This window comes from Pelodiscus sinensis, chromosome 4 (genome assembly GCF_052426305.1).
Source record: "Pelodiscus sinensis isolate ZL-2025 chromosome 4, ASM5242630v1, whole genome shotgun sequence".
Classification (NCBI taxonomy): Eukaryota; Metazoa; Chordata; order Testudines; family Trionychidae; genus Pelodiscus; species Pelodiscus sinensis.
In genome coordinates, this window is record NC_143055.1 from 122,466,343 (window position 1) to 123,517,087 (window position 1,050,745).

At 44.2% G+C, this 1,050,745-nt stretch overlaps 4 protein-coding genes and 3 long non-coding RNA genes across 68 annotated transcripts; 2 read left to right on the plus strand and 5 right to left on the minus strand.

Moving 5' to 3' along the window:
* Positions 1–6,948: 6,948 nt before the first annotated feature.
* Positions 6,949–243,804, minus strand: PTPN13 (protein tyrosine phosphatase non-receptor type 13). 15 transcript variants are annotated; one of them, XM_075929556.2, is made up of 47 exons: positions 243,469–243,804; positions 206,071–206,190; positions 182,120–182,289; positions 166,303–166,368; positions 157,597–157,782; positions 154,585–154,678; positions 139,262–139,825; positions 128,462–128,557; positions 123,059–123,158; positions 120,591–120,813; positions 116,879–116,953; positions 116,626–116,800; positions 115,253–115,406; positions 114,987–115,125; positions 114,277–114,429; positions 111,864–112,046; positions 104,318–104,480; positions 99,717–100,137; positions 99,462–99,559; positions 97,213–97,302; positions 94,248–94,355; positions 92,333–92,464; positions 91,360–91,820; positions 90,375–90,503; positions 86,797–86,890; positions 85,822–85,907; positions 85,065–85,227; positions 84,153–84,367; positions 83,963–84,061; positions 80,561–80,925; positions 72,160–72,346; positions 70,425–70,583; positions 68,552–68,723; positions 62,305–62,515; positions 60,970–61,040; positions 55,217–55,278; positions 53,753–53,909; positions 53,263–53,400; positions 44,233–44,321; positions 41,332–41,387; positions 35,551–35,651; positions 34,115–34,263; positions 30,461–30,551; positions 25,289–25,626; positions 17,380–17,595; positions 14,614–14,676; positions 6,949–7,933 (listed from the first exon to the last, which is right to left on the minus strand). In XM_075929556.2, the coding sequence occupies exons 2-47, from the start codon at positions 206,183–206,185 to the stop codon at positions 7,853–7,855; spliced, it is 7,458 nt and encodes a 2,485-aa protein (XP_075785671.2). In that variant the 5' UTR covers positions 206,186–206,190; positions 243,469–243,804; the 3' UTR covers positions 6,949–7,852. The 15 variants fall into 15 exon arrangements, with proteins under 15 accessions (XP_075785671.2, XP_075785663.2, XP_075785659.2 ...); XM_075929548.2 differs by having other exon boundaries at positions 53,278–53,400; positions 90,360–90,503; positions 97,213–97,305; XM_075929544.2 differs by having other exon boundaries at positions 90,360–90,503; positions 97,213–97,305.
* LOC142829532 (uncharacterized) lies at positions 30,600–63,015 on the plus strand. Its single transcript, XR_012904019.2, has 3 exons — positions 30,600–30,875; positions 60,897–60,946; positions 62,879–63,015. It is a non-coding gene; the product is annotated as an uncharacterized LOC142829532 (long non-coding RNA).
* LOC149524578 (uncharacterized) lies at positions 47,819–50,667 on the minus strand. The gene is made up of 2 exons (XM_089778096.1): positions 49,184–50,667; positions 47,819–48,926 (listed from the first exon to the last, which is right to left on the minus strand). The coding sequence occupies exons 1-2, from the start codon at positions 49,514–49,516 to the stop codon at positions 48,717–48,719; spliced, it is 543 nt and encodes a 180-aa protein (XP_089634222.1). The 5' UTR covers positions 49,517–50,667; the 3' UTR covers positions 47,819–48,716.
* A 65,106-nt stretch (positions 243,805–308,910) lies between the features above and the next one.
* MAPK10 (mitogen-activated protein kinase 10) lies at positions 308,911–540,262 on the plus strand. 4 transcript variants are annotated; one of them, XM_006115344.5, is made up of 14 exons: positions 308,911–309,247; positions 312,644–312,756; positions 418,808–418,879; positions 446,353–446,522; positions 472,656–472,785; positions 475,835–475,893; positions 477,466–477,604; positions 479,658–479,823; positions 482,935–483,006; positions 511,974–512,156; positions 514,941–515,065; positions 531,373–531,436; positions 532,789–532,866; positions 537,864–540,262. In XM_006115344.5, exons 3-14 carry the CDS (start codon positions 418,814–418,816, stop codon positions 537,878–537,880), a joined length of 1,269 nt encoding a protein of 422 aa, XP_006115406.1. In that variant the 5' UTR covers positions 308,911–309,247; positions 312,644–312,756; positions 418,808–418,813; the 3' UTR covers positions 537,881–540,262. The 4 variants fall into 4 exon arrangements, with proteins under 4 accessions (XP_006115406.1, XP_006115402.1, XP_006115403.1 ...); XM_006115340.5 differs by having other exon boundaries at positions 537,869–540,262; XM_006115341.5 differs by lacking the exon at positions 482,935–483,006 and adding an exon at positions 493,662–493,733 and having other exon boundaries at positions 537,869–540,262.
* A 12,687-nt stretch (positions 540,263–552,949) lies between these two features.
* ARHGAP24 (Rho GTPase activating protein 24) lies at positions 552,950–887,774 on the minus strand. Of its 11 annotated transcripts, none has more exons than XM_075929532.2 (11): positions 887,053–887,438; positions 874,301–874,392; positions 838,491–838,690; positions 754,154–754,241; positions 615,592–615,714; positions 599,764–599,971; positions 574,693–574,822; positions 569,035–569,108; positions 566,689–566,810; positions 562,507–563,575; positions 552,950–553,689 (listed from the first exon to the last, which is right to left on the minus strand). In XM_075929532.2, exons 2-11 carry the CDS (start codon positions 874,371–874,373, stop codon positions 553,446–553,448), a joined length of 2,331 nt encoding a protein of 776 aa, XP_075785647.2. In that variant the 5' UTR covers positions 874,374–874,392; positions 887,053–887,438; the 3' UTR covers positions 552,950–553,445. The 11 variants fall into 11 exon arrangements, with proteins under 11 accessions (XP_075785647.2, XP_075785646.2, XP_075785650.2 ...); XM_075929531.2 differs by having other exon boundaries at positions 574,693–574,825; positions 887,053–887,435; XM_075929535.2 differs by lacking the exons at positions 874,301–874,392; positions 887,053–887,438 and adding an exon at positions 887,754–887,774 and having other exon boundaries at positions 574,693–574,825.
* A 114,347-nt stretch (positions 887,775–1,002,121) lies between these two features.
* On the minus strand, positions 1,002,122–1,007,986 carry LOC142829395 (uncharacterized). Its single transcript, XR_012903789.2, has 3 exons — positions 1,007,853–1,007,986; positions 1,003,176–1,003,221; positions 1,002,122–1,002,763 (listed from the first exon to the last, which is right to left on the minus strand). It is a non-coding gene; the product is annotated as an uncharacterized LOC142829395 (long non-coding RNA).
* A 9,523-nt stretch (positions 1,007,987–1,017,509) lies between these two features.
* Positions 1,017,510–1,022,886, minus strand: LOC102463111 (uncharacterized). 35 transcript variants are annotated; one of them, XR_012904014.2, is made up of 7 exons: positions 1,022,095–1,022,277; positions 1,020,771–1,021,693; positions 1,020,278–1,020,361; positions 1,019,999–1,020,182; positions 1,019,801–1,019,894; positions 1,018,710–1,019,533; positions 1,017,510–1,017,898 (listed from the first exon to the last, which is right to left on the minus strand). It is a non-coding gene; the product is annotated as an uncharacterized LOC102463111 (long non-coding RNA). The 35 variants fall into 35 exon arrangements; XR_012904005.2 differs by having other exon boundaries at positions 1,020,487–1,021,693; XR_012904008.2 differs by having other exon boundaries at positions 1,019,999–1,021,278; positions 1,021,480–1,021,561; positions 1,021,624–1,021,693; positions 1,022,095–1,022,275.
* Between the last annotated feature and the right edge of the window lie 27,859 nt (positions 1,022,887–1,050,745).

Genomic DNA, 1,050,745 nt, shown 5'->3' on the forward strand with positions numbered 1-1,050,745 from the left:
TGAACTGGCTCCCCAAAAGAGAATACCTTAGGGCCTCCACAGCCCAATGGAACATAGGAACAACTTCCAGCTCAAATACAGAATGAGTTGTTCTTACCTCTTGAGACAGCTGGGACATCAACCTAGACCGATGTTACCCTGGGACGCAGTAACGATTAATTTAGAATTTAATATTGGACACGCCCTGACTTATATTAGAGATGGTAAATGTCCCAAGTCCCAGAAGACAGGATCGCCTGAGGCCGATTGCTCGTGGCCGTATCTGTCACCGGCGCGTGGTTTTCCAAACAAAAGAAACTTCGAGTCTTAATTTGGGGCCAAACCATATATTGCCAGGTTAAAATACAGAACAATTGTAAATTTAAAATAGAGAACAGCATGTAACAACAATTTAATACCCAAATCCCAGGAAATAAAGCAGACAGTGAAGACCCCTAGGCACAATAGGGTTATATATTACACACACTCTCGTGGCCTAAGGCAGAGGAGGTGCTCACGACCTCAATGCCGTAGCTAATTGGAAGCCGTGGCAGAGGAACTGTGAGGAGATCCCACGATGTCACAGGATCTGGCCTTCTAGTCGGGCAGCGGGTGAGGAATGGACTATGGATCAAAGGCCTTCCGCTCCTTGATGGTAGCCCAATGGGATGTAGCCGGTAATCCCCGGGAATTCTCCACAGGTAATAGGCAAACCCAAAATACCCACCACACTCACACCAACCTTACACCGTCCAGGCTCACGCTATCACTCTCTCTCTCACTCACTCATTCACCCTACCATTCATACTACAACAGAGGGACATACACAGAACCGCACGCACTGGAACCCAGGTAGGAAAAAGGGAACCCCAACTGCTACTGAACCGGGGTGTTTTTAGCACTCTCCAGCGGGAAGATTCCAAAGATGCTGAGTGCACTCTTCTGCAGGTGGGGTGCATAACATTCTGAACCGTGTGCAGCTATTTGGTACCAAGCGCAAAGAATTAGAATGGGGTGCAGAGCACTATTACCATGTGCAACTAGGGAAAAGGCGGGAACCCCCCCTTATGGCAGGCTTCCTTAGTTTGAATTAGCATTAATAGTTCGATTTACTGCCTTAGTTGGGTCAGGACAGCGCTCATAGCACTACACCTTCCCATCCGCACAATCAATAAACATATAACATACAAACTGAGGTAACACCGACATCTGAGGCATCTATCTAAAATAAATGGGCTGGTGAAGTTTGTATGAATGAGCACCAGTTCCTGAGTCAGCCCGTCTCAAAAGGTCTGGAAGGCAGTCATCTGACCATTCAAAGCCAGGGTGGCAAAGTTTGGTATAAAGTGCCGGTAGTATCCAGCTAGCCCTAAAAACTGTTGCACTTGCCTCTTCATTTTTGGGGCGGGGTAGTCCCGTAGTGCTTGCACTTTGTCTGTCAGAGGTCGGAGTTGGCCCCTGCTGACGGTGTAGCCCAAATAGCTCACCTCGCACTGTCCCCAGTGGCATTTGGCTGGTTTCACAGTGAGGCCTGCAGAACCTGAGTGAGGTGCTGCAGAGTGTTCTGCCCAGCTCACACTGTAAATCACAATATCGTCAATGTAAGCAGTAGAAACCCTTTCCCCTGTGGTCCCAGGGAACCTCGTCTACTGCCCCCGATCAGAGTACCACTTTTCTAACACTTCTTTTTCTCTTCCAGTCACCAACTGTAACTTGCCCCACACCGAGTTCAGATGCAATTTTTAGCATTGACTTGCCTTTGTCTACTCTCTTTAACGCTTCAAGTTTTTGTTCAATGAAAAGAACCAATTTTTTCTCTTTTCACATGCCATGTTCCTCAAACAATACAATTATATTACAGTAAGGGGAACATGCAATTGAAAAAAATGAAACACAATCACAGCACAAACATAAATCACTGGCGCAGAGGAACAAACGAAGCTACGGCCATGGCGGTATGTGACGCATGGACGCATAAATAGCACGTCGAATGGCTGTGTCAAATAAACCGGAAGGTTGGATAAGCGAAGGTCGGATAATCAGGACTACTGTACACCCACATCTTGCATTCTGTATGCAGATGTAGTTGCCTTATCTCAAAAAAAAAATGTATCTTGGCATAGGGCCAAGAAAAAGGCAATAAAATAATTTGGGATATGGAATGACTGCCACCTGGGGAGAAAGTGATAAAACTGGGACTTTTCAGCTTGGAAGACAGACAAAAAAAAGGGGGATATGATAGAGGTCTATAGAATCATGAATGGGTGTAGAGGAACTAAATAAGGCCAAGTTTCTTTGGTCCCACAACACAAGAACTAAGGGTTACCAAATGAAATGAATAGGTAGAAGGTTTAAAACAAACAAAAGGAAATATTTCTTCACATAACCTGTGGAACTCTGACAAGAGGAGGTTTTGAAGGCCATAATTTTAACAGGGTTCAGAATAAAAGCTAGATAAATTCATGGAGGTTAGGTCCATCAATGGCTATTAGTCAGGATGGGTGCCCCTAGTCTCTGTCAGAAGCTGGGAATGACCAACAGGAGATGGATCACTTGATGATCATGTGTTCTGTTCATTCCTTTTGGGACACCTGGCATTGGCCACTGTTAGAAGACAGAATACTGGGCAGGATGGACCTTTGTTCTGGCCTGTGTGGCCATTCTTATGTTACTGGTAGTTCTAGTTTATGCCTAGTGAACTTCTATTATAGAGGTGTCTTGATCCGGAACAGAGGACTCCCTCTCCAGACATGAACTTCCCCACCTCTCAGAGATTTGGATCTGGATTAGGGCAATCTCTTGTTTTAGGAACTTAAACTGTTTGTTTTTTATGGCTAGTTTTATCTGGGTTGGAGTTTTCTGGCTCTACACTAGGTATTATTGTGACGGACCCTCCCCACCCCCCGCTTTAGGAAATGGACTTTGGAAACAAATATGCACAACTCAAATATGCTTGGGACAAACTGCCTCATTAACCTATCAATCCTACTGTCATAATCCAGAAGTTCCGAACAAACGGTCTGTGGACCGGTGCCAGGCTGGGAACCGCTGGCTTCCAGGCTGAGATGGCTCTGGGGGACAGGGCTTCAATACACCACCCAGTGCCTCCTTTCCTGCCATGGCTGTTGGGAGAAGTGTGTCCTACCCCCACCTGTCAGCCAACCAGTGCCGAGCAGGGGCGGGGTCTCCTCCTGGACATGGCAGAGCGGTTCGCTGCGCTGTGGGAGGGCTGTGTGGAGCCTGGCACATCAGCCTTAGAGCAGCCACAGCCTAGGTATCAGTGATTAGTTGGCAGCTTGGAGGCAGTACAGGGTTAGGTGAGGGGAGTGGGGCGGGGCTCTGACAGTGGAGGGCACCAGCCATCTGGGATGGAGAGTTAGCAATGGGGAGGGGGGCTAAGAGTGGGGAGCTGTGGGGGCAGGATTGGCATGGGGGGGCTCTGGGGATGGGGCTAATATTGAGGAGTGGGAGCTGGCACTGGGGTGGGCTCTGGGAGGGTTGGGTGCAGTGGGGCTCTGGAAACAGGAGGCTGGCACTCAGGATCAGGTGGTGGGAGGCTGGTAATGAGGTATTGGGATGGGGGTCTGGCATTCAGGGGGCTTGGAGGATGGGAGGCTGGCACTGGGGAGGGCTGGGTGCAAGGGACTTGGGTCAGTGGCTGGTGCTGGTGGTAGTGGAGAGGTGGTTGGCATTGAGGGGCTCTGTGGACTGGGGCTTTTGAAGGACTGGTAACAGTTTTTTGCATATTAATTATTTGCATAAAATGTTATCAGTCTGCTAAAAGTTTGTGAATGGGTTTGCCATGCAGCAGTATAAAAAGAGTTGTGAACCAGTCATAGATTGGTATATCTTACTTTGATGTACGTATCAGTCTTGTGTGTCAAGTTAGCTATATGGTGAATAGAATGGTTTATGGATTTAAAAGTGCAAAGGCAAGTCATAAAGCATCTTTCCCTCAAGGTCTGGTCAACTGTAAACTGCCTCTTTTGTCTTTTAAGTCTTTAAGAAAAGCCTGTTGAGAGTCTATGGGTCAAGTTTAGAGGTGTAAGCAACAGCAGTGATGTTGTGGTTGGTGTCTGCTACAGACTGCCGAATCAGGTGGATAAGGTAGATGAGGCTTTCTTAGAACAACTGAGAGAAGTTTCCAGATTGCAGGCCCTGGTTCTCATGGGGGAATTTAATCACCCTGACATCAGTTGGCAGACCAATTCAGCAGTACACAGACAATCCAGGAAGTTTTTGGAGAATGTTGGGGATAACTTCTTGATACAAGTGCTGCAGGATCAGACCAGGGGCCGTGCACAGCTTGACCTGCTGCTCACAAACAGGGAGGAACTAATAGGGGAAGTAGAGGTGGGTGACAACCTGGGAAGCAGTGATCATGAGATGGTAGATTTCAGGATCCTGACCAAAGGAGGAAAAGAGAGAAAGTAAAATACACACCTTGGACTTCAGAAAAGCAGACTTTGACTCCCTCAGAGACCTGATGGGCAGAATCCCTTGGGATGCTAACATGAAGGGGAAAGGAGTCCAGGAGAGTTGGCAATATTTTAAAGAAGCCTTATTGAAGGCATATACAGAAACCATTCCAATGCGTAGCAAGAAAAGCAAATATGGTAGGAGACCAGATTGGCTCATCGGGGAAATCCTTGGTGAACTTAAGCACAAACAGGGAGCTTACAAAAAGTGGAAACTTGGACAGATGACTAGAGAGGGATATACATGTATAGCTCAAAACTACAGGGGAGTTATCAGGCACTCGAAAGCGCAATTGGAATTTCGTAAGGGATGTGAAGGATAACAAGAAAGGTTTCTATAGGCATGTTAGCAAGAAGAAGGTGATCAGAGAGGGTGTGGGGCCACTACTGAATGAGGGCAGTAACCTAGTGACAGATGATGTGGGGAAAGCTGAAGTACTTAATGCTTTCTTTGCCTGTCTTCACAGGCAAGGTCAGTTCCCAGACTAATGTGCTAAGTGACACAATATGGAATGAACATAAGAACGGCCGTACTGGGTCAGACCAAAGGTCCATCTAGCCCAGTATCCTGTCTACTGACAGTGGCCAGCACCAGGTGCCCCAGAGAGGGTGGACCGAAGACAATGATCAAGCGATTTGTCTCCTGCCATCCTTCTCCAGCCTCTGACAAACAGAGGCCAAGGACACCATTTTATCCCCTGGCTAATAGGCTTTTATGGACCTAACCTCCATGAAATTATCTAGCTTCTCTTTAAACTCTATATAGTCCTAGCCCTCACAGCCTCCTCTGGCAAGGAGTTCCACAGGTTGACTACATGCTGTGTGAAGAAGAACTTTCTTTTATTAGTTTGAAACCTGCTACCCATTCATTTCATTGTGTGTCCTCTAGTTCTTCTATTTAGGGAACTAATAAATAACTTTTCTTTATCAGCCCTCTCCACACCACTAATGATTTTATAGACCTCTATCATATCCCCCCTCAGTCTCCTCTTTTCTAAACTGAAAAGTCCCAGTCGCTTTAGCCTCTCCTCATATGGGACCCGTTCCAAACCCCTAATCATTTTAGTTGCCCTTTTCTGAACCCTTTCCAAGGCCAAAATATCTTTTTTGAGGTGAGGAGACCACATCTGTACACAGTATTCAAGATGTGGGCGTACCATAGTTTTATACAGGGGCAGTAAGATATTCTGGGTCTTATTTTCTATCCCTTTCCTAGTAATTCCTAGCATCCTATTTGCCTTTTTGACCGCTGCTGCACACTGTGTGGAAGTTTTCAGAGAACCATCCACGATAACTCCAAGATCTCTTTCCTGATTTGTCGTAGCCAAATTAGCCCCCATCATACTGTACGTATAGTTGGGGTTATTTTTCCCGATGTGCATTACTTTACACTCATCCACATTAAATTTCATTTGCCATTTTGTTGCCCAATCACTCAGTTTGGTGAGATCTTCTTGGAGTCCCTCACAGTCTGCTTCTGTCTTGACTATGCTAAACAAACGTGTTTTGTTTATAAGGTGTTGCCTCTTATCTTAGCTAGCACATACATCCTGACTAGTTTTCCCTCAGGCAGCCACTCAAGAGATTCAAATGCTGCCTAGCTGATTAGCAGAATGTCCAAAGCTAGGTTTGTGTTTCTCCTGGTAGTGCACATTCACCCGCCTCTAAGACCAGCTCTGTGTACTATGCCTCCACTCAGTGTAGCTTTGTTGTATGGAAAATAAAGGAACCTGAGTGTTGAAATCCATAGGTGCTGGATCTCAGAGAAATAGTGTGTTCTTCCAGGACTGGGCAAGTTGTTCTGGATAAGTCAAATGGAAAACGTCTCAGAGGGAATCCCAACAACACTACACTGCTGCTTTTGCAATGTATGTCCTCAGGTAAAATAGCCGTGTTAGTCTGGTCTTGCTGAAACAAAAGACAGGACTATGCAGCACTTTAAAGACCTGAGGAAGTGGGTCTGGCCCACGAAAGCTCATCACCTAATAAACCATCTTGTTAGTCTTTAAAGTGCTGCATGGTCCTGTCTTGTATTTCCTCAGGTGTGAGCTGTCATGTTACACTGGATACACCATGTATGACTTCTATAACAAGGATGAGACATTCTATTGATGACACAAGAATAAAAGCTCAAATTATTTTTAAGTGAGGCAGTTGCTATGTCAATTACAATTAAAATGCACACAGTCTCAGTTTTAGGATACAAGATCTTTGCAGGCTGGTAATGTGGGAATAAAAGCTTGCATATTCACAGCATTTACCTTGAACTGTCTGATGCAACGCAATGTACACCTCATCTACACAGGTTATGCCGAGTTCTGTGCCATACTAAATACACATTATGGTTTTAAACCTCTGACAATTAAACACACCAGCTTTGGGTATAGGGAAAGAAATGGAAACTATGAAAAAAAGGTTTATGTCCATTTGCTTTAAAACATGTAAAGTGCTCAAATAGCACAGCGAAAAAGGTATATACAAATATAATTTCATGTGGCAATAAACCAGACCGAAATATGTTTTAAAATGTATTTTTATTTACATAGTGGAAAATGCCTAATCAGTTATAAATGTAGGCACCTGATAATTCAGCTTGTTTTGTAAAAGTATATAAATATATACATGAAATTCTATGAAGTAAACATTAGAAACTGTGATACTTATAGTAAATATTCACTACTCTTTTCTAGGCTAATAGGTGTCTCATAAAGCTTAAATACTGATTTCAAGTATCCCCTATAAAATTGCTTTACTATATCAAAATACTGAAAAAAAAGATCTGCTATAAACAAGTTTTTAAAATAGACCAATAAAATGTCCCTGTAAGAAAGTTCACCAGAATAAAATACTTCCTTATTTTCCCAACCTCCTCCTCCTGCAGCAGAAAAACACTAAAAAAATAGCTGCATACCCACAGAAGGCATTATTGCATTTTTTAATTTGATTTTAATTTCAGTAATTTATCATAGAATAAGGAAGCTGCAAAATGCAACTTTACTAAATATTTTTCCTGGTATATAAAGAACCCCAACACTATGGAGGGGGAGAAGTAGTGGTACTACAATGTCTTGCCCTTTACCATGTATTATAGGTGGCATGAAGGCCTGACTGCATAGAAGAGATGGTTGATGAGAATGAAAAGAAGGACTGGGATAATATTGGCAAAACTAACAAAATACAGGTGGTCCCCGACTTACGAACACACTGACGTATGACCATCCGCACTTACGACCAACCTCCCATACAGCCGGTCCCCGACTTACGAACAGTGATCCGCGCTTACAAACGCGCTTATTGAACGCTCATTTCAATGAATGGGGACTGACTTACGAAGAGATCGAGTTACAACCAAATGTCACTGATGCTTTTTTAAAAGCACTTTAGACTTTGGTATTTTATTTGCCTCTCTGCTGTTCTTCAGCTTGGAGATGTTTTAGGACATGGAGGACAACTTGATAGCAGAAAATGTACTGATCCTGCGAAAGGACAAATCATAAACACATGAAACAAAATGTTCACACTAGCCAAACGAGCCAGCTTCTACCTGTGAATTCCTTATTTGAATACCATTGCATATAGTTTATTAAGAAGAGAATATGACGAGTGCATAGTATATGACAACATTTAAAGAGAACAAGGGGGTCAAGAATGGGCTGCCCAGTTTTCAAGTGTATTTCATGTGGATTTGCCTTCTGATTAAATATTCAGTTTTATTCCTAATCCTCCCCCCATATTTGTGCTAATATTGGGTTTGTCATTTGCAGACCCCAGAGCAGCTTACAAATGGAAAGGAAAGGGAGGCACAAACAAGTGAAGTGACTGGCCCAAGATCACTCAGCAAGTCTGTGGCAAAGCTGAGAATAGAGCCCAGATCTGTTATGTGACCTCCCAGTTTACAATAATGATACTATAGGGTTTGGGGCTATTACTGGACAATTCTGTACCTTTTATTAAATAAGGTTTGAGAGCTCCCTGATCTTATATTCACTGTCTTCTCTAGGTTCAGGTTAGAAGGCCTTTTTAACTTTTTTCAATCCTAAAAGCCATTCATGCAATTACCATAATGCTAATGGATAACAACAGCAGATATACTACAATTGCTTTTTTAGCCTTAGAACAGGTTAAAGGCACTAATGTGCTATTATGATATTATTTCCAGTAGAAGTAAAAGTTACTTGCCTTTTGTAACTTGTTCTTCAAGATGTGTTGCTCGTGTCCATTCCAATATGTGTGTGCGTGTGCCATGTGCATGATAATTGGAAGACTTTTCCCCAGCAGTACCCATCAGGTCAGCTGTGGTGACCCCTGTGGAGATGCATTGTGGTGTCATATATATGCCTCCTGCTAACCCATCTCCCACTCAGTTCCTTCTTGTCGAAACAGTTCGACAAAGGGTCTGGAATGGATATGAACAGCACATCTCGAAGAACGATGTGTACAAAAGGTAAATAACCGATCTTTCTTCTTCGAGTGATCGCTCATGTGCATGGCAATGTGTGACTTACCAGCAGTTTATACGGAGGAGGGATTGAACCTCAACTCATTGCTGAGTGCAATACAGCTCTGCCAATCATGGCCATAGTGCACACAGATGAGTCCAAGTCAAGGGCCTTTTGCTGTCTTGGTGATCATGAGACTTTCCTGCAGCAATGCTAAGAAGTACTGCTGGATGTGTGAGGGGAGAAACTCCTGGAAATCGGAGAGGGTGTTCGAGGAGTTAAATGCGTAGCAAGTGAGGAGCACCTTCTAGTTCGAGACCCACAGCTGAACCCCCTAGTCAAACAGATCTTGCACCCACCTAGGTCCAGCATCTTGGAGTCCTTATTTTTTGGGGCAGGACCAGGTTGTCCCTGAGGCTCAGTGGTTCATAGCATCCATCTAATGGGCCTGGTTGGGAATTGGTGTAAAAGTGCTCAGACCTCTTCTGCGGCACAAAGTAGCACTTCTCCACAACCTTGACTGTGGGCACAACAGAGGCTGGGATCTGCTAGAGCACCTTTGTAGTGGTCTGAGTTGACTAAATGGGAGGCAGAGCTACCTGTGCCGGACCATTGTGTGAAAGAACATCCATGACTGGATCGGACTCTTCAACCACCGCTGGACCTTGGGCCACATACCTGAACAGGTCCTGGTGACCTGAGAGTCTATTGATGGAAAGGACAAGGTGGTACCCACCACTTCCTTGTCTGGTGATAATGGGGAGGCCATTGGGGGAACAGGGTCATCCTGGCACTCTTGATCTCCTTCCATGTCCCCTACTGGCTGGGGGTCAGGAAGAGGAGCCGTTGGTTTGGCCACAACCACAGCATGTTCCTCCTGCCCCTTGGGGTCCTGAATGGGAGGTGAGGCCTGGGTGGAGGCTGCCAAAAGGATGGACCTGGCCCTGGTCCAAAAGGGCCATTGGATAAATGCCTGCCATTGGTATAGTAGACAAATATAATCTCATGTTGAAATAAAACAGACCATTGAGAGTCCTGGCCTGTGCTGGTGTTGTCAGTGCCTTCGGGTGTCGGTGGTTGGAGTGGTTCCATGAGCTCCAGGACACCAGGGATTCTGCCTCTGACTCATACTTTGAGGTTGTCTGTGAAGGGCCTGACCCAGACAGTGCTGGGGATCAGTACTGAGGAGAGCATGCATGGACACTCATGGCAGCGGGCTTCCCACAGTGCCTCGATGCTGAAAATGTCACTGGTGCTGGGACAGGTGGCGGAGCCATAGCAGGTACTTAAAGCAGTGCCTTGAGTGCTGGGCCCAGTGCCAGGTAGGACCCTTGCACTCAGACTACCAGTGCCAAAGCCACAGGTGCAGTTGGCAGTGCTACTGATGCTATTGAGGCAGGAGCCACTGGTACTGTCAGTACTGCAGAGGGGAGGTGCTGTGTCTCGAACGGGGCCATTGCTGTCAGTTCAATGAGGTCCCACGCGGCCTCTAATGTGTCACTAGGGAGGGAAGGTTGAAGACCTCCACCACCAGCACCGGCAGCGTGGAATCCACTGACACTGGACTTGATGGACTTGCCCTCAAGGCTGTAGTTGACAACGCTGGAGTGGAAGTATTTGGCCGAGGCAAGCTGGGCATGGTGCAGACTGACTCTGGGGCCTTTCTAGACATCCTTGAGGGGGTTAACCCCAGTTTCTTCTCTTCTTTTTGTGCGGCACTAGGGAATGGGACTGGTGCCGGGAGCGCGAGCCAGTTTTTTGTTCCGAGGAACAGTACTGCTGCTGATCTTTGGGGCATAGAACTCAAGTCTTGTGCATCGAGGCCAGCGTGCTCAGCACCAATAATGTCAGAGTGTCTGGCCGAGGCCAAAGTGTCGACTCCATGAGGATCGGTTTAAGTCGCTGATCCCTGCCCCACACTCGCCCCACCAAAGGTGAAATCCAGCTCCAGAAGAGGGCATGGAGAAAGCAGCTGCATCAGATAGCAGCCAGTTAAGGCTCAGCTGAGGCTGTATAAATAAGAGATCCCGGAGAGGAGAGAACACACTCTTGCTCAATCAGTGAAGCAAGAGGGACCTGACTGCTAGGGAAGCTATTGAAACTTCCTGAGACAGAGCAGGGCTGGGGAAGGGCAGGCAGAGCTGGGGAGCTCTGCCCAGGCAAACTCCCAGGCTGAGGCTTTGTTCTCATAAGAACGGCCATAGTGGGTCAGACCAAAGTCCATCTAGCCCAGTGTCCTGTCTTCCAACATTGGCCAATGCCAGATGCCCCAGAGGGAGTGAACAGAACAGGCAATCATTATGTGACACCCCTCCTCCCCCCGTCATCCATTTCCAGCCTCTGAAAAACAGAGATCTTTTTGAAGCTCTTCAGAGTCTGCTTTGGTCTTAACTATCTTGAGTAGTTTAGTATTATCTGCAAATTTTGCCACCTCACTATTTACTCCTTTCTTCAGATCATTTATAAATAGGTTAAATAGGATTGGTCCCAGTATGGACTCTTGGGGGCACTACTAATTACCTCTCTCCATTCTGAAAACTTACCGTCTATTCCTACCCTTCGTTTCCTGTCTTTTAACCAGTTACCAATCCATGAGAGGACCTTCCCTCTTACCCCATGACAATTTACTTTACTTAAGAGCGTTTGTGGGGGACCTTGTCAAAGGCTTTCTGGAAATCTAAGTACACTATATCTACTGGATCCCCTTTGTCCACATGTTTGTTGACCTCCTCAAAGAACTCTAGTAAATTAGTAAGGCATGATTTCCCTTTACAGAAACCATGTTGACTTTTGTCCGACAAATTATGTTCTTCTATGTGTCTGACAATTTTATTCTTTACTATTGTTTCAACTAATTTGCCTGGTACTGATGTTAAACTTCCCAGTCTGTGATAGTCAGGATCACCTCAAGAGCCCTTTCTAAATATTGGTGTCATATTAACTATATTCCACTCATTAGGTACGGAAGCTGGTTTAAAGGATAGGTTACGAACCACAGTTAATAGTTCTGCAATTTGTCATCTGAGTTCTTTCATAACTCTTGGGTGAATGCTATCTGGTCCCAGTGACTTGTTGCTGTTAAGTTTATCAATGTGTTCCAAAATCTCCTCTAATTACACCTCAATCTGGGACAATTCCTCAGATTTGTCATCTAAAAACAAGGGCTCAAGTTTGGGAATCTCACTGACATCCTCACCTGTGAACACCGAACCAAAGAACTCATTTAGTTTCTCCACAATGACTTTATCATCATTGAGGGCTCCTTAAGCACTTTGACTGTTCTGGGGCCCCACTGGTTGCTTAGCCCGCTTCTTGCTTCTGATGTACTTAAAAAACATTTTGTTATTACTATTTGTGTTTTTGGGTAGCTGTTCTTCAAACTCCTTTTTAGCTTTTCTTATTATATTTTTATACTTAATTTTTGGAGAGCTTATGCTCCTTTCTATTTCACTAGGATTTAACTTCCACTTTTTAAACAATGCCTTTTTATCTCTCACTGGTTCTTTTACTTGGTTGTTAAGCCACTGTGGCACTTTTTTGGTTTTCTTACCATGTTTTTTAATTTGGGATGTACATTTAAGTTGGGCTTCTATTATGGTGTCTTCGAAAAGTATCCATGAAGCTTGTAGAGATTTTACTTTTGTCACTGTACCTTTTAATTTCTGTTTAAGTAACCTCATTTTTGTGTAGTTTCCCTTTCTGAAATTAAATGCCACAGTGTTGGGCTGCTGAGGTGTTTTTCCTACCACAGAGATGTTAAATTGTATTACATTATGGTCGCTATTCTCAAGGCCTGACGGTACTAGGGCTGCAGGGAGACAACCAGGTTAGAAGAAAGCAGCAGGTCCACACCCCCTTGCCAATGATGAGTGGCCATTTCAGACTGCAGCTTGCCTGAGGTAGGGTCTAAATGACGACTGGCAGTGGGCCACTAAGGCAAGATGGGCATAAGGAACTCTCTGGGAGAGGAGGACCCAAGAATGCAGGGGCACTGCTGCAGGGCACTATTGGGAGGAAAGGGCACCATAGACATGCAAGGACACAGGGCCTGAACCACTGCAGGTGACGTAACTGAGGGTGAGACACTGGCCAGCAGAAGGCACTCCAAGGCTGAAGACCTAATTCCCAGAGAGACCAGCAAGAGGTGCCGTGGCAGTGAGTCACAACCCCATTAAAGTCCCTTTAATTTTTAGTTTGCAGCTTAACCCCCTCCCCCTGCAGATACTGCACTTATCTAGCAGGTAACTATCTCTGAGACATTTCAAGTAGGTGGGGTAAGGAACCCCCTTTGGGCATATGCCTGTCACACTCTGCATGCTGCTTGAAACCCTGGGCCTGCTGCATGCCTCAGGAGCATGAACAATAGGAGGTGGAACCATCCCTAAACTAAATATTCTAAGGTAATTCAAACAAACAACTAATATACACTACAAAAAGAACTGAAGACAACTATGCTAGGGATTAACTACTTGCAAAGCAAGAAGTCAAAATCTCCAATGATCGGAACTGGCAAAATGAAGGAACCGAAGCAGCAGTTGGGCCTGCAAGGATATATGTATGACACCATGATGCATCAACACAAGGGGCGCCACAGTCTATCTGACAGGTTCCAGTAGGGAATGTCTACCAATGACTGTGTACGTACCATGCACACACACATATTGGAATGCACATGAGCAATGACTTGAAGAAAAAGTCACAATGGAACATGGAATAATTCAATAATTCTAGAATAAGACTATATCAGATTGTTTATAGCCCACATTAACACAGTTCACTATATGAAAATGTGTACAACTTTGTACTTGTTTGCATGTACTTGTATTTGCATGTGGGGAAGCATGTCAAAAATTACATGCGTTATTACGAATTCTGTCCCTATATTAGTATTTGATTTCACTCCAGCAACATCAAGGTTGAGTTTATAGGGTACAAAGTGTAGGGTAAAAATTTCTGAGGCAGGCTATGATATTCTATTAAGAACCCCTATTCTAAATTTCCAGTCTGAAGCTGGCACACAGAGTACATGATGGTTACCCCTCTCCCACTCCCACCTAGCCCATCGAAGAAAGGCCATCATAGAGCTTTTCCAGGATGCGAGACAGGACATGACACATTCAATGGTGCTAGGAACAAATGTGCCATTGTCAAATACTCCTAATGTCTCTGTTTAATCCCCAGATGAACCACATCCGTGCAGAGGCACCTTCTTGAAGCTGACAGACATATCCCCAAATGGACCACATCTAGGCAGAGACACCTCCTTGAAGCTGACAGACATATCCCACTTAACACATAAATGATAATTGATGTCTGCTTTGTTTAAATACTTGTTTTACTAGATGTAAGGTATTATGTAAGCTATGGGCGGAAACACTATGTAACTTTATATTATTGCTCTTATTTTGCCTCACAATTAGCACCTATCCTGGGGTCAAGGATCTTACCCCCTCCCCCATCACTTGAACTGCCCATTAAGCATCCTATATAATTAATTGTAATCTATGGTCTGGCAATGTTCACTGAGCTTAGCAAGTGAAGTGACACTCCGCCAGCACTGTGTCTGTAATAAACTCTCCTGCTTGCTTGAGTTATTCTACTGTGTTTCCTAACACAGACATCTAGCGCAATCTATAGGATTATCACATTTTATTTGAGAGATCCAAAACTCAGTTTAAAATCTTTATTAAAACAACACTTGATAACCCAAGACATACCTCCGTCTGAACCATTCCGTGTCTCTGTAGTCGCATTGTACGCACCAAATCAGAGATGTCAAACTGCCCAAAGCAAACAGATAGTAGCAGCAAGTGAGATATTATAACAAAACCACACATATTCAGAGCAATAGTCCTGTATAACAGCAGAGAATTTACAATTTACATTCTAGTTTAGTAGACCAATATTAGTCAAATTCCAGGAAAACCACTATATTATGAGCATATGCAGAAAGCTTGCAGTATGGCCTGTATCAGGTGCAATAAATACTGTATGTGAGAGCTTTGTGAGTGTGTCATTGACCTTTCCCTTTCATTTTACCTGCTCCAACATACCCGTTTATTCCCCAGTCTTTATTCTAATAAAGCTCAATCTGGCAGGGTGCTGCACATTCTGCCCTTAATGCAGCATAGCACTCAAGTATGAGCTCAACTTTCAGCATGCTTACACCCACTTTGATTTCCATGAGACTATGAAAGTGCTCCAAATTCAGCATGTGTGTGCTTACATGCCTTGTTGGATGAGGCTCGGAGATGCTGCCAATACATTTTACTTTACACCTAGATGATAGGAAAATGATTGCTCCATGAACTGGCAGTTGGGACAAGATTCAAATGTGGCTGCCAGTGTCCTCCTGTGGTCAAGAAAATCTCTATGAAATACGGCATGGTATCCCAAGTTCAAAAGCTCTCTTTCCACATCACTGACTGAGGCACAGGAGTTGAAATAGTGACCTATTCTGTAGTAATAGATATGTAGCCGTGTTAGTCTGGTCTAGATGAAACAAAAAACAGGACTATGTAGGAAGTGGGTCTGGCCCACGAAAGCTCATCACCTAATAAACCATCTTGTTAGTCTTTAAAGTGCTACATAGTCGTGTTTTTTGTTTGACCTATTTTGGTTTTGCTTTATTACAGCCTCCTTTGTGTGGATGAAAGATTGGTAACTACTGAATTCTACAGCTGTTGACTCTCATAACTGCCCCCAAAGGGCCAGTCTGATTTGCTTTTTGTTCTAAATATTTGCTTTAATGGAATTATGCAGCCACACGGGGTGAAAGTAATTTACATTTCTTATAGGCACTATCCTATTGCAACCCCCACCTCTTGAAGGGGTAAGAAAGGGGGGGAGCAGTCATAGGACAATACTTATAAGAAATGTAAGTGTTGGATGGAGTGTGGGGAGCTTGTGACAGGGGGTTGGTGCTGGTGTGGTGGAGTTCAGGGCAGGAGGCTGGTAATGTGGAAATTGTAGGAGTCAGGGAAGGTAGTTCAGAGGCGTGGGGGGCTCTTAAGCAGGGGATGCAGGAGTCAAGGTAGGGATGGAGAGCTTGGGGCAGCTGTGTGGGGGTATAGAAATCATGGCAGAGAGTTGGTGGAGGCTTAGGACAGGAGGTTGGTGATGGCAGGGTGGGGGGGGGGGGGAGAGGAAGTTTGGGAGTGAGAGTGTAACCAGCAGATCCCTGGGGCAGCAGGGACCATGATCTTTGGCCACCCAAACATTGGAGCTGGCTGCAGAGATATGGACCATGCTGCCCACGCCTTAAGCACTGGAGTGGCGGGGACTGCACTGCCTGGCCAGCTGAGTCCTAGGACTGAAACCTGCATGCACTGTGGCTGGCAGCATCCAAAGCCTGGCCCGCAGTTGGCCAATCTACCAGTGTACTGCACCAGGGCGCCCTGGCTTACTTTCACCTTTGCTGTCACATAACTGCCACAAAATGGCCAAATGCATCCTTTCTGTTTTAAATAGTTGCTTTAATTGAATTATGAATGTCATAGCGTACTGTGTTCAAAGAGACCAAATCTTTGGAAGAAAAATCAGGGAGCTTCTTAGAAACCTGAGTATTAGATAGTTTAATGTTGACTAAAGCACATTTTATAAAAACACTGTTAAGAAGAAATGTGAATACTTAATTCATTTACCATAAACAATTATTATATTCATTAAATAACTTGGCGTGATAGATTTATATTTTTATTTTTTTATCATTTTGATGTATGATATCAATGTTTATTTTTAAGCTTTTAAAATGATCTATTTACATTTTCACAGTTGTGAAAAATTATGGGCCTTAAAATATTTTTTCATTTTTATTGATTTAAATTCAATCAGAGGAAGTTAGGTGGTAGTATCAGAAAAGTTATTTAATGACAACACATATTGAGATTCAAAAAGCTAAAGGTTTATAACCACAAATTGTCAACATCACATGCCAAAATATACCAAATAAATATTATACACACTCTAAAAGTTCTGAACCAGCAGTTTTTTTGCTTTGCTTATCTGTAAATTTCTACCAATATCCATGGAAGTTATTTTTTTGCTTGTTCATGAGTGTACTGTGAAACTGAAATGTAGCAAAATTTACAGATAAAAATTTTACCCTTCTAAGCCTATAAAGATACATCTACACAGTGTTTTGGAGCCCACAGTGGTCAGTTTCCTAGCGCCATTGACAAGACTTGGGTTACACGGGCTCATACTCTAAAAATAGCTGCACAGACAGCTCTTGGAATTTGTGACTTGGGCTGAAAGTTAGGTTATGAAACACAGGGACATCAGCTGTTTTTAGGTTTTTTTCTTATGCTCATTATTTCTGGTTTTCATAGTTCATGCTGTTTCATACCAGGTTACCAAGGTTAAGGTATAACCAGAGTCCTTGAGTCAAAATATTTGCAAATTAGAAAAATAACCTAATAGCTCCTGTGGCTCACAGTTCACTTAGTTAAAAGCACAGCTCAATCTGTCCTCCGGGTACTCACATCAAGATCCTTGCTGATTAATCCTAGAACCACATCAATACAAATAAGTGTTCCTGAACGTCCAATGCCTGCACTGCAATGAGTGATGATAGGCCCCGATTTATGAACGTGCCTCATGTAGGAGATGAAAGTGAGCAGGTTGTCTGGTTGAGATGGTGTGCCATGGTCTGGCCAGGCAGTGAAATTCAGATGAGAAACATGCCGTAATTCACCAGTCTAAGGTTTTAAAAGAGACAGAACAAATATATACAGACATGACAGAGCGACTGACAGAACCTGTAAGACTTGCCTAAGACCATTCAGTGAACAAACAGCTTACTATAAAAGGAGACTTGCTAATAAATTGTGACCCAAACTTTACGTTTTGTAAACAGAACAGTATTTACAATGTTTTACATGAATAGAAGTGGAAATTTGTTTGAATTGTTTGTGGGAAGAAAGCCTGGAGCATATCTGACTGTGAGAACAAAAGGACAAGGACTATGTATAAAAGTGAAAGAGGCCAGTTTATTTTTATTGTCCTAGCTGCATTTTTTGAGTACAGGATCTTTCGAAAAAGGCTTTTCTTTTCGAAAGAACCATGTCTAGACCGCAGTTTCACTTTCAAAATAGTGTTTTTCGAAATAGTGTATTTCGAAAAAATACCATGACGCGATTATGCAAATGAAGCTTGGGAAATTTAAATCCTGGCTTCATTTGCAATTTCGATGTCTAATTTACATCACTCAAAAGAGGGATGTAGTCTAGACATATAGGAGAGAAAAGAACAATTACCTACCTGTAACTGTTGTTCTTCGAGATGTGTTGCTCATGTCCATTCAAAGTAGGTGTGCGCACCGCGTGCACCGCGTCTTCCGGAGCGTTTTCCCTAGCAGTACCCATAGCGCCAGCAGGGCGCCCCCTGGAGTGGCGCTGCCATGGTGGGGCATAAGTACCCCTGCCGGCGCTGCCCCACCTCAGTTCCTTCTTGCCGGACACTCCGACGAAGGGGAGGTGGGGTGGGAGTCGAATAGACATGAGCAACACATCTCGAAGAACAACAGTTACAGGTAAGTAACCGTTCTTTTCTTCTTCGAGTAGTTGCTCATGTCCATTCGAAGTAGGTGACTACCAAGCTAACCCCAGGGAGGAGGGGTCGGAGCAGTCATACCACCAGAGTCATGAAGAGAGGTGAACAAATAAACAAATTTATTCGAACAATCCAACACGGATAAGGCACATATTAACAACAATGACAGCAGAACATATTTACATTACAGATTCGAGGACTGCAGAGCCCACCCCTGCATCCTCCCTGGCCTGCTGTGCTAGCGCATAGTGTGCCGTAAACGTGTGAAGGGAAGACCATGTGGCCGCCCTGCAAATTTCCGTGATTGGTACCTGAGCACCAAAAGCTACCGAGGACGCCTGCGCCCTGGTAGAGTGTGCCTTCACCCTGGGTGGGGTTTTACCAGCCAGTTGATAACATTCTGTGATGCATTGCACCACCAATCTTGATAGCTTTTGTGTCGATATAGGCGAGCCTTTCACCCTTTCCCCAAACACAACAAACAATTGTTGGGATTTGCGAAATGGCTTGGTTCCGTCAATGTAGAACGCCAGCGCCCGCTTAGTGTCCAGGGAGTGAAGCACCCGCTCCTTAGGGGAGGCGTGAGGTTTCGGGAAAAAAACCGGGAGATAAATTTCCTGGGACAGGTGGAACGGTGACACCACCTTTGGGAGGAAGGCTGGATGAGGCTGGAGCCTTACGTTGCTATGTGAAAAAACAAGGTAGGGCGGGTCGACAGTTAGCACCCTTAACTCCGAAACCCTTCGAGCCGATGTAATGGCCACGATGAAAGCAACCTTTAACGAGAGGTGCTTCAGTGAACACATGGCCAGTGGTTCAAAGGGGGGTAACATAAGTCTGTGGAGGACCACATTGAGGTCCCAGGTGGGAAGCGGGGCCCTCACCGAGGGATAAAATTTTTCTAAACCAGTAAGAAACCTATTAACCACCGGGTTAGAAAAGAGGGAAACTCCTGTCGTACCAGCATGAAAGGTGGAGAGAGATGTCACATGGACTTTGATAGAGGAAAAGGACAGGCCACTAGACCGAAGCTGGAAAAGATAGTCAAGGATAGCCAGAATAGGAGCCAAGGGCGGGTGTATTCCTCTCCGGGACGCCCAAGACGAGAAGCGCCGCCACTTGGCAGCGTACGACCGTCTAGTAGAGGGTTTCCTGCTACTGAGGAGCACCATCTGAACCTCCTGGGAACATTCCTTTTCAGGTTGGTTCAACCACGGATAAACCAGGCCGTTAGGAGGAGAGACCTGAGATCCGGGTGAACCATGGTCCCCTTGTCCCAAGGCTGAGTTAGCAGGTCCTGGACTGGAGGGAGTGCTATTGGGTCTTGGGTAAGCATGTCCACTAGGATGGGGAACCAGAATTGCCTGGGCCACTTGGGGGCTATGAGAATGATCGTGGACCGAAATGTCCTTGCTCTGGTCAACACTCTGGAAATTAGGGGGAACGAGGGAAAAGCATAGAGAATGCCCTCTGGCCACACAGCCGTCAGGGCATCCCCCAGGGAATATTTCCCCAGCCCCAGCAGGGAACAGTAGCTCCGGCACTTGGCATTGTGTGCCGAGGCAAACAGGTCTAGGAGGGGATAACCCCACCTGCGGAAAACCTGACACAGAACAGAGTCCTTGAGTGACCACTCGTGGGCTCCAAAGGATCTGCTCAGCGTGCCTGCTAGCAGGTTTTTGCACCCCGGGAGGTATTCCGCCTGTGGCGTGATATCGTGCCTCACACACAGGTGCCAGAGTTGCAGGGCCTCTTTGCAGAGGGGAGGTGACCGTGCCCCACCCTGCTTGTTGAGATAAAATACCGCTGCTGTGTTGTCCATATGAACCAGGATCGAGCGGTGAGAGAGCCTTGGCAGGAAGGCTTCGCAGGCTCTCCTCACCACCCGCAATTCCCAGACATTTACGTGCAGGGTTCGTTCGGAGGGGGACCAGAGGCCTTGAGTCCCGTGCTGCCCCAGGTGTGCTCCCCAGCCCAGGTCGGATGCATCGGTGACCAGCGTAAGGGAGGGGGGAGGGGCATTGAAAGGAACACAGTTTCCTGGGTCCACCATAGGAGGGAGTCCATAATTTCTGGGGGCACTGTGATTATGGAGTCCCAAAGACCCCTGGATTGGCTGAAGGCCTGTGCCAACCATGCCTGCAGGGGTCTCATTCTCATTCTGGCATGGCGCACTGTGTACATGCACGCCGCCATATAGCCCAGGAGCCTGGAGCAGACCCGAGGGGTCGTGATAGGGGACCGGATTAACCCTGAAATCAGCTCCACTATGGAGAGGAACCTGCTCTTGGGCAGGAACGCTCTTGCCACCCTTGCGTCGAGGAGGGCTCCCACGAATTCTATCTGCTGGGAGGGGGTCAGGGATGACTTTTTGTCGTTTATCATGAGCCCTAGCTTTAGGAAGAGGGCTCTTGTGAGTGCCACGTGAGCTTCTACCTGCTCGTACGAGCGACCTCGGATCAGCCAATCGTCGAGGTACGGGAACACTTGCACCCCTTTGTTTGCGGAGAAACGTGGCAACCACCGCCATACATTTTGTGAACACCCTTGGTGCCGTACATAAACCAAAAGGGAGCACCGTAAACTGAAAATGGTATTGGCCCTCCATAAACCTGAGGAACCTCCTGTGGCTGGGCCTGATCGCCACGTGGAAGTACGCGTCCTTGAGGTCGAGAGTTGCGTACCAGTCTCCTAACTGTAGCACTGGGATGACCGAGGCCAAGGTCACCATTCTGAACCAGTGTTTTATGACCGCCTTGTTTAAATTTCGGCGGTCCAAGATGGGACGGACTCCTCCCTTCGGTTTGGGGACAACAAAATAACGGGAGTAGAATCCCCTTCCTCGCAGATGCGGAGGAACCTCCTCTATTGCCCCTTTTCCGAGGAGCGCAGACACCTCCTGGCACAGGATGTGTTCGTGAGGGGTGTCCCTTACTAAGGACGGAGAAGGGGGTTTTGAAGGTGATGGGCCCAGGAATGGGATAGTATAGCCTCCATTTACTATGTTCAGAACCCAGGCATCCGATGTGATTAGAGCCTATTCATGGGCAAAAAGGGATAGCCTGGCCCCAAACGGGGGGCCAGGATGGGAGACTGATATGGGACTCTCAAAAAGGGCGTCAAAATTGGGGCTTGCCCTGATGGAAAGGACCGTGGGGACCTCCCCGCTGGGTATCCGTCCTGGGGTGATGACGTCGACCCCTAGCCCCCTGGGGGTGCGCAGCCGCCCCGGAACCTCCACCGGAGGCCCGGGAGCGGCGCCTCCAGTAATCCCCACGGGGGACCTGGGGCTGCACTCTCCCTTGCTGCCTATAGAGTAGCTGCCGACGCTGCGGGGCCGGCGTGTGGATGCCCAAGGACTTTAAGGTGGACCTTGTGTCCTTTAGGGTATGGAGCCTAGAGTCACTGTGCTCCGAGAACAGAGTTTTGCCTTCGAAGGGCAAGTCCTGGATCGTATGTTGCACATCCGGGGGAATTCCCGAGACGTGGAGCCATGCCCCGCGACGCATAGCGACACCAGTCGCCATAGTGCGGGCTGCTGAATCAACGGTGTCCAATGACGCCTGGAGAGCGGTTCGTGCAATGACTTTACCCTCCGAGGCAATGGCCGCGAACTCCTGACGGTCCTCCGCTGGGAGTCTGTCTCTGAACTTTTTGACGGCCTGCCAGGTATTAAAAGCATACTGACTTAGCATCGCCTGCTGATTAGCGATGCGGAGTTGTAGTGCCCCTGTGGCGTAAACCTTACGGCCCATCAAATCCAGCTGCTTAGGCTCTCTTGCCTTTGGAGAAGGACCGGGCTGAGGAAGCCTTTCCTTTCGGGCCGCGGCCTGCACGACCAAGGACCCCAGGATGGGCTGTGAATACAGGTATTCATGCCTCGAGTGTGGGACGTAATAACGCCTCTCGACCCCTTTTAAGATAGGGGTCAAGGTCGCCGGCTTTTGCCACAGGGCATTAGTAATTTTGGACACCGTTTTGTTAAGCGGTAAGGCCAACTGTGTAGGCACATCCTCCGTGAGGATGTCCACCATTGGATCCGTGTCTTCAATGACAGGTTCCGCCGGAACGGCCAGGTTGGAAGCCATGCGCCGCAGCAGATCCTGGTGCGTACGGGCATCCATGGAAGGCAGACTTGGTGCCGGGTCTGCTAGTGCCTTGTCCAGAGACGACAACGACGACGACGATGATGATTCTTGAATTGGCACAGGAGTGGTTGTTGCCAACTGCGGTGCCGGTTGGGCAACTTGTGCCCCCGATGGGTCTGCCTCCGGTGCCGATGCCTGCGCCGCTGGATCGGGTTGCGGCGTCCAAAGTGGGAAAGGAGGGGCCTGGGACAGGCACGCCAACGGTTGGGAACGGTGCCCTGAAGCCTCCGACCCCAAAGAGGGGGGCAGCTGACCTTGCCACTGATGGTAGGCCCAGGGGGTCCAAAAAGGCCACTGCGGATGCGGGGGCCAGGTTTGCTGAGTGTGGTCCCGCCGATGTCTGGACCTGGACCTGTGGGCCGAGGATGCTCCCGAGGACCCCGATCGGATGGAGGTGGTGTCTGAGTCCGACGAGTAATCGGACTCCGGCCAGGGTGGAGCCGAGGAGGAATGCGGGGCAAACTTAGCCATGGATTCAGGCTTGCCCGCATGAGTACGGCGGGGCTGGGCGATCTGCGGCACCGGGGGACCCATGCCCGGTGCCAAAAGGCTTGTTGACGGTTGCAGCACTGGGGGACCCAGACCCGGTGCCGAGAAAGCTGCTGAACCCAGTTGCGGTACCGGATGCGAGGTAGCCAGCTGCGGCACCGGGGTGCCCAGGCCCGGAGCCGGTTGAGACGCCAGCAGTTGCGGTACCGGGGTGCCCAGGCCCGGTGCCGGTTGAGATGCCAGCAGTTGCGGTACCGGGGTGCCCAGGCCCGGTGTCGGTTGAGACACCAGCAGTTGAGGCACTGGGGTGCCCAGGCCCGATGCCGGTTGGGACGCCAGCAGTTGCGGCACCGAGGTGCTCAGGCTCGGTGCCGGTTGAGTTGCCGCCATTGGTTGTGGCACAGGGGTGCTCAGGCCCGGTGCCGGTTGAGTTGTGGCCGGCGGTTGCGGCACCGGGGTCCCCAGGCCCAGCACCGGAAGAGATCACTGCGTCGATGCCGGTGCCAATGAAGGCATGGAGACGGATGCCGGCTCTTGGGTGTCCGCCATGGAGAAGAGAGGTGCCTGAGTGGACGCCACATGGCTACGGAGATACGGTACCGGTACCATCAGGCGGGGGGCTGGCAGGGAGCTCAGCTGCAGCGAAGTTCGAGCACGGCTCGAAGCTACCTGAGACTGACAACTCGGCGTCGAGAAGGGTGCCGTAGCAGCAATCGGTACTGACCCCACATGGGGTGGTCCTGACGCGTAAGCCACCTTAGCATGCCGACCTGGGCCATGCGGGGGTGAATCGTAGCTAGCTGAGCCTCCGGCGAGGGTGATCTCGACCCTTCCGAGTCAACCGACGATGGAGGGGAGGTCGTGAGGCTACTAAGGTCCTGCGCCGCTTCAAACGTGTCCGGCGTGGATGGGCGGTGTGAAGGTAGGCGACCAGGACTATCGAGGCCTCCTTGGCACCGGCGGTGCGCCGCAGGAGATGTGTGCACCGGTGAGCCCGCGCCGTGGTGCCCGATCGAAGTTGACTTCTTTGAAGGGGACCTTCCGCGGGACTTCTTCGCCCTCTTGGATGGAGGAGAGTGAGACCGGTGCCGAGACCTCGACGCCGACGCACGGTGCCGGTGTGGAGCCTCCCGCGTGGAAGCCAGTGCGCTGCGCACCGTAGGTTGCTCCGGCGGCACTAGTTGAAGCGCTGTCTCCATGAGGAGAAGCTTCAGACGGGAAACCCTTTCTTTTCTCGTGCGGGGCTTAAAGGACTTACAGGCAATTGCCAGATGAGCCTCACCCAAACACTTAAGGCAACTGTCGTGTGGGTCGCCCCTGGGCATAAACTTCCCGCAGTCAGCGCACGTCTTGAAGCCTTGCGGCCCTGGAATTCCTTATCCCCAAGGGGGAAGGAACAAAACAAAGGACCTAACTATCTAACTACAAGAACTATTTACAGACAAATGTGAGAACGGGAACCATTAGCTAACTAAGAGAGAGATAGAGACGCTCCAACGACCGTCACGGCGGTAAGAAGGAACTGAGGTGGGGCAGCGCCGGCAGGGGTACTTATGCCCCGCCATTGCGGTGCCACTCCAGGGGGCGCCCTGCCGGCGCTACGGGTACCGCTAGGGAAAACGCTCTGGAAGACACGGTGCACGCGGTGCACACACCTACTTCGAATGGACATGAGCAACCACTCGAAAAAGAAAGGGGCATTTTAGCACTGTGAGGTGATGTGCTTGAACAGTGCATAACTGTTATCTGCTGAAAAAGCTCTCCAGCTACCTTACAGCAGGGAGCTGGAAGTATTTGCATAGTGGCAGTGCTGAGAGCTATAGAACCAAACTGTAAATCCCGGACATAACTGAAACCACTCCAAGCCAGGGGGCGCAGCAGCACCCTCAGAACGACTTGTTCCAGCATCTATGCTAGCTGATGCAGAATTTTATTCCAGTAGTGGAAGAAGCCACTCACTGAAATTGTCACATGGAGGAAGCAAAATCATAACAGTCAGAAAAAATAAGGACAAAAAGGATTTCAAAGAAGATTAATCCTGTGTTTTTCCAGAATGGGGTAATTTAGACCAGCTGTGGCTGGACTGAGGGGATCAAAGCCGAACAAAACAGAACAGAACAAAACAAAAATCCCAGAAACTCCCACAAAACCCTACCTAATTCCCTCCAAACCCACAAAGTGTTGAATGACTGGATTCACTTACTTGAATATCTTCCAGCTCCAGCACTCTAATGACAAAGCTTTTCAGCTGCTGCAGTCTCACAAGGGCCAGTTGAAGTCTATCATTTACCACGATAGTTTTGCCAAGTACATCTGGCCAATAGCGCTGGCATTTTATCTTTTCTCCTTCTACTTCCTGGGTCATCATGGCTATTACAGTACACTTTTGTTCCCAAGCCATTTGCCAGAAATCCGCTACTGTCGTTGGGAGTGGTCCTTGACATGCAATGTAGACAAATTCATCATTTCCCACTGGCATTCTAATGAAGCTGGCATTGATATATCCACCTTCAGTTCCTAGGGGCACTCTAGTGGTATCATCTGCAATCCCAACATAGAAAATATACTTTAATTATATTTCTCCATATACCTATAATTAAATCAATGTTCTGTAAATACTTGTGGAGTACTTTTCATCTTCAAAGAGACTCACAAATATTAATGAATCCTCACAATAGGACAAAAATACGTATTAACTCCACATCACATAAGAAAAAAGAGGCAGTGAGGTAAAGAAACTGATTATCAGAGGTGCAGAGCCCTTGGAGAAGAATTAAAGTTTTCAGCTTTCACCAGTCCTAGAAATCAGGCTCTACAGCTACATTTACACTCTGAGCTGGGGTGTAATTCCCAGCTCTAAATCACTAAATGTGAGATCACTAAAATGAGAATTCAGTCTTAGCAGTGCAAGTAGTAAGAAGGGCCAGCTGCTCTGAGCGCATGCCCATCACAGGCCTAGGTACACACTCACAGCATAGACTCACTCAGAGAAGATTAGAGCTGGAAGAGACCCCAGAAAGTCATCTATTTCAACCCCCTCTTCAAAGCACAATCAACCCCAAATCACACCAGCCAGGGCTTTGTCAAACCTGGTCTTAAAAACCTCTAAGGAGGTCCACCACCTCCATAGGGAACCCATTCCAGTGCTTCACCACCCACCTAGTGAAATAGATTTTCCTAATGTACAAACTAGACTTCTCCTACTTGAGACCATCTCTTCTTGTTTTGTCATCTGCCACCACTGAGAATAGCCTGGTTCCATCACTTTTGGAGCTCCCCTTCAGGTAGCTGAAGGCTGCCATCAAGTCCCCACCACCACCTTTAACTCTTCTGCAGACTAAATAAGACCAGTTCTCTCAGCCTCTCCTCATAAGTCATGTTCTCCAGCCGCCTAATAATTTTTGTTGCCCTTTGCTGGACTGTCTTCAATGCGTTTCTGTAATTGGGGGCTCAAAACTGGATACAATACTCCAGAGAAGGGAATAATCGCTTTCATCTATCTGCTGACAATGCTCTTCCTAATGCATCTCAATATGCCATTAGTCTTCTTGGCAACAAGGGCACACTTTTTACTCCTATCCAGCTTCTGATCCACTGTAATCCCTAGGTCATTTTCTGCTGAACTGTTGTTTAGCCAATCGGTCCCCAGCCTGTAACAATGCTTGGGATTCTTCTGCCCTAAGTGCAGACTCTGTGCTTGTCCTTGTTAAAGCTCATCAGATTTCTTTTCACCCAATCCTCCAATTTGTCTAGGGACAATGGGCCCTTTCCTGCCCTCCAGCATATCTACCTCTCACCCTATCTTAGTGTCATCTGCAAACTTGCTGATTGTGTAATCCATCCCCTCATGCAGATCATTAATGAAGATGTTGAACAAAACCACCCCCAGGACTGACCTCTGGGGCACTCTGCTTGATATTGGCTGCTAATTAGACATTGAGCCGCTGATCACTACCTGTTGAGCCCTGTGACAGGTGCGCATACCCTGCACTACGTCAGGAGGGGTACAAACTAGGGATGTTAAATATTGGTTAACTGAATAGTCGAGTAACCTCATGACATTTTAACGGCTAGTGGACTGTTCTATAGTCTCTGGGGATGGGACTGGCAGCCACTGTATCAGAGGCAGCAGTGCAAGGTGCCAGGCAGGAGCTGGTCTGTGAAGGGAGCCAGTTTAAAAACCAGCTCCCCTCATACTCTGTTGCCCAGTGCTGCTGCCTCTGATAATGAGGCAGCAGCATGGAGTGGCAGCAGCCCCTGTTTAAGGGGGGGTCTGAGCTCCTGGACCTGGTGCAAGCTGGGCTGCCTGCCTGCTTGGCTCCTAATACACTTTAAATGCAGAGTGGCGGCAAGGGTAAAAAATTTACTGTGGGGGAGTGAGGGGGGAATGCATGTAATCTATAGCATAAACCTATAAGCTTTTGCTTATTGGTTAATTGGTTAATCGACTACAGCATTATATCCCTAGTAAAAACCCTGTGTGCGGAGGAAGCCCCACCTCTTCTCCCAGACTGAGGATGCTCCAAGTGCTGGGGCAGTATAAAAGGCCAGAGAGAAGCTCAGTCTGGACTGTCCAGTGAAGAGGAAGAACCTCTGGCCAGAACTCTGGGGCTACAACAGCCTGTGTTCCAGACAGAGGGAATGGAAGAGCCAGAAGGAGGCTGCTACTCAGCCGCAGCGAAGCCCCAGGGAGAAGCTATGGCCGAGGAGCTGGGAGATCTAGCAGCTTCTTGGGATGTAGCTGAACTGGTAGGAAGTGACCTAGGGAAGGTGCAGGAGTAGCCTCTCCCGCCCAGGTACTCTTGGTGTGTTTCGGCCGGATTCCCAGCCGAGAGAGAGTGGTAGATCGAGCTGCTGCTCACAAGGCCCTGGGTTGGGACCCGGTGGAGCAGGGTGGGCCCGAGTCCCCCTAGTGAGGCACTAACCCCAATCACATAGACTCTGACTACTAAGATGCACTGCCCTGAACCAAGGGTGACTCATAGGGTATGTCTAGACTACACCTCTCTGTCAACAGAGAGATGGAGATTAGGCACATGGAAATGGCTAATGAAGCAGGGATTTAAATATCCTGAAAATATCCTTCATTAGCATAAACATGGCTGCCACTTTTTTTCTAAACGGAGTTTTTTTGAAAAAAACAGCAATCTAGACGTGGATCTGTCAAAAATAAACCCTTTTTCAACAGATCCTGTAAACCTCATTTTTTGACGAATACAGGCTCTGTTGAAAAAGGCTTTATTTTTGACAGATCCGCGTCTAGACTGCCGTTTCCCCCCCCAAAAAAACGTGGCGGCCATGTTTATGCTAATGAAGTGTGGGATATTTAAATCTCTGCTTCATTAGCAATTTTGATGTGCTTAATTTGTATCCCTCTGTCGACAGAGGGATGCAGTCTAGACGTAGCCATAGACTCCGGCTACTAGGTCACACTGACCCGAGCCAAGGATGACTCGCTCACTCTGGCCATTGAGCCGTACTGCCCTGAGGCCAGGGTGTTACTGACTCTGGATGGTAGCCCAGACTTCCCAGTGACCTGGGATATCAACTCACTTGTTGTGCTGCCCCAAGACCAAGGAAATTGACAGACTAAAGAGACAGCCGATAACCCCACATCCGATCAGGTGGCGTCCTCACCCAGGAATACATTTGCCTTTTTCCAATCATCTGGGTCCTCCCCTGACTGCCACATGTTTTCAACAAAACTAGCTCCTCCCATTGCTACGGCTATGATCTAGCGCAGCTAAGTCTCCTGTGCTGGGAAACATACCTCCAGCATTAAGTGTAGACATACTCATTGGCTGTGTCTACACTGCACCCCTTTTCCGGAAAAGGGATGCAGATTAGACGCATCGGAATAGCAAAATCCGCGGGGGATTTAAATATCCCCTGCGGTATTTGCATTAATATGGCTGCCGCTTTTTTCCGGCTTGGGGATAAGCCGGAGAAAAGCGCCAGTCTAGACGTGATTCTCCGGAAAATAAGCCCTTTTCCGGAGGATCTCTTATTCCTACTTCAAAGGAATACTTTGAAGTAGGAATAAGAGATCCTCCGGAAAAGGGCTTATTTTCCGGAGAATCACGTCTAGACTGGCGCTTTTCTCCAGCTTATCACCAAGCTGGAAAAAAGCGGCAGCCATATTAATGCAAATACCGCAGGGGATATTTAAATCCCCCGCGGATTTTGCTATTCCAAAGTGTCTAATCTGCATCCCTTTTCCGGAAAAGGGGTGCAGTGTAGACACAGCCATAGTGTCTTATCCAAGACTGCAGAGCAACTCTGTGAGAACATAAATTAAAAAGCAAGACCTTCTGGCTCTCTGTTCTAGACTCAGACTTCATTAGAGTGAGATGGACACTGTATTAATGTTATTATTGGATACTGTATTAATATTATTTTGTAATTTGAGATTTATAGTGGTGTAACCAAGAGCATGTTCTGTCCTCCTATATTTATTTCTGTTTTGTAGGACAAACAGGATCTGCTGCATAAACAGAATTACTGCTTTAAATGAGAGGGAGGAAAAGGATGGGTGTGATAAAACAACAAGTAGGTGGACCAAAGATGAAAGTAACATTTCTTACAGGTACTGTTATATCACAGTCCCCTTTTGGGTGGGTCAGGGCAGTGAGTTGAGAGGTGAGAGGTTCAGGGCATGGTGTACAAGATGCAGGAGTCAAGGCAGGGGGTTGTGGGATATGGGGACTCAGGGCATGGGATTGGGGTTATGTGGGGGAACTCAGGGATGGGAGTGCAGCCACCATGCTACCCGGCCACTGGATCCCTGGGGTGGTGGGGATTATGCTGCCCAGCTGCCTGATCACTGGGGCTGGAGCCTGGGTGCGTTGTGGTCATGCAGCCCAGGGTGCCAGCAGCATCTAGAGTCCTGACCCCAGCCGGCGAGTCTGCACTGGGGCACACTGGCTTACTTTCACCTTTGAGGTGGACTCATATAATGATTTTTATCCACAGATCTCAAAGTACCTTAAAAGGGTAGGTAAGCAGCATTACCTCTGTTATATACTAGGACAATGGGTTCAAAGAGGTTTAATGATTTGTCCAGTTGCACAGTAACAGAAGAAGTGGGAATAGATTTCCCAGTCTGATTTAAAATCCACCAGACTACCCTGTCTTTCTGGTTAAATCACTGGAGAAATAACATTTATAGGTTAGTGAAATTCTCTCCTGGCTGCTTAAAGAGACAGGTAAGTAATTAGCCTCCAAATCTGTTTGGCTAATAGAATTACAAAACCTTAATATGTTTTCATTAAAACTTTTAAAGTATTCCCTTGCAATGCTGAAAATCCTGGCACAACAGCCTGGTGCTTCTATAACCCTAACCCTAAGTTTATTATCAAGATTACTTAGAACTTACAGGGAAGTATATTTTTATATCTGTTTTTCCTCCTGTTCTCTTTAGTTTGTCCAACCAAACAGCGGTCCAATGGCTTTAAGTCTTGAAGGTTCTATAAACAGATAAGTCATGTTAATATTTGCTGGGATAAACCAAATGCCATCAAATTTTAACTAAGTGACTAACAGTACGTATTAGAGACATATAGTGTACATAACAGAGACGCGGTATAGAATAGATGCATAGGCATGCGCACGGGGTGTGCCGGGTGTGCCCAGGCACACTCTAATGTTTCAAAGGGCCGCCCTGGTGCGCTGGGGAATGGACGCTGCGCAGGGTTTGCCACACATGCATGGTTAAAACCAACGGGTCTTAGGACCCCACGGAAACAGGTGGCAGGGAGCAGAATCGTTACCCCGCCTCCCCAGCAAGCGAGGTAAGTTTAAACCCTGGGCGGGAAGGCGGGGATGTGTGCCCACTCCCGGGAAGGGGATGGAAGCAGCGCGGCTGGGCTCAGGGCGGGGGGGGGGGGGGGGGGGGGGGGTCAGGGGCGGGAGCAGTGCAGCTGGGCTCGGAGGAGGGGGATTGGGAGCAGTGCGGCTGGGCTCGGGGCGGGGCGGGGGGGGGGGCAGCGCGGCTGGCCTGGCCTGGGGTCTGGAGCAACATGGTTGGCCTGGCCTGGCCCAGCCCGGGGTGGGGGGGAGGAGAGAGTTGGGGGCAGCGCGGCTGGGTCGGAGCAATGAGGCTGGCCTCGGGAGGGGGGGCAGCGTGGCTGCTCCGGGAAGGGTGGGAGTCAGGGGCAGCGCGGCTGGCCCCCGCCCCCCCCAGAGCTGCTTCTCATCCCCTCTTCCTCCCAGCCCCCCTCTTCCTCCCTGCTAACCCCGCGTTCCTCAACCCCCCGCCAGCTCTGCTTCCTGCACCTCCTTCCTCCCGGCCCCCCCTTCCTCCCAGCCAGCCCTGCAGCCCCTGACCCCCCGCCAGCTCTGCTTCCAGCCCCCCCTTCTTCCTGGCCAGCCCCCCAACCCCCACTAGAGGCTCCCAGTGTCGATTGCGCCCCACCTTCCAGTCATTCCCCCCGCCACCGCCAGGCTTCAGTCTGGCGCCCAGCTGGAAAACCAGAAAATACCAGACATAGCATGTGTCCGGTATTTTCTGGATTTTTTTTTTTTTTTTTTTTTTAACCAGAGGACCCAAAAACCAGATACCTAGGAACCCTATGAGTCGGACCCGGTGCAGGCACCAAGTGATGGGGACTGCCGGAACTTTGGGAACCAGAGACTGCGGGGTGGGGGTTTGTGGCCCAAAAGGGGGCTGAGAAACCTAAGGGACAGAGTAGGGGAAGCGCCAGAAGGATGACAGTCAGGGCGACCCTAAAACTGTGTTATAGACCAGCTGGCGGCTGCTGCAGGAGGAGGGAAAAATAGGGGGAAGGGGTCAGAGAGGAAGGGGCTTGTGCTGAGGGGAGGGGGGCAGGTCAGGAGATGAAAGGGGAGGGCACCAAGGGACAGAGTGGAGGAGAGAGACAAATGCCAGGGGGCCAAGTGAAGACAATGAGGAAAAGGGCATGAGTGGAAGTGTCAGTGAGAGGGGGGACAGGATAATGCTAGGAGAGGAGAGGGGAAGGGCTTTGGTGGGCTAGAGAGGAGAAGGGGAGGTGCTGGGAGAAGGCTTGACAGAAGGGGTGGGCATAAGGAAGGCGGGGATGGAGCAAGGCATGTGTAAGAGCACATGTGAATGAGGGGAATGGGAGCAGAGGGTGGTGAGGGGGTGCACATCAGGGAAAAAGAGGGAAAAGGGGGCAGGGCAATGAGGGAAGGGGGAGGCACCAGGAGGGTGCAGGGGTAAGGGAAAGTGCAGGTGTCAGGGGATTTTGGGGGTGAAGCAGAAGGGCAGACACCTGCAGGGGAAGGGACCAGCACCAGAGGAGAGAGGCAGGGTAGGTGTGTAGTGGGAGGTGTTAGGAGAGGGGATGAGGAGGGGCAGCTCACATGAGCAGAGTGGGGCTACTGGAGGAGTGGGCATAGGGGGGGAGAGAAGGGCTGGTGGAGGGGGGCAGGTTTCAGGAAGGCTGAGGTCAGTGGGAAGGGCAGGAGTCAGGACAGCAGAGGTGGGTGAGGGTGGGGGCAACAGGCACCAGGGGAGCAGATGGAGCAAGGGGAGGAGATAGGGCAGCAGAGGGAAAGGGTAGAGGTTTATAAGATACTTATTAATAACTTGGGTGCCACAGTGGCACATCCAAACAAGCCACAAACTCAGTACTGGGGCACAACACAAAATGTATTGTACTCATGAGAAGAAACTCTTAGAGGGGACACTTCCCCCCCAGCCTCTCCACCCCCCGAGTTAATGTCACACACACCGGGTTAAAGGAATTGCAGGATAGTTGCATGAGGAGAGGGTTGGTGAGGGCCAAACTAATCCCTATTGGTAAGAGGATGGTGGGAAAAGTTCTTGGGGGTGCGTGTGTCACATAACACCTTTTATTTCTGGTCATGTGTCCATATTGCCCCAAAAGTATTACCCCCAGAAGCATGGCTAATGGGGTTCAGGGGTGTGGCTAATGGGGGTCAAAGTGTACATTTTAAAAAAATTATTTGGATGCACACCCTAATGAAATGTGCTGCACATGCCTATGAATAGATGCATAGATTTCATGGTCAAAGGGACCATTGTGATCATCTAGTTTGACCTCCTGTCTAATACAGGTCATAGAACTGCTCCAAAATAAATCTTGTTGGAGCTAGAGAATAGCTTCCTCTTTTTTTAATATCCAGTCTTGACTTTAAAATTGCCAGATAATGGAGAATCCACTGTGACCCGTGGTAAATTGTTCTAATGGCTAATTAACCACACCCTAAAAATGTCCACCTCATTTCTAGTATGAAAGTGTTTAGCTTCAACTTCCTGCTACTGGATCTTGTTATACCTTTCTCTGCTAGAACCTGTAATCAAACATTTGTCCCCAAGACATATAGTTATAATTCACAATATTACATGGGAGAAAGCAGGCAGCTTTGGAAAAAAAACACCAAGGAATTTCCTGTCATTACTTTGTAATGTTCTCTCATAAGTTTTAACATTGTTTTCATTGTGCCCGCTGGATTTTGCAGAGGTCATTACATTTTCCATGTCTTTGAGCTTAAATGGCAGATTTTAAAAAATATAATGTATTAATGATTAATATTAATTTATTTGAAGAGATGAGTAAGCCTCAATCACATTTCTAGAGCTAAAGCCAATATAGCTCAGTCTAGTTAATATAGTTAAATCGGAATAGAGAGGAAGGGAAGTAGTCTTTCCAGCCTTTTGCTTTGGTGCAAGGCCATGCAGAATCAAGCTCTCTGTTTCTACCTGCTTCACACAGTGAAGAATATTTCTATTGAATGATTCATATATATATATAGAGAGAGAAACCTATCTCATAGAGCTGGAAGGGACCTTGAGAAGTCATTGAGTCCAGTCCCCTGCCCTTACAGCAGGGCCAAGCACCATCCCCAACAGATTTGCCCCAGACCTTACAGCAGGGCCAAGCACCATCCCTGACAGACTTGCCCCAGGCCCCTCTCAAGAATTGAACTCACAACCCTGGGTTTAGCAGGCCAATGCTCAAACCACTGAGCTTTCCCTCCCACCATCCCTTTTAAAAAGGACTCAAAATAGCCTGTGTTTGTTTACCTCAATCTCTTGGGAAGGAACTCCTTGTTCCAATAGTCCACGTAACATTCGGATGACTGACTTCAATTTGGCTCCAGTGTATTTGCCTGAAGGAAGCACTCTGACAATTGGGAGTGCAGAGAGCTCTTCATTTGTCACTAACGGGCAAACTAGCAGCAGAAGAAGATTGATTTAGATGTACATTAAAACAGCTAAAAGAAAGGATAGCAAATATCATGCTCTATAGTGCAGTGCTCTAAAATGAGACATTTCCCAGGGACCACCACATCCAGTTTTCAGGTTGTCAGTTATTCATATGTAGATCCGTAATAGATCCATGATATATAAACAATTATTTCAGAATTATCCCTTTACTGGTAATGCTTTCTATCTTTTATCACTATTTCCCCAGAACTGTATACAGATCCATTCATGATTAATTTATATACAATAAAATGTCAACATTTGAGAAACCATGAACAGAGGATTCTTATCTTTAATTTCCTTACAGTCTATACACATATAACAAGTGCATTTTAGCATAAATTCTAGACACCTTGTAATTCACAAAATCAGTGACCATACACAAATATGAAAGCAGAACTCTGCACCTAATCCAGAGTCTTTATATTGAAAAGTGAAAGTTCTTCCCTTGAAGTTTTGTGTTTAAAACTTCAGCTTCAAATGAGTTTTAATGATAAAAGCATAAGATACATTATAGTAACATTAAGTTTTTCAAAAAGTTGTGTTTTCCAAAGGCAGATGTCCTTCATTAGTCTTTCAAATACCATGTGATTCATTAATAATCTAAGTTTTCTTGGAATGAGAATGAAAAATAAGTTGTGACTACCGAATCATTCAAAAAAGATTACTAGAATAGTTTTATGTTCAAGCTTATTGTTCCTACGTTAAAAAGCACTCTGAAGCAGATAAGACACAAGTCTGAATATGACTTGTGAATATGAATTCAGGTAATTTGATATTCCTGAACAGTCACAATGCTAAAGACAGACACCAAATTCTGCCATCCTTTTAGTCTGGGATTAGGTCTATTGACTTCAGTAAAGATGGAAAAACTAGGCCCAAAGTAATGAGGAAAATGCTGTGCACTTAGACTGTGGAGTCAGAAATCAGTAGATCCTATAGGATCTCAGTCCAATTTCTGCATACACCCACTGTAGCTTTTGTAATATAGATATTATGGACCAGAACTGGCTGTGCGTAATCCCTTGCTCAGATGAATCAGTGACACTACTCCCTTACATGAAAAAGAGTTTGCAAGCATGAATTATTATGTTAAACTCCTATGAACTCTTGAACACCCTGATCTCCTATAATTGCTCTCATCAGAACTGGGCTATTAAAAATATTCAGTACATGTTCAAATACATTTCTGACATGGTATGTTTACTATAATCCTCATTGTCCATTGATTGTTTATTTGTTAAAGTCCTTGCCTTTAGCTAGATGTTCCTGATTTATTGATTCTATTGGGAGTTCATCACTTCCCCATGTAATTTCATCTTCATCTGCTTGTCCCACAAGAAGTTGTTGAGATCTGGAAAAACAAAGAACGAACAGGGTTCTCATTTCCTATTAGAACAACATTCTGCAATTTTAAATATGAATATTTCTGTCACTAAAAACTCTACAACATATGAGATTATTCTGAAAATTACAGAATTCTTCAATATAGATTGTATTTATAAAGAAAATAAATATTTCATGTATTCAATAGATTCTATCAAAACAAGAGGTTTAACAGGATGATGATAGCTACTAATGTAATACAGGAGGCTCCCGATTTGTGACCGCCCGAGTTCTGACCCCCCCGCACTTACAACCATTTTTGTAAATGCCGAAGGGGCTGAAAACCCCCAATTTATCTCCTCAGCCTGTATTTACGATGGTGCATGGCACCTACTGTAAATGCAGGTTTGAGTTATGATGTTCCCGACTTGCAATGCTTCTCCAGGAACCACTCGTGTCGCAAGTCGGGGGCCTCCTGTACACAGAGATGATGAATTACCTACTACATATTTTAGAGAGTTTGTCTGTTTGATCAAGAATTCCTCCTAAACGGTAAGTGCTAGGACAGGGGTGGGCAATAATTTTGATTGGGGGGGGGGCACTCCAAGATTTTGGTAAGTGGTCAAGGGCTGCCCTTTTCTATGGAGGGGCTGGGACAGATATTGAATGCAGAAGGGAGCTTGGGGTAGAGTACTGGGGTGCATGAGAGGGTGTGGGGGTCTGCAAGGGAGTTTGGGTGAAGGAGAGGGTTGTGACCTGGGACAGGGGTGGAAGGTCTGGGGAGAAGTTGTGACCTGGGGCAGGGGTGAGGAGGAGGGTGCAGAGAGTTTGATTGTGATCTAGGGCAGGAGATTGCGGAGCAGGGTTTAGGAGGAGAATTCTGTCCTGGAGCAGGAGGCATAGGAGAGGGTGCAGAGTCTGATAGGACGTTGGGAGAGGAGCTGGGATGTCAGAAGCAGGCTGTGACTGGGAGACACTTACCAAAGCAGCTCCTGGCCAGCAGCATTCTCAGGCAGGCTTTCCTGCCAGCATCCCCAGACCGCTGGCTGGCCTGTGCATGTGTGTGTCTGTGCTGTGTGGAAGAAGAGGGAGGGAAAGGCTTCATATGCTACCTCCACCCCCAGCAAAATCTTTCAGGTTCTATTTGGCCAGAAATCAGCTAATGGGGGCTGAGGAATTGTGCGGCACTGCTCCCGTCCTCAGCAAAATCTCTCGGCTCCCATTGTCCGGTTTCTAGCCAATAGGAACGGAGAGTTTTTGCTGGGGATGGGGGCAGCATTCTGAAGTCTCTCCATCCCTCCCCCTTGCCAGCAGTGCAGATAGCCACAAAGAGCAGCCAGCCACTTTGATCCATGCTGCTCCCTACAGCAGGGGTGGGCAGGGGCCAGATCAAAAGGCTTGGTGGGCTGGATCCACCCTTGGGCTAGGACTACCAAATTTGGTATATAGCTTCCTTTTATCATAACTTAAAGAAACATAAGGGCTTGATTATGCAAGGAAAATGGGATGCACCTGGAATGGGATTGCTTCTCATAGAACCAAATAGAGAAGAGACATAAACACCAAATCAAGTTCTGTCCTCAAAACTGACATAACTGAGTGAATGCTGAAAGAAATTGAACCAAGATGAGCCAGAAAAATAGAATGGACCTGAAATATGTTTGTTTCTCAATCAACCTTAAAGAAAAGGGATAAAACAGAGAAATTTGGAGTGGTGCTCTGTTTTGGCACAGCTAAATCAATGCTCAGGTTTGAAAACTAGAAAACAATCCTGTTGGAAACCAAATTGACTATCCCCCTTTTTTCTTAAAACATAATGAATGATAAGAGTTTATACAGATGAAGAAAAAAATTGATGAAATTCCCATTTAAAAAATTTACTAAAAAAATTAAACAGACAAATTTTAACAAATCTTTTTTTAAGAAATCAGAAATAAAAATTAAATTAACAAAAATAACATTGTATTTTTGAAAAACACAATCATTTCAATAAAGCATGTACATTTTCCTTTTATTTAAATACTAATAGAGTTAAGGACTCAAGCAATGCTGGGTACATCTGCTAGTATAACATAAAATACAAACACAGGTGACCTCATGGACGGTCAGTGCAGTTGGGGCTGGGGGAAACAGGCTCCCAGCCTCACTTCCTCTGCTGAGACCCCACCTCCACCACAGGGAGGAGAAGAGCACCAGGGAGGGAGGAGGTTGCATGGCTCCAGCCTTCCCGGCCCATGGAGCACTGGGGAAGGAGGAGACCGCACACCTCTGCCTCCCGTGTCCCTGAGCACCTGGGAGGGAGGAGATCACATGGCTCCAGCCTCCCCAGCCTCCAAGCAGCAGAGAGGGGGGAGATCATGTGGCTCCAGCCTCCCTGGCCCCTGGAGCACCAGGGAGGGAGGAGGCTGCGCAGCCCAAGCCTCCCCAGCCCTGGAGTACCGTGGTTGGGGGAAGGTGCTGGAGGCAGCAACACTCCAGTCCCAGAATGCTTACAGCAGGCCTTCTGGGGGTGGAGTGTGGGCAGGGCCAGGCTGGTGGTTTGGGAAGTCATTCGTTTTTAGCCTTATTGAAGTAAATTTAAATGACTTATTATTTATTACGCATATATTGCACACAAAAAGCTACTTCAAAGAGCACAAAAGTTACGTCAAGCACCCAAATCTTCTTACTATGCATTTTAGAAATGTGCGTCTGTCTGTGAGTCCATTTGTTCAAGAACTCCTTCTAAACAGTAAGAGCTAGGACCACCAGGTTTGATATGCACCTTCCTCTTTTCATAACTTAAAGCAAGGGCAAGGTTTAGTTGTGTCAGGATAATGGGATTTGCATTGAGGGTTTTTTAGTGGGAGGGCGTTTTATGCAGAATGGCCACAGGGTGGCAGCAAGGAACCAGAGATGAGGACTGGGACAGCTATAATCCCATTGGGCCACCAGGGGGCAGGGTGGAAGAAGGAACAGCTATCTACTGTATCAGGGGTGGGGAACCTTTTTTGGGTTGGGGGCCACTGACCCATAGAAATACCACTCAGGGACCACATAGAAGTGAGAAGCAAAACAAAACCAACAACAAACCACACGTCCCTCCAAAACACCTCATTGAAGCGGCCCCCAACGGAGAAGGAGAAAGATACTCTCCACACTCCCCTCACACACCAGAGTCTTGGGGAGGGGGGTGTACAGGCTAGTAGATTTTGTGTGCTTCAGCTCTGCAGTGGGACAGTGCGGGTGAGGGGGGAGCTGGAGCATCAACATGGGCTCCCCAATGCTGGCAGAGTGCCCTGAGCCTTGGGGGCTGGATCCAGGCAAACAGGGGGCTGTATCTGGCTCCTGGGTCTTAGGTTTCCCACCCCCTGTACTACATATTTCAGAGAATTTGTTTGTGTTTCTATCTGCCCCCTAGCCAGGGAACATGCACGCCTCCCAGGCTGTGCCCACTGGAGGTGCCCTGGTCACGGACAGGCATTTCTCACATGGCCCAAAGCTGCTGAAGTAGTCCTCTCTTCCTGGTACAGCTTGCATGCTGAACCCCTCATTCCCTGCCCCACCCCAGACTGATGGTCTAAATAAAGAAAAACAAAATTTATTTGAGTTAAAGACCTGAGCAATGCTGGGTAAATCTAATATTGAGAAATGCCAAAATTAAGTTTGTCCATACAATTATAAATGCATATGTGCGTGTGCAAGTTACACATATAATTATGATACATACAGACATATTGTACACCCATTCACACACACCAATGACTTTCTAGTGTAACCTGTGTCTTTGCAAAAATAAACTAATTATGAATTTATTTGAGAAAAATAGGTATTAAGCAGTTAAGTTTTCTGAAGTTTTGCTCATAGCAACACAGCGTAGATGCCTTTCTTTATATTTTACTTTCTTACGCTTGAATTATGACTAAGGTGCTATCATTTAAAGCTAGCAGGAGAAAAATGGGGGTGGAACCTTTGCTGATAGATTAATGTATACATGCCTGCAAGGGGCTCAGATATCATGACGATTCTTGTGACACAAGAAACTAAATAGCTAAAACTTTCCCCCACAAAATCTCCATTGTGCAGATTCCTCACATTATCAGACACTTAAGAACATAAGAACGGCCGTACTGGGTCAGACCAAAGGTCCATCTAGCCCAATATCCTGTCTGCCAACAGTGGCCAATGCCAGATGCCCCAGAGGGAGTGAACAGAACATTAATCACCAAGGCTGTGTCTAGACTGGCCAGTTTTTCCGGAAAATCAGCAGCTTTTCCGGAAAAACTTGCCAGCTGTCTACACTGGCCGCTTGAATTTCCGCAAAAGCACTGACGATCTCATGTAAGATTGTCAGTGTTCTTGTGGAAATACTATGCTGCTCCCGTTTGGGCAAAAGTCCTTTTGTGCAAAACTTTTGCACAAAAGGGCCAGTGTAGACAGCCCAGATTTGTTTTTGCAAAAAAGCCCCGATCGCGAAAATGGCGATCGGGGCTTTTTTGTGGAAAAGCGCGTCTAGATTGGCACGGACGCTTTTCCGCAAAAAGTGCTTTTGCGGAAAAGCGTCCTGCCAATCTAGACGCTCTGTTGCGAAAATGCTTTTAACGGAAAACTTTTCTGTTAAAAGCATTTCCGGAAAATCGTGTCAGTCTAGACGTAGCCGAAGTGATCATCCATCTCCTGTCATTCATTTCCAGACACTGACAACCAGAGGCTAAGGGATACCCTTCTTACCCATCTTGGCTAATAGTCATTAATGGACCTAACCTCCATAAATGTTTTTAGTTCCTTTTTTAACTCTATTAAAGTCCTGGTCTTCACAACATCCTCTGGCAAGGAGTTCCACAGGTTGACTGCGCACTGCATGAAGAACAATTTCCTTTTTTTTAAACCTGCTACCTATTAATTTCATTTGGTGACCCCATGTTCTTATGTTTTTGTAACAAGTAACTTTTCCTTATTCACTTTTCCCATACCAATCATGATTTTATAGACCTCTATCATATCCCCCCCTTAGTCTCCTCTTTTCTAAGATGAAAAATCCCAGTCTTTGTAATCTCTCTTTATATGGGACCCATTCCAAACCCCTAATCATTTTTCTTGCCTTTTTCTGAACCTTTTCCAACACCAATATATCTTTTCTGAGATGGGGCGACCACATCTGTACGCAATCCAGTTTTTCAGGGACCACTATAAGCCTGTATGTCTCAACTCTACTGATGCTGCTAATGAATGTGTCATCTGCTGCCAGTTTTGAGTGTGGATAGGAGCACATTCCCAGAAGGAAATGTCTGTTTATTTAGTCAATTAAATCACTGTCTGAAAGAAATAATTCTCAAACACTACTGTCCTGGGCAGGATTCAAACTGATGAAAAGTTGTCCTTTGGTAACAGCAGATTTTGGGAAAAGAAAGGCGTAAAGGCAACAGGGAATCTATGTAAGTTAGCATAGGAATAATACTTTTTCACCCTAATGATATTCTAGTAGTTGTGTAGCAAAACAGAGTCCTTCAGCATATTTGTACTAGTCAGAAATCACAACTGGTGTTCTTGAATACCACCACTTAACATCAGAGTCTATAGCTCTATATAATATCATGACTTTGCAGGTAACATGAACCATCCTATATCAACATGTATATGGGGTTTGTGGTTTGTTTGTAATTCCTCTTCTCTCACTTGGCCAGGTTGTAAAAATTATGTTACTTTTAAATTCCACTTAAAAATCTCACCTTTCAGACACTACTTTGTCTTCACAATGTTCTTCACAGCCATTTATTTGTGTCGGCTGGTAAAGGAAACATTTCAAAGTATATTGAGTTATGGTGGAAGGTCATTACAAGAAGCAGACTTTTATATTATAAATCAAAACAAATAATACAAGCAGTCATGTAGTACTTTAAAGACTAATAAGATAGTTTATTAGGTGATGAGCTTTCATGGGGCAGACCCACTTCTTCAGCTCATACTCTGAAAGTGAGTTGGCATGACCATTATATAACAGAGGGATACAATGAGAAACGTAAAAAAATACAAACTGACAAATTGGCTACATAAAACAAAAGGCGGGGGTGAGGGGGAGAGTGACAAGGAGGAAATTGCATACTGTAAGAGTCAATTAAGTGGCTAATCTGGGGTCACTACGAATATGAAAAGGTGGGGAGGCTGTCTTTGTAACGTATAAGATAATTATCATATCGATTAAGGCCCATTCGCAATGTGTGGAATTTTAGCATAAATAAAAGTTCTGAAGTCTCCCTCTGTAATCTGGTGTTAAAGTCTCTTTGTTGTAAGATGCATGTTGTCAGGTCTTTAAGTGAATGGCCAATTTGATTGAAATGCTGGCAACAGATTTGTGTGTGTGGAGATTTCTGATGTCTGATCTGGGAGCATTGATTCTTTGGCAAAGTGACTGACCAGTTTGTCCAATATACATCGCAGATGGCCATTGCTAGCACATGATGGCCATTAAAACCAGGATTGGTTTTAATGTGGCATGCCCTATGGTTGTTAGTGAGAATCTTCTGGAGATTAGGTGATTGTCTATAGGAGAGTACAGATCTGTCACCCAGAGCCTCTCGAAGTGTAGCATCACGTGGCATCATGTCACCCAAAGTCTCAGGAAGGTTCTCACTAACAACCACAGGGCATACCACATAAAACCAACCCTGGAACTTTCCCTTGTAACAAACCCCGTTGCCAGCTTTGTCTACATATTTACTCTGGAGACATCAGCACTGGACCTAACCATGTCAGTTATATGATCAAGGGCTCATATTCCCGTATGTCCAGCAATGTGATATATGCCACCATGTGCCAGCAATGCCCCTCTGTGATGTATATTGGACAAACTGGTCAGTCGCTTCTCCAAAGAATCAATGCTCACAGATCAGACATCAGAAATCTCCATACACACAAACCTGTCAGCCAGCTTTCATTCAAACTGGCTATTCCCTTAAAGACCTGACAACATGTGTCTTACAACAAAGAGACTTTAACATCAGATTACAGAGGGGTTGTGTCTAGACTGGCAAGTTTTTCGAACTTGCCAGCTGTCTACACTGGCCGCTTGAATTTCCAGAAAAGCACTGACGATCTCATGTAAGATCGTCAGTGATTTTCCGGAAATACTATGCTGCTCCCGTTTGGGCAAAAGTCTTTTTCCGAAAGACTTTTGCGTAAAAGGGCCAGTGTAAACAGCACAGTAGTGTTTTCCGCAAAAAAGCCCCAATCGCGAAAATGGCGATCGGGGCTTTTTTGCGGAAAACCGTGTCTAGATTGGCCACGGACGTTTTTCCGCAAAAAGTGCTTTTGCGGAAAAGCATCCTGCCAATCTAGACGTGCTTTTCCGAAAATGCTTTTAACAGAAAACTTTTCCGTTAAAAGCATTTTCGGAAAATCATGCCAGTGTAGACGTAGCTAGGGAGACTTCAGAACTTTTATTTATGCTAAAATTAGATTAGAATGGGTCTTAATCGAGATGATAATTATCTTACACGTTACAAAGACAGCCTCCCCAGATTAGCCACTTACAGTATGCAATTTGTAATTGACTCTTACAGTATGCAATTTCCTCCTTCCTTGTCACTTTCCCTCTCGCCCCCACCTTTTGTTTTATGTAGCCGATTTGTCAGTTTGTATTTTTTTACTTTTTTTCATTGTATCCCTCTGTTATATAATGGTCATGCCAATTCACTTTCAGAGTATGAGCTGAAGAAGTGGGTCTGCCCCAAGAAAGCTCATCACCTAATAAACTACCTTGTTAATCTTTAAAGTGCTACATAACTGCTTTTTTTGTTTTACCATGATTAGACTAACACGGCTACCTCTTTGTGACAAAACAATGTTAACAAGTACATTTAGTATTTATGCAAGGTGCCAACACTGATTATTTCAATTCTTCCAGGAAATCCATCCAACCACAAAACTCCCAAACACTCAACATCTGCTTGGGGGAATGCTGAGCAGTTGGAGAGGTGAAATCCCAGCCTAGAGCCAAGGAGCAGGACTACTATGCTTTTAGACCCCTTACAAGATGCTACAGACCAAGGGTACAGGTGTTTGACTAACAGTTGTCATAACTGGGCAGGAAGTACAAACACTGGATAGGGGATTCTATTAACTGGATTCATTTGCTACAGAGTCTGGCTATCTATTGACTAATATAACATAGGACAATATGGGAAGTACAGATTGAAGGTGGAACAGGAATTTGTTCACGAACGTTAGTTTATCTGAGCAGAAAGATGAAGGAGAGGGAGCTTCACATGTGTACTCTATCGATACTTGGCAAAATATCTGAAATACTCTGATTTTTTTCTAGCCCACTTTGAACTGAGGGAGCTTTCTGGCTAGAATTTATGAAATAGCAGAGAATTGATATATTTTATTAGCATTAACACTTCTAAAAACGGTTGGCTTTCATTGTTTTCTTGTTCTCTTGTGCAGCTGATTTATCACAGATTGCTCTCGGTGTATAAACACCGGAGGCCAATAAAATGGAAGTGACATTACATTTAAAATGTTGATGAAACAACTTCCAGAAACTCAATGTGATTGAGGGAATCAGAAGTCAAAGTAAATAGTCTAGTAAAACAGTAAATAAAGGCACTGTCAGCACCTCTTCATTTTACCTCTGGAAAGTCTTCAGGCAAAGATGACCCATCACAGTCTGTGTCTTCAGCTTTTTCTTCTGCCAGCTTTCCATTGGTCTCTAAAGAATCTGCTGTAGAAATACATTAGAGGAAAGAGCTACTCAGAAGTAATGTTATAGGTAGGTTAAAAAAAGCCTCATCTTTTCATTCAAATATATTAAGAATATTTGTGCCTGCAGCTAAAATCTCCTCCCCCTCCCTGCACCGAAAAAATGATTCGACGCATGAGGCCTCAGCCATACATTCATTCTGAACAACTCTTTACTGTCAATGAAGACCATAGAACAAAAAGTAGATTAGGGGCCTGATTCTCATTTACACTAAGGTCCTTTATACCACTTTGGCAATATAAAGGGGTTAAAAGTGAGTATAAATGACACTGCACCAAGTTTAAATTCCCTTTACACTGACAGAGTGGTGTAAAGTCGCCTTCACATAAATATTAATAAGACCATCCTACTTCATCATTCTTAGCACAGAATCAAAATCAGGGGTTGTTTAAATCTAGTTTAACTACATGGTTATTTGTAACAGTATTGAGCTGATGTATATACTGTAAAAGAATAGCAAGTTGTTAACCTAGCAGCATGAATCTAATTCAACTCAGAGTCTATCTATATCTGGATTTTATTTACTCTATATTCTATATTCATGAGTCATTAAAAATTGTACAGGATGAAATGTGACCTACTTCAGCTATGTCATTGTTGCTACATCTCCCAGGGTGTGTCTAGACTACAGGGTTTTTTAGAAAAAACTATACCCGTGTCTAGAATACTGCTGCATTCTGTCGACGGTAAATCGACAGAATGCAGCGGTTTTGTCGACAGCAGTAAACCTTGTTTTACAAGGAAGATTGCATTTTTCGACAGAGATCTGTCGAAAAAAGGTGTGTGTGGATGCAGGGAGCCAGCTCTGTCAGGAAAAAAAAGGCCTCCAGGAAGAAGCCCTGGTGGACAGTCTAACCTTTACATGTAGAGAACCTCTGTGGTTCCTGGCCGCAGCCTCTTAAAGGTACAGGCACCCAGACAGGCCTTGATGTCCAGCAGCTAGCTAGAGCACCCGTGCCAGCCATGTCCCAGCTTCAAGGCCCCCCTGGCTCTTCTCGGGACAGAGAGGAGGACCCACCCAGGGGCACCAGCCTGGTCAGGGCCAGAAATAAAAAACCTGCTGGAGCTCTGGTCCCAGGAACAAATAGAATAGAATAGAATAGAATAGAATAGAATAGAATAGAATAATAGGACTGGAAGGGACCTCGAGAGGTCATCGAGTCCAGCCCCCCGCCCTCAAGGCAGGATCAAGCTCCGTCTACACCATCCCTGACAGATGTCTATCTAACCTGTTCTTAAATATCTCCAGAGAGGGAGATTCCACCACCTCCCTTGGCAATTTATTCCAATATTTGACCACCCTGACAGTTAGGAATTTTTTCCTAATGTCCAATCTAAACCTCCCCTGCTGCACTTTAAGCCCATTACTCCTTGTCCTGTCCTCAGAAACCAAGAGGAACAAATTTTCTCCTTCCTCCTTGTGACACCCTTTTAGATATTTGAAAACCGCTATCATGTCCCCCTTAATCTTCTTTTTTCCAAACTAAACAAGCCCAGTTCATGAAGCCTGGCTTCATAGGTCATGTTCTCTAGACCTTTAATCATTCTTGTCGCTCTTCTCTGTACCCTTTCCAATTTCTCCACATCTTTCTTGAAATGTGGCGCCCAGAACTGGACACAGTACTCCAGCTCAGGCCTAACTAGTGCAGAGTAGAGCGGCAGAATGACTTCACGAGTTTTGCTTACAACACACCTGTTGATACAACCTAGAATCATATTTGCTTTTCTTGCAGCAGCATCACACTGTTGACTCATATTCAACTTGTTGTCCACTATGACCCCTAGATCCCTTTCCACCATGCTCCTTCCTAGACAGTCGCTTCCCATCTTGTATGTATGGAACTGATTGTTCCTTCCTAAGTGGAGCACTTTGCATTTCTCTTTATTAAACTTCATCCTGTTTACCTCTGACCATTTCTCTAACTTGCTAAGGTCATTTTGAATTATGTCCCTATCCTCCAAAGAAGTTGCAACCCCACCCAGTTTGGTATCATCTGCAAACTTAATAAGCGTACTCTCTATCCCAATATCTACATCATTGATGAAGATATTGAACAGTACGGGTCCCAAAACAGACCCTTGCAGAACTCCACTTGTTATCCCTTTCCAGCAGGATTTAGCACCGTTAACAACAACTCTCTGACTACGGTTATCCAGCCAATTATGCACCCACCTTATTGTGGCCCTATCTAAGTTATATTTGCCTAGTTTATCAATAAGAATATCATGCGAGACCGTACCAAATGCCTTACTAAAGTCTAGGTATATGACATCCACCGCTTCTCCCTTATCCACAAGGCTCGTTATCCTATCAAAGAAAGCTATCAGATTAGTTTGGCATGACTTGTTCTTCACAAACCCATGCTGGCTATTCCCTATCACTTTATTACCTTCCAAGTGTTTGCAGGCCCTGCAGACACGCCGCAGGAATGTGGACATCTGTGAGCGCCTGGCCCACGGACTGGCCCCCAAAGGGCATCACCCCCGCACCATGGCACAAGTGAGGGCCAAAGCCAAAGAGCTGCGGCAGGGATATGCCAAGGCCCAGGACCAGAGCTCCCGCTCCGAGGCAGCCCCAGAGAGCTGCCCTACTACTAGGAGTTGGAGCAGATCCTGGATGGTGGGGAAGCCCAGACTCCACTGCGTGTGGTGGAGTCCGGGTTACCCCACCACATCATGGACCGACCCCTGAGGGAGGAAGATGAGGCAGGAGAGATGGGAGAGCTGTACCAGGAGGAGGAAGAGGAAGAAGAGGAGGCAGCAGGGACCCTCTCTCAGAGGAGCCGGTCCTCCAGACCCCAGAGGCCTCCCAGGCATCCATGGACATCAGGTGAGTGCTTTGAGGGGTCACCACACAGGGGCTGGTTGGCAGTGTGGGGGGCCATCTGGTCCCATTGCCACTGTGGGGCTCCTGTGAGGCTTTCAGGCAGTGTCATGTGTAACACTCCTGAGTCTCCTGTCCGAAGGAGAGCCCCTGACAGCCATGGCATGCCCTCAGGGACAGCAGGGGCGCACACAGACATTGACTGTCTTCTCTTTTCCTCCACAGCCAGACCCTCTACCCAACAGGGGAGCACCACGCCCGCCCCACCACCATCCCAGACCCGTGGCACCCGCAGGCACTGAAGGTCTACTGAGGGACCACGTAGTGGCCCTGCAGGACCGGAACAGGCCCCTCCAGCAGATGACGAAGGCAGAGGCAGAGTGGCGCACCAGGCTGATGGATAAACTGGCCCAGCAGCGCACTGACATCTGTGTCACAATGTGGGAGGTCCTCAGCTTGCCTGCCACTGTCCCGGGCACCGTTCCTCCTGCACACCAGGCCCCTGCACCCCCTGCTCCTCCAGCACCCCTTTCCCCCCCAGCCCCTCCTGCTCCTCTAGTCCTCCTTCCCCCCCAGCCACAGACCCAACAGTTGCCCCCCACCCAGGCCAGGACTGGCTCTTGCTCCACGTGATCCCAAGGACGGTGGCAGGACCCAGCGATCAGGGAAGCAGGAGCATACTTGAGCCCCCCTCCTCCCTCCAGGTTTTCAGTCCCCTACCACCCCAGTTAAAGGACATTTCAGTTATGTAACAAAATCTTTATTTTTGACTGACAGATTTACTTTGTTTATAAACAGTTGAACAATGAGAAGAGAAAGGTGTTTTATACACAGTTTGCACCTGTTCTGTACTGTGTTTCTAATAAAAAAAAATTCTGTTTACAAAAAACAGGTCTGTGTCTTCTTAATGGGAAGAGGGTGAGGGTTGTGGAGGGAAAGGTAGGGGTGGGCCAGGCCAAACCCCCCATGGGGGAGGCCCTGGGGAGAGTCAGTGGGCTCCTTCTGAGAATCTCTCCCTGAGGGCCTCTCAGATTTGGACACCAGCCTGGTGAGCCTGGTGGATGGCAGGGCATTGTTCAACTGTCCTCGCCATCAGCACCTGTCCCCCACCCCGGCAGGAAGGCCTCCCCTTTCCTCTCCACCAGATTATGGGGGTGCAACATGCGGTCACCACCTCCGGTATGTTGCATTCGCCCATCTCCAGGAGTGTGAGGAGGCAATGGAACCTCCCTTTCAGCCGGCCGAAGGCACATTCCACGTGGATGCGGGCCTGGCCAAGATGCATGTTGAAAAGCTCCTTGCTCACATCCAGGTGGCTGGAGTAGGGCTTCATGAGCCACGGCATCAGGGGGTAGGCCGCGCTGGCCACTATGCACACCGGCATCTGCACGTCCCCGACTGCGAGGTGTCGCTGGGGGAAAAATGTTCCTGCCTGCAACCTGCAGTACAGATAGGAGTTCCGGAATATGCAGGCATCATGTGCCTGCCCTGACCACCCGACACAAATGTCCATAAAGTGTCCCCGGTGGTCAACGAAGGGGTTGCAGCACCATGGAATAGTAGCCCTTCCTGTTTATAAACTGGGCTGCTCGATGGGGCAGTGCGTGGATTGCAATGTGTGTCCCATGGAGGGCTCCTCCGCAGTTCAGGAATCCAAGGGCGGCAAACCCGGTGATGATGTCCAGGTCTCCAAGACGGACGAGCCTCTTCAGCAGCTCCACATTGATGGTCCTCACCACCTGCAGCACGAGACAAATAGACACACAGAAACCAGGGAGTTTGACAGGTTACCTAAGCGCTTGGGGGGGGACCCTTCCCCCCTTCTACTCCAGCCCTCCCCTTGTCAGGACGCCCCTTTCCCGCGCATCAGTGCAGGGGTGGCTGAGGAGCGGCCTCCAAGTGCCACTCCATCCCCCACTCCCGCTTGCCCTTGCCTGGCAGTTCCCCTTTCTCAACCCTCCCACTCAGCAGGGCCTGTTGCCCAAGAGTGACCTACCTCCGTCAAGACGGCCCCGACGGTAGAGCTCCCCACACCAAACTGGTGTCCCACGGAGCGGCAGCTGTCGGGGGTGGCCAGCTTCCACAGGGCGATTGCGACCCACTTCTGCAGGGGGTGGCGGGCTGCAGGTGGGAGTCCTGGTGTTCCAGAGAAGGGGCAATCCAGGAACACAGCTCCAGGAACATGGCCTTCCACATCCGGAAGTTGCGGAGCCAGTGTCTGTCGTCCCAGAGCTGCATGACGAGCTGGTCCCACCAGTCGGAACTTGTCTCGGCCTCCAAATCTGCCTGTTCCCAAAAAAGTTTGGGGGCAAGGACAGAGCTCCTGCATCCCAGAGGAGGGTCTCCTCGGTGCAGTCTGGGTCCATATGGGACAGGAGATTCATGACAGAGTCATGCAGATGTAGCAGAAGCTGCAGTGTGGCAGCGTGGGGCCATCGCCTGCCCAGAGGCAGCTCAGGCTCCATGGCCAAAAACATGATGAAAAGCAGAAAAAAAAACCCCTGCAAATAAACTCCTGTGGTGACCGAGGAAGCAGGGCAACCAGAGCAAGAACTGCAGCAGCTTTGCTTTCCCTCTAGGAGGCAAGCCAGAAGCAGGAGCAGCGCAACGGCTGTCCAGGGGGATCCCTTTAAGCACACGTCTCTGCAAAGGGCATGGAGCAGCACCTGGAAATAAAGGCTGCCCCCATGCCCTGCCAGAAGCAAGTCTGGGTGCCATCTTTTTTCGACAGAGCGTTTGGCAGTCTGGACGCTCTTTTTCAAAAAAGCGGATCTATTTTTCGATCCGCATAATGTAGTCTAGACGCTCTTTTTTGACCGAGGCTTTTTCAAAAGATACTGTCGAAAAAGCCTCTGTTGAAAAAGGCATGCAGTCTAGATGTAGCCCCAGGTTCAATATACCAGCCATGCTGCTGTACACAGTGGGTTAGATTGAAGCCGGTCTATTTTGGCAATAATGACACCACACAAATTTATATAAGCAGGATTCTGATTGCGTACTGTTAACAGAATGTTAATAGATGAATATAGGCCAGCAAGTTTAGAAAGGAGAAAAACAAAAAGGGTTAAAATCATTCTAATTAGTTGAGTGGTGTTTCAAACCTGGTGACCACAGTAGCAGTTTGGTTTAATTCACTGCATTATGTGCACGTCCACTGGTTAAAAGACAGGAAACAAAGGGTAGGGATAAATGGTAAATTTACAGAACGGAGAGAGTAACTAGTAGTGTCCCCCAAGGGTCCGTATGGGACTAATCTTATTCAACCTATTTATAAATGATCTGGAGAAAGGGGTAAACAGTGTAGTGGCAAACTTTGCAGATATACTAAACTGCTCAAGATAGTTAAGACCAAAGCAGACTGTGAAGAGCTTCAAAAAGATCTCTCCAAACTAAGGGTATGTCTACACTAGCTTGTTAATTCGAGCTAGGTAGGCAAATCAGGCAACTGGAGTTGCAAATGAAGCCCAGGATTTAAATATCCCGGCCTTTATTTGCATGTTCCCGTCCAGCCACCATTTTTAAATCCCCTTAGTTCCAACGAACTGCCCGCGGCTACATGCGGCAGTTTAAAGTTAAACCGAACTAAGTCCTTAGTTCGGATTAACTGTTACACCTCATTCCACGAGGAGTAACAGTTAATCCGAATTAAGGACTTTAAACTGTCGCATGTAGCCGTGGGCAGTTCATTTGAACTAAGGGGATTTAAAAATGGCGGCGGGACGGGACCATGCAAATAAAGGCCGGGATATTTAAATCCCGGGCTTCATTTGCAACTCCGGTTGCCTGATTTGCCTACCTAGCTCGAATTAAGATGATCGGGCAACAAAATGGCAAATGAAATTTCATGTTGATAAATGTAAAGTAATGCACATTGGAAAAAATAATCCCAACTCTACATACAATATAACGGGGACTAATTTAGCTACAACTACTCAAGAGTTGTGTGACAGTTCAATGCCCCCTCCCCGCCTTTCTTTATGAAACAGACTTATGGACATAAAAGTACATATGTAATTTGAGCAAATTACTTCATGAAATCTATCAATCTTCATGTCATAATCCGCTGTATCCATTTATCTTATTTTGGTGTATGTATCATGTGTGTAAAATTAGACATATGGAGTATGGAATACTTGATGGGTTTTAAATGTATGGATGAAGGTCATCAAGGGAGGCCTCAGTGTCTGGGCAATCATATGCAAATAGATTTTTGTCCTTAAATCTTAACACTTGTTGGTAAGAAGGGGCCAGGCGACTCCCCACGCTCTAAGGGAATCTTTAAAAACAATAGGAAAGTAGTAGTCTTTGGCGGGCACACCTAGAAAAGTGAACTAGAGGCCTCAGGGGAAGTGGAGATTTTCCCTGGTTTGAAGGAGCAGCTGGAACAGAAACAGTTTTAGGATGAGTTAATATTAAGTTCATACTGAGGATTTTGTGTTAGAATTAGCTAAGTGTATTCTGTTATTTTTAATTTGTAATCTACTTTGCTCTGCCTGTTCTCACTTATAACCACTTAAAACCTACTGCTTGTACTTAATCACTTTTTCTTACTATCAAGCCCAGTGTAAATAATTATTAGCTGGGGGAGCAATCAGTGTGTACATCCTCCTTTCATTGTTAAAGGGGGCTTACCTAAAAATAATTCATTGGGGGATTTGATCCCATTTGGAGAGTGGTATCCCAGGAAGCTGGGCCCAAAACTGCACTCTTCTTGGATCTGAAGAGGTTCAATGTCTATACTGCTTCTCGGGGAGGAGGGGGGTCAGTGATCTCAGCCTGGTGCCTTGGTTGGGGGAGACCAGCAGAGCTGGCCTAGCAAGACCAAGTGGTCAGAAGCCCCAGAGTGTGGGAAGTTGAGTTGCAGTGGCCGTGTCAACACCCTCCAAGGAATCACCTCCAAGGGTGTATATAAAACTATACTACATCCACATTTTGACTACAGTATACAGATGTGGCCGCCTCATCCCCCCCAAAAAAACCATATTGGCAGTGGAAAAAGTTCAGAAAAGGACAAAAACATGATTTGGGGTTTGAAATAGGTCCCACATGAAGAGAGATTAAAAAGACTAGGCCTTTTCAGTTTAGAAAAGAGATTAAGGGGAGGATATGATAGAAGTCTACAAAATCATGACAGGTGAGTTACTAAGTGAATAAGGAACCGTTACTTACTTGTTCCCACAACTAGGGGTCACCAAATGAAATTAATTGATAGCAGGTTTAAAACAAACAAAAGGAAGTTTTTCTTCACACACTGCACAGTCAACTAGTGGAACTCCTTGCCAGAGGATGTTGTGAAGACCAGGACTTTAACCGAGCTCCAAAAAGAATGAAATAAATTCATGGAGGTTGGGTCCGTCAATGGCTATTAGCCAGGATGGGTAGGAAGGGTCTCCCTAGCCTCCATTTATCAGAGTGTTGAAATGGATGACAGGAGAGGAATCATTTGATGATTCCCTGTTCTGCTCACTCCCTCTGGGGCATCTGGCACTGGCCATTGTTGGCAGACAGGATACCGGGCTAGATGGACCTTTGGTCTGACCAGTATGGCCATGCTTCTGTTCTTATGATATCTCACAGGAGCAATTAGCAACCCCTATTCCTATCATCTTGCTCATTTCAGTTGATGGTGACTATTCTGCTTGAAAAACAGAGAGGTATAGAAAAAGGAAGTGTTGATTCTTGCAGCATTAGGGACAAAGGACCTGGCTGAAAATTAAAAGAGCAGATTTGAAAAGAAAAATATTTAATATTTTTCAAAAATTGCAGACATAATTTTGTAACCACCTGTGATGTAATCTGTGTGCATGACTGTACCTCAAACCAAAACACCTTAACATCATCACTACTACCCATGAACAGCTGCAAGTATTAACACATACCCAAACATTATTTAAATTAAGGACCTGATTTACAAAATCTGGACTTCACAAAAAGATCCAATCATTTGACTGCCCCTTTAATCACCTTTCCTGGAAAAATTCATCTTGCAAGTTATTTTCATCCCACCACTTTGTTAGCTAAACAAAAGCCCGTTCAGTGTTCATTTCCTGGGGTTACACTGATGGGTTATGGTACCTGAGAAACAATCACCTGTGCTTCCATTATTATAATTTAAGAGGTTCTGGGCCTCCTCATCTACAACATCCAACAGATATTGAACAACTTCATTGTGGTCATCTGCATCATAATAGTCTTCATCCAATATCTCTGTTTCTAGAAACATAAAACAAACATGGGGGAAAGGAATATAAAAAGATCAATGCATATAAAGGATTATAATGACAAAAAGGCATTCTATCAAACATATATTCTTTAATATAGTAGTAATTATAGTAGTAATTACTGTGACTTTCATTCCCTGTCTATGCAACTGAATTCAGACTCTGATAACTTTACTCCACTCCTTCTTTTCTTGGCAAAAGACTTGTTTAGGAGAGAGTACAGGGCTAGGAATTTAAGATATTCAAGAAGTTAAATTGGTTTTTATGTGGATATCTTTGTTGCTTAATTTCTCTTGTATTCTTCAGCTAAGGAGCATGGTGATGTTCAAATCTCTCCTCCTTACCCGAGTGATCATCGTTCTTGGAAAAATCTTGTATCTGATTTGTAAAACCACTGGAGTACATATTTCTAGAATCAGTGAACTTCATTAGTCCTGTTGCCTGATGAATGCTGCTTACTGCATTTGCATGAGAAACTCCTATCATGTTTTCCTCATGAACCTAGAAAAACAAAAAAGGAGCATGAGTTGGTTGTCTTTTTAAGGGTTTGTTATTTGTTCATCTAATAGCAGCAAACACTAACAAAACAGAGGCTGTGTCTACATTGGCAAAATTTTGCACAAATACTTTTAACGCAAGAGTTTTTGCATTAAAGTATTTGCGCAATAGAGAGTCTACACTGGCATGTGCCTTTGCACAAGAGATGTGCTTTTGCGCAAAAGCATCCGTGCCAGTGTAGGCGCTCTCTTGCACAAGAAAGCTCCGATGGCCATTTTAGCCATCGGGCTTTCTTGCGCAAGAAATTCATGTTGCCTGTCTACACTGGCCTCTTGCGCAAGAACACTTGAGCAAGAGGGCTTATTCCTGAGCGGGAGCGTCATAGTTCTTGTGCAAGAAGCCCTGATTTCACACATTAGAACGTCAGTGTTCTTGCACAAGAACTCACAGCCAGTGTAGACAGGCGGCAAGTTTTTGCGCAAAAGCTACTGCTTTTGCGCAAAATCTTGCCAATATAGACACAGCCAGAGGGTATTTCTTAAGTGTGCAGAGACATGCAGCCTTTTTATCTATCCTACTCAATTAAGAAAACATGATTTAATCTTAGTAGTAACTTAGATTTGACAATTTTTTAGAACTGGCAATTGTACTCTAACTTACAGACAAAATTAAGGAAAAGTAAACCAGAATGTCAGGAAAAGCTTCCCGACGGTGGAGATCTATTAGATTGTGGAACATCTCATCAAGGGAGCAATACTGCTTCAATTACTTTCCTCTTCTTTTCCCTCAGACTCAGAAACAAGCATCAGGGCTGGAATACTTTGCACTTATATTGTGTCCTCCATCTAAGACTCTCAAACCACTGATCTTAGCTCCATATCACTTGTACCTCTGTGAGGGAGGTAAGCATCACCTCCACTCCATTTCTCGGAAAAGAAAATGGAAGCAGAGAGAGATTAAATTACTTGGCCAGTGTAGCACATTAGCTCTGTAGGGATGTCCTTACAAGTAACAAGTTTTCTGAGTTACAGTCCTGTGCCTTTAACCACACGACCAGTCTTCATTCACTAAGTGCAGTTCTAGGTACTGGAAAAATAATTCCAAATACTTATGCATTTACTGATTCAGATCAATTGACAATATTGTAACAGCACAATTTGAAAGAAAGCAACTTTGCCATAGCTGGGGATCTTTTTCTCTGCTTAATGAAAATTCCTATCAACAGGATTATATGCACATATTTTATCAGAACGTAACAAAAAAATAAATAAAGCAAATGTATTAATTATGGTTATATCATTTTTATTTACCTCAGGCACATAAATACCAGGTGCTATTTCTATGTTTCCGTAGTGATCCCCAGGCAGATGGCCTAAATAAAATAGAACAAATTGATAACTTTGAATAACAAAATGTTTGCAGTGATTACGTTATGAAAAAAATTGATTGGCAATAAAGAAAAAAAAATTATATTTTTTTATTTAATGTAATATACTTCCTTCTGCTGCCAATAATTAAAAAGAAGAACTGAACCTAACCAAATGGTAGAATATCAGGGTACTTAATCACACTCATATCCGAATGACAGTATTTTAAGATAATGTTATGTTTGCACAGTTAGGAGAAAAAGATAATGGTGAAATGAATAACTAAGGGCATGCCTACACTGCAGCGTTATTTCAAAATAACTATGTGAGCATCTACACAGCAAACCTGTTATTTCAAAATAATTTCGAAATAACGGGCAGCTTATTTCAGAGTCTGTAACCCTTATTTCATGAGGACTAATGCTTATTCCAAAATAGCTATTTCGGTATAGGACGTGTGTAGACAGGGCAGCTGGAGTTATTTCAAAATTATTGGCCTCCAGCCCTTCTCACAGGTGCCCTGCTGGCCCGTTTGACCACACTCAACAAAACTGTATAGTACCCCTTCCCCTGCAGGCTTTATAGGTGCAGCCAGGGCCGGACGGAGGCATGGGCGAGCTGGGCAGCTGCCCAGGGGGGAGCCTGATGGCAGCTGTAAGGGGTGCCTGGCTCCCACAGCGCCAGCCCTGCGGTGCCGGACAGCAGTGCCCTTGCCCCCATAGCTGCAGGGCCCTGCATGGCCCGGCGTGTATGCCAGCAGCGCTGGCCGGGGCCGGGCTGGGCTGCACATGTGCTGTGCGCCCTGGGGGCGGGCCCTGGGCTGCACTCCAGCGGCCGTGATCGGCCCGCGCATGTGCTGAGCGTCCATGGGGAGGGGCCTGGGCTGTGCACCAGCGGCCGTGGCCGGCGCATGCATGTGCCGTGCACCCAGGTGGTGGGCCCGCGCCCCATGGGTGGGCCTGCGCATACGCCCTGTGCCCAGGGCGCCAAAAGGGCTCGGGCCGGCCCTGGGTGCAGCCTCAGGAGAAAGGGACTGTGGCACAAGGCAGGGCCTGACAGCCCTGAGCCACAAAGCAGCAGCCTGCACAGCTGTCCCTGTGGCCAGGAGCCACTCCAGTGTTCTATCCGAGCTCTCCATGGCTGCAGCCAAGCAAGCAGCCAGCCCCCAGGACCCTGTCAGGAGATGAATGAGGCACATGCCTTCCTGGCCTGGTGAGGAGATCCTGGACCTCACTGAGATCTGGGATGAGGATGCAAACCTCCGGGATCTCCGCACGAGATGCAGAAATGCCGATGTCTATAGCTGGATGGCTAAGAGCCTGAGCACCAAGGGCCACATGTGCACCCAGGAGCAGGTGTTCATGAAAGTGAAGGAGCTCAGGCAGGCCTATGGGCACCCCAGACCTGCCCATATTATGCCTAGCTCCACCGCACCCTAAGGGGTGGGTCATTCCCTCCCCCTGGTAGTAGACTCAGGGCTGGAGATGCCCATCATTGCCCTCCCAGGGGGCAGAAACGGGGAAGAGGAGGAGAAGGAGGAGGAGCTGAAAGAGGCCAGCAATGTGACGATGCCCGCCAGCCAAGAGGTCATGCTCGCCCTCAAGCTCGTTTCCCCTCCTCTCCTCCCCCATGTCTCCCAGGCATTGTCTGATAATGGGGAAGGCCCATCAGGTGGGTGAGTATCTTTAGCTTCCATAGACACACCCGGGTGGAAGTGGTGGGTGGCTGCTGCGTGCTTCTTGCTGGGCCATCTTGGCCTGGGGTTTGCGCAGCTGCCAGTGCATGTGAAACACTAGTTCAGGGCATACAGCCCCTGAAGGTTGCAACAGAGGACCCTTGTGCTCTGGCTCACAGGGTGTCTGGACAGGCCTGCCTCACTGCCGACACCAGGGTGGGACGGGACACCCTCCCACCAAAAGCCACCACTAGGAGGCTGGGGACATGGAGACCCTCCCATACACACACTCAGGAGTACTGCACATGGGCATGCCTGCACTCTCATGGCAGCATCTGCTCCTGGGGACAGCACAGCGAGGTGTGGGAGCATCTGCTGCTCACACACACCTCCCCCCAACACCCTGCCTCCCTCTCCTCTAGTGGGCAGGGATACAAGTCCTGTGGGATACCACCACTGCCAGACCCAGCCACGCCATGGGTCCCGCCTCCCGCAGGGTCCTAGTCTGGCCGGCACCTTCCCATGCCTGCTTGTCCCCGGGATGTGGGGGGAGTGAGAATCCCCACGGAGACCTCTGTGCTAAGGATGTTAAGTAATGGTTAATTTACTAGTCGAGTGTCGATAGGCACTTCCATATTCCTCCTTTGAAATGTAGGAGAGGGGGCTCTTGTATATTTCAAAGGAGGAATGCGGAAGTCCCGCAGACTCCGGGCAGCACGTGGTGTGCCAGCTTTGAAAAGTACAAGAGTCCCCGGTGGGGGCTTTTGTGCATTTCAAAGCGTCAGCATAGCCCTCGCTGACCCCAGGCTCCATGCCGCGCTGCCGATTTGAAATGCCACATGGAGCTGGGGTCTGCTGGGGAGTACCCAGCTGATCCCAGGCTCCAGGCGGCATATCAGCGGAACTTGGGATCAGCTGGGGACTCCCCAGCTGACTGCGGTTCCGCACAGCATTTCCTCAGAACCCAGAGTCAGCTGGGGACTCCCCAGCTGATCCTGGGTTCTGCAGAAATGCCGCACGGAGCTCAGGATCAGCTGAAGACTCCCCAGCTGATCTCGGGCTCTCTGTGAGGCAGTGCCACACAGCTGAGCTGGGGAGGAGCTGTGCAGCACTGCCTCTTTGAATGCTGCCTTGGCGTTTCAAAGGGGTAGCGCCGCACAGCTGATCCCAGGCTCAGCTGTGCAGCGCTGCCCCTTTGAAGTACCCCTTTCCCCTCCCTTTGCTGCCTCTATCTGATAGAGGCAGCAAGGGGAGGGAGAGGGGGGAATCAGCTAGTTGACTATCTGATAAGCATTTACTTATCAGACAGTCCACTAGTCCTTAACATCCCTAATCTGTGCCTCTGCAGGAAAGGACCCACTGTCTAGGCTACAGGTGGCCTTGCTTGAAGCGCATCGCTTTCATCTGACCCAAGGCCTTTCGGTCTTGGCTCAGAGATGAGGGCTGGGCTTCATACACACGGTGCCCCGGAAAGACTGCCCTGCTCTTTATTCTTCACAGCTGGACCAGCTGCAAGACAGAAGTGGTCAAAACCTCCTGTGCCATCCCCACAATGTCACATGATCTGCCAGCACTGGAGAGCCCATGAGAAGCTCCAGAGGGAGCATACTGCTGCCCTGTGAGCCCTGCAGTGCTCCATGGACCAGCAGGACCAGAGACTGGAGGAGGACCTGAAGCTGCGCTGTGATGCCTGGCGGGAGCTGCAACAGCAGGGCCAATCCATCTGCGCGGCCTTTCATACAGTCACCGCAGGTGCCATTCCCAGCCCCAGCCCTGGGCCTCTCCTCACCCCTCCTCCCTTTATGAAGACAGGAATGAAAAACATCGCAGGGAAAAGGATTCCACCATTTCCACCCCTACCCCTTTCCTAGGGAGCCCCACTGCAGCAATTCAGTTCGCCCGCCTCCTGAGACAATAGCAAGAGAGCACCATACCTGCATGACCACGGCCCTGACGGTTGATCTCCCCATGCCGAACTGGTGTCCGGCATGGCAAGCTTCCAGAGGGTGATGGCTACCCGCTTCTGGAGGGGGATGGTGGATCTCATGCAGGTGTCATGTTGCATAAGGGCAGGGGCAAGCCACTCACAAAGCTCCAGAAAGGTGTCCTTCCGCATGCGGAAATTCTGGAGCCACTGCTGGTCATCCCACTGCTTCATGATGATCTAAAGTCCCACCAGTCAGAGCTGATGTCCAGTCACCAGAAGCGGTGGTGCATGATGTGCAGGAGAGGGCAAGTGGAGTCAAGCTGCATGAGCAGTGCCCAGAGAGCAGAGAGGAAGTGCCCCACAAGGAGCTGGGGGTCCTATTCCTGCAGGGCCTGGAAGGCAGCCCACAGAAACCACAGCAGGAAGTGCACCAAGACACATAAGAGCTGTCAACTGCTGGGAGGCAGGTCTGGCTCCATGGCTAGAAAGCTGAGTTGTCCAAAAGGGCAACCACAGCAAGCAGAGAAAAGGAGTTGCTGTCCCCTGAGGAGGTAGGCAAGCAGAAGACTCTGAGACACGGTTGTATGGTAGGGGTGAGGGAGTCCCTTTAAGCTCGAGCCTAAGATAGTTTCAGGCAGCAGCTCCAGGGCATGAGTGCTGTCCTGATGCCCTGCCTGAAATGCTTCTGGGTGACCTTAAATGCGATTCAGCATCCAACGAGAGTGAATGCTCTATTTCAAAATAGCTTAGCGCTATTTCAATGGGCATTTGCTGTGTAGACGTGCTATTTCGGAGTATTTCCTCCAAAATAGCTTATTCCAAAATAAGCGTGCAGTGTAGACCTGCCCTAAGTGTCCAAAAAAACCATTGTTGATAAGTAGTAGTAATAATATACAATATGAATTACATGACAGTAGCCATACATGCCACCCCAAACAGTTTAAAATCTAAGGGCACATCCTCCAAACACATATCTCTGGATACATACATCTAAGTCAGAAAGACTACTTATATTAGTGTTTTCAGGACCAAGGTCTAAAGAGACAATGTGTAGACATGAGATGGAGGGTGGGGAGGGGGAGATGAAATGACAAACATCTAGTGCAAGGTATTAACATCTCTGTTCTCTTTTCCTGGGAGTTCAAGTAGCAATGGGGATGTAATCTCATGTTCAGGACAACTCTAAACCTCTGATTGCCAGAAGCTGAGGTGAATCACTCCAACTGCCCTGCTCTGTACATATCTGGTATGGGCTACAGTTGGCGACTAGATACAGGGCTCAATGAAACATTGGTCTTACCCAATCCCACAGTTTTTATGTCATAACTAGAGAAACACTTTGCATCTAGTACACCTCCAAAACACTTTGGCAATTAACAAATAAATGATAATACTGGGGAAAGTATTATTTGACTATTACAAAACTTAATATTACCCTATATTTTTTAGAACAGGTATAAGAGCTGTGTTCTTATTCAATGCCAGATTAGAAGATATGTAACAAATAGAATATGCATTATGAGTTGATTTATGAATAACAGAATTAGTTATCTTGTATTGCTGTGAAACAAAGTATGAAGATTTTGAGTATAATTGGTTTAGTAAACAAAGTGTGTTCAGGTATTATTGAAATTTCCCCATCAATTAAATTGAGACCGTTGGCAGCCTGGAAGACGATAAAAATGCAGCAATGATATAAAATTAAAAGCACAAGACTAACAAAGGAATAAGGGAAAGTAGAAACTGACTCAAGTTTCCTCCTTAGGCAAAGTGGCATGTAAACAATACCACTGTAAGCATCAAATTATTTGCGTTGTATATAAATATATATCACAACCCAAGAATTTTCTAAAGGTCAGCACAGAATACTCCATTACATTTAAATGTATTCTTCTTCTCAGAATCTGTTACATTCTGTACTGTCTCTCATCCATGACCTTAGACAAAGTGGCTTCTTAAATCTGTTGCAGAAGTTTGACAAACTTTATTTTAAAATATATTATTTATCCTGTTTATCATAGGTTCTTCCAAGGATAGATACCATGCTTTGGTGGAAAGAAACTCATTTACAGTAAGTAACTAAGAGATCCTTACCATTAGCTTTCATTACCCTTGGACTTGAGCTGACAGAGCCCCTGGACTTTGGAACCAATGGGCGACCATCTCTGTGATAAGAAGAAACACACTATATTTTTGATTTGTGAAAAGGTACCATATGTGAGTATCTACACAAGGGCAATCTCTTATTGACTCTTAGTACTTAACTATGTCAATCACATTTTTCTTGGACAGATTTGGAATAAGGTACCAAGAACATCCAATATCTCAATAATAGAAAATTACTCATGAAATAATATCCTGGATCATACCTACTTTCAGAAGAGAGGGAAGACTTCATAAGGCTAGGATTTCACCCCAGAGTCTTACAGATAGGGGTGATCTAGTGGCCTCAGCCAAGGGTTTAACCATAGAACCTCCCAGTCTCTGCCGCTCCTCAGCAGTTCAGAAAACCAAGCGCTAACTGCCTGAGAGTTAGGAACACGAAAGTAATGGAAATTGGGTAATTCCTCTGCCTCAGTTGCCCCATCTATAAAATGGGGACAGCAATATCTATATAAAAAACAACAAAGAGTCCGGTGGCACCTTAAAGACTAACAAATTTCTTAGGGCATACGCTTTCATAAGATACAACTCACTTTCTCAGATGTTTGAAGCAAAAGAAAGGCAGGGCTACAGAGATGGTCAATGCTAATTCAATCAGGATGGATATGGCTCACTTCCAACAGTGAGACAAAGGCAAGAGTACCTGAAGAGGAAATTACTTATTGTAATGAAAGAGCCATTCCATGTCTCTATTCAGACCATTTTGATGATGTCAAATTTGCATATGAACTCCAGCTTAGCCATTTCACATTGCAGCCTGTTTTTGAAGTTCCTTTGCCTCAGAAAGGCAACTTGCAAGTCAGTAACAGTGTGTCTAGGGAGGTTAAAGTGCTCGCCTACTTCAGAAACTGTTTTAAATGTTGCCATTCTGATTTGTGTCCATTTATTCTTCTGTGTAGAGACAATCTGGACTCCTTGTTGTTTTTAGCTGAAACAGACTAACATGACTTCCTTTCTGAAACCTAATATCTATATTGCTATTATTGTAAGGATTAAATGAATGCTAGTTAAGAGTTTTTAAATGAAAAGGCCAATGATGCCAATGGTCTGTGCCAACCTGCTAGCTCAATGTTGTTGAGGATTCTCAACTCCAATAAGCCAACAGAACTGAGAGGACAGAGCACCCTGAATAATCAGGCCTTAAAAAATAACTGTCATTACCTCTCCAATTGGTTAGTTATTGTACCAGGAAAACGCATTAAAGTGGACACAGCTACAATTTTATCATTTAAAAATCACATGCAAGAGTTCGTATCTAGAGGATACCTTGTAGCTTTCAGCACCACTTTAGGAAGTGACATTTCCAGTGCTCTTTTGGCTTCTTTCAGAGTCATTCCCTGTGTGCTAATTCCATTAATATAATGGATTATATCCAATGTATGGAGACTTTCCTCATTGGCAGCAACAGACCTTGGCTTGATATCACTAATATAGACCACCTGGTAAAGGCTGTCATGACCTCCTGATAGAGACAGACCTGTGGAAAAGAAAAGAAAAAGAACGGTTACTTACCTCGTAACTGTTGTTCTTTGAGATGTGTTGCTCATGTCCATTCCATGAAAGCGTGCACGCGCAGTGTGCATGCATCGTCGAAGATTTTTCCCTGAGCAGTACCCATCGGACCAGCAGGGAGCCCAATGGAGTGGCTTCGGAATACCGGCCGATCTATAACCTTGCTGGTCCCCCGCCCTTTCAGTTCCTTCTTATCGGAATACTCCAAAGAAGGGGAGGCGGGCGGGATTTGGAATGGACATGAACAACACATCTCAAAGAACAACAGTTACGAGGTAAGTAACCGTTCTTTCTTCTTCAAGTGATTGCTCATATCCATTCCATGTAGGTGACTCTAAAGTAGAACCTGAGGAGAAGGGGTCAGAGTTTTAACCTTCCACAGAATGGAGGATCCTATGGCGGCGTCCTCTCTGGCCTGATGTGACAGCACGTAGTGATTGGCGAAGGTGTGGACAGAGGACCAAGTGGCGGCTCTGCAGATGTCCAGGATCGGGACCTGCGCTGCCAAGGCTGTGGAGGAAGCCATTGCCCTTGTAGAATGCACGGTGAGAGGGGGGGCTGAGACCCCTACTAGAGCATAGCACTCTCTGATGCATGCAGTGATCCATGAAGATATCCTTTGTGTGGAGATCGGATGTCCTCTTGAGCATTCCGCAATGGCTACGAAAAGTTGTGGTGATTTGTGGAAGGGCTTTGTGCTGTCTAAATAAAAGACTAAGGCCCTCCTGACATCTAGGGTGTGCAGAGCCTGCTCTTTCCCTGACACGTGAGGCTTGAGGTAAAACATTGGTAGAAATATGTCCTGAGAGACGTGAAAAGACGACACCACCTTGGGCAAGAAGGCAAGGTGGAGTCATAGTCTGACTTTATCCTTAAAGAAAACCGTATAGGGGGGATCTGAAGTGAGCGCTCTCAGTTCGGACACCCGCCTAGCTAACATGATCGCTACCAGGAGGGATACCTTGTAGGACAGGTGTATTAGGGAACACGTTGCCATGAGTTTGGAAAGGACCAGACTGAGGTCCAACTGAGGGATAGTCTGTCGTACATGTGGGTAAAGTCTATCTAGCCCCTTCAGGAACCTGTTTACCATTGGATCAGCAAACAGAGTCTTTCCTCTGTCTCCCGGGTGGAAGGCAGAGATGGACGTCAAATGGACCTTAATTGAGGAAGAGGAGAGTCCCTGATGCCTGAGATCTAAGAGTAGTCTAGAATCAGGGGAATCGGGGCCTCTCTCTGGGAAACCCCTTTGTGGGAAGCCCAGATGTAGAACCGCTTCCACTTAGAAATGTATGTGGCCCTTGTGGAAGGTTTCCTACTGCCTAACAGAACTTCCTGAACCCGAGCTGAACACTGGAGTTCCGCTGCTGTCAGCCACGGAGCTTCCACGCCGTCAGGTGCAGGGAGTGCAGGTCTGGGTGGCGAAGCCTGCCTGAGTCCTGGGTGATCAGGTCCGGGAGCAATGGAAGGAGTATGGGCCTCTTGCATGACAGGCTGAGAAGGGTTGAGAACCAATGCTGCGGCGATGAGAATTATGGACGCCTTGAACTCCTGCACTTTCAGGAGGATCCTGTGGACTAGTGGGAATGGTGGGAAGGCATACAGTAAGCCCCTGGGCCAAGGGTGCAGAAGCGCGTCTCCTAGGGAGCCTCTTCCCAATCCCATGAGGGAGCAGTACCATGGGCACTTTTTGTTCTCCCAGGTAGTGAATAGGTCTAGTTGGGGAAACTCTGACTGGCGGAAGATGGCGTGGGCCACTTCCTTCCTGAGGGACCACTCATGGCCAGAAAAGGCCCTGCTTAACCTGTCTGCTAGGACATTCCGGGAACCCGGGAGGTAAGAGGCCATCGGGTAGATATCCACCCCGATGCAGAGGTCCCACAGGCGGATCGCCTCCTGACACAGGTTTATATACGACACATGTTGTCTGATAAGATAAGGACTGACCTGCCCCTGAGGTGGGGAAGGAAAGCCGCACAGGCCAATCTGACTGCTCAGAGTTCCCTGACATTGATGCACAGGGAGGGGTCATCCCTGGATCACATACCTTGCATCTGCTTGTCCCCCAGTGCGCTCCCCAACCGGTGTCCGACGCATCTGTCACATGTCGGATGGTTGATACAGGTCTGGAGAAGGGGACTCCTGCACAGACCTCCTCCTGATGGGTACACCAGTTCAGTGAGTTGAGGACAGTATTGGGAACCGTCACTACCCTGTCCCATGGGTGGAAAGCCAGCCACATTTGCATGTTGCACAACGTACATGCACGTGGCCATTAGGCCTAGGAGACGTATGCAGGCCGTGGCTGTGGTCACCGGGAAGTTTTGCAGTCCCCGGACAGTGAGTCCTGGGGAGGGAGACCTTTGCCCATGTCGAGTCCAGGTTGGCACCTACCAACTCTATTATCAGGTCAGAATGAGAGTTGATTTGTCCACAATTAGGAGAAGGCCTAGCTTCCTGATGAGGTTCTGGACCATGATAATGTGGGCCTGCACCTGGTTCTCGTACCGTCCCCTCAGGAGCCAGTCATCTAGATAGGGGAAGACCTGGATGCCCTTTTCCTTAGAGCAGCGGCCACGACTGCCATACATTTGGTGAAGACTCGAGGGGCCACAGAAATAACAAAGGGGAGAGCCGTGAATTGGTAGTGATCCCTGTCCACCATAAAGTGGAGGAACCGCTGGTGGAGAGGCGTGATCAAGATGTGGCATCTTTCAGATTGAGGGCATCTTTCAGATTGTTAGCCTCTCCGGAGGCTAACAAAGGGATTATAGATGCCAAGATTACCATCTTGAATTTGGCTTTGACAATAAAGGAGTTCAGGTCTCTGAGGTCCAGTATGTGGCAGAAGCCTCCCTTGGCTTTCGGGACCAGGAAATACCAGGAGTAGAAACCCCTGCCCAAAAACTCAGAGGGAACCGGCTCTCTGGCTTCCAGAGTGAGAAGGTGCAGAACCTCCTCGAGAGGGGTCCCTGAAAAGGGAGGGGGCTAGGAGATAACAAGGGGGGGGTGAATGGAACGGGATGGCATATCCCCCTTCCACTACTTCCATGACCCACTGGCCTGTTGTAATGGAGTGCCAGGCCTGGTTAAAAGGGAATAAACGGTCATGGAAAGTAGGCGGGGAGATTGGTATATTGCCCTCGGGCATCCCATCAAAATCCTCGGCGAGGGCCAGAGGGTTTGTTAGGTGGCCCCTGGCCCTGGTCCTGAGAAGGTTGGGGCCAGCATCTACCATTCCTCCCATTGCCATTTCTGATCCTGCAGCGGGGGAAGTCAGGATGCGGGGCCTGTTGGGGTGGTCTGAGGGTATTCCTGCCCAAGAACGAGTGCCTCTGGGTGGTCGGTGTGTGCATACCCAAGGACTTCAAGTATGGCACGAGTGTCCTTGAGGCCATGGAGGTGCTGGTCCGTCTGTTCAGAGATCAGCGAGGAGCCCTTGAAGGGAAGGTCCTGGATGGTATTTTGGATCTCTGGGGGCACCCTGGACCCCTGTAGCCAGGAGCTGCTGCACAGGACTACTCCCGCGGCCATGGAGAGGGCAGCGGCATCGGCCGCATCGAGGGCTGCCTGGAGTGCTGCTCTAGAGATCGCCCTTCCTTCCCCATGGAGGGCCTTGAACTCCAGACGGGAGTCTCTTGGGACCAGGTCTGTGAATTTGTCCATGGAGGCCCAAGTGTTGTACATGCACTGTGACAGTAGGACCTGCTGGTTGGCAATATGGAGTGGAATGGCCCCAGACGCATAGGCCTTCCTGCCCAGAAGGTCTGTCTTTTTGGCCTCCCTGTTCTTGGGGGTGGCAGCTGGTTGCCCCGTCTCTCCCTCTGGTTTGACTGCCTGCACCACCAGTGATCCCGGAGGCGGGTGGGAGAACAGGTACTCATTGCCCTCCTGAGGCACAAAATATCGCCTCTTGGCCCTTTTGTCTGTTGGCAGTATGGAGGCTGGGGTTTGCCAGAGGCCTTGGAGATCTTAGTCACCGTTTGATTAATCGGTAGGGCCACTCTGGTGGGGGCATCGGCCTGGAGGGTATCGACCATGGGATTGGAATCCTCGCACACCTCGGCTTGGACCCCCAGGCTCTGTGCCAGTTGGTCAAGGAGGTCTTGGTGGGCCCTGATACCCATAGAGGGCATGGATGGAAGGGCATCCCCTAAGGCCCTGTCCAGGGAGGATGATGATGACCTCTTTTGGGCCACCTCCGCAGGCGCCACCATTTGCAAGAGGGCTTGTGAAGACCCGGACACTGATGGTGGTGTTGGCTGGCTCGGTGGAGCCCCGCGTCTCGATGGTCTTGGAGAAGCCTGACCCGGAGGTAGCAACTGCACCAGCGTTGGAGATCAAACCAGGGGAGTCGCCAATGGGGGTGCCCGAGGCCCCAAGATGACTGACCCTGCCCTTGAAGGATCTGCACCCTGGCTCTGGTGATAGGCCCAGGGTGTCCAGAATGGCCACCGACCTGGAGGTTGCAGGGGCCATGTTTGTTGCATCATCAGCACTGGAACCGACTGTGCCCACTGCTGCTGAAGGTAGTGAGCAGAGGAGCTGTGGTGCCGCGATTGGCGCCGCAAGTGGTACCGGTGTCGAGAGCAGGATCTGGCGCCTCTTGACGACCAAGTTGACTCTGCCTCTGAGTTGGTTGAGTACTCCGAAGGTGACCAGGGCGGAGTCGTTGGGGGTTCTTCTGAGGTTGCCGACGCTGAAGCGTGTCTGGCCATCGACTCAGATTTGCTGTGGTGCCGGGAAGGTGGGGATAGCATGGCTGGACCCAGGGCCAGTAAGCTCTGGGCGGAGATAGGAGCCACAGAGCTGGGTGCCAGGGATGGTACTGTATGGTGGTACTGTGTTGGTACTGGGCCCGGTGCCGTGTCCCATGCCACATCTGGTACCGGGTTGGATCAGATGTCGGTGCTGCGGTTGTTGCCAGAGTTGTGGGCTGCACCGAATGGTGTTTTCTGGCATCCTGGACTACGTCGTCAGACGCCATCGATAGCGGTCAGTGCCGGTCATTCCCATGACCTCTGGCAGGGGTCGGTGTCGGAGGAGGCGAGGGGGATGACTCAGTCAAGTCCCTGGCTGCCTTGAAGGCCTCCAGAGTGGAGGGTTCAGGTAAGTCCCCCAGTGGGCTGGGCTCTCAGCGCAGAGATAAACGTCCGCCCGACTGAGATGGTCTAGGTTCAGCACTTGATGGTGCCACGTGCACCACTGAAGGGCGCATGGAGGGCATGAGCCTTGGAGGTGATCTACCTCTGTTAGGCCTCTTCTTCTTCTGCAGTACCACAGACTGCGACCGGTCCCAAGGCCTGTGTGGTGCTGGGGAGGCACAAGAGTGTGCTGAAGCCTCCTGCACAGACACCGGTGTGCTCTGAGAAGCCAGTACCGGGTCCAACGCCAGTACCAGTCTTAGGGCTGCTTCCATGAGAATAATCTTGAGGCGCGATTCTCTCCCTCACTTCGTGCGGGGCTTAAAAGCTTTGCAAATTTTGCAGGACTCTGAAAAGTGAGCCTCTCTGAGGCACTTCAGGTAGGATGAATGTGGATTGCAGCAGGGCATGGGCTGGTGGCACTTTTAGCAGGGTTTGAATCCTTGTGGCAAATAAACACAGATACTACTCTAACTCAATTTACAACTCTTAACAGATAATTAACTAACGGGTAACAAAGAACTACTTAAGTACTAGTAGCATTTGCTTAGCCATAGCTGAGGGATGTTCCAACGACCCTCATGGCGGTAAGAAGGAACTGAGAAGGTGGGGGGGCCAGCAGGGGTATAGATTGGCCAGTATACCGGCGCCACACCAGGGGGCTCCCTGCTGGCCCGACGGGTACTGCTGAGGGAAAAATCTCCAATGATGCATGCACGCTGTGCACACACACCTACATGGAATGGACATGAGCAATCACTTGAAGAAGAATCCTTGTTTTCTTTCCGTAGTTAAGTGTGTTTTTTAAAGCAGGCTCAAGAATCGCATTTCACAAAGGGCAAACAATTTTATATTACCCAGATCTTCTTTATGGCATGTTAATGTAATATCAGGCAGCAAATGAGGCAACACTGGAATCTTTGGTAACTCCAAAACACGTCCAACGACTAATGTGACAGTCTTTGGTACAGCTCGGAGAAAACTGACTGCATCTGTGTGGGTCATGTTAGTGACATCCATGTCATTAACCTATGAAGAGAAAAGCAACAGAAACATCCTCATTACTATTGCAATTAATACTAAGAAAATTCCTGTTATTTGTATTTCATAAGAACGGACAAAAATATAAATGCTGTAAACACAACTGCAATCTGTGATGTTATCTATTTACAGGGGCAAAAATTGAAAATGGTAGAAGAAACAAATTCTGGATTATCAAAATAGTAGATATATTACAAAAAGATACAATATATACCCAGGAGCAGCCCGAGGGCGGCTACGGCAGCTGGTGCCCTAGGTGGAAGGCGCAATTGGCACCCCTGCCTGCATGGCCGTCAATGGCCCTGACGTCATCACGGGGCACCCGGGCCGGTGGCTCCCTAGGCAACTGCCTAGTTTGCCTAGGCTCACGGGCCCACCCCTGTATATACCAATTCCCATAAATAGGTGGCCTGAAAGCCAGACTCAGTCCCTAATTCAGACTGTTTTATGGTTTTATTGTTCACCTAAGAGAAAAAGCTGTTCCACCTCTTCAGGTACTCTCACCTTCTCATCCCTGTTGGAGGTGAGCCATGTCCACCCTGATTGAATTAGCACTGATGTTACACTCCCATCTCAGTAGCCCTGCCTTTCTTTTACTTCAGACACCTGAGGAAGTGAGGTGTAAAACTTGTATCTCATGAAAGCTTATGCCCTAATAAATCTGTTAGGGTATGTCTATACTACCCCGCTAGTTCGAACTAGCAGGGGTAATGTAGTCATCCGCAATTGCAAATGAAGCCCGGGATTTGAATTTCCCGGGCTTCATTTGCATAAAGCCGGCCGGCGCCATTTTTAAATGCCGGCTAGTTCGAACCCCGTGCCGCGCGGCTACACGCGGCACGGAGCAGCTAGTTCGGATTAGGCTTCTAATCCGAACTAGCTGTACTCCTCGTGGAATGAGGAGTACAGCTAGTTCGGATTAGAAGTCTAATCCGAACTAGCTACTCTGTGCCGCGTGTAGCCGCACGGCACGGGGTTCGAACTAGCGGGGTAGTGTAGACATACCCTTAGTCTTTAAGGTGCCACCAGACTCTTTGTTGGTCTACTTGCAAAGACTGGCATTCATGATAAACTCAATGTATTCTGAGTGGTACCATTGATTTCAGTGGAATTACTAACTGAATGTGTAAGCCTTTGCAGGATAGTGGCCTAAGAACGTAATTAAGCACATTCTTATTCCACAACATTTTACAATGTTAGCATTTGCTTGTGTATCTGTATTAATTGACTTTTTATGTTCTGTTCATTGGAAGGTGTGTAACACATGAAAATTTAGTCAAGCTTACCTGAACAGTTCCTCTCTGAGACTAGATGATGATAAATTGTCCCTTCGGACCTTAAAGTCTATGAATATTCAGAAAAGACCCCCTCACTGTAACCTCAAAGATCGTATATACTGACTCCAACCCTTTCCATTGTTTTGCTGTCTGGAAGGATTACACAGATGTTAACAGCAAAAGTTTTAGGTTTATGTTACATTTAATAGTTAGGTTGGTTCAATAGCTGTTATGTTATGAATTTCAATATGTGCATTTAGTTGTCGGCTTTGCATCCACATATTTGACTCAGCACACCACAGGATCCAGAGTTCTTATTTTTTGGTGTAAGGTTTGTTTGTTTCATCTCAGTTATCACAGAAATCCCTACAAGCTTGAATTGTATTTCACTACAAAATGTTACTTGTCTCACCTTGATGAGCCGGTCTCCTGGACGTAGCCTCCCATCACTTTTGGCAGGATCCTGAATAACATCATGAATGTAACAACCAATGTTATCATTGCCTTTGGTCACTGTAAAGCCCAGGCTTCCTTTTTCTGATTTTGTCATGGTAACATGGAGTTCCACTTCCTAGAGGAAAAAAAGTGTTTTTTAAAAATGTGTTCTGGAATGTGGAGAGTTTGATATACATAGATAAATAGCATATACTGTACTGTATGAAAGGCATGGTCATCTGAATGAGCTGCTTCTATTAAGATTGCATAAGGTGATATACTTTACTGACTAATTTACTTGAATCAAATATAGGCCCTAATCCTGCAAACACATCTGCATTTGGGTGTACTATTGAAATCAGTGGGTCTACTCATGCACATAAAGTTAAGCAGGGGCATAATATCTTATGGGACAGGATTAGGACCATACTGAGTATATCAACTAGAATAAAACTGGGCAAGAGAGGGGAAGGTGCTCCCTTACAAAAGGATAAAGCTTTATGTTTCTATTATTAAGCTGGAGTACTATATTGAATAACTTGGTATTAAACACAAGTATGCATTTTATATTATAAAATTATAATTTTCATGCATTTTATGTTATACATTTATGATTGTGTTTTACTTGCACAGAAATTAACAGACGACGAAAGTGCGAAAAAAAGAGATTAATAGTATAATGATGCATTTATGAATAATGAGTTTAGCATTCATTTTTAAACCTTGAAGTATTGCCCCGATAGGCTTGTCTAAATGGTTCTGCAAATGTCTTGTTTACCACCTGGCCTGCAAAACCCTGTTAGCACACAGAGAGGTCCCTACTGTGCATTAACCTGCTAATCTCGGCTGGCAGATTGTCTTTCATTTCAAGCATGTGGCAGGCAGCATTTTGCTATTATTTATGGAGGCTCCATCCTCATCCATCAGCTGATCTCCCTGCCAGCACAGGGAGCCTTGAATCTCTGCGCGGGGCTCAGAACATAGCTGCGCGGCTGCTTAGCCATGCAATGAAGAAGCAACTTTTGTCTTTATTTCAAAGAGTAAGTAAAACATTTGAATCTTTCAAGTATCTCCTTGGGACACCATGTAAGCCAGGGCTACTCAGCATGTGGCCCGTGGGCTGCATGCAGCCTGTTGTGTGGTTTGGGTTTATGCAGGGCTCAACACACAGTCTGCGAGTGGGTTCCTTTGAACATGGCTTCCACTGGGAACACACTACACAATGGCGTGGCGTCTCCCAGATGGGGTGAGCACTGAAAGACGCAAGCGTATGGGCTGGCTGGAACAGACGGGTACAGGGTTTCCACACAGGGAGGAGGTGCCAGGAGTGCCGGGGCATAGTGTGAAAGAAGCTATTTGTATATATTTGCATGTACATGCAACCACACTTAAGTTGCGGCCCTCGGCATGTGCCGTATCATTGTGGCCCCTGTGGCTTCCAAAGTTGAGTAGCCCTGATCTAAGCAATGATGCCATTCCTATTGTCGCAAATGGCTACTTTCTATATTTTAGGAGAGCCATTTGCAAAACACATCCTCAGTTAACTATACATCTATATTAGAAGCTAGAACAATTATTCGAATTTTAAGTAAATATAAATAGGATGCATTTTGTTATGGCCAAAAATCAAGACTAGCCCCTCCCCCATAAAGATACAATCTTTAACACAATTATGGTGGGGAGAGAGAGACAAAGAGAGGGAGAGTACTTACCGGTTCATAGTCATCAGTATGTTTTTCAAATTGGCTGAGCAGTGATGTTTTCTTCTCTCTTTGTGGAACTAGCTCTGAGATGGAATTGATGTAGGCATCATCCATTAAACTAGGGATGGCAACCTCAGTTACAGTTCTACAGCTTGGTATTGGTGGCAAGTCCAAGGGTAGAGGACATGGAGGATTACTATGAGAAGAGAGAGAAAAAAACGGTTATTTACCTTCATTACTGTTGCTTTTCGAGATGTGTTGCTCATGTCCATTTCACTTGGGTGTGCGTTCACTGCATGCACGGATTGTTGGAGAGTTTTCCCTTAGTGGTACCCGTTGGGCCAGCAGGGGAGCCCGCTGGAATGGCACCACTATATCGGTGGGGCCCTCCAGCCCCTCTGTTCTTTCTTGCCAGAACCCTCCGACGCGTGGGAGATGGGTAGGATGTGGAATGGACATGGCAACACATCTTGAAGAACAACAGTTATGAAGGTAAGTAACCATTTTTTCTTCGAGTGCTTGCTCATGTCCATTCCATTTAGGTGACCCCAAAGCCAAATCCCAGGAAGCGGGGTTGAAGCCCTATGGCGAGACGGACTGCAACACAGCCCTATCCACACTGGCATCCTCCTTGGCCTGCTGTGCTGTGGCATAGTGGTTTGCAAAGGTGAGCACTGATGACTAGGTAGCCACCCCGCAAATCTCTACAATGGGCACCTGAGCAGTGAAGGCCATGGAAGAAGCCTGGGCCCTGGTCAAGTGAGCTGTGACAGGTGGAGTCGGAACCTGTGCCAGCTTGTAACATGCCTTAATGCAGGCTGTGATCCAGGACAAAATATGCTGGGCTGACACAGGCTGGTCCTTTCTCCTGTCTGCTATGGACACAAACATTTGGGGGGACTTGTGGGAAGGTTTGGTCCTCTCCAAATTAAAAGCTAAAACATGTCTCACATCAAGAGTGTGTAGAGCCTGTTCTGTCCTGGAGCTGTGGGGCTTGAGTAAAAAGCAGGAAGGAAAGTGTCCTGGTGAATGTGAAAGTGAGAAACCACCTTAGATAGAAAGGCAGATGGGAGCGTAGCCTGAACTTATCCTTAAAAAAGACCGTATATGGAGGGGCCACTGATAGGGCCCTCAGTCCCGACACTTGCATGGCAGAGGTAATGGCCACCAGGAAAGACACATTCCAGAAGAGATGCAGGAGGGAGCATGTCGCCCACGGCTGGAGGAGAGGGGGAGGGGGACCCAGGAGCCTTGTAAGAACCAGATTGAGGTCCCAAGAGGGCAAGGGCTCGCACACCTGGGGGTGGACCCAATCCAACCCCTTAAGAAAGTGCACCATGGGGTCCATGAAAACGAACCTGCCACGTGAGCCTGAATGAAAGTCTGAGATGGCTGCTAAGTGCACCAGTACTGAGGAAGGGGCCAGACCATGGTGCCTAAGGCTCAGAAGGAAATCCATAGGAGAGAACCTTTTACCCTCTGACCAGAGAATGAAGCACTTCAACTTTGCCAGGTAAGAGGACCTCGTGGAAGCTCCCCAAGAGGACTGGCTGGACCTGTTCCGAACACTGTCTCTACATGGCCGTCAGCCATGACATGAGGTGCAGGGAACAGAACTTCGGGTGGTGAAGCCTACCAAATTTCTGAAATATCAGGTCCAGGAATAGGGAGAGGGCCAGTGGCTGCTCTACCAAAAGTGTGAGGAGAACTGGGAACTGCTAAAGCCACGCCGAGGCTCCGAGGATTAGAGAGGCCTATAATTCCCTGACCCTGAAAATCACCTTGTGGATCAGCGGAAAGGGAGAGAAGGCATACAGAAGGCCCCGAGGCCAAGGGATCATGAGGGCATCCCCCAGAGATTCCAGGCTGTGGCTGAATAGGAAGCAAAAGCGGGGACACGTCATAGAATCAGAATCCTAGGGCTGGAAGAGATCTCAGGAGGTCATCGAGTTCAGCCCCCTGCCCAAAGCAGGATTAATCCCAACTAAATCATCCCAGCCAGGGCTTTTCCAAGCCAGGACTTAAAAACCTCTAGGAATGGAGATTCCACCACCTCCCTAGGTAACCCATTCCAGTGCTTCACCACCCTCCCAGTGAAATAGTTGTTCCTAATATCCAACCTAGACCTCCCCCACTGTAACTTGAGACCATTGCTCCTTATTCTGCCATCTGTCACCACTGAAAATAGCTTCTCTCCATCCTCTTTGGAACCTCCCTTCAGGAAGTTGAAGGCTGCTATCAAATCCCCCCTCACTCTTCTCTTCTCTTCTGCAGACTAAATAAGGCCCAATTCCTCAGCCTCTTCTCATAGGTCATGTACTCCAGACCCCTAATCATTTTGGTTGCCCTCTGCTGGACTCTCTCAAATGTGTCCACATTTTTGCTATAATGGGTTTGTCCAGAACTGGCCACAATACTCCAGATGAGGCTTCACCAGTGCTGAATAAAAAGGAATAATCACTTCTCTAAATCCGCTGGAAATGCTCCTCCTAACGCAGCCTAATATGTCAGTAGCCTTCTTGGCTACACTGTTGACTCATCCAGCTTCTCACCCACTGTAATCCCCAGGTCCTTTTCTGCTGAACTGCTACCTAACCAGTCAGTCCCCAGCCTATAACAATGCTTGGGATTCTTCTGTCCCAGGACTTCAGATTTCTTTTGGCCCATTCCTCTGATTTGTCTAGGTCACTCTGGACCCTATCCCTGCCCTCCAATATATCTACCTCTTCCCCTAGCTTTTGTGTAATCCGCAAACTTGCTGAGGGTGCCATCCATCTCCTCTTCCAGGTCATTAAAAAAATGTTGAACAAAACCGGTCCTAGAACCCATCTTTGGGACACTCCCCTTGAAACCAACCACCAACCAGACAGCGAACCATCGACTACTACCCTTTGGGCCTGACAATCTAGCCAGCTTTCTATCCATCTTATAGTCCATTTATCCAATCCATACTTCCTTAACTTGCTGGCAAGAATATTTTGGGAAACTGTATCAAAAGCTTTGCTAAAGTTAAGATATATCACATCCACTGACTTCCCCATGTCCACAGAGCCAGTCACCTCATCATAGAAGCTAATCAGATTGGTCAGGCATGACTTCCCCTTAGTGAATCCATGTTGACTATTCCTGATCACTTTCCCCTCTTTCAGGAGCTTCAAAGTTGCTTCCTTTTGCTGTGGGTTGCAAACAGGTCCAAGTGGGGAAAACCCCACCTATGGAAAATAGACAGGGCTACGTCAGCCCTGAGGGGACCACTCATGCCCCTTGAAGGACCTGCTGAGGTGATCTGCCAACCCATTCTGGGTCCCAGGGAGGGAAGTGCCACCAGGTGGATATTGTGAGCTATGCAGAACTCCCAGGGGAGGAAGGCTTCTGTGCACAGGGTATAGAAGTGAGCACCACCCTGTCAGTTTATATAAAACATCGCTGTCATGTTGTCTGTCAAAATTGAAATGCACTTGTTTTGAAGTTGTGGCAGGAAAACACTGCATGCAAGGCGAATAGCTCTCAACTCCCTGATGTTTATGTGGAGGGAGAGGTTTGTAGGGCCCCACCTATCTTGTGTCCGTAGCTTCCCAAGGTGGGGTCCCCAACACGTATTAGAAGTGTCTGTCACCACCTGAATGGCCAGGGAAGGGCTGTAGAACGGATCACCTCCTTTCACAGCCACCAGTCGAGGGATTTCAACATGTCTGCAGGTACCATCACTACCGTATATATGTGCTAGAATGATGGGTAGTGCGTCCACGCCAGTCAGAGCTGGAGTGGACATAACGTGAGCCTGGCATGTCGTACCACATTAGTGCAGGCTGCAATGAACCCTGAACCCTCATGCAACACCAGGACATCATGGTGGAGAATGACTGGAGACTCAGGATGGCCTCCTTTATTGCCAGGAAGCACGCTATGGGCAGGGAGGCTCCAGATAAGCCCCCACAAACTCTACTATTTGTGTGGGGGTCAGGGTGGATTTGGCCTCTTTTAGGATAAGGCCCAGCCTGCGGAACAGCTCCCTGATGAGGGATATGTGGTTGGACACCTAGGAGGGGGTGGGGGGGGAAGAACATTTTATAAGCCAATCATCCAGGTATGGGTAGACCTGGACCCTTTGCTTCCTCCAGAAGGCGGCTACCACCGCCATATACTTTGTAAAAACTCTGGGGGGCATAGAAAGGCCAAAGGGAAGGGCCATAAATTGATAACGGTCGCGGTCCACCAGAAAGTGGAGGAATCACCTGTGTGGGGGTGTGATAGAGATGTGGAGTTAGGCATCCTGGAGAATGAAAGCAGCATACCCGTCTCCTGTGGCCAGGGAAGGGATGATCAAGGCCAATGTTACCCTTTTGAACTTTTACTTTACTATGAAAGTGTTGAGCTCCCTCAGGTCCAGAATGAGGGGGAAGCCAATCTTGGCCTTTGGGACCAAGAAGTATTGCGAGTAGGACCTCCTCTACTATCCCCAGATTGAAAAGCTTCTACACTACCACCCTGAAAGATGCTCATGAGAGGGATCCCTGAAGAGGAAGGGTGTAGAGAAATGGGGGAGGGAGGGAAGGACAGGAGCAGAAGTTAGATGAAATAACCACTTCTCACCATGCCTATGACCCTGCAGTCTGTTGTGATATGTGACCAGGCACAGTGGAAGGGGAAAAGGTGATTGGTAAAAGGCCTCTTGTCCAAGACTGGTGTGCTGTCCTCACTCACACCTTCAAAGATTTGGCCTAGGGCCCTGGGGCTTCTTTAAGGGGCCCGCCCCTTGGTTGGATGAAGAGCAAGACAGCTGCCTGCCATTTCTCTTATTATTATTATAGCCTCTGTGCCTGGAGAAATCTGGCCTATTCCCCTGCTTGAAAGGGAGGGATGCCTAGGGACCCGAGGGTTGCTCTAGAGCAGTGTTTCTCAACCAGTGGTACGAGTACCCTAAGGGTACTCAAGAGAAGTCTGGGGATTACGTCAACACAACTGAAATTTGGAGAAAACTGAATTTTTGTTTTAAAGTTTTATAGTGTTTTATTATTTTTGTACTTTTTACACCCAAAAATTTCATCACTTGCCCGGCTACAATTAAGTTGTTTTAACAAATGTGTTGCAATGGTAGAAAAAAATGTGTGTCTGAAAACTGAAGGTACACGGGGTACTTATAATTTTTTTAAAGGATACTTTATTAAAAAAGGTTGAGAAACACTACCTTAGAGTGTTTTATCATGTGGATGCTGGTGTTGGTCTGCTCTGAAAACAGGCTGTGCCCTTGAAAGGCAGCTTCTGGATAGTTTGCTCTAGACTTCTGGTGGAATGCCAGATATCTGGGGCCATGCGCCTCTGTACAAGACCAGGCCAGTTGTCATACTGCGAGCCACCATATCCGTGGAGTTCAAGGTAGCCTGGATTGCCACCTGGGACAAGACCTTTCCCTCCTCAGACAAGGCCTTATACTCCACCTAGAATCCTGGGGCAGCGACTCCCTAAATTTGTCTTTGCTGCCCAGGAGTTGAAGGCATACCTAGTCAGGAGAACCTGCTGATTAGCAACCTTGAGCAGGAGACTCCCTGAGGCATAGGCCTTGTGACCCAATAGGTCTGACTGCTTGGCCTCCCTATTCTTGGGAGTAGGGAGGCTTTCCATGATGCTCACGGTGGTTAACAGCCTGCACTACTATCAAGCGTAGTGGTGGGTGTGAGAATAAATGCTCATGGCCCGCTTAGAGGACAAAGTCCTGCCACTCTGCCTTGTTGTCCATGGGTGGTATGGATGCTGACACACCCTCTGATGGGGGGCTAAGGGGATTCACTCCGGATTGCTGAGGCCTGTTCTGGTGCCAGGGAGCTGGGTAACGGTGTGGCCAAAGGCGGTACTTGGGGTCCCCAACATGAGGATCCCATGGTGGGAGGAGCACTCCCTTAGGCCTGATGGTATGCCAACGGAGTCCAGGAGGGCCACTGGTCTGGGGGCTGCCACTGTGGGGCCAGGTCTGTGGTAGTGAATGGCCTGAGGCATTGCAATACTGCTTGCGGTGCCGAGTGTGGGAATGGCACCAGGACCTGAATTGACACCTGGAGCCTAATTAGCACCAGAACCAAGAATGACACAGCATCACTTGGGACCGTACCTATTCAAAGTCAGAATCTGTTGAATAGTCGGACTCTGACCAAGGCAGGGCCAAGGTGGGGCCTAGGGAACGGTGCCACTCCATGTGCTGAACCATGGACGCTAGCTTGCGCCAATGCCAGACCAGTGGTGGGGGTATCAGATGCTCCACTGCTGCAGGCTTTGCCGCTGGAACAAGGGTGCTGGAGGCCGAGCTCTCTCTGGACTCCCACGAGAGCATGGCCACTGGCGCCGAAGGGGCTGCTAGTGCCAGCGTGGATGTGAGCACTGGGGAGCGCAGAGCTGCATGGGCCACTGATCACAAGGGCACTGGAGTAGGCGCTGATCCTAATAAGTTCAAGCCTGGATCTGGTGCCATCAACAAGATACAGGCCCGAGGCCGGTCCTCGTGCGCCAGTGGAGGCAAGGGCGAGTCCACGGTCAACTCAACTAATTCCCACGCTGCCTGAAACGTGTCCGACATGGAAGGCCTATCAACAAGCACCGGCTCCTCCTCTGCACCATGACTTTTGGTCACACTCGACTGGCCACACTCTGATCCAGGAGCAGCAGACCTTGAGGCCAGTGCGGGCGCAACAAAGTATCCTGACTGAGCATGCGGAGATCTGCCACTCTCCAATCTCCTCTTCTGGCATGACACCGGCAATTGCAAACGTGCTGGGCCAATGGTGTCTCGACGCCGATGAGGCCCCCGAGGACTCTGGTGCCTCCCGCACTGAGGGCAGTGGTCTGTGGGAATCCAGTGCTGCGTCCGCGGTCAGTGCCGGGTAAGGAGCAACCCCATTAGGAATACTTTCAAGCATGACTCTCTCAGGCTTAAAACTATGACAGATTTTGTAGTTGGCTGGGATGTGGGTCTCTGCCAAACACTTCAAACACGAGTTGTGTGGGTCACCGCAGGGCATAGGTTTGGAACAGTCAGCGCAGGGCTTAAAGCTGTGAGGCTCTGGCATGCACCAGGGTGGGGAGGGAAGAGGATGTAACAAGAGAGCCCCAATCCAACATGAACCTTATCTAACTCTGGCTAAACAACTATTTAACAGCAACTTGGAGGGAACTTGGGGTGTGTCTAGACTACACCTCTCTGCTGACAGAGAGATGTAGATTAGGCACATAGAAATTGCTAATAAAGTGGGATTTAACTATCCCGTGCTTCATTAGCATAAAAATGGCCACCGCTTTTTTTTGGCATGGAGCTTTGTCAGAGAAAAATGGCAGTCTAGAGGCTGATCTTTTGAAAAATAAAGCCTTTTTCGAAAGATCCTGTAAACGTCGGGCCAGTTGATTGGCAGCCGGCGCCGGACAAAGGGCCTGAAGGGCTACGCCCACGCCGAACGTAAAAGGCCTAGAGGGGCAGAACCGGGGGAAGGGGGAGCGGACATCCCGTGACGTCATTAATGGTAGCCATGCGGCCAGCGGCGAGGGAACTATAAAAAGCAGAAGGACGCCCAGAGAGGGGAAGAAGACAGAGCAGATGCCAAGGGGGCGAGGCAGGCGCCTTCCTTCCTCCCTAGGGTGAAGACTGGACCTAGAGGACAGTGATGGACTGAGAATGTGGCGTAACACCTCGGGTGAGCTGAAAGAGCCGGGGGGGGGGGGGTGATGCCCCCGGAGGGTCAACGGGGAAGGAAGTAGCCCAGGATGGGTCTGGAAAGCCCGAGGGCTGGTGAGTTTCGGGCAGCAGTCCTGGGCTGGGGTTTGGAGAGTAGGAGGGCCCAAACCCCCCTTCCCCGCCAACCGACAGTCAACTCAGAGTAGAGAGAGGGCACAGGGAAGCAGGGGCACCGTGCTGTGGTGACTCTGGAGCAAGCGTCCCTAGTAAGAATCACAGTGGGGGCCCTACCGGGGCCAGAGTAACCCCGGGGCCCAATCTGAGAAGTGGATTGTGGTGCTCCTGCGGATGGACAGTACCCCTAAGGGAAAATTCTCTGACAAGCTGTGCACGCGGCACATATACACCTAAGTGGAATAGACATGAGCAAGCACTCAAAGAAGAACGAGAGGTTGAATAGTTTATAATATTTGAGTCAGACTTTGTTACTTACATGATTACAGCTCTGCAAAGATACTTTTTATTCACTTCACAGGTATTCAGGAATGAACTCTGATATTTCTGCATTTACAATTTGAAGCAGGGTCAAACTGTACCATCCCAAATAAACACATTTTTTAAAATATGAAAATGACTAGATTTTAGGTGGACAAAGACTTAATTTTTTACAAGTAGGCCTTATCCATTTTTGCAGAGAAATTGTTCTAGGCTTGCAAAATCTAAGTATTTATTTTTACAAAATTATAATCATACCTGTCCTCAAACTCTGGCTTGCCAGGAGTCTCATGAGCAGAGTAGTAGATGGTACGGATTTCTTCCTCCTGGGTACAAGGAGTTTCATACTGACTCTGTGCAGGACCCATCATTTTGTCCAGAGATTGGTACAGGGCCGAATTCCAGCCAGGGCTTGCTGTCTGTGTTGGGGTCACCACTACCTCTTCTTCACCACTCCCACTACTGTCACTGTAGCTGTCTCTTCTAGAGGGAGATTTTAGCTGCTTTTTGCTCTTATCAGTCACTTCATATTCATCTGAGCTATCACCTTGATCTCCATTTGACACACAAGAGGTTTCTTTGCTGACATCTGGAAATATGTGTTGTGGGGAATGTATGGGAGTCTGCAAAAAATGTGATGTTTAACAAACCAAGACACTGGCTTTAATGGTCATCTATTCCCTTTAGATTTGGCATAAAATGTGTAAAGAATGCAGAAATAATCAATCACACTTAATCAAAAGTTTATTCTATTTACTTCAAAAGTCAGCAGTGGGGACCAAATTCAACCCTGGTAACTCCAGAGAGTTCAGGGTGAATTTAATTTATTTTCATAACCAGGGCTCGCTGAGCGGCGGTGAACCCCGCTCACCAGCCGCATGGTTCTGCTCTCTGCACATGCGCAGATCGCTCTGCGCTGGCTCTTCTGGGGTGTAATCTACTTGCCAAACATGTGTATTTAGGCAAACGTGTATTTTCAAACACGTGTATTTAGGAAAACTACTCAAACTGTGGGTAGCATGAAAAGGCAGCTATTTAGCTGATAGAAATGATCAATGGGCCTATGACAATTTACACCAGCTGCAGAGTTGTCCACAAAAGTTTCAACATTTGGCTCCAATGCCATTTCCCAAAGAACTGTATAATCACATTCCCATAAACATGATGTATCAATTAATGATGGCTATGGAATCTTTGATTGTTCCATTTATTCATCTCATGGGAAACCTCTGTATTCAGGTACTCCATCTACCTCTTCCTTTTGCTCCTTTTGCCCTTTTTTCAAATTTGTATTAGATGGCTACACACACAATACAAATCTGTTTCTATTATTAGGTAAAAACAGTTTTTATTTGGTTTAAAGTGACCTGATTTGAAGACGGTTTATCTGTAACTTTTCAATTGTTATTACTGAAATCAACTTTACTAATATGGAGTTACAAATGTTTTTTGATGCAGGATAGATAGTCTACTTTCCAAGTACGCTAAAATATCTAAAACAGAGATTGTGCTCTTTGGACTTGATCTGATGGAGACATTTTACAAATCCTCTTTGGGATCATGCATTTTTGGCTGAGTTTTTCCAGTTTTATATACAGCTGAACTAAACTATAAATAATTGTTGATATTAAACGGCAGTTTCATGGCTAATTCACCATATATCTCACAGAAAATGTAACCCTAGCTGAGGACAACTTGAAACTAACAATGAACACTACCAAGGAAAATATATGTGGCATTACACTTCACATTCTTCATATGGAAATTTGCATATGATATGAATAGGACATAAGTGAGATAGGCTTTGGGAAAGATAGCTCATGTAAGATATCATCGGAACAGTTATGATTTACTAATCATTCTCTTATTTGTACTGTGACCGGGTCAGTCCCCCTCCTGAGACCCTGACCCCTGTAACATCTACTACCTCACCCTTTGAGGGCTGCAGCGGGACCCTCACTTGCAGAGTTTTTAGCCCTGGGCCTTCCTGACCCCCAGCAGAAAGAATAGAGTACTGGGCTGAAGCCCTGGCCCAGTCACAGCTGAGTAGTGAGCCCCCTTCTAGCCCCGTGGGGACAGGGAGCCCTTCAACACTCCCTGCTCGAGCCCCTCACCTCCCCCTGCAGCCTTTAGCAGGGCTGGAGGTTCCTTCCGTTCCGCTTCTCTGAGTCTCCTTACCCCTGTGTTGTTTGTTCCTCTCCACGCTCCTCCTCCACTCTCTCTCCTTCTTCTTCTGCCCTAGGAAAGGCTTTTAAAGAGGCCCTGTGGCAGCCTAATTCAGCTCCCCTGGCCCTTAATTAGTTTGCAGCTGCCTGTCTCAGCTGCCCCTTTTCCCTTTTAACAGGCTTTTTACCCTTCCCTGTCACAGTATGTATGTATCATTTCTGTATCTGATGTTACAATAATTGACCAATGTATCTGTATTTTAACTATGCTGCTTTGGGTGATACCCATTGCTAAAACTTCAGGTACCACAATGGAAAAGCCTGACAGGGCTAATGGTCCAAGAGCATGGAGAATCGACTCTGAATAGGTTTGGCCTTCCTATGGACGCTCCATACTATTACTGACTCATGGACTCTGTGATGCCAGAATCAGATGACCGTGGTCATCTGATACTGACTCTATCTTGGACTGCTGATCTGTTCCACTGGTAGGTGTGGGAATAAAACAAAGGATGCCCACCTCTGGAAATTCTATACAAGGTGAGGGAGGAAAACAATCAATGTCTTTGTTTGCTTCTACCCTGCCTTCCCACCCAGAGACATACTTGAAAACATCTATAAACAAAGAGACTGTAACAGGAGGGCAGGGGGGGAGGGGAAAGTGGGGGGTTCAAAGAACTGCTGGACCTAAGCTAACAGATCCTGGCCTGTGAAGGACTCTACCTAAATAATATCTAAGATGAAGAATTATTTGTAACCAATTTCTTTACCGAATCAAGCTTAGTTTGTGTGATTTGTTTCATTGTCTTAGTAATTTGCTTTGCTCTGCAATCTCTGTAACCACTGAAATACACCTTATCTCTTATTTCTTGTTTATGATATAACCCAGTTGATGTAATTTCTACTGGAGGGGGAGGGGAGAAAGTTGTACATACCTTCCTCCACATTGAGGAAAAAGGTGAATTTCATATAATTTTGGGTTTGTACTCAAAAGGCAGCAGATATCTTGGCACTGTGGCAAATCCCTTAAGATGAGCTTTTCCATAGCTGATCGCAGTGTGGGTATGATTCTTCAGTTGGGTATGGCCTTGCCTGTATACTTGGCTGGAAGAACCGTGTGAGTTTGGCTCAGCAAGACTAGGTAAAGGGAATTCAGGCTGACAGAAAAGGCAGGCTCAGTGGTACCTTGAGCACATCTGATGGCACTCAAGGGGTCTAAATTGTCACAGTGTAGTTGTAGTATTTTAAGGCATTTAGGAGTCCATTTTTTAAAATGTATTATTATAAATATACAAAGATCCTTGCATTGTCTTTTTTCTATGAAAAAGGCTGTTTCTATTTTACGCACGTGTGACTTAACATAGCAAACACGTTCTCATGATCTGCCTATTCCCCCACCACTTCTCTATTTTTCATTTACACATGCAGTTAATGTATTCTGAATAAACAAAACTTAATGAAGAGAAATGTAAACATCATATGTCATAGACCTTACCAACAGAGAAGGATCAATGTCTGGTAGTATGCCAGGTGGTGGCCTGCAAAGGAGAAGAGAGACTTCTGGGGACGTTCCTCTGAGAGCTGAGATGACCTCCTACAGGTACAGTTGATTTTGTATTAGACACAGGTCCCACTTGCAAGGTACCTATTACTTACAAGTAAGACAACAGAGAGAGAGCTCTAACCTGCTGAGATAATCCTTTTAACGAAGCTTCGTTCACTTTCAGGATGACATCCCCAATTTCAATTTGTCCACTTTCTGCTGCAGGCTGCCCAGGGAAGAGCTTTTTAACCCTCACTATGCTTGAGCCCAGTTGGTCTGGAGTAAAGCTGTCTTCACGACAAAAACTGAACCCCAGGCCTGAGCTGTTCTTCAGCAACTTTACCTCAAATATATTGTCTGCAAAATAAATACAAATAATAGAATACTTTTCTCTTTTCTTATAGTACTCTGTCCTTGAAGGCTGCTTATTCAGAAATAACAATCAGATTGTGTCCCACCAGTGATTACATTAATAGTTTGGGTAAGGGTTACCATGTGGAAAAGTTTTGTAAGAACATCCCTGTGTTTCTGTATATGATGGGTTTAGACAAAACATACAAAAATTACTCATGGTTTCATTCCCCACTGCTCTTATCTTGGAAATGTCCACATAGTACAGAATAGAGGAAATCCCCAAAATAGTATTACCTGGGAGAGGCTCAGAGGACATGCAGGAAGGCTGTAAGAACATTATGCTGTAGAAAGAGTTGAGAAGTATAGAGGAGAAGGAATGTTTCGGAGGTTAGACATGATCTTTTACAGGAATCAAAGCTTTTCATTTCAAAAGTGACAAAATTTAAAGAAGTTAAGGAATAATCAGAGAAGAAACTATTGAAAAGGCTGCTAAAATAAAATCATAGACACCATTAAAGGAAATATTTCAAAAGGCATTTAGCAACATGAAAGAGAATCTGTAATGTATAAAGGTTGGGACGTGGTCACTGCCAGTGCTAACTTCTGAGAGTCTCTTCACTGGTGGGTCACCTGATGGTCAAAATCTGGAAAGTTTTGGGGATTCTCTAAAGTTTAGATAGGTTTTTCTTCATGACCTGACCTTCAGTGACAAAGTTGTAGTCTTTGCTATGGGTCAGTTTCTTCTCTGGTTTGTTCCAGGGCTCACTTTGTCCTGCCTGATTTGGAGGCGTGCACTGCGGTGTAACTGGAGCATGGACTTTGGCCACTGGTAGCTGCCCCTTTTCCAGCGACAGATGCACTACCTACACACAATGTATTCAAGTTAGTTAGCACTAGGCACAAAGATAACATATTTTGCAATATAGATTCTAGTCTAATCTGTTTGGATAACTACATTTCACAGTCACAAATTCTCTGTATCCATAACAAATCTCCATAAATTATTGTAAGTAGCTCATTATTTTGTTAAGATCTATAAAAGTGGCAACATCAACAATAACAGATAAATACAAATTCCACTGATTACTTACTTCACAGATGAGTCTTGCATCAAAGGAATTTGGAGGAAAAGACAGTTTGCAATATGCATAGGTAGCAATTTACTATTTCAGATAACTAATTTTTATGCAATTTTTGTGCACTATGCATTTCCATTCACAATGTGCTAAGGGCCAAATTTTGAAATTTGAAGCAGCTGCCTCATGCAATGAATAATGCCATTAGCTGAAATGGCAGCAATGTTGGAGTGAGGTGTTACTCAGCATGATTAAGTGTATTAGAAGGCGGTCCTAAGCAAGGAAGTGCACAGTGGAGAGCTCCTGTTGTCAGTTTTGTTTCCTGAACTTTTATTCATGATAAATTTATTTACCAGAGATGGGCGGAGATGATGAGCTTACCTGACCAGTGTTTCTCAGTGTTTCCACAGCTTGTCTATGAGTTGCACCTTCCAAACTAATCCCATTGACAGAGAGCACACGGTCACCTAGATGCAAACAATGCACAATTTAGAAGAAGGAAGAATGTGATAAAAATAATTCACATAGAACACTCTTATAATTCAAGTAACAGTGATCCATTCATTTTTCAATGAACAAGAGCAGTGACTCAGGCAATCCCCTGTCCATTGAGAGGAGAATCATGGTTTTTGTATTAGAAGTGTCTTGTAAAAGAATTCCAACCTCAAAGTCTAAAACCGTTTTAATGCTCAAAGCAGTGCTTCACTGGGAAATCTGGGGAGAATTATTTTTTAAAAAAACCTTAATCTAAATGTGGGACTCTACCACTAAGAAGACTAACTTAAAGACATTCAGAACTATTACAAGGGTTTCTGTACTGAAATATTTAAGAGGTCAAGCGAGGAGGTCACTATTTACACAAAGCCTCTTTTTGCTCTTTTTGGGTGTAATCAAAGCAATTTGCTCCATTACAGCAGAATGCATTAGATTTTGTCATTTTTTCGGTCGTTTTTTTTTCTGGTGCAGCTTCAGCAGTTCTTGCAGATACTGCAATAGTCCCACACTTTGTCTTCAATGCTTATCTCCTCATTGCATACCACTGTCAAATTTATAAACTTAGAAAGTATTAACCCCTTAAATAATCACAGTGCTTTACAAAGCTAAACTAATTAAACACCCACATAAGGTAAAGACTAAGATAAAGGGGAGCTATAGAAAAACCTCAGAGAAGTACGTAGTTTCCCATTGACAATATACACCCATAAAGTGAGTACAAGCAAATAAGGGGAGGTATTTAGTAGACCTCTAGAGTTCTCAGTGCCTAGATTATAATGCCTCTCCAAAGACTACATTAAATTATCTGGATTTCATTCTACTGCTATTTAAGAAAACTTGCGGAAACAGCAAAGTAAGTACCTTTCTGAATTCTACCATCAGCCTCAGCTGCTCCTTTAGGAATAATAGCCTTCACATAAATGCCACCATGTCTTACACTGGTGTTAACACCACCCTAAATGGAGAATGAATAGGTAAAATGCAAACTTTAAAAACTTTAAACAGAAGATCTTAGAATAATAAAGTTAATCAACCCTTAAGAACTTAGGAAGCACTCAACTCATCAGCATGTAAAAGCAGCAGCCAACTTGTAAATAATTTTGCATAAACAATATTTTGAGATGCATGCAAATCATAACCAGTTGAGGTGGATGTGGCAGTTGGGGAGGTTCTAAAATGATTAGACTAAAATGCAAACCTTTCCAGCAAAAGAAATATCCCTCAAGCAGAACTGCATTCACGAGTGTGGAAAAGCTAAGTATTGTTTTTGCACAACATGCATCAACAGCCAAAATAAAAGTTGCAGACATGCAATATCCTAGTTTTGTCCCTCCCTTATTAAATTAATGGGAAACTAAAATGTATTCCTCTCTCTCAGGTTACAGAAAGCTGTCTGAAAGCAAAGTATATTGTGCTAGGAGGTAAAGATGTTAACCAGTGGTTAACTGACTTGACGAGTAGTCAATGTACATTTCAAAGGAGGAATGTGGAAGTGCCTATCGATAGTCGAGTAGTCGATGGAAATTCCAAGAGGCTCTGCGGGGGCTCTTGTACATTTCAAAGGAGGAATGCAGAACTCTGCATGTAGCCCAGGGTCAGAGGGAAGTCCCGTTGACTGGGGGCTGTATGAAGGTGCCAGATTTGAAATGCACAAGAGTCCCCAGTGGGGGCTCTTGTGCATTTCAAAGCAGCAGCACAGCATGGAGCCTGGGGTCAGCTGGCATTTCCATGGAACCCAGAATCAGCTGGGGAGTCCCCAGCTGACCCCAGGATCCACATGCAGTACCGCACAGCTGATTCCTGGCTCAGTTGTGCAGCACTGCCCCTTTGAAATGCCACCTCGGTGTTTCAAAGGGGCAGTGCCGCACAGCTGAGCCCGGACTCCAGCGAGACATTTACACGGAACCTTGGATCATCTGGGAACTCCCCAGCTGACCCTGGGCTCCATGCACTCAGTGCCACATACCTGATCCCAGGCTTGGCTGTGCAGAGCTGCCGCTTTCAAGTACTTCCTCTTTCCTGCCTCTATCTGATAGAAGCAGCAAGGGGGGTGGGAATCGACTAGTCGACTGACTATCTGATAAGCATTTGCTTATAGGATAGTTGACTAGTTTTTAACATCCTACTAGGAGGTGCCATAAAGATTTGGGTTGAAGGTCTGCTCAGGTTTCAAGTGAAGTTACTTCCAGGCACTCAACCTGTCATATAGTTCAATGATATTCCAGGGAATCCTACACACTTTCAAAGGAGGAGCAATAGCTAGCCTACGAATGTTCTCAATGTATGTCCTAGAGATCCAATTGTTTTAATATTATTATTGAGGTTAACAGTAGAAGAGTGAAAAATGACAGAGACAGAAAATGAGAAAGTGATACACAGCAACCCCTTTTTAGGTCTTACTGAGGAAAGTCCTTATATTGGTGACCATTGACAGCATCAACAGTGCCAATGGAATGGCAGGGTTGCTGCATACCAATGGCTAAATCGTCATTATACTATTGCATAATTTACACCTCTATTCATCCATTATAGTGAAACTGGCTGCAAATCAGCTAGTGAAAACTACTATAATTTCTGTAGATTTAGAGAACTTTTTCATTTACAATTTATATTCAAGGTTTGTATATGTAACTGAGCCATAATCCAGGCTAGGGACCAAAGGATCTGTAGTACAGATCCGCCCCCGCATCCTGTATTCAGCCTTACAGTCCTTTACTTAATTTTCCTGCCAATTAGAAACCATTTGGTAATGTGTTCAACTGTTTAAGATGTTTAAGAAGAGTGCATTACCTATAGCTGCTGTTTATAGGTCTATAACACTCACTATCACAATTTCTGCTCCAAAAGCAGTAGAAACTGTTCCAGTGATGGCTAACAATGTGAATCAAAGATTGAATAAGGGATCTAATAAGGGAACAGCTTTATTCTGCTGTCCTCATCTTCAAAGTAACATGCATTAAAATCTGCTACACTTGAAAGAAGGCGTTTGAATCTACAATGTATTTAGAAAATGCCTACATCTAATCACAGAAAATGGCCTCTCTTTTGAACTCTGTCTAATACCTCCTCACTATTATCAGCATGCTACTACTGACATTCAAATTGTTTGCAGAATTCGGAGGTTAGACTAATCACTGAAATTTATGTAGTCTAAGAATCAAAAAGATTTTCTGACACCTACAGAAAAACAAATGGGGATATAATGATATATTAGTCATTTTGCCTTTAAAGAGACCTTACCAAGCAGGCTAGTAATGAAATGTGAACCAATTTACTCAAGTTATTATCTGGTGTGACTTTTTAAATTAAAAATAAATATATATCTCCTTACCAGTGTTCCCTCTAAGCCGTGTGGCAGCCCCGCTTCACAGGTGATTGATCAGCCCCTCCCAGTCAGAGGCTCAGGGCTCCAGGCATGGAGCTGACTGAATGGGCAGGGCTGATTAATTACCTGTGAAGCTGTGCTGCCCCACAGCTTAGAGGGAACACTGCTCCTTACCAAGTTGCTAGAAGGATGAAAAAAATAACAACTAGCCACTCCTTACCTAGGCAGAAATGTTTGGTGCTCTTCTGATTCTCAGCCAGCGGGGGAAAACATAAGCGCTTAATAAGTGACAACACTTATTTTCAGAGAAACTAATGGCTCTGGCGAATAAGCCAGTAAAACAAAAATAAAGCTAGACCAAATATGGCCAAACTTAACTTTATTGGCTTCAATGGGTGTTACTCTAGGTACGAAATTTGCCCTTTAATTTCAAACGCCTAAAAGAAGCTACTTGACTTCATCCTCAAGGCCCTTCATTGTCCATTATCTCTCATTCAATATCATCTCTAATGAGCCCATTATTCCAGTTTCTACAGCCCACTTGTTAAACTGTCAAACAAGCATTTTTGTATCTTTTTCTATGCTGCCTCTCATACTTAAGAGGAGCTCCATATAAACATTCACAAAGCTATCTCCTCCTCCTCCTTACAACTCTCTTTTTTCATGACTGCTAAACTACCTGTCAATGGTTAGGCTGCTAGTGAACTCATATCACTTTCTATTATATGGATCAATACTAGCTCATTTTTCTTTTGCTACATTCTCCCATCTGCCTCTATACATCTATTGTGTTGTGTCTTACACATGGATTGTAAGCTTTTGGAGTCTTTTGGTTCTGTGTGCATATAGTACAAGCATAATGGGGCTCTTAGTCCACTAGAAGGACTACTAGGCAGGATGTTAGTCCAATTAATAGTAGTAATAATACATGGGAAACGACAAGAAAAGAGATATGGAAATAATTTGCATTTTCCAGCTTCAGGGAGATGAAAAGTATCTGTAGGAGGTACTGGACACCATTTAAAACACCAAGCTTCCCTGTAAATTAGCAATTTAACAGGTTTCTGGGAATGGAGAAGAAGAGAAAACATCTAAAAACCTTGTCAAACAGTACCGTGACACTTATTCCCAAGCCGCTATCTTTTTTGACTAGTTGGACCTCAAAGATATCTCCAGGTTTAAGAGGTGCTGTAGAAAGTTTTTTAGAATTCATTTTGTTTGCTGTATTCACTGAGGAAGACTCCTTTACACACATACATAAAAAAAAACAAAAAGAAATAATGATTCCTCATTAGAGCAGAAATTAATTATTAGTTTCAATTGTGTGTTTATGTGTGTGACAGAGCAGAAAGGGGTTAACTGGAAGTACTGATTAATAAAATAGGGCTCAATTTTTTCCTACTGTAAATGCATTTATTGTACTTTAATGTGCATAATACTAGGATGAATTTGGCCCATATTGGCTAACTGTTTTCATAGACCAGCATACTTGTATGCATTGGTCTTTTAAAATGAAAGAATCGTTGTACAATGAGGAAGATTGTCTGATGGAGCTGTAAGGTGATGTAGTTTCCCTAAGTTCAAAGGACATTTTCATTAACTGAGATCAAGGCCATTACATTTAGGAATGAATGTACAATGTCCCCAGTCAGTTTACTTTCAGACAGGTAGAGCATCAGGTCTCCTCTGCTCACTGAATGAATGTAGAATTTACAAATACGTTTTCTTTTTTTTTAAACCATAGCCAGAAGGACCCTTCTTCTGTTATGAGACTACCAGTTCATCACAGACAGTATCACTGCTTTCCCCTAATGCAGGTAAAAATCAATCTACCTAATCTATAAAGAGATCAATTTTAAACAGTGGTCTGTTTATTCAGTCCCTTATCTGCAATGCATTTGAAGCACAAAAGGGAATTAGCATTAGAAAATATGTACTTGAACATGAGTACCAAATGCATTAGCAGTTAGCAGTGGAAGCTGCAGGTTGTCCCTCCCTCCCTCTGCTTCCTTTCCCTCCAGCACATTAATAATCTATAGCAGGCTAGTCAGCCATGTATATGAAACTGTTTGAAAACATTCAACAGAAGTGGACTGTGCCTTTTTAGCTGCCTGTTGCTCCTGGCTGCTGGAATAAGTTGCTTCATCCATGTCAGAATCTCCTCGGTCAGAGTAATCCACAGTTTTCACCACCCCAGGCCTTTTTGCTTTTGTCTGGATACCATCTGCAGAGTTCCTTTTTTTCTCATTTGGTTTGGAAATGGTAGACTGAGAATCACTACAATGTTGCAGACCCAGATGGGCTTTGTCACCAATGTGGTTGCCAAAGAAGCCATTTGTTTGACTCTGAGACAAGTTGGCACTTTCAGTCCTGGAATCTTGGGAGTTCAGGCTTCTGTCCCATTTGCCCACAGACAATCCAGATGAACTTCCCGAGATGGGCCTCTGGTGATCTCGTGACCTGTTGTGTTCCTCTGAAGATGATTCTGCCTCATTGTCCTGCATTGATGAAGGTCTCCTTAAATAAGTCTTTGTTCCATTGGCAAAATGTATAGATGACACTAAAAATAAAAATCCAGCAATTAACCAGTAATATTTAGTCTGGTATAAATACAGAAATCATGATGACTCAGGTTAATTGTATGACAAGGAAAGGGTTAGCTCAGTGGTTTGAGTGTTGGCCTGCTAAACCGAGGGTTGTGAGTTCAGTCCTTCAGGGGGCCCTTTTTCTGGGGCAAATCTGTCAGGGATGCTATTTAGTCCTGCTGTGAGGGCAGGGGACTGGACTCAATAGTCTCTCAAGGTCCCTTCCAGCTCTATGAGATGGGTATAATATGAGCTAGGTGTCTACATAGGGCAATTAGATTGCAACATTCTGGTATGCTCTTTAATTCACACCATCTGCAGTATAGACAAGACTTTAGAAAAGCTAAATCAGACATTTGGTTCGTTGCTTGTTTGCAAGAGCAGAAGAAGTACATCTTGGGATGGGGAAGAAATCAATCTCTCCTATAATAAATGGTAAAGGAAAGAACAGAATTTGTAATATAAATGTAAGACTATTTTAAAATACCTTTGTCGAGTTTGTCCTTGGGCTGAGAGATAACAAGTGTCACATCTTCAGGAGCATTCTCCAGAATTTCTAATGCTGCATGATGACTGACACCTTCTAAGCTCATGCTATTCACAGATATTAGACGGTCTCCTGCACAAGAGGATTTGTTCAGATACAAACAATCCAGCATTTACATCTCCAGATTTTAATAAGGTTGTGAGGTATTATCTCCGTGCGAAACTCTATGCTCATTTTCAATCTTAGCAGTTGACATTTGTCAAAATCTTTGGTCAACAAAATTAAAGAACATTGTCAAATTGAAACCCAGATAAGTTTAAAAAAATGTGTTTAAATTAGTTTCTGGTCCTAAAATTGTGTGTGTCTTCCTGACAATTTTGGTTGGATTACAATTACATTGTTCTCTATTTTATAAACTTTCCTACATTCTTTACTGCTATGTGAAAAAACACAAAGGGCATGTCTACAATGCAGGGCAAAAGTCAAATTAAGATATGTAACATCAGTTACGTCAATTGCATAGCTGAAGTTGAAATAGCTTAATTCAGTTTTGCGTGCTGTCTACACAGCAGGAAGTCGAAGGAAGAATACTCTTTCTTTGAATTCCCTTACTCCTCGTGAAATGAAGGTTACAAGAGTCAGAGCAAGAAGTTCTCCAGCTTGAAATTATTTTAAAATAACATCTTGCTGGGTGAGTGCAAGCTTTGTTATTTTGAAATACAGTTAGTTATTTAAAAATAATGCTGATCTGTAGATGTACCCAAAGGGTGAAACTGAGTATTGTGAAACGATGAAACTTGCTACCATCAGTGCAGTCAAGCGCACTAAGTAAATACACTGAAAACATTGAGATCAGGTAAACACAATTTTAGGAATTACTTGTCACAAAAATAAGTCACTTTTTTCAGCTAGAATCTGATTTTGCATTGTTTAATAGAAATATAATAGCTATCAAACAGTGAAGTTAAACAATTTATTTATATAAATTGTAATAATTTTCATGCTACTTAGGACTTCTACAGAGCCTTTCATTTTCATACTCAGGCCCATATGCAGGAATTTCTGTGTGCGTGTGCACACACTTTTTTTGTAGACTGCAATTATTTTAAATATAAAGGAGTTCAAAATAGCCATGCAATGAGTGTGCATAAGCAAGGTTAACGAAAAATTTGAGTGGAAACAGTGATTGGTAAAATGATTTTGTTATAACATACTAAAAGTGTATAAAGTAATAAAGGTTTTATGGAAATAACCTTCTGGGATCTTGCTTTAATATTGTAAGTGAAAATCAATATTCCAAAATGTTCCAGTCTTAGTCTTCAGAGTTTTCAGTTAAGGCTATATATAGGCTAGTCGTAGTGAAATAGATTTAGGTAACAGCAAACTTTTCTTCATGACAGTAAGTTCACAGCAGTGTCTAAGACATGTTCATACTTAGTTTCCATTTTTAAAGACAGTTTGAAGTCCAGTTTCCTAGGGAACTTCCAGGCAAATATATCCACCACTTCATCCAAGTCCACTTGGGCTGAACAGTGGATGCATGTGTGTATGAAACTGTAATACTTTCAGATGAATTGGGGAGGGAGGCTCAGGCAGCATGTCACTCCTGCCTTCTCCTGGCTGCTCATGCTTATTTAGGGGACTATGAGGGCAGTGTGTGTGTGTGTGTGTGAGTACCTTTTGCACCACCTTTGCTATGAGCCTGATACTTTGTAACAAATAATAATTAGTCATTAATACTTGTCAAGTAACTATCAATATGTATGGTCAATGGAGAAACAGAGACATAGACATTTAAGTTACAACCTTCCACAGACAGAGATGTAGTCAATATTAGAAACAAGACTAGAATGAAGGTGTTTCTGGCCCCCCATCCTGTGTCTGGAGTACATCTTTCTCTAAGCACATAATTTACCTGGTTTTAAGGACCCATCCAAGTCAGCTGGTCCTCCAGGAACTACTGAGTGAATAAAAATTCCCAGATCAAGTTTTCCAGTCTTCTCTCCACCAACAATCTGAAATCCTATTTAAAACAGACAAACATACATTCAACAATTAATTCATTATTTAAAAGTTTGTATTTTGCCACTTGATAGAAAAAAATTACTATTCTAGCAGTATATGTAACACATAAATCCATGTAAAAGAGACCTTCAAAAGGAAAAGATTGCTGTCCTCCCCATTTTTTTTCATTTTTATGATACATGAAGAAGTCTTAAAGGGTTTAATTCAATAATATTTTCTTTTCTGCTTGATTTTTACCTAGAAATTCAGATCTTGCCTAAGTAGGTTTCATAAAAGACTATAGATGACTGGAAAACCTGGAGGACTGTATATCAGAGATCTGAAGGAAGTCTAATTAAATGAGCAAGTTAGAATTAGTTTTATCTATTTAACATGTTTGGGTTTGGTTATTTTATTAATGTTCATTTAACTCAAATATGTGAGTAACACTTCGAGGAAATCTCTTTGTTAAAAATGTAACACTATCCTTTCAGTTAGGCTGATGATCCACACATGGGAACTGCAAAAATTCTCTTCATATAGGCCTGGGAAGGAGCAAACTTGATTTTCTTCTTTATTTTTCAAGGCCCCCAAGTCTCTCTCTCACACACACTTACTTCTTCCACCTTTTAAGGTTGTCCTTAAGAGAGTTGTTGCAATATGAGAGTTTAAGGTTCACATACAAATAACGTTTCTTAGAATTTTCCCCATTTGGAATTACACAGTGGTGATACACTGAACTACAGAGTAACTTTTAAAAGGACATTGCAAAGATGGGACATGTATAAAAATTACTCTAACGTTTCATATGGGAATAATTTACCCAAGATCACATGTCAGTCACTAGCAGAACAGGGACTATAATCCAGTTCTTTTGTCTTCCACTACTCTGCTTTAAACTAAGAATTAATCTCTATTGAAATTAGGTGAAATTATATAGCAAAGGAAAGCAGTGAATATCTGTCTATCCATCTATCTGTCCATCCATCCATCTTCTAGAGAGTTTGTGAATCTGTATGAGAGTCCATCTGTCTATTTGCGAGTTGGTTTATTCAAGAACTCCTCTTAAAAGGAAAGAGCTAGGACCACCAAATTTGGCAGGCAGCTTCCTCTTATCCTAACTTAAACCAAGATCAGGTTTGGTTGTGCCAAGAAAATGGGAAGTGCTTGGAACGGGAATGTTTTCCAGAACATAGAAAGGGAGGGGGCAGAAAGGAGGAACACGATACTGCAGAGTGGCCACTGGGGACGGCAAGCATGGGCAAGAACTATATTGCAGAGTGACCACTGGGGGCATCCACACCAGCATCAGATTGCCCAGCCGCAGACAGCGCTCCACGTAGCTGTCCACTGGACTGCTTAAGAGGCCCTCCTGACCGAAACAGTGCTGGATGGGGGTGGGGAGCACCCATCTTGGAATCCCTAGGATCACCCTAGAGGTTGGGAAGTACAGCTCATCCTCGCCCCCAGGAAATGCCCTCCCTCTGACGACAGGATGCAGGGCTGGAGGGGTGGTGGCAGGGGACAGCTCCTGAAGCCTCATCCCCCTGACCAGTAGAAGGCTGGAGGGAAGGCGGGTATTTCTGCTGGAGGCCATAGTCCCCACTCTTTGCCCTGCCCCCGGACAGGCTGCAGGGGGAGGGGTGGCGTCCACTCCTCCCACCTGGACAGGTGGCAGGGCCAGGGGGCCCACTGGAGACCTGACCTGGCCCCCAAAGCTTTGCCTCCTTGACCAGCTGTAAGCCAGGGCCACGTCTGGAGTGCTGCCCTACCCCACTGGCCACGTTGCAGAATGGGACGGGGAGGGAAGCGGGGGCCAGCCCCTGGAGCCCCACCCCCTGGACAGACTGGAGGGGGCAGCTGGAGTCTAGGGATGGCCTGAAGAGCCCTGTCCCCCCAGACAAGCTGGAAGCCTGGGCCAGCTTGTGCAGCCCTGCCCCCCCCCCCCCCCCCAAGAAGAGCCAGCAACTGGAGAGTGCAATTCTGGTCCCCTGGGAGGAGCTTCTGCTACAGCAGCACCATCCTTGCCACTTCAGTAAGCCTCCCCTAACCTCCAAGCCCCATGCTCTGGGCTCCCTGCCCTGAGTCCTGCACCTCCAATGTCCTGTCCTCATTGCTGCACCCCTATGTCCCTCTTCCTACCTTGAGTCTCCCCACCAAAACCTTTGTTCTGAACTCCCCACTCTCTGCCCTCATTCCAACACTCCCCAGCCCCCGTCTGGAGCCCCCCAACCTTCACCCCACCCCTTACCCTGACTCCAGTGCCCCCCAAGTCCATACACCTGCCCCCATTTCTACACCCCATCCCCTGCCCTGACCTCCCACACCAAACCCTGTGCCCTCAGCCCCCACCCCCTACCCCCCCTTCAGCACCTTTCGCTGCCTGCCCTGAGTCCCCCCAACCCTCTGCCCTCACTCCTGCACTCCTTTTTATCGTAGCAAAACACCGAAAACCTTCAAATGTTGTCTACCAATAAGCTCTATCTAATGTTTGAATCACTTTCCTTTTTTTATGAATACAAACTTTTTCCCTTCTTTTTTGAAAAAGTCTATGATCTATGTTTTTTAAAAAAACTCTTACAGTTGCCCATGTTACCCAAATACACACACAAACCTGCCAGCCCCATTTTAGAACCATATTTACTTACATCATTTGGAATGACATTGAGATTATTTTAGCAGGTTACAAAACTAACGATGAAATTTAACTAGTACAGAGATTTTCAAAGTCCTTTCAATTGGCCAAAGCTGACATCCTCAAACATGTTTGTTCTCTCTCTCTCTTTTCTCTGTCCCTCTCTCACACACACGTGCGCACATGCACACACACATTTCAGTTTTGTCTTTCACAGTGCTACAGGCCTTTAGTAACTTACCTAAGCTATGTTTTTCATCTTTCTTCAAATTCACCAAGACAATCTCTCTTTCTGGTGAGGACACTATGGGCTGCGTTGTTTGTAGAGTATCTACTGAAAAGTCATAATTTGATAATAAAACTTATTGATTGGACATCTTCAAAATAATGTGCCTTTTATATTCATTTTTATACCACTCAATTTTACAGGACTTGTCTTATAAGACAAAAGGACACTACTGAATTTGATAGGCCCATATATGGACCAACCCGCACCCCAGGGCAGATGAATTTAGTAACTTCTCAAGGTCCCGTTTAGACCTACATTTTTATGATTCTATTACCTACTTCTCTCCCTCACCACTTTACAGCTGAATTATAATTCCATTCAATTATCTCTTTTTTAAAACCAAATAAAATGACTCTTTTTCCTTCCTCCAGGTAAAAACTTTCCTTAGATATAAAATTTAGGCCACAATTTGACAAGTTCTCTGATTTTACAACATATTGGCCCCATTCAGCAAAGCACTAAATCATGTGGTTGTGTATTTCATTTAATAAGGAAAGACTTAAGCACATGCATGACATTAAGCCTAGGTTAAGTGCTTTGCAGAATCAGAGTTACTGAATTCAGTGGGGGATGTATGTGGCACAAGTTTGTAGGAAGAGGTTCTAAGCTTCTTAACTCTAACACACAGACATACAAATCTCTTTCTTTGCATTTGCTGTCATTTGATAAGTTTTACTGCTTATACTTACAAGCTTTGAATACCCTTAGGCTACGTCTACATTGGCAAGATTTTGCGCAAATACTTTTAACGCAAGAGTTTTTGCGTTAAAGTATTTGCGCAAGAGAGCGTCTACACTGGCATGTGCTTTTGCGCAAAAGCATCCATGCCTGTGTAGACGCTCTCTTGCGCAAGAAAGCTCCAATCGCCATTTTAGCCATCGGGCTTTCTTGCGCAAGAAATTTAGGTTGCCTGTCTACACCGGCCTCTTGAACAAGAACAGTTGCACAAGAGGGCTTTTTCCTGAGCGGGAGCATCACAGTTCTTGTGCAAGAAGCACTGATTTCACACATTAGAACGTCAGTGTTCTTGCGCAAGAACTCCCCGCCAGTGTAGACAGGTAGCATGTTTTTGTGCAAAATCATGCCAATGTAGACACAGCCTTAGAGTTTATCAAAGTGATTCTTAAAGGGACCGTGGTCAATCTGAAACAGGCCCCAACATTTAGATTCTGAAATATATTTTTTTGAGACAAAACAATCCTATTCTAGTACAGGTGGTAGGTTGGAAAGGACCTATATATACTACCATGAAGGTGCAATTCCAGGGGGCTCCTTAGCTAACCCTATGCATATCACTAGGGGAAAAACCTTCTGACCACTGTGCATGTGGTGTGTGTGCACCTAGTTGGAATCAACATGTACAAGCAGTTGAAGTATAATACATTTTCTATGGAGTATAATACCACAAAACTGCTGTACCACAGAGAGCAGCAGAAGAGTGCCAAAAAACTCCATAAGCAACGAGAAGTACTGTGGCACCTTAGGGTATGTCTACACTAGCTCGGTAGTTCGAGCTAGGTGGGCAAATGAGGGCAACCAGAGTTGCAAATGAAGCCCGGGATTTAAATATCCCAGGTTTCATTTGCATCTTCCCGGGCGCTGCCATTTTTAAATCTCCCTTAGTCCGAACTCCGTGCCTGCGGCTACACGCAGCACGGAGTAGGTAGTTCGAATTAGGATCCACGAGGAGTACCGGTAGTTCGAATTAAAGATCCTAATTTTCATTGTGTAGAAAACTAGTCAAGTTAATAGGACTATACAATATTTGTATATGTGCCCCCAGCTCTCACTTGTTCCCCCACCCCTGCTGCTGCCTCTGGCAGCAGTGTAGGGAGCAGCTGGCTCTGTGGGAGCCAGTACAGGCAGACAGAAAGCTTGAAAGTTGGCTTATTGCATGTACCGGCTCCTGCCTGTGCCTAGGCTTATTGGTTAACCATGTAAATGGGTACATGCTAACATCCCTAACCTATGTGCACCCAGGTTTGTTACTTTTATGAGAAGGATATTTTTGGTTTGTTAAAATATTTTGATTTTAAAACAAAAAACAATCAAAAATATGTAAACGCAACACAAGGCAATGGCAAACAATTTCTAAGCAGAACACTAAAGCAACCTGCTCGCCTGTATATTATAACCTTATATCAGAGAAAACTCTAGAGATTAGTTGGTAAACAAAATAATAAAACTTTTTCCATGCTGACCTACAACATAAGCTTGACCATTATCTTCAATGGATGATGAGTCTGATTCATTTTTCTTTCTTTCAAGGCTTCTGCTTAAACCTGAAAAAGATTTTGAACTAAACAGGATGGGGAGAGAAAAGGAAGGTGAGAGGAAGAGTCAATGTAAAAAAATAATAGGCTAAATAATAAGCGTGGTAGAAATAAAAACTGATCTAAAAATGCAAATGCACTGCATAAAAAAATCAAAAGCTTTGGAAAGAGAGTGCCTCTTACTTGTTCAGTTTCATTGCTCCAGCTACTGACCCAGAATCAGATTTTGGCCTCTGCTGAAAGAGTCTTCCTATTAGTTCCTCCATTTTCTGAGAAGAATCTACAGCGCTAATAACATTTTTCCGCTGAGGGGAAATAGAGACTTGGCTCTGACTCAGATCATGAAACGATTTGCTCATGGCCCTGGGTCTTTCCTCCCATGAAGCTTTCTCATTCTTCTCTTTGGAGAAGCCAGGAAGTGGCTGAAAAAGTGACAGCTCAGAACAAGAGAGTCTCTTCAGAATTTCAGCTTCAACTGACAAAGGTCGGATGGCAAGCTTGTTCAACGTGCTGCTGGCCAGACTGCCCGTACTGATTGCACGTCCCATGTTAAATCCTTTAACAGACTCAGTGTGAAGGTTCAGACTCCTAAATGAAGCTCTCTCTGCAAGGAAAAAGGACTGATTTGCACACATTATAGTCCCGCAGTACACTTTTCCTTTTAATTTGACATTTTAGTATGATTTTTTTAAACATATGGGTAATTTTTAACCTTAGCTTATGAGAGTAAACTTACTATATGACTAAGAGGTCCTGGAATATCTAGCTCAGGGAGAAAGACTTGGATTTAATACTAGCATGCTGACATTAGCTTAGTCTATACTGTAGTCAATTCCACAGCATAAAACCACACAATAGTTCTCCTAAATTTCATTATTAGACTGAAATCTGCACTGCCACCACAGAGCTTTAACACAGCATTGGGTGAAATGACCCCAAAGGCCTACATAAGTATCCATAAGTTTAAATGCTTATTCAAAACTCTATTAAACACTTTGGCTGTGTCTACATTGGCACCCCTTTCCGGAAAAGGGATGCTAATGTAGACTTTGGACTAGGCAAATCCGCGGGGGATTTAAATATCCCCCCGCGGCATTTGCATTAACATGGCTGCCGCTTTTTTCCGGCTTGGGGAAAAGCCGGAGAAAAGCGCCAGTCTAGACGTGATTCTCCGGAAAATAAAGCCTTTTCCGGAGGATTTCTTATTCCTACTTTCAAGAAATCCTCCAGAAAAGGCTTTATTTTCCGGAGAATCACGTCTAGACTGGCGCTTTTCTCCGGCTTTTCCCCAAGCCGGAAAAAAGCGGCAGCCATGTTAATGCAAATGCCGCGGGGGATATTTAAATCCCCCACGGATTTGCCTAGTCCAAAGTCTACATTAGCATCCCTTTTCCGGAAAGGGGTGCCAATGTAGACACAGCCTTTTGGGTTTCTTTCATCTTGAAAAATTTCCAATAAAACTTCCAGTCATCTTCCCCATCATCAGCCTTCTCACCATCCCTCACCTTTGTCCTAACAAATCCTCACTCTTTGCCAACAACTGGCTGTGGCACTTTCCCTCCCCTTCCCTCTTTGCCTCCCTCCCACAATGATTCAGGTAATCCCTGGCTCCTACAATTTTCCAATAACCAGGTGCACTACCACTGAAGTTCCTGTTGCAGGGTACAGCAGGCTTGGCCGTCTCTCTTCTGGATGTGTGCCATTGCAATCAGGTTTCTCATTCTTTGGGATATCCCCAGTCAGAGAATCCCCAAAGTGTTTTGGCACAGAATAGAAAACAAGTGTTGTTTAGAGCCCAGCAGTGCTCTGCAGATATGCTGACTCCTATAACAGGATTCTTTCAGTAAGGGGGGAAACACTGGGGTCTGGAAGCCAGGCAGAAAGAGAAGAGTTAAATAAAGTCAGCTTGTCAGAACCCATTATAGACCAGGAAGCTCTGGATTCCATTGAGAAGAAAGATTCACCCATCTGTAATTTACATGATACTACAGTTCACAGACAGGAAATAAGGTGTTTAAGATCAGAGAGAAACCTAACTTATATAGTCCAACTCCATGAGATTTGATAGGAAAACTTGTTTCTCAATGGTATAGTACATTCACTAAATATTACTATTAAATACCATGGTCACCATTTAAAATCTGTTTGGTAAGTTACTACACAACAGTGGTATCTGAGATGCCACAGATTCACAGACCATGAAGCAGCTGTGGAAATAGATTAGCATTCTCTATTCAAAGTTTATAGACATAAAAGATTTATTTATCCAAGGCACAACTGGCACGTTTTTAAAGAGAACCACTGTGCACATTTGTTTGTTTTTCTTAAATGATCAGGTACCTGCTGCTCCAAGATCTCAGCTAGTGTTTATATCACATTTTTGTGGATTTCCTTGAATAACTATTTAAATAGCTACAAACTTCAAATCATGTCCTCTCGCTCTGCCAGCCCCCTATAGGACTTTCCAAAATTCCTGCTAAGATTCTTAAATGCTTACATACACTCAAATCAAGTCTTCGGTCTCTCTTTTCCCCAGGCTAAATATACTCAAGTCCTTGAGGTCTTTCCTCGTAAGACTGACTTAATCCTTAAATAATCGTGCGGTCTTTCTATGCACTTATTCAAGAATTTGAATCTCCAATTTCTAATCTTTAAACATGTGCCCAGTACTGTATTCAATATTCAAGTGTATTCTTACAAAGGTTACATAAAAGAAACCATTATGTCTTGATTTATAAATAATCTCTTTTCTTATGCATTATAAGGCCTTGTTATCTGGCTTTCTATTTCTGGCAGTCATCACACATGGAACTCCTTTATTTGAGCTATCGTTTTCCTCTACTTACATAGCAAGAATGCTGTTCAAGGTGTTTTGTGTACTCTAAAAGCACTATCTTGCACTTACATTAAAATCACATGCACTCTATAGTATTCTGCTTACCTCCTGAACTAGCTGAAATCCTCCTCAAGACAGTAACTGACACAGTGTGCTACACACCCTCATTTGCGTGTCACTTCTCAAATCTATCAGTAAATCATCTCTTTCAATAGCAAACAGCCGTTTCTGGTTACAGCAGTAAGCTTTGAAGAAACCCACTGGCATCCATTGTGAAACTGAAGAAAAGCATGTTTTCCTTGCTACATTAGCTTCTTTTTTGAACAAATGGAATTCTCTTAGGATACATCTACACTGCACGGCTATTTTCGGATACCTCCGATATAGCTACCCCATGTCTACACAAGCTGCCCGTTATTTTGAAATATTTTTCAAAATAACAGGCATGCTATTTTCGGCATCCCGGTAACCCTCATTCCACGAGGGTTCAGGGATAACTTGAAATAGCGCATTATTTCAAAATTTGGCACTGTGTAGATACGCGAAATTTTAAAATAAGCTACTTCGAAATAAGTTTGAAATAAGTATGCAAGTTGCATAGCACAAATTACATATCTTATTTAGGATGCTGTGTAAACGCACGCTTAGATACTTATTTTACTTCTTTCTGGGTATATCTACATTGCATTCCTCCTTCAAGAGAGGAATGCAAATGCAGACAAACGAAATTGCAAATGAAGCGCAGATTTGAATTTCCCACGCTTCATTTGCATAATGGCGTCCGGCCGCTTTTCTGAAATACCGTATTTTGAGAAAAAAAGCGGTTATTTCAAAAAGAAACTCTTCCTTCGAAATAACCCTTACTCCTTTAAAAATGAGGTTTAAGAGTTATTTCGAAGGAAGGGGTTCTTTTCTAAATAACCACGTGTGGACTGCGTTTTTTTTCTCGAAATACGGTATTTTGGAAAAGCGGCCGGATGCCATTATGCAAATGAAGCATGGGAAATTCTAATCCGTGCTTCATTTGCAATTTAAATTTGTCTGCATTTGCGTTCCTCTCTCGAAGGAGGAATGCAATATAGACATACCCTCTGAGAAATGACGGGTGAAGTCGCAGGCCTTTGAATTCACAGAAGGCTCTTGTGCACACAAGCAAAATAAATCTATTAGTCTCCAGACTCCCACAGCAAGAGATCAGAATTTATACAGCAATGGGACCAGATTCTGTTCTCAGACTGCTGTAAAGCTGGAGTAGAGCAATTGGCTGTATAAAGGAGATGTCTCTGCAGACTGAAAAATAAAGTAAGAAAAAACAAAACCATCTCTGGAAAGCCAGTGGACCAACCAGATGTGTTCCAGTTAAAAGTCAAATAAATACTGCTTATCTATTTCAATGACAAGAGCATTGTTTAATCCCCCTCCCTTCCCTGCCAATTTAAGATACTAATCTACAAAGGAATCATTTTCTTGTGTCTTAGCCACTCACTTTAAGATTAATGGGAAACTACTTTCTGAAGAAACCAACTCACATAGTACTTTTTTTGATAATGGACTAAATGTTTTAATTAGCATATAAATTGGACACTCCACAGCTTAAGACATATGGTGTTATGGATTCCTTCCTCTCCCATTTGCATTCATGTGGATCACCTCTCCTATCTACAAGCACACATCACCCTTGCAGTAACTACTGAAATTGTTCCAATTAAAAAGCAGTAATAGGAAAGTATTTTTAGCGTTCTGTTACACAAATGTAGTGGCTGAAGTAAGAGTTGACCAGCCAACTCTCTTTGGACCACAGCTTAAAAACTGCTGACCTACTACACTTTCTTTAGAATATAGAAATACACGTATGGGGTTCAGTGGAATCACTACAGTATTGGAACTATTATTTTCATACAAATATACACAGCCATCATTCTAAAAACAGGAAAGTCACAATCCTTACCAATGTCCTGAGTGTCTTGATTGCTCTGTCTGGCTCTCATCTGGAGCTGGAATTTATGCTGAGAAGAGCAGAGGTGCAGAAGGTATTGGCAAGTTTTACTAGTGTCAGTTTGGAATGCATGCTTTATACCATCGGATATGTTCTGCAGGGTTATCTTCTTTTTCTATTAGATGAAAAATAGGTTATGAAGGCATTTCTATTTTTCAGCCTTGAGAGAATATAATGTGTTTTTTTACAAACAGGTGTCAGGAAATAAGGTTTATTAAAGCAAATTGCATTAACCAGATGAATTTTTAACATAAATTGTATACATTTAAAGAAACTGTTACTTATCTTTTGTAACTCTTGTTTTTTGCAATGTGTTTCTCATCTCCATTTCAATGTCTCTCTGTGTGTGTGTGTGTGTTTGTGTGTGTGTGTACACACATGTGCAAGATCATCGGAAAGTTTTTACCTTAGCATTATCTGTAGGGTCAGCTGTGGAGCCCCGTGGCATGGGGACATTAAGCAAGTGCATATAAGACCCTGTCAACCTCCCGCCTTCTCAGTTGCTTTTTGCTGGAACCTTCTGACAGAGGAGATGTGGGTGGAATTTGGAATGGACATGAGCAACATATCTTGAATAAAAAACAGTTACAAAAAGTAAGTAACTTTCTTCTTTAGGTGATTGCTCATGTGCATTCCAACAGGTGACTTACCAGCTGTTCCCTTGGAGGAGGGATTGGAAGCCATCTTGTGGCAAAAGTGAGGACCGCCCTGTTGAATGCTATGTCATCTCATGTATGCTGCATGATGGCATAGTGAGATGTGAAGGTGTGCACAGACAACCATGTTACCACTCAGTATATGTGTCCACTCTGGAGGAATGCTGCTTAGGAAGTCTGGGCTTTAGTAGAGAGAGCAGTCAGCAGAGCAGGCGGCATCTTCACTAAGTCATAACATGTTCTGATACAGGATGTGATCCAATTGGAAAGTCACTGAGAGGAGATAGGGAGACCTTTCATTCTCTCTGACAGTGCAATAAAGAGTTTGTGGTTACTTTCTAAATGGCTTTGTCTGTTCTGTATGAAACACGAGGGTGCACCAAATGTCCAGAGAGTACAACACATACTTTCTAGCACTGATATGAGGCTTTGGGTAGAAGATAGCAGGAAGATAGTCTAGTTGATGTGAAAATTAGAGGCCACCTTAGACATAAAGGCTGGGTGCGACCATAAATGTACTTTGGCCTTATAAAATGCAATGTAAGGGCCCTCTGAGGTGAGAGCCCTGAAATCTGAGACCCTCCTGGCAGAGGTTATAGCTACCAGGAAGGCTGCCTTTCATGACAAGTATGACAAAGGACAGGTGGCCAGAGGATCAAAAAGAGGATCCATCAGTTTTGTGAGCACAAGGTTCAAGTCCAACTGGGGGAATTGCTGCCTGACCTGAGGGTATAGCCTGTTTAGCCCCTTTAGAAAATGGGTTACCACTGTGGTCTGTCAACACATATCTACCATGACTCCCTTTGTAAAATGAGTGGAAACCCTTAGGGTATGTCTACACTAGCCCCCTAGTTCGAATTAGGGTGGCTAATGTAGGCGTTCAAACTTGCAAATGAAGCCCGGGATTTAAATATCACCTAATTGCAGGAGGAGTAACAGTTAATCCGAACGAAGGACTTAGTGCGGGTTAACTTCTGACTGCCGTGTGTAGCCGCGGGCAGTCAGTTCGAACTAAGGGGATTTAAAAATGGCACCTGCCTGGGAACATGCAAATGAAGCCCGGGATATTTAAATCCCGGGCTTCATTTGCAAGTTTGAATGCCTACATTAGCCACCTTAGTTTGAACTAGGGGACTACTGTAGAGATACCCTTATAGAAGACAGTGCCAGCCCTTGCTACTTTAACTGCAGAAGGTAGCCTAGGACTATGGATATGGAGGACCCTTGGGGGCTAGAGGCCCTTGTGACGAGGAGAGAAAAGAGAACAGTTTTCATTTGGATTGGTACAAAGTATAGTAGGTGGCTTTCTGCTTCCCATGAGGACCCTATGGACTGGACTGAAGCAGCCCAGCTCAGTGGGGTTCAACCATGGAGCATTCATGATTTGAGGTGGAAGGACTCCAGGTTGGGGTGATGGAGCCTGCCATACTCCTGAGTGATGAGGTTCCCGCAGAGAGGAAGGGTTACAGGAATGGCTATGGAGAGGCTCATCAACAGGGCAAACCAATGGTGTCTGGGCCACACCTATGCTATCAGGATGACTGAGGCCCTGTCCATTTTGTTTTTGAGGAGGACTCTGAATCAGAAGGAACAGTGAGAAGGCGTAAAGTGTGGTGTCCATAAGGAGGTGAAATGCATCTGACAGTGAGCTGGGACTGCTGCCTAGGAAGAAGCACTTGCGACTGACCCTCATTGGGCACCTGCGGTTGACCCTCATAGTGAAAAGGTCTACTAGGGGAAATTACCACTTCTGGAAAGATGGGTAACAGAATGTCTGCCCCAAGAGAGCATTTGTGTTTGGAGAATGATCGACTGAGTTAGTCTGCCAGCCCATTGAGTATCCATGGGAGGAATGAGGTTTGCGGTATTATAGCATTGGGGATTCAAAATTCTAATAGCATCAGGGCTTCCTGGCACAGGTAAGAGGAGTGAGCACCATCCTGCTTGTTCACACAGAACATTGGAATGGTGTTGATCATGAACAATTCCATGCATATGCTCCTCAAATGCTCTTTACGATCTGGAAAGCAAGGTGAAAGGCCCATTGTTCCCTCACATTTATGTGCAGGTACAGCTTGTCCTGGGACCAAATACCTTGAGTCTGTAGTTGTAGCAGAAGAGTCCATTATCAACTGTGAGGGGCTCAGTTTGTAAACGGGAACTTCTGCACAAACTACATGGCACTGTAGCCACCTGCGGAGTGTTTGAAGAATATGGGATGGCAGGCTTACTGTACTGACCAATGGGTCTTTGTATGGTTTGTAAACCCATGAAAATCAGTCTTGTAGGGGCATGAGGCAAATATAGAGATGCTGTTGTGTGCCCTAAACAGCCTCAGGCACGTTCTGGCCATGGCTGTGGGAAGCTGAGGTTCTGGATGAGTAGGCTGAGGGGCTGCAAGTGCATGACACTCTGTCAGTGTTTCAAAAGGCTCCTATGAACTCTGTATGTTGGGTTGGAATTAGAGTGGATTTGGAAGTGTTCATGATAAGGCCCAGCCTCCAGCTAAAGCCACATGTTCTGTTACCGGAGTGTGTGAGTCAGTCTTGATGAACTAATCATCCAGGTAAAGGAAAATATGAACGTGGCACTTGTGCGGGAATGCAGGTACAACCAACATGCATTTTGTAAAGACTCTTGGGGAAGTCAAGAGGCTTAAGGGCAACACCTGGAATTGATAATGCTGGTCTTGGACCACAAAGCACAGGAACTGTTTATGGGAAGGGATAACTGAGATATGGAAATATGTGTCCTTCATGTTGAGAGCAACATACTAGTCCCCCGGATCTAGGCAGGATAACGGTGACCAGAGACACCATATAAAAGCATATTTTCTTGATAAATGCAGTGAGGTTCCTCAAGTAATAGTTCCTCAGTAGTGACAGATGGCAGAACAAGGAGCAATGGTCTCAAGTTACAGTGGGGGAGGTGAAAAACTATTTCACTAGGAGGGTGGTGAAGCACTGGAACGGGTTACCTAGGGAGGAGGTGGAATCTCCATCCCTAGAGGTTTTTAAGTCTCGGCTTAACAAAGCCCTGGCTGGGATGATTTAGTTTGGGTTGTTCCTGCTTTGGGCAGGGGGCTGGACTTGATGACTCCTGAGGTCTCTTCCAGCCCTATGATTCTATGATTCTAAGTCTAGTATGGGCCTGAGGCCTCCTTTTACTTGTGTATAAGGAAGAATCTGGGGTAGAAACTCCTTGCCCCTGAACTCCCAAGGAACCTCCTCTATCACCACAAAGGCTAGGAGTACTCGGTGACAGGCCAAGGGGTGCTGACCCGAAAGGTGCTGGGGAAATGCCAAGTCCTTTGGAATTGTGGTAATTTTCCCTGGTGCTTTCTAGGCCATGCCGCTGTCAATGCTGCCATGAGAGGTTCTGCCATCATTGGTGTTGCTGTCAGCATTGCCACGCTCCATGGTGCTGCAGTCATTGGTGCCAAAACTAACAGCGTCACAAGCACCGAAGCTGCAGTTAGTGGTGCTGCGGTGGTCATCGAGGTTACTAGTGGTGCCAATGATGAGGGTTTCTCCAATGATGGAGCCAACCATGGTGCCCTTATTTGCAAAGCATGCGGCATCTGAGCTGGTGCCATTTCTGACTGGCATGAGACTGCCCTTGCTGCAGGCTGTGATGTCAATTGGGTTGTCATGATGATAAGCTCTCTGGTGACCGTGACAGTGTCTGGCATTGATGCTAGATCAATGTCCTCCTCTAGGTGGTCTCCACCCAAGAAGATTAGGACCGCTGGGCTCAACAGTTGGGCCAGAGTCAACAGTGTCATGAGTAGTGGTACTGCATGTGGGTGCCCCTGAGCTGGGCTTGCCCCACTTGGTACTTTGTGCAGTGCCTTAACTGGCCTCTGTCCACTTTTCTTTCCTTGATTGGTACCGGGGAATGGGAGCTGTGCCGCACACTCAGCCCTGCATGGTTAGGGGAGCGGTGCCTCTAGCCCAAGTGCTTCCTCAGCACTGGGTCTTGCATGGAGGCCAGAGCACTGTGCACCACTGTTGCCAAGAGCCGAAGTGCTACTCTCATTAAGAGGAGCCTGAGGTGGTGGTCTCGCTCCTTCATGGTACGCGAATGAATGCTCCTACGCAGGGGGTACTTGTCCATTTGGTGTCCTTCACTTCAGGCAGTCGGCATGAAGATTACCCTTGGGCACATGCTTGCCATTTCTCTCGCAGGCTTTGAAATCTTGGAAGCGCAGAATGCCCCAATGAAGGGGCTAAAATTTCTGTGGGAACCCTCAATAATACAACTACAACCAGTAGCTATATACCACTGAACTAAATAATTATGAACAAACTATCTACAACTATATAATACTAGGGTACCGAGACACTTACTAAGCAAAAGACCGGAGCTATTCAAGTGACCATCATGAGCGGTAAGAAGGAACTGAGAGGGCAGGGGCGGGGGATTGGCTGTGCATTATATACACCGCTGTAGCAGCACCACACCAGGGAGTTCCATAGACAACTATATAGATACTGCTAGGGTAAAAGCTTTCCAGTGATCGTGTACATGCGCAATCACTCGAAGAAGAAATAATGTTAGACTTACAAAGGCTATGTCTAGACTGCAGGCTTCTTTCGAAAGAACCTCTTTCAAAAGATCGCGTCTAGACTGCAGGCGGATCTTTCGAAAGAGAAATCCGCTTTTTCGAAAGAGAGCACCCAGCGAGTCTGGATGCTCTCTTTCGAAGACGGCCTCTTTACATTGAAGAACGCCTTCTTTCGAAAGAGGAACTTTTCGAAAGAAGGCGTTCTTCCTCGTAAATTGAGGTTTACCGCCATCGAAAGAAAAGCCGCGTTCTTTCGAAATAATTTCGAAAGAACGCGGCTTGAGTCTGGACGCAGGGGAAGTTTTTTCGGGAAAAGGCTACTTTTCCCGAAAAAACCCCTGAGTCTGGACACGGCCAAAGTGATATTCCTGAATCAAAACCAACAACTAAATACTCAACCAGCCCAAAGTATATCCAATTCAAGGTTTACTGTTGGGTCAGTAACAGCAGTAGTGCTGAGTGGAATTTTGAAAAGTGCCTAATGGAATTACAAACCCATTTGCCATTGAAAGTCTATGGAGGTTGGATACCTAAATTCCTTTAGTAGTTATGAAGAATTTAGCCAGCGTTATAGGCCTTATCTTCTCTCTATAAAAAAAAGTTGTGTTCTTAACTTGACAGTTTTCAGAGATAGCAGAGTTAGTCTGTTTCAGCAAAAACAGGAAGTCTGGTAGCACCTTAATGACAGTTTTATTATGGCATAAGCTTTCATGAGTTGCAACTTCCTTCATCACATGAATGAAATGAAAGAAAAAGAATCAGATAGGAGGGAAACAGAGATGTGAGTGTTACCTAATAACACTAATAGCTACTAATAGCTAATAACTAACACCCTGTAGCTAATTCAATCAAAAGGTCAGACTACCAAAAAAGAAAATTACTTCTTGTAATGAGAAAGCCATTCCCAATCTCTATTCAGACCCATTCTGATACGGTCAAATTTGTATATGAATTCCAGCTCTGCAGTTTCAAGTTGAAGCCTGGTTTTGAAGTTTTTTTGCTTGAGAATGTCAACTTTCAAGTCTGTAACTTTGTGTCCAGGGGGTTAAAATGTTCTCTTGCTGATTTTTATGTTTTACCAATCTTGATATCTGATTTGTGTCCATTTATTCTGTTGTACAGAGACAGTCCAGTCTGTCCAATGTACATGGCAGAGGCACATTACTGGCCCATGATGGCATAGATCACATTTATAGATGTACAAGTGCATGAGCCTTTCATGATATGGCTAATGTTAGGTTCTATGTTGGTGTCACTAGAGTAGGTGTGTGGCAAGGGGGTTTGTTGCAGGGATTGGTACCTGGGTGAGAGTTTCTGTTGTGGGGTGTGTAGTTGGTGGTGAGGATGTGTTCCAGGTTGGAGGGCTGTCTGTAAGTGAAGACTGGTCTGTGAGTGCCTGACTCCCAAGGTCTGCACTCTTCCCTTACCTGGAAGTGCTAGAGGACAGAGATGAGTGTGCCATTTCCAGAAAATACTGGAAAGGAAGGATCAGAATGTATTTCGTTGCCATAAGAGGTTTGGAAAAGTCACAGGGAGGGAGGTTTGCAGAACCCTGTGGAGAGCTGTGTGGAGCAAGTTAGAGGGACATGGAGATGGTGATGTGCTGGAGCAGGGTGCTGAGATAGGAGTTATGGGAGGAACTGAAATTTGGGGGACCATAGGGCATTGGAGTTAGGAGGAGTTATGCTAGGAATTCAGCGGGCATTGGAGGTTAAAGGGAAAGAGCAGTAGCTGGAGACTGAGCTGAGATAGGATTGGAGGGGAGACATAAGTGAGGGTGTGGGGATGAGTTGCATTTGTCGGGGAGTAGAGAGGAGAGGGAGTTGATTAAACAGGTGGTGAAGTTTAAGACAGCAGAGGACCCTGTGGTGAAAAATAAATATGCAGAGATGAGTCCCAGAGAAGGAAAGTTAAACAGTGAAAGGGTGGGCTTGGAAAAAGGGGGAAGATGCTTAATAATTACAATGTGTAATTTTGGAATGATGTTATATGATATAAATTCAAGGAAGAACAGACAGCAACTCTCAAAATTCACAAGAGAAGAAGGTGACAAAATCCCATCAGGCTCCTGATCTGTGCTGAGTTTGGAGCGCCTGTAACTATGGACTTATTAATGTAGAACCTTAAACAGCAGGGCCAAGAGTTAACCCTGTGGTGGTGGAACTCCAGCTGCACAAAAGACATTTCACAGACCAACCAGCAAAATGCAAATAGATAAATAAATGCAAAAATAATTATTATAAAGCTAAAAAAACCCCGAGATATACAGACATACACTAAAGGATATTTTGTTTGTCTCTCTCCATGGGAAGCGGAGTACGGGTGTGCGGACTCCATTGTGAACTTCAAAAATAAGGACTCCCTTTGAGCACACTCCCAGCAGGATTCCAGTTTGGGATTTCTTCTCAGGCAATACCCGATGAAAATGAATGCCATATTCTGTCAGCCTCTGGCACACCTACATAGATGTACATTTGTTAGAATATGAAGGTGAGGTAGAAAATCTACAAGGACACTGACAAGTTAAAAAAATAATACGGTAAAACTTTACATTAAGGTTCTATTCATACAGGATTTATAGATGTTATAAACATATGGTAGACAGGAGCAGTTGTAGACAGCTATGAGCATATAAGTAGAAGATGTTATAAATAACTATTAGCTATAGCAGTACACAATCTATAACAAGTCACCAACTAATTATTTAAAAAGGTTAAATGTATTAAACTATTAGAATTAGAATATTAACATGAAGTTTTAACAATCACATTTATGCTTATTTATGTTTATAACAACACCATTCTGGATTATTTGAAGTTAGGTGGAGCCAAACCTTTACACATCACAGGAGGGTTTAAAGATTGAAAGTGTTCTTCCCACCCCTTTAAGATTAAACAAACCCTGTGAGAGAATCTGTGCAAACAGCTAGCCGTTTGTATGCAGATCAAAGCCATACATTTTCTCTTACATGCCTGACTGAATGCAATCTAGAAAGCCCTCAGCTACAATTTTAATTAGGGATGTTAGAGTTTAACTCACTAACTGTTTAACTGCTAAGCAGTAATGTGTCGGTTAAGCTCAACTGGCTCCTAAAGAGGTGGCTTTGCTGTGGCAGGGCAGTGAAGCCTCCTCCCAGGAGCCAGGCAGGAAAGGGCTGCCTACTCTGCTCCCAGGGAGGAAGCGTCACTATTGGCCCCTCTCCTGGGGAGGCTTTGCTATGGGCTCTGCAGGTTTATACTCCAGAGCCCGCTGCGTGTGTAACCACTTAGATTTTAGTGGCTACCCAGTTACCATATTAAATGCTTTTAAATATCCCTAATTTTAATACTTCCTGGTGACAGATAACTTTACAAAATATGTCAGCCTTGAATTAGGTGTTCCCATCATATCCCTTTTTCCTATTCTGCATGCAGATCCAATTTTGTTACTGGGTTTTTTGATCTGTTTGCAGTTTTCAGTAACACTTTCTAATGTTGAATGTATGTCTTGCCAATGGTCCGCTATACAGATCAGTAGTGTACTGGTGCATTATAAGATATTGAATGATCATTTAGGAACCAACACTATTCTCACTGAAGACAATGGCAAAACTCATGTCCACTTCAGTGATGTAGGACTGGGGCCTAATAGCAGAAGTAGAAGCAAATCTAAAGAAGTTTCCAAAATTCTTTCCTTTCTAAATTATTGTAAAACATACAGATGGCTGTATTCAATCTATCATCTGTCAAACACAGATGAACGTGTATGTTAATATAGACTAGCTAACTTAAAAGTGATCTACAAAGAAAAAAATTGGAGTTAAGCACCTGTGAACAATTTTCAATACTGCCTGCTTGACTAAAGGTGTTCTGAAAGGCACCATACTAGGTGGTGCTAGACATGGATAATTTGAGCTGGAGGTTATTTGCAATATCATGACTGGGGACACGTTGGTTGTATCTAGACTACAACCCTTTTTCAGTAAAGGAATGTAAATTAGGCACATCGATATTGCAAATGAAGCCGGGATTTGAATTTCCCGTGCTTCATTTGCATAATGGCGGCTGCCGCTTTTTTTCAAAATGGGGCTTAAAAAAAAAAAACCAGCAGTTTAGATGGGGCATTTTCAATAGAAATGACCCGTTCTGAAAGATCCTCTACTGTTTTGAAAGATCTTTCGAAATGGGGCAACTGCCAAGTTTTTTTCGAAAAAGCCCCATTTTGAAAAAAAACGTTGGCCGCCATTATGCAAATGAAGCACGGGAAATTCAAATCCTGGCTTCATTTGCAATATCAACATGCCTAATTTACATCCCTTTGCCAAAAAAGGGATGTAGTTTAGACACAGTCCCTTAGTCAACAAATTAGGACAAAGTTGATTTCAGAGAGAGGAAAGTATATAAACAAAGGGTTTCCTTTATAATTGGACAATAATAAATCTTTAATAAGTGGTGACATTTAAGTAATGCATCCAATGAATCAGCTGAAGGAAGAACATTCAAGGTATTTCTCCATCCTCTATGATTTTTTTTTCTAACTTTTAATAACTGTCTTTTTGTGGATCTTCTGAACCACCTTTGCCAGTGCTATTTTGGAAGACTTATTTTCCTTTGTTCTTCATTTCAATTTCAGGCTTTTTATCTATCCCATGCTCCTTGTATATGAAACTCATATAAATACAGGATAAATCAAGAGCTGCTCTGACTTACCTTCAAAAATTCTATCTCTGTTTCTTTTTCAGAAGCACCAACGTAAGTGCTATGCAGTTTGGGCAGCTCTTCTTTGATGTACGACAGGTCTAATTTCTCCATAACTCTAGCTGGTAGGTAGTGTTCTAGTCTAAAATAGGACATGCCATGCACCTATAAAGTGAAGCATTTTTATTTTTCATGTTATTACAAGAATAATAAATGTATGTGTGTGTGTGTGTATATAAAGATGGAGTCAGCCAAAACTCTGGAGCTGAACTTTCAGACTGAGTGGGAAGCTCAGACTCTGAATCCAGAGCTACAATACATTTCATTTTTGGCCCTTCTCTCTATTCTGCTCCTGCTAAGACACTGGGACTATATAGGGTCTGAGCCAACACCCATGAAATGGACAAACTACAGTGCTAGATCCAAGCATCAGCAAACACCGGAAGGGGCAATAGATTCAACATCCAGATCCAAACCTCAATTCTACAACACCAGTTCAACATTCAACCTGAACTGTAGAGCTGAAGCCATCTGTACATGAAAGCGTATCTGTGTTCTCTCTCTACTAGACTTCAAACAGCATAAAAACTACAAGTAGGAAGTCAATTGAACCACGAAAGAACTGGAACACATTCAGTTCTGAACTACACCACAGAGCACGTGCAGTAATTGATTAGCAAAAAACAGCAGTGCCACTGTCCATAGCAGAAAGTACATCCTACCTCAGCCTGGTAATCTCCATACTCAGCCTGGAGAGCCAGGGATGCTAGCAATAAAGCAGTCTCATCATTGCAGTGCATCCTTTCCTCCAGGAGATCTTTCCGTAGCTGTAGATAATACTGGTGACAGGTCAGAGTGTGTCTGGGGGGAAAGTAACACACAGTATTGCTCCCTTCAGCAATGTTTCTAACATTCTGCACAAATAACTTGAGAGGGTGGAATAGGGAATTAAAGGTGGGTGATGAGAAAATAATGTTTGAATACTCACTGTATAAGGCTGACATCATCCACAAAGAACTTAACACGAAAGAACAAGGTGAAGTTGACTGTGTCTTTGCCCTTTTTCTTAGGTTCCTCTTTCCATCCCTCTGGAGCAACTTTTGTTAGTTTTAAGTCAGGATCAACGAATAAAAATTCATTGTCTAAAACATGGGTGAGAAGAAAGAATTTTCATAAACTATCAAAAACAGACACTTTCTCTGGACACAGAATTAAGATCAGCCTTACAATTTTGCAGTTTATTCTTAACGGTTAATATTCTATCAACCAACAAAGAATTCTATTACACAATGAAAGGAGGTGAATGAATGGCTCAGTGGTTAATAAGGTGAGAAAGGCTTTGTCTACAATGGCAAATTTTGCTGAAAAACTGTGTGAGCATTCACACAGCAACACAACTTTTGTTGGGAAAAATGGCCACTTTTGTCGTCCAAAAACTTCCAGCTCTAGCTTGGACCACCACGGAGCTGTTGGATCAGATCAATGTATAGGAAGAGGAGTCTGTTCTGTCCCACCTGAGAGTGACCTACAGGAACTGGGAAACGTACGGCATGTTTCTCAACCCTTGGGGGAAAAGGGGTACGAGCAAGACATGATGCAGTGCAGAGTGAAGATTAAAGAACTCAGATTAGCCTATCATAAGGCCCATGAGGCGAAGTGATGCTCCAGTGCTTCACCAAAGACCTGCTGCTTCTATAAGGAACTGGATGCTATCATCAGTGGTGAACCTAATTTTACTGCTAAGACCCCCATGGATACTGCAGCGAGCACAGAAGCAGTACATGGAGGACCTAATCTGGAGGATGAAATTGTAGATGAAGAGGCTGAGGTAAAGAAGGACCAGGGGCTCCCCCCAGGGTCATCAGGTGTGTCTGGCAGCCAGGAACTATTCTCCAGTCTGAGCAGGCACTTTCCGGGGACCAGGAAAGTTGAATGACTATGAGGGCTGGGTGGGCACTGTGGTCTTGGTGGCGCTGAAAGCTGGCTGTCCCTGATTCCACTCTTTCTCCAGAATCTCCATCCCTTCCATCCATCCCTTCTACCCACACCTTGTCCCAGGGACCAGAAACATACAAAGTGAAAGATAACTTGAAGGCAGGCAGAAAATACAAAGACAAAGAACCACCTTGATTCTCTTACTGTTATTCAGGTTGTGTAATACCCCGCTAATTGAAGTGAATAGATCTCTGCATGGAGCTAGGTAAAGATGGCTGAGCCTAACCTACATCAATGGATTTATTATGAATTATTGCTCTAGTCTTCCATCCATCTTAAATCTTCCTTTGCCTTCTTCTGCACGGCATATTTAACCAAGTCTAGTAACTTTACACCTCTTCAATTAAATTAAAACACCTTTCTTACCTTTTAGGCTGGCCAAGCCAAACAAGTGATGCTCCACTAAACCAACATGGGCTACCACCATATCAAAAACATCTTTACAAATAGTTTTGGTATCACAGGTCAGTTCCAGCCTCTGCCCATTTAGAAGCATTACATTTACTTTCCGCCTGGTATCCTCATTCTTCCCTTTCTTAGTCTGCATTTTGTGAAATAAAAGTATTAGACAATTCACATGTGTCAAAGATGTATTATTGGTGAATAGACCATTTCTTACCAAGTTTAATTTTGGTAGATCCATGGAGATGAATGGCTCAATAGTCATTTTCACAAATTCAGGGCCAAAGAAATTCTGCAAATCAGAGAAAACTGAATTAACTTTTCGTGTTTCCACAGCCTGAGACTGAAAAGCAAAGAGGCGAACTGGAAGCTGAAATCAATGCTGATGTAAACCCAGAAGTGTATGATGAATTATTCCCAGCAACCTGGTTAGATGGAAGAATTCAACTTTGTCAGTGTGGGCACATCTACAGAACAGGGCTAAAGCCAAAATAAGCTATGCAACTTCAGCTACGTCAATTGTGTAACTTAAGTTGAAATAGCTTATTTAAGCTTTTGGTGCTGTCTATACAGCAGGAAGTCCAAGAAAGAGCATTTCCTCCTCCGACTTCCCTTATTCTTCATGAAATGAGGGTTACTGTAGCCAGAGTAAGAAGTCCTCCAGATTGACATTATTTTGATATTATGTTGAAGTAACTGCTTGTAGTGTAGACTCAGACTATGTTATTTCAGAATAACATCAGTTATTCCAAAATAACACTGCTGTGTAGACATATCCTGTGTGACTGAAGTTATGTTGGCTGCTATGGCAACAATATCTCCCACACAGTATTATTTATATATTTCCATATTACACACATTTAATTTATTCATACGCGCAAGAGTGAAACTGCTGTTATATCATCTTCAGGTGCCCATGTCTGATGTCCTAAATATTTGGGAATGTGATATTCACTGACACTGTTAAAAACTTTAACAGATTGTTCCTAAGACTCAGTTTTATTAAACTTTGGTTAGTTGAAAAATTAAAAAAATACGACCTAAACCTGATGCAACCTAAGGCTCTGATCCCGCATACTGTTCTGCACAGGCTGACCCCCTATGCCAGTACGAATTCTCACTGAAGTGCATTCAAAGGTCTACCTTGTGCAGATCAGCCTGAGGACTGGAACGTAAGTGTCATTTCAGGAGTTTCATAAACAACAGAGTCCTGCTTATAATTAAGTAAAGTAAATTACTTTACCTTCAAAGCTGCACAAGATTCTCAGTCCAAGTACTTATTAAAGGAGGATACTCAACTTCACTACTTCTAGAATATGTCTACTTCCCTTGTTTTCAGGGAGTCACACAAGAGATTTTCTTTTGTGGAGGATGAAATACCTGGAGGCTTGAAGTTCTACCTGCTAACATATAATGTTCTCTGGAAGTATTTAATACAAAATGTCTATGTGGTAGCTCATTTAGAAAAGCAAAGAATTTGTGGAGTTTAGATCCTAGATAAATGACACGGTAAACTGCAGTGGGTCAAAGAGAACTACGGAGGAGACATGATCCTAGGTCATGGCTGGGAGCTGGGATGGCCTGAGAGAATTTTTGTTTTTTAAGCTACAACAATTCAGGGCATACAGTAGCAGAGAGCCTCAGGCTGACTTCTCCTAGCAAGAGGAGAAGTCTATTTGCATGTCTTAGCTTCCTTCCCACTTTCAACCCTCAGATCCTGCCTATATTTCAAGATGGCAGAGGAAGCACCTAAGCTCAGGAGAAGAAAAATAAACTTGAACAGGGAGATAGTGGTGGGCTGGCCTATGGCTGTGTGCCAAGAGGCCAGCAGAGTCCCCAGCAGGTTGTAAGAGTGGGGCCTCTTCCCCTTGGTAGGCCCCACTCTTACAACCCACTGGGGATAGGGAAAACCAAATGCTGTCATAAGGAGAGAAGCTGCTGTTGCTTTCAGATCATCCTTCCTTGCCTGGTGATGGACATGGCCTATTGAGGAAAATTAGAATCTACAGAATGACTTTGGTGAGTGCGAGAGGAATGTGGGGTAAAGATAAGAATCACTTAATAGGTGACTGCAGAACCAGGAGAGAAAATGGATTGCAGACACCTATAGGAAATGGCCCTTCCATTTGCTCTGCATCGCATCCAAAGAGTTTGACTGAGTCACTGTTATAAATCATGAATTGTAACTGGCTGAGAGGAGTGGGGTAGGAGAGAGAAGGGAGGAATTGTGATTGGCATGGCCGAGACGTCTACTACTGTCAAAGTCAAATACAGTTGTCCCATACTGTTTGCTTAATGATCTCTGTGTTGTTGGAACACATAGTATATGGAATGATCATAAAAATGATTGAAAAATGCAGAACATACTAGGACAGCAGGGGTAAAAAAACTAGGTCTATTAAAATGCAGGTATTTAACTGATTGAGTAGTTGATAGAATTTTTATTGACTACTCAATTATTTGATAGGCAGCTCAGCTCATTTCTGACTTGCGCTGGATGCAGGACCAAGCCCCAGCTCCTACTGCGTTTTTAATTGCAGAGCCACAGCCGGGTTTGGTACCTCACCTGGCGCGAGCCGGAATTGCCGGCAGCAGCCCGTGTGCGTAGGGTCCCAGTGGGGATTTGGGACCTCCTGTGCACAGAGACTACTGTCACAAAACAGCCCTTGCCCCCCTCCACCTCTGATAGAGGCAGCAGCAGGGGGAGGAGGAGGAAGCAGGTATCACCACAGAGATGGTGCTGGGGGGGAACTTGCTTTTAAACTGGTTCCCCCTCAGCACCAGCTCCTGCTCCACCTCATGCTGCCTCTGATACAGAGGCAACAAGGGAGAAGAAGGGCATTGTGAGTAGTTGACTTGACTCTTGACTACCCAGTAAGTTGACTAGTCCTTTACTCACGTAGAAAGAACCCTTAATAAATAACCTAGGGTATGTCTACACTACCACCCTAGTTCGAACTACGGTGGTAATGTAGGCATACCGCACTTGCAAATGAAGCCCGGGATTTGAATTTCCCGGGCTTCATTTGCATAAGCCAGCCGGCACCATTTTTAAATGCCGGCTTGTTCGAACTCCGTGCCGCGCAGCTACACGCGGCACGGGCTAGATAGTTCGAACTAGTAAGCCATTCTGAACTATCTAGCCCGTGCCGCGTGTAGCCGCGCGGCACGGGGTTCGAACAAGCCGGCATTTAAAAATGGCGCCAGCCGGCTTATGCAAATGAAGCCCGGGAAATTCAAATCCCGGGCTTCATTTGCAAGTGCGGTATGCCTACATTACCCTGCTAGTTCGAACTAGCGGGGTAGTGTAGACATACCCCTAAAGTATTACTCAGCAGTGAAGAGGTTAATAGCTGTTACATTTAAGTAGCGAACGTTTGTTTTCTAACTTAATATCCCATTAAGCTAAATAAGTCTCTTGGGCTTAGTCTACACTAAACGAGGCAAGTTGGCCTAAGGTACACTATTGAGCTAAGCAATATGTATAGCTCAATTTGGCTTACCTTAAGCCAAGCTACTGCAGTGTCTACACGTTCCTATCAGCTTCCCTTCCTCCTCACAAAATGAGGAGTACAGGACACCAATGGGGGCTGCCCTCAGCATTCGATTTGGGGCTCTACACTAGATTCGCTAAACTGAATGATAGAAAATCAACCTCCGGAGGATTGATATTCTCCAAAGTGTAAATGTGTCCTTGATGCTCTTTTAGGATGCATGGCTGCAGATTCAGCACAACATCAGAAGTACTAGCTTATATGAGGGCTTTCTTTTCACTCAGAAAAAACAACCATCTTTATTTGTGAATGGTAGCTTCATTTCTGGACTTTGGGATCCTAAACACCACAGACATGCATTTAAATCTTTAAAATAACTTGAGGCAATGTTCTACCAAAACAAATATTAAGAGTGCAAATGTGTTAAAATGTTACCCTTAGTTTTCTTTGGGTCATGGCAGTTTCCAATGCTATCTCTCTCAGAGGGTCTCTAGTGATGTCCAGCACTGATGTCCTACCCAGATCTCCTGGACAGAGGTTGAGTCGAGATTGCCTCAGAGCCATTCTAGCCTGTAACTGTACCATTTCTTCTTCTTGACGCTTTAACATTATTTCTTGGCTTATCAGGTTGCCTTCGGGTGCTGCTTCATACTGCCTACTTAGTTGGAGGGGAAGAAAAAGATAGTTATGATTAAAATACAGTTAATACAGGTGATGGGTACAGAGTAAGAACCTACATCAGTCAAAGCAGGAAATCTAGGGCAGTGTCTACACTGGTGCGATCTTGCGCAAAAATGGCCGCTCTTGCGCAAAATCTTGCTGCCTGTCTACACTGGCCGCATGTTCTTGCGCAAGTAAACTGATGTTCTAATGTATGAAATCAGTGCTTCTTGCGCCAGAACTCTGAGGCTCCCACTCAGGAATAAGCCCTTTTGTGCAACTGTTCTTGCACAAGAGGCCAATGTAGACAGGCAACATGAATTTCTTGTGCAAGAAAGCCCGATGGCTAAAATGGCCATCAGAGCTTTCTTGCGCAAGAGAGCATCTACACTGGCATGGATGCTCTTGCGCAAAAGCACATCTCTTGCGCAAAAGCACATGCCAGTGTAGACGCTCTCTTCTGGAAGAGTTTTTGCACAAGAACTCTTCCGCAAAAGAGCTCTTGCGCAAGAAGCTGCCAGTGTAGACGTAGCCTAGTGGAATTATTTCTCCCCTCCCTTCCTTCTCTCCATGGAGCGGGGCTGACAGCCACTGCAGGCACTAGTGCAAGGTGTTCAGTTCAGCACCCCCAGCAGGGGCAGCACTTTGGGTGGAAGGGATGGGTGAGGAATGGCCAGCTTTTAGCACCATGGCATGCACCCGCCACTCCGTCCTCAGAGACACCCCATTTGCCCTCCCTGCCATTGGGTGGCCTCCGCTATGACTGAGGGTTATTATTGGGCCTCTTCACCTTGAATGGTCCTTTGAAATACATGTTAATTAATTATGCTGAACAAACGGTTCCAGTCTGTGACACTTCAAGTACCCTTTCTAGACCTGAACAGAGCTCTGTGTAAGTTCGAATGCTTTTCTGTCTCACCAACAGAAATTGGTCCAATACAAGATACTACTTCATCTGCCTTGTCTTTGAAAAAACAGAGTCCATTCTACAGTAATTCTGGTGTCTGTAAGCCAGGGATAAAATGGCTCTGCCGGTCAGTTTAAAATTATGCTGAAGTTACCTGTACAACTGATAAAAAATAGCTTGTAGTCAACTGTCTTCTATATGGCCTTAGTCTTTCAGCACTCTCATTATAGCATGGAAATAATAATCCAAACTTAACAATTTTGATCTAATTCTTGAATGTGTTGATATTTTCAATAATGTTCTTTCTAAAAGCCATGCTTGAAGTTAAAAAAAGGAAAAAAGAAACAAAAATGAACACTATTCCACCTAGCTAGGGATGTAAACAAGTAGTCAAGCATCCGATTAACTAATAAGCTTAGGTTTAATGGTTAATCTTCTCAACTACTCTGATACAGAGGCAGCAAGGGAGGGGTGAAGCAGGAGCCAGTGCTGTGTGGAGCTGGTATAAAAGCCATCCACTGCAGCACGGGCAGAGGGCAAGAGAGGCTGCCATGAAGGAGCCTCTGTCCACGGGAGGCCCAGGCTTGCCACGGACAGATTGCCACGGACAGAGGTTGTTCTGTGGGATGTCTGTAGCAAACCTGGGCCCACCCACAGGCAGAGGCTGCTTCATAGCAGCAGCCCCTGTCCACACGGGGTCTGAGCTCCCCACGGACAGGGGCTGCTGCTGCAGGGAGCTCAGACCCCCTGTGGATAGGGGCTGCTGCCACCCTGCACTGTAGCAGTGGCAGCAGCATGGGGCGGCAGGCAGTCGGTCTGCATGGAGAACTGGTTTTTAAACTGACTCTCCTCATGGACCGGCTCCCGCTTGGCACACTGAGTTGCAGGGGGCTCCCACGATTGGGGTCGGAATGCACTAACTGCCAGCCCTGCCCCCAGGGACTATAGACTAGTCGAGTAACTGATAGGAATGAATGTGGTTACTCGACTATTCAATTAACTGATAGCTAACATCCCTAATCCTATCAGAAGGTATTAGCTGAGCCTCTGATAATCAAGACAATAATTCAGGGCCCAACCCAGCTTCCATTAACTAGACTCTTAATTGCCATAATAGCATTTCTACCAAAATGTTTCTTGGAAGTTCTTTTGGAAGCAATACCCACTGCTGAAATCCTGCCACCTCTACAGGAAAACAGGCACATGATTTAATATTACTTGGAATACTAAACAGAAGTTTAGGACTGAGTGAAATAAATTATTTGATTGCAAGTAAAGAATAATTGCAGTGTAAGAGAGCAAGGACTGTAAAATATGATGATTTCACAGAGTTTACCTTGATCTTAAAGGGTGAACTTGACTTGATGGAGAAATATCCTCAGCTCCTGATAAAGCAGAACCAGAGTCATCTCTTTTTAAACATTCATTTCTTTTCACTTGCACATAAAAAGGAAACACAGGAAAATTAATACCTGAATGGGCTATCAACTACGTAAAGGTAATCAACTTAAAGTTCAAGGATTTATCAGACACATGAGATTACTTAGGAAGGATCAGTGTCATATGCACTGGACAATGGCATTACAGTAATAGAGAAACTGGCATTAGGAAGTCAATTTTAGTTTTCTAAGAGAGTCTATTGTTTTTCCTCTGATGCAAGTTGATGTATAATCTTTTGAAGAAACATGTTAGCTAGGGGTTTGAAAATACAGAATTGTTAATATGCTTTTCTAACTTCAAATGTTTCATTGTTCACCAAGGCTTGAAATATCTGAATACGAGGAAGCAAAACTGATATGTATAAAGTTATCACGTGCCCAGAATGGTTTTACAGTAGCTATAAAGATTTGACTCGGAACATGGAAATTAAAATCACTACCCCGTGTAGCTTCCACTTTTTATTTTTGTTTGGATTCTTCACCCCTCCATAGATTATGAAATACTAGATTCTCTATTTTGACAACAGAAGACCTATTTATTAATCTAGTCTCCTTGAGAAAGTCAGTTCAGGTATGATTCTGCAAGGTGCAGACACCTCTACTTTTAACTCCTATTGTCTTCAATACAGATGGTCCTAAGCATTTTGTGGGAGGCACTCAACAGCATGCAGAATATATTTCATAATTATAGGAAAATAGCAGCAGGATTCTCAAATATGCATCTTTAACTGCTGCGGTGCCATCTAAATGGTTCCCAAACTTTATTGATTCACATACCCCATTCTTAAAAAAATGATGTTTGAAGTGCAACATGCACTGAGACCTAGACAGCAACGGTTAAAATTTTCTAAATATAAAGCAAAGTGAAGCTGTAAGCAAAAGTTTGCAAAAACAGGGCTAATATTATGGAAATACCCATACCTAAGAGGTCGTAAAAACATTTCAAAACAGAGCACCTCATGAAAAGGCATCTTGGTACCAACAATTCCCTCCCCATCACATAGGGTTGCCACATGGTTTAACCAAAAATACCGAACACTCCCCACCCTCCAAAAGAAAAAAAAAAACCACCACCAGGGAAAACATTCTGTCGGGGGGAGGGGGGGGGGGGACCAAAGTTGTTGAGGGGGGAAAAAAAAAAAAAGGACCCTGACAGTTAAGCAAAAAAATACAAAAAATAAAATAAAACAACATTAAAACAGCATGGCCCCTTTAAGAAAAGTCTTTAGGCTTTTTACTGGCGGCCATCTTGTTTTCCTGATCAGAGCCAGAAGGTATCTTCCCTGCGGAACCAGGTAAGTGGGGGGAGGGGAGACCAGGGGCCCAAGGGGGGAAGGGCGGGGGCTGGGCCCGGTTGCTGAGTGTGTCATAGAGTTGCCAGGTGTCCAGTATTTTCGCCTCCTGGCAAGGAAAAACATCAGAAAATACCGGACATTTTAGGTGTCCAATATTTTCTAATTTTTTTTACCAAACAGGAGGTGAAAATATCGGACTGTCCTGGTCATACCAGACATCTGGCAACCCTACCATCACAGATAAAAGGAATATACTGATCCAGCTTCAGGACTGGGTCTAAACTAATAGCATAATAAATAGTAATCAAACCCCCATGTACAAGGCAATGGGTGGTGTGAGGGAGTGAGAAGAGGGGCTGGCAACGCAGGGGTTAAACAAAGCCTTTTTGCCCAACTAGCCCTGATCCGTTTTACCTGCAGCCAATGCCAGGCCTGGAGGGAGGATAAAAGAAAGGCGCCTGGCTAAGTTAGAAACTGTCCAATTCTGGGCCCCTCACTATAGAAAGGATGGGGATGCATTGGAGAGGGTCCAGCAGAGGGAGACCAAAATGATTAGGGGGCTGGAGCACATGACCTATCAGGAGAGACTGAAGAACTTAGGTTTGTTTAGTCTGCAGAAGAGAAGAGTGAGGGGGGATTTGATAGCAGCCTTCAACTTCCTGAGGGGAGGTTCCAAAGAGGATGGAGAGAGGCTGTTCTCAGTAGTGATGGATGGCAGAACAAGGAGCAATGGTCTCAAGTTCCAGTGTGAGAGGTCCAGGTTGGATATTATGAAAAGCTATTTCACTAGGAGGGTGTGAAGCACTGGAATGGGTTACCTAGGGAGGTGGTGGAATCTCCATCCCTAGAGGTTTTTAAGTCTCGGCTTGACAAAGCCCTGGCTGAGATGATTTAGTTGGGATTGGTTCTGCCTTGGGCAGGGGGCTGGACTTGATGACCAGTTCTTCCAGTTCTATGATTCTACGACACAGGAGCTGATTCTACTGTCTGCAGGACCTGAGCCAGAGCCGTCAACTGGGTCAGCCACAGGAGCATGTGAGCCTCCAACCCCTCCCCTTGTTACAAAGCGGGAGAACCTACAAGGAGACTTCTCTGAGGAGGGAGAAATTGGACTCTGGAGCCACACCACAAACTTAAGAACCAGACTTAGGAAAGAGGCTGGAAATCCTAGGCCTGGGGCCCCAGCGGCAGGGGCCTATACCCCCTTTGCCACCAACTAACTATGGGACCTAGCCACTAGGCCACCCTGTTGCCCTGGAGACCCAGGTACAAGTGGATTTAGGTAGTTTAGAAGGTGACAACCTAATACAGGTTGAACCTCCCAAAACCAGAACTCTCCATGGTCTGGCAGGGACACAGATGTTGCTGGACCAAAGAGCCCCCAATGTTAGAGCAATGCAAAGGCTGGGGAGAGCCAGCTGGGCCAGGAGTCATCTGGGGAGCCCCTGCTCTGGCCAGGGAACCTCCAGCGTTAGCGGGGCCAGGTGACTGGGGAGTCCCGACTCCAGCTAGGGAACCCCCAGTTTCAGTGGGGCTGTTAGTGGCAGCGGGGCCAGTGTGACTGGGCAGCCTCTGCCAGGGAACCCTCTGGCTAAAGCAGCGATGATGAAGGCGAGTGGCTGGAATCCCCAGCAGCAGTGGGATGGGCCCTCACAGCAGGGCAGGGCGGCCAGGTGGCCCCAACTGGGAACCCCGGGGAATACCCTGTGGCAACAGGTCTGGCAGCAGCCAAGCAGTCTCTTCTGAGAACCCCGGGAGACCCTGGGGCAGCAGGCAGGCAGCAGGGTGGGGAGCTGTGCCAGGCCAGTGCTGGGCAGTGGCAGGGCAGAGAGACCCAAGGAAAGGAGCCCTGGAGCACTGACCTCCCCTGTCCAGCAAACTCCCTGGTCTGGGATAGTTCAGTTTCCGAGGGTGTTGGACCAGGGAGGTCCAACATGTACATCCAAAGTAACACGTACCTTGTTTGAACCTGTGTATAAAAGTGTACCCCAAAAAGTTGTTTTTGTTCAACCAAGGGGGTAGTGTCTCAACTCTGGCATTTAGTCATGTCCATTGTCTCGGGCACAAATTCTGAGCCTACCTATAGACATCTGATCCAGGGCAGCTATTACTGTGCTTTGTTTACCATTAACCTGGCCTGGTGCCTTCAATCCTAATCTAATTTTGGGATCTTTGGCTCTCTCTCTCTCTCTTGGAGTCTGCTGCAGTGACTATTTGTGCCCACCAGCACGACACATATGAGCATACGCACATAACCAAACAGGTATCATCATGAATGGAGAAGGAAACCTGTCAGGACATCACTGGTAACACCTGTCTACTACAGGCACACACGTACATGCATGCAGCTGTGTGTGTAAAAAAGGGAAGGGAGTGCAGAGGGGAAGGGAACAGGCATGCATGTGGTGGGGGGTAAAATAGTGAAGGGGTAGTACGGGGAAGGGTACCTATGAGCAAGCATTGTTTGTGTGTAAAGGAAGGGAGAGCAAAAGGGAAGGGCACGTGCATGCGTGCAGATGTATGTGTGAAAAAGGGAAGGAGTTACAGATAGCAAGGTAACATTTGTGAGTGAATGTGTGCATGTGTGTATTTAAAAAATGGATGGATTTTCAGAGGAGAAGGGTACGAACATGCATGCGTGTATGTGTGTGTAATAAAGAGAACAAGTCTCAGAGGAGGGGGTGCATGCGTGCACGTGTGCAAATAAGGAAGGGGGCTCAGAAGACAAGGGCATGTAAGTGCATGCAGGTGTGTGTGTAAAAAAAGGGAAGGAGGTGCATATAGGAAGAGCACGTGTGTGTGTGTGTGTGTGTGCGTGTAAAAGGACAGGGTTGCAGAGGGGAAGGGCATGTGCATGCATGTGCATTTTGTGTGTAAAAAAAGGATGGGGCATAGAGGAGAAAAACACACTTGGGCATGCATGTGGTTGTGTGTGCCAAAAAGGGAAGCGTGCAGAAGGGAAAGGCATGTGAAATGGTCTCAGGTTACAGCATGGGAGGTCTAGGTTGGATATTAGAAAAACTTTTTCACTATTTTCACAGTGAAGTACTGGGATGGGTTACCTAGGGAGGTGGTAGCATCTCCATCCTTAGAGGTTTTTAAATCCCAGCTTGACAAAGCCCTGGCTGGGATAATTTAGTTGGGGCTGGTCCTGCTTTGGGCAGGGGGTGAACTTGATGACCTCCTGAGGTTTCTTTCAACCCCCTTCTAAGTCTTCCACTGACATTTGCTCTGCTTCCATAGTTTGAAGATAAGGCCAAAGACCTTGATCAAAGTTCTGTATAACTGTGTGCTTCTTGACTTCAATTTATTTTACATCCTTCTTGCTCTCTGTTTTATTCCATTTCCTCTTCTCTGTGCATCCTCCTTTTAACTACTCTTGCAATTCTGTATTTTCATTAGCTCAGAACATCGCTCATCTTGTACACACAAAAGCCAACCCTACTTTCAAGGCACTTTACCTTCACTTCAACACTAGCCTTTAAAAGTCCCTGCTATTATAAAACTTTCCTAAATTAAAAGCTCCACTGATACCTCAATGTCTCCATACAACTGTCTGTTATCTCATGTTTATCTGAGTCACTATATAAATTTGTGGCCCAAAATCAGTGAAGAATTTAGCCTCATAGCTTTCACGGAGGGTTATGTATAATCATGGCACTCTATAAATACTACTATTAACTTCTGAAAATTCAGAGCACATGACAAATCTTGTTTATAGCAAATATTGTAATAAAAGTTAATTATTTCCACCAATTCCTGTTGATTTCCCTTATGCAAGTCCAGTATTCTAGATCCAAACCTATATTAAACAGACTGCAAATTATGCTGGACTATGTAAGATGGTCTCATATAATTACACCTTCATACTGTTCTTAATTACCAAATTTTCTAGTATAGGTTTTTGTTTTCTGCATATTTATTGGATTTGTTTTAAATCTTCTGTGTGTGCATTTGTTTACCTTCCTTTGAGTTGTTTTTTATTTTATTTTTTACAATTCTTACCTTGCCTGAAATCTGGCTCAGAAGAAATAATAGATGGACTCTCACTGGAGGTACTATAGACATCACTGTAGTAAGATTTGTACATTCTCATAGGTTCTAAAAGTTGAAAGCAAAGTGTGAGGAAAGCAAAGGAACAATTGTTAGGCAAAATCAAATGTGATGTTAATTGACGCCCCCTCCTCGGATGTCTAACCATTTCTGTGGCCACAGTTTTAAAATGCTGAATACTGTGGCTACATCTAAACTACAGGCTTTTTGTGTAAGCAGCTTTTTTCGGAAGAGATCTTCCAAAAAAACTTCTTATGAAAGAGAGCGTCCAAAAAACAAAAAAGTGATATGCTTTTTCAAAAGATAGCATCCAGGCTGCCTGGACGCTATCTTGCATGTAAGTGGTGATTGCTATGGACAGAGTGGCCACCAGGGCAACTGCTTTTTTCTCTTTCCTGTTCTTCTGAAAAAACTCCCTCTTCCCTGTCCACACAAGTCTTTTTGCAAAAGAGCTCTTTCACAAAAAGGCTTCTTCCTCGTAGAATGAGGAATCCCAATTGCGCAACCCCCCCTCCGTTTTTTCAATTTACTGTCAAAAGAAAGCACTTGTAGTGTGGATGTAACTCAGGTTTTGTCGGAAAAATGGCCGTTTTTTGGACAAACCTCTGTAGTCTAGACCAGTTTTTCCCAAATGGTGGTTCACAGAACCCCAGGGTTCCACGAAGTGAAAAAAAGGGTTCTGCAAGAAAATTCCATTACAATAACATTTTTGATTTAAAAAAGAATAATAAACAATATTTAAGCATTTTTTAAATTTTATCGAAAACAATTTTCATTTGTGTTTGCCACGATAAGTGTCCCTGTGTAATGCCAGCTTAGTCAGAGAATGGGGATGATGATGTCACAACTCAGTAGTGCGATCGCCTGTTATATACCACCATAAAGCCCCATATTCACTCTCAGGGAGCGTGGATCACGTGGGTGACTGAATACGATTATACTAGATCCATGTTGGACAAAGTCAAAGCTTCAGCTGTCAAACCACTTGCTTGTATGGGAGTGCTCAGGCAGCGTTCTTGCAAATACTTTACTTCAATATAGTTGCGTGATTTCTTGTATTTAAAAATGTAACCGTGACAAATATAAATCAACTATGATAGATTAATCTACATATCATGACCTTGTTTAGCAATTGTTTATTATTATCCTTACTTATTTGTGTCTACTTTTCATCTTCATAAATAAGACTGTTATTAGGGGTTCCAGAAAATTCTTTTGAGTTTAAAAGTGGTTCTATGGCAAAATACAATTGGGAAACACTGGTCTAGACATACCTGTGCTGCATCAACCTGCCTCAATATCCCCCTTGATCCTGCACCCTATTCAAACACCCTTCTTGCTTTCTAATCTCTCAGCAGACCCATTTTTTTTACAAACTCTTTCCTTCCATGACTTTCACATTAAACTCATCACTGTTAGTTCAATTTAAACCAGAACTTTGTTACACAGATGGACAGTAGTGAGTACAGCTGGGGGGGGGAAAGGAGGGGGCTCTTAGACATTTCTGTAATTAAAATGATACTCATCATATACCACTCTGCTGCATTAATATTTTAATCTTGATCTTAGCCAAAAAATAGCATGAAAATAGAAAAGAAAGGACCTGATTCTGGAAATTGTTCTGTGTAGGCAAATTCTGCATGCATTCTCTACCTGGAAGAATCACAGTCTAAAATAGCTTTTGAAGTTCATTATTCTAGCGATGCTGTTAATAAATGAGTATTAACAAAAAGATATGACTCCCTTATGCCTGGAAATCATAGCCCAACCTGAAAGGAAAGTATGGTTGACTGCTATCTAGAAGGTTTGCTGTGGTACACTGTAGATTTCCAGCTGTCTCCCCAAATTTGACCCACACATCTTCTAAATTAATTTTCAGAGTTTTGCAAGATTTTTCCAATTTTTAAAAGTCTGACAGTCTGTATTCATCTTTCTGTCTGGAAATTTAACTGTTGGCATTACAAATATTTGTAAGATAGCTACACAGTATGCCCCATATAGAACAGAGCCTATTTTTTCGAATTTACTTTGTGCATTTCATAGTACAATATTATATATTTTGGCAAGTATCTGTCCAGTCCATCTCCCTGTTTGCATAGTGTTCACGCAGCAATGAGATCGAAATATTTAACAAAACTCATACAAAAACATGATTTTAGAGTGAAAAAAATTGCAGTAGCACATAGGGATGTTAAATATTGGTTAACTGAATAGTTGATTAACCTCATGAATTCTTATTGGTTAGTCAACTATTCTATAGTCCTTGGGCAGCCCTTGTTCAGGGGAAAGGGGTCAGAGCTCCCACACCTGGCCCAAGCTGGAACTGAGCTGGGCTGCCTGCCTGGCTTCTAATACACTTTAAATGCAGAGCCACAGTAGGGGTAGGTCCAGAACCCAGTGTAAGCTGGGACTGAGGTGGGCTGCTGCCCAGCCTGCTAAAAAAAACATGTATTGGAAAGGGGTGAGGGGGAAATGCGTGTAGTCTATAGCATTAACCTATAAGCTTTTGCTAATCGGCTAACTGACATGCTATTACATCCCTAGCAGCACACGGCATTAGATACAATATCTGAAATTACTTCTAACTCATTTTTTAAAATCAATTATACTTCAAGTTGTGGGGAGACGTTTTCAAAAGTGCCTAAGTAACCTGGCAGCCTAAGACCCACCAGCTTTCATGTTAAAATGGTGATGATGGGTCTTGCAAATATGTTAACCCAAAGTAACTTTCAGGTCCCATATGACATCTGATGGAGAAACCCCAAAAGTATCAACAGATTGGCTGACCTGGGTACAGAACAGAGACAGAACTGATTACTTTCATAAAGATAGAGAGCTGAAAGACTGGGTTTTTAAAGTCAGCAAGGAAAGAACTCCTGTTGAGGCTACAGAACAGGACAGACATGGAGAGATGGAGCCAAATAATTTTGGAAGTTTGGTATTTCTGAAATTCCTACTCCAGGACAGATCTACATAGCAGAAGCACATTTGTGCTTCATTAGAAATTTGTTACCTTGTTTGGTATACTTCCCTACTGCCTCATCAGGGAGGATGTTTCTGCTAACACTTCGTTGAGAACTGCTCAAAAAACCATTTTAGCTGTAAGATCTGACTCCATTCTAATACAAGTCAGAGCACACAAGTGTAACAGTATAAATACACTTCAGAGGAGTAGCTGAGTTAGTTTGTAACAAGAAAAGCTTAAAAAACAACAAATAGTCTAGTAGCACCTTAAAGACTAACAAAACATGTAGATGGTTTCATGAGCTTTTGTGGGCACAGCCACTGTCATCTGAAGAAGTGGCTTGAGTATACATATAAGCAGAAAACTGTTTGCCCGAAACAAATATGTCTTTCCTTTCTTCCTGAAGTGTGCAAAAGGGGCTTTGCTTCAAAGTATTTCAGAATGGCCACTTTTTGTATTTTGTTTGGAAAACAGGGGGAAAAAAAGGTGGAAAAACTGAGTACCAACATAGGAATAATTTCCCTAAACACAGCAATAACAACGGTGATCTTTCTTTCTTGGATTTGTAACTAGTCCACTTGCCTACACACTTCAACCAAGACTTAAGTTTGATGTGGCTACCTAAGAATTGGTACCAAACTATTTGACTGCAAACCACAACCCCTCTTATCAGTAGCTTGTTAATTATAGATTTTCAAGTGTGTTAAGATGACTCTCCCTCCACCCCCACACACTTAATAGTCCATTTGGTCAATAAACTGTGTTTCTGAAACTGAGAAATGTGGCTCACAAAGCATAAAAAGAAGTTATTAGGGAATTAAAAAAATTGAAAGGAAAATACATTTCAAAGAATAAAACCAAAGACACAAAGTAAAACTTGCAATAGTGTTTTCCTTTAAGGGACAGCAGGACACTTGACTTTACAAAGGAATATAAGGCTTTTCTGCTGACTAAGCCAGTTAGGAGGAATTAAACTCAGCAGCAAACTAGCGGGTAAGTCCATCTGGCATACAACAGGCTCCCAACTACTATTCAGTCTATAAATCTTTCTTCAGGGTGGTTTTATTAACAACACATAGGAAGAGCTCAAAAAAATGCCGGTACTGGATGAGAGATACCAGACCTGCCCACCTTCCACCAGCTGGCAAGAGAAACCCTTTCCCCACAGACTTTTGAACCATAGGCAGCTCGGCAAGGCTCGGGGATGGAGTAGCTGGAGAGTGCTCCTCTTTTACTATGCACCCAGCTGGTTATACATCCACCCTGGTGTATCAAGCAGGGAATCAAAACAGTATGTTGTTGTTAGTTCTCAGCTTCGTTTCCCCCTCTGCTAGGCTGTCCCGAGAGGCTGTGCCTTGGGAGACATCCCACCTTTGCTGGGAACTCCCTTAGGCTTAGATAAAACCAGATGGCTCCTATCCTGAATGGGGCTCCTCCAGCCAGAATTCCACTCCCACTCCTCCCTTTGCAATGAGCAATGCTGCATGCAGCCAGATCAGCAGCAAGAATGCTTCTAAGCAGCTGCAGCCAGAAAAGAACAGCAGCTTCTCCTAGTGGTGCTAGTTCACACCAGGGGGTGGTAGGTGAAACCGTAATGGGAAGCAGCAGGGGAAGAAGCACTCTGTCAACCTCCCTATAGTGTCAGGTCTTATTCAGGTGCTTCAGTTTGAATATTGAGGGGCCCAGCTTAAGCACTACATTTTCAAATCATGACAGGCCCGTACACAGGCAGGGTGCAAAGGGCGCAAAAGTAACCCTCGCATGGTCCTCCATGGTACCCCATGGGACTGATTCTGGCAGGCCAGGGGAAGGTAGGAGCAGCTCATTGCTCAAGCCAGTGGTCCCCAACCTTTTAGGGCTGCTGTGCGGCTGGGGTGGGGCTGCTCCCACGCTGTGCGTCCGGGGCCCGCGCATGTGCCGTGCGCCTGGAACCCGGGCCACAAGAATGGCATAGGGCCGGCCCTCATCACTCGGTGGGCGTAGATAAATGCCCCAGCGGGTGCCATGGCGCCCACGGGCACCGTGTTGGGGACCACTGGCCCAAGCTTTCCCCCTACCTGCATGCCCGGCTTCTACTACATTTAAACTACAGAGGTGCAGCTTATCAACTAATTGTAAACTCGATATAATTTCTTAGCAGGTTTTATGTCCCCCTGGGGTCTCATATTTTAATTTTTTATATATATTTACATTGTATTTTAAAAATGTTGTAAGCTGCCTTGAATATTTTAAATGGAGAGACAAAGTAAAAATATTTTAAATAAATAATAAATAATTATCCACTTCTTAGCATCCTTGGGCCACAATGTGGGGATTGGCTGGTCAGGGGCCAGCAGTGGCCACCATGTGGAAAGGCTGGGTTTTAGTGGGCAGAGAAGGGCCAGGGCCTTGGATAAAAGGGTCCACCCATGTTTAGTTTTACTTTTTCAAGCTGTCTGTTAAAATCACAAAGGCACTTAACATTAATGGGACACAGATTTTACCCAAGGCAAGACATGCAAGCTCAGACAAGTAACATACAGAAAGGCTCATCCCAGCAAATGCACAACAGAAATTAAAGAGTCACATTTCGATTGGAATTTTGTTATCCTGACACACATGACTCATATTACAAAGATACAGGTTTTCAAATTCAATACTACACAAATACTGGCTTTACAAAAGAGAAAAGGGAGAGAGAGGAGGAAGGGAGTCAGAGACAGGATGTGTTAAACAAGTATTGCGGAAAATAAACTTTTTAAAAAAGATGGCTAAACCATTTGAAAAGACTATTAGGCTACGTCTACACTGGCCCCTTTTCCGGAAGGGGCATGTAAATTTCAGCAGTCGTCGTAGGGAAATCCGCGGGGGATTTAAATATCCCCCGCGGCATTTAAATAAAAATGTCCGCCGCTTTTTTCCGGCTTTTAAAAAAGCCGGAAAAGAGCGTCTACACTGGTCTCGATCCTCCGGAAAAAGTGCCCTTTTCCGGAGGGTCTTATTCCTACTTTGAAGTATTTGGAGGGCCAGGAGGGCAGGGGCTGAGGGGGACGAGGAGACAGGGGCTGGGGGGACAAGGGGACCTGGGGGCTGAGAGGGTCAGGAGGGCAGGGGCCGGAAGGGCCAGGAGGGCAGGGGCAGGGGCGCCAGAGCTCCAGGCTCACGCGTCTAGACCCGGCCGGCGGCAGAGACGCGCTGAGCCCGCCCGCGAGCAGGAGGCTGACTCGAGTATAAGCCGAGGGGGGCATTTTTCAGCACAAAAACTGTGCTGAAAAACTCGGCTTATACTCGAGTATATACGGTATTTAATAAGAAAAAATGCCAATATGTATTTTAATATAACACCGCCTATGGGGCTTGCAGCTTTTTGCAAGCTGGTGTATTACAGTGCTGCTGTAATTAAGATTGTGTCAGTCTTTCCATTATAAGCCCTATTTTTCAAGTGGTTGTAATTTGGTTGTAAAATGTGCTCTGAGTGAAAACTTTTGAACACCTGATCCTCTTCATGAGAACACCTTCTTTGAAAATCCACAGTCAGCCTTTTAAGTTACATTAAGGTTTGCCACCTTACCTCAAAGTAAGGCAGATTTTAAAGTAACATGGCTTTTTTAATTCTTTAAGTTCCTTTGTGATGCAAAAAATAAAGTTATATTCAGCAGAGTTTAGCCTGCACTAAGATATGATGCCTTTTTGTAATTTGAAACCTCCCCACAAAAAGTACAAATTTTATATATATATATATATATATATCAGAGATGGACTAAAAACTTCAATCTTAAGTCAACAAAATTTCAAATCCCCAAAAAAACAGGTTTTGTGAATAGACACTTCCTCTCAGCCAGGCATGTGCAACATATATCTTCCTACAACACTGTAGTTCTACCTGTTGGCCAACATCAAGGACCTCTTCCTTTATGCTAAATGCCCACATTATTAAGGTACCCTTTTCCTCCTTGTAACCTCTTCTCTAAACTAAAGGCAGAGCATGATTATTTTCCACTAGCCCTTTCTCTCATGTCACTCAGGGCCAGGTGTGAAGATGTGATATTCTAATCAGGGGAGGAGAGAAGACACTGTACTCCCTTTCTTAGGATCTTCTCCTACTTTCTTCTTTCTGAGCAGTTCCTCCCTAAGCTGAGATCAGCCTCCCCACCTGTGAGCTGTGCAATCTGCTGTGAAAAAGACTTAGACAGTGATCTATGAGGTCCTGGACTAACACACTGCTATCTGCTTCCAAAAGATGGATAACACATTTTACCTGAGCTTCCTAGTGGATCAGTAGTTTCACCTATGCACCGCCCCCAAGCTACCTCAAAATGCTGTGCCTGTTTTCAGGTTCATGTACCCATTACAAATGCACTTCGAAATATTACCAACATTCTTGGAAGATGTAAAGCATCTGCTGAGCAAAAAGATTTTAAAAGTGGTTAACAGTGGTAAAGTACTATACAACTTATTTTTATGTAAATATATTCACCGCTACCACAGAATAAGCAAGTAAATTATACAAATTCAGCATTCTTTCCCTCCTCCAACATTTAAACTCTTGTCAGACATGTTAAGGGTCTAATCTACTTTAATGAGAACCAAGATCCTGTATGATATAGTAAGCAACTATGGAGCCTAAACGAGGACTGGAGAAAAAGAAGAGAGGTTAGACATAGTTTTATGAAATGTTTGCTCCATACAAAATAAGTAAGAGGAGTGTGTAACATTTAACAGACTTCTTGCGCAACTCAAACACAAATGAAGAAGTCTCTAATATGTAAAACCTCTTCACACTCCAACTTGATAAAAATATTCCTCACTGAATACCAATTTGAAATAAGTTTCATTGAGGATTCATACTTATAACAAGATTTTAGTCCAGTCATTTTAGAATAATAAACAGAAACTAAAACAGAACAGTTTTTTAAAAAGTAAGAGTCACATTTTGGAAGAAATCTCTCTCAAAATGACTTCTCTAACTAAAAATTCCCCTCCACCTAAAAGCAAAGCTCTCCTTTGGGCAAGAACTGCATGTCATAAATCAACATACAATAATGTTTATTTCAAAATTCTTTTTAAAGAGAATGTAAAATGTGCATAATACCAATAGGCCTATGCTGGAAACTGACTTACAAACTATTCTATCAAATAGCTATTGAGAATTCATAATGATGGTAAATGAGTCATTATTGTTTACACCCTCTCTAAGGAAATTTGTCATTTAACAGCACTGAATATCAAGCCAGAGTATCTGTTATCCCTAACACACTTTCACCCTTTCCTTACAGGAATTTAGTAGTTTCATACATTGGAGTCACTTCAAAAATTTTCAGAGCACAGACCTATGAATTTTTCTTCATAATCACTAACTGAATAGCAGTGATAAATTCTTGCTCATCAGTTGGACTGTTGGTCTTTGGTTTTGCTGTTGTGCAAGATTAACATGCACAAAAAAGAGCTCCTAAAGAGTGAGACAATTTTTTCTTCTTTACAGGGAGTGGTCTAGTTTTTGGTTTCATAAACTGTTATGTTCAAAGACTGACTGCTGGGTTGTTATATTAGATTAGCATTGCTTGGCTTTAAAGGTTTTCTAATAATATTCCCAGGAATAGCGATATTTAAAAACTAAGGAAGTAAGTGTTTAAAGAAAAAAAACCCTTTGTTTCAACATAAGAAACCCTAAAAAAATGTAACTAGATGGCACAGAAAGTATTGATGCTTTTTATTTTATTTATTATATTTTTGCATTTTTCTAGACAGAAGAGATGATATAGTCTCCTTAAACTAAGATCCTCAAATGACAAAATCCTTCACTTCCTACCTTAGTGTATACATTATAATGGGAAAGAGTCAAATTCCATATACACAATGGTTATCTCCAGGTATTTATCTTCACTCACTTTCATTCTAGTGCTTTAAAAATGTAGCATTTCTCAAAGATAAATGGATAGAAGGACAAGCAGTGGCATGTCAAGTTTCCCCACTGCATCTGAATAACATGTCTAACAATTCACAGGCAAGGAACACCTACAGTGAGAAGAAGGTAGTTTGATCTTCACACCTGTCAATCCTAAATCTCTACTAAGATGGCCAGAAGAAATCCCTGTAGTGATTTTTATTATTTAAGCCATACTTCAGAAAGGTATGTAGCCATTTCTCTAAATGGGGTTGCTTTCCTTAAATAAGGCTTTAGACAAGCCTACTAGAAAATGGATTGATACAACTATTTCATGAAGGCAGTCTTAGGCCAGCTATACACAGGAGGAGAAAGTCAAACTAAGATACACAACTCCAACCACGTGAATAGCGTAACTGGAGTCAAAGTACCTTAGCTTGACTTACCGTGGCATCCCTGCTGTGGGAGGTTGACAGGAGAAACTCTCCCATCAAATTCCCTTACTCCTCATGACCCCATGGAGTACCAGGGTAACGGGGGGCACCATCAGTGGTTAATGTAGCACAGGGGTGGGTAATACTACAGTGGCGGTTTTCCCAGTGTTAGCCTCTGGCATGTCGTCTCCCCTGTATTTATCAACATGGCCACAGGTATCAGCCATCACAGCTCCTGTTGGCTGCAGATTGCTGTTCCTGGCCAAAGGGAACAGTGGGAAATAGCATGGACTGGGAGACCACTTCCGGCAGCTCTGATTGGCTGGGAACGGTGATCCACAGCCAAGAGAAGTTGCAATCGCTAGTACCAGCTCTTGTACAGGTAAGCAGTGGAGCCCACCAGGAGCTAACCCTGGCAAGCTGGATCTGGCTCATGGGACAATATTTTCCCACCCCTGATTAAGTGGGTCCTTACTAGACTAGCTAAAACAACCCCTGGATGATCTCTGGAGTATCAATTTCCATCTACGTATAAATAAGGCCATACAACAGCCAGACTGCAATGACTTTTCAACACTACAAATCCTCAGTCAGATTCAAATCAGTAACCTAGCAGTGAAATCTAGCTCTGAATATCAACTAAATATAGCTGTTCTGGGTTGTGTAGTAACTAATTTTACAAGCTATGCAGCAAAGCATGATGCTTATTAAAGTTCATAATTTTTCCCTTAGTGTTACTTTTATTTACTAATACTACTTGTCCCTTGCACAACTAAACACTAGCAAGTCTTTTAAAAAAAATATGCAGCCAAATCCTGTGGGGTTTTACATACAATTTGATGAATGCTCACATATCTGATAAAAAAGAATTTTTTTTCTATAAATGCTTTATATAAATGCTTTGTTAGCCCATGAGTGTCATTGCCTCTTGATACCCCTGATAACTCAAAAAAGATTAGACTCATAGAATCCTAGGGCTGAAAGGTCATCAAGTCCAGCCCCCTGCGCATAACAAGACCAATCCCAACTAAATCATCCCAGTTGGGGCTTTGTCAAGCTGAGACTTAAATTAACGAGATTATCAAGACCATCCAAATGTATTTATATGCAACCAACCAACTGGTTTGGAAGATATATAAATTATTTCTTCTACTTCAAGGCATTAACCAATAGGTAATTAATGGGAGTTAGAAAGAAGCTTTCCCTAAAGGAAAGTTACTCTATAATTGTCTGTTACAGGGCTTCCTGCGATTTCATCTGAAGCATTTGTTGTGGGATAATGTCAAACAAGATACTGGCCTAAATGGGTAACTGGTCCGATCCAGTGTAGCTGTAGCAGCAGCCATTTTAATCCTTTGTTATTTACTTAAAACTCGAAAAGCAAAATATCACCTCCTCCAAGAGCTACTAAAGAAAGAATAACAATCAAATGGAAGAAGCCTTTGCATAAAGTCCCTCCTTACCAACATAATGTAGAAAATCCCACTAACCTTCTACATTCATGGCTTCTCTCAGAGCCTGCAATTTCTTCTGTCTCTCTCTGATCCTGTCAAAGGCACATGATATTGCTGCAGAGGTTGATGACTCTGGCACCGGGCACACCTGGTCCAGTTTTTGAGGGCCAAAGACATCCAATGCTATGCTTCCATCAGAGTATCTTGAGTCCTTATTCCTAGTGGTAGCTGAAGTCGGAACTGTAACTGCTTCATAGTGACTGTTGGGCCTGTGAGACTCTGCAGAATGGTCTGTCTCAGTTGCTTTGTCAGTTGTGCCTAGCAAGTCTGTGGAAGAAGCCCAAACCTTCCATTTGGCAAAATTATCTGCTCCTACGTTATTCTTTTCCTTCAAGTTGTTAGTTCTACACCGGTATGAACAGCAAGCATCTTCATGTCCAGAGTAGTAATCTGAGGACATGCCTCGGAAAAAGTCTCCCTCACCTGGTGCTCCGCTAATGGATAGGAATCCCATAGATTTACTAAGCCCTTTGTTCAGCATAGCCTGTTGAGAGAATTGAGTCTTGTGTACTTCTGATGCATCACTCATTAAACTTCTTCCTGGAAAGAGAAGAATCCATCATGCATAGCATTGTCAGTTCATGCACTGGAGTGCAACTAAAGTTATTGATTTTGTAAGCTACATACTATGTAAAAATGGTAGCTTTTGGTTTATCATGCAAATGCTGAAAAAACTATTTTAAAGGATTCTTCAGCTATGAATAATCCAGAACAATACTTATGTTATCAGATACTTTCCAACATTCATTTTTCTTGATTTTTGAACTATCCGAGGATGAATTCCTGACCCAGTAAAGAGGTATAACTAATAATTAAGGCTCTACAAAATTCATGGCCATGAAAAAACACAGACCATGAAATCTGATTTTTTTTGGTCTGCTTTTACCCTATACTACACAGATTTCACAGGGGAGATCAGCATTTCTTAAACTGGAGGCCCTGACCCAAAGAGCGTTGTTGGGGGAGGAGGAGGTTACAACATTATTTTGGGGGGGAGGTTCATGATACTGCCACCCTTACTCCTGTGCTACCTTCAGAGTCAGGAAGCCAGAGAGCAGTGGCTGTGGGATGAGCACCCATCCTGACAGTAACAGTGCAGAACTGGGGGTAGAAATATCATACCATGCTACCCTTACTTCTGCCTTCAGAGTCAGGAGACCAGAGAGTGGCAGCTGCTTATGGAGAGCCCAGCTCTGCAAGCAGCACTCTAGAAGCAAGGGTGGCAATACCATACCATGCCATCCTTACTTATGTGCTGCTGCTAGTAGTGGCTCTGCCTTCAGAGGTGGGCTCCCAGCCAGCAGCCACTTATCTCCAGCTGCCCCATTTTGAAGGCACAGCTGCATAGAAGTAAGGATAGCAGTACTACAAACACGCCCTCTAATAACCTTGTGACCGCCCACAACTCCTTTTTGTGTTAGGAACCCTACAATTTCAATTCCATGACATTTCAGATTATAATATCTGAAATCATGAAATGTATGATTTTTAAAATGCTATGACCAAAATGGACTGTGAATTTGGTACGAGCCTGCTTATAATACTTTAAAACATACAAGGTGAAATAAATATATTTTAAGATTTTAAGAGAGTTTTCTCCCATCAAATAATGGTCTTTTAAAAATAATTGGAAGCATTCCTGAAAATATTTGCATTATCTTTTACATAATCCTCCCCCTCCCACCTGCTCTAAAGGAAAAATCCACAGTTTTATTGTGTTATGACAAGTCTAGTTTTGTTCTACTTAACTGGATACACTACTATATTGGCTGCAGTACGAGGTGACTACGTAACTTGGAATTTAAAACATCCTGGATCTTATAGTAATTAATATTTTGGAAAATGTTAGACCTCTTGATTAGCTTTCTAAACTTATAGTAAGCACTCAGAATTTTCAAGAACAGAATAACTGTAGGAGCATTTATGCTTTACATTAAGGTAGCATTTCAGGCAAGTAAGCTATTTTGAAATTACTTAAACATAATCATATGAAATAAGATATTTCTTCTACAAATGTACTTGGAAGAATGCTAAACTTTACTTAACCTCAGCATTACCCCACTATTACTGAAAACTTTCAGTGCAAGTTTACGTTTTTGTCATGAAACCTTCAGGAAACTATGGGCCCAATTTCACAAACACAAAATCCTTAGGAGCACTTTGTTACTTTGTAGATCCTACAAACTACACAGTACATGCATGGCCACACTTCAGAGTTGACAGTGCTGTAGCTGCATCCACGCTGCTGTAAGCTCTACAATTAGGGTTGCCAGGTGTCCGGCATTGGCCCGGACAGTCTGGTATTTTCGCCTCCTGTCTGGTAAAAAAAATTCAGAAAATACCGGACACCTAAAATGTCCGATATTTTCTGATTTTTTTATTGGTCAGGAGGTGAAAATACTGGACACTTGGCAACCATAGTGCCCGGATCAGCTGATCGTTGGCACAGCGCGGTAGCCATTTTTATTTTAATGAAGCGGGGATTATTTAACTCCCCGCTTCTTTGACTATGCCGAGCAAACTATTTTACATGGCTCTGTCGATGGAGCCATGTAGTCTAGACGTACCCCAGATGCGACCCGCCATCCCCCCGGCGTCGGCTGGTTGGGGAAGGCGCATGACACTGTAGGCTGGCACTTTCTTCCCTGAGTGTAACATCAGGATCGAGGATGTTGAAATGCAATTGTGCCATTCAACATGCCATGGCTGATGAAGTCATACACTTGGACCCAAGCAAGGACCGATTCAGTGGCCACCTCTCCAGGGCCCACACACTGTCCGAATGCACCTCCGCTCTGCCTCCTGACCTGCTGGATGTGGAGGAGCACATCATCCCCCAAGTGATATCCGCATGTTGTGTTCTCCACAACATCATGGCGAGGAAAGGGGAGTCCTTCCTTCCAAGATGGGGGGCAGAGGCGAACCAGGAGGGATGGGCCTTCGAGCAGCCACACACAGCTGTCATCCAGAAGGCCTAGCAGGCGAGGGGTGAGCATCTGGAAGGCCCTAAGGGAGAGTTTCTCTCAAGGAAGCCAGTAACTCTTCCCAGGAGCTCCCCACTAGGTGCCTGTGCCATTCCCCTCTCTGACTTTCCTCCAGCAACCCCTCCACTCCTCTCTCCTGCAGACACAATAAAAAACATGTTTTGCGTTTTTTTTTAAATTGCTTATTTGGGATAGAAGTACATTGGGAAGAAGGGAGGGCTGAGAACCTGGAAATGGGGAATCATAGAACCATAGAACTGGAAGAGACCTCAGAAGGTCATCAAGTCCAGCCCCCTGCTCTAGGCAGGACCATTCCCAACTAAATCAACCTGGCCAAAGCTTTGTCAAGCCAAGACTTAAACACCTATAGGGATGGAGACTCCACTACTTCCCTAGGTAGCCCATTCCACTGCTTCACCACCCTCCTAGTGAAATAGTTTTTCCTAATATCCAACCTGGACCTCTCCCACCACAACTTGAGATCATTGCTCCATGTTCTACTATCTGTCACTACTGAGAACAGCCTCTCTCCATCCTCTTTGGAACCTCCCTTCAGGAAGTTGAAGGCTGCTATCAAATCCCCCCTCACTCTTCTCTTCTGCAGACTAAACAGATCCAACTCCCTCAGCCTCTCCTTATAACTCATATGCTCCAGCTGCCTAATCATTTTGGTTGCCCTCTGCTGGACCCTCTCCAATGTGTCCACATCCTTTTTGTAGTGGGGGGCCCAGAACTGGACACAATACTCCAGATGTGGCCTCACCAAAGCTGAATAAAGGGGAATAATGACATCTCTGGATCTGCTGGCAATGCTCCTCTTAATGCAACCTAATATGCCATTAGCCTTCTTGGCTACAAGGGCACACTGTTGACTCATATCCAGCTTCTCATCCACTGTAACCCCCAGGTCCTTTTCTGCAGAACTACTACTTAACTGGTTGGTCCCCAGCTTGTAACTATGCTTGGGATTCTTCCGTCCCAAGTGCAGGACTCTGCACTTGTCCTTGTTGAACCTCATCAGATTTATTGTGGCTCAATCCTCCAAGTTGTCTAAGTCACTCTGGACCCTATTTCTGCCCTCAAGCGTATCTACCTCTCCCCCCAGCTTAGTGTCATCTGCAAACTTGCTGAGGGTGCAATCCATCCCCTCATCCAGGTCATTATTAAAGATATTGAACAAAACTGGTCCTAGAACCCAACCTTGGGGCACTCCGCTGGAAATGGACCGCCATCCTGACATCGAGTCATTGATCACTACCCGCTGGGCCAGACATCTTTCTATCCATCTTACTATCCATTTGTCCAATCCACATTTCCTTAACTTGCTGGCAAGAATATTGTGGGAGACCGTATCAAAAGCCTTTCTAAACTCAAGGTATATCACAGCCACTGACTTTCCCATGTCCACAGAGCCAGTTACCTCATCAGAGAAGCTAATCAGATTGGTCAGGCAGGACTTTCCCTTTGTGAATCCATGCTGACTATTCCTAATCACTTTCCTCTCTTCCAAGTGCCTCAAAATGGATTATTTAAGGATCCCTTCCATGATTTTTCCAGGAACCGAGGTAAGACTAACCGGCCTATAATTCTCTGGATCATCCTTCTTCCCTTTTTTGAAGATGGGCACTACATTTGCCTTTTTCCAATCATCCGGGATCTCTCCTGATCTCCACGGCTTTTCAAAGATAATGGCCAAAGGCTCCTCAATGACATTTGCCAACTCCATCAGTACCCTCGGATGCATTAAGTCCGTACCCATGGATTTGTGTACGTTTAGCTTTTCTAAATAGTTCCTAACCTGGTCTTTACCCACCACAGGCTGTCCATCTTCATCCCATCTTGTTTGTTGGTGTGTGGTAGTGGTTTCCTCTTTCCCCCCTCTTCTCTGTTTTTGAGTGAGGCTTTAGAGAGGGAGCTCTCCAGGTAGAGGAGAAGCAAATACAGGACTCTTGAGGGAAGTGTGTGTTGTGTTTGGGGCTTTCTTGTCATGTGCTTAGCTTGTGTTTGTGAGTGAGGGTTGGTGTGTGTTCTTTTTTGGTTTTGTTTGTTTGTTTGTTTTTTCCCCTGTGTTTGTGAGTGAGGCTTTTTTTTTTCCAGTTCCCCTTTGTCCTCCCTCTCCCCTTGATGGAGTTTGTGCTGTGATTGGCAGGTGGAAACTGTTGGCTTCTAATTAAAGTTTGGCATCGGAGGAGCAGGTTCAGGCATGGGAGTGGAGAGCAGGGACTGGAGCCGGGTAGGTGAGAAGCTCCCAGATGGTCACACATATGTTGTGGCCTTGCTGCAGCAGCTCTGCCCACATCTGGGCCTGCCACCGCATGCTGTCCCGGACCTTCTGGAAAAATGGTGCAGTGTAGATGCGCCCTCAGAGTGAACTTTTAAAATAACCCAGATGAGATATTAGCCTATATTTCCTCCCTCTGAGTCAGCCTTGAAGTCCTCTTCACAAAAGAAAACAATCCTTGAGCACAAAGTAATCTGTTGCGTTGAACCTTCTATTGTGAAAGAGTTCTGGAATCTAAACTGCTGCCCTTTGTTAGAGAGTTGATCAACTCTCCTCAAGACACACATTAGGCTCCTGCTGAGCTTCTAGTGAGTCTATTATTTTTTATAGCATTTTACTGAGTGCTCTAAGTGTTTCTACAAACACTTTGAAAACTAACTGATTTGTATCCTTAAGCTTTAGCTCGCTACTCTTTTCTTGTTACCATTTTGGCTTGAATAACACCTGGCATGATAAATGAGCTCTTCTTATCCTTACAGTCATACCATTTTACTGTTCTAAGCTTCAGAAGAAACTAAATGTCTTCAAATGAGCACAAAAGCTCCTGTCATTGAAAATACTAAAATGAAAGGCTTTGTTAAAGGGATAAAAAAGTTCTAAAACTAAGTGTTACAAAACTAAGTCAATATTCCAAAATTAGGGTTAAAGCCCTAAGCCTCAATTTAAAAAAAAGAAAAAGAAAATAATCTATGGCTGGCCACCATCTTACATGTTTACATCTACTGATTATTTGTGCTATTAATTATTCAGAAGGCCCCTAGCTCAAATGTTCAATGACTGGCTGTCAGCCAGTTTGCATATTAATGACCTTCAAATGGTCTTAGGCCAAAACACCACCATATATCAGTCTGTTGCTGTCAATGGCCCCCTCTCCCCACCCTGAATTATATGCAAACTTTGTGGTTTAGGAAAGGGAGTAACTACTGCAGTGCATGGGAGCATGGTAGGTGCACTTTAGCAACATCTCAAACATTAGAAATGTATTTCAGTATTTTCATTAATTAAGATTCTTGATGTTGGGGAGGACATCAAAGTGAAATCGCCAATTTCCTCTCTTCCCCCACAAGTTCCAATTCTAAGTCAGATTTTTTTATTGGAAAAATTGCTTTCTGTATTACTTCACCTAATTGTTTTACTTTCCAAATCAGATTGCCTACGCTGAAATGAAATACATGCAGTAAGTCTAGTGAAAAAATGGTGATGTTATAGGAAAGTGAGGAAATTCCTGCCCCCAAAATAGATGGTTATAGAATACAATGACTGCATTTCAGGATGATCTGTGACCCATACAGGGCCCAAAAGCTTGCACATGTTTAATGATTTCCTGAACAATAACAAAAACTGAGTCCAAATGTATTAAAACCATCAGGTATGTCTCCTCACACAGTAACAAGCATGCCTGTTCTATACTGACAGTAAGTTCAGTAAGGGTGTGTCTAGACTACATGCCTCCTTCGACGGAGGCATGTAGATTAGCCAGATCGGAAGAGGGAAATGAAGCCGCGATTAAAATAATCGCGGCTTCATTTAAATTTAAATGGCTGCCCCGATCTGCCGATCAGCTGTTTGTCGGCAGATCGGGGGAGTCTGGACGCGATGCCCCGACAAAGAAGCCTTTCTTCATCGACACAGGTAAACCTGGTTTCACGAGGCTTACCTGTGTCGATGAAGAAAGGCTTCTTTGTCGGGGCATCGCGTCCAGACTCCCCCGATCTGCCGACAAACAGCTGATCGGCAGATCGGGGCAGCCATTTAAATTTAAATGAAGCCGCGATTATTTTAATCGCGGCTTCATTTCCCTCTTCCGATCTGGCTAATCTACATGCCTCCGTCGAAGGAGGCATGTAGTCTAGACACACCCTAAGGGACCATGACCTGTACAAATATAGGAATGAGAAAACGGGAGGAGAAGAATGACATCAACCTCAAGCATTGCTTGTATATTATGGACATGTAGGCAAGTGCTGGCAAGCCCTACTAAGTGCTCTGTTTTCAGTCAAGCCTCAGCAAAGAGGAGACTGACTCCTCCAGCCAGCGTGTGCGTTCCTATTCCTTAACTCACATGCCACTTGATCTTTCCTCAAAGGGAGGAGCGAGGTCCCTAACTGATATCTCATCCCCAGGGACTGGGATAGCGCTCCTGGCGGCAGGAGAGCAGATAAGCAGTTTGTGAAGTGGATGTCTTGTCAGAGACCAGCGCATGAAGGCATACCTGATAGAAGCCCATTTCCACACTGATTTCATTCTGCTGACTGGGATTCTTAGAACGCCACCCTTAAACGATTCACACATTGACTTATACTGCCCATGTCAGCCTCTAACATATAACCAAAGGGAAATCAGTGTTGGCCTTAGCATTTAGGCATTAGGCTGTAAAACAGTGTCACTACAATCTCCTGTGATCTCGTCACAAAGCACAGGACAGAAATAAGGATTTTGGAGAGAGCTGTGTGAATGAGTCTATGCATCCCCTTAACTCAGGGATGGGAAACCTCCGCCCCCCAGATTAAGTGAAGGAACAGTTCTTCATGCAAACAGGGATTTTTTTGCACTTGACTTGAATTTTGCATATTTTTCTTTTTCCTGCATTTCATTATAAATCACAGAGTAAACAGCAATATTAACACAAGTGCTCAAAATATTACCCCTTCCCTACAAACTCACAGCTGTGAAAACACAATACATTTTTAAAAACCATTTTTTTTGCTTATCTAGATGTCTTTAATCCTTTTTACTTCTTCCCATTCTGCAGTTCAGTCTACATTATTTTTATATCTATTCTTTTTATCTATTTCTATCATGCTCATCACAATGGCATGCTAGTATCTATTTTCTAGCACCATATCTAGATATTTAACCTTTAGCTGATGGTATCTTAATGCCAATTTTTATATTCTGTAAATAATGCAAACGCAATGATAGTAATTACATGATTCTAATGTGTAATGGAATAATTAAATATGATGAGAGTAGAGATAAACAAATACTGAAATTAAAAGCAAAAAATGTATTATAAAACACTTCTGATTAAAGTTGGGTGACTTTTTTCAGACAAATAGTTTATTTACTGAAAAATGAAGTTTTAGTCAATCTAAAATTATTCATGAATTTGATATAAATTTGCTGATGATTGTCAGCCAGAACAAATATCAGAAGACTCAGATGCCAGGGATAGGGAACACGATGTCACCTCCTTTATAATCTTTAGCCTAGAGGACAAGGCACTCATCTAGGAGGTGGGAAACGCAGGTTCAAGTTCCCTCTATGTCTGATGTGAAAGAGGGATTTGTACTTTGGTCTTCTGCATGCTAGGTAAATGCTCTAACTCCTAGGATGCACAAACATGGTCATTCCCTGTCCCAAGCACTATTAGGTCATTATGAATGACAAAGAATAGTCATTGAACTACGAAAAAAGAGCAAAGGTGATTGCAATTTGGTGGTTAGGGTACTTGCCTGCAACAATATCCACATTTTCAAATTTGTTTGGTACACTTACTAACAAAGGGCCAAATTCTGCCATCTTTACTTAAACTATGTAGGACATTGCTTTCTAAATAGTCTCATTGATTTACCTCCAAGCACGATCACCAAACTCTGGCTCTAAAAAAGCTACATCTATTAGTTTGCCTCTAGCAGTTCATTATCAAAACAGTGCAGGCAATTGATCAGATGTTATGTAACCGTTGATGCTGTCAATGCAATTTATCTGACAGTTCTAGAATACAGGCTATATTTATTCTCATTCTGTGTATATAGTTCAATCCTTTTAAAGTACTTTCTCCTATCTTGTTTTTCTTCTGACCAACATAAAATTTATTTTGTTATTCAGGCATACAATAACATCTTTTTAATATATATAGCTTAGATTGAGACAGGGTCAGTGCCTTGTACTTCTTAGTGTATATGCACCCATTGTGTCTGCTAGAGACAACAAAAAGGAGACACTGCAATAGCCTGAATTCAGTTCTCTCTAAAACATTTTAAATCAAAGCAGCATACACACCACAATTTTAATGCTAGGGTTGGTCAAAACTGTACCACATACCAAAGGTAGTTGGACATCATGTATTTGAAGCAAGAACACAAATGGCATTTTCTTTCTTCAAACTTATGCACAGCATGAACTTGCTATTGAAAGCTCATTTTTCCAACAGATGAACTAATACAAAGCAACTTGGATGCACCCTTGGTCGAAACACTGGCATATGACTTGCTATTTCATTTCAAAATAAAATATCTTTCTGATGTTATGTTGACTTGTGCAATGTGTGGCTCTGGCTCACTATTACATCTCCTTGAGCCTTTGTCCACCTACATGTTGTCATTCTGCTGTATGCTGGGAAAAGTTGGATATAGGTGAACTTCAAATGCCTGAGACACAAACATTGCTTCAACTTAGTCTTGATGCTTCCTTAATCATCAACAAGCAGCCATCCACTATTGAGGTGGACTGAATTAACATCAAGGAAACAATCTACAAAACTGCTGCTGAATTACTAGGTTTCCAAAAATGCATACACAAGAACTGGTTGATGACAAGGACAAGCTATTCTTGATGAGATGCATATGACACACCTGGATCAACAATAAAGAGAATGCCTCCAGGAAATCAGCATACATTCAATCTAAGCAGAAGGCACAAGTCGAATTACAACAAATAAAAGGGGAATGGTAGAAATATAAAGCAGTCAAACTTCAAGATGCAGCCAATAGACATGATTTTAAAGCAGCGGTGGGTAATAATTTTTAATGGGGGGCCACCACAAGATTTTGCAAATGATCAAGGGCTGCACTTCTCTGAAAGGGGTGGGGAGTCTGGGATGAAGGTTGAGTGCAGAAGGGAGCTTGGGGTAGGGAACTGGGGTGCAGGGTCTGTCTGAGAGGGAGTTTAGATGAAGGAGGGGTTGTAATCTAGGGCAGGGATTTGGGTTGCAAGGTCCGGGAGAAGGAGAGGATTCTGGCCGGGGGGAAGGGCTCTACAAGGGAGTGCAGTGTCTGGGAGGGAATTGTGGCCTGCAAGAAGAGGGGAAATGGGGTGCAGATGGTTTGGATGGTGACCTGGAGCAGGAAGGGGTGGTGACCTGGGGCAGGTAGTTGGGGAGAGAGAAGGAGTAGGATGCCAGAGGCAGGTTTTGGCTGGGAGGTACTTTAACTAGGTGGCTAGGCCAGGCAGCAGACCTGCAGGAACCTGAGGCAGGCTTTCTTCCTTTCCGCTGCAGTCCCAGGATGGTCAGGCTGGCTGCTCCACATGGGTCTGCTCCGGGCAAGAGGGTTTGAGGGAGGCGTCACCTGATGCCTCTACCCCCAGCAAAACTTTTCAGCTTCTATTTGCTAGAGAACCTCCCCCATTCCTCCCCAGAATTCAGAGCACAGAGCAGCTGCCATTTAAAGGAAGGCCCTGGTGAGGTGTGGGCTAGGCAGCAGCCAACAGGGGAGTTTGCCTGGGAAATGTAAGTGTGCCTGGGAAATCTGCGCATGCACAGATCACCCAAACCTGGCTCCTCTGGGTTGCAATCTACTCGCCATGGGCGAGTAGACTGCATTATTTGTCAAGCCCTGCTGATTCTACACACTCCTTAGGAATGGGATACAGTAGGAGTGAGGTTCAACCGCTACAGAGGGAAGGAGAACCTATAAACTGGAAGATGGTGTTGAGAGCAAGATGTATTGAAGAACAGAACTGAAATGTAGCACTGAGAGGTGAAAGACTGGGAGAAGACACTGGAAATCAGGAGGGCATGCACCTTAGGCAGAAGAAAAGGATTCCTTAGGATTTGAACACAATGTGGATGAGTTGGGAAAACCAGCAGTGTGAGCTGTATGGGTTGGGAATAAACAGGTTGCCAACAGAGAAAAGAAAGAATCTATCTCTTAAAAAACAGGGAAGGAAAAAGGACCCAATATAGTAAGCACATATTTTGTTTTTATAGCCAATGGGGACCTTGCCAATATCATCAGCCTAGCACAGAAGTGGCTTTGGTTGCTGAAATATAGTCACACCATTTGTCCAGAGAGGGGAAAGAGAAAGTACAGTAAAACTCCGATGGTCCGGCATCTGACGGTCCGGCACTCCTGATGGTCCGGCACCATCAGGAACCCGGAAGTGCTCCGGGCAGCTGGACCCCATTGGAGCTGCTCTGCCCCCAGCTTCCCCGATTCAGCCGCTGCTAAAACTGACCAGCGCTGAATCCGGGAAGCAGGGGGCAGAACAGCTGGAATGCTGCCGGGTAGGTCCAGTAGCACTGCCCCTCGGGGCTGCGGGACCAACCCGGCAGCACCCCAGCTGTCCCGGATTCAGCCGCTGCTGAAATTGACCAGCGGCTGACTCCAGGAAGCCCGAGACAGAGCTGCTCTGCCCCAGCTTCCTGGAATCAGCCGCTGGTCAGTTTCAGCAGCAGCTGACTTGGGTACACCTGGGACAGAGCAGCTGGGGTGCTGCTGGGTTGGTCCACGCAGCGCCGAGGTTTGGCGCTACCAGACCAACCCAGCAGCGCTCCAGCTGCTCTGTCCCAGGCGTCCTGATTAAGCCGCTGCTGAAACTGACCAGGGCTGACTCCAGGAAGCCTGGGGCAGAGCAGCTCTACCTCTGGCTTTCTGGAGTCAGCCGCTGATCAGTTTCTGCAGCGGCTGACTTGGGGACACCTGGGGCAGAGAAGCTGGGGTGCTGCCGGGTTGGTCCAGTAGCGCCGAGAAGAGCAGCTGGGGTGCTGACGGGTTGGTCTCACGGCGCCAAGGGTCGGTGCTACCGGACCAACCCGGCAGCACTCCAGCTGCTCTGCTGCAGGCGTCCCCGATTCAGCCGCTGCTGAAACTGACCAGCAGCGGCTGAATCAGGGACTCCTGGGGCAGAGCCGGACTATCAGAAGGGAAGGCTATGAGGGGGTCTGGGGTAGCATTCCCCCCACCCCACCCCAGACCCCTCATAGCCCCCCCTTCTGATAGTCCGGCATATCTGATAATCTGGCACCCCCTGGGTCCTAAAGGTGCAGGATTATCGGAAGTTTACTGTACTATTTCTTGAAGTAATCATTTGAGAATCAGATTTAGAAGGAGGTGATCGGATTATGTTCACTCAACACAGCAATGCTCAGATATTCAAAATGCAATTAAGAATTCATACAGCACCCAAAGCATTCTATGTGCTTGTCATCTGAATATGTGGGAGTTAAAGCACGGAAACTGGCTAGGTCAAGTCAAGTGTGTGAGTAAGGAGAAATATAGCGAGAGTGCTCCGATAGTGATTTAAAGGTCCTGAAACTCCAGGCACCACAGCTGCTCCAGTAGCAATGGCTGGGAGCCTCAGGTCCTTTTGAATCACAGGTCTCTGGGGCAGTTACCCACTTTGCTTCCCTGTCAGCAGGCATGAATGGAATGGCTCCAAGGAAGTACGACAAGACAGCGAGCACTTAATCACTTATGTATCACTTAAACCTAGTCCATATTAAAGCTGGCTCAAGGGTCATATGAAATATACTGTAGGTCTCAATTACCTCACAATCACATATCCATATCACAAAAATCCACACAACTGCATTGCTGGTGGAACTCTAAGAGAAGGGCAAAGACTGAGAAGACAGTAATTGAATCACATTTTCACTCTTTGTCAGGTTGAGATACATTAAGGCTGTGTCTAGACTGGCCAGTTTTTCCAGAAAATCAGCCACTTTTCCGGAAAAACTTGCCAGCTGTCTACACTAGCCGCTTGAATTTCCGCAAAAGCACTGACTTCCTACTGTAAGAAATCAGTGCTTCTTGCGGAAATACTATTCTGCTCCTGTTCAGGCAAAAGTCTCTTTTGCGCAAAGCTTTTGCGTAAAAGGGCCAGTGTAGACAGCTCAGATTTGTTTTCCGCAAAAAAGCCCCGATCGCGAAAATGGCCATCTGGACTTTTTTGCAGAAAAGCGCATCTAGATTGGCACGGACGCTTTTCTGCAAAAATGCTTTTGCGGAAAAGCGTCCGTGCCAATCTAGACGCTCTGTTCTGAAAATGCTTTTAACAGAAAACTTTTCTGTTAAAAGCATTTCCAGAAAATCATGCCAATTTAGACGCAGCCTAAGTGATGATCCATTCCTTCTATTTAACCAGATTCTTATATGGGTCTTATCATTTCAGTACCTGCTGCTACCATGATGTACTTGATCTGTGGATAGAGGACTTTAGTTTTCAGTCCTGTCAGTCCAGAACCTTCCATAAGCACTACATGCACTTGGTGGTGGGAGCAAATAGCACAGACAGTTAGACAATGTGACATGTCCTGGACAGGGCAACATAGCATAGAAGACATTTCTGACTTGGACCAAGAAATCACTTAACAACTGATGAGATTGTTTCAAGGAAATCCTAACACAAACTTTCTTCACTCCATGAGACCACAAGAGAAATGAACACTGATAGAATCCTGTTATTTTTGGAATCTTGGAGCATACTTGTGGGGAGGGAGGCAGGAGGAGAGGACATATGCAGAACCTCAGCGAGCCAGATGCAACATCACAGCTGAACATTCTGAATAAATTATATTTTAAAAATTCCTTTCTTAAGCAGTTTAGAGGAGCAGCCACTGTATGTACTGAGTGATGCAAAAAAGCAGGGTGAGGGAAGACTATTCTTTCCTACAATGTTTTATAAATAAATCACACAGATTCCATCTGTTAGATCACCTCATCTTTCCCATGCAAATACAAAGCATAGTCCCAGGAGAGAAGATACACTAGATATTAAACAGACACTTCTGCACACTAGAACTGAGTTGGAAAGCCGTGAAAATAGTATAATGAGATGGCTTCCGCTACCGTACCAATATCTGAAGCTACGCAGTAAAACCAAAACATAACTACAGGTTGTACCTCGCTTAACTGGGACTCCCGGGCAACATCTATAGTCTGGCATGGATCTGGTCTGGTGGCAGGGCAGAAGCACCATAAGGGGCAACTGGAGACTCCGCCAGGAGCCCAGAGTGTGTAGGGGGGGGGGAGGGGAAGTGGGCGGCATGGTAGGGAGTTCTGGCTCCAGTGGAGTTCCCTAGACCCAGTGGCTGGGGAGCTCTAGCCTGGCAGCGATCGTGGCGCTCCAAACCCAGTAGCTATCCCTGCCTGCCAAGCTATTATGTTTTTTAAACAACACAAAAGTAAAATATGTAAGAGCTGAACAACAGATAGCAAAATACTTTTGAACCCAGTTTGGTGGTGGCAGATGGGCAAAAGCTGACAATAACGTGAAGAGTTAAACACTCTAGGTACCTTCTGCGCAACAATAAATCTGAGCAGTTATGTCTGTTCACCATTTGAGAAGCGAGCAGTTATGACACACTACATTTGCTTGCATGTGTTTTTAGGCTAGAATTGACCATTATGATCATCTAGTCTGGACTCTTGCATAATGCAGGACATATGACTCCTGGTTCAAACCATAACTTTTGGTTGATCTAGAACATATTTTTTAGGATGACATCTAGCCTTGATTTAAAGATATCAAGTGATAGCAAATTGGTAAGCTGTTCCACTGGTTAATTATTCTGCATCAGATATCTTACTATGGCAGTATTTCTTAAACTGTGTTCTGTGGCACATGGCACACCGGTGTGCTGTGAGGCAGTCGGAGGTGTGCCGCTGAGAACAGAATTCAAAATGGCCACCCTTAAAGGGGCAGGTGACCTTTTTTTTTCTCTCATTAACTTCCCCTCCCCTTCCTCCCCCCCGCCTTTTTTTTTTCCGCAACAAAAAATCCTTGGTGTTCCTCATAAAAAAAATTGTTTGGTGTTCCTCAGTCTTCAAAAGTTTAAGAAACACTGTACTATGGGTACCTGGAACATGAATAAACACAAGTTTGAACTGCATGTCTTTAAAGTAAACACATTCTTATTCACCTGCCATCAATGGGACTTACTCATGCACTTAAGAACTTCTCTGAACAGTGCTTTCAGGCTTCTGAGGATATGAGATCTCTCTCTCTCCAACTACACTCACTTGACTGGCTAAACATTTTAGATTTCTTCCACGAGGTTGTCATCATTCTGAGCATCAAAGCACATTTACCTGTAGGAAGGCCCTTCCCTCTTAGCCTGTCCCGAATGGCCTGGCTTCTGTCTGTCTGCAATTTTCTTTCTCCATTGCAGGAAAGCTGATCCACCTGTAAACAGGCAGTAATATGAAGTCAATTGTTCAGAAAAGACCACATTATCGTGAAGACTGGATACCTCAGAACAATAGGCCAGCACAGTTAGCAGGACATTTTCTCTCTCTGACAAATGAATGTTCAAAAGAAGTAATATCCAGTACTTACACTACAGTTTCTGGAAATTCAGAATTTCTTCACTGACTTAGGATTATCAATTTGGATTTCCCCTCCGGTAATTCTGTAGGTGCCTTTCCCTTATAATATTACATTAGTAATACTTTTTCACTATATGTTCATCATAGTTTCCCCTCGAAATAAATAGAAAATAACTCCAAAAATCTACAACATAAGTGTTCCATTTCAGTAAACTGGACGTAGAAGAATGAAAAGAAATAAGGAAATATTAAGAAATAAAATAACTTTAGATATTCCATGATGACATACAGTAGCTAAATTGGATGCCCATACAGTAGCTTTAATAGTGTTTCCTTCAGTGTTTCCATAATTCAAAAAACAAAAACGGAAATTCCAACTCTTGAGAATTTACCACTGCTTCCCAACTCTTTTAAAAACATGTTAATTCAGTACATATATTTATCAGAATCTGATATTTGCATACAAATAATTCAAATAATCTCTTTAAATTGTGCTGACAATTTTTACCTTACCCTTTCTGTAAATCAGAAAATAACCATCAGAATTAGGATAACACCTTGTGCAAAATCAAGCTATTATCTATCTATTAAAATTACCGAGGGGTAGCCATATTAGTCAGTAGCCAAAAACAAAATAATCCCCCCCCCACACACACACCCTTAGAAAACAACAATGGTCCTATAGCACCTCAGAGACTAAGCAAAATATATAAATAGCATAAATAGCATCATGAGCTTTTATGGACACAACCCACTTCTTCAGATGACAATGTGGGACTCAGATATTCCAGTAACTTGGTAAAACAGGGATATGAAAGACAGCTGGCTAAGGCTATGTTCAAGTATCACATAGGTAATGTTGATTGATCGAGGGAAACAGAACTAACAGGAACACAACAAACAACACCTCAACCAAAGTCTTTTTAACACCCCTTCTCACTTATTAAGGTGGTGAACAAAGAGGGGCTTTTGATGGATTCATCTTTGATCCTGGAACTTTAGGCTTGTTTTGCCACTACAGGCAGTCCCCGGGTTACGTACAAGATAGGGACTGTAGGTTTGTTCTTAAGTTGAATTTGTATGTAAGTCGGAACTGGTACATATTGTAGGGGAAACTCTAGCCAAACATTTCTCCAGAGCTCAGTTTTATTCTCCCACACCTCACTTCCCTCAGTCCTTTATTCTCAAGCTGAGGTGTCTGCTGAGAAAAGCCGCTCTGCGTCTCCCTGGTCTGCTGGGGGGGGCGCTAGATTCGCGTCTCCCTGGTCTGCTGGGGGAAAGCAGCTAGTGCGGGGTTGCCTCACCCCGTTTGTAAGTAGGGATCCGATGTAAGTCGGATCCATGTAACCCGGGGACTGCCTGTACTAGGTTTCCCATCAATACTGGCCAAGATAAATGGCTGATCAAAGTAATTCATATCTTTGTTGCTTCCAGTCTAATGCTATTCTATACACTGTTCTCTGGGACTCATCTGTTTAGCAAGAGACATCATTAAGAATATTCAAAGTAATGCTCTGCACTCTACTTATTGCTTATCTAGGTCACAGTCCAAACCAATTTTAAAAGCTTCAGATTGGTGGGACTCTCTTGCTCTGCATTGCAGAAGAACAGCTACATTGAGAATTACCATGGAGAAGCTCAGATACCATACTTTCAATCACTAAAAAGATTCAGCTACCATGCTTAGGTTGACAGAAACTAGAGTACGCCTCACAGCTCTTGCTCTCTTTTGAGAGGCTGTGAGTATGGAATCAGTGACTGCTGGAGATTAAATTGAGCATCTCCTCATGCAGAAATTTGCCAACCAGATTAGCAAGGCCCTGACAGCACTGGAATCTCTCATCTCTAGAAAAAGGATATCAAGCAATGCACTTTTCTGTGATCATACTGGTCACGTGCTCAGGATCCATTTTTACACCATCATTGAATTAAGTATAAAACTGTGGTAACATAGTGGCAAATCAGACTCACAGCATCCAATATATATGCTCCAGCTATTCTGTAGAACTACTTTGACAGAGTGATCTGATTGCCGGTATGAGAGATATTCTTTAAATGAAAATACTGGAAGTACTGTTTGGCATCATTAACAGTTAGAAAGCTCCATCTCAATTCAGAGTCCTAAAATTAACCATTATATGAATGTGACGTAAAATCATAGTGAAGGGAGAGGTTTCCAATCAGGAACAATAATTTTGTGAGCTGAAATAATGTAGTATATTTTATATATGAAAATAACAAATGTAGCTGTCATGTTATGAATTCCCTCACAGTACTAATGGCTGACAGCTAGCAGATTCTGACAAGAATTCAGAAGTCTGATGACAAATTCCCTTATTTCCCTCAATAAATAACTGTCCAAAAGAGAATTTAATACATATAAGAGAAATCCAGTTAGCTAAAACAAATGTGTTAAACACCTGTCCCATAGCATCTATTCAAACTTTTGTTTTCTATAATCACATTTGCCTATTTAAAAAAAAATGTTTCTCCCCACTGCTGTGTGGAAGACCCAAAATAATGGAAAAATTGACATTACTGGGGAAATTGTGACTGTGACTGTGACCACTTGCACAAACTCTTTCTGGTGCAGCTTGTGACAAAAGCAGGTAAAAACATGCAGAAAGAAGTGTAATTTTTAGACTGTCTCTCTCTTTTATAAAGTTAGGAAAAGATACAGATAAGAAGCAAGACTGGTTGGAGGGAAACTGAACCAATTTCTTCACTATGTTTTTGCAATTCTCAGTTAGAGCTTAGCTGCTTGTAAACACTTACCCCAGAGAGGCTTCCCAGAACTAGTTTAACCAACTGTTTCACGTAGGAGAAAGACGGTGCACAATTACTATTCCTTATGTGGGCACTGCAGGCATCCAGCACAGTCCGTACAGTCACACGGGCATACATAACATCTTCGCACATGCCAAGCAGTATGCTGTTTAGGTGATCCCCAAGCTTGATAGGCTAATTACAGAGGAGAGAAGGATTAAACAACAATACTTAAGTATCTATAAGCCAAATTTACAAATAGGTTGATTTTGTAAAGTTTCAAATTACTTTCAATATTAATGCATTTTGGTATTTCTGAAAATTCCACCTGATACACTTCAACTGAAAAAATCTCAGTGATAGGGAAAGCAGAATGATCTAGAGGTTATGGTACAGGGGACTGCAATTCAGGATCCTGGATCTAAATGTTGGCTTTGTCACTAACCTGTTTCATCCTAGGCTCATCACACAGTCTGCAATTCAAGTATAATAATATTACCTACTAAAGATGTTAGGGCTAATTACAGTTTTTAAAACACAGTCTTGAATAATAACTATACTCATTATATCTGCTAACCATAAGATATTTGGAGCCGGTATTTGTAGGAACTTGCTGATGAGCTTTGAGAAGTGTACTAAAAAGGCTTCTATCATCCTTTAGCTAGTCCCAACTTTTACTTCAACCGGATTTGTATTGTCATTGTTAGAAAGGTGTTAAGATTGGCTCACCAAGTACCTCATGATTAGCAATTCTATTAGCAATGGCATTTATTATTCAAGATTATCAAATGTTAAAATCCTTTCCAAAGTCCAGAAAAGTTTTAAGAAACTGTTAAGAAAAGGGTAGGACTGAGGAAACAAAGTGATTGGCTAAATAAGTAAAGCCCTTGCAATTATGGAACAATACCCATAGGATTAGGAACTACTTAGCCTTAATTTTTCCCCATCCAAAGAGTCAATCCTATCATATTTTAAGTGCAATCACACTCCAGGGTATGGAGCAGTCAGTGATAACACCACTTCCCAGACACTGTAGGCACTTGACCTTCAACACTGTGTCTCACTATGCACCCAAGGTGTGTGGTTATCAAAGGCATACATGTCCTGTCATGTGTAGCTCTTTACTGAGCACACTAAATTTCATAGTGTTTCCTTCCATTTATTTTTAAGCTTACTACAGGTTGAACCTCTGAAAACCAGAACTCTCCAGTCTGGCAATATCCATGGTCTGGCAGGACCACAAATACTCCTGAACCAGAGAGCCCAGAAGCTTAATGTTAGGAGGGCCAGCAGCCCAGCTGAGGGCAGTAGGACCAGAGCCCTACAAAAGTGCTGAGCACTGGCTGGAGAACCCCAGCAGCCCGTGACAGCATGGAGCCAGAGGAAGAAGAAGCTTGTCTGCCTGCAGCAGCACGGGGCTGGAGAATCCTGACAACCTGCGGTAGCGCAGAGCCAGGGAAATCTGGCCACCTTTGGCAGCACGAAGCCAGGGAAATCTAGACACCCATGGCAGCATGGGGCATGGGGCCAGAGAGCTGCGGCAGCATGCAGCAACACAGAACTAGGGAAACCTGGCCACCCTCAGCAGCACAGGGCCAAGAAACCACAGCAGCACAGGGCCAAGGAAACACAGCAGCACAGGGCTAGGGGCTGGAGAACCCCTGACACTCTTGACAGCCCTGGGGGACCAGTGGCAGCAGGGCGGACAGCCTGGAGAGCTTGGGGGCCAGAGGCAGGGGGCCAGCTGGCTCAGGGCCAGTGGCAGGGAACATCTTCCCTGGCCCAGTAAAGTGTCTCGTTCGGGACCAGTCAGGTCCTAACGTTGCCGGACCAGGGAGGTCTAACCTTATAAAAATGTGTTCTGCATCAGTCTGATTTAACATACTGAATTAATATAGGCTTTTATCATATACACACCAATAGGCATTCCGGGATTGCAGTAAATTTTTAAGGGAAAATTTCTTTCTCTGGAATCATAGTAGAGAAGCTAAAACAACACACTCATCAGCTAAAAGAAAGCAATCAAGATCAGCAACCATTTATAAATTGTACATCTTACACCTGTATTACACTGAAAAAAATGTCAGGATTAAAGACAAATTAAATAGTGATGATTTAAGGGTTTTAATTTTTTATATAGTCAATCTGTGACCTCTGCTGGAATGTTATTTACTAGCACTTACCACATACTTACAGGAAGAGGATGATAAATTCACCGCATGAAAGTTGCTCTATTTTAGGATAACAACAGTTCATTTTCTTTTAGAAACAGGTAAAGTGCTCACAATTATAGCCAATTCCCTCGGGCTGTGTCTAGACTGGCAAGCTGCTTTTGCGGAAAAACTTGCCAGCTGTCTACACTGGCTGCTTGAATTTCCGCAAGAACACTGACGATCTCATGTAAGAAATCAGTGATTCTTGCGGAAATGCTATGCTGCTCCCGTTCGGGCAAAAGTCCTTTTGCGCAAAAGTTTTGCGCAAAAGGGCCAGTGTAGACAGCTCAGATTTGTTTTGCGCAAAAAAGCCTTGATCGCAAAAATGGCGATTGGTGCTTTTTTGCGGAAAAGCGCGTCTAGATTGGCACGGATGCTTTTCTGCAAAAAGTGCTTTTGCGGAAAAGCGTCCATGCCAATCTAGACGCTCTTTTCTGCAAACGCTTTTAACGGAAAACTTTTCCGTTAAAAGCATTTCCAGAAAATCATGCCAGTCTAGACGTAACCTCGGTGTTCCTACTGTAACTTTCTGTCTTCAGTGGCTCACAACTTTCTAAAAGTCCCCTTCCCCTCCCCCCATTGAGTGGCAATGATCCATATCTGGTCTCTTTCCGAGGTGATTTCTGCCTCCTATTTCTCCCCAGTTCTTCTTATTCTGATTATAAAAGGAGAATATAAAGGCTATGTCTACATTGGTAAGATTTTGCGCAAATACTTTTAACGCAAGAGTTTTTGCGTTAAAGTATTTGCGCAAGAGAGCGTTTACACTAGCATGTGCCTTTGCGCAAGAGATGTGCTTTTGCGCAAAAGCATACATGCCAGTGTAGATGCTCTCTTGCGCAAGAAAGCTCCTATGGTCATTTTAGCCATAGGGCTTTCTTGCGCAAGAAATTAACGTTGCCTGTCTACACTGGCCTCTTGCGCAAGATCAGTTGCGCAAAAGGGCTTATCCCTGAGCAGGAGCGTCAAAGTATTTGCACAAGAAGCACTGATTTTATACATTAGAACATCAGTGTTCTTGTGCAAAGACTTTTGCGCAAAATCTTGCCAATGTAGACACAGCCAAAGGGAAAAGCCCACAACAGAAATATTTTGCAATCTCTACTGCTTGTATATTCACATACACACATTCACAGAAAGAAACACACATGGAAAGAAGACACAAAGAAAAGAGTAGTCTGTAGTAGGGATATATAATAAGCCACAGCCAGGGCTGAAGGGGTTATAGAATTGCTGTGTAGCGATGCACACTCCAATAGCATATGGTAGACATTCCATTCTTATAATGAGCACAGTTTGCTTTCTCCAAGGTAAGCCTTGCTCTGCTGGATGCAGGAGTGAAATCACATTCTCTTCCTTTATGGAATCTGGTATCATTACCTGCACTAGGTCTCTTCAAATCCCGATCATCAAGTATATAAAGGACAAGGCATTGGGCATAATCCCAGAAACTAGAGCCCAAAAGAGCTGTATCTGTAGGCTCTTCTCTCAACTTGTATACCCCCTAGAGCAACGGTTCCCAACCTCCACTCTCTGGACCGGTGGTGGACTGCAAACCCATCTGACAGGCCACCACCCATTGCCAGGCCATGCCCCCAGCATTTATTTAGTCCCGCAGCCTGGGGTTCCCAGGGAATTCCCTACCACATCGCATGGAGCAACAGGGTGAAAGGGGTGTAGTTGGGTGTGGTGTGGCTGGAACCAGGGCCACAGTGAGGCTGTCTCTACTAGGGCAGCCTACCCGTGGCCCCAGTTCCAGCTCCAGCGATTGCTATGTGGCGGGGCCAAGCACCACATGTACAGCGGTTGCCAGAAGGAGCTGCACAGGACAGGGGGTGAGGGAAGCCCTGAGAAGCCCTGAGCCCCTTTAAAGCCACATTGGGGGTGAGGGGCAGCAGGCAGCCTCAGGTAACTGAACAGGGCCCCATAAACTGAAAACATGGCTCTTTGAGCCTCTCATCTCAAAACAAAATACAGCTATCCTGAGCCCTAATCTTCCTCTCTTGATTTCACTCATCAAACTATATTCATTGGAGATAATATTGAGCTACAAAGATCTGGGTGGCTAATCATGCCCATCATTTCTGCTTCAGACACAGACACTTCACGGGGCTGTTTTATGTGCATTCCTGCCACCTGTGGAGTGACTTACAATGACATGTATTGTGTGCATACAGATGCAATTTAAAATAACACATGACCTCTTAATATTACAATAGTGAATATGCAAATATTTACTTGCTGGTCCGCCAACACTTTTTGAATGAGTTTGCCAGTCCTTGGTATAAAAAAGGATAGGAACCACTGCCCAGTGAGCCACAAACTGGCCTTTACCATCAGCTACAGAATGTACAAACTAAAAAAAAGAATTGCGAGCCCCTCAGGGCGGGACTGTCCTTTTATTCTGTAATTGTGTAAGGCATAGCAACATGGAGTCACAGCCCATCATGAGCACAATAATAATACAAATAATACATAATAATAATTGGTCTTTGGTCTCACGGTTAAGGCACTGGATTAGGAATCAATTCCTAGGTCTGCCTCAAACTTCCAGGATGATACTGGACAAGTTACAGTCTTAATCTAGGTCTCAGTTTGCCGTTAGGTCAAATGGGATTCATAATACTTAATTATTCTCACATTTTTGTCAGTCCTGTCTATATAAACTGTTAATAATTCAGAATGGGAACTGTATCTTATTATGCAACTCATCTACCACAATGCAATCAGGGAGGTTGGCATGATGCAGAGAAGGGGGGCAGGAGCCCGGAGTGCAGCCGAGCTGGGATCCCCAAGAGGCCAGGAGCTGGGAAGCTGCCATGCTGCCAGAACAGGGAGAAGGGAGAGGTGGCACAATGCAGAGGAGGGGCCCAGGACCAGTGTTTCTTTCCCCTTCTAAGCTGTGTGGTATCCCAGCTTCACAGGTGATTAATCAGACCCATCCAGTCAGAGGCTCAGGGCATGGAGCTGACTGACTGGGCGTGGCTGATTAATCACCTATGAAGCTAGGCTGCCCCACAGCTTAGAAGGAACACTGCCCAGGAGTCCAGCAGGATGCAGGGAGGGGAGCTGGGACAGTGGTGCAATGTGGGGTGCTTCAGCCAGGCTGCAGGGGGGTGGGTGTTGGGAGAGACAGGAAGGCCATCACGCAACCCAGTAGAGCGGCAGGGCAGGGTGTGGGACCAGCAGCAGGGGGCTCAGAAATGACCTCTTCTGGTCCAGCAAAATCCCTCATCCAGGACCACTTAGATTCCAAAGATCTCGGACCAGGAAGGTCCAACCTGTAGAACATATCAATACTATCACGAAAGAGCTGAACATCTGTAAACACTGAAAGTGTGTGCTTCAAATAAAGAACTCAAGGATAATTACAGCAATGAAACACAAGAAGAATTCACTCTAAATCTCTATGTTCAATAACTTTTATTTTTTCTTCAAAAAATTCAGCTACTAGGGCTGAAATTCCAGAGGCACTTTTAATTTATTACCCTCATTTACAGAGAAAATCTATGGTATAAACTTTTAATCCTCAGGAAGAAGTGTGTGTGAGGAGGGTACTTAGAAATAAAATAGTTAAAATAACATTAGGTATAAATTAATGAAACTAAGGAAAGAAAGAAAGAATCATCTATCATTTCCTTTTCTATTTACGCATGTCTATCTATCAATCTATGAGAGTTTGTTCATCTGTCTGACAGTCCATCCATGAATCCATCCGTCTGTGGGTCTTTTTGCTCAAGAACTCCTAAATGGTAAGAGCTAGCACCACTACATTTGGTATGAAGCTTCCTCTTATCCTAACTTAAAGCAAGGTCAGGGTTTGGTTGCACCAGAAAAATGAGATGTGCGTGGTATCAAATTGTTTCCCTCAAAGGAAGGGGGCTGAGATAGCGACAGCTATGCTTTGTAATGACTACAGAGATGTGGCCGCTCCAGGAAGAGAGTGGCCAGCTGGGGGCGGAGGTGGCCATTGGCCATGAGTAAGTGACCCTCTCTCTTCCCCCAAACTCCTGCACTTGGCCCTCAGCCAAGGGATGTTAAGGTTTAACCGATTAATTGATGAGCTGATGCTTATCGGTTAATGTTATCAGTTAAACTCTTCCCTGTTCCTGGAAAGGTGGTTTCCCTGCGGCAACAAAGCCTCCTCCCCAGGAACAGAGCCAGCAGTAGCTCTCCCAGCCAACCCCCTACCTTAAGTTCTGCAACCCCCACTACCTACCCTGAGCCCCGCCAACCTCTGCCCAGACTCCTGCACCTCTACTCTGCCAGTCCCATGCCATGAAAGTCCCAAGCAACACCAAGTAAATCTTTTACTATAGATATAACAACATTCTTGTGCAGATCTGACCAAAAAAAATCACTCTTAAAAGCCGTGTGATGCACATTGTCTCTACTAACTGTTTGCTATCCTTAAAGACTGCATCAGAAGGGTGCAACATATTCGGCAGTATGTATGGGTGCCTTCCCAACTGCGCTCTTTGGGATGCAGAATATTCTGGAGTGCAGAAGCTTAGCAGGCACATTTTGATTTTAAAGGCAAAATTATGGAATACAGTTTTGCTTTGTTTCTTTTTCCTGACAAGTCAGCAGGAGATGCCAGAGGGGAACTGCTGTTATTGCAGGTAAAATCAGATGCTGGAAGCTCTGCTGCTACTAATGATAAGAATTTTAAGGAGAGTAAAGGGAATAAAGTTCCTATTTTCTGTTCAGTTCTCAACTTCCAAAGCCTGATTTTAAGCTAGCACTACCATTTCTACTGCACAAATCCAGCAACTCAGAGTTTCCAGGTCGTCTCTGCCCCAGGGAGAAAAACTTGTCAATAAGGGGACTGAGGTATTGGGGAAAGAAGAAACTTCAAAGGAATACATCTGATAATAATGGTGTAGCAGATGAGTAAGCTTTGTGCTGAAAGCAGTTTTTTCTCTCACACCTGAGCAGGAGTCAGGCCAAATGTATAATATTTGCATATCCCTATCTCATCACTGAATATACTTTTTAAATACAGACTCCTCATTTTCAGTCTCTTCCAGCCATTTCAGCTATTGACTTGAGGTGTAGTCATTGTGGGGGAGGGCTGTTTTGTTTTGTCTCTTAAGATGGAAGAACTCTGGAAATAGGTGAGTCAATGTTAAAGACTGAATTTTCCAGACCTAATTCAAGGAGTACTGTCAGGTGCCCATACTGTATACAAGATAACCAAATTGAACAATGATGTTAAGCTCTAGCCAGTCTATAACTGTGACTGCAACTAGCAGCAAGTCAACAGTCAAAAAGTATACTTCTTATTCTCAGCAAGTTCCTTCTCTTCAGAGGTAGTCATGTCATGAATGCATCCAAACATAGCTACCTTAGGCTCACAGAAATTACACTGGGGCCAAAGAGAGTACAGTGGTCAGCATCTTTTTAAATAAATCACGAATACTTTTTTAATATATTAAGGAAATTGCAATATGACAAACAAAACCTACCCATTTAGAATCCCTTAAACAAATAGAAATCTGACTTTTCTTTCAACTGATTTGCATCATGATATACAATAAACAAGATGTTTTACAAACAAATGCTGTGGTCCACTGGAATACACAAGCTCTAACTTAACTCCATATAATTTCATTAAAAAGCAAAAGACAATGCCAGTGTTTTCCTCCCTTCAAACCAAGAGTACAGTATTCCTAATCAAGAAAAATAAAGAAAAAAACAACCAGAACAGAAATAGTTAACAGTATTAATTAAAGAAGAATAGTAATTAGCCAAGCTGCTTCACTAACAGCAAAGATCTATGGATTCTATGAGAAAACTGTCTTTAATTCTATAGGGTTAAAACTGTCTTTAACCCTCTGCTCTCAACAGCATTATAGTTAGGAGTGAATTCAGTGACAAGTTCTGCAGCTGCAAGATCACAGAATATACAGCAAATGCATGAAAAAATCTTTCTCTTGTCTGTTGCAGTAAGACTCTGGTAAGCTCACCTTTAAGTACCCATAGCACAGTTCAGCCACCAAGCCTCAATGTTCAAGAGGCAACTCTTCAGATAATATTTTATCTCTAACCCTACATATTTAGGGTATTCCCTGATATATTTCCTGATCCTGGGAAGACCAAGAACCTGGATCTACTGCTGAGTGCAAAATGACTGCAATGGGAGTTGCACATACTCTGTACATCTTGGGTTCATGCCCCAAGAGGCCTAATTCTGTAGCCCTTATTCATCAGAATAGTCCCATTCATATTTATGAACTACTCACATGAGTAAGGGCTGTAGGAACGAGTCCTTGGGAAGCCATTCCCACTCTTAGAAGCATCTTGTAATTATGCAAATTACAAAACCCCAAAATATGTAAATATTCCTGCTTTTCCCTTATTCTCTCCAGCATCTCAGATTTTTATCTTGCCCTGTTATTCTGGGTTTTTTAGAAAAGTAGAGGCGGCAATAAAAACAAACCCTTTCTTAAAACTTTAAAATAATGAGATTTTATAAAAGAAGTCTCTGAAAAATACTTACTTGGCTTTGAGGGACTTCATGGTCAGCTCCCCAATAGAGGGTCATACCAAGAGAATAAACATGAATCTGTAATACAACACAAACTATCCGTCAATTTAATGAAGGGTCAGGCCTGGAAATTCATCTGTACATTCTAGAGTATTAAGTTGGTGTAATGAACTTGGTACTCTGAAATGGGGTGGTCATTCCCTTCTTCTCCCCCTCCCCCACCAATTAGGTGCACAATTAAATTTTTGGCAACTAAGCTTAGCCTCCTTGCCTTGAAGAGCTTTCAAACTGTCCTTCACCCGTGTCATTAGTGTCAGAGCAGCAAATCCTGTTATGAGAAAAGACTTGAAAAAACTAATGCTCCTCTAACTTTTCCATTTAATTTTTACTATCCCTTTGAGAGGAAGCCCCAGTATACATAAATAAGATAACATTTGATGGTGATCAACAATACTGAAATGCAGCAGAGTATTCCAACACTGCAAATCTTAAAAGGTGCACAAAAGGTGGCGAAAAGCTTAGGATGACGTAAACAGTGGCTTCTGTTTGCCAGTGAATTTTCACCTATGTACATAACATATGAGGATGTCATCTTAAAATTTCAATCATTGCCAACTCTTCATAACAGTGAATGTGTTTTCCTACATATGTGTATAGGTCCCAGCACAACAAACCATTCCAGTGCGGGACAGGCGGGGAGAGGGGGGCTTGCACTGGACTTGCTGTAATAGAAATAAACAAACAACAGAAAACAATAGTGAATAATAAAGACTCTGCATTGTTTGCATATATAATGTGGTAATGTTTCTCTTTGTACTGGAAAAACTAACTATTGTATAGTGACTGTGTATAAGGCGACAACCTGGGAAGCAGTGATCACAAGATGGTAGATTTCAGGATCCTGACCAAAGGAAGAAAAGAGTAGTAAAATACAAACATCGAACTTCAGAAAAGCAGACTTCGACTCCTTCAGAGACCTGATGGGCAGAATAGGGATGCTAACATGTAGGTGAAAGGAGCCCAGGAGAGCTGGCAGTATTTTAAAGAAGCCTTATGAAGGCATAGAAATAAACCATTGCAATGTGTAGCAAGAGAAGCAAATATGGTAGGAGACCGGATTGGCTTACAGGGGAAATCCTTGGTGAACATAAGCACAAAAAGGGAGCTTACAAAAAGTGGAAACTTGGACAGATGACTAGGGAGGGGTATACATGTATAGCTTTTGAATTCAGGGGAGTTATCAGAAAGGTGAAAGTGCAGTTGGAATTGCAACTAGCAAGGGATGTGAAGGATAACTAGAAAGGTTTCTTATAGGCATGTTAGCAAGAAGGTGGTGATCAGAGGCCCCTACTGGATGAGGGCAGTAACCTAGTGACAGACGATGTGGGGAAAGCTGAAGTACTTAATGCTTTCTTTGCCTCTGTCTTCACGGACAAGGTCAGTTCCCAGACTAATGCGCTTAGTAACACAATAGGGGACGAAGGTGGACAGCCCTTGGTGGGGAAAGAAAGGTTAGGAACTTTTTAGAAAAGCTAAACGTACATAAATCCATGGCTCCAGACTTAATACATCCGAGGGTACTGAGGGAGTTGGCAAATGTCATTGAGGAGCCTTTGGCCATTATCGTTGGAAAGTCGTGGAGATCGGGAGAGATCCCAGATGATTGGGAAAAGGCAAATGTAGTGCCCATCTTTAAGAAAGGGAAGAAGGACGATCCAGGGAACTATAGGCCGGTCAGTCTTACTTCCATCCCTAGAAAAATCATGGAGGGGATCCTTAAGGAATCCATTTTGAAGCACTTGGAAGAGGGAAAGGTGATCAGGAATAGTCAGAATGGATTCATGAATGGCAAGTCGTACCTGACAAATCTGATTAGCTTCTATGATGAGGTAACTGGCTCTGTGGATATGGGGAAGTCAGTGGATGTGATATACCTTGACTTTAGCAGGGCTTTTGATACGGTCTTCCACAACATTCTTGCCAGCAAGTTAAGGGAATGTGGATTGGATAAATGGACGGTAAGATAGATAAAAAGCTGGCTGAAAGGTCAGGCCCAGTGGGTAGTGATCAACGGCTCAATGTCAGGATGGTGGTCGGTTTCTAGCAGAGTGCCCCAAGGTTCGGTTCTAGGACCGGTTTTGTTCAACATCTTTATTAATGACCTGGATGAGGGGATGGATTGCACCCTCAGCAAGTTTGCGGATGACACTAAGCTAGTGGGAGAGGCAGACATGCTGGAGGGAAAGGATAGAGTCTAGAGTGACGAATTGGAGGATTGGGCGACAAGAAATCTGATGAGGTTCAACAAGGACAAAGTGTAGAGTCCTGCACATGGGACGAAAGAATCTCAAGCACTTTCACAGGCTGGGGACCAACTGGCTAAGTAGCAGTTCTGTAGAAAAGGACCTGGGGGTTACAGTGGATGAGAAGCTGGACATAAGTCAACAGTGTGCCCTTGTAGCCAAGAAGGCTAATGGCATACTAGGTTGCATTAAGAGGAGCACTGCCAGTCAATCCAGAGATGTGATTATTCCTCTTTACTCAGCTCTGGTGAGGCCAAATCTTGAGTATTGTGTCCAGTTCTGGGCCCCCAATTACAGGAAGGATGTGGATGCACTGGAGAGGGTCCAGCAGAGGGCAACCAAAATGGAGCTGGAGCATATGACCTATGAGGAGAGACTGAGGGAGTTGGGTCTATTTAGTCTGCAGAAGCGAAGAGTGAGGGGGGATTTGATAGCAGCCTTCAACTTCCTGAAGGGAGGTTCCAAAGAGGCTGGAGAAAGGCTGTTCTCAGTAGTGATGAATGGCAGAACAAGGAGCAATGGTCTCAAGTTACAGTGGGAGAGGTCTAGGTTGGATATTAGGAAAAACTATTTCACTAGCAGGGTAGTGAAGCACTGGAATGGGTTACCTAGGGAAGTGGTAGAGTCTCCATCCCTAGAGGTTTTTAAGTCCCAGCTTGACAAAGCCCTGGCTGGGCTGATTTAATTGGGATTGGTCCTGCCTTGGGCAGGGGGCTGAACTTGATGGCCTTCTAAGGTCTCTTCCAGCTCTATAATTCTCTGATTCTAGTATCAACTGTTACATTTAAAACAAGAGGTGCATAATATTATTTTAGTAACTACTTGAAGCACTAGCTATATGCAGTTAGAATCATCAGACAGACATCAATATTTTATAAACGTTTTCGAAACGTGTGAAAATTGGGCAAAAATTGTTCATGAACTTAAGCAATAGAACCTACATAACAATGAAATGCAAACCTGACTTTCACTGTTTTTCTATATAGGTTGGACCTTCCTGGTATGGCACCTTGCAGACCTGACTTATCTCAGATGAGGGATTTTTGCCAGATCAGAGAAGGTTAGTTCTGGGCCCACTGCTGCCAACCTGATCCTCTGCCCTGCCTCCCCATGGGCTTCCTGGCTTCTCTTGCAGCCCAGTTGAGCCACCAATACTTTCCCCCGCAGCCCAGCTGACCGGTGCACTGGGCTTCCTGTCTTATGCCCCCCACCCACTGCAGCCCAGTTGGGCCACCAAACACCTCCCTTCTGCATTATGCCCAGCTCCCAGCTCCCCACCCTCCACAGTGCAATTGAGACTCCCTGATCTTAGAACACCTGTGGTTGCCAGACCTGATTCTGTGGAAGACAAAGGAAAGAACTACCATAATGAATATTATTAGTCTAGTTTTATGAAACAATATTACAATACAGTGTCAAAGAACAGCCCCACCTGGCAGCACCCTCCTGAGGTAGGCTGTGGAACAAGTGTCCCCTCTCAAGGAACCCAAGAACTCCACTTCAGGCTCCAATAATACTTTCTATGGGGCAAGTTTATTATCAGTTCAGTTCATAACAAAAGTCCCCAACATAATCCATCTGTCATCCTAGCACACAGGGTTTTCAAATCCCCATAACATCTCACATTCCAGAATCTTCTGCCACACACTAGGCTCCTCACCAGCTCTCACTGTCGCTCTGCAAAGGATGGCCCCCCAACTCCTTCAACTGAGTGTGAGCTCACTCTTCTCTATGGTAAACTCCCTACCACCTCTCTGCTGGGAAATCATCTTCACTAGGGAAGCAACTTTCCCTCTCCTTACTCCTGTGGGGCCAGCATTCTGGCCTCAGATCTGGTAGCAGGTAAATTCTTCTGGTGCTCTCTGGCCCTTGGCTACATCTCTTCAGTTTAGATGTCAATCATCAACTCCCTCTGCTGCTGTCTGTCCCTGGCATTTTAGCTTCAGGATGTCAGCCAGCAAACCCCTCTTTGCCATTTTCTTGCCTTCAGTCTTCCTCCAGGCTACGGCTACAGCTTCCTTCCAGGATGCTGGACAGTCCCTTTATGGCTCTCACCTGCCTCTTTCCCGATGGACCCTCCAAGGTCCCTCTGTTTCACCAGCAGCCTCAGCCTCTCATATTCTTTCTGTCCTTTGTTGTCTGCACTTGTTCTGGCAAAGGAGAGGTGAAGCTACTTCCTGAACAGAAACTCCACCCTGTGATGTACATCATATTTACACAATATAGACATTCCTATTTAAAAGTCTTCTTGAACTGCAAAATCAACACTGAAGTGCAGAATATGCACAAAGATCTAAATAAAGTATTATGCCAAGAGATTTGTGACCTGAATACTAAGTGAGACTGAAACCAGCCTCCTTCATTTAACTGCCAAATATCAGTCCTGTATATAAATTCTAAACAAAAACAAAAAAATAAAAAGTATTACAGACATCTTCAAATATCTTGTAAGTGCTCTTTTTAGCCATATTACTATGAGAAGTGCAATATATTTTGTGTAAAATCAAAGCAGAGATAAATATTAATACGTTTTAAACAGGTGAACCAATGGTCCAATTGTTAACAAAACTACCTACATATTCATGTTACCATTGACGTAAGTCAAAACTAATTAATAGCCTATTCTCAAGGCTGTAGATAGGACATGGAAACAAATAAATATGGTGTTAATTTAAATTTAAAATTATCATCCTTTTTCATGTTTTTTCAAATTCTCTACTCTTTTTCTAAAGATTGTCAGTGAATGTATTAATTTTTAAAAATTGATTACTCTCATGTTTCCAATTTGTGCTTTAATTAACACATGCATATAAAATATTTTCAGTTTTCCACTATAAAATATAGGCAATATTCCTTTTATTTAATCCCTCAAATTCAAGGCATGGAAATGTCAACTGTATGGGTATGTCTACACTACAGCATTATTTCTAAATAAGCTACAGGCAGTCCCCAGGTTACGTACAAGATAGGGACTATAGGTTTGTTCTTAAGTTGAATTTGTATGTAAGTCGGAACTGGCTCCAGATTCAGCCGCTGCTGAAACTGATCAGCGGCTGACTACAGGAAGCCCTAGGCAGAGTTGCTCTGCCCCCGGCTTCCTGGAATCAGCCACTGATCAGTTTCAACAGCGGCTGAATCTGGACTTCTGGGACAGAACAGCTGGGGCACTGCCGGGTTGGTCCCCGCAGGACCAACCCGGCAGCACCCCACCTGCTCTACCCCAGGCGTCCCGCAACAAAAGCCTGGTCTGTTGGGGGGGGGGGGGGCGCACTAGCTGCTCCCCTCCCCCCCAGCAGACCAGGGAGACCCGAGCAAAGCCGTGGAGGTGCAGAGGTCCCGCCGCCTCTGTGGCTTTGCTCCTGTCTCCCTGCTGTGCTGGGGGAGTCCCCCCCAGCACAGCAGGGAGACCCGAGCAAAGCCGCACAGGCGGCGGGGTCCCCCGCCTCTGTGGCTTTGCTCCTGTCTCCCTGCTGTGCCCCCCAGCACACCAGGGAGACCCGGAGCACGCGGTGGCGGGACTGCTGCGCTCTGGGCGGTCCCGCCGCCCGCAAGCTCCGGGGCGAGAAAAGCCCCGTTCGTAAGTGTGGATCCGACATAAGTCGGATCTGTGTAAGTCGGGGATTGCCTGTATTTTGAAATAGTTAATACAAAATAGCTTATTTCAAAATAACATGTCTACACACAAAATACATTTTGAAATAGCATTTTGCTATTTCAAAATAGCATGTCTACACTGAGTGGACGCTGAATCGCATATAAGGCTGGCCGGAACCAGGTCCAGCAGGGCATCAGGTCAGGATTTACTTTATGTGGCTGCTGCCTGAGGCTATCTGAGGACAGTGCTTAAAGGGACTCCCCCAGATAGCCGGTTCTCAGGTTTCCCTGCTTGCCTACCTTGATGAGGGACAGTAAAGAATTTTGTCTCTGCGTGCTCTGGTTACCCTCACTCAGGACACCACAGCACTCTGCAACACGGCGCCGGAGCTGCCCCAGGCACTCCAGTGCTTCTCTTGGATGTGTTGCTGCGAGCCTGGCTGCACTTTTTGCAGGCTGCCATCCGGGAGGTCCACCGGGGGACTGTCAGTATCCAGGAGGCCCTGCAGGAGAGCTTCCACCCTGAGGAGCACTAAGAGCATCCCTGGTTTGCCCCACTGGGGGCTTGTACCTCATTCCTCCCACACGTCCTTCCCCTTATGCCCCCCCATTCCCCTTTCCTGATGTCAAATAAAATACATGTTTTTTCATGAACACAAACTCTCTTTATTTAACAAAACTGGGGGGGGGGGGAGGGATGAAACTCTGGTGAGACTGGGGAAAGGAGGTGGGAAAGGGGAGGAGAGAGGGAGGGAGAGGGGAGGGGGAAACCTGGGAGGAGGGAGCTGGAGGGGGAAAGCAAGGGGAAAAAGGGGGAGGGAAAGCTCAGGGTATACTGGTGGGGGGGTCTCGTCGGACCAACCTGATTTTCATGTGAACCTGCTCCTGGGTTCGCATGTGGCCTTTGATGGCCAGGCTGGCAGCTATCCTGCTATAGATGGCTGCGTTCCTCCATCTAGTGCGGAGATCATGGACGTTGGGGGCATCCCCCAAACCTGAATAAGGTCCATGATATCCTCCTTGGACCAGGAAGGCGCCCGCCTTCTCCGACACCTGTCAGGCTCCTGGGAGCTGGCAGACTGCTCCTGGTGAGTGGTGGAGGGCTGGCTGCCAGTGGCTTGCTGGCTCATATTTTGGGGCCACTGGGTCAGGGGCAGTGACTGCTAGCTCTGGGCTGGTAGGCTTGGAGCTGGCTCAAGCACTGTGGCCAGAGTCTTAATGGCTCCAGGGACGGGGGGAGGGAGAGGAGTGCTCTTGGTTGAGGCTGGAGTGGCCACCAGGGCACCCTGGGAAGGCTGGAGGCCCCATATTTTGAAATAAGTGTCTATACAGCACTTATTTCAAAATAGCTATTTCGACAATTTGGCGTTATTCCTCATAGAATGAGGTTTACCAAATTTGAAACAAGCGCTCCGCTATTTCGAATTTATTTCGAAATAGCGGTTTGGCTGTGTAGATGCTAGGACAGTTATTTCAAAATAACTCTGCTGTGTAGATATATCCTTTAAGTGCAATATATTCCCCATTCTGTTTTTATTTATTTGTATTCTATATTTTCCACATAACATTTCAAAATAGAAGTATTCAGAAGAGCATGAGTCCCAAGCTTCCTCTCGTTAATCACAAAGGGTATGTCTACACTACAGCACTAATTCGAACTAACTTAATTCAAATTAGTTAATTCGAACTAAGCTAATTTGAATTAGTGCATCTAGACCTACAAACTAATTTGACTTAGCTTTTTGCTAATTCAAACTAGCACGTCCACACTGAGTGGACCCTGAACCGAAGTTAAGGCTGGCCGGAACCAGTGCCGGCAGGGCATCAGGTTAGGACTTAGAGTGTGGAGCTGCTGCCTCAGTGAGTGAAAACAGTGACTGGCAAAATGATTTTGTTATAACATACTAAAAATGTATAAAGTAATACAGGTTTTATAGAAATAATCTTCTGGGATCTTGCTGCAATATCGTAAGCGAAAAACAATACGTATTCCAAAATGTTCCAGAGCAGAGTTTTTCAGTTAAGACTATATATAGGCTAGTCGTAGTGAAATAGATTTTAGGTAACAGCAAACTTTTCTTCATGACAGTAAGTTCACAACAATGTCTAAGACATGTTCATACTTAGTTTCCATCTTTAAGGAAAGTTTGAAGTCCAGTCTTCTAGGGAACTTCCAGGCAAATATATCCACCACTTCATCCAAGTCCACTTGGGCTGAACAGTGGATGCATATGTGTATGAAACTGTAATACTTTCAGATGAATTGGGGAGGGAGTCTCAGGCAGCATGTCACTCCTGCATTCCCCCAGCTGCACACACTTACTCTGGGGACTATCACAGGGGGGAGGAGGTGTTTGCACCCTTTTCACCTCCTCTGCCTGGTATGGGTATAAAATAGTTAACTGGTAACAGTTCGTCTCAGCAAAGTTTTTATCACAAAATATTGTAAGGAGGTCCCAACACTGAGATTATTATTTTTACAAAATAATGTATTTTTCAAAATAAGTGAACAAAGCAGACAGTGGTGTGGTGCTCCATGTTATTTTCTGTTTGCATATGTCTAATTGGCAATCAGTTTGGGAGCACTGCTTAGGATCTTCTGAATGTAGTTCAAGTGAACCTCTCCAGTCCAGCACCCTTGGGTCCGGACTGGTGCTGAACTAGAGAATTTGCTGACCCACAGGAGGTCAATATTATCTAGCAGCAATACCAACACTTCCACTGCTTACTGAGCTCTTAGAAGGCATTTAGGGATAATTAGAGCTAAATAACAGAACAGAACACAGAGCCAGGACGGGTAGCTGTGAACAAATTTTATGGGACTGTGGAAATTTGACTGGATGTCCACTTATTATTGGTATGGCCAACTAAAATCATGCCAGATCATGAAAGTTGCCGGACCACTGAATACCAGACTAGAGAAGTTCTATTCTATATTTATAGAATATAAATAAAATTGCATAAGCTACATGCATATGAAGCAATCATTTATATATAAATATGCTTGTGATGAATAAAATGAATGACATTCATATTAGTTACAATTTGTTTTAAAAAATATAGCTATATTATTTTCATGTTGGCATTTTCCATTTCTTCATATGAATATTGTATACTATTCTCTAACTGCGCCAAATATTTTTTTGGGGAAAAAAACCCATACCAAGGCTTATTAAATCACCATGGTTGAGGCTTATGCATAGTTATCTCAAACTTCATTCATATGAGATAACATCAAGCACATTAAAACTAAATAAATATTTCTATTTTAAAAGTTGTGCTAATAGAAGGAACAAGAATGAAGCTAAGCAAGTATTCTTATATTAATGTATGTATGCAAAGTTATGTATGCACTCTGTATCATTATAGACAAATTATATCAGGGGAAAGTTAAAATACGATCTTCAAGAAGAGTTGCAAGTACTTTGGATCTCCAAAAAGTAAGATTCTTATTTAAAAGCTTTTCACTAATCCTGATTTTTGGTTTTATTATTTTATTTTGAACAGTTCCACAAGAAATAAGCAGTACTAAATTCATATTACACATTTATTTGTGGAAATTATTTGCAAATGTATATTTCAAATAAGCTTGCAATTACAAAATAATCTTTTTTGTTCAATTTAATAAGAGATTTAGAATCAGTAGGGTAGTCATTGTCTGACTAGCATTTTAGCTGGTATTTATTTTTGAGCACATCACTTCTTTGGTTTAGAAGAAATGGAAGTCATAATTCAAAAATTAATGCAACCCTGTTATTGTGTTTAAGAGGTCATTACAAAGAGGAATTTGTTTTGGAAACTAGTTGGCAAAACAGCAGTGAAATACCCTGAATGAAGGCTGCTACTTAAAGATTGAAAACCAGATGAAATAAGCACATATACAACATAATCTAAAAAACGCCAACGAAATACATCACAGAAACTAACCATGACACTACCCAAACCTTAGCTTAATATAGGTGGAAAGGAGTATGACACTTGGAAGCAAGATGAACAGTAAAGATACTGTAACCATAAACATTTTAAATAAATGATATGTTATAACCATTAGGAAATATTATTGTACCTCAAAGAACAACATTTAACAGATTATTAGAAAAGGGAAAAATTATCTTTCGTTACAATAGGGTTTGACTTCTATCCATTTAATGCCAAAATGTACTTGATTTTGTTTGGCTTATTTTTCCCCCAGAATCAGCAATTTGCCTCCATATCCTTTTCATGAGATTGCTTTGTCAACAATCTCTTGCAATGGATCAAAATATTACATGAAAGAAACTTTCTACTTCAGCTAACTCTACACTATATTATGATTTGCATTACAGAGGAACCAGAGGTCCAGTCATGATTAGAGCTGTGTTGTACAGTTGGCAGATATTAGCTGGTTAAAATGACTGGAGCAATTTGAAAAAGAAAGAAAAAACTGGGCTTGAGAGGAGATAAAAGAGACATTTTAGAAGGATTTTGGAATGAATACAGGGAATGAAGGGTAGATGCAAATATGCAAGCAGAGTCAGAGTTTGCAAATGAAATTTCACTTAGCTCTCAATGAAAATATACAGAAAGCGAAATATTTTTGAAAGAATGCTATCTAATACAGACTGATTTTTCTTTTAAAAAATGTCTGTCTCGTAAAGCCTTAATTTACAATACAAATAGCTAAATTTGAATGACTTCTATGCATTTCAGGGGTCAGTAACCTAAAAATAAAGTTGTGGATGGAAACTAATGTAACTGCAAGACTATATTTCTGATCGCTTTGGAGCCAGAATCTGAAGATAGAATTTTCACTAATGAGCCAAATTCTGGTAGACACTAAAATGGATGTAACGTATCCACAAAACCACGTAAAAGCCCCTAGTACATATCTGCCATCTAGTAGGAAGGAATTAATTAAACTGAACCTCCATAAACCATGGCATATTCATATAAATACATACAGGCAAATTTCATATACATACATAGGCTAAAAAGACCATAGATTAGGGTCCTGATGCTATTGCTGTAACTTGTTATACTAGGGTTGCCAGGTGTCCGGTATTGACCCGGACAGTCTGGTATTTTCACCTCCTGTCTAGTAAAAAAATTCAGAAAATACCAGACACCTAAAATGTCCAGTATTTTCTGATTTTTTCCTGGCCAGGAGGCGAAAATACCAGATGCTTACCTGGTTTTGCAGGGGAGCTGTCTTGCCCGGAGCAGGAAGACACAAGCTGGCAGATAGCCACTGGCAACCTGTTAGGGCCAAAAAGCCTCAAAAGCATTTCTTAAAGGGGCCACCCTTTTTTTTTTTTTTTTTTTAAAGCTTAACAACTATCGGGGTCCTTTTTTTTTTTTTTTTGGCTCACCAACTTTGGCCTCCCCCCCCTTTTTTTTCCCTGGTGGGGTTTTTCTGGGGGGGGAGTGAGGGTATTCAGTATTTTTGGTTAAACCATCTGGCAATCCTATGTTATACTCATATATAATTCGTTTGTTGGAGGCCCAGCAGAATATCCTGTCCTCAAGCTGACAGGGCCAGTGGAACTAGAACTGAGGAACCCAGTTTTCATCATATGCTGCGGCATCATTTCAGTTTGATGCAGTGATGGTTTACTTTGTGGGATTTTTTTTGGTTTTTGTTTTTCCTGCAACATGTATATATGCAAAGTTAGCTAGAATTCAACCCAAAATTACATGTATTAAACTCAAGTAAAAATTTCAACACAAGACTAATACCACAAACTAAAATATCACAAGCTGAAAGGATATAAACTAAGTTAAGCCAATTGTATGAATAATCTTCTTATGCAAACTAAGGCATACATATTTCAGCACGCGATAAATTCCCAAGGAAATATGAATTCAGGCTGGTCCAGAAGTAAAGGGTCACGACTGTACTACCATCGCCTTCAGAAAATTATGTTGCCATATGTCATATAATATCAAAATGTACTTTTTCATAGAATCATAGAACACTAGGACTGGAAGGGACCTCAAGAGGTCATCGAGTCCAGTCCCCTGCCCTCACAGCAGGACCCCGTATGGTCTAGACCAGGGTTACTCAACTTTGGAAGCCCTGGGGTTTCCAAAGAGCAGTATCTAATCTGCTCTTAAATATCTCCAGAGATGGAGATTCCACAACTTCCCTAGGCAACTTATTTCAGTGTGTTTAAGCCCATTGCTTCTTGTCCTATCCTCAGAGGCCAAGGAGAACAATTTTTCTCCCTCCTCCTTGTGACACCCTTTTAGATACCCGAAGACTGCTAACATGTCCCCTCACGTCATTGGGCATCCCCTCCTTTATCCAGAATTTAAGACTGCTGAATTAACTCTAGTCCATCATCTTTAAGATTTCAATGGAGATACCATCTGGACTTCCTGCCTTGTTGTTCTTTATCTGCTTGATGGCACCGTACACCTTGTGCAAATTGGAAGGGTCTCCAAGCTCATTCCTAAAAGGCTGTTGGGGGATTTGCTCAAGAACTTCATCTGCAACCATGTAATTACAATTAAGAAGATCTTTTAACTGTTCTTTCCAGTGAAAATTAATGGCTTTGTTGTCTTTCAAAAGTGTGGTTCCATCCTTTGAGCAAAGGGGGTTCACACCATAATAAGCTGGCCCATAAATAGCTTTATGAAGACAGAGGCAAAGAAAGAATTGAGTATTTCAGCTTTTCTCACATCATTTTTGTGTTTTAGCTTACCAAGGATGTCCCTGGTAAGCCAATTTGGTCGCCTACCATATTTGCTTTTCTTGCTGCTTATAGAGATGGTTTCTTCCTGTGCCTTCAATAAGGCTTTTTTAAAATACTGCCAGCTCTCCTGTACTCCTTTCCCCTTTATGTAAGCATCCCAGGGAATCCTGTCCATCAGTTCTCTTAGAGTATGTCTACACTAGCCCCCAGTACGAACTAGGGAGTTTAATGAGGGTGACCGAAATTAAAAATGAAGCGCGAGATTTAAATATCCCACGCTTCATTAGCATGTTCCCGGGGGGAGGGGGTCGCCATTTTGGAAATTGACTAGCCCGGAAGAACTGCCCACGTCTACTCGCGGCAGAGAAGGGCAATTCCGAAATAAACCCCTTACTTTGAATGACCAGTTAAACCTCCATTCCATTCCATGAGGTTTAACTGGTAATTCAAAGTAAGGGGTTTATTTTGGAATTGCCCTTCTCTGCCGCGAGTAGACGTGGGCACTTCTTCCGGGCTAGTCAATTTCCAAAATGGCGACCACCCGGGAACATGCTAATGAAGTGCGGGATATTTAAATCCCGCACTTCATTTGCAATTTTAGTCGCCCTCATTAGCCTCCCTAGTTCGAACTAGGGTGCTAGTGTAGACATACCCTTTGGGATTCAAAGTCTGCTCTTCTGAAGTCCGGGGTATGTATTTTGTTACTCTCCTGTCTTCCTTTGGTCAGGATCCTGAAATCTACCATCTCATGATCACTGCTTCCCAGGCTGTCACTCATCTCTACTTCCCCTACTAGTTCCTCCCTGTTTGTGAGCAGCAAGTCAAACTGCACATGGTGCCTGATCGGTTTCTTCAGAACCTGTACCAAGAAGTTATCCCCAACATTATCCAAAAACTTCCTGGATTGTCTGTCTACAGATGTCAGGGTAATTAAAGTCGCCCATGAGAACCAGGGCCTGCGATCTGGAAGCTTCTCTCAGTTGTCCAAAGAAAACCTCGTCTACCTCATCCACCTGATCCAGTAGTCTACAGCAGAACCCAACCACAACATCACCCCTGTTACTTCCACCTCTAAACATAACCTCTCAACAGTGTTTTCTCCCTCTTAAATACTGGAGCTCCAAGCAATTATTCTGCTCTCTTACATATAATGCAACTCCTCCTCCTTTTCTTCCCTGCCTGTTCTTCCTGAACAGTTTATACCCTTTCATGACAGTGCTCCAGTCATACGAGTCATCCCACCAAGCCTCCGTTATTCCAATCAAATCATAGTTCTTCGCCTGGGCCAGAGCTTCTAATTCTTCCTGTTTGTTTCCCAGGCTTCTCGCATTTGTGTAAAAACACCTTAGATAACCAGTTGATCGCCCTACCTTCTCCATCCGAATCAGGTGTCCTCCTTTGTTGCTCGTTCCTCCTTGTGATTCTTCCTGGTGTCCGGCTTCCTCATTTACCTCAGGGCTTTGGTCACTGTCCCCCCATGAACCTAGTTTAAAGCCCTCTTCACTAGGTTTGCAAACCTGCCCGCGAAGATGCTCTTTCCTCTCTTGGTTAGGTGGATCCCATCTCTTCCTAACAATCTTTGTGCCCAGAACAGAGTCCCATGGTCAAAGAAACCAAGACTCTCTCTCCAACACCACCTGCGTAACCAAGCATTTACTTTCTCAATTCGACGATCCCTATCTGGACCTTTTCCTTCAGCTGGAAGGATGGAGAAGAACACCACTTGTGCTTCAAATTCCTTGATCCTTCTTCCCAGCACTACATAATCTGCTGTGACCTGCTCAAGGTCATTCTTGGCCGTATCATTAGTTCCTACATAGAGAAGCAGGAAGGGGTAGCGATACGAAGGTTTAATCACTGCGGAAGACTCTTGGTCACATCCTGAATGCAAGCTCCTGGTAAGCAGCACACTTCTCAAGATTGCAGGTCTGGACGGCAGATGGATGACTCAGTCCCTCTTAGGAGGGATTCCCCAACCACCACCACCAGTCTTCTTCTTTTGGGGGTGGTGTTCATGAAATCCCCGTCCCTAAGACTACGCATCCCATGCCTTCCAGTAGATGGTGTTCCCTTCTGATTTCTTCCGTGAGAGGTCTCTTCGAAAGCATTCTCCACCTCAGTGCCTGGGGGATTCCCAAATTGACCGCGTCCTCCTTCTACAGGTTACATGCTGCCAGTTCTCTTCCTTATCTTGTACTGCCCTGGCTGGCTCTTCAACTTGCTGTGCCTGCAGGATTAAACGCTGCCTTCATCCTCTCTGATAGAATGTAGGGTCGATACTTGGGCCTCAAGTCCTATATTTTTTTCTTCCAAAATGGTGAGCAGCTTGCACTTAATGGAGATGAAATCCCTCCTTTCTTCTGGGAGGAAGACAAACATGGCACATGCTGTGCAGGTAACAACAGCAGACCTATCAACATCCATACCTGGCTTCCTTCGGAGAGATTCCTCTGTTGTTATTAAATGCCTCCTTGAAGGGCAGGAGTGTAGTGAAAAGATTATCAAGAATGGCGAGTCTCTCACCCCCTTCCCACTCCCTCTCCAAACTCCCTGTTAATCGCCCCTGTTCGCAAGCTCCCTGGTCGCTGACTCACTCCTTTATAAAGCCCTAGACTGTCTGATAGCCCCTTCCCCTGATTAAGGTCCAACTAATGAGCAGAGGCTTCTAGATTTGAAACCCTGATTAGAAGCTCCCAGCTTCCACCTGCCAGTCACAACATTAACTCCATGAAGGGGGGGGGGGGGAAAGAGAGGGGAAGGGAAAGGAGAAAAAAAAATCTTTAAATACTCCCAACACAATCAAATCAAGATTAGTTTCCTTCTATTTAAAATAATCCAATTTGAGAATCCGATTCCAAACTTCAAGGCTCATTGCACCTATGCAAAAGAAAAATGGTTATTGACTGAAAGCAGAGTTGGCAAACCTTTTTTTAGTCAAGGGCCACTGTCCCACAGAAAAAAACAGTGGGTGCCACATAGTCTCAAAAGAATGCGTGGGGAGGGAGCAAATGACCCAGTATTTAAAAAAAAGTAAAGGCATGCACGTGTTCACAAACACAAACTCAATCCTTTGGGCAATGACAAAGTATGAAAAATATAATCAGCCCAAAAGGTGGATATTCTGCAAAGCAGGACTGTATGGAGCAATTCTGAAATCTTAGTTGTTGGATGCTACATAAATAAAAGAAAGTTTCTACCAAACCAGCTATAATTCAGTTTAATATAGGTTAACATTTAATGGGAGAGAAGTCAGTGTACCTTTTCAATGTCTGAAAGCGATGACAGTGACTGGTTCTGCAGAACCTCTGGTGCCATGAATGCTTGCAAATCCTGGTTGGAAACATTTTCATCTGTAAATGACACACTCCCAGATGGAAGCAACAGCAAAGACCATGGAGAAATAATGAAGCTCACGTCAGTAGGATCAGCTATATTTGAAAAAACAAACAAAACACAGTTGAAAGGCAGCTGCTACCAAATAAAACAACTCTACATATATCTTTTCAAGAGTTCATCTGACAAAGAAAGTTGGGAAATGGATTGCATGATCTAATTAGTCTCAGCGGAGTAGCCATGCTACTCTGCAACTTTAAGAAAACCCTAAAAAAACCAAAGCAAAACAAAACAATGAGTGGTACCGTGTCATGAGCTTTCATGGGGTATGTCTACACTAGCCACCATAGTTCAAACTAGGGTGGCTAGTGTAGACAGACCCATGGGCACAAATCGCTTCTTCAGACTCATAAAACAGCTTTCATCAGAAAAAGTTTATGGGAGAAAAGTAGCAAAGACCTTTCAGATAAATAATATCAAGGTAAAATAATTAAATTATCTGGAATTCTTAAAACAAATGATCTGCCAAAACATACTCCTTCCTTACTTTTTATATAAGAACTGAGAAGACAAAAAACAGACTAAATAATGTTAGCAATCAGCTGAACAATTGTATTTGAAATACAATGCTCAAGACAAGAGTGAATTATCAAGTCTCGCTCTACTACCCATAATTTCCTTCTACTTTACTTAAATGTAATCAATATTATTTTATAATATTTGCTATTTATATTAACATTCAACATCTGAGAAGATAAGCATTATTTCCATTTCGCAGGTGGGGAAATCTAAGGCACAGAGGTTAAATGAGAATGACTTTATCCTACAGTTCATAGATAGTCTTATTGTTATAGCCAGGATTAGCGCTCCTTATTCCTACTCCCACACTACCTTTCATGGCCTTTGTTTTAGTGATCCAAACTGATGGTAAATGTTTCATAATGACAATATTTTCTGGTTTATTTACTGTTTGTCATAAAAAAACAAGCATCACAGGGGATTATTTTTTGACCAGTGGTAGGAGAATAAGAACATGGCAAAGGGTAGAGGAGAATAAGAAAAATGATTAAACCAAAATGTATTTTAAAAATATAAATAGTGCAATCTCATGTTATACTTGTTGCATATATATATATAAATGCATTAGCCAACAGAAATGAACCTTGACTATCCAGTTCACAAAAGCCATGAAGTTTGTATATTAAGATTTAACTAGTCAACATTGACTTACAACAGTAGAGCCAATGAAGCTTCTCTAAGAAGAAGCTAATGTTACAAGGTCATCATATCTTGAGGTATTGATTCAGCCACTCTCCTCTCCAGGTTCTAAGACCTGCACTATCAGCTCCACCACGACTTGCTCCAGGGCAATGCCACTGTCGTTCTTCGCACTCATGGGCTGCCAGCCCAGGAGGCTCAGGAGTAGCGCCAGGCACAGGGTGAGGTGTCCCCGGCTGCCCGCTGTCCCATCCTCCACAGAGCCCCAAATGCCTGTGTCCTGAGCCCAGCCTGAGCCACCCCGAAAGAACCTGCTGCTGTAGGCCAGCAATCCCTGAGGCATCACAAAAGGGAGGCCAAGCAGCATTCGGAATGGATGCCAACACAGATGAGCTGGGAAGAAGGCACCTTCCTCTGCATGGTGGCACTTGGAGACACCCCCCACCTCACTGCGTGGTCCCCCAGCCCTCTTTCCATCCTCCATGTCCTCAGTCCCTCTCCTGTCCCTTCACAAACTCCCATCACCCCTTTTAAACCTGGCATCCCAAAAGAACCCCATCTCTCTGGCTCTCCTTCCAGCTTCCTTTTTTGCCTCCCTTCTGTTTTCTCTGCTCACAGACAAACCCCTTTTTCTGCTTCACAGCACCCCAGAAATGCTACCTTTGCTGTCCCTTCTCTCTTACAGCATCCAAGCAGCCCTCCTTCTCAGTCCCATCCTCATATGTAAGGTCTGCTTGCATTACAAAAATCAGACTAACTTTCTTTGATTTCACCAAACAAATTTTTCGTTAACTTCTATGATGCACACTCATTGCATGACTATTTTGAATTCCTTTATATTTAAAAAAATTGTGGTCCACGTTTCCAAAAAAGCACCCCCCCCACACACACACACACAGAAATTCCTGCATACAGGCCTGGTGCCCTTTCTTTGCTTGCTAGGTTGCCCGTTTGTGGGAGTTGTTAGGGTGTAAGGAGGGAGAGAGGAAGGGGGATAGGGTGTATGTGGGAATGGGTGGTGAGGTAAGGGGGGATGTGGGGGTGAGCAGGATACAAGGAATGGGGGATGGGCAGTGTGAGGGTGTAGAGGGGGAAGGGTTAGGGAAGGATGGAGGAGGGGGTAGGGATAGGCAATGTGTGGTGGGGAGGGAGAGGGGCTAGGGAGGATGAGTGAGTGTAGGAATGGAGGTGTGGGTAGGGATGGAAGGAGGGGAGTGAGCCATGGGCTATGGAGCTCTGGGATAAGGACTAGCAGGTCACATTATCCCACCAGGCTCTCTTCCCGCGTGACCCACATCTGGTTCTCAGTAGGGTGTGGGCGCGTAAAGCAGAGGGCTCCCCTATGGTTCCATGTCTCTCCACTGTGCCCTGTCTGAATGGAGCATGCCCGAGCCCCACAGCTGGAAGGGCACATCTGGAGCACTGCCACCTGCAAAGATGGGCACCAAATTGGCACAGAGAGGGGAGAATTCTCTCCCTACCTGGTCACTCACACGTAACCCAGCCCCTACCCCTCGTGAGCAAGCCGGGTGCTCAGGAGCACCTGGAATCAAGGCGATTCGTTTGGGGTTAGGCCCCATTTTACTGATTGTGTTTAATTTTCGTTTACATGTGAGGCCCACAAGACCACAGAGTACAGCCCTTCCTGACAGGTCACTTCTCCATAGCCCTGTGCTAGCTGCTAAGAGAGGCTCCGAACTCTGCACACAAACTCTTTTATTGGTGGGTGGCGCGGAAGCGGGAAGAGTGCGGGAGGGTAGCTGGCTGGCGCTTCAAGGGCACGAGAGGACGGGATGGGTCGAGAGCATTTAGATAGAAGGGCCCATCCAGGGGTGAGGTGGTGTGGGAGCGGAGAAGGGTGCAAGTGACTTGGGGCCATGGAGAGCACAGTTGGGCACAGTGCAAGATTAACAGGCTCTCTGGCCACAAAAGTGGCCAGGCAGAGGGGCGTTGGTAAGTGCAGTGAGCGCAGTCCCCTAGTGTAACAACAGAAACAAGTGCCTCAGAAATGCAGGCCTAATTTTCTAGTTCAATGGCCAGAACTCCCAATGTATCGATATCAGAGAAACTGTCCACTCCTACCTGTATGTAGCAGAAAAGCTACATATATTGTGGGTATTAAACGTTGGTAATTTTTTGTGGTTCAAATAAAAGTTCATTGTTCCTGCTGGGGATGTTAAATATCGGTTAGTTGAATAGTTCAGCAACCTCATGAAATGTTATCAGTTAGTCGATTATTCTATAGTCCCTGGGGGCAGGACTGGCAGCCACTGTATCAGAGGCAGCAGCGCGGAGTTCCAGGTGGGAGCTGGTCTGTGAGGGGAGCCAGTTTAAAAACGATCTCCTCTACCGGACTTGCTACCTGTCGCCCTGTGCTTCTGCTTCTTAGAAAGAGGCAGCAGCGTGGGGTGGCAGCCCCTGTGTAGGGAGGGTCTGAGCTCCCGGACTTGGCACGAACTGGAACTGAGCCGGGCTGTCTGCCCACCTGGCTTTTAATAGACTTGAAATGCAGAGCCGAAATGGAGGTAGGTCCCAGACCCAGCGTGAACCAGGACTGAGCCAGGCTTCCTGCCCGCTCAGCTCCTATTAGACTTTAAATGCACAGCCGCAGCAGGGGTAGGTCCCAGATCTGCTGCAAGCCAGGACTGAGCCAGGCTACTGAAAAAATTTACTGGCAGGGAAAGAGGGAGACGGAAATGTATATAGTCTATAGCATTAACCTATAAGCCTTTGCTTATCGGTTAATTTGACTATACTATTACATCCCTAGTTCCTACTGGCTTGGAAATAGAAAGTTTCACTTTGTAAAATAATAACACTTATGGCAACAGCAGCACAACAAATATTCATAAATGGGAAGGATCCTACAGACCTTAAAGTAATGGTGATTTACATGTTTAGAGTCTCAAAACTATATTATAAACAAACAAATATACAATTATACCTTTCACTTTCAAGTATCCACTCACTGTTACTTAACTAAGATTGAGTTTGTTTCAGTATTTGTGATGAAATTGTAGAGCATGGGTTCTTAGAACCAATTTTTGGTGTCCTCAGTGTGTGGCCTCTTGTTAGTGGGCACTGACATTTTGCTAAAATACTTAAACTTTTTTCTAAAGAAATAAATATGCACATACACTGGGGATGTCATCATGTAGACTACTACATGATTAAATGATAAGCCAGGGCTTATTTGTTAATCTAGTCGACTACACATATTTCACCCCACTTGCTGCCTCTGTATCAGCAAGATCTCCCACTCTTCACCCTGTATCAGAGGCGGCAGGGTGAAGAGTGGGAGCCGGTGCTCAGGAGGAGCAAGCTTAAAAGCCAGCTCCCCAGGAGCACTAGATCTTCCTGCCCCCAACCCTGCACTGTTGCCTCTGACAGAGAGGCAGCAGCGTAGAGGTGAGGGGGACAGGCTAGAGCCAAAATGCATGGGGAGCCGGCTTTCAAGCCAACTTCTTATGGACCCGCCTGCCCCCCCTTGCTGCCTCCTACAGAAGCAGCAGGGGGGGGGGGTGGAGGAGGGAAGTGGGGGAGAAGCAGGAGCCAGTGCTGGGGGGAGCCATCTTAAAAGCAGGTTTCCCCCAGCACCAGCACCACAGTGCTACCTGCCCCTCCCTACCATGCTGCTGTCTCTATCAGAGGCAGCAGCCAAACAGAGGTATGGGGGGGGGGGCGAGGGGAGGGTACCGTGAAGTAGCCTCTGTCCACGTGGGTTTGAGCTCTCTGCAGACAGAAGTTGCGCCGCATCTTATGGAGCAGCCTCTGTCTGTGGCAAGCCTGGGCCCACCGCAGACAGAGGTTGTTCTTGGGTAGCCGCTCCCACCCATGGGGGTCCAAGCTCCCTGCAGATGGAGTAGCTTCTATCAATGCATTGACTATGGATTGGTGTAAGCAAGATTAAAGAAATCCAAGATTTGTAGAGAAATATTAATAATTTATGCAAGAGTTTAAAAGAAAATTAAACACATTGCTGTCACCTTAAATTTGTTTCCAATAAAAACAAGGCTGCTTTTCTATAGCATAGTATGAAAACTATCTCTAGTGTGTTTGAAAGTCTGTAGTAATCCGTGCATTTATCAAGTTATAAAACAAGCTATAAAACAAATTATCAACTGAATTTCTGTTTATTAAACTGCATAAAATAATGGTGTATATTAAAGATGAGAAGGAGCTGGGGGTGGGTACAGTTAGTTCTCCAAATTTGGAGTAATTTAACTCAAGAGTCCCCTAGATACAACCCCATGGGGAAAACACAAAAACTTTTCTTAAAGTTTACCTAATCTAAATATATTTTTGCCCAGACCTGGGGATCAAACCATGGCTTTGATCATAATACAAGAGTCTTACTCAGTTGAGGTTTGCCCTCAGAAAGTGCATGGCACCACTGTGCTTTTGTTATTAGAAAAGTAGTTCACTTCTTCAGTTAGTCTTGTGCCTAGGCTCATCATGTTGAATGGATGACACCAGTGATTTTCACTCTCTCTTTTTCAGATCCCTTAAATTTTTGAAAAAATTCCGTTTAGCAAAAAAAGCAGCAGCTATGTTTATGCTAATGAAGTGCGGGATATTTAAATCCCTGCTTCATTAGCAATTCTGATGTGCCTAATCTACATCTCTCTGTCGACAGAGAGGTATAGTCTAGACACACCCTATGAATTCAAGCCCTACTGTGAACAGAAATCTGAAGTAAAACAGACATGTTTCTACAGTCCGCCTCTGCTAAACAGGTTTTGTATTTGGGGGAAATGTAATCTGAGTAGAGCAGAATATTCAGAAAGCCCTAAACAGTTTTTAGAAGAAAATAAAAATCACACATGCAAACACTTGCTTGGAGAGGAGGGGAAGTTAGGGAGCAGAGGAATATGTGGGGAGAGATTGGGGCTGCAGTGAGGGAAGGGGGATAAATGAGAGTGAAAGATAAAGAAAAGGAGAACAGTTGTGGGCATAGGCCGGGGAAGGGAAACATGGAAGCATGAAGGAGTGGGGGGGAGAGTGAAGGGGAATAGCATCAGATGCACTTGTCTGTCTCACATCCTCCCTTGATCTGGTGTCCTTAGGGAGGAGACCACGGAAGAGGGACCCTGGGGATGGGTAACCTTAACTCCTCACAAGGGAGCTGTGGGCAGTCTGCGGGGGGCACTGCTGCTGAGAAACCCGCAGCAGTGTGAAAGACCCCCCTCTAACTAGCTCCTTAACATCTCTTTAAATAGCTCCCTGCTGGCTCTTTAAACAGCCACAGCTGGACATGCCGCAGCAGCACATCGGGGCACCTCCCCCTCCCCACTTTCACCTCTCTTTATTAGATCATGGTGCATATCATAACCTCCAGCAGCCATTTCCTCTTTTCTTTCACTCTTCCTTAAGGAGGCCGGGGATGGGGAGGGGGCAGGGGCTGGGCCCGGTTGCTGGGTGTGTGTAGAGTTTCCACGTGTCTGGTATTTTCACCTCCTGGCAGGGAAAAAAAAAATCAGAAAATACCGGACATTTTAGGTGTCCAGTATTTTCTGCTTTTTTTTTTTACCCGACAGGAGGCAGAAATACCAGACTGTCTGGGTCAATACCGGACACCTGGCAACAGGGGCAGCCCTAGACTAGCTGCCAGCAACTGGCGCCCTAGGTGAACCACGCAATCGGTGCCCCCCACCTCCAAACCCCTCTATGATATTGTGCCACCATTTGGCACCCTATTTAACTTGGTGCCCTAGGTGACCACCTAGTTCGCCTATATGGACGGGCCACCCCTGCCTGGCAACCCCACTGATAGGCAAATGCTTATCGGATAGTCGACAGGCTAGTCAACTAGTTATTTCTCCCCCCTCTTGCTGCCTCTATTAGAAGGAGGCAGCAAGGCGGCGGGGGGGGAAGAGTGGGTGCTTTAAAGAGGCAGCACCACGTGGAGCCTGGGGGCAGACCCTGGGCTTCATGTGGCACTGCCACTTTGAATCACTGTATGCAGCCCAGGGCCAGCTGGGGACTCCGCTGCTGACCCTGGGCTCCGTGTGCGCTGCCACTTTGAAACATCGCGTGCAGCCCGGGGCCAGCTGGGGTGTCCCCAGGCTGCATGTGGCGTTTCAAAGGGGCAGCATGCATGGAGCCCAGGATCGGCTGGGGACTCCCCCACTGACCCAGGACTCCATGTGATGCTGCTGTTTTGAAACACCATGGGGAGCCTGAAGCTGGGCTCCATGCGGCATTTCAAAGCGGCAGCGCCATATGGAGCCTGGGGGTTAGCAGCGGAGTCTCCAACTGACCCCGGGCTCCAAACGGCACTGCCACTTTGAAACACCATGGGGAACACGAGGCCAGTGGGGGCCTGCCCCACTAGCCCCATACTCCCTGCAGCACTTTTGATTTTGAAAGATAGCGATAGCCCTAACAACTAATCGAATATTCGATACAAATTGCAAATTGCAAATCGCTTTGACTATTTGATTAGTCAATTAATCGAAATTTAACATCCCTACTCTATGGCAGGAATCATGTGCCATCTCTGCAAAGAAACATTAATCCTAGTCCAGGTTTATGAACGTTATAATCTCTGTCTAGATATAAAAATACTTTTCCTGCTGGACGACAGAGTGACGACCATTCTTCCCATAGGTTTCTGAGTACAGGATTTCACTCCGCTGATGTTTTGCAAACCTAGAAGCTCTATTAAAGGCTCTGATGCTCTCTGAAGATTTCAAGAGCTGCCACCACCCCCATCAGTTTACACTCTAGTAACATCTGAAAGTCCATTTTCACAATCATCAGGACTGGAATTTTTGTTTCTAATTCAATTCTTTCTGAATTCTGCAGAAACTAATAAGACTTATTCATGAAAGCTTTGTAGGTGCCCAGAATGAGTAGATTTTTCAAGTTTCAATTAAAACGATAGAAATCACAAATAACGTGTTAGCAGCACTAAATTTTCTGTTTTAAAAATGTGGAAAGCAATACAGTAATTTTGTATTACTGCTTTAGAAACCGATTGTGACTTAATATTGTGAAAGTATCATTTAAATATACAATTACAGACTTTAAAAATGAAGTTTATTTACTTCATAAATCTCAACGCCACCTTCTAAGTAATTACTGCCTGTCATGTAACTGAAACCATGTTAAAAATCTCTTTGAAGTTTATCCTTTAAAAAAGTTAAAGCTTAACACAGACATATACTTATATTTTTAAAATTAGAAGACATTCTTGTAAAATATTTTTTCTCTAAAAGCTCAAAGAAAGTAGTCTGCATTATGAACTGGATGCTTATTAATTGTGGATAAGCAAGCCATCTTTTATTATTATAATGCAGACAAAAGCTGTAAAGTTTTTTTAAAAAAATGTTGAAAATGTACAGCAATAAATGCTCATCCCAGGATCATTAAATATATTTTATACCTGTGCTTTATGAATCTATATACAGCTTAGGATTCACAGATATGTATGTACTACATTAAAAAAAGAGAGGTTTTAATTCAGGAATGTTTTTTGGTTCGGGGGATGCTGATCCACAGAAAAATCAGTTGGGGGCTGCACACAAACGAGAAGCAAAAACAAACAAACAAAAAAAAACCCTCAATAATGTAGCCCCCAAATGAGGAGACTCTCCCCGCATCCCCCTTAAACATCAGAGTCTAGGGGTCCCTACCCTAGTAGACTTTGTGTGCTTCCATCCCTGTGGTGAGGAAGCCAGGGGGCTGCATCTGGCCCCTGGGCCTGAGGTTCCCCACCCCTGTTTTAATTTGTCATTTGAACATATTATAGTAGTCAACTATTGCCGTATAAGGACTACTCATTGAGAATCAAAGTTCTCATAGTCCAAATAACTGTACTCTGAATTAAAACAGAAATCATTCTGAATACTGCTTCATATTAATGGGATAATCATATGTTCCCTATTCTCACTAACTGTAATAAAAGAGGAATTCAGGAGCAATACAAATGCAATGCTTATTATCAATGGGTAAATCCTGTTGTCTCCTCTGCAGGATACTAACTACAGGAGAATCAATACTGTTCTGCTCTGCGAAACAAAGACTGCAGACAGGATGTGCAAGATCCCATGTAGGGGGATGTGCTCAGGGATATGGCCATGGAAGTTGTGTTTCACAGGGGTAACTTGTGTCCCAAGCACAAGGGCAAATGGATCCTGTTATACCAGTGCTCCTCACCTCTGCACACTCACTCACTGTATATGGGAGGATACAATCACCTTGGGATACTAGAAAAAAAATATGTTCTCTGACTTTTTTTTCCCCTTCCTTCTTCTCTTTATTTCAGGCTGAATATTTATTTTCAAAAACATAGGGAAGGTAACTGACTAGGAGCTTCTAAAGTAGAATATCAACAAAAGTGATTTAAAACAACATAACCTCTAAGCTAGGTACAAAGAAAGCAACTGATCATTTCCTAGCAACTCCAGGATAGAAGCTTCTCCAGAGGTCAGGGAGAAGGCAAAAAGATCTTCCACTAAGTTTTAAGTACTTCTTGTTTTGCTCCTTCAGAAAAACTCAGCAATAAGAAACATCCTATGAGCAATCCCTTCCGTCTAACCAAAATGCAGGAATAATCTTCACAAAAAAATCTCCAAATACCCCTTTCAAAACCATTGGAATTTTTGGAATGGCTTCTGATCAATTATGTATCCACTACTCTTTACTGAGCTCTAGCCACCAAATTTCTGAGCTAATTCCAGAACTATGTAGCTTGGTAACAAAACACTGGTGAGAGCAGAGTTTACAAAGCACTACCAGAAGTCAGATAAGCAGCCTTGTCCAGTTAAAAAAAAGAGAGAGAGAGAGTCAACTGGCTTTAAAGGCAATAAAACCAGGAAGATTATTCAGGTAAACTATGTTATACAAATGTAAGGCACTAATTTTGACATAACCCTTTAAGCTGTAGTCTCAGGGCAGGAAACTTGGCCCCACCCACATCTGGCTAATGAAAGTCATGCTGGACTATGCATGTTGCCAGACCAGAGGTGCCAGATTCAACAGTTTCAACCTGAAGCATCGTTCCCTTTCTCCCAGACCCAACCCTTCAGGATTCTCTTCCCTAGGACCTCAAACTGAATAGCTGGAAACGTAGATAATCCAACTCCCACAGAGATGATGCTGGAGGGTTCTATGGTTCCAGCCTCTATCTCCAAATCAGAGCTAGAGATACTTCTGTTCTCTGAAGTCTACAGCTGAAAAATATTATTTTTTGGCCACTACTGCCAACATTAGTTCAGCAGAATCATTATCAGCAACACTGGACACATTAGTGCACAGGGACCATCCACTGCAAATGCCCTTTTCAGCACCATGTCAATTAGCCTTGTTCTTAGCAGAGTTAGAAGACATAAAGCTGAAAACTTCACTGGCAGCCAGTGGGCTGCACAGCTCATCAAGTCTCCTTGGAAGACTCAATCTGGAAAGGAGGAATCTCTCTGATATACAGATCTAACAAGCTGGAAGTGAGCTCAGGTGGACACTGAGTCCAGCCCCCTGCCCAAAGCAGGACCCAACCCAATTAAATCAACCCAGCTAGAGCTTTGTCAAGCTCAGACTTAAAAACCTCTAGGGATGGAGATTCCACCACCTGGTGCCTAGGTAAACCATTCCAGCATTTCACCACCCTCCTAGTAAAATTGTTTTTCCTAATATCCATCCGAGACCTTCACCACTGCAACTTGGCACCACTGCACCTCGTTCTGTCATCTATCATTACTGATAACAGCCTCTCTCCATTCTCTTTGCAACTCCCCTTCAGGCAGTTAAAGTCTGTTGTTAAATCTCCCCCCCCCCCCACACACACTCTTCTCTTCTGTAGAATAAATAAACCTAAATCCCTCAACTTCTGCTCATAAATCATGTGCTCTAGCCTTCTAATCATTTTCATTGTCCTCCGCAGGATCCTCTCCAATGCTTTCTGTAAAGGGGTGGGGGGACAGAATTGGACACAAAACTCCAGATGTGGCCTCACCAGTTCTGAAAAAAATCACTTCTCTAGGTCTGTTGGCAATGCTCCTACTAATGCAGTGATTATGCTTCATATATTACAAGCATTTCATCCCTCAGCACCCAGGCAGGGCAAAGTCACTGACTTAACTCCTAGGCTGGACTCGAGTATGCACTTAAACATTTATGTAATGGCCCAGAAGGAGGTGGGTTGGGTGGGGGAAGTGGCATTTTCCACTCAGGATTACCTCATTAGATAGTAAGGTTGTTCTGGACAGATCTTGGAAGACTCCATAATTTATTCCCAGCATCCATGATGGTGAGGGGTGTTGCACTAAACAAACACAGTTTGAGGAAAGAAAGAGTGCAAGAGTTGCCACACCCTTCTATCAGAGAAAAATGTGGAGAGCTAATCCTCTCAACAATAGGGAGGTCTGGGAAGCAGGAGAATGAGAAAAAGTAGTCCTTTTCTCCTCAACGGTCAGAAGAAATGGAAAATATAGATGAAAGTCTAAATGTGTCTGATAGCAGTTAGAAAAGGCTGGTATGTAGAGATAATAAAAAACAGGAAAGATTATCATACAAAGAAATGGTCTCTTTCTACAGAAAACAATGGAATTTCAGATGTTTTCCAACTAGTCCTAATGATCTACTATACAGGCAGGTTACATGAATCCGACTTACATTGGATCCCTACTTACAAACGGGGTGAGGCAACCCCGCACTAGCTGCTTCCCCCCAGCAGACCAGGGAGACGCGAAGCTAGCGCCCCCCCCCCCCCCGCCCCCCAGCAGACCAGGGAAACACGGAGTGGCTTTTCTCAGCAGACACCTCAGCTTGAGAATAAAGGACTGAGGGAAGTGAGGTGGAGAATAAAACTGAGCTCTGGAGAAATGTTTGGCTAGAGTTTCCCCTAAAATATGTACCAATTCCGACTTACATACAAATTCAACTTAAGAACAAACCTACAGTCCCTATCTTGTACGTAACCCGGGGACTGCCTGTATATTTGAGAGAGTTTGTCTGTTTCTTCAAGAACTACTTTGAAATGGTAAGAGCTAGGACCACTAAACTTGGTATGCACCTTCCTTTTATCATAACTTAAAGCAAGGTACGGGTTTGGTTGTGTAAGGAAGGGGCGTGAGAGACTGAAGCTCCCTGCCCCCTACAATTTGTACGAGGATGCAGAAAAAGAACTTCTCCTAAATGGTAAGAGCTAACCCCACCAAATTTGGTATAGAGCTTCGTCTTACCATAACTTAAAGCAAGGTCAGTGTTTGACTGTGTGGAGAGTTGGGTGGGGAGGAGAGGAGGCTGAAGCTTCTCCCACAATTCGTTCAGGGATGCATAAGACAATAATGGAGTTGGCTAGAGGCACAACCACCCACCCTACCCATCAGGAACTTTCCCAGCCCCAATCCTCTCACCCCCCAGGTACCCTTTAGAGATGGTGGGGGCGAAGGTGGGCCGCAGCTCTCCCCATTTGTACAAGAACATTTCTGGGTGTTCCCCTTATCACATTATTGGATTTTAAAGTGAGCAGACAGATCACTGTTGCACGCAGGGTGGTTTTTGCCCAAAATTCTGTACAACGAGAGCCATGTGAGGTGTCAAAGGAAAGCTTATGCTCTGCTGATTCTATGTATGACACTCATATACTGATACAATTTTTGTATATGACGTTATGAATATGGACTCTGTTCTCGTATTTTAAATATTCTGTCTGGGAGGGAGCAATGGTCCTGGACTGTCTATTGTGAGGAATGATAGAATGGTAGTGCTAATCAGCAGTGCATCATGGACAATGGCTCTCAGAGTGGCCAATACACAATTGAGGAATGTGTCTGGAAATCTGCAGACCAGCCAGTGCAAAATGTCTGCATGTGAAACAGACAGGTCACTTGATCATGTGACCAGCTCCAGTTTGGGAGACACATGGAATATAAAAGTGCCATGAGACTGCCTCCATCTTGTTTTCAAACATGCTCCTGATTGCAGATGCCTCCTTGCTAAGGACAGAGAGCAAGGAAGGATTTGCTGACTCAACCTGATACAGGATGTATACTAGAGACTTTTAAGCTGGCAGTTTGTAACATCCCTGCTAAGAGCCTACATCAAGAACTTGGTGATTGACGTATATAACATACTCTCCTTGACAATCTCACTCTCAACCTTTTCTTTCTTTTATTAATAAACCTTTAGATTTTAGATTCTAAAGAACTTGCACAGCGTGCTCCTGTGGGTAAGAGCTAAAGTGTAAATTGGCCTGGCACTGTGGCTGGTTGTTGGGACCAAGAGGATCTGTTTGGAGTTGGTGAGATTGGGTTTTATAACATCTCTCCTGTGTGTAAGGTCTGGGTCTGAGTGTGGCACAGGGACAGCTGCGGTGTCTGAGGGGTTTTGCTTGTGAGGCTTTTTGCTGGCCAGATTGGCAGCTGAAGTGCTCTGTGTGATTGGTTTGTGGCCTATATGGGAAAGGACTAGCCCGAGTTTTGAGCAATTTGCCCTTAATTGATACCCTCAGTAGTGCCCAGACCCAGCCTGGTCCATTACACCCCTTCATCAGGGAGCAAGGTCAAAGTACACAATTTATTCTATTCCTCACTCTGGAAGGCGGTTGCAGGGGGCAGATGAACCTGGACCTGCCCCAGCCAGGGGACACGCACCCCTCCCATGGCAGTGCCTACTGGTGCTGCAGCAGCCACGAAGAGGCATTTCTCACTTGGCTCCAAGCTGCTGCAGTGAGAGAGGGCTGGAGTAGTTGTCTCTCCTCAGGGCAGTCTGCACATTGAACACATCATTCCACCCCACCCCAGAGAAATGATTTAAATGAAGAAAAACAAAAATTAATTGAGTTAAGGACCCGAGCAATGCAGAGGAAATCTTCTAGTATGTTACATGTGGTGAGAGCCCAACGCAGAGCCGAGCAACATAATACAGTAGTAAACCTAGAAACCTCCCCTTGTAGGGAGATGTTCCGAAAACTATTTCCATCTTTTTATTAGGGATCCATTAGTGGTTTTAATACTAGGACTAGGACTTCAGCTAGGAGTTTCAAGTACTAGAAAACATAATTACTACTTTTCCCACCCGCACTGTTTTGTAATATTGCAATACATGAATGTACATGTTCCTTCTTCTATACAGTCACAATTTGCAAACTAGCCTGGTCTCTACCCACTCCACCCTGGTATTGTTTTTACTCATTCTAATTTGCCTGGTCCTCTTAGTTGTCTCTTTCACCTCAGATCTCTGTTTTCTGCACCTAGCCCATGTTTCTATGTCCCTGCCACAAATACCTTGACATGGAAATGGAACAGATGACATATTAGGTCCTTTCTACTTTTAACTTTTGGTGATTATTCATAAGGTTTTTCTAGCTAAAGCAAGTATTCCTGGTTTATTTTTTCTTAGCAATAAAACTTTTTTTTTCATTTCTACTGACACACACCAAAGATATTGCACTTGAAAGACTTGTTACTTCTGACCTCGTGAAATACAGGGTGCAAGACACAGCATGTCTGAAACAGCTGAGACACCCTCTTCCCAACAAAATTATTGTTGCAGGTGATTAAGTAGGAGGAGATCTAAGATCAGCATTTTCAAATCTATCTACATAATCTAAATATTATCACTATTCCAACTAGCAATACCAGATTGCCTCATCATCTCCTCCACTTAACGCAGACAATATGCAGACAACTTAATGACATGCAGACAAACCAGCATCCAAAGCCAACCTTTAAGTTTGTATTTCAGTGATAGGACACCTCAAATTATTTTTCATTACTTGTTAGGTATGGAACCAATATATAAAGTGTCTTTATGCGGAAATCGGAGACAGCCCACAGAAGAGTAACAAGTGGTTTAGAAAACATGACACATGGCTACATTCAAAACTGCCAGGACTTTAGGAAATAAAGAAGTTATCAAATTTATAATAGTAGTTTGTTTTGGCCAATCTTCTTCCATTACATCGAAAAAATAAGCTATTAAATAAAACATCATGTTACAATAGTGACTATTCAACTTCTGCTGATCGTCACTGTTGTTTATGAAATACTGCTGAGAACCTTGAAGGAACCTAAAAGAGATCCAAAAAAGGTTGGCTCTAGGAAAGTGCTTCTACCCTGATGGCATTCTAATATGGAACTCTACTGGGTTTCATTTTGTCCTCTTATTTCCAACGTATCTATGAAACTATTAGAAGAGAGAGAGAGAGGCAGCCTGGCTTGTGGTGACAGTCAGCTGTTTTCTATCACTTCTAGGGATGTAAATGGTTAACCTTAATGGGTAAGGCTTATAGGTTCTGGTTAACCAAGAGGGACTGAAGCAGCTCTCCACCCATCCCAGGCAGGGGGCTATATCAGCCCCACAGGGCCTGGCCCCCCTGCTGCCTGTGGTGGGCCCGGTCTGGCCCCTCTGCTGCAGGTTACACGCTAGCTCCTAGGGAGCCAGCTGCAGAGCCCTCAGTGAAGCCTCTTTTGAGCTTGAAGAGTTCAAGTCCTGCTCTTGCTGGCCCCACTCCCAGGGAGGCATTGCTGTGGGCTCAGCTTTACACTGCAGAGCCCGCAATGTGTGAAACGGTGTAACCACTAAGATTTTTAGGGGCTACTTGGTTACATTTGTAAACCAATTTTTACAACCCTAATTGTGACACAGACAATACAGTCAAGCATGCATGAGATTGGGACATACTCCAGGTTCACTCTAGGAAAAATGGAGGTGATGTTTTATGATCGGAGAGTAGGTTTCTGAAAGCTGTTACGCTTAAGGATTGTACTTCACGGTGGGTGGCCTCTGTAAATGAAGAAGGTCCAGCACTCCTGTGCCAAAGCAAGTGCATCTTGTTGGACAGTTAAGAAGGTAAGGAAGCAACTGGGCCTACAAGGAAAAATCACTGGCTGTCTCCTCCTTCCAGAGAGAAAGACCTGGAATGAGGAGATTCAGTAGGATTGCCAGATGGTTTCAACAAAAATAGCAGACAAATTTGACATTACATCACAATCTACATTACATCTTATTTAGAAAACACCGGACATTTATATTTTCTCAATTTGTTTCCCGAACAGAAAGCTCAAATACAGGACTGTCCGGTTCAAAACTGAACACCTGGCAACCCTAAGATTAAGGAGTTTTCTGACATAAGCTCTCTGAGGACCTTCATAGGGAAGTGGAAGGAATTACACGGAAGCTAGTGGAAGGTCTTTCATGAGCCAAACCAGTGCCAGAAGACAGAAAAGGGCTGAGAGCTAGGGATCCAGTGGCTGAGGCAAAGCTAGTGCTAGGGGTCTGAAAAGGGCATGGCCAGAGCAGGCGAGAGAGAACTGAAGACTGAGAACAGCAGAGGGAGAGGACTACAGGCTCTTGGAGCTATAGTGATAAAGCAGAGGGCCAGAGAGCACTGAGGTTGGGAGTGAGGCATTGCGAGGGATTACAGAGTCATACCAGATAGCTAGGGCATCAAGAGGGATGCTGAGGCTTTACTTGATGCGACCTCTCAAACAGTATTTTCCCCTCTTCTATGGACTATGGTTCTTGGACTTCATTTACTATGGTTAATGTACACAGAGCTTTCCCACAAGCACTCTTTGTACTCAGAACATTCAGACTATTTCTGGGGACACTAAAGGAGGGAAAATGAGGTAGGTTCTGGTGTCATGCTGCAATCTGCTGTAAAATGGCACACCAGGCAGGGTTGCTGTATGTGTATCCTTCATACTGCCTAGGAACCTGGATCGTTTCGCTTTAGGACTATATGTCATTGATGATCATTATATCTGGAAGGGCAGCCCTAGCACCTCAAAGGGACAGTGCACTGGCTCTGCGTTGCGCTGCCTCTTTGAAGCGTCACTCCTAATACGCTCCCCCCTTGAAGTGCTACTCCAGCGCTTCAAAGGGGCAGTGCAGCATTAACACGTTAAAAAAATTAATGCATTACTCCTGCCCTGTGTTAATCACAGGCGTTAACGCAGATCAATTGACAGCCCTAATTATTTTATATATATATATATATATAACGCCCCCTCTCCACCTGGTTACTTTCTTTAAAGCCAATCTCCTTACAGGTTTTGATGGATAGGTCTGGGTTCTTCTGGATCCCGCCACCCACTCAACTTTATTTTTTCTGATGGATTTATTTGGTGGTGCCTCCACCCCGCTCACTCCTTCCTGGCAGGGTCACCAGGGCAGCTTGGGAGGAAAATTCTAACCCAGGATAATCCCCACGTATTTGCCAGATAGTTGGAGACTCCCAGAAAATAGCACAAACACATACACTATATTAAACACAATTATATTAAACAGGAGACAAATATAACAGAACAGGGTAAAACACTATTTTTAGGATCACCGGTGCCCAGCAACTGTAAGATCAGTGTCCCGTTTGTACATGTACTTTCTTGGGGCCCTTGATGACTGTTGACCACAAAATACTTCTCTGCAATGGTTTAGCAGTGGGGCTGACTAGGTCCAGTACATCCCAAAGGACTCACAAATGGGAGAAGGCAGTAAATCCCTCCACAGGTTTAATATGCTTCAGGTTCAAGGTGCAGGCCACACAACTGCACCAAAATTCAAACTATAACCTCCTAGCCCAGCATTCAGACCCACACAGCAGGCTGCAGCCCTGAACTCGCCGCTAGAGCAGAGCTGACCATGCGGTGACTTCTCTCACCCAGGGAGCTGGAGGGCCCACAAACTGGGAATCAACAGTGGAGACATAAAATCCAGCTGAGGGATCCGGCCCTCAGGCCCCTAGAGGCTAGTTCTAAGGGGGAACCCTGCATGCAGGCCTGGGGCTTACTAGCTCCCACACAGCCACCCCTCCCCTTGCCCTGGCTGGCTCCAGACTCCCCTCAACAATGGCCTCTCTTTCCCCCTGGAAGGGGCATCTCACTCCCTATGGGTTGCCGGGCAGACTCTGGCCCTGGTAGGGAGGGGAAGCCAAGGCAAACTCAGAGTGCCTCTCCCTGAGTTGCCAGCAGACAAGGTCCCGGGAATCTAAATAATCTCCTTGGGGGTTTGCTGCGGCTTTGCTCTCGCCGCTGCGGCTTTGCTCCCGGTACCTCTGGTCTGCTGGAGACGGTCCCCAGCAGACCAGAGGCACCAGGAGCAAAGCCGCAGCGGCGGAGGGGTCCCGCGCCAGAGCAAAGCCTCAGAGGCGCGGGACCCCTCCGCCTCCCCGGCTTTGCTCCAGGTGTCCCTGGTCTGCTGGAGACGGTCCCCAGCAGACCAGAGGCACCGGGAGCAAAGCGATAGCGGCGGCGGAGTCCTGCGCCTCTGAGGCTTTGCTCTGGCGCGGGACCCCTCCGCCTCCCCGGCTTTGCTCCAGGTATCCCTGGTCTGCTGGAGACGGTCCCCAGCAGACCAGGGGCACCCGGAGCAGCTTTTCTCGCCCTGGAGGTTGAGGTGGCAGGACCGCTGCGCTCTGGGCGGTCCCGCTGCCTGCGAGCTCCGGGGCGAGAAAGCCCCGTTCGTAAGTGCGGATCCGACATAAGTCGGATCCGCGTAACTCAGGGACTGCCTGTATCCAAAAGGTGTTACAAGGAGGAGGGAGAAAAGGAAAAGAGGACAGCAGCAAAATACACACCCTGGACTTCAGAAAAGCACATTTTGACTCTCTCCTTTGATTCCCTCAGAGAACTGATGGGCAGGATCCCAGGGGATAAGATGAAGTGGAAAGGAGTCCAGGAATGCTGGCTGTATTTTAAAGAAGCCTTATGGAAGGCACAGGCATACACCATCCCAATGTGCAGTAAGAAAAGAAAATATGGTAGAGCAGTGGTCCCCAACCATTTGAAGTTGCCGGGTGCCAGGAGGCGTGGCCGTTCGCCTGCAGGGCGCGCGGGGGCGGGGCCCACCCATAGCTGCCTGTCCAGGAGCGGGCCCCCCTATAACCGCACGCCCGGGGCCGGGGCCCCTTCCAAGCACTGCGGGGCTGGAGCCAGCGCTCCCAAGTGCCGCGCGCCCGGTATACCCTGCAAGCACCGCGCGCCCGGGGCCGGCGCTCCGCCCCCCCCAAGTGCTGCGTGCCTGGCACTCCTGCAAGCGCTGGGCGCCCAGGGCCGGCGCTCCACCCATGCGCCGCGCACCCAGAGCGCGGGCGGCCTATGCGCGGCGCTCCCGGGGCCGGCGCTCACCGTGCGCCATGCGCCCGGGGCCGGCTCCGGCACCGCACATGCGCCACGTCCCCGGGGCCAGGCCAGCCCTGAGCACTTAGCGGGTGCACGCAAATGCCCCTGGGGGCGCCATGGCGCCCATGGGCACCGTGTTGGGGACCACTGTGGTAGAGGACCAGATTGGTTTACCAGAGAAATCCTTGGTGAGCTTAAATACAAAAAGGAAGCTTATAAGAAGTGGAAACTTGGACAGATGACTAGGGAGGAGTATAAATATATTGCTCGAGCATACAATCAGGAAGGCCAAAGCGCAATTGGAATTGCAGCTAGCAAGGGAGGTGAAGGGTAACAGACAAGGTTTCTAAAGGCATGTTAGCAATAAGAGGGTGATCAGAGAGGGTGTGGGGCCCCTACTGGATGAGAGAGGTAACCTAGTGACAGATGACTGGAAAAAGCTGAACTACTCAATGCTTATTCTGCCTCTGTCTTCACAGACAAGGTCAGCTCCAAGACAAGTTCAGCTTCACCTCAGTCCCCAGAAAAATCATGGAGGGGATCCTCAAGGAATCCATTTTGAAGCACTTGGAAGAGGGGAAAGTGATCAGGAACAGTCAACTTGGATTCATCAAGAGCAAATCGTGCCTGACCAATCTGATTAACTTCTATGATAAGGTAACTCGCTCTGTGGACATGGGGAAATCGGTGGATGTGATCAAAGCTTTTGATACCATCGCTCACGATATTCTTGCCAGCAAGTTAAGGAAGTATGGATTGGAAAAATGGACTTTAAGGTGGATAGAGAGCTGGCTAGATTGTTGGGTCCAATAGGTAGTGATCAATGGCTCTATGTCTGTGCTCCAAAGATCGGTTGTAGAGATGGTTTTGTTCAACATCTTCATTAATGACCTGGATGAGAGGATGGACTGCACCCTCAGCAAATTTGTGGATGACATTAAAGCTAGGGTGAATGATAGATACATTGGAGGGTAGGGATAGGGTCCAGAGTGACCCAGACAAATTGGAGGATTGGCCCATAAGAAATCTGATGAGGTTCAACAAGAACAAGCGTAGAGTCCTGAACTTGGGAAGGAAAAGTCCCAAGCACTGCTACAGGTTAGGAACCGACTAGCTAAGCAACAGTTCAGCACAAAAGGACCTGGGGATTACAGTGGATAGCTGGATATGAGTCAACAATGTGCCCTGGTAGCCAAGAAGGGTATTGGCATATTAGGGTACATTAGGAGGAGCATTGCCAGCAGATCTAGAGAAATCATTATTCCCCTTTCTTTGGCACTGGTGAGGTCACATCTGGATTATTGTGTCCAATTCTGCCTCATCCCCCATTACAGAAAAGTGTGGATGTATTGGAGAGGGTCCAGCGGAGGGTAACGAAAATCATTAGGGAGCAGGAGGACATGACCTATGAGGAGCGGCTGAGGGAAGCAGGTTTATTTAGTCTGCAGAAGAGAAAAGTGAGGGGGGATTTGATAGCAGCCTTCAACTGCCTGAAGGAAGGTTCCAAAGAGGATGGAGAGAGGGATGGCAGAACAAAGAGCAATGGTCTCAAGTTACAATGGGGGAGTCTAGATTGAATATTAGGAAAAACTATTTCACTAGGAGGGTGGTGAAGCACTGGAATGCGTTACCTAGGGCGGTGGTGGAATCTCCATCCCTAGAGGCTTTTAAGCCCTGGCTTGACAAAGCTCTGGCTGGGATGATTTAGTTGGGGTTCATAGAATAATAGAGCTGAAAGAGACTTTAGGAGGTCAAGTCCAGGCCCCTGCCCAAGGCAGGACCAATCCTAACTAAATCAACCCAGCCAGGGCTTTGTCAAGCTGAGACTTAAAAACTTCTAGGGATGGAGATTCCACCACCTCCCTAGGGAACCCATTCCAGTGCTTCACCACCCTCCTAGTGAAATAGTTTTTCCTAATATCCAACCTAGACCTCTCCCACTGTAACTTGAGACCACTGCTCCTTGTTCTGCCATCCGTCACAGCCCTTCTCCATTCCCAACCCCCCTAGGCAATTTATTCCAGTGTTTAACCACACTTACAGTTAGTTTAACCTGTTCTACAGGCTCCATTACTAATTATTTTTTCAAGTATACTAAGCATTGATTAATTAGCTCTGATTATGGTTTGTTTTAAAAGCTGGGGAGGTGGTCTTTAAAAAAAAGGAAAACCGTACTTTAGGATAAGAAATAGAAAATCTTCTTTCAATTGCAGCAATGAACTCAACTGAAATCATGTTTTCCAGAGGCAATTTTTACATCCAAAAATTATAGTGTGGTAGGAATCAATAGGGGCCCTTCAATGAAAAAATGCTTTATCTAAAAAAATTCCAGAGTTACTATGTAGTAATTCCTCCTGATTATTGCCCATTATATAGTTTAAAAGAATTGGCTAATAAGCCTTTTGTTACTGAGAGTTTAAAAGCCTAATGGGTTTGAAAGACTTATCTCAGTTATTTAAATATATTTGAAAAGCTGCCCAATTTGTGAACTGCGTTTTTTCATAACTCTTTGTAATCCTTTAAAACAAAATTATTGTCCAGTTAGCTGACCCACATTTTGAACCCTGAACTTTCTAATTTGTCTGAACCTTCCAAAAATGATACAACAAGGCCTTATGCTAAAAATTGTACTTCACATGAATAGCCCCATTGAAACCAGCAAGACTACTCATAAGAGTTTGCAATACTGGGCCCACAATTTTTGTCCAAGTCATTTTCTGAAAACAGCATTCACAAATGCACTTTTAGAAGAGAGCATTATAAAAGCATATAAAATAATGAATGGCAGAGAGAACGTAGATTAGGATGCAACACAAGAACAAGGACAATTTCATTTAAATTAAAAGATGGCTGATTCAAACCAATAAATAGAAATATGTTTGACACAGCACATAATTTGACTATGGAACTCAATACCACAGAAAGTAACTTAGGCCAAGAATTTAGCAAGATTAAAGGGTTGGACATTTACATGGATATCCATAATATCCCTAGTTACCCAAACTGACAGGAAAGTTAAACCTCATGCTTAAGGCTTAAACCAATCTCTAAATACTAGAGATGAGAAAAATCCCACAGCTGCCTAATGTATTATCTTGCACCTTCCTCTAAAGCAACCAGAGCTAGCCACTGTTGGAGATAGGAACCTAGAGATAATGTAAGTCAGATATAACAGGACAATTCCTAAATTTTATTTTACTCTTCTGTTAAAATTATGAATTGTGAGTTTGAATTATATGCTTGAAAAAAACCAAAAAATGCAGTGGACCTTTCTTAAATATTTGTGACTAGGTACATCAACCCAGCCCCAGAAAATAAGGAGTTAAGAAACTGTTTTGGTCTGGGGTGGTCCTGCCCCATTGCCCCTGTAAAGCATGCCAGGCTTAGAGGACAAGTTGAAACAAAAGGCACTCTACTCAGATGGGGACAACCTTGGGAAGAGAATGGGCTGTTGAGCTTCTCCAGCCTTGGAGAGAGGACTTGTATCCTAAAGAACCCCTGCGTTCCCAGAAGGAGTGTGCAAAGCAGAAAAAGTACTGCAGCTTTGCAATGGAGCCTAGTAAACTTTGAAGTGCACATGGATACGCCTAGGACACCGATAATCCCTGTGAAGCAATAATACTCAGATTTCAGTGGTTCAGGAGCAATATTAGCAATTATTATCCAAAAGACCCACAGGTAGTATGAATTCATTGTGTCATTTTTATATAAATGTCACAGGAAAATGACTGACCAAGTATTCTATAGTTTAGTACTAATAACACAGATAAGGCAGACTGATTGGTAAATAAGTTAATATTGGTTAATAACACAATGTTTTAATATCACGTGCCACAAAGAACTGCAAGAGACACATTAAAGAGCTACTTATGGCTTGCAGCCCTTGGTCTGAGTATCACAGCTGTGAAGTAAGAGAGGCCCATATCCTGAAGGGAGCTGCTTACAGGTTTTTCTTTACTTGTCTTTTGTTTAACCCTGTTTGCTGATTACATGCTGTCTGGTGGCATGACCAAGCCAGAAACAGAGAAAGAGGTCCTGACAATCAATAGGCCCTGCTCAAAAGTTGTCCTGCTGTCTTCTTGGGGGTTTGGGTGGAGTAATTGCACTCATGTGTGTGCACTCCCCCTACAGCCTAAAAGAGCATGCCCTATCCAATTTGTGACAGCTACAAAAATAAGTAATTTTCTAAGTAGGGTCCAATTTTTCAGAGTAAAACTACACATAGAGCTGTATGTGCACATTTAAGTACAAAAATTAGCACATGCAAATACAACGTCTCCACCTCAGTACAAGTACCCTTTCAGAGACCAGCTTGAGGCTGCTACAAAAGTCTGACATTTGAATCTAATTTACATTTGCAAAAAAATGTAAGGGGGGGCTAAGAGGGCCACCAGGAGAAGGAAGAGAGAATGTCGGTAGGTTTGCCCATGACGGATTAGTGCCTTAAGAACTCATCTACTTCCTTCCAGACTGGAGCCTGACACACTGTCATTTCTTCAAGCTTTCAGTCCATTAGAAGCAAAGATATTTAACCTGCTCTCAACATTTCTCAAGAAGCATATGTGCTACCATTCTAAAGGCACAAGAAGTTACCTTTTCTGAATAACTCTTGAAGACTTTCCGCACTTTGATTCAATACAGCCCATATTTCCTCTTCCTTCAGTGGCCCTCCCCGAACTTCCAGGGCTTCAGCCAGTGACACATGCATATTACCTGTGAAAGAAGACATAACTGGTTTAAGAAGGCATGTGCATACATACATACAGAAGCATTTTTTCCTTGTGTGTAGCATTCAAGTGGAAATGTGTATTTTTAAAGTCTAAATCACAATCTCTCTACCATACTACTATTATTAAAGCATAGTTGGAGAATAAGCAGGGCAACCTCCCCATAGAATTTTAAATTAGGTGAAACTTTTAATTGACACACATGTGATTATAATGAAGCAGAGAAAGACAAAGAAAGGTTGTGGAAAAAAAACAGCTGTTGATTCATCCAACAATTAACTGCAACATTCTAGCATTTAAGTATCTGAACATCTACTATGGTCAGAAGCTTCCTTTGTTGAAATAATGGACCAGAATGATTAACATCTTCAGCTGATTTACATTAGCAAAATATTAACATTTTTTGATTGCAATAAGTAACACCAGCAATGTATCAGCAAACAATCCCCTCTACTTCCAACATCACAATTCTATATCCAACATCACGATTGTCAGACTTTTTCCTGCCATAATCAAAACACAGAGTAGTTATGTTGTTTAGAGAAAGATCAGTTCTGAATTTGACTGCTGTATTGAGTGTCTGCTTAGTAAGCATGGGAAAGCTGATGTGTAGGTTGTATCCTTAAAAATAACACAGCTTTGTTGCTTCATCGCTATAGTTCAAGACTTTGAAGAGAATTTGACAATGCTTTCATAGTCACAAGAGTATGCCCTGTTACCTACCAGCCCTGTGCTCTTGGGGAGCCAGGGAGTGACATTCATGGAAAACCATCCCCTCCGCTTCCACATGGCCACTGCTAAAATCAGACAAAGCCAGAAAAAGGCCAACACATAAACTAATTAAGGAAACACCCCAGCAGAAGGTAGGAGAAGGGGAAGGGCTGGGAGAGGAAGGGGCTTGTGTGGAGGGAAAGAGGGAGGGAGAAAACTAGGGAAAGGGCTGGGAGAGGAAGGGGCTTGTGCGGAGGGGGAGCGGAGAGGGGGAAGAAAGGGGAAGGCACCAATGGGACAGGATACAGGAGAGACATGCCAGGCGGCCAAGTGCAGACAATGAGGAAAAGGGCAGGAGGGGAGGTGTCAGTGGGAGGGGGACAGGGTGATGCTGGGAGGGGAGAGGGTAAGGGCATTGGGGGCTGGAGGAGGAGGTGCTGGGAGAAGGCTTGAAAGAAGGGGTGGGCATCAGAGAAAAAGAGGGGAAAGGGGGCAGAGGCAGTGAGGGAAGGGGGAGGCACCAGGAGGGTGCAGGAGTAAGGGAAGGTGCAGGTGCCAGGGAATTCTGGGGGTGAAGCAGAAGGACAGACACCTGCAGGGGAGGGACCAGCATCAGATGAGAGAGGCAGGGTAGGTGCGTAGAGGAAGGTGTTAGAAGAGGGAATGAAGAGGGGCAGCTCACGTGATCAGAGTGGGGCTACTGGAGGAGTGGGCACAAGGGGGAGAGAAGGGCTGGTGGAGGGGGGCAGGTTGCAGGAGGGCTGAGGGCAGTGAGAAGGGAAGGAGTCAGGACAGAAGAGGACGGTGAGGAGTTGGGGGGGCAGCAGGCACCAGGGGAGCTGATGGAACAAGGGGAGGAGACATGGCATCAGAGAGAAAAGGTAGAGGTTTAAAAATATTTATTAATAACTTGGGTGCCACAGTGGCACATCCAAACAAGCCACATAAACTCAGTACTGGTGCACAACACAAAATTCATTCCGCTCATGGGAGGAAACTCTTAGGCTATGGTCTACACTGGAGGTTTCTTGCGCAAGAACACATACACACTACCATATGCGAGCTGTGCTTTTGCACAAGAGCATCCATGGCAGTGTGGATGCTCTTTTGCCCAAGAAAGCTCCAATGGCCATTTTAGCCAGAGGGGTTTCTTGCACAAGAAATCCCTGCCAAGCATCCAAACTGCCCTCTTGCGCAAGAGAGCTTACACCTGTTAGAAAAGAGCGTAGCTCTTGCGCAAGACACCCTCTCTTACCACGCCATACTGTAAATTTCCTTGCGCAAGAGCAGGCGGGCAGTGTGGCTGCTCTGTGAGTTCTTGTGCAAGAACAGCTGTACTTGAGCAAGAAGCTGCGAGTGTAGACATAGCCTTAGAGGGAACACTTCCCCCAGCCTCTCTGCCCCCGAGTTAATGTCACACACATTGGGTTAATGCGACTATAGGATAGTTGCATGAGGGGGGTTTGGTGGGAGCCAAACTAATCCCTGTTGGTAGGAGGAGGGTGGGAAAAGCCCTTCGAGAGGGGTGACATGACAAATTTTACTTCTGGTCATGTGTCCATCTTGCCCTGAGCCTGTTACCTCCAGAGGCATGGCTAATGGGGGGGGGGAAGGTCAGGGGCATGGCTAAGAGGGGCCAGGGGATGTGGCTAATGGGGCACCACCAAAAATCATACAAACCTGCCACCCATGCTGGCTACCATCACCATCTTGGAACCCCGATCAGTGCAAGCTCTATGGAGTGGTGAGGTCTCTCTCTCTCTCTGTCTTCCCTCCACCCCCCGCCCCCCAAGCATAGCCTCCTGACCCTGCCCTATGTAAACTGTTATATGGTTAGCTAGCCCTAACGTTTGTAATCAGTTTCAATTTAGATTTAATATTGTAACTGTTATGTGTGTTTGGCTTCCTATCACTACCCAGAAATAAATAACTTTCATTGTTAAGCTGGTTGCTTCTCTCTCTTTCGCTCACTCTTCCTCAAGGAGTGTTGTGTTGGCTTCCCCATTTGCTCTGCAACAACACTTCTTATACCCAAGCTAAAGATCCCTGTAGTGCCCAAAATCCTGTGGGGTTTGCTCATGTGTGATTTATCAAAGTATGAAAGTGGGGATGGGGGTGTTGAACCTGGGGGCTTATGAGGATGGCAGCTTAACGTTCTGTTTAATCCAGCCCACTGAGTCCAAAGGGTCATAAGGGTGCAGCGTGGCATTGCTGTTAAACCCTGCCTGCTGAATCCAGAGACATATGAGGGGTCAGTTTGTGAGTGCTGAGTACCCAGTCCTCTCAGGTGTGCTCTGGTAGTGGGTGTGAGTGTCTGTGTGTGTTGCTAAGGTGGAAAAAACCCCATCCTGAGAAACCTAGTTCCTGCAGGAGACCTCCAATGGGAGGGGGAATTGGCAGCAGGGAGAATTCAGCTCAACATGAGAGCACAAGTAAGCACAAACAGCACACTGATAGAATGGTTAACCTCCCCGCAGCCCCATAAGAGTAACCCTAATAAATGAGCATATCCCAGAGTATTGGGGAAATGTGGTAACACCTCATAATGTTGTCCACAGTTGTTTAATCAACCAGCATACTATGATTCTGACAATAATTGTATGTATCACAAATGTATTTTTTTATTGGTCTAAGCTCCATTCATTCCCATGAGATGAAAAAGCATCTGAGACATTTACTTGCTCAATTTCTGCAGCTGAGCATGAATGCCAGATGTTTTTGTCTTAAGCAACTTTGTCATTTTAGTGAAAAATAGAATAATTCTGCTACAAATACATATGGCACATCGGTCTCTGTTTCTTTCCTCTGTTGCAGCAACATCTTGGGGCACACACATAGCGCACTAGTAGATGTACCCAGTGTTGCTCGGATCTGTAACTGATGGATTTTAAAAAAATGAAAAATATACATGCGTTATTTCAACCATTGTCTTCTTCAAAAATGAAGGAAAATGAAGGCTGGAGTGAGCGTTTGGGGGTGAGGAAAGGCAGGGAGTAAGTGGCTTAGAGCAGAGGGTTGGGAAGTGTGGGGGGGCGCAGGGCAGGGGAAGGGGGTGCAGAACTCAGAGCAGGGGGCTGGGAGGTAAGGAGGGCTTACTGAGGCACTGCTCCGGTGGTGACTCCCCCAGAGGCCAGGCTCCCACACCCTCCAGCACTCCCCCTGCAGCCTGTCTGGGGGGAAACTAGGCTCCAGAAGCTGCTGCCCCCTCCTGTGTGCACCCCCATGGCCTGCAGGCTCCCCCCGCAGCTGCCCTCCTTGCCCAGCTCGCAGGCTGTTGCGGGGGCAAGTCTTTGGGGGCTTTCCCCCTCCTCCAGCACCACTCCCCCCTACATCCTCCAGCCTCTTTATGGGGGGCATGCTCCAGGGTTGGGGAAGGGGGATTCCTTACTGGTGTGCTTGCTGACAAGACAGCAAAGCCCCAGCCCTGCTGGCCACTCTCTTGATGAATAGCTGCTCCCTAGTTGCCACTGTCAGTATCGTGTCCCTCTCCTCCCTGTGATGCTTTATGCAAAATGCATCATGTAACGTGTCAAACATTTTAAAGTTACAATGTGCTGAATCTGCTTTTGTACCTGTATCATTTTTGTACATGAAGTCAGAAATACTAATCTGAGGGATTCTTTCGGATCATGACGACTCAGTACTCAAACCAACAACCTGTCAATCGTCTCGTTTGTCCTGTAAGTCTTGTTTGCCCTTGCTTGGGATGACTGAGTTGGGGTTGGCCCTGCTTTGGGCAGGCACTGGAGCCGACCTCCTGAGGTCTCTTCCAGCTCTAGGGTTCTATCATTCTAAACCCAAACTGTGGTTGGTCCTAGAAGAAAGACGTGTGGCCAGGCCACCTCATGCTAAAACCCATTTTGGATCTTGTATTTTTCCACTTGAGTTGAGAAACGTTTCAACGGAGCACAAAGAATTCCTGCCTTAAGCAAAAGGGATATAAGGGGGAAACTAAATAATAGAGGCAGTCACCAGATGCCACAAGGACTCCCACTTACCACCTAAGAAGCCTGCTGGAAATATCTAATACTGAATAGGGGGAAGGACATTAGGAAAATCTTCCTATCACAGTGGGTAAATAGTGGAATAAATTGCCTGTGGAGGTTGTGGGGTCGCCATTATTGGATATTTATGCACAGGTTAGAACACTAAACATCTATCAGCAATCTCTGAGGTGTAGCCATGTTAATCTATAACTTTAAAAACTTATAAAAACTAGGGCCCTCTGCGCTCTATGCTCGCCAACCCACCTGTCTTTGGGGTTCGGCGTTTGGCTAGGGGGAGGGGGCAGGAGTGAACTAGGGGAAGGTGTCTGGCTGGGGAAGGGTGAAAGAGCAAGGGAGGGTGCAGAAGCAGACTGGAGCTGGACACGATGTCTGGCCAGGGGGGAAGGTGCAGGAGTGGGCTGAGGAGCGGGGTCTCGGTGGAAGGAGTAAGGCGGTTGGGGGGGGGTCAGGCTCGAATGGCAGAGGGGACATGAGGTGGTCTGGGAGGGAGATCAGGCTAGGATGACGGAGGGGACCCAGCATGGTGTGGCCTGGAGGGATGGGGGAGGGCTTGGATGGCGGAGGGGACCCACCCCCAGCCCCAGCAGCTCCTCCCCGGCGGTGCAGTCCCCCAGGGTGTGAAGCGGGAGTTGGAGCAGCCCATGCTTGAAAGGGATGGCTCCGAGGCTGGCGACAGCAAGCAGCTGAGGACGGAGGCAGAGACAAGTGGCAGCATGAGGATGCAGATGACACGATGACGTCACTCTGTCGTCCCACAGGAAAACTTTTATATGAGAGAGAGAGAGAGAGAGAGAGAGAGAGAGAGAGAGAGAGAGCACAAGTAGTCCCATGGCACCTTAAGACTAACAAAAATATACGTATAGTATGGTGAGCAAACTGAAAGCTGACTTCACGCTCAGAGAGCCAGCACGTAACCTGTCACCGAGGAGCCGGTCGAGCTCACCACAAACAGGGATTTCTCTGGTGGGCCAGCCACAGCAGCTCCTGCCTGCAGCAGGCCCCATGGGGCTGAAGAAGCTCTCTGCCCACTGTGAAGGATGAGGCTTACTGGTTAACCGGTTAGCCATTTGCATTCCTATTTCCAGTTCTAGTATTCTATGATTCTAAGGATCAGGCCCAAGCTAGGAAGCTGTTTAGCTTGTGAGAGAGGTTTACAACAAGGCTACGTCTAGACTGGCCACAAATTCCGGAAAAGGGATGCAAATCAGGTAAGTCAGCATAGGGAAATCCGCGGGGGATTTAAATATCCCCCGCGGATTTAAATAAACATGTCAGCCGCTTTTTTTCCGGCTTGGGGAAAAGCCGGAAAAAAAAGCATCTAGACTGGCGAAATCCTCCGGAATAAAGCCCTTTTCCGGAGGATCTCTTATTCCTACCTTCAGAATAAGAGATCCTCCGGAAAAGGGCTTTATTCCGGAGGATCGCGCCAGTCTAGACGCTTTTTTTCCGGCTTTTCCCCAAGCCGGAAAAAAAGCGGCGGACATGTTTATTTAAATCCGCGGGGGATATTTAAATCCCCCGCGGATTTCCCTATGCTGACTTACCTGATTTGCATCCCTTTTCCGGAATTTGTGGCCAGTCTAGATGTAGCCCAACTGTTTAGGGTAAGAATTTGCCTGTAACAAGCTTCTTAGTGGATTAGGACTACCTGGCATTTTTTGTTTATTTTAACTTAGTAACTTGCTGTCATCTGTTTTCATTTGCAATCATTTAAATCCTACTTGTTGTACTAAATGAAAACAGTTTTGTTTATCAGTAAGCTCAGTGTAAATAATTGTTACCTAGAGGGAAGCAACCGCTATGTATCTCTCTATTTCATTAGTGAAAGGGCAGACCTTATGAGCTTTGTTTTTTACTCACAGTAGGATGGATTTGTTTGGGGTTTGGGTCCCTTTTCGTGGTTCGTTCCCTGAATGCTAAGCCCTCCTGGAGCTGAACTGGTTCAATGTCTGTACTGCTCTGCAGGGGGACAGTTACCCTAGCTCTGTACCTTCACTGGGGGAAGACCAAAGCTTCTGGCTCAGTAGGACAGGATGGTGGGAAGCCCCAGAGGGCAGGAAGATGGGCATTAGTGGCTGATTACTGGGGGCAACCCCAAGTGGACCTCTGTGATCTAACCTGTTACAGGAGGCTTCTACTAATTTTTCAGGATGTAAAGACTGGCAAAGTATACATCCAGGGTATATAAACACTGCTAGTATACTCAGCTGAGACATTCAGTGATCCTCTTTGAAAGACATACACTGCACGTTTTCAGGCATTTTCTTGCAAGCTCTTCTTCTTAACCTCCATTTCCAACATCTGGAATTTTAGGAAGCAGACTGTACTATTTTTGGAGTTGAGGTTTGCATATGCTAGACAAGGAGTCCTGTGGCACCTTAGGGTATGTCTAGACTACATGCTTCTGCCAACAGAGGCATGTAAAATAGGCTACCCGATATAGTCAATGAAGCGGGGATTTAAATATCCCCGGCTTTGTTAAAATAAAAATGGCCGCCACGCTGTGCTGGCTCAGCTGATCGTCGGCACAGTGCGCGAGTCAAGATGCGGATCGGTCGACAGGGGAAACCTTTGTCAACAGCTCCCTTATGCCTCGTGGAACGAGATTTACAGGAGCGGTCGACAAAGGCTTCCCTTGTCGACCGATCTGCGTCTTGAGTCGCGCTCTGTGCTGACAATCAGCTGAGCCGGCACAGCGCGGCAGCCATTTTTATTTTAACGAAGCCGGGGATATTTAAATCCCCGCTTCATTGACTATGTCGGGTAGCCTATTTTACATGCCTCTGTCGGCAGAGGCATATAGTCTAGACATACCCTTAGAGACACAGGGTATGTCTACACAGCAAAGTTATTTCAAAATAACTTTACCAGCGTCTACACTGCCAAACCTCTATTTCGGAAATTAAATCAAAATAGTGGAGGACTTATTTCAAAATTGGTAAACCTCATTCCATGAAGAACAGCGCCAATTTCAAAATTGCTATTTCGACATAAGCGCTATGTAGACACTTATTTCGAAATAGCGGGTCTCCAGCCCTTCCCAGAGTGCCCTGGTGGCTACTCTGTGCACAACCAAGAAAACTCCCCACCCTTCCCCTTCCAGAGCCCTTAAAGGGGTAGACTCTGGCCACAGTGCCTGTGCCAGCTCTAAGCCTGCCAGCCCTGAGCCAGCAGTTGCTGCACCTGACCCAGTGACCCCAGCATGAGCCAGGTAGACAGTGCCAGCCAGCCCTCCACCGCTCCCCAGGAGCAGTCTGCCAGCTCCCAGGAGCCTGCCAGAGACCAGAAAAGGTGGGCACCTATCTGGTCCAGTGCAGAGATCAGGGACCTCATTCAGGTTTGGGGGAATGCCTCCAACATCCTGATCTCCGCACTAAATGGAGGAATGCAACCATCTACAGGTGGACGGCTGCCAGCCTGGCCACCAAAGTCCACATGTGAACCCAGGAGCAGGTTCGCATGAAAATAAAGATGCTGCGGCAGGCGTATGCCAGGGCCACAGGGGCCAGCTCCCAACCAGGGGCAGACCCAGACCTCTGCCCCTATTTTGATGCCGTGGACCACATCCTGGGTTCCGGCCAACCTTGATTTAGCGTCCTATCAGTTGGGACGTGCTATTTCGAAATAGCAAAACACTATTTCAAATTGCATTTTGTGTCTAAACACAATAGTTATTTTGAAATAACTATTTCTAAATAAGATATTTCGAAATAACGCTGTAGTGTAGACATACCCTAACAGATTTATTAGGGCATAAGCTTTCTTGGGTAAAGCCCACTTCATCAGATGAATTGGAGTGGAAGTTATAGAAGCAGGAGTATATATAAGGAAGAAGTTGTTTGTGTTAATGAAACTAATCAAGTCAGGGTGAAAAGTGATGATCTGATTATATATACTCCTACTTCTATAACTTCTCATTGTTTTTGCAGATACAGACTAACACGGCCACCACTCAGAGACATTTGCTAGACAGTCTTTCTTTATGTTGCTGCAGAAGTATGTGCTCTCTCTTCTAGTTGATGGAGGAGCAAGGTCAAGCTGTGGCAGAGAAATTATCTCCCAATGGAAGGCTGATAAGTACTGCTGCCAACAACACACTCCTTCCTTTTTCCCTTCTATACACTCTCACCCAAACAAGATAAACTTGTTTAGTTGATGCTTCATGTGAAGCAAAACTAACAAATCCACTCCAAGCTGTATACCATTCTCATATGAGTCATGTGTTTTAGAAGACTGCCCACTGTTCTTTCACACATCAAGTATCAACGATGCTCAGCACAAATATTTCACATCTACCACTACAACACTATTTAGAATGCTACATAATTATGATTACAAAGCAAGCTTGATCCTTGTAAATGTAAATAACAGTATGAACTGTGCCATCTCTGAGTTTAATCTTCAGCATAAGAATCTTGGGCAATTCCCTACTGATTGGCTCTACTGAGGTGGAGTCAGCTTTCAAGGTGTGTTTTTCCTATGCAACTTTTTTTTTTAATTGCTGAGAAGGAATATAGTGCCTGTGACTAACGCAAATACAATAAATGAAAGTGACTAACAGAACTGGGTAGACTGGTTAGTGATGGCAATCCATTTTAAATAGGCAGATGAGCCAATCATATCATCTTATTAAATAGCTGTTACAAAAACAAATATCACGAGTTTAATGCTTCATGAAATAATTACAGCCAGAATAATAATCACTACAGAACAAGTAACCTGTTGATGCAATAAAAATTATGTACTACAAAATTGTCTGCAATTTAGAGTGTAATTTTCTTAGAGAGAATGCCCCAATGGGGTGTCCCTTTGTCCCTAGGAATCCCTCCTAATAGTAGATCAGTGGTGGGCAACCTGCAGTCACACGCCGTATGCAGCCCATTGGAATTCTGTGTGTGGCTCACAAGACATTTTGTTTACTGTTGCCCATGCACAGAAATGCCAGATTTCTCTGGTTTTCAAGCACATCGTTTTTTTCTCTATTGGTATCACTAAAGTGAAACACACATGAAGTAAGATGCATGCTAATTGCACACAACATTGACTGCCAGCCAAGTGCTCCCTCTACATCCAAAGCACTGCAATGATTCAACTGGCATACCCCACAAATTCTAGGTATGCAAGCACAGTTAGCAAAATTACCCTATCCTGGGAGACCATTTTGCTTACAATAAACTTGCAGCCCCCGAGATAAAGTAAGGCCACTCATGCAGCCCACTCATTAGTCTAGGTTGTCCATTACTGGTGTAGACACTGTTGTAATGCTGATATCCATTGCTGACAGTGGCGTACGTTATATCGGAGGACAGATGAGGTGATCACAATCACAGGTGGATGAGGCAGACAAGGCTTTCTTCAGGCAACTGAGAGACGCTTCCAGATCACAGGTCCTGGTTCTCATGGGAGACTTTAATAATCCTGACATCTGTTGGGAGACCAATACAGCAGTACACAGACAATCCAGGAAGTTTTTGGAGAATGTTGGGGATAACTTCTCAGTACAAGTGCTCAAGGAACCGACCAGGGACCATGCGCAGCTTGACCTGCTGCTCACAAACAGGGAGGAACTAGGGAAAAGTAGAAGTGGTGACAACCTGGGAAGCAGTGATCATGAGATGGTAGATTTCAGGATCCTGACCAAAGGAAGAAAAGAAAGTAGCAAAATACACTTCAGAAAAGCAGACTTTTCTCTCTGCCTGCCCCCCGGAGCTGGTTCTGAGGCTGCACACTGACCACAAGACTCAAGTGGCAGTGCAGGTTCTCGCTGTGCAGAGTAGGAGGGGCAGAACTGAGATCCTGCCCCATGTGCCAGTAAAAATCGGCTCATGTGCAGTCTGTGGCATGTATTCCGGGGGATGCCAATCCCTGCTCTGAAATACATATATAGATAATACACCGGTCACTGTAGAAGTTGAATGTTTCTATATTCAAAGCTTGTGGTGCTTGTCCAGAAAGCTGTTTCTTTAGCTAAAAGCTAGAATAAAAGCTTGCAGAGGAACTTGATATTTGGTGTGCAAAGTGAAAAAATAATTCACTACATTACATATTTTTATGGACGGGGACCATAGGTCTTTAGTGATATGCAATCATTTCTCATGTAAGAGAGTTATAGCTGCTAGAAGAAGGGTGAGGCACTAGCATTAGATTCCAGTTCCCTTGCTTTACTGCAAAAAATATGTGAGTTTCTGTCCTAGGGGTAAGGCATAAACTTGGATTTAAATTACTTCAACCTGTTAGGCAAAGATATAAAAAGAAAAAAAAATCTTCTTTTGGGACTAAAGAGGGAATTTTAAAAGTTCAGGATACCCAATACCATGTCTTCTCAAGCAAGGGGAAAACATATACTGTAAATCTAAGACTTGGGGACAGCCAATCTCCCTCCCTCCCTCCCCCCCCCCTCTCTCTCTCTCTCTCTCACACACACACTCACACTCACACACACACACACACACACATAAAGCCTTTCAAACACCTCAATGTGTATTTCTCTTCTTTACATACTGCTCCTACTCTGCAGCATGGGGTGGTCCAGCGGCACAGCTGGGAACCCTGTGGCAGCAGTGGCTTGAGACACAGCTGGGAGCCCCTTGGCAGGGAGGTCTGGCCAAAGCCAGCAGCACAGCTGGCTGGAAGCAGGAGAGCCAACAGGGGCTAGAAGCCGAACTGGCTGTGGGCTGGGAGGCTGGTAGCAGGGGACCCCTCCAGGTCTGGCAAATTTCCTCATTCAAGACTGGTCAGGTTCCAAGGGTGCCAGAGGTGTGTTCAGACACAAAGGGGTTACAACCCTCCTTCTGGAGGGTCGACTACTATAAGAGAACTGAGCTCCATTCGTGAGTATGGCTGGAGATATCTGCTGGCACTATTCTCTAAAAGACACAGATAGAAACTTGCACACCTCTAAGAAAAGTTAACTACATGGGAAAGTATCTGGCTTTATTTGACCAGTTTATGTAATAATGGCCCCAGCTAACACCAAGCAGAAAGCACAGATACTTGACAAACTACTGATTCATAATTTCTTCCTCCCATCCTGTTCATTGATCGTGGAATACATAGAAGCGACAGATTCTAAAGGAAATGAGAAGCACTGGCTGGCAAGCCTTGAATTCTAGCTCTCTAAAATTGCACTTATCATGAAGTAAAGGAATGCCTTTCATACAGGAACTCATTTTTATTCAATTCATTTTGCAGCATAGGACATAATGGTGGAGGACAGGAGGAGTTTTAAGGGGCTAGAACTGTAAGTCTATTTTAGGAGCTGTCAGCCATGTGTTTCAGTTCTCAATAGGGAGCCTAGAAAACTTACTAAGGTTTGGGGTTTTTTTTTTTATCAAAGACAGCTTTACAGCAGGAGTCTGCAAGCATTTTGAATAGATTTGGTACCACCAGATGGACTGGGGCTATGAAATCAGCTTTTCCTTGGTCCAGAAACTAATCTCCCTCTGCTCTACATGGCACTGCAAGTTGTCTTGGCACTGATACCTATTTTTACAAAACAGAACCAGTGTATTGTTTATTGTAGAGAATGTTTATAGTGCTCATCATCATAGGACAGGTGCCTTCCTAAGAATCTTCCAAGAAAATACCTAAGATGGGTGAATAACTTTAGATTGCCCAAAGAGGAATCTGACCCTAAATGACTACCTCTTATTGAAAGCAAATCGGAATGGTAAAGGTATGGGTTTTTTTTCTCTGAGACAGTACAATTTCTGAGATGGTTGAAGGAGTGGAAATAGATGGGACAGAATAGAGACTGTCAAGACTTCTCCTAGGAATGTTATACTTGAATAGAAACATAATTACTTTCCCAAGAGACCTGAGATTTGATTCTAACCATCTTTTCTTACTATATATTTTAGAAATGCACATCTATCTGTCCTTCCATCTGAGAGTCCATTTGTTCAAGAACTCCTCCTAAATGATAAGAGCTAGAACCACCAAAATGTTGTGCAGTTTCCTCTTATAACTTAAGGTTTGGGTTTGGTCGTGCCAGGACAATGGGATGTGCCCAGAATTCAATTGTTTCTCGTAAAATGGAAAGGGAGGATTCTGGCAGGAGGGACAGTTATACTGCAGAATGACCACAGGGGGCAGCAAGGGGCCAGATATGGGAACCAGGACAGAGATGGGGACCTCATTGGGCCAGCAGGGGGAAGGGGTGGAAAAAGGGACAGTGTCTACTATATTTTTCAGAGAGTATGTCAGTCTATTCCCCAGGTGGGGAACATGCATCCCTCCCGCACCTGTGCCTTTTGCAGCTGCAGCAGCCATGGACATCCCCAGCCTCACCCCAAAACAATGATTTAAATGAAGAAAAACAAAATGTATTTGAGTTAAGGACCTGAGCAATGCCTACTTTTATGAGAAAAAGGTGCAAAATGTGCTACACAGGCAGATCCAAGTATGAGAACTGTCAAGCACACAACACAGTCATAAATAACTCAACCTCTCTCACTTCATAAAACAGGACCATTGTTGTTGTTTATGTTTTTTTAGTTACAGACTAACACTACTACCCCTTGAGACATTGGAGTCCATGTATCATCAGCCTTTCTAACAGACAGACGCATGTTTCAAAGATCTTGCAAATAAGGTTTCATCCTACAAAGCAGCTAGCATCACACCTAGTACTTGCTATTTCTGACTCATAAGAGCCAGAAGTCTACCAGATAGCAGAGATCTGGCCTTAATGCAATACAGTTTACCGTGTACTAACTAGTAACACAGGATTTTAAAAAATCATTAAGATCAGAGTTTAAGATATCTGCAACACTGAAAAATATTCTGTTAAAGAATCTTATTGTAAGCCATTAACACAGGAGTGGGCAATAATTTTGATGGGGGGGCATGCCATGAATTTGATAAGTGGTCAAGGGCCGCATTCTTCCATTATATTAACAGATGAGGTACTAGGGTCTGGGATGGAGGTTGGGTGCAGAAGGGAGTTTGAGTAAGGGATTGGGGTGTGGGATCTGGAAGGAAGTTTGGGTGAAGTAGGGGATCATGACCTCGGGCAACAGACTGGGGTGAGGAGGAGGGTGCAGAGCCTGGGGGTGGTGGTGTTGTGGCCTGGGGCAGGAGTGCAGAGATTTGGGCTATGACTAGGGATAGTGGCTTGGGGTGCAAGGTCTGGGAGGGGGTTGTGACCTGAGAAGGCTGTAGGAGGGGATGCAGTGTCTGGGAAGATGTATGGGGGCTAGAGCAGGAGTGCAGAAGATTTGGGTTACATGGGGTAGGAGGCTAGAAGGGAGGCAGAGGGTTGGGGGAAAGAGGGGACGGGGGTGCCAAAGATAGGCTCTGGCTGGGAGACCTTACCTTGCTCACAGCCAGCAGCTCAGTAGATTCCTTAGCTAGGGTCCCTGCCTTCCAGCCCCTGTACCTGGTCAGGGGAAGTGCAGGAGTCATGTTGATTGTCTGAATTGAATGCTGTGAGCCCAGGGAAGGAGGGGCACCTCACATGCTGCCTGTCCTGCAAACAGGCAGCTGCTATTGGCTGAAACCAGCCAATGGGAGTTATTGGAAGTGGGGGCAGCATGAGATGCATGTTTGCCTCCTTCTCCCCCCACCCCCTTCAGACTCCCAGCATTCAGAAACACGTATGTGGCCCTGCACCTGGCCTTCCTGAGTGACAAGCAGGTGCGGGGCAGGCAGGGAGCCGGCTGAGGCTCTCGCAACTGGATCCGGCCCTCTGATTATCTTTTGCCCAGCCCTGGAGTAGAGCCTGGAGCCTGCTTCTTCATTTATAGCAGCAGATGCTGCTCCTGCTCCTCCAAGAGAGTGAGTGCCCTATCCCCCCCTATTCCCAGCAGATCAGCCTGCGCAGGGAGCTCTGAACCTTTACACAGGGTTCAGAAAAGGGCTGCGCGCCCGTACAGGCACACAGCTTACAGGGAAGCTTGGTGTGGAGGATTTCTGTTCACGATTCATTCTTGTTATAATGTCAAATTAAGCACATGAGAAGATTAGCGTGGCTCATGACAACTAGTTATAGTCTATACTGTCCACCTAGAGAACTCTTCCTTCAAGGCTTGATTCTGCCCCCTTCATCTTTGTAGAAGATATAAAACACACATATACAGAATGGAGTATCATGTACAGAGGAGAAGTGGGCTATTCTGTACAGAGAGAATAGTAGTGGTAAAGATGTGAGTATTCTTGAATGCTTACCCCAAATGCAGTAAGTTGCAGAACAAGAAGATCTAAATAAGAAAGCAGAACGAGGTGGAAGGGAAGTTGTTTTAGAACGGCAAAGTGGATTCTGAACTCATCTTAGATGGATAAAATAACTGGGTGTCACTATCAGGTAAAATGAAACAAAATCTGTGATCTCTGAAGTTATAAGTCTTTAGAAAATCAATCTAGAGAAAAGTGATGTAGGAGTAAGAGGCAAAGTTGCTAATGTTGAAGTACTCCTGGCTAACTACACTTCTGCACAAATTGAAGTGCAATGCATGGTCAAATTATTTTCACATGATTCACTGCAATTCTTCTGGGCTTTTAACATACAATTATCAATGGAAAAATCAATTTTACAATCACCCTTTGGAACAGGAACAGTTCCATTTTCTCTCTCTCTCTCTCTCTCTCTCCCCTTCCTTCTCTCCAACTCATAATGCTTCATAAACACAAGTTTAACTCTTGTTTTAAGATCTGAGCCTCTACAACTTTGATATTTACATAATTCTTTCTTCAGTAGCAAATATCTCATTTACACAAGGGTAAATGTATACCCTCAAAACACAGTCATTGTGTTCACCAAAGCCACAAACAATAACTGGAATTTCATGACCCTTTAAGATATTTCTTAATTATTTGATTGCTAAGTTTTGCAATAGATTGCATTTTGTACTTCAGCTTAATTTTACATCCAATTTGCTGCAAGAGAATTGTCTTTGGGAAAAGCATGGAAAAGAAAAGTTTTTCCACAATAGAAATTAGCTAGTGTCAGAGAAGAAAGTTTGTTACTGTAAACAAACAATATTCACTGATATTCATGAGGTCTGAATCTCAACAAATACATTTACAAAGTTACAAATTTACAAAGCAATCACAAATATATAAAATTAGATGAAGCCAAAAGGTACTTGCAGACATAAATGACAACACTTACATGAATAATAAATCACAGGAGAGATATACAGATTAAATAAGCACATTTAGAAGAGGGATACAATTCTTCATGCTTCAACGCACATACCAACCACCAATTGCCTAGCATAAGGAAGAAATTTTTGATGGGTAAATTATACCACAACTTTCCACTGGCGGGTTTTCTGCAACTCTGAAGCATCTGGCACTAGCCACAGTTTAGACTCAGAATACTGAACTGATGAAGTTCAGCAAAAGGGTGGAAAAAAAACAAAGATTTTAAAAAAAACAAAACATTGGTTTTTAATTTTTAAATCAGATTTTTTGATAAAATGCTTTTTAAAGAAAAAAGTCTATCTAAAGATACACTAAGATATATCATAGCTCAAAGATATCTCATAATGAAATAGGGATTATAAACTCTATAGTATGAGACAATATATTCATTTAATGTTTAAGAAAAGTTTTATAAATTAGTTCCAATAGTTCATGGATTAGGGACCCAATCTTATGGAGTTCCAAAGGCTTCTATATAGATTATTTAGATTAATTTTTCTATCTACCCAATGGGACTCAGTGCTCAATCTGGAACAGTGGTCTCCAACTTTTTTAAGCACAAGATCACTTTTTCAATTTAAGTGGGTTTGAGGTATATCTTACATTGCAAATACCTTTGCCCCACTTCCTTCCCGGCCCTTCTTTGAGGTCCCACCCCTTCTCTGAGGCCTCACCCTGCTCACTCCCTCTCTCTTCCTTCCCCCATCCTCACTCACTTTCTCCAGGCTGGGGTAAGGGGTTGGGGTGCAAGTTCTGGTGTTGGACCAAGGGGTTTGGCATGTGAGAGGGTCTCTGGGCTTAGTCCAGGGTGGTGGACTGGAGTCCAGGAGGGTTTTCAGGGTGCAAGCTCTGGGAAACAGTTTGGGTGCAGCGGGACTTAAGTCTGGGACAGGAGATTGGGTGCCAGAGATGGTTCAGGGCTGTGACAGGGTTTCAGGAAGCAAGCTCTGGCTGGACACCATTTAAATGAGACAGCTTCTGGGTGGTGGAGCAGAAGGCTTAAGACAGGCTCACTCCTGCCCGGGCCCTGCACTACTCCTGGAAGCAGCTGGCATGTACAGCAGTGGCTTACTGGCACTATGTGCTGCCCCTAATCCACTGGCACTGAGTCCACAGCTGCTACTGGCCCCGGTTCCCCATTATTGATCAATGGAAGCTGCAGGAGTGATGTCTGCAGGCAAAGACGGCATGTGGAGATGCCCTGCTCTGCCTTTCTCAGCTGCTGCAGGGACATGCCAGCTACTTCCAGAGTAGCAATTACCACAGGGATAATTACTTCAGCCACAGCAAGTTAGATATTTTAGAACTTACTATTCAAAGAACATTTAAGCGTAAAAGAGAAATGAAAATTATGAAATGCACAGACCAGTCAAAAGTCCAAAATACCACACTTTGCAAGCAGTAAAAGTAGCAACAACAACCCCGCACGTATGTGTTGGGTCGGGAGATGAGCGTGAAGGACAGTGTGTGTTTGTAAAAATGACAGACACACATAGTATGTGTGTTCACCTGTAATACCATTAACTCACAAACATCCCACTCTCCCTACCTTTAATATCAGCAATTCACAGACACTTACCTTCCTTCCTCCCCCTTCCCACCCCCCCGCATCCCCCTTCTGTTCTGCAATGTGATTTGTCCTTTTCATATTTGTTCATTTTTTTTAATTGTATCCTTTGGTATATATGGTTGTGACTACTTTCTTCCACTATTTGATCTGAGGAAGTGGGTCTGGCCCACGAAAGCTCATCATCTAATAAACCATCTTGTTAGTCTTTAAAGTGCTACATTGTCCTGCATTTTGCTTCAACTACCCCAGACTAACACGGCTACATTTCTATCACTACACATAGTATGTGAGAGTGACAGAGATTTGCATTGCCAAGCTCTCTCCATCCCTTCTCCCTGACATCAGCAGCTTCCCCTTTTTCCCCCTCCTCCACCCTGCACAGCAAGCAGGAGGTTTCCAGGAGGGCAGCTCCAAGATAGAGGGTAAGAGCAGCATGACAGTGGGTGGAGGAGCAACCGAAGTGCCAGCACTTGATAGCTTCTCAGCCAAACCAGTCAGGATCACCTGTTAGAGGCTCCAAGATCTACCGGTAGATCCCAATCTACTGGTTAGTGACCACTGATCTAGACGATGCCATCAGAGATGCTTAGTTTTGCAGTTCTCTAAGGGTATGTCTACATTGTATTCTTCTTCTGAGAGAGGAATGCAAATGCAGACACCCGAAATTGCAAATGAAGTGCGGATTTGAATTTCCCATAATTGCAGACTGCCACTTTTTGAGGAGTAAGGGTTATTTTGAAGGAAGGGTTTTCTCTCAAAATAACCCTGTGGGGACTGTGTTTGTTGTCTCGAAAGACACTATTCCGGAAAAGCGGCAGTCAGCGATTATGCAAATGAAGCATGGGAAATTCAAATCCACGCTTTATTTGCAATTTCGGGTGTCTGCATTTGCATTCCTCTCTCGGAAGAGGAATGCAATGTAGACAAACCCTAACTGTGGATTTGTGCCTCCAGAGATAATATGCTTGTTAACCGCAAACATATTTTCAATAAATAAATATAGAAGTGAGAAATAACAGACCTCAACCCTATTGTCCCTCTGCAAATTTGTGTACACACAGTATATCCCTCATCTCTCTCTAAAAGTGCAAAGTTTCAAAAAGTTCAATGAATTGTTGGGGGTGGAATGATCTGGACAAAAAGAAGAAGTCTGGAGATGAATGTGAGAAGAGAGGGACACGTAGTAGAAACAGAAACGAAACTGTTTCATCAGCATATTCCAGAAGTTTTCAGGTCCTTCTGAGTGTAGCCTTCATTGATTTGAGATCTATCATATTTTCTCACTGGATGGGAAAACCTCTAATGGCAGCAGGCTATAATAACTTCTGGATTGTTTTCCTCATCCTAGACCAAATACAATCTGAGCTCCTCCCATTACTTAAATACATGAATTTAGACCCTTCTTTCTCTTTCCCCTATGTAGTGAGTACTTGGTTTCTCTGACATGCATTCTGGTATTATTCTTATTCAAAGAAATGCATGCCAGGAAATGCTTACACAAAAATATTTTACCACACTCTCAGGTATATTGATACAGCTGATCTACGTGTGTCTACTAAGAATAGCTGTTCTACTTCTGCAAATTGTGGGAGAATATGAAAGGGCAGAAAAGAGCTGATTTTGTGCAGCATCTCATAGGTGACCTCTGTTTCTGTTACAAAACAAGAGGAAGTTGTACTTTTTTTTCTCATTATTACACTTAATCCAATAATTAATTCAATCAATACAGAACAATAGCAGGGATGGAAAAGCTGAGGTTTTTCTTGCCACTGACATACATACATTATGTCACCGGCAGGCTTTTTTTTTTTTTCTTTTTTTTTTTCACTCTAAAGCCATTGCATCAACTAGTTCTGAAGGAAACTAACCACACTCAACTGGCCAAATAGCTACATTGTTCAAGCCAACTAGCCGCACTCAACTGGCCAAAAAGCCACATGCGGCTAGTGGCTAGCATGTTGGACACCACGGCTCTAGACGAGTTTCCAGTAGTTTATGTCCCTCTTGTGCAACCAAAAGTGAACTATGACATTTTGTTCCATAAGTGCATGAGTATGTAATTTGCTATAAAAAATATAACATAAATGGGTTTACCAAGAAGAAGTCATGCCTGACAAACTTGATTGCCTTCTATGTTGAGGTAACTGGCTCTGTGGGTATAGGGAAGGTGATGAATGTAATACACTTTGACTTTAGCAACCGTCTCCCACAATATTTTTGCAGATAAATTAAAGAAGTATGGCTTGGATAAATGGACTGTAAGGTGGACAGAAAACTGGCTAGATCATTGGGCTCAACGGATAGTGATAAATGGCTCGATCTCTGATTGGCAGTTGGTATCAACCAAAGTGCCTCAAGGTCTGGTTCTGTGGCCAATTTTGTTCAATATCTTTAGTAATGACTTGGATGAGGGGATGGATTGCACCTTCAACAAGTTTATGGATGACACTAAACTAGGGGGAGAGGTAGATACGCTGGAGGGCAGGGATAGGGTCCAGACTGACCTAGACAAATTGGAGGATTGGGCCAAAAGAAATCTGATGAGGTTCAAGAGTCCTGCACATGAGATGGAAGAATCCCAAGCACTGCTACAGGCTAGAAACCAACTGGCTAAGCAGTAGTTCAGCAGAAAAGGACCTGGGGATTACAGTGGACGAGAAGCTGGATATGAGTCTACAGTGTGCCCTTGTAGCCAAGAAGGCTAATGGCATATTGGGATGAATTAGTAGGAGCATTGCCAGCAGATCTAGAGAAGTTGGGATTGGTCCTGCCTTGGGCAGGGGGCTGGACTTGATGACCTCCTGAGGTCTCTTCCAGCTCTATGACTCTATGATTCTAAGTGATTATTCCCCTTTATTTGGCACTGGTGAAGCCACATCTGGAGTACTGAGTCCAGTTCTGCCTTTTCTCCCCTCTTCCTTTCCCCCCCACATTACAAAAAGGATGTGGACACACTGGAGAGAGTCCAACAGAGGATAATGATAATGATCAGGGGGCTGCAGCATGTAACTTACGAGGAGAGACTGGGGGATTTGGGCTTATTTAGTCTGCAGTCTAAATTATTTATTTGAGAGCAGCCTTCAACTACATGAAGGAGTGTTCCAAAGAGGATGCAGAGATGCTTTTCTCAGTGATGACAGATAACAGAATGAGGAGCAATGGTCTCAAGTTGCAATGGGGGAGGTCTAGATTGGATATTAGGAAAATATATTTCACTAGGAGGGTGGTGAAGCACTGGAATAGGTTATCTAGGGAGTGGTGGCATCTCTATCCCTCCTGAGGTATCTTCCAATCCTACGATTTTTATTCCAACTTGTTGCTAAAAGATACGTTTTTTCAAGGGTCATTGTGGAACAATTGAGATATTTTTATTTGATGTACTTTGCACATACTAAATCAGTGGGTCTCAACCAAGACTTTGCCTACTGCAGGAGTATGCAGAGGTGATCAGTTCATCTCATGGGAGATTTCAACTTTCCAGATACAGACTGGAGAACAACTGCTAGTAATAATAATAGGGCTCAGATTTTCCTAGATGTGATAGCTGATGAATTCCTTCATCAAGTAGTTGCTGAAACAACAAAGGGGGATGCTATTTTAGATTTGGTTTTGGTGAGTAGCGAGGACCTCATAAATGAAATGGTTGTAGGGAACAACCTTGGCTCGAGTGATCATGAGCTAATTCAGTTTAAATTGAATGGAAGGATAAACAAAAATAAATCTGAGACTAGGTTTTTTTATTTCAAAAGGGCTAACTTTAATAAATTAAGGAAATTAGTTAGGGAAAGTTGATTGGACTAAAGAAATTATGGATCTTGAGGTGGAGGAGGCCTGGAATTATTTTAAGTTAAAGTTGCAGAAGCTGTCAGAAGTCTGTATCCCAAGAAAATGGAAAAAAATTATAGGCAGGTGTGTTAGACCAAGCTGGATGAGCAAGCATCTCAGAGAGGTGATTAAGAAAAAGCAGAAAGCATATAAGGAATGGAAAATGGGAGGGATCAATAAAGAAAGCTACCTTATTGAGGTTAGAGTATGTAGGGACAAAGTGAGAAAGGCTAAAAGTCAGGTAGAGTTGGACCTTGCAAAGGGAATTAAAACCAATAGTAAAAGTTTTTATAGCCATATAAATAGGAAAAAAAATAAAAAAAGAAGAAGAAGAAGTAGGACCGCTAATTACTAAGGATGGAGTGGAGGTTGAGGATAATCTAGGAATGGCCCAATATCTAAACAAATACTTTGCTTCAGTCTTTAATGAGGCTAATGAAGAGCTTAGGGATAATGGTAACATAACAAATGGGACTAAGGATATGGAGGTAGATATTACCATATCCGAGGTAAAAGCCAAACTTGAACAGCTTAATGGGAGTAAATCGGGGGGCCCAGATAATCTTCATCCAAGAATATTAAAGGAATTGGCACATGAAATTGCAAGTCCATTAGCAAAAATTTGTAATAAATCTCTAAACTCAGGGGTTGTACCATTTGACTGGAGAATTGCTAATATAGTTCCTATTTTTAAGAAAGGGGAAAAAAGCGACCCGGGTAACTATAGGCCTGTTAGTTTGACATCTGTAGTATGCAAGATCTTGGAAAACATTTTGAAGGAGAAAGTATTTAGAGACACTGAGGCTAATGGCAATTGGGACAAATTACAACATGGTTTTACAAAAGGTAGATCGTGCCAAACCAACCTGATCTCCTTTTTTGAGAAAGTAACAGATTTCTTAGATAAAGGAAATGCAGTGGATCTAATCTACCTGGACCTTAGTAAGGCATTTGATACAGTACCACATGGGGAATTATTGGTTAAATTGGAAAAGATAGGGATTAATATGAAAGTTGAGACGTGGATAAGCAACTGGTTAAAGGGAACATTACAGCAGGTCATAATGAAAGGTGAACTGTCAGGTTGGAGGAAGGTTACTAGCGGAGTTCCTCAGGGATCAGTTTTGGGGCCAATTTTATTTACCGTATTTTCCGGCGTATAAGACGACTGGGTGTATAAGACGACCCCCTAATTTTTTAGTTAAAAGATAGGGTTTTGTCTTATACCCCAGCGCCCCTGTGCCTCCTTTGCTCCCGGTGTCCCTGGTCTGCTGGAGACGGTCCCCAGCAGACCAGAGGCACCGGGAGCAAAGCCGCAGAGGAAAGCCTCAGAAGTGCGGCATCCCGCCGCCGCTTCGGCTTTGCTCCCGGTGCCTCTGGTCTGCTGGGGACCGTCTCCAGCAGACCAGGGACACCGGGAGCAAAGCCTCTGAGGATGCCCCGGCAGTGGGACAGCCCCGGCGCGCCTGGGCTGCCCCGCCGCCGGAGCCCCTCCACGGCGGGGCAGCGCGCCTGGGATGCCCCGCCGCCGGCTTCCCCCAGGCTTTGCAAAGCCGCATATCCGGCGTATAAGACGACCCCCGATTTTGGGGTGATGTTTTTTAACATCAAAAGTCGTCTTATACGCCGGAATATACTGTAATCTTTTTATCGCTGACCTTGGCACCAAAAGTGGAAATGTCCTGATAAAATTTGTGGATGACACAAAGTTGGGAGGTATTGCCAATTCAGAAAAGGATCGGGATATCATACAGGAAGATCTGGATGACCTTGTAAATTGGAGTGATAGCAATAGAATGAAATTTAATAGTGAGAAGTGTAAGGTTATGCATTTAGGGATTAATAACAAGAATTTTAGTTATAAGCTGGGGACACATCAGTTGGAAGTAACGGAGGAGGAGGAGAAGGTCCTCGGAGTCCTGGTTGATTATAGAATGACTATAAGCCGCCATTGTGACATGGCCGTGAAAAAGGCTAATACGGTCTTGGAATGTATTAGGCGAGGTATTTCCAGAAGGGATAAAGAGGTATTAGTGCCATTATACAAGGCATTGGAGAAACCCCAGTTGGAATATTGTGTGCAGTTCTGGTCTCCCATGTTTAAGAAGGATGAATTCAAACTGGAACAGGAACGAAGAAGGGCCACTAGGATGATCCGAGGAATGGAAAACCTGTCTTATGAAAGGAGACTCAAGGAGCTTGGCTTGTTTACCGTAACCAAAAGAAGGCTGAGGGGGGACATGATTGCACTCTTTAAATATATTAAAGGGATAAATGCCAGGGAGGGAGAGGAATTATTTAAGCTTAATACCAATGTGGACACAAGAACAAATGGATATAAGCTGGCTAGTAGGAAGTTTAGACTTTAGATTAGACGAAGGTTTCTAACCATTAGAGGAGTGAGGTTCTGGAACGGCCTTCCAAGGGAAGTAGTGGGGGCAAAAGATCTATCTGGCTTCAAGATTAAACTAGATGGGTTTATGAAGGGGATGGTTTGATGAGATAACATGATCTTGGTAACTAATTGACCATTCATTATCAGTGGGAAATAGGTCAATGGAGGGATGATAGGAGTTACTATAGAGAACTTTCTGGGTGCCTGGCTGGTGAGTCTTGCCCACATGCTCAGGGTTTAGCTGATCGCCATATTTGAGGTCGGGAAGGAATTTTCCTCCAGGGTAGATTGGCAGAGACCCTGGAGGTTTTTCGCCTTCCTCTGTAGCATGGGGTACAGATCACAGCTGGAGGATTCTCTGCATCTTGGGGTCTTCAAAGTATTTGAAGGCTTCAATATCTGAGATATAGGTGAGAGGATTATTCTAGGAGGGGGTGGGTGAGATTCTGTGGCCTGCACTGTGCAGGGGGTCAGACTAGATGATCATAATGGTCCCTTCTGACCTTAAAGTCTATGAGTCTATCTCGATTTTTGCCTAGTTTTACAATAGGTTATATAAAAAGTACTAGCAAAGTCAGTACAAATTAAAACGTCATACAATTAAATGTTTATACTGCTTTATATACCCTATACTAATAGTTTATTTCCTGAAATGTAAGTACAGGTTGAATCTCTTTAGTCCAGCATTATCCATGGTTCAGCATGATTTTAGTTAGCCAGATGTCCACTTATCCTGGGTGTGGCGGCCAAGTTTCCCATGGTCCTATAAAGTTTGTTTATAGGCTCACAGTGTTCTGTGCTGTTATTTACCTCTAATTAACCCCTAAATGTCTTCTAAGAGCCCACTAAGCAGTGGAAATATTGGTAATGCTGCTAGACAATATTGAGTGAACTGGACTTATTCAGTCTGCAGAGAGAAGAATGAGGGGAGAACTTGAGAACATCCTTCAATTATCTGATGGGTGGTTCCAAAGAGGATAGAGCTTGGCTGTTCTGAGTGGTGGCAGATGACAGAACAAGAAGCAGTGGTTTCCAGTTTCATTGGTCTAGGTTGGATATTACAAAAAAACTATTTCACTAGGAGGGTGTTGAAGCACTGGAATGGGTTATGTAGGGAGGTGATGGATGCTTCATCATTAGAGGTTCTTAATGTCAGGTTTGACAAAGCCCTGGCTGGAATGATTTAGTTGGGATTGGTCCTGCTTTTAGCAGGAAGTTGGACTCGGGCCCCCTGAGATCTCTTCCAAACCTAATCTTGTCTGATTCTGTGAAAGTGGACAGGAAGAAGAGGAGAATTCAAATAACTACTATTTGTAGTCGGAGGTTTTCTGCCACAATACATTAAACTTGTCATCTGCATAGCCTTAACACAATTTCACAGTTGGACTACTTTACAATATGAAGAGTTCCTTGCTTGAGAGTTGTAGCCATGACTGACTCTGGGACATGACTGTGCTTGAGCCAACTAATTGATTGTAACTAGTCTAAAAGATTTCCTCCTATATGCACAATACTGTAGATTACATCTACACAGCAACATTGTTTTGAAATAACTTACTCCACATCTACACAGCAGGCAGTTGTTTTGAAATAATATTGGAATACTGTCAAGCTAAGGGACTTCTTACTCCGACTCCTATAACCCTCATTGCACAAAGAGTTAGGGAGTCGGAGGAAGAGTGCTCTATTCCGAAATAAGTGCTGTGTACATGCTCCCAATTTTGAAATAAGGTACGCAATTGACGTAGCTCAATTTGTATAGCTACTGCTGTGTACATGCACCTCAAGGGTTCAGTAGAATGCTCCTTTCAGAGTTATTTCGAGTTGGCTCCTGTTCCTTAACAATTTTATGGTCTAGGATCAAGCCCTTTGCTAAGATGCTAAAAATGAACTATTGTTTTATGCATCACAATTAGGGCTGTCGAGCGATTAAAAATTTTAATTGCGATTAATTGCGCAATTAAACAATATAATTGCAATTAGTCACGTGATTAAAAAATGTAATTGCAATTAATTGCATGCAACTCCCCTTTGAAATGCACCAATATTGAAAGGCAGCGCAGTATTAACACCTGCGATTAACATGTTAATTTTTTTAACATGTTAATCCTGTCCTGAATTAATCACAGGCATTAACGCAGGTCAATTGACAGCCCTAGTCACAATAGATAATCAAACATGAAGGAGGATTCTCAACTTATTAGTAATACAACAAATATACTAAAACACAAACTGTCCACTTCCCCCATAAAAAGCAAATAATGTGATGCGAAAAGGGACTCTGTAGTGTAAAATACCAGTTATAAAACACTATTTACGGAACTTTGAGTTGCATTTAGGTGAATAAGTTTTATAAATCCGATGGATGGGTTATTAGACTGTTCTAAACAATCCATTTTGGAAAAAAATAATCCAGACTACAATTCAAGAAATGGTATTGCATGTTAGAGCTTTGAAAGAAACAAAAGTGCTACTGCCAAAATGTCACATATATCATAAAAGTTAATTTCTACTACCATGATTTCTGCAATTCTTAGATTTCTCTCTCAATCGCCTTTAAAATAAAGTCATAATAAATTGCTGAGACTAGCAGACGGTGGCAAGAAGTAACAGATGTCCATTCTTAATGTACAATGCAAATTCTGTTTATATTTTGATGAGTAATCTTTAGAAATAAATATTAAATTGCTTCAATTTGTATCTGTCAATTACATTGAAATCTAATTTTTCCACGAAGCCCTTCTGTAATACATACAAGCATGAAGCTTATACGATAGAATAATTGAAATAGTTCATCACCTTGCCATTAGGAATAGACGCTTCAGATGAAATAAAAATGCAACAATGTCAACTATTTAATCCCACCAGTGCTAAAAGCAAAGCCTTACATTGATTTTTCCCTTACATTTCAGGAAAAACTATTTAAAATATATAAATAAAGTTAACAAAATAATAAAGCATTTCTACATTACAATAACAGTGAACAAAAAGGGTTTAGATATTATGAATGTTTGTAGTTTATCATATTTCAGCAATAAATTGAAGCATAGCTTCTGACTAATCTGGGTTTTGGTAAATGTCTATCTTAATTACTCATCTACATTCATTCTCCTCTCTGACCTCATTAAAGTGTTACTACAGGGATCACTGCAGCTTTATTCATTTATACACTCTCTACATTTACAAGTCACTCATCTTTATATGAAAAGTGGCAAATACTACCCAGAATACAAATTCAGTTCAAAGTAGAGATTAATATTAAAGGGGAAATATCCTCAGCTGGATTGAGTATAAAGTTAATCATTTGAAACCACCAGTTCCATTGCACAAACAGAGTTGCAAATTAGAGTAACTATAATCTTTGTGATAATGAGATAAGCCTTGTTCTGTCTGCACACAGTAATAACTTAGAAAATCTTATACTCCAATTGCTGATTATTTTCTAAGCAAGATATGAAGGACTCTCCAATCTAAGAGCATGGCACTTTCTATTGTACTTTGATACAGAAGAAATAGTGTAGAAACTTTTAATGGATTGTATCTCATGCCTTTTCACTTAACAAGGGGGTAGTATTCATTATCATCTACCATCGACCACTCCGTATACAACTTTGGTTTTCAACAATGAAGTGGAGAATATACTAATGCCAAAGGGTCAACAAAGGGACTGCTTTATTAAAACACAAGTTGGCAAGTCTTCATTGTTTTGATAGAAAATGAGCCCATGGGTGCCCAACCCACACTTTCACAGTGCTGGGAAAGAGACTTAACAAGGAGAGAAAACAGGTATGTTTCCTATTAAAGATGTAGCATCAATTTCAATTTTACAGCATGTCTACAAACCATCTAATTGTGCACCAGCAGAGTAGCTGCCCAAGCAGTCTCTCAGTGCAAGATTAATTTTATACAATGCTGGACAAGTTTAGATATGCCACTTCTGAGCTGCCTCTCTACAGGTATTCCCGGAAACAGGTATCAACATTCGATACAATAATTAGAAGATTATGTCAGAAGTCCATCTAGGTCTGTATCAAATTTATTTATTTTTTTTAAATCCAGTTCACTAAGAAAGTTCCCCTCTACTCCTTGCCCAAAGGCAAGAGAGTAATATTCTAACCTGGAAAGTCACTTATTCAGAGCTCTGAACATTTCTGCTCAATTCAAAATTGCAAAACACTCTTATTCCAATTTATTCTGAGTTTTTGCAAGAAAAATAATATCAAGAACTAAAACCTTCTTATCTCCGTGAAATTAGATGTGAGGTTTTTTTATGCTAAGTAAGACAAAGTTCCATCATGAAAACTGCATTACAAATGTACAAAACATATCACTGCCCCTGAGCACAAACATGCTGATATGCCAAATATGAAAATGTTTTAAGAGACAATGATGTACAGTAAAACTCCATTAGTCTGGCATCCAATGCTCCGGGTCTCCTGATGGTCTGGTACCATCAGGAACCCAGAAGTGCTGGGGCAGCCGGACAGGCTTCCCCCATTCAGCTGCTGCTGAAACTGACCAGCAGCTGAATCGGGGAAGCCGGGAGCAGAGCAGCTGGGGTGCTGCCGGGTTGGTCTGGTAGCGCTGCCCCTCGGGGCTGCGGGACCAACCCGGCAGCACCCCACCTGCTCTTGGGGACGCCTGGGGCAAAGCAGCTGGAGTGCTGCCAGGTTGGTCCCACAGCGACAAAGGACAGGGATGCGGGACCAACCTGGCAGGACCCCAGCTGCTCTGCCCCAGGGGTCCCCAATTCAGCCGCTGCTGAAACAGATCAGCGGCTGATTCCAGGAAGCCCGGGGCAGAGCTGCTCTGCCCCAGGCTTCCTGGAATCAGCCGCTGATCTGTTTCAGCAGCGGCTGACTTGGGGACTCCTGGGGCAGAGCAACTGGGGTGCTGCTGGGTTGGTCCCGCAGCGCCGAGGGGCGGCACTACAAGACCAACCCAGCAGCACCCTAGCTGCTCTGCCCCAGGCGTCCGGATTCAGCCTGCTGGTGAAACTGATGCTGCTGGTCAGTTTCAGCAGCGGCTGAATCCCGACGCCTGGGGCAAAACAGCTGGGGTGCTACTGGGTTGGTCCCATAACGCCACCCCTCGGCACTGTGGGACCAACCTGGCAGCACCCCAGCTGCTCTGCCCCAGGGGTTCCCAAGTCAGCCGCTGCTGAAACAGATCAGCGGCTGATTCCAGGCAGCCCCGGGCAGAGCAGCTCTGCCCCGGGCTTCCTGGAATCAGCTGCTGATCTGTTTCAGCAGCGGCTGAATCGGGGACCCCTGGGGCAGAGCAGCTGGGATCCTGCCGGGTTGGTCCTGCAGCGCCGTCCTTTGGCGCTGCGGGACCAACCTGGCAGCACTCCAGCTGCTCTGCCCCAGGGGTCCCCAAGAGCAGCTGGGGTGCTGACGGGTTGGTCCCCGCAGCCCCGAGGGGCAGCGCGATGGGACCAACCCGGCAGCACCCCAGCTGCTCTATTGCAGGCATCCCCAATTCAGCTGCTGCTGAAACTGACCAGCAGCAACTGAATCAGGGACTCCTGGGGCAGAGCCTGACTATCGTAAGGGGGGGTTATGAGGGGTCTGGGGTGGCATCCCCTCCAACCCCACTCCAGACCCCTCATAGCCCCCCCTTCTGATAGTCCGGCATATCTGATAATCCGGCATCCCCTGGGTCCGGCATCCCCTGGATTATCAGACGTTTACTATACGAAGATTATGCCTGCATCCTCACAATCTACATAACTGGTACAGGTGAGGCAGAAAACTAGACAAAATAAATACAGCCATACTGATTCTTTTTCTGCATCCCCATATGTAGGCACTTTAGGAGAAGGAGGAAATGAGAAACTCTTCTGTATGAAATTCCACACTTTCTTACAGAAGTGCAATATCAATTAGTGGTTAACAGGTGCTACACAATGACAACCTAGAGTAATTGTTTACTGATACTTTATCCATTGTTGTACAATACAAGTACGCTGAGATTTTCCTTGTTTCACTGGCTGTCATGCCTCCTTTTGAGCTACTAAAATGCAAATAGTCAATTCTCAAGGCTGTGTACAGAAAAGAGAGGATTGTGCATTCAAAATGACCTATGGAATATATTGACAAAACCCTTGTCAGAGCTTCACCTGAAACAGCATTTCCTTTTCAGTTTCAAGTAGAATATCTGAGATATGGCAGTCAGGCCAATACTTAGCTTTTCTTCAGGTTGAGCCAGCGCCCTGTGAAATCAGTGGGAGATCTACCACTGTTATCAGGGTTGGATCTGTTGTGAGATGAATATATTAAAGTCTGCTCAAAAGCACATCTTGCTTACTAAAGTCCTGAATTTCATTTGAGTCAATGAACATCTTCTGATTAAGTTCAAATTCAAAGGTCTGCAGTTGGAACCTCGAAAAGCAGAGCCCTACACAAGTATGGAGCCCAAATGAAGTTGGAAATAAGATTTTTGCATACTTAAATACAATGTATGTTTAAAAGAATGGAAAGGGGACAGCCAAACTGTAAACTCTTCAGTAAAGGGCCTTTAAAATTGTAGAATGCCTAGCACAAGAGCAATCCAATCCTCACTATTATAGTCTGGGCATGACTATAATAAATATATCTCAAACTTTAAACTTACCGTGTTGCCCCGAAGCCTCAGAAGTAACAAAAAGCCCTACATTTCTCTTTACCCAAGAGGAATGAGCCAGACGAATACCTAGAAACCAACTACTTCAAGACAGACCCAAGAAAACCAACAATAGAACACCACTTGTCATCACCTACAGCCCCCAACTTAAACCTGTCCAACACATTATCAATAAACTACAGCCTATACTGGAACAGGATACTAAACTCCCAGAGGCTCTGGGAGACAGGCCCATAGTCTCCTATAGACAACCACCTAACCTCAAGATGATTCTTACCAACAACCACAGGACATACCACACTAATACCAACCCTGGTACCTTCCCTTGCAACAAACCCCGTTGCCAGCTTTGTCCACATATTCACTCTGCTGATACCAATATTGGACCTAACCAAGTGAGTTATAAGATCAAGAACACATATTCCTGCGCATCCAGAAATATAATTTATGCTATCATGTGCCGAAAGTGTCCGTCTGCTATGTACAATGGACAAACGTCTCAGACACTTCACCAAAGGATCAATGCCCACAAAAGAGATATTAGACAGGATCACAAAGAAAAAACAGTTTCTTGCCATTTCAGCCAACAAGGACATTGTCTCAACGACTTGATTACCTGCATCCTGCTTCAAAGGCCTTTTAAGACTTCACTTGAAAGGGAATCCTCTGAACTGTCATTCATTCTTAAATTCGACACTTTACACTTAAGTTTGAATAAAGACTCTAATTATCTTACCCATTACAAAGATAGCTTCCCCAATTATCACCTCTAATATCATGAGCTCACAGACATTTACCTCCTCCCTCTCATCCCCCTTCTATTCTGAAATTTGATTTGTCCTTTTCATATGTGTTCATTTTTTTTTAATTGTATCCTTTGGTATATATGGTTGTGACAATTTTCTTCCACTATTTGATCTGAGGAAGTGGGTCTGGCCCACGAAAGTCATCACCTAATAAACCATCTTGTTAGTCTTTAAAGTGCTACACAGTCTTGTTTTTTGTTTCATCTTCACCCAAGTTACTTATGCAATGTAAATGGGTTCTGTTTCAGATCCTGCAGATAGATAAAAATAAAACTAATGACTTACCTCCCTGACAGGAGTGGCGTGAGGTTAGGGCTTGCTAGCCAAGATTTGGAAGGCACTTTAAAGATATATAGCACTGCATAAACTGCACTTAATATTGTGCATCTATGTATTGAGTTGTGGAGAAAAAAATGTGCTTACTTGTTACCTCAGACCTGCATATCTGAAATTGGTTGCTTTGTAGCAGTCTTTAAAATCTCTCTCTATATATAAAAAAACTTTTCCTGTGGGATGACAGAATGACATCATCACGTCACTCTGGAACCCCACAAGCTCCACCCTCCTACGGCTCATCTAGACTACGGAGGAGAGTCAAAAGAGGATATGCAAATTCTTCCGATCTCACTTTTGAAAGCAAAGCTTTGAAAGTGAAAGTAGTCAAGACGTGGGTTTTTCGGCAGACCTCTCCCTTTTTCGAAAAGCCGCCGTTCCTCAAAAAATGAGGTTTATGCAGCTTTTCGAAAAAGGGGGGGTTGCCGAAAAAAACGTGTCTTGACTACTTGAGCTTTCGAAAGTGAGATCAGAAGAAGATATGCAAATTCCTGCGGAATTTGCACATCCTCTTTTGAATCTTCATCGTAGGCTAGATGAGCCCCCATAGGCTCTCTGCCCCGGACACTGTTCAAGGATGGCACAGCTTGCTCCAGGACTCCTTGCTTGTGCCACTGTTCTTCTTGGCACTCACGGGCTCGTGGGGAAGCAGGCTTAGGAGAAGCGACAGGCGCGGGGAGAGGCACCACGCATCTGTGCCTGCCCACCACCCCATTCTCTGCCATAACTCAAGCGGCCACAACCTCAGCCCAGCACCAAGCTGTTCCACTGAGACCCAAGCCCAGCCCCCACTGCCTTCCTCCTGCCTGCCTACATATGAGGCTGCAGCAGCAAGTAGTGCTTTTGCAAGGCAACAGAGGAGGCGCCTGGCAGCACTGACCTGAGCAGCACTGACCAGCCCCCCCTCTGCCTGGCGCTACAGCCCTTCACCTTCCCTCCTCCCTCACACAGCTGGAGCAGCCTCCTGCACCCCACCTCCTGCCCAAACCTGCACTTACATGCCTATCCCACTCACTTGCAGCCCTGCCCCACACATTGAACCCCTCCTTTATTCTCTACCCCAGAGTCTAGGGAGCCCACAAAATCCACTAACCCTGAAACTCCAGAAGAATTAATCTGGCCTGAGGCCTCGAACCTCAGTCCTCTCCGCCCTCCCCCCCTCTCTGCCCCAGAGCTGGAGCACGAGTGAAGTGAGATGTTTCAGTTGAGGGCCACATCATTGAGGGCTGGGGAGTTCTGGAGGGGCTTTTTTTCCCTCTTCTCATTTGTGTGGTCCCCAACTGATTTTTCTAGGAGTCAGTGGCCTCAGACCCCAAAAAAGACCCACCTCTGCCATTAATAAAGACAACGTTGAAACCTTTTTGTGTTGGACATAATATTTTACTTTATTTAAAAATGAAGCCTGGCCAACAAGTGCCTAACCAGGGCCCAGCCCACAACAGGCCGCAATGTCCTGTCCCAGCCCCGATCCTGGGGCAGGTCCCATGGTCCAGTCCCTATCTGGCTACAGAAAGGGCTGGTGGCAGCCCCCTTCCTTCTATGGCATGGGTAGGATGAGGGGCCACAATCCAGCGGTAGCGGAGGAAAGGGGCCGGTGAGTGTAGCAAGCAGGGGGCACAGCCCCCTAGTAGACTCTTATCAGCAAGGCACTTGGAGTCATTCACTGATTATCTTTACCCCAGTCCTATTGTGAAGGAAAACAGCAACATCTCCACAATCAATCTCTTCATTTCCATCATAACTTCCAAAACCATGTCTTCATGACCTCCCACCTTAGCTGTGTGACCTTCCTCCTTTCTCTGGCTTTCCTGTCACCTGCCTCAGTAACTCTTCCAGGGCATGCAAATTCAACAATGCTAAATTGATGTTTCTCTCAAGTTCTCACCATTCCACATTCAATTTTTATAAGCCCACTTCATTCATTCCACATCATTGTTAAAGTTTGTTGTCCCCACTTTCAAAGCTCCCCACAGTTTTCTTTTCCTCTCCTCCTTGGTATTAGTGGTCTCCTATCTGTTTAAAATCTGTGATCTGTGCCACTTTCACCTTAATACACACTGTTCCCTTTGTCCACAACTACCACGGTTCTTCCATACTGCTCCATATACCTGTAATGTCCTTCTTGATCTATATTCCTGACAATCTTCAGCATTCTTTAAATGCATCCTCAAAATTTAATATGTTTCCATAAATCTTTAAATAACAATGCACTATTTCCATATGAGGATGTGTCACGCAAAGTTTTCTCCCCTTCATTTTTCTGTATGTTGATTTTTTAGACCTCAATCCTGCAACTTGCCTTGTACAGTCAGAGGCCATCTAAAGTCAACGGAGCTGCATGTAGGATCAAAGGTTTAGGATTACATGAATGCTTATGTTTATATATTGAGAACAGTCCTGCTGAAGTCAATAGACTACTTCCAAGTGTATGAATGTAAGTGCATGCTTAAGCCTTTGCAGCATCAGGATCTTAGACTGCAAACTAGCTGAGGAAGGTACCTGTCTTGTTTATGTGTGCAATGTGTTTAGCATCCATTTTGGCATTATTTAAAAAAAAAAAACATTAATACACTCATAGAATCATAGAATAATAGGACTGGAAGGGACCTCAAGAGGTCATCGAGTCCAGCCCCCCGCCCTCAAGGCAGGACCAAGCTCCATCTACACCATCCCTGACAGATGTCTACCTAACCTGTTCTTAAATATCTCCAGAGAGGGAGATTCCACCACCTCCCTTGGCAATTTATTCCAATATTTGACCACCCTGACAGTTAGGAATTTTTTCCTAATGTCCGATCTAAACCTCCCCTGCTGCACTTTAAGCCCATTACTCTTTGTCCTGTCCTCAGTAACCAAGAGGAACAAATTTTCTCCTTCCTCCTTGTGACACCCTTTTAGATATTTGAAAACCGCTATCACGTCCCCCCTTAATCTTCTTTTTTCCAAACTAGAAAAAATATTCAGTACTTAATCCCCCCCCAAAAAAACCCCAAGACAACACTGAAAAATGTTCATTATCCTTTTTTACCAGTGTAAAAATTGTGCCTCTTCAAAAACAACAAAATCAAACCCCCAAACTCTACTTTTGAGATAGTTTGTTTTTATCACTCATTTTATTTTAAGATATTCTTATTTGTAAGCAGCATTTGCAGAAAAACTGTCCATGTTTCAGAGGAAAGAAGTAGGCAGGATAAAATACAGATGCTTTACATGAAGGATAAATAAATGGAAAGATTTACTAGTCATAAAGTGACAAAATACTGTGATGCAAATGAACTACCAAACAAATCACAGTAAAAACAGCATTAATTTGTCTCCTATCAGTTGCTTTTATATAAGTGGTTTTGAACTGGATTATGTGGACCCCCTGGTGCAGGGGTGGACAATAATTTTTTGCCGGGGGCCACTTCAGACATTTTGAAGTGGCCCCAGGCTGCACCGGAAGGGATAGGACCTCAAGCGGAAGGGGCAGGGGCAGGATACTTCACTGCTCCCCACCCCCAGACCATAATTGGTCTTGGGGTGGGGGAGTGACTTTGCCCTCCCCCCCAGAGGTTCTCGTAGGCGCCCATGCCCCTGGTAGTGGGAGGACACTTTGCACACACCCAAAGTCTGCTCCTGGCAGAGCGGAGGAAACTTTGTGTGCTTCCCCGCGCCCTCAGACCCTAATTGGCTTGGGGGCGGAGGAGTGGCAGAGCCTCTACAGGCAAGATCAACCCGCTTGGCGGGCCGGATTTGGCCTGCTGAGGCCATTTTTCCCATCCCTGCCCTGGAGTCTTCTGACTATGTGTAAGATTTGCAAAGGGGTCCACACCTCCATTTCACATTTTTAGGGGTCTGTAGATGAAGAAAGGTTGAATGCCACTGTTATAAAATAATATTACTCTTTAAAATGCTTTTCTATCTACGATCTAGTTTCTCAATTTCAATTTACTTATTTCTCAATTTCAGCTCCAGCTTTCTGGTTTTCTATCTACGATCTAGTTTCCCAATTTCAATTTACTTATTTCTCAATTTCAGCTCCAGCTTTCTGCAGCAGCCTTTTTACATATATCCATGGTTTCCCAACGCAAAAATTTGTAGAGAGGAAATAAAATGACAGGCCTGATCCTGACATGATGCTCAGCAGGAAATTGGGGTGTTTAGCCCCACGTTGAAGAATCAGATCTTATAATACTAACTGAAATCTTTCAGAATCAAATACTTGTGTATTCAATGGCAGCTTTTCCTCATGACATTCCAGCACCAGCAGAAAGTCTGGCATAACTGCATGACACTGACCCAGTTATACTGTACAATCACAATACATGCCATCTTTCCATTTCAGGGATTTGGTAACTCATCATTTTTACTATCATGGCTAATTCCGTAATGAAGGACTTTTATATTTACCTTTCAGGATTGTACACCCTAATCAGATGCCTAGACAAAGATAATCTGCAGCTATCTTTATATCTCCAGTCTTCATGACGTTTAATTTAGAGCCCGCCTACACAAGACCAGCTCCCCAATACACAGGAGGGGTACAGAGAAGTACGTGACAGCTCCCTATGACATCACTGTCTTTGTTGTTTGAAAAATGAATTTTTTAAAGAGAATTACACAGTCTACAATCTGAGAGAGATTATCCTATGGTACGCTGATCATATGAAGAAAAAGGCCAATGAAACATATGATATTTGTCTTCACAGGTTCTTCACTCTTGATTACTATCTCCCACCCCTCAAAAATCTGAATAGCAGTTAAGCATGAATATTTTCTTACAGAAGAAGTTTCTTTGTTTGTTTTTACTTTTAGGGCCTTAACACAAACCCTTTAGTTGTTCAGCTCTTATTGAAAATACAGAGCAATTCCTCTTTTCCTGGTATGTACATTTATGGTTTTGGGAACCCTGAAGTCTAGTTATCCTAGAGCTCTTTGGACAGGAAGTAATGGAAAAACAGCAATAATAATAAAACCGCTTGCCTCATGTGGTGTTAGGTTCCCTCCTCCCTGCATTCTTCTCATGCGACATAGAATTTCCACAATCATTTAAGAAATCAGAAACAGACAGGCCTGTTATTTAACCTTGCACACAGACAACTGGAGTGACTAATATTCACTGAGTTTTCCTATCCAGGAGAAGCTCTTTCTTTGCTGGAGCTTTCATTCACAAACCTAAGAAAGTGGAGCCAAATGACTAACACCAAAAAGGAGCTTCATGCAAAACAAATGCAAACCCACACCCACACCCACTTCCCTGAAAATCCTTGCGAAAGTAAAGAAAACTGTATAAAGTTCCTTACGGCAGAACAGCCTGTTTTCTAACCCCTTCCCATAAAGCCTAGTTCTTCTTCGGAAGTGGGTCTGGCCCACGAAAGCTCATCATCTAATAAACCATCTTGTTAGTCTTTAAAGTGCTACATTGTCCTGCATTTTAGTTCTTCTTCAGGATGCCTTGGAAGTCTCTCACTGCTCCATAAACCACCCACATGCACCCAGCCAATTTGCTGGGTTCCTCCAGGGAGCTGCCTACCCATTAATCAGCTCTTCTCCCCCCACCTCTCAAACACAGCAAACCTCCCCATCTAGCCAGTTACGTCTCCTAAAACCAGATCCGGAGGCATAAAAACCCAAAGTCTTGTTCCATGGCTTTGGTCCGTCTACACAGCATCTAGACACGATGCACCAATCATTATAAGAAGTCATTCGAATAAGAGAGAGGGGGCAGAGGAAACCCCATTATCAAATCCCCTCCCAAAGCCTGGGAAAGTGGAAGGTCTCGATCCAAACTTCGCAGCTCGGGCTCCTCGCTAAGAACAACTCCAAAGGGGGAAGCACAGCCCAGCCCAGCCCGTCGCAGACTTACCAGTGGGTTTCTAACGCGCAGGGGGGGGCTGGAGATGAGGAGTCGGAGTCTTTCCCTTCCCCCCGCAGTGGTGCTGGCTGGGGCTGGAGTCTGCAGGAGAGCCCGGGCAGCAGCATCTCCCCCAGCCCGGGCACCCCCCGCTCCGTAAGGCGGCGGCAGAGACCGCCACACGCTCGCCTCCCTGCCTGGGACCCCGCCTGGCTCTCCGCGCTGCTCCTGCCACGCGAGCCTAGTAGGGCTCCAGCGCCGCAACCATTAGAACCAGCGGCCTCCCCGCCGGCTCCTCGCTCCCTCCTCCGCACACGCCCCGCTCGCCGCCGAGACAGGCTGGCTGGGCTCCGCTCTCCCCCCTCCCTCTCTCCCTCCCTCCCAGCCCGCCCCGTGCTGGGGCCCTGGCAGGTCTCGGCTGTCTGGTTACTAAGCCAACCTCCGGGCCTGGCTGCCGCGGCTGAGATAGCTGCACTGACTGCCCCACAGCAAGAGAGGGAGAGCGCAGCTCCCTGCTTCCCCCAGGTAGGAACCCCCTTGCCACACGAGGGGGAGGCAGACGCCTAGCTGGGGGAAAGGCCGGGAGAAGATCCGTGCCTGAAATCCCAGCCCTAAGAAGAGGAAGCAAAATGCAGGACAAGGTAGCACTTTAAAGACTAACAAGATGGTTTATTAGTCTTTATTAGTGGTTTGTTAGTCTTTAAAGTGCTACATTGTCCTGCATTTTGCTTCAGCTACCCCAGACTAACACGGCTACATTTCTATCACTATTCTAAGAAGAAGAGGAGGATTCCCTGTCATAGAATCATAGAATAATAGGACTGGAAGGGACCTCAAGAGGTCATCGAGTCCAGCCCCCCGCCCTCAAGGCAGGACCAAGCTCCGTCTACACCATCCCTGACAGATGTCTATCTAACCTGTTCTTAAATATCTCCAGAGAGGGAGATTCCACCACCTCCCTTGGCAATTTATTCCAATATTTGACCACCCTGACAGTTAGGAATTTTTTCCTAATGTCCAATCTAAACCTCCCCTGCTGCACTTTAAGCCCATTACTCCTTGTCCTGTCCTCAGAAACCAAGAGGAACAAATTTTCTCCTTCCTCCTTGTGACACCCTTTTAGATATTTGAAAACCGCTATCATGTCCCCCCTTAATCTTCTTTTTTCCAAACTAAACAAGCCCAGTTCATGAAGCCTGGCTTCATAGGTCATGTTCTCTAGACCTTTAATCATTCTTGTCGCTCTTCTCTGTACCCTTTCCAATTTCTCCACATCTTTCTTGAAATGTGGCGCCCAGAACTGGACACAGTACTCCAGCTCTGTTACTCCAGCTGTCCCCTTGACTGAGAGAAGTATGCAAGACCTGCCATGTGCAACTTTATCCTGGGGGCTCCCTTACTCCTAGGAGAGAGAAGAAGATGCCTCCCAATTCACTCCAAGAGTAAACCTGCCAAGGAAACCATAAGCTGGGAACTCCAAAAGTCTAAGTCAGGGTGGGAGAGAGGACCCAAGAGTTCAGTAAGGTTAGGAGTCTAGGTGGACAGAAAGACCAGGAGGTCTAAGACCCTATACCAGCAGCTACATTTTACCAGTGAGATCAGAGAAATCACTTACCATTCTTCTCTGTTACTCAGGTGTTTCATTTGCAGCCTCCTCTTATTCCAACCTCTGAGGGTATGTCTACACTAGCCTCCTAGTTCAAACTAGGGAGGCTAATGTAGGCATTCAAAGTTGCAAATGAAGCCTGGGATTTAAATATCCCGGGCTTTATTTGCATGTTCCCGTCCGGTCACCATTTTTAATTCCACTAGTCCGAAGTAGCTGCCCACGGCTACACGCGGCAGTGAAACAGTAATTCAAACTAATGAGGTGTAACAGTTATTTCGAACTAAGGACTATCCTGTAGACTAGTCCTCCACATCCCTATAAGGGATGTCCTTTTTCCTTCAGCCTGGCTGGCTGATGTCTTCTCCACATTGTTTCAGGGTAGCAGGAAAGTAAGCTCTCACCAGCTCCCCCAGTCACACTTTGTTTTCCTACAGCAGTGTTTCCCAATTTTATTTGGCCATGGAATCCTTTTGAACTCAAAAGAATTTTGTGGAACCCCTGACTGATTGCACGTGTAGTGCTGAGTAGTGGATCGTCCTCACTCTATGCTGGCATTACACAGGGGCACTTATCGTGGCAAACAAATGAAAATGGTTTTCAATAAAATTCATAAATGAATGAAAATACCATTCCATTGCAATAATTCGGGTTGTAATGGAATTTTCTCACGGAACCCCTATATTCAGTTTGCAGAACCCCAGTGTTCTGCAGAACACCATTTGGGAAACACTGTCCTATAGTTACAGAAACCAGAATCTATATGCAACATATGGGCACATTTCATTATAAGACGCCTGTTTTCACTTGCTTATAAATTTGCCAAATTTCCATTCTGAAGACAAGATTAGAGAAAATTATGTTGTTTTCACCATTTTAAAGTAACTAGTTCAACTGATTTGTTGAGAAGCTGTACTACCACCAGCCTTTGGAACGGCGACTTGAAGTTTGGCTTTGCATCGTTCTCCTGTCAGGAACATGTTTTTTGCTGTTCCTTTGAAAATCTATCAAAATATCAAGTTAAAGCCCCAAAACAATCTCAAGCCACACATGCTCCATACTGACTTGTCTCTTTGTTCATAAAAGATGAAGTTGTGACACTATGAGACTTGCTGCTAATGGTTTGACACTTAATGGGCCCCATTTAAAGAAAACTCATGTGGACCTCTCAGTACCTTACACACAAGCTACAAACTACACTGTACTAGCATGCCTTCTTTATTTTATTCAGTTCCAGGCATTCTATTAACAGAATGATACTGAGAAACTTAAGGAAGTGTAGAGAAGAACAAAAATGAGAAAGGGACTGAGGGATTGACTCAAAAGGAAAGAGTTAAATACAGACTGGAAAAGATTTTCAAACGCAACTAGCCATTTTAAATGGTTACATTTTTTGGTGCCCAACTTGAGATATCTTAAGGAGACCTGATTTACAGAAAGTGCTCAGCCTTATAATCTGTTTGGGATCCAACATCACTACTCACTTTTGAAAGACTTGGCTACTTTGTATTACTTGGCTAGGTGATGAGAAGAGAATGGGTGAATACAGTATAAGCTGACAAACATTTGAAAAGGGGTAAACACCAAATAAATAAAGGAACTATTTAAGGCCCTGATACTACAGTGATATCCTCGAGGAGGGTGCCACATAAGAGCCTGAATCTATTCATGTGGCTCTAATAATAGATCGGGGCCTACAATATATACTAGAGTATCGTTAAATCTTGAGATGAAATTAAGAACGAACACATTTAGGATTAATATCCTGACACTAAGATCTATTAGACTGTGAAATAGTCTCTCAGGAGAAGCACCAGAAGCTAATATGCTAGGGATATTTAAAGCTAGGCTTGTCAAAATAGGCTTGTCACAATACTTAGTAAATGTGCAATAGGGAATAATCCCTCACTGGTATGGAGGTAGATCAAGTCTAGATAGACTAAGTCTTTTCCACATTCTAACTTCTGATTCTATTTTAACAAAGATTTTGTCTGGGAATTATATAGTGAAGATCTAAATTAAAGTATCTGTTAAAAGATTTAGGCAAGAGAAGAGATAAGAGTTGTTTTTATTTGAGATTTGAAATGATAGGAAGGGTCAGGGAGTCAGGAAAGCACTGCCTCTATCTACAGACTGTTTGGAAGAAAAGGCTTTCACATCAACATAGGCCAGATTTTGTGGAGGGACAGAGAGGAGTCTAGACAAGTGGGACAGGAAGTAGGAAAAAATTAGAGTGTCACTACAATTACATAAGTGAGCCTCCTGAGACTCACCTTACCTCCCAGATATGCTGGGGCCAACCCAGGACCCTCTCTCCTCTTTCCAGAAAGCCTGCAGGCTGGGGCAGGGGGTGCTGGAGGCCAAGGTCAGCCTCCAGAACCTCCCCCCCGGAGGAGTCGCCGTCTGGGGAATGCAGCTCTGGCCCCCCAAGAGGAGCTGCCACTGAAGCAGTATCACCTTTGCTTCCTTGGGTGGCCCCAGTAAGCTTTTCCCCCAGTCTTTCACTCCCACCTGCTAACATGAACCCCCTATCGCCTGCTGTAACTCCGGTGACCCCCATCCCTGTCCTGAGCCCCCCCAACCCCCACCTAGATTTCTGCACACCTATCCCCTGCCTTGAGTCCCCCCACAGTCCAAATCTTGTGTCGTCACCCCCACCGCCCTCGCTCCTGCACCTCCACACCCTTCTTAATCTAGCAAAAGACAGATAATCTGCACATATTGTCTACCAAGAAGGTCTGTCTATTGTTTGAATCACTTTCCTTCTTTTATTAATGCATACTTCTTTTTTCCTTCATTTTTGAAAAATACAGTAATTTAAAGCATGTTCACTTTCCTTTTGTTTTCTACACAAACTGAAAAAAAAAACATTACTTCACTTAAAGCCCTTAGCAATGCTGGTACATCTGCTAGTCTTCAATATATCAGCTTCATACATGCTCATGAACAAACAAACAACATGATTCATCAGATTTTTTGTATTTCAATTTTGTTTTTAGCACAGCATATGGAGTAAAGATTATGGATCTGGCAAAAGAGAGATTGGAGTGGGACCTCACAATGTAGGCAAAAAAATCTAAGATGGCCCCATCATGGTGTGACTGGCCATTTAAAGTGAGTCAGTTTTGCTTTACCTGTGTGGTGACTTAACCCTCCCCCGCTGCTGATCCTGATCTGGTGATTTAATTACAATTAGTGATCCCAGCTGTGAAAGGATCAGAGCCAGCACAGAAGGGAGAGGGAGGAGCTCAGTGTGGGAAGACAGCCAGGAAAGAGAAGTAATGGGGATTTCCTTTCTTGGGGAAGAGTCTCAGGAAGCTAAGTTGGAGAGGGTTGGCATTTGTGGAAGGACTTAAAAGGGAAGGGTTTTGAGGTAAAATGGAAGGTTCGAGAATGTGGCCAGCCCCAGAGAGGTGCAGAAACAGGCAACCTTGTACTGAATATCTTTTAACTTTTATTTAAAATGCTTTTAACTATAACTTTTTATTTATCAGCTTTTTACAGGCGTGGGCGCCAGATAACTATGAACAGTAACAATAAATAAACTGCAATGCAATAGAGGAAAATACCCTGAGGTTTTTCCAAGTCCCAGTAATTATCAATAACACCCCAGGGATTGTTATCAGTTATATTTACATTAATTTTACTCATAAGGTCTAACATCTATCTAAACTCCTAACTATACTATTTAACAAACTTCTAACTAACTTACTCTTAACACTATTATTTATCAAACCTTTAACTAACTTTACACAGCAATACTCACACTTATCAGACATACAAGGGACAACAGAGACAACAGCATATTCGTTATTCGTTACGCTCTGCGGAAGATTCAGTAGATTCGGTGAGCGGGAGGGGGCCCTCGGGTGATCAGCCCTCAGAACCTGGCTCGTGTTCTGCCTTCCAAATTTTCGGGAACCCTCAACTGGATGCAGGAGGGGTAGCTGCTTTATAGAGAGAGCAAGAGCTTTCCCGCGCTTAGTTGTGATAGACTTAACAGATTCTGTCTGCCTAGTGACAGGCTGAGGGGGAAAGGTAGGGGGTGAGATGGCCCTTGACTGGTGTGAACTTTGCATGACCCTTACCTGCCTGGTGTTTTACTCCTGGTTTTTACTGATCTTAAGTCACATAGTGCAGTATTTTTGGTTTGAGGGGAAGGTAATCTTGGGCTAGGAAGGCTATGCGCACGAGGCCTGGCCAGAAAAGAGCCTGCTTTTACAAAGGGGTCTCTGGGGGAAGTAGGGAATCCTTCTAGGAAGCAGGGTGTCAATGGAAAATTGTCCTAAGAGAGAGACAATGTTCAGCTAAAGGACCAGAGAAGAAACTATGCAGTCTCTGGAAAGAGCAGAGAACCTCAGTGTAGCCCAAGAGGGGCAGAAGAATAATTTGTTTAGACATTTATTTGGATTTTCAGTTGGACTCTATTACCTCAGAAGAGGGCTGAATTTAGAAAGCCGACTGGCCAGAGGGTTCAGTAGTGGAAGATGTAGCTGGACACAGGTCATTGCAAAGCCAGATAAGTAGATACAGTAAACTTCCGATAATCGGCAACTTTAGGACCCAGGGGGTGCCGGATTATCAGATATGCCGGACTATCAGAAGGGGGGGCTATGAGGGGTCTGGGGTGGGGTGGGGTGGGGGGATGCTACCCCAGACCCCCTCATAGCCCTCCCTTCTGATAGTCCGGCTCTGCCCCAGGAGTCCCTGATACAGCCGCTGCTGGTCAGTTCAGCAGCGGCTGAATCGGGGACGCCTGCAGCAGAGCAGCTGGAGTGCTGCCGGGTTGGTCCGGTAGCGCCGACCCTTGGCGCCGTGAGACCAACCCATCAGCACCCTAGCTGCTCTTGGGGACGCCTGGGACAGAGCAGCTGGGGTGCTGACGGGTTGGTCCCGCAGCGCCGTTCCTCGGCGCTACTGGACCAACCCGGCAGAACCCCAGCTTCTCTGCCCCACGTGTCCCCAAGTCAGCCGCTGCAGAAACTGATCAGCGGCTGACTCCAGAAAGCCAGAGGCAGAGCTGCTCTGCCCCGGGCTTCCTAGAGTCAGCCCTGGTCAGTTTCAGCAGCGGCTGAATCGGGACGCCTGGGACAGAGCAGCTGGGGCGCTGCTGGGTTGGTCTGGTAGCGCCAAACCTCGGCGCTGCAGGGACCAACCCAGCAGCACCCCAGCTGCTCTGCCCCATGTGTCCCCAATCAGCTGCTGCTGAAACTTATCAGCGGCTGACTCCAGAAAGCCAGAGGCAGAGCTTCTCTGCCCCGGGCTTCCTGGAGTCAGCCCTGGTCAGTTTCAGCAGCCTCTCCTATGCCAGGCTCTGATTCCAAAAGGTGCTATGGATGTAAGTGGAACTGCCTACAGAGCTGATCTGGCATAACATATCTGCATAGGAGCGTTCCTATAGAAGTCAATAGAACTACCAATATGCTTAAAACTAAGCATGTGCTTAAGTGCTTTGGTGGATCTGAATCTAGATTTCCAAGCATAAACTTGGAAGTGGTTGGAAGCCACACTATAAGGATATGTTTACACTAGCCACTCTAGTTCGAACTAGGGTGGCTAATGTAGTCATTCAAACTTGCAAATGAAGCCCGGGATTAAAAATCCTGGGCTTTATTTGCATGTTCCCGGGCGCTGCCATTTTTAAATGCCTGGTAGTTCGGACTCCCTGCCCGCGGCTACATGCAGCATGGGCTAGGTAGTTCGAACTAAAGACCGTAATTCAGACTACCGTTACTCTTCCTGCAATGAGGAGTACCGGCAGTCTGAATTAGGGGCTTTAGTTCGAACTACCTAGCCCATGCTGCCTGTAGCCGCGGGCACGGAGTTCGAATTACCGGGCATTTAAAAATGGCAGCGCCCGGGAACATGCAAATAAAGCCCAGGATATTTTAATCCCTGGCTTCATTTGCAAGTTTGAATGACTACATTAGCCACCCTAGTTTGAACTAGGGTGGCTAGTGTAGACATACCCTTACAGTGTTCTACACTAAGGAGACTTACAGTGTTTTTAGCCAATTTCTGTGTTCAGATATACATTCTCGAATGAGATTGAAGACAAGAAGAGTTAATTGCACCTGTATATCTTGAAGATAGATTCTTGCCTGATGTCTTCCAAATGAGCCTTTTTTTTCACATCTCTGTTTACTAAGGGTGTCAGTTTTCAACAGGTTACAGTTAACCAGTGGGGACTAAGGATGTTAAGTAATGGTTAATTTACTAGTTGAGTAGTTGATGGAATTTCCATCGACTAGTCGATAGGCGCTTCCACATTCCTGCTTTGAAATGTACAAGAGCCTCTACTGGGGCTATTGTACTTTTTAAAGGAGGAATGTGGAACTCTGCATGCAGCCCGGGGCCAGTGGGAACTCCCGCTGACTCTGGGCTGCACGCAGCATGCCAGCTTTGAAATGTATAAGAGTCTCCAGCAGGGGCTCTTGCGCAGTTCAAAGTGGCAGTGTGAAGCCCAGAGTCAGCTGGGGACTCCCCAGATGATCCCAGGCTCCATGCGGCATTTCAGCAGAACCCAGGGTCAGCTGGGGACTCCCTAGTTGATTCTGGGGTCTGCAGAAATGCTGCGCTGGTGCCCGGGATCAGCTGGGGAGTCCCCAGTTGACCCCGGGCTCCATGCGTGGCAGTGCCTCACAGCCGAGCCGGGAATCAGCTGTGCAGCAATGCCGCATTGAAACACTGAGGCAGTGTTTCAGAGGGATAGCACCGCACAGCTGAGCCAGGGATCAACTGTGTGGTGCTGCCCCTTTGAACTACCCCTTCTTCCCCCCCACCTTTGCTGCCTCTATCTGATAGAGGCAGCAAGTGTGGGGTGGGGGGAGGATGGACTTGTCGACTGACTGTCCGATAAGCATTTACTTATTGGATAGTCGACTATGTCTTAACATCCCTAATGGGGACTGGAGCATATCCCTGCCTGCTGCAGGCAGAGGGCTGCTCCAACCCAATGGTGTCCTCCATGGGCAGAAGAAGAGGGGAGCTCCAACCTGACTAGAGCAGCCCCTGTCTGTGGTGAGGAGGTTGCTCCAGCCCAGCCTGGGTGGAGTGACCCCCTCACCCCATTTAATTAGTTAATGGTATAAACATAATATGGGCCATAAAGGTGGATAAAAGGCAGCATTTAATACTACAGGCAGAGCAGGCTGAAGAACCAGTGAGGGCAGTATAGAACAAGGAAGGAGATAAGGAGACCCCATCAACTAGAAGGCATGGGATGCATAGTCCTAGGGATGGGGGATCCACGACAACTATCCCCAAGAGAAGATGGGCAGTGTTGGTCTGGGACTCCCTTCTAACAGGGACAGAATCATCCATCTGCCATCCACACGTGGAATCTCGAGAAGTGTGCTGCTTACCAGGAGCTAGAATTCAGGATGTGACCAAGAGTCTTCCAAAAGTGATCAAACCTTTGGATCGCTACCCCTTCCTGCTTCTCCATGTACTAACTAACATTATGACCAAGAATGACCTTGAGCAGGTCACTGCATATTATGTAGCACTGGGAAGAAGGATCAAGGAATTTGAAGTGCAAGTTGTGTTTTCATCCATTCTCCCTTTTGAAGGAAAAGCTCCAGGTAGGGATCATCAAATTGAGTAAGTAAATGCATGGTTGCGCAGGTGGTGTTGGAGAGAGGACTTTGGTTTCTTCAACCATGGGACTCTGTTCCAGGCACAAGGATTGCTGGGAAGAGTTGGGATCCACCAAACCAAGGGAGGAAAGAGCATCTTCATGGGCAGGCTTGCAAACCTAATGAGAAGGGCTTTGAACTAGGTTCGTTAGGGGACAGTGACCTAAGCCCTGAAGTAAGTGGGGAAGTCGGGTACAGCAAAGAAACACAAGGAGGAAGGAACAACAAAGGAGGACCCCTGATTCAAATGGAGAAGGTAGGGCTATCAATTAGTTATCTAAGGTGTTTGTACATGAATGCAAGAAGCCTGGGAAACAGGAAGAATTAGAAGCCCTGGCATAGTCAAAGAACTATGATTTGATTGGAATAACGGAGACTTGGTGAGATGACTCACATGATTGGAGCATTCTCATGGAAGGGTATAAACTGTTCAGAAAGAACAGGCAGGGGAGAAAAGGATGAGGAGTTGTACTGTATGTAAGAGAGCTCTGAGTATGATTGCTCAGAGCTCCAGTATATATAGAGAGAAAAGCCTGTTGAGAATCTTTGGGTTAAGTTTAGAGGCAGGAGCAACAGGGGTGATGTTGTGGTTGGTGTCTGCTATAGACCACCAGATCAGGTAGATGTGGTAGATGAGGCTTTCTTCAGACAACTAAAACAAGCTTCCAGATTATAGGCCTTGGTTTTCATGGGATACTTTAATCATGCTGACGTGTTGGGAGACCAATACAGCAGTACACAGACAATCCAGGAAGTTTTTGGAGAACTTTGGAGATTACTTCTTGGTAGAAGTACTGAAGAAACCGACCAGGAGCCATGCGCAGTTTGACCTCCTACTCACAAACAGGGAGTAACTAGTAGGGGAAGTAGATGTGGGTGGCAACCTGGGCAGCAGTGATCATGAGATGGTTGATTTCAGGATCCAGACCAAAGGAAGAAAGGAGAGTAGCAAAATACACACTCTGGACTTCAGAAAAGCAGACTTTGACTCCCTCAGAGAACTGATGGGCAGGATCCCCTGAGATGCTTACATGAAGGGAAAAGGAATTCAGGAGAGCTGGCAATTTTAAAGAAGCCTTATATAAGGTGCAGAAAGAAAAGCAAAATTGTAGGCGATAGTGCAGTGTGGGAAGGAGGTGGGCAGCCCTTTGTGGAAAAAGAATGGGTTAAGAACCCTATTTAGAAAATCTAGACAAACACAAATCCATGAGTCCAGATTTAATGCATCCAAGATACTGAGAGAGTTAGCAAATGTTTTTGCAGAGCCTTTGGCCATTATCTTTGAAAATTCATGGAGATCGGAAGAAGTCCCAGATGATTGGAAAAAGGCAAATGTAGTGCCCATCTTTTAACAAGGGAAGGAGGACATTCCAGGGAACTACAGAGCAGTCAGCCTTTCCTCAGTCCCCGGAAAAATCAAGGAATCAATTTTGAAGCACTTGGAAAAGGGGAAGGAATCAGGAATAGTCAACATGGATTCTCCAAGGGCAAGTTATTCCTGACCAAGCTTCTATGATGAGGTAAGTGGCTCTGTGGATATGGGGAAGATGGTGGATGTGATATACCTGGACTTTAGCAAAGCTTTTGATACAGTCTTCCATAATATTCTTGCCAGCAAGTTAAGCAATTATGGATTGGAAAAATGGACTGTAAGATGGATAGAAAGCTGACTAAACTGTCGGGCCCAAAGGGTAGTGATTAACAGCTCGATGACAGGGTTGCTGGATGGTTTCTAGCAGAGTGTCCCAAGGATCTGTTCTAGAGCCGTTTTTGTTCAACATATTTATTTATGACCTGGATGAGGGGATGGATGGCACCCTCAGCAAGTTTGCAGATGACATTAAGCTAGGGGAAGAGGTAGATAAGCTGGAGGGCAGGGATTGAGTCCAGAGTGACCTAGACAGATTAGAGGACTGGGCCAAATGAAATCTGATGAGGTTCAACAAGGACAACTATAGAGTCCTGAACTGGGAACGGAAGAATCCCAAGCATTCTTACAGGCTGGGGACCAAATGACTAGATAGCAGTTCAGCAGAAAAGGATCTAGAGATTACAGTGGATAAGAAACTGGATATGAGTCAACAGTGTGCCCTTGTAGCCAAGAAGACTATTAGGTTGCATTAGGAGGAGCATTGCCAGCAGATCTAGAGAAGCAATTATTCCCCTTTATTCGGCACTTTTGAGGCCACATCTGGAGTATTGTGTGCTATTCTAGGTCCCCCACTATAGAAAAGATGTGGACTCATTGGAGAGGGTCCAGTGGAGGGCAACCAAAATGATTAGGGGGCTGGAGCACATGAGCTACAAGGAGAGACTGGGGGATTTGAGCTAATTTAGTCTTCAGAAGAGAAGCGTGAGGGTGGATTTGATAGCAACCTTCAACTACCTGAAGGGAGGTTCCCAAGAGGATGGAGAGAGGCTGTTCTGAGTAGTGACAAATGGTAGAACGAGGAGCAATGTTCTCCAGTTACAGTGGGAGAGGTCTAGGTTGGATATTAGGAAAAACTATTTCACTAGGTGGGTGGTGAAGCACTGGAATGGGTTACCTAGGGAGGTGGTGGAATCTCCATCCCTAGAGGTTTTAAAGTCCCAGTTTAACAAAGCCCTGGCTGGTATGATTTAGTTGGGGTTGGTCCTGTTTTGGGAAAGGGACTGGACTCAATGACCTCCTGAGGTATCTTCCAGCCCTAGGATTCTATTATTCTAACTAATTACATGAGATTTTACATCCCTAGTGTTTACTAGGGAAGTTAGTGGGTTAAATGGCTAACTGGTTAGCATCTTCCTTAATGGGTAATGCTTCCTGGGCAATGGTTAACCAGAACCTGAGAGTAGCCTTGCTCCAGCCCTGCTGTTTCCCCCCTCCCTCCAGCTCTGCCAGCTCCCAGCCTGCCCCTGTGGGGGAGGAGAGGAGCTAGGGGGAGCTGCAGTGGCTGTCCTTTTAGGAGAGAGGAGACTGGGAGGAGTTTGGGCTGCCACCCACCCCCCAAAAAATGGGGACCAGCGGGAACCACAGTGGCCACCCCCTCTTAATAGCATTTAAACCAATTAAACTTGATTTTTACATCCCTAGTGATTTTTACATCCCATTTTTACATACACAAGTATTGTCTAAACTTGATAACTTTACTATTTTCACTAAATATGTTTCAGCTGCATTCATTTTTAGCAAAAGAGGGAATTCTTAGGTTCAAAGAACTGTTAACATTTCTCTCATTCTCTTTTGCTCTCTGTTTCCTGCCACTACACTGGGAATAAATATGCCCCCCCTTGGATGTGAGGTAGTGATAAGATATCCAGGAGGCCTGACATATATTTGGCAATATTGGACAGTGAAAAAAATTAAAAGATCAAACAGAGAAAGAGAGATCTGAAAGCATCAGTGTGAAGGTGATAGCTGGATATTAAATGGATGGAATGGTCCTCCTTCCCCTTCCCCTTCCCCTTCCCCCCGCAAAAAAAAAAAACCCCACAACAAAAAAACAAAAACGCAGGCTTGTGAAACTATCAGATAGCCAGTAATTTGAAAACCCTGAAAGGATAGAGAGACCCTGTACAGAAGCAAGAATTTAATGAACATTAAGCAAAATCTTTTCTATCCTAAGATAAATTGGAATGACAAAGCCCCTAAGAGACAGAGACAAATTCAAGTATTGGTTTCTTCACTGAATTTAGTGGAGTTATCCAGATCTATACTGATGTTGCAGTGACTAAAATCTGGTTGATATATATGGCAATTATTGTTTTCCTTATTAACTCTGCTCTTTACCAGGACTTGCATATGTACCTAGACTTATGACATGCTCAGAATTCCCTTGAACTGGCTCCCAAACTTTGTTTCCTGAAAGCCTCCCAAAACTGTTGCTTTATCTCCCAAAAGTTTGTGTATAATCTTTTAAAAGAATACTTAATATTTTGGTGAAGTTCTTATATAAAGAAGACTCATTGACAAAGCCAGATCCACGATAGGACACAATCAAGACTGGCATACTTAAACTACTACACAATTTTATTTAATAAAGCAAACTAATATAATTAAATTGAGTGGACTGAGGGATCAATCTCATAGGAGTTGGATGGAGTTGCAAGGTAATAGCCAGGGGATGTTGTATTGCTATCCTTACAGCTTCCTTCCTGCTGGCAGCAGCAGTGCCCCCAAAGCTGGGCAACTGGAGAGCAATGGCTGCTTGCCAAGAGTCCATCTCTGAGGGTATGTCTACTTGAAAGTAGGAATAAGAAATCCTCCGGAAAAGGCTTTATTTTCCAGAGAATAACGTCTAGACTGGCACTTTTCTCCGGCTTTTCCCCAAGCCGGAAAAAAGCGGCAGCCATGTTAATGCAAATGCCGCGGGGGATATTTAAATCCCCCGCGGATTTGCCTATTCCAACGTGCTACATTAGCATGCCTTTTCCGGAAAGGGGTGCCAATGTAGACACAGCCAGGGATTTTTGCGATATTGGTATTCCTCATTCTACAAGGAAGAAACCTTTTTGCGAAAGAGCTTTTTTGCAAAAAGACGTTTGTGGACAGGGAGGAGGGTTTTTTTTTGTGTGGAATAAGAGGCCTCCAGGAAAAAGCACAGGTGCCCTGGTGGCTACTCCATACAAACTAATCACAACTCTTTAGTTCCTGTCTCCTGGCCCCTCTTAAAGCTGCAGGCACCGTGGACAAGTCTTGTGGCAGGAAGCCACCTTCAGAGCAGCACCTCACTGTGTGGCTCTCCCTGCCACAGCCATGTCCATCCCTGAAGCCCCCCGCAACCCTGTGTCCTCCCTGTCCCTCGCAGGGAGCAGGCCCAGGGGTCACAGGCCCCACCCAGGGGGATGAAGAAGCGTGCCTCCTCATGGTCAGGTCCAGAGATTCAGTCCCTCCTTGAGATGTGGGGTGAGGAGGAGACGCTGCAGGATTCCCAGGCCAAGCGGTGGAATGCCGACATTTATGGCCAGATGACCGTGTCCCTGCGGAGCATGGACACCCGCCGAGGACCATGGAACAGGTTGGGAATAAAGTAAAGGAGCTTCGCCAGGGATATGTCTGGGCCACCAAGTGCAGGTCCCACTCAGGGACTGCACCAGATCCTGGGGGGTGAGGAAATGGCTTCCCCACTCATTCTAGTGGACTCCGGGGTTGAGACCCCCATCATCGTCTGGCTGGAGGTCACCCGGAGGAGGAGCAGGAGGGCCAGGGCCAATCGGCTACGCTGGAGGAGGAGGAGGGGCTGGGCACTGTGACCCTCTCCATCAAGCTGATGCAAGGGAGCCAGGACATCTCCCAGGCCTCCTTGGATGCCTGGGTGGTCTCACTTTGTCACACACACAGGGCTGGGAAGGCAGGCGCACAGGGGACAGGTTTTAACTGTCTCGTGGGATGCTCAGGGTGGAAGGCGTGCTGTGGTCCGTGCATGTGCACCCATGTGCTGCATTACTGTGTGGCACATGGTCTCAGCTGGCAGCCCCTGAGCATGCCCACGATCCTGCTCCCAGGCTTGGGAGGCCACATATGTCCTGCCCCGGGGGGGAAGGGCAGCTGGAAGCAGGCTAGCCACAAGGGCGCAAGCACAACCCTACACAGACTGAGGCGTTCCACACACAGTACATGGGCATTCCTGCATGTGCGAGACAGCAGCCGGGATGGCCTTGCACCCAGGACATCCTTCTCCTCTGGGCCGCGGACGGTTGGTTGCAGTTCATGTGTGGTGTCATGTCGCACATGATGTCACACTTGCCTGAGGCCGCTGCTCCTGGCTTCCACCCTCCTGCCCCTTCACTATTCCCATTCCACCTGACCCCCCGCCATGCCTCTGCTCCCTCCCCATGCCATGCTTCTGCTCCCTCTGCCTGTGATGCCCATTTCCCCTCCCCAAGTGATGCCTATGGCCCTGCCCCCTGCCAACTCTGACCCCGCTCTAGCCCCCCCTCCTGTCACCCTGCTCCTCAGACCCTCACAACCCCGAAGAAGTCCCTGCAGCCAAGGTGGCACCTTGAGCCGCCTCCCTTCCCCTCCCAGTTCTGATCCCCCCTCCCCCTGCTCACCTTTTTACAATGTTTAATTAATACAGACTTCATTTTTTTGTAAAACCAAACAGGTGTGTTTATTGGGAGGTCAGAGAAGGGGCAAAGGGAGGAGTTACGGTGGGGAACGGATAGAGCAGTAAGCCACAGGCCTCTATTGGGGAGGCCCTGGGAAGAGTTACTGGGGTCTTTGAGAGAACCCCTTCAGGGCCTCCTGGATGTGTACTCCGGCCTGATGGGCATGGCAGATGGCAGCTGTCCAGGGCTGCTTGAATGCACGGCCTTCACAGCCAGCGTCTGTCCACCCACCCCAGGAAGAAGTCCTCCCCCTTCCACTCTACAACATTATGGAGAACATAACATGCTGCCACCACCTCGGGGATGTTGTGTTCCTCTACATCCAGGTGGGTGAGGAAGCACAACTTGCCTTGAGGCAGCTGAAGGTGCACTCAACTTGTATACAGGCTTGGTTCAGGCGGGCATTGAATTGCTCCCTGCTGGGATCCACGTGGCCGGAGTATCTTTTCATTAACCGTGGCATGAGGGGGTATGCCACGTCCCCCACTAAGCACAGTGCCATGTGCATGTCCCTGACTGCAAAGTCTTGGTGGGGGAAAAATGTGCCTACCTCCAGCTTGCCGTAGAGGCTTGAGTTCCTAAAGGTTCAGGCATCGTGCTCTTCCCAACCACCCAACAAAAATTGTCCCTGATGGTCAACCAGGGCCTGTGGGACAATGGAAAAGTAGCCCTTTTGATTAATGTACTGGGTCACTCAATGGTCCGGTGCTTGAAGGGGATGTGTGTCCCATCTATGGCTCCTCTGCAGTTGGGGAACCCCAGGACAGCAAATCCAGCAACGGTCACATCAAGGTCTTCCAGACGGACAAGCCTCCTCATCAGGAGGAGACAAAGAAACACACAAAACAGAATGAGAGAGGGTGTGCCTGAGCCCTTGGGAGATGCCCGCCCTGCTCCCCTCCCCTGTCCCCGCCAAACACCACAGGATCCACCTCCTATGAGGCCACTCCTACCCCCTGCAGCACAGCTGTGTGAGGGCGGGACGGTACAAGCCCCCGGGGATGGGTCTTTCCTCAGAGCCAGCCCAAGCTACGGACTGACCGGGCTACTGCCTGGGGTGTCCCATTGTAGAGGGCGCTGCGCGGGGCTGCCTGACCGGGCGGGGGCGGGGCTACGCATGCACTGGGCACCCGGGGGCAGGGCCATGCAAGCGCTGCACTCCTGGGGGTGGCGCCGCGCTCCCGGGGCCCAGGACGCACGAATGACTCGGGCTGCCCCTGGCTTTCCCCCCACCCCCACTACAACACCAAACCCCCTTCTCCCGAGGGTCTCCCTTATCCAACATTCTCCTCCCCCCTGCAGGGACTGCAGCCCGAGAGTGCCTTACCTCCATGAGGAGGGCCCCGACGGTGGACTTTCCCACGCTGAACTGGTTGCCCACCAACCGGTAGCTGTTGGGGTTGGCGAACTTCCAGAGGGCCATTGCGACCTGCTTCTCTAGGGGGATTGCGGGCCGTAGGTGGGTGTTGTGTCTTCGGAGGGCAGGGGCAAACCAAGCACACATCTCCAAAAAGGTGGCCTTCTGTATGTGAAAATTTTGGAGCCACTGCTGGTGATCTCAGTGCTCCATGCCCAGCTGGTCCCACCCGTCCGAACTGGTGTTGAGCCTCCAAAAACACCTCTCCTCTGCCAGAGTGGAGCAGCTGCAGCCACAGAGAGGGTCCCCAGAATAAGTTGGAGATCCAGGTCATGCAGGACCAGGAAGGCAGCTGGCAGTAAGTGCTGCAAAAACGGCAGCATGGCCGTATGGGGCCATCACATGCCCAGGGGCAGCTCCATGGCACAAGGGAAAAAGCTGTGGCATCCAAAAAAACCCAGGGCAACCACAGCAGGCACTGCTGAAGCTTTGCTGTCCCTTGAAGAGGTAGCAAGCACACAGCAGAAGCAGAGAAACAGCTGTCCACAGGGGTCCCTTTAAGCGTGTGTCTCTGCAAGGCTCTGGCATCAGCACTCAGAAGCAACTGGTGACCTAACGCCCTGCCTGAACTGGTTCTGGGTGGCCTTTTATGTGAAAGAGCATCCAATGAGTCAGGATGCTTTCTTTTGCAAAAGTGCATCACTTTTTCCATGTGCTTTTGTGTGTGGATGTGCTCTTGTGCAAGAAATTTTTTCGGAAGATCTCTTCCAGTGTGCAGGAGTGATACTCTTGCAACCGCACCCCACTGTGGAGCGACACTTCTGGTGGCAGGACACCCAGATCTGACTGGTGAGACCGGCTGGTGATGGAGAGGTGGGATGATGAACAGTGGCTCCAAAACTTTCGAAGGAGGAAGGAGACATTCTTGGAGCTGTGTGCCTGGCTCATCCCTGCCCTCCGATGGGACACCCAGATGCGACCTGCCATTGCCGTCTAGAAGATGTCCAGGCCAGACAGTTACCAGTCCATGGGCAACCAGTTCAGCATTGGAAAGGCGACTGTTGGGGCCCTCCTCATGCAGGTAGGGCCCCATGAAGCTGCAGTCCCTGGAAGGGGGGAATACTGGAAAGGATGTTGAAATGCCACTGTGCATTGTGAGGGATGTGGCCTACCCCCTCATGCTGTGGCTGATGAAGCCATACACTGGAGACCTGAATCCAAGCAAGGACCTGTTCAATGGCCACCTCTCCAGGGCCCTCATGTAGGCCAAATGTGCCTTCGGGTGCTTGAAGGTGCAGTTCAGGTGCCTCCTGACTTCCCTGGATGAGGGGGAGCACAACATCCCCCACGTAATATCCACGTGTTGTGTGCTCCACAACATCGTAGAGAGGAAGGGGGGGGGGCTTAGATTTTATATTTTAAGGGTATATTCTCAGTATTTGCATAGTAACTGTCCCAGAGATATTTCATGCCAAACAAGTTAACTGCATGAAGAAAGCCAATATAAAATATCTTTGGTTTTGTTCACGTCATCTTATCTGTGTTGTAGAACTGAAATCTAGTCATTACACATGACAGATTGTACTGTAGGCCCTGGTCTACACTAGGGAGTTAATTTGAAGTAACTCCCCTTATTTTGAAATAACAAGCCGAGCATCCATGATACCACACCCGTTATTTTGAAATAAGGGCTGGTTATTTTGGAATAGCTCCTGCTTTCCATGAGGATTAATGCTTATTTTGAAATAGTTATTTCAAAATAGCAGTAGTGTGGACGCCCCACTACTACTAATTCACCCATGGCTCCTTTCCTTGTGAATGTTAAAGCAAATAATAAAGTGCCATGTGATCTAAAAATTCACATGTACATAGTATATTAATGACTTTCTAGGATTTTTACTAGCTGTCCAGTTAATTTAGTGTACTAGGGACTTCTGCAGTTTCATATAGAATTATAACGTCTGTAAGTTCTCCCACACTTTTTTGGCATAACTGTCATGTGAATTGAATGGATGCTTCTTCCACCAACATTTCTTGCTCCTTTGAAGTATCTTGAGTGTTATATTCCAACTCTCCTTCCTTTCTGAATACTTTCTACTAGGATGTTGTTTCAAAGACGCGGATGGATAGAGCGGCATCTCGGTGGAACACATTTATCAACCAAAAGTTCTGTTATGTGAATGCACTGGGCAGTTTAAAGACCCAGTGCACACAATGATAAACTCAATGAAACCTTTTAATGCATTCTTTTAGTTTTGTAGCCACTCTCCTTCCATTCTTCTCCTCTGAATTGCAGTTTGTTAAGGCATAATAGAGAGAATTCCTGTGTGTGAATTTGATCTTTCTGCAAAATGTTTGCTCTCTTTTTTTCCTTGTATAATGCTGCTTTCTGAATAATTAAATCTACTGTGTTTCTACTGAAGCTTCTTGTACAAGGCTATCAGAGTTAAGAAGCCCCAGTCTCTGATATCTATATTTAGTTTGTTTTTTTCATTTTGTAAGCATTTAACGTCTTTTTATAATATTTATTTAATAGTTGTAATAATCAGTTCTGGCTATCAAATTTTCTGATACAGTGAGGAGTAACTATTATTCAGAATGAATACAGGATATGCCAGATTGCATCATCACCTTTTTTCTTACGCTATCAGTGGCAAAGGATTCGTCAACTGACTTTTCCCTCAGCTAATGTTGTCTGGCCATCAAGATATCTCTTTCCTGTCAGCGTTAATATTGGGTAGAGATGGATCCAAGCTACACATTTTTTTAGATCTTGGTGGAATTTTCCCAAGGTTTGGGAATGTTTAGATTTCATGCTTTGGTTCTAGACAGTCTCGAAGGGTGTGTCTAAACTACACCCCTCTGCCGACAGAGGGATGTAGATTAGGCACATCGCTATTACAAATAAAGTGGGGATTTAAATATCCCACGCTTCATTTTAATAAAAATGTCCGCAGCTTTTTGCTGATGTGGCATTTTGCCAGCAATGAGGCATAAGGGATCAGTCAGAAAAGGCTTTCCTTGTCGACCGATCCCCATCTAGACTGCCGCTTTTTGCCGGCAAAGTGCTGCGTTGGCAAAAAGCAGCGACCATTTCTATTCAGATGAAGCACGGGATGTTTAAATCCCCGCTTCATTTGCTAGTATACTTTAGATACACTCTAAATTAGGATATCAAATCTTTCCACATTTTTCATATTTTCCCGCACTCCGTGTCCTAAGTCTTCTAATGTGTTTGCTATACAGGCAGTCCCCGGGTTACGTACAAGATAGGGACTGTAGGTTTGTTCTTAAGTTGAATCTGTATGTAAGTCGGAACTGGCGTCCAGATTCAGCCGCTGCTGAAACTGACCGCCAGTTCTGACTTACATACAGATTCAACTTAAGAACCCCAAGCGTCCCCAAGTCAGCTGCTGCTGAAACTGATCAGCGGCTGATTCCAGGAAGCCTGGGGCAGAGCAACTCTGCCTCGGGCTTCCTGTAGTCAGCGCTGGTCAGTTTCAGCAGCGGCTGACTTGGGGACGCCTGGGGCAGAGCAGCTGGGGTGCTGCTGGGTTGCTCCAGTAGCACCGCTCCTCGCTCCTTGGCGCTACTGGACCAACCCAGCAGCACCCCAGCTGCTCTGCCCCAGGCGTCCTGATTCAGCCACTGCTGAAACTGACCAGCAGTGGCTGAATCAGGACCTGGGGCAGAGCAGCTGGGGTGCTGCCGGGTTGGTCCAGTAGTGCCCAGAGTGGCGCTGCAGGACCAATTGGCAGCGCCCCAGCTGCTCTGCCCCAGGGTCCACAACAAAAGCCTGGTCTGGCAAAGTCTTTGCTCTGGCAAAGTCTCAGAGGTGCGGGACCCCGCCGCGGCTGCGGCTTCAGTCCCGGTGCCCCTGGGCTGCTGGGGACCGTCTCCAGCAGACCAGGGGCACCGGGACTGAAGCCGCAGCAGCGGCGGGTTCCCGCACTTCTGAGGCTTTGCCAGAGCAAAGCCACAGAAGCGCGGGAACCCGCTGCTGCTGCAGCTTCAGTCCCGGTGCCCTTGGTCTGCTGGAGACGGTCTCCAGCAGACCAGGGGCACCGGGAGCAGCTTACGAACGGGGCTTTCTCGCCCCAGAGCTCGCAGGCAGCAATCCGCCACCTCGACCTCCGGGGCGAGAAAGCCCCGTTCGTAAGTGCGGATCCGACATAAGTCGGATCCGCGTAAGTCAGGGACTGCCTGTATTCGTTATGTTGTCTTTCCAGAGTGTTAGCAGTGCAACCTCTACTAAAGAGAGAGCATTGGTTCCAAGGTTTTTCCTGAATGAATGTGAATCCAATGGGAAGTGTCACACCTACATATCTTATCAAGTGCAATATTGCACTACCAGACAAGATATTGGACTAGCTAACAATTACTTTGAAAAAATTAAGTTGTTGAGACAGTGTCCTTTCTGGTTGAAATGGCAAGAAACTGTTTTTTCTTTGTGATCCTGTCTAATATCTGTTTTGTGAGCATTGATCCTTTGGCGAAGTGTCTGAGACGTTTGTCCAATATACAAAGCAGACGGACACTTTTGGCACATGATAGAATAAATTATATTTCTGGATGCGCAGGAATATGTGTTCTTGGTCTTATAACTCACTTGGTTAGGTCCAATAATGGTATCAGCAGAGTGAATATGTGGACAAAGCTGGCAATGGGGTTTGTTGCAAGGGAAGGTACCAGGGTTGGTATTAGTGTGGTATGTCCTATGGTTGTTAGTAAGAATCATCTTGAGGTTAGGTGGTTGTCTATAGGAGACTATGGGTCTGTCTCCCAGAGTCTCTTGGAGTTTAGTATCCTGTTCCAGTATAGGCTGTAGTTTATTGATAATGTGTTGGACAGGTTTAAGTTGGGGGCTGTAGGTGATGACAAGTGGTGTTCTATTGTTGGTTTTCTTGGGTCTGTCTTGAAGTAGATGGTTTCTAGATATTCGTCTGGCTCTTTCAATTTGCTTTCTTATTTCTCCGGGTGGGTAGTTGAGGTTTATAAATGCTTGGTAGAGATCCTGAAGTTTCTGGTCTCTGTCAGTGGGATTAGAGCAGATGCGGTTGTATCGAAGGGCCTGGCAATAGATGATGGATCGTATGGTGTGTGCTGGATGGGAGCTGGAAGCATGTAGGTAACTGTATGAGTCAGTGGGTTTTCTGTAGACACTTTGCCAAAGGATCAATGCCCACAAAATAGATATTAGACAGGATCACAAAGAAAAAACAGTTTCTTGCCATTTCAATCAGAAAGGACACTGTCTCAATGACTTAATTACCTGCATCCTGCTTCAGAAGCTTTTTAAATCTGCACTTGAAAGGGAATCCTCTGAACTGTCATTCATGCTAAAATTCGACACTCTACGCGTGGTTCTCAACAAAGTCCCTAGAAAGCAAACACCACTACATTACCCATTACAAAGATAGCTTCCCCAATTATCACCTCTAATACCATTAGCTCACAGACATTTACCTTTCCCCTCCTCCCCCCCGCATCCCCCTTCTGTTCTGAAATTTGATTTGTCCTTTTCATATGTGTTCCTTTTTTTTAATTGTATCCTTTGGTATATATGGTTGTGACTATTTTCTTCCACTATTTGATCTGAGGAAGTGGGTCTGGCCCACGAAAGCTCATCATCTAATAAACCATCTTGTTAGTCTTTAAAGTGCTACATAGTCCTGTATTTTGTTTCAAAACATGTAGATGGTATCATGAGCTTCATGGGTACAATCCACTTCTTCAGATGACATAATCAGTCCAACACCAGCAGCAACAGTGGAAGTTTCTCCACACTGCTCTACCAATATACTTCAGACCTGGAGGGAACAATTTTACGGATAAGAGATTATTTCATTTGTTATTCCTATTCTGCCCTGATATGAATTCTTGTCCACTAGAAATTGGGCTAAGACCAAACTCCTTTATAGATCATTGAACAGCTAACTAGTAACAATGGTAACAATGTTTGGTCTGTGATGTCCTCTTCAAACTGATATAAAGTTAGGCTACTGTATTACTACAGATTAATCAGCAGAGTTTTGTATCTTTCCTAAAATCTCTTGGACGGTTTTATCAAATTGAGATTATGTTGCATTACTTTCCCCCATTAAAAGTACAAATAAAAATGTAAACAAAATTCTCTCTCTCTCACACACACACCCCCTTTTTAACCTCTTGACAAAAACTACTAGAATTCTGTAGTGTGGTATTGTATTGCCAAGTGTTTACAAGTACACGACAGATTATGCTCTTATACTCTCAAGTAATTATGTTTGTTATGACCCCAATGCTTGTTATATCTCCGTGTTACAATATCTCCAATTATACAATAAGTTAAATATTTTCATATACCTGGTGCTAGTCAGTCTGCTGTGTTGTAAATAATGCACCAATGTAATAAATTTTCCTGAGCGAATTTTTCCAATATGAGTCTATTAAATACTCCAAATCTTCTTAGCAAATTCCATATTTTACCTTTAACGGAACTGCTCTTCTTGAAACCAATGATCTCCTTTCCTCTCTTATGAATCAGTGGTCAGTCAAAGTTAGTCTTAAACCTTTGCAACTATCTTTCAATCTCTATGGCCCTCATCAGTGTAGTATCTGACTACCCACAAATATCATTTCACTTATCTATGGAACACCTTAGTTGTGTTCCTATTTTGGCAAAAGTGAGGCTAAGATTGTGACTTGCCTAGGGTCACATGCTAAGTATGACAGCAGGGGCGGATATAGGGCAGGGCGAACAGGGCGGCCGCCCAGGGCCCCGCGCTTCAGAAAGCCCTGCACATGCGCCGTGATGCCGCTGCGCATGCGCATGGTGTCACTGCGCATGCACCGTGGCAAAGGGGGGGGGGCGCGGAATTATGCTGCCCAGGGCCCTGCAAAACGGTCATCTGCCCCTGTATGACAGAGCCAGAATCTGAACTGTGCTTTTCTTAGTCTACTCACAAGACTATCCTTTCAATTTGACTTTGTGTGTTAGAATTTTTTTGTAGTCTAGATTAGTAATGAGGGGATTACATTGTTGTATTTATACTGTTGTACACTTTTTATGTGCATGTGCTGCAGTTTGCATTGGGAAAACCTGTAAAGGACCTTAAGAGCAAGCTTCAAATGTAGCTGAAGAGGGAACATATGTGCCATGCCTAGGCCTGAGTAGGGGGTTAGGTGGCACCTGAAGACAGGAGAGTGATAAAGAGGCTTGGCAGTGAGGAAGGAAGAGAGATTGTCCAGAAACAGAGTTCTTGGCAGTTGGCGGTGGAGGTGGAGGAAGTGTCAGAGAAATATAAGGGTCAGGGAACTGGGAGAAAACTGGGTTTCAAGGAAACCAAAGGGATGTTTCCTCCTAATCTCCAAGTACTGGTATGAAGAAGGTGCCTCTGTGCTACTTTCTATATATGGGTATGTCTACACTAGCCCCCTAGTTCGAACTAGGGAGGCTAATGTAGGCATTCGAAGTTGCAAATGAAGCCTGGGATTTAAATATCCCAGGCTTTATTTGCATGTTCCCGTCCGGTCACCATTTTTAAATTCCACTAGTCCGAAGTAACTGCCTGCGGCTACACGCGGCAGTGAAACGGTAATTCGAACTAATGCACTCAGAGTCTCACATAGCTTTAGAAATAACGGGCTTGTTTAAAAGATGAGGAATACCTAGTTCAGGATCCCGAAATTATCCCGAAATAGCACCGCTGTCTAGATGCACCCTGTGTGAAGAGGACATCTGCATACCTAGAAACTGAACTCATATCAATCACTTAAGCTTGGTAACCAAAATACCCGCAGACAGAAATGACTTCCAGGAATTACTTGGTTAGTCTTTCTCAAGTAAATTAAAAAGAAATGTCAGGTTCTACTGTTTGTTTTCTAAATTCAAATTGGATAGAAGAAACCAAATGCAATGTACAGAAGGAAAAATAGCAAAGATATGGTGTAAATGGTAAAATATTTTTTCACTTATTTGACCATTTGATTTTTCTCAAACTTATTTTGTAAAACAGACACATTTTACGACATGCTAAAACATTTTTATTCATGTTACATGTTCAAAATTCTTTTTGCAATCTGATATATCTTGGGTTCCCTCTAGTGGTATTTAAATATATTACAGTCATTTGAGAAATCACAAGTAATAAAAGAACTATAGATGTAGTCTCAAAGAAAAATCTTGATATTCCCTGTAAAGTAAAACAAATTGATTAGAATTGTGTTTTTTTACTGTGAAATATACTTGTAGTTAAATTTTAGAGAAATATAATTTCCCCACTAAGACTGTGTATATAACTGTGTATTGATTTGACCCAATTTGATTAAGGTGTATGGTTGGATTATTTATATTGTGGTTATTCTTAAAGGCTTCAATTGAGGTCTTGTTCTGTAGTAACCCCTCTTCCTACACAAAAGCATACTCACCAAAATTTTAACAGGGTGAGAGATAAGTGAAGGACAAGGGAACAGTAAGATGCCTTTGTTTGGTGCATTTAGGCAGCAGCCAGAAAGTGTCCACTGCATAATTTATTTTGTAGATAAGTATGGATGATCTGATACAGGAAAAAAGATAAGAAGGGCCTCAGATTGTTACTTTAGCTTTGGATTTCTAATCTGATCAGCTAAAGTGACTTTTTAATTGGATCTTACAATTGTAGGCACTTTGAAGTCGAGTGTAAATGACTAACCGTTTAACCCATAAGCAGATGCTAATTGGTTAACAGTGCTGGTTACATTCAGTGAAGCTTCCTCCCTGGGAGCGAAGTTGGGTGGTCAAGAGCGGCTGGTGTGTCTGCTTTATACTGCAGAGTCCGCAGTACAGGAATCCATGTAACCTCTGAGATTTTCAGAGGCTACATGGTTACCCTATTACGGAATTTTTAACATCCCTAGTTTAAAGCGATATCTGCAAGGACAATTGATGTAGCTATAGACAGTCATCATCTTAACTCTTTTGTAGCTGTTGAAGTTAGTTCATGAATTGTTTTATTCCAGCATAACACTAATGGCTCCCAGACAAATAAGTTTTTACCTTGAAGGTATAGTTTCATATTTAAAATATATTTAAGTCATTACATAAGTGGCAGGAGGTGAAAAGATTCTAGCTTGATTAATCATGGGGTACGTTTATACAACCAAACTTTGTTGAGGAAATCAATGTTGAAACACAGATATCAAAGTCACAATGCCCGTTCACACTTGCTCATTTGTCGACAGATCATGTTCTCATTGGGAGATCCCCATTGACAGAAGAAGCAATGCACTCTGGGTAGGTATCCCACAGTGCCTGGCAACACCATCCGTTGTTAGGTGTTGTGGGACCACAGAACAGAGTGGGGGGCATCTTGGGACCAGGCAAAAAGCTTTGCTCAGGGTTTCCAGTGTCCTTTCATGCCTTTCTTTTAGCTGCCATTCTCCGCTGTGGACTCTGGCATCTGCACTGAGAAAAAGTGGATCCTGTACCTCTCTCGCATTCTCTATTAACTGTTGTGAGGTCCTCACACAGCAGTGAAAATCATTTTGATATTACTAACAGAGGAAGACTTGGAGGAGCCTCGTAGTGTGAGTGATGTGGACAGCCACAACCTGTCATTTCTTTTGGCAGTCAGAGCAGCTGTACTGGGTAGAGTGGCATTTTTTGACTAGGAAAATAAACACTGATTGGTGGGATTGCATCATAATACAAGTGTCTGATTCAGAAAACAAGGGTTACAGAACTTTAAGATGTGTAAAGCAATCTCCCTGAAGCTGTGGGCTGAGCTGGCCTCTGAACTGCAGTGCAAGGGTATGTCTAGACTACATGGCTCCGTCAACGGAGCCAAGTAAACTAGTTTACCCGGCATAGGCAAAGAATGAGGCTTACAGGATCGGTCGGCAAAGGCTTCCCCAGCCGACCGATCTGCATCTAGACTACCGCGCTGTGCCAGATCAGCTGATTGTCGGCACAGCGTGGCAGCCATGTTTATTTTAATGAAGCGGGGATTATTTAAATCCCCGCTTCTTTGCCTATGCCGTGTAAACTAGTTTACATGGCTCCATCGATGGAGCCATGTAGTCTAGACGTACCCCAAGAGCACAAGAATGAGAGCTGCCTTCTCAGATGAGAAGTGTGTGGCAATTGCTGTTTGGAATCTGATGACTCCTGACTGCTACTGGTCAGTTGGAGTTGGGAAGTGTACCACTGGAGCTGTACTGCTGCAAGTGTACAAGGTACTAAATCGCATTCTGCTATGGAGAACCATGAGGAAATGCACATGACATAGTGACTAGCTTTGTGAACATGGAATTTCTCAACTGGAGGGGCAGGGGAGCAGGGCAGTGGATGTCATGCATATTCAGATTTTAGCACCAGCCCACCTTGCCACCAACTACATCAACAGGAAAGGCTAGTTTTTGATGATGCTAAAGGAGCTTGTAGATCACTGTGGACATTTAACAGACATCAACCTGCGGTGCTCTGGAACACTGGCCAGTACAGAAGGCTGCAGGCAGGGACTTTCTTTCCAGACCAGAAGATTACAGAAGAGGATGTGGAAATGCTCTTCGTGATCCTGGGAGATGGAGTGTGGGAGTGAAGGGGGAGTGTAGCCTGGAAGCAACTGCAAAAGCACCTGGACAGCAGTAAGTAGCATTTTAACAACAGCCTGAGCAATGTGCCCTTGGGAGATTGACGGGGAGATGGAGGTGTCTCTATAGCAGGCTAGACCTCACTGAGGACAGTATTCCCATGGCTAACACAGTATGTTCATTTTGCATAATTTGTATGAATCTAAGGGGAAAGTGTTTCTCATGGTTGGAGCGTTGAGGCACGGCAGGACTGCAGTTTGAGCAGCCAGACACTAGAACTCTCAGAGGAGCTCACAGAGGTGCTGTTAACATCAGGGAGGCTTTGAAGGTACACTTAGAAAATGAGGAGCATTAAAATAAATCTTTGTTACAGTTGCTTCTAGGCTCTACCCACCCCCAATACAACACATAGCCAGAGTCTGCACCTGGAGTCATAGTAATTGGTCTGCAAGATTGTTGACTAGGAAATAAAAGTGTAGAACCCTTAAAGTGTGTCTTTATTCATCAGAAAAGAGTGCACTTAAACACAATAGAGCACCCCAAACTGTGTAGGTCCAGGTATCATCATCAAAGCTGGGAGAGCATGTGGAGTGCATGGGAAAATGAGGCCTCTCAGAGAGCGAAAAGAAATGAGAGCATGGCGGGGAGGTGTTTGCTGGACATAGAATTTTGAATCTGCTGCGGGGAGGTGGGGAGGACGCATATCGCCTCATTGTGCTGCTTGACTAACCACTCAAGGATCTCAGTCTGTTCCTCCCTCACCCTGATCATGCCTGGTGCTCTGCCTGGTGAAGGTGGTTCTGCAGCTCCTTTTCCAAGTGTTGTTCCCGATGTCTGCACTCACTTGCTGATTCTTCCTGTTTCTTTTAAGGTGCTTCCTTATCTGTTGCAACTTCTCTGCTGTGGTCCACAGCAGGGCCACAAAGTCTCCGCTGTTCAGCACAATGAACAAAAAGGAGTCTGTTAACATCGAGTCCAACATTGTAACATTTCATTTACAAACCCCTTTTCCAACATTTCCACTCACTTTGCCAGTGATCCTTGCAAGGATCACATCTGGGCAAACACCCCAATCCTGATGAGCGAGCAGGTGGGAGTAGCTTGCAGCTGTGCATATGGGCAAAAAAAATATCCAGCGGGAGAAAGAAAATTCCCTTTGAAGGAGCATAGTTCTAATTATGGCACGCTTCTCCCCAAGCAGGTAACATCCTGGCAGACATCTCCCTTCTCAGGATAAGCAAGTAAATCAGGGCACAACTTCTCCAGGCTTGTGGCTTTTGCCTTGTTCCATATGCAGTCCACCTATGTTCTGCTTTGTTTCCTGCACACGTGATTGATGAATGAAACAGGCTAGTGTTCCACAAAGAGGAAGAAGACAGAGCTGCACTGCCATGGAATCTGCCGCAGATAATTTATAAGTATCTTTCCAAACGTTTCAATAGCCTTTCACTGCAGGATTCCATTGAGATTATGGTGATTATCAACATCCTGTTCGGCCGTATTGATTAGCTACATAGAGACACAATCAGCCTCCCACTTTCCCATGCCCTCAGCCCTGTGCTCCACAAGCTCCGCCCTCTTATTCTGCACTTCATCCCTTGCTTCCTGGTCTTTGGAAAATGGTTGCTGAGACTGGCTGTGTTCGTCAGCAGCAGAGAACAGTTTCTAGCTGCCAGACACACTTGGGCTACGTCTACACTGGCCCCTTTTCCGGAAGGGGCATGTTAATTTCAGCTATCATAATAGGGAAATCCGCGGGGGATTTAAATATCCCCCGCGGCATTTAAATAAAAATGTCCGCCGCTTTTTTCCGGCTTTTAGAAAAGCCGGAAAAGAGCGTCTACACTGGCCCCGATCCTCCGGAAAAAGCGCCCTTTTCCGGAGGATCTTATTCCTAGTTTGAAGTAGGAATAAGATCCTCCGGAAAAGGGTGCTTTTTCCGGAGGATCGGGGCCAGTGTAGACGCTCTTTTCCGGCTTTTCTAAAAGCCGGAAAAAAGCGACGGACATTTTTATTTAAATGCCGCGGGGGATATTTAAATCCCCCGCGGATTTCCCTATTATGATAGCTGAAATTAACATGCCCCTTCCGGAAAAGGGGCCAGTGTAGACGTAGCCTTGGTGACTCCAGGGAGAGCCCTTGGTTCTCTTCTACCTCAAACTCTTCATCCGTGTTAGGTACTGCCTCTATGCCTTTCAAAGTATAAACAGAGATCTTGATGGTGGAGGTAGGGTCACCACTGAGGACTGTGTTCAGCTCCTTATAGAAACAGTGGAGCACTGGTTCACTTTACAGGCCTTATGATAGGCTCGCCTGAGGTCTTTACTCTTCATTCTGCAGTGTGTCCGACTCATATCCCCTTTCCCACAAGGGTAGAGAAACATGTAGTGCGTGTCCCGGTTCATGTGGGTCACCCTCAGCTGAGACTGAACAGACTCTTCTTCCCATACACTGATCAGATCCAACAGCTCCCTGGGACAGCATTTGATGCAATGGCCAGGCATGGGCACCTGGGAAAGTGCCATGAGACCACAGGATGCTGAGCCAGTCTGCAGAGGTAGGGGGGTGTCCAGGTGTTCAGGCTGCATAGGCCAGGAGTTGGTAACCTATGGCTTGCAAATAAAATACAGTTCACTAGGGAGTCAGATATGGCTCTTCCAGAGCCCCAACTCAGCCTTCCCTAGCTCCACCCACAGACCTCCTGCCTGGTACTGTAGGTAGCATACAAGTGAAGTGTAAGTGAACTAGGCTTTATTATTGTATTATAGTAGATCTTCTATTAATTGCTTTTGCATTGCTTTGCACTGTATTAATTGCTTTAGAATTTATACTATTTAAGGTTTAAATTGGATAGTAATTGTTTTTAAGGCTTGTAAAACTTAAATAACTGTGTTAACTGCTTAAAGCTCACACTAAATAAGAAAGTGGTCAAGTATCCCTGGAGTGTCCTGGTTTCCCTTGGATCTAAAATAAATCGAACCACATGACAATTGGATAAATGGACTGAAAGGTAGATTGAAAGCTGGCTAGATTGTCAGGCCCAATAAGTAGTGATGTCTGATTGGTGGTCAGTTTCAAGTGGAGTGCCCCAAAGATTAGTTCTAGGGCTGGTTTTGTTCATCTTCATTAATGACCTGGATGAGGGGATAGATTGCATCCTCAGCAAGTTTGCCCATGACACTAAGCTGGGGGAGAGGTAGATATATTGAAGGGCAAGAATTGGATCCAGAGTGACCAAGACAAATTAGAGGATTGGACCAAAAGAAATCTGAGGTTCAGCAAGGACAAGTGCAGAATCCTGCACTTGGGACAGAAGAATCCCAAGCATAGTTACAGGCTGGGAAACCAACTGGCTAAGTAGCAGTTCAGCAGAAAAGGACCTGGGGTTACAGTGGATGAGAAGCTGGATATGAGTCAACAGTGTGCCCTTGTAGCCAAGAAGGCTAATGGCATTTTGGGATGAATTAGTAGGAGCATTGCCAGCAGACTTAGAGAAGTGATTATTCCCCTTTATTTGGCTCTGGTGAGACCACATCTAGAGTATTGTGTCCAGTTCTGGGGCCCCCACTACAGAAAGGATGTCGACACATTGGGGAGGAACCAGCAGAAGGCAACCAAAATGATTAGGGGGCTGGAGCACATGACCTAAGAGGAGAAGCTGAGGGATTTGGTTTTATTTAGTCTGCAGAAGAGAAGAGTGAGGGGGGATTTGATAGCAGCCTTCAACTTCCTGAAGGGAGGTTCCAAAGAGGATGGAGAGAGGCTGTTGTCAGTAGTGATGGATGGCAGAACGAGGATCAATAGTCTCAAGTTACAGTGGGGGAGGTCCAGGTTGGATGGGTTTTTAAATCTTGGCTTGAGAAAGCCTTGGCTGGGATGATTTAGTTGAGGTTAGTCCTGCTTTGGGCTGGAGGCTGGACTGGATGACCTCCTGAGGTCTCTTACAGCCCTAGGATTCTATGATTCTATGAAAAAGTGAAGCAGCAGAAGTCCCATTAAATAATGTCTGTGAGTACAATGTTTCATTTATGCTATTATTAATCATTATGTCAATTGTCAATAATATTATGTTGTGTATTTTCAGTCATGCAAATGGGCAGTCTTATATGGCTCTTTGACCATTGTTCTGAATTTTGATGTAGTTTGGCTCTTTGGTTTGAAAAGGTTTCTGACCCCTTAGCATAGGGCATCAGGATTTGCATGGTTAGTCCTGTGTTGTATACTCATGCACTGCATCAAATGCCTTAACAACCATGTGGATGAAACCAGACAATCACTATGCTCTCCAATGAATTCATACAGAGTGAAGGAGGGGGTTATGATATGGGGCAGGAGCTTGGGGTGCAGGGTCCAGGAGGGGATATGGGTGTAGGAAAGGATTCTGGCCTCAGGAGCAGTGTAGGAGAGGGTGCAGGTTTGTGAGGGAGTTGACACAGAGAAGGGGGGAAAGGAGATGCAGAGGGTTTGGGTGATCATCTGGGACAGGGGAATGGGGTACAGGGTCAGGGAGGGGTATGAGTGCAGGAGAGATTTTGGCCTGGGGAAGAGTGTAGGAGGGAGTGCAGAGTCTGGGAGGGAGTCGTGACGTGGAAGAGGTGAGGAGAGGGAATACAGCATGTTTGAATGGTAACCTGGGGCAGGAAGTTGAGGGGAGTGAGGCGGTGGGGTGCCAGAGGCAGGTTCTAGGTGGGAGGCGCTTACCTAGGTGGCTCCCTGCCAGCAGCCCCACAGGAACTGAAACAGGCTCCACGCCTGTCTACTAGGCAGGCTGCTCTACGTGGCTCTGTTTCAGGAGTGGGAGGGGGGAGGGAAGAGGCTTTGCCCACTGCCCCTGCCTCCAGCAAAATTTCTCCGTTCCTATTGGCTGGAAACTGGCCAATAGGAGCTGAGGGATTTTGCTAGGCAGTGGGGACACAGTGCAAAGCTTCCCTGTCTCTTCCCAGCCTCCAGAACAATTGGCAGTCAGCTGTTTAAAGTAGCATGAGCTGCTGTGTAGTAAGGGTGCTGGTGAGGTGGCCACAGGCCAGATCTAGTGGCTTGGCGGACCAGATCCGGCCCACTAGCCGCCTCTTGCCCACCTCTGATATTGACATAACACTTAATATACTCATGCAAGGCACAAACTGAGGTGACAGTTGCACCTGAAAACTGAATGATGAGCTCCTTTTACAGGGATACCAGCTCATCTGCTGCAGGAAGGACAATTTCCCCCCTTTAATACACATTCTGTTCATTACTTTAAGTTTATAAAAAATAACATTCTCTTCATGCCTGCCAGGAGCACTCTGGGATAAAAGGTAACTGGTGCCAGGGAGGTAAGAATTTATATTCTGTATGCCCAAGTGTCTCTATTCAGCTTTGACTATTCTTTGCTGTCAACAGGAATTAATCTGAAGCTGTAAAGTTATATCTGTTTTATTCTTTCCTTTCACATTTGTCTGAACAAGTTTCTTATGTAGATTCACTCTCACTCCACATTCCTGACTCTTTATGCACAGTAACTGTCTTCTGATTATTGCTAAACCTATGTGCAAACTTATCTATGAATCTAAGGTATGTCATTCCAGGAATTCTTTCCTTATCTTGATGTCTCTTCTTTCAGGATGTCTAAAGATCATCTCTAAGAAATGAGCCATTTCAGTGAGACCTTTTTAGTTTAACTCAGTGCTTGAAATTGATTTTTTTGTGTTGCTGCTCACTTCATAGATTGCCATCTATCCCTCTTCACTGGTATCAGCTGCACAGTAGAAGCCAATAGAATGTAACAGTTCTGCAGGACAGGGTCGTTCAAGGGAACTCTCTTCCTTTTATTCTAGGCACAGCATTTTCCATTTAAAAACTAATCCTAGTTAAGTTGAGTGCTATTAATTTTCAACATTTTGTAGTTAATTTTTTATAGAAATCCTGCTTTTACTCTTGTTTCCTAACCAGATCACAGTAGGCATTTATTTTTAACACTATACATATAGGCTACGTCTACACTGGCCCCTTTTACGAAAGGGGCATGCTAATTTTAAACTTCGTAATAGGGAAATCCGTGGGGGATTTAAATATCCCCCGCGGGATTTAAATAAAGATGTCCGCCGCTTTTTTCCGGCTTGGGGAAAAGCCGGAAAAAAGCGTCTAGACTGGCCCGATCCTCCGGAATAAAGCCCTTTTCCGGAGGATCTCTTATTCCTACTTGAAAGAGATCCTCCGGAAAAGGGCTTTATTCCGGAGGATCGGGCCAGTCTAGACGCTTTTTTCCGGCTTTTCCCCAAGCCGGAAAAAAGCGGCGGACATCTTTATTTAAATCCCGCGGGGGATATTTAAATCCCCCGCGGATTTCCCTATTACGAAGTTTAAAATTAGCATGCCCCTTTCGTAAAAGGGGCCAGTGTAGACGTAGCCATAAATTGCAGGTAAGTACTCATTATTGGATTTTCAACTACTATCAGTGGAAGCCACTAGCACATCACAGCAAAAAAAATAATCTTCATTAATCTCTATATGGTCATAATTTTTCACTCTTCGATATCTATGAGAACTATCTCCCCCCTCCTCCCTCAAATGCCTGGGCTCTGTCTAGATTGGCAAGTTTTTCCGCAAAAGCAACTGCTTTTGCAGAAAAACTTGCTAGCTGTCTACACTGGCCGCTTGAATTTCCGCAAGAACACTGACGATCTCATGTAAGCAATCAGTGCTTCTTGCGGAAATACTATTCTGCTCCCGTTCGGGCAAAAGTCCTTTTGCGCAAAAGCTTTTGCGCAAAAGGGCCATTGTAGACAGCTCAGATTTGTTTTGCACAAAAAAGCCCCAATTGCGAAAATGGCGATCGGGGCTTTTTTGCGCAAAAGCGCGTCTAGATTGGCACGGACGCTTTTCTGCAAAAGCTTTTTTCTGCTTTTCCGTTAAAAGCATTTGCGGAAAATCATGCCAGTCTAGACGTAGCCCTGGTGTTTAAAAACAAAGGCTGCTTTTCCTAATGGTTCCATGACAGATCAGCATAGTCTAGTTCTCAGTGGAAAAATTAAAACTTGCATCAACCAGGGAACAAACAGAAACATAAGACTTGAATTCCAGTTAGCTACATCTTACTCCTACTTTGCATGGGCAATAGGTGAAGCTGCTGCTAGGAGAGGCAAACTTCCCACACTGTGGCCCTGCCCATATTCCACCCCTGCTTTGACCTGGACCTGGCCCTGCCCCCTCCCCACTGTCTCCCTCTTCTCTTCCCCTCCCCTTCCAGACCAATCCATGGGTGTGTCTAGACTACAGGGTTTTGTCGATAAAATTTGTCTTTAGACACACTCTGCTTGGGTGCGCTCTTTCGAAAAAGCGGCTTGCTTTTTTCAAAGTACTGATTACAGTCTAGAGGCTCTTTTTCAAAAGAGGCTTTTAAGAAAGCCACATACAGACATGGGCATGTCTACACACTCGAGGCACCACCTGGTCCTGGGGACAGCGCTGCCAGGTGCAAGGGTGTATGTGGCACTTATAGACTCATAGACTTTAAGGTCAGAAGGGACCATTATGATCATCTAGTCTGACCCCCTGCACAGTGCAGGCCGCAGAATCTCACCCACCCCTCCTAGAATAATCCTCTCACCTATATCTCAGATATTGAAGCCTTCAAATACTTTGAAGACCCCAAGATGCAGAGAATACTCCAGCTGTGATCTGTGCCCAATGCTACAGAGGAAGGCGAAAAACCTCCAGGGCCTCTGCCAATCTACCCTGGAGGAAAATTCCTTCCCGACCCCAAATATGGCGATCAGCTAAACCCTGAGCATGTGGGCAAGACTCACCAGCCAGACACCCAGAAAGTTCTCTATAGTAACTCCTATCTTCCCACCATTGACCTATTTACCACTGATAATGAATGGTCAATTAGTTACCAAGATCATGTTATCTCATCAAACCATCCCCTTCATAAACCCATCTAGTTTAATCTTGAAACCAGATAGAACTTTTGCCCCCACTACTTCCCTTGGAAGGCCGTTCCGGAACCTCACTCCTTTAATGGTTAGAAACCTTCATCTAATCTCAAGTCTAAACTTCCTACTAGCCAGCTTATATCCATTTGTTCTTGTGTCCACATTGGTATTAAGCTTAAATAATTGTTCTCCCTGCCTGGTATTTATCCCTCTAATATATTTAAAGAATGCAATCATGTCCCCCCTCAGCCTTCTTTTGGTTATGGTAAACAAGCCAAGCTCCTTGAGTCTCCTTTCATAAGACAGGTTTTCCATTCCTCGGATCATCCTAGTGGCCCTTCTTTGTACCTGTTCCAGTTTGAATTCATCCTTCTTAAACATGGGAGACCAGAACTGCACACAGTATTCCAAATGGGGTCTCACCAATGCCTTGTATAATGGCACTAACACCTCCTTATCCCTACTGGAAATACCTCGCCTAATACATCCCAAGACCGCACTGATGGAAGCCCAGGCACCTTGAGGCACCCCTCCTGGCCATTGGATCCCAGTATGGCTGGCCATTTCCCTTGCCTGCTTGTCTGTAGGATGTGGTGGGTGGAAGCATTGTCCCCTGGGGAGCACGAGTAAGACAGGGCCCGCTGTCCAGGCCATACATGGCCTTTCTCTTGGGACATTACCTTCCTCTGACCTGGGAACTGTTGCTCTCAGCTCACAGAGGAGGGCAAAGCTTCAGGGACAGTGTCCCCAGAGATGACTGACCGCCTCCCTTTATTCTCCCGAGGCAGATCAGCCATGAGAGTGGGGCAATTTACACCACCCGAGCCAGCTGCCCAACTCTGGGAGAGCTGCAGGTGGCGGAGGGTCCAGGAGGACCTGATGAGGGAGCACATCTGCATTCTGAGAGACATGCAGCAGACGCTGGCCCAGAAGGTCCAGGATGATGTGCAGTGGCCAAGGGCAGCCCATGAGCCTAGGCGAACTAGGCAGTTCCCTAGAGAGCCACTGGCCCGGGCGCCCCGTGATGATGTGATGGCCATTAACGGTCGTGCAGGCGGGGTTGCAGAGGGGGCGCCGATTGCACCGCCTACCTGGGGCTCCAGCTGCTGCAGCCGGGCTTGGGCCACTCCTGGCAGTGTCGGACACAGATGTGGAATAAGCTGCTGCAGCAGGGATGCAGCATATGTGCGACCGTCCAGGATCTCCTGATGCACCTGGAGCCAGCTCCTGCTCTTGCTCTAGTCCTGGTCTCTGCTCCTGCTCTAGTCCCGGTTCCTGACCCTGCTCCCCCTCCCATTCCTGACCCCGCTCTAGCCCCCTCCTGCCTATCCCCCTGACCTCCCTGGAATCTCCCACCCCCAAGGTCGCCAAGGTCTCTGCACATGAGGCTGAGGGAGCACTCAAGCCACACATCTCTCTCAGCCCCAGCTCTGAACCTCTCCTCCCCACTTCAAGTTTCTCAGCCCCTTTCCTCCTCCCTCCAAGCTTCTTAGCCTTCTCCCTCCTCCCCATTTCTAGGTTCTCAGTCCCCCTCCTCCCCAGTTACTTCTACCTCAAATAAATCACCACAAAGTTCTGTTTTTAACAACCAAGCAAGTTTTTTTAAAATTGTGTGTAATTTAGAAAGCTCCTACTTGAGAGATTGTGCTACTTCCTGAGCACAGCACTGAGCATGCCCAGACACACTGAGCATATTCCTATAAGGTAGGAGCTTTCGACATTACACAGGGCTCTAGTTGGAAGGCCCTGGGAAGAGTGTAACTGGAGAAACCCTCCCCTAGGCTTCCTAGATGCACACCTTTGCTTGATAGGCCTGTGTGTCTGCTCAAGGCCTTTCCGTCCCGGCTGCTCTCTGCCCCCCGTTTCGTCCTTATCTCCCTGCTTAGAACCTATGTAAAGGGGTACTTTTCCATCAGGAGCAGCCATCCAAACAGATTACTACGGACGCCTCGCTGATGGGTTGGGGTGCACACTTCCAACAACAAATTGCACAAGGGAAGTAGTCCAAAGACGAGACCGTATTCCACATAAACCTGCTCGAGCTTCGACCAGTTCAGAACGTGTGCAAACACTCCCTCCCACACATCCAGGACTCTTTGGTGCATATCCCCACTTACAATATGACTGCTATGTTCTACATCAATCACCCTAGGGGTGCAAGATCCCAGGCATTATGTGCAAAGGCAATCAAGCTATGGAATTAGTGTATCCACAAATGAGTCACAATCGCATTTGCATATTTGCTGCCGAACCGTTTTTGCGCAAAAACAAGCAGTGTGGACATATTCTTTTTGCACAAAACCCCTTTTTTCCACAAGAGCGGTACACCTCCTTTTTTGGGGCATAAGGATCTTGTGGAAAGGGGGTTTTGCGCAAAAAGAAAATGTCCACACTGCTTGTTTTTGCGCAAAAACCCCAGCGCAAAAATGGACCGGCAGCAAATATGCAAATGAGAGTCTGACTCATGCAAATGAGTCTCTCATTAGCATATTTTTTTGCCAAGAAAACTCGTAGTGTAGACATAGCCTTAGCATGTCTGGTCAAATCATGCAATGCAGTCAAAGAATTGAAGAAGAGATGTTCCTTTTTTCCAGTTCTGAAGAATGGCAGATTTCTGCCATGGACGGAAAGTCAGCTTGCTGAATTAAACTAGAAATTACTAGTGGCTGCACTCACCTAATTTAACACTGTTTTTTTCAGTGACAGTCTCCCTTTTTGGCCTTGTTCACTTTATAAATATTGTATATGCAGAAAATATCAATCTGTTTCTAAGGAGAAAATAGCATCTGGGGCTGCTTCTAAAGGAAATATGTATTTCCAGCATATAGTGTGCAGTAGGAGCCTGTTCTGAAGGCCACTGAACTAATTTAGCCAATTAACTGGGGTCAGGTCTAATGAACTTAGATTTTCTATCAATTTGCTACTTTTGAACTGTTAACAGCATACAAAAATCTGCAGTTGCTTTATTCCAATGGAGCAATAAATCTTCAGAGCATATAATGTAACACTCTTACAATGGAAATGAATACATATGTCACACTATTTATAATTTAAAGTAAGAGACTAACCAGTAGGAGTTAAATAATGTGGAACACACATTTTGTAATTGTATGTGCAGAGTTCTCCTCTTAATGGAAAAATAAGCTGTTGGAAGCATTTCACTTTACAGTCCTTCATATCCTGTCACTGCAGAGTGAATTCCACTGAGCACTATTACAGAATTTTAAGAGCCATGTGATGAGATGACCATGCTCAGACAAGAAAGGGGAAAATTCTCTGCAAAGAAAGCCAGGCAGATTACCTACCCTACCTCACAGAATCTGCTGTGCTTGCCAATTAAGGAGAGAGCTTCCAGCTGGGTTCATAAAGGCACATGCTGAAGTGGGAAAAGGAAGCACCTCTTTGTACTTGTTCAGGGAGCTGTTTTTTTGCTTATCAGCTGTGAGCTGAGCTGAGACTTTGAGGTCCTGAACAAGGGGTAAGAGGACTAAAATAAGATTTCTGGCAAAATCTTCATTTTATTTCTCTTTTACTATTGTCTGCTGATGAAGACTGGAAGGGTTTGGGCTGGAGACTTAGGAGCCAGGAAAGCTGGTCTATGATTCAAGTAGTCCTAAGGAAAGAATGAAATGGATGTTTGAGGCTGAAGCTGAGGGGCCATAGCCATGCTGTTAGTGGAAGGTACAGGCTTCCCTATGTGTTAGCAGTGTCTCCAGGAAGGGTATATACACATGAGCAGCCCTGAAGCCATGGGCAAATGATTGTTTGTTTGCAAAGATCCAGTACTGAAGGGAAAGACATTTGTGTCTTCTGTTTAAATGGCTGCACATCCTGGAAGGGAAGGACTAAGCCAACCTACTAGCAGAAAGAGACTATAGATTAGTGAGAGAAACTGAGGTATTGGTGTACCTGTTAATGGAGAGGTAAGGTGACTCTGTATACCTAGCAAAGGATAATAGCAAAAATACTCCTACAGAGAGAGTCCAAGTAAAACAGAGAAGAAAACTTGAGAATTGCAGAGAGAAGTGACCCACACTATTGGTGGGCTTAGAGAGGCAGGTGAAAGAATATCTCTGATTGTCCATAATGGAGATGAGAGCCAAAGTGGAGGAGTGGAAAGGGTGGACAATAAGGCCTGAATACAGGAAATAGAAACCCTATTTAATTTTTTTTTTTTTTTACTTAATTGGATTATTGGAAGTGCAGTGAAGCTGGGGGTGCTGAGGATGATATGAAGCCACTTTTTGGAGTGAGTAATTTTCTCACATCTTTTATCCATATTCTCATTCCGGATGGTGAATTCACCAGGTTCTTTCCATTCTGACACAGTGTAGTGCCTTTAAACCTCACTGTCAGCAGTGGGGATATTTACAAGGCACTGCTTTTACATTTGTATTCAGGATCTGCATGTGCCCTGAACTGTCCCGCTCCCCGCTGGCTGATTCTCCCCCCCCCTTCTGTCCTTTCCCCGCCCTGTCCCTGCAAGCCGATTCTCTCCCGATCTCTCCTGGCAAGCCTTGCTACCCCTGGAAGCCCTGCTTCCGCCAGCTGGTTCCTCCGGCCTCCCTGCAATCTCCCCCAGCCAGCCTCACTGCCCCTGCCAGCCGGTTCTCCCCCCCCCCCCCCCGCAATTTCCCTTAGCAAGCCCCACGGCTCCCACCGGCCAGCCCTGCTTCTGCCAGCTGGTTCCCCTCCCTATATCCCCCGGGTAGCTCCACTGCCCCGACCCTGCTTCCCTGCGGCCCATATCCAACTCCTCCTCCCTCTACAGCCAGCAATAAGAGCTCACCTGATAACCCTCACTATGCCTCTGCCGGGAGCCTGAAACATATGGCTGCATCCGCCCAGCCCGGCTGAGGGTTTAGGGAACCCAGCGCTGAATGGGCAGTCTGGGAGCCTGGAACACCCTGGCAGCCACGCTGAGGCCCACTATTTTTTTCCCGCGGCCCATATTGGGCCGCAGCGAGTCCATAGTTTGAGAAATGCTGATTTAGATAATGGCATAACTAATATTCTTATAGGCTGTGTCTAGACTGGTCAGTTTTTCTGGAAAATCAGCCGCTTTTCCGGAAAGACTTGCCAGCTGTCTACACTGGCCGCTTGAATTTCCGCAAAAGCAAAAAGAAAAAAAATTCTTCCTACTGTAAGAAATCAGTGCTTCTTGTGGAAATACTATTCTGCTCCCATTCAGGAAAAAGTCCCTTTTGCGCAAAGCTTTTGCGCAAAAGGGCCAGTGTAGACAGCTCAGATTTGTTTTCCACAAAAAAGCCCCGATCGCGAAAATGGCAATCGGGGCTATTTTGTGGAAACGCGCGTCTAGATTGGCACAGACGCTTTTCCACAAAAAGTGCTTTTGTGGAAAAGCGTCCGTGCCAATCTAGATGCTCTGTTCCAAAAATGCTTTTAACAGAAAACTTTTCCGTTAAAAGCATTTCCAGAAAATCATGCCCATCTAGACGCAGCCATAAAGTTTGCAGATGATACCAAACTGGGAGGAGTTGCAAGTGTTTTGGAGGATAAGATTATAATTTAGAATGATCTTGAGAAATGGTCTGAGCTAAGTAGGATGACATTCAATGAGGACAAATGAAAAGTACTCCTCTTAGGGAGAACAATCAGTTTCACACATGCAAAATGGGAAATTACTGTCTAGGAAGGAGTACTGCTGAAAGGGATCTAGGGGTCATAAAGACTGTAAGCTAAATATGAGTAAACAGTGTGACACTGTTGCAAAAAAAAGCAAACATAATTCTTGATTGTATTAATAAGAATGTTATAAACAAGATATGAGAAGTAATTCTTTCACTGTACTCTGCACTGATTAGGCTTCAAATGAAATAGTTTTCTAGTTCTGGACACTACATTTTAGGACAGATGTGGGCAAATTGAAGGAAGTCCAGAGAAGAGCTTCAAATATGATTAAAGGTCTAGAGAACATGACATTGAAGGAAGATTGAAATAATTGGTTTTGTTTAATCTGGAAAAGAGGAGACTGAGAGGGGACATAACAGCTTCCAATTACCTAAAAGGTTGGTGAAAGGAGAGGGAGAAAATTATTCTCCTTAGCCTCTGATGACAGGACAAGGAGCAATGGTCTCAAATTGCAGCAAGGGAGGTTTAGGTTGGACATTAGGAAAATCTTTCTGTCAGGGTGGATAAGCACGGGAATGAATTTCCCTTGGGAGTTGTGGAATCTCTGCCATTGGATCTTTTTTAAGAGCAGGTTAGACAAACACCTGTCAGGTATGGTCTATATCAGTGGTCTTAACCTTACTGCAGCCTACACCCCTTTGGTTCTCAAAATATGTTCTTGCACCCCTTATTAAAAATCATTGAAGTAGGTCAGTTCTTTAAACCTAAGAGATATCATAAAAATCTGGCATGTCTTGCACCCCCAGAAAGGTCATCTCGCACCCCCAGGGGTGCGTGCACCCCAGGTTAAGAACCACTGGTCTAGATGGTGCTTGGTCCTGCTGTGAATGCAGGGAACTGGACTTGACCTCCTAAGGTCCTTCTCAGTTCTTCTATTCTATTCTATGTTTAGGTTGGACATTAGGAAAAACTTCCTAGCTGTCAGGGTAGTTAAGGACTAGAACAAATTACCTTATCAGGTTGTAGAATGAGATTAGACATTCCCTATCTAGCTAGTACTTCATCCTTCCTTGTGCCAGGGACTGTACTAGTTGAGCTACCGAGGTCTTTTCCAGTCCTGAACTTACATAAATCTGTGATCAGAGTTAAATAAGTCATTAACAATGTTCACTCGTATTATGGAAAAAAAATCTGGATTGAAAAGTGTCGACAGAGTTCTGATACGCAAAACAACACTGGTCACCAATAAACAATCTGAAGCGGGGAGATGGGATGATTGATATATAAGCCTTGGTGATTCAGGTGAGCTCTTATCATTTGTACATATGCTTGCTTTTTATGGGGGATATTGCAAAAATGAGTCCAGAGTGTCAAGTGTCAAGACTTGAAACTTGGTGGAACTAATGCCTGAACTAATGGAACAAAGAAAGTTTAGGGAAGTAAAGTAGGCAAAAGACAAAATGGAGAAAGAGGCTGCATGATTTGGGATCTCAAAAGCAAGGGCAAGTAGCTTGTACTCCATGCTTTGTGCCAACTCGAATAAATGACAGAACTGGGAGATGGGGAAGTGGATGGCATGACAGCTGAAGTGTGGCAAATGGCAGAAGCATTTTGAACAGATAGGATGGGGTGATTTTAGTATCAAAAGAGTCTGAGTGGAGACATTTGCAAGATATTTAGTTAGAGACGAGTGCCATTGGGACAGAAGAAAAGGGGAAGAATAGCATTGTGAAGGAAGAATTTTTTTCATATCCTGAATGTGGGGTGATTGAAAAGGGAAAGGAGAACTTGGAGATAGTTGCTTGTTATGAGCCTGCATGAAGGAAGAAGGTGGTATATTGACATTGGAAAAGGTTCAGAAAATGGCAACAAAAATGAATAGGGGTTTGGAACGGGTGTCATATGAAGAGAGATTAAAAAGACTGGGATTTTTCAGCTTAGAAAAGAGGAGACTAAGGGGGAGGGGAGATATAATAGAGATCTAAAAATCATGACTGGCATGGAAAAAGTGAATAAGGAAAAGTTGTTTATGTATTCCCACAATATAAAACCTAGGGGTTACCAAATTAATTAATAGGCAGCAGGTTTAAAACAAACAAAGGAGTATGTCTAGACTGCATCCCTCTGTCGGCAGAGGGATGCAGATTAGTCAGGTTGACATTGCAAATGAGGCAGGGATTTAAATATCCTGCACCTAATTTGCATAAAAATGGCCACCGTTTTTGCTGACTTAGCACTTTGTCGGCAAAAAGCAGCAGTCTAAAGGGGGATCTATGGAGAAAGAAAGCCTTTTTCGACAGATCCTATAAACCTCCTTGCAGGAAAAAGTCTATTTTTATCCAAATTAGGCCCGGGATATTTAAATCCCTGCCTCATTTGCAATGTCTAGACATACCATAGAAGTGGCAAAATAAAAATGAGGCAGTAGAATGAAAGCTAAAATAGGGTAAAATCCTGAAGTCCTTGTCTGATACCCACTTTGCCCTAATTTTTCTTGGAAGCTTTGCCATCATTGCCTAGAATGAGGGCTGCAGAAAGACTGAGTATCATTAATTCAGTGAAGAAATACATAACACCACATAAGGACTGGCACAAGGTGACAATGTTTCAGAATACTGCTATTCTGTCAGAACTCAGTTGATACTTAGGGTGCATCTACACTGCATTGTTATTTTGATATAACTAGCATTATTTTGAAATAACTATGTGAGTGTCTACACAGCCATTCCATTTTGAAATAATTTCAAAATAAGAGATGGCTTATTCTATGAAATCTGTAAACCTCATTCACTATTAAGGACCTGGATGGAGGGGATGGATTGCACCCTCAGCAAGTTTGCGGATGAAACTAAACTACGGGGAGAGGTAGATACGCTGGAGGGCAGGGATAGGGATTAGAGGATTGGGCCAAAAGAAATCTGATGAGGTTCAGTAAGGATAAGTGTAGAGTCCTGCACTTGGGATGGAAGAATCCCAAGCATTGTTACAGCCTGGGGACCAAATGAGTAAGAAGTAGTTCTGCAGAAAAGGACCTGGGGATTACAGTGGACGAGAAGCTGGATATGAGTCAACAGTGTGCCCCTGTAGCCAAGAAGACTAATGGCATATTAGGTTGCATTAGGAGGAGCATTGCCAGCAGATCTAGAGAAGTGATTATTCCCTTTCATTCTGCTCTGGTGAGGCCACATCTGGAGTATTGAGTCCAGTTCTGGGCCCCCCACTATAGAAAGGATGTGGACGCATTGGAGAGAGTCCAGCAGAGGGCGACCAAAATGATTAGGGGGCTGGTGCACATGACCTATAAGGAGAGACTGAGGAATTTGGGTTTGTTTAGTCTTCAGAAGGGACGAGTGAGGGGGAATTTGATAGCAGCCTTCAACTTCCTGAAGGGAGGTTCCAAAGAGGATGGAGAAAGGCTATTCACAGTAATGACAGATGGCAGAATGAGGAGCACTGGTCTCAAGTTACAGTGGGGGAAATCTAGGTTGGAAATTAGGAAAAACTATTTCACAAGGAAGGTGGCGAAGCACTGGAATGGGTTACCTAGGGAGATGGTGGAATCTCCATCCCTAGAGGTGTTTAAGTCTTGGGTTGACAAAACCCTGGCTGGGTTGATTTTAGTTGGGATTGGTTCTGCCTTGAGCAGGGAGCTGGACTTGATGACCTTCTGAGGTCTCTTCCAGCTCTATGATTCTATGTGTTTTACATGCTCCACAACCTCTGTGAGAGGAAGGGGGAGGCATTCTTCCCTGGGTAAGAGGCAGAGGCCAGCTGGGAGGGCAGAGCCTTTGAACAGCTGCACACAACTGACATCCAGCAGGGCCATCAGGCAGGGATGCACATCTGGGAGGACCTGAGGTAGACTTTCTCACAAGGACCTGAGTAACTGTCCCCAGGTCCTCCCCACTAGGGGGCCTGTGCCTTGCCCATCTCTGCCTTTCCTCCCTTACCCCTCCTTTTCCGCCTCCACATCTCTCTCCTGCAGAGACAATAAAAAACCTGTTTTTGAAAAAAAAAACAACCTCTTTGATTATTTATTTGGGGTAGAAGTTGTTGGGATATGTAAAAAATTAATAGGGGTCTGAGATTGCTCTACATTAGTGGTTCAGGGGTCAGCCACAGCGTTACCCTTTAAACATGCTTTTTCTTTTTTGTAGTTTGGGAAGAGTCCAGTCAAACCTGGTATTATCCTTTCTGATGATGTATAAACATGTTATTTCTCTTCATTCTTGTAGCCTACGAAACCAGATAAGTATGGATTTGCTTTATTTTTTTATCTCTCTTGCTTATCCTCATTGGCTGTGTATTACACATCTTCAGGACCAAATTCCTTGTAATCTCTGTAACCTGATGATTTAGAAAGTTTGTAGTATAGAAAAGTGTTGATTTAATTAGAAATTATGTAAATAGAAACTAGGGGTGGGTATAATTGTATTCATTATTTGCTTATTAATATTCATTTTATGGGAGTTAACATTACTAAATAAGGTTTTAGGAAAAATAGTGATAGACTTGTGAATTAATATACTAAAATAGATAAAAGGGTATGACTAATGCCAGTTTGTAGCCACTCGGATGTTATGTTGAATGTTCGAGGTAAACGTGCGTGGGCACTAAAACAGTTCCGTTTACCCCATCCACTCCTGGGTCGCCTGTTTCTTCTCTAGCAGAAGTAACTGGGGAGGGACCGAGGAAAGAACCTGGAAATGGCGTGCGGGAAGTGGGGGAATGAGAACCTTGGAATGGGGAGGAGAGGCTCAGGGTTGGGAGTGGCGCCTGGATCTGGTGGTTCCTCCACCTCATGTGTGGAGACCTCAGCGACCATGGGTGGGGAGACTAAGGGGAGAAGCAAAAGTGGGGGGAGCTGGAGCGGGGTCAGGTATGGGAGGGGGAGCAGGGCCTGGCATGGAAGGGGGAGTAGGACCAGGAATTGGGATTGGGGCAGGAGCAGAAGCTGGCTCTGGGTGGGTCAGGAGAGCCTAGACAGTCACACACATGTTGCGTCCCTGCTGCAGCAACTCTGTCCAGGTCTCTTTCTACCACTTTGTGTTGTCCTGGACCTTCTGGGACAGCATGTCCTGCATGTTCCAGAGGATGGAGACATACCTCCTCATCCAGTCCCCCTGGGTGCTCCGGAGCCTGCAGCTCCCCCGGGGTCGGGCAGCTGGCTCGGGTGGTGTAGATTGGTCCACTGTCACGGCTAGTCCAGCTGGGGACAATAAAGAGAGATGGTCAGACATCCCTGGAGACACTGTCCCTGAGACCTTGCCCTCATCTGTGAGCCGAGAGCAACAGTTCCCAGGTCAGAGGACAGTGATGTCCCAGGAGCAAGGCCATGTGTGGCCTGGACAGCGGGGCCTTTCTTACAGGGGCCCAGAGGTCCTCAGGGGGCCATGCTCCCTGCCCCCCACATCCCAGGGACAAGCAGGCGAGGGAAATGTCTGGCCACACTGGGATCCAATGGCCGGGAGGAGGCCTCAAGCTGCTTGGGCTTCCATCGGTGCCACACATGCGCCAGCTCTGGCAGTGGTGGCATCTCAAAGGGAGAGACCTTGTATCCCTGGCCACTTGGGGAGAGGGGATGAGGGTGTGTGGGGGGGTGTGAATATCACACACACCTGCACCTTGCAGCACTGTTCCCAGCAGTGTGTGCTGCCTCATGTGTTCAAGCATGCCCATTTGCCATGTGCGACACTCCAGAATCTGTGTGTGTGTGCGTGCGCGCGCGAGTGCCCTTGTCCCCAGCCTTCTTCTAGTGTTGGCTCATGGTGGGAGGTTGTCCACTCCCCCAGTGGTCAGAAGCGTGGCCCGCCTCCACAGAGCCTGTGAGCAGGAGCCCAGGGGTACTCCAGTGCTGCCTCCTGGGGCTGCATTGTGCAGACTGGCACTGCATGTGCATTCATGTGCACGGACTGCTGCACAATGCCCAGGCTGAGAAGGCCCAGTGACAATCGCACCACAGCCCCATAATGCCCGCCACCCCCACCGTGTCTGTGTGAGAGAACTAAGACCACTCACCTGATGATCCCTCCCTGGCCTTGGAGGATGCCTGGGAGACTTCCAGGCGCTGGGTACTGGCTCCAGTGTGAGCATGGTCACCATGCTGGCCGTGTCTTCCTCCTCCTTGGCTGGGACCCTTGGGTGGGTGACGACAGGCGTCTCCAGCCCTGAGTCAACCACTAGGGGTGGGGAAGGGCTGTACCATCCCCTCCGGATATGGTGCAGGTCTTGATAATAGGGGCAGGATTATGATCCTGCCCCTGAGCAGGAGCTGCAGCGATAGATGTTGGCGTTACGCCGTCTGAAGCGGAGATCCTGGATGTTTTCCTCCTCAGCCCACACCTCAGTGGGCTTGTCTAGACTGCATTTGTCTCTCAAAAGAGGAATGCAAATGAAGTGGATCAAAAATTCAAATGAAGCACGGATTTGCAAATCTCACGCTTCATTTGCGTAATCGCGTTTAAGCACTTTTTCAAAAAGGTTTTTTGAAAAAGAACACGCAGTCTAGATGGGTTTCTTTAGGAAAAAAACCCACCTTTTTTTAAAGGACCCATACTCCCGAAAAAATGAGGAATCTGGGTTCTTTTGAAAAGGGGCTTTTTTTTTTTCTTCGAAAGAACCCCGTCTAGATTGCGGGAGGAGGGGGGTGTTCAAAAAACCCTTTTTTGAAAAAGTGATCTCATGCGATTATGCAAATGAAGTGCAAGATTTGAAAATCTGCACTTCATTTGAATTTTTGATCTGCTTCATTTGCATTCCTCTTTTGAGAGAGGAATGCAGTCTAGACATAGCCTTTGAGGGCTAGGATGTCTGGCCCAGACCAAGATGGTGCACACCTCTTGCGCTGCCTGGCAGGTTCCTGGGAGCCATCATAGTGCTCCCTGCGACGGGCAGGGGGTTTTTGGCGGGCTTGTGGGTCTGCCATGATGGCTAGATGTCGGGCACTGGCAGCTGCGGTGTGGCTGGAGTCTGAGGGCCAGCATCCCGGTAAATCTCGTTCCACAAGGGATAAGGGATGTCTTGAAAGAGCACATTATTTCAAAATTTGGTGCTGTGTAGATGTGCCATATTTCAAAATAGCCTATTTCAAAATTCAATAGAAATTTGCATGGTGCAAATTGCATGTGTTATTTTGAGTTTAGGGGTTTGTGTTTTTCTCAGGAATCTCTGGTACGTCTCATTTGATGAGGTAACCAGACCAGAACATATGTTTCTTCATTCTTCATTGACCTAAATAATGTTGCACAGATTTTGCAGATAACATCTCTTTAGCTCTTTTTTCCAAATCATTTTAGGCAGGGGTGGTACCACTGCCTATTATGAAGATTGCTTGATTGTCCATTATAAGACTGTTACAACTTTATAAATATTGTATATATTGTATTTTATATAGTTTTAAAAGTTACAAACTAATATAATGTGGATGCTCCTCTAATAATTATAAAAGACATTTAGGCTACAATTTTCCATGCCAGTTGTTTGTTTTGGGCTGATTTTATCATTATGATTGTTTTTAAATTTCAGCCAAAATGGTTCAGCTATTTCTGACAATGAGTCTAGAGAAAATGCATTTTTTTTTTATTTAAAAAAATTCTAGTAGACTGTTCTCTGGAAATCTCAAGCAGCCACATGCAGGGGCAGCAGGTTTGCGGAAAGTTTAGTGGTGCTCAGAATGCCCATAGCATGTATCTGTCCCCCATTCAAACTCTCTGGCTGCATCTAGACTGGCATGATTTTGCGGAAATACTTTTAACGGAAAAGTTTCTCCATTCAAAGTATTTCTGCAAAAGAGCGTCTAGATTGGCACGGATGCTTTTGCGCAAAAAGTGCTTTTGTGCAAAAGCATCCGTGGCCAGTCTAGACATGATTTTGCACAAGAAAGCCCCGATCACCATTTTAGCCATCGGGGCTTTTTTGCGCGAAACAGTTCTTCCCTGTCTACACTGGCTCTCTTGTGCAAGTATTCTTGCGCAAGAGGGATTTTTCCCGAGCGGGAGCGTGAAAGTATTTGCGCAAGAAGCACTGATTTTGTACATTACAAAGTCAGTGCTCTTGCGCAAATTCAAGCGGCCAGTATAGACAGCTGGCAAGTTTTTGCCAGTCTAGACGCACCCTCTCTGTCCCCCAACCCACCTGTCTAAGTCTCTCTGAAAGACTTTGGGTGTGGGAGGGGAATGAGCTCTGGGAGTTTGGGTGCAGGCTATAGGCTGAAGTAGGGTATTGGGGGATTAGTTTGGGTGCAGAAGGAGTGAGAGGTGAGTTGTGTGTCAGCCTCCTGTTTGTAATCTGTCCTTTTCATGATGGCTTCTACACCCCCTTTGTTAGCCTCTTTAATTATAATGGTAACACACATAAACCAGCCAATTACACAAAGAGTGCGAAATTGACACTATTTCCTTGGGCTTGAACAAAGTAATTAACTGGATGTCTCATTATAAAGCCAGACTTCCCTGCATTTAACGTCTCATTTTTATGTCAAAAGCTAAGTATGGGACACTTCCAGCCCACTTAATTATCCTCAATAGCATCGGCACTACAATTGACAGATACCAGTTTTTCCTTTTTCTGTTATAAATTCTGGATTTCTGTTATTCCTTTCCAGCTCATCTAATGAAGTGGGTTTTGCCCAAGAAAGCTCATGATACTATATATATTTTTGTTAGTCTAAGGGTACATCCACACACCAGGACAACATCAAATTAAGATACGCAACTTCAGCTATGTTAATTACGTAGCTGAAGTCGAAGTACCTTAACTTGGCTTTTGGCACTGTCTATACTGCAGGAAGTCAAAGGGAGAACACCCTCCCTTCAACTTCACTTTCTCCTCATGACAGCAGGACTATTGGCATTGATCAAAGCACCCCTCTCAGTTCAAATTGGGTCTCTTAACTAGACCCACTAATTCAAACCCTGTAGTGCCTTTAACCCCTCCCCCTGGCCAGACCTGACCCCACTCCAGCCCCCCCTCCTGCCCACCTCTCTGTTGTCCCAGGCCCCACCCCACCCCAAGTTCAATGAGGTCCCCGGACCCGAAGCGGCACTTGCAGCTGCATCACATGCCCCTCACAACCCTAATCTCCCTTCCTCACTCCCCAATCTAGGTTCTCAGCCTCACTCCTCCCCGGTTACTTTTTGTTAAAATATACAAAGTTTTCATTGTCCAACTCACAACTGTTGTTTTCATTGATTGTACAGGGAAGGGGGCGGGGAGGGGTTGTGGTGGGAAAGGTACAGGAGGCAAGGAACAGACACATTGGGGAGTCCCTGGGGAGAATTACTGGGGTCCTTCAGAGAAAGTCTCCCTCAGGCCTCCCAAATGCGTAGCCCCTTCTGATGGTCCTGACAGATGGCAGCTGTCCGTGGCTGTTCGACGGCCCTTCCCTCCTTTCCCGAAGTCCGCTGCCCCCCACCCTTGGAGGAAGGCCTCCCCTTTGCTCTCCACTATGTTATGGAGAACACAACATGCCGTGACCACCTCAGGGATGTTGCCCTGCCCCACGTTGAGGCAGGTCAGGAGGCACCTGAACCTGTCTTTGAGGTGCCTGAAGGTGTATTCGACCTTTGTGCGGGCCCGGTTAAGGTGCACATTCAATTGTTCACTGGTGGGGTCCAGGTGGCCAGTTTAGGGCTTCCCACACGAAAGTCCCGCTGGGGGAAGAATGTGCCAGCCTCCAGCTTGTGGCAGAGGGTAGAGTTACTGAATATGTGGGCAGCGTGTGCCCTGCCTGATCACCCAACAAAAATGTCCGTGAACTGTCCATGGTGGTTGACCAGGGCCTGCAGCACCATAGAAAAGTAGCACTTGTGGTTGATGAACTGGGCTGCTCTATGTTGAGGTGCACAGATCGGGATGTGGGTCCTATCAATCGCTGCCCCGCAGCAAACTGGCCAAGACTGGGTCCTGGTCTCCCAGAAGGATGACCCTCTGCAGCAGGATGGAGTTGATGGTCCTTACAACCTGCTGGAGGAAATAAACACACAAAACAGAGAATGAGAGAGGGAGTGCCTGAGCCCTTGGGAGGTGCCTGCCCCTCTCCCATCTCCTCCCTCCCAAACACCCCAGCAGCCACCTCCTATGTGGCCACCCCCCCCAGCAGCAGGGCTGTGTGAGGGAGAGACGGCACAACCCCCTGGGAATGGGGCTTTCGTCCACCCTCACTCCACCCCCCATATGCCCCATATCCTATCCCCTTTTCCAGGACTCCCTCCCCACCCACAGGGACTGCAGCCTGAGAGTGCCTTATGTTCATGAGGAGGGCCCCAACGGTGGACTTCCCCAAGCCAAACTGGTGGCCCACCATCCATTAGCTATCTGGGTTGGGGAGCTTCCAGATGGCAATAGTGACCGGCTTATCCAGGGGGATGGCGAGCTGCAAGTGGATGTCACATCTCCAGAGGGCAGGGGTGATCCAGGCACACAGCTCCAAGAAGGTGGCCTTCCACATGCAGAAGTTGTTGAGCCACTGCTGGTCATCCCACTGCTTCATTACCAGCTGGTCCCATCAGTTGGAACTGGTGTTCAGCCTCCAAAAGTGTCTCTCGACTGTGAGGTGCAGGTGCAAGGGCATTGGTCCCACACCCAGGCAGAGGGTCTTACAGATGAACTCGGAGTTGAGCTGGGGCAGGATCATCAAGACGGTCTGTTCAAACTGCTGCAGAACCTGCAGCATGGCTGTGTGGGGCCATCGCATGCCCAGGTATCCAACAAAACTGGATTCAACAAATGTGGAGACAGCTGAGGTAGCTGTCCCAGTACACAGGACTGTGGACACACCACTGGTGGAGGAGGAGACAGTTCATGTTGGACACTGGCAGCTGGTTACTTCTGGCAGCAGGCAGTGCTCCACCCCTACTCCAAACCCTCCCATCGTGGTCCTAGGAAACGGTTATGCTCTTCTTGATACAGGAGATAAGGAATCACCCCCTACAACAGAGGAGGAAAAGCCTTGTACCCCCAAGGCTGGGAGGTCTGCTGCCACCACTGTGAATAGGAAACGTAGGGTAGTGGTGGTCGGAGACTCTCTTCTGAGGGGGACGGAGGCGCCTATCTGTCGCCCTGACATTTCATCTACGGTCTGCTGGGGGCCCGTATCCGAGATGCATTGTCGAGGATTATCTGGCCCTCTGACTACTACCCCATGCTACTCATCCATGTGGGCACTAATGATACTGCAAGGTGTGACACTGAGCGGATCAAGAGTGACTACAGGGCTCTGGAAGTATGGGTGAAGGATTTTAGAGTGCAGGTGGTATTCTCTTCGATCCTTCCTGTCAAAGGTACGGGCCCAGGCAGAGACAGGTGTATCCTGGAGGTGAACGCCTAGCTGCAAAGATAGTGTCGCTAGGAGGGCTTTGGCTTCCTTGACCACGGGATGCTATTTCAGAAAGGACTGCTAGGCAGAGATGGCATTCACCTTTTCAGGAAGGGGAAGACCATATTTGGATACAGACTGGCTAACCAAATGAGGAGGGCTTTAAACTAGGTTCAACTGGGACAGGTGACCAAAGCCCATGGGTAAGTGAAGAACATGGAGACCTGGGCGATGGGTCAGAAACAGGAGGGAGTGTGGGCTATAATAGTAGGGAGAAGGAGGGACAAGGCAGAATTGGGAGGCAAGATCAAATCAGTATCTTAGATGCCTATATACAAATGCAAGAAGTATGAGTAATAAGCAGGAAGAACTGGAAGTGCTAATAAATAAATAAATACAACTATGACATCGTTGGCATCACAGAGACTTGGTGGGGTAATACACACGATTGGAATATTGGTATCGAAGGGTACAGATTACTCAGGATGGACAGGCGGGGAAAAAAGGGACGAAGTGTTGCCTTATATATTAAAAATGTACACACTTGGACTGAGGTGGAGATGGACATAAGAAACATGCATGTTGAGAGTCTCTGGGTTAGGCTAAAAAACAAGGGTGTTGTCACGGTAGGGGTCTACTACAGGCCACCTACCCAGGTGGATGAGGCTTTTTTTAAACAACTAACAAAGTGCAGGATTTGGTGGTGATGGGGGACTTCAACTATCCAGATATATGTTGGGAAATTAATACAGCAGGGCACAGACTAACCAATATGTTCTTGGACTGCACTGAAGACAACTTTTTATTTCAGAAGGTTGAGAGCTGCTGGGGGAAAGCTGTTCTAGATTTGATTTTAACAAATAGGGAGGAACTGGTTGAGAATTTGAAAGTGGAAGGCAGCTTGGATGAAAGTGATTATGAAATCATAGAGTTCATGATTCCAAGGTATGGTAGAAAGGAAGAATGGCAAATTAGAGACAATGGATTTCAGGAAGGCAGATTTTGGTAAGCTCGAAGAGCTGGTAGGTAAGGTCCCATGGGAAGCAAGACTGGGGGGAAAAACAACTGAAGAGAGTTAGCAGTTTTTCAAAGGGACATTAAGGGCTCAAAAGCAAGCTATTCTGCTGCTTAGGAAAGAGAAAATATGGCAAAAAACCTGCTTGGATCAACCAGGAGATCTTGCATGATCTAAAAATAAAAAAGGAGTCATATATAAAATGGAAACTACAAATTACAAAGGATGAATATAGGCAAACAATACAGGAATGCAGGGGCAAGATTGAAAGGCAAAGGCACAAAATGAGCTCAAACTAGCTACAGGCACAAAGGGAAAGAAGAAGACATTCTATAAATATATTAGAAGCAAGAGGAAGACCAAGGACAGGGCAGGCCCATTGATCAGTGAGGAGGGGGAAACAGTAACAGGAAACTTGGAAATGGCAGAGATGATTAATGACTTCTTTGTTGCAGTCTTCACCGAGAAGTCTGATGTAGGAATGCCTGACATAGTGAATGCTAGTGGGAAGGGGGTAGGTTTAGAAGATAAAATACAAAAAGAACAAGTTAAAAATCACTTAGAAAAGTTAGATGTCTGCAAGTCACCAGGGCCTGATGAAATGCATCCTAGAATACTCAAGGAGCTGATGGAAGAAGTATCTGAGCCTTTAGCTATCATCTTTTGGAAAATCATGGAAGACAGGAGAGATTCCAGAAGATTGGAAAAGGGCAAATATAGTGCCCATCTATAAAAAGGGAAATAAAAACAACCCAGGAAACTACAGACCAGTCAGTTTAACTTCTGTGCCAGGAAAGATAATGGAGCAAGTAATTAAGGAAATCGTCTGCAAACACTTGGAAGATAATAAGGTGATAGGGAACATCTAGCATGGATTTGTAAAGAAAAAATCATGTCAAACCAGTCTGATAGCTTTGATATTCTTATCAATAAATTAGGCAAATACAACTTAGATGGGGCTACTACAAGGTGGGTGCATAACTGGCTGGATAACTGTTCCCAGAGAGTAGTTATTAATGGTTCACAATCCTGTTGGAAAGGAGTAACAAATAGAGTTCCGCAGGGGTCTGTTTTGGGACCGGTTCTGTCAATATCTTCATCAACGATTTAGATATTAGCATACAGAGTATGCTTATTACGTTTGTGGATGATACCAAGCTTGAAGGGGTTCCAACTGCTTTGGAGGATAGGATCATAATTCAAAATGATCTTGGCAAATTGGAGTAATGGTCTGAGGTAAACAGGATGAAGTTTAATAAAGACAAATGCAAAGTGCTCCACTTAGGAAGGAACAATCAGTTTCACACATACAGAATGGGAAGCGACTGTCTAGGAAGGAGTACGGCAGAAAGGGATTTAGGGGTTATAGTGGATTCCAAGCTAAATATGAGTCAACAGTGTGATGCTGTTGCAAAAAAAGCAAACATGATTCTAGGATGCATTAACAGGTATGTTGTAAGCGAGACACGAGAAGTCATTCTTCTGCTCTGCTCTATGCTGATTAGGCTTCAGTTGGAGTATTGCGTCCAGTTCTGGGCGCCACATTTTAAGAAAGATGTGGAGAAATTGGAGAAGGTGCAGAGAAGAGCAACAAGAATGATTAAAGGTCTAGAGAAAATGACCTATGAAGGAAGACTGCAAGAATTGGACTTGTTTAGTTTGGAAAAGAGAGGATTGAGAGGGGAAATGATAGTAGTTTTCAGGCATCTAAAAGGGTGTCATAAGGAGGAGGGAGAAAATTTGTTCTTCCTGGTCTCTGAAGATAGAACACAAAGCAATGGGCTTAAACTGCAGCATTAGGTTGGACATTAGGAAAAAGTTCCTAACTGTCAGGGTGGTTAAACACTGGAATAAATTGCCTTGGGTGGTTGTGGAATCTCCATCTGTGGAGATATTTAAGAGTAGGTTAGATAAATGTCTATCAGGGATGGTCTAGACAGTATTTGGTCCTGCCATGAGGGCAGGGGACTGGACTTGATGACCTCTCGAGGTCCCTTCCAGTGCTAGTATTCTATGAAAGCTGGGCAGCCAGAGCCTCCATAATTTTTCTGGGGACTGAGGTAAGGCTGACTAGTCTGTAGTTCTCTGGATCATCCTTCTTCCCTTTTTTAAAGATGGGCACTACATTTTCCTTTTTCCAGTCATCCAGGATCTCTCCCGATTTTTATGAGTTTTCAAAGATAATGGCCAAAGGCTCCTCAATGACATTTTTCAACTCCCTCAGTACCCTCGGATGCATTAAATCCAGGCCCATGGATTTGTGTATGTTTAGCTTTTCTAAATAGTTGCTAATCTGTTCTTTACCCACCAAGGGCTGTCCACCTCCTTCCCATACTGCGTTGCATCAGTCTGGGAGCTGACCTTGTCTGTGAAGACAAATGCAAAGAAAGAATTGAGTACTTCAGCTTTTCCCACATCATTTGTCACTTGGTTACCTCCCTCATCCAGTAAGGTCCTCACACCCTCACTGATCACCTTCTTGCTAACATGCCTGTAGAAGCCTTTCTTGTTACCTTTCACACCCCTTGTTAGCTGCATTTTCAATTGTGCTTTTGCCTTCCTGATAACTCCCCTGCATTCTCGAGCAATATATTTATATTCCTCCCTAGTCATGTCTCCAAGTTTCCACTTCTTGTAAGCTTCCTTTTTGTGTTTAAGCTCACCTAGGATTTCTCCAGTAAGCCAATCTGGTCACCTATCATATTTGCTTTTCTTCACGTGCATTGGGATGGTTTCTTCCTGTGCCTTTAATAAGACTTCTTTAAAATACTGCCAGCTCTTCTGGACCCCTTTCCCCTTCATGTAAGCATCCCAGAGAATCCTGCCCATCAGTTCTGTGAGGAAGTCAAAGTCCACTCTTCTGAAGTCCAGGGTGTGTATTTTGCTACTTTCCTTTCCTCCTTTGGTCAGGATCTTGAAATCTACCATCTCATGATCACTGCTTCCCAGGTTTTCACTCACCTCTACTTCCCCTACTAGTTCCTCCCTGTTTGTGAGCAGCAGGTCAAGGTGCTCATGGCCCCTGGTCGGTTCCTTCAGCACGTCTACTAAGAAGTTATCCCTAACATTCTGCAAGAACTTCCTGGATTGTCTGTGTAGAGTTTCTCAACAGATGTCTATATTCCCATTCATTTGCTAGGCTACAAAATTTAGAATTGCATATTTGGGGCCCTATTGTTTTGAAAATTAAACATGAATATTTTTGGGCAAAGTAGTAGTGCCTTAGTAGTAACTATTTTAGAAGCATAAAGTGAAATAGATATTTTCAGAGTACACTAATGCCATAAGCAAAGTATTTGCTGTCATTTGCTTCCTACCTATTCCCACATTGTAAAGGTTTCTAAAAGAGTTGAGGAATTACATTTGCAGCATTCCTCACAACCCTTCCTAGAATCAATTTTTCCCTTTGGCTACCATGGTGTGAGTTTCGCAACACTGACCTTTCAGGGGCTTGGTGATATAGGGGTCCAGTCCAGAAAAAAAAATCTGTTTTAAAATGCTTCATTAGAGACTTTCATATTGTATATGGCCACTGCAGTATCATCCTGAACTCAATTCCAAGCTAGGATACGTTTTATTGGTTCTTATGGTGTCGTAGCTAAGCCACAGAGCCATCTCAGCAAAACTCTGCAAAAAGCAAGTTGTAATTGCTACAGATGTGCATGAAGTGAAATGCTGATAAATCTGTGACTGCCTATAGAAAGCACAATTCCTTTATCACAAAAACCAGCATTCAGAGAGATGCACTTTTCTATTAGCTTGGTTGTTCAAAAGACAAAATACCTTAATTACTTCCTGGAAGACATAGCTATATCTGAAAGAGTGTGGGCTGTTTTTTCCCCTGTCTTTTTCCATGGTATATAAATGGGCTAAAAACAAAGTCCAGTTGATTTCAGCAGGCTGTGCAGTGAGTAGAAGGCTCTCATATTTCCACATATGCATACCTCTTTGCAGAATAATGGCCCAAATTGTCCCAGAGCTTAGTTTAAAGCAATGGTGGGGAGCCTAAGGTTTGGGGGCTAGCTGTGCCCCCTGGGTTGTCTGGATCTGGCCCCTGAATCTTAGTGCCTCCTCCAGCATTGGGGAGCCCTCATTGGCACTCCAATCACTCTGTCACCTCCCCCCAGCCACCAGCTCCTGACTGGTTTTTCTGTGAGTCGGCAGCCCCCAACACAAAAAAAGGTTCTCCACCCCTAGTTTAAAGCTTGGGAAGGTCTGTTTGTGGGTGATCTTTTTTTGATTGGTAGCCATGTCAGCTGACAAGGGGGCAGTTGCCCTGGAGCCTGGCAATTCAAAAGGGCTGGGGGTGGGGTGGGAGAACAGAGCAGCACACTCCGAGTGGCACTGAAGGCTGGCTACCTCCACCCTGCCCCTTCCACCCATGGTCCTGCTCTTTCTAGGAGCACAGAGCCAGCCCCTCCCACTTTGCTCAGGGGCCCAGCAAGTCTGACAGCCCCCCTGTTTGTAGCAGAGCTGATAAAGTAGCAGCTGTGAGGGAAATTTTTGAAATTTCGTTTGATTAGAAAGAAATGATGAAACTTCAAATTGACATGATTGGAAAACTTGACCCAGAAGATGAATAGTTGTGTTTATTCAATGAGCAGGAGAAGGGAAGATTGGGTTGTCCCTATGAGCTCTCTTCCTGGCAACATAACCCCCATAAATAGTGGAAGGAAGACTTTGGCAGGAGTTCGGTGCCTAGGCATTTCTGAAAATTCTCCAACGTGCAGATAAGCATTTGTAGGTCTCTAAATAGCTTAGATCTTCAAAGTCCAAGCTCAATGTTTGTGCACTAGAAAGTGCTGCTTCAATTTTATTGTCCTGGCTTCCGGTTGGTGAAGAGCTTGGACTTCTGAAATGGGCTATTAACTTACTGGGAGAAAAATAACTGGACACAGACTCGGTCTTTTTTAAGACTATTTTTATTTGTATTATATACACAGTATTTGTCCATATCTATTATTTGCTGAAGGTAATAACAAAATCAGCAGCATACTTTACATGTAATTACACAGTAGGGCTCTGGTAAAAAAGCCCTGAGCTTTGAATCTCCAGCAATCCACTTCACTCCAACATTGCTTCTGAGATTGTCCTGCCACACTCAAGAGGTGATAGAGGGACATATCACCTAGGTATAGTCACCAGGTCTCTGTTTTATTCAGAAACAAAGGACGAATATGTTTTACCTATTATTTTTAAAGAGGAACTCAATAGGTGGGTCTATTTATTTGTATTAACGATAATACCCAAGGACCTTAGTGAAATATCACAGTGCTAGCTGTTGCATGCATGCTGCCAAAGAACTTGCTTCTGAGAACTCACGGTATAGAAGTATGGTAACATGAAATTGACAAATGAGGTGGGGAAGACAGGAAGAGTATGGGTGCATCTTGTTGCACCGTTTTTCTGGAATAATGGCCATTATTCTGGAAAAACAGTACTAAGCGTGCACACTGCAATTGTGTTATTTCGACAAAGTCAAAATAAGGAAGGGCTTTTTCCAATGGTGGTAAACCTCATCCCACAAGGAATAAGACTTTTTCCAAAAAAGCTTTGCGGAATAGGGAGTTTTGTCGAAAAAAAAGGCCTCTAGGAAATAGCACAGGTGCCCTTCTGGCCTCTCTGTCCACACTCATCACAAGTCTATAGTTCCTGTTTCCTGGCAGCTCTTAAAGCTTCAGATACAGGAGACAGGGATTGTGGCAGGAAGCAGGCCCTGAGAGCTTCCAGACACTGCGCAGATGGCAGTGCCTGATGTCTGGGCACCACGTAGCAGCCACAAGCCCTCCAAGAACCCCCTGCCCATCCCAGGCAGCATGCACAGGGCTCCCAGGAACCTGCCAGGGACTAGAAAAGGCATGCACTGTCCTGGTCTGGGGCAGAGATCCTGGCCCTCCTCCAGGTGTGGGACGAGGAGGAGAACTTCCAGGATTTCTGTTCCAGATGCAGGAATGCGGAATTCTATGGCTGGATGGCTGAGAGCCTGGCCACAAAGGGCCATACAAGGAGCCTGGAGCAGGTCTAGAGCAAGGTAAAAGAGCCTACGCTAGGGTGAGGGAGCACAACTCACACTCCAAGGCAGGATCCCACTCTTGCCCCTATTAGGATAACCTGTACCACATCCTGGGGGGTGGTGCAGATCCTTCCCCACCCCTGGTGTTGAACTTGGGCCTGGAAATGCCTGTCATCGTCCCAGCTGAGGAGGAGGAGGAGGACAAGGAGGAGGAGGAAACAGCGAGCACCATAACCATGCTTTGGAACTGGTACCCCAGGACCTGCATGTCTCCCAGGCATTCTCTGAGGCTGGGGAGAGATCATCAGGTGTGTGTTCTTAGTTTTACACACACACAGGGCAGGGATGGCAGGTGTTGAGGAGCCTTCTCGGCTGGCCATTGCACTGTAATCTGTTCACGTGGATGCACGTGCAGCACAAGTCTGCGCCACACAGCCCCAGGAGGCAGCTCCGGAGCACCCCATGGCTCCTGCTCACAGGCTATGGGGGAGCCAGACACACTTCTGACCCCTGGTGGAGGGACACCCCCCACCACAAGCCATTGCTAGAAGGAGCATGTAGGCAGCATGTCTAAGTAAGTCTATGGAGATATTTAAAGTTGAAGTAGGTGACATCAGCTATATGGATTTTAATAATTGTCCCATGCACATGGGATGAAAGCTTATGTTACTAAATATGGGGGATAATAAGGTAGTTTGATGGATGTTTATAGGAAGAATCTCCTAACCATGAGAAGCGGTGTGAGAGAGAGCACAAAGGTGTTTGATAGCAAATGTAACAAGTCGCTAGTTTTAGCTGGCATTGTGGGCTGGTTAAGGCAAGTGTTGACCTTTTAATAGTGATTGAGGGGTGGTACATAGGGTGGGCCTTAAAAGTGAATGCAAACTAATTATATTTGATCTAATAGAGAGCAGGGGGAGAGCTAGTGTACTGAAGGGAAGAGAAGGATGATGTGTGAATGTTTTAGGCTAGGATAATGATCCTAGGAGCAGCATTCTGAATGGATGTATTTGGGCAAGATTGAATTAGTCAAGGTCCAAGGTAAGTGAAACATGAGATAATGTGGAGAAGTTTTGGCTCTGTGACTGGATAAGAAAATTTTATCTTAAGGATGTTCTGCAAAAGCCTGGAAATAAGCTTGGGAGAATCGAGAGAGAGATACAGATTCAAGAGGACATTTCTGGTTATGCTTCTTAACGACATACAGGTACAGGGCTGGATTACCCAATAGGCAGACTAAGTACATGCTTAGGGCACCAGCAAAGCAGGGGCACCAAAAAAAAAAGAAAAAAAAAAAAGAGATTTTACGGTATAGTATTATTTTTATTTTGAATTACGTATGGGAGGGAGACACCATAATCTTTTCAGTTCTTAGAGTCTCTAAAGGGCTTAATCCAGCCCTGTACAGGAAGGTAGAGTGATGGTTTTTGATGATGAAAGTCACATTCAGCTATGGTAGAAAATTCTTTGGAGGAGATCTCTTATTTAAATACAGTAACGTCTCGGTTATCCGACTTTCACTATCCGACCTTCCGTTTTATCCGACGGTGCCGCCTGTCACGTGACAGCACGGGGCTCCAGGGACACTTCATACCACAAGGGCATGCAGCGCGGGCTTGGCAACCCTACCTCCTCACCCCACACCTGGGGCAGCTCACACCTGTGCTGCGGACTCACCCGGCGCTCAGGTATGCTGGGCCCGTGTCCCGCTCGGGGCCCAATCCTGGCTGTCCTGCTGTGTTAGTGGCTCCTTTTTTGGGAGCCGGCCTGGATCCGGTCGGAGCAAGCAGGGAGTCTGGGCTGAGGCAGGAAGAAAAGGGGAGGGGGGTTGTGGCGAGGGGAGGCAGGAGCGCCAGTGCCTTGGGCATATCTGGGTGGCCCGGAGTCTGGGCCAAGGCAGGAAGGGAAGGGGGGGGGGGAGCAAGGGGAGGGGCCGCCACCGGGCTGAGGAGAGGGAGGAGCGCCGGGGCCTTGGGCATCTCCGAGCAGCCCGGGGGAGGAGGGAGGAAGAGGAAGGGGAAGGACGCAGTGTCCAGAAGCCGCCGGGGAGGGGGTAGCACACTCACCAACCGCCCCCAAGACAAAGAGCAGAGTCTGCTTGGGAGGCTTCCCCCCGCCCCCAACTGCTGCTGCCGCCGCTGCCATCCCTATTATTTGACATTTCCGGTTATCCGATCATCCTCCAGTCCCGTTTAGGTCGGATAACCAAGACTTTACTGTATTCAGTATCTAAGTTCTGATGTCAGTGAAAACAGAGGCTAGCTCACTCAAGTTACAAACTTGGGATTGGCCAACATTTTCAATAAGGGTATGTCTACACTAGACCCCTAGTTTGAACTAGGGTGGCTAATGTAGGCATTCAAAGCTGCAAATGAAGCCCGGGATTTAAATATCCCGGGCTTTATTTGCATGTTCCCGTCTGGTCGCCATTTTAAAATTCCACTAGTCTGAAGTAACTGCCCGCAGCTACACGCGGCAGTGAAACGGTCATTCAAACTAAGTCCTTAGTTCGAATTAATTGTTACACCTCATTCCATGACTCAGGACTTAGTTCGAATGACCGTTTCACTGCGGGCAGTTACTTCGGACTAGTGGAATTTAAAAATGGCGACCGGATGGGAAGATGCAAATAAAGCCCGAGATATTTAAATCCCAGGCTTCATTTGCAACTTCGAATGCCTACATTAGCCTCCCTAGTTCGAACTAGGGGGCTAGTATAGACATACCCTAAGAGATGTATTCTTTGTTGGTTGCTTCAGGTCTCAAGCTCTGTCCCTGCTCTGCCCTCTTTACCTTCTCAAGTTATTCCCAAACTCCCACTTTTTCCTGCTGTTTCCTTTCAACACTTTCTGCCACATATGAATCTCACCTCCCCTTCCAGTGTCCACAGGTAATGGATGAGTAATGTTGGTAGAGATGATGCTTAGTTGTCACTTTGTAAGCCATTACAAAGTCCATGAGCTGCGGCTAACTTTATGTATGCTTCTTGGGTAATCCAAGGGGCTAGCTCAGTGCATTACTGAAACAAGAAAGAAAAAAGTAACCATCCCCAATCAATCCCTACTTTGGGTTTCCCACAGATTTTCCTGTGAATGCTAATGGTTCACTTTAAAATAGACATGATTAGCAGAAGCATGGCATATTCAAAAGTTGTTCTGGTCGGCAATGGGGTATCTCCATTATAATAGCAAAGTTTGAAGTTAACGTATTGGTCTGGGTTAAAATAAGCTGGCATTGAGCAGAGTCCCTAATAGACGAGAGGATTGCAGTGATGGTTAGAGAACTATTCACATTCATTAGGGTATGTGGAGTGTAGTATTTACATTACATTTGACCTTGTATCTCTTATGACAGCAGTTTAATTCTTTATGTAATGGAACTGAGGTGCTATATAGGGTTTCAAGACACTGCTTGTACATTGTATTATTTGTATGGCAGAAATGCCTACAGGCTCCAACTAAGATCAGCTCCTCGTTGCAATAAGCACTGTACACATGCACTGTGACAGATCCTTCCTGCCCGCAAGACTCTAGAATCTACTAGGTAAAAGGAGGGAGCATTAACATTATTTTCTTTTTAGAAAATGGGACTGTGAAGCACAGAGGGGTTCAGTGACTCACCTAGTACCACACAGGACAGCTGTGGCAGGACCAGGAGGTGAACCCTGGTCTTCCTGAGGTCTGGTTCAGTGCACCTTTCCCTTTCTGTTGAACAGCAACAGTGCAGAGCAACTGCTGAGACAAGTACAGCAAATGCGCCTCAAATGGAAACCATTTTGTCAGTGATAGTTGCATAATATCTAAATAAGAAGACTCCAAAAATCTGAACAAATTCTGTCAAGTCAAACTACACTAGTATCTATAATCCAACTAGATTTCTTGAACTGCAGAATTCACAACAGTGACATCCTGAGTATCCCGCTAAAGCAGGGATGGGCAATACTTTGGGAAGGGGGGCCACTTCACAAATTTCGGAAGTGGCTGCAGACTGACCCGGAAGGGGTGGGGCCTCAGGTGGAAGGGGCACGGTTGAGAACCAGCCTGCTAGGTACAGTGACCTTATTTTCTGACCCAGCTACAGCTAGTAAGAACAGTTTAATGTTAATTATGAAACAGATTAAGTGTTTCAACTTTCTCATGTTAGTTTATCAAACTTTGTAAAATATGACGTCCAACGCAAACGTTTCAATGTTTTTTTTATTTACGGCAGGGGTGGTGAACCCTTTTTGGATCGGGGTCGCTGACCGACAAAAAAATCAGTTGAAGACCACATAAGTGAGAAGCAAAAAAACTCCTCCAACCCTCCCCCTCCTCCCAGTGCTCACTGATGTGGCCCCAACTGAGACACCTCACTCCTCTGGTGTCCCAGCCTCACGGGGTGAGGGGAAGAGAAGGAGGGAACTGAAGTTCAGGGTTTCCCATAGACCAGATTTACTTTTCTGGGATTCTGGAGTTAGTGGATTTTATGGACCTCCTTAGGCCCTGGGAGTAGGGACACAAATGAGGGGTACAGTACATGAGACAGGGCTGCCAGCAAGTAGGATAGGGATGAGGTGCAGGACCTGGAAGGGAGCTGGGGTGCAGAAGCAGTCTGGGAATAGGGTATCTGGCCAGGTAGAGGGAGCAGGAAAAAGGGAGGGTACAGCGCATGGCCAGGAGACAGGGTGCAAGAACAAGGGAGAGTGTCGGAACAAGCTGGGGGTGCCGGGTCTTATGGGAGAGGGAAGTGATGGGATTGGGTGGAGGTGGGGATCTGGGCATGAGCGGGAACATTACCTGGGCATTACTTGGCTTCATGCCCCCTTGCAGCAATGGCTGCAGCCATGCTGTCCTGGCCGCCCTGGAGGGAGGCTCTACTGCTGCAGCCACACAGTCCTGGAGGCTGGAGACACCGCTGCAATAGCCACACAGCCTAAGGCCAGCCCCAAGGCACCACAGCCACAGGCTGCCCTGGAGGTGCTGTGGCCTGAGGCCGGCCCCAGAGGTGTCACTGCTGTGGCTACGCGGCTTGGGGTTGGCCCTGGAGGTGACGCAGCTACAGGCTGCCCCGGAGGCTGGAGGCGCTTCTGTCAGCAGTGGCGGGACATCCATAGAGGCGAACTAGGTGGTTTCCTAAGGCGCCAAAGTTAAACGGTGTGGAGGGGTTTGGAGCTGGGGGCGCCGATCGCACATTTCGCCTAGGGCGCCAGTTGCCGGCAGCTCGTCTGGGGCCGCTCCTGGCTGTCAGGGCCACAGTGCTTGGGGCCATCCCGGGAGGCACCACATCCACGCATCCCCAGCCCGTTCCAGCAGCTGAAGGCTCCGCAGCGGGGGGCCAGCCCCAGAAGTGGGGTGGCATCAGCGCCTCAAGCTTACAGGGCCAGCCCCAGACCACAGTAGTGGCGCCTCCAGGACCAGCCCTGTTGAGGAGCCTCAGTCCCAGCGATGCCTGTTCTCCCGCAGCTGTGCAGGGGGAGAAGAGGTGGGGCTGAGCTCCTTCCCCCGTGGTGCATGTCCGTTAGGGGCTGCGGCCTGGAATTGCCTCATGGGCTGGATCAAAGCCCAAGGCAGGCCGGATCCAGCCCTCTGAGAGGCTTTTGCCCACTTCTGAGCTAAAGGGTAAAGCGTACTGGTGGTAAAGAACAAATCCATGGTCCTGCCTTACAGGTTCTAACCCCTTAGTGTACGTCTACACTGCCCAGCTATTTTGGGATACCAGAGGTATCCCAAAATAGCTACCCCACCTCTACATAAGCCACTTGTTATTTTGAAATATTTTTTGAAATAATGGGCATGCTATGGCTCGAAATAGTGTGTTATTTTGAAATTTGGCGCTGTGTAGACATACGCATATGTGTAGATATACGCATTGCACAAATTGCATCTCTTATTTTGAGTTTAGGGTGCTGTGTAGATGCACCCATTGATGCATTTCTTGCCTATGTTTGTTTCAAAGAGCTACAAGCCATAGTATAGGGCTATTTGAGCACAAAGCTGAAATGACTGTCAAATGGTGTATTTTCAGGTTCCCTACATTGATACATGTGCATGCAGCAGCCAGTGCAAACAAGAGGTCAGAGCTGCATCAAATGAATCCTCTATGTTATTATATATTGGTTATACAGACTAGCTCCCTGATGTTGCAGATGCTAGTGCTGCTGGTGCTGGTAACTGCTACAGAAGGCTATTCAGCTTCGCTTTGCAGTCTACTCTATCCTCTGATTCACTGGGAGATACAGTAGCTGTAGCAGCAGATTAGACTTTTTTTCTCTTCTCTCTTTTCTCTCGCCCCCACCCCTGAGACCTCTGTGCTTTGACGTCATATGTGCTCCTTTCAGTTGCCATAGCAGCCCCATTCCCCAAGCCCTCTGCCTGTCTCCTCTGGTAGGTTCCACAATGGTACAGCCAGCATCACGCTGCACAATGGTTTCCAGGCAGTGAAAGAGGGTGATTCAGCAAGCCACTCTTTCTTCCTTTTTTATTTTATTATCAGATGTTTTCTCTCCCTTTCTCTCCTCTGCTTAATTTTTTTCCCCAAGGTTTTTATTCAGTACACTTTTTTAAAAATTGGTTTGCCTTGAAGTCACCTGCCCATCATTATAATTTTTTTTAATACCCCATCTCTTCCTCCTCAGTCTGGAATGTGGTTAAAAATACAACGTAAGGTCGCAGTTTGAGGGAAGGGTTGCTGTACCAGGAGCATAGTTCGCAGGCACGGAATGGTAGGTGGTTGATGCTAATATTCTACGACTAACCTGCCTTTGCAGGGTGGGCTGCTGAATATTGATTGTTGATTTAAAAAAGAGAGAGAGAGAGAGACAGATTATTGAAGTAAACTGCTAACTGATGCAAGAAAGCAGCAGCATTACACAGTTTGTGGCTGGAGAACCATCGTTTTCCTGTATTGGGTGTGTATGAATATTTCTATTTGGGCTCAGTTAGGTGGCCAGTGGTTTTAGGAGCAGTACAGAGGCACAGCATGGATGGGGTGATAGTGATTTAACAGCTGGTGCATGTAAACAGTAGTGCTGTACTAAGTCTCCTTACTTCTGAAGATATTGTGGCTTTCCTTGGGAGATATTTTCTTGTCTTTTAAATCAGCAAAGTAAACATTTTGTTTGGGTCTGTATCTATCTGTCTAGAGCTATACAAAATAAATGTAATAGTCCTTTTAAAAAGGAATTGCTATTAACTAATATCTTTTGTGATGCAGAAGCTAAAAGTACTCGAATTGTGTATCGGGGTTAAATGTAAAAAATGGACAAAAAGGCAGGGAGAGCAAGTGTGCCTGAAAAATTATGGTGTTGGGATGTGTGGGGGTAGCTAATGGAAATTATAGGGAGGTGGAGGCATGTCTTTAAGGAAGAAGTCTCTTAAGGTAGGCATCATTCCACTGCATGACTTCCAGATCTAACTGCACAAAAACTGATGCATTTTACAGAGATACCAAAAGCCCTTAGGAAAACCACGGAAAATAATTTGCTAGTGGTATGCTACAGAAAATAATTCAACAGTTTCTTAGACTGCAGTGAAATGAATGGAAAAAATCCTCACACAAATCTGGTGGCACAGCTATTGCAACAGAATAACTATTTTGCTTCTTTTCTTTTGCAAAAGGGGGCTTATTACAAAATAATATGCATTTTCCTTGTAGAGTGACATGCCACAGTCATGCCTAATAAGCAAACTGTGCCCCTGGGGAATCTGAATGGCCTTGTTCCTTAAGTGATTGTTAGCTTGTTTACATGGGCTCCTTTTTACTGCATAGCTTCACCATCTCCTCAATGCAGCCCTCCTCTTCCGTGATGGTGTTCAGCGTGACTTTTGCAAGAACCCTGGTGAAAGATGAACCAGGCCAATATATAAATCCACATTTTACCAAAGGAAATTAAAACAGAGGGAGAGTTTTGTAGGGAAATACTAAATAACATAGTATGCGCTGTCAAATTATAGATCCTCTCTGAAATGATAGACAGATATTCTGTCATGCATGGCCAATATTTTGAAAATAGGTGGTGGAAGAGTGAGCATTCATGTACATTATACTGGAATTGTTTCTGTTATGTTCTACCACATGCAAACACATTTGACTGAGATTACATGGACACAAGTAGGGTATGGAAACTCTGATCCTCTGACCCTTCAGACCATGTCAGTGACTACATAGTATATGCTGGAGTGAGTGCCCTCTTTTCCCTGGTTTTCCTTCTGCTGAGTATTCTTTCTAGACTCAAAAGTGGCATAGAAATACCTGTTTTTGTTGTATAGAGCAATTAATTTTTCTCCATTGGGAACTCAAACGTGAATCACGGACATGGTTGGATTTCAGAAATCCATTAAATTGTATATTTTCTGTCCTCCCCCTCTCATATTCACACACATGCACGAGCTTTGAAACAGCAAGATAATTTGTCAGAGTCCCATTGTTTTAATATGTTGTTGTTGTAGTGGAGCTTTATGATTCCAGAAACATTCACATGAAAATCACTTAATGTGAAATATTAGCTGCCTTCAGCTGACTCTGCTTGCATGCTCAATTTTAGAATGTCTCTCTTGTTCAGATAAGTGTGTATGCGCTGGAGGGCCGGTTTATGAGCAGAACCCAGCAGGGATGAGTGTGTTGTTTGCTGTAAATGCCTGGCACTTCCGCAGCCATTATTTGACGATTTCATAGTATAGGTCAATAATTGCAAGGCACAATATTGGTTGTGTGCTGCTGTTTTTGAAAGATAAATTTGGTACGATAGTGGAAGAGCTACACAAATTCCCTTTGTGTTATCCTTTTGCAATATGTTGCAAAACTCTTCAACCGCAGCGGGAGCAAAAGCAGGCCTCTAATTAATCAGAGTCCTCTATTATAAATACACGTACAACATTTTTTTAAAATATCCAATGACTGGGAAATATAGAAAAAAAATCTACCTTTAAAACATACATTTAAGCTATAATGCAATGCAAATGAGCACCTTTCTTCAGATGCTTCCTGAATAGCAAAAACCATAAACATCCTTCTGATGAGCACTGTGCACAAAGCAAGGCTTTGATGTCCTGCTCAGTGTGGAGAGCGCTCCAAACCACTTAAGCCTACCATTATCCAGGTCACATTTTTAGTTCACAGCAGTCCTGGTAGAAACAATGACTTCAAAAAAATGAATCATTGATAGCTACTATTCTTGCTGCTTTATTTCTTCATTGAGGTAACAGGCAGGAAGAAAAGGGAGAGACTTGGTTGAACCAGAATAACAAACATATACAAACTGGGTCCTGCTTTTATCCATTCTCTGCCTCCCTTGCTAAGGGTTCTCTGAAGCTCAGTGCTACCCTGCAAGAGAAATATCCCCTCCCCCACATGGTTGTAGATTTGGCATTAATCCAAAACTATGCTGTATTTGCTGCAAGCTGCTTCCCCCTTTAATATAGTACTAACGGCTATTGCCTTCTGAGCTGGATAGTGCTAGGATGTGGGGTAGGTGGGGGTGGCTATGTTGGCTCTACACTGGTATGATTTTGACATTGCGGGCAAGTTGCCTTTGGGAGTTCTTTGTGCCACTTTCAGGGTGCAAAATGGGTACAGTAGAACACATACTGCAGCTTTTGGTGTACAAACAAATAGTAAAAAAGGGGCAAAGGTCTCACCCTAAGGAACCAAATACCTAATTAAACATTGATGACAGTGGAAATGCATAGGATGTGAGTCAGTGTAAAATTTGGCTCATAACATTGTTTAAAAAGCTTGCCTGCTGTGATTAATGCATCCGTCTTTTAAGTTTTCTTAATATGTACCATCTTCTTTTGAGCTACTTTCAGTATGTGTTCTGAATGAATGGTAAGAAAACTTTACCTAAACCTTAGTGGGCTCATTGATACTGTCATGATACTTCACATGACAAATAACACTTATATTTACATTTATGACATATTGTTTGCTTAGAAATCCCCTCGCTGTGGTGATATAACAAAAGAATCTTAACTCATACACACACAATGGTGGGTTAATGTAGGAATTTTAATTTAATGAGGATTTTCCTTCCATTTATTTTTTAGTCTTCATTATTTATGTGTGGATCAATTAAAAATTCAAGCACGATATTTATTTTTGTTTATTTTTCTCTGTTTAGGGCTAACACTAGAAATTGGTACGAGCAGCAGGCCAGATTCAGCTATGGGAATTCAGGCATGAAGTTGACCCCTCTTAGAAATTTCCTATAGATGAGACATAGCACAAGCTGTGGTAAGTTACAATGATTCTTTAAAAATACAACTCACTGTTGATTACAAACTACTTAATGCTGACATGTATACTGTTAAATCTGTCATTTTACATGCAGTCTTTTTTGGTCATTTTTAGTCAATATGAATTACACAACTGCGTTTTAAAACCTTATTATTGCTGCACTGGAATGTAATGGCAATAAGATTTTGGAGGAGGTATGAAGGAAGTACATTAGTGACATAAAAACCATGCAGTGTTATGACATAATTATAAGACTATGCCATTGTTTATAATTTTTATCTGTATTTGCTCTGAGATGGCTAAATGCACCTCAGTATGAGGAGTGCTTAGTGGGATATTTTGGACACAAATCCTCTTTTCTGTGGTTTGATGCAGCAGGATTAAGATATTTTTGTCAGATACCACTAGGAAAAGAAAATGAAGTGGTCAGTGAAACTGACCATCAGAGCTAAGTGAAGTGCAGAAATTAAGTAAGCAGCATGAATGGTGAAAGGCAAAAATATTAAAAGTTTATGTAGCTTTATTAACCCTGTGTGCCATTAGTATTGTAGGAAAGAAAGGTTTCTATATGTAACATTTTGATCTTGATGCTGATCCACTGGGTTTTATTTTAATTATATGATTGGAGAGGAACTTCTCCTAGGCAGGAATCCTTTGTTTAACTCTCCCCATCCCCATGGAAAAAATGCCAGATTCAAGATGGATTCCAGCACCAGGTGGCATGGTTGTATGTTTTTGTAAGACCAACCACAGTTTGGGCTTATAGGAAAAACAAAACCATTTACATGTTACCTTGTGCACTGGGCCATTAAGCCTCTTAAGTACCACTAATGGCTTTCATTAGAAATTCTAGATTAATAAGCAGGTTATTTCTAACTTAACATACAAGACTGATACACGCACAATTGAACATAAATGGAATAGAGGTTACCCAATCTGTTTTGTATAAAGCATGTTCAAGTTATGCTTATTCCTATTCAAAACATATTTCCATAAAATATGAGGATGTAGGGTCACAAAGGCATTTCACATCTGTAAAGGTTGTAGCACCAAGGTGAGATAGTGTCTGCAAAAAATCAGTACATGCACATGTTAAAAGGAAGAATTTATTTCATTGGCTTGTTCATGGAGAATTTAAAAAAAACTTATCAGAAATTTTGGGGTTTTCTTATTTTATTTTGAGATGGAGCAGTGATATGTTGAAATAATATTTATATGGGATCCTTAATGTATTTTAAGAACTTTAATATGGGACCAATGCCAATACAGATCTAGCTTTAGGTCCATTAACGTTTAGTATTGTTGCTTTTAGAATTTACTTATTTTGTGAGATTTTTTTTCCTGAAGATATCATCTTCACTTTCCACCCATTATATATGTCATAGTTCACATAATGCTAATTATTTTATAATTATTCCTCTCTCCTATTGTAATGCAACTTGAATCACTCATGCCTCAGGTCACCAGGTCACCCATGTCTTTTGCTTTAACATGGCAATCTATTTCAGAATATCCAACATACTGACCAACACTTCTGCCAGTGCTTTTTTTGCATGCAGGTTAGAGGGGAAAAGCTCATTTGAATGTTTATCTTCTTCTGTTCCTCATGTTTATGAATTTCTAATCATTTTACAAATAAGTAGGAAAACAAATTCTTGTTCTAAAGAGCTGATAGTTTAAACACTTTAAAAAAGTCTCTGCACAGTAGGGATCCAGGCCTGTAAACATGCATGTGCTTGACTCTTGAGTACACAATCTGAATTCAGGACCTTGAAAATTACTCATTTGCACTGTATTTGTGATTGCAGTCTGGCACTTATGTGTGTTGATCTGGTAATTGCACTTGTCTCCATATGGCAGGGCTACTCAACTTTGGAAGCCCCAGGGGCCACAATGATACCCATAGCACATGCTGAGGGCTGCAACTTAAGTGTGGTTGCATATATATGCAAATATATGTAAATATTGTGCAAATATATGCAAATAGCTCCTTTCATACTGACCGACATCAGTACAAAGACTAGGGCAAGTCTACACAACACAGAGGCCTCATTTAAGTCAGTTCTGCTAATATTAATAAAGTGCAATATTTACCCAATTTCCACCCATATGACAGCATTTTTATTGAGCAATGACAGTTCAGCAATTTAATTACTAAAACACATGTCAACAGAAGACCATTATAGTGACTACTTTTTTGTTTTGACTTCACAATTTCAACAAATAAAAAAAAAATTGCCAATACAATATTTACTGAAATATAAGTACAATCAAGGTGAAGTCAAAGGCACCGAGGGGAGAAGTGGCATGGCTAGAAAAGGAACCCAGGAATCCTGCTTCCCAGAATCCTTCCTTTCCCCGCCCACCCCACCAAGCACCAGCTCCCATGGTCCTCAAAGAGATGGGAACCCCCAAATCTAACCAACAGACTCACTGCCCACCTACAGGAAAGGAAAGAAGCCAGAAGTTTTAACATCCAGTTCCCTGCTCTAACCCAGTGTCCCTGCCCTTCCCCAGAACCAGGCACCCTCCAGCCCTCCTGCTCCACCCCAATGCCCCTCCTCTCCCCCAGGGCCAGGTACCCCCAGCCTCCCTACTCGAACTCAATGCACATTCCCTCCCACAGAGCCGGGAACATAACTCTAGCCGGGTGGAGGGTAAGACTCTGGGTCTCACTGTAGCCACATGCTTTTCCTTCCAGGCGCTGGGGCTCATGTGCAGAGCAGCCATGAATGGTCCAGGCGGATGGCTCTGAATATTCCATTGAAGGCATGTGCTGCTGCCCCTTCCCTGATTCTCTGCAGGATCTTTAAAAAAGAGATTCATAAAGGACAGAAAACCCTTTGAGGATCAAGATCAGGATCTCACAATATTTCATAACAGTATAAAACTCTAGTTCTATCAGTGACGTTCTTTTTCATTGGTATCCTTATTAATGTTCAACACAGTAAGCCGCATTCTGACCTTGGGTATGTCTACTCTGCGAAAAAAGACCTGCAGCCGTGAATCTCAGAACCCAGGTCAAATGACTCAAGCTCACTAAGCTTGTTTTGTGGGGCTAAAAATAGTAGTAGTGACGTTTGGACTCAGACTGAATCTCGGGCTCTGAAACCTGGCACAGGGTCTGAGTCTCAGAACCAGTCTCCAGCCTGAGCCTGAATATCCACATTGTCGGTTTTAGTCGTGTAGTGTGAGCTGCCAAAGTCAGTTGCCCTAGGCACTGAGAATTGCTGCCATGGGTTGGTCTTGAAGTGTAGAGGTGCTCACCAGTATGAATATAGAGTAGCTCAAAACTTTGTGTCTGTTACCAGAACTCAGATATCATCAGAAGGAAGTGGGGACCATAAATGGTGGCTGGGTTAGAGTTCAAAATAGTGTCCTCATTTGTGGTAAATACCATCTTACCCCAGTATTACTACCATTATAAATAAGGTTTGGTTGTATGAGCTAAGAACGGTTGGGTGTTACAGGCTCTGTAGCTTTGAATAGGTCGCATAACCGCTCTACAACTCAGTTTTACCATTTTTAAACTGTGGAGAGGGATGACGTTTCAAAATATTCCAAGATTTCAAAAAATGAACTTTGATTTTGGTTGTCTACTGACTTTTGTTTGCTAAATGAGATCTAATATTCAGAAAGTGGATGCTCTGCTCTTTCTCAAAGTCAGGCCTCTTTTTTAAAGTTGGCTTGGCAACTTTTACTTCGTTTGTCTCAGTCAGAACATTGGCCTTTCTCCTTTTGAGTTAAAGGGCAGTGTTTTCCAGATAGTGATCAAATGACTCAATTATTCCTGCCTAATCTGATAAAATTAAATAAAAAAGATAGTGACCGAGAGCGAGAGATAGGCGCAAATGTTTGGCTTTTACTCCAAATAAATGTAGTATCCGAACTCTTTGATTCATGTAATTAGTGACTTATATTGCATAAATAAATATAAATGTTTGAAAAGGGCAGTGGGAAGAATTGTGATTATACTGGTGGTGGTTTCTATTGACATTAAAAATGATTTTTTTTTTAGAAAAAGATTGACTACCTAGTAAAATCATCTTGTATTTTTTGCTGAACAGAATTTAGATATATTTACATTTTCCTCACTACTTGTTATGTTGCATCTATCGGTATATAAACAAGCTGCACAATATGTTCCATTAAATGAACTTTCAGGATGGACTTATGGCCCATGATGAAAATGTCTACATTCTCTTATGTCAAAGGCAGAACAAATGGTAAATATATTCTTTCAGAAACCCACAACAGACTGAAAAACAGTGACAGTTGATATTTGGTCATATCCTATGCATATTATTCATGTGGAACAAGTGTAAAATATATCCCAAAGGTATGTAAAATAACAGAGAAAGATATGCTTTCTAGTGAAATAACTTGTGGATGTTTGGGGGGAAATTATTGAGCCACATAATACCTATTGTAGTCAATCAGTATTGTGTAAAACATACACAATACCCAATAACAGAATTTACCCCCAATTTGTCCCAGAAGGTCTCAAAATAGATAGATAAAACCAATTACCACCTTCCTTCCAAAACCAAAGGTGGAAATGAGTCATTTGAAGCCAGCTGGTGAAAAGTACGGTGAATCAAATCTCCATTCATTTCTAAAGGTGGTAATGCTTCCTAAACTCCCCATATGCCCATAGTAATTCCTTCTCTCAGTTGTGACCTGCAAAAATTTCAGATCATATGTTTATTTCCTCTTATTCGATTTTTGGAATAGAAAATTAAAAGGAGCATAAAATGAAGGTGTGGTTACATTGAGTTGTGTGCTGGTGTTGCATACTGCATGCTGGTTTGTTTGGTGTTTGGCAGTTTTTAGGTCATGTCAAGTTGTATGGCAATAGTATGGTGTGCCTTGTCAATAGTTCAGCATGCTCGTACTTCTCACTGAAATCAGTGAGCTCACTATAGGATTAAATCACTGCTATTTCCTTTTTTTTTTTCAATCTCACAACTGCTTTTTAAATACTTGACCCTATAAGTTACTAAGCATTCTTCTTTCCATCTGGCAGAATGTTCAGTGTCTCCCAGGATCATGTCCCACGTATGGGGGACAAATGCTTAGCTAGTCAGTATTTACCAATAGTGCTGGTGTAAAATTACCTGGGGGCTGGGTTACAGATAGCTCACTGCTAAACTTCTGGACCATTTAATCTCTCTGTATAACCCACCAAAATTCAATTTAAATAATATGAATACTCTGCCATGAACAACCAGTATATTTTGATTTGAGGATGCACTGCAGACCTAAAGAAAAATCTAGGTCAATAACAGAAGACCCTATATAATGCCAGGATGAGGGATGGAAAGAGGACTCATTGGTGGGTTGTGATTTTCTGATGCTACAATTATGGGCATGATATAAGAACTTGCACACCAGGTAGTGGTGGGACAGGGAAAAGAGTAAGCAGAAGGGACCAAACAGCCGGCCACCACTGGAGAATGTCCCATCAAAACTAGAAAATACTCTGACATCCATCTGTCAGTCCCAGTTAGGCTGATCGTGCAGCTGCCGGGTAAGCTTGTGTCTGTCTGGAACATCTTTGCATCTTCTGTCCCTAAGTGTTAGGGGATTGTTGTCCTCTTTCTAAAACTCAGTGGGAGTTTTTGGTTTGGTTAGCTTCCAGTATTAAAAGGAATGGGAAGGGTGTTTGAGAAATCGGGATCCTGAGACTGACAGCTCAAGGAATAATGGAAAAGACCAACACTCCAGGTCAGCCTGATTGACAGGGAGGGCTGGCCAATGAATGAGGAGGCTGGGGGAGAGACCTGTCTTCCATGTTCCTTTGTTGGGCTGGGGTTTGATCTGGGTCAGATTAAGTGGGGATGAACTAAGGAGACAACATGTGCATGAGCTGAGCTGGGCAGGGGAGCCATGTCAGCCAGAGACAGTCCAGAGATCAGATCCATGCTGGGAGCAGGGCTGCAGCCACAAACCATGAGACACAGCCCAGAAGCAGGGTCATGCTGGGAGTGGGGGTGCAGAGAGACAGGCCAAAGAGCCAGGAACTGGAGGCAACACGGCAGAGTGTGGACCTGAGTGCAGTAAGCTATAGGCGAGAGCTGAGGGGACCTTGGGTAGAGGCCTTGCAGGCCAGGCTGTGGAGGGGCTGAAGCTAGGGGAAAGGATTCTGCCACCCAGAGTAAATGTCTGACCTGCAGCATCCCTGCAGCACTGCCAGGACCTGAGAGAGGCCTGGGACCTCCAAGGAGCGGACTGTGAACTCTCCTTACATTCCAGAGGTGCTGTGTGAGTCTCTGTGCCATAGAGCAGAGTGATGTGTTTTCCAGTAACTTTTTCCATTTTCCCTTATTCTTTTTTAAATTTGACTGTTTAATACATTATATTTGCTTTGAACTCTGTGAAATCATCAGAGGGTCTGCAAAGCATTCCATGTAAAGGGAGCACCCTGAAGTGGGGACACCTAGTTCCTGCCCTGGGTGGCCACAACAAGGTTAAGGGTTGAGCTCCCAGGAAACCTAGGCCCAGCCTTGTTGGGGTTATGAGGACTCTCTGAACTTTTCCTGAAATAGAGCTGCACAGTTTAATTGCAAATTATGTCTCCATTAATTTCAGGTTAGGTTTTACTCATCAGTTCATGACAAGAGATTTTAATGGCATCATGAATGCCTGATTTATCATTGTATTTAAATTAACTTGATTATACAGTACCAAGTTGTATTAAGAGAAGTAGCTTTCATGCCTTACAAATATGGCCATGAGCCTTTTTTGTGACTACCATAATGGCAATAACCTATTTAAATGCTTTAGCCTTTCTTACCCTTGGAGAATAGAATAGCTCTTAAGTTTCTTTAGCAAGTATGAATTCATGTTTCTACTACACAAACAAATGAGCACACCATGCTTCTAAAAGTAAGGTCAGAGCCTCAGATGATGAAAATGAATATATGCCATTGAATTCAGTGGATTATTGGTGGTTTATTTCAAATGAGGATTTGTCCCTGAATTTCAATTGAATCAATGTATGTGCTGACAAAGTCAGTATGTATCATTTTTGTGGTATGTTTCATTATGAAGTTTGTAGGATTCTGCTTGCTTTTCCTATGCTTTTATCTGAATGTAACTAACTCCATTGTGTCCCATGTTGCAGTGATCCAGTAAAAAAATGTTTCTGACGTTGAAAATGTGTGTAGCAAAGGCCTCTTATGAATTATAAAACAGAATTGTCAATGTTTTAAAAAAGATGGGTTCGGGGCTTAGCTACCATCCCCTCTTGAGATTAGCTTAAAAAGTATGACTTTTAAAAAAAATGTGTTAATTTGCCTTTGTTTTCGGAACCTTTAGGATAGTCTTGGCTCATGTTTTAAAGCATTTGTCTGTAACTTTTTTGTTTAAAATAAAAAGCCAAGATTCTTATATAATTGGATGACTTCAGGAGCTGAGATGGTAAGAAAAACACTCAATGGTGTGAAAATCACAATAAAAATGGGAGTGGACAACACTGGAAGCTTTCAGGCATATCCTACAGGAGTAGTCACACGTTTTTGATCCAGCTTCATAGTAGTTTCATAGTCTGATCTTGAAAATATTGTTTGTGGTAGTTGCTGTTTTCTGGCAGGTCCAGGCCTGGACCCATGTTATAGCCATGAAGGTAAGAAGGCCTTCAAAGTTTAAGAAATTTTTGAAAGCCTCTTAGTAAACCACAAAGATGGAATAGTAATCTACAAATAGGCACTTATCCATGATATTTTGAGATATGTTGTGTACTAAAAGGACCTTGCTGATGTTATTGAAAGTCTTTGTGGCTGGTTCTGTGGTTCTCATGCTGCCCAGCTCTTCATGTGCCATTTACATCCTCTCACAAAGAAATGAGCGTTTAATAAACAACCTGAAGATACTCCAATGACTGACAATTTGTTACCAGAAACAGCAGTTCTTCCTTTGTTCCTTTGAAAGCTGTCAGGGCATTGCTAGCCTCTTCTTTTTCATCATCTCCTCCTCTCTCTTCCTTCTCACGGCACACCTCCTCTCCCCTCCTCCCCCTGGCAAAAAAAAAAAAAAAAAAAAGACACAGTGGGCGTACTGTCTTTTTATTATCCCCCCATAGTGAGCAGGGGTGGCCGCTCACTGACCCCGAGGGAGAAGACCCCCTCTCCGAACCTGGGTTGACCAAGCCGGGTCCTGCCCCTTTAACTCTCCAGAGGCCAAGGGGCAGGGACTGGAGCATAAAAGCCCAGCCCTGGAGTTTAGCCGGGGTTCAGCCACCGGCGGAAGCAGAGGCCTGCTGCCCTGAGCTCCCAAGCCAGAAGGGCCCTGAGGACCTGGCAGAGGTTGAGGACTGGCCCGGACCGCTGGGCCCATGCATTGAAGTGGAATCTTTTTTTATCCTACCCCAGGGTGCAGACTACCAGGACCCCGAGAACCAGCAGCTGACCTGGACCCAGGTAGATGCTGAGGGGGAGTTAGGAAGTGGCCTGGGGAACCCAAGAACTGTCAGGCTGATCTAATAACACTTCAAAGTGTGTCAATGTGTTGTGGATCGGATCCCTGCTGACCCCAGTGGCCACCAAGGCTGCCACTGCTAGGGCCCTGGGCTGGGAGTAGGTGGAGTAGGGAGGGTTCATGTACCCTTTGCCGCGCCACTTACTGGGTGGCAGTCTTCCCCTCCCTGCTCGTGCCTGGGGAACTGTGTTTGGTTTGCTGCCCCACCCTGAAACAGGGCCTGGGCTGCACTGACTCTGGAAAAACATTTGCATTACTGTCTGCTGGGGTTGAGAGGAGCCACTGGACTGTTGCCTACAGGCCTGAGCACAGGTCAGGGGCCCAGGACTAAGCTAGGTGGCTTACACCCCCTCAAATATGTTTTGGAAGGGAGAAGTCTGTGGTCCTGATTCTTATCTTGCTATATACATGACAATGGCATTCTCACTGTGGCTGCTTTTGCACGCCTCATCTTAAGATCATGATGATGTTGATATCAGTGGCATTGAGTCCTCAGTCTGCTGCTCTCAACCTTCAGCAACTAAGGCTTTGTCTACACTAACAAAGTTTTGCTGCCAAAAACTGCCTTTTGTTGACAAAACTGTGAGAATGTTCACACTACAATGTGACTTTTTGTAGGGAAAGACACCCAGTTTTGGCAACAAACTTCCGCCCTCCTCCCCGTGAGAGACTTTTGTCTTTTCCCCTTCTTTTTATAGTCCACAAAGAGTCAGGGTAGACTCTGTTGTTTGTTTTGTTGACAGAACTGGCTTCTACCAGTGTCCCACAATGCCTGCCCTGATGGTTCTGCTCAGTGTTTTGATTTCTGCTGTCCTGCAGGCATGCAGTTCTCCCTTTTTCAAAGCTTCAAGAAGTGTCTGACAGCTGAGTGAGCTGCTCCATTTGAGGGGGGAAAATAACAAATCATTGAACCGCTTCTGTTCTCTACGAACACAGCAGCAGGCACACTTCTGCTGCAGGGGCAGGGGGATCAATACTGGGTTGCTTTGACATTCCTCAGCATGGAGACCTCACAGAGCTACTCATGCTACTACTCCCAGCCACTGAGATTGTGAGGAGAAAACTCAGAGGGAATCCCAAGAAACATAGCTCTGCCCATGGGTGGTCGGTGAAGGTAGGGCTGGGGGAGGCAAGCTGCCGTGCACACCCACCAGCACCACCACTGGGAAGGGAGGAGGGTGGGTGGCTCCAGCCTCCCCAGCTCCGGAGCACGGGAAAGGAGGACGGCTTGTGTCTCCAACCCCGGAGCATGGGGAGGGAAGAGGGTGCGTGGCCCCAGCCTCCCTGGCCCCAGAGCAATGGGAGGGAAGAGGGCGCATGACTCCAGCCTCCAGGGAGGGCAGGCCCTCAGAGTTAGCAACAGTCCGCCCCCAGTATGCCTACAGTAGGCATTTTGGGGGTGGAGTATGGGTAGGGCTTATACTGGAAGCCCAGGGCTCTGCCTTCTCACAGCACTGCACTGTGAGATACATACGTACAGTGCATTGCTCACACTGTCAGTGATGGTGTCCCCATTGTGGACATGTGGACACCTTCTGGTGATTTTTATTTTCCTGATTTTTTGGGGGTGTCAACACAAGTTTTGTCCAAAAAACTTGGTACTGTAAACATACCTTAAAGGAAAATAGCAAAAATAGGAATAAGAGAATTGTTTTTTGTTTTAAACCATTGTACAAGTTAGCAGTTGAATCAGTATCTCAGATTTTAGAATGCATATGGATCAAGTGTGATTCTATAACTGCTAAATTTGTGATTTTTGACACATAATTCTGGCCGTAAGATGGCTATTCCATTAATTACTTTGGAACTATTAGCATCATTATATATAATTAAAAGTTAAGTATGATGCAAACAACTGTGCCAGATTCTGAGTTGCTCAGTTGTCTTCAGGAGAGATACATTGATTACTCCAGATGTGGATGTCCCATTATTTTTTTTAAAGACTTGAGATATAACAGGGAAGATATTACTTTTTAAGAGTTTATTCCAAAAGTTCACAAGCATATATAAAAGAGCATAATTATTATGCAAAATACCCAAGATTTGCATGCAGATTATAACAGAAAAATCAAATATCCAAGCACAAGAGACTCTGAAAACTTTATAATAAAACAATAATACTACTTTGCATTAATTGGTAGTTTCCTAATAGAAACTCTCAAAGCGTTTTACAGATAACCCTTTCTTTGCAGGTAAGTATAAATCAAATATATGAGCAGACTGATTTTTAAATGGTCTTTTTTCATGGAGGGAAGTTCTAGAGCTGAGAATCAAATTTTCTATCTCACAATCCTCTGCTTTAGCAAGGCTGTTTTTTTTCCCCAGGACACCATCTATGTCCCATCAAACCGCTGTGTCTGCCCGCTTCCATTCCCTTCTTCTCCAAATTAATTTATAATTCTATTGTCAAATGATGAATTGCTTTTTGACTCTACCATTGAAAATGTGAAAGGGTTATTCACTTAAATGTATCCCCAAAGTGATGCCAAATGGAAAGCAGTGGTACTCAGCTTTTGAATTGTAGTGAAGCAGTCCCCTTTCCAAAATATCTTGGGTCAGATCCTCGCAGCTGATTCCCTGTTGCCCGGTAAACCTCATCCCACGAGGCATAACGGGGCATAACGGGGAGGTAGACAAATGCCTTTGATGTCGCCCGCAGAGCATCCAGACTAGCGCACTGAGCCAACAAACAGCTGATCGGCACAGCGCAGCAGCCATTTAAATTTAAATGAAGGGGCGATTATTTAAATCGCTGCTTCATTTTCCTATGCTGGGTAGCCTAATCTACATGCCTCTGTCGCCAGAGGCATGTAGTCTAGACATACCCTGTGAGACTTTGCAAATGCTATGGTGAAGGTGAAGCTCATCTATGAAATTATCTCTGAAATTATTGCACATTACAGTCCATCAAAGCTCCCTGGGATGTTCTTGTAACATAAGGCTTCAGATACAGGCATCCAAAGATCGGTATTCAATTTTGTTCATTGTTAGATGCGTGGAAGGGGAAGAGAAAAAGGAAAAAAAAATGAAGGGGACTGTACCAATATCATCTATGGGATTATCTTAATTTTTCCCCTTTTGATATATAAAGCATCCGAATTTAACACTCTAATGATTTCAAATTACCCTCTGTTATCCACTTTTGAAAATTTGATGGACTATTATTACTCTAATGCAGTGGTCCCCAACCTTTTGGGGCTGCTGGGCGCCAGCGGGCAGGGCTGCTCACGTGCCGCACGTCCGGGGATGCTCACGCACATACCGCACGCACGGAAGGGGGGGGCGCCCATGCGCCCGGGGCTGGCACCAGCATGGGCCATGCGCCCAGGGATGGGGCCGCCCATGCACCACGCACCCGGGGGCAGGGCTGCCACAGATTGTTCTGGGGGCACACTTAAATGCCCCGGTGGGTATCATGGCGCCCGTGGGCACCATGTTGGGGACCACTGCTCTCATGCATGGATTCTCAACCTGGGTGTTAGAAATGAGTACAGGGGACATGGCATCCTTCCCTTTCTTCATAGAAGGAAACAACAAAACTTCTTTGTGTTTGTTGTTAGGATTATTAACACCTACTTGGCTAACTGGTTAACTAATAAGCGATTGCTTATCAGTTAACGGTCCCACGGTCCCAGTTAACCACAACAACCACCCCCCCTCCCCAGCGTGATCTGCATTTAAAACTTGGGCCAGCAGGCTGGCTCAGTCCCACCTGACTGGTCCATGTTTTAAATGAAGAACACACAGGAGCTCTCTGTCAGATCTGCCTCCATGCTGCCGCTGCTACCTCCATGCTGCCACCGCTGATACAGAGGCAGCAGTGCAGGGGACGGGGGAGCTGGAACATGCGGGGAGCTGGCTTTCAAGTCAGCTTCCCACATGTGCCAGCTCCTGATAAGCTGACTGCCCCACCTTGCGCTGCTGCCTCTGTATCAGGCAGGTGGGAACTGGTGCTCACTGGGAGTCGGTCCTGTCCCCCTGTGCTGCTGCCTCCGATACAGAGGCAGCAGTGCAGGGTGTGGGGGGGAACCAGGAGCCAATGCTCGTGGGGATCGGGCTTAAAAACTTTTAAGGCTTCTGAGGCTACCTTGAGGGCTTTCCAGCTGAGTCTTTCCCACCCGCAGAGCTTTCTATAAGAGGGGAATTACTGGAATTATAGCTTATCAATGCAGACAGGCAAGTCCCGTGAGTAGAAAGAAAAGAGAGGAAACACATTGATATTGAGATGCTTTATTTTGCTTGTATGTCCTGCTATCAGTAATACCTGAGTACCTCCAACATATTTATGCATTTATCCTCATAACCATGTCAGGTAAGGAAAGATGATTATCCCTATCTTGCAGACATGGAACTGAGGCACAGAAATTGAAAAATTTCCTTAAGGTTGCGTAAGAAGTTTGTGGCAGAGCCAAGAATTGAAACAAGATCCCTCCAGTACCTTATCCACAAGATCATCCTCCCTCCCCAAAGCACATGCAGTAGCACTTGATTTAAAGAATATTTTCATAAGATAGCACTGGAGAGAAACAAATGAGCAAAGAAGGAAGGTGTTGTTGAAGAGAAGACTAATGTTAAAGAAAGTGAGAGGAGGAAGTGTAGAGCATGGTGACTAAATATGTGTGTCCTGGGTTGTGACCAAGTTGTCTTGATTCTGTAGACAGTGCTGTGCTACTGTTTGTACCAATTTCTGCAAGAGACCTCAATATAGTTACCCCATATCTTTTAAATACGTGCTTCTTGATATGTCTTGATGCAAGGTCTGACAAAACCCTCAGTTAGATGAACTCTCTGGCTTGATGCTTTAAAGGGTGCCCACATCAGAGAAAATAGATTTTAAGTCCTTTCTATTGAGGTTATTTAGCAGAAGGCACACTGGAGTATGAGATCTTGAAAAAAAATCTACTTACTGAGCAGGCAGATTTGTTTGTCGGTACTTAAATTTGCCATTCATTATTCAGATACAGGTGACTTCTAACTGGAAATACGGCAGTAAAATGAGAGTTTACAGGAAAATAAAAGTAGAATTTATAATTTTCACTGATTGAGGGATCCCTTTGCAATACACCTTTGTGAGCTCCTCAAAAGCACAAGGAGGCTTATGTGGTTGTGAATGCTGAGCATAGGATAAATGGACCTTATAGAGTGTGTGTGAATTCCCCTGGACTTTTCCCAGTCCCCATCTCAGAAAAATTGTACAGCTTCACCCCCACTGCTCTTGGGAAGATCCTGTTAATGTGATAGCTGGTGGTAATCCCATAAAAAAAGAAAATTTTGCATACAATGCTCTTTTCCCATAATGGTTCATAAACATCTTTGTGTTCAAGCCACGATCTTTAGCTGAAATCAAACACAGGTTCTAATTCTACTGAAATACTGTGGACAATCACTTCCTTAGTTGCACTGGAATCCTGTTTGCAGATGTTTATTGTTGGTTTGTACTAGGCAGCATTCAGTTATACATCTGTTTGTGTAGATCAGGAGAAGGTGGTCTGCAGTTTTGTTTTTTGTTCTAGGTGTAATGTGTTTCCTTTGATATCCATAGTGCTGTCTTAAAGGAAAGGGAATTTTGGATAGCAAATGGAACAGACACTCTGCTACAGATATGATTTTTAAAGAGACATTGTTTCAATATATATTTATCCTATTTTAGAAGGATTTATAAAAACCAGGGCCTCATTTAAGTAGGACGATTTTATGGGGATTTGCCTCTTCAGAGAAGATTCCAGAGAATGGGATGGGGTGTGTGTGTGTGTGTGAGAATTTTTCCATTGTATGAAGATGAGTCTGTTTTATTTGCATATATGTAGATTGTGTAAGAGGCAGCACTTATGGTCTAAAAGTCTATTCACAACAGATTTAGAAACATCAGGATTTGAGGGGATATGTCTTCTGGCACATTTGTTACCTCAGGATATTTGCCCGTTTTTGCTTAATTCCTTCACTGTAACCTCAGAAGTAGATTATTTTGTAGAAATACTAAAAGCACTTTTTGAAGTATACTGTTCCTTTTTTATATAAAAAAGATTTCATATTTAATGGAATAAAAAGCTGCACTGTTTGTCTATGTCATTGCTAGAGTAGTGGTGAACTTCATTTTGTGTTTTAAGCTATCTTATGGAAGCCTTTGTGCATGTCGTAAAAAGACATATAAACTTACTCGCATTGGTATATAGTTAAAATGCAGCACAAAAGTACTATAATTATGTATCATCTTTGTGATGTTGCATTCCCATCATCATTTGGAAACTAGGGGCTGGTTCCTTCTTCATGAGAAGTAGGGCTGCAAGGTCAGACACGTACATTTGATTTGCCCGCTTCAAAGGAAGTAGGAGGTTACTATAATGTTGAGTTAGTGAAAGTAGAATATGTATAAAAATTCTTTTCAGTGTTAGTGAAGTTAGATAGATAATTCACAGCTTAGAAGCTTCAGGGGGTAGCCAAGTGAGTCTGTACAGGTAAACTGAAAAAACAACAAATAGTCTGGTAGCACTTTATAGACTAACAAAACGTGTAGATGGTATCATGAGCTTTTGTGGGCACAGCCCACTTCTTCAGATGACCGGAGTGTTGGATGTCACAGCTTAGAATTAACTTTCCTGCTGTGACTCTAACAGTTAAACATCAAGGCTAAGTCTACACGGGCATGAATTTCCGAAAATGCTTTTAACGGAAAAGTTTTCCGTTAAAAGCATTTTCGGAAAAGCGCGTCTAGATTGGCAGGATGCTTTTCTGCAAAAGCACTTTTTGCGGAAAAGCGTCCGTGGCCAATCTAGACACGGTTTTCAGCAAAAAAGCCCCGATCGCCATTTTCGCGATTGGGGCTTTTTTGCAGAAAACACTACCGTGCTGTATACAATGGCCCTTTCAGGCAAAAGACTTTCAGAAAAAGACTTTTGCCCGAACGGGAGCAGCATAGTTTTTCCGGAAAAGCACTGATGATTTTACATTAGATCGTCAGTGCTTTTCCGGAAATTCAAGCGGCCAGTGTAGACAGCTGGCAAGTTTTCCCGGAAAATCATATGATTTTCCGGAAAAACTTGCCAGTCTAGACACAGCCCAAGTGTGAATTAAATTAATTACCATAGAATCACAGGATTGGAAGAGACCTCAGGAGGTTGAGTCCAACTCCCTCCTAAAAGCAAGACCAATCCTAACTAAATATTCCTAGCTAGGGGTTTGTCAGCCTGGAACTTAAAAACCTCTAGGGATGGAGATTCCACCCCCTCACTAGGTAACCCATCCCAGTGCTTCACCACCCTCCTAGTGAAATAGTTTCTCCTAATATCCAACCTAGACCTCCCCCACTGCAACTGGAGACCATCGCTCCTCCTTCTGTCATATGTCACTACTGACAACTCCCTCTCTCCATCCTCTTTGGAACCCCCCCACCTCAGGTAATTAAAGGCTGCTATCAAATCCCTCCTAACTCTTCTTGAGTATGTCACCACTACAGCACTAATTCGAACTAACTTAGTTCGAATTTGTTAATTCGAACTAAGCTAATTCGAACTAACGGATCCAGACTTAAAACTAGTTCGAATTAGTGTTTTGCTAATTCGAACTAGCATGTCCACACTGAGTGGACCCTGATCCGAGGTTAAGGATGGCCGGAAGCAGTGCCGGCAGGGCATCAGGTTAGGACTTAGAGCGTGGAGCTGCTGTCTCAGGCTACCTGAGGGTTGTGTTTAAAGGGACCCGACCCCCACCCCGGACAGACAGTTCTCAGGGTTCCCCGCTTGCTTGTCTAACTCGATGAGGGACAGCAAAGCAGTCCTGTCTTGGAGTGCCCTGAGTGCCCACACTCGGCACATCACAGCACTCGGCCATCAGCCCGGCTGCACTTGCCGCAGGCTGCCATCCGGAGGGGGGTGTCAATCGGGGGGGGGTGCAGGAGAGCTTCCACCCCGAGGAGCCCGCAGAGCCACCCCAGTCCTCCCCATCGGGGGCCCATACCCCATTCCTCTCTCACCTCCTTCCACTTACCCCTCCCTAGCCCCCCTTCTTGATGTACAAAATAAAGGACACGTGTGTTCAAAAATAGAAACTCTCTTTAATTAACAAAACTAGGGGGGGGGGTGTTAACCTCTGGGGAGACTGGGAAAAGGAGGTGGGAGAGGGGAAGAGAGAGGGTGGGAGAGGGGAGGGCAACTAAAATGATAAGGGGTTTGGAACAGGTCCCATATGAAGAGAGGCTAAAGAGACTGTGACTTTTCAGCTTAGAAAAGAGGAGACTGAGGGGGGATATGACAGAGGTCTATAAAAGCATGAGTGGTGTGGAGAGGGTGCATAAAGAAAAGTTCTTCATTAGTTCCCATAATAGAAGGACTAGAGGACACCAAATGAAATGAATGGGTAGCAGGCTTCAAACTAATAACGGAAAGTTCTTCTTCACAAAGCAAATAGTCAACCTGTGGAACTCCTTGCTGCAGGAGGCTGTGACGGCTAGAACTAGAACAGAGTTTGAAGAGAAGTTAGATAAAGTCATGGAGGTTGGGTCCATGGAGTGCTATTAGCCAGGGGGTAGAAATGGTGTCCCTGGCCTCTGTTTGTGGAAGGCTGGAGATGGATGGAACGAGACAAATGGCTTGGTCATTGTTTCGGTCCATTCCCTCCAGCGTCCCTAGTGTTGGCTGCTGTCAGCAGACAGGCTACTGGGCTAGATGGACTTTTGGTCTGACCCAGTATGGCCATTCTAAGCTCAGGACTCAGAGTTTGGACCACCTTGATTGTCATGCATACCTGCTCCTGGGTGGCCAGGCTGGCAGCTATCCTGCCTTAGACGGCCACTTTCCTGTGCCTAGTGCGGAGGTCGTGGATGAGGTCCACGATGTCCGCACTAGACCAGGTGGGCGCCTGCCTCTTGCGGACCTGGGCAGGCTCCCGGGAGCCACCAGCCTGGTCCCGGGAAGAGGTGGAGGGCTGGGTGGCAGCGGGTGGCTGGCTCGAGCCGTGCCAGGTGCAGGGTCTGCTGGCTGGGTGCTGGCAGGCTTGCACCTGGCACGGGCACCGTAGCCAGCCCGTGCCCCTTTAAGGGCTCTGGGGCTGGGAGGGGGCCAGAAGAGTTTCCCTGGTGGTGCCCAGAGTGGCCACCAGGGCAAGCTGGGGAGGGCTAGCCTCCCACTAGTTCGAATTAAGTGGCTACACAGCCCTTAATTCGAACTAGTTAATTCAAACTAGGCGTTAGTCCTCGTAGAATGAGGTTTACCTAGTTTGAATTAAGTTCGAACTAGCGGTTTGCCTGTGTAGCGCCTATTAAAGTTAATTCGAACTAACGTCTGTTAGTTCGAATTAACTTTGTAGTGTAGACATACCCCTATAGACTAAATAAGTCCAGATCCCTCAGCCATTCTTCAAGTTATGTTCTTCAGCTCCCTAATAATTTGTTGCCTTGTGCTGCACCTGCTCTAATACATCCATATTCTTTCTGTAATGGGGGTCTCAGAATTGGACACAATACTCCAGATGTGGCTTTGCCAGTGCTAAATAAAGAGGAATAATCAGTTTCCTAGATCTGCTGGCAACTAATGCACCCCAATATGCCATTAGCCCTCTTGGTGATAAGGGCACACTGCTGACCCATAATTCGAGCTAGGTAGGCAAATCAGGGAACCGAGGTTGCAAATGAAGCCCGGGATTTAAATATCCCGGGCTTTATTTGCATGTTCCCGTCCGGCCACCATTTTTAAATCCCCCTTAGTCCGAACGAACCATTCCACAAGGAGTAACAGTTAATCCGAACTAAGGACTAACTTTAAACTGCCGGTTCCCTGATTTGCCTACCTAGCTCGAATGAATGAGCTAGTGTAGACATACCCTAAGTGATTTGCTCCAAGGTGACATGCTGAGTCATTGGCAGAGTCAGGACTCAGATCCCAGCAGTTTGAACTCCTACAGCCCGTCTGTAACCACTGAAGACCACTGCCAAAATATACATTTTTACAAGGACTCTTTACTTGTTTTTTTAGTCTGTGTAGTGAGGTGGAGGGCTGTCAGCCGACGGTCAGGGCAGTGTGTGTGTGTATGTTTCCGAGAAAAGGTTTAACGTCTGTGTCTTTACTGCTAGGACCGGGGTCCCGTCGCAGAGGGTGGCCAGCAGGCCAACAGACGCCCCGTTATATAGGAAGAGCTTATTACACCTTAGATTTTAGCTGCTAGAACACAGGGGTTCCTTCGCAGCGGGCAGCCTAGGAAAGGCTGAAAAGGTGCCCCAACTGATCTTGTCACCTGGGAGTGACACAGATCCAAACGCCCAAGCTCTCCCTATGTCTGTCCCTTTATGACCGGCTGAAGTTCTTTTAAATTGTGCTTGGTTCTATTACAGCAATTGAAGGAGTCAGGTTAAAGCTTAAACAGTTACAGGTTTATTAAAGTCTTATAAAAGCATATGGTTACAATGGCTATTGCTCTATTTCTTAAATGCTAGCAAATATATATATATATATATATATATATATCTTAAAAATGATTACAGGAAAAAGGTAAAGATAGAAAATAGAAATAATGGTACCAAGTGACAGCTTAATCTGTAAAGAGCTCTAACACTATGTATATATATACTTAAGCAAAGGACCACATCCAGGTACAATTTTTACCCCTTTCTGTGCCTCTCGACTCCAGCGTGTCAGGCCAGGGCCGGTCTCTCAATTCCTAGGAAAGACGAATACGAGGTGGGCATCCCCTCTGGAACCTCGGGAGATCAAACATCTAACCCGACCAGCAGATAGATGGTAGATTGACACTCAGAGAAAATGTGCTGCTGGACCCATCTTTATACCCCTGGGGGCCCGTATCCTCTTTCTTATCTAAGATGCCGAATTGTACTGGTCCGTTTTGTGGCGCCAGTTCTTACAAGTAAGTTTCAAGTTAATTTACACAAGAGAGATAACTAAATTGTGAGTACTAGACATTTTTTACTGGGCAAGAGATTCCTCCCCTCTCGGACGGCTGAGTGTTCGTATCAATATGGGTTAAGTCAAGGACACTCCTTGGCAGCCTCTTGGTCAGCAATTGGCATATCTCTGTTTACAGCCATTCATGGTCACAGCAGCCTGGGCCTTCTGCTCTGTGTGCCCTGTATGCTCCAGGCAAGCAAAAATGGATGTTACAAGGGGGGGTTCCTGTCTGGCTACAAGGGCCATCCACTGACCTAGAGCGGGAGGAGCCCCTTCCTGAGCCCTGCTGGGCCGAGTTCTGTCCCACACCACCACCTGGCTGGAAGTCATGAGGAGGGGCCAGAAGTATAAAAGGCAGAACCAGGAGTCCATTGAAGCCCCAGCTGCTGGAGGAGCCAGATGCCTACCCTGCACTTCCAAGCTAGGAAGCTGCGGTGGACCTAAAGGAGGCCAAGGACTGGCCAAGACTGCCAGGACCACAGAAAGACTTTGACCCCCAAGGAGCTACCTATGCTGACAGCGGTTCCAGCCCACCACAGCCCAAAGGACCTGTCATTGAGCCAAATACGCCTACCCTTGGTCTAGCGTACCAGGCCTTTAATTTGGCAGAACCAGAACCTGTGAGAGTCAACGTGTCCTAGTCAGGATCCCCACTGACCTAGTGACAAGCCACTGCTAGGGCCGTGGGCTGGAACGCAGTGGAGTAGGTAGGCCAGTGTCCCCCCCGTGATCCTAATCAATGAATGGCGTTTCCTCCTGCTTCGCAAACTACCTGTGATTGTCTGCTCCCTGCCTGAGCTAGGAGACCTGGCCAGTTGTTGCCCCACCTTTAACTAAGACCAGAGCCCCTATTGACTGTTGCTCAGCTTAGTATACGTCTGAGCACTGGGACTGTGCGCTACTGTTTGTTGCCCTGTCCTGAGCTAGGGCCTAGACTTATTGACTATTGCTTTAAAGGCCCAACCTGAATCTAGGCCTGAGACCTCTTGAACTATGTGTTGCCCTGAGCTAGGGCTTGTGCTTAGTGATTATTTAAAGGCTCAGGTCTAGGGATGTAAGCAACTACTCTAGTATCCAATAAGCAAAAGTGGGGTAGCCAGGACCAGGTGTGAGCTAGGAATCAGCTGATTCCTGACTTGTGCCCAGTCCCAGATCCTGAGCCTCTGCTTTTTAAATGTATTAAAAGCCTACTGGCTCTTAATATATTTAAAAATCAGAAGCGTAGCTGGGGGACCCAGTATAAGCTGGGAATCAGCTGGCCCAGCTCACATTGGGTCCCTGTTCTGTGCTTCATTCTTTTAAATGTAGTGTAACCCCCAAGGAGATTGCCTAGATTCCCGGGGCTCTGTCTCCTGGCAGCTCAGGGACAGGCACACTGAGTTTGCCTTGGCTCCCCCTCCCTACCAGGGACAGAGTCAGCCTGGCAACCCATAGGGAGTAGGAGCCATTGTTTGAGGAGTCTAGAGCTAGCCGGGGCAAGGGGAGGGCTGGCTGTGTGGGAGCTAGTAAGCCCCAGGCCTGCATGCAGGGTTTCCCCCTGAGAATTAGCCTCTAGGGACCTGAAGGCAGGATCCCTCCGCTGGGTTTTATGTCTCCACTGTTGGTTCCCAGTTTGTGGAGTTTGCTGGGAAACTTCCCCAGCCAGGCTGAGTTAGCTCTCCGGCTCCCTGGGAGAGACCAATCACCACATGGTCAGCTCTGCTCTGTCTGCTGGTTCAGGGCTGCTGCCTGCTGTGTGTGTGTCTGAATGCTGGGGTAGGAGCTTTCAGTTTGAATTTTTGTGCAGTTGTGTGGCCTGCACCTTGAGCCCTGCATCCCTTTGTGGTGAGGAGAAATTCTGGGACCGAAGCAGCCTGGTTCCTGCCTGACAAGGATCCCTGCCAGAAGAGACCAGCCCCTCTGCAGGAACTGAGTCATCTCTGAACCTGAGGCTCATTCATGGAGTGTGTGAGTGCACTGCACCATCTTTTAGTTAGGGAATTTGTTTGGGGATTTTCTAACCTGCTGCATATTAAACCTGTGGAGGGATTTACCACCTTCTCCCACTTGGGAGTCCTTTGGGCTGTACTAGACCCCGTCAGCCCCACTGCTAAACCGCTGCAGAGAAGAAATTTGTGGTCATAAGTCATCAAGGGCCCCAACAAAATACGCGTACCAATGGGACACTAACCTCACAGTTGCTGGGCACCGGTGACCCTAAAAATAGTGTTTTACCCTGTTCTGTTATATTTGTCTCCTGTTTAATATAATTGTGTTTATTACAGTGTATGTGTTTGTGCTATTTTCTGGGAGTCTCCAACTATCTGGCAAGTACGTGGGGATTACCTGGGCTAGAATTTTCCTCCCAAGCTGCTCTGGTGACCCTGCCAGGAAGGAGTGAGGGGAGTGGAGGCACCACCAAATAAATCCATTGGGGAAAAAATAAAGTTGAGTGGGTGGCGGGATCCAGAAGAACCCAGACCTATCCATCAAAACCTGTAAGCAGATTAGCATTAAAGAAATGGAGAGGGGGTGCTACAGTATTAAGAGCTGGCAGCCTGTTAATACATTTAAAAGGCTGAAGCACAGTGAGGGGAACCGGGGAAAGCCAGGAATCAGCTATCCCAGTTCATATCAGGTCCCCCCACTGCACTTTAGCCTTTTAAATGTATTAAGAGCCTGTAGGCTCTTGATTAGTATCAGAGGGGTAGCTGCGTTAGTCTGAATCTGCAAAAGCGGTGAGGAGTCCTGTGGCACCTTATAAAGTAACCGAAGTGTTGGAGCATAAGCTTTCATGGGCAAAGACTTTGCCCACTTTGCCCACGAAAGCTTAACTAATTGACTAGTTGATGGAAATACCATCAACTAGTTGATTAGCTGATTAAATGAAATTTAACATCCCTATTCAGGTTAGCCACTGGCCTGAGCTCCCCTGGACTATTGTTGCTTGCGCTGAGTGAGGGCCAGGGCTTTTGGACTCTGTGCTCAGCCTGATTACACAACTAGTGCTTCAGCTGATTCTTCATGTGTGACTGAGCAGATGTGTGAGGCAGAGTGGCTGCCCCCTGACTGGGATAGAGTTTGAATAGTGATTACTTTAAAAATAACGAATAAAAAAGTAATAGTGGTGTAGGTGAAGTATCATACTAAAGCAAATGGTTTTGAGCCATTGGGGGAACTGGGAATGAGCCTGGTTCTTCAGATTAGTAGGAATGCTTTGTTTTATTTGATGTCTGCTACTTCCCTGTCTCCCTATTTATAGTGTCACATTCTGAATGGGCTCTGTGTCTTTATAATGCCAGATACACTAGAGCTATGGTGTTTTGCTGTGTATGCCAGGTAGACAGCCAAATGCAACATGCAGTACACTTCGTGTCATGGAGGAGGAGATCTTCATGATCATTGTCTGCAGTCTATATGGGGAGACAGGAAAACAAGGTACACAAGACATGTGCGAACAAAGAAAAATCCATACTCTTATACCGGAGGGAGCATTAGGTTGCATCTGCTACTTCCTGCACATATCCTGTAGGAACTGCTTGAGTTAGAAGATGCTGAGGCACATATTGAAGTTGTGGTTTTCTTCTTTTATCCCTGTGTGATTTAGCATCACATTAGGCCAGATCCCGAGCTGCTGAGGGTATGTCTACACAGCACTGTTATTTTGGAGTAACTAACATTATTCTGAAATAACATAGTCCACGTCTATACTACAAGCAGTTATTTCTACATAATGTTAAAATAATATCAAACTGGAGGACTTCTTACTCAGAATCCTGTCATCATCATTTTATGAAGAGTAGGGAAAGTTGGAGGAAGAGTGCTTTCTCAGACTTCTTCTTGTGTAGACGTAGCTCAAGTTGCATAGATTATTTTGGCTTTAGCCCTGCGGTGTAGATGTACCCTGAGGCTTTGTCTACACTGCCAGCTTTGCTGGCAGAGCCTATGCAAATGAATCACAGCGTAGCATTTTGCCACACTTGTTTGCATAATTTATTCAAGCCGTTTTTGTGCAAAAACAAGCAATGTAGACTCTTTTTTTGCACAAAAACCTTGTTTTGTGCAAGATCCTTATGCTGCTCCTGGAGCGGCATAAGGAACTTGCGCAAAAAAGGTTTTTTGCGCAAAAAAACCCCGTCCACATTGCTTGTTTTTGCACAAAACCCCCTTGTGCAAAAAAAGAGTCGAATAAATTATGCAAATGAAGCATGGCAAAATGCTAATCTGCACCTCATTTGCATAGGCTCTGCCGGCAAAGCCGGCAGTGTAAACGTAACCCAAGGCGCCAAACATCGTAGCTATTGAAGGTGCTGAGTGATCTATAGGAGAAAGACTTACTTTTCTCAGAGCAAAGTCTTTATGCTCAACCTTGCTGTTTTTCATACTCATTGTCAGGTTTTTTACATTCTCTCTCTAGTCCACTAATGTCCCTTCACTTATGACCTAATCCTCAGAGTTACAAAATATTCTGAATTCTCACTAGAGCTGGAGCCGCTCAGCAGCTTTCAGGATTGGACCTTAAATTCCTCTGAAGACCCCATGCATATTACACTTTCTTGTCCTTTAGGCTTCATGTGTCCATGAGAGGAACATATAGAGGTAAAAGAAGGCAGCCAAACACAGTGGCTACATCTACACTGGCATGATTTTCCAGAAATGCTTTTAATGGAAAAGTTTTCTGTTAAAAGCATTTTTGGAAAAGCGCATTTAGATTGGCAGGATGCTTTTCCGCAAAAGCACTTTTTGCGAAAAAGCGTCCATGGCCAATCTAGATGCGTTTTTCCGCAAAAAAAGCCCTGATTGCCATTTTCGCAATCGGAGCTTTTTTTGCGGAAAACAAATCTCTGCTGTCTACACTGGCCCTTTTGCGCAAAAGTTTTTCGGAAAAAGACTTTTGCCCGAACGAGAGCAGCATAGTATTTCCGCAAAAGCACTGACAATCTTACATGAGATCGTCAGTACTTTTGCGGAAATTCAAGCACCAGTGTAGACAGCTGACAAGTTTTTCCGGAAAAGCGGCCAGTCTAGACACAGCCAGTAGCATGTTAACTGCATTAGGCAGTGGCATTTCTGGCATTAAGCAGTGGGATAAAAACCCCAAATGCCTTAAACAAAAAAAAAATAAAGTTGAAATCCAGCCTGCTCCCTTTCTGTTTACATGCACAGGAAATGTCGTCGACTACCTTAAGAAATATGTTCTAATCTGCACGTCAGCAGGATATATGGAGTAAATAATTAAAGCTGCCTCTATGAAAAATATGTCACAGCAGGAAAGGAATAAAGAATCCTTCCCTAGGAGAAAAAACATTAAATCATACAGTGAGAAATTTAAAAAAAAATGAAAGCAAGCCACCATAAATAGAAAAACTAGGTAGTGAAAGCCACCTGGAGTGTTAAAGGCCCACATCTTGGAGAGTAAGTATTTTGGTATATCTGCAAACTAATAGCAATTTCAAATCTAAGTTCTCCTTTGGTATTGCTTGCTATTATTTTTTTACAAATGCAGTAACAGTATTTATGTAGGATACATGAAAGTCACTGACGCAAAAGTCAATATTCCATGTAATTGATCAGCAACTTGCATTCTTTATCACGTCATTTTGACATATAAGTGAAAGCCAACAACTTTTCATCACATAGAACATATACACTGCGTCAGCAAAAAGACAAAGTTAGTGACATAAACTAAGTCTTGTATCAGTTTGGTTTGTTTTAGTTATGCTTTTGATCTAGCTGTCACATCGTTAAGTTCCCTCTAAGATGCCTGGCCATGCGGCTGCCTGATAAGTTCCGCGCAGAGGTCCAGGATAGCCACCCAGAGCCGCCGCCTCTGCCCACTACCCCCAGCGCAGAGCTGCTGTGGAAGAGGCACCTTTCCCCCAGCCGCAGCTGTTCTGTGATGGGGTCAGCAGGAAGGGACCCCTCCCCTGGCCATCCCAGCTCTGTGCTGGGGCTGGGGAAGGGGACGCCTCTCTCCCAGACATGGCACCTAACTTGGAGCTGCCCCAGAGCTTCTGATGCTGGGGGACAAGTGCTCTTTCCCTGACCCCTCCCAGCCTAGCTTGGATCTGTCCTGGAAGGGGGACAAGTGCCCTTTCCTGGCTGTGCCCACTGGAGCTGTGGCAACTGTGGAGAGGTACCTCTCATTTGGCCCCAAGCTGCTGCTGTGAGAGATGGCTGGAGTAGTCACCTGTCCCTTGGGCAGCCTGCACCCCAAACCCTTCATCCCTGGTCCCACCACAGAGCCTGCATCCCCAGCCTGGGCCCTCACCTTATCTGACAATCTGAAAACCCCAGCCCTGAGTCTCATCCTGCACCGCAACCCCTCAGCACCTCCCTCACCACACACTGTTCATCTTCATATTGACTTTTGTTATATGATGACATCATCTGCATAATGGTGCACATCAGTTGGAAGGCAGTGATTATGCTATTTGGCAACCAAATTCCCAGGGATGACACCCTCATTGGGCCCCAGAGTGACCAAGGGCACCCCGACACTGACAGCTGGAACTAGCCCGGGGCCACAAGGCTGGGGGAAACCTCAGCACCCGTTGCCCCTCCCCGGATCCTGACTTCAGGATACCCACATATCCCAACTCCCAGGCTCAGGACCAGTGCAACAGCTCCCCCTTTGGGAGACCAGGAGCTCACTAGACACTGGGTCAGAACCCCCCCTACACAACCTCAGGCTCGGAGAAGTTCGTCAAAACCCATCCTCCTGCGCACCCTGAGGAAACCCCCCAAAGTCCACCCAGAAACAGGACACCTGTTTTACGTGTTGGGACTTTGGGCATTGGTCTAGGGACTGCCCATACATGGAGTGTAACTTCCCCACAAACATGCGCACATCATCAGGATCCTGCCACTGTGGGTAAATGAGATGGAGGAAATCAGGCTGATTGACTCTAGTTGCGCCCAGACCCTAGTGTGGCAAGCTCTTGTGCCTAACCCTGACCTCAGGGCACCATCAGCCTGCAGTGTGTTCATACGAACGTGAAGCCCTATCCCTGCAGCCAGGTGACCTTACGAGTAGGAAGGCATGAAGAGCCTTTGATGGCCAGCCTGGCCCCAACTCTCACCTACGCAGTGATACGAGGCAGAGACTAGGGATATTTTGGAGAACTGCTGTCAGAACTCCTGAAACCTTCTGCTATGGAATGACAACCCCAGCCTTTAAGGGTTAGTCAAGTTGAAACCACAACTACTGCAGGAGTGGGGGAAATGGCGGATCTTGAAGAGGAGACCTATCAAGGCCCAACTCAAGCCCAGGTTGACCAGGCCCCCAGCCAGCACGAGAGAGAGCTGTTACCTGAATCGGCAGTCCTAACTCACCCCTTAGACTTTGTGGGAGAGCAGCGAACCGATGAGACCCTGAGCAGAGCATACGACCAGGTGGCAATAGTAAATTCAAAGTCTCCCACTTTGAAATTCAGGGAGACCATCTAAACGAGGTAGAGAAGGACCTGCAAACAGAAATGCACCACCAGCAGCTCCTGATGCCTTAGCCATATCGGAGAGAGGTCCTGCAGCTTGCCCATGCCATACCCATGGTGGGACACCTGGGGAGGGAAAAGATGCTGGCTCGGATCCTGGCGTGCTTCTTTTGGCCCAGGATCCACAGGGAGGTGGCAGACTTTTGTGCTTCCTGCCCAGTGTGTCAGTTCATAGCACCCTGGCCACGGAGAAAGCCCGGCTAAATTCCCTCCCGCTCATGGGTGTACCCTTGGAGCAGAGTGAGGTGGGCATAGTTGGCCCCCTGGAAGAGAGTGCTGCTGGATACCAGTTCAAGAAGTGGAAAATTGGACAGATAACTAGGGAGGAGTATAAATATATTGCTTGAGAATGCAGGGGAGTTATCAGGAAGGCGAAAGCGCAATTGGAATTGCAGCTAGTAAGGGATGTGAAGGGTAACAAGAAAGGTTTCTACAGGCATGTTAGCATGATCAGAGAGGGTGTGGGGCCCTTACTGGATGAGGGAGGTAACCTAGTGACTGATGATGTGGGAAAAGCTGAAGTACTCAATGCTTTCTTTGCCTCTGTCTTCACAGACAAGGTCAGTTCCCTAATGCACTAGGCAACGCAGTAGGGGAAGGAGGTGGACAGCCATTGGTGAGGAAAGAACAAGTTAGGAACTATTTAGAAAAGCTAGACATACAAAAATCCATGGGTCCGGATTTAAAGCATCCGAGGGTACTGAGGGAGTTGACAAATGTCATTGTGGAGCCTTTGGCCATTATCTTTGAAAACTCGTGGAGATAGGGAGAGATCCTGGATTATTGGAAAAAGGCAAATGTAGTGCCCATCTTTAAAAAGGAGAAGAAGGACAATCCAGGGAACTACAGACCAATCAGCCTTACCTTAGTCCCCAGAAAAATCATGGAGGGGATCCTCAAGAAATCCATTTTGAGGCACTTGGAAGAGAGGAAAGTGATCAGGACTTGTCAATATGGATTCACGAAGGGCAAGTCATGCCTGACCAATTTGATTAGCTTCTATGATGACCCTTTGTGCATATGGTAAAGTCAGTGGATGTGATATACCTTGACTTTAGCAAAGCTTTTGATATGATCTCCCACAGTATTCTTCTAGCAAGTTAAGGGAGTATGGATTGGATAAATGGACTGTAATATGCAGCTTAGTGTCAGGTTGGCGGTCGGTTTCTAGCGGAGACCCCAAGGATCTGTTCTTGGACTGGTTTTGTTCAACATTTTTATTAATGACCTCGATGAGGGGACAGATTGTACTCTGAGTAAATTTGCAGATGACACTAAGGAGGGGTAGATATGCTGGGGTATGTCTACACTACAAAGTTAATTCGAACTAACAGACGTTAGTTCGAACTAACTTTGATAGGCACTACACAGGCAAACCGCTAGTTCGAACTTAATTCAAACTAGCGGAGTGCTTAATTCAAACTAGGTAAACCTCATTCTACGAGGACTAATGCCTAATTCAAATTAAGTAGTTCGAATTAAGTGCTGTGTAGCCACTTAATTCGAACTAGTGGGAGGCTAGCCCTCCCCAACTTTCCCTGGTGGCCACTCTGGGCACCACCAGGGAAACTCTTCTGCCCCCTTCCCGGCCCCGGCGCCCTTAAAGGGGCACGATCTGGCTATGGTGCCCGTGCCAGGTGCAAGCCTGCCAGCACCCAGCCAGCATACTCTGCACCTGGCATGGCACGAGCCAGCCATCTGCTGCCACCCAGCCCTCCGCCTCTTCCCGGGACCAGGCTGGCGGCTCCCAGGAGCCTGCCCGGGGCCACAAGAGGCGGGCGCCCGCCTGGTCTAGTGCAGAGATCGTGGACCTCATCCAGGTTTGGGGGGAAGCCTCCAACGTCCACAACCTCCGCACTAGGCACAGGAAAGTGGCCGTCTAGGGCAGGATAGATGCCAACCTGGCCACCCAGGAGCAGGTTTGCATGAAAATCAAGGTGGCCCAGTGAGACCCCCGACCCTGAGCCCTGAGCTTAGAACATAAAAACATAAGAACGGCCGTACTGGGTCAGACCAATGGTCCATCTAGCCCAGTAGCCTGTCTGCTGACAGCGGCCCACACTAGGTACCCTAGAGGGGATGGACCGAAGACAATGACCAAGCCATTTGTCTCGTGCCATCCATCTCCAGCCTTCCACAAACAGAGGCCAGGGACACCATTTCTACCCCCTGGCAAATACCACTCCATGGACCCAACCTCCATGAATTTATCTAACTTCTCTTTAAACTCTGTTCTAGTTGTAGCCTTCACAGCCTCCTGCAGCAAGGAGTTCCACAGGTTGACTATTTGCTTTGTGAAGAAGAACTTTCCGTTATTAGTTTGAAGCCTGCTACCCATTCATTTCATTTGGTGTCCTCTAGTCCTTCTATTATGGGAACTATGAAGAACTTTTCTTTATGCACCCTCTCCACACCACTCATGCTTTTATAGACCTCTATCATATCCCCCCTCAGTCTCCTCTTTTTCTAAGCTGAAAAGTCCCAGTCTCTTTAGTTCAGACTCCAAACTCCTTACCCACTGGCAGGGGCCTTATGAAGTGGTTTGGCAAGTGGGCCCGGTAAAGTATGAGGTGCATCAGCCTGACAAACACAAAGTGCGACAGATTTACCATATAAATCTCTTTACGACCTGGAGTGCCCAGGAAGACCTAATCACATCCTACCTGCTAGACCTGGGACTGGGGCCCCAGGCAGAGGATATATCAAAACCAGGAGAGGTCCAGATTGGGTCCAACCTCACCACCGAACAGAAGCTTCAGGCACAGCAACTAGCCACTACGTTCTCCTCTGTCTTCTTGGCGAAACCAGGCCGAACTCACCTGACTATCCATCACATCCAAATGGAACCAAGTCCCTTCCCACAGAATTGAGAGTGAAGCAAGAACTTCAGTTGATGCTGGCTTTGGGGGATGATCGAGAAGTCCTTCAGTGATTGGAAGAGCCTGATAGTTTTAGTCCTTAAATCTGATGGGAGCACCCGGTTTTGTATTGACTTCCGGAAGGTGAATGTCATGTCCAAGTTTGATGTGTACCCCATACCCTGGGTGGATGAGCTGCTGGATCAGCTTGGGGAGTCGGAGTACATCACCGCTCTGTACTTAACAAAAGGCTATTGGCAAATCCCCCTCAGACCTGAGTCCAAGGAGAAGATGGCATTTTCCCTTCAGGTTGCATGGTGTCCCTGCCACATTCCAGTGGCTGATGGATCACATCTTGTGTCCCCACGGCCAGTACACGGCTGCTTATTTGGATGACATAGTGATTTATAGCTGTGATTGGCAGGCCCACTTACAACATGTATTACAGTCCCTCAAGAAAGCCAGCCTGACCGTGAACCCTGCAAAATGCTGTATCAGGAGAGATGAGACCATCTACCTGGGCTACCCTTTGGGGAAAGGCACTGTACGCCCCCTAATGGGAAAGGTCTAACCACTCCAGCGATATGCCCCTCCATCATCAAAAAAGCAGGTTTTTGTTGTTAGCTGGGTACTATCGCTGCTTCATCCTGGGCTTCTCTTCCATCGCAGCTCCTCGTACTGACCTCCTCTTGTATGAGAGTCCAAAACCGGATCCAGTGAGGAAGCTTTCCAGGCCCTAAAGGCCCAGCTCTTTCAAGAACCCATCTTGTACAGCCCTGACTTCTCAAAGGAGTTCTTGTTACAAATGGATGCCTCAAATGTGTGCCTAGGAGCCGTTCTCTCCCAAGTCATGAGAGGTAAAACACATGCTACATCAGTAGGATGCTATTCCCCAGGGAGAAGACCTACAACCTAATCAAAAAGGAAGCAGGTGAAATGGGCAGTGGACTCACTCAGGTATTACCTACTGAGCAGACTACTTTACCTTTGTCACAGACTATGCCCCTCTTCGCTGGCTACAAGCAACGATAGAGACAAACCCCAGAATTATTAGGTGGTACCTCTCCCTCCCACCGTTCTCCTTTCAGATCCAACATCATGCTGGAAAGACACATGAAAATGCAGATTTTTTCTCGAGGGGTGATGGAATGCAGTTGGGGGAGATACAGACCCCAGTGGAGTCATAGGTGGGATGTGTGAGGGAGTGAGAGGAGGGCATGGCAATGCAGAGACTAAACAACGCTTTTTTGCCCAATTAGCCCCGCCCCGTTTTACCTGCAGCCAATGCCAGGCCTGGAGGGAGAATAAAAGAGAGGAACCTGGCTCAGTTAGGGGCTGACCAGCAAAGAGACAGGAGCCGGTTTTGGCATCTGCAGGACCTGAGCCAGAGCTGTTGACTTGGTCAGCCACAGGAACACATAAGCCTCCAACCCCTTCCCCTGCACAAAGGGGGAAAACCAGAAGGAATCCTCACTGGGGAGGGGAAATTGGACTCTTGGGGCCATGTCCCAAACTTAAGAACCAGACCCTGATAAGAAGCCGGAATTCCTAGGCCCGGGGCCTCAGTGGCAGGGGCCTACACTCCGTGCCACCAGCTAACTCCAGGACCTAAGTACTAGGCCACACCACTGCACTGGAGACCGATCCTCAAAGAATGACTTGGCTACAGTGATTCATGTTCTTGTCACCCTCCTTCCCCCCGCCCCAATGGATTATTGTAATGTGCTCTGCATGGGCTGCCTTTGAAGAAAGAGTCTTCAGAAGCTTCAACTGGTCCAGAATGCAGCTGCTCGAGTTTTAATTAATACTCATTATATGTAGCACATTATCCTGGTACTCTGGCAGCTGCACTGGCTTCCGGTATATTTCTGGGCACAATTCAAGGTCTGGGTTATGAACTATAAAGCCCTAAATGGGTTCGGACTGGGGTATTTGAAGGACCATCTCCTCCTATATGAACTCACTCAGGGATTGAGGTTGGCTGAGGAGGCTCTGCTCTGTGTTAAGAGGGAGTAGAGAGGCAGGGTAAAAATATTTTAAATAAATAAATAAACAATACATTTTAAAAGCAGAGGCGCAGCGTCCGGGACTAGGTCTGTGCCATGAATCAGCTGATTCCTGGCTCACGCCTGGTCCCCACTACCCTCCTGCCTGCCCTGGTGTTGGGGGGAACCAGCTTTTAAGCCAGCCCCCCCCAGCACTGGCTCCTGCTCCCTCCCCTTGTTGCCTCTCACAGAGACAACAAGCAGGGAGGGAAGTGACTATTTGAGGGACTAGTCGACTGTTGGATAAGCTTTTGCTTATTGGATAGTCAAGTAGTTGCTTACATTCCTAACAGACACCCCACACATCTTCTCTCTCCCCCCTCCCCACCTCAAATTCTTACATTAAAAAAGTTATTTAGATTACAAAGTCAGGGAAAAATTAAGAAATGCCCAATTTTTTTTTGTGTCACCTTAATTTAAATCCTTTGTGTCCACTCATGTTCACTAATGCATAACTAATGGGTTCTATGGGGTGGAAGCAAGTATGAGATCATGTAATTAAAGACTCTGTACGAATGCATAGGCATAAAATACAGGCATCTGACAATCTGACATTTCCTCATTTTTGAGTACTTGCCTTTGCAACCCTAGTACAACTATAGCAAGCATTCCGGGGGTGGAGTTTATCACTTGAACTATAGGAATAATTATAGCAGCTGCCTCTACAAGAAGGGGATTGGCTTCTGGGGCCATGTGCTGGGTGCAAGAGAAGAGAGTTGGGGATACACCTAGCCTGAACCACATGGGACAAGAGATGAAGGGTTCCTGGCTGTGTGGTTCACCAGGGTGGGGGATGGAACACTGAGGGCCCTGTGCTATGTCCAATACAGCTTAGTTACTTGGGTTTCACTTGGTATTTTGCTGCAAATATGAAATTCTAATTTGACAATTCCAAGTGAACCTCATATGGGAGAAGCTTTTGTGAGCTATATTCTACAAGCTCTAAACAGGCAATCCAGAACAGGTATTTCTACTTATAATACCCTGGCATTGCTACATCCTAAGGAGAACATATAAGGGCAAGACTTAACCATTCCAACTTTTATACATTGAGGCATGGACCAATTAATCTCTTCTCCTTCTGCAAAGCCTAAGGGGATAATAAGAGTTTCAGATCATCTACAGAAGTACAGTGAATGCATTTTTATTGTACATCCCAATAAAATTAGCTCGTTGAATGACATTATAAATGTCAGACAGAAATGTAGCACTATCACAAATCATTCACCATATTTCAATAGACTTTAAAATACTCAGTTGTGCAGTTTATTTAGTCTCAAATGAGATTTTTATCAAGGTAGCAAGCTTTGAAATAAGATTCTGTCTTACATGGTTCAATTGTCTCCATATAGATTTGGCAACTTGAAAATACAGGCAGTCCCCGGGTTACGTACAAGATAGGGACTGTAGGTTTGTTCTTAAGTTGAATTTGTATGTAAGTCGGAACTGGTACATATTGTAGGGGAAACTCTAGCCAAACATTTCTCCAGAGGTCAGTTTTATTCTCCCACACCTCACTTCCCTCAGTCCTTTATTCTCAAGCTGAGGTGTCTGGTGAAAAAAGCCGCTCCGCGTCTCCCTGGTCTGCTGGGGGGGGGGGCGGGCGGGCGCTAGCTTCGCATCTCCCTGGTCTGCTGGGGGGAAGCAGCTAGTGCGGGGTTGCCTCACCCCGTTTGTAAGTAGGGATCTGATGTAAGTCGGATCCATGTAACCCGGGGACTGCCTGTACTGAAAAGAAGGTTTTTGTTTGTTTCCTATGAATCAGGGTTTCCCAAACTTTTTGACACGGGGACCAGTAAATCCATTCACAAACTTTTGGAGGACCAGTAACATTTATTTGCATATTTGCATATTCATTAAGCAAATTATGAATATGCAAAAAAGTTGTTTCTGGTCCTCCCAAAGCCCCCAGTGCCAGCTTTAGCAAAGCTTTTGATACTGTCACCCACAATATTCTTGCCAGTAAGTTAAGGGAATATGGATTGGATAAATGGACTGTAAGATGGCTAGAAAGCTGGCTAGAACATGGTTTCCCAAACTTGTTACTTTAGTCGGAACCCATTTTTTTTCAGTACTATTTTTTTGCAGCCTAAAAATATAAACGCATATTAAAAAAAAGAAAAAAATTAATACATTTTCACTGTTTCACCTGGCTGCATCCTGCGCCACTCCCCTTGCAGCCCAGAAGAGTCATGTGGCTCTGGCCCCCCTTGCAGCCCAACTGAGCCATTTGCAAACTCCTGCCCCCCCAATACAGCTGAGCCACGTGCTGGCTCCTGCAGCCCCACATGCCCCGCTGAGCCACATGCTGCCTGGGACCCCACCTCCCTAGAAGCTCCAGGGCGCTCTGATCCTGGAACATCTGTGGTTATGCCGTACCATGGAGGTTGCCGGACCAGTGAATCCCAGATTTTAGAGGTGCAACCTGTACTTCCCAATCATTTTTGGGATATTTTTAACTGTGGTCTCTTTCTATTTCATCTTGTATTTTACCTAGCTATGTGACTAAGGGTACGTCTACACTTGCTCCCTAGTTCGAACTAGGGATGCAAATGTAGGCGACTGAAATTTAAATATCCCACGCTTCATTAGCATGATCTCGCTGGCATGTTACTCCGCTCAACAGCTGTTTCGAAAGTGAAAGTGCTCGCCGGGACGCATTAGTTCAAACCAAACCCCTTGGCTCGAACTAACGTTACTCCTCAAAAAATGAGGAGTAACATTTTGCTTTTTGTAACCAAAATGTCTGGATTTTTAAGAATACTCAGAAAATGTGTGTAGCAATGTGCTTGACTACAACCCCTTGAGAAGAAGCAATGAGGGCTTTTAAAAGAAACTCTGTTGGGGTATGTCTACACTACCCTCCTAGTTCAAACTAGGAGGGTAATGTAGGCATACCGCACTTGCAAATGAAGCCCGGGATTTGAATTTCCCGGGCTTCATTTGCATAAGCGGGGAGCCGCCATTTTTAAAACCCTGCTGGTTCGAACCCCGTGCAGCGCGGCTACATGGGGCTCGAACTAGGTAGTTCAGACTAGGCTTCCTATTCCGAACTACCGGTACACCTCGTGGAACGTGGAACGAGGTGTACCGGTAGTTCGGATTAGGAAGCCTAGTCCGAACTACCTAGTTCGAGCCCCGTGTAGCCGCGCTGCACGGGGTTTGAACCAGCGGGGTTTTAAAAATGGCAGCTCCCCGCTTGTGCAAATGAAGCCCGGGAAATTCAAATCCCGGGCTTCATTTGCAAGTGCGGTATGCCTACATTACCCCGCTAGTTCAAACTAGCGGGGTAGTGTAGACATACCCTTGGTGATTACAATCTCCCACACAGAGGAGTTCACAGACACATTGGCCAGTTATCTGGGTAGTTACATCTTTGAAAAAAGCTTAATGAGATTGTCAATTGATGCTACAAAGTGCAATCTAGATGGGAATATCTGACTACCTTCAATTCAGCTCCTAGCAAGATTCCCATGGTCATGTTCTCTGACAGATGATTGCAAAGGTGGCTACTCTTCCTTGTCCTGGAGAGGGGGCAGAACACTACTGACCTCACTCTGTTTTTCATATTAATGTTTCCATGTTTTTATGCATGGAACATTTAGGGTTTTAATGAAAATGTGGTAAACCCCCCCCAAAAGTTTTAAACATTCATTTAAAATGTGATCTGCTGATTTTTCTCCATCCACCAGATGTCACTTCTCCCCTTGTTTGTTGGGAAATTATAGATTTGGAGTACCTTTGCTTCCCTTGTTCATAAAGGGATGTATTTTCCTACCTTGTCTTTCAAATCTGCATGCCAGTGGGTGTGACAACTTGTCAGCAGTTAATTTGTTAAAGAAGTGTCCATCTAAAGCAAAAGAGAAGAGACTGGCCAAGATTTTGTCTTCATAGGAAAGTTATATAAATATGACTTGCCTTTTTCCAGGATAAAGTCCACACACAATAGTCTTTTATTGGTATTTCTATGCTTTAAACCAGAATAATTAAATTGCTCTGGAACCAGTGTAGAAGTGTTATACATCAGAATACAATGCATTTACATCAGTGCAGCACTACACAGTGTAGACACAATGCCTTGCAAATAAAGTATCTTAAGCGAATGTAAACAAAGCATTCTGGACACTCTATTATGGTGTAAGTTTATTGGTATAATTAAGCTATAACTGTGGAACTCTCAGATAGAAAAGGCCCAAGATTTAAAGTTAAATAGAAGAATATAAAAGGATCAAGTCTAAAGCCAAATCATAGAGGAGAAAATGGCACAAGTCTAAAGTTGAGGAGTAAAAAGGCCCAGGCTAGAGTTACAGGAAGAGGACATGGAAAGGGGCACGCTGAATCAAAGGAGAGTGAAGATCAAAAGAAGAAGAATACATTTATGAGGAATCAGGTAGAGTATTATTGTCAGCCAGCTCATAGTCAGGTAGTTTTCCTTGTCCTCACTTTGTCTCACTATACTAGGAAATAATTCTGATTTTTCTTGCCTTCTTTCTGTGTTATTGCTAAGGAAGCACTTATCTTTGCACAATGGTACAACACACTTTTGTGCAAGAAACTTTGCTGAGGAGGGAAGTGTAATTTACATTACTACAAACCTTCTCTAGTGAATCTGTGTTAGGCTACGTCTACATTGGCCCCTTTTCCGAAAGGGGCATGCTAATTTGACAGGTCGTAATAGGGAAATCCGCGGGGGATTTAAATATCCCCCGCGGCATTTAAATAAAAATGTCCGCCGCTTATTCCTTCAAAGTAGGAATAAGAGATCTCCGGAAAAGGGCTTTTTGCCGGAGGATCGGGGCCAGCGTAGACGCTCTTTTCTGGCTTTTCTAAAAGCCGGAAAAAAGCAGCGGACATTTTTATTTAAATGCCGCGGGGGATATTTAAATCCCCCGCGGATTTCCCTATTACGACCTGTCAAATTAGCATGCCCCTTTCGGAAAAGGGGCCAATGTAGACGTAGCCTTAGAGTTTGTTAAAGAGAGAGAAAGACAGCCCCATGATTAAGGCACTGAGGGTATGTCTAGACTGCATCAGTCTGTTGGCAGAGGAATGCAGATTAGGCAGGTCAACATTGCAAATGAGGCAGGGATTTAAATATCCCGTGCCTAATTTGCATAAAAATTGCCGCAGCGTTTTGCCAACTCAGCACTTTGTCGGCAAAAAGCAGCAGTCTAGCGGGGGATCTGTCGAGAAAGAAAGCCTTTTTCGACAGATCCCTTATGCCTCCTGAGTTAGCCCTAGAAACCCAAAAATCGCATGTAAGCAGTCTTGCTCAATCCTGGGCCCCTGACTGGTGCTCAGGCCTATACTTATTAGTCTGGTGGCACCTTTTAAAACAGTGGAGCCTCAAGGCAGGGCAGACCTCAATGCCTGCACCAGCTCACAGTAAATACAGCATGGGCCCTGGTTCAGGGTGGGTCAGGCAAACAAACTATTCCCAGCACAAGTAGGGTGGCAGGGGGGATATGGGCCCTCCCTACTCCACCACGTCCCGGCCCAGAGCCTTAGCAGTGGCAGCCTGGGCAGCCACTGGGGTCAGCGGGGAATCCGATCTGAAACACACCGACACACGTCAAAGGGTTATCAGGTTCACCTGACCATCATCTACTTCCCCTGGTCCACTTCCGCACACCCCCTCCATCTGTACCTAACTCCCGGTCAGCAGCAGGTTTGAAGGGTCCGGGTACTTTTCATGTGGGGACAGGGTATAGAAAGTCTCCTCTTTAGTGCCTGGGCCTGGCAGTCCAGGCCAGTTGTCAACGTCTGCCAGATCCTCAGGGCCTAAGCATGAGAGCTCAGAACAGACCTCTGCTCCCTCCAGCTGCTTAGACCCCACTGAGCTCCTGGGCTGGGTTTTTATACTTCCTGCCCCACCCCTAGACCTCTGTGAACTTAAAGGGACAGGCTCTGTTTCGGCCCACCTGGGCTCAGAGAGGGGTTCCTCCTCCTCGGGGTCAGTGAGTGGCCAACCTTGCTCACTACATAGTTTATTTTGAAATAGCATGTCTACACTGCAGGGAAGCCTCAAAATTACCCCAAGGCAGGCTTCCCTAATGTAGACGTGCTATCTCGATTTAGAGCCCCAGGAGGAATAACTTACAATGGCCCTGGTGTGGGGCTATTTTGAAATAGCAGAAGTGGAGGTCTACACAGACCTTATTTCAAAATAGCTATTTCAGAATAGGTGTTGTTTTTCATAGAATGAGGTTTACAGAAGTCAGAATAAGCCGTCCGTTATTTCAAAATTATTTCAAAATAACGGTATTGCTGTGTAGACGCTCACATGGTTATTTCGGAATAACGGCCATTATAGAGACACCCTCAGAGAGATTTCTTCCTGAATGCCAGCTGATGATGGTAGAGTGGTGATTATGGTGTGGGAAAGAAGATGCTATGGTTATGAGACTGAAAATGGGAATAGTAAAGAGGAGCAGTCCTTATTTCATATGTTCACTGAGTTTAATGTGGATAAGTGTAAAGTAATGCACGTTGGAAAAAATTACCCCAACTATACATATAATATGGGGGCTAATTTGGCTATGACAAATCAGGAAAGAGATCGTGGAGTTATTGTGGATAGTTCTCTGAAAACGTCCACACAGGGTGCTGTGGCGGTCAAAAAGGCAAATAGAATGTTAGGAATTATTAAGAAAGGGATAAAAAATAAGACACAGAATATCTTACTGCCCTGTAAAAAAGTATGGTATGCCTACATCTTGAATACTGTGTACAGATGTGGTCTCCTCAGCTCAAAAAAGATATTTTGGCCTTGGAAAGGGTTCAGAAAAGGGCAACTAAAATGATCAGGGGTGTTTGGAACAGGTCCCATATGAGGAGAGGCTGGGACTTTTCAGTTTGGAAAAGAGGAGTCTGAGGGGGGATACGATAGAGATCTATAAAACCATGAGTGGTGTGGAGAGGGTGAATAAAGGAAAGTTCTTCATTAGTTCCCATAATATAAGGACTAGAGGACACCAAATGAAATTAATGGGTAGCAGGTTTAAAACTAATAAGCGAAAGTTCTTCTTCACACAGCGCATAGTCAACTGTGGAACTCCTTGCCAGAGGAGGTTGTGAAAGCTAGGACTATAATAGAGTTTAAAGAGAAGCTAGATAAATTCATGGAGGTTAGGTCCATAAAAGGTTATTAGCCAGGGGGTATGAATGGTGTCCCTGGTCTCTGTTTGTCAGAGGCTGGAGACGGATGGCACGAGACAAATCGCTTGATCATTGTCTTCAGTCCACCCCCTCCGGGACACCTGGTGCTGGCTACTGTCGGCAGACAGGCTACTGGGCTAGATAGACCTTTGGTCTGACCCTGTATGGCCGTTCTTATGTTCTTATGACTTATGAGCAGCTACTTGGCCACCTGTGCCTCTATTTCAAGCTTCTTTAAGTCCATTTGACTTTTATGTTCTGCCTCCTTCACTGTTGCTTGGATTCTGCAAAGCTCCTGCTTCATTTGAACTCTACTCTCACTCATTTTGCTGATTTTCCTGCCTCTATTTCCCTCATATAATCAAACAGAAAATAACAAACCAGTAACCACTATGTCTGTCCTCTAAACACAATGCTTACAAAACACTTAAAATCACTGCTAGCATCCAGAGCAACCAGCTGTGCGCATTGACCCTACTCGCTGTGCCACTTTGCCAGGGTGCAGTCACAGATGACCCCTTGGGATGATTCTCTGATGTGTTGATTATGCCACTGACACTTACCTTCTAGTTCTCTGGGGCTCCCCACCACCCTGTCCTGCTGGGGCAGATTCTCTTGTCTCTCTTAGATGAGGCACTGAGTTGGGGTAACTGCCCCCTCTCCCGTGAAGAGCAATGCAGACACCTTACCACTTTAGCTCTGGGAGAATGCAGTTCTAGGGCACATCACCCAGGAAACCAACCCCGAAAAAGGGATCAAAACCCCAAATAAATCATGGGTATGTCACACTAACCAAAGATAAAGGGACAGATCAATTCACATTGTTTTTATAGATTCCATACTTGATGAGAAACTTTTGATCTCAATCTCCACCTTCTATGGAAAATTACCTAGTCAAACTGGTATCCTCTACCAGGTGGTATGGTCACATGTTTTCTTAGGCCCAACCACTGCTTAGACTTAAAGGATAAACAAGGCTGTTCTCAAGTAATTAAATTGATCACCCAGTCCTTAAGGCTTCTGGGTGCTCCACTAGTGGCTCACATTTGCACATTTAAAATCATAAAAAATCTCATACTTGTATTTCTAACTTTACATACAAGAATGATACATGCAGCCAAGTAAGATATACAGATCCAGCAGATTGTAACATTAAAATTGAGAGGTTACATGAGGCATTTTGTCCAAAGCATCTTTGAGTTATGCTTATTTATATTCATAAGCCCATTTCAGAAAGTATGGGGGGAACTGTTATAGAGCGCTCTGCAAGGAGACCAGAAATGAAAAATATCATATTCATCTGAATGTAAGGAAGCAAAAGGTTTCCGCTCGTGTCAAAATTTGGATGGAGCACTGGGTTTCTTATGAAAATACCACTGACTCTTTAATCACACATGGTCAAGATATCATCCTCATATTTGTCTCTGAAAAATGGCACCAACATTAGCACCATGCTGCTTCACTGGTTGAGTACTGACACAGAAAGGATATTTTCCTCATCAGAAATTTAGTTCATGACCCAGGATTAGCCTGCTTTAGCCACAGTAGGTTTAATCTCAGTATGTGAATTGACATTTAGTCACTGATAACGGTTTTAAAATCATGTAATAGAAGCATAAGAGGGCTTTGGGAGAAACCCAAAGTTCAATAATTCTTACTGTGAAAAGGACAAATTCTTTGCAAATTGATAGGCTTGAAAATCTCAGTGTATCAGTAGCCAAGGGGACTGGTAATGTCTTTGAAATATGAAGAGAGGAACTGTATGTTGTATGTCTCACTGAACATTGCATTACAACGTGAGAGCAATTAAAACACCCAATTCTTTGGGGTATCTATAGCACAGAGAGAGCATTTCAAAGTTGTTTGTTCTGCTGAGTGAGATCCTGGCCATGGTTTATAACAATACTTTTTTAAAAATAGGAAACTGGTTGGTTGTGTATATCCCACCCCATATCCACCCTCAACTAGGCAAGGGTGAATTTGCCTTGGACGTAACCAAGGCAGAAGGCCTACTCTGCCCAGAGAAGACGATGTGCTCTAACCAGGGGATATGAAAGCAGATATGCTAAGAAAAGGAAGCAGTCTGGGAGTTCTTCTCATTCAGAAAAATAATTGGGCCAGGTCAATCCCAAATTAAACTGTAATTAAGGGTTATGAAGAAGACCCTTGCTTTATTTACACTGGGAGCATGGGCAGTGGATGAAACTCCCCAGCCTCTGGTCCCTCCCATACTTCATCCTGTTCCACCCAAGCCCTGCCCCCTTCCCACTGGTTTCCTCTTCTCTCTGCTCACCTCTTCCAGCCAATTTCCTGAACCCATATGTAGGGATATTAAATTTCATTTAATCAACTAATTGACTAGTCAATGGATTTTTCATTGACTAGTCAATTAGTTGATAAGTGGGGGAGCCACAGCAAGGTTAGCTCCTGGACCTGGAAGCTAACCCTGCTGCGGCTCTGCCTTTTAAATGTACTGAGAACCTGTTAGCTCTTAGTACATTTAAAAGGCTGAAGCACAGCGGGGGCTGGGAAAGGACCCAGTGCCAGCTGGGCCAGCTGATTCCCGGCTTGTGCCGGGTCCCCTGCTGCACTTCAGCCTTTTTACATTTAAGGAAGCAGTCTGGGAGTTCTTAATACATTTAAAAAGAAGAGATGCAGCATCTGGGACTGGGCGTGAGCCAGGAATCAGCTGATTTCTGGCTTGCACCCGGTCCCTACTATTCCCTGCTCCCCATGGAGATGGTGCTCGGGGGAATCAGTTTTTAAGCTGGATCCTCCCAGCATAAGCTTTTGTTTATTGGATAGTCGACTGATCGCTTACATGCCTACCCAAATGTAAAGACAATGTAACATGTTTTCCTCTGCGTGCCAGATTGTGAAGCCTGAACATGCAGAAGTTACCTAATTAAAAGCACTAAATTTGGGAATAAAAATTTCAGTCACAGGTTTTTTGATATACCCTGAAGATTGTCAGAGATTTTTTTTCAGGAATGTTTTAGCAAGGGCAAGTCAGTTATCATGCTTAGTACAACATTAAATATTATGGAAGGCATGATGCAGCCATTCTGTTTTACATTTTCTTCATCAGTATTTCTAAGCTGATTTCAAAGTAATCATTCCAGATTATCACATTTAATGAACAAAAACAAAGACAATATTTTAAATTAATCAGTCAGAGCAGTTTAGTGTGTTCATATCGAAGTTCATTGCTTTTAGAAAAAGGGAACACTAATTTATTTTGTGTGATTTTTTTTCATAACAAGACATGTTTATGAAATTTCACTTTATGTTTATATTAAAAATATGTTTCTAAAGATTTTAGGCATATCATAGGATTTTATATCTATCTTAGCTGCTGACTTTAACCAGTCGCTCACACAGTTTCACACGCTGATCATACAATTATATGAAAAACCAGTTCAGGACTCCATAATCACAATTGCAGTAACTGCGGATAGATGCTTGTCTAAACCTCTCCTATACAACGTGCTGTTTTCCAACTATGTTTAAATGAGTCAAAGATTATAATTATCTAGGTGTACACCTGCACTGCACAGCTATTTTGGGATACTGGGGGTACCCTGAAATAGCTATCCCTTGTGTACACAAGCCATCTAGTCTGTAAAAATATTTTTTGAAATAGCTAGTACACTGTTTCGGCATCCCGTTCCACAAGGGTTAAGGGATGTCTTGAAATAGCATGTTATTTTGAAATTTGGCACTGCGTAGATGTGCCAAATTTCAAAATATGCTATTTTGAAATAGATTTGAAATAAGATACGCAATTTGCAGAGCACAAATTGCATATTTTATTTCGAGTTTAGGGTGCTGTGTAGACGAACCCTAGATGTTCTGTACTATTTATCCTGTTATTGAAGAAATGTTTGACAGTGTCTGATACTGTGTTACCAAACAGGAGGGTACAAATAAAGATCATAGTAGGACAGACCCACATAAATACATACAGACCTTTGTATCTGGTAACTTTGGTTCTGTTATAAAAAGTCTTGCTGTTTACTTAAATTAAAAATGGCTTTGAGTGATATTGCTGGACTCTGAAGAGAATCCTTTTGCAGACTCTATAGTACCAACTTTGTGGCTGCAGTGTTGAGGCAAATAAATAGGGACCCTTCCTTCTCTCCAGGAAAGAGGTGGGCTTTGAAAATATATACAGTGAGGGTGTGTCTAGACTACAGAGTTTTTTTGAAAAAAGTAGCCTTTTTTTTAAAAAAAACGTCACCTGTATCTAGACTGCTGCTGCGTTCTTTCAAAAATAAATTGAAAGTTTTTTTGGCTGCTGTAAACCTCGTTTTACGAGGAAGAACACCTTTTTTCGAAAGTGTTCTTTTGAAAAAAGGCACTATGTAATGCAAACTGTGCTTTTTCAAAATAGAGTATCCAGACTGCTTGGGTGCTCTCTTTCGAAAAAGCGGCTTGCTTTTTCGAAAGTACTGGTTGTCGTCTAGATGCTCTTTTTCTAAAGAGGCTTGCAGTCTAGACGTAGCCTCAAATATCAACTATTATTGGGGGGAAAAAAGGATAGAAACTCTGTTCATTACAATAGAATAGAATAGTTAAAACGAAAACACACTACTTCATATAAGGGCTGTTAATTTCCTATTAAACTGTATAGCACATTTCCATAAGGAATAGAAGAAACTTGAAGGAAACATTTTCTTTTACACTTAGGCTGTGTCTAGACTACATGCCTCTGTTGGCAGAGGCATGTAGATTAGACAGATCAGCAAAGGTAAATGAAGCCGCGATTTAAATGATCGCGGCTTCATTTACATTTACATGGCTGCCGCGCTGAGCCGACAAACAGCTAATCAGCTGTTTGTCGGCTCGCCGCTAGTCTGGACGTTCCCCCTGTCGACATCAAAGCCCTTTGTCGGCAGCCCCGTTATTCCTCGTGGAATGAGGTTTACCGGGGCTGCCGACAAAGGGCTTTGATGTCGACAGGTGGAACGTCCAGACTAGCGGCGAGCCGACAAACAGCTGATTACATGTAAATGTAAATGAAGCCACGATCTGAGCTTCCTGGTCAAAAAATCAGAGGATGATAGTACTGGATATCTCCTGATAGTGATATTTTTAGCTTATACATTTCAGGTAAGCATCAAAATCTATGGGTACTTATCTAAACAGAACAACTGAAGCATTTGAGGTTCATACATCATGAACAGTGTTCACTTTTTAGTCATTGGAAGGCAAGCAGGGAAACCTGAATTCAGAGCTTCTTCATAATTAAACTCAGTTCTTTCCTGACGCATGTGTGAATAAATCCCCTTTAGTCAGTGGCAGTTGGGCAGGTATTCCAGGTCAGGATTTGGCCTTTGCACTTTGATACCATCTTCAGAGTGCTTTATTCATTAATCCTTAAAACATATCTATAAAATAGGTAGATATGGGAGTTTTTTAAATGATATCTGGGGCAATGCTGAATCAGAAGAATTAATAACTGTGATTTTCAGATGTCTGAGGATCTGCAGCTCCCATTGATGTCATAAGTTCTGGGTGCCCAACATCTCTAAAAACCAAGCTGTCAGTGAGTGGGAATGTACCACTTTCTGTTTCCAGTGCATTCAGTTAAGACAATGCTAAGAACGTTGGAAAGTTCATCTCTCTATGCCTTGGGCATGGAGGTGTGGAGGTGTGGAGTTCTGGTCTGGAGGCTACAAGTCTCTCTCAAGTGAAATTGGGAAATAATGGGAGGGATGTGAGTAAGTCATTAGCAATGTAATGCAATTTTTGAGCCCTACCTATGTAGGGCCTGACCCTGTGATTTTTACTTAAGCAAGATAGCCCAGTGGGAGAGTACTTGTTTGAGAAATGGCTGCAAGAACTTATGCATTTGGAATCCACTTGTAAAATAGTTGTGCATCTCACCTTCCACAAACAAGAACTTAGCTTTCAAACCTAACTGCCCTGACACAAATGAGTTTGCTGTTATAACTGAGTCCTAAGTTTTATTTTATTTTCTTGTCCATCTTAAAAAAAATGAGAAGAAATCCAACCTGTTTGTACACTAGCTCATACTTCATGATTCTGTTGCCACAGCAACAAGGAAAGACATGTTGTCAGCTGTCTTTCAGCCAGCTGACTTCAATAGTGAATTTTATGTGAGGCTGCCAAATATATGGCTTCTATATTTCCAAACAATTGTTTCTTACTTTGAGGCAACTGCTATAGTTCAGGACCACTGACTAGATAATAAATCACGTACAGAAAAGTAGTGATTATACAGGTAGTTCATTTATTTTTTACATTCAAATGGATTGATACATTATATAAGTATCTGCAATAATTTCTTCAGGGGGTGTTACCTTGCAATCCATAAGTGGATCTAGTGATAAAGTAGGACACATCCACCTAAGGATTTGACTGCTTCCTAAGGAAAGTTGGATTATTTCTGAAGGACTCTTGGAATCATAGAACAGTAGAACTGGAAGGGACCTTGAGAGGCCATCGAGTCCCCTGCCCTCACAGCAGGACCCAGTACCATCTAGACCATCCTTGATATATGTCTATCTAATATGCTCTTAAATATTTCCAGAGAGGGAGATTCCACAGCCTCCCTAGGCAACTTATTCCAGTGTTTAACCACCCTGACAGTTAGGAAGTTTTTCCTGATGTCCAACCTAAACCTCCCTTGCTGCAGTTTAAGCCCATTGTTTCTTATCCCGAGGTAAGGTGTATTCTGACCTCAGGGTTTGTCTACATTGCAGCATTTTTCCAGAATAAGGGCCATTATTCCAGAGAAACAATACTTGCATCCATACTGCTATTGTGTTTTTTCAACAATGGTAAATCTCTTTCTACGAAGAATAGCGACTTTTCCAAAAAAGCTTTTTCAGAAAAAGTGTGTGTGGATGCAGAAGAGGGAGTTCTATTGAAAAAAGAGGCCTCCAGGAAATAACACAGATGCCCTGGTGGCCACTCCATCCAAACTTATCACAACTCTATAGTTCCTATCTCCTGCCAGCTCTTAAAGCTGCTGGCACCTGGGACAAGCTTTGTGGCAGGAAGCCGGCCCTGGGAGCTGTACCTCACCGCCCACCTGCCACTGCCATACTGATCCAGACGCATGTCCCAGCCTCAAGCCTCCCGAGAGCCCATTTGCCCTCACACGGATCATGCACAAGGCTCCCAGGACCCAGCCAGAGGCACAAAAACGCATGCGCAATCCTGGTCTGGGACGGAGATCCTGGCCCTCCTAGAGATTTGGGGTGAAGAGGAGACCCTGCAGGATTTCTGCTCCAGACATCAAAATGCCAAAATCTATGGCTAGATGGCCAAGGCCCTAGCTGCAAGGAGCCCTGGAGCCTCGAGTAAGTAAGTATCAAGGTTAAAGAGCTCCGGCAGGAGTATGCCAGGGTGAGGGAGCACAGCTCTCGCTCAGGGGCAGGACTCCACTCCTGCCCTTATTATGAAGAGCTCAACTGCATCCTGGGGGGCGGTGCAGCCCCTTTCCCACCCCTTGCCATTAACTTGGGGCTGGAGATGCCATTGTCGCCCACCTAGAGCTCCCAGGACAGGAGGAAGAAGAGGACGATGACCAGCTGGAGGAGGAGGAGGAGACAGCCAGCACCGTCACCCCCAGCCTGGAGCTGGTACCCCAGGGCCTAGATGTCTCCCAGGCATCCTCTGAGGCAGGGGAGGGATCATCAGGTGAGTGCTTTTAGTTTTTTACACACGCAGGGCAGGGGAGGCAGGTGCCAAGGAGCTGGGTGTGATTGTTGCTTGGCATTCTCCGCCTGGACATTGTGCTGCAGTCTGTGCACGTGGAAGCACGTGCAGTGCCAGTCTGCACCACGCAGCAGAAGAGGCAGTCCTGGAGCACCTCCAGGCTCCTGCGCATAGGCTCTCGGAAGGCCAGACACATGGCTGACTCCAGGGGGGACGCCCTCCCACCAGTACCCACTTCTGGAAGCAGGCTGGGGACAAGGGCACACACAGGGCCGCACACACACCGAGGAGCGCTGCACATGGCACATGGGCATGCCTGCACGCTCGAGGCACCACCCGCTCCCTCAGACAGTGCTGCCAGGTGCAGGTTTGTGTGCGGCCCCCATGGAAGGCCAAGCTGCTTCTGGACCCTCTCCCACACATGGTGTTCCCAGATTTGCCCAATCCTCTGGGGTATGCTCATTTATCGGGGTTACTGTTATGGGACTGGGGAAAGGTTAACCATTCTATCAGTGTGCTGCTTGTGCTTACTTGTGCTCTCATAGGGTACGTCTAAACTACATGCCTCCGTCGACGGAGGCATGTAGATTAGCCAGATCGGCAGAGGGAAATGAAGCCGCGATTAAAATAATCGCGGCTTCATTTAAATTTAAATGGCTGCCCCGCTCTGCCGATCAGCTGTTTGTCGGCAGATCGGGGCAGTCTGGACGCGACGCGCCGACAAAGAAGACTTTCTTGATCGGCACAGGTAAACCTGGTTTCACGAGGCATACCTGTGCCAATCAAGAAAGGCTTCTTTGTCGGCGCATCGCGTCCAGACTGCCCCGATCTGCCGACAAACAGCTGATCGGCAGAGCGGGGCAGCCATTTAAATTTAAATGAAGCCGCGATTGTTTTAATCGCGGCTTCATTTCCGTCTGCTGATCTGGCTAATCTACATGCCTCCGTTGACGGAGACTGGGAAAGGAGGTGGGAGAGGGGAAGAGAGAGGGTGGGAGAGGGGAGAGCAACTAAAATGATCAGGGGTTTGGAACAGGTCCCATATGAAGAGAGGCTAAAGAGACTGGGACTTTTCAGCTTAGAAAAGAGGAGACTGAGGGGGGATATGACAGAGGTCTATAAAAGCACAAGTGGTGTGGAGAGGGTGCATAAAGAAAAGTTCTTCATTAGTTCCCATAATAGAAGGACTAGAGGACATCAAATGAAATGAATGGGTAGCAGGCTTCAAACTAATAACGGAAAGTTGTTCTTCACAAAGCAAATAGTCAACCTGTGGAACTCCTTGCTGCAGGAGGCTGTGAAGGCTACAACTAGAACAGAGTTTAAAGAGAAGTTAGATAAATTCATGGAGGTTGGGTCGATGGAGTGGTATTAGCCAGGGGGTAGAAATGGTGTCCCTGGCCTCTGTTTGTGGAAGGCTGGAGATGGATGGCACGAGACAAATGGCTTGGTCATTGTCTTCGGTCTATCCCCTCCAGAGTCCCTAGCGTTGGCCGCTGTCGGCAGACAGGCTACTGGGCTAGATGGACCTTTGGTCTGACCCAGTACGGCCATTCTAAGCTCAGGGCTCAGGGTCGGGGGTCTCACTGGACCACCCTGATTTTCATGCAAACCTGCTTCTGGGTGGCCAGGCTGGCAGCTATCCTGCCCTAGACGGCCACTTTCTTGTGCCTAGTGCGGAGGTCGTGGATGAGGTCCACGATCTCCGCACTAGACCAGGTGGGCGCCCACCTCTTGCAGACCTGGGCAGGTTCCCGGGAGCCGCCAGCCTGGTCCCGGGAAGAGGCGGAGGGCTGGGTGGCAGCGGGTGGCTGGTTCGTGCCGTGCCAGGTGCAGGGTCTGCTGGCTGGGTGCTGGCAGGCTTGCACCTGGCACGGGCACCGTAGCCAGACTGTGCCCCTTTAATGGCTCCGGGGCCGGGAGGGGGGCAGAAGAGTTTCCCTGGTGGTGCCCAGAGTGGCCACCAGGGCAAGCTGGGAAGGGCTAGCCTCCCACTAGTTCGAATTAAGTGGCTACACAGCCCTTAATTCGAACTACTTAATTCGAACTAGGCATTAGTCCTCGTAGAATGAGGTTTACCTAGTTCGAATTAAGTGCTCCGCTAGTTCGAATTAAGTTCGAAGTAGCGGTTTGCCTGTGTAGCGCCTATCAAAGTTAATTCGAACTAACATCTGTTAGTTCGAATTAACTTTGTAGGGTAGACATACCCTCAGTGACATAATTCTATCCAGTGTCTTCTAGACCTGAGGTTATCCCCAACTGACTCTGTTCGCCACAGCATGCAACAAGAAATGTTTTACTTTCTGCTCTAGGGAACAAATTTGTGCATTCGCACCAATATCCCTGTTGAAAAGGTAATTCAGAAAATACACACAGATTCAACATCATACTAATTGCTCTGACATGGCCCACACAACCCCAATGTAGAACTGCTTCACCTCAAAGCACGGTTACTCATTGGTTCTCTAATGAAGTATTAGAATGCTCTGACCAAGTCAAGACAGCTCTCCCATACATGCCATACATACAAAATACCGCCAAAAAGGAAGAGGTTCACCTCTGAGTGTAATGCCAAAGACATCTCTCCAGTTTCTGCCCCTCTTCCACTCATTCTTGACTACCTCCTATGTCTCTGTAACTGACTGACATGAGTCCAGCCTCCTACAAGAATCAGAGGACAAACTACTAGATTTGTTTCAATCTCTACTGCCTTTCTTTGTGATGTTTTGACCTCTGATATATGCAAAGCAGCTACCTTTGTATTAGACCTCACCTTTGCTAAACATTATGCTCTCATGCAAAGCCCCTCATTGGACACAAGACTGGCTTCTTTCAGGATCCAAACCCCAACCATCCTAACAGATACTATTTCTCAGTCACTGGCAATGGAACACCCATACTTCAGTGCAAGCACTTCAGTGAAGCTGTTGGTGTTTAGCCCTCCTGCATATATAAATAGCAGTTATCCAGCATCTTTGAGCAATGTTTGGTCCCAGTTTAACTATTAAACAGCTTTCCAATTCAAGAATATTAATGTTTGACCTAGATAGGATTAAAAAATCAATTGGGAGTGTTGTTTGGATGTAAGACACAGAAGGAAGAAAATAGTGCTCTATGGCTACGTCTAGACTATAAGCCTCTTTCGAAAGAGAGCATCTAGACTACAAGCAGATTTTTCGAAAAACCGAGCCGCTTTTTCGAAAGAGAGTCTAGATGCTCTCTTTTGAAAAAGCACAGTTTGCATTCAATAGCACCTTTTTTCGAAAGAGTACTTTCAAAAAAGGCGTTATTCCTTGTAAAATGAGGTTTACTGCGATCGAAAAAACTGCCACGTTCTTTCAATTTACTTTCAAGAGAATGCGGCTACAATCTAGATGCAGGTGAAGTTTTTTGGAAAAAAGGCTACTTTTTTCGAAAAAAACCTGTAGTCTAGACACACCCTATATAATTCTAATATAATTTGTAACTTCTAGGAATTAGCAAGCAGTGATTAAGGATAATGATTCTGATAGGAAATATAATTATTCCTGTTTTATTATCTTGGTTAATGGTATGCTATTGTTCTTATCTATTTTTAGAAGGACAAATTTGACAATCTGAATGTGAAGGAAAATTAGATTAGCATTGAAATAAAGCATATTTCACATTTTAGTAATTAAAAATCATTAAGGGTTTTTTTGTCTAATTTCTCTTTAATGCTTGGTTTTTTTTAATACACATTCATGTATCACCAATTTCACTCTCATTCAGAAAACAAAATATTCGACTGCATACTTGCTATTTCAGTTTCCTTGTTTCTATCTATGGTATAATTGATTGCAATACTGCATGACTGAACAGAAAGGGAAGACGCCAATGCTACAAGGTACTTACGCATTCGTTTTAAATATCTGAGTAGCCCCTAAAAGTCTAATGTTAAGCACCTGAGTAGTTCCTTAATGGGATTACGTGGGTACTTAAAGTTAGGCATATGTTGAGGCACATTGCTGAACTGGGGTTTAAGTGGGGGGGGGGAGGGGGAAATAATACAGGGAAAAACATTCAGTATTGCAGAGCTAGAAGTTGTTCGCAAACAGAATTAGATCTGCATTCTAGTGTGCCTTTTGTCCTAACAACATGCCTTTAGCAACAATTCCATGGGCATTTACATCTCTGACATATCCTCTGTGGCAAACACCACATGCTAATAAGTATGACAAGCACCAATAGATTCAGTGGTGAAAATAGTTCTCCTGCTGTTTCCCACAATGCAATACGATTAAGAAGACTTACTTTATTGGTTAGGGGTCAGACTTGCTATAAGCCACATAATTATGCAGACAAATTTGTATGTACCATAGTGTTCACTACTATATTACTATGCCAGCAGTGACTGCTTCTATACCTCTGTCCTGAAAACAACTCATTTACCAGTCAGCATGCCTTAGAGAAGGACACTTTCTATGAAAATGCTGTCAATTGGCTGAAGGAGCATGTGCTATCATTGGTGACCATCAGGAGCAATGAGAAGACCCAGTCATAGATAAACACTTTGGAGTGTGGGTGGATGTCCAAGGGGCCTGCTCAGCAGGACATCACTTGCTCTGGCAAGTGATATTTAGATTAAGGGCTTCAAGTGCAATACGATGAAGATAGTGACCTTGGGCAAGGAGGAGGAACAAATCTGCTCAAAATCTGTAGAGCTGAACAGTAAAGTTGAGACTTGTCCTGCAATGCACCTCCGTGTGGCAGCCAGTATGGAGGCATCCTACACTGTGGCGAGGCAGGGGAGAAAGTGGATCCCAGATGCATGACACAGCGGGTGAGTCTATACAGCAGGGTTAGGAATCAGAGTAAGAAGTCCTCCAGCTTGACAGTATTTCAACATTATTTTGAAATAACTGCCTGCTGTATAGAAGAAGACTAAATTATTTCAGAATAACGCTAGTTATTTTGAAATAATGTTGCTGTGTGTATGTACCCAGGGAGACACCAGAGAGGAGGAACTTAACTGGGTGTGGGAGAATCTCATGAAACAGAGGCAGAGGGGGTGGCTGTGGCTATTTTGCAGGTGAAGAAAGGTAGTGAGCAGGGTCAAGGTGCCCTTGACATCAAGTATGGCACCTTTTATAACAGATGTACTGATTGCAGTGCTCTGGAGGTGACGGGAGCATTTTTGGTATGTTGCGATGAACCATGTAACTATTGCTATGAAGTGGACAGATGTAGTCTCATAAAATGGAGTACCCCCCTGAGACAAAGTGGGGATTATGTTCACTCTGTTCCTTTGTTATGTTGCTTGTCATTTTGACTATCCTGTAGTAACCCCATGTGTGTGCCTCAGTTTCCTTGGGCACTGCAGAACTATCTAGATGAGGAGGGGAAGTCTAGGTGTGACTCATTGGGGTACATCTGCACTTGCTCCCTAGTTCAAACTAGGGATGCAAATGTAGGCAACCAAAATTGCTAATGAAGCGGGGATTTAAATATCCCGCGCCTCATTAGTGTGATCTCACCGGCATGTTACTCCACTCAACAGCTGTTTCGAAAGTGAAAGTATGCGCCGGGACGCATTAGTTTGAACCAAACCCCTTGGTTCGAACTAACGTTACTCCTCAGGGATTTTCCCTGAGTCTATGTCACTTATTGTCTATTTAACACCTAGTCATTTACTATACTTGCAACAGTAGTTTTGTTCTGATAATAAAGTATTTTCCTTTTCATTTTGATTAACTGCTGTTGTTGTGTCCTTAAGTTTATGTGCTTAGTTTACCCGGACACAGTCCATTTTTCTCTGTGGATTCCCTCTATTTGTTTTCCCAACTCCAAGCAAAACAGAGGTTGGGACAGGGGAGAGAGCTTTGCCTTAGTGAGGGGAATCCCAAGTGATCTCTTCCCTGGAAAAGGGTTTATTTTATATTTTCTTTTATTCACTTGGGTGGGGGCAGCAAGAAATCTGTCTTTGTCTTTTTGGATCTCAGGGGGACAGAGATGAAACAAGTTTGTCTCTAGGAGTCACAGACAGGTTTTACAGAGTTAATTCTACTAGTCAGCTCGCCATCTCTGCACTTGGGTGTCAGGTTTGGGAACTGAGCTGTGACAGAATCCCTCTTCTCAAGATGGATTAGCTGCTCCTAGTTCCTGTGCCATTAAGTCTGTGCTACCCTGTATCCATGTGAAGGAATAAAACTTCTTTTTACTTGCTGGCTAAAAGTCACATCTGACTATGGATGGGGGTGCAGGGCCCAGAGACTCCCCCCTCCTTCATGACACACCCCACAGTTAAGCCTGTTTCCTTCTGTCCTGCCTCCATGAATAGCACATGCTGAACCTTTCTCCTGCTATCAGGTTTAGTTATTTTTGTCCCTGACAGGCTTGGAATCTCCAATGAGAAATTCCATCCATAGATGTTTGTATGAGCTGTTCTTGTATTGGTAGTGGCCAGATAGAAAATGGTGGATGAGCACAAGAGGAGTTGTGAATGGCTGGGATGATTTAGTTGGGATTGGTCCAGCTTTTAGAAGGGGGTTGGACTCAATGGTCTCCTGAGTTCTCTTCCTACCCTATGATTCTATGAGTTCTTTAAAGGGAAACAAACAGCAAATGTAGGCACTGGAGATTTTTACTACAATGCATTACATGGAGAGCACCGTGAGCCAGCTATTTATATACAGCCCATATGCTGGACCTGGCACTCTGCTCCTATCTGACTTTTTTCATTCTGCTTTTTTGTATGACGCATGAAATGTAGGTATAGGCATAAACTGATAGCAAACTGCTGTCCAGATACCCAAGACCAAGGATTGGGAGGAATCATTACCTTGTCTAAACCATCTTCTGCCTCTTACAAATGCAGTGAAATTTAGCAGAAATACCCATCCCATGCAAACACAAACTTTGTTGTTTGTTGGTACCCTCCGCACGAAGATGTCATGAATGCTTCTGTTAGTCTGCAGCAAGCAATGTTTGTTGCTGCATTTGAAATGAATCCAACTCCCTCATTTCTCCAACTCTGATGCTACCATTACATTATATTATTCTTCTCCTTCCCCCAAATGAAAAAACTAACTTTCTCCTTTCCTCTTGTAGTCCTGATATAGAATTCCTTGGGATTGAAAACTGAACAACAGTGGTTGCTTTCATCATATCCTTGGTATTCTCTAGGCTGGCTGAGCCATTAATATGGTTATTAACTGCATTGTTTCTCTCTATTCATACCAGTGATCAATCTTGGAACAGGGATCTCTCAGAGAGGGAGGGTGGGTGTTTAGAATTACAAGTGGTTGGACCACTAACTAGCGTGATGACAAGGGAAGGAGAAAGCACACATTTAAATCTAGAAGGGATAAAACTAAGAGGGTTTTTGAAAGAGGTAAACAGAAGATTTGTAATAGTAATTTCCCTGCATAACCTGGAAACGAGACTTAAGAAGCAAAAGGTTCAGAGGGAACTATTTAAAGACAACCTGGAGATGGAAAAAGAGAAGGCACATCTGTCCTAGCAGTGGTTCCATAAATATATATATTTATCATATGTACATGTATAATGCAATGACACTAGTATCTGTTGGACTTCTCCATCATTCCAGTATCATTCTGTACATTCCAGGCCTATCCTATATGTGCATAAGCAAGAGGAAGAAAAAAATGGAATTCCTACTACCTGAAGATCTTGTTCTTGTAGTCTACAAACTTTATTGCAGTTCCGTTTTACTCAGGTAATTCGGTTATATATTGCAGCTGGCCTTTATGTTTGTGAGTTTAATGGTTTATTTTGACAATTTATATCTGTAAAAAATAAATCCAGTATGTTGTGTTTTAATATCAATATAACTCATTCATCTATAAATGCACTCCTCTTGTCTCATATAAAACATATATAAATCAAGCTAAAAAGAGATGAGCAGTAAATCATCAGCAGTTGCTAGCATTTAATGTACCCCCTCCATTCTCTTTTATAAAAACTTCCCCTAACCTTAATGCAGGGAACATACACAGTGATTATTAAAAGAAATCCATACATACTTCATAATAATAAATCTTATCACCGGTTGTGCAAGCAGCAACACTTTCTAATGCTTTTTTTTTACAGCATCAGGAATCGGCATCATATGTCCCTATTTCTCTGGCTCTTTCCAAGTACAGTTAGAACACTCTGCCATGTCTCCATAGCCAGTTGTAGCTATGTTCCTAAAGCTTTTGTTGTGGATCAGTATGACCAATCTGGCTTCCGTTGTGAGAGGTTGATTTGGAAATTGTGGCAGTTCCCAAAGGTTTATGGGAACTTCTCAGGAAGTTTGATTGCTTTGACAGTCACCTTGAGCTCACCAGAATTGTTAATCAGAATCTGCTTCGGGAGCTATATTGAGAATTGTGGAATAGTTACTCAGAAACAGTGTACTTGCAAGAGTAGAGTCCAGCACTGGTTCATGGATGGTGGGCAGACCTAACATGGATCCAGGAACTATTATTTCTTACACTCATGCAATTCCAATGGTTCAGTTCTCTCTAATGTAGGCATTTGCCATGAAGTAGGAAGATATTTTTCCCTGTCTGGATCCATTTTTCTATATTGACTTCTCGTTTGTTACCCTTTCCTATATGTACCTTGAGGATGGCTTTAAGGGGCTTTTCTTTTTCTTTTCTTTTCTTTTCTTTTCTTTTCTTTTCTTTTCTTTTCTTTTCTTTTCTTTTCTTTTCTTTTCTTTTCTTTTCTTTTCTTTTCTTTTCTTTTCTTTTCTTTTCTTTTCTTTTCTTTTCTTTTCTTTTCTTTTCTTTTCTTTTTTGAATTTTATTGTTCATGGGTAATCAGCCACCACACTAGATAGCCATATTTGAGAATATAGCTCAGTATTGTTAATCAGCACAGAGCAAGGGACTTTGACAGGGAAAGCTGATGAGAGGAATAGCCTACATCCAAATAAGGCTTCTCTTCTGGGAATAGATACTGCTTTCTCTCTGGCTGTGTCTACATTGGCACCCTTTTCCGGAAAAGGGATGCTAATGAGACAAGTCGGAATTGCAAATGCCGCGGGGGATTTAAATATCCCCCGCGGCATTTGCATGAACATGGCTGCCGTTTTTTTCCGGCTTGGGGCTTTGCCGGAGAAAAGCGCCAGTCTAGATGGGATCTTTCGGAAAATAAAGCCTTTTCCGGAAGATCCCTTATTCTCTGTCGCCCACCCCCCATACCTCTATATACATAAAGTATCAGGAGAAAGGGTGCTAAACCTGAGTAGATAAAGATCAAAGTCAGTGGATAGATTGGTAAGGCAGGAAGGATACCATTAAGAAAGCTGTTAGCACCTTCAGTGATAAAGGGTCCACCACCCCATATCTTGATTAAGTCCATTAGTAATTGAATTGAATTTGCATATGTACTGTAATTCCAAGCTTTCCCCGTGTATTTGGCTTGAGGAACTGGCCTGTGACAAGACCGCCACCTTCAGATCTGTGGGATTATGGTTAGGTAAACAGAAATGTTCTGCCACTGGCTTCTGAGTATTTTCTTTACGCATATCCGATTTGTGTCCATTGATTCTTTTCCGTAGAGAACGTCCAGTTTGTATGATGTACTTGTATGATGTACTTGTACGTCCAGTTTGTATACATGTACTTGTATGATGTTTATATGTGAAGTTATGAATATGGGCTCTGTACTTGTACTGTAAATGTTCTCTATCTGGGAGGGAGCAATGGGCCTAGACTGCCTATTGTGAGGAAGGATTGTTCAGTGAATAGCTGTGCTAATTAGTACTGCTTCATGGACAATGGCTCTCAGAGTGGCCAATACGCACCTGAGGAATGCTAGCCTGCAGACTAGCCTGTCCCTCATGGCTGCTTGCATGGGAAACAGAGATAGGTCACTTGATCATGTGACCAGCTCCAAGTTTGGAGGCACCAGGAATATAAAAGTACCATGCAGGCGTCTCCATCTTGTCTTCAATCTTGCTTCTGATTCCAGATGCATCCTTGCTAGGGACAGAGAGCCAGGAAGGATTTTCTGACCCATCCAGATACAGGATGTACACCAGAGACTTCTAAGCTAGCAGTTTGTAACATCTCTGCTAAGAGCTTGCATCAAGAACTTGGTGGTTTGTGCATGTAATGTATTCTCCTTAACAATCATATTCTCAACCTTTTCTTTCTTGTATTAATAAATAGATTTTAGATTCTAAAGGATTGGCCCAGCGTGCTCTTGTGGGTAAGATCTAAAGTGTAAATTGACTGGGGAATGTGGCTGGTTCTTTGGGACTGGGAGGATCTGTTCGGAGTTGGTGTGATCGGGTTTTATAGCCTCTCACCTGTGTGTAAGGTCAGGGGCTGATTGTGGTACAGAGAGAGCTGGGGTGTCAGAGGGGTTTTGCTCATGAGGCTTCCTGCTGGCCAGGTTGGTAGCTGAAGTGCTCTGTGTGACTGGCTTGTGGCCTATTTGGGAAAGGTCTCCAGTCGAGGGCTGTAAGTAGCCCTGGTTTTGAGCAATTTGCCCTGAACTGACGCCCTCAGCAGTGCCCAGACCCAGGCTAGTCCGTCACAGTGGCGTAGTCGGCAGGATCCACAGAACCTGGTCCATTGAGCTTTGGGTCAGGACCCCACACTATTCTAAATTTGATTTTGGTATTGAGAGCAGCTGCAATGAGTCAGCAACACAATGAGAGTCTGGACAGAAAGGCTCTGGACGATTTGTGCTTGGAAAAGGAATTGCCTTTAGAAAGAAAGCTTACTGAGCCAGAACTGAGATCTTTGCTATTGCTAAATGACCAGCAGGCAAGAGAGCAGCTCCCACCCAATGCCATGGATGCTATTGCAGAAGCAGTTAGAGTGCAGCAGGCATTGAAGAGGGCGGAGCTGGAACATGAAAGGGCACTTGCAGACCTGTATCAAAAGGCGAAGGAAGAGGACACCAAAATAGAGAGAGAGTCCTGTGCCCAGCAAATGTAAGAGCTGGCAGCTGTGGACAGATCCAGGCAACTCCACCTACAAATGCTTGAGGAGCAGCAAAAGCTACCTGAGAGCCTACCCCCACTGGCCAGCAGGAGTTGGGAAAGGTTATGTCCCATGTACAAAGATAATGAGGATATTGAAGAGTTATTGGACACCTTTGAACGTATTTGCAATGTGAACCACATCGCAGAAGACCAGTGCATGCCTGTCCTGATGACCAGACTGACTGGAAAAGCCAGGAGGTATTTAATGAACTGGGAGAACAAGAAGCTTTACACTATGAGCGGTTTAAAGATTATGCACTAAGACGGTTCAAAGTTACCCCTGAATCTCATCAGGTTAAATTTGAAACAAAAAACAGGACTATGTAGCACTTTAAAGACTAACAAGATGGTTTATTAGGTGATGAGCTTTCGGTCGCCAGACCCACTTCCTCAGATCAAATAGTGGAAGAAAATTGTCACAACCATATATACCAAATGATACAATTAAAAAAAATGAACACATATGAAAAGGACAAATCAAATTTCAGAACAGATGGGGGGGGGGAGGTAAATGTCTGTGAGCTAATGATAGTAGAGGTGATAATTGGGTATTAGAGTCTTTATTCAAACGTAAGTGTAAAGTGTCGAATTTGAGCATGAATGACAGTTCAGAGGATTCTCTTTCAAGTGTATTCTTAAAAGGCCTTTGAAACAGGATGCACCTCTAATATCATTAGCTCACAGACATTTACCTCCCCCCCCATCCTCCTTCTGCTCTGAAATTTGATTTGTTCTTTTCATATGTATTCATTTTTTTAAATTGTATCCCCTATTGTTATGGTGCTTAAAAGAGACAGAACCATGAGGTTCTGTGTGGACTATCGGAAGCTGAATGCTATCATGCAGCCTGACCCTTTCCCCACACCCAGAATAGAGGATCTGTTAGACACATTGAGGGGAGGCGAAGTTTATAAGTACTCTGGATCTGACTAGGGGATACTGGCAGATACCCCAAGATGCTGATGTGCGAAAAAAGTCCGTGTTCATAGTGGAGTCAGACCTGTATGAATTCAAGGTGCTGCCCTTTGGCATGCAGAATTCCGGGGCCACCTTCATGAAGCTTATCTATGAGGTCCTGCAGGGACTGGAGGGTTTTGCAGGGGCTTATATCGACAACCTGGCCACCTCCAGTAACTCCTGGCAAGAGACCAGAGAGCACATCTTTTATGCTCACTCAGAGCCTGTTCTCATTTCCTGGCAGCTGGGTGCTACAGAGGATTCAATTTTTAAAAGTGTTTTTTTCACTCCTGAACTTGGGGAAACAAGGACATCATGGCTTAATTAGTGTAATAATGAAATTAAAGTGAAAGGTCCAATCTTGGAGCCCCCTTCAAGGTGCGTATCCAATTTAGTGTACAGTCCAGAAGCATAGAGTAAGCCAGTGTGGACAACTCGCCCTTTACTTTCAGCTGTGTTCACTGGAGTAGATTCTTTGCTGCCTGGCTTTTATACTATGTAACCACCCTCAGTGCTGGGATTCTTGAGTTACAGCAGTGAAGTGGCTTTAATGCCTGCAGGTCCTTCATTTTAGGGTCCATCACACTCACCCAGTGGGGAATCAGGTATCACCTACTTCTCACTTTCCCCCAGCTTCCAAACTCGTCTTGAAGCCGTGAGCCCTGAAACGCTGATGCCTTCGATGCTCAACAAACCCTGCACTGCTACTGATGTGAAGGCACCATAGGCAGCCTGGACTTAAATAAAGAAGGGGAAAGAGCATCTCCCAGTGCTCTACTAAAACCAGTGCTCATTTTATTCCTTTCTGCCTAGATTCGAGAGAATTGCCTCTCCTGAAACTCTGGTGAAACGAGGACACTACAGACAAGGAAAAGAGCAGCAAGAAGAATTGGTGTTTAGCACTAAAGTTTCTTGGGTTTCAAGCCTTACACTTCACTAGCAGGGTCAGCAGCATCAGCAGTCAAGCTTTTTTGCCCACTTATGTTTCTTCAAAGCAATAATATTGGTTCTTTGCCCTTTCCACTTTTTCTGACAGCCCACACTAGTGATCTCCTTTTTGTCTTGATCTACTGAAACACTGCAAGCAGCAGATATAAAAGTAAGGTTTGCTGCTGGGTCCAGCAGGGAAAAGCCACAATGTACTGCTGACATTGCAGGGAGAGGATTAACTCTATTAGGTCAAATGGGAGGTATCTCCTGCTGGTCAATCCATGGAATTGTGGGCAAAGGAAAGCCAGGCAGAGAGAGGGCTTAAGGTGAATAGGTTGGGGGAGGTGAACCCCTGGGGAAGAAATTGGGAGGGAATTGGGAAATTGGGAGAAAAGACTGGTAAGGAAGGGTTACAGGGAAAACGAGAGCAGAGAGGATGACAAACTGTAGATGAGAGGGGGAAAAGAAGGGAGAAGCCAGGGAGCAAGGAGAAAAGAGACAGAAAGGCATAAAAGGGAATAAGTGACTAGAAAGAGTAAAAGAAGGTATACATAGAGATAAAAAAATGACACGCCTATCCCTCAAGAAATGACAAAGTCAGATACACGTAAGAGAGTGAATTATGAACAGATGCATTAATAAATGAATTGGAAGGAGAGGAGAAGATAGCAACCTGGTGAGGGAATGGATGTGAACTAGATAGGGAACAGCACCCAGTCACCAGTCTGTCACCACACTAAATGTCTAGGAATTGCTGCTTTAAGGGGACTGTGACAGAGTGAAGTCACAGAAGACCCCTAGGGGGTGCCTCCACTGCCACTTGCCTTCCTGCTCTCTGGGAGTACATCTACACAGCAACATTATTTCAAAATAACGAGCATTATTTTGAAATAACTTGTTGTAAGTCTACACAGCAGACCGTTATTTTTAAATAATGTCAAAATACTGGAGGACTGTCAAGCTGGAGGACTTCTTACTCTGGGTATGTCTACACTGCAGTGCTATTTCAGGATAGCAGAGGTATCCCAAAAGAGCTCCCCCACGTCTTCACAAGCCACCTATTATTTCGAAATAGTTTTCAAAATAACGGGTGCGCTATTTCAGCAACTCGGTAACCTTCATTCCACGAGGGTTAAGGGATGACTTGAAATAGCACTTTCTTTCGAAATTTGGTGCTGTGTAGACACAGCAACGCACAGTACACAACACCAAATTTCGGAATAGCCTATTTTGAAATAAACTCAAAATAAGTGTGCAAATTGTGTATCTTATTTCGAGTTTAGAATACAGTGTAGACATAGCCTCTGACTCCTGTAACCCTCATTGTACAAGGAGTAAGGGAAGTCTTAGGAAGAGTGTTCTATTTCAAACTAAGTGCTGTGTAGACACTCCCAATTTCGAAATAAGCTATTTTGAAATAAGCTACACAATTGACATAGCTCAATTCGATTGGCTCATTTTGAGTTATTTTACTGTGTAGACACACCCTGGGGCTCCTCACCACCCAGTTCTGCTGGGCAAGCTCCCTGGTCTCCTCCAGCCAAGACACCAAGTTGAGATCACTGGCCCCACCAAGGGTACGTCTAGACTACATGCCTCTGTCGCCAGAGGCATGTAGATTAGGCTACCAGACATAGTAAAATGAAGCGGCGATTTAAATAATCGCCGCTTCATTTAAATTTACATGGCTGCCGCGCTGAGCCGACAAACAGCTGATCAGCTGTTTGTCAGCTCAGCACGATAGTCTGGACGCGCGGGTGGTGACATCAAAGGTATTTGTCAACCACCCAGGTAAACCTCATCCCAGGAGGCATACCTGGGTGGTCGACAAATACCTTTGATGTCGACACCCACGCATCCAGACTATCGCGTTGAGCCGACAAACAGCTGATCATCTGTTTGTCAGCTCAGCGCAGCAGCCATGTAAATTTAAATGAAGCGGCGATTATTTAAATCGACGCTTCATTTTACTATGTCTGGTAGCCTAATTTACATGCCTCTGGCGACAGAGGCATGTAGTCTAGATGTACCCCAAGAAGCAATACAGATACAGAAACTCTTCAGGTCCAAGAAGAGTGCAGTTTTGGGCCCAGCTTCCGGATACCACTCCCCAAATGGGATCAAATCCCCCAATGAATTATTTGGGTAAGCCCCTTTTAACACTAAAATGGGGAATGTACACTGGTTGCTCCTTCAGGTAACAATTATTTATACTGGGCTTGATAGTAAGTAAAAGTGATTTTATTAAGTACAAGCAGTAGGATTTAAGTGCTAAGAAGTGAGAACAGGCAGAGCAAAGTAGATTACAAATAAAAAGTAACAAAAACCGCTTAGCTAATTATAACAGTAAAATCCTCAGTACCATAAACTCACCCTAAAACTGTTTCTTTTCCAGTTCCAAACCAGGGAAAATCTCCTTTTCTCCCTGGGGTCTCTGGTTCACCTTTCTTGGGTGTGTCTATCCAGCCCAAAGGCAAAAGACTCCTACCTTCCTATTCTTTTAAAATAATTCCCTTATTGCATGGGGAGTCACCTGTCCGCTCCCCGCCAACCACTGCTAAGACTTAAGGACAAAAGGCTATTTGCATAGGACTGCCCAGACACTGAGGTGTCCCAGGCTTGGAATTGCCCTTGATGGCTTTCCATTTACACATTTAAAAAACAAAGTATTCCCTACTCCATATGTCTGATTTTACACACAAAGTGATACACACTCCAAGATAAGATAAACGGATCCAGCAGATTAAGACATGAAGATTAATGGGTTACATGAACCAATTTGCTGAAAGCACCTTTGAATTATGTACATTTATGTTGATAAATCCATTTCATAAAGCATGGGGGGGGGAGAGGTGAACTGATACAGGAACACTCCATGTAAGTTAATTTGAGGATTTTCGCTCTAGTTTTTGGAATAGTAAACTCACTGACAGCTAGCTGTCCACAATACCTTCTCAGGTTTCAAGTGACTTATTTGCCCTTTGATTTTTTTCTTTTTGTTGTTTGTCTAGTAACATGCTTTTCAAGGCTCCGAATGACAGTGCTAGTGACAGAGAATATGTTTTCCTGTCCCCAGAAAAGTGTTTTTTTATTGCAAGGACTTCATTCGTATTCTTTTTACCAGTATAATGTTTAAAAATATTTGAAAAGCTCATCTGAATCAGAACTGACCTCTTGAGCTTATACTGGCATTATTTTCCAAGTAGTACAAGTGAGTAGAAGTTGCCACTGCAATTTAGTATAGCAAAAGAACTACATATGTGTAACCCTTCTGCCAGGTGAAACCAGCATTACTCAGGGCTGGGTTCAGTATTTAGGGGTTCCTTTCCATTGGTACAATGCAAGAACCGGATCAAGCCCCAAGCTATGAACCTGGAAAATTCATACACCACCCCGTGCACTTCTGAGAGGCAATACTTCCTCACTCACGAGCACAGAGTCTTGAGTATAGAAAAGAAACTTTTAATAAAAAGAGGTCTTGGCATAAATTAGGAAAAACACCACAAACAGGGTTCAAAAAAATAAGAATGAGTAAATATACCACCCCAAGTAGGTTGGGTAATGTCCTTTCCCTCTCAGGTTCTTAAATCCAGCAGTCTAAGGTTACGTCTGGACTACATCCCTCTTTTGACAAAGGGATGTAAATTAGGCACTTAAAAATGGCAAACGAAGCCAGGTTTTGAATTTCCCATAATTCATTTGCATAATCGCATCATGGCACTCTTTTGAAAAAGCGCTATTTCGAAAGTAAAACCGCAGTCTAGACGCAGTTCTTTCGAAAATAGAAGCCTTTTTCGAAAGATCCTGTAAACCTAATTTTTTGAGGTTTAAGGGATCTTACATAAGAACATAAGAATGGCTGTACTGGGTCAGACCAAAGGTCCATCCATCCCAGTAGCCTGTCTGCCAACAGTGGCCAGCGCTAAGTGCCCCGGAGGGGTGGACTGAAGACAATGATCAAGCAATTTGTCTCATGCCGTCCATCTCCAGCCTCTGACAAACAGAGGCTAGGGACACCATTCCTACCCCCTGGCTAAAAATAGCCTTTTATGGACCTAACTTCCATGAATTTATCTAGCTTCTCTTTAAACTCTGACGAAGTGGGTCTTCGCCCACGAAAGCTTATGCTCCAACACTTTGGTTAGTCTATAAGATGCCACAGGACTTCTCACCGCTTCTTTAAACTCTGTTATAGTTCTAGCCTTCACAGCCTCCTCTGGCAAGGAGTTCCACGGGTTGACTATGCGCTGTGTGAAGAACTTTCACTTCTTAGTTTTAAACCTACTACCCATTAACTTCATTTGGTGTCCTCTGGTCCTTATATTATGGGAACTAATGAATAACTTTTCTTTATTCACCCTCTCCACACCACTCATGGTTTTATATACTCTTATCATATCCCCCCTCAGTCTCCTCTTTTCAAACTGAAAAGTCCCAGTCGCTTTAGCCTCTCTTCATATGGGACCTGTCCATATGGGACCTAATCATTTTAGTTGCCCTTTTCTGAACCCTTTCCAAGGCCAAAATATCTTTTTTGAGGTGAGGAGACCACATCTGTACACAGTACTCAAGATGTGGGTGTACCATAGTTTTATACATGGCAATAAGATATTCTGTGTCTTATTTTCTTTATTTTTCGAAAAGCCTTCCCTTTTTGAAAGAACTGTGTCTAGACGGGTTTTACTTTCGAAATAGCACTTTTTTGAAAGAGCGCCATAACGCGATTATGCAAATGAAGTGTGGGAAATTCAAATCCCGGCTTCATTTGTAATTTCAAAGTGCCTAATTTACGTCCCTCTGTTGAAAGAGGGATATAGTCTAGACACACCCTTAACGTTCCCTTCATACGCCCAATCTCCTCTGCCCCCAACTCACAGTTGCTGCCCTTGGTCAGTGCAGACCCAGAATCCAGAGGTGTAGCTTCAGAGTTCATCTCCCATCCTGGGTGGGGGAAGGTAAAAGTGGGCTCTCCGAGCCATTTTGGCATGGCCCCGCCTCTGGCATGGTGCATGCGCTGCCCAGTCGGCCCGGCCGCCGCCGATGGCGTGCAGCCCGGGGCCGTCCAGGGTGGGCTGCGCCTGGCTGTGCAGGGCCCTGCGGCCGCGGGGGGGAAGGGCACTGCTGGCCGGTGCTGCAGGAGTTAACACGGCCCCCGCCCCGAGCAGCTGCTGCACCCCACCGGGAGCCGGGCACCCCCCGTAGGTTGGCGCCCTGGGCAGCTTCCCGGCTAGCCTACCCCTTAGTCACCACACTCCTGCCTGCCGTTTGTCATACCTCTCCACTATCACCCTGCTGGCCATCAGTCACCATCCACTGCCATTCACTTCTCAGCTCCCAGTGATTTTAGCTCTTAGCAAACAGGGTAGAAGAAGCACAGCTCTCTGGCAATGAACATAACAAGGAGGCTCCTCATGAAGTCTGTTTACTCTGTTCTGTGAAAGGTGGGGAATAACAGGTCAAACCCGTCCAGGCAGTCGCCCTGGAAGGGTGCAAAGCCTCTAGAGCAGTGGTCACCGACCAGGAGATCAGGATCTGCTGGTCGATCTTGGAGCCTCTGACAGGTGATCTTGTCTGGTTTGGCCAAGAGGCTATCAAATGCTGGCACTTCAGCTGCCCTTTGCCTTGGAGCTGCGCCCCGTCCCCTGCTTGCTGGGCAGGGCAGGGAAGGAAGAGAAGGGGGTGCTAATGTCAGGGTGCCCCTCTCCCACCATTTATTCTATCTCCACAGAATGGAGGGGGGGGGCACAACAGGACTTGGGAGGGAGTTTGCTGGCTGCTTTTGGGAGTGGTGCAGGGCCAGGACAGGGGTGAGCCCGCCTTAGCCCCACTGCACCACCTGTGGTAAGCAGTGTCCAGCTGCATCCTGAACCCCAGCCCCAGTCATAAACCCCCTCGTGCACCACAAGCCCCTGCTCTAGCCCTGAGCCCCCCCCCCCAGATCCAAACTCCCCTATAGAACCTGTACCCTGAACCCCCTCCTGCTTCCCAACTCCCTGCCCCAGGCTCAGCTCAGAGCCCCTTCACACTCCAAATCCCTTAACCCAAGACCAGAGCCTGCACCCCAACCCTCTGCCCCATACTAGTGAAAGGGTGGAAGGGAGGGAGAATGGAGTGAGCAAGGGTGGAGCCTCGAAGAAGGGGCATGAAGGAAGCGGGGAAGGGTATTTGGGTTTGCGGTAGATCCTGGATTGTACTTAAATTCAAAAAAGTGATCTAGTGCTTAAAAAGGTTGGGAATCACTGCTCTAGACCAGAATACCGCCTCCGCTCCTCCTAACTCTCTGACAGTCCAGCCCTGATTAGCAAGGTACTTTCTGCTAAATCTGAGAGCTTTCCTTTTGAACAGATAAGCACAGTCCTGCTGTTCTGTATTTCCACAATAATCACACCTAGGTAACAATATTTTACTGCACCAATAATATTCAGTGCTAACATAGCTGGTGTTGGATCACAAATTACATTGATTACAATGAGCAAAACACTGCTTCATCTGACTATCTAGTAAATCTAAGCAATGCAGGGGCAAACTGTATTTACATAACACACCCAGGGGCTCTCCCTCCCTTCCAGCTGTCAGGGAAGCATTCATTCAGACCCTGCTTTACACAGACTAGAAAATAAGGCACTAATTTTGAAAAGTGAGGGTAATTAACCTTTAGAAAAACTTTCTTAAACATATTGTGGATTCTTGATGGTGTGAAGTCTTCAAATCAAGACTGAGGCTATGTCTACACTGCAGCGTTTTTCTGGAATAATGGCTGTTATTCTGGAAAAACAATACTTGCATCCACATTGCAATTGCGTTATTTTGACAAAAAGTCGAAATAATGGAGGGCTTTTTCTGACAGCGATAAACCTCATTCTATGAGGAATAACGCTTTTTCTGAAAAAAGCTTTTTTGGAAAAAGGCGTGTATGGATGTGGAAGAGAGAGTTTGGTCGAAAAAAAGAGGCTTTCAGGAAATAACACTGGTGCCCAACTGGCCACTCTGTCCACACTCATCACAACTCTATAGTTCCTGTCTCTCAGCAGCTCTTAAAGCAGCAGACACTCGGGACAAGGCTTGTGGCAGGAAGCCGGCCCTGGGAGCTCCATCTCACCATGTGGCTGCCACTGCCACACATTTCGGCACCCATGTCCCAGCCTCAAGCCCCCCAAGAGCTCCCTGCCCATCCGAGGGATCATGCAGAGGGCTCCCAAAAGCCTGCTGGGGCAGGAAAAGACATGCACTGTCCTGGTTTAGGGTGGAGATCCTGGCCGTCCTGGAGGTCTGGGGTGAAGAGGAGACCCTCCAGGATCTCCGCTCCAGATGCAGGAATGCGAACATACGTGTCCGGATGGCTGAGACCCTGGCCACAAAGGGCTACCAATGAAGTCTGGAGCAAGTGAGGAGCAATGTGAAGGAGCTCCCGCAGGGCTGTGCCAGGGCCAGAGAGTGCAGCTCTCACTTTGGGGCAGAACGCCACTCCTGCCCCTACTACAATGATATGCACTGCATCCTGGGGGGCGGTGCAGCCCCTTCCCCACCTCTGCTGGTGGACTTGGGGCTGGAGATGCCCGCCCAGGGGTCCCGGACCAGGAGGAGGAGGAGGACGAGCTGGAAGAGGAGTAAGACACAGCCAACATGGTGACTATCACCCTGGAGCTGGTATACCGGGGCCTGGATGTCTCCCAGGAATCCTCCGAAGGAGGGATCATTAGGTGAGTGCTCTTACTGTTTCACACACACAGGTTGGGGGAGGCAGGCGCTGAAGGGATGTGGTGAGATCATCACTCGGCCGTTTTGGCCTGGCCCTCATGCTGCAGTATGTGCACGTGGATGCATGTGCAACACCAGTCTGTGCCCCAGGAGGCAGCCCTGGAGAACCCCTGAGCTCATGTTCACTAAAAACTAGTTCGAATTAGCGTTTTGCTAATTCGAACTAGCATATCCACATTGAGTGGACCCTGAATCGAAGTTAAGGCTGGCTGCAAGTGCAGCCGGGCTGATGGCCGAGTGCTGTGATGTGCCGAGTGTGGGCACTCAGGCACTCCAAGCCAGGACTGCATTGCTGTCCCTCATCAAGTTAGACAAGCGAGCGGGGAACCTCTGAGAACTGTCTGTCCGGGATGGGGGTCGGGTCCCTTTAAGCACAGCCCGTGGCTAGACTGAGACAGCAGCTCCACGCTCTAAGTCCGAACCTGATGCCCTGCCGGCACTGCTTCCAGCCAGCCTTAATCTCAGTTCAGGGTCCACTCAATGTGGACATGCTAGTTCAAATTAGCAAAATGCTAATTCGAACTAGTTTTTAGGTCTAGATGCACTAGTTCGAATTAGCTTAGTTCGAATTAACTAATTCGAATTAAGTTAGTTCGAATTAGTGCTGTAGTGTAGACATACCCTTGGAGAGGTAGGCAAGCAAGCAGCAGAAGCTGAGAAATGGCTGTCTAGGGGAATCCCTTTAAGCACACGTCTCAGCTAGCCTTAGGCAACAGCACCTGGAAGCAACTGCTGACCTGGATCTGGGTGGTCTTAAATGTGAGATAGCATCCAATCAGTGCGACCACTATCTTTCAGAATAGCACATTGCTATTTTGTTGTGCTTTTTGTGTGTGGATGCACTATTTCGAAACAAGCTTTTCCGGAAGATCTCTCCGGAAAAGTTTATTCTGAAAGAAGCTTTCAGTCTAGACAAGCCTGAATGTCTTTCTAAAAGCTGTTTTACCTTTCCGGAAGTTATGGACCTGAAGCAAGAAGTGTTTGGTGAAGTAGGAGAGCTGACTAGATAGTCATAATGGTCTCTTCTGTCTTTAAAATCTATTAAATCTATCTTCATATAAGAAACATTTTCAGTTATTAAAGGTGAATGGAAGGAGGCTTAAGGCTCTCATTGCCAATCTCCATTCACTCTAGTGAGGTTTTCAGTAGTGGGGCCTCTCATGTAACTTTCCAAAAATTAGCTCTGCCCTAAGCTGCAAAAAGATGGCTTACAAGTGACCCAAGTTTTGTGTTTGATTTGTTGGTGTCAGAATCAGATGTTTGGTCAAACTCTCACTCTGACTGAAAATATAAAATCTGATCTTTGTCCAACTGTTATGCTTTGTGCTCCTGGAAAAGTTTTATGGATGATAAACAAAACTGAGGTCTTGTCAGAGGCGTAGCGAAGGGGGGGGGTGGCGGTGGGGCAGTTGCCCCCAGGCATCACGCTAGGTGGGCACCGGGCTGGGGTGGGAGCAAAGCGCACGCTGTTCTGGCCCATGTGATGCTTTTGAACAGAGACACGGGAGTGGGCTAAGTGCTCCTGGCTCTCTGCATGCTGCAAGATGAGGCAGTAGGGCCACTTTAAAGATTAGATTTCTTTACCTGACTGTTCCTTCCTCCAGCGCCTGACTCTGAGGGGGGAGGAGGGAGGGAGAATTTGATGGGGGGCCACTCCCAGTGCTGGGGGGGCCTGGCTCAGTGGGAGGGGTGAGTGCATTGGGATGGGAGGCTCGGGGGGGGGGGCGGCTTAGGGGGAGGGGTGAGTTCATTGGGATGGGGGGACTCTGGGGAGGGGCTGGCTCTGGGGGAGAGGTGAGTGCATTGGGGTTACTTATAATTTTTTTAAAATAAAAGATACTTTATAACAAAAGGAAAAACGTAAATAACAGTCTGGTTACATTTTAAAGACTAACAAACATATAGATCCAAACATATAACAACCCTAACTTGAAGCCCACTGAAGGCCACACAAATGAAAACTGATAGCTTGCAGAGACACCAAAGAAAATGTACTTCTATCGGAAAGTTGGAATTATTTATTACTATAGATTATGTTTTAAGTATATTTTATAATATTTTTTCAGGTTTTGTTTTAATATAATACAATAATTTGACGTGTAAAATCGTTATTTACTCATAAAATAATTTTTAATTTAAATGTAAATTTAAGGTACTTTTAAATTTTTTATGAGATACATAACTTGATTTGTTGAAATAAAAACAAGTATAGACCATGGTCAATCAAATAGAACAGGCTTCAGTGAAAATTTCAGATACTTTGTAAGTTTGAGATTTTGCCTAAATATATAATTATTTGTGCAATTGCAAAAAATTGACATATATTTAATAGAAAATTAATATACATTTTGTGATTTTATTTGGAAATAAATAAATAAAACCCCAAACATTAACAAAATATCCCCCTCCATTGCCCCAGAGCCAGGAACTCCCAAATCCCCGTTCTAACCCAATTCCCCTCCACTCCTCCAGAGCACCCCCCCTCCCCCGCTCTAACCCAACGCCTCCTCCCTCCCCCAGAGTCAGGCACTCCCAGCCCCTCCCCCCCATACTTAATGCCTGGGTCCCAGAGCGAGTGTTGCCACCGCCACACATTTCTTCCTCAGGCGCTGAGGAGGTGTGAGCACAGAGCAGTCCGGCCAGCTGTGATCTGCACTTGGCCATGTGCTCCGAGCGACCATTGGGCCACACTTTATTCTTTTATAAAATGCTGTGGCAGGCCACAAAAATTTTGATTGGACCACATGCAGCCCTCCAGAAGCCTGTTTGACATGCCTGATATAGATGGCATCATGAGCTTTTGTGGGCACAACCCACTTCCACCCACGAAAGCTCATGATACCATCTACATAAGGTAGCCCTGCGTCACCGCAGAAGGGGCGGGGCCTAAATAGGAAGGGGCGGGACTACCCAGACTATGATTGGTCTGGGGTGAGGGAGCCCCTTTGCCCTCTCCTTCCCAGTAGGCACCCATGTCTCTGGTAGGGCAGCAAGAGGCTTTGGGCGCGCCCCCACCCCCAAGCCAATCAGGGCTTGAGGGTTGGGGTAGCACAGGAATCCTCCTCCTGCCTTGCGAGGAGTACGTGGTGCTTGGAAGCGCCGGGTGCTGTTCGCAGGGCAGGGGCAGAGCAGAGAAAGCTTCATGTGCTCCCCAGCCCCCAAGCCCTAATTGGCCTAGAGGCAGGGGAGCAGCAGGGCCTCACGGACCGGATCCGACCCACGGAGGCTCTTTTGCCTACCCTGATCTACATGTTTTGTTAGTCTTTAAAGTACAAGTAGACTGTTTTGTTGGCTTCAGTTGAATGGCTTGTGTGAAATTTGGAAAAGCAGCTAAGAGAGACCTCTCTCCTTTACTTAAGGATAGAATCTCAAGGCAGCCTGAAGGAAAAAGTCCTCATGGCAGACAGAGAGCCACGTTTGCAGGGTATTCTCATTTTACTTATTGCTTCAAGTGCCTTCAAGAAAGTAAGGGTGTTTCTTGTGTTGTGTGTGAGTTTTATTTAAAAGTTTTTCTGAGTGTTATTTTAACAGGTAAGTGACTCTCTTACATTCATAACTCTCATGTTTTTCGCTGTCCGATAACGTGAAAAACAATTATGTTAACTAGGTGAGTAAATGGGCAGTTAGGAAGCATTAAAAACTCCTTACAATACAAGTCTTTAAAGTGCTACATAACTTTTTTTCTTTTTGTTTTACCAAGATCAGACTAACACGGCTACTTCTCTATAAATTTGATATGCTCAAAATCTTTTTTCACTTTTTATTCATTAGATCAATGTGTACTCATTTGCTATAACAGTGGTTTTAAATGCTTGAATGAAATATAGTGATGAAATTAATATTTAGGTTGTATAACATTAATTGTTAGGTTGTATAACATTAATAGGTTGTATAACATTAATTTCTCTCATGTTTTATAAAACTTACATATATAAGAATTTGACATTTTTTATGTAAAAGATGTGAACCTAATGAGAATGGGATATGAACAAATTAAAGAGAAAAAATTATTTAACAGGATGTAAACCACAAAACTTTATAATGCATATGACTGTAGTTATTAAAATAAGTAATTCATTAAAGAATAAATATCCTAAGAGATGGATTATTTACAGTGGTCTAGTGGAGGGAGGGGAGGAAGGAAGTGGCCCATGGGTGTCACACTAGTGACGTGCCACACTGATGACCTGGGTGCCACACTAGTGAGTATAGTCCCCCTAGACTCCCCCTGTCATCCCTCTGCTCACCTGCTCCTCCTGTGCCCGCCAACTGTGCCCCCAGCCCAGCCCCCATAAATAAAGAAATGTTGAAACCTTTTATGCTGGACATAATATTTTACTTTATTTAAAAATGAAGCCTGGCCAACAGGCCCCCAATTGGGGCCCAGCCCCCATCTGGCTGCAGCGTCACAACTTTCCCTGCACTTTCCAGCCCACCAACCCTGAGCTCATCATATACCTGCACTCCCTGCCCTGAGCTCCTCATACTTCCACATCCGCGTTCCCACATCCCTCATACTCCCACATCCGCAGACCCTCCACGTTCCCAGACTCTTGCACCTCCACATTACCAGCCCCTTGCCATAACACTCCTGCATCCCACACACATCGGCACCCTGTGCCCTGAGCCCATCATACACCTGATCCCCCGGCCTGAACCTGAGGGTACCAGATCAGCGAGGTCCAACCTGTAGTTGCAATTTCATTTTGTAATTATTAGAATGAGTTAATTTGTAAATGAATTGAATTAGAGGGAAGAACAAGGCATTTTTAGCTTTTCTTCTGTTCCTCATGGTCTTTGACGCTTTTCAGGGTTGTATGAGTGTTTCTCATCTGCATGTCATAAGGTTCATATATAATTGTCAAATCCAGTATACTGAAAAATAATGACCTTCATAGCTTCTTTGGTTTTTCTGAGCTATTAGCACTGCTAAATAGACTCCAGAGCATTACTGTGCAATGTGATTTTTTTGCATTGCTGTTTCTTATAACCATGCTAGGAAATGTCTTATGAGGGTTTCGTAAGTAACCTCTTTACCTAAACAGTTGGCACTGGGCACTGAGAAGCATACAGTGGTCCTTCAGGCACACTGAGGAAGGTGTTCTTATGTCACACGCTTCCTCTGGTCTTCAGTATCACAATATTTCCAGTTCACAGCCCATTACTTAAGTTCTGATTTATTGAAGATTTTGACTGACACACAATGATCAGCTTAAAGAATGATGAGGACAAAAATTCCATGTTGAAGAATATGCCTTGGGGCTGGGAAGAGTCATTCTTTTTGCACCAGAGGGAGTTCAGCACTGAGAGATTACTGAATTATGGCCATTTCAGTTGGTTTAATGTGCATTCAGCCTATTTCAGCTGCCATCTATGAAGGTTACATTTATTAGTGAGGCCTTCAGGCCAGTTCTCCTATTAACTAAAGCTTTATGGCACCCAGAGCAGCTCATTTAAAACAATCTAGCATGCAGAAAGTTGTCCATTCATCTTGTGACAATCGTTAAGGCTATGAGAAACAGTAATTCAGTCATGAAACTTTTCCCGGTCTATTTTACTGCAGAGTATAACAATGGCATTAGGGCTCAGATATACTGAGAATCTGTGCTTTCCCAGCTATTTGTCCTGTGACATGTTCTTTGTTTCTAGGTAGAGCAAGTCAAATGATTAACTGTTTTAGCAGCCAGATGTGAAAAGATGGAGGTTTTATGGTGGGACTTGAAAGGGTATTTATTTTGTGAGCTAGGCAACTTGTATTTTGTGTGAGGAAAGATGATTGATTTACTAGTGGTCTTTGTGTCTTAATTGGTTTTAATTTTTAAATATGTATCCAGAATACTTGGAGTCTGAGATAGGTGCTTGTTATATGTGAAACTGAAATAAATAAAATCCAGCATCTGTACAAAGTGCCACAAATACAATGGTGAAAATGAGGACTAGAATTTCTTTTTTTAAAATACCCAAAATATTGGGTATATTGAGAGTAAGGGCTTACCTAAACTAGAGACTTACATCACTGTAATTTCTGGACGAATCAGAGAGATACAATAGCCCCTAGAGTGGATGCATTTATACCAGTATAGTATTATTTAAACACACAGGCTGTTTCTACACTGGCATCCCTTCCGGAAAAGGGATGCTAATGTAGCACTTTGGAATAGGCAAATCCGCGGAGGATTTAAATATCCCCCGCGGTATTTGCATTAATATGGCTGCCGCTTTTTTCCTTGAAAGTAGGAATAAGAGATCCTCCGGAAAAGGCTTTATTTTCCGGAGAATCACGTCTAGACTGGAGCTTTTCTCCGGCTTATCTCCAAGCCGGAAAAAAGCGGCAGCCATGTTAATGCAAATACCGCGGGGGATATTTAAATCCCCCGCAGATTTGCCTATTCCAAAGTGCTACATTAGCATCCCCTGTGCGATGGGTATTTATCCCCAAGTCTGCACATCGCTTTCCCGTGCTTGCATATTACCATATATGGCCCAACAGTCACCAAGTGGGGGGGTCTGTGTCCCAGGGGTTGGGCCGAAACTGTGCAGGTTTCATGCGACCAGGAAAGCCCCGCAGTTCTTACAAGGTGACGGGTGGGAGAGTCTGAGGCTATTTTCCCCTTTTCACACCTTCCCTTTTTCTAAAGGCAATGGTATGCAGGATGGGTGCAGCCGGTTTCTCCCAAGGCGTACTGCAGCCCACTATAGCAAAAGCGTCCTGGCCAAACTTTTTACTGGGAGGGGGCAGTTTTTTCTCTAACACCAGCCTATCTGGCATCAGCCTGAAGAGACTAATTGGAACACCTGCAGCCATTTAAGGTGGATATGTGCACTATAAAAACACTTCCCCAGGCAAGGCTAGGGAAAAGAAGAAAAGGGACTGACTAGAGGAGAACTCAGAGCAAGAAACTACATTGGGGTGAGCTGACGTGAAGGTTTGCTCTGTGATATCAGGAACGAGGTACTGCAGGAGTGGTTGGGGAAGTGGCCCAGGGAGGGGCTGCTGCTCAGGGGGCAAGGACCAAGCTACACGGCCTGCTCGGGGATTCCCACTCCTATAGGGCCCTGCGCCGGAACCTGGAGCAAGTGGGTGGGACTGGGTTCCCCCCAACCCTGCCTTCTGGCTGGAAGGGCCAGCAGGGACTGGAGAAAGAAGGACACTGGACTGCCCAATGATGAAAGAGGCTCTGGTAGCAGGGTACCCTTGCCTTTGTGGCAGTAATTAGGGACATTGCGAGCCTCTGAAGTCCACAAGAACCCGCCAGGAAGTGCAGGACCCATAGGGCTTAGCCCAGACTTAGCCACAGCAGATAACTGCATTAGCTGAGTCAAAAGAAGGTCTGAAAGTTAGTAGAGACTATATATAAATAGAGCAAAGAATATGGTCTGAAGTTGAATATTGACAAGACAAAAAATATGGTGGTATGCAAGAATCATGGGGAAACATGCACAATGCCAGCGAATGACAGTTGTACAGCAAGTGAAAAAAATGTAATGATACTTAGGAAGCAGCACGACGGGACTTGGCAGGTTACATACCACAGTCAGCATGAGAACTGAGAAAGTACTGTGAAAAATTGCCCAAAGGGATGATTTTTTGAATTAATATTATTTTTTCTCTATCAAATTCTGGAAGAATTAGGTTTGCAGGGCCTATTTTAAGAGGTTCAGTGTTTATAGATCTTGGAAAGGAAAGTTAATAGATGAACACAAGGCAGAAAAACATTATCTTTGATGGATGATGATGATACTGATACTGTATCTTGTGTGGATCAAAAGGACTACTCAGCCACAACATTAGGAGAGGATAACACAGAATGAGCTACTGTGCTTGCAGACATTCAGTAATGAAGATGCCACATAAGAAAATGACTGGTGGTGATCAAGAATCCTGGATACTATCCCTGGCTCTTGGAAAGGAGTATGGTGCAGAACAGTATTTTTCCAACTACAGGTTATGACTCAGCACTGAGTTGTGGAATGTCAGACACTGGGTCTCATTGCTTCAACCTCATTGAGCAAACGCATGGACATCTTTGGGCATAAGATTTACTCCTCTCCAACTGTGCTTTTCCAAATCACTAATTATGTGGCCTTACTGTCCGATCACAATTTCAATAATTATACCAAGCTCATGTCCCTTATCAAACACCTATCAGATGAAAAAAGAGCGATGTTAAAATCTGTCATGCAGGAGGGGTATGCCTCATCAAGAACCTCTCTCCAGATAGTCCTTGATAATGCCGACACAGAAGCGCATGCTATAGCTATGTTCATAGTTATGAGGAAGGCTTTATGGCTGCAGTCCCACACGAATTGCAAACGAAAGTGGAATACCTCCCTTTTGAGGTTCTACACTTGAGTAAAGATTCGAAAACTACCCTCCGTACCTTGGGTATGTACACTCCACTGTACCACCGTAAAAGACATTGCGATTTTTCATACCCAAGATACCAACAACAGGACAATGGCCTCAGAGGAGGCGTCATCAGAACAACTGTAACTTGAATCAGCAGACAAACCAACAGCAGGTTGACTTCCACCCCAACCTTCCACCATTGGCTGAGACCATTTCGGCTGAGACCATTTCACCATCTCTGGATCACCATTATATCAGATCACTGGGTCTTGGAGATTGTAACAGCCAGCTACGCCATCCCATTTACACTACCCCCCACTTCTTCACCCTCCCTGTCCCTCTTCAGTGACCCCTTTCATGAAGATTTACTGAAAGAGGAGGTCCATCGACTTCTTGACATTGGAGTAGTAGAGACAGTGCCAGAAGAGTTCCGGGGTAGGGGCTTGATGACCTTTCAAGGTCCCTTCCAGTTCTAGGAGATAGGCATCTCCATTCATTTTGTTTAATAGATACATACACAGGACTTGTACACAAGATTTTGGAATTTCCATTGACTACTCGATTAGTTGATAAGGGGGGGGGGCACTTGCTACTGGTACTTACTACATTTAAAAGGCAGAGGCACAGCACAGGAGCCGGTGCAAGGTTGGACTGCTTCAGGCATCCCTCATTACATTTAAAAGGCAGACCTGTAGTGGTCGGGACCTGGCCTAAGCATCTGTGCCTCTGCCTCCTCTGTCCCAGCACTGGCTCCTGCTCACCCCCCACTTCCTGCCTCTGATATAGAGGTAGCAAGGGAGGGGGGAAAATGCATGTAGTCGACTCAACTACCCGAAAAGCCTAGGCTTATCAAGGAGTCAACTATTTGACTACTCTCTTACTTTCCTAGTCAAACATGATTTGTTCTGGTTGAAAACTTCTTTTTCCAGTGAGCAAAACCAGACTTTATTTCTGTTGACTCAAAATGAATTTTTCCCAGATGTTTTGATTGTCACCAAGCTGAAAAAAATCAGTTATTCATTCCTCTCTAGTCACAAGCTATGATATGGGCGTGGGAATATATCTAGTTAACTTCTATACCCAGTATTGCTGGGGTGGGGGTGAATTTCCTTTAAATCCTACTGTGTACATTAAAGTTGCCTAATTACAAGGAATAACAGCAGTGGAAACACCATCTGTCTTTCCTGTGGCACGGAAGACCAGGCTGGTGCAAGGTGGTATGATTTGCAGTTCTTTGTGCCAGGGCTGTAGATATGTGAGAAACAGGCTAGTGGCTGAATAAATGACAGAAGTAAATGACAGAAGAGGCTGGAAAAGATAGGGAAATCTCATCTTTATATTGTGCTTTTAAAATAAGTGGCTGGGAGTATAAATATGAGGGCCACATTCACCATTGCCTTGCATCTTCTGTAATTATTTACAGCAGCAGAAAATGGGTGTAAAGAGGTGTAGGGCAATCTTCCATAGCATCAACATCATATGAAAGTTAAATAATTGAACAGTGCCCAGAATGAATGCATTTTCATAAAAACCCCAGAATTTCCTACAATGCCTAAAAATGCCATCTATACTAATGACATACAGGCAGTCCCCGGGTTACGTACAAGATAGGGACTGTAGGTTTGTTCTTAAGTTGAATTTGTATGTAAGTCGGAACTGGTACATATTGTAGGGGAAACTCTAGCCAAACATTTCTCCAGAGCTCAGTTTTATTCTCCCACACCTCACTTCCCTCAGTCCTTTATTCTCAAGATGAGGTGTCTGCTGAGAAAAGCCGCTCCGCGTCTCCCTGGTCTGCCGGGGGGAAGCAGCTAGTGCGGGGTTGTCTCACCCCGTTTGTAAGTAGGGATCCGATATAAGTCAGATCCATGTAACCCGGGGACTGCCTGTAATTCTGTAGAGCACATCTCAAATTATAGTGCATATGACTGTAATAAGCAAAACACTTAAGAAACATACTGACTGGTGTGAAGCCAAAGACAAGAATGGGTGCTTCTTGCTTTTGAGATTGTTAGACAGTTGTATATTGTTGAGGGAATGGTCATGTCTGTGAGAACATAGTTCTGGAACATCCAAATGTTTTTATGTGTATGGTGACTGACATTATGGTAATCGTTTAGAATACAAAGTGCATAATCTAATCGGTAGCCTTATGATATAGTTTATCTGGCATTCACTAGTAGTTTTATAACAATTAAAGGGGCTTCTGAATAATTGCTCTGAAGGAGGAAGTTTCACCAGTAGGGCAGAGGATTTCCTCATGTGTATTCTATGTGAATTATGATTACTGCTTAGAACTGTTTTCTGCTGTTAAGAACACTATGCTATGGAAAGGAATAGTGTGGAAGAGAGTCCTTTGTTCATTCATTTATATTTTTTAAATGAAAGTATAGTGAATATTTTTCATCGTCACATCCCCAAACTAGTGTGTTGCATATCATTTGTTGTTTACAAACATAATCAATTTTCCTCCTTTAAAGGCTTTAATGCTACAAAACAGATTGTTCTCCTTATCATCTTATTCTGTGGAGCACCATTCCAATCCAAAACAAAGTGCTGTAATAAGAAGTAATAAAAATAGGCAATAGAGACAAAATAAAAACAGAAATGGCTGGTAAACCTGGCATACATTTGCATGAAAAGCTAAGACTAAGTTTTGAGTGATATCATGGAGCCATGAAAACACAAATGTGGTAATTTATTAAAAGAACAATCAAACAACAAGTAGATCTTGATAAACGTTCAGAAATGAAAAACTATCCCCTGAAGTGAAAATAATAGTAAATGGGAGTATATAGGCTGCACATTTCAGATCTGTACAATATAATTATGAAATAAACATGTGAATGCATTCTGGGTCTAGTTCATGCATATTCTTAGTCTTTAATTTAAAGAGATATGAAAATCTGGCACTGCTCTGGAACAGCCTCAGAACAGATTATTTTAAGGGCACAAAGAGAGTATGCTAGTGATTTGAGAGAAGGGCCATGAGAGCAGGCAAAGTTCCATCCCAAAAAGGAAGCTGAACAAAACAAAAGATAATAGCAGGGCAAAGGAAAAACAGTTCCAATTGAAAGAGAAAGAGAGGATTCTTCAGATGAGAATTGACAATTTTTAGTGACAAGAATCCACTGTAAACTAAATATAGAGGTGGTGTTGCTATCTATAAATAATGTGTGTTATTCAGAGAGAGTAGGGGAAAGAAACAAATCATAAAAAGCCTTCATAGTCTAAGCAACTTACCGATAGAAATAAAAGGAAAATGGATTAAAAAAAATGAGCCATTTGCAAAGAGGTGTGAAGAAAGGAGAGTAGTTAGGTAAATTCACCACTTGGCTGCCCTGATTATATGAATTCTTCATATACAAAACAAATGTGAACAGGTAAACTTGAAGGAAACAGCAAAATATTTTTCACAAGGCTTGGTAATTCCAGTAGAGTACAAAATAAGTGTAAAGGATACTGTGTTTCCATCTGCCTCTTGTCTATTCCATTTCCTTCTAATGGCAGATGGGCAATAGTGTCCAATTTTGGGTACGTCTAAACTACATGCCTCTGTCGACGGAGGCATGTAGATTAGCCAGATCAGCAGAGGGAAATGAAGCCGCAATTAAAATAATCGCGGCTTCATTTAAATTTAAATGGCTGCCCCACTCTGCCGATCAGCTGTTTGTCGGCAGATCGGGGCAGTCTGGACGCGACGCGCCGACAAAGAAGCCTTTCTTGATCGGCACAGGTATGCCTCGTGAAACCAGGTTTACCTGTGCTGATCAAGAAAGGCTTCTTTGTCGGCGCGTCGCGTCCAGACTGCCCCGATCTGCCGACAAACAGCTGATCGGCAGAGCGGGGCAGCCATTTAAATTTAAATGAAGCCGCGATTATTTTAATCGCGGCTTCATTTCCCTCTGCCGATCTGGCTAATCTACATGCCTCCGTCGACGGAGGCATGTAGTTTAGACGTACCCTTTATTCACCCCCATAGCTTGGTCTGTAAGCTTTCTTCAATAGTTTTATAGAAAGAAGAGATATATACAGTTACTCTTTGACTTTTCTATCAGGTCACTGGAGACCTTGCTTTCTAAATATTTTGAGGGTGTTAACTCATAGGGGCAGGGCCTAACAGGGTTGTGGATTCGCTTCAAGACAGAATCAATTAGGGAGAGGTGATTTTATTAATCTCACTACGTCACTACTATTACAAACTTAATACTGCCAAATGGTTACACAGCTAAAGGAATACTCCAATAACCAAAGGCAGAGCAATGCATAAAAGAGTAATAGGCACTTGGAAATGCTTATGCCCCTTCAGTCTGCAGGGAGTCCCGTTCCGGTCACCTCGCACCCAGATGCACTGGATGTGGCACCAGCTAGGGGGGTCCAGGACATCCTTCGAGGTCTAGGTACCTGGTAAGACTCAGTGGTCACAGGACTCCCTACACTAGTTATACTACAGGGCTATGTCTAGGTTGCATCCCTTTTTCGTAAAAGGGATACAAATGAGACGTATCGCAATTGCTAATGAAGTGGGAATTTAAATCTCCCCCGCTTCATTAGCATAAAAATGGCTGCCGCTTTTTTTCGGCACGGAGCTTTGCCGGAAAAAAGCGCCAGTCTAGACGCGGATCTTTCGGAAAATAAAGCCATTTTTATGCTAATGAAGCAGGGGAGATTTAAATCCCCGCTTCATTAGCAATTGCGATACGTCTAATTTGCATCCCTTTTACGAAAAAGGGATGCAATCTAGATGTAGCCCAGTTGTTAACCGGGTGTGCACGAACCTGGCTCAACACCATTTTTATCACTCTTATGAGCTGAGACCGAGGTCAAACTTGTTTACCACTTAATAGTTTCCCAGCTCAAGACATTGGTTAAAGCTGATAAATCCCAGCTGCTGTTTGGGTTTGTAGGGTCCCAGGCTATGCTAAGCTGGGTATAGCAGGGATGGAAACTTCCATCCCAGGCCCGCTAAGCTGAAGGACCCACATATGACTTATGTGACTGAGGGCATTAACAGCTACTTGACTAATGTTATTTGGTCTTATAAGTGTGTGTGTGTGTGTGTGTGTGTGTGTGTGTGTGTGTGTGTGTGTGTGTGTGTGTGTGTGTGTGTGTGTGTGTGTGTGTGTGTTAGGATGCATGGTGTTACAGCACCAGACTCGGATAAAGATACAGCTAGATTCTGAGATGAAGGCAGGAGCTAAGGAAATCCTTCCCTAGAGTTGCTTCCATCTTGTTATTATAGTCCAGCCCTGAGGCATGGCTGCAGCCTTTTCCTTTTCTCCTTGGGGTGGGGGGTCCCTTTACCTGTTAGGACACTTGGTACTTCCACTCAGGGAAACCCTTCTTAGTGTGGAGAACACCTAGAACTTGTCCCTTGGGAAAATATTCAACACCCAGTTTCTTAGAGGAGTGTCAGCCAGAGCACAAGAAGTATAATAGCTGTCCCAATTCCCAGAATACTAAAAGGCTGTGTCTACACTGGCCACTTATTCCGGAAAATCAGCCGCTTTTCCGGAATAACTTGCCAGCTGTCTACACTGGCCCCTTGAATTTCCGGAAAAGCACTGACGATTTACTGTAAAATCATCAGTGCTTTTCCGGAAAAACTATGCTGCTCCAGTTCGGGCAAAAGTCCTTTTCCGGAAAACTGTTCCGGAAAAGGGCCAGTGTAGACAGCACAGATTTCTTTTCCACAAAAAAGCCCCGATCGCGAAAATGACGATCAGGGCTTTTTTGTGGAAAAGCGCGTCTACATTGGCACGGACGCTTTTCTGGAAAAAGTGCTTTTCCGGAAAAGCCTCCTGCCAATGTAAACGCGCTTTTTCTGGAAATACTTATAATGGAAAACTGTTCCGTTTTAAGCATTTCCGGAAAATCATGCCAGTGTAGACGTAGCCAAACAGTATCCAAGGCTTTATTAGGTATGAGGAACTCAAGGTAGGGAATAATGAGAAAAGGCATAGGATAATAAAACACAAAATGAACAATATCTAAACTCTGTCCCTCTCTACATTAACAGCAAATACATAGGAACCTACTCCTTCACAACACCTGCTTAGGCAAATAATGAGTTTAGGCTCAGTCTTTGATGGGTGGTGCAGCACAGAAATCAGTAGCTAGGGATTAGGCTTAGTAGTTAGAGTTGAATCCAAGAGTCAAAGCAGACGAATCAGAGCCGAGAGTCAGAACCAGATTACCTGGATTCAGAAAAGTCGGAGCAGGACTGGAACAAAGCTGCATTCATGGCAGGGTGTAGGTTGGATCAGTGCAGAAGTCCAGGGAGGCAGAGAATCTGAGTGCGCATGTATTGAGCAGCCATTGTTTGTTAGCAGCTCCTGGATTTAGAGATGTCTGATCGCTGCCGCTAATTAGGTGCTTCTGCTGTAGCCTAGCTGTGCTCACTGGCTGCCTGATGACAGAACAGACTCTCATTCCTGACAGTCTCCACCTAAAGGATGTTAACATCAACATCTTTATGCCTCTCTTGTCTGGATTAAAATGTGTAGTTAGGGTGGCTCTTGGTAACCTGATCTTGAGTCTCTCCTCAGCCTCCTGGGTTTCTGGTCTTTGGTGAGAAGACACCATCAAATGTTCTAGAAATCTCAAAAATACTCAGTCCTACCTTGGGTAGGAATGTGCAGGATACAAGGGTCCTCCCCACCTCAGTAGCTCTTTTCCTTGCTATCCTCTAAATCAAAAGCCAAATCCTCTGGGTTATGATTTAGGTTTGGTTCTTGTTGTAGCTTCCGGCTTGTTCTCTTCCTCCCTGGATACCAAGCATCTTTGGAAATGGAGTCCTCTGTTGCCATTGCTATCCCTGCAAGGGTGCCTAGAGGGAACCACCAGCTGTTCAGAACAGCTGGCCATTCTCTTGGGGTGGGGATGCGGGGTGGTCAATGACTTCAGATGCTCCCTCAGCTGCCAGGGCAATAAGGGTCAGTGGGCAGGGAAGCATGGAAGTGCCCTGGCTCTGCCCCTTCTGCCCAAGGCAGAAGTGAAGTGTTCCATCAGGATGGCCCGGGGCCAATCAAAAAATTTGTGAAGTGGCCCTTCTAAAATTATTGCCCACCCCGATACATTCCCTGAAAGAGCTATTTACCTCTTTTGGCACACGTTACTTGTGTTAAAGCACAGTACATCCAGTAGCTGCCTACATTTGTCATCCAGTACAGCAGTGTTTCTCAAAGTGGTCTGTAAAACCACTTTGAGAAACGTGCTGACTGGCTGCTCTGTTGTGTATTTATTTACTGGCTCCACAGCCATGGAGCCTTATCGGTCCCCTTGGCTCCGGTTCACTGTTTGCAGACAAGGGGAGCCATGGACCACTTTGAGAAACACTGAAGTACAGTGAAGTAATATCTGAGAAACAGCCATTATAGCCCGACTGAAAGGCTCTTGGATTTATGGTTGTCATAACCAGGAGGGCTTTCCAGCACCTGGGGACAAAGGGGTTAACTATGTCTCCTGTCCCTAGCCAAGTATCTGGTCAGCCAATAACAATGTAGATAGGGATTTCAAACTGGAACAAAGGAATTTTTAACTTTTCCCTCCTTTGTCTGAGGTAGAGCGATTTCTTCCAAGCAACAGGGAGTTGGGAAGGCCCGTCTCTCTTCTAGAAAAAAACTTATTATAATGTGTAAGTAGGGCAAAGTTTAGATAGTCTATCAGGTTTTATTCTTTTCTGGTTTGGGAATCTGGAATTGAGGTCTATGCTGTTAAAAATGTTTTTTCTTTATTTAAAAGTGTTTTTTCTAATGAAGCTTTCTAACCCAGAGAATTTTCTCTAAATATATTAATTGGTGGCTCTTACCATCCAGCCACCTCAACTATACTCGCAACAGTAGTTTTGTTTTGATAATAAAAGTTTATTTTCTTTTTCTTGTTAACCAGGACTGGTTCTCTTTTGTGTCATGGGAGGTCTCTGTCTGATTAGGACTCAGCTACCATAGACTGCAGCTTGTTTTCTCTTTTCTTTTTCAAGCTCTTTGGGGAAAAAAGAGCTTGGGGTGCCCTTGGGGTTGGTTTCATATGTCCACCCCTGTTTGGGGGTTCAAAACCGCTTGGCAGCGGATATTCCCCAAAGTCCAGGTATTACGATGGGGGGGGGGGGTTACAAAAGCCTGTAGAGATAAGGTTTTGGGGTGCTTTTGCGGAGCACCACTTCTTCATTTGTCGTGCTAGATTGGGGAACAGCCTTGATAATGTTGCTGCATAAATAATACCCTGTCAATTAAAAAGTTTAAATTGGTAAAGCCAAAAAAGTAACAACTTTAACATTCACATAGATTTGAATAGTTGACAGAGACTATCTAGGTGGTAGAGGGGAACATTGAAACAGGGCTTATAAATCATAACTTCAGGGAGGTAGGGCATGAATATGGTCTGTAATAGCATCTCTTCCAAACATCCAGTCTGTCCCTTAGTGCTCTCATAGATTCTGGATTATAGTTGGCTCAGCATATATACACATTTGTGTCAGTGGAGATGGTTCTATGGATGTATATAGTAGAAATGAGATTTGCAATTATAACCTTTCCTCCTGCCCTTGTGTTTTTTTGTTTTTTTTTTTAACAGAAGGGTAAACATATTTGCCTCAGAAAGCATTATGTTCTGAGCAAATCTGTTCTTGAGAGGGCTAGTCCTTTTAATGTAGACTGGCAACTGTGCCAAACATCTTGGCAGCACTACAGAAAGATAGCTTTTATACTTTAAGGAAAGAGATGCATTGTGAAAGCTGTCATGTTATGTTGCATTGATGGAGAGAATGATTGGAATTACTGAGACAATTCTCTTAGATAGCTATAACTTGTGACTTCAGAACTGAATTGCATTCTTTCAATAACCAGTTTAGCTGCTTCTTTAGATACTTTCACAAATATAATATGCATCACACACAGTATACATACTGTTTTTTTCAGCAACACATATGAATGGATTTTTCTCTAAAAATCAAAATCCAGGGACAGATACAAAAATCAAAATCCAGGGACAGATACAAAGTAAAGTGACTATAATTCAACTAATGCACATGGTTTCTCTGTCAACCAGTTGAATTTCTGTCTAAATTTGAATGCTTGTTCATTGATCATAGTTGAAGAGAGGATTAAATTAGTTTTAAAAAGTAATTTAATAAACAATCAAAGTCTTTGCTTGGCTGAAAGAAAACTTCTTTCTTAGGTACTTCAGTGGCCCATTTACCACAGTATGTAGGCATCATGCATGTTGATTCTCACACCACTGTTTTGAGGTGGAGAAGTACTATTATCCGCATATAGAGGAAGATCAGAGGCTCAGAGAGACTTTGGACTTACCTAGACAATGCAACAATGCACCCTAGCAAGATGTGATTTCTAAAGCACAGCAATTGTGCACCCACGGGTTGTGTCTAGATTACATGGCTCCGTTGATGGAGCCGTGTAGATTAGGGTTGTAGGCATAGGGAAATGAAGTGGCGATTTAAGTAATTGCGGCTTCATTTAAATTTAAATGGCTGCCGCGCTGAGCTGACAAACAGCTGATCAGCTATTTGTCGGCTCAGCGCGCTACTCTGGACGCTCCGCGGTCGACATCAAAGCCCTTTGTCGACCTCCCCGTTATTCCTCGTGGGATGAGGTTTACCAGGGCAGTTGACAAAGGGCTTTGATGTTGACCGCGGAGCATCCAGACTAGCGCGCTGATCCGACAAATAGCTGATCTGCTGTTTGTCAGCTCAGCGCGGCAGCCATTTAAATTTAAATGAAGCCGCGATTATTTAAATCCATCGACGGAGTGATGTAGTCTAGACATACCCATGGGCTGCGTCTAGACTGGCAAGTTTTTCCACAAAAGCAAATGCTTTTGCGGACAAACTTGCCAGCTGTCTACACTGGCTGCTTTGAATTTGCGCAAGAACACTGACGATCTAATGTAAGATTGTCAGTGTTCTTCCGCAAATACAATGACTTTCCCGTTTGGGAAAAAGCCCTCCTGCGCAAATGCTTTTGCGCAAGAGGGTCATTGTAGACAACTGAGAACTATTTTGCGCAAAAAAGCCCCGATGGCGAAAATGGCGATCGGGGCTTTCTTGCACAAAACTGTGTCTAGATTGGCAAGGACACTTTTCTGCAAAAAGTGCTTTTGCGCAAAAGCGTCTGTGCCAATCTAGATGCTCTTTTCCACAAATGCTTTTAACGGAAAAACTTTTCCGTTAAAAGCATTTGTGGAAAATCATGCCAGTCTAGACGCAGCCATGATGTTTACTAAAAGTTCCAATTTTAATGCAGTACTGTTGGAACCAGCACTATGTTAAGGGCACTTAGGGTGTGTCTAGACTACAAGGTTTTGTCGACAAAAGTGGACTTTTGTCAACAAAACTATACCTGCGTCCACACTACCGCTGAGTTCTGTCGACATAACGTTGACAGAACACAGCAGTTTTGTCGACGCTGGTAAACCTCATTTTACGAGGCATAACGCCTTCTGTCGACAGAGTTTCTGTCGACAGAAGGTGTTATTGCATGTAAACTGTCCTTTGCGTCTACACTACCATGTCGACAAAGCAGCTTGCTTTGTCAACAGAACTCAATGTAGTCTAGACGCTCTTTGTCGACAGAAGTTTTGTCGACAGTATCTGTCGACAAAACTTCTGTCGACAGAAGCCTGTAGTCTAGACATACCCTTAGAGGAGTTTTAATGCAACCTGTCAGGTTTTACATGAGCCAGTCAGTGTGTAATTCATTGGTGAGCTGTAGAAATCAACACCCCCATCTCAGTCCCCCCGTCAAGTAATGTGAATTGCTGCACTGTGCAGACAAGCCCTCTGTAATTCAGGGAGCCTGTGGTGGAGCAGGGAATTGAATCCAGATCTCTTAGCCTAGTGCCCTAACCACTCGCTCTGTCATTTTCGATCCATTACATTCATAACCCCATGGAATAATCCCTCTGAAGTCATACCATTTTATCTGGCAGGGTCAGTCTGTTGTCATGGGGTAGGTCTAGACAGCACCCTTCTGTCAGAGTAAGCTACGCAATTTGTGCTATGCAAATTCTGTAGCTTATTCTGAGTCTAATCTTTTAAAGACGTGGCATTGCTATTTTGGCATACTTCTAGTATTCGTGAAGGTAGCTATAGAACTGACTACATCGTTCGTCTCAACCCTTAGTGCATGTAGATGGAGACTTTTTTTTGTCTTTCAAGTTAGCTAGTTGTTAGTTTAGAATGGGATAGTGTTACTAGTTTAGATAAGAGAAGGGAGTTTTACTCGAGCCTCTCCCTTGCTGGGGAGGGGATGCCCAGGCTGCAGGGATTCAAGCTGTGTGAAGTTCTTGAAGCCCATGTCCTGTGGTGACTCACATGACTCTTGTCTAAAGCGTCTGGGGAAAGGGCATCATACAAACAATTGCCACATTTGTAAGAGTTTCAAGCCAAGGACAAAGCGAGAGTCTAGAGTCTCTTTCTCATGGAGTCCGCTTTACAATCACCAGCATAGGAGCCGGCACCGTTGGTGGGAAGCATGCTGGCCTCAGTGCAGGAGATCTCAACAGCACCAGCCAGACAGCCTGCTGCCTCTTTGAAGTCCTTGAGGCTCTGCTTACAATCCCTGGTGCTGAGGAGGAAAAGAGATCACAGGGGGAGATCACAGCAGATTAGGTGCAGCCACAAAGTGCGCCCTAAGAAGGGGCACTAGGCTTCAGCGACACACCACGAGGCTCCAAGACCGGCAAGGTGCTGGTGGAGTTTGACATATAGAGAGAGTCTGGTGCTGGAGGTGATAATTGAAGAACTCTGGCAACCCCCAAGACATTTGATGCAGCATAGGAGCTCATCAACTCAAATGAAGTAAAAAATCTTAAATGAGCCAAAATGTTCCATAGAATTTCTATGGATAGTAATTCCATGCTCCAATAATATGAATATAGCCATAGGCAGGGCTCAACAAATAGGCTAATCTACTCGCTCGTGGTGGGCAGATTATAGCCTGGTGCGGCCGCGCATGCACGGTCAGCACATGCACAGTGCAGTCTGCGCTTCTGCGTGGCTGGCAAGCGGGGCTCGCTGCCGCTTGGCAAGCCCTGGCCATAGGGTTATACTATTGACCACTGAATCAGGACAGTGATAGTGACTATGAAATGCTAAGAGAGATTAGAGAGGCTCAATATAAAAAACTCAATAATAGTGGGGGATTTCAACTATCCCCATATTGACTGGGTATAGCTCATCTCAAGATGGGATGCAGAGATAACATTTCTTGATACCTTAAATGATTTCTTCTTGGAGCAGCTGGTTCTGGAACACTGTGGCATTTAATTTCAGAAAGGGGAACTACACAAATATGAGGAGGTTAGTTAAACAGAAATTAAAAGATACAGTGACAAAAGTAAAATATCTACAAGCTGCATGGAAACTTTTCAAAAGACACCATAATACAGGCCCAATTTAAATGTATACCCCAAATTAAAAAACACAGTAAAGCTATATCTAGACTCCACTGATCTATCGGAAAAAGGTATGCAAATTGCACTCCACAATTTGCGTACCTTTTTCCAATAGTTTTTTCAGAAGAGGCTTTTCCAAAAAGTGGGCCAAATTTCAGAAAAGCCTTCTCTTTTGGAAGAGCCTTTCTTCCTCATGGGCTTCTGAAAGAACGCAACTGCTCTTCTGCGAAAAAAGTGGAAGAGCAGATATGTATCCTGGAAAAACCCTGTAGTATAAACATAGCCTAAACATAGCCTAAAGAACCAAAAGTGAGCCCCTGTGGCTGAACAACCAAGTAAAAGCAGCAGAGACAGATATAAAAGACATATTTTAAAAGGTGGAAGTCAAATCCTAGTGTGGAAAATATATCCCTACTGCTATATTCTTATTATTGGAGCATTTAATTACTATCCCTGCTCCTTTCTGAGCATAAACTATCAAATTAAGTGCAAAAATATAATAAAAGCCAAAAGGAGTTTGAAGAACAGTTAGCCAAAAACTAAAAAAGTAATAGCAAAACGTTTTTAAGTACATCAGAAGGAGGAAGCATGCTAAACAACCAGTGGGGCCCTTAGATAAATGAGATGATAAAGTCATAGTGGAAAAGCTAACTTAATTCTTTGCTTCAGTCTTCATGACTGAGGATATTGGGAAGTTTCCCAAACCTGAGCCATTCTTTTTAGGTGACAAATCTGAGGAATCATCTCAGATTGAGGTGTCATTAGAGGAGGTTTTAGAACAAATTAATAAACTTAACAATAACATGTCAGTGGGACCAGATGGCATTCACCCAAGACTTGTGAAAGAACTCAAATGTGAAATTGTGGAACTGTTAACTGGTTTGTAACTATCCTTTAAATCAGCTTCCGTACCTAATGACTCGAAGATGGCTAACATGACACCAATATTTAAAAATGGCTTTCAAGGTGATCCTAGCAATTACATACTGGTAAGTCTAATGTCAGTACCGGGCAAATTAGTTGAAATTATAATAAAGAATAAAATTGTCGACACATAGGTGAACATAATGTGTTGGGAAAAGTCAACATGGTTTCTGTAAAGGGAAATCATGCCTTACTAAAGCCTTTTTCGAAAGATCCCTTATTCCTTGAATAAGCTGCAGGGATTCAAGCTCTAATCAACCTGCTGGAAGAGGCCAGGGACCAGAGCCATCCAAGCACCTTCCCAGATATCAGAGCATGAGGACTCTACCACTCAGGAGTACTTGTTGTCCTCCCTGGATGAGGACCTGGGCTTATCTTCTCCATCCATGCCATCAATGGACTCCCTGGCCCACCAGGACCTGCTTAAGAGGCTGGCACAGATTTTGGAGGTTCAACTTGAGCGAGCATCAGGGGACTCTGATCCGATAGTGGACCCACTGAATGCAGAAGCCCCATCTCAGGTGGCCCTGGCGCTGAATAAAACAGTGGGCAGGATCACAAAGACCCTTTAGCAGATTCCACCCATAGAGAAGAGGACCAAATGGGCAGTATTTTGTCTGTCAGGACACAAACACATGTTCTCACACCCGCCACTGGGTTTGATCATAGTGAAAGCTGCCAACCACTATGAACACCAGGGTCAGCCCACGCCTATCCCTAAAAATAAGGAGACCAAAAAGTCGGACCTTCTGGTTCGCAAGGCCTATGCTTCAGAGGGACTTGTGCTCCATATTGCCAATCAACAGGTGCTCCTAAGCAGGTACGCCTTCAATTCCTGGTCAGCAATGGATAAATTTAAAGAACTGCGGCCCCAGGACTTCAGGCAGTACAAGGCCCAGGAACACTATCCAGGACCTGCCATTCAAGGGCACAAGGGCACACTGGTGGATCGCCTCAGCAGGTCCTTCGAGGGGCACAAATGGTCCCTCCAGGCGGATGTGGCCCTAACCATCTTCCACTAGTGGGGGTTTCCCCACCTGAACCTTTTCGCAACCTGCAGCAAGAGGAAGTGCCCTCGTTTTTGCTCCCTCTTCAACCACAGCCTGGGATCCATGGGAGATGCCCTTCTGGTCCTCTGGCCCCCAGTCCTGCTGTATGCCTTTCCTCCATTCTTTCTGATTCACAAGGTGATTCTCAAGGTCAGGGAGTACCATGCCTCCTTGTTCCTGATAGCACCAGCCTGGACTTGTCACCATTGGTTCCCAGCCCTGCTCAACCTCTTGGTGGAGCACCCTTTGGCCCTCCCTTTGTACCTGGATCTGATTTCTCAGGATTTAAGCAGGCTCTATCACCCAAACCTCTGCTCTCTACACTTCATGGCATGGAAGCTCCGTGGCTAATGGAGAAGCAGTGTTTGGAGCATGTCCAAACAGTCTTAGTGAGGAGTCCTAAACCCTCCACTAGGGCCTCTTACCTGGCAAAATGGAAGCACCTATTGTTGGAAGGGAAGGGTTTTTCTTCCACAGAAGCCCCTGTGCCTGCTATTTTAGATTACCTTCTGGACTTTAGAACCCATGGCGTTTCCCCTTCCTCAGCCAGGGTGCACCTGGCCACCATTTCAGCTTTTCACTCTGGGTCCCAGGGTAAGTCTGTCTTTGCAGACCTTGTGGTACACCGTTTCCTTAAGGGGTTGGACAGGGTATGCCCTCAAGTGAGTCAGCTCTTGCCCACCTGGGACCTTAATCTGGCACTTACTAAGTTAATGGCTCCCTATTTGAGCTATTGGTGACGTGTTCACTGTTGCACCTGTCCTTGAAGGTGTCATTTTCATGGTCATTACCTCCACTAAGTTGGGGGGGGGGGCTCAGAGTAGGGGAGGGATGTGCAGGGTGCAGATGTCAGGGCAGCGATTTGGAAGCTATAGGGGGCTCTGAGCAGTCTGTGCTGGGGTAAGGAGCCAGGGCAGGGGATTGGGTGTATGGTGGGGGGGATGTGGGGGGCGGCTCAGGACAGGGAGTGGGAGCTGCAGGAGTCAGGGCAGGGCATGGGGGTTTAGGGTAGGTGGTGAAGGTGGCCAGCAGCTATTCCCCAGGGCCACTTTGTCCAGCCAATGGCTAAGGGCTGAGCAAGGACAGCAGGGGCCATGCTGGCCAGCTGACAGCTACTTCACAGGGTAGCAGGGGCTATGCTGTTATTTATATCATAGTATCATTTTATGACTCCAGTCAAGATTTGCAGTCTCATTTTTCTGGGACGTGTATACACATGCACACAGAACAAAGAGCTGCTGCCCCCAAAGAGCTTATAATGTCAGGTAAAATGAGAAGTGATGGAGAGAGCACAAAATTATGATTAATATTACAAATAGTGGTGATAGCCCAGTTACCTAGCCGGTCAGGTAAGCTAGTAAAGTACAATTTATGACATGGTTCTACATGTTTGTGTAATTAGGAGTAATATTAGTCACAGCATGATAAATGAACTTACTAAAAGTAACCTCGGGCCTTAATATTAACCCATTGTTTGGCTATTCATAACTACATAAAAATCATGGGGATGTCTTTTTCTATGCTTGATCTCAGCCCAAAGGGAAAAAAATTGTAAAGTTGAACAAAAATTTCTCATTCATTCCTGAAAAAAAAAACCATTGAAATTGATAGTATTTTATGCATTTAAAAATTAAGACGCTATTTTGCTCATGACAGCTTTAAAAATGAGGCTCAAAATAGGACTCTGATCCCATGCTAAAATTGGTCTCAGTATCTCAGTTGGGCGATGCATCAGATTCTGGAAGATTTGCAGATCAGTTCATTTTATATGTGTGAAAATTACAACATTCAAAATATACATTTTCCTCTCATCTGCAGTGTCTGTGTGTGTGAGAGAGAGGAGTAGGAGGAGAGGGAAGGGGAGAGAGGGAGCAAGAGAGATTAGAGAACTGGCAAATATGTCCTTTATAAACAGTAGAAATCACGTCTCAAAGTCCTAACTGAATTATTCTGTTCTGCATGTCCTTGTATTTCTTCGTTTAGTGTATATAATATTAAAACCTTTCTTTTTGGAAGTGGTTATTTCATTGTAGTAAATGACTCATATAGCTTTTCTTCTGTTGTGGCATTTGTCTTGTTCTGTGTCTAGTATTATTTCCATGTAATTCTGTTTGGCTAGGGCTTTCCTAAAATTGGCTGATACACAAGTATTTTCCCAGAGAAATGGGTTTGATAGTAGCAGCCCTAATGACAGTGAATTTATTCATAGGCTGAAAAAAAGGATATATTATCTCAAATACCTGTTCTCATCATGGGATCAAAGTGAGTTCTTTTGAACTATTCAGTTGATAGTATAGACAATGTTGTCTGTGGTTAAAACTTGCGGTCTGTGCAGCATATCACTACTTGCTTTCCTGAGTCAAAAATTATATTTGACCTTAGAAGAAGGAAACAATTACAGTGTTTACTGGATAAAGATCAAACTGCAGCCAATTCAGTAAGTCATCGCTGGTGCGTTCATTCTGCTACATTATAGGGCCAGTACATTAGCTATAAAAGAAGTTGCAGGACCAGAATTAGTTGAGTGTCTGTTGAGCCTTGAAGGCATGGAGACAGGGGGTGACTGGCTGAGGGAGCAGCATCACTATGGAGTGCTCCAAGTGGGACTATGATGAATGGAGGTAAAGTTCTAATCTAGGAGGAAGGAACTGTTTCCTGGAAGAGAAGCCATGGAAGCACCACTCTCTTCTGAGTGGGGAAACAAACTGAGGATACGTCTACACTGCATCCCTAGTTCGGACTAGGGATGCAAATGGAGACAACCGAAGTAGTTAATGAAGCGGGGATTTAAATATCCCGCGCTTCATTAACATGATCTCGCCAGCGTGCTAGTTTGAATCACAGCTGATTGGAACCAGGAAGTGCGCACCAGGACGTGTTCGGACTAAAGCCCTTAGTCCGAACTAACGTTACTCCTCATTTTTTGAGGAGTAATGTTAGTTCGGACTAAGGGCTTTAGTCTGAACTAACGCGTCCCGGCACGCACTTCCTGGCGCGCTGGTGAGATCATGTTAGTGAAGCGTGGGATATTTAAATCCCCGTTTCAATAACTACTTCGATCGTCTCCATTTGCATCCCTAGTCCGAACTAGGGATGCAGTGTAGACGTACCCTGAGACACAAGAGGGACACTAGCAGAGGGCACCAGGATGGGCCCCTGTTAGGCATGTACCCTAGAAGGGGTTTTGAGTGACTCACAGAAGACTGTGTGACTTGTCCAGAGGGCTGAGGACCCAAAAAGGCTTTTAAAAAAGACAGTGCAGGCACATGCACGTGGTCAGATGGGAGTGCTCACAGGAGGGGAGTGCCACCCCATTATACTTAGACAGCAGATATAGGGAAGTGATTATTCCCCTTTATTCAGCACTGGTGAGGCTACATCTGGTGTACTGGGTCCAATTCTAGGCCCCCATTACAGAAAGGATGGAGAAAGTCCAGTGGAGAGCAACTAAAATGATTAGGGAGCTGGAGCGCATGATCTAAGAGGAGAGGCTGAGGGATTTGGGCTTATTTAGGCTCAGAAGAGTGAGGGGGAATTTGACAGCAGCCTTCAGCTTCCTGAAGAGAGGTTCCAAAGAGGATGGAGAGAAGCTGTTTTCAGTAGTGACAGTGGAACAAGGAGCAATGGTCTCAAGTTTCAGTGGGGCAGCTCTAGATTGGATAGCAGGAAAAACTATTTCACTAGGAGGAGGAGGAGGAGGACCCAGAGGAGCTCCATGTCTTGCAGGATTGAGGAACAATGTACCCAAGATCCACCAAAATATGTGTTGCATTTTCAAACTATTGGTTTGCCTGTATAGATGGTTTTCTCCTAATCATCTCTTCTCCAGTAGTTCAAATGCATTTTTTCATTAGCAATTCATTTACAACCGGAGTTTCTTATTTAATTGAAGAATTATATTCTTCCAATGAATGTGTCTGATGGAGAATTTTAATCTTTCATCCACTTGGGTCAGTAAGCTCCTTCATACTCAGCAATGAAGGGTCACATCTCCAGCTCTTGTCATACAGTTTCTTTGCATGAAGCATTATTTCAAAAGTTCTAATGCAGTGATTTGATATTGGTTTGGGAACAAAGAAATCAGTATCTCAACAAAGGGAAGCAGTTAATAATGATCTGCAAATTCTTTTTAAAAAGACTAGTAATAATAATTCATGTAACTAATTTATAAACAAGAAACCCTATGATAAAGTATCTCTGCATTAAAGTTCACTTCTGTGTTGCTGTATTTCTGCTTACTGGAGAATGAGTTACCTGAGTCCAGTGGTGTTCAGTGACAGCAGTCAGGGCTTCTTCAGTCATGAATGACCAGCAAATCCAACATGAGCGCTTGTAATCAATATTATTGGATTTAGCTCCTCTTCCTATTCTGTAGAATCATAGTTGTTATAGTTGTCATCCCTTGCAAAATACATTGAGATACATGAAGGTGCCACAAAAGTACAAATTACTAATTATCCCAAAATTTTCTGTGAATATGGCCTTTGTCCAGACACTGAGAAAATTTTGTCTTCCTTACAGGCAAGCTTTGCCCTGATTATTGTACATGCTTGCCTTGACAGAACTGACTGGGTTTTCTTTCTTGTCTACCTTCATCAGACTGGCCTTATGGAAACCCAGCTGGAGCAATCAGCAGACTTTACAGGACTCTCTGTCTTTTGGATAACCAAGAATTTCAGCTAAGTAGGGGTACATCTAGACTGCAGAGTCCAAGGAACGAGCCTGCTTTTCTGAATTTTGGAAAAGCGGACTTTTCAGCATTCCCTTTAAACCTTCAGAGGAAGAAGGGATGTTCCGGAAGAGGCTTTTTTTCTGACATTTGGCCCAGTGTAGATAGTCTTTTTGACATTTGGCCTCTTTCAGAAGAAAAGCAGAAAAAGATAGGCAAATTGCGGTTTGCAATTTGCATATCTTTTTCCAGTAGAACTTTGCAGTATAGACACAGCCTAGGGTATCAATAATCAGAGTCTGACTATAATATTATATGATTTGTCTGTTAGCTGTTCTGTACCACAGTGACAAAAATAAAACAGAAAAAAATTGACTTGCTGTTCTTTGAGTGCATCTGAATAGAGCACAGTGAGGACACCCGTGCAGTTGATCGTAACCATTAGAGGATAATATTTCAGTGATATCAGCTTTTCTTGACTATATTAATAGAATTGCTACAGCTCAGTAGATGCACAAGAAGGCTAGCAGCAGAAGTATTTATATTATTAGCTCCTTGGGATCAGATGGGTCTGTTTGATTCCAGGATATACTCACTGGTTCTGTGTAACTGACTCAGAAAGACTTGTAGTCATTACTGTAATAAACTTGTGTGTGTTAAATATGGGTAAAGTATTTCAAATGCATCTTTCATTGATATTGCAGTCTAATGCTTTTATCTATAAATTGTGGAATTTATGTCATTTCCACCAGTAATAAAATGCAAAACATATATACTTGGAAGGAAATGAAACTGAGTTTGTATTATGTGTGGAGATTGTGTTTTAGAGGGTTTTAAAAATGTTGTTCATTATATATCTTGAGGAAATTTTATCACCGACATTTATCAGAAGTAAACAGTTTTTACTGATTTTTCCAGTGTGTCATAAGTTTATTCCCCTAGAATGCATATGAAATCATGAATACTGTAGATCAGGCCTGGGCAAAATACGGCCTTTGGGCCGGATGCGGCCCACCGAGACACCCATGGAAAGCCCCAGGCAGGCTTCCCAGCCCTGTGTGCCCAGCAGAAAGACTGCTGCAGGGCTCAGTTTCTGTTCTAAAACTGGAGGGAGGGGATTTTAGGAGCCACCCGGCCCCATCACATTCCCATTGGCTGGTTTCTGGCAGAAGCCAGCCAATGGGAGCTGCTTGTTAGAATAAAAGGCAGCTAAGAAGAATCACGCCTCCTCTCCTGGGCTCAATTTTTCACAAAGCTCATGGCTAGGCAAGCAGGCTGGCTGGGAAACATTTTAAGCTCTGCAGGCAGGCAGGCTAGTTTGGCAGCTGGCAAGTAAGTCTCTTAGCCACAGCCTGCTTCTGGCACCCCAGCCCTTTCCTGCCCCGACTCTTTCCTCCCTCCCCACCACTCAACATACCCAAACCCTCTGTACTCCTCTTACACCCATACTCCCTCCAAGATCTGGTACCCCAATCTCCTGCCCCAGATCACAATCCCCTCCTACCCTAGATCATATCCCAAACCCCAGCATTCCAGTCCCCTGCCCTTGGTCACAACCGCCTGCTTCATCCCAACTCCCTCCCAGAACCCAGTGCCCCTCCTGCACCCCAGTCCCTTACCCTAAGCTCCCTTCTGCACCAAAGCTCCATTCCAGACCCACGTATCACCTCCATTAATATCATGGAAGAGTGCAGCCCTCAACCACTTTCCAAAATCTTGGAGTGGCCTCCCATAAAAAAATGTTGCCCACCCCTGCTGTAGATTGAACTTTTTATGAAAGGTTGACTTTCTACAGTTATTGAATCAAACAAATACTGAGTTGATTGAGAAATTAATTCATCTGAAGCTTAATGTACAGTTTTTGCACACAGTCTCGATGTATGCTTTACATTTTTTTAATGTCTTATCTTTCGTGGCTTATACTGACATTAATAATAAAGTACGTTATACTGAAATAGCTGTGACTTTACTGTGGATGTTAAGAATGGAATGTTACAGGTGAGAAAGGCAGGCCTAGCTCATGCATAAATAACTTTGGAAGGGAAGAAAATTAATGGCTATGAAAGTTCATCATGTGAATCCTGCTTAATAAAAGTCAATTGTGTTTATATAGTATATTGTGTGCAAACCAAATTCAATCTTGTCTATGGAGCTACAGTTGTCATCTCCATAAAATCTTTGATATATTCCTTACCTCTTTGCTTTTCTGTATACAAAAATGAAATGAGATTCAGTAACAGCATTCTACAATTGTCATGGCTCAATTCCCCAACCTGCCAATGAAATATAGACAGCAGAAGAATCCCATTTGTGCTCTACAGACAGTCATTTTAATAATGACCAGCATTAATTAGAATTTCAACTTTGGGGCTGTCGTGGCTCAAATCCCCAACCTGATACTCTGAATGTAGAGATGGGGAGCTGGCTAGTAGAATAAACTCTGTAAAATCTGTCTGTGACTTCCAGAGACAAACTTGTTTGATCTCAGTCCCCCTGAGATCCAAAAAGACGAAGATGGATTTCTTGCGACCACCATCCAAGTGAATAAAATATAAAATAAACCCTTTCCTAGGGAAGAGATCATTTGGGAACCCCCTCCCTAAAGCAAAGCTCTACCCACTGCCCCAGTCAATAAAAGTTTTGGCCTTATTATGATTGTAGGGCATAGAGACTTCAAACAAAATCAGCACCCTATTGTGCTAGGCACTGACCAAAGCATAGCAAGAGACAGTCCCTTGCCCATAAGAGCTCTCAATCTACAGACTGGGAGGAAAACAGAGTCACAGATAGTTGAAGTGACTTGCCCAAGGTCACACTGACCACCAATAACAGACACAGGCAGGGGCAGATGACCATTTTGCGGGGCCCAATGTAGCACAATTTCACGGGGCCCCCCTTTGCCACGGCGCATGTGCGGTGGTGCTATGGTGCATGCGCAGGGCTTCTTGAAGCGCGGGGCCAGGGGCGGCCACTCTGCTCTCCCTGCCCTATATCCACCCTTGGACACGTGTCCCATGGGCTTCACTCCGGTGTCTGATCCATTAGACCAGTGTTTGTCAACCTCGCGGAGCCCATGGAGATGTCTCACGGAACCCTGGGGCTCCGCGGAGAACGGTTTGAGAATCTGGAAACATCGATAGGTACAACACATACAATCAGTGGACCGCTGGAGCTCCGCACACATTTTTACGCATCTAAAGGGCTCCGGAGCCCAAAAAGTTTGAGAACTGCTGCATTAGACCATAATATCCTCTTCTCCAATCCTTACTCAGGAGGAATTTCCATCGGCTTCAGTGGAAATTTTTTTTCCTGGAAGGACTGCTTAATCAGGCCTTTCTTTTTATTTTTTAAAGTTCCTGAGGGATTAAGTATGAGGGGTTTTTTAACATTAAAAAGCTGAGAATAGAAGTTTGAGTGCTTACTCATTACAGCAAATGATACAAGAAGGACTCTGTAATTGATAGCTAGCAATGAATTTGTATAAAACAGTAAACAATTATTTTTCTTCTTTACATTGGAACACTCCTTTATTACTGAAAATGGGACCTTTTTTAAATCTTCAAATTGTCCTAACTATCAAAGCAAAGAGGGCCTCAATATATAATGGGGAATGAGTTTCAGCACAATTAAAAGACATTTTTTATTTTAAACTGATTAGTTCTGTATTCACCTGAGAAATACATCATACTGTGTTTTTCATGAAGAAGACTTTAATGATTTAAATTGCCAAGGGAGGTGGTGGAATCTCCCTCTCTGGAGATATTTAAGAACAGGTTAGATAGACATCTGTCAGGGATGGTGTAGACGGAGCTTGGTCCTGCCTTGAGGGCGGGGGGCTGGACTCGATGACCTCTCGAGGTCCCTTCCAGTCCTATGATTCTATGATTGTGTGATGGGATTTTTAAAAAATTCCATGCGTGAGTTTATTACATGTCAAAACGAAGAGCTTTTTACAGATTGTAAATAATCTGATGAAATAAATATTCTAAGTACAGTGAATTTTTCAAGGACAAAAGGTTTCTACATTAGAAAAGTGTGCTATATAAATAAAAGTTCTGAGTGGTTATAAGAAATATCTTGAAAGGAGGGTCATATGGTCTGACAACCCTATGGGCGTCTAGCAAAGGAGTTAATTCCTTGCTCTCCAGCATGCAAGGTTGAGTAATGAGGCTGAACTTCAGTATGAAAACCCCATAAAGCTCACAGTAGGTGTACAAAAAACCAAACAACCAAACGAACAAAAACAGTAACAACCTTGTAAACTTTTGCTCATCTAGAATGAATGAAATATTACTAATTAATTGTGATCATCCCCAAGAACTCTGATTGTGGGCAGGCAAGTGTATTTTTCTCTTTGATATGGTAAAGTTTTATGAGTCTGGTTCTAAGAGGTTCTATGCACTCCTAGTATCCACTGACTGCTGTTTTTGTGTTAGTGCTTAGCATGCATGAAAATCAGACTAACAACTTTGCAAGATCGGTCTTAAAAAAATAAAATAAATAATTTTTTTCTAAAAATCTTCATTCCCTAAAACTTCGGGCAATTAAGAAGAATGCCATTGAGAGGGCAAAACTATATCCTCTTTTTGCAGGTCTTTTAACCCAGCTTCATTTAACAAGAAGAAGCACGCAAAGCAGAGCATATTAAAAACAAATTAATAGATTGACAGACCTATGGAAGGAATTCAGCAAAAGCTTCTTACCTCTGCTTTTAGTCTTCTTAATTTGGCACTGTCTACACTGCAACAATGGGGTGGTTTCAGCATGTGTAGAAATGCCTAAAATAACTTTAATTTAGCTAGCTTAGGTTCCAGAGCAGTGAAAGTACAGTAGCACAGATTCTGACTCAGGCAGCTTGTCTAGAACCTCAACCAACTAGCATGTATTGAAGTTTATGCTGCTGCTGTAGATTAACAACTCTAGTACCTAAGGCAGCGAGCTTAAAGGTAGCTGGAGTATATCTACACAAGCAGCAGCTGCAGCCACACCCTGGGATTGCACTATAGACAGACTCTTAAAACTTTAATTTTACAATTGGTAAATGGAGAGGAGCTAATCTTTAAGGCTACAATCTAGTGTGATACCTGTAGCTCCTGTGGTGGCTGAGGTTAGCTGTTTGCATGCAGTATGCATGCAGGGAATCTGATGAGGTTGTACTCAGGTGAGTAACCCAAACTGCTGCAGCCACAGTGCTATTTTTAGCATAGTAGCTTGCCCAGAACTGATGTGTGTATGTCTGCCCAAGCTGGGAATCACACTGTTGTGTAGAAATTCTTCAAGGACAGATAATCTCTCCGATCATTCTAATTTGTAAAATGGGTGATTCTGTTTTTAGAGTCCCCAACTTAACATTTCAGTCCTTACTGTTAAATGTAGAGTGAACCAGCTGGAATAAACAACAGTTGCAGGTACTTATCCCCAGTCAATATTATATCTTTGGGGTCAATGGCTGGGTATCTAAATGCTGAGACTTGAAAATTTGGCTCAGAATGAGTTGCCTAAAATCACACAGAAGCCAGCAGCAGAACCAGAATTAGAAGTAATCAATTTCTTATTCTTACTTCTTATTCTCTAATCACTAAGCCCTGGTCTAAACTAGGGAGTTATTTTGAAAGAATCCCCCATATTTCAAAATAATAAGCAAAGCGTCCACACTACCAAGCCCATTATTTTGAAATAACAGGCTGGTTATTTAAAAAACTGAACTCCTGTTTTCCTTGGAGAATAATGTTTATTTTGAACTAATAGCATTAGTGTGGATGCTCCACTGCTGCTATTTTGAAATAACTACTTAGCAGAATAGTGATAGAAATGTAGCCGTGTTAGTCTGGTGTAGCTGAAACAAAATACAGGACTATGTAGCACTTTAAAGACTAACAAGATGGTTTATTAGATGATGAGCTTTCGTGGGCCAGACCCACTTCCTCAGATCAAATAGTGGAAGAAAATAGTCACAACCATATATACCAAAGGATACAGTTAAAAAATGAACACATATGAAAAGGACAAATCAAATTTCAGAACAGAAGCGGGGGGGGGGGGAGGGTAAATGTCTGTGAGCTAATGATATTAGAGGTGATAATTGGGGAAGCTATCTTTGTAATGGGTAAGATAATTAATGTCTTTGTTAAGACCCCGGCGTAAAGTGTCGAATTTTAGCATGAATACCAGTTCAGAGGATTCTCTTTCAAGTGCAGTCTTAAAAGGCTTTTGAAGCAGGATGCAGGTAATTAAGTCGTTGAGACAATGTCCTTTCTGGTTGAAATGGCAAGAAACTGTTTTTTCTTTGTGATCCTGTCTAATATCTGTTTTGTGGGCATTGATCCTTTGGCGAAGTGTCTGAGACGTTTGTCCAATGTACATAGCAGACGGACACTTTCGGCACACGATAGCATAAATTATATTTCTAGATGCACAGGAATATGTGTTCTTGATCTTATAACTCACTTGGTTAGGTCCAATAATGGTATCAGCAGAGTGAATATGTGGACAAAGCTGGCAACGGGGTTCGTTGCAAGGGAAGGTACCAGGGTTGGTATTAGTGTGGTATGTCCTGTGGTTGTTGGTAAGAATCATCTTGAGGTTGGGTGGTTGTCTATAGGAGACTATGGGTCTGTCTCCCAGAGCCTCTGGGAGTTTGGTATCCTGTTCCAGTATAGGCTGTAGTTTATTGATAATGTGTTGAACAGGTTTAAGTTGGGGGTTGTAGGTGATGACAAGTGGTGTTCTATTGTTGGTTTTCTTGGGTCTGTCTTGAAGTAGATGGTTTCTAGGTATTCGTCTGGCTCTTTCAGTTTGCTTTTTTATTTCTCCGGGTGGGTAGCTGAGGTTTATAAATGCTTGGTAGAGATCCTGAAGTTTCTGGTCTCTATCAGTGGGATTAGAGCAGATGCGGTTGTATCGAAGGGCTTGGCTATAGATGATGGATCGTATGGTGTGTTCTGGATGGGAGCTGGAAGCATGTAGGTAACTGTACGAGTCAGTGGGTTTTCTGTAGAGGGTGGTGTCTAATTTTCCATTGTTGATTTGTACTGTGGTATCCAGGAAATGGATCTCTCGTGTACAATGGTCCAGGCTGAGGTTGATGGTGGGGTGTAGGTTGTTGAAATCTCTGTGGAATGTCTCCAGTGTTTCTTGGCCATGCATCCAGATCATAAAGATGTCATCGATGTAGCGTAAGTAGAGAAGGGGTAAAAGGGGTCGGGAGTTGAGGAAACGTTGTTCTAGGTCAGCCATAAAGATATTAGCATACTGTGGGGCCATGCATGTACCCATGGCTGTGCCGCTGATCTGGAGAGTAATTTGAAGTAATTACTTTACTTTGCAGAGTAATTACTTTACTTTTCAGAGTAATTTGAAGTAATTACTCCCCAGTGCTTCCTACGGCTCTAAGTTGAAGTAGCATGTCCATATTAACAGATTCTGCCTCAAACTAATTTCAAGGCTTCGCCATAGTGAGAATACACTATTTTGATTTTGTTATTTCAGGTAGGGGATGTTAAGTTTAGATTACTTGGCTAATCAAATAGTTGATGCAATTTACATCAACTATTCAATTAGTCGATAAGGTGCCTCTACCACACTTCAAAGGCGAAAAGCGCTGGGCGGGGGAGCACAGAGCCAGTTGGGGACTCAAGCAGTCCCCTATTGGTCCCATGCTCCCCACGGCATTTCAAAGCAGCAGCGCTGCATGGAGCCCAGGGTCAGCGGGGAAATTCTCAGCTAACCCTAGGCTCCACATGGTGCTGCTGCTTACTGATAGAGGCAACTGCTGTGTCGACTATGGCAACTACTGTGTCAACTAGATATTCACATCCTTAATTTCAGGAGTTATTATTTTGAATTTATCATAGAATACTAGGACTGGAAGGGACCTCAAGAGAATTTAATTATTTCAAAATAATTTCCTAGTGTAGACATGCTCTCAGTAAATCTACTTCAAAGTTCTCTGCCTTTGCACTTGGTTTACTCTTTCTATATACTGAATACTTTCTCTAAGCCATTTATATTTCATTACTACTTCTAAGCTCCTTCTCTCTTAACATTCCTGCTCCAACAGCTCGATTTAGGAATTAGACTAGTGAAACAATAATTTTTAAAGACTTTACTATACTGTACTATTTTTTTTATTTTACTGTAAGATTTCTTAGTCAAAGATAAATTCTTCTTGCTGGGATTTAATCTAATGTTTTACCTAATTAATAAATGTTTTCATCGCTTTGCCAGATATTTAAAAATAGTGATAGCATAGGTTTAATGGAGACATATACATCCCTCTTCTATATTGTTAATATATAGCATGATATGTTTATCTACTTGTAGATTTCACTTCTCAGAGGCTTTTAATGTCTCAGACTTCCTACCAATCTCCTAATCTCTAGAAATAGCAGCATTAACAATTTTCTATTGTTATAGTACTAAACTCTAATTTAAAAATTGAACTTTTGGGGTATTGGTGAAAACATGAACTTGTCTGTTCTCTCAGAACCCAATTCAACAAAACATTCAGGCATGGGTTTATGTCCTGTTCTGAACTGGGGGTCTAAATATGTGGGAAATCTGAATACTTATAATAGCAGATATGCCTAAATAAACCCAGGATGTTCCTCTCTTGATTTGCATATAGAGTGCCTCTGTGCATGGGTTTTCTTTCCTCCACGTGGAAGGGTTTCAGATGACCCTACAAAATTAAACTTCCAATGCTCCATGCATCCCAAGGAAGAAGAGTTGGAATGAGGGAAGCACATCATTTCCACTTTATCCTTTATGCTCATGGAAGATAATCCCCTGTTTCTGGAAGCTGCTGTAGTCAAGGAGAGTCCCTGGTAGCATGGCTGCAATGTAACCATGTTACAAGGGAACTGGGTAAGGGCCAAAGTGACTGTGGGTTTCAGGTCCTCTGGGAATGTGGTCCTGGCCTCCTGTGGATCCCAGGGGATCTTCCAGGGCTAGGGAAACTTTTCCTTGAGAAAACAAATCCCTCTGATTGCCCCTTAATGAGATGTACAGTTTCACAAGGGAAACAATGACCCTTTGCTAGTTTTTACCATGGATGGGAAAATCTGGGCCACAAATTCTTCCAAAACATTTAGAAGCAAATTAGATGTACCAGCAACTTGGTGTTTGATTCTAATCTTAGATTTATTAATATGCGCCCTTAGGGTACGTCTAAACTACTTTTTTTTTTAAAGAGGATACTCAAATTCTGCAGGAATTTGCATATCTTCCTCCTATCACTTTTTTGAAAGCGGGTCTTTCAAAAATAAAAGCGGTCTGGACATGTTTTTCAAAAAACTGGTCTTCCTTAAAAAAGAGGTTTACGCAGTTTTTCGAAAAGGGTTTTTTTTTTTTTTTTTTTTAGAAAAAAAACCATGTCCAGACTACTTTCACTTTCGAAAGACCCAAAAGCAGAGAGCGGGAAGAGGGGGTTAGACAGACAGTCTGGGCCCTGGCAACCAAACTGGGAAGGAAGCTCGAATCACACTAGGAATCGTTTGTGAGAGTGAGTGGAAGGAGATCTCCGACTCCAACCCCTCCACCTTAGCTCTGCCAACAGAGCAGATCAGCCCAGCCTTAATGAGCAAGGGTGTCCAGACTGACCAGTGGAGCGACTTTGCCCCGCCACTCCAGAGACTGCTCCCAGGGCTCCAGCTGATAGGAATGGTTCGATGACACTTGCTCTGTGCTGCTGTAAGCCCATCAATTATTCAGGGAGCTGAGGGTGCTCAGCACCTCGGGGAACCAGCCCCCCCAGCTAGGTCCCTGCTAAGGAGGTCAGCACCTCACCATGGGCCCCATGATTGGAAATTTGGGCCTAAATGTTTTTCCAAGGTTCAATAACCAAGTCAGTGGCAGAGTGGGCTGGCACCCCCCCCTCTCACAAACACACCCTGGGGCACGCACAGATAAGGCATTTTGAACTATGTATTGCACTCTTTCATGGAATAGGCCTCAGACCTGTGTGTGTGTGTGAGTCTATCCAGCCAGTCTTGTCCTTTTCTCTCCTATGGTGAGCGCTGTGGGTAAAGGACTTAGGGGTATTCTACAGTCCTGATCAAATTTTCTCTATTTCACTCAAAAGTTGACACCTGAAGAAACAGTGCTCGATGCAGATCTAGGGGCTCATCTAGACTATGCTTTTTTTTTTTGGCACCTCCCTTTTTCAAAAACCTGTGTAAACCTGATTTTTTGAGGAAAAGCGGCTTTTCGGAAAGGGGGGGTTGCCAAAAAAACGCATCTTGAGACTACTTTCACTTTCGAAAGCTCCTGCAGAATTTGCATGTCCTCTTTCAACACTTTAGCATAGTCTAGATTAGCCCTAAATGTTTCAGTTAGCCTGTAAGTCTTCAATGGGACATGACAAAACCAAACATCTCTGAACTTTGGAAAAGCTGGGATCAAAACTGAACTTTACCTCTTTGATCCATTTCTAAAAGAAAAGTAGGTAAATGTTTAACTGAAGCCTTATTCCTTTTATATTGCCCTTGTGTCATGCTTGTGAGTGTACACCCCCATTGTGGGTATGAGGTGACAATATTTTGGAAGAGTTATGACGGAACTGGCAGGAAAAGTAATTGAAACATGTGTGCGAGAGGGACAGAGATGGAAAAATCCTGTTTGTCAACCTGGACCAACCCGGCAGCACCCCAGCTACTCTGCCCCAGGCGTCCTGATTCAGCCGCTGCTGGTCAGTTTCAGCAGCTGATCAGTTTCAGCAGCAGCTGACTTGGGGACACCTGGGGTTCTTAAGTTGAATCTGTATGTAAGTCAGAACTGGCGTCCAGATTCAGCCGCTGTTGAAACTGATCAGTTTCAGCAGCGGCTGAATCTGGACGCCAGTTCCGACTTACATACAGATTCAACTTAAGAACAAACCTACAGTCCCTATCTGGTACGTAACCCGGGGACTGCCTGTACTGAGTTTCTGTATGATAACTGGCCCTAGACCAGCAACTATAATTCCAACTGCCTGTTTGTTACATTTGAGCCACACTCTGGCTTTAGGTTACACCTGGCAAGATGACCTCAGTGCCCTTTTGTTATGAATTTTCTCAAAACCACGTGGTCTGCAACCTGCAGCCCTTTCCTTGTGCACTTTTTTGTAGTTCTATGTGTTGGAATTACAGAATGCCGCACTAGAGCTAAGATAAGTAGTAGGAGTTGCAGGAGGAACCATAGAATCTCTCATGTTGGGCCAACCTGCAGTTCTAGCCTCTGAACTTCAAGGGCTCAATTTCACACCTGCTGGTGTAGGAAATTGCAGATTGTGTTGGATGGCATGAAGGGCAGACTTGTATCTAATGATTTCAAGTTACTACTAAGCTAGGTTGCATTGAAGGCTCTATGGGTTTTTTGAACGGTAAATGTAGTTCCAAATCAGCAACAGGCATATGATTTTGACTCCCTCACCCCCCCCCTTTTTTTTTTAAATTGCAGGTATTTATGAGCCGCCATTTCTTGTACTACTGCAGTGAACCTACCCTGGATGTGAAGATTGCCTTTTGTCAGGTGTGTGTTCCTTACAGGTAAAACAAGGTACAGTATATACTTGTACTTCCATGTTTGATATACATATTACAATATCCCTGTAGAAGTACAGTAGAAGCCCAGTACAGGCTACTAAACTGTGAGAATTAACAAGCAGAAAAATACAATAGAAAAATAGATAATACATCAGAGTTTACATTTCCCACTTATTTTGACCATCATAGTTTGGTTTTAATCATTTATGACTATGCTTTGCAATAGCTACTGAACTGGTGTACCGTAAATTAGCGAATATAGCCCGTAGGTTGTCCATGCTTTTACCTCCCCCCCCCCCCCCGCAGGGTACATATGTCCATGTCTTATGCAATTTTATTTTTACTCATATTACAAGAAGACAAGATCAACATAATAAAATCAGCACCTTCTTTTCTCCACTTGCGAACAGACTTTTCATTAACGGAAAATTTTCTGCCTGCTGCTCTATTGCCATTTTCTTTTGCATATGTAACAACAGATAGTTTAAAATCAGCTGTATATCATTTGCATCTTTAAAAATATTTTCTTAGACTATATTTGTTATAAACTGAAAAAGTTCTAAAACATTGTGATTGGTGTAGGTTTGATATACTGGTAATAGGGTAGCGCTTATTGTTTTTTTTATAGCTCAGCGGCCTCAGCCCTGGTTCATTACTCGTATAACAAGACCCAGTATTATCGGGCTGCATGACGTCGTAATCTTCAATCTTTATAGCTGGCAAGTGGCAACCACATCAAAGACCACCAGATTCTTTTATGAAGGCGGCAGAAGTCTCTGCAGGTTATATACGTCCTCGGGTATTCTAATACATATTTTTACACATGATAGAAAAACTGTGGGTAATACATGAGTGTGTGTTATACTTGAATGCGTGTTATATTCGCTAATTTACGGTAATTTTTATATAAACAGAGCCTTTTTATACACAATATGGAATTTACGGTATGTCTATAATACAAAGTTAATTCGAAATAACAGCAGTTATTTCGAATTAACTTTAATAGCGTCTACACAGGCAAACCGCTATTTCGAAATAAATTAAAAATAGCGGAGCCCTTAATTCGAATTTGGTAAACCTCATTCTACGAGGAATAACGCCAAATTCGAAATAGCTATTTTGAATTAAGTGCTGTGTAGACACTTAATTCAAAATAGGGGGCCTCCAGCCCTTACCACGGAGGCCTGGTGGCCACTCTGGGCATAACCAGGAAAACTTCCTCTCCTCTCTCCCAGCCCCAGAGCCATTAAAGGGGTAGACCCTGCCCACAGTGTGTGTGCCAGCTCCAAGCCTGCCAACCCAAAACATGAGCCAGCAAGCCACTGGCAGCCAGCCCTCCACCACTCCCCAGGAGCAGTCTGCCAGCTCTCAGGAGCCTGACGGGGGCTGGAGAAGGCGGGCGCCTTCCTCGTCCAGGGTGGAGATCATGGACCTTATTCAGGTTTGGGAGGGATGCCCCCCAACGTCCATGATCTTAGCCCTAGATGGAGGAACACGGCTGTCTTTGGTAGGATAGCTGCCAGCCTGGCCACCAAAGGCCACATGCGAACACAGGAGCAGGTTTGCATGAAAGTCAGATTGGTCCAGCGAGACCCCCAGCCCTGAGCCCTGAGCTTCCCCTCCTCCTTCTTCCCCTTGCTTCCCCCTCCCCTCTCCCTCTCTCTCTTTCTCTCTCCCACCTTCTTTTCCCAGTCTCCCCGGACGTCCATCCCCCCCCCCAGTTTTGTTCAATAAACCCAGTCTCAATTTTTGAACATACGTGTCTTTTATTTGACATCAGGAAGGGGGGCTAGGGAGGGATAAGTGGAAGTACGTGAGGGAGGAATGGGGCACGAGTCCCTGGTGGGGAGGCCCGTGGAGGCCCTGAGGGCTCCTCAGGGTGGACTCTCTTCTTCAGGGACTCCTGGATCCTGACAGCCCCCGATGGACCCCCCGGATGGCAGCCTGCAGCAAGTGCAGCCGGGCTGATGGCAATGACCCCACGAGATTCACTGGCATGCCCGGGGCAGCTCTGGCTCCATGTGGCCAAGTGCTGTGGTGTCCCGAGTGTGGGCACTCAGGGCACTCCAAGACAGGACTGCTTTGCTGTCCCTCATCGAGGTAGACAAGCAAGCTGGGAACCCTGAGAACTGTCTGTTTTGGGTGGGGGTTGGGTCCCTTTAAGCACGGAGCTCAGTTAGTCCCAGGCAGCAGCCCCACACACTAAGCCCTAACTTGATGCCCTGCTGGCACTGGTTCCGGCCAGCCTTAAGTTCGGTTCAGGGTCCACTCAGTGTGGACGCACTATTTCGAAATAGCAAAATGCTATTTTGAAATAGTTTTTGTGTCTAGATGTGTTATTTCGAATTAGCGTAATTCGAATTAACTATTTCGAATTAAGTTAATTTGAAATAGTGCTGTAGTGTAGATATACCTTTAGATAATAAAACCTGGTTTAAGTTGAATCAAAAATTGGACCCTCTTAATCTCAGAAGAGAAATCTCTTAAGAGATGCACAGAAATATCCAAAAAGATTAATTAAAACACATTTTCTGTATTTTGTTTCAGGCCTTTGCACTGTAACACTAGAGAACTCACTTCTCTCTCACTAGAGAACTACTCTATAATCTCACTGTAGAACTGTCTTTGCCTTTGCATCTGTGCTGACAGATGAAGAAGAGTGATCAAATTTGTGTATGGAATACAAAGTATGTGGCTTACTGAAATTTATGTGACTGAAGTTCCACTATATTGAAGCCAGTTTTGTATTTTTAAGTTGATCTTGAAATTTTTCAGACGTGATGCTTTAAATTGTGCAAGGCTGAAACTAAATTCAATAAATGAAGTGCAGATGGAAAGATTAATTTGTTCAATTCTTGGTCATGTTAGTTAGATTTGGGAAGTTTAGCATTCATATGTTTTAAGAATCCAGAAATCATGAAGACATTTTCATTATCTAGATGAACATGTTTTCTTTCCTATTCAATTTTCCTGTAGCATGACTAGTGCCTGAGCATTGTCTCTCCATTTATTTTTCGGATAGCCTCAGACTACCAGAGCTCTATGTCTACACTGCAGAGCTTTTCCGGGATACCAGAGGAAAAGGAATGTCTGCTTTCCAAAAAAATTTTGGAAAAGCAGACATGTTTTTTCTGCAATCCTGTAAATCTTGTTCTACAAAGAAGAAGGGATGTTCTGAAAGAGGGGTTTTTCCCCGACATTTGGCCCCATGTCAATGTGCCAATTGTCGGAAAAGCCTCTTTCAGAAGAAAAGCGAAAAAAGATACGCAAATTGTGGTATCTTTTTCTGACTTTTCCTTGTAGTGTAGATATAGCCTGGGTGATGACAAGCATAATATGTGTTTCTTGATCACTGAGTACAGTTTTGCATTCTTAAAAAGAACATTACATTTAATACTTAAGCTGCAAATACATTATATTAGGTCCAAGTAACTGAAAAGCAAGTAAAAATAATATTTGTTCTATGCTAGCATTTAATATAAAGGAGCAAAAAGGATTTTTCCTTTTCTCTGCACTTCACAAGGCACTTATGCTCAGAGTGAATCTGGATCATGTAATTTCATTTTTCAGTGTGACCATCTGCATTGAACATTTTCTTTTCCCAAATCCTCCTCTGCCTGAGTCAATTTTTCTCTCTTTGTTCCTCATCTACGTATTGGTCTTATTTGCTCAACTCCCCTTTGCACTATAACCATCTTTGGTAGTTAGCAACATCTCATAATTCAGCTAAACTCCCTTTTTTGTCATCGTCATAGATGGGTTACTCTTACTTTTCATCCATAACTCCCTGACAGAGTTGAGGAAACTCCATCAAATCACTTTTATTAAAGCAAAATGACTTCTGAATGTGCTTACATTTTTTGTCAAAAATCCCATTTTAAATTAATGTGTTTGCATTTGCCTGAAAGAGTATTTAAGTTTTTGACAAAAAAACAAAAAAAACCTAAGTCTTTTTAAAAATAAATAATTGTAAAAAATTTTTGGCGGGAAATTTCATTTTCTGACTCTCGTTCTTAACTCTCTCTTTTCCCTGCCACTGAGACCCCATAGTAAAGATGTATAGTATTGTTTGCCTAGAGTTCTCCTCTCCCACTGTGAAGTATGCTGTATATGTCAATATACAAGTGCACCACTTGCACTGTGATCTCCAGTCTCAAATGAAATGACATCTCAAATGGTGTATCCCCCCTCCCTATTGCACCTGATTTAGATATGAACAGAGGAAAAGTTTTGTACCCCCTTTCCTCTGTATTACTCAGAATCACAAGCAGCTCAAGGAGAGCTGCCGGCAACTGGCACTCTAGGTGGAATTCACGATCGGCACTCCCGTCTCCATAGCCCTCAATGGTGTGATGTCATCATTGGGTGCCATGTTAAACGTGGCACCCTACGCAACTGCCGAGGTTGCCTACATCCACGGGCCGCCCCTGCTCAGAATTCTGTTTATTAGGCTGTCAAGGAGTGCTTGGCACTCGGAGCACAGAATATGGGAGCCGTCAAGAAACCTTAAATACCTTGCCTCTATAGGCTCTGCTTTCAGAAACTTCCCAGAGTCACAGATGCACTGGGTCTGAGAAAAAACAAAACCAAAAACTGCCACCATAGAACCATAGAGCTGGAAGAGACCTCCGAAGGTCATCAAGTCCAGCCCCCTGCTCTAGGAAGGACCAATCCCAACTAAATCAACCCAGCCAGGACTTTGTTGATTTAGTTGGGATTGGTCCTGCCTAGAGTGATTTACCCTAAAAAGAAAGCAGGGGAGGTACACTTGAATTCCTCCCCCAGGGGGACCCCAAACTCTTTTGACCCAAAAGAGCTTGAAAAAAAAAAGAGAGAAACAAGCTGCCATCTCTTGTAGCTGACCGCTCAGTCTCATACACACAGACCCTCTGTTATAGCCCAGGACACAAGAATCAAATCATCACCTTAAAAAAGTGATTTTTATTAACAAAACAGAAGATAAACTTGATAAAGCATACTTGGTTGCTAGGTGTTACAGAGCAACTAAGTAAAACAAATTAAAACACAGAGAAAACCTCTGGGCACAACTCTTAGACTGTGAATGGGGAGGGAAAGCATGGGTTCAGACAGAGAAGTTCAAACCAAATAATCAAAATAAAGAAAAAAATACCCTGATCGAGACTAGATACATATTCCCTTCTACTCATGATCCATGATGATCAGTATTTCCAGGTCCCAATTCACTCCCACGTGCAATATTTCTTACACGCATGGTAATTCTGATAACTGCACCTGCTCTCTCTAGCCCTTAACTTAGAATCACACAAAGGAAGAGCTGACCGGGTAGCTATATCCAATTCAGATTTCAGCACTGTCACCTCATGGGTTCTTCTGACCCCCTGTTAACACCCTTGTGTGACGTAGTGTGGGTACCTTGCTGGTTGCTAAGCTTGGGTTGTGAGTGACCTCTATTGGCTGCTGGCTGCAGCATGGCCCAGCAGGGCAGGGGATCAGTCATTATGCAAGGGGGCTTCGAACCTGTTTGACCGGTTATCTCCCAGGGAGCGGAACAATGGGAAGAAGGGGAATGGAGCCCTGGCTAGGGGCAGGGCTGGAAGTGAGTTAGTGAGGTTTCTGGCTGGTATCATGGAGGAAGCAGCCTAGGCAACGGGCTGGGATTTAGGGGCCCAGGCTCCCCCATCTCAAGGGGGCTGAGGCATCCTAGGCTTGCCCTGTAACCAGATTACATCTGTGCTGTGCTGTATCCTGGAGAAGCAATAAACTCCCTCTATTCTACTGGCTGGTGGAGTCTGTCCGTGCCATTACGGGGGTGCAGGAGATGGGAAAACCCCAACGCGCCGTCACACTGGTGTCAGGGGTGGGATACTCTGCAACCTGTGGATGGAGCTCCCAGAGGCGAGTGACAAGCGCAGTAGAAGCAAGGGCCTTAGAGCCAGGCATGCTGGAGACAGAGCGAAGCGGTTCCTGAGAATCGTGGGGCGCAGCAGCACTAGACCGTTGAGTCTGCACCGAGGGGACCAGCGGGGAGATGGCCTATGCCCAACTCTTGAAGGCAGAGCTGGTGAAGCTGTGCAGAGAGAGAGGCTTGCCTGTGCAGAACGCAACCAAGGCCCAGCTGATTGCCCGGCTGGAGGAGAATGACCAGTCACAGGGCTGGGATCCTATTCCAGTGGGGAGCAGCCAGACCCTCCCTGGGAGCGTGTCAGGCTCTGAGGGTGGGTGGAGCACTGGAACCCACCGGAGAGATGGGACAGCCTCCCAGGGGAACCCTGCAAACCGTAGTTCGCCCAGGGGAGGGTCCAACCCAGCGGAGCTGCGGCAACTAGAAATCCAGTTGCAGATGAAGGAATTGGAAGTCCAGGACCGTAGAGAGCAGCGACAGCATGAGCTGGTCATGGCAGAGCGGAGAAGTGGTGGGGCCCCGGCTGCTCCGAGTGCGGACGGGCCCCAAGGGCCCAGGGCGGCCAGAAGCTTGGAGAAGCTCGTGGTGGCCCAGTTGAAGGACATGGGCAACATAGACGGGTTCCTCAGCTCCTCTGAGAGGGCCTGTGGACTGCAACGGGTCCCCCCAGCTGACTGGCTGCAGGAGCTCATCCCCGCTCTGAATCAGGAGGCTGCCGGGGTGCTCAATCAGCTGGAAGACCTACAGCCAGAGGATTACAACCAAGTCAAGGAGGCCCTGCTGCACAAGTTCAGGCTGACCCCCGAGATGTACAGGAAGAAGTTCCAGGGGATACAGAGGGGGCCACCACCGTATGCAGATATGGCCTCCCGCCTGGTGCAATACTGCTGCAAGTGGGTGTCTGGAGTCGGAGCCCAGACTGCAGAGGAACAGCTCAAGCTGATCATGATGGAGCAGTTCTATAAAGCATGCACACCCAGCCTGAGGCTGTGGCTCAAAGACCGAAGTCCGGAGAACCCCCAGGAAGCTGGGAGGCTGGCGGATGAGTTCACAGAGAGCCGGTCCGGGTATGAACGGGAGTCCCGGAGAGAAAGGGAATCGCACAGAGACAGGTTCTTGGCTGTGCGACGGAGAGAGGCACTTCCGAGGCGAGACCCAGGGACCAGGACCACTCATCGGTGCCCCAGAAAACCAGGAAGGTACCCACACTACGTCACACCTTGCTAGCTATCTGAGTTTAACGCCTTGGTCACCGGGTGCTGGCCAGCACTCCTATCTATCATATAGGCCAATTAATGTTTTTCTCTTGCTGGATGCAGGATTTTGGATTTATATTTCATAGTGGAAGAGTGATGCTATAGTTATTACTACAGGTTGTATCTACCGTAACTGGGATTCTCTAGTCTGGCAACATCCATGGTCTAGCAGGAGCACAGACGTTCCTGGATCACAGAGCCCAGGTGTAGAGAGGTCTGGCTCTGGGACAGGAGCTCATTGGGAGGACCGGTGATTCAGCCGGGAGCCCTGTGGAAGGAGCAGCACAGTGGGGAGTTCTGGAACCAGCAGCCGGGCAGTAGCCAGGCCCAACCACAGAGCTCCGGCCCAGCAGCAGTTAGAGAGCTCTGGCCAGGGAAGCCACGGCCAGCCAGGCAGCAGTGGGATTGGGCCGGAGCCCTAGTTGGGGGCGGGTGTAGGGTTGGGCGGTGGACCAGCACTTTGGCATGGCCATGAAGGGAGAGGCCTCCCCTGGTCTGGCAAATACCTTCATTTGGGACCGATACGGTCCCCAGTGTGCTGGACCAGAGAGGTCCAACCTGTATTCAGTTCTTTTAGTCTTATTAAAAAGGATTTGGAGACACATGAAGAACTGTATTTATTCATAATGAATTCGATTAGCAAAATAAAATTAATAACAATGCTGGCAGCATTTTAACACTATTTATAACCTCTTTACAACAGTCTTTGAAGTCCCCTCAGTCTTCTCTTCTAAATGTACCAAATTTTGTAATTTTCCCCCAGGTCTAGTACTATTCAATATTGTCATTAATGACTTGGATAAAGGAGAGGAGGGTGTTCTTCTAAAATTTGCTGATGACACCAAGCTCAGAATGGTTGTAAGCAGGGGCAGCCTGTGGACCTAGGCAAACTAGGCAGTTGCCTAGGGTGCCGCTGGCCCGGGCACCCGATGATGACGTCACGGCCATTGACGGCTGTGCAGGCAGGGGCACCGATTGCACCTTCCACCTAGGGTGCCAGCTGCCGCAGCCGCCCTCAGGCCACTCCTGGTTGTAAGCACTTTGGAAGACAGGATTAGAATAGAAAATCACCTTGCTATTAGAAGGAAAATATAAAACAAACCTGCAAAAACCTGACATATGACTGGAGCATTGTTATGGAAGGGAAGGACAGGCTGGGGAGAAAAGGTGAAGGAGTTCACTGAATGTAAGGGTGTGTCTAGACTACATGCCACCGTCGACGGAGGCATGCAGATTAGACAGATCGGCAGAGGGAAATGAAGCCGCGATTAAAATAATTGCGGCTTCATTTAAATTTAAATGGCTGCCCCGCTCTGCTGATCAGCTGTTTGTCGGCAGATCGGGGCAGTCTGGACGCGCCGCGCCGACAAAGAAGCCTTTCTTGATCGGCACAGGTAAACCTGGTTTCCACGAGGCATACCTGTGCCGATCAAGAAAGGCTTCTTTGTCGACGCAGCACGTCCAGACTGCCCCGATCTGCCGACAAACAGCTGATCAGCAGAGCGGGCCAGCCATTTAAATTTAAATGAAGCCGCGATTATTTTAATCGTGGCTTCATTTCCCTCTGCCGATCTGTCTAATCTACATGCCTCCGTAGACGGAGGCATGTAGTTTAGTCATACCCTAAGAGAGCAGTGTGACTGCTCAGACCTCCAGTATAAAGCAGGAGACATGCCAGTTGAAAATCTTTGGGTTAAGTTTAGAGGCAGGAGCAACAGAGGTAATGTCATGGTAGGTGTTTTCTATAGACCACCAGATCAGGTGGATGAGTAAGGTTGCCAGGTGTCCGGTATTGTACCGGACAGTCTGGTATTTGTGCATTCTGTCCAGTAAAAAAAAAATCAGGGAATACCAGACATGTGCAATGTCCAGTATTTTCTGATTTTTCCGGCTGCCCACCGGCAGGGATGGGAGACCGGCTGGGAGTCCCAGCTTGGAGGCGGGGCCACAATTGCCACCGGGAGCCCTCAGTCGGTTGAGTGTGAGGAGGAGGGGAAGCCTCTTCCTCACTCCTGCATTGCCGGGAGCCTGCGCAGGACAGGCAGCAAGTGCCCAGGTCAGTCCTGCTCCCTGCCGGCCAATTTGCTCACCTCCCCCCACTTTCCGGCTGGCCAGTTCTCCCCCATTTTCCCTCCTGATCTTCCCCAGCCAGCCACTCTGCACCCACCCAGCTCTGCTTCCCGCTGGCCCATTCCTCTTCCTGATCTCCCCGCCCCCGCCAGCTCTGTTTCCCGCCCCCCTTCGTCTGGGCCCCCCATTCCTCCTGGCCAGTGCCGCTGCACTCCCACCTCCCCCCGCCAGCTGTGCTTCTCACTTCTCCTTCCTCTTGGCCTGCCCCGCGGCCCCCGACCTCCCCCCACAGCTCTGCTTCCCGCTGGCCTGTTCCTCTTCCTGATCTCCCCCGGCCAGCGCTGCTGCCCCCCCCACCAGCTGTGCTTCCCACCTCCCCTTACACCCGGCCAGCCCTGCCCCCTCCTGGCCGGTCCCCTCTCCCCTGATATCCTGCAGCCAGCTCCGTTACGCTCGACCCCCCCCCCCTACTCCGGCCAGCCCCATTGCTCCCCCCCCGGTAGCAGTTTCCAGGTCCCCCCCTTCCCGGCTAGCACCGCTAACCTCTAGCAGTGATACAGGTTCTTGGAGTCTTTTTTTTCCCCCCTCAACCACTTTGGTCTCCCCCCCTTTTTTCCTTCAACAAAATTTTTTCCCGGTGTTTTTTTTTGGGGGGGGGGGTGTTCGGTATTTTTGTTTCCGCCATCTGGCAACCCTATAGATGAGGTAGATAAGTCTTTTTTCAGACAATTAGCAGAAGCTTCTAGATCACCGGCCCTGGTTCTCATGGGGTACTTTAACCTCCCTGACATCTTTTGGGAGACTGTTATGTGGCACAATAGTCCCCCTCCTTTTGGGGGTCCCATTCGGGTACTCAACTTTCCTCTATTTAGAGTTTTCCACATCCTGTCTGCCTCTCCAGCAATCCGTGTAAGTCCCAGCTCACAATAGTCTGTGCACTCACCACCACCTAGGGCAGACTGGGTAGGGGGACCCGGACCCACCCTCTCTCACGGGTCCCAGCCCAGGGCCCTAAGGACAGGCTTAAACACGTTCCTATCTGGCTGACAGGGACTCCTGCCACAACTCACCAGCCCGTGGGCCCAGGCAGGGGAGCCCCCGCCCTGGGCTACTTCCTACCCCAGCTCCAGCTGGAGGGCTCCTTAGCTGTCGCAGCCTGCGTGCCACGGCCACCACTCCTCTCCCGTTCATAGGGAGGATCTGGCCCTGTTTGTCTGTTCCCTTGCCTGCCTTCTCTCCTTCCCCTATTCCCGCTCTCTCTCTCTCTCTCGCTTGTTCGCTGTTCCGCTTCCCTCATTAGCTCCCTCGCCCTCCCCCTCTCTCCCGTCCCAATGCCCCTTTTGTATCTCCCGCCCCGCTCCCCCTCCCTGATGTGACTTCTGGCGCAATCGTGATGTGGCCACAGAGTCCCGCCCCGAGCTGAAGTGCCGCTCAGCTGTGCCGCGGCGCGCGAGCAGGGGGCACAAGCGGCGGGCCGTGTTCTGCGCTCCCCGCATAGCGCGGGGGTTGGCGCACTCAGAGTGTGGGGGGATGGTGCCCCATCACAGAGACCAATGCAGCAGAACACAGACAATCCGGGAAGTTTTTGAAGAATGTTGGGAAAAACTTCCTGGTATAAGTGCTGACCAGACTAACTAGGGGCCCTGCTCAGCTTGACCTGCTGTTCACAAACAGAGAGGAATTACGAGGGGAAGTAGTTATCAGTGGCAACCTGGGAAGCAGTGATCATGGAGATGGTCAATTTCAGGATCGTAACCAAAGGAAAAAAGGAGAGTAGCAAAATACAGACCCTGGACTTCAGAAAAGCAGATTTTGGTGCCCCCAAGGAACTGATGGACAGGATCCCTTGGGCAGGGCTGGAGTAAGGGGTGGGCGAGCCGGGCAGCTGCCCGATGGATGGTGCCTGATGGCAGCTGTAAGGGGCGCACGGCTTCCCTTATAGCTGCCATCAGGCACCATGCACTCGGCCCCCACCCCCATCCCTGCGGCACTGGCCAGCAGCGCCCTTCTCCCCACGGCTATGGGGCGCTGCTTGGCCAGGTGCTGTGCGCCAGCAGCAGTGGCCGGGCCAGGCTGGGCAGCGCATGCGCCGTGCGCCCTGGGGGTGGGCCCCGGGCTGTGTGCCAGCGGCCGGGCCAGGCAGCGCATTCGCCATGTGCACTGGGGGTGGGCCCGCATATGCACAATGCGCCTGGGGGCGGTGCCACGCGCCCGGGCCCGGGGTGCCAAAATGGCTCGGGCCGGCTCTGTCCCTGGGATGCTAATATGAAGGGGGAAAGGAATCCAGCTGGCTATAGTTTAAAGAAGCCTTATTGGAATAAACCATTCCAATATACAGTAAGAAAAGCAAATATGGTAGGCAACCATCTTGCCTTAACAGTAGAATCCTTGGTGAGCTTAAACACAAAAAGGAAGCTAACAAGAAGTGGAAACTTGGACAGGTGACTAGGGGGTGGTATAAATACATTGCTCAAGCAAGCAGGGGTGTAATCAGGAAGGCCAAAGCACAATTGGAAATGCAGCTAGCAAGGGATGTGAAGGGTAACAAGAAAGGTTTCTACAGGCATGTTAGCAAGAAGAGGATGATCAGAGAGGGTGTGAGACCTTTACTGAATGAGGGAGGTAACTAAGGGTGTGTCTAGACTACATGCCTCCTTCGACGGAGGCATGTAGATTAGCCAGATCGGAAGAGGGAAATGAAGCCGCGATTAAAATAATCGCGGCTTCATTTAAATTTAAATGGCTGCCCCGATCTGCCGATCAGCTGTTTGTCGGCAGATCGGGGGAGTCTGGACGCGATGCCCCGACAAAGAAGCCTTTCTTCATAGACACAGGTAAGCCTCGTGAAACCAGGCTTACCTGTGTCGATGAAGAAAGGCTTCTTTGTCGGGGCATCGCGTCCAGACTCCCCCGATCTGCCGACAAACAGCTGATCGGCAGATCGGGGCAGCCATTTAAATTTATGAAATTTATACATTTCATTTCCTTCTTCCGATCTGGCTAATCTACATGCCTCCGTCGAAGGAGGCATGTAGTCTAGACACACCCCTAGTGTCTACTCAATGGTTTCTTTGCCTCTGTCTTCACAGATAAGATCAGCTCCCAGACTACTGCACTAGGCAATCCAGTATGGGTAGCCCTCGCTGGAGAAGGAACAAGTTAAGAACTATTTAGAAAAGTTGGACATACACAAATCCATGGGACCAGATCTAATGCATCCGAGAGTGCAATTGTAATTCTTGAGGCCACCAAAAGAAATACCTCAAATGAAATTTTAGACTGGGATTTTTTAGAAGTTTTATGCCTTCTGAATTTCTTAGCTTAGTTTCTTAGTTGGTGGCTTTCTTTCCTTTTTACTGTGACAATCTGTGTAAATTGCTTGGTCAATCACAGCATACTCTATCTGGGTACGTCTACACTACAGCGCTAGTTCGAACTAACTTAGTTCGAATTAGTTAATTCGAACTAAGCTAGTTCGAACTAACGCATCTAGAACTAAAAACTAGTTCGAACTAGCGTTTTGCTAGTTCGAACTAGTAAGTCCACATTGAGTGGACTCTGAACAGGGCTTAAGGATGGCCGGAAGCAGTGCCGGCAGGGCATAAAAGGAGGACTTAGAGCATGGAGATACTGTCTCAGGCTAGCCGAGGGCTGCGCTTAAAGGGTCCCGACCCCCACCCCGGACACACAGTTCTCAGGGGTGCCCCGCTTGCAAAGAAGTTCTGGCTTGGAGTGCCCTGAGTGCCCACACTGGGCACATCACACCACTCGGCCATCAGCCCGGCTGCACTTGCCGCAGGCTGCCATCTGGGGAGAGGGAGTAATTGGGGGGCTGCAGGAGAGCTTCCACCCCCAGAAGCCCGCAGAGCCAGCCCAGTCCTCCCCATCGGGGGCTCGTACCCCATTCCTCCCTCACCTCCTTCCACTTGCCCTTCCCTAGCCCCCCTTCTTATTGATGTACAAAATAAAGATAACGTTTCTTCCAACATTGACTCTGTCTTTATTGAAAAAAACTGGGGGAGACTGGGAAAAGGAGGTGGGAGAGGGGAAGAGAAAGGCTGGGAGAGGGGAGGGCAACTAACATGATCAGGGGTTGGGAACAGGTCCCAGATGAAGAGAGGCTACAGAGACTGGGACTGTTCAGCTTAGAAAAGAGGAGACGGAGCGGGGACAGGATAGAGGTCTTTAAAAGCAGGGGTTGGGTGGAGAGGGTGCATTCAGAAAAGTTCTTCATGAGTTCCCATAATAGAAGGACTAGAGGACACCAAAGGAAAGGAATGGGTAGCAGGCTTCAGACTAGTAACAGAAAGTTGTTCTTCACAAGGCAAATAGTTAACCTGTGGAACTCCTTGCTGCAGGAGGCTGTGAAGGCTACAACTAGAACAGAGTTTAAAGGGAAGTGAGATCAAGTCATGGAGGTTGGGTCCATGGAGTAGTCTTAGCCAGGGGGTAGGAGTGGTGTCCCTGCCCAAAGTTTGTGGAAGGCTGGAGAGGGATGGCACGAGACAAATGGCTTGGTCATTGTCTTCGGTCCATCCCCTCCAGGGTCCCTAGGGTTGGCCGCTGTTGGCAGACAGGCTACTGGGCTAGATGGACCTTTGGTCTGACCCAGTACGGCCATTGTAAGCTCAGGGCTCAGTGTCGGGGGTCTCAGTGGACCCCCTTGATTTTCATGCACACCTGGTCCTGGGTGGCCAGGCTGGCAGCTCTCCTGCCCTAGACGGCCACTTTCCTGTGCCTAGTGCGGAGATCGTGGACGAGGTCCACGATGTCCGCACTAGCCCAGGAAGGTGCCCGCCTCTTGCGGTCCAGGGCAAGCTCCCGGGAGCCGCCAGCCTGGTCCCGGCAAGAGGGGGTGGGCTGGGGGACATCGGGTGGGTGGCTCTGTGCCGTGCCAGGTGCAGGGTCTGCTAGCTGGGTGCTGGCAGGCTTGCACCTGGCACGGGCACCGTAGCCAGCCCGTGCCCCTTTAAGGGGTCCGGGGCCGGGAGGGGGGCATAGAGTTTCCCTGGTGTTGGCCAGAGTGGCCACCAGGGAAACCTGGGGAGGGCTAGCCTCCCACTAGTTCGAACTAAAGGGCTACACAGCCCTTAGTTCGAACTAGCTAGTTCGAACTAGGCGTTAGTCCTCGTAAAATGAGGTTTACCTAGTTCGAACTAAGCGCTCCGCTAGTTCGATTCAAATTCGAACTAGCGGAGCGCTAGTGTAGCGCATAGGAAAGTTAGTTCGAACTAACGTCCGTTAGTTCGAACTAACTTTCTAGTGTAGACATACCCTCTGTCATTGAAGCTAGATAGTCTTTAAAAGATTTGAGAGAGAGAAAAGGAGAGAATCTCATTAGGGAACATTTAGAAACCAAATTATTTTGAGACAGCCTGTTAGATTAGCTTGAACTGCAGAAAAGGTCATATTTGCTGATTTTTATTGGTTGAGCTCATCTGGGCTTTTTGTGAACTCTTTCTTAATTTTGATTAACCACTCTAATTACAACTAATGTCTTAATCAGATTGGATGAAGATATTGCTTGCAGTCTTAAAACAAAGATGTTTTCATGCAAAATGTCCTGTAATTACTCATGGTTTCCGGCAGGTCATTAATCAACATTCATAATCTATAAGAGAATCACTGACTTGCATCTTAGATTCTTAGGTTCCAAATCCTGCCTGTTTAATATCAAGAATGATTGTTTTAGGCAGGAGGGTAATTACTCTTGTGGATACCCCTGATTTATTTATAAATTTTATTGGCTACCGTTTCCATGTCAAGTGCTGTAGTTATAAAATAATATCTTAAAAATAGAATTTATGGGTAAGGAGTCTGTTGTGATGTGGTCTGAGGTAATGCTTCCATTTAATGGAAGTAGTGATGTCCATTCATGTAGTTCAGCTTTCTCCTTCACCCTCCCTGCATACATAGTAGGAAAAAGAGCTCTTAAATGTTGACCAGAATCTCTGATGTATCTCACTTTCTTGAAACGATTGCAGAGCTATTTAAAATCACTATGAAATATCGCATTACATTATCAGTGTCTGCGTTAAGCTGGATAAATAGTGAACTGAGATAAGCTCAGCTGTGGGAAGGCTTGGCCATAGCACCTACCTGTGTTTGAGGTAAGAGGCATGGGGGGATTGCACATACCTGAGTCCCTGGCAGGATTCTTTCTGAATGGATCTAGGGAGAGCACTCTGAAGCAGGAGTTCTGTCACTTGCAGGATGTGCTGTTTCCAAGGCAGGTCGTGAACAGGAACAGCTAACAAGGAGTTTGGAGAGGGAGTTCTCCAGGTAAAGGAGAAGTAAAAACGGGACCCTTGTGGTAAGTGGCTGTCTGGAGTGTGTGTTTGTGTGTGGGGGGGGGGTGAGTTATTTGCAGTGTGCTGAGCTTGTGTTTGTGTGTTTGGTTTGTTTGTTTGTTTGAAGGAGCTTCTAAAAGGTTTGAAATCTAGAAGCCTCTGTTAATTGGCTGAGCCTCAGTCAGGGGGCGGGGCTACCAGAGCTATATAAGCCTGTGACTGAGCAACCAGGAACAGCTAACAGGAGAGTTTGGAGAGGGAGTTCTCCAGGTAAAGGAGGAGTAAAAACGGGACTCTTGTGGTAAGTGGCTGGAGAGAGAGAGAGAGAGAGAGAGAGAGAGAGAGAGAGAGAGAGTTAGTTAGTTAGTTAGTTAGTTAGTTAGTTAGTTAGTTAGTTAGTTGCAGTGTGCTGAGCTTGTGTTTGTGTGTTTGGTTTGTTTGTTTGAAGGAGCTTATAAAAGGTTTGAAATCTAGGTGACTCAGCGACCAGGGAGCTTGTTAACAGGAACAGCTAACAGGGAGTTTGGAGAGGGAGGTTAGAGGGCACTAGTGACTTCTGACCTTCTTTAAAACATAACTCTTAGAATAATCTATACTCCAGAGGTTTAAAAAGAATCCCAGTTTATACTTAACTTATTCATTAGGAAAATGGAGATAGAAGCCCAGCAGCAGAGTGGGGGCCGTCCTGTTTATTGCGTCGAGTGTAACACGTATGATTACCTGCCCTGTGGGCGGGTGGCATATGTGTGCACTCACTGCAAGGAGCTCCTGACCCTCAGAGACCGAGTTCAGGTTTTGGAGGCCAGGGTGGCTGAACTGGAGGAGCTAAGGGAGGTAGAGAGCTATGTTGATGAGACTTTCCGAGACACTGTAGTACTGTCCCACCTCCAGGCTGAGAGCCCTAGTGCTCTTAAGGAGGATGAAAGTCTCAAGGGAACAGAGCATTCAATGGGAGCAGAGGGAAACCATCCCGTAGTTGGGACCCTCCTTCCAGAGGATTTTGCGGTATCCTCTCACACTGAGGATACCTCTGAGGGGGAGGGAATGCCAGTTTGGAAGAGGCAGGTGTTAGTAGTGGGTGATCGATCGTTAGATACATAGATAGTTGGGTTTGTGATGACCGGGAGAACCGTATGGTAACTTGCCTGCCTGGTGTGACGGTTGCGGATCTCTCGAGGCCTCTAGACAGACCTATGTGTAGTGCTGGGGAGGAGCCGGTGGTCGTGGTACATGTAGGTACCAATGACGTAGGGAAGGGTAGGAGAGATGTCCTGGAGGCCAAATTTAGGCTGCTAGGAAAGAGACTGAAATCCAGGACCTCTATGGTAACATTCTCGGAAATGCTTTCAGTTCCACACGCAGGGCCAGGTAAGCAGGCAGAGCTTCAGAGTCTCAATGCGTGGATGAGACGATGGTGTAGGGAAGAGGGGTTTAGATTTATTAGGAACTGGGGACACTTTTGGGAGAGGGGGAGCCTATACAGGAAGGATGGGCTCCATCTAAACCAGGGTGGAACCAGACTGCTGGCACTAAACATTAAAAAGTCCGTAGAGCAGTTTTTAAACTAAGAGATGGGGGAAAGCCGATTGGTGCGGAGATGCACATAAATCGGAGGGAGACTTCTCTTAGAGGAGAATCTGTTGATAGAGATTCTCTAAGTGGTAGTCAGAAAGAGAGGAGGGGAGAGGGTGAACCATGGGCCAGGGCAGACAAACAACCGCATACAAAGGAATCCAATGCATCAGGGAAGGGCAGACAAATAAGCAGTGGCAAAATTTTAAAGTGCTTGTACACAAATGCTAGGAGTCTGACTAATAAGATGGGTGAACTAGAGTACCTCGTATTAAATGAGGAGATTGACATAATAGGCATCACTGAAGCCTGGTGGAATGAGGAAAATCTGTGGGACACAATCATACCGGGATATAAAATATATAGAAAGGATAGAGCAGGCCGGGTGGGTGGCGGTGTGGCACTGTATGTGAAAGATAATGTAGAATCAAACGAAATAAAAATATTAAGTGAATCAACATGTTCAATAGAATCGCTATGGATAGTAATTCCATGCTCCAATAATAAGAAATTAGCAGTAGGGATATATTACCGACCACCTGACCAGGACAGCAATACTGACATTGAAATGCTAAGGGAGATTAGAGAGGCTACCAAAATAAAGAACTCTATAATAATGGGGGATTTTAATTACCCCCATATTGACTGGATGCATGTCACCTCAGGAAGAGAAACAGAGATAAAATTTCTCAATGGCTTAAATGACTGCTTCTTGGAGCAGCTGGTGCAGGAACCCACAAGGGGAGAGGCAATTCTCGATTTAGTCCTGAGTGGAGTGCAGGATCAGGTCCAGGATATAACCATTACAGGACCGCTTGGGAATAGTGACCATAATATAATAACATTCAACATTCCTGTGGTGGGAAGAACACCTGAGCAGTCCAGCACCCTGGCATTTAATTTCAAAAAGGGGAATTACACAAAAATGAGGAGGTTAGTTAAACAGAAATTAAAAGGCACAGAGACTAGAACCAAATCCCTGAAAGCTGCATGGAAACTTTTTAAAGACACCATAATAGAGGCCCAACTTAAATGTATACCCCAAATTAAAAAACATAGCGAGAGACCTAAAGAAGAGTCACCGTGGCTTAACCACCATGTAAAAGAAGCAGTGAGGGACAAAAAGGTATCTTTTAAGAAGTGGAAGTCCAATCCTAGTGAGATAAATAGAACAGAACATAAACACTGTCAAATCGAGTGTAAAAATGTAATAAGAAAAGCAAAAAAAGATTTTGAGGAACAGCTAGCCAAAAACTCAAAGAAATAACAAAATGTTTTTTAAGTACATTAGAAGCAGGAAGCATGCTAAAAAACATGTGGGTCCCCTGGATGATCAAGCTATAAAAGGAGCAATCAAGGACGATAAAGCCATTGCAGAGAAACTAAATGATTTCTTTGCTTCAGTCTTCACGGCTGAGGACGTTGGGGAGATTCCTGAATCTGCACCGTCCTTTGTGGGTGATGAATCTGAGGAACTGTCCCGGATTGAAGTGTCATTAGAGGAGGTTTTGGAACAAATAGAAAAACTTAATGTTAACAAATCTCCGGGACCAGATGGCATTCATCCAAGGGTTCTAAAAGAACTCAAATGGGAAATTGCTGAGCTATTATCTGTGGTTTGTAACCTATCCTTTAAATCGGATTCTGTACCTAATGACTGGAAGGTAGCCAACATGACACCAATATTTAAAAAGGGCTGTAGAGGCGATCCTGGCAATTACAGACCAGTAAGTCTAACTTCAGTAGCGGGCAAATTAGTCGAAACAATAGTAAAGAATAAAATTGTGAAGCATGTAGAAGAACATAATTTGTTGGACAAAAGTCAACATGGCTTCTGTAAAGGGAAATCCTGTCTTACTAATCTATTAAAGTTCTTTGAAGGGGTTAACAAAAATGCGGACAAGGGGGATTCAGTAGATATAGTATACTTGGATTTTCAGAAAGCCTTTGACAAGGTCTCTCACCAAAGGCTCTTGTGTAAATTACATGGCCATGGGATAAGAGGGAAGGTCCTTTCTTGGACTGAGAACTGGTTAAAAGACAGGAAAAAAAGGGTAGGAATAAATGGTAAATTTTCAGATTGGAGAGGGGTAACTAGTGGTGTACCCCAAGGGTCAGTCCTGGGACCAATCCTTTTCAACTTATTCATAAATGACCTGAGAAAGGGGTAAGCAGTGGAAGTAGTAAAGCTTGCAGATGATACAAAACTGTTTAGGATAGTCAAGACAAGCAGACTGTGGGGGACTCCAAGAAGATCTCACCAAACTGAGAGATTGGGCAACAAAATGGCAAATGAAATGTAATGTGGATAAGTGTAAAGTAATGCACATTGGGAGAAATAACCCCAACTATACGTACAGTATGATGGGGGCTAATTTGGCTACGACAAATCAAGAAAGATATCTTGGAGTTATCGTGGACAGTTCTCTGAAAACTTCCACGCAGTGTGCAGCGGCGGTCAAAAAGGCAAATAGGATGCTAGGAATTATTAGGAAAGGGATAGAAAATAGGACCCAGAATATCTTACTGCCCCTGTATAAAACGATGGTACGCCCACATCTTGAATACTGTGTACAGATGTGGACTGCTCCACCTCAAAAAAGATATTTTGGCCTTGGAAAGGGTTCAGAAAAGGGCAACTACAATGATTAGGGATTTGGAACAGATCCCATATGAAGAGAGGCTAAAGAGACTGGGACTTTTCAGCTTAGAAAAGAGGAGACTGAGGGGGGATATGATAGAGGTCTATAAAAGCATGAGTGGTGTGGAGAGGGTGAATAAAGAAAAGTTCTTCATTAGTTCCCAAATGAACAAGGACACCAAATGAAATTAATGGGTAGCAGGTTTAAAACTAATAAAAGAAAGTTATTCTTCACACAGCGTGTAGTCAACCTGTGGAACTCCTTGCCAGAGGAGGTTGTGAAGGCTAGGACTATAATAGAGTTTAAAGAGAAGCTAGATAATTTCATGGAGGTTAGGTCCATAAAAGGCTATTAGCCAGGGGATAAAATGGTGTCCTTGGCCTCTGTCTGTCGGAGGCTGGAGAGGGATGGCAGGAGACAAATCACTTGATCATTGTCTTCGGTCCACCCTCTCTGGGGCACCTGGTGCTGGCCACTGTCGGTAGACAGGCTACTGGGCTAGATGGACCTTTGGTCTGACCCATTACGGCCGTTCTTATGTTCTTAGGTCACTCTCTTTTGGATGGCATAGAGAGTTGTGGGGCTATGGCCACTTTTGGAAGGACATCACTGGTGTTAGGTTCCGGTGTTCCTATGCAGATGTTTCCATCCCATTCTCTCCTTCTATATACCCTACATATCCAGGATAAAGTCAGCACCACCTGGACCGTGGTGAAATAGCTATCATATTAGTCTTGATTCAAAACTCATGCAAGTCAATGGAAGTCCTTCTCAGTGAGATTTGGGTCAGGTCCGCTAGCATTATGACAATACTTTATATAGATATACATTCTGTGACACCTTCAGAGCAGACAGTGACCAAATAATGGTGAACAGCAGGTGAATGCTAAAAGCCCTTGTGATGGCCAGCACCTGGTGACTAAAATGTTAAACTCAGGTAGCTAGCGGGGAAGGTGTTAGCAGAAAACCAGGAAAGCCAATAGGAAAGACAGTTGAAATCTGAATTGCATATAGATTCCTAGCTGGTTTTCCTTTGTGTAAGTTCTAAGATAAGAGTTGGAGGGAGCAATATGCAATAATCAGGACTATTTTGCCTCCAAAGTATTCAGGGCAAGTGGACTGAACTGTGAAGGGATCATGAGTAAGTAAGGGGAAAAATGGATATTTAGTTGTGATCAGGGTAGTTTTCTTTGTTTTGCTTCGCTCCCCCACTCACCATATTTAAGCTACAGCCGAAAGCGATTCTTTCTTTGTGTTTTGAAAGAAATAGCTCAAATGAGAATTTTCGCTCAACACTGATTGTGCACTGGTATATAAAAAGAATTGCTTAGTATTCATGCCAACACAGAATTTTACTCTCAAGCTCTAATTATCATTTTTGAGCTCTCTCAAGATGAATGTTGCATCAATTTTTCCCCCTCCCCCTGGATATTTATCCATATAGCATCATGTTATCAAGCAGTGTGAGGACAATAGCAGGTATCAGATTGCCCAAATCTACCTAAAACCTTTTCAATTTGTTTATAAAGTAACTATATTTATAGCATGAAATAATTTTACTAATAGTCTGATGCAATAATTAATTCTGGGTTGAGAATAGAAGACTTACAATATGAACTTTGTCTTCACTATACACAAAATGATAACAGAATAAAGCACATTGCAATCTATTTGACTTCTTAGAGCAGTGGTCTTCAACCTTTTTAAGCACGAGATCACTTTTTGAATTTAAGTGTAATCCAAGATCTACCTCAGACCCATATACCCTGACACTGCCTCCTTCGTGCCCCTTCCCCAAGGCCCCACCCCCTGCTCACTCCATCTTCCCTTCCTCTCCCACCCTCGCTCACTTTCACCAGGCTGGGGCAGAGGGTTGGGATGCAGGCTCTGGTCTTGGATTAAGGGATCTGGAGTGTGAAAGGGGCTCTGAGCTGAGCTTGGGGCAGGCAGTTGGGATGTTGGAGGGGGTTCTAGACAGGGGCGGATATAGGGCAGGGCGAATGGGGGGCCCAGCGGAGTTATGCTGCCCGGGGCCCCGCAAAACAGTCATCTGTCCCTGGTTCTAGATGCAGGCTTTGGGAGGGTGTTTGGATTCAGGGGTGTTTGGGGATAGGGCAGGTGCTTGGGGTGCAGAAGGGGGTTCATGACTGGGGCAGGGTTTCAGGATTTGGTCTCCAGCTGGGCCCTGCTTACCTCAGGTGGTTCCTGGGTGGTGGTGCAGTGGGGCTAAGGCAGGCTCACCCCTGCCCTGGCCCTGCACCACTCCCAAAAGCAGCCAGCAAACTCCATCCCAAGTCCTGCTGTGCCCCCTCTCTGATCTGTGGACATAGGACACACAGTGGGTGAGGGGGCACCCTGACTTCGGCACACCTCTTCTCCCTCCCTTGCCCTGCACAGAAAGCAAAGGCTCCTGAGGGAACAGCTCCAAGGCAAAGGGCAGAAGATGCACAGCAGTGGGGGGAGGGGCAGCTGTAGTGCTGCGCTTGATAACCTCTTGGCCAAACCTGTCAGGATCATCTGTCAGAGGCTCCAGGGTCCACCAGTAAATCCTGATCGACTGGTTAGTGACCCTTGATTTAGAGGTACCTGAGGTTATTCATGTCTTGCAGGGACATTGTATTAGAACCCAGCCTCTTACTTGCAGTTTGGGTATATAGGACTAAGCAAACCTTAAGTGCATTTCTGGTCAGCACAGAAGATTCAGGGCTTAAGCTTTACAGTGCATTTCAGAAATAGGCTCTATTTCTTTGCACTTATTTTTGAGATATTTAGGACTTTGTGTTGAAGTTTGGATTTGACACTGTGTCCGTATGGGTATGTCTACACTAGCCCCCTAGTTTGAACTAGGGAGGTTAATGTAGGCATTCGAAGTTGCAAATGAAGCCCGGGATTTAAATATCCCGGGCTTTATTTGCATCTTCCCGTCAGGGCGCCATTTTTAAATCCCCCTAGTCCGAACTAACTGCCCATGGCTACACGCAGCAGTCAAACATTAACTCGAACTAAGTCCTTCTCATTCATCCTAAATTATTTTTGTATCAGCAATGGGCTGGATGGATCAGAAGATGGCACTGTATTTGCTGATGACACAATGGAGGCTGATGGTAAGGAATCTGAGTCTGACTACAACATTGCTGATGTCTACAACCATGAAGGAGGAACTATGACTGAAACTGAGTTTAATGAACTGTTTGGTGTATTGGAGACTGACTCAGAGTTTGAACGGTTTTAAGACTTTAAATAAGTGCATTAGAATGATATGAGACCTTAAATCATGGATTGTAATTTTGAAGACATGTTTGTTCAGTTAATACAGCAGTTTTTTTGTTAGATTGCATTAAAATAAATTTACTAAAACTTTTGTGCGTTTCTTCTGACTCTGGTTAAGAGCTAGATAGATTCATGGAGGTTAGGTCCATTAGTGACTATTAGCCAGGATGGGTAAGGGTGGTGTCCCTGGCCTCTGTCTGGATGTGGGAGATAGGAGAGGGATCACATGAGGATTACCTGTTGTCTTCCCTCCCTCTTGGGCATCTGGTATTGGCCACTGTCGGCAGACAGGCTACTGGGCTAGATGGACCGTTGGTCTTACCCAGTATGGCCCTTATGTTCTTATATAGCAGAGTCTACAGCACGGCCACTTCCCAGCCCAGCAGGGCAAATCACTGGTGTGCTGGGATGTTTTATGCACATGGAGCAGGGATTGGCAAAAGCCTCTCAGTGAGCCAGATTTAGCCCACCCAGGGCTTTGATCTGGCTGCGAAGCACTTCCAGGCCCCTCCCCCTAGCGTATTGCCTAGGGCCCAGAGACACGCAAGCCCTTTCAACTGCTTTTATTTAAAGGGCTCGCAGCTCTTGGTTCCACTGGCCTTTTGCTTGGGAGGCACGCGCCTTTTCAATCGCTTCTATTTAAAGGGCTTGTGGCTGCCAGGCAACACAGCCACCCAACAAGCACAAGGCCTTTAAATAGAAGCAGTTGAAAAGGCTCGTGCATCTCTGGCCCCCAGGCAAAATGTTAGGGGGTGTGGCCTGAAGCTGTTCCAATTGGCAGCCAATGGGAGTTGAGGAAGCAGCATGGGCCAAGGGACGTGCTAGTCACTGCTTCCCACCACTCCCCTTGACATGGAATGGTAAATGGCAGTGACTGGGAGCTGACAGACTCCATGCCTGCAGACGCTTCACATGCATAAAATGTGCTAGCGGTTTGCCCTAATTGGCAAACTTCAATTTCCAGCCAACCTTTTCCCCCTATGGAAAAAATTCCAGTTACTGACCCATTCATAAGCTGACCCCCCCACTCTTCACAGCGGGATGTTTTTTCCAAAATTCAGCTCAGAAACAAGTATATACTGTTCTCAAGAATGCTATACAATTGTGTTAGTGTTCATAAAACTTGTGTTTGTTTGTTTGTTAAAGCTGTTCCCACTTTGGCTTGATGAATGCAGAAGTTGGGAGCCCACAAGAGCACTCCAAAACCTTACCTCTTTTTCCCCAAAAGAGCTTGAAAAGAAAAGAGGAAAAACAAGCTACAGTCTCTGGTAGCTGACCCCTCAGTCAGACATGAAGATACACACAGACAGACCTCCAGGACACACATCAACCAATACCGGTTACTTAAAAAACCCCAATATTTTATTATCAAAACAAAACTGCAGTTACAAGCATAGTAAATTGGCTAGATGGAAAGAGACACAATTGATATAGATACTCAGGGAAAGTCCCTGAGTTGAAGGCTTAGTTACAAAAGGGAAAAAAGGAACAGTTAGCAAGCTCAGACATTTCCAAATCCTCAAACAAGGAAAACAAACCTTGACGAACTAGCTAAACTTTTCCCTACTTACACATTGTAAGAAGTCCGTTCTTGAAGAGAGAAGTGTCTCCCATCTCCCTCAATAGCTGGAGAAACTGTTCCGAATCTCCAACAAAGAAGGGAGAGAGAATAACCCCTTTTCCAGTTTGAAATTCCTACCTGCATTGTTATTGGCTGACCACCCGATACCTTGCTAGTTACAGAGTTAACCCCTTAACAGGCAAGTAGTTAACCTGTGGAACTCCTTGCCAGAGGAGGCTGTGAAGGCTAGGACTATAATAGAGTTTAAAGAGAAGCTAGATAATTTCATGGAGGTTAGGTCCATAAAAGGCTATTAGCCAGGGGATAAAATGGTGTTCTTGGCCTCTGTCTGTCAGAGGCTGGAGAGGGATGGCAGGAGACAAATTGCTTGATCATTGTCTTCGGTCCACCCTCTCTGGGGCAGCTGGTGCTAGCCACTGTCAGTAGACAGGCTACTGGGCTAGATGGACCTTTGGTCTGACCCAGTACGGCCGTTCTTATGTTCTTAGTTACCAGCTGCTGGTCAGTTTGCATTCCAATCTCTGAAACCTGCCTTTTCTTGTAAGATCATAGCCCAAAGTGTTTAACTCTTCTTTCATGCTGGTTCAGTTTTATTTCAATGAAACTTCTGCTTGAGGAAAGACAGAGCTAAAATCGATAGTTCTTTAAGATTTGCTTTATCACTTAAAAATTTAACCATAGTACAGGCAGTCCCCGGGTTACGTACAAGATAGGGACTGTAGGTTTGTTCTTAAGTTGAATTTGTATGTAAGTCGGAACTGGTACATATTATAGGTGAAACTCTAGCCAAACATTTCTCCAGAGCTCAGTTTTATTCTCCCACACCTCACTTCCCTCAGTCCTTTATTCTCAAGCTGTGGTGTCTGCTGAGAAAAGCCGCTCCGAGTCTCCCTGGTCTGCTGGGGGGAAGCAACTAGTGCAGGGTTGCCTCACCCCGTTTGTAAGTAGGGATCTGATGTAAGTCGGATCCATGTAACCCGGGGACTGCCTGTACCAGATTCCTCCTCCTCAACAGATTCACTGTAGTGCAATCTGAGACAAGGGTCTAAAGCAAAGAATAGTTATTCACTGCTTTGCTCAATGAAAACTGCTCTATATCTCTCAGGATCAATACCATAATTGTTGCTTATTTTTTGTGCTGATCTGAAATAATGTTTGCCTTTGCCCTGATTTTCTGTCATAGTACTCTCCCCCCCCCCTCCCCCGGCCCCCCGTTAGGTAACTACTACATTTTTAAAAAATTAGAAGCTTAATTTCTTGTAGTGAGAGAGGAAAGTCAAACCAAAACACTTCAAGGGCACCATATGGAACCTTCCTGTGAAAGGCCTGAAGTACCAATATTAACATGTGTATATACCAATGGCTGGTATATACATGTCTGTTCTATAGAAGGTGGCTTAAGAAGGCTTTGTGACTTGCTTGGAGTATGGCTTGGATGAATGGACTGTAATGTGGATAGAAAGCTAACTAGATTGTTGGGCTCAACAAGTGGTGATAAATGGTTGGATGTCTAGTTGCAGCCAGTATCAAGTGGAATGTCCCAGGGTCAGTCCTGGGGCTGGTTTTGTTCAAAATCTTCTTTAATTACTTGTATAAGGGGATGGATTGCACCCTCAGAAAGTTCATGGAAGCTGAAGGTGGAGGAATACATGCTGGAGAGTAGGGATAGGGTCCAGAGTGACCTAGACAAATTGTAGGATTGGGCCAAAATAAAACTGTTGGGGTTCAACAAGGACAAATGCAGAATCTTGCACTTATGATGAAATAATCCCATGCACAGCTATAGGCTAGGGACTGACTAGCTAAGCAGCAATTCTATAGAAAAGGACCTGAAAATTACAGTGGATGAGAAGCTGGGTATGAATCAACAGTGTGCACTTGTAGCCGATCAGGCTAACCGTATATAAGGTGCATTAGTAGGAACATTGCCAGCAAATTGAGGGAAGTGGGTTTTTTTTCTATATTTGTCAATGGTGAGGCCACATCTGGAGTTTTGCATCCAGTTTTGGACCTCCCACTCCTGAAAGTATGAGGACAAGTTGGAGATAATCTAGTGGAGGGCAGCAAACATAATTAGGAGACGGGCACATGATTTATAAGCAGAGGCTGAGGGATTTGGGCTTATTTATTCTGCAGAAGAGACGAATGAGGAGGGAATTGATAGCAGCCTTCAACTACCTAAAGGAGGGGTTGCAAAAAGGATGGAGCCAGGCTATTCTCAGTGGTGGCAGATAATAGAACAAGGAGCAATGGTCTCAAGTTGCATTGGGGGGAGGTCTAGGTTGGATATTGGGGAAAACTATTTTACTAGGATGGTGGTAAAGCACTGGAATGAGTTCCCTTGCAGGTTTTTAAGGCCAGCCTTGACAAAGTTCTGGAATGATGTAGATGGAATTGGTCCTGCTTGGAGCAGGTGGTTGGACTAGATCCGGATTTTCAAACTTGGGTCGGTGGCCTGCTCAGGAAAGTCACTGGTGGGCCTTGAAGACCATTTGTTTATCTGTGTCCATAGGCACAGAGCCTCGCAGTTTTCATTGGCTGCGATTCGCCATTTCCAGCCAATAGGAACTGTGAGGCTCTGTGCCAATTGATGCTTAGATAAACAGAGTGTCTTGTGGCCCACCAGAGTTTTACCTGGGTGGGCCTGTGACCCAAGTTTGAAAACCCCTTAGACTAGATGACCTCCTGAGGTCTCTAATCTCCTATGATTCTATGACTTTGCAATGGAAGTTTCCTAGAGGAAAGAGTTTACTCTTGTATTTAAAAGACTTTGGGGAAAAAGTGAGCATAAAATGAAAGGAATACATATTTGGAAACTAAGCTCTCTTTCATTTTTATGCCGATGGTTTACTGGTTTTGGTTTTATCTTTTTGTCTACTCATCTCCATGACAGGGATTTGGGAAACAAGTGGATGTGTCATATATTGCCAAACATTACAACATGAGCAAAAGCAAAGTTGATAACCAGTTCTACAGTGTGGAAGTAGGTGACTCAACCTTCACCGTTCTCAAGCGCTACCAGAACTTAAAACCTATTGGCTCTGGGGCTCAGGGAATAGTCTGGTAAGTCTCTTCTGTTTCTTTTATTTGTGCTTTTAAATTGGATGTCTTTTGCATCTCTTCTGTGGTTGCTAAGATTGTAAAAGTAACAGTTAAGCACCAGACATCCCTAGATAAAACAAGCCTAGTGTTCCACTAAGAAATGTTGTGTGTGTTGTGAACTGTTGTATTGCATTTGTTTCTTCACAATAGCAAGTGTTAACTAGCAACTGTAATCCTTAGCTGCAGTTGAAATGCAAATTATATATCAAACAGACCCTGTAATTTCTACTACGGGTTGTCACTCCCTTAACTGAGACTCTCTGGTCTGGCAACATCTGTGGTCCAGCAGTTCCAGGATCACAGAGTCCAGGTATAAGGAGGTTGGCTGCAGGGCAGGAAGGTGGAGGGAGGTGCAGCTCAGCCAAGATCCCCCTGTTGAGGGAGAAGGGCACAGCAGGGAGTTCTTGTCCCTGCTGCTGGGCAGTAATGGGGGGCGGCAGCGGCCACTGAGTTCCAGCAGCCGCAGAGTCCTGCCAGCCCCAGAAGCTGTGGAGACTTGGTAGTCACGGAGCTCCAGCCTGGGGAGCCTTGGCTGGGCAGGCAGCAGCAGGGCTCAGCTGGAGTCCTAGCTGGGCCAGCATGAGGCATGTTGGGAGGGGCTTCCCCTAGTTTGGCAAATCCCTTGTTTGGGGCCAGTGAGGTCCCAAGGGTGCTGGACAAGAGAGGTCCAACCTGTACTGGTGCAAAAAAGTCACTGAGATCTCTTTAGAAACTAGTTACATCCCATGGCATCTGTGAAACTTTCACACATCTACATGATAGATGTTTTCCTTTAAGTGACATTTCAATGCAATCTGCAAATAATCCACATAAATTATGGAAATGTTATAACTGTTTTTATAAATGTTAATAAAATTCATGGAGTAAATAACCATTTAAATAATCACATTTACAGCTTATGTGACATTTTCTTTTACATTTGTTTCTGCCGTTTTACAGATGATCTTTTCCTTTTGCTTACCAGTTGTTCATAGTGTGAAGCCCTCTAGCCAGGGTACTCAGCATATTTGTTTTAGACAGCAAATAATTCCTCCCACTATTTTGTCATAAATGTCCTTTTCTGTCTATCTTCTCTGACATCGCAGTAGTGTGAATTTAATGCAGTGCTACTTTACCACGAAATAGAATGGCAGAAACACTAACTTTCTTTTAATACAAAGTAGGGATGTAACAGTGTAATCGATTAACTGATTAGCAGAAGCTTATCAGTTAATGCTATAGACTGTACACATTTTCACACACACACACACACACACACACACACACACACACACACACACACACACACACACTCACACAACCAGACACACACACAACCAGACACACACAACCACCAGTAAATAGTAAATTTTTTAGCATGCTGGCCAGCATCCCGGCTCAGTACTGGCTTGCGCCGGGTCTGGGACCTACCCCTGTTGAGGCTCTACTTTTAAAGAGTATTAGGAGCCAGGAGGGCAGGCAGCCCGGCCCAGTTGCAGCATGTGCCCGGCCCAGGAGCTCAGACTGCCCCACCCCCAGACAGGGGCTGCTGCCACCCCATGCTGCTGCTTCTGTATCAGAGGCAGCAGCATGGGGTGATAGGCAAGTAAGTGGTCCATGAGGGGAGCTTGCAGACCAGCTCCCGCCTAGCACCCCATGCTGCTGCCTTTGATACAGAGATAGCAGCATGGATTGGCAGGGAGCTCCTTGGGAGTGGGACCAGGGACTATAGAATAGTCGACTAACCGCTAAAAATTCATGCGGTTAATCAACTGTTCAATTAACCAATATTTAACATCCCTAAAGGCAAGTGCAATTCCACTAAAAATTATCAGTGAATAATGTCGTCTGTACTAAGGATGTTAAAATGCAATTATGTGGCTAATAATACAGCTGATAACATTTGTATATGATTAGTCGATAAGTGCTTCTGTAGAGCCACAGTGGATGTAGCTCCAGGAGCCAAATCAAGCTGGGACTGAGCAGTCCTGGCTTGTGCTGGCTCCGAAGCCACCTGCACTGCGGCTCTGCCTTTTAAATGTTGGCTGGGCTCTTATACAATTAAAATGCAGAGGTGCAATGATCAGCACAAGCCTGGACTGCTTGGTCCCGGCTTGTGCTGAGTCCAGCGGCCCCTGTGAGCTGCAGCCAGGGCTGACCACAGACAAGGGCTGCTGCTGCCTGAGCAGTTACTGCCCACCGCCAGCCCTGACCTCCCTGAACAGGGGTTGTTTGGTGGCAACAGCCCCTGTCCATCGGGGGGAGGGGGGGTAGCTTCCTGCTGGGACCCCTGCAAACAGCAGCTACTTCGCAACAGTGTCCCCTATTCCCCCCTCACAACCTCTGATAAAGGCAGTGGGGCAGGAGGCAGCAGCCCAGAGACAGTGCTGGAGGGAAACAGCTTTTAAGCTGGCTCCCCCCAGCACCAGCTCCTGTTCCCCCCCCTTGCTGCCCCTCATTGCAGTGCCACCCCCACATGCTTCTGAGAGCTCGTGGTAAGCAGGGATGACTTGAGTCCTTGCTGGCCTATGCTCCCTGCAGCACTTCTGCTTTTGAAATGTACAAGAGCCCTCAAGAAGTGCCTGCAGCGGGAACTGGTGCAAGGTCCCCACTTGCACTGTTTCCTGCTGTGCCTCTGCCTTCCCTGCCCCCTGCAGAGACGGTGGTGGGGGGGAACCAGCTTTATCCATTCCCCCCAGCATCGGCTCCTGCTCCCCCCCTTGCTGCTTTTCTCTGATAGAGGCAGCAAGTGGAGGGAAGTGATTAGTCAAGTTGACTAGTTGCTTACATCCCTAACCTGTATCTTCCACCCCTTCCAAGACTCCATCACAGAACCTATGCCTCTTTCACTGACCAAATTGAGAACTTATTTACTGTTTTATTATGTATTTTCAATTTTGTTTACAATCATATTTTAGAAAGAAATATAATAATTTATGTATTAAGTGCTTTTATTTGTTTTCCCAAGATATTTTTTCTTCTCTTCCTACATAGTACTTTATATTGTTGTGAAACTCTTTTCTCCCCTCAAATCAGATTTTCCTATGCCTATCAATTTGCTATAAAGTTCAATTATGAGCAACAAAGAACAGATCAAACTAAAAGCATCAAAATCAATAACATTCTGAGATGTTTCATACTGAGATTTAATAGGTAAGAAATCTGAATGCCTTAAGCACCTTCGTTCCCGTAAACAAAGCAACCCAAACACCACCTGTTAGGGCTGTTCCACGCTCTGGCACTCTGAGTACAGAAAATAGGGGCTAACAAAGAGCTCAAAAGAAAAAAAAAAACTTTTGCCTCTACAGGCACTAATTACCAAAACTTCCCAGAGTCACAGATTCCCTGGCTCTGAGAAATAAACAAACAAACAAGCTGCCACTATCCAGTGATTTTTTTTTTTAATCAGTAAAACCAGGGGTGAACACTTTAACCAATCCCTAGGGGTACCCCAAGTCCAAAAGAGCTTGAAAAGAGAAAAATAAGCTGCAATTTCTGGTAGCTGACCCCTTAGTTGGAGGCATGTGTGCACGCGCACGCACACACACACACACACACACACACACACACACACAAAATCAAATCATCACCTTACAAAAAGTGATTTTTATTACAAAACAAAAGATAAACTTGATAAGGCATACTTGGTTGCTAGATGTTACGGAGCAACTAAGGAAAACAAATTAAAACACAGAGAAAAGTCTCTGAGCACAATGCAAGGTAGTAAATGGGGAGGGGGAGGCATAAATTCACACAGAGTAGTTCAAACCAAATCACAAAATAAAGAAAAATTACCCTAGATGACTAGATTCACTTTTCCTTTTACTTCCAATTTTTTCTTTGTTCAGTCCACCTCTATACCCCCAATTCATTAGAGCCAGATCCCCCAGCTATTTCACTAGGAAACTATTTCACTAATGTAGTCCCCTTACTAAAGGTGCCTCTGATTTTTTTTCTGGGAGGATCCTGTGTGCTGCAATCTAGCCCTAGAGACTACAACTCCCATGAGCCCTTGAGAACACCAGGAAAAGAGGGCTTGTCTGGGCATGTTGAGAGAGGGCATAGCAGTCTGGGGCTCTCCATTTTGGGAGAGGGGAGCCAGGCTGCTGTGGAAGAGCCTTATATCCAGTCCAGGAGCTGTTGTGTGGCAGCTACATCCTTGGATCTAGCAGGCTGCTTCAATTGCTGCTGATTGCCCTAGGTGGGAGAGACCCTGGCTGTGCCTGTGGCTGTGAAGGGCTACTCAAATCAGCACACAGGAGGAGGCTGTAAGTAAATGGGCTCTTTGTGAAAGTGCTGACAGGGACAGACCTCAGACATATAAATTAACTCTGGGTCCAAAGAGAGGCAGAGTGTTCAGCCCTGTGAACCAGAGTTGCTGGCATTTGGTGGAGCCTGCTCTAGTGGCTGAGGGAGTTTACAGCTGGCTGGTCAGTTACACACACAGAATGTATACAGAACCTCCAATCCAGCTGCAGACCTTCAAGCTCATGCAAGCAAGTGTCTGGGACTCTGAGTCCAGAGGAGTGCATACTCTGGGGTGGGATAAATGGTAGTAGTGCAAATGCCAGATAGATAAGTTCCTATTATTTCTGTGTATTTGTTAATGTTGTTTGTTGTTAATATGTTAAACCCTGTTTCTTTAAGTTAAGTAAAGGTGTGTTAGTTCTAATGTAATCAATCAGATGTATATTATTTATAATTTGTAATTGTCGTCCTGGAGTTAGATCCAGAGTATTGTTGGAATAATTTTATTCCTGGATCAGAGGGGTAGCCATGTTAGTCTGAATCTGCAAAAGCGGCAAAGAGTCCTGTGGCACCTTATAGACTAACAGAAGTGTTGGAGCATAAGCTTTCGTGGGCAAAGACCCACTTCGTCAGATGCATCTGATGAAGTGGGTCTTTGCCCACGAAAGCTTATGCTCCAACACTTCTGTTAGTCTATAAGGTGCCACAGGACCTCTCGCCGTTTTTATTCCTGGAGGCTCCCAAGGCACACCATTACGTGTGTACAGGGCCAGCCATGTGGCGGCACCACCATTGTATATTCTTTGAGCCAGGGGCTGCAGCAAGGGGGTGGCTTGGGAATCCCAAACTAAACAACATCACCACTGGGGTACTCAGGGTCTCCTTTTATGTTAAAACCATCAGGCACCCAGGCATACCTGTGAGTGTGACCTGCTTCCGAGTAACCCAGAAAGGAAAAAGGGAATTACACTAGAAGAGTGGTGAAGCACTGGAATGGGTTACCTAGGGAGCTGGTGGAATCTCCATCCCTAGAGGTTTTTAAGTCTTGGCTTGACAAAGCCCAGGCTGTGATGATTTAGTTAACGTTGGTCCTGCTTCAGGCAGGGGTCTGGACTCAATGACCTTCTGAGGTGTCTTCCAGCCCTAGGATTCTATGATAGTAATCCCATGGTAGCATTTCATGGCTTCTGTTAAGAAATTAGTCCTTGAGTCTGTGAGGACCGTGGAGGGCCAACCTACCCTGGCAAAGATATCTGTTAGTTCCTGGCACGCATTCCTAGCAGTAGTGCTTCCTAGACCTGCTGCTTTAGGCCATCTGGGGGGCAAAATCCACAAGAGTCAGTATAAACTGTTTCCCTCTGGAGGTGTTTTTAGGGAAAGGACCCATAATATCCATAGCTGGAATAATGGGGAGGAGCTGGAGAGGTGCCTTGACCTGGTCTTGGGGCTTCCTGGCCCACCTTACAAGTATGGACATAACCAGCCATCTCCTTGCCCATTTCCTCCATTAGGATGACCTTCTCAACCGGTCTTTGGTTCTGTTCACCCCAGCATGGCCAGTGGGGTGATCATGGGGTAAGCTCAAGAGCTTTTCCAGGTACTTAGTTGGAACTACCAATTGTCTTTGAGGATGCCAGTCTTCCTTGTTCCCACCAGAAAGAGAATCTCAGTATAAAAGTCCTTTTTCTACCACAAACCTGGACCTGTTAGAAGATCTGAGAGGCAGTGGTTCACTTCTGGCTCCCATCCAAGCTCCCTTAAGGCTCTCATCTGCTTTCTGTTCTACCTGGAACTGCTCTCTCAATGCTGGAGACGTTGGTTCCTCCCTGGGTTGCACCTGGGCTTGGTCCCCCCGGAAGTGATACAGGTGAAGTGGGTATCTCTACGGGTGGGGAACCACTTTCTGCTAGTGCACTGGGTTGTGTTGCAGGCTCAGGTGTGGTCTCTTATGCAGATTCAGCTGTGGCTGCAGACTCTGCGGCATCCTCTGTGGCTGGTTCCTATCCTAGCACTGGCTGCTTCGCCAGTTCCAGCTCTTGGGCTCGTTCCACCTGGAGTTCAGGAACTGGATCCACTGTTGCTATTGTAGTTGCTGGCTCCATCACTTCTATCTGGGTCCCCTGTGCTGGGGTGTCTGGGTGCACAGATTGGTCCTTGGTAGGAGGCTCAGGAACGGTCTTAGGTATGGAGGCCTGCTTAGCTTTGCTGTGAGTGGCCACTCCCACCCTCCAGGCCTGTTTTACATGGTTGGCTAGGTCTTTCCCCACCAGCATAGGAATGGGGTAGTCATCATAAATTGCAAAAGTCAACTCTCTGACCAGTCCTTGTACTTAACTGGCAACTCAGCGGTAGTCAGGTCAAAAGGGTCTGCCTTGAAGGGTTAAATGGTGACTAGGGCCTTTGGGTCAATGAATTTGGGGTCTACTAAGGATTGGTGGATCACTGACCCTGTGCTCCGGTGTCCCTCCATGCAACAATCTCCCTTCCATCCACACTCACAGTCTCCCTTTGCTCTGGGGGTATGCATGAGGCATCTGGACCTGAGGTTTCTTGGGGTGACCCTGGTGTGATGAGCTGCCTTCTGTTGGTGCTCATGGGACAGTTGGCCTTTACCTGTCCCAGTTCATTACATTTAAAACATCCCATGACTGGTGTATCACTGGTGCGAGGTGGGTTGCCAGAGGATGGGGTGGAGGGACGAGGGGATATGTGTGTTCTCCCTTGAGGAGGATAGGGCCCTTCCCTGCAAGGTGGATTCTTGGATGGCCCCATGTTGTGGGATGCCATCTCTGGGCACCCATTCTGATACTCCCTTAACTGGCTGCTAGTTTTATTTTCCTCGATCACCTCCATCCACCTGGCTCCTATATCTTCTACCTCTGTAATATCCTTAGTGTTGCCATCTCAGAAGTATCTCTGGAGCATTATGGGAAGGCCTTCTAGGAGCTTTTCCATTTGCATCAGGAGAGCTAGCTCTTCCATAGTCTTAACAGTTGCTCCTGATAAACATGCATCCTAGTTCCTTTTACTCTCGTAGGCAACTTGGGGCACTGTCATACTTGGCTTCCACCTTAAGGCTCTATAGCAGTGATGGGCATCTTCAGCGGTGAGTCCCATCCTAAGTCTGACACTGTTTAAAAAGTTCATAGTCATTCATGTTTCCCCTGGGCATTTCAAGTGCCACTTGTGTTAGGGATCCACTGAGTTGTGATTTCAGCTCTACAATGTACTGGTCTTCGGACTTTTTCAAAACTTTCTAAGAAGGCCTCTGCATCATCTCCTACCCGGTATATTGGGTATTTCCTGGGCTGCAGAGTATTAGTTGGAGCAGGGTGGAGTACCTGGAGTGTCCTACTTTTTAGTTTTCTCCATTTCAACTTTTAACCACTTCATTTCCAAGTCTTCCTTTCCAATTCCGCTTGCTTCATCTGTAGGGGAGGAATTCCATCTCTTTCTCAGTTAGAGATCTGCCTGCCTCAAGGGCACTCTCTCAATCCGCTGTTCCTGCCCCCTCAAGGTTACTTCCCCCTGGTCTCTCAGGAACATTCTCCTGTCTCCCCTCCTCGGTGTAGGAGTCTTCCCTGGGGTTGGACATCTTGTCCTGCTCTGAGGCAGTTTACACCTCAGGTTGTCGCTTTGGGAGGGTTGGTTGCTCTCGGGTTACTCTGCCAACCGCAAAAGCATACACTAGGCTGTTTTCCTGCCCTGTTCTAGCCTAGCTATCCATTTGCCCCAAAAGCTAGAAAAATAAAACAAAACACTGTTTGGTTTGGACTCTGTCTATGTAGATTTAATCTTCTGTGTGCCTTTCTCCAAGGCAGCAGCAAAAAAAGAAAGGGGGGGAAAAAACCCTCCAAAGCTTCCAAACAGCAAAACAAGAAAAAAATGTCCTTTTAAAATCCTGAGGTCTGTGTTCCTGGTTCAAAATGATCCCACTTCTCTGCCACCATGTCAGGGCTGTTCCCTACTCTGGCACTCCAAGTGCAGAAGATTGGGGCTCGCAGAGAACTCAAAATAAAAAAAACCCTTTGCCTTTACAGGTACTGGTTTCCAAAACTTCCCAGAGTCATAGATTCCCTGGCTCTGAGAAATAAACAAACAAGCTGCCACCACCAAGTGATTTTTTTTAATCCCTAAAACCAGGGGTGAACACTTTAACCCACCCCTGGGGTACCCCAAGCTCTTTTGCCCCAAAAGAACTTGAAAAAGAAAAGAGACAAAAAAGCTGCAGTCTCTGGTAGCTGATCCCTCAGTTGGAGGCATGCAGATACACACAGATAGACAGAGCTTCTGGGACACAAGAATCAAATCATCACCTTACAAAAAGTGATTTTTATTACAAAACAAAAGATAAACTTGATAAAGCAGACTTGGTTGCTAGAATGTTACAGAGTAACTAAGGAAAACAAATTAAAATACAGAGAAAAGTCTCTGGGCACAATGCAAAGTAGTAAATGGAGAGGGGAGGCATAAATTCACACAGAGCAGTTCAAACCAAACCACAAAATACAGAAAAATTACCCTGAAAGTGACTAGATTCCCTTTTCCTTTTACTTCCAATTTTCTCTTTGTTCAGTCCACTCCCATGCCCCAAATTCTTTGGAGGCATTTTGTCCTGTCTGCGTTTAAATCATTCTGTGTCTCTCAACTCCTGGTTTATCTCTCCCACACAAGGAAGGCAGCCAAGGGATCTATATCCAGTTCAAATCTCATCCCTCTAGCTCGATTGGTTCTCCTGGCCCCCTGGCCAACACCTTTCCTAGCTTTCTGAGTTTATCCCCTTAGTCACAGGGTGCCGATCAGCACTCCCCCTGTCCATTACATCACCCAACAAACAAAATGTATGCTAATAAAAATCCCCTTGAATTAATGGATAAAACTGCAAAAGGGCCAATAGTGTTTTGGGTAGCAGATACAAAGGTATCACATCATGGGTTAGGAAAATAAGATTAATTTCTGTAGAGAATCTGAAATATTGTTGGCTACAGTTTACCCAGAAGCATATTGACAAACTGTTAGATGCAAAGGAAGATTCATCCTTGCTATGGTGGGATAAAATGGTTTATTAACAAAGACAGATTCTAAGAGGTATCTGTAACTTAGCTATGAGAAAAACAAGTGGGAAGATATTCCAAAATCCTACAGCTATTTGAAGGGTGTAAACACCAAAGGCGGAAATATGTTTTGAGTGATGCATGTGGATATATCTAGAAGCAATGGGATGATGTTAAGAAAAGGCAAATGTAGGCTGACAGCCTTCCTGTCAGTGAGATTTATTAGACTGTGGAACACTCTCCCAAAAGAAAGGTGGAAGCCTTGTTGCTTGGAACTTTTAAATCTGGATTGGCCAAAATATAAAGAACATGGACTTTAAGGATTTTTCCTTACATTAACAAAGAGATGGATTAGGGGATCTTTTTAATCCTGGATTCTATTATTCTAGAAGATTGTGGTGGGGTGGATATACCCCACACTAAAGAGAGGGGGGAGAAAGGTCTTTTGGGCCGAGGAAGCACCACCCCTTTTAACCAACTGGGCATGCTCCTGGTGTGGGGTCTGTATAAAAGGCCTGGGTATAGCTCATTCAGGGGGAACTGCAAGCAGGGAGGGAGCTCTGGAGTTCGTGAGGCAGCTTGGGCATTGCAGCTGCCCTCTGAGCAGCAACCTTTGCAGCCGTCCCCAGAGCCACGGCCCTGGCAGCCGCCACTGCAGGTGCCTCTGGAGGAGCAAGCCCAGCAACCATCGCCCCAGCTGGACCTGGAGCAGCTGGCCCAGCCCCATCCTCCTCGGGAGCAGCAGACCCTGCTGCAGCTGCCACGACCCCAGAGACCGCCCCCGACCCAGGGGAGAGGCGGCCACAAAGCCCAGGGACCCTGTGCCACACTCCGGGGACTGAACTACTCACCAAAGAGGGTAGGAAGCAGCCCAGGGCCAGGGGTGACCCTTCCGGGAGCTCAGCGGGTCTCGGGCGGACTTCCCGCTGAGCTGGCAGTGCAGTTTCCATTGCCAACAGGGCCTTGGGCTGGGACCGGGTGGAGTGGGAGGGCCTGGGCCCCCCTTCCCTCACCCCAACTGGTGTCCAGCTCTCCAGTAGCCGGGGAGAGCCCTCCCGCAAGTCAGGCCTCTAGGCACTGAACTTTGTGACTAGGCCCACAGAGGCCGTATTTCCCCTGAGAGAGGGGCACTGAACGTGAGATTGAGCTCACATAGGGGTACGCCCCAGGGTAGGGAGGCACGCCCTGTAACAAAGTTGTACTGTATTTAGCTGTGTCGGAGCATAAAAAAAACGGATTTTTTTTTTTGTGTGTGTGGTGTGAATGGAGAAGTGCTTTGGTACAGTCTGGAAAAGGTATGCGAGAAATAACCATAACTGGCAAGATTATAATTTAATAACATTAGCCAAGAACCACACTGATACATAGTTTTTGGAAACATTCCCCGCCAGTTGAAAAGAAGCAATAGATACAATGACATCTCACAAAAGTGGGACCGCCTTCATTTTCTTCTCCCACATGAGTAACAGCACTGCAGTTTTTGTGCCAAGATATTGGGAACAGCTGCTTTTCCTTCCCCTTCTCCCATAGCTATTTTTTTCTGAAAAATGATCGAACTTGGAATCATGTGAAAGGCAGAGAGCCTCAAAAGCAATGGTGACAGTTGGCTCTGGTAGAGTTTTCTTTCCTAACTCATCTTGTTCTTTAGATGAGAGAAATGCTGACAGTCTCTATGTAAATAAAAGGGAAGACCTATGCCATGTTATTGTTTTAATTCCAATAGCTATGAATATGTTACATCTGCTTATTTGTTCCTCAGGAACACTCAGAGATTTCAGGGACTCAGTTCTAGCTCTTGTCAGAAGTGCTTGGTGTTAGGGACTGGATTAGTAGTATCAGATCAGGTGGTTCCTGTGCCATTCTGTCTAGTCTAGATACACTATGATGACTTAAGAATGGGGGACCCAGATGCAGTACCTCCCGCAGTGCTACTTATGGCTAGTCTAAAAATAGGTGTGTACATTATATCTGTGATGTATTTTCATATACCGTCAGGTACCAAAAGTTAACAGGGTATCTGGCTACACACAAAGCCATCTGTTCATGCTTAAGACTTAAGAACACACTATGGTAAATTAGCCAGGCCCCTCATCTAGTCCTCCATTGGAAGATTTGGTCATGGTTCTGCATGGCTCCTGGGAAGATCCAGGTTGCCTAAGGCCCTTTCTTCCTAGAACAGCCATAGGAGAGGAAGAGGATTTAGGGGAACTAAGTACTAAGGTTTTTTAAGATACCAGGGTGATAGAACATAAAAGGTAATATATGGTACTAGCAGATGTACCCAGCATTGCTCAGGTCTGTAACTCAAATAATGTGTGTTTTTTGGGAATGAGAAATAAAAGGAAAATGTACATTCTTTATTTAAATGATTTCTTTCATTTTTCAAAAATGAAGAAGAAAATAGTTTGTACTAATAAAAGAAAGAAAGTGATTCAAATGTTAGAGCTTCTTGGTAGACAGTAGGGCAGGGGTGGAGAGCTCACAGCAGGCAGTTCGGGTGGTGGGGGGGACTCATGGCAGGGGATGGGGTTCAGGAATAGGGATGTTAAATTTAGATTAATTAACTAATCGACTAGTCGATGGAATTTCTATTGACTATTCTATTAGTTGATAAAGGTGCCTCCACCTACGAACTGTAGCGAGATCCCTGCCAGGGTCTGGGACCAGTGGGGGACTGGCCCCATGCTCCCTGCATTGCCTCAGCCTTTGAAATGTACAAGAGTCTTGCTGGGGCTCTTGTACATTTCAAAAGCAGAATCGCAGCAGAACCAGCACGAGTGGAGACTGCTTAAGTCCTTGCTCACGCCATTTCCACTGTGACTATACCTGCCCTGCTCTGCCCCCATGGAGATGGTGCTGGGGGAACCAGCTTTTAAGCCTTCTCTCACCAGTTCCTGCTCCTCCCCTTGCTGCCTCTCTCTGATAAAAGCAGCAAGTGGGAGAAAGCGACTAGTCACATCACTAGTCAACTATCTGATAAGTTAATGCTTATCGGATAGTCAACTAGCTGACTAGTCTCTTACATCCCTATTCAGGAGTGAGGGCAGTTGCTGGAAGGGTTAGGAGGCTCAGGGTGGTAAGTGGGGATGCAGGAGTCAGGGCTGCGGCTGGGGGCTTATGACAGGGTACAGATGCAGGAGTCAGGAGAGGGGGTTTAGGGCAAGAAGTGGGGGGTCCAGGGCAGGGGGTAGTTATGTGGCGGGGCTTAGGGCAGGGGGTGTAGGAATCAGGGCAGGGTGTGGGAGGCTAAGGGCAGACGACTCAGGGCAGAGGACTGAGGGGACTGGGGGAGCTTACCAAAGCTGACTGAGGTTCTGCTCTGAGGGAGCAACAGTTTCTGGCCACCCTAGCATCTCATCCGCCAGGTGGCAAGGAAGGCATGTGGCAGTTTCTGACTCCCCAGCACCTCCTTGGGGGAGCAGCTGATGGTTCCTAATCCCCTGGCATCTCCTGGGGTGGGCTGGGGCTCCCACTCAGCAGAGCTCACACTCGCATGTCCTGGAGGTGGGTGAAGCTGCTGGACTGTGGTTCCGGGCCCTTCCTCCAGCGTTTCTTGGTAGGAGGGCCTTTCCCAACCATCCCACATTGATGTTGGTAAAATCCCCCTTGTGATCCACCATCACCTGAAACACTATCAAGAAGTACCTGTTGCAGTTTATGTGCTCTTTGACAAGTTGATCTGGTGTCCAAATGGAAATATGAATTCTATTTCTTGCTTCATCACAGTTAGAGAACCCCATCATGGCAAAGCCATCCATTATGTCCACATTATTTGAAGTCACTATTCTTCCTAGCAGAAGAGTAATGATTGCTCTGGCTGCTTGGATCACAGCAGACCCCACTGTAGATTTCTCTACTCTGAATTGATTCCCAGATGACCGACAGCTGTCTGGCATTGCAAGCTTCCTCTGAGCTATTGCTACTTGCTTCTCAGCTGTCAGAGTGGGTTTCATTCTGGTTTTGCTGTGCTTCAAGGAGAGGCAAAGCAATTCACAAATTTTCACAAAAGTAACTTTACGCATGTGAAAGTTTTGCAGCTACTGGTCATCATTGCTGCATAACTATGCAGTATCACCAGTCTGTGCTTGTTTCACAGCACCAGAATCAGCATTCTACTCTGTCAACAGGATTGACTGCTGTAAGCATATGCCAATTACTCCACTCAGTGGTTTCATGCATGTATGAGTTCGAGGCCTCCTCACATTCTTTGTCACACCAGTGGCTCCTAGCTAGGCTCTGGACAAACTGCAGCATGTTTGATGTGTTTGCAATGCTTGCCACAGCAGTTTGCAGCTGAGTACGGTCCATGCTTGCTGTGCTATGGCATCTATATGGATAATCAGGGAAAAAAGGGAGTGAAAAAATTATTTGCATTGCTTATGAGATAATGGCGACATGTACCTAGAACCATCTGCTGCAATGTTTTTGTTCCATGGGTACTGGGAGCCTAAGCCAGGATGCAAAGGGGTGGCAGGAACTGTGAAAGTGGTATCCAAAGTGCATCAGTGTCAAAGTTGAAGGTAGACCTCCTATTGGTGACGCACTCCATCAACCTCATGCACACAGTGAGGACATGCACATTCATCCTTGCAAAATCAAGTGCTAAAATATCAACCTTAATACATTTAACCTAATTTTGTACTGTACACGTACCCTTAAAGGATATGTTGCCACAACATTAAGGTCTTGTGCAAAGTAGAGGGGAAAGGAAGCTCCAGAATGGGCTTTGTGGTCTGCTTAAAGCACTTTTATTCAGCCTCTGCTTTAGCTTCTTGTAACTTCTTCCCTTTATTAATATCTTGAAATAGTGGGGAAAAGAAAGCTGAAAAGATAAATGTGGAGCTACCTATACTGTATGGAGACACCTGAGAGGGGATGAAGACTCATTTTTAAATTTAATGGGGTCTTGAAATACATGAAGTTTGAGCAAGAGTTATTGTTAGTGTCTTTTTTTCCCTTTAAAACTTAGAGCAATAAAAAAGATGAGCTGACATTTAATTATTTGACAGAAAATTATTCTTCACATTTTTATAATGCCCTTTTGCTGCTTGAGATGCACAGGCTTCTGGTACAAAGGAGGTTGCCACATATTTCATATTTATCTTCTCATATTTCCTATTCCTTTGGCAGTAGACAGAAATCTGAGAGAGCATTCAGATTCTGTGACCATGACAAGATGTAATAAAACCTCCTTCAGTGAAACATGTCCTCCTTGTGTGCTTGCTCACTGGCATTTTCACATTTGGTTTCCCTCTTTCTAAGGAACTGGTATGGCTCCCAACAGTAGTTGTGCTCTCATTTCCTCTCTGAACCCTTGTCTAAAAATTCCGTTTAACTAATGGGTTTATAAACTAATTATGTACAGCCCCCTAGTCTGGATATTTACATTGCTATAAGGCTGTCTTATACTGATTTAGCTTAAATTGATTTCTTACAGATGTAAACTGTATAAGTGTAAGGCACGCCCAAGCTGGTTTGAGAATGTGCATGCTATCCAGTTTTAATTTAATTAAGTCCATTTCCGAACTCACTTAGTTAAATCAGTTCAACTTCTGTCATTGATCTCCAAAGTTTCTGGCTTTCCCCTTTTGCTCTCTCATTCCCCACATCTGTCCATCTCGGCAGGTTTTTAAATGGTCCTTTGATTCTCCTTTCTGAAGTCACCGTTGTTTTCTCTTTATAGTTGAGTAGCAGACAAGTTTGGGTTCAAGATGAGGCTGGGTTCAAGTCTGGCTGTTGTCCACAAATCTCACTGATTCCCCAATTGAACTCAAACTTGCTCCTGCATCCCATGGGTGAAATCCAGGCCTCATTGAAATGAACAAGATTTTTAAGATTGTCGGCTTTGATGCATTAGGATTTCACTCTAACCTAAAGCTAAAAGCTCTTCAGGTCAGACTTTCCTTTCCAGTAATTCTGGCTACTCTTACTTTTTCATCACAGTTAGTCTGCCCACTCAAATGTACAGCTGTTTAACAGGTCTGAATGCTGTACTGGCATGGGCAGTTAGGCACAGATTGCTTACTATCATTCTGTATATTCCTAGCAGGAAGCCAGTCTAAGTCATGTGAATTGTCCAATACATAAGTAGTAAGTTTAGATTTTTTTTTATCCAAGGGGCAAATCTCAGCTTTGGGGGACATCTGCTATTATTTACTTTTGTAGTTCAATGAAGGGAATACTTCCTGAGTTAGGGATAGCATTATAGCTGTTCTCTTGATTGTTGTTCATTTGCCATTAGATTAGCCATTCCAAGAACTTCTATTTCCTCTTGCTAGAATTCCAGTGCCAGTTCTTGTTAAGCACGTCAGGGTCTCGATAGCAGTAGGATTATAACTGTAATCATATAGAAGAGAAAGGAGCAGAGAAATAGACAAACAGCAAAATTTAAAAAAAAGCAATTGAATAAGAAATGGAAAAATCAATACTAGTAAATGATAAAAGAAATGTGGCTTTTGTCACTTGATTTTCAATGTCAGACTATTGTTTATTTATTATTGAATATTTATATATTAGATTATATATGTTTGTACTGTGGTTTACAGAAAGTGAAAGGAAGTTGTCCTTCTCCCAGAGACCTTACATACTAAATTAAATTAACACAGGAAATATGATGGCAAAAAAGGGAGAGGAAAAGAAGGGAGAGGAGGATTGAAATTTACAACAAATTTAAAAACATATGAAACAAGTGGTTGAGTATGCAGCCTGAAAGATCAGATGACATTTCAGAACAGAAAAAGGCAAAAGAGAAAAGTGGATTTTAAAAGAAAAAATGGAAATTGAAGGAGAGGGTGCTTGGAGGAGGAAGGAGGATCCAGGCATAGACAATAGAAGGGAAGAAGGGTCAAAGTCATGGAAGAAGTAGGAGAGAAAGACAGCATCAAGGTGCGACTTTAGAAAATGAACTTGTCTGAAATGGACAGGGGAGCAAACAGAAATATCTGTTTCTGTAGGCAAGGTTGACCTGTGAAGCGTCTTGGAGGCGAGGAAAGGAGATGAGGAGACTTGTGGCTCTAAACCACCTTTGTGCCCTCCTGATGCTTCACTGTGTAACTGAGACTCCCTTCAGAGCTGTCTAGGAATCTCTGCAGAGCTGCATGATATACCTCTGTCCCACCGTGCCTTATGCACTGGGGCTTGAAAGTGGTTCCTTGGACAGTTGTCTTGTGAATGTCTTCTACATTTCCTGTGCCGGGGAACCCACATCCAGCAGGATGCAGACACTTTTATGCTGCTCTAGCCTTTTTACCTTGTGTACAGGTGCTGGAGAGGGAATGACACTGTTACTCAAAAATATAAACTTGATGTAGAGAGAACTGTGGACCTAACTCAGCAGCTATAAGATTGGTCTAGAACTACAGAATAAAACAGTTCATTTTTTGCTTTATTAATATTAATGGCTACATGTCCTGGAGGCAAAATTATTGGCAAATCATCGAGCAAAAAATCAGAGGTCTGAGTCTGACAGTTAGCACAAGACATGTGACCATTTCATTATGAGGTACTGTATATGGTGCAGTAGATATTTTTTGCCTGCCCATCAGTAACTTCATGTTCAAGGGTTGGGTTAAGAAGACTGTAGCTATCTGTTCATATTGTATTGCTGCAAGTTCTCCATTGAATATCATATTTTTATATAATGATTTCTTCAGGAAAGGACCATGTATATTCAGCTTTATCTTTTCTAACTTTTTATATAGTCTTCACAGAGTATGGCACAATTTAGCAAAGCACTGAAGCATTTGCTTAATTTCATCTCTGTTCAGAAATGCTCTCTAGTTAGCAAAGGACTGAATAGTCTGGTAAAGTTGTTGCAGTGCTGAAAAGGTTGCCTTGTAGGAAGTGACTAAATACTTGGACAAAACTCCAGAATGAAATTTTAAATGATACTTTCTCTACATTGTTATTTTATGCTAAGGTACTTCTTGTAGAATGTTAAAGATGTATAAGTGAACACCAGCTGCCCCAGGGTTGGAGCTGGCTGCTGTTGAAGGAAGGAAGAATAAAGCAGGGTGATATCTTGTTTTGGGGCCAGATATCAATCAGTTTCACAGGTGTAAATCCTTTGACATCTTTGCTTAAACAAATTTGAGATTGACACCTGAGTAAATCAGATTGGGATCTGCTCCTATGTTTTGTAAAGTGCCATGTAAAAATAAAGGGGCACATAGATATCTGTTGTAATGATAACAGATATTTTTGGAGTTTTTTGTTAAATATTCTTTTTTCAGTCTTTCATATCTTTCATCCTCATTCATGGATTCCTAGCTATTGAGAGAGATCTGTGGGTAGGTCTAGACTGCATCCCTCTGTCAGCAGAGGGATGCAGATTAGGCAGGTCGACATTGCAAATGAAGCAGGGATTTAAATATCCTGTGCTTAATTTGCATAAAAATGGCTGCCGTTTTTGCCGACTCAGCACTTTGTCTGCAAAAAGCGGTAGTCTAGAGGGGGATCTGTCGAGAAAGAAAGCCTTTTTTGACAGATCCTGTAAACCTCCTTGACTTGTATTAACTCCATGAAGGATCTGGCCCTATGTTTTGAAGTTGAAAACTAGATGGGTGACTCAGAACAGAGCTCCTAAGAAGCTGTTACAACTAGGGATGTAAGCAACTAGTGGACTACTCGATAAGCATTTGCTTATCAGGTACTCAAGTAGGAACTCGACTAGCCACTTCCCCCCCTCCTCCCCTTGCTGCCTCTATCAGAGTGGCAGAAAGTGGGGGGAGTAGGAGCCAGTGCTGGGGGGAACTTGCTTAAAAGCGGGTTCCCCCCAGTACTGTCTCTGCAGAGGGAAAGGGGTTGCAGAGGCACAGCGGGGAAACAGCACGAGCAAGGATTTAAACATTCCCGCTCATGCTGGTTCTACTGCTGCTCCTCTCCTTTTGAAATATACAGGAGGCACAGGCAGCTCTTGTACATTTCAAAAGGGAGAGGTGCAGAGGGGATAGCGAGTGCCCCCTTTTCAACTAATGGAGTAGTCATCAACTGCTCGATTAGCTGATTAATCAAAATTTAACATCCCTAGTTACAGCACTTCTCCTTGTAAAAGCGAAGAAGGAATCTTATTTTGGTCCTTTGGGGCTCACCTGTTAATATTGTTTTTCCAAAGGCACTATAGTAGCAGATAGGGCAAGTCTATAATGCACAGTGTTGAAAAACTGGTTGAAATGCAGTGGGATTACAGCTTTGAGTGCTTGCTCATGTCCATTCCAGTTAAGTCTGCACGCATGGATTCTGGAGCTTTTCCCCTTAGCCGTATCTGTCAAGCCAGCCAGAGAGCCCACCAGCATATCAGTGCAGATACCCCTGCTGGCCCTCCCCGCACTCAGTTCCTTTTTAACGCCCGTGATGGTAGTTGGAGCACTTGGCTACTCAGTCTATCTCTTAGCGTGTAAGTACAGTTTAAGTAGATGCAGTTAGTTTAGTTAAGTAGTGTAAACTGTTCTTGTCAGGAGAGATTCCCCCTCTTATCCCTCCCCTCCTGGGGAGGGAATGCCTGGGCCGCATGGCTTTAAGGCATGTGTGAAGTGCTCTAAACCCGTGCCCTGTGGTGATCTGCATGACTCTGTCCTGTCTGAAGTGCTTAAAAGATGGCCATCATGCAAACAGCTGACAGATCTGCAGGAACTTCAAGCCAAGAATGAAGCAGAAACATGATTCCCACCGAAGCTCATCTTAATGGAGTCTGCGCTTCCAGCAGCAGCACCAGAAGCAGCACTGAGTGTGCGCAGAGCACTGGCCTCCTTGAAAGAGCCTTCTTCGGCATCAAGGCACTGGTCACAGTCCCCAGCACCAAGTAGGAAGAGGCAACAGAGTCCCTTACAAATCATGGCCATAAAGTGCACCACAGAGATGGGCACGTGGCCATGACAGGGCACCCAAAGGCGCCCGTGGCACATAGGCTCTGGTTCAGCTTGATGCGCAGAGAGAGCCCGGCACTGGATGGGTGAATAGAAGAGGTCCAGCAGCCATCGACTCTGGAGGCGTTCGATGCGGCATGTGAGCTCATAGCACTCACTTCATCACCGGGACCACTATCAGCACCGGAACCAGCTCAGCTGGCAGTGTAACCACGGTCGGTGGCATCAACGCATGCTCCAAGCCCAGTACCAGCATCGATGATGCGGCAACAGGAGCCCCTCCTACTGTTACTTGCACCACCTCTGGCACTGACCCATGCAGAAACCCAGGCACCAACTACCTCATCAGCAACACTCCTTATGGTACTGCAGGCTCCGGTGATGTCGGCGGTCCCAATACCGGCCATTATGGGGCCAACCTACCCTTCGGTGCCACTGGTGCAGGGTCTGTACCCGCATCTCATGCCACTACCAGAGCCACTGTTGGCACTGCCAACACCAATCCATAGAGGGAAGCCTGCAGCAATGGCCAGACATAGTTCGTCTCATCGCTCTCCGGCATTGTCATCAGCACCGCTTTGGTCTGTATTGGACTACTTGTCTGACTCTGCATTCCAGGCTCTCTTCTTACACATCCAGGTTGAGGCACCATTCTCGGCCCAGCCATTCAACAGTCTTGGCCACCTCAATGGCAACCCCAACAGCAGTGGCCTTTTTGGACTCCTTGGCCATATCTTTAGGCCCAGGGCCCACCTCCTTCCAGTCACTCCTTGGTGACTGCCCTTTTGAGGGACACTCCCTCGGCTATTCCTCTGACCAGGGCCACAGCCTCGGAGGCATCCCCGTCTTCCTCCAAGGAAGTGACGAGACCACCTGTGAAGGGCAAGGATGTGCAGACCCAGCCCTGGGTAACAGTTGCCCCGCCACCACAGGCGATGGAGCTACAGAGTGAACCTCTCCCTCAGAGAGAGTCCTTGTCTTCCTTGCCAGATAGAGACCACCTGTGGAGGGCGAGAGTGCGCAAGCCTAGTCCTTGGTAGCAGTTGCCCCACCACCACAGGTCCTTGTCTTCCTTGCCAGATGAGGTACTAGCCAACCCCGTGCCCTCTATGCCTGCCATGGATGCTAGGAAAAACTTAAAAAACAACAAATAGTCTAGTAGCACCTTAAAGACTAAGAAAACATGTAGATGGTATCATAAGCTTTCGTGGCCACAATCCACTTCTTCAGATAACTGGAGTATTAGAAGTCCAGATCCAAGAATAAATAAGGGAAGGGAGGGGGCAGGAGGGGAGGGGAAAAAAAAGAGAGACAGCGAGTAGATGGTTCAAATAGTTACAAGAGGCTGATAAGAACAACTAGCACCTCTATTGTTAGTTTGTTTGGTTAAGTCATTAGGATGTGGAAGGTAGCGTGTGAGCCAGCCAATGTCCCTGTTCATACCATTTGCACATCAAGACCACTCTGCCAATTGGCGGGAAACTTGGAGGTTCAAGTAGAAGAGGTGTTTGAGGACTTGGACCCTATAAACAATCAAATGAAAGAGTCTATCATCTGATCTTACCCATACTTTATCATATTCCATCCTCTTCTCTTTACTAGAGCATAGATCATCCCTAGTAATAGATCTTTGTTGTACCAATAAAAGCAAGCAGGATCTTATGAGGAGGAGAAGGCAAAAAGCCACATTTATTGAAAAGATAATAATAAAAAAATAAAGAAAAGATAGAAGCAAACAACGTTTAACTACTTATTCCTATCACTACTTAACCCTTATACACTTTTATTTATGTATATTAAAAACATTCATTCATACATCCATTCATTCAAGTTCTGTGTATAGTTACCAGCCTGGAAGTTGCTTGTGACAGAATACTGGCCAGGTATTCTGTACACAAGTGATGGTAGTTGGGAGCGAAGTCCTGATCAGATGCACATCTGAAGCTCCTGGTGGGCTGGCAGCAGAACCTTGGACTCTAATTCCATAGTATTTTAGTCCAGTTCTTATAGGAGTTTTTTCCTATGCCAGTCTATGGAAATTGCTGCATCATGCTGATGTCTTCAGGGTGGCTGCCAGGTGCTCATCAGTGATCTCATCGGGTGGACCTCCAGTACTTGGTTTTTTCCACTTGATACCTTTTGGTTGCACTGGCACCTGACGCCTTCTTCAGCCCTTTGTTGCTGTATTCTCAGGCTGGCACCTCTCAGAACCATTCATTCATCATCCAAGCACTCTCTCTCTTACATACATTCCTTTTTTAATGTTTCCCATACAATATTTTTGTATAATAATAACTTTACATATATCAGAGTTGTAGTTACAAAAAGTTTCTGGGTGGTATTGCTTAAAACATTCTCTGAGTGCTGAATAAAGTTACAATTGCTTTGAAGGGAAGGGGCATAAATTATGTAACAATGCCCTTAAGTCAATTACAGGGCTTGGCTCCCATAGCAGAGTTAGTAGCTTGACAATGCATTGTTACAATGTATCTCTGCAATGTCAGTTTCAAGCAGCCCCTTGTACAAGCTTGAGCATGCCCTGGGACACGGGGGAGAGGGGGGGGGGGCTGTTTCTGGCTACATAGGATTATATTCTTAACATTTCTAAGTTACATGACCTAATACATTATATTCTAAAGGGGCAATAATAATAATAAATCTAAACATTTAACAAACTTAACTAATAATAAGAAGAAGAATTAATAATAAATCTAAACACTTTAAGTTGTGGGGAACAAATTATGGGGAGTCACTTCCATTTGGGGGAATCATTTTCAATACATTAATATGTTATCCCTACATCTTCCCCTAAGAGATGTCTCTGTCCGATCCATGTGCTCCTCTGCACTAGTGTTCCCTCTAAGATTTTTTTCATCCATGAGTGAGTGAGTTTTGTCTTGTGCACCAATATTGAGGTCATATGCCACCGTGGCACTAACTAACTAACTAACATAAATGTTATGGAAGAAAAAATACTAAAACAAGGGATAATTAACAAGGTGCATGATTTTAAATATTTAATTTAATATTAAGTCAGATAAAAAGAAAATTAATACGCAGCCATCTGATCCATGTTTGCAAGCCCTGCACATATGTGGCATTCCAAAGGCCCCTCCTTGTGATGCAGGTATCTGTAAAATGCCACACACACCTGAATGTATGACTACCAACAACAACAACCAATGTTCACTGTGAGTTTGGCCAATCAAGTGTATAATCAATGTGCAGTTGGGCACACTTTGCCAGTGCCCTTCTGAGGGGGCTACCCAGTTTACTCCCCTCCGTCTCTCCAGTGCCTGAGCCACGCAGCCCTGGACCCCAGAGCAGCCACCCACAATGTGGCCACGCCTCAAACCCCAGCAACAACCACCCACCAGTATTGTGTGGGAATTTACACTGAGGCACTCAAATCTTTAGTATTTTTTTTTATTTCCTCAGAACGTTTCAGTTAACAACAAATGAATGGATAAAATAAAAACCCCACAATGTTACAAACATGCTGCTATTGATTGTTTACCAGGACTTTTTCTTTCCTTTCCTTATTTTAAATAGACATTTCCAAATCACTCTAGGTATGTCTACACTACAAAGATAATTCGAACTAACAGACGTTAGTTTGAATTAACTTTGATAGGCGCTACACAGGCAAACCGCTAGTTCGAACTTAATTCGAACTAGGTAAACCTCATTCTACGAGGACTAACTCCTAGTTCGAATTAAGTACTGTGTAGCCACTTAATTCGAACTAGTGGGAGGCTAGCCCTCCCCAGCTTTCCCTGGTGGCCGCTCTGGGCACCACCAGGGAAACTCGTCTGGCTACGGTGCCCGTGCCAGGTGCAAGCCTGCCAGCACCCAGCCAGCAGACCCTATACCTGGCACGGCACGAACCAGCCACCCACTGCCACCCAGCCCTCCGCCTCTTCCCGGGACCAGGCTGGCGGCTCCTGGGAGCCTGCCCAGGTCCGCAAGATGCGGGCGACCACCTGGTCTAGTGCGGAGATCGTGGACCTCATCCACGACCTCCGCACTAGGCACAGGAAAGTGGCCGTCTAGGGCAGGATAGCTGCCAGCCTGGCCACCCAGGAGCAGGTTTGCATGAAAATCAAGGTCGTCCAGTGAGACCCCCGACCCTGAGCCCTGAGCTTAGAATGGCTGTACTGGGTCAGACCAAAGGTCCATCTAGCCCAGTAGCCTGTCTGCCGACAGCGGCCAACACTAGGGACCCTGGAGGGGATGGACCGAAGACAATGACCAAGCCATTTGTCTCGTGCCATCCATCTCCAGCCTTCCACAAACAGAGGCCAGGGACACCATTTCTACCCCCTGGCTAATAGCACTCCATGGACCCAACCTCCATGAATTTATCTAACTTCTCTTTAAACTCTGTTATAGTTCTAGCCTTCATAGCCTCCTGCAGCAAGGAGTTCCACAGGTTGACTATTTGCTTTGTGAAGAACTGTCTGTTATAGTTTGAAGCCTGCTATCCATTCATTTCTTTTGGTGTCTTCTAGTCCTTCTATTATAGGAACTAATGAAGAACTTTTTTTTATGCACCCTCTCCACACCACTCATGCTTTTATAGACCTCTATCATATCCCCCCTCAGTCTCCTCTTTTCTAAGCTGAAAAGTCCCAGTCTCTTTAGCCTCTCTTGATGTGGGACCTGTTCCAAACCCCTGATCATTTTAGTTGCCCTTTTCTGAACCCTTTCCAAGGCCAAAATATCTTTTCTGGGGTGAGGAGATCACATCTGTACACAGTACTGAAGATATGGTGTACCATAGTTTGATACTTCCCCTCCTCCTTGTTCCCCTGGCTTCCCCCTTCCAGCTCCCTCCTCCCAGGTTTCCCCCTCCCCTCTCCCACCTCCTTTTCCTAGTCTCCCCCAGTTTTGTTAAATAAAGAGAGTTTCTGTTTTTGACCACACATGTCCTATATTTCATACATCAGGAAGGGGGGCTAGGGATGGGTAAGTGGAAGGATGTGAGGGAGGAATGGGGTACGAGCCCCTGATGAGGAGGACTGGGGTGGCTCTGCGGGCTCCTCGGGGTGGAAACTCTCTTGCAGCCCCCCGATTGACCCCGCCCTCCCCCCGGAGAGCAGCCTGCGGCAAGTGCAGCTGGGCTGATGGCCAAGTGCTGTGATGTGCCGACTGTGGGCACTCAGGGCACTCCAAGACAGGACTGCTTTGCTGTCCCTCATTGAGTTAGACAAGCAAGCAGGGAACCCTGAGAACTGTCTGTCCGGGGTGGGGGTTGGGTCCCTTTAAGCACAGCCTTCGACTAGCCTGAGACAGCAGCTCCACGCTCTAATTCCTAACCTGATGCCCTGCCGGCACTGCTTCCGGCCAGCCTTAACTTTGGTTCAGGGTCCACTCAATGTGGACATGCTAGTTCGAATTAGCAACATGCTAATTCGAACTAGTTTTTAGGTCTAGATACACTAGTTCGAATTAGCTTAGTTCGAATTAACTAATTCGAATTAAGTTAATTCGAATTAGTGCTATAGTGTAGACATACCCATATGGAATAGAGCAGTGGTTTTCAAACTACAGGTCGTGACCTAGTACTGGGTCATGGAATGTCAGGCACTGGGTCTTGTTGCTGCAGGGTGATCAGGTGACCAGTGGGGGGGGGGGCGTTAAGGCAGTTATATTCCTGTCCTGGCACCACAGACTGCACTGACCCCCAGAAGCGGCCTCCAACAGGTCCGTTTCCTAGGTGTTGGGGGGAAGAGAATGCAAAGGGCTCTGTGCACTAGCTCTGCATTACCGTTGGCTGGGTATTTGCTGCCGTCTGCTTCTGTGGTGCAGCATGATCTATTTCCAGAAGAGACAGGAAGCCTCTGACCGGGAGCTGCTGAGGCTAAGCCCTTCCTGCCCTAGCCCGGACCCCCTGCAAAACTTGAGCCCCCTCCTACATGTCAAAGCTCTTATCCTCAGAGTCCACAGGGTCATGAGAAAAAAAGTTTGAAAACCACTGGATTAGAGTGTGGTGATGTTTTGAGTGTCTGCATGCACAATCAAACAACATAATGCTTTCCCAAAAATTTAACTTGGCATGTATTCTTTCTTTCTTACTAATTTCTTATTCAGATCAAACTGTCTTGTTTTCAGCATTAGCTTGGCATGAGAATGGAAAGTTTAATTAGCATTCTTATCAGTGAAAAACTACAGCCCTTTTTTGAGTTTACTATCATAAGAATAAAATGCTCAACCAAATATACACCCAGATAATATTTCGGAAGTGACACTTGATTTGCAAAATCATAGACAAGGAGATATGAGAGGGAAAGTTATGTGCTGGTTTCAGGATGACTCCATGACACTAGTTTATTGTGCTAGGTATTCCATCTCTAATACCTTTTGTAGAGGACATGCACCAGGACTTGCTTATATCCACTCAGTTGTAAATCTCAAAATAATTAATGTAATTTTTGAATTTCCCTTCAATGTAACAAAATAATTGATAGTACTTATAAATGATGTTTATGCAGTCATAAAGAGGTGTGCTTTGCACTGAAGTCAGCAAAAATTTAGGTTTGTTCTAATCCTTATTTATCTTCCACTGTTCCAAGTAAGGATGAGGACTCTTGTTTATAGAGAGATACTTCTGAATCTCTTTGCTTCCTTAGGGTTTTCCTAGTGTATAGTAAAATCCACTTTTTACTGTGACTTCTTATTTTTAATAGGCCTTTCACACCTTTTGAATATGAATCTTACACTGCTGTTGAACTTAATGATCAGAAATGGTGTGTACTGTGTTCCACAGCTGCAAGATCTCGATCACTCTATGTGTGTGGATTTCCCATGCCTGTTATTCCCATGCCTGTCTCTGTAGTTCTGATTAATTCAGAAGGTACCTGAATGGAATTTCCAGAAACCCCCGTTATCCTTAAAACTGAAGAATGTCCATTTAGAATGTATAAATCTTGTATTTGTAATCACTGCAGTGCTGCATATGATGCTGTCCTTGACAGAAATGTGGCTATTAAGAAGCTCAGCCGACCATTTCAGAATCAAACACATGCCAAACGAGCTTACAGGGAGCTGGTCCTCATGAAGTGTGTGAATCATAAAAATGTAAGTTTTCTTATGGGGATCGGGGGTGTTGTATGGTTGATTTGTTAGGGGGAAAGTCACATCCTTTCATGCAGTAATGAGATACTTTAACTTATGACTTCTGCTGTTTTAAGGGCTAGCTTCTGACCCATACTACACACTGTAAGAACCCTATAAGGGCTACCCTAACTTTGGCCCTGACACATAGGAGTAAGCATGGCTACTTCCATCCTTGCTCCTTCTCCAAAGGAGGTGGGCAAAAAATAGATGGAGCTTTGGCTTCATCCTCTGTTTGCTGGTATTGGCCAGAAGTAAATTACTACCCTTCCAGGAACAAAACATGGAGGAAGCAAAAAAGGGACTGGGATTCACTGGTGCATCTTTTAATCATGCTGACTTCCAGGAGCTACTTCTGTGGAGGTGCAGTGAGCACACACCCCTTGCTCAGTGCTCTACATGAAGTCACAATCTAGCCCCTATATTAGCGTATTTGGTTGTGATGCCATTATGAAGTTTCTCTTTATTGATACTCCTGTAAAGAGCCTATGGATCACAATGGGAATCTGATATGTATTTCTTCTATCATGTGAGAAGCTATTACTGATTACTCTATTACTAACCCTTAGGATAGTTCGTACTAATGCTGTGTAACCAGAATCTCTGAAGCAAGATGATACTTATTTTTATTAACATGAAGAAATGAACAAAGACAAAAAAAATCTGCTGTCATTCTTAATTCTTCTTACTTCCCCTTGCCTTGTGTATAATCATTTTATTTTGCATTGTAAGAAATAGCCATCATAAAGATGTACACATGCAGTTCCCACATCTGTATTCAGTGATTGGAATAATACGTTTGATACAGTGCCGTGTGGCTTGTGGTTATGGGAGGTATGGGTACCCTATCACAGTGTTTCTGAAAGTGTACCACTGAAACACTCTCAGAAACACTGTAACTGGCTGCCCCTGTTTATTTATGTACCGGCACCATGTCCATGGAGCCTTGTGGCTCCCATTGGCTCCGTTTCATCCTTTGCAGCCAAGAGGAGCCACTTATACCCACATATCTATACAAGTGAATTTATTACTGGAGCCAACAATATAAGCTACCAAATTAAAGGCTCATTTAGCTGCACATCCAGTAATTTGATCTATGCCATCAAATGCCAGCAATGTCTAACTGCTATATATATTGGACAAACTGGACAATCCCTCCGGGAAAGAATCAATGGACACAAATTAGCTATCTATAAAGGGAACATACAGAAACCTGTTGGGCAACACTTCAATCTACCTGGTTACACTTTAAAAGATCTCCAAGTGGCTGTCTTGTTACAGACCAATTTTACAAGCCAAATACACAGAGAAGGGTTGCAATTACAATTCAACCACAAATTTAATTCTCACACCTATGGCCTCAATAGAGATAATGGATGGCTGGGACATTATCAACCAAACAAACAATGAAGGTGCCAACAGCTCTTTGTCTGTGTAGATTCTTATGTTAGTTCTTTCCTCTCTAATTGCTATCCTATGATCCTTATCTGCATATTTTAACTGTCCACTTTTTAGGTGCTTATAGATTACCAGTTTTGCCTGTTTGGTTTTCCCTTTGATATTTACATACCCTCTGCCTCTTGTTTTCCGCCCCTTTCCATTTTTTTCCTTCCCCCCTCTCCTTTCTCCCCTATTTGTTTTGGGTCTCAATGTCCTAAACTCAACACTCTGGTCATCTGAAGAAGTGGGCTATGCCCACGAAAGCTCATGATACCATCTACATATTTTGTTAGTCTATAAAGTGCCACCAGACTATTTGTTGTTTTTTAAGTTTACAACTTCTGTTGTTCACAGATGCTTAAAAATCCCTACCCTCCTAAGTGGCAGTGTGAATGGCTTGTCTGCAGGGATATTTATCACCTGCAAGGAGGTTTACAGGATCTGTTGAAAAAGGCTTTCTTTCTCGACAGATCCCTCCTCTAGACTGCTGCTTTTTGCCAACAAAGGGCTGAGTCGACAAAACTCAGTGGCCATTTTTATGCAAATTAGGCATGGGATATTTAAATCCCTGCCTCATTTGCAATGTCAACCTGCCTAATCTGCATCCCTCTGCCAACAGAGGGATGCAGTCTAGACATACCCCAGGAGTGCTCTCCTGTCAACAGCACAAACCCTGGTCATGGGGATAGAAGTATTTTGTCTGCAAATGTACCCACAAACAGCATTTACATTGCCAGATTTTTAACAGCATAGTTGTATAGACAAAGTCTGAGATTCTCCCATTCTGAGGCAAAATGCAGGACAATGTAGCACTTTAAAGACTAACAAGATGGTTTATTAGATGATGAGCTTTCGTGGGCCAGACCCACTTCCTCAGATCAAATAGTGGAAGAAAATAGTCACAACCATATATACCAAAGGATACAATTAAAAAAATGAACACATATGAAAAGGACAAATACATTTCAGAACAAGAGGGGGATGCAGGGAGGGGGGGAAGGAAGGAAGGTAAGTGTCTGTGAATTGATGATATTAGAGGTGGGGAAAGTGGGATGTTTGTGAGTTAATGGTATTAGAGGTGAGATATGTGTTAGAGGAAGACATCTGGGAATTAGATTATTGTAATGAAAGAACATCTGTCTCAAAAAAATGAAGGAATGTCCCCAGAATAGAAAGCCATGTGTTAGTGTTTGTGTTCTTCCCTCAGACATAGCCTTAATATATCAATAATGGCCAGTGACTGTCCCGGAACTGACACATTTGTTTGAATTGAGACTGAAATTTGAACCAGCAACTCCAGAATTCACAAGACTAATTCCGTTAGCATTGTGGCTAGTGGCTGTTCATCACCAACTGCTCTCACACACCCCTTCAAGTGCTTCCTGAAAAATAATGGGGCTTTGAAAAATTGTTTTAAAATTTGCCAGCTGCTCACGAGCAACTGTAGTAGTACCTGCCAGTGCAAACTGAACAGTGAGAAACAGACGATACTATGTAATACAGAAGTCCTTCAAAATGTGATCAACTGTATATGTTTATCTTCTACCTCACCCTTTCTTACTCTGCTTTTCAGATTATCAGTTTATTAAATGTCTTCACACCACAGAAATCTCTGGAGGAATTCCAGGATGTGTAAGTAACAAAGGCAGTAATTAACCTAAAGCTTTACAGGGAGATGGGTCCTGATGCTATATAGTGAAGATAAAAATCCCAGACTAATAAAATGGATGAGTTCTTTTAGAGAATTTATCTTGTGGAGATGAAGCTTTAGATTTGAAAATGTAGACTATCTGCCAGTCTATTTTAGGCATTTATAAGGCACCAATTACCTTGTATCTAAGTGCTGGAATAGAACATTTGTGCAAAGCATACTAATAGCTGTTCTTCAGACAGATAGGGTTGAGGATTGTGAGCATTTGTAAGGAAATGTACTTTGTTCCTTGGTTATTGGTTTGCTCAGGAAATGTTGATGGATAAACTCCCTGGTATATGTGGGAGTGCATTAAAATGTGGTGATTCACTATGAAATAATTTCCTTCTAAAAGGAATATTTTTCCCTTTCATATTTATTGTGGGATAATCTTTGTGTAAAATTTTCTACCTTGGGAAATAGTGGCAAAGTGTGGAGAATTAACAGAAGCTCCACTGAACAACAGCATGGACAACACTGCCTTACTTTCAGATAGTCATAAGTGTTGCTGTTTTGTCAGCTAAATTGCTTCTGCCTCTCAGTCTGTATGTCCTTGTTTCATATTGCAATATCAATACTCACAAAAAGGTTAATAGCTTTGATTGGAGTCAGGCAAGTACTGTCCACATGTCTGCACATTTTGCTGTTCCTTTGCAACAGTTTCATTGCTACAGTCTGGTGCAGAGTTGGTGATCTGATTATATGATTACAGATGAGTCTGAGTCGTAAAGCTCAGATATAAATCTAGGTCTAGAGTCTTCCCAAAATTTGAAGGAGTTCAGATCTGGTGTCTCAGGTTAGGTCCATATCTACTGAAGGACAGAGCTGGCCAGTTAAATGTGTTAACTAACCCTTTTGGAGGGCTGAGTTTAAAATCTGATTAAAACCATCACTCAGTCTTATTTAGCAAAAATACAGTGTACAGTGAAATTAGTTAATACGCATTAAAGTCTCATGAGATCACCTAATTTTATAAACACTTCAAACAAGTTTATTGTGGTAATATATTTACACCCTCCACCTCTTTCATCAGCCTGTTGATCTCTGGGAGCAATCTTCTGGTTCCATTGGGATCACCATTTCTCATAAGGATTAAAAGCCAAGAAAAGGTTTGCTGTTTGGTGCACATGGTCCTTTCATACTGATGTCAGTATGTTTGAATATCCTGCTGTCTTGTGTGCCCATGCTGAACACAGTCACTGTACTGTGGAATGTGCCAGGTAATCCTTGATATTTCAAGAATGCCAATGGGAAGTTCTTAGAATGGTGACAGTGTAGCAGGTGCAGGGAGAGACAAATCACAGAATGGGTTTTGTATTACTGCGTTCTATGCTGAGGCTCAGGTGAATGGCCAGTTCAAAATCTTTTCCCCATCTGTATTACCATTTCATAGTGGAAATAAAAAAGAAACAGATTGTGAAGAGAGAGAAGTAAATGTTGATGATTGTACAAAAGATACTGGAAGCTCCCAGGCTGTGCAGGCAATAACTGTATGACTTAACTCTCCTATCTAGTTACCTAGTAATGGAGTTGATGGATGCTAATTTATGCCAGGTGATTCAGATGGAATTAGACCATGAACGAATGTCTTATCTGCTCTACCAAATGCTGTGTGGGATCAAGCACCTTCACTCTGCAGGAATCATTCACAGGGTAAGGGGACTGCACTTTGCAAATTTTATGATTCAGCCCCTTCATCAATACCCTGCGTTCTCAATGTAAATATTGAGACTTATCTGTCATTAGCCTTCATCTCTGGCAATTTAGCTGCATGGTTGTATACAAGGAATGAGGACATTCATCACTTTAACAAACAAAAACAAGGGAATGAGCCATAGGCGGTGTACGACACCTAAGTGATTAAGATTATTGGGGAAGGTGGCAATAACTGAATTTTCTTCTTAAACTACTGCTGATTATATGCAGGCTGACAGCTTAATGTAGCCCAGAAATATTATAAACTGTTGTCCATTTACCGTTTGGTGGAATCCCACGCAGAACTGTCTAGTCACGTGTAAATGGTTCTCCTCATTGTTTTAATTTGCCTAAATGCATGAAAAGACTATAAAACATAAGTTAAGTGTGCCCCTAATATTGTTTTTCCATGTAAGCAATTGCTGTAGCTACCACAGAAATTAATGAGAAGACGGCCTATGCAATTGTTGGTAGTAGATTACGTAGTCTATATAATTGTGAACAAGGTGGGAGGTGGTCCAGCTGACTCTGAATACATGGGAAAATGTCTGAGACAACCTGTCTCTCAAGATGTGGCCCATACTATGAAAATAGCCTGGGAACCTGTGCTCAACCTCCTCCCACCAGTAATTTTATGGCTCTTGAATGAAAGGAAGGAAAGACTGCTGACAAGATTTTCAGATTGAATGTTACTTCATAAAATACAAAGACTTTTGTTCCTAAAACATACTGGGCTACGCCTACACAGGCATGATCTTGCGCAAGAACTCTTTTGCAAAGAGAGCATCTACACTGGCATGTGCATTTGCACTAGAGATGTGCTTTTGCGCAAGAGCATCCATGCCAGTGTAGACGCTCTCTTGTGCAAGAAAGCTCTGATGGCCATTTTAACCGTAGGGCTTTCTTGCGCAAGAAATTCACGTTGCCTGTCTACACTGGCCTCTTGCGCAAGAACAGTTGCACAAGAGGGCTTATTCCTGAGCAGGAGCATCAGAGTTCTTGCGCAAGAAGCACTGATTTCATACATTAGAACATCAGTTACTTGCGCAAGAACTCGCGGCCAGTGTATAGAGGCTGTAATATGTTTGGCATTTATAGTTGCCATAGTGTACCAATTAAAGAATGCTTCAGGTTGTTTTTGTAAATAAAATACCCACATGGAGCTGCATATACAGTTTATGATGGTTCCAGCTATTGGAGCACATTGGGCATTGTCCTGCTCAGAATAAAGCATAAAATAAAATAAATATTTCATCATCTTGATTCTGTAAGTCTTTTAGAGGCATTAATTCAACAACAGAATACTTCCATTATCCAGAGGAAAATACTCCTGGGCCAGAAGGGACCAAGGTGGTCATCTACTTTGACTGCCTGTGTAACATAGGCTATAGAACTCCCCAAAATAATTACTTTTGAACTACAACTTATCTTTAACACATCGTGATATAAAAATTATCACTGATGTAGAATCCACCAGGATCAATATTATTTAAATGGTTAATGACCATCACTATTAAAAATGAATGCCTTTTTTCCAGTCAGAATTTAGCTAGCTTGAGCTTCTAGCCATTGAGTCTTGTTATATTTTTGTGCGCTAAATTGAGGAGCCTATTAAGTATTTATTGCTCATATAAGAACTTGATGTTCTGTGATCAACTCATCCCTCAGTCTTCTCTTTGTTAAGTGAAAGAGATTGAGTTCCTTCAGTAAGAGACATGTTTTCTAATGCTTTAATCATTCCTTGACTGCTCTGAAATTTCTCCAGTTTAGCAACATCCTTTTGATGGTAGCAAGCTGCATGAAGGCCCTGGACTGAACCAGTACAGTGCACATTCCAGTAGGGGTGCCAGATCAATAACAGGATTCAGAGACATGCTAAAAACTGTCTTCCATGAATTACTGCACATGCAAAGAGCAGCAAAGTGTTTAGAGATTCACCTGAAGTATTGATCCAGATTGCATCACCTTCCTAGATGGCAGACATGTCTGTTTTCATTTGTCTTTCTTGCAGGATTTAAAACCAAGTAATATTGTGGTAAAATCTGATTGCACATTGAAGATTCTGGATTTTGGACTGGCCAGAACTGCAGGCACCAGCTTCATGATGACTCCATATGTCGTCACACGATATTATAGAGCTCCGGAGGTCATCTTGGGAATGGGCTACAAGGAGAATGGTAGGGCTGTACCTTAATAGCAAAGACAATGTGACATGAAGGGCAAGGGCTACTTTTACAATTTATGGGCACTAGGAGAGGTAAAGAACATCTTGAATGTAAAAACCGAAGTCATGTTAGATCTGAATTTTTCATTATGATGATCAAACTGCAGTAACTCATTGTACTTGGGGGGATGCAGTTTGCATTGAATTGAAACATGGTATTGCAGAGTAACAACAAATCCTTTGCCTCACTGAACAGCTAAAAAAGCCTTTTCTGACTAACATGTCTTCCAAAAATGCTGTTATGACCAAAAAACAATGTGGGAACCATTAGGGTTGATGAAATAATCTAAAGCCAGCTCTTGTGAATCTCAGACCTCTTCTAGTGAGGAGGAAAGAAGAAAAAGGGACCAAGCCAAATCTGGAATCCAAACATTCCTAGATATTTCAAGATCCAGATCCAGATTTGAATCTCCTGAATGGCTTCTCTCTGTATAATAGGCTGACCTAAAATCCCAGACTCTAATAACCCACTGCTAGAGTGTACAACATCTAGATCAGTTTGAGCTCATTTTTAGTGGAAAGAAAATGGAGGAAGAGAAGGAAATTGAACTATTTTTCTGTTGTTTTGCTTGCATGTACCCCCCTAGCAGTAGCTAGAGGGCTCTGCTGTGAAAAACCTACAGTGGTATGTATCTTTCTGTCCCTGGACAGGTTTTAGGTTTCAGGTTTCAGGTAGGGCTACCATATAACATAGGAGCCTATAAAAACAGCTCATTATACGAGGGCTAAAGGGAACACTTTATTGAATACATAGTTCTTGTTCTATAATATTATTCTAGACTATCACTAGATGGTAGGCAGTCCTGGTTGAAAAGAAGAATAGGAAATCTACTGTAGAAGCTTCCAGAGCAATCTCCCTGTTAGATGAAGAGATCTTTTCCATGACAAATGTAATGTGAAAGTAGAAGCTCAAAACTGTTTTATTTTAAGTTGGAGAAGGCAGTAGAATGTGAAGTAAATAGCTGAGCATCCTTCAGCAGACAATGATATGGTTTGTTTTTTTAGGTGGATTTCTTTACTCAAGCAGTAATACAAGTGTGCTCACAACACATCCGTAAGCTATTTCATTACACAAATTGTTGGTAATATTAATGGATTCTCAAAGTGGGTTTTAATGCTGTAGTAATTAGGAGAAATGAACGTAAGTGCTAAATATGCTGCACCTTAGCATTATGATAAACTGAGTACCTCCAAAAATCTTAATTAGTATCAACATGCATGTTGTCATTCCCTAACCCAGATATTTGGTTCTTTTTATTACCCTGCCCTCCCAAAAGAGCTCAGGCTTTGTGTGATTCTCTCAAAGAATGGGACTGTTAATGTGTTTGCTGTTGTATTTGTGGTTTCACGCTGATATGAATCTTGACAAAGTTTGGGGCACTTTTGTAATCAAGTGAAAGATTTGCTGAGGTGCTCAGAATGTGTGCAGTCCTCAACGGGGTTGATTGAGTGTCCTAGAAGTTAATAGAGAGATCCCCATTCATGGGCAATGGATCAGGTTCAAAGTGAGTAAGGAGCTTTTCTCTTTCAGTTGAACAAGCTAAAATAGGTAAACATTTTACATTTGGAAAATATTGAATAAAGAAAATACAGATCAGCAAATCTGAGGAGCACTAGGGCCCTGAAGTCAGTGGTGGGAAAAATTGTTCTCTGCCCTGCTGCTCAGGCCTTTGCTGAGATACCATGGGAGCCCTTTTCCTCCCCACTTTGTATGCTGACTATGAAGATTGTTCACTGCTTTCATTTTCTCTCTGCACCTAGTTGGCACCATTTTGTTACACTTTCCTTGGAAGGAACGAAAACTACCACAAAGATGAAAACTCTAACCCTATCTCAGGCATGCTTTAGCTGTTCTGTGCACCCACTTACCTCTACCCTCCTTTCCCAGGTTAAACACTTCACCCTTGTTTTGTTTTACCAACAAGAATAAAACATTTTGGTTGGTTTGATTTTTTATTTCCTTTTAAAAAGGAGTAAATGGGAGAAGAAAAAGAGGAGAAACTGGTTTTATAGACCAAAAACTTATCATAAAACAAGGATTCAAATGTGGGAAAATATGATAGTTTCTTGAAAATTATTTTTTCTTCACTATTTGGAGTGCTGATCTTTTCTTTCTGTGAATGGTTTATGATCAAGTATCTGTCTTTTCCCTTCACTTATACAATTTCAAGGAAAAACCCCTATGCATACCAAACAAATGAACAATGCACACTGCATCCAGTACATGAAGGCAGGATGGGAAGTATAGAAACCTTCATAGAATATGATGGTATTCAGTCTATGCATCATTCTGCCCTTCAGTATCTATAAAGTATCCAGCATAGGTAGCGTGTGCCAGACTGAGTTCTTTCCCTACAGAGAGCTGGCCCCAAGAAGGAGGTGATTCCAGGTGGTCACTATCTTTTTTTTTTAAAGTAAAGATTTATTTGTATTGTATTTTCCCTCCGACTAAGTGCATTTTGTCCATACAGCCAGCACAGCTGTATATCTCTATTGTATGTTCTGGCTAGCTTTGTGCCTTTTTAGCATGTGGGTTCCACACAATCTCAGGGACAGGATAAGGGGAAAATGAGAGAACTCCCTTTTGAGTTCATACCTTTGTTTTTCACTTGTCATAGAAAGCATAGCAGTAAACCTTCTACTAATATCCTCTGGGTGTGCTACATTTCTATCATTAATATAGATCAGACACACTTTCAGCTGATCAGTTTCCAACACATGAAGCCTACTTATAAGTCCTTTGTGTCCAGATGATTTTTTCATGTTTCTTGAATCAGAAAGAGACTCTATTGACAAACCTCTGTTGGTTTTCCTCTGAAAAAGGTGCATATTTTGATTTTAGCTAATGTAACAAAAGCTCTGACAATGCTGATATATCAAATATTTTTCCAATTGTGCTGAGCCTGATGGTGCTTTTATTTATTTACTTATTTTAGCATTTGGTATGAGGAGAATAATTGTACTTATTCTGATCAACCTGCTCTTTTTCCCCTCCTTTAGGAGTGAAGTGACTTAGTTAACTTTGCTTTTTCCCCCCTACACTTCCCTGTCTCTGCTGTTCTAGTGGATATATGGTCTGTGGGATGCATTATGGGAGAAATGGTTCGCCACAAAATCCTCTTTCCGGGAAGGGACTGTATCCTTGTGCCATTTGCTGCAGCTTATTTTTCTCCTCCACCCCATCTCCCTTTAAACATATAATGTATATTCCAGGACTGCATGGATAAAAGCATAAAGTTGAATCTAAGAGGCATGCGTAATTCTGAGTAGAAATAATCCAATTCATTAAATGATCAAAAAATAAAGAATCAAAGTTGAAAAACAGATACTGAATTATTTCATTCCAATCTCCATCTTTTATTGTTATTTTTAACCTTTTAGTCCTGTTTTATGTAAAAAGTGTATAGGCCATGCTAACAGAAGAGAATACAGAAAACAAATGGAATGATCACAAACTTGTTAGCATTCCTTATTGATTACCCTTTCACGTAAAATAAAATGAAACCCTATCTTGGCCCAGCTAATCCTATAAATCTGTTTTTCTGCTTCACCATTTGGAAATGGTATCTTCATGATGTTTGTGGTGACATCATAATCTTTTGCTCGCTAATGCATCATTGATATGGATTCATCTCAATGTTGTATGGGCTCAAAGTTAAGTCTATACAACATTATATTTCCAAAATTTTTGACTTGTCCACTTTAAAACAACCGTATATCTAGTGTGCTCTCCAAATTTGCCTGAAATCGGATTCCTGTTTATTTGAAAATGGACTTTCCTTTACTTGCATGAGGCCTGTGTCCCTCTCTGTCTTAATCATCTAGCTTAGATAATATTATTTTTACCACCTCTGAGGTGGTGAAAGTAATATTAGAAAATGAAAACAGAAGAGGAGATGAGTACTTAGCTTTTGACTTGGCAAAGGCCGAGCCAGAGCAGCTGCCTGAGATATGTGGGAAATGTATTTGTGCCCATTGGAATAAAAAAATGCAATAGCATGACACACGTTTCATTTTCCTAAAAAATGGGAATTCATTATGACAGATTGGCAGAAGAACATCATAAAAATCTGGCATCAGAAGACACTGGCAGAATGGATAACAAGCTTATTTTGAGAGACTTAGGTCATAGGCACTAATTATTTTTTTCTGGCTCTCAGTTGATTCATGTAGTGTTTAACAAAGTTATGTAGGGCATGTTCGAACTAGGGTGGTAATGTAGGCAACTGGAGTTGCAAATGAAGCCCGGGATTTGAATTTCCCGGGCTTCATTTGCATCTCGCCGGGCGCCGCCATTTTTAAATGTCCGCTAGTGCGGACTCCGTGCCGCGCGGCTACATGCGGCACGGACTAGGTAGTTCGGACTAGGCTTCCTATTCCGAACTACAGTTACTCCTCGTGAAACGTGGAATGAGGTGTACCGGTAGTTCGGAATAGGAAGCCTAGTCCGAACTACTGAGTCCGCACTAGTGGACATTTAAAAATGGCGGTGCCCGGCTATATGCAAATGAAGCCCGGGAAATTCAAATCCCGGGCTTCATTTGCAACTCCGATTGCCTACATAACCACCCTAGTTCGAACTAGGGTGGTAGTGTAGACATACCCATACAGACCTTGCAACTGGATTTATGTGAAAGGAGCCTTATGGATCCCACCCAAAGCCCAAGGCAAACTGTGGGATAGTTCTACTATTTTATACCATTGTGAACCCCGCCCCCCCAGGTATTTTATTGTTACCCTTTCAAAGCCAGTATTAATTACCCTACTTTTTGGGAATGGAGTGGGGAGAGAACTGTTTTGTCAGGTAGGGGGGTGCAGGGTATAAACTTATTCCCAAGATATTTATTTGTTAATTGATCTGAACCAAAAAACAGGGTCATAAAGCCTAGATTGTGTTTGTGTCTAAGGTTCCTTTTTTTCCTCTCTCCCCTGTTTAAATGCAGAGATCCAGTTAGCATTCTCATTATAGTAAGCCACTGAAAAGCACTTATTCAGCAGCAGAAATATCACTGAGAGCCTTCTTGACAAAACTTTTCTTGTAGCATCTTAGGGTGTTTCTGATGAAATTCAGCCCTCCAGCTGAAAGGAGGGGTCTCTCTATATAGAAGTATAAATCTTAATTTCTTTGTAATTGCTAAAGGGAATGCTGTGGTTCTTCTTTTAAAAGATTCAGAGCTGCTGGCAAGTTTGAAGGAAAGGCTTATCTAGGCATCCCAAAGCATAATAACCATTCAATTGGGTCTATTGGGCATGGAAATTAAAGTATACAGAGGACAGTTTGCTGACTAATGGATGTTTATTATCAACGATCTGTTTGTAGGTAATGTTGTAAAAAATCCTAAATTCTACGTAGAAGTCAGCATAATATTCTCGTCCCAATGGCTATGGGCATACGCACATGACTTCAGTTAGCACTAATGCAAGTTATGCATCAGAATGAGACTACATCTCAGAGATTTGTTGCCAAATGTAATAATCAAAATTAGGAAATCTCATAAGAGAAATCCAGCTTTTGACATAGTTTCAGCATGAGTTGCAGACCAAAATGTCTCAGAAAACTGTATCTAATCAAATCCTAGGTTCTTCCTCAGTTTTTACTCCGTTCTTACTCCTAATTAAGCCAGTAAGCTTGAATAAGGACTTTATATTTTTTTTAAAAAGTAAGGACATTAGGATATAGTCAAATTTCAACACTTGGACACTGCCAAAAGTAAGCAGAACTTCTGAAACCTCTAGTTGTTTGGAAACTCTAGTCTCAAGTCTTGCTAATGATGTGTACAAAATCTCATAAGATTTCATTTCGGAAATGCACTTTGTGCACTATGTAATGGAAGGAAAACATGAAACATTACGTGAACTCAGTTATTTTGAAATGAGAAAATGGCATGCTGAAATCCAGACTGGCAATCACACAATCATCCACACAAACATCCTTCAAAAATTATTTGTTGAAATACTAATTTTTAATGTGGATTTTTTTTTTAAATTTCCCAATGTTGGAACCTTTATTTTTTAGAGTAGGAAAGTGATACAGTTTATTTCTTGCATGAAAGTGGCTCTAGTATGGAGATGGGTATGTGTGTATGAGATTAATGGTCAGATTTTTTGGAAGAGCTTCACTCCCATTTAAGCATTTCAAATGAAGAAGCCAATTTTGCAAAGTACTCCTACTGAGAATAGAGTGAGTAAGGCTAAGATGATTATGTTGTGGAGCTCACAGAAATCATGCAATCCCTGTCTTCCTGTGACCTCTGTGACATGGGGGTCGGGGGAAGAGGAAGACACTGCTGACCAACTGCTGCTGGTGGCAGGGGACTCTGCAGCAGCCTAGCCTCTGGTGGTGGTGGTGGGACCCTCTGCAATTGACCGGCTGTTGCCATGAGTGGCAACCTAAGTTCCCCCAACTTCAGAGCCTACATCCCCAGCCAGAACCCTTGTGCCCCAGCCATGAGCCCCCTCCTGCACTCAAAAACCCTTTGGCCCCACTCCCCGCCATATGAATTTAATGTGCCCCAATATGAAGGTGATATGTCACAAATTACTTCCTCATTGGTACACATAAGAAAATGAATTCTGCCTTGGGGTGGAAAAAGTAGAGGGAAAATTGGCTGTGACATCTGAGCTGCCCAGCCACCACTTGTAACCACCTCAAGCAGCTGGGGCCCCCTGCAGCTCCTAACCACAGGTATCCTGGACCTGCTCAACAGATGCAGGTGAGGGAGGGACCAGAGTTTCTCAGTGGCCAGGAACAACTGTTCCCCTGGAACTCCCAGCATTACAAGGTATATGGGGTCGCCCCCCCGCAACTGCTACTAATAGGGTCCCTGCAATTCCCACCCTCTGTAGGGGACAGCAGAGTAATGGGCCTTCCTCCCTCCCCATTTTGTCAGAGATTTTATTAACTTTACGTTTATATATTTACTTCTACAGGAATATACAATAGAACCTCCGAGCTCTGCAGGCAACGGAGGTTGTTCATCACTCTGAAAAACATGGTTGTTCTTTCAAAAGCTTACAACAGAATATTGACATAATACAGCTTTGAAACTTTATTCTGGAAAGTAAAATGCTGCTTTCTTAGCGGCTTACATTTAACACACTACTGTATTGTATTTGGATGGGTTTTTTGGGTCTCTGCTGTTGCCTGATCGGGGTGTTGTAAGGTGGGTGCGCCAAGTGCTAAAGGAACACTTTTGGGCGAGATTTAACATGTCAATCAATATTCCTTGTGCAATAGTGCTAGGTGAGGTGTAGCTGTACAGGCCCATGAGGACAGGCCCGCCGATGGGTGCAGCACAGGTGTCTGGAGATTTAAAGGGGTCTGGGACTCCCAGCTACTGCCACTGCTACTGCAACACTGGTTGTGGGTGTTGTCCCAGAACCTTTAAATCACCCACTGGAGCACCACGCTGTGCATTCCAGGCAGTGCTAAGGGCTGGAGGAAGGACCAGCCCCGTGCTACAGGCGCCTGTACCTAACCCCACCCCTTCTGCCCAAGGCCTTTCCCCTTCTGGGAGCACAGAGCTACCCATCTTGCCCAGGGGTCCACAGAGGCTGTTGGTGTCCCCGCATGAGGAGCACAGGAAAGGAATCTTGGAACCAAACTTTGGCGAGAACACAGAGCGTGAGGCGTGATACGCTCCCCTTTATGCCCATGTGTGGTAATGGAGGCACTACCACAATCAGGCCTTTTGTTAGTCTCTTGTGGATCTACTGTGGATAAACTGTCACTGTTTAACTATGATGAGCATAATCTGTTCTAGATTCCCAGGAGGTGATTGCTTTTATGTACCTGGCTGAATCAAGGTTTTAGATTAGAATATGGTATTTTGCTAGATTTGCTGGTATCCTGACAAATGAACATGCTAGAATTCATCATTATTTGTATTAAACTCAGAAGCCCTAAATTAATTTTTTGTGTGTTTCAAATTCCCTTAGACTTTCAGATGTCAGTTGCAGAGTAGGGAGATAAAAGGACTGTACATCAATGAATGTATAGTATCAGAGGGGTAGCTGTGTTAGTCTGAATCTCCATAAACAAGGAGAAGTCCTGTGGCACCTCATAGACTATCAGATATATTGGAGCATAAGCTTTCATGGGCAAAGACATGACATGCATCTGATGAAGTGGGTCTTTGCCCATGAAAGTTTATGCTCCAATAAATCTGTTGGTCTATAAGGTGCTACAGGACTTCTTGTTGTTAATGAATGTATAGTATCTTTAGTGAGAGAGAGAGAGAACTTTAAACATGTTAGGAAAATTGCAGAATTAATACTGTACCAAATAAAATACATTTGCATGAATCAAATCACCTGATAAAATGTATAATACTTTTTACAATACAGGCATACATTTTTATAGGGTGAATGTTCTGAAACCTTTTGTTGTAACTTTCTACCATATTTTTAAGGGAAATTTATTGAGGGAAACTGTCAAAGGAAGTTGTCTGAAGCCCTTTGCTTAATGGCAACATAATTATTGAGCTCAGAGATAAATATAGTCTTCTCACAGACTTAATTTAGCTAAATTGCCATATAGTCACCTGGGGAACAGTGCACTGTGCTGCTTAGGAAGAATCCAGACAATCTACAAATTAAGTAATGGAGTTCTGTACTATTCCACAGAAAGAATGGTTTCGAAACATAACATTCTATTTATTCATGTTTAAGCTATATAGTTTTGTCGTGCATCTCTTCCATGCTATAGGAAATATATGTGATACACCATAATCTAATTTGACAGCACACAAAAACTATAAACTTGAGAAATTCAGTGTGTCACATACTTCTTTAAATCGGAGTAACTCCAATGCACATTTTCATCCCAACTGTCATGATTGTGATTGCATTAGGGTCTGATTATGTGAGGCCCCAAGTTTCCAATGACAGGTGCTGAGTGGGGTTTGAGGAGATTTAGTAGCATCCACAAAGTGCTTAATCCTTTGCTGATTCAGTCTCCAAGGGTGTGTCTAGATTACATGGCTCCGTCAACAGAACCATGTAGATGAGTTTACTCGGCAAAGGGAAATGAAGCGGCGATTTAAATAATCGCTGCTTCATTCACAATAAAATGGCCACCGAGCTGTGCTGATCGAGGTTTAAAGGATCTGATGACAAAGTGTTCTGGGGTTGGCAGATCCCCGTCTAGACTACTGCGCTTTGCCGACAGTCAGCTGATCACCACAGCACGGCGGCCATTTTGATGTAAATGAAGCGGCGGTTATTTAAATTGCCACTTCATTTCCCTTTGCTGAGTAAACTCATCTACATGGCTCCGTTGACGGAGCCATGTAGTCTAGACACACCCCTAGGATCTTATTTACCCCGGCCAGAGAGCCAGCAGAGGTCTTTTTTGTAGACTTTTTGAGTAGTCCATAGTCCAAGCATTGGCCCTTTGTCCTGGAGTGATTTTCATCCCAGTGATTAATTAGAGTCTAAAAAGTAGCTTCAAAGTCCAGTAGATCAGCAAATATAATGTATATATGGGTAAACCTAAAAAGGGTCAGAGTTCAGATTCAGTTTGAATAAGCATCCAAATTTTTAGCCACTTCTATGAAGTATCTGAACCATTTGAGGCTGTAGAATTTTGCTGGAAATCTAATAACAGCTTTCTTGTGGTATTGCTAGTACATCTGCTTCATTTTTCAATTGAGGCTGTGTGGTATCTCACAGAAGGCTTTGAGCATTTTGTAGAATTGGGTCCTTTTAAGACTGTATCATGAGAAAGGGGACAGGTAAGAGGAAGAGGCAATTATACAGTGTACAGTCTTCGTCTTTCTGGAGAAGTATAAGGATCTTGCGCAAAATGGGGTTTTGTGCAAAGAAAAAGTCCACACTGCTTCTTTTTGCGCAAAAACCCCTTGTACAAAAAGAAACGGTAGAAAATGTGCTAATGAGATCACAACTTATGCTAATGAGACCCTCATTAGCATATTTTCTGCCGAAAGAACTCGCAGTGAAGACATAGCCAAATGGACTTGGAGATCAGTATTTTACAAATGAAGGAGATTGTGGAAGTACTCGTAAATTTTGACTATTTTTGTTAATTTTTCTGTGTTTTATTTCAGTGTACATTATTAATGTTTAAATAGCCAAGTGCCAGAAAGGAAACAGACTGTGGTGGAAAATTACTCAGAAGAAGTGAGGTTAGATGGAAGAGAACAAAATAATTTAATGTGCAGGCAGTAAACACAGAGGAAAGCATGAAAAAGGCACAGAGTTGTGAATGGGAGAAGGGAATGAATAAGACATTATGGGGCTGGGGTGAACATAATGGAGAGTCCGTGAATGAATGAAAGTTAGGGTTGCCAGGTGTCCAGTTTTGAATCCAACAGTCCAGTATTTGAGCTTTCTGTTTGGTAAACAAATTGAGAAAATATAAATGTCCGGTATTTTCTAAATAAGATGTAATATAGATTGTGATGTAATGTCAAGTGTGTCCGGTATTTTTGTTGAAACCATATGGCAACGCTAATTGAAAATAAAGGTATCAGGGAGGATAGAGTTATATGGAGCCATGAAGTTAAGGATGAGACAGGAGTTTGCACTTGATTAAGAAAGATCCTGGGAGCCAGTGACGAGATTCAAAGAGGACAAGAGAGGAAGACGTGAGGCAAGCCTGTAAATGGGCTGAAGTTTAGAGAGCAGCAGGGAAGAGGTTCTTATTCTTTCTTAAACCACTTTGTCCACTCCTATCAACATATCAAATGCTTCGCCTTTCCAGGGAACATTGCCTTTCCAGCTGAGTGATTTTTGCTCCGGAGTGCAATGAGTTCTGACCCAACACCCTGGATAACGAGAATGTTTTTAATGATCTCTCTTTGTTGTTAGTTTTTAAAAACAGCCCTTGGGTATTGCATTGTGGTTATAACATGCGAGTGCACAGTTACGGCACCTGTCTTTCAGATGTACCCAAAAGCTGGAGAAGTATTTCCTAGGAGAACTCTTTCAAAATGAACCCCTTTAAAATGGGCTGGTACAGGTAACCTCAGTGCTGACTAGCATGGTCAGACTTCCTTGGAATCTTCCCAGAGTTCAGACCTCAGCCCTTCTGTGAAATAAGCTTGGGTTGTTAAATATTCTGGACTGTCGGCATGTAAATGAGCACAGCAAGCATCACATTTTGCTTTGGATATCCTACATCCAGCAGTGCTACAATACATAGCTTTTCAAAGCAGTCTGTTTCCAGTTCTCAGTGGACAGATATCTGCACCATTAAAATATAAGCTCTCAGGAATGGCACTACATTGCCATTTCGGCAGAGGTGGAATGAAAGGCAGAGTATAAAGCAGTGGGTTTTCAAACTTTTTTTCTTATGACCCAGTTCAAGAAAATTGTTGATGCCCATGACCCAACACAATTTCACTAGAGTGTGGGCTCCGGAGTGGGGCTGATGATAACTTTGGGGCATAGGAGGAGACTTCAGCTTTGCGGGGTCAGGGCTGGGGCAGGGAGGGGCTTACCTTCAGTGGCTCCTGGTCAGCGGGGCAGTGAGGGTGCCAAGGCAGTTTCCTGTCTCTCCTGGCACTGCAGACCATGCTGTGCCCCCAAAGCAGCCGGCAGCAGGTTCCCAGCCAATGGGAGTTCAGAGCTAGTGCTTGGGGCAGGGGCTGTGCGCAGAGCCCTGTGCGCTTACCCCTCCCTGCAAAAGCCAGGCCTGCTCCTGGCCGCTTCAGGGGCATAGCGCACACTGCAGTACCAGGACAGGCAGGTCACCTGATCACTGATCACTTCAACCCCCTACAGCAACAAGACCAGTACTGGGTCTCGACCTGTTGTTTGAAAACCATTGGTATAAAGCAGCCTCCTGTCCCTTGCAGTGATTCCTTTCTAGATCAGAGCTAAGGCACACTGGCTTGGCAATGCGGGGCAAACTTGTTGCTTTCTGTTCTGTACCTGTAGTGAAGAACTGAAAACTCCAGACTGAGAGACTGAAGTGGAATAGTTTTTTGTGAACACAACATTCACACTCTCTCCTCTTGCCAGTTGTAAAAAATGTAAAGCCATTCACATCAGTATAGTTAGTCTTGAGTAACACAGGACTAAATTAAATTTAGAATTAATATTTAAATCTCTTTAAATATGCATGTTTGTATAGAGCCTAGAACTGGAGCATTAGTTCCTAATTAAGGCTTCTGGGCAATATTGTCTATAAATAACAATGAGGTCTTCAGTCTCTAGCTCCTAATGACTATTTAGCCTATATACTGCAAATTTGGGGTCTAATTAGAGATTTTAAGATCTGTTTATGAAAGAGTAAAAGGAAGCAAGAGAAACTACATATCTTTTCTCTGCAGACATTGAGTCAGATCCCAACGTTCTTGCCCAGTATGTTTGACTTTGGGAGTGTTCTAGGAGTTTCCTTCACAAAATTTCACAAAAAATATATAACTGAGTTCTTCCATGATTGGCTTACAGTATGAAAAGAGTTTTCTGTTAAACCATTACAGGATGTTTCCATAGATATTTTTAATGAATACTTCGCAAAAATAATATCAATAATTTCTTAAGATAACAAATGTATTAATGGACACACAACTGTTTGCTTTATCTTTTCCTGATTTTTTTGCATGTCATTTAGCTTGTTGCGATGGGAGCAGCAGTGATTTGCTTATTGCTACCAAGCAGCAGCCATTTTTCGAGATAGTAAAGCATCTCATATGCTAAGTAAAACACAGAACCTTCAAAGTTTGTTTTCCTTAGAAATCAAATCCGCTTTAAGCCACTGTTACAAAATCACAGTCTGCATTGAATCTTAAGAAGGAGTGAAGCAAACCACATGACACAGGTCTCTCTCCACACAGGTCCTGAACAGCAATTTTTGTGTCTGCTATGGAATATCATAGAAAGAGCTTGGCAGATGCAGTTCAGTTTCAGGATTTGCTCATCCTCTGGCAATAACAAGGAGAAGAGCACCAATTTAATTACACTTTAGACTTCAAGGGCCTGATTCTGATATCATTTATGTCATTGTAAATTATGTGTAATTTCCTTAAAGCCAATTCAGTTGCACAAGTGTACAGAGGAGGGGAATCAGGCCTTTTTATTGCTCTGAATGTCAGCCCAGAATGGCCTACTTAGTGCTTTGTATCATAGCTGTTCCATTATAAAGTTAGCATTTCCTATTGTGCAGAATGAAAATCTTATGAGATTCTCAAGAAGTGCATACCCACTCTGAACTAGAGGCTTTGTTGAGAGTCAATGGAAGCGAGCTGACAGACTCCAAAGCATGCATTATTTAAGCTGAATGATCTCAACACATTTTATTCACATTTCGGAATGAGAAGTGGATCTGTTTTGTCAAGACCAAACTTTCTTTTGTCGCTGTTGGCTGTTCAGCTTTAAAAATATGCATGGATCTCCCATAGTTGAAAGGATTAAGGGGAAGTGATTTTCATATCCCCAAAGAATAAAAAGACCAGCATTTATTTACAGTGCAAACCAGTATGAATGCAAATGAGAACTTGAAAAAAATTAACTATTTAATTATAATTGAAAAAGTGCTTTGGCATGCATCTTATTCACTTTCTGGGTTTAAGAATATTCTCTCATTTTTCTGAGAAAAAAATTGTGGAGTTAGTTTTACTTGACCCAGCTATACTCTCATCAAACATTGTATAAACAAGCATATCTCCTCTAGATATACCTTTCTGAGGAGTATAAGGCAGGTACTGCATCTGAAGGACAAATTTCAGGCTCCTGTACTTGGCGTGATTGTATAAGTTGTCTTCTCATTTATTTGTTGTTCTGTTGCTGTGTTCTTGTTTACCTTCATTTCATTTTTGTTTTCAGTTGACATGTGGTCAGTAGGGTGCATCATGGGCGAAATGATTAAAGGTGCTGTGTTGTTTCCTGGCACTGATCGTATCCTTCCTAGCAGCCATTGGCCTCTATAGCTACTTTCAATCCATTCCCTTCAGATCCCCGGTAGTAGACTGCTGCTGATATACATTTAATTTATCTGAATAACTGGAATAAGTCCCATTAAAAAATGCTTGCAAAACCTGCACCTTGCTATAATGTCTTCATCTCCCAGTAAAAGGCTTACATGGAGAACGTAGTGAGTATAGTGCATGGATGATCTAACACAATTACATATTGTTCACCACAACCATCTTCAGCAGGTAGCAGCAAGTGTACACTTATTTATTAGTTATATTACACTATAAATGTCTCAAACTATCTTTTCATATTTTTATAAATGACAGTATTTTTAATGTTCTAGTTATGTTTTATAGTGGGTAACATTAAAAATCAGTGCTTACAGTATGTACCAGTGTGTGGTAAATCATAAATATTATGCTTCATGGATACGATATGGTAACTTAACATTTACCCAAGAGTAGTGTTTAATTTTCTAAGGGTGATCACTGTATATAGAAACACATTGTAAGGCTTAAAAATCATTGTATTATACGTCACTTTTACTGTGATTTTGAAAAATGAAACTAGAGCAGATAAGCCTGACTTCTCTCCATTAAAGCAATTAATATAATTTTATGAAAGCAGGGTTCTTAATCATTGATATAAAAGACAGTATCGTTAGAGTTTCTCAGAAATCAGGTCTGAAAAAGGTAACCGGAGTGTCACAGCTAAATACATTATATTTAAATACAGTATAAATCTACTATATAATTAAGAGAGTTTGTGTTTCTGCCTGTTTGATCAAGACCTCCTCCTAAATTATAAGAGCTAGGACTACCAAATTTGAAATACAGCTTCCTCGATCATAACTTAAATCCAAGTAAGGGTTTGGTTGTGTCAGGAAAATGGGATGTGTCTGGAATGGGATTGCTTCTCAGAAAAAAAATACAGAAAAGAGACAGAATCGCCAAGCAGGTGAAAGAGGCTGGCTGATGGCATGTTCCCCCCTCTGGGACTTCCCCAGCCCTGAGCCTCCCACCCTGTTTGCGCCCTGTAGGGAGGGTGGGGTGGGCTGAAGCAATCCACCCAATTCGTACAGGAATATTGCTAGCTGTTCCCTTTTATCAGGGAGTGAAGGGAAAGTGCATAGTTTGCTGCATTCCTTACTCTGACTGGGGAGTGTGCGGGACAGATGAACCTGGACATGCACTACTCCCCTTTTGTGCCCGCTGGAGCCGCACTGACCATGAAGAGATGCTTCTCCTGTGGCCCCCATGCTGCCGCTGTGAGAGAAGGTTGGAGTTAGTCCTCTCTCCATGGAACAGCCTGCATACTGAACCTTCCATCGCCAGCCCCATGTTAGAGCAATGATTTAAATGAAGAAAAACAAACAAAAATATTGAGTTAAGGACCTGAGCAAGGCTGGGTAAATCTTAATTGTATTATAAATACCACATATTTAACTATGACTATCTGGTTACATTTTCCAGACCTGAAGAAGAGCTCTGTAAAGCTTAAAATCCTGGGAGCATCGCAGCTGCAGCAACACTGAAAATAAATATAGTTAAATTCATTTTGAGTCAGTGGGCATAAGGGACCAATAGGCAGTGTGTTATTTTTAGTTATTTTTCAGTTCTGCATTTAGTGCACTAAGAAATCCTTTCTTCTGATTAAAGCTACCATTGACATTTCTATCTAAAGTTCAATAAATACTTCATTATTTAAACATGTATCAGTCTGAAATTTCTATTCACTCAAAAGTAACTCAAGGAATTACAATGAGGACCATTTGGACCGTTTCAGTTTGTAGATTTTATTTCTCATGTGGCCCCTGTGCTTATAAAACACAGAGGTGTGAGTGGAGAGAAATTTTCAGGTGCTAATGTATTTGTCAGCTATGTACACTGTAATCTCTCTTGAATGTAGTTTTCTGGGCTATCACATCCTTGCTAAATGAATTTTTCTTGCACCTGCAATAGTCACATTATCTTTGAAAAATATAATTATTTGATTAATGTGGGAAAATATCTGAAAACATTTTTTTATCTTGATTGCCATCAATATGGTAGTTTCAGATTTCATCCCATATATTTGATGGCTGAAATATTTGCTATTCTTATTATGATTGTTGATTGAAATTAATGGTAAAACACTAGATTTCCAAAAGAAGAGGACTGGACTCAGTAGGCCTCGATAGGATAAGAGTCTCTGCTGGGTGAATCAATGTAACTCCAGTTAGCACTAGCTAAGGATTTGGCCCAAGATGTATTTCAGTTTATGCTGTGTACATTGTTGGACAGGATGAAGCATTCAGACTATTATATCTCAACTCTGCATTTGCTCTTTTTTAGGATTATAGCTTTAGCTTTGTGAGATGTAATTAAAAATGTTACCAGGAAAAAGTATTAAATGAATTGAACATGTCCTATATATTGATTTTAAAAGAATGGTTTTCTTCATACAGCTTCATGCTTATTAAATAAGTCACAAAATCCTCTGTGATTAAACTATTAAATTCTGTGTAATATAGCAATAATTCCCAGAAATCAGCCATTAGCAGCTGATGACTAATTAAGTACTAATACTAATATATAAATGATATATACAATTAATGAACTTTTGTTGATAATATGTTTATGGTGCTAATGCATTTCATGGACAACTCTGCTGTGGTTTTCTGCAGTTCTCTGACTTTCTTCATTGATACTGTGTTCTTTCTCAAATAGTTGAATATCCTTGAAAACAAAACAAAACAAAACATTCTTTTCTAATGCATTTCATAACCAAATCCAACCTGTCTCATCACCCTTCAGAAGATAAGGGGACCTGGTCCTACAAAATGCTAATTGCCCCCTAACAGACATTGAGCTCACAACTCATTGTAAATGGAAATTGAGGATAATCAGACAAATATCAGGCCCAAGATGTGTTATGCTTCCTTTCTTTGGTTCAAGTTATGCTCTTGGATTCTGAATTGAATGAACTCACACAACCAATATAAACAGAATATGGAGTCATTCCAGAAGGAATAAGGTCTATAATTGTGACCCTACTTCAACTGAGCTTTTAAGCATTTGCTGATTTTAATTGGCTAAGAATTAAATGGGTTAAGAAAGTCAGTGGACCTAATTTTGTTCTCAGTTCAGAGAGAACCTATGAAGACATTTTCTACAAATATCTTATTTCAACTAACAAACAAAATTGGATTTGAAAAAGTGTTACCCTTTTACATTTACTTTATATAAACATTTGAACCTCCAGAGTGACTAGCACAAATATTCAGACCCACTGATGCAAGCATCTGGGGCCTGGCAATTCAAAGGGACAGGATGGCAGCTCCAGATGGCCAAGAAGGCTAATGGCATATTGGGCTGCATTATTGGGAGCATCGGCAGCAGTTCTAGACAAGTCATTATTCCCCTTTATTCACTGCTGGTGAGTTAACATCTGGAGTATTGTTTCTGATTCTGGGCCCCTCCCTCCCATTACAGAAAAGATGTGGATGCATTGGAAAGAGTCCAAAAGAGGGCAATTAAAATGATGAGCTGAAGCACATGACTTATGAGGAGAGGATGAGGGATTTAGGCTTATTCGGCCTACTGAAGAGAAGAGTGAGGGGGGATTTGATAGCAGCCTTCAGCTACCTGAAGGGAGGTTCCAAAGAGGATGGAGAGAGGCTGTTCTCAGTAGTGACGGATGGCAGATCAAGAGCAGTGGTCTCAGTTTAGAGTGGGAGAGGTCCAGGTTGGATATTAGGAAAAGCTATTTCACTAGCAGGGTGGTGAAGCACTGGAATGGATTACCTAGGGAGGTGGTGGAATCTCCATCCCTAGAGGGTTTTAAGTCTTGGCTTGACAAAACCCTAGCTGGGATGATTTAGTTGGGATTGGTCCTGCTTTGGGCAGGGGGCTGGACTCTATGACCTCCAGTCCTATGATTCTGCCTGAGGCTCGCCTCTTCCAGAAGAACTGAGCCCAAGCACTGAGCCCCACACTTTGCCTAGGAATCCACAGAGGCTGTCAGTGCCCCTATATATATGCAAATATTCACCAACAGCTAATATTAAATTGTATATATGATTATAAAATTTGCAATTTGTATGTATTCGTCTGGGTGGGATTTGGTATATATAAGCCATGTGAATTTTTTTCTGTTTTCTCAATTGGTTGGCTTATGTAACAAACCAAAAAAGCTTGAATTGCTAATACTATAATCAGTTATGATTGTGAACAAATTGCAAGCAGGTCAAACTCTGTTTTGCCACTTTAAATCTTCTGGATAAATTGGGAGTACACAATTGTAATGGAGGACAGAATTTATTCGTTGTTCTTTTACAAGAAGATATCTGAAAAAAAGATCAAATTGTAGATGGAAGTTTTACATTACTAATGGTCTCTTCAGTCTTCATTGGTCCCAAATTGTAAAAAGTTGCACTCCTTTCCTAGATTATCAGTGTTTGCCTATGCTACAGCTTACACCAGCTGGTTAATAAGAGGTAGAACACTTTTTTGATACAGTATGTTGCCTCTATCCAATCTCAATTGCAGCAAAACTGGGATTTACAGTTGAGGTCCTGCAGTTCAGGATCTTCAAGTAAGGGATGATCTGTGGCTTTTCCACTACCTCTGAACAAAATTCTGCCTCTCAGTTTGTCTTGTTCTGTATGTCCTCCCACTCCCAGGGGTTGGGTGAGAGGGAACTTAGTAGCCCCATAGAGAATGCTCTTTTTCTCACAATGCTGCTTGTTGTTTGCTGCACAAAGGAGTAATGTGTGCCCGACTTACCATAATTCCTGTCGCTAGCTATGAAAGGAAAGGTTACGCATAGCTTTATTTTTCAAGTACAGTTTCCAAACAAATTTTTCACTGAGTAACTTTTCACTAGGAAGTTTGTGAATTCAGTGGCATGTGGGAATGTATATAACTATGATGGATAGATGTGATGGTGTTATATGTATACTTTTGTCAGCATGAGTATGGGGTGGCCACATGACTCTGCATTCATGATGCCATATTCCACCATATAGTCATGTATTCTGTGTATGCTGCATAATTCTTCAAATTAATTTAGAACTATCCTAGCAAGTTTTAACGTAATTGCTATATTTCTTGTGCTTCCATCTTGAAAAACTTATATTATGTATCCAACTGTGTGAGTCTCAAGGATAGAAGTATATCAAATCAATTTTTAAAGCATTTAAGTGACCTAGAATAGTTTTTTTCTATAATTAATGTTACAAATATGTGGTCAAAGTCTAAGATCTAATGCCTTATACCACAAGAAAAGGAGATTTTCAAATTTCTAATGGTATAGCTGCTAGTTTAAAAGCTCTCATTTCTATCTCGACGAATCACAAGTTATCTGGCCTGTTGTTTGTTTAGGACTAAATGTTACCCATTCTACATCTCAGTCCTCTGTAATTTTGAGGGATAGTTGACACATTTACAGATAAAGTAACAGCATATATCCCCTTTTTCCTTCCCATACGATCACTGTGAAAAAGTGAAAATTCCAATTACGAGGGTAAGTCAAAAAGTATCTGCAAAGTGTTCATATTTTTTTTTTTGTGATTGGCCCAACTCCTGAATTTGCGCGTAGCCATAAGCATGTAACCTCCCTATATTGTAATGATATATTTGGCTTTGACCGTTCAGATGTCTTTCACCACTACTGGGGTCAACATGGCCACTCCACTTACCACATGCACCAAAGAAGAGCAGGGTGCAGTGATTCGATTTTTGTGGGCTGAAGTGTAAGAGGTGTGGAAATTCATCGAAGACTATCAGCACAATACAGTGACAGTGTTTTGCCACAGTGTACAAATAGATTGACATGTTAAACAATGGCCGAACAAGTGTGTCTGATGAAGAATGATCAGGGCGCTCATCCACATTGACTACTGAAGGGAATATTGAACAAGTCCACGCGCTGATTCTTGAAAGCAGGAGGGTGACAGTCGATGAAATGGCAGACCGACTGCAGATTAGTCATCGTTCTGCCTATGAAATCATTCACCACAAACTTCCCTTCAGTAAAGTTTGTGCAAGGTGGGTTCCCAAACAACTTACAGAACAGCACAGACATAACCGTTTGGACAGCTGTAACTGCCTTTTGAACTGATATCATGAGGAAGGTGACGCTTTTTTGAGTTGCATTGTCACTGATGATGAAACATGCATCCACCACTATAAGCCGGAGAGCAAACATCAGAGAGACCCCTCAAAGATGCTTTAGAGGCCATCATTTTGCCAGTGGCCATGATTTGAAGGAGGCGGTGCATACATGACTTACTGCCCAGCTGAAAACATTTTTTTCTGAAGGCATACAAAAGCTTGTGTGATGCTGGAGAAAAGCAGGGGAACTATGTTGAAAAATGATACTCTTATGAATTCTGTATTGCTGTTGTGTTCATTTTAATAAATACACTGCAGATACTTTTTGACATATCCTCGTATAAAGCACCTATGTGTCCTTTATAAGTTTTTCTTTCACTGTAGGAATGATGTGTAGATATAAATACAAGAGAGCATGTAAAAGAGAAAATGAGAATGCAGAAGAAAAAAGTAAAAAGGGGAAAATTAGTGCAGTTTATTACATGATTGCAGAAATCTGTGGGCACATATGTATTATAGGTGAAGCTAGTAGCACTGCCTGTTATGGTTTGCTAACAGGTCACATTGTAAGATCTTGTTTTCAGTTGCTTATAACATTGCCAGATTTAACTATTTGGGCTGAAATTCTCCATATTATTTATCTTCCTCAGAGCCAATATTTTGTAATGTCTTAGCAAAACCAGTTAAGAAATTTCCAAGATTGAGACTAGGGAACATATGTTGTTTTGCCCATAATAAACATTTGTGATGACCATTCTCTTACCGGGGACTTGAAATTTGGCTTGCAATGGCCTGATGTGTCAATGCAAGCCTGATCTCTGTGACAATTCACCAGTATCTGGTCATCTAGAAAAATTACAGTTTGCACATACTTGGCAGAGACTCCTTAATTTTAATAGCTACATTCCCTAAAGATTCCATTGACACTGAACATACTCCTGCTGAAGTGGCATGTCTGGAGTCAGTTTTTGACTATGGGGCATCAGTATTTATTTATTTATTTATTTAATTCATTTATTCATCAGCTGATTTTCAGATTTGTGCTCTGGGAGAGAGGGGCAGAACTGGGGACACAACACTGACCAGGCAATTAATGGTGCTCCAAAAGTGTTGGAAGAAAGGGGGAGGAGTAGGTAAGTGTGGGGATCCAGTATCTCAGTGTGTAAGAGGCATGGGGGAAGTGGGCAGAGACGGGGTGCGTGGGCTGCCTGCAGGTGGAACCTCAATGGGCCACATGCAGTCTGCAGGTTGCCCACCACTGGATTTTAATTTTGCAGCCCACTGAGATGAAGAAAGGCCGCTCATGAGGCCCACTCACTAGTCTTCGTTGCCCATTGCTGAAATAGACCCTCTCATGAGCTCAAGACTCCTTTAGCCATAGGCCTAGACATAGCGAGCCTCAGTCTTATTTACCCAAAGTTCCTTTATGCTACAGCAAATTACATTTCTACCTCTTTTAAGGACCCGTTATACTACCTGGGCAAGATCCTCAGTTGACTTAAAATGTGTAAAACTATGATGATTTACACCTGTTGAGTATTTAATCTTTTGAATGACAAAAATTGTGATGGTATAAATAAGAAATTGGGCTCAGTGGCTAGAAATCACAGATTATGACATCATTTTCACATTTGAAGCCATGTATACTTTTGGGGCATTATCAGATGTGGTCTCCTTTTGTGAAGACATACAAAAACCTTGTTTTTGTTTGCTTGAGTGAATGTCTATGGTCGGAAAGAAAACAGGAATGTTTCATCCTAGTACTGGAATTACCTGTGAACTTCAGTCAAAAATGCCATAATTGACTGTACTTAATCTTAGTCTTTGTGAGTAAGTCGCTGAATTGGCCAAAGAAGGTCCCAAGCCGTATAGCTTGAGTGCATGAAATCCAGACTTTCAACATGTATGTGCTACCTTTCTTGCCTCTTGACATTAAGAAATTCCCATACCACCTGTTTTTCCCCCTCGGATGAAGCACTTAGATTCGGTCTCTATTTTGAACTCGCAGATGTGATTAAGATGCCTCTTGTTTTTAATTATTCTTTGCCTTAGTTTTGGTTATTCTAAGGTGAGAGAGAGAGAGGCGATGACCATAACTAGACATGTCAATTTTTTTCTAATATGTTTAGGTTTCTAGTTTGTAATATGTTTTCTAGTTCTAGTCCAACTTCTAGACTTTCCAACATTTGTGTAGTTTGACAATATTTTCGAGTGTGCCATTTTTTCCTGCCTCTTAATACATAGGGTATGTCTAGACTACAAGCCTCTTTTGAAAGAGAGCGTCTAGACTATAGCCAGTACTTTCAGGCAGTCTGGAGGCTCTCTTCAAAAAAGCACAGTTTGCATTACATAGCCAGGCAGTCTGGATACTCTCTTTCGAAAAAGCACAGTTTGCATTACATAGCACATTTTTTCAAAAGAACACTTTTGAAAAAAGGCGTTACTCCTCGTAAAATGAGGTTTCCTGTGGTCGAAAAAACCACAGAATTTACTTTCGAAAGAACGCGGCAGCAGTCTAGGTGCAGGGGAAGTTTTTTTGAAAAAAGGCCAATTTTTTAAAAAAAAACCCTGTAGTCTAGACACACCCTAAGACATTTCTATAGCATATTACACGCCTGTTTTACCCTGTCAGGTGAAGCTGACTAGTTGACTTTTTGACAGATGTTGTCACATATGTCTTCCCAGCAGATTATATATGTCCTATGAAAACCACCATCGAATGGATTTTCTTGTTTGAGTAAAGTCTCTGAGGGTGCTGCACTCTAAGTGGTGGTGCATTCCAGTGATGTTGATCATAGATCTTCAATAATAGTGCCTAGTCAGGATGCTCATGCATTGGTGCCTCACAGCAATGTCCAAATTCCTTTAGGAGTGTGCACTCCTAATACCTCAGTTCCTGCTCAAGTGTCCTTGGCTGAAGACTGTTAGGCTGTGTCTACACTGGCCCCTATTCCGTAATAGGGATGCAAATGTAGCACTTTGGAAGAGGCAAATCCGCGGGGGATTTAAATATCCCCCGCGGCATTTGCATTAACATGGCTGCCGCTTTTTTCCGGCTTGGAGATAAGCCGGAGAAAAGCGCCAGTCTAGACGCGATCCTCCGGAAAATAAGCACTTTTCTGGAGGATCTCTTATTCCTACTGATATTTAAATCCCCCGCGGATTTGCCTCTTCCAAAGTGCTACATTTGCATCCCTATTACGGAATAGGGGCCAGTGTAGACACAGCCTTAGAGAAGAAACAGGTGACCCAGGAGCAGATGGGGTAAACTTTGTTGCCCATGCATATTTACCCTAAACATTTAACACAACATTTTGAGTGGCAATAATTTAGTATTAGTTACACTCTTTAATTTATTTTAGTATGTTAATTTATATGTTTATTACTAATTTTTTAAAGCCTGCAACAATTGTATATTAATTTTTATACAATGAATATTAGCAGACAAGTGATGAATATTATTATATAAAATTTGTAATTAAATTAACATTTTTTACACTACAAACTTTTTTGAATCAGAAATTACATAGTAACCCTGAAAATATTTTTTACAGAGCAAGTGATAGTAAGAGACACAACAAAAAAAAGCAGCTATGTGTTTATTTATTTTTCTAGGCTGTAAGAACGAAGGGAAACAGCATATTTATACATCAAAAAAGATAATGCCTGTTTTGGCAGGACCCTAATATGTCTTCAAAGACTACAGAAACAAAGGGTTGGGAGGAAACGTGTTTAAAGGGCAATGTCTATTCTGGCTAGACTCCTTTTCCACTGATGTATAATCATTCCAGACCTCTATTAATTTTTACATATCCCAACAAAGACAAAACTCAGAGCAGTGCTGCACCTCTTCTCTAATTAAAACAAAATACTAGAATAAATTAAATAAAAATATATCCAACTTCTTTCCTTCATTACTTCATTCCTTCAAACCTAGTTGCTAGTGTTTAAAAAACAATAAATATATCTTTCCCCATTCCTAATCTCTTCCTTCAAAAGTAGCTCTACAACATGCCACGCTCCCCTGGTTTTAAAAAAAGGGCCTTCTGCAAGAACTGCATGCGGTGTTTTGATGGACATTCCCTCGGTGTAAAATGCCTTGGGACACACGTTCCTGCCAAGCGCTTCCATTGCAATAACCTTAAAGCCAAGGCTTTTTGAAACCAGAACCCATGCCTAAAGAGGATATTTATTGAGAAATCTCTTCAACCTCCCTTGGATACAGGCGCACACAAACCCTCTCATTGATATTCTCCTTCATAGTCAGAATGACCTAGATTTCCAGCCTCTGACGGGAAGAGGAAGAGAGCCTTGCCTGTTCCTCATAGGAATCCCTGTAAAAAGTGAACTGGTTACCAGTGATTCCAACATCCTCCTAAGGCAGCACTCGGGCCCACCCTTGCCCACCGTGCGCCAAGTGCTCAAGCCTCAAACATAGAGTTGAGACCTATCTCTATACAGGTCTCTTCATTAACGTCATCCCCAACAAGCTCCTGAGAAACTGAGAGCACCAGCACCGTGACGACCATGCAGGCAACAACAATGGCCCTGACTAACAGGGCCTGTCAGCTCCTGCTGCTGTTAAACTCAAAGTGCCTAAATGTCTGGCCCCTCCTTACAGATCTGCCGAGCCACATCATTTGGTACCATCACAATTTCTGATGCATCTCAAGTGCCCCACTGCCAAAATCGCTTCTCCTTGGCACCAATGGCTCGGAATCACTCAGCCATCTCCCACAAAACACTTAATATTCTCCAACAGTTATGAGGGCGACAAGGAAGAGGCAAGCTTTTCACCACATTCACCAGGGAGGAAGGGGAGTTGTGTTCAGTTGACTCTATCTGGAGCGGGGTCATCCTCTATTTCCTCTTGTGCATCTTCTAGCCCCTTGTATGTGGATGCAATAGGGGAGGTTAGTGGAGAACAAATCCTGCCAAGGGCATGCATTTCTTATTCTACCACTTTCCTCAACCCAACTCCCTGGTGTCTGAGGCGGGGTCAAACAACTCCAACACCAAATCCATACTACAGGACAGGAACTCCAAATGGCTCAGCCTCCTGTGCAGGAAGGTTTATACCATCATCTGTTTTGCAATTCTGAATCTCCAACTTCCCATTAGTCCTGATTTGACAGTTATGCCAGATTATCTGAATTTGCCTCTTCTATCCCAGAGGGACAGACAGTTAGTATCCAGGATAGCCCTGCAGGCATCACACACCCCATTTGCCCCATGTTAGAAACCAGAGTGTGCCTACAATTTCTAGGCCACGTGGTAGCAATCACCTCTGTGGTGTGCTGAGCCAGACTTAGCATGAGGTGTCTCCAGGGAAGGCTGAGCTCTGTGTACAAATTGGACAAATTCAGTCTCTATAAGAGGGTTAACTCTGGTGGACAAAAAGGGAAAACACATGTGTGGGCAGCCCTAAAAGCTGACATTCCCAAATCCCTCCGGCAATGACACTCATGACAGATGCCTTCCTCATAGCGTGGGGAGCACACTTAGATGCTACCCGCACAAGGCAGGTCGTCCTCAATGGCGATGCATCTACATATCAACCTTCTAGAACTCACTGCGGTCAGATATGATTTGCATCTTGACACATTCTAATCAGCTGACAAGGGGGAGCACACTTCCACTCCATAGGCATAGAGACCATCAAATTATGGAACAGGTGAATCCAACTTTCCATAGACATCTTAGCCTCTTTCCTGCTAGAACCCTATTGCCGACATTCTCAGCAGGCACTCTTCACACGAACACAAATAAGAGCTCAGCCTCGTGATGGCACACTTTTTCATTCTCCGAGGTTCCCCAGCCAAAGATCTGTTCACTACAACACAGAACTGCAAATGCCAGTGATTCTGCTCCAGAACAGAAGTTGAGATGTGGTCCTAATTCCATGGCATGAGACACTCATGTATGCCTATCCACCAATTCCACTCCTCCACAGAGTTATCTGCAAAATCAGATGACAAAGCCAAGGTCATACTGTTCACTGCTGTATGACCCAAGATGTGGTATCCTTATCTGCTGTGAATGTCAATCTGCTCTCAAGTAACTCTTCTGAGGAAACTAGATCTTCTCTCCCAGTGCTACTGTGACATTTTTCATCCATAATTGGAGAAGCTTCATCTGATGGTGTGTAGTTCCAGGTGTACAAACTAACTGGTCAGAGCAAGTAAGACATGCATTATTGCACAGCAGACGATACTCCACCTGCCATAACTACTTGTATAATTGAAATCAATTTTCCTCATGGTGTGTAGGGAAAAGTCTTACACCCTGCAATGATCCTCTCCCTGATATCCTCCACTATCTTTTAAGCCTCAAGAATGATGGACTATTTCTCAATTCATCTTACAGCAATTAAGGCTTTTCATGATAAACTAGATGACCAGGATAGATTGGCAACATTTCCCAAATCAAGTATTGTTTTGCATCAGAAGAATCAGTGATGTGGCTAGCATGCATGTGAGTGGAATAGAGGTACCTGCACATCACTGCAGGATGTGGAACAGGAGGGAGCAGACCATTGTCAAATGGGATGAGGATGAGTAATCATCAGTTTTATACAATTTGCAAGTCTGAGATACCAGAAGATGATGATGGATTTCAGACCGTCACCTTTCAGACTATCCAAGTATTGGAAAGTTAAGTCCAAGTTTCACATAAGTAAATGTTCAAACTGTAGGTGAGAGTGGCAGCAGTAATATGACAACCCTGATCTGTAATTGAGAGTCCTGCGTGGAATATGTTTCTTGAAGCATTAAAACATTCATGATCATATAGTTGGTTAGCTGCTAAAGAATATCATGATCCTATCTATATTCAGCTGTAAGATTGTCAGAATGCTGAAAGCCAAGTGACAGGTTTGGTAGCCTCTGCCCCCGCCAACCCCGCTACTCTTAGGGAGGAGACCAATGTGAAAGCATGCATGCACACATATACTTCTGAATGGTCACTATTTTAACAAAGTTTGTGTGCAATTATGACATCTTGCTTGAAATAGTCAGAAGAACCTTTGAGGATCTGAAGTTCTGCCTTTGAAACCTTGGCCAAATACTTTTTGAATTGATATCTTAACTACATACACAAAACCCAATAATGTCTTGTTTCCATCTTGCCAACCAGTTAAACTCATGTTACGTCCACGTCTTGAATACTGTAGGCAGATCTGGTCACCCCATCTACAAAAAGATGTATTGGATTTGGAAAAGGTACAGAAAGGACAACAGAAATGATTAGGGGTAAGGAACAGCTTCCATATGAGGAAAGATTAACAAGACAGGGACTTTTCAGCTTGGAAAATAAATGACTAAAGGATGGGGGGATAATATATACACACACATACATATATGTACATACGCGTGTTCACACACACATGTACACACACACAGTGTGATTGTGTGTGTTACATTTATTTCAAAGTAGCAATACTTTTACTTAAGTAACTTCTTTGGGTACTTTTTCCACCACTATCTCATTACGGATATTGGACTTAATGATCAACTCTGCCTTTGTATCATTACCGGTGAAAGCTGGACAATGCTAGTTTCCAATCATCTGCTTCTGGCTGGCTGTTTCCCTGGCAACTAGGTATGACAGTCAGAGGCCCTTGCATCCAGCTGCTTTTAGGGCCTGTGGTGACATGCAAAGCAGGGAGCCTAGTTGAGGCGTCTGCAGGGCTGCTGGCTGGGAGTTGCCTAACTCCCATACAGAGCCTGCTTCAGGCACCCCACACGTCTCTTCCCCCAGCCGTCTCCCTCACTTCTACCCCATGTAACCCAAACCCTTTGCAAACCCTACTTCTGCACTGATACCCTCTCCCAGACCTTGCACCCCAATCTCCTACCCCATGTCAAAACACCATTCTTCCCTAGGTTACAGCTTAAACCCCAGCACCCCCTCGTACTCTCCATTCACAATCCCCCCTTCACCCAAGCTCCCTGGCATACCTCATACAACCTCCTGCACTCCATTCTACTACCCCAAACTCCCTTTTTCCCCCAACCTCCATCCCAGACCTTGCACCTCCTCCATTAATATCATGGACGAATGTGGCCCGTACCAACTTATTGGAGTGGCACCCAATCAAAAATTATTGCCCACCTCTGGCCTAGCCTGTGTGAATCAGCTCTCACACATACTTCAAAACAACCATAGGAACTGAGAGATTTTACATCATTATAGCAGGATACATTGTGGCCATGGATGGTTCAACTTACACCTTTACTCTTGGGGAATACTTGTTTTCCCATCATGCTTCTGCATAGTGTAATGACAAACAGCATGCCATCTGATCATGAATTGTCCTCTTGAAAGACTACATTTCTTACCCAACATATAATTTAGTAGTTCTAAAAAAAATTTTCATTGACTACTTGAAAGTTGCTGAGGGTCTCTGCAGACCATTTCATGATCTTTCCAAATATTCCTTGTATCATTAGATAAGTATTGTAAAGCACTTTGGATAAAGCGATATATTAAAAAAAGCTTAATTAATATTTTGTTCTACAACTAAAAGCACACAACTTATTTTAATATTGGTAGGGGTCTCTCCCCCACCACAGCAGCCAAAGAGCTGAGGCTGAGAAAGAAGGCTGTCTCTCTCCAGCAGCTGTAGCCCTAGAGTGGAGAAAAGTTACCTTTTTCTCTGGCAACTGCAGTCCTGCACATTACAAGTTTTCCCCCACCCCCTCTTCCCTGCTGCCCCCCATATACTTCCTATTTTCCCCAGCTCACCCATCTTCCTTCACCTTACATGTACAAATTCTCCAGGGTCTAAAGCACCTAATTAATGGAGCCATGCCTGAACTGAACGATGGGCAGCCCATCATTCTCTCGTGTGTGGCCACCCACTCATGAAAATTAGAGGGAACTGTCTGTGGACCACCTGAATGGAGTCCATGGACCACAGTTTGAGAACCTCTGATCTAATTTATTGTTTGTGCCTCGAGACACCATACAACAAAAGAAGAGTCTATCCAAAGCTTTGATCTACTGCCAGAAAACAAGGAGACATAATTCATGTCAACTGAAACACAATTTCATGTACACATCTGGCCCTTGCATTTATGCTAAAAGATGAATCATTATCTGCTCTCTAATCACCAAAGCTAATGCAAATCACTCTTCCTTACTAAACCTAGGGGGAAACTGCTTCATCTTAAGCCTGCTTAAGGCCGTATTCCTGATGTCACACTATTCACCTAATTTCTATGGATATATAACAGAAATGTCACTTAAATTACTTACTTCTATTTACCAGTCAGTATGCAACCTATCCACCATTCACATCATCTCTGGTTTGTGTTTTAAATTAAGGCTTATCTTTTGCAGCCTTGATGATGTTGTTTCTGCCACTAGCCAGGGAAAGATTATTGCCTCCTCAGTGCCAAGCAGGCATGTGGATTTTCCAAGCTCTGAATAGCTAGATGCTGTGTTACCACAACACTCGTCTGTGCTTTACGTGTGTCCTATTTGCTATATGGGTATTTGTCAATAATCTCTGATCATCAGGGTAGAAATGTATCTCAGATGAAAATGTTTTACTTGGTGTAAAACCATTTATATCAATGGAATCACACCAGAAATGTCATCATGGATAAATCTGACCTGTGAAACCAGACACCGGAATGGCATGTATTTGACTTTGGAAAGTAATAATGGACAAAATAAGTGCATGTGAACAGAACTAAAATACATGCCTCCAAGCTATTGGGGAAAGCAATAAGGCTCTGCAACTGCCTCTCTTGATGCCAACTTTGTCATTGACCTTAATACTGTGGACTAAGACCGTGCCTTAATACTTTAAAGTGAATGTCCACCCGTGGGTCAGAGCAAAGACTTCATTACAACAGTCTTCAACCTAAAAATAAGCTTAAACTTCTCAGTGGTTATGGTTAGGCAAATTCTGTTTATTTTACTCACTTGAGTAGTCCCATTAAGTTTAATACATAGATGACAAACTGGTGTGAGTAAGGCAAAGCAGCAATTTAGCCCATTCTTTGTCTGTACTTTTCTTTCCCAGTCTTTTATTGCTAGGGAATTTTTATATAGAAGGAGCTTCTTTGTTTAGCAGAATTCATCTGTTCCTGCTGTCTATGCCTCCTTTGAAATCTGATGACACAAATCATATATTTATTCAGCACAATCAGAAGGAAATCTTAAGGAACAAAAATCCTATTCATGTCCATTTCCTAAATAATTCATGAAGCATCAGCAGCTTCTTTAAGGGGGTTCCTTGTGAAACCATGAAGTTCTGCAATATTTGCATACTAACTACTGATTAAACTAATCTGGCGCTCTCTGGTCCGGGAACATCTGCGGTCTGGCTTGACTTTAGTTAGCTGGATGTCCACTTATCATGGTGTGGCCAAGTTTCCCATGGTCCCATAATGTTTGTTTACAGCCACCTGTCCTGGCTCTCTCTGTTCTGTGCTGTATTTTAACATCCCAGCAGGCAGCGAAAGTGTTGTTAATGCAGCTAGACAATATTGACTTCTCGTAGTCGGTCACATTTTCTGGTTAAGCACCGGTCAGGTCCCGAGGTGCCAATTTAGAGGTTCAACCTCTATTTTATTAATGTCTCTACAAAAACAGTTTCTAATAATTACATTCTCAAGGATATAAAAATTAAATATTAAAATTCTTTATTACATAAAATAATACATAGTGCTTATATGTAAAAAGTCCCTTTCATATGAGGATCTCAGTTTTTTGTTTTAAGTTCTTTTAAACAAAAATTAAGCCTCACTATGCTCCAATAATCATTTTACAGAGGAGTAAATTGAAGAACAAAAAACTGAAGTGGGTTGAAGTAACGCTTTGCAAGAATGGATGAAGAACTTATGTTTTGACTCCTATTCTCTTGTTCTAATGACTAGGCACTAATGCCTACCCTCTCTGTCTCATGAGCCCAGTATATTGCATTGTTTCGAGCCGTGTAGGAAACATTTTTCAAAATGAATAATTGAAATGAAATGTCAAAAAAATATATTTTTTCCATCATGACTCAATAAAAATTGTATTAACAAATCCAAATTGGATCAACTGAAATATTTTTTCCATTATTTTCAAAATATTTCATTTCAGATTTAATGACTGCAGCGTCTGTGATGAGGGTGTGTGGGATTTGTACTGGCTTTAAAGGCATATGCTTGATCAATCAATTGACGTAGGGCAAATTTGGAACATGTCATCAGATATGCTTATTGGTACTTCAAAAAGGCTAAAAGAATTGCCCACTGAAATCCTACAATAAGTGAGAGAGTTTCATGGCTTAGAATGAAAGCATGTGGAAGCTAGCATTCATGATGAAGGCATACCAACTGCTTCTTGTTAGTCATATGTTTGAGGAAAACAAAAGAGAAATATTTTTGTGAAACTGGTGCATCATGTACCAAAAGAAAACATTTGTTAGAAGAAATGGTGAACAACCAAGAAAACACCTTACATGTTTACAAGAAGTTACCAAATAGCTTTTGTTGTTCTTATAATGTTAACGAGGGAAGAATAAAGACAAAAGTATGCAGCATTTCCATTCATGTATGCACCTTCAGGAACTTCTGACAAAAATGTCTTTTCATCACGTCTCTATTCGCAAATAAAATGGCCTTCACAAATTATTGATCACTCATGAAAAAAACAAGATAGGGCTAACTTTCACCCCTTGCAGAACTCTGATCACACTATTTAACCCCACTAAATTCTGCTCTACACAGTGTGCCAGCTCTAATTGATATGCTCAGCTGAACAAATAAAATTTGTGACCCTCATGCACCCCTTCTGATATCTATGGGATTATACAGGAGTAAGACAAGGTAGCCATAAAGCTAGGATTTAAAAATTAAAATAGACTAGCATCCATGGCCAAGATGGAGAAAGTTTTATCTTGTGAGGTGTCCATCTGTTATTACTAATCTTTATGTGCGCTGTCCACCATTAAACTCTATGCCATAAATGTCTCACCCATTATGGCATCAAGTCATGATAATGAACCAAGACACTGACCGAGAAGTATCTTGGGAGGGAATTAAACATGTGTATGGGTTGCTAAAAACCAAACAAACAAACAAAAAACAAGTAGGCTGCACAATTTTTCCCTTAACTTACCTCTCCTCAGATATTGACCAGTGGAATAAAGTAATTGAGCAGCTGGGAACACCATGCCCAGAATTCATGAAGAAGCTACAACCCACAGTGCGAAACTACGTTGAAAACCGACCTAAGTATGCTGGTCTCACTTTCCCAAAACTTTTCCCAGATTCTCTCTTTCCAGCCGACTCAGAACACAACAAACTCAAAGGTATGTCCAAGGAGGGAGCATGGGGCATGTATAAGCAAGTGCAATTCAAAAATGATTTTTTTCTCCAGTAAGTGAATTGATTTTTAATGTACTTTATACAGTAGGTCACTATTTTGTACGGGAAGTACTTTTAATTTCTGCATAGTTAGGCTCCATCCAAGTGTGTATTGGACACTGAGCTCTTTGATGTGAAGAAAATACAAAGTGTTTGAGATCTGCAAGTGGTGGGGTAAAGAAAAAGTAAAAATGTTATAGCCAGTTGTTTTCCTGAGAACATCTTGGAATTTATATTATCAGATTGGATTCAAGTGATGTAAGTACCAAGATATTTGCATTTTATCAACTGAAGAGCTAGTTGTAAATATGATTTTGAGGGAAATCAGGTGCTAGGGCAGACAGACCCTGTATACATATATTGTCATTATTAATATGTCAAGCATGTCAGAGGCATGACTCTCATTCTGTTCAGCTGTGCACTATGATAGCACGTTTGGACATCCTGAGTTCTTAATAATTTTATTCTGACATAATGGAGCCTACGGTGTTGTCTCTGAAGAGCTCAAAGTGGCATTAAATCTTCATTTGTTGTAAACAAAGACCTGTCGATGCAGCCAGAGCCCTGGCTCCAACAGTGAGGGTGTCTTTACTAAATAAAATAAAACCATCAATTCCATTAAGAAAAATTGCTCTTGATGTGGTTGCAGTTAAATATCTGCCTGTAAGTGATTTGAGGACTATGAAAAAGGAAGTAACTTGGTTTTGGTATGTGAAGCAGAATATGTTAATTACAGTGTGGGGAGGGCTACAGATTTCCATTGCACAATATATACAATGGCAAATAATGCTTTTGTCATAAATTGAAGCCATGAGTAATTTGCACTGGATGTTGACCTTCAATAAGAAACCACGAGTAATGTGTATTGAATATAAAAAAGCTTTCCAGTTACAGCCCTGGAACCTTTTCAGATTTCCAGTGTGCCTCATTTTGAGCACATGGGTTCCTCTGGTAGCTTGCTGAAGTGACACATAATGTTTCTTTATCACCTGCAACTTGCATGTCATTTCATTACCAAGAACACTCTTCCAGTTAACAAGTGTTTCATATCAAAGCTGTTGTCTGAGATCTGAGAGTAAAGGGAAAGGTCTGAGTAAATGCTTTTGGAAGTACTGAGTTCTGTTCTGTACTCCTCCTACAATGAAACTAAATAGAGGAAGGGGGTGTCTTTCATTGCCTTTAAAGGTGATGCATAGAGAAACTGTGTTAACGTACTAACTCCTGGATAAAGAAAGCACACTTATTTAAGCACCGAATGAAGGTTTTTAAGATTATTTCTTGTTTGGTTCCTTCTCTTTTAAAAAGATTCTAATTTTGTGTCCCAAATCCACATGACTTTCAAAAAAGTATAATAAATAATGTTATCTAGTCAATTTGATGTCAATGTTTAGTAGTGTGTGTGTACTGGGGTACATAACATACATTTAGTAAGAGAATGTGGTTTTTGTAGTTACTGATCTTTTTTTCTTTGTTTTATGTTTTTTAAGGTCCACAGCAAACATGTCAAGCAAGAAAGCATTTTTTATATTAAATGAGAATACTATTAGTAGTTAGTGATCTGGTTAACCTGTTAAAGATTGCAATGAATTTATGGTACAAATTATTGATAGTGGGGAAAAAACAATACCAAGATAAAACAGGTTGCAGGTTGATTAACAGCATATTTTCTATGAATCCAGAATACTGTAGGCTCTGATCCCCGATTAGAGGTTTTGGCTTGTACCTCTTATAGACTATAATATGGTCCTAGAGGGTTTTTGTTGTTGTTGTTGTTGGATACTTGCCCAATCAGATGTCAACATTAACTTCCACAGGATGATTATCCAAGTTCCTGTCAGAATGAATAGAGGGTTACTTTGCTTCCTTGACAGAATTTCATATTCCATTTGCCAATATCATCACCAACTAATTTTTGTACAGGGAATCTGAATAGTAAATCCCATAGCAACTGCTACAAATGTGTCCATTTAGGCCTTATGCTATAAACCAGCTAGTTATCACAGGAAGAGAATTCAGAGAGTGTTAATTTTTTGCTGAAAGTTCACCTACCTTGTTCGACTGTGTGATGACATCATAGTAGACTTATTCCAACTTTCTTGACAAGTAAGACTAAGTGTAATGGACCATATCCTTTGACAGTGTAAATTGGGATAGCTCCATAGAAGTCAAACACAAGTGCAAATGCAGCTTATTTACGCCAGCTGATGATATTGCACACTGGTTTCAGCACTACTTGGATGAATGAGAGAATCAGGATTTGGACACAGGTTTAGTCACCAGTCTTACCAATGAGTGCATTCTTATTGCTGAACAAGGAGTTTTTACTTTCTAGGACTTCCCTTGAAAAGGGTCAGTTTTATTTCAATTTCAACCCTCTTTATTTTTAAAATATTTTAAAATAACATTACAAGTTCCTCTTTAACTGGAAAACCACAATGTTTGATGCCAATGGAAAAACAAAACATTTTAACTATTTCAAAGCTTTTTTTCCACAGGAATTCTGAATTGAAATTTGATCAAAACCAATCCTGTCCCACAAAAAAATTCATTTTGGGCTCATTTTGAGACTTATATAGTGTGCATGTCTTGTCCTGGCTCTTTTTTCATCTTCTATGCAAATTTGGTATCGTGCCATATGGAGGAGTAGCAGAAAACTATGCAAATGAAGAACCAATTTCCACATATAGTGAATTTGTATTGACACTGTTCCTCTGGTTTCATTGCTCTAGCCAGCCAAGCCAGGGACCTTTTGTCAAAGATGTTGGTGATTGACCCAGCCAAACGGATATCAGTGGATGAAGCCTTACAGCATCCATATATTAATGTGTGGTATGACCCTGCAGAAGTGGAGGCGGTGAGACATGAACATTTAATTTGCTTTCAACTTAATACAGTAAAATGAAAACATATTTTGTTTAAACCTGCCAATCATGCTCTGTGGGCTGGACTTGGTCACCCTGGTCTGCACTCAGTACTCCTCAGTGGGCAAGCAGGGACTGGAAGGCATGGCATAGGGCTGGCAGGGTGCAGCAAGTGTGTGTGGGGGAGCTTCAAGGCCTGTACACGGGGAGGGAGAGGGGACAAAGCGGTTGGGGGGTGCTTCAGGAGCCAAGCATGGAGAGGGGCTGGTGAGGGGCAGAGGGCCTTCCCCATGCCCGATGCCTGCAGCACCTGCCTGCCCGCTCTGCCCCAACAACCTCTCCTCATGTCTGGTCCCTGCAGTGCCTCCCCCTCAAATGCTGCACCCTGCCAACCCTTCCCTGTGCCTGCCACAGTCCTTTTCCTCCCCATACCCAACCACTCCCACAGAACACCCAGCCCGCTGCACCCTGCCAGCCCCTTCCCCCCCCATGCCTGCCCGATCCCTCCCCAGCATAGCAGCCCTGCCGGGCTGGGGAAATTTGATCACATTTTTCCCAGCTGGGGAAAGCTGGGCTGAGGCTGCAGCACGCCAACACCCAGCCCTGCCCCTGGCTGCCAGAGAAGGCTGCAGCCATGATGCAGCAGGCCTGGCCAGGCTGAGCCCACAGCAGCCCTGGCCCTTCTCCTGGTTGCTGGGGAAGGCTAAGGCCACAGAGCGGCAGCCTCAGCTTGTCACGTGGCTGCTAGGGAGGGCTGGGCTGGGAGTTAGTGGGGCTTGACTCAAGGGATGGGGTTTGGAGGGAAGGGCCCCCAGTGGATGCTGATGAGGTCATTACATCATTCTGTTATCCTGCGGGACATTTTTTTTTTATATATGAAGACTTACTCCTAAACATGTACTATATGGTGGCGAGGGGCAGAACTAAACAGACAGCAAAACTTAGCTCCCAACCCAGGAAAACTCTTAAACCTTAGGGCCAATTGAAGTCAGTGTTAAGTTAAACAGGTGCTTTCCTGATTTGGGGGCAGAGTTCATTGGTACCTAATGTATCATCTGAGACAGAATTTTCTGATCAAGTTATCTTGCTACAGGGACTTCACTCTCCCTTGTGCCTTTTAAAAGCAAAACCCCTTTGAAGGCTTCAGCCTATGTAAGGTGCATGTAGCTGGGTTCACTGTGTATGTATATTCCCTGTACACGTTTGAAAATAAAAGAAAGCACTTTCTCTCAATGGATCAGAAAGTGATTGTAATTCTAGTATCTAACCTGACCACTACACTTATCTAAGGAATACCTCTTTTCCTTCCTCTGTCTCATTCGTCCTGGAAACCTTTTTAATAGTTTGGGGGAAAAGAAGCCACAGTAAACTAGACCTGAAGAACGGAGAAGTTTTATTCACTCTTTGTTAATGCTTCTTTCCCCACTTTTTGACCTTTGATTCCTCTTCCATTTAGAGCAGTGTCCCACCTGCACCATTTCTCCTGCCAGCCCAATTGAACATAGTCGTCTACAAGTAATTTGTCTGATCATACTGTTACATGTAAAGTCAAGATGTGAGTTTAAATATCACCTCGCAACACTTCCATTGGAAATAGTACAGTGTGGCTACAATAACGTGTTGCACTTCTAAGTATTCCTATAGAAAGAGAGAGAGAGAGGGAGAGAGAGAGAGAGCTCATGGCAGGAAAATATTTGGCTATGTAACTAGTAAGCGTCACATGAAAACATCTGTGATGACATGATAAACAGAGAGCCCAGTGGTCTCCAACCTTTTTACACCCAAGATCACTTTTTAAGTCTCAGAACAGGCGAAGATCTACCGTCCCGCCCCTTCCTTGAAGCCCCGCCTACATTACATGAGGAAATCTAATGTAAATGTACTGCGCAGGTGCGCAGTTCAGAGAGGGCTCAAGAGCTACTCTTAGAGCCCCTGAGATCTACCTGTAGATCGCGATCTACTGGTTGGTGACCACGGTACTAGATGATGATCACTATCTATGTAGCTATTTAGGAAGTTAAAGGAATTCAGCACCTTGCATAGCCAAGTCTGCATGTATTCTTACAGAGCTGTTCCAAATGACACAGTATACTTTACATGCTGAAATTTAGCATGGTTTAAATTATATTCTACATTTCAGTTACATTTGCTTCTGCACCATCTATTAGTATACCCTAAACAAATTAATTGAGTATATACTTTAATTTCTATTGGCTTTTTGTTTACTTTTAAAATCATGTCTTTTTATTTGAATTCCAGATGCCTGTTTTCCTCTCCTTGGTGATCTTTGTTGAATTATCTATTATCCATTATTCTTTTTTTTGACTAATCCATTTTTTAATTCAAAATAGCTTCCTTGCTTTTTGTATATGACTTGCAGTCTCTCCTTGTCTGTCTTTACATCTGCTCTCTCCTTGCACATTCATTCCATTCTTTCAGTCTTGGCATTCTTTTCTGTCCAACTGTGTACAATTCAAGATCACTCATTGACTTGTATTGCATCCAGTAAATGCAGAAGAGATGGAATTTTAACAAACTTCCAAATTGCCAGATCTCTTCTTGTCTCTCTTGAAACCTAGCCTATGTATTGTCTAAACCCTGCTCAGCTTATTCTCTTGCATTCTTGTTTGCCCCCCTTAAACTTTACTGTGACAATTCAATGCTTCTTTCTGAAGTTTCCCACCATGGCCGATACCAGAACTGCTCCACCAGCAGCAGCTTGATGGGGGTCACTAATGTCACAAAATGGCAATGACTGCCAGATCTTATTACTGTTTGTCGTGTCATATAATCCAGCTCACAGTGGGTTCCTGTGGCACACTGGTAAAAATACCAGTGCCATCAGAGGCATTTGCACACTAATTGTCCACACCATTGCAATAAGTGAGATTTTTTATTTATTTAGTTTGGTTAAGAAACACTAACTAACTAAATAATATTGGTCAAGCTGTAAATTACAGTTTTGGCTTTTATTGGCCTGGTCCATTTCTCATTCTCATTTTCACCTTTTGCTTATATGAGTCACTGAATCCAGTATTGTAAAACACTATTCCCTTATTTTATCTTTTGAGAAATTGCTTATAAATCATGTTAAATCAATCAATTATAGTTGGAACTATTTAAATCCACAAGTGAACTTTTTATATTCTCTGCTTTGGTTGTGCTTTTTCATTCAGAAATATGGGTAAGGAAATTCTAGTGCTTTTGTGATTCTTTAAAGACATGGAGGTTAATTCTGGATAAGCACCTGGAAGACTTGGGGGCCTGCGTAAACTTTTTTGCTCAGAATATCAGATTGGAAGTTTCAGAAGGCAATGATGTCTTGAGAGATTTCCAGTATTTTCTCATTTTGGTTGAGCCAGGAATGCTGTAAAAATAGCCTTTCTCAACAACATTGCCACTTCGCTTTGGGATGAAGTCAGTAATCACAGCATTGTTTTATGCCGTGGCATGTAGCTGTGAAGTATATCAGAGGCAGAAGCACAGGGGGCAGATGTCACTGCAGGAGGGACAAACATTTGGAACCATTGAGAGTTTGATCCAGTGCCTGTTATTCAGAGTTAATAGCAGATCTGAAATAAGGGAGAATGGTTGGAATATTTATTATATTTTGCGCGTGTCATGTGTGTCTAATACAAAAGGCCTGACAACTTGCAAGGGTGCCTTAGTTTACGGATCTCTTTTACAGCGGAAAATTAAAACAGTGGCTTTTGTTTTTACTATTGACAGTATATTAAAGCTAAAATTTCCATCTGTTCATGCTGACATACCTGCAACGGCTAATTGTGAATCGCTTAATTACTTTCCAGAGAGCATTTATCTCAGTTGGTTATCACTTGCTTTTTGTTTCATCTGTTAAAAAGAGCAGTCGCTATCTGAATTGCATCTACATTGAGCATGGAGAGGAGGTTGTGATTTGTCAATATACTTACAGCAGATGCACTTTAGTTATCAGTTCTTTCGGTCACTTTCCTGTATGTCTTGCAGAAGAGTGTATTGAATCCAGTACATTCGATGCCATTTTGACATCCAGTAATTTGGTGCTGTTTCTAAGACATTAATTGTGGCTTTATTGAAAAAACTGTTCACTTTTGCCTGAGCATCAATCCAATGTCTAGCTTTCTGCTTCTGGCCAAAAAGCTGATGTCACAATGCCTTTTGGTTCATTTAAAAGAAAAATATCAGTATATGATTAGCTATAAAATTGTTTTTCCTGCTTAAAATGATAATGACTTATTTCCTCTTAGTTGAAGCTATGGAAGAATCTTTGATACTCATTCCCACCTTGTCAACTGTGTTAGATGTTAATCATGACTTTGGGAATATCTTAACTATTTTATTGGAGAATCTGTGGTTTTTTACATGGTGCAGAGACTCAGTATACCATACATTAGTGTGTGTAAATGTTGTTAGTTTCTATTTTTGACATGTTCTATGGCCTTCCTGAAGAGTCTCTGTTGTGCTGTGTTGCTCTATTTGAAATGCTGCCTCTTGTAGTTTTTCATGATTGTGATACATGATGATGTAACAATCTTAAAGCAATGACATTATGTCTCTGTATCACATCTGACCGGATTTTTCCTGCATTATAAGTAAACATTTTTCAACATAGCATTTGCATATATGTGATTAAGTGGATACAGGAAGTGTTATCCTTCATTATACTCTTGTCGGGTCTTGTAACACCAGTGGTCTTGGGCCTAGTTAATACTAGTATGGGAGACCTCAAAAAATATTCATTTGCTGGTGATTCATTAGCTTCAAGGGGTAGCCAAGTTAGTCTGTACAGAATAAACTTAAAAAACAACAACTTTAAAGACTAACAAAACATGTAGATGGTATGCCTGTCCTTGAGTCAATCTGTATTGAACCAAAGTACAAGAAGTAGTGCCAACTTCTTCTAGTCAATCTTCCCAGGCCAATTTTTGCCAGAATAGATATTATAGATTCTAGTGCCCTGAACAATTTGCAAGCTAATAATTCCAGTCTGTGTACCTAAAAGCTCCCCTCCAATATTAATTGGACAAAGCAGTCTACACTTTCTTCCTAAACTATAGTGTTATTATTACCATATACTATGAAACAACTGCTCTGTGTTAGATGACTGGTGTATTTCATTAGGAATGATTTTTCAACAGCAGTGAGTCCAAAACAAAATTCTAGTTCTGAACCTCCTGAACATTGGAGGATGAGGCTGGAATCCAAATCCACATCTGCAGCTACATTTTGTAGCTGATTCCTGTGTCTAGAATGAAGAGTAACAAAATATTAGCTCCAAACGCAGTGGAAATGTAATCCAAACACAATGGCTGCATCTAGACTGGCATGATTTTCCGGAAATGCTTTTAACGGAAAAGTTTTCCATTAAAAGCATTTTCGGAACAGAGCGTCTAGATTGGCACGGACGCTTTTCCGCAAAAGCACTTTTTGCGGAAAAGCGTCCGTGCCAATCTTGACACGTTTTTCCGCAAAAAAGCCCCGATCGCCATTTTCACGATCGGAGCTTTTTTGCGGAAAACAAATCTGAGCTGTCTACACTGGCCCTTTTGCGCAAAAGGGACGTCTGCCTAAACGGGAGCAGAATAGTATTTCCGCAAGAAGCACTGATTTCTTACAGTAGGAACTCAGTGCTTTTGTGGAAATTCAAGCGGCCAGTGTAGACAGCTGGCAAATTTTTCCGGAAAAGTGGCTGATTTTCCGGAAAAACTGGCCAGTCTAGACACAGCCAACAGGTGTAACTCTTTCTCTATTGGCATAGTTTGCAAAACTTGTTATAAAATTCCTTATGTGAAAGACTGTGTCAGTTAAAGCTGATCATTCACCGTTTTACTGAATGGATTTATATTGTCTCCTTTTGCAGTTAAGGTGTTGCTTTTTGTGACTGTGTATCTTAACTGTGCTGAGAATCTGTTTCTATCAATGAAGCTAAGTAAGCAAATGAAACATGTTATTGTCTTGGATAATATATTCAAGCAATTTAGACTCTTATATTTCTTTGTTAATTAATCGAGGACAAGATTAGAATTGGAATGATATGACAAATGGTTCTATTGCTACCACCCACTCCTCCAATTCCATAGCATTTACTGGGGTATGCATTCCTTTGACACCCTTCTGCTGCAAGCAAAGCCTGTGTTGGAATGATTGTTTCAAAATCCTCTGAAGAAAATTTCACTATCCAGATATCCGCCCTATGGTTGTGAAGATCATACTAGATAGTCCTGATAGGAATACAATGGTGTCAGTCCCCGTAATACACGAGGTTCGAAGGGATGCCGGAAAGGATGAGACCACAACTGGGGGTTTCAAAAAGCACAAACTGATTTTATTTTGATGGCGCCAGACAATCATCAGAACAAAAATTAAACAGATTGCCAGACAACACAAAACAATTCCCTGAGGCTTTTCTAAATCACAATAATTCCCAATAACTGCCCAGGGGTTCGGAACAGTTGAATTAACACTGGTATTGTCCATAGGGCTGATTATTTACACAACTTTATACAAGGAAACAGTAAAAAACCTAAACCACAACTATTTATAAACTAACTTAGTAACTTTTTAGCCACTGTCACTTGGCAAGCAATAAGGACAACTAAAAAATCAATTAGGATAGGGATGATGGTGGGGGGGGGGATGTTATACCAGTTCTGGAGACAGCAGGAACACAAGTACCGGTCACACGCTCATAAACTGTCTCCACTCGGGTCGACCAACTCGGAGTACGCTCAGTAAGACTCAAGAGCGGGGGGTGCAAGGCGTCTGGGTGATCAGGCCAGGCGTTCACTCAATGCGAATCCCCCGTGAGAGAGGGGCTGCCTGCCTGTTTTATTGCCTGTGAACTTCTCACCCCATAGGTTGGTTTTTGCTGCAGTGGGTGGAGTAGCAGGCCTGAGCACAAGTCAGCCCATTGGCTGATCTTTCAGTGCAATGGGTGGAGCGAGCAGGGGAAGATTATTAATTTACATGCCCTTATATGGAAAACACTCCACCTCACAGACAGAGCCCCCTATACCAGCCTCAGAGGTATTACAGGCTATGGCTCCCTGCGACGGGCAGCCATTTCTGATGTTCTGCCTCGGACAAATGGTTGCCTGCTCACGATACTCCTAGAAATTCCTGGAGATATTGGTGAACAAGGAATCACATTTTCCTAGCTCATCCTGGGCTCTACAATGATTATCCTACAAACCTTTATATGTGGGGGGGAGGGGGGAAGCAATCGGATGAGCAGCAGGTTGGATTGGACCGAATTCTTAGTAGATCAACATCAGCTAGTCTAGAAGGTCGGTGATGCTACAGGACTTATGGATGAATGATAATGCTTAAGATTCAGGAAGGAATTAAAGCAGGGTGGGCAATAAGCCACCCCTGGGGGCAGTTCACCAGAGTTAGCCCTGGTGGGCTGTCAGAAGTTATATTTACTGAGCTTCCACAGGCACTGCCATTCGCAGCTCTCATTGTTTGCAGCTCACTGTTCTCAGCCAATGGGAGTTGCAGGAAGTGATATCCCAGCCCACACCACTTCCCGCAGCTCCTAGTGGCTGGGAACACTGAACTATGGCCAACGGGAGCTGCAAGTGGCTATACCTGCAGACTCTCAGATAAATCAAGGGTCTGGCAGCCCACTAAGAGCTAACCCTGGTGAACTGCATCCAGCTGGTGGGCTTCTTAATGTCCACTCTTGAATTAAAGGAACATCCCTTGCACCCAGGGCCTCTTTTGTTGGACATTTATTGTGGGAAAAATCCAGTCAGCTTATTTATCCATTGTCTCAACCAGTGCTTTTTTTGTGACAGTACCACCCGGAACGGCGTACCGTCACCTATTTTCCCAGCCCACAGAAAAGTAATGGAATTTTCCCCACGTCTACTGGCACCTGTTTTCCTAGGGCAGTTCGGCTCCTGGTGGAAACCTGCTCGGGACATGTGGCGTTTTTTCCCCGGCACCCAGCTCAGTGCTGTGGCTATTAAAGGGGCTGCAACCCCATTTCAGCCCCCCAGCACGGGTCTTTTTTTTTTTCTTACGTTTTCCTTTTTTTGTTTGGTTGGTTGGTTTTTTTGCTCAACAAGTTTGCCCCAGGGCACCGGCACTGGACCCAACCAATTACAACCCCAACACCTGTGCAATGTGGAACATGGAACATTTTGGGTGCTGGGTTGCTGGTCCTGGTCCTGGCTAATTCATCCCAGGTGTCTGCAACTAAGATCTGCTTTCTTAATGAATGACAGCTGCTGAATCATGAGAACTTGAGTGTGTGTTTGAGAGAGCTCGGTGATGACAGAATGATCTATTGTACCCAATCACAATACTACACTACAGAGGCTAAGCAGCGCAATCTGTATCTGATGGCATAGCTTGGTTATTAATCTCACAGTTGCTCCCTGTTGAAGTTATTGCACTCTGGGTACCTGGCCCCTTTGATAATATGGATGGTTTTGACATACTGAAGGGGAGAGGGCCCCTGATGTGAAGAGCGTGCCGAAAAGTGCCACAGCAGAAAAGAGAGGAGAAAGAATGTCCCTGGAAGATGTTCCTGTTGTTAGGGAGAGTGGCCAGAAGGTTCCATAATGAAGGGGGTGCATTTGGAGGAGGGAGAGCATGAAGAAGGATTTACTGGGAGAGGATGTTTGGGGTGAGAAAAAGATGGAGACGGTTTCAACCATTAAAAAAGCCTCATTGAGGTGCAAGTATCAGGCAAGAGGAGTGGAGTAAGAGGGATTCTTCTTCCAGCGATTGCTCATGTCTGTTCCATGTAGGTGTGTGTGCCATGTGTGTTTCCCTCAGCGGTACCCATTGGGCTGGCAGGAGAGACCCTGGAGTGGCATCTGTATATGCATGCATTATATATTCCTGTCAGCCCACCACTCCCTCAGTTCCTTCTTACCTCCCGTGACGATCATTGGAACCTTCTTCTCACTTGCTCTGCAAGCGTGCTTAGTGGTACTACCATAGTTAGTGTTTTCTTAGTTATAGTGTTATCATTGTTGCTGTTACTTGTTAAGGGTTCATCTGTTGCATGCCTCTTCCCCTTTCTCTATGGGGCATGCCCAGGCCCTAGGGGTTCAAGTCCTGTTTGGACTGCCTTAAGCCCATGCCCTGTGGGGACCCGCATGACATGCGCCCTCAAGTGCCTAGGCAAGGCTCATATTTCGGCAAACTTCAAGATCTGTCAGTTTTAAACCTCATACCCAGAGGGACAGAGATTCAGCACCTTAAGATCTTGCTAATGGAGTCAGCGCTCCACCCAGCACCAGCCGCCAACTCAGTGCCTACATCCCACAGTGCATTGTACTGAGTGCTAGAGACTTCCGGCCCATCTAGCACATCTTGAGTGCCAAGACAAATGGCTGCTTGGTTCCAATCCCAGTCTCCAGTGCCGTAGAAGAAGCGGAGATCAGCTAAGGGTAGAACTCGGTTGCGGCACATGTCCAGAGTGCATTCTCAGTCAGGACACTCAACGCTTCGACCTCAGCTGTGAGGTCTGCAGCTCCAGGGCCCTTGCAGTGTCTGTGGAGCCTCATCCCAACCAGGATGAAGACCCGATTGAAGTGAACTGGCCTTCAACCCTTGACACCTTGCAGGCAACCAGGGAGTTGATTGAACTCGTCCTCCCCTGCCTCCCTGCTGGCACTGGCACACTGGAGGGACTCCTGTGTGCAGCCCCGCACCTACGCGTCGGCCCCACCCAAGATGAGTCATTGGCGTCTCAAATAAGTGTCGACTCTGGCACCATTGACCCCAGCCCCTTCTTCCATGCCGCATCCCCTGACACCAACCACTGCATCTACTGAAGGATCGGCACAGAGCACCTTAGTAGCATTAGCACCTCCTGCAGCACCAGGGCACTTGATGCCTGCCCCGCTGATCTGGCACGGAGGCAAGCCTGCAGCCAATGGTCAGGCACGCCTCTTGGCACCAGTTACTGGGTCCATAAATGACTCCACTGTCGTAGGGCTTGGAATACTCCTTGGACTCAGATGCCAAATTGCTGCATGCCAGAGCCATAGTCTCCTGCTCCCAGTAAAGACTCTGCTCCCAGCAGCATTCACACCACTACAGCACCACTGTGCAGTAACTCCAGCAGACGTAGCCCCACCAGTGGCAGCCCTCCATGGCCCTATTGAACCCTGTGTGAGCCATCAGGCCAAGAGATTCTCCCCTTCTAACATTGGCTTCACTTACTCTGGGCCCTGGGTACCTCCCTTTGCTACCCTGCTCCCTCACACCCCACCCCTGGACCATGGGCACTCAGTCCACAGATAGTCCCCCAGACCATCGTTGGAGGGAGTTGCAGACCCAAACCCTCAGGTGTTGCCTGAATAGTCAGTGACCTCTCGGGACTCAGAGCACCCTTAGGAGCAGGAGGAGCAGTCTGCTCAGGAGTACTCTTCTTCCTCTCCTGATGAGGCCTTAGGGATATCATCCCCTTGAATGCCCTCTATGAACTCCCAAACCCACCAGAATCTGCTTAAATGTTTAGCCCAGAGCCTGCGGATCCAGGTTGAGAGGGTCTTAGAGGACTCTGACCTGACACTGGATGTCCTGAATGTTGGGGCCCCATCCAGGTAGAGTGTGTAAGATCACAAAGACTCTGTGACAAACACCTGCCTCTCTCCCTATCCACAGGCATGTGGAGCAGAGTTATTTTGTCTCTCCAAGCTGGCCACGAGCATTTTCTTTGTGGGCTTTGTGGCATCTTTCTGGGAATTCTGGGAGGCCTGGCGGGGGCAATGGCCCACTTTTCCCTCAGCGCGGTGATGGTGGGACATGGGGAAGATGTGTAGCTGGCTCTTCTGTCGTGACTACTCCCGGGGTTCCAGCTGGCGGAGGGATGCGGTGATAGAGCAGCTGGAGTGGAAGGTTTTGAAGCTTGAGAGGTGCCTGACATATGACCGCTGACTCTGGGACCTCACGGATCATCGGGCCTGGGGCACCTTTGTTTGATCCCGCTCCGTCTCCTTTGGGAGATGGATCATGGCTCCCGTTTCTTCTATGCCCCGGGAAAAAAAAGAGAGAGGCCAAAAAGCACATCACCTACCTTTTGGCAGAGGACAGCACCCCCCTCACAGATCCAGAGGTGATGCATGAAAAGGCCAGGGCCATCTATGCCAGTTTATTGTCCCCAGATCCAACCAAAGCTGATGCCTTCAGGGTGCTCTGGACTGAACTCCCGACGGTCAGTGCGGGTGACCAAGACTGGCAGGAGCTTCCTCTCACTCTGGACAAGATCTCAGAAGCCCTCTGTCTCATGTCCACCAACAAAACCCCGGGCATGGATGGGCTGATCATGGTGTTCTACCATGTGTTCTGGGATGTCCTCAGCCCAGACATTGTCACCATCTGGGCCAAGTCCTTGCTGCCAAAGTAGGGGGACCTCCACGACTTTCAGAACTGGCATCCCATCTTGCTCCTCAGCATGGACTACAAAGACGTAGCAAAAGCCATCTTGCTGCGGTCTGTGCTGGTGGATATGGTGCACCCTGACCAGACCTACACCATCCCGGACCGTAGTATCTTCAACAATCTGTACTTGGTCCGGGATCTCTTGGAGCTTGGGTGTGGGGACGGTCTGTTGTTCACCCTCCTGTCTGTGGATCAGGAGAAGGCATTAGACAGGGTGGACTACGGATATCTCCTGGACACTCTGTAGGCCTTTGGCTTTGTGCCTCATTTCATGGGTTTTCTCTTGGTGCTGTACGCCTCCACAGAATGTTTGGTCCGGCTCATCTAGGCCCTGACCAAGACAGTCAGCTTCAGGAGGGGAGTGCATCGGGGGTGTCTGCTGTCAGGCCAGCAGTACGCTTCGGTGGTCAAGCCTTCCTTTGTTTCCTCCGCTGGAGGTTGATGGGGTTGGTGATCTCAGAGCCAGAGCTGTGGTTGGTCCTGTCAGCGTACACCAATGACATGCTCCTCATGGTCCAGGACCCAGGCAACCTAATGCAGGGGAAGGCCTGCCAAGCTGTGTACTTGGCAGTCTCCTCCACCCAGGTCAACTGGGTCGAGAGCTCTGGCCTGGTAATTGAGGACAGGTAGCAGGCACACTCCCTCCCACCTGCACTTCAGGCCATCAGGTGAAGGTCGGGTCCGCTGCTCTATCTGGGCGTTTTTCTATCTGTCACTCATCCCTCCCCGCTGGAGAAGTGTAGGGTTTGGAGGCCAGGGTGTGTGAGTTTCTGTGGAGATGGGCAGGACTGCTGCAGGAGAGAGCATTGATGCTGTATCAACTACTCCTGTCCATGCTCTGGCACCAGCTCAACACCAGAGGTCCTGGCCAGACTCCAGAGGACAGCCCTAGAGTTCTTCTGGCCAGGACTGCACTGGGTCTCTGCAGGGGTCCTGTGTCTCCCCCTGGAAGTGAAGGGTCAGGGTCTGGCCTGCATGCACAGCCATCCCCCTCCAGCCTCTGCAGATACTCCTCTATAGTGCAGGTAGTCCGGTATGGAGTACTTTGGTGCATGCCTTCCTCCGCCACCTCCGAGGTCTCCGATATGACCGGCAGCTCTTTTTTATCCATCCAAGAGGTCTACACCCTCCTAAAAGAAGTATGGCCCTTGGAGCAGCCATGCACCACCATGCAGCTAAGCAGCCTTAACCCCTGGAGGAGCCCTGCTCCCCTACACGGCCAAGCAGCCCTGCCCCCCCGGACAGCATCTGCCCCGGGAGCAGCTTCTGCCTCCAGAGCAGCCCTACCCCCCAAAGCAGCCTCGCTCCTCCATGTGGGCTGACCACCTCAGGAGCAGCCGTAGCACCCAAAGCAGCCACCCGCCATGAAGCCCTGCTGGATCGGGGGCTGGAACTGGGGCTGGGGTGAAGCTGCCCCAGCAGGGACATCCTCACTGTGGCCTAGCTCCCGCTGCAGCACACAGGGCAGTCACCCATCAGTTGGGCTGCATGGCTGCTGATGAGAAGGAACACCCTCCACCACTCATTCTTATGCTGATGAGAAGGAACGCTCCCCCTCCCCCCACACACACGCCTGCTGGAAGGTCAGTGCTGCTGTGTGACTGCAAAGAAGGCGGCAGGTGTGTGTGGATTTTGTTACAGGGAACTACGCAGAGCCACTGACCTCGTATGTACTACTCAATATCGGCTCACATGACACTTATGGCATGCAGGCTCTACTTTGCCAACCCCTAATCTAGTGCTTATAAAACTTACGGGGCCTCTGTTTGAACCCATGGCAAGGTGCTCTTTATTGCACCTTTCCTAGAAGGTCCCCTTTCTGGTGTCTACTACTTCTGCTAGATGGGTGTCCGAGCTCTAACCTCGGATCCTCCTTACACTGTTTTCTTTAAGGATAAAGTTAGGCTTCACCCACACCCAAGGTGGTCACCTACAGGCGTCCAGGATGGGTACCTGTGCCATGAAGATCGAAGACAAGGCCTGTCTTCATATCAATAAGAACATATTTTTGCCTGTGTTTTATCCCAAACCACATAAGTCAGGCACAGAGCAAGCTCTACACACTTTAGATGTTAGATGTGCCTTAGCTTTTTATTTAGCTAAGACAAAACCCCTCTGTAAGTCCCCCTAGCTGTTTGTTTCAAGAGCTGATAGAAGGAAGGGTCTCTCCGTTTCGGCTCAATGTATCTCCTCCTGGATTACATCCTGCATCAGGACTTGTTATGAACTGGCCCATTTGCCAGCTCCCACCATCAATGCCCATTCCACTAGGGCACAGGCCTTGTCTTCTATTTTCATGGCACAGGTACCCATCCTGGACACCTGTAGGTGGCCACCTGGTCTTCACTGCTTACTTTCATGAACCATCACGCTATGGTGCAGCAGGCCAGGGATGATGCAGCTGTTGGCAAAGCCATCTTGCAGTCTCCAGTTGGTCTCTGACCCCATCTCTTTGGGTCTGGCTTAGGAATCACCTACATGGAATGGACAAGAGCAATCGAATAAATAAACAACAAATGGTCTGGTAGAACTTTATAGACTAACAAAACGTAGATGGTATCATGGGTTTTCGTGGGCACAGACCACTTCTTCAGATGACCAGAGTTTTGAGTTTAGGATGTACAGACCCAAAATAAATAGGAGTGGAAGGGAAGGGGGTGAGGAAGGGGTGGGAGACAGGGAGCAGAGGGTATAGAAAATTCAGGAAGGTAGAGGGAATCAGTAAGTATCTGAAGATTGGGTAGTTAAAACAAAGCAGATAAGAATCAAAGTCAATTGATAGTATCCTTCCTGACACAGGAATCTACACAAAGAGCTGTTTGCACCTTCATTGACTGTTAGGTAGATAGTGACCTAACCATTGTTCACCATGATTGAGTCCATTAGCATGAGAATTGAATTTGGGGATGAACTCTAATTCCAATGCTTCTCTGTGTATCTGGCTAGCAGAACTGGTTTGTGACAAGACAGCCACTTGAAAATCTTTTAACCAGTGATTAGGAAGATTAAAGTGTTCCCCAATAGGTTTCTGTATGTTTCTTTTACGTGTATCTTCTGAAAAAGTGGGCTGTGCCCACGAAAGCTCATGATACCATCTTCGCGTTTTGTTAGTGCTACCAGACCATTTGTTGTTTTTTTTCTGTACAAACTAACTTGGCTACCCCCTGAAGTTTCCAAATAAATAAAAATGGTTACTTACCATCTCAGAACTGTTGTTCTTCAAAATGTATTACTCATCTCCATTCCAATTCCCACCCACATCCCCTTCATCAGAGTGTTCCAGCAAGAAGGAACCGAGGGGCTGGCGGGTCAGCAGAGGTTCATATACATGCATATGCAGGTGCCACTCTAGGGGACTCCCCTGCTGGCCTGACAGGTATCACTGAGGGAAAAACCTTGCAACAATCGTAAAACCATAGAATACTAGAATTGGAAGGGACCTTGAGAGGTCATCCAATCCAGTCCCCTGTCCAGCATGCAACACGCACATACCTACATGGAATGGACATGCACAACACATCTCAAAGAACATCCATTACAAGATGGTAATAAAACATTTTTTTAACTGGGCTGGTTGGATTATAATTAAAACAACTTGCATGGCATCACCCATTTTGAATATTGAAAATTCACCTTTTTTTTCTCTAGAAAGGAAAATTTGGCAAAAAAGCTAGATCAGTGTGTGAGTCAAATTAATCACCTCGCTAATTTTTGTGCCTTTCTTATGGCTGCTTGCTTTGTTTTTCTAGACCACTGAAGCAGAGTTGGGCAAAAATTTTCATCCCAAACATTTCTGGCAAAAAAATAAATAAACAAATGCTGATTTGGTGACGCTGGACCTTCTAAACTAGGGTTACTGGCTGGCCTGCGGCTTCCCGTTGGCCCTGTTGCTGCTAGAGTTCCGGACTGGGGATCCCTCCCGGCTGCTTCTGGCCCTGCTATCTCCAGGATTCCTGGCTGGGGCTAGGGATTCCTCTCAGCCACCGCAGGGGCTCCGTAGCCTGGGATTCCCCACCCACCACAGAACCAACTCCTGCCAGCCTAACGGGGGCTCCCTAGCACCCACGGGACTCCCAGCTGGCTTGTGGCTCCTCACCTCAGGGGCTCTCTTCTCCAGCAACATCCCTGGTCCTTCCTTCTGGATGTTGCCAGACCAGAGAGACCAGATCTGGGAGGTTCAACCTGTACAAACTCATTCCTGCCAGTGTTGATTATTTAAATAACATTGCAATGCAGTACAGCAAGAATTTCAGGGTATTATTTCAACAGCAGGGGTACCTACTACCAGTGTGTGGGGAGGAAGGGGGGCAGGAGAGGAGAAGCAGCAGGAGTTCTTTAATAAATGCTGATGATCTCCAGGAATTTTAATCCTTTTAATGACCATGTATGAAAACAGTCAGAAACTCTTAGGCTACGTCTACACTGCAGGCTTTTTGTGCAAGAACAGTTGTTCTTGCACAAAAACTTACAGAGCGTCTACACTGCACGTGCGTTCTTGCACAACAAAGCATCAGAAAACAGGGCTTCTTGCGCAAGAGTTACTCCTCTCCCCACAAGGAATTAGCCCTCTTGCACAAGAGCTCTTCCACAAGAAGGCACTGTACACAGGCAACAGGGGTTTCTTGCGCAAGGAAGTCCTATGGCTAAAATGGCCATCAGAGCTTTCTTGTGCAAGAGAACCTCCACACTACCATGGATGCTCTTGCACAGAAGCACATCTCTTCCACAAAAGTACATGGCAGTGTGGATGTGCTCTTGTGGAAGACCTTTTGCACAAGAACGCTTGCACAAAACAGTTCTTGCGCAAAAAGCCTGCAGTGTAGATGTAGCCTGTGTATTTAGTTTCTAAGGTAAAGGAATAGGCTATTTACCCATGTTTGTTTCTACTTTACAGCCTCCTCCTCAGATATATGATAAACAGCTGGATGAAAGAGAGCACACAATTGAGGAATGGAAAGGTAATCCTGTTTTAAAGGTATATGGACCAAATGCAGCAGTATAAATAAGATGTAGCAGGATAAACCCAGAATAACTTCTTTGACTCCAGAGAATTTAGCCCTATATTTACCTTTGTTGGTAAATATAGAAGGAGTTACACCTGTAGTGTCCAAAGGATTGAAAAGAACACCAATAGCAATATATTTGATCCAAGAATAAATTGTTTTACGGTAGGTCGCAGCCTGATGATGATATAGTTTCAAGAGTACCCTGTTATACAAAAATTCACGGCAGAAAGTTTAAAGGAATTCCATACTCATATGCAACCACGTGGCATAGCTCGTTATGGGCCTAATTTTAGATTTACGTATATTGAGTAGTCCCTTCCTGTGTGAATAGACATGCTGATGTTGGAGGGGGGCGGGGCTTCCTGTGTGACGAGTACATGAGTAAAGATGCCACAGAGCCTGTGTACATTTTAGTCCTTATTGCCTGATACACCAAATACTGTTCACTAAAAGGAATGAGGTCAGATTCTGATACCGATGGAAGTCAAGGGGACCATGCATGGATTAACATGTTAATCGACACAGGTAAAGTGTTAGAACCTGGTCCATGGTAAACAGCATTACAGTGACCGTGCCAAACTTATTTCTGCATAATGCAACACTAAAATAGTTTAGCTAGTATACTTTTCTATATATGTCTAAAAAGTGTACACACAAAAAGTAAACGTGGATAGACATGTTAAAGCTCAAGTAGCCAAGATGAAATTGTGGAATACTGGTAGAATGCGTTTAATCTCCTCTTTAGTAGGAGAAAAGAGGACGGAGAAATAAAAAGAAAAAACAAATGGGAAATGCTTACACAGATAGCAAGAAGGCATAGAAAAATGTTGGTTTAATGCTTGTATTCTTTCATTCTTTCATTACAAATTTCATAATACATAGTTACATAAAGGTTTAGCTTCACTCCCTGTTTGCATGTTTTAAAGATTGGCCAATTTGGCCTGTATTAAAGCATTATACTGCATTGAATAAATGGTTTAAAACTCCCTAGTGTATTTGCTATAGATTTTGGTACAGAGAAAGAAAAGTTTTATGTTACCGTAAAATAGGCTGAATAAAATGGAATCTGAGTTTAGTTACAATAGTCCAGTTCCTTTCACTGTTACGTAAGGAATAGAAAGCATGCCAAAACTTCCTTGGTCCAGCTGCAGGAACAAGGAGGGGAGGGGAGGATAATTGAGATGGGGGAAGAAGTGAAAGAGTGACTGACTTAGAATTGTTTTCAAATATTATCTATAGCATTAGTTTGTCTCATGAGCGTAAGAACTAGTTGCTGTTATTACTGTATCCCTTGTTTCTCACAGAATTGATCTACAAAGAAGTCATGAATTCTGAAGAAAAGACTAAAAATGGAGTAGTAAAAGGACAGCCTTCACCTTCAGGTACTCAAGCCCAATGAATAACCTTAATGTGTTCTCCACAGCAGCAAAGAAAGTCTGCCGTTATACTTCTGAAGAGGAAAATGTATTCTACAATTCAATGCTTATAATGCGTTGAATTTTTTTATTTGAACTCCAGTGCCTCTTTAATATTTAAAAATAGGATATTTTGCATTCCGTGCAAGTTTCTAAATTACTTTGTGGATTTCGTCCCACTGAAATCATGTTTTTATCAGCATTAAACACTTCCCTGCTCCATTTGATCACAATAGTTATAAAGTGTTGAAATGAAGCAGAGGAATGGCTCATATTTTCAGAACCTCCAGGAAAAAAAGAATGTTGTTAATAGCACATTTAGTTTCTATCTGTGGTGATTTTTTGTCCCTCTTCAGTTGTAAGACTAAATTGTTAGATTAAACTCTGCTCCATGGATGTTGGGCCAAATTTTCTGTTGGAGTCTTAGGCTGTGTCTAGACTACATGCCTCTGTCGTCAGAGGCATGTAGATTAGACACATAGGCAAAGGCAAATGAAGCCGCGATTTAAATGATCGCAGGTTCATTTAAATTTACATGGCTGCCGCGCTGAGCCGACAAACAGCTGATCAGCTGTTTGTCCGCTCAGCGCGCTAGTCTGGACGCTCCCCTGCCGACATCAAAGCCCTTTGTTGGCAGCCCCGTTATTCCTCGTGGGATGAGGTTTACCGGGGCTGCCGACAAAGGGCTTTGATGTCGGCAGGGGAGCGTCCAGACTAGCGCGCAAGCGGACAAACAGCTGATCAGCTGTTTGTCGGCTCAGCGCGGCAGCCATGTAAATTTAAATGAACCCGCGATCATTTAAATCGCGGCTTCATTTGCCTTTGCCAAAACAACAAATCTACATGGCTCCGTCGACGGAGCCATGTAGTTTAGACGTACCCTTATTGACTTGACCGGCAACTTGAGTATGCCTGGGAACTGCCTGGCTGTGTTGCTGTGCTTCTCCACAAAGAACATGCTAGGAGATGGCTTAGTTTTCTCTAAGGAGTGTCATATTAAAATGAGGAGCACTTTTTCCATCTTTTAATTATGCTAATCCTTTCTGGAAATATTGATAAAAAAAACTTTCTGCTTATGCATCAAGTGAACAAATTGAAACTCCTTGGGGTCATAAGCAGTTACAAAATTGTGCTCTAAATCATGCTGGAGTGGAATGACCTTTTCCCCTGACCCCTCCCTCCAGCCTGAGCTCCTTTGATTGTCTATTGGGCATATTTTAGGACACGGGCGAGCAAAAGAGCCTCCACGGGTTGGATCCAACTCACCAAGCGAATTGATCTGGCCCACGACGGTCCTGCTACTCCCTCCCCCCCCCACCCCAGGATAGTCAGGACCTTGGTCAAAGGTGGGCACTTAAAAATTTCTGAAGTGGCCCCCCCCGCCCACCACAATCAAAAAGCATCAACCACCCCTAGTTTAGAATCAACCCCCTAGCAGTAGAAGTATCACACCAGAGATCATTTTATTTTTTGTTTGCTTTAGGGGATTCTCATCCCACTAGAGCATAATGTATATATCCAGGACACTGGCATGAAGGTGGCCAGTTTTTATAGGTCACTTGCCGCTTTCAGTCCAGCAGTGTTCTCCTGCCATTAACACACATGCAGCTAATTTGTGCCATGACTGGGACAGTGAATCACGAACTATACTCAGCTAGCTGAGGGAACACAGCAGCGTTATTGCAGAATAACTAACGTTATTCAGAAACTACATAGTCCACGTCTACACAGCAAGTCATTATTTCGACATAATGACAAAATAATGGTGAGGTGGAGGAATTCTTACTCCGAGTCCTATAGACCTCATTTTGCAAAGGAGCAAGGGAAGTCGGAGGAAGAATGCTCTTTCTTGGACTTCGTGCTGTGGAGCCAGTGCCAAAAGCAGAAATAAGCTGTTTGACTTAAATGTTGCGTAGCCTATTTTACTTTAGCCCTGCTGTGTAGATGTGCCCTGAGTGCAGGACCAATTTTCACATAGTCCCAAGACTTAGAATCAGAGAATACTAGAACTGGAAGGGACCTCAATAGGTGATCAAGTCCAGTCCTTTCCACTCATGGCAGGACAGATGTTTATCTAACCTGCTCTTAATAGTTCCAATGAGGAGCAGAGAGGCTATTTAACTCTGCCTTTGGCACTTAACCAACAGTTATGGGAATATTGTGTCCAGTTCTGGACTCCACAATTCAAACAGGATGTTGAGAAATTGGAGCAGGTTCAGAGATGAGCCATGAGAATGAGCCGAGGATAAAAATAGACGACTTCTAGTGATAAATGCAGGGAGCTGAATTAATTTAGTTTACCAAAGTAAAGGTTAAGGAATGACTTGATTAAGTTTCCCCAGGGGGAAAATTTAATAATGGGCTCCTCAATTTAGCAGGAAAAGGTACATACTGAAACAAAAGTTTCCGTCTATTCAGTTTCTGTTGTTACATTGCTCAACTCTTAATGAGACTGTTTACCTGCCAAAGAAAATGGACGCTAATGATCTGATCCAAAAGGCCTCAATGGTCTTTGGATCAGACCTTAACAAGGCTCACATGACAAACAGCAGATTTTTTTAGCTAATTTGAGACTGAGAAAGCCAATGATCTGATTTTGTTTATAATTTTGCTCTGCTTCCGTTCAAACCCACCTGAACAAAATTTAAATATAATGTTCTGTAGCCTCGGAGCAATGTAATGATAAAATTGTATGGGGAAAACAGTAGATAAATTCAGTTCAGTTCGGAAGACAAAGCAAGCTGTGTTTCAAAATGTGATTGTATCACTGTCACGGCTCACAGGTCGTGCTCACACTTGGCCCCTCGGCTCCTGGGTGGAACCCCCCTCTCCAGTGCAGCGACCCTCTCTCGGGGTGCCCACTCTCACCTGGGGGGTCCACCCCTCTGCCTCCGGGTTGGTGCCTCTCAGAGCCTTCAGCACGCCTGCCTCTGCCGTGAGACCCCTCAGGGGTCCCTGGAGGTCCAGAGGGAGTGGCCTTCACTCCCAGAAGGAATAGTGCCCCCCTGTTCTCTAGACCAGAGCAACTATCAGCCAGCACAAAACAGAAGGGTTTATTGAGCTTTGAACACAGCAACGGACCTCTCAGGCCAGTAGGCCTGGGCCCTCAGCCCTCACGTCAGTCTCTTCTGCAGCCTGCGTTGTCCTCAGTTCCCCAAAACACAGCCCCCAGTCTCCCAGCAGAGCCTCCAATATTCCCAGCAACAGCCCCTCCCCCGTCCATTGTCTTCTCCCCAGGTAAGAGGGTCGCCCTGCCCCTCTCTTCTCTGCCTCCTCTCCTCTGTCCAATGTTCTCCCCTCGCTGGGATCAGCTGGGGACCCTCTCTGCAGCCCATTGTCTGTCATCTGACCAGAACCGGCCTTGTCCTCTTAGCAGGGTCGGGGTCACCAGGGTGACCAACTCTACTCCAACTCTGGGCTGTTCTCTGAAACAACAAACTCTCCACCTTTGTCACATTAAACCAGTACCTTCTGGGCACTGAGTGCTCCCCTGTATGCAACACCCCCCTCGAACCCCCAAAACTCCCCACTTCCTCACAATCACTTCACAAAGTCCTCAGAAACAACTACTCAATTTTAATTCTTCAACCATCTTGAGCATTATGTGAGTGGCTAGGTATCTATATGTAGGGCTATGTGTATGGAGGGTGGCTGGGGGAATATATGAAATGTATGACACACAGGCTTAAATTTGAAACTGACATGTTACACACAAGTGCAAAGCTGTGAGTTCAAGATTATCCTCAGAACATTAAAACCTTGCTTCCACCCCACACAATCCTTTATTGTGTGTATGTCATATTTGCTGCTAAATTAATTTTTTTAAGAGTTCATTGACATTTTTAAATACATAATGGGATTGTTTTGTGTCCTGCCTCCTGTATCATTAGTATAATAGCAGGAGGAGCTAGTTTGTCTATACTCTAAAAATGTCTGACACCTCAGGATCTTGCAGGGGCAAGAAGCCAGTGTGGATCTTGGTGTTCCCAGACCTGCGAGGTCATATGATATCAAAGGTTAAAGTTAACTGTGAAGAAAACCTGGGAGGCAGAACTGATTTTAACCATCCTGAATCTTGTATAACATAAAGTTGGAAGAGAAATAGTGTACATTTACTTGGCAAGTAAATAAAAAAAAACCCAGTGATGTTACTGTTTGATGTTACAGGGGCTAAGATGGGATGTTACTTCCTACTGGAGACAGAATACAAGGACCGTGGTCAAAGTACTTCATAAAGACATTCCACATATGGGTTTATCATAGGTATCATTGCCATCTAAGGATTGGAGTTACGCATGTATCTGTAGAGCTCTGTGCATGTATCTAGAGATACGCCTAATTAGATAATTTCAGTAGTCATTTTCCATAATACTTAACTTTTCATTTGGGAATCTAAAAATGCAAATTGATTTGGGAAGGTTAGGAAGTTCACTGTTACCCCACTTTCCAGAGGAGGGAAATTGAAGTGGTTAAGTGCCTTCCTCGGGGTAACACAGCAGTTTAGTAGGAGAATGAAGGGCAGAATACAGTTCTGTTCTCTTTTTCTGTGCATTGAACCATATGTTCCTCCCTTTGGTAATATTGTTCAGGCTCAATTTCAGCAGACCACAAACCCATTGCTTGAATTTTTCATAGCTCTAAGAGGATAAATCACTGGATTCGCTTAAGAAGTGCAATATGAATTTTATTCAGAACAGCCTCATGAGGCGCAGTTTCCCTTTAATATTTCTATATTTTAAAAGGTTAATGAAGACTAGAACTTGAGGGCCAGAATGGAAAACTTTATGGTCCAAATTTTACTGCCATTAAGGTCAATAGCTAAACGCGTTGGGCTTTGTGTGCCTGCTCATTAAAACTGGCGTGTCGTCTAATCCCTGTGCAACAAGAAATGCTTCATTTGTCATCAAGTTGCAAGGAATCTTTGGGGGGTCCAGGTTTAATCACATTGGTGTTCATTTTCTTAGCACAGGTGCAGCAGTGAACAGCAGTGAAAGTCTCCCTCCATCCTCATCTGTCAATGACATCTCCTCCATGTCCACTGACCAAACCCTGGCATCGGACACCGACAGCAGCTTGGAAGCTTCTGCAGGACCGCTCGGTTGTTGCAGGTGACTAGCCGCCTGCCTGCGAAACCCAACGTTCTTCAGAAGATGAGGCACTTTAGGAGGAAAATAATAACAAGAATTAAAGTTGGAAAGGAAGAGAAATAAAATATAAAGATTTAAATGAATCAAAACCCTTTTCAACCTGCTTCTCCTACAGAGTTATGTAATGCAGCTAAGCTCAAGTGTATATTTAACTTATAGTTGCTCTGCTTTGGTCTTCTTCCAATGATGCATCCTGAAAAAAAAAGATTTAAAGAAGCCTTTTTTTTTCATAAAATGTAAAATTTAATGGCTGCTAAACCAGCAATCTGCAATTGTCCTTTTTCCACACTGGCATGACAAGGTGTGCAGTAGCCACTCTATGTATGTGTGTGTATCTGATTTCACTATATTGCTTATCTACTTCTGTCAACTTAAACAGGTATATAGATACACACACATTTATCTCAGTACACTTACAGCACACACTAATGTGTAGGACAGTATGTGAGCTGAGTGTCTCTATACATTGTATAGAGACACGCAGTATGCACTCTAAAACTAATACGCCCATTTCATCTGAACTACATAACTAACATATTGCCAGTATATAATCTGTTCAGTTTGTTCATTAAGTTGTATATTCTACGAGAAGATTTGTAAAAACAAAAGTAGTAAGTAAAGCCTGAGCTCTCTCAGACCCTTGAAGATGTAGCACCCAAATTTAACTGAAATATATATTTTTAATAATACTGGTTTGTATGGAGGATGCACGGAATGGAGATTTAAAAGGAAAATGTGCATCGGTTGTGCATGCTTTGATTTTTTGAACAGATATGGGCTAGGACCAGGTTAAAAGGAAGCACACCAGTCTTTGGGAGGTGTTGGGGTCTGAGGAGTTGTCCTGAGAATACCTAATATCTCAGCCTGCAAGGACTTCAGAGACAAATTTTTCTTAGTAATAATACAGTGAGTTATTTTTCTTAGCTTATAGATAGCTTTATCATTGTTAATTACAATGTGTATGTGTGTTAGGGGCTAAAATATTAAGGGATAGGTTCAGCTATCAATACATTGTGCACAGTTTTTATGTATAATTTGACTAGATGCTTGGTAAGCCAGGACTGCAGAAAAAAGATGTTTGCAGCCTGCACCCTTTCTCGTTAGTTGTTTCTGCAAAAGAGTTGAATTCCATTTACATAATTCCCCTTATGGGAATTACATTACTTGGACACCATTGATTCTAATGTTCTGTTCAGACTCCCCCACCCCATGACAAATCGTCTGATTCTTGAAAATGTTTCAACAACTGGGCTTAACATAGTAAACTGAATGGCCAAATATTCTCATACATAATATGCTTTGCCTTTATTTAACAGCAAGGAGCCAATCTGATAGTGTAACCATCAGGCAGCTTTTGTGTATTTCTAAAGAAGCCAATATCAATTGGATTTTTGACAGATAATGCTACTTTTTGAACTTTCAGCAACGGGTCATGACAAGTCTTTTAGCAACACAATACACTTATTTAGGGCAAGGGAACAGTTTTTCCTCCTTAAAGAGTAATACAAATTTTAGGCAGAATACAATTGTTGGAATTTAGCCAGAATTCAAGGGTTCATAGCTTTCCTCTTATCCGAATGTGCTGTGCCATCTGTAATGTATGCCTCATCCAAATGACAGGAGGAGTTAATTTAAATAGCTTATTCTCTTTAACTGTAATGTATGACAATTTTTGGATCTACAAGTATTTGATTGGACAGTTGACAAAACTGCAATCCCCAATCTGGGGAAAATAACTGCCTATCAACTGAGATTTTTGTCCAAAGTTAAAAGGAAAACAATACAGCTTCCACTCAAGTATGTAAAATAAATATGAAGATAAATATGAAGAATCAATGTAATGTAATCTCAGAGTGAGTAGCTCTGAGTGGTTTTGAAATTATACTATAAAGTAATTTTTCCCCAGGTATGTTTTGGTGGCTTTCTTTTCCATAACAGTATTTCATAGCCTGAAAACAATATTATGTAGGTGATTTTCTAAAAACTCAGTTACTGCAGTAGGTGTGAAAGCAATAAGTATAAAGAATAAATTACTACTGCAAAATAGATGTAGCAATATTCACTCTTAAAGCCATGAACCATCAAACATGCAACATGACCTTAATCCAGCCTCAGATGAATGAATGCAAGTACCAGTGAAAGTATTTGAAAGGATTCACAATGCATTGTAAGTGTGTCAAAAGCAATAACACTGAGGACTCTTTAGCAATAATAGTATTTATCAGCTCGAAATTTTAATTAACTTGCATTAACACTAGTAAAATATAGAAAATTAATCTGCATTTTATATACTCTTGGTGTGCAAAATTTTAAGTTGTCTTCCCAGCCAAGAAAAGGATGAGCCTCTTGGAGTGAGAGACTATTAAATGAGTGCAACTCCAAACATGCTATGCACTAGAAGATTTCAAAACAATTTCATTGCAGTGCCAATAATCCCTATGAACATAACTATGCGAGCAATAGCTGGGAAATACTTTGCCGAGAGCTGCTTAAAGTTTGTGGAAACTCTCCTAGATTTAATCTGTCAAAACTAGAATGACTACTTCTCTCGTGTGTGGTATCATTCATTTTTCATTGGGTAATGAAAAGGGGTGCAGTCACAATAAAGTATGTCCTAGTGTTATAGGAATTCCGGACAGTACGGCATTTGCAAAAATGACACACAGGTCAATGTGGCTTACACATATGCTCATAATTAAGCACACACATTTGCAGATAAAGGATGAATATACACAAGTGTTTTGTTGATTTGGGGGTCTAAAGCAAAAATTATAACATTTCTTTTTTGTCCTTAAATGTGCCAGTCTTCCTTTTCTGCTCTTTGAAGTGTGCAATGCTCTCCACACTGGAGAAAGCTATCCAGAAATGAATACTACACCTTGTTAAATCTTTCTGAGCTGGAGTAATAACCCCTCATACATAAGTAGGGCTCAGAAAGTTGGTGTTTTAAACTTATAACCTAAAAGAATACACGTGACGGGGCTCTGTAAATACCTAGGGATAGATAAAAATCTTCATGCAGTTTCTAAAACTTCTACAAAATACAGGATTATGTAGCACTTTAAAGACTAACAAGATGGTTTATTAGGTGATGAGCTTTCGTGGGCCAGACCCACTTCCTCAGATCAAATAGTGGAAGAAAATAGTCACAACCATATATACCAAAGGATACAATTAAAAAAAATGAACACATATGAAAAGGACAAATCACATTAAATAGCCCGTGCTTGATTAGCATATTCGCGGCCGGGCGCCATTTTAAAATGCCGGTTGCCCGATTTCACTTACCACGTGTAGACACGGTAGTCTGATCCAAAACCCTTCCCTCGAATTAATTGTTATTCCTCATTGCACGAGGAGTAACAGTTAATTCGAGGGAAGGGTTTTGGATCGGACTACTGCGTCTACATGTGGTAAGTTAAATCGGGCGACCGGCATTTTAAAATGGCATCCGGCCGCGAATATGCTAATGAAGCGCAGGATATTTAAATCCCGCGCTTCATTAGCAATTTCGGTATGTTTCATTTGCCTCCCTAGTCCGAATTAGGGGGCAAGTGTAGGCATACCCAGAATCACAGAATACTAGAACTAGAAGGGACCTTGAGAGATCAAGTCCAGTCCCCTTCCCTCATGGCAGGACCAAGCACTGTCTTTATGATCCCTGACAGGTGTCTGTCTAACCTGCTTTTAAATATCTCCAGTGATGGCGATTCAACAACCTCCCTGGGCAATATATTCCAGTCTTCAATCAACTTGACAGGAAATTTTTCCTAATGTCCAGCCTGAAACTCTCTTGGTGTAATTTAAGCCCATTGCGTCGTGTCCTATCAAGAGAGGCCAAGGAAACCTCCTTGTAACACCTTTTTAGATACTTGAAAACCGCTATCATGTCCCCTCTCAGTCTTCTCTTTGGTAAGCTACACATCCCCATGATGCTAGCCAAAGACTAAGGAATAGAACCCACGTCTCTTGATTGCAACTAAACTCTAGTGGAAGGAAATTATTGAAGAATGTCTTCAAGGGGCTATTACATATTCAGGGGCACATTTCTATTTTTCTGAGTGGTATGGGAACCCTACAGGAATTACTGTGTATTAATGCTGATTTTTTTCCCCTTGATTGAAGATGGAGGGGGAAATAAAAAGCTTGTCATGAAGGTTTACCAATTGATATTGAGCTTAATCTTGCTCCTCTAGAGCTGATGGCAGTTTGACAAGTGCTTACTTTTTTAGGCTTGCTGTTTATGTAACACCCGCAATATATGACTGGTTAATCAGTTCCCTTATAGAAAAAATAATGACGGTAATATAAAAAGATCACTAGCCTTTTAGAATTCAAATAGAAGTATAATTTTCTATGGTAGGATTCTAAAGATTGAGTGAAGAATTCCACAGAAAAGCTTGCATAAGATCCAGAAAGCCCCTACTGGTTTAATTCAGTTCTGAAGAAACAGTCCATGAGGATTTCAATTTGTAATAAGACAATTAAATAATGCAGGATAAGAATATGATCGGAAAACATATCAGTATGGGACCAACATAAGAAATAATTTTAGTTTATATGGGATGCCTCATGTAACTGGACATTCAGTAGGTTACTATATCACAAAGGCTACGTCTACACTGGTGGCGTCTTGCGCAAAAGCACATGCCAGTGTAGACGCTCGTTGTGGAAGACTTTTTGCACAAGAACTCTGCTGCAAAACAGTTCTTGCGCAAGAAGCTGCCAGTGTAGATGTAGCCAAAGAGTTTAAGTAAAAATACATTTATGGTTGCTTAAGCATGTTTATCAGAACTAGAACCTCCCTAATTCATTGAACTTTTTTTCTTTGAAGGTCTTTTCTTAGTGGACTAGATCTGTGACGCCAAGAAGTAGCTAGACCAAATGCTGTTGCCATACCATTCTGATAATGTACACTCCAAGCTGAGGCTCCCATCTGTTGTTTCCCCTTCAGACTGTTATCTGGTCCTCACTGAATAAACAAGACTTCAGTCGGTGCCCTCTGAACAATTTTCCTAACATTGTCTCTTCAGTAAATGCAATCCAAGTTAATACGATTCAATAGAGCTGATTGGAATTTTTCTAGCAACATTTTTTTATCCAAAAATACAGATTAATCAGAACACAAATTGTGAGAAAGTTGTTTTTTGAGGAATCATTCACTTTGAAGAATTTTGGAGGGAAGAAAAAGATTGGCAGTAGCCATAACATCCCATGTTTATCTGATCTGATTTTTTTATAATGAACAGTTTTTCATTTTCAAATTTTCAAAAAAATTATGTTTTGGTCCTATTTGGGGCAAGACAAATTTTCAAAATTCTCATATTTCCTACCTACCCATATTCCTTAGTATTTCTGAGGCGAGGAACACAGAACCAAAGTGTGTTGGGGAAGATTTAGATTTTTCTTAAATAGTCAAACACAATTCTGAGTTAGGTGTTTAGGGTTGTATTTTTCTGTGTGCACAAGTGCGTGGCTCTTTAGGGTCTTGGTAACATAGTAACATTTGATCCAAATTTAATGTGGAAAATTACCATGTACACTTTATCAAAGCATACATCTTCAAGAATCTGATATTGGTCCTTGTTTGAATTTATATTATTTTTTCAAAGGGTTAGCTTAGGGCAGGCTCAAGATGTCCCTTACATGAAAAAAACCAAAAAACAAAACAAAAACAGCCCACATTCAATAGATCTCACTATATGTCCAAATTGAAAAAAAATGGTTTGGAAACTAAAATGAATGCCATCTTTATTGATGAGTTGGAAAATAGTGCTATCCAGTGGAATGTAGCAGAATCCATGAGATATATTAGGAACTTGTCAGTAAGCACCAGTCGCTTTGTTTAATTAGCTATTCATTAAAACAGCGGAACTGTGTAAACCTCATATCTGTTCAATATAGTTAACAAATGCCAGGTTAAGGCTTTTGTATTCTGCAAAAAGAACTGAAAACTCCGGCCAAGGCTAGGAGTGTCTTTTCCAGCTGAGGCTGAAAGGCTGACACGTATAGCCTCAAGTAAGTCTTGGCCACATTGGAAATTAAAATAACCTCATTGTACTTCAGCATGAAGACTGGGGGATAAACATCCAACTGTGTTGTAAGATTCTAGTTTGAAGTGGTAGCTAGAACCCAAAAACATGGGGTTTACCGACATGAGGCAGTAAACATATAACCATGTCCTCTCTTTACATTGTTTTCTGCACATCTTTCTATACTTCCTCTTGTTGGTGTAAGGGAGCCATATGAGCCCAGCTTCATTCATCAAACTTTTGTGAGTAAATATTGATCCAATACATTCTGATAGATTTATTTAAAAGCAAAAGGAAACCTTCCTTCCCTTAATGTCAAACAGAAACCTAGTCTGTGTTCAGCTCATGAAGATACTGTTCACGGGTGTACTGATTTGCTTTTTTTAGTGGTTCAGATAGGAATAAACTGTACTGACGTAGGCCCAAATTTTGCATGTCTACTGCACCATTTAACTTCAGTGAGAGTTTGGTGCACAAAGTCATGATGTAGTCAGTTCTCAAATTAAATAGTGTGTGTGTGTGTGAAATCCCACACAGATACTTATGTGTGGAAACACTTTAGCTAATGAAAGTCACTCGTCCTCCTTAATGGGCCTGTAAGAGGCCTATAAAACCTCTTTTGAGGGGGTTAAAGTGCTGTGGAATTCTTGTGCTGGACGTGCTGCACACGAGTGTATTTAACAAGATAGCCTCTTTCAATAAAAAAAAATAATTTTAGCTAGGAATTTAATTTTCATGTGGAAGAAGAGCTGAGAAAAGTAATGCAGTGAGCTTCAACAGTCGTCTGTTTCTTAGCCTCCTGTCTTCAGTCATTATTATGGAAATGAAAATATAAATCAGCCTAAAGAAACTCTCAAATTTGGTGTCTTTCAGGAGCAAAACAGAAGAGTGGGGTTTAGGTAATATTATGATTGTGAATCTACAAACGATGGCTTTTTGTGATAATATAGTGCTGTGATTAGACACTGGGACTTTGTCTACACAGTGAGTTTTTGCAGCAGAAAATATGCTAATGTGGGGCTCATTAGCATGAGGTGTGATATCATTAGCATATTTTTTGCCGTTTCTTTTTGTGCAACAGGTTTTTTGCACAAAAAGAAGCAGTGTAGCTGCTTCTGTTTTGAGCAAAAGCCTTATGCCAGATGTGGCCTCACTAATGCCAAATAAAGGGGCATACGTGCTTCTCTACCGCTGCTGGCAATGATTTTCATAAGGCACCCTAATAAGCTGTTAGCCTGCTTGGCTACAGGGGCACACGGTTGACTCTTATCCAGTTTCTCATCCACTTTTATCCCAGGTCCTTTTCTGCTACTTTGTCCCCAGCCTGTAACAATGCTTGGGATTCTTTTGTCCCAAGTACTCTGCACTTCTCCTTGTTGAACCTCATCAGATTTCTTTTGGCTTCAAACACACCCTTAATCCTAAATTTTAGTGGTCCTAGATCAGGCTCGGGCCACTGCTGTTGTCATACTGCCCACTGCCGTGTATGGGGAACACCTTTAGTCTGCTGTTGTCACTTTTAATTTCAGTTGTGTTAGCTAAATATGCTACAAGAGTGGTTATGGCTGTATTGAACAGACTTTCCTAAAATGAGGCAAAACTTTACCTGTCCGTTTTGTCCAAGGGCAGGGAGGTAAAATGTATCATCATTGTGATTAAGACCAGCAAGTGGGCTTTTTGTCTAGCAAAAGCTAGATAAAGTTTATTAGGCAGTTTAGGTAATGGGATGGCTTCAGAAGTTTGATTGGCTCTATTAATTTTCAGGGGAATTTGTAAATGCTTGTGTGATGGAAAACTTAAGCCTGATGGGTCTTGCAGCTTGAAGCTGTGGCCAAAAGCCACATTACATCGCATGTCTTTTGGGGAGTGGAGTAGCGTCATACTGTAGTTTAACAAGAGACATTCACCCATGATGCATTCGCCAACGATACTACAGTGTGGCTAAGACATTCCTCAAACCAATTAAAAAACCCACCTCCATTTCAGATAAATGAACTGTGCCTTCTCCAGAAGATAATCATGATTTTCAATCATAAATGCTCTTCTGTAATCTCCTACAGCTTGAAGCCTGAATTGCTAAACTAGCATGTCTTCTGATTGTGAATGTTATTATGGTTTCTTGGTGTATGGTGCATTCTGAGCAAAAGTAGATAGTTTATCTCATATTTTAAAATGGGTCTCTGGGAAGGATCAGTCATTGTTTGCCTCGCTGATGCCTCTGTTGAATGCTCTCTCTTTCTCCATAGCTCAGCAGGATACATATACATATATTAATGAGACCAGTGAAAAAAGAGCTATTTGTCTGAATGCTTGCACCCAGAAGACAATCATGAGGCTTTTGTTAAGTCTCCTTCTAGGGGACATCTGGCTATCAGCTCTGAAGCAACATACTGTGAATGTGGAACAAAGTACTTGAGCATCTAAAACTTTTCCAGTTCAGGAGAGGATTATGAAAGGAATTTCAAGATGGTAACAACTTCTAGCTCAGGCTAATGTGAGATCCAGGAAGAAAATGAATGATCTCCTTTTAATTCAAACTAATTTTTTTGCATTGACATCATAGCTCTGTATATTTCCACTGCATTGCTAGCATAAATGCTATAAAGCATATGCCAGGAACAGTCACATCACTGTGGCTGTGTCTACACTGGCATGAATTTCCGGAAATGCTTAAAACGGAACAGTTTTCCATTATAAGTATTTCCAGAAAAGGAGCGTCTACACTGGCAGGCTGCTTTTCCGGAAAAGCCCTTTTTCCGGAAAAGCGTCTGTGGCCAATTTAGACGTACTTTTCTGGAAAAAAGCCCCGATCGTCATTTTCTCTATCGAGGCTTTTTTCCGGAAAAGACTACTGTGCTGTCTACACTGGCCCTTTTCCGGAACAGTTTTCCGGAAAAAGGACTTTTGCCCAAGCAGGAGCAGCATAGTTTTTCCAGAAAAGCAGCTGATTTCTTACAGTAAATCGTTACTGCTTTTCCGGAAATTCAAGGGGCCAGTGTAGACACCTCGCAGCTTATTCCAGAAAAGCAGCTGCTTTTCCGGAATAAGTGACCCAGTGTAGACACAGCCTGTATGTATGAGAACAAGAACATGTTATTTTTTGCAGAAAAAAATCAAGCAGAATAGTCGTCCGCGTACTACATAGCACCATGCTGTCAGGACAGAATAGAAATTTAATACTTCATTCTTTAAAGTAAATTGAGATTATTTGTCAAATATTTCTCTAAGTAGCAGTTATCTGCTAGTTTCATTATAGTATAAAGAACAGAGAACCTAGCCCACTCTTTCCCTTTCAGTATGAGAATCTCTTTCCTGAAATGCAATCTGTATAATTGTTTACAGTAACTAGACATACATAGTATGTGAATTACAATGAGCTCTGTCTTAAGCCATTGTCTAAAGATATGGCAAGTCGGTTGAAGTGGGGAAGGGGCAGTTTTGCTCTCCTGGAATGGGTGAGACTGCCCGCAGGAGGAGTGGAGCTAGGGCATCCAGTCTTCAGCTCTGCCCAGAGTGCATCACATAGGACCCTGGTGGCAATATAAAGTGCTTGGGTCTCCGACTGCTGCCACTGCTACAGTAGCAGTGGCAACTGTTAGGATTCCTGGATCCTTTGGAATCAGCAAGCCCTGTGGCAATTCCCGGCAAGCCCTGTGGAATCAGCAAGCCCTGTGGCAATTCCCGGCAAGCCCTGTGGAATCAGCAAGCCCTGTTGGCAGACTTGGTTGGAAAGTAGTGTTGAATTTCTCTTCAGTGACCTGCTTCTGTATTTCCTTGTGGCATTGTTTATGCATGTGAAAATTTGTGAAATACATGCCTGTTGTACAAACACACAGCAGTTCATAAGTGTATGCAGACAGCAAGGGGATGGATAGCCTTAGGCCCAAAGTATTTAGGAAGGATTTGGGAGGCTGCCTATTATGGATGGTCTTTTGTACAGACTTTTCTGTGCATAACATTAGCATGATTTTTAAGCCACAATGAAAGGATATGGTTAGGCCTTATATAACCGTAACTCTAGGGTATTACAATACACAAGGCATAGCGTCCTTGTTTTTATTTTTCCAGGAATGCAATAGTCTCATTCATAATAACAGAAGTAGTGAACTTGCTCTATTACTCTTGCTTAAATCCTCATGAGGGAAAATAAGAGCCTTTAAAAAAAATGTTGAAAGAAAACAAAGTAGGCTACATTGAGTGTCGAACACTAGTTTCAGCTAAACGGTGTGATTTACATAAATTAAAGAACCTTATTAGCATGCTGGACACCCAGTCAGAATAACTTTGTCATTATCAGCAATTTTGTAGCTGATGTTTCTTTTAGCATTGCATACTGATGGATACACACCTGAGAGTCATGTCAGTAGCAAATGATTTCATTACCATTATTGTTGTGTTAGCAGATACCAAATTAAATCAGAACAACGGGACAAAGCAACAAATTCCAACTGGAAATGGTCTTAATGCAGGAAAATGCTTGGAAAAAAATTAAATGACTACTTGCACCCCAGACAGTAAGTGGGACCCTAAGTGGGATTCCACACCAAATATGCCACTGACGGACAGGATTTGGAGAGCCTGTGCCAGGAGAGACGCTTCCCCTCACAATTCACACAGTGCAAAACTGTAGGGATATGTCTACAGTATAAGGTTTTTGCGCAAAAAACCAGCGAAGGATCCACACCTCAAGCGCATTTTTGCACGTGCGCGCGCGCGCACACACGCACACACACACACACACACACACACACACACACACACACACACACACACACACACACAGAGTAAATTGACAGGACAGAGGGCTTTTGCCGGTAGAATAACTCTCCACGAGGAATAACTCCTTTTTGCGCTTCAGCTCTTGTGCAAAAAGGCATGTGTGGACAGGAGTTTATCAGAAAAAGCACAGCTGCTTTGATGGCCATTCTGTTAATGGCAATCAGAGCTTTCTTGCACAAGAGCATCAATGCAGTGTGGACGCTCTCTTGCTCAAAAGCACGACTTTTGTGATGCGCTTTGAAGGTGTGGACGTGCTTTTGCACAAGAAGTTTTTGCGGAAGATCTCTTGCACAAAAAAGCTTCTTGTGCAAAAACCCTGCACTATAAACAAAGTCTAAGGCTGTGTCTACATTGGCAAGATTTTGCGCGAAAGTGGCTGCTTTTGCGCAAAATCTTTCCGCCTGTCTACACTGGCAGCAAGTATTTGCGCAAGAACACTGATGTTCTACTGTGTGAAATCAGTGCTTTTTGCGCAAATACTCTGACGCTCCCGCTCAGGGATAAGTCCTCTTCTTGCGCAAGTGTTCTTGCGCAAGAGGCCAGTGTAGACAGGTAACATCAATTTCTTGCACAAGAAAGCCCGATGGCTAAAGTGGCCATCGGAGCTTTCTTGCGCAAGAGAGCGTCCACACTGTCATGGATGCTTTTGCGCAAAAGCAAATCTTTTGCGCAAAGGCACATACCAGTATAGACGCTTTCTTGCGCAAATACTTAACGGAAAAACTTTTCCGTTAAAAGCATTTGTGCAAAATCATGCCAGTGTAGATGCAACCTAAGTGTCAAGCCTCTGCACTGGAGAGATGTGTGGACCATGGCAGCTGTTTCTCCTTCCATAATCTGTGAGAGTGGTTTTTCTGCTATTACTCACTTGGATGCAAATCCCAATTATTTGGCTTTGGTACTAGTGTTCAGACTTGGGCCCCTTACAAACACATAATTTTAGTGATGTTTTAGTTGTCTCATCCCTCACTGAGCAATAAAAATGAAACAATTGTTTTCACATGGAATTTCACTGTCGCCTGTTGGTTAGGTGGCAGAATTCTACATTAGGTTTCTCATCATACCTATTTTACCCAACTCCTAAGGCTTTTTTGCCCCTTAACAGGCTAAAACTCTCAAACCTGGAAAAGAAAATGCTATCCTTCAGCTCTGCAGGATTTAAAGCAATGACTGAAAAGCAATTTTAACTAATAGGAGGGTGCTAAAGAATGGAATGTCCCTTTCACATCCGAGCCTAGAATGAAATCACTCCCACCCAAAACAACTATAGCAGGAGCCATGTATATTGCCAAACAAAGTTTTCTGCCTTATCTCATGCATGGATGCCAGGTAGTTTAGAGTTAGGGATTTGTTGGAAAGTGAAGCTCCTACAGTAACTACAAGCATTGCTGCGGCATGGAACTGATGCCTCTAGTCTCACTTTATTAACAACGCTAACCTAAGCCCAACACCGCATTCCTCAGTGAGGCAAAAACTCTTGCTTTACGTGCGGCAGGAATTTTGACCAAAGAAGCAGGGTGGCATTCGGGTTAGAATCTTATGAGATACAACAACTGAGGAGGAGGAAGAGGATGTTCAACTGCTACAACTAAATGTGATTCTTTTATGTAAAATAAAAGGAAGCTCAAATTTTTGGTACTGTTTGTGACTGATTTTGTTCTGGTGTGAGACGGATGTGTGCATGGTTCCTTTGAAGTGTGGCAGTGTAAAAGTGACGGTCTTTTTTTCCATGCCCAAACTCCAGCTCCAAACAGCATCGGACTTTTCAGAAAAGTATAATCACTTCAGGAAATGACATACATGAGGCTCCAGTCCTGAACTAATTATAGAAGAAAAAAAGATACTCGAGATTTTTAAATTTACTGTGTGTGAATAAATACTCTGTGTGTGTGCTTGAAAATAAAAAGAACTCTTTGAAATCAGAAGTAGTGTGATTTGTTCAATAAATGCCTCATGAGACCCCTGCATATGCAAGAGTGACAGTACTAGCCACAGTACAGCAGCACCTACATCAAAGTTGCTCGGTGCTGTATATTCGCATAATAAGAGACAGTTCCTACAAGAAAGAATATAAAATCTAAATAGATAAGGCACAGAGCAGCAAAATGACTGCCTAAGGTTGCACAAAGGTCAGTGACAGCGAAATGAATAGAGCCCCGGACGCCTGAGTCTCAGTTCTGTGCCTATTCACTGGAACCCATCACCTCTCAATATACGTCAACATTTTATCCCACACGCGCTGCCCAAGGGGGAGCTCTGCTAAACAGCCAGGCTAGGGGCTTCTCTCCAGAGGAATAAGTAAAAAGTGTTCTTCTTGGCAGAACCCGTTTTGCCTTATTCAGTCTAGTAGTCCTAAAGTCATACACACTTGCAGGTAGTCTGAATCATAGTTACCTCTGTTTTGCATCCAGTGGAGCAGCTCTGGAATGTGTGCAGCGAAGAAGAGATCCTAAACATTTGAATAATCTTAGTCTTTTTTTAACCTTCTCACTGGCAAAGATCCAAAAGTTGAATAATCTATTCACATAAAAACACAATTTACTAACAACATGAATTTGGCTTTTTAAAAGAGTTATGGAGTACAAACTAATTAAAAACTTGTGATTGTTAATATTCACATCAGAAGCAAAGAAATAATTGTTTCACCTACTAGAGTTTTCCTTTTCCACTTTGGCAACATGAACTTTTGCATGAATGGGGAAGTTACATTTAAGTCTTTAAACAGTGTTAAGGACTTAGGAGGACCCTCTGAACTGGACTGAATTTTTACTACTGGAGTCTAAACCAACATCTCTTTGCTTAGTTGAATTAATCAACATTATTCCTGTCATTATCAACACTGCCAGCACAGGCCATTGTGAATTTCACTTGAGAAGGAATTACAGGAACCAGCCCAGAGTTGATGTGGCAGTGTTAATCTCGAGACTAAAATTATGCAAACACAATAGCTATTGCTAGTTGGCTTTCTGATGATTTGTCAAATACAGCACTTTGCTTGTTTATCTTAACCAAAAGAAGGCTGAGGGGGGGGCATGATTGCACTCTTTAAATATATTAGAGGAATAAATAGCAGGGAGGGAGAGGAATTATTTAAGCTTAATACCAATGTGGACACAAGAACAAATGGATATAAGCTGGCTAGTAGGAAGTTTAGATTTGAGATTAGATGAAGGTTTCTAACCATTAGAGGAGTGAGGTTCTTGAACAGCCTTCCAAGGGAAGTAGTAGGGGCAAAAGATCTATCTGGCTTCAAGATTAAACCAGATGGGTTTATGAAAGGGATGGTTTGATGAGATAACATGATCTTGGTAACTAATTGACCATTCATTATCAGAGGTAAATAGGTCAATGGAGGGATGATAGGAGTTACTATAGAGAACTTTCTGGGTGCCTGGCTGGTGAGTCTTGCCCACATGCTCAGGGTTTAGCTGATCGCCATATTTGGGGTCAGGAAGGAATTTTCCTCCAGGGTAGATTGGCAGAGGCCCTGGAGGTTTTTCGCCTTCCTCTGTAGCATGGGGTACAGATCACAGGTGGAGGATTCTCTGCATCTTGGGGTCTTCAAAGTATCTGAAGGCTTCAATATCTGAGATATAGGTGAGAGGATTATTCTAGGAGGGGGTGGGTGAGATTCTGTGGCCTGCATTGTGCAGGGGGTCAGACTAGATGATCATAATGGTCCCTTCTGACCTTAAAGTCTATGAGTCCTTTAATAAGGGATTTTAAGTCAAATTTTGGGACGTCAGTACATAGAATCTTAAAGGGAAATGGGGAACCTCAAAATAACAGCAACAGAATTTGGAATCAACCAGTACTATTAAGTAGTAGAAACATGATAAACCAGTTCAAATCCAGTCTGCCTTTGTAAATGGTCCTTAAACAGCTTTATCTGTTATTTACTGGAAACAGAACAAGAATAAAAGGACGGAATTAATAAAAAGAATAAAAAGAAGAATATTGTTTATAAAGTGTTCAGAGTCTAAAGAGAAAAAAGTCCAAAACTTGTCAGATGTTAGTTATATTTTTATAAAATTATTTACACTTTTGTTTTTGGTCATCTGCAAGTTCATTGGCACAAACAACACAGCCACACAGTATCCTTTTGTTTTAATAGCTAACATTATATATATATATCTTTAGCTCCAGAGCAAGAAGGGTAACAAAAATGATATACAAAATAAGCTGACAGTAACAATGCCAAAAATAGCTTATTATATTAAGTGCAAGGGAGAAAAGCCTTGATATAAAGCTTGATTGCAACATTTCAATTTACCAGTTTAAATAAAAGTCTTGCATTAAAATATTGTGTGAAATATGTCACTCGCTCTCTCTGTAAGGTGACCTTTTTAAAAAAAATCTATACACACATTCAGTTGTAACACTTGACACTAGCATTATGAAGCTATTCAAAAAGAATGATGTGATAAGTACACACTGCAGTATGGTTGGTTAATGTCTGTAGCTTGTCTTCTTTCAAGGGTTTACAACATTTTGTTGAGTGCTAGCCTCAGTCAGGTGACCGGCCACCTGAAACAATATAATATCCCACCAGGCATTCCCAGAATGCCAGAGGCCTCGGTTAGAATGTTCACTGAATCCATATGGTGTTGCCTCTCTCTGGCCTGCGAGGCTCCACTGTTAATTCTCCAAATGTAGAGAAAAACTGCTCCATCTCTTTTTGCAGCATGTCATTCCTCTTTTCTGCATCTTCTTTGGCCCGCTCTGCATTGCGCATTTTGATTTCTACCATTGTAAACTTCTTCCTCTCCTGGTCCAGCTCATCGTGCAGGGTCATCATTTCTGCTTCAAGGTTAAAGTTTCTCAGTTCCAAGCTGTAGCAATACAAGAACAGAAATGACAGCCCACACTGTATTACCCAGCCTCACGCACAGCAACGGGTTTTAATTTACAAAGCACAGGCCAACTTCCTTTAAAAAGACAATTTTAAAGTAACTAGTTTCCTGTTGAATTGAACAAGGAATGGTGGAATCTTCATTTCTTGGCTTATTTATAATTGAAGAATACAAATCTCTGGCACTATAAATGGTAAGCAACAGCTCTGGATTTGCTAAGCTATGACCTAAATGGGCCTTTTCCAATGCAGTGTCAGAACACTGATGACCGTGGTTCACGGATTGATCCCCTTTTTCTATTAGCAAATATTGGTTCCTCACATTGACCTATTGAAATAATCATCAAATCATAGGTGAGAAGGGGTCACAAGGATCATCTTGTCTAACCCTCTGCCAAGTTGTAGGATTTTTTGTGTCTAAACCACCCAAGATAAATGACTCTTCTTGAAAACCTACAATGAAGGCATTTTCATGACTTCCCTAGGCATTTTATTCCACTGTGCTACTGTTCTTATAGTTTGGAAGGTCTACCTGAGTTTTACTCTAAATTTGCAATTCTGCTGTTTGAACCCATTGCTTCTTCTCCTGAACTCTGAGACAACAGGGAACAATTTTTCTCCATCTTTTTTTATACCAGCCTTTCAAGTAGCTGAAGATCATTATCATGTACCCTCTCTTTAATTACCTCTTTTCCAAACTAAATATGTCTTTGCCATATATGCCATTTGATCATTTTTGTTGTGTGTTGCTGGTTTCTTTCCAGTTTCTCTATATCCCTTCCATACAGCAGTGATCAAAATTGAACACAATACTCCAACTGAGGCCTAACCAACACTGGATAGACTGGTACTATTACTTCCTGTGACTTGTTTGCCTCTCAATGCAACCTAAAAGCACATTTTCTATTTCTTTCTTGCTTTCTTTTTTGTTATTGTTACTATTTGCAACAGCATTGCATTGTGGACTCATGCTGAGTTTGTGACCCCCCACAACTCCCAGATCCTTCTCAGTAGTGGTGCTGCCAAACCAGTTATCCCCCATTCTGTTGGTTTTTCTTCCCTAAGTGTAGCACCTTAAATCTGTCTTGGCTGAATTTCATTTTTTGTCTATAGCGTACTTCTCCGGTTTAACAATGTCCATTTGAATTTTAATTCTATCTTCTGAGGCAGTGGGTCCCAACCTTTTTGAGCATACGGACCCTTTTTCAATCTATTAAAATTTCACAGACCCTACTCCATGGCTGAGAAAAAAAAGAAAATTAAGGATTGGGTCCACGGCTATAAGCCCAATCCTCACTTTTAAACTTTCCACGGACCCCCTGCAGTACCATCGCTGACCACCAGGGGTCCACTGACCACAGCTTGGGAGCCACTGTTCTAAGGCAAGTGGTTTTCAATTTTTTTTCTCATGACCCAGTTGAAGAAAATTATTGATGCCTGAGACCCAATGTAATTTGACTAGTATGTAGGCTCTGTGGAGGGGCTGAGGATGAGAACTTTGGGTTGTAGGAAAGGGTTCCGGCTTTGGGGAGTCAGGGGTGTGGCAGAATGTGCTTATCTTGAGTGGCTCCCACTCAGAGCAGTGAGGGTGCTAAGGCTCCTGGCAGTGTGTGGAGCCATGTGTACTCTTCCCTGCTCCTCCTTTGCCAGTCTCTTCTGGGCACAGCACAATCTGCAGTGTCAGAATGGGTAGGTAGTATCCTTAGCATCCCCACTGATCACCTGATCACCCTGCAGCAACGAGACCCAGTGCCTGACATTCCACGAGCCAGTACTGTGTCGCGACCCATAGTTTGAAAACCACTGATCTAAGGTGTTGTCAACCTTCCCAAGTTGTGTGTAGTCTGCAGATTTGATTGGCATGTTCTCCATTTGAATATTCAGGTTAAAGATGCTAAATAACAGCAGACCCAGAACAGATTTCTGTGGAACCCTCCTTAAGAGTGCCTTCACTCTGATATGAGGCCATTAATAATTCACAGGTGTTTAATCAGGTGTTTACTGCATTTCTCCATCCTATTTATGAGAAAGTCCAAGCTGGCTTCATCCTCGGGATATTTGTGAGTTAAATTTTGTATATATTGCTCTAATAGCTTTCCTGGTACTGAAGTTAGACTGACTGGTCTGCTGCTCCCCAGCACCTCCTCTCCCCACTTTTTAAAAGATGTTAGCCCTTCATCAGTTTTCTGAGGCCTCTCCTGTCCTCCATCAGTTTGCAAATATTATTGCCAGTGGGGTGAATAGCATAAGGCTTGCTGACTTGAATCCATTCAAATTAGACATAAGATTTCTGACATGTTTTTTACATACCCTGCTCTACATCCCTTCCCCTTTATTGTCTATGATTACTGTTAGTCATCTGGTCATATGTTATTTTTTGAAGCTGCAGTTGATGGGGTTTGTTTTTGTTTTTAAAAAGTTTCCATATTTGAGGGATCCAACACACAAATGGTATGATCTAATACAGAATAATGCATGTCAAACTCTAACTGTGTTCTAGCATCATCAATAGTATCAACACAGCTCAGAGAATTGTGATGTATTTTAGTTAAAGAACTGAACCTCCTCTTGCTTTCTGGGCACTGTACCTGCAGTCTAATGGAATCAGCAGCCATGGGGGGTGTGCACACACCATCCTGTCTTTTGTAAGTGGCAAGGATGGGAACAGAAGCCACATCTCCTGGCTGCTTTTCTAGAGCTGTATCCACTAAACCACAGTGCAGAGGTCAGAACAATACTTTATTGCATTCCATGCTGTCACATGCCCTTATTAAGGGTAGGTATAATGTTTGGATATAAACATTCTTCAGTTTATGCACCGGGGTATTTTTTTCCCCTCTAACATATTATTTAATTTACTGTGTTGATGAAGCAGGACCATTAAAGATTTGGTAAATTGTTCTCTATTACAAAACAATTAGAATGTTATTTTCCTAACATGACTCAGCTTCACCTACTTTAAGAGCTCTTGAACTGTATAGGAAAGTTTTGTGCAAGGTAGCAGTAAGGAAATACACTTGTTGGCTGATTTACAGATGCAGGGAAAATCCCATTTCTAACCATCTGATCTGAATTCTGATCGGAAGTTGCCTATTACAGTGATGTAAAGGGTGAAGATGAAATGCCAAACCCAGTCTAGTATGTGACTTGGGTCAATTTGAATCTTAGCGATTTGCATATATATAACCAGTGGCACTCATGATCTAAAAATGCGGCAGGAGAAGTAGCAGGACTAAGCTAGATCAATACCTGTCCATCCTTAGAAGCTTCAGAGGGGTAGCCAAGTTAGTCTTTTAACTGGAAAAGCTTAAAAAACAACAACTAATCTAGCAGCACCTTAAAGACTAACAAAACATGTAGATGGTATCATGAGCTTTCGTGGGTCAGATAAAAAGTGGGTTGTACTCACAAAAGCTCATGATACCATCTACATGTTTTGTTAGTCTTCAGGGTGTTGCTAGACCATTCATTGTTTTTTAATTTTATCCATCCTTAATTTGCCTCTCCCTTATTATATACCTGACCTCTGGGTTGCCTGTTGAGTTATATGATTCAGTGATACTCAGAACCTCAGAAGTAATGTGAAGCTGACAAGAATTATGTCAATTTCATGTCACTGCTGGATGAATCTATGAGCAGCAGAGGTAGCCATTGCTGTGGCTAATCACAAGGAGAAGGGCACAAAAGAGAATATAGCGCAGAAGTAGTGCGATGGAGACATCTTCCCTCCTTGGGATACATAGAGGTTAGAACAGCACATGTTAACTTCACAGCAGCTGTGACACAAAATCCTGTCTTTTGAAAGTGGCAGGGATGGGAACAGAAGCCACATCTCCTGGCTTCTTTTCTAGAGGTGTATCCAGCATGCATGGGGGTGGGAATGGAAAGACACTGCACTGTTTCTAAGCTTTCAGCAGCTAGAAGAAAATGAACATGTACAAGCTGGAGGCTGTAAAACATGGATCACATCTTTCCTAGAAGGAAGACCACCCTCACAAGGCATTCCAGCACTCTCCTAGTTCCAGAAACAATCAGGTGTGGTCCTTGAGTTGCAAAGGAAGGTGACATGCTAATCTTGTAAGACAGCAACATCTTTAAAAACTTTACAGTTACCCAAATCCTATTACACTCATGAAGAAGTGAAACAAAACAAGGTTTTATGATTTGTTTGAAGCATTTGATTTCCAGTTACTATAGATATATTAGAAGTGCCACAGCTATCATCTCTAAGTCACAACCAGTTAAAAAGAGCCTTGTTTGCAGCTGTCATTCAATGGCAGGACACACACATGTTACATGAATAAAAGGTAATCATGTTATGCAAACACAATTAACCTAGAGTATGCATTGTTGCAAGATGTTATTAAATTAAATAGGTTCATTAAGATTGAAAAGGCTCAACAATACTTAACATGAAAAAAATGCCGAACGGAGCTTCTCTAGGCATGGCCCCCTGTCATCCAAGTTTATGGCATAAACTGGTATCAGAATGAAATTCTCCCCACTATCTTAGCTGGGAACAACTGGCCCTGTTCACTGAAGAGATAGAATCACAGAATACTAGGACTGGAAGGGACCTCGAGAGGTCATCAAGTCCAGTCCCCTGCCCTCATGGCAGGACCAAATACTGTCTAGACCATCCCTGATAAACAGTTATCTAACCTACTCTTAAATATCGCCAGAGATGGAGATTCCACAGCCTCCCTGGGCAATTTATTCCAGTTTTTGACCACCCTGACAGTTAGGAAGTTTTTCCTAATGTCCATCCTAAACCTCCTTTGCTGCAGTTTAAGCCCATTGCTTCTTGTTCTATCCCCAGAGGCCAAGATGAACAAGGGTACGTCTAGACTACATGCCTCTGGCGACAAAGGCATGTAGTCTAGACGTACCCCAAGTTTTCTCCCTCCTCCTTATGACACCCTTTTAGATATCTGACAACTGCTATCATGTCCCACCTCAATCTTCTCTTTTCTAAACTAAACAAACTCAATTCCTTCAGCCTTCCCTCATAGGTCATGTTCTCTAGACCTTTAATCATTCTCGTTGCTCTTCTCTGGACCCTCTCCAATTTCTTCATATCTTTCTTGAAATGCGGTGCCCAGAACTGAACACAATACTCCAATTGAGGCCTAACCAGCACAGAGTAGAGAGGAAGAATGACTTCTCGTGTCTTGCTCACAACACACCTGTTAATGCATCCCAGAATCATGTTTGCTTTCTTTGCAACGGCATCACACTGCTGACTCATATTCAACTTGTGGGCCACTATAACCCCTACATCCCTTTCTGCCATACTCCTTCCCAGACAGTCGCTTCCCATTCTGTATGTATGTAACTGATTCTTCCTTCCTAAGTGGAGCACTTTGCATTTCATAGAATCATAGAATCATAGAACCATAGAACTGGAAGAGACCTCAGAAGGACATCAAGTCCAGACCCCTGCTCTAGGAAGGACCAATTCCAACTAAATCAACCGAACAAGGCTTTGTGAAGCCGAGACTTAAACACCTCTAGGGATGGAGACTCCACTACTTCCCTAGGTAACCCATTCCAGTGCTTCACCACCCTCCGAGTGAAATAGTTCTTCCTAATATCCAACCTGGACCTCTCCCACCACAACTTGAGACCATTGCTCCTTGTTCTGCCATCTGTCACTACTGTGAACAGCCTCTCTCCATCCTCTTTGGAACCTCCGTTCAGGAAGTTGAAGGTTGCTATCAAATCCCCCCTCACTCTTTGCTTCTGCAGACTAAACAGACCCACGTCCCTCAGCCTCTCCTCATAAGTCATATGCTCCAGCCCCCTAATCATTTTGGTTGCCCTCCGCTGGACCCTCTCCAATGCGTCCACATCCTTTTTGTAGTGGGGGGCCCAGAACTGGACACAATACTCCAGATGTGGCCTCACCAAAGCCGAATAAAGGGGAATAATGACATCTCTGGATCTGCTGGCAATGCTCCTCTTAATGCAACCTAATATACCATTGGTATATATGGTTGTGACTATTTTCTTCCACTATTTGATCTGAGGAAGTGGGTCTGGCCCACGAAAGCTCATCATCTAATAAACCATCTTGTTAGTCTTTAAAGTGCTACATAGTCCTGTATTTTGTTTCAGCTACACCAGACTAACACGGCTACATTTCTATCACTGATATACCATTAGCCTTCTTGGCTACAAGGGCACACTTTTGACTCGTATCCAGCTTCTCATCCACTGTAACCCCCAGGTCCTTTTCTGCAGAACTACTACTTAACTGGTTGGTCCCCAGCTTGTAACTATGCTTGGGATTCTTCCGTCCCAAGTGCAGGACTCTGCACTTGTCCTTGTTGAACCTCATCAGATTTCTTGTGGCCCAATCCTCCAATTTGTCTAAGTCACTCTGGACCCTATCTCTTCCCTCAAGCATATCTACCTCTCCCCGCAGCTTAGTGTCATCCGTAAACTTGCTGAGGGTGCAATCCATCCCCTGATCCAGGTCATTAATAAAGATATTGAACAAAACCGGTCCTACAACCGAACCTTAGGGCACTCTGCTAGAAACCGACCGCCATCCTGACACCGAGCCGTTGACCACTACCCGCTGGGCCTGGCCTTCTAGCCATCTTTCTATCCATCTTACTGTCCATTTATCCAATCCACATTCCCTTAACTTGCTGGCAAGAATATTGTGCGAGACTGTATCAAAAGCCTTGCTAAAGTCAAGGTATATCACATCCACTGACTTTCCCATGTCCACCGAGCCAGTTAACTCATCATAGAAGCTAATCAGAATTGTCAGGCACAACTTGCCCTTTGTGAATCTATGCTGACTATTCCTAATCACTTTCCTCTCATCCAAGTGCCTCAAAATGGATTCCTTAAGGATCCCTTCCATGATTTTTCCAGGAACCGAGGTAAGACTAACCTGCCTATAGTTCCCTGGATCATCCTTCTTCCCTTTTTTGAAGATGGGCACTACATTTGCTTTTTTCCAATCATCTGGGATTTCTCCCGATCTCCACGACTTTTCAAAGATAATAGCCAAAGGCTCCTCAATGACATTTGCCAACTCCCTCAGTACCCTCTGATGCATTAAGTCCGGACCCATGGATTTGTGTATGTTTAGCTTTTCTAAATAGTTCCTAACCTGTTCTTTACCCACCATGGGCTGTCCATCTTCATCCCATCTTGCGTCACTTAGCGTATTTGTCTTTATTAAACTTCATCCTATTTACCTCAGACCATTTCTCCAATTTGTCCAGGTCATTTTGAATTATGACCCTATCCTGCAGATTAGTCGCAACCCCTCCCAGCTTGGTATCATCTGCAAACATAATAAGCGTACTTTCTATGCCAATATCTAAATTGTTGATGAATATATTGAACAGAGCCGGTCCCAAAACAGACCCCTGTGGAACCCTCACTTATTATGCCTTTCCAGCAGGATTGTGAACCATTAATAACTACTCTCTGAGTACGGTTATCCAGCCAGTTATGCACCCACCTTATAGTAGCCATCTAAGTTGTATTTACCTAGTTTATTGATAAGAATATCATGCAAGACCGTATCAAACGCCTTACTAAAGTCTAGGTATACCACATCCACTGCTTCTCCCTTATCCACAAGACTTGTTATCCTATAAAAGAAAGCTATCCGATTGGTTTGACATGATCTGTTCTTTACAAATCCATGCTGGCTGTTCCCTGTCACCTTGCCACTTTCCAAGTGTTTACAGATGATTTCTTTAATTACTTGCTCCATTATCTTCCCTGGCACAGAAGTTAAACTAACTGGTCTGTAGTTTCCTGGGTTGTTCTTGTTTCCCTTTTTATAGATGGGCACTATATTTGCCCTTTTCCAGTCCTCTGGAATCTCTCCTGTCTCCCATGATGTTTCCTCTGAAGCATTTAGGCTACGTCTAGACTACATCCCTCTGTCGGCAGAGGGATGTAAATGAAGCACTTTGAAAGTGCAAATGAAGCCGGGATTTAAATATCCTGCACTTCATTTGCATTATCACGTAATGGCGCTCTTTCGAAAAAGCTCTATTTCGAAATTGAAACCACAGTCTAGATGCTGTTCTTTCGAAAACAGGGCGCTTTTTCGAAAGATCCTGTAAACCTCTAGACTGCGGTTTCAATTTCGAAATAGCGCTTTTTCGAAAGAGCTCCATTACGTGATTATGCAAATGAAGCACGGGATATTTAAATCCCGGCTTCATTTGCACTTTTGAAGTGCTTCATTTACATCCCTCTGCCAACAGAGGAATGTAGTCTAGACACAGCCTTAGTGCACAATGATTTACTCCCATACATTAGCTACTTCCATACAACCCTCAAAAAGGTTAGAAGTTGATTTGGATGGGCACCCTGACATTTAAAGATCTTCCCAAACCTTTATGTGAACTCTCCATACCTCCTTGGATCAGCAAATTTAGGCTGGGAATCATATGGAAACAGATTCTTTAGTGAGATTTCATGTGCTTATATTACTATGGTAAACCAATTTGAAAACAACTATTCTCATGCTATCCCAGTGCTTCTGCAGCTGAACTTGACTTGGGAACATGAGGTGCACGTATATGCAAATACACATCATGGAAAGAAAGGGTCATGATTTTTTTTCCAATGTTGAACCAAGTTTGATCTGAATTAGGAGGAAAAGGTTCAGGTGGGCTCATATTTTATTGAAGTGGTTTCTCCATCCCTACTACCAATTTTTATGTTCAAATTCACTGGGTCGTGGGAGCGTAAGACAATTACTCTGTCTCTCATTTATACAGTTAGTATGTATTACAGAGAGATAACATCTTACCTCTTTATCCTTGTTTCATACTCCACCTTCTGTTTAGCCATCTCTTGCTTTAAGCTGGACACTAGGCTGTGCAGAGCACTGTGATTGCTTGTGTTGTTTGCAACAAATGTTTCGCTGTTATCGCTGCTGCTGGTGGCCCGGCTACTGTGTCCTCCCGTACTTCTTCGGTCAGTTTTGCTCTCACAGTCTCCTTGGTTGGAGAGCTCTTCATGTGGTGGTCCATCAAGCACCAAGTCTTCAAAATTCCCCCCATAAAAGTCTTGCTCAGGGCAGGTGGTAGTAGACGATCGACATGAGTTGGATTGTTCGGGTAGGGATATTTCACAAGAGGATGTGGACCAGGTTGCACTATCAATGCTCTGTTTATCCTCTGAGTTCACTATGGAGAACTGCTGGTGGACATTGTCATAGGTGGAGAGTCTGTTATGCTGGCCCAAGTCACTCACCAGTTCCTTTTGTTTACTGTCCCTCAATGTCACATACCCATTGGGCATCCAGGCCAGGTTTCGGCTGTTCAGGGAGTTGCTGTGCACATCCGTGCTTGAAATGCCCATTCGCACACCTCCATTCTGCATGCTGTGCGTACCCATTTTAGTCACTGGTCCTTTCAGGGATGATGTTCTCCTGGCCTGCAGGGTACCATTTGGTAAGGTCTGGGTTTTCTCATGGCCCTCCACAGAGCTGCTGAAGGACCCATTAGTGACTATGCCACTGCCTTTATTAAAGGCTGGGTTTTTCTTCACCATGAGGGGTGGGCTTCTTGTGACATCAAATTTGTGAATGCTGTTCCTTGGACTGTTTGACTTGCTCCCTGGCAGCATTGCAGGAGACTCATTGTCCATGCTGCCCCTCTGGAGAGGCTCAGGTGTGTCCCAAGAACAACTTCTCACTGCTGTCTCCTTGGTGTTATTGTTCTCTTTGTTCTGGAGCTGACCAATGATCATTTTCTTCTGGATCTCATTGTTATTATTGCACACCTCCTCCCCTGGTTGAAGGTCTGTGTCCTTAGGAAATAGCTGTTCATGTTCACTTATCATCACTGACATCAGCTGCTGGACTACTGCAGTACCTGGAAAAAAGAAAATGATGTTTGCTGGTGCACCATTGTACCCACACTGCACTGGTTCCGGGGCACTGGCCAACATCTTGGGAGTAGAGTCAAGGCTTTGCCCATTCCTGTTAGCAGCTGCTCCCCCCTCTCTCCCCCCAGCAAAGAACTTGCAGTTGTGGGTAGTCAGTGAAGGGGAGGAAAAGAGCTACACCACAGCCAATAATCTTTAAAAGGAGATATTATCATGGCGGGGAACTAAAACCAATATGCCGAGGCGATATCTGCAATGGAAAACCACTGGGATCACACAGGAGATTAAGAATAACAGGAAGATAAATGATGTAATTGTAACATGTGAGTTTAAGCTCAAACATCTTTGATAACTGTTTTCAAATCTGGAAAAGCACTAGCCAGTCTAATCCAAGGGACTGACGAAGGAAAAGGTTTCTCAACCATTAACTTTTCAGCCTGTCAGAGCTGTGTGAGATTTTTAAATATAAAAACCTTTAACTACTCAGGCCTAATCTACTCTAAACGCTTCCCCCTTCCCCCCCCCAAACACACCCACCACTGTTACTCTAACCTACGCAACCTCAGTTAGGCAAATAACGTAGCTGAAGTTGACATACCTATCACGGTGTTTTCCAAGCAGTAAGGTTGGCAGGCTGCTCTCCTATTGATTCTGGCTACTCTTCTCGGCCTTGTGGAGTACCAGAGTCAACAGGAGAGCACTCAGAGGTTGATTTATTACGTCTAAGCAGACACAATAAATTGACCACCGGTGAATTGATTGCTGCAACATTGATTCACCTCGTAGTGAAGACAAACTCTCAGAGACGAGACTGTGACTGACCAGTAAAGTGTATTATGCTTTCACACTATGTGGAACTGACTGCCAGTAACACATAAATCACAGCACTCCACTTCCCTACATGTTATTATAAATGGCTACATTCCTTCTCTAGAAACTCATGGTGCACACACCACACAACTTCACTTTAATTTACAAAACTATCATTGACACTAGATTTGGGGAAATGAGGTTTAGCACGGCATCATATAGGTATTTTACAAAAGCCTATTAGGGAATATTAAGAGTCTTCCAATAACAAGGTCAGGTTGCTTATAAACACCATTTTAAAGTCTCTCAGCATGTTTCAATGGCACCTTGAACTCTTTTAATCAATAATTTCCCAGTGGTCCAAATCATTCTACACAGGTTGCAATTCAATATTTGAGCTTTCCCCCCTTCAATTACATCTACTAAAAATTCAGTTTGCCAAAGAGGCTTTTTTTGTTTTGTTTTGTCCATTTGCTTTGGGATAGTAAAGATCTACATTGCTTATGTAACAACTTGGATTCTACCATAAGAAATAATGTGAAGGGAGAGTCAGCTTCCTTTCAAAAACCTTTTTAGTCATGCACATATTATATCTCCATACAAATATAATATATTTCTAGTATTTTTTTTGAGTAATTGAAAGATTAGATACAAAGTGAAAGTAGAAACTGAAAAATTGCTGAAAGACAGCAATTGAAATGAAAGTAATTTTTTAAAGGAGGGTGTGGCTAGTCTCTCAAAATAACCCAATCTTAACAGTGTCTGTTATTTCGAAATAGCGCTATTCAAAATAGCATCATAATGCAAATATGCAAATGAAACACGGGATATTTAAATCCCGGCTTCATCTGAAATTTCAAATGTCTTCATTTGCATCCCTCTCTCGAAAGAGGGTGCAAGTGAAGACATACCCTTTGAGGCTAATGAAAATATAAAGAAGCTTTCTTGGGCAAAACTCACTTCATCAGATGAACTGGTGTGGAAACAACAGAAACCAAGAGATATATATCAACAGCAGAAAAAGTGCCTGTCAATTGTAGTACAGTAATTCCTCATTTAACACGGCAGATAGTTTACAGAAAATGATCGTGCTAAGTGAAAACATGTTATGGGGGGGGGGGTCAATTTTCCCATTGAAAATAATGGAAAAGGTGGGGGCTGCATTTGCGCTCACGGCTCCAGCTTGCCCTTCTTAGCAGCTAGGATTGGGACATAAGGTTGGGGGAGAAAGGGGACTGGGTTATAGCAAGGAGGGGAGGTGTTTGGCTCTGGGGAAGGAAAGGGGAGGACAGGGGAGGGGGCTTGCAGCCGGCAGCTGGGTTTTCCCAGCTGGCCGCTTGCTGACAGCTGAGCGGGACTTCCCCTGCCTCCTTGCAAAGCGGCCGAGGTTCGCCGCTTGCTGTGCTGTTCCCCGGCGACCCCCTCTGGCTGGATGCCTCGCTCCCTTCTCCTCCGCCCCCCACTTACAGCCAGCGGCTGGGTTTCCCTGGCTGGCTGGTCGCTGGCAGCTGTGTGGGACTTCCTGTGCCTCCTTGCCCGGCGAGAAGGGGTCACCGGGGAATGGTGCGGCGAGCGGCAAACCTCTGCTGTTTTTGCAGGGAGGAAGGGGAAGTCCCACACAGCTGCCGGTGACCGGCCAGCTGGAGAATTTGCATATCCTCTTTCGACTGTTCCGCGTAGTCTAGATACACCCTAACAGGGCATACAGGCCCTTTAACCAGGGCAACACTGTTCTGTTACTTTTCAGCCCTAAACCTAGGATATTATGGGGGTTGATTCATCAAGAAAAGTCAAGACTGGGTCATGAGCACTACCACAATATAATATTTACCACTCATGCTGCTTAAATTCTACTCTGAAAAGTAACAGTAAAAATGGCTTTATAGTACTACAGCAGAACCAGTGAAATGCTGTTGCTGACAATGGATTGCCAAAGATATAAATAATAGAAACGGTGTGGCCCAGTGGAGAGAGTCCTGGAATGGGATTCAAGAGACCTGGCTTATATTCCTGGCTGTGCTCTGTGTGCCCTCAGGCAGGTCGGTTGAGTAAGAAGATGCCATTGTATACAGGCAAAGTCAATGAACTACAAAGGAAATTTCAATTTCTTCTGCAGTGGCATGTTCAGCGAGGTAGATATTTTAAGTTATTTCAGTGGAAAATGTTGTGCCAACACACAAACAAGCAAAAGTAATTTTTGACAATGAACGATCCAAAACATACTGCTGATGATTCCAAATAAGTTCTATATTCCTGATTTAAAGTTGTTCACAATTTTCATGTATCTCACCCTCCATGATGGTCAGAGGATCTTCCAATTTTGGCCGCAGGATGTTGGGACCAAATACAGTAGCCAGGTTTTGCACACTCATTTTGTTTACACCTGCAAAAGACTGGACTTCATCCAGGAATCTGTAAAACAGAGGAGGGAGGAGTAAGCATCGAAATCAGAAAAGGCAAAGGTAGATGCTGGTCTATTGCTATAGTTTTTGTATGAAATTTCTTACGTTATTTTTTTAAAGGTCCTCACTCTAAAGCACTGTCGTCAGCTTGGAAAATAGGGCTGGCTATAGTTGTGATGCTCTCTGGCAGAGCCGTTCCTAGGGCACAGCAAATCGGAGTGATTGCTCTGGGCCCTGCGCATTAGGGGCCTGGGAGACTGGTGTTATTGCCTAGCCCCAGAAGTGACAGTTTGGTCCCAGAAGTGACAGATTAGTCACTTCTGCCCTAGGCCCTGAATTCCCCCTGGAATGGCCCTGCTTGCTGGACCTCCCAGGGTTCTGAGGCACTTCAGAAGGGGAGGGCTCTGAGTTACTTCAGATCCTGGAACATACTCATAGTCTCGCTGATCCCCATATTTAGGTCTGGGGAGGAATTTTCCTCCCCAGATCAGACTGGCCAAGACTGGGGGAAGGTTGCCTTCCTCTGCAGCATGAGACATGGGCAGGACAGACAACACTCTTCAACGGGCCCTGGGCAACAGGGGGAGGGGTCCTTGGCTCTGGAGTCCCCGGAAGGGTCAGGGCCTTAGGCAGAAGCGGCAGGCAAGGACCAGCCAGGATTCAGCACCTCCTAGACCATGCTGCACCTACCTCAGCCAGCCCTCAGTACTACCCAGACTGTGCCATGTGGTGCTCTGGCAGTAATTTCAAGGGCTCTGACCACTGCCGCTGCCATGGTAGCAGCCTGGAGCCCTTTTAAGTTGCTGGGCCTTGGGGCAATTGCCCTTTCTCCCCCCTTCCCTTCCAGCCCTGAACATGAGTCAGTCACTTGCAGGTGTAAACTAACGTAAATGGTGGAGTCTCTGAAACCAGGTCTTTAAACCAGGATTTGAGGACTCCCATAACTCAACCAGAGGTTAGGGGCCTATTTCAGGAGTGTGTGCGGTTTTGGGGACTGCAATGAGTATGAGCTCAGATTACATCATCATGATGGTCCATTCTAAGTTTAAAGTCTCTGAGTCTACAAGAGAGCCTTCTTTCTGCCTGCCTAGGGTCAGCTCCGTCACACCCTTGGATACTCACAACATAAGACCTCCCCTCCAGGCCTCACTCTCTCTTTACAGGTTAGTGACAGGCATACACGAACCCCTGAGTCCTCCAAGCATACTCCAATGGTATCTAGCCCTGCTCTACTGGACACTCACTGAATCACCAGGCCAGATATATTTGCATGCACTCCTTCTGACATGTTACACATACACATCTCACAATGGTTACATCAGTGTAACACAGACTTTCACAAGAGTCCATACATATCATTCTTTAGTAAACTAGTACACAGATACCATACCCAGGGAACACCGGCAGCCCTCATGTATTTCTGTACTCTCTGCCAGTAGACTGAAAAAGACTGCTCGTTCATAACAGTACAATTAAATTCCATAATCTTGAGCTATCAGGCTAGTCTCTAAGGGTATGTCTACACTGCCACCCTAGTTCGAACTAGGATGGCTAATGTAGGCATTCAAAGTTGTGAATGAAACCCGGGATTTAAATATCCCGGGCTTCATTTGCATGTTGCCGGGCACCGCCATTTTTAAATCCCCCTTAGTGCGGACTCCGTTCCCGCGGCTACACGCGGCACGGAGTAGGTAGTTCGAATTAGGATCTCTAATTTGAACTACCGGTACACCTCATTCCACGAGGAGTAACAGTAGTTCAAATTAGAGATCCTAATTCAAACTACCTACTCCGTGCCGCGTGTAGCCGCGGGCACGGAGTCCAAACTAAGGGGGACTTAAAAAAATGGCGGTGCCCGGCAACATGCAAATGAAGCCCGGGACATTTAAATCCCGGGCTTCATTTGCAACTTCGATTGACTACATTAGCCACCCTGAAAATATAACCCTGCTTCTCCTTACAGAATTAGGTAGAAGATGGTATTCTTTTATCCAGCTATATCTCCTAGCTTTTCGTGGTGGGCCTGGGCTGCTCATTAATCCCACTCATAGATTATTAGTAAATTAGTAATTAGTAATATGATAAACAAACTTGTGATTGTGTTAGGTAAAATGTACCAGTACTCTGACTCTCTTTGTTAAACTTCTTGTGTGATATATTCACCCAGACAGAAAGCAATGTCTACTAGGACACTAAAATAAGTACCTGTGTGATTTTCTTTCAAGAGTACTTACCTACAGATATATTTCAGCAGATTGTAATTGACAGATGGCAGACTCTTTACTTGTTTCACTAATTCCTTCACCCCCTGTGTAAACAAAGAGAGGTTCATAGCATTCAATAAATCAATAATAATGACACTATTGAGATTTTGGTATAAATAGATAGAAAATATTTATGGAAATGGAGTAAACACAGATGTTTTCTTAATAGCGCCCAGATAACCTATGGTCACTAGCCTGGAGTATCCATTTAAATTGGGCAAAGTAACATTTTGACTGGCTCACAAGGCCTGCACTAGCACTAGTCAAATAAGATTCTTTCAGTTTGTCCCCTCACTAAAATTTAGAAGAGCAGAACAACGTGGAATTGGTTTCTGTGCCCACTGGAAACGGCCAGTGCCTTTGGATGCTGTTTTAATTCAGCCTTTGGTGCTTTACCAGCCACTGTAGGGTGTTTGATTTCAGTCGATCAGCAAAAACAAATACAACTTAGGATGGGAAGATCATGTTACTGCAAATGTTTGCCCAGCAGATGCCAGAAAAGGCAATAAGACAAACAGCTATCTAGATGAACAGTAGCATTTATGATTCATACTGCAGAAGAGTCCAGCACAGAAGACTGAAAAACTAAACAAATGATCTAACAAGCAGATTGCTAAACCAGCATTACAACAGGATAAAAAATGGCTTATTATCTCTAGCACTGATCACTCAACACAGCAAGAACCAAGGATGTTAAATATCAAGTTATTTACTAGCCAAATAGTCGATGGAATTTCTATCGACTACTCGACTAGTCAATAGGCACTTCCGCATTCCTCCTTTGAAATGTAGTAGCTATCAACAAGTACACAGAGGGATGTAAAAAGGAGGACACAGTCTCACCCATTACTTCAACAGAGTAAGATATATTGGCCTTGAATTACTGTAGGGAAAGCATAATAGGTCAAGTCCTTCATTCTATTACACAAGTTTCACACCAGTAGAACAGAGTTGGAAATCTGGCTCCACATCATTAAGAAACATAGACAACAGGGAAAGTTTCCAAGATCAGTCTAGAGTAAATGAAGCCAGAGTTAATTTAAGACCAACTTGCCAAATATGTTTGACTGACAATCAGCCCAAAGCAATTTTTTCAGAGTCTAAATCCCATTGACTTTTTATCTCCGGTTAATTTCCATTTAAGTTAATAGTTTTCTGTTGACTTCAACAAGAATTGGGTAGGCCTAATAAGAGCAGTCCTGCTCCAATAGAAGACGATAACCTAGATGACCCAAGAGAAGTCTTTCAGACAAGATGGAACTCATTTAACACAATGCATGCCACTTTCAACCATAATTCAATGGTATGCAGCTTATATGGGTATAGAAGTATTTCTTTTATTCTCAGGTACCTTTTTAGATTGCTGTGAGAACCACAGATTTCATTTAAAGATAACCTAAAAAGGAAACCATTTCTAGAGTGTAGTTATCAGTAGTTCACAGTTTAACAGGAAAGGCATATTGAGTTGGGGCCCATAAGGATTGGTCCTAGATTTGATTCTGTTCAAGATCTTCATCAACGATTTAGAGAATGGTATAGAAAGTTCCGTTATAAAGTTTTCAGACAATACTAAGCTGGGAGTAATTGCAAGTACTTTGGAATATAGAACTAAAATTCAAAATGATTAGGACAAACTGGAGAAATGGGAGGAGGGTGAGATTTCGAATGGACATGAGCAATACATTTCAAAGAACAACATTTACAAAAGGTAAGTAAGGAAAAGGGTTTGGAGATCAACATGCTGCTGTCTAGAATTGCTCTACCGAATGCCACAGTGTCTCTTGCTTGCTGGGTGATGGCGTAGTGCACTGCAAAGGTGTGGATGAAGTACCATGTCACTGTTCTGCAAATGTCCTGAATCTGCAAATGCCCAAAGAATGCCACTGAGGAAGCCTGTGCCCCCATGGACTAGTTCTCTAGGCCTGAACTGGACCCTGGCCAGGTCATAACAGATCGTGATGCAGGACATGATCTATGAGGAGAGATGCTGGGCCGAGATAGGCAGTCTCCTCATCCTTTGTGCTATCACAATAAAAAGTTGTGGCAATTTATGAAATGGCTTGGTGTGTTCAATGTAGAAGCCTGACATCCAGGGAATGAAGAGCCCACTCTTTAGAAGTAGCATGGGTTTTGGGAAGAACACAGATAGGAAAATGTCCTGGTTAACACAGAAGTCGGAGACCACTTAGGCAGACAGGCGAGGTGGGAACGGAGTTGAACCTTGTCTTTTTAAAAAAACATGTCTGAGGGTTCACAGGTGAGAGCTCGAAGCTCTGAAACCCGAGGTTATGGATATTAGGAAGATTACTTTCCAAGAAAGGTAGGAAAAGGGCCAGGGACTCAAAGGGCAGGCCCATAAGCCAGGACAAGACTAGGTTGAGATCCCACTGAAGGACCGGTTGTTTAACCTTTTTAGCCTACTGTGTTAGCGAAGTGGGATCTTGTTTCCTACCTCTGTGTGGAAAGCCAAAATGACAGCCAAGTGGACCGTGATGGATGAAAGAGCCAGTTGCTGATGCTTTAGGTGAAAAGGTAGTCTAGACCAAGGGCATGGCTGCCTCATGAGGTTGAATACCCTGATGGAGAGACCAAAGTGAAAAGCTTTTCCACTTGGCTAAGTATATTGCCCTAGTGGAGGGTTTTCTGGTATCCAATGGGACCTTCCTAACCAATTAAGAACACTGAAACCCTAGTTGGTGGAGGGACTGAAGGTTAGGGTGCAGCAATTGGCCATTGTTCTGGGTAAGAAGGTCAGGACAGAGCAGGAGGGCTATAGGTATACCCACTGAGAGGCTGAGCAGCATCATGAACCAAAGCTGCCGAGTCCATGAAGGCATTGTAAGGGTGATGTCCACCTTGTCTTGCTGAATTTTGAGGAAGATTCTATGTACTGATGGGACGCAACGTGTACAGCAGGTGGCTGAGCCATGTGAAATGCATCCACTTTGGAGCTGTAACTGAGGTTCTGAAAGGAGCAAAATGTATGACACTTCCTTCTGCCCCTTATCGCAAACAGGTTCGCGGGGGAATAGCCCCACTTCTGGAGATGGATGATATCTGTCCTGAGGGACCCCATGTGGGTGTTGAAGGAGCGGCTGAGGTGATTGGCCAAGATGATTGTTTGGGCCACCAGCAAATGGGATGCTGGTAGGTGGATACAATGCTTGATGCAAAAGTCCAATGGGTAGCTTTGAGATTAAAGGGAGGAGTAAGCACCAGCCTGTGTTTATGTACATAGTAACTGTGTTGTCGGGAAATAAGCATCCTCTATGTCAAGGGCGGTATCCCAGTCTCCTGGATCTACGGAAGGAGACTATGTGGAACCTGAACTTTATTACGAACATGTTCAGGTTTCCAAAATCCATGATGGGCCAGAGCCCTCCCTTGGCTTTCAGATAAGGAAATACTGGGAATAGAAACCCCTGCGAAGAGCAACAGTGCCTCCTGATTGAGGAGCTGCTTGTAAGGGGGGAAAGGTGAAGGATGGAAGGGGGGAGGGCAGAAAACTGGAGAGAATATCTCACCCCTACTGTGCTCTGGACCTAACTGTCCATTGATATGGGCTAAACATGGTAGAAGTGGGATAGGTTATTTCCAAAAGGGGGAGAGATCCAGGAAATGAACCGGTGCTCTGTCCTTGGGTGCACCTTCAAAAGTTCACTTGGGGCCTGAGGGCAGTTTGGAGTGGCCCTGGCCTTGGTCTGAGAAGGAGTGGGAAAGCCGCCTGTGGTGGTTATTCCTGCCCCAACTGTAAGAATGATATCGCCAAGGGGAACCTGGGAAGAAGCTAAGGTGGGGTTGCGGCCTAAATGGTTGAGCTGAGATGCTGACATGTGAATGCCAAGTGACTTCGGCATCACCTGGTTTAGACTGTGCAGCCTAGTGTCCGTCTTGTTGAAGAACAGACCTGCATACTCTGGATTTTGTTCTGGACTTCTGGGGGGCTATGTCTAGACTGCAAGCCTCTTTCGAGCATCTTTCGAAAGATCGCGTCTAGACTGCAGGCGGATCTTTCGAAAGAAAAATCCGCTTTTTCGAAAGAGAGCACCCAGCGAGTCTGGATGCTCTCTTTCGAAGACGGCCTCTTTACATTGAAGAACGCCTTCCTTCGAAAGAAGAACTTTTGAAGGAAGGCGTTCTTCCTCGTGAAACGAGGTTTACCGCCATCGAAAGAAAAGCCGCGTTCTTTCGAAATAATTTCGAAAGAACGCGGCTTGAGTCTGGACGCAGGGGAAGTTTTTTTGGGAAAAGGCTACTTTTCCCGAAAAAACCCCTGAGTCTGGACACGGCCGGGGAGACCAGACACTTGGAGACATGAGTTGCATCTCATCATGATGGCTGTGGCCATAGTTCTAGTAGCTGAGTTGGCTGAGTCCAGCATCACCTGGAGGGAGGCACGGGCCACTGTTTTGCCCTTTTCCAGGACTGCAGCAAATTCCTGGTGCTAGTCTGCAGGGAGCAGCTCCTGGAATTTGGTTAACAATCCTTGAGAGTTGTACTCATAGGCTGTCCTTGACACTGGGCTCTGACCTCACTGGTCCAGGGTGTCCAGAACGGCCACTGTATGGGAACCTGCCAGTGTGGAGGCGAAGACACCTGCAGTGTCAGGGGAGCACTCTAATGGCGGGGCTGAGAATGGAACAGGAGTGGTACTGGCCACTACGGGAGATGAATGACTCAGCCTCTACTCCAGCGTGTACTTGGAGCTGGACCACAGAGGTGCAATACTTAACAGCGCTGGATAATGGTGGTGAGGAGATGGAGAATGACACTAAAATGGGGTCAGCTTGCCTCAGTGTTGAATGGGAGGCTCTGACCTCACTGGTCCAGGGTGTCCAGAACGGCCACTGTATAACACTGGCTGGCATAAACCCCAGAGCTGGTGCTGGAATTGACTGTGCTTAGTTCTCAGTTTGAAACTCCTACAAATACCACACTTATCTGTAAGGGTACGTCTAAACTACATGGCTCCGTCTAGACTGGCCCGATCCTCCGGAATAAAGCCCTTTTCCGGAGGATCTCTTATTCCTACCTTCAGGAGGATCGGGCCAGTCTAGACGCTCTTTTCCGGCTTTTCTACAAGCCGGAAAAAAGCAGCGGACATCTTTATTTAAATCCCCCGCGGATTTCCCTATTACGAAGTTTAAAATTAGCATGCCCCTTTCGGAAAAGGGGCCAGTGTAGACACAGCCAACAGGTTTACACAAGAGGGGAGAGAGATTGTTCTTGTTAATCTCTCAGTATAGGACAAAAAGCTTAAATTGCAGTTTAGGTTGGTCATTAGAAAAAAATGTGTATCATACTGTACCAAACTGATTAGGAAGGTTGTGGAATTTCCTTCACAGGTGTATTTAAGAATAGGTTAGACAAACAACTGTCAGGAATTGTCTAGTAACTATATCTAGTTCAATATGGACCAAGGGATTGGGGTAGATTACCTCTCCACTACAGTCCTACAAGTCTCCAAATTAGAAATACGTAATTATATGGTTAAAAAATGTGTATCTAATAAAAAATTAAATCTGATGCAAAAACTAGAGAACAAGCTCTGCTCCTGTACCAAAACCAAAGCAGATTAGAAGAAAACCCCACTATATGTATATATCACAATCAAACCAGAAAACTCACCGTTTCCTCTTCCTTACTGAGCAATTTGGCACAGGAAAGAAAATCCTCATATTTTGCATAGGGAATAACTGGTTCTGGAAGTTCTCTTAGATACAGTTTGAGCAGTGATGCTACCGTGTGCACATCCGTACTGCTGTGGAGATGGAATACAAATGATTACTGCTGAGATCTGACAAATGCTATACAGGGCTGATCATCTCTAGTCTATGGTTTAACTTTTTCAATACTTAATCATCAATGTCTCAGCCTTACACACATACAATTCCTGTATCTGGGTTTAGCTTCTTTATACTGTGAAGCTTTTATGGAAATACCTGCAACAAAGACTCTCATAACTCTGATGATGATTTATTATTAAATACTTATTTAGTCTACAAAAATAAACATTGCACTATGCACAGCATGGGTGCTGGGAAGATCATACCTTTTGTACAGTTACAAACATCCAACATAAGGAAAGCAAAATACCATCTATTCAGCTGACATTTAATTTTAACCTGACCAGAAATTAGGCAAAACATTTAAATACTAAGAATTACATTCTCATAACAAGCAACAATTTTGCTCAGATTCTTGACATCTGCCTCTAATGTAATTGAATTTCACAATATCAATGCTCAGCAGGGTATCAATTTATATTAACATGTTCTGCACAAACCCATTTATTGCACACATTTAATAAAAGCTTCCTCTTCTCTCAACTGTATTTAAATCCCCAGGTGCACATCACTCTCCCAGTATCTCCCCTGAATAATTATTACTGTGTATTTTAATAGCACCTTTCAATAGAGAACCATGATTTCTTTTGCTGTACCAATGATTTAAACACTCCTCACCCTGTGAACTGGCATCAGAACCATTTTCTGAAAGACAAACTGAGACATAAAAATAAAGTGGCTCAGGATCACAGAGAGACTGAGCACATTCTCAAGCCTCATTGTTAGCTCCCCAATTGATAGAAGGAACATAGCAATGTAGGAAAGCATTCCACAGTGCCTGGCATCCCTTCAGCACTATGTAACACGCAACTTAGGGCAAGACATTTCGGGAACATGAAAAACATCCCATCAGCCACCTCTGCTTCCCATCAGCCCACCTGGGGCTTCTGGCTTACTTTCAAACTATAAAAGGGCAAACAGTCCTTGTTATGCCCTCCAGCATCTGCAGTGAGAAATCATGGATCCCAGACTTCTCTCCTATGCTGTGTTCAGCACAGGAAATCATGCATTGCAGCACAGCTTAGACTCAGAAGAAGACGACTCGGATGTGGACAATAATGTGAGTGACATGGACAGCAGCAAAGTGGCATTACATTGGGATGTCACAGAGCAACTGTGCAGAGTAAAGAGTCACTTTGGGGCTAGGGAAACCAACACTGAGTGGTGGGATTGCACTGTCATGCAGGTGTGGGCTGAAGAGCAGTAGCTACAGGATGTGTAAAGCAACCTTCCAGGATGTGTGTGCTGAGCTGGCCCATGACCTGAGGTGCAAGGATACCCTAATGAGAGCTGCTGTCTTGGTAGACAAGCATGTTGCCGTTACTTTTTGCAAGCTGCTGGTTCCCAATTGCTACCATTCAGTTGCAAATCAGTTTGGAGTGGGGAAGTCTACTGTTGGGGCAGCACTTCTGCAAGTATGCAGGGCAATATATCACATTTTGCTGCATAGGACTGTGACTCTGGGAAATAGAATCATAGGGTTGGAAGAGACCTCATGAGGTCATCAAGGCCAGCCCCCATGGATCAAAGCAGGACCAATCCCAACTAAATCAACCCAGCCAGGGCTTTGTCAAGCCGAGACTTAAAAACCTCTAGGGATGAAGGTTCCACCACCTCCCTAGGTAACCCATTCCAGTGCTTCACCACCCTTCTAGCGAAATAGTTTTTCCACATATCCAACCTAGACTTTGCCCACTGTAACTTGAGACCTTGCTCCTTCTGCCATCTGTCACTACTGTGAACAGCCTCTCTCCATCATCTTTGGATCCTCCCTTCAGGAAATTGAAGGCTGCTGTCAAATCCCCCCTCACTCTTCTCTTCTGCAGACTAAACAAACCCAAATCGCTCAGTCTCTCCTCATAAGTCACGTGCTTCAGCCCCCTAATCATTTTGGTTGCCCTCTGCTGGACCCTCTCCAATGGGTCCACATCCTTTCTAAAGTGGGGGGCCCAGAACTGGACACAATACTCCAGTTGCCAGAGGCATGTAGATTAGGCTACCAGACATAGGAAAATGAAGCGGCGATTTAAATAATCGCCGCTTCATTTAAATTTACATGGCTGCCGCGCTGAGCCGACAAACAGCTGATGCCTTATCCATTAGGCAGGAGGGAGCCTGGTTCGTGGCCCAGCTGGGCTGGGAATGTAGGGAAGCCTGGTGCACGTGACCCATCTGGACAGAGCCAGGTGGGGTGGCAGGGCAGGAGGTAGGGCTGGCAGCTGAGGGGCCAGAAATGACCTCCCCTGGTCTGGCAAAATCTCTTATCCGGGACCAGTCAGCTCCCCAGGGTGCTGGACCCAGGGATGTCCAACCTGTATACAAGAGGAGTTGACACTGGGTGGCCTCATAATAGAAGTAAGCCTTAGTGAGGACAAGCTAACCTGCATGCAAGGAACACAAGAAGCAAATTGGTAGTGGAAGAGGATTTCTGTTTGCCTACTGCACCAAGCCAAGGAGTTACAGGGAGAGCTAATTTGGGAGCAGAGATCTGTTGACAGGCCTATTATTGGACCTGTCAGTTGTCTGCTGAAAGGGAGCAGGGACCCTGAACTGATTGTATAATTGTCCCCTCATGGATTTTGCCTCAAGCCTGTCATCTTGTGTTCTCTCCCAAATATCTTTTTATGGTCCCCACAGGTGTGGCTTGGAAATTGAAACACAAGGTCGAAGTGCCTATTTGGTGCTCCAAACTGACAGACCTTCTAGAAATAAAATAAGATGCAAGACAAACAAATTACAAACAACACAAACAATACACTGCAAGGCTTTCTCTTCCTGCCAACTGTGGAGAAAAGCTTGCAGTATTTTAAAAAGATGTTTACAGTTCTTGATATGAAACAGTATTTTTCCTTGAAGGCAAAGTACTTGGACAGACACACAGGAGGAAGAAGAAGTGGGGAAAAAAATATCTCTTGTTGTGCTACTTCTGCCAAGAGTTGTCCACATGGCAGAGCTATGTTGCAGAGATGCTTGTAATACACCGATAACCTTGGTTTTGCCAGGCAGATACTCAGAGAGAAATTAAAAGCTAGGGTGTCTGTCACTGAATACAATAAAATAATCCTTATGTTTTCAAGGTAACTACACAAGGCTATTTCAACAGAGCAGTTTGGTTTTATGTCAGTTTGATTTTACTTAAACTCCAGTATATCATTTGCTTATTGCTACTAGATATCGGTCTAGGATGCATCTACACTGCACTTGGAACTCAAAATAACCTGCATAACTTGAGCTATGCAAATTGTGTAGCTTATTTTGAGTTAATTTCAAAATAGCATGATTTGAAATTTGCCGCTGTCTACACATCACTTATTTCTAAATAAATCGCTATTCTGAAATGTCCCTTACTGCTCCTGGAATGAGGTTTACAGGGACGTCGGAATAGCGAACCTGTGATATTTGGAAATAATGGGTGCACTCAAAAGATGTGGAATAGCTATTTTGGGATACCGAAATAGTGCTGTAGTGTAGATGTAGCCTAAGAATGGAACTCCTGGCTGGTGATTTGAAATCTACATTTGAGCTATGCAGTTTATGTCTAATTCTAGATTGAAGTAATGCACATACCAGTTTGGTTCTAGTGTACCAGATGCATGACATGTGTAGACTACTGTGGCATTATCAGTGTACCATCACTAGATGGTGCAATTGCTAAGTAATATACATTTTGAAAGTGTAAAAAAGCCAAGCTTTCAGCTATGCTGGAACAATGCTTAAATGCTATCCTGAAATCCTCAATGTATTCATAACTACAACACTTAACCATTACCAAAATAGTTTAATGACTAGGTGTTTGTGAGACAGTTTAAAATAAGCAGAATCTCCTTATCTTCAGCAAAACACTAACCTTTCTAGTTTTTAAGGCAAAATATTAATAGATCTGAAAAAATATATTGAATAATGGGATTAAAAATTGAGAACATTTTATATCTCGAGTATTCACATTTTGCAATAAAGTACTAATTTTTCTTCCTTTGAGATTTTTTTTTCAAAGCAGATATGTACCTGGACTACAAAATTCAGATCCAAATTTTAAACCCTGCATTGTTTGGAGTGTTCTAATCCAAGATGGTTTTACTGATTTCAGAATTAGAAGACAGCTGTATAGAGAGCTCTTCCCAAAAAAGCTTCTTGTGCAAGAAGCCTGTAGTCTAGATGTAGCCTAAAGTAATATAAAAAGGCTATGTCTACACAGCCCCTGTTTTGTGCAAAAATATGAAAATGAGGTGAAGCGTGGAATATCACTGCACCTCATTTGCATAATTAATGAGGCTGTGTTTTTGTGCAAGAGCTGTTCTTCCGTATTTTTTTCAGGAAGAACGGTTCTTGCGCAAGAGGGGGTTTTTGCACAAAAAGAAGCCATGTAGACGGCTCCTTTTTGTACAAAAGCCTCTTGTGCAAAAACAGAGCCTAATTAATTATGCAAATGAGGTACAGCAATATTCCACACTTTGCCTAATTTGCATATTTTTTGCACAAAATGGAGGCAGTGTGGACATAGCCAAGCTGTTTTGTGCAGGCTTGATTAATATAATTATTGGAATAACCACCCGCTTTGGGGACTGACTGCTGCATTTCTTGTAGTGCACTCTACTTGAGAGACACCTAGCGTATTACACCAGGTGCCACCACTGTTCCCAAGTGGTGCCCTAAATGCCAATTTTTTCCCCTCTTTTCCCCCGCTCCTCCGCCCCTCACACACACACACACACACACACACACACACACACAAAGTTGGACAACTTTGATAGGAGATTGGGAGCTCATCACCTGAGCTGGTGGCTCACATAACACCTGTGCACCCAAGAAAACTATAAAATATTTTCAGTGCCATTTCATTACCACAGCCAATGTAAATCCCCTATAGCCACAGTATATTGAGAGCTAGATGGATGGGCTGACAAGTGCACAAAGAACAGTTACTTGCCTCATAACTGTTGTTCTTTGAGATGTGTTGCTCATGTCCATTCCATGTAGGTATGTGCATGCTGCATGCACGCGTCGTCAGAAAATTTTCCCTTAGCAGTACCGGTTGAGCCAACAGGGAAGCCCCCTGGAGTGGCGCCACTATATTGGCCAAAATATATCCCTGCTGGCCCTCCACCCACTCGGTTCCTTCTTACTGGATCACTCCGAAGGGGAGGCGGGTGGGATTTGGAATGGACATGAGCAACACATCTCAAAGAACAACAGTTATGAGGTAAGTAACCGTTCTTTCTTCTTCGAGTAATTGCTCATGTCCATTCCATGTAGGTGACTCCAAAGCAGAAACCATAGGAGGCGGGGTCAGAGTTTTACCCTTTTGCTGAATGGAGGATAGCCTTACCCAAGGCAGCATGCTCCCTTGTCTGATGTGTCAGTGTGTAGTGGTTGGCAAAAGTGTGGACAGAGGACCACGTGGCATTCCTGCAGATGTCCAGGATGTCAGGCTGCAGAGGAGGCCTGAGCTCTAGTAGAGTGGGCCATGAGGGGACAATCTGGAACCTAGCCAGCCCATAGTACTCCCTTATACAGGTGCACAAATGGCCTGATGCTTCCCGCACCAAGGCCAGTGTGCTCTAAGTTGCTGGTGCCGGGTCAGATGCCAGGGCTGATCACAAAGGTGCCTCCATAAGGATAATCTTCAGGCACGAGTCTCTCTCTCTCACTTTGTGCATGGCTTGAAGGCCTTACAGATTTTACAAACCTCTGACAAATGGGCCTCGCCAAGGCACTTAAGACAGGCACGCAGGGCACAGGCCTCTGGCACTTCTCACAGGGCTTGAAGCATAGAGCAGAACCCTGGCAGGTCCTCAGAACAGGAGAACAACACTTAACAACTACTTAAGAACTGATAAGAACTGTAAACTGTGAGAACTTGAACAAAGAACAGTAACACTGAGTAATTGCTAAAGGACTCTTGCTGAACAAGAGCAGAAGCGCGGTCCAAGGATTGTCATGGGCAGTAAGAAGGAACTGAGGGGGTGGAGGGCCATCAGGGGCATAGCAGCACCACTCCAGGAGTCTCCCCTGTTGGCCCAACAGATACAGCTAAAGGAAAAATGTTGTGACGACGCATGCATGGACATAAGCAATCACTCAAAGAAGATTTTAACTTTACTGTACAAGTTTTGTGGAATTCCTAATTTCTTTGCCTCTCAATCACCCATTTCTCCAAAACACACAAGTATGCACAGATGTTAAATCTGGTTCTATTACTGTTAACACATATTCATTGCCAAAGGTTTGCTTCCACCCATCTCAATATAAAGACATTATTTGTTCAAACACACCAAATGCCTTCCTTTTCAATTACTCTGTACAGATTTAATGTCTGTGTCATTAGCATCCTTGATGCTGTTGCTGTTTTGACAGCACTTTCCTTTGTGATATCACAGACATTGTGGAAGTGGCTGTCAAACCAATTACACAGCCTGGGGAGACTCACCCTCTCTTCTATATACAATAATTTACTGAAGCACAGCAAGTCACTATAAATGCATGCATAACCCTCACATTCACAGACACACACACACACTGTGCTTTTATGGAGCCTGAGTCAGCACTTCTGAAAATAAAGTCAACAAGCTACTAACCAACTTCCAGTATGGAAAAATAGCAGAGCAAGGTCACATCAGAGAAAAATCAGTATTATGTCCATGGGCTCTAGGGACCACAATAACATATATACAACATGCATAAAGTACAAATATTATGGAGCTGTGAATTATAAGTCTGGAATTCCACTGAGGGGCTTTGGTAGTTTTATAAACCACGAGAGCAGAGGTCACATGGTTTATGTAGTCATCAGAACCCTGAGGTAGAATTACAGCTCCAAAATTTAAAATGTTGCTGTTTTAAATAACAATGGACATAGAGTCCTGAATTGATGTCTGTCATTATGTTCCTATCCTTGTTTAGTAAGTTCTCCTCCTTCCCCTCTCAGTGGTTCACCTGCTGTTTCCATATGAAACTGCTTTCGGCAGTGGTGGAGTGGCTTTCTTTTACCATGCCAAGCACTGTCCATTCACAGAAGAATTAAACAAGGCATCTCAGAATGCAGAAAGCACCAATACAGCCTAAATGGCTGAAGGGTGCATTAATAAGGAATAACCAGAAGCACTGCCTTCCACATAAGTTCTGCCTCAAGAAACAAAGTATTACTAGATGCTATAGATGGGGAAAGTGAGATATTAAGACTCCAGAATAATTTACTGATAAAACATTATGGAATGAGAAGTGTTGATTGGAATTTTTTTGGAATATGGTAATTACACACAACTCAGTTAAAAAAGAATTAACCCAATAATTTATTTATTTTGATAAATAATTGATAAATAATAATTGAGAAACTAGATAGTCAAAGGTCAGGGAGCCAAAATCTGCTCTCAGATATGCCAATGTTAATGCAGACCAATGCCACTGACTTCACTAATGTATTTAGGCCAAGAAATGCATAACTAATATTGAACACTCAACCATAATTCTATTCCCTTTTCCACACACTTTGAAACATAGTTTCTTTCTTTCTTTCTCTAGCTGTATGATATAATAGTTGCCAAATTATAAGCATATTATTCTGATTCTTACCTGTAAGCTTACAGACATACCTCTAGAACCAAATCCTTAAACTTTATTTTTGTGCCTGAACTACTTGTTCTTCTGCTCTTCTACCCATCTCTTCCTATCCCCTCCCATTCCCAATGACTCTGACTGGAGTTTTAGTAAAAGATACTCTCAATTCTCACTTTTTATTAGGTAGGGAAAAATATATAATATGAGTCTGTTCCCTTTTTCTAATAGTTACAAGTGTGAGATGGCTCACTACTGTCAAAGACAATATTCATAACATCAGGCCTTGTGCCCGGTAGTAATGATCTGCAGGAAGTGGGTGCATACCAGCAGATTCCTATAAACTGCAAAGTAAAATAACTTCATCAAACTATTGGAGTTTCAGTTAGTAGACACTTTACAGTGTTCATAAAATATATAAAATCCAAGCAAGTAAAATAATCGTTGTTTCCATTTGTTAGACTGGAAGGTCGCAAATCTTACAAAGCCTGGGCAGTGATTTCTTTAAAATTAATCTTTTTTAAAGCTTTGATGTGGTAACAGAAGTCATCCTTTTGTGTGTGTGTGTGCACGCACACATGTGAAACTGTATTCATGGACATCTGAGATGTCAATTTTCATCTTAACATGAAATACACAATTCCCATATTCCTAAAAGATTACAATTTCACAACAACAAGTATCAACTACTCATTTGTACATGTTAAGGAGCAATTATGTTTCATGAGACACTAAATACAGGAACTCAACTAAAAAGACTCAAAATGTTCATTTGCTATCTGACAATTAAAACATACACTCCTCCAGCTAGACACCAATTAGCTTGATTTACTGAGCCGAGCATTTGAGTTAGAAACTGTTCTCCTAATGAGACATAACAATTGCCAAATCATGTCTATATGCCAAGCTCTATTTAGATGTTATTCCCACTAGCTAGTTACAAAGGGCTGGTTTTAGAAGAGACAAGTGACAGGAACTAGATTATCAGCCACTGGAGTTTGTAAAGAGCAGAGAATAAAGTTTGTAACCTTGGACACTGGAAATTCCATGCTTTTTCAGAAATGTAAGGCCTTCAGTGTTTTGCAGAAGCCAGTTGTCTGCTGAATGAAATCTTAAATTTCCACTGCTTAGACCAAAGGAGCTCAGCTAAGGCACACTGGCACTTTAAACCAAACAAACAAAAAGGTAACTTAATCCACAGCAAACAGAATATATACACATACTCTTTTTTACTTTCACTGTGGGGCAAAAAGGAACCTTGAATCAATAGATGAAGTCACAGATTTTGCTCCTGGTTTATTAAAGGTGCTGCTTCCTGCAGGAGTCTCCACAGTTCTATGCAAAACCATTAGAAAGGAAATGAAGCCCTTTCATGGTGTATCTTGCTATTTTTAGACAAAGAAAATTTCTTACAAGTGGTTATATTTGAAGTATGTGGTTGTGGGTGGGGAGAAAAACAAACAAACAAACAAACAAAATCCCTCTTCCTCAATTAGCTACAAATTAACATCAGTCTGGAGCCACATGGGCTATGTCTACACTACAAAGAAAAGTCCAAAAAAGATACGCCAATTGCAAACCATGATTGGAGTATCTTTTTCCACTTTTCTTCCAAAAGAGGCTTTTCTGACATTTGGCCCATCTACATGGGGCCAAATATCAGGAAAAAAACCCTCTTTCGGAAAATCCCTTCTTCCTCATAAAACAAGGTTTACAGGGAAGCTGACAAAACATGTCTGCTTTTCTGACTTTTTTTCGGAAAAGCAGACGAATTCCTTGAACGCAGCAGAGCTTTTCCAGGATACTTCAGGTATCTCAGAAAAACTCTGTAGTCTAGACATACGCATTGTGGGGGTACAGTGATAACTTCAGATGTCCATGCACGCTTCCAGCTTCCATGCATGCCAGAGCAGTGCCCTCCTTGCCACACTCAGAGATCTTCAGTCCCAGCTATTTTTACACCAGGGCTGAAATTAGCTTCCTCTGAAGCCCCTAAAATATTTCAAGAGCCAAAAACAGTTACTCCTAGCTGCTAGGGGCCAGACCGTGAGCTCAGCAGTTCAGGTCTGCAAGGATTCATAGGAAGGCATTAGTTCAGTTTACAGAGCTTCAGGTGCCATCAAGTATTACTGTGAGTTTCTGGATTTTGAATAAAACCCAAAATTCTCAGCACAAAGCACTAAGTTTCTTGTGCTCTCCACCTCACATCTAACAAAATTCCACAAATCTGGTCTCTAAGAACATAAGAACAGCCATACTTGGTCAGACCACCGGTCCATCTAGTCCGGTATCCTGTCTGCTGACAGTGGCCAATATCATATGAAACATTTCATCAAATGGGGGCACCAAAGCCTAGTGGAGGACTTGAGTTCTGTTCTTGGCTTTGCCACTGACCTTGAAGAAGTCATTTCATTACTCAGTGCTTCAAATTTCCCCAACCGGTATAATATAGCTCATGACGCTCTTCCTTGAGAATCACAAGTTTGCAAAATATTGCAAACTTATGTGATAGCCTTTAAAGTTCACAAAAAACAAACAAAAAACCAAGAACATTTACTGGGCTAAGTCCTTCCCAGAAAAAACCCTCTTCAGCTCTATACTTCACTTGTGAACATGTTGGCAACACATGTTGTGCACAAGGGTTTTGCGCAAAGGCACTGTGGCTCTATCTCCTAGAGTGTAGTGTGGAGTTTGCCAAACTGGAGAACAGGATCCAATTAGTGCAGGGGAGAAGGAGCATGGTGAAATTAGCTATTGTCTATTGTGACACTACTGAAAATGTGATCTTGCTAATACAGGTATAGCAACATCTACTTTTCTGAAAGTCATTCTTTACCATCTCCTGTAGCAGCCTCTAATGCAGGAACAACTTGCTCAGATGTAGCAAGATTAGGCAATATCATGTTAGCTCAAGCTTCTCTTCTTTGCTCTTGTAGCGCTCAATTTATCCTTTCATAGAATCATAGAATAATAGGACTAGAAGGGACCTCAAGAGGTCATCGAGTCCAGCCCCCCGCCCTCAAGGCAGGACCAAGCTCCGTCTACACCATCCCTGACAGATGTCTATCTAACCTGTTCTTAAATATCTCTAGAGAGGGAGATTCCACCACCTCCCTTGGCAATTTATTCCAATATTTGACCACCCTGACATTAGGAATTTTTTCCTAATGTCCAATCTAAACCTCCCCTGCTGCACTTTAAGCCCATTACTCCTTGTCCTGTCCTCAGAAACCAAGAGGAACAAATTTTCTCCTTCCTCCTTGTGACACCCTTTTAGATATTTGAAAACCGCTATCATGTCCCCCCTTAATCTTCTTTTTTCCAAACTAAACAAGCCCAGTTCATGAAGCCTGGCTTCATAGGTCATGTTCGCTAAGCCTTTAATCATTCTTGTCGCTCTTCTCTGTACCCTTTCCAATTTCTCCACATCTTTCTTGAAATGTGGCGCCCAGAACTGGACACAGTACTCCAGCTGAGGCCTAACTAGTGCAGAGAGAGCGGCAGAATGACTTCACGAGTTTTGCTTACAACACACCTGTTGATACAACCTAGAATCATATTTGCTTTTTTTGCAACAGCATCACACTGTTGGCTCATATTCAACTTGTGGTCCACTATGACCCCTAGATCCCTTTCCGCCATGCTCCTTCCTAGACAGTCGCTTCCCATCTTGTATGTATGGAACTGATTGTTCCTTCCTAAGTGGAGCACTTTGCATTTCTCTTTATTAAATCTCATCCTGTTTACCTCTGACCATTTCTCTAACTTGCTAAGGTCATTTTGAATTATGTCCCTATCCTCCAAAGAAGTCGCAACCCCACCCAGTTTGGTATCATCTGCAAACTTAATAAGCGTACTCTCTATCCCAATATCTACATCATTGATGAAGATATTGAACAGTACGGGTCCCAAAACAGACCCTTGAGGAACTCCACTTGTTATCCCTTTCCAGCAGGATTTAGCACCGTTAACAACAACTCTCTGACTACGGTTATCCAGCCAATTATGCACCCACCTTATCGTGGCCCTATCTAAGTTATATTTGCCTAGTTTATCAATAAGAATATCATGCGAGACTGTATCAAATGCCTTACTAAAGTCTAGGTATATGACATCCACCGCTTCTCCCTTATCCACAAGGCTCGTTATCTTATCAAAGAAAGCTATCAGATTAGTTTGGCATGACTTGTTCTTCACAAACCCATGCTGGCTATTCCCTATCACTTTATTACCTTCCAAGTGTTTGCATATGATTTCCTTAATTACCTGCTCCATTATCTTCCCTGGGACAGACGTTAAACTGACCGGTCTGTAGTTTCCTGGGTTGTTCTTATTCCCCTTTTTATAGATGGGCACAATATTTGCCCTTTTCCAGTCTTCTGGAATCTCCCCTGTCTGCCATGATTTTTCAAAGATCATAGCTAAAGGCTCAGATACCTCCTCTATCAGCTCCTTGAGTATCCTGGGATGCATTTCATCAGGACCTGGTGACTTGCTGACATCTAACTTTCCTAAGTGATTTTTAACTTGTTCTTTGTGTATCCTATCTTCTAAACTTACCCTCTCTCTGCTTGTATTCACTACGTTAGGCACACCTCCAGACTTCTCGGTGAAGACCGAAACAAAGAAGTCATTGAGCATCTCCGCCATTTCCAAGTTCCCTGTTACTGCTTCTCCCTCCTCACTATGCAGTGGGCCTACCCTGTCCTTGGTCTTCCTCTTGCTTTTAATGTATTTATAAAAGGTCTTCTTGTTTCCCTTTATGCCTGTAGCTAGTTTGATCTCATTTTGTGCCTTTGCCTTTCTAATCTTGCCCCTGCATTCCCGTGTTGCTTGCCTATATTCATCCTTTGTTAGTTGTCCTAGTTTCCATTTTTTATATGACTCCTTCTTTATTTTGAGATCATGCAAGATCTCCTTGTTAAGCCAAGCTGGTCTTTTGCCATATTTTCTATCTTTCCTACACAGCGGAATTGTTTGCTTTTGGGCCCTTAACAACGTCCCTTTGAAATACTTCCAACTCTCCTCAGTTGTTTTTCCCTTCAGTCTTGCTTCCCATGGGACCTTACCTACAAGTTCTCTAAGCTTATCAAAATCTGCCTTCCTGAAATCCATTACCTCAATTGTGCTGGTCTCCCTTCTACCTTTCCTTAAGATCATGAACTCTATTATTTCATGATCACTGTCCCCCATACTGTCTTCCACTTTCAAGTTCTCAACTAGTTCCTCCCTATTTGTTAAAACCAAATCCAGAACAGCTTCTCCTCTGGTAGCTTTTTCAACCTTCTGAAACAGAAAGTTGTCTCCAATGCAGTCCAGAAACTTATTGGATAGCCTGTGCCTCGCTGTGTTAGTTTCCCAACATATGTCTGGAGAGTTGAAGTCCCCCATCACCACCAAATCTTGGGCTTTGGATAGTTTTGTTAATTGTTTAATTAGCTAGCTTTGAGCCACTAATAGTTGGCCCTGATACCAAACAGCCTTTGGGTAAGAAAGCCAGGGAGATAATCAGTGCTGTAACAAGGATGAGGCGAGTGAGGCACTTGCCTGGGGCACATAGGTGAGGGGGCATAGAAAAATAATACAGAAAATTAATTATTTTAAGGCAGCTACTAAGCTATCTTTACTCGTGCCTCACACGCCACATCAGTGCTCCTGCCTGCAGCGAGGACAATCAACACTGACTGCTCCTTACAGGCACTGTTTCCATGAGGAGGCGCAATTTTATATTCTTGCCTCAGGTGCAAAATTAGCTAGTTACGGCACTGGAGATAATGGTATCTCCTAGGGGAGGGAACAGAGGGAGTGTGGGTGCGGAATGAAAGTCTTTATGTGATAGAGAAAATAACATGAACAAGAATTAAAAAGGGAAGACCATATTGACAGGAAAAAAACAAGGAGAGATGGCAGCAGCTGGCTGGGGAATGGGCCATTGGCCATTGTGGTAAGAGGGCAATTAGCTGTCAAGCCATGCCCAAGAGCGTTCTAACATAAGAAGACTGGGAAAGAATTCGTTTTTCCCTCAATGCTGAATGACAATTTCACTTTGTAAGAGGAGTACACTATTTGATAGTCATCAATAATGAATCAGGGATAGGGCCAGAGTTTTTGATGATCAGATTAGGATTAATGGCCCAGGTAAACATCAAAGATTTTGGTGTTCTCACATCCATCATTGCCAGTTAACAAATGGAGGAAACTATTAAGTAGAAGATCTTTCAGGCACAATGCTTCTGCTTGTACCAGAGCTGAAGAGGAGAGAGTACCTGCAGAGGCCAACAATTGATAAGTGTAACACTTATTGTAGGTACTGATCTGGCTGGTGTGCAGAAGAAAGGGGAGAGAGAAACTCCTTCTGGCAGTTACTATGCAGTTAATAAATGCAGTCAATATTTCCATAGCATCTGTTACATAAAATGCTAATGGTGTTTGCTGCTATCCCCCTCTGCCTCTAGGACTGTAAGTTTTCGGCTCACAGTTCACATCACAGAGGTGGTCCTCATTGTTTACGTGAGAATAAAAGACAGGACTATGCAGCACTTTACAGACTAAGAAGATGGTTTATTAGCTTTCGTGGGCCTGGCCTAATAAACCATCACCTAATAAACCATCTTGTTAGTCTGTAAAGTGCTGCATAGTCCTGCCTTTTGTTTCAGCAAGCCCAGACAAACATGGCTACATCTCTATTACTGTTTATGTTAGGTATGTGGCCCAACTTGCTACCTCATTAAGGGCTTATCTAGACTACACTAAAGCGTTGAAAGAGGAATTTGCATATCTTCTTCCGATCTCACTTTCGAAAGCAGAGCTTTCGAAAGTAAAAGTAGTTTAGACGGGACTTTTTAAGCAACACCCCCCCTTTGTTGAAAAACTGCTTTTCCTCCAAAAATGAGGTTTATGCGGCTTTTCGACAAGGGGGGAGGGTTCACCGAAAAAGCTGTGTCTAAACTACTTTCCCGCAGAATTTGCATATCCTCTTTCGACACTTTAGTGTAGTCTAGATAAGCCCTGAACAACACAGCTGTTGCTATGTCCTATAACAGAAAAATCTGCAGAGCGTGCAATGCAGTGTCTTTCCCTGGGAGTTCTATCCTACAATGAACAATGGGACAAAGTATTGTAAAGACTGCTGGGCTTCGGAGTTTACACAAGTTAGTCTGTTTCTTTGTGGCATTTTTCTGGGGACCAAAACCAGGTAGTGGCCTCCTTCTCTTGCTCAAATGAGTTGCCGGGTGCAAGGACATGCAAATAAGAAAGGTGCTAATGCAAGAAGTATGGATGTGGGTTAAAATCATCTGCCCAGCACCCAGTCTTGTCTGGACAGACAGACAGACAGACAGAGGTGTGTATGTGAGGAAGAATACTTCACTCCAGGCTATGGAGCAGCTGCATGGACTCAATGAAGCACACCTACAGCTGCTGTGCAGCCTGGGATAATATATATAAATAGCTGGAATGGGCTCTGATGTCCTCTAAGAAAGAGGGCAAGAGAATTTACTCATGGTGGATCCCTTCTAGCCCTACTCATTCACCCCACTTGGCATCCAAATAACTGAGTTTTGTACCATATGGTTCAAACCATATTGTTTAGTCTTCTCCCTCATTGTTGTATCAGAACTACACTTGTTTCACTACTTGGCAACCTCAATGCCCACTGGGAGATACGGGCGGGACTGAGGCCTTAATAGTAAATTCTTTAGTTAATATTAAGAAGGACACAGTTAACATTGTACTCCATGCCCTTGCTCTTTTGTGTATTTCCTGCATTTTCCTCTCCTTGCAGGACATCCTCAGGTAGGTGCAGGGAAGCCAACACCAGCTGTCCCAGGGATGGAGCTGAAGCAAGGCAGGATAAGGCAAACAGCCTCATTCTCTATATCTATACACTAAGAATTCAACATGATATGCTTACGACCTTGAGAATCTTATTTATATAGTCTATAGCCAGATGGGTCCCAAAATGTGTGTGCTTTGACAATTCCAGTAATTAAATGTATATAAACATTCCTCACATCCAATTCCACATTTTGGATTATTTTAACAACATAATTCATCCTTTAGAGACTGCTAGCTATCATATACTGCTGCCACTTACAGGTTACTTCCTCAGATTGTAGCAATGCTGAACAGAACAGCATGAAACATTTTGCTTTTATGTACAGTGTTCTTCTCTAGAAGAAGCCACAGCTATAAAAGAATATTATGAAGGTTTTTGTTTTTTGGAAGCATTAATTGTACAATAATATATACACCTCCCTGACTACATGTTTATATATCTATATACTAGAAGACTTACTCGGCATTCAAGGGTACCGAGGGAGTTGGCAAATGTTATTGCAGAGCCTTCGGCCATTATCTTTGAAAACGCGTGGAGATCAGGAGAGACCCCAGATGATTGGAAAAAGGCAAAATGTAGTGCCCATCTTTAGAAAAGGGAAGAAGGACAATCCAGGGAACTACAGACCAGTCAGCCTTACCTCAGCCCCCAGAAAAATCATGGAGGGGATCCTCAAATAATCCATTTTGAAGCACTTGGAAGAGGGAAAAGTGATCAGGAATAGTCAACATGGATTCATCAAGGACAAGTCATGCCTGATCAAGCTGATTAGCTTCTCTGATGAGGTAACTGGCTCTGTGGACATGGGGAAGTCAGTGGATTTGATATTCCTTGTCTTTAGGAAAGCTATTGATATGGTCTCCCACAATATTCTTGCCAGCAAGTTAAGGAAACATGGACTGGATAAATGGACTGTAAGGTGGATAGAAATCTGGCTAGATTGTTGGGCTCAACGGGTAGTGACCAATGGCTCGATGTCTGGCTGGTGGTCAGTTTTAAGCGGAGTGCACCATGGATTTGTTCTAGGGCCGGTTTTATTCAACATCTTCATTAATTACCTGGATGAGGGGATGGATTATACCCTCTGCAAGTTTGCAGATGACAGTAAGCTAGGGGGAGAGGTAGATACATTGGAGGGCAGGGATAGAGTGACCTGGATAGATTAGAGGATTGGGCCAAGAAAAATCTGATGAGGTTCAGCAAGGACAAGTGCAGAGTCCTGCACCTAAGACAGAAGAAACCCAAGCATTGTTACAGGCTGGGGATCAACTGGCTGAAATTTTCAGCGATTACATGGTTACTTAATTATACACATTTTAACATCCCTAGTGCTGGTTAGGACTCTCCACCTTGAGCCCTTCCTCATGCCCCAACTCTCACTTTCGTACTCTCACTCCTGAACTCCCCGCCTCACACCCCAAGTTCCTGCCCTGACTCCTGCACCTCCCCCACCAGCTCACTGCCCTGCTGGGTAAGCCTTTTAGAAGTATATGTACACACACACACACACACACACACACACACACACACACACACACACACACACACACACACACACACACACAGAGAGAGAGAGAGAGAGAGTCACAAAAAGACACAAACTACTGAATTTTAAACTTCACTGAAGAGCTTGTTCATTGTTGGAAATAGCTATGAAAATCTTCCTGCATTAATATTTATGTCTGTTTCAGTAACATTTCAAATACTTTTCCTTCCCTGAGAGATACTGACTTTCATATAATCACATAATAATTGCAATGAACAGTAGATGGAAAGAAATATAAAAAGAGAAATCCAATTTTGCTTTCTTTTAGAAAAAATTTACATACTGAAGAAAATCTGACATTATTTTTTTAATTGGTGGAGGAGTCGCCAAGCCAATCTTACACAATAAATAACTGATCTTGAAAGATTTTGTGCACATAATTATAAATATATTTATTCAGCCATCAAGGCATATTCGTTTAAATCAAAGAAATTTAAATAATCAATTTTAATAATGATTTAAATCAGCAAACAAGCTAAATATCACTGTTTCATAATCATTAAAACATGCTGAGTTGCAACTAAATAAAGCCTTTGCATTAAATTTGGTGTTTCTTCTTAATAAACTGACCAATATTCTATATCTGTGCACAAATATTTAAACAATTATATAATTTCACTAACATTTATTCGGATTTTTAGATTTTATTTTTTACTATATTAGAAAATGGTCACTGATGCATTTCTTATTTATTAAATTATTTGTTTACTTTGTGCTTTGCATCAAGCTTTATTTGGATGGAAATACAAATTCAATTAAAAAGCATAAAACAGCATTTTAAAATTAGATAAAACTATCTTAAATGTGCTGGATAGATACATATGATTTTTTTTATTAAAGCTGTTTTGCATTTAAAATTAACTGATTTATTAAACAACAGAAATAAGATATATATAGTTAGCTAACTGAACTGATCGCCCTTCAAGATTTTAGAAGTGGTAAACTTCATCTTCTCATATCAATTTTTAAATCATAGATTGGAAGAGGAAAACTAGCTTTCCTAATTTTCCAGTTGTCAATGGTTTCTTAACTTTGAATGACTAGTTATTGACTTGAAATGAAGAAAAGATTCTCTCTGCATGTGCAGAAAAATCTACTGTTACGAGAAGCTGGTTTAGCACTTCAGCAAACTCTGGTTCTAGATCAGGAGTTGGCACCCTTTTCAAACCAAAGAGCCAAACTACATAAAAATTCAGAACAAGTGGTCAACAAAGAATGCCCATTTGCATGATTGAAAATATACAACTTAATATTATTGATAATTGACATAATGATTAATAATAGCATAAATGAAACATTGTACTCACAGACTTTATTTAATGGGACTTCTGCTGCATCTTTTTGCACATTTCTTTGAAATTTACATCATAAATGGTCAAATACAGCTTCATATATTAATTCAAGCTGTGTTATTATGTGACTATTATGGCAGGGGACTGGGGATACAGGTGTACAGAAGTCTGGGTTGGGATGTATGAGGGGCTCAGGGCAGGGGATTTGGGTGTATAATGGACTCAGAGCACAAGACTGGAGTGTGTGGGGGTGCAGGAATGTTATGACACTGCAGCCAGATGGGGGCTGGGATCCAACTGGGGGCTTGTTGGCCAGGCTTCATTTTTAGATACAATATTATGTCAAATAGTTTCAGCAAAAGGTTTCAACATTTATGGCAGGAGCGGGGAACCTTTTTTGGGTCAGGGGTCACTGACGCACAGAAAAAATCAGTTGGGGACCACACAAGTGAGAAGGGGGAAAAAAAACCCTCCACCCCCCTCCCACCCTCACTGATGTGGCCCCCAACTGAAACACCTCACTCCCCTGGTGCTCCACCTCCATGGTGGGGGGAGAGGCAGGAAGAACTGAGGTTCAAGGCCTGAGGCCAGATTTACTCTGAAGTTCCAGGTTTGATGGATTCTGGAGGGCCCTCAAGGTCTGGTGTGGGGCAAAAAATGCAGGGGTAAGTATCCCTATCCCATTCACAGGACTGCCAGTGAATGGGATAGGGATAGGGTGCAGGAACTGGGCGGGAGGTGAGGTGTAGGGGGGTGAGAGGTCTGGGTGGGAAGTAGGTTGCAGAAGCAGGTTGGGAGTAGGGTGCAGGGGCGGACTGGCCCAGCGGGATACCGGGAATTTCCCGGTGGGCTGTCGTCCGGTGGGCTGTTATGTCCACACGCCGTTGCCCCTCATTCCGAGCGGCTCCGCGTCCGGGCTGTGTGCGGCACGCAGAGCCCGACCTGCCGCCTGCGCAATGTGCCGGACATGACACAGGGGTGACATCATGGGGAGGGCCGTTCTCAACCCATTTCCCGGGCCTATTTTGATTGCGAGTACACTCCTGGTAGGGTGTCTGGCTGGGGGGGGGGGGGGGGGGGAGGGGGCAGGAGAATTGCAGTGTCTACACTGCAAGCTTCTTTCAGAATAAACTATTCCAGAAGATATCTTCTGGAAAAGCTTATTTTGAAATAAAGCATCTCTACACAAAAAGCGCAATGAAATAGCAATATGCTATTTCGAAAGATAGCATCCACACAGATTGGATGCTATCTCGCATTGAAGGCCACCAGGAACCAGTTCAGGCAGGGTATTAAGTCAGAAGTTGCTTCTTGGAGCTGCTGCCTAAAGCTATCTGAGACGTGTGCTTAAAGGGACCCCCCTGGACAGCCGTTTCTGAGGTTCTTCTGCTTACTCGCCTACCTCTCTGAGGGCTCATTGGGTGTGTCTAGACTACAGGGTTTTGTCGACAAAGGGTGGACTTTTGTTGACAAAACTATACCTGTGTCTACACTGCTGCTGAGTTCTGTCGACATAACGTTGACACAACTCAGCAGTTTTGTCAAAGGCTGCTAACCTCATTCTATGAGGAATAACACCTTTTTTCGACAGAGTTCTGTCGACAGAAGGCATTATTGCATCTACACTGTCCTTTGCGTCTACACTGTCATGTCGACAAAGCAGCTTGCTTTGTGGACAGAACTGGATGTAGTCTAGACGCTCTTTGTCGACAGAAGCCTGTAGTCTAGACGATGAGATGATGTGCAAATTCCCCGGTCTCACTTTTGAAAGCAGAGCTTTTTTGAAAAGCCATGTAAACCTCATTTTTTAAGGAAAAGTGGCTTTTCGAAAAAGGGGTGGGGGATTCACCTAAAAAGCCGCGTCCAAACTACTTTCACTTTCAAAAGCTCCGCTTTCAAAAGTGAGATCGGAAGTGCCTCTTTCGGCACTCGGCATAGTCCAGATGAGCCCTGAGGGACAGCAAAGCTGCCTCTGGGCATGCGACGTTCCCAAACTGCCGAGCTGCAGTTTCTGCAGGCTGCCCTCCTGGCCCTGCAGAACACGACCCTGAGCTATTAGAGGAGACCTTCTGCATGTATGCGGAAGCACCGCACCCCACTGTGAAAGCGATACTTCTTGTGGCTGGACACCAGTTCTGATTGGTGGGACCAGCTCATCGTGGAGCAATGGGACGACCAGCAGCTGCTTCAGAACTTCCATATGAGGAAGAAGATGTTCCTGGAGCTCTGTGCCTGGCTCACCCTGCCCACACGCAATGGGACATCCAGATGCAACCCGCCATCCCCCTGGAGAAGTGGGTCACCTTAGCTGTCTGAAAGCTCCCCATGCTCAACAGTTACTGATCCATGAACAACCAGTTCAGCATGAGGAAGTCGACCGTCAGGGCCCTTGTCATGCAGATAAGGCACTCTCAGGCTGCAGACCTGGGGAGGAGGGGGAGAACTGGAAAGGGGAACCCTAAGAAGAGAGGGGGTTGGGGGTACAGGGGACGGTGGGGGGAAGGTCCAGGATGATGCACAGTGGTGGAGAGAGACATAGACTGAACTGCTGCAGAAGGGACATAACATGCGTGCAACCGTCCAGGCTCTCCTGACCTACCTGGCTCCAGTCCCAGTCCCTGCTCCTTCTCCAGTTCCAGTCCCTGCTGTGGTGTGGCTACTGTAGTGTTTCGGGGGGACAAAGGGGAGGTCTCAGAGACCTCCCAAAGGCTCTGACAACCCCTTTGATTCTCTGGGCTCCTGACCAACGGGAAGCGCAGTACATCAACTGATACTTTTCAATGGTCCTGCAGACCCTGGATGACCACCATGGCCAGTTTACAGACATCTTTATTGGCTAATCAGGGAAGGTGCATGACGCCCACATTCTCTGCAACTCCAGCCCCAGAAGTTAGAGGCTGGCACCTTCTTCCCTGAGCGCAACATCCGGGTCAGGGATGTGGACATGCTACTGTGAATCATGAGGGATGTGGTCTACCCCCTCATGCCATGACTAATGAAGCCCTACACTACAACCACTACTACAGGCGGTCTGGATGCTCTTTTTTGAAAAAGCACAGTTTGCATTACATAGCGCCTTTTTTTGAAAGAGCACTTTTGAAAAAAGGCATTATTCCTCATAAAACGAGGTTTTCCGTGGTCAAAAAAACTGCTGCGTTCTTTCGATTTACTTTCGAAAGAATGCAGCAGCAGTCTAGACGCAGAGGAAGTTTTTTCGAAAAAAGGCTACTTTTTTTGAAAAAGCCCTGTAGTCTATACACACCCAGAGTAGTGCAGGGGAGAAAGGGTATATCAACAGCATGGTCTCTCCTTCCCCACAGTACAGGGTAATCCTGAATGCCTGCACAAGGGCTCGAGGGAGATGGGAACAGCAGAATTAAATTATTATTGATACTGCAGTAGCATCTAGGAGTCCCAACAAAAATAAGAGTCTCACTATATTAAGCACTGTCCAAGCACAGAGTGAGAGGCAGTGCCTGGCCTGAGCAACCCTCAGTCAAACCAGAAAAGATATAGGTTGGGAAGGAAAACAGGGATGTAGAGAAGAACCTTACCCAACATCACAGTGGTAGAGTCAGGAAAAGAACTCAATCTCTTAACTACCAGACCAGCCAGTGGTGTATCCCTGATCCCACCACACTGACCCCCAGAATAAGGGAAAATAAGCAAGCAAAAAAAAAAAACCATCTGAGGCAGGGGTGAATCACAAATACATAAGCTTCTGAAGAAAAGGGGAAGTACCAGAGAACTCGAGGTAACTAATGCCAACGTTTCGAGCTAGTTCCACTGTGGTCACTGTCCGCTTTACAGCAGCACCACATGAAACCTCTTCTCCATTTCTTTCTCTCAAGCTGAAACAGCAAGCTTTTTCTCAAGGCTCATTAGTGAGATGCAGGTGTTGTGAGAGAAACCCAAGAGAAATATTCATGCTGCTCAGCCCTCAACTCATTTGTTTTATAATAGATGAGCTCTGCAGATCACTTGAAAGCAGCACCTCTGTCTGGAATGTTAGACATAGCATCTCCATGGGTTGTTTAAAATACAATTTTCTTTTCAATCATTTGGCCTAGGGGCATAGGAAAGTCTCATTCAAGATCATTTGTACCCCAGTGTCAGTTCATCTGCATCTCTGGCAACACCATTACCAGAGATATCTTTACTCACATTTAGCTTAAAGGACAAAACAAAGGAAAAATGAATTCAAAGAATTCATTTAGCTAATGTAGTTTTCCCATTGCTTTTTAAAAACATGCCTTTCCCCATAGCATAGCTCTGCAATATCTTTCTAGTTAACAAACTAAAAAAATTGTATGCTTTTATAGTCTGATGCAAGAATTCATCCCTCTAACAGCATCAGTTGCTGTAGTTCTAACCCTATCAAGCTCTTCTCCAGCCAAGCTTGCCCTGCAGTCTACTTTTCATTTAAAAAGTAATAAAGCTGACATGAAAGCAATAGTTTTTGTTCTTCCTGTGCATTACCACCTTCATGATCTGCAGAATAGATGGGAAAATGGCCTCACAACATTTGATCCTTGCAATATCACTCCAATGCCATGTGATATATGGTTATTTTATGAGGAGATGAAAATATTTTCTAATGATCAGACACACACACCAGCTAAAATCTGATTCATTTTGGCTCAGGCACCAATAACAGTCAAATATCCTGTAGAACAAGTGCAACTCCCCTCTCCCTCCAACACATCTATTCAACCCTCTCCTCTTTTAAGGAATTGGTAGTGGTGTTACCAAAGATCTAATCTCAATAGAACGAAAGTTCAACAGTCTATAAATGGAATTTAGTTGGCATAGGAATCTAGATCACTCTCCCAGAGTTACAGTGGCTGGTACAACCCACTAGTTCTGTGTAATGTATCGCCTCTTCTACCAGATCTTACTACGAACACTCCTCCAGTTCCTAGAATAGAGGTCTCATGCTTTTAGCAGTGCAGATCTCTGATTCAATCCCTCAGGTACATTATCCTGGCAATAATAAAAAATGACTGTGATTGACTCCTGCTGATACATGTTGCCATATTTACATTGTCATTTTCAGAGCAGAATTCTCTTTAAATCAAGCTCTTACATTCAGAGATGGGTGAAGATGCCAATGTAAGGTAAAGACCATCAAAGACTGAGAGAATGACACTGGCTCTTTTCTGAGTCCCAAAAGTTCCTATTTTATGGTTAAGTTTTGGATAATTAGCTGACCATTTAGATGCTAATCTGACCTGAACCCTCCAAACCATTTGAAGTTTGACCCTTACAAGTGACTATAATTAAACCACTTCCATTTAAAAAAAAAAAATGTCACAGCAACCTTAATTTCTTCTACGCCTTCCATCTACTTCAATAGCTAACAGAACAGCTAGTGATAATACAACATTTTTCTTGATGCAACAGAATAAGAAAACCCACCACCAATCTATTCCTACGGGTGATAAGGTTAAACGGGTCTGGACATTTTTGATTAAGCCTAACTGCTTATGATACACTTCCTAACTGGCATCAATATTAAGCTACTACTACTACTACAACAAAAAAGAATGTCTCCAAAACACACTGAGATCATATGCAGTAGTGAGAAATGAAGTAAACACTAGCCTGTTAATTGGAAATGTTAAGTCAGCAAAAGTTACAAAGCTTCAAACCACACTGGCTCAGGAAGGATTTGATGCCATTTATCTCACCGTACACTAGATCAGCAGTTCTCAACCGCCCAGTTCCTTCTGTCGTGGCTGTTGGGAAGGTGTGTCCTGCCCTGCCTCTCATCGAACCAGGGCAGGGGTGAGGTCTCCTCCCAGACACAGAAGAGTGGTTTGCTGCGCAGAGCCCGGCACGGCAGCCTTAGAGCAGCTGTGACCCAGGTAGCAGCACTCAGCTGGTGGCTGTGAGGCAGTGCAAGGTTAGGAGAGGGGGGCGGGACAGGCACTGAGGGTTCCGGGGGTGGGGCTAGTGCTGGGGTGCTCTAAGGGGTGGGGGGCTGACACTGGAGGGCACTGGAGCATCTGAGGTGGGGAGCTGGCACTGGGGGGCTCTGAGGGCAGGGCTAGTATTGGGGAGACATGGGGGCAGGACTGGCACTAGGGAGCTCTGGGGATGAGGCTAATATTGGGGACTGGGGGCTGGTACTAGGGGGGCTCTGGGAGGTTGGATGCAGTGGGGTCTGTATATAGGAGGCTGGCACTAGGGGGTCTGGTGGGAGGGCTCTAAGGGACGGGGGACTGGGCACTGAGACATTTGGGATGGGGGGCTGGCACTGGGGGAGTTTTGAGGGTGAGAGGCTGGTACTGAGGGGGGTTGGGTGCAGGGAACTCTGGGGTCAGTGGCTGGTGCTGGGGGGCTGGGGAGTACTCCAGATCTGCCCCCCCCCCCTCCGAGCCACTGCAAACAGCCGGCTTCAGCTGCAGCAACCACGCACTGAAGGCAGCTGTTTGCGGTGGCTCTGGGGGTTGGGGCTTTTGGCAGACTGGTAACATTTTATTTGCATATTTGCATATTCATTATGCAAATTTGTTTTAATGCGTTTGCTGGTCCGTGGTATAAAAATGGTTGGGAACCACTGCACTGGATCACTCAAGCTCTAGTCTAGACCTCCTAAGGTAGGGGCAATTTTGTGCATTTTACCTGTCAAATAATGGCTTCTCTCCACAGTCAAATGCATCCTGTAACTCTTTCACAAGGTTAGCCTGGCCTGGAAGTCGAAAAAGTCCTTCCTCCTTCAGCCCCCGCAGTCGAATAAAATCCACACATTGCTCCACCAACATTGGTGCCAGACGGTTCCCATATCTCTTTTCATACCGGACTGTGTCTTCCAGCTTCTGTCCAAAGATACCTATGCATAATAAGGAGAGACATGAATGGGTTGAGGGAAAGATAGCATTTGCATGGACAAATGGAGAGAAGTCTGTGTGCTAATGATTTGTACCATTAGCTCTCCTTACAGATTAGTCACATATAAGGGTAGTCAGCTCCTGAGTCTGGGCTAAAGAGTGTAATAATTTCACATCTTGCACCATTAATAAAACATTGCATCACTGTATTTACTTACCATAATGTTGCAAAAGACAACTGCAAAAATATCATGAACCATTGGTACAGAATACTATACCCAACGCTACCTTTAAATCCTCAGAGGAAAGCAACACAGGGACATAGAACTCTGTCACAAAAGCGATGAACCCAAGATATTATCTTGTCTATCTTTTATCTCTGAGACAAGGCTAAGTGGCCTACACTTGGCCATTGAAACAGCTCTAATATCTCATCTAAGGGTAAAACTTTCAAAAGGGCCAGATTTTCATAGATATTAAACACCTGCAGCTCCTACTGACCTCAGCTGGAGCAGTTGGTACTCAGCTCTTCTGTTTTAGAACATATGTTATGAATACCCTCTGACTTCTATAATTTACTAAAATAGCACAATTACTTTTTTTTCTAGCAACAATGAGATGCGTACTGAAAAAGAGCAGGTGGTAATACAATATGCTAGACTGACAGCCCTTGAGACTAAAGCTTGGATTGATCCATAGGACAGGTAAGATATGAAGAGCAAAGTGCAAACTTGTTCACTTCAAGCCTGATCTGGAGATGTAACTACCCTTTTCCTGTTAAAGTTTGGTGTCTAGCCAAATCCCAGCTGCCAGAAGTCCACGGGAATTATGCTATTTATTTATGTATTAAATAAAGTCCTGGTTTTAGCTTGCTCTATATGGGGTAAGGATGTTAAGTAGCAGATACATGACCAATGACTCGATACAATGATTAGAGGCCGCTGCAGCTCTGCAGTTTAAATTTAATAGGAGCCAAGCGTGCAGGCAGCTTGGTTCCTACTACATTGAAACTGCAGAGACGCAGCGGAGCTATGTCCAGGATCTGGTGGCTCACACCAGGTCCAGACCGCTGTAGGTCTGCCTTTCAAATTGAGTAAGAACCTCTCAGCCTCCTAGGGTTGCCAGTTGTCCGGTATTGACCCAGGCAGTCCAGTATTTTCGCCTCTTGTCCGGTAAAAAAAATTCAGAAAATACCAGACACCTAAAATGAACAGTATTTTCTGGGTTTTTTGCCCTGCCAGGAGGCGAAAATACTGGACACACTCAGCAACTGGGCCCAGCCCCCGGACTGCCTGCTTACCTGGTTCCGCAGGGAAGCTCCCTTCTGGCTTGACCAAGAAAACAAGATGGCCACTGGCAAAAAGACTAAAGACCTGAGCAAGGGGAAGCAATGCCTTCCCTGGGTCTTAGTGCTCAGCCTCTCCTCTTCCTATCCCTATTCTGACTCTGCACACACTTAAAGGGGCCATGCTGTTTTATTTTATTTATTTATTTGTTTGCTTAATAACTCTTGGGGTCCTGCCAGGAGGCAAAAATACCAGACACCTGGCAACCCTACACACACTCAGCAACCAGGTCTCCCCCCTCCCCCCCACCCCGGACCTGCGTCCCGGACTCCCCCGCTTATCTGGTTCCGCAGGGAAGCTGCCTTCTGGCTCCGATCAGGAAAACAAGATGGCCACCGGCAAAAAGCCTAAAGACTTTTCTTAAAGGGGGCCATGCTGTTTTAATGCTATTTTTAATGCTGTGTTTTATTTTTCTTGCTTAATAACTCTCGGGGTCCTTTTTCTTTTTTGCTCAACAACTTTGGTCTCCCCCTTTTTTTTCCCCTCGACAGAATTTTTCCCCAGGGTTTTTTTTGAGGGAGATGAGGAGGGGTTGGTATTTTTGGTCAAACCATCTGGCAACCCCACAGCCTCCCCACACTGTGGAGACAGTGCCAGGGGAAGCGGCTTTTAAGCCAGCTCTGGCACTGGCTCCTGCTTCTCCTGTCCCTAGCTGCCTCTGACTAATCAACTACTTTTTTACATCCCTAATATGGAGAGGATTAAATATACTTGTAGTTTTTTGAGCTGACTGAGCTAAGGATTTCTACCTGGCAGTATAATGGAATTCCTCCACTCCCTCCCTGCTTCAGGCTGAGAGCTGTTGAACTGTCATCTCAAAGCCCACAGGAGAGTGAAGGATTCAACCCCATTCTGATCATGGAATTGTACCCAACAGCTTCAGATAGCTGCATGCAAACTGGATAATGAACAAATAATTTTCACAAGCTAAGGCAGACTCTGCAGTTAACACTGGGGTTCATTTGGTCTGGCCAGACAAAATATTGATCCAAAACCTTGAAACAAATCTGAATCTTTGTTAATTCAGTATGTCCATGGTACATGAGGGATGGGATGAGACTGGCAAGGAAATGGAAATTTCACAAGAAGCACAGTTTCCAACCTGGACTAAACAAGGAAAGTGTTACAACAAAGCCCTATTCTTAAACAGCAATTACTCCCCCTTTTAGAAGCAGGCTGTAGGAGAACAAAGCATAGGCCTGGTGCCTGAACCAAAATAAGCAAGAGTTATACTATGAGTAACAGACAAGTCTTGTCAAAAGCAGCTATTTGCTTGCAAGTCAGTGTCTCTCAGCACTAGAACTGCTAGCACTGCTAAAAGCACATGGAATATGTAAATACATTCCATCCGGACAGTATAAGGACACCCCAACTTAGTACATGGTAAAGTAGTTTGAAACAACAGGAGTGAAAGCATAACAATGGGTGGTAAATAGGAATGCTTTGAAGGAAAGTACAAGGGGAGGTACCAAATGTGTCATTAATGTGTAAGATGATACACTGTTTATTTCTGTCTATAAACGTTGGGGTACACCAACTTAACTTTTGGGCTGGCCTAGGGGACCATAGTGAATTGCATATTACTGACTGAGCCTGCCCATTGTCATGGGTACAAATGCACAGGGGCTCAGAGGCTGGCAGGCTACCGACTACTCGGGTGCCTTCATATTTTATCTGAGTCTGTGGTCTTTGGGGGCTCTTGTGAAGTCTTTTATGTCAGCTACCTGTGCAGTGCTGGCATGATATTCTGAAGGAGCATATGAAAATGCATGCAGCTGAATGTTTATCAGTTTATATCAGTGAATCCTGAATTTACTACATTGCTGTCCTGAACTGCTACACTGCCTATTGTTGAAAATAAGAACTCACTATTAGTAAAACTGAGATAAAACTGGGAAATGTTTTGCTTTGCCTAAAATTAACTAATCTATTTTTCCATATCAGCCTTGTAAAGTTTTCTGCACTGTTTTAGCTGTCTCTAACCAAGGCCTACCCTGAAAAAGCTATTCTATGAGCAGACTCTCAGAGTTCCACCTGCACCAATAGCTCTTAATATTTCATGGCATTAAACAGAAGAGTCAACACTTCCAAAGTTAAATTAATCAGAGTAAAATGTGGATGACAATTCATGCCCACTGAAAACACAATTAATATGAATAAGCTCTCTATCATTAACTGCACTATTTTCTCACACCTCTAATGTTCCTCTGATTAATGTTCGCATTCTAGGTCTGCTTACATCTGCACAGAAAAGAGACAAGTTCTCAAAGCCATTGAACTGCTTATCCATGGCAGGCTTGACCAGGCACACCGCAGGCAATGATGCTCCTGCCAGACTGCCCGCTTGTAGGGGGCCCAGCCTGGCCAGAGCAGTGCGTCATGGGCAGGGCACTCTAGACTCGCTGGAGCGGCTCCCACCTGTGGCAGCGGCAGGGCGGAAGTGCAGGAGCGTTTCAGCCTGCTCACCCCCCGTTTAAGTGGCTAATTGGCAAACATCACATTTAACCAGTTATCTGATTAAATGGGATTCTACATCCCTAGGTGTGAAGGCCAAAACTATAATGTGGTTCAAAAATGAACTAAGTAATGTGGACATAAAATTGTGTTTAATATGTTAAACTATATGTTTAACTAGTTAACTGGCCTGCCACGTTGCACCCCGGGTGGGAGACTTCTCCGGCCAGGCCACAAGCCAGTTAACCAGTTACCCTGGTACGCGTGCCAGTAAGCAATGCTTACTGGGTAACCGGTTAACAGGTTAGCCCATTACATTCTAATAGGTAAGTGCATGGAGGATAGGTCCAAGAAAGTCTATTAGCCAAGTTGGCCAACGATGCAATGACAAGAGATGGATTAACAGTGATTACCTGTTCTGTTATTCCCCCTGAAACACTTGGCATTGGCCACAGCTGATAAAGCTAATATCATGTTTATCAACTGTGGTCTGATCCAGTTTGGCTGTTCTTAAGTTATTTTCTGCAATATTTAAATCTATGGGCCAGAATTTCAGAACTCTTTTTGGGAATAATTTAATGCACAGGTACAAGGTTTGCATATCCAATTGAAGCATATTTCTGAACTAACAACCTATCAACTAGACCAATGTAACTAGTTATTTGCATATACAATTACAGTGAAGGCCTGATCTAAATCCCAGTGACATTAATATGTTTGTTTCCATTGACTTCAATGGATGGATTTGAATAAGGTCCTAACAATATATATAGTAAAAACTTTAGGGAAGGCGGATTTTGGTAAGCTCAGAGAGTTGATAGGTAAAGTCCCATGGGAATCAAGATTGAGGGGAAAAACAACTGAGGAGAGTTGGCAGTTTTTCAAAGGGACATTGTTAAGGGCCCAAAAGCAAGATATCCCACTGCGTCGGAAAGATAGAAAATATGGCAAAAGACCATCTTGGCTTAACCACGAGATCTTGCATGATCTAAAAATAAAAAAAGGAGTCATATAAAAAATGGAAAGAAGGACAAATTACAAAGAATGAATATAGGCAAACAACACAGGAATGCAGGGGCAAGATTAGAAAGGCAAAGGCACAAAATGAGCTCAAACTAGCTACGGGAACAAAGGGAAACAAGAAGACTTTTTATAAATACATTAGAAGCAAGAGGAAGACCAAGGAGAGGGTAGGCCCACTGGTCAGTGAGGAGGGAGAAACAGTAACAGGAAACTTGGAAATGGCAGAGATGCTCAATGACTTCTTTGTATCGTTCTTCACCGAGTAGTCCGTAGGAATGCCTGACATAGTGAATGCTAGTGGGAAGGGGGTAGTTTTAGATGGTAAAATAGAAAAAGAACAAGTCAAAAATCACCTAGAAAAGTTAGATGCCTGCAAGTCACCAGAGCCTGATGAAATGCATCCTATTATACTCAAGGAGCTGATAGAGGAGGTATCTGAGCCTCTAGCTATCATCTTTGGAAAATCATGGGAGACCGGAGAGATTCCAGAGGACTGGAAAAGGGCAAATATAGTGCCCATCTATAAAAAAGGAAACAAGAACAACCCAGGAAACTACAGACCAGTTAGTTTAACTTCTGTGCCAGGGAAGATAATGGAGCAAGTAATTAAAGAAATCATCTGTAAACACTTGGAAAGTGGCAAGGTGATAGGGAACAGCCAGCATGGATTTGTAAAGAACAAATCGTGTCAAACCACTCGGATAGCTTTCTTTGATAGGATAACAAGTCTTGTGGATAAGGGAGAAGCGGTGGATGTGATATACCTAGACTTTAGTAAGGCGTTTGATACGGTCTCACATGATATTCTTATCAATAAATTAGGTAAGAACAACTTAGATTGGGCTCCTATAAAGTGGGTGCATAACTGGCTAGATAACTGTACTCAGAGAGTAGTTATTAATGGTTCACAATACTGCTGGAAAGGAATAACAAGTGGGGTTCCGCAGGGATCTGTTTTGGGACTGGCTCTGTTCAATCTTCATCAACGATTTAGATATTGGTATAGAAAGTACGCTTATTAAGTTTGCAGATGATACCAAGCTGGGAGGGGTTGCAACTAATCTGCAGGATAGAGTCATAATTCAAAATGACCTGGACAAATTGGAGAAATGGTCTGAGGTAAATAGGATGAAGTTTAATAAAGACAAATGCAAAGTGCTCCAGGGTATGTCTACACTACCCCGCTAGTTCGAACTAGCGGGGTAATGTAGGCATACCGCACTTGCAAATGAAGCCCAGCATTTGAATTTCCCGGGCTTCATTTGCATAAGCGGGGAGCCGCCATTTTAAAACCCCACTGGTTCGAACCCCGTGCAGCGCGGCTACACGGGGCACGAACTAGGTAGTTCGAACTAGGCTTCCTAGTTCGAACTACCGTTACTCCTCGTGAAATGCCTAGTTCGAACTACCTAGTTCGTGCCCCGTGTAGCCGCGCTGCACGGGGTTCGAACCAGCGGGGTTTTAAAAATGGCGGCTCCCCGCTTATGCAAATGAAGCCCGGGAAATTCAAATCCCGGGCTTCATTTGCAAGTGCAGTATGCCTACATTACCCTCCTAGTTCGAACTAGGAGGGTAGTGTAGACATACCCTCACTTAGGAAGGAACAATCAGTTTCATACATACGGAATGGGAAGCGACTGTCTGGGAAGGAGTATGGCAGAAAGGGATCTAGGGGTTATAGTGGACCACAAGTTGAATGAGAGTCAGCAGTGTGATGCCATTGCAAAGAAAGCAAACATGATTCTGGGATGCATTAACAGGTGTGTTGTGAGCAAGACACGAGAAGTCATTCTTCCACTCTACTCTGCGCTGGTTAGGCCTCAATTGGAGTATTGTGTTCAGTTCTGGGCACCGCATTTCAAGAAAGATGTGGAGAAATTGGAGAGGGTCCAGAGAAGAGCAACGAGAATGATTAAAGGTCTAGAGAACATGACCTATGAGGGAAAGCTGAAGGAATTGGGTTTGTTTAGTTTAGAAAAGAGAAGATTGAGGGGGAACATGATAGCAGTTTTCAGATATCTAAAAGGATGTCATAAGGAGGAGGGAGAAAACTTGTTCATCTTGGCCTCTGGGGATAGAACAAGAAGCAATGGGCTTAAACTGCAGCAAGGGAGGTTTAGGTTGGACATTAGGAAAAAGTTCCTAACTGTCAGGGTAGTCAAACACTGGAATAAATTGCCCAGGGAGGTTGTGGAATCTCCATCTGTGGAGATATTTAAGAGTAGGTTAGATAAATGTCTATCAGGGATGGTCAGTATTTGGTCCTGCCATGAGGGCAGGGGACTGGACTCGATGATCTCTCGAGGTCCCTTCCAGTCCTAGTATTCTATGATTCTCATCCACTGTAATCCCCAGGTCCGTTTCTGCTGAACTGCTACTTAGCCTTGTGGTCCCCAGCCTGTAATAATTCTTTGGATTCTTCCATCCCAAGTGCGGGACTCTACACTTGTCCTTGTTGAACCTCATCAGATTTCTTTTGGCCCAATCCTCTAATCTGTTCAGGTCACTCTGGACCCTAACCCTACCCTCCAATGTATCTATCTCTTCTCCTACCTTAGTGCCATCCACAAACTTGCTGAGGGTGCAATCCATCCCCTCATCTAGGTTATTAATAAAGATGTTGAACAAAACCGGCTCTAGAACCGATCCTTGGGGCACTCCACTAGAAACCACTACTCGTTGGGCCCGACAGTCTAGCTAGCTTTCAAAGGTAATGGCCAAAGGCTCTTCAGTGACATTTGCCAACTCCCTCAGTACGCTCGGATGCATTAAATCCAGATTTGTGTATATCTAGCTTTTCTAAATAGTTCTTAACCTGTTCTTTCTCCATCAAGGGCTGCCCACTGCCTTCCCACACTTCGTTGACTAGTGTAGTATTCTGGGAGCTGACCTTGTCTGTGAAGACAGAGGCAAAGAAAGCATTGAGTACTTCAGCTTTTCCCCCATCATATGTTACTAGGTTACCTCCCTCATCTAGTAGGGCACCACACCCTCTCTTATTTCTAACTTGCCTGTAGAAAACGTTCTTGTTACCCTTCACATCCCTTGCTAGCTGCCATTCCAATTGTTCTTTTGCCTTGATGATTACTCCCCTGCATTCTCGAGCAATATATTTATACACTTCCCTAGTCATCTGTCCAAGTTTCCACTTCTCGTAAGCTTCCTTTTTGTATTTAAGCTCACCAAAGATTTCCCCAATAAGCCAACCTGGTTGCCTACCATATTTGCTTTTCTTACTGTGCATCGTGATTGTTTCTTTCTATGCCTTCAATAAGGCTTCTTTAAAATACTGCCAGCTCTCCTGGACTCCTTTCCCCTTCATGTTAGCATCCCAGGGGATCCTGCCCATCAGTTCTCTGAGGAAGTCAAAGTCTGCTTTTCTGAAGTCCAGGGTGTGTATTTTGCTACTCTCCTTTCTTCCTTTGGTCAGGATCCTGAAATCTACCATGTCATGATCACTGCTTCCCAAGTTGCCACCCACATCTACTTACCCTACTAATTCCTCCCTGTTTGTGAGCAGCAGGTCAAGCTGCACATGGCCCCTGGTTGGTTCCTTCAGCACTTGTCCTAGGAAGTTATCCTCAATATTCTCCAAGTGAATGGAGCATTAGAAGTCCAGATCCAAAAATAAATAGGGTATGGGGGGGGGGGGGGAGGAAGGGGAAAAACTGAATTAGAGTGTTCAAGTTACATTAAGCTGATAGAAAAGGTGCAAATTGTTCTTAATCATGTTTAGTTGGTTAAGTCATTAGGATGTGGAAGGTAGTGTGCTAGCCAGGTAATGTCTTTATTTATATCTTTTTGATGGCTCCCAAATTTGTAAATGAAATATACAGTGTTCCGCAAATCTGACTCATAGACTTCCACAATGATTTATTTTGGAAATTACCTTGTGTATGTAAAACACAGTTCAACTGGCACAAGTACAAATGAGCAACAAGCACTCCAGCTACATTTTTCAATCCCTTGTCCATAAACTCAAGTTTTCAGAACAGAACAGAAGAGTTGTTGTTTCAAAAAATATAGAAAAACGGAAACAGCTGAAAGTGTCTCTCTCAACGAGAAGCCTGTGGTAGCAATAAGTAAAAAAAAAAGTCAACTGTCTGCAATGTAATCTGTTAATCCTTTTCTCAAATTCTGAACATTCCTTGAATAGTTATGAGGGGACAGACAGCAAAGAAGAACTAGCTTACAGCAACCAGCACAAAATATGCATGTACAAAGACACGTATATCCTTTCTCACCTTCAATGGATTGGAAGTACCATATCTAGTGCTGTTTCCTCCTTTAGGGGTTTATCCTGTTCACCTCTGCCTGGGTGGGCACAACCCCAAGAACAATGGAGTCACCAAGTTACTGCCACACAGAGCAGCAGCATACCCATGCTGGGAATGATTGGCACATGTTGCAGGCCATGTTGTGTGGGAATTTAGTAGTAGGCTAGGAAGGAAACAGATGGGAGCCGAGTCATGGGACCTACAAACTACGAGGAAACAAGGGCCAGATCAAGTTGCATGTAGCAACTTGCAGCCTCAACTTCATCCAACTGGGGAGAGTTGCTGCATGTTGCTGCAAGTTGGGTGAAGAGAGGATTTCAACCATATTCACCTCTTAACTTATAGCAGAATTGGGGATGAGAGTTTGATTCTTTATTTCCAGGCACCTACTCAGACTGATTCATAAAACCAGCATAATAATGGCAGTATGCTGCTTTTCAGAGTCCCTAAGACAAAATTTCTTTTCACTCATCAAAGAGTTAATTTTTTTTTGGTGCTATGATTCCTATTCTGTATCAGCTTCTACTCAGAAATTTTTCCCTCTTCATCTGCAAATACATTTTGAAAGCCTGACTTACCTCCATGATTGCCATGCTTTAATCAGTAGGATTACATGCAGAGTAGAATTAAAACGGCTTTAATAATTTATTTGCAGCAGGTGGAAAATGAGAGTACAAGCTGCAGCGGAATAGGATGAAACAAAGCAGGGCAATGACATGCAACAGCATAATGCATGTGTGGAAATCTGACATCATTGGATCCATGTATTTGGATACCTACAGTGAATAAGTAAATTTTCTCATTCCCTCCTTTGACACAGGAAAAAGTGTTTACCAGACCTATTCTTCCAATTTTGCAAATCTAGTGACTAATCCTGGGTGTCTCAGGTTCAACTCCCCCAACTCTGTTATTATTAGTTGAGAGTTGAGATGCACCACAAAATTAATTCTTTCTGCCTCACTCCATCAGACTCTTCAATGGTATGTTATACATAAAGGACAATGCTGCATTTAGAACTACAAATGAACAAGGAAATTAATAAATCATTTGTGGAATGTCAGCATCCTTATTGTTTCAAGCCCTTTGTTTTGCACTTCTCATTGGTGTTGAATACATGGCCCCCTCGACCCTCAGAATAAAAGGCTCTAATGGCAAAGCACAACACAGAGACAAGCTGTACATACCTTTGCGAAAACTAAAACACCGCTTAATTCTCCTATAGGTAGTTTTAGGAATGAAAGGAGAGGATGCTATGGCCCCTGAGGTGCGGACCCCACCATTTCTATCTTCAGGCATCATAAAGGCCAGAGACCCAGTAGCAAGTCAAAGCTCTCCTTTAGAAGATGCATCCATATGAAAGACTCTGACTGTTCATGTTGATTGATTGATCAGGGTTTCTTAATGGTGTATTTTCTTATTAAGTTGGATCTTCTAAGTCTCCATATTTTTGTTTTCTTTTTGTTACCTTCCCTGCTTCGATTCTGCTTTAGAAAGAATTTCCTTCTCTTTTTTCTTTTATTTCCTATGGTCAGACAACTGGCTACAATGCAATGTCACAACAAAACAATTTCAGACAAAAGATGCACCTTCTATTCAAATGGAAGTGTCTGTGGAAGAGAGGGTATCTGCTGGGTGGGGGAGCTCTTCCTGTCAGCTGGACCAGAGGGTAGAGTTGCAAGGGTTCAAATTCCCCTGGAAAAGGTCAGCACATCATGACGCACAAGGGGGCAAAAGAAAACAAAGACAGAAAGGCCCCTGAAAAATTCTCCAAGATGCTCCTTGCCCGCTCCTTTTATCTCCACAAACAGGGAACAAAAATAATGGCACCTTTGCCTGATAGATTCTCTGTCCATAATGGATTCTTTTCAAAGTGCCTTCCCCCGTAACCGTCTTTCCTTCTAATGTTCTTGTGGGCTTCTTAGATGTTTTGTTACCTTCCAACTAACCAGAAGCTCTTGCAGGAGAGAGGCATCAGATGCAGCGGCATTGGCCGAAAAATCCTCGGGCTCTGCTGAAGAATAAAAGCTTCCACAGAGGAGACGCTCTGCTCATTTCCTCCCTTCACTACTATTCTCACTGGAGGTGTTACAAATGAGCTGCTGTTGCTGCCGCTGCCTTCTGCTCCAGCCAGTCACATGCAGCAGGTGCAGGCAAAACAATGTAAAGGAGGGAACTGCTGCAACCTTGATTTTTTTTTTTTTTTTGACTTTGAGTTGACTTCAAGCCACTGTCACGTGTGCCAGCTTAACAGGCAGTAAGCCTTAGCTCTTCTGGCTTTCAAAAGGCTCCAGCCCTTTCTCTGCCTTCCCCCCTCCCCACACAAACACACTCTACATTAAAAGTGTTCTTTCTGCTTCCCTTTCACCCCTTTCCTTCACTTTCCTCCTGTTTTTAAGCTCTGCAGAGATCAGATTTTATCTTTCTTTACAAAAATTGCCTTTTTAATCTAATCAAGAAAGGAATGTCACGTGCAAACAAGCATTAGAAGTAGCTGTTTTTTAGAATTTGTTTATTTTAAATAATGTTCTCAGTATTCTTCCTGCTCTTTTGGTTAAAAAACAATCTTGTACAGAGCACTTTGCCAGCCCCCCTTTCTAGTACCAGTTAACAAATTACTATTTAATGATCTGGTTTTTATTTGTGGATCTGCTTGTTCCAAGGCTGGGATACCATTTCAATAACCAGTCAGTCCCTAAATATTAGTGGTTTAACAGGACTCATGCTCACATGTGCAGACAGCTGTGGAATACATGTAAAACTAAGAACATTGTGAGGATTCTATATAAAACCAATATGTTTTGCATCACACTAACACAATTTGGAAAGGCAGGATTCCCATGATTCACACTATAGCTTAAACTTTAGGCAGCAGGAGTAAAATGGCTGTTTTGCTTTTGATTAATTGGTTGGCTGAGTTAATTTGTTTCCTGTAAATGATTACTTTTTTGTTACTGGTTGATTGATGAGATGTGATAAGTATAACCAACTTTTAGAACACCTGCTGCTTTTGGGTAGGATTTTTAAAAGATGTTGCTTAAATCTAACTAAATAACATAGTTATAAACTCCAAGGGCTCAGACTTTGAGCCAGAGTCTCCCTAAACGTCAGTCACTTAAGTCAATGTTGATTTAACCAGCTGAGAATTTGGTTACTTAAATTTATTTTCTCTGTGAAGTGTTAGGCTTACCTATGGAATTAGATAAGTCCATTAATAATGATGATCATGTTAACAATAAGGACCCTTTTTCAGCATAGTTAATCCATTTTAGGTTGGTTAATCTGTTTCAGGTTGGCATAGTTTATATACAATAAAACCTGCACTATCCGGAACTTAAGCACCCAGAAAACTATAGAAACCAGCAAAAAAAGCCGGGGGTGAGGGGTAGGGGGAGGAGTGGAGGGAGAAGGAAACTGGCCCTTTAAGTGCTGGGATGCTCCTCAGATGAGTGTGCAGCATGTACCTAGGGGAAGGGCGAACGGCAGCTGAAAGCAAGGAGCAAGTGTCTGGGCTCCCCCCACGGCTCCTGGCACCCCTGGCAGGCCAGCTCCCCATGGCTCCCACCCCTCCCGGCAGGCTGCCCCCGACATCTCTTCCTCCCAGCTTCCATTCCCCCTCACCAGGCTGCATCCTGCCCCCCCCCCCAGCTCATGGCCCCCCCTAGCAGGCCACATCCCAGCACCCACACAGCTCCCATGCCCCCCCTTCCTGTAGGCCCTGCACGACTCTGGCCCTTCCCCCTCAGATAACCAGAATTTTTAGGTTACCGGCATGCCCTAATCCCTGGGTGTGCCGGATAACACAGGTTTTACTGTAGAAAAAAGGGGGGAAATAGAAGTGTTCAGCTACATATTGTCACAAAACAGAGAACTGATTGGGTTTTTTGGAATTCCAAAAGTCATAGTTCAAATGAGAATCAATACAATAAATAGGCACAATTCTCAGAGGTCCCTAGGCACTACAGCACTGCCTGACACTGCCCATGTCTATGGGTCTTTGGGTCACAAACACAATTCTCTCAGGAAGGTGTCTCAGAATGAAAATACTAGTCAGAGTGTGTCCTTACAGAATAGCCAGCATGTTGGTTGTGAGGGAACAGACCTTGGTTTTGGGGACTGAAGTTTAACGGAGACAATTTTAAAAGCTTCAAAAGTTTCCAGGAAATAGAATTGTTGTTTTCCGGCCAGGACTACTCACAATCACTTTCCTCACGTCTCCCAGAGATTTGCCCACTACAATGAGGCTCATTTTAATGTTAACATATTCGCTCAAGAAGCCCAACATGAAAATAACATTTACAAAAAGCTTAGGTTGAATTAAAATAATTGAATTAATAATGAATTCAAACAAACAGTAATTCAACAATCATAGCCTTCTACCATGCCCAAGCCTTAACTGGTATTATGCAAAACAAACAAGCCTCATGTTCAACTCTGCATTTATACCAATAGGTGGCACTAAACCTTATTACATTTATCACAAAACCATGCCAGCTTCTGGAATGAATGCAGTGGTTTCCATATGCAAATCTAGTCTCACCAAAGTGCATCTTATATCCTAAATGGAAGGAGGATCTTGTGCTTAAGGTGCCAGACTTGGATGCAGGACATTAACATTCTATTTCTAGCTCTGTCACGCATCTCATGTATAAACCTGGATAAATCAATCAATTTCATTTGGCTTCAGTCCCTCCTCTGTACAATGGAGATATTTCCCCACCTTATAAGGGAGTTGTGGGGATAAACTGGGGGATAACAAGGCCTGTCTGTCACTCATAGTTTAACTCTTTCTTACTTTGGTTTAAGTCTCAGGCCTTAGACCAGGACCATTTCAGGCTCTTTCTTTCTCCTACAAAATTCATTAATATATGTGAGATGCTCAGTTACTCTGGTTGTTGAGATAATGTAGGGGGGAAATTCATAGCTCCCCTCTTCTTAAAATGTCACATGTACTCAAATGTGTTATTGCCATGGTAGCTTACAATGAGCTTGGGTTGGAATATAAAATTAACTTATCATAGTTCAATATATTAGGCCCTTCTAAAACAACTGAAAGCTGTTGTGTGTAGATTGTAGTACTGATAAGTACATTTTCACTTTAGAAAAACGTTAGAAAACTTCCTGTGAATGGAATCACAGCTAGTGTATGCGCCCTTCCCTGCTTATTTTGCAGGTCCCAAATTTCTTATAGCTGGAGGAACAACTTGTACCAACCCTTAGGCGGGCATTTTCTCTAGGAATCCTCAAGCATAATTGCCAGCATGTTTGCAACACTGCCCTACAAATCTCCTGTTGACAATAACAGGGCAGTCCACCAGAAAGGAGTCAAAGTTTTTGCCCAATAAGAAAAGTATGGCCTGGGCCAAAGGTGAGGCCCCTTCTGCAGAAGGCCTTTCAAAGACAGCAGATGTACTGGACAGACTGAGTAGGAGCATTTGCCCTTTTTAGGATTTCTCACCGGAAGGAGGAACTTGTACCTATAATGCCATAGGACTTCTAGCAGTGTGCACTACATTTTATACAACATTATCAGTCAGCTGCAACTTTCAGGCATTGTGAGACCACCAATGCCAAGTTTTTGTGACAGGTACAAACTCTAATGGAATTGGAAACCAAGCTGCCCCAAGATTTCCTCTATCTTACCTCACGTGAAACAGCTTCCTCAATCACCAATGACTAGAAACAGTTGGCCTGCTGCTGAGAAAGTGTATCGATGATTGTGTTGGGTGGTGATGAATAAACTGTATTTTCCAATATGTTTTTTTTTTAACCCTCTCCCTTACATAAAAAAAGTCTTATAAAATGTGTGGCCACTTTTTCTCAGGAGCCCTCTTGGCTTAACAACATTGCTGCCTGGTTAAGAGGCAGAACTGAGGATCTAGCAAACTGGGTTCTATATTCATCCTCTGTTATCATGGGTAAGACTATTCAGTATTCTGTGCCTCAGTTCTTTCCATCAATAAAAAAAGGGGTGACAATACTTCCCTACTTCAGAGAGAGATTATTAAACATATTTGGTTAATATCTCTAAAATGTGTTGAAATCTCTCTGAAATGTGGAGGATAGGATAGTATCAAAAAATTTATTTATAGTATGAACACAAGTGACCAGTGTTCCTCTAAACTGCAGGGCAGCACAGCTTCACAGGTGATTAATCAGCCCCGCCCAGTCAGTCCCTCTGTGCTCCCAGCCCTGAGCCTCTGAAGGGCAGGGCTGATTAATCACCTGTGAAGTTCCCCTGCCCCGCAGCTTAGAAGGACCGCTGCATGTGACCCTGAGGAGTTATTTCAGTCTGTCGTACTCCCTAGGTAACAAACTGCCCATGAAGGACTGACTTCAACAAATCAATTTTTCCTGAGACCTCTATCATGATGGAAAACACAAAAGGAAAGTGGTTGGCCCAACTATTTTGAAGCATCTGACTCACCCACCGTCATTGCTTCTTCACTGGGACCTAACTCTACAACAAAAGAAGCCATATGTATTTTTTTCCCGAAACTTTTAAATTTTCTCTCCCGGACTCACCTCCTCCAAAAGGTGCCCATATAACTCTGCGAATTGATTTCACCCAGTCCTCCATGTCATTCTGTGTGCTGGCCATAAGAAGGTATGTTTCATGATTAGCTGTCATCCGCTCTCGGTCTCCTCCTGCAAGAGAAGACAATTGCTTATAAATTCTTTACCCTCTAGCCCAGCCAAACTGACCATTGGAAGCTGCAACAGTAGGTAAGGATCCAAGGGTGCCTGTTCTTTGTTTCAGCAGGCCTAGTACCCAAGACTGTGCTGTGCTTAGATCTCTGACAGTCCCTCACTGCCACCAAAGACGACAGATGAGGCAGCACCTCACTGATTGTTGATGGTCGAGCCCCACAGGAAGTCTTACGAGGACACCAAAGGTCTGAGGTACCTGACTGGTTTGTAATCATTCCTTAAGCAAGGAGCTGACCCAGGTGGATTATCTGAACAACCGTGCAGGGTCCCTGTTGATGCTGCATTGGATCTGGCTCTTTGGCTGTCTCTTACGATCTGCATCTAATCCTGTTTCTGGTTTCTGCTCTGTTCCTGTCCTGTTTCTAGTTCCTGCCACATTCCTACCCCTACTCCAAGTTCCTGCCTTGTCCATGCTCCATGCCTGCTCCTTGCTTCATTTCTGGTTCCTACTCCCATCCTTGTTCCTAACCACTGGCTCCAATTCTGAGTCTTGACTCATCTCCTGGCTCTAACTCTGGCTCTGACCATTAGGCAAGACCATGCTTCCTAATCCATGGTATGAACTAAGCAGACACAGATACCATGCTCTCATTATGAAAGGCTTGAATATTTATCATCAGTCAATAGTGTGAAAAGAAAGCATTGAGTGTATATTCACTATCTGATAAAGAAAAGCTAATACGTTTGAAAAAGAAAACTAGAGGACAAATGTCATCTCTAAACAAAAATGCACCTTTATTGCTGTGAGAAATCTTGCTCCTGCACTAATCTGTAATTTGATGCAGTTACTGCAGATTTTGCAGAGATTTTTAAACACCAAGACTAGAAGTAAATTATATAAAAGCACAGACAACCACTCAATTTTTAATTCCAGGAATTAAAGATGTCATATTTGTAACAACAATATATAAGGTAAACAAGGGGTGTCAACAATAAATAAGGTAAACAACAATATATAAGGTAAACAGTGAGGTGCAGGTATGCTAGTAGCCAGTGGCCCATGGATGCATATCACTGATTTGGAAGGTTGCATTCTGTCCCTGCTTTCTTTTGTTCCTTATAATAAAAAACACATGATTTCTCAGAAACAGTATCTTTATTGCTTGTGTTGCATAGGGAGTGGGGTTACAGGGTTTACAGGAAAGCACACTTACAGTAGGGGGCACCTTGTTAAGAGTAACACCCACGACTATATCATTGGCCATTGACAAAGCTGCTTTTCATAGCCTCTCTGATTTGCAGTGCTCCCAATGTGCTCTCCTTATTGCCCTGGCGTCTGGTTGCTCATAATTAGTGGCTAGGTGCTCTGCTTCGAAACCCCCCACCCTCACATGAAACGTTCCCCCTTATTTTCACAGATATTGTGGAACACACAGCAGGCTGCCACAACGAGAAAGTTGCTTTCTCTAAGATTGAACCTAGTCAATAAATGTCCAAAAGCACATTCGACCACCATTTTGCACTTGCTCAGGCTGTAGCTGAACTGTTTCTATGGTCCTTTATGAGCCATGGGAGCAAAGGTTTCCAAGAATAACAATTGGTATTTAAATGCTGGTATTGGTAATTTTTTGGTTTGGGAAGAAAGTTCTAGCTTGCAGCTTTCTGAAGAGACAGGAGTTCCTAAAGATGCGTGCATCGTGCACCTCTCCTGACAATCCCATGCTGATGTTGGTGAAATAGCCCTTGTGATTCTCCAGCACCTGTAACACTGTCAAGAAGTACTCTTTGCAGTTTATGTACTCTTATGTACCACAGTGAGGGAATCCCATCACAGCAAAGCCCTCCACTATGTCCCAGAGTCACTATCCTTCATAGCAGAAGTGTATTGATTACCTTGGCCACATAGATCACAGCAGCCCCACTGCAGATTTACCCACTCCAAACTGATTCCCAACTGACTGGTAACTGTCTGGCATTGCTAGCTTTCACCGGGCTATTGCCACTCGCTTCTCCACTGGAGGACTGGAGAAAGCAATTTGAAAACTTCCATGGAAGTGGTCTTATGCATGCAAAAGTTTTGCAGTGACTGCTGATCATCCCACAGCTGCATAACTATGTGGTCCCACCAGTCTGTGCTTGTCTTACAGCGCCAGAACTGGTGTTCCAATGTGTCAATAGGATCAAATGCTGCCAGCATCTGCCAATCGCTCATCGCAAGTGCTTCACAGAACAATATATTCATGATTCTTCCTCATTCCAGCAGGTCCTGGATACTCTCTGGATGGTTAATCTGATTGCCATGGTAGTATGTTACTGGTGAACAGCTTCCATGCTTACCCTGCTATGGTGTGTGCATGGATAACTGGGGGAAAAAGGGTGGGAAAGATTGCCTGACACTGCTTTCAAGAAGGGAGGGAGGAGAGGAGAGGAGTGTGTTATGGGTCACTGACAGGTACTCAGAACTACCCGCTGCACTGTTCTGGTCCCATTTGGTGCGGGAAGCATAATCCAGAATACAAAGGGGCAGCAGGAACTATGGGATAGCTACTCACAGTGAATCACTGTCAAAGTTGACAGTAGTCGCCCTACTACATTGAATTCTTTTGCACAGTAGAGACATGAACCCCTCTGAATTGCCAGGCTCCGAGGCAGCTGTCCCCTTCACCCCCTTCTGGTGGCAGGCTGGAGAGCTCTTCTTAGTACCAGCACAGAGCAGAGGTGATGCTTATATGACCTCCACAGCACTGATTTCACACTGATGTCTACATTAGTTTAAGCACAACAACTTGACATGCTACACTGTTTAGATACTAATAAAAACCAGCGTATCCATTATTGTGTCTGTTCGCTGGGTGTTGATACTGCCAACTAAGGTTGTCATCTGCACTACAAATAAGCATGTTGAGAGAGTTCAATTTACAACAGGGGATCTCATCAACGCTATGAATTTTAACCATGGTGGAACATGGAAATTGTCAGACTGTATCAAGCCTGAGGTCCATTTGTCATGGATGCTGTCTGTGACAGTGTCACTTCAGAAGAAGGTGTAATAACCTTCTCAGCAGATAATCTGTTCCCAACATTAGAGCTCATCTTGATCTCTAATACTTAAGATTGGCTTAAGTCCTATAGTATTAATTATCCCAGCTGCAAGAAAGACAAAAGTCTAAATTAAAGGTCTTTCTTTAGAGCCATTCAGATGTGCCTCAGATGACCATGGCTAAAATAACAGAGAGACAGCTGCTCCAAGTTTATGGCGGTTTTGAATTACTTGAGTGACAGCCAAAGGCATGTGCTTGCAATAGAATTTTAAAAGTGTTTGGAGACAGAGGACTGAGACTCAAGGTTTTCACAGAAGTTGTGATTAAGTTGTTTGGTTTTTCTGGAGCTGTTAATTCTCTGGCTACTACTTTTGCTGTTTTACCCATCTTTGATCCAAGCAATATCAGGAATTATGTAGCTATTGTAAATTAAGGTAGATTGCAAAAACTGCCCTAAGTTTGCATCCACTCACTTTCCTCTCACCAAAGAATCAACCCACCCTAGAAGTCCAAACCTTTCTTGTGGCCTCAGAGGTTGGAACAAATGAAAACCACAAGTAACATTTCAATGTATAGAGCTATGAATTCACAGAAGCCTTAGCACAGCTGCTGAGATTGACCTTATTTATTTTTTCATTACTTCTCACAAGAAACATACCTGTTCAGTTTAATACCTGTGTAGTCACAATAGTTTTAATTTTCCCTGACACTTCCCTTTATCTCTATGCTTGTAGTGCCTACAGCACATCTTTTCTAAGCACATTATATTTTAAATATTTGTACATGTAGGTTTCTGTAGTTGTCTTTCAGCAATGTCTCACCAGGAAGCAAATTCCCATGCTGTGAAAAAGTGGTGCAAGGAAGGCGGAAAATTATTGATAAAAGAAAAAGACAGTCCTAAGGAGGTGACAATGGATTATAAAAGCTGGGAGAATCTGAGGGGGGAGGAAGGGAAACTGGAAAGAATTGGAGAACATGAGATAGTATTGGAATTTGAAAAAAAAAAATCAGGGGCATCAAAGAGGGAAGGGAAAAAGAACAACAGAAAAGGAAGCTGCCTGTAGTAATTAAGGGCTCAATACTGCAAAATGCCAAGCAACTCCTAGAGGTGCTAAGCATCTTTATCGCACAGGCTGTGTCTAAACTACATCCCTTTTCTCGAAAAAGACACTTAGACATTGCAAATGAAGCCAGGTTTTAAATTTCCCGTGCTTCATTTGCATAATGGCGACTGCAGCTTTTTTGAAAAGGGGCTTTTCGAAAGAAAAACCGCCATTGAGACGGGGATCTATTGAAAATAAAACCCTTTTTCGAAAGATCCTGTACTCCTCAAAACTCTGTTCTAGTTCTGTCATTAGGACAGCAGGGGAGAAACAGGTTGAACCAGTCTGACAGCTCACACCTGGAGGTCATGCAGACTACTGATGTGGAGTCCTGCCCTTCTCACAGTTGACTTCACAGAGGTCTGGCAGAGGAAACCTTGTCCATCCAAGATTCGGTACACTGACAGTTTCTCTCTTTGAACTGAGTTAAACAGTCTGACTTTTCTGCATTCCCCCAATAACTACAAGCAATGCTGGTCATATCTTACAATTCCTGCATGTAGTGTTAACACAGTTTGTGACTAAGAATGTTAACAAACTAGTAATTTACTAGTCGAGTTGTTGAAGGAATTTCCATTGACTACTCAGCTAGCCCTCCTGTGAGGTTCTTGTACATTTCAAAGGAGGAATGCGGAACTCTGTGTGCAGCCCGGGGCCAGCGGGAAGTCCCGCTGACTCTGGGCTCCACAAGGGCGTTTACCCTTTGAAATGCACAAGAACCCCCAAGTGGAAGCACCTGCGTGGAGCCCAGAGTCAGTAGGACTTCCCACTGGCCCCGGGCTGCATGCAGTATCCCAGCTTTGAAATGTACAGGAGTCCCCTGCTGACCCCGGGCTCCATGCTGTGCTGCCGCTTTGAAATGCCACATGGAGCCCGGGATCAACTGGAGACTCCCCAGTTGACTCCGAGTTCTGCAATCTTTCAAATGCCATGCTGGAATCCAGGGTCAGATGGGAAGTCCCAGCTGATTCTGAGCTCTGCTCAGCATTTCAAAGCAGCAGCGCCACACAGAGTCCATGATCAGCTGGGGACTCCCCAGCTGACTCCGGGTTCTGCAGAAATGCCATAGGGAATCTGGGGAGTCTCCAGCTGACCTCTTTGAAACACCACAGCGGTGTTTCAAAGGGGCAGCGCTGCACAGCTAATCCCAGGCTCTGTGTGGCGCTGCCCCTTTGAAACGCTGGTGTTTCAAAGGGACAGTGCCGCACAGAGCCTGGGATCAGAGCCTGGGATCAGCTGTGTAGTGCTGCCCCTTTGAAATGCTGCCACTTTGAAGTACTCTCTTCCTCCCCCACCTTTACTGCCTCAATCTGATAGAAGCAAGTAAGGTGTGGGGGGATCAACTAGTTGACTCAACTATCTGATAAGCATTTGCTTATCGGATAGTCAACTAGTCCTTAACATCCGTATTAGTGACCCCACAATAGCCAAATTGGTTACAATGGCCAAAACACCATTCTAACTGTTGAATATCTACAAGGCCTAAGCAAACTGAGTGAACTCTATCTATTTAACCACACCCAGGATTTCTTTCCCAGTCCAGCTGGCTTTAATGGAAGTATTGATTCAGATCCTGTTTACATTAAAAAAAAATTCAAATACTGCAAGGTTTGTACAGATTGGACCTCCATGGCCCGGCACCCTCGGGACCTGACTGATCCTGGATGAGGGATTTTGCTGGACCAGGGAAGGTCATTTCTGGCCCCCTAGCTGCCGGCCCCACCCCTACTCTGCCACCCCACCAGGCTTCCTGGCAGCCCAGCTGGGTCACATGCCAGGCTTGCAGGCCCCATCTGATGCCCCCCACATGAGTTTCCTGGTTCCCCCTGTAGCCCACCTGAGCTGTGTGCCAGCTCCCGGCGCCTACCCAGTCCAGCTGAGCCATGTGCCAGCTCCTGGTGCCCACCACTCCATAGCCCAGCTGTGTCACGCACCCACTCCTGCCCTCTTCCCCTCTTGCAGCCCAACTGGGCTATGCACTGGCTCCTGCCTCCCTCACCCACACAGTGCAGCTGAACAGTGCACCAGCTCACCCCTCCCCTGCAACCCTACTGAGCCACTCGCTGGCTCCTGCCTCCCTCCTTTACAGCAAAATGGAGTTGCGCACTGGTTCCTGGCTCCCCCCTCACAGTCCAACTGGACTGTGCGCTGGCTCCCAGGCCCCCACCTCCCGCTGCAGCACGCCGGGATTGTCTGATCCTGCGACATCCGCGGTCATGCCGGACCATGGATATTGCCAAACCAGAGAATCCTGGATTTTAGAAGTGCAACCTGTACTAAAACGAGAGTTGTCAATGCTGCAGCAAATATAATAGTCTGCAGCCCAGGGAGACAGACAGTGTGTGAATGTTAAGTTGCTAAAATGAAGGCCTGGAGTACTAGAAAAAAGCCCACAAAGAGCAGTGGGGAACTACTAAGCATGAAATGCACTAATAGGGGCCTAGGAGCTAACAAAATGGGGAAAAGTAAAAATCACTCAATGTTCATGTCTTGTTATTGTATGTACAGCTTACATTTTCACTGCAATATTCACCTAATTTTGCATACTTCCTTTCCCTTTAAATGGAACAGATTGTGATTTGTGGTGAACTCTGGTAACTATACCATCTTGTGCTGTGACAGTGTCTGATCTGATAAACCACAGAGGATCAGACCAACTTCAGATTTGGGATGGGAGACTGCAACGGGGAACCTATGTGGCCCACACCACTTCGCACAGCTCCACTTGGCTGAAAATGGCAAACTGGAGCCAATGGGAGCCACAAGGCTCCGTGGCCACAGCACCGGTTAGTAAATACACCGGCACAGCCAGGTAGCAGGTTTCTCAAAGTGGCTTCACAGACCACTTTGAAAAACACTGAATTAGAGCTAAAAAACAGCACAGGGAGTTCAAGAGAGGTTCAGCCTGTCAAGTATTCCATGAATTCTGCTTCTTTCTGTTATTCATGATTTGCCATACAATTTTCACCAATTATTCTTGATCTGGAACTCATTCACTGAAGTTTACTGAAAGTAATCTGCTTATCAATATTGACTGTTCTGATTGGACCCATAGGTTCCTGATTAGAAGAGCATAACTCTTAGGAACAGCAGAACTTGTGATTTGTGTCTTTTAAATTTTCCTGTCTGAATATTCTGCAATTCTCACATAGAATGTGATTTTTCCTCTATGGGCCTGATTCATCCTTGTGTTATTCCAAGCTTAAGTCAGCAGTAAATCAGGTGTTTTCCATTCCCTCTAAAAAAAACCCAAAGCATTTATGGATCTTTAGACAAAAGCTGAGGTGTTTGTGATTCTCCCTTTTAAGGGAAGAATCAGAAATTCTGCTCTTTGGCAGCCACCTCATTTTGTAGGTTAAGCTACAGTGACCTTACCTCTCCACCCATAAATTTGTAAATGTTCCTCAATAAAAAAGGAAAACCAGGAACTTCTTATTAACACTTCTATATTTATAGTTACAAGGTGGAGGAAGAGACAAGAAGGAAGATACGAAAAATCTGAGGTGTATTTTGTGACCACATTACACAAATAGCGGTAGGCATCTTTGAATTCTGTTCAATAGACAAATCAGCTAGAGAGAGCCAGATGCTATACAACTGGGGTGGGGAACCTAAGACCCAGGGGCCAGATGCAGCCCCAGAGTTACCTGGATCTGGCCCCAGAGACCTGGGGCTCTGGGCCTCCCCCAGCCCTTGGGAGCTCGTGCTGGCATTCCAGCCCCCCTGCAGCCTCCCTGTAGCCCCTGACTGATTTTTCTGTGGGTCAGTGGCCTCTGACACAAAAAAGATTCCCCACCCCTGCTATAAAACATCAATAATTATTGTCTTACCAGTGCTGTAGATTCTGAATGCAATATTTGCAATGGGGCTTTGGACAGTCTGTTACTTTGAATTCCATTTATCTGAATTACCTGTAAATCCCTGATGATATGCAGGGGATTGAGCATCACTAACACCTCTGAACACTGGTTTCAGCAGGCACAGTTTTTAAAACAATTTACTATTTTACCTAGTCACTGGTGTCAGTTACACATTTTCTTTGGATACAGCACTAATAAACTTTAAAGAACAAAGGTCATTTTAAAAATACTGTTACCATGGTAAAGGCACTGATCTTTAAACACCCCGCACACTCACTATGACAAATGTTTAGTATTCAGATTCATAGCATCCAAGCTGTTGTTCTGTAGTTGAAATCCTGAATAGCAGTCCCCTGCATTAGAGATGGTGTAAATTCACGTGAGTATGGGCTTTGATCCACAAAGTAGTCTACCATTAGTGCCTACATGACAAAAGATAAGTGCCTACATGACAAAAGTTTGTTCCCTACTGTGCATTGCACTCCATCACAATTTGCCATTCACAGCCTACTTGAGAAATAGCCTAATACTCAAAACAGGAGAAGGAATTGCAAGCATAAATGAAGCTATGACGTGACTGCCATTAGACCCTTCACATTAAGGTATCATTCAGGAATCATTTGGAAATGGATCTGTAACACATGATGAATAATCTGTGATTGTAGAAACAAAATACAGGACTATGTAGCACTTTAAAGACTAACAAGATGGTTTATTAGGTGATGAGCTTTCGTGGGCCAGACCCACTTCCTCAGATCAAATAGTGGAAGAAAATAGTCACAACCATATATACCAAAGGATACAATTAAAAAAAAGAACACATATGAAATGGACAAATCAAATTTCAGAACAGAAGCGGGATGCGGGGGGGGGGGGGAAGGTAAATGTCTGTGAGCTAATGATATTAGAGGTGATAATTGGGGAAGCTATCTTTGTAATGGGTAAGATAACTAGAGTCTTTGTTAAGACCCCGGCGTAAAGTGTCGAATTTTAGCATTAATAACAATTCAGAGGATTCTCTTTCAAGTGCAGTCTTAAAAGGCTTTTGAAGCAGGATGCAGGTAATTAAGTCCTTGAGACAATGTCCTTTCTGGTTGAAATGGCAAGAAACTGTTTTTGCTTTGTGATCCTGTCTGATATCTGTTTTGTGGGCATTGATCCTTTGGCGAAGTGTCTGAGACGTTTGTCCAATGTACATAGCAGACGGACACTTTTGGCACATGATAGCATAAATTATATTTCTGGACACGCAGGAATATGTGTTCTTGATCTTATAATTCACTTGGTTAGGTCCAATAATGGTATCAGCAGAGTGAATATGTGTACAAAGCTGGCAACGGGGTTTGTTGCAAGGGAAGGTATCAGGGTTGGTATTAGTGTAGTATGTCCTGTGGTTGTTGGTAAGAATCATCTTGAGGTTATGTGGTTGTCTATAGGAGACTATGGGTCTGTCTCCCAGTAGTCTCCTACTAAGATACAATGGCTACAACTTCAGCCCTGAATCCCCATAATGAATGATAGAAATGATCATGATAATGATAATAATAAGGCTTTATTATAAGGCACTACAGACACATATCAAGATGCTTATGGTATTGCATAACCAATTATAAAAAGCCGTCAATAATGGATAGATAAATTCAGAACTAGTAGGGCCAAACCCTAGCAAACATTCTTCAGCAGCAGTACTCACAGTTTTAGAGAAAATATTTACTCAGCACGAGAAAAGAGATATAAACCCAAATCATCCCTTATGCATATCCAATCAGACCTTCCATGAAGGAGACTGGAAAATCTTAGGTGCCCTTTGTGGAACTTACTCCATGTTGTTAAGCCATATAAGTATTTCCTCGGAACCCATAGATTACCCATGTCCCATAAAAATCTTGGAGATTCATTGTACATTTCCTGTGTTTCAATGGCCCTCTACACTGTTTTTAGCCTCCACAGGAGCACACCACAAAAGTGGGACTTTCATATTCCGTCTTCTCCGCACAGGCAGTGATCCATAGATTTTTATGGCCCATTTACTTGAAAAGGAACAGTTAGGCCCATTGCTTTTATGTAAATAAAGCATTACTGAAGCTCCTATTGCTCCATCTTATGAACGGATTTTCAAAAATGATAAGCAGCTGAAAGATCGCTGCCCAAAGAGAGACTACAGATGATCAAGTGGGCTCTGTGTTGTCAAAGAGACCTTCAGACCTTATTGTGCTGGTAAACAGACACAAACTGTTACAAAAACCCTTTTTTATTTTTATTCTGTGTTCATCATAGCAATATATCTTGCACTGCAGTCAAGTGCAAGAACTAATTTGAAATGGATTATCTTAAAATGTCAGTGCATGTTTGTATTCTATTTCAGTTGGTGGAAAGCAAACCCCTGAAGACGTACGGTAAGAAAATGTCCATAGTCTAAGGAAAAACTTTTAAAGTGTGAATTTGGACAAGGAAACTAGGGTGAGTTGTCAATATCCATTCATATTCAGTCAGCTAATTTGGGAAGTGAAGATACTAAAGAAGTTACAAGATAGCTGAGTTTGCCCCAGGGGACTTTTCAGATCTGCAGACATTCAAGAAGTTTATAATCATTTCAACTGTCAACTCATTAAGCTATCTGAGCTTCATTAATATGAAATACTGAGCCTTCAGCCGATAACAATCTCCATAGTAAGTTGAAAGGCTGGACATAATTTTGTCTACACAATGCAGAAGAACAGCAGCAATAAAAACTGACTGAATATAGACACCTTTAAACAGCTAGATTCTGGTGCTGGCTTCTTAGAAAGCAGCCAAAAGAAATAATAATGCAAAACACTTTTTGATTAAGGGCTTATTTCTTTCTATAACTAAGCTGTCAAAATACTGCTGCTAGCTATAATTGCATCTAGTCCTTTTAATTGTTTCTGTTTTTCTCTGCTGGTGTCTCCACTGTAATTCCCATATTGACAAGCAGATACTTAAAAAACTCCAACCCTGACAGTTAAAATGGTGGTGCAAAGAGTATTAATATGCTGTACTTTATTTTAAAAAGTCACAGAAAGGTGCTATTTTTTAAAACTTTTGATAGACAAGATAAACTTTCTTTTAAACAACCTTCAGAGGAAAAACAAGTCAGTTCATTTCATCAACTGATCTTCCACCCTGAAGTGGATTCACACTCTTAAATGTAGGTGTTGTACATAAAGTTTGAAAATGCTGTTCAACTGAAACACTGTGCATTGAGTGGAGTCCAAATATATTGAGGGGAATTTGTAGGAGCAGCTAACTGCTTCAGTTCAGAACTGATTTAAAACATGCTAATAAACAGTTTTGTCTTACATGCGCACATCTTTCATCACAAAGAATGATATTGTTTTTCAAACACAACAAACATACTGTCACCATAGAAATACAACAGTGGTTTAATAATGCAAAGGCACTTTAAACAACAGTTTATGATAGAAAGTGAAGAAATTACACAGAATATAATTACTCATTTAAAATCTGGCTGGGACATCAGAATTAAAAGTCTTGGCTCTTTTAAAAAATAACATGAGATCTTCAGTAACCAGGTCAGGAGGCCTATTTACAACTCAGCCAAAATCAGTCTTCTCCTTAAAAACAGTAACTTAACACAGCATGTTAGTACCATGCTGGGTATTTGTTCTACCCTGAATCAGAAGGAAGACTGCCATAAAATGGATTACCAACATCATTGTCTGGCCACAGTAAGATATTCTTGGAGGTTTCTGTTTCAAGTGCCGAATTGGCCTGGATCCTTAGAGCAGAGAAAATCTGGCCATAGTCCATTATTATTACTACCAGTTATTCACAGAGCACCCAAGCGTTCTGCAAATGGATCACAACACAAGTACTAGAGAAGCTGCATTTGGTTACGATTCCCTTAACATATGGATATTGGTAGTTTGAGTGGCTGAAAATTACTCTCCAGTGCTAGGACAAATATTGAAATATGTGGGTTTAGAGTAAAGAACGTGCCTTTGTTTGGTATTTTCAGTGTAATACCTGATTCTCATCAAGCTCGATACTTCAGATTTAACAGTAGTGCCCTTTTCAGACTTCCCAGGTCGTTGCCATGACTCTCAATAAAAGGAATCTGCCACAGGGCCCAACTGTGGGGAAGAAACTGATGTGTAAGGGTAAGTCTACACTGGAATTTACACCCCCCCCCCCCACCTATGGAGTCTCAGGGCCTGAGGGCAGCTGGTCAAAGCTCAGCATGGAGCCTGGGCTCTGAGAGATCCTTCCAATGCACTTTCTTTGTTTCCCTGCACTTTCTTGCTTAGACCAGCACTCAAAGGAACTAATATCTCAGCTCTCACCTATTTAATAGTGAAAACGATTCGTAGGGTTATGGCTACGGCACACAGATACAGTGATACCTAATCCTGGACAACCCATCATCTCAAGCACTGGCACACTTACAACAGGATTATCTGGCTATATTGACTCTCTTCTCAGACCCTATGCTGCCAGAACTCCTAGCTATCTTTGAGACATCATCCACTTCCTTAGGAAACTACAGAACATCAATAATCTTCCTGAAAACACCATCCTGGCCACTATAGACATAGAAGCTCTTTACACCAACATTCCAGATGAAGACGGATTACAGGCTCAGGAACACCATCCCTGATGACACCACTGTACACTTGGTTACAGAGCTCCGTGACTTTGTCCTCACCTACAACGACTTCCAATTTGGAGAAAATTTGTATCTTCAAGTCAGCAACACAGTCATGGGCACCTTCATAGTCCCACAATATCATAGAATCATAGAGCTGGAAGAGAACTTAGGAGGTCATCAGCACCCTCCCCAAGGCAGGACCAATATTCCAACATCTTTATGATTGACTTTGAACAACGTTTCCTCAGCTCTCGCCCTCTAGGACCCTTACTCTACTTACATTACATTGATGACATCTTCATCATATGGACCCATGGGAAAGAGACATAGAATCATAGAGCTGGAAGAGACCTCAGGAGGTCATCAAGTCCAGCCCCCTGCCCAACGCAGGACCAATCTCAACTATTGAATATTTCACAGGATTTCAACAACTTCCACCCCACCATCAACCTCAGACTGGATCAGTCCAACGAGAGATCCACTTCCTTGACACTACAGTACAATTACATGACGGACACATTTCGACCACCTTATACCGGAAACCTCCCGTCCACTACACTTACCTTCATGCTTCTAGCTTCCATCCAAGACATATTTCTCATTCTATTGTTTACAACCGAGCCCTAAGATACAACTGGATTTGCTCCAATCCCACAGACAGAGACAAACACCTACAGGATCTATATAGACCATTCTTAAAACTGAAATACACACCCGGAGAAGTGAAAAAACAGATCGTCAGAGCCGGACAAATACCCAGACATGAACTACTTCAAGACATGCCCAAAAGAGAAAATAACAGAATTCCACTTGTCATCACCTAGAGCCCACAACTTAAATCCCTCCAACACATTATCAACACTCTACAACCTATCCTGGAAAATGACTCCTCACTCTCACAGGCCTTGAGCTACAGGCCAGTCCTCACCTACAGACAACCCCCTAACCTCAAACAAATTCTTTCCACCAACCACGCAGCACACCTCCATCATACTCACCAAGGCAATTTAATTGTCTTATTCAGAATGCTTCTATTTTAAATGGATAAATACCATTCATTTGTTTTGGCAACTGCAGTATGGGGATCAATATGCTTGTCTTTCTAACTTGCATCTGTATTTTACTTATTTTTATTTGACACAAAAAGTACTATATAAAATCTAGGTACTTACTACAACAATAATAATGTTAGGAGGAAAGTAAAGTGTTTAAAAAATGGGCTGCCACACTTCTGCAGCATCACTGCATAGAGGAAGGAGCATATGGATATGGGGATGAAACTAAAAATTAGGATCACGGTATAGAAGAAAAACATATCAGTGATTAAACACAGTCTCCATACCAGTTAGAAGGCTCCTGTACAAAAAGAAATAGTGGCTATCTTAGTCTCATTATGAAATGTAATCACTGATTTGAAACACGTAAGCTCAGACTTCTAAAAGTCATTGCTTTATTTCTGACAGAGAGAGTGGAGTGACACTCTCCTTTGCACAATTGTGCCCACATTACTCTTAAAACAGAAGAAAAGACTAGAAGGAAATTCTTACTGTATGACTATTTCCAAATGTGTTTAATGATAGTGTGTATTATAAGAAATCCTGGTATAGAGCCTTCTCTCTTGCAAGGGGAAATGCCATTAAGTCTTTAATTGAAGAAATCAAACAACCATGTACACTGCCTCTATGAAATATGAGATGCCAAATAACAATACACTTGATCATTTAGGCTGCAGTTAAAGAATGTAAGAACTACAGGCAGTCCCCGGGTTACGTACAAGATAGGTTTGTTCTTAAGTTGAATTTGTATGTAAGTCGGAACTGGTACATATTGTAGGGGAAACTCTAGCCAAACATTTCTCCAGAGCTCAGTTTTATTCTCCCACACCTCACTTCCCTCAGTCCTTTATTCTCAAGCTGAGGTGTCTGCTGAGAAAAGCCGCTCCGCGTCTCCCTGGTCTGCTGGGGGGGGGGGGCGCTAGCTTCGCGTCTCCCTGGTCTGCTGGGGGGGGGGCACTAGCTTCACGTCTCCCTGGTCTGCTGGGGGGAAGCAGCTAGTGCGGGGTTGCCTCACCCCATTTGTAAGTAGAATTCCGATGTAAGTCGGATCCATGTAACCCGGGGACTGCCTGTATTTTACTAGGAGTGGGCTGAAGCACTAGAATGGTTACCCTAGAAGTTTTTAAGTCCGAGCTTGACAAAACCTTGGCTGGGATGGTTTAGTTGGGGTTGGTCCTGCTTTGGGCAGGGGGTTGGACTCAATGACCTCTTGAGGTCTCTTCCAGCCCTAGGATTCTAATGAGGTCATGTGTCTTTGTAACAATATTTGCTCTTTTGAATAGAAGCATGTTTGCTGTTTCCTATATCTTTCCACGCTATATATTTCACCAAAACTAGTTTAATCGAAGAGACAGCTCTACTAATGACTTCTGCACAAATTCTTTGCAACTCCTTACCCCAGAGAATTTGGATTGATATACTTATTTTAAGTATTTTTTGTTGTTGTTATAGAAACATATCAAGTAGAGAAGAACTCAGTGTTTTCTCTTTGCAAAAGTTGTTTTCAAGAGTTTGAACTACTTAAAGTTCTGGTTCAAAAAATCTAAACTCACCTCAGCCAAAAACATGAAATATCATCTGGCTTCGGGTAAAACAAAATCAATTAAGCCAAAAAGTTCCTTAGAGTTTTCAAGCAAACCATAAATTGGTTCAGGTTCACTACAGCTGTAAAATAGCATGGTGACCTTTGAACAGGCAAATATTAATTTCCATTATATAATCTACATCAAAGGCCTGCAATTTCAGTCATTTTCTCCCTCTAGCATACACATGCACACACACACACACACACACACACACACACACACTCTTTCTTTTTGCATGTTCACTAACATTTCCATATGTCCCTTAAAGCAGCTACAGATCCATAGATCAGTGCCAGTCTGCGAACCACTGGCTGCCAGGCCATGGGGCCTGCTGACTGCTGGAGTTGAAGCTGGCTGTTCGCGGCAGCTCTTGGGGCTGTGGCTGGGGTACATCCCAGGCCCCTAAGCTGCCGCACAGGAGCCGGATTCCAGGGTGCTGCAGTCTCACCCTCCCGACTTGCCCCCCACCCTCCACAGCTGGAGCACCAGTGCTGGCTTCCTGCTGCGGGGGGGAGGAAGGGGTGGAGAGAAAGCCCCAGGTCTTGCTCCACGATCTGGCTCGCAGGGAAGAAGTGCTGCCCCGCGCTGCCCCTTCTCCCCCGGCTGGGGGAAAAGCAGCATACGGTCAGCACTTCTTCCCCAGAAACCAGGTTGCAGAGCAAGGCTCTGGCCTTTCTCTCCCCACCCCGCAGCGGGAAGCCAGTGTTGGTGCTCCGACTGTGGGGGTGGGGAGTTCCTGATGTCACTGGAGTCTGAAGGTGCCTACTCAAGCTGCTTATGCAGCTGCTTCACCAGGAGGGGTTTGAAGAGTTTCTGATCATCTTAACTCCCTAGTCTGCACCCAAGTTCCTTGTATGTCAAATTGGGGGTAACAGCACTTCTTCCTGTGTGTGGCGTGAAGACAGGCAGACTGGAGAAGATGTAAGGACCTAACAGGGCACAAGGGATTGCAAGTACAGACAAGATAGCTAGGTAACCAGAGAAGCAGGAAACTGGTGCAACCAGAAAGGCACCGGAGTACCATGACAGCTGTACAAGTGTCCCTGTCATGCTCCTCCACCCCAAGACAAACCTGGGGGTTATAGTAGTTGGTATGGGGGGGGGGGAGAGACAGACAACCCATGTACCTTTGGGTACATATTTTAAAGCCATGATTTACAACCATTAACTTTTTTCAACCGTCACTCCACTCCTGGGTCAGACATCACCCACTGTCACCTCTACGGGGGAAACTGAAACACGAAGGGATGGGGGCAATGGGTGATTTGGGGCATCCACTTGAAGGCACCTGATTTTCAGATACCCTACCCCCAGCCTGTTCCTGCACCTTTTTTCTCGTGCAGACCTCACTCCCTCCTGCACCCTACCTCCTGCCCATATCCTGCACCCCAATTCTTCTTGCTTGCAGCCCTGTTCCACATACTGAACTCCCAACCCCAGAGCCTAGGGGAGGTCCACAAAATCCACTAACCCTGGAACCCAGAAAAGTAAATATGGACTATGGGAAACTCTGAACCTCAGTCCTCCCTGTCCCTCCTCCTTCCCCAGTGTGGGTAGAGTGCCAGAGGAGTGAACTGTCTCAGCTGGGGGAGGGAGGAGGTTGGGGATTTTTGGTGGGTTGGGTTTGAGATTTTTTTTTTTTTTTTTTGCTTCTCACTTGTGTGGTCTCCAACTGATTTTTCTGTGGGTCAGTGGCCCCGTCCTAAAACACGTTCCCAATCCCTGCCATAAATAAAGACAACATGTGAACCTTTTGTGTTGGACATAAATTAATATTTTACTTTATTTAAAATGAAGTTTGATAAACTAACAATAGAAGGTTAGTCTGTTTAATACCGTGGTCCCCAACACGGTGCCCGCGGCGCATGGCGGGGGGAGCGCCGGCCCCGGGCGCGCGGCGCTGGCGGGGGGAGCGCTGGCCCCGGGCGCGCGGCGCTTGGCAGGGGGAGCGCCAGCCCCGGGCATGCGGCTATGGGGGGGGCCGCCCCCGGGGCGCAAGTGTCCCCGCCCCCTGGCGCCCGGCGGGCGAACGGCCCCGCCCCCTGGCGCCCGACAACCTTGAAAGGTTGGGGACCACTGGTTTAATAATTTAAATTAATATTTCCTTTCTTACTGGTTGAATTAAAGCATTCTCCCTAGCTGCAGCACTACCAAAATGGCTCGGATGTAATTATGTAATTAACAGTGAGTTTCCATTAGCAACTGGGGGTCCACGGAAAAGTCTGCACTGAGCCAGGTGAGCCATGGGCCAAAAAGTTTGAAACCACTGGCATAAGGTTGTTGGGTGATAATGGACAGAGAGGCAATGTGGTAGGCACACTGGCAACCCACAACTGGAGAAGGGGGGTGCAGGTGAGAGGAAAGTGCAGGTGTTGAAGATAATATTGTGCAGTGGCTGGGTGAAGGTAACAAAATGTTGGGGTTGGGGAATAGTGTAGGAGTTACAGTGCAGAAGAGTCAGGAGTTAATGGCAAAGGGGACACAGGATGGGGATCGAGGGGTGGTGGAGCCCATTGCAACCAAAGGAAATGGGGGGGCACCAGGTCTGGAGTAGGGAAGAGCAGGGATGCCAACATACAAGTTCACCCAGGGTGCCCTTTTCCCTAAGGCTGAGAGCCTGGCCACAAAGGACCACACTAGGACCCTGTCCAGAATAAACTTAAGGAGCTCCGGCAGGCTTACCCAGGGCGAGGGAGCACAGCTCATGATCTGGGGTGCTGCAAATGGCACACAGACATGCCTGCACACTTAAGGCAGCACTTGCTCCCAGGCACAGCACTGCAAGGTGTAGGGGTGTGTGTGATGCTCTCCAGATGGGCAGGGCTTGAACCCACAACCATTGCCCTAACCCCTAGGCCCTATGGAATCCCGGGCGCTCAAGACCCTTCTACTGGCCATTGGATCCCAGTGTGACCAGCAGTGTAGACATACCCTAGGATGAAACAAAAGTTATATGCATCCTGGAGAGTGCCACTTGAGTCTTGATTCATCTTTGGTTTGCTCCTTTTTAAAAAAAGTCTACTGATGAAAGGAGCAATCATTCAGTGACAAAATTGATCAGTGACTACCTGAAAAACACCGGCAGAGTATTGACTCACAATCTGCAAATATTCACTAACACTGAAGAGAAAACAGCTCCCCTGCACACAATCATTAACTCTCATGGACAGAACAGAGCCTTACCCAGAAGAAAGGTTACTTGGTCTACAATTTCCAAAGGGCCCAAGTAAAATACATGGCCATCTCCAATTGACTGTCAATGGATGTTAGGCATTTCACTCTCAAACTCCTTTGAAATTTTCATCCCTAGTCCATCAATAACATAACTGCAGTTTAAATCATCCCAAGATGCAGAACACATATATGTAGATCCAGCAAGTTAACTTGCGTTATTAATATGTAATATTAAGCATCTTACCGGAAAGTGAATAATTTCACAAGAAGAAAAATATTTTAATGATGTTAAATATGATTCTCAAGCAATTACTCTAAAAAGCTAGATAATTAAATGGGGAATGAGATTCTTTCTACGGAATGTTTAAACAGCCCTGTTGAAGTCTATAGAGGATCACACTTCTGCAAAGTGTTTAACCATTCAATAGAAATGTTATCATTCACCATTCTTGTTATTCATTTTGTAGTAGCACCCACAGGCCTCAATAAAAAGAGCTGCCAACCATAGAGATGAGCTCAGTACAATCAGGGAGCAAGACAAGGTCCTGGCCCTGAGAAGGTTAGATGCTAGAAGGTTTTATCGTAAGGGCAGAAATGGAAATGCTGAAAGATCATTTATTATAGTTAAACATTTGCCAAGCAGTTCAACAAAGTTTGCTACTGATCCATCCTATCATAAGTATGAGGGGTATGGTGGGGAAGAGTGGTCGCCCACTGACCCCGAGGGGGAGGAGCCCCTCCCTGAGCCTTGGTGGGCAGCACCTGGCCTTAGCGACCCACCTGACCAGAAACCAGGAGGCAGGCTGGGGATATAAAAGGCCTGTAGAGAGGCCAGTGAGGGTCTAGCGACCAAAGGAGCCAGAAGTCTCCCCTGTGCACCCAAAGGAGGAGTTGAACCCAGGGGAAGCCAAGGACTGGCCTGGGCTGCCGGGCCCACGATTGCGTGGCTGCTGGGAAGGACTGCTTACTGGGCCAGAGGTTCCCGAGTGACAGAGCTCAGAGGACTTGCACTGGATCCAGGTACAGCGTGAGTGAGAGTGTGGAAAGAACCCAGGGATAACTGACCACCATTTTGCTGGGCCAGAGCCAGGTCAGTGTGTTGCGGTGCAGATCCCTGCTGACTCAGCAGCAGACTGCTCTGCTGCTACCAGGGCCCTGGGCTGGGACGCAGTGGAGCGAGTGGACCTGCGATCCCCCTGCCACCCCACTCTTGGGGTGAGGGTGGCAGTCTCCCCTCTCGGCTGTTACTGAACAGCAGCCTGAACCTTCTGCACCCCGGCCTGAGCAAAAGGATCCAGCAGGGTTTGCATATAGGGTTGCCAGGTGTCCGGTATTGACCCGGACGGTCCGGTATTTTCACCTCCTGTTCAGTAAAAAAATTCAGAAAATACCGGACACCTAAAATGTCTGGTATTTTCTGTTTTTTTTCCATGCCTGGAGGCGAAAATACTGGACATCTGGCAACACTGGCACCCGGCCTTCCCTCCCTGCTGTACCCCGACACTCCGCCGCCCCCCATACCTCATACTTACCTGGTTCCGCAGGGAAGCTAAGTTCTGGCTTGAACAAGAACACAAAATGACGGCCAGCAAAAAGCCTAAAGACCAAGGGGAAGAAATGCTTTCCCTGGGTCTTAATGCTCAACCGCTCCCCTGTTTCTATCCCTATTCTAACTCTGCACTCACTCTGAAAGGGGCCATGCTGTTTTAATGCTGTTTTATTATTATTTTTTTTGTTTTTGTTTTTGCTTAATAAGTCTCAGAGTCCTTTTTTTTTTTTTTTCCCCTCAGCAACTTTGGTCTCCCCCCCCCCTTTTTTTTTAACCTCAACAGAATGTTTTCCCTGGTGGGTTTTTTTTGGGAGGGGCGGTGTTCAGTATTTTTGGTTCAACCATCTGGCAACCCTATATGCATATTAAGACTGTTTGTTTGTCGCCCCACCCCGAACCAAGGCTTGGGGCTCTGAACTGTTTATTTGCAGGCTGCTCCGCCTTGAGCAAGGGCTTGTGCTCTGGACTGTTTATTTGCCTGCTGACTGCTATCTGAGACTGCGGACTGCCCCAGTACTGAAAAGCCACAGCTAATTCCCTGAAAAAGACTATGCTGGGTGTAGTGGGGCAGAGTGGCCATGCACTGACCCCGAGGGGGAGGAGCCCCTCCCTGAGCCCTACAGGGGAAACAGTGAGATTTCAGATAGCACTACGAATGATGGCAAATTATATTTTTGAATGGTCACGCCTGCTCCTCCAAAAAGCATTTGTCACAGTATTAGTAATGTGGCCAGAACTGAGAAGTACAAGAAACTTCGTAAGAGAGCCGGTTCTTGACAGATTTCCATAATGATGCTAGAACTAAAAGGCTGGGACAAGTTTCAGATAAGCAGGCAAACTGTTTGATGCTTGGCCAAACCAAACCTTGGAACCTTTTGAAGTACACCTGACTGCTCTCAGCAGGAGGGTAAACCTGGAGAGCGTGGCACTCTGAACCAAAGTGAGGTATGTGCAGGTATGGGAACACTCGAGAATTGGACAGAAAACTAAGTCTGAAACAACTAACAATAGACTCCGTTTCTACTTTCTTTGACTGCCTAACAGTTACTCAGTAAAGTCCCCTCGGTTATATTAAAGGGTTCGGTCACCTCCTCCACATTATTAGTATTCCTGCCTCTCATGCTTACCTGAATTGTGCTCCTGGTCTGTCAGACAATGAAAAGTCCCATCCACCCCACACCTCTCTCCTCCCAATGGTCCAGTCTGAAACAGTCATAGTCCCTCCTTCAGGGCTGCTGACTGGGAATGGCAAAGGAGATAGTTGCCCTGCTGGAGCTGTGTGTTGTGAACTCCAGGTGGTGAACCTGCATACCATGTCACTGACTACAGCTGCTAGGCCACAGCACCCTGCAAGAGGATGGCACTGTTATTGACTCTGCCAACTAAGCCATACTGCCCTGCAAGAGGAGGGTGGTGTTATTGACCTTGGCTCTTAGGGCACAAGGCCCTGGAAGAGCAAGGCTTTGCTATTGATTCCAACTGTCCAGTCAGGTTGTCTGGGTAGTTAAACTATGGACAAAGACTTAGACAAACAAGTCACATGGGACTGAACCCTAGCCACGAGACCTTAGAGCATGTGGCCTGCCTGTAGAAAGGGATGGGCCTACCAAGCCCACAACACGGTGGGAGACATCAAATGGCACAGTTAGACATTGTTTTATAGATAGCTTTTATTAATTATATGGACATTGTTCCATCTTTTGAAAATGCTTCATTTTGTTAATTTTGTGGTAGTGTGGGGAAAGTAAATAAGGAAATGTTATCTATTCCTTCCTGTAACAAAAGAACCATGTGTCACCAAATTAAATCAAGAGGCAGCACATTTAAAACAAGCAAAGAAAATATTTCTTCACACAACACACAATCAGTGGAACTCCCTGCCAGAGGATATTGTGAAGGCCAAGACATTAATTGGCTTTCACAATATCAAAAGAGATAGATAAATTCATGGAGGATAGGTCTCATCAATAGCTATTAGCCAGGATGGGTAGAGATGCTGTCCCTAGTTTCTGTTTGTCAGTGCTGGGAAGGGGCAACATGGGATGGATCATTTGAGTACCTATCTCTCCATTCCCTTTGGGGTGCCTGGCATTGGCCACTGTCAGAAGACAGGACACTGTCACAAGGCTAGATGGACCTTTGGTCTGACCCAGTATGGCCATTCTTATGTATTTCTGTTTGGAGCACTGTGGCAAGCAGCAAAGGAGTTTGCTCTCTGTCTTAAATTCTCTAACTAGAGTACATTCTGGGAGCAGAGCAGTTCTGTAAGCAAGCACTAGACGCTGCTGTTTTGGCTGAGATTCCTGAAAGCATGGGGAAAACAGATGACATACTATGAGATACAAAGATTTTGGTACCTTGAAGAGCTGGTGACTGGTGTCTTAAAAATATCTCAAGTGACAGATAAAGATTAAGAAAAGCCACTGAAATTAACACTTGGTCTTGTTTTTCCCTTAACTCTTCTTGCTAAACTGTGAGAGTACAGAGGAGATATAAAAAAAAAAAGTTTGGAAAAAAAATGACCTAGAAGGAAAGGATAAAAAAATGGGCATGTTTATTCTTGAGAAAAACAGAGTAACTAGGAACCTGATAATAAATAATCTTCAAATATGTTAAGGGTGATTACAAATAACAAGGTGAACAACTGTTCTCCATGTCCACTGAAGGTTAGAGAAGTAGTAATTGGCATAATCTGTACAGGAGTATTGTGTGCAGTTCCGGGTGCTACATTTCAGATAAGACACAGACAAATTCAAAAAAGTCCAGAGAAGAGCAACAAAAATGATTATAGGTCTAGAAAACATGACTTGTGAATTGGGTTTGTTTAAGCTGGAAAAGAGAAAACTGAGAGGGGATATCAGAACACTTTTCAAGTACCTAAAAGGTTGTTGAAAGGAGATGCTAGAACAAGAAGCAATGGATTTAAGTTTCAGAAAGTAGGTTTAGGTTGAACATCAAGAAACTTCCTAACAGCCAGCTTGGTTAACCACTGGAATAAATTGGCTAGGGAGGTTGTGGAATCTCCCTCATTGGAGATTTTTAAGAGCAGTTTAAAGAAACAGGTGCCAGAGATGGTGTTTGTTCCTGTCATGAGTGCAGGGGACTGGACTTGATTACCTCCTGAGGTCCCTTCCAGTACTCTGATTCTATAATTCTATGTTTCACTAAAAAAGAGATAATTAACAATACAATTTATACTGGGCCAAACTTTACATTTTGATAAAAATCTAAGTTATTATTATGAATCATACATGAAGCAAAAAATTAAAATTTCAGATATCTGTGTCCATGTTGATCAAATACATAGAGTATGAATCTCTTCTGAACAAAACTACTGATGAAAATAAACCAAATTGATTCTTGTGTGGGAACAAGATAAAATAATAAGAGATATGAAAAAGTTGCATGAATCCATGTCTAAAACAAGAGGACCTGATTCTCTGCTCACATATGCCAAAGAACATCAATTGCAACTCCACTGATGTAAACCTATTATATTTGTGCAAATAAATGAATGGAAAATGAGGTATGAGATCAGTGAGAAAATACAATTGGCTAATGTAATTGTCAAATTATCGGTAGAGGCTTTAAAAAATGAAGAAGTTATTTAGGGAAAAATCCTGCTCCCCCTACATGAATGAGATTCTTGAAATAATATTTTCCATTAAAAATTATTCCCTTAGGGTACATCTACACTAGCCCCCTAGATCGATCTAGGGAGGCTAATGAGGGCGACCGGAATTGCAAATCAAGCCCGGGATTTAAATATCCCATGCTTGAGTTGCATGTTCCCGGCCGGTCGCCATTTTAGAAATTGACTAGCCCGAAGTAACTGCCTGTGTCTACTTGCTGCAGTGAAACGGGATTCTGATTTAAAGCCCCTAATTTGAATTAGCTGGTAAACCTCATTGCAGGAGGTTTAAATCAGAATCCCGTTTCACTGCCGCATGTAGGCAGTTACTTCGGGCTAGTCAATTTCTAAAATGGCGACTGGCCAGGAACATGCAAATCAAGCGTGGGATATTTAAATCCCGGGCTTGATTTGCAATTCCGTTCGCCCTCATTAGCCTCCCTAGATCAATCTAGGGGTCTAGTGTAGATGTACCCTTAGAGAATTATCAAGTGTGAAGGACTACACAGAACTGGAAATGATGAGGTTTGAAGCTCTATCATGGATGACATTTACTTATTTGAAGTTCTACAAGCTCATCCAGTAGCCATGTCCCCACATGACCCTGCCATAAGAATGTTTCTTTAGGGCTGGGAAATTAATACGCAGTGAGGCATCTAACCAGGTATGCACTATTTGGAAGAACAGTAAGGTCAGTGCTTTCTTTGAACCATATCCTTGGAAATTGCCTATCTCAGCAGAGCCTGATGGCCTCAGGTTAATTATTTTCCAGGAGAATTCTCCTTCCTTGCTTGAAGCCCTGTGCAAGGAGCTGACTCAGCTTACACTGCAAAGTAAACTGTAGCCTTCTGTTTAAGGATTGCTGGATTACAGCATTGTAAAATGAAGCAGACCTGTTCAGGCCCCTTTAAATTCAGTATAGTAAATAAGTATTTAATTTAGACACACAGTGGTAAGTTTTTGGATATATTATATCACTTGTTTTATCTACTATACTACAACAGTTTAGTTGTTGAATGTCATTAAAAAGGTTGATTCGCATATGTAGAAAAAACATAAGGAAACAAGCAGAGAGGAGCTTAGCGATATGAATTAATTTGCTAGCAGGTAAGTTTATTCAAACAATCATTTTCTCCCCAATTTTCCTATTTACTTCATTATAAATACCCAAATAACTTTTCCCATTTTTAAATACATCACATTGGTCTTATTTTTCTTATATTAATTCTCAGTTCCAATGATAAATCATTTAAGAAACTCTGGTACCCTGACAACTTAATTTCAATTTCATGAATACTCCACCCTTCCCAGAATAAAATAAGACACACACCGGCACATAAAATAACTCCCATAGTGCACAAAGCCTCTTAAATCCTCAGTGCATCCTTCCCCAGGTGCCTAGCTAAAAACAGCATGACATAGAGATGCACATATTGTAGGCCATGGTACATCAGGTGAGGAGAAAACAATCCAAAACAGAGAATGCCCCCACCATATCCAAGAGGCTTCAGACTTGAATGCCTCCCCTGAACTGCAATGCAACAGAATAGTGCAGGAAGAAAAGCAGTTTTTGGGGTAGCTACTGACCAAACCACATGTAGCTTTATGGCTTAATATCAACCTGGAATTCCAGCCAGAAACTTTTAAGTTGCCACTACAAATTCAAGAGTACTCTTGTATTTCTCATGTGAAACTCCACTTAATAATCAGGTTATGGCAATGTGCTACACTCTGAGTTATGAGCAGTCCCAGGAGAAGCTTTATGGAGAGCACATTAAGGCAATCCATTCCCAAGGTGACAAAGGACCAGGTAAATGTGCCAAGTTCTGCTTTGGAAGTAAAAGTGACTAGCTGTTTTCCCCAAGCATAGTTGCTACCTACTCAGGTTTTACCATGACATCAGTGCACTTCCAGTAAAAATGGACATCACCCTCCCTCAGCTTGCCTCAGAATTGTGACTTTTGCTTAGCTTACCATCTGTTTTCCCCATGCCCATCTCACATAAATTGAACCAGAGGCAGCTAGTCCTCACTTAGTCCCCAGGATTACATAGACACTAGCTCAAACAATTCACTGGGGCTGTGTCTAAACCGCATCCCTTTTTCGTAAAAGGGATGCAAATTAGACATATCGCAATTGCAAATGAAGCGGGGATGTAAATCCTTCCCGCTTCATTAGCATAAAAATGGCTGCCGCTTTTTTCCGGCTCGGAGCTTTGCCGGAAAAAACCACCAGTCTAGACGTGGATCTTTCGGAAAATAAAGCCTTTTCCAAAAGATCCCTTATCTCTCGTTTTACCAACATCTCCTGAATGAACCACTGAACTGGCTCAATTTGATCCCTGTTCATCCACTGTTCCCAGAGAGACTGTGACTACTGTCTTTTAATGTATATAACCTGTGGGTTATACACATTTTTACAAACCCTTCCCCCTGCAGGATATACATGTCCGCAGGATATACAAGTTTATTTTTACTCGCCTGTGCTGTGGTCTCCATCCCCCCAACCCGGAGAAGGGTGGGTTGCGCCTGGCTGCAGCTGCCACTCTGGGTGCGAATGCGGCTCCCCTCCTACAGGCCGGCCTGCTCGCCTGTGCTTTGCTCTACATTCCCCCCGCTGGCAGCAGGTATGTGCAATTACCTTAAAGTAGCGTATATAAAGCGTATATAAGCGTATATAAAGTAGCGTTATACACGTCCGTGGGTTATCTAAAACTTTTTTTACTCATTCAGGAAAAACCGCAGGTTATGCACGGGTGTGGTTTATACACGTGTGTGGGTTATATACGCTAATTTATGGAACTTCCTTGCTGGGAACAGGAAAGGAAAGATATATTAACTCAATATGACACAGGATATGCTAATAAGCAGCACTGTCTGTAGCAGCAGAACTGAGAACACAACTGATCTCTCTAAAAACTGGGGGTTACTTAAGTTTCTGATCTAACGCCCACACATGAACTTTCAGTATGTGATTCTTGGTTTCTTTAAAGACTTATATTCGCAAAAAGAATCAAAAGGGAAAAAAAAGCAGACAGAACTATCAGCAGCCAATCAGGTCTCCTTGAACCAATGCAATCAATTGCACTGACTTTGGAAGCAGTCAAAACAAAGCTACACCTTATGTAGTTCCCAGAACAGGTATCCGATTAATCAGAAAAACACTAAAAATTTCAAGATAGAAATGCTCCTCATAGGAAAATCTTGACTGCACACAGAAAATAAACATAGTTGTAAATTCACAACTGTTACCTTATGAAAAGAGGTAAACGACTCAGACTCCACATGGGACAATTGTTCAATCACACTTAAGTGATGCTATGGGAGCAATATTTCAGTCTTCTCTAGAAATTATTTATTAAAGTTTTTTGTTTAAATGTGGAAAGTAGAAATATCACATGCTGAACAATGTTCAAGAGGGAGGCAACAGCTGAAATGATATAGCCTGAGGCTCAGAGAGGCAGGTTCTTTCTCCGCGCACCTTTCATGAACTTCTCAAGAAACAACACAATATTATACATTCATTCATGAATGAATGGGGTTCACAGCCAGAGGGGGAATAAGGGGAAACTGGTATTAGCAACTGTGATGGTGAGTTGGGGGTCCCCCGTCTCCTGCACCCCGAAATGGCACAAACAGACTGCACCAGCCGGTGGAATAGAGGAAGTTTATTGCCTCTCCAGGATACAGCACAGCACAGATGTAATCTGGTCACAGAGCTGGGCTAGGATGCCTCAGGCCCCCTTGAGATGGGGGAGACTGGGCCCCTAAACTCCAGCCCCTTTCCCTAGGCTGTCTCCTCCATGCTCTCAGACAGCAACCAACTAACTCTCTACCTGCCCTGCCCCCCAGCCAGGGCAGCATTCCACCTTCCTTTGTTCCTCTCCATGGGGGGTGTCTGGCTATACTGGTTTGCATAGTGACTCATCCTGTTTTGCTGGGTCGTGGTACCCACAGCAGCCAGTGGGGGTTACCCCAGAGCCAGCAGCATAGAAACCAGCCAGGTACCCCCACTACATCACAGCAACATCCTAGCAATATCCATAGTTCATTAGAGAGAAAATTATGAGTTTCATCCTCTTAATAATCCAAGTCGCATATATAGGATCAGATAAGAAATGGGATATCTGTGTGTTAAGACTCAATCCACAACATTAAGCAATGCAGAATTGATTCCATAAATTCTTCTTCAGGAGATCAAGACAAGTCAACTGTCTCTTTAGGAAGAGGCACATCTGTGGAAAGAAACGTCATGCCCAGCCTAAAATATTAGTGGGTTATTTTTAAATAATCAAATATATTGGGTGTCTTCATATTTACAGTGCTTCTGAAATCCACTTATATCATTGTAAAACAAAACAGAACTTCAGTGAAGACCATGGAATTACACTAGCTTATTAAGATCATTTCTATTAAGCCCAACTAGTACTAGGGCAGTGTAGTGCCATAATGCAGTTGTCTCCAGATTCCACTCATGGAATACAAAGGAGGGGAAAGACCCAAGTACCCACTTAATATAATGAAAAATATCCTTCTAAAAACCTGAACAGATCCACAGTGCCACCATTTTAAAAAAAAGTAACGAGTCACTCAAATGCTTCCATCTCTCCCCTTCCCAGATTTGCTCCATCCCCATCAATAACTCCTTGGAGAAAGATGGTGGGATGAGAGCTGAGTATGCCTGAATCTCAGTTTGATTTTATTGTTATAGTGCTTTGATCAGTCAGGCTTAACATAAGAACATAACAACATAAGAACGGCCGTACTGGGTCAGACCAAAGGTCCATTTAGCCCAGTATCCTGTCTGCCGACAGTGGCCAGCACCAGGTGCCCCAGAGAGGGTGACAATGATCAAGCGATTTGTCTCCTGCCATCCCTCTCCAGCCTCTGACAGACAGAGGCCAAGGACACCATTTTATCCCCTGGCTAATAGCCTTTTATGGACCTAACCTCCATGAAATTATCTAGCTTCTCTTTAAACTCTATTATAGTCCTAGCCTTCACAGCCTCCTCTGGCAAGGAGTTCCACAGGTTGACTACACGCTGTGTGAAGAAGAACTTTCGATTATTAGTTTTAAACCTGCTCCCCATTAATTTCATTTGGTGTCCTCTAGTTCTTCTATTTAGGGAAATAATAAATAACTTTTCTTTATCAGCCCTCTCCACACCACTCATGATTTTATATACCTCTAGCATATCCCCCCTCAGTCTCCTCTTTTCTAAACTGAAAAGTCCCAGTCACTTTAACCTCTCCTCATATGGGACCCATTCCAAACCCCAAATCATTTTAGTTGCCCTTTTCTGAACCCTTTGCAAGGCCAAAATATCTTTTTTGAGGTGAGGAGACTACATCTGTACACAGTATTCAAGATGTGGGCGTACCATAGTTTTATACAGGGGCAGTAAGATATTCTGGGTCTTATTTTCTATCCCTTTCCTAATAATTCCTAGCATCCTATTTGCCTTTTTGACCGCCGCTGCAAATTGTGTGGAAGTTTTCAGAGAACTGTCCACGATAACTCCAAGATCCCTTTCCTGATTTGTCGTAGCCAAATTAGCCCCCATCATACTGTACGTATAGTTGGGTTATTTTTCCCAATGTGCATTACTTTACACTTATCCACATTGAATTTCATTTGCCATTTTGTTGCCCAATCACTCAGTTGGGTGAGATCTTTTTGGAGTCCCTCACAGTCTGCTTCTGTCTTGACTATCCTAAACAGTTTGGTATCATCCGCAAACTTTACTACCTCAGGGTATGTCTACACTACCCTCCTAGTTCGAACTAGGAGGGTAATGTATGCATACCGCACTTGCTAATGAAGCCCGGGATTTGAATTTCCCGGGCTTCATTAGCATAAGCGGGGAGCCGCCATTTTTAAATCCCCGCTGCTTCGAACCCCGTGCAGCGCGGCTACACGGGGCTCGAACTAGGTAGTTCGGACTAGGGTGCCTATTCCGAACTACCGGTACACCTCGTTTCACGAGGAGTAACGGTAGTTCGGAATAGGCACCTAGTCCGAACTACCTAGTTCGAGCCCCGTGTAGCCGCGCTGCACAGGGTTCGAAGCAGCGGGGATTTAAAAATGGCGGCTCCCCGCTTAAGCTAATGAAGCCCAGGAAATTCAAATCCCGGGCTTCATTAGCAAGTGCGGTATGCATACATTACCCCGCTAGTTCGAACTAGTGGGGTAGTGTAGACATACCCTCACTGCTTACCCCTTTCTCCAGATCTTTTATGAATAAGTTGAAAAGGATCGGTCCCAGGACTGACCCTTGGGGGACACCACTAGTTATCCCTCTCCATTCTGAAAATTTACCATTTATTCCTACCCTTTTTTTCCTGTCTTTTAACCAGTTCTCAATCTAAGAAAGGACCTTCCCTCTTATCCTATGGCCATGTAATTTACACAAGAGCCTTTGGTGAGGGACCTTGTCAAAGGCTTTCTGAAAATCCAAGTATACTATATCTACTGGATCCCCCTTGTCCACATGTTTGTTAACCCTTTCAAAGAACTCTAACAGATTAGTAAGACAGGATTTCCCTTTACAGAAACCATGTTGACTTTTGTCCAACAAATTATGTTCTTCTACATGCTTCACAATTTTATTCTTTACTATTGTTTCGACTAATTTGCCCGGTAGTGAAGTTAGACTTACCATTCTGTAATTGCCAGGATCGCCTCTACAGCCCTTTTTAAATATTGGTGTCACGTTGGCTACCTTCCAGTCATTAGGTACGGAAGCCGATTTAAAGGATAGGTTACAAACCACAGATAATAGCTCAGCAATTTCCCATTTGAGTTCTTTTAGAACCCTTGGATGAATGCCATCCAGTCCCGGAGATTTGTTAACATTAAGTTTTTCTATTTGTTCCAAAACCTCCTCTAATGACACTTCAATCTGGGACAGTTCCTCAGATTCATCACCCACAAAGGACGGTGCAGATTCAGGAATCTCCCCAACGTCCTCAGCCGTGAAGACTGAAGCAAAGAAATCATTTAGTTTCTCTGCAATGGCTTTATCGTCCTTGATTGCTCCTTTTTTAGCTCGATCATCTAGGGGACCCACAGGTTTTTTAGCAGGCTTCCTGCTTCTAATGTACTTAAAAAACATTTTATTTCTTTTTGAGTTTTTGGCTAGCTGTTCCTCAAAATCTTTTTTTTGCTTTTCTTATTACATTTTTACACTTGATTTGACAGTGTTTATGTTCTTTTCTATTTATCTCACTAGGATTGGACTTCCACTTCTTAAAAGATACCTTTTTGTCCCTCACTGCTTCTTTTACATGGTGGTTAAGCCACGGTGACTCTTTTTTAGGTCTCTCGCTATGTTTTTTAATTTGGGGTATACATTTAAGTTGGGCCTCTATTATGGTGTCTTTAAAAAGTTTCCATGCAGCTTTCGGGGATTTGGTTCTAGTCTCTGTGCCTTTTAATTTCTGTTTAACTAACCTCCTCATTTTTGTGTAATTCCCCTTTTTGAAATTAAATGCCAGGGTGCTGGACTGCTGAGGTGTTCTTCCCACCACAGGAATGTTGAATGTTATTATATTATGGTCACTATTCCCAAGCAGTCCTGTAATGGTTATATCCTGGACCTGATCCTGCACTCCACTCAGGACTAAATCGAGAATTGCCTCTCCCCTTGTGGGTTCCTGCACCAGCTGCTCCAAGAAGCAGTCATTTAAGCCATTGAGAAATTTTATCTCTGCTTCTCTTCCTGAGGTGACATGTATCCAGTCAATATGGGGGTAATTAAAATCCCCCATTATTACAGAGTTCTATATTTTGTTAGCCTCTCTAATCTCCCTTAGCATTTCAATGTCAGTATCACTGTCCTGGTCAGGTGGTCGGTAATATATCCCTACTGCTAATTTCTTATTATTGGAGCGTGGAATTACTATCCATAGCGATTCTATTGAACATGTTGATTCACTTAATATTTTTATTTCGTTTGATTCTACATTATCTTTCACATACAGTGCCACTCCGCCACCCAGCCGGCCTTTTCTATCCTTTCTATATATTTTATATCCCAGTATGATTGTGTTCCACAGATTTTCCTCATTCCACCTGGTTTCAGTGATGCCTATTATGTCAATCTCCTCATTTAATACGAGATACTCTAGTTCACCCATCTTATTAGTCAGACTCCTAGCATTTGCGTACAAGCACTTTAAAAATTTGCCACTGCTTATTTGTCTGTCCTTCCCTGATGCATTGGATCCCTTTGTATGCGGTTGTTTGTCTGCTATGGCCCATGGTTTGCCCTCTCCCCTCCTCTCTTTCTAACTACAGCTTAGAGAATCTCTATCAATGGATTCTCCTCTAAGAGAAGTCTCCCTCCGATTTATGTGCATCTCCACACCAATCGGCTTTCCCCCATCTCTTAGTTTAAAAACTGCTCTACGGCCTTTTTAATGTTTAGTGCCAGCAGTCTGGTTCCACCCTGGTTTAGGTGGAGCCCATCCTTCCTGTATAGGCTCCCCCTCTCCCAAAAGTGTCCCCAGTTCCTAATAAATCTAAACCCCTCTTCCCTACACCATCGTCTCATCCATGCACTGAGACTCTGAAGCTCTGCCTGCCTACCTGGCCCTGCGCTTGGAACTGGAAGCATTTCCAAGAATGCCACCATAGAGGTCCTGGATTTCAGTCTCTTTCCTAGCAGCCTAAATTTGGCCTCCAGGACATCTCTCCTACCCTTCCCTATGTACCTACATGTACCATGACCACCGGCTCTTCCCCAGCACTACACATAAGTCTATCTAGAGGCCTCGAGAGATCCGCAACCTTCGCACCAGGCAGGCAAGTGACCAAAAGGTTCTCCCAGTCATCACAAACCCAACTATCTATGTTTCTAACGATCGAATCACCCACTACTAACACCTGCCTCTTCCTAACTGGCATTCCCTCCCCCTCAGAGGTATCCTTAGTGCGAGAGGATACCGCAACATCCTCTGGGAGAAGGGTCCCAACTACGGGATGGTTTCCCTCTGTTCCCACTGAATGCTCTGTTCCCTTGAGACTTTCATCCTCCTTAAGAGCACTGGGGCTCTCAGACTGGAGGTGGGACAGTACTACAGTGTCCCGGAAAGTCTCATCAACATAGCTCTCTACCTCCCTTAGCTCCTCCAGTTCAGCCACCCTGGCCCCCAAAGCTCGGTCTCTGAGGGTCAGGAGCTCCTTGCAACGGGTGCACACATACGCCACCCACCCACAGGGCAGGTAATCATACATGTTACACTCGACGCAATAAACAGGATAGCCCCCACTCTGCTGCTGGGCTTCTATCTCCATTTTCCTAATGAATAAGTTTAAGTATAAACTGGGATTCTTTTTAAACCTCTGGAATATAGATTATTCTAAGAGTTATGTTTTAAAGAAGGTCAGAAGTCACTAGTGCCCTCTAAACTCCCTCTCCAAACTCTCTTGTTAGCTGTTCCTGGTCACGCTCTCCCTGGTCGCTGAGTCACAGGCTTATATAGCTCTGGTAGCCCCTCCCCTGACTGAGGCTCAGCCAATTAACAGAGGCTTTTAGATTTCAAACCTTTTAGAAGCTCCTGCAAACAAACAAACACACCAAACAGACAAACACAAGCTCAGCACACTGCAAATAACTCTTCCACATACAAACACACACTCCAGACAGCTACTTACCACAAGGGTCCTGTTTTTACTCCTCTTATACCTGGAGAACTCCCTCTCCAAACTCTCCTGTTAGCTGTTCCTGGTCGCGCTCGACTACACTCAGATTTGGTCCTCTCCTCTGAGGGTACACTGCCTCTTTTGCCAGCATAGATTATGCTAATGAAGCGCTCATTAGCAGCTTCTTGCACTTCATTTGCATATTCTCTGCCTGAGGCTTTTTGTGCAAGAGATTTTTGTGCAAAAACTAGTGTAGACGGATCCATTTTGCGCAAAAAAAACCCTTTTGCGCATGATCTGTATACCTCCTTTTTTAAGGCATAAGGATCTTGTGCAATGGGGGGGAGGGCGGGATGCGCAAAACAGATCCATCTATACTGCTTCTTTTGCACAAAAAGCATCAGAAAAGAATATGCAAATGAAGTGCGAGAAAGTTGCTAATGAGCGCTTCATTTGCATTGCCTCTTGCCTTCTTCCGCAAAAAAGAAGCAGTGTAGACGTAGCCTCAGAGGAGAGGACCAAATCTGAGCTTTTCAGATACAGCTAGGCAATTATTTTTGCCAGAAAGGCAAGGAACATTTTTTCTTTTCCAGGCATAGCATTGTAATCTGTGTAGCAACTATCAGGATCTATTACTTTACTACATCATAATTATGCCATTCTATGGAAATAATATAAAACCATGTTACATTTCCATTCCTCCAATTGTCTTTTTTGATTTTTTAAATAAAATTATCCTTATGAATTTAGTTACAGAGACTATGCTTGTGTGCTGGGAGAAGCCGATACAGAATATAGCATATCCATTAAGCAAAACAAAAGTAAAAGACGCTTTAAAACCTTTTCTGGAATGAAAGAGGGAGAAAAAAACCCATAAATCCCGCAGACAGGCTTTGGGAAATGGTATTTGAGTTGCACTTCAGCGAAAGCTAGCCTGGAAGCAATATTGAAAATATTACCAAAATATGCAAAATAAAGTTAATAAATATAATGTAGGATAATAAATTAGTGAACCAACAGATAATTGAACGGAAGACTTCCTACAGACATGATGATGGACTTTTGGTTCATTTAGCAAAAAGATGTACTTTCCTCTCCACCAGCAGACCTCTAAGGCATATTCTTAAGTCATTTAACACAGTACTCTTCCACTGACAAGAAGTTCTATGTACAAATGGAAGATCTTTGTACAACACACGTGCAGAAAGTACAGAAGAAATTTACAATATGAAATGGATATGTGACTTTTGCCCACTAATTTATGGGTACTTGATACAGTGGGTTTTTGACACTGAAAGCTTTACATTTCCAAAGATTTAAACACCTGTTTAATGAAAAATGTGTAATCAATCAGCTCTGTAAATACTTTACCATGAGTGATCTTCCATAAGGTTACTGTTCTGCATGGGTAGTCAATGGTGTTAGTCCAGATATACACAGATGTAGAAAAGCAAAACTCATTCCAGTGGAGTCACTGCACATAGGGTTTCTAGATGGTTTAACCGAAAATACCAAACCCCTCTCCCCCCCCAAAAAAACGGAGAAAAAAATCTGTTGAGGGAAAAAAGGGGGGGGGGAGAGACCAAAGTTGTTGAGCAAAACAAAACAAACAAACAAACAAAAAAAGGACGCCGAGAGTTAAGCAAAAAAACCCACCATTTTTAAAAAATAAAACAGCATTAAAACACCATGGCCCATATCAGTGCATGCAGAGTCAGAATAGGGAGAGGAACAGGGGAGCGGTTGAGCACTAAGACCCAGGAAAGGCATTGTTTCCCCTTGGTCTTTCTGCTTGAGGCCATTTTGTTTTCTTGATCAAGCCAGAAGACAGCTTCCCTGTGGAACCAGGTAAACAGTGGGTTCGGGGGCGGGAGGCTGGGGGTGTCGGACGCCCGGAGGGAGGAGGGGAAAGCTGGAGGCTGGGCTCAGTTACCAAGTGTGTCGTAGGATTGCCAGGTATCTGGTATTTTCGCCTCCTGGCAGGGAAAAAAAACAGAAAATACCAGACATTTTAGGTGTCCGGTATTTTCTGAATTTTTTTACTGAACAGGAGGTGAAAATACTGGACTGTCCGGGTCCATACCGGACACCTGGTAACTCTAACTGCACATATATACTGTCATAAACATGAGGGCAGAATTTGACATATTGTTGTAAAGAGCTAGATATTATTGTCAATACGACAACTTAGTAGGTCAGTATTCAGTAAATGATTATTCTAAATCCTAAATAAAAAAGTACATTAACAGCACATTACAACTATTGAAAAAGGAAAACTTTTTAATAGCTGAATAATTTGCTTAGAGTTAAACAAAAAATAAAATCTACCTCTAGTTATAAAGTAAACTGAAATACAAAGGATTATATTTTCTCATACTTGCTGTGATATAATTCCACTCTAATGAAGTTATAAAGATGTACAGCTGGTGAAAATGAGAAGAGAATCAAGTTGAGAGACTCTGTATTTTCCCCTAGACTGTTTGTAGAAGTAGAGTTTGAAGTTTTTCAGCTTTGTTATCTGCTGTGAACTTCATTAAAGCCTCAGGATCTCGCTTCAACAGGAAGGCTGGAGCTATTGAAACAACAATAGAGCTAAGCACTATTGTTTTTACCCACTGCCTCTTCCTGGGATCAGGACAGACAGCCAATCACCCACATAAAGAACAGAATGTGGAGTGCCAGTTATCAGGAGTAATCATAACTTCATAAAAGGGAACAAACCCTCAAGTATCAGCTACACAAAGATAAGCATCTCACTTTTTCAGCATTACAAATAAAATGGTAGGGATTAGATGCTATTGTTCCCTGAAGGACACATTCGAGGATTGTCTGACTGCAGCTTCAGTAAGGTGGCGTCACAGACATCTCTTTACTCTTAGCCAAATAGATCCCGCAAAAGAACAAATAGCTTTGAATTACAGGCAGTCCCCGGGTTACGTACAAGATAGGGACTGTAGGTTTGTTCTTAAGTTGAATCTGTATGTAAGTCGGAACTGGCGTCCAGATTCAGCCGCTGCTGAAACTGACCGCCAGTTCCGACTTACATACAGATTCAACTTAAGAACCCCAGGCGTCCCCAAGTCAGCTGCTGCTGAAACTGATCAGCGGCTGATTCCAGGAAGCCCGGGGCAGAGCAACTCTGCCTCGGGCTTCCTGTAGTCAGCGCTGGTCAGTTTCAGCAGCAGCTGACTTGGGGACGCCTGGGGCAGAGCAGCTGGGGTGCTGCTGGGTTGCTCCAGTAGTGCCGCTCCTCGGCGCTACTGGACCAACCCAGCAGCACCCCAGCTGCTCTGCCCCAGGTGTCCTGATTCAACCGCTGCTGAAACTGACCAGCAGCGGCTGAATCAGGACGCCTGGGGCAGAGCAGCTGGGGTGCTGCCGGGTTGGTCCAGTAGCGCCCAGAGCGGCGCTGCGGGACCAACCGGCAGCACCCCAGCTGCTCTGCCACAGGCATCTGGAGAAAAGCCTGGTCTGCTGGGGGGGGGGGGCTTACTAGCTGCCCCCCCCTCCCCCAGCAGACCAGGGAGATGTGGGCGGCGGACCGAGACGCACTGCGATCCCGCCACCCGGGTCCTCCGCGGCTTTGCTCCCTGGTCTGCTGGTCTCTAGCAGACCAGGGAGACGGGGAGCAAAGCCGCGGAGCACGCTGGCAGCGGGACAGCCCAGACACGCCACGGCTGTCCCGCTGCCGGCGTCCTCAGAGGCTTTGCTCCCCGTCTCCCTGGTCTGCTGGAGACCAGCAGACCAGGGAGACAGGGAGCAAACCCCGTTCGTAACTGCGGATCCGACATAAGTCGGATCCGCGTAACTCGGGGACTGCCTGTACTCTAAGACTGAAAAATAGGAGTGTTAGGGGTGAGAAGAGGAAGCAATTGCAAACACATTGTATCCCAATGCTCATAAATGAAATGCTGAGGCACCAACAGCAAGACTTAAATAAAAACAGATCCGGGAAGACATGTATTTAACCAATATTACAGCTGGGTTGCTGGGGGTTTTATGGAACTTAATGACTGGCTGGGGTCTATCACTGATGGCTCTGAAATACTCTGCACTGAGGGAGATGTGATTAGGGAGAAATTACAGGAAAATATTTTTTTTAATGGATGCTGCAGCTTTATTTATCACATATAAGCCTTAGATTCAAAACCAGCTACTTCTACACTGAGCGTGGAAGCTCCCCAGACCATAACAATGGGGATGTTCCATTGCACAAGGAAAGGAAGCAGAAAGCCAAGGGGCAATATGGGGATGCACACAACAGAAGGGAGAGAGGGAATACAGGCAACTTCCCGAAGGCCCAGTGATAGTGATTGTGCCCAAAACTCAGCCACCACCATTGCTGCAATAGGCACTTTAAATTACGACACCCGCTGACAGCTGTCTGGAGAAGCTAACCCAGCCCTTATTTGGGAGTCCTAATTTCACACACACTCCACCCCCTCTCCTAACTTTGATTATGATACGTGGACCTACACATGTTTGGAAGTTGTAACCGTTTGCCAGTACCTCTGATTAATATACTTTTCAACAATCTCACAGACCAATCACGGCAACCCCAGGAGCAGGCTTTAATCTAACTTGTATAATAGCAAGAAACAACCCACACCTTAAAGAGCTCACAATCTGAACAGACAATGCAAACTAATGGCAGGATGGGAAATAAAAGCACAGATAGGGGATGTGACTTGCACAAGGTCACACAAAAGGGCAGTGACATACTTGGGAATACTTTTTAGGTCTCCCGTGTCTTACTTCAGTGTCCTATCTACTACACCACTTTGTCTCTTGTGTCAATTGGAAATATTCTACATTACCTTGTGCTGTTGCACTGTGTTACTATGGAAAGTGGTTGCATGGCAGTGATGATTGAAGCAAAGTGTTTTGGGATCTTTCTGAGTGAAAGCGACTATATAAGTCAATTTTCTGAAAAATGAATTTTAATTACAATCAGTAGAGTGACTCTGTTACTGTAATGACAACTTACTCACGGTACTGAATAATTCTCCATTTACAATTTTCACTGTCGGCAGACAGGATACTGGGCTAGATGGACCTTTGGTCTGACCCATTAAGGTCTCATGTTCCAGACTAAAAATATTTAAAAAGCAGCAGTGACAGATGAATTCTGTGAGATATATTTTAAGTATTCTTGTATTCAGTGTCATGTATTCTCTTAGCGTGTCTATTTTTTAAAATGCGACTTGTCAACATGTTGCCATCAGTTCAGGTGGGATTTTTTTACAACAAAAATTTTTATTTGCAAATACTTAGAAACTAAATGGATTAAAAAGTAGCCATACAGCTGTCTAACAAGCAGCTATTTAAAGATTTTCTGATTGTGTATGCCATTTCTATTACAATCACCACTGGAATTTTACAGGTCATATACCACATGACTTTATAATTGCTTGGTCATGTGTGGTGACCAGAGCTATATAGTTATGTGAACTCAAAGACAGTGGAATCCAGTGGGATTGTCTATGGTGAAAAGATTAAGTCAGGTGGAAAGGAAACCACAATGATCAAACGTGACGTACTATGGCTCTTGTAAATAAACTATAGCAGCATTCACAAATCTTACTGTAAGCAAGTTCATCACATCACTTATAATGCTCCCTATGATGTTTATGAGTTTTCAGCATAGATGTCAGATCTGAGATCTTTTGTTTGTTTGACAGGACTAAAAAACAATGTTTTTTTATTTCAATTACTTTACAAATAAAAGCATTTATGAGATTCACAGAAGTCTCAGGGTTTTGTTTTTTCCAGGTTAAAAAAAAAGATATTTCAGGATGTTCCATGAGTTACAAAGTAAAAAAATTATGAACATCTAACTCCTACTTGATTATAATTAATTGAACCATTTTCCCTGGCCACAAACTGTTCACTAAATTAAGATTTTCACATTAGGGGGCTAGATTCTGACCTAACACCACTTTTAAAATTGTGTCAGACCATTGATTCATGTGGCATTACTCCTAATTTACAATAATAAGCTATTAACATAGCTTTGTATTTATATAACATCTTTTTAAAGTGATGTTTATGTTACCAAAACTAGATAGATCTGGATCCAAATTTCTCTGAGGTTAGGGATTTGCAATGTCTCCACCTCTTATTTGATCATACAACAAACAAAGCAGACATCCACCACTGAGTATTGAGGGTTTGTGCCTACTTACAGTAGCAAAGTGTTTAATCTTTGATTACATTGATGCTTACCAATCAAAAAAATTCATTACATAGTGAATCTCTTATTGGAAATTTGGAACTGAGTGTTGTAAAAGCTAAATCCTCTATTCTGCCAATCAGTGTAAGCACAAAAGAGGAAATAGAGTTAGATTTCAATGTATTAAAATCACAAGCAACTTGCAGCTTCTGCTGCCAATATATTAAAGAGAGAACTCATTGATAGTAGAGATGCTTCACAAACGCCTAAAGACCATTATTTTCTAAAGAATTCTCACCAATAAAATAACCTGCAGCTTGTGATATAGGTATGACAGTGGGTCAGGTAATTTTTCACTATAATAACTTCAAGATGGCTGTGTTGTTCCAACTATAAAGACAACACTAATTGTCTCAGATCTGCATGTCTTCACTTGTATGTATGAATTAATGCACATGCTCTTTAATGCAATATTCACTGGTTTATATGTATTTCCAAGCCATCAGTCTATAAAAAGCACATGTGAAATATAACTTCATGGGCACTTAAAAATTGGGGGGGAGGCAAAAATGTCTTTTGATGTTAAATAATTAATAAAGATACCTTTGATGTTTATTAATATAAACACACTATTAAATTCAGCTATACAGCATGCAGTTTAAGGCTCCAAATTATTCTGTAATGTCTGCAAAATCCTCCCTTTGTGCCCACTTTGTGCAATGGAATTGTACTAAGTGTATTCATTATGCTGCACTCACATAAACTGAGCATGATTTGCCCCCATGGCTGTAAAGTGGCTCTGTGTGTAGCCTCTGTAAAGGATATATTTGTGTACTGAAGCAAAAGTCATGGAGGAAAGAGAGAACATATCATTTTCTCTGGCTTCCTTGTAAATTCTTGAACAGAAATCATATTGAACCATTCAGTTTTGGTATTTGCAGTTTCTATCAGCCACTTAACATATAATGCATATATATCCCTTATGGTGCACCTCTGCTACAGCTCCTCTTCCTGTACTGGTGCTTTGGATCTACAAGCCACAACAGAATCCCAGCTATTACACTGTAGTATTCCAAATCAACCTAACCTTATATCACAAGCCAAAAATAACACAACAATAAATTCTAAAAATTGTGTGAGACTCCTTCCAAGTACAATTCAAATTCACGAGCATGGTTTTCTTGTTGGTTAAACTGTCACCACAGAGCTGGGAGATTATCTATCCTTTCAACCTTCCAACTGAGGTTTACCTGTAAGCTTTTTGGTGCTGGTTCATGCTGTCCAGCTTCAACAGTCACAAACTAAAGTTAGAGAAGTTAGAAATCTTTGAGTCTTACTAATATTAATTACAGATTCTATTCATTTATTATGGATTCTACTCAAATCTGTCAAACACCTGAAAAAACTAACAAGCAAAAATCCTTGCTAAGATGAAAATATACTTTCCGATCAATGAGTTTATAAGCATTTGAAAAATTCTTTAACTCCTTTCCTTTAGTAATTTAAACTTCCCACTGTTGATACAGTCAATGTATTTGTTAAAATTAGCCTGCTTTAATTTACAAAACTTTAGTTTTTAGTAGTCAGTTTGCACAAAAAAATAATAATTCCATAGTTTGACATTTCCAGATGAGAGAGAAAGAGAGAGAGCGCGCGATCATAGGCATGCAGAAAAAATGTGCCACAGACTCTCTACTAGCTTTCTTCAAGTTCTGTTCTGGTTTCGTCAGTGTAAAATGAGAGACCAGTGACCGCACACAACTCCTAAACTGCCCCTTAGCAATGTTTATAGGGCTGGACTTGACAGAAATTGATTGCAGGATAAAAATCACACCCAGGAGACCCCTAATAACAAAAGGCTCAACAATGAGGAGTCTAGTGCTTTAAAGACAGACTTTGAACTGCTTTCGTATATTTCACTGTCATTGTGTGTTTAAAGGACAGATCAGCCAACACCTTTTATTCACAGCCTTTCAGACAACATCTGTCTCTCTCAATGACCTAGTTGCACTGACTAAAGTTCTCTAAGTCATTCCAAGGAGCTATGGTTAAAATGTATAAAATACCTACACCTACCTAAAAGCGCTCCAAGACTGCAATGATAGATAGTAATGTACAGTTTTATTTGTAAAACAGGTAGAGAGGTTTTTTACAATGTGATTTTTAAACTGATAATTATCAATGTTTTCAAACAGCTCTGAGATCTTTGTCTGAAAGTTGCTGACCTTTGGACCCTCCCCCCATCCCAATTCTAGTTATCCTAATGGCACAGTGTGTGGATCACTTATTTTGATTCTTTCTAAATATTCTTAGCTTTCTGTGAATTAACATATAATTTGTGTTGGAATTGGTTATTAAAGAAAAGAGCTGCCATGGCAATAGGTTCTACAGAAATTAAATAAATATATACACACACACATTATTGCTATGGAAAGACGTTTTTATGCACAACACAATTTGATAAATACCATCTCACCAACATGTCTACCTTCCTAATGAGATTATGGGGGTGAGAATTTTATTTTATACTCTTAAGAGGTACAGACACTTGTGAAGGGTGAAACTCAAAGGCTTATAAGTTTAGATGTGTCTCATCAGATGGAAACACTTTGGAAAGGAAGATGAAGTTCTTGCAGTTAAGACATGCCATGTTTCACCACGAAAGACATCAAAGTACTTTTCAAATGTTGCAATATGATCAGACCAATAAATATGAATAATTCCAGAACACTGAAGTGCGAACATCTGGGGAGTGAAATGCAGTCACTAAGTAACAGTGTGCAGCTGTATCACAAAGCAATTTAGGTTAAGAATGGTATCCATGTCTGGTTGAAGCTAGAAAGCCAATGGCACAATGTAGCTTCCACAAGTGAGATTTGGTCAGAAAGCCAGCGTTAATACCCTTACTTTTTCATCTCTCCATAAAGATAGCACTTCTAACATTACAGTGCTTTCTAACACCATAAGAGAAATACTGGATCACAAACAGCAGAGGAGGCAGAGCGCCATCTATGAAGTCAGAAATGTGCTTGGTTTTCCTTAGTCATATTCCTTTCAAGTTTGTAGATTGTCTAAGACTGGGATGACAAGAGAAGAAATCCATTCTTAGCATTCACAAAAGGACACTGATATATGCCACGATCGTGATTATTATTACTATGGAGATGAGGCATGGGGAAGTACTGGAACTCTACCTAATTCAGACACAACTTGCTTGGGAAATATTGTCTGTTCAAATTGCTGATCATCACCAATACATTTTATTAAACTGGAAAACTCTTTTATTCATTTTTTGGTTGTTGCTATTGGGGAGATGGTGACTCAGACAAAGGCAGCATGGTATCACACTGACACATCTGCAGCAACTGGGAGCACTGAGCATCAAGTGAGATGAAATCACACAATCAGAAACATGGTAACCATCCAAGTGGAGTTTTTTCATTAAAAAGCCCTGTATCTGATCTCCCTTTCTTCCTTCCTAGGGCTTCAGTAGGACGTGGATCCGAATCAGCATTTTGCTCTTTGGGCCCATGCTATTTTATTAACCTCTATGTGTATAATATTTTCAATTATAGCAATCTGATCTTCTATGTGTCAGTTACCATGAGAGTCAAAAGCTAAAATGTGACAACTTTTGATAAGGTTGGCTCACAAGCCAGCTGTTACAAAAGTCATGTATTGGGCTCCCTTTCACAGGAGGCCAATATAACTGTGGAAGGATAAGCAAGTTATGAAAAGGTAGGGGCTCCTAATACAGAAACAGGTTCAAGAAACAACCCTCCAAAATCTGACATTGATTAAATTTAGCAAAGTGCAAACTTATTTTTTTCTCTCAATCTCTTACCTGGTTTATGTAAGGGAGGAAATTATTTACATAAGAACATAAGAACGGCCGTACGGGGTCAGACCAAAGGTCCATTTAGCCCAGTATCCTGTCTACCGACAGTGGCCAGCACCAGGTGCCCCAGAGAGGGTGGACCGAAGACAATGATCAAGCGATTTGTCTCCTGCCATCCCTCTCCAGCCTCTGACAGATAGAGGCCAAGGACACCATTTTATCCCCTGGCTAATAGCCTTTTATGGACCAAACCTCCATGAAATTATCTAGCTTCTCTTTAAACTCTATTATAGTCCTAGCCTTCACAGCCTCCTCTGGCAAGGAGTTCCACAGGTTGACTACACGCTGTGTGAAGAAGAACTTTCTTTTATTAGTTTTAAACCTGCTCTCCACTTGTAAAGCCAGAAGACTACTGTGCTTGTGTTTTCACAAACTCTAGTATCAGACACATAGCAAAAAAGTAACAGGCTCATGAAATTAGGCTGAAAGAAAAAGGTGGAAAGAAAAACACTGAGGGTACATCTATACAGTAACATTATTTCAAAATAACTAGCGTCTACACAGAAGGCTCTCCATGTCTACAGAGGAGGCAGTTATTTTGAAATAATGTCAAAATACCGTGAAGCTGGATGACTTCTTATTCTGACTCCTGTAACCATCATTGTCTGAGGAGTAAGGGAAGTTGGAGGAAGAGTACTCTATTTCAAAATAAGTGCTGCAAATTTTTAATTAAGCTATTTTGAAATAAGCTACACAATACACATTGCTCAAGTTGCATAGCTTATTTCAAGTTAAACCCTGCTATGTTGACGTACTCTAAGTATCATAAAAATCTCTGCCACACAATGCCTACAAAAATTATATTAGGGGAATGGCTTTGAAAGTACACATACTGCTATCTACTATTACCTATGTGTCCTCTGTCTCTCACACACAACTAAATAGCTGGCAAAGTGAGATAGGAATAGGTGAAATGGTTTGACAGACAGGAACAGAATCTAGGAAACAGAATCTGTTTTATGAATTGTGAAATTTAACAATACTAATGATTTGCTTCAAATGAACTAAAACATGAAATTTACATTAAAGATAAGTCTGTTATTCTCACCCACCTTTACTAAAGTATCTAACACTAGAAGATTTATCTGGCATTGTTCACACCTCAATTAAGTTTTGTTTTGTTTTTTAAAATAAAATGAAAATGTACATGTAAACTATTTAAATGCACAGGCTTCATTTAAACCATTGCTCTAGGGTAGGTTTGGGGATGAGGGGTCAATATGAAGGCTGTCCTAGGGTCAGGGGACAATCTAAGCCCTCTCTCACTGCAGCAGCTTGAGGCTAGGTGAGAAGCGCCTCTCCCAGGCTTCTGCATCTCCAGCAGGCAAGCTAAGGGAGGAGTGCATGTCCCCGAGCTGGCACAGGTCCAGGTTTATCTGTCCCCTACACTTTCCAGTCAGAGTGAGGAAAGCAGCAATCTCTGCACTTTCCTTTCACTCCTTGACTAAGGGAAACAGCGAGCAATGTTCCCATATGGATAAAATCTCTCAAAATATATAGTGGATAGTGCAAAATTGTTCCCCTCAGACATGCATTGGACGCATCAGAAAATAATTTTATCTTTATAACTATACCTATAACAATGTCTTTTCTTGCTCTGATTTAAATGTATCTAATTTCATCTAATTCTCAGCACTGGGAAGCATGGGTGATGCAGCAGTTTAAAACACTGAATAAATGATCAAGAGCCACAACAATGTACCATAGATTACAGCAACATTTTTAGCAACTTTATATTCCACTTTTCTCTTTTACAATAATTAAGGCAACCGTACAAAATTCAGTTTTAGGCCTGGTTTGTACTAAAATATTAGGTCTGTTGAACTACATCAGGGGAGTGAAAAATCCACACCTCTGAGTGGCATAGTTAAAGTAACCTAATTCCCCATGTAGACAGTACTAGGTCTACAGAAGAATTCTTTGATTTATCTACCATCTTCCAGAGAGGTTGGCTGCATATGCCAGTGGGAGAACTGTTCCCGTCAGTGTAGGTACAGTTTACACTTAAGAGTTACATGCACAGAGGTGCTGGTGTAGAGTTTTAAGCATAGCAAGCTATTAGTAACACAACATTTTTCCACAGGTGATACTCCTTATAATATTCCAGTCTTTCATCTTAATATTTCCCCAACGTTCTTCACAGGGGAAGTTAAGGCTAACCCTTTAAAGCAGAGTATCATAGTGTGAGACTTTCTTCATAAACGTCTCTTCAGGGAAATAAGGAAAGGATTTTAAAGCTATCAAGGGGATGAATAGCAATAACAATCTGGTCTGAATTCTATCTGATAATTCCTGTCTTTATTTTAACAAAGTTAGACTACATAATACACTTATTCCACTTTGAGCACAGTAAACAATGCCAGTCAATATTAATTAAGCACACAGAAACACTAGCATGACAGCCAGACTGCTCTCACAACCTTTAAAACAAAGAGATCATTTTGTTACTGCAGGTTTTCCAAAAATAACTTCTCATTTTGGGTAAATTTAGTATTTCAATCTGAAAGCAGAGGGGGTCTCTAAGTACCTTATTAAAATGTTTTTTCTTATTAAAAAGAACCAAACTTTTTTTTTTTCAGAAATATAAGTAGGGATGCAGCCGTGAGGCAAACACATGCCCAATTGCCTCCTCATAGACAATGGAAAGTTTTCATGGGTTGGTAGATTTTACTCTGTGCAACTTACTTTTGTAAAAGATTAATCCCTTAAGTGTTTAGGGGAGGCAGACATCAAGCTCCTGTACATGCTGTCGCATACAGTTCAGAGCTTTTATAGCCAATTGTGGAAAGGTCAGGAGAGTCCATCAAGTTAGCATTTCTGCAGGGAAACACAAATGAACAACAACTCATGATCCTCCCTTCAGAATCCAGTGGAGTGGGACAAAAGAGCCTGATCTTAGAGAAAAACCAGTAAAACAATCAATCTTTATGCAGTGTTTCCATGCTGTGACTCCATATTATAGAACAACAAACTTTTTTGACCTTCTCTTCCAACTAGTCATTAAGAAAAGTGGGTAATGAAAAGCTGCTTAATACAATAGTTAGGGTCCTTGGAGAGATGAAGAGGGAAAATACAGTTTGAGAGGGGTGTTATACTAATGCAGGAGCCATATGCTCAGTCTCAGATCTGTTAATAAGATATTTTTGAACCACCTCCATTACCTAACTATGCTTGAACTGGTGCAGATAAGCAAAATCAGCAAGCAGAAAAAGACAATCACATTACAAAAAATAAAAGGTGATCTTAAATATGAAGTAGAGATCAGCCCTGACATAAAGACATTTATTTAGCTGAATTTGACCTTTTGTGTATATCAGATGACACGTGTCTAAGATGATAGCTTCCAAGAGATTAGTTTAGACTGAAGCCCCAGATCTGAAGATCTAAGGGTGGAGCAGACTGGCACCATTAATTCAAACACTGCTCTGCTACTGACATGGGGATAATCCTACATTCTTGGAAAAGTGTGGGGCTGACATGCAATGTAGAAATAATAACAGTGCTGAAGGGATGGCAGGCAGGTGTCAGATGCTAAAGCAGGAGAGAGCAATAACCCAAGCACGTATCCGTCTATGCCACTTCCAACAGCTCCATCATGAATGGCAAACCAGGTGGTCAGGAGTGACAAGCAGACGTACCTGTGCAGGTGCAGGTAGAAAGAGCAAGCTGCCCATCAGCAACTAACCAATGGTGAACTGCATCCAGGCCATGAGCCAGTTATTGTCCACTGCAGTTCTAAAGCCTTCTTGCCAAATGGTCTAGTGTGGCCCAATTTTAGTGCAAAGTGGGAAGCAACTAAGCCACTATCTACCCAAAGCAGCTACCCAAGGCAGATTCCACATTAGATTCTGACAAGCTAAAAACATTAAGATCTTGGCTAATGATCGGTCACTTACAATTCATTGTCACTATCTAGCCTCAAGAGCTCTGGTTACTTCTATCTTCAACTTTGCTTTTTCAGATAAAGCTTCCTTCAATGTGACACAAACATGTGACCATCTTTGGGTACCACCTCTGTGTGTAGATCAGTGGTCACCAACCAGTAGATCGGGATCTACCAGTGGATCTTAGAGCGTCTGACAGGTGATCCTGACTGGTTTGGCCGGGAAGCTATCAAGTGCTGGAACTTCAGTTGCCCCTCCACCTAGGCTACGTCTAGACTACATGGCTCCGTTGATGGAGCCATGTAAAATAGTTTATTCGGCATAGTCAAAGAAGAGGGAATTTAAATAATCCCCGCTTAATTAAAATAAAAATGGCCCCCGCGCTGTGCCGACGATCAGCTGATCCAGCACAGCGTGGCAGTCTAGACTCAGCCTTTGTTTCATAAGGCATACCAGAGTGGTCGACAAAGGCTTCCTTTGTCGACCATGCCGCCTCTAGACTGTTGTGCTGTGCCAGATCAGCTGATCGTCGGCACAGGGCGGCAGCCATTTTTATTTTAATGAAGCAGGGATTATTTAAATCCCCGCTTCTTTGACTATGCTGAATAAACTATTTTACATGGCTCCGTCGACAGAGCCATGTAGTCTAGACGTAGTCCTCTTGTCATGCTGCTCCTTCCCTTGGGCCTTGGAGCTGCTCTTTGGGATCCTCCTGATTGCTGTGCACGGTGTGGGATGGAAAAGGGGGGTGCTGTTGTCCAGGTGTCCCTCCTCCCTCCCACTCCTGTACCCGGTCTCCACACAGAGAGAAGGGGATGGAGGGAACTTGGCAATGCAAATCTCTGTCACTTTTACACAGTGTATGTGTGTCTCTGTCATTCTCACAAACACACTCTCTGTCCTTCCCTCTCATCTCCTAACCCAACACGTACACGGGGGGTTGTTACTACTTTCACTACTTGCAAAGGGGGTTATTTTTAGTTTTTGACTTGTCTGTGGATTTCATAACTTTCATTTCTCTCATGCTTAAATTTCATTCTTTAATTCTTTGAGTAGTGAGTTCTAAAATGCAGAACTTGTCACGGCTGGAGTAATTATTCCCAAGGCAATTGTGCTTCTGGAGGTGGCTGGCATGTCCCTGCAGCCCCTGAGAAAGGCAAAGCAGGGGTTCTCCACATGCTATCCCTGCCTGTGGACACCACTCCTGCAGATCCCATTGACCAATAATGGAGAACGGTGGCCAGTGGAGACGGTGCCTGTGGATGGGGGGGAGCAGCACATGGTGCCACTGCTGTACATGCCAGCTGCTTTCAGGAGTGGGGCATTGTCCACACATCAACATTATTTCAGGATACCAGAGGTATTACCTCCCCTGTGTCTTCACAAGCCACCTGTTATTTTGAAATGTTTTGCGAAGTAATAGGTGTGCTATTTCAACATCCTGGTAACCCTCATTCTACAAGGGCTGTCTTGAAATAATTTATTTTGAAAGCTGGTGCTGTGTAGACAACACCAAATATTGAAATAGCCTATTTTCAAATTAGCACATAATTTGTGCATCTCATTTTGAGTGCAGCTCAGATATGGCCAGCACTTAGGCTGCCTGGGGGGGAGAGGGGGAAATGGGACTCAAGCTCACCACCCGGTGTTCCCCAGGCAAGTGCCCTAGCCACCAGTCCACTACATAACACAGCCCATTGCTCTATTTTCAGGGTGTCCATTATCCTGCCTTCCTAATGCAGAAGCCAGCTCCATCCCTGGCTACCAGGCCACTTCCTGAGTGGGAGAAGGGGGGTATTTGAGTCCACCACCCTGTTCTCCAGATGCTGATGCCCTATCCTGTAGGCCACCCCAGAACCCACACCACCTTCCTACCTTCAGGGCATCCCCTCTAACACTCTGAACCTCTTGGTCCAAGACTAGCGCCTGCACCCCAACCCCCTACCCCAGCCTGGTGAAAGTGAATGAGATTCAGGGGAAGGGGGATCGAGTGAGCAGGGTGAGGCCTTGGAAAAGGGGTGGAGCAGGGGTGGGGCTCAGAAAAGGGAGGAGGGGAGAAGGAAGCTGGGCAAGTGTATTTGGGTTTGAGGTAGATCTTACATTGCACTTACATTGAAAAAGTGATCTTGTGCTTAAAAAGGTTGGAGACCACTGGTGTAGAGGATATAAATGCAACCATTCCTTTCAGGATATTATCTAATCAGTGATCTTTCTGTAATGACCTGAGAAGCAAGCTGTTGAATTTTTCTCCTGGGATAGAAAGGTTACGAACTGAAATATAAAACTATGACAAAGAGGCATCACATATAAACCTTTCAGTATTTCATAACTCATCTTCTGAGAGACCATCACTGTGAATCCCAGCTCCTTTCTTGCATTATATCACTAGCTTTATTCTCCAAGCAGTTTTTCAAAATGCCCCTAAGTACCACCATAAATCATTTTTCCCAACATATATTTCTCATCAACCTTGTCTTCTAATTCAATGACTGCAGCTCATTCCTTTTAAACCTGAGCATCCTGCTCTGTTTCTGCTGCATTAAAATACCTTCCATAGATAGCTCATGTTTATACCCCGGCCCAGTTTTTATAATGTATTTAACACCCTGCTAAACAGTTTTACAATTTTTCATCCATTTGTATCTTCTATCTGGCAATATCATTTAAAATTTAATCCAATTTTGGAAGCTCTCTTCAAGAAAAGCTTGATTTTTGTCCTGTCCAATTTCTTGCTTTTTAAAGGAATTGTGGAATTTGAATACTGGTTCAATGAATGTTGCCAACTAGTCTTCTGAAAAACATCACAATGTCTCTGTGCCACTGGATGCCGTGCAACTGAAATAGACTGCAGCCCATCTGCTCATTCATTTTTGCTGATTCGGCTGGAGCTAGATCACACCCACAGTAACAAATCTCAAATAATAACTAAAACAGCTTATTTAAAGGAAAGCTGTTTCTTCTCCAGTTAGTTTTTTATACTCATTGTTTTAAACTGTCTGAATAATAAAAGAGAACTATTCTACCCTTTTCTCGATAACTTTTTTTCTCTCCACTTTGGGTGGATATGGCATAATACCTCTGCGTTCTTCCTTACAACCACCACTGTAAAATCAAACAGTATTTGCATTTATCCCTCAAGGACTTTGCAAGTATGGGCAAACATTGTGCCTATTTTCACAGACATAACAGTGAGGTGTAGAAAGGTTATGTGCTATTTTGGGATACCAGAGATATACTGAAATAACTATTCTGCGTCTTTTGAGTGTGCCCTTTATTTAAAAAAATAATGGGGTCGCTATTCCAACATCCCTTTAAAACTCATTCCATGAGGAGTAAAGGATGTTTCAGAATAGAGCTTTATTTCAAAATAAGTGCTGGGTAGACAGCACCAAATTTCAAAATAAACTATTTCAAATAACATTGAAATAAGATACACAATCTGCATAGCTCAAATTATGTATCTTTGACCTATGGTGCAGTGGAGCTGCACCTTCAATGTGCTCATTGCAACATAATGTAGTGGGTCTTTGTCTAGCTGGATAAGCTTTGTTCCCCTTCTTTTGCAACTGGAAATAGATGAAAACCACCTGAGTGTCCATCATTAACATTTTATGGATTAGCTGCACTCAATGATACACTTTAGAGCAGCGTTTCCCAAACTATGGTCTGCGGCCTGGTACCGGGCCGCGGAAAAAAAATGCCGGGCCTCAGCGTGCCTGGTGGCTGCCGGCCCTTAGGCCGATTCGACCCATTCAGTCAAATCGGGCCCCACGCCCCTGCACCCAAAAGTGCCGGCGTGTTAAGAGCCGGGGCCCTGCTCCACCACTATGTGGAGCTGGGTCTCTCCCCGGCTCTGCCTGGAGCGGGCCTCGGATTTCCCCCCGCGCGTCCTCCCACCCCGCCCCCAGAGCGTTCCCCTCGGCCCCGGATGTCCCTGCCGCGCGCAGCTCCTCCTCGCCGCCTGCCACCCATGCGCAGCATTTCATGTGGGTGGGGAGGACGCCCGGGCGTGACGTGACGTCACGGCCTGGGGTTTTGAAACCCGCGGGAGGCATGTTGCAGGGCCTGGCTGGCTCCGGGTTCGGCCTTCTGGGCCTGAGTGTGGACTCCGGCCCCTCAACGTGGTAGGAGAAAGTAGGGAACTGGCTCATGCGGTGGCGGAGGCGAGGTGAGGCGAGGCGAGGGGGGAAGAGAAGGGGCTTGGGAGGGGAAAGTACCAAGGGACAGGGCTGCAGGAGAGAGAGACAAATGGCAGGGGGCCAAGTGAAGGAGGGGCGGTGTCCGTGGGAGGGGGGACAGGGTGATGCTGGGAGAGGAGAAGAGAGGGGAAGGGCACTGGGGGCTGAAGGGGGAGGTGCTGGGAGAAGGCTTGAAAGAAGGGATGGGCATGAGGAAGGTCAGGATGGTACAAATCGTGTGTGAGGTCACAGAGGGGCAGGAGGGGAATGGGGCACAGAGTGGTGAGGGGGTGGGTATTAGGGAAAATGAGGGCAAAGGGAGGCACCAGGAGGGTGCAGGGCTAAGGGAAGGTGCAGGTGCTAGGGGATTCTGGGGTGAGGAGGAGGGGAGAGCTGGCCACCGGAAGCAGCACTGGACGGGGGAATCGGGGCAGGCTGGGGAGATTGGGGGGCTGGTGGAAGCAGAGCTGCTGGGGGGTGTGAGGTTGGGGGCAGGGAGCTGGCTGGGGAAGATGTGGGCGGGGTGGGAGAAGTGGCCACTGGAAGGAGGGCTGGACGCAGGCAGCGGGGCTGGCCAAGGGAGATTGGGAGGAGAAGTGGGGGAGAACTGGCTGCCTGGGAGGGGTTTGGGGGAAGTGGGGCTGACCAGAGGCACAGCAAGAGGAGCAGGGGGGAGGAATGAATCGGCCTGCAGGGAGTGGAACTGACCCGACCCCGTTCCCCCCTCTCCCGCCACCCACAAAGCACGAGTTAGTCCGGCACAGGGATTCTACTGTCGTTCCCCCCCTCCCTCCGACACACACACCCCTTCTCGAGTCGTTGCGAACTATCTGGCTGGTAGACACACTCATGCAGCCTGAGCACATTTACCAGCCAGGCAGTTCGAAACTACAAACTGATACATCTAGTAATAATACAACTTACCTACTGAGAAAATACCAAACATGCTATATGTCTGGTATTTTCTCAGTTTGTTTTTCATGTGTTTCTATTTTTGGGCTGCAAAAAGCAGAACTGAAAAAAAAAAGGGTTCCAATTAAAGTTAAAAGTTTGGGAAACCCTGGTCTAACCAGCTTTCTGTCTGTCTTACAGCCCATTTATCCAATCCATATTCCTTAACTTGCTGGCAAGAATATTGTGGGTGACCATATCAAAAGCTTTGCTAAAGCTGGCACTGGGAGATTTGGGAGGACCAGAAACAACTTATTTGAATATTCATCATTTGATTAATGAATATGCAAATGAACATTACTGGTCCTCCAAAAGTTCGTGAATGGATTTACTGGTCCCCATGTCAAAAAGTTTGGGAACCCCTGCTTTAGAGTCTTTGAAGGTCCCACAGATGTTGCTTACCTAATAAAAGGACAGGACCCCCTTTCAGAGAAGGTAGGATGTGCCCATTTTTATCTTGACACTAAAATAGAGAATGGTAAATCTCTCCTCATGCAGAATCCCAGAGTTTGGTGTCAGCCCAAGCCCAAATGTCTCGGAAATTTTACTGCCAATCAGCCCAAGCCCCACAAGCCTGAGTCAATTACCCAAGGCAGCTATGGGTGTTTAATACTATGTAGGCATATTTCCTTTGACCTGTTTTTCAGCACCCTTTCCAGTCCAGAGCATAAAGAAAACATAAAACCTCAGACTGGGGGAGGGAACCATGATCATCTACAGTCTTTATTTCACACCCTGAGCTATTGAAAACATGAGGGGATGCAATATTTTGAATTTATAATAATGTCAAATGGTGAAACAGACCTTTAAATGTTATTGTATTTAAATGTGCATAATGGAACAAAAATCGTAGAGACCTTAAAATAAATATTTTTAAACAATGCACTCTGCTATCTTCAAGTAGCAAAGGGGTAGCCATGTTAGTCTATATCTGTAAAAACAATGAGGTGTCCTTAGAGACTAACAGATTTATTTGGGCATAAGCTTTCGTGGGCAGAAACCCACTTATCATGTCCAGTGTGAGAAGAAAATCCAGATTTCAAGGACCATATGGAAACATAAAATTGGCAAGGATTTGATTTTGGAAAGAGAACTAGTTATAGTGCCCAGAGTTGAAAATTTCCAAGTGGAAAGCAGCTTGGATGAAAGTGATCATGGAATCATAGAGTTCATGATACTAAGGAATGGTAGAATGGAGAACAGCAAAACAGTTAGGCTACGTCTACACTGGCAGCTTCTTGCGCAAGGACAGCTGTTCTTGCGCAAAAACTTGCCGGGTGTCTACATTGCGCAAGTAAATTTACAGTACAGTGTCGGAAAACAGGGCTTCTTCTGGAAGAGTTATTCCTCTCCCCACGAGAGGTGCAAGAGCTCTTGCGCAAGAGGGCAGTGTAGACAGGCAACATGAATTTCTTGTACAAGAAACCCCTATGGCTAAAATGGCCATCAGAGCTTTCTTGCTCAAGAAAGCGTCCACATGCCATAGACATGTTGCACAAAAGCACATCTCTTGTGCAAAAGCACGTCAGTGTAGATATGCTCTTGTGGAAGACTTTTTGCGCAAGAACTCTTCCACAAAACAGTTTTTGCGCAAGAAGCTGCCAGTGTAGATGTAGCCTCCATGTTTTTCCTCTTAGTCTTGCTTCCCATGGGACCTTAACTACCAGCTCTCTGAGTTTACTAAAATCTGCCTTTTCTGAAATCCATTGTCTCTATTTTGCTGCATTATTTCTATAAAATGGGAAATAAGAACAACCCAGGAAACTACAGACCAGTCAGTTTAACTTCTGTGCCAGGAAAGATAATGGAGCAGGTAATTAAGGAATTCATCTGCAAATATCAGGAAGATAATAAGGTGATAGGTAATAGACAGCATGGATTTTTAAAGATCAACCATATACACAGTGCCTTTTTGTGCAAAAACCCCGTCTCTTGCACAAGAGCCATTCTTCCTGAAAAAACGAGGCTCTTGTGCAAGAGGTTTTTTTTGCGCAAAAGGGCGCTGTGTAGATGGTTGTTCTTTAGAAATCTTAATTAATTATGCAAATGAAGCACAGCAATATGCTAACTTGTGCTTCATTTGCATAGGCTTTCGTGGAAGAGGGAAGCTGTGTAGACGTAGCCAGAGAGTAGTTATTAAAAGTTCACAATTATGCTGGAAGGGCATAACAAGTGGGGTTCTGCAGAAGTCTGTTTTGGGACCGGTTCTTTCAATATCTTCCTCAACAATTTAGATGATAAAGCGGCGAGGAGTCCTGTGGCACCTTATAGACTAACAGAAGTGTTGGAGCATAAGCTTTCGTGGGCAAAGACCCACTTCGTCAGATGCATGCAAAGTGGGTCTTTGCCCACGAAAGCTTATGCTCCAACATTTCTGTTAGTCTATAAGGTGCCACAGGACTCCTCGCCGCTTTTGCAGATTCAGACTAACACAGCTACCCCTCTGATACAATTTAGATGATGGCATGGAGAGAATGCTTATTAAGTTTGCAGATGATACCAAGCTGGGAGTGATTGCAACTGCTTTGGAGGAGAGGGTCCTAATTCAAAATGATCTGGATAAACTGGAGAAATGGTCTGAGGTAAATAGGATGAAGTTTAATAAGGACAAATGCAAAGTGCTCCACTTAGGGGGAAACAATCCATTTCACACATTCAGAGTGGGAACTGACTGTCTAGGAGAGAATACTGCTGAAAGGGATCTAGGGGTCAGAGTGGACCACAAACTAAATATGAGTGAAGAGGGTGACACTGTTGCAAAAAAAAACCCAAACATGATTCTGGGATGCATTAACGAGTATTGTGAGCAAGACACAAGAAATCATTCTTCCACTATACTCTGCTCTGATTAGGCCTCAGTTGGAGTATTGTGTCCAGTTCTGGGCGCCACATTTCAAGAAAGATGTGCAGAAATTGGAGAAGGTCCAGAAAAGAGCAACAACAATGATTAAAAGTCTAGAAAACATGTGCCATAGCTCAGGAAGGCAAAAGGAATTGGGCTTGTTTAGTTTTGATAGGAGAAGACTGAGAGGGGACAAGATAGCCCTTTTCAGGTATCTGAAAGGGTGTTACAGGGAGGAGGCAAGAAAATTGTTCTCCTTGGGCTCTGAGGATAGGACAAGAAGCAATGGGCTTGAACTGCAACAAGCGAGGTTAAGGTTCATAGAATCATAGAATCATAGAATAATAGGACTGGAAGGGACCTCGAGAGGTCATCAAGTCCAGCCCCCTGCCCTCAAGGCAGGACCAAGCTCCGTTTACACCATCCCTGACAGATGTCTATCTAACCTGTTCTTAAATATTTCCAGAGAGGGAGATTCCACCACCTCCCTTGGCAATTTATTCCAATATTTGACCACCCTGACAGTTAGGAATTTTTTCCTAATGTCCAATCTAAACCTCCCCTGCTGCACTTTAAGCCCATTACTCCTTGTCCTGTCCTCAGAAACCAAGAGGAACAAATTTTCTCCTTCCTCCTTGTAACACCCTTTTAAATATTTGAAAACCGCTATCATGTCCCCCCTTAATCTTCTTTTTTCCAAACTAAACAAGCCCAGTTCATGAAGCCTGGCTTCATAGGTCATGTTCTCTAGACCTTTAATCATTCTTGTCGCTCTTCTCTGTACCCTTTCCAATTTCTCCACATCTTTCTTGAAATGTGGCGCCCAGAACTGGACACAGTACTCCAGCTGAGGCCTAACTAGTGCAGAGTAGAGCGGCAGAATGACTTCACGAGTTTTGCTTACAACACACCTGTTGATACAACCTAGAATCATATTTGCTTTTTTTGCAACAGCATCACACTGTTGACTCATATTCAACTTGTGGTCCACTATGACCCCTAGATCCCTTTCCGCCATGCTCCTTCCTAGACAGTCGCTTCCCATCTTGTATGTATGGAACTGATTGTTCCTTCCTAAGTGGAGCACTTTGCATTTCTCTTTATTAAACCTCATCCTGTTTACCTCTGACCATTTCTCTAACTTGCTAAGGTCATTTTGATTTATGTCCCTATCCTCCAAAGAAGTTGCAACCCCACCCAGTTTGGTATCATCTGCAAACTTAATAAGCGTAGTCTCTATCCCAATATCTACATCATTGATGAAGATATTGAACAGTACGGGTCCCAAAACAGACCCTTGCGGAACTCCACTTGTTATCCCTTTCCAGCAGGATTTATCACCGTTAACAACAACTCTCTGACTACGGTTATCCAGCCAATTATGCACCCACCTTATCGTGGCCCTATCTAAGTTATATTTGCCTAGTTTATCAATAAGAATATCATGCGAGACCGTATCAAATGCCTTACTAAAGTCTAGGTATATGACATCCATCGCTTCTCCCTTATCCACAAGGCTCATTATCCTATCAAAGAAAGCTATCAGATTAGTTTGGCATGACTTGTTCTTCACAAACCCATGCTGGCTATTCCCTATCACTTTATTACCTTCCAAGTGTTTGCATATGATTTCCTTAATTACCTGCTCCATTATCTTCCCTGGGACAGACGTTAAACTGACCGGTCTGTAGTTTCCTGGGTTGTTCTTATTCCCCTTTTTATAGATGGGCACAACATTTGCCCTTTTCCAGTCTTCTGGAATCTCCCCTGTCTGCCATGATTTTTCAAAGATCATAGCTAAAGGCTCAGATACCTCCTCTATCAGCTCCTTGAGTATCCTGGGATGCATTTCATCAGGACCTGGTGACTTGCTAACATCTAACTTTCCTAAGTGATTTTTAACTTGTTCTTTGTGTATCCTATCTTCTAAACTTACCCTCTCTCTGCTTGTATTCACTACGTTAGGCACACCTCCAGACTTCTCGGTGAAGACCGAAACAAAGAAGTCATTGAGCATCTCCGCCATTTCCAAGTTTCCTGTTACTGCTTCTCCCTCCTCACTAACCAGTGGGCCTACCCTGTCCTTGGTCTTCCTCTTGTTTCTAATGTATTTATAAAAGGTCTTCTTGTTTCCCTTTATGCCTGTAGCTAGTTTGATCTCATTTTGTGCCTTTGCCTTTCTAATCTTGCCCCTGCATTCCTGTGTTGCTTGCCTATATTCATCCTTTGTTATTTGTCCTAGTTTCCATTTTTTATATGACTCCTTTTTTATTTTTAGATCATGCAAGATCTCCTTGTTAAGCCAAGCTGGTCTTTTGCCATATTTTCTATCTTTCCTACACAGCGGAATTGTTTGCTTTTGGGCCCTTAACAACATCCCTTTGAAATACTTCCAACTCTCCTCAGTTGTTTTTCCCTTCAGTCTTGCTTCCCATGGGACCTTACCTACAAGTTCTCTGAGCTTATCAAAAATCTGCCTTCCTGAAATCCATTACCTCAATTGTGCTGGTCTCCCTTCTACCTTTCCTTAAGATCATGAACTCTATTATTTCACAAGGTTGGACGTTAAGAAAAACTTTCTAATGGTCAGGGTGGTTAAACACTGGAATAAATTGCTTAGGGAGGTTGTAGAATCCTTATCACGGAAGATATTTAAGACCAGGTTAGACAGACAGCTATCAGCAATAATATAGATAGTGCTTGATCCTGCCATGTAGGCAGGGGACTGGACTTGTTGACCTCTTGAGGTTCCTTCCAGTTCTAGTGTTCCATGATTCCATGAAGAGATGAATCTGTACCCAAACCCCATCCCTGAATATCCCCAAACTTTGGGATGGGTCAAATCAGGAAACAAACTTTGTGTTTTGGCCTATGGTCTCACAATACATCTATAATAGAGCCAGGAATAGAACCCTGGAATCCTGCGTCCCATACCTGTATCCTAACCACTGGGATAATATTTCAATCAAATAATGGTACATTTATTTCCACAGTCTCTCCAACAGATGTCTCCTACTTCCACAGAAACTGAGCCATAGACTGACATAGCAGTTGTGAAGCATTTCAGCTCCACTCTACACTGAGCTGTGTTGGGCTTTGGTGACTACTCTACCAGTGACTTCCAATGGTGAATCTTATACCAGACTATGTATTGACAAGAGGCAAAGTTTCAAACAGACACAACTTACCCCTACATATTTTGGAAATCAACACCGTATGAGTTTATAAAAGAGAGAAGTAAAGGAGGAGCAGTTCATAAGATCTGTCTTGCTTTGTATTGAGTTCACATCCACCTCAACTGACACCACCAAAAGGAAGAAATGAGTCTGTAATCTCTGGATGGGATTTTGCATTGCTGCCATTAGTTGCAAAACTGCCATTTGCTTCAGTGGGAGTAGAACTGGGCCCAAGGACTGGGTGTTTGGCTTGACCATATGCTACTCATTGCAATATTGAGTTCTGAACAGATTAACTGTGTATTCTACTTAATTAAATGTGATAACAATATTTACTGTAAATAGTGCTCACGTAATATTTTAGAGAAAAGCATGGCACATATATTAACTAAATAAGCCTTTAAGCAGTGGGTAAATGTGAGTATCCCCATGTTACAGACAAAGAAAAAGACACAGAAAAGAAACAGTGCCCTGCCAAGAACATGCAGAAGTCTATAACAGACCCAGGATCCCAGGTGCTCCTGGTTCCCAGACCTGCACTCAAGCCACCACAGAATTAAAACAGAGTCTATCAGTATGTTTGCTAGCTGTATGAGGCCAAGCTTGCCTGGCTGCACCCCCATAAGGGCTATGTCCTGCAGCTTGCAGCATGCCATAGAGAATGATAGTGATTAGCAGTTGTCCTATTTTAGCAATATCATTTGAAATTGCATTTCTCAGCCATGGCACTTGACATTATTAAAGAGCCTCAAAATTTGCTGTTCCACAGAACTTAATATCTGGGCATTCACTTCTTGCCACCCTCTCATCAATTTTAGTTAGCAGTACAATGACCCACAATGTCTGCTATGTACATTGGACAAATGTCTCAGACACTTCACCAAAGGATCAATGCCCACAAAACAGATATCAGACAGGATCACAAAGAAAAAACAGTTGCTTGCCATTTCAACCAGAAAGGACAGTGTCTCAACGACTTGATTACCTGCATCCTGCTTCAAAGGCCTTTTAAGACTTCACTTGAAAGAGAATCCTCTGAACTGTCATTCATGATTAAATTTGACACTTTACACTCAAGTTTGAATAAAGACGCTAATTATCTTACCCATTACAAAGATAGCTTCCCCAATTATCACTTCTAATATCATTAGTTCACAGACATTTACCTCCCCCCCTTCCCCTTCTGTTCTGAAATTTGATTTGTCCTTTTCATATGTGTTCATTTTTTTAATTGTATCCTTTGGTATATATGGTTGTGACAATTTTCTTCCACTATTTGATCTGAGGAAGTGGGTCTGTCCTAAGAAAGCTCATCACCTATTAAACCATCTTGTTAGTCTTTAAAGTGCTACATAGTCCTGTTTTTTGTTCCACTATGTACTGTTAGTGGATACTCAATAGCATTTAATTTTTTGGCAAACTCTGATTAGAGAAAGTTACAAATTCTCCTGCAAGGACCAGGACTAAAATGCATTAAGAACACTGTTCTGTTTTTCTAGGCTTTTTCCAGTATTATATGAAGGACCCTTTTACACACTAAAAGGGGGCAAGGGGATAAATTCATAGCCCTTAGCAAAATGTATGGGCTTCTTACTTTGACAGGGCTTGTTGGCACAATATGCAGTGCAGCACTTAAATATTATCTGTAGCATGTAAACTCCAACACGAATACACATGAATGAGAGAAATACAGTTCCACTTCCTTCTTTGGGGGATGTTGGGAAGGAAAACAAAACTTGCATTCAGAGGTGATAATGCTAAGTATTTTTGTAAGAAATTCCATCTGTGAAGAACAAAATATTTAGCCCATTCTGGAGATGAGACAAAGAAAGACAGTTTTCTGTTTTACTTTTTTAAAAGTTGCTGCTTACAGCACTTGGTAATTCAGTTCTAAAATATACAGGAGAATATGAAGTAGAAACTAAGAAAATATGCAGAGATTATGATTTGATCCTTTATATCATTCACTAAACAACTGTGTATATTCCCAGATCCAGTAGTACTGTCTTAAACTTATTTTGAAGACTTATCATGTTACCTTCATATCTATCCAATTGCAAGCAATTGTTTTCTCCTTCCCCCAGGAAACTAGCAAGATTTATTGATTGCCTAAAAGGTGCATCTTAATACAACATCTTATGTGAACTAGAGATGTGAAAGTGTAACTGTGGTTCATGGTTAACCAGTGAGCCTGGGCTCACTGGTTAACATTCATAGTTACATGCAGGCTCCTGGTATGCACAGGGAGCCATCTTAAAAGCCAGCTCCTGGAACGCACTGGCTTCTCGTGAGCCGCCTGATGCTCCACACAACAACCTTTGAATCAGAGACAGCAGCGTGGGGGGCAGGAGCGAACCAGTGCAAGGAGGGAGTATTCCCCATGCACACTAGCTCCTGGGGAGCAGCCTGCTGCCCTGCTCTGCTGACTCTGATACAGACGCAGCAGCATGGGGGGAGCAGGTGGAAGCCAGTACATGTGGGGAGTCGGCTTAAATACCAGCTCCTGATATGCATCTGCTCCCAGGGTGCTGCCTCCTGCCACGTGTATAACCATGTAACTGCTGACATTTTTAGTGGTTACGTGGTTACTTAATTACACACATTTTAACATCCCTACTGTGAACTGGGAACCTTTTAAAGGAAGTAAGTGAAATCTAATCTATTTGGATATAAAGTGCAACATACTGTGCCAACTCACAAGGGTTGCTTTTCATTGTCCAGCATGCACGCAGCCTACAAGTATATACACCCAGGGCTGGACCAAGCCATTCCCGTGCCCCGGGCAGACAGTTTAATTGCGCCCTGGATTGGGGGAGGGGCATGAGCAGCCCCGCCTCCGCCCGGCGCGTTGAGGGAGGGTGTGCAGAGCTGGTGGCGGCAGGACACACATGCCCGGCCCGACCCAGCCCGGCTACCGCCGATGGCGTGCAGCCTGGGGCCAACCGGGGAGGGCCGAGCCTGGCTGTGCAGGGCCCCACAGCCGTGCAGGGAAGAGCACTGCTGGCCAGCGCTGCGAGGGTTAACACGGCCCCTGCCCCAGGCAGCCACTGCAGGGTGGCCACTGGGAGCTGCTGCAGCCTGTGATCTGGGAGCCAGGTGTGTGGCGCCAGATGGAAGCTATAAGGAGTGCTGCGCACCCCTTACAGCTGCCATCAGGCGTCCCCCATATGTTTGCACCCTGGGCAGCTGCCCGGCTAGCCCATGCCTTAATCCAGTCCTGTATACACCATAGAATCATAGAGCTGGAAGAGACCTCAGGAGGTCATCAAGTCCAGCCCCCTGCCCAAGGCAGGACCAATCCCACCCATCAAGTTAAAACATACCCAATATGCATCCCCATTCCCATGAATGCCAGCATTTAAACTTTGACCAGGAAGAAAGAAATATGGAAGTAGGAGCTTTGGGAGATAACTGCCAAGATTCCCATCCAATTTCCTGCAGTTTAGAAAATTAAGATATTTCCAGCTGATGAAATCATGCTTTAAGAATTCTTCAAAGGCTTATATTAGAATAGTGTACAAATAGTAACAGAAAATAATGTCCATCAAAATGAAAATGATTCAAAAGTATAAATGTGTTTCTTATTAGATGTCCATATTTTACATATACCACACTTGCAAAGATATGACATGTGATGTGTATGTGCTAAGAACTTATTTCCCCACTCCTTCCCTCACTTCTTTGTAAGTTCCTTCTATTTTTGATACTTTAAAATTTTCCTTCTGTGATCATACTGGCATTTTCACTGTTGTTTACATTGAATGGACCTGGAATCAATCTCTGAATGGAGGTAATAATAGAGACATAGTATTTCAACTAAAATACCTGTTACTTCTTCACCCTAACACTACCCAACATTTTAGATGAGGTACAATGATGCAGTTGTCTACTGTGCTTATAAACCAGCACTCTTTTTTGGTTTACATTATGGAACAATTTCTATAGTAGTGCTTATAGCCATTAAACCAAACTGTAAACTAGAGATGTAAAATTCTGATTAATTGGCTAATCAAATAATCGATGCAATTTGCACTGACTATCTGATGAGTCAATAAGAGCATCTCCACCTTTGAAGTGTAGCAATAGCCCTGGCTGTTGTTACACTTCAAAGATGTTGCTACACTTCAAAGGCAAAAGCGCCGCAGGGAGCACGGGACCAGCGGGGAACTCAAGCAGTACCACTCTGGCCCCGTGCTCTCCGCGGCATTTCAAAGTGGCAGTTCTGCATGGAGCCCGGGGTCAGCTGGACTGCATGCGATGCTGTCATTTTGAAATGCCACAGGGAGCCCAGCATCAGGCTCCATGTGTTGTTTCAAAGTGGCAACGCCTTGCTGGCCCCAGGCTGCATGGAGAGCTTCAAAGCGGCAGACCCTGGCTCTCCATGCAGTGCTGCCGCTTTGGAATGGTGTGTGCAGCCTGGACCAGCTGGGCGGTTCTGATAGAAGCAGCAAGGCGGGGGAAGTGACTAGTTGACTAGCGTGTCAACTATCCGATAAGTATTTGCATATTGGATAGTCAACTAGTCATTCACAGCCCTTCTGTAAACTCTCTATATAAGGAAAACCACTTCAAACCAGGTGATGCTGCAGCTCCCTTTCAACCCCCATCCGATCCTTAATTTGAATACCTATGTATACATCCCTCTTTCAGATAAACTGGAAAAAGTATCATAAGCACCTACATTTACAACAGCTAAATGAAGATGCAAACTGAACGGATAAGTGTCATTATCACTCATCAGGGCCCATGTTGATGGGTTAGACAGTGTTTGAATGAACAACGGTACGTTTGGCTATCAGATCTAAAGAAAACCCGGCTTTCTCTTTGTTTGATTGTAATGCTTTACTTATTGTAAGACCACTGAGGTAAAAGTTAACATTTTGAGTCTGGCTCATTCCATTTTAGCAGGGAAGGGAAGCTGCAGTAGGCCTTTTCTAGGCCTTTTCAATTGTGTCTCCTCTTTATTAAGCTTATTTACTCAATTTTTATCTAGCTATTTTCTCTATGCTCCTTGGACTATTTGGACACACAGGCTATGTCTAGACTGCAAGCCTCTTTCGAAAGATACTTTCGAAAGAGCCTCTTTCGAAAGAGAGCATCTAGACTGCACGCGGAATTTCGAAAAAGCAAGCCGCTTTTTCGAAAGAAAGCACCCAGTGAGTCTGGATGCTCTCTTTCTAAAAAGCCTGTTTGCTTTCAAGAACGCCTTCTTTCGAAAGAGCACTTTCGAAAGAAGGCGTTCTTCCTCGTGGAATTAGGTTTACCACCTTCGAAAGAAAAGCCGCATTCTTTCAATTTAATTTCGAAAGAACGCGGCTGCAGTCTAGACGCAGGTGAAGTTTTTTCAAAAAAAGGCTACTTTTTTCGAAAAAAACCCTGAGTCTGGACACAGCCACAGTGTTGTAACTAAGAGGACATGAAAATGTTGGTTTTTACATTCCAAGTTGTATAATGTACTGAAATAAAAATCATTCCTCACTATGACATAGACTTCTTACTCAAAGAACAAGAATGTTGATAGATTGATAACCAAATGTATTCCCTTGCTTATGTGCACATCTTGTAATGTACAAGTATTTTGTTAATGGCTTCAGCCACCAGGTCATTGGGCCTCATATTGTACAATTTTAAAAGGAAACCTGTCATGCATATATCAGTAAAGAAGCATACATTTGTTTTGCAGAGAATGACAAATGATCCAGCTGAGGGACTGATTCAGTGGATGAGGGTAACCAGCATGATTTGTTTGGAGTCTTGTGCTATATGGCACAGATAGAGGGCTAATTTCCTCCTCTGCTATGTACAACAGTGAGTACCGTTGGCTTTAAGGGGGATTGTACATATGCAGCATGCGAAGAATAGAGCCTTTAATGCAGGGTGGGGAACCTTTTTTGGGTCAGGGGTAGGGTTGCCAGAGGGTTTCAACAAAAATACCGGACACACTTGACATTACATCACAATCTACATTACACCTTATTTAGAAAATACTGGAAGTGCTCCGGGCAGCTGGACAATTGGAGCTGCTCTGCCCCCGGCTTCCCCATTTCAGCCGCTGCTGAAACTGACCAGCGGCTGACTCGGGGAAGCCGGGGGCAGAGCAGCTGGGATGCTGCCGGGTTGGTTCCGCAGCATCGAGGGGCGCATCCCCCACACTCCATCCCAGACTTCTCATAGCGCCCCCTTCTGATAGTCCAGCATATCTGATAATCTGGCACACCCTGGGTCCTAAAGGTGCCATGTTATCGGAAGTTTACTGTATTAGGAAAGTATTTTAGCTACCTTCCAATGTAATTTACTGACTCAAATTGAGAAGAGGCAAAAGCAAATGAGCCACAAGCTCTCTACAGACCACAGTGCAAAAAGATCCATGTGCTTCACTCTCATTGCCAGCATGACAAAGAGGCATGCTGTGTGGAATATCAACTTGCAGGAAAGGTTGAAATCAACATGACTGAGGAGAGATATGATTTGACTGAGGGTACTAAGCACCATCCTACACCAAAATAGTAAATCAATGTCCACAAAGCTGAACAGAAAAGCTACCAACTACTGCTCTCACCAGACAGCTGTTTTCCTGTCCTTCGCAAGCCATCTCCAAAAAGGGTGGTGAGGAATGACAACTTTAATGCTTCCCCCTTACAATTTCTGGGAAGGAAAAAAGCCTGTAGTTCTCTCTGTCAAATAAAGGAATGAAATAGTCACAGGCCACTAGCTGAGACACTCTCTTTTCTCAAAGCAGCAGGAGACTCCAAACAGAGTATGCACACTCTGTGTAAGGTCCCTATTTAGTCTTTTCTAGGGTTTGCACTGATGCTCTTAAAGGTCCTCCAGTGAAAAGCCATATGCTCCTAACCCCAATTCCCTCTGGCCTATGGAAACACATGATTCCTTTTATATCCTGGATTAGAACTAAGGGCATTCAGCTGCCTACGTGAGTCAGCAGGTAGAACTTTGTACAGTCATGCAGGATCCTACCATTGGATACCAATGGGAGCCAACAAAAAAGCTCTGATTTAAATAGCAAATTCCCAGAAGCTTTCATCCTGGGTTAAAAGAAGTAGGGAAATAGGGTTGCCAGATGGTTTCAACAAAAATACCGGACATACCTGACATTACATCACAATTTACATTACATCTTATTTAGAAAATACTGGACATTTATATTTTCTTAATTTGTTTCCCAAACAGAAAGCTCAAATATTGGACTGTTCAGTTAAAAACTGGACATCTGGCAACCCTATAGGGAAAACAAGGAATGGGAGAGGGAAGGAGCTAAGATCCATTGGAAGCAGAGAGAACTACCACTAGGAGCAGCATCAAATGTGGATGAACTTTCGATACACATCTCTATTTTGGAAGTTCATCTGAACTAAATGCCTGAATCTTATCAGGGTTATAGCACTATAGCTAACCCTAACTCTTAAAGTTAAGGTAAGTTTCTATGCAGTTCACTTAATCAAGTTTGGGTGATCAATTAAGACTTTTCATACAGATTGTGCCTTTCGTTACTGAAAATGCCATCTTATCGACTTATTATACCTAGCTATTACTACCCCCTCCTTAAATTACCTACTTACCCAGAAAAGCAAAACAGCTGGTAACAATGTTATGCCATTGTACATGACATAGTCATTCAATCAACTAGCTTCCCAGAAACAATATTTGCAGAACAAGGAGGTGACATTGTACTCAATCTATTTGTGTATTTATCTAGCATATTATAACAAACTCTTACCTTTTTGATGTGGTCAAACTGAACTTTTCATTTCAGAGTATTATATGTTTATTATCAATCAATGATACTGTGTCTTTATAGCCTCAGGAAGTACATTCCCTAAGATTAAGTTAGGCAAAAACCACAGTGCACATTTTTACTTGAAACTGCTTTGTAAGAAAGACAAAGAGGCACACAGGAGTGCTGTGCAGTAAATCATGCAGTGGAGTAGCACAAAAGGCTTGTTAAAAAAACAGTTGGCGTTATCAAGTTGCAGAGTGAGTATCAAGATAATAAATCCTACAAAAAAATTGGTTTGAAGGAAAGTTACCCAAACCTTCCAAAAACTGATGAGTGAGTTTCCCTATATTGGGGGTCCTGAGTAAAACCTATTGGGGCTTAAACTCCTTTCATGATAACAACATTGTGGTTATAAAATGTCTTTCATCTGAGGAGCTCAAAAATCTTTGTAAAACTGAATTAATGCCACCACATTTTGCCACTGAGAAAATGTGCCACTAAGGCACTGATAAACTTTAAGGTACTTCATGTCCTTACACTCCTACTATTTCTCTTTTTTGTTTAAATGCACACATTGGACCATGGTATTGCCCTCTCTTAACTGGTGTCTGATGTGCCCCAGCCCACATCACCAGAGAAAACAGACACACGCTGCACATTCACAGAAGCTGAATGTAGCAGGGAAAATGTCTCTTGAGCTTAAGGCAGGATTTCAAAAGGATGGAATTCTGGCAGGAACAAATTCACAGAAGGGTTGGGTAAGATGAAAACCTAGGAGGAGGTAAATTGCCCAGAATACAACTTAGATAAGGTTCCTGGTTATTCTCAGTTTGATTGAAGGGATGGTCTATAACCTAAACATGATATCATGCATCAGAATGTAGTAAAACTCAAAATGTGCTCAAAATGTGTAGTAAAAATCAAAATGTGCTTCTTTTCAGATAGAGCATCCCTCTCCTGAAGAATGACCAATAAAATAAAAACCCCATCCCAACAATGGTTAAATTTCTCTTAAACAGCTAGCAAACACGATTCTTTCATTTTAAAGAGATATATTGAATCCAGCGGTATTACAGATTCAGGAAAAAAGAATCTTCACAATTGCTTATTTTCCCACTTGCTCCTGTAAGGTTCCCACTTGAAAGCAATGAACATTGCTTGAGATAGATGAATGGATTAGAGACCTTTGTGAAGCAATTAGGAATACATTTTCCCTTCTATCTCAATGTGATTTTTATTGGCATTCAAGTCAGCTGCATAATTTAAAATAGTACCTATCAGTGGTGAACACAATATCCACAGTGCTGGCTTTGGTCCATGTTTGTTGTTTATAAGAGTCTTCTAAAGCGACTATTATTTGCTGAGAAGATGAGATTCTTTTAGACACAAGGCTGATTCTCCCACTTAATTTGTCGTGTTTTGCAAACAGTTATTTGAGCATACTGTTCCTCTATTAGTGGAGAAATTACTCTGTCTGGGAAACAATTACACAGCAATATTTTGGAGTCATGTATGGAATATATAATTTACTCCTAGGGGAATTCTGTACAAAAATGTAAATTATCTGCACAGTATTTTACAATTTTGTAAAATTCTGCTAATTTTATTTGTGAAAATAAAACTATACAGTAATGAAAGTTTCAATTATTTTGGAAATGTATTTCAAAATACATGTCAGCAGGTCTAGCTGTAACAACACAGACATACAAAAAATTCTCCCAGGAGTAGAAAGTTAACAAAACTCCCATGACAACTTAGTTCCTGTTTCTCTGACCCTCCTCAGCCCAGCCAGGGGGCAGCCACACAAAATCCCTCCCTCCAGAGCCCAGCCACAGCCTTTCCCCCAGCCAATAAACCTGAAACCTTTCCCACAGAGCCCAGCCTCAGGTGACTCCCCTTTGCCCAGATATTCACCCTCTCAGAGCCCAGGGATCTAGAGATAGAAACAGCCTGATGCTCAGTCAGTCCTGCTTGTATGGAGATTCCTGCACACCATCATCTCCTTCCCTCAGGACATGTGGGAGATTGCAGCTGTTGGGAACCCACTAGTTCCCTCCTGCTCCCTCAAGCAGGGTCTTCTAGTGCAGAGGTGTCCAAACTTTTTTCAACGAGGGCCAGATTTGATGAAGTGAACATGCGTGAGGGCCGACCATTTTGCCTGACATTCTTTGAACCATTAAACTTAAATGCAAATTAACTATTTTATGCAAAGTTTATTGCAAACGGCATACTTTTCATTTCGTCACATGGATGACAAATCTAAACAGGTGTTAAATCACTCTGCCGTTCATATCTGAAGGCCAGATGAAAAAAAAAATCCAAGAAGCTGAAATATATGTCAGGAACATTGTAAAGTACATTACATATTATTGGTAAGAAAGGTTGTCTGTCAACTTTTAAGTTCAAAAAATATGAACAGGAACATAACACCAAGTATACATGTTGTGTACAGATATATTTATAACTGATTTAGACCAACTGACATTAATTGAGATTTTACAATGTATTCGTCTCAATACATATGGATTCGTTGGGGGCCATAAAAGATAGATATTGCCAAATTACCTGTGGGGCCGTATTAAACCGGAACACGGGCCGCAATTGGCCCGCGGGCCGGACTTTGGACATGCCTGTTCTAGTGCAAGCTGGGCTTTGCTAGGTCTGATGGCACATAGTGGCAGCCATCAGCACTGCAGTTCATTTATGTGGAGGAAAGGATATTCTGCAAAAATCTACATTGTGTAGTGGCACAGAATTCCCCCAGAAGTAATAATTGGGGAGTTATAATCAATGACATGAAATAATGGAATTTCAATATGCTCCTTGAATATAGGCCATTGGTAGCCATTGTGTTGTGATCATCATCCTCTCCATTTGATCTTGCTTTATGAAAGAAACAAATTTTATTTATATTTGAAAGGAATCTGCATTCACTCAGAGCCTCTACAGGCTGCTTACAATATTATACATAATACTTAAGGGGGGATTTGATAGCAGCCTTCAACTTCCTAAAGGAAGGTTCCAAAGAGGATGGAGAGAGGCTATTCTCAGTAGTGACAGATGGCAGAACAAGGAGCAATGGTCTCAAGTTGTGGTGGGAGAGGTCCAGGTTGGATATTAGGAAAAACTATTTCACTAGGAGGGTGGTGAAGCACTGGAATGGGTTACCTAGGGAAGTAGTGGAGTCTCCATCCCTAAAGGTGTTTAAGTCTCGGCTTGACAAAGCCCTGGCTGGGTAGATTTAGTTGGGTTGGTCCTGCCTAGAGCAGGGGGCTAGACTTGATGACTTCCTGAGGTCTCTTCCAGCTCTATGGTTCTGTTATTCTATGATTCCATGATACTTCCCATCCAGTTGACATTTATCCATCACATACCTATTATTATATGCTGATTAAAAGGACACCTGTTCTATGCTTTTTGCAGGACAAGGGAAGAAATAATATGTTCATAAACTAGATACATTTTCCTTTCAATGCAATACATATTTTGCTAAGCAACTTTTCCAAAGAATTTCTAAAATTAATTCAAATAATTTCTTCATCACATCCAGTAGAGGAAAGATTTCCAAGAGAACTTCAGAAAATATAGATTGAAGTTTCAGAGAAAAGCATTGGAATACTGAGGATTCTTCTGTTATTGTGAACGCTGCTTTGGTTAACAGAGAGAATCAGCAAATCTCAGAAGCAACTGCTAATTTCTAAAGTATTTAAGATGTTTCCCTAGAAATATTTTTTCCAGTTGATGTGACAAGAAAAGACAGCAATCTCAAGCTTGGCCTGGGAAGGGCCATAAAACAATGGAGTGCTCTGGTTTCTGGCCAAACTATTTACCCACCGTACTGGACCATTTAGCTTTATGTATATTAACTAGATGCTGCGAGCTGAGTGTGAAATAAATCAGAGTAAAATGGAGTTATAAAATAAACCATTCAAGACCAAATTCTTTTTATTATAAACAACTTAGATTACTAAAAGTATATTTAACTATCCAGTTTACTTTGTTAAAAGTATATTTAACTATCCATTCGTACACCTATTGATTTTTTGCAATTTTTGAAGCTTAGACAATGAAAATCATTCTCTTTTTGACAGATGAATTTGGAAATTCTGAGTGTAGTTTGGATTCCATGCACTGTAGAGAAGAATTTATTAGTTTTAAAACAGTCATTTCCATACGATTTTTTAAACGGAAATATTTCTACTAGAAAAAGTAGCTTTTACAGAAGCTACATTGTGGTTGTATTTTAGTTAACAATGTCCCCTTTAGGAGAAATAATAAGATCGTCACTGGCAGTATTTTCTCCAATAGATATGGTATTGGCCTTTATGATGGGCAACAAACATATCATGCAAGAAGTGGGATAAAATGCAAACTATTTAAGGATGTGGCTTCAAAAGTTATAGGATTAATTTTCTTGGTGGGTGTAAGTTTGTCTATAACTTTAATTTCAAGATCCAGCAGTTCTGTCTCTCCAGTAATCATAAGAGTGACACAGCAGCAAACAGTGGAGACAGCCAGATTTGTAACAGCTGTAAATTTGGGCACAGAAACAAATGGCATATCTTGTGGTTATGAAGAGTTTAAAATATGGTGCCCATAAAAGTCTTGTTCTAATTAATTTTGCATCAACTAAGGGAGATTGCATTTTACATGGAGCATACAGCAAACTACAGATTTTGGGGGAGAAAAAAAAATCCAGTTTGAGGAGATGACTGCATGCAGGAGGCACTGAATTATTTATAGCACTGGATTCAAGACTCAGCTGTAATATGTAGTACAAACTGCTCAATATAGCCCATAATCAATTAGGAAATAAATACTGGACAGCATTTTAACTGTTTAGTGTATGTATGGTCACTGTTATTTGAGCCACAAAAAGTTGTGCTTAATGATGAAGGGTTCACCAAGGGACAGATTCAAGAAGGTTCATTTCAATAGCAAAGAAAGCAAACCTGGTCACTTAGCACCTCATTACGATCTCTGCTTATTGTTTTGTACACTGCAAGACCACCACACCCAACAACACCTTCTCTCTTTTCACATCTTTGATCAATGATAGATTTATCAGCAGAAGGGGTATCCTTGCATGATGCAATCAACACCGTAAATTAGCGTATATAACCCGCACTCGTGTATAACTTGCACCTGTGCATAACCTGCGGTTTTTCCTGAATGAGTAAAAAAACGTTTTTGATAACCCCGTGGGTTATATACGCTACTTTAAGGTAATTGCACATACCTGCTGCCCAGCAGGGGGAACAGAGCGCAGCGCAGGCGAGCTGGCCAGCCTGCAGGAGGGGAGCCGCACTTGTGCCCAGGCTCTGCGCAGCCACAGCCAGGCGCAACCCACCCTCTTCCAAGCGGGGGGGAACAGAGACCACACCGCAGGCTAGTAAAAATAAACTTGTATACCCCGCCGATATGTATACCCCCCGAGGTGGGGCGGGGTTATATACTAAAAGATGGTAATTGACATTGTAGAGTGTATTGGGTATACAAAATCCCATCTTCCAGATTGGTTTGATAACAATCTTAAAAGTACTGAAACTCCTTGATGTCAAGCAACGGGCACATGCTATGCTCTTAGCGAACCTGCTCTGAGTCAAAAAGGTCAGATGCAGGGAAGTCTGTAGTATACACTTGTGCAAATTCTGCCAAATTCAAAATATGTTGTTTGATCACAAAGCAGAGGATCTACAGCCCCCCTGCTGTTAAACATAACGCTAAAGGTTCCTATGTATGGTCGTACCCAACCTGCCTTCACACTGCTAACGGTGAATATTTCATCACAGATCACAGTGCCCTCCTTCAATGGTGGTGTGAACATTTTAGAAAGCATCATTCACCTATTGTACTGATGAGTTGCTGGATAATGTCCATAAGCCTGCCAATCCACCCACCGGAGTGGAGATGATGAAGACTGTTCAAGTAATAAAAAATAAACTCCCTGGTCCTGATGCCATTCCAGGTGATATTTTCAAAAACAGGAAATCTTCTCTTTAGTGGGCTCTTTGTATTCTTCTTACATGTCTGGCTTCAAGAAATTATACTGCAACAACCAAAAGATGCCGATACTGTCACTATGTATACATGTAAAGGTGCGTAAAGTGACTATGGTGATTCCCACAGTATTCCTTTGCTCTCTGTGACCTGCAAGATTCTTGCAGGGATTCTCTTGAACTGACTCTTGACACAAATCACTTGAAAATACTCTGAGTCACAATGCAGCTCGCATACTCAGTGGAGCATTGTTGTCATGATTTTCGTCATTCAATATTTATAGGCAAAATGTCACAAACAGCACCAACCTTTGTGTTGTGACCCTAATTATGTCAAAATAATGTTGCTTTGTAGCATACCTTAGGTGTGTGTTAGTGATATTTCAGTTGTCACTGAAGATGTTGGAAACTTTAGTAACCTGAAACTACACTGTGACCAGAAAGAGAAATATCCCACAAGGGAAAACAATCTTTCTAAACATATTCAGTGCTGAGCATTGTATGTCTCTAAGGATTCACCTCTTTGGCCAAAATTCTGTCAGGAGTAGGGGAACTGAGTCAACACTCACTCTCAGCACAAACTCTACATTTGCAGCAATGATGTTTCCTAGGAGAAAGTAACAGAGGGAGGAGACAGTAGCAAAGGAAAAAGCTGTTCTCTCTGGCATTCCCCATACAAACTGAAGTTAATTCTTTCATAGCATTATCCTATGCACACTATCACTCTCAGCAAGGGAAAAGGGTGGCACAGACATTTCTAATTAATGTAACTGGTTGTATTGGTATATGGTACAAATCCCATTGATATCAAATTCACTCCTTTTAATCTTCCTCTGGAGATGTATCTTTGAACTAGAGAATGCCTCATTTTGAAATTCCATGCACCAGAAAAGAATTTTCACTTGTTTGAACAGAATAACAGAATAGTCTACATAGCACTGGGGAACAAAAAGCTCTTGGTACACAATGACATTTTAGAACTTAATTAAAAAGTGTCAGGGCTTCCTAATAAGCATCAATATTAATTCCCCACAGCAACTCACCGGATAGCTGCAGGGATAATTTGGTTAATATCCCCCAACAACACACAACAATGAGACTTGACAAAGCTGCAAATCAAACTACTGTCAGTCAAGTTGACAGAGCTGGGATTCTAAAGGCATTCTGTGGGTCTGGCAAAAGTTTACTAAGAAGAAAAAATTCATAACATGCTTTCCTACATAAATACATGAGTTTTCTATTACTCCATGCAAACACAACTGCAAGAAAGGTGGAGTTTGACCAGTTGGTAAATCAGAAAATTAACCGTTTATGGGTGATACATGCACATGCTACTCATTGGTGTCGAATGCTGACTCTAATAAGCATTCATAATGATCCAATAAGGGATCTTCCGGAAAAGGGCTTATTTTCCGCAAGGTCCCGTCTAGACTGGCGCTTTTCTCCGGCAAAACCCCGAGCCGGAAAAAAGCAGCAGCCATGTTCATGCAAATGCCGCGGGGGATATTTAAATCCCCCGCGGCATTTGCAATTCCGACTGGTCTCATTAGCATCCCTTTTCCGGAAAGGGGTGCCAATGTAGACACAGCCATCCTGTGTGCAAGAGTAGCTATTAATTAGCATCCCTAAAACAGAATACAAATAAAGGGTTGCACCTTGACACACTGTATACTTCATAATAGAGGAGCCTTTAGATTTCAAATTCAGCAAATGGGAATTTGGGAACAGAATATATTAAATGAAAAAAGGTCAGCTATGCAGGGAAGGAAATGATGGTGAGGGGAAGGAACTGGAGAGCAAAGAAGGACAAATTACAGAAATATGTAAATGAAAGGACTAGCGAAATGGAGGAATGGCATGATCATACCAATATGGCATAGTAATAACATAGCTTTGGGCTTTCTATTTAAAATACATCTAACAAGACACTCAAGCTATAGAAGTGCTGTTATCTGCACCGTCCAATGCTTCCCCATTGATTACAGTGACATATTCATTACTAAGACTGAAGTAAGTGTTTTGCTAAGAATATGACTATTACGTATAGCACAAGCTATACAAAGGGCATTGTTATTTTTCTCCCTGTTGAACCTTCCATCTGAGTAGGTCTCATACAGATAACTTTACTATTGATAGTTGAAAGTATTTACATTATCCGTGCATCTCCAGATATCTCTTCAGATATTTTTTCAAGTCCATTGCTGTAGTCAAAATATTTCTCATTTTTGTAGATGATAACTATGGATCTACTGCTGTAAAGTTTTGAGTGCCTTAACCACTCAAGTCCATGGGAGGTGCTCAGACATCAGGTATTGGGGACTACATTTGCATACTTGCAAGTTACACAAGTTCTTGGTTTTTGTTATATGTGGAACATATGAAAGGAGGTAGTTTTAAAGATTTTACTTCAGATCACATTACCCAACTCCCAGACTGTTCTGTTTGATTCTCATCAGAAGCAACAGTCTAGAGCAATGGAATTAGCTGGAGTGCATGAAAATACCATTTAAAGTACTTCAGGGAACAGTCACCTCAGACAATGTAAATGTTTCCCATATGGACTCCTGTTACCAACCAAGCTCGGACACAGAAAACTTTCAGAGTGTTCTTTTTAACTATTACTGAAATTGTGCAGCAGTCCTCCTGTGTGCAAATAATAGCTCTCAAATGGAAAGAGAAAGTCAGGATAGGATGGGGTACTATTTAGCAAATAAAAGAGAAGGTGCTGAGTGGCTTAGTTGCAGATGGACTTACATTGCATTCCCAAACATTTGGAGGTGTAGGAAAAATAACCAAGGCCTTAATTCCTGGAAAGTGCTCAAGGGTCATAAAGATCACTGTATTCCTTACAGTACAAAAATAGTCTCAAAATAAGCCCAACAGACATAAGAACATAAGACCGGCCGTACTGGGTCAGACCAAAGGTCCATCTAGCCCAGTATCCTGTCTGCCAACAGTGGCCAGCACCAGGTGCCCCAGAGAGGGTGGACCGAAGACAATGATCAAGCGATTTGGCTCCTGCCATCCCTCTCCAGCCCCTGACAGAGGGAGGCCAAGGACACCATTTTATCCCCTGGAAAATAGCCTTTTATGGACTTAACCTCCATGAAATTATCTAGTTTCTCTTTAAACTCTATTACAGTCCTAGCCTTCACAGCCTCCTCTGGCAAGGAGTTCCACAGATTGACTACACGCTGTGTGAAGAACTTTCTTTTATTAGTTTGAAACCTGCTCCCCATTAATTTCATTTGGTGTCCTCTAGTTCTTCTATTTAGGGAACTAATAAATAACTTTTCTTTATCGGCCCTCTCCACACCACTCATGATTTTATAGACCTCTATCATATCCCCCCTCAGTCTCCTCTTTTCTAAACTGAAAAGTCCCAGTCGCTTTAACCTCTCCTCATATGGGACCTGTTCCAAACCCCTAATCATTTTAGTTGCCCTTTTCTGAACCCTTTGCAAGGCCAAAATATCTTTTTTGAGGTGAGGAGACCACATCTGTACACAGTGTTCAAGATGTGGGCATACCATAGTTTTATACAGGGGCAGTAAGATATTCTGAGTCTTATTTTCTATCTCTTTCTTAATAATTCCTAGCATCCTATTTGCCTTTTTGACCGCCGCTGCACACTGTGTGGAAGTTTCCAGAGAACTGTTTACGATAACTCCAAGATCTCTTTCCTGATTTGTCGTAGCCAAATTAGCCCCCATCATACTGTACGTATAGTTGGCGTTATTTTTCCCGATGTGCATTACTTTACACTTATCCACATTAAATTTCATTTGCCATTTTGTTGCCCAATCACTCAGTTTGGTGAGATCTTCTTAGAGTCCCTCACAGTCTGCTTCTGTCTTGACTATCCTAAACAGTTTGGTATCATCGGCAAACTTTACCACCTCACTGCTTACCCCTTTCTCCAGATCATTTATGAATAAGTTGAAAAAGATTGGTCCCAGGACTGACCCTTGGGGGACACCACTAGTTTCCCCTCTCCATTCTGAAAATTTACCATTTATTCCTACCCTTTGTTTCCTGTCTTTTAACCAGTTCTCAATCCAAGAAAGGACCTTCCCTCTTATCCCATGGCCATGTAATTTATACAAGAGCCTTTGGTGAGGGACCTGAATGTAAAGAAAGTTAAATACAGTTTCAGTGAATACAATTTTGTACCACTTACATTTGTCATTTGTTTTATCCTCTGGAGATCAAATGCTTAGAAAGGGGCAGTGAAACATTTTAATGATAGGGTTTGAAGTGAAATACATTTATTTTTCTCACTTTACAATAGCTAACTGCTGCTAAGGCACACATTATCTCCCCTGCACTGAAACTATATAGCTAAAGATTATCAACCACAGTTTCTGGACTAAAAGGTAATATAGATAGCCCCCACAGCCTCCAGAGAAAATTAAATGTTAAAACACAAGCATTTATGCATGTCATCTAAATGTGTCCACGAAAAATTGCAGCTCTATCCTTATTATTCCACATCTGGGAAATAAAAAATTCTGCTTTCTATTCAGACTTTGAAGGATATCACTCTTGCCCCCACTCGTAATTAGATGAATGACCTCAGAGGATGCTCTCTTAAGCTGGCCTTCCATTATCATAACCTCAGACCTTGCTTTGTTTCTACCATTCTTTCAACAAATCTGTATTGTTTAAGACTACAGATTGGACTTCCCTGGTCTGGCACCCTGGGGACCTAACCGGTCCCAAATGAGGGAATTTGCTGGATCAGGGGAGGCCCCCTGCCACTGGCCTCCCAGGATACCGCCCCTCCCTTTGGCTGGCTCCGCTCCAGCCCCACTTTCGCTGAGCTCCAGCCCTGCTGCTACAGGTCTTGGGCTTGGCAAGCTGCTGCCAGCCAGCTGGGGCTCTCTGGGGACGGAACTTCCCAGCCACCACGGCCCCACTTCTGCCCCGCCCAGATGAGGGTTCTTGGGGATGAGGCTCTGCAGCTGCCCTGCTTCTGTCCCACCTGGTTCTTCCCGGGGACTAGGCTCCACAGCTGCCCCACTACAGCCGCACCTGGCCGGGGCTTCCTGGGGATATGACTCACCAGCTGCTGATGGCCCCACTGCTGCTGCTGCACCCCATCAGGTCTTCCCTGGGATGGAACTCCACGGTGGCCTGGAAGCTGTTACGCCAGGACAGAGCTCTGAAAGGATGGGGCTCACTGGTCCCACTGCTGCCCTGCCTGATCGGGGCTCTCCGGTGAAGGGGCTCACTGATCTGATGGTGGGGCTCCTCTCCACTGGACTCCTTGACTGGATCACATTCCCGGGCACCAGGGCTTTCTCTGGTACAGCAACATCCGTGATCCTGCCAGACCATGGATGTTGCCAGACCAGAGAGTCCTGGATTTAAGTGGTTTAATCTGTATTTGTCAAAATGACCATCCTGGAAACAATGCCCTGCTGGTACAGAAATATACCCTTCTGAAGGCAGCCCTTCTGGTGTGCAACGCTGCTAGTAACATCAGCCTAAACATGGTATAACAGGGCTGACACTCACTGCTACTGAGCCTCTAGGTCTGGGAAAGTAGGTCTCACTGGCTTGGGTGCTTCCTTTCTGCTTGTTGATTGTTTCTCTAGTCATGTTACCATTAGTCAAACTCTTGTAGAATTATAAAGTCCAACAGTACCACTGTCCATATGGCTTCTCTGGGTGGTGTTCTGCCCTATCTTGGGCTCTGATTCACTATACCAGTGGCTGGCTGGACAATCCAGATCCCCTGCTACTCTGGGTTCTATCCCAGGGATTCTAAAACCCGCAATCCAGGTACTCCAACCCCATCCCTGTTACCATGGGCAGCAGGTTTGTATAATTTTTGGTGGTGCCCAGAATGGGTCTAGTCGCCCCCCTTCCCTTGCCCGCCTCCCCCCTCCTGTAAACTGATATATATTTTATTAAATAATGTAAAAATGGACTGGAAACCATAAGCATTTAACAGTTTCCCTTTATTGCACAATATCACTATCATAAGAAAAAATGATTTAACTAAGAATATCAACATTATTAATACTCTTTTGAATATGGAAACAACCAAGCACACTTCAGTTGCCCCTATACCCACTGTTGTGCTGCTCCTGCCTTTTGCCTTGAAGCTGTCCCCCTGGGAGCCTCCTGTTGTTGTGAAGGGTGTAGGAGAGAGGAGAAGCAGGGGCTGATGTCAGGGTGTCCCCCTTCCACCACTTCTGTACCCCATCTCCACACAGAGAGAGCAGGATGGGGAGAGAGCTTGGCAAAGCAAATCTCAGTCACTCTCACACACTGTGTCTCTCTAGTGATAGAGATGTAGCCGTGTTAGTCTGGTCTAGCTGAAACAAAAGACAGGACTATGCAGCACTTTAAAGACTAAAAAGATTGTTTATTAGGTGATGAGCTTTTGTGGGCCAGACCCGAGGAAGTGGGTCTGGCCTACGAAAGCTCATCACCTAATAAACCATCTTGTTAGTCTTTAAAGTGCTGCATAGTCCTGTCTTGTGTGTCTCTCTGTCATTCTCACACATGCACACTGTCCTTCATTCTCCTCTTCCGACCCAACACACATGTGGGGGGTGGTTGTTACTTCTTTTACTGCTTGCAAAGTGGGTTAGTTTTGGTTTTTGACTGGTCTGTGCATTTCAGAATTTTCATTTCTCTCTTACACTTACATTTATTTCTTTGAGTAGTGAGTTCTAAAACGCTTTACCTATGGTAATTGCTGCTCCTGGACCTGTCTGGCATGTCCCTGCAGCCCCTGAGAAAGGCAGACCAGGAGGACTCCACATGCTGTCCTTGCCTGCAGACACCTCTCCTGCAGCTCCCATTGATCAGTAACAGCCGGTAAAACAGAAGGAACACAGTCTAAAACAGAGCGTGTTGTAGGTACAGGAAACAGGACCCCTCAGTCAGGTCCATATTTGGGGTTGGGGAGCACAGACCCAAGTTCTGGGCCTCTCCTTGTTTCCCCAGCCAGCTCCAAACTGACACTGAGTCCAGCCCCTCCTCAGGCCTTTGTCTCTTTTCTGGACAAGGAGGACACCTGATCTCTTTGTTTTCCAACACCTTCAGTTGGCACCTTGCAGGAGAGGGGCCCAGGCCATCAGTTGCCAGGAGCCAGAGTGTCGGCCATTCTCTGTACAGACAGCATCACACTGGCCCTCTAGGGCTCTACAACAATCAGACACCCTTATCCCCCCACCTAGATACTTAAGAAATGCATAGGGGAAACTGAGGCACACACAGCATTCCTAAGCCAGGTACCAAAAAATATCAAGTTCCTCTATGGCATTTCTAAACAGAGCTTGGTGACAGGGCTAAAAGCCAAGCACTACAGTGGAAATAAAAAGAAACATTATTACACTACTGACAACCAAGCAGTTTGACACTGTGTTCATAACTTACACACCAAGATTTGTTCAAAGCCCTCTCTAGACATCTATTTATAGCCAATCAGCCCCTCTCCAATTCCATCCCCCCCAGAGGAAAGTCAAGGGAAGTTTAATAGATGTAATCCTGGGTCCTAACCTGCACGAGAGGAAACTGGAATTCCCATGCAAAGATCACCATATACAGCAGCAACTGGGCATACAGATATGTGCTCAGACTCAAGTGGAAGCCACACATACAGGATTGCCCTTATTCCTACATTGTTAAACAAACTTGTTTAAATCGTGTTACTGCAGCATCCGTCCATACACATACACTGGGGTCAGTGCAAGATGTTTATCCCCTTCCCCAGTCATCAATTGCCTTCAGCAAGTATTCTGTTCAGATGTGACCCTGCACAAGAGCAATGTCACTGTTGATGTAGCTTCTTGTTCATGTTACTGGTTGATAGGTATTTTTATGAACTGAAGACTAGGTCTTTTCTCTAGAGACACTAACCAAAAATAAAGGACGAAAAAGGAGACTCCCCAAAAAGAAGGTACGTGTGAGCATATATGGAGCATAATGCCAGACAGCTGGCTTCTCTCTCACCAGCAGCACCAAGATTATTAAGGTTTTGGTGACACTAAATAGTTCCTCCTGGCACACACATTGCAGCCCTACCTTCTGCCATGTATCCCCTGACTTCCCCCCACGCCCAGATTTCCCTCAGCCTGTAGTGAATACAAAACCTAGTGGGGTGACAGCCCTGTAGCTATTACAAGTCACCCTCTTGCACCAACACCCCCCCCCCCCATATCTCAGTGTGGATTGCAATAGGGAGGGGAGATAATTCCTTGGGGACGGAAGAACGCTGAGCAGGGGCAGCTCGGGAATAATCCCACAGGGAGGGAAGATAATCCCTGAGGAGCCGCGCGGGGATCAGATGGGGGCCAAAGGAGGCAGCAGTGGGGGACGGGGGACTAACCTCTCTCGGGGAGAAATAATCTTCAGGAGATGAGAGGTGGCTAATAACCTGGAGCGGCTGGGAAATCGCTGGGGTCACGGCAGCAGCGAGTGGTCAGTCTGCTCCAGCACCACCACGCTCCCCCACAGGTATGTGGCTGGGGCAGACCTGCATGCGAGTGGCTCACACCCAGAGCAGCTCGACACCCGTCCCCAGAAGGCAAAGGAGCCTCCTCGCAGGGCCCAGGTCAGCTGGCCCCACTCGTCACAGCCTCCCAATTGGTGGGGGCCGGGACCCGCTCCAGGCAGGGCCGGGGGAGAGACCCTGCTCCATATTGGTGGAGCAGGGCCCCCGGCTCTGAGTATTGCTGCAGCACAGGCACCATGAGCCCATATAACTCACCGCCTATCCCTGTTACTGTTTCCCTGGATTCCTTCCTACTAAGCCTCCCACTTCTCTCTTTCCTGCTTCTGGGTTTATCACTTGAGGTTTCTCTATGTATCCCGCGGCTTCTTCATCCCTCCTAGCCTCTTGGCAGATTTCTTGCTCCAAGACATGCTCTGGAGTGCTCATACTCCCCAAGTATTTCCCCCTTACTCCTGACTACCTTCCTCGTCCAAGGGGTGACTTCAGACTTCTTCCCCTGCAGCCCTCTTCTGCTTTTAGCCTCCTGGCTTTTTAGAGTGCTGGCCCAATCCTTACCCGGATGGGATTCATTCTCAATTAATCTTGGACCTCTCTCTCTCCTTCTCCACCTGGTCACCTTCTTTAATGCCAATCTGCTTACAGGTTTTGGTGGACAGGTCTGGGTTCTTCTGGATCCCGCCACCCACTCAACTTTATTTTTTCCCAATGGATTTATTTGGCGGTGCCTCCACCCCCCTCACTCCTTCCTGGCAGGGTCACCAGGGCAGCTTGAGAGGAAAATTCTAGCCCAGGGTAATCCCCACATACTTGCCAGATAGTTGGAGACTCCCAGAAAATTGCACAAACACATACACTATATTAAACACAATTATATTAAACAAGAGACAAATATAACAGAACAGGGTAAAACACTATTTTTAGGGTCACCGGTGCCCAGCAACTGTAAGATCAGTGTCCCGTTGGTACGCGTACTTTGTTGGGGCCCTGGATGACTTATGACCACAAATTTCTTCTCTGCAGTGGTTTAGCAGTGGGGCTGACTGGGTCCAGTACAGCTCAAAGGACTCCCAAGTGGGAGAAAGTGGTAAATCCCTCCACAGGTTTAATATGCAGCAGGTTAGAAAATCATCAAACAAATTCCCTGACTTACTAACTAAAAGATGGTGCGGTGTACCCACACACTCCATGAATGAGCCTCAGGTTCAGAGATGACTCAGTCACTGCAGAGGGGCTGGTCTCTTCTGGCAGGGATCCTCTTCAGGCAGGAATCAGGCTGCTACAGTTCCAGAATTTCTCCTCACCACAAAGAGGTGCAAGGCTCAAGGTGCAGGCCACACAACTGCACCAAAATTCAAACTATAATCTCCTACCCCAGCATTCAGATACACACACAGCAGGCAGCAGCCCTGAACCAGCAGACAGAGCAGAGCTGACCATATGGTGACTGGTCTCTCCCAGGTAGCCGGAGAGCTAACTCAGCCTGGCTGGGGAAGTTTCCCAGCAAACTCCACAAACTGGGAATCAACAGTGGAGACATAAAACCCAGCTGAGGGATCCTGCCTTCAGGACCCTAGAGGCTAGTTCTCAGGGGGAAACCCTGCATGCAGGCCTGGGGCTTACTAGCTCCCACACAGCCACCCCTCCCCTTGCCCTGGCTGGCTCCAGACTTCTCCTTCCCCACCTGAACTCCCTGGGAGGGGCATCTCACTCCCTATGGGTTGCGGGGCTGACACTGTCCCTGGTAGGGAGGGGGAGCCAAGGCCAACTCAGTGTGCCTGTCCCTGAACTGCGAGCAGACAGAGCCCCAGGAATCTAAGTAATCTCCTTGGGGGTTACACATGTAATCTAATTGCTCTATCAGGCCTTTATTAATCCTTTATCATTTCTGGTTTGGGGCACACACCCCATCACACATGGGTAACTATGTAGGTTCTAGTGTATTGCTTGTGTATAAGGTGTAAAAACTGTTTTCATTATAGAAGTGGTTTGATTGATCCTGTTTCTGATAGTAGAATCTTAGAACACTAGAACTGGAAGGGACCTTGAGAGGTCAACGAGTCCAGTCCCCTGCTCTCAAGGAAGGACCCAGCACCACCTAGACCATCCCTGATAGATGTCTATCCAACCTGCTCTTAAATATCTCCAGAGATGGAGATTCCACAACCTCCCTAGGCAACTTATTCCAGTGGTACAATCATGGTACAATCATATACCATAATTATAGTTATGCCTTCCAACCTTTTTAAAGCCATGTGAAAGCATTTATTTTCTGTTAGCAGAGCTCGGATATCGGGAGGGTTCTAGATAGAGAGACACTATGAAGGGGTCCAAATCAATAATTACGTTACATACTTCACCATTTCTACCTGTCCTAGGACAAATCACCTAAAATCTTCAGTGACTTCTAGATTTATATCAGTGTAACTCAGAGCACACATAAATGGTCCTTTATAAACTTCACAATTTGTTCTGAAAGATTAGGTTAAATGATTTTACTTGGGAGTATTCTTGCTTTCAATAATATTTTGGTTTAATTATTCTTGGACTAAAGATTTTTTTGTTAGTTTGGGTTTCATTTACCTTTAAAATGCAACAGTTGTGATAACCTTTATGCAGGAAGTGGAAAGAGCCAAAAATATATAGATTAATAAAGGTCTGCATCCAGATCTGAATACTGTCCCTAGAACTGAAAATACTGACACATAAATACTTCCCCCAAAGGCTGTTCCAGATCTCCCATGTGATCAAAGGAAATGCAGTACTTCATTTCACATAAGGATTTGCTGGTCCACTAGGCTCCTTTAAAATTATATTAACACTGCCAGATCTTACTGAGAAAATCCACACATTAGTCATTTTGTTTACATGATAAAAGAAAAGTACTAGAAAATGTTGTTATAACTGAAAAGGTACTAGCTCAGTGAAACCTTGATTCCATAAATGCATATTTCGTTATTTTTCAATCGCCGTAAATACCTCTTTTCCCTATTTCAGTGGTAAGGGTGTTGAAAGATGAGTGGATGAAGACGGACAGCCAAACTCTACTTTCAAAGAGCTAATCTTGTCTGCCAAGCAGGTCATTTACAGCAACGCATGGTGATCCACTTTGGTGATGGCTCAGTGAGCTGGGAAGGGAGGAGAGTGGATATCTATGAGACTGTACCAACAAGACTTTTGTTATCAAAGGACTGATTAACAGACATACTGCTGTGTGGTCCCCTGGCAGGGTGAGGTTTATCCAACATGTAGAGAGCAAGCACAAGGTTGATGTCATGTCTTCTGGAAAGTGGCCACAAAGGGATGAGTGTGTATCCAGCAGATACAATAAAAAGGGTTCTTACACCAACCCTCCTTATTCTGGTACAGAGGGACACAAGGATCTCCTTGGATCTCTCCTAGGATAAGAGGTATTCCCTTCCTGGAGTGTGATGGGATTTAATGAGCACATCGCTTATTTTTTTGTTCACTTTCCCTGAGGACTCTTTGCCTTGATGCAAACTGTGCCTGTTTTAGGGATGTTAACATGTAGTTGACTACACAGACTTATCAGTTAATCTTGTTATACACACACATACACACACACACACACACACACACACACACACACACACACACACACACACACACACACACACGCTGCCTCTGTATCAAAGGCAGCAAGGCAGGGGGAGCAGGAGCTGGGACTCTTGAGGAACTGGCTTTAAGAAGGCTCCCTATAAGCACTGGATCCATCTGCCCTCTCGACCCCTGTGCTGCTGCCTCTGATAGAGGAAATCGTGTGGAGACTGATGGGGCAGGCTGAAGGAGAAATGTGCGGGGAGCTGGCTGTCAAGCCAGCTCTCCACACATGCTGGCTCCAGAGACCCACCTGCTCACCCCCCTTGCTGCATCCTACAGAGGCAGCGGGGGAGAGGCAGGCAGGAGCTATGTGGAGTCGCCATAAAGCAGGATCCTCCCAGCACCAACTCTGTGGTGCCACTTGTCCCTGCCCCATGCTGCTGCCTCCAGGTGAGCCTGGGCCCAGTGTGGACAGAGGCTAGTCCACATATGCAGCCCCTGTCTGTGAAGGGTTCAAACTCCCCACAGACAGGACCTGCTGCCATGGACCAGCCTCTGTCCATGGGGAGCTTGGATACCCATGGACAAGGGCTGCTGTCACCCTGTGTTGCTACCTCTGTATAAGAGGCAGCAGCAGAGGGTGGCAGGCAGCTGGTCTGCGCAGGGAGCAGGTTTTTAAACTGATTCCCCTCACAGACTGGCTCTCACCTGCCACTCTTCTGCCTCTGATACAGGGAGCAGCACAGGTAACAGGGGGCTCCTTATGAGTGGGGCTGGATTGCACTGGCTGCTGTCCCCACTCCCGGGGACTAGAGAATAGTCATGTAGCCACTAAGAATTCATGTGGTTACACGACTATTCAATTACATGATATCTAACATCCCTAGTCTGTCTGTGTCTATGTTTCCAACCGATGGAGGTTTTGGTCTCCCTTTTATAAAGAGGGGAGCCAGGAACTACAGTTATGCACAACTCGAAAGTCAAGCCATCCTCAAAGTGCTTCCCTAGAAGAACATAGTTTGCAGTGGTTATGGGTATAAAGCTATACCCCTGGATGGGTTCTTGGCAGCAAGGAGTGAACCTAGGACCTCTGGATCTAAACACATGGGCCACTACTGCTTGAGCAAAAAAAGTCATTCTGTTAGTCAAGGCTATCTATAACAGATTCATTGACTTCTTCCTGTGGACCAGCCACCACTAGCGAACAATCAAAGAGCCTTACTGAGTGGGCTACATATGAAAGAGGAAGTCACCTCCAGAGGGAGGAGCAGAATTTGGGAGACTAATCCATATTTCTGCCTTGGTACAAGATATGTGTTTGCAGGGCAGCCACAGTTTGAACTAAGAAGCTATGGGAAGATGAACTCCCTGACAAGATAAACTTAAAAAACAACAAATAGTCTGGTAGAACTTTAAAGACCAACAAAACATGACCGAAGTTTATCCAGTACAGACTACCTCGGCTACCTCATGAAGTCCCTGATAAGAGTCTGCCATAGAAAAAAATATTAGATAATGATTCAATTCTTAAATATCTGTAGAAACTCTAAACAATGGGATATTAACACAGAGAATCAGCAGTGCGAAACTCAAGATATAGATCAGTTTTAAAAAATAATAGTGGCAATCTCAAGACAATCTGTCATTTTATAGACAGCCAGAGCATAAATATCCACGAGGAGTAACGGTAGTTCAGACTAGAAAGCCTAGTCCGAACTACCTAGTCCGTGCCGCGTGTAGCCGCGCGGCACGGGGTTCAAACGAGCCGGGATTTAAAAATGGCGGCGACCGGTTTATGCAAATGAAGCCCGGGAAATTCAAATCCCGGGCTTCATTTGCAAGTGCGGTATGCCTACATTACCGTCCTAGTTCGAACTAGGAGGGTAGTGTAGACATACCCTTAGTCTAAGGTGCCACAGGACTTCTTTATATAAATCAGCTCTACTCAGTGAAAGTTTTCCCAGGGCTGAGGCAGAAGAAGGACTGAAATATCTGTTTATTGACACTGTTCAAGCATATCTTGCTGATAAAGATCCAAACAGAGTTCCCAAGCTAACTACACAATGCAGTGAATCATCTGTGTAACTTTCAGAAATGTTCACCAAGAGGTGTCATACACAAATTTAATCATTTTCTGTCAAACTAAAAGGAAAGAAAATACTTGCCTGCTTTTTGAGGCCTAGTAAGTATGTGGACTGCTCATTCTTCAGATGTAAGGTCTGACAAAAATGCCAAGTATCAACATACTAGAATCTGAATTACTTCATTGCCTCACACTGGTCTATTACCAGGCTTTTATTGGCAGCTCTGAAGCCCAGGCACATTGTTCTTTAACACCATGTAGCAAGGGTCTCCTCACTACCGCAGGGTCTCCTGCTGGTCACACTGGGAATTAGCTCAGTTCGTTGGAGCACATCATCTTCTTCCAGGGTCTCTCCATCATCACGCTGCTCTCTGCTCCATTATCCTCACCCTTTGGCTTTGGACACACATCACTCCCTGGACTGTGGCGCCCGCTTCAGGACACTGCTTTCCAGGAGTGCCCACCATTTCATTCTCGCTCCCTTCTGGGGGTGTCAGCAGTTCTCACTTGATACACCTGCCACCCTGGCCAACCGCCGCCCCAGAGTCTAACCCCATCCATGCCTCAGGGGCAAGCTGCAGTCTGTACAGGGCATGCTCCATGGTGAGAAGTGGGGATGTTAAATTTCCATCAACTATTTGATTGGTCTATAAGGGTACCTCTACCTTTGAGCTGTGTAGCAAGATCTTGTACATTTCAAAAGCAGAACTGCAATAGAAGCGGTGTGAGTGGAGACTGCTCGCGCCGTTTCCGGCTGTGCCTCTATCTTCCTTGCCCCCTCCCTGTGAAGATGGTGCTGGGTGGGGGGGAACAGGCTGTTAATCTGGCTCCCCCAGCACGGGCTTCTGCTCACCCCCCTTGTTGCCTCTCTCTGACAGAGGCAGCAAGAGGGGGGGAAGTGACTAGTCGCATCACTAGCAGACTATCTGTATTCTTATCGAATAGTCAACTAGTCGCTTACATCCCTAGTGGCAAGGGATGGTGCCAGAAGGAAGGGAGTGCCATGCCCTCCCACTATTCTGGGTCCTGGCCTGAGACCCTATGGTGCCATCCTCATCCCACCCACCTTCACTCCAATGAACTGCCCTCAACGTTCCCTAGGCCACTTCACTGTGACCCCAGCTCCTTCTCAGCCCTTGTATCGAGACCACAGCTTGGCAGGAATCAGGCAAGAGCATCTCTCCAGAACCTCTGAGTCTGCCCAGCACTGCTCTGAGCAAGGTGCTTCTCCCTGGGAACCCATCCTGCACCCTGGCTTGTCAGGGCCCAAATGCCTTCTACTTTCTGGAATAGCTACTTACCTTAGGGCTGCCCCAGCAAGCTGCCCTTTGATCGGCTCCCTAGAAGTCTTCCCTGGATTGGAGGGGTTTGTGCAGGATCCCTCTGGCCTGGTTTTAACCCCTCCTTGGCCACAGTGGGGCAGTTGCCGCACTACACATCATCCATGGAGAAGTTTGTATGTTTTTAAAATATCAGAGGGGTTAGCCGTGTTAGTCTGAATCTGCAAAAGCCACAGGATTCCTCGTCGTTTTTAAAATAGTTTGCTCAGGGAAAGCAGCTAAAGAATGCCCATTTGGTTTAAATGGACAGTCCCAAAATAACAGTTAAGAGGCAGACATTTTTAAGAAAAAAAAAAATGTTCTCCATACAGACGTCAAAGAACAGAAATTTTCAACTTGATCTAAATACATTTGATGTTACTAAAAATGGGCTCTGTCATTCAAAAGAAAAGTACCTTGGAAGTCTGTTTACACCTATTACTTCAATGCAAGCACTTGCTTTATTAACTATTGAATTCAGTTAGAATGAAACTTCATTCTCATGACAAGAAGTACACAGCTAGCTTGTCTCTATAAAAAGCAGTTGGATTTAAACTCCTCCTGTAGTTATTATAGGACGGCTCAGAGAAAAGGGGAGGAGGGGAGAAAAACTTTTGGTAGAGCTATTCCCTTCCTCTTTTTACAGCATAGTCAATATTCCTCTCCCCTTGATATCTACAGAGGAGTGGGGGCAGAAGAAATTATATCCCAAATAAAGTATTCGATCAGAAACGTAACTGTTACTAAACTGGGAGAATTCTGTAAATCCATTATACGTTTTTCATAAGGTTTCCTGTAATACTAACTTATTTTAGATTATGTTCCCAATATTTTAATGTTATATTTTAAATGCTGCCAAATATTACGATATTAGCCAAAAACAAAGGTTGCACTGAAGTCTGTTATAAACCAAAACACATTTAATATTAGAGTAAAAGACAAGACAGTTTTAATGACCATAAACTGCTTTTTTCTTAATGAATTGATTAGCTAACTAGAAATTTAGTGCCTTCACAATGGGATTGCATATTTTCTGCCATCCATATTCAGATGAGGTTGCTAGGCCGTGGGGCACAGGGCTCCACATTCTGCCTGCACCCTAAGCACCTGCAACCCAAACCCTTCATCTCTGCCCCCCTCCCAAAGCCCATCCCCCAGCCCAGAGCCTGTAACCCTTTCTGCACCTCAGTCCCCAGTCCAGAACCCTCAACCCCCTGGCATCGTAATAAACCTAAATGGCCAGTTCTGATAATATGTCTTGTTTTATATATGTACAATGCATTTTATATTGTGTTTATAAAATGTATTTAGGGATTTTTCATGAGGCATTGCAAAGCATTGTTTCAAAGAGTCTCTAAAATTGGACTTACCCATTACCATTATCTTACCCACTACAAAGACAGCTTCCCCAATTATCACCTCTAATATCATTATCTCATAGACATTAACTTCCCCCCCTCATTCCCCCTCTGTTCTAAAATCTGATTTGTCTATTTTATGTGTGTTCACGTTTTTTGATTGTATCCCTTTGGTATATATGGTCGTGCCAATTTTCTTCCACAATTTGATCTGAGGAAGTGGGCCGGGGCCACGAAAGCTCATCACCTAATAAACCATCTTGTTAGTTTTAAAGTGCTGCATAGTCCTATCTTTTGTTTCAGTAAAACTGGACCGTTTTTCATATAATAAACCATAATAGCCTCAAAGGAACCATTGCAGTTTGTTATATAAATGCAGCTGCGAGGCACTGTGATCCCCATCCTACATTTCTTATTAGTCTTTTGTTGAAAAAGACTAAGAAGAAAATGGGTAAGCAAGTGAGACTGCTGATTCTGAAGGAGAGACAATCTCCTGGGAGTGCATTATCAGTTCCTCAAGGTAGTATCCGTAGGGATGATGACCCCCATCAAAATGAATGTTTCCTGTTTTGTTTTTTAAACTGGATTCTGTATAATTTTGATCAGTGTAATAAAGAAGTATTTTCTTTCAAGATTCCTATAAGATTATGAGAAGGAAGCAGTTGCACAATGTGGAAAGACTAGTGGAATGTGTGAAACATTGTGCTTTGCACATAATGAGCAAAAACAGTGGGGAAAACACATTGACAATAGCTATCATGCGCAAGCAAAACAGATTTTGGTTGTGCTTTCTGCTTCCCTGTGCCAAAGGGTAGAGAGAGGACACCCAATGAAACAGAATTGGATACACACATGAAGAAGAGCTTTGCAACTTGTATGGGAAAGCTGATCTACGGGAATTCCAAACTGGAAATAGCACATTGTTAATTTATAGTTGAAAATCCATTCATCCTATTTATCATTTTCTTCTTTCACTTCTTATGCTTAAACTTAACACATTAAATCCATGTTGCTCCCTACCACTGTTTTAACAAAGTGTGACAAGAATACATGCTTCTACTGCCGTCAATATGACTGATGTGTAGGGAAATATGTTTATATCTATATAAAATGCAATTATAATGACTGCAAAGCATTGTGTGGCTAGAAATATGATTCACACACATATTATTTATACATCTATCAAGCTATACTCACTCTCCAGCAATGAAATAAATGTGACCACGATACAACGGTAACATTATGTTCAGATCTTCAGATGATGGAAAGAAGGGAAAGAAAACATGCAAATGGCTCATCAAGCTAGAATGAGTATAAATAGTATAGCTGCAGTAACTTGAAGCTAGGGAGTATATACTAGCTTGGCTCAGCTGTACTTCTGCTGCTACCTATGTCTTATGGCTACACAGCTATTTGTATTTAGTTTGAGAATTAGCACCCCTAATTCATACTGTAGATCAGGGTTGGGCAATAATTGTTGATGGGGGGGGGGCACTCCAAGAATTTGGAAAGTGGTCGAGGGCCACACTCTTCCATGATATTAGTGGAGGAGGTGTGGGGTCTGGAATGGAAGTTGGGTGCAGAAGGGAGCTTGGGGTAAGGGAGGGAGTTTGGGTGAAGGAGGTGGTTGTGATCTGGGGCACCAGACTAGAGTGCAGGGGGTTGGATTGTGACCTAGGGCAGGGAATTGGGGTACGGCAGGGGGTGCCGGGGATTGAGGTGCAGGGATTTGGGTTGTGAGCTAGGGAAGGAGGGGACTGTGATCTGGGGCAGGAGAATGGGGTGCCAGATCTGGGAGGGGATATGAGTGCAGGAAGGTGGCAGAAGATTTGGGTATATGGGGTATGTAGAGTAGGGGGCAGTAGTGGATGGCAGAAGGTTGGGGGATGGAGGGGCTGAGGTGCCAGAGGCAAGCTCTGACCAGAAGACTTACCAGCCAGCAGCCCTGCACTTGCCTGTAGCAGCCTCCCTGCCTGCCCCATCCTTGCACAGGCTACAGCCATATGCTCGGTGAATAACTATGAGCCCCAGAGTGGAGGGGGCAAGGTGCATCATAGCTGCCTGTTACTGATACAGGCAGCTCCCATTGGCCAGTTTCTGGCCAAAAGACAGCCAATGGGATTGTGCTGAGGGATGGAGCAGCTCTTAAAGCCTTCCCCCATCTCTTCCAGGCTCACAGATTTTAAAGTGAAACTGCCCAGCAACTGAGTAGCATGGGGGTGGGGCAAGGCAAGTGAGCAGCCTGCCTGGGTCTCCCCGCAGCGTCTGCAGGCCTGATCCGGTGGCTTCGAGGTCTGGATCCAGCCTGCAGGCCGCAGTCTGACCAGGTCTGCTGTAGAAGCAATCTAAGGTATGTCTACACTGCATTGGAAACAAAAACTGAGACTCAGACTCAAGCCCCAAACCCCTCCCAACTATAGGTCATCCTGTTTAACTCAGATCCAAGCCTGAACTCTAGGATCTTGCCTGGCTGAAGAGTCTGAGTCCAAGTCCCACTGTGGTTCAGGTTCAGTTCCCTCTTTTTGCTATGTGGGCACAGCTTTTTCTGGAGCCCTTACTCCTGAGTTCTGAGAGTCTGCCAACAAAAGGCCTGTCATGAAAGTCAACTAGGCCGTGTCCAGACTCAGGGGTTTTTTCGGGAAAAGTAGCCTTTTCCCGAAAAAACTTCCCCCGCATCCAGACTCAAGCCGCGTTCTTTCGAAATTATTTCGAAAGAACGCGGCTTTTCTTTCGATGGCGGTAAACCTCGTTTCACGAGGAAGAACGCCTTCCTTCGAAAGTTCCTCTTTCGAAAGAAGGCGTTCTTCAATGTAAAGAGGCCGTCTTCGAAAGAGAGCATCCAGACTCGCTGGGTGCTCTCTTTCGAAAAAGCGGATTTCTCTTTCGAAAGATCCTCCTGCAGTCTAGACGTGATCTTTCGAAAGAGGCTCTTTCGAAAGATGCTTTCAAAAGAGCCTCTTTCGAAAGAAGCCTGCAGTCTAGACATAGCCCTAAAGATTTTTAGAGAATCCTGAAAACATTGTCAGGAACTCCAGTTAAAAGATGGGAAACAAAGGGTAGGAATAAATGGTGAGAATGGAAAGAAGTAAATAGCAGAGTCCCCCAGGGGTCTGGACTCGGACTGGTGCTATTCAACATACTCATAAATGATCAGGAATAAAGAATAAACTGTGAGTTGGCAAAATTTGCAGATGATACAAAATTTATTCAGATAGTTAAGCTTAAAGCAGACTGCAAAGAGTTACAAAGGGATTTTGAGAAACTGAGTGACTAGGCAACATAATGGCAGATGAAATTCTATCTTGATAATGAAAAGAAATGCACAATGCAAAATATAATCCCAAATATAAATAGAAAAAAATGGGGTCGAAATTGCTGAATCCATCAATATGGAGATCTAGGAGTCATTGTGTATAGTTGTCTGAAAATACCTGCTACAATGACAATCAAAAAAGCTAACACAATACTAGGACTCATTAGGAAAAGGTATAGATGTCATATTGCCTCTACATAAATCCATGGTATACCCACATATTGAGTACTGTGTGCAGATTTAAAATTCATAAATAAAAGTATGTCTTCATAGTCAACCTGTGGAACTCTTTGCCAGGGGATATTGAGGCCAAGACTATAAAAGGTTTCAGAAAAGAACAAGATAAGTTCATAGAGAATAGGTCTTTCAATGGCTGGCAGCTAGGGTGCACAGGAATCCAACACTATGTTCCGCTTGACCCTTTGTTTGCCAAAAGCTGAGAATGAATGATGGGATGAATCACTCAACGATTGCCTGTTGTGTCCATTTCCTCTGGGGCACCTGGCATTGGGTACTGTTGGCAGACAAGATACTGGGCTAGATGAATCTTTGGTCTGACCCAGTACGGCCGTTCTGATATTCTTACATAGAATCTAGATGTATCTGCCTCTACTATAGCCCACTAGACCCCACTCTCCCCCCAGAGCTGAGATAGAACCCAGGAGTTCTGATGGGGTCTCCCTCTCACTCTGTGGAGTTAGTAACAAAGTACAAATATATATTAAAATGTCACCCTAACAGTGTCCCTTAAATAACTTGCTACAAGATGTCAGAACATATTACTAGAGCTGAGTGGAGCTAATATTTATTTGTCCTTCTTTTATCTAGGAATTAGATACAAGGCTCCTATCAGCTAACGGCTAAATTATGTGCCAATAAACTAGTTTTCAAGTGCCCAAGTAGCCCCTGGAAACATGAATAAAGTTGTCTCCGCAACCACAATCTGAAATGGCTCCTTTGCCTTTGCATCAGGCTCATGAAACACCCATTTCTAATTCTACAGAGCAAGAAATTGGGACACAGTTATGTACAGCATAAGAAATCTGTTAATGGTGCATGATTGAATCTTGTCTGTCCTGCGCTTAGGTCTGACAGTCTGAGAGCCACACTGGCACTGGTTTTTAATGATAGTGGCAAATGAAGACACAAAGGTCTTTCTACTGGGACTTCATTTCATCATCACAAACCTCTTGTTCAACTAATTACTGGATTGGTGCCCATTTTACCTTGAGGGAAATACAGGTGGATTTGCAGAAGTGCCTAAATGACTTTCAGTGGGATTTATGCTCTTAAGTCACTTTTGAAAATGCTACTCACAGTCTCCTATACCACCAGTTCTATAATAAACTGAATTTGACGAATGGGAATCAGATCACTTTACTTCATTCACCCTCTCATTAGTTATCGAAGACAACAATTTTCTCTTAGATGTAGCTTGTAAATGATGTAAACAGCTCAGTGCTAACAATGTCTCTGCTCTCCCTGCTGAATCAATACCACATCAGCAGTTAAAAGACCTGCATGATATCATTGCTGTGTCTGGTTAATGGTTTCAGCAAGGGTTATCTCAGAACAGGAATAGAAAGGCCAAAATCAGATTACCTTGGATCAATCACAATGTTATTACCTGGGAAAGTGTTCCATTGATTGTATAAGATTTCTTTTATGGACTCTCATATCTCTTAATGCTTTGAGTTCAAAAGGATAAAGAAACAATAGAAGCTTTCCACACTAGCGCTTGGAACTAAAGATAAATAAGTACTGCTAAGGAAAGTGGATTCTTGACAATGAACTTCAATTAAAGCAAGAAAGTAATATAAACTGGGCTAATGGTACATGTGTGTCTATTGAGAAAGGGGGTACGCAAAAACGTCTCTCACCTTTCTGTCCCTTTAAGCAGCTGTCACTGCATCTACTGAATATTTTCCAACACTAAGAAAATCCCCAACTTAGTCTGTCAGGTTTTTTTTTGCAAGTTTCCAACTATTTGAAAGGAAGCAGGCAGAATGTCAGCCAGAATCTGATCAAGTAATCGGAACAAACTGTTAATACAGTATATGTCCTTCTTAAGATTATTTTCTAAAAGCTGTTAAGCTTATTTATTCCTTGTGAGTCTTATGATAAATACCCATTGTGAAAGTTGTCATTATTTCCCTCAATAAGTAACAATACCTACTAGTAGATATAGGCTAAGGTAAGAATTGATAACTAAAGTTAACACCTGGAGTTCAAATTTCAAACATGCAGAGAATCCAGGAGATCCTCTTTAAGTTTTGTTTGACACCCATTTTTCAAACTTAGTCATTTTTGTAGAGACTGTGCAACAAGAGATTAAGTTTCCATGATTCCATGTTTAACCGCTCATTCATGATTCTTCTCTGATGTAAGCATGGTCACAACTGGGATTGATTCCTCTTTTTCTAAGGAAAGGAAAGGAAAGGAAAGGAAAGGAAAGGAAAGGAAAGGAAAGGAAAAGCCCCTTTAAGGACTCATAGTCTGGTTCTCGTAACAGGAGGATCACAAGGAGTCGGTGCTCTGATGTACCTACTATTCAGACCTGCTGACAGGAAAGGTAGGGTAAGGGTGGGATGCAAAGGGCCCAGTGTTCCTGGTCACTGCTGCTGCTACTGGACCTTTTAAATCACCTCTGGAGCCCCAGGTGACACACTCTGGGAGGCGCTGAGGGCCGGGAGGAGTGGTGTGCAGGGTTTGGACAGTGCTGAGGTCTGACTATCCCAAGCCTTACCCCTTCCACCTGAGACCCCACTGTTACCCCAAAAATTCCCACTGGAGACCACCCAGGGTTAAACTAGTGAGTATGGTGGGTTATGGGGAGAAGCAAGGAACTGGGGTGGTTCCTCCTACATGCTTAAGCTGCCCTCAGTGGGCCCACTTCCCATGAGGGCCTCAGTCACTTTGGAACACTTTCACTCCCATGATGAAACCACCCCTGGGGCCCATGAATCCACACCCATGGTGCCCAGAGGAGGAGGTGAGGGGAAACTTTGTCAGAAGGGGGGCTCTTCCCTTTTTCCTTTCCCAAATGATATCATACCCAACATCTGGAAGGAGGAGCAGGCATATCGGGGTTCACACAGAGCAGGCATGTGGTTCCCACATGCTCTCTGCTCCATGGCGCCCCTATTCTCTGCCTCAGACCACAATCTCCTCTAGCCCTAGCTCCCGCACCGTTATTTGAACTAACGTGTCCCAGAGCACACTTCCTGGTTCGAATCAGCTGGCGAGCGGAATAGCGCGTGGGCGAGATTATGCTGATGAAGCGCGGGATATTTAAATCCCCGCTTCATTAGCAATTTCGGTCGCCTATATTTGCATCCCTAGTTCAAACTTGGGAGTAAGTGTAGACGTACCCTCAGTGGCAACTCTGTCCTCTTTAGTTTAACCTGGTAATGCATATAGTGAAGTGTTAATTCCTCAATCCATAAATCCATGTTAGTGTAACCCTGGGTGGTCTCCAATGGGAATTTTTTGGGTAAACACCCACCACTTCCAGGAGTACACAGGGCCCCCTCTCCCCCCACACAAACACTTGCCCAGGGCCCAGCAAATCTGTCGACTCCCCTGCTACTATTGTTCATAATTTTTTCAAAATATGGACAATCACAAATCCCCATGAAGTCAACTGGAAACCATGGAAGTGGTGTTTAGTCAGCAGTTCTGAAAATCAGACTGTATCTTAGTTGCCTGCCATCTATCTGTGAATGTGGCTCTTCTTATGGTTTCCCAGTTATTCCATTAGTACTGAAGTGAATCTAATCACTTTGCCATGAATCACTGAGCTAATAGGTTTTATTGTCAATGAAGTATTAGGAACAGCTGTTTATTTTAGTGCCATTTAAAGTAATTAAATGCTGCTACTAAATCATTCTGGGGAAAAATGTTGAGAGGTCTGAACTTTGGGAGTGGGTAGCATGGCATACACATTTTTGCTTGCTTTTATTTTGTTTCCTACCATTAAAGGAATGTTATAATTGAATCAGTGGATGAACCTACCAAGAGCCAGAGATTTTATTGTGCATAAAGTATTATATAAATGTATAACCGTATTAGATGCAAGAGAAGAACACAATCATTTCAGTATTAACTCCTTGAAAGCTACACGGAAAAGAAATTCAAGTGTCACAAGACTTACTACAGCTCTGACATTCCGCAAATATCAGCAGAGTAGTTGGTGCCATTTTTCTAGACAATTATCTAGAAATTGTTTCACTAAAGCACGTCAATATTTTTTCTAGGGCTAGACTGATATAGTTAGGTGCACATATCTGAGGGCAAGACTTGGACTCTATGCTTTTGTTAGGTGACACTGTCATAACCGTACGGTTATAGTGACAGATGGCAGAACAAGGAGCAATGGTCTCAAGTTGTGGTGGGAGAGGTCCAGATTGGATATTAGGAAAAACTATTTTACTAGAAGGGTAGTGAAGCATTGGAATGGTTACCTAGGGAAGTAGTGGAGTCTCCATCCCTAGAGGTATTTAAGTCTCGGCTTGACAAAGCCCTGGCCGGGTTGATTTAGATGGGATTGGTCCTGCCTAGAGCGGGGGGCTGGACTTGACGACCTTCTGGGGTCTCTTCCAGTTCTATGATTCTATGATAAGGGGATGGTTGGATGAAATAACATGATCTTGGTAACTAATTGACCATTCATTATCAGTTGGAAATAGGTCAATGGAGGGATGATAGGAGTTGCTATAGGGAACTTTCTGGGTGTCTGGCTGGTGAGTCTTGCCCACATGCTCAGGGTTTAGCTGATTGCCATATTTGGGGTCGGGAAGGAATTTTCCTCCAGGGTAGATTGGCAGAGGCCCTGGAGGTTTTTCGCCTTCCTCTGTAGCATTGGGCACAGATCACAGCTGAAGGACTCTCTGCATGTTGGGTCCTTCAAAGTATTTGAATGCTTCAATATATTTGATATAGGTGAGAGGATTATTCTAAGAGGGGTGGTTGAGATTCTGTGGCCTGCACTGTGCAGGGGGTCAGACTAGATGATTATAATGGTCCCTTCTGACCTTAAAGTCTATGAATCTATGAATAACTGATAAATGGTTCATGCAAATTTAAATTACATTGATAACCTTTTGTCCAGCAATCACAGTTGTATTACGAAGCATCCTTTGTATAATCCAACCAATGACTAATATATGACCTCCTATGGTTCTAGATCCTGTCTCAGTCCTCAACAAAACCAAGGCTGTGCACATGCAACATTTTTTCCTCTAAACTTCTGAGGTGAATTGTGTCTGAATGAATGTCTTTAGCTGGCCATTCTGCTCTTTTTATTTAAACATGGATCCATGAGCTAACCATCTGATATAGGAGAGATGAGGAACCACAGAGAGAGTTGAGCTCTGTTGTAGCAAAGCAACGAAACACATGCTTAAAATGAAGCATCTGAGTAATTCCAGTGATTTCATGATTACTCAAGTGCTTAAATGTAGATGTGCTGAAGCTTTTTGCTAGAGTTCCCTCGAAGATTTTCCATCTATGAGTGGAGTGAGTTTTGTCTTGTGCGCTAACAATGAGGCCATGTGTACTTGTTCAGATGTGTGCTGTTCCCCAGTGCTGTGAACATTTGTGTTTTTACCACAGAGTAACTAACATGCATTTGCTATCCTATTGTAAATACATTGTGAAGACAGAACACTGTACATTCACCAACAGGCAAAGTAGGTGAGGGAAGTGTTGTGTGCCCCTCTCAACAGCGCAAAGGAGTGATGGAATAATTCATTTCAAAATTTTCTTTGATTTTGGCAGCACAAAAAGAGGAAACATAATTAGTCAGGCCCTGTCCCTCTGGGATTTCACAAGGACCTGTTGTACCAGGGGAATTGGGAGGAATGAATAGAGCAGAGGTACCTACCCACAGGGGAGGTCTCCTATGGAACCCTGATAGTGATTCTGGAACAAACAAAAGGCTAGGCATTTTTTGTTTTCTGGGTGGCAAACAGGTGTAGACTGGCAGTCCCGCACCTGCAGAAGATTGATTTTATCATGTCTTCACTGATCAACTACTAGTGGACCATGAAGGTCCTTCTGAGGGCTTCTGCAAAAGTGTTTTGTAGTCCTGAGAGATACCGGGCTTTGAGGTGAATTCTGTGTTTCACGCAGTAGTGCCATAGCCTCTGCACCTTGTTGCATAGGTGAGATGACCTCGCACCCCCTTGTTTCTTTATATAAAACATAGTGATTGTATTGTCCGTACACTCCGATATGCCCTGGCCCTGCATTCAGGCCCGAAACACCTGGTATGCCAATCTGACCGCTCTCAGTTCCTTCACACTGATGTGAAGACTCTTGTCCATGGATAACCAGAGTCCTTGCATCCTGAGGTTGACCAGGTGGACTCCCCATCCCATGTCCAATGCGTCTGTTACAGGAGTCATAGTGGGGGTCAGAGGGGTGAACTGCACTCCCTCCGACAGATTGCAAGGGTCCATCCACCACCTGAGGGATTCTATCACATTCTGGGGAATGGATACTACCATGTCCAGGTTTTGACATGTGGGTAAATACACCAAAGCGAGCCACCCCTGAAGGGGTTTTAGGTGTAGATGTGCATATCTGATCACATAACATAACATGTGGCCTATAAGCCTATAAGCCTGAGGCAAGTCCTTGTGGTAGTAATTGGATATCGCATGAGGGAGTCTACAAAGTCCCAAATGCTGTGGGCCCTTGACTCTGGAAACAGGGCCTTCCCTCGTATTGAGTCTAATGTTGCCCCTATGAATTCAATCCTCTGCACTGGGCTCTGGACAATAGTCTCCATCATATTTTCTAGAATTTCATTTTTAATTGTGATATCAGAACCTCAGATATCAGAACACAGTGCAAGCAGTCCCTACAAAGTCATAATTAGTTTAATTAGGGTTACAATCTAGCATTGTCTTCCTCCAACTGTGCTTCATGCAACACTGGCTTGTTTGATAATCCTAGCAGAAAGATATTGTGTAGTGTTCAAATAACTTTAGAGCAGAATGAAGGGCATGGAAAGAGAAACACACACACACACACACACACACACACACACACACACACACACACACAGAGCAGCTTTCCAGGTGTATGCAGACAAATCTGTGTCAGATTTTCAAGCATGCTCAGCACTCTGCAGCTTCCATTTCATCACCTAAACAAAGTGGTCAGATTTTCTAAAGTGCTTACCCCCCAATAGTTCTTGTAATAAGACCAGTTCATTCTAATGTGTACCCAGGAACAGAGCTCTTTAAAAATATCAGCATTCAGTTGTGACTGCTGAGCACCCTGAAAACTTGGCCCTATATCTTAGTAAGACATTTATATTTTCATGATACAAATAATGATGGAAATGCATGGAATCATTACCATACTTATACATAAAACACCAATTCCAACCTTTCAGCAGCACCAAAAACTAAGTAGATCAGTGAACCAGAACAAGGGTTTTAGTGTTTAAGACTATAGTCTTTTTCAATCAAGTGAAAGACTTTCAGGGGTTATCGTTTATCCTTTGAAAAGGTTGTAGACAACATCTGATCTGACCCCTGCAGGCATTCACAGCTTGGTTTAATAGCCTGCATCATGCCAAGACTCACTGAAGCAGACAGGCTACTGCCAGATCCAAAATTAAGATGTGTTGATGTTGATCAGAGGGTTACAAACCTAGATCTTTGTCAAAGGCCTTTCTTTCAGTCTGGAGCTGTTTAGCAGAATAGCTGTTGTAACATGGGACAGAGCTATGAACTGACAATATCTCCAGGGTTGCCTATAGCTTATTAAATACTAGTAACTGCAGAAATTCATAGCGAGAACTACTGTACAATTACAGCATGGAATATCCTTTGTACCAGACAGTAGCCTTCACTACACACACCTTGCTCCCTTGGTTTGGTGTGTGCATTGTTATAAATTAAATGGTTTAACAAAGTAGATGTTCAGATTCCATGTTACAGGGAACACAAGGAAATAGAACAACTAGATCTGCATTTGAGAGAGAGCCAATAAAGAAGGTAACTTGTTGGGTGGCAAGACAGCAGAGCAAAGATGCCCAGAGAAAGCAATGCTTTAGGTACACAGCTTTGGGTTAAGATGCAGAAGTCAAGGGCCAGTTGGAGGGGGGGAGAGAGAAAACATTTTCAGGTGCATTTTAAAAACACCATAACTTTAAAACTCCTTTTCCAGTTTCTGTCAGACTGCCAGAGTTGGGGGGAAGGTAACTGTTCCTAGGGATGTAATGCAGGTCATTGTAGGAAGATCAGTTATTTTTTGCAGTGAAGCCAGGAGGGGGATGAGATATTTGAAAATTCAGCTTAAATGGTTTTTATTAAATTCATGCTACCACTATTTTACTATAGCATAAGGAGACTATGCCCAGGCACAGCTGCCCACAGGTGTATAATATATCAAGTTCAGTTGAATTTAGTTGCTTTTAAGGCATACTAAATGCTTACAAACAAATTTTCACCTTAACAGAAACTGACTATTTTTTCTAATTTACTGTTAGAGTCTTAAACTAATTTATATACCATGTACTGTTTTTGACTCTTCTGTGCATCAGCCAGTGGTAAATTCCCTAGAATAGTGGGTTTCAACACTTTATTTTCAGACCCCTAAAGTTTTTGAATAGTGGTGCAGACCCCTTTGGAAATCTTGGACAAGGGGTCTGCACATCACAAGTTGCTCTAGAGCAAAGACTAACCTCTGTCCATGACTGAGACTCTTTCTGCTCATGAGAATTAATTTCCTCCTAATCCTAGGTCAGGGGTTCCCAACCTTTTTCGGTCCCTGTACCCTCTTGGCTTTTAGTAAACCTTCCCGTACCCCCTATTCAATAGGAAAGGAAGTAAATTCTAGACTCTAGAATCCACAACTTTTTTCACTAACACGACTACTTTTGGAATATTTCAATTAGGATAATCTAGTTATTTACCAAATATTCTTCATACCCCCCTGACAAGCTTCTCGTGCCCCCTGGGGGTACGCGTACCCCAGTTTAGGAACCCCTGACCTGGGTCATAGGAGCAGCCCTAAATTTTATTGGGACTTTTCATGTTAAGACTCTACCCCCTCATACCTCCATTGCCTATTTGGAACATGATTTTTAAAAAGCATTCAACTTACACGTTGTTTTTCACAGTACATGATTACAGTATGTTCTGTTTTTCTGGGACTAATGTTACAGCTGAAAAGCAGCCTTCATATATGACAGATTCAAAATATTGTCACTATATTAGGGTATGTCTACACTGCATTTCTCTTTTGAGAGATGAATGCAAATGCAGACAAACGAAATTGCAAATGAAGTGCAGATTTGAATTTCTTGTGCTTCATTTGCGTAGTCACATCTGGGCGCTATTTCGAAATACCCTGTTTCGAAAAAAGAAACACTGTCTAGACATGGTTATTTTGAAAGAAAACCCTTCTTTTGAAATTACCCTTACTCCTTATAAAATGAGGTTTAAGGGTAATTTTGAAAGAAGAGTTTTCTTTCAAAATAACTGCATCTAGACAGAGTTTCTTTTTTCGAAACAGAGTATTTCAAAATAGCGCCCGGATGCGATTATGTAAATGAAGCATGGGAAATCCAAATCCGCGCTTCATTTGCAATTTCATTCATCTGCATTTGCATTCCTCTCTTGAAAGAGGAACAGAGTGTAGACATACCCTTACTAAGTTACTTGTTTTGATTAAAAGGCAGCGTGGAAAATATTACAACATTTTGGGGTATTGATGGTTACCTGGAAAGTAGTTTTATACATCCTAAATTAGGGGGAAGTCAGCAGCACAAGAAAATGCAATTCTAAAACTATATTCATACACAACTTTTCACTTACCTAGATTGGCCATTTTTTATTTAAAAGTTGTTGGGGCTTTTTTATTTAAATTGAAATTGAAAAGACTACTTACTTTGCTTATAAGGTTTTAGGTTTGGGGGATTTTTTTCTGATGATGGTGGTAGATAGGGGGTTTATAAAGAGATTTATTTGGCTGTAAGAGAAAAATAGCGACACATGATAAGTACCAGAGAGGTAGCCAGGTTAGTCTGTATCTGGAAGAAAACAAAAGTTGCATTTGATGAAGTGGGTTTTACCCACAAAGGCTTATACCCAAATAAGGTGCCACAGGACTCCACGATGTGATAAGTGGACCCTCAGGTAGGCATCAGCAGCTGCCTACACCATCAGGTTAATGTTTAGAAAAAGAGACACCAGCAACGCAACCATCAAAAAGCTCATCGTGTTTTTAATGTTTGTTCTCTTAAGGTCTCTCCTTAAAAGGCCCTATCCAGCATAAATGTTGGATTAGGTCCATATAGAGGGCAGGACTGTCTCACTTCTGTACCCTAATTTTACTATACTTTTCGAAGTAAACTGAAGTTTTGAGGCCAGATGCTCAACTATGTCCAATCTACATCAGCTGAGGATGGACCCAGAATGTGCATCTCTGAAAACAGATTGGGTGTCTTGTATTGACAGAACCCTGTATGGACACAAAATTAGTATCTGCATCCGATCTGCTATTCGGAAAAATGATCTGCGGCTATCTGCAGATTTGTGGAGCTTTAGATATAAAATTTGGATCCACATCCATTGACAATCCACAGAACTGGTCTGGCAGTATCCACATCTCCATGTGTGGATATCCGCAGATATCCATGGATTTGCATAGCGCTCTTTACAGACTGTGATGGATAGTTTCCAAATGCCTTCCATCCGATCAATAAGACAGACAAAGAACTGTGGAACAGGGTCTGTGTGAATTCTTTTTGTATCTGTTCAGTTTGGAAAGATCATTTTAATTTTTCTGCCAACTCAAAAGAACCTCCTTTTATCTTCTCTTCATTTCACTAGTGCAAACACAAACAGAAATTGGTAACAAAATCAAGCTCAGTTCCTGGCATGATTACTGTACTGCAATATAGTTAGAACAGACTTAATAGTGAAGGCTTCCCTATAATAGGAAGAGTGCAAGCATGCATGAAGGAATTGTCATACTCCAAAATCAGCCTGAATGTCAATGCAATCTAGACTCTCAAGCAACAAAATAGCACAGTGTTACACATAGGGAAATCTAAAGAAAATTTTAGTTCAACGTTTTCCTTTGATACCATCAACCTTTTCAGGAGACAAGAGCACTCATCATTTTCCAGCTTTCCCTACCTACGAAAAAAGTTTATTAAATGCATGCACCACATCTTGAATGAATTTATACGCCCTACAGGAAGATTAAAATATTTGCTATTACAGATATAGAACTTTTAAAATTGTTTTTAATATGGTATCAGATGAATCATTTATGTGCAACCTCTTGCTTAAAGAAATCAAACACCCCACAAATGAACCTTCAAGTTTTCATTGGCAGGATTGTCTCCTGCTCACACTGGATCTGTTTATACCAGCCACTTGTTCCAGTCTTCCTTTATGCTGATCAGTGCCTATAAAGAATGTCCCATGATATCATGTGAGCTGGGCAATGGGTCTCTGATCACAATCTACACTGCAGAATAATCAAGTGATCAGGACAGAGAACACCTTTAAAATACTTCTCAGCATAGTCCATTGTTTCAGCAGAATTTACATTTTGATAATCAAAACTCAGTGAACCAAGTCCTTTTCTGGGGCTACACTGCTGGTTTCCTAGAAAGAACTTAAATGCTCATCTTTAATTTCTCCATGTAAAGTAATCAAAATGCCCAAACCAAAGCTAGGAACTTTTGAAAAAATTAAAAAGGAATTTATTTACTTGAAAGTCAAGGCGTGTACTTTTTTCCCAAGATATGGTGGATGGATTTAGTAGACCGTTTTGCTGTGAAACAAATTGTTTTTCTGGATGAGTTTATAAGAAGTTACAGCAAAAAAGGCAAATTCTGCACTCAGTTTGGAATGAAATGAAATGAACTCAGTGAAAACTCTAGGTCTGAGAATAAAAATTGGCTTAGAATCTATAAATGTTCTAAAACTGCTAGCTACATTTTGATGAAAGTATTTGAATCTAAATCAGACAGGTTAAATAAAATGGGATAAGTGCATACCAAAATTTAATATACAGATATGTGTATATGTATACATAGTAAAATACATATCTACTTAATAGAGCATAGGAAAGAGAACAAAATGTGCCTTCTGATAAAACTATCATGGCAACCGATCATGTGGAATTTTGAATCAATTATGTAGATCTGACCAATAGCTATGCAAATAAAAATAAAACAATCGCATTTATAAAAAGATCATTAGATATACTATTTCTCTCAACAGTCAACGCCTGCCTGCCCAGATAAACATACAAATTGCAATTGAAAAAAAATACCAACAATAATCTAACCTCTCTTCTAAACTCTCTCAACAACACACTGCTCAGACCAGGCAGGAAAACTGAGCCAATGATACTATATCTGAAATTATCTTCTGGGAGGATAAAAACCATCAGTGCAAAACTAAGTTTGTAGACACTTTTGCCAGAGTTGCTATAATAGCAGCCCACAAATTATGAACTTTCAGACACAGATTAAAAATAAATCCATACAGATATGTCTTAATATGAGGCTATCTACTCACCATAGCACCTGCATGTTATGCCATTTCACTAGCTCTGTCATTTGCTTACATGAACATCAAGTACATTGGCTAAAGCCTATTTTGATCACATGATGAAAAGCTTAACAGAATAGCTGACACAATGCATTCCCAGCAGCAATGAACACTCACTGGAACAGGCAGGAGTGAGAGTCTGTTGAAGAAGCACATTAGTAGGGTGATGACAGAGAGGGATGGGCATTTTGAAAGGTTACAGAATCATCATATGGTGCCATATCACTCTGACCAGCCTCATCCACATAGGGTTTCATTAGTGGCACTAATCACTGAGAGCAATTTTCAACTGCCATGTAGTTTGCTATTTTCTTAGCAAACTACATCACAAACAGTTTAAGGGAGACCTCAATGTTATCATTTGTTTTTGTATCACACTTCTAAGTCAAAGGGGCCCTGAAAAACCAAGAGATTTGTTGAAGATAGCAACAACTTATCTGCTGCACTTGGAATTGTATAAAACAACTGTGCAGTAAAACAGTCTTGGTTGTAGGTACTGAAATGGGAGAGTAAAAATTCTCTTTTCACACAGGCATGGTAGTTCTCAATTTCACACGGAACTCTGTAAAAGTCTCAGAAGTAGAATTCCATTTCCGCTCTCTCATTAAATTTTGTGCAGCTCCCTGGTGTTCACACTTGGCCAATGAGATCAGGCAATTTGGCAAAAGCAAATCAGTATTCTTATGAACATTACAAAAGAAATTGGAAGGTGAGGCAATAACAGACTTTTGGGTACCTTGGAGGACAAAAATACTCCTGACATTAAGGAAGCCAGAGCAGGAATGAGGAGATAACAGCTGGTCAAAAATAAGTGTTGTAATCCCTTCCCCTAGTGGTACAGTAAGAAAACTGGAATAGATAAGGGCGATAATAAGGAGACCCAAAGGCTTAATACCATTAGGATGCTGTAGTGCTATGTGACACAAAAACAACGATAAATTGGAAGCAGCAGCAGCGACAAAGCTTTGAGATAATAGCTTGGCACCATATTAGGGACAAAGCTTTATCTGCTTACAAGCTGTTTATATTATCTGGTCACTCTCTGGAGTAGGGGATTGAGAAGAAGATTTTTGGAAGCTGATCTTTTTCTATATATAGATTAGTCTCAGCATGCTTACCAAGAGAACACCAGTGTCATTAAGCACACGTCTGAGAATGGTAAACTTCAGGAAATACAAGCCTGCCAGTTTAGAACAGGGGTGGAGAACCTTCTTTGGGTTAGGACTGCTAATCCACAGGAAAATCAATTGGGGGCTGCACACAAGTGAAAGGCAAAAAAACAAAAAACCCCAATGAGGTGGCCTCTGACTGAGAAGGAGAAAGACACTCCCCACATACCCCTTGCACACCAGAGCCTAGGCAGGCCCAGGCTAGTAGATTTTGTGTGCTCTAGCCTTACGGGGGCATGGGAGGGGATGAAGAGCCAATGCAGGCTCCTCATTGCTGGAGGGGAACCCCAGCCTCAGGGGGCTGGATGCAGGTAAGCCGGGGGCTACATCTAGTCCTCGGGCCTTAAGTTCCCCATCACTGATATAGAAGATGCTGTTCTTCAGTTTGCTGAAGAAGAAAGCATTTGTGGGGGACAGAGAGATCAGCAGTCTCTCTTTTTGAAAGTGGAAAAGTCCATCTTTTGTTGAAATTTCTTTAAGAAAGTCTAGAAAAGTATGTTCTCTCATGATTGGCGATTATAATATTTAAATGAATAGGAATCTCCACTAAAAGAGCTGCCATACAACCCACACAGAGCACAGTATCCCCATCACTTAATATAATGGAATGGAGATAAACACTGAACCTATGAAAGAGAAACAGATTTTTCCTGACCTTTCGAGCTGTGCAAAACTCAGAAGTTTTGCTTTGAAGTGAGGGAGAAAAGTGAAGGACTAAACTGTATTATTTACTGTTTACCCATCTTCATCCCCTCTAAGAATATCATGGGCCAGGTTCAGTTCTGTTTAAGAGTATGGTTCTCCCGTTACTTCAAAGGTGTTTTTTACCAATTACACCATGGCTGAATTTGGCCTGATACCCTTTAGTTAACAAAGTGTTCAAAATGTATTAATTGAATGTTTTAGATGTTGACACTAATTGCAAGATATTAATAATAAATTGAATAATTATGGTAACGAGTGCATTGAAATTTAGAATTTGCCCTATGGAGCAAAAAAAGCTCAGTGCACTTTTAAAAAGTATTATCACTTTTCTAATGGTCAAGTAATTTGAGGCACAGGGCACATGTATGACTTGCCTAACTCCTCCTGACTTAGTGGAGGAGCCAGGATCTCTGCTCAGGTTTACTAAGTAATGATCAAAGTGTTACTAGTGTGAGACAAATAATATCTTCTTACATAATAGTTAAATCTCTTTAAGCATAGTGTTAACAGTTAAATGGCATTTAAATATTGAAATTTCTCTTGTAAAATCTTATTTGAGAAAGATAATTTAACAATTAAACATTCATATCACTTCCACAAAAGAGTTTTCAATCTATTGATTTTTAAATAATTTGCTGATATTAAATTGGAGCTGTTCAGGATATAGGCAAAGTAAGAAGTTAAAAGAAATAATGTTTAAAAATGCTGCAACCATAATGGTGCTTAAGGCCAAACAAATAATCACACAACTTAGTGAACACACACCTAAGTTACCCCATCTCTAGAGTTGAAAGTTACTACCAAATATCTTTGAATTTTGATTTTATCACTGAAATACATGGCAGATTCACAAGACTAAAAACACTTTAAAGTGGAAAATTACTAACAATCCCAACCCCCCCCCCCCACCCCCACTCCCACACACATGCAAAGGAATTCTCTTCTCTGGAGACGTGTGGTTTTAAAAGATGTTTTGCATATACCATAAGGACAAGAGCCTTTAGGGAATGATCTTAATGGTTTTTAACGTCTAACCTTTTAACAGAAGCTCCTACATATACATTCCTTTTCAACACAGGAATTATTGTATTTTAAATACATTTGTTTGGGTATTGTAAACATGGAAGGTAATGTGAAGCCACAATAAATAGATTTATAGTCTCCTGGGGTACAATTCTCTTGAATTTTCACGAATTGTCTCTAGATACAAGTAGGGAGAAAAAAAATACTGGAGTGAAAATATACTGTGCATGTTCAAAACACCAACCACAACATCAGCATTCAGGGCCAGTATCACAGTGCTCTTCAATCCATCCAGACCACCTGTTTCCTTCACTACTCTGCTGTCTTTTCCTCTCTCCCAATATGACAGTAGCCCTGAGTGCTAGGGAAGTGTGTGAAGCATGATTTCAGCCATTTCATTATAACTAGATAGGTAACTAATTTTATAATGTAGTAATGACTCCACTGTAATAATGATTTTCGATAATTGTTATTTTAATAATGCAACAGTCTTAGTGCATGTGTATTAAAAGCATCTGAATAAACAAGTGTAATCAAAACATTGAATTTTATTTATAAAATATTGCATCTGTCAGAAAGAAACCAAAGAAAAATGCTTACATTGTGTTAATCATACACAATATAATAGGTACCACACGAGATCACTTCTGTACCTTAAGAACAGTTGAAAATTTAGACTCTGCTTTTATATTATTTATGCAATACAGGCAGTCCCCGGGTTACGTACAAGATAGGGACTGTAGGTTTGTTCTTAAATTGAATTTGTATGTAAGTCGGAACTGGTACATATTGTAGGGGAAACTCTAGCCAAACATTTCTCCAGAGCTCAGTTTTATTCTCCCACACCTCACTTCCCTCAGTCCTTTATTCTCCAGCTGAGGTGTCTGCTGAGAAAAGCCGCTCCGCGTCTCTCTGGTCTGCTGAGGGGGGGGAGGGGGGGGCGCGCTAGCTTCGCGTCTCCCTGGTCTGCTGGGAGGAAGCAGCTAGTGCGGGGTTGCCTCACCCCGTTTGTAAGTAGGGATCCGATGTAAGTCGGATCCATGTAACCCGGGGACTGCCTGTACTTAATTTAGTCACACCCTTTGTAAACACATACCAATATCTGGACATTATACTCATTATTTCAAGGAAATGAAGCCTGAAACGACAGTTATCTAAACTGCTGCATATCGTAACTCTTTAAACTCCCTGATCCATGCTATTTTCTACAACCAGATAAATCAAGCACAGCAAAGGAAGAAGTGGGAGAGTTAGGACATCTGAGCACTATTAACACATTGCTTCTTTCAGCTTATCTGGCAATATACGCCCAACAGGGAAATAGATGTCCAGTAAACAGATTGACAAATTAACTGGGAGCAGCTGAGGTAATGATGGTTTCAAACACACATCACTTCTCAAAACCAGAATGCCTCTGCATTATCCAAAACAGCACAAGTAGAACCTACATGTATATAGTTATCTGCAGTGACAGGTGAGACTGAGGTGTCATTAGAGGAGGTTTTGGAATTAATTGATAAACTTAACAGTAACAAGTCACCAGGACCAGATGGCATTCACCCAAGAGTTCTGAAAGAAATCAAATGTGAAATTGCGGAACTATTAACTATGGTTTGTAATCTATCCTTTAAATCAGCTTCTGTACCCAACGACTGGAAGATAGCTAATGTAACACCAATATTTAAAAAGGGCTCTAGAGGCGATCCCGCCAATTACAGACCGGTAAGTACTGGGCAAATTAGTTGAAACAATAGTAAAGAATAAAATTGTCAGACACATAGAAGAACATAATTTGTTAGGAAAAAGTCAACATAGTTTCTCTAAAGGGAAATCATGTCTTACTAATTTATTAGAGTTCTTTGAAGGGGTCAAAAAACATGTGGACAAAGGGGATCCAGTAGATATAGTGTACTTAGATTTCCAGAAAGCCTTTGACAAGGTCCCTTACCAAAGGCTCTTACATAAATTAAGTTGTCATGGGATAAGAGGAAAGATCCTTTCATGGACTGAGAACTAGTTAAAAGAGAAGAAACAAAGGGTAGGAAAAAATGGTAAATTTTCAGAATGGAGAGGGGTAACTAGTGGTGTTCCCCAAGAGTCAGTCCTAGGACCAGTCCTATTCAACATATCCATAAATGATCTGGAGAAAGGGGTAAACAGTGAGGTGGCAAAGTTTGCAGACAATACTAAACTGCTCAAGGTAGTTAAGACCAAAGCAGGCTGTAAAGAACTTCAAAAAGATCTCACCAAACTAAGTGACTGGGCAGCAAAATGGCAAATTAAATTTAATGTAGATAAATGTAAAGTAATGCACATTGGGAAAAATAACCACAACTATACATATAATATGATGGAGGCTAATTTAGCTACAACTAATCAGGAAAGAGATTTTGGAGTCATCGTGGCTAGTTCTCTGAAGACGTCTACGCAGTGTGCAGCGGCAGTCAAAAAAGCAAATAGGATGTTAGGAATCATTAAAAAAGGGATAGAGAATAAGACGGAGAATATCTTATTGCCCTTATATAAATCCATGGTAAACCCAAATCTGGATTACTGCATACAGATGTGGTGTCCTCATCTCAAAAAAGATATACTGGCATTAGAAAAGGTTCAGCGAAGGGCAACTAAAATGATTAGGGGTTTGGAACAGGTCCCATATGAGGAGAGATTAAAGAGACTGGGACTTTTCAGCTTGGAAAAGAGGAGACTAAGGGGGATATGATCGAGGTATATAAAATCATGAGTGGTGTGGAGAAAGTGAATACGGAAAAGTTATTTACTTGTTCCCATAATATAAGAACTAGGGACCACCAAATGAAACTAATGGCAGCAGGTTTAAAACAAATAAAAGGAAGTTCTTCGCACAGTGCATAGTCAATCTGTGGAACTCCTTGCCGGAGGAGGTTGTGAAGGCTAGGACTATAACAGGGTTTAAAAGAGAACTAGATAAATTCATGGAGGTTAGGTCCATAAATGGCTATTAGCCAGTATGGGTAAGGAATGGTGTCCCCAGCCTCTGCTTGTCAGAGCGTGGAGATGGATGGCAGGAGGGAGATTGCTTGATCATTGCCTGTTTGATTGACTCCCTCTGGGGCACCTGGCATTGGCCACTGTTGGGAGACAGGGTACTGGGCTGGATGGACCTTTGGTCTAACCCTGTATGGACGTTCTTATGTTCTTATGATCCCCCTGGAAGGGGGTGAGACACCACTGTGGTGGGCACTACTAAAGGGCAGCCTCTCAAAGAGGACGCTGTGGTCTGGGTGCGACACAGGTCCAGGGCAAGATTGTGGGAGGAGCACACAGTGATGAGTGAGACACCCATCAGACGGAGGCACCCTGCTGATGACTGAACTAAATCCAGGAGTGACCAGAAGGAGGCGCCACAGCAGTGAGTTGTGATCCCCATTACAGACTCCTTTACCTTCAGTGGAAGTTATGACCCTGATGTACACTGAGGTAAGTGAGATGAGGCTTAAAAACCCAGGTTATATTTCTGACATTCATTTTTGTATGTTTTCCTCTTTATTCAGTTCTTTTTACTCAGTTTCAGTAGTAATCATTTTCCCTCCTTGGTTTTATTCTACATCACCTTCACCAGTGCTAAAAGCATCTCTGCCTTCCTTATTCAACAATGCTTCTTACTATTCCATTCACATGCCTGTGCTCATTTTTATCTCCTGAGAAAATTTACCTGGTGCTTTTAGTAAAGGATCCCTTCTCATCCACTTCACAACCTCATCTCCTTTTCTTCTGCCTCTTTAGGAGATGAGGGCTTGATGGTCAGACATGCTGATCAACCACAATTCAAACAATCAATGAGAGCAGCAGGTCCTCAGCATGTCTGAAAAAAATCAGACTCTGAATTTCTCTTTTGTCCATCTAAGCTTGCTTTTGTATGTCCCCTTAAGTCCATTAAGATTCAGGGTCAAATCATTCTCTCATCAATCTGTATAAACCTCATTATTAGTCTTACGCTTATACCAGCTTAATGTGGTGTTGTCCTTGAAAAGCATATGATTGATCACAATTTTGGAATCCTTTGCCTGAGAAACCTGTAAGTTAAATCCATTCTCTCAACACAATTTGTTCTTTAGCAGCAGGTGACAGAAATTCAATGTCTTGGATTCACTCCTCCCTCTCCAGCAGACACTATGCTGCAGGATGAAAAGATGGACAGACACTGTCGATATTTTAACACAATGTTCCTGCCTCTATTATCTCTTCTAGAAGCGAGCAGACTTGTGGGCTCAGTGCCAGTTTCTCCCAGCCAAGGTCGAGGACAATAACATACTATGTGCTCTTGTAGCTAAGCCATGCCAAATGGTAGCAGATGGTGTCTTCCCCACAGATGCAGTAGTCATAGCACTATAGTTGGCAAGCTGAAAAGATCACCCTCCCTCCCTGGGTAGTTTCCTTTCCCTCTGGCACACAGCACACTAATTTAAGGGTCTCTGTCATATTTTCCATAATTGTCTTGGAAAGAAGCCTTTAAAAAGCAGATTCTGATTCTGTCCTTTTAGTTGCACATAATCAATCGGTGCATGGGCTGAAGTGCAGGCTACTCCCTAATGATTTACTTCAACAAATCCATCCTCCACCCGCAGAAATCATTCAGCTTTATAAACCACCAGGCACTGGAAAAGCTCCTTAGAGAATCTTTTTAAAAAATCATTCTTTATATTGATCTTCATCAAATGTTACAGTTTTATTTTAAAGCTGTGAGCCTGATTATTGTTGTTATTGCAAGAAGCTAAAAATAATTGTAATGGGAAAATTATCAGTAACGTGTGTGAAAAGATGTGATGAATCTAAAATACTTCCCCTGCACTGGGGAAAAGCCCTAAAAGTTTTGTGACTGGTTAAGCATAGCAACTTATGCACTGAAAACTCATTTTAGTTAAAGACTGAAATCTCTGGGTTTAATATTGCAAGCCCTTTGGCAATGTGGAGAGAAGATACAAGAATATCCTGACCTGCACACAAATGCCTAGAAGGTGCACAGCCTGTAACTGCCCCTGGCAATATTATCCCATGCTCAGCACTGGGAATCAATCACATCTTGCATGGATGCACAGCATGCAAAAGACTGGTATCAAGAGACTATGTTGTGTCTTCATGGAGACACTCAGAAAAGCCAAGCTGAATTAAACTCTTGTATGAAAACTCCTGTCCAGAATTAAATTGTCCTTCATATGGTTTAGCTTAATTCACTGAATTCTGATACTAATTCTGGATAAGAGTGTTCACAAAGGAGTTTAATTCAGTTTAACTATCTCACCTTAAATTCAGAGTATTAGTGTAAACAAACCAAAAGAAAGACTGGTTCCTGGTGCTGAGGCCCTTACCAATATTATGGAAATGAGATGCTTAGCACCTGCCAACTTGGCAAACTAGTACTCTTGCTAGAAGGAACCCAGGTACTAGCAGACTGCTCCATCCCCAACAGCTGGGATGCCAGTAGCTCTGCGGGATGTCAGAAGGCACAACTGATCAGGCTTTCACCATAATGAACAACAAATAGTTGAGGCTAAAATTATGTCACAGAGTTCATGGAAGTCACAGAATCCATAAGTTCCAGAGACCTCAGAGACATTTTCCACTTCAGTCCTGGGGCAGCAGGGTTGTAGTTCCCAGCTGCAATTCCCCAGATACATGGTCCCACAGGGATACAGAGGGACCCCAGCACACTTGGAAACACTGAAAGGGAGAAGAAGGATGACAATACTTAAAACAACTACTGACAATCCTGTGCTAAAAAGCCCAACTCCAGCAGGACCTCCTATAGTGTGATGCCCTACACAGCTGCAGCTATCAGATCTATGCACCATTATTAAGGCACAATATCGCCTACGTGCCAATACATAGCAAAACAGATTACAACCAAAATCGAGATGTGTTCTCAATAAAACTGGGCTGGATGACAGAGGTATATCACCCCATCCACATGAACCCCAGAGTCAAGATAACATTGAGACCCCATCAAGTCTCAGCATCCAAGAGAGAAGAGATTAAGGCCGAAGTAAAGAAAATGATGGAATTAGGAGTCATTAAGGAATCTCACAGTCCTAGGGTATGTCTAAACTACATCCCTTTTTCGATAAAGGGATGTAAATTAGACAAATCAAAATTGTAAATGAAACCGGGATTTGAATTTCCCGTGCTTCATTTGCATAATGGTGGCCATGGCTTTTTTTTTTTTCTTCCGAAAAGCCGCTTTTCAAAAAAAAATGTGGTCAAGACAGGGATCTTCTGACAGAAAAGCCCCATTTCAAAAGATCCTGTAACCCTCAAAAATTAGATTTGCAGGATCTTTTGAAATGGGGCATTTCTGTCGAAAGATCCCTGTCTTGACCGTGGATTTTTTTTTCTCCAAAAAGCAGCTTTTCGAAAAAACCCCGTGGCTGCCATTATGCAAATGAAGCACGGGAAATTCAAATCCCGACTTCATTTACAATTTCGGTATGTCTAATTTACATCCCTTTATCGAAAAGGGCTGTAGTTTAGACATACTCCTAGGCTATGTCTACACTGGGCCACTTATTCCGGAAAATCAGCCGCTTTTCCGGAATAAGCTGTGAGCTGTCTACACTGGCCCTTGAATTTCCGGAAAAGCAATGATGCTCTACTGTACAAAATCAGCCGCTATTCCGGAAAAACTATTCTGCTCCCGCTCGGGCATAAGTCCTTATTCCGGAACACTGTTTCGGAAAAGGGCCAGTGTAGACAGCCCAGTAGTCTTTTCCGGAAAAAAGCCCAATCGCGAAAATGGCGATCGGGGCTCTTTTCCGGAAAAGCGCGTCTACATTGGCCACAGACGCTTTTCCGGAAAAAGGGCTTTTCCGGAAAAGCAGCCTGCCAATGTAGACGCTCCTTTTCCGGAAAAACTGAAAATGGAATAGTATTCCGTTTTAAGCAGTTCCGGAAATTCATGCCAGTGTAGACACAGCCCTATTGTATTGGTGCCCAAAACTGACAGGTTCTTGAGGCTCTGAAAGGACTTTCACTGTCTGAAAGAAATTTTCCATTCGGATACGTATCCCATACCATGCATCAATGAACCAGTTGACTGGTTGGGTAGTTTCCAGTTTCTAACTACCCTACAGTTGATGAAAGATTATTGACAGATTCCCCTTACCAAGGAAGCAAGAAAGGATGGCATTTTCCACCCCAGAAGGTTTGTTCCAATATACTGTCCCCCCTTTCAGGAGTCGTTCTGTCAGAGATGGCGAATAGCTAATCTTGTACCTAACCTGGAAACTTCTTCCAAGGAAACAGAGGTACACAGTAGTCAAAAGGGATGCCTGGCTGTCAAAGGGGCCATGGTTAAACTGTGCAATAGTACAGTGACCGACCATGCACCCTTCCAGTGAATGCAGCGGAACAAAGAGAAAAACACAGGAGTGACCAGATGGTTCTGGTCCCTCCAGCTATTCAGTTTCACTACACAACCCAAGTCTGGAAGGAACCACAGCAATGATGGTAGCCTGTCACCAAAAAATTTCCTGATGTCTCAAGGTGCCCAACCCCGTGGTGTCAAGCAGGGGTCGGGGGCAGGATATGTGATGGGGAAAAGCCAGATGGCTACCAGAATAATAAGACAGATATATTAGTCCTAGACTGAACAAATCCTTGTTTCAATGGCAACCAAATAGCAGCTACTCCAGGTTAATTAAGACTTCTGTGGCCAAATAAGAACCGCCTAGTCCTCATTTGAGGCAGTTAGGTTAATCAAGGTACCTGGAAGCAATCTAGAACCTGAGAGAACCAGCTGAGACAGTCAGGTGTGATTGGGACACCTGGAGCTAATTAAGGATTGGATGGAGCTAGTTAAAAGCCTCCCCTTTATTCGGTTTAGTGGAACTCCAGGAGCGGTGAGAGGAGGATGTGCTGCTGGAGAGCAGAAACTGTAGAAGCGCTGTCAGATAAAAGGGTTAGACTGAGAAGTATAGTGAGCCACTGAGGCAAGCCATTAGCCAGGGAGTGCCATTTCCCCAGATTAGGAGAGAGAATATTCAACCTACCGCTACCCAGAAGTGAAGACTCGGTGTGTAATTTGGAGTTTTGTTACAAGTAATAAATAGCCATTATTGTTAATAATTGGGACTTTTAAGAAAATATATTCACCCCAATCTCCAATTTACCTCCACCTCTGGTTCTCCCAAGCATCTTCTATTTCATCTGAATCTTTTTTGGAATATAAACTCTGTGAAGGGACAGCCTGTATTGTTCATTTACGGTGCCAAGCATATTGCTGACATGCAACAATACACTGTCATATCATCATAAACAGATTATCCAGCAGGAATTTGCATCTGTTTATAACTTCATGGGTGTTCATGAGCCTCACCACCAGAGGGCAATGGCTTAAACTGAAAACAAAGACAGAAGGCTTGTAACAAACAAATTACCGCACCGCATACTCAACAGAGTATAATATACAGGTCACGGGAGCAGTGCAATGATATATGGTTTTGGGCAGTTTCTTAAGTGCCAAACTAAGAGGACATTTTTTTAACAGAGTGATTCAGCTCTTGAATACACTCACAGAATGGTTTACCAAAACAGCTCCCTTCTGACTCCAGCACACACATACTATACATATCACAGACTGGGTTTCCTCTTCTGGATTTTCTTAAAACTTAAAGCTGGCAATGACAAAAGAGAACTTGTCACACTCATTAGTTTCAAGTTATGATGAAAAAGGTGGGTAAAGTGAAAAGGTCAGTACTTCAATCTCACTCGCAGATCCTAGAAATTACAGCAGTATGGGTATGATGGGAATTGGCAACACTCAGAATTAGATTATATCTGTCTATTGTTTCTTTTTTACAACAGGCCAGATCTATACTACAAACTTTTGTCGGTCAGGCAGATGAGGTAGAATCCTGGACAAATATATCTGTTCTGGCAAAAGCCCTAGAAGAGACAGTTATAAGTACAACAAAACACACAGCTGTTGTTACTATTATATTACCATAGTGTCCAGGTGTTCTAGGCACTGTGCTAGCACAGAACAAAATGACATATTTTGCTTGGGAGGGGGAAGGACTGGAGTAAGCTATACTAGCATTTAGAATATAGACTTAACAGCGCATATAAAAATATTATCATACCAGCTTTATAGACGAGGAAATTGAAGCAGAGACAATATAAGTGACTTCTACAAGGTCACACAGAGAATCGCTGCTATTTCTTGGAAGAAAAGCAGGTTTCCTGAATGCAGAGTTCTTCCCTAAGTCCTAAACAGTGCATAGCTACAGGAAATAGCATCTGGAAATACAACACTGTGTGAATCCAAACTGTAATTATATTGTTTTCTTTTAAAAAAAGAAACATTTATCTTCACTTGAACATGGGAGGAGCTTGGTATGGGAATCACAAATATTTGCATGTCATAATGACTTCTGGTCAAGCTAGAAGAGAGTTCATTCACACAGTGACCTCAGCTTTAACCTTGTGAGAAACAAGCAGCAGAGTTAGCACTCGCTTCATTTTCTTGGCTCACTGACCCTATGGCACTTTTGATTTGTTACACCAATGCCTTGGAAGAATTAAACGAGAAAGAGAAAGAGAGAGAGAGAGAGAGAGAGAAAGAGAGAGAGATGCTTTCACACTGGAATAGCTATATGCAATAAAGCTGGTATCCATTTAATTAAACAGCCTCCTTGCTCAGTGCACGAGATATCAGAGGCTCAATTAGTTCACTTGGTAGCATCACCAATGCCCTTGAGGTTTTCTGCTGCTGACGACTAATGAAGAGGCGCCGCTGGCTGTCAGCATATATAGGGGGAGGATTCATCTTTTTGGCAGTAGCAATTAAATCTCTCAGGGTCTCCTGCTTCATATCAGTCTAAGGTAGGAATCAGTATAGGGAATGAGTTAAAACTGCCCGCCATTTTAACACTTAGTCATCAGGTTTCATAACAAGTCGGGAAAGGAGTGGGTAACATGTTAAACATGCTTCCGCATCTGCAGTTACCCCAGGGTGAGGAGAACTGAGAACTTGTTGGATGGTAAATACGGTGAGAGGACATAAATGCATTTTTTCACATCACATGGAGACATTTATTTTCAAAAAAGCAGGGAAAGCTCTGTGTTTGCACAGAAGTGAGATTTCCTGCCCAAGTCATGAGAAGCCAATCTGCTTATCCAGCCACGTTCCCAACACTCTAGTAATTATCAATGCAATAATACCCATATATATGATTGGTCTGCTGGTAGCTTACCCAAAATATTACTAATGAGAAGATTTATCTAGGGAATGCCAGTCTTTTGATTTCTCAAAAGGAGCAGAAAGAAAACAGCTTTTGTTCCAAATGTCAGGGTTCAGAAACCCTCTCAAAATATCCCCCTTAGATACACCATGCTGAGTTGCAGCAAACACATTGCAATAGATCCTGAAATCAACTGTCCCAGTTTGTATGTTTCATTTTAGAACCAAACTCTTAAGTTCCAGACCACCCTGCTGCTTAGGTATGCAAATTAATAATACTGAGGGGGTGGGGGAGAATCATGAAATGGAGGTTACAGAAAATCTTGATTACTAAAGAAATTAATCTTGCACTTTTAGGTGTTCTTCAGCTTAACATTCTTGTATTCTGGGCTTCTTTCCCTAAACAACAAGGAGTCTGGTGGCACTTCAATGACTAACAAATTTATTAGGGTATTAGGGAAGCTCCATCAATGTAATTTAATAAATAGGTTAAAAATCATAACACTGTGAATGGCTATTGCACAGTCCATCTGAAAACTTCCACTTTTCCCTCACACAGGTCAATGAAGCGGGGATTTAAATAATCTCCGCTTCATTAAAATAAAAATGGCTGCCGCGCTGTGCCGACAATCAGCTGATCCGACACAGCGTGTCAGTCTAGACGTGGATCGGTTGACAAGGGAAGCCTTTGTCAACTGCTCCCTTATGCCTCGTGAAAGGGGGAGAGGAGAAATGGACGCAATACTCCAGATGGTGGCCTCACCAGAGATGAATAAAGGGGAATGATCACTTCTCTGGATCTACTGACCCTAATTTGCAACCTAATATTACATTCGCCTTCTTGGCTACAAGGGCACACTGTTGACTCATATCCAGCTTCTCATCCACTGTAATCCCCAGCTCCTTTTCTGCAGCACTGCTGCTTAGCCAGTAGGTCCCCAGCCTGTAACAATGCTTGGGATTTTTCTGTCCCAAGTGCAGGACTCTACACTTGTTCTTGTTGAACCTCATCAGATTTCTTTTGGTCCAATCCTTTAATCTGTTTAGGTCACTCTGGACCCTATCCCTGCCCTCCAACATATCTACCTCTCCCCCTAGCTTAGTGTCATCTCCAAACTTGCTGAGGGTGCAATCCATCCCCTCATCCAGGTCATTAATAAAGATGTTGAACAAAACCGGCCCTAGAACCAATCTTTGGGGCACTATTCTAGAAACCGACCACCATCCTGACATCGAGCCATTAATCACTCACTACCCATTGGGCCCAACAGTCTAGCCAGCTTTCTACCCATCTTACAGTCCATTTATCCAATCCAAACTTCCTTAACTTGCTGGCAAGAATATTGTGGAAGACCGTATCAAAAGCTTTGCTAAAGTCAAGTTGTATCACATCCATCGACTTTACCATATCCACAGAGCCAGTTACCTCATCATAGAAACTAATCAGAAGCTAATAAGAGTCAGACATGCCTGTAGGAGCAACTGTACACATTTTGGAAAAATAATATAACACTAGAATTTTAAAGCACCTACAATGTTAGAGTTTCAGAGTGCTTCACAAACTTTAATTGAATAACATATTATTAAATCCTTGTCAGGTCTCATTTCCCACTTTACAGATAGGAAATGTGAGGCACTGGGCAGTTAAGTGACTTGACCAAGGTCATAGTAAATCTGCATTACATGCAAATTAAAACCCAGGTTTCAAACCCACAATCTGGTGCTCTAATCACTAGACAAGGTTTACCAGAGTATTCTATCAAAGTACCCTTGTATGATGTAACACCACCATTGTAAACTGTGATATTATCGGACAGTACTGCAATATTTTAAATCTTGAATCACATCTTATATTTTGGTTTACAGCCAATGAATCACAAAGTGAACTAATGTCTGCGTGGGATGATTAACACTATGACCAAAATAAAAATGTTTCCTCAATTTGTATACAAATAGGAGCAGTTCCCTGAAAATGTCAGTGTTCAGCTATGCAGCCTTGTGGACACATGATTAGCGGAAACCTACATGCAGAAACAGGAACATGGGCTGTAGCCCTGGAAGTAGAGATAAATAAATGTCTATTCTCAAAAATCTCAATGTGATACTAAACAGAATAAATAAAATATTGGCCAGCAGATGTTCATTATCTTCCATCCCTTCAGCGAAAAAAAACATGTAGGGGGAAGAATGTTGTTAATGAAAGGCACACAATTATGATGGTACAAATTTCCACAGGTGATAAATTCAAGTCTGAATCTGGCAACCTTTACAGTGTGCTGCAAGACCCATCTCTTTCAATCAGTATTTCCCAGACATGCATGTACCAAATGAGTCCTAATGTCAATCATCGGTCACTTATTTCTATAAGGGCAGCGAGGAGTCCTGTGGCACCTTATAGACTAACTGAAGTGTTGGAGCATAAGCTTTCGTGGGCAAAGACCCACTTCGTCTTTGCCCACGAAAGCTTATGCTCCAACACTTCAGGTAGGCTGTGTCTAGACTGGCAAGTTTTTCCGCAAAATCATCTGCTTTTGCGGAAAAACTTGCCAGCTGTCTACACTGGCCGCTTGAATTTCCGCAAAAGCACTGACGATCTCATGTAAGATTGTCAGTACTTTTGCAGAAATACTATGCTGCTCCCGTTCGAGCAAAAGTCTTTTTCCGAAAGTCTTTTGCGCAAAAGGGCCAGCAGAGATTTCTTTTCCACAAAAAAGCCCCGATCACGAAAATGGTGATCGGGGCTTTTTTGTGGAAAACCGCGTCTAGATTGTCCACGGACGCTTTTCTGCAAAAAGTGCTTTTGCGGAAAAGCGTCCCCTGCCAATCTAGACGCGCTTTTCCGAAAATGCTTTTAACGGAAAACTTTTCCGTTAAAAGCATTTCCAGAAAATCATGCCAGTCTAGACGTAGCCGTAGTGTATAAGGTGCCACAGGACTCCTCTGATACTTATTACTATAAGGAACTGTCTTAAAGGGAAAAAGAAGGAGAAACCTACTTTTCAGGGGCAATGTTGATGCATTGATAATGCTGTGAAGTGCTCAACTAGCTAAGGGATTGTCTGAACTAGAATCATTTTTCTAAAAATTGTTGCTATCATAATAATGGTAGTCGACAGCCATGATGTCCAGACCTGCTCATAGTGGGGTTAAAATCCCAACAGCAGTTCTATACTAGAGCTTCTGTTGTGGCTATCACTAAGAGGAACTACACCATGATAGCAGTATTGTGGAAATTTTAGGGGACAAATATAGTTCAACTGAGAGTTTAAGGTACATCCTTGACAGAAAGGTGCCTTAGAAGTACAAAGTAATTAGTAGTAGTAGTATTAAAAGGAGTTGCAATTTTGGACAGAATTATTTTGTTCATCGTTTGCTTCGTTTTCATTCAAATGATTTTGACATCATAGCTGCTTGTACAATAGCAAGCAAGAAAATCATACACACCAGACTATGGTATAATGCTTTCATTACGTGCTCCCCAAAGAAGAAACAAGCTGATTAAAAAAGTGAAAACTATATACATTTCAGTTTAAACACAAATATTAAGAAAGTTCTGTACAAGTAATCTTAGGGGTGTTGATTTTTCCACTGGATTTTTACACGCATGTAGTCCTGCAATCAGCAGCAGATCTTGGAATCACGGAATCATAGAATCATGGGGTTGGAAGAGACCTCAGGAGGTTGAGTCCAACCTCCGGCCCAAAACAGGACCAACCCCAACTAAATCATCTTACAGTTCTCCTCATATATTTTCTCAAAGTTCCCATTGACTAGCCAGAATCTCATCTCTGCTACATGCTAAAGCCACCTACCAAAAGCCTTGGCACAACCCCTAGACCAGGGCCTAGGGGGGCCAGGTAGGTGGGGGCCACAGAGGGGGCTGCCTTTGTCTATTTCTGCAGTTACTGAATCAAGAGAATCCTCTCTCAACTGGAAAAGGGACTTTTAAAGATATTGTATGCGTCTCTGGCCCTATTCTGCATAAAGACAGACTCAAAACTGAATGCTATACAGGGAACTAAGCAGTTTTATTTGTATTTACAGTATTAGACTTGTATCTTAATGGTGCTAGTGGATGAGAGAATCATAAAGGAGCCACAGAACTCAAATTTTTAATTTAAATATATTACCAATATATTTCTTCAAGTTCACTTTCCTGAAGAAACATGCATGTAATATCATACGTAATCCACAGGGACGTAAGCAACACATGACTGGAAACTGAAGCCTTCTCACAGGGAAATATTTGAAAAGTGGTGAGCTGGTTTCTCAACACTTAGTCCAAACTGTGTACTCATTGAGGCTAGGTCTGCACTAAGGGAGAAAGTACAACTAAGATACACAACTCCAGCTAAGAGAATAGCATAGCTGGGAGTCAGTTAGGGTTGTCAAATGGTTTAACAAAAAATACCGAACCCCCCCCCCACCCCAAAAAAAAAACACCAGGAAAAAATTCTGTTGAGGAAAAAAAACAGGGGGGAGACCAAAGTTGTCAAGCAAAAAGAAAGCCCCCCAGAACAGAATTGTGGAGCAAAAACAAACACATTAAAAAAAAAAATTTTTTTTTTAAAGGAGGCAGCCCCTTTAAGGTGGCCAACATCTTAGGCACCATTTTTACAAACCCACAGCTCCCAGCTCCTACCCAGTAAGCATGGGGAATTGAGGGGGGTGGGAGGGGAGCCGGCAGGGGGAGGAGGTTGTTGGGGGGGGCACAGGAGCGGCTTCGCGAGCTGCACTTTTGGGGGGAAAGAGCCGCAAATTGGCCACGGCTGGTGTTGAAGGAGGCATCACGTGGCCAGCTCCCAGCTCTCAGCTGGTCATGTGGGCCAGAGCAGCGTGCACTCCACTCCCACCCCAGCCCCACGCTCCGTTAGCGTGGTGCCCGGCAAGTGCCCCTTCCTGGCCCCCTTCACTACAACTCTGCCATGCTCCTCACTCTCCCACCCCCACCAGACGCAGCAGGGGAAAATTGTCCCCGCCAGGCTTCCATCCAAGGAAAACAGCAAATACCGGACATTTCACATGTCTGGTATTTCCTGTTTTTTTTACTGGACGGAGTCTGCAAATACCGGACTGTCTAAGTGAATACCAGACACCTGGCAATCCTAGTCAGTCAATGTACCTTAGTTCAATTTATTGTGGCATCCCCACTGTGGGAGGTCGATGGGAAAAATTCTCATAGAATCATAGAACCATAGAGTCATCTTCTATGATGCCTCAGAAGGTCATCGAGTCCAGCCCCCTGCTCTGGGCAGGACCAATCCCAACTAAATCAACTCAGCCAGGGCTTTGTCAAGCCGAGACTCTCCCATCTGTCTCCCTTACTGCTCGCAAAGCAGTGGAGTCCCGGGGTTGACAGGGTGCCATCAGCAGTTGATTTAGTGGGTCCTTACCAGATCCGCTAAACCAAACCTGAAGAGATTGACCTCCAGAGTGTCGATCTCAGGGTAAGTGGAGATGAGCCCCAGTGTGTCCATAAAACAGGACCATGAGTTACAAGATGAGATTAACAAATAATTAGGGGCAAGCAGGGAAGAATATCAAGCATTTCAAGTGATGGATGCAAAACCATGATTCAGTGAGTGATGAGGGAAGCTCCACTCCCCAAGACAATTTCTTCATCATAGCCAACATCAGCTGTTTTATTTGAGAGGCAGCATGCCCTAGTGCCGGACTATAACTCAGTTCTATTTCTGGCTGTGCTACTAGCCTGCTGTGATTCTCTGGGCAAGTCACTTCATCTCTGTATAGGGTGACCATATTTCTCAGTGCCAAATATGGGACTTCAAGGTGGGGGAACTGCTGGTGTTTGGATCTTCAGCCCTGCAGCGGGGTGGGGTGGGAGGGAGAGGAAAGGGGCACTTGGGCCATCAGCCCTGGAGCAGAGCGGGGTAGGGGGGAGGGCAATTGGGCCTTCAGATCTGCTGTGGGGAGGAGGTACTTGGGGCTTCAGTGCTGCCGCAGGGGTGGTGGTGCAGGGGGGCAGGAAGCTGTACTCAGGACTCCAGCCCCATGGAGGAGGAGGAGAGGGGAGTTGCCAGTGCTTGGGGCTACAGCCCTGCAGGGGACGGGGGAGGAAGGAGCCGCCAGCACTCAGGGTTCCAGCCCCGCAGGGGAAGGGAGCCTCTGGCACTCAGGGGTACTTGGGGCTCCAACTCCGGAAAGGTTGTGGGGTGGAGCTGCTGGCACTGGGGCTACCTGCCCCACTGCAGGGGTGAGGTTCAGCCCCACACCATGCCGGGTGGGGAAGGGAGGGGAGCCGCCGGTGCTGCGGCTTCAGTGGCTGAAGCCCTGAGTGCTGGTAGCTCCTCCCTGCCCCCTGCTGCAGGGGAAATACGGGACAATGTGCCCATTTTTTTAAAAAAGTCAGGATGCTGGGAACAGCCCGTAAATACTGGGCTGTCCAGGTAAAAACAGGACAGATGTCAACCTCATGTTACAGATGTAGGGTAACGATACCTGCTTTGTACTGTGCTTAGAAATCTACCGATGAAAAGCATGATAGAAGAGCTGAACGTTTTATTATTAAACAAAACCCACATAGAGCTAACAAGATGCATAATTAAAACAGACAAACTCAGTTATGTGACTTTCATCTCCCTTTCCTGAATCCTTGGTCTATATTTAGTCTAATTTAAGGTCTGATCCTGCAACCTCTTATTCTCAAGCAAGAACCTACTCAAGGCAGTAGGCACCAAAACACCTTTTTGGGCAAAAACTTTGATTCTGATATCTCTTAAAAATGACAAGAATCACACATATGGCGGTATATATAAATAACAGTTAATCAGAATTAATGCCTTAACATAGATATGCCAAGTATTGCAATTCAGTCTACAAAACCTTACATAAATCATCAAAACAAAACTTCCTGCTTGCATTTTTCATTAGTTTAAATATTTCAGTTCTATCCAAACACATTTTAATTTAATGTCTGTTTGGACACCATAACTGACAGCAAAACCCTGAAGAAGAGTTCCATGGAAGCATGAAAAGCTTCTCTCTCTTACCAACAGAAGTTGGTCCAAAAAGATATTACCTTATGCACCTGGTCTCTCTAATATCCTGAAAGTAGAACAACTGAAACAACACTGCATACAGCAGTCCTCAATGTTATTGAGGGGTTAAAGGAATTGCAAAAAGGATCAGAGAACTCTTCTATGATACTGAGGCCCAACTGATGCTTGAGTAGCAAAGGTCAGCACTTAAGGTGGAGCCTTGTGTGAGTCCCTCAGAGGACAATTTTACCCTTATACAACAACTTTGTTTGCACAGCAAAAATAAGGAATAACTTTGGGTTTAAAAACATGCCAACACATGAAATATGAACAGAATGATTTTAAATGCCAATGGAATGGATATATTTATAATTATAGCATCAGGCCCAAGACATTCTCCACAAATGCATTTCTTTCATTCACCTTCAGACATTGTCATGCTTTGAGAATTATAATTTCACGTGATCACACAGCTCCCACTCACATTCCCAAAATTGTTTGCATGTATTACCAACACACACACACACACACACACACACACACACACACACACACACGCTTTAGTGCCACCCACAGATCTGACAGACATAAAGAAGTTTGCCACTGCTCTCTTGGTGCTGTAATTAAAATTACTTCAATTTGTAATGTACATGCAAAGGAAATAGTATCAAGCTAAGATTGTGAATTGCAGTGCTGTATCATGTAACACAATGTCCAGGCTTCATTTCCACTTTCAATGTGTTTAATTTACATCCCTATGCCAACAAAGGGGTGTAGTTTAGACACACCCTTATGTCCAGCCATCTGCCTTTTCCTGTCCTTGTTCTACGGCTCTGCTTTCTCTGGAGAGGATCTAGTTAACTTAAAACTGAAAAAATATGCCAGAGCTATTAGCAGAACACTGAACCTGTGAAACAACCATTCAAGTAGTTAATTAAGCCATTCAACAGGTATTTGCAAACCCCACCTATACTCTCCATTTCTGAATTTATTGTGTTAGGCCAAGTCTACACTGAAAGGGTATGTCTACACTGCCACCCTCCTGCAAGCAGGTTTAACGGTAGCTCGAATTAGGAGCTTTAATTCGAACTGAGCTTTAGTCCGTGCTACGTGTAGCCGTGGGCAGGTAGTTCGAACTACGGGGCATTTAAAAATGGTGGTGCCCGGGAACATGCAAGTGAAGCCTGGGAAATTTGCAAATTCAAATGCCTACATTAGCCACCCTAGTTCGAACTAGGGTGGCAAAGTAGACGTACCCAAAGTTACTGAGGAGTAAATGAACTCCTAGTGCTGTAACTTCTGATGTATCCACATTGGCAAGGCACTTAGTGTGCACTAGCTCTGCTAGTTGCTGCACTCTAGGTAAACCACCTCTGTGAGAAGTGTAGAGCTTGCTGCACTGTGGGTACAGCGCTTGGATGCCAGTGTGGACAATGTGGTGTAATAGTGCATCACGACTGACCTCCAACACCCTTCCCACAATCCCTGTTCTTGCCTCTCTGGTCATCTGTTTGAACTCTACTGCCCTGCTCTCACGTGACCAACCTCAGGCCCACTCTTTGCATTCTTTTTGAAATTTGAAAGTCCCCTTCCTGTTTGCTTGGGGATGCATGATGTGTCCTCAGCACATCATTCCAGCTGGACTTCAGCGTTTGGGGAGAGGAGAGTGTCCAGTCCCAGCTGCTTAGGTCTGTTGCTGCTACCAGCACAGGGGTGCTCAGAAGCTGGACAGGGCATTGATGCAATCTCTTACTTCACAGTGCTCTGTCTCACAGATTTCATTGAAAGTGTCATGCAGCTGCTGGGCCAGGCATCCACGCAAGTTAACACTAATGTGGTCTTTGTCCCTGGAAGGCTGACATTCCCTCGCCAGTGTGCCTTCAGTGGGGGTTGCTACAACAAAGACAAGATGCGTATGCCAAGTGAAAGATCCTCCTTTGCTTCCCTGCTCACCCTACACAGAAAAAGGTCTTGCAGGATGAACAAAATCTGTGGAAATGAGTGGCCATTACTATATCCTCCCTTCCCCCGCACAAGTCACACCTAGCCAGAGTACACTATGGCCCTGCATAAATGGAAACCCCTACCCTCACTGCACCAAGGGATTCCCTTTGCCCCACCACACTAGGGGACTCCCCAGCCCTTGAGCTCACCATTGTGGGTTTCCTGTGTGTTATGTGCACTCACTCTGGGGCAGTCAGTCAGTGCTAGGTACCGTAATTTAGTGAATATAACCAGTGGGTTATATTCATTTTTACAAACCCCGCATCCCCCCGCCCCGGGGTATATTCGGGTGTGGGGTATATAGGTTTTTTTTTTTTTAACTCACCGGAGGCTAGTGGTTCCTGCGGCTACACAGGAACCGAGCGGTGAGAACTCCCCAGCCCGGAGGCTAGTGGTTCCTGCGGCTGCCCAGGAACGGAGGGGGAGAGGGTGAGCGCTCCCCTGCCCCTTCGTGCAGCTGCGGAGGAACCAGGGGGATAAGCACTCCCCCGCCCGGAGGCTGGCAGCTGTGCAGGGAAATAGTTTTTCCTAATATCCAACTTAGTCCGCCCCCACTGCAATTTGAGACCATTGCTCCTTGATCTGCCATCTGTCACTAGTGTAAACAGCCTCTCTCCATCCTCTTTGGAACCTCCCTTCTGGAAATTGAAGGCTGCTATCAAATCCCCCCTCACTCTTCTCTTCTGTAGATTAAATAAGATCAAGTCTCTCAGCCTCTCCTTATGGGTCATGTGCTCCAGTCATGAACTCCCTTCTGTACCCCAAGACCATGCCCTAGCCCTGAGACCCCTGGATCCAAACTCCCTTACACAGCCTGTACTCTGAACTCCCTCCTGCACCCCAACTTCCTGCCACAATCTTAGCTCAGAGCCCCTCACACTCCCTTAACCCAAGACCAGATCCTGTACCCCAACTCTCTGCCCCTGCCTGGTGAAAGGGAGAAAGGATCAAGGGAGAGAGGGAGGACAGAGTGAACAGAGTCAGGGCCTTGGAGAAGAGGTATGAAGAAGGTGGGACAAGGGTATTTGGATTTGAGATAGATCCTGGATTGCACTTAAATTCAAAAAGTGATCTTGTGCTTAAAAAGGTTGGAGACCACTGGTGTAGAGCAAAACAACCAAAAATAAACAAGAACAAGGAACTTTAACAGGTAAATTGCAGTTATTTTTCCTCAGAAAAACAAATGAAAAAATTGTGTGTGTGTGTGTGTGTGTGTGTGTGTGTGTGTGTGTGTGTGTGTGTGTGTACACACTACAGAGTTTTGTCGGAAAAAAAAAACCTGAGTTATGTCCACACTACAATCGCATTCTTCTGAAAATAAATTAAAAGAACAGAGGGGCTTTTCCAGCACTGGTAAATCCTCTTTCTATGAAAAGAAGCCTTTTTCTGAAAGAGCTCTTTTGGAAAAAGGCATGTGTGGATGGGGAAGAGGGAGTTCTTTCACAAGAAGAGGAAAGAGGAAAAAGCACAGGTGCCCTGGTGGCCATTCCACCCATAGTAATCACAGCTTAGATGCGAGATAGCATCCATTTAGTGTGGACACTATCTGTCAGAAAAGCGGATTGCTTTTTCGATGCGCTTTCGCTGTGTGGATGCTCTCTTTTGGAAGATCTCTTCTGGAAAAACTTCTTCTGAAAGAACCCTTCAGTCTAGACATAGCCTGACTAACCTTTCCACAGTTCATCTGTGTCAATTAATATTAGTCATAGATTCCTTCCCTAGCCAGATGAGCAGTTGGCTACAGCTGTCTGTACTATTTTACAGAAGTGCTTTTGCGCCTACATTTCCTTTCAAACATGGAAGAAAAAAATCTCACTGCCTTTGTGCCAAAACGACATCAGACACCAAAAAAGCTCTAGAGCATTAATAGGCAGATTTAAATGTCCTAGGAATCACAACATTCAGAGCATCAGTTTCTGCCAGTCTTGTTTTCTAAGTGTTGCATGTGCAGCATGATGACAAAGGAGGCATCAGAGGCAGAGTAGGTTATGGATTCTTGGTTTGATTTAGCACTTCCTCTCAACAGCACTTTCCAGTGTTGCTTCCAGTAGGAATTAAAGCTCCTTCCTTCAGCAGAAATTTCAGGGATAACAGATGGCACCAGTAATGATTTTTTTCTCAAGACCCCCTCCTCGTCCTAGTCTACACTCAAGAGTTGTTTCAAAATAATTCCCCTTATTTTGAAACAACAAGTGGAGTGTTCACACTACCAAGCCCATTATTCTGAAATAACAGGCTTGTTATTTTAATAACAACTCCTGCTTCTCATAAGGAATAACACTTATTTTGAAACTGTTATTTCAAAACAGCATTAGTATGGACACCCAGCTGTTGCTATTTTGAAATAATTGGCCTCCACAGGCCTCTCACAGCTGTGCTTGTGGCTGCTCTGGCCACACCTTTGACAACTCTATTGCTCCCCTTCTCCTGCAGAGTTTAAAGCTGCAGGCAGAAGGGAAAAGGCTTGTGGCACCAGGAGACCCGTGCAACACAGCACCTTGTACTGGAGCCATGAGTGACCCCAATGCTTCCTCTGCACCCCCCCTTGGCTGCCAGCTGCACACTCTGATGCCCCTGGGTAAGAGTAAAGAGGGCACCAATGTGGACTGGTGCAGAGATCCTGGATCTCATTGAGGTCTGGGGGAGGGAGAAAAGCAACATCCAGAATCTCTGCACCAAGAGCCAGAAAGATGATGCCTACGGCTGGATGTCTGCCAGCCTGGCAGAGAAAGGACACATCAGAACCCTGCACCTGGTCCAGATGAAAATCAAAGAATCCACACAAAGGCCAGGGAGGAAAGGTCCCGCTCTGGATCAGCACCACACACCTGTTGCTACTATGAGCAGCTGGATGCCATCTTGGGAGGGGGGACCAGTCATCTTCCCCCCACCTGTCATCGTCGACTTGGGCCAGGACAAGCCCAGTATCAGCCTTCACAAGGGCAGGGTTGTGGAGGAGGCAGCAGTGGTGGTGGACAGCCAGGACAACTATGCCTGCAAGTCAGGAATTGATTCTCAGTCTGGAACCTGTCTCCTCCTCCCAGGATGCTTCCCAGGGCTCAGACAACCCTGGTGAGGCTCTTCAGGTGAGTTCAATCACTTTTACTCTACACAAGTGGGGGCAGGCAACCGTCTGGGAGGGGCTGCTGCTCCTCACTTGGCCTTCTTGGCCTGGGGGGTCGCACAACAGCCTGTGCACATTGAGCGCCAATCCACAGTACTCAGTCCCATGATGCTTTCACACGGGAACCCCTCACTCCTTCTCACAAGGTTCATGGAAACACCTGACTTACTCTGGCCTTCATCATGGGACACCTTCCCTCAACAAGCCACCACTAAGGAGGCTGGGGTCATGGAACCACACAGCAATGCTGCACACGGCATAGGCTCATGCCTGCACTCAGGCAGCATTTGTTCGTGATGAAGCACGGCAATGTGGAAAATGTTCCCTTGCATTGAACCTGTTGGGGGGAAGAAGTGAAGGGAACCCACTAGCAGTGTCTGTGGCAAACGGCCTCTGCAGTTCACACACACAACCCCCAACATCTGAGGAATCTCTCTGAAGGCAGGCAAGTATGGACAGTGATAGGTCAGCTGTTGTTACCTGCACAGCATGTGCAATGTTTGTCTTCTTCCGGGAAGATAGGAGGGATTTCATTTGTACTAAGTGCAAACTGGTCGCCATATTGGAAGAAAAGATTAGAGGACTTGAGGCCCAAGTATCAACCCTACATTTCTTCAGAGAAGATGAAAATGTCCTTGATAGAAGGCAGCATTTAATATTGTGAGCACAACAGGCTGAAGGACCAGTGAGGGCAGTACAGAACAGGGAAGAAAACTGGCAGCATGTCACCTCTAGAGGAAGGAAGCCAACTCAGGTACCTGCAATTTCACTAGAGGTAAGTAACCGATTTCAGGATCTCTGCACAGGAGAATGCTTTGGCAGAGACCTCTCAGAGAAGGGAACAGAAGATGGCTCAATTGACCGGAAGGCATGGGATGCATAGTCCTAGGGATAGGGGTTCCACGACCACCACCCCCAAGAGAAGAAGACAGACAGGTGGTGGTGGTCGGGGACTTCCTCTTAAGAGGGACTGAGTCATCTATCTGATGTGGTTGCGCAGATGGTGTCCGAGAGAGGGATTTGGTTTCTTTAACCATGGGATGCTGTTCCAGGCACAAGGATTGCTAGAGAGAGATGGGATCCACCTAACCAAGAGAGGAAAGAGCATCTTCACGGGCAAGCTTGCAAACCTAGTGAGGAGGGTTTAAACTAGGTTTGTTGGGGGACAGTGACCTAAGCCCTGATGTAAAGAGGGGAACTGGGATACTGAGAAGAAACAAAGAGGAAGAAGCATCAAAGGAGGACTCCTGATTCAAATGGAGAAGGTAGGTCAATCAACTAGTTATCTCAGGTTTTTATACACAAATGCAAGAAGCCTGGAAAACAAACAGGAAGAATTAAAAGCTCCAGCACAGTCATAGAACTATGATTTGATTGGAATAACAGAGACTTGGTGGGATGATTCATGTGATTGGAGCACTGTCACTGAAGGGTAAAAACTGTTCAGGAAGAACAGGCAGGGGAGAAAAGGAGGAGTTGCACTATATGTAAAAGAGCACTATGATTGCTCAGAGCTCCAGTATAGAGAGGGATAAAAGCCTGTTGAGAGTCTTTGGGTTACGTTTAGAGGTGGGAGCAACAGAGGTGATGTTGTCATTGGTGTCTGCTATAGACCACCGGATCAGGTGGATGAAGTAGATGAGGCTTTCTTCAGACAACTAAGAGAAGTTTTCAGATCACAGACCCTGGTTCTCATGGGAGACTTAAATCACCCTGATACCTGTTGGGAGATCAATACAGCAGAACACAGACAATCTAGGAAGTTTTTGGAGAATGTTAGGGATAACTTCCTGGTACAAGTGCTGAAGGATCCAACCAGGGGCCATGGGCAGCTTGACCTGCTGCTCACAAACGGGGAGGAACTTGTAGGGGAAATAGATGTGGGCAGCAACGTGGGCAGCAGTGATCATGAGATGGTCGAGTTCAGGATCCTGACCAAAGGAAGAAAGGAGAGCAGCAAAATACACACCCTGGACTTCAGAAACACAGACTTCAACTCCCTCAGAGAACTGATGGGCAGGATCCCCTGGGATCCTAACATGAAGACGAAAGGAGTCTGAGAGAGCTGGCAATATTCTGAAGAAGCCTTTTTGAAGGCACAGGAACAAATCATCCCGATGCACAGTAAGATGAAAAGCAAATAGGGTAGGTGACCAGATTGGCTTACCAGGGAAATCCTTGGAGACCTTAAACACAAAAAAGAAGCTTACAAGAAGTGGAAATTTGGACAGATGACTAGGGAGGACTATAAATATATTGCTCAACAATGCAAAGGAGTACTCAGGAAGGCGAAAGTGCAATTGGAATAGCAGCTAGCAAGGGATTTGAAAGGTAACAAGAAAGGTTTCTACAGGCATGTTAGCAGTAAGAGGGTCATCAGGGAGGATGTGGGGCCCTTACTGGATGGGGGAGGTAACCTAGTGACAGATGATGTGGGAAAAACCTGAAGTACTCAATGCTTTCTTTGCCTTTGTCTTCACAACGTAGTATGGGGAAAAGATGGGCATCCCTCGGCGGAGAAGGAACAGGTTAGGAGCTATTTAGGAAAGCTAAACACACACAAATTAATGGGTCCAAATGTAATGCATCCAAGGTTACTGAGGGAGTTGGCAAATGTCATTGCAGAGCCTTTGAAAATTCGTAGAGTTTGGGAGAGGTCCCAGATGATTGGAAAAAGGCAAATGTTGTGTCTATCTTTAAAAAAGGGAAGACGGACAATCAAGGAACTACAGACCGGTCAGCCCTACCTCAGTCCCCAGAAAAATCATGGAGGGGATCCTTAAAGAATCCATTTTGAAGCACTTGGAAGAAGGGAAAGTGATCAGGAACAGTCAACATGGATTCACCAAGGGCAAGTCATGCCCGACCAATCTAATTAGCTTCTATGATGAAGCAACTTGCTCTGTGGACATAGGGACAGTTCTGGCCTTCCTCTATAGAAAGGATGTGGACGCATTGGAGAGGGTCCAGGGGAGGGCAACGAAACATTTAGGGGGCTGAAGTACATGACCTTTGAGGAGAGGCTGAGGGAGTTGGGCTCATTTAGTCTGCAGAAGAGAAGTGTGAGGGGGGATTTGATAGCAGCCTGTGACTTCCTGAAGGGAGCTTCCAAAGAGGATGGAGAGAGGCTGTTCTCAGTAGTGACAGATGGCAGAATAAGCAGAAATGGTCTCAAGTTGCAGTGTGGGGAGGTCTAGGTTGGATATTAGGAAAAACTATTTCACTAGGAGAGTTGTGAAGCACTGGAATGGGTTACCTAGGGAGGTGGTGGAATCTCCATCCCTACAGGTTTTTAAGTCCCGGCTTGACAACGCCCTGGCTAAGTTGATTTAGTTTGGGTTGGTCTTGGGCAGGGGGCTGGACTTGATGACTTCCTGAGGTCTCTTCCAGCCCTAGGATTCTATGATTCTATTATGGTGGCTCTCGTGAGGGTGTCCTGTCACCTGAGAGTAGGGGCGAGCCACTCACAGAGCTCCAGGAAGTTCTGGAGCCACTGCTAGTCACCCTAGCACTGCAGGACGATGCAGTCCCACCAGTTGGAACTGATCTCCTTCCATCAGATGTGGTGTTCCATAGGGTGCAGAGTATGGAGGATCATATGCTGCATCACGATGACATGGCCCTGGATGATGAGGTCCCCCAGTCCGGGCTGCTTGGCATGGTCCTTAATCAGCACGTGGGACGTCTGGATCAATTGCACTGTTAGGTGCAGCACAAGGCCCATAAGCCTGGCACTGCTTTGCAACAGCTCCGGCTCCATCTAGTCAGTGTGGTGGCATCCTCAAGGACAACCAGAGCACATGGCGTGAGTTTCTTGTCCCACGACACGGTAGGCAGTGGAAGAGTGGCATGTGAAATGCAGCTTTAGAAAGGAGCCTTTTTAAGCATGTCTCTCAGCTAGGGTACATCTAGACTGCAAAGCTTTCCCAGGATACCAAGATCATCATAGCTCATCCTAGCATCCCAGGAATGCGTCCACTTTTCCAAAAAAAGTGTCGGAAAAGCAGATGCGTTTTGTCAACATTTACGAGGAAGAAGGGATGTTCCAAAAGAGGGTTTTTTCCCCAAAATTTGACCCTGTATAGAAAAGCCTCTTTTGGAAATAAATCAGAAAAAATATGCAATTTGTGTACTGCAAATTGTGTTTCTTTTTCCAATTTATCTCTGTAGTCTATTTCGATTTTTTTTCAGGAGTAGTTATGTCGACATAAGGTATTTCAAAATAATTTCCTAATGTAGACATGCCCTTCATGTGCTACTTGTTCCCTGCTTGCACCATTGTGGTAGTATGAGTGCTCTCACGTATTTTAATATAATCATCACCACTACCACTTTAACCTATCCTTTCCTGTCATTCCTGCTAGCTTGTAGAAATAGAGTCTTCATTTATAAGCAGAGATCACAGAAAAAAAAAGATGGTAATTTTCATGAGAAAGTCCTCCCCTTTTCACAGTTTTTCTGTGAAAAGTTAAAAATTATACTTTTTGGCTTTTGAAACTGGTTTTCAGTAATTTTTCCTTAAACAGGAACTTTTGAGGATCTTTTTTTTCCTATTAAAACTTGGTTAGACCAAAAAAGTCATTTCAGTGAAAATTTGTTTATAAGTTAGAGCTGGTGTCTAATGCTTGCTTCGCACAACCCTGGAGTCCCCAGGCCAAGGCCCTAATCCCTATGCCATTCTATACCTTGTGAGAAACTGTGAAAGAAACTATTATTTACACCTCCTTGTTGCAGCTTCTACCGATCAGATTAACAGTTACAGTTACACTTTTAGGCTATGTCTACACTGGCATGATTTTCCGGAAATTGTTTTAACGGAAAAGTTTTCCGTTAAAAGCATTTTCGGAAAAGCGCGTCTAGATTGGCAGGACGCTTTTCCGCAAAAGCACTTTTTGTGGAAAAGCGTCCGTGGCCAATCTAGACGCGCTTTTCTGCAAAACAGCCCCGATCGCCATTTTCGCGATCGGGGCTTTTTTGCGGAAAACAACTCTCTGCTGCCTACACTGGCCCTTTTGCGCAAAAGTTTTTCGGAAAAAGACTTTGTAGACAAAGACTTTTGCCCGAACAGGAGAAGCATAGTATTTCCGCAAAAGCACTGACAATCTTACATGAGATCGTTAGTGCTTTTGCGGAAATTCAAGCGGCCAGTGTAGACAGCTGGCAAGTTTTTCTGCAAAAGCAGATGATTTTGCGGAAAAACTTGCCAGTCTAGACACAGCCTTAATGTATTCAAGTTCAGTCTAAGTTGTGGACAATTGTGTCAGTTTTTAATTTTATGTGAGCAAGAGTTATTATGAATTCATAATGCACACACCAACACATCTTTTTTAAAATTTGGCTCCCTTAGAAAACTATGGCCTAGATCCTTTACAATAAGACATATAACTTGGCAATAAGTCATCTCAATCAAAAGCAAGAAGGCACCACAGTATTAACAATAATTTGTATTAATAACAATATATCTAGTTCACTGGTTTAAGTATGTGAAATGTAATTTGACCTCATTTTAACTGAACACATGGTTTTGATATGCCATTTTTGGAGCTATAGCAAGGAGAAAAAGTCCTCCTAAAATGGTGACCGTATCACTTTATTTTGCACACTTCATTCTAACAGTATGTAGTATAAATGTCTTGCTCTGTTTTTAAGAGATGTATACAAAAAGACTGCATTAAACAGGGGAAAGAGAAATAAAGACATTCCTGTATTTCTGACACAAATTCCACCTTGAGCTGTTAGATTGGAAAATTGCTCCCATCCTTGGTCTGAAATGGCTCTATATGATAATCTTCCAGGCATCTATTTGATAGCACATTTGCAGGAGGCCTGTTACTGGAATGAGGAGAGGAAAATGAGCTTTTGTAAATTGTTGGCTAGGTGGCCAACTTGAGTTACTGTTTCTGTCTGAAAGTTTGTTTTTAATGCTGATAAGGCTATTATTATATTGTGAATTCAGTTAGGCACCAATGCTCCTACAGCTTTTGTATAGGCAACTCATTATTTAAATGTAATACGTGAAACAAATAATTAAAAAGGGAGTGTCACTGATTCAATTGCTAATACTCCAGGGCTACGTCTACACTGGCCCCTTTTCCGGAAGGGGCATGTAAATTTCACTAGTCGTCGTAGGGAAATCCGCGGGGGATTTAAATATCCCCCGCGGCATTTAAATAAAAATGTCCGCCGTTTTTTTCCGGCTTTTAAAAAAGCCGGAAAAGAGCGTCTAGACTGGCCCCGATCCTCCGGAAAAAGTGCCCTTTTCCGGAGGCTCTTATTCTTACTTTGAAGTAAGAAAAGTAATACTCAATGACCAGTGTAGACGTAGCCCTGTAGACAGGAGTACAAAATAATTTTTGATGGTGAGGCCACTCCAATAATTGGATAAGTGGACAAGGGCTGCATTCTTCCATGATATTAATGGAGGAGGTGCAAGGTCTGGGATTGAGATTCAGGGCAGAAGGGAACTTGGGGTAAGGGTGTGGGATATGAGAGGGACTTGACATTTCATCACAATCTACATTACAAGTGTGTCTGATATTTTTGTTGAAATCAACTGGCCACCCTAGACTGAAGAAGGGTTTTGTGACTTGGGGCAGGAGGCCATGTATGGCTATGAATACTGTGAGCCTAGAGGGGGGAGGGGTACTTCCCACACTGCCTGTCCTGCAAACAGGCAGCTCTGGCCAATGGGAGCTGCAAGATTTTGCTGGGGCTGGGGGCAGAGCATGAAGCCTCTCCTCCCTTGCCTCCTAGGCTCACAGGCTGTGTCTACATTGGCAAGATTTTGCGCAAAAGCAGTTGATTTTGCGCAAAATCTTGCCGCCTGTCTACACTGGCCGTGAGTATTTGCGCAAGAACACTGACATTGTAATGTACATAATCAGTGCATCTTGCGCAAATACTCTGACACTCCTGCTTAGGAATAAGTCCTCTTGCGCAAGAACACTTGCGCAAGAGGCCAGTGTAGACAGGTAACATCAATTTCTTGCACAAGAAAGCCCGATGGCTAAAATGGCCATCGGAGCTTTCTTGTGCAAGAGAGCGTCTACACTGGCACGGATCTGACAGGTCGGATCTGGTGACTTGTCAGGCTGCATCCGGCCTATTGCCATATTTTGCCTGCCCGTGTGCTACCTCAACTCATCCTTGTCTACCAACAGTCTAGCCTACGAGCCTCCAGGTTTGCACAGCAGTTCCTACCCTCTCCTTTCTACAAACTACCAAAGTCCTTCTCTTATCTCTACAGATTCATATATTCCAATACCAGAATACCACTCTTATCATCTTCTCTGGCCTCCTGTATAACACAGGCCATAGAACACACCCAAAGTAATTCCTAGAGCAGAGGTTTTAGAAAAAAACATCCAATCTTTATTTAAAAATCAGTGGTGGAGAGTCCACCACTCTTGATCAATTGTTTCAGTGCTTAATTGTTAAGATTCATGTCTTATTTCCAGTTTGAATTTATCTAGCTTTAACTTCCAGTCATTAGAGAACATTGTATCTTTCTGGGCTAGATTTATATGCTCCCTATGTAAATACTTACAGACAGTAATGAAGTCACCCCTTAACCTTCTCTTCTTAAAGCTAAATAGCTTAAACTTTGAGTATCATGATGAGTTATAGGCTGGGTGCTTCTGTGCTAAAAGGCTTTCAGTTTTTGCATGTTCTATCCTCCGAGGCATGTTCTGGGACATTCTCAGTTTATGCTACATAAGAATTCTAAGTGAAGGTACTTGAGCTTAGTTCCCATGCATCTAGACCTCACAACTTGTTTCTAAATGAAAGCCATGGATAGGACAACAGAGGAAGAAGTGCAAGTTGCATCTAGTAAATAGCAGGCTGAAAGATTTGGGAGGGCAGGCCAGTCAGCACATGGGTGGAGTGAACAGTAATACTCAATGACCAGGGATTTGACCAAACCAACCTCAACTTTTAAAAAAGGATGAGACTTTAGTTTAAAAAACAATGCTCCTTAATTGTGTCAAGGTAGGTTCATGCATCACTAGTCACAAAGAAAGATCCTTAATACTGAAAGCCATCCTAGCAGAGAGCACTACAACAAACTGGCTGTTAAATCACTTTACATTTACGATACAGAAGGTTCTAGCGTACTTTGTAACAATCAGTGTCACAAAAGCAGTGCCAGATATGCTTATCCTTCCAGCAGCCCATTTCACACAATGCCCAAAGCCTGTATCATGATTTTTCCATGCAGCTCAGAGATAAAGGAATATAAATACATATGAAAGAATATATCATTAGCAAAATTAACCAATTTTTCTCTTAAATTGAAACATTAATCATCTTTAGCTTCTGTTCAGGCTGAATAAACCCAGTCATTAGTCACCAGGAACAACATTTTAAAGAATTTTACAGAATTATCCTACCTGGAATAACTTCAAAGAGGAACTTCCCTGGATTTTCTTCATTGCCAGGATGCTCAGTGACTCTGTTTCCAGGCAGGAAAATGGCCCCCTAAAAATTAACAAATAGAATCAGAACTGCTGTCCTCTTATGATATTACTGATTTCTCTCTCAAACTTTGGTATATGAAAATTATGAATGAAGGCATCAGTATATGTCTAGGAAACTGGGTAGGCCTGGGGAGGACTTAACCAAGCTAACTACTATCCCCTCCTTGTGATGGATGTTCAGTGTAGCCCTCCATAGCAAAGGGATCAGATAAAATGTCATGGTAAAGGATTTAAAAGAATAATTCTTTAAAGGAGCAGACAGGGGGGTTGGGGTTCCTACCACTGGTACAGTGGGGAGTTAACATTTGTTTCCTTGGTGGCCTTCTCTTTAGTCTTGATATGAGGGGTATGGCAGGGGGAGACCAGGGGCGTGGCTGGGACCAGATGGGGAAGGTGGGACCCTCAGAGTATATAGAAAGGAGAACTTAATTACCATCACAGGACCAGTTTATTTGCCAAGAATTTCCAGATATTTAAGAATAATGTGATGGCTTATTTAAAACCAAAACTGTCCTTTTTCTGGCATTTATATGAACAGAGAAACTCCAATCAGCTGACCCATGAATAGCCTCCTGAACTGAACTCAATCTATAAAGCACTCCAGGGTAATATGAAGCTGAACTCTGCAGCATCTCTAGATTCTGCTGCACTCCAAGATGTCAGACTGGAGATTTTGCTACATATTTAAATTAAAAACTGGATTTAACAAAAATAATTTTATATGAAAATGATCAGTACAATCAATGCAAATACGCTCTGATTTTTCTTATATGAAATTCAAAATCACTTAATTATGTTCCCATATTTTCAGTTTTCTGACCACTTTTGGTTAGACAACACATAACTGCATCATAGAAGGATGCCACAAGTTTGGCAGCTGGGCAGGGTACAGTTGGGTATAGAACACATGGGAATGTCAGAGAGGCACTTGTAGTTTGTGAGACATTCTACAATCATCACAAAAATAACAATATTGAATTAAAATTTATCAGAGATAACATCTCATGTAGATGAATGGGGAAATTCATGCTGAGAGCTAATGCTTCACTTTCTGCAGATGCAGCAAGAAAACAGTATTTATTGCACATGCTTCACATTTTAAATTGATCTTTGTAACCTTTAGAACTAGAAACATTTTTTTTTTAAAGAAAACTTTGATTCTGGAGCACTATGGTGTGACAAGTGGTAGGAAAAGAGACATTTCCACAGCACATTCTGCATCTACACAATTGCAGAAAGGAAGCCTAACTATCTACAATGCTTTATCAAATTCCTTAACGCTAGCTCCCTACAAAAATATAATCTGAATTCCATTCTCTTACCCCACTAGAGCTCTGCAGTAATCTCAGAATCTTCAGTGAAGTTACTGTGGATTTACAAAATGCAACAGACTAGAATTTAGACCTGTCTGTGCACTTTTGGTGGAAATACATTTGATACTTTCTTTCAATCTATCTTGCTGGGATTACACCCAATTATACATATTGCTCCCAGCAGGCCATTCATGGTTGCTATTTTTTGTCCCTCTTTCTGCAGCCCTGAGGCATACAAAACACAAAATACATGCCATTTTCTCACTGTTAGTACAATCATTGCTTTACTTCACTGTGTGCAAGCGGCAGCCAGTTTAGACATGCATTTGCTGGCTAACACACAGTATTTTGTGCTCTCCTTCTCCTCCTTCCTTTCTGAACTGTAACTAATCACTCTCTTCTTGTTCCGCCCCTTTCCAGGCACTCCTTCAGAGCCAGCCTTCCCATTCTGCCCACTCCAGCTGCACAGAGGGAACAACTGCGATGTGCTTAAAGTCTTTATTACACATTTAAACCCTTCAGATAGTAGAGGGGATTTTAAACTAAGTATTCAACCCAAAAGATGATTTTTAAAAAGTTGCCTTGTTTACCTGAGGTTACAAAATTAAAAACAGTTTGGAAGATGCATTTAAGTGAAAATATCACTGGGATCTGTTTCCTTGACACTCCATTTCTGAAAGATACACCATTCCTTTGTGTGACACTTCCTTTTTCACCATCACATGGTGTCATATCCTCCTAAATGTCCAGGTAAGCCGCAATTAAACTAGGACGAGTTGGACTTTAGGGGGTAATTTTCATAGCAGTGTGAAGAGAATTAAGATGAATAATCTCCATTGATGCTTAATTCCCAATACTCTACATTTGCCACAGGGTATGGCCTCATCCTGGAAGTAGATGAGAGGTGACTTACATAATTCATACACCTAAATAATTGAAGTCCGTATTCCATTGCTCACAATTTAAGAGAACTGAGAATCAGTGACTGTCATGAAGTCAACTGCAGGATTACATTAGATACACATGCACACACAGGGTGAAATACTACCATTTAATACTCAGAGGGAAACAGACTAAAGCAAGGAAATATAGAAAATCTTTGCTAATTGTCTTTAAACATATTTGTGACTAGACTCCTAACAAAGAGAACATAAGGAAATCATCACCGGTTAACAGCCACCATGTTGTGTCTTAGATCCCTTTATGTGCTGCATACCTTAAATAAGCCTATGGGCTGAAAATCCTTATGGAACTTTAACTGAAATAATAGTGTGCCAGTTCCTACAAAACAGATGGCCACCCAGGGTTTTTCATTCATCATCATACCACAAACCAGAGCCGTGCAGGCGTTCACAGATTCAAGATGGTCTCAAGTCCTTCTACTCCAAGGGCCTGATCTTGCAAAGCGTTGAACTTCTTAACTCCCAATGAAGTCAATGGGAGAAGAATGAGCTCATCACCTGACAGGATGGTATGTGGCACCTCATCAAACTGAGTGCTAGAAGCACAATCCTTGAACACGAGGCAAAAACTGCCTTTTCAACTGTAGGATCGCATCAGCAAATATACATTTTTATTTAAATGAGACAGCGGTACACATAATTTATTAGACAGTGCGTTATAAACAACAACGGTCATTGTAACATTGGTAAGATTATTCTAATAGTCTGTCGCTTCTCTCATTCATACTACTTCTATGTTGAGCTAAATGTATTTACATGAAATAAGTCTAGAAATCTGGGTTCAGTTCATGCCTCTGCTAGGGTATGTCTACACTACAGCACTAATTCGAACTAACTTAATTCGAATTAGTTAATTCGAACTAAGATAATTCGAATTAGTGCATCTAGACCTAAAAACTAATTCGAATTAGCGTTTTGCTAATTCAAACTAGCATGTCCACATTGAGTGGACCCTGAACCGAAGTTAAGGCTGGCTGGAACCAGTGCTGGCAGGGCATCAGGTTAGGACTTAGAGCGTGGAGCTGCTGTCTCAGGCTAGCCGAAGGCTGTGCTTAAAGGGACCTGTTCCCCACCCCGGACAGACAGTTCTCAGGGTTCCCCGCTTGCTTGTCTACCTCGATGAGGGACGGCAAAGCAGTCCTGGCTTGGAGTGCCCTGAGTGCACATCATAGCACTCGGCCATCAGCCCGGTTGCACTTGCCGCAGGCTGCCATCCAGAGGGCTGTCAGGATCCAGGAGGCCCTGCAGGAGAGCTTCCACCCCGAGGAGCCCGCAGAGTCACCCCAGTCCTCCCCATCGGGGACTCGTGGCCCATTCCTCCCTCACCTCATTCCACTTACCCCTCCCTAGCCCCCCTTCCTGATGTAAAAAATAAAGGACACTTGTGTTCAAAAATAGAAACCCTCTTTATTTAACAAAACTGGGGGGGGAGGGGATTAACCACTGGGGAGACTGGGAAAAGGAGGTGGGAGAGGGGAAGAGAGAGGGTGGGACAGGGGAGTGGGAAACCTGGGAGGAGGGAGCTACAAGGGGAAAGCCAGGGGAAGAAGGAGGGGAAGTATAAAACTATGGTACGCCATATCTTCAGTACCGTGTACAGATGTGGTCTCCTCACCTCAAAAAAGATATTTTGGCCTTGGAAAGGGTTCAGAAAAGGGCAACCAAAATGATTAGGGGTTTGGAACATGTCCCATACGAAGAGAGGCTAAAGAGACTGGGACTTTTCAGCTTAGAAAAGAGGAGACTGAGGGGGGATATGATAGAGGTATATAAAATCATGAGTGGTATGGAGAAGGTGAATAAAGAAAAGTTCTTCATTAGTTCCCATAATAGAAGGACTAGAGGACACCAAATTAAATTAATGGACAGCAGGTTTAAAACTAATAAAAGAAAGTTCTTCTTCACACAGCACATAGTCTACCTGTGGAACTCCTTGCCACAGGAGGCTGTGAAGGCTAGAACTATAACAGAGTTTAAAGAGAAGTTAGATAAATTCATGGAGGTTGGGTCCATAGAGTGCTATTAGCCAGGGGCTAGGAATGGTGTCCCTGGCCTTTGTTTGTGGAAGGCTGGAGATGGATGGCACAAGACAAATCGCTTGGTCATTGTCTTCAGTCCATCCCCTCCGGGGTACCTGGTGATGGCTGCTGTCGGCAGACAGGCTACTGGGCTAGATGGACCTTTGGTCTGACCCAGTACGGCCATTCTTATGTTATGTTCTAAGCTCAGCGTTCAGGGTCGGGGGTCTCACTGAACCAACTTGATTTTCATGTAAACCTGCTCCTGGGTTCGCATGTGGCCTTTGGTGGCCAGGCTGGCAGCTATCCTGCCCTAGACAGCCACTTTCCTGTGCCTAGTGCAGAGGTCGTGGATGTTGGAGGCCTTCCCCCAAACCTCGATGAGGTCCACGATCTCTGCACTAGACCAGGCGGGTGCCCACCCCTTGTGGCCCCAGGCAGGCTCCTGTGAGCCGCCAGCCTGGTCCTGAGAAGAGGCGGAGGGCTGGGTGGCAGCGGATGGCTGGCTCATGCCATGCCAGGTGCAGGGTCTGCTGGCTTGCAACTGGCACAGGCACTGTAGCCAGACCGTGCCCCTTTAAGGGCTCCGGGGCCAGGAGGGGGGCAGAAAAGTTTCCCTGGTTTGGCCCAGAGTGACCACCAGGGCAACCTGGGAAGGGCTAGCCTCCAACTAGTTCAAATTAAGTGGCTACACAGCCCTTAATTCGAACTAGGCGTTACTCCTCGTAGAATGAGGTTTACCTTGTTCAAATTAAGCGCTCTGCTAGTTCAATTTAAATTTGAACTAGCAGTTTGTATGTATAGCTGCTATTAAAGTTAATTCGAACGGCTGTTAGTTCGAATTAACTTTGTAGTGTAGACGTACCCCTAGCAACTTCCTGTGTGGCACAGGCTGAATTATTTAATCTTCTATTTGTAGTAATATTTATCTTAATACAAATCAATACTACTTGTGAAATAAAACTTCCTTTCTCCCACCTGCTACTTGTAGTGTCTATTTAAACAGACTGTAAATAGACAAGGCTGGAATTAGGTATTACATGTTTGTCCAGTTCCTCAATCCATCCAGCATCTCTTAGCACTACTACAATGCAAACGACAATAAAAGTCTGTAACTGGAACCGTTTGAGCAAAATCTGTTCCTTATGTTATGCTAGGATGAAAGAAACACAGCTTCTTTGCATATGATAACTTTAAAAAAAAATCAACATTGCAAGCTGAAACTTTTGACATCACAGGTTCTTACAGTCTCCCTATTCAAGTCAATGAATCTCTCTATATTGGTTTGAAAAAGAATTTTAATGGTAGTTTCTTTTGCTGAGACATTTGTCAGCTATTTTGTGGCTTCATTACTTCTCTCGAATATGTTCATTTCCCTATTAACATTTTTGTTATGCTGCTGGAAATGTTAATATTTATAGAAAAAGTCAAACTTTTCTTTCTAAAGCAGACTGGATTGTTACCATATCTTTGTTCTAAGGGTTTGCTACTAATGCTAAAATTATCTGAACTCCAGACTCTCTCTATAGCTCTTCACAGAGCCCTATAAGTAGTGTAGGGATATTGGATGGTCATCACAATCTACCCTAACATTTTGCTTTTTATATTAATTCTGTAAATTCTAAACGCAGATTGCGTTATGCCCCTATTCACTGGTAATACTCACCATAGTACTCAAATTGCAGGAAGTACCACACACCAAAGGATTAATTTTAAAAAGTTATTTTATTTGCAGTTGCATGGAAGCAGCATGTTAAAGTGGTGCTAGGTTAAATTTTCAAAGGGGGCAATCGAGTGTTTCTTTCAGTCATTTGTGCATGCATGTTTTATGGCCTGAGAAATGCATGTGCAGAGGTTTGTGTATATAAAGTGTATATTCACAAAAGATGGCTAAGTTGCAGTTGTGCAAAAAACATTTTTTATACACACACATATTTTTGCCCTATAAAACTCACTTTAAAACATCTTTACTTCTTTGATTTGAACATTCTGTCCCTATTTTTACTTTCATTCCAGTCACCATCTTTTATTCCCCCTTCCATCATTTTATTATCACTCTCAACACATTTCTTTGAAGTGTCAGTGTTATGATTTATTTTTAGCCCAAGTCTAGGAACTTGGCCAACCATAACCACATATTTTAGCTTCTCCCAGGAATATCCTGGTACTGTGAGGCAGTGTATTTGTGAATGCACATGTGCACACAAGTTACTCTCACTTGGTAAATCTTTCAACTTTATTTTTCCTAGTCCTTTACTTTTCCTGCTCTGCTGTTTTCTTTAACTATATACAGGCAGTCCCCGGGTTACGTACAAGATAGGGACTGTAGGTTTGTTCTTAAGTTGAATCTGTATGTAAGTCGGAACTAGCGTCCAGATTCAGCCACTGCTGAAACTGACCGCCAGTTCTGACTTACATACAGAATCAACTTAAGAACCCCAAGCGTCCCCAAGTCAGCTGCTGCTGAAACTGATCAGCAGCTGATTCCAGGAAGCCCGGGGCAGAGCAACTCTGCCTGGGGCTTCCTGTAGTCAGCGCTGGTCAGTTTCAGCAGTGGCTAAATCAGGACGCCTGGGGCAGAGCAGAAGGGGTGCTGCTGGGTTGGTCCAGTAGCGCCCAGAGCGGCGCTGCGGGACCAACCGGCAGCGCCCCAGCTGCTCTGCCACAGGCGTCCGAGAAAAGCCTAGTCTGCTGGGGGGGGGGCGTACTAGCTGCGGCCCCCCCACCCCAGCAGACCAGGAAGACGCGGGCGGCGGACCGAGACGCACTGCGGTCCCGCCGCCTGGGTCCTCCGCGGCTTTGCTCCCTGTCTCCCTGGTCTGCTGGAGACCAGCAGACCAGGGAGACGGGGAGCAAAGCCTCTGAGGACGCCGGCAGCGGGACGTCTGGGCTGTCCCGCTGCCGGCTTCCCCCGCGGCTTTGCAAAGTACAAATGGTAGTGGAAAACAGAAGAAATATCTCTAAGCAAGCTCCATTCTATAGTATCACTGCAACCTGCATCTCCATAGCTAGAAATTAAGCTCTGTACTAGAAAAACAAAAACAAAACAAAACTGATAACCCAGAGCTATCACATTTGTGATGATCATCACATACCTATCACTATGCCAAACACTAGCTGAAATCAGTATTCTCAGTTATTAAAACCAAGACAAAAGTTAATAGCAATACCGTATGGTAACAATGAGTACAGTAGTATGTCTTTTTTACAACAGAAGACTAAAAATCAGACAATGTTTCTGCAAAGGAAGGGATTACAAACAAAAGACAGAAATGACCTGGAAACTTGTTAGAGATATCAGAAATAAAGAGAAGAAATAAGAAAGAACCTGTTTCCAAAAGGAGCTGCAGTACAAATTTGGTTCTAGATTGACTTGTTAGCATATGATTCTCTTTCTTTGAAATTCAGCAAAATTGGAGACTAAAGAAAAGGCTGTTTAAATGTTTATATTATTGAACTCATGTAAGATCGTCAGTGCTTTTCCGGAAATATTATGCTGCTCCCGTTCGGGCAAAAGTCTTTTTCCAAAAGACTTTTGCGCAAAATGGCCAGTGTAGACAGCACAGTACTGTTTTCCGCAAAAAAGCCCCGATGGCGAAAATGGCGATCAGGGCTTTTTTGTGGAAAACCGCATCTAGATTGGCCATGGACGCTTTTCCACAAAAAGTGCTTTTGCGGAAAAGCATCCTGCCAATCTAGACATGCTTTTCCTAAAATGCTTTTAACGGAAAACTTTTTGGAAAATCATGCCAGTGTAGACGTAGCCACTGAGTAGAGCCATAGTCTGCAAGAAGACCCATTTCAAGCAATGGAACAAGCCAGAGCATTCCAGAAGTTAGGTCTTACAAAAATAAGAGCAGAACTCATTACCCCTTACAACACCTAACTCCCCTCCCTCCACTTCCTCTAAATAAATGTATATAACATGCCTAATCTTTCAGGTTTTACTCAATCCTTGTTCAGGCAAAATTCTGATGGGAGCAGGTTTTTCTTCAAACTTCTGCCAGTTTTTCTATTTTCTTCTATTTCTCTGAACAATTCTTAACAGTTTACTTTTTGGCTTCTTCTCGTTTACAAGAACATTATGTATGTTTTTTTTCTTCTTCAAGAGTGTAAATCTGATACATTTGGCATACACTTCATTGGAGATCAAAGACGGAATATCAGTATTGTATTTCATTTGTTCCTTATAATTCCAGGTCCAAACACCTTGGCTTCCAATGTTCAGGAATGTGAGGACCTAGAGATCTGTTTTAAGCCTATTTTTATTTTCACAGCTACACAGATCTCTTTAGGGGGTTTCTTCCATTAAATCAATCCTAGCCATGTACAGGAGTAGAGCACACATCTTTACCTCTAACAGATATTTAGTCTACTCAAGCAATGCCTCACATGGCTAAGGCAGTGAAGGCTGTCTAGTTTCTCACTGTTAAAGCCCTTGCCAGCTGCCTTCCCTTGCCAGATCCTTTTGTCACTGCAGTGAAGAGTGGAGAGCAGGAAGTTGCTAGAACCTTTTTATGCTGTCTCAGCCTTTCCCAGTGGCATGTAGCTATGCACCACAGAGGGAAGTCTGGACACAGCCTGTTTATCACTGCAGTATGTAGCTACCACATGTAATGCCTGTATCCCAAGAAGCTGTACATGTAGACATAGACTATATCTAGACTGCAGGCTTCTTTCGGAAGAAGCTTTTCCAGAAGAGATCTTCTGGGAAAATTCCTTTTGAAAGAGCATCCACAAAGCAAAAGCGCATTGAAAAAGTGATCTGCTTTTTCGAAAGATAATGTCCACATTGATTGGACACTATCTTGCATTTAGCTTGTGATTACTATGGACGGAATGGTCACCAGGGCACCTGTGCTTTTTCCTGGAGGACTCTTCTTTTTAAAAAAAAACCTCTTCCCCGTCCACACGCACCTTTTTCCAAAAGAGCTCTTTCAGAAAAAGGCTTCTTCCTCCTAGAAAGAGGTTTACCACTGTCAGAAAAACCTCTGTGTTTTTTCAACTTTCTGTTGGAAGAACACAATAGCGATGTGGATATAAGTGTAGTTTTTCTGGAAAAACAGCCATTTTTCAAAAAAACAAAAAAAACAAAAAACAAACCTCTGCAGTGTAGACATACCCATAGCCTTAGAAGGACAAAAGTTGTGATTCCCACTTCTTTGGGGTTTAATTTTTTGGGGAACCATTTTTAAAGTGTTTCAGTTAAAAAACATACTGAGATCCACATTAACCATAAAAATCCATGGGGAATAAAAAACCTTACAATGAGAAAGTTAAGGCTGCTATAGAACCATTAACTTATCTACATCATTCCATTGTCTGTATCTGAGATCATGCATTAAATATAAATAATATATTTCAAGGGGCAAATTCTCCTGTTTGCAGAATGGCCAAGTTTAGAGCAAAATGCCATGGCATAGTACAGATGAGGCAAGCAATGGCGATGGGGAGTCACATTCTGCTGCTTATCTAAGGAACTTTCTGAGCAGTGGCGGTAAGTAGGAAACATGGCCATCAAGTCTACCTGTACTTGGATCCAGGGCCCAAACACAACTGTGTGTTGGAGCTCTACAGCCAGCAATAGAGGCTGCTGCAGTGTACCCCTTGGTACACTGCTGTAGTGAACTTGTGCAGGTGGTATATATCCTGACCTGGAGGCCAAGAAAATATTTTCTCCCTCTAAACTCCTGTCTTATTTCCTAGCAAACAGCTCACCTACTTGAATTGTGTGCACAGACTGGAATATGGACATAAATTGTAGAGTGAATTTAAAAAAAAACCAGAAATACAAGAAATGCACAGTGTGGCCAAGATAATGTCACTGGGGGGGACTTAATTTTTCACATTGCTCGATTTTACTGCTATTCTGTAAGTTTAGCATTGCATTAATATGGATCCTGCGTTTCATTTCCCAAGATTATTTTAAAGGGTAAAGAGAAAAAGGGAAAAGGAAACAAAGAGCCTGATCCCTAGCTAGTTCAATCACAGTGTCCTAACAAGTTGGGAAAACTGCACTGACATAATGGCTATGCAGCTGCGTACTGTTTACATTCTATCCACATCTATGAAAGGAGTGTGAGGTGTGTCATGATCAGGCCTTCGGACAGTTGAACAACACAAGTATGCACTGTTAAAAAATTTTCCATTGCTGATGCTCCAAATAGAATTTTTAAACAGTCACAACACTTTATTAACACAAAATACAAATTTTATCTGTAGTAGGGCTGTCAATTGATGTGCGTTAATGCCTGCAAACGCAGGGAGGGATTAATGCATTAATTTTTTTTAACACGTTAATCACAGGCATTAATGCTGTACTGCCCCTTTCAAGCGCCAGTCTGACGCGTCAAAGGGGCAGCGCAACATGGAGCCAGGGATCAGCTGGGCACTCCAGTTGATCCCTGGCTCCTAATGCGCTGCCCCTTTGATGTGTCGGAGTGGCCCTTCAAAAGGGCAACTGCACTAAGCCTGGGGTCAGCTGAGGACTCCAGCTGATCACGGACTTCTGCAGCATTGCCCCTTGGAAATGCCAGGGCAGCCTTTCTAAGGGGCAGTGCTGCACTGAGCCAGGGTCAGCTGGGGACTCCAACTGATCCCTGGCTCCCGCAGTGCTGCCCCTTTGAAACACCGCCACAGCATTGCAAAGGGGCAGTGCACGCGATTAATCACAATTAATTTTTTTAATTGCTTGACAGCCCTAATCCCTAATATTTCTAAAAAGATTAACCCCATGCTAAATTGGAACTCTCTACATTCATTTGTTCTTTGGGTTATTGGTAGAGAAAAAAATTATAAAAATATACACTTTCCAATTCTTATCACTCTTTTATAAAAGTCAGAAGCGGCTAACCAAAACTCTCTCAACATTTCAAAAGACCAATACAAAACAAAACAAAATCACCTTCAGGCAGAGGCCAAGCATGGAAAGTGGCAGCATAATGGGGAATTTTGTCTGCAAGTTACAAGCAAACAGAAATACGGAGTTATAATAGAAATCATTTTGTAAACTTAACTACAAGCAGTTGGTGACAAGGATAATAAATACAATTTAAGACAAGAAGCTTTTTCTATGTCTGATTATTATTTCCATCTGCAACTGCTTTTATAACTCAATCTGCACAAAAATATATGACACTGGATGCCAGTTTTGGAATACATTTCATTCCTTGGACAATGGATCAGGAGCATGATAAGTGGATGCATAAAAGATTTCCAAAAGAAATAATTGCATATTTTTTTAAATTAATGAAACCTAACATAGGTGAAATATGTATTTAACTTCCCATTTTACCATTAGCATAAGTGGCAAAGAGCTTTTTATACAATACATCAAACCTTTAGTAAAATAGCCTGTAGTGCTTATTTTCTTTATTTTACAATAAAATGTCTGACAAATTTCAGGGAAAATAATGACTAAAACCAGAACAAGACAGTCGGAATATTTATAATCCATATCTGTTGCCTGTTCATCTCCTCTTGCAGCCTGAAGCCTACATTCATGTTTTAATGACATCTAAATTTACATTAAAGGATCCCAGATGGAAACTCTATACAAGGCAATTAATGAGCTTCATAAGGAAAAGATGGACTTGAATGGTAAATATGGATTATTTTGCTGTCTGTCCACAGATCTGTTATTGGAAACAAACATACATAAAAGAGAAAGTTATTTTAAAAAAACAGCCTTGTTTGTGCAATATGCACCTGGCCTGAGACTGAGGGAAAAGTTTTAAAGAAAATAAAACAAGAACTTGTTTTCACTTCCCATTCTGTCTGCTTTCACACTAATCTAGGTAGTATTTACTTCCTCTTTTAATAAGTTCTGTAGCTATTAATATAGCGTACCAAGAATATCAGAGACCGAACACTTGACTCGTGTCTTCCCATCTGTCAGAAAGTTTCATGTGAGCATTCAGGCAGTCAGAGAATAAATCTGCAGACTACAGAAACCCCTACCTCACTGTGGCATATGATTGAACCACAGTGAATACTCTGTTGATGACAGCTTGCACCATTTTACCATCAGTCTCACTGCTTAGTTGCACTGGTTTGCCCATGTGTGTAATATGGGGTCTTTCTTTAGTGCTTGGATATACCATGAATTTTCCACAGTGTCTGAAGTGTCATACAAGCTTCTGAAGTTTCACAAAGTTATACATCTATTTCCTCCTTTCCCCCACCCCTCTGCTACTAGGGATGGGAGGGAGCGACTATTGGGGGAGGGGGAATCTCAGACCATAAAAACTTAGAACAGGTTCCTAGGGAAAGGCAGGGTGTGTGCAGGGATGGGAGAAGAATGATTGTTTTGAGATTCTATTAATAAAGAGAAAACATATTTTGCCTATTTTCAAGCTACTTTGAACACTGTGGATTCTGAAACAGGAAACCATCTCTACTATTACTTGACTCATTCCACTACTGAAACAATGCAGCAGCATGAAGAAAGTGAGAGATTCACAAAACACATACTCTGTGCTAAACTCTGGGTTCCTTCCACACACTCTGTGTCACCCTCTTGACCCTCTCCCACCCTGGCTGTCAGTACCAAATTTGGATCACTATTTATATATGTGTTCTTGAGGCAAGCACTTGAGGGCAAGACACACAGTCCCATCCACAGCTCTAGCTGTGCGCACTTGAAGAAAGAAAATAGAGCAAGGCTGCTGCACTCATCCAGGTCCTACAGTCTGACTTTCTGCTTGCTAGGAGACTGCTCAGCCCCAGCCTGGAGTCTGAGGAACTGGTACTGATGAACTTAGATCTCTGTTCAGCTCTAATGGCCTTACATCAGCCAAAGGAGACTTGCCACCAACCTGACCCCTATAGCACATAAAATAAATCACAGCCTACAGGCATGGTCCGCTTAACTCAAGAATTTGTGACCTACTTACTAACCAGACACCAAGACCATTATCTACAGAGGGGAGAGACACCGCCATGACTGACATGAACTCTTTTGAGAAAACCCTTGGTTAATAGCTTGGCATTTCTACAACCAAGCGACACCAAAATGGCAGGTGACTATTTTTTCCTAGAAATGAAAACATTTCATATTAGAAGCCACTAACACAGGAAAAGTACTTCTCAGTAAAATAAGTACCCGATGAAATATTTTGTTCTATGGGGAGTAGGTTTAAGGAACTTGTCTAGTTTGGATTTGACATTTAATTGCACAGTATGAACTCAAAGCTGCAGTATCTCAACTGCATTCTCCAAGATGCATTGTATTCTGCTCTAATCCCCTACCACACTTAGGCATTCTTCCACATATGAATATCATGCTGAGGAAGCAAGACCAAGAATGTTCACAGCATAAGGTTCTCATGACAAGCAGATGACAAAGGATTTTTCATCTTGTATTTTTTATTTTGCAGGGTAAGATTGGTGTATCATTTGTTAATTTGTCATTTCCCCTTACGTTTCTGATACACACATCAAGTCCTCTTTGGTCTTCATTTCATGCACTGGACTTATTTGTCATGAAGTGTTTAAGACCAATCTGATTTTCCTCAAGGAAGCTGATTAGCCACAGAGTTTGTCTCCTTTTGAAAATTCATCTATTTTCTTGATGAGCTTAATATTCCTTATCTTCTCCCTTCCTCTATTATTTTCATTTTGTAACTGTATTATTGACCTCTGCAAAACTTTTGAGATGCAGCTGGTATGGGAAAACTATAAAAGTAAGGGTCTCGTTATGCAACTGGTAAATTGAGCAGCATTTATTCACTACAAACTTCAATATAGGTATCTTCCAAAACTGATACTCAGTGAGACCTGGTCTACACTACAGCAGAAAGATGACCTCAGATATGCAACCCCATCTTCGTTAATCACATATCTGAAGATGTCATATCATAAATTGCATTTCCACAGCATCTACAGAGCAGGAGGTTGATAGGAGCAAGTGCTCCCATTGGCTTCCCTTACTCCTTGTGAGGAACAGGAGCACCAGCACCAACAGGAGTGCCCTCCGTTTGATTTAACGGGTCTTTACTAGACCCACTAAATCAGAGCCTGAAAGACTGACCAGGGGTGGAGATTCCAAACAGCAACGCAAGTTCAGTTTGTGCCTTGAGAATCTGTAAGTCTACCTGTATCAGATGTCATGGTAAGAAATTGCTAATTCATGTTCAGCCTCTCTAGTATTTTAGGCTTAGTTTGTTTTTATTTATATGTAATCTTCTTTGATTTGTTTGCTACCACTTGTAATTGCTTAAAACTATCTTGTCATATAGTTAATAAACTTGCTTTATATTTAATCAAACCCAATGTGCCTTTGACTGCAGTGTCTGGGGAAAATCTCAGTTTCATTTAATACAAGCCTCTTGTACATATTCCTCTCCTTACTGAGAGAGAGACAAACTGGATAATAAATTCCCAATGGTCAGAGTTGTGGTCAGGGCAGGTCTGTATAACTCTGAGAACCTGGGGTTATTTTTTTTCCTATATCCCGCAGTAACAGCAGGTGGGTGCGTCCCTGTCTGGGCAAATGCTGGTTACATTGTAGGATTGGGAGTGGTCTAAAGCTTGCCACAGCAGCACACTGCTGCGAGGGAGCCCAGGCTCGTGAGCTAGAGGGTTCAGTGGTATCCCAGTTCTAGGTGACACATGAGGGGAACCCATCACATTGAGATCATAGAATCACAGGGTTGGAAGAGACCTCAGGAGGCCCGTTGATGCCATGGGACAGGTACCCCTGATGATTTGCCAGGGCATTTGACTTTCGTGGTGGCAGGGAGGGATCGCACTGGGGACGACTTAGATTTCTTACTAACGGTCGTCCCAGTAGATGTTGCCCGCCATTTCTGGGCCACTGTGCCAGAGGCAGGTACGGCATTGGACTCCAGCGCCTTGCCATAAAGGATGAGTTTGAGGTGCAAGTCTCGATCCCTACGAGCCCTCGCCGTTAACTTGCTGCAGTGAGTGCACTTCTGGGGGACATGCGTCTCACCCAGGCACCTCACACAAGAATCATGTCCGTCCGACACCGGCATAGGCTCCCGGCAGACGGAGCATTTTTTAAAACCGGGGGATCCCGACATGGTGAATTAAGGAGTAAGGAGAAATTGAGTAGTCTTTCCTCCGCTTGTCTCCTTAACTCGCTGTGAGATTCAGTCCGTTTCCCCCTCTCTCTCTCTCTTTTTTTTTTTTTTTTTAAACAGATAGTCGCAGTCTGAGGGAAACTTTCCTTCTTTCTTCTTCTCTCTCTTTTTTTTTTTAAACTAGAAATCAACAAGAACTAAATAACTAATCAGGCTCTGAACTATTTACAAATGTGAAGGCTTCTTTGAAAAAGCCGTTGCGAAGTGAAACTGACAAGCAGGAGCTCTCGTCCGCGACTGAGGGCGGCTGAGAGGAACTGAGCAAGCCAGACCGCGCGCAACACATCAAAGGCGCGAACGCCACCTCTGGTAGCCACGCATGCGCGGTCCGATGGACCACTGCTCTGATAGCTCTGTGATTCGCGGCGCCGGGACGGGACCCGACACCTGGAGTGGAGCATCCACAGGGCCACTCGAAGAAGAATCAACCCCCTGACCAAAGCAGGACCAACTCCAACGAAATCATCCCAGCCAGGGCTTTGTCAAACTGGCACTTAAAAATATCTAGAGATGGAAATTCCACCACCTCCCTAGGTAACCCATTCCAGTGTTTCACCACCCTCCTGGTGAAATAGTTTTTCCTAATATCCAACCTAGACATCCCCCACTGCAGCTTGAGAACATTGCTCCTTGTTCTACCATCTGACACCACTGGGAATAGCCTGGCTCCATCTTCTTCATTCTACGGGCAACTCAGCATCACTCCCTGTGTATTATAAAAGTGCCACCACATTTTACACACACAGTCTCCAGAGACACTAGAGATACATGCACAGATATATCTCCACAGAGACAGCCACAGCCACAATTTATTTATACCTCACAGCCACAGTGGTGCTGCAGAAAACCCTAATTCACACTCCCTCACACACAGTTTCCCAGGACCAATACAGTGTGCTGCAATGCTGGAAAGAGGTAATCTCCAGCTGAGAGCACTGATGCCCAAATGAGATACACTGATATTTGTGCCAGCTATGACAGCCTGTCAGAATATATAATATTTGGTACTTCTATGATATCTTCCACTCAAGAATCTCAAATACGTTTTATAGTTAGTATCACCCTTATTAATGTTAATACATTGTGCAATAAGTGCATTTGGTACTTCACAAAGAAAACAAAAATGCCCTATATGTGTCACAATCCTGGTTAGAGAAGATATGATTCAGACAGAGGTGACACAAACAAGGCAAGAGGGGAAGGAATGTTACACCAATATGTTATAAGATTGCTTTCCATTCTTACTTCTCATGCCAGTTTTCCATCCTCCCACACACAAAGAAGGAAATTTAATTAGCCTGAAACTTTGATTCTATAACCACATTTGAAAGAATACTAGAACTGGAAATGATCTTGAGAGGTCATCAAATCCAGTCCCCTGCCCACGTGGCAGGAACAAGCACCATCTAGATCATCCCTGACAGATGTCTATCTAACCTGCTCTTAAATATCTCCAACAATGGAGATTCCACAACCTCCCTAGGCAATTTATTCCAGTGTTTAATCACCCTGACAGAGTTTTTGCTAACATCCTACCTAAATCTTCCTTGCTGCAATTTAAGCCCATTGATTCTTGTCCTATCATCAAAAGTCAAGGAGAACAAGTTTCTCCTTTCTCCTTTTTAGGTACAGGCAGTCCCCGACTTACGCGGATCCGACTAACGTCAGATCCGCACTTACGAACGGGGCTCTCTCGCCCCGGAGCTCGCAGGCAGAAGTCCGCCACCTCGACCTCCGGGGCGAGAAAAGCTGCTCCCGGTGCCCCTGGTCTACTGGGGACCATCTCCAGCAGACCAGGGGCACCGGGAGCAAAGCCGCAGCCGCGGCGGGTCCCGCGCCAGAGCAAAGCCTCAGAGGCGCGGCACCCCGCCGCAGCGGCTTTGCTCCCCGTGTCCCTGGTCTGCTGGGGGGGGGGGTGCAGCTAGTGTGCCCCCCCCAGCAGACCAGGCTTTTGTTGTGGACCCTGGGGCAGAGCAGCTGGGGGGCTGCCGGTTGATCCCGCAGCGCCGCTCTGGGCACTACTGGACCAACCTGGCAGCACCCGAGCTGCTCTGCCCCAGGCGTCCCCAAGTCAGCCGCTGCTGAAACTGACCAGCGCTGACTACAGGAAGCCCAAGGCAGAGTTGCTCTGCCCCGGGCTTCCTGGAATCAGCCGCTGATCAGTTTTAGCAGCAGCTGACTTGGGGACTTGGGGTTCTTAAGTTGAATCTGTATGTAAGTCAGAACTGGCGGTCAGTTTCAGCAGCGGCTGAATCTGGACGCCAGTTCCAACTTACATACAGATTCAACTTAAGAACAAACCTACAGTCCCTATCTTGTACATAACCCGGGGACTGCCTGTACTTGAAAACTGCTATCATGTTCCTTTCACACTAAACAAACCCAGGTCTTTCAGTCTTCTTTCATAGGTCATATTTTCTAGACCTTTAATCATCTGTGTTGCTCTTCTCTGGACCCTCTCCAATTTCTCTGCATGTTTCTTGAACTAAAGTGTCCAGAACTGGACAGAATACTCCAAACGAGGCCTAATCCATGCATGTAATGCAGAAGAATTACTTCTTGTGTCTTGCTCACAACACTCCTGTTAATGAATTCAAGAATTTCGTTTGCTTTTTTTTTTTTTTTTTGCAAGTGTCAGACTGTTGACTCAAATTTAGATTGTGGTCCATTAGCACCCCTAGATCTCTTTCTGCTGTACTCCTTCCTAGAGAGTCGCTTGCCATTCTGTATATGTGAAACTAATTGTTCCTTCCTTTGCATTTGTTCTTATTACACTTAATCCTGGTTGAATGGAGTGAGGCATCTAAACCAGGATGGGATTTGCAAAATAACTGAGCACTGAATAAATTCAGCTACTATTGAGCTCAAGGATAAAATTAACATCTACTCCAATGGAAGTAGAGTTAAATCAGGGCTAGGCACTTCTGAACATCCAATCTCCTTGTAGCAAGGTTGGCTCCCTGAGTTTGTACCCCTGCTTTCCTCACAAATCAGTCAGGGTAGCCTCAGGTTGATGCAGACATCAGTGCTCTTTATAGCTGTTTCTCACCACGTACTATCTATGCACAAGTTTCCCATAGACAAATTTTGCCAGCAACAGCCAAGAGGGCCCTACCTCTCTCTGTGTCTGGCCTTTCTCTTCCCCCTTACTCCTCCATCCTGGCTTCCTTCCTTCCTCCCAACCCTTATAGCCCCAGACTCACTAGACTGGCAGCTGTTTCTGGTTGCCAGACAGGCACAGGGTTGTCCAACCAGCCCTTTGAATGGGGATAAAGTGGCAGGGCACTGATTAAGCTCTCCTTACTCAACACCCTGTCACACTCCTATTTTCAAAACCACCACGTCTTTGCAGAGACCCATTGAGAAATTATACCTGCAGTTTAGGTGTTCAACTTCAGGTAACCATGTTTTAATTCTAGGTCTCATTAGCTTGTTGTTGGGAGTGCAACATTTATCAATTCATCCCCTTTAGGGAAAGATTGATATTCTCCATTTACTGAAGGAAAAACTGAGGTACAGAGTGGTTAAGTGACTTGTCAAAATCACAGTGCAAATCTGTTGCAGAGTTAAAAACAGAACTCAGATCATCTTGAACTATAACTACAACACAAAGATTCACTCTGCCCAAAGCACTACTACATTTAATGTTTTAACACCTTGGCAATGCAATATGACTAGTTTTATCAGGTCTGTCAAAATGTTAGAGTCTATCCAAGCTTTGTTTTACCCAAGTGTTGTTTACAATTATGGAATGTATATGTAATATTACATATTGTAAAAGCAAAATAACTCTGACCGTCCCCGCTGCCAAAAACAGAATAATTGTCCAGTCAAAAAAATGCCACTCCAATATCAATCAATCCTGTCACTAGTGAGAGAATCTCTGGTATCAGTAGGTGAGCCAAAGCATGCAAACCTTTCATGGGATTAAGCTTCAACCATTATGCCTATTAGATTTGACTGTTAGTGCCAGTAATAATAGCTACATTACATGAATTACATTAACATTAACTAACAACTGTTGATTTTAAAGCCTTCTACAGTCATTTACTTTGCCTCCTGCTGTTATAATCCATCAAATAATTTAGCAGTGATTGCATAGCAACAAAATTACAATGTAATAGTTACAGCCTTGCAGGGTCACTCATGGTAACTGTGAACCAAATAGGGCAAATGTTCTGTCTACTGATCTTAGTTGGTATTTTAAAGCTGAACAATATTATTCTTCTCTTGAGTACAAAGGACAGATGGTTTTCTAATGAAGATTTTTTTCCTTCTCTGTATACTCTGGGGATTTTCAGACCCATCGCTGTACATTTTATGTTGAAAACAAATGTAAATATAAAAAATAGCTTTTCACTGTATAATGTGATTCATGTGGTGCTGCCTAACACAGAGAAGAATATAGAGCAAAATCAAAAGTAACAAAATGTGTAATAGCTCTGAGAAAGGGAATGTGCCAGTCCTTCCATACTTAAGTGTGACAAATTATTACACTCCTTAACCTATTAATAAAGCTATTAAAGTAACACTATCACTGGAGGGGACAAGACAGGCACAATAAGGCCAATTCCCCATTGTCTTGCAATTTGTATAGCCATTTATATCTGTGCAGAGTGACTACTAAGCTGGTATAAAACGCTACCAACTTAGAGTGGCGGTATTTTGCACAGATGGACATGACTACATAAGGTGAAAGGAGGAATGAGGCCCAATAAAGGGCTTGTGTAGAAATGATAGATGGCGGTAAGGTAATCTCTTAGCCTCCTCCTTGCTTTCACTTACTGAACATTTGCCATGTTAAGGTATTACAGGAAAAACAGCTGCTTCACATGTACAGAAGCCACTTTGGGAGTTGCCCGATCAGCCCCTAATATTCGTAATTCTCAATCGAAAAAAACATTAAAGGAATGGCTGAAGAAAAGGACTGTTGTGTTTTATGAAAAGCATAATGTACCAAGCACCTACACAGGAATATAGACAGATGATAACAGAAAGATAAGGTGAGATAAAATCATTGATTGGGCCAACTTCCGTTGCTGAAAGAGACAAGCACTACAGATACAGAGACAGTTATTTTACTACAATTTAGTCAGTACACTTGTCTGCCAAAACATCATTGCATTTGATCTTTTTTCTCCATATTAAAACATTAGGAAAGATAGAACCATCTTTCAGTTTATAAAAATCTTAATAAAAAACAAATAGTGTAAGGGAGGCTCATCCTCTACATTGAAAAACAAACTTGAGGGATATATCATTGCCTAACGTTTCCCTAAAAAAGTTATAAACTAATTTTTAATTGTTGATAACTGTGTTAATACTTGTTTTATAATGATTTGCAAAATAATTTTACAACTGTATATAGAAATAAAATACAGCTGTCAACTTTAAAGGAATATAATTAAATTTTATTTTTTCTCCTGACATATATTTCACTTAAAGGGGCAATGCCTCTTTCTTAGCCTCAAAACAAGCTAATGAAGTGTTCAGTACAGTAGAGGAACTGTCAGAGATTTTCCAGAGAATGGAAAATGGTGCCACATTCATTCACAGAGACACACAAAACTAAGTTCACATTCAAATACGTTCTAGATGCATGGATAGTACAGAACAAATGAAATCCACTGTCACGAGAGATTCTGAAGAGAGAGAGAGAGGGAGTTAATTTATTATGTGGACAGGTAAGATGAATCACCATCTCCCGATACTGGCTGAAAGAATGCCTGGAATTACACAGTACAATATCTCTCTACATCCCAGCATTAATTGTTATCTTACTGCCTATAAGAAAACTTAATATGTGATTTTAATTCCTTTAAATTCTGCCAGACATTTTAAATTTTACGATGGATGTTGGATTAAAAGGAAGCAGTATTTTTCCCCCTAAAGCAGATTTGTTGTTGTATCAAGTCTAGTTTAACACCTCTGCCATACTCATCTCTTCCCACACATCCCCAGTACCTAAGCTTATTTATTTATGCTAATTTTTCTTCAACAATTTCAATGAAAGCAAGCAATTATCCCACTATCTTTTTTTCATTTATCATCTGTGTTTGTCACAAAAAACTGGAGGGGTTAAAAAAAATGAGCAAATCTCTAGTAATGCTAGCACATTGGTACTTTGGTACATTGGCACGTCTCAGACACTGCACCATACCTAAATCTAAACATTTTGAAGGGTTTATCTATACACCAGATGGCATGGGTTTAATTTAAACCAGCTGAGTTAAATCAGTGCAATTTTGTGTATGGACAAACTTCCATGGATTTAAAAAAGTGTTATATTGCTTCAGGTTGGCCCTAAAAGGATAAGCTAAACAGCTATAAGCCAGGTTTAAATGATTGTTAGAGGGCCCATATTCAAAGCTGCACTGATTTAACTAAACCTGTTTTTAAAAAGAATCATATCTTTGGTTAAATCAGTGCAATAAAGCCTGCAGAACCGGATTATACAGGACATCACTATTATAAGTTGCCCAGATATACATCTGTTCTGCACTAAAGTCATTGACTCTTGTAGGAACTGAGCGTTATAAATCCTCCCAACCCCTGCTCTTAAGTCGTGCAAAAAAAACCCCTAAAAAACAAAACCCCAATTTGCGCAAATGGAAGTCAGCCATGGGAAAAAAATTCCCTTCTTTAAGAGGTTTTGTTACAAGTCCAAGTTTTTTGGAACATATCTTGGACTTGTAGCGATGATGGCCTGTAAGCCATAGCCTTGCTCCTAAAAGCTGCCCACATTAAAAATCACATTATGGCACATTTAAAGAAAAAAACATTAATGGTTGCCAAGTCAAGCACTCAAAAAATAGGAAATGCCAGAATGAAGGCTACAGGAATAGAATTTAAGGGAGGAGGAAGGAACTGCTGTTAAATGTTCAATTGCTCACATTAAGGACACAATTAGACTAATGTTTAAGCTAAGCAGTTCAGAGCTCTCCTTTATGAGTTTGGTTAGCTCCTGGTTTAGAAGAAGACAGCCTCTACACATTAGCACTAAGTGGCATGTACATCCCCTACCGTCTACATTTTTTAATCTAGAAATTCAGGACAGGTGAGGGAATTTGCTGGGCTATGTGTGTATTACACTAATGAGAAAGGGCATTTGAGGGAGGAGGAGATGTTGGATAGGTAATGGAAGCAGGTGAAAGAATGACTTGAGAAAGATGTCATGGGCAGAATAGAGCAAAAATTAATAATTCTATACAGAGAAGTGCAACATTACAGGATTTGGACTCAGCATTTCAGATATTCCACAGGCACCCTACCATAACTCTTGTTCCATCCATGGAATTAATTTGCAGGGGTTAGTTAACTTACAAGAATGGTTCCCTACTGTTCCCTGAATGCAAAAGGAACAGAGAATTAATTTCATATAAACATTAATGCAGCACTGTATTTAAGGACTAATGAGTTGGGGTAAAGCTCATTCTCCAGCTTTCACACAGATCTGCGTGAATGAAAATGCTCATTAAAATTAGACTTCATATTGTATATTATATTTTGTTCAATAGACAACAGAGGTTTTTGGTGGCGAGAAACTGCTGAAATACCAAGGAAGACAGATGTCTCAGCTGAGCTGTACTCAATATAGATCCTGTTTATTAGAAATTTAGCAACTTATTTGAGAGCGCCAATTCAACCCCCTTTGTGCAAAGACTACCAAGAAACAAAGGGCCATTAAACAGAAAACATTTTCATTTAAACTTACTCCTGCCTCTGCAATATTAAAGGCCTCTTTCTCAATAGAGAAATCTTGAGTTTAAAGAGAATTTAGAATGGATAACTAAAAGCCGTGAAATTGCTGCCCAAATATTTGACACTCTAAAGCAGTCAGACAATTATGAGCATTGACCACACATTTATATAATTAAGGTATCAAGTGACAGCTATAGAAATAAAAGTCTTGAGATTAAGTGGCAGCAGTGGGAGATAACTCAGTGGTTATGTCAGAGAAAGCTAAAGAAAGTAACTCATTAAATGTTGGAATAGATATTGTTAAAATTAAAATTAGGAGGAGGAAAAAAGAAGGAATCTCATAAGCCTTAACTGAGCTCAAAGAGAGATTCCAAGAGATTTCTGACAAAATAGTGGCTTCAAGTACTTAAGAGCCACTACTTGCCTCTACACTTTGATTTAAATGCAGTCTCTCTTTTTACACTAGGGCTGTGTCTAGACTGGCAAGTTTTTCCGCAAAATCACATGATTTTGCGGAAAAACTTGCCAGCTGTCTACATTGGCCGCTTGAATTTCCGGAAAAGCACTGACGATCTCATGTAAGATCGTCAGTGCTTATCCGGAAATACTATGATGCTCCCGTTTGGGCAAAAGTCTTTTTCCGAAAGACTTTTGAGCAAAAGGGCCAGTGTAAACAGCACCGTAGTGTTTTCCGCAAAAAAGCCCCGATCGTGAAAATGGCGATCGGGGCTTTTCTGCGGAAAACTGCATCTAGATTGGCCATGGACGCTTTTCCGCAAAAAGTGCTTTTGTGGAAAAGCATCCTGCCAATCTAGACGTGCTTTTCCGAAAATGCTTTTAACGGAAAACTTTTCCGTTAAAAGCATTTTTGGAAAATCATGCCAGTGTAGACGTAGCCTAGGCAAATAAAAAACAGTGGTCATTTCATATTATTTGGCATTTTTGCCACAGTTTAAGGGCCAAATATATAATAAAAATGGAGTAAGGACAGTAATTATTCCTTAATTAGATAACGCGTAGACTCAAGAGGTCATCTAGACCAGATCCCAGCAATCGTGGCAGGATTAAATATTAATCAATTGTCTTTTATACAATGCTATTTTAGTAATATTATCCAATTATAAAAATCACTGGATGCCATTTTGGTTTATAGGACTATGTCTACACTGCCACCCTAGTTCGAACTAGGGTAGCTAATGTAGGCATTCGAACTTGCAAATGAAGCCCGGGATTTAAATATCCCGGGCTTCATTTGCATGTTCCCAGGCGCCACCATTTTTAAATGCCCCGTAGTTCAAACTACCTGCCCGCAGCTACACGCGGCACGGACTAGACAGTTTGAATTAAAGCTCCTAATTTGGACTACTGTTAAACCTCCTTGCAGGAGGAATGCTATGAGCAACTGCTGAGTAAACTAAGAAGGTGGTTCCCAAAAAATCATCAAAGGAAAGTTCTCACCATAAATTACGTTGAGAGACGATAAGTTATTTTAGGACATTTTATAAAACTGAGAACAGGTAAGCGCCTTCTGGCTAGAGCCTGTTTCTGTCATTCCACCCTTTTCCATTCCCCAACTTCCCGCCCCAGGTCAGTACCCCTCCTACCTCAAGTCACCATCCAAACCCTCTGCACCCCGCCCCCCCCCACTTCAGGTCACAACTCCATCCTAGACCCTGCACTCTCTCCTACACTGCTCCCCCAGGTCAAAATCCACTCCTGCACCCAAGCCCCCTCCCAAACCTTACACCCCATTTCCCTGTCCCAGGTCACAACCCCCAAGTTTGCCGAAACTCCCTCTCAGACCCCATATGCTGTCCTGCACCCCAGTATCCTACTCAGAGCTCCCTTCTGCACCCAACTTCCATCCCAGACCCTAGAACCACTCCATAGGAAAGTGTGGCCCTTAACCACAGATCAAAATACGGGAGTGGGCCTCCCCATTAAAAATTATTGCCCACCCCTGCACTAAATCAACTGCTGATAACGTGCCCATTCTGGTACTCCATGAGATCATGAGTAGTAAGAGAAGTCAACAGGAGAGTTTCTCCAGTCACCTCACAATGTGGATGCCGCAGTAAGTCGAGCTAAGGTATGTCAACTTCAGCTACGCTTTTCACATAGCTGGAGTTGGATATCTCAGTTTGACTTTCTCCCCCAACATAGACCTGGCCTCAGACTTGTAGCAAAAAGCCCATGTTCTCAGCAGAGCTGTAGAAACCCCTGGCTGAGCTGTAGAACTCAAGATGGCTTTCTTTGCCAATTTGCTGCAACTCTAATTGAAAGATCAGAGTTGCCCCATTTAGAAGCTTTTGGTAAATGATTTCTCAAAGCTCCTGAAATAAGAACTGCAAAGCAAAATGACAGCATTAATTTGACTTTTTTTGTGCTGAATACAGAGCAGTTCATTAAAATCCCAAACAGGTGGCAAGTCTGGCAGCCCTACTGTGTGTATGCTGTAGACAGATTTATTATGCCTTTCATTATAAAATATTTATGCAGGAATAGATTTAGTGAGATAAATTACCTTGCTCAGAAGAGCATCCTGTTCAAGGCTCCTGTGATAACTGTCACATCAATCAAATTATGCTGTAAAAATGTTACCATCAATTTTATAATTATCATCAATTATTTATAACTTTGGTATCCTTTTCATTAGTTTTCCATTTCAATTTGGAACAAGCCCGATCCCTTATACTTTGGCAGAAGATTGACCTACAAAAGTTGAAAAGTACATAGGGCAACTCAGTCTAATCATTGGCTATAAGGGGCATGTCGGATACACGGCATTAAGCAAAAAATTTCATATAAATAGCATGTGAACATTGGTTCTAATTATTCTGCATCACAACCACTAGCTAGGGACATGCAGGCAAATAGACCAGAATCAAACAGAGGTAACTTTGGATTGCTATTGAATGAAATAAACACTAAGCAGAGTTAAACTTGTGATGGACAGAAATGCTCAAAGAGGCTAGCTAATGATTCTAGCATTCATGGGCTTCATTGTTACTTTGTTGTGATGATGTGAGTCCTGAAAGGACGTGAAACAAACCGAGAAGGGGTGTTGAATTTTTTTTAAAGCATTTCTGTTCACCTTTAACAGGGAGTGAGACATTTTTTTCAGCTATGCTCAATGAGCACAGCCTTGAATGGCTGGACTTGGTTTATTTTCAAATTTTCTTCTTCATCGCGATGGCATCTGTGTTTGTTTTGTATGACCAGCAACAACTATGCTGAATGGATTCGTGTTTTGTAAGGAAATTTGAAAGCAGCACAGATTACAGGATAATTTCCTCCAGGCCACTGAGATTTGCTGCTACTTCTATTCTATTCAAAATCTTTACTAGTACCAACAAAGTCACAACAAGGAGAACTCCTGACAGTGTTTGCAAAACATCCAACTACCACAAAGTGAGTGAGTGAATGAATGTTTCGGGTATATATGTTTAGATTTTTAAGGGGGGAGGAATGAAATCAGGCATAAAATACTTAATGGCTCAGAGAACAATCTAATGCAAAAAGGTTAGATATTCACTTCAACCTTTTTCAGATGTCTCCAGAGAGAGCAATCTGAAGAGCCTTCCTACATTCCACTGTAAGCTGTTGGGCTGTTTAATCAGCATGGGAAGGATCAATACAACCCAAAAGTCTATCTCAGGTTCTTATCTCTGGCACAATGTATTAGTCAAAGAGAAAATTTTAAGTAAACTGCCAAAATAAAAATAGTTACTCTTTTACATGGACTATAGTTTGCACAGCTTCTCTGTCACCCCTTTCTGCCCTTCCCCTAACCCTCTTACTCCTCTGGCCAACTGCGTGACCTTTTAAAGAACCAGGTGCTCCTCAGTCACAATTTGACCCTGTTCCTCAAAGACTCAGCTGAAAGGCTACTAATAAGTTACAAGTTAGGCTCAGCGCCAAACTCCTCATAAAAGATCAGTCATCCTGTGACAAGATGAATGCCTGGCTGCGAACATGGTGTTGACAGGAGGACTTTGGCTTCTTCAACCATGGGATGCTATTCCAAGAAGGACTGCTAGGCAGAGATGGGGTTCACCTTTTGAGGAAGGGGAAGACCCTATTTGGATCCAGACTGGCTAACCTAGTGAGGAGGGCTTTAAATTAGGTTCAACAGGGGCAGGTGACCAAAGCCCACGGGTAAGTGAAAAACATGGAGACCTGGGAGATGGGTCGGAAATGGGAGGGAGTGAGGGCTATAATAGCAGAGAAAAAGGAGGGACAAGATCAAATCAGTATTTTAGATGCCTATATACAAATGCAAGAAGTATGAGTAATAAGCAGGAAGAACTTTAAGTGCTAATAAGTAAGCACAACTATGGCATTGTTGGTATCACAGAGATTTGGTGGGATAATACACACAATTGGAATATTGGTAAAGAAGAGTACAGCTTACTCAGGAAGGATAGGCCGAGGTAGAAGAGGTGGATGAGGCTTTTTTTAAACAACTAACAAAATCATCTGAAGTGCAGGATTTGATGGTGATAGGGGACTTTAACTTTCCAGATATATGTTGGGAAACTAACACAGCGGGGCACAGATTATCCAATAAGTTCTTGGACGGCATTGAAGACAACTTTTTATTTCAGAAGGTTGAAAAAGCTACCGGGGGAAGCTGTTCTAGATTTGATTTTAACAAATAGGGAGGAACTGGTTGAGAATTTGAAAGTGGAAGGCAGCTTGGGTGAAAATGATCATGAAATCATAGAGGTCATGATTCTAAGGAACAGTAGAAGGGAGAACAGCAAAATAGAAACAATGGATTTCAGGAAGGCAGATTTTGGTAAGCTCAGAGAGCTGGTAGGTAAGTTCCCATGGGAAGCAAGACTAAGAGGAAAGAAACTTGAAGGGAGTTGGCAGTTTTTAAAAACAGACATTAAGGGCCCAAAAGTAATTTATTCCGCTGCTTGAAAGATAGAAAGTATGGCAAAAGACCGCCATGGCTAACCCAGGAGATCTTGCATGATCTAAAAATAAAAAAGGAGTCATATAAAAAGTAGTAACTAGGACAAATTACAAAGGATGAATATAAGCAAACAATACAGGAATGCAGGGGCAAGATTAGAAAGCTAAAGGCACAAAATGAGCTCAAACTAGCCACAGACATAAAGGGTAACAAGAAGACTTTCTACAAATATATAAGAAGCAAGAGGAAGACCAAGGATGAGGTAAGGCCCATTGTTCAGTGAGGAGGGAGAAATAGTAACAGGAAACTTGGAAATGACAGAGGTCCTTAATGACTTCGTTTCGGTTTTTACCAACAAGTCTGATGATGGAGTGCCTAATGTAGTGAATGCTAGTAGGAATGGGGTAGGTTTGGAAAATAAAATATAAAAAGAATAATTTAAAAATTACTTAGAAAAGTTAGATGTCTGCAAGTCACCAGGACCTGATGAAATGCATCCTAGAATACTCAAGGAGCTGATAGAGGAGGTATCAGAGCCTTTAGCTATCATCTTTGAAAAATCATGGAAGACAGGAGAGATTCCAGAAAACTGGAAAAGGTTAAATATAGTGCCCATTTATAAAAAGGGAAATAAGAACAACCCAGGAAACTACAGACCAGTCAGTTTAACTTCTGTGCCAGGAAAGATAATGGAGCAAGTAATTAAGGAATTCATCTGCAAACACCTGGAAGAAAATAAGGTGATAGGAAACAGCCAGCATGGATTTGTAAAGAACAAATCATGTCAAACCAATCTGATAGCTTTCTTTGGATGAATATAAGCAAACAATACAGGTATGCAGGGGTAAGATTAGAAAGGCAAAGGCACCGGTTCTGTTCAGTATCTTCATCAACTATTTAGATATTGGCATAGAGAGTAAGCTTAGTAAGTTTGCAGATGATACCAACCTGGGAGGGGTTGCATTTGCTTTGGAGGACAGTCATAATTCAAAATGATCTGGACATACGAGAGAAATGGTCTGAGGTAAATAGGATAAAGTATAATAAGGACAAATACAAAGTGGGTACTGGGTCCTGCTGTGAGGGCAGGGGACTGGACTTGATGACCTCTCAAGATACCTTCCAGTTTTAATGTTCTATGATAACTTAGGAAGGAGCAATCAGTTTCATATATGCAGAATGGGAAGCAACTGTCTAGGAAGAAGTACTGCAGAAAGGTATCTAAGGGTCATAGTGGACCACAAGCAAAATATGAGTCAACAGTGTGATGCTGTTGCGAAGAGTAAACATGATTCTGGGATGCATTATCAAGAGTGTTGTGAGCAAGATACGAGAAATCATTCTTTCACTTTACTCTGTACTGATTAGGCCTCAGTTGGAGTATTGTGTCCAGTTCTGGGCACCACATTTCAAGAAAGATGTGGAGAAATTGGAGAAGGTCCAGAGAAGAGCAACAAGAATGATTAAAGGTCTAGAGACATGACCTATGAAGGAAGACTGAAAGAACTGGGCTTGTTCAGTTTGGAAAGGAGAAGACTGAGGGGACATGAGGGCATTTTTCAGGTATCTAGAAGAGTGTCACAAGAAGAAGGGAAAAAATTGTTCTCCTTTGCCTCTGACGGTAGGATAAGACGCAATGGGCTTAAACTGCAGCAAAGGAGGTTTAGGTTGGACATTAGGAAAAGCTTCCTAACAGTCAGGGTCGTTAGACAATGGAATAAGCTGCCTAGGGAGGCTGTGGAATCTCCATCTCTGGAGATATTTAAGAGCAGGTTAGATAGACATCTATCAGGGATGGTCTAGATGGTGCTGGGTCCTGCCGGGAGGGCAGGGGATTGGACTTGATGACCTCTCATAGTTCCTTCCAGTTCTAACGTTCTATGATTCTATAATAACCAGTATTTTTTTGGCTAACCCGCAAATACCTTTCTCACTAGATCCTGTGCCATAATATTCATAAATATAAAAGCACCCTACTATATCCCTGTGTCTTCTGTTTTGTGCTAAAAGTTGTTGCTGTAATAAAATGGGACACTTCACTGGTTCTACAGAATATCTAAAACCATCTACGTGTATGGAACAAAAAGATGTTGCTGAATAGACTGGTGTGTGCTTTCATTACTGTCTACACAGCACCCCAACAGACTGAGGTGCTCTGCAGATCACAGAGAAAGATAAGTCTGTTCACTGAAGACCACACCAATCTCAAATATTATACTCAGTAAGGTTGCATCTGGACAGCACCCTTTTGTTGAAATAAGCTACGCAATTTGCATAACACAAATTGCGTAACTTATTCCAAGTCTAGGTTGAAAGAGCTTATTTTGAAATTTTGAGCTGTGTAGACAGCACCAAATTTCAAAATAAAGCACTATTCCAACAAATCCCGTACCCTTCGTGGAATGAAGGTTATAGGAATGCCAAATAGCGTGCCCGGTACTTCAGGAAACAGCGGGTGCGTTTAAAGATGTGGTGTTGCTATTTCGGGATACTTCCGGTATCCTGAAATAGTGCAGCAGTCTAGCTGTACCCTAACTTAAACCCGGATGAAAAATCCACTTCATATGAACAGTTCCATCAGCCAATTTCCAACAGATTTGTATTATGAAAGCCAAGACTATTTTCTTAAACACTATGTAAAACAATTCTGTCTTCAAACACCCTGTTTCCCTTCTCATATGAAGAGTTTGTTTTGATTACTCTTAGTGGGAGGGTTTCTACGGCTTTTTTTTTTTAAATTTCTGATGAAATTTTGTTCCATTTTCGAGGACTGAGTAGGTTTCCATTTTGGAACACATATTTATACTGTAATGTAATAACCATTCTCTTAAGTATTAAGGCTCATGTTTTCAGCTACGGAAAAATTACGAAACAAGCAGCTAGCATTAAAAAAGAATGCAGATGTGGAAGAGGTGACTTTTCAACACAAATATCTGTATCAAAGACAATCAATTGAGTGGTTGTATCAAAGCTTTCAATTGCACCAATGGGCAACTAAACCACTTGTTTGATATTCAGCACACCTTCCTCATCAGTTCATTTTCACTGACCTGCTGTTTGTTTCTTAGCATTTATTCAAGCCCTAAGATATGTTCGTCCTGAAGCTATTTAAACAAGATAAAATGGTAAGCATTTTATTTATGGTATTTTTGTCCATCTTTACATGGTGTGAGGTAGCTACAATGTCTACTTAAGTAGCATAAGACAGTCTAAAATTATAGGAAATGATTTTTAGATTGCTGGTATTCATTATTATTACAATTGGTCATGGGCTCCTGTTGTATTTGCCCTAGCCCCAAAGATATATTTAGAAATAAGATGCATTGGATATCAGAGTGACACTGAATACATTTTAAAACATTTTCATACTTTAAATAGTTAATCCATTTTCTAACTTTCAATATCAGCGTCTGAGTTGATTTGAGCAATGATTCCAATGATAAAGACTGATTTACCATTAAGAAAAAGCAGCCTTTAATAAATTGCCCTAGTCATCACATGAAAAAAAGTATTAAGATAGTCTACACATTCTTTGTGATTAAACTGATCTGTAATATAATTTGATCGATCTGAACCAAGATTCACTCATCTCATGCCTATCAATATGATGAACAAGCATTTTTGTCCATTTGGGCCTGCTTTTAAAGAATTAGTTTTTCAAAGAAGAAACATGTTCACCTGCCTAAGTCTAAAAAGAGATGAAATGTTTACTAATCTTTAAGAGATGTTAAGCCTGATTCTCCTCCCACAGCAGTTTTACATAAAGGTTGCTAATTAACATCTCTGAAATTATTCCTGGTGTAAATGGTATCTGAATCCATCACAATATATAAAAAGAAAAAAAATCACCAGCAGCCCAGATTACTATGAGATGTGATGCTAGACACAACGACATTATAGTAACATTTACGCTATAGTTAAAATTCAAACAGCATCATACTAATGTTCACTTTTTCTAGCACACATGCTAGAAATGTGCCAGTATCTGATATGATCAATCTGATATGATCCAAATTAACAATCATGAGCTAGGTTTACTCCTTTATGATCAAGGCCTAAATCTCTCCCTGCTTTATTCATGTTGATTAGGCCCGTTCTCCATAAATAGTTCTACTGCTTGCAGCAGCAGCCTCTTGGGGAAAGGCAGTACTCAGTATGTATGTGTATGTGTAGCCTCCAGTTTCATATCATTGGAATCAATATAGGTGAGAGTGGACTGAGAGATTTTGGAAGCACTAGAGGTTTTTGAACCCTGTTGTTCCAAGCTTAGGTACACTGAGAACAGCAACACATTAATACTGAATTACACTTCTCCATTCTGGGTCTACTCCCATTAAAATCACTAGGAATCTTGCTTTTGAATCCAGTAAGAATAGGTCCCAGATAAATTTAATCTTACCGATATGGCAATATCTATCAGCTGTACTAACAGCAATGAAGACTTTTATATGTTTAATTAAATTATACATCTCTTTTAAGTGATCATACTCATTTAACACCAGATTGAAGATCCCAGCAAGACACAGTATTTCTAGCAATATTCAGGTCCCAGTAATTTGGAATCCATCTAACTTTATAACCTATTTACATGCAAAAGCAATTGGTATTCCTAATCATCAAGTTGCATGCATTGTTTCTCCAGTTAACTAGTTAATTGTGTGGTGCATATACAGTAGGACCCCAATTATGAATGCCTCAGGAATGGAGATTGTCATTTTTTTGTTCAGAAATAGGAACAGTTCTTTCAAAAGTGTACAGCTGAATACTGACACAATACAGCTTTGAAATTAAACTATGCAGAAGAAAAATGCTTTTAAGCATTTTAATGTAAATGAAACAAGCACAGAAATAGCTTCCTTACTTTGTCAAATCTTTTTTAGCTTCCCTTCTTTAATAGTTTATGTTTAATCAGTAATATACTTTATATTTTTCCATATCTGCTGCTGCCTGATTGTGTACTTCTGGGTTCAAATGAGGTGCATGGTTGACCTGTCAATTTTTAATTTGTTCATAACTCTGAGGTTCTGCTGTATGTGCATGCAAAACTGAGACACCAAAGCTGGTTTCGGTGTACCTATCTTAACTGATCACACTGCACTCACAACTTGCATCAAATTTTGCCCATAAAGGATTTTTTGAATGGTAAAGTAAATATTAAAGATGAAAAATGCCATTTAAATAAACAAAATACAGGACTATGTAGCACTTTAGAGACTAACAAGATGGTTTATTGGATGATGAGCTTTCTTGGGCCAGACCCACTTCCTCAAATCTGAGGAAGTGGGTCTGGCCCAAGAAAGCTCATCATCTAATAAACCATCTTGTTAGTCTCTAAAGTGCTACATAGTCCTGTATTTTGTTTCAACTACACCAGACTAACATGGCTACATTTCTACCACTATTTAAATATACAGAAGGCACAGCTGTGTTATGAAAACCTTGGATCAAATACAATGATGTTAAAGGGTGGGAAGGGTAAGTTACATACCAAACATAAGTGGGTTATAAAATACACTGAAGTCATAAAGAAGTGTCAGTGTATCAGAATTATACAAAGCAACATATCTACCAGAGAACGCCATCGGTGTATACTAACATACAGGTTGAACTTCTCTAGTCCAACACCCTCAGGACCTGATCAGAGAATTTGCTGAACCATGAAGGTTGACATTGGCCAGCAGTATTACCAACTCTTCCACCACTTAGGGTACATCTAGACTACAGGCTTTTTTCGGCAGAGGCTTTGTCAACTGATACGGTTGAAAAAGAGTGTCTACACTACAGCCAGTTCTGTCGACAAAGCAAGCTGCTTTTTTGACAGAAAGTCCAGGCGCTCTCTTTTGCAGTGTGGCTGCAATAGCGCCTTTTTTCGACATAATTCTGTCGAAAAAAGGCGTTATTCCTCATAGAATGAGGTTTACTGCCATCGACAAAACTGCCATGTTCTGTTGACTTACTGTCGACAGAACTCAGCGGCAGTGTAGTCTCAGGTATAGTTTTGTCAACAAAAGTCCACTTTTGTCGACAAAACCCTGTAGTCTAGACACACCCTTACCGGCCTCTTAGAAGATGTTTAGGGATAAATTAGGGTACGTCTAGACTGCAAGCTTCTTTCAAAAGAAGCTTTTTCGGAAGATCTCTTCCAAAAAATCTTCTTTTGAAAGAGAGCATCCACGTTGCACAAGTGCATTGAAAAAGCGATCTGCTTTTTCGAAAGAGAGCATCCAGACCCACTGGACGCTCTCTGGCATAAAAGGCCACCCAGAACCACTTCAGCCAGGGCATTAGGTCAGCAGTTATTTGGGTGCTGTTGCCTAAGGTTATCTGAGATACGTGCTTAAAGGGACCTCCCCGGACAGCCGTTTCTCAGGTTCTGCTGTGTGCTTGCCTACCTCTATGAGGGACAGCAAAGCTTTAGCAGTGTGTGCTCTGGTTGCCCAGCTTTCTTGGACACCACAGCATTATTTTGTTTTTTGCTATTGAGCCGGAGCTGCCCCTGGCCATGCAATGGCCCCACACTGTAATGCTGCAGATTATGCAGCAGTTTCACCAAATTGACTCCAAGCTGATCTGTGAGTCCCTCGGCCTGGATGTGGGAGCAATGCTCTTTCCCCCACAGCCTACGGTCAAGAGACAATTCTGCAGGCTGGACATCAGTTCCCACTGGTGGGACCAGCTGGTGATGGAGCGGTGGCACGACCAGCAGTGGCTCAACAATTTCCACATGCGGAAGGCCACCTTCTTGAAGCTGTGTGCCTGGCTCGCCCCTGCCCTCCAGAGACATGGCACCCACCTGCGGCCCGCCATCACCCTGGAGAAGCAGGCCGCTATTGCCATATGCAAGCTCACCACCCCCGACAGCTTCCAGTCGGTGAGCCACCAGTTCGGCATGGGGAAGTCTACCTTTGGGGGTCCTCCTCATGGAGGTAAGGCATCTCAGGCTGCAGTCCCTGTGGAGGGGCAAGAGAGGGGAGAGTCTTGGAAAAAGAGGACTCTCGGGAAAGGTGTGAGAGATGTGGGGGGTGGCTCTTCGGGTGCTTGAGGGGGAAGAAGGGGGACAGGCACCTCCCAAGGGCTCAGGCACTCCCTCTCATTTTCTGTTGTGTGTGTTTCTTTGTCTTCTTCTGCAGGTTGTGAGGGCCATCAACTCCATCCTGCTGCGCAGGGTCATCCGCATGGGAAACCTGGACCCAATCGTGGCCAGATTTGCTTCCCTGGGGTTTCCAAACTGTGGAGGAGCAACTGATGGGACCCATATTCCAATCCGTGAACCACAGCATTGAGCAACCCAGTACATAAACAGGAAGGGCTATTTCTCCATGGTGCTGCAGGCTCTGGCCGACCATTGTGGACAGTTTCTGAACATTTTTGTCAATTGGTTGGGCAGGGCGCACGACACCCGCATATTCAGAAATTCCAGCCTCTACCGCAAGCTGGAAGCTGGAACATTCATCCCCCGGTGGGACTTTCACATGGGGATTTACAGACGCCACTGTGCATCATCGGGGATAAGGCCTACTCACTCATGAAGCCGTACACTGACCAGATGGACCCCACCAGGGAACAATTCAACACACACCTAAACCGGGCCCACATGCAGATCAAATGCACCTTTGGGCACTTCAAGGCCAGGTTCAGGTGCCTCCTGACTTGCCTTGATGTGGGGGAGTGCAACATCCCCAAGGTGGTCGCGGCATGTTGTGTTCTCCACAATATTGTGGAAAGCAGAGGGAAGGCCTTCCTCCCGGATTGGGGGGGCAGAGGCTGGCTGGGAGGGAAGGGCATTCGAACAGCTACAGACAGCTGCAATCTGCCAGGCCCATCAGTTGGGGGTGCATATCTGGGAGGCTCTGAGGGAGAGTTTCTCTAAAGGACCCCAGTAATTGTTTGTTTAGGCTGCAGAAGAGAAGAGTGAGGGGGGATTTGATAGCAGCCTTCAGCTTCCAGAAGGGAGGTTCCAAAGAGGATGGAGAGAGGCTGCTCTCAGTAGTGACGGATGGCAGAACAAGGAGCAATGGTCTCAAGTTACAGTGGGGGAGGTCTAGGTTGGATATTAGGAAAAGCTCTTTCACCAGCAGGGTGGTGAAGCACTGGAATGGGTTACCTAGGGAGGTGGTGGAATCTCCATCCCTAGAGGTTTTTAAGTCTCGGCTTGACAAAGCCCTGGCTGGGTTCATTTAGTTGGGATTGGTCCTGCCTTGGGCAGGGGGCTGGACTTGACCTCCTGAGGTCCCTTCCAGCCCAGCCCTGTGATTCTATAACTCTCCCCAGGGCCTCCCCAATGGGGGCCTCTGCCTTGCTCCCCTAAACCTTTCATACCACAACCCCTTCCTGCCCCCCTTCCTTGTACAATCAATAAAAAGAACAGTTTTGTGTTGAACAATGAAAAGTTTGTATTTTTTTAAAAACAAAAAGTAACTGGGGGTACAGGGGCTCAGAACCTGGATGGGGGAGTGAGGAGGGGCTGCGAGTGGCATGTGATGCAGCTGTAAGTGCTGCCTCGTGTCCGGGGACTGCAACAGATTCGAGGTAGGGTGATGCCTGGGACAACAGGTGGGCAGACAGGATGGGGGCTGCAATGGGGTCAGTTCTGGCGGGGGAGCGGGAAAGGGGGCATGGGCATGTCAGGGGGAGCAGGAGTGGGCTGGGCTAGAGTGGGGATAGGAGGCGGGTGTGCCATCACTTCCCGGATGGTGGCACACGTCTTCACCCTGCCATACGAGCTGGCCACACATGCAATTGCACCACTTGGCGTCATCATGGACTTTTCTGACCAGGGTTTGCTGCATGTCATGCAGGACTGCCACGTGCTCCCTCATGAAGTCCTCGTGGACCCTCCAGTGCTTGTGGCTCCCCCAGTTTCAGACGGCTGTCCGGGCTGGTGTGGATTGCCCCTCAGCAATGGCTGGTCTGGCTGTAGAGGACAAGAGGGAGAGGTGGTCAGTTATCCATGTTGACATTGTCCCTGAGGCTGTGCTCGCCTCTGTGAGCAGGAAGCAACTGTCCTTGGAACAAGGGATGGTGATATCCTGAGAGCAAAGCCATGTGTGGCCTGCACAGCAGGCTTTGCCTCATAGGGACCCCGACGTACCAGGGGACCATCCTGCCCGCTTCCCCCCTGCCCACAGACAAGTATCCCAGGGAAGTGTCCAGCCTCAGTGGGATCCCATGTGCGGGAGAGGGACCTGGAGTGGCCTGGCCCTCCCTGGGGCCCGCACACACACCTGCACCTGGCAGCACTGTCTGTGGGAGTGGGTGGTGCCTCACTCTTGCAGGCATAGCCATGTGCTATGTGCGACAATCATTGGTCTGTGTGGGGTCATGCGTGTTCCCTTGTGCCCAGCCTGCTTCTGGTGGTGGCTGGGGGGGGTCAGACCTCCCTCCCAGGGGTCGAATGTGTGTGGGGCCGCCCCCCAGCCTGTGAGCAGCAGCACACGTGTGCTCTGGAGTTGGCTCCTGAGACCATGTGGTGCACAGTGCCACTGGATGTGCTTGCACGTGCATGGAGAGCTGCACACTGTCCAGGCCGAGCATGCTGAGCGACGATCACGCCCCATTCCCTCTGAGCCCACCTCCTCCACCCTGTGTGTGACAAAATGACAGCACTCACCTGATGATCCCTCTCTGGCGTCACATGATGCCTGGGAGATGTCCAGGGCCTGGGGTACCAGCTCCAGGCTGAGGGTCACGACACTGCCAGTGCCCTCCTCCTCCTGCAGCTTTCGGTCATCCTTCTCCTCCTCCTCCTCCTCCAGGAGCTCTGGCTGGGCGAGCTCAAGTGTCTTCACACCTAATTCCACCAGTACTGATGAGGAAGAGGCGTCACCACCCACCAGGATCTGGTGCAGCTGTGTGTAATAAGGGCACAAGTGGGGTTCTGCCCTGGAGCGAAAGCTGCAGTCTCAGGCCCGGGCATACCCTTGCTGGAGCTCCTTCACCTTGCTCTAAGGTGTGGGGGTGATGTCCCCTCAGGGCCAGAGCTTTGGTCATGCACCCATAAATGTCCATGAAATCTCATGATCCCATCTACATGTTTTGTTAGTCTATAAAGTGCTACTGGACTTTTTGTTGTTTTTTAAGTTTATTTTAGTTGACATGTTATTTATGCCAAGCCCTGCAGAATTCTTACTGTAGCTGTGCCACACGTGCAAGGCATTGGAGGACCGGACCCCAAACATTTAACTCTGGATGCTGCTTATGTGAATATCAGGTGGACACCTCCAAGCTATGCATGAGATGTGGGCACTGCACTGTAGTTGGACTCCTGTGTATTCCCAAATTGGTATTGGTTTTAAAATTTCCCCCTTATATCAGGGTTTAAATTGACATTTAAACAAGAAACAAAAGACAGGACTATGCAGCACTTTAAAGACTAACAAGATGGTTTATTAGGTGATGAAATACCTTAACAACAACAACAACAACTCCTCCTCCTCTTAAACAAGAGTTAGCCTTTCACTTTCTCCAGCACAGCCCTCACCTTCTTTTGCTCTCCAGGGGTTGTTTGCAAAAGGTTTCACTTCTCTATAGATATCCACACAGGAGAAGGAGGAGACGGAGAAAAAGAGAACAGAATCCACAACTCTAGAAACAGGAAACTGTTTTAAAGCCTCCAATTTCCACTGTAAAAGGATTTTAAACACCCCAGGTCAAGTTCATTCAATATTTTTCCCTACACAAGCCACTGTGCTTGACAGAAGTCTACTAAAGTCTCTTACCTTAGCAACAACTGGTGTTATAATTATAGCTGCTTATTCAGCTGCAAATACTGCTTTCATTGCATATGTAATGGACTTAGGGGAGGCTATTCTTAAGCACTAAGGGTACGTCTACACTAGCTCGTTAATTCGAGCTAGGTAGGCAAATCAGGCAACCGGAGTTGCAAATGAAGCCCGGGATTTAAATATCCTCAGCTTTATTTGCATGTTCCCATCCAGCCACCATTTTTAAATCCCCCTTAATACGAACAAACTGCCCGCGGCTACACGCGGCAGTTTAAAGTTAATCCAAACTAAGTCCTTAGTTCAGATTAACTGTTACAGCTCGTGGAATGAGGGAAACAAGTCTCACAGCTGCGCACCAAACTCGGAAGTGAGGCAAGGAGGGAGGGGAAGTCCTGGACTGCGGGACCCTCTCCCATCCCACACAGGAAGGCAGTCTGGCAGCACAGGGAAGGAAGTCCCCGGCTGTGCACCAGGCCTGGCTTTTCAGGAAGCGCACCAGCTGTTTGGGGGAGGGGAGGAGCAGTGCACACCGCAGAATCCCCAGGTACCAGCCGAGCTGTTCCTGTCCCAGTCCCTGACCAGACTCCCCTCCCCCAACAGCACCCTGCCCCCCCCGAGCCAGCAGCCCCTTCTCCACCTCCTCCTGCACCCAAATTCCCTCCCAGAGTTTTCACCTCTCACCCCTTCCCACATCCAAATCCCTCGTTCTCACCCCAGAGCCTGCACCTCCTGTCTCCATCCAATGAAAGTGAGTAAGGGCTGGGGACAGTAAGTGATGGAGAGGAGGGGAACAGAGTGGGCGGGACCTCAATGAAGGGGTGGGGTCTTGGGGAAGGGATGGGGTAGATCTTGACTTTCCCTGATATTTAAAAAGTGATTTTGGGTGTAAAAGGGTTAGAGACCACTGCTTTAAGGAGTTCTTACATTAATTTTAATACTTTTTTCCTTTTTCACAGATCCCCTTTACTAAGAAAAAAATGCTCTTCACTGAGAGATAGAAATGTTCTACCTGGCAAAAAAGATGGTCTAAGTTTTATATTGAACAGAAGAACTTGATTGCATTCAAATGTTTGTGCTCTCCAAATATAAATATATTCAGTGTACCTGGTTACCTCACTTACCAAATACTATTTGTGTTACTATAGTACCTAAATAGCTATACATATTAGTTAGGGGTCACAATCCCCCATGTAAAATATATGAGGAATGCACTAGCTAGGATCAATTTAACCTACCACTGAAATGTAACCATCTCTAAACAGATTACAATGTACATAACAGGAAGAAGAAATAAATGTATCCAATTAAAAACAAAGGAGAATTTTAGGGATATAATGTGTAATTATCTGAGTTAGAGGAATTTTGCCAGGATACTGAGGTCACTTTTATGAAAAGTTCACTGGGAATGTTAAGGATACAAGCAACCAGCATGCTAGTTTTAAACCTCATGTTCTTAATAATTTTGTCCATATAGTAGATTTTTGTACTCATAAAGTTGGTTAAACACATAAAACAGAATATTCAATTTAATATCAAGATTTATATGGAATTATTGCTCAAAGAAATAAAAAGGGTGAGGTTAGGTTTTCAGGTCCTGGAAATCCAGAACTTCAATGCTAGTGCTCTCTGAAAGGTTTTCAGTTCCACATGCAGGGTGAGATAAACAGGCAGAAATGCAGGGTCTCGCTACATGGCTGAGACAATGGTATGGGAAGGAGGAGTTTAGATTTATTAGGAACTGGGAAAAATTTGAGTAAGAAGTCTATACAGGAAGGATGGGCTCCACCTAAACCAATGGAACCAGCTTGCTGGCACTTAACATTAAAATTGTTTAAATTGTAAAACACGTAGAAGTATTCTTATTTCAGTTACACCAGTGTAAACCCAAAGTAACTCCAGAGACTTCAATAGAGACACTCTGGATTTATACGAGTACAGGGAAGATTAGAATCTATCCCTTTTTAAAATGGCTGCAGAGGAAATCACTTGGGAAATTTCGTTGTAACTTACGCCGTAAGTGTCTTCAGATATAGTCTGAGAGCTATTTTTGTAATGCTGGTTTAAGATTAAAACATTTTATATCACTATTTTTCCAAAGCTGTTTCAAAAGATTGGTGAGTAAATTTGAAGCTCAAGGCAGTGAGGGGTCAACAATGCTTGAACTTAATAGGCAGCTGCTGTGGGAGCTTTCCTTGTAGACAACTGAAAAAAATAAGAAAAAAAAAAGACCCGAGCCTTCAACTGTATTATATATCTGGGGTCCCAGACTGTCTATCAGCTATGACTGTCATTCATATCAAGTTGAGTGGTGATGTTTATTCTGTGCTCACATAAATGGACCCAAACCATCATTTTTACTTTTGACTTTAACTAGGGTTTAAAGAATCCAGGTTTCAGAAGGTATGTTAGCAAAAATGGAATTTGGGGCGCACGCGCACGCACACACACACACACACACACACACACACACACACGATACATTCACTGCTACCTTCAACATATCTGAAACTGCAAGATGCTCAGTACATACCAATAAAAACAGACATACCTTAGTGGGGTCAGCGGACAGAAATTTGAGAGCTAGGGAGGAGCTAACTACGACTATCCTATTGTTATCAGTCACATTAGTCCTAGAATTTTTTATGGTGTTGCCATAAATATAACCTCTAAAACAAACACATTCATTAGTATCAGCTGGCTGGGAAATAAGAATTCTGTTTTGTGAAACATTCCAAGGTTTCAACATTACCTTTTGTTTCACATCAGAACAAAAAGAAGACTTTTAACAAACTTTAAAAAAAAAAGTGACAAAAGCTCACTCCAAAAAAACCCCCACAAATATCCTAGTGGATAGGGCACTTACCAGGGATTTAGGAGACAGATTCAAGTCCCTAGTCTGAATCAGGAAAAGCTAATAATTGAATCTGGGTCTCATTCCATAAGGCTATGTCTAGACAGGCAAGTTTTTCTGCAAAATCATCTGCTTTTGCGGAAAAACTTGCCAGCTGTCTACAATGGCCGCTTGAATTTCCACAAAAGCACTGACGATCTCATGTAAGATTGTCAGTACTTTTGCAGAAATACTATGCTGTTCCCGTTCGGGCAAAAGTCTTTTTCCAAAAAACTTTTGCGCAAAAGGGCCAGTGTAGACAGCAGATATTTGTTTTCCACAAAAAAGCCCAGATAGCAAAAATGGCGATCGGGGCTTTTTTGCGGAAAAGCGCGTCTAGATTGGCCACGGACGCTTTTCCGCAAAAAGTGCTTTTGCGGAAAAGTGTCCTGCCAATCTAGACGCGCTTTTCCGAAAATGCTTTTAATGGAAAACTTTTCCGTTAAAAGCATTTCCGGAAAATCATGCCAGTGTAGACGTAGCCTAAGTGAATACCTTAATGGCCGTGCTAGTCTATGTTAGGACATCTGCTCCTAACCCCACTGACACTCTCTCTCTCTCTCAACCTTCCCAGTTAATTTTCCCCCTAATAGTTAGATTTCTGCAACAGTTTGATTTCAATAAAACAGTATTTTTCATCAAAAAATCTTTCACCCAGCTTTAGCCATATGCAAATACTTGGCCCACACACTAATTCACTTTGCCGTCTAGTTTCTCATAAACTAAATATTCTAATTTGGCTAGCTCTTCACATGTAAAACTCATTGACAGTTTACCAGTTCCAAAACACAGCATCCCAGCAGTGATCACAGCAGTGTGATTCCACCATAGGAAATAGCAGTAAAGAAATCCGTTATCCACTCTGACCTCCATAGAAACTACAAAAAAAATTATTTCTTTCAATCTATCCTATTTCAAGGCAAGTAAAATGATAACTAACAAACAAATAACAATTCTAGCTCAAACTATTCGAAAGCATGTTTTTAAATAAAAAGCTACAAAATGTTAAGTGCAGACTATAAGGAGAACAGCTCTCCTCCCCACCCTAATGAATTTCTTATTCATGTACAACCGGATACAAAACCCATTTGGTTCTCCCTTAAATGATTACTTTTTATCATTAACTGGTTCAAATCTGCCGTATTTGGCAATTATACTGTATTATTCTGGTCTGTGGCATTTTGGGAGCATACAGTATGCTACCTTTAAAAACTGGAGCCCAACCCTCAAGCATTCTCATGTCCAAGGTCTTGCACGGTTCAAGCACTTGTTCACTTTAAAGACAACGACTGGCTTCAGTGGAAACAGGATTAGACCAAAAAATATTTATATTGTCATGTTCTTAAGGAGAATAAAATGTCAAAATTTGTCTACCTTTATATGCCTAGAGAATAATAACCATACAACAGTGAACAGGTACTAAGTTCTTTCTGAAAACTTCCACTGCACATATTCTGGATTTTTTGTAGGTGAAGAAAGTTCAGCCGTTTATTCATTACAAACAATCCCTTTCTGTGGATTAAAACAAACATTTTGCTTTTAAGAATCTCACTTTGTAGTTTCATCATATTCTTTCAGATGAACAAACAAACGAATTGCTCCATACAATTTCACAAGATTGGTTGAGTTGCCTGTTCTGACATGAGATGCATGCATAATCACTTTTGATTCCTGCTCCAGAAGAATGTTTTTCTAATTTCATTAATAGAAAGCCTAGGCCAGATGAAAAGAAAGTCTAATCCCTGGAATCCAACATAACAAAGGCTTCAGGAGAGACTACAAAATTAACTTGTTTATATTTCAGGTTATGGATTTTAGCATTTGCTCTTGTTCTTTCATCAACAACCCGCAGTGGGGATTCTCAAACTTCACTGCATTATGATCTCCTTCTGGCATGAAAAATGACGGCATGACCCCAGGAGTGGGGACTGAAGCCTGAGCCTGCCTCAGCCTCTCTACCCTGGGTGGGAGAATCAAAGTCCAAACCCAATTCCTGCTGCCCAAACTGGGGAGGGAGGACAAAGCTTCAGCCCCAGGCAGGGGGTCTGTAACCTAAGTCCCCAGGGCTGAAGAAGCTATGAGGATGTGAAACCTCAAACAGCATAGCACTATTCACCCAAGTAAGAGCAAGGAATCACTTGTAGATTGTTAAAGAAATTTAGCTGTCTAATTATTTCTGGAAAGCCAACTAATAAATCACTCCTGTTGTGCCTGACATCCAGCCAACTGCCATCACTTGCGCACATCTGCTCTATCCTTTGTTGTCTATATTTCCAGGTTGTCCCTACACTAAGGATTAGTGCAGGGGTGGCGCAAGATACTTCTCGCAGGCTGGATTTGGCCCACCAAGCCACCAGTTTCAGCCCACAGACCACTCTGTCAGGACCCTCAGGCACTCAGCAGCTGCTGTTTTAAGCATGGGGCTACTCCATGTGACTATCTACTCTAGAAGGAGGGGGAGGCTTCAGGTGATCTCCCCCAGCCAAATCCTCAGCTCCTATTGGCCAGAAACAACTGACCAATGGGAAGTGACCCTAGCCAATCTCTCAGCTCCTATTGTCCAGGAACAACCAGCCAAAATAGGAGCTGAGATATTGGCTTGGGGAACAGGGACAGCGCAAGCCTCTTCCACCTCCTGGAGTGGAGAGCCACATGGAGAGAGCAGCCTGTAGTTTTAAGCAGTCTGGGGCTGTAGCAGGGAGCCCAGCCTGCTTTCGGGGTGCTGGCTGGGAGACACTTAGGTAAACGTCTCCCAGCCAAAGTCTGTCTCTGGCACTCCTATCCCTTCCACACCCTACTCCCTCCCCAAGATCATCATCCAAATGCTCTGCACCCCCTGCCCCAGGTCACAATTCCCTCCCAGTCTCTATCTCCTCCTACACTCTTCCCCCAGGCCAGAATCCTCTCCTGCACCCATACTCCTTCTCTGACAGTCTCATGCACCCCAGTCCCTTACCCCGTGCACCCTTCTGCACCCAACCTCCATCCTAGACCCTGTATCTCTTCCACAAAAAAGTGCGACCCTTGACCACTTTCCAAAATCTTGGAGTGGCCCCCCACCACAAAATTGTCTTTAAGATGCCATAGGATTCCTCATTGTTTTTGTTGATACACACTAGTAAGGCTATCCCTCTGGGTATGTCTACACTACAAAGTTAATTTGAACTAACAGACGTTAGTTTGAATTAATTTTGATAGGCGCTACACAGGCAAACTGCTAGTTCGAACTTAATTCGAACTAGCGGAGCGCTTAATTCGAACTAGGTAAACCTCATTCTACGAGGACTAACGCCTAGTTCAAATTAAGTAATTCGAATTAAGGGCTGTGTAGCCACTTAATTCGAACTAGTGGGAGGCTAGCCCTTCCCAGCTTTCCCTGGTGGCCACTCTGGGCACCACCAGGGAAACTCGTCTGCCCCCCTTCCGGCCCCGGAGCCCTTACAGGGGCACGGGCTGGCTACAGTGCCCGTGCCAGGTGCAAGCCTGCCAGCACCCAGCCAGCAGACCCTGCACCTGGCACGGCACGAGCCAGCCACCCGCTGCCACCCATCCCTCCGCCTCTTCCCGGGACCAGGCTGGCGGCCACCTGGTCTAGTGCGGAGATCGTGGACCTAATCCACGACCTCCGCACTAGGCACAGGAAAGTGGCCACCCAGGAGCAGGTTTGCATGAAAATCAGGGTGGTCCAGTGAGACCCCCGACCCTGAGCCCTGAGCTTAGAATGGCCATACTGGGTCAGAACAAAGGTCCATCTAGCCCAGTAGCCTGTCTGCCGACAGCGGCCAGCAGTAAGGACCCTGGAGGGGATGGACTGAAGACAATGACCAAGCCATTTGTCTCGTGCCATCCATCTCCAGCCTTCCACAAACAGAGGCCAGGGACACCATTTCTACCCTCTGGCTAATAGCACTCCATGGACGCAACCTCCATGAATTTATCTAACTTCTCTTTAAACTCTGTTCTAGTTCTAGCCGTCACAGCCTCCTGCAGCAAGGAGTTCCACAGGTAGACTATTTGCTTTGTGAAGAACAACTTTCTGTTATTAGTTTGAAGCCTGCTACCCATTCATTTCATTTGGTGTCCTCTAGTCCTTCTATTATGGGAACTAATGAAGAACTTTTCTTTATTCACCCTCTCCACACCACTGCTGCTTTTATAGACCTCTATCATATCCCCCCTCAGTCTCCTCTTTTCTAAGCTGAAAAGTCCCAGTCTCTTTAGCCTCTCTTCATATGGGACCTGTTCCAAATCCCTGATCATTTTAGTTGCCCTCCCCTCTCCCACCCTCTCTCTTCCCCTCTCCCACCTCCTTTTCCCAGTCTCCCCCAGTTTTGTTCAATTAAGAGAGTTTCTATTTTTGAACACACGTGTCCTTTATGTTGTACATCAGGAAGGGGGGGGCTAGGGAGAGGTAAGTGGAAGGAGGTGAGGGAGGAATGGGGTACGAGCCCCCAATGGGGAGGACTGGGGTGGCTCTGCGGGCTCCTCGGGGTGGAAGCTCTCCTGCAGCCCCCCGATTGACCGCCCCCCTGGATGGCAACCTGCTGGAAGTGCAGCCGGGCTGATGGCCGAGTACTGTGATGTGCCGAGTGAGGGCACTCAGGGCACTCCAAGACAGGACTGCTTTGCTGTCCCTCATCGAGTTAGACAAGCGAGCGGGGAACCCCTGAGAACTGTCTGTCCGGGGTGGAGGTCGGGACCCTTTAAGCACAGCCCTCAGCTAGCCTGAGACAGCAGATCCACGCTCTAAGTCCTAACCTGATGCCCTGGAGGCACTGGTTCTGGCCATCCTTAACCTCGGTTCAGGGTCCACTCAGTGTGGACATGCTAGTTCGAATTATCAAAATGCTAATTCGAACTAGTTTTTAGGTCTAGATGCTGAGTTCAAATTAACCAATTCGAATTAGCTGAGTTCAAATTAACCAATTCGAATTAAGTTAGTTTGAATTAGTGCTGTAGTGTAGACATACCCTATAAGACTAATTTCACCAGTAGTAATTAATGACAATATTAAAACTGAAATCTAAATATGTAAATACAGGAATATGAAGATGCACCCTGACAATCACTGAGCTGAGTGATAAACTTTTCTTTGACCTACTCTCCAAGTCAAATACTATCAAATTAATCAGTCACAGGACACAGACAATTTACAGCAATCCTCCAACAGCACTGAAAGACCTTCAATACACACTAAAGAACACTCCAGCTTCCAGCCATCTAACTCCTGTATTATACATAACATGGTCCTATGCTATACAAAGGTCACATTGGTGACAAGGTTCACTATTCTGTGACTTCAGCAGTTGCTGCATTACTGGAAACACCAGTGCTATAAAAGAATTTCTGGATGAAATGGAAGCAAACATTTACCAGAAATATCAAGAGCTTTCCAATCCAATTTTGCAAACACACAAACACTTTAGAAAATTGTTTAAATTTTTCAGGTCTTATATGAAACAAAGCCTTTGAAATTAGTTTCAAATCTCCATCTTTCCAGCACTTTGCAAAGGTAGCTCTGTAATGGAATTTTGCTTACAACAGTAGAACATTCGGCATGGTGTACATTTTTCAAGAAATAAAACTAATCAGAATAGTCAGACTTGGCAAGCACACGAAGGAAACAGAAGCAGAGAGCTGGTCGACATCCTAGAATTTTCAAAATTTGGAAGACCAAGAGCCCTTGATGTGTGGGAGTAAAACTGAAGTGAACATTTCTTTTCATTGCCACATACACAATAAACAATGATTGCATGGAAAGTGACTAAAACGTTTGCAATTACTGGTTTTTGAGTAGAAGCAGACTGTTAATTACTTACATGGAAAATATCAATAACGTAATTACCATTAAAGTTTTAAGTCAAGACATTTAAAATAGATGCTATGTCATGAAAGCATCTCTGGGGGATAATTTCTCAAAGAATGTGAATAAGGAAGCAATTATGAATACATCCCAGACTAAATTAACCTATGGGAGTTGAGTTCACCTTCCACTGAAATTCAAAGAGATTTAGATGCTGCACTCTAAGTGCCTTTGAAAATCCCACCTGTAAATTGCAATATATATGACGTTTACAGAATGCCGTTAGGGTGGAGCACCTGCATTCTGAAAAATCAGGTCATAAGGGGTCTTACGTTGGGAACCCAAAAGTGCAGGCACCCAAAGTTCTAAGTATTTGCTTCTAGTGCTTACATTTTCTCCTCATTTTTCTTTCCCACTCTCATCATGGTGGGATTATTGTTGTGGTCTCAGTGCTTTGGTGCATTTCCTGCTTCTTTCCTCTTTCAGTTACAAAACCTTTCCCATTTGTCTCTTCTTTCCCTCCTAATTGTCCAGACCTCTACTTAAATCACGGGAGGGGGTTAGCTTCCAGAGCACTGGACAGAACTCCACCTCTCCTCAGCTCTGCTGCAGCTGCTATTCAAAGGACCTTAAAGACAGGACAGATCATCCATTCCAACCTCCTGCCAATAAAAGCCTTACACAACAGCATGTTTTCTAGTGTCTTCTCTATGGCTAGTTATAGACTCCAAAAGGGGGATTGGCACTCCATCCCTTGTGAGACTATTCCATAGCCCAATAAATTTCAGTGTCAGGGTCTAGGATTACCTTCTCTTAAATGTCACTGTATTACATTGTTGGGGGGAGGAATAAAATGCCACTTTTACATGTTTACAGCAAGATTTAAAGTGTTAAGAATTAATATACTGCTTTTTGGTACAATGGTAACTAGTACTCAAAGCAAAAATAAATTATCATACAGAGAACAAAAAAGAAAAAAACTGAAAAAGGAATGTAATATATTTTAAGTCAATGAAACTGCATGGAGGGTAATTCAAGTTCTGGAATATTTGTTGACTCACAGGAGACAACAAAATCTAATTTTAATTCCTGAAATTTTAAAATATTCATAAGCCTGAAAATGACATCCTTATGCCACTGAAAAGAAACATAGGGACACCGGGTAATTGAAACAGCAAATCTAAATGGAGCTTAGAGATGTACGCATTTTGTTAGGGACTGCTGCTAAATGAGACTTTGCCATTAATTGATACAGACACTAGAGGAGTCAGGCTGAGTACCTGTTGATAAGCATATTACAGTACAAACACCCAAGGCATGTAAAAGCTTCAAAGGCCTCAGGGCACATGCCACATATTTCTTTCTTTCTGTGGATGCAATCCACTTCTTCAGATGACTGGAGTATTAGAAGAATAAATAAGGGAAGCGTGGGGGAGGGGAAAAAAAGAAAAAAGGTGTGTGTGTGGGGGGGGGAGAGACAGTGAGTAGATGGTTCAAGTAGTTACAAGAGGCTGAAAAGAACAATTAGCATCTCCATTGTCTGGTGGGTTAAGTCATTAGGATGTGGAAGGTAGTGTGAGAGCCACTGCTTTGGTCCTGTCCTCAAGGAAAACAATTTATCACTCTCCCCTTTATAACAATCTTTTATGATCTTGAAGACTATTATATCCCCTCTCAGTCTTCTATCCAGACAAACTCAGTTTTTTCAATCTTTACTGATAGGACACATTTTCTGGGCTTTTAATAATTTTTGTTGCTTTCCTCTGAACTTTTCCTACATTGTCCACATCTTTCCAAAGGGTGGTGCCCAAATATGTACCCAGATTGAAGCCTTATCAATGGTGAGTAGATAGGCACTACAAGTAATTCTGACATGCTTAAAACTCTCATGCTAATACATCTCATAATGATGCTTTTTTTTTTTTGGCATCAGTACTACATTGTTTACCCATTAAGTCTGTGATGCACTGTAAGCCCCAGATCTTTTTCTGCAGTACAGGCAGTCCCCGGGTTACATACAAGATAGGGACTATAGGTTTGTTCTTAAGTTGAATCTGTATGTAAGTCGGAACTGGCGTCCAGATTCAGCCGCTGCTGAAACGGACCGCCAGTTCTGACTTACATACAGAATCAACTTAAGAACCCCAAGCGTCCCCAAGTCAGCAGCTGCTGAAACTGATCAGCGGCTGATTCCAGGAAGTCCGGGGCAGAGCAACTCTGCCTTGGGCTTCCTGTAGTCAGCGCTGGTCAGTTTCAGCAGCGGCTGACTTGGGGACACCTGGGACAGAGCAGCTGGGGTGCTGCTGGGTTGCTCCAGTAGCACCGCTCCTCGGCACTACTGGACCAACCCAGCAGCACCCCAGCTGCTCTGCCCCAGGCGTCCTGATTCAGCCGCTGCTGAAACTGACCAGCAGCGGCTGAATCAGGACTCCTGGGGCAGAGCAGCTGGGGTGCTGCCGGGTTGGTCCAGTAGTGCCCAAAGCGGCGCTGCGGGACCAACCGGCAGAGCCCCAGCGGCTCTGCCCCAGGGTCCACAACAAAAGCCTGGTCTGCTGGGGGGGGGGGGGGAACTAGCTGCGCCCCTGCGCCCCTCCCCCCCCCGCAGACCAGGGACACGGGGAGCAAAGCCGCAGCGGCAGCAGGGTGCCGCGCCTCTGAGGCTTTGCTCTGGCAAAGCCTCAGAGGCGCGGGACCCCGCCGCGGCTGCGGCTTTGCTCCCGGTGCCCCTGGTCTGCTGGGGACCGTCTCCAGCAGACCAGGGACACCGGGAGCAAAGCCGCAGCCAGAGCAAAGCCTCAGAGGTGCGGCACACCGCTGCCGCTGCGGCTTTGCTCCCCGTGTCCCTGGTCTGCTGGGGAAGGGGGGGGTGCAGCAATTGATAAGGAATGATCAATTGCACAAATACAAAATGGGAAATGATTGCTTAGAAAGAAGTACAGGCAGTCCCTGACTTACACGGATCCGACTTATGTCGGATCCGCACTTACGAACGGGGCTCTCTCGCCCCGGAGCTCGCAGGCAGCGGTCAGCCACCTCGATTTCCGGGGCAAGAAAAGCTGCTCCTGGTCTGCTGGGGACCGTCTCCAGCAGACCAGGGGCACCGGGAGCAAAGCCGCAGGGAGCAAAGCTGCAGGACCAACCCGGCAGCACCCCAGCTGCTCTATCCCAGGCATCCCCAAGAGCAGCTAGGGTGCTGCCGGGTTGGTCCCATAGCGCCGCACCCCTTGGCGCTGCAGGACCAACACAGCAGCACCCCAGCTGCTCTGTCCCAGGTGTCCCGGATTCAGCCGCTGCTGAAACTGACCAGCAGCGGCTGAATCGGGAACGCCTGGGGCAGAGCCGGACTATCAGAAGGGGGGGTTATGAGGGGTCTAGGGTGGCATCCCCCGCCACCACACCCCAGATCCCTCATAGGCCCCCCTTCCGATAGTCCAACATATCTGATAATCCGGCACTCCCTAGGTCCTAAAGGTGCCGGATTATCAGAAGTTTACTGTAGTTCTCTCTCCTATATGTACATACAAACACCAATGACAGTTTATGTCCAGAAATTGGCCTGACCTAATACATTAGATCTAAACACCGGCATACTTTAGAATGCTTATTACTGACATTGAGATATTAATTCTGTAGCATAAGATAATCTTTCTAAGTGGGTTCTCTTGGTATACTGTAAATGGCATACAAGTCTCAGAAGGGTAGCCATGTTAGTCTGTAACTTTAAAAACGAATAGTTTTTATATATATAAATGAGCTTTGGTCATTATAAATGGCATATTTCTTCTCTTAGTAATGAAAATCTTCAGACAGCTGCAGCAAACTGCCATTCTACAGTACATGGAAAAAACACTGCATCACACCTAATGTTTCATCCTCTCTGTAAAGGTGGGAGATGGAAGAGCATTCCTGAGTGGAAGCACAACCCCCACCTTCTTTCCATCAAGATCCAGCTGACTTCTACAGCCCTACCATAGGCAATTATTTACTAGTAGTTCCAGCAAAGTGTAAGACACTGAGCAGATGCACATAGTTCATTAATTTCATGATTTTAAAGGACTATACAAAGTAATAACACAGCAAGAGTAGTAAGTTTAATCATCTTCCCAATTCTAAATGCTCTGTTTAAAATGTGTATGTCTAGAGCAGATAGCTAAATGTAGCAGATGAGATTTGAGTTGCTCAAATGTCAGAGAATTCTATCAGTCAGATGAAATGAGTTCCAAAACTGAATATTGTTAATTATTCATCACCTCAATTGCCAGCTTTTATTGAAGACAATCTTATCTCATAACCTCTTCTGCCCAAATTAATGAAATGAAAAAGAGAAAAATAATTCTGCCATGGTATAGACTTCAGCTTTTTCTGAAAGGGAAAACATTATGTTGGCTTAAAGATCAGTTTAGAGATTGGTTTCCATAGAATTTCACCTTTATATCCCTAAGAATTCTGTAGCATGGTGAAATTCAGTTAGTTAGTAATTCCGCTGCTAGGAAAGGGAAGTTATAACCAGGTATGGCAGCCTTTGGTTTATATTATTAATTACTGTTAAATGTCAATTTCACTTTACACAAAGAAATAGATGAAAAATATCAATCAATAGTAATCAAACAGGGCTCTTTGCTCCTCTTCATAGCAAACTTCCCAGAACCTGTGCCTTCGGGGAGATGGTATCCTGAACCCCTCACCTGCGCAAGAAGCTCTGCAGCCCAGTGTCTTCATCCCTGTTCACTCGCTCACTGGTCAGGAGGAGGGGGACATTTCCAAGCTGAGCTGGCCTCCCTTATCATGGTCCTGGTATAAGATCACTGCTCTGCCCTGTGTATTCAGTTGCTCTTATACTATGCATCCACAGAGATCCACTATTCCAGACCCCACAAAGAGGCCCCTGTATCCCTACTTTAATTGGTCCTGCAATAAGTCCCTGCAGCTGAACCATCACTGGCATAGATGGTCTACATAGAAGTTACAGAACCCTTTTTTTAAAAAAAAAAAAAGTCAACATTTTGCCAAGCCTCAATCCCCTTTTTCATTGAAACCATACTGTTGTCCTAATGAATATCACAACAGGTATGCACTGCAAACAAAGCAGGAGTTGATAAAATGAAACTTTAAAACAAATAGGAATTTAGATAGGGGAGATTACCAGCTTTGCTACTGAAATTATCAGTCAAATCTCAACAACATTTTTAAAAGAAAAAGAATAGGCCAGTTTTTAAAGGCATTTGGGTACCCACAGATAGAGTATGTTGTAGTAATTGTATTCTAATTGTGAGCTCAATTAGAAAACATAAAATTTTATTAACATTCACAATAACCTATTATTTTGTGTACTTAAAAATAACCATACAATGAGTTATGCTCATTTCAATAAATTAGTTTTATAAACAAGCATATAGGAAGCAGACAAAAAAGCTGAATTAGTCCAAATGAAAGGGGGCTGCTGATTTGATTCAAGGATTGTTGTAATCATGCTTAGTAAAAATAGAAGATTATAGGACAAGAATTTAGTAGATCAAAGTGATAGAGATGCAGCCGTGTTAGTCTGGTGTAGCTGAAACAAAAGACAGGACTATGTAGCACTTTAAAGACTAACAAGATGGTTTATTAGGCGATGAGCTTTTGTGGGCCAGACCCACTTCCTCAGATCAACATGTGGAAGAAAATCGGCACAACCATATATACCAAAGTGATACAATCAAAAAAAAAGTGAACGCATGTGAAATTGACAAATCAAATTTTAGAACAGAGTGGGGGTGAGGGGGGAAGGTAAGTTTCTGTGAGGTAATGACATTAGGGGTGATAATTGGAGAAGCTATCTTTGTAATGGGTGAGATAATTAGAGTCTTTGTTTAAACCCATACATAAAGTGTCAAATTTAAGCATGAATGACAATTCTGAAGCTTCTCATTGAAGTCTGGAGTTTAACTTTTCTTCCACATATTGATCTGAGGAAGTGGGTCTGGCCCATGAAAGCTCATCACTTAATGTCAGAAGACAATGTCCCTGACCAAAGAGCAAACTTAGACATTTTGACACACACACCCCTACCAATCAGCATCGTTAGGTGCCTAAATCCTTTTGAAAACCTGCCCAGAGATCAGTATAATCTTATTTACACATTTTTCCACAGCACTGCTGTGATATGCTACCCATATTTCTAGATGAGGACTCTGGAGCAAACAAGAACTGTGAGCTCTAAGATATAACACTTCAGAAATTTAAGCTTAGTGTATTTTAATAGGTAGAAAAGCCAGTGATGTCTGACTTACGTAGCTGTTAATCCTTGATGCACTCTTAATGCATTAAACGTTCCCAGAATCTTGAGCCGCAAAAAGCACATTAATGATACTGAAACATTCATAAGGATCTTCCCCAGTGTCAATTCACAGCAACAAGAAAGAAAGAAAGAAAGAAAGAAAGAAAGAAAGAAAGAAAGAAAGAAAGAAAGAAAGAAAGAAAGAAAGAAAGAAAGAAAGAAAGAAAGAAAGAAAGAAAGAAAGAAAGAAAGAAAGAAAGGAGATACATTGCACACTATAGGCCTGGTTTGCATTTGATCTTCAGCTTAATACACTGTTCTGGTAGGGTGAAAGAGAAAAGCAGAATGGTCTCCACACCAAGAAATGTCCTCAGGCTGAAAGGTTCCCTGGATAGCACTGAGTCTGCCAAAGGAATTCCATGCCACATCCTCACATATCTAAACATAGGGACTCTGGCCACAATACTGCTGAGTTGCTGCTGCTCTTGGCCCTTTCAGCAGTCCCCAGGAATTCTGTATTGGAGCCTATTTTAGCGCCTGATACCAAAGAAATGCATGTTGGGATAAACATTGGATAGGTTTTTCTGGACATATTTATTTTATTTCAAGCTAAACTACCAGTATTTGTACTTATGTATTTTGTGGTAGTTTTTTTTTTATTTAAGCTGCTTTGGAAAAAGCACTTTTTAAAACTTCTTATCCTATGATGCAGAGCACTAACACAAAAGTATATGCTTGGACAGCAACCAATGCTAATGTAAGCTCCAAGATAGTCACAAATAAATCCATGCTAAAACTATCATATTTGGAGATATAAACTGGAAAATTATTGATTTGTGCCTGAATAGATCTGATTATTTATTGTAATATCTTTATTTCCCAGACGTTTGAGCCTTATTTGAAGTCCCCAAAATGAAATCTCACAGAATTGATTTCTGATACTTTCTAGCAAACCATGTCATTTTTTTCTGAGTTTTGATTTCCTGAAAGCAAAGTGCCCATTTTAGTTAAATTAAACTAAACTAGTTTTTCTTATAAAAGCAGTGCTGGAAAATATACACAAACATCTCTACTTGACTTGAATTGTAGGTCCTCTCAGCCAGTGAAAGGAAAGGTGATAAAATAGGAAAAAGTACTAGCGCTTGAAATCCAAACCTCTCTTCCCTAAATTGTTGTGTACTTCCATTAGAGTCAGAGGCAGCTATACAGCTAACTCCCGGCTTCCTGATTTGGAAATGGTAGTCTAGAGGGCCCTGTATTCCAATGCACAGAGAGTTATGTAAACCAATCAACACATTTTGAGATGAGATTAACCCTGTGGGGCACCAAAGCTGAATCAAAGAGTTGATTAGCTTGGGAAGAGAATGAGTATCATCAGCAGTACAATGAGGGTGACGAGTCCTCCCGTGAACAGCCTTTGAAATCGAAACTTGAGGTTACAGTTTAGTCAGAATATAAACTAAACTTTCTTACTTCCTTCAGAAATGTAATTTCTTCTCCCCCCCAGCACTATTACAAGGAGTGCTGGAACAATCTCTATTGTGGGAGTGTTAACTTTACATTTAACCAAACTGTAAACCTTGTATCTGATGGAAACCACTTCAAGCAGCAGCATCCTCAGCCCTCCTACTTTCAGCACCTCTGATCATTCGGTCTCCTAAACATTACTTCAATTCAAGGTATATAAAGGTATTTTTTATCTCAAGCATCTCTATCATCTCTAGATGGATATATCACATTCCCATAAGCACTACATGCTCTAAAAAGATGGGTTAACCAGTAACACTTAAAAGCAAAGCTTTATCAGCATGGTTACATGCTCTTTGACAGTAAAAGAAAAAATAGCTTCCAGAGAGATAGCATTAATACATATATCTCTGACTCTGATCTAACACATAAAGCAATGAGAGATTTCTTTTTAAGGCACAGCTGCATACTCTCTATGCTATTTCTTTTAAGAGCTGCCACTCAAGCATCTTCCCTTCTCTTCTGTCTCCTTGCAAAGTGAAATTGTGACTAGATCAGTGTCAGTCTTGCCTTGCCATGTGAGAAACCTGGACTTGATCTCTGTTGCCTTTGGATCTGCATTCCTAATACATCTGCCAATACAATGCTACATACATGGTGCCTAAATATAAGAGCTATAATTATTTCCACAAAAGGAATTAGACAAACTGCTCCTTCTTTGGTGAAAATCATTACTCTGTCTGGGTTCCCCTCAGTTGTCTTCAAGATCAGTTTCTGAGTCAGTGTGTTGCTCCAGTGGGGAAGATCTATAAAAAGACATGTGGATGTGGCAGAGGTGCTTAATGACTTCTTTCTTTCCACTTTCTCCAAGACGATTGGTGCTGATTAGATGCCTAGCATAATGAAGGCTAAAGAACGTGAGGTTGGTTCAGAAGTTAAAATAGGAAAAGAAGAAGTTAAAATTACTTTCAGAAGTTAGATGTTTTCAAATCATCAGGGCCTGATTAAATGCATCCTTGAATATTGAACAAGCTGACTGAGGAGGTATCTGACCCATTAGCTAATATATCTGAAAAGTCATGAAAGACAGAGGAGATTCCAGAGGACTGGAAAAGGGTAAATATATCGTGCCCATCTATAAAAGGGAAATAAGGACAATCCAGGAAACTTTAGACCAGTCAGCTTAACTTTTGTGCCAGAAAAGACAATGGAGCAAATAATTAAGAAATCCATTTGCAAATATCTGGAAGATTATAAGGTGATAAGTAACAGTCAGCATCAGTTTGTAAAAAACAAATCATGTCAAACCAAGTGATAGCTTTATTTGATAGGATAACAAGCCTTGTGGATAAGGGAGAAGCGGTGGACGTGGTATATCTAGACTTCAGAAAGCATTTGATATGCAGTCCTGCATGACTTTCTTATAAATAAACTAGGAAAATACAATCTTGATCCAGCTACTCTTGATCCAGAATAATTGGAGAAATGGTCTGAGGTAAACAGGATAAAATTCAATAAGGGAAGACTGAAAGAATTGGGTTTGTTTAGTCTGGGAAAGAGAAGACTAAGTGGGGACATGATAATATCTTTCAAGTATCTAAAAGGTTGTTACAAGGAGGGGAGAAAAATTATTCTTCTTAACCTCTGATAATAGGACAAAAAGGAAATTGCAGCGAGGGAGGTTTAGGTTGGACTTCCTACCTGTCACAGTGTTGTGAACTGGAATAAATTGCTTAGGGAAGCTATGGAATCTCCACCATTTACGAATTTTAAGAGCAAGTTAGACAAACTTGTCAGGGATGGTTTAGATGTGCCTGATGCTGCCCTGAGTGGAGGAAACTGGTCTTGATGACCTATCAAGGCCCCTTCCAATTCTAGTATTCTATAAAAGATGGGCAAGATCTAGGATTATGCTGCTTTCTGGTGCTATGGAGATTCACAGATGACAGTCCTTTACCAAGGTGCCTCCCTAAGGACCACTAGCTGCAGAGTTAACATTCATTGCTGTTGCTTTTACAAGGTAAAGAGAGAGATACATGCTCTAAGGGTGTGTCTACACTTGCAGCCTATTTCGGAATAGGGCTGCAAATGTTGGCATTCGGAATCGCAAATCAAGCCTGGGATTTAAATATCCCATGCTCGATTTGCATCTTCCTGGCCGGGTGCCATTTTTGAAATTTACAAGCCCAGAATAACTGCCCATGTCTACACACGGCAGTGAAATGGGCATTCGAAATAAAGCTCTATTTCGAACTACCTGTTATTCCTCCAGCAATGAGGTTTAGCAGGTAGTTCGAAATAGGGCTTTATTTCGAATGCCTGTTTCACTGCCGCGTGTAGACGCGGGCAGTTATTCCGGGCTTGTAAATTTCAAAAATGGCACCCGGCCAGGTAGATGCAAATCAAGAGTGGGATATTTAAATCCAGGGCTAGATTTGCAATTCCGAGTGCCTACATTTGCAGCCCTATTCCAAAATAGGCTGCAAGTGTAGATATGTTTCAGCTACACCAGACTAACACAGCTACATTTCTATCACTAGTACTGAGTTTGTTCAAGTTGCTTACCAACTCTCTTTGGACTGCAGTGACATGTGGCTTAAACGGTAGTTTTGTATAAGAGGGTAAGTAAAATAGATGAACTCAGCATACTAAAGAATAAGACACAGTCTAGGTTCACAGTAAGCACTTTAACAAAGACATGAATCGTGGCATGTAAATCCTTGAAGCTTGCCAAGCTATACTATATACAGTAAACAAACAAGTAGGGAGCTTAAGAAATATTTCAACCTCATACCAATGAGCCAGTGACGAAAATCAACGGTTGCAATGGTCAGTTACAGAGAACTGTATTAGTCTGTTTCAGCAAAACACACAAGGAGTCTTCTAAGGAGTCCCATAGGGTCAGCTGTGGAGACCCCTAGAGTGGCACTGCTATATTAGCGCATATACACCACTGCCAACCCTACACCTCCCTCAGTTCGTTCTTGCCAGCTACGCCAAGGCTACGTCTACACTGGCATGATCTTGCGCAAGAACTCTTTTGCGAGAGTGTCTACACTGGCATGTGTGTTTGAGCAAGAGATGTGCTTTTGTGCAAAAGCATCCATGCCAGTGTAGACGTTCTCCTGCTCAAGAAAGCTCTGATGGCCATTTTAACCATAGGGCTTTCTTGCACAAGAAATTCATGTTGCCTGCCTACACTGGCCTCTTGTGCAAGAACAGTTGCACAAGAGGGCTTATTCCTGAGCAGGAACATCAAAGTTCTTGTGCAAGAAGCACAGATTTCATACATAAGAACGTCAGTTTACTTGCGCAAGAACTCATGGCCAGTGTAGACAGGCAGCAAGATTTTACGCAAAAGCGGCCACCAATGTAGACACAGCCCAACAGTAAGGAAGGAAGGTGGGTATTGAAATTGAAGTGAACACCACATCTCGAAGAACACCAGTTATATGAACAGAGAACTGTCTTTTCTTCTTCGAGTGCTTGTTCACATCGGTTCCAATCAGGTGATTCCCAAGCTGCTAACCCATGGATGTGGGGTCACAGGAAGGAATCACAGATTGACCCACTGCCTTACCGGCAGATACATTCTCCCTAGAAAACCTATCAATGGTATCATGGGCCATGAACTTGTGATATAGAGAACCACATGACTGCCCTACAGATCCCCTGAAAGGGAACTTGTGCCACAAACAGTCAAAGAGGCATGTGCTCTAGTCGAGTGGCCCATGAATGGGGGAGGGTAACCCCTGCCAAATCATAACAGGTGTGTATGCACTGTACTATCCAGGATGATATACACTCTTCTTTCATGCTTTCTACTATGGCCATGAGCAGTTGCATGGATTCCTGAATGGTTTCTTATGATCAATATAGAAAGTTAAGGCCCTTCTCACATCAAACGTGTGCAGCACCCTGGCTACGTCTACACTGGCCCCTTTTCCGGAAGGGGCATGTTAATTTCAGAAGCCGTAATAGGGAAATCCGCGGGGGATTTAAATATCCCCCGCGGCATTTAAATAAAAATGTCCGCCGCTTTTTTCCAGCTTTTAAAAAAGCCGGAAAAGAGCGTCTACACTGGCCCCGATCCTCCGGGAAAAAAAGCCCTTTTCCGGAGGATCTTATTCCTACTTCAAAGTTCCTACTTCAAAGTAGGAATAAGATCCTCCGGAAAAGGGCTTTTTTTCTGGAGGATCGGGGCCAGTGTAGACGCTCTTTTCCGGCTTTTTTAAAAGCCGGAAAAAAGCGGCGGACATTTTTATTTAAATGCCGTGGGGGATATTTAAATCCCCCGCGGATTTCCCTATTACGGCTTCTGAAATTAACATGCCCCTTCCGGAAAAGGGGCCAGTGTAGACGTAGCCCCTTTGTCTAGCACTAGAGTGCGGTTTTCGATAAAAACCTGGGAAAAAGATATTTTGACCCAGATGGAACTGGGAGACAACCTTTGGTAAAAGGTTTAGATGGGGAGTCCTCTACCTGAGGAAAATTGAGCTTATCATGTCTATTCTGACTGACCACTAATGAACCATGAAGGTCCTCTTGAGGGCATCACTTAGCATGTTCTGCAACCCTAAAAGACACTGGGCTTCTAGATGGATCATGTGCTTTACGCAATAGTGCCAAAAATTTGGGGCTTCAAGGCAAAAGTGGGAAAATCTCCCTCCCACCACCACCACCACTTGCTTGTTTCTATAAAACATCATAGTCATATTGTCCACACACCCCAACATGCATTGGTCCTGCATCTGAGGGAAGAACACCTAATAGGCCTATCTGACTGCCTTCAACTCTTTCACATTGATGTAAAGTACCAGGTCTGTAGGAGATCACATCACTTGGGTCCTCAGGTACCCCAAGTGAGCTCCCACCCCAGGTCCAAAGCATCTGTTACCAGAGTCAGGGTGGGCACCCAAGGGGTGAACTCTACCCTTTCTCCCAGGTTGAGTGGGTCCACTCACCACCTGAGGGTAGATATTTCACACTGTGGGATGGATACTACCAAGTCCAGACTGTTGCGCATCAGTACCTAGACTGAAGTGAGCCACTCTTGGAGGGGTCTGAGATGTAGTTGTGCATATCTGAGCACGTCAGCATGACACCATATAACCCAGAAGGCTGAGGCACATCCTCACGGTTGTAGTGGGGTATTGGGTGAGAGCATTCCAAGTTCCGTATCATCTGAGACCTTGGTTTCTGGAAGTGTCACCCTTCCCTGAGTCAAGTCTAGAGTCGCTCCAATGTACTCTGTTCTTTGCACTGGACTCAGTACTGACTTCTCCTCATTGAAGAGAATGCCCAGGGATCTGAATAGCTCTAATGTAAGTCTCATATGTGCGAGGAGCTGCTCCTGAGAGGTAGGGGAACACTTGGACACACCTCTTGTACAGAAAGGCTGCTGCCACTGCCATGCACTTGGTAAATACCCAGGGGGTGGGCAGTGAACAGGCCAAAGGCTAGTACCATGAACTGATAGTGTTCACTTGCCACTATAAATCTGAGGTAGCATCTGTGACATGGGAAGATCGATTTTGTAGAAATATGCGTCTTTCATGTTGAGGGCAGCAAGCCAGTTGCGTAGATCTAGACAGGGAATAACGGTGGCCAGGGAGACCATTCTGAACTTAATTTTCCATATGTAGTGGTTGAGGTTTCTCAGATTGGAGATTGGTCTTGAACAGCCTTCAGTATTAGAAAATAATGGGAGTAGAACTCCTTGCTCCTTTCCCTTGGGGGGGCATCTTAAATCACACCTCGCTCAAGGAGTGATCAGACCTCCTGTTGTAGGAGATGCTCGTGAGAGGGATCCCTGCTGATGGGTGAGGAAGGGGGGTGGAAAGAGGATAGGGAGGAGAATTGCAGGGATTATCCCACTCTGAGTGTGCAGAAGACCCAATGGTCCGAGGTAATGCTGGCCCACACACTGTAAAGTGGGATAGTCTAGCCGAAAACAATTGGGAAGGATACGGTAAGTCTGCTGCACTGCCCTCAGGTGCACCTTCAAAAGCCCTGTTTTGGGCCTGGAGTTATTCCCCTGGTTTGGTTGATGGGACAGGGTTCTCCTATTATTGTTCCTGTTGCACCTGCGCTGATGTTCTGGGCACAAACCTCTGCTGAGGAGGTTGGGGTCTACAGGGGCGCTTTTGGGAAGCCAGGATGTACATTCCCAAGGATTTCATGATAGCCTAGGAATCCTTAAGGGAATGCAGCTTTGAATCTATCTGCCCAGAGAACAGACACTTGCCTTCAAAGGGGAGATCCTGTAGGGTGTACTGGACCTCTGGGGGGCTAAACAAGGTTTGCAGCTATACCGACCGATATATGGCCACCCCCATCAAAAGCATTCTTGCCACCAAGTCTGCCAAATCCAGGGTCACTTGTAGAGAAGTCCTGGATATGGTGTGACCTTCCTTCATCAGGGCCCCAAACTTCTGATGCGCATCATATACTTTGAGAGCGTCTCTCATGACTTAAACATGTAACGACTGAGAATCGCCTGCTGGTTTGTGATCCCCAGCTGTAAGCCCCTGGCGGAGTACATCTTTCTGGTGAAGAGGTCAATCTTTTTGGCTTCTTTGGCCTTGGGAGCCGGGGCCTGCTGTCCCTCACACTCTCTCTCTCTCACTGACAGCTGACACCACAAGAGAAGAGGGGCGGGGGCAGAGGAACTTGTATCCCTTGGAAGGACAAAGTATTTCCTCTGCACACACCTTTTGCTGTGGGAGGAATGGATGTGGGGGTCTGCCACAGGATGTTATACTTAGACTGCATAATCTTTATTATTGGCAGAGCCATCCTTGATGGCCCCTCTTGGGACAGAATGTCCACCATAGGGTCCTCCGATTCCTCTATTTCCTCCACAGGGAGGTTCATGTTCTGGACTACAAGAGTTCTTCGTTGGCCCTATAGACAACGAGAAGGGGCCCTGCTATGGAGGTCCAGAGAAGAGGAAGAAGTGTGTGGTAGTGGTAGATCCCCAAAGGCTCTGGGACATGATGGGCATGAGCCTCCCCTCCAGCCTACCCTGCCATCCTTGGTGTGAGCACTGGTCTAGGGCCTCAATTAGTGTGCTATCTTCTCCTGGGGGATGAGACGTGGTGGCCAAATGTGTCCTTGAGTATTGTCTAAAGAAAACAGCAGCACAGAGCCAAGATCTGATCCATCATTCATTTTACCCCACAGTACTTCCACTGACATAAGTGAAAATACTTGATTTAAGGGTTCATCTACACTAGAACTTGGAAAATGCTCCCTATTTTGGGTAGACAGAGGCACTAGCTCTTCTCAGGTTGGTGCCCTAAAAATAGTGGTGTAGCCAGAGGTAGCTCAAGCCAGCCATCCAGCACAGATATGCTTAGATCCCCTGCTGTGATGCTATCTGTGAAAGTCCCAATCCCGACAGATAACCCCAAGGAGTCAGAAATGAGGGGTTAAAGGTAAGTAAAACACAACCCCAGAAATTGATTGTTTGTATTCAGTTTAACTTTAAGCCTCCAAAATACATAACATTTATAGCTATAACAGGCACTTAAATCTCTTGTGGTGGTTGGTTAGAATCCTATCCCTGCCAATCATGCACTTAAGAATGAAGGCCTCTAAACAACCTCAGATCTGGTGCACCCCAGGAAGAAGGTCCGAGATGAGATCAGGGTCCCATGACGCTGGGTACAACCTGAACATGTAATTAAGAGAGAGACCCTTTCCTGAAGACAGATTAGAAGCCTAATCCGAACTATCTAGTCCGTGCCGCGTGTAGCCGCGCGGCACGGGGTTCGCACTAGCCGGCTTTTAAAAATGGCGGTGCCGGCTTTATGCTAATGAAGCCCAGGAAATTCAAATCCCGGGCTTCATTAGCAAGTTCGGTATGCATACATTACCCCGCTAGTTCGAACTAGGGGGTAGTGTAGACATACCCATAATGAGTATGGTGTATGACCAATTTCACGAAAAACATGTCACAGACAGTGAAATAAAGCCTTGTGCATGAAATCTGATCTTCTCCAACTCAGCTAGGCTAGGAAGAGACAGGGCTTGCCCTTCCCCTACACAGCTGTTAACAAAGGAGATCAGACCCACCTCCACAGGCAGAAGTGACACCCTTTTACACCAGCAATATCAGAGCTGGGCTCTAGGCTTCCCAGTGCTTAAGGCACTGTGCTCAGGGCACCCAGGCTAAGAGTTGCCAACACCTGCAGCCCCTGTCATAGCTCCAGGCTGCTACTTCTGCTCCAAACCCCGCTCCAGCTGGAACTCCGGGCATCCACTCTCCCAGCTCATTCCCAGCTTGAGCATGCCTCCCTTGGCTCCTGCCTGGACTCAGGGACCTGACAGTGACTCCAGCCAGGGTTTTTTGCCATAGTCAGTTCCTGCCTGAGCTCCAGGCTTCTGGCCCCCCATGCTGTATCTCCTGCCTGGGCTCAGGATAGCTAAGCTCCAGAGTTGCCATCGCCTCCCTCTCCTGCCCCGACTCAGTGGCCTGTGTTGAGGGCTTCCATTCCCTACAGCCCCAGTCAGGACTCATAGCTCCCCAGCTCCTGAATTCCAGGCTTCCCCTTTCCACAGTTCCTGCTGGGCCTCAGGATTGTCCCCAACCCCATTTGAGTACAAGAATGGCACAAGTAAATGAGATTCTGCTATCGGAAACAGACATAGCAAAACTTGTGTTTCCTAATCTGAAATGCATTCAAACAGTGTGTTAGAAAGTTAGATTTCAATGTAAACGTGAGAGGGTTTATACTCAACTTATATAGATTATGAATGATCAGAAGGGAAAAAACAAAAGTCTTAGTTAAATCTTGAAAGTGGAAAGGTATGTTGTACAATAGTGTCTGTTCTCTCCAACAGATGTTTCAGGAAATGGAAAATCAGACTAAATCAGGGACAGATGGTCTAAATCCAGAACATGCTTCGTGTTTGCAAGCTATATCCAAAACTGACCTTGAACATTGAAACAGTGATTCCCTCCCTTGACTAGTTAATGCAAAATCAAAAGCCATGTGGGAAAAGGAAAATAAGAATAGAAGCTGAATGAAGAAAGAATAGAGTCTGCCACTATACCTGACTCTTAGCATGACTCTGGTAAGTCACAATAGATCTAAGGCTCCAGTTACAGATCTAAGAAAATGAGGTAACTATTTAAAATTTCAATTTCACATTTTAGTTTGTTTCCAAGGCAATTTGAAATCCTTCAACTGAAGATGCTAGAGAAGTTCATTATTATTATGGGAGGTTAGTAGAAACTCAGCACCTTTGAAAAATCAGGCCAATTAAGAAAGCCTACGGTATAGCACCAATGTTCCTTTTCACTGTATCCATGGTAAAGACAATACTCCATTCATTTTTTTAAACCAAGTTATATTTATCTGATAACAAAAGCTGTTTTCTGAAAATACTCTCATTACTGACAGGGTCTCATCCTAAATGTTGTTCATCTCAGGAAAGTCCCACATTAGAGTACTTAGTCCAACACTATCAGTTTCTGAAAATATTTCAAAATAATTTGTCCTCCTGTATAATTCAGTATTTTCACCATCAGGACTATACATTTCTATGAAATGTTCAATGTAATGTCATCTGATATACATTGGAAGACAAATGAATCATCACTCAAGAGCAGAAAACCTCCTTGTCAGTGTTGTAACCTGTTTTCTGTTTGTGCTACATGGGGTGAAAATGTCTTTAATTTATTCACTCTGAGTTCTTTTAAGTTACTGTATAAAAGGAATCATCAAATACCATTTCTTTAGTGTTCGGTGGAGATTTGAAAACAATGTTTCCTATTGCCTTTGTTAAGAGTAAATGGTGATATACCCTCCTTCTTGAATTATAATAGCAATATATAATCACCAATATCCAGGGGTGACTTGGAGGCCTGATTCTAATTATAGAATTTTTCAAGTTAATGACACAGTGAACATACATTTTAAAAAAAGTGTAAAGGCTAAGGTATCGAAAGTGCACTCTATTTTATAGTTCAGTTTTAAGTACTTATCTTCCATACGAATACGTGTGCATGAAAAGTTGTAACCGGGTGAGTATATCCTGCACTAGACCAGAAAGGGTTGACACTGATTGTCCTTCCCCTCCCAATCTTAGGAAAATTAGCTTAGTAATGTGAATGTGCTTACATCAATGATGCTTTGTGTGTGAATCTGTTAATAATGTTAAATGTGCTAATGAAAATCATTACTGGTGCCCCGGAAGCCTAATGCCTTTGTGATGGACTCAATAACGTGTAAACAGCCTTGTTTGTCTTGTAAGTCCAAATGGTGGTTGGTCATAGAAACATGTGTGACCATACCACCTGGTATTGGAATCTATTTTGAACCTGGTGTTTTTCCATGGGGGGGTGGAGGAGGGAACATTACAGTATTAACCCCTTCTGGTCTAATGCAGGATATACTCACCCTGTCACAATTTTTCATGTGAATGTATTCATATAGAGAATAATAAGTAATAAAAACTTGACTATAAAAAATTGTTTGGAAAGTTTGGGAATGCAAATTTATGTAAATTGAAGTCAGTAGAGATCCTCTGGTTTTATACCAGTAGTTTATAATGTGAGGCACAACACTGCACCACAACAGACATCCATTCTGTATATATCATCACCCACCATTCCTGTTCAGTATTTGCACAAAGCTTGAATTATATTACTTCTGGCAAGAGGAATGAACTTTGAACTCTGCTATTAAAATTCTACTGAGAAATGGGGAAACACCATCATTTTTATAAGCCAGTTAGAAAGTACGTGGATTAGCAAATTTCCACTGCACACAAAAATATTATCCATTCCAATCCTATCTTTAAGAGAAGGTAACAGTTTCTTTCATTATCCATAATTAACAACAGTACTGAAGAGATTTTCCTCCATTGGCAGGCTCAGTTTCAATTTATGTAATTATCATATTAACTTCTATTTAACACTTCCATTAGACGTTTTGCATTATTTTAATTAGAAAGTTCAACTGAACTGTTTCCCATAAGCAGCTAACAGAAGCCTTAAATGGACTTCTCCATTAGAATCATAGGACTGGAAGGGACCTCAAGAGGTCATCGAGTCCAGCCCCCCGCTCTCAAGGCAGGACCAAGCTCCGTCTACACCATCCCTGACAGATGTCTATCTAACCTGTTCTTAAATATCTCCAGAGAGGGAGATTCCACCACCTCCCTTGGCAATTTATTCCAATATTTGACCACCCTGACAGTTAGGAATTTTTTCCTAATGTCCAATCTAAACCTCCCTTGCTACACTTTAAGCCCATTACTCCTTGTCCTGTCCTCAGAAACCAAGAGGAACAAATTTTCTCCTTCCTCCTTGTGACACCCTTTCAGATATTTGAAAACCGCTATCATGTCCCCCCTTAATCTTCTTTTTTCCAAACTAAACAAGCCCAGTTCATGAAGCCTGGCTTCATAGGTCATGTTCTCCAGACCTGTAATCATTCTTGTAGCTCTTCTCTGTACCCTTTCCAATTTCTCCACATCTTTCTTGAAATGTGGCACCCAGAACTGCACACAGTACTCCAGCTGAGGCCTAACTAGTGCAGAGTAGAGCAGCAGAATGACTTCTCGAGTTTTGCTTACAACACACCTGTTGAATACAACCTGGAATCATATTTGCTTTTTTTGCAACAGCATCACACTGTTGACTCATATTCAACTTGTGGTCCACTATGACCCCTAGATCCCTTTCCGCCATGCTCCTTCCTAGACAGTCGCTTCCCATCTTGTATGTATGTTCCTTCCTAAGTGGAGCACTTTGCATTTCTCTTTATTAAACTTCATCCTGTTTTGAATTATGTCCCTATCCTTCAAAGAAGTTGCAACCCCACCCATGACATGAAATGGAAAGCACAGAGTGAGAGACACTTTAATTTGGTTTGTACACAAGAGACACTGCCGTCACACAGATATCTGATGAACTGCACACTGATTTTAGAGGCCAATTACTCAGTTTTAGTCAGAGAGGGGCACAAGCCAAAAACTTTACTATCTGGATTAGTGTTCAAATCTAGTACTTCCTCCCTAGTTTTGGCCATGATCTTGGCAACAAATAAGCTTGTGTGTAAGGCTTTTTCAGTCAGAAGACCAGGGCATAACAAGAGCCAATGTCTAGAAGCTGAAGTTCAAGAAATTCAAACACTGAGGGTTGATTAACTATTGGAGCAGATTGCCAAGCCATGTGGGAGATGCACCATATTTGGCATTAGTGCAAGTGCTACTGGAATAATACAAGTGTTCATTTCTGGTATCCACAGTTTAAGAAGGAAATTGAAAAATTAGAAAGGGTTCATAGATAGGTCACAGGCTTTACGAAACTACTGGAAAAAATGCCTTATAGCAAAAGACTCGAGGAGTTTGGTCTATTGCATTTTACAAACTGAAGATTCAAAGAGATATGGTTTGGGAGAGTGTCATGATGCAGACACTCAAAGCCATGGTGCCTCCTGCTGGTAGCCCTGTGTGGCAGCCTGAGAGCAGGGGGCTGCAGAAGCCAGGTGGAAGGCACTTACATGGGGAGTTGGGTGTGTGGGTTTATGTTCCTGGAGTTGGCTTCCAGAGACTGAAGCCCAGCCATTAGGCACCTGAAGCCCATCTGGAGTCAGCCTGGAGAGTGGACTGACCGGAGCACCTGCCACCAGTTAAGGCTATACCCACACAATAAAAACCTTCCCTCAAGCAAGGCAGGGGGAAGGAGTAAAGGGATAGACCAGAGGAGAGGCAAGGCGAGGCGAGGCCAAGCAGAGCAGAGCAAAGCAAAGCAAAGCAAAGCAAAGAGCTGAGCAGCCCAGTCCAGTCAGCCCAGCCTGGGAGACAACCCATGACAGCTGGCAACAGGGCCTGTTCCAAGGCTTCAGGGAGGTGGTACCCACGAGGGTTGGGGAAGTGGCCCAGGGAGGGGGCCAATATTCAGTGGAGCAAGGGTCTAGTCTCACAGCCCACTTGGGGCTATTCCCCTTTCCCCTAGGGCCCTGGGTTGGAACTCAAAGCAAGTAGGTGGGACCAGGTTCCCCCCAACTCCCTCCCCAGCTGGTGGGCTGCCAGTAAGAAGAGGCAAGACCCCATGGACTAACGGAGGGACAGACCTCCAAAAACTGGACTGGCCGATGATGAAAAGGGCTCTTGAAGTGAGGTATCCTTGCCTTCTTGGCAGTGGTAGGGACACCACAAGCTTCTGAGGCGCACGCAAAGACCTGCCAGGAAGTGCAGGACCCATGGGGCTTAGCCCAGACTTGCCATGCCTGGGAATTAGCTTGTTAATCTGTAGGGAGCCTCTCTGTGGCACTTGTTCCCCCCTCCCCTCCAGTCACTCCATTCTCCAGTGCCAGACTTGCGTCACTCTCAAGATCATGGCATCCTCTTCAAGACACTGCCCTCCAGCAGTACCCACTACAGTTTCTCATCTCCCTTTTGGTCCTCCCCTCCCAGGGAACCCCCAATTCCCATATACCCACCTTGCCTCAGTGACCCACTGCTAGTCTTCATCTAGCCCCTGCCACAGGGGCAAATTTCACTCTGAGATGGCCACTCATCATTGGAAAGGGGGTGTGCACCTGCTGCCTCCTTCTAGCCTGGCTGTCTCCCTGCAGCCCAGTATACTGAGGCCTTGCCTCAGGCCCTGCAGCCTGGGAGTGAGGCCAGCCCAGGGCTCCCCAGCTCTGCCTGCCTTTCCCCCATACCGCTCTATCTCAGGAAGCTCCCAGCTTCCCTGGAAGCCAGGTCCCTCCTGTACCCCAGATAGAACAAGCATCTCTGTCTCTGCCTCCTTCTGTCTCTCCCTCATTTATACAGCCTCCAGCTGGGCCCTCATTGGCTGTGTCTCAGCCGTGGCCTCTGATCTCAGCCCTCTCCCAGGGCTGATTTTTTGCTTTAAAGGGCCAGTGTAGGGCAGACTCCCCATCACAGGGAGATTTTGGGTTAGGGTTGCCAGGGGTCCGGTTTTCTACCAGACAGGCTGGTATTTGCACCCTCTGTCCAGTAAAAAATTCAGAAAATCCCAGATATGTGCAATGTCTGGTATTTTCTGAATTTCCAGCTGGCGCCAGATGGAAGCCTGGCGGGGGCCCCCCCCCTTCGTCCCAGCCCCCCTTCCTCCCAGCCAGTCCCTGACACCCCCCCCCCTCACCAGCTCTGCTTCCCACCTCCCTTTCCTCCGGTCCCCCCTCCTCCCATCCAGCTCTGCTTCCCGCCTCCCCTACCTCCCAGCCAGCCCCGTGGTCCCCGCCCCCACCAACCCCCCCCCCCTGCCTCCTACCCACCTTCCTCCTAGCCAGCCTCGCCCCCCTCCCGGCCGGTCCCCTCCCCACGATCAAGTGTGTCCGGTATTTTTTTTGGGGAGGGGGGTCTACCTGGTAACCCTACTTGGGGTTGGATGGTATGATGAGATTCCCCCTGCAAGGAGTAGCCAGGCTGATGGAGGCCAGGGTGAGGTTACTGTGTTGTAAGCAGGCTTCTGGTGTCAGGGGTCCCAGTCAAAGCTGCACAGAATAGAAGCACTCTCTCTCTCTCATCTGAAGAATCCTCAAAGCATCACATACACAAACAGTGGAACTCCCAAAGAGTAAAAGCACAACTCTGTGTATTACACAAATATAATGAAGAGGGATAGATTATAAACAAAGAAGCTACAGGTGGAAAATTCCTGATTGGACTCAATCTCACTGCAAATACAGGGTTCCTCTCTATAGCACAGTTTTTAGCCATTTGTCCAATCTGGTTCTGAAGAGTCATTTAAAGTTTTCAACAGAATCTAGAGTCCTATAACTAGCACAAATAGTTTGAAATCTCTTGAGATTTATTACTCCCCCCCCCCCCATCTGCTTTCTTGCCTAGAAAAATGGTCAAGTCCGTGTAAGTTGGTTTCATACATAATACTCCACTGCTAAATCCAATTTGCAAGACATGTTCCTCGTTTCTGTAGTCTCATGGGTTGTATTTCTTTCTCTATTTTTAAGCTATCCAAGTTTCTATTTACATGCCAGAGCCAGAAAAAAGAGTCTTCCTAATCTTTTTCCTGAATTGCAAGACATCTTTGCATTGGAAATCTGTGAAACTACAGTAACTATAAACTTATTACAAAATTTACATCAATCATATAAACAAAACAGAGCATCACTTATAATTACAATAAGAGAACATTGTGTAGTAGGTATCACCAAGGTGTATATTTTTTAATTACCCAACATTTTTCAGGAAATCTAACTATCCAAAGTGATTGCCACCAAGTATATTGACAGCTGGAACAGCAACCTTTAAATGATTATCCAACCATGGGCGGCAGGTTAGTATAATTTTTGGTGGTGCCCGTTAGCCACGCCCCCTGGCAACACATCCCCCCTCCCCATTGGCCACGCCTCTGGAGGTAACACGCTCAGGGAAAGATTGACACATGACCAGAAGTAAAAGGTGTTATGTCACCTCTCTCGAAGGGTTTTTCCCACCATCCTCCTACCAACAGGGATTAGTTTGGCCCCCACCAAACCCCATGCAGCTATCCTGCAGTTGCATTAATCCAATGTGTGTGACATTAACTCGGGGGCAGAGAGCTGGGGAAGTGTTCCCTCTAAGGCTATGTCTACACTTGCGGCTTCTTGCGCAAGTACAGCCGTTCTTGCGCAAGAACCCACAGAGCAGCCACACTGCCCGTCCACTCTTGCACAAGGAAATGTACAGTATGGCGTGGTAAGAGAGGGCGTCTTCCACAAGAGCTACGCTCTTTTCTAACAGGTGTAAGTTCTCTTGCACAAGAGGGCAGCGTGGATGCTCAGCAGGGATTTCTTGCGCAAGAAACCCCTATGGCTAAAATGGCCATCAGAGCTTTCTTGCACAAGTGTCCACACTGCCATGGATGCTCTTACACAAAAGCACAGCTCGCACATGGCAGTGTGGATGTCTTCTTGCACAAGACTTCTTGCACAAGAACCCTTGTGCAAGAAACCGCCAGTGTAGACATAGCCTAAGTTTCCTCCCATGAGCAGAATGAATTTTGTATTGTGCACCAGTAGTGAGTTCATGTGGCTTGTTTGGATGTGCCACTGACACACCCAAGTTATTAATAAATATTTTTAAACCTTTGCCTTCTCTCTGTTGCCATGTCTCCTCCCCTTGTCCTATCAGCTCCCCTGGTGCCTGCTGCCCCCCCCCCCCACCCCCTCACCTTCCTCTGCTGTCCTGACTCCTGCCCTCCTGCGACCTGCCCCCCTCCATCAGCCCGTCTCTCCCCCGCGTGCCCACTCCTCCAGTAGCCCCACTCTGATCATGTGAGCTACCCCTCCCCTCTACTAACACCTCCCTCTAAACACCTGCCCTGCCTCTCTCCTCTGATCCTGGTTCCTCTCCTGAAAGTGTCTGCCCTTCTGCTTCACACCCTGGCACCTGCACTTTCCCTTACCCCTGCACCTTCCTGGTGTCTCCCCCTTCCCTCACTGCCCCTGCCCCCTTTTTCCCTGATGTCCACCCCCTCACCACCCTCTGCCCCCGTTCTCCTCATGCCTCTGTGGGGATGGAGCAAGTCGTGTGTGGACACTTTCCTCATGTCCATTCCTTCTTTCAAACCTTCTCCCAGCACCTCTCCCTCCCCTCTCTAGTCCCCAGTGCCCTTACCCTCTCCTCTCCCAGCATCACCCCGTCCCCCCTCCCACTGACACCTCCCCTCCTGCCCTTTGCCTCATTGTTTCCACTTGGTGCCCTGGCATTTGTCTCTCCTGCACCTTATCCCTTGGTGCCTTCCCCTTTCTTCTCCTGCCCTGCTCCCCCTTCCCTCCGGACAAGCCCCTTCCTTCCTATTTTTCCCCTTCCCCTCCCCAACCTTCTGCCTTCCAGAGTGTGTGGGGGGCTGGAGTCTGTGGAGCTGCTCCAGCTGCTGGCCCAGGGCCAGGCGGAAGGTCTCCAACAGACGCATGAGACCATAGTAACCACCAGAGCCCCAACACTCTGAGCAGGACCCGCACACGGAGGCAACGGAAGCCACGTTTATCCTCCAGGTTCAACATCCCACCTGCCCAGGAAGTGTAGCTCCCCAGAGCAAGCTGTGTGGGGCTGAACTGGTGACTCCTGGTTGAGCCGGATGCCTTGGGGTAGAGCGGAAGCCCTGTACCATCCCGAGGATGTTGTGGAGCCGCTGCCGGACTCACTCGTGCTTCGCAGGACCATACGTGGGACTGACAATGTCCCAGGATCAGCAGGTGCCGGGGTCAGTCCTGCTCCCCGCCGGCAAATTTGCTCCTCCCCTTCCCCCGCTTTCCCTGACCCTTCCCAACCAGCACTGCTGCCCCCGACACCCTCCCAGCCACCCCTGCTTCCTGCTGCCCAGTCCTCCTCTTCCCAATCTCCCCTGGCCAGCCCTGCTGCCCCCGACACCCCTCCCCCATTTCCTCCAGCCAGCCACACTGCCCCTCCCTCCCCCATCTCCCCAGGCTAGCTACACTGTCCCCACCTGCCAGCCCCACCCCTCCCCCCTCATGGCTAGCATTTTTTCCCTGGGTGGGCTCTAAGCAGCGGGCCCCCACCCTGTGGGCAGTTCCGGAGCCCGGCCACCAGCAGCCCAGCTCGGGACCAAGCCCAGTGCACAAGGAGCGGCTGCAGCAGCCTTGCCTAGCCAGGTATTCCCTCCGGAGCGGTGCGGCCCGGCCAGTGGCGAGACTCCGGGGCCCCAGCACCGAGGGGGCGGCTCTCGGGCTTGGGGCACACGATGGGCCACCGGGGCGCAGGTGGGCGAGTGGCGCTGGCGAGGCAGGAAACTTGGACACCCCCCTCCTCCCGTGAGCGGCTCCTCTGCCGTCACCAGAGCTGCACTTGAGACGGCGGCCAGCAGTAGGGGTACATGGGCGGGGGGACCCACAGGGGGGAGAGGAGGAGTTGCAGGAGTGTGCACAGGAGGGGGCGGCCAGCTGGAGGGGGCATATAGATGGTGGGAAGGGGCTACACTCACCCGAAGCCTCCACCGGCTTCATGGTGTGCGACCCCGGCTTTTGAAGTGCCCAGGGCTGCCAGAGCATGCGCAGCAGTGCCAAGGCGCGCTGGGCTGCGCAGCTTCTGACACCGTGGCTGCCGGTGTCTTCTTGCGGGGGGGGGGGGGGAGAGAACCCAGCTCCAAATATTGGTGTAGCAGGACCCCCAGCTCTAAATATTGCTGGAGCCTGGGCACTACGAGCCCATAGATCTTGCCGCCCATGTATCCAGCTATTACACAAAGAAACAAGTACCTACTTTGCATATATACAGCATGTGAGCCCACTTTTCTTGTAAGCTAAAGGGAATTCTGTACTATGTAAAGTTCACCCAAAACTAACACAAGCTAAGTAGCACACGTGAGTTCCCTGTGTTTGAGAGCCTAACTGGAGACTATTTAAAGGGGCCTGGTTTTCAGGGGGTGGTTGAGCACCACCTTTGCATCTCCAGAATTAGCTACAGAAGCCTCTATATGCAACTACATCAACTCAGCATAATTAAAGTGTGTTCCTGATACTTTTTTCCCCCTGGGTGGCCATTTCATGCCTGTTTAGATCCCCTTTACTGGCCAGAATTCAACATTAAGACCTTCAACTTAACAGATATTAAACTAACATAAGTCCAGAATGCACCCCAAAATAGTGAAATGAGTTTGCCCATCACTACTTATGTCCTCATGCCAATAGTGCTTCATCGAGATTCTTGATTTCTCCCTAGGAGACTAGTATCAAAGGGGTAGCCGTGTTAGTCTGAATATGCAAAAGTGATGAGGAGTCCTGTGGCACCTTATAGACTAACAGATTTATTGGAGCATAAGCTTTTGTGGGCAAAGATCCACTTCGTCAGATGTATGAGACTGGTTTCTTGACTCAAAGCTAGTCTTAAAAGTTTGTGATATAGCAAAACTACTCTAAGAAGACCACACTGCAAAGATTCTTATCGCTAGTTGCAAAACTATAAAAACACCACTACTGAGAAGGCACCATATCCCTCTCCTCCCCTGTCTTAAATCCAGACATCGCCTACTCAGACATCACGGAAAAACAGTAGAAATGGGAAAAACCTGTTGATCAGCAGCATCCAAACAACAGCTGTATTATGAAATGGAGAATGTGAAATGTTTCTCTCTAGCTACCCACTTTTTTTGGCACGATGCTTGACCTTCAGAGCTGGCACAAGCTTGGGCCTCAAAGCAAAAAAGGCCAAGGAATAGAGCAGTGAGTAGACTTAGGAAGTTAAACAAAAAATGAATATTTACCAATTTCAGAAATTATTCAGTATTATCATAAAGTAGTTACTTCTTCCTAGCTGGTATTATTCTTCAACATTGTATTAATCTGCTCTGCATCCATTTATTGTTATTATTAGGGGGAGGGATAGCTCAGTAGTTTGAGCATTGGCCTGCTAAGCCGAGGGGTGTGAGTTCATCCTTGAGGGGGCCATCTGGGGCAAATCTGTCAGGGATGGTACTTGGTCCTGCCATAAAGGCAGGGGACTGGACTCAGTGACTTCAAGGTCCCTTCCAATTCTATGAGATAGGAACAACAACAACAATCTATGATTATTCCTTTCATTTCTGTCTACAATAACTAACCAAATCTGTGTATACACCTACCTTCATATTCAATAAATGAAAACATCCTTTAAGTTATTTCAAGGGTATCATATGAAAAGATCGTTGCTACTCTGACTGATCAAACAGATTAAGGGAAGGACTGTTGTCTTTGATAATAATAAACAAAAAACAATGAAAATTCAGCACCCTTGGCAAGGAAAAACAATAGCCTTTATATGCACCTTTCTCTTGACCTTTCTACACAATCTGTGTGTATCTGTGGGGGATACTTCGTTGGAAATTTTTCAGAGACATTAAGGACAGAGAAGCAATTTATTCCACTGCATAGAAAAGATAGGCAATATTGCCAGAGACCACCCTGGCTTAACCAGGAGATCCTGAATAATCTAAAAATAAAAGAGTCTGACCACAAGTGGAAACTAGATCAAATTACAAATGGTGACTATAAACAAACACCACAAGTATGCATCAGGCAAAATTAGCAAGGTAAAGACACAAAATGAGCTCAGTCTAGCTACAGTAACAAGAAAACATCCTGCAAATACATAAGAGGAAGAATGGGTGAATGGAGAGAAAATTCTGGCAAATAGCTTTCCCAAGGAACATTTGAATGAATAGGCTGCTGTTTTTCTAATTAGGGATGTGAACGAGCAGTTTAGGCTTATCAGTTAATCTACTTGACTACTGAAATGTTCCCCCCCCCCCCCCCCGCCCCCCGCTTGCTGCCTCTGTATCAGCTTAAAAGCCAGTTCCTCCCAGCACCATCTCCACGGTGACACCTCCCCTCAACCCAGCACTGCTGCTTCTATCACCACGGTGGGGAGGGACAGAGGAGCAGGGGAGGCTGCCACAAGGCAGCCTCTGCCTGCGGCAAGCCCAGGCCCACCCTGGGCAGAGGCTGCCTCGCAGCAGCAGCCCCTGCCCTCAGCAGGTCCTGGCTTGTGTTTTCTTTCCCCAAGAGTTCTTAGTCATCAGAATTTTGATGGTAGAATCCATCAGTATAACTTTCTGATGTAACTCAATAAGAATATTGTACTACAGGTTATAGTTATGAGGCATCAAATACAGACTAAATCTTAGCACCTGGCACTCTAATTTGCTTCAGAAATATTGGAAAACTGCAATAAAGTGGAATGTTGGAACAGCCTTAATTTAGTCCGGTCCATTAGTTTCCCATAACTATTGGGGTTTTAAACAAGTTATAATTCCTACATCTACCATGGCGTGATTTATAATTACTCATGACTTAGGCAAGAAACTCAAAAGAAGCTCAGTTAGAAGCCCTGAAGATTTCAGAAAACAGGGGGTATGTCTACACTACAAAGTTAATTCGAACTAACAGCCATTAGTTTGAATTAACTTTCATAGGCGCTACACAGGCAAACCGCTAGTTCGAACTTAATTCGAACTAGGTAAACCTCATTCTACGAGGACTAATACCTACTCCGAATTAAGTAGTTCGAATTAAGGGCTGTGTAGCCACTTAATTCAAACTAGTGGGAGGCTAGCCCTCCCCAGCTTGCCCTGGTGGCCACTCTGGGCACCACCAGGGATACTCGTCTGCCCCGCTCCCGGAGCCCTTAAAGGGGCATGGTCTGGCTACAGTGCCCGTGCCAGGTGCAAGCCTGCCAGCACCCAGCCAGCAGACCCTGCACCTAGCACGGCACGAGCCAGCCACCTGCTGCCACCCAACCCTCCACCTCTTCCCGGGATCAGGCTGGCGGGTCCCAGGAGCCTGCCCGGGGGCCGCAAGAGGCGGGTGCCCGCCTGGTCTAGTGTGGACATCGTAGACCTCATCCAGATTTGGGGGGAGGCCTCCAACATCAATGACCTCCGCACTAGGCACAGGAAAGTGGCCGTCTAGGGCAGGATAGCTGCCAGCCTGGGCACCCAGGAGCAGGTTTGCATGAAAATCAAGGTGGTCCAGTGAGGACCCTAAGCCCAGAGCTTAGAACATGAGAATGGCCGTACTGAGTCAGAACAAAGGTCCATCTAGCCCAGTAGCCTGTCTGCTGACAGCGGCCAACACTAGGTACCCTGGAGGGGATGGACCGAAAACAATGACCAAGCCATTTGTCTCGTGCCATCAATCTCCAGCCTTCCACAAACAGAGGCCAGGGACACCATTTCTACCCCCTGGCTAATACCACTCCATGGACCTAATCTCCATGAATTTATCTAACTTCTCTTTAAACTCTGTTATAGTTCTAGTCTTCACAGCCTCCTGTGGCAAGGAGTTCACTATTTGCTTTGTGAAGAAGAACTGTCTGTTATTTGTTTGAAGCCTGCTCCCCATTCATTTCATTTGGTGTCCTCTACTCCTTCTATTATAGGAACTAACGAAGAACTTTTCTTTATGCACCCTCTCCACACCACTCATGCTTTTATAGACCTCTATCCTATCCCCCCTCGGTCTCCTCTTTTCTAAGCTGAAAAGTCCCAGTCTCTTTAGCCTCTCTTCATATGGGACCTGTTCCAAACCCCTGATCATTTTAGTTGCCCTTTTCTGAACCCTTTCCAAGGCCAAAATATCTTTTTCTGGGGTGAGGAGATCACATCTGTACACAGTACTGAAGATATGGCGTACCATAGTTTGATACTTCCCCTCCTCCTTGTTCCCCTGGCTTCCCCCTTCCAGCTCCCTCCTCCCAGGTTTCCCCCTCCCATCTCCCACCCTCTCTCTTCCCCTCTCTCACCTCCTTTTCCCAGTCTCCCCCAGTTTTGTTAAAGAGAGTTTCTATTTTTGACCACACGTGTCTTTTATTTTGTACATCAGGAAGGGGGGCTAGGGAGGGGTAAGTGGAAAAATGTGAGGGAGGAATGGGGTACGAGCCCCCGATGAGGAGGACTGGGGTGGCTCTACAGGCTCCTCGGGGTGGAAACTCTCCTGCAGCCCCCTGATTGACCACCCCAGATGGCAGCCTGCGGCAAGTGCAGCCGGGCTGATGGCCGAGTGCTGTGATGTGCCCAGTGTGGGCACTCAGGGCATTCCAAGCCAGGACTGCTTTGCTGTCCCTCATTGAGGTAGACAAGCAAGCGGGGAACCCTGAGAACTGTCTGTCCGGGGTGGGGGTCGGGTCCCTTTAAGCACAGCCCTCGGCTAGCCTGAGACAGCAACTCCACGCTCTAAGTCCTAACTTGATGCCCTGCCGGCACTGCTTCCAGCCAGCCTTAACTTTGGTTCAGGGTCCACTCAATGTGGACATGCTAGTTCGAATTAGCAAAATGCTAATTCGAACTAGTTTTTAGGTCTAGATGCACTAGTTCGAATTAGCTTAGTTCGAATTAACTAATTCGAATTAAGTTAGTTCGAATTAGTGCTGTAGTGTAGACATACCCAGGGTTACTAACTCTGTGCAGTAACTGATGTTCTTCAAGATGTGTGTCCCAGTGGGTGCTTGCTTTCAGGTGACAGTATGTCCCAGTGCTGTAGATTGGAGATCTTTGGTAGCAGTGCCTGGTTGGGATGTATGTGCGCAGTTGGTGTCTTGTGGTGACCATGAGTTCACAGGGTGCACACTCGTTCCAACCTCCTCAGTTCCTTCTCTATCGTAGCGTTCCCAGGTTGAACTCCAAATGGAGAGGAGGAGCGTGGGTAGTGGAGCACCTACAGAGACCCACATCTGAAGAATCTCAGTTACTGCACAACATTACTTTCTTCCTCTTCGAGTGCTGTCCCTATGGGTGCTCCACTTCAGTTGACTGGCAAACAATGCCTCATGGGACTCTGGAGTTGTGTAACTGGTAGCCACAGATAGTACTGCATGGCCTCGCAGGGTCTTGGTTGTTTGCCTCTGGCATGCATGTGATGCCCATGTGACTGCTTTACATTGTTTAGGAAAGCTGTGGAGATGAAGATCATGCAGTAGAGTGCATGCATAGGCCCTCAGAAGTGTTGAGGCCTTGTGCTCGATAGCATTCCCTAATGCAGTCGGATATCTACTTGGATAATCATTGTTTTGAAACAGCTGTACCCTTGGATCAGTTGGCAATGACTATGAAAAGTCTGGGAGATTGGCAAAAGGTTATATGTAGGTAAAACACAGGCGCTCACCTAATATCAAGCGTGAATAGCATAACTTCCTGAGGGTTTTTGTGAGGTTGGGGTAAAATATGGGGAGGTGTATAGGTTCACTAAAGAGACCACCTTTAAGAAATTAGGTATATAGTTGCATAGTGACCTTATCCTTGGAGAATGTGGAATACGTGGGTTGAGCCATTGGTGCTATCATTTCACCAACTGATCTGGCGGATAGGTCAGATGAAGTGGGTTTCACCCATGAAGTCTTATGTCCTAATAATTTTCTTAGTCTCTGAGGGTATGTCTACACTACCACTTTAGTTCGAACTAGGGTGGTAATGTAGGCAACCAGAGTTGCAAATGAAGCCCGGGATTTGAATTTCCTGGGCTTCATTTGCATGATGCCGGCTGGCACCATTTTTAAATGCCGGCTAGTTCGGACCCCGTGCTGCGCAGCTACACGCGGCACGGACTAGCTAGTTCGGATTAGGCTTCCTATTCCGAACTAGCTGTACGCCTCGTGGAATAGGAAGCCTAATCCGAACTAGCTAGTCCGTGCCGCGTGTAGCCGCGCAGCACGGGGTCCGAACTAGCCAGCATTTAAAAATGGCGCCGGCCGGCATCATGCAAATGAAGCCCGGGAAATTCAAATCCCAGGCTTCATTTGCAACTCCGAATGACTACACTACCCCCCTAGTTCGCACTAGGGGGGTAGTGTAGACATACCCTGAGTTGCTACTGGACTCCTTGTTGTTTTTGCAGATACAGACAAACACAGCTACCCCCTGAGTCTTTAATGCAGATATTGAAGCGATAGCACACTGAGTAACTGCCATTGAAAAGATGTGTGGCTTTACCACTACTAGTAGTGCCTTCACCCAGCAGCCAAGTAAAGCTACGTGTCCTGAAATATTGGGGTTGGTGTTTTTGAGATGAAGGTGTAAAGACATGACCTTTTTAGGGCTTCACTACTACAACATGGTTGTGTCTACATTGGCATGAATTTCCGGAACTGCTTAAAACGGAATGCTATTCAGTTTTCAGTTTTTCCGGAAAAGGAGCGTCTACATTGGCAGGCTGCTTTTCCGGAAAAGCCCTTTTTCCGGAAAAGCGTCTGTGGCCAATGTAGACGCGCTTTTCCGGAAAAGAGCCCCGATCGCCATTTTCGCGATTGGGGCTTTTTTCCGGAAAAGACTACTGGGCTGTCTACACTGGCCCTTTTCCGAAACAGTGTTCCGGAATAAGGACTTATGCCCGAGCGGGAGCAGAATAGTTTTTCCGGAATAGCGGCTGATTTTGTACAGTAGAGCATCATTGCTTTTCCGGAAATTCAAGGACCAGTGTAGACAGCTCACAGCTTATTCCGGAAAAGCGGCTGATTTTCCGGAATAAGTGGCCCAGTGTAGACACAGCCCATAGGTACAGAAAAAAAATCGTGATAAAACTGGAAACAACTTGAAATGGCTGTCTACACTGGCCCTCTTGTGCAAGAATACTTGCGCAAGAGTGCTTATCCCTGAGCAGGAGCGTCAGAGTATTTGCACAAGAACCACTGATTTTGTACATTACAAAGTCAGTGTTCTTGAGCAAATACTCACGGCCAGTGTAGACAGGAGGCAAGATTTTGCGCAAAAGCAGTCACTTTTGTGCAAAATCATGCTAGTCTAGACGCACCCTGGGTAAGAAAAGTCAGCTGTATTTCCTGAGATGTAGATTTTTCAGGATTGGGCTCATTATAAGTAAGAGAAGCTTATTATAGAATTAGAAGTATCCAGAATTAAATATGTTTGAGGCTACTTGGATTTTGCTACTTGATACAAAAATTTGGTTGGGCTGTATAGATTAAAATTACACTGACAAGTCAATAAATTATACAGCCAAACCTAATGACTTGTTAGAGATAGCTAAGTATTGAAAATAGGGATCTAGATCCTGAGCATCCTTGATCCACTGGCATCAGTGGAATTATTCTGATTTGCACTGGCCAAGTGACCAGAATTTTCAGATGTGAATACCTAAATGTGGATTTTTAGAGCTTACTTTTAGGCATCTGTATAAGTGGCTTGATTTTTAGAACTATCAAGTAGTCGTAGTTCAGACTTAAGTCTAGCTCTCTTCGGCTAGGTCCACACTACTAAGAAAAGTCGGGAAAAGATATGCAAATTACAGTTTGCAATTTGCGTATTTTTTTCCACTTTTCTTTTGAAAGAGGCTTTTCCGAAATTTGGCCTGTCTACACGGAGCAAAATTTCAGAAAAACCTCCTCTTTTGACACATCCCTTCTTCCTCATAGAATAAGGATTACAAGGATGGTGAAAGAACGTGTCCACTTTTTCTGAAGTTGTTCAGAAAAAGTGGACATGTTCCTTGGACGTAGGGCATAGCTTTTCTGGGATACCAGAGGTATCCCAGAAAAGCTGTGCAGTCTAGACATAGCCTTAGGTATTTATGCAGTTCCTCTGCCCTAGTATCTGAGCACATCACAAACTTCAGTGTTTTCACTTTAATAGCACATCTGTAAGGTAAGACCGTGATATTGTACCTATTTTACAAATGGAGATCTGAGGCCCAGAGAGACCAAGTGACGCATCCAAAGTCTGAAGCAGACCAGGGAGTTGAATTTTTGTCTTCTAAATAACAAGCTACTTCCCTAACCAGTGGGGCTGACAGACATTAGGGGCCCTGGGACAAGGTGTATGGGGGGGGTCCAGCTCTATGACCTGGAAGGGATGGAGCTGAGGGCTGTGGTGGACCTTCCCACCCCGAACCCTCAGAGTTGAGTAGAGCAGTTCTCTGGTGCTCCCAGAGCAATTCAAAAGGGGCCCGGGGCTCCAGCCATTCTTACAGCAGTGGTGGCAGGTGGAAGCTGTGGGCTTTTTTGAATCTCTGGGCGTTTCTGCAATTGCCTCCTTTGTCCCACATCCTGTTGGTGGGCCTGACCCTAACTACTGAAGTGAGAATGCTGAGCACCTATGTAAAATCAGACCATTTTTATTTAGGTGGCTAAATATGGATTGAGAAGTCTAAATTTAGACACCAAAGTTTGAAAATCCTGTCCAATGCAATTAATTTAGTAAGCTGCCTAATACTCTGACTCAAGAATTTGATTTCAGTTTGCTACATCTGGGCCTGGCCAAATAATACTGTAATTCTTCCTATATATATATATATATATATATATATATATATATATATATATATATATATATATATATATATACACACACACACACACACACACACACACACACACACACACACACACACACACGCTGATGGCACAAAAGATTTATTGGCAATGCTCTGACCCCAAGAAGCTGGGGTCCTTTAAGACTCAATGAATATAATTAACTTTTCCTGAGATAAAGTTAGAGGATTTCATGGGAGTAACTTCTTGATCCTCAAAGAGTGAAAACCAAATACTGACTGATCAGAGAAGTAAAGGAGGAAAACTTACTGCATCTCAAAATGACACACAGAATCTGCTAGGTTTTTTTCTATCTGTTTGAAAGTTGCTTTTGTATTGTCATTCAGAAAGTATAAACAAGTGCAGAATCAAGCTGTTCATTTAAGTACTGCACCAAAATAAAGAACAATGCAAAACACAGTCTTCAGGAGAAAAGTAAATAACTAGGAAAAACAGCCTATTAAGACATATTAAGACACAGAACAGCTTATTTTCCTTAAACATCCTTCAGTTTGTAGCAGTTTCATTAAATAGCTGCACTATGAGCCTTAATTTAATCCTTACATTTCTTGAGGTTTATACAAGAGAAAGTGTCCTCTAGAACACCTGAATCAAGGATGGCTGTCTCTCTGAAGGATATCCGCTAGTTCTAACCCAAGTTATGGGCTGATGTAGGAATTACTGGTAAAATTCTATAGTCTGTGTAATACAGAATGTCACACAAGATGTTGGTCAGCAGCACTGGCCACTGAATGGATGAAAACACACTGTAGAAATCCAAACAAACAAACAAACTGTATTTAAAGTGATAAGCATTATACTGTGTGTGGGGAAAATATGAGTGTAGCTATATATGGCTGTGTGTATAAATGTAGGCATAATTAACAGAAGTGCTGATCACACAGAAATTGATCAAGTCAAAGGGAGCTATGAGGTGCTTAGAACCTCAGAAAATGAAGACCATATATACACTACAACATTGTCCTTCTGTCTGCAGTAACTTAATATAACAGATGCTTGGGTTTGCCCTGAGCTGAAAAGGAGGCAGAGTTATATATTCTTTTCTTATATCACTCTGGAGATTTGTAGCCATGAAACAGACCAATAAACACAGCAAGTAAACAGGAAAATAAGTGACCATTAAGGCACCGTAAATTATGAATTTATTCCAGACAGCAATTACACATTATGGATGTTAGTAAATGTGAGTTAAGCTGTTGTAGGACTGAGTTTCGAATGCCAGGGAATTCCATATGGCTATTTCTCTAAGAAGCAGGAAATCTACATACACAGTTTACTCATCCACCTAATCTCAACAAGCACCTTTGACTGATTCCTAAAAAGCAGGGATTTGCTACTGAGACTTGCCTCATAGTAAGCAACCTTTACAATAGTCTGATGAAGAAAACCCATCTTAAGCAGGCCTGCTGACAGGGCGTTACAAAGGGCGCAACCGTTCTGGTATCGGGCGATTGTAAAGGGCTTGGGGCTCTGGACATCACCACGGCTATTGCTGCAGCAATGGCACCCAGAGCCTCGTGTCCTTTAAATCACTGTTGGAGAACCATGCTGTATGTGGCTCTAAGGGCTGGAGAGTCAGTGCAACACTGTGTGGATGGCGCAGAAGGCAGGCTAGGACCCCATCCCTTCAGCCCACACCTGGCCCCTTCCGTGAGTGAGGAACTACTCCCCCTACCTTGCCCAAGGGTCCAGCATGGCTGTTGGCTCCCCTGATCTTAGCTTATGTCTACATGGCAATAAAACACCCATGGTTAGCCTGTGTTAGCTGACTCAGCTTTGCAGGCTCAGACAGATTGTTGGCCGCAGATCATTGTTCCTGGTCAATGGGAATGGCAGGAAGTGGTGTAGACTGGGACACTATTTCCCGCAGATCCCGTTGGCTGGGAATGGCAATCCATGGCCAACAGGAGCTATGGTTGCCAGTACTTGTGGCCATGCAAGTAAATACAGTGGTGGGGGTCCATCAGGTACTAGCTCTGGATGATCGGATCTAGCCCGCAAGCTGGTAGTTGCCCATTCCTGAGCTACATTGTCATTTTACAACCCTGCAGTCTGAGATCTGCAAGCCTGAGTCAGCTGACGTGGGCCAGTCATGGTGTTTTAATGCAGTGTTGGCAAACCTTCTGAGACCCAAGCATCTGAGGGAAAGTCATATATTTAAATAAGACAAGTGCCACATTATTTGCCAAGTGCCTGAGCCAGCACTGCAAACAAAAACCGCAAAAGACAATAGAGATTGGGAAGCCTGTTTCTTCCAATTGGATCAAATTCTGCACCTCTTCTTTCAGATCCCTTTCTCATCCTCCAACTCCACCCGCCCCACTTACCAAGGGTTTGGTTTCATCTTCATCTTTGAAATAATAAAGCTGGTCCCTCTTGAGGACAAACCAGCGTGTGTGCCAAGTCTTGACAAAGCCTCCTTGCTTCCGCAGCCACCCACACTTAATGGCATTGTGCCGTCCTTGGCTTAGCTGAGGACTCTCTGAAGAGCTATTGTTCTCATCCATAATGAGGCCAACAGAATCTCCTGTTTAGACAACAAAAGGAGAAAAGAAAAAAGAAACTGCATTATTCTTTTTAAGGGGGGGGGGGAAGAAGCAGCCCGCCCATTTGCACACCATTGTCAGCGGACCTGATTGTGAGCAGGCGCCACAATAATTTTGTTCCTCAGGTTTTGATTGATTTGAGCTTTGTCTTACTGATGGCTGCACTTCCTACTTTAAACAAGCCAATAAATTAACCTCACAGCTCTAGCTTTGAGTTCAGCCTGTGATGAAGACTGAACAAGTTTTTAAATGTAATTATTATGTTTAATAAAGCACATTTGGGTGACAAAGACCTCACAGTACTAGGCACTGAAAAGAAAAATCAAAACATAAGAATCAAGAACCTCTAGGATCAAACATTCATTCTTCCTGTCTTTTTTTGTTTTTCCCTCCAAGAGATTTATTAGGTTCGCGCTGACACCAATGTACATACAGTAGGTTTATTGATCTGTGCGTCTTTGCCAGCTAACAGGCATACATTATTCTATTAACATAATACTAAAGTAAATGAAATGTTTGGGAGTGAACAATTTTCTTTAAAGAGAACAGATAAAATCCTCAATGGTAAGATAATATTTTTTTTACAATAAAAAGAATGTGACTGCTATATCCTGAGAGTATAATACAAAAATAGTCATTTCTCCAACATTCTCCCTCATTCTTCAAACCACTTTCTTCCATGAAATTCGTAGAAATGCCAGTCAGCTGACTTGTTTTGGGAGTTGAAGTATTACATGAAGTCCCATGATACTAAATGTACAAAGTTTTTATTGTTCTACATTACTACTTTACTTTCCAATCTGAAAACTTCAATCCAGGCTTTGAATCTGAAATACAACAGTTGGTTTGCTTGTGCTAATTGTTTTCACAGCTGCTACAGCACCAACGTCATAAAAATAAATAGCAGGAATATCAGGCATTTGCATCGACAGACAGAGAGGTGCAAAGAGTACATAAACAACACATGACCAAACTATGGGAATATCTCAAGAAATGAAGTGTGTCTTGCTGTTGAGACATGAAGCAGAAAATCATGGTATTTTCTTCTACGTTTGCAAAAATCAGAATACTCCTGAAAACTCACCCTCTGAATGAAACAAAATATATATTTTCTGAGAGAATCTTTCCAACTGTGCAGGCAGAGTTCCGATTTAGGTAATTACTAGAACTGAACAAGTCCTATAGACTCTGTTCATTGGGGCTGTCTGTCAGCAAACCTTCTTGGGTTTACATGGAGATCTGGATTATAATAATATGCAATTAAGAAATGCTCCCACATATTCACCAGCTGTCCTCTCAAGGTCACAGACCCAGTATCTACCTACCAATATCTTTTCCCCCCTGTCTAAAGGGGTATAGGGCCCTCTTAGGATTTTTCAAAGCAACAGCACAATTCTTTGTTTTCTTCTCAGGAGGGCTGGGAGAACATTACCAGTTAACTGTATATCAATCGGGCATTTCTCATAGCACTTAGAAGCCACAAAATGGCTGGAGAGAACACTGGCCAAACGGTATCAAGTCCAGATTAGGGATGTTAAATTTAGATTAACTAACTAATTGAATAGTCAATGGGATTTCCATCCACTATTCGATTAGTCGATAAAGGCACTTCCACCTTTGAACTGTAGCAAGAACCCTGCCAGGCTCTTGTTACAGTTCAAAAGCAGAAGCCCTGCAGGGAGTGCAAGGCCAAAGGAGGACTCCTGCTGGCCCTGCGCTTCCTGCAGCGGCTCTGCTTTTGAAATGTACAAGAGCCTTGCCGGGGCTTCAGTCCCTGCTTGCGCTGTTTCCCACTGTGCCCCTACGTCTCCTGCCCCCCCCCCCGCAGAAACAGTGCTGAGGGGAACCAGCTTTTAAGCCAGCTCTCCCCCCTCCCCCCCAGGGGGGAGGGGGGGGGAGGGGGGAAGCGACTAGTCACACCACTAAGTCTATGCTTATCGGATAGTCGACTTGTCACTTAGATCCCTAGTCCAGATCCACTGAATTTTTGTGAGCCTGAGCTGACCTTGACAGATTGGTCTAGAAGCCAGCCAGTTTCACATCTGTTCACAGTTCTAACTGAAATTTCTCACAGGCGTAGTGATTACATTCCAAATACTTAAACTGCCTCCTGCACTTTCAGTTAGATAAGGTACTGAGATTCGACTTCAAGATCCTCGGCTGCCAATTAGGCTCTGGACAGCTGGAGACCAGGCTGGCATAGAATGGGTTCAGGATCCAAGAAGACAACCTTTGTATGCTCTTCCTGAATGGTGCTAGATTCACCTTTGCTGTAACTGAAAATGAGAGATGTAACAGTATAACCATTTACACAGTTAACTGATAAGCCTGGACTTATTGCTTACCATGAATGGTTATATCCTGCCCTTTATCAAGGGCAGCAGTGTGGAGCAGCAGCCAGGTCCTCAGGAGTGCGTTGGGAGGTAGGAGCCAGTGCATGCCTGGAGCCAGCTGATGCCCCACACTACAGGTGCACATAACTGTGTAACCACTGCAATGTTCAGTGGTCACACAGTTACCTAATTTTCATAGAATCCTAGAGTTGGAAGGGACCTCAGGAGGTCATTGACTCCAGCAACCAGCCCAAAGCAGGACCAACCCCAACTAAACCATCCCAGCCAGGGCTGTGTCAAGCCAGGACGTAAAAACCTCAAAGAATGGAGATTCCACCACCTCCCTAGGTAACCCATTCCAGTGCTTCACTATCCTCCTAGTGAAATAGCTTTTCCTAATATCCAACCTAGACCTCCCCCACTGCAACTTGAGACCACTGCTCCTTGTGCTGCCATCCATCACTACTGTGAAGAGCCTCTCTCCATCCTCTTTGGAACCTCCCTTCAGGTAGTTTTCAAAGATAATGGCTTTTTAATATCCTTACTGAAAATCTTGTCTGAAATTCTTCACTTCCTGTCCTAACTGTGTACCACTCCAAAAGTGACTTCATTTCACTGGTGGACAAATTGTTTGTTCTATGTCTGCAACATTTATGAAGAACTTTGTGACTAAAAGGAGCTATATAAAAATTAAATGCATTGTACAGCAACTTTCACTCCAAATGATCTCAAGCTACCATGTAACTCACCTTCTTCAAGTGAGTCATTGCTTTCCTTTTATTCATTTTTCTTAAAACATGCCATGGGACTACCAAAGTCTAAGGTTATTTTGAAGTCTCAGTTACTGAAATCTATTCTTGGCAAATTGGATTCTTCCTTTTATTTAGAAAAGCTAGAAAACATTGTGCTATCCCCATTCAATGTGAATATATAACTGTTGTTATCCTGTCTAATTGCTGACACCAAGGAACCTTCCACCTCCTTTGCAGGAGTGAACCTCCCATTGCACTGTGGGCTTTTTCATGTCAGCAGGGTGGCTCAAAGCAGCCCTATCACAGTAGTATATCACCAGCTACACTACACAGATGTGCAGTAGAGATATGAGGAAGTAGGAGGCTTTAAAAATAGTTAAATTTTGCGAGTGTTAAACTCTTCTAGCTACTTAAGACAAAAGGTCTGTGGGTGTGTCTAGACTACAGAGTTTTGTCGACAAAAGTGGACTTTTGTCGACAAAACTATACCTGCGTCCACACTACCGCTGAGTTCTGTCGACATAACGTCGACAGAACTCAGCAGTTTTGTCGACGTATGTAAACCTCATTTTACGAGGAATAACACCTTCTGTCGACAGAGTTTCTGTCGACAGAAGGTGTTATTGAATGGAAACTGTCCTTTGCGTCCAGACTACCATGTCGACAAAAGCAGCTTGCTTTGTCGACAGAACTCAATGTAGTCTGGACGCGCTTTGTCGACAGAAGCCTATAGTCTAGACGTACCCTGTCTCTCACACACATTTAGTCACTGTGGGTGCAGTCATGTTGTTCTTACTTGGTGTCCATAATGCATTTTGCCAGTGGCTTTCCAATACTATCAAAAGCTACTGGATTACCCAGTCCGTTAAATTTATTTATGCAACCCTCTGAATGAAAGCCTGATGAACTAACTATGTTAACTAATCAGCTTGGTTCTTTGCTTGCAGCCACACAGAGAGGCTGGGGTTGGGGGAAATAAATAATTGCCAATATTTATATTTGATAAATCTTTTGCACCTCTAGTCATAAAAGCAACTACTCCAAACTTCCCTACCTATCTTTGTTCTATAAAAAGAGGTTTACAAATATTCTTCTTAAAGAAACTTCACTTCTTCCTCTTCTATGCCCAGAGACAGCAAAAGGACTGATGTAAAATGTGTACTTTTAATAATTCTTGAAGGGATAAGCAAAGCCAATTAATGTCAATGGAACAACTCCCACTGATTTCAATGGGGTTCGGGAATAAGTTCCATAGACAGGATCAAAGACATAATCCATGCCATCAAGCTCTTGCTCAAATATAACACTTACTGTGTGATCTGTATTCAGCCTGTTCCAGAACCATCTCAGATGTTCCTTAACTAGCCAAACATTTACAATCCTACCATATACTTACAGGAATTCAAGCAAAAGTAAAAAATAGGTCAGACAGAAGCACAGATCTTTCAAAAGCATCTGTAGTTGGTTAGCACCAACTCTTATCAAATTATCATACCCAATTTCTTTAAGCACCATCAACAATTCTAGCCCTTGTATGTACCTTACATAATTGTGACATGTGTTAGCTATGTAGCTATATAGCATGAATCTTGTAACAGAGTAATTGAGAATCACACATTGACAAAAGTGACCTTATTGCAATTGCTAGGCACTAGCAGCAAAATCAATCTGGTGGTGCACAGTCAGGGCTGATTGTGCCACTACACTAAGCAGTAGGCACTGACATGGTCAACAGACAATAGACAGACAGTGTGCACGCACAGAGGCTTGGGGCCAGGATCCCACTGGCAAGAGGGCAAACAGCCAGGAGCCCTGCCAGGCTGGGAGCCCAGTGGCGGGAGCGGGGGCTGGCGGCTAGAAGCCCTGCCAGGATGGAAGCCCAGTGAAAGGAGTGGGCAGTGGCAGGGAGCCCTGCTGGCAGCAGGGAAGCCTGCCTGGGTTGGCAGCAGTGGGGTTGGAGCCTGCGTTCAGCAGCTAAACCCAGTCAGTGGCAGCAGGGCTAGTTTCTAGCAGCTTGGCCCAGACAGCGGCAGCGGGGTCAATGTCGGGCGTCTAGCAGTGGGGTCAGGACTGGCATTTGGCAGCCGGGCCGGCATTCTGTAGCCTGGCTGGGGCTGGTGGAAGAGGGGCCAATATCCAGCAAGCCCAATATGCAAATTATAAAATATGCCCAGACACATAGAAATTGTAATATGACAACAGCTAAGAAACAACAAAATTGCTGAAAATAAATGGCACCTTAACAAAAAACTCATTTGAACTGCACTTAGCTGAGCTCCTGAAGGATGGGGAAAAGGCAGAACATTCCCTACTTAAAAGGAAAGAAGCCAAAGAAGAAGCCAACAAAAACAAAAAAAGACAGGACTATGCAGCACTTTCAAGACTTAAGATGGTTTATTAGGTGATGAGCTTTCGTGGGCCAGACCCACTTCCTCAGATCAATTTGTGGAAGAAAACTGGCGACAAAAAACACTTCAAGTGGAAACAGGACTGTTTAAAAAAATGAAAGCACAAACAGGCTTTGGAAAACAGTGAGTCTTCTAGCTCTTGGGTTGGAGGAAGGAAGGAGATGAGAATGTTTGCCACCTACACAACATATCAAATTTATCTCCCCTTTACAGAAAATACTGCCCTCAGCAAAGTAACAAGTCTGGAAATGAAAGCATTTGTTGGCCAAATAAAGTACTTGTTGGTTAGTCAGTTCTCTAGTAAATGTGGATAGAGGAAAATTGATGTATCTACTGATGTCATTGATGACTACTCAGTCAGTCAAGGCAGGGGCGATTTGTATTCAAATGTTGCATTCATAGAGCCCAAAGATTGCTCAGTGAGGTACACAGATGCAGCATGCTGATAGCTGGCATGGGTTGGTAAGGCATTGACTACAGGTTGAGGTCTTGCTGTGCTTCTTTTCTGGCAGCACCTTTAAACAAGCATCCAGTAGCAGCTAATGCTTTGTTCAGCCAGCCAGTACTGACTGGTCTGTTGAAGGATATGCAAGCACCTTGACTCAGGATTGCCCACCTGGATCTGACATTTCACAAAATAAATAAAAGAGTCTTTTGTTGCCTCAACAAAAAGCAGCAGTCAGTTGGGCCCAGACCAAGCCAGTCATCTTTTGTTAAGATGGGGGGGGGGGGAGAGGCTTTGTTTGGGATCCCAGCGTTACCTTGAACTGGACTTGCAGGAAGCAGTCTGTCCTTATATGCTGCCTGTTGGACCCTGATTTGTTCACTTGCTCTCCCTATGCTAGTCTGTTTTGTAAATGTAGCCCTTAAAAATGCTTCAAACAAAACATTTTGGGTGTACACTTGTTCAACACAAAACAAATTCTTGCAATTTGCCAAACTTCTTCACTTGTTTTATTTAGTTCAACACAAAAAATAGTCTTTTAATTTTCCTTAACTGCCAGTGAATCAAAAGTCATTTTTTCAGACAACCAATGCCATACCAACTATCAGCATGTCACATCTATGTATTTCACTGAGCATCCTTTCCCTGTGGCAGAAGGGCTCTATGAATGCAGCATCTGAATACAAATGGCCTCGGCCTTGCCTGACTGAGCTCTCATCAACGACATCAAATAATTATGAGGAGAAAACATCAAGAGGAAATAGCTAATGTAACCCTGCTTATATTACAAGGTCTGTTTTATTTAACTAATGACTTGCAATGCAGAGTCTCAGAACACCCAGGGGACAGTAATTTGTCACCTTCATTCACACGTCTTATTATTTCAGACTAGTTTGGTGAATGTAACAGAGGGGGTTTCTTTTTCCTCTTTCAGCCAATTGTAATTTAGTCCTGTGCTTGGGGATGCTAAGGAATTAGCATGGCTCTGCAACAAAGCACATTCATGCTCTCAGTCTCTCTCAATGTGTAGATGGTTTTCATTTGGAAAGCCTCATGTATCAGATTTTGAGTGACTGAATGGTTTTGATCAAGATCTGATTTTGGCCTCTTTCTATTTCATAGAAAAATGGACAAAACCCAAAATTCCTCTGAATCCAGGTCTCATTTTATTCAACCTCCTTCTCAAGAGTTTGGAGGAGGTGCTACTCATAAATAAGTGTATCCCATCTTGGGCCATGTGTAATGTCTACATAGCCAGCTACAGCAGTTTAATGAAACCAAGCAGACTCTTTTACTGGCATCAGTAAGGGAATTGGTATATTAGGCTTCTGTACATAGACTTGAATGCTTTTTTTTAAAATGAGCTGCAAATAGTCACAAGCATTTTCTTTTACTATTGAATTTTATACCCTATTGGTCAAGCCAGTTTCAAAACTAAAGCTACCGACTGATCTAGACAGTTACATATTGCATCTTCTAAACCTGGGACTCTCTGGTCCAGCAACATTCGCAGTCTGGCCAAGAGCCTACTGGCAGGAGGGCCAGCAGCAGTGGGGTTGGAGCTGGTGTCTGGCAGCCCTTCCGGGGCTGGGACTGGTGGTAACATGGCCGGTGTCTGGCAGCCTGGCCAGAGCCAGGGCCAGCTGCAGCAGGGCCAGGATCAGCAACCCAGCCAGGCCAGTGTAAGTGGAGCTGGCAGCAGGAGGGGCAGTGGACTAGGGGGACTAGTGGCAGGGGAACTCCCCTGATTGGGCAAATTCCCTCGTTCGGCACTGGGCAGGTCCTAAGAATGCTGAACAGGGAGATCCAACCTGTACCTACTACTGCTGCTCTTCCTTAAAAAAAAAACAAAAATAATAATAATAGTGGGCTAGAAAAGTGACCTATCTTATGCTGATGTTTGCAGTGGAACTGGAGTTGACAAGAGACTCTAACCTGACAGATCGTGACTAGGCTAGGGACTTGAACCTGGATATTCAACACTACAGATGAGTGCCCCAGTCAGCAAACTATTAGCTACATTTGTAAGGTCTCAGTTTCGTTCCACTGCTGAATGAAAACAATTCTGCAAGCTTGAATTTTATCTATCTACTATTGGTAAAGCTGGTAGCCTGATAATCCATACTTAAATAGAAGAATACACTGTACTGCTAGTTCTATCAACCAGACTGACATTGAATTAAGTATCCAATAGTTTTTCAATGCATGATCACTTACTGAAAGCAAAAGTCAACATACAAATGATGTATTTAACAGTAATTTTCCATACTTTGTACCACTAACTCCTTGTATTATTAATTGTCCAGTTTACCTCCCCCCCCCCCATTTCACTCTGTTTTGTCTATTTTATTTCAAGTTTTGTATATTGTCAACTGCACTTTTCTGATTTGGTACAATTTTGCCTTCTCTGAATTTCCCACACTGTAGGAAAAATATACACATTCAAAATATTTTCCATCATTTCTTTTGCTTTTTGTGGATCTAATTGGGCAAAATCAGGAAATAGTGGGAGGTTTTATATCTCAAGAGGAATGAAAAATAGTGTTTATGCAGCATCACATGTTAAAGCAATCATGCCACTAAACCCACTGTTGCAAAAAGAAAACATACCATGAGTTATTCTGATAATTAAAATACTACAAATTCTGCAGTGCTTAACATATATGTCATGATTTACACTATGGCAAGTTCATTCTTGGTGTAATTCCACTGATTATACACAGTTACATCAGGGTGGAAATCTGACAACGTATTTATGAGGAATAAGCTACTCTGACTGAATTCTAGCATCGTTTTGTAGAACCAGCATATGCAACATTCCAGAGCAGCCAGCATTGAGGACTGCCGACATGAGGAGATGTCACGAACAGAAAATCTATAGTCCATGAAACAAAAAAGGAGTCTGTTCTCCTAGGCACTTTGTTTGACCTTTCTTCCTTTTTATTATTCCCTTTGCATAAAATATAAAAGCTAAGGCGATCCACTTCCATTTCAGCAATACATCTACTATAGCAATAGTTTATTTGTCCTTAACCAACTAATGACCCAATAGATACTAGTTCACTCTTGGAGAAAGTTAAGTTACTCCTTGATTATACACATCTAGTCCTCATTGCATTATAGAAACACACAAGACGGATTCATTTTAGGTCATCACAGCCTCTCCAAATAAGTAGTACTGAATTAAAGAAACTTATGTCAGGAATGCAGTTTTCTACACTAGTTTAAGGAGATAACAAATAAAAGCAATGACATATTTCATAGAATAAGAGAACTGGAAGAGGCCTCAAGAGGTCATCAAGTCCAGTCCCCAGCCCTCACGGCAGGACCAAGCACCATCTAGATCTTCCCTGATATATATGTCTATCCAACCTGCTCTTAAATATCTCCAATATAGAAATTCCACAGCCTGCCTAAGCAATTTATTCCAGTGTTTAACCACCCTGACAGTTAGGAAGTATTTCCTAATGTCCAACCTAAACCTCCCTTGCTGCAATTTAAGCCTATAGCTTTTTTCCCCCCATCATCAGAGGTTAAGGAGAACAATGTTTCTCCCTCCTCATGACACCTTTTTAGGTACTTGAAAGCTATCATATCCCCCCAGTCTTCTCTTTTCCAGACGAAACAAAACCAATTCTTTCAGTCTTCCCTCATAGTTCATGTTTTCTAGAACTACAATCATTTTTTGCTCTTCTCTGGACCTTCTCCAATTTCTCCACAGCTTTCTTGAAATGTGGCACTCAGAATTGGACAATATACTCCAACTGAGGCCTAATCAGCACACATTAGAGCAGAAGAATGACTACTTATATTTTGTTCACAACACTCCTATTAATACAACCCAGAATCATGTTTGCTTTTGTTGCAACAGTGTCACACTGTTGATTCATATTTAGCTTGTGGTCCTCTACGACCCTATACTTTTCTGTAGTACTCCTTCCTAGAAGGTGGCTTCCCATTCTGTATGCGTGAAATTGATTGTTCCTTCCTAAGTGGAGTACTTTGCATTTGTCTTTATTAAACTTCATCCTATTTACCTCAGACCACTTCTCCAGTTTGTCCTGATCATTTTGAATTATGACCCTATCCTCCAAAACAGTTGCAACCCCTCTCAGCCTAGTATCATCTGCAAATTTACTAAGCATACTTTCTATGCCAATATCTAAATTGTTGATGAAGATATTGAACAGAACTGGACCCAAAACTGACCCCTGTGGAATCCCACTTATGCCCTTCCAGCATGACTGAATCATTAATAACTACATTGTCAGAATGGTTATCCAGTCTGTAGTTTCCTGGGTTGCTCTTATTCCCCCTTTTATAGATGGACATTATATCTGCCATTTTCCAGTCTTCCAGAATCTCTCCCGACTTCCGATTTTTCAGAGATGATAGCTAATGGCTCAGATACCTCTATCAACTCCTTGAATATTCTAGGATGCATTTCATCAGGCCCTGGTGACTTGCAGACATCTAACTTCTGTAAATAATTTTAACTTGTTTTTTTTCCTATTTTAACTTTTAAACCTACCCCATTTCCACTAGCATTCACTATGTTAGGCATCCAGTCATCAATCTTCTTGGTGAAAAACCAAAACAAAGAAATCATTAAGCACCTCTGCCATTTCCAAGTTTTCTGTTACAGCTTTTGCTTCTTCACTGAGCAATGGACCTACACTGTCCTTGGTCTTCCTCTTCTGTCTAATTATTTGTAGAATGTTTTATTGTTACCCTCTATGTCTCTAGCTAGATTGAGCTCATTTGTGACTTCACCTTTCTGATCTTGCCCCTACATACACTTGCATTATTTACTTATATTCATTAATTCATGATCAACCAACAGGCTAACTAATTGAAAAGCTAGCATTCTTCCATCTAGTCTCTCAAGCTGCCCTTTCCACATATAGCCCCGTCTCCAGACCAATGACCAAATCTTACAAAAAATTAAGGCATGCAAGTAACTTTACTCAAGGTGAATCATCTGATTGACCTCAATGTCAGCAGGGGATATGGGAAGGATTAAAATAAATGCAAGCTAGAACATTAGCTGCAACAATTAATTATTCTGTTCTCAGGCACTGCTTGCTCATGGAAACACAGCAATTTGAAGATACTTCGTTTCAACTCATGTGCATATGTAATCCACACCCAGAGATAGTTAACCATTTAGTAATGAGTTTATTCAATTGAGCAATGCTCAAATGCAACTATGACTGAATTTACTAGAAGGTAGCAGCTCTGGAAGCGGTTGGGTTTTATGATATGAATTTCATTTATTTTCTATATTTCAGTTCACTTTGTGCTTTTTATATCCTTGGTTTTATTATTTCTCTGGCTTTTATATTTAAAAAAAATCTGAAACCACACAAGCAAAGTGCAGATAGTTTCTCACTTTGATCATTGTGGAAAAAAACCCCACAGATTTAATTTCCTGAAGTGGCCCGCCTAACCCAAAAGAGCATGTGCTTTCCTGAAAAAAGAAAAAGCAAGAAGAGAATGCTATACAGACCTACCACATCTCAGCCAATTACAATGAACTTTGAGACTGAACATCACAGATAAATATGATACATCTGGTCAGCAATCTTCCCGCACTTATTCAGTAAATTGCTTTTCTATTCAGAGGCAGATTTAAGATAAATACAACGGAATGGTAGAAACTAATGATGAGGCTATCATACAATACAATGGAATGGTAGCCACTATCTTAATAGAATGGTAGCAACTATCCTAAATCTGCCTCTGTATAGAATAGCAACTTACAGAAGAAATGCAGTGGGATAGACCACAAACTTCACCACCTTTTATTCTAATTGAAAACACTTCTTTGACCTCACCTTTGCTATCAAACCCAGCAAAGATACTGCTAAGAAGGCTTACATAAACCCACCTGCCTGTAAGTACAGTTCTCACCCCAGCAGAGCATGAGAACACAAATGAACCATCTGTTACAGATATTAGTCATATACCGCTTAATGCACTGCTAGAAGATGCTCAGACCCCATCACTGTAAAGGTGGGATAAGAGCCTGTCTGGAACAAAGTACTCATGCTACACAAACCACACAGAACACCAAACACATGACAGACACACTTTCATTTCGAATTAATTTTAAGATAGCCGAATTTCGGTAAAAGCTTTGGTGCTGAAGTATCAGTGGTTATGTAGCTGCGTGTATCAGTGAGTTGTAAAATATTTAACTGTGCCATTAGTGACTAAGTTTAGCAATAGAGCAACATTCAATATTGACCAATGGAACAAGTTGAAAGGTAGAATGAAATTCATTGCAACATGGAGTGTCATTTAATGTGTGTTAATATTTAACATGTGGTTGTTCAAAAGGATACCCGCCTAGTTGAGGCCTTTAAGCGCTGTTGCAGTATACATGTAAAATGAACAATAGCAGCAAAAACAATGAAGCAGCAATTAGGCTGTTCCAACTTATGCCAAGGGCTGGAATAGACCCCAATTGACTTTATGATAGTGAATCAAAGACAACAACCATACCTTTATATCACTCAAGTGGGCTGGAATAATTTTTACAGTGGGGATGGTGAGAGCCATTAAACCAAACTGTAAATCTTGCATATAATGGGAACCACTTTAAGCCTAGGGATGCTGTGGCACCCCTGAACCTATAGTTCCAGCTGAATTGAATAAGAGCAACAATGTCAACATGACACCTACACTAGGAGATGGGTATGTGTGATTCCAACTGGCATATTCATACTAGCTCACTGAGAGCCAGTGCAAATCTGAACGGTAATGCAGCTGCTCTAGTACAGGCAGCAGGATTCAGCAGTGTACTCAACTAGGAATCGTACTCTTAGTTTGTGGTGTAAAAGGGGGCTTGGTGAAACACACACTTACTTCTTGGGTTAATGCCTTCTATCTGGAGTACTATTGTGAATGGTGACCAGTTCAGGCACTACATCCAGATTCTAAATAAGATGCAGCTGCTGCTAGATTTTTCAGGTGTGCGTGCGTGTGTGCAGGTGAAAGAGCTCCTGGAAATACAGTGTTAAGTTTTCTACAAATGAAGAGGCTCTGAGGAGGCAACTACTGTGAATTCATTTCATAAGGTTATTTAAGATATTACAAGACATAAGAAAAGAAAAAAAACTAGACGTTTTTCGTGTGCTTCCAAATGAACTCAGATATTCACGTGTCATGTATCTGGATGAACTATGGATTCAATGAAACCTGTGTCTCCACTTCAAAGAGAGAGATTAAAAAATAGGGAAGAATGTACACCTCTGAGCACAGGCAACTACAGGGTAACCAACATGAATCAGGCCACAGGACCAAACACATCATTTTCCTACCCCCCCTCAAGACAGACCAAACCCAAAAAAGCGGTTTCATCAAGAAAAACTGAAGTCAGAAGCACATGTACTTCAAAGTCTCTAAAACTCCTGCTGATGTTGATAAGAATTTTGCACAAGAACTACATGAGTTGGATAAGAATGGATTAAAAACCTCCAGGAACTATTAAAAAGTTATTGGAGGTATAATATTTATTCATTAATGTATGTCTTACTATTCCAAGGGCTCGTCTACATTGGCCCCTTTTCCGAAAGGGGCATGCTAATTTGACAGGTCGTAATAGGGAAATCCGCGGGGGATTTAAATATCCCCTGCGGCATTTAAATAAAAATGTCCGCCGCTTTTTTCCGGCTTTTAGAAAAGCCGGAAAAGAGCGTCTACACTGGCCCCGATCCTCCAGAAAAAAGCCCTTTTCCGGAGATCTCTTATTCCTACTTCAAAACGTACTTATTCCTTTTCTAAAAGCCGGAAAAAAGCGGCGGACATTTTTATTTAAATGCCGCGGGGGATATTTAAATCCACTGCGGATTTCCCTATTACGACCTGTCAAATTAGCATGCCCCTTTCGGAAAAGGGGCCAGCGTAGACGTAGCCCAAGTGCATGAAGAGAGGGAAATAAATGTGGCTTAATCTCCTTCACTCTCTAAAGTAATTGGATATTTTGCCTACATGGGGAGGGCAAATTCATGCCCACAATGGCTATACCTTTTCTGAATATTTTGAAATGGGCGTATTGCTAAGAAGGAAAATGTATAATGTTATTTAAATCAGTCAAGGTAATGCATTGCTCCTGTGCCTGACTTATGAGAATTTTCTCAGAGAACATAGAAATTGCCATCCTGGAACTGCTGGCCATCTAAGCAAAATGTTTTGTTCCTGACAGCGGCTGATCTTCCTGCCCTTAGGTTTTAGAAGAAAGGGCAAGGAACACATTAAATGGCAAAGAAGGTTCTCCAAGTAGCTAGAAATACAACAAATAAAGGACAAGATCAAGCGCAAGTGTAAGCAGAGATATCATACTGTATCTTTGGTATATGTGCTTTGCTCAAGACCTTACCCTGAGTTAGTGACAGAACTAGGAAGAGAAGCGAAAAGTGTTGTTCCACCTCCACCAGCAGGAATATTCCCAATTTTTAATTTTGATGAGGAAAGGACAGCACCTCAAATAGTTCCTGAATGATCCCACTGTAAGCGGGGGAATGGTCCTGCTAGTGTGGGGAACTTTACTGGCTTCTATACTACCCCAGTGAAATGGACCAGTGAAAGGATTGGAGTCCCCGCTCCCACTTTTTACCCAAAGGCCTCCCTGGCCCTGAGGACTTCCTTTCCACTCTCCTGAGTAGCAGAGTCCTCGAAATCCCAACAAGGTTGGGCCCAGGTTTTCTGGGGCTTAATCCCTGACCATGTAGTCACTTAGGGCAGGGACCATGGTGCTCTCTTCACACTGGATGCTTTCTTGACCCAGTGATCATTTCATACAGTTCAAAGCAAATACAATTTATTAAACAGCAACTGATTAAAAAGAAAAGAAGGAAAAAATGAGAAAGGTTAAAAGGGAACACAGCCCCGTGCTATAGCACGGAGACATCACAAACAGCAATCTGCAGAGTGTAAGGACAGTTCACAGTCTGTTCCTTACAGATCCCAGGGCTCTCTCTCAGGCCCTGGGTGTGCGGGGGAGTGGGCTGAAGGTTGTACACACTTGCTCTGGCAGCGACCACACGACTTCAGGCTCTAGGTGGCAGGACCCCTCTCCCAGTTGGAGTTACAATCCCTCTCCAAGACTGGCCTGCAGGGCCTCTTGGCTGGTGGCATGTCCCTGCCCTGAGCCTCTTTTTCCCCCCCCTTTGCTAGTCCCAGCTGCTCACCACACCAGCTCCAGACTATGCTGCTTTGCCAGCCTCCAGCTCCTAGTGTTGCTCCTCTGACCCCTTCGGCTCTGTCGCTGTGTCTCAGCACAGCTTGCACTCCTTGGGCTGCATGCGTCTGACTGTCACTGCAGGTCTGCTTCTTAGCACAGGGTCTGCACAGGCCTCTGGCTCAGTCATTGCAGGTCTGCTCCTCAGTACAGCCTGGACCCCTTGCTACTCTTCTTAGCTCTCCCCCCCTTTGACTTGGACCCAGAAAATCCCAGCACACGTGGAGGATGGGACCTCATTGGCCTGTCCAACCTGTCAATCAGGCTGACCTTAAGTGTTGGCTTCCTCCCATTGTCCCTAGGGTTTGTCAGTCTAAGGGCCCTGATTTCTCATAGACCCTTCCCCTGTTGATACTGGGAGCTAGCGAACCAAAAACTCCCACTGAGTTTTAGTAAGGGACCAACAGTCCCCTTACACTACCATTATCTGTGCATAAATGCCTACCTGGTAGACTCAAGAGCAACAATGGCCCAGCACTATAATAGTCTGTGTTCAGACCTCAGTAGCTAAAGAGTTGAGTCAATTTAGCACCTTTCAGGGATGTAAAAAAGGATGAAATGAAGAAGTCACGAAAAATTCCATCTTCCTCTCCAAAAAAAATTAACATTGAAAAACACCAAACTATTTCACCCACTATCCCTCCCCTTTTATAAATGGATCTGTAGGGTAGAGAGGAAAATGAGAGAGAATATAAACCAGCCCACACTATTCAATTCACCACTCCTAGGAAAGAGGCAATTGTACTTTTAAACTAACAATAAAACCTTTAAAAGTAGCCATGCGGCAACAAAAAAAAAAAAAAACTTCAAGAACAGACTTCAAAGAGAAACTGCAGAGCTACAATTCATCTGCAAATCTGATAGTAACATTTTAGGATTAAACAAAGACAGTGAATGGCTAGCCAACAACAAAAGCACTTCTAGCAGCTAACATGGAGGTTTGAGCACCAAGAGAAGTGGGCTTCATCCTCCCTGACTGAATTGACCTCGTTATGTTTAGCCTTACTCTTGATTGGAACTCTTTTCTTATGCCAGTATATTTATACCTTCCTCTGAAATTTCCACTACATGCATCTGACGAAGTGGGTCTTTGCCCATGAAAGCTTATGCTCCAATAAATCTGTTAGTCTATAAGGTGCCACAGGACTTCTCGTTCTTGTAGATTCAGACTAACATGGCTACCCCTCTAATAAAACCTCTGGCAATCAATTCCATTCCCCGCCCCTTCTACTTACAGCATTATGAAATAAAGGACCAGAAAAGAGCATGAAAGCCTTCAACACCATACATCTTGTAGACTTCATGTGGAAGGTGTAATAATCGAAACCCCAGGCAACATGGAATAGTGGCACACATCTTTACACTGAGGAAGAATCCTCTTTTAAAAAGTAAGGAAAGCTAAATGAATGTAGGTAAAGGGCAGTCAGAGTCTCCAGTTAATTAGCATTTTAAACCAAATTATTTGAAAAAAATTAAGCAACTTATACAAGATCAAAAAATTAGGTTTCCTAGAGAAGTTAGCTCATCTAAATTATTCTGCAAGATTTAACCTGAAGAAAAGCAAAGAAAACAGTTGGCAGCCAAACCAGAAATGATTTACTCCACAGGCTAATTAACTTCTGCACATATTAGTCCTCTCCCAAATAAAGGAAGCAGTAATAAGTTCAGCATATCTAGAGGCTGAACTGGGAAGTTAAGTAGCACAAGTTTGAGAATGAGACTTGAGGTAAAATTTTGAAAGGTCATTTAGTGACTTTGGCTCCTAAGTCCTATTTTTAAAAAGGGGCTCAGTGGCCTAAGTCTCATTGAAATTCAACGGGACTCAGGCTCCTGTGCCACTCAGGCACTTTTGACCTTTCCTACAAATTCCCCAAGGACTTGAGAGTGCTGTCTGCAAAGACATCTACATGATTCAGGAGGAGTCTCTACAGAATGGTGGTCACCCAATTTTATTATTAACCCAGGAGAAAAGAATATATTTTTCATTAGCAGTTATGAAAATCTTGTGTTTCTTACACTGATGCAGTTAATTTGCCACAGGCCATTCATATTTGAATGATCTGTCACTGTTGTATTGCTTCATAGGAGATTCCTGTGGGTGACAGAACAGAAGGATTGGAAGAGAACAGATCTTCCATGACCCAAAAGAAGAAAGGAAGCTATATTTACTCTGAATTATAAATGAACAATAATATGTGCGAAGATTATATCATTTATAAGAATTGTCTCTTTAAACAGATCTGTTAACCTTTGTCATTGGTTTACTGCCAGCTTGATATAAAAGCAATACATATGTACAAGGTAAGAGTTGCTAAGAACAGGATCATTACCAGCTAGATCATAATTCCACCTCAGTCAGAAAACATCTAAGAGACCCTTAAGAGGTGAGATCATGTGGAAAACTACACAGATCACATTTTGGAAATATTTTCTATCCATTCAATCACTTAGCCTTTATTTCCATTCAGAAACATGCTGAGGGGAAATTGATCAACATATTTCCATTACATACTTAATATTACAGCCCAAGCTATACCCTCTCGAATTCTTTACCGTGTATAAATAGTAGTTTGTTAAGTCAGGGAAAGAGAGAAAAATGAAGTGGGAGAATTATTCTAGGCTAAGGTCACTATAAGTCAGAGAAAGACAACAATAGGGACTCAAGCAATTGCAGTGATCATGCTTGTGTGTTAGTTTGAGGTATAAATTTCAAGTAAAAAGAAATCACCTAGAAAGCTAGAGGGTATGTCTACACTACAGCATTATTTCAAAATATCTTATTTTGAAATAGTTAATTCGAAATAAGTTACTTTGAAATAACGCGTCTACACACAAAATGCGTTTCAAAATACCGTTTTGCTATTTTGAAATATCGCGTCCACACTGAGTGGACACTGAATCAAGGAGCCTGCAGGGGGGGCAAGGGCGTTGAGGACCTCAAATGCTTTGAAGGAATCCCAGGAGGGCAAGGAGTCTGGTGAGAAGGGGGAAGGAAGCAACCCTGGGCAGTGAGGGTGGGGGGTGTCACACAAATTCATTTAGCATTTTAGGAGATCGTGGTATCACAAACTTTGAAAACCCCTGCCTTAAGGGATTCGGAGGCAATAAGCACATAAATTGGGTGAAGGCTTTAATATTTGCTTAGTAAAATAACTTAAGTAAAATACTTAATACGTAATATTCTTAATATTAGAATAATATACAATGCTTATTAAGCAAATCTTAGAATAAAATACAATACTTAAGCCCAAACAAATCTTAGAATAAAATGCAATGCTTACTAAGAAAGTACAATTAAGCCTAAGCAAGCCTCAGAATAGAATGCAATGCATACATCCCTTCTACTGTCGGGAACCACCTGAAGAACAGCGGACAGACCCCAATGGCCGGTACTCAGCACCTCCTACGGCTTCAGTCTATGCCAAGGTTCCTATGCTAGGAATAATCCCAGCCTTTATATACTGTTGGATCTGCAGTAATCACACATGTTGTTTTGAGAACCTAACAAGATCGTTGTTACATTGCACATTTTCCCAGATCCAATCATTAGCTTGTTGATACTTTGCATATTGTCCCAGGCCAACTAATTAGCATTATCAGGTGGGAAACATTCAGCATAGATAACTATGTGATCTTCCCAAGCCCTCCTGTACTCCCATAAAAGGTGCATGTCCTTGGGACCTGTCCCAGAACTTGCTGAAAGTCAACACTGCATTCCTACACTGTACCATCTTGAGCAAACAGCTACCTCTTTGAGAACAACAAAAGAATAAGAAGAAGCAAAAAGCACAAATGGCTGCCTAGAGCATCCAGGCATAAAAGGAATGGTTGTGGTACACCATCTAATTTCCTCAACCTCACCATCGTCTTCCACATTTCCACTACCCTAGGCCACAGGGCCAAATTTACCTCAAGAGGGGAGCCGTATAAAGACTGTGCTGCAGGGCCATATTTACCCCAAGAGGGGGGCCCTACAGGGACTAGGCCACAGGGCCGGATTGACGTTGACAGAGGGGCATCATTTATGCAGGCACCGGCCATTGGGCCACATGGACCCTGACAAGCAGACTCATAGGGGACTTTATGGAGAAGCTCCGTTGGAGGAGGCAGCACCCCTCGACACACTGCAATTGTATCTGTCCCTCATTTATGCAATCTTCATGTTGAAGTTCCTTGCACTCAACCTTCTTTCACAGACCAACCAAGGTTTCTTCTGTATTTCTCCAACCTTGCATACCCCCACACAGCCAATTGTGATCTGGATCTTGTGGAAAAGCAGCATAAAATACTCAACATATTTTTATTCAGCCATCAAAAAGCCTTAAAAAGGACTATTGTACTTTGCTAATGAATAAATTATTGGCTATTATTATGAACAGCTTCTCTGTTTCACTTGTACAAGGCCACAGCAAAATTTCCACTAACCAAGCAAAAAAGGAGACATTAACATAAAGTTTTCCACTTTGACTTAAATTATATTGAAAGGCATGGGAGGGAATTCCTAACATGAATACTTTATAACCTCCCAATGCCAAAACAGGTTATGCTGGCCTTTAAAATATACACCCAAAATTAGAGCAGAAACATTACAGAGGATCATTGAAATGACATAGGATTTGTTTCTTCATCACTTCTGAAAAATTTCAAACTTCAAGTTGCATGATTCTCCCTAAAAATGTCAAGAATTTATAGGAAGTTAGAACACAACAAGTCATTTGTTATGAATAATTTGATGAATTTTGCATTTTTCTGCCCACAGAATGTCTATCTATAGTTTAGACTTTGTTCCAAAATTCATTCAAATTATTACACTAAATGTTTGTGAATTTAATAGGTTGTCTGGCTTGTTAGTCCGCTTGAATTGCTTAGTTATTAGTTAAAAGTCACACAGGATTGTTTCTGTTCTCTGATTGGAGAGTCACAATTAGGTTTCTATAAGAATATAAGGGGGAACTTTTTTGCCTTCCATGAATAGGTACAGCATAAGACCTTAACATTTGCTTTTTGTAAGCATTTGTGCTTGTAAAATTCATTTTATCAATGTGCGTATGAAGCAAACACACAAAGGGGGTGTGAACATGGGCAAAGTGATTTTGTTCAAAACCAAGAGCCTTGATTTCTCCCTGTCCCTTCCTTCTGCCTGAAAAAAAAAATCCAGGTTTTTCTCAACTTTACAGATCACATCATTACGTTTAATTTGCTCAGGACTATGAACAATATTTCTGTGCAAAACAGTGGTAAATGTTTTGTTTAAACTATTGTATCTGATATACAGACAGTCCCCGAGTTACGTGGATCCGACTTATGTCAGATCCCTACATACGAACGGGGCTTTTCTCGTCCCAGAGGACGCGGGCGGCGGGACCACCCAGACGTGCTGCGGTCCCATCGCCCACGTCCTCTGCGGCGAGAAAAGCCGCTCCGTGTCTCCCTGGTCTGCTGGGGGGGGGCGCCACCTGCATCCTCGCTCCATGTCTCCCTGGTCTGCGGGGGGGGGGGGGGGGGGGGCGCCGCCCGTGTCCTCGCTCCGTGTCTCCCTGGTCTGTCCCCCCCCCCCCCAGCAGACCAGGCTTTTCTCACCAACGCCTGGGACAGAGCAGCTGGGGCGCTGCCGGGTTGGTCCCCGCAGCGCCGAGGTGCGGCGCTGCAGGGACCTACCTGGCAGCGCCCCAGCTGCTCTGTCCCAGGCATCCAGATTCAGCTGCTGTTGAAACTGATCAGTGGCTGATTCCAGGAAGCCCAGGACAGAGCAGCTCTGCCTCGGGCTTCCTGTAGTCAGCCGCTGTTGAAACTGATCAGCGGCTGAATCTGGACACCAGTTCCGACTTACATACAAATTCAACTTAAGAACAAACCTACAGTCCCTATCTTGTACAAAACCCGGGGACTGCCTGTACAGTGCTTCACAGTGCAGCACAATTGAGAGGCAGGCTATGAATTACAGAATCATAGGGCTGGAAGAGGCCTCAGGAGGTCATAGAGTCCAGCCCTCTGCCCAAAGCAGGACCAACCTTACCTAATCATCCCAGGCAGAGCTTTGTCAAGCTGGGACTTAAACCTCTAGGGATGGAAATTCTACCACCTCCTTAACCCATCCCAGTGCTTCACCACCATCCTAATGAAATAGTTTTTCCTAATATCCAACCTAGACCTCCCCCACTGCAACTTGAGACCATTGCTCCTTGTTCTGCCATCTGTCACTACTGGAACAGCCTCTCTCCAACCTCTTTGGAACCTCCCTTCAGGAAGTTGAAGGCTGCTATCAAATCCCCCCTCACTCTTCTCTTCTGCAGACTAAACAAGCCCAAATCCCTCAGCCTCATAGGACATGTGCCCCAGCCCCCTCATCATGTTCACTGCCCTCCACTGGACCCTCTCCAATGCATCCACATCCTTTCTGTAGTGGGGAGCCCAGAACTGGATGCATACTCCAATTCTATGGATCCTTTTAAAATTCCGCCTGTAACTTGATATTCAGATTACATTGTCCTTGTCAGCCATTGTTATAAGGTGGCCTGAATACTCCCTCGCTTACATCATTGCCAGAGATAATTCCACTAATATTGATCAAGTTACACCAGTATAAAATTGGCTTAAATGAACGGGGGAAGGGGGCTGCGGGAAGAGCCACACAAATTAATATTAGTCAATTAAAAAAGAGCTAGAACTATAAATTCAGTTACAATGCTTTAAATCCACTGCACTGAGATTTACCTCTGAGTAAGTTTTAGTTCTTGTTTTTAGCCAGAGATATTCCTTAATCTGTCATTAGTGTCTCACAGGTGGTTATGAAAATTAAATAAACATTCCAACCAAATCTGACCTGACATTGAAATAATCCAGTATCATCACGGGTTGCTGTGGATGTAGTTACTGATGCTGATAAGATCATACCAAATAATTACACAATCATAGAACTGAAAGGAACCTCAAAACGTCATCAAGTTCAGTCTCCTGCACTCATGGCAGGACTAAGCACCTTCTAAATCATCCCTGACAGGTGTTTATCTACAATTTTAAAAAAATTAGTAGTCCTGTGGCACCTTAGAGACGAATATATAGAGATATACAGTATCATGCGCTTCCAAGAGCAAAACCCACTTCTTCAGATGAGATTATCTTGTTTATCTTATCTGGTATTAAGAATCTCCAATGATGGAGATTCCACAACTAGGCAATTTATTCCAGTGCTTAATCATTCTGACAGGAATGACACTTACCTCATATTTAGCTTGTGGTTGACTATGCCCTCTAGATCCTTTTCTGTAATACTTCCTAAGCAGTGATTTAATTTAATCCTATTTACTTCAGACCATTTCACCAGTATGTCCAAATCCATTTGAATAATAAACCTATTATCCAAAGAACTTGCACAACTTGGTATCATCTGCACACTTTATAAGTGTGCTCTCTATGCCATTACCTAAATCACTGATGAAGAATTGGTCCCCAAACTGATCCCTGCTGAATCCCACATGTTAAGCCTTTCCAGCATGACTATGAACCATTGATAATTACTATCTGAGAACAGTTATCCAACCAGTTATGCATCCCCAATAGTAGCTTCATCTAGGAGCTGTTTTCCCCTAGTTTATTGATAAGAATGCCGTGTAAGACTATATCAAATGCTTTACTAAAGTCTAGATATACCACATCTACTGCTTCCCCTTGATCTACAAGGCTTGTTATCCTACCAAAGAAAGCTATCAGATTAGTTTGACATGATTTGTCCTTTGCAAATCCATGCTGACTGTTATTTGTCATGTTATCTTCTATATGTTTGCAAATGGATTCCTTAATTATTTCCTTGGTTATCTTTCCTAGTACAGAAGTTAAGTTGGCTGACCTGAAGTTTCCTGTGTTGCCCTTATTTATAAATGGCCACTATATTTTCCCTTTTCTAATCTTCTGGAATCTCTCCTTTCTTCCATGACTTTTCAAAGATAATAACTAATGGTGAAGATATCTCCCCTAATCCTTTCCTTGATTATTGTAGGATACATTTAATCAAGTCCTGGAGTCTTGAAGACATATAACTTGTCTAAGTAATTTTTAACTTGCTCTTTTCTTATTTTAACTTCTGAACCTCATTTCCACCAGCATTCATGACACTAGGTGCCCAATCACACAAACCTTTTTGGTGAAAACTGAAACAAAGATGTTAAGCACCTCTGCCAATTCCACAGTTTCTGTTAGTGTTTTTCCCATCTTTACGGAGTCCTACGCTGTTGTTGGTCTTACTCTTGCTTCTAATTTGAGATTGTTTAGTGTTTTTCCCATCTTTACGGAGTCCTACGCTGTTGTTGGTCTTACTCTTGCTTCTAATTTGAGATTGTTTAGTGTTTTTCCCATCTTTACGGAGTCCTACGCTGTTGTTGGTCTTACTCTTGCTTCTAATTTGAGATTGTTTTGTGTCTTGATGTTTCAAATTTTGCCCCATATACTTTTGTTATTTGTTTGTATTGCTTCTTTGTAACTTGACCTAGTTTCCACTTTTTCTAAGACTCTTTTGGATTTTTAAATAATTCAATATCTACTGGTTAAACCAGGGTAGTCTCTTGCCATATTTACTATTTTTCCTGTGCAATGAAATAGTGTGCTCTTACAGCATTAATAAGGTCTCTTTGAAAAATAGTCAACTGTCTTTCATTGTTTTCCTGCTTCCCATAGGGACTTACCTACAAACTCCCTGAGGGTATGTCTACACTACCCTCCTAATTCGAACTAGGAGGGTAATGTAGGCATACCGCACTTGCAAATGAAGCCCGGGATTTGAATTTCCCGGGCTTCGTTTGCATGAAGCCGGCCGGCGCCATTTTTAAATGCCGGCAGTTCGAACCCCGTGCCGCGCGGCTACACGCGGCACGGAGTTGCTAGTTCGGATTAGGCTTCCTAATCCGAACTAGCTGTACTCCTCGTGGAATGAGGAGTACAGCTAGTTCGAATTAGGAGGGTAGTGTAGACATACCCTGAGTTTCCTAAAGTCTGTCTTCTCGAAACCCATTGTCTTTATTTTGCTTTTCTCCCTCCTGCAGTTCCTTAGAATCACAAAATCTGTCATTTCATGATCACTTTCACCCAAGCTACCTTTCAGTCTCCTCATTTCTCAAAATAAAAGCTCCTGTTAGCTCTCTCTCTAATACATTCCAAGAACTTGTTGGACCTTATTATTGTGATATTTTCTGAACAGATGTCTGGATTGTTCAAGTCCCCCATCACCACCAAGTCCCATGTTTTGTATGATTTTTGTAGTAGTATAAGCTACTACATTTTCGGGTTTTATAGTCAGAGGCAGTAATGCAGCTAACATTACATAAAACTATAGCTCCCCTTAAGGCACATGCTTGCGCAGATGCATGCAGGAAATTTCTACTCCACACACCTCCTGAGCAGAGCCACAAAACAGCTTCCTGCTTCTGGGGAGAGGAGGGCTAAGGCAGGATGCCTGGATCTAACCCACACATCTAGCTCCAGGGCTGGGAGGGGCTGAGGCCTCAGAATCATGCCATGGGCACTCAGACCAGACCTGCCCCTCACTGTGCTAGGTCCCCCTACCGGTGACATCTCCAGCCAGCCCTAGCTCAGCCTGGGACACCCCCACTTCCACTTCTGCCCACAAGGACTATAAACAGGAAGTTGGCTACTGAAATTTTTGCAGTATTAATTTTCTTTTTATTTGACTTCATATTAAACAAACATTTAAAGTCATACACTTTGCTAATTATCCCTTGTTTTAGTATTCTTTCTTCCATAACAGTTTTAATATACAGTAAAACTCCAATTGTCCAGCATCCAGTGGTCCGGCACTCCTGATAGTCCAGCACCAACTGGAACCTGGAAGTGCTCCGGTGAGCCGGACAATTGGAGCTGCTGTGAGCCTCTTGGGCGCTCGCAGCTGGGAAAGGGAAGGGGAGAAGATGGGAAGGGGATTATACCCCGTGACGGGTCTGCCAGGACCCGCACTGCGACCGGCCGGGGGTTGGGGTGTGGGCGGGAAACCCTCTGCCATTTTGCAGGAAGGCGGGGGAAGCCCCGCGCCGCCGCTGAGAGTTTCCGGGAGGGGAGCGGGCTCCCCACCCCTCAGACTGCAGTAGTTATCGCCGATCAGGGGGGTTAGGGGTGGCGCTGTGGGACCAATCCGGCAGCACCCCAGCTGCTCTGCTCCGAGCGGAGCTTGGGGAAGCTGCAGAGCAGAGCGGCTGGGGTGCTGCCGGGTTGGTCCCGCAGTGCTGCTGCTCACCCACCTGCTCGGTGATAACTACTGCTGTCTGGGAAGCCAGCTCCCCTCCCAGAAACTCTCAGCAGTGGCACAGGGCTTCCCCCGCCTTCCTGCAAAACGGTGGGTGGTTCGCCCCTCGCCGTTGCCCGCTCACCCCGCAGCCGGTCGCAGTGCGGGTCCTGGCAGACCTGTCACAGCCCCCAGCCAGAGTACCTCCTGATACTCCAGCATATCCAATAATCCAGCACCACCTAGGTCCCAAAGGTGCCAGATTATCAGAAGTCTACAGTATATATATTTGTTAATTACTCAGGTGCCACAGTGGCACACATCTGAACAAGTGCAAATGACCTCAACATTGGTGCACAAGGCAAAACTCACTCAGTTCACGGATGGAAAATTTTAGAGGGAGCACTGCATACAATTCTTGAAAATATTAGCATCCACAGTATAGAAGAGTTCCTAATGCTATGTTTTTGAATAGTTCTCTTTTATAACTCCTTTGTAAATGCCTGTAGCTTAGGAACATACCAGCATATTATTTTGACATTTCATAAATCAACTTCCATTGAAGAAATCAAACACTTGTACCAATTACAAATGCTTGCACTGGAAAAGCTTATAGTTCTGGCTAGACTGTGATGAAATGTCTAAGGGTAAAAAAGTCATAGCACCATGAATCTGAAGTGTCATGAACCAGCAAGTTTTTCCTACTCAATTAATAAAAGAGGACACACAGAAAGATATAATTAACTGATTAGGGCAAATTCATTTCAGCTAGCTCCACTGAAGTTAGCATAGTTACATCAGGAATTAATTTATTATTACTTTTAATTAAAGATGCTGAAAATACAAGGTAAGTAGTACTGGTACCTTCCCAAACAACTGATGAGGAGAGAACATTGATGAGGAAGGGCTCGAGCAGACAGTTGGTTTTTTTTAAACCTAGCTTCTTGATCCAAAGTAAGAGATAACAAAATGTTAGGATTGAGTTTTTCTTCATACTTCACAGACATTTTATAAGCTAGCACCATAATAAAACTTGGGCTACGTTCTCCTACTTGCAAAAATAACAAAAGGAAGATATATTGTGATAACACGCTACACTGTCAGGGTGTGTCTAGACTACATGGCTCCATTGATGGAGCCATGTAGATCAGGCAGGACGGCAAAGGGAAATGAAGCTGCAATTTAAATAATCGCCACTTCATTTAAATAAAAATGGCCACCACACTGTGCTGATCAGCTGATTGTCGGCACAGCGCGGCAGTCTAGACGGAGATCTGCCAACCCCAGAACTTTTCGTTAGCAGATCCTGTAAGCCTCGTTTCATTTTAGTAGTTAGTGCATTTTAGTAGTTAAATTCCTTAACTGTCATTGCTCATTAAAAGTGCTGTCATTTGGGTGGAAATCAAATAAATATTGCATTTTATTAATATCAGCAGAACTGACTTAAATGGGGCCTATGTGTTGTGTAGTCTTGCCTTAATTTTTCTATTTATGCCCCATCAGTGAGAAAGGATATATTTGCATATATATATACACAACCACATGTAAGTAGAGGCCCTTAGCATATACTTTGAGTATCATTGGTAGCCAAGGGCTTCCAAAGAGTAGCAGCCCTGGTCTAGACCGTGGCTTTCTGTATACTTGCATTATCATCAGGATTTGGGATCTTGTAAGTCAACTCTTTTGGTCTAATGCTGGATACTTCAATTCTTTGTCTTACAAAGCTGTGAAGCAGTCTCCAGTGTCTAAGTAGTTGGTGTGGTGGATAGGTTAATTAGAATCATAGAACTGGAAGGGACCTCAAGCTGTCATCAAGTCTAAGTCCCCTGCCCTTATGGCAGGACCAGGCACCATCTAGATCATCCCTGACAGGTGTGTCTAACCTGCTCTTAAATATCTCCAGTGATGGAGATTCCACAATGCCCGAAGGCAATTTATTCCAGTGCTTACCACCCTGACAGTTAGGAAGTTTTTCCTAATATCCAACTTAAACCGTCCTTGCTGCAATTTAAGCCCATTGCTGTCATCAGAGACCAAGGAGAACAATTTTTCTCCCTACTCCTTGTAACACCCTTTTAGATACTGCTATCATGTTCCCTCTCAGTCTTCTCTTTTCTAAACTAAAGAAGTCCAATTCTTTCAGTCTTCCCTCATAGGTCATGTTTTCTAGTCCTTTCATCATTTTTGTTGCTCTTCTTCTCTGGACCTGCTCCAATTTTTCCACATCTTCCTTGAAATGGTGCCCAGAACTGGACACAATACTCCAATTGAGGCCTAATCAGCTCAGAGTAGAGTGGAAGAATTACTTCTCATGTCTTCTCACAACACTCCTGTTAATGCATCCCAGAATCATGTTTGCTTTTTTTGCAACAGAGTCCCACTGATGATTCATGTTTAACTTGTCGTCCGCTATGACCCTGAAATCCCTTTCAGCAATCCTCCTTCCTAGATAATCATTTCCCATTCTGTATGTGTGAAACTGATTGATTCACTTTCTAAGCGGAATATTTTGCATTTGTCCTTATTAAACTTCATCATGTTTACCTCAGAATTTTGATCCTGTCCTCCAAACCACTTGTAACCCCTCCCAGCTTGGTATCATCTGCAAACTTAATGATTGTACTCGGCAGGGCTTGACAAATAATGCAATCTACTCACCTGTGGTGAGTAGATTGCAACTCGGAAGAGCAGGGTTCGGGCGATCTGTGCACGAGCAGAACGATCTGCACATGCGCAGATCGCCGGATAGTGCGGCTGCGAGCGGGGCTCACCGCAGTTCGGTGAGCCCTGGTACTTGGTATGTCATCATCTAGATCGTTGCTGAACAGAACCAGGCAAAAAACAGACCCTGGTGGAGCCCTACTTGTTATGCTCTTCCAGCATCATTATGAACCGTTAATAAGTGCTCTGTGAGAATGGTTATGCACCTACCTTACAGTAGCCCCATCCAAGTTGTATTTGTCTAGTTTATTGATAAGAAGATTATGCGAGACCGTATCAAATGCCTTACTAAAGTCTTAAGTATACCCTGTCCACCACTTCTCCCTTATCCACAAGACTTGTGATCCTATCAAGAAAACTATCAGTTTGGTTTGACATGATTTGTTCTTTACAAATCCATGCTGGCTATTACCTATCACCTTATTTTCTTCCAGGTGTTTGCAGATGATTTTCTTAATTTGCATAATGGCAACTGCCGTTGTTTTTTTTTTTTTTTAAATGGGACTTTCAGAAAAAAAACCCGGCAGTTTAGACAGGAATCTTTCAAAAATAATAACTTTTCGCAAGATTCTGTACTTCGAAAGCAACCTGTATAAATGAGGTTTATAGGATCTTTTGAAAAAAAGTTTATTTTTGAAAGATTCCCGTCTAAACCGCAGGTTTTTTTTTTTAAAGCTCCGTTTTGAAAAAAGCGGCAGCTGCCATCATGCAAATGAAGCGCAGGATATTTAAATCCCAGCTTCATTTGCAATATAGATGTGCCTAATTTACATCCCTTTACTGAAAAGGGGATGTAGTCTAGACACAGCCCACGTCTGTGATACCAGCTACATCATAGGTATATTTATTTATTAGCACTTCAAATTCTTCCTGCTTATTTCCAATACTCCTTGCATTTGTATATAGGCATCCAAGATTCCGATTTGATTTTGCCCCCCAGTTCTCCCTGGTTCCTCTTTTATCTCTGCCATTATAGCCCATGCTCCCTCCCATTTCTGAGCCATCTCCCAGATCTCCATGTCTTTCACTTACCTGTGGGCTTTGGTCACCTGCCCCCTTCAAACTTAGTTTAAAGCCCTCCTCACTAGGTTAGCAAGTCTGAATCCAATTACTCTCTTCCCCTTACTCAAAAAGTGACCCCCATCCCTGCTTAGCAGTCCTCCTTGAAACAGCACCCCTTGGTCAAGGAAGCCAAAGCCTTTCTGGTGACACCATCTTCACAGCTAAGTATTCACCTCCAGGATGCACCTGTCTCTGCCTGGGCCTCTACCTTTGATAGAAGGACTGAAGAAAATATAATCTGTGCGCCAAACTCCTTCACCTGTACTCCCAGAGCCCTGTAGTCACTCTTGATCTGCTCATGGTCAAACCCTGCAGTATCATTAGTGCCCACATGGATGAGTAGCATGGGGTAGTCGTCAGAAGGCCAGATAATCCTCAACAATACTTCTGTAAGGTCTCAGACATGCTGACTGCCAGGGGCCCATATCTCCCAAGATGACATGGCAGGGTGTCAGATGGGTGTCTCCGTCCCGCTCAGAAGGGAGTTTCCCACCACTACTAACCTGCGTTTCCTCCTCACAGTAGTGGCTGTAGACCTCCCAGCCTTGGGGGGGGGGGGGGGGAACAAGGCTTCTCCACTTCCACGTTACAGGAGATAAGGAATCACCCTGTATCCAGAACAGCATAACGGTTCTCCAGAACCACAGTGGGAAGGCTGGGAGCAGGGGTGGAGCATTGCCTGCTGCCAGAAATTACCAGCTGCCAGTGTCCCCCCTGAGACTGGGACACCTCCTCCACCAGTAGTATCAGTGGTTTTTTGTAGTGGGATAGCTTCCTCAGCCTCAGCAGTCTCCACCTGAATACTCTCCAGGAATTCCTAATGGATTCAGATGCACCTCGCACATTGAATGATCTCCCCAGCCTGGGAGATCAGTAAGTGGGAACTGCAAGCCACAGTCCCTGCAAAACCACACCAGGATCTGGGTAGAGTCATCCATGGTCAAGTGGTCTGGGTACAGGAGCACGTGGAGGAGACAGAAACAATGCTGACAGGTATTGTGGGTCTTCCTAACCATATTAGGACTCCCTCTGTCAAACTCCCTCTCAAACTCTTGACCATGGATGCCTCTAACCAGATCCTGGCATGGTTTAGCAGGGACTGTGGCTTGCAATTCCCACTTACTGAAATCCAGGCTGGGGAGACCATCCAATGTGAAAAGTGCTTGAGATGCATCCGAATCCATGAGGAATTCCTCGAGCCCCCTGCAGTCCTCTGTCTGCTGCATTAATTAGGGCACCAAATTAAAAATAATTTAATATCCAGAGTCAAGTTTGAAGACTCTACTTTTCATATTTTTCACTTCTGTTTGTACATGCAAAAATGCATTTTTCAAATTCGTATTAGGTAGCATGCCTATTAACCTGCTTACACACATACATCTACAGTTACCCATCAGTGGTGGTGGTGAGAGGACTTTGTGGGGGGGAGGGGGGGAAGGATTTATTTTGTCAATATTCTCCATGCAATTAAGGTAAGCCAACTTTTCAAAATGTAAACGTCACTGAGAAACCCAAATTAAGTCTTCCTTTGTACCACGTTGTGTTCAAAGACCAGTTCTCTAACTAAAGCCACAGTAGGAATATACCAGGAAGTATTATTACCTGTATAATAAATACAATAGGGAGAGAGACAATGATGCCTATTGGTGCAAACAAGAAATGGAACCAAGAATCTCAGGTTCCATTCCCACCTCTGCCATAGAATTACCACGTAACAAAGCATTTAACCTCTGTGCCTCAATTTATCAGTTCATAAAATGATAACACCACCTTCCACACAGAGGTAGGATAGGATTATTTCATGTTTATATGAAGCATTTAAATTCTCCTGTAAAAGATGCCACATAAGTATTAGTTATTATAAATCACATTTCAGAATTAAAGAAATGAAATTGTCTTGTTTTCACTATGTTGTCCACAATGTAAAGATAATAGTAGTTTTTTTTAAAACAGGGTTGGCTAAAAAACCACCACCAGTTCCATGTCACAAAACATTTTGCATTTCAAATCATTCCACACTAAACAGAGCAGGAATTTGAATCAGTCTTTCATGTCAATGCCAAAACCATCAATCTTTATAAAGAGAATGTGTCCACACCTACTCCCCTTCCATCTTTCAAAATGCCATTCTGAATAATGGATTTTTAAAGTAGCCATTCTTCCACAAAGGAATTTCTCCAGCCAATTATGGAGAGTGTGGAATTGGTATTCATCTACAAATTTGACACTGTTACCCTGGGCTTTAACACAGACATTAATTGGATGTCACATTATAAAGCCAGTCTCCCCGGCCTTTAGTAACTGCATTTTTTACACCAAAAGCTAAGAATGGGACACTTCCAGCCCATTTAATTAGACTTGTTAGCACTGGCCCTTCAATTGACAAGTACTTTTTTTTGCTGTTATACATATCTTGGTTTCTGTTATTTCCACTCCTACTCATCTGATTAAATGAGTTTTACCCATGAAATTTCATTATTCTATATATTTGTTAGTCTCTAAGGTGCCACAGGACCACTTCTTGTTTATAACATAATACATTCTCCTTTGACAATTAAAATGGCAAAGTAGGAGAAATTGATCCAATATATGCAAATACTATTGTCTTCCACAAGTTGAGAGGACTGCCTAGTTCACTAACAAAGATAAAAAACTGAGGGTATCTGGTACTAACTGACGGGAGGGGACGGACTAAAGTAAAGTATTTATCTTAGCATGGAAAGATGGAACAGCAGAACGTACTTGTGACAATACTGATGTACATTATCACCAGCCGGGGATACAAAAGTATGAAAACTGGCAACGATCAGCCTGGATAGATAGAGCTCACATACTTCCACAAAATCTTCACCTTATCTTCAGATGGAAGATGACTCTTTGCTGCAGGTGATCATATAAATTACACAGTATAGAATATGGTCAAAGAAAAGAACTCCCAAACTACCTTGCTCATTTTAATCATCAAGCTCTTCAGTAGGTAAATACTACATTGATAATCCTCGTAACTGATGTTTTCAGCCTGGTATAGAGAAAATAGTATGGGTACCTGCTATGAAAGGGTTACCTACACTCTGTCAATGGTATGCTTTAAACATAGCCTGGAGGATTCTCTCTGAAGTGGCAATAAGGCAGCTCTTTTTGGAGAGCCCAAGCAACCAGGGTGGTATATGGTTCTGTAGTTCGCATATTCCTTTGACGGAACACTTGGCTACTGTCTCTTACCCTTCCTCTGCTTTCCATATTTTTACAATAAGTAAGAAGAGCTTTTTTATTCTAGTTCACTTCAGTTCTGTATTGAATAAAATCTGAGATGAAAAGTCAAATGGAGCAACAAAACTAAGATTTTCACTGTCCCCCACCCTGGCTTTTGCAGATGATGGATGTGGATTCCAGTAAAGGGAGGGTATGTTGTGCTAGGCTGTGTCTACACTACATGCCTCTGTCGGCAGAGGCATGTAGATTAGGGTTGTAGGCAAAGGTAAATGAAGCCGCGATTTAAATGATCGCGGCTTCATTTACATTTACATGGCTGCCGCGTTGATCCGACAAACAGCTGATCAGCTATTTGTCGGATCAACGCGGCAGCCATGTAAATGTAAATGAAGCCGCGATCATTTAAATCGCGGCTTCATTTACCTTTGCTGAATAAACAAATCTACATGCCTCTGCCGACAGAGGCATGTAGTGTAGACGTACCCCTAGTCATTAAAGACTTAGGACTTCAAAAACTCCATTAACTGAGGGAAAGACTGTCTTATGAAAAAGTATATATTTAAACTATATATTATAGCTTTGAGTATTTTTAGATTACGTTTAATAAGATGTGTATAGAGCACCTGTGTTTGGAGCCCTGACCCCAGACTGGGGGAGCAATCACAGTACAAATCAACAATAAGATTTCTGGCAGCATATTGGTCCTGCTTTTAGCAGGGGGTTGTACTCAATGACCTCCTGAGTTATCTTCCAACCTTATGATTCTACGATATTCAGGTTAGAGATCCACTTTTTAAAAAGACAGGACAAAAGAGATAAAAGTAGCTTGCCAATCTACAATATATCCCACGTGGGCAATAATTTTTGCTAGGCGGGCCACTCCAAGATTTTGGAAAGTGGTCAAGACCCTCACTCTTCCATGATATTAATGAAGGCGGTGCAGGATCTGTGATGGAGGTTGGGATCAGAAGGGAGCTTGGGATAAAGGATTGGGGTGCAAGAGGGAGAGTGAGGTCTAGGAGGGAGATTGGGTGAAGGAGGCAGTTGTGTTCTAGGACAGGAGATTGGGATACAAGGTTTTGGAATGTGACTAGGGCAGGGGACTGAGGTGTAGGAGTTTGGGTTGTAACCTAGGGTGTGTCTAAACTACACCCCTTTGTCAGCAGAAGGATGTAAATTAGACACATCAAAAGTGCACTTCATTTGCATAATGGAGGCTGTCGCTTTTTTCGAAAAGCCTCGTTTTGAAATAAAAAGGCAGTTTAGATGGGGCATTTTTGACATAAATGCCCCATTTTAAAAGATCCTGTTTCTAAAAAAAGCAGCAGCCGTCATTATGCAAATGACAGAGGGTTTGGGTAGGTTGAATTGGGGGCAGAGGGTTGGGGAAGGGAGGGGCTGGGTGACAGAGGCAGGCTCTGGCCAGGAGACTTACCAGCCAGCAGTCCAACCAGCCTGCCTGACTGCAGAGCTAAATGCTTGCAGTTTAAAAAGTTTCTCAGCCTGCCTACCTGCCCTACACCTGCATTCTGCAGGGCCATGTGCATGTGTGAATAACTCAGCCGGAGGGGAAGGAGCATGATGCTTCATGTGCTGCTTGTTATTCAAACAGGCAGCTCCCATTGGCCAGTTTCTGGCAAGAAGCCAGCCAATAGGATTGTGCTGTGGGTGGGAGTTATGCCTGACACCCCTCTTCTCCCCAGGATCACAGTTTTTAAAGAGAAATGGCCCCACAGCTGCTTTTCTGAGTGGTGTGCAAGGCTACAGGGCAAGCAGGGAGCCTGCCTGGCGCTTCCTGCTATGTCTGCAGGCCATATTTGGTGGCTTGGCAGGCCAAATCCAGCCCGCAGGCTGTATTTTACCCAGGCCTGATATATACCAACAATTCACTAAGTATCATCCACAACTGAAAAGAAAATACTCACTGTTTCTCAGAGGATGAGGCAAATCATTGAATAATTGGCTTTCCACAAGCAAATCTGCTTAAATACCAAATGTGTCACATCTGGGGCTATTTTAGTTATTTCATGGTTTCAGAGATTGGAAGAGTTCTATACAGAAACTGTTATACAAATAACTTTTCTTCATATCATGCACTGAATCCTAACTAAAAAAAGCCTTCCCCGGTAAACTCTTTAAGACCAAAATTTTGCCCTCGGTCATACCAATGCAACCCAATTACTTCAGTGGGGCATCACAGCTGTAACTGAAGGTAGCATTTAGTTCTTCAGTAACTTGTTTCTAATACTGTACTACCAAGGTGTACTGTACTACATCTGGTCCACTTCACCAGTTTATTCTTAGTTTTTCCACAAATTGTATACATTAATAGCATTCTATGCACTTCACCATAGTCCTACTTACTGATGAGGCAGCTGTGTTGCTTAAAATACCCTTCAAAATACTTCCAAATAGACTCTTCCTTTGCAACTAGATCAAGATCAGGTATTTGGAAATGGCTACAAGTCAAGCAGCACAAAGCTAAGATTGTAAGAAAAAAAGCAGATATATATATTTCCAACACAGTATTCTATGGGGCCCTTTGTCAGAAAGGTAATAAAAAGAGGTTTGTGGAGCATCTCAAGGAAGAAGTAAAAGACAGGAAGAAAGCTTTTAGCAAATTCAAAACAAGCAAAAATTGATCCATTTGAGAATAATTAGCTGCCTCTGACCCACAAACTCCTTTTCTCTATATCCATAAATTCAATCCTAATTATTCTGCTAAAATATATTGGTCAAACAGTGGTCTTAGAGAATCAGTCTCTTACACAGAGTCAGATCTACTCCCTGCCCTCCCTTACTGTCTACAGCACCTTCTCACTAACATCTGTCTTCAGTGTATGCAAAATAAAATCTGAAATACCATAAATGACGTCCCTATGAAATTCCTCATTTACACCAGCTTCACCATGCCCCTGACGACTTTTACTTCATTGTTTCAGTGTTCTGAATTCATTTGGTATTCAGTATCGTAGCACTGATTATAAATTAAATCATTAACTGAGTATTTCCACCAGGTATTTCCCGTTAATTTCACAACAGTTCATGGACATTTAAAGCAGCTATGAAATCTTTACTGTGTAGTCAGGTAGTCACACAACACATACAACCATAATTAACATGTCCTTGTGTTTATAGTAGCATTTTCTGTCACTCCCTAAAAGAATAAAAACAGCAAAACTCACGATTCACAGCTTTCCTGTTCACACTGGAAGATGAAGATATCAGCGTCCCAGGAGTGACACCATCAAACAGCATGCAAATGTCTGAAGGGAGACTAAGCATTTAGGATTTTCTTTTTAGTGTTAGCAAAAGACCACCTTTGTTGAACTGATGTTCTGCACTTTTCAAATTGCCTGGTAAAGGTATCTGGAACAGCGTGTGCCTGCATTATACAGCACTGCTGCATGAAGGCTTAATCTTGTTACATGATAAATAGTCCTGACCATATGTACCATGTGGTGCACATTCAACTTGCTGCTCCAGTCCTTCCCTGGTGTCGGCAGAGAGGCATTCTGAGCCCTGTGACTAGTGTCCTCAAGCTGAGGACAAGAAAGTGAGAGGCACACGTGGGAATTCACAATATATTAAACAAAGGAGGACTCAACAGCAAATGGTGAGGTAATACAAGTGCTGCACTGACAGAACTCGGTCTGGCTCTCAGATTTACACAAGAGTCTGCACAACCAGTCACCCATCTTCCCCTCACATAGACAAATCATTTTGTTATGACAAATGCAAAGCTTAAAATGATTAACACTGGTTCCTCCCAGACAACACTCTGCTAATCACTGCAAAGGACAAAGTATTAAGAATTGTTATAGGAGATGATAGGTCTTTGTAATAAATTGTCTGTCTTAAAAGTTAAATTATTGTGGGAACCTGGCAGAGGTGTTTATGATATTCACATTCATATCCAGTAAATTCTTCAGGATTCATATTGGCTCATTTCTGTTCAGGGAGTGATCTAATGCAGTGGTTCTCAACCTTATCGGACTACCCTTTTCAAGAGTCTAATTTATCTTGCATACCCCCAAATCTCACCTAACTTAAAAAGTACTTGCTTACAAAAACACACAAAAATGTCACAGAACACTATTGCTAAAAAATGCTTACTCATAAATCATATTTTACAATTATGAAATAAATCACTTGGAATGTTGTACTAAACCTTTCAGTACTATATAGTATATAGAGTAGTATAAACAAGTCATTGGCTGACTGAAATTTTAGTATGTACTGACTTTGCTAGTGCTTTTTACATAGCCTGTCGTCAACTCATCTAGATATATTTGCCTAGTTTTCCATCTTCTGGTATGTGTACCCCTGGTTGAGAACTACTGATCTAATGAGCATGAGAGCGATGAATGTGGTGTAGATACCCAATATCTTCATAAGAGAAGAAAGTTAACATTTTATATGTAGGCATGGAAAGGCTAGATTTTTACTGGTAAATGTTGATTTCGCCATACACATACAAATTGATGAAAAAATATTTCCATTTATAATAAGCAAGACAGAGAAAAGACAGGAGCATGTACTATCATAGAGTCATAGAATACTAGAATTCCAAGGGACCTTGACAGATCATCAAATCCAGTCCCCTACCCTTACGGCAAGACCCAATACAATCTAGCCCATCCCTTGTAGATGTCAATCTAATCTACTCTTAAATATCTCCAGAGATAAAGATTCTACAGCCTCCCTAAGCAACTTATTCCAGTGTTTAATCACCCTGACAGTTAGAAACCTTTTCCTAATATCCAACCTAAACTTCCCTTGTTGCAGTTTAAGCCCATTGCTTCTTGTCCTATCCTCAGAGGCTAAAGAGAACAATTTTCCTCCCTCCTCGTGACATCCTTTTAGATACCTGAAAACCGCTATCATGTCCCCTCTCAGTCTTCTCTTTTCCAAACAAAACAAGCCCAGTTCCTTCAACCATCCCTCAGGGCTTAGGCTTTCTAGACTTTTAATTAATTCTCTCTCTAGACAGAGAAAATATATATCACGAGCTCATACGAGCTTTAAATATACCATCCAACATGTGTTTAGGGATGGCAACTGGTGCTATGGTCTACTGCAGGGGTTCTTAACCAGTGAGGTGCGCCTCCCCAGGGGAGGTGTGAAGGAGATACAGGAGAGGTGTGTGGTGCCTCTCAGAAAATTTATCGCAATTGCCTTCTCACTGGATAAAACTCTAAAGTTTAGATTTCTTCATAATAATATTCAAATTAAAATTATAAACATTAATTTCTTATTAACTTCTAGAGATCAGCACACTACAATAGCAGTGCGTATCAATCAGGCCGACGTGACGACACATTACAATAACAGTACACAAGCATTGCCGACTTTCATCTTCAAATATTACATAAATTTGTTAGGAAAAGGTTCAAGGTAAAAAGCTCATATTATTTATTTAGGCATTGCAACAGCTCCACCAGCCATTGGATTTGGGAATTAGCTTGGATGGCTGCATCCAGCTGGTTTGCCAGGTCCCAAGCAGGCCTTGGGGTTTGAGCCAGGCCTTCAGCTTAGGCTGGTCCTCTGAATCACCCGGCACCAGTAGAGCCTTGGGTTCCTCTAGGTCAGAGGGTAGCCCTACTAGCCAGCTTGGCCTGGCCTCAGCAGCCCAGGCAGGGAAGCCTTCGCTGGCCTGAGGAAAGACAGCTGTGAGAGGCCCAGGCCAAGTCTTAGCCTCATCAGCCAGTAGCTCTGGACAGGCCTCTGTCTTCCTCAAAGACTGGACCCTGACTGAGTGCCCTGGCAGAGTTCTTATAGTCTTAGCCACGCCCCTTAGCTTCCTGTCAGGTGAGGGGGCGGGGGTAGGCTGTGCATAAAATGGCTCCGAGGAGGGCATGAACATGAAATTCACTTTCAGGAGAAGATGTGAAGGTAAAAAGGTTAAGAACTCCCCCCCCGCCCCCGGTCAGTGGAAACTTAGAACTCTGCATTGATACAAATGGGAGATGCTGGCACGCTTTACCTTGCAGGATCAGATCTTCACATAATATGACCAAGTTGCAATAGTCCATTGCTCTATATTCTACAAAGGCATTTACCAAGTTCCAGTACTATTAGATGCAACTGTACAAAAATCATGAAACTAGCTAAAAATAATGAACATTGGATTCCTTTTACCTGTAGGTATTTGAACTTTTAGGGTTCATACTTTCAAACTTTCCTCTAAAGACCATGGCAACTAGAAATGCATAGAGAAAGAAAGATCAAAAGAGAGGAGATTCTCCTCTGAGGAGCTGGGGTTTTAAGAAATGTATCAAATATCTCAAAAGTTTCAATAAAAATCATCAGCGATGGCAAGACTGATATTGCAAGATAAATTAAACATAGCATTTTTGAAGTATGATACTTTCTGTTCTTATAAACATACTAGAATTAAATTTTAAAAACTGGTTTTAGTATGGTATTGCCATGTATTGTTGGAAACCGTTTTAGCTGGAACCCCCTTTTCATTCAAATCCTAAACCTGATTAAAGGCGCTTTGTGAGCAGGACCCCGTCATACTTATGTAGTGCTAATATCTAAGAGTCAATTTTATGGTGCATTAAATAATGAGCAATTGTTAATTCAGTGTGTTGTAACAGTGTAATTAAATTTAAGTTAAATCATATTAAGATTATTAATTTAAAAAGCAGATATTAGTAACATAACTATGTACAATTACTACCCACCATATCAATTATCTGTATTTCTGAGTAGGGTTGCCAGGTATCCAGCATTGACCCGGAAAATCCGGTATTTTCACCTCCTGTGAAAAAAATCACCTAAAATGTCCGGTATTTTCTGATTTTTTTTTCCCTGCCAGGAGGTGAAAATCCCAGACACTCAGCAACCAGGCCCAGTCCCCGGGGTGCCCCCCCCCCCAACCGGGCTCCTGGGTACCTCCCAGACCTCCCCCTCAGCCTCCCAAGCCTCCCCTCCTCCCCTCCTCCCTGGTTCCACAGGGGAGCTCTCTTCCTGCACAGAGTAAGAAAACAAGATGGCTGCTGTCAAAAACCAAACAAACCCAAAGGCCTTAAAGAGGCCATGCTGGTTTTTTTGTTTTTTATTTTTTGCTTAATAACTGTCGGAGTCCTTTTTTTTCTCAACAACTTTGGTCTCCCCCCCCTTTTTTTTTGCAACACTGTTTTTTTTAGGGGGGGGGGGGGGTTCGGTATTTTTGGTTAAACCATCTGGCAACCCTACTTCTGAGTTATATTTATTTGCTTTACATTTCTGTATTTACTGAGGAAAAATAAATGCAGCTGAAGTTATGACAAAGCAAGCTAGATTCCATTCTGCCTCAAATCAAAAATAAAATTAAATGCCAACCTTGCACCCAGTTACTCCCATACTTTAACGTGACCAGAGTTCTAATTACAATGCTTGAACTACAGAATCATCTCATTGGCCACACTACACAAGCTAAAAGAACTCAGTTTGACTGTCCGTTTGAGTTTGCAAGACTGAACTTTTTTCATTACCTTTTAAACGTAGCAAATTTTACCTGGAAGTCACTGTGGGTGGACAGACACAGAATCTAATAATATCCTTCTTGAAGATTTGCAACAATGATTATTATCACACTTTAAAGCCAGGCAGCCATTTTTACAGTATCCCTTTATCCTCTGTTCTGTAAATTCCTGCCCAAGACAAGACAAACCCAGACTTAGAACTTGCAAGTTTTAAAAACTGTGCTGTGAAATCTTAACTTTCTGTTTTACCCTTCATTAAAACTGTAAGTCATAGTTTGCTTCTCTTGAGCCAGCTTCAGTCAAGCCCTGCAAAGAAAGGTCTTTTCCCCACCCCCATCTCCCTCACACAGTCATCCCTTACTTGTTTCTTTGGTTTGGTTAAGAATCTCAAGTCTGAGCTGTGGGAACAGCTGCAGAAATATTGCAAACTGCCAAGAACAAGGTTTCTTTCCATTGTGCAGATTTTTTTGTTTTTAAAACCACTTTAAAGGGGATAACCCCAGTGACTATCCATGCAGACAAGACATGGTTTTGATCTTGTTCTCTCAGAAGTATCTCTCTCTCTTTTCCGAAACCAGTGCTCAGATCAATATGCAGAGCTACAATCAATATCAACATCTCTATTTTAAAAAATATTTACAAGCCTTAATTTAACTCACAGTTATGCTAGTATTCACGTACTCGTCATAGCAGTGAAAGAATATGGTGTGTTGAAACAGAAAGTTTTAGAAGTTTATTTTATCCTATTCTGGACTATTCACCAATAGGTACTATTTTTATCTCTTCGTCACAGACCAAGTAGTTCAGGTAGATATGACTAGCAACGCCTTACAATAATAATTAATTACATTAAAATAGCCAGTTCTAAATATACACCGTGATAGTGCTAACAAGATCTGTTATGGCACACAACGTTCTTTAAGGATTGGTGAGGTTTTTAATTTATCAATTTTCTGAAATTTTTTAAAGTAAATTAACCTGCAGATAGTGCTAAAGTATAGGACCTCATCTTTAGGCCCTTGTAAACTGTATTTAGTACAGGATTTGAAGGGGAAGAGGCAAAGGTGACATATTGCTATCTTTACGCCATTCCCCATTTCTTAGGCGCCATTTCAAGCAATCTGGCATTTCATGCAACTTGACTAGCCTCTGGCTGCTTTAAGTAACATCTGGCTGTAATGGCCCTCCAAAGGGACATTTCAGCAGTTAGAAATCACAACTGCTTTCCAAAACCATGACCTCTGTGCTACAGGCCATAATGGTGGATAAACTGCAGCAAGATTCCCTCTAATCTGTGTGGTAGCATGGCCCTCAAGCTGCTTAATGAGCCTCATCCGGCAGGGGTTCAGGGCTCCATGCTTGGCTGCTTAAAGCATCTCGCTCAGCCAGGGGCTCAGGGCTTTGTGCACTGAGCTGCTGGCTGGAGGAGGAGCACTTCTTCCTCAGTGACCGCAGCAGTGAAGATACAGCAGTTGAGTCCTCAGCAGGGAGCTGCTGCTGTCACTGAGGGAGAAGTGCTCCTTCCCCAGCCACTCAGCTCTGTGCACAGAGCCCTGAGCCCCTGGCTGAGCGAGACGCTTTAAGCAGCTGCAGGGCCGTGTTACCACGCAGTTTAGAGGGAACTCTGCAGCCATTTGAACTAGGGCTGCCAACTTTTTAATCACACAAAACCAAACACCTTTGGTCCCACATCTTCCCCAAGGCCACACCCCCAGCTCACATTCCCTGTCTATGGGTGGATTGCTCTCACCCAGCCTCTCACTTGTACTGAGCTGGGACAGAAGATTAGGTGAAGGAAGGGGGTGAGGGCTCTAATTGGGGGTACAGGAGCTGGGATGGGCCACAAATTAGGAGTTCAGGTTGCAGGAGGGGGTTCTGTGCTGGAACACAGATTTGGGGTGCAGTAGGAGGTGAGGACTCCAGTTAGGGGTGTGGACTCTGAGTGGGTATGGAATGAGGGGTATGGGCTTCAGGGTATGGGTATGGGCCAAGAGGTGTCCAGGTTGGGGAGTGGGCTGGAACGGAGGGGTTCCAAATGGGGGAGGGGGCTCTGGGCTTGAGCACAGGGCTGGGATGAAGGGGGGTGAGGACTCTATCTAGGAGTGCAGGATATGGGTTAGGGCTGGAGATGAGGGATTTAGGGCACAGACGGGGGCTCCTGCTCACAGGCTCTGGGGAGGCTGCATACACTTCTAACTCCCAGGGGGGGAGACACCTTCCCATCATGAGCCACTGCTAGAAAGAGACGAGGGACAAGACGGCACACAGCATACGGGCATGCCTGCACGCTTGAGGCAGCACCCGCTCCCAGGGACAGTGCTGCAAGGCGCAGGAGTGTGTGCTGCTCACACTCCCGACACACACACCCTCAACCCCTCTCCCCCAACAGCCAGGGATACAAGGTCTCTCTCCTTGGAATGCCACCACTGCCGGAGCCAGTGTGGGTGTGGCAACAATGGAAGCCCAGGCAGCTCAAGGCCTCCTCCTGACCATTGGATCCCAGTGTGGCTGGCAAATTTCCATGCCTGTTTGTCCCGGGGGATGTCTGGGCCCCTGTAAGAAAAGGCCCACTATCGAGGCACTCCTGGGACATCACCTTCCTCTGACCTGGGAACTGTTGCTCTCAGCTCCCAGATGAGGGCAAGGTCTCAAGGACAGTGTCTCCACGGATGACTGACCATCTCTCTTTATTGTCCCCAGCTGGGCCAGCTGTGATAGTGGGGCAAGCTACACTACCTGAACCAGCTGCCTGACCCTGGGGGAGCCGCAGGCGCTGGAGTGCCCAGGAGGACCTCACGAAAGAACACGTCTCCATCCTCCAGGATATGCAACAGGTGCTGGTCCAGAAGGTTTGGGAAGATACACAGTGGTGGGGAGAGACCTGGACGGAGTTGCTGCAGTGGGACAGAACATGTGTGCGACCGTCCAGGCTCTCCTGACCCACCTGAAACCAGCTCCTGCTCTTGCCCCAGTCCCAGTTCCCTGTCCTGCTCCCCTCCCGTGCCTGACCCTGCTCCAGCCTGCCTCCCCCCTGCTTATCCCCTTAGCCTCCCTGGACCCCCCAACTCCTGAGATTGCCAAGGTCCCCGTACAAGAGGCAGAGGAAGCACCTGAGCAATGCACCACTCCCAACCCCAGCCCTAAGCCTCTCCTCCCCCTCCAAGATTCTCAGCCCCCAACCCCATTTCCAGGTTCTCATCCCACCTCCTCTTCAGTTACATCTACCCCTAATAAATCACCACACAGTTCTGTTTTTATCAGGCAAACAGTATTTTTATTGTGTCTGCAGGTGGAAGGGCCTGGCATGGGACGGGGAGCAGGACCGGGAACTGGGAGGGGGATTTGAGGGGGGAAAGGAAGGGTTGTTGGAGGAAAGGCAGAGAGGGGAAAGGCACAGACCCCTAGTGGGAGGCCCTGAGGAGTGTGACACTGGAGTCCTAGTGAGAAACTCTCCCTCAGGGTCTCGCAGATGCGCAACCCCGCCTGATGGGCCTGCCAGTTGGCAGTTGTGCGCGGTTTCTCAGAGGCCCTTCCCTCACAGCTGGCCTCTGCCCCCCACCCTGGAAGGAAAGCCTCCCCCTTCCTCTCCACAATGTTGAGTAGTACACAACATGCGGACATCACCTGAAGATGCCCCTGAATTCATACATTTGCTCCAGAATTCACCACTTCACATTTTGTTTTGGTTCCTGCCTACCAGGTTCCACCTACCTTGGACATTTGCTACTCAGCTCTCTCAAGAGGAGAAATCACTTTGATTAAAGTGCACTCTCCCTGCACTCTTGCAACCAAGTATGCTGTTAGAGGTCAAAGAGCCAGAGCTGGAGTGCAACAGGTACCCAGGAACTGAGAGGACCCTAAAGACGGGTGCTGAGAAACCCGGAGACCAGTGCAGCATCCAAGGCCTAGATAGCCAGTAGCCAGGAAAATGAGCTGTTGAAGCTAGAAACAAGCATCCCCTTACCTAGTTCTGAGCTCAAGGAACCAAGTACCACTATATTAGCATAGGAAAAAAAGCAACCTATCATTATCATTATCATCATCATCATCGTCGTCATAAAAAATAATTAGCTGAATGTTATGCCAATGAAAATGGTCCACTATGATCCATAACTGTATTGACTAAGGAAGGAGGCTTGAAGGGTACTTCATGACAAGAGAATAAATGCATGTTGCCATAGAAATTTATTGCTGTTGTTGTAGAATTTGGTCCTATTATGGTATGGAGTACACAAGGTCCTGTCAAACTAACAAGATATCTATTGCTTCATGGGGTAGCTGAGTTAATCTGTACAGGAAAAAACAACAAATGGTCTGGTAGCACTTTATAGACTAACAAAACATGTAGATGGTATCATGAGCTTTCATGGGCACAGCCCACTTCTCCAGATGACTGGATATCTATTGTGATGAAATCACACATTTTTCTGATAAAAGGTAACAGTGCAGAAGAAATATATTTAAACTTATGTAAGGCATTTGATTTGATTCCATACATTTTGATTAAGAAACTAGAATGATACCATTTAATGTATTGCTGATTTTTTAGGTCTCAAAATGAAATTGTAAATGGGAAAATCATTTTTAACAAGGTATTTCTAGAGGGCTTCCACAGAGATAGTTCTTGGCTCTCAGTTACTGGACATTTTTATCAATGACGCAGAAGAAAAAAATCATTACTGATCAAATTTCCAGCTGACACAAAGATTGGGAAAGTGGTAAATGATTATGAGAACAGTTCACCAATAAAGAGCAAAATTATTCACTTGTTAAAGTGGAACTAAGCAAACATGATACCAGGGGTTGGCACCCTTTCACACACAACTCATATGGGTAATCCACTGGTGGGCCATGAGACATTTTGTTTATGTTGACTATCTTCAGATATGGCCCTCCACAGCTCACGATTCACTTATTCTGGCCAATGGGACTTGCTATGCACCACTCTAAAAAAAAGCTGTGGGTTTTCCACATCTACAAGTTCAACAACCTTAACGAGCACTAAGAAACCTCCTTTTTCACCTTAAATAAAAAGTGATTTCAAGATGTGTGACAGTGTGACCTGGCATTCCTGCATCCTACCCCAACATGAATACACACACACACACACACACACACACACCTTTCACTTTCCCTAGACTCCACAATTATCAGTCATTCTAAAAACAGCAATCATATTTTGTGTTTCTTTGCCCAAAGCATCAACATTAATTCTTGGTATAAAATACATATTTAGGAAGTAAATATTCATTTGTAGTTCCTGCTGTCTTTCTGCTATGAACTATGATTGGAGAGGTACTTTAGAGTGTATAGTCATTGCAACTTTCTGCCTCTCAGAAGACTTACACAGTAATGTTATGGATTTCCTTTAATGCCCATGTACTTTCTTATGATAAGGCAGTATCAGCCACCTGTTCTGCTTGCAGCATTGAACATTACACAAAGACATAAATATCAGAGTGAATGATGAAAACATACTAGAGAAGTGAAAAGAGGAGAGAGCATTTCTTTTCCTAATGGATCACATTTGACTGTAAACTGCTTTAGGGCAGTGATTCTCAATGCGTATTCCTCAGGGTACACAGAGGTCTTCCAAAGGGCATATCAACTCATATAGGTATTAGTTCAGTTTTACAACAGGCTATAGAAAAAGCAAAGTCAGTACAAACGAAAACTTCATGTAGACAATGACTTGCTTATCCTGCATTATATACTATACACTGAAATATAAGTATAGTATTTATATTCTAATTAATTTATTATATGGTAAAATGAGAAAATAAGCGCATTTTAAATAAAGTGTGCGGTGACTTCTGTATTTTTATGTTTGATTTTGTAAACAAGTAGTTTAAGCAGGCTATGCAAGACAAATCAGACTCCTACAAGGTGTATAGTAATCTGAAAGACTGAGAGCCACTGGTTTAAGGAATTGAAATGCCCACATGGTACTATGGTAAAAATGCCAGACACGGTCTGCACCAATAGTGCTTTCTTATTCATGTCACAGAAAAATTTACCATATCATTAATAGCTCTGGGAATAACATGTACTTCACAAGGCCAGTAGGTCACACTAGAAATAAATAAAGATGCTGCTAGTAAACACCAAACAGCTGAAAGTGAAAAGCACTACAGTGACCGGATGCAAACTGCTTTTTTTTGGTCACCTGCTATGACTCATCTGCATTTCCCATATTTTCCCCGTGTATTTATGATGATGTATTGAATAAAACCATGGAAGATGAAAGTCCTTGAAAGCTGTATGTGTTTTGTAGCTGCATAAAGTTACAGAAATCTCCCAGTGGATATCTGTTGTTGATGCTCCTCATAGCCACTGACTGGGGGGGGGGGCACGAAGAGGGGCAATTGCCCTAGGACCCAATGATTTAAAAGAGTCTGGGGCTCCCAGCTGGTGCCACTGCTCTTTAAATCATCGCTGGAACTCCGGGCAGCATGTGCCCGGCAGCCCTGATGGCGCATAAGGGCAGACTGGGGAAGGCTAGCCCTCAGCCCCATACCTTCAGGGGTCAGAACTGGCTCCCCACAGAGCCCAGCAAAGACTCTCATCCCTGACATGATCTTACTGAGAATTCGCCTTATTACTTTTGCAACAATTACCTTTAAGAAGTCTTATCTCCCACTGCATCTAACTCTGTCTGCTTCATCTTCCTAGCATAGGACAGAGCTACAGAGCCAGTGGCACTGCAGAATTTGAACCTGCAGCCACCAGAGAAGTCCAGAATGTACAAGTAATGCCCGGCAGCATCCCCCTGAAGTCAGAAGCAGTCTGGTGATGCACTCTCTCTATGCACAGGGAAGGAGGAAAGCTGGTAGCTAGCATTCTCACTACTATCCTTAGGCTGACTGTGGGGCTTCTCTGGGTGGGCACCAGTGTTCCCTGTAAGCTGAGTGCTTGGATGTCCACCCAGGAGTGATTTCAAATGCCATCCAGCTGATAGCACCCACAGCAAGCAGCATGCATTTGTACTGGTGGTGCACATCTGCACATGCCTTGGTGCACATAATATTTATTCCACAAATGGATGGGAAAAAATTAGAGACCATTGGTTGGCACCTACTTTAACCCCAGTCTATCCCTATCTAATTTTATAGGATGAGATGATCTTCAAGAAAGGACTACAACAACTGTGAAGAAAGATGGCAGCATTCAAAGAAGAGGCAACTAAAGCAACATGAACAAAATGTCAGACACACAAAAAGGGAACTTGTAAGCACATTTTTGTTTTTGTCTCTAAATTCACTATATCATGTGCCATGCAATGCCTGTTGAAACAATAAACCCCAACTCCACAGCATAGCATCTCATTTGGGAGGGCGGAGATAGGGATAAGCACTTCATTCAATCTACCGACCTCTGCTTATAATTACAGGCATACACATACTGCTTTTTGGTAATACATTGTACTTATCCTGTATATACTACAAATTTCCAATCAGCTTGTCTTAGTGAGGGCAGCATGCCTTGTTCCGTTTATGGAACAATCCCTGTCTCTCATTTCTAACTAGAGGAAACCTAAGATAAATAAATTCCTCATGACCCTTGGATAAAAGTTATGTCTCTTTTTAGGACCATATACCTAATATCACAGTAAAAGAAGTTACCCTAATAACAATGCATTGAATTCATCTAACATATCTAGATAAATTTAGCCCCAATGAAGACAGTGTGACTACACAATGGATGAATCTCGATTCTTTTTCAATGTATATATGATATGGGCATTTGTGCCTACAAAAGGATCGTGCTGTTAATTTCTAGTCAATATTTATTGATGCATCTTACAACTCTCAGTATACAATAACTATCTTATACTAGAACCCCTATTTAATATTTGTTTTAAAGAAAACCCAAAACTCTAAGAATATATCCATATCCTTGAGATATAAGAGATAAGATTTTTAAACAATTCCAAAAGAGGGGACAAAAACCGTAATTTCTGCAGCTCTTAACACAAAACCACTTGGGTGGTTTTAAAACCCTCTAAAGATTCCGTAACTCTTTGGTGATTACAATCAAAGCACTTATTATAAATTCTACCCCTTTGAGCCTGTTATCTAGGAAAGTTGAACTCCAGTCATTTGTACCAAAGAGGAACATGCAAAGAGAACTCTTACAAATCTGAAGATGAATATTAACATGGGAATTTCAGACACACAAAGAGCCTTTATTTTTATTTTTTAATATGTAGTTAGATGACAGAATATTTTATTTTTATCCCTGAAAGAAATAAAAAGGAACATTGTGACAAAGTTTGAAATTAAAGAAAAAAAATAACTGCACAGAACAGAATCCTCAGAACAACCACCCCCTCCAAGATAAGAACACCATTGTGACAGACAGCTGCTGTTGTGGCTTCCTGATCTGCACTCAGAGTTTGTGCTGTCAAACGCATGTATCCTTCTCCACAGTTTTGTCACAAACACCACTTTAATTTTACCTACCCTGCTTCCAACTGCAGCGCTGATCCAGACCAGCAGCAGCTCCAGAAAACCACTCCATTCAGGTGAACAAGGAAGGAGGGAAAAAAACCAAAATCAAGCACAAGTGGAGGAAATATTCAGACCCATAAATGTGGAAGCTTCACAAAGCAGTTTCAGAGAGGAAATACAGCAGTGCTAAACTACGCTGTCACTGCAATGAATTTTTTTCCTCTTCTCTTTCTCTTGAATGCTCAACTCCTCTGCAGACTCAGTCCCTGAGTACTGTGTTACCTTAGAAGCTCTGTACTACCACAACATATACTTGAGAAATCCCAGTAGTCACACAAGGAGTAGTCCAAAAAGTTAGAAAGAGTGATTGTGTGCATGGATGTGTAAATATACAGTACAGGAGGCTGGAACAACCTAGCAAGGCCAACCCTCCCTCAGACGCAGCCTTAGGTTTCAGATTTCATTGGCAACTGGCTGCCCTGAAACACACTAGCAGCACAACTATTGAGTCAGAGCGGATCCCTTTCTAGCCAGATAGCTCATTTCTCAGCTATCTCTGGAACCCTGATTGACATTGCACCATCAGCTGTGCCAAGCTTCTTAATGTACTGATCATGAACTGTTTACTTCTACTGTCACTGCTGGCTGCAGCCCGCTTAGTGTCCTGGTCCATGAATCTCAGTCTGTTAATGAAAGCAACTTGCTCTACTTACCTGAATGCCTCCTAACACCAGGCTTTTCAATTGCACATCTTGTATCATCACCTCTGGCATCAGGCTTATGTATAAAATAATGCTGCCTCTACATTCATTACTGATCTTTAACAAGCATTTTCAGCTCCATTCCACTTATCTTGTCATAACAGAAATCATTTTGTTTTGTTTTAATTGGTGCTATTTTCATGACAAATGTAGAGTTACAGTTCTGAGGGATGACACATAGAGGGGATTACCATGTTCTATGTTTAACTTAAGCAGCCAGACTCTCAGACACTTAAAAAAAACCCTCAGACTCCTTGTCACAGAGGAGTGCGCTTCAGCTTCTCTCTCTTCTATGCGCTCAAGAGACATGTGGGAGCACTTAGCACATTACACATACAGTAAATGTGGATTTCCTCAAAAGAAGGGGGTATTCTAATAGGGTATGCAAAGGATATGATCACAAAGTGACCCTGTCTCTGGCACAGAATCCATCTGGAGCCCAGAGCAGACAACTTAAGCCATTATTTAGCTGCTATCATTTCATTATTTACATCAGAGTTTCTCAACCTTTTTTTATAAAGTACCCCTTTAAAAAAAATCATAAGTACCCCCCAGTATTTACAGTTTTCAGACACACAACATTTTTTTCTACCTATGGAACACATTTGTTTAAACAACTTAATCGTAGTTGGGCGGGCGATTAAATTTGTGGGTGTAAAAAGTACAAAAATAATAAAGTGCTGTAAAACTTAAAACAAAAATTCAGTTTTCTCCCAATTTCAGTTGTGTTGACATATCCCCCAGGCTTCTCTCAAGTACCCCTAAGGGTACTCGTACCACTGAGAAACACTGATTTAGATAACAAAGTCCATATTTAGAGACTTAAAGTAGCTATGTCTTGCTTAGTACCTAGAGTTCCCATTGTGTTTTTGGCCTTTCCCTCTCGGTCTCAATTTCTCCATCTCTTTAAGAAAAAGAATAGGGAAATAGTAAGGTTTGCCGGCCTGAAAGAGTGTCCTCAGAAGTAACATTGGTAGTGTGGTTAGAAGGTCAGTGCTGCACTCATTGAAAGAGGCCAATTCTACTTTGAGTTCATGAATGTATCTCACTGTTTTCTGTAGGAAACTTGTCTATGTAACAGAAGGCAGAATTGTTTGAAGAGCTGTTACTCACCATCTGAATTACACAACAGTTTGTCTTCTAAATTCGTTAGGACACCAACTGACTCAGTGACTATTTGGGAGCATGTCTAGGACAGACTGCAGTGTTCTCTCTTCCCCACATTCACAAAGGGAAGTGACTTGTAATTCTTGCCTTCCATCATACCCCCTCAATGCCAACACATCTCACCCCATCATACAGATTGGTGGGGAAATATGACTTCAGCTGGAAAATTCTAAATATTAATAAGTTAGTATAATAGATTGAGAGCACACAATTCCAGTCAGAGACTAGATCTTTTCTCCCAGATTCCTGTGTGGACATAATATAGTTTTTGATAGTGTACTGTGGTAATAATTACTCTTGTGATAAAGAACCATACCTTAAGAAACAAACCAAATTCCCCATTCAAGTAAGTGGCCAGTTCGATTGACTATGAAAGTAGGAGCATATAATTAGTTTAAGTATCACTTAAAGAAGCTGGGTGCATTTCTGCTCAGTTCAGTCAAAAAGATAGGAAAACTGATTAAGGTGACATACACTTGATTCAGATTTTTGTGTATTAAGAACTGCAAATGCATAGGTGTTCATATAATGACTCTTCCTCCTCAGCCTATTTCTCACCCCTCCATGGTTAAAAAGTTACAGTTCTAAATGAAGGAAATAGTACTTAAATATGATGAGGACTATAAGAACAACCCAAGAAAGACCGGAACTGAAATGATTTTCACGAGATTTCCAAGCCAATTCTGCAGATCAAGGTTTTGATTTAATAAATGTTCTGAAAAACAATTAAAAATATATATGACATTTCTGAACCAAAACTCTGCTTCTTCCAATACTAACACTGCAGTTTGGTGCAATAATTGCATATATTGTTGAATATTGTAATAGGGATTTTTACTATTACTACTCTTGTTTTAAAAAAAGAAGATTCCGTTATACATCTAAAGGGTGCTTAATTATCCAGACAGAACCAAATCTCAACTCTGCCTCTCACTAATCCTGGGGGAGGGACTGATGGGCTGTGTCTAGACTGGCCAGTTTTTCTGGAAAATCAGCCGTTTTTCCGGAAAAACTTGCCAGCTGTCTACACTGGCCGCTTGAATTTCCGCAAAAGCACTGACTTCCTACTGTAAGAAATCAGTGCTTCTTGCGGAAATACTATTCTGCTCCCATTCGGGCAAAAGTCCCTTTTGCACAAAAAGGCCAGTGTAGACAGCTCAGATTTGTTTTCCGCAAAATAGCCCCGATCGCGAAAAAGGCGATCAGGGCTTTTTTGCGCAAAAGCGCGTCTAGATTGGCACGGACGCTTTTCCGCAAAAGCGCATCATTATAACGCGAACTCAGCGCCAATCTAGACGCTCTTTTCCGAAAATGCTTTTAATGGAAAACTTTTCCGTTAAAAGCATTTCTGGAAAATCATGCCAGTCTAGACGTAGCCATGTTGTATCAGACTATGGCCAGCCCCTGCATAGGTAGGCAGGAGGACGGGGAATTCACAAGAAAAGCCGCGTAAACCTCATTTTTTGAGGAAAAGCAGCTTTTTGAAAAAGGGGAGGAAGCTGCCAAAAAAACCGTGTCTTGACTACTTTCACTTTCAAAAGCTATGCTTTTGAAAGTGAGATCGGAAGAAGATATGCAAATTTCCCTTTTTGACACTTGAGCTTCTGTTTGTGAGTGAGGGTTTCTACAGGCATGTTAACAAGAAGAAGGTGATCAGAGAGGGTTTGAGGCCCCTACTGGATGAAGGAGGTAACCTAGTGACAGATGATGTGGGGAAAGTTGAAGTACTCAATGCTTTCTTTGCCTCTGTATTCACGGACAAGGTGAGCTCCCGGACTAATGCACTAAGTGACGCAAGATAGGATGAAGATGGACAGCCCTTGGTGGGTAAAGAACAGGTTAGGAACTATTTAGAAAAGCTAAACGTACACAAATCCATGGGTCCGGACTTAATGCATCCGAGGGTACTGAGGGAGTTGGCAAATGTCATTGAGCCTTTGGCCATTATCTTTGAAAAGTCGTGGAGATCAGGAGAAATTCCGGATGATTGGAAAAAGGCAAATGTAGTGCCCATCTTCAAAAAAGGGAAGAAGGACAATCCAGGGAACTATAGGCCAGTCATTCTTACCTCGGTTCCTGGAAAAATCATGGAAGGGATCCTTAAGGAATCCATTTTGAGGCACTTGGAAGAGAGGAAAGTGATTAGGAATAGTCAGCATGGCTTCACAAATGGCAAGTCATGCCTGACCAATCTGATTAGCTTCTCTGATGAGGTAACTGGCTCTGTGGACGTGGGAAAATCAGTGGATGTGATATACCTTGACTTTAGCAAGGCTTTTGATACGGTCTCGCACAATATTCTTGCCAGCAAGTTAAGGGAATGTGGATTGGATAAATGGACAGTAAGATGTATAGAAAGATGGCTAGAAGGCCAGGCCCAGCGGGTACTGATCAACGGCTCGATGTCAGGATGGCGGTCGGTTTCTAGCGGAGTGCCCCAAGGTTCGGTTCTAGGACTGGTTTTGTTCAATATCTTTATTAATGACCTGGATGAGGGGATGGATTGCACCCTCAGCAAGTTTGCGGATGACACTAAGCTAGGGGGAGAGGTAGATAAGCTTGAGGGCAGAGATAGGGTCAAAAGTGACTTAGACAAATTGGAGGATTGAGCCACAAGAAATCTGATGAGGTTCAACAAGGACAAGTGCAGAGTCCTGCAGTTGGGACGGAAGAATCCCAAGCATAGTTACAAGCTGGGGACCAACCAGTTAAGTAGTAGTTCTGCAGAAAAGGACTTGGGGGTTACAGTGAATGAGAAGCTGGATATGAGTCAACAGTGTGCCCTTGTAGCCAAGAAGGCTAATGGCATATTAGGTTGCATTAAGAGGAGCATTGCCAGCAGATCCAGAGATGTCATTATTCCCCTTTATTCGGCTTTGGTGAGGCCACATCTGGAGTATTGTGTCCAGTTCTGGGCCCCCCACTACAAAAAGGATGTGGACACATTGGATAGGGTCCAGTGGAGGGCAACCAAAATGATTAGGGGGCTGGAGCATATGACTTATGAGGAAAAGCTGAGGGAGTTGGGTCTGTTTAGTCTGCAGAAGCGAAGAGTGAGGGGGGATTTGATAGAAGCCTTCAACTTCCTGAAGGGAGATTCCAAAGAGGATGGAAGAGGCTGTTCTCAGTAGTGACAGATGGGAGAACAAGGAGCAATGGTCTCAAGTTGTGGTGGGAGAGGTCTAGATTGGATATTAGGAAAAACTATTTCACTAGGAGAGTAGTGAAGCACTGGAATGGGTTACCTAGGGAAGTAGTGGAGTCCCTAGAGCAGAGGGCTAGACTTGACCTCCTGAAGTCTCTTCCAGCTCTATGGTTCTATGATTCTATGACACTTTAGCAAAGTCTAGATGAGCCCTCAGTGTAAAGGTGTTAGCACATTCCTCTGGCTAGCACAGATGTTCCAGATGGTCAGCATCACCTTTAGAAGCAGTAGCTTGGGTGCCCAATAAGCTGGAGGCTGAGACAGAGAGAATCATAGAATCATAGAATAATAGCACTGGAAGGGACCTCAAGAGGTCATCGAGTCCAGCCCCCCGCCCTCAAGGCAGGACCAAGCTCCGTCTACACCATCCCTGACAGATGTCTATCTAACCTGTTCTTAAATATCTCCAGAGAGGGAGATTCCACCACCTCCCTTGGCAATTTATTCCAATATTTGACCACCCTGACAGAGCACATATGAATTCTAGATGGGGAGGAAAAGGATGAGATTAAATTTGGGCACAGCAGGACACTTGTGCTTGCCTTAGGCTTGGTTAGTTGCCAAATGCAGCCTCACAGGGAGAACAGCCAGAATGACATACTAAAAGAAACATTTCTAATGGTCTGGGAGGCCCTCTACCATCAAGAAATTTGCCGTCTCCAACGAAGTGCTGATGCATATGGAAGTTTCGGATTATGGATCACAGCAGTCAGCATTGTACAAAAACTAGAGGGAACTACTGTCATTTCTGTCCCTGCAGCTCCCTGCTTTTCATTTATTTGAATGAGAGCACCACATTAACATACAAGTTATCTTGTTCAAGTGATAGGAATTTACTGTTCTGCAGCGAACAATAGTACAACCCTAGGACATTTCCAATTCCAGAATAAAAGTCAAGGGACACATCTTACTTACTAAATAGAGAGGTAGAAAACAAGCAAGAGAGTAATATGGAGCATTTAGAGCCTATAATGAGTAAATATAGCTCCAAGGGGTACTATGCCAGCCCCATTTATTTATGTGGCACTAGAAGGAAGCAGGTTGCTACTGCTACTTCTAAAGGCATGTGTTCCTTTGGAAAAATACGTACTGTAAAACAACTTGCATATCCCTTCAAATCCAGGTGCTCATATGTAATGGAAACAATGGCAGAGACTTTTTTGTGGTTGTGTTTTCTTCTTTATTATATTTTATATAGTGCTGGCAGTTTGCCATTGTTACTTGTTCTAACTGCTGCTGTGCACAATTAATCAATGTCATCTTGCACCCTGAATTTCAGATGATGATAAAGCAATGGTTATTTATAAACCACTTTGTGAGGTACTTCGGAATCCTTCAGTGTGAGAAATGCTTTATAAATGTACATCATTACTATCAACTCATTAATAAGCTATAAGAAACAGATGTGAATATTTGCATTTCCATAGTCAAGACCATCAACAATACTGGAAGTAATGCGTGCCCGATTGCAGCTGTAAGGTGCGCAGTGCACCGGGGGGGGTGGGGCCGCACATGCACCGTGCGCCTGGGGGCGGAGCTGCGCATGCGTCGTGCTCCCGCTGCCCGGGCCAGGGGCCTTCAAGAACTTAACTTGGCAAGCACTTGGGCCAAAAAGATAAGAGCAGGGACACAAGCTGTCCCATACACTAAGTTAACGAGCACTAAAAAACAGGACAAGATAGAAATAAGAGAAATGAGCTGCCATATACATCTGTTAACAAGCACCCGGAGCAGGGAAGCAAAAACATAGCTAGCTTTCACGTGGGCCAGTCATGTCTGCATCAGGCACTGACCACAATGCCTTGAGGTAGACGTCATATCAAGCAGGAAGGAACCCTAATATGGTACCGGATATCAAATCATAGTATCAACTAAAGCTGAACCCTAATATGGCACCGGATGTCAAAATTATAGTATAAAGCACCCTGAGCCCTAAGCTCGGGGAGGTTCCGTATCAAAAAATAGAAGGCACGTATCGTCCAGCCTGGCTGAGGGGTTGATCACCCAAGGCCGCCTCCCACCCACCGAATCACGAAAGGGTGTACGAATCCAGAGCATGCTACGCGTTGTTTTGTGTCTGTGCATCGTAATCGTTTCTGGGCTTGTGAGTATTGCTTACTATATTGTATTAACCATTTCATATTTAGAGGTTGTTAAGTATATGTAGATTAATGACTAACTCCACCGGCTGTTCAAAGATAACCAAAGGGCCACAGTAATAGTCACTGTTAAGTTTGCCAATTTTGTATATGAACAAAAAACTATTTTATGAACCCAGAAATTAATAATAACCAAGACCCTTGAACAAACTCAAAATAAAAGGCAGACCTTCATTTTCACTGAGCTTATTGCAGAATCAAAGTAAAAAATGTGAAAATAAATGCATTTTGTCATATTTTCTCATTCCCCTTTTCACAAAATCAACAATAGTGAATAGATAGCATGGCATTGGCTAGTAAATAAAATCCCTACTAGCTAAGTCATTGCTATATGCTGACACTTTTCTCCTTTGTTTCCAGGTATCTCCACTCCCCACCTCCAAATTGATTATGATGTGAGAATCTTTCAGAAATCATATTGTATTCAAGGGAGCAAGGACTAGCCCTCAGTTTTTGTGTGAATTATTTCATTACATGGCACTGGAGGGGTACCTTTTAAGAATGAATTTAAGGAAAGTAGTTGCAGACTGCCAAGTATTTAATGAAGAGTAGACTTCAAAATACTTCTTTACTGATGTGGCGGGGAAAGCTGTGTGCTTACATTGCAAGGAAAGTGCGCCAGTATTCAAAGTATACAACTTAAACTGACATTTCCAAAGCAAGCAAGCATCCATATATAAGAACATGACTAACAAAGAGAGTTAAAAAAACAGAAGATGGTTGCTCGAATGCAAAACTATCCATAGCACAAGACAGAATTACAAAAACATGTTACATACTTGCTCACAAAATTGCCAAAAATAGCAAGCCATTCTTTGAGGGAGAATTTATCAAGGAATGTTTGGTTCATTCTGCTGCGATATCATTCTCCAAACAAGAAAAAGCAGTTTGAAAATGTTTCATTGTCCAGACAAATTGTGATGTGATACATAGAAGAAGTCTCAAAGAATCTGGACCAACAGTTGAAAAGCAAGGTCAATAATTTTTCATACTTCACTCTGGCATTTGATGAAAGCTGCAATGTCAGAGACACCACCCAGTTATTGATTTTCATTTGAGGTATTACCACAAATTTTGAGCTCACAGAAAAACTGGTATCAGTGCAGTCAATAAAAACTACCACTACTGAAAAAGATCTACTAGAGGCAGTAAACAGCATCATCTCAAAATTGGAACTGGAGTGGGAGAAACTGGCGAGCATGATCAGTGATGGAAGGTCTAATATGATAGACAAAAAATGTTGGATTGTTGAAAAGAATACAAGACCAAGTGACAGAAATAAACATAGAGTAGAAAATATTTTTCTACATTGCATTATTCGCTTAGGATGCATCTACACAGCAGTGCTTGCGCGAAATAAACTACTCAATTTGGGCTATGCAAATTGCATAACTTATGTCAAACTTATTTCAAGACACTCTATTTCAAAATCTGGTGCTGTCTATACAGTGCCAAATTTCAAAATAGACCACTTAACCTTGTGGAACAAGTTTTACCAGGACATCGGAATAGCAAGCCCGTTATTTCAATTATATTTTGAAGCAACGGGTGTGCTGTTAAGAAACAGAAAATGCTATTTTGGGTTACCGAACGTATCCTGAAATAGTGCCACTGTCTAGATGTACCCAAAGAGGCCTGTGTTCTGAAATTAAGCAGTATTGTGGGTACAGTTACAAAACTGGTCAATTTTCTTAGAGCAAGATCATTAAACCACGGGCAATTTGTCTCTCTGCTGGAGGAATCTGAGGCAGAGCACATTAGATGGTTTAGTTTGGAGAAAATTCTGAAAAGAGTGTGGGATTTGAGAGCAGAGATTGATTTGTTTTTGAAAATGAAAGGAAAAGATGTGGATTTTCCTCAGCTGAATGATGCGAATTGGCTTTCTGATTTTGCATTTGCCATGTACATTGTAGGTCATATGAACACACTGAATTCAAAACTCCATGGTAAGGGGCTTTTTGCTCATGTATTCCCTTGTCAAATCTTTCATGACAAAGTTGCTCCTTTTCCCCCTTCAGACTAGAAACAAGCACTTCCCACACTTCCCCACTTTGCAGCAGATTATGTCTTGCAAGCGTCTGGAAAAATACACGTGATTACTGCTCACTTTGCATGCTGAATTTTCTCAGTGCTTCATGGATTTTAGAATGATTGAAAATGGCATGGCTTTGTTCTCCCATTGGACAACACTCTAAGTGACCTTCAAATTGAGTTTATTGACTTGCAGTGTGATGCACTGCTTGGGTAGCAATTGAAATGAGTACCACTTCTGGCGTTTTACACATCTCTCAATTAATAAAACTTCTCATGCCCAGACGATGTTTATACTATTCAGATCAACTAACATCTGTAAGCAGAGATTTTCTGTGATGAAATTCAATAAATCAAAGAACAAATCTTCAATCAGTGATTACCACCTTGCAGTAGTGCTCCGCACTGCAACAACAGAAATGACATCTGACTCCACATCCCTTGTTAATGCCCATCATAGACTTTCTTCTTCACACTGAGTAACATTTTTTCTTTTACATTTAATTTTAATAATGAACATAAGTTGAATGTAAGTAAAAATTTAGTATTCATTTTATTACAAATTTTGCAAGTGTTCATTAAAAGGTTTGCCTTTTAAGATAACCTTTGAATAATGGTGTATTCAGTTAATGGTTAATAAATGTTATTCTTTGTTGTTCAAATAATATAAGGGAGGCTTTTTACAATAGATGATGAAGTAATTTTTTCACTAAGAAATGTGCAGCCCCTGACTGCTTACCAAAATTCATGGAGTGGCTTCCCAAGTGAAAATTATTGCCCACCCTATCTTAAGCTTTGCTTAATGGAGGTCTGCTGCCTGCACTGCTTCTTTTGTTTTTCCACAATGCTACTTCACTTAATTTTACTGTGCTGGTCTATTTAGGACAAAATAGCTAAAGTGCAATGCAGTAGGGTGTTTTCCCTAACAATCAGCATTCTCTGTTCATAGCAACACAAGAAAAATGAGGAAGAGAAAGTCAGAGAGAAAGAATAAAAATGTAACGAAAGAGAAAGATGGGTGTGGGGAGTAAGTCACATTGAATCAACCAAGAGTAACAAAGCAAACACATTCTATATTTCTTCAGCTGCTTAGTTTTAAATACTTTGGATGAAAAGCTGTTAAATCCCATAATGTTTAACATACAGAGAAAGATCTCTTCTCGGGGTGCACCTCCCAAATGCACACGAAAACAATACTTGGTTTCTTAAGGAGCAGGTCTTGTTTTACTTTGTCAGAATTCTACATGCTTTCATTGAGAGTAGCTATTCTTACCATGGGTAAAATTCATCCTCAAAAAGGATCTGTTCACTAAGACTATGAACCACCGAAGTCTCATTTATATTCTCAAACAGAGCTGAATATGGGCTTGAACTGTGGCCAGGGCCGGCTTTAGGAAGTGCAAGGCCCAATTTGAACTGTTTTGACGGGGCCCCAGCACCCAGGATTTTTTGTTGAGCAAAAAAAAAACCACACATACACACACACTCCACACAAAAGTTTCGGCACATTGCATCATATATTATAAATATCAGATTGGTTAAGAGGGACTTTATTGTACACCTCGCCTATATGTTTTTAAAACTTTATCTTCCTTGGTTTTTGTTCAGCAAAATCTTTCAGTGAAATGAGGCTTACAGGATCTGACAACAAAGGATTTTAGGGTCGGCTGATCCCCGTCTAGACTACCGCGCTGTGCCGACAATCAGCTGATCCGAACAGCGCGGTGGTCATTTTGATGTAAATGAAGCAGCGATTATTTAAATCGCCGTTCCATTTTGCTATGTCTAGTAAACTCATCTACATGTAGTCTAAACACACCCATTGATAGAAGTTACCACGTTCTAAAAGAATATTAATTATAGATTTTCACTTTCATATTAGGAAAATAATTTGTTTTGATAGTTGTACAACTGATTTTCAGATATAGGGTCTGGGGGAAAGGGGAGTGCAATGATGCTGTGGCCAGATGGGGGCTTGGCCCCAGCTGGGGGTTTGTTGGCCAGGCTTCATTTTTAAATAAAATACTATGTCAAACACAAAAAGTTTCTGCATTGTCTTTATTTATGAGGAGGGCACGGAACCTGTTTTGAGTCAGGGGTCACTGACCCACAGAAAAGTCAGTTGGGGCCACACAAGTGAGATGCGAAAAAAACCTCCTCCAACCCCACCACCAAGCTCTTCCTCCAGGGCCAACACCCCCGCCGCGTGCCCAGCACGCTACAGAGCTGTGGGAGGGGAGCAGCCAGCGCACTTCAGGAACCCCCGGAAGTGGCGCGAAGCTGCAGGAAGGACTTCCGTCCACCCCAGGGAAGCCGGCACTGCACTGGAGGTAGGTAGTGGGACTTCTCGGGGGTGGGGGAAGAATGGAGTGTGGGGGGGCCTCAAACGCCTCGTGATCCACTGGTCGAGGCCTTGCGATCGACCAGTCAATCGCGATGACCAGTTGGGGACCGCGGCTTTAGTGCGCGGGGCCCTCTTAGGAGCAGGGCCCGATTCGGAGGAATACGCTGAATTGGCCTAAGGCCGGCCCTGACTGTAGCTTTGTGCTGGCCTTCTACGCAGAAGTGAATTTCACTCTATTTGCAAAATGTCAACCCCAATTGAACTGCAAACTATTATTTACATTTAAGAAATGTTCCAAAACCAAAAGTCAAGTTCTGGCTATGACAGGCTGGGTCAGAGATCCCCTTGAGACTGTCACTTGATGAACTAATCATACCACTGAGCCTGCCTACCAGCCCAGGGTGTGTCTAGACTATACCTCTCTGTTGACGGAGAGATGCAGATTAGGCACATCAAAATTGCTAATGAAGCCAGGATTTAAATATCCCATGCCTCATTAGCATAAACATGGCCACCATTTTTTTTCGAAACGGAGTTTTTTCGAAAAAAACCCGGCAGTCTAGATGCGGATCTGTCTAAACTAAAGCCTTTTTCGACAGATCCTGTAAACCTCGTTTTTTGAGGAATACAGGATCTGTCGAAAAAGGCTTTATTTTCAACAGATCTGCATCTAGACTGCTGTCCCCCTCTTCTCTCCCCTTCCCAACCCCCTCCCTCCATTGTGCTCCTCTGTGAGCAGTCAGCTGCTTGTGAAGACTCTCCTGCTAGACTGCACTAGCTGTACTCCTCATTCCACTCCTCATAGCCATGCGGCACGGGGTTCGAACTAGCCGGCATTAAAAAATGGCGCCGGCCGGCTTTATGCAAATGAAGCCTGGGAAATTCAAATCCCGGGCTTCATTTGTAATTGCGGATGACTACATTACCCCCGCTAGTTCGAACTAGCGGGGTAGTGTAGACATACCCAGAAAGTTGTTCTTCACAAAGCAAAGAGTCAACCTGTGGAACTCCTTGCTGCAGGAGGCTGTGAAGGCTAGAACTAGAACAGAGTTTAAAGAGAAGTGAGATAAAGTGATGGAGGTTGGGTCCATGGAGTGGTATTAGCCAGGGGGTAGGAGTGGTGTCCCTGCCCAAAGTTTGTGGAAGGCTGGAGAGGGATGGCATGAGACAAATGGTTTGGTCACTGTCTTCGGTCCATCCCCTCCAGGGTCCCTAGGGTTGGCCGCTGTTGGCAGACAGGCTACTGGGCTAGCTGGATCTTTGGTCTGACCCAGTACGGCCATTCTAAGCTCAGGGCTCAGGGTCGGGGGTCTCAGTGGACCACCTTGATTTTCATGCAAACCTGCTCCTGGGTGGCTAGGCTGGCAGCTCTCCTGCCCTAGACGGCCACTTTCCTGTGGCTAGTGCGGAGGTCGTGGACAAGGTCCACGATGTCTGCACTGGACCAGGCGGGTGCCCGCCTCTTGTGGTCCTGGGCAAGCTCCTGGGAGCCGCCAGCCTGGTCCCGGGAAGAGGGGGAGGGCTGGGGGGCATCGGGTGGCTTGCTCGAGCCGTGCCAGGTGCAGGGTCTGCTGGCTGGGTGCTGGCAGGCTTGCACCTGGCACGGGCACCGTAGCCAGCCCGTGCCCCTTTAAGGGCTCCGGGGCCAGGAGGGGGGCATACGAGTTTCCCTGGTGTTGGCCAGAGTGGCCACCAGGGAAAGCTGGGGAGGGCTAGCCTCCCACTAGTTCGAATTAAGGGGCTACACACCCCTTAATTCAAACTAGTAAGTTCGAACTAGGCTTAGTCCTCATACAATGAGATTTACCTAGTTCGAACTGAGCACTCAGCTAGTTCGAATTAAGTTCGAACTAGCGGAGCGCTAGTGTAGCGCCTATCAAAGTTAATTCGAACTAACGTCCGTTAGTTCGAATTAACTTTGTAGTGTAGACATACCCAGGGTCATTAAAGTCCCCCATGAGAACCAGGGCCTGCAATCTGGAAACTTCTCTCAGTTGTCCGAAGAAAACCTCATCTACCTCATCCACCTGATTCGGCAGTCTGTAGCAGACACCAACCACAACATCACTGCTGTTGCTTACACCTCTAAACTTGACCCATAAACTCTCAACAGGATTTTCTCCCTCTAAATACTGGAATTCTGAGCAATCATAGTGCTCTCTTACATAGTGTGCAACTCCTCCTCCTTTTCTCCCCTGCCTGTTCTTCCTGAACAGTTTATACCCTTCCATGACAGTGCTCCAGTCATCCCACCAAGTCTCGGTTATCCCAATCAAATCATAGTTCTTGCACTGGGCCAGGACCTCCAATTCTTCCTATTTGTTACCCAGGCTTCTCACATTGGTATACAAACACCTTAGATATTCAATTAACTGATATTTAACATCCCTAACCATGACCTGCTAGGAATCCTGATATTTGGAAATACGTTGCTTCCCTTCAAGAAAATACATTCAAGCTTGCAGTTATGTTTTGCAACATGCTTTTTAATACCTCTCATTAACCTGCTCAGCAATCTCTATGGACCTGAGAGCTTGTCAAAATCAGAGAGTTTCACCAGTTAAATTAAATTGATTTGAAAAAGGACTTACTTCAATTAAAGTACAAATTTTGTGGCAACTCTCATTTCAGTTTAAATTAGGTTTATTTACATTTATCTTAAGTTCACTAAGAATTAGCTTAAAATATGCCAAAACCAGCCACACAAACCACTAAAAGTGTGTCAATACAAGCATTTGCTCTGATTTAACTAAGGCCAAAACCAGTTTCAGTTAAACTGGTGAAAGTTTCATGTAGATAAGGCCTCATGCACTAGGCACCCAGAGAAGAGACTTCTTTAAGTCTCCAAAGATCAACCACATTGGCGTGCAGATTGCGCTGAGCACAAAAAGAATGTTAGACCAGCTATTCAGCCTGCAAGTATGCCATTGTGCTGCTGGCATAAATCTATTCTTACTTTAGTGCCTCACTCTCATGAACTTCACCAATTTGAGCCTCCTTTATTCTTTGGTGACCTTTGAAATACAAGTGCCTTTCAATTATTCTGTTCTAGTAAGTGGGAATCCAAGAATTATTGAATGCTGTTTGCATAGACTGTCCTTGTATGAATACATGAAGTAAGATATGTTTTATTAATAAAAAAAAAGAAGTCAGTTTCCTTGCAAATGACCCAGGCAATGAGATGTGATATTAGCCGCTGGATGCTTATATTAGTGTTGAAGACAACATATATTTTCCACATGCCTCTTGGGACATAATGGAACTTAAAAAATTCCAACTGCAAATAAGGGTGCAACATTTTAACTGTAGAGTTATTAACAAATGGAGTAGATCGCCACGGGATGTGGTAGATTTTTCATCACTTACTAAAAATGTGCTGTGGTTTACTGACAAGTTATTGGACTTTATTAAAAAATAATTGGGTAACATCCCCTGGCCTGTCCTACACATGGGCCCAGACTAGATGACAATGATCTCTTGTGGAGTTAAAATCTATTAATCTAGAAGGAATGTGAAGGATTTAACTAGCTGCATTCTAGATTTATGAACTACTCATGAAATACTTATGCAACCCAGAGACTTTTAGACTGCAGCAGTGAGAAGACACCCAAGTTTCCACATATTTTAGAGCAGGAGACAAAGCTAGAAATGCCAGGAAAATTACTGACAAGTGGTGTGAGACTTAGCCAAGCGTGCTAGAGAATAAAATCTTCATTGTGTATAGAGCTGGCTCTGGAGGCCTTTGGGCATGGGTGGGCAATAATTTTCACAGGGCCACTTCATGAATTTTGGTATGTGGTCACAGGCTGGCTCCAGAAGGGGCGGAGCCTCAGGCGGAAGGGGTGGAACTGGAGGGCTACAGAGAGTATGTGTGTGAAAGACATTGTGTGTGAGACAGATCGTGTGACACATTGAGTGTGTGTGGCACAGAGACAGGAGAGTGTGTGGCAGTAACTGTGTGTGTGTGTGACACAGAGACTGTGTGGCACAGACTGGATATGTGAGAGACAGTGACAAAGAATGTTTATAGTGGCTGCTACTGGGTAAGTTACATGTGGTCTCTGTTATCTCCCCCCATCTCCGCTCTGCAGAGATGGGGTATCAGGGGGAAGTGTGTGTGTGAGAGAGAGAGTATGAGCACACAAGCACTGCAATCTTAGATGCAGTACACTGCTTCTTAAGACAGGCACTCCTCTGAGTCACTTACCATCCATGTTTCAGATTGAATCATAGAATCATAGAGCTGGCAGAGACCTCAGGAGGTCATCAAGTCCAGCCCCTGCCCAAAGCAGGACCCATCCCAATTAAATCATCCCAGCCAGGGCTTTGTCAAGCCGAGACTTAAAAACCTTTAGGGATGGAGATTCCACCACCACCCTAGGTAACCCATTCCAGTGCGTCTCCACCCTCTTAGTGAAATAGTATTTTTCTAACATCCAACCTAGACCTCCCACACTGTAACTTGAGACCATTGCTCCTTGTTCTGCCATCTGTCACTACAGAGTAGCTCCACTGTGCATCTCCCTCCCCCTGCTCTGCAGAGATGGGATACAGGTGTGCGGGGGGAAGGGAAGGGGAATTCGGGCATCCCAAGGGATCGGGCACCCCCTTTTATTCTCTGTTTTGTGTGTTTGTCTCCTTCTGCAGGTGGTGAGGGCCATCAACTCTGTCGTGCTGCACAGGGCCATCTGCCTGGGAGACCTGGATCCCAATGAGGCTGGATTTGCCACCCTGGGCTTCCCCAACTATGGAGAGGCCATTGATGGAACCCATATTCCCATCTGCGCACCATAACAGCGAACTGCCTAATACATAAACCACAAGGATTATTTCTCCATGGTGCTGCACGCCTTGGTCAACCACTGTGGACAATTCACGGACATTTTTGTCAGGTGGTTGGACAGGGTGCACGACGCCCGCATTTTCAGGAATTCCAGCCTCTACCACAAGCTGGAGGCTGGCACATTCATCGCCCAGTGGGACTTTCAGGTTGGGGACGTGCAGATGCCATTGTGCATCGTGGGGGACACAGCCTACCCCCTCTTGCCATGGCTGCTGAAGCCCTACTCCGGCCACCTGGACCCCAGCAGGGACTAATTCAATGCCCACATAAGTAGGGCCCATATCCAGGTTGAATGTGCCTTCAGGCACCTAAAGGCTCAGTTCAGGTGCCTCCTGAAGCCGCTTCGATGTGGGGGAGCACAACATTCCTGAGAGGATTGCCGCATGTTGTGTTCTCCTACCCCACACCTTCAGGAGGGACAGGATCTCTGTCCCAGACCACAATGCTCATGCCTCTTCGGGCCCCTGGCTGGAAGACCAGGACTTGAACAAAGTTAAAAAAAGAACCAGATAAATTCATCTGGTCCATCAATGGCTATTAGATAGGATGGGTAGGAGTAATGTCCCTAAACTCTGTTTGCCAGAAACTGGGAATGGGTGACAGCAGAGGGATCATTTGATGATCACCTGTTCTGTTTACTCCCTCTGGGGCAACTGGCATAGGCCACTGTCAGAAGACAGGATCTTGGGTTAGATGGACTTTTGGTCTGACCCAGTATGGCCTGTTCTTATGCTCTTATTTTATGTTTCTTGTCTTTTAACCAGTTATTAATCCACGAGAGGACGTTCCCTCTTATCCTATGACAGCTTAGTACACTGCACAGTGTAGATATTACTATTATTTTGATGCAAATCTGAACACAAATTTAAATAAAGTCACTTCAATTTAATGACTCTGTATTAAGTAGTTTGTGTGTGTTTAAGAACAAATACAGAAATATAGAGTATACCTCAGCGCCATATACTTAGCCTCACAGATCTAGTCTTATAGATTTAAAATATATAACATGCATGTAGTATAAAACAAAAATCTCAGGTGAAAATTTAGAGTAATCAGAATAGAACAATAAACTTGTTCATTTCATTAATGTTCTGAAAACTTAGGGTCTTCAGATCTGAAGCATATAAAAGTTGAATACACACAAATGGGGGGAGGATGCAGAACTTAGTATAGTGATAATATTTATTCCACCCATATTTTAAATTACATTCTTATCTCATTTTTACTGGTGTAAGTCAGGAGTAACTCCATTCAGGTATACGAGTTTCACCCGCTAAAAGTGAAAGGGGTTCTAGACTTGAAAGTTCAAAATGTCCCACCATCAAGCTGGCATGGTGCTCCAACTGCATGGAAGTCAACAGGTGTTCTAATGAAATGGCAGCAGATGTGAGTTCCACGTTACATCAGCTTTTAAGATGATGGACACAAAAATAAAAAAGCATTTTCCTGGTAAAGCAAGAACAAATTGAAAAGAAAAAAATAATATCTCACAGCAATTCTGTCTGCAGGATAAATGCTTCGCGGCTGATGAATTTTTAATACAGCAATGCTGACAGATAAGGAATTCAAAAGAACTCCAAATAATGAAGTTATAAGTGTCATCGGATATGTATTTCAGAATTCCCAGGGCTTTTATCCAGCTCTCTGAAGATTCTGTCCAGAGGGCAGTCATTCAACTATCTGTCAGAGTTCATCTCTCAATAACTGGAAAAGATGAAAAGACCAGAGAGAACTCTACCTTTATGTGGCTATATTGTGTATACACAGATGCTCTTCCAATGCTTTCTTAAAAGATAAATGTTTTATAGCATGCTGTTTTTGCACTCGATGCAGTTGTTATATCTGGCAAAATGTTTGGGCTCCACCAAGACACTCCAGGTCTGCATCTACCATTGTAATGAAATGGAGATGTCAATCTACATCACAGTATCTTCCAGGTTAGGCAGCCAATGAAAAATGTTACTTTATTACAAACAGATCTATGGGGAAAAATCAGTACCTGAAATATTGCTTTCACAAATAAGTTATCAGGTTGTTAGAGTAATTAGCAGAGACTATTCATGCAGCCATTACCAGCCTCTCTCCTGAAATCTCTGATGGAAGATTAAAAGGAGGAATCTGAGGCTGTCTAAACTACATGCCTCCGTCGACGGAGCCATGTAGATTAGGGTTATAGGCAAAGGGAAATGAAGCAGCGATTTAAATAATCGCCGCTTCATTTAAATTTACATGGCTGCCGCGCTGAGCCAACAAACAGCTGATCAGCTGTTTGTCGGCTCAGCGCGCTAGTCTGGACGCTCCCCTGCCGACATCAAAGCCCTTTGTTGGCAGCCCCGTTATTCCTCGTGGGATTAGGTTTACCGGGGCTGCCGACAAAGGGCTTTGATGTCGGCAGGGGAGCGTCCAGACTAGCGCGCTGAGCAGACAAACAGCTGATCAGCTGTTTGTCAGCTCAGCGCGGCAGCCATGTAAATTTAAATGAAGCGGCGATTATTTAAATCGCCACTTCATTTCCCTTTGCCAAAACAACAAATCTACATGGCTCCGTCGACGGAGCCATGTAGTTTAGACGTACCCTGACATAACAACAAACAAAATTGAAGAGGAAAGTGAAAAAAGAATGGAAAAACAAGTCTGACCACATCATTAATGAAGAATCAAAAACTGAACAGAACATCTTGGTATATGTGCTATGCCTAATTCACAAAAGGCTTGCATTCATCAGATAGCAAGCCCATTCACAATGTTAGGTTTGTGTGTACCTTGTGAATGAGATTTTGTTGTAAGGTCTTTGTATGAGGTGGGGGAAAGAAATCTGTCCTGTCCTCCAGCTTAACTTTGCCTTTTATTAGCAAAGTCTTCACTATTGCTTCCTAGGCATCAGGCCACACCAGCCTGTGGCTTATATTTTAGGTCCTGATCTTACTGCATTTACCCACCTTTGTGAGGGGTATTTTTGAGGAGGGGGAGGATGTTTATATAGTTCTGTTCTTCCTTTGAGAAGTATTTCCAGTTGGGAGCAAGGTAACAGGCATCCCTGTAAAGAAAGGGAACTCGATGCTATTCCTTTCCTAAGATATAGATTTTTGTCCCTGCCCCTTTTCCTAGCCAAAGAAGAGAAAGTTATGGTCCACCAGCCTTGTTTACACCTGGCTGAGACATCAGCCTGCCTTTTGTCTCTATTCGGAACTGATTTAGCTACTCTCCAGACTAGTATGGGGAAACATGCTTCAGTCATTTCATTTTATCTTCATAATTTTGCATATAATGTTTCTCTGTGTGTTTTGCCATGATTTTACCTCACAGCAAGTTAAGAATTTGTAAATGATATTTCACAAGGCATACTTTGTATGGAGATTATTACAACAAAAGCCTCACTTATTTGAAGGTAACGACCTCTGATATTTGACTCCACCTCCAAAAAATTTTTGTTGGAAAGCCAATAGTTTTTGAAATCCTTAAACCAACAGAGTTTTTTTATAGTCTCTATGGGAGAAAAGTTTTCTTCCACTATGCCTTAGCCCAGTAGACTCCTGGGCCCTTTTTAACTCAAGAAATATTGCATCTTTCATTACATTCAAGCTGTATTGTTAGAAGGTGTCAGCTAACACTCTGAAACTCCAATACACAAAGCAAGATTTAATACTAATCTGGCTGCATTGAATCAGCAAAGGAAACTCCAAAGTATATCTTATGTCCATCATTATCTCACTGTACAGATCTTGAGGCCTCAGTGAAAGGTCTTTTATAGGGCTGCCAAGCAATTAAAAAATTAATTGCAATTAATCACACAGTTAATTGCACTGTAAAACAATAATAAGAATATTATCTATTTAAATATTTTTGGATGTTTTCTACCTCTTCTACTATATTGATTTCAATTACAACACAGAAAACAAAGTGTATAGTGCTCACTTTATATTTAGTTTTTATTACAAAACATTTACACTGTAAAAAAAAACTTCAATTCACCTCACTGAAGTATTGTACTGCAAATTCTATCATGAAAGCTGAACTTAAATTCTTCTATATAATCAATATATTTGTGTCCAATTCAATAGAGTCCTTTTTTAGCTCAGCCCCAGCTATGGGCGGCACAGAGCTGGAGAGGGGCAGACTCTGCCATGGGCAGTGCAAAGTTTGGGGGGACTCAGCCCCCAACTGCAGATGACATAGGCCTCAGGGGTAGGGGGTCAGCCCCTGGGTTGGTGGGGGTAGACCCCACCATGGGCAGTACGGAGTTCGGGAGGGAGAACTCAGCCCCAGAATCAGCTGTGGGGGGCAGGTCAGTCCCAGCCCCAGGAGGCACAGAGAGGGTGGCTTGGGTGAGCCCAGCCTGGGGAAGAAGGGGTGGTTAGCTTGGGGAAATTTAATATGCACACATTTCGCTAAATATATTCAGTCCAGCTAATCCATATAGGGCAGTTCCCAACACCTAACTCAGCTACCTAAGGCATAACTGAAACTCTGAGAATAAGCATGAAAGGCAGAAACTAGGAATCCTGATGCACAGGCCTGGCCCTTGAGCAAGGCGAGCGAGACGGTTGCTTCGCACCCTGCGCATTGAGGGCCCTGCGCTGCCCAGCTCCTGGCCCTGCCCCGCCCAGCTCCTGGCCTCACCCAGTCAGCCACTCACTCAGGGCCCTAAGCTGCCCTGCTCCCCGCACCGCCCACTCGGCTCAGCCACGCTGCCTTGGGCCCTGCACACTGTTTGGCCAGGCCTGCTGATGCCCCATACTTAAAGGCCTTGGAATGATAATGAAGCTGCTCCAACACCTATACTCCAGCCTGAAGTTACCAGTGGAGTGACAGATCTACCAGCCCTACCCTTGTATTGGCTCATGTCCACAACCAGCGGATGCATACATCTCAGCAAGGAGCATAAGTAGTCCTGAGCTGTACAGCATGCTGGGAATGCAGCTGCCCTGCACAAACTCTGGAAATCCTATCCCTTCCTGCAAAATGCAATCATTGTAGCTACTCTGCTGGCAGCTTCTTTCACACTCAGGGATTTCAGAATATGGACTTAATATGCTCCCAGCTAAGAAGTAGCTTTGCCAGGTACTTCTGTAAGATCACAATTGGGCCCTCTACGCCAGATCCTTCAATCATTGTCGTTGATGCCTCAGGCTACATCTAGACTGCCAGGGGAGGGGAGCGGGGGTTGGAAAAAGGTATCTTTTTCCGACTGCTTTTTCGGAAGAGGCTATTCTGAAATTTGGCCCGTCTATACAGGGCCAAATTTCAGAAAAACCTCCTCTTTCAGAAGACCCCTTCTTCCTCATGAAACGAGGAAGAACAGCCCTGTGGCTTCCAAAAGAGCACATCTGTTCTTCCGCAAAAAATGTCGGAAGAACAAACGTGTTCCCCGGACGCAGCAGAGTTTTTCTGAGATACCAGAGGTATCCCAGGAAAACTCCGTAGTCTAGGCATAGCCTATGTTAAACCTTTGGGTAAAGCTGCACGATTCAGAAAAAAAACCTCCCCACCTTAATTTTAAAAAGAGTGAAATGAAATAAGGCCTAAGTACCAGTGGACAAGGACTCAGATGGCTATCACTCTGCTATAGGTGGTTTCTATTTGGTCACCCAGGCTATGTCTACAAAGCAACGTTATTTCAAGCCCGATATTTCAAAATAAATTCTAAATAACAGGATTCTTACTCTGCCTTCTATAAACCTCATTTCATGAGAAGTAAGGGTAGTCAGGGGAAGAGAGCGCTAGTTCAAAATAAATGCTGTGAAACAGCGCCAAAAGTCGAAATAAGCAATTAGCATAGCTCAAGTTGTGTATCTTAGTTCAAGTTTAGCCCTGCTGTGTAGATGTGCCCCCGTAAAATATGAACATATGTTTGATGTTACCTCCCCATAGCCTTGGCATAGGAATTCTCTCTGCAAGAATTTCCCCATATTTTCCTCATCTTCATTATAACTTTGAGTCCTATTCAAATGGACTCGTATTCATTCAGACCACAAGAATTTCCATTTCTATTTCAGTCTTCTAATCCTCTCATTTGGGATGAATAACCATCAATACTGGAGCCCTTAGTACGTTGGCCCTCAAAATTTCCAATGAGTGGTACAGTACATTTACTTTGTACAAAGCAGGCTCTATTTGCTGACAGAAAAAGGTGTCTTTAAAAAGCAAGTCATCTTCTTCACCCTGTCCTATCAGGGTGCATCTACACTGCACCTTTTTTTGGAATAACGGCTGTTATTCTGGATAAACAATATTAACGTCCACACAGCAATTGCATTATTTCAAAAGAAAATCGAAATAACGGAGGGCTTTTTCCAACGCTGATAAACTTTATTCCATGAGGAATAAGGCCTCTTCCGAAAAAGCTTTTTTGGAAGAGGGTACGTGTGGACACAGAATAGGGAGGTTGTTTTTTTTTTCTATAAAAGAAGCCTCAAGGAAATCCCACTGGTGACCTGCTGGCCACTCTTCACACTCATCAGGACTCTATAGTTCCTCTTCCCCTGCAGTTCTTAAAACTGCAGACACAAAGGAAAGGGCTTCTGGCAGGAAGCCAGTCCTCACAGCCTCCAGCCACAGCGCAGCTCACAGTGCCAGACATCTGGCCACCATGTCCCAGCCACAAGCCTCCCCAAGAGGCCACTGCCTGACTCAGGCAGCATGCACTGGGCTCTCAGGAGCCTGCTAGAGGCCACAAGAGGCATGCGCCATCCTGGTCTGGGTCGGAGATCCTGGCCCTTATCAAGGTGTGGGGCGAGGAGGAGAACCTTCAGGATGGCCGCTCCAGACAGCGCAACACCAATATGGTGGCCGGATGACCGATAGCTTGGCCACCAAGGGATATACCCGGGCCTAGGAGCAGATCCAGAGCAAAGTGAAAGAGCTCCACCAGGCATATACCAGGGCCAGGGAGCGCAGCTCACGCTCTAGAGCAGAACTCTACTCCAGCCCCTGTCTTGAGGGCCTGCACCACATCCTGGGGGGTGGTGCAGCCCTGGATTCGGGGCTGGAAACACTGGGGGTCCCAGCCAATGAGGAGGAGGAAAAAGAGGAGAAGGACGTGGCCAGCACAGTGACCACCATCACGCTGGAGCTGGTACCCCACGGCTTGGATGTGTCCCAGGCATCCTCTGAGGCTGGGGAGGGATCATCAGGTGAGTGCTCTTAGTTTTCTCACACACAGGGTGGGGGTGGCGGGCGCTGAGGGGCTGTGGTACAATCATCACTCGCCCTTCTCAGCATGGCCACCGCGCTGCAGTCTGTGCACATGGATGCATGTGCAGTGCCAGTCCGCACCATGCAGCTCCAGGAGGCAGCACTGGAGCACCCCTAGGCTCCTGCTCAGACTCTGGGAAGGCCAGACACACTTCTGACTCCCGATGGGGGACAGCGTCCCACCATGGCCCACCGCTAGAAGGAGACTGGGGACAATGACACACACGAACTCTGAAGCTCCGCACACGGCACATGGCCACGCCTGCACGCTCGAGGAAACACCTGCTCCTGGGGACAGCACTGCAGTGCACAGGTGTGTCTGCTGCTCATTCCCCCGCCCCCGACACACACTCTTCCCCAGTAGCCAGGGATAAAAGGTCTCTCCCCTTGGGATGCCACCACTGCAGGAGCAGGCGTGAGTGCGGCACCAATGGAAGCCCAGGCAGCTCGAGCCTCCCCTCCCAGCTATTAGATCCCAGCATGACTGACAACTTCCCTTGCCTGCTTGTCCGTGGGTGGGAAGCATGGTCCTCTGGGGATGTCTGGGCTGGAGTGGGGTCAGGTATGGGGCCAGGTAGGTCAAGAGAGTCTGGACAGTTGCACACGTTATGTCCCTTCTGCAGCAGTTCAGTCCACATCTCTCTCCACCACTGTGCATCGTCCCAGACCTTCTGGGCCAGTGTCTCCTGCATGTCCCAGAGGAAGGAGACATGCTCCCTCATGAGGTTCTCCTAGACCAGGGGTGTCCAAACTTTTTTCAAAGAGGGCCAGATTTGAAGAAGTGAACATGTGTGAGGGCCGTCCCCGCACTCTCAGCCCCAAGGCGGAGGGCCCGCGGGGTTGGAGGAGGGCAGAGAGCGCAGGGCACGCCGGCCTCACGGCGGCCCGGGGGCAGGGCGAACCCGCAGCCAAGCGGGGGAGCGGGGCTGCGGATGTGCCCTACAGGGCAGGCTCTAGGACCGCGGAGGCCATGGGCGGCGGCGGCGCGGCCGGAAGCAGCGCGCTGGGCGCTCCAGTTCAAAAGAGCGCCAGGGAGCCAGGAGAGGGGGAGGAATCGGGGGCCGTATTAAACCGGAACACGGGCCGCAATTGGCCAGCGGGCCGGACTTTGGACATGCCTGTCCTAGACCCTCCAGCACCTGCAGCTCCCCCAGGGTCGGGCGGCTGGCTCGGGTGCTGTAGATTGCCTCACAGTCATGGCTGGTCCAGATGGGAACAATGAAGAGAGATGGTCAGTCATCGCCGGAGACACTCCTGCTGTTTCAAAATAACTATTTTGAAATAAGCCTTATTCCTTGTGGAATGTAGGAGTTATTTTGAAATAACCAGCCCCTCATTTCAAAATAATGGGCTTGGTAGTGTGGATGTTCCGCTTGTTATTTTGAAATAACTCCCTAGTGTAGACCAGGCCTAAGAGTCTACTACTAAAACTCTAAAGAAAACTTTGCTATACCTAGGCCCAGCAATATCCACAGATTGTCACAGTTTCTCCAAACATCAGGACACTCAGATCCATTGAGTAGAGGTTGCATTATATCAGACATTAAAATGAAACCACCTAACTGGATGTCTAATCACTGAAATAGATGCTGCTACATTTATTTCCACATGCCTCATTTAGTTTTATGACTACCTTTCAGAAACTAATGCATGTTTGACGACTTGTGCATGCAGAAAAGTTTTTCGTTCCAGTACTTTGATGAAGATAGGTTGATAGCAAACCGCTATGTCTTCTTTCTCTCTGCATGCAGCAGCAGAAATAAAAAAGGGTCACTTCTTATCGCGAGATAATTAGTGCCATTAATTCATAAAGAAAAATATGCATCTTTAATTTGGATATGCAGTGTGCTGTAGTCAAATCATGCGGTCAAATGGGGGGAAGTAAATACACATTATGGAGTACAATCACAGGTAGACTAAATTCAAAGGCAGGGTGAGGAGTAGAACATAAATAAAATGATGAGCAGAAAGGGATATAGGCACAGTTGAACTTCCCTTCATACAGCCCAGGCACTGGGTGAGGAAAGAGCAGACTCCACTCTGTAAAGGACAGTGTCAGGGCTGATCTCCACTCTGGCACTCCAAGTGCAGGAGGTTGGACCCCGCAAAGACTTTAAATATACCTTGCCACTATAGGCCTGGTTACAAAAACTTCACTCAGAGTCACAAATGCATACGTTTTGTGGGTAGCTGCCACTATCAAGTGATTTTTATCCCTAACAACTGTAGCAAACACTTGAATTCACCCCCAGGGGTACCCAGAGATTTTTTGCCCCAAAAGAACTTGAAAAAAGAAAAGACAAAAATAAGATGCAGTCTCTGGTAGCTAACCTCTCAGTCTGAGGGAGGAGGGCTGTATCCCGGAAAGCAGTGACTAAAAAGGACTTTGTAGTCATGATGGCTACATCTACACTACAAGGTTTTTGCATAATACCAGCTGGTTTTGCGCAAAAACCTGTGGAGCGTCCACACCTCAAATGAGCTCTTGCACAATTAAATGGGCAGTTAAACTACAGAACAGAGGGCTTTTTTCGTCATAGGTAAACCTCTTTTTCTGAGGCATAACTGCTTTTAGCGCTACAGCTATTGTGCAAGAAGGCAAGTGGATGCTCCAGAGCAAGAAACCCCTATGGGGAAAAGCACAGGTGCTTTGATGGCCATTCTGTGCTCTGATGGCCATTCAGAGCTTTCTTGCACAAGAGCGGCCATGCAATGTGGACACTCTCTTGTGCAAAAGCACATCGCTTTTGCGATGTGTTCTGAGGTGTAGACGTGCTCTTGCACAAGAAGTTTTTGTGCAAAACTCTTGTGCAAAAGGCTTCTTACGCAAGAAGCATGTAGTGTAGACATAACCGATGAATACCCAGCTGGGAATGAGTTCCAAGCGCAATGCTCTGGCCAAAAGAGCTGACACAACCCTTGGATTTATCTAATAGGAGTAGTGAGCATGTTCAACTAAAAAACAGTCTCAAGGAGGAAGGGGCTTAACCTACGCGGCTACAGGACATTCTGATTCGTGTTATCTTCACTGCATGGAGTATTAAGAGGGATGGAGAAGAACTTAAAGCTTCTCTACTTTCTCCCCAGTTTAACTCCGGATAGAGACATTTGGTATCACTATGTTCCCTCCCTCAGATGTTAGTCTCCCTGCATTCTGAAGGATCATCCCTTTAATTTAAGGAAATATTGGCCTCATGAGGAGAGTCCTCCAACATTCTCTTTCCAAGGAAGCTAAAGTATAAAGCAGGTGACTTTCATATCAGTGTTGGCCTCAAACAGATGGGTCATTAAAGGCTGATTAAAATTCATACACAGTACCCTCTCTATAAGTATGTCTATGTAAGACATCCATTAAAAAAAGACTGCAGTAGTAACAAAGTCTATTAGGCTGTTCTCATTAAACAGACATCATCATTAATGGGGGCATTGTACTGTATATGCATCCCAATTAGGTCACCAAAGAGCACATTGCAATGCTTGGCACACATACACCACATGTTCATTACCAGGTCCATCCTTCAGCTCATACAATTAAATAAAGCTGGGATGCACCCTTGGTGGTGACATTAGAACACAAGCCCTGGCCTTTTGAAGCAAACACTTTGCTATCAGGCTGAAGACACCATCCTTTTGCTCTAGCAACTGGCAGACACACCATGAAATGTAATACTTACCTTCCAGGGCCTTTTCACATGTCTTCCAAGTCTCACTTAGCTCACTCAAATTTGACCAAACCAGGCAAACTACACAAGCAAAAATCAAGGAGCCTTCATGAAAGAAAATGAAACAATCTGCAACTCAGCTCGCATAACATTCCAATACCAATTGCACAGTCAGAATCCAAATTCCTTGCAGGAGAGATTGCCAAGAATATATATAGTTCCCAGTCAGAATTTGGCTTTCAAACAGAGAACTGGGCTTTACAGCAACTGAGCCTTCCTTCTAACCTAGTCTGCGGGGACCAGGTGCATACAAGAGGGGATGTGATGCTGATGTAATTGGTTTTTAAAGTACTCCTGGCTGGCCTGTCAATAGAATTATAATGGCATGAGGCTTTGGAACAGCATATCTTGCCTCCCCAGACAAACATAAGGTGCTGCAATGTTAATATTGCAGTAGAACCAACAGGGATAATGAGAACAAAAATGTCTCCCAGAATCACAGGGAAAATATAGAAACTATGTAAAAAGATCCAAACCCTTCTATAACTGAAATCTGTTTGCAACTTTAGGTCTCAATCAAAAAAATCAAGTGTAAGGGAAAACTTAATTCTGGCATTCGCTAGCTTCTGAATACCAATTTTATGAACTTCACATTCTCTTGAATTTTGCATGTACAGTACACAGAGTAAAATTATAAATGCATGTGTGACAGAGTAAGCATACCCTGCAGTAGGCCAGAAGGGGGTTAATACCACACTGTGAGCAGAGAAAGTCCTGCCTCTCTGGCCAAACTGAGCATGCTCAAAATCTGGGTCAGTATAAAAGAAGGTAGCTCAGTTCAGTCTGGGTGGGATGCTAGAGAGGGAAGTGTGGTGGAATTGTCTGCTGAAAACCAGCCAAAGAGCCTTCAAGCAAGAGCTGGGAACCCAGAGGACCAAAATAACCTTCCCCTGTCTAGAGAGCACTCGGGAGTGGCTTGCATTGAGGAACCTGGAGTTCCCAAAGCTTCATGGACTGACATACCACTGACTTTGGTAGGAAGCGACCCATGGTGGGTGAGTGAGTGGTACTTTCCACCTGGATGAGCTCAGCATGTCTTGGTGAGATACCCCACTGAGACAGTGGCAGACTGGGCCTTAAGTTGGGAAACCCTGCTTGGGCTGCCAGCTGCTTGTTCAAAGTGCTATACTGACTCTGCATATTAGGCCACACTGCTTTTGTACAAAGGGCTGCTCTACTGAGAAGCTTCTGAATTGGCTGCTAGACAGGCAGCAGAAGCAGGCACAGCTGCTCCAGCAGCTGGTCTCACAGATCGGGTCCAGACCCAAAGCTGTGGTACAGCGAATCTGGGACAGTTGCTGGTGACAGCTGCACCCAGAGCACCAGACTGGGGTCCAAGTGACTGACACTGTGGACTTCAATTCCTCCAAATACTGCCTGCTGGGGAGGCGGGGAGGAGTGGGTACAGCAACATCATCCAAACGCCCTTGCTGAAGTGGTCTCCCTGATGGAGCACAGCGAGCAGGCCCTAAAACAAGGGACCAGGAAGAACAAGGCTGACTGCCTTATTATGAGCTTTGCAAAACTGAAGGGGAACTTCTCATCCCTATGCCAAGCAGTCAACCTACACGCCAGGAACTTGGGTGAGAGAGCCAATTGGGGCAAACCTGATCCGGGACAATGATGCTTCCCCAGGAGGATGGAGCGCAACCCAGACTGTCCCACCAACAGGAGCAAGTCAGGAATGGCGCTACAAGTGTGGACAGGAAATACATTTCCATTGTAGGGACAGTATAATGGACTGTAGTTATGGGCAGATCTGGGCAGCTGAACAAATGGCCCAGAAACATGGTCCAGAGAAACTACTGGTTCCTGGAGCAAGTGGAAGGGATTGTAACAGCTGCTTTAGCCAACTCGGGCTGAAATCAGATGATCATCCAAGAGGGATTAGTCCCCTGGCCAGGAATACACCAGGAGGTAAGAGACTATTGTGCCTTGTGCCCTGGAGGCCAACAGACTGGACTTATGGGTATGTCCACGGCTCCCCTCATGCCCTTAGCAATGGTGGGTGTCCCGTTTGAACACATCAGGGTGGATATTGGACCACTGGAGAAGTGTAAGACTGGGAACCAGTTCATCCTAGTGGTCATCGATTTTGCAACACAGTACCCCTAAGGCTGTCCCGCTCTGTACTGACATGGTATTCTAAATTAATTGCAGACTTGTTTCACCTCCTGAACATTTTAACACTTTGAACATTTGTATATCACCCCAAATGGATGGCCTTGCTGAACACTTCAATGGCACCCTAAAGTCTATTCTATGCGCATTCACAGAGAATGACCCCATCACTGGGCTTCACTCCTATCTGCATTACTTTTTGCCATATGGGAGGTCCCCCCAAGCCTCTGTCAGCTTCACCCTTTTTCAATTCCCCTATGGGATACAACCTCAAGGCATCCTTGGCCTTTTGAGGGAGAAATGGGAGATGCAAGAAATGTGGGCCTTGGGGACTACTCAGAATGCGTTATGTCTTCAAGAGTGACCCCAGATCCTGTGAGAAAGTGAGGGATGAACACTGACCCCTCAACAAGAAGATGTGCTCGGATGTCTTTCAGGAACTTGATATGATAACCAAGATGGGAGAAGTCAAGGAATCACAGAGTGAATGGAGGAATTCCATCATCTTAGTCCTGCCACCTGAATGGGTTCTTGCAATTCTGTATTGATTTTTCACAAAGTTGGCACCATGTCTTGGTTTGATACCAAGGAACTTCTAGAGCAGCTGAGGGAGCCAAATATCTATCAACACTAGTCTCGACAAAAGGGTATTGGTAGATACTCCTGATTCCTAACTGCTGGGCAAAGACTGCTTTTGCCTCTCCTTATGGTCTTCATCAATTCATAATAATGCCATTCGAGTTACATGGGGCAGCTGACACCTTCCAGAGATTATTGAATAAAGTACCCTAGCCTCATAATCACTATGCAGCAGCCTACATAGATGACATTGTTATCTACTGTAGCAATAGGGAAGATCACCTTCAACATCCTCCTGACCCTTTGGGATGAGGCTGGGGATAAGGGGCTCGGGGCTGGAACAGAGGGCTGGAGTGCAAAAGTTCTGGTTGGGGGTGCAGGCTTTGGAGCTGGAGCTGGAGCTGGAGCAGAGGGTGGGGCAAAGGAGTTTGGGGAGGGGTATCACATGGCTATGGGGATGGCATTGTCCTAAGTGGGGTGGGGTGGCCCACTTCACCCTATCGCACTGATCCCTGCCTTTTTTCCCCCAGCCGGTACTTCTATTCTTGCCCTGGAGTTTGTTTATTCCCTCTGCCTTCAAGCCCTAGGGTCTGACCTATATCTCACCCCTACTGACAGGACAGCCCCATCCAGTAGTCCCCCAAAATGACCCAAGGGTCAGAATCTAAAGCTCACCCCCTTTTGGCAGGGTAGCGCAGTTCATTAGTCGCACAGTGACCCAGGGGTAGACGTCTGTTGAAGAGTCAGAAAATAGAGGAAAGGGTTACATCCCCTAGCAGGGGGTCCAGCCCTCACACTCCAATGGACCGCAGCCCAGGGCCCTGCTAGTGGCTTGCTCTCACCACTGGGTCAATGGGGAAATCATCCTAACCACAACACACAGACTCCTCGACCGCGACTCACTCACTCAGTGGCTGTTGCCACTCCTGGGCTACTTCATGCTTCCCTGGTCTCGGCTCATTGGTGAGTCTCTGGCTGGAGCAGAGGGAGGGTCCAGGCTGCCTGGGCCATGCTGTGGGGGTGGGGCTTGGGCTGGCCCAGCCACGGTAGGTGGGGGTCCAGCCACAGCAGGGGAGTCTGGGGCCAGCCACAGTTGCTTTTGGGCTGAGTGCAAGCCACCAGGCCGGAGGCTAGGTTAGGAGCAAAGCAGCTTCTTACGTGGGTGCCTTGAACACCTGTGCAACACTAGCTGGGCAGCTGCACAGCTTGCAGAGAACTTAGGTTGTGAGTTTTGCAGATCACCCCGTAGAGTCAACAGTGGTGTTTTTGCACCACCATGTCCATATGGGCTGGGATGTGTGTACATCGTGACAACATGCCTCAAAAAAAAAAAAAAAAAAAAAAAAAAAAAGACGGGATGAAAAGCAGAGGTAGCATGGTCCAGCTGAAGAGGCATTGACCAGGAGTCAGGAGAGCTGACTAATCTCTGCCACTGACCTTCTGTGTGACCTTGAACAAGTCACTTTGCCTCTCTGTGCCTGTTTTTGGTCCAACATTTTGTATCTTTTAGATTTCCATGTCTTCAGGGCATGGATTATGTGCTTCAATGCCTAAAATGATAGTGTCCCCAGTCTTAGTTAGGGACTCTTAATTAATTGTCAGAGGGCTTAGGTTGCAATGCAGATCAATGAGGGTTTGTGTCACCACTTGCCATGCAACCCTGGGTGCCTTACAATGCTTTACTGCTGACACTCCCTGCCTGGGACAGTCACAATCAGAGCAAGCACACAGGACCCACCCTTGGTGTCTCTGTATATATATAGCCCTGTTCCAGCCATTTTGACCCCAGAAGCCTGCCAGCAACACACCAATCACTGGTCTTTGCCAACCTGGGTTACTACTTGCAAGGTGATCCTAACACACCACCAGTCCTGAATTTTCCCAAAACCATGTACTCTGTGAAGTCCAGCCCTCTCCTGGGCAGTTCAGAGAAATAATAAGATTTCTTTGTTCATCTAAAGGTACAAAATCAAATTGCAACTTATTAACGTAATTGTGGAAAATACACTCTTCCATTCAAACACAGCACTGAGCTCATTTACAATACATTTGTTTTATTTTTACTACAATAGGATGTAGATTAAGTGATGCTAAGTAAAAGGAATCTGATGAGGTTCCATACTTAGGATGAATGAATCCCATTTACTGCTACAGACTGGGGACCAACTGGTTAAGTGGCAGTACTACAGAAAATGACCCAGGGTCAAGAAGCTGTATATGAATTAACAGTGCACCCTTGCAGCCAAGAAGGCTAATGGCATATTGGGTTGCATGACTAGGAGCCTTACCAGCAGACCTATAGAAGTGATTGTTCCCCTTTATTCAACACTTGTGAGGCCTGTGTCCAGGTTTCAGCCTTCCATTATAGAAAGTATGTGGACACACTGGAGAGAATCCAGTAGAAGGCAATATCAGGGGACTGGAGCACATGACTTAGAGTATGCCTACACTACATTCCTCTTTTGAGAGAGGAATGCAAATGCAGGCGAGCAACGTTGCAAATGAAGAGTGGATTTGAATTTCCCACGCTTCATTTGCAGAATCGTGGCTGGCCGCTTTTTCAAAATACCCTATTTCGAGAGAAAAAAATGCTGTTTAGATGCAGTTATTTCGAGAAAAAACCCCTCTTTCGAAATAATCCTTAAGCCTAATTTTTTAAGGAGTAACGTTATTTTGAAAGAAGGGGAGGTTTCTGAAATAACCCTATCTAGACTGCGTTTTTTCTTTCGAAATAAGGTATTTCGAAAAAGCACCCGGATGCAATTATGCAAATGAAGCGCGGGAAATTAAAATCCGCACTTCATTTGCAATTTCACTCGCCTGCATTTGCATTCCTGTCTCTAAAGAGGAATGCAGTGTAGACATATACCTATAGGCAGGGCTTGACAAGCGACGGCGAGCCCTGCTCACCAGCCTTGCGGTTTGGCGCGTTGCACATGTGCTGATCACGCTGTGGTACTGTGCCGGGCTAAAATCTACCCGCCACGGGCAAGTAGATTGCTGTAACTGTCGAGCCCAGCCTATAGGCCAAACTGAAGCAATCATAAAATCCTGTGCCACTTGCCAAATGCGTGATAAGACAGCAGAGACATGTACCCCTCCATTACAGCCAGTTCCTATTCCTGATTCTGCATGGAAAAAAGTTGCGATTGACATTGTAGGACCCTTTGATACTGTTCCAATTGACTGTCGTTATGCCATCACTTTAATAGACTATTTCAGTAAATGGCCTGAAGTAGCGCTTACATCACAAGTCTCTTCTGCTACAGTAATTAAGTTCCTCTCAACAGTTTTTAGCAGGGAAGGTAACCCCAAAGAACTGGTTTCAGATAATGGTAGTTAATTTACTTCCCTGGAATTTGAAACTTTTCTAGCAGAGAGGAACATTTTACATAGAAGATCATCCCTGTATTACCCTTAAGCCAATGGGGAAATCGAAAGGTTGAACAGAAGCTTGAAAGAGAGTTTGCAAACAGCTAAATGCTTTGAACTGTATGTAATGATCACTGGGTCAAGAAAACATCCAGTGTGAAGAGAGCACCATGGAGTAGGGCCACCCTAGCCCCCTACCCTAACTGACTACAAGGTCGGGGATTAAGCCCCAGAAAACCTGGGCCCAGCCCTGTTCGGATTTCGAGGACTCTGCTACTCAGGAGAGTGGAAGGGGAGCCCTCAGGATCAGGGAGGCCTTTGGGTAAAGGAAGAGGGAGTGGGGACTCTAATCCTTTCTCTGGTCCATTTCACTGGTGTAGTATAGAAGCCAGGAAAGTTCCCCACAATAGCGGGACCATTCCCCCGCTTACACTAGGGTTGCCAGATGGATTCAACAAAAATATTGGACACACTTGACATTACATCACAATCTATATTACTCTCCCCCCACTTTGCTGGTCCCAGCTGCTCACCACACCCAGCTGCAGACTGTGCTGCTTTGCCAGCCTCCAGCTCGTGTTGCTTCTCTGACCCCTTTGGCTCTCAGGTCACTGTAGGTCTGCTGCTCACCACAGAGACTGTGCTCCTTGGGCTGTGTGTGCCTGGCTTTGACCCTGCAGGTCTGTCTCTCAACACAGCCTGCTCTTCTTCCTGCTCTTCTCAGCTCTCTCTCCTTTTCTCAGACTCATAGGGTGTGTCTAGACTACCTAGTTTTGTCGACAAAAGTGGACTTTTGTCGACAAAACTATACCAGCGTCTACACTACCGCTGAGTTCTGTCGACATAACGTCGACAGAACTCAGCAGTTTTGTCGACGCTGGTATACCTCATTTTACGAGGCATAACACCTTCTGTCGACAGAAGGTGTTATTGCCTGTAACGTTGCGTCCAGACTACGGAGTTCTGTCGACAAATCAGCTTGCTTTGTCAACAGAACTCGATGTGTCTGGACGCTCTTTGTCGACGGAAGTTTTGTCGAGTATCTGTCGACAAAACTTCCGTCGACAAAACGCGGTAGTCTACGTACCCATAGAGACCCAGAAAATCCTCACAGGGAGGACGGGACCTAGCCTCCTAATTTCCTCATTGGCCTGTCCAACCTGTCAATCAGGCTGAGCTGGAGTGTTGGCCTCTTTCCATTGTCAGTCTCAGGGCCCTGATTTCCCTTCCCCTTTTGGTACTGGGAGCTGACCAACCAAAAACTCCCACTGAGTTTTAGTAAGGGGCTAACCAGGGCCGGATTAAGACCTTTAGAGGCCCTAAGCATGGAAAAGATTATGGTGCCCCGCCCCCATATATAATTCAAAATAAAAACAATACTATACCATAAAATCTTTTGTGTGTGTGTGTGCCCCTGCTTTGCTGGTGCCGTAAGCATGTGCTTAGTCTGCCTATTGGGTAATCCAGCCCTGGTGCTACATAGTTCTGCTTTTTGTTCCAACTACACCAGACTAACACTCTTCTTATTGTGTTTGTGTGGACTGAACTGGTCAAATTTTACTTTTAGTTTTCTCTTTACTTATGTTTACTGTAACTATGGACATTATCTCTGGGTTATAAAATAGCTGTGTTCTGTTGTAAGAATTAGATTATTTGTTTCTTCATAAGATTTTTTAACATTGTTTAATTAAATTCGTTTCTTTTGGAACTTGAATGTAAGGAAGCTGACACTGGGTAATCCTGGCTGAAATTCCTGACAGACTGAACTCTGTCTCTCCAGTAGTGCTGTGGGAGTGGGGGTATTTTAGACACTGGAGAAGGGTTACACAAGCACTACTGTCCCACTGAAATCACAATGGAGTAATACGACATCCAGATGCACAATATCAGATCGAACCACAGGTGCTTCTTGGGCTGACTGTATTGTAAATGGCCTGGCATCAAAAACAAAGTGCTTGAGCATCCATGTAGGGTTTGTTCTTTGAAACAGGGTGTCATGATTATGAGGGTTAGCCAGCAGCCTGGGGATTAACTACACCTAGCCAGGTGGAGTGACCAGTAGGAATGTAGGAGGGAGTTTCAACCTGGGACAAAGGAATTTGGGTTTTTTCCTTTCTCCTTTTTTGTCTCTCTGAGGGAGTTCTCTGCAGCTACAGAGAGGGACAAGCATGTCTCTCTCTCTCTCCAAGGCACCATTCTTCATTTTCTGTAAGTAGGGTAAAGTTTAGGCAGTTTCGTTAGGTTTTATTGTTTTAAGGATTGGGTATGGGATCTGAGATCTGGCACGGTTTAAAAGATGTTGTGGCTTTTCTTTGTAACTAAGTTCTAGGCCCATGGAGTTTCTCCATGAGTATATTTTGTTACCTCCCTATCTAGTCATTATGGTTGCAACAGGAATATTGTTGTAATAATAAAAGTTCTTTCTTTTCTTTTTATTAACCTGGCAGTGGTTAATGGTGTGCCTTGATTTTTGTTTTAGGGGTAAGATTTCCCAAATGATCTTTCCCCTGATTTCTTTATCAACATTTGGGTGGTGGCAGCGGAAGTTTTATTCCCAAGATCTAGGTTTTTAAGATCTTGGGGGGAATTTTTATACCAAAGCCTGGTAAATAAGGCTTTGGGGTACACTTGCTGGCCCCCACTTCTGCATTTATCATGCCAGAGTGGGGAAGGAGCCATGACACAGGGTATTTTGGATCAATGATAAATCTCCACTGGATTACCTTGTTTTTGCTTCATGACACTGTCCTGCTCGGTTCCACCCATCATTTAATGGAAGAAAAGGCCCAGCTTTTGAGGGAGACAGCACAATCAGCTGTTGTTGAGGGGGTTTTCAGCAGGAAGAGGAAGACAAAATAGATGGCTGTCAATGGCCCAAAAGGAATCATCAGAACAGGTGGCGAAGTATTAAAACACCAGCAGTGAAAGTGGGCCAGTAAGGACCAATATAGAACCAGCTGCCACATCATGGCACATATTAAAGTGCTACCAGCCCCTACTGGCAGGGCCACTTGCAGGGGAGGGGAGCAAAAGCGGCAGCTGTCCGGAGTCTGGCAATGACAATTGGCATTTTTAGGACACATTTAAAAGGATATCTATACAGAACAGAGGCAGAAGCTAAATCCATCAACATGATACTCACAAGCTTGAACATTTCAGCACAAGATTGAAAGAAATAAACAACAGAAATTGTTGGATGCCCTACGCACAGAAAGGTGACAGGGGAAAGAAAAGTGTAAATGAGCATGGCACCACTGAAGCCAATGGAGATATACTCATTTGTACCAGGTGATGCTCTTGCCCTATATCTTGAAAGATTCTAATCAGTCAATAAGGGGGAAAAGCAGAGCAGAGCAGGAGAGAAGAGAAAAGCTCTTTTGAAAGACATGAGAGCAGAAAGGGGCTGAGTAAAAGACAGACTTTATTTACATGCATCTGACGCAGTGGGTCTTTGCCCACGAAAGCTTATGCTCCAATACTTCAGTTAGTCTATAAGGTGCCACAGGACTCCTCGCCGCTTTTATTTAATTTATTTTCAGAGTTGCCTTTAAAATGAGAAGCTCTGAAACAGCTGCAATAAATGTTATAATGCATGTATATCACCAATCATTGAATATAAAAATGGGTCATTGCTGTTCTGATTTCAACATTTTTAGAAAATTCCATTGCTTTGAGTGTTTTTAATTACAAGTTTTTGGAAAAGAAACTTTTATTTTTTTCTTGCTAAGTAGGAAAAGAAAAGTCATGCCATATTGGTTTTTCTTTTTGTTTGTTTTTGTTTTGGCAGGGGAAAACAAAATTATTTTATGTTTATTCAAGAATTTCTCAGAGATTTTCAAAGGTAAATTAAAATTGGGGATGTTCTTTACACTCTACATATAAAACCACAAAATAAGCAGCAGCAGAGGAACAAAGACACATATTCATCTGTCAGGCTTTAGTGACATCATAAACCACTTGTGTGTTGATCTAGTGGTTTACAGTGTCACCAGGATCGTTTTATGGAGCTATTTCCTCATATCTTACTGCAGCACCATCATTCTTCTTCAGAGTGGCAATTTTAGAGAATAATATAATTTACACTGGCATAAATAATACACTTGAAAATCCTGCTGGTTTTCTTCCAGGATAACACCTCTCAAAACATTAATGTGTCACCTCTCCAGGAACATAATAAGAAAGTGTTAATTCCAAATGTAAAGGAGCTAACCATATTGTTGCTGAATATGCTTGCAATCCAGACACACTAAAGCAGAGGTGGGGAATCTCGGGCCCCAGGGCTGGATGTGGCCCCTGACTTGCCTGGATCCGGCCCCTGAGGCTTAGGGCCCTGCTGCCCCACAGTGGGGCTGGAGCACACAAAATCTACTAGGCTGGATCCCTCCCGGCTCTGGTGCGCTAGCAGGATATGGGAGTGTCTTTCTCCTCAGCTGGGGGCCATGTCAGTGAGGTGAGGTTTTGTTGTTGTTTTGTTTTTTGCTTCTCATTTGTGGGCAGCCCCTGACTGTTTTTTATGTGAATGAGCGTCCCCTGACCCAAAAAAGCTTTCCCACCCCTGCACTAGAGGTATGAATGTAATGTTCCCGTGGCAAGTCTAAAGGAACATGTGAGATGCAAGGGGAAAGACTGAACAGTTTTACCCTATGAAAACATATCAAAATAGGGCCAACTTCTCTTTGGTCAATGTCATCACCTTATTTTGACACTGTTTTGGATGCACAACATCAGCATTTTACAGATGACAGAATATAGTAGCTGGGGAGTGGTAACTGGACACTAACTTTTCAAGTGCCTCATCTGGATTACTGGGGTTGGAGTCAAGAGATAGGGTGTTTGGAGGAATGGTCAAAATGAGTTAGGAGCCTGAACAGAAGTCAAAAGCCTAATAAGACCTTTTGAGCTTTATTTATGGAAGGAAAAATTCCAACATAAAATTAATACTATTGTGAGAGAAAATCATAAATGTTTTAGAAATTCCACTCTGAAACTCTCAAAGTTTGGACACTTAGCTAAAGCTTATATCAATCCAACAGATCTGAGCCCCTCTCCCCCCCCCCCCACTCCCGCTTAGCTGACTGTTCCCATCAGAATTGATCCCTGCACTATGCCAGAGACATTCTGACTCCATTCAGGCTGGAATGGCTTGCAGAGAGCCTTCTAGAGCACTGAAGACTTCATCAGCTACAAGTTTATACTGGTGACTGCTTCAGTCTATGGTAGTATGAAACTCCATTTAGGAAGCTTTTGAACAACTATAAAAACATATTCATTTTATTCTTGGATTTGAAAAGTTTCTTCATATATTACATGACAGAACAGATAATATAAAATTATCCTCAAGTTTTATTTCTTGCTTCTTCTAGATCAAAACATTTTCTTACTTATTGTTTCTCAGTTTCCTTCTAACCTGTCCTGAGGGTATCATTGCTGTCTCTCTTCTCCCAAAGATCTAGGCTTTAGAGAAAAGCTTTGGCTTGAGTCTCTGAGATCCAAACTGGCAGCTGGCTCATCCCTTTTTAGTTACATGTGTTGAGTTGACCCAATATAGGCAGATTTCCCTAAGGTTATACCAAGTCCTGGCTTGTGGATTGGCTGATGCCTATCACAGAAATGACACACCAGGGCTACGTCTACACTGGCCCCTTTTCCGGAAGGGGCATGTAAATTTCACTAGTCGTCGTAGGGAAATCCGCGGGGGATTTAAATATCCCCCGCGGCATTTAAATAAAAATGTCCGCCGCTTTTTTCCGGCTTTTAAAAAAGCCGGAAAAGAGCGTCTAGACTGGCCCCGATCCTCCGGAAAAAGCGCCCTTTTCCGGAGGGTCTTATTCTTACTTTGAAGTACTTCAAAGTAAGAATAAGACCCTCCGGAAAAGGGCGCTTTTTCCGGAGGATCGGGGCCAGTCTAGACGCTCTTTTCCGGCTTTTTTAAAAGCCGGAAAAAAGCGGCGGACATTTTTATTTAAATGCCGCGGGGGATATTTAAATCCCCCGCGGATTTCCCTACGACGACTAGTGAAATTTACATGCCCCTTCCGGAAAAGGGGCCAGTGTAGACGTAGCCCAGCACATGTGGTTTAAAAAGGCTGTCGTTCAGGGAAGACTCATCACCTTACACAAATGCCACCCCAGTCATGATACCGAAATGAGACGTCTCACCACAGATAATGCAGATCTGTGATTCTCCTCTTTTCTTCCTTTCAGAGCTAATGGACCAATTAATGTTCATGTAGCACCCCCTCTCCACCTGGTTACCTTCTTTAATGCCAATCTGCTTACAGGTTTTGATGGACAGGTCTGGGTTCTTCTGGATCCCGCCACCCACTCAACTTTATTTTTTCCATTGGAGTTATTTGGCGGTGCCTCCACCCCTCTCACTCCTTCCTGGCAGGGTCACCAGGGCAGCTTGGGAGGAAAATTCTAACCCAGGGGAATCCCCATGTATTTGCAAGATAGTTGGAGACTCCCAGAAAATAACACAAACACATACACTGTAATAAACACAATTATATTAAACAGGAGACAAATATAACATAACAGGGTAAAACACTATCTTTATATTCACCGGTGCCCAGCAACTGTAAGGGTAGTGTCCCGTTGGTACGCGTACTTTGTTGGGGCCCTTGATGACTTATGACCACAAATTTCTTCTCTGCAGTGGTTTAGCAGTGGGGCTCACGGGGTCTAGTACAGCCCAAAGGACTCCCAAGTGGGAGAAGGTGGTAAATCCCTCCACAGGTTTAATATGCAGCAAGTTATAAAATCCTCAAACAAATTCCCTGACTGACTAACTAAAAGACGGTGCGGTGCACTCACACACTCCATGAATGAGCCTCAGGTTCAGAGATGACTCCGTCACTGCAGAGGGGCTGGTCTCTTCTGGTAGGGATCCTCGTCAGTCAGGAATCAGGGTGCTTCAATCCCAGAATTTCTCCTCATCACAAAGGGGTGCAAGGCTCAACTGCACCATCATTCAAACTATAACCTCCTACCCCAGCATTCAGACACACACACAGCAGGCAGCAGCCCTGAACCATTAGACAGAGCCGAGCTGACCATGCAGTGACTGGTCTCGCCCAGGGAGCCCGAGAGCCAACTCAGCCTGGCTGGGGAAGCCTCCCAGCAAACTCCACAAACTGGTAATCAACAGTGGAGACATAAAACCCCGTGGAGGGATCCTGCCTTCAGGTCCCTAGAGCCGTGCTCCCCAACCCGGTGCCCGCGGGCGCCATGGCGCCCGCCGGGCTCTTTACATGCGCCCGCGGAGCAATCTGGGCTGGCCCTGCCCCTGGGCATGCGGCAGGTGCCAGCCCCGGGCACATGGCCGGTCCCGGCCCCGGGTGCGCCGCGTGTGCCGGTGCCGACCCTGACCCCCGCCCCCGGGGGCACCGCGCGTGCCCTTGCCGGCTCCGGCGCTGGCCTTGGCCCTGCCCCCGGGGGCACCGCACCCTCTCAGGGGGAATCCTGCATGCAGGCCGGGGCTTACTAGCTCCCAAGCAGCCAGCCCTCCCCTTCCCCTGCTGGCTCCAGACTCCTCACAATGGCTCCTCCTTCCCCCCCGAAATCCCTGGGAGGGGCATCTCACTCCCTATGGGTTGCCGGGCAGACTCTGTCCCTGGTAGGGAGGGGGAGCCAAGGCAAACTCAGTGTGCCTCTACCTGAGCTGCCAGCAGACAGAGCCCTGGTAATCTAGGTAATCTCCTTGGGGGTTACACTCATATTTTAATTGTCAGAGTGCATCTGACTCAACACCTTACCAAGATGCTTGAGGGAATTTGCACTTTCTGAGGGTACATCTAGACTACAAGCCTCTTTCAAAAGAGAGCATCTAGACTGCAACCACTTCTTTTGAAAAAGCGAGCTGCTATTTCGAAAGAGAACACCCAGGCAGTCTGGATGCTCTCTTTCGAAAAAGCCCTGTTTGCATTCAAGAACGCCTTTTTTCAAAAGAGCACTTTCGAAAAAAGGCGTTCTTCCTCATAAAATGAGGTTTTACATGGTCAAAAAACCGCCGCATTCTTTCAATTTAATCTAAAAGAAGGCGGCAGCAGTCTAGATGCAGGGGAAGTTTTTTTAAAAAAATGCCACTTTTTTCAAAAAAATCCTGGGTATGTCTAGACGGCATCCCTCTGTTGGCAAAAAGTGGCATCCCTCTGTCTGCATCTCTCTGTCAACTCAGCACTTTGTCAACAAAAAGAGGCAGTCTAGAGGGGGATCTGTTGAGAAAGAAAGCCTTTTTCGACAGATCCCTCCTGCCTCCAGCCAGGAGCTTTACAGGATCTTTCAAAAAAGGCTTTCTTTCTCGACAGAACCCCCTCTAGACTGCTGCTTTTTGCTGACAACGTGCTGAGTCAGCAAAACACGGAGGCCATTTTGATGCAAATTAGGCACGGAATATTTAAATCCCTGCCTCGTTTGCAATGTCGGCCTGCCTAATCTGCATCCCTCTGCCAACAGAGGAATGCAGTTTAGACATACCCACCCTGGGAGACTGGTCCAGGGTCAATCAGGTGTCACTTCTCTTTCCACATTTTTTAGGTTTTCTTTGCAAAACAATTACTGGATCACAAGTTGCCATATTGCATAGCAGCTCAATGATTGTTAAATATAATTTGTATGAAATGTAGCACTCAGAAAAAAGACAAAAGCGTTAGCACTGGCAATTAAATTTCCATAAACTGCTGCATATCTGGAGTTTGCAATGCTATAATTACAAAAATTGGTCGACCAGATATGGTATAGGTTTTCTAATTGAAGTGAAGGCACATAATGTTGAAACGTTTAACAAAGGTGCAAGGAATAGAATCTTCTCTGATAAATACTCTTCTTGAGGTTTACACATTTGATGAAAGGCATTATTAAACTGCTCAACACACAAAGGTTAAGAATACAAAATATGGTACCCCTAATACAGGAACTAGTGTATTTTCTTAGCTGCTATATAAATGTAGCTCAGATGCTAATGTGAGGGTTGCCTGAGAATCACATGTAATAAGTAGAGTTGAATGAATTTTTTTCAGATAATAGTAAATTCACTTATCAAATACCTTTTGGGGAGGCACCGACACTATTCATGAATTCAGGTTGAATTTGACTGTTTCAGCTGAAATTAAAAAATACAAAGACAAAAAAATCAGAAGTCAAAATAATTTCCTTTGAGCATTCTGAAATATAACATTTCATTTGGACTTTTTCAAAACAGAATGTTTTGAATTTAAATTTCAGAATGGTGAGAAATTAAAATTTAGCTAATTAAAAAAACAAGGGTAAAAAATGCTCAAAAGAAAAAACAAAAATAACATTGGGGAGTGCAAACATTTTTGTCAATCGTAAATTAAAATTTTTCAGTCTTCCATTTTGATGAGAAAAGCCAAAAGATTCTCTTTTGGTTACAACTAAACCCATTTTCTTCAGACATTTTGATTTGACCTCCAAACCAAACAAATTGTTAGCTTAGTTCTAAAAAGAAAAATATTCAATAGAATTGGTTTTCTTTCATGGAAGATATTACATAGAAAAACACTATTGCGTCTAGAGGCATTTACACTCTAAGGGTATGTCTACACTAGCCCCCTAGTTCGAACTAGGGAGGCTAATGTAGGCATTCAAAGTTGCAAATGAAGCCCGGGATTTAAATATTTGCATCTTCCCGTCCGGGCGCCATTTTTAAATCCCCTTAGTCCGAACTAACTGCTACACACGGCAGTCAAACACTAACTCGAACTAATACCTTAGTTCGAGTTAACTGTTACACCTCATTCCATGAGGTTTTCTACACTGCACGCTTATTTCAGAATAAGCTATTCTGGAAGATATATTCTGAAATAGCTTATTTTGAAATAGAGCAGCCACACTACAGGGAAGCCTTAAAATTAGTCCAAGGCAGGCTCCCCTAATGTGGATGCACTATCTCGATTAAGAGCCCCAGAAGGTACTGGGGAGGAATAACTTAGAATGGCCTGGTGAGAAGCTATTTCGAAATAGCAGCAGTGGAATGTCCATATTGCAGTTATTTCAAAATAGCTTTCTCAGAAGAGGAGTTATTCCTCGTGGAATGAGGTTTACAGAAGTCAGAATAAGATACCCGTTATTTCTATATTATTTTGAAAAAACGGAATTGCTGTGTAGACGCTTGCATTGTTATTTCAGAATAATACTTGTTATTCCGAAATAATGGTGCAGTGTAGATGCACCATAAGGGTGCATCTACATTGCAGGGCTTAACTTGAAATAAGCTACGCAAATTGAGCTACGTCAATTGTGTATCTTATTTCGAAATAGCATCCATCCACGAACTTGCTGAGAATGCAACCATCTAAGTTATTAATGAAAATGTCAAGCCATACTAGTCCCAGAGGCACTCCGCTTGATACTAACCATCGATTAGGCATCAAGCCATTAATCATTACCTATTGAGCCCGATGATCTACCCAGCCTTTTATCCACCTTACAGTCCATGTATCTAATCCCTTTTTAACAATCATACTGTTGTGTTCAAAGAGGCAGAAAAAGGCTAGTTTCTTTGGTGACTGTTATCAGCTGCATCTCATTAGCAGTTTACACTGCAATATTATACCCATTTTTCAGATATGTAAGTGGTGTCCCAGAGGTTGACTGGCTTGGGTTAGCCTAGTGAGATTGAGGCAAAACCCTGTAGTGCCTAGTCAAATCCTCTAACCACCAGGCTACACTCTCCTTAACCATAATTATTAGGTATTATACTTGAACCATGTCAGGAATTCAGGAACCTGTGGTGAGTATGAAAGAACGTTGGCTGCTTTCAGGCTTCAAAGTTTTACATTTTTGGGAAATTATTATAATGAGAATCCAACTAGGCAGAAGAGTGAAAAAAGTGGCTGCGGGTACACCCAAAAAACACCAGTAAATAAGCCTCTCTTGGGCTATGTCTAGACTGCAAGCCTCTTTCGAAAGAGAGCGTCTAGACTGCACGCGGAACTTTCGAAAAAGCGGCTTGCTTTTTTGAAAGAAAGCACCCAGTGAGTCTGGATGCTCTCTTTCGAAGAAGCCCTATTTACATTCAAGAACGCCTTCTTTCGAAAGAGGAACTTTTGAAAGAAGGCGTTCTTCCTCGTGAAATGAGGTTTACCGCCATCGAAAGAAAAGCCGCGTTCTTTCGATTTAATTTCGAAAGAACGCAGCTGCAGTCTAGACGCAGGTGAAGTTTTTTCGAAAAAGGCTACTTTTTTCGAAAAAAACCCTGAGTCTGGACACAGCCTGGGAGAAAAAGCAGTCTCACTTTCTGTTCCATGAGAAGGAAGAGTAGGAAAGAAAAGTTTCTGGGAAAATTGTCATGGTACAGCAAAGAGATTATCCCCTAAAAAAAGTTTCCATAGAGTAATGGAGGCAAAACAGCAGCTGGCACTGAAAGTGATGAAAGGAGATGGGTAAATAAAAGGCCTTTAAATTGACTAGAAAGACAAGGTGTAAGGATGTCAAGGCAAACTGTTAAAAAAAATTGCAGTTATAAAAAGTGTACTGGCTTTATGGCCCAGCATTCCTCCCTAAACCTACAGCAATCCCCTCTGACAGAACCATTTTAAGAAAAATACAAATGGAAGAAAAAGCTCTACAGCTTAAAATATAAATGTGAGTTCGATTTATTAGCAATGGCAATGTAAACTTTGTACTCAGGGGCTACCCGTCCATATAGGCAAACTAGGCAGTCGCCTAGGGCGCCAAGTTAAATGGGGCGTCAAATGGTGGTGCAATATCATTGAGGGCTTTGGAGGTGGGGGTGCCGATTACATAGTTTGCCTACGACACCAGTTGCTGGCAGCTAGTCTAGGGCCGCCCCTGTGTGTACTTTTCCACATTTTTGCAACTGCAAAATGGCTTCCCTGGATAGTCCACTAGTTTATATTTGCCTCTAAAACAAAAAGGTATTTAAAAAAGCTTAAAACACAAATGCACTGACTAAAAACCATTTATAGCCATACTGGTCAACTCGCTAGACTCCTATTACTTCAGTGATCACTCTTCTTTGTCCTGCAGAGTTTCCATGTAACTAGGAAACAGTGAGCTAGCGTCAATTCCTTCTTGTACCTCCATAGCTGCTCCATGGCTGACAGAAAAAAGCCTACACCTTCAGCTGCACAACTGGTATGCTCGAGCCAAGCACTGGGCAAATCCTATAGGCCAAATCCTGATCTCACTGGGTCAATGGTAAAACTCCAACTTCATTGAAATAAGGATTTTGCCCTACATTATATTCACAGGTAAGAAGTAAGGCCCCAAGGTTGCAAACACTCACATATGAGTAACTTTATATCTGTGAGCAATCTCATTGAACCAGGATATCTGCAGTGTGTACAGTTAACCCAGGCTTACATTTTTGCAGGACTGTCAAACTGGTAATGAGACAAGGTATCTGCTAGGCCATTATCCATGCCCCGCATGTGCTTATATGAAAAACAGATGTTGAGGGGTAAACATTGTAAAAGAAATGCCCTCACCAACTTCATAAGCTTGTGAAATCTGGACATTTTGAGATTAATAACTTGTACCCCCTGCTGTCACACCAGAAAGATACCTTCTTATTAGGCAGTTTTGATCCACAAATAACCACCACAAGTAAAATGGGAAAAAAAATCTAAGACAATCATGTCACACACAGCCCTACTTTGTGTCCAGGAGGTATTTTCTGTATACACCATTTGGCTTAATAAATCACCCCAAAATCTGTACCCCCACAAAATCTGAATAGATTTTAACTCCCTTTGTAATAGCCATTGCTCCCTTCATACTGATACTCCTTTAAATTAACCCAGAAAACTTGCCCTTAGCGTGCTAAACCTGAGTTCTCTCTGAGCCAGCCTTCCTTAAGCCGGTCGAGTCATCCCTGAACCAGAAAGCATGATGAAACAGAGACATTACTTGCAGGTGTTGCAATAAGGACCCATGCTATTCAGCCAGGGTTCATCCAATTCACAGGACCCACCCAGAGGAGCCCACTACAGGAACACAAGCTCCTAAGGGAAGCAATTTCTCCAGTCTATTCAGCATCAGTACCAGGCAGGGAGTACTCCCATTGCCTCGTAGTTCTGGCAAACTGCCCCAGCTCACCATTACTCTTGTTCCAGCCTCCATCTGCTCCTGCTTCAGGTGGCCACCAGACAATTTTGACACAGCGAGAGGTGCAGGAAAGAACAAGTGGTCCCTAGGTGGGATAGACAATGACTTCAGGAAAGCCAGGTTACTGTTTCTTTAAGATCCTGGGACTGAGAGCCTTGTGCCCCCAGGCACAGTGGCCAGAGACTGCCATACCTGCATGAGCACTGCTTCGATGGTGGATCTCCGGACGCCGAACTGGTTTGCCATGGATCGGTAGCTATCCGGTGTGAAGAGCTTCCATAGGGCGATGGCCACACACTTGTGGATGGGAATGGCGGGCCTTAAGTGCATGTCCCATTCCCACAGAGCAGGGGTGAGCCACTCACAGAGCTCAAGGAAAGTGTCCTTCTTCATCCTGAAGTTCTGAGTCCACTGCTGGTCTCCCCAGCGTGCCAGGATGATGTGGTCCCACCAGTTACTGCTGGTGTCCAGATGCCAGATGCGGCGGGGCACCCTGGCATCTGGGAGCTGCAGCTGCTCCTCCCCATCCCCCAGGAGGGTCCGGAGGATGGCGTGGGGGTCGGGCTGCAGCAGATGATGCGAGGCAGCCTGCAGAAAGCACAGCCAGGCTTGCAGCAACATGGACAAAATGAGCACCAGAGTGCCCAGGGGCAGCTCGGGCTCCATGGTGCCGAGTGCTGTGGTGTCCCGAGTCAGGGCAACCAAAGCAGGCAGAGACGAAAATGCTTTGCTGTCCCTCAGCGAGGTAGGCAAGCAAGCAGGGAAAACTAAGAATTGGCTGTCCAGGGGGGTCCCTTTAAGCACAAGCCTCAGATAGCCTCAGGCAGCAGCCACACAAAGTAACTCCTGACCTGATGCCCTGCTGGAACCGGTTTCAGCTGCCCTTAAATGTGATTCAGTGTCCAATCACTGTGGACATGCTATTTCGAAATAGAAAAACACTATTTCGAAATGCATTTTGTATGTAGATGCGTTATTTCAAATAACTTATTTTTAATTAACTATTTCAAAATAAGATATGTCGAAATAACGCTGTAGTGGAGATATACCCCAAAAGTGCAATGAGTGATAGTGAAATGGAGTCTACATTTTTTAGTCAGAGTTAGACAGGAAAAGATACAGCTTATTCAACGATACATGTGTTCTTATCTATGCTGGCAGTTGTGCTTATGCTGCAATGGTAGAAGAGTCACTAACCTCAGCAGTAAATTAAAATAGCTCCTTCTTAACTCTCTTCTCAATATACCTCTTATGCAGAACTTCCTATCAGACATACAACCCCTGCACCAGCACAGACAGCCAGGTTAGTAGCAGGCTTCTCTGGAACTCAGTTGTGTCTTAACCATTATAGTAACATGGAAAGGTGTAGATCGCAAAGTAAGTTGACAATGTACCTGCTGACCCAAGTATAGCACAGCTATGACTCCACCATTAGTGCCAGCTGTCTGTCATGCTGCCCAGTGGCAAAAAAGTGGGTTTATTGCATTCAAAATATCTTTATTAAAGTACTTCATCAATCTACTAACATTAATACTACGTCCATTTCTCATGCGTGTCTGGGAGATATTTCTGCTTAGCTCATCCCCTGTGAAATTCTGGCTTCAGTAGACAGGCTGCCATGAGGTAAATATTATGGGAGAAGAACCATCCCCAGAGGTGAATTGTCTCTGCACAGAGTGGGTAAAACAGAGCTCCATCTTGGCAACTGACCGAAAACACAGAATCATAGAATCCTAGGGTTACAAGAGACCTCTGCAGGACATAGGGTATGTCTACACATCAAGATGTCTACACTATCTTTACTAGCGTCTACACAAGCCAATTGCTATTTTGAAATAAATTTGAAATAGGGGAGCACTTATTTCAAATTTGATAAACCTCATTCTATGAGGAATAATGCCAAATTCGAAAAAGCTAGTTCGAAATAAGTGCTGTGTAGACACTTATTTCAAAATAGGGAACCTCCAGCCTTCCCAGAGTGCCCTGATGTCCACTCCAGCCTCAACCAAGAACACTCCTCCTCCTCCTCTCCATCCCCGGAGCTCTTAAAGTGGTTGACTCTGGCCACAGTGCCTGTGCCAGCTCCAAGCCTACCAGCCCAGAGCCAGCAGTGACTGCCCCTGACCCAAAGGTCCCAAAACATGAGCCAGCAAGCCACTGGCAGCCAGCCCTCCACCGCTCCCCAGGAGCAGCCTGCCAGCTCCCAGGAGCATGCCAGGGCCTGGAGAAGGTGGGCGCCTTCCTGGTCCAGGGTGGAGATCAGGGTGGACCTTACTCAGCTTTGCGGGGTTTGCCCCCAACATCCATGATTTCTGCACTAGACGGAGGAACACGGCTGTCTAGGGCAGGATAGCTACCAGCCTGGCCACCAAAAGCCACATGCGAACCCAGGAGCAGGTCTGCATGAAAATCAAGTTGGTCCAGCAAGACCCCCAACCTTGAGCCCTGAGCTTCCCTTCCCCCTTCTTCCCCTTGCTCCCTCCTCCCAGGTTTCCCTCACCCCTCTTTCACTCTCTTTCCTCCCCTCTCCCACCTCTTTTCTCCAGTCTCACCAGTTTCATTCCCCCCCTCCCAGTTTTGTTAAATAAAGAGAGTTTGTGTTCATGAAAATACATGTATTTTATTCGACATGAGGAAGGGGGGCTGGGAGGGTAAGTACATGATATGGGGAAGGAATGAGGCACAAGCCCCTTGTGGGGCAGACCAGGGAGGCTCTTAGTGCTCCTCAGGGTGGAAGCTCTCCTGCAGGGCCTCCTGGATACTGACAGTCCCCGATGGATCTCCCGGATGGCAGCCTGCAGAAAGTGCAGCCAGGCTCACAGCAACGCGTCCACGAGAAGCCCCAGAGTGCCCAAAGGCACTCCGGCTCCATGTTGCAGAGTGCTGTGGTATCCCGAGTGAGGGCAACCAGAGCATGCAAAGACAAAATGCTTTGCTGTCCCTCATTGAAGTAGGCAAGCAAGCAGGGAAAGCTGAGAACCGGCTGCCCGGGGTGGGGGTCCCTTTAAGCACAGGCCTCAGATAGCCTTACACAGCAGCCACACAAATAAACTCCTGACCTGATGCCCTGCTGGACCTGGTTCTGGCCAGCCTTCAATGCAATTCAGTGTCCACTCAGTGTGGACGCGCTATTTAGAAATAGTAAAATGCTATTTTGAAATGCCTTTTGTGTGTAGATGTGTTATTTCAAAATTAACTATTTTTAAATAAGATATTTCAAAATAACACTGTAGTGTAGACATACCCATAGAGTCCAAACCCCTGCCCAAAGCAGGACCAATTTTTGTGCCTCTTTGTCCTCCTGGAGGGTCCTGGGATCCCTCCTGTTGCTCCCTTGCAGGGCCAGGAGGGTCGTGAGGGGCTTGAGGCTTGGCCATGGGTATCATGGCCTGTGCCAGGAAGAGCCATGCGGTGACTTGCTGCTCTGTGTCTGGCTTCCTGCCACAAGGCTTGTCTAGGATGCCTCCAGCTTGAAGAAGTGCTAGGAGACAGGAACAATAGAGCTGAGATTAGCTGGTATGGAATGGCCACCAGGACACCTGTGCTTTTTCCTGGAGGCCTCTTCTTGCACAAAAAACCCCTCCTCTCCGTTCACACACGCTTTTTTGTGAAAGAGCTCTTTCGCAAAAAGGCTTCTTCCTCATAGAAAGAGGTTTATCAGTTGTGCAAAACCCCCTCTGTTCTTTCCATTTACTTATGCAAGAACGCACTTGTAGTGTGGACGTAACTCACGTTTTGTCAGAAAAACAGCTGTTTTTTCGACAAAAATCTGTAGTCTAGACCAGAGGTGCGCACCCCATGGGTCGTGACTCCCAAGGGGGGTCATGGTTGTCTTCCTGGAGGGTCGCAGCACTTTGATCTGGCTGGCATGGGGCTGGGCCCAGCCACACGCGGCACTTTGATCTGGCTGACTGGGGAATGGGCCAGGTCATAGGCGGCAGCGCGGCACTTTGATCTGGCTGGCCAGGGGCTGGGGCTGGCCTTTGGCAGCCCCCACAACCTGGAGGTCGCAAATGAAAAAAGGTTGCATACCACTGCTCTAGACATAGCCTTTGAAAGCTAGAGAAGTTTTAAAATGAGTTAGAAGCAAATTCAGTTATTGAGCCCTCGTGACAAGTTTTTATGATTTTACAGTCATGATTTCCAGTTAATTAAAAGGATTCTCCTTCCTCTATTGTTATGTAGGAAACCCGTACATAGCATCATAGGAAATTGACTCCACAAGACATGAAAAAATGAAATTAGCTATGTACAAAATTCTGTCAAATGCACAAAGTAAATTAAATGAAATATGAAAGCAGCATTTTTCTCTACACTTACACTTTTCTTAAATATTACTTTAAAAAATAGTTGGTAAGCAACTTTCAGATGTGTACTTTTTAAATTGACATTAAACCTTTAATTCTACGATTAAAATTTTCACTATATGCAGTATTAATTTCCTATATCAAACACTGCAATAGGAGGATGGCTAAAGAGGTCATGAGGAAGGCAGATTATTTCACTGAATTAAGATAGTGACACCTGCTTCTTCTCATGACATTTTCTCTTCATGGCAAATAAATTGTAGTTTGCTTATACGGAGGCTCTGACTTTTTAAAAACCTGTGTTTAATTAAAATGTCTTAGAGTCTGCAAAAAGTCTATCACAAGAGACTTTTTCATCTCTAGAAGAATCCTTGGATAAATAGCAACCCAAGTCAGACATTCAAATTTGGAAGCAGCAGATGTCTTAGGGCTACAGGAATTAAGCCTTTCAGTTGCCTAGAAACTGCCAATTGCTTAATACAGCCACAAAGATTCAGAAAGAGATCCTACTTGGATATATAGTTGTCACCTATGGAACATGTACTTCTAAATTGGATGTACGTGAAAGAGAGAGTTCCTTCGAAAGAAAAGGAAAGAGGAAAAATCACAGGTGCCCTCTGTCCATAGTAATCACAACTTAAATGCGAGATAGCATCCATTCAGTGTGAAGGCTATATTTTCAAAAGCTTATCACTTTTTTTATGTGCTTTGGCAGTGTGGATGTGCTCTTTCAGAAGAAGTTTTTTCAGAAGATCTCTTCCGGAAAAGCTTCTTCCGAAAGAAGCCTGCAGTCTAGACATAGTCAAAGACACTCTTCAGCTGACTTTTTGAGTTAAAATACCTTTTCTTCTTTTAACTTTCAAATGCTTTTGTTTAGAAGCAAATATCTTCAATTTCTTTCTTAACACTAGCATTAAAACATTAATAAAGAAGATTCAAGTGCTTCACTATAGTATAAAGATTGATTCAGGCTGCTAATTTAGAACTCAATACACACGGAGCCTTTGGCCATTATCTTTGAAAACTCGTGGAGATTGGGAGAGATTCCGGATGATTGGAAAAAGGCAAACGTAGTGCCCATCTTTAAGAAAGGGAAGAAGGATGATCCAGGGAACTATGGACCAGTCAGCCTTACCTGAGTCCCCAGAAAAATCAGGAGGGGATCCTCAAGGAATCCATTTTGAAGCACGTGGAAGAGAGGAAAGTGATCAGGAATAGTCAACATGGATTCACGAAGGGCAAGTTGTGCCTGACCAATCTGATTAGCTTTTATGATGAGGTAACTGGCTCTGTGGATATGGGAAAGTCAGTGGATGTGATATACCTTGACTTTAGCAAAGCTTTTGATATGGTCTCCCACAATATTCTTGCCAGCAAGTTAAGGAAATATGGATTGGATAAATGGACTGTAAGATGGATAGAAAGCTGGCTAGACTGTTGGGCCCAATGGGTAGTGATCAACGGCTCAATCACAGGTTGAGTTTCTAGTGCGGTCGGTTTCTAGTGAAGTGCCCCAAGGATCTGTTCTAGGACCAGTTTTGTTCAACATCTTTATTAATGACCTGGATGATGAATTGCACCCTCAGCAAGTTCGCAGATGACACTAAGCTAGGGGGAGAGGTAGATATGCTGGAGGGCAGGGATAGGGTCCAGTGTGACCTGGACAGATTAGAGGATTGGGCCAAAAGAAATCTGATGAGGTTCAACAACGACAAGTGTAGAGTCCTGTACTTGGGATGGAAGAATCCCAAGCATTGTTACAGGCTGGGGACTGAATGGCTAAGTAGCAGTTCTGCAGAAAGGGACTTGGGGATTACAGTGGATGAGAATCTGGATATGAGTCAACAGTGTGCCCTTGTAGCCAAGAGGGCTAATGGCATATTGGGGTGCATTAGAAGGAGCATTGCCAGCAGATCCAGAGAAGCAATTATTCCCCTTTATTCAGTTCTGGCGAGGCCACATCTAGAGTATTGTTCCCAGGTCTGGGCTCTGCACTATAGAAAGGATGTGGACACATTGGAGAGGGTTCAGCGGAGGGTGACCAAAATGATTAGGGGGCTGGAGCGCATGACCTATGAGGAGAGACTGAGGGATTTGAGTTTGTTTAGTCTGCAGAAGAGAAGAGCGAGGAGGGATTTGATAGCAGCCTTCAACTTCCTGAAGGGAGGTTCCAAAGAGGCTGGAGAAAGGCTGTTCACAGTAGTGACGGATGGCAGAACAAGGAGCAATGGTCTCAAGTTACAATGAGGGAGGTCTAGGTTGGATATTAGGAAAAAGTATTTCACTAGGAGGGTGGTAAAGCACTGGAATGGGTTACCTAGGGAAGTAGTGGAGTCTCCATCCCTAGAGGTTTTTACGTCTCTGCTTGACAAAGCCCTGGCTGGGTTGATTTAGTTGGGATTGGTCCTGCCTTGGGACTTGATGACCTCCTGAGGTCTCTTCCAGCCCTAGGATTCTATGATTTTCTATAGGTCTGGAACACTTTTATTCCAAACAAGCCCTGTTGACTTTTTTTAAACCCTTACTTGCAAATTGTATTTAATTCTCACTAGCAAAAACTCACATGACAGAACTAGTGAGGAATTTGTCCTTTTGGTTATACAAAGAAGGAATATTTCCCTCAAGAAAGTTGATACTCTGATTATAAACTTTCTGGATGACAAATTCTTCCAAACTTTATATTCCCTGTTATTACAAGTCTTTGTCCTTGTTTCATTTATTCCTTTAATCTGGAAATATTTTCATATGCTGCAAGCGTTCAAACTTGCTGGTCCTGGAGGGGACACAGTAACTTTTGTTACTATGGTTATGTGACAAAAAATGGTACTATTATACAAAGTGGTTACATTTAAATGATTTCCTCTCTGGCCTCAGTATTTTGTGAATGAGACAAATTTTCATAATTAAAGACCAGACCTTCAGCTTGTGTGAATTGGCATAGCTCCATTGATTTCAGTGCAATTACCCTAATGCACACCAATTTAGGATCAGACCCTATATATTCACCATATAAGTAATCTGTGTTTTGCCTTCACCATAAAAAGAAACAATCTTTAAAAAAATGTGATTTTTTTGTATTATTAAAACTGATCACCAATCCTGTTAATAACACACCAAAATATTAGTCTTTTTTTTCAGCTGCATCACACTGTTAAGTCGTATACAATTTTTAATTGACGCTCAGATCCTTTCCAGTACCACTAGCACCCGGTCAGTTACTGCCAATTTCCACATCCCAAGAAAGTGTAACACCTAGGCTTACCTCAATGGTTTTGTTCTTGCACACTTGTAATTTTCCTTTGCAGTCCAGTCCTCCTTCATAGTTTGCTTATGTTTCTACTTTCTGAAGGATTCCATTTTGAGGTCATTAAGAGCAACTGATGGAGACACAGTGACCTTTTATTATTCCTTAAATTTTTTCTTCACAATGGGATACATTGCAGTTGTGCCTTTAATACTGTCTTCTTGAGAAACTGCCAACTCTCCTGAACTATTTCTCCTCCCCCTCCATACATGTCCTTCCCATGGAATCTTACCAGTTCCCAGAGTTTGTGAAAGTTTGCATTTTTTAAGTTCATTATTCTTATTCTGAAGCTCTCACTTCTTCCGTTCCGTAGAATCATAAAATCCATCATTTCATTATCACTTCCATCTAAATTGCTTTCCGTCTTCAGATTTATTATTATTAATTCCTCCTTGTTCGTTAGAATCAAGTCAGAAATGGTTGTCCTCCTATTATTCCCTCCACCTTCTGGAAAGAATTTTCTCCAACACATTGCAAGAAGTTACTGGAATATTTTTTTATTCTGCTATATACCTTTTCCAATAGATGTCTGCATATTTAAAGTCCCTCCCCTATTATTACCAAGTCTTATAGTTTGCATATTTTTGCTATTTGTTCTAGAAGTGTCTCATCCACCTCCTTTTTCTGGTGTGGTGGTCTAGGATGGCATCATTTCATCCTTTTATCTTTCTCCAGAGACTCTTTCTTGATCTCAGAACAATTGTGTATATTCTCGATGTATGTTCAGGAAGGAGATATTGCAAAAGATATACCCCTCCATACCAATGTTCTAGTCATGAGTGTGATCCTACTATGTCTCGAGGATATGCTATATAGCAATGGAGCCTGGTTTCTCGGATGCATAATAGCATTTCCATTGCCATTGTATGATGAGACTGGATTCATTTGGAACTCTGGGCAGAGAACTCCAAGTTCAACTCTGATAAGCTAAGACATCTTCCATGATAACCTGATTTTTCAGAGATGCTCAGGTTTTGAGTTACCAGTGCCCAGCACTCTGAAAATCAAAATAATTTTTTCTAGTATTGCTGTCTTGGGGAAAACCTAGGTGATCCAGGTTTAATAATTTATTAGCTGAAAGTGTCCATTGGTACAATGAATATTTTGCATAAGAATGACAGGCTGGATCCTCCACCAGCTCTCTGGAAAGTTAGGGTAGGAATGAAGAAAAGAATGCTCCTTTATATTATTTAGGTCACTGCTAGGACAGAATGTGCCATGTTATACTGTACTTTGACCTCTGGATAAACAGATCATCTCATTGCTCGGCTCTACTTGACCTTTAACTTTGAGAAACGACCACCCATGTTTATTGAAGAATATTTCCAATGTTATTTGTTATATGACGTTTAATTCGCATAAGCAACAGAAAGCATTTAACCCTAGTTTTAATTGTGAAAGTAATGGATAAGAAGGGTAAAGGCTGATGAAATTTGCTTCCCAACACACACTTCACCTTTAATACAGCATGTACTTGGCAGCTACCAGGGAGTGAAAACATGCTCCTAACCTCACCAGCTGCTCTCCACACCACTGAAATAACTTTGTAGGAGAGAACCCATGACAACCTGCATTCCAACTCCCAGAATCTCAAACATTCACACACCAGAGCAACAGCTGCTTGCATCTTTCTTCATCAGCTAACTTTAATTTGTTCCCAGCAGTTATCCCCAGCAACTTCTGGCAGGTCTGAGGTGAAAGAAAGAGGAAAAACTCCATTTGTGGTGCCAAACAAAGCAGACCCTACTCAATGTTGGCAGGTTTTTAAATACATTTACAAGCAGGGATCCTACTCATGAACAGTGTGCTACATTAATGATCTTAACACTAGTTTACATAATCATTAATACATTATAATTTATTATGCAGGCTTATGGGAGTCTATTTGCATAACTATTCACTTGCTATGGGCTTTCCAGTTTTGACTCTACTAGAGCCTGATTTTCAGAGATGCTCAGGTTTTAACTTACCAGTGCCCAGCACTTTGAAAATCAAAATCACTTTTTCTAGTATTGCTGCCTTGGGGAAAACCTAGGTGGTCCAGACAGAAAAAGTTTTTGAAAACATATAATTTCCTAATCTTATTTGCCCAACTGTTAGCTCCTCAAAATAAACTGCTCCTACGAGCTCCTAAACATAGTCAAATCTTCTCTTACTTATAAAAGTTTCATCACTCTGTCACGCCCCATGCTTTATGAAAATTGGCTTATGAATATGTATAACTCTAAGATGCTTCATTTTTAAAGTTATGATCTGCTGAATGTATATATTCTATTTTTGTGAATGTATCATTCTTGTAAATTTAAAAATATGAAAGTATGGATCTGTTTATAATTCTAAATGTGCTAATGTGAGTCATTACTGAGAATAGTCTACACTACAGACTTCTGTCGGAAAAACAGCTGTTTTTCTGACTCTGACAAAACCTGGGTTATGTCCACACTGCAATTGCATTCTTCCGAAAGTAAATCAAAAGAACAGAGGGTTTTTTCCAGCATTGGTAATCCTCTTTCTACGAGGAAGAAGGCTTTTTCCGAAAGTGCTCTTTCAGAAAAAGGCATGTGTGGACGGGGAGGAGTGTGTTTTTTGTTTTGTTTTTTTCGAAAGAAGAGGCCTCCAGGAAATAACACAGGTGCCCCAGTGGACACTCGTCCAAATTAATCAGGACTCTATAGTTCCTGTCTCCTGGCCCCTCTTAAAGCTGCAGGCACCTTGGACAAGTCTTGTGGCAGGAAGCCGGCCTGAGAGCTGCAACTCACCGCACGGCTCTCCCTGCCACAGGCCTTCCCACTAATGGCCCAGCATCAAGCCCCTTGTGACCACCTGGCCTTCACAGGGAGCAGCTCCAGGGGTCCCAGGACACACCCAGGGGGACCAAGAGGCAGGCACCCTCCTGGTGTGGAGCAGAGATCCTGTTCCTCCTCAAGTTGTTGGAAGAAGAGGACATCTTGCAGGATCTCCACTCTAAGCACCACAATGCCGAGATATTCAAGCGCATGGCTGAGTCCCAGGTGGAGTGTGGACATTCACCCTGGACTTTGGAACAGGTCCAGAGTAAGGTGAAAGTGCTCCGCCAGGGATATGTCCAGGCCAGAGAGCGCAGCTTGCACTCAGGGGCAGGACCCCACACCTGCCCCTATTACCAGGAGATGCACCAGATCCTGAGGGGTGGTGATTCCCATGCCCGAGATGTCTTGGGATCAAGGCTCCCCCTGGCCCTGACCCCGCTCCAGCCCCTCCTCCTGCGGCCCCCAGACCCAACCCCCACTCCGACGAGGTCCTGGCACCTGAAGTGGAACATCCAGCCGCTCCCTCCCCCTGCAGGTTATGATCCCCCCCCCTCCAGGTTATGACCCCCTTTCTCCTCCAGGGTATGAGTTCCCCTCTCCCTGCCCACCTTTTTTTATTATCTGTAAGATAAATACAGATTTCATTTTGTTGGAAACCAAACAGGTGTGTTTATTGAGAGGTCAGGAAAGGGGAGGGGTTGTGGTGGGGAAGGGATAGGGTAGCAAGTCAGAGGCCCCTAGTAGGGAGGAACTTCTCCCTCAGGGCCTCCCGGATGCACACCCTGGCCTGATGGGCCTGTTGGATTGCAGCTGTCCTCGGCTGCTGGAAGGCTCACCCCTCGCGGCCGGCATCTGCCCCTCAGCCTGGGAGGAAGGTCTCCCCCTTCCTCTCCACAATGTTGTGGAGGACACAACATGCCGTGACCACCTCACAGATGTTGTGCCCCCCCCCACATCGAGGTGAGTGAGGAGGCACCTGAAATGCGCCTTGAGGCGGTTGAAGGCACACTCCACCTCAATCCGGGCCCAGTTCAGGCGGGCATTAAATTGGTCCCTACTGGGTTCCAGGTGGCCGGTAGAGGGTTCCATAAGCATTGGCATGAAGGGGTAGGCTGCATCCCCCATGATGCACAGTGGCATCTGCATGTCCCCAAGGGCAAGTTCACGGCAGTGGAAGAATGTGCCCATCTCCAGCTTGCCACAGATACTTGAGTTTCTAAAGACGCGGGCAGCGCGTGCCCTGCCTGACCACCTGACAAAAATGTCTGTGAAGTGTCCATGGTGGTCGACCAGGACCTGCAGCACCCTTCCTATTAATATACTGGGCCACTCAACGTTCTGGTACTTAGATCGGGATGTGGATCCTATGTATGGCTCCAGGGCAGCAAATCCAGCTACGATCGGCTTCAGGTCTCCCAGGTGGTTGACCCTCCACAGCAGGATTGACTTGATGGCCCTCGCCGCCTGCACAGAAGGAAACAAACAAGCACACAAAACAGAGAATGAGAGAGGGAGTGTCTGAGTCCTTGGGAGGTGCCTGCCCCATTCCCATGCCTTCCCCTCCCACAAACACCCCTGGAGCCACTCCCTATGAGGCTGCTGACCCCAGCCCGCCCCCCCAGCAGCAGGGCTGTGTGAGGGTGGGAGAGCTTCCCCCCCCACCTGCACTCCACCCCCACAACCCCTAATCCCCCTTTCCCTAGGGTCCCTCTTTTCAGGACTTACCTCTCCCCACCCCCTGTGCAGGGACTGCAGCCTGAGAGTGCCTTACCACCATGAGGAAGGCCCTGACTTCCCAGCACTAAACTGGTTGTTCACTGACCGGTAGCTGTCGGGGGTGGCGAGCTTCCAGACGGCCATTATGATCTGCTTCTCCAGGGGGATGGTGGGCCGCAGGTAGGTGTTGTGTCCCGGAGGGTGAGGGCAAGCCAGGCTCACAGCTCCAAAAAGGTGGCCTTCTGCATGCGGAGGTTTTGGAGCCACTGCTGGTTGTCCCACCTCTCTATGACCAGCCGGTCCCACCAATCCAAACTGGTGTTGAGCCTCCAGAAAAGCCGCTCCTCTGTGGGGGCACCAAATTTCGAAATAAGTTATTTTGAAATTACCTTGAAATAAGCTACGCAATTTGCGTAGCACTAATTGTGTTGCTTATTTCGAGGTAAGGGTTCAATGTAGACACACCTTGGGTATGTCTAGACTGCATCCCTCTGTCGGCAGAGGGATGCAGATTAGGCAGATGGACATTGCAAATGAAGTGGGGATTTAACTATCTGGTGCTTAATTTGCATAAAAATGGTCATCACGTTTTGCCAACTCAGCACTTTGTTGGCAAAAAGCGGCAGTCTAGAGGGGGATCTGTCGAGAATGCTTCCTGCAAGGAGGTTTACAGGATCTTTCTCGACAGATCCCCCTCTAGACTGCCACTTTTTGCCAACAAAGTGCTGAGTCGGCAAAACGCGGTGGCCATTTTTATGCAAATTAGGCACAGGATATTTAAATCCCCGCTTCATTTGCAATGTCGACCTGCCTAATCTGCATCTCTCTGCCGACAGGGGGATGCAGTCTAGACATATCCCCTAATTCTTACCTGGGGGCGGGGAGAAGCCACAGCAGTGCATATATCTTTTTCGTTGTTAAAAAGGGCTAACTTGCAAGTTTCTCTGTGTAAAACTTTATAAGGCATAAGACAGATTTATTTGTGGGTTCTTTTGAAGGCTGTGGTCCTGGATGCTGTCAAGTCCCTGCAGCCAAGCTCTCCCAAAGCTAAGCTGGTTCACTGTCTGTGTTGCTCTGCTATGGGGCTGTTATCCCAACTCTGTGCCTTGGCTGGGGGAGATCAGAGTTTCTGGCTCAGCAGAACAGGGTTGTGGGGTGCCCCCAGGGGCTGTTGGGTGAACTCAGTGGCATGAACATCACACCGGGTGAAATCTCCAAGGGGACCACTGTGATCCAACCTGTCACAAACTTCAACCAACCAAATAACAGAAACAAGCCAAAACAAAACAATTACCACCATTTCAAATAGCAAACTCCAAGTATTTCATACTCTCAACACATGTTGGTCAAATAATTTTGAATAACTACATTCATAAAAATGCTTTTCTTTGAAGTTTTATAAAACCAGAAAAAAGGGATACATTAGACTATTGAATTAGAATAAATCATTTTCTATGAACAACTTAGACCTGTAATCACTGATATAATGTGACACACTTACATGCATCTCTTAGTGCAATGGGTTATTATTGCTACCGTGTTTTGGAGTATTTCTGCTGAATATTTCAGTTTCGAGGGGAGATTTTTTTTATAGAAAATTAACAAAACTCATAAGGTTTGAGGTCTTAAGTACAGTAAATATCTAAAATATATTCTAAATTCACAAGCTTCTTTGAAGCTAGAAATCATATTAAAAATCTCCCAAGGCAAACATTATTATGTTTCTTATAGATATTAAAGCTAACTCTATGGATGTAAATTTTTTTTTAAATTAGCCAGCAACCAAATATTAAATTGCCTTATTTATTTGGCCAGATTTTTAAGCTTAAATACATGCATTTGTACAACAGTAACTTATTTGCACAAACGCATGATGTTGGATTTATTGTATATGCCTCATTGTACGTGCCTACATTTGAAAATTTAACCTTACAAGTTTGCTTTGTCTTATCGTTTCTCCACAGACTATAAGCTTTTCCCTAACATGTTCCGAGCCTGTAACTGCTCACCTCAGCTAGGGGCAGATTGTGACCCAAAACACCGGGTATACTCAGATTAGCTAGAGATTCACACCTGAGCCAGATTCTTCACCTAGGGTACTACTCAAATTCTGAGGCAACAGTTAGTGCAGAGCTACTCCCTGGTCAACCACACAACCCCCGATCTTAGAGGCAGGAGTTTCTCTCCCACTTCTCATACAACGACATAGGCAGTGGACTGGTAGGATTGCTGAGCGTTCTCAGACAAAATGCAGGACAATGTAGCACTTTAAAGACTAACAAGATGGTTTATTAGGTGATGAGCTTTCGTGGGCCAGACCCACTTCCTCAGATCAAATAGTGGAAGAAAATAGTCACAACCAAATTCTCAGTTCTCAGTGAGGGTAACCACTGGGGAAAAGGCCAATGGAACGAGCAGGTCCCAGCCTGACAAGCTGACCTAGATATGGAGTGGTCATCTGGGAAAAGTGGCTGAAGAACTCCTAACTCCAGACATTTGAACTGGAGTGGATTCTGTAGGTGGCCAGACAAAATCAGGAGCCGAAGGGCTGTTTGAAGGGTCAATCCAGAAAATGGACCGCAGAAAAAGCTATCGACCTACGTGTTCGCCAGTCATCACTCATTTTCAGAATTGGCCAGAGCTACAGGTTGGATCTCCCTTGAGCAGCACCCTAGGAACCTGTCCGGTCCCAAACGAGGGGATTTGCTGAACCAGGGGAAGTCCCATCCAACATGTCCTGTACTGAATTGCTGCCCCTTGCTAGCGCTCCAGCCCAGCATCGCTGCTGCCTGCTCAGCCATGACTCCCCAGGCTGAAGTTCCCTAACTGCTGAGGAGGCTGGAGCTCCACGGCTGCTGCCAGACCCCAAGCTCAATGGTGCTGCAGACCCCTGCTACCTCCCAGCCGCAGAGAGCAGAACTCTCTGCATCCCCTCCTCCACCACATGGGGCTTCCAGCTGAGTTACTGCTCCCTCTCTCCCCCACTGTGCTCTTACCCCATAGCCCAACCTGCTGGACCAGGGATGTTGCCAGGCCAGAGAGTGCCAGTTAAGGGAGGTACAACCTGTTTTAGGATAGGCACTACTTGAACTAATGCAGCTCAATCCTGTCAAGCTTCCACATTTTTCTGACACTGAGTTTTCTCTTTGAGGTAAAGCCAGCAGCTGAGAAATGTGTACAGTGAACTGCCTAGTGTTGAAGCTTTATGAAAGCATCTTCCCTTTGAAAGAGGCTTCCTAGTTGATAATTGCTGCATTTTTAAAAAAGAATCTTCATACTCCCAGTTTAGGACACGACACGCACATCAGTGGCACTTACATTTCATTCTCAACATTGTCCGAGTTTCAAGTGACACCAAAACTCATACAAAACATTCTGACCACAGAAAACTTCTTTCATGATGAGACCATCGTTGTTACTAGGGAGCAAATTTTCTATGCTTTGATAAACCAAACATTGGTTTGATCCTCAATTAGTATCATATTGCACTGAAAACAAATAACTGATGGGGTCAAACTGAGGAAAAACCCCAGCTGTGCAAGCCTCCCAGCCAAGATCCAGTGTCAATAATTAAACTTGCAAACACATTGAGAAAAAGCAAACGCCACTATGCCAACCCATCACACACATCTCTCACTCACCTGCTCTTGATATGGGTAAAGCTGTTACTTCTGAATGTTTGTAGGAAAGTCTAGGTAAATAATAATTTAGAATAAACCATCAATTTTAAAAAACTAACGGAAATCCATTACTGTATTGCTTTTCCCAATGCTATTTCATTTAGGACCAAACTGTGCCAACTTTATTCGTGTTTCTTAATTTACTTACTTCCTGGGACTGCTCATGTAAAAAAGGGTACTACTCAATGCACACATTTTTCAGAAAAGTACCCAACTCACCTACACGCCTAAGTCCCACTAGCTTGCAGTAAATAAGCACAGAGTTCAGGGCTAAGCCCTACGTACTGTCAAACAAGACCAGAATTAATTGGCTCAGTAGCCATGTAAGTGTAGTTTCATATGCCCCAAGCACTCTTACATTTAAAAGTTACCATAGTAACACTTGCATTGCATTTCATACTGGAATTCAGAGACCTTTCTGAAAGTGACTGAAAGCTAGACCCTAGAGTTTAACTTTCATCTCTCATTAAATAGCAACTCATTCCTGTAAGTTTACAGATAACCAGGATTGCTAACTAACCCCTTAAACTCCATTCATCTGAAGAAGTGGGTTGTGCCCATGAAAGTTCATGATACCATCTATATGGTTTTGTTAGTCTCTAAGGTGCTGTTGTTTTTTTAAGTTTTTCCCGTTACAGACTAACACAGCTACCCCTCTAAATTCAAATGGTTTGCCACTGGAGACTATTAAATCAACAGCTACCAACATAATTGTTCCAGAGCTATAGCTTTTCATCCTATTAATGGTTCTTCACATTAAGTAGAAATGTGAGAAGTATATCAAGTGTTTTCTGATCTGGTTCAACTTGTCTCTGCCAGGCAAGAGTTGATTTGGCTGACAACTAACTCTCGCACACACCAAGCATACATGCAGCAGCCTGTGGGTTTAACAGATTGAACTTTCACCTTGACACTGTTAGTCAAACACCTTCAGAAAGTAGGGTAAGGAGTAAAAGGAAGTTTTTGACCTTCAACGCTTGTCTCAAAACAGATCCATTGCTACAGACCCACTACTCATAAATTAGTACAATTGCCTACAGCCCTTCACAGGGGAGGGCTTTGTCTGGCTTGGCATGGAGGCCAGATCATTTATCCTAATTTATAGAGTAATCTCCTTCCCTTCTAAATTAGGGGCTGAGATCATTGGTAAGGTAATGTTCAGAAGTGTCCTGCCCTGACTGCTGCTCTATGGGGAATACCGAGTACTTAGTCTAAACCCATTAAAAGCACAAATGGTAAATAAAAATAATAATGTAAAAGGAACAGTTACCTTGATTTCCCCCACCTGCTCACATATGCAATGCACTAGACAAATTTGAGAATTAATGGGAACATACAATTTCCTTTCTGTATGATAATAAATAATGTAAGCAAGTCTCCCAAACACCTCCGGGGGAAGGAAACTCCAGTCATTAGGAAGAGGCAAGTGTTTGATCATTAGAAACATAGATAGCTGGGTTTGTGGTGACTGGGAGAACCGTATCATAACTTACCTGCTTTGTGCAAAGGTTGAGGATCTCTCGCGATAGCTAGATAGACTTATGTATAGGAACTAGTCCCTAAGGGGTCTGTAAAACAGATGCCCGGGTAATCTTTACTTTGTTCAGATAATAGACTTCAGTTTGAATTTCTAAGATATGCAAAGAGCCACTTCCAGCTGAGATAAACAGCTTAGCTCTGTCTGGTTTAGTTTGAGGGAGATTCCATTTTAGCTCATCTGCCTGTTGATCATACTGATTATGAGGGTCTCAGTCTAAGTCTCAGCTGGGATAATGCTCAGTTTGCATAGCAAATCCATGGCAAGGATTTTGCTCTGACAGCCATGGAGCACTAACACCTGCCCTGAGTGATGAGCTTGTTCAGTGGAGGCAGACCTCACCCACAGTCACCAAAACCAGTCATCTGTCTGGAAGGCCAGTCATCTGGAACAACGTGATAAATGCCCTAACAGCTCTTCATAAATTTTACTTTAATTGTTCTACTAGAAAAACCTCTGATTTATCATTATCGTGTTTCTAATAGTAGCAGAGTGGGGGCTATCCTGTTTATTGCAGCCAATGTAGCACGTATATTACCTACCCTATGGGCAGGTGGCATATGTGTGCACTCGATGCAAGTCATTAAAAGGTGGAAGATGGTTTGCTATGTAGGGTGGCTCACACTATCTTCCACCTTTTAATGACTTAACCAAACAAACACACAATGGAGGTACCAATGGTTCTTAATAGCCTCTTGTAACTATTTGAATTATCTACTACATGTCTCTTTTTTTCTTCCTCCCGTCCCCCCTTTGTTCTTATACTTCTGACAGCAAGAAGTGGGTTTTGCCCACAAAAGCTCATGATACCATCTACATTTTTGTTAGTCTTTAAATTACTACTAGACTATTCACTGTTTTTTAAGATTTTCCTGCTACAGACTAACTCGGCTACCCCTCTGAAGTTTAGGGAGAAAGTTAGGGTGATATCTAAGGGTGACTTTATCTTTGAAAAAGATAGCATAGGGCAGGTCAGCCATGAGTGCTCCAATTTCTCCAGCCTGTCTAGCAGATGTATTGGCTTCAAAGACCTTCATAGAGAGGTATAATAAAAAACACGTTGCTAGTAGCTCAAAGTGCTTTTGTATGCGTGTTGTAAATGCTAGATTCAAGTTCCAGAGAGGGACTGGTGACAATCTATTTGGGAGGAGGTTATGAATGCTCCTGAGGAATCATTTGGTGATAGGGTGAGCAAATATCATGTTATTTTCTTTTTTTATGTGGAATGTGATAATTGCTGTGAGATGGCCGTAAGTGAGTGGATGGACAGCCCAGATTGCTTTAATTCCAGGAGATAGTTAAGGTTGTGTGGAATAGGTGCCAATGTTGTGTCTAGTTTAGCAGTGCACCAAGCATTCAATCTTTTCCATTTGTGTGTGTAAGAAGTACAGGTAGACTGCTTCCTGCTTTGGAGAAAGATGTTCTGGAGTATGCTAGTTCTTTGTCAGAGAACCAGAGCGGAGCCATGTTTTGAGTTGGTGTATCTATAGGTTCGGATGATGCACTTGTCCCTGTCACTGTTAGCAAGTTGTCAATAGGGGATATAGTGATGGAAAGGTGCAGAGCCAGAGTGACAGTTGGAGAAGACTTGAATACCATGGCAGCCTGGGCCAGGCTGGGGCTGTTAGGATCACTGTCGCCTGCTCAATTCAGATCTTGTGAACTACCCAGTGTAAAAGTGGAGCTGGTGAAAACACATTACAGAGGTGTGCATTCAAGTTGTTTGTAATACATCAGCCATAGAGTGTTTGCCAAGGCCAGCTCTGAAGCAAAAATTCTTTCACTTTGAATTGTGGGTTGCAAAGAGGTCTATGGCTGGATAATCCAGTTGCTTGAAGATTGGATGTGAGACAAGGTTCCTGTTCATGATCTTGTGGAAATTGTCTGCTGAGTTCAGCTACAGTAGTAGTCAGGAAACCCAGCAGGTTTGAAGCTCAGAGGTGAATATTGTGTTTCATATGCCAATTACAAAGCTTAGTGACTTTGGGAAAGAGGAGTGCCTGTTTATATAGAACATGCAGGGGATATTGTCTGTCATCACTTGAACTGTGCAGTCTTTGATGAGAGGCTGGAAATGGAGGCAAGCATAGTAGTTCCAGCAAATTTATGTGCTGGGTACCTTATCCACTGTGCACCTGGAGGAACCCCCCAACCTCCCTACATTTTGGGCTCTCCTTATTCATCCTATGTTCCAAGGTTGCCAGGTCCACATTGATTGAGGGCGGGGCTCAAATTCTCCACCTCTGCCTCCAGGTACCTTATCTACTGCGCCACTGGAGGAGCCTCCCAATCTCCCTACCTTATCCACCTTATCCAGGCATCAGTGGTGATGAAGACATGTGATGTGAGATCTTATATGAAGTGGGTCCCCACGCAGAGGTTGTGTGGAGTCTTCCACCAATTGAGTGAGTCTTTCATCTTGTGATTGTTAGACATTGATTCAAACTGTATTTGTTTGGTTTGTACACTGTACTGAGCCAGCCCTGGAGACAACACATGTGCAAACACGTGTGCTTGACAACAAAGGTGTGAGCCACCAAATGTCATAAGAGTTGATAGCATTTGTGGGCTGCGGTTTGTGGGGTTGTCTGCAAAGTAGATACAAGGATGCTTATGTTGTGAAATCAATCCCATGGAAGTGAGGCTGATAACTTGACTCTTTCGCAGAAAGCTCCTATAAATTCCAGTCATTATGTTGGTTGTATGGTTGACTTGTCCATATTTAATTGTAGGCCAAGCCAATGGTCATAGTCACGTGGACAGTTTTTGCATGAGTGTGCACTTTTAGAAAGCAATCATCTAGATAAGGAAAGATGATTCCATTTCCTGACGTGCAGTTACCATTGCAAGAATTTTGGAGAAGACTCTTGGGGCTGTGTAGAGTCCAAAAGGTAGAATCTTGTATTGATAATGGGTCATGCTTCTGATGAATCTCAGGAAATGTCTGTGTGCAGGATGTATAGTCACGTGAAAATAAGCATCCTGAAGGTCGAGGGCTGAAAACCAGTCCCGTTCCTACAGTGCTGGAATTAATGTGGAAAGAGTAACCACCATGAACCTTTGTTCCTTTAAAATTTGTTTAAGTGCCGGAGAGGGGGGATTGGTCTCCAATCCCCATTTTTTTCCAGTGTTAAATAGCAGTGGGAATAAAACCCTTATTTTTGTGGTGGGGGAATGGGTTCCACTGCCCCTATTTGGAGAAGATTGTCTACCTCCTGGTGTAACAACTGTTTGTGAGAGGGATCCCTGAAAGGGGGGGGGTGTGGAGGCACTAGAGAGAGGAAAGGGATAGAATATAATTTTATGGCCCAATTGTCCTTCATGATGATCAGCTATTCCTGGTAGAATGGATATTGACAATCTGAAAATAGGTGATTCGGTGTTAAAAATGCTAGAGAGTGAGAGAACTCTTGTGAAACTTCAACCAAACCTTTAAATTTGCTTATTACAAGGAGGAGGTTGTGATACAGAAACTAAAGGAGGACAGTGATGTTGCAGTCTCTGCCTATGCCATTGTTGTTGCCATTGGTTTTGGTTGCTATTGAGAATAACAGGGGTGCCTGAATCTCTAGTAAGGTTGGTATCGAAAGTGGTGTTGTGTCTTAGTCGGTGTATGAATGCTGAAGGACTGGAGTATGGCACATTAATCCTTAGAATCATAGGATTGGAAGAGACCTCAGGAGGTAATTGAGTCAACCCCCCTGTTTAAAGCAAGATCAATCCCAACTAAATCATCCCAGCCAGGGCATTGTCTAGTCAGGACTTAAAAAGGGATGGAGATTCCACCACCTCCCTAGGGAAACCATTCCGGTGCTTCACCACCCTTCTAGTGAAATAAGTTTTTCTAATGTCCAACCTAAACCTCGCCCATTGCAACTTCAGACCATTTCTTCGTGTTCTGTCATCTGTCACCGCTGAGAACAGCCTCTCTCCATCCTCTTTGGAACCTCCCTTCAGGTAGTTGAAAGCTGCTATCAAATCCCCCCTCACTCTTCTCTTCTGTAGACTAAGTCCAAATCCCTGAGCCTCTCCTCTAATCCCCTAATCATTTTTGTTGCCTTACAACGGACTTTTTCCAATGCACCTACATCCTTTCTGTAATGCGGGGCCCAGAATTGGATGAAATACTCCAGATGTGGGCTCACCAGAGCCGAATAAAAGTGAAAAACCACTTCTCTAGATCTGCTGGCAATGCTCCTCCAATATGCCATTAGCCCTCTTGGCTACAAGGGCACACTGTTGACTCATATCCAGCTTCTTATACACTGTAATCCCCAGGTCCTTTCCTGCAGAACTGCTGCTTCGCCAGTCAGTCCTTAGCCTGTAGCACGGGGGTGGGCAATAAAAAAAAATGGCAGCACACAGGGTTAGTCCCTGGCAAGTCACCACTGCTATGTTTGCCTGTGCCTCTGTTGTTATTGGAGAATTGCTGCTCAGGTTGGCCACAAATCATCATTCGCAGCCCGGGACACTACTTCCTGCTGCTCAAATTGGCCACAAATGATGTTCTGCGACCAATGAGAGCTGTGATCCTCCAATGTCTGCGGAGGCAAGGTAAACATGGAGCTGGGGGCCATCCAGGGACTAACCCTGTGGACTGGTTCCAGCCCGTGCGCTGGAATTTGCCCACCCCTGCTGCAGCGGTATATGGAATTATTCCATCCTAAGTGCAAGACTCTGCACTTGTCCTTGTTCAAACTCATCAGAATTCTTTCAGCCCAATCCTCCAATTTGTCTAGGTCACTCTGGACCCTATCCCTACTCTCCAGCAAATCTACCTCTCCCCTTAGCTTAGTGTCATCTGCGAACTTGCTCAGGGTGCCATCCATCCCCTCATCCAGCTCATTAATAAAGGTGTTGAAACAAGCACTTCATCAAGGGCAGTAACTCATTTGTTTTAGGTGTGAAGAACTTGTCACAGTCAAAGGGGAGATCTTCCACTGTGCTCTGAATCTCTCTGAGAAATGTGGTGGAGTTTAGAGATGTTAGATAGTGTGTAACTGAATAGTCATGACCGCATGACGTTTTTATTCGATAGTGCCCAGGAGCAGCCAGTGTGCTTCCAACACCAATCCTGGGGAGCCTCCTGCCACCACGCGCTGCTGCCTCTCTATTAGAGCTCTTCTTTGCAGCTCTTACTACATTTAAAAGGCAGAGCCACAGAGCCACTGCCCCTCTCTCTCCCGCACTGCAGAGACGGTGCTGGGGGGAACCGACTTCCCCACCTCGCTGCCTCTGACACAAAGGCAACAAACTGGGGGAGGAATTGTGAGTAGTCGACTCGACTACCTGATAAGCATAGGCTTATCAGGTAGTCAACTATTCAACTATTCCTTTACATCCCTAGAACTGAGGGCTCAGGGATGTGTGCACAATACTTTAAACACTGGTGGGTTGCGAGGTTAACTCTGCAAGCAGGCTCAACTTGGAAGGGCATTGGTGTAAAAATTTCAGTGCAAAGCAGGAAGGAGGCACCAGTACCTGGGATGGAGCACCAACAGCTCTCAAAGAAGAACACACATTTAATTCCTGTTCTCTCCATGTGATGGGAAGAGGGAGGAGTGAGAATGCGGAAGAGAGGACTAAACAGAAGGGGGAATTTGGGAAGCTGAAAATATTTGTCTTCCTTTCCTTCCTTAAGTCACACTACTTTTACCACCATCTCATCTCCTTAGTCCTATTGAAATCCATGTATTATGTTCCTTGAAGTCTATGCTACTCCTTAGCCACACTGGCTCAAAATAACCAAGTTATCATTTGCTTTGCATCACGAAATCTAGACCCGTGGTTCCCAACCTTTTTTATACTGCAAACCAAAATACCCATTTAGAAACTTTTGGCAGACTGGAAACATTTTATCTGCATATTTGCCTATTCAGTATTTGCATAATGAATATGAAAATATGCAAATTAAATGTTATCAATCCACCAAACGTTTGTGAGTGATTTTGCCAGTCCGCAGTATAAAAAGCTCCAGCCTCCAAAGCCCCCAGTGCCAGTCCTAACCCTAGAGCCCCCACACCTCAACTACCCACAGCACCAGCCACTGACCCCAGAGTCCCCTGCACGCAACCCCCCATGCCAGCCTCTCACTCTCAGAGCCTCCCAGGGCCAGCTCCCCACCCTGGATGTCCCAGTGCCCCACAGTGCCAGCCCCCCTGCATCTTAGAGCCCCCCACCCCTTAGACATCCCCAGTACTAGTCCTGCCCCCAGAGCACCCCAGTATTAGCTTTGCCCCAGAGCCACCCAGTGCCAGCCCCCTGCCTCTTAGAGCGTCCCCATGCACAAGCCTCCAGCACTAGCCCCACCCCTGGAGCCCCCAGTGCCTGCCCCACCCCCTCACCTAGCCCTGTGCTGACTCCCAGCCGCCAGCTGAGTGCTGCTGCTCAGGTTGTGGCTGCTCTAAGGCTGCCTGCCAGGCTCAGCATGACCCTCCTGCCACACAGCAAGCCACTCTTCTTGGTGACCCCCACCCCTGCCCAGTGCTGGTTGGCTGAGAGGCAGGGCAGGACACGCCTTACCCAACAGCTGTAGCAGGAGGAGAAGCGCTTGGCAGTGTATCCCAGCCCCAGAGCCACTGTGGCCTGACAGCCAGCGGTTCACTCTGGGGCTATGTCTAGACTGCAGGCTTCTTTCAGAAGAAGCTTTTCTAGAAGAGATCTTCCGAAAAAACTTCTTCCGAAAGAGAGCATCCACACTGCCAAAGTGCATCGAAAAAGTGATCTGATTTTTCAAAAGATAGTGTCCGCAATGAATGGACGCTATCTAGCATTTCAGCTCCGATTACTATGCACAGAGTGGCCACCAGGGCACATGTGCTTTTTCTTCTTTCGTCTTCTTTCGAAAAAAAAAACCTCTTCCCCGTCTACGCACCTTTTTCCGAAAGAGCTCTTTTGGAAAACAGCTTCTTCCTCATAGAAAGAGGTTTACCAGTGTCGGAAAAACTCCTCTGTTCTTTCGATTTTTTTTTCGAAAGAACTTGATAGCAGTGTGGACGTAAGTGACATTTTTCTGAACAAACTCTGTATTGTAGACATAGCCAGAGTGACATGATGTCTCTCTGTAGTCCCACAGGAAAAGTTTTTTATATATATATAAAAAGAGAGAGAGAGATTATGAAATAACTTTAAAGTTCAGTCGTTTGTCATGCTTCATTTCTTTTGAAGCATCACTTAAAAATTATATTTTCTTTCATTACAATAGCACTTCCCCATGACCCTTGCCACTTCCCTGTCCTTGTATCAAGGCCCTCAGCCTGGAAGATGTCAGGGAGGAGCTTTTCACCAGCTCCCCTGAACTTGCCCACCACTGCTCTGTTCAAAGTGCTTCTCCCAGTCCTTCCCCTTCGCTGGTCAAGACACAACTATCCACTGCTCTGCTGAGCAGCTTCCTATAACAAGGCTGCCCCAGCAAGGTACTTTCTGATTGGCTTCCTATAAGCCTCTCTCATTGGCAGGGGTTCCACTCGAGCCATAGTAGGGCAGCTGCTCCAGTGCAACATATTTTAGAACATTTTTTTGAACAGTCAAAACAATTACAAAAATGCACAGGGGACTAATGGACTTACTGCAGGATATATAAAAAGTGTTTTACCAATATGGAAGCCCTCTTTCACACACTAAAACAATTTCTGCAATAATTAAAGACAAAACCATGGACAATGAACTGAAACACCAAGTTTCATTTTGATAGAAATTAAAATTGCTAAAATATCAAGATTTCCAATAAAAAAAAGCCAACTCATTTATATGTAGATGTATGGCAGGATTTAAGGCAGGCTCTCAGAGCACTGGACAGTGTGTTAGCCAGATCAGTCCCATTCCCCCTTGCATCAGAAAGTATAACTCGGGGTATCATAGAATGCCTGACATTCAGCATACAGCACTGAAGTGCTGCAACCAGGTCACGAGATAACTAAGAATAATTAAATGTCCACTGACCATATTGCAGGATGTGTGTGTTTCCTGATTACACTCTATGTTAGACCCCTTATGGTGAAACTTACACCAACAACAGGAAACTAAGCTGTTTCAGTCTCTCTGTGATCCCAACAATGCATAATCATAGATCATCAATGGTACATTTCTGGGTGTAGAATGGTGATTTGAAGAAGAATTTGTTTTCCCTATGAGATGTCATGCATTAAACACATTTGACTCTTTTAGACTACCAGTCTTTATGTACAAACACATAAAACTGACAGTCCCTGCAGCAATGACTTGGTCATGTCTCCTAAACATAACAACAATGTTGTAAAGCATGAGCTTTACATGATTCACGATAACATCTACATTAGTCTTTAAGGTAGACTATTCATTGTTTTTTAAGTTTTTCCTGTTACAGACTAACTCGGATACCCCTCTGAAGCTTTTGAACAATGTACATGTTAGGAAAGCAGTAATTTTACCAAGCAGAATCAGTCACAGAAAGAGATTTGTACAATGAACTACAAAGACAAGGACTTCTCTCTGCACAGACTGAAAACTTGAACACTAATACCTGAAAAGTCCCATAATCCCCCTGTTCCTTAAAAGGAATCAGTTACATAAATTCTCTATATAAATATTCAGTATATAAACACACTAACATACCTTTATAAGCCCAAAATCTTCTGCAAATTAAAGTGACTGGAAGTTTTGTCAACTACTTCACTAGTACATGCACAGGTCCTACAGTAATATTTTCACTGAGTTTATCATATTAATTTTTTACCTTTTAACATTAATATAAAATATCTAATTAACTATGGACAAAGATAGAAATGAAAGAAGGAGGGTTAAAAATATGAATACACCTTCAATTACAAAATGCAAAGATATTACAATTGCTATTAAAGCACATCACAAGTAGGGATTTAAGGGATTTGTTTAAATTCCCACTGATTTTCATCATAAACTAGCCAATGAGTAATGTAACAGTCAGCCTACTTTTATAGCAATGTATAAAGCCCAGAATTCCTTTACTTGATTTATGGTTTAGAACATAAAATTTATTATTTTTAGTTTCCACAAAAAAAAATCAGTATTCCCAGCAAGGAATCTGCACATCTGAATATAAGTTTTACTCTCATTTTAGGAGACTGTTCAGCTGTTTCCTTCCACCTGAATGAACTCGGTCTTCTCAGACTAGAGCGCAAAGATTAGATCCTACAAGACTAAACATCAGACACTATGATTTGAATTTACTCTGCAAGTTTCAATATAGTCTAATTGATACATAACCAGTCTATGTCAGGCATCTTAGTGCCTCAACCAGGGTGGGCAATAATTTTTGGTGGGAGGCCAATCCAAGATTTTGAAAGTGGTCAAGGGCTGCACTTTTCTGTGGAGGGGGCGCAAGGTTTAGGATGGAGGTTGGGTGCAGAAGGGCTCACAGGGTAAGGGAGTGGGATGCAGGAGACAGTGTGAGGTCTGAGAGGGAATTTGGGTGAAGGAGGGTGTTGTGACCTGGGTTGGGAGATTGGGGTGTAGGATCAGGGAGGGGGTATGGGTGCAGAAGAGGTTTTTGGCCTGGGCGAGGAGTGTAAGAGGGGATACATGTCTGGGACTGTGACCTGGGGGAGGGAATTGGGGTGCAGGAAGGGCTGGGGAGCCAGAGGCAGGCTCTGGCTGGGAGGCACTTACCTAAGCATCTCCCCGCCTGCAGCCCTGCAACACCCCCAAAGCAGACTGGGCTCCCTGCCTGCTAAAGCCCCAGATGCTTGAAAATGCAGGCTGCTCCCTCCATGTGTCTCTCAGCTCCAGGAGGGGGGAGAAGCTTGCACTGCCCCCCATCCACCAGGCCAATCTCTCCGCTCTTTGTGTGATCTCCCCACCCCCAGCCCAATCCTCATATCCCAGTTGTTCCTGGTCAAAAGGAGCTGAGGATTGGGTTGGCAATGGGGAGATCACACAAAGCCTCCTCCATCCTCCAGAGCAGAGAGGCAAATGGAGCAGCCCTGTGCTTAAAACAGCAGCTTCTTCGTGCCTGAAGGTCCTGGCAGAAGGGTCCGCAGGCCAGATCCGTTGGCTTGGCAGGCTGGATCCACCCCGCAAGACATTTCTTGCCCACCCCTACCCTAAACAAATGCAAATTACTGTGACATTTCATGAGGTTTTTAAACCATGACCAAAAGCAGAACTTGGTGGTCACAGGATCATAATCTCTCAGAACGAGAATTTAATACCGTAATTTGTTCTGACAAACCTTAGTTTGGAGAAGGGCTTCGATTTAACTCCTTGCCATTCTCATTTGAAAGAGAAAGTCCCTTCAAATCAAGTTAAATGTCAGTGACTGAATAATCTTCATGTGATAGCAACTGAAAAAATGGGGAGGATTGACATCATCATGTTACCTGGTGATGTGTGTATTTTCTTTAAAAGAGTGTTCTGAATGTGGTGAGGGTCCAGTGGAGGGCAACCAAAATGATTAGGGGGCTGGAGCACATGACCTACAAGGAGAGGCTAAGGGATTTGGGCTTATTTAGTTTGCAGAAGAGAAGAGTGAGGGGGGATTTGATAGCAGCCTTCAACTTCCTTCCATATGAAAATGCTTTATAAAGTAGAGTAGATCATCTCCATTTTACAGCTGAGGACAGAGGCCAGTTGACGATAGAACTCTGGTCTCTTGATATATCCAGTGCAGTGCCCTGCCCTTTGGGAAATGCTACTTTCTATTTGGAAGGGCTTAACTGGGGAGTAGGGAAAGGACATACTTACTAGGCCTCCTAACAGCCCCGTTCTCTGCCTGCTTACACATTATATGAAACAAAACCACCAATATTATTTCACTTTATCTTTGTGGAGATTATTGACCCTAAAATGCTTGAAGCAAAAGATTTAGGTAGAGAGGCCACAGGACCCCAGTTAGGGGAACATCATGAATCATCCTGGCTCAGAGATTTTGCACCGGTGAACTAGCAGCACTTTTATCTTCTTCAGTTATAATGAATGGAATCATTTTGAAGAACAAGGAAATCTAGGACTTTAATAGAAATGCATGAAACAGGGACATGCTGAAGTTGCAAAGTTTAGATCTGGATTTTCAAATACTCATTGTTTAGATGTGTTCACATGTGGTGTTCAGTCTTATTCTGGCTGCTTATGCAAAATCGATCTGGGTTTCCATTTCATTGCTGAAATGCTTGAGTTTGATTTAGGGTTGCATCTGTGAGTTTGTCTGTTCAAGATCTCCTAAATGGTTAGAGCTAGGGCCACCACATTTCCTCTTCTAACTTAAAGCAAGGTCAGGGTTTGATTGTGCCAGGAGAACCAGAAGCCCCAGGAAAAGGACAGTTTCCATAACATGCAATGGGAGGGAGGGGTTGCTATTTGGAGGTACAGAATATGAGAGTGGCCACTGGAGGCAGCGAGCCTGCAAAGAAGAGCTATCCTGCAGAGCGCCCACTGGGGGCAGCCGTAACACCTACGGAGCAGCCAGCAGGGCTGGGGCTCTGCCCTCTTGACTGCAGCAGTATGCCTCGTGAAATGAGGTTTACCCGAGCGGTCGACAAAGGCTTCCCTTGTCGACCACGACGCGTCCAGACTGCCCCGCTGTGCCGCCAAACAGCTAACTGGCACAGCACAGCAGCCATTTTGATGTAAATGAAGTGGCAATTATTTAAATCGCCACTTCATTTTCCTATGTCTAGTAAACTCATCTACATGGCTCCATTGACGGAACCATGTAGTCTAGACATACCGCTGGATTCCTTTCCCCCCTCATGTCCCAGGGGATCCTGCCCATCAGTTTTCAGAGGGAGTCAAAGTCTGCTTTTCTGAAGTCCACTCTCATATTTTGCTGCTCTACTTTCTTCCTTTGATCAGGATTCTGAATTCGGCCATCGCGTGATCACTGCTGTCCAGGCTGCCACTCACATCTACTTCCCCTGCTAATTCCTCTGTTCCAGCAGGTCAAGCTATATTCATTATATCTTAGTCATGGCTCACCTTGGAAATACAAGTAATTAAGGGTATGTCTACACTAGCCCCCTAGTTCGAACTAGGGAGGCTAATGTAGGCATTTGAAGTTGCAAATGAAGCCCGGATTTAAATATCCCGGGCTTTATTTGCATCTTCCCATCCAGTCGCCATTTTTAAATCCCCTTAGTCCGAACTAACACGAGGTGTAACAGTTAACTCGAACTAAGGACTTAGTTCGAGTTAATGTTTTACTGCCGCGTGTAGCCGCAGGCAGTTAGTTCGGACTAAGGGGATTTAAAAATGGCACCCGGACAGGAAGATGCAATTAAAGCCCGGGATATTTAAATCTCGGGCTTCATTTGCAACTTCAAATGCCTACATTAGCCTCCCTAGTTCGAACTAGGGGGCTAGTGTAGACATACCCTAAGGGATGACTTTCAGAAAGAGGGACCCACTCTTGACTGACCCACTGCTTAATATTAATAATAATTCCCGTAGCTTGGATATTTTAGAAGTAAGCTGGGCAATGCCCTTGAGAATGAATAGCATAATGCACCAGTATTGTAAGAACAAACACATTAAAGATTGTGAGATGCTCAGACACTTGGGCGATGGGTACCATGTAAGTACCCAAAATAGATGAATGGGACTCTTTGCATGGTCACATCACTATTTTTGCATAGCTAATTACAGGATTGGAAATACAAATTCTATAGTACAGGCAGTCCCTGGATTACGTACAAGATAGGGACTGTAGGTTTGTTCTTAAGTTGAATCTGTATGTAAGTCGGAACTGGCGTCCAGATTCAGACACTGCTGAAACTGACCGCCAGTTCTGACTTACATACAGAATCAACTTAAGAACCCCAGGCGTCCCAAGTCAGCTGCTGCTGAAACTGATCAGCAGCTGATTCCAGGAAGCCCGGGGCAGAGCAACTTTGCCTGGGGCTTCCTGAAGTCAGCGCTGGTCAGTTTCAGCAGAAGCTGACTTGGGGACGCCTGGGGCAGAGCAGCTGGGGTGCTGCTGGGTTGCTCCAGTAGCGCCGCTCCTCGGTGCTACTGGACCAACCCAGCAGCACCCCATCTGCTCTGCCCCAGGCGTCCTGATTCAGCCGCTGCTGAAACTGACCAGCAGCGGCTGAATCAGGACCTGGGGCAGAGCAGCTGGGGTGCTGCCGGGTTGGTCCAGTAGTGCCCAGAGCGGGCGCTGCAGGACCAATCGGCAGCGCCCCAGCTGCTCTGCCCCAGAGTCCAAAACAAAAGCCTGGTCTGCTGGGGGGGGGGAGCACACTAGCTGCGCCCCCCCCCCCCCCAGCAGACCAGGGACACGGGGAGCAGAGCCGCAGTGGCAGCGGGGTGCCGCGCCTCTGAGGCTTTGCTCTGGCAAAGCCTCAGAGGCGCGGGACCCCCCCGCGGCTGCGGCTTCAGTCCGGGTGCCTGTGGTCTGCTGGGGACACTTGGGCGATGGGTACCATGTAAGTACCCAAAATAGATGAATGGGACTCTTTGCATGGTCACATCACTATTTTTGCATAGCTAATTACAGGATTGGAAATACAAATTCTATAGTACAGGCAGTCCCTGGATTACGTACAAGATAGGGACTGTAGGTTTGTTCTTAAGTTGAATCTGTATGTAAGTCGGAACTGGCGTCCAGATTCAGACACTGCTGAAACTGACCGCCAGTTCTGACTTACATACAGAATCAACTTAAGAACCCCAGGCGTCCCAAGTCAGCTGCTGCTGAAACTGATCAGCAGCTGATTCCAGGAAGCCCGGGGCAGAGCAACTTTGCCTGGGGCTTCCTGAAGTCAGCGCTGGTCAGTTTCAGCAGAAGCTGACTTGGGGACGCCTGGGGCAGAGCAGCTGGGGTGCTGCTGGGTTGCTCCAGTAGCGCCGCTCCTCGGTGCTACTGGACCAACCCAGCAGCACCCCATCTGCTCTGCCCCAGGCGTCCTGATTCAGCCGCTGCTGAAACTGACCAGCAGCGGCTGAATCAGGACCTGGGGCAGAGCAGCTGGGGTGCTGCCGGGTTGGTCCAGTAGTGCCCAGAGCGGGCGCTGCAGGACCAATCGGCAGCGCCCCAGCTGCTCTGCCCCAGAGTCCAAAACAAAAGCCTGGTCTGCTGGGGGGGGGGAGCACACTAGCTGCGCCCCCCCCCCCCCAGCAGACCAGGGACACGGGGAGCAGAGCCGCAGTGGCAGCGGGGTGCCGCGCCTCTGAGGCTTTGCTCTGGCAAAGCCTCAGAGGCGCGGGACCCCCCCGCGGCTGCGGCTTCAGTCCGGGTGCCTGTGGTCTGCTGGGGACCGTCCCCAGCAGACCACAGGCACCCAGACTGAAGCGGCAGCAGCGGCGGTTCCCCGCGCCTCTGAGGCTTTGCTCTGGCAAAGCCTCAGAAGCGCGGGAACCTGCCCGGTGCCCCTGGTCTGCTGGAGACGGTCTCCAGCAGACATGGGGCACCGGAGCAGCTTACGAACGGGGCTTTCTCGCCCCGACCTCCGGGGCGAGAAAGCCCCGTTCGTAAGTGCGGATCCGACATAAGTCGGATCCGCGTAAGTCGGGGACTGCCTGTACTACATTTCCAACATCTTTATCTGTACTGGGGAATCTTACACACATTCAAGTGATGCTCGATATGTAAATCAATATTGACTGTTCTATTCCTCTTCCAAAAATAGTTATATCTAAAGAGAATAATTTTGTTTTTAGCAGTAGAGATTGATGGGGAGCAGGAAAGCAGTTGGATAAATGTATGATGATGAATGCATAATATTCAGAGAGAAATGTGGTATTCTTTTCATGTTAAAGTAATTAGGATTACTAATCAGGGAAGGATATTTTTTTTCCAATTTTTTCCCTCTAACTTTTAGTAAATAGGATTTGACTTTCTCCATGATCAGGGAAATGAAATCAAACTCACAATCAATAAAAAAAAGTTACTTATCTTTCCGTAATTGTTGTTTTTCTAGATGTATTGTTCACGTCCGTTCCATGTAGATGTGCGTGCGTCACATGCTGTAATGGATATATGGAAGGGCAGCATATCAGTCTCCCATGGCGAGGGATGGGATAATGGAAGCTAGAGTCACCATTTTGAACTTTGTCTTGATGATAAAGACATTGAAGTCCCTGAAGTTCAAAATAGGACAAAAATCTCCCTTGGCTTTGGGGACTAGGAAATAACTTGAGTAAAAGCCCCTGTCCTTAATTCTAGCAGAACCTCTTCTACCACTCCCGAGTCAAGGAGCTTCTGCACCTTCTTGTGTAAGAGATGCACATGAGAGGGGTCCCTGAAGAGGGACAGGGAACAAGGTTAGGGGGGATACTGGGAGATGAACGGGATAGAATATCCATTTTCCACTGTGTCTAAGACCCAACGGTCTGTTGTGATACTCAACCAGGCATGATGGAAAACAGACAGATAATCAACAAAGGGGCGGTTCCTAATAGTGACTGGTACCTTCTCCCCGGGCATCTCTTCAAAATCCTGACCTAGGGTCCTGGGATTTGCCTGCAGGCCCTACCCCTTGATCAAAGAATAAATGGGAGCAGTGCCTGCCATTCCTTTTACCAAAATTTCTGCCTTTTTGTCTGAGGAAATCAGCTCTAGACACATGCTGGAATGGATCTAGTGGCCTTGTGGCACACCCGGGATTCAGGGAGTGTTTCTGGGGGGCCAGGGTATAAATTTCCAGGGACTTCAGCATGGTCCTGGAGTCCTTCAGCCCATGTAAATGGTTATCCATCTGCTCCGAATAAAGGTCTGCCCCCTCAGTGGGCAGGTCCTGGATTGTGGTCTGCACCTCTGGGGGAATGCCAGGAGCTGTGTTTCAAGATGACACCCATGGCCATCGCACAAGCGTCAGCAGAGTCAAGCGTTGTCTGTAGAGTAGTATGGGAGACCACCCTGCCTTCTTCAGACAAAGTCTTAAACTCCTGATGGCAGTCCTGAGGGAGCAGGTTCCTAAATTTGTCCAGACCCAATCAGGAGTTGTAGGCTTATCAACTCAGGAGCACCTTCTGATTGGCGATCCTGAGTTGCAAGCACCCGGAAACATATGCTTTGTGGCCTAGGAGGTCCATATTCTTAGCCTCCTTATTCTCAGGGGTTGGGCCCGGTTGCCCCTGACATTCCCTATGATTATCAGCCTGCACCATGAGCGTACCAGTTGGGGATGTGAGAACAGGTGCTTGTGGCCTGCCTGAGAAATAAAGTACCTGCATTCCACATGCTTATCGATCAGTGGAATAGAGGTGTGGGTCTGCCACAAAGATTTGGTTATCTTGCTCGACACCTTATTGAGCACCACCCTGGTCGGGGCCTCAGCACTGAGGATGTCCACTGCAGAGTCAGAGTCCTCAGACACCCATTCTGCCTGAATCCCCAGATTCTGGGCCAAGTATTTCAAGGGATCCTGGTGAGCCCATGAGTCCATGGAGGACATAGATGGTGCAGGCCCTGCCGGCATTTCACTGGGGAATGAGGAGGAAGAATCTCTGCTCCTCCTGTGCCTGCTGCTCCAGGTACTGCGAGGCCAGTGACTGGTCCTGAGCTACCTGAGAGGTCAGGTCTGCTACCCTTCCAAGGTTGGTCTGGGTGAGTCCTTGCAGGCAGCATGTCTCCAATCACATGATGGGGAGCAGGGTAGTGGGGTTGCAGATGGAGGGACCCGAGACCCAAACAGGCAGAGCTCAAAAGAAAGGGAACAGGTCTCTGGGCCTGGTGATATGCCCAGGGGATCCAGAAAGGCCACTGGACTGGGGGCTGCCACTGGGGAGGCCAGGATGGCTAGGAAGGCTGAACAGAAGTGCTCTGGTACCAGAAGTGGTTCTGGGAAAAGGAGCGGTGACGGAAGTGAGATCCTGAGACTGGAGATGACCAACTCAGCATTTGAATCAGAAGAATATTCCAAGGCAGACTGCGGAGGTGGTCGGAGCCAGAGAGCCGTGCAAGGGAACATGCGGGGTCATGGACTCAGGATTGCTTCAGTGCTGGATTGGAGGAGAAGGTATCATTCTGTGGAGCAACTTCTGACAACAGAACAGTGGAAGTGCTCAGAACGGCAAATCCAGCCATAGCTGTCTGTGCCAAGGAACGCAGCACCAGAGATGGGGCTGGTGCTGAGAGCCCCTTACGTCCGGACCAGCTTTTGTCCACTGGTGCCAGGGTCTCAGTTCAGGGCACAAGAAGGTCCTGATGGCACCCTGGGCCTGAGGGAGAGGCTGAGGAGGAAGTCAGCTCAATGAGCTCCCTAGCTGCCTCGAAGGTATCCGGAGTTGAGGGCAGGTCTACTTCGGCCAAATTGGCCTGTGGGCTCGGGTCCCAAGCAGGGCTTGACTGGTGCTGGGAGAGTACAGGAGCTGAAGACCTGGGCACTGTCCCACGTACGGACGAACTCTGGGTACATGCTGTGATGGAGACCTGCCGCTGATGGACCTCTGTTTCTTCTGCAGCAACAGAGACTGTGAATGGTGCTGAGCAGCGGAGCATCGTGGCACCAGGGAGGCCCTGGACAGCCCTGGGATCTCCTGTACCAAAGCCAGCACTCTGAGTAGACGTTGCTGAGTTGACAGTTGGTGCTGGGTGAAGCACTGACTCCATCAGAAGGATACCACGGAGGGAAAAACCTTCCAACAACCCATGCACGTGGCATGTGCATACCTATATAGAATAGACATGAGCAATCACTCGAAGAAGAACTCTACTTTTATATGTCCATATTTCAATTCTAAAATGATTTGGTTTGTTAAAAATTGCATTGTTTGAAAGAAAACCTTTATTTAACAAACTACAATTTGTATTGCTGGAAAGAAATGCATCCAAAATTTGTAGAGTTTTATTTTTAACATAATGGAAATTAAAAACAAACAGGTAATAACTTGAGGTAGTGAACCATAACCAAGTTGATTAATATAAACCTGAATTAGAGTAGTTTTAGGCTATGTCTACACAGCAGCATTCTTTTAGAATAACATCAGTTATTCCAAATAACATAATGCATGTCTGTACAGCAAGTCCATTATTTTGAAAAAAATTCAAAATATCAGGCTTCTTACTCCGACTCCTGTAACCCTCAATGTATGAGGAGTAACGGAAGACTGGGGAAGAGTGCTCTATTTTGAAGTAATTGCTGTGTAGACAGCGCCAAAAGTCAAGTTAAGCTATTTTGACTTAAGCTACGAAATTAGCGTAGCTCAAGTTGTGTAGCTTATTTTGAGCTTAACCCAGCTGTGCAGATGTTCCCTAAGCCTCCAGTCATATCCATTTCTTGTACTTCAGAAATGCTATTTCTCTAAACCAGTATTTTTCCAAGTGGTCCACGAAACCACTTTGAGAAACTTGTTTACTGGCCGCTCCAGGGTGTTTACTTACTGGCTACCTGGCTACGGAGCCTTTCGGCTCCTATTGGCTCCGTTTCACTGTTTGTAGCCAAGGGGCACTGCGGGAAGCGGTGTTGGCTGGGCTGCAAATGGCGACATGGAGCCAATGGGAGCTGTGAAGCTCTGTGGCCACAGCGCCAGTAAGTGTAAACACTGGAGCAGCCAGTTTATAGGCTTCTCAAAGAGGTTTCATGGACCACTTTGAGAAACACTGCTCTAAACACAACTATGGAGCTCAGACTTGTTCCTAGTTATTTCAGAGGCAACAATATTAAAAAATGAATGCATAAATATACTGGACTTTCACTTGGCTACATGTGAGATTACAGCAGGTGTATAACAACTGTGCAATACAACCTTTCCTTTTTAATGTGAAGGATCATTCAGTGTACTAGTTATTGGAAGAGAAATTGTCCTGCAATCCTACTGAAGTCAATATCAACTTGTCAATGAGAGGAAGTCAATGATAAATCAATAGGATTGCCTGATACAGAAACCCATTTACCTTCTAAATAGACCATTACAAGCAGTACATTATTTTCCTTATTTAATACTATTAATGGAGAGGGATTGTAGAGTGATCTGATTTTTTTTTCCTGTAGAACACGAAGAATAAATTGCCACATGACTGCAGAATGTAATGTCATCACCAATATTCTCACTGGAATACTCTCATACATGCAGAAATACTGGGTGAAATTCTACTCCTTATTATACTGGTGTGCAGCCTCAAATACAGTCTGTCATTCTAGAATCTTAGGTTACTGAAACTCATTTTTTTCCCTTCAAGAAGATTTAAGCACAAATAGATCAAAAAATTTTGGGATGAATGATTTGTTTATTCTCTGTTTTATTAGTTTTGCAGGAGCTCTCATGGTGTTATTTAGAATGTGAAAGTAAGTATAAAACTGGATAATCTGACAGCATCACAAGCTAAAATTCCCTAGTTGCTAATATTCCCTTCTCGGGCAAGCAGCATTGCAACTCCAAGCTTTCTTGGAAGAAACTGATTATCTAGATCCATTTCAGTCTGGCTTTAGGCCGGGTTTTGGAACTGAAACTGCCTTGGTCGCCCAGGTAGACAACCTGCGTCAGGAGATAGACGAGGGGAGTGCATCCCTGTTGATTCTCTTGGACCTCTCAGCGGCTTTTGATACCATTGACCATGGTAACCTTTTGGAGCACTTGACGGTGCTGGGTATCAAAGGCACTGTTTTGCGATGGTTCCGGTCTTACCTGTCAAGATACTTTCACAAGGTGGAGCTAGCAGGCTGCTACTCGACCCTGTGGTGATTGTGCTACGCGATCCAGCAGGGTTCCATCTTGTGCCTTATACTGTTTAACATCTATATGAAGCTGCTGGGAGAGGTCATGATGAGTTTTGGAGGATGGAGCCATCAATATCCAACAGGGATTAGTTTGGCCCCCACCAAACCCCCCTCATGCAACTATCCTGCAGTTGCATTATCCCAATGTGTGTGATATTAACTCGGGGGAAGAGAGACTGGGGGAAGTGTTCCCTCTAAGACAGTGGTCCCCAAACTTTTGAGGTTATCGGGAGCGCCAGGGGGCATGGCCGTTCGCCCGCCGGGCGCCAGGGGGCGGGGACACTTGCGCGCCCGGGGGCGCCCCCCCCATAGCCACGCGCCTGGGGCCGGTGCCCCCTCCCAGGGCCGCGCGCCCGGGGCCGGCGCTCCCCCCGCCAAGCGCCGCGTGCCCAGGGCCGGCGCTCCCCCCGCAAAGCGCCGCGCGCCCGGGGCTGGCGCTCACCATGCACCATGTGCCCGGGGCCAGGCCAGCCCCGAGCACCTGGCGGGCGCATGCAAATGCCCCTGCGGGCGCCATGGCACCCGCGGGCACTGTGTTGGGGACCACGGCTCTAAGGCTATGTCTACATTCGCGGCTTCTTACGCAAGTACAGCCATTCTTGCGCAAGAACCCACAGAGCAGCCACACTGCCCGCCTGCTCTTGCGCAAGGAAATGTACAGTATGGCGTGGTAAGAGAGGGCATCTTGCGCAAGAGCTACGCTCTTTTCTAGCAGGTGTAAGCTCTCTTGCGCAAGAGGGCAGTCTGGATGCTCGGCAGGGATTTCTTGCGCAAGAAACCCCTCTGGCTAAAATGGCCATCGGAGCTTTCTTGCTCAAGAGTGTGTCCACACTGCCATAGATGTTCTTGCGCAAAAGCACAGCTCGCACATGGCAGTGTGGACGTGTTCTTGTGCAAGACCCCCTCACTACGCCACTGCCCCCCCTCCTGCAGATCTGTCACCTTATGCATGTGCAAGATCTGAGAGAGCCATCCCATGAATCTGCAGTTAGTGTCTTCTGGGTGGTGTCTCAATGCTGCCACATTCACCTCCAAAGAGGGGGCTTCCCAAAGCAAGCCCTTGCTGCTGACCCCCAAGGCATCCACTGGTGCAATCTCCTTTCAATGGGCCCTCTTCCCAGGGCTCGTTGATCTTGGATCTGGCTTCCATCCCCTCTCCAACCTTTGCAACTGCCCAGAGGTGCTCACCTTCCGCCTTATACATTCCCACCTCATACACCCCACAGGGACAGTATCTGCCTCACTTGTTCTAGGGACTATTCTACCAAGACGTAATACAAAGTTTCCATGTAAAAGGACTCACTACAAAGCTAAAAACTTCAATGAGAGAATGATTAATACAGAGACGTGTCTACATCTGCTGCAGGGAGACACCTCTGTCTGCCTCCACTCCTCTCCCCGTAGAGTCTACAGCCCCATTGCAAAGCGGGGGAGGGGAAGAAAAGAGGCTGAGGCCCATCCAACAGGACTGAAGCAGTCATGAGCAAGCCATGCCTGGGAGCCATTCTCCTGTCCGTTGCTGGTGCTGTGTTGCTTCAGGCACGCTGAAATGCAGTCACCTTTAGGGTGGGCTGGACAGCTATTTAACACCTGCACAAGGTTTCAGGCAGGGGGCAGTGCAGGCTGCCTTCCTGCAGAGCCCCCATCACAACTACTGTGCCCTCCTGACTTAGGAAAAGAATAAACAGGAGGATTGGAAATTAACCCGCTCAGTCTCGTGTCCCCTAGGCAGGGAATGAACCATCTACATTAGGCGCCAGCTGGAGTATCATGTCCAGTTCAGGACACCACATTTCAGGAAATGTGGAGAAACTGGAGAAAGTCCAGAGAAGATCAACATAAATGATGAAAGGTCTAGAGAACATGAGGTATGAGGCAAGGCTGAAGGAATTGGCCTTGTTTACCTTGGAAAAGAGAAGACCGAAAAGGGACATGACAGCAGCTTTCAAATATCTAAAAGAGTATCATAAGGAGGAGGAAGAAAAATTGTTTTCCTTGGCCTCTGAGGTTAGGATGAGAAGCAATGGGCTGAAATTGCAGCAAGGGAGGTTTAGGTTGGACATTAGGAAAAACTTCCTGCCTGTCAGGGTGGTTAAACACTGGAATAAATTGCCTAGGGAGATTGCGGAATCTCCATCACTGGAGATATTTAAGACCAGGTTAGACAGACACCTGTCAGGGATGAGCTAGGGCAACTCAAGCCCCAGGGACCACACTGATACTTACAGAACATGCTGAGGGCCTCAACTTAGGTGTGGTTGCATATGCAAGCAAATATATACAAATAGCTTCTCTCACACTGACAGGCATGAATACAAAGATTACGGCAAGACTACACAACACACAGGCCCCATTTAAGTAAGTTCTGCTGATATTGATAAAATGCAATATTTACCCGATTTCTACCCATGTGACAGCACTTTTCATGAGCAATGACAGTCCAAGAATTTAACTACTAAAACGTATTTCAACAGAAGATCATTACACTGACTACTTTTTTGTTTTGGCTCCCACTTGCCAGCCACGTGTTGATCCCCACATAAACCCAAACTGCACCGCGGGTCGCAAACAAACTGGCCATGGGCAGCATACCAAGTTATTAATAAATATTTTTTAACCTTTACCTTTCCTCTTTGCTGCCATGTCTCCTCTCCTTGCTTCATCATCTCTCCTGTTGCCTGCTGCCCCCCAACTCCTCACCCTCCTCTGCTGTCCTGACTCCTTCCCTTCTCACTGCCCTCAGCCCTCCTGAGACCTGCCCCACTCCACCAGCCCTTCTCTCCCCCGTGCCCACTCCTCCAGTAGCCCAACTCTGATCATGTGAGCTACCCCTCTTCTAACACCTCCCTCTACACACTTGCCCTGCTTCTCTCTTCTGGTGCTGGTCCCTCCCCTGCAGGTGTCTGCCCTTCTGCTTTACCCCAGAATTCCCTCCTGCCCCTCTGTGCCCTCACACGACTTGCTCCATCCCCACCTTTCTCATGCCCACCCCTTCTTTCAAGCCTTCTCCCAGCACCTCCCCCTCTCCCTCTAGCCCCCAATGCCCTTCCCCTCTCCTCTCCTCTCTTCTCCAAGCATCACCCTGTCTCCCCTCCCACTGCCACCTCTCCTCCTGCCCTTTCCCTCATTGTCTGCACTTGGCCCCCTGCCATTTGTCTGTCCTCCACCCTGTCTCTTGGTGCCTCTTCCCCTTTCTTCCTACTCCCCCTCCTGCTCCGCACAAGCCCCTTCCCCCCTCCCCCTCCCTCTCCGCACAAGCCCCTTTCCCCTCCCCCTCTGCACAAGCCCCTCCTCCAGGGACTAACTTTACACATCACACACTGAAGAGCTGCAGTGGTATCAGCATACCACACTACTATTGGGCACTCACAACATAGAGTAAGCAATTGAATGTCAGTGAACACCAAGTTTCCCTAGTGTAGGGGTATGTCTACACTACCCCGCTAGTTCGAACTAGCGGGGTAATGTATGCATACCGCACTTGCTAATGAAGCCCGGGATTTGAATTTCCCGGGCTTCATTAGCATAAGCGGGGAGCCGCCATTTTTAAATCCCCGCTGCTTCGAACCCCGTGTAGCGCGGCTACACGGGGCTCGAACTAGGTAGTTCGGACTAGGGTCCTATTCCGAACTACCGTTACTCCTCGTGAAACGAGGTGTACCGGTAGTTCGGAATAGGCACCCTAGTCCGAACTACCTAGTTCGAGCCCCGTGTAGCCGCGCTACACGGGGTTCGAAGCAGCGGGGATTTAAAAATGGCGGCTCCCCGCTTATGCTAATGAAGCCCGGGAAATTCAAATCCCGGGCTTCATTAGCAAGTGCGGTATGCATACATTACCCTCCTAGTTCGAACTAGGAGGGTAGTGTAGACATACCCTCGGTGACTAGGTGTCCTACTTTTCAGCAAGCCAAACTACTTTGACATTTATTATTTTTTTCTCCTAGTAGGGAAAGATGAAGTAAGGCTTTTCTCTAACCCTGACAAAAGCAGGGAAATATTACTATCATAACTTCAACCAAGGGGCTTGTATACAAGCAGAGGACATTTAGATGCTTCCCTATTTCTCTTTGCTATGCTTTTGCCACGGGAGTATATGCAATACAGAATAAATTCCTTTAATTTTACTACTGAGGCCAACAAAAGTGAATATCATTATCATTTAAAGTGGATTTAAATTGCAGTCAATTTATTTCAAAGCACGGTCCCTGAGTCAAGTGTGTTGCTCCAGCTACAGACACATTACTGCATTCTGCCAGCATTTATTTGAAAGAACATATATTAAAATAAACATATTATGTGGATCCATTGAAATATGAAATGCAGATGAGTGGAACTCAGTGAATGCCTCATTATATATACAGGTAGTAGCTGTATGTATATTGTAGTTCTGTACTTTATAATGTAATGAGGCATTCAAAATGCACAAAGGCAGGATTTTTTTTAAAGTTTCTGACTTCTGAAATAAGCTTTAGATATCTTCAGTATGTGAAGCTCCAGATAAGTCATGCCTGCCTCTGTATTTAAGTTGCTGAAATAATCTCATGGAAAGTCATGTACTAGATGTAAGGCCACAAGTCAGTCTCAAGGTCACAGAATCCGTGATTTTATGTGACCTCCACAACTTGAGCCCTAGGCAGCCGGGCTCTGGCTTGTATGATTTATTATTACGCCCATGTCCTGTATGTAACTTTTACAAAAAATACCTGTGACGAAAACCTTAGCCTTAATTATATGTAATCACAGTATGCAATTTCAGCTATGTTAGTTGGAAATTAAATTTCTTCCAGCTTCCAAAAAAATACTACTTTGCAATGAGGACTCTGACCATGGCAAAACCAAGCATTAAAATTGAAAAATTTTGGACTTCTTCCACAAGCACTTCAAATTATTTTAACTTTTAAAAATGCATTTTAATTAAAAAAAATCCTTAACCCCGTGGAAAAATAAGCTGTACGATTTGTTTGTTTTTTGACAGAGAAATATTTTTAAAAAATCAGCCAAATAGGTTTTTTTAAGAATGTTAAATATTTGATATTAGAAGTGTTCCTTTAAGTGTAATTGTAGCATCATTTCTCATCACCCAGCATCACTTCACTTTCTGTCGGATGGAGGATGTTCCAGGGATGAGGTTGCTAGCTAAGAATATAGGCGGCCTACATTCAATTCCCTACTGCATCACTGGCTTCTTGTGTGACTTTGTTTAAGTCACAGTCTGTCTGTTCCTCAAATTACCATCTGTAAAATGGGGATAATAGCCTTTCCCTATCTCACAAGAGAGTTGTATGGATAAACACCTTGAAGTACATTATTATAGAAGCTATGTAAGTACCTATGATAGATGTTGAAGTTGACTCACAGCAGGTTGTCTCCCTTGTGGCTGGGCATGGTATAGCAGACCCTTCCTGTGGGTCTGCGTCTTCTCCTTTCAGACTTAATCCTCTTGTGAGATCACGTTTAGTTCCACCACTGAAAAGGTAACAGGAAGTCCCCACAAAGCCCCTCCATTCAGGCTTCCAGTCTGACCAGTGATCTGTAAACCCTTCTCCTTATCTATTATTAATTCCCTTATCAGAAGTGTCATACCACCTTATATGTGGCTGATAGCAGGCCTGGGTTCCCCTAGGAGTTCCAGTCCAGGGACTCTACGACAGCAACGGGCAACCTAGGCTAGTGAGTGGGCCACATGAGTGATCCTCCATCTCAGTGGGCTGCAAGATTACTGTAACCCGGATAGGGTAGTTTTGCTAATTGCAATTGCATAACTAGAATTTTCAGGATGTTCCCACTAAACCATAGCAGTGCTTTGAATGCAGAGGGAGCGCAAGGCTCTCCCAGTCGATACTGTGGGCACTCTGAACACACCTCACTTCATGTGCCCTTGCTTGAAGTCTGTGTCACTTTAATAATACTAGTCGGAAACAAAACTACATGGACGGAAACCAGTGGAATCATGAGCAACAGTAAACAAAATGTCTTGTGGGCCACACATAGTGCCCCCATGAGCTGCATGGAGTCTTCGGGCCTTAGATTACCCACCACTGCTCTAGACAAGCAATTCAGGTCTGATCTAAAGCTATGTCTAGACTGCAGGTTTCTTTTGGAAGAAGCTTTTCCGGATGAGATCTTCCGAAAAAACTTCTTCCGAAAGAGAGCGTCCACACTGCCAAAGCACACTGAAAAAGCGATTTTCTTTTTCGAAAGATAGCATCCACACTGAATGGATTCTATATCACATTTAAGCTGTGATTACCATAGACTGAGTGGCCACCAGGGCACCTGTGCTTCTTCTTCTGTCCTCTTCTTTTGAAAGAACTCCCTCTTCCCCCATCCACACACGTCTTCTCCGAAAGTGAAGTTTTTCGGGAAAACAGACATTTTTCTGAAAACACTTTGCAGTTTAGACATACCCTAACATACTCCTTTTTGCCCACTCCAGACTTTTTCTTACCAAGCTTTTCCCTGAACTTTCTCCTCACCCTGACAGAGAACTACCTCTTCTCTACAGTTCTTTTCACTCTCTACTATCACAATAATGACTAAAGAGCTTCTCCTGGCAACCCACTTTTATTCCAATTTCCTTCACTTGTAGCACCACCCCACAACTTCCCAAGTGGATTTCATCATTAATTAGGCCTAACCCACCCTTCAGGTAGAACCAGGTGGGTTAGTGGCACTCCGATTCCTGTTAACTCATTGTTCACCTATGTGGAGTAGACATAATAGCTCTTCTTTAATAGCTGCAAATACCACAATTCACACAGGCTGGAAGCGCACTAGAAATATCCAAAACAGCAATAATGAAATACTTGACATCTCACTTAGTTTTGTTACACAACTGACAAATTTGAATTCCCACTAAGCAAAACTCCTTTTTAGCTCTGAACATAAAGTTCCTCTTCCAGGCAAAATTACATAAAAGGCAGAATCGTTACTGAATAGAGCAGGTATTAGGGACCAAGCATCAGGGAGGTTGTTGGGTTCCATTCCCAGCACTGCCACTAATTCCTCATTCTGCCTTAATCTTTCCCACACAAACCAAATATCCGTTTGCTGAGGACAATTTAGCAAGAGAGAAGAGAAGGTGGTATGAGTAGAAATCTTGCTATATATTTTAGAAAGATGTGTCTGTCTGTCTGTCTGTCTGTCTGTGAGTCCATTTGTCCAAGAACTCCTTCTAAACATCAAGAATTAGGACCACCAAAATGGGTATGTGGCTTCCTCTTATTATAACTTAAACGTAAGGTTAGGGGTTGATTGTGCCAGGACAATGCGATGTGCCTGGAATTTGATTGTTTCTCAAAAAAAATGGAAAGGGAAGGGTCTGGCAGGAGGGACAGTTATACTGTAGAATGGCCACAGGGGCAACAAAGGGCAACAGATGGGGACCAATGCAGCTATAACCTCATTGGGCCAGCTATCTACTATATATTTCAGAGTTTGTCTGTTTGTGTCTGTTCCCCCAGCTGGGGGACATGCACGCCTGCCCCAGCTGTGCCTGCTGCAGCATCAGTGGCCATGGAGAGGCCCTTCTGACCCAACCCCAAGCTGCTGCGGTGAAAGAGAGCTGGGCTTGTCCTCTCTCCTCAGGGAAGCCTGCATCCTGAACGCTCATCCCCAGTCCCACCCCAGAACAATGATTTCAATAAAGAAAAACAAACCTTATTTGAGTTAAGGACCTGACCAACACTGGGTAAATCTTCTAGTAAAGTAATAAATGTCAGGAAGGGCCTGATGGAAGGCTAATGAATCCTTGACTTTAAGCTAAGAAAGAATGAAGAGTTGGCCTTCAAAGCTATCTGAACATACGCTGCTGCTGTTGAGGAAACCCCATTAACCAAATTCTCCACTAACAACGAGTGTAAAGGGGAATCAGAAGGGGAGCCTGGTATGAAGCTGGGGACTATCAAGATTTAATTCATTTCTGCTCCTGATGAAGTTCACAAATGAGTATCAACTACCTCCTATTGCCAGGAAGTAAAAATGCCTTCTCGTCCAATGTTTTTATATGTGATTATTTCATTTAAGACAAACTTTTCAGAAACTACTTAATCCACCTTCCTTGATATAAGAACACTGGCAAATACACTGTAGAAAAGAATCCTGTACTGGTAATGGAATTAGATGACCTAATGGGTCTTTTCCACCTAACTTGGATTTTTTGATGACTGGTATAAACAACTATATTTCCTATAACACAGTTCTTCTATACCTGCAAATGTAACCTGACCATTGTACAAGAATGATATATTTTATTTTTCTGCATGGATGACAAGTGAGAGGATGACGCTATTACAGATTTTTGATAGAAACTATCTATTTATAATGCAGGCCCTTATGCCTCCTGGAAAAGAAAACTTTTAATAAGTAAAGCTGGCCAAAATTATCCTGGTTCATAGTATAGCTTTGAAGATTTCACCTTAAAATACTCACAGGTCTTGTATCAATCAGTGTTCAGTGAACATCAAAAGAGTCAGAGGCTCTGTTTGGTTGGATGCTTGTGCACAAGCCTCTTTGATCAAAGACAGTTCCTCACAAGACTCTTAATACATCTTTAATTCAGATCAGTAGACAATTGAGATAGCTCTTTTTGTGATCTTGCCAGTTTGAGCCAAGAAAAGGAGGAACAGATTGGAAGACAGAAAAGAGAAGGGGAGCAAACAAGGGGAAGGAATCAAGTTTTGGGTTTTCATCCAACTTGGTTATCCCCTTTTACACACCACATAGATCACAGTAAACGTGCTTATATTTTAACAAAAATAATGTGTAGACCTAGAAATAAATGTCAAAATTATAGAATTACAAGTCAAAACATTTAACAAGCTGAATATATACTGTATAGTGTGCATGGGCACTCATGTCACACAATAAGATATAATTTTACTTTGTCAATATAATTTATAGCATTAACCACAAAAATGCTAAGGGATATCATAGAATACTAGAATATAATGAAGTCCATATTTTAAAGCAACTGACAATCAATATATAGCCCCAGGCCATTATGACTCTTCATACATAGCATTCATTAACTGCAGGGAGCTATTGTTCATTTCAGGAAACTGAAAAAACACATGCCACATGTGTAAATGTGCACAAGTAATATGAATATATTGTATCATTTGTTCTGCAATTTAAATAAGTGAGTGTTAAAATAATGGGCAAGCCTTTTTTAAAAAAAACTTTTAAATTCAGCTGATACCAGATGCAAATGGGGATGCTGTATTAATTTATACCTGCCCTCAGTGATCTCTATAGCTGAAGACAAAACAGTAGTCTGATCTCGGTATTCCTAATTTCTGATGGGAGAAAGTGGTATCTTAACACATCCAGTACAAGATAAACTGCCCAGGAATTCAAAAAGGTCCCTCAAAAATATTCAGAACCCAACTCTGACTTGCACCTGCAGGTTTACGAGGATTATTTATACCATGGCCAGAAATATGATGGTGATATACCTTCTCCAACAGATTTACAATTTAAGGGCTTGATTGTGTCTTGGATTACACATCCATCCAGGGGACTAAGAATGCTGCTAACAGCCCTGTATTAAGTGACTGAACCTTAGCTCTAATGTAAATGGCAACTTTACTCCCAATCTCTGGAGCAGGTGGGCTGGGAAAGGTAAGGAATACAGTGCCTTGACTCCACATACCGCCAGCCAGCACAACACGAAGGGGTGTCATGCTAGTGTTTGCCAAGGGCATATTACTTCCCTCCAACCCTGGCACAGGAAGAGAACAACTCAGAAGTTTGCAGTGGCTGCTAAGGCTACAACTGAAGTGGTGCAGCTAACACAGCTCTCCTTTCACAGGATTGCACCTAAAATAGTCAGCCACTAGTTCAAATTCAGACTTGCTTGAGAGTGAAAATGATTTTCCTTTTTGCCTGAGGTGCAATAAACTGATGGCTCTTTCCATTGAGAGGTGTCAATATCTCCAGATCACAGAAACCAATTATTACAGGTACACTTATTACCATTCTCCCCTGAGGCCACAGACAGTGGGTCTAGAAATTACAGCCTCTCACTCTTCCTTGTTACTGACAGCATGATACTGGGAAACCTGAAATGCCACTGCCCCTGTTGTAGTTAAATAAAATATATGCCAGTTTCCAGGTTTGTCAATCCAGAAACTTTCATAGGAATTATGTTAAATTTATTTTTTTAAAGGTGATCACAGGGCTTTTACACAATATTCCTAGACTGAAAACAAGAGGATGCTAAACAACGAGAAGTCCCATGGCACCTTATAGACTAACAGATTTATTGGAGCATAAGCTTTCATGGGCAAAGACCCACTTCATCAGATGCAGGTCTTTGCCCACGAAAGCTTATGCTCCAATAAATGTTAGTCTATAAGATGCCACAGGACTTCTTGTGTTTAAGAGAATGCTAAGTTATTATAGTAATATTGTTTAGGGCCCTAAAGATAAAATGTGTCAGGCCTTCAATTATAACAACCTCCATTGTGCAGAGGTTAATAACAGCTGTGCCGAATAATATAAGAAGTCTCAACCTTTCAGGAAATTTTATTTCATGCAGCTCTTCTACAGTCAAAACTAATACTCTCTTTCAGGCAAAAACAGTCTTAAAATGTGTTTAGAATGAGAATTTTCAATCCACTGATGAAAAAAGTAAAATGTAGCACTAAAGTTTCCTATGGTATATTGCAGCTGTTCTTTTATTATCTATAGCTATTGCCACGTCACGACAAACCGTTGAATCTACTCACCTGGGGCGAGTAGATTTCAGGGGGTCGCTCCGTGCGCCCCATTCACCAGCGCTCCGCGCATGAGCAGTGCCAGTCTGGCGCATGCACAGTGCGGAGCTGGCGAGTGGCTCTCGCTGGGGTTTGTCAAACCCTGGCTATTGCTATCCAAAGCATATACATTCAAGTGTGATCATATCCCAAAATGGATTTCTCCTATAAAATGCTTGGAACTTAATGACTAGACTCTATCTATATTCTGGTTCAACTATTAAAAATGAAGACATTTTTTGGCAGTTCAAAAAAAATATACAGGACCTACTGTTTTATTGCATTCTTGTTGTTTTAGGAAAGAGAAAAATTTTCAAGGGCCAAATTCATCCTAACATAACTCCACTGATTTCATTGAAATTAAACAGGGAATAATTTGGCCTATTCATTCTAAATATTTCTTATTTGTAGGTAAAATGAAGGAGGGCATCTTGGGTATGTCTAGACTATATGGCTCTGTCGACAGAGCCATGTAGATTTGTTTATTGGGCAAAGGGAAATGAAGCAGCGATTTAAATAATCGCCGCTTCATTTAAATTTAAATGGCTGCCGCGCTGAGCCGACAAACAGCTGGTCAGCTGTTTGTCGGCTCAGCGCACTAGTCTGGACGCTCCGTGGTCAACACCAAAGCCCTTTTTCGACCGCCCCAGTAAACCTCATCCCACAAGGAATAATGGGGCGGTCAACAAAGGGCTTTGATGTCGTCCGCGGAACGTCCAGACTAGCGCGCTGAGCCGACAAACAGCTGGTTAGCTGTTTGTCAGCTCAGCGTGGCAGCCATTTAAATTTAAATGAAGCGGCGATTATTTAAATCGATGCTTCATTTCCCTTTGCCTACAACCCTAATCTACATGGCTCCATTGATGGAGCCATGTAGTCTAGTCACAGCCCTTTTGTTACATGTGTTCATCTGCGGTTCAATATGTTACTGCAGGCTACGTCTACACGGCAAGGTTTTTGTGCAAAAACCTGAGGAGCATCCACACCTCAAATGTGCTTTTGTGCAAGTAAATCAGCAGTAAAACAGCAAAACAGAGGGCTTTTGCTGGTGTAGGTAAACCTCCTTCTACGAGGCATAACTCCCTTTTGTGCCTCAGCTATTGTGCAAAAAGGCAAGTGTGGACACTCCAGTGAGGTTTATTGTGCAAGAAACCCCTATGGGAAAAAGCACAGGTGCTCTGGTGGCCATTCTGTGAATAGCCATCAGAGCTTTCTTGCGCAAGAGGGACCATGCAGTGTGGACACTCTCTTGCGCAAAAGTGCATTGAGGTGTGGATGTGGTTTTGCACAAGAAGTTTTTGTGCAAGAACTCTTCTGCAAAAGACTTCTTGCACAAAAACCTTGCAGTGTAGACGTAGCCGCTGCTGTAACGTATTGTAGACGTAGTTTTGGGCTACGTCTACACTGCAGGCTTTTTGAGCAAGAACAACTGTTCTTGCACAAAAACTTGCAGAGCATCTACACTGCATGCATGTTCTTGCGCAAGTACATTTACAGTAAAGCGTTGGAACAGAGGGCTTCTTGCGCAAGAGTGATTCCTCTCCACACTAGGAATAAGCCCTCTCGCACAACAGCTCTTGCACAAGAAGGCAGTGAGGATGGGCAACAGAGCTTCAGAGCTTTCTTGCGCAAGAGAGCGCCCACACTGCCATGGACACTCTTGCGCAAAAACACATCTCTTGCGCAAAAGCACATGGCAGTGCAGATGCACTCTTGTGCAAGAAGCTTGCAGTGTAAATGTAGTCCACATGAATATAGGATCTCTTGATGGCGTCAAGAAGTCACTTATTTGTCTGGAGGTTTTTTTCTTTTGTATCTAAAGTTTTTTGGCATTTTTTTTAACTCCAACCACTTATACAGTAAGATTAGCATATGGAATCATCAGCTTACCATTTTCAAAGGCAGAATTCATCCTAACATAACTCCACTGATTTCACCGAAATTAAACAGGGAATAATTTGGCCTATTAATTCTAATATTTCTTATTTGTATGCAAAATGAAGGAGGGCATCTTTCTTTACATGTGTTCATCTGTGGTTCAATTATGCAGTTTCTGTTTGAATTTTGGACACTGTACACATACAAGTCCACAGGATCTGGCCCACAGTTTCTATGGATTTACACATGCAGAGAATTGTGTGTGTAAGTTCAAGATGAAAGGAAGGAAAGAATCTGATACTCCATTATTGAGCATGCTGCTACATGACAAACAAGTTGTTCCTAGCAACTGTTCAGAAGTGACTAATGATTTGTGGTATCTCATTTTTTCAGGACCCAGCTTGACAGCATAAAAAGACGCTATTTTTATAAAAGAGTTGCACACATACATACACAACGGAAGCCAGGTTCCTTTAAGGCTGTGGTTCTCCACTGATGGTCCATGGGCCATTGGTGGTCCACAGTGACTTTTTCGGTGGTCCACAGGAACATTGTCCAAAGTCACACGGTGTGAGCAGGCACCACCATTAGGTTGTTTTATGCAGTGTTTGCAAGCACGCGGTGCGTCATCCATAGCGTCACCTAGGACGCAACCGCATTGTGTTGCCAGTAACTTCCATCTGAGGCTCTGAGCATCAGTGTAGCTGCCGCCGTCATGCTGAGCAGTTGCTTTTTTATGTTGTCTCAAAAAGGAGGTGGTCCACGAAAATGTTTTGATTGGCCTGGTGGGCCGTGGACTGAAATGAATTGAGAACCACTGCTTTAAGGTGTGTCAAATTTGGTACACTAGAATTACTAATTACTTTTCACCACTTTAGCCCCCAAAATGAGGTGAATTAGAAGCATACCTCCTGTCTAGATCATGTTTTAAGGCATGCTTAGAAGGGTACCTGCTTACAGGAATAATATTCCAAAAGGAGCATCAATAGGCTGTCCAAACAAAAAATATAATGCTTCATTTTGAAATAATCACAACAAGAAGCAAAGGATAGGTTCTGACATCTGGTCATTAAAGTTACCAACTCCTTGTTTGTACTTATTTTCATGTACAGTACTGGGAAATTAGCGAGTCTCCATCGCACCTATTTATTTAAGTGAAACACCATTAACCGAAGCATTTCAACTGCTACACCAAGAACATTTGAGAAAATATAGTGTGCTAAGTAAACTAAAGAAATTAAGTTTACTTAATGTCTGGTTTATACTAAAAAATTAAGTTGGTTAACTATATGAGTCAGAGGTATGAAAAATCCACAGGTCTAGCCATGTTGTTAAGAGGACCTAAGCCCCTGTGTAGATATTGCTGTCTGTTGACATAGATATTGCCTCTTGGGGTGAGGAGAAGAAGATTAGCCCCACAGGGACAGGAGAGCTCCTTCTGTCAATATAGGCAGCATTGCAACTATAGCATTTTAAGTGCAAACACAGCTTTAGCTGCTTTTCTTGCAGCACTTCTCACTGTGAGCTGTACCATCTTAATCTCTCAAACTCAGCTAAATTCATTTGCTAAGTGGGCAAAACCTTAGGGAGAGTCTAAAATGGTGTTATATACACATAAAGGAGACTAAGCGCTGGGTTAAGTTATATTGATGTAGTCTCCCCTGAGGCTCTCTTCTACAGTTAGGCTCTGGACTGACCAACCAAGAAATAAATATGAACCAAAGACCTTTCTAGTCTGATTTGAACAATTCTATGGGCTAGGAGGGAAAACATAACAAAAGGAAATAAAAAAAAATATGTTATCATAGTTTTCTCTTCAGTGTTTATTCCATATCTTTCTCTTCTGGGATAACACCACTAACTTAAGATCCCATCTCACGTGCTGCTCCAACATGCATGGTATATGGAGAGTGGAGATCAACAGAACTGCAGTGAAGAAGGTTTGCTCAGCTGTTTACATCATCCTCACACACAGGCAAATTCATAGGCTATGTCTAGACTGTACTGTCTTGTGAAAGAAAATATGTAAATGAGGTGAAGTGGTGAATGTTGCTGTGCCTCATTTGCATATTTAATGATCTGCCATTTTTGCACAAGGGGCTTTTGCGCAAAAAGGAGCCATCTGAAAAAAAGCAGCAGAATGGCTCTTGTGCAAGAGGGGGGTTTTGTGCAAGGAGCTGTGTAGATGGTTCCTTTTTGCGCAAAAGCCCCTTGCACAAAAATGGTGGCTCATTAAGTATGCAAATGATATGAAGCGATATTCACCGCTTTGCCTATTTTCCTGTGCAAGATAGCGAAGTCTAGACGTAGCCATAGTGTTTTCTGCCATTGTCATATGGTAATGAGGTTATGCAATGCAAGGATCTTCTCCAGCTATGGGAATTTCTCCTCAGCTATCATAATGTTGCTGTCTGAACAACAGAACAAATATTCAAGTACACTTTGATAGCTTTATGGTTCAGTTCTGAGGAGGAGCTACCAGCAAATTTAGTGGAGCCAAAGTGATGTTTTGGACCATCCTAGCTGAATTAATCTATGTATGCTACCATCAGGATCAGCCATGAGAAAGGGAAAAAATCTAAACTCTTAAAAATGACAGTGTTCAGTTGGAAGAGATTTAAGCCAAGGATAATTAACAGTAATGGAAGATGGAAAACCTTACTCCAATGGGTAGCTATTGCTCACCAGCTGTGCAGAGTCTGAACAAGTAATCACAATCAAACTGTTTCCACAAAGGAATAAATGCAAAATCTTTGAAATGCATCAGTTCTCTGAGTATGAAGTCATAGAAACAAAGATTAGTGTTGGAAGAGATCTGAGAAGGTCACTGAGTCCAACCCCTGCTAAAACAGGGCAATCCCAACTAAATCATCCCAGCCAGGGCTTTGTCCCCCAGCTGGGACCTAAAAACCTCCAGGGATGGAGATTCCATCACTTCCTTAGGTAACCCAGCCCAGTGCTTCACCACCCTCCTAGTGAAACAGTTTTTTCCTAATTTCAACCTAGACCTCCCCCACTGTAACCTGAGACCATTGCTCCTTGTTCTATCATCTTCCACCACTGAGAATAGCTTCTCTCCATCTTCTTTGCAACCCTCTTTTAGTTAGTTGAAGGCTGCTACAAATTACTCCTCATTCTTCTCTTCTAAGCCCAGTTCCCTCAGCCTCTGCTCACAAGCCATATGCTCTTGTTTCCTAATCATTTTCATTGTCCTCTGCTGGACTCTCTCCAATTTGCCCACATCCCTTCTGTACTGAAGGGTGCAAAATTGAGCACAATACTGCAGTGCTGAACAGAGGGATATAATCACTTCCTTGGATCTGCTAGCAACGCTTGTACTAATGCAATCATATTGATGATCCAATCTCATGACTGAAACACATCCAGCAGCATGTGAAATTGAGAAGAGACAAATGAAGAACTGCTGATTGCTGGACGGGAACATCAGAAGCCTGGTGTTTGGAACCCTATTGCGCTACCACCATCTGGGTGAACAACTCTTTCGCCATAGCTAGTGAGATTGTGTCTGGTGTTGTGCTCCCTATCATTGGCCACAAGGTATAAAAACAAGAATGGCTTGATAAAAGGTGAGATGGTGCACAGATTCAGATAGCAAAGAAAAAAAAATGTGTCCAAGCTGACTCAGTACTAAAGTCCTAGTGGCTGTATTTTATAAAAAGTAACTGCCTCTTACAATTCAGGTTCCCAGAGAGGTAAACAAAGTGATTTTTAGGCAAAGCTTTCTTATAGCATAATGGCTGAACTAGAGAAGCATTTTTACTGAAAACAGCAAGTTAGATTCAGAACAGCAAAGGAACATAAAAACTGTCATACTAGTCCATATAGCATCAAATCCAGTCCTCAAGAGTAGCCAGTACCAGAACTTCAGGAAAAGTGAACAGATTAGGGCAATTTTGAAAAGATACACCTGATCTGCCCCTCCTAGCTTCTGTAGTCAGAGATTTGGATCACCCTAAGCATGGGGCAAGTTACATCCCTGACCATGTTGGCTAGTGGACCTATCTATCCCCTATGCAGGCTACCCTCCTGGAGACTGATGGATCTAGCCTCCTTGAACTTATCAGGTCTTTTCTGAACTCGCTTATACTTTTGGCCATTGCAACATCCCTTGGCAATGAGTTCCATAGGTTAATTTTGTGTTGTGTGAGAAAGTATTTCCCTTTGTTTGCCTGAAACTTGCTGCCCATTAATTTCATTGCGTGACCTCTGTTTTCTTTAATCATGGGAAAAATAAATAGCAAAAAAAAAAAAACCAAAATCCATTGGCAGTAGCTACACATAGCACTACAATGGAAAATAAGGGGGCAGGGAGTTCCCATGAAGCCAACCAGTGACTCTAACATCCTTGTGGCCAGATAAGATCAAAAGCAAGGAAAGAATGAATCCATCATTGGCCAAGGCATCAAGTTTTTCCAACAAGCATGTGTCTTAATTAGCATACACATTACAAGTCAGATAAGACTCCTGCAACCCAACATCACAGAGCACACATTTACCCTGACTGGCAAAACACATGCCTTTTCTATTCTAGTCTCCAATGAAGGAACTCATGCATATTACAGCCATAAATATAAATGCTTCTTTCTGGTTCCAGTATATTTGCCATTACCATTTTCAGATCACTGTAGCTTCATTGATATCATAATAGCCACCAGAGCCATTACATGGTCAATCAGTGTTCAAATACTGATAGTGACTTTTCACTATTATGGAGAAGTAACATTTTATGCAGTTAAGAGCCATTAAAACATTAGTGGAAGTGTCCCACATAACTATAGGAGCTATTATAAAAAGGAAAATTGGACCTTTCGACTATGTCAATTGCTTTTAAATCCTTGGATTGAAGGCACTTGAGAAGTGGTATTATTACCTCATATACATGGTCATAGCATATGTTCCTTGTATTCTTTATTTATGCATATCCACCTAAATGTGTTTTAATGCCTCAATATTAATCTATGCTGTGTCAACAACAAAAATCACGCATTTCCACACAGGTCAACTGGAACCCACCCTTTGCCACACAGCTTAATTGGAACCCATAATTGTTATGTTGCTGAGTTGTCTGTCAATCTCTGGCAATAAACTCTATCCTATACAATTCTATTCAACATCATGCCCTGGAGCATACCTGAAACATATGGGCTGTGTCTACACTGCACCCCTTTTCCAGAAAAGGGATGCAGATTAAACACTTTGGAATAGGCAAATCCACAGGGAATTTAAACATCCCCCGCGGCATTTGCATTAACATGGCTGCTGCTTTTTTCTGGCTTGGGGATAAGCCGGAGAAAAGCGCCAGTCTAGACGTGATTCTCCAGAAAATAAACTGTTTTCCGGAGGATCTCTTATTCCTACTTTCAAGTTCGAACTAGGGTGGTAGTGTAGACATACCAGGAATCCTGAGACTTAGCGTTCATTTCCTAGTCCAACCATTAACTTCCTGTGTAAACTCAAGTATGTCACTTATTCTACTTGCCCAAGACAGGAAGACACTTTTCTGTACTTCAAAGGACTTGCAGGATAAAATCCATGATTATAAGGCACTGGATATTGTTATAGTGAAAAGCGTGGCATCAGTAAGTAGATTAACAGGATGTTGGATTGTCCCGTACTTTACATTTGGGAAGGTTTTTCATAATTTCAGCTACAATTTTCTTTCAATGTTACCTTGCTTATTCTTCCTTGAACTAGCCTCAATAATTCTTTCTCTGTTTAATACAAAACTTCCTCTACAAAACATGAATAGGTTCCAAATTCTTAGGTCTGTGCAAATGCTAACAAGGTTCTTTGGGAAAGAAACCAAAAAGCCAACCATATACATCTATATTTTTAATATTTGTAGCAGACGTATGGTGAAGTCCAAGACCCTCACTGCACACACTCTCTGTAGCTAGTCACCAAGACAGAGCCACAAGAAGTTTCAGGATGCCACAAAATGTTTCAGTGGAAAACACTGTCCTCCTGCCAATAGGCATACACATACACACTGGACAGGTTGAATTACACATAACTAGGTGAGAATGTTAAGTATCTTGGGAGAGATACTAATTTGCCTAATTTCAGAAGAACTGCCTGAGGCATTGAGACTCAGGCAGGCATGATATCCTCCAGGAAAACAGAGGGCTGACTCTTTCACCATTTAACAGATGCAGCATACATTCTTCACTGCACTGGGCCAGCGCTAGTAGCCACAGAGAGAGATTGGTACCACTGCTCTGCCCTTTCCCTGCTCCTTCACAGAGGTGTCTAGCACTGGTGTCTATGCTAACTTTGGGACCTTTTCCTCAGTGGAGAGCAAAATCTTCTTCAAATGTGCAACACCCATTAAAAGACAGGGCTTAATCTGCTCATTAACATCTAATTTCCACTTCTCCAGTGGAGAAAATCCAAGTTCTCTATAAATGTGATATTGGCAAGCTGAGGACTTCTGCTCTAGTGACTGCGTAACCCACACACCAAGGCTACGTCTACACTACAAGTTTTCGCGGCATCCTAAGTCATGATCTCCTTTGAATATTTTCTGCTGAGCCATTTTTTCACTAGGGATTTTTGTGCAAAAACAAGCAGTATGGACATTTCCTTTTTGTGCAAAAACCCCTTTTTGAGCAAGATCGGTATACCTCTTCTTTTGAGGCACAAGGAACTTGTGCAAAAAGGGGGTTTTGTGCAAAAAGGAAACGTCCACGCTGATTGTTTTTGCACAAAAACCCCTAGCAAAAAAACGGATAGACAAAGTATGCAAATGAGATTGTGATTTATGCTAATGAGTCCCTCATTAGCATATTTTCTGCCACAAAAAATCGTAGTGAAGACGTAGCCCTAGTGTGGTTCACTATCCCATGCAGTGGCACTTAGACCACATACAGCACCCGATAAAACCAAGGGAGCTCTACAGCCAAGACTAAACTGCAGCTGGCTTTATAGCTCGAGCAGCAGCAGCTCCTATACTGTGTTCCAGAGATCCCACATTTGAATCTGCCAACTACAGCAGGACAAAGATGCTCTGAACTTCATAGCAACAAAGTCTGTAACCAAAATCTGATTAACTCCCCCAGTAGTGTATTTAGGTCATCTGCCAACCAAGCTGTCAACAGAATAGGTCAAGATAAAATGTGAGTTATAAATAGATCAGATAAAGATGGCAATTCCTCATTTTTTTTAGAAAGCCTGTGAAACAGCATATGTGTGAGGAGAGGGGAAATGTGATGTCAAAAGGGAAGCCACAAAGAGTTCAAATCATTCCATCTATCTGGAGTCACTAGAGCCAGATGACAGAGGGTCTAGTTAAAGCAAGAGGGAAGAACTTTCTGAATCCACAGTCTCTCACACCTTCTGTGTCATCACCTAACAGGATGCATCAAACCATAACGTGATAATACTTAGCGAAGTATAATTCCCTGGAGTGTATTGAAAACAAACTCTAGGGTAGGATGAGAGAATGAAAATAGAAAACTACAGAATAGAGGCAAGACAAAGAAAAGGAAGGACAAATAAGAAAAAAAATTGAACAAAACTGTATTTAACATTTCTTTCCCCAGACACACATCCCTTTTTCTAGGCCTACTATTGCTTTGCATGCATATTCTAATGTAGCGCCCCCTCTCCACCTGGTTACCTTTTTTTTAAAGCCAATCTCCTTTCAGGTTTGGATGGATAAGTCTGGGTTCTTCTGGATCCCGCCACCCACTCAATTTTAATCTTTCTGATTGATGTACTTGGCGGTGCCTCCACCCCCCTCACTCCTTCCTAGGAGGGTCACCAGGGCAGCTTGGGAGGAAAATTCTAGCCCAGGATAATCCCCACGTATTTGCCAGATAGTTGGAGACTCCCAGAAAATAGCACAAACACATACACTATAATAAACACAATTATATTAAACAAGAGACAATTATAACAGAACAGGGTAAAACACTATTTTTAGGGTCACCGGTGCCCAGCAACTGTGAGGTTAGTGTCCCGTAGGTACGCATACTTTGATGGGGCCCTTGATGACTATTGACCACAAAATCCTTCTCTGCAGTGGTTTAGCAGTGGGGCTGACTAGGTCCGGTATAGCCCAAAGGACTCACACATGGGAGAAGGCAGTAAATCCCTCCACAGGTTTAATGTGCAGCAGGTAATAAAATCCCCAAACAAATTCCCTGATTTACTAACTAAAAATTGGTGCACTCACAGACTCCATGAATGAGCCTCAGGTTGAGAGATGACTCAGTCTCTGCAAAGGGCTGCTCTGTTCTCACAGGGATCCTCTTCAGGCAGGAACCAGGCTGCTTCGGTCCCAGAATTTCCCCTCACCGCAAAGGGGTGCAGGGCTCAAGATGCAGACCACACAACTGCACCAAAATTCAAACTATAGCCTCCTAGCCCAGCATTCAGACCCACCCAGCAGGAAGCAGCCCTGAACTTGCTGCTAGAGCCGAGCTGACCATGCAGTGACTCCTCTCACCCAGGGAGCTGGAGAGCCAAATCAGCCTGGCTGGGGAAGCCTCCCAGCAAACTCCACAAACTGGGAATCAACAGGGGAGACATAAACCCAGCTGAGGGATCCTGCCTTCAGGTCCCTAGTGGCTAGTTCTCAGGGGGAACCCTGCATGCAGGCCTGGGGCTTACTAGTTCCCACACAGCCAGCCCTCCCCTTGCCCTGGCTGGCTCTAGACTCCCCTCAACAATGGTCTCTCCGTCCCCCCGTCTCACTCCCTATGGGTTGCCGGGCAGACTCTGTACCTGGTAGGGAGGGGAAGCCAAGGCAAACTCAGTGTGCCTGTCCCTGAGCTGCCAGCAGACAGAGCCCCGGGAATCTAAGTAATCTCCTTGGGGGTTACACTAAAATGCAAGTAATCCCTTTGTTCAGACTCCACAACTTTTCTTCATCACATTAAGGCTAAATAGGCAACATCTGAAATTCTGCTCTGTTACAATGCTGTAAAAAACACTAGTGGGTGTTAATCAGATTATTACAGCTTTATACCAGTTTTATTGAGAAGAATTTGTTCATGATGTCTCCTTTGTATTTCCCAAGACAAGGAAGATCTTACTGTTCATGAGACCTGGTCCTAACGGACATTCGTTTTGATTTTCCACCACAAAACTAATTTTCTTGTTAAAACCAAATTTCAGACTTTAGGAAATGTCATATTTCTGTAAACCCCAAAGAAATTATACCATCTTTTCTATGAGTGAAATTAGAGAAATCTCTTATAGGAATTAAATGAGACAATAAGCAAGAGGGAGGGGAATTATTTGTCTTTTCATGTTCTTTGACAATAAAAAAAATGCTTGAATGAACTTAACTGAACTTGGCACTGATTTCTTCAAGAGACATTTCTGAGCAGGCTCCAAATTTCTCACATTTTAGCTAACATGGCTTAACTCTTCTTAAAATAAATCTTTTTTGCCAGTTGCTATTCATCTTCTCCCAGACATGGGGATTCATGCATTCTCAGAATTTATTGCCAGTGGAAAGCAAGTTTAGGCAGAGTTTAAAAAAGGTGGCAGATAAAAAAAGGCATAATCTACAGTCAACAAACTATAGGAAACATCTAGTAAATGTGCCTTTGTGTAGGATTGTTCTGACCTAAACTCCATTATGATCAATAATCCTTAAAATGGATTCTAGCCAATTCCTGGAATTAAAAAGTCCCTTAAAAACCGAAGACCAGGCAAAGATGCAGTCAAAGGAGAACTGCCAAAGGTAACATGCAAGGTCATAGCTAAGATGCAACAGCCATTGAAGCATCACAGAAAAGTACTATAGCTTCATGCATAAGTATCTCCCATTTAAACAAATCCTTTTCCAATATTATTTTACATGTTGAAGGTGGGTATTGCCTGAACAGAGCTCTGCGATTTGCCACAGTGATATAAATATGGATCACTATTCTAAAAAGAAATTGTTTCAGTTTTCATATTTATTTTGGCAGCTGGGCCTAATCATTTCTGTCATTGTCTCCACAAGTGGAACTCACCACCTTTAAAGGGAAGTGTGTAACGTCCCGGAGATACATTTCCTCACATCAGTGAGCAACTTAATGCTGGCTATTGCTTTAGACAGCCTGAAACTTTAACAACTATGTGACTGCAGCTATTCTTGTTTGTATTGGGGAAAATCATTCTTGAAAATGTCTGTTTTAAAAGGCTTCAGCAGAAGCAAGATATACAAAAGCAAAACCATTGAACATAGTTCTAGAGATCACTTTTCTTCCATGGCACTCAGAATAGTTTACAAAGGGAGACATGATTGTCCCCATTTCACAAAAAGGCAAAATGGAGACAAAGAGGTTAGATTACTTGCTCTGAGTCATGCAGCCAGTCAAATGTACAGTTTGATACACAATTGAGGCCTTTTACTTTTACTGTGGTGTTTGAACCACCCTACACCCCACTTGCTCAATCAAATGACAGAAATTTTGGTTTTCAACTAATTTCAGATTTTTAAGGGCAGATGATCTTCAAATATAAAAGGAAGGAGCCAAGCCATGTTTTCTGATGTGTATTCAAACATCCTATTCTTCCTGGATTCAATCCTGTTCCTATTTAAGTCAATTGTAGAACTTTTTCTATAGAACTATGCTCATGAAGGATAAGCTTTTGGATATCTCCTTAACAGTAACATCATGTCATAACATCAAGATAACTTTTATCTCCTTTGATTAATTAATTGTATTGGTCTATAATTAAAATGTTCAGGACAAATCACCCTCTAACAGGTTAAATGAACCAACACTAAATAGACAGGATATAGCAGCAAAAACTGGTGGATCAACTAGAAATTATCTACTGTAACACACTGCTGGCTAAGCCAGAGCTCCTAGCCTGACCGAGGACCTTGCCACATGTGTCAGTAGTGGGATCCAGTGCCAACGAACATGGTTGGCAGCCCAGAAATGAATGAAACCCTGCAATGGCTCATCAAGCAAGCAGCAAGAGCAAGTGCAGCAGGCCCTGCAAAGCTTCCAGCAGTCCCACCTGGTGGAGAGACAGGCTTTGCTAACCTAGCAGGCAGAGTATCAGCCCACAACTATGAGGCACTGAGAGTGGCCATTTTGGACCACGTTGGTCTGTTCACAGAAAAGTACCAGCAGAAGTTTCAGACAGCTCGATGGACAGCAGCAAGGAACAGCTCCCCAAGGAGGACCCCAAGAAAAAGGGGGATGGGCCAACCCCAGGATTGCAGAGTTTTAAGGACTGGCAGGATATCCTAAACACTCAGCTGCGGGAGGCACTGAGGTGTCAGGGTAGGGGCCCCCAGGAGGGCTGGGGCAGGCCTAAACGTGGTGGTTCATAAAGGGGGAGGTATGTGACAGACTGCTGGCTAAGCCAGAGCTTTGCCACTACAGAGCTTGGCTGAAAAGGCCAATTGCAGACAGCTGAGCAAGCCCAGCCCTGAAGGGTTATCATAGAATCATAGAATACTAGGACTGGAAGGGACCTCGAGAGGTGATCGAGTCCAGTCCCCTGTCCTCATGGCAAGACCAAGTACTGTCTAGAGCTAGACCATCCCTGATAGACATTTATCTAACCTACTCTTAAATATCTCCACAGATGGAGATTCCACAGCCCCCCTGGGCAATTTATTCCAGTGTTTAACCACTCTGACAGTTAGGAACTTTTTCCTAATGTCCAACCTAAACCTCCCTTGCTGTAGTTTAAGCCCATTGCTTCTTGTTCTATCCTCAGAGGCCAAGATGAACAAATTTTCTCCCTCCTCCTTATGACACCCTTTTAGATACCTGAAAACGGCTATCATATCCCCCCTCAATCTTCTCTTTTCTAAACTAAACAAGCACAATTCTTTCAGCCTTCCCTCATAGGTCATGTTCTCTAGACCTTTAATCATTCTCGTTGCTCTTCTCTGGACCCTTTCCAATTTCTCCACATCTTTCTTGAAATGCGGTGCCCAGAACTGGACACAATACTCCAACTGAGGCATAACCAGCGCAGAGTATAGCAGAAGAATGACTTCTCATGTCTTGCTCACAACACACCTGTTAATGGAAGCATCTGTGGGCCTCATTAGCCAGAGGGCTATACAAGGCTGCCAGAGAGAAGGAGCAATGGGAAGGAGCCAGGGTGTGGTTGAGTGTGTGAGCTCCAGGCAGAAGGGGAGGTTGGCTGAGTTTGCAGTAATCCAAACTCTGTAAATAGAAGGTGGTAGGAAACTGACAATAAAAGGCATGGGTGACTGCATCAGAAGGGGTCTCTGGCTGGTTTGTGAGGCAGTAGCCACACTATGGGTAAGCAAAGAAAAAGGGTTTTTCTCCCCCCTGAATCAGTATTTTCTTTGTTATATATAATCAAGGAACTGTGTGGCTTATATTATAACCAAGAAAGATACTTACAATCTTTGGGTAGTCCAGAACACAATGCTCAAATCCTCACCTTGGCAAACTATTCTACAGTGGCAGGAGAATGAACTGGGTGATTCATTAGTTCATTTTCTTCTCTAATTTGTGGAACGTAGTTTAAATGATTACCTGTTTAACTTACAAATACCTTAAACCACTAATATATCTTGGTCCATCTTCTATCAGCAGCCAGCTGGACAGCTTATCTTCCTCTCCTTGTGCCCATGCCTGTGTTTGAGGCTCTCTTTATTCATGATGGACATATGTGGAATAGCTGGTTCCACAGGATTCATGCACCCTGTTACCAATTGCTAAATTTCATTCTAGAATCAGCACCCATTTTCCCCTTTCGTTAACTGTAGTCCTTGTTTCTTCCCCAAAGATAATTCTCTCATCCACTGTTTGCAGCAACACTTTCTCAGACGTCCAGAGCTGATCACATGTGCAGCTAAGCAGGCCCTTGCAACTATAGAGTTAGGTCAGTAATTTTAATGTTATGCCTTTAGATTTGTAATTCTGTTTTGCAAAGATGAAACTTTGCCCAATCCAACATGACACCAATGGACACCCCTGGAGACCTCTTATGTTCATCCTCTGCAACAGATGCAGGTAGGGGATTTACAGAACCAAAAAAAGCCCAAGAGTTCTTGGTTGAGGGGGGGATCCCCTGAGGCTAATAGACAAAGGATTGCATAAAAGCAGAATATTGGCCATGTGGTTCTCTATTACAAGAGGGAACTCTGCCAGCCTGAGGGTCATGAAAAGTGGACACTTTTTTGGACCAGTCAAAAGCTGCAAAAAACAACTTTTGGGCATGAGATACTTTCTTGTCTATTAAGGAAAGTTAATCATTGGCTTCTTTTCTTTTTTTTTCACCTGTAACATATTTTCAAACTCTTTATACTAGCTTTCATTTGAATCCTTTACCTGAGGTTCCATTCAATTTCATTTTACTATAAATCCATCTATGCGCCTTTTGCTAAGGAGAGCGATGACCTGAGGTGAAGTCAGTGAACTGTGGTGCACTCCCTCCACAAAGGCAGCAGATTAGCATGTGTTTCGGTGTTAGGGACACCAAGAACTGCAAATGTGTAAATTGCTAGCCAGTATTGGGAAAGAGCAGGGCATATGGACCCTGGAGTAGAGCACCTGTGTTGTCAAGCATGTGCACTCCCATGCTAATCTGCCGATATCCACTTCGTATCTGCAGATGTTTGCATCCATGTACACGGATATCGACAGACCACATTTACAGATCAGATGTGGATACAAATTCTGTAGCCGCACAGGGCTCTACTAATCATAGAATCATAGGACTGGAAGGGACCTCGAGAGGTCATCTAGTCCAGCCCCCCGCCCTCAAGGCAGGACCAAGCTCGGTCTACACCATCCCTGACAGATGTCTATCTAACCTATTCTTAAATATCTCCAGAGAGGGAGATTCCACCACCTCCCTTGGCAATTTATTCCAATATTTGACCACCCTGACAGTTAGGAATTTTTTCCTAATGTCCAATCTAAACCTCCCCTGCTGCACTTTAAGCCCATTACTCCTTGTCCTGTCCTCAGAAACCAAGAGGAACAAATTTTCTCCTTCCTCCTTGTGACACCCTTTTAGATATTTGAAAACCGCTATCATGTCCCCCCTTAATCTTCTTTTTTCCAAACTAAACAAGCCCAGTTCATGAAGCCTGGCTTCATAGGTCATGTTCTCTAGTGAGTGTTTCCTGTCATGGGCACAAGACTGGGCTCCATCCTACGTTGAGCAGGTAGTAGTGATTTGCCATAGACCTGTAACTCCAAAATAGTGAATCCCTGGGCAAGTCATGGGAGCTGTCTAAGGTGGATGGACAAGATTTTATCCCCTGTAGCAATTTGGATGCATTGCCGCAGTGGCTTCTGATGGTCAGCTTGGAAATAAGCTCTTCAGCCTTGGTACAGCATGTCTTGCCTATTACCTGCCTCCTGTTAATGTCTCTACTGCTTTGCGTCAGGCCCTGCATCTGTCCCAGACCATGATGCCCCTTACCCTGGGTATTGCCTCCTGGTGGTACCCATACCAAGTTTCTTCCCTTTGGGTGGAACCCAAATACACCTAAGACCACCTTGACTAAATGACCTACTGCCATTAGTTATCTAGCCTCTTCCCACAGGGGCAAACTGAAGTCTGAATTGGCCACTCATCATTGGCAAAGGGAAGTTGCCCCTATTGCCGATTTCTGCTCTGTTTGCATCTCTGCAGCCTTAGGGTGTGTCTAGACTACAGAGTTTTGTCGACAAAAGTGGACTTTTGTCGACAAAACTATACCTGCGTCTACACTACCGATGAGTTCTGTCGACATAACGTCGACAGAACTCAGCAGTTTTGTCGACGCTGGTAAACCTCATTTTACGAGGCATAACGCCTTCTGTCGACAGAGTTCTGTCGACAGAAAGCGTTATTGCATGTAAACTGTCCTTGCGTCTACACTGCCATGTCGACAAAGCAGCTTGCTTTGTCGACAGAACTTAATGTAGTGTGGACGCTCTTTGTCGACAGAAGCTTTGTCGACAGTATCTGTAGACAAAACTTCTGTTGACAAAACCCTGTAGTCTAGACGTACCCTTAGTACTTCCTTGGCACCTGTCCTGGGGCTTCAGCCTGCATTTATTCAGCATAAATGGTCACTATACACCACTCTAGGCCTAATGTTTGAATAGAGCTTCTGAGGTAACAGACAAATACCCTCAAGCTATGTCTACACTGTCTTGCACAAGAACTGTTTTGCACAAAAGGTCTTCCACAAGAGTGCGTCCACGCTGCCATGTGCTTTTGCGCAAGAACGTCTATGGCAGTGTGAATGCTTTCTTGTGCAAGAAAGCTCTGGTGGCCATTTTAGCCATCGGGGTTTCTTGTGCAAGAAACCACTGTTGCCTGTCCACACTGCCTTCTTGCACAAGAGCTCTTGCACAAGAGGGCTTATTCCTGGTGGAGAGAGGAATAAATCTTGAGCAAGAAACCCTCTTTTCCAATGCTTTACTATAGATTTACTTGAGCAAGAACGGATGTTCTTGCGCAAAAAGCCTGCAGCGTAGACATAGCTCAGTGTTGATTAAATTCATGCATCTATAAATATTATTTCTTTGAAACTAATCTCAACACTCCTATTTTACAGATAAAGAAATTGCATCAGACTGACCTTGCAGACCTACAACTTAACACAGACTTCTACTACAGCCTCCCCCTCCCCCACCCAGCTCTCTCTTTCGGGGAAAAAGGAGTGCGTGGATGGGGGGGGGGGGTTCTTTCAAAAGAAGAGAAAAAAGAACAGTGCCCTGGTGACCACTCTGTCCATAGTAATCACAGCTGAAAAGCAAGATAGCGTCCACACTGAATGGACATTCTTTCAAAAAGGCAGATTGCTTTTTCAATGTGCTTTTGCAGTGTGGACGCTCTTTTATGTTTTTCTGGAAGATCTCTTCTGAAAAAGCTTCTTCCAAAAGAAGCCTGCATCCTGGACATAGCCTCAGATAAGTCACAAGTATACAGATTTAAAGAAAGCCTGTTACAAGAAAATACAAACTGAGACCAGCGAAATAGAAATGACTCTTTCCCCATTGCTACATTTAAAGAGGAGCTGAAGAATATCACTGGCTGAGAAAGTAACTAGAACAGTTTAGCTAAAAATAAACAACATTCCAAGCAGACAACAAACCCAGGAGAAGTTATTTTCCCTCCCAGTTCTCCTTGCTGTAACTAACATTGCCCATGTTCGCTGGCAGAGGGTTAACATCTTCACTACCTGCTGCAAAGTGCTTCAGAGTGAGGGACAGCAGCCTGCTTCCTGCTCCTAGCTCAGCTTCTCCCAGCTCACCCAGGCCACATGGCCTTAGAAAAGCAGCTGCCTGCTTGATCATGGAGCCTGACCCCAGCAACAGAGACAGAATCTATTGGAGCAGACCCCAAACTACCACCCCCAATTCCAGAAGCTCGTGGGGGTGGAGTGCTAAATCTGCCTAGCAACAGTGTCCCAGACACTACTCATCTCTACCCTCCCATAGGTCTCTTAACTCACCTCATGGGGCTATTTAGGAGTGATTGGGTACATGGGTTACAAAAGCACTTTGGTATAAAACAGGACAAATAATAGGAATTCAAACTAGATCTCAGACTGAACAGCTTTGGCTAAATGTCACCTTGTATTTTAAATTAAGCTTAAATATTGATCTATCCAATTATTCCCTCTTCCATCAATGTTGGGAAACAACTTCTCTAAGTCCTTCAGCACAAGAGTTCCCACCATTATCAGTGCAGATGACTTTAAACTCCCACTTTTTTTGTAAGTTTGCCCAAGCCTATAGAATGCCCTGACTGTGGAAAACAGGAATTATTGTTCTGTATTTCGTAGACAGAGCTGAGTTTTCAACAATGGATTGTCTTCATTCCTGGCATACGCCAGCTGCTCAAAAAGCAAGATTTGCTAGCTGCTTGGTGGCTAGTGTCTAAAATGGAATCCATTGCTTATCTCTGACAAATAGCATGTTACTTATTCACTACAGTAGTTGTTTTTTTTAATAAATTTGTGAGGGCAACATGATCTCACTGTAAAGATGGTGACCTGACAAGCAGCGAGGTGTGCTAATGTACATTTATGGAGTCACTGCAATGGCTAGAAGCTGGAATAGTTCCTGTATAGTTCTTTGCCTATGCTCTCCAGTACACCTAAGCCCTGCCAGTGGCTGTACATACTGAATGAGTTATGCCAGGCTGACACTTGACACAACTTTTACAGACCAAGGAGCTGCTAAGAACTATCTTTCTTTGGCTAAGGTTATACCGAAGGACCCTGCTGCTAGCCCCTCCCTAACCATGCATCCTGAATGCTCAGTTAGGTACTTTGCTGTAGCAGTCAATGACAAGCCTCACTCAGGATCCAGAAGCATGCTGAACAGGGCTGGCCTTACCATGAGATGAACTGAGGTGGCCGCCTCAGGTGCCAGATTGTGGGGGGAGAGGGGGGCCACTAGGACCCAGAGTGTAGAAAATTGTGTCTGCTGCTGCTGCTGCTGCAGTGAGGAGGAATGGGGGGTGTCATTTGAGCTCCCCACCTCAGGTGCCAAAATGTTGTGGGCCAGCCCTCATGCTGAGCAGCTAGGCTCAGAGCCTCACCTAATGCCTCAGGGCCTTTGCAACATCCAGCCCTAAATGACTTATCCGGGACCACAAAGGAAATCCACAGCATAGCTACAAAGAAAACACAGATCTGTGCTATACAAGACACAGTAATTCTTCCTTCCTTCCCCATCTAACTTCATTTAGAAGCTTGCTCTGCTCTTCTGGTAGGCAGCATCACTACACAGTAGGGGAGTATAATTACACTTCATAGACTTTGCCTTAGGCTGTGTCCACACCTGTTATTGTGCACTGCAGCTGCTCCAATAGAGCTCTTCAGTGTAAAAACTTATTACAGTGATGGGAGAGGTTTTCCTGTCACTGTAGTTAATCTCCCCCTCTCTGCCAAGGCTACGTCTTCACTGCTTCTTGCACAAAAGCCTATGCAAATGAAGTGTGGATTAGCCTATTGCCGCACTTCATTTGCATAATTCATTAGCAGCCATTTTTGTGCAAGAGGTTTTTCTGCAAAAAGGAGCTGTCCACACAGCACCTTTTTGTGCAAAAACCCCATCTTGCGCAAGAGCTGCTCTTCCTGAAAAAATGAGGAAAAAACCTCTTGCACAAAAAACAGCTCCTAATTAATTATGCAAACGAAGTGCAGCAATATGCTAATCTGTGCTTCATTTGCATAGATTTTTGTGCAAGAAGGAAGCAGTGTAGACGTAGCCACTGAAACATCATAGGGTAGGCTGACAGCCTATTTGGTAGCTATGTTGACGTAGGTCTTCTAGAACAGCCTTTGGGTTGGAAGCCATAGTATGGAAGTATAGTGGTGGCTCTTAACCTTCTGCACAATGACACCTAAGATACTAAAGCTTTAGGGTATGTCTAGATTGCATCATTTTTGCAGAAGAGAAAATGCAAATGAAGCACTCATTAGCATTTCTTGCACTCTGATTTGCATAGTCTCTTCCTATCCTTTTTGCAGAAGAGGAAAAAAACATAGTGTAGATGGGGCCATTTTTTGAAATAAAAAACCTTTTGCACAAGAGGCCTTATTCCTTAAAAAATGAGGGTTTTTTTGCGAAAAATGATCCCATCTACCCTGAATTTTTTTCCGCATACACCTCTTCCGCAAAAAAGATCGGAAGAGACTATGCAAATGAGAGCACAAGAAATGCTAATGAGCGCTTCATTTGCATTTCCTCTTCCGCAAAAATGATGCAGTCTAGATGTAGCCTTAGAGCGTAAGATAACTGTGTGCTAATGGTCAGTGAACGTTGACTAGAATGACTTCCTATGTAACTGTACAGTGCCTAGCACAATGATGCCCCGATCCCAGGTGGGTCTTTTGGATATTCCTGCAATACAAATAAAATACTGCATAGCTGCTAAACAAAGATATACACAGCTGTTCATTTTATTTTGCAAAGTAATGAGTGCAGTTTTGAAAAGGCATTATACTGACATCTTTATGTAATCATTGTTTCATGTTGGAAAAAATAAATTAGAGTGTTTAATTAGTGCAATATTACATTGCAGGGATATAAGTTCAATGAATGGAACAGATGCTATTGTCTAAACTGTGCCATCTGGTGCTATTCTCTTATAAACAGTTTGGAGCATTCCATCAATTATGCATTTGTCAACATTAAGCAATTGCCATCACACACTTTTGACAGATCAATGTACTAATCTGGTTAGTTTATATTTTCAGGATTAAACTCACAGGGAAGAAGTGAAGTTCACTGAAAATGTGGAATGATGAAATTTTGCTACAAGAATAAAGACCATTAAAAGTTAAGCATAGGTTTATTTTAGTCCCCCTCTTCCCTTACCCCTTACAAAAAAAACCATCAGCAGTAACTGTGGTTGGTGCAGTTCCATATACTCAAATATTACATGCATTATTTAACAGCAGTTCTCTAAAGCTCTGTGGTATTACCAGTGTAAACTGTGGTATTCTGAACCATCACAGTACAGCACTTGCACATTGTCACTTTACTCCATCATGTCTCCACTTCGACAGCAGTGTTCTCATCGCAGGCGTGCTTGGCGGATCATGATTAGTTCTCTCCCTATAAGTGTGTATCTTGTCAGAAATCAATGAGAGTTGTAGACATAAAAAGAGAGTAGATAAAGTGAGCAAAAAGTGTATTTGTAAAATTGCAATAAGTCATCATTTACCATCACTTGACACATGGCCTGAAAACAGAATTCCTCCATCTTGTGCAAAGGAACTAACAACTCTCAGCAAAAATAACCGTGAAAATAGATGACAAGTAATTCTTCATAAATGTGAGGAAAAAATAAATGATACATTACCAAGCCTAATATTCATTTGTAATATTTCATATTATATGTATGTAAGTGGAAATGAGAAGCTCAAATTATATTTTTCTAAACTATATTAATTTGTAGTCCTAGGTATGTGATTGGAATGAGAAAATGGTTTGAGGGGAAATCACATCAGGAGGAAAATAACCAACATTCATTTCACCTACCTTTCCAGATGTCACTTCATTATTTCTCAGCTCCTGGATATAATACCTGGAGAAACAGAGAAATCATGCAGTGATGTTTGTGGCTTCTGAATTTCCTTTTAAGTCTAATTCTCCATGAATTACCCTTTACAGAAGATGAATTTTGATTAGATCATATGACCATTATAGATGGAACAGATACATCATTATGAAGTAAAATCAATGCCTGTATAAACCACATTATTTTTATCTGTCAGGAATAACCTTGAGTTTTACATAAAAAGGACATAAATATTAGTTTGGATGCTGTAATAGGCTTGGTTTGTTCCCTTAGGAATAGCAGGATCTAAGGGTCATCCTACTTCTTTCTTCTACTGTGACCCTTTATGGTTTGTTATCCAAGGGTCTAGGAAAATGACAGAGGCAAATATGGAGAGAGAAGAACAGTCTGTATTTAGGGAACACCCCACTAAAACACATCTGTTTGCAATAAACATGACAAACATTCATTACATTATTTTCTTTCTATTCCTATTGCCTGGAGAATGCTTTCTGAACGTCATAGACTATGGCTGTATCTACACTGGGCCACTTATTCCAGAAAATCAGCCTCTTTTCCAGAATAAGCTGCGAGCTGTCTACAGTGGCCCTTGAATTTCCGGAAAAGCAATGATGCTCTACTGTACAAAATCAGCCACTATTCTGGAAAAACTATTCTGCTCCCACTCGGGCATAAGTCCTTATTCTGGAACACTGTTCCGGAAAAGGGCCAGTGTAGACAGCTCAGTAGTCTTTTCCGGAAAAAAGCCCCGATCGCGAAAATGGCGATCGGGGCTCTTTTCCGGAAAAGCGCGTCTACATTGGCCACAGACGCTTTTCCGGAAAAAGGACTTTTCCGGAAAAGCAGCCTGCCAATGTAGACGCTCCTTTTCCGGGAAAACTGAAAACGGAATAGTATTCCGTTTTAAGCATTTCCGGAAATTCATGCCAGTGTAGACACAGCCCAGATGTGTGGTTCCCATTGAAAATGTAGTGGTATGTTTGTTGTTTGGTACTTGCACACATAAGAAGAGTAGACTATGTAAATTTAACTTTTCACGTATCAGTAAGATATATTCATCATTCACACCTTGTATTGACACAGTAAATACTGCATTAAAGTTAAACAAAGAAATGTTATCCCAAAAAATAAGAATAAAAATGCCTGTAAATGTGATGTTTGGGAACTATTTAACATGAAGCCTTCCAAGACCAGTTATTCTGACAAAGGCACTGCAAAATTATTTGGCTGAATTTTTCAGAAATAATGTGGGTGGTCTGAGGCCAAATATGAAAGATTTCAATCCAACACAGTTTAGTTTGTCTAACTTATGGGTCACTGTAAAAAAGCTGATAATGGAAACTACATATTTTGCTATAATGATCACTACTGCTCCCACTATATTTCTATATGTACATATCTAACACATCTACCATTTTGAGGATTACAATGAACTGTTAAGCAGATGCACTGACTAAGAGTCTAAGGTATGTAAATGTGAAGTGTACATGCTGTTTTAGGAGGAGAAAAAGTGGAGATTTGTAACAAAATTATTTAGTTTTATATACACATATCTCCTGTGACTTTTCTTAGCGGAAAGAAAAAACCTACAGAAGCCAAATGTAATTTTTGGGGGGCATGACAATCATAATTAACTGAACAAGATAAAGAAGTCAAGGCCATTAGAGGAAAAGATCAAAGCAGCATGTGAAGCATCCATTCAAGGTGCTCACCCGACTTTTGCTAAGGGTGCTCGTTGCCATAGATCCATCACTACACTTGGATTCTTAATGAGCTTTGTCCAAATTTTTCCAAATTAGTCCTTATCCAGGCTCTTCCCCACTCTGGCACTCAGGCTATGTCTACACTGGGGCAGTTTGTCGGAAGAGGAAATGCAAATGGAGTGCTCATTTGCAAATCTCTCATTTGCATATTCTGTTCCCGTTTTGCGCAAGAGCCCTTATTCCTCAAAAAACGAGGTTTACAGGATCTTGCGCAAAATGGGTTTTTTTCCAACAAATGGCCCCGTCTACATGGCTTTTTATTGCAAAAACTTCTTCTGCAAAAAGGATCGGAAGAGAATATGCATATGAGAGTGCGAGATTTGCAAATGAGCACTCCATTTGCATTTCCTCTTCCGAAAAACTGCTGCAGTGTAGATGTAGCCTCAGAGTGCAGAAAATGGGGGCCTGCAAAGAGCTCTAAACCTTGCCTCTACAGACACTGGTTATCAAAAACTTCCCACTAGAATCACAATACACAGATTTTGGGAGATTTGCTGCCACCATCAAGTGCTTTTTATTCCTAAAACCGGGGGTGAACATTTGAAATCACTCCATGGGGTACCCCAAGCTCTTTTGCCCAAAACAGCTTGCAAAAAGAAAAGAGAAAAACAAACTGCAGTCTCTGGTAGCTGACCCCTCAGTTGAAGGCATGGAGATACACAGACAGACCTTCCAGGACACAAGAGTCAAATCATCACCTTAAAATAAGTGATTTTTATTACAAAACAAAAGATAAACAAAAGGGAAACTTGATAAGTAACTTGGTTACTAGATGATACAGAGCAACTAAGAAAAACAAATTAAAACAGAGACAATCTCTGGCACAATGCTTAGATGGTAAGGGGAGAGGGGAGGCATAAAATCACAAGAGCAGTTCAAACCAAACCACAAAATAAAGAAAAGTTACACTGAATGTGACTGGATTCACATTTCCCTTTTACTTACTCCTTATTTTCTCTTGGTTCAGTCTACTCCCATGCCTGAATTCCTTGGAGGCATGGTAGTCCTTTCTGGGTTTAAATCATTCTGTCTCATAAACCAGGAGTTGATAATCTCCCACATAAAGAAAGCAGGCAAGGAACCTAGATCCAATTCAAATTTCAACCCTCTATCTTGATTGGTTCTCCCAGCCCCTGGCCAAAACCTTTGTTAGCTACCCGAGTTAACCTCTTAGCCACCGGGTGCTGGTCAGCATTCCTCCTGTCCATTACAGTCCTCCTCGCAGTGACCATAATGTTTTTCATTAGGGAAGTTGTGTTAGTCTGTATCTGCCAAAACCAGGAGTCCTGTGGCCCCTTAAAGACTAACAGATTTACATGGGCATCATTTGACAAAATGTTTTTACCCACGGAAGCTGGCGCCATATAACATTTGTTAACCTTTAAGGGGCCACCGGACTCCTTGTTTCATCATATCTTTGTCACCTCCATATTAGGTTACTGTTATACATCCTACACTGCTCTTGAAAACCACCTAAAGTTTCACATAGTTCAGAAAAACCTGTCCACCGATGGGGCAAATTGTTAATATTGATATGCTCAAATATCTATGCTCGAATCTGTGCAATGGTTTTCTTGGCTTCTCTTCGTGATTATATCTTAGTTTGATGAAAGTTTATGCTCCAATAAATCTGTTAGTCTATAAGGTGCCACAGCTGCAGGCCCACGCCTAGTTGTTCCATTCCCCTGCCCCCAAGCCAATTGAGACCTGGGGATGGAGGAAAATGCAAAGTGTCCTCCCCCCTACCAGGGCGTGCAGCACCAGAGGGAACCGCCAGCTGTTTTGGAGAGCTGGTGGTTCATGCTAAGTGCTGTGCACCCCTTGCATGGTGGGTGCAAGAGGCAAAGACTTCACATGCTCTCCCACCCCGAGGCAATCAAAGTCCGTGGGCAGGGGAGCGTGCAAAGTCTCCTAGCCCTGCCCCTTTCCCCCGAGGCCCTGCCCCTTCCGGGCCCAGGACCACTTCAGAAATTTGTGTAATGGCCCCACTTCCAAAATTATTGCCCATCCCAATCTAAACTAAGACACCTAAATTCACATTTGGAGTCTCATATTTAAATTTAAGCATAGCCTGATTTTCAGCATCTCTGTATTTTACACTTACATCAATATGAGCTGCGGATGCTCAACAGCTGAGAATTTAGCCATTTCTTCAGTTGCATAATATGAATTTAAATGGTCATGTATGTGTGAGCTTTGCTTAACTGAACATGCAAAACGTTTTGCCTTATTCACACATTCTTAGTTTTCAAGGCCAGACATGACCATAGAATTTCACAATTTTTTCATTCCAACTCTATGATTCTATGTTCTTCAAGCATCAAGTTCATCACTTTTGGTTGTGCTGCAGCATAGCTTAGGATAGCTGCCATCCTTGAGCAAAGAGATGTGGTTAAGAGTACTGGTGTTTTCCTTTTTGTTTTTGAAGAGTCTGATTCTATTCATCAGTTTAGTTGATGTAAAAGTTGTATCAAACCAGGCTGTTATATTTTAAAATGTATATATAAATAGAAAAAGCTAGTGAACATTTTCGTATGAATAATAAAATGTATGAAAAAACAAACAGTCCTCAGAGTACTTTTGATACATTTTAAATCTATAGAATCAACCATGGACTTTTTATTGTTTTCTTTTTAACGAGCTACATCTTTAGAAACTTAATTTCCTTCTCTACGCTGTTTTTCCTAGGCACGTTCTGTTTGTACTTTGACCATTTGTTTACATCATGAAAATGTGTTTAAAATGTATTCATGTACTTTGACTATTTGTTTACATCATGAAAATGTGTTTAAATGTATTCATGTAAGTGTTTTTTATAAACAATCAGTTCCATGAGATCCTCAGAACAAATGGTCCTAGACGGTTTCTGCTTACCTTCAGATTGATTCCAAATGCACGTGCAAGTCTGTCTTCAATAACTATTTTGATACTTCAGTTTTTAGTGCATCATCCCTCTCTACCTCTCCATGACCCTGTCTGAACATCACAATGTTATCACTTTAATTAGCTGTCTTCTTGCCATTTCCTTTTTCAAAAAAGGGAAGTGCAACAGATCATTCTAAATTGGGCTGTAATTTGTTTAAGCAGTAAACCACATGATTTTACTAGTAAACATCCACTGTTTTAAAGGCTGTTTTAAGACTGCCTAATTCTGCTAGACAATTGTTTCCCAATTTTACTTGGCGCTGGACCCTTTTCACCTTAAAATAATTTCAAGGAACCCTTGGAGGTGGAGAGGGGGTTGCCAAGGGTAAAAGTTGTCAAGCAAAAAAGCAAAAAAAAAAAAAAAATAAAAAAAAAACAGGCCGCAAAATTGATTCTGGCTCTTTAAGAGAGGGAGGGGAAGTGCTGTGTTCTCGCTGAACCCTTATTTTCACTTCCCAGAACCAATTGGGGTTCCGCAGAGCACCAATTGGGAAACACTGAACTAGACATTCACTGTAGCATTAGTCCTAGGTGGCTAAAAAGCTGTTTTTCAGCTTGAATACAACTGCTTTTTCACCTCCTAAATATAATTTATTTTTAAATTAAGGGTAAAAATTGAAACAAAGATGCCGTGGAGACACAGACTGGGAGTTAGTTTGCAAAATCATTTAAAAATAATTAAAATGAAGGTTAAAAAGTGACTGATGTGGATTTAAACAACTGAAGATGCAGATGAAAGGTCACAATTATGGGCATATGACTATGCTGAATATGTTTAAAGACAGTGTCCTACTGCGTCTTTTAGAAATCCTCAGTAAAGTCTCCTCTATTTTTGTTGTTTGAATTATACACAAATACATTCACAGAATGTAGCCTGTACAAACATATACACATGTGCCTGAATGTGCAATATTGTACATCTGTCAGATGAGCCATCTAACTGTAGGTCCCATATGACCATTTGTGAATAAAAAAATCCTATTACTTGTTTTGGGGGTTTTTGAGCAAGAATGGACATGCTAATTCCCCATATTCTGGCCAAATTCTAATTACCATATCCTTTCTGGTGTTCAGTATTATGCAATGTTGCAAATATGAAGCAGAATTGTGCTTAAGTTCCGCACCTGCATTTTTAGTGATGGTAACTCACCCACGGTAACTCACCCACCATATATACACACATCCCCCTCTCCCATACACACACAGGGAGAAGTGACACACACACTCTCATACGCTTCTCACCAACAGGAGGCAGTGACCGACTGACCCAACCCTCCTGCCCAGTGCTCTTCACCCTCATGCCTGGCTGGGCCCCTGGGGCTGAGCTACCTCTCCTGGTACTGGGCACTGCATCTTCCCAAGGCAACATGCAGACAAGGGCAGTGCAGGGTCACATGCCTTCCTCCTTCCCCCAGATTTCTGCCAGGTTCACACCAGAATGTGGCCAGAAAAAGCCTTTTGACACTGTGTGGGAGGGAGGGGTTGGAAAGTGCATCCAGCTGCAGGGGAGGGAGGAACTATGTCATGTGTTTGCTTAGAGCCTCTGACAGGTGATCCTGACAGGTTTGGCCAGGAAGCTATCAAGAGCTGGCACTTCAGCTGCCCCTCCACCCACTGCCATGCTGCTCACTGCCATGCTGCTCCTGCACTATGCCTCGGAGCTGCCCCTTGGGAACCTCCTGCTTGCTGTGCAGGGTGTGGGAGAGGGGGCACTGATGTCCCTTAATCCCCCCCCCCCTTGTACCTGTTCTCCACACAGAGAAGGGGTTGGAGGGAGCTTGGCAATGCAAATCTCTGTACAAATACAAACACACACGGTCCTTCCCTCGCCTCTCCCAACCCACACACGCATGTATGGGGGGTTGTTACTCCTTTTACTGTGTGCAAAGTGGATTAGGTTTGGTTTGTAACTGGTCTGTGCATTTCCTAACTTTTATTTGTCTCATGCTTAAATTTAATTCTTTAAATAGTGAGTTCTGAAATGCCTAACCTGTCATGTCTGGAGTAATTATGCCTGCAGGTGACTGGCATGTCCCTGCAGCCCCTGAGAAAGTCAGAGCAGGTGGGGGGGTCTCCATATGCTGTTCTTGCCTGTGGACACTGCTCCTGCAGCTCCCATTGATCAGTGATGGAGAATGGTGGCCAGTAGGAGCTGTGGGGTTGGTGCCTGCAGATGAGGGGCAGCACTTTGCACCATGGGCCAGCTGCTTTCAGGAGTAGTGCAGAGCCAGGGCAGGGGTAAGCCTGCCTTGACTCGACTGCTCCATCCCAACCCTGGGGCAGCTGTCTGACTGCTCTCAGGGTGGGTCTTGAACTCACCACTCTGCCCTCCCTAGGCCAATCAAGGACCCATCCCACCTCCTGGGGGTTCCTTATCCTGCTTTCCTAATATGGGAGCCAGATCCATCCCCGGAGCAGTCTGTCATGGCTGTTTAGCTGCTCCCAGGGTGGGTGGGACTTGAACCCACCACCCCATTCTCCCGAGGTAAATGCCTTATCCCCTAAGCCACTCCAGAACTTACCCCTCTATTCAGGGCATCCCTTATCCTGACTTCCTAATGCAGGCGCCAGCTCTATCCCTGGGGCAGTCTGTGTTGGCTGTCCTGCCACTCCCAGGGTGGGTGGCGGGGGGTGGGGAAGGAACTTGAGCCCCCAACCCTGCACTCCCCAGAGAAATGCTCTATCCCCTAAGTGACTCCAGAACCCATCTCACTTCAGAGTGTCCCCTCCAGCGCTCCAACCTGCTTGGCCCAAGACGAGAGCCTGCACCCCAATCCCCTACCCCAGCCTGGTAAAAGTGAATGAGATTCAGGGAGGAAGGGGGATGGAGTGAGCAGGATGAGGCCTCGGAGAAGGGGTGGAGCAGGGGCGGGGCCTCAGAGAAGCGGGGAAGGAAGCCGGGTAAGGGTATTTGGGTTTGAGGTGGATAAAAAGGTTGGAGCCCACTGGCTTAGGAGGTGCGTTCTCCAGTGGTGTTTTCCCTTGTTTGCTGACAGCTGGTAGCACAGTCCCTCTCTGGGGAGTGTCTGTGTCTGGGGTTCTGGGCAAATGGCTCATGGAGCAACCATTGGCTGCTCTTTCCCTTTTCACCAACAGATGGCTGTATAAAGCCGCACAACACCTGGGTTGCAGGCCACCAGGCATACACATTGGATGGGCTGGTAACTGTGTCTCTGCCACTAGTTCCACAGAGTTTCAGGAACCATGATGACTGACATTCCTAAAACAGAGGCAAAGTGCATGAGACATGTAGTGTTCACCATTGTAGCCTATACCTTACACCTCCTACCAGACCTAGGATACATAGGCTTATGTTTCAGGCCCTCATCTTACTACAGTATCTTCAGATGCAGGAAACTGGTTCCAGTGTATCAGTCATTGGAAGGAGGGAGGGATGTTCTGCTAGCAATGATTCCTGCCTGTGTTCAAAGAAGACTGCTATAAAAGGCCTAATGGCATTGTGCGTTGACGTGTCGCCACTTTGAACTTGGAAACTGCTTCTCTCCAGCATTCCCTATAAGCTGTGTACTTGGGCAGCCACCCAGGAGAGATTCAAATGCTTCCCAGCTGATTAGCAGAGTGCCCACAGCTGGTAGCATGTGTGTCTATGGATAGTGCACATCGGCACATGCCTCAGTGCAGTTAACAAAATTTATTCTGCTCATGAATGGATGGAACATTACTCCCCTCCCCCGTGGCAGTGTGTTAAATCCAGCATCATTCATAGGCAAGGAATTGAGGGTATGTCTACACTACCACCCTAGTTCGAACTAGGGTGGTTAATGTAGGCAACCGAAGTTGCAAATGAAGCCCGGGATTTGAATTTCCCAGGCTTCATTTGCATCTTGCCGGGCGCCGCCATTTTTAAATGTCCGCTAGTTCGGAGTCCGTGCCTGCGGCTACACGCGGCACAGACTAGGTAGTTCGGATTAGGCTTCCTCTTCCGAACTACCGGTACACCTCATTCCACAAGGAGTAACGGTAGTTCGGAATAGGAAGCCTAATCTGAACTACATAGTCTGTGCTGCATGTAGCCGTGGGCACAGAGTCTGAACTAGCGGACATTTAAAAATGGCGGTGCCCAGCAAGATGCAAATGAAGCCCGGGAAATTCAAATCCCGGGCTTCATTTGCAACTTCGGTTGCCTACATTAACCACCCTAGTTCGAACTAGGGTGGTAGTGTAGACATACCCTAAGTGACTTGGTCTCCAAGGCTGGCCAATAGGCTGCTGATGAGACTGTATCTCTGGAAGATATTTAAAGGAGTGCAGACTCACAGCCCAGGCAGAAGGGGAGTTTTAGCACCAAGTAGGTTGTGGCGAGGGGAATCTAGAAAGCTCTGCAGCATAGAATCATAGAGCTGGAAGAGACCTCAGAAAGTCATCAAGTCCAGCCCCCTGCCCAAGGCAGGACCAATCCCAATTAAATCAACCCAGCCAGGGCTTTGTCAAGCAGAGACTTAAACACCTCTAGGGATGGAGACTCCACCACCTCCCTAGGTAACCCATTCCAGTGCTTCACCACCCTCCTAGTGAAATAGTTTTTTCTAATATTCAACCTGGACCTCTTCCACCTCAACTTGAGACCATTGTTCCTTGTTCTGCCATCTATCACCATTGAGAACAGCCTCTCTCCACCCTCTTTGGAACCTCCCTTCAGGAAGTTGAAGGCTGCTATCAAATCCCCCCTCACTCTTCTCTTCTGCAGACTAAATAGGCCCAACTCCCTCAGCCTCTCCTCATAGGTCATATGCTCAAGCCCCCTAATCATTTTGGTTGCCCTCCGCTGGACCCTCTCCAATGCATCCACATCCTTCCTGTAATTGGGGGCCCAGAGCTGGACACAATACTCCAGATGTGGCCTCACCAGAGCCGAGTACAGAGGAATAATCACATCTCTGGATTGCATGTGTAGCTGATGCTTGTGGTAGCACTTCTTTTGGGGGGAGAGAAGTGACAAGCTTTTCATGCACAGACAGGAATAATGACTGGTCGATAAAAAGGGCTATTAATTGAATTTCCAAAAATAATGCTCTGAAAAACTAGTTCTGTCCTGTCTCCAGAAGACACAACTTAATACTCTTGAAGTTTATTTAGAGTTCCTGAAAAGAGGTCCCCTAACCTATGTGGAGCTCTGGGTTCAGTGGGAGGCCAAGTGACCCAAGGCGAACCTCAAGTGCCCAGGTGAAAGCAGTGTTCCTTTGAAGATGGAGAAATGGGACACCTGTTTCATGACTCTCATTCTGAGGAGGGAGGTGCCCCAGAAAGACTGGAGGCTGCAGGGTGTGACCTACCTCTTCAATGACAGAAGGGGCAGCTGTCTGTGGAACATCAGGCTAGTGACCGCAATGCTTGTGACTTGAGGGAGAGCCTGGAACACTGTGTGCAGGGAACTCCAAGGAAGAAGTTACTCACCCTGTGCAGTAATGATGGTTCTTCGAGATGTGTGTCCCTGTGGGTGCTCCACGCAGCTCTCGGTGCGCCCTCATGCCCGCTGATCAGAGATTTTTTGGTGCTGCGCCTGCGCACCCCATGTCTTGTGTTGCTGCCATTTGCCGAGTGTAAGTGCGGGGCGAGCCCCCTTTGTTCCTTTTCCACCTGAAGTCCCATAAAGACTCCAAGCAGGAGGCATGGCCATCAGAGATAAGCATTGAATCCCGACATGAGTCGCATCTCGTAAAGCTAGGGGAACCCGGCATGCTGAAGGAAAAGCTGCCGCGGCATTTCTCTCTCCTTTTTTTTTTTTAATAACGAACATTGAAAACTGTCATTAACTGACTAAACTATGAAGACACTCTCAACTAACTATAGTATTCTTTTGTTTTTCCTATCAGGAAGAAGAGCATTGCTCTGACTGTCTTCAGCTGAGGACAGTAGAAAAGGAACCGATGGGGCTTGCGCCATGCGTGCACTGGCAAATGGCAGCAGTGTGGATGTGCAGGTGTGGCACTGCTCGCCAAAAAATCTCCGATCACGGTGAGAGGGTGAACGACACCTGAGCGGAGCACCCACAGGGACTCGGTTGAAGATGAAGTTCTAGAGACTGTGACTTGGGGCTAAGCCTGGCATTCAGAGGAACTAGCCCCAAGTCACGGTCTCTAGAACTTCATCGGATTAGGCAAATCGACATTGCAAATGAGGCAGGGATTTAAATATCCCGTGCCTAATGTGCATAAAAAATGGCCACCGTGTTTTGCTGACTCAGCACTTTGTTGGCAAAAAGAGACAGTCCAGAGGGGGATCTCATAGGCTATGTCTACACTCACGGCTTCTTGCGCAAGTAATATGCAAATGAGGCTAAGCGTGGAATATCACCGAGCCTCATTTTCATACCTAATGAGCCACCATTTTTTTTCAGAAGAGGCTCTTGTGCAAGAAGGAGCGTCTACACTGCCCCTTCTTGCGCAAGAAAAACCCTCTTGTGCAATGCCGTTCTTCCCAAAAAGTAGTAAGTGTGACGACTCCCTCTCTAAACTCCCTGTTAGCACTCACCTGTTCGCAAGCTCCTTGGTCAATTGCCCAATGCCTCATAAAGCCCTGGAGTGCCTCCCCCTACCGAGGCTCAGCCAATCAGCAGAGACTTCTAGGATTCAAACTAATTAGAAGTCAACAGTTTCCACCTGCCAATCACAGCACCTACCAATCATAGCCAATCACAGCACAAACTCCATCAAGGGGAGGGAGAGGATAAAGGGGAAGTGGGGAGAAAAAAAAAAAGCCTCACTCACAAACACAGGGGAAAAACAAACAAACAAAAACAAAAGAACCACCACACACCAACCCTCACTCACGAACACAAGCTCAGCACACAGCAAGAAAGCCCCACTAACAACACACACTTCCCACAAGAGTCCTGTATCTGCTTCTCCTTTACCTGGAGAACTCCCTCTCTAAACTCTCTGTTAACACTCACCTGTTCACAAGCTCCTTGGTCGCTTGCCCACTGCCTTATAAAGCCCTGGAGTGCCTCCCCCTACCAAGGCTCAGCCAATCAGCAGAGACTTCTAGAATTCAAACTTTAATTAGAAGCCAACAGTTTCCACCTGCCAATCACAGCACTTACCAATCACAGCACAAACTCCATCAAGGGGAAGGGGGGAGAAAAAAAAAGCCTCACTCACAAACAGGGGGAAAAAACAAACAAACAAAAACAAAAACAAAAACAAAAACAAAAACAAAAAAAGAACACACACCAACCCTCACTCACAAACACAAGCTCAGCACACTGCAGGAAAGCCCCAAACACAACACACACTTCCCTCAAGAGTCCTGTATCTGCCTCTCCTCTACCTGGAGAACTCCCTTTCTAAACTCTCTGTTAGCTCTCACCTGTTCGCAATTAGTTACCAAGATCATGTTATCTCATCAAACCATCCCCTTCATAAACCCATCTGTGAACCAAGGAGGTTTACAGGATCTGTCGAAAAAGGCTTTCTTTCTTGACAGATCCCCCTCTAGACTGCCTAGTTTTGCCAACAAAGTGCCGAGTCGGCAAAAACGGCAGCCATTTTATGCAAATTACGCACAGGATATTTAAATCCCCGCTTCATTTGCAATGTCGACCTGCCTAATCTGCATCCCTCTGCCGACAGAGGGATGCGGTCTAGACATACCCTAGGTAAATACAGCTGTATGTGATTTTATAGGTATGGGACTAAAGGGAGTCTCTTTTGGGCTAAGGGTGAAAGCAGCCTGAGGGAGGGGGTGCTCACAAGTCAGGGAAAAGGCCTGTCTGTGTGACTCTAGGCTCTCTGAAGGGGGAGGTATGTCGTAGTAGTGTGGCTAGCAGCTGTAACGGAAGTAGGTCCTTCACCCTGAGATGGGAGACAGCACAAGTCTGAGACGCGGACAGTGAGCTGGAAAATGTTACGATTTGTTTCAGTTTGGGACGCTGTCAGATTGGCAGTGGCTGAGAGCCCCGGGCAAGCTGCGGAGAAGCCCTGCCGTGGGACGGATCCATTGCATTGCTTGGCAGGACAGTCTCACACAGGCCTAGGATGACAGACAGAACTCGCCTTCCATCGCATCTCCTCTGTCACTGGCCACGTGCTGAGCTTCTGCTTCTGCCTTTGAAAGCAGTGGGTGCTGCAGGCGCCCAGCCTCTGAATGTCCTATGCCTTTGTGCCATCACACTCACGCTCTGCTTTTCATGTCTTGTGGTGCTTGGCCCTGGCTAATGCCTGGGGATGCAGTGTGTGTGGAAGCCTTGACACACACTTCAGCTCTGCTCTTTTCCATACAGACAGCAGCTCTTTCGTTTGCCAATGGGGCTGAGTGTGACCACCCATGTTGCAGAATGTGTCCCATGCTGAGGAGTGGGCAGGTTTAACTGTTGGTTTTATGCCCTTACAGCCAGCTCCTCCCAGGCAGGGTGTGTGCAGACAGCAGCGTGATGTTAGGGCCAGGCTGAGATGGACTGGAACCGTCACTTCACCACCTCTCCAGGATCTGGGATTACAATAAAATAAAACCCTGATCCAACCTCCCTACCTCAAGCCCAGGTTTGGGTTTTGTTTTGCCAAAGCAGAAGCACAACAGAAGAGACTTTGCAAACCCAAGACGGCAGCATTCCCCCATTTTGCTCTTATCTAGTGTTAGGTCCCCTCTTGCACTGCTGTGACACCTACAAGTCACGTGGTCGTATCTTTGCCCACAGGGGACCTGATTCTCCCTCCAACCACTTTCCCAAGGTGCTACTGATTTCCCCTTTCAGCTCTCCTGCAAGGAGGATCAAGCCCCTGATGGTGTTCAGCAACTGGGTTTACAGACATTTGGGACTCAAAAACAGCAACACTTTCTGTGTGGCCCTGTGGTTTGGGTTCAGTGTGTGGCTGGGAAGCTGATTGGAGAAGGGCAGGAAGTGGACACTGCGGACTGCGATAGACAGGCAGCAGGAACCAGAGGTTAAATATAAATGTGCAACTCGGAGAGAGGCGAACACAGCACCACTGGGGCAGACTGGGGCTTCTGACCCCAGCTCCTGGAAAAGGGTTGGTTGAAGGCAAGAGCTTCTTGGATGCCCACTGCCCAAGGGCTTCCTCTGGAGAAAAGAGTAGCTTGTGCTGAAGTCAATGTCAGCTTTTGAGACCAATTAGGGCCCTCAGGAAGCAGCGACCTCACCATGGCAGGGGAACACTGATCACCTCTCCCAGAGCCGCTGATCTGTAGCATGCCCAGAGGGCTCTTATGACCACAGCAGCATGGCAGAATGCTTGGATGTGTCAGACCAAAGGCCCTGTCCTGGTCTGTAAGGGCATGCTAGGAGAAGACCATGTTAACAGTGCCTCTGTGCTTCCTGCTTATCTCTGGACTGCGGCACCTGGCCATTTCCCTTCCATAGAATCCTAGGGCTGGAAGAGACCTCGGGAGGTCATCGAGTCCAGCCCCCTGCCCAAAGCAGGACCAACCCCAACTCAATCGTGCCAGCCAGAGCTTTGTCAAGCCAGGACGTAAAAACCTCTAGGGATGGAGATTCTACACATACTTCCCTTTCTGGGGATGGCAGGATATTTTCTCTTGCACTGGCTCCCTGCTGTGGGGAGTGTGGGCATGGCAGAGGGGCACAGGATGGGTCTACAGAAAATGCAAATGACAAAAGGAGACAAGTTCTTTTTGATGGATTTTATTGTGTGTTTCTAAATGGCCCAAAGGGCTGGCCCTTGCTCAATGCCCCAGAGGAAGGCAAAAAACCTCCAGAGTCATTGGCCAATTTGCCCTGGAGGAAAATTCCTTCCCGACCCCAAATATGGCGATCAGTTTCACCCTGTGCATACGAGCAAGGACCTACTAGTCACTATGGTTACAAACCTTGTCCTACTCCACTCTGTGTCCAAGTATTAGCCAGTCTCCAGTGCTTTCCTCTTGTCTGATGAAGGTCAATTCTGCATGCATCCTAGCAGATGGAAACAGCTGTTCCTCTTGGCCCAATAGGTACCCCATGCAACTTTTGAGCATGGCTTCTTGAACAATGTCCACACTGGCTGCGTTTCCTTCATCTGAAAGTACAACCAAAGCCCCTGAATTGCACTCAGAAATGATAAGCAGGTTCTTCACCTTCTAATAAAGATGAATCCCCTTGTGTCAGCTATCATTCTTGGCTCCTCTTGGACCCTGAGACTATGTGGACTACACTGCAACACTATTTCAGGATACCAAAGTATCCCAAAATATCTATCTCATGTCTTCACAGCAAGCCCATTATTTTGGGCTCACTGTTCCGACATCCCTGTAAACCTCATTCTATGAGGAGTAAGGGATGTTTTGGAACAGCACTTTATTTTGAAATTTGGTACTGTGTAGACAGCGCCAAATGACAAAATAAGCTATGTTGAAATGGTATTGAAATAAGATATGCAATTTGCGCAGCTCAAATTGCATATATTATTTCAAGTTATAGTGCAGTGTTAATGCACCCTGAGATGTAACAAATCCTCTGACTCAATGTAAGTTAGCAATTTTGTGGAGCTGACTATGTTGCATTTACCAAATTCTTCTCTTACATCTCATCAGAGCCAATTTTGTTGCTCTATTGAATGAAGTAGCTGTGATTTGATATCTTAAGAGAGCCAATTATCCTGCCAGGTGATAGGAATGGCCTTGAACAGATCCATACATTTATACTCGAAAATCCTGAGCATTTATAAAGCGTATCTCCTGAAATGGCAAACCAGCTTCACAAATTAGTTCCTTAAAAGGGATCAAAGTTTGACAGGTAATTTGGTTGCTCATCAGTTTTACATGCCCGTAAATGTTCCCAAAGGGAATGGATCATAAAGTATCTTGTACAACAGAACCACAAATGCTCACTTTCTTGTCAATGACCATCTGCTGAATTGTTTGGATTGAAAAATGATGGTGACTGCCTTCATTGTCTGCCCATTTTAGTCATGAAAGCCAACTTTTCTTTGTTCTCTGCAGGTTTGGCCATGTCTTCCTTTATGCCTAATAATGTAACTGCATATACCTTTCAATCACTGTGAGATCAGATCAGCTGCATTTCTGTTACCTGAAAAGGAAACCCAAATCCATAAACTCCTTTACCATTGTTATGAGATGAGTTGCTTACCTCTGGGCTTCAGTGAAAGATCTTTTAGGAACTTCCTGAAGTTTTCTCACCTTTATTGTTAGTAGGAACTGCACTGCCCTAATCAGAAAGTATGAGAGGATCATTTCCACTTGAATGTTAAAAAAAAATACATTTGGGGAGATTTTCTTACCAATTGATATGCCTGGTTCAGTTCATTCCAACTGCATTCTGAAACAGTGAGAAAAATGCATACCTTCTGGGTGAAGAGCTGCTGTATTGGTTTATTTTTTCTCTCCATACAACCAGTTTATTGTTTAAAATCAAGTAGTTATAAATAACACTTTCCTTATAGTTGACTAGAACAAGTAGAGAATTCTCTAACCTTTCAACAGCTTTGGTTCTGTACATTGCTTTAGTTTTACAAAACTTGCTAGCAGCCTTTGACAGCAGAGGATAGATTCACTTCCTTCACCTGAAAGTACAGTCAGTTTAGTTAGTTTCCACTCCATTGCTACCAGGATGTGAATCACTTACCTCTTGAAAGGAACAGTCAGCTTCTCGTCTTACTTCTTAATTGGAACAATGTGAGCTTCTGACAGAGGAGCTGCAAGGATCAAATCAGCAGAATATGTATCTGCAATGTCATCTTTTGAAATCCGATGCCACCTCTCAGCTATGGCCACTTGCACCCTTTCCTCTTTGGATAGTACAAATGCCTGTGTTATTAAGCCCAGTCATGACAACTGGCATTTTTGCTACCCTCAGATTTCACATTAGCTACATTTTCCCCACCTGAAAGTATGAGAGGAGCCATCCATTTCCATTTCAATGTTAAAAACGGGTCGTTTTTGTTTTATTTTGTTTTTCTTACCAATTGATAGGCCTGGTCCAGCTCATTCCTATTGCATCAGTCCCTTCTAGAACACAATGGTCATCTCATCTCCTTCCATCCAGACATATGCGATCTGCGGTAACAATCAATGTGTGCCAGATTGATCAATTTATTCACTCTGCAAATGTTCCTTTAGCACCAGATTCACCTGAGAATCAAGGAAACCCAAATGCTCACCTCTGTCTGTGACGTGCTGCTGACTTGCTTCACATTCAAATTTGCAACTAGCCAAACCATTCAAAGTGACTGACCCTCTGTTCCTAGATTCCAATTCCAAGGTGCTGTTATTTCGTCAAGTGATTGGCAGCTGGCAAGTCTATCCATACTGCTTTAAGTCTGAGTCTGCTTTATACACTCTCCCCTTGACAAGTAAGGTCAAAAGCAATTATTCTTCCTAAAAGTAAAATCAACACTGTTTGATGTGCACATGGCTATCTGGAGTCAGACCTTCCTTACCTCTTGCCAAAGACAGCCACTTTCCCGCACTTCTTCCTGGTAGGAATGGCCACCTAGTCTGTTCATATCTCGATTTAGGAAAGCCTGCAATCATCAACATTTGAGAGAATTTTATTATTATTACTCAGTACCTCCTATGTAGAGTCTTTGATGGAGATGGTTCCTTAGCAACCAGATCATTAGGATTCTAGTGACTTTTCAATGCTCACCCACTTGTCATGGTGTTTTGCCGCATGGCTTTGATTCTTACAAGTATAGCCAGCTACATGGGTTAAAACTTGAAGAACAAAATTGGCTGCTTTTCTTTTTCTGATCTAGAAGGAAAAGTTGCTTTTCTACCCTCTGGGCAGGCATAGTAACTTGTCTGACTTTATCCTTAAATTCAGCAGCCTCTAACCTTCCTGCCTGGAACAGCAAGACCTTCATTTCACCTGAAAATAGAAATGGAGCCTTTTATTTCTGGCCCTGGGCCATGAGGCGGTGCATTCCTTACCTCTTGATAGTAATGATCAGTTCCACTTCTCTTTACTTGACCTTTCATAAGTAAGCAACAATGATCAATCCTGCAGAATTGGAGTGGACCAACTTATCTCTGAAAATGTAAGAGAAAGTTAACATTGATTTTCATGCTGTGATTTCACTTTTTCTTTGAAATAACATCACTGTTACCTCCTTGCAAGAACAACCAACAGCATTATCGGAAGGAAAAATGAGGCAATATGATCTCTAGTTATAATTACCATCTGCTGTCCTTACAGCTGGATAGGTAGCCCCCAGGTATTTTTGTTTTATTCAGTACAGCCACTTTTTGTGCTCTTTAGAGAGATGTAGATTTCATCAGTTACTGGGGTTTTTTTTCTTCCTCAAAATATGACCAGCGCCATTAACTGTTATGGGAAGGTGTGTTGTATTTCTTACCTCCTGAAAATAATGGATTAGCTAGATCAGGTAAACTTCTTGTAAACTGCAGTCACCTGTCATCCATGACCCGCTGAAAAGACCTATTTGTCAGGCAACAAATGTAAATTGTGTGTCATTAGATTAATGTTGTTACATTGAGTAAAATGCATACCTTCTGGGTGAAGAGCTGCTGTATTGGTTTATTTTTTCTCTCCATACAACCAATTTCTTGTTTAAAAATCAAGTAGTTATAAATAACACTTTCCTTATCGTTGTCTAGAACAAGTAGAGAATTCTCTAACCTTTCAGCAGCTTTCCTTTGCTTTAGTTTTACAAAACTTGCTAGCAACCTTTAACAGCAGAGGATAGATTCACTTCCTTCACCTGAAAGTACAGTCAGTTTAGTTCATTTCCACTCCATTGCTATGAGGACGTGAATCACTTACCTCTTGAAAGGAACAGTCAGCTTCTCATCTTACTTCTTAATTGGTACAATCTGAGCTTCTGACGGAGGAGCTGCAAGGATCAAATCAGCAGAAACAGGTAACTGCAATGTCATCTTTTGAAATCCGATGCCACCTCTCAGCTATGGCCACTTGCACCCTTTCCTCTTTGGATAGTACAAATGCCTGTGTTATTAAGCCCTAGTCGTTACAGCTGGCTGTGTTGCTTATATTTTGGCAAAGGCAATTAGATTCTACCTAATGCTAAAGACATCAGCCAAGGATCTCACTCCTATCTACTTCTTCGGTGTGTCTCCTCCTTTCTCTTCTACTGTATCCTCTTCCCCCATTCTTATATCTCCCTCTTATCTCTCCTCCTTTCTCCTCTCTCTCCCTTCCACAGTTCCCTGATGTTTCTATCTGCTTAACTTCAATTTCCCCTCTCCACCCTTATAGATACCTCACTCTACCTACCAGCCTTGTCCCTGCCTTTCCTTCCTCCTCACCAGAACTCTGTTCTTTGTCCTTCTGTGTCTCGCCTTCCATTTTGTAGGAAGTCGGTGGGTCCCAGAAGATGCTATTTCTTTGCCCTGGTCCCTGTCCTGAGACCTAGACATTAGCCATGTGCTCTGGATGATGTCCTAGTGTGAAATGCTGCAGCCCTTGGTGACTGACCCAATAATCACTGCATCACAGCTGAGCTGTGGTCATTGTCACCCCCTCCTCATTTGGGCAGTGTGAGCAAAATGACCAGCGCCAAGTCCCCGCCAAGGGAGCTAGTGGGGAAAAGGGCTCTGTCTGGCTCTGCAAACCATTGAATGAGTCACCACGCTTCAGTCAGCAGTTGGGCTGTTTGTTCCAGGGTCTTGTCTGGTTTCTTACCTGTGATTTGGATGGGGTGAGAGGCAGCCCTCACCTGTGAACGCTGACATCAGGAATCCCTCCACCGCTTGTCTCGGTCTCTGTTTGTCTAGGGTGCTGCCCTTACGGCGGAATGTTCCACTTCCCTCACAATTGGCCTATTCTGAGCAGGGCTGAGTTCCAGCATCTTGCTCAGAAACCAGTGGGAGCTGAGAATGCCCAGCCCCTCTCAGCACTAACCGCGTCGGCTGGATCTCACGGCTTTGTGCCCGTCAGCGCTATGTGGAACCCTCCCTCTTACGAGATAGGCTGATCACTGCAGAATGTGCCACCAGCCAGGGGTTTCAGGGTTTGCTGTAGATGGGTGGATACCAGAACCATGACACTACCCTTCCCTGGTTGCTGGGAGTTTGATTAAATGACACGTGCTGTTGGATGCATGTGGGAGTTGTATTGGTGCAGCTCTGGGCAGGGAGCCAGCTCAGCAGATCAAACTGCCTAAAAGGCTTCTTTAGATGGGCAAAAGTGCCCTGGCCAGGTTTATTGCTGACAAAGCATAGTACTAGTACCCTCCAGGCCCTGTAGGGACATGAATACTTGTATACCTATGCCAATGGACCTGCTCAGTCAGCAGCAGGACTCTCCACTGCCCCCCCAGACAAAGACGTACCTTCTGAGACCCCTCCTTCATACACTGAGACAAACAAGTTACATATTACCCCATGCTTTGTACCTGTTGGTTCAAACAAAACATCTCCAACTTTTACCCTGCTGTCTTGAACTTCTCTCTAGGAGGAGTCCGTGTGTCCCTTTCCCCTTTTCAGGGCGTGTATGTTTATATCATAGCTTTGTATCAGCATATTCTTGTGGTACCCTCCTGGGATGTGTATAGTGACTAGCTAGAGCCTAGTTCTACTTGAGAAAGCCTGTGTTTTCGTAAAACCAGCCATATTCTTGCCAAGTTTGCACACGGAGCAGTGAAGTTGTAAGCAGGCATCTGCTTTGTAGCAGGGCCTGACTCATGTTGTGGTTTTTTGATTCTAGCCCCATGTTACAGGCTCTGACCTAGTGCTGTTGCCCTCCCTGAGCCACAGTTTGAAGTAACTGTGATTAGTGAATCATGTGCTGCGAAACCTCTGGCATTCTTTACCTTTGTTCTTTGTTGGCTTCCTTAAACTAAAACGGATCATTCTGGCAAACTCTCTCTCTCGTCTTTGTGCTTTGAAAACATAACCCAGTGCACTGTGCAGACACAGAGCAGACACTGTGGTGGCTCAGAGCCTGGGTATGTGCAAGGAAGTGTTTCTGTAACAGTGTCTGTTCCCCTCACACCTTCTCCCTGTTTCTTTTGGTGTTACTGTGGCATTGCATGCACCTTCTGGAGTAAGGATGGGGATGTTAACGTACTTGCTTTTCATCAGCTCTTTTCACCACAGTGTGTCACTTACGGAGGGTTTGTTGCTTCAGGGCTACTCCGCCTGACTGTCCTACTCTAGCCTAGCTATCCAGTTGCCCTGAAAGCTAAGAAAAACACAAAACAACTGTTTGGTTTGGCGTTGGACTCTCTGGCTGTGCAGATTTAACCTTCTGTGTGCCTTGCTTCCCTTAGGCAGCAAAAGAGAGAGGAAAAAAGTCCCAAAAATTCCAAACAGCAAAACAGAAAAAAAAGATCCCGAGGTCTGTGTTCCTGGTTCAGAATGATCACACCACTCTGCCACCATGTCAGGGCTGTTCCTCACTCTGGCACTCCAAGAGCAGAAAGTAGGGGCCCACAAAAGACCTTAAAAATACCTTGCCTCTCTAGGCTTCTGCTTGAAAGCTCCCCAAGGCCACCAATTCCCTGGCCTTGGGAGGTAGCTGCCCACCACCAAATGAAACAAGAGATCCCTTTCTTCTTGAAACCAAGAAGGAAGCACTTGGACTTCTTCCCGAGGGGTATCCCCAAGCTCTTTTACCACAAGAGAGCTTGGGGAAAAAGAGAAAACAAAACTGCAGTCTCTGGTAGCTGACTTCTCAGTCTTAGACTTGCATACACAAACACTGGCCTTCCATTTCCTTCTAGCACACAAGAATCAAATTATTGCTTTAAAAAGGTGATTTTATTATCAAAAAAGATATACTTGATAAAGAATACTTGGTTGCTAGGTGTTACAGAGGAACTAAGAAATGAGCAGATTCAAATAGAGGAAAAAATGGTATCTCTGAGTACAGCTTAAGTAGTGAATAGCGGGAGGGAGGCATATGGATTTTGCACAAAGAAGTTTTACCAAAAGGAAAATAAAGAAAAATAACCTCATCGTGACTATACATTTTCCCTTTACTCACGATCCATGCTGATCTGTACTTCAAAGCCCACTCAGTTTATTTCCATGTCCAATATTTTTTATAGGCATGGTAATTCTGATTACTGCATCCCTCCAGTCCTTAACTTATAATTTTTACACAAAGAGAGCTGGCAAGGTATCTATATGCAATTCAAATTTCAGCACTGTATGCCCATTGGTTCTTCTGGACCCCTGCCAACACCTTTGCTAGCTACCTAAGTTTAACTCATTAGTCACCAGGGGCTGGCCAGCACTCCTCCTCTCCATCACACGTCTGTAATGCTTTCATATATACTGATACTCTAGGCAAGGTTGCAGCATTATTTTCAGAGCTCCAACCATGCTCTGTGCTTCTAATCCTGTGAGAAATGGGTTTCATGTCAGCCACAAAATAGAACAAACAGGCCAAGAAAACAGTCCCTGCCAGGTCTGGAACTGCTTTTAGAGTGAAATGCAGTGGAATGGGGAAGCTTCCCAAAGAGAAAAGGCAGCAGGACTCCACATATAGCTCAAGCTCTGTGGCTGACTCTGCGTTGTGACTGGATTTGAAGAGACAGTTCACTCACTCACTCTTTTCTGAAACGACACTCTCTGGAATAAAAATCACAGCCAAGATTCTAGCAAGAGCCGCAAGAACCATCTGGCTGATGAAAACAAAGTCAGAGGTATTGCTCTTTATCGAAATCAGGAAAAGCCTGTAAACGCATGATGCAGGAATAGAAAGAGGGACTGATTTGTCTGCAAAGGAGGAATTGAGACTGATGGATGAGGAGACAGCAGAGGCAGTTTAAAGATGGAAACATTATTTCTACTCTCCCCTTAATTTCTTATCCCCTTCTACAGCACAGGCAGTTCCCTTGGCCTCCCTTTTTGCCAGCAGCTTTCTCTTCATCAACCTACTGTTGGGAATGGGGCTGCTCACCCACTTGGCTTGGCTGGGAGTCTCCGGAAATCAGCCTCAACCTCCAGGTTGCTATTGAAAATAATCCAGGAGATTTTTATAGGCCAAAAGTGGCACAGCAGGGCAAAGGCAGGCTTCCTGTCTGCCCTGGCTCCCTGCAGCTCCTGGAAGTGACTGGCATGTCCCTGCAGACCCTCAGTGCAGTGGCAGCCACAGATCTCTGTGCGATGGTCACACCCTGAGCACCGCCCTGGAAACTTCTGGGAACCGCGTCCGTGGCCGATGGGAGCTATGGAGGCAGTGCTTGCAGGGAGGGGCAGCACACAGAGCTGCCTAGCCACTCCGAACATAGGCACAGCAAAGCCATTCTGGTCACTTCTGGGAGCTAGATGAGGTGAGTGCTGCCTGGCTGGACCCTGTACTCCAACTCCCTGACCTAGGCCCCTTTGTGCACCCAAATCCCCTTCCAGAGACTGCACCTGACACTTCCTCCTGCACCCAACCCTGTGCCTCAGACAACGCCTGGAGCTCCCTCCCACACTCTGAACCCCTCAGCTCCATTCCTCAGCCCAGACCCTTACCCCCTCACGCACCTCACCTGAAAGTGAGTGAGGGTAGGGAACAGCAAGTGATGGAAGGAGGGGGACGGAGCAAGAAGGATGTGGCCGGTGAACAAAAATTGCCTTCCAGCTGTGTTACATATTTCACCTAAATATCTACTTGACTCCAGCATGAATACAGCCTGCTATCAGATATTCAGTATTTTAAAATGATGGATATCGCTCCAGTTAAACCTGTTGGGAGGGAAGTTAAAAGCTTAATGCCAAATTGCATTTGGATAAGTAGAACAGAAGAGTTGCACAGACAAATTAGACATTTTATTGGTGTTATGCAGTCTCTCTAGTTTGTGTACAGATAACTAATCAGCCCAAAGTTGTGCTGGAAAAATGGATTCAGAGTCGACAGAGTATTCATCTGACAATTAATTTTACCCTTGAAAGCTTATATCTTAATAAATCTGTGAGTCTCTAAGGTGCCACAGGAGTCGGGTTTTGGGTTGTTTTTCAGATACAGACAAATACCCCTCTGAGTCTACACTGCAGCATTTTTCTGGAAAAATGGCTGATTTTCCAGAAAAACTTCACTGACATCCACACTGCTATTGTGTTCTTTCGATAGAAAGTCAAAAGAATGGAGGTTTTTTTCCGACAGCGGTAAACCTCTTTCTACGAGGAAGGAGCCTTTTTCTGAAAGAGCTCTTTTGGAAAAAGGCGTGTGTGGACGTGGAAGAGGCGCTTTTTTTCCCCAAAAGAAGAGGCCTCCAGGAAATAGCACAGGTGCCCTGGTGGACACTCTGTCCAAACGAATCACAATTCTATAGTTGCTGTCTCCTGCCAGCTCTTAAAGCTGCAGGCACCCTGGACAAGCCTTGTGGCAAGAAGCTGGCTGTGGGAACAGCACCTGACCATGTGGCTCTCCCAGCCTCAGGCATTACCACCCATAACACAGCCACAAGCCCCCCGGGACTCCTCTGGCCCTTGCAGGGAGCAACATCAGGACTCCCAGGACCCTGCCTGGGGTAGCAAGCGGCATGAGCGTTCCTGGTCTGGAGCGGTGATCCTTTGCCTCCTTGAGCTGTTGGGGGAGGAGACTCTGCAGGATCTCTGCTCCCGGTGCAGTAATGCTGATATCTCTGGGTGCCTGGCCAAGGCCTTGGTGGAGCAAGGACACGCTCCCCTTCCCCCCCCCCCGAAACCCAGATCTTAGAACAGGTCTGGAGTAAAGTTAAGGAGCTTCGCCAGGGCTATGCCAGGGCCAGGGAGCACAGCTTTCACTCCGGACAGGACCCCACTCCTGCCCCTATTACCAGGAGCTCCATCAGATCCTTTCCCCACCTGTAGTGGTGGACTCGGGGCTCGAAACATCTGTCATCACCTGCCCGGAGTTTGCTAAGGAGGAGGACGAGGACAAGGATGGGGACGAGGACGAGGGACAACAGGGGCAGGAGGAGGAGGACACTGCCATGACACTGACCCTGGAGCTGGAACCCCTGGGCCTGGCTGTGTCTCCAGTATCCTCTGACGGCAGGGAGGGATCGTCAGGCGAGTGCTCTGAGTTTTACACACCCACAAAGCAGGGGAGGCGGGTGCGGAGGGGACGGGGTGGACATCGTGCTACAGTTGGTGCATGTGGAACCATGTGCAGTGCCATCCTGCGCCACACGGCCTCAGGACGCAGCCCCGGAGCACCCCCGGGATCTGGCTCACAGGCTCAGAGGAGGCCACACAGATGTCTGGCCACGGGAGGGAGATGCCCTCCCACCACCAGCCACCCCGGGAAGCAGGCTGTGTGCAAGGGCGCATGCATGACTCCATACGCACCGAGGAGTGCTGCACCCGACAAAAATGTCCATGAACGGTCCACAGTGGTTGACCAGGGCCTGCAGCACCATCGAGAAGTAGCCCTGCCTGTTGATGTATTGGGCCGCTCAATGACTTAGTGCACAGATTGGGATGTGGGTTCCAGCTATGGCTCCCCTGCAGTCAGGGAATCCCAGGGCGGCAAATCTTGCGACAATCAAGTCCAGGATCCCAGGAAGATGACCCTGTGCAGCAGGACAGAGTTGATGGCCCTCACAACCTGCAGGAGACAAACACACACACAAAAAACAGAGAATGAGAGGGAGTGTCTGAGCCCTTGGGAGGTGCCTGCCTCCCCTTCCCCTCCCCTCCTCAAACACCCCAGGAGCCACCCCCTATGAGGGAGCCCCCCCAGCAGCATGGCTGTGTGAGGGTGAGACGGCACAACCCCCTGAGGATGGGGCTTCCCTCCCACCTCCAGCCAACCCACCTATTTCCCTTTCCTTAGGGTCCCCCTTTCTAGGACGCCTTCCCTCCCATCCCCCACAGGGACTGCAGCTGGAGAATGCCTTACTTCCATGAGGAGGGCCCCAGCAGTGGATTTCCCCACACTGAACTGGTTGCCCACCGACCAGTAGCTGTCGGGGACAGTGAGCTTCCAGATGGCAATAGCGACCCACTTCTTCAGGGGGATGGCAGGCCACAGGTGGGTGTCGCATCTCCAGAGGGCAGGGGTGATCCAGACACACAGCTCCAGAGGTGGCCTTCTGCATGTGGAAGTTTTGGAGCCACTGTTGGTCGGCTCCATGACCAGCCAGTCCCAGCAGTTGGTACTGGTGTCCAGCCCCCAGAACCTTCTCTCCACTGTGGGGTGTGGTTACAAGGGTCTTGCTCCTGCACACAGAGAGAGGGTCTCAAGGATGCGCTCAGTGTCAAGCTCCTGGAGGGCCATGAAGGCAGCCTGCAAAAACTGCAGCATGGCAACGTGGGGCCATCTCATGCCCAAGAGCAGCTCCAGCTCCATGTCATAAAGAAGAATGCTGTGGTGTCCACAAGCTGGACAACCAGGGCATGCACTGCTAAAGCTTTGCTGTCCCTCGTAGAGACAGGCAAGCACGCAGCAGAAGCAGAGAAATGGCTGCCTGGGGGGGGGGGGGGTCCCTCTAAGCGTGTCTCTCAACTAGGCTTAGGAAGCAACTGCTGACCTAATGCCCTGCCTGGGCTGGTTCTGGGTGGCCTTATATGCGAGATAGTGTCCACACTGATTGGATGCTTTATTTTGAAAAAGTAGATCGCTTTTTCGTTGTGCTTTTGCTATGCAGACGCTCTCTTTCAAAAAAGTTTTTCTGGGAGAACTCTTCTGGAAAAGCTTCTTTCGAAACAATCTTGCAGTCTAGACGTAGCCTGAGACATGTCAGAAATAACTGAATCAGGAAACAGGTGGAAAGCAGATTTTGCTTTCAATGAGTTCTACTTATATATGAGATAAAAGGGGAAGGCATCTAAAGCAGAGCCTACCACAAACACAGGCTCAATTCTTCTCTGGGGTAAAGTCAGTGAAACTACAGTAGGGATTCAGCTTGCTCAATTTCTTACACTCTCCCGTTAGCGCCTTTTCCTGTTCGATCCATCCCTCTCTACCTATTACAATGGATGCTCGCAGTCAGGACAGAACCAGACTTGTCCATCACTGGCAGCAGCAAAACATCCCACTACATCCATCACCCTTTTAGCCAAGAGGACTTCCACAGCCAGGATAATAATATTCTACATTTCCAAATGACAGATTGTGTTCACTTCCCCAATGTGTAGTTATCTCCTGTCTCTGCTGTGCAACAAATTTCTTGAAATGAAACAAACCAGAGTCCTTCCATATCCATTTCTAGTCTGACTGACCTCATAGTGCCCATTGTGCTCAAGAAAAGAAATTTTCTTCTAAGCAGGGATATATTTTCCTATTATTTTTGTGCTAAGGACCATAGATCCATTTCACTGGGACTTACACAGCTTCATGCCTCCAGAATGTCAAGCAGAAACATCCTCTAAATATGGGCATCCAAAATGAGGGATATTATAAATTCTCTAACTACTCTGGGGATATTGAAGTATGGGGAAGATTTCCGATGAAAAACAGCATTGGATAAAGATTGAATAACTTATATGTAGTATTTCATAATTGTAGATATTGCTGGCCATCTATCAGATATCATTACAGGAGACAAGACTTCTAAGGGCATCAACTGACTGAATTTTGATGCTGGAGAAGAGGAAGAATATTCTGTGAATTTCCCGTGGGAATTAATAATATTACAGCTATGAGGACTACTTGTCTGAATTAAACGCACAATATAATTCTCATCCAAGAAAGTGCTCAACTTCATTAATTCATCTTATTAAAAGCAGTTATCAGGAAGCCTTCATTAATAGACAGAATTATAATGGTCCTTTCCACAGGACTTCAGTGGGATAGTGCTATAAAGGATCAGGAGAGGGTTCCATGATTGTGCCCCACAACCTGTGGGGCGGGAAGCAGGGAAGCTCAAGTAAGGAAGCACCAAACATTACAGTTTTTAAAAGGCTTCCTTTTTGTTGCCATGCCAAGAACATAATATAGAAATTTCACCTTTTGGTTGAACATTCATATGCTCACACCACAGCATTCCTGGAGGAATGAAAAGCTGTGTTTTACACGATATAATTCATTCTAGAGGCTGGAGCAAAGTCCATCTGTTGATTTCTTTCTAGAATTCATGAGAGTGATAATCTCTTAATCTAAGTTCCTGTTATGAATCCATCTGGTGCTGGATAAATGTTGGGGCAGGGACGAGAAGTCGTGCAATAGCAGATGCCTCAGAGACAGACACTGCAGAATTGCCAATACTAGCTCAATGAGGCCAGCAATCCATTGCCTTTCAGCCAGTAAGGAAGTATAACTGATGCTCTCTTTCCTATCTACCATAGAGGCCTGGGCATTAGTGACAATGCCCAGCTTTTCACCACTTCACATCCTGGGTGCTGACATGTGGAGACTCCCACAGGGAGGTTTACTTTTATTGCCAGATGCAAAGAGATCAGACACCAGGTGATCAAGGTTACTTTCAGGTACAGGTTCCACTCTGCTTAATCCAGCTTCTGTCACAAAGATTGGTGGCCATCTCTCCCTTAATATGCATGCACATAGAGAGACACACACCAGATTTCATTCCACGTAGAACAGGACAAATTGATATTTCTCTCTTGGCAAGGGTTGACTGTGAGCTTCCTAATTTGTTATCAAACACCCCATGAGACATGTTCTCCTCACAAGACAGAACAGAGCTCTGTTATCCAGAAAAGGAAGAGTGCCCCAGGCCTGAATGAAATCGCCATTAAGGCTAGATGATGATATACTTTATTTCTAGTATCTTTTCCCTGGAATAGCTCAGAACATGCATGAGCCCCCTCCATTATCACCAGCCGGCATCTCTGACATAAGGTTCCTGCAGCCTGGTTCACTAATAAGTGGATTCCTCCCACACACAAAAATTCCTTCAAATCACCAGCCTCCATATACACCGCAGAGGGGAATTAGAGCTGAAGGGGAATCTTTCCAAAAGTCAAGAGCATCTCTAGAGCACAGCTGGAAATTGGATGGACTCAATACTGAGTCAAGTTCTTAGAAATTGAAACAAGTCTGGATCTTTCCCCTCAGAAACATTCTGCAGCAGAAAGGTCAGAAATAGCTAAAACCAGAGGGAACTTCACAAGCATTGTCTTGCTGCCAGAGAGCAGGGATTCTGCTGGTTCTCAGTCAATGCTCCATTAACACTCCTTGTGGATACTAGTTAAACGCTCTATTTCTGAGATTGTAGACAAGGAGAAGGCATGCCTCCTAAAGGTGTTCTTTAGTACCAATACATTTAGGCTCATGCTCAAAATATATGCACTCTAACACCCTGCTTCCACTTACCACTTCACCTGCAAAAAGAAGGATCGGGACCCCTTTGAGAATCCACTGCTGGCAATGCCAAGAGAGCTTCCCACCAGACCTACACAAAAAGACCAAAGATGATCTGTAGAACACCAGCCACACAAGAGCCTGGCTTTCCATGTGCTCTTCCCTACTACTTTCAAGCCCATGACACCGACTACACCACATTCTATGAATGCTCTTCAATGGCCCCATCATAATAAAATTGGAGTATAAAGGAAGAATTAGCCATTTAAAAACAGGGAAAAGAAAAATACCACAATGACTAATGGATTAAGTACACTTATTCCCCTGTGTTAAGGTGACTATTTTTAAAGACATTGTCTCGTATTTAAGCCCTGCTGCAGGTATCCCGACTTTCTTGGAAATGGACAGTTGTCCCATATCTTTGTCTCTTCCCCTCCCATCAGTACTGGTGGGTGCTGCTGCTGGCCTGATCCTCTCCCACCACTGGTGAGTGGGGAGGGGGCTTGGGTCAGAGGCCACCGACCCACAGAAAAATCAGTTGGGTGCCACACAAAAATAAGAAGCAAAAAACCCAGCAAACCCTCACTGACATGGCTCCCATGGATTTGTGTATGTCTAGCTTTTCTAAATAGTTCTTAACCTGTTCTTTCTCCACTGAGGGCTGCCCACCGCCTTCCCATACGGTGCTGCCCGCTTGCAGAAGTCTGGGAGCTCACCTTGTCTGTGAAGTCGGGGGGGGGGGGGGAGGATTGAGAACTTAAGCTTTTCACCCATCATGAGGTTACTTCCCCCATCCAGTAAGGGCCCTGCCCCTTCTCTGACCACCCTCTTATAGCTTTTTGAGGGGACAAGAGACGGCTGGCTAATGTCAATGACCAGCAGCTGTTTGGAGGTGTTAGCTGCCTTTCTACACTGTGTGCCGGAAGGGACAAGTTGCTTCTAGACACAGGGGAGCGGGAGGGGGGGCGAGAGGAGGAGAGGGGACCGCTGCAAACACACAGACCAAGTCATCCCTCCCCCCAACCCCAAACCCCCTGCAGCTAGAAGCAGCCCCCATCCCTCCTCTCCTGTGCAGTGCCGGACCTCATTCTGGTGTGAGCCCTGACAAATCTGGGGTGGGGGCCTGTGAGCCTGCTTGTACCTCACATGTTGCCTTGAAAAGATGCAAAGCCAGGTACCAGGAGAAGTGGGTCTGTCCCAGGGAGCCCAGTCAGGCATGGAGGGTGGAGAGCCCTGGGCAGGGAGGGTTGGGTTGGGTCAGGTCAGTCAGCCACAGCCACCCCCATGTGGGAGTTGTGGGCAGGGAGTATGTGTATGTCACCTCTCTCCAGGCAAATCTTAAAGATAAGAAGGTGAATAAGTACTCCAGCTATGCAGCATTTCTAAACAGGGTCTCAGTCAACTTGGTGTTAATTTGAACATTTGTACTGCATGGTTCTGATTGATTGCCACTGAACAATCCCTCACTCTCACAGACCTTGAGAAATAGGCCAGTCCTCTCCTATAGACCCCCCTATAGATCTATGCCATCGAATGCCCTTCTGCCATGTATATTGGCCAAACTGGACAGTTTCTGCTCCAAATAATAAATGGAAACGAATTAAACATCAGGAATAGTGGCACACATAAACCTGTAGGGTAACACTTTAACCTCCTTGGACATTCAGTAATAGATTTGAAAGTAGCCACCCTTCTACAAAAAAAATTCATAAACTGGTTACAAAGGAAGACAGCTGAACTGGAATTCATTGCAAATTCAACACTATTGATTTAGGATTGAGTAAAGATCTTAACTGGTTAATGTATTGCAAAGGCTATTTCCCCTCTGGATATTAAGATCTCCACACCAAATGCTGTGAACGACCCACCCTGACTTGATTAGCTTCATTAATACACACAAAGTCTTATTTGTATATACCCTTCCTTCTGTAACGTCCATTACAATTCATCTGATTAAATGGCTTTTACCCACAAAAGCTGAAGAAGTGGGTTGTTTCCTTGAAAGCTCATGATACCATCTACATGTTTTGTTAGTCTTTAAGGTGCTACTAGACTATTTGGTGTTTAAGTTTTTCCTAATAAATATGTTAGTCTATAAGGGTCCATAAGGGTCCTCATTTTTGAATCCTTGGTGAACTATGTTGACCCATTGTTCATTTGACTAACTACTCTAAAGGGAACAGCCCAAACATTTAAATTTCACATTTGGAAAATTAAATCCACCCTGTATTTAAGTGAGAGCAAAGTTTCTGGTATCACCACAGAAAGCCATTAAGATTTCTGTTTCATTTGCTGCATATAACACTGAATTAAAATTAAATAGGTTTGCTGTAGAAGAGATGAGAAAATATTTGTCTTCATGAGGGCTATGATAAGGGAAGATGTACCCATCAAGATTAAAGCAAATCTTGAAAACAAGATCAATGTCTTCTAAATCTGCAACAACTTTAATTCCCAGGCACTGCACCTAGTTTGGAGAAAGCCTAATTGGATATTGTGATGCTCTCAGGATAATCAGTCCTTACAAGGGTCTCGTGCTAATGAAACCTCTCTAAGCTTGTGAGAATAACTTTTATTCGTTTAGCTCTAGTAATTTAGAAATAGATTGCAATGGATTAGTGACAAAGCAGTAAATTGTTTTCAAACTTTCTCTCTCACTGTAATAACTTTAGCACCATCATCAGCATTAATTAAGGGCTGGAAGCAATTTACATGTGCTAGTGATGAATGAAAAAATAGGCAATGTAACCTAGCACCTGTTATCAGTTTAAAAGAGGGAAACAGAAAACCATGAGGAAGCTTAGCTTGAGGGACTGTATAGCAACATCCTTAACGACCTTCTCCTTTAATTTTTGACATATTGCATCCATTGTGGACTCTTTGGGGCAGCAAACATGTCATGTTTGAACAGTGACTAACCATGGGAGCATCTTGGCCCTAGGCATTACTGAATAATAAATAATAATCAGAACTCACATTAATATTAATGGTATAACAAAGAAGGAGAGAACCAGAAGTAACTTTTTATACAAAATGACCTGCTTTTGGGAGTAAGTGTGGCCAAATCTGGCCCTTAATAGGCTGAGATAAAAGGACAATTTAAAAACAAACATAAACTGATCATCCCAATGAGATATTCCCGTCTCCCCTCACATACTCCCCCATGAGCATTCTTTATTTTTAATCTTTTGTTTTAGTTTTACTTCCTGGGGTAGGAAAAGTTAGAATGGGAAAAAGCAATGTGCAAAACTAACCTCTTCATGGCAGCAAGCCTTTGCAAGGGTATTGAAAGGTTTTTTGTTGTTATTTTTTTTAACAGAGCCCCCATTTCAAGGAATGGAAATTCATAACATCTCAGTACCTTGTTCTATAACACGTGACTGTATTCATGGCAGAGAGCGCCTCAGCAGTGAGGAGATTAATTGTCAGCCTGAATGGAGGAGGAGATTGCGGGGGGAGGGGAGACGAGAAGCATTACACTAGGTAAAACAGGGATGAGCACTTGACAAGACAAAAATTGGCTGACTGCATTTCAGCACATGTAACTGAATGGTCAATTACATTTTTTTTAAATTGCCAGTTGCACAAGAACCCAAAATGATGAAATATTGCAAATTACAATGCAATCGGTCCCTTTGTGGTCTCTCAATAATCCATGGCGCCTGGCAGCTTTCTGTACTCATGTCAAGGAGCCAAGCACTGATTGGATTTTAAAAAGATGGCTGCACAGTTTTATGGCCATTACTAAAATCTGCAGAAAGTCAAACTTAAAAAAGAGTAATCAAGTCCCAGGCTTCAGGCCATAAACTGATTGCAGAAGGAGTCACTGAGGATGTGTCTATACTGGCAGACGTAAAGTGCTAGCAACTACTGCTCTGCTCATAGAGCACAACAGGGAGACCACTGTTGCGTGTTTGCACTGGCAGCTGTGAGTGCAATAGCACAGCCAGCATTCGGAACGGTGCACTCTTGGCAGCTATCGTGCAGAACGTCTTTTCCTCTTCTGATGATGAAGCTTATGGGAAGGAGGAAGTAGGGTGTTGCGGGGCGTCCTTAATGTACAGCACTTCGCATCCCAGCAATCCCTTTGCTTCTGTTTGCTTGTGGAGCCATCTTTCAATGTTTTTGTACTGCAAACTCTTCCTCTTCCGTCTGCGGGAGTGTTCAGGAAGCTGCAAGCAGGGACTTTCTTCCTAGACCAGAGGTTTCCAGAGGGGGAAGTCAAAATGCCCACTGTGATCCTGGGAAACCCCCATCTACCCCTTAATGCCGTGACTCAAAGCCATACATGAGGAGCCTTAACAGTGACAGGGAGTGATTCAACAGGTTGAGCAAATACAAAATCACTGTGGAGTGTGCTTTTCACCACGTAAAGGCCTGCTGGCCACGTCTGCGTGGTACGCTGCACATGCTGACATGGGGATAGGGGTTGAGTGCAGGGGGTATCAGTGGGAGGCTATAGGGCCGGATGGTGATGGGGCTACTGTGGAATGCAGCTGGTGCTAACTGGGGAAACGATGATGGGCAAGTCTGAGTTGGTGGTGACATAGGGGCAGATGGGAAAGTTTTGGGAGACCGGCTGCAAGGGAGGGCAGGCACAGAGCTGCTCCAGCTGCAGCACCAGGCACGCCATCATGTTCAAGAGCCACTCTGTGGCTTCGTTCCAGTGCTCCGTGTTCTTCCATTTCTGCCTCTCAATGCCCTACATGCAGCAGGTCCTCTTTACTTGTTCAATGCTGCTTTCTAATTCTGCACAGCTGGTCAGCCAACCATAGCAAGGCAGGCCGGGCTCCTTCATCTGTGAAACCAAAATGAAACATTTTATAGCGGCACCAGAGTTAACGCCTGACAGAGCCTGACATCACTGGTTTTAAAACAGCACTACTCCCATCCCTATCACTAACTGGCTATGCCAAGGTGAGCACAGAAGCCACAAGACCCCCAAGATGGTGAGTAAATACAGGGGCAGGGAAAGTACCGGGGATTTACAATCCCATTATTGTTCGGATATTTTCCACAATTTGTCTTCATCCTGGAAGAAAATCTCAATGCTGAGGAGGACCAGGGAATCAAGGGAAGGTCTGTGAGACTATGGCCCTTATGCTGCTTATCTGTGTGCAGCAATGGGAGCTCCCATCCTGCCACATGCAGCACAACAGCATGGCAGTACCGCCCTTAACAGGCAAGGATCAAAGCAGCTTTGCCAGAGAACCTGTGGCTGCAAATTACCCAGTGTCTCCATGAGACCTGTGGAGATCTGACGCTGATTACCATGAAGTGAGAGTCCATCAACAGCCTGTTCTACCTCTCGAACTAGGCATGTGTCAGTGCAAGCACCACACAGACCCCAGCCAGCTTTCTGCAATGCTCTGCCCCATCCACAACAACGCACTTCAGCAATTCCCACTACAGGGGCCTCCAGCTGCTGTCATGGGCTACTCTCCTCTGGGGTAAAAAGTAGCTCCTGACTGCATGCATCTGTGAGTGCTGAGTCAGCTTCTGTCTCTGGGTGCCTCTCAGCACCCTTGTCCACGGTTTCCTTCTCCTGGCTTGGCCCACTCTAGGCTGGCACAGCCCCACGAGTATCCACTAAGGTCTTCACAATGGAGGTGGGGTCATGCCCAAGTACCATATCCAGTTCTTTGTAGAACCAGCAGGTTGTGGGTATAGCACCAGAGGGTGGTTTGCCTCCTGTGCCTTGTGATGATGTTCCACAATGCCTTCACTTTAACACTGCACTGCATGCATCTTGATATCTGCCTGTAGAGGATATGATTCTTATGGCTCGAGCCCAGCTAGCACTGGATAACTTCCTCTCCCCAAATGCTGATGAGGTTCAGCACCTGAGCATTGCATAGAGCAGGTCAGGTCACCTGGAAAGATGTGCTGAGAGCATTCCACATGTCACCACACAAACAGGAAGGGGACTTTCAAAATGCCAGAGGAATGCAAAGGGCAGGTCTGAGAGTAGGTCACTGATCAGACAGGCAATGATCAGAGAGACGAGAACAGGCATTGTGGGACAGGTACTGGAGGCCAGTCACTGTGCTGTAATAAACCAGAGCATCCACACTGGCATTGCAGCCATGGCACAAAAAGCTCTGTCTCTCTTGGAGAGGTGGTTTTCAGTAAGCGCAGTGACGGCAGTGCTAGAGCATTAAGTACCCTGCCAGTGTGAACACCTTGGGAGTTACAACACTGGGAGCTGATTTAATGCACTGTAACTTGCCAGTGCAGAGAAGACCATGCAGGCCAGGTCTATACTATGGGGGAAGGTCAGCTTAGGGAATACAATTCCATATGTTTTGGTGCCATTCCCAAAGAGGGGGGTTAACAGGAGAAATGGCTCCATCAACTCTTCGTACTCCTTGTGACAGTGAGGAGTACCAGCACCAACTGGGGCACCCTAAACATTCAATTTAGTGGATCTTTACTATCCCCCACTAAATTGAACACTGGAAGATTGATTGCTGTAGCATCAATCTTCCCACAAGTATAGACATGGCCTTAGTTCCATACACAACATTGGACGTATGCATTATATGGTAGTTGCCAGGGTTTTTTTTATTATATTTATGTATTTGTTTGATTTTTGCTTCTCTCCAAAGTCCCGGGTATTTGTCCAGCCATTAATGAAGTACTATATTAAACCAGACAGACTAATGGCTTGTATTTGTAAAAGGTGAAGGCTCTGACAAGAGTTACGTATGTTGGATTCTCACAAAGCATGGTTGGCACTATAAAAGACACTTATAATAGTCCCTGCCCTGCAAAGGTCACAGCCTGTCTGATAAAAGATACATGTGGATTAGGAAATTAAAAGCTACCTTTTTATTATTGATAAGGTCATCTCTTGAGCTACAAGTGAGTTTGAATGAGAAGATGGAAGCACTGGGGAAATCACAGCTCCATCAGTGCTGCTGCTGGGTAAGACCGATGTAGAAGAAGCAAATGGAGTTTAGAGTCTGGTTCCATTTCTGGAGCAAAAGAGAGAAACATGATAGGAAACGAGACCTGAGACACAGGCCACGATGGACCTAAGCAGAGACTTTAAGGCTGTGGTCACCACTCAGTCAATCGCCATCGGGGACATTGCCAAGTCAGTATTCCCAGTCCCCCCCTTGATTCTCCCTCCCCCGAGGAGCCCGTGCTGATGCTATAATCTCCTGCAAAAATGGAGCTAGCTCCAGCTTCCAGAGCACTTCCTAAGAGGCCGGATCTGTCACGGAGCCTCAGGACTTCTCCTCCCACACCGCAGGAAGGAAGGTAGGTAGCACAGGGTAGGAAGGGAAGACAAAGCGTATGCTCCTCCCCTACCTACAACAGCACGTGTGCTTTCTTGTCTCCCCTTCCTTCCCCGTACTCCAGAGAGGCGGTGGGAGGGGAGATTCAGATGGCAGTGCAGGATCCAGTGCAGCTAGATTTCTTTAAAAAGCTGCATGTGTACTTTGTCCAGCACTGCCTGCAGATCCTGCCCCAGAGATCCCCATCCCTGGACACCCCCACATACGACCTAAGCTGCTCCAGCCCCCTCTCCCAGGCCAGAACCCCATCAGCACCCTGGCCCCAGGCCAGACCCCCACCAGCACCCTGCTCCCTGGCCCCTCCCTCATGGCCAGACACCTACCTCCAGCTTGCTCCTGTATTCTATTTTCCACCCAGATTCTGTACCCCCATCCCTATCCCACACACTGGAGCGCTCATTTTTGGCCCCACCTCAGAGCATAGAGCGGCCCTCAAAATCCACTAACCTTGGAACCTCAGAAGAGTTAATCTGGCCGGAGGCCTTGAACCTCAGTCCTACCTACCCTTCCCCACAGGGAGCTGGAGTGCCAAGGGAGTGAGGTATCTCAGTTGGGGCCACATCAGTGAGGATTGGGGTGGTTTGGAGGTGTTTTTTTATGTCTCACTTGTGTGGTCCCTGGCTGATTTTTCTGTGGGTCAGTGGCCCCTGACCCAAAATAGGTTCCCCGCCCCTCCCGTAAATAAAGACAATGTGAAAACATTTTGTGTTGGACCTAATATTGTATTTAAAAATGAAACCAGGCCAACAAGCCCCCAGTTGGGCCCCAGCCCCCATCTGGCTGCAGCATCATAACACTCCTGCACCTCCCACAGACCTCATACACCTGAACACCCTGCCCTGAGCCCCTCACATCCCCAAACTCCTGCACCCTCACAGCCCCAGAGTTCTGCCACAACACTCCTGCACTATCCACACATCACAAACGTGTGTCCTGAGCCCATCATAGAACACTAGAACTGGAAGGGACCTTCAGAGGTCATCGAGTTCAGTCCCCTCATGGCAGGACCCAGTACCATCTAGGCATCTATCTGGGATGGTCTATCTAACCTGCTCTTAAATATCTCCAGAGATGGAGATTCCACAACCTCCCTAGGCAATTTATTCCAGTCTTGGAGCATCCTGACAGTTAGGAAGTTTTTCCTAATGTCCAACCTAAACCTCCCTTGTTGCAGTTTAAGCCCATTGCTTCTTGTCCTATCCTCAGAGACTAAGGAAAACAATTTTTCTCTCTCCTCCTTGTGACACCCTTTTAGACACCTGAAAACCGCTATCTTGACCCAGCCCAATTCTTTCAGTCTTCCCTTACAGCTCATGTTCTCTAGATCTTTAATCATTCTTGTTGCTCTTCTCTGGATCTTCTCCAATTTCTCCACATCTATCTCCACAAATGTGGTGCCCAGAACCGGATGCAATAATCCATTTGAGGCATAATCAGCACAGAGTAGAGCAGAAGAATGACTTCTCATGTCTTGCTCACAACACTCATAGACTCATAGACTTTAAGGTCAGAAGGGACCATTATGATCATCTAGTCTGACCCCCTGCACAGTGCAGGCCACAAAATCTCACCCACCCCTCCTAGAATAATCCTCTCACCTATATCTCAGATATTGAAGCCTTCAAATACTTTGAAGACCCCAAGATGCAGAGAATCCTCTAGCTGTGATCTGTACCCCATGCTACAGAGGAAGGCGAAAAACCTCCAGGGCCTCTGCCAATCTACCCTGGAGGAAAATTCCTTCCCGACCCCAAATATGGTGATCAGCTAAACCCTGAGCATGTGGGCAAGACTCATCAGCCAGACACCCAGAAAGTTCTCTGTAGTAACTCCTATCATCCCTCCATTGACCTATTTCCCACTGATAATGAATGGTCAATTAGTTACCAAGATCATGTTATCTCATCAAACCATCCCCTTCATAAACCCATCTAGTTTAATCTTGAAACCAGATAGATCTTTTGCCCCCACTACTTCCCTTGGAAGGCCGTTCCAGAACCTCACTCCTCTAATGGTTAGAAACCTTCGTCTAATCTCAAGTCTAAACTTCCTACTAGCCAGCTTATATCCATTTGTTCTTGTGTCCACATTGGTATTAAATTTAAATAATTCCTCTCCCTCCCTGGTATTTATCCCTCTAATATATTTAAACAGTGCAATCGTGTCCCCCCCATAGCCTTCTTTTGGTTAAAGTAAACAAGCCAAGCTCCTTGAGTCTCCTTTCATAAGACAGGTTTTCCATTCCTCGGATCATCCTAGTGGCCCTTAACTCCTGTTAATACATCCCAGAATCATGTTTGCTTTTTTTGCAACAGTGTCACACTGTTGACTCATATTTAGCTTGTGGTCCACTATGACCCCTAGATCCCTTTCTGCCGTACTCCTTCCTAGACAGTCGCTTCCCATTCTATGTGTGTGAAGACTGAGTGTTCCTTCCTAATGGTGTACTTTGCATTTGTCCTCATTAAACTTCAAATATGTGCTTAAGAACAGGGGCTCATTTTCCAGATAAACCATTTCAACTATCCTTTTCTACGTCTGTGCATGAATATGAAGTATTCAGATGAATTCATCTCAGGTGTATTTAATCAAGTTATTCCAGGGAAGAATTTGCCTCTTCTCATTGTGCTCAAATTCAAGGTGAGAATTTAAGTACTACATATTTATGTGCTGGGTTTGATTACTTGTTTGTTGGGCTATAAATTATAGATGCTGCTTTGCTTGTCAAATACAGGCATTGCAAAGAAAATGGAGATTTACAACAGGGCAATTGGCTGCTTCACTGCAATTAGTAATGGGATAAAAATAATTTCAGCTTCTAGTCATTTGTTCAAATCAAGCTTGCATCTAGCATTTAGCAGGAGGGCTAAGTCTTACTAGATGTAGAAATTGCACTAGCTATATCCACACCTGTTACAGCCTTGTTGCACTCCCCTTTGTTGTCAGCCACCACGGTGCTGTGTTGGAACCAACATTTGGATATTACACACTTCCAAGCCTCCTGGGTTTAACTGTCTGTCATTCTGCCCCCTTAAACATATTCTCAGGATGACTCCCTGTCTGGTACCTTTTCTTGGGCCATGGGATTCTGCATCCCAATAGCCCCAGGCCCAAAGACCAGTAGAAATTCCTCTCCCCGCCTCCAAAAAAGGCTTTGCTGGAAAGCCTGGTGAGGAAAAAGTGAATAAGGAAAAGTTATTTACTTGTTCCCATAATATAAAAATTAGGGGTCACCTTATGAAAGTAATAGGTTTAAAACAAACAAAAGGACTTTTTTTCCACACAGAGCACAGTCTGCCTGTGGAACTCCTTGCCAGAGGATGTTGTGAAGACTAGGATTTTAACAGGGTTCAAAAAAGAGCTAGATAAATTCATGGAGGTCATGTCCATAGGCTATTAGCCAGGATGGGTAGGAAAGGTGTCCCTAGCTTTTGTTTGTCTGTAAAAGAACAACAGGGCTATGTCTACACTCGCAGTTTCTTGCATGAGTAATATGCAAATGAGGCTAAGCGTGGAATATCGCCGAACCTCATTTGCATACCTAATGAGCCACCATTTTTTTCAGAAGAGGCTCTTGTGCAAGAAGGAGCGTCTACACTGCCCCTTCTTGTGCAAGAAAAACCCTCTTGCGCAATGCCGTTCTTCCTGAAAAAGGCTTTATTTTCCGAAAGATCCACATCTAGACTGGCGCTTTTTTCCGGCAAAGCTCCATGCCGAAAAAAAGCGGCAGCCATTTTTATGCTAATGAAGCGGGGGAGATTTAAATCCCCGCTTCATTAGCAATTGCAATACGTCTAATTTGCATCCCTTTTAAAGACAAGGGATGCAATCTAGATGTAGCCACCTTGTCCGCACTTTACACCATTAGTTTGGTTGATTTAAAAAAAAAATAGAAAAATGAGCTAGCCCCTGGTTTGATGAAATTGGTATTTTTAATTGTCCTATTCATTAATACTTTTAAAATTGCTTCCAGTAGCAGCCCAGGAATAACAGGTATTTTCTGTAAGAGCAAAGTCATTTAACTTTTGGTAGCATTTGAGGGACTGCCACCTTCCTAAAATGGCTTAATTTGAACCTGAATTATATCAAGAGCTTATCTCTTGTAAGATACATGGAAAGCTTTCATCTCTGCATAAAACTACTCATCCATCTCTTTTTACCTACAAAATGACTGAGCAATCAGAACAAACTGGGTAAAGTACGGGAGGTGGGGAAGGGCAGATTATACTTTGGTGAAAGATTGGTCTACAGACTATATCTGTTAGCTGATGAAAGTTTGACAGCTTATTCTGTAAAGGATAAGTGCCCTGAAATAACCTGTAAAAATGTGCTTTTAAGTAAGCTTGACTTTCCATGTCAAAATATATATCAGTGCAACCAATTACTCTTGGTTTTTTTATCCTCTTAATAAGTTATGCATCTATAACCACCTAAAGCTATAATCATTCATCACATTATGGCTACGTCTACAGTATGGCTATGTCTAGACTGGCATGATTTTCCGCAAATGCTTTTAATGGAAAAGTTTTCTGCTAAAAGCATTTGCGAAAAAGAGCGTCTAGATTGGCACGGATGCTTTTCCACAAAACGTGCTTTTGCGGAAAAGCGTCTGTTCCAATCTAGACACGCTTTTGTGCAAAAAAGCCTCGATCACCATTTTCGCGATTGGGTCTTTTTTGCGTAAAACACAACTGAGCTGTCTACACTGGCCCTTTTGCGCAAGAGGGCTTTTGCCCGAACGGGAGCAGCATAGCTTTTGCGGAAAAACTTGCCAGTCTAGACACAGCCTATGAGTTTTGTCACAAGAGCCTATGCAAATGAAGCACAGATTAGCATTTTCTCATGATTCATTTGCATACTCTCTTCCGATCTGTTTTTGCACTAGGGGTTTTTGCGCAAAAATCAAGCAGCGTGGACGTTTCCTTTTTGCACAAAAAACCCTTTTTGTGCAAAATCCTTATGCTTCAAAAAAGGAGGTATACTCATCTTGCACAAAAAGGGGTTTTTGTGCAAAAAATAAACATCCACTCTGCTTATTTTTGTGCAAAAACCCCTAGCGCAAAAACAGATCAGAAGAGAGTATGCAAATGAAGCAAGAGAAAATGCTAATCCGTGCTTCATTTGCACAGGCTCTTGCAGCAAAACTCATAGTATAGATGTAGTCTATAACTTTGTTCTTATGAACATCTCGGCAACTCCTGTAATGTTGTATCCCTGGTACAATCTGTGCCGAGCACAGGTAGTACTAAAATGAGCACTGCCTTTCTTCCCTGCCCAGCATCATCTTCCTCTCCTTGCCTCTTGTTGGTCCCACCCCCATTGTTTACTATCTGGCCACCCTAATCTTGGTTGATTTGCATGATTCTAATTGGACAGGAAGTGGTTCACACTGATTTGTTACTAGTACTGGCTTCCTCCATTTTATATACAGGCAGTCCCCGGGTTACGTACAAGATAGGGACTGTAGGTTTGTTCTTAAGTTGAATTTGTATGTAAGTCGGAACTGGTACATATTGTAGGGGAAACTCTAGCCAAACATTTCTCCAGAGCTCAGTTTATTCTCCCACACCTCACTTCCCTCAGTCCTTTATTCTCAAGCTGAGGTGTCTGCTGAGAAAAGCCGCTCCGTGTCTCCCTTGTCTGCTGGGGAGGGGGGGGGCGTTAGCTTCGCGTCTCCCTCGTCTGCTGGGGGGAAGCAGCTAGTGCGGGGTTGCCTCACCCCGTTTGTAAGTAGGGATCCGATGTAAGTCGGATCCATGTAACCCGGGGACTACCTGTAGATGAGATGAAAGAATCCAGAAGATGAAGGTGGCAAGACGTGCCTGGGCTTTTAAACACTTCATTTAAAAATTATTTTTTTTTCAAAATGTGTGGAAGTTTGAGAATAGCTGGAGGCTCTTTTCTCTATTTGTATACATTGATTAAAAGTAGAGCTACCATGTTGCCTTTATAGCATGTTGCATAGACCAATGCACTTTACAAATATGAGACTCACAACAGGAAGTGTCCTGCTTGACTGGGAAATATTAGTACCCCTCTGCAAGTTAACTCAGTGGCAATATCAAGAAGAGTGTCCTGGAGAATCCCAGGTTATATCTATAAACATAGGAATGCAAACTTCTACTAGTATATAGCAGAGGTATCATCTCTGCCTGTCCCCTCAGGGTTGATTGCCTCAGTTTCCCAAATGGAGTCTTCCACGCATTTCAGTTATGGCTGTATCTTAGCTCCTGTGCCTCGTCACAGAGAGTTCAACCCCTTCCCCATTAGCAAAGTCACTTTAGCACCACCAGGCCCAGTTTATTCCCTTCCCTTTCTGCAGCACTTTGCTGTAACACTCACCAGTGGGTTCCTAGTAAACACTCCTACTAACAGCCTGAGTCAGGCCTCCCCTCCCATCAAGGGTAGATGCTGTCAGACTATAGTCTTTAATCCACTCCTGGTACTTGCAAGACTTCACACCCCAGAGAAACTACCCACCTGCTCACCTTCTCCATCAGGTCCCAGTTGAGCTTTGCTCTTTCCTCCTTCTCAGCTTGACTTTTAGTACAGGTTTAGTGGAGTGGGGCTAACTGCACCATGGCAGCTAGTTAGTGCCTTCCTTACTACCATGGCGTTTTACCTCCCCCCCCCCTCACATGCAAACTATAGATGAAGCACATGCACCAAAACATGTAGGTTAGTTGAATGCAGAATAAGAACTTACAGTATCTAAATTCCAGTCACAATGTGCAAAGCTCTATATCTGCTCTGATCTACAAATGATCTACATTTTTCTCACCTCATTCCCATGCAACCTTCCTCCCTCAGTCTGTGCTGGCAAACAACTGAGCGATATAGCAGTATCTTTGTCAGCCACTGAATTTGTAGCTCATACAAAACATTCTCTACTGAAAAACAATTTTTCTGAATAAGGAACAACAATGTAATGGCCAAAACACAACAGCAGTGGACAGAGATGAGTCAGTATACAAATATTTCTATGATGATAGCAGAAAACATGAGACTCAAAAACCATGAAGTTTACACCATTCTACTTTACGACCCAAAAAAGTAAAATTAATAGGGCAGGAGACCCAGGTGGACACTTACCATACCAGGGTAGAGTGCTGTTTTTGTTGTTAGCAACAAAAGGGAAACATTTACCTTAAGCATTCCATGTTTCAGTTTATGGATTCATTTTTTATTAATCTCCTTGAATGTTCTGGACCTTTGTGGAATCTCATGGGACTTTAACAAATAGTGAGGGGGCTCCGAAGATGCTCTCTGACTGTGGTATCATTTCCTATAACAAATAGGCCCTGAGAACGAAGCCAAGAGTTTTATGAAGACTTCCCTCACTGTCCCAGTTCAGTTTGACAACCTCAGGAATTAAATACAGTAGCAGTGGCTGAGTGCTACGAATGGAATAAACTGCCCCGCTGCATAGAAAAGTTAAGACTAGAGTCCTACCTGGAGCATTAATCTTTCTTCAGCTGGTTCAGATGTTACATTCATTATCTAACAATGAGTCAGTCAGCCAAATCCCTCTTCCTTTCTCCCCTACCCACAAGGCACAGGGAGTAGCCAAATGAGGGTAATTTACAACAGATTTGTTATAGGAGCTGGAGCAGTGCATTGAATTGAGTAGAAAACAGCACAATAAAATATTTTACATATCTAAATCATTGTTTTCAATCTTAAAAGAAAAGCTACTCACAACATATATCTATATAATAGTCCTGAAATGCAAACAGCAGAGGGGTGGGGAAGGCAAAAACCTAGCTGGTTCTCAGCTGTGGGGAAGCACAGAAATTAGCCACAAAAAAGTGCTCTAAGATCTCCCTCAGCTAGAGGCAAAAGAGCAGGAAAGCTGGAAACAGGGGTGTGACTGGTGCTTCACTGCATTCTAACGAATCCCGTGCTGCTACAGTGGCCCTTTGCAAGCTATTGCCACCAGCCAGATTCATGAACAGCCCTGAGGTTGTTCTCACTTGTGGCAGGAACCAGATCTAGCGGTAGCCAGCCCAAACCACTGGGATTCATAAAGGTGAATCTAAGCCACCCCCATTTGTCAGCTGCGCTAATGACACCTTGTCTGCAGCTGAATGGATTCCACAATAAAGAATGCTTTTTAAAATAAATAAAAATAAGCAGCTTTCCAGCCAGAACAATCATTAGTTTACAAAACATGTGCATGCAAAGATGCATGATATACTCTCATCTGATCTTGGGATTACACCCAGAACATGACTCTTTCAGTGTACAAATTGGAAAGGGAGAGACAAGGAATGTGTTCCAGTTATCTTTTACATGTTGTTAATATGACTTCATAAAGTTACATTCCTGAAATATTTTGTTCCTACTTTCCCTGGGAGAAAGACTGTGTGGAAGTTAGTTATTACTTCACATATGATGTGTTTGGGACTGTTCATCTCATTAAAAGTGAATCAAGGCTAATAGGCCAGTTTAGCTAGGAAATTCTTTTCAAGGCAATAAGTCCTTTAACTTTTTTCTAATGTTTCTCAGACAGTGAATAGCACAAAAGCAAAGGTGCACAAAATAATAAAGATGCATAAACCTAAAAGGAAAAGACTGCAGCCTCCTGTGTGTGACAAAAAAATCTGAGCTCTTTTAAAAAAGCTATGAAACCCTCTTCCTGCCTCCCTATACGCTAGTCCCCTTCCCCAGCCCAGAGCCTGCACCCTGCATCCAAACTCCCTCCCAGATCCTGCACCACCTCGTGGAACCCAATCGCCTGCCCCAGCCCAGAACCTACACCCAAACTCCTTCCAAGAGCCTTAGGCAGCTGAGGGGAGAGAATTAGGGGTGCAGGCTCTGGGCACCCCCAACATTTCTGCAAACATGCTGCCCCTGGAACACACACATCTCAAAGCCAAAAACTTGTTCTGGTATGTTTTAGTTGAAGGCTTTATTTAAGATGGCCTTTCTCTCCCACAGCCTTCCAGCAAGACCGTGAGTGATCTTTTTCTTAGTCAGAACTTCTCCCAGAGATGCAAAGGAACTGGGTGCCTTTGTTTTCTTAGTTGAAAAAAAATGACTTGGTGTTCTCTGGTCCTTTCTTTTACACCCAGTAAACCTTTTAGTGGACTCTTCTGAGTATTATTCTTCAAAGTAATGTTTATTCAAGGAGTAAAGCAAATAAAAGATGCTCTAGGCTCTTCTCTTCTTCCACTTGTGTTTGCTGAAATCCAAATTGTTGTTTCCTGCCATCTTCTCTGCCTGCTGTCTCTAGGACCCTGCTTACTACCTATGTGTAAACTGAGGTAAACACACATTCCTTTGTTTGGGATAGGCCTGTTTAACATCTTGGTGTTGTTTTGAACATGTACTAACAAATTGGAGGATTGGGCCACAAGAAATCTGATGAGGTTCAACAAGGACACGTGCACTTGGGACGGAAGAATCCCAAGCATTGTTATAGGCTGGGGACCAACCAGCTAAGTAGTAGTTCTGCAGAAAAGGACCTGGGGTTACAGTGGATGAGACGCTGGATATGAGTCAACAGTGTGCCCTTGTAGCCAAGAAGGCTAATGGCATATTAGGTTGCATTAAGAGGAGCATTGCCAGCAGATCCAGAGATGTGATGATTCCCCTTTACTTGGCTCCGGTGAGGCCACATCTGGAGTATTGTGTCCAGTTCTGGACCCCCCCACTACAAAAAGGATGTGGATGCATTGGAGAAGGTCCAGTGGAGGGCAACCAAAGTGATTAGGGGGCTGGAGCATATGACCTATGAGGAGCGGCTGAGGGAGTTGGGTCTGTTTATCTGCAGAAGTGAAGAATGAGGGGGGATTTGATATCAGCCTTCAACTTCCTGAAGGGAGCTTCCAAAGAGGATGGAGAGAGGCTGTTCTCTGTAGTGACAGATGGCAGAACAAGGAGCAATGGTCTCAATTTGCAGTGGGAGAGGTGCAGGTTGGATATTAGGAAAAACTATTTCACTAGGAGAGTGGTGAAGCACTGGAATGGGTTACCTAGGGAAGTAGTGGAGTCTCCATCCCTAGAGGTGTTTAAGTCTTGGTTTGACAAAGCCCTGGCTGGGTTGATTTAGTTGGGATTGGTCCTGCCTAGAGCAGGGGGCTGGACTTGATGACCTTCTGATGTCATTTCCAGCTCTATGATTCTATGAACAGTGTCTAGGATATAAACATATGGCGCTTTTGGTCACACTGTCCGTACAAAGATAGCAAAGCCCACATGATGCAGAGAGAGAACAGAAGATAACTAATGCCATCAATTACGTATGTGAAGCTTTAGTCCTTTCGGTGTTTTGTGGATGAGGGACTCTTTTCACAAGATAGTGAAAAATATTAACTTTACCAATATTTCTAATGCAGCTTTCAGAAGACTAAAAAGAAGAAAAGAAAACTAACATCCGCAAACATATCTATGAAAACAGATTCATGTAAAAGAGCTTTCATCCTAAAAAATTCCTGGGGCTGTCCTCACCATCTCTCTTTCCCAAGAAAATATATTTCCATATTTGGGGGGAGTTGAGAGAAGGATTGTTTTTATATTCTCACCACCACCACCACTGGACTGAAAAGCTGGAGTACATTTGAAATGCCTTTTGGAAAGGAAATAGAATTATTTAGTAATTTATAAAAACACCTTTACCATCAGCAAATGAAGAAAATGTTATCCAGAGACTCACTTTAAAAATACCTGTTCTAGTGCCTAACAGCAGACATCTCTAATGCAGAATACTTGTGTGATAGCCTTGATTACCTAGCAGAGCAGCACCCTCTACTGGCATTATTTTAAGAATGATCCCAGAAGAAGTCAAATTCACTTTGCATAGCAACTGACAGTAGTTAACAGAATACTGTAACCGTGTTCCCGATACTGGAGTGCGGGGTCCACTTGGAGGGCAGACTGCTTTGTGGGGGCCTAAGGCACAGGAAAAGAGCAATGTGAGTGGAGAAACCTGCTGGTACCCTACAGAAAACAAAACGTGTGAAAGTCGCCCACCTGTTCTCCCTACAAGTGTGATACACCCTCAGTGCAGCTAACTGAGCTGGGCCAATCCCAAACTTCCTCCTCTGTCCCTGCCGCACCCAGCTCAGTTCCAAAAACATAGCCAGCCACCATGCTTCAAGAAACACCAAGTTCTCTAGCCTGTGCAGGCAGAAGGGAGGGAGGGAGGGAAAGAAAGAAAGAAAGAAAGAACAGTAGCAGAGGGTGGCACTTTGGTCAGGAAACACAAATGGAAAAGTGGGGCTACCACTCAATCCACTGAAAAGAGCTCATGAAGAAAAATAGAGGCTAAGAAGCTTGTTCTTATGGAAGCTAGCAATGACACACTACTTGCTGCAAAATTCTGGGGGAGAAATGACCGTTCAAAATCTAGGTGCTTAAAAAAAGTGCTTTGCCACGTTCATGAATTCTTAGTACAGAAGAGCACTGAGCAGATTGAAACTCACTTTTCAAAGATA

What these genes read in the sequence shown, in the direction of transcription:
- MAPK10 (XM_006115340.5), top strand. Translation starts at nt 418,814, where the DNA reads ATGAGCCGCCATTTCTTGTACTACTGCAGTGAACCTACCCTGGATGTG. An exon ending in GGGGCTCAGGGAATAGTCTG is followed by an intron (nt 446,523 to 472,655) that starts GTAAGTCTCTTC and finishes TAATCACTGCAG; the next exon opens with TGCTGCATATGATGCTGTCC. An exon ending in CCTCTTTCCGGGAAGGGACT is followed by an intron (nt 483,007 to 511,973) that starts GTATCCTTGTGC and finishes ACCTCTCCTCAG; the next exon opens with ATATTGACCAGTGGAATAAA.
- ARHGAP24 (XM_089778098.1), bottom strand. Translation starts at nt 874,400, where the DNA reads ATGCTTAGTCTCCCTTCAGACATTTGCATGCTGTTTGATGGTGTCACT. An exon ending in GAACAGGAAAGCTGTGAATC is followed by an intron (nt 838,691 to 874,300) that starts GTGAGTTTTGCT and finishes TTGTCTAAACAG; the next exon opens with GAGATTCTGTTGGCCTCATT. An exon ending in ATGGGCACCTTTTGGAGGAG is followed by an intron (nt 599,972 to 615,591) that starts GTGAGTCCGGGA and finishes TATTATGCATAG; the next exon opens with GTATCTTTGGACAGAAGCTG.
- PTPN13 (XM_075929542.2), bottom strand. Translation starts at nt 206,185, where the DNA reads ATGCATGTGTCACTGGCTGAAGCCCTGGAAGTTCGGGGAGGGCCACTG. An exon ending in AGAAGCCATGAATGTAGAAG is followed by an intron (nt 128,558 to 139,261) that starts GTTAGTGGGATT and finishes TTCAACTTTTAG; the next exon opens with AACCTATGAGAATGTACAAA. An exon ending in AAGGGTAATGAAAGCTAATG is followed by an intron (nt 55,279 to 60,969) that starts GTAAGGATCTCT and finishes TATTTTATTTAG; the next exon opens with GCCATCTGCCTGGGGATCAC.
- LOC149524578 (XM_089778096.1), bottom strand. Translation starts at nt 49,516, where the DNA reads ATGCAGGAGCTCTGTCCTTGCCCCCAAACTTTTTTGGGAACAGGCAGA. An exon ending in TCGGGGCCGTCTTGACGGAG is followed by an intron (nt 48,927 to 49,183) that starts GTAGGTCACTCT and finishes CTCGTGCTGCAG; the next exon opens with GTGGTGAGGACCATCAATGT.